Source organism: Bactrocera dorsalis, chromosome 2 (assembly GCF_023373825.1).
Source record: "Bactrocera dorsalis isolate Fly_Bdor chromosome 2, ASM2337382v1, whole genome shotgun sequence".
NCBI classification, from domain to species: domain Eukaryota; kingdom Metazoa; phylum Arthropoda; class Insecta; order Diptera; family Tephritidae; genus Bactrocera; species Bactrocera dorsalis.
This window is the reverse complement of record NC_064304.1, coordinates 29,059,667-29,983,658: the sequence shown is the minus strand read 5'-3', so window position 1 is coordinate 29,983,658 and position 923,992 is coordinate 29,059,667. Positions and strand designations below refer to the sequence as shown.

The 923,992-nt window shown below is 36.4% G+C and overlaps 26 protein-coding genes, 1 long non-coding RNA gene and 4 other non-coding genes across 61 annotated transcripts; 16 read left to right on the top strand and 15 right to left on the bottom strand.

The window, feature by feature from the left end:
• The first annotated feature begins 4,600 nt into the window (after nt 1-4,600).
• Nucleotides 4,601-23,066, top strand: LOC105231898 (uncharacterized). The gene is made up of 4 exons (XM_011213409.4): nt 4,601-5,464; nt 13,281-13,427; nt 20,924-21,097; nt 21,165-23,066. Exons 1-4 carry the CDS (start codon nt 5,323-5,325, stop codon nt 21,254-21,256), a joined length of 555 nt encoding a protein of 184 aa, XP_011211711.1. The 5' UTR covers nt 4,601-5,322; the 3' UTR covers nt 21,257-23,066.
• Nucleotides 23,067-27,346: 4,280 nt separating this feature from the next.
• On the bottom strand, nt 27,347-28,559 carry LOC105231900 (uncharacterized). The gene is made up of 3 exons (XM_011213410.3): nt 28,243-28,559; nt 27,858-28,164; nt 27,347-27,778 (listed from the first exon to the last, which is right to left on the bottom strand). Exons 1-3 carry the CDS (start codon nt 28,371-28,373, stop codon nt 27,608-27,610), a joined length of 609 nt encoding a protein of 202 aa, XP_011211712.1. The 5' UTR covers nt 28,374-28,559; the 3' UTR covers nt 27,347-27,607.
• A 7,871-nt stretch (nt 28,560-36,430) lies between these two features.
• On the bottom strand, nt 36,431-66,005 carry LOC105231901 (rh5-interacting protein). Of its 2 annotated transcripts, none has more exons than XM_029552672.2 (11): nt 65,821-66,005; nt 43,205-43,503; nt 43,023-43,140; nt 42,342-42,947; nt 41,633-41,752; nt 41,445-41,564; nt 39,719-39,985; nt 39,504-39,650; nt 39,296-39,424; nt 39,076-39,228; nt 36,431-37,227 (listed from the first exon to the last, which is right to left on the bottom strand). In XM_029552672.2, exons 2-11 carry the CDS (start codon nt 43,313-43,315, stop codon nt 37,124-37,126), a joined length of 1,875 nt encoding a protein of 624 aa, XP_029408532.2. In that variant the 5' UTR covers nt 43,316-43,503; nt 65,821-66,005; the 3' UTR covers nt 36,431-37,123. The 2 variants fall into 2 exon arrangements, with proteins under 2 accessions (XP_029408532.2, XP_011211713.2); XM_011213411.4 differs by lacking the exon at nt 65,821-66,005 and adding an exon at nt 49,386-49,539.
• A 15,024-nt stretch (nt 66,006-81,029) lies between these two features.
• Nucleotides 81,030-86,318, top strand: LOC105231902 (sialin). The gene is made up of 7 exons (XM_011213412.4): nt 81,030-81,513; nt 83,432-83,665; nt 84,036-84,332; nt 84,389-84,538; nt 84,603-84,735; nt 85,658-85,902; nt 86,019-86,318. The coding sequence occupies exons 1-7, from the start codon at nt 81,244-81,246 to the stop codon at nt 86,151-86,153; spliced, it is 1,464 nt and encodes a 487-aa protein (XP_011211714.2). The 5' UTR covers nt 81,030-81,243; the 3' UTR covers nt 86,154-86,318.
• Nucleotides 86,319-88,742: 2,424 nt separating this feature from the next.
• Nucleotides 88,743-94,578, top strand: LOC105231947 (polyadenylate-binding protein-interacting protein 2). Of its 3 annotated transcripts, none has more exons than XM_049449816.1 (4): nt 88,743-88,934; nt 92,088-92,265; nt 92,441-92,541; nt 92,655-94,578. In XM_049449816.1, exons 2-4 carry the CDS (start codon nt 92,122-92,124, stop codon nt 92,782-92,784), a joined length of 375 nt encoding a protein of 124 aa, XP_049305773.1. In that variant the 5' UTR covers nt 88,743-88,934; nt 92,088-92,121; the 3' UTR covers nt 92,785-94,578. The 3 variants fall into 3 exon arrangements, with proteins under 3 accessions (XP_049305773.1, XP_049305775.1, XP_049305774.1); XM_049449818.1 differs by lacking the exon at nt 88,743-88,934 and adding an exon at nt 90,521-90,758; XM_049449817.1 differs by lacking the exon at nt 88,743-88,934 and adding an exon at nt 91,090-91,289.
• Nucleotides 94,579-95,222: 644 nt separating this feature from the next.
• Nucleotides 95,223-105,206, top strand: LOC105231904 (uncharacterized). The gene is made up of 9 exons (XM_011213416.4): nt 95,223-96,143; nt 96,236-96,456; nt 96,640-97,325; nt 97,411-97,465; nt 100,893-101,907; nt 101,971-102,965; nt 103,043-103,184; nt 103,843-104,001; nt 104,073-105,206. Exons 1-9 carry the CDS (start codon nt 95,928-95,930, stop codon nt 104,286-104,288), a joined length of 3,705 nt encoding a protein of 1,234 aa, XP_011211718.2. The 5' UTR covers nt 95,223-95,927; the 3' UTR covers nt 104,289-105,206.
• Nucleotides 105,207-105,238: 32 nt separating this feature from the next.
• LOC125775288 (L-dopachrome tautomerase yellow-f2-like) lies at nt 105,239-112,935 on the bottom strand. Its single transcript, XM_049449815.1, has 6 exons — nt 112,672-112,935; nt 106,643-106,953; nt 106,473-106,578; nt 106,200-106,404; nt 105,669-106,119; nt 105,239-105,485 (listed from the first exon to the last, which is right to left on the bottom strand). The coding sequence occupies exons 1-6, from the start codon at nt 112,931-112,933 to the stop codon at nt 105,342-105,344; spliced, it is 1,479 nt and encodes a 492-aa protein (XP_049305772.1). The 5' UTR covers nt 112,934-112,935; the 3' UTR covers nt 105,239-105,341.
• Nucleotides 112,936-114,295: 1,360 nt separating this feature from the next.
• LOC105231903 (L-dopachrome tautomerase yellow-f2) lies at nt 114,296-117,493 on the bottom strand. Its single transcript, XM_011213415.4, has 6 exons — nt 117,217-117,493; nt 115,962-116,293; nt 115,792-115,897; nt 115,519-115,723; nt 114,989-115,439; nt 114,296-114,543 (listed from the first exon to the last, which is right to left on the bottom strand). Exons 1-6 carry the CDS (start codon nt 117,419-117,421, stop codon nt 114,400-114,402), a joined length of 1,443 nt encoding a protein of 480 aa, XP_011211717.2. The 5' UTR covers nt 117,422-117,493; the 3' UTR covers nt 114,296-114,399.
• Nucleotides 117,494-118,782: 1,289 nt separating this feature from the next.
• LOC105231905 (uncharacterized) lies at nt 118,783-133,852 on the top strand. 2 transcript variants are annotated; one of them, XM_011213418.4, is made up of 17 exons: nt 118,783-120,443; nt 120,510-120,688; nt 120,746-120,907; nt 120,964-121,103; nt 121,163-121,344; nt 121,405-121,808; nt 122,556-122,875; nt 122,949-123,393; nt 124,153-124,185; nt 124,249-124,329; nt 124,390-124,493; nt 124,559-124,629; nt 124,690-128,227; nt 128,315-130,063; nt 130,151-130,569; nt 131,142-131,379; nt 132,293-133,852. In XM_011213418.4, the coding sequence occupies exons 1-17, from the start codon at nt 119,619-119,621 to the stop codon at nt 132,730-132,732; spliced, it is 9,330 nt and encodes a 3,109-aa protein (XP_011211720.2). In that variant the 5' UTR covers nt 118,783-119,618; the 3' UTR covers nt 132,733-133,852. The 2 variants fall into 2 exon arrangements, with proteins under 2 accessions (XP_011211720.2, XP_011211719.2); XM_011213417.4 differs by having other exon boundaries at nt 124,387-124,493.
• Nucleotides 133,853-135,651: 1,799 nt separating this feature from the next.
• On the bottom strand, nt 135,652-155,618 carry LOC105231906 (C-terminal-binding protein). 13 transcript variants are annotated; one of them, XM_029552632.2, is made up of 10 exons: nt 155,467-155,598; nt 154,657-155,077; nt 148,290-148,543; nt 147,911-148,193; nt 147,540-147,845; nt 147,211-147,471; nt 146,633-146,773; nt 146,312-146,531; nt 139,818-140,020; nt 135,652-137,855 (listed from the first exon to the last, which is right to left on the bottom strand). In XM_029552632.2, exons 4-10 carry the CDS (start codon nt 148,103-148,105, stop codon nt 137,781-137,783), a joined length of 1,401 nt encoding a protein of 466 aa, XP_029408492.1. In that variant the 5' UTR covers nt 148,106-148,193; nt 148,290-148,543; nt 154,657-155,077; nt 155,467-155,598; the 3' UTR covers nt 135,652-137,780. The 13 variants fall into 13 exon arrangements, with proteins under 13 accessions (XP_029408492.1, XP_029408495.1, XP_029408494.1 ...); XM_029552635.2 differs by having other exon boundaries at nt 139,833-140,020; XM_029552634.2 differs by having other exon boundaries at nt 139,833-140,020; nt 154,657-155,253; nt 155,467-155,582.
• Nucleotides 155,619-156,115: 497 nt separating this feature from the next.
• Nucleotides 156,116-159,156, top strand: LOC105231908 (protein MEMO1). Its single transcript, XM_011213425.4, has 7 exons — nt 156,116-156,343; nt 157,799-157,880; nt 157,950-158,018; nt 158,082-158,194; nt 158,269-158,380; nt 158,452-158,671; nt 158,731-159,156. The coding sequence occupies exons 1-7, from the start codon at nt 156,292-156,294 to the stop codon at nt 158,971-158,973; spliced, it is 891 nt and encodes a 296-aa protein (XP_011211727.1). The 5' UTR covers nt 156,116-156,291; the 3' UTR covers nt 158,974-159,156.
• Nucleotides 156,350-157,608, bottom strand: LOC105231907 (uncharacterized). The gene is made up of 2 exons (XM_011213424.4): nt 157,468-157,608; nt 156,350-157,401 (listed from the first exon to the last, which is right to left on the bottom strand). The coding sequence occupies exons 1-2, from the start codon at nt 157,542-157,544 to the stop codon at nt 156,729-156,731; spliced, it is 750 nt and encodes a 249-aa protein (XP_011211726.2). The 5' UTR covers nt 157,545-157,608; the 3' UTR covers nt 156,350-156,728.
• A 109-nt stretch (nt 159,157-159,265) lies between the features above and the next one.
• On the bottom strand, nt 159,266-162,764 carry LOC105231910 (traB domain-containing protein). Its single transcript, XM_011213426.4, has 6 exons — nt 162,578-162,764; nt 162,033-162,318; nt 161,186-161,919; nt 161,003-161,122; nt 160,456-160,930; nt 159,266-160,395 (listed from the first exon to the last, which is right to left on the bottom strand). Exons 2-6 carry the CDS (start codon nt 162,199-162,201, stop codon nt 160,202-160,204), a joined length of 1,692 nt encoding a protein of 563 aa, XP_011211728.2. The 5' UTR covers nt 162,202-162,318; nt 162,578-162,764; the 3' UTR covers nt 159,266-160,201.
• Nucleotides 162,765-163,145: 381 nt separating this feature from the next.
• Nucleotides 163,146-164,176, top strand: LOC105231911 (uncharacterized). Its single transcript, XM_011213427.4, has one exon. The coding sequence runs from the start codon at nt 163,281-163,283 to the stop codon at nt 164,097-164,099; it is 819 nt and encodes a 272-aa protein (XP_011211729.2). The 5' UTR covers nt 163,146-163,280; the 3' UTR covers nt 164,100-164,176.
• Nucleotides 164,177-164,265: 89 nt separating this feature from the next.
• LOC105231912 (structural maintenance of chromosomes protein 1A) lies at nt 164,266-169,209 on the top strand. The gene is made up of 15 exons (XM_011213428.4): nt 164,266-164,570; nt 164,635-164,855; nt 164,918-165,066; nt 165,126-165,294; nt 165,376-166,269; nt 166,338-166,466; nt 166,524-166,606; nt 166,670-167,042; nt 167,130-167,243; nt 167,307-167,562; nt 167,644-167,948; nt 168,019-168,131; nt 168,208-168,711; nt 168,763-168,940; nt 168,998-169,209. The coding sequence occupies exons 1-15, from the start codon at nt 164,408-164,410 to the stop codon at nt 169,058-169,060; spliced, it is 3,714 nt and encodes a 1,237-aa protein (XP_011211730.2). The 5' UTR covers nt 164,266-164,407; the 3' UTR covers nt 169,061-169,209.
• Nucleotides 169,210-170,503: 1,294 nt separating this feature from the next.
• LOC105231914 (eukaryotic translation initiation factor 4E type 2) lies at nt 170,504-315,742 on the bottom strand. Its single transcript, XM_011213431.4, has 4 exons — nt 315,302-315,742; nt 314,272-314,728; nt 175,106-175,254; nt 170,504-171,567 (listed from the first exon to the last, which is right to left on the bottom strand). The coding sequence occupies exons 1-4, from the start codon at nt 315,331-315,333 to the stop codon at nt 171,543-171,545; spliced, it is 663 nt and encodes a 220-aa protein (XP_011211733.1). The 5' UTR covers nt 315,334-315,742; the 3' UTR covers nt 170,504-171,542.
• On the bottom strand, nt 304,570-313,765 carry LOC105231913 (syntaxin-1A). Its single transcript, XM_011213430.4, has 3 exons — nt 313,414-313,765; nt 310,227-313,352; nt 304,570-307,108 (listed from the first exon to the last, which is right to left on the bottom strand). The coding sequence occupies exons 2-3, from the start codon at nt 311,093-311,095 to the stop codon at nt 307,093-307,095; spliced, it is 885 nt and encodes a 294-aa protein (XP_011211732.1). The 5' UTR covers nt 311,096-313,352; nt 313,414-313,765; the 3' UTR covers nt 304,570-307,092.
• Nucleotides 315,743-321,488: 5,746 nt separating the features above from the next.
• On the top strand, nt 321,489-329,299 carry LOC105231949 (transmembrane protein 26). Its single transcript, XM_011213474.4, has 8 exons — nt 321,489-321,875; nt 324,162-324,466; nt 324,792-324,972; nt 325,041-325,192; nt 327,721-327,925; nt 327,995-328,051; nt 328,141-328,377; nt 328,467-329,299. The coding sequence occupies exons 1-8, from the start codon at nt 321,682-321,684 to the stop codon at nt 328,696-328,698; spliced, it is 1,563 nt and encodes a 520-aa protein (XP_011211776.1). The 5' UTR covers nt 321,489-321,681; the 3' UTR covers nt 328,699-329,299.
• Nucleotides 329,300-331,394: 2,095 nt separating this feature from the next.
• On the top strand, nt 331,395-364,372 carry LOC105229233 (uncharacterized). Of its 6 annotated transcripts, none has more exons than XM_019992324.3 (9): nt 331,395-331,530; nt 331,952-332,359; nt 356,888-357,738; nt 357,815-358,026; nt 358,165-358,200; nt 360,054-360,663; nt 360,723-361,372; nt 361,434-361,580; nt 363,101-364,372. In XM_019992324.3, the coding sequence occupies exons 3-9, from the start codon at nt 357,077-357,079 to the stop codon at nt 363,217-363,219; spliced, it is 2,436 nt and encodes an 811-aa protein (XP_019847883.2). In that variant the 5' UTR covers nt 331,395-331,530; nt 331,952-332,359; nt 356,888-357,076; the 3' UTR covers nt 363,220-364,372. The 6 variants fall into 6 exon arrangements, with proteins under 6 accessions (XP_019847883.2, XP_029408511.2, XP_029408509.2 ...); XM_029552649.2 differs by having other exon boundaries at nt 331,412-331,530; nt 332,168-332,359; XM_019992323.3 differs by having other exon boundaries at nt 331,442-331,550.
• A 13,656-nt stretch (nt 364,373-378,028) lies between these two features.
• On the bottom strand, nt 378,029-542,504 carry LOC105231950 (protogenin). 5 transcript variants are annotated; one of them, XM_011213476.4, is made up of 14 exons: nt 542,120-542,504; nt 533,616-534,179; nt 395,956-396,102; nt 395,647-395,844; nt 395,428-395,575; nt 392,953-393,021; nt 383,932-384,247; nt 383,250-383,642; nt 382,945-383,188; nt 382,415-382,851; nt 380,312-380,609; nt 380,081-380,250; nt 378,898-380,022; nt 378,029-378,831 (listed from the first exon to the last, which is right to left on the bottom strand). In XM_011213476.4, exons 2-14 carry the CDS (start codon nt 533,716-533,718, stop codon nt 378,466-378,468), a joined length of 4,014 nt encoding a protein of 1,337 aa, XP_011211778.2. In that variant the 5' UTR covers nt 533,719-534,179; nt 542,120-542,504; the 3' UTR covers nt 378,029-378,465. The 5 variants fall into 5 exon arrangements, with proteins under 5 accessions (XP_011211778.2, XP_049303179.1, XP_019847894.2 ...); XM_049447222.1 differs by having other exon boundaries at nt 533,616-534,158; XM_019992335.3 differs by having other exon boundaries at nt 542,168-542,504.
• A 3,230-nt stretch (nt 542,505-545,734) lies between these two features.
• On the bottom strand, nt 545,735-550,568 carry LOC105231917 (peptidyl-prolyl cis-trans isomerase G). Its single transcript, XM_011213441.4, has 8 exons — nt 550,062-550,568; nt 549,400-549,487; nt 548,752-548,781; nt 548,546-548,685; nt 548,346-548,487; nt 548,175-548,286; nt 547,903-548,076; nt 545,735-547,831 (listed from the first exon to the last, which is right to left on the bottom strand). The coding sequence occupies exons 1-8, from the start codon at nt 550,384-550,386 to the stop codon at nt 546,011-546,013; spliced, it is 2,832 nt and encodes a 943-aa protein (XP_011211743.2). The 5' UTR covers nt 550,387-550,568; the 3' UTR covers nt 545,735-546,010.
• A 478-nt stretch (nt 550,569-551,046) lies between these two features.
• On the bottom strand, nt 551,047-553,871 carry LOC105231918 (glutamine--fructose-6-phosphate aminotransferase [isomerizing] 2). The gene is made up of 2 exons (XM_049448247.1): nt 553,717-553,871; nt 551,047-553,659 (listed from the first exon to the last, which is right to left on the bottom strand). The coding sequence occupies exon 2, from the start codon at nt 553,422-553,424 to the stop codon at nt 551,370-551,372; it is 2,055 nt and encodes a 684-aa protein (XP_049304204.1). The 5' UTR covers nt 553,425-553,659; nt 553,717-553,871; the 3' UTR covers nt 551,047-551,369.
• A 394-nt stretch (nt 553,872-554,265) lies between these two features.
• LOC105231919 (la-related protein 1) lies at nt 554,266-605,804 on the top strand. 4 transcript variants are annotated; one of them, XM_049448244.1, is made up of 7 exons: nt 554,266-554,731; nt 555,709-556,739; nt 595,497-595,791; nt 596,737-596,801; nt 596,903-597,927; nt 598,026-600,394; nt 600,619-605,804. In XM_049448244.1, the coding sequence occupies exons 2-7, from the start codon at nt 555,870-555,872 to the stop codon at nt 601,455-601,457; spliced, it is 5,463 nt and encodes a 1,820-aa protein (XP_049304201.1). In that variant the 5' UTR covers nt 554,266-554,731; nt 555,709-555,869; the 3' UTR covers nt 601,458-605,804. The 4 variants fall into 4 exon arrangements, with proteins under 4 accessions (XP_049304201.1, XP_029408476.2, XP_049304203.1 ...); XM_029552616.2 differs by lacking the exon at nt 554,266-554,731 and adding an exon at nt 555,206-555,647; XM_049448246.1 differs by lacking the exons at nt 554,266-554,731; nt 555,709-556,739 and adding an exon at nt 559,632-559,658.
• LOC125776429 (uncharacterized) lies at nt 588,797-590,476 on the bottom strand. The gene is made up of 2 exons (XR_007421702.1): nt 590,360-590,476; nt 588,797-589,167 (listed from the first exon to the last, which is right to left on the bottom strand). It is a non-coding gene; the product is annotated as an uncharacterized LOC125776429 (long non-coding RNA).
• Nucleotides 605,805-609,033: 3,229 nt separating the features above from the next.
• Trnaa-agc (transfer RNA alanine (anticodon AGC)) lies at nt 609,034-609,106 on the bottom strand. The gene has a single exon. It is a non-coding gene; the product is annotated as a tRNA-Ala (tRNA).
• A 2,275-nt stretch (nt 609,107-611,381) lies between these two features.
• On the top strand, nt 611,382-612,306 carry LOC105231920 (uncharacterized). Its single transcript, XM_011213445.4, has 3 exons — nt 611,382-611,690; nt 611,753-611,857; nt 611,924-612,306. The coding sequence occupies exons 1-3, from the start codon at nt 611,399-611,401 to the stop codon at nt 612,304-612,306; spliced, it is 780 nt and encodes a 259-aa protein (XP_011211747.2). The 5' UTR covers nt 611,382-611,398.
• Nucleotides 612,307-615,308: 3,002 nt separating this feature from the next.
• Nucleotides 615,309-617,510, top strand: LOC115066542 (uncharacterized). Its single transcript, XM_049448259.1, has 3 exons — nt 615,309-615,683; nt 615,756-615,836; nt 616,972-617,510. Exons 1-3 carry the CDS (start codon nt 615,338-615,340, stop codon nt 617,508-617,510), a joined length of 966 nt encoding a protein of 321 aa, XP_049304216.1. The 5' UTR covers nt 615,309-615,337.
• Nucleotides 617,511-618,177: 667 nt separating this feature from the next.
• On the top strand, nt 618,178-618,250 carry Trnaa-agc (transfer RNA alanine (anticodon AGC)). The gene has a single exon. It is a non-coding gene; the product is annotated as a tRNA-Ala (tRNA).
• Nucleotides 618,251-634,394: 16,144 nt separating this feature from the next.
• On the top strand, nt 634,395-634,467 carry Trnaa-agc (transfer RNA alanine (anticodon AGC)). Its single transcript has one exon. It is a non-coding gene; the product is annotated as a tRNA-Ala (tRNA).
• Nucleotides 634,468-636,734: 2,267 nt separating this feature from the next.
• On the top strand, nt 636,735-636,807 carry Trnaa-agc (transfer RNA alanine (anticodon AGC)). Its single transcript has one exon. It is a non-coding gene; the product is annotated as a tRNA-Ala (tRNA).
• A 107,393-nt stretch (nt 636,808-744,200) lies between these two features.
• Nucleotides 744,201-760,342, bottom strand: LOC105231921 (protein sisterless A). 3 transcript variants are annotated; one of them, XM_029552690.2, is made up of 3 exons: nt 760,223-760,342; nt 760,023-760,161; nt 744,201-745,386 (listed from the first exon to the last, which is right to left on the bottom strand). In XM_029552690.2, the coding sequence occupies exon 3, from the start codon at nt 745,203-745,205 to the stop codon at nt 744,429-744,431; it is 777 nt and encodes a 258-aa protein (XP_029408550.2). In that variant the 5' UTR covers nt 745,206-745,386; nt 760,023-760,161; nt 760,223-760,342; the 3' UTR covers nt 744,201-744,428. The 3 variants fall into 3 exon arrangements, with proteins under 3 accessions (XP_029408550.2, XP_011211749.4, XP_029408551.2); XM_011213447.4 differs by having other exon boundaries at nt 760,134-760,161; nt 760,223-760,326; XM_029552691.2 differs by lacking the exon at nt 760,023-760,161 and having other exon boundaries at nt 760,223-760,326.
• Nucleotides 760,343-923,992: the final 163,650 nt, after the last annotated feature.

The window sequence follows — 923,992 nt, the reverse complement described above, 5'->3', positions numbered from 1 at the left end:
ATCTTGGAAAAGACCAGTGAAAGGAGAATCGACACACACCACCTCTTCGTCGGTTTCAAAGCTGCTTTCGACAGCACGAAAAGGAGCTGCCTTTATGCCGCGATGTCTGAATTTGGTATCCCCGGAGAAAATTATTCGAGCTGCAGAACTTAATCGAGCAGGTCCAATCTTTTATAAGAGTGTACAGCTGCTGGCGTATGCCGATGATATTGATATCATCGGCCACAACACCCGCGCCGTTAGTTCTGCTTTCTCCAGACTGAACAAGGAAGCAATGCAAATGGGTCTGGCAGTGAACGAGGGCAAGACGAAATATCTCCTGTCATCAAACAAACAGTCGTCGCACTCGCGACTTGGCTCTCACGTCACTGTTGACAGTCATAACTTTGAAGTTGTAGATAATTTCGTCTATTTAGGAACCAGCACTAACACCACCAACAATGTCAGCCTGGAAATCCAACGCAGGATTACTCTTGCCAACAGGTGCTACTTCGGACTGAGTAGGCAATTGGAAACTAAAGTCCTCTCTCAACGAACAAAAGTCAAACTCTATAAGTCACTCATAATTCCCGTCCTGCTATATGGGGCAGAGGCTTGGACGATGACAACAACCGATGAGTCTACGTTGCGAGTTTTCGAGAGAAAAGTTCTGCGAAAAATGTATGGTCCTTTGCGCGTTGGCCACGGCGAATATCGCATTCAATGGAACGATGAGCTGTACGAGATATACGATGACATTGACATAGTTCAGCGAATTAAAAGACAGCGGCTACGCTGGCTAGGTCATGTTGTCCGGATGGATGAAAACACTCCAGCTCTGAAAGTATTCGACGCAGTACCCGCCGCGGGAAGCAGAGGAAGAGGAAGACCTCCACTCCGTTGGAAGGGCCAAGTGGAGAAGGACCTGGCCTCGCTTGGAATATCCAATTGGCGCCACGTAGCGAAGAGAAGAAACGACTGGCGCGCTGTTGTTGACTCGGCTATAATCGCGTAAGCGGTGTCTACGCCAGTAAAGAAGAAGTAGAAGATCATTAATGTTAACTACATAGAAGTGGGTTTATGAATATGACCTCAAAACTGTTCAGCAATCTGGCGAATGTCGCTCCAAATATGAGACAAAGCCAAAATTCGCTGAAGGAACTGTGTATGGGAAATTGTATTAAGCCTTGGCTAGCTTGTACTGACTCAGGAGCCTATTTTGAAAGCGTTAATAAGATTTGTAATAAAATAAGTCACATAGTTGTTTTTTTTTTCGGCAGAACCGGTTAAATTTTCGCTCAGCTCCATCTGTAGGAGTTTTTGGTAAAACAACAATTTCACCGCTGTTGTTTACAGGAAATGTTGATCTTGTATTAAAAATTTTTAGTGAGGAAGAAAATTAAATATAAACAAGCGATGCTACAGTTAAGCCTCCTTTACCAACATAATTGCACAAAACATGTGTTTGAGAAGCACTTAAACATTATTGAACTATGTCAACATACCTTGAAGTAATATAGGTACATGTGTTTTGAACACGAGCGACAATATTCAACTTCAAAAACTGCAATTGTTTCGAAATTACTATGATTAATGCCACATTACCGACATTTGAAGGAAATCGCATCTAATTAGAGCAACTCCATGTAATTCGGACGAATTTTTACAACTACAAATTTTAGTTAGCTTCGCTTGAATATTTTCTCTTACATTTGTTCACATGCAAAATAATATGCAACTGTATGTGTGTGTGTGTGGAAATAGCGACTAAGGAGCTTCTCAGCAGCAGAAAATATTAACTAGTCATACACCAGTGACCAAAAATTGTAAAATATATGTCATTACGCATATTTATTTGTGTATGTGTGTGTGACCAACATTCTGTCGAAGCGCGAGTGTAATAACCGTTAGGTGCAGAAGTGGCACTACGAGTATTTTTGGCAAAATAAATATGCACACACGCATACACGCATACACAAGTACCGCAAATACCCGTATGTAACTAAGGAGTGGGCGTGCCCATTCGCTTCCTTCATTATTTTTATTTTTCCCCGTTTTTTTGGCATGTTGTGCCGTGTTTTGGTGTTGTAAAACATTCGCATTAGACGATATTCGTGAATTTGCTCGCTGTTGGCAATTGTTACTTTTACTTTCAACAAAATTGTACCAAGATTTGCATGCAAACGCTACACGAGCACAACTCAGCGTACATATTGTATATTTACCGCTATATATAGTATGTGTGCGTGCATATGCGCACAGGCACAGCTACATAAGTGAAGTTAGTTAGTTATGGCTACGACTCTAGCATAAACTGGAGTTTTGTTAGCCAAATCGCTCAACTGCTAAGGGCGCTGAGCCCGCTCTTTTGGGCCCAACATTATGGAGGCCACTTTCACCTTTCGCCTTCGCCTTATGCCTTTCGTCATTGCCGACAACGTCGTCATCATCGTCCTCATCATCATCATTAACATGGGCGGCCAGCTCATTCGATTTTGGATTTTCGTAGACGCGCATGCAAATCGTTACCCAGCACGAGGACGAGGTCGTGTGGCATGAAGCTACGAATACATGGTAATCATGCGCCTAGGCAACACCAATACGAATGCAATCATTTTAACGGTACTGTTAATGGCAACAAATGAGCGCAGTAAAGCGGCTAGGTGCACAAACACAAGAGTCGTTTGTTAAGTCCGTGAGTTTTTGATCTGAACAATTTCTTCGATGATTACTTCATTGTCCTGGACAATAACCTATTCTAAATTTTTTGAAGATATCTCGGCAAATGACAAAGCTTTTCATACAAGCACTTTATTCGGTCGTTCAGGTCGCACGACAGCTATATGCTTTAGTGGTCCGATATCGACCGTTCCGACAAATGAGTAACTTCTTGGTGAGAAAATTTCGAGTGGACAATTTCAGATCGATATCTTGTCGGGGGTCTCATATACTCAGCCAGGAGGGCGGACAGACATATAAAAAAAAATGGTCACCTTTTGATAGACCTCTGTTCATTTACTGAACTTTCCGAGATCGGGCCAAAGGTAACGAGGTTAATTGGAATTCAACCGTACCCGTTAAAGTAAAAAAACATCGTTTTCAGCGAATACATTTTTTCTTTATTCCTAAGCCGATATCTGAGAAGTTAAAGCGTGGAACGAAGAGCTTGTATATTCGACGACCCTAATGGGGTCTTTATTATTTGAAAAGAAAGAAAAAGGGGAAATTCCTATTATCATTAAAACTCCAGTTTCCTCCACCCAACATCGAAATATTGTGATAATGATCCCCTTTTGGTATCCAATAGCAGTTCCCAAAGCTTCTGTCATGAAAAAATATTTTCGTACCGAGGTGGCTTAAGACTGAAAACCCTACAGGGTTTGTCCGGAAAGTAATCGGACTGAGTCGATTTAAAAAAATTAAATTGAACCAATCGTTACAATTCTTTAAAAACTTTCTAAATAGGCTCCTTCTGCGTCGCTGCCAGCGCGATTTCCTTGCTGCTTGGATCTCTTTTCATCAGCCTTTTCAGGAAAGGAAACAAAAAAAGTTTGAGGAGGCCACATCTGCAATGTAGGGCAGCTGCGGAAGCGTTGAAATGCCGGCCTTGATTACATAGCTGTTCACAAGAAAGACGTTAAAATCCTTCCAATCTGCTGCGATGTCTCTTGTGGACGATGCCTTTGATGTCAAAAGAGACAATGAGCATCGTTTTCACTTTGGATTCGCTGAGCCTGTTCCCGGCCCTCCAAAAAGGACTGGTGCCACCGAAACACACCACTTCTTGCTGAATCAAAATCTGGGTAAGCCTGCTTGATCATATCAAACGTCTCGCTCGCATATTTACCGAATTTCTCACTGAAGTACAGTCGCGGCGAAAGAAAATCAGTCCTATTACTTTCCGGAAAAACCCTGTATATTGGACGACATAAAAAAAGTTTCGTCATCACACCAAGTCTTTCATTAAAAATTATTTTATGCAGCCGATGGACGCAGATCTCAAAGTTGGACGCTCCATATTACATATGTATGTATACTAGAACATAGATACCCAAAGTCAAAATTAATAAACAAAATTCAGCCAAAACCACACGGACTCGTCAAACTGCTCTCGTACATGCACACTCTAACATGTGATACAGGTAATAACAACAGAAAATCAAAACAAAGATTGGTAGGCATACGAAAGTAAGTGAAAAAGTAAAAAAATGGCAAATCTTTCACTTTCTTGCGCTCAAATAATTTCTTATGAACACGATTTATAGCCGATTTACTCGCGCTACTGCCACCATACAACAGGAGGGAGTCATGCGCCGCACATGTGACCCCCTTTTGTCCAACTACCAGCACATATACATACATAGATACATACTACAAGTATTACTTCTGTCTATGTATGAGTGTATTCGATGCAAATGTGAGTATGTATGTGTGTATGCGTTTGTTTGTGAGGCACTACAATCCTCGCCTCGGTGCGTTGGTTGGCGTGTCAAGTACTGCACGGCGAGCAGACGTACGCTGGCAGAGAGAGGCAGCGAGGTGGCGATGGTGAAGCAGTGAAGCAGTGAGGCGATAGGCTGCAAAAGCAAACCGAACTTAAACTTGGAGTTGACTGCAAAAATATTCACTTGCAATCAGAACGTTCAGCCGACAAGAAGCAATTAAAATCGGGTTCCCAGCTAAGTTAAGCCAAAGCGAAAAAAAATATTTGAAATTCAACAGATTTTTGAAGCCAAACTTATTGAAGAGTGTCTCGAAATAAAGTGTAAAACCAAACATATTTTTGATTATAATTAACAGTGTTGAGTGCAGCTTGCAAATATTGCGTAACTCGAGCTCGATGCTGGACTTGAGCGCCAATTGAACTTGAAAATCGAAAAAGTTTTTGTGTTTCAAAGAAAAAAATTGAAACAAAAAAACTCTAAAATTAATCCAAACACTTACAACATATTTTAATCTATATAAAAATAAATAAATAATAATAAAAATAATTATTTAACTGCATTTCGCACACAAACGCACAGGCGAAACTCAACTCACGCTCACACCCGATAAGCGCTACTCCGCTGACGCCAATTTTTCGCGCCCACCAAAGGCTCCACGACAACACAACGGAAGTGGTCGCTCATTAAGTGCGGCGTAACTAAAGAAACAGTAACAGAAATTTGTGTTATTTGCATAAAACCAAGCGAATTTCTTCGAACGTCTGTGTGCGATTACCTAATACAAGCCGAAAAAGAGCCGAAACACTCTTTGCATTGAACTAATTAAAGTAGAAAAACTAGTGACGATTTTTAGTTGAAGTTCGAATTTTAACAAAAAAAAAAAAAAAAACTATTCGAAATGCAGCCTCTAAAACGGTTCACACAATGTGGCAGTCTAACCATGCTCTTTGGCGTCTTCATTATACTCTTCGGTGTCAGTTCGACCGCTTTGACAACTTTTGGCAAGACGAATAATGACAAGCCAACGCCAACACCAATCAGTAAGTATTTGAACACGGTTTAATATATTGAGTTAAGAAATAATTTCTTAATTGGAAGGCGTATCACACAAAGCTATACATCTGAAGAATCTGTTGTATGAAGACAGACGTATTTTTCGTAATCATTTAAGATGGTTGTTTCCAAACAATGATTATTTGACACTGCTGTAGAAATTCTCAAATTGATATTTCTATAATCAAGTTTCCCAAAATGATAAAGGCTATTAACCATTTCCTATGGATATATAACCTTTCACTTCCCAATAATTTTTTCCAAATCTGTAAAACTCTTAGAATTATGAAATACTCTGTAATATACGTTGTGACAAAAAAGTACCCAGAAATTATAACGTAACATATTTATATTAATCAACATTTATTTTGTCGCTTTCTATGTAATCCGCACCAGTACGCTTCTGCCAACGATTTTTCCCGCCCTAGAATTGCTTTTCATAGCCAGTTTTTGGTGTTGCCTTCAGTGAATTTTATTTTATCTCTTCGATCGACTGAAAAAGGGGTTCCATTCCGATGATTGGAATACACATGATCAAGCATGTTCATAAAGACCTGTTTACGGTAAAAACGTTCTGATTTTTATACCGTTTCATACCCAAAATATCTACCAAAATCATTCGAATCGAAATGTCGAGTTCTCTGGTGATTTCTCTTACACTTGTCTAACGATTTTCAAGCACCAAATCCTTCACTTTTTTTATATTTTCACCAGAGGTCGAGGTCGTTCAGAATGAGGCATGTTTTTAACGATCTCTCGACGGTCTTTGGAGGCTATGTGTTACTCGTAGGCTTGTGAAAATTATTTCAAGTTGTAATTTGAAAAATTGACGTTCCTAAATATCGTAGTTTTTTTATTGTTAACCTTATCATTAAGAAAATAAGCACATTCTAATCCGTCGGTACGTGACTTTACTTAGCAGACTTAGTAAGTCTTTATATGTACAAAGTTAGTTTTGGTGACTGTCAAGGTAGAGTTAATAATGGTTAAGTATACAAACCCAAACCCTTATTTAATCCCTTTTTGCACAAAACATTGAGGTTATACTAGCCGGCTGTCATGCCATGCAAATACCTTCTGGTTTTAAGTAGTAGTGCCATATGGATGTTCAGTTTAGTTTGAGCTAAAGTATTCGTCAAGACTTTTTGCGAAGAGCTTTTTAAGAGCAACTTTATATCTAAGTTTGATACTTCGTCTAGTCTCTTGAACTCCGAAGCATTCCAGATACTTAAAACGTGTTCTAAATAGCGCTGGACAGAGGCATAGGAGGTGTTTTAGCGCCTCTCTCATGCCAACTTCTCTGCACTTCCTGTATGTATCGTCTATACTTATGTCTATCCGGCTTGTATTTGAAAACAGTAGGTTGTAACCTGTGAAGAGGCCGAGACCGCGTAAGTAAAAAGCATGCAAATTTTCCTAAAGGGCTCTTGGTGAACCTACATATATTTAAGCATTCCATGTCGCCCGTCAGCTTTTTCGGAAATTTCATTGTATTTCGTTTTTAGTAAATTTGAGATGAAAGGCATTCTTGGCAATACCATCAACGGTTTCATTTCCCGGAATTCCTTTGTGGCCTGAAACGCTGTAAATATACAACCGCAATATCTACTGGCTCATTGTTGGTAAGGATTACTGTTCGCCTGGCTATCGACGTACATATTCATCCCTTTTTTGTGGTTTCGGGCGTCCTTAGCTATCTTTGCCACTTTCGCACCTGCAAAAACTTTCGCCATGAAGATATTGTATAGATGTTGCAAGTTCCGCTGTTGAGACACATCCTATGCCATACACCCTCCTTTAGTGTGAACTGGAACCTTCTCTCCCAAATAAAGCACGCGAATATGTGCTCTAATTTGTCCATTAACACTCGGCTTATTGTATTATGCCTGAAAGTCCTTGTAGAGAATTCACCTAATGCCACCAATCTTGCAGCTAATTTTGCTGCAGAGCTTTCCACTCGATTAGGGATAGGTTAAGTAATCTTCCTGATGCAGCCTTTGAAGTGGTTCTTAGCGCGCCCGTTATGCAAAGAGCAGCGAGTCGCTGTATCCTCTCCATCTTTCGGTAGCAACCATCAAACTTTCTCGTATAAACCATTATTAGACGAGGGTTAGCTTAAAACTTGTAGATAACTCCATCTTCCTAACTTTAGTTAACATAAATATTCAAGTTAACTGTAACCTTTAATATAAGCTCAAACTTTTACCTATTTTATTCTTCTTGCCGAAGGTTGTTAGGCACTGCGGCACTGAACTAAACAATCTCATTTAATGATGATGAATTAATGTAAAACATGAAGTATCGATATTTTAAAACAGGCAATAATCTAATTTTTTCTAGAAAAATTTTAGTGCGTCTATTAAATGCAGTATTTTTCTTAAAGATGAGCTTAGTAATCTGTATATAAGTGCGAAGTTTGGTTTCATCGATTCCATTCCGGTAATTTTAAGGCACAAAGCTCTGGAAAGCCAATAGTCAAAAATGTATATATTGTGCAATAAAGGTAAGGTATTTAAGTAAAGCTGGATTAAAAAGCATGCTCGATAGATGGGTGCCACACGAGTGAAGCCAAAAAAGACACATGGATTTAATATCCATCTTCTATGAGCTGCACCTCTTCGAACAAACTCTTAATTCGTCTGAGGTAAACAATCGCCTAGAAGCCAGTTTTGGCAAATACAAGAGGAAATGTGTTTTTCCATCAGGACAACGCCAGGCTGCGTAGAACGATAGTGACTTGCCAGAAGTTTCAGGAGGTTCTAACACATCAACCTTATGGCTCGAACCAGACACCAAATGATTACTACCTCTTTCTGCTTATAGCGAAGATCTAGTAAAAAAATTCGTCTCAAGAGCTACTACTATCCCCGTTTTTTGCCAATTGAGACAAGGGTTTAATGAGAGTGACATTATGAAAATACATTTAAACTAATCACGTCACTTTAATTCAAAGCAATTCTCCAAATTAATGACCTTGAAATTTTACAATTCCTATTTTATGTTAAATTCGGGCATACTACCATTTTACTAAGGAAATATGTGACATAATGCTTTCAATTGTTATTGTAGCGACAAAAAGATTTCCCTAAATAATTTTGAGCAATGCTTAACAACCTTTGTGCAGATTACATGTCGTTACGTAGACTTGACGAGTAAAAAAAGGAATGCTAAGAAGAAAAGCTTTTACATAAATATCTGGGAAAAGTCCCTTTTAATTAGGCTGACAATATCAATTTGCGGAAAAGATATGAAACTCGAACAAATATATTCAATTCAATTCAATTTACATACGAAATTTATCTAATCTACATTATTGTAGAATTTGTTTAATTACAAAGCAATTGCTGCCAAAATGTCACATATGTTTTCAATATTAGTGTTGTTATTAATGATAACCTGTCTCCAGTATATCAATAAACCTCGAACAATCGCTAATCTAAGTTAAGTCTGTCGTTTTGACACATGTCAGAACTAGTTAAGTGTTAAATTAATTAGATACCATAAGCAAATGTTAGGAAGTTAATAGATTTCTTTTGCGATAATCACTTCTAAAGCCTCTAGTAGTAATGTTAACTTTTAGTCAGATTTTCCTGGTGACCTTAATAATGAGTGAGTGTAGATCCATTAATAATTTCATAATAATTGCAGTTGCCTTAAGTTCGCTTTTTCAATATTGTGTCAAAAGATTTATTTCAATGCAAGCGTATCTACATACATATGTGTGTGGTATATGCTTAATATTTTCCATGACATAATAGTCATTAACTTCTGAATTTTTTCTTGTCTGCAAGCATACACACATAAGTATATACAAGCCGTTTAGTTAGACAAATCAAATGTTCAGGTGTCTGAATAGTTTCCTCCGATTCTCATGCGTTGTAAGTGCATTAACAGTTATCTACTTTGACAATTGATTTGATTTGCTAAAAGCTGCGTGTGAGTGAGTCTCTGAGGATATCGTAATTTTGTCAGCGTAGTATTTGTAATAATATACAAAGAAGTGCACGAGCTGCAGATGTTTGGAAAAATAATTAAGGGGATTGACAAATGGGGTGCATGCAGCATTTAAGGGATCTTTGATGAAGGTTACTCGATTGTCGTTTGTAAAAATACCTATTTTCCATAGTTTACATATTTATTTGCAGCAGCTAAAGTAGATGTGTCTTGAAGGTTAGATGTATCTTAAAGTACGTTCATTTGTGCATTCATAACATTTTTTTGAAACTAAGGGGATTTAAAGTTTGTTTACATCTAAATATTGAATTGGCTATTTCAAATGAATAGATAATGGATAAAAATATCAAAGAAAGAATTTGTCTCAAATTTTATATTTTTAACCAAATTTCGTGCGCATAATCATTGAGAATGTTGGAAAAGACTTACGATGATTCACTTTTATCTAAAACGCAATCCTATGAGTTGTGAAACGCCTTCAAACACGAACGAGAGACCGTTGAAGGCATGCCTCGTTCTTGACGACTATCAACTTCTTCAATTGATGAAAATATTAAAAAAGTGAAGGATATGGTGCTTGAAAATCATCAGATAAGTGTTAGAAAGATGGCAAGAGAGTTTGCCTACTCTCGCGAGTCCGTTCGGATGAGTTTGGTGGATATTTTGAGAATGAAACGCGTTTTTGCTCGTCCCGATAAAGCAGAATTTCGTTCAAAAAGCGTACCGTAAACAGGACTTTTTGGATATGCTTGATCGTGCGAACTCCGATCCCACATTCATGGAGAGCATTATAACTGCCGATGAGACATAGTTTTATGAGTTTGACATGCAAACGTGTCTGCAATCATCGAAATCATGAATTTGTTCCAGAGGGACCGACGGTCAATATGGAGTCCTATTTGACCGTATTGAGGCGTTTGCGTGAGAATATCTGTTAAAAACGCCCGGAATAGTGGAAGAATAGTTCATGGATTCTACGCGATTATAATGCACCATCGCACCGGACTACGGTTGTGATCGAATTTAAAGCCAAAAAAGGCAATGAATACCATCGATCAATCATCGTATTCATCAGATTTGGCTGCGTGTGATTTTTTCTTGTTCGCCCAACTGAAATCGCCGCTCCGTTGAGCCCGTTGATCGAAGAGATTTAACAAGAAAATTCGCTGAATGCCGTTGCAAAAACTCCTTACGAAAAGTGATTCGAGGACTAGAAAAATCGTTGGCATGTGTTTATTACAACTGGCGGGGATTACTTCGAAGACGACAAAATAAATATTGAAACAGTGGAATACGTCTCAGTTGGTCCATCCTTCTTATTTTTTTTCTTTCCTGTCGTAGAAAACGTTTACGCGGTTATAGCCGAGTTAACTACAACGCTCCAATCGTTTTTTTCTTTTCGCAAGGTGGCGCCAATTGAAGATTCCAAGCGAAACCAGGTCCTTTTCCAACTGGTTCTGCCAACGGAGTATAGGTCTTCCTCTTTATATGCTTCTACCGGCGGGTACTACGTCGAATACTTTCAGAGCTGGACTATTTTCATCCATTCGGATGACATGACCTAGCCAGCGTAGCCGTTGTCTTTTAATTCGCTGAACTATGTCAATGTCGTCGTATGTCTCGTACAGCTCATCGTTCCGTCGAATTCGATGTTCGCCGTGGCCAATGCGCAAAGGACCATAAACCTTTCGCAGTACTTTTCTCTCGAAAACTCGCAACGTCGACTCATCAGTTGTTGTCATCGTCCAAGCCTCTGCACCATATAGCAGGACGGGTATTATGAGTGACTTATAGAGTTTGGTTTTTGTTCGACGAGAGAGGACTTTACTTCTCAATTGCCTACTCAGTCCGAAGTAACATTTTTGGCGTTGGATTTCCAAGATATACAAAATTATCTACTACTTCGAATTTACGTCTGTCAACAGTGACGTGGATGCCTAGTCGCGAGTGCGACGGCTGTTTGTTTGATAACAGGAGATATTTCTTCACCACCAGACCCATTTGCTTTGCTACCCTATCCATTGTATAGAAAGAAGAACTAACGGCGTAGTTGTTGAGGCCAATGATATCTATATCGTCGGTCAGCAGCTTTACACTCGTATAGAAGATGGTCAGATGGTCCATCCGTTGAGTTCAACTGTCGATGATTCGTTCGGGCATTTCAACTGATACCTGGCAAAGCATGCCTCATGTTTTGCTTAAAGACCTGAATCGAAGCGGGATTGTCCGCATAGACTTTGGACTTTACATATCCCCACAGGAAAAAGTTTAACGGCCTGATATCACACGATCTTGTGACCAATCGACCGGCTCAGAAAGTGAAATTATCTGCTCATCGAAGTGTTCTCTTAATAAATCCATTGATTGATGCAATGTGTGGGAAGTGGCGTGGTCTTGTTGAAATCAAATGTCGCCTAAATTACGAGCTTCGGTCTCAGGCATCAAATAGACGGTTATCTTGGCGCGATAAAAGTCGCCATTGACAGATACGTTCTCACCGGCATCATTTTTATAGGAATGTGGACCTGTGGTTCCATCGGCCCTCAAACCACATCAAACCGTTGGTTTTTTTCTGGATGAAATGGCAGCTCTTGAATCTCTGCAGGTTGCTCTTCATCCCAAATGCGGCAATTTTGCTTGTTTGCATACCCTTGAGCCAGTATGACTCGATATTTTTGTAAAAAACGTTGTTTAGATAAGTTTCTTCATGATGAAATGCCAAACAATGCTGAACAAAACTAACATGAATCCTTGACTCTTGCTGTGACCTGTCAAAAAAGGCTATTGAAAAAAGTACTTCTACTTGAATCTCCCGTTAGATAGCCTGTAAGTGTTGAGCCCACCGATATTTTTGAATTTAACTCGATGGTGAACAGCTAGCTCTACCATTTACTATATCTCGTAAAACTCAAAGATAAGATAAAGCAATTTCATAAAGCTGATTTTTTGTTCTGCGAGTGTTTAGATATGATACAGCTACATAGACCATCCCTCTACAGAAGCCCAACATCTTTACTCTTCATAAAGCAAGAATTAACAGACCTCTATAAAAAAAATCGGTAAAAAGTAGCACGTGTAATTTTTATCAACTTTATAAAACTAGTTTGCCAACACACTCAAGAACTGGACTCAGAGCAACCAAAACATGCACCAAATTAATGACTTGAACAAAAAATGTGAATATGAATATTAATGAGCTGAAAGAAGTTATGCAGCAAATTTAGACGCAATAAAAACAATTAGTTCCAGTTTGGGCAATAAAATCATTATTGATTACAAGTATGACTAAATGCAAAAAAGTAGAAATGAGAAAAGAGTAGCTCAAACCGTTTTAAGAGCGCAAAACGATGAGAGACCTTAGCGATTTTTGGCTGAGTATTAATTTGTTATTTCTTCGCCCACTGCAAGCGACTGAAAGCTTTCGTGACTAATGCTAATTCCTTACTAGTTTTGCATATTTACAAATTTGTGCGCTGAAATTTCGATGAAACATTGTTTACAATATTAGCTGAGTAAGCTGTGCTTGTGCTTACAATGCCTAATTTGTAGTAAGGAAAACTATAAAAGAAATCAAATGAAATTGGTGAGTACCTATTGAGTGACAGGTGGAATTTGGTTATAACCTTGAAATTTGCATGCAAAACAAATAGAAATGACAGCTGATTTCAGCTATTGATGAAACAAACTTTTTATGCAAGAAACATACACATACATATGTATATATACCAAATTTGTAATTCGCAATTTGCATTGAAATAAATTAATCAAATATTCTCTTTTTTATTTTTTTTTTCATTTTCGTTTCCGCTATCTCCACTGACTGTCATAAAAAAATAAACAAATAAATAGTTAAGGGCAAGGAATGTAACAACCATGATGACTGCATAACGATAGATAAAACCAGCTGCGTCAAGGACCCCAACGACTACAAGCATCGTTGCCTGTGCGGTGATGATTCGGCGCCGGTCAATGGACATTGCCAGGATGTACTAAAAGGTGAGTTGATACAAAAACAAAAATTCTTCCAAAGTAGTAAAAATATGCTACACAAAGTGAAAACTCATCAAAAGTTATTAAAAAAATAAGGGTTTTTATAAAAAAGTCGTTCAAAAACAATACTTTTTTCTAAGAGTTATTTTTGAATCCTAGGAAATAGAATACCTTTCGATTTGTTCCAGTATTCTTAGATCACAGAAATGGTGTTTTAATATAATTTTTGTTTTACGAGGGCTGTCCGATAAATAACCGACCTAACCATGATGCACGCGACTTTTTCAAAATTTTTTTTTTATTTTTTCTACATAGTCTCCTTGTAACTCCACTCACTTCTCCCAGCGATGCTCCCATCTCTGCAACCCTTCCAAATAGTACTGGGCGTCTTTGTCTGCAAAATACGAGTTCACGAAAGAGATTGCCTCCTCATTTGACGAAAATCTCTGGCCGCCGAGCGCAGTTTTAAGTTGAGGAAACAAAAAAAAGTCGCTTGGTGCTAGATCCGGTGAATAAGGTGGATGGTCAAGCAGTTCGAACCGCAATTCGTGAATTTTCGCCATGGCGACTGTTGAGGTGTGAGATGGTGGTTTGTCTTGGTGGAACAAGACTTTCTTTTTTTGCAAATGTGGCCGATTTTTCGAAATTTCTTCCTTTAGCTTGTCTAATAATGATGCGTAGTATGCTCCTGTTATAGTTTTTCCTTTTTCAAGAGAGTCGATAAAAATAATTCCATGGCTGTCCCAAAAAACACTAGGCATCACTTTCCCAGTCGAATACACAGCTTTAGGTTTTTTGGGGCTGGTTCCCCCTTTTCAATCCACTGTTTACATTGGCTTTTTGTTTCGGGCGTATAATGATGAATCCAAGTTTCGTCTACAGTTATCAATCGGCGCCAAAAACGGGTTTTATTGCCTCTAAACTGAGCCAACAGAGCGCTGGAAATGTTCATGCGCGCACGTTTGTGGTCTAGCGTAAGCAAACGCGGCACCCAACGCGCGGACAGCTTTCTCATGCCCAAATCTTGGTTTAATATGTGACAAACAGTTTCTTTTGACATCTTCATAATCTCAGCTATTTCCCTAATTTTAATCCGGGGGTCGTCTAGTACTAGTAGTTAGTGGTTACAGGTTTTGGACGCCCAGGACGTTCATCATCTTCCAAGCTCCTGCGACCACGTTTAAATTCAGCTGCCCAAAATTTTACGGTGGTAAACGATGGTGCAGAGTCACCATACACAGAGTCCAACTCATCTTTGATTTGTGAAGGCGTATTGCCTTTCAAAAATAAAAATTTAATTACAGCTCGATATTCAATTTTTTCCATTTTGGGGAAATCACCGAAATAGACTTACAAAAATTACTGTCAACAGATAATTGCGCAAAATAAATTTCTGAAATTTTGGCGAGTAGCTATTAATATGCACAATTTGAAGTAGAAACTTTTTTTCAGATGTGCCGCTAGCTTCACGTTGAAGTCGGTTATTTATCGGACAGCCCTCGTATTATAGTCGAAATCGAAGGTGAGTCGCCCTCGTATACATTCCACTTATAATTTTCTTATATTTTCTCAAACGATAAACTTATATATATTTCAGGCTACCTTGTATGATTTCTTTTTTAACCATAATTTTCCAATTAAGGTTTTTGATGAATTAAGAAAGTTAAGGCGTTTTTATATGATTATTTGTAACAAGGTCTTGTCAGGTTTAACATGTGTGGCGTTATTTTGAGAAAATATTTTTAAATCTGAGGTCCTTAAAAGCCTTTCATGGATTGAAGATTTTCATGACATACTCCAGATTGCATATTTTGAGCACAATAATTATAAGAACGTTTATATATAATTCTACAATTAGAGAGGTTGAAAAGTTATATAAAACATAACCGAACATTTCATTCCCTTGCAACGTGCAATGAACAAGGTCGGGAATTACCTTCAGGTGTAGTTCAGGTTGCGGCTAGGGCAAGTTTTATACCAATTTTAACCATTTTATGTACAAAGAGACAACGTTATTAGAAAAATATATTCATTATAAAGTTAACTGGAAATTCGAAAATATTTTTATTAGGTTTATGGGGCTAAGGGATTTATTGTCCGATTCGACCGATTTTTGACATACTATTATCACCTAAGCATTCTCTCGGAATTTTTATAAAATCTCTCACAGATTTACCGATATTATTGATGAAACGTTCGCAATAGAATTGTGGGTCACATATTCGGTATCTAGAAGCTTGAACAGTGGTTGTCGAATTTGAACAATATTTTGTCATAAAGTGATATTCCTCAAAGGCACTCTTCGTACAAAGCTTTATCCCGATATATGGTATAAATTGGTTCTTAATTTGCGCACTAGAAAGTGCAAGGATCAGGATGAATTTAAGTTTGTCCGGCATGGCATGGTTTTGTATGATTTCATCCATGTTTAAAATTGATTTACTACATCCTTGGATATGGTTTTCACCTAAATATGGGATGTGTCACGCTAATCAGCAAATTTTCATTACGGCGCGATTGTCCTTTAACTTGCCTTTGACAAAATCGTTTTATGGGAAGTGGTTATACGAGTAATCTGAATTAACTCATTTTTACACTGTCGCTAGAGATACTAAAAGAATTTTTTCTCAGTGAATTTGGTTATTAAAGCTCTAACTGTTTAGAAGATATCAACATTAAGCCTATTAGAGGACGAGACCACACTGACTTTTTCATAAATTTTTAAACAGCAGATGCCCTTCCCTAATACAACTCGTTGTGTCAAATAACAATAAGATCTTCGATTAATTGTGTTTATTGGAAGTGGCAATGGTCCAATTCTGTCTATCTGCAAAACAAATCCCTTAGGTGCCAAGGATTAAGTGTACCAAACTTCATCAAAATATCCTAACATTCACTCAAGCTATAGCTTGCATGGACAGGCAGTCACCAGAAAGTAAACTCGTCTCGCCATCCTGATTTACAAAATATTGTATATGTATATAAATCCATATCTACCTCGATTAGGTTTAGGTGATACAAAGAACCGTTAGCAAACAAAACTATTATACTCTGTAGTAAGATGTTGCAAGAGTATCAATATTTAATGGCTTACGGCCACTTGGTCACGTTGATATATGATTCCGAAGCACTTTACGTACATGAAAAAGTGGCTTAAAGAATATTGACTGGGTTCGGGTTCTGTCAAATAACAATTTCGCATGATTATTACAATGATCCAATCTGCGAAGAAATTATTCAGATCTGATCCCTATGACATGGCAGCTTTATGTATGTTTTATAGTGAAACTGAACAATCGTAATTTTTTTCTTTTAAGGAATTTTTAGATTTGTGCAGCGTTAGCTTCGGTGCAGCGGAAGTTATTGTTTTTTTTTATTCTAAAAAGGGTATTAAAGGCTTTTTAGTTTTTATTATTCAAAAAAAAATACTAATAATGTTAATAAGTACTATGTAGTAAAATAAATGAAATGTTCATCGATTTAAAAAACCGTAAAGCATTTGTTTCTCCTACTTTACATTCGATATCTGTCATAATCTCAGAGTACAAAATTATTTTGGAACATAAAACCACTAAATGCATGTAGATATTTTGTTAATTACATTAGCCTTGAATAATGCCAACCAGCACTAATTTCCGGAAAGTTGTTCAAAATTGCTCATACCAGTGCAGTCAACACGGCGTATGAGTAATATTTATGCACTATAGTAGCTGTGCCCAATAATAGAGTGGTGACATGATTGCAAGCCAATTTGATGCAATGTCATAACTGCAAGGAAACCTCAAATCTGAATTACCTATAAATACATAAACTTGAACGCACACACATGCACACAGGTACTAGAATTCTTGCAATCTTCCGCATACAAAAGCCAATAAAAAATGCCATTATAGATCTGCCTTATAATTTGTAAACACAATGTAACGGCTTTTGCTGCCACTTCGTGTGCACTGACACGAAATTCTTCTGCACACAAGAAAGTGTCGTCGATTCCCCGCTAACCGCCAACTCGCCGCACCATTGTGCTCATGGTTGTGCAGCATGACACACAGTTATTTCCTTATGACTTAATGGCACTCCATAAGCGTGTGCAACGCTCATTTAATTGCTTCATTGCAGCAATAATTTCAGCGCCAATTAACATTACAGATGGTCGAGTAGGAAATATGCATCTTTGCATGCATTTATTTGCAAGTGTAAGCACACAAATATATAAGTTTATATACATATGTATGTATATACATATAAGCCCAAACAGAACACAGTTGGCACGAATTCCCTTTATTATAGTTTTTAATAAATCCTGTCTAACTGTATTTACTTGTCATTCGTGTCAGCACGTTTTGACGCGTTCTATAGTTGTGCACAAATATTTGTGCTGCTTAAATACAGCTCTGAAAGATTACTCACTCTCACTAATCTTAATGAGCTCATCAACAAAGCATCCATCCTTTTTCAAGTATGTCTAAATAATGGAGCAAAAATAATTGTTATGCGTCTTTCTTAATTCTCTTTACACATTTATTGCCCTCACCTGTTAATTTTACTAGTGAAGGAAACTGAATTCTCTTTTATTATTTTTTTTCTGATTTAATTGTGTCGTCCCTATTAAAATCTTATTTTCGTTATTTACTCGCCTTGTATAGCATGTCCTTTTGCTTATATTTGCTTTGTCATAGGCTTCTATTTACAATGCACTTAGCAGGCTTAACGCCTAAATGTATGCCAACTTGTATAAAAATAACTATGTCACAGTTACATTTAGGCTAGGTTAGGAGCATTTTAGGCTTCTGCAGCTGATGCAGATAGTTAGTCAGCCCTACTAGCATACATGTGACTCGAGTTTGACAAGGAAGTGATTTATTACGGGGTCAGACCAATCTAAAATTTTCAAGAAATCGATATTATGTTAGTAGTAGTGAATAAATATATACATATATATGGTAAGTCAGCTGAAGTACAAACAAAACCGTTAAAATCATTTTTCTCGAAACTACATTTTCCAAATCGAGTCGATATGTACTGAGTATGGACTTATGGTGATTATCGCAAGTATCTTAGCAATATTAAGATGGCGTTTTTATTTGTTTTACATAATGAAAGGATCTCTAACCAACGTCGAGCTTCTTCTTGAAAAATATGATCCCGAATTTTCTTCCTCCCAGAATAAAGGATCAAAATTAGAATCTCTTTGGGAGCTGAAACGTTGAATTTTTATACTTTTTTTATCCGCATTCTGAGGTGGATGCTTTATTTGCTTTTTATAGCCTGGACAAGGTATATTAAGATTTGCCACAAGGCTTGTAACACCCAAAAGGAAACGTAATGGATCTTAAAAAGATTATAGGTATTTCAATATAGATAAATTTTCAGCGTGTCAATCTGAGACTATTTAGACATGTCTGTCTGTCGGTCGGTCTGTCTATACGGAATCTAATTCCTCAGTTTTTGAGATACCGATATGAAATATTTCATACATTCTTTCTACCAAGTAGCTGCTCATTTGTCGGAACCACCGATATCGATCAACTACAGTACACAGACAGACAAACTCAAACCCTTGTATGGAAAACTTTTTTATTTTACAAGGTACCTCCACGAAATTTGGCATATAATCTGTGTCCATTGCAGCGCTAAGATCAAAAACACTTAAATTTCTCAAATCGGATCCCTGTAGTATATAGCTCTTATTCAAATTGACCGGTCCAAACCAAGGTAAAGTTCCTTTTAGACCCTTTTATGTTTTAAAAATAAATCTTTGAAGGTTATTAAAGCAATTCGTTCAACTTTATTACGAAAATTCAGGTTCTGTATGGAACGATTTGGCACATTTTACGTCGAGGTCTTAAATGCAGCTAGTGCAAGAACGGAAGTCGCCTTACCTTTCCTAGCGACACCGCTTAGCGTAAGAGTTTTGAGAAGATCCGATGTTTTTGAGTGAAACTTTGTTCAGCGAGTCCTTGCTAAATTGGTGTGTAAAGAAGCAAATTGACTCATTTGAGACGAAGGGCGACCTGAAGAGGTTCAAGAACTTCCATTTCATTCAGAAAAACAACGGCGTGGTGTGGTTTGTGGGCCGGTGGAATCATCGGTCCATTTCTCTTAAAAATTGATGCCGATAAAACGTAACCGTCAATGGCGATCATTATCGCGCCATGAGAACTGACTATTTGATATCTGAAATTGAAGCTCGTGATCTCGGCGACTTTTGGTTTTTATAAGACGGCGTCACTTCCCATAACACTGAGTGAATACTTCAGTGAGCAGATAAGTTCGCGTTTTTTGCCGGTCGATTGACCACCAAGATCGTGTGAAAACACACCGTTAGACTTTTTCCTGTGGGGACACGTAAAGTCTAAAGTCTATGCCTTGAAGCGATTGGCCACCAGGATCGTGTGATATCACACCGTTAGACTTTTTCCTGTGGGGACACGGAAAGTCTAAATTCTCTGCTTTGAAGAAAAACATCACGTTTGTCATTCGCCAGTTACAAATCGAAATGCTCCTACGAACCATAGAAAACTAAACTCAACGGATGGACCATCTGGGACGTAGCCGTGGCCAACATTTGAAAGAGATAATCTTTCAAAAATTAATACTGAAGAATGTTCTTTCGGATGATAGTAAACATACCCCACACAATTTTGAGTTTCCGTGTAGGAAAAGTAGAAACCTTAGTAGTTTTAAGCAAAACCGTTATATGAGGAGGGATGAGAAATTTCGTTATAATACGAATTCAGCCATTTTTATAGCGTTGGTAGAGGTACTTTAGTGTGTTGTCCTGAGCAAATTAGGTTATTGTATATTAAGTGGTGTAGGATATATATGTTCATTGAACCTTGCAGGTGCGATCATCTGCGCCGAATTGTAGTTTTACCATATATATTAATTCAGTGCTTAGTTATGGCCTTTTATAGATTTTTGTTTAATGGCATATTGTGTGCGTGACATTGGTCCGATTACGTCTGTCCTCGAATTCATTCTTTCATTACGATATTTCAATTTTTACTCAAGTTTTAACTTGTCGGACAGACAAACGGTCACTCGGAACTTAACTCATCTCATGATTCTCATCATATATCTTCATTTATAAAAATTATTGTAAAAATCATGTGTGTTCGTCCGCGATGGACTCCTAAACTACTGAACCGATTTTCGCAAAATTTAGCACGCTGTGTCCTGATCGAACCGACTTAGAAGATAGGATATTAAAAACAATTCACCGAGAAAGCAGCCTTAAATTCGTTATTTTTTTCAATGAAATTTATTTGTATGAACTTATTCAAAATTAAAACTCAACTACAACTCTTATATCGACAAAAACGTTTTTGTCTTTATTCGTAAATAAAATTTTCACTGTGTTGAATAGTTTATTATATGAATAATAGTAAAAAATGTATACCACAGCAACGCGTGGCTGGATCCACTAGTACATTTATATAACTCTTTAATTTACGATCTCTGATATCGATCTAACTAATCCTTAGTATTACCACTTGCAGGTCTACGTCACAAATGCACCAGCAGCCATGAATGTGAGGACGGTTTGGTTTGTCAGTTCGAGAGTCTTAATCGTACAATTGGTGTATCGAAATTCATTTCTAAGACTAAATTATGCCTCTGTGACAATGAGAGTGGATTCTTCGAAGATGTTTTGCGTGACATTTGCAGCGGCGGTGAGTAGCAAATGATCAATATTTGTGAATAAAGAAATGTAATGAAGATAATTTTGACCTCTTACAGCTTCGCTACAAACAATTGCAAATATTTTGTGCTCGCTGGTCTCCACAGTGGCGCCGTTCATTGTCTACGCACGCATGAAGCCGCATTTCTAAACGGTCAATCAACAGCAGATGCGCTAAACAAGTTTTATGACAGTTTTTTCTAAATTTAATTTCTCTACCAATTGTGATGTGAAATATTTTGAATATTTTGTTGAAGCACATAGACATATTTACTTATGTTTTGAGGCAAAACTTGCAATTACTTAAAATCTACACATTAGAAAGTATATGGTCAATTAGCTTAGTCAAATATAGTAAGTGTGATTGTTTGCATAAATATATGGCAGCACTGCACACTGAAGTGAGTTATATGCATACATGTGTAATTAGTAAGCGTTACCAGATGTTTTGATTACTACATTTTTTTGATTATTATAGCAAAATATATGAAGAACTTATTCAATTTAAAGAAACAAACCGCAACTCAAACCAACTGGCATATTTGTATGTAATTATAAGTATCACTGGTTTTATATAAATATCGATTTTACTGTGTGTCACCAACTATCGTGCCTCTTACATGAAATATAGTTTAAGTTTATTTACCTGTATACACCTAAAAGCTCTACTATATACATACATACCTAACTACAGTTATATATAAGTGTAATAAATAACGAAATATTGTAAAATATACTCGTAAATGTCTATCATTGATGTCTTATAGTCATAGTTCATAGTTCATAACATTACTACCACCGCCAAGTTTATCTGCCTTAACACTAAGGTTCCCTTAAATTCAACTTTATATACAAAATTAAAAGAAATAATACAGAAAATAAAAAAAATGAAAACTACGCAATGCACACACTCGGATTTTACATTACTATATAGTACACTGATCATCTGACATTGATCTTACTCTCAAGTAAAACTATTCTCTGCAGCACTCAACTCACCGGCAACATATCTGAGAACACTTAAGCACGTGCTAGTCGTAATTCTACACCGTAGTTTGTTAAAAAGTAATAAAAAATTAATATAAAGGTTTACTTGCATTAAAAAACGCGTTCGTTTTACACGATTTCAGTGCTGGCGAGAACGTTAACTCGACTTTGGACAATTTGGAGGACATAATCCAAGCCAAGCTAAGCGGCTATGCCTTGCCAACTAAATTAATCAACTGTTTTGTTTTGCCAATTGTACCTTAGATAATAGAAACATTATTCCTAGAACTAAGCGCATTATTAGACACCCTTTAAAATAAGTAATTATATACCATATTTAGGACATAAGTATATAACCAGGCTTTGTAAAAATGTGATTAAATTTAGATACCAGAAAGTAATATATTTAATTGAAATATTATTTTGCTTATAAAAAATACCATCACCAAAGCACCAAATTGTGCTTATACAGAGTGTTATTCCACTGAAATGCCATGCATTTTAGTCTGCGCATCGAACAACTTGAATTCGGCAGCTACCAGTCGTTGTTGTTAGTCTTAGCCGAATACAGTTTTAGCTAGTTCTAGCTACGTAGACTTTTCCGTTTAATTTTTTAACACCAATATTATTTCAAAGTGGTTGCTTACTGACGGGTTAGGTAAAGCTAAATTATGAGAAACAAGAACTGATCTGTTCGGTTCTTTTATAACACCTTTCATAAGACTAACTAGTAACCTTTTGTCACATTTACCTAAAATTATTCGAACTTTATTGAATATTACACTGAATTTCAAGAGCTATAAACCTTTCATTCGTTTCAATCAATAATCATCGATCAATCTATAAAATGTCATAGAGTAGCCAGTTCCAGATGTGGCTACCCTCATCGTCCTTTTCATAAGTGGCTTTGGATCGGTGGTGATTGCCCCTTAAGCTATAATACAGATACAAACTTGATGTAGTAAGAATTTCATTTTTTGACACTTTATCTCTTGTTATCTAATACGAATTTCATTATCTTGTGAAAGAAAAAAGGTTTTCGTAAAGAGGGGGATTTCTCTAAAGATCGAGTTTTTTAACTTTTCGATTTTTTTAATATTAAAAATTAGATATTTAAAAGATCTGTTAGTTACTATGTACGAAGGAGAGATTTTTAAAGAGTATAGCGTGTATACTCTTTAAAATCTATTAAATATCTAATTTATAATATTAATAAAAATTGATAAAGTTAAAAAACTCGATCTTTAGAGGAAAATTTCAATTAATCTGTTAAATGATTGGAACTTGAGCTATCGTGACTTACGCTTAGAAACAGTTTGAGAAAACCACGACACTAAAACGACTATAATTAAAAAATGATATAAAACAACAATCTTTCAAATTTCTATTTTTGAATATTTTCATAATATGGTGCAAAGCAGTTACCTAAGAAATATGTTGAAGAAATAAATCGTACCAGGCTATCAGTCTAAAATAATATTTATATGAGCCGAACCCTTTTGGTAAAATCGAAATACCTCTTTTAAAGAAATATCTGTACTAAAGCTACTAAGGGTTGCATCAAATAAAATTATAAGAAAGGGAGTGAGTGGTTTCCACTGTGTAATGGTAAAAGTCAATGCACAGTTTTTGATCATTAAATTTTTGGGTATAAAATCATCCCAGCGGATTCCAAGTTCAAAATGTAGGATGCTTTATAAAAGAATATGTTAACATAACACCTTATGTTTCTCAGTTACTCCTTTAAAATAGTTCCGATATGCTAAAATTCGTGATAAAAAGTGCAGAAATTATTTGTTAACCCTATTTAAATGCTCTGGTTATATACGATCACATTTCATATATGTAAACATTTATAGACATTTAGTGGTAAACACAAAATTATTGAAAATGAAAATCTTAATCAAATAATCGTATTGTAGTTTATGTTCAACCGTGATTTTAATGTATGTATGTATGTGAAAATTTTTTCGTACCTTGTTTTCAATAAAAGTCCAAAACGCTAATGTGTTGTCTTTTATTTGTCATACGAAGATAATTCAAGTAAGTAATCATTACAACCATTTCGCCATAGTGTCTCGTATTAACTTTAAATAAAGCCAATAAAAGCAAGAGAGGCAGAATTAAAATATGTAAGTTTATCGCTGTTTCCTAAATGAAGGGTAAGTCCAAAAAATGAGTAACTAGATGCACTAAAATTATCGAAAAGTATTTGTGAGTCAGTTTTAGATATGTTGAAAGGTTCTGTAGAAGAGAACAACGACTAAGATAGTTCTTCACGAGGATTTAAATTTTTACAAAAAATATATGTACAAGTATATACATAACATATCTGCATACATGGAATATACCCATATGTACCTTTGAGGATATATTAGTTAAGAATTAATAAGTTACTAGCTACTAAAATATCAATTGTAAAATGTAAAAATATCATGCATGCTGTTTTCACATAGCCTCCGTAACTGTTTAACCATAATTCTGGTGCCCATAAACCATTCACATTCTCTGCTATAACTCAAATACAAGCTATCAAAGATCACCAAAGCTTATGCGTGTAAATATGGTAAACCATAATTATAGCAGTCAAAACACCGTATAGCATATGTACAACTACAAAATTTACAACAAGCAAGCGATAATCACTACTTGTTGCCGTGTGTTGATTACGTATACACAATTTTAATCGTATTAAAATATTTAAAGAATTTCAAATACCTTTTGAATTCAAAATTGAAATTCATTCCCCGAAGCACAATTATGCAATATTGACAGCTTCATAATAATAACACTTTCCCACGCACGAAATTATTTGTACAAAGTGCTTCTATGCCCGAAGCAACAGCAATTTGTTTAATTCGCTTGCAGAAGTTTGCAAAACACTGAATGTGCAAATATTTGGCATATTTTTGACTAAAATCATTTAGCTATTGTTTTTATTTAATAAAATCACTAGTTTATTTCAATTTTCTTTAATAAATTCACAATTTACACAAAATTTATCATAAGCGAATCGGAAGCAAATGCGCGACGTTTGAAATGGCGGCGGAAATTGGAGAATGCAATGGAAAGAATGGAGTTGCCAGTATGCCAAAAAGAGAAAATGAGAATAAAACTAACATTGGGTACACACTATGCGATTTAAATATCATAATATTTAACAATTATTTAACATAAAATCAGCCGGAGAATGTAATTTATTATAACTTAAAGCATTATTTAGGAAAAATACAACGAATTATAAAATTCATATCTCAATGAATGTTTTTTGGTATTACTGCAAATTCAACACCTGAATGTTAAATACTTGTAATCAAGTAATCTTATAAAAAGAATATATATCTAACTACAATATTTGAAAGAAAACTAAATATTGGTAGTTTAAGTAGCATACAGACATTGTTTTGCCATTTTCTTTGAGTCTGTTCGCCTTATTATTTAATTAACTGTGAACGGATGTGGCATCACTTTTTTAATGCGCTTTCCTGTCTTCGTCATCTTCCTGTCATCTGTTATTCTCAGTCACAGATTGCGAATATTTTATTATTAGTGATGTTCAAAGAGCAAATTGAATAATATATTCATAATGTTTAGTGTTTTATTAAAGTAATTATCCGAAAGTGCATATTCATAATGTTCAGAGTTTTATTAAAGTAATTACCCGAAAGTGGCTACTGCGGAGAGTGTGAGTGCTCTGTGCAAGCAAAGAAGGAAATTCACTGACATTAATTTCCTTCTTTTTGAATGCATTTTTGTTGGTAGGGTGAAATATTGTTACTTCATGATGCAGGTTTCAGCATAATCTTGAAAAAACGGTGAGTTTTCTTAAAACCAATTGTAATATTCCATAGAAGAAATCTTCCAATTAAGACAAGGTATAGCGATCAGCTGTCGACAGCGCTGCTCTCTTTTCACTAGCATTTTGAAGTTAATGAAACTTTTGGTAGCTTGGAATTGCTTGGAGTTAAATGATTTTAACAAAGTTGTGTTATTGTTTATATGCCTTCACATTTATAAATAAATTTAAGGCTTTCGAATTATCCATCCAGCTCTGTTAATGACGATAACAACGAAAAATTTAAAAGAAATTGTCGGAGAAATAAAATAGCATCTCAACATATCGTTTGGATCGACTCTTTGGTTTACGTTTTTTAGAATAAAATCTACCAACGCCGGACGCATGACCAAAAACCAGATTTTTTTTGCAAAAACGACTTCAAAAATATGTGCCTTATAATGTAGCTAAAAATCATACATTCATCAAACGTATCATATTTATATGGTAAATACGACGTAGGGGGTAGTCGAAAAACTCTATAACAATCTAGGGAATGGCGTTGAGCCGAACCAGAATTCGCTGAACGTACTGAAGGTTTTCCCAGCCCAGATTTATAAAAAGTGTATGGAAAATTAGATCATTGCCTATTGAAAATATAGTCTGTATTTTAGTCAATCTAGGTCAGATTTGATCAAATGGTAAACTTCGTGTGTGCCTTATTTTATGCCAATCAACTCAACTTCGATTGGACCGAAGCTAGAATACTCTTCACAAATAAATACCTTGATTTTGATCGTTCGGTTTGTTGAACTTCTTCAAATATTCTAGCATTCCCTTAATTTATAATCCATACTAAGTTTCGTCATATAAAAAAGTTTTCCATACAGGAATTTAATTCCGAACGTTCAGTTTGTATCCGATAACGGCGGTTCCTACAAATTAGTAGCTTCTTAGGAAGAAATAGAATTAAAAATTGAGGGACTTCGCGTATAGACGGATGGGCAGACGGATATGGCTAAATCGACTCCGCTATTGGGTGGTCGAAAAAGTCTTTTTCGTAGTCAAACTTCAACTTATTTTTCCGCTAGGGACATTATCCATCAGTGTAAAATATTCATAAGTGTAAATCGAAATTTCAAAATTTCCAGAACGGAAGCGAACAAACCATAGTTGTGCTACACGAACTGATACAGCTTCTTCTCCGTAAACTTCTCAAATTTCTTGGTGTCTTGCGTGACATTCTTCCCTTTTTTATAAAAAAAAATCTAAAAATAAAGCGAATTTCTTCATTATTTTCACTCATTTTTGAACAGCTGTAACTTTTTTTCAATTTCCCCGAATTTAATTTTTTGGGTTAAATGAAGCTTAAAATCTCAGCTTTCCAACATTATATGGTATAACACAATGTGATTGTTAGAACTGCAGATATACGACTGCAACGACATCTACATATTGACAAAATACGAAACGACTTTTTCGACTACCCATATGTAAATATTTACTTCTGGGTCTTATAAATTTCGTGGCAAATTTAATATTCCCCCTTCGGGGTATAAAAATGTATATATGTAGATTCATGTATAAATGTATACTATAGCCTGTTTTTTTCAAAAATATTCATTAAAATATAAAGACATAGTAAAATAAACATTTGTGCAACAACGGACAATTTGAAGCGAAGTGCTGTCATTCAACTAATTCATATATAGTATGTATAGTATACAAAATTCCAGTATATCAACCAGAATTCGAACGTTCAGTATTACTACCCGATGTAGTCTGTGCGGCATTTACGTGTTTCGAACGCGACGCTTTCAATTTCAAGAACTTCATGCCCATCATATAGATTTTTTCGTTAGCATCCTGCAGAGCAGAGGTCAACTCTGAATTGCGTGCGACTGTGTCCTCCTAATAAGAACATGGAATATTTTGTAATATTCGAAATATCACAAATAAATATATGTATATATGAGAAAGTATATCATACCAGTAGTCGTGTGCGATCGCCAAGCAATGTTTTGATCTCATGCATTTCACGCATCATAGCATTTCGTTCCATCATTTGATAGTCACGTTGCATGCGACATTCCTCTTGCAACTCATAATTCTGGTTTTTCAATTCGTACATTTCGCCCAACAATTCATTCTGTTTGAGTATAATGGTGCGTACAAGATTTTCCAAGTTCTCTACAGAGATTTGTGCTTCGCTGAGATGCTTTTTGAGTACCCAAATTTCCGCCTTGGCCGCTGCTAATTCGGTTGCAGAAACTTCTTCGTTCAATTTGGTGACTTCACTGATGAATTTTGCATGAAGAAGTATTCGTTGATGAAAGCTCAGGCATTAGCGCATAAGTAAATTATCAGCTACTTACTCTCGCTTGGACTCCTCCTTCGTTAGTGCGAGTGGATTTTGGGTAAACACCGAGAGGTCACTGCCATCCGTGCTGTGACCTATAAACTTGCGATTTTTCGATGTCACAAAATATTGGCACAAGCATGACATATTGCTATGCAATTCTTTAATTATTTTGTTGTTAATGATTAATGGTTTTATTAATGCAATATAAATTGAGGTTTTCGAAGCTATTTGAAGCGTAACTGAATTGAATTTTTTTCAAATTTCGGTTGAACTTACGAAATTGTGTGAAAAATAACACTCGGGTAACCATCAGTTTTAAATTATTTTCTTAGTTCTAAAAAAGAAAGAAAAATTGTAAATTACAAAATTTTTCTGCTAAAAAGGAGTGTATTTTCTTAAAAATTATGCTTACTTGATATGATTCAGAGTTGGAAGCAACATGGAAACAAGTCCTGATAGGTCACTCTCCCCAAATGAAAGTAAATTTAAAATAACTTAAGCTAACAGTTTGGATACCTTTATTTACTTCAAAGTAGGTTTTATGGCTTAAGAGTCCTCTACAGTTTCCATTATGAAGTTTTTTTTACCGATAATAATATTTTAGTTTTTGCTAAGATGGTAAGCTCGCTCTAAGTCCACAACTTAAGCCCTCTTTTACATTAATTTAAAACTTTTCATATTAACTGACCTTCAGCTTCACGGAGGAAAATAGTCACTCAATGTCAGAATGCCTTACGGTATGGTAAGATCCAGATACCTAGGGATATGGTAAAATCCAGGATGACGTAAAGTTGAGAGCTTCAAAGACGCTTTATGTATAATGTTGTGAAATTGGAACAAGGGAGACTTCTTGAATTTACGTAGTTATTCATTTATAGCAAGACTTATTATTATTCATATAGCTTTAGCTTTGCTATTTCGGTGACCGATTTCTAGATGAACGATTTCAGAGATTATAATGTATGATCAAATTTGACTCAGACTGAGTTAAATATGTATAGCTATATTTTCACGTATTGTAATACAAATGTATATTACTGCCTTTCTAATATGCATATGATGGCAATACAATCCAAATTTACATACACTTGTTAGCCCCGACTGGGATGAACTTGCCTTCAAACAAGTTTTTTTCGGCTTCAGCTCATTTTTGAAGCACCACTCGCAAGATTGTTGGACAGTTTCGAAGTCATCTTAATAGACACACGTCTCATTGCAAGTAATGATGCTCAGCTACGTCATCAAGAGCACCTTTTGTCACTTCTACTCGGGGTTGTTTTTGCAAAATATTTAAGTTTTTTGGAGCATTGACACTCTTCATACTCAAAATATTAACTAAAATGTTTTGAGAAGAAATGTTGAGATCCTCTGCTAAATCTCTAACGCCAACACCACAATTTTCAATTAGTGTTTCCTTAACGTGATTCTTTTTATTAACAGAGGGGGGAGGTGAGGCGAGATTTCGATGACTTCACGAACTTCACTGAATACCTTGTACCACTCAAATACATGTGTTCGTGATATGATAAAGATCTTTCGCGTCGTAAACTAGCATAGGATCAAACTTCAAACGAACATCACACCAATCTATCTTTATTTGCTTATTGTTCAGCTAACGGTTGTTTGTATCATCTAAAACTAATCGAGATCAGGATAAAGAGACGACTTGAACTCCGGAATTCTGTCTGTCTGTCCGTCTATACGTGACACTGCAAAAAAGGATTAAATCGGATGAGAACCCCTTCCACTCCCTATATAACGGTTCAGCTACTAAAAGCGCGATAAATCAAAAACTAATTGCATCAGAAACAAAAACTCTAAGCTCGAGATCATAAGAAAGAGCTTTAAAGGTGCCAATAGGCGTGGCACACACTTTGGGTGAAAACCTAAATCTCGAGTCCTGATGACCAAATTCAACCAAATTCGATACATAGCATTATTCTGACATTCCTATGTAAGAGTTCAGATTACAACCACTTTTCACTTTTTACTTTCCAATATTCAAATTGATAAGTTTTCATTGTTGTTAACTCGGCTGTAACCACGTAAGCTGTTTCTACGCCAGTAAAGAAGAAGAAGAATATTCAAATTAAGCACCAAAGATTGCGTCAGGCTAAAACGAATACTGCCCGTGATGTACAAGTATACGATATCAGTTCCTACTTCGAACTTTTTATCAAATCGAATCAATAATTGCCTTCGTTGCTCCATATACCTAAAATTAGCTAACTTACGGCTGACTTTATACTGTATATATCGGCTAATATATGAGTTATGTAAATGAAATCAAGTGAACGAGTTTTTTTTAATAACGATGCGTTTTGGGACCTAATAAATTCGGGTGAAAACTTACCCGTACTAATAACAGGATTTTCAATCATCTGGCTGGCTTTATAAAGTATATATTGGTTAATATGTAGATAACTTAACAAAATTATGGTATGTATAATATAGAACGAATTACCCAAATCCCCACATAGTACTAATATATTGGTTCTCGTTATTCTAACAAATTCTATGCTAAATATGTTGGTTAGTGTATTAGTTGTATAGTTATGAAATTTTTGAAAATATGTTCTTGAATATATTGTACCTGAGGAATGTCGACAATTAGTGGAATCAGGTCGCCCCTTAAATTTAGCCTCTTCGTGTGATTTTATATCACACCGTTCTCATTAAGGATGATTTTAATAGAATTTTCGTTGACGGGATTAAAATATATTAATAAAACTAAGTGAGTACAAAACCTTCAATAAGATAAGATATCAAATTTGTTGGTCGTCCATTCATGGTTTCATCGAATACTGAGTATTAATTTTTTAATATTGCCAATAACTGAAAGTATTTACCGACTTTCATTCTTGCAAGTTGCAAGAGGATAAAATGTTTGGCTGCACCCGATCTTAGCTCTTCCTTATTTGTTTTTTATTACAACTATTGTGTATAGTGTATTGTTGAATTGAAAATGTAACACATGTTTCTAACATTAATTACCTTTATATTGCCTTTTTTGAACATATGAAAGTGGAAGTAAAGCTTTAAACACGCCAATAAAATGAAAAATAATTAATATTTCGTTGCTTAAATGTCTAGACATTAGCAAATATTTCAGAGCGATAACTATTGCGCAATCTGATTATTTGCTACCTACACAACGACAAACAAATGCAAGGCATACTAAATCGCATTACAAAATACACTTTGGAATCAATTACTGGTAAAGAGAGGTGCTCGAATTTGGTACGTTGAAGTGAAATTCCTCTGCCCAACAATTAAACTACCGACACTCACGAGCTTACTTCAACATTGAGCGACTTTATGCTGGCATTGGTCAAATTGCGTGATTGAATTTATTTAATGCCAATATTTACTACGGCATTCAAGTATCCTTGAATGTAGATATGTTTATGTATTATATATACATAGCTTGTATATATACAATGTATATATATATACATATATAATCACTTGCTGGCATGAAAACTGTGTAATAATTAATTGGTGAATCGTCAATGACGGCTTAACTTCGCAGGACACCGCATTGTGACGTCATTGCTTAGCCAAGAAAGCCGAAGACGACATTTCGAATAAAAAGAATGGATTGTGTAAGAGAAAATACATGATAATTTTTTTTTAGCAAAAAAAGAAAAACGTTTACTTGTAGTTTCCTGAGGCTCTCATGTCATAACTATTGCGTGATTACTATCGAAAAGTCAAACTCATGCTATCGTACATACATACTCATACATATAACATACGTATTTACAAATAAAGATTTAGGCAAGTGAACGTATGTGGTTGTTCAAATAGATGTATAGATTGTTGGAATAACACACCCTGCTTAATAATTTCGTATATCTATCAAAGTAAAAATATCATCATGCCTTCCCTATAAGAAACAAAAAGTGTTTAGTTGTTAAAATCAATAATCTTAAATCATTTAAAGATACATCGACGACACTAACTTTGGAGGCCACTTTTATGCCGTATTCGATCTTATATGTATCAACAACCCAAATGTTTACTTCCGTAAGTATTGCGCTAAAGTATTTTCTAAGGACTTCAAAAAAAACAACGAACGATTTTAGAAGCGTAGCATCCAACAAACAACACCGTCTAAATCTTTATCTTTATAATGAAGAAGAGATAATTATAAAGTTATCTTATGCAAATGATAACATTCCTACCCTATACATGATAGATACATAGGAGTAGTTAATGTAGGGTTTTGTCCATTGAATAATATCTGAGAAGCTTTTTATCATCCACTCTAGAAACATTTTTTATGTGAATAGAGGATAACCCCATAGCTACAATTTTTAAATTTTTTTTTTAAGTATTTTGGGGATATTTTGAAGTAACCAATAATAACCCAGACTTATTTGGTGTTTCAGTAAGCTTGAATTTTCTCATCGAACTAAAAGTGACTGTTTTATTTTTTCAAGTGACTTATAACCAAATATTCCCAAACCGAAAACAATTCATCAACCTCAAAATTTTCTTCGAGGGCATTTACCAGGAAATCGTCATAACTTTTGGCACAGGCCAGCTGCACATGCCGTGATTGTAATCTATGACCTTTACTAATTTTCTAACACGTGTTATAGTCCATTTTCTTAAAATAATAAATCTGAAAGTGTCAAATGTTTACAGGGGTTCCATTATATACAAACGCTTCGTTTATACATATGCTAAATTCAAACAAAATTATAAATACATTTTTCAATTTTATATTTTCTCTGTACAAGTGACAAGTGTAATAAGTAAAGGAAATTATTTAATTATCATAATTTATATGAAAAGATATTCCAAGGCGTTTATCATATTAATCATATTTTTATGACTTGTTTTATATGGCTGTGGGCGAAAAGTTATCCAGTATTAACCACATAAATCTGTCGCAGTATATTCTAATATTGAACCTTTCTACTTAATAGTTTCTTCTGTTCTTAAAACTTTCCAGTTTTATCTATCTATCACCATCCAAGTCTGACATTTCCCATAGTTTCAAGCAATAAAAGAGTGCTACTTCGTGCCGGTTGTCAAAAGATGCTGTAACTTGATTATTATTTCATTATTTCAATATTCCAAACATTCGTTTGAAAACTGTTCGGGCGTTTTTTTCAGTTTATGACCTTCATTTGAAGTGTAAACAACATTTTTATTATTATACAAAATTTTGAAGAAGTGTTTTTGCGGGGAACTCTTTTTCATTACTTTAATATAAAGAAAATCTAGGTCGAAAGTGATCGTTTGTACCTGTATTTGATAGAAATTTATGGTGTAGATGTTCCAGCTGAGCGAACGTGCCAAAAGTAGTTTTTTGGACAGGTACTGGCCTGAAGCTAAAAATGTTTGAAGATGAGGAACTGAAAGCATTACTCGATGACAATTGTTGTCAAAAACAAGAAGAGCGGAACATTTGAGAGTCAATTAACCAGCCATTTTAAAACATTTAAAATCAGCCGGATACATTCAAAAGTAAATGCATTCAAGCTAAGAGACGTTGAAAAACGATTTTGCATGGCAGAAATACTACAAAAAGAAGACGTTTTTGCATCGCATTGTGACGGATATGAAAAACGGCTAAGCAATATGGATGTTGATTGATCCAGCTAAGCTTCTAAAACCGCTAAACGACTAAAAGGGGACTCCATCAACAACAACTTATCAAATTTATTGGCGAAAAATTTCCGGAATTTGCGACCATTATGGTGAAGCATGACTACGCTTGACCTCTTGTTGCAAGAACGATTAACGGAAAGTTTTGACTCACCCGCCCGCTCACCCAACTACCAATTGTTCCGGTTGATGGAAAAGGACCACTTAAAGAATAATTTGAAAGACATCGAAAACTTTTAATTTGACGGACATACGGACATGGCTAAATCGACTCACCGATACGCCATTCTCCGACGTTTCCTTCTCGATGTTACAAATTTCGTGGCAAACCTAATACATACACAATACGGAATGTCTCTATTTGTTAAGTACAATTTCGTCTTTTTCTTTCTTATCATATTCGTCCTAATAAATAACAAGTTCTTAGGATGATACATAGATTGTACTGCTAATATTAAATCCATATGATTTTTAGTCAACCTTTAAAAGAGAGGTTTACAAATTTGACAGCTGTCGAACTCGTTATGAGATATCGCATTCTAAGTAAAGCAACTTGTGTTAGTTTACAACAAATGGATTCAAAGGAAGGTTTGAAGCTGTTCTATCGTAATAAAACCGGATTTGTCCGTCGATATGTAAAAATGGGCGAAATATGGCTCAATCATTTCACACTGGAGCCCAATCGACCGTCAATCAAGCGGGCTTCATGTGAAAAAACGGACTGCAAAGCATGGAAAGACACAATAGTCTGCTAGCAAGGTTAAGACTTCAGTATTTTGAGATGCTCATGGTATAATATTCATAGACAATATTCAAAGGGTAACACCATTAACGAATTACATTACGCTATTGGAGTGAATACATTATTTGAAAAATAAAATTATTTACGAGGGCTGTCCGATAAATAACCGACCTCAACGTGAAGCTAGCGGCACATCTGAAAAAAAAGTTTCTACTTCAAATTGTGCATATCATAATAGCTACTCGCCAAAATTTCAGAAATTTATCTTGCGCAATTATCTGTTGACAGTCGTTTTTGTGAGTCTATTTCGGTGATTTCCCCAAAATGGAAGAAATTGAATATCGAGCTGTAATAAAATTTTTATTTTTGAAAGGTAATACGCCTTCACAAATCAAAGATGAGTTGGACTCTGTGTATGGTGACTCTGCATCATCGTTTACCTCTGTAAAATTTTGGGCAGCTGAATTTAAACGTGGTCGCAGGAGCTTGGAAGATGATGAACGTCCTGGGCGTCCAAAAACTGTAACCACTAACGATAACATCGCTAAAGTTCATCAATTGGTACTAGACGACCGCCGGATTAAAGTTAGGGAAATAGCTGAGATTATGAAGATGTCAAAAGAAACTGTTTGTCACATATTAAACCAAGATTTGGGCATGAGAAAGCTGTCCGCGCGTTGGGTGCCGCGTTTGCTTACGCTAGACCACAAACGTGCGCGCATGAACATTTCCAGCGCTCTGTTGGCTCAGTTTAGAGGCAATAAAACCCGTTTTTGGCACCGATTGATAACTGTAGACGAAACTTGGATTCATCATTATACGCCCGAAACAAAAAGCCAATGTAAACAGTGGATTGAAAAGGGGGAACCAGCCCCAAAAAACCTAAAGCTGTGTATTCGACTGGGAAAGTGATGCCTAGTGTTTTTTGGGACAGCCATGGAATTATTTTTATCGACTATCTTGAAAAAGGAAAAACTATAACAGGAGCATACTACGCATCATTATTGAACAAGCTAACGGAAGAAATTTCGAAAAATCGGCCACATTTGCAAAAAAAGAAAGTCTTGTTCCACCAAGACAACGCACCATCTCACACCTCAACAGTCGCCATGGCAAAAATCCACGAATTGCGGTTCGAACTGCTTGACCATCCATCTTATTCACCGGATCTAGCACCAAGCGACTTTTTTTTGTTTCCTCAACTTAAAACTGCGCTCAGCGGCCAGAGATTTTCGTCAAATGAGGAGGCAATCTCTTTCGTGAACTCGTATTTTGCAGACAAAGACGCCAAGTACTATTTGGAAGGGTTGCAGAGATGGGAGCATCGCTGGGAGAAGTGTGTGGAGTTATAAGGAGACTATTTAGAAAAATAAAAAATAAAAATTTAAAAAAGTCGCGTGCATCATGGTTAGGTCGGTTATTTATCGGACAGCCCTCGTATTTCTAAAATTGCCAAAATTTCATGTATTGAGCTGCGAATTACTCTCGCATTCACCGTATTCTTCAGATCTGGCCGTTACGCTATGACTACGCTTGAAAACTGAATATTTGAGAATATTATAATACAGACTAATAATTATATTTGCACCAAAAGAGATACGAAAATACTTGTAATGTAAATATGTACACATTGTAGTTAAAGATAATAGTAATGAAGAAGAAGACAAAGAAGGGGGCTTACATTCGGTATAAAAGCAAAAGCTTCCAAATCTACATATATAAAGCAAAGAAGAAGAAGAAAGTCTAATGTTTTTATAACTGAATAAGGCTAAGTACGAACTTGAGTCATATGTTCCAGACTTGTCCAACTTATGAAAGTATAAAAATAACAAATCACTTTTGTAGTTTTTGGCAATAAGTTCAAAAGTTTTATTAACTATAATCTTAGGCTAAAACAAATTTGTCAGTTATATAGTATTACTACAGTTATTATGCACCCAGATATGACAAATGTTATATATATGTATGTATGTATGTATGTGCATATGAATAACTTACTCAAAATCTTAAGAATCTTAAATTTTAAAAAATAATTTCCTTTTCTAGTTTACATGATTGACTTAAAATCTTCTTAACCTTTAATTAGTTTAAAATACGAGTAATTGCAAGAGTTAAGTAATATTTAAGTATTGCTTTTGGAATTTTGCTTTCATTAATTATTTGTATCTTTGGTTTTTGTATACTAAATTCATGCCTCGTGTGTTAGCTCGTAATACTTTATGCACAATTTTTTGCAATTTCTTTTTGTATTTTTGCAAGTGTATGTATGCCTTTTGATAAATCAAATTTAAGAATGCTAAATAGTATTTTCTGGCTGGTGTTTGAGTTTTTGCTTCAAGCGAAAATTACAAAAATGTTAATTATTTATCTTTTAATATCTAAGAATGCCGTTAAAATATGTTCGTTTATTAATTTGCATTTTTAATTACGTTTAACGTTTTTGTTTGTTTCTTTATTTTGTGGCCGAATAATTTTACAGAAATAATTTACGCTCCTAATTAAATTAGCATATTATTAACTTAGTTGAAATTTAATCATAATAAGCCTGTTTAATTGCGGCACTTGTTATTAAGAAAGCTGCTCCTATTAATAGGAATGTTATTATTTTAAGAGCACTTGGCCTTCCGGAAGAATCTAGAAAGAAAACATAAACGTTTGTTAAAAAATTGTTCCACAATAAAGTTAAAATCAAGTTCAATAGAATATTTTGCATGATTTGTTTAGAGATTTCCGAGATTGAGTGATACAAGTAAATAATTTTTATTAGAAAATTATACTGAAATTCGTTGCTAATCCAAAACTTAATCTCCTCGCACTTTATGTACACTCAATTGGCTCTGTGCTTCATATTTGGTTAAGCTCAACACTTTACGTTTCGTGATATTATTCTAAAGGAGTTTCCCAGTCGCTTTCGAATGGCTGATCGATTTTTATAGTTCGCTTTTCTATTTCAAAAGTACTCAGAAGTCAACAAAGATCTTTTTAAGAAACAAACTCTTAATCACACTGAATCACTCCGCTACAGCGACTGTACAAAATAAAATACAAGGAAAGGTATTATTTCTGGACCTACAACTTTTTAGTGTAAATTCAATTCAATTTTAGAGTTCTTCTAAGGTCGGACACCGCTAGTTCTCTAGTTATATCATTTGATCAGATCGGTACAACCCTTTTAAGGTTCGTTTGTAGTTAGATCTCCATATGCTAATCGCAACCGTTTGCCTACGACAAAAAAGTTTTGTCTGAAGATTTTTAACATGAAAAGAAGTAAAAATGTGGGTTTTCAATCATATCACTGAATCATTGAAACAATTTTTTGGAGAGACCACTTTATCACGAGCACAAGTAGCTGAGTTACACTTTGCATTCTGGGGAAGTCGTAAATTCATTGACAACTTACTTAGTGCAAGTCCTCCATGAACCTCTGTTAATAAAAACAAAGTTAGTTAATACAAACAAAGTATGAACCGAGACTTTTACCAAAAGGTGTGAATCTTCGACTTCGAATATAGTAACTAGAAGCCAAAAAATGTAGATGCTAGACAGCATCTAACAAATGGCGCTCTAAAAATATAAATATGTCGGTGAAAAAGCAAGGAGATTTTATTGTTGTTGTAGCGGCAGAAAACATTCCTGAAGAAGTTTCGGGGAATGATGCCGAGTTGACAGTCCTTGGCCGGATCCATTCCGGTTACTTAGACTGGCCTGTCGTGGGAACGAACATCATTCTCTTTGATTACCGTGGTGACGTTCATGATCAATTCGTTCGATTGTAACAGACTTTTAGACTAAACACCAAACGTCATTGTATTCGCCAGATTCCCTATAACTACTTACTATTTTCGAGATTGAAAATGCTGACCTAGAAACGTCGGAGTTCCTAAAAAGTATTTATGTATATTAATGATCAGCGTCACGAGCTAAGTCGATTTAGTAATGTCCGTCAGTCGATCCGTTTGTACATATACGAACTAGTCCCTAAATTTTTTAAACCTGAAATTTTGCACACGACCTTTTCTCAACAAGAAGCCGCTCATTTATCGGAACCGCCGATATCGGACCATTATAGCATATAGCTGCCATACAATCTTAACGATCGGCATCAAGTGCTTGTATGGAAAACTTTTTCTTTTGGCAAGACATATTCATCAAATTTGGCGCGATCGATCAAAGTATGACTAATATGAATAAATATGTTAGGCAGGATATATAGATTTATAGACATTTTTGAAACTGAGACCTTAACTATCTGGTCTTTCCCTAGAATTAATATTTATAAGGCATTTCATAGCCATATAGAGCGTTAGTCAATCATTAAAACCAGTTCTAACAAATCTTAAGGTTTAATTTGTCAAGTTTTGTTGAAAAAGAAAAAGCAGACAGTTTTCTTAAAATGTATAAACTACTTATGTAGGTTACTGAATAGTTAACAACTTCCTTATAAAATTAAGAGACTAATGTTAAATATGGCATTTTACTTACTTTTGGTACTGGACACCACACGTATACAAGTCTTCTGTTCTTCGTCCGCTTGATAACCAAACTTGCATTGACAAACCGAATTACGGCACTCCACGTTTTCCGGCTCCTTTTCAACGAAACATTGAGTAGACCGGGCACAACTATCACCAAGAACTGAAACATACGTAAAATTGTTAGATATATCGAAAATAATTGAAGATAATATAAATATGAATGTTACCTTTCTTTTCCTCACAACGCCCTGATTTAAAATGCTGTTCAGCGGTGCAGGAACATTTCTTATCGATGCATGTACCCAACAATGGCTTACACTGTTCCGTTTCAATGCACTCATCGTCAAGTTCCTCCGCTGTTTGTGTTAAAATAAATGTCATAAAAATAAACAACTACTTCTACAGTTCCATAATGAACATTGTGCTTCAACTTACCCTCCTTAAGACACTCATCCTTAAAATGCACATAGCCTTTTTTGCATTGACAAGATTTTTCTCGTTCCTCACTTGTCGGCGAGGTGAAATCACAAACTGAGTTTTCTACTCCACACTCTACATCTGCATCGCAATTAGCACCAACACCTAAATACATACATATATATACAATGTTAGAATATATGTTTCCGTTTGATTCTTCAAAGTCAACCCACCTGGTATACAAGTGTTATTTCTTTCGAGGAAATTCTCCTTACATGCACAGTAACTATTTAGGCATACTGTATTCGCCACCGTACTGCAGGCCTCATTCGTTTCACAAAATTCGCCGAGACCCTGTTTATAGACGCACAACTGTTGCAATTCATCATACTGTGCGTACTCCTCACAGGTGCAACGTCTTGGAATTATCGTAGGGCAATGGGCCGCGCCGAATGGACTGCATTGGCTGTCCGAGGTACACGATAAGGTATATTGGATTGCTATGGGGAATTTGTGGAAATAGGAAAGAGATAAATAAATATTTGTTGAAAAAAATTAAATATAGACAAATTTTCGTTTTTAGAACGTAAGTAAGCAAAGATAATGCTAAAACATTGTCAACAAATAATTAGAGAACTTTTCTTTAGTATTTCACCCTAGTAGACTTTACAGACCTTTCTAGAAGCTTTTATTCAGCAGATTGATCATTTGTTTCTAGATCGTAAGCATAGATCCAAGACTTATCAGCAGTAATAATACTTGTTTTGACATCCTGGTAGTCGGACAGCATTGTTCCACAGACTTTGTTTTTCGAAAAAATTGAGTGATTTTGAAACCAATCGTGCTTTCACTTTTCTTAGGCCCAAATTATTTTTTAAAATGGTTTTCACCGATCCTTTCGATATTCCAACGATGTCAGTGAGGTCTCTAACTGTTAATCGTCGATTCTGAAGCACCAATTCCTTTATTTTATTGACGTGTTGATCATTAATTGATGTTGATGGCCGTCCTGGAAGTAGTTTGTCGTCAACGCGTTCTCGACCTTCTTTGAATAATTTGTATCAATCGACAAGTAATAACAACCGCAGACCTTTTCCAATATTCTGAATGTTTCCGCAGCCAAAATTTAATGGAACTTCTTTTCGAATAATTTCACTTATCGTAAAAAACGCCGAACGACAGTCTCATATGTATCAAATACTCCTTATGCTTATAGCAAAAAAGCGATTTTCAAAACACATTTTCTAAAGTTTACTGTACTTAAAACATGATCATCACTCTAGAAAATTTTACACGTCTAAATGCTCCATATACTATATGTATGTATGTATAAGAATCCTATCGCCTCATTCAAACAACAAAAATTCGAGTTCTCGCTTAAATTATTTTATCAAAATTACGGATAATATAGGGGTATTCTCTTGCTCTTGCAAGATTGCAGATTGCAAAAATACTACACCGAAATATACAAGGGCACGAGAGCACCCATTGCAGAATCTAGTGATATATGAGCGACTGATTCAGTCAATTTATTGTAAATGACTATTATGCATGGCTATTGTGAATTGGCGCACCTTCTGCATGCATTTTTAACAAAAAAACTGTAACAAAACTTTATAATTTAAATAGAAATTATAAAATCTAATTAAAATTTACCTTTCTCAACAATTTAACGACGTAATATGTCTTTATGTAAAATGGCAACTACAACAGGGTTGCAATTTTATTTTTGCGTGACATTGCACGCTAATATACATGGGTTTTGGTCTGACATATTTCACAGCCCTTGCAAATATTTTTCTGCGTGTGTTTGTTGTTGTGCCGTTGTAAATCTGCAATGCTTGCACCGTGCACCGGGTTTTGCAAGAGCAAGAGAATACCCCTTATGTCTTCGTAAATCATATTGATTTCGTAGCCTAAATAAATTTTAACACAACTACTTATCAGGAGGATACTTACGTTTTCGGCAAGAGCGTAAACTACGTTCGTAGAAGTAATTATTTTGGCAAATACATTTTTTGGATGATGATTCGAATGTGTGCTCACATTCGTTGGCACTCTCCGCTATCTCACCAAGCTCTGAAACATAAATTTACGTACATATATAGTAAAAAAATTATAAGTAAACAAATTTTTTGCCAACTCACCTGCAAAGCATTTTCCATTACTTGGATAATACCCAGAGCTACAGAAGCAAATGTTGTGCGAGCAAATCGAATGCGGAAGTCCCGCACACAATTTACCATTCTCTGTGCAAGAGCTGCCATCTATGTGAGAGGAAACATAGATGTAAACAAGGGTTATAGAGAGAAAATGTAAAAAATGATATTTAAAAGTAAGTATAGTTTCGATGACGTCACTTTAGCAAAGATTTATTAAAATAAACTCTCCGACAGTATATTTGTTAACATTCCACTTAATTTATCTAAGCTGAACCGACGTCACAATTAAGCGCTCTCCTAAATTCTATTTAATTTGTTTGTCACGAAGTTTGTAACCCCCAGAAGGAAGGGTCGGAAACCCTATAAAGTATATATATAAATGGTCAGTATGTTAAGCTGAGTCGATTTAGCCATGTCCGTCTGTCTGTCTGTCCGTCCATCTATATGTCTGCATATATACGAACTAGTCCGTCAGTTTTTAACATATCGTTTTGAAATTTTGCAAACGTAATCTTCTCTTCAAGAAGCTGCTCATTTATCGTAACTGCCGATATAACATATAGCTGCCATACAAACGGAATGATCGAAATCAAGGGCTTGTATGGAAAACTTTCGCATTTTGCTAGGTATCTTCAGGAAATTTGACAAGGATTACTACTTAAGATAATAATGTAATAAACATGTTAATACTTACAAAGCCTTTCTTCCCCATCATCATCAGTATTCGATATCGTCGAGAAAGTCTTATCCTCATCATCGTAGCGGAATGCAGATTGACGACGTCTATAGCGCGAGAAACGTCGACTGCTTGTGCTGGATGTGGTGCCAGTGCCGACATTCTTAACTAACGGTGCCAATGGTTTCAACTCAAAAGCATCGATACTTGTTTGTACGGCGATTTCACGTGATCTCCGCTGCTGTTCGTTACCACTTGCCTCCTCTTGCTCCGTCTCGTTATCGTCGGTGTCGTCAGTCAAATCACTACGACCATTCACCAATGCTAAAGTATCTTTACTGGTACCGCTAGTTGATCTCGATGACTTCGAGAGTTGTGATGTGCCGTCTGATGAGGGGGACTTCTCGTTGCCACCATCAGTTTTCGTATGGGTGTTTGTGTTGGTCGTGCCTGCGTTTGTATTTGTGTGGCCTGTGAGTGTCAGTGTATTGGTTCGGGCATCTAAAACGGTTTTTGACGATTCCGAATCGCTTTGTGACACCTCGACACAGCTTAAACTAGTGCACTGCACATTTGTTCCTAAATCTTCACAGTCCGTATGCACGACACAGGCATCGCCAATTTCTGAAAACATAGTATTTATCATATTATTATATCATTTAACCAATTTTTCATAATTACAACACACATTACACTTACTCATTGATTTACGACGACATATGTTTCCAGTCCTGTGATAATAACCCTCAGCACATTTGCAAACATTGTCGAGACAGGCAACTGATTCGCGGTCATAACCGAAAAGGCAATCGTTATCCTGCAATGAAAAAAATGTTTGTTCCATATTTTTTTCTGTAACTCCGAATTTCTTGCCAACTTACCGTTTCACATGTGCCATTCAAACCATTCAGTAGTCTACAACGTCCACCAACATAAGTATATCCATCGGCGCAGTCGCAGACCCCGGATTTACAACTGGCTCCCGATGGCATAAGATTGCACTGAACTGTGTCTTCGCATTGGTCACCAATTAGTGACGTCTTCAGACATTTTGTCAAGTCGCTAGAGAAAACAGTTTCAAAACTATCGCATTCACAACTTGCCGTCGCTGAGGAGCATGTTGCGTTTAAGGCTGTGCAATCATCGTTCGAAGCGCATGGCCAGATTAATGCATCGGTTGCTATGATCAAAGGTGGTGAAAAAATAGTCAGATAATAAAAACATTAATACTATTTTGCAGAATTTACTTTTTTGTATTTTAACTAAAAATAATATAATATCAATATTATTTTGTACTTAGAAGTTTTTAGGTTAGAATAACAGATTGTTAAGTCGAGTAACACCGACATTCCCCAAAGAATATGTAGAAATGAAAATTATCATACTCTACATTTTAAAATAAACATTCTTTCCGACAAAGTCGAATCTTTTCCACACTAAATTTGAACTTAAAGAGTCTTTTATGAATGCTTTAGACTAAAAATCTTATCTGACGCAAATTGTCACAGTTGTCTCAAGTAAGACGAGGTATAAATATCTACATACTTTCTCCTACACTGTGCAGCTCTCGTCAAACAGATGTTGAAACATCTTGGTAGGCTTATGTACCTAGGGCGACCATAGCGAATTAGTTAGAATAGATTTTAACCACCTTAAGAAATCACAAAGAACCCGCAAACGATAACTAGAATGCAAACAAGAAAGTTGCCCAGTTTTCTATACCATCTGAATACTATTGACAACTTTGAAGACCCATTGAGCATTTATTTATTTATTCGCTTATGAAAATGTTAACTTTCTGGCCTTAAGACTCTCTGGAACAATACAAGATCTTACATAGGACGAGTAGTTTTCAAGAGGAATAATATTATATAGATACATAGGGACTTACTCATCAAACTATTCATACCACAGTTTCCAAAGTTGGGAGGTTGAGCGACTTTGGTTCAGTTAGTATGCCTAACGTTGGGTAAATATCATTTTTGAGCTTTAGTGAGAATGCTATTCAACTCGTTCTGATCTCATTCGTTTTTAATAATCGAGCTTCCTCGAGTGTTTGTAGAGGTCAATTTATATATTTATCTTGATATTAAATAGTTTTCTACTTTTATTTCTTTATGGCAAGACAATTATTAAGTACCATTTAATCTATAGCATTTGCAGTTGAGTCGATTAAGCTATTGTCCGTCTGTCGGTATGATTATATGCAAAATAGTCCTTCAGGTTTTTAGATATCACTCTGATTGATTTTGCACCCGTTCTTTTCGCACCAAATAGTTGCTCAAGACAAGAGTGTAATCTCCGAAAAAATTGTCCAGAACGAATCACTATAGCACATACGATAACTGTCATACAAACTGACCAATCCAAATAAAGTGAAGTAAGGAAACTTTTGTGTTTGTGAAGGGTATTGTATTTACGGTGATTGAGTGAGTTCGATAAAAACAGCATTAGTTCATGAGATCATAAACGATACCATATACCGTATATCGTACCATATTTATGTCTCATTTCTACTAGGTTGTATTATACTTGGGTAAGGTCAACGTACATGCATTAACCGTTTTTCACCACGAGTTAAATAGTCTACTCGGACAGAATATACCACACACATTTTCCTTACATACTATATTTAGGCATGTTAACTCGGGTGCATAAAAGACTTTAAAGTCAATTCGAATATCAAATCAGCTGATTTTTTGTGCCGGTGTATATTGTTGCGATAAATTGCCTGCAAAAGTTTGTATTTTGCTTATTGATTTGGTAGACAAGTAAGTTCATCATCAGTTCTCAGTGTATAGTATTTTGAATTGTAGTATATCATATGCAATGAGTCACTTTCGATGTAAGTCGTAAATAGTAAATTACGTTGCAATATTACTATAAATATGTATGTCTGCACAACGTTGTAATTAACTAAGTTCAGCCTTTATCATATTATCAGTTTATTTATTCAAATTTATAAATAACAAGTAAGGAACTACTAAATTCGAGTGTAACCGAACACTTTATACTCTTTCAACTTTCAAGGATTAAAATCGGCGAAATACCTTCAGGTCTTAAGGCTTATAAGGTCTACGGCAAGTTTTCAACCAAATGATTCATTTTAGTTACAAAGATACATTATTGTTTATCACTGTTATTAGAAAAATACGTTCTCTCAATTCCATTAAAATAGCTCCCACATTGAACTTAATATTTAGGGGTTTCATACAGTCTGTCGCAAAAGAAACATGACTGTTAAAAAACAACAAAAAATTAATATTTTTCAAAAGTTATATTTTTTTTATTCAAAGTTTTCTTGTGCTTTGATACAGCGTTTAGCCCGGTCAATTAGCATTTCATATGAGTGTTTAAGGTCATTTTTCGGAATGGTCTTGAGAATATCGGTCGTCGTCTTTTGGATAGCTGAAATGTCCTGAAAACCAGTGTCCTTTTATGGGCAAATGAAGTTTTCCAAATAGATAAAAATCACAGGGTGCCAGATCAGGTGAGTAGGGTGAGTGATTAATGGTTAATATGGAGTTTTTTGTCAAAAAATCAGTGACAAGCGTCGACCGATGACACTGCGCATTATCGTGCAACAGACGCCAGGACCCTGCCTCACGGTATTGTGGTCGAGCACGACGAATGCGTGACAAAAGATGCTTCATAACACCAAGGTAAAACACAGCATTAATCGTTTGGCCAGGTGGGACGAACTCTCGGTGTACAATACCCTCGGAATCGTAAAAGAAATCAGCATTGTCTTTATATTCATTTATGTGCATTTTACGACCGATGACCAAAAGCTGCTGTCACTTTTTGATCGATAATCTCGATTGTAGTTATCCAATTTTCTTAAAATTTTTACGAAATATCAACAAGAGATCAAACTTTTTATTTCATATACCCACCAATGGATGGCGCCATCAGAAACAGTTATATTTAAAAAGTTCTGTTTCTTTTGCGACAGTCCTTGTATAGTCTCATAAAGTTATAAGTTATAACGATTCGAAAACATAGCATTGAAAATTGTAATTGTGTAAACTCATTTTCGTATGTAATCCAACAGCAATTTTTTTAAACAAGTGTAAAAATTTATAATTTTACGACGTTACGATGCTTTATGACAGGTTGTGAGTACCCCAATTACATATTTAATACAATATAAAATGAACTAAAAATTCGAAAATCTTTCTATAATGTATATGGCGGCTAAGAAAAGCATTGAATCGATTCAACCCATTTTTGACACAAGCGTATATTCTTATCAAAGCAACATTTACTCCGAATTTAAATAACCTATCTCACAGATAGACCGATATTTTTGACAAAAAGTCAGCCATACTCACTAGGATCCCCATATTCGGAGTGTGGGTCCTTGAAAAGTTTTGTTATTGTAGCCTTAGTGGATTACAAGTTATGTAAATTAAACATATAGTTGGCGGAGCCACGCCCCAACACAATCTTGATTTTTGACCTGCTTTAAGGCGTTCTCGACCATCTTTGAATAATTTGTGCCAATAAAAAACACTTGCTCGCGAAAAACAATTATCACCGAAGGCCTTTTCCAACATTGTAAATGCTCAAAAAAATATTTCGATAAATGGGTTTTCCCGCGAAATTTATATTAAAACGTTTTATTATTTTTTCCCCACAGTACAATATAACCCTAAATATAAGTCGTTTATTTTTAGGTGATACAAAAACAATAGCAACATGTTGCAAGGCTATGAAAACTAAATGCAACTACTTGATAATTATACTCGACCCATTGGTTTATATAAAAAAAATCGTTTGAGCTATTTTTGCTAAAAAAATAAAAACAAAAAAAAAACACTTTAGAAAGCGTGATTCAATTACCTCAACCCTAATTATTTTTGGACTGGAATGAGATTGCGCCATAATTTTACATACATATATTGCCAACACGAATGCTAAAATCAATAGGTCAAAGGTGATACGTAACGTTGAACTAGACATGTGTGTACACTTTGACGTTCGAACATATTCATTCTGATGTATAATATACATATTTATACTTATGTAGGTATATAATTTATTCACATTGTTGCTACATGTGCATACGTAAGGCCATAAAACAATTCACTTATCAGAGTTGCAATAAACAGTAATATAAAAATTGGATTTACTAACATCTTTGCAGGCGAGGGTATTACAATAAGTCTATGACTCTTTGAAGCAAATATTACATATTCCAAAGATCAACTCGATGCTCATAAAGTTAATTTTCACGATTGATATTATATTTATAAAGAGTGGAATTTAGTGGAATTGTTGATTTCTAAATACGGTTATTTTCTTTATTAAGTTAACAAAATAGTTTTAAAAATACTTTAACTCCCATTAAGGACGAGTTTTCTGGATTCGTATACAGTATACATACGAACAAAAAGTGACATCCTTGGGTCAAGAGCTTCATATGACTTCATATGACTTTTACATATCCAAAGGCGGTTACAAAGTCTTAGAACTATATATAGCTTTCTATTAGTCAAAACTGTTCAGTGAGCCGATTCGTATCAGATATTTAAAAGTGCTCTCTACTAGAAGAATATTTTCAATTTCATTAATGTTATGAATCCTTAGCAGCGGTAACTCGTTTGAATTTTTATTCTACCACTTCTTGAAAATATAGTAAACAGAGATGAGCTGACACCTAAAACTGAAGAAATTTCGAGCCAATCGCCCAGGAAATCGGATCCATTAGTAAGTATAACTGTTTGTTATAATCCCGAATATCCTTGCTTTGTGAAGTTACTAAATATCACCTACTTATCAAGATGTCCCTGTATACTCGCTTAATAAGTTCAATCGAAGTAAAAAAAAAATTCCCCGCTATCAAACAGATGTTCAGAATTTTTGTTTTATCAGCAAATAGAACATACTTGTATATTAATATATATATTTGAATTTTCATGGAAAATTTAATCCATTTGGTTAAAGCGAAATTGAAAGACAATGATCTCAAGCCATGAGTAAAACTACTTCGACTCATTTACATATAGTATTCCACGATAAAAGATCGATAGGATTTTAATGTACTGAGTGTTGGAAATAAGAAAATTTGAACAGAATTCCTCCAGTTCTTACATCAAAAACGGCTTCCAAAATATATGTATGTGTATATGACTTTCGAAACCCATGATTCAAAATCTTATTTGGAAGTCCAAAAGAATATGATCCGAAAGGTTGGTTGTAGTGGTTATCTAGTATCCTTGACTTGGGTAGTAAGATACGAGTTGGTTATCGTCGAAGTTATCTAATGGTAAGCCTAGGAAACGTGCTGTTTCGACGAGGACGGACCATAGGGAGAGGGGTTCGCTGCGCAGGCAAAGAGGTGGTTACGCACGCTGGCTATATATATACTATATCGTGATTGATTCTGGATAAGTAAGAGGTTAACCAAATTGGCGTTGCACAAGAGTAACTCTAGATTAGGGGCAATCTAGGGGCAACTCGAACTTTTCGACTGCAATAGATAAGGATTAGACTTCAAGTACGCCATTCAATGGGAGGAAGTCGAACAAGGTGTTGATAGCTCCGCTATGAATGACGAACTGTGTGTGTCTAAATTTGGTTACGTCCGAAGTTTGGTCGCTGTGCTATTCGATATCGCCAACGTAGTCAAATAAAGACCTCTTGATGCTACTAGGAGGCGGTTCAGTTTTAAGTAGACATTTGCGGAGATGGTTTCTGCACAAATTTTATGATCCGATACTTCAGGTTTATTTAGTTTCATAAAAGTACATCTTTTCACCGAGAACCCCAAATCTCAATCGACTGATATTCTTTACATTTTGTAAATTTTTATATATCATATAAATGTTGGTCACTCACATAGCATCAGATCTAAGTGATTGAGTTTTTGAAGTGAACAATTTTATCTCAACCTAGAGTTTGACTAAAAATACTTATTTTTCCAAAACTCCGAGATATTCTAAAGTTATAAAATCTTCAATTTCATTTTCACATATGTATAGAAAAATCATTTATAGTTAAATCACATTATTCTGCTCATAAATAGATCACTTTCATTGTCACTTTAAACTCGTATACCTGCAAACATTCCTATCGTTAGCAATAGTACTGTTACACCAAATCGCTTTCGACTAATTTCCGTCATTTTGACAACTTCACGTTCACTTTCCGAGTTTCAGAGTTAAACTGGCAAATATGCAATTTCTTGCGATCCAAATTTAAACTTTTCATGAACATTATAAAGCCGAATTATTGACGATAATCTAATCATCAAAGATATGTTAAGTTAACCAGGTGTTTATCTCATTGATTTTATAACACACTTGGCAATACCATGAAGTCAATATAACTAATCGGCTTAGTCACAACAGTATGTGTGTATGAGTGTGATTGAATGTAAAAGCCCACCATCTGCATTTATTTGGACGCTTTGCTTATCGCGTCTACTAATTAATTAGTAGTGGATTTTTATTCTGTGTTTTTAACCCCTACAATACCGCTTTTAGAAAGGAAATTATTGTTGTGTTGCATTTAATCTAATTTGGAAAGTTGGGGTTATAACATCGGTCGGTTATTCTTTATTTAAAAAGAATTTAATATTTTTACAAAAAAAGTTTGCCATGTGAAAAGAATATCCCTTGCGCAACAAAAACTGTAAACAGAATTTGTAGTAATTCAAGCCCAAAGTTAGCAGGTAAAGGGTTAATACAATCTTTTCGATATTGACATTAAATAAAAGTAAATATACCAACAGAAAAAGAGAGAGACCGAAATACGTGGGTATGAAGAGAGCAAAGTCAGCCGGATGTTCGAAAATCTTTATTTTAAGAATATGGGGGCTAAGGGAAGTATTGGTCCGAATCAAGTGGAATTTAAAATTGTGTTATATGGGAAGTAGGCTTCACTGTTGTCCGATTTCGTCCATTTTTTCAGTTTGACATAAAATGTTAGAAGGAATCAGTTGGTCAAGTCTCGCATTATGGAATTTCACCAAAACGTGGGCGGTGCCACGCCCATCGTCCAATTTTCACTTGGGTTTCCTATAAAGCCCGCTCATGCCATCTCTGTAGTAAAATTTAAAACATCTGGCGTATTTAGATATTGATTTATCGCGATTTTAGTAGTTTTTAACAGTACCGTTATATGGGGAGTGAGCGGGGTTATACGATTACATCCATATTTACACTGTCGGTAGCAATTCTTATAAGATTTGTACTCAGAAAATTTGGTTATTGTGGCTTAAACGGCTTAGGAGATATATACATTAAACTGGTTAGAGGGCGGGGCCATGCCCACTTTTTCAAAAATGTTTGCCCAAAGATACGCCCTACTATAGCGTTCCTCTGTAGCAAATAACAGCTTTATATCTTAATTTAGTGCCTAGTTATGGCACTTTATATGTTTAAGGAAACCTATGTACATACATATGTATATACTAAGTTTCATCGAGATATGTAATTTTTTACTCAAATTACAGCTTGCACAGACAGACAGACATTCAACCCGATTTCAACTTTTCTCGTCTTCCTGATCATTTATATATATACCTGGGATCAAAATAGAAAAGTAAATTTTATCCATTTCATCTCCTTCAAAGTAATACCCTCCCACTGCAATACACTTATGCCAACCATTTTTCCAGTCATCAAAGCACTTGGCACCATCAGAGCCTTCTACGATTCAGATTTTATATCCTCAAATGAGTCAAAACGGTGTCATCTGAGTGGTTATGTGAATTTGCTGAATAGCCAGAAGCTACATGAAGGTAAATAAGACGAAAGTGAAAATGTGGCGAAATGATCACGAATAACCAATGTACTTCTGTGTTCAATAAATTCAGATATAGTAAAAATTGAAGAACTCATTTTTGGAGCCTCACAAAACGACGCGTATCTCATATACTAATGAATATTTTAACGAGAAATTTAGCATAGATATCTCTAACAGTTATTATCAACTTACAGAAAAAAATTACCGATCCAAAAAACACGCAAAGTACATATAAATTAAAAATTCACCTTTCAATTTGATCACAGTAGTATATAACCTTATATCTATATCGTTTAGTTTTAGGTGATACATACAACCGTTAGGTGAACAAAAATATGACACTCTGTAGCAACTGGTTGCAAGAGTATAAAAATAACAGGCTAATTTTTTCAATAATATCTCAAACAGTTTTTAAGTTATAGTCTTTTAAATTATTCAGTTCCATCAGCATTTCCGTTTATATTTAAACGGTTTCTGATTCTGATTGAAAGAACGACAATACTCGTATAACGATACGAAACTATAAAAAAAGTTGCTTAAGCAATAATTTTATCTAAGAAGTTTTTTGAGAAAGCTTAGACTTAGCCAAGACCCAGATATAAAAATAGGTATATTATTACCTGGAATTAATGAACGAATTCGAAGTAAATCATTTTATTCACTGCAAAAACACATTTGTATGTTTACATGTTCATACATATATACTATCTTTTAAAATCACAGAAAATTTTTCACGGAATTACTAGCTGTGAAAGGGTTAATGTGTTGATTTCGCTGTGTAACCGAGCACCTGCTAAATACAAATAACACCTGTGGTCATCAAATACTATATTGCCTACATTATTCCATTGTTCATACATACCTTGATAACTAAACAGTTCAAATGAAATTATTTAAATGCCAGCTAGCTAATCAAAAATGCCATAGACGAGTAACTGAAAAATAATTTCTCTCATTTTTCTTTCATATATGTATATGCAACAGTCATACTTAAAAATTTGCATATTACTTATATGACTCATATAAAACTCCTTAATTTTGTAGCAAACAAAGGGTAAAACGTCTGTGTAGGTATATAAAATTTAGAGATGATATTTTAACTGTTTGTACTTCTTTAACATCCGGCAGAAGTGAGTTTTTTTATTAGACAATGCAAATATTATTTTTTTCCTATAAAATATGTTTTCCGTTTTGCTGTTAAGATAACGCTTTTCAATGGATATACATAGTTCAATTAGGAAACCATCAATTTTACTGGGTAGCTAAGCGTGGTCGTTACCCGATTTCGCATATATTCATGTCATTAGTATCAACTGATACAAAGCATTACAATTCCTTCAAGCACCGCCTGGAAAACTAAAACATGCCACATTTCGCATAACCTTTGGTACCAAATTTTTTATACCATCAACAGGGAATATTAAGTTTGCCACGAATTTTGTAACACCCAAAAGGAAAAGTCAGAGTCTATAATAACCTGAGTCGATTTACATATGTCCGTCTGTTTGTAAATCTGTCCGACCGTCCGACCGTCTGTCTGTATATATGCAAAGTAGTCCCTCAATTTTTGAGATAGCGATCTGCACCCGCCCTTTTCGAACAAAGAAGCTGCTCATTTCATTTTCGTTCACTAAGTCATTTTGTTTGATGACAATAGCTGAACTTATGTTATGCATTTTTTCGCAGCCAACTTCATACTTTACAGCCTTACCGTTAAATTTTTATTTCAACAGCTTGTTTGTAACAAATTGCTTAACTTTTTTGGAATATTACTTCCTTGATATCGAAGATGGAAGATCGAAAACAGAAAGGCAGGTAAAAATGCAGTACAAGCAAGGCGAGAGTTATGTGATATGTACGGAGAAGATGTGTTGACCGAAAGTTTATGGCAAAATTGGTTTGTAAAATTTCGTTCCGTCAATTTCGTTCTTGAAGATGAATCACGTTTTAGTAGGCCTCTTAAAGCCGATAAATTATAGCCGTTGGTCGATCCAAATTGTCGAATAGCAGCTCGAGAGATTGCTGAAAGATTAAATTTGTCTGGTGGCCGTCCACAAGCACACGAAACGTCTAGACCTATTTCGAAGCTTATCATATCGGTTGCCCAAGTTCTTACAGAACAATATTTGCTTCGTCCCATTAGCGATTGTGGTTTGCTTATCAAACGTCCAAAAGTGACCCAATTTTGAAAAACATAGTTACTGCAAAAGATCAAGGTCTTTAAAGGGTAAACCGGTTCTAATTACTTCGTAGGCCGATAGTCAAAAAAAGGTTATGTTGTTTGTTTGATGGGATTTTAAAGGGTTGTTTATTTTGAGCTTTTACCCGACACTATCACGATTAATTCGGAAGTGTATTGTGATCAGGTAAACAAATTGAGTGACGCAAAGAAGAGGCCAGAATTGATTTATTTAAAAGGTGTTGTGTTCCACCATTATAATACGAGTTCTCATACAAGTTTTATGGCTCGCCAAAAGCTTTTGCAGCTTGAACCCATAATATGGTCCAGACTTGGCACCTTTGAACTATCACTTCTTCCTGTCTCTGCAAAATTTTGGAAGAGAAAATGGGAGACACTTTATGTCAGATTAGAATATCAAAAATCAGATTGGCTAGTTTGGTTTGCCTGAAAGGATATACTTGCCAGACAAACTGACCGAACAAAGTTCCTGTAAGGAATCTTTCTTATTTGTGAAGCGTACTATAGCTTCGACAAAACCGAAGTTAACACTTTTTCTTGAATCGTTTTTAGCAAAATACATATAGTAATACCACAACAATGCATGCCCGGATCTATCTAGTAATTTTATGTATAGTTTATGTATTAAATACAAAAAAAAAACATTTGGAATTATAAAAGTTGTATATCACTCAAACCACATGACCCTACTATACTCGTAAAAGCTCTTAACTTAATGTGCAAATTTTCATGTACAAAAATATCTACTTGTACATTCACTTTCAATACATTTAACAACATTTACTGTGTCATTCAATATAAGTAGCTTTGGCCACAAAAGCTAAGGTCAGTTATTTTCAGAATATTCTTCCAAATATAACATGGAATTACAATGATGAGCTGCTAATTTGAGATCGTTTATTTCGATTACATATGGTAAATTAATTGTGTCCTTAATTTATTTGGGGGACGTCCGATGTACTTATAACTAATTAATCCTCATATTCAAAGAGAGACCTCAACTGAACAAAACTGTCCATTTTACCGCTGCCACTATTACACTGCTTATTATCCACACGTCATTATATGATATTAATTAATCGTAAAATCTAATGAGAATAAGAATGAGTATAGTCCCCCGTTACAATCAAATTATAGTAATGTTTAGGCAGGCAGCTGGACCTCCTCCTGACACCAATAAACTTAATAATTTTAGTAATTCGGGTGACAAATTTCTATTAATGCTCCCCTATATTTTTACAAATTTTGTACAAAAAGTGAGTAAATATTTCTGTTTTCGTAATTAAAAGTACTCGTATTTGACGTTATAGATAAACACTCTTGCTTCATCAACTGGGAGAACGCTTCTCTCACCAAATCTTTATCTGGAAGTTCTATGCTACGCAGAAGCTTCTAATTGTCTTATTTAATTGGAGCGCAATTGACTCTCTCAAATACTTACAAATCGTAATATTTCGTACTCTATTATGATAGCTAAGTTTTTGATTTGAAATTATCAAAAAACAAAAAAAAATGGTTGAGGAGTGACGACGGTTGCCTAAACTCAATGACTGTGTAACACTGTGGTCCCGCCTCTAATATTGTTAACGTTAAAAACTACATGAGAATATACCCTCTACAGTTTGCTAATATGATATGAAACTGGAAAAGTCTAATAATAACATCACAACCATATATCATTAAGTTTAGTAATAAGGATGAATTTTATATGATAGCACATATTTGGATGATTTGAACCGAATTCGGAAAAATTATGTGAACATAATAACCAGTCCAAGTTCTTTCGTTGGCGGTGTGTTTTTACGTGGCGGGTCCCAAACCCGGCGCACAACCTCATTTTAACTCGCCTTCATACGGCTGAGTTTTGGTTACCCAGAGGATACCAGGTCTAAGACCGGAAGTCGTGAGCTGCTTGAACCATATGTAAAAGAATCGTTTCTAACCACTCTCAATAGAATGATAGAATAGTTGATGATACGTGAACTTCTGCACATGACTCCATCCTGCTGCCGTAAGCCGATGATATCGATATCATTGGTCATAACAACCGCGCCGTTAGCTCTGCTAGGTTGACAACAATCGTTGTGATTTACGGGAGTACCTACCGGCGACGGCCTAACCTCACGGTGCTTTCTTTGAAGCACAAGCACATCAATACAATTCGTTGATCAGCGCCCCAAAGTATAAATGCATTTTGCACGTATTTTTGGTACCAAATGGCTTAGGTGGATAGGGACACCTTTACTACATTGGTCGGGTCCGAGGCCGATCTAAAGCCTCTACCGTCCTTTGGGTCCGGCACCCGGCCGCAGTGCGACTCCACGCTGAGTTGAATTTTTCAACCCTTCCTGCTTATAGGTTTCAACCACAGCCACCAAGAATCTCCACAAAGGGCCAAACCTTAAGAGCAGATTGGAGTAAACTCCCCGTGGTACTAGGTTAAAGCCTCTGGTAAGACCTTGTAGCTTTTGCTACTACCAGTTGAGTGCCCACATCTCAATGACTGGTGACATTTGTCACTTGAACTTCAAATGTCTTTATATTAGGAATTTCATATAAAGTCTATAATATCATTTAAAGCTGAGTATTATAGCACTATTTCTAACATAGACTATGGTAACATTTCAAGGCAAGTTCAGAAAGAAAGACATGGTGCATATGCATTTTAGTCGCCTCTTACGACAATGCCTGTCGTAAATTTATTATAATTATAATTACCACGGGTAAATTCTAACCCCTACCCGCAGGGAGAGATCACTGCTGACAGTCCTAACTTCGAAGTCGTAGATAATTTCTCCTACCTTGGAACCAGCATTAATACCAACAAAAACAGCCTCGAAATTTAACGCAGAATAACTCTTGTCAACAAGTGCTACTTTGGATTCCTTTGGACTGAGTGGGCAATTGAGAACAAAGCCGAACAAAGCCCAAAGTTTACAAGTCACTCATGCTCCCCATCCTGCTACATGATGCAGAGGCATGTACGATGACAACATCTGATGAGTCGTTTGCGCATTGGCAACAGCGAATACCGCAATCAATGGAACGATGAGCTATACGAAATATACGACATCATTGACATTGTTCAGCGAAATAAGAGAATCGGTTCGATGGTTAGGTCATGTTGTCCGAATAAATGAAAACGCTCCAGCTCTGAGAGTATTCGACGCAGTGCTCTCCGGGGAAAGCAAAAGAAGACCGCCACTTCGTTGGGGAGATCAGATGGAGAAGTCCAATTTGATACTGGCTCCTATAATATAGCATTATTCTGGATGTAAAATTTAATGTCTCTGGTATTGACTCAGCGCAATATCAGTAGTTTTTAACAAAAGCATTATATGGGCAGACGGCGGTGTTACAATCCGATTTCACTGACTGACAGATAGACACTCAGATTTCAAGATATCTCATCATCCTGATCATGTATTTATATATAACTCCATATCTAACTCGATTATTTCTAGATGATACCAAAAACCGTTAGATACACAAAACTGTTATACTTTGTAATGCATAATGCAAGATTATAAGAAGGATAACCGTTTTTATAGAAAGAAAACTTGCAAACACTTGGAAATATTTCGGACACACTTAATACTGAAAAATTAAGGGAGACCATAATCAGCTGAACTAAACTCTGCCTTAATTGTTAACATTATATTACTCCAATATAAATGCATTCTACTCGTTTCTAATCAAACTCTTATGGTCTATTATTTCTATATGAGACACCATAATCTAGTAGACGAAATGTGAAGCTCTATCAAAATTGAGGGATAATTAAGATATTTATGTTTTCAAAGTGATAGAATGAAAAGTAAGAACATAACTAAGCATGTCATATGTCATTTTATATCTATACATACGAATATATATACATATGTAAGTATATGTACATACTCGTACATCTATCTATCAATAATAAATAATAATCACCATTAAATCGGTGAGTAATCGATACGAATGCATTGTTGTATTAATGTATGAATGTGTCGACATGCATAAATGTTTAAAAGCACAAGATACAGCGAATCTACATACATACATATGTATGTATAGTATGTACATATGAACAACAACATTTTGTATTTTTGTACATAGCCATACATACACACTCATACATACAATATGTGAAAGTGTGCTAAAAACGCGCACACCAAATGCGAGAAGCGAAAGTGTCGTATTGAAAATGAAGAAAAAAACAAAAAAAAAACGGGACAATCGCTACGACGAAGGTGTGCGCGCTAAAAATACACACACACACATATATACATATGTACCAAGGTATTCACACACACTGCAGGCTGGCACGCGATTTTTGTGATGGCGCCCAACGCAGAGCGCCCCTGTTGCCCATCTGGAAAAACAGGCTTGTCTCCCCATTAACTACGAGTATTAAACACGACAACAGTAGCAACAGCAACAACAATCCAAAAAGAAACGTTGAATAACGTTATGTGCGTATGTTTATATTTGTGACTGTGATGAGCGATGGGAAAGATAACCAAAACTAATAACAAAGTTCAAGAAAAACATTTTCCAACTTATTCTTCGACTTGACATAATATTTTCCAACGCTTGTATTTGCTTTTTTATTTATTTTTCTTTTTTGCTTTTATTTGATTTAAAATTGATGAAATAACTGGCAACCTTCTTGCGTAAAGGCATGTACAGCCGCACCCGCCAATATACATACATACTTTCAGGCGCGAATGCACAGTTATATTTGTGCTTGCATTGCTGTTTTGAATATATGTTTGTTGCACATGCAGTACCGAAACGATATGAACTTTCAAGTGGAACTTTGAGGTACTTAATTATAGTTCGTAAATAAATATGAACTTTTAGCTGCAAGCACTTGTGGCACCATCATTAAAGGTAAAAATAAATATTTTATTTGCATTCGGAGTATCTTATATATGTAAATGTATAAATGTATGTATGTTTTTCAGTAAGATACTCGTTAATATTATTTTATTACTTTATTACGGTGCAGTAACTGCAATTTAACCAGATAGATACTTTTCTCAACCTGGGTCAAATAGAACGGCCAACAAATTCGATTAAGTGGTTACATGGGCTTCGTCGGATAAAAAACAACCTTTTTTCAACATTTTTTTCTCATACAAAAAATTAAATATTTTATTAGAATTTTTTGTTGTAATAAAAATACACTATTAACAAAGAAATTCCGAAATTTTTGGGAAATTATATAATATTTTAACTCGATCATTGCGACGCCTTTTCCGGTAATCCGTAGGAAAAAAGATGCAGGGCAACTCCTTACAGGATCATTTTAAGTGAAAAAATACGTGCTTTAGACTTAATTTGGAACTTTGACGAAAGAAAAAAAATTAAAATTGGATTTAGACATTTTTACAAAAAAATTCAAAATTCGGTGAAAATTTCGCGACCTTTTCTTTTTTCAAATAGTTCTAATCGAAAAAACAGTCCATGGTCCAAGTCTTTGAGGATAGTAACTCAAAGATCTGTGTAAAATTTCATGAAGATCGGTTTAGTTTCTCTCAAGAAATCCTACCAACTGCCTTCAAAAACACAGTTTCGAGAAAATCGCGTTTAAAGACGGCGCATTTAGCCCCGCTAGCCTCGTGTTCTCAAGTCTGTATCTCCGAAACTATTACTCGAATCAACGTGAAAGTTTAGGAAAATGTTCCAACTGCAGAATTTAATAAGAAAATAAAGAAATTCGATTTTCGAAATTCGAAACCAGTAAACCCATGTAATCCCTTAAAACAGATGAGTGCCATTATGATTGGAAAATTTGTTACTTGTCTTCATGTTGTGGCAGAGAATAATTTTAGCAGATTCATTATTGTGTTGTTAAATTAGATTAGAATAAAATATATGATTTAATTTAATGATTGTCTTGGAATGGGGTCGAGTTGGCTCTCCGTTGGCAACTTGCGATCTATCTCTGGACTGATTTAGTAGATGGTGGTCAAGGACCCGTTCTTCCGAAACACTTGCCCTTAGCAAAATTCATCTTGCCGCAATAGTAAGGGTTGTTTCGAAATACTGCACAATAGGCATTCAAGCGATAAGGCTAAAAATCTTGTCGGGCGCAAATTGTGTTTAGGCGGGTGGGGTGGATCCAACCAAGTTCATTATTTTTCTCCATTATCTTTTGCTGCACTTTGTTTGAAACATATCGGCTGTCTTACATTCGGCAAATCAGGAGAAGTAACCGAAACTGGAATTGGTCGTCTCAACAAATGATAGACTCAAAGCACTTTGTCGATTTGTAAGGGTCTTATTATCTATTTATATGAGTTTTAGATAACACAAGGGAGCAGTGTTCTAAGCTGCCCATATGAAATCTCTGTTAGGAACCTAGCCTAATCTATTGATTATCTTCCGCTTTCAATTTTACTGAAGTCCGTCTTACTATCTTATAATAAAAAACCAATAGGCTACTTACAATTATTTTTTTTACAAATGCAAGTAATACTCAGAAATAAAAAATACAGTTAATATCAATAGCTTTGCAAAAATAATAATAAAATTTCAGTAATAGAATTTCAGTTTATACGGAAACCGAAATCATTACTTCTGAATTGAATACACTTATTTAGGGAACAGCGGTTTCGACCAGCTAGCGGTCGATCGCGCCCAAGCCAATTAGTTCTGAACGTATTCGGATTTTTGTCGGAACCAGCATGTCAATTCGGTTTAATTCTTCAAAAATATTTTGGTAATGTTGTATGACGTTTTTTTCGCCGTGATCGAAATGATAGAAACCTTTAGACTTCCAAAATTTTTCTAAGCCTCTGGCGGTACTTGAGATTTACAAGAGCTAATTTTGAAGCAATATATGTATCTATATTAAATAGTGTATTCGCTTGCTTTTCTTTGGTATGTGTAAACTCTGTCCTATTGTCATACAGTTGAAATGAAAAGTGAATAGAATCAGGTAATCATAGTATCCTAATGAAATGATTAGAACACTTTCTTTATTATAAGGTCTAGTAAATAGAAATTTTGCATTCAATTGAAAAAATCTGAATTATACGATTTAGATCCACTATACAACGTTTGGCTCAATACGTAGGTTGCCCCTTTTGCTTCGGTATTCGGAAACAAAAACGAATTTTAATCATAGAAGATCGCTTTAAGGTTTTTCAAAATATTCTCCATTAAGATTTATACACTTTTGCGTGAGTTTGAACCAGTTGTCGAAGCACTTTTTTCACTCGGATTGAGGTATCTCCAAAACATGCCTTTTGAACGCATCAACCGCCTCTTCAGGTATCGAAAAACTTTGATGAATCGATGCACTCTTACTGAGTTAATCCATGTCGATGTCAAAATATTCTTGGTTACAACTTCAAAAAACAATTATGGTTGTAGAATAGAAAAAGCTTTCAATTTCAATATTATAGCACCATTGGCCTTCAAAAAATTCATCAAATATGGCATCCTTGAACAAATTTCTCGCAAAAAATTCAATTAATTTAAATATCTTATTAATGCGTTTCATTTATTGAAAAATGTGATCGGCGCATGCATGCTCACACGCATCTTTCCCCATAGAAACGGACACCTACGCATAAAATTTGCACGAATATTCGATGGCAAACACTTTCAAGTACCATACCTGTACAGCAAGCCCACACGATTGCGAAATTCCCCACTTCCCTATGATGTAATATTTCATTCTGTAATAAATGGGGGTTTCCCACACACAGCTGAAAATGTTTGGAAAGCAGCGTAAAGTAATAAACTGAAAGCTTCATTTGTTAAATTTGCTATTTTATTTATAACCATCCAAATTTGGACCTATAAATAAAATTTAGGGGAAATTAAAACGAATTTGTCGGAATGCACGTTTACCTGATGAAGTTGAGGTTGTGTAAAAATATCATAGAAAGACGTAGACGTAATTAAGTTTAAAATGATATATGTATATCATCACTTAAAATGCAAAATAACCTAACAAAATTTTCGGAAATTTAAAGGGGGGGTGGAAAATATTCTACTAATCACTTTTTGTAGATATTTTGGGTACGAAACGCATTCTTGCTCGACTCGTCCAGATAAAACTGATTTTTTTTATATAGGAAAAATTCACCTGGAAATGTTTTGTGAAAATTCTTCAAAATTTTTTGGCAGCATAAGGCGTTGATGTCTTATAGATCATTAAAAAATCATATGCTAGACTCTCATCTTGATTTCTTTCCGGCAAATTTTGCTGCTGTGAGTGACGAGCAAGGCGAGAGGTTCCTTCAGGGCATTTCCTTAATGAAAATGGAACGCAGTAATGCTAGCTGATTATTGTTAGAGACTTAAAAATACCGAATACTCGAAATATTCACGAAAATCATAAGTATTTTTTCTTTTTAGGAAAAAAATTTTGTAACTGAAGTTTGCACTTTTTAAGAAAATATATTTTTTAATGTCACAAGAAAAGCTGACGTGCCATTTTTTTCGTTCATTGACCCTACTACACTCAAAATTTAATAAGAGGTTTCGTGTGACAGAAAAACTTAAAATTTTGTTAATCAGTGTAATCGATAAAATAAATAATAATTTAGTGTGTTGAATATTAAAATCTTTATCTTTGAAAACCATGAATGCTAATTTCACCAACGCCACAAACTTAGACGTCAGTTAATCAGATGAGAAACGTCAATCAATATAAACAATATAGTATATTCATATGGTACATATGCATAAAATATATTTTTACAGCCTTTATTTTGAATATATTCATGAACATTCATAGAGTAAACTATTTCAAGCTCTATAAAACTCCCTTCAATTGCTGTATTCTGTATATTTATGGATAAAATATTTAAATATAAGCTGCTTTCCACATAGAAGTGTCTATAAATAGAAATTAATTACTAAATTACAAGAATTTATATAAATTAATTATTTACGAATATCAGTAGCGGAAAGAAAGTAGTCGTCCTAACAGTTTTATTGGAGCGAAACACCTAGTGAACATACACGAAAGTAATTTAGATCTAATCATGTCACATAACAGCTAATTGAATAGATTTATTGATACCGAAAAAAACTTAAATTAAATTGTAACGAGAACTAGCACATGTACTCATCCGATAAAGATATTGGAAAATACATTGCTAGCCTTTCTGGTATACAGTTATAAGGATGGTGGCAATCTCATATATTTAAAACAGCAACTTGTGCAAAATATTAAAGAGCATGTCTACCCAGGCTTGTTTTTAAAATGTAACCCCCAGTATCAATTTTAAGAATCATTATTAATATTTAGAAAGATATAAATATAACATTATATATGTATTTATATATATGTATATGTACATATACATATATGTATGTTATATTACATATCAACATGTTGAAAGAATATTAAAAATTGAGATTTTTCTGCGATGATTTAGAAACAAAAGCTATTTATGTTGAGTTCTTTATAAAATATGACGTTTTTGAATATGAAACTCTTTCCACAAAACTAAAAAATAAAAATAAAGCCAAGAGAAAACCCGTACTTTCCACTCTACTGTATCAAAGTGAACACTGTTTGATGACTATGTAGATAAAAAGCAATTACTTTGGTAATTATATAGATGAAAACAAACCAGGTGAAACTGTACATACATATGAATCATGTATATTTCCAGTTATATACGGTGAATAATAACGCAGTGAAGTATTGAGTGAATTTTTCAATAAAAAAGAGCAAATTTTTATATAGAATAATGCAGAAACCTTTGAAATCCAAAAAAAAAGATATTCATAGTGGGTTGAAACCCATCGGAAAAAATATTTCAAATAACAAACTTTGTGGTCGGGAAGAGTAAGGTAAGGTGCGCGGTTGAAATTTTAGGGGTTAAAAACGATTTTTCCGATTTCCGGCGAAACTACAAGTCCTATAGAAAAATGTTGCATAGCAATGCATTTAATGAAAAGATCTATAACTTTTACATATTGTCTTTTTCACATAACCTCAAATAACTCACATATAAAGTCACCTGGAAGTTCGAAAATCTTTATATTACGTATATAGGGGCTATAGGAAGTATTAACCCCATTCAAACCATTTGTAGCACACAGTCATATTACTACAATGAAAGGATTCTCTCTGAATTTCAATTATAAATCTGACACATAGACCAATATTTCGTGTATCGGTAAAAAAAATGCAACTGTAGGTACTATGTCCTAATATTAGGTACCTAGGTTTTGAACAACTTTTGTTGGATTTCGACAATTTTTTCCCATAGGTTGGCATACTCTAAAGCCATCATACCAAGTTTAATCAAGATATCTCAATTTTTGCTCAAGTTCCAGCTTGCACGGACGGATGGACGGACGGACAGACAGTCACTCGAATTTCAACTCGTCTCTTCATCCTGATCATTTATTTATACATGACCTTATAGTACAGATAACATAAATATTGTTCATAGTGCCAGTAATCAGGTATATTAGTACTTTTCTGTGAGTCTTCCATCTCTTTTCAGGTGTTTATTGAAAACTTAGTACCTTGCAAAGTTGGTCTTCTTTAATCTTTTGATTTAATTACAGCATTATTAAGTTTAATTTGATTTCTATTTAAGGAAAAGCTTTTCCACTCAAACCTATATATATACAAACCCATTGCTTAGAGCAAAGGAACTAGATCTGCAAATATTTTTAACACTAGATGGCGCCAATTTTGACCTAAAACTAAACCTAAGGGAGCTCGGAGTGAAGATACCAGTTAATGCTGTTCAATAAGTTGTGTCGTTTGATAAGAAAAACACAATTTTATGATTAAAATACACTTTATTATTCAGTATAATCTCTCTGAACATTAATACACTTGCTCCAACAATCCTCCATTATGTGGATCCCATCCCTGAAGTGAGAATCCGGAAGGTCTGCAAAATGCGCTTCAACAGCTGTTATGACCTCTTCATTTGATGAAAAACGCTTGCCACGCATACATTTTTTTAGTTCTGGAAATCGCTGGTGGCTAAATTTGGTGAATACGGTGGACGCACCAATAATTCGTACCTTAATCCAGGGATTTTAGCCTTTGTCAAAATGCTCTTGCGACACGGTGCATTATCCTAATGAAAAAGGATTTTTTCTTATGCAAACCGGGTCTTTTTCATGATTTTTTTTCCTTCAACTGGTTCAAAAGTTTGCAATAATATTCAGAATTAATCGTTTCACTACTTTGCAAGTAATCCACAAACAAAATTACTCTTGCATCCCAAAAAACTGATGCCATAGCCGATTTCCGGACACGAACTTGCCTCGAACATGAACAACCAGCATTATACCTCTCTTTAGCCTCTTGTTTTGATTCAGGATCATGGTGATAGACCCAAGTCTCATCCATAGTGATGAATCGACGCACAAAATCCACTTATCCTTTTTAAAACGCTCCAAATGTTGCTGAGAAAGTCGAATTTGAATGTGTTTTTGTTCCATTGTTCGCGAATGAGGCACCCATTGTGCACACATCTTTCTACAATAAAGCCCAAAATTTCACTTAAAATATAGCCTCTACTAAATCTCTCTCAGTCATTCGACGATCTTCCAAAACCCTATCCTGTATTTTGGCTATGATTTCTTGTGTTGATGCGCTTTTTGAACGTCATTCACGTGGATCATCTACTATTTTATTGTACGAATACATTTTAATTCAGCAACCCATCTTTCTTCTTTTCTAATCGTAGGTGAACTATCAATCTACACTTTTAACATTCTTGCTTGAATTTCTTTCAGTGCTTAACATACGTTCATATGATAAGTGTACCAACAAAACAAAAAAAAATGGGCTCTTATCGAACGACAAAACTTATTGTACAACCTGGTAGGATAGTTTGAACATAAGAAATTCGAATACTTAAAGTATTCTAGGCAATTTGAAAAAAAAAAAAACTATTTTGAAAAAGGATGTTTATATACCCTTTTATTTTATAAGAAATGCACCTATGAAGTGAAGGGTTCAGCTTTTCTTTTTGTTTTTTTATACTTTTGAAATTTGTTATGAATAAATATTTTTTTTTACAAATTGGCAATGAAAACGCTTTAAATTCGAGCAGTAGTCTCAAATACCCCCTTGATGCCTTAAAATATGTCTTTCATGTGGGTTTGGGCATCATCTTAGCATGAAAACTAATACTTTTATTACGCTAGGCAGTAATTATGCAACAAAACTTCTTCTATCAAATCTCTGAATTTTTTTTTTTGACGTCTATTTTATAGTTATAACTGCATATGTAGCACTGAGAATGCTCAAACTGTTACACCTGCACACATATCACATGAGGAGAAGTACTATATACTTTGTATACAACGAGCACTTGTGTTGTTGCTTTAATATTACGGTTATTTTCATTATTTCTTGTATTTTATGCGTTTTTGTACTACTTTATATTATTTTTGTCCACTCGTGGAATAACCACCCCTAATATGTACGACCTTCGTACATTGTACATTGTACATTTTTCATATTTCGATTTCCTACTCAATCAATAATCATTAAATTTGCCGAAAACTAGTTATTATAATTAATGGCTCACGCAGCTAGTTACATACCATGCGGTTAATCCAGGTGTATACATATGTACATATGCATATGTGTGTATGTGTGTAGCTGCGCGCGGTTAAGATGTTTCAATGGGTTTGCAACTTTAATTGAATCAATTATTCTTCTTTTATTTATTATTTTTTTTTTATTTTGTACAATTGCTGTTTGATAAGCGTTTAAATTTGTTAAAATTAATATGTATCTTTTTTTATTTTTAATTTTTTTCTTATTTTTATTTTTTTTTTTCCTTTTCTTTTTTTTAACAATTGCAACAGTTTAACGCATTTAGCGCGTTCGGTTTGTTGGTTATTCTATTTGCTGGCAATTAAGAAGTTTGAAGTGCATTTAGCACTCGTATTGACATTGGAACTGACGCTCGCAATTAGTGCATCAAATGTCACAAAGCAGCGCGCACTCAAAACGTATATCAACGCAGAGCTGTAGTGATTTTTCATTTCCTACGCGTCATCATATATGTATGTATTTTTACGTACTTATACATATGTATGTATGTATGTATGTCAAATACTGAGGTCTTACTCAAAATTTTCCGTAAATACCTCACTATAGTATCATTACGCCTGCATTATTGCCGTTTTTTGTTGTATTGTATTAAAGCAATTAATTTTTAAATAATTAAATAAGCACAACCTTTGGTTAAACATTTTTTTTTTTTAAATGAATATATTATATTTTTTCCACTATCGTAACACTTTCTGTTATGTTATTTAGCAACTGCTTTACAAACACACAATCCATATAGTTTATTATAAACCGTTATACGCAAAGCATTCCCCGTTATGTTAATATCTTTTCAGTATTTGTCTTTCGTTCGCCAACGCCAACTCGAATAACGCGCCTTAAAATACAAAATTTTTTAATATTTTCCGAAAATAAAGACGACTGGTGTTGCCACTTAGCGGTACGCGACTGTTATCTGGCCAAGTGCTTTCCCATGTCACTGCTGTCACGACCTCAACAGCCACTATTGTCGGCCGAAGACTTTGTCCAAACGATTAGCCAAGCGGGTGAAACGAACCCACAGGTTTTTCTAGCTTTTCGTCCTTCGTCAATTGATGGTGTGGCGCTGTCTGCGTGTTTGTGTGTGTTTTGTTGTTGGATTTATTGCACGAACACCAGTGCAGTTGGTGTTGGCGTTTCCATGGACTTGAGGCACTACAGGTGAACAGCAACAATACGTGTACGATTTACATTTTACCGACTATATAAACGAGTGTGCATAGTGAAGTTAGAAAGTAGGACGTAATACGTAGGAATGTACAGGCATACGGTCAACTAACGGTTTCGGCTGGCAGGTTGGTTGTAGGAAGAAGCAGGTGGATTGCACGAGTAATGGTAGATATTGTAAAATAAATGAAATACAATAACTAAAGTAGTTGTATAAGGCAGATAGTATGCATAGTTATACTATGTAAGGCGTATACCGTAAGTGGGCTGGAGTACTTGTAAAAATCAGAAAAAATAGTGAGTAAAATGTTTAAACCAATTATTACACTAAACAATACTACTAGTATATGACCAAACCAGTTTTTGCAAGAGATTGAACCCTAAGTACGAAAAACATTATTCCATTTTTTGAAATTTTCTTCCAAAATTGAAATATTTGCCTTCGAATTTCGAAATCGAGCTCATTTTATACATAATAGTAACTTTTGAGAATAATTAAATATTTGACTTCGAAATTGAGCTTATTAAATAGTACAATATAACCTTTAATATTATAATAAAATAAAATATCGGCATCATCCTCCTTTTCCCCTCATTTCAATGAACAAATGTTTTTGCAATTTCAATTTTTATCTTATTTTTTAAATTGGAAAAACTTTAAGTCTAAAAGTCTTAAAAAAATTATAAGCTTTTTCAAAAATCGCTCCAAGGATATCGTCTTGTAATTCTAATATACATATATAGGTTTGACTCACTTTTTTGTATTCTTGAAATTCACAATTTTATCGTAAAGTTTGACATTTTGATGGTATCCTTACCTAGAACGTTTTGACATTCGAGCGCTATTTGTGTTGTTTACAGTGACTTAAAGTATTCTTCTTGACCAAAAAATTTAATTAAATCGCGACCATTTTCTCATTTTTGTTTTTTTTACAACTTTCGACATGGATTAACTTATCAAGAGTACGTGAACGAACTTCATTCAATTTTTGACGCTGAAGCTTTATCAAGAACCAGTGTTTTAAGATGGTATGGTGAATTCTATCGAGTTCGTTGATCTCACCAAGTCGAATTTCGGGAAGGTCGTCCAAAATCAGTTGTTGTTCCGGAAACTATTGATGCTGTGCCCAAACTAATAGACTAAAATCGTCAGATTACCTAACGTGAGATCGGGACAACTGTAGACATTAATGGGAATAGCATTCATTCAGTATTTCTGAAAAATTTGCTAGCTCTCATACATCGACTGAAACAACTGAATTTTTGAGCACTAGAAACATAGATTTGATGAGTCATCTTCCATATATTTCTGATAATTACTGTGGCTGCTTCGAAGCTATATACCCTTTCCAGGTGATTGGTCCGATCTGCACAATTTGTTTGGAAATCGTTTCCTTGGCAATAATCCTTGTCAAATTTCGGCAACATACCTTGTCAAATAAAAAAGTGTTCCATAAAAGAACTTGATTTTGATCGGTCAATTTATATGGCAGCTATGTGCTCTAGTAGTCCGATAACGACGTTTCCAACAAATTAGCAGCTTCTTGATTAGAAAAGGACGTGTGCGACGGCATATCCAAGGACATGGTTAAACCGACTCGCCACGTTAATTATTTATGCTCGTATATGTACTTTATAGGGTCTCCGACGTTTTCCTCTAGTCGTAACAAACTTCGTGGAAAACTTAATAATAGCAAGTTCGTCACCTTTACGGTATCAACTCGATATACAAATATTACGATGAATTGGGTCAAGCAATGCATGACAACAGGGCTTGTTGTGTATTCTATGTTTGCAGTTGTTGTAAATAGCTCCAGGTAGACAGTTACTTTAATGGTTTTTATACTTTGACATGCTAACTTGTTTGCCGCCAAAGCTAACAGTACCAAACAATAGTGGACAACGCAGACTAAGTCGCGACATGCCCGAAAACTCCTCCAATAACAATGACTGCTGCTGTCCGCAACCGAACAACAATAAAAGGTAGCATATCACATAACATAATTGTACATAAAGCATAGAACAGCGAAAAGAAAAAACTACTTACATACTACGAGTATAACTACATATATGAAAATATGAAAATGTATAACGGAGATGTAGAAAAATGTGTACAGGTGTACTAGACCACCCAGTACTCCAACTTTTCTAGCAATGGCATTGTAGCCTTGCGAATCGAACTTGTTTAGAATGAAAGCTGCGGTGGAATTTCCATTTAAATATAGGGTTCGTCATGAAGGACCGATTGATGTTTCGGGGTGCCCCTAATCCAAGTATTCCTTTGGTATATATAAGTTTTATATCACTAATTTCTCAGAATTATATGTAACTTACCACTGTCGTTGTTACAACGCCAGATAGAAGAAGTCCGTATCGGCTATATAGGGCCGATTATCCTAGAAAGCTTGCCTCCTCTCATGTTCACAGGAGCTTTAAGCATTTGCATATATTTATATCTTAACATATTGAGTACAATATGTCGAAACAAAGATCCGGTACAAAACCACCTTCATTCCTAGTCATTCTTAGATGAATGATTTCGGATCCCGGTTTTCAGGTGTAGATAGGAAATGAACTGAACCCTTCAACACAACATACAGATAATTAAATAACAGAAGTTTGAAAAATAAAACTGAATTCTGGAACATAAAACAGGACACCCTGTGCTGCAGTACAACGGGTTTCGCCACAGTTAAGGTGAAACTGTTGCTATTACATTGCTAGTATATGCATACTTACCTGACACACAAACAGGAATACGCCTAAATGTGAGCATGACAAATTAGGTGATTGTTTCATTTCAGACTATTTACACGCAGAGTTCAATGAATTTCAATTAAGTGGCAATTACACCATCGCCGCACGTTGTCGGTACGCACACTCGAAGAAAACGAAATTTGTGAGAGTTCTGTTTGTATATTGACACTTGAAAAACAAAAAAATGCGAAATAAATTCAGATCATTGACTGGCTGTAAATCCGCCCACTTAATTCCATGCAAGGTCTATTGACTTCTCTTGCGCCACGCCAGATCACACTAATTTTACAAAGAATAATACAGAATATAAATGCAAAAATATTACGTAAACATTCTAGTTAAGGCAATCAAACTTGAAGTTGGAAAATATTTACAGTAGCATTTTGGAAAATATGAATTTATTTATTTGTTTAAATATAACCTGCACCTAGAAAACGAAGGGAACTGGTTGCTAAGGCCTTCGTCCCAAAATATGAATTTATATTTCTGGGTACACTGATGAAATTGGTAATTTAGATGCATAAACGCGAACCATTGCTACGCCCATAAAATGATTAGCAGATCAACCACTGACCAAATTTTAGAAAAGTCCCGTGAAAAGAGGATCGGCACACACCACCTCTTCGTCGATTTCAAAGCTGCTTTTGACAGATAGCTTACCATAAACTTTGAAGTCATTCGCGTCTAAAAGACTCAGGCAGGAAAAATAATAGATTTAACTTTCGCGGCATTCAATTACAATAAGGATAATGGTTACAGAAATCACTAGGCAGAACAAAGTTTCCGATGACGAAGCCAAGTTCCCACAAATTTAATTTAACTATAACGAAGATACAGAAGCTGATCAGGGTTGCGCAATTAGTATTGAAGTTAAATGTGAAATTTTTTTGAGTGGATTTCTATACAGCCTGAAACGTTTTATCTTGATTGAGAAATCACTTTTTATTGTATTAAATAGTTTAAAATAATATTATTTAATATATTAACTGCACTTCGTGGCTGGAACAAAAAAATTTATATGACTATAAGACATATACTAAGTATTTAAGTACGTAAGTACATAATTCACCAGTGTGAGGATCCGTGTTCTTTTAGCTATATCCAACTGTCTGCCTGTCTGCACGCGAACTAAAATCTCAGTTTTCGAGATATGGATCAGAACACGTACTACTCTTTCCACGAAGCTGCTATTGTCGGTACCGTCAATATCGAACTACTATAGATGTAACTGCTATACCAACTAACCGATTAATACCAAGCCCTTCTATGGAAAACTTTTTTATGTGACAAGTTTATGAAATTTATAACTATAGCATATAACTGCCAGTGATCCGGCACATAACTACCTTCATTCCTAGTCATCCTTCGATGAATGGTTTCTGATTCCGGTTTTCAGAAATATAGAAAAGGAAATACGCTGTATTCTTGCACTCAATTTCCTGATATCCAAATGTGTCGATCAAAATCCGGATAAAGACCTATCATACCCCTTTAATGATATAAGAAATGTACCTGTCTTATTTTCCTTTTCTATTAGTATTTAGTTTTGAGTAATTATTTAATTCTGGTCATAACGCGAATAAATAACATACATTGTAATAAAAATGTGAGCATATTTCTGCGCATATGCCTAGAATAATGTGTGTGTGTTCGCATTCAAAACTGTATTGACACTAACAGCTCAAGCACAAATTTGAATTATTAAAAACAAGTTTCAATTGTTGCATTGCTTTCCCGGTAATGTATTTTTCATTAGCTTCTCAGTAATGCTTGTGTGTGTGTATATTGAATGAAATATGCATATTTTAATGGGTTAACTTGGATCAAAGTTTGATACCAGTTTTGTTCGAATGCAATTGTACAAACACAACACATTTCATTTTTATAGAATGTATGTATGTGTGGGTTACTGTTGTTGCCAACGAATATTCTTGACTGTATGTAAGCCATGTGCATCAGAAAATGAACTTGTGATGAGGTATTAGGGTAACCTATGCAAAAAACGCAACAATAATAACATACATTTTGTCTTGCAAATTATAAGTAATATCAAAAATTAAAAAAAAAAATATTTCTCGAATAAAATATAGAAATTAAGTACATTTCAAAACCAAATAAGTCAGCAACAAAAAAATTGCATATACATACATATTTTTTTAAGTAAATTCATAAATAATATCTTAGATTCCTTAATTCATTATAACTCTTTAAATGCTCTTAAAGAAATTTTTTTGCTCAAAATTTTTTTAAACCATCAAATAACAACCATTATCGACCCTAATGCTAAATTAAAAACTTTAATCAAGTTTTAACATGTAAAATGTGTAAAGGTACAAAAATAGAACATTTACGACATGCCATATGTGTCCTCCGGGGCGTATACGCAACCACAATCGACATTGGCGACTGTGGAAAAGTAAATCGACCAACAACACACCGAAAGAATATCGAATATGTATGTACATATGTGAGTTATTTTATTTATACGGCTGAGTGTACACACACACACGAAATAATGTGAAAAGTGTATATGAAACTAGTTTATTTCGGACCAGTTTGTGTAGCACTACGTACTTTTCTTTTGTAGTAAAATCAGCGAAATACAGTTGATCAGCGATCACCAAACTAGCATTAAGAAGTCCAGTCATCAACTACTAGACCGGTTCGTCATCCATGAAATGATGAGGCGTCCAAGTACGCCTTCCAAATGTTGACTGTACCTTATGGTGAAGCTATGAACGAAGAGCATTTCTATCTATCCCTCCGTCTGTCTGTACTATATATAAACTTCTCCCTGAGTGCTTCTGATATTAATCTGAACACGTCCGAATACTTTCAGAGCTGGAATGTTTTTATAAAATCGGACGACATGACCTAGCATAGTCGCTGTCTTTTAATTCGCTGAACTACATACATATGTCAATGTCGTGGAATATCTCGTAGAGCTCATCATTCCATCGACTACAGTATTTGCCATTGCTAATGCGCAAAATACCATACATTTTTCGCAGAACCTTTCTCTCAAAAATTCGTAACTCCGATTCATCAGATGTTGTCATCATCCATGCCTCTGCACCATATAGCAGGACGGAGATGATGAGTGACTTGTAAAATTTGGTCTTTGTTCGTCGAGAGATTACTTTACTTATAAATTACCTACTTAGTTCGAAGTGGCACCAGTTGGCAAGAGTTACTCTGCGTTGGATTTCGAGGCTTTTTTTGTTGTTTAGATTAAAACTGGCTTGCCCTTGTTCACTACCAGAACCATTTGCTTCGTTTTCCTACTCAATCTGAAAAAAGCAGAACTGCGGCGCGGTTGTTGAGGCCAATGATATCAACATCAATGATATACATATGCCAGCAGTTGTACACTCTTATAGAAGTGTATCTTCTCTATTCAGATCTGCAGCTCGAAATATTTTCTCTAAGGAGTAGGTTAAAGAAGTCCTACGATAGGAAGTCGCCTTGTCTGAAACCTCGTTTGGTACCGAACGGCTCGGAGCGGTCCTTCCCGACCCTAATCTACGTTTTTCCTATTAGTTTTGTGGGGATACCAAATAGAGACATAGCGGCATAAAGGCAGTCCCTCTTCGTTCTGTCAAAAGCAACTTTCAAATAAACGAAAAGTTGATGTTTGTCGATCCTCTTTTCACGAGCATTTCCCAAGATTTGGCGCGTGGTGAATATCTGATCAGTTGTTTATTTTCCAGGCCAAACCTTTGTTGCCGATGGGCTTTATTCTTTAACACAGTACGTTCGATAGGATCTTATATACGACGTTGAGGAGGCTTATCCCACTATAGTTGGCGCAGATTTTGGGATCTTGGGATTTTGTGGAATGGGCAGAGCACACTTAAATACCAATCGACGGGCATACTTTCGTCCGACCATATTCTACAAAGAAGCTGATTCATGCTCCTTATCAATTCTTCCCCGCCGTATTTGTATAACTCGGCCCCCGCAGCTTTGTCGTTCTTCAGACGCATAATTGCTATTCGAATTTCTCTATGGTCGGGCAATGGGACGTCCGCTCCATCGTCATGGATTAGGGAAACGGGTTCACCATCTCTTGGTGTTATGGTTTCACTGTCATCTAGATCACATCTGGGGGTTCTACAAGAGTAAGCCATAAAAACTGCCCAATCAAAATCCGAAGTTAACATTTATTTTTGTTTTTTTTTGTGTGCTGAGTTTACACTGTTAAAAAATGCACATATATAAATTGGGGTCTATTTGTGAGCATGTGCATGATTTCTGTACAGTGATAAGGAAATGACAGTGAATAAAATATTTCTATTATATTCTACACTACCATACCATACATATATACATACATACAGCCACACTTACACAGATACATATGTATGTACATCCATATGAGTATTGAATAATGTTTACACACAAGTCACGCTGTCTGACTATATCTATATATACATATGTATCATATAAATATAGTTGTATAGGTTGATTTCGAACTTGTGTACATATGTTTGTCTGTATGTTCCTGCAATTGGGTAAATGGGCAAAAGTCTGCGTGCACGCAATCCTCTAAAGCATATGAGTCAAATACCGCTATATAATAAAAAATTTAACTAAAATATTTACGAAATAGCTCGAATCGACGCAATTTTACTGCTATATATACAATTAAATCGTTCGTGCTAAATGCCAGCACATGCTTAACTTTGAATTTTATATTTTTCAACTTATTGACAATTGCCAAATGTGAACATATTTTTTCTATACGGCCAACTATTTATTTTTAATGAAAAAATAATTATTAGAGCTTATGTAACAGCACATTATGGCCCTACGTATGTACATATATGTACCATGTATAGGCACATATCTTTTTGTGTATATAAATGTGTACATATGGCTATAGCTCGTATAAATATTTAAATATTCACTCGAAGGACCAATAGTGGAGTAGAACATCTGTTTCGTTCTATTTTTAGAAGCACTTGCTCGTAAGCATGTTTCTAAGTATTTAAGCTCGCCCTTGATTGCATTTTATATGACTTGTATATGCGTGTGTATTAGTACAGTAGTCATGTTTGCCCAAACAACTGTTTCGATGTGACCTTGAACAAATTAGAATAGAGCACATGTAAAATACTTCTTCGCCTGTTAAAAGATAGACTCACGCTAACGCAGTTAAAAAATAATAAAGGAAGTGTTGGAACAACAGAAGTCAACAGAAAGATATGCCATATATAAATTCTTTGGAGATTGCAATATTGACTTAGGCAAAATGTGTAGGACAAAATTTCGTGAAGATATCTCGTCAAATGAAAAAAAAAACTTTCGATACAAACACTTGAATGGGATCGTTCTAGCTATATGGCATAGAGGCCCGAAAAATTAGCAAATCATTGAGAAGAAAAGGGACAGGAATACATGGCTAAATCGGATTTGCTCATCGTGCTGATAATTTATATACCATATGTACGAGTATATACATATTTTATAGGGTTTCGACGTTTTCTTCTTGATGTTCAAAACTTCTTGACAAACTTAATAAAGCCTATTGAAGGTATACAAATTAAGGAAATTGACAGCGACCAACGCGGCTCTACTTAAATCGATTTGACCGAATAGTTCGTCAAATTTCGGAGCATTTTGTCCTTCATCAGGTAATCTATGCAGATCAGGTATCTTTGTGTTTCTCAGAAAACAATAACCACCACCTTCGCGGCTAGTGGACAGTGCACCTGTTTCTTGGTTTCTGGTAGTGTGACCATGTTTCGTTGACGGACACAAAAAGATATAGCAACGCTTTCGGTTGGCGCTTAAATTGCGCCAAGTTCTGACCCAGGCGTGGCTTATCGATGTGCGACTAGGTTGACACTCGTTAAATCAAAATATAATCCCCAACCGACAATTGCTCTTATAGCTTATTTTCTAAATTTCGCCCCCACCCTCGCTTTCGCACGCCATCAAAATAAAACAAGAATTCTGATTCAGCTACATTTTTGACGATAGCCGTCTACGAGAATCTACTATACGACAGTAAATTTCATTCAATTAAATTTGTTAATATGTATAAATGAGCCTCGTTTGCTGGAATACGACGTAATATTTGTAATTTTCTTCAAATAACGAAATTTTCAATAAGAGCGCTATAAAACAAAAACGGGTTGGGATATCAATGAAATTCTTTAATCCTGTGAAAGTACATTCGATGTTATTATGCATGGAACTCGATTACTTTGTCATGGCCACCAAGGGCACGCTTGCAGAAGTCTAGCCAATTTTCGACGATTTTCAAGCATAAATCGGCCATTACTGCTGCAATATCACATTCGATATTCATACGAAGTTCATCAATTGTCGCTAGCTTATTGGCATAGACTATAGACTTGACTTAGTCCCACATGCGCTGTGTGGCTTATGACGTCGACTAGTTGAAACCACATATTGTGATAGTCCATATTATTCAATTCGGGCCAAAAATATTCGTTTGCCATTGAGCGGTAACGATTCCCATTCACAGTAACGTCCCGGTTTTGATCATCACGGAAGAAGTTCAGCCCAATAACGCCGCCGGTCCATAGACCAATGCAATGATGACTCATGGAGTACGTGTGTATTTCTGCCTGAACAATAACGCATATAACTTTCAAGTTGTTGCTCAGCCCAATTCATGAACATGTGACGATTTTGGTGGTCAAGCGGACTCAGTTTTTGCGTAACTTTGATCTTGTAAGGATGTGGGTCAAGATCTTATCTCAAAATTCGCCACCACGACGTCACAGAGAGAAAACAGCCGTTGTGCCAGAAAACATCGATGCCGTACGTGAACTGATAATGCAAGAACGTCATGTAACATCCCTTCAGATAGAAGCATGCCTCCTACCAGCATACATTCGATATTGCGTGAACACCTGGCCGTAAAAAAAGGTTTGTTCTCGTTGGATCCCGCACAATTTGACAATCGCTCAAAAAAAGGCTCGTGTGGATTGGTGTAAAGAAATGCTGAAAAAATACGATCGCGGTGCTTCAAAAGACGTTTATAAGATCGTCACAGGTGACGAATCATGGATCTATGCGTATAAGCCCGAAACAAAACAGCAATCGACCGTGTGGGTCTTGCAAGACGAGCCAAATCCAACGAAAAAAAAAACATTTTCATTATTAGGCCAGAAATATATATAGCAGCCTTCGTACAACATTTGTGGTCATCAAATTTTAAAATACGTACATACATGTATATTTACAAATCGTTGTGTTTTATTTTTATTACGTCTGGCTATAATTATTATGAGGGCGGATTTCTAGCAGTTTTAAGTACCCGAAAGACGCATTACGAAACACAGATTTATTTACATTTAGTAATGTACATAATACATGTATGTAAATGTACATATAAGCAATTATAAGTATGTATTTAGATATATTTCCCTTTTCTTTACTTGCAACCCTATTTGACGGGATGAGAATTGAGAAAGGGAAACAAGTAAGGAAGAACTAAGTTCGGGTGCACCTGAACATTTCGAGTTTCGAAATCCAAGCAACTATATGTAAAACGAGAGTCATTATATCTGGTATACGGGGAGTTGGAGTAATATCGACCAGATTTGATCTATTTTTGCCAATACCACATACTATTAACATACCGCATACTAAAAAATGTTTCTTGGGTTTTATAAAGTACCTCACAATTATATGGCGTAAAGTCAGCCGAATGCTCAAAAATATTTTGATGTATTTTGGGGAGCTAGGTCTAGTTTTTGCCCAATTTCATCTAATTTAGGCATAAAGATACACTGTTATGAGTAAAACATGTTCTGCAGTTTTCAGTAAGAACTCACATAGTGCATTATAAAGTCACTCGGAAGTTCGAAAATCTTTATATTAAGTATATCGGGCTCAGGGAAGTATTGACACCATTCAACCCATTTTTGATACACAGAATGTGTATTGTACCTCCCATACATTAACCAATATTTTTGGTCAAAAGTCAGTTATAGATACTGAGGTCCACATATGCGAAACCTAGCGACTTGAACAGTTTTGTTTGGATTTGGACAATTTTCGGTCACTAGGTGGTAGAATACGCCAGAGTAAAATATCGTTCGTACAGAGTTTTATTCAGTTATACAATGAATTTCTTCTCGATTTGAGTACTGAAATGTGAAAGAATGAAATGAAATTTAAAATTGTGCTGTATAGAAGGTAGGCGTGGTTGTAGCCCGATTTCGCCCATTTTCGCACTGTGGCATAAGAATATGAAAAGAACGCTACGTACTAAATTCATTCGGAATCGATCTGGCGGTGCCACGCCCCTGCTGCCATAAAGCCCTCCCAAACCATCTTGGAGAAAAATTCATTGTGTCTGGCGTATTTAGCTAATTTATCGTACTTTTAGTAGTTTTTAACAGTACCGTTATATGGGGCCATTCCCATTCCCCGGGGTTGTGTTCCGATTTCATCCCTTTTCACACTGTCGGTAAGTGTTCTCATAATATTTGCGCTAAGCAAATTTGGTTATTGTAGCTTAAGTGATTTAGGAGATATGTACATTAAACTTGTTAGAGGGCAGGGCCAATATAACTTTTTAAACCTTTTTGTCCCATAGATGCCTTTTACTATAGCGAACACCTGTGCCAAATTAGATTTTTATATCTTAGTACGCAAAACTACGGTAATGGCGTTTTGTGAGCTTGGTAGTAGTCCGATTACTTTATTTTTATACTAAGGAACCCGTACCAAGTTTCATCAAGATATCTCAATTATTACTCAAGTTGCAGCTTGCACTGACAGACGAACAGTCAGACTGATCGGATTTCAACTTCTCTCGTCATCCTGATCATTTATATAAATATACATAACTCCACATCTATCTCACTTAGTTTTAGGTATTACGCACAACTGTTAGCTCAAACTCAAACCGAAATGCAATCAAGAAAGAACTTAGCTGGCGAAACGTGACTATATGTACATAATGTAAATTCATATAATTTTCATATTTTACCAACAGGGAATATGTAATGCAATGAAAAATTTCTAATAAGTAGCAGCAAAGCATACCTATTGAGAACGTGATTTATTGTTAGACATATTTACACATATGTATATATACTTGTATGTATAATGCAGTTATGCAGAATAGTAGAAATACAATGCAAAATATTATGAGTGCATTTTTGTTGAAACCCGCTTGAGCGGACGCTCACCGGCCACCTGCCAAAAAATACAACAAAAACTAATTTCGCTTTCTTTGCTCGAATACAAAAAATAGTTTAAATAAAAATTAACTATTTCTTGCGAGAGTAATGCGATATGTGAGAAACCTTAACCAATAGTGTGGTGAAATAAAACACTACTTCTATATAGTCTCGTTTTTTTAGTGGCTCGTGACGTTCGTAAGGTATAAATATACTCGTACCTATGATAAGTGGGTACTACCTAATTTCAGGGCTAATGATTATGGAGCGATATACATACTCTTATGTACAATATACTATATGCCAGATATAAGAAGCTGTATATAAAGTTTAAGGTTTTAAAAAAATCACAGCTTTTTTCTTATCTCACATATCACTCACTAGACATATTTATAAAGTGATATCCTCAAGATTTCCTCTTAGTAAGGTTTGAAAATAGGCAGAAAAAAAAAAAACAAATGTCTTTCCAAATAAAGCATTGATATTGGAGTCAGCCGTAACCCTTAACAATGTTCATCCTCAGAGACCTTATTATCTAAAATATTACAATTAAGTAGTAGTCTTTAGTAATGATGTAGATACTTTAATGCAAACATACCTACCACTGGCTATATACCACCTTATCAAATTTGCCTCAAACTAGTTCATTTAAACGGAATAAATGTAATCTATTTTCATTCTTTTATGTTCATCTGAAGTTTGATCTCCATAAGTCAATGTTCGCACTCAGTGAGGGTCGTGAAGTTATCGAAAACTCGTGCGAGTCGTTCATCTTCCTCCAATAATGACGATAACATCGAAAATTTTAAAGAAACGGTGTTTGAAAATTGTCATGTTGGCATCAGAGAAATAGCAGAGTGTCTCAATATCTCTTATGGATCGATTTAACATATTCTGGTAAATGTTTTGGGTATGAAGCTTGTTAATTTCAGACTCGTACCAAAAGTCCTGAATGCAATGTCAAATTCTAGCTTAACTGTGACTGACTTTTTAGTAAAACAATAGTCATCGCTCATACACTGTATCCGGCAGATTTTACTCTCCGAGACTTTTTTCTGTTTCCGAAACCAACAAATCTCATAAAACTCTTCTAACCATTTCAGAAGGAAAATTTTATGTCTGTGACACATTTACTAATTGATTTACTGCACTTGTAGTAGCTTTTAACAGAATCATTATATGGAGAGTGGCCGGGGTTGTCATCCAATTTCATTCATCATTTTTGCATGTTGGTAGGGGTGCACAAGGAATTTGACCTTGGAATTTGGTTATTATAACTTCAGCGGTTTGAAAGATGTAAGTATACATTAAACCATTTAGGAGGCGATGCTACGTCCAATTTAAAGATATTTTTAGCCCATAAGTGTCACTCTATCCTGATCTCCAGTAGCAAATTACAGTTTCGTATTTAAATTTAGTGCTTAGTAACGGCATTTTATGGGTGTGGGAGTGATCCGATAACGCCCATCTTCGAATTCATCTAAATTTTTTGCCAAGGAAGCCGTGTACAATGTTTCATCAAGATCAATTTTTACTCAAGTTATCGCCTGCACGGACGGACTGACAGTCACTCAGAACTCAACTCGCTTCGTCACCCTGATCATATACATACATATATACATACATACATATTTGGATTAAATAATGCTCACTCATCTAAACTTAATTCATCCTATTTTCATCTTGTCCTACTTTTATATTAACGAAAATAAAATCACTAGAATATCGGGCTACCATTTTAATATACTTACTTACTAATAAGATCCGTTGAGAGTTACAAGGCCAAGTTTTTACATAATACATACATATATACATAATAGTAATTTACACCCCCTCCCACAAATTATTGCACGTTAATCTCTTTTATGCAAGAACCTAAATATTTATTTAGCGGGGAGAAATATGTGGTCATAATTTGAAAAATGAGGCGAACGCGGCATTTAGAGCTCACTGTCAATTGGTCACGTTCAAAGCAAGCTTGGCAGCAACATCTAACAAGAGAGAAAATTCGTCATACCCAAATCGCGAACGTGTTTTACTGCTACCCGTATAAGTTGAGCTAATTATGTGAATATTTCCACTCATACGACACGCGTTTGTTATCGACAGTATACAAACAATACGAAGTATAACTTAGAGTGTAACCATTTCAAGCAATGATCGGTGTCGGTCGGAAGCAGTGGTATGTCGATCCGTATTTCATAAATCTTGGTACTTCGTCCAATAACATACGTGTCGTGTTTGTGTTAAAATAATTGTGATAAGCCACTTTAAATAATCGTAAATAAATAAATCACTTCAGTATTAGTGTTTGTAATGCGTCAAATTCAGGCCGAAGCTTTTGAGCTGGAGCAAACACCAGCCACTAAGGAAGAAACTCACTACCCTCTCTTTTGCTCCGTGCGCTTGACCTACGCAATATGCGCCTTCCTTGCCATGATTATGCACTTATGTATGCGCAATATATTCAATTTTACCATACTTTGCATGGTGAAGCCGGAGGCTGAGGTAAATGTGAAGGTCAGCGGTAATGAATCCGCAAAATTTGTGTACACAACTATAAATAATTCAAGCTCGACTGAAAACGTAAGTAGAAGTCCATTACAAACTTTCGGCTTAAATTAAAATTTGATAATTAAACGACTAATAAAATACTGTATAATTAGCTACAGTTGCTTTTCTGACTACTCATTGTTGGTTGTGAAAGCATGTGTTACATACTATGTTTGTTAGTTTTGAAAGCCCAGCAAATGTCTTACATAGTTATTTGCCGGCTTTGTGCCAGAACTGGACACTCAATTTGTAAATTTAAAGATTGTATCCATACTATCACAGCTGTCACAGCTGTTATGCGTATGTTGTAAACTTAGCTTCATCGCTAATTTACCGAAGAGGCAATTCCATACAATAGTGACTATAGGATTTAATACGTCCCCACGTAACTTATTCAGATTATTTTTCAATTTGTCTGCTTTCGACGCATTTCATCTTTCTGTTTTAGCTTTTCTCAAACTTATATCAATACCAATTTTTTTATGTGGAACTTGCCGTAATGCACTTTAATAACCGGCAATTTACTTCGAAAAACTTTGGACTCCTTCGATCCCTTAAGAGATTTTCGATAGTGGATCTCTAAAAAACCACTCTTAGTGGTTTAAGAGGTTACATGGGTTTCCTCGGGTAAGAAACAGCCTTTTTACAACAATTTTTTCCTTATATAAAAAATTAAATGTTTTATTTGATTTTTTATTGTTACAAACATACACTCTTAGCAAAGAAATTCTGGAATTTTTTGAAAAAAATATTTTAAACTCGGCCATGGCGACGCTATTTCCTGTGACCCCTCACAAAAAAAAGTACGCCCGCGTTGGCAGGATAACAGGATCATCTAAAAAGAAAAAATAGGTGTTTTATTTAAAACCTTAACTTAGAACTTGGACGAAGGAAAAAAACTGAAAATTGGATTTTTGGCAGATATATTTACAAAAAAAAATTCAGTGAAAATTTCGCGACATTTTTTTTCAAATAGTTGTATTCGAAAAAAACCTTCATCCAAGTCTTAAAGATTTATGTCTCAAAGACATAAGTAAAATTTCATGAAGATCGGTTGAGTAGATATCGAGAAATGTTGCCAACCGACTTCAAAAACACAGTTTCGAGAAAAACGCGTTTAAAGACGGCGCACCAACGCATAAGTTCTCAAGGCTGTATATCCGAAACTATTACTTGGCTAAAAATTTAGGACAGTATTCTAGAGATGTTAGGAAAGTTAACAAGATAATCAAAAGATTAAATTTTTTTAATTCGGGTAACCCCTTAAATTAACGAAATCATGAATAAAAATTGTCAATAATCGGACTGCTTCGATCATTACCCAATTATATCTAAAAAGGAAGTGTGAAATTTCAAAAAAAAATTAATTCTTTACATACATAGTTAGGTCCACAACATTTCAAATTTATTGAAGAATAAACTTAATATGTCTCTCAATTCCAGACTTTCACTATAACTTTCGAAAGCTAGGGGAAGAATAAGCTCTTGACCATCAAACCTTCACAAAACATGAAGTTGTAGACATAACCAATTCTCTATTCTCTACTCAGTATATTTGAGTTATCTTCGAGATTTGACAAATCGAAGGGAGCTAACGCAAGAATACATCTTTTTGGACGTAGTGGATGTCAATCTTATCCTTTTCAGAATGTAAAATTATCGAAAAAACTTAAAAATCAAGTTTAAAACTTTCCTTATACTTCACACAAAGTTTTAGAAACCAGAAGTTTTAGGAACCAGAATTTTTGGAAATTATCTCGCAGATGTGAAGTCTCATTAACTGATACAACAAGAAGCATGATTTCATGATTTCAATTTAGTAGTTGACTTGAAGTTTCGGCAATGTATTGAAGTAGTTTGGCTATGAACCAAGCCTCTATCAATGAAAACTTAGCAATATTTCCTAAATTTAAGTTTATTCCCAGTTGAATAAGTCTCTTATTCTTTTCAGTTGGGCAACATTCCGTGGACACGTCAAGAGGAATTCGCTATACAAGCTACATTTTACTATGGTTACTTAGTTACTCTGCCATTCGCCGGTCGATTAGCTGATAGATTCGGTGGTAAACTATTTTTTATACACTCTGTGACAATTCAGGCAGTATTATTCATGTTGATACCAATATTCGCACACATCAGCTATATAGGAACATCCGCGATACGTCTGCTGCAGGGATTAGTATCGGTAAGAATATAAATAATAGTACTTAAAGTTTATAAAGGCTAAAAAACTGCTTCCGCGATAACTGAGAATAATTCCAAGAGCAAGGCGAGATTCTGCTGAATTCGGTTGCGGTCGTGGAAGTGCGTGACATGGCTAAGACCTCTACGTTGATATCTTTTGCGATTAATAACTTACTAAGTATTCTTACGACATACTACGAAGATGTCGAAAGGAAACATGGAATATAAAGAAAATTCGTTTCTTGTCCTTGGACAGAGTGTAGAACCCTTACAAAGTTTCACCAAAGTTTTTGAGAGTTGCCTGACTATAAAATTAATAATATATTTATTCATTATAATACTAGCACATCTCTAAATTTTTATATTTTTAGGGTTTTGGCAATCCAGCACTGTATCAACTCTTCTCTACTTGGGCTCATCGCACGGAGCGTAGCACCTTAGTAGCGTTCGCCTATGGTGGTTACTCCGTTGGTACTCTAATTGCCTTTCCACTGTCAGCACTACTTTGTCGTTATAATTGGGAATTAGTGTTTTATACAGTTGGTATCGTTGCATTGGTTTTTGGTATATCATGCCACTGGTTGGTTTATAATACATTGGAAGAACACCCTCGATTGTCAGAGCCGGAACGTGCTTATTTGAAATCCACAAACGATGAAAAGTCAATGGTGGGATATAATAAAAAAACATATATTTTATTATTATTGTTAAATTTCTTTTCTAGTCAAAGAACATTCCTTGGACGCATATTCTGAAATCTGCGCCTGTTTATGCATTTATATTGACGCATACTTTGCACAGTTATGGCTTAATCGTGTTTGCATTGATGCTGCCGCGTTTCCTGAAAGAGGCTCTGGGTTTTACATTATCTGAAGTAGGTCATGCTACACAGTGAATTATTACTTGCAATAATTTTATTTTTTTTTTTTGTTTGCCAGACGGGAATATATGCTTCAACACCATTTCTGGGTGGCATTATTGCGAAAATCATCATCTTTCCGGCCTGCAGGTATATCGAAAAGAAGCCCAACTATAAGCCAACTCTCTATGGAAAAATATTTTATGTTTTATGTAAGAATATGTTCTTAGCACTCATACTTCGCGAGCCCTTAAATAGCTTTTTTAATTTGTCCATTATTAATACATGATTTGAAAAAAATCGGATGACCTTAAGGAAACAACTTTGTTTACTACAACATATTTGAATCGGACTGACAAAGCTAATACTATACATGTTCACGTATTTTAACATAAATCTTTGCTAACACCTTTAAAAAAGCTTCGGCGTCATATTTATAAACCCACTTCTTGGCATGAGTAATGTAGGGTTCTCAACTATGTTCTCAGGAATCTCTTTTTCTGTCGTTTTGAAAACAAAAAAATCTGATATTTTAGTACGTGTCCATCATTGAAACGCTTCATACACAAAAAATTAATCGAAATACGTTGAGTCGATCGACCAGAGATGTTGAGTTCCTCTGTCATTTCTTTGATGCCAACAACACGAATTTCAAACACTTTTCTTTAACATTTTTAATGTTATCGTAATTAACCGAGATGGATGGACGAATCGCAGAAAGTAAGTTTGCGATGATAGCCTTCATTGAATGCTTCGTGCCACTTTAAATACTTTTGTCCGTGATGAAATAGACTCCCTAAAACAATTTTGCAAGATTTTCAACGATTCCGTAAACCTCTTGCGTCGCAAACAAGCAGTTGCCAAACAGACACATAGACATATCGAGATAAGACTTCACACGAACATAAAAAATAATTTTACTAAGCTAAGAAAAACCTTTTTATCGACAAGTTCCGGTCAAATTTGATCTGAATGGCATATATAAATAGCTGCATTCGTTCGTTATTTCCCTGCTCGCTATCTTTGCGCGCTGCTCTTTTGCCAAATATTTACATACTTACATGCAATAAGCAAGAAAGCACATACCTCATCGACGTAGCTTATTATATCTCATATAATTTTTTATTTTAACAGGCAACATCTTTACCATTAAATTTCTGATTGTCGTTATGTTGTTGAACGCCAACCAACGCATGCTTATCAATTTATGCATTCTGTTTGTGGGAATTTTCTCCGACATGGCATTTTCTGGTGGCTATTGGCCCAGTTTATTACACCTAACACCATCGTATGCCGGTTTACTTTCGGGAATCGCGAATGCCTTTTCAACAATTGACGGTTTCATTTCACCAATTATCATTTCCGCTATAGCTGTTCAGGTAATCGCCAAAACTTGTTTGTGACAGTAACTTATCAACATTTTCCGCTATCTATAACGTTTTTAAAAAAGTATATTATTTATTAAAAACTTAGTAATTTTTTTAACACTATTTAGGGCACCAAATCTGAATGGAATTACGTAATGTTCACATTGATTATAGCCTACTTGCTGGCCGCTATGGTATTTGGAGCACTCGGCAGCTCGGAAACTCGATCGTGGAACAATATAAGAGCAGATGAAGATGCTTAAGCTTTTAAGATTGAAAATATTAGAAAACTGTGTTTTTTAATTGTTGTGATAATATTTAACAAATTGAGTGTTGATATTTGTATAGATTTAGTAAAATTTGTGTTAAATATGGTAATTTTATATAATATTAAAACAAAACATGAATATAACTAAATTTTTTAGTATTCTCCTTAAATTAAACTTATTCTAAAATCGTAAGGAATCGAACAACAAAACAACCGTTCAGTCTTATGACGTCCAATGATTTGTAATAATGGTTTACAATTTTTTATCGTGGCCGTATTCAACTTAACTTAGAAAATGTTTCCTGGGTGTCATTAATTACAATCGCTAATCATACGCACTGGTCAGCCAGATGTTCGAAAATTCTGATATTCGTTATATAGGGACTAGGTCAAGATTTCGCCCAATTTTATTTATTTTACGCACAAAGATACACAGTTATGAGTCAGCTATAAGCACTGATTTTCACATAGTTGGCGTCTGGATTCTTGAAAAATTATAGTCCAAACTCGACAATTTTGAAAAGATGAAACATCTTGAGTGCTCTAATTGTGCAAAGTACAAACTCGTTCTCACCTTTTCGCCAAGGAACACGTGTAGCAAGTTTTAGTACGATATCTTAATTATCTTGCACGGACGGACAGAGAAATGTTCACACGGGTTTCAACTCATCTAGTCACATGTTCATACATATAGTATATATATATATATATTATATATATATAACCCTCTATCTAACATTTGGTAGTGAACGATAGCAAGACGAAATATCTCCTGTCCTCAAAGAAACTGTCGTCGCACTCGAGACCTCGCTCCTACGTTGCAGTTGAAAGTCATAACTTCAAGGTCGTAGATAATTTCGTCTATCTTGAAACCAGTATTAACACCAACAATAACGTCAGCCCGAAAGTTCCACCCAAAATAACTCTTGCCAACAGGTGCTACTTCGAACTGAGTAGGCAATTGAGGAGTAAAGTCCTCTCTCGACGTACAAAGACCAAACTCTATAAGTCACTCATTATTCCCGATCTGCCTGATAAAACGACGTTATGAGTTTTCGTGAGAAAGGTTCTGTGGAATTTTTATGGTCCTTTGCACAATTTCCGAATGAATGAAAAAACTCCAACTCTGTGAGTATTGGACGCCGGTGGAAGCAGAGTAAGAGGAAGACCTACACTCCGTTGGAAAGACCAGATTGAGAAGGACCTGGCTACACTTAGAATTTCTAATGGGCGCCAAACAGCGAAAAAGAAGAGCGACTGGCGCATTGTTGTAAACACGGCTATAACCGCCGTATCTACGCCAATAAAGAAGAACACTCTATCCTAATCGATTATTTTTAGGTGATACAAAAAACCGTTAAATGTAAAAAACTATTATACTCTGTAACAACAATATGAAAAAATTGATTTCGGCTGCCCGCATATTTTTATATTAATTTGGATCGATCATTTTGTATGACAGCTATGTGCTCTAGTGCTTCGATCTGAACAAATTTTTCGGAGATTGTTGCGCTTCCTTGGATAATAATATAATAGCAAAAATCAAAAATCTTTCCATTTGAAGACTTGATTTTTGTCGATTAGTTTGTATAGCAGCTATATAAACAATGATGCAAACAAGTTTATCATACAATTGCTTGACTTTTGCGGCTGTCCCGACAAACTTCTTGCCAAAAAAGGGCATGTGCAAAATTTCAAAGTGATATTTCATAAACGCTAGTCCCTCGCTTACAGACAGACGGCAAGACCGACATGACTAAATCGACTCAGCTCGCTATGCTTATCACTATGCATGTTTGAAATAGGAATTAACTTAATTAATTTCGCCTAATTTCAGCAACCAACTATCGGTTAATACACTGGTTAACTAACCCAGAGCGCTAACGACATTTTACTTTTTTATGTTTTTTTGTTTTGCAATATTAAATTCTTTTGGTAGCTATTCTGCTTCTATATAATTTAAACCTTTAATTTAACAAAGTATTTGAAAAGATGTTAAATTAGGGGTATTCTCTTGCTCTTGCAAAACCCTTGCACGGTGCACGAATTGGAGATTTTTCCACCTAATGCAACGGCACAACCAACAAACATACACAGAAAAATATTTGCAAGGGCTGTAAAATGTGTCAGACCAAAACTCATGTTTATTTTCGTGCAATGACACGTAAAAAAATATGTAATTACAACCCTGTGCTACCTATCGTTTTATTTAAATACATATTTTGAAGTTAAATTGTTGAGGAAAGTAAATTTTAAATAGATTTTATAATTTCTATTTATATCATAAAAATTAGTTACAGTTTTTTTGTTAAGAAAGAATCCAGAAGAATTCACAATAGCTATGCACAATAGTCATTTACAATAAATTAACCGAATCAGCCGTTCATATATCACTAGATTCTGCAATGGGTGCTCTCGTGCCCTTGTATATTTCGGTAGAGGATTTTTGCAATCTGCAATCTTGCAAGAGCGAGAGAGTCTCCCTATTGTTTTTATTAAACTAACATCGCAAATATTTCAACACTGTGAAATTATTTAAACAGTACACTGCAACCCTAGCGGGTTAGAACGAAAATATCATCACTGAATTTTGCGTTACACCAGCACTGTCGGAACGAGCTACAAAGATTTTGTACGTAGTGGACGTCAAATTTTTTGTGTGTAATTTTTAATAAATTTCTAGTGTTAACGAATTATTGCAAAATTTTCAGTGCATTTTTTTGAAGGAACTATTGTTTGGCATTTTAGCTATAAGCAGATTTACAAAAGTTGTGGTGTAAGTTTCATATTTTTTCTACAAAGTTAATTATCAAAATTTTTTGACTGCTGAAGAGAAAAAGACACGAAGAACAATCAGTTGTGTACTCCATCTTGTTTATATTTTCTGTATTGTACGCGTTTGTTTGTTTATTTTTATTTAGCAAAGTATGCTATATTTGCAATAAACATCTCAAACCAAGGAATATAAAAAAATATGCAAATGAAAATGCACCTGCTAACGGATGTCTAACTGGAATAGTGCTTTTGTATTCCAAACAGATTTCTCTGGCAAAATTTGGTATATGGTAAAAAAAACTGTAATTAAATCGTACGGAAAAGAGAAAATGCAGTTATATTTTTAATATTCATAAATTTGTTGTAACATTAACTGTAGCGAAATCAAACAACGGCTGTTTAAGTTATGTATTTCGGGATACCAACAAAATTAAAGGAAATACAGTAAAATAAACAGTTTCTAATTGGAAACATAGACATTTCATACTTAGAAGCATAATTATTCTAACATTAAATTAAAAAATATGCATTTCTAAAACTAAAAAAATTAGATAGATAGAACATAAAAAGCATATCTTTAACTAGAAAAATATATAGATAATTGCTAAATTTTATAACATTTAAACTTTACACCTTATCTATACATGTCTTCTTTATACTTGTACATTAATCATACTTTATTTGAAATAATTTTAATACACATACCAAACAATCTATGTACATGCGTGCATGTACAAATATTTCTAAATTTGCTGATATATGCATATTTATAAATAAGAACACAACCGGAAATAAAAACAAGGAAGCATTATCACGGCAAACGCGTTCATTTAAAGTACACTCAAGTAAACACATTTGCGCATATAAATTAAACGTCCAATTAACATACATATGTTAAAAGGTAACAGAAATTAATTACGTGAATATTTGCAATTTCAGACATACGTACATACATACATGCATATATATAAATATGTATGCATATTAAAAATACTAGAAGATACAAACAGAAGTCGCTTTTCTTAAAAACCTGACCATTAATAAGTTTGTCCCTAGCCATAGTGTATTTAAACTCAGAACTTTTTTTAGGCACATCTAATAAATATTATTCGCTCTAACTTCAGATCATACATATATAAAATGAATATTGAAAATTAAAACAACGAAAACGTAAAGTGGGGTATATACCATATATAAAATAAATATATTTATATAAAACATACATATGTACATAACATAATACAAATAGACAATATTTGGTAATGAAAAAAATTATGCTTTACCACTTGTTTACCAATTAATTTTATTTATTCTCTGTTATTATCAATTTCACAAATACTTTTATATGCTCTTGTTCTCTGTTGCTCAATTATTGTTGTTGGTATATAAACTTGGGAGACTTTTTACTTGCCATCGACCCCAACCCCGGCGCAAATCACCTGCCCACAAATACCCACATTTGTATGCCCGACTACAACCTACGTGTTTAACATATACGTATATACACATATGTCCGTAGAGCAATCCATGAACTCTCTTGAACCAATTCGATTGCTGTGCTGCGTCAAGTTGAGATGTTGCCAGTTTCAGTCAGTCAATCGCGTTCATTAGCTCACAACATACTTCAACACAAAAAGTATTTATGTATTATTGAATATATTCGACGTTTTTATTTTGTTTATTCTCGTTTTGCCATTGTTTTCTACGCAGCTGTTTTGTGAATTTTGAAATTTACGAAAACATAAGTTAATTTAAATAATTTCTGGTTAAAACAGGAACATTTTTACATATAATAAATTGCGTTGTAGCGATAAAATAAGAATAAGTAAGTAAAATTAATACAATTTAGCAGATGTTACACACCATAGATATCTTTAATGAGTGAATGGAGGAGTTACATACTTTAAATTAGAATAACTCAGAAAATCATACAAACATACATACATATGCCTGTATTTATATAAAATTTTTATGTGCACCGTATGTATAAAAATGTAGTAAAATCAAAATTAATGCCTAAATAGCTGCCTAATTGACTTATTACTACGTGTAAAAATAAAATATGTGTATTAAGTTATTGGAGCACCAGTACATATACAAAATAATTTACTTAAAAAACACACAGAACGCCAACGCCAATCGCTAGTGAATTAGCTTTGTGGCTTTCTTCAGCTTTTCAGTCGTTTGCGATACGTGGTTGTGAACACTCACGAAAATATTTGTTGGTTGTTTACCAAATGCGAAAGTAACTCATAAACAAATCAAAAGTGGTAGTGATTTAACTAAGAAAAGTAGAAGCAATACACAGCGCATACTTGTTTGTATGGAGAGTTTGAGTTAGTCCATCATCATATATGTAAGTATATGTATATGTATGGACGTACTTCGTGTGTGTGCTGAAAAGTGCAATATACGAAAACAAGATTATACTAATGTATAATACACTGTTTTGCGTCGTATTTTTCTGATATAGAACTTGCCGGTTCGAGTGCAAAAAGTTAAAAAATAAGGAAAAAGTCAACACCGGTTCCACCTTCACAAAAAAAAAAAACAGTTTCCATAATAGTTGTTTTTGATCGGCCAGTTTGTATAGTAGCTATAGCCATAGTGCTCCGATCTGAACAATACATTCGGAAGGTAGTAGCGTTGCTATGGAGTCATTCAAAATTTCAAAAACTGAGAAACTTGCTCGCGTGAACACAGACGGACATGGCTAACTCGATGCAGCTCTTTACGTTTTTCATTTATATGTATGTTGTTTTAACGGTTTGCTAATTCCCGTTAGGATGGTAAGGGTCGTTTGCGTTGTCGTCGAGGTCATCTAACGGTAGACCCAAGAAACGTGCTGTTTCGACGGGGTCGGACGGATATTTTATGGGGTCTTCCTTCTCAGTGTAGCAAACATCGTGGCAAAGTTATTGTATTCTGACCAAGCTGTAAATATTTAAGAATATCTTAGTAAAAATAAAAGTCATACATACAGTATATCCTTAACGCTCAAAATATAAAAAATTTTGCTCTTAATATATTTTTCGCGTAGAAATATACACTTCCATTGCGTAAAAAAAGAAATATTACTTTTATTATGTACAAACATATGTATAATGTAAACACTGTCTTCTATATTATTTTTATTATGAATTTATCTTTGCAGTTGTAAAAGCTTCAAACAAAAACTGACAAACAAAATGATTTTGAAAGTTCCTTCAAATGATTGGTCCGACCAATTTGAATATGTAGTGGAGGAGGATGATTCGCTATCAGATTTAGAAGACGAACAAGATTTCTCTGAGTATCTCTGGATGGAGAATGAAGAAGAGTTCGATAAGAATGTAAGTAGCTACATGTATGAAAGGGCATATACATACATATGTACATATGTATAAATATAAAAAGAAAAACAATAATTTACGTTGCAATGAAACTTAAAAAAATTTGTATTATCACTTTTCTTAGAAAATCAACTTCTTCTTTTCGGCTTTGCTAATAACTTTTCCAAATTTTCAGGAATTAAAACGTCTCGAAGAAGAGGACATTATGAAAGAGTGCTTTGAAGCAATGCTAGAGGACGAACTCGAAGCGGAACTGGCTGAATGGCAGAAAGCAAAGTATGAAATTCCTTGAAAACCCGAACATGTACTTGTACACGCCTTTTTATTTGCATAATTATTTCCACTAAATTAACACAAATTAAAAAAAAATATTTTTATTTTACTTCTAGAGCCGAAGAATTAAATGCTGCATTATCCTCGCTAGTTGTGAGCGAATACAATGTGGAACATTCCATTCTGAACCCGCTGGCCGCTGAGTTTGTACCACAAAAGCATATAATTGGACTGGGTACTTCATAAACTTTATATTAACTAATAACGCCCTTAACAAGAATATAACGCAACACTCGACGATCAAATCAAATCACCAACGGAACGCATCAGCAAAAACTATATGAAATTGTACGTAATGACCCGAATAACACACACAAACTCAAACCAAAACAACACAAAAAGTAAACAAAAAAATTCTAATACTCTTACTGAAGTATATTTAAGAAATACCAAAACAAAACAAAAAAAAACTAATTAACCTCTATGACAATGCTGCGGAGTAATGTGGGTAATATTTACTCGGTATTATGTGCAAGCATTCGTCAATAAATAAGAGAGGTACATAAAACTACGAATAAAAATTATAAAAATACATATGAGGTATACAACAAAAAACGCTTAAAACTTAAAACCTAAGTAAAGCTTAAAACAATTTTAAATTACACAAACTGACTGTTTGTTGCCCTGCATTAGTTCCAAAATTTTTTAAAGCTAATAATTCAGAAAGTTGTTTGTTGCAAGTCCAACGTACAAATTGCTTTTAACTTATTGTGGGTATTCACACATTTATATAGATATACTTTTTCATAAATACCTCGACAAATTGCTTTCGAATCGTCCTTGTCTTTATTTTGGAGACGTGCTATTTGATTCAAGAAGACACTTGCCTCAAACTGCGTTAATAGTGCAAACGAGAATGAGAGCATTTTGGTCATTTTTTGTTTGTTATAAAAACATTTAACTAGTTTTAAATAAGTAATAAAATGATAAATTGTTAGTCCAGGATTTTAGAAGATTTAAAAATTCCATATGTGATCCTAATTACTGTAGCTTTCTGTATCAAATGTTCATAAATGTGTTTTTTTTCTATTGTTCTTACATTTTACTTATGCGTTTGTAATTCAATACACCATTAAATTATATCGTGATAGACCGACACATTATCTACATACGCATACACATACACACATATATATATAATATTGTCCTGTCTATATTTATATATTTTAGTGTACTAAATTCTATATAAACCACACCGACATACCCATCACTACCTTCTTTTAGCTTTAATGGGAATTTTGTAAGATTATATGTAATTTAAAATTGAGCAAAAAAAATTAATAAAGTCAAATGTAATGTCTGAAATTACAAGAATACATACATAAGAGGCGTATTGATATGCTTAACTAATAAAGCAAACATTAATAATGCAATAAACATGTGTATGTAAATGAATTTATAATGCAAACATAGATATACAGATATACAGTAATTAAAAAAGAATTATTATTACATTAACGTAGTATATATTTTATTTAATAAATGCGCAAGCGTAATGCAAAATTGAAAATGGTAGATACTCTAATAATAGTTAATTTTGCCAACTCTTTATATACATATATATAGATATACATATATAATATATACGCCACTCCAACTTTATGTATGTATGTATTTTTACATCAGCCTCATAATATTGACCTGCTTCGTGCAAGAATTATCTCAAAGACTAATGGAAAAAATACTGTTATAGTAGTTTATGATTAATCCTTAAATACTATATAATAAAAATAAAAAACAAGTTTGTTATTAGCAAAAGTGTTTGATAAATGCGCATGCGTCTAAATACGTACGTATAATTTATCGTAGCACATTAAATATGCAAGACATGATCAAAAAAAATACATATACTATTACTTACCTTTATGTGTGATATAAAAATAGAAAAACTTAAAAAAAAGTTAAAAGTAAGTTAAAAAGCAAAGCAAAAAAAGATAAAAACTAAAAAATCTGAATAAAAAGTATTATAGCAATTAGAAAGTTGTGTGTTATTTACTAAGTTGCAAATTAGATGAAAACTTTTAATTTGGGTAGCATAATTTTGGGGAACAAACCAGCGACCATTGCAAAGGAATGCTTGAATGGATTTATAAAAATAACTAGTATTGTTCTGTTGCAATAGTGAAAATTCCACTATAACCTTGTTTTTGATGTAGTGAGAACAAACAAGCGCCAAATAACTCTTAGTTAAGCTTCCAATTTGTTTGTTTGTGGCCGGATAAAAATCCCCCGTTCTGGTCTCGTAAATCCGATTTTCGTGGAACAGTTCAGCCTCAATTCCTAAATACAAAGGATATTCGCAATTAACACTACATGTCTTGACAGACGGCAGCTTTAGGCCCGCTTATCCATATTAATCCGGATAAACTCAGCTAACTCAGGAGCTAATTTCAAACCTAACTCTCAAATATTGAGATGTGTCCTTATTGCTATTGTAACGGCATAAAATCAGATAATATAATCTTTACACTAAAGAGAATCAGTGACCACATTGAATTGTTAAAACAAATTAAATTCTAATTAAAAATGTATTATTGCAGCGGCAATTTTTATGGTTTAGCATGTAAAAAATTTGTTTCTCTTGGCAACTATGGTTAAAGAATTACTGTTGGCAACGCATAAACTGACATTTAATAGTGCAAACATGGCGTCGTGCAATTATTAGCAATTTATTAGGTTGCTGCAATTCTAATTAGTTTTCTTGTATTTCAAGTGTTTCAAAATTGTTTAAATTGCAATCAGAGCATTTTCAATTATCGTAAATTGTAATAATGTAAAAATATTGAGAAATTTCAGTGCAACTTATTTGAAAAATCACCAGTTTATGTCTGCAAAATTTCATTGCACATCGCCGATTGCTGTCAAATGGTGAAAAAAAAGAAGAGCGAGACTGCATAAAAAATAGCAGCGCGCGAGCAGAGCTTTGACAGACAAAGCGGCGACAACAAATGCAAAGTCTTCGACGCCAACGTCGACGTCGTCAGCGCGAGCAGGTGTCGTTGGCAGTGCTTAATGATGTTTGCTGCAGAAGCACTAATGTTTTCATATTGTAAACAAATGCATAAACTACATTGCACAATAAAATTTCATAGTTCTCCTTAATAAGTGTGGCAACTAATTGGCCCCATTTTTTTATAACTAAGCAAATGTGAGAATAGGTAATTGCATTTTAATTTGAATGTGGCGAAAGCGCTTGCTATATTAAATTACAATTAATTGCTAAGAAATTAATTGAAATTGGTAATTTGTTTTTGTGAGAATAAATAGCATGTCGTTGCAATATTTTATTGTATGAAGTGTAGTGATTAAATATTTTTACAAAAATTTATATGCCAATGGCAACGAGCTCATCCACGGCAGCTGCATCGGTAACAGCTGCCACAGCTACTTCTTCGTCTATAAGCACATTGAGTAGTGGTGCTAACAGTGGAAGTGGGAGTGCCCCTTTGATTAATACAAACCCAGCGCAATTTCGAGAAATACATAAAAATACTTGGCTTAAAAGATTAACAGCTGAAGGCAAAAAAATTACTGTAGGGCCTAAAGTGAGTACATATAAATTATTATTATTTTTTTGTTATATTTAAATAATAAACAGAATGCGTATTAAAAACTTTGCTATCTTACTATTTTTTAGAAATCTGATCGCAGCTGGGTTGTTTTTTGTGTGCACGATGACACGGACGCCCTTTTGGAGGGATATGCAGAGCCTCGTCAGGCAGCTGCTCACAGTCCGGAGTGGATCGTTTCGATGCAGGACACTTTACACATTTCGCATGCACTCATTCCAAATTCACATGAATTCGAATTTGTCGTCACGCTTGCTAATGAAGTGATACGCTTTCATGCAATGTCATGGTAGGATGCACATCTATTACTTAACAAACAAGCGTAATGTAATGGATTACACTTTACAATCTGATGAGCACTCAGCTGTTTTCTGTATACATTACATGACGCGTTGTCTTCATTTATAGTTTTGCTTGTCTGAAAATTAATTTTTGTTTTATATAAAACCTTTCCTATGTTTACTTTTTGCAGGGAAATTATGCAGGAATGGGTTGAGACGTTACGGTCTAAATTGCGTGAAATGAAAATTCTATCGCCGCGAGAGAATCTTTATACAAAGTTACCTGAAATACGTGCACCACTCTTACCCACTCGTGATCCAACATCACCACTGCCGGCACCACCACCCGTACCAGCAGCAATAGTACCAGGCGTTGAACGCATTGTACCACCAAGTTTAGTTCAAGACATTGCTACAAATGAAACACTTTTAGAACGACCTAATACTACAATAGCAGTCACAACTTCTACTGTAGCACAATCGTTGCCAACAACTACAACCATTTCTAGTAGTAGTGGCAGAGTACATCTGCCCACAACTACGCCAAACGTAAGCCACAGTGGTAGTAATTCCTCAATGTCCAATGTATCAAATACTACACCTCAAGCAACGGCATTACCAGCCCTTACCGCCATGTCGAATACACTTACACAGAATCTCCTGAATTTGCTTTCCGATCCTATTAGTGCGTATAGCGAGCAAATAAACGATGCTTTACATATGGAGGAGAATAACTTTATACATGATACGAATGACACTTATTTTGACGATGAGTTTCTTTCACCAATTCTAAGAAAATCACAACAAAGACATGGAACGTCAACAATTAGTTCTGGTAACAGTGTACGTGTAGATATCGGACAACGTGCATCAGCAGGTAATACATTTTATTGTTTTTTGTTATTTTTTTATGAAATTGTATAATATGCATTTTACATATTTATTTGTTATATTTTTGACAGATCAAATCAAAAACTGGGAAAGTTTGGTGCCAGCAGAAAGCGTTATGTCATCAAGGTACGTAAATAATAATGTAATAAATTAATTAATAGGGAATATTAGAAAAAGATTCGTTAAGAGATAATTTGCGAACAATAAAAACTCTAATTGCCAAAAGTTATATAAGTATGTATATTATATCAGAATTGCAAATAGCGCATGAGAAAATAATTGAATTAATATTTAAATAATTTTTTCTGCTTTCCCGAAGTTTTTGTTTAAAAATAATTTTAAAATGTTACCCGATTGAAGATTAATTTATTGTAAATTTCAAAAGTGTGTATTTTTTTTTTTAACAACCCAAATCTATATATTCGGTTAAAGGAGCTCTAGAAAAGATAAAGTCAAATTGTGCGAATAACAATTTATATATTTTTTTAATTAAGCTGAAATAAAGTTTCATAAATACATATATACAATATAGTAGCCTAAACTATCTCATTGACAATAGTCTGATACTTGTCTTCCAAAACACGCAAAAGCTCCCACATTTTTTCATTCATGCCAGTTCCGTCCTTTTCCAGTTGTGCATTTATGAAAATTTGCCTTAATGCCGAAAAACACTTGAGTTTCACCAACTTCAGTTGCAAGCGTTGTGCCCAATTTTGCATGCGTAATCGTTGTTCATATTTCTCTTGTAGACGCTTTTTGCCCTTAACTAATTTCCGACATATGTGACTTGTTATTTTCGCCTTACGTTTAATTAGTTCGTTTTTAAAACGTTTGGCAATAATTTGCTCAAATTCAATGTCGCATGCTTTTATGGATGAGAAAAAATCGTCACATGTTTCGAAGTCTCTGAATAGAACTTCGAAAAGTTTCATGGGAAATGTTGGCTGCGGTTCCGCGTTCCATTGCTCTAAAGCTTGCTTTACACCTTGGAGCAAATTTTTACGTATTCCCTCCAATACGTTTTCATAATTAGAGTTCTGCATTTCACATTTCTCCACTACCTCCTTCAGACGTATATTTTCGATTTCCTTCTCAGTTAATTGTAAACGCAACGTCTCCACCTCGCGACGTAATAACAGATTTTCTGTTAATTTCTCATTTTCCTCACACTCTGTAGACAGCTCATCGAGTGCTGCAGCATCGCCACCAGCTCGTTCATCCTTTGTACTGTACTGTTTATTATAAAAACTATTTCCATAAATGCAATTGTCACGAGCAGCGTCGAAATTCTGTTTGCCGTTACCGCAATCGCCGCCGCCCTCGTTGGTGTATTCGTACAAACACGCTTCACACACGGCCTCGTGCCGCATATTATAATGCAGCGTTTGGTTGTGCCCACGCTTTTTGTCGGGATAATATTGGTAACATTGACCACATTTATCGTGGGATGCGAATGTGCGCATCGTGTGCGCTTGTTGTATGTAATTGGCGCTAAGGAAACTCTGTTTGTCTAGCTCGTGGAGCACACGTTCCAAGTCACGATTGCAGTTCTGCGAATTGGTGAAGGGCTCACCCAACATGCCTTGTTCCTGCAACTGTTGCTGCATAAGCGAGCACAGACAATTTCTCGCCATTTTTTCTCCTTTGCTCGTCTTGCTGAATATCTTGAGCCATTTGCGACAGAGTTCAATATCTTCTGTGCGACTTTGTTTGAAGACAAGCTCGCGGAGCATTTGCAATTGTTCCTTATACAATTGATCTAGTGTATCACCATTGAGCTCATATTCACTGCTCTCATTGCTGCAATGCGAAGCCTCATACATCCTTTAGTGCTCGTTTATTTATTCGACTTTTATAAAATAAATTCCTTTTTTTCAATTTTTTGGGTGAAAATTTAAAAACATTTATTTAATGTCAGAGCTGCAGAATTATAAAAAATCGAGATTTTCGGTTTACAGTGTTGGGTAGTCTTTAAAATATTTCAAAACAAGAAAAAACGTTAACTTTAGCTGCTCGAAGTTATAATAGCCTTCACAGATGCATTTTTTATAGCACAAAAGAGTTTTACCTCGATTTTGAATGGTCAATTTCTATGACAGTTATGTCCTGTAGTGGTCTGATCAGAAATTGTAATAATATACGAGGTTTGTCCGACATTTGATATGATCAAGCAGGCGTAGCCAGATGTTGCTGTAGCAAGAAGTTGTGTGTTTCGGTGGCCTTTTTGGAGGGCCGGGAAGGGGTCGCTGATTAAGACCAGAAGAATGAGCAAATCAAATGTGAAAACGATGCTAATACCTTTTTGGACATCGCCAAGTTTTACGAGGAAGACCTAAGAGACTCAAACGAAGGGTCAATCGGGTCTGACAAGACATCGCAGCCGGAAGTTTGGAAGTTGCACCTCAACACCGCCCCGGGTCACACCGCCTTTCTTGTGAACAGCTAACTAACTAAGACCGGCATCCGCCCTACAGCCCAGAAGTTGCCTCCCCACGGACTTTGTTTTGTTTCCTTGCCTTAAAAATGCCGATGAAAGGGAATCCAAGCAGCATCCACTTCGGCTCTCAAGGTTATTCTGCAGAATGCCTTCCGTAACGCCTTCAATGCTTGAAAATCGCGGTGGCAGCGCTGCATCTACGCAGAAGAAGCCTATTTCGAAAGTTTTTAAAGAACTGTAGCGATTGGTTCAATAAATTTTTTTATATTGACTCAGTCCTATTACTTTCCGGACAAATCCTGTATGCCAAGTTTCTTTGAAGATATTTTATCAATAAAGAAAGTTGTCGATAAAGGGATTTAAGTTTGATCGATGTTGTTGTTGTTGTTTTAGCGGCAGAAAAGATTATTGATATAATTTCTAGACATGGTGCTGAGTTGACAGTCTTCGGCCAGATAAAAATCTGGGTCCGTTCCGATTACTTAGACTCGACTCTTATGCGAACGGATTGATCAATCAGTTTGTGTGGCGGCTATACTCTATAGTGGTCCAAAAAAATCAGCAGCTTCTTAGGAAGAAAAGTATCTCTTCAAAATTTCAGATCGATATCTTAAAAACTAAGCAAATCAAGTTTATAATAAACGAAGAGACAGTCGACTCAGATTGTCACGCTGATCATTAATATACGAGTATATATTTTAAAGTATATCCGACGTTTCCTTCTAGGTGTTACAAACTTCTTATTTGAGAGAAATATGTTTCCATGATTTCCAATTACAATTTAGGAGGTCTCTCTTCCTTGCTCTCTGTCTGCTACCTGTCAATACTGACAAAACTCCATTCATTCATGAATTCAACTGAGAGCTTAATGGACACAAAATTATCTTCCCTCTTCTAAAAATTTCTTGCTGTTAGCGATCGAGCTTCGACAGAGAAATATCCAAACTTGGAATGTATTTCTGACAAAAAAAATATTCTCTTTGACATCAACATTCGATAAGAATTTTTATCTGTGAAGAATTTTAATATATTGTTGATTGAAAGCTGATCAAAAATTTAAATAAAATACATCAAACTATTTATAAATCCCTATTTGTTTCTTTTTTTTTTTGCCAGACTTCAAACCTCCCGTTCGCTGTCCGCTGGTGCTGCCGATACATCACGAAAGGAAGTCACAAATTCCTTAATCACTCATAATGCATCCGCCACATCGAGTGATGACAATATCACAGAGCTCGAAATCAGCGTAGATCCACAATCCGATACATGGCCGAATACTTCCATTACCTCGACTAACAGTGAATCAATTGAACAGTTAGATGTAGATAAAATGAACATCACCATCATACAAGTATCAGCAAATGATAGCAATGAACTGAAACAACAAAAAGAAACAAAAACCAGTGCAAAAGTGTCCAATAAACGGGTCACTGGGGAAATTTTCAAATTCCCTGATGCCGTACAGACCGAGTACAAAAGCAATGTGCAAATCATTCCGTCCACAAAATCAAATAGTAGTACAATACAGGTACTAGGTACTAAAACCACTACTACAGCAACAACAACAACAACTACCACAAAAACCACATCATATGCAACACCAGTGAAAAGGCCGAACCAAAACATTTTAACAGCAACAACAACAGCGAATTTACCCGCAGAGGAGTTGAAAATAACAACGGTACATGTAACAGGCAATAACCCAGTAGTAGCTGCCAAAGCGCCAGAAGCGCACAACACCATTGTTTCCAATGCCGTTTCCTTATATGGCACATGTTACAACTCATCTGCATCCAGTTCGACGGCTCAGCCAACAAACGCGTCCAGCAATAATGGGACGCCTAAAATGATGAAGAAAATCATACTTTCAGCTAATACTTCAGGCATAACAAATATAACGGTGGATAATGCTAGTACGTCAAACAGACCGGACAGATATGTTATCGCGCCAGAAGCAACTATCAAACATAATGCTGGATCGGTTCACTATGAAAAGGTCTTTCTATCTTCTAGTAATCCTCCAGAGCTAGACATCTCGTCAAACCCTACGCTCATTGGTACCGTAACGAGCACGGTGCCGCCACTATCACCCACATTAATCAGTAACTCAACGACGCATGCGCGCGCTGAGGTAAAACGATTTATTATTATGTCTATAAAATTAAAGTTAATTTATTGTTTTTTGAATTCCAAGGTGGCATCTAGTTCGACTGGTAAATCCGAAAACGAATATGTTTCCAAGCCGTCTTCCCCAATACCCCAGAGAGATGCACATAAGCAAGTCAAGCCCACGCCAGCAGCTCGTACTATTAGTCCAACACCACATGTTGAAATACCCTCACTACCCCCGAAAAGCCGCCACAAATCAATGCAATCACCATTAATGGCACGAGCGCATCCGCCTAACGTCAGTCCCATGTTGGAACGTCGACGCATTACAACAACTACAAGTCTTCTAACGCGCACTACCACATCATCGCCAACGCCAACATCCCATCAAGCACCACCTGCTTCGATACCAACAACTACAACAACAAATACTCAATTTCCCTTACCTAGCCGAAGTCACTTACTAACGCGCGGACTTACTGAAGCTGTGATAACGACTCGACCGAGTCGCCGTGATTTTCATTTACTTAAAGCGTCTGCGGTAAAGGGAAAACCAACAGCTGTTGCAGGCAATAAAAGTGGCAGTGCGGTGACTTCAAACAACAATGGTGACAATGTGTCTGTGCCGCAACCCTCAACCAGCACCGGTAGCAGTTCGAATGCACCGCAGCACAATCGCAGTCGCAATAGTGAATTAATGGAACAACGTCGACGTAGCTCTTCTACATCTGATGCACGCACCGGTGCTACACGCGGTACCAACAACAATGAGCTGCCTAGCGCACGTAACACAGCACTGCGCTTTCAACATCCGCCCCAACCTTTTCGCAACGCCGAAAATGGACTGGCAAATGGTAGTGGAAACGGTGGTGTAGCTGGCAGCCACATTGGTTTATCATCACCGTTGCCATCACCCAGTGGTGCTAATAGTTCGCCGGCGAATAAGCGCATGACACTGCGCGAACATCAGGTCATGCAATTACGCCGTGAAATCATGCATCCCGGTGGGGTGCGTCTGCAGCTGCGACGCAAAGATTGCCTGGGCTCAATTGCATGGGTAGATGCTTTTGGCGCTGTGTGGTGAGTAGTTGATACCTGCACGCACATTGTCTTTGTCACGATAATTTTCATGTGCAATTCTTTCGCTTTATTATTAGGGTGGCTGGTTGGAAGCAAAAAGAACATCCGGTGCTATACAATGCACTACATATCGGCGACCAATTGCTCTCCATTGCCGGTACAGCGATAACTACAGCAAATGAGGCCAACAAAATAATACGCAACACGAATACGCTTTTTGTAAGTGCTTACAGTTATCGCAAATTTTATTTATTATTATGATATATTTTAAATATGTACACGATACTAAATTTTCCTACCTTGGATAATAAACTGTGTCAAACTTCGTAAAGATAATTTGTCAAATAAAAAAATTTTCCATGCAAGGACTTGATTTTGATCGGTCAGTTTGAATAGTAGCCACGACGGTCGGGTCTATGTAACCGGAATGGAGCCGGGTTTTTTTTATCCGGTCAAGGACTGTCAACTCGGCAGAATTCTGCTGCTACAACAATAACGGCCGTATCCTATAATGTTTCGATCTGAACAAAGTGTTCGGAGATTGTAGGTTACTTCGAACAATAACATATACAAAATTTTGTGAAAATATCTTGTCGAAATTTCCAAAGAAGAACTTTATTTCGATCGGCTCCTTTGTACGGCAGTTACATATATGCCATAGTGATCCGATCTGAACAATATGTGTGTAGAAGAGTTATGTTATGTTCAGTGTTACGAAGACTCGATTGTAGGGGTAACATAATAATATAGAAAAATAAATTCATCTATCCAACGTCTCTTAATATTTAAACCTAACATTATATTCCTTGAAATGAACACACAGACTTAAATTTTCTAATATATTTTATTAATTTATAACCATATTCTGACTTATCAGGTCGAGGTGCTCGTACGTCGCATACCCTTCGGTCGCGGCTACGCTATACGACGTGAGCGTGAGGGTCAGTGTTTGGGTCTAATACGCGATGGCAACACAGCCACCATTGTTGATGTAGTGCCAAATAGCTTAGCAGCACGGCATGGACTGCCACCCAAGGTAAACACGACGTTACTTCGCTAAGCATTTTTGAATATATTATTTTATGTCACTTACTTCTTCCATTCTAGGCACAATCCTGTGATGGCACAACACTTACATTCTGGGTACTTACTGAGATCAATGGGCGACCTTTGAATCTATTTTTCAAAGAAAATGAGATACGCGATCGCTTGAATTCTGTGGGACGCGATATCTCCATATTGGTGCAACCTTCAGACTTAATAACAAAGCTTAAAAAACAATTGAAATCGCTACGTGGCTACAAGGATTATCTTGTGCAATAGTGAAATCACTGCAACGCGTTGCAAACCCACTCATTAGTAATTTTTAAAAAGACATTTATGCAAAACAAACTAAGAAAAGAAACACTTCCAAGTTACAAAAGAATACTAATCCCTCAAAACTTTCTAATGCATATAACTTCTAATTAGATTTAAAATTGAAAAAAGAAAACTATTATAAATTTATAAACTAACAACAGCCCAATTTTGCTTCAAAAGTAAATAGGGCAAGAAATGAAAAGTCGGTTTGCAGGAACATAATCAAGCAATCATATAGTGGAATTGTATGCCGTTCGTTAAAATAAGGAGAATATGAAACATTTAAAGAAAACCCGTTTAAAAATTAAATAAAAAAATATATATAAACATTCCATTTTTAAGAGACATTTTTATGCAACTTTGCCGAGTCAATTTAGCCATTAAGTAGCGTATAAAAAGTGATAAAGGACAACGTTCATACATACATATATCTATAATAAATATCTCTGTATGCATGTTCCATATACAAGTGCATACACGCATGCGTGCAAACATATGTATTTTTGCAACATTGTAATCTCTTATTATCCAAGTGCATACTATATTATATAGGTTGAAATTTATCGTATTTACATATAAGTAAATTTTTGAAACACTTAAAACTACTTAGTATTATAATGACATACACGTATGTATATGTTATGTATCAAAAAGAAAATTAACAACAAAAACTTTTAGACAAAAATCGCACACGAAAAATTTAGATCTTTATATTAATGAAAAATTTCTAATACCCATTGGAACATCTAAAATTGTCATGCAATATTATAGTGCCTGTAATTTTAGTTAATCGCATATGGACAACGTGATAAAACTTTTTTGTAACCTTATAACTTACAAACATAATCACTTAATATTTTTAATTTCCGTTTTTTTTTATAATTTTGTGTTTGAATTTCAATAAAAAAGTATAATCAACATGAGACAAATATGTTTTTATTCTTATCAGAATTAAAGCCAAAAAAAGTTCAATTACAGAAATGCTTGTAAATGTTTTTTTCTACATAAAATTGCGTGTTAGGGTGCACAGACAGTATTCTTTGCAGCTTCATTGACATTCTGCTTCCACACGCGGAAATTCACCACATTCGGATCAAGTGTTGAATAAATAAATATCGGCATTGAATTGGTCATCATCCAGATATTGCCCTCATCATCAATCTACCAATAATATAATACATGTAAGGAAGAGATAATCAGAAGAAACAATTAATGAATAGTTTAAAATATAAAAATCAGTAATTTTGAACTATTATCAGTAAAGGAAGACTCACTTTGGAAAGTACATTTAGGGTAATAACATATTTGCAATAATATGCTATCACTATTTAAACTTCAGCTTACCGTCAAATCACTGGGATATATCATACGTTGTGCATCTTGCGCTACGGTGCCATGATTTTGTGCGGAAAATGGTTTGTTTGTATTCCAACAACCAATACCGTTACGTTGTATTTCCGCATAGAAAATAATACCGCTCTTTTGGTCACAAGAATGCATAGTGGATCGATGATTGTCTCCACGACTACCCAATAGACGAAAATCGTTGCCGTGATCACTACGTGCGGCATTAGCCTCATTCTGCAGGACACTACTGTCCACCACGAACTCGTTATTGCTAGCCATCGGATGGAAGTACACCGTACGATAACCGTCTTCTGCATATGGACCAAGGGTAATCGAGAAGATGCCATCGTCCCAACGGAAGGTTTGGCCACCGATATGCAGTTCACCAATGTTCGGATCGATGTCGAAGTATTTGTGTTTGAAGCCCCACATCCGGTTATCCTTTAAGCTGTATGTATTGAGTTGTAAAGAACGATTCATAAAATTTGTGATTTTTATTTAAATTAAATGATATCCATTTAAGTTTACCTAAAAACAAACAACTGTCGATGCACCAGATCTGGTATATAGGCGAAGGCGTCGTTACAGGCTCGTTCAAAAACATCTACAGCTATGCTTGCTAGTCCTCGCCCTATGTCCACGATACTCTCTGGAATTTCGTAGCGGTGCAATACCCGATCGTTCGATAAATCAATCACCCAAATTGCCGGTCGCTGCACCTGCGTGCGATTGTCTTTGGAATAGATCATAAAGGATTAAGGCATGTATGAAGAAAGTCGACAAATTATCTTTTCAACTTACTGGGATACTCGAGCATGCCCGTATCGATGAACCACAGGCGTTTGCACGCATCCACAGTGGTGCGGTAAACCGAAATAATGCGTTTGGGATTCGCTGGAAAATTTGGCTAAAAATGTTTGCACACAGATAAATTCAGCAATATTACTTGGAATGTGGAATTTGGCACTCACATTTAGATAGTTTGTCTCGAAATCGGGGTATGCATGCAGTTTCGGACTGTATTGTTTGCCATCCTTCTGTAAGTCGATATAATTCAAGGTGGACGGTATGCCAATACTACGTCGTGGCGTTGTCACAAATAAGCGACCCTTGTAGTGTGCCACGCCCTGGGGCACATTATTGTATTGAATGTAAGGAGCGTTTGCGTCTTCATTTTCAAATCGTTTCTCGGGCAATTTTATTCCCTTATCGGCGCCAATTTTGTTTTTTTCAGCACTTTTCAACAAACCGTGCAGTTGATCGGGGAATACGATTGCATCGGCTGCAAATTTTATTTTCAAAGTAAAAGTTAACAGAGGTCAAGAGAGTAGCAGAAGAGATGAATTTCATCCAGAGTTGACAATTCCTAAGGAATGAGATTCTAAGTAATTGCAATGCGATTCAGACAGGCAGACCGAAAGTAATTATCGTAAAATTTATAAAAAAGGGTTTGCCGTGCAACAGCTGGACGGTATCCAGTAACGAGCCTTTAACCCGAATCCGAAAAGTCGTTGAAGTAAATAAAACATATTTCGTCTAATCAATACGCGTTCAAATTAATACCGTTAAGAATAGTATAAGCTGTGAAATAGGACTAATTTAACCCTTTTTAACCACTTATTTTCTACGCTAGGTATTTTTGAAAATACACCGGACACATACGTCTCGGTTCGGATCGAAAGGGTTAAGCCTGCTTTAATGGATACTTACTTCCTAGGCAGCTCTGAGAACTAATGTATAATGCGATAGACAGTTTCTAGCTCTTCAAATCGCCGGGACCCAATGGTTTATTCCGGGCTCAGTTAAAGAGGTCCTAAACGTAGAATGAGCTTTCAATAACAGCCAGCCTAAGGCCATACTGAGCGCGCTTAAAGATTTGGACATCTCAGAAACCCTCGGGAAGTTAATTAGAGTTGAATTTTAAGACGCTCCGCAATATTGTCTACCCTTCCAGAGAGAAGTGAGGCAAAGGGGCGAAGTGAAGAAGAGCGCGAGGCAAGCATCTATACTTATGAGTCCAGACTAGAAAATCAAGAGTGAGGTGTTGTCCATTCTAGACACTAAAATTGTCATCTATTTACCAGACCACTGCGGCGTATTCCAAGCGAAGATCACAGCAATTAAAGAAAGCGTTTTGTTCTGACAAGGAGTGTGCTCTCAACAAGGAATATAATTATATATACTGTTACAAAAAGTAGTATTAAGTTTTATTTGTATTGCTATATGCATCCCTGATTATGAACAATAGCTGTAGGTATATGGAATAGCATTTGTCTTGTTGTAGACATCTGGCGCCGCACTGTCTGCTTGTCTAGTTAAACAATTGCTGAGTCTGGCGCCGCGACTGTCTGCTTGCGTCTGGCGCCGTATAGCCGTATGTTCTGGTAATTTCCAGACGCGATATTCTAGAAGGACACGTCGGCATCAGCGAGAAGTGCGTGGCTATATAAGCCGTGGCAGCGCCAACGTAATCAATCAGTACTAAGAGTAAACTGCTGTAGACGAGTTGTGAAATAGAGTTGTTGAATTAAATTAAACAGTGTTGATTTTATTTGTCAATCCAGAGATACGAACCTAACAAAGTAAAACTAGCAAGAGAAAATTCGTAACAATTGGTGTCAGAAGTGGGATTGTCAAATAATCCACATTCAAGATGGTTAAATTCGGAGAATTGAGAATTCAGCAATTAAAAAAGGAACTGGAGGAGCGTAATTTGCCGATAAGCGGGCAAAAGGCGGATCTGCAGGCACGATTACGTGAAGCAATGAAGCGGATGGAATTAATGTGGACGAGTTCGAATTTGTTGGGCCAGAAACTTCTACAAAGGTAGAAGAGAAAGTAGAAGAACAACGAACATCATCAAGTGTAGACATGAACACGTTGTTAGTGGCTATTAAGCAAATGGCAGAAAATGCAGTGCAAACAGAAAATCGTCTGGCACAGCAAATAGCTGAAAATACATCGCAGTTAAAGTCTTGCCTTACACAACAAATGACTGAAAATAATACGCAGTTAGAAAAGCGTTTGGTACAACAGATTACAGAAAATAATACACAAGTGCAAGAGAAATTTTCAAATTTGAAGACGAATTAAGCACAATAAAAATGACGAAGAAAATTTAAGATCAGAATTTCTTCAACTGAGTAATCGTATGCGAGAACTGCAACTGCATGGCCCTGCACCATCAACAAATAATCCAAGATTGAAGGCACCCACATTCGATGGAAGTATTCCATTTCAAATTTTCAAACTTCAGTTTGAAAAGACAGCATTGGCCAATAACTGGAATGCAGCGGACAAAGTGGCGTCCTTGTTTGTATCATTGAAAGGGCCTGCGGCAGAAATCCTTCAGACTATTCCAGACTGTGAACGGGACAACTATGAGGCATTGATGAGTGCGATAGAAAGACGATATGGTAGTGAGCACCGGAAACAAATATACCAGATCGAACTGCAAAATAGGGGTCAGAAAATGAACGAGTCATTGCAAGAGTTCGCAACTGAAATAGAACGACTGGCTCATTTGGCAAATGCAGATGCACCTGTGGATTACATTGAGAGGGTAAAAATTCAATGTTTCATAAATGGAATTCGTGATGTGGACACCAAACGCGCCACATATGCATTGCCAAAAAGAACGTTTGCTGAAACGGTTTCGCACGCCCTCACACAGGAAACAGCTTCCCTACTAAGTAAACCAGCACACAAGGTACAAAGGGTTGAATTGTAAAAACCGGCGCTGATGGAAGAAATATTGAAGACTCTGAAGACAATTGCTGCACAGCGAGTAAATACAACAGGCAGATGTTTCAACTGTAGAAAAGCGGGTCACTTTGCCCGAAATTGCAAGATAAAAGTAAACCCATCAAAATGGAAACAACCAACAGAACACCGAAAGAGGATTCACCACAAAAATGCGGATGCATTATCACATCGCCCTTGTCCACTGGAATTTAAACATTGCTCCAAATCAGAAGGAAAAGAAGGTATAATCGACGTGCGATTACTGAATATAGAATCTGAAGATGATTGGACTCCTTATCGCATCAGAATCAATCAGCTGGAGGACCCTGATCTTGCAAAGCTGGTAATGGCCAAAGAAAATGGGGTACGACCACCAAAGGAACAAATAAGTAACGAGAGTCCAACGGCAAAAGCATATTGGGCCCAATGGAACAGCATAAACCTCGTTGATGGATACCTTCATCGTACCTGGGAAAGTGAAGATGGCAAACAGTCTCGTCTGCTGATCATAGTACCGAAGTCCATGATCCCGAAAGTATTGAAAGAATATCACAATGGACCTAGTGGAGGGCACCTTGGAATTACAAAAACTATAGAGAAGATTAAACAACGGTTCTACTGGATCGGCTGTCGAGATTCCATAGCAGAATGGATAAGTAATTGCGTAGAGTGCATGGCAGCTAAAGGTCCTAAAGCCAAAAGTCGCGGTAGGCTACAACAGTACAACGTGGGATCACCATTTGAACGAGTCGCAATGGATGTTGCAGGTCCGTTCCCAACCAGTACGGCCGGAAACAAATATCTACTGGTTGTCATGGATTATTTCAGTAAATGGCCAGAAGTATATGCTTTTACCAAACCAAGAAGCGAAGACAGTAGCCGAAGCGTTTGTGGAAAATTGGATAACAAGGTTCGGAGTGCCCGTCGAATTACACTCAGATCAAGGCAGGAATTTCGAATCTTCCATTTTCCAAGAAGTCTGTACATTATTGGGCATCCACAAGACACGGACAACAGCGTTACACCCACAATCAGATGGGATGGTAGAGAGATTCAACCGAACGCTCGAAGAACATCTGCGGAAAATCGTTGATAAAGACCAACGGAATTGGGACAAGTGCATCCAGATGTTCCTGTTGGCGTATCGTTCAGCGAAGCACGAGACAACTGGTTACACGCCAGCAAAGATTATTTTCGGATCTGATCTGCGACTCCCTGCTGATCTTAAGTTTGGTACGAATCCGACAGCTGTAAGAAATGATGGAGATTATTGTTCTGCCTTAAAGGAAGAAATGAATGAATTGCATCTAATGGTAAGACAGCACACGCATCTGATGAGCAATAAGATGAAGGACCGGTTCGATCAAGCGGCAAATTCAAAAGGTTTTGAAGAAGGTGATCTGGTCCTGTTGTACAATCCACTTCGAAAGAAAGGCTTGTCCCCGAAATTGCAGACAGCCTGGGAAGGACCCTATATGGTGATGAAACGACTTAATGACGTGGTATACCGCATACAAAGAAATGGGAAAGCACGATGTAAAATGAAAGTAGTACATTTGAAGAGGCTCGCCCCATTTGGTTCAAGAGGATTTGTGCCTAATCGGGACGATTAGGCTTTAGTGGAGGGCAGTGTTACAAAAAGTAGTATTAAGTTTTATTTGTATTGCTATATGCATCCCTGATTATGAACAATAGCTGTAGGTATATGGAATAGCATTTGTCTTGTTGTAGACATCTGGCGCCGCACTGTCTGCTTGTCTAGTTAAACAATTGCTGAGTCTGGCGCCGCGACTGTCTGCTTGCGTCTGGCGCCGTATAGCCGTATGTTCTGGTAATTTCCAGACGCGATATTCTAGAAGGACACGTCGGCATCAGCGAGAAGTGCGTGGCTATATAAGCCGTGGCAGCGCCAACGTAATCAATCAGTGCTAAGAGTAAACTGCTATAGTGTAGACGAGTTGTGAAATAAAGAGTTGTTGAATTAAATTAAACAGTGTTGATTTTATTTGTCAATCCAGAGATACGAACCTAACAAAGTAAACTAGCAAGAGTAAATTCGTAACAATACATATAGCTAGGCAGCTTTGAAGTTCCTAAAATCTCTTAGGGTTTAGTCAAAGTTAGTGTAAGATTACCTCGATTTCATAGTATATTTATCATCTCCTATTTCACGATACATCTGCAATAGATAAAGCAGGTGAACTAGCAAGAACAGGCTATACTCAATTAGACTCCGGTAAAGAGGGAATTTATATGCCTCTGGTTTCTAGCAGTCATTTAATAGAATCAATCCCAACGAGCAAGCAAACGTGGCATGAATGAATTATACGCCACACACTATTAAAATTTAAAAGGAATGATATACGAACTCACGTAGGAGTCCTAACAGGTCGCTGTCTAATAGGCAGACATGCCAGCAGACTAGGAGCGCCATATAACGACTACTGTAGAAGCTGTCAGAAGTTAGAAGAGGAGGAGACTATAAAGTATATTCTATGTGAATTTATGGCATCGCAACTATCGGTCGATGGTTTTAGACGACGTCTTGGAGGTTGCACAGATAAAACTTTTCGTACTAATGAATTTCATCAGAAACACGAGGTGGTTCAGAAAGAAGCCAATAAAGGCATGGGACTTTAGTACAGGTGGTAGCACAATAAGCCTCCTAAAGATCCAGGTGCGTCGTTACACAGCCACTCTACCTACCTACCTAGGCTTCCCATATTTTAAAGATATTTTATATATACTCACCATAGATTCCCTCAACGTAGCCGGAACCGTCAGAGACATGTCAAATCGGCAGCATTCCTCTATATCATTTAGGGAATACCCGATGATGTTTTCTTAAACTTTTAACCCACTAACTAATTATTATTTGTGAAGCACTTTAAAACTTTTTATGGTGTTTAAAAAGTAATTTCCACACAATTATCATCGATTAAGTAGTATTTTGGGTTATTATTAAACAAAATGTTTTCAAAATTGATAATTAGTGATTTTAAGCCCTCCTATCTGACATGTGTTATCAACAAAGTCTTTGGGTATGTGTTTATATTTGTGTATACGTGTGTACATGAAGAGATTCAAACGTGTATTATATGTATTAAACTAAACATTCGCATTGCTCTACCGGTTTGAACGCAGATAAATTATTTTATAATACTTTACTATTTCACTTGCAAATATTTCTGTCTTCAACTGCATACAAGTTAATTTTAGAATCTTCAATTCTTGCAAGAGAAATGGATTTACTTACATGGTGGTCGTTTTTTATGTCCTTCTCCTCCAGGCAACTCTTTTCCGTTCTCATTCGGAGCTCTGTCGCCACGATTGTAAAAGTCCAATTGTTTCCAGCCAAAAACCTCGATCATACCATCACCGTTAGCAAATTGTACAATATTCACCGTAAATACCAACAAAATCAGTAAATAAATATTTTTAAATTTCATACTTTTATATTTGTAAGACTTGGAGTGATCTTCGCCGATCGACACTGAAATGCATACTAAAAACGCCATTGATATAAAGCAAAAAAACAAAAGAATAAAATAAAAATATAAAAATCACTCTCCCGAAAAATCTCTACCTACAGCATTCACTCGTAAGTATGTATATATCTACATATACTATATATTAATCAATGGATTCTCAGAAGAACTGTGCAGCATCAATTTCGGCATTTCAGATCGCAAGCATTGATCTTTCGCAAAAATTTTGAACGCTTAAACGCAGCAGAGACAACTCAGTTTGCATTACGCACTCTCTCTGGGAATATTATTTTTTTGGTAACAACGCAGTGGTGAAGCGCCAAGTAGCTCAGACTGTAGGCAACTTAAAAGACTCACGAGAATAAAATTCTGCGTGAAAGGCGCATGAGCACCCAGTCAAAGAGATAGGTGTCTCGTTTGCTTACACCTTACAATAAGAGCTACCGTGAAACCATTTCACAGTGAACTGTGACACTCTTAAAACGTAATCCGAAGATGGATCATTTCGAGGCTTACGTTTACGAAATATTGATCTCACCACCAGAGACCAAAAAACCGGCGATTCTGTTCTGGAGGAGGCCTATTATTTGGAAAGAACACGGTATTCCGAATACTGCGCACTAGTAATTGATTTTAATTGACCTTTCTCCTAAAATAGATATGCACCTCTATACAACAAATAATCCCGTTTAACAGCAGAAGACTGAGGAAAACTGAGGGACTAGCTGGAGTATGTAATGGCAGATGGATATAGAAAAATCGACTCAGCTCGTCGCTTTGGTCATTTATATATGAATGTCATAGGATCTCCCACTCTGAGAGTGGTTGCTTTCTGAGTGATACTATCATCCATGAAAACTTCATTACAAACTTATATACCCGCCGAAAATCTTCTTAAGTATGTATATCCTCCTTGCGGGTGCTGAGTGGACGTTGGACGTTGCTGCTGATACCATCACGGCATGGCATCTGGATTAGTTTCCAGAGCAGTTCTTGCATACGGCACTGGGAGGTAACTAGCGGTAGGTATGACACCTTTACCTCTGGAAGTTCCCTGAAAACAAAACTCAGTATAGACTATAAGAACAAGAAATTCGGCTTGGAAATCAGCATAATCGTTGATACGAGAAGTGGCTATTACCACGCGCGGACACAGCGAGTTAATAAAAAAATATTTAATTAAAAATCTTACACGAAAAAAATATTTCTTTAATAAAATGAAAATCTAATATACATTGGAACATCTAAAAATGTCAAAAGATATTATTTTTAGATACAACTTTTTTATAAACATAACCACTTAATATTTTTAATATTTTTTTATTTTGTTTTTAAATTTTTAATAACAAATTTGAATTGAAAAAATATAATGAACATGATACAAATATTCCGTTATTTTTACAAAATTATTAATTTTATTAACTCACCAGCGTTTGAGCAAAAAGTAGTTTATTTACAAAAATGCTTGTAAATTATTTTCTATACAAAATTATAAATCAGGCTGCACAGACAGTATTCTTTGTAGCTTCATTGACATTCTGCTTCCACACGCGGAAATTCACCACATTCGGATCAAGTGTTGAATAAATAAATATCGGCATTGAATTGGTCATCATCCAGATATTGTCTTCGTCATCAATCTACGAATAATAAAGTAAGGAAAAAAAGGTGGGATCAAGTAATACTCTCCCAAAACGGAAAAAAAATTAAAACTAAAAAAAGAATTTCTGAAAACATATAATGGCTGATACGAGCATTCGTTATTAACCGAACTACTCAATGACTAATGGCGTACTAGAAGAAGCCTTATTTGGGGTCATGTTTTAAGATTATGCAAATAAGCGTAGGAGAAATGTTATCTATCAAATACGTTTGATCTCAATAAGGTAGTTTCAGATATTGTAGTTTCAAATAAAAGTGGGCGATGCCACACCTATTGTCAAACTATTGATTTGATCCCCGTGATATATTTTCTTAGTTATTCGGGTATAGTATTCTGGAGTTATAATACTCTCAGTTGTTTAGAACTAATACCAATATACATATTTGCGAGAGTATAATATCACTGTGTAAACTTCAGCTTACCGTCAAATCACTGGGATATATCATATGTTGTGCATCTTGTGCTACGGTGCCATGATTTTGTGCGGAAAATGGTTTGTTTGTATTCCAGCAACCAATACCGTTACGTTGTATTTCCGCATAGAAAATTATACCGCTTTTTTGGTCATAAGAATGCATAGTGGATTGGTGATTGTCTCCACGACTGCCCAGTGGACGAAAATCGTTGCCATGATCGCTACGTGCGGCATTAGCCTCATTCTGCAGGACGCTACTGTCCACCTCGAATTCCGTATTGCTAGCCATCGGATGGAAGTACACAGTACGATAACCGTCCGGTGCATATGAACCAAGTGTAATCGAGAAGATACCATCATCCCAACGAAAGGTTTGGCCACCAATTTGCAGATCACCACCGAGTGGATCGAAATTGAAGTAATTATGGCTGAAGGCCCACATGCGGTTATCATTTAGGCTGTGTAATGAGAAGTAAAGAAGAACTTATTAAATAATGTTATTTATATACAAATTATTTGATATCTATTTAAGATTACCTAAAAACATATAACTGTCGGTACAACAGATCGGGTATGTAGGCGAAAGCTTCGTTGCATGCTCGTTCAAAAACATCTACAGCTATGCTTGCTAGTCCTCGACCTGTCTCCACGATACTCTCCGGAATTTCATAGCGGTGCAATACCCGATCGTTGGATAAATCAATCACCCAAATTGCCGGTCGCTGCACCTGCGTGCGATTGTCTTTGGAATAGATCATAAAGGATTAAGGCATGTATAAATAAAAGCGACAAATTAGCATTACAACTTACCGGGATACTCGAGCATGCCCGTATCGATGAACCACAGGCGTTTGCACGCATCCACAGTGGTGCGGTAAACCGAAATAATGCGTTTGGGATTTGCTGGAAAATTTGGCTAAAAATGTTTGCGCACAGATAAATACAGCAATATTACTTGGAATGTTGAATTGAACACTCACATTTAGATAGTTTGTCTCGAAATCGGGGTATGCATGCAGTTTCGGACTGTATTGTTTGCCATCCTTCTGTAAGTCGATATAATTCAAGGTGGACGGTATGCCAATACGACGTCGTGGCATTGTCACAAATAATCGACCCTTATAATGTGTCGCGCCCATAGGTACATTATTGTATGGAATGTAAGAATCTTTTGTGTCTACATTTTGAAACCGACTTTCGATATTGAGCAATGGGTCATCGCGGGACGTTATTCGCGTATCGGCGGCGCGTTTACTTCTTTTATCACCATCAAGCAAACCATGTAGCTGATCAGGGAACACAATAGTACCGGCTGCAAATTTTATTTTTATCAACGGTTATTAGGTTTAAAAGCATCGTATGTAATTTATGAATTCACTATGGGTTAGCAATTTATACGAAATGTCGCTGTGAGTAATTGTAAATAACCGGAAGTGTTTTTTATAAAATTAATAAAAGACTTTGCCGTTCATTTCGGCGAAAAGAAAGCTCATCTAGGCAGCATAACTGCCAGGCACATCAGTGCCATCCTCCATCTTCATCACGATCCAACCATAGCTGAACAATACCATGGCCGCAACAATCTCCTTCTGTTCACCACTCCCTCAATTCCAAGGTTACAACTATTTTAAGACGACACTACTAGAGTTCCCTCCGTTCGTTTCCCCGTGAGTGGGGTCTATATAATCAAGCGATATAGATTTGCATTCGTTCAAGGTTTTTCAATACACAGTAGAAATCCGGAATGGACGCAGATTTTAATGCTACTGCCTCAATTCCTCAACTAATTGAGACAGTCGCATTAAAATCTGCGTCCGTTCCGGATTTCTAGTCCTAGAACTACAGCATTCCTACTGATTTCCACAGAATTATAAACATTAAAGTGTTATTTTGAATTGCTATTATGCAAAATGTTTTCCCCATTAGAAATCAATAATTATTTTAGTCCCCCCTGACTTTCGTTATCACCAAAACTGTAGACTATATAGGTAATATTAAGTTATGTATGTACATATGTATTACAACGCACATGGAGCGACTCAAACATGTATTATATTAAACATTTGAGTTGTTCAATCGCTTTGAACCTTGATAGATGATTTCATATCACTTTATTATTACACTCGAAAGCACGATGCATTCTTCTTAATTGCATTCTGGTTAATTGTATAATTAATATTTCTTGTAATAGAGCACAATTCATGAATAACAGTATTTTGAAATGAATTTGCTTACAAGGCGGTCGGTTTTTATGTCCATCTCCTACAGCACCACCTCCACCACCTCTGTTTCCGTTCTCATTCGGAACTCTGTCGCCACGATTGTAAAAGTCCATTTGTTTCCAGCCAAAAACCTCTATCATGCCATCACCGTTAGCAAAATGTACGACATTCAGCGTAAATACCAACAAAATCAGTAAACAAATATTTTTAAATTTCATATTTCTATACTTGTAAGACTCGAAGCGATCTTCGCTGATCGACACTAAAATGAAAACTAAAAGCGCCAATGTTATTAAGAAAATAGAAATCAATGTCGCTCTCTTGAAAAACCTCTACTAACAATATTTACAAATGTCTGTCTATAAATTAATCAGTGGATTCTCCTAAGAACAATGTATCAACTTTCGTCATCTCAGGTCGCAAATGATTGATCGTTTGATCGTTCGCACGAATTCCATATTCTATGGCTAACCTACATACATATGTAATTAAAGTCGAATGTACATACAAACATACCTATATGTTAGTACATACATACAAATAAAGAGTTACAAAATCATATGTTGATAAGATGCACAAGTGGGAAGTGACGAGTCGTGCCGGATGTGATGGAAAACCGGTTTTTTTAATATGCTTTCTCTGCCAACTTTTCGCAGTATTCATAAATATATTATTTATGTGTTATACCACACATACTTACATCTGTATGTAAGTACATATGTATGTAAATCAGTGATATTGAGGTAAAATGAGAAAGATTTGTAAAGTTAATACGAAAGAGAGACAGTCCAATTTGCATCCCGAGCTCTCTCTCTCTCTCTGGGATAATTTTGTAATAACACAAAGTTAAAGCTAAAACTAAGACTATAGGCATCTCGATATACCGCCAGGGTAATATCCTGCATGAAATATTGGGCATGAAAACGTTGTTGGTGCGATAGGTGCCGCGTTTGCTCACACCAGACAAAAGTCACAACCGAGAGGCAGCTTCTCAGTAAAAGCTGAAGCTGTTTAAGCACAATTTGAAGGAATCAGCGTCGAAACATTGATGTCCCTTTGTACGGAAGTTTACTGGGTCAACACATGTTATATTAAACTCAAGTACCGTTTTTTTAAGGAACAGAAGTTGATAAAAAAGTGCTTATTCTCTCCAATAGGCAACTTTAAAATACCTCGTCATCCATTACTAAATCAAATTTCCAATTAAGTTATATTAGGTTCTAGTTTTTATATGAAGAAGAACAAATTTCCCATTTCACGACGGACGAAATCATTAAGATTATAACTTTAAAGTTTTAACGGAAAATTTAAAAATTTACGAAAATTCACTGAAGCGTTATCGTTGTTACAGTGTTACCAAGATTTCCTTAGAAAACCCAAAATTCTTTCTCTAAATTCTCACATTCAATACTGCTTGCAATTACTGACTATATATTTTTTTGTGCTTTTTTTTAATATTCACTTCGATGTTTTAAGCTTGTAAATTAAATTTTGAATAATTTAATTTATTTATAATTTATTATCTTTACCAAATCGTGCAACTCTGCAGAAAATAAAGTTCGCTGCAACTCTCACGAACGATATTAAACGACGAATAGAGAACGAAGCGCAGAACGAGGAAATTTCATACATCCGTGGAAAAAGAGAAAATTAAACAAAAGGACATTATACAAGTGCATAAAATAATTAAAAATATAAAATTTATACTATTTTGCTTTAGTTTAGTTATATAAAGGAGTGAAAAGTGCTTGGATATAGCAAAAAATAACAAGGAAGTAAACTCGCTCGAAGCAACTAAGAATTGTAGCTGCGGCAACCGAGTGAAAGTGTCGCGGAAATTCTGGGCTTCGTCTGCCCGCACCGCGTTGCGCTGTTTTTATGCGCTTTGTTGGGCTCTGCTGCTGGACACAAGTTTGCAGCGAACGTTTTTGCAAACGGACAAAATGAAAAATGCACTTAGCGAATGAAGTAATTAGAAAATAACAGAAAAGGTGGACAAAATAGAGCCAAACATTGTGAAAAACACGGATGGTGGGAAATACGGAAATAAAGTAGCGAATACCAACCGAACAAGTTAACGAATAACTGGCGCGTGCAACTACACTCAGTATTGCCTTAAATCGAAAATATATACATAGTTTTGTGATAAATTAGACAAATTCTATGTCTAAAATATATGCATCCAATAAGAAGAGTAATTGAGTTTATAGCATAAAGTTGTTAAGAGCAGTCTTTAAATGCGACCTCGTCCGTTTTCTACGTCACATCGTGGTGCTTGCAAGTGCGAGCGCGAAAGATCGCCATTATTGTAGATGTCGCAGGTACTGCAGCGTCATCAAGTCAATTGAAACTAAATTGTGCTGGTGCAGTTGAATTGCAACTGCATTAATAAGCACATAACTTTGAGTACAACTAATGGAATCAAGAAAGGCAAAAGATCTACGAGTGCGCGTACGACGCATAAAAGTAAACTCTTCCACCTGCAGCTCTAGCACTGCCCCAATAGCAGATGCTGTTTTTACTTCAAGTAAGACGGAAGTTACTGACGAGATGGAAACGGAAACTCCATGTACCAGCAAGAGCACGTTGGTACCATCTAATAGATCATCGCCTTCAACCTCTGACGGCGACGATTTCGCTACCGTACATTTTAAGCTAGCAGCCGCATTAGAAGCTCATCTTCTTGATTGGCAAAGCATGAAATCTGCACTATTAGCTGAAGCTAAACTTAATTTCAAACTTAAAAGTCGTAGCAATGAGAAGACAGAAGATAATGAAACCGAACCACAAAGCTCTGATGTAGAACAACAAGATTCTGCTACAGAGGAGACGCGATTGAGTGGCGTGCTATTAAAAGCGCGGCAAGATAGTGATAGCAGCAGTACTAGTTCCAGTGACGAAGACGACGATGTGCCTGAAATACTTCTGCTATCGCCAAAACCAAATGTGGATACCATGGAAACTGATCGTTCAATGCTATTATCAAAACTGCCGTTTTCGGATCCTGGTGTGTCGGTGGTGGACGATAAGAATCCAACTGCGGCTTTATCAAAGATACTCTCTCTGCCACCATTTGATCCACATGCACCCCATCTGTTAGTGCAATTAATCATTAAAAATGTAGTTTCGCTTACGCAATTGAGTCAGCGGGAAGACAATATAATTGAGGTGGACATTAAGAAAAGCCTTATAGCCGAGTTAGCAGTTAGCAAGAAGCATCGCACACTTAGTCCATTCATGGTAAAGTAACTTAAAAAAAATTAACTTTGTTTATACTAATGAATTATTCTTTTTGCTTATATGAAGGATGCATCCAACATACATGTAAAGCACAGTAATGACGAGTTCTTTACATTTTGTTCGTGTAAAAATTGCTTGAAATATCGTGAAATTGTCATACATATAATGGTAGAGCAATTTAAAACGGCGCACATGGTGGTAATGTTACTGGATGTGCTAATAAAGGCGTACGGGCCGATGCTAAAGTAAGTAATCATATTTCAAATATAAAAAATTTATGACTTAATTAGTAAATATTACAGAAATCGAACCGCTTACAATAAGTTTGAAAAACTTTTGGACGCTAATAAGGAAATATACTGGATAGCGTGTGGTTTTGTCTATAATAAAAAGGCTGAGCATATGGATTTCATATATGATGATTCCTTATCAGATAATATGATTTTCGTGCTTTTTAGTTCCATGTGAGTGTTAAAAATGTATATTAGTCTTTTTATTTAACTTAAATTTTTTATTCCAGACTAATGGTAAACAACCCTCTGCTTTTGCTGCAAATATTAGCCTTTCACGTGGAATGCATCGTTAAGGCATATGCAGAAGGTTTTATCGAAATTGTTGAACCCGACAGCAATAAAATACCTGCTGAGGAAATGTTAACATGTATGTGTACAAACAGAGTGAATTATTATATATGAGTTTATTTACATTTACATTTACAGATATTTTGGATGGTTATGACGACTTGTGTCGCATATCGGAACAAATTTCCAGCTATTTGTTTGCATTCGAAAACGATTTTCTACGCAAATTCAACTTAACATGGACATTACTGTGTCAACGTCTATATCAGCTACATGTCTACTCTAATCTCACTGATACCATGTTGGCTTGTATTATTACTGTAAGTGTAATGTTAATTTAAATTCACAACATTCTTATTTAATATTAATATTTTAATTAGTTAAAAGAGGATGAACTAACCTCACGACATGCCTCACTTATCAAAAAATACATTCAGTTTGACGATAAAATGACATGTGTTGAAAAACGTTGGGCAGACGTTTGGAATGAACTGAACAAATTCAATTTGTCGGAAGCGGAACGCAAACGTCGAAAATGTCTACTAAATGTTCATCGCATATTCGATACTGTGGTACAGGATGCGATAGCCTTCTCATTGCAAGAATTCGATGACGACAATGATTTCTACGACTTTCAATGTCTGGAAAATAGGCAGCTAGCCTGGCAAAATATAATGGCATATACGAAGATGAAGTGGCCGGATGGGTTTTTCAAACCACCAAATACTTTGGTGTGCGAAGACAAGTGCAAGAAATGCAATGTGCTGTTGGAATATCATACAGAGTGAGCTAATGGGCTTATTTTCAGAAATACTATTTATATGCACCTCGGTAGTAAATTGTAGTAAATAATTCGGTGTTTTTATTACAATATTTTTATATACCCTGACCAGGATGTATTAAGTTTGCCACGAAATTTGTAACACCCAGAAAGCAATGTGGGAGATCCTATAAAGCATATTTATAATTGATCAGCATGACGATTTAGACATGTCCGTCCAGTCCTTCAGTTTTGAGATATCGATCTTAAGTTTTGTACACGTCTTTTCTCGCCAAAAATTTACACATTTGTCGGAATCGCCGATGTCAGATCACTATAGCAAATATTTGTCATACAAACTGACCGAACAAAATCAAATTTATGTATGGATTTTTTTTATATTTGAACTTGTATATTTAAATATATATGTAAATAAACTAGCTTTTCCCGTGACTTCGATCGTAATAAATCTCTTGACAAAATATCAAATATTAACAATACCCAATAACTTAAAACATATTATATACTGCGATGATTATCTTCGTAGGATGGTTTTAACCCAAATTTTGTCTGATTAACGCTTTTGAGACATTCATATTTTATTAGGTTTTGAAATTGTTCGACACAATCATAAAAAACTTGTTTACCCTTTTAAGCTTTAAAGAAGGCATATGTGAAGGGTATTAGTATCGGTGCAGCCGAAGTGAATGTTTTTCTTCTTTTTTTTTGTTTTTTAATAATAATGATTTATAATATTTAATTTTTATTTAGAAATTGCAAGTGTATTACATGCTCTATAGCTGGAGGACCATTGCCACCCCGACGCAGCTCGGATAACACCTGCTACAAATGTATGGCGCAATCGCTAATAGAAAAGGAAGTTAATCTGTACGAGTCGAAAATTTTAAATGTTTGCACAAGTGATGATTTTCTATCATTTGTGAAAAGTAATAGCAAACGTAAAGGTTCCACACAAGATGAGCTGGACGATGAAGTTTGCAAGACATTGCCGGCCGTTGAAGGGAAAATTGACGACACAATCGAGATGGGACAATATCATATAGCCTGGGCTGTTTTTCAGCATTTAAATAGTATGCTCTAATTTCTCTTATAATAATACTTTCAAATGTTCTTTATTGTTTGAATATTTGTTAATTTATGCAGATCGAAAACGTTATAGATACGCATCTATTGACGAAAAATATTTTTGCAAAGATTGCACAAGTCCGTCTTGCCTGTTAGCGCGTAAAATACTCAACAACGAAGTGACACATACTCTGTCTCTAAACTTGGTGCAATACTATCAGCAACTGTCGATGAGTATCGAAGAACTTCGTGCTATACTGCCAAACATTATGTTCTATAATCGAAAAATGATTGCTTTCAACATTGGATTCGATTTAGCGGATGTTCACGATCTAGTAGTGAAGATATATTGGACATTTATAATTTCTCTTTATGCTAGATATTTCATGGAGTTTGATCTTAAGTGCCCATTGAACTTAAGCTACTTTGAGTTGGAAAATAGTGACATTAAGCTGTGCACAGATAAAATAATAGGCAATAAGGACGACACAAAGTTCGTTAAGTTTCTAGATAAAATAAAAAGGTAAGCTTTATAGATTAGTCAATATTTATTTCATAAATTTTAAATTTCGATTATTACTCATGAATTCAAATAAGATACTCCTATCAATACCCTTAAAATTTGTACTCGATAGAAATTATCGATCGTTGTCAGAACGAACGATTTTGAATTCCTGAAACATTCCATAATATATACTCTGAACCTGGAGTATTAAGTTTGTCACGAAATTTTTAACATCCAGAAGATCACCGTACGAAATATATAAATAAATGATCAGCATAACGAGCTGAATCGATATATTCATGTACGTCTCAATGTACACGAACTAGTCACTCAGTTTTTGAGATATCGATGTGATATTTTGAACACGTTCTTTTCTCAACAAGAAGCTGTTGACTTTTCGGGCACGCCGAGAACGGACAACTATAGCAAATATCTGGTGGAAAAACTTGCCAGCAAAAAGTTCAGATCGCATCACTCTAGCATATAACTGCCATAAAAACTGACCTCTCAAAATCAAGTTAAAGATCGAAGATAAAGGGGTATAGACTTTTAAGCATTACAAATGCACCTATAAAAGGTGTTATAGTGTCGGTGCAGCCGAAGTATACTTTTTTTTATTAAAATTTAATTTGTTATTTTTATATAAAATAATCTTTATAATAATATTTGCCGATCTCTGCAAGGTTTATGTGCTTTTATATCAAAAGAATTTTGTTTTTCATTTCACTTTATTGTAATTTGTTAATAATATTTGTACTATCTTTTATTCACCTATAGTTTATCGCCTTTTAAAAGTCAGGTCGAATCAGAGTAAGTATATAGAGACAACTTTTTGTTTTTTTAGTAATCACTTTCTCTATTTTCAAATCTCAGTTTTGCTTTTACTGTTGATGTACACACTGAAGAGATTCAAAAGAAATTGGATGAACTTCTTAATTTCGACGATGCGCAAAAGTATGTATTATTTCTATACATTTTCAGAACACTTTTAAATTTTATCAATAATTGCAGCAGCCCGGCTTTAAGTGATCAAATCCCACCGCCCATTACCAATATCGAAGCAACGACTGTTGTCGAGGATCATCCAAAAAAGAATTGCAAGGAGAAAATGAAGAAATGTATGCAACATAACCCTGAAAAATTCTAATTAATAATTTAATTTTTATTTTATTTTATTTTTTAGGCTGTTTCGATCATTCGGATTTGGGTGATCACTGCAAAGAAAATCATTCCAGCAAGAAGCGCATCAAAAAGGTATTTTTTTTGGTTTCTTCTTAATAAAAAATACAAATAATAACCGATTACTGTCTGCAGGAGTGCAATCATGCTCGCATGAACGAGACTCGCGATAGATTGCGTAAAAAACTATCGCAACTGATAAATGCGCGTAAAAACATGAAAGCTGCGGCAGCCGCAGCGGCGGCAGCCAATGATCCACAGCAGCCGCCGCAACCACCACTCCTGCCAGCACAAACGACAACGCCAATAGCAAGCACGAGCACCAAGCAGCCACCTTCATTAAAGGCGGTAGCTAAAGCAGCAGCAGCAGCTACCGCCGCCAATTCTAAAACACATAATTTCACCGGCAACAAGTTGGAGGATGATGATGACAGCTTGGTTTGTCTAAGTACATTGTGTAAACGTATTAGTCATCTGCATATGAATCAAACTGCTTCTAGTGGGCAAAATGCGCAGCCAACAACGGAAACACCCAATGCTGTGGGCAAAAAAACCCCACCCGCTGCAGTAATCGGCTCGTCCAACATTCCAATGGCAAAGAGTGCAAATGCTGCCGCCTGGGAAGCAGCTAATCGGGAAGTCACTGCCAGCAAGATGGCTAATGGCAAAAGTGCTTCAGGTGGCAGTGAGAAAGGCGGTGGTGGTAGTGGTTCACGTGATTTGAGTGTGCTGAGTGTTTACCTGAACAGCTATTCGAAAGAGTTCCTAGATAATTACTCACGAGATCAATCGAAGGTGCGCAAGTGGATAAATGAAACGTTGAGCTACATCGAAGGTGGAACGGGAGCTTGTAGTAGTAATGGGAAAAAGCCACAACCGCAAACTACCAATCCGAAGAAAGCTGCTAAAAAGGCAAAACAAAAGCAACGCAAAGAAGAGGAGAAACGCATTATGGAACTGCAGGATCTGCGCGGACAGTTTCAAGATATTTACTTCAAGGAATTCACTGACAAACACAAACTTAAACTGTTAAAGGGCAGTAAGAAACGAGACAAAAAGCAAATCGGTGAACTCGAAACAAACATTAAAAAGCTGCAGCGCGCTAAAGCAAGAGTGGAAACTGTGATATTGGAGTTGATTGCGACGGTAAAGCAAACAAATGCTGAATTTAAATTTTCCTATTTGCCTACAAAGGAGCAACAAGTGGAAAAGTTGAAGGCAATTGAAGAAAACGCCAGCGGAGTCGGTGCAAGTGTGAGCCCTGATGCCAATGTAAGCTCAAGCGTGCCATCCACAATCGCCAACGCCATTGATGGTATTAATAACCTGAATGCCGCTACCGGTATTGTGCCTGGCAGCAGCAGTTATGCACTGCCATCTGCTTATGCACATGCCAATGTGCCCAGCGCATCATTTTCTCCTTATCAAATTGACTTCCAGTCTTCTCAAAGCGCTACATTGGGCGCAGGAGCTGCCACTGCGGGTTACGGCATGATTCGCGCACCCATGCCGACACCAATGTGCTATGCACCGCCCCCCCATCAGACACTCTCCCCAGATGTTGTCGCTGCCATGGCAGCCAACGCTGCCTGCAACTCGAATACCGACCCCTCCAAACGCATCGTCACAATACGTCGCGTTAACTTGCCAAACGTGCCAGAGCCACGTGTCACGGTCACCGCCAAGGGTAGCTCTCCGGATAAGGACAAGTTACTCTATACGTTTGTGAATGGTCAACTGGTACCCACTACGGCGCCGCCAATGACGCAACTGCCTGTACAGCAGTTATCGAATGTCACGGAACCCCGAGTTACTGTCAGCGCCAAAGTCAATCCTGCGGACAAAGATAAGTTGCTCTACTCATTCGTGAATGGCCAACTGGTGCCAACATCGACACCACCAATGACACAATTGCCATTACAACAAATACCTTTGCCACTGCCAATGCAGGCTCCATCGCCACCGCCGCCCATTGCTTCCAGCGAAATACCGGCGGAACATTTATCATTAACAATACCACCGCCACCTTTATCAAAAACGCAACTGAAAAAGGAGAGGCGTCGTGCAGCCAAATTGGCTGCCGAACAGGCAGCAGCTTTGGCGGCGGCTAAAGAAGAGCAACTGCGACAAGAGCAAGAATGTGCGCGTGCAGAGAAGGCGAACCAACAAAAAGTAAACAAAAAGGCCAAATCGAAAACCGATGAACCAACACAACGGCGGAATGAAACAACAACTGCTAATTCGAAATCAAAGAATAATCCTGGTAAGAATGCGGTTACGCCTTCGGCGTCAACCACTTCTGTGTCAACAGCGGAGGCTGTTGAGGGAGTGCCCAAGAAAGGCAATAAACCACTAATATCAGCATCACAACGACGTTCAGCATCCACAACTACTTCTTGCTCTGCCGGCACATCCTTATCTGCCACACCAGTCAACAGCCAAATGAACACGAGAGAAAATTCCGTGAGCAGTCAGAAGCCGACATTAGGGACAGCTGATAGAGCCAAGAACATGAAAATAATGAACAAATCAGCTTCTCAGCAACACAAAACTTTGATTCAAACCCAAAAAACGATGCCGTCACAAAAACAAAAGGACATAGTTAAAGGACAACAACAAACCAATAAGGGCAATGGTAGCAATAAAAAAGCGCTCGAATCTGAAAACAAAGAGAAGGCAAAATCGGCATCTCCAGAGCCTTCAGAAACTGTTGAAGAAGAAATTGAAATGAGAAAGCGAAAGAAGCGTAAGAAAGAGCATACGGAACGAGAGCGACTTATAGACAATGGTCAGTTCGGCAACAATCCCTTTGCAACACTGCATACGCAGGATTCTGATTCCGACTGGTATTCAGATTCGTCAAGCTACGATGAAACAGACTCGGAAGACGATCAACAGACGAGCCCAGTTATCATTGTCCCTCAAAAGACAATATCAAACCCGCCTGTATCTAAGTCTAAGGTATCACTAAAAGCAACAACGACTACTACTACATCAGTTCCGATGGCATCGACAACAACAAATGCCGCACCAGATGTTGCAAAGCCAAAAACAAAAACTAGTGGGTTGAAGACAAAAGATGAAGGTACTTCTAATCAACAAAGTCTAAGATCACAGAATAAGAAGGGTAAACAAGAACAGCGAAAAGATGATGGGGGAGTCAAAAAACAACAGCAACACCAACAAACTGTCACACCACCACCACCATCTCAACAACAATCGTCACAACCAAAACAACGATCTGCAACCCAACCACAGCGTAAAAACGATAAGGATAGGGAACGAGAACGATACAGAGACAGAGATACGGTAAGCTCTAAGGGTAAAGCCAAAGGAAAGGAAAATGTGCAAGCGGGGCAAAGCAGTCAGCCAACTGGTACAGTAGGAAATAGAACTACCGGCACAACTTCTGTTGTGGGAGCTACTACGCATCGGGAACTTCCATCGAAATCTGGTCGTCAATCGTCACGACAGCAGAAGTTGACTGAAAACCCATCACAAAAACCAATGCAAAGCCAGTTACAAACGCAATCACAGGATCCCCCCCGCAACAGAGGGGGACGTGGTAATAGAGGTGGTGGTGGTAACGGTGGTTGCAGCGGTGATGGTGGTGGAAATGATTCACGTCCAAAACGAGGCGGTGGACGTTATGAGCGTGGCGGTCGTGGATCTGGTGAGTTCCTAAAATGATTAAAATCTAAACACGTTTATATTATTCGATAACACATGTTATAATACAAAATTGATCTTTCCTCTCAAGGTGGTGGCAATGGTGGAACGAATCAAAACTCCTCTCGTCATTCTGCTGACCCCAACCATCAAGTCTCCGGTGTTAGTGTCAGCGCTGAGGGTAAACCGCTCTCTAAGCGAGCACAACGACAAGCTCAACGCAATAAAAAATTCCAAAAACAACAACATTTGCACCACAATTACGAGGATTGCGGTGCAGGCATACCGAATAATATGGGCTACTTCAACCCGGATGAAGTTGTGATACCACCAGATCCGCAACCCTCTTTACAGCATATACAACAACAGCAACGTCAATACAATAGCTTGCCGCAACAGCTCCAAGCCTTACATATTGGTGGCAATTTAAGTGTAAAAGTAAACGGTCAACCCCCGATGCAACCCAGTTACGCGAGTGTAAGTAATGGCGGTAACAATGCGACCTACCAAGGTATGGTTCCCGCACTAAGCATTATGGATCAATTGAATCGTGGTGTGCAGGTGGAAAATTTGTCGTTACCGCCCGGCATTACACTCACTAAAGTGGATCCGGTTAAGAGCGAACAGTTGCGCCAGAAGTCCGAATCCATACGAAAACTATCCAAACCCTTGCAGCAGCAACAGGCACAGCAGCCACAATCATTCCATCATAAGGCTGGTGCAACAATCATTGCACCACCTGTTGCTCCGGTTGGCAACTATTTCGGGGCAACACCATATGCAGGTGTGGCAGCAGCAGCCGCTGCATTAGAACAAAGTGGCATTATAATGGTTGAAGCAAATCCGGCTAGTAATAATAACAACAAGAAAGCCTCGGAAAAAATTAATGCAGGCAACGGAACGGCAACAGGTGGTGGGAAACCATCAAAAAGTAAGAAGCGACGTAATAAATCGAAACAAGAGAGCAATGCACGTTCTGGAAATGTCGCTGCTTCTACTAACGGTCCAATTGGTGGTAATATTGGCGACATCGTTGCTGAGCAGAATGTTAACGGGCAGCCGAAGATGATAACCTTACGAAATCCGATGTTCCACGGTGGTGCTGCTAATGCAGCGGCAACCATACTACAACAACAACCAGGACTCGTAACAGGCCGCCCGCTTGGCGGATTACCGCTAGCCGCACCAATACCTATGGATCAACCAGCTGCAATAATTAAAAATGAGAATGGCATGTTCACTATACGCAATCCGGCGTTACACCAGGCCGTAACGAATGGCCTAGCATTGGGCGGTTATCGGCAATTCGGTAATGTAAGCTATTATACGCCGCAAGAAGCCGCTGCCGAGGCTGTTAGAGCCACTCAGCTGCAGCAGCAGCAGCAACAACAACAGCTAAACTCTGCCAACCAAATGATTTCAACGAACAACAATGGTGACGGCAGTAGCGCCTCTTCGTCTTCGGCCTTCTCATATTTTTCGAATACCAGTTCGAATGCGAGCAGCGGCAATGCGCCGGCCTCGTCGTCTTCGTCGACTGGCAGTGTGGGTCCCGGTACAATTGGTAGCACACACAACACCATCAGTATTAGCTGTACAAGCATTGATGAAAATGGTGGCAGCACATCATTAACTGGTAGTAGTGGCTGCGGCGGCGGCTTGACAGGTGATGCCGCGATAATTGCGCGCCCATCACCGCAACAAAAATGCATCTCGGCCATTGGTAGTGAAGTCAAGAACGCATTACAGCAAAAGCAGAAATGCAAGGAAGGCACAACACCATGGCCCTCATTCGTGGGACAGGAGCTGCAAAACACTGTAGTGCCAGGAGCAGATAACTGTAAGTTCAGGCTTTGTGCAAATTGTGGATAACCAGAAATAATTCAAACCACAATTTAATTATAATCAACTCCATTTCAATTTTCAGTGGCAGCTGCGGCGGCGGCGGCAGCTTATTTAGGTGGTGCAGGAAATGGTTGTGTTAGTAATGCCGGTAATGGTGGTGTTGGTGGTGGTGCAGGTGGCTGTTTAACCGCAGCCTCGTTGCAAGAGAAATATCAACAGTCCAGCTACTATAACGGGTTTGTTGATGTTTTCCCACCAACAGCGCAGACCAGTAGCAGTCAAATGTCGACACCAGCTGTGCATTCCGCCAATACCGGTTCGCTATTCGATAGCGCCAATGATTGCCATTTACATCACCATAATTGCGGTGAGGATTCACCGCCACCCACCATCACCGGTTATAATTCATATTTGGATGGCATAACCAATACAGGTGTAATACGCTACGACGACGCTTCGTTCTTGAAAAATTTAATACCAGGACAAAATCTCAGCAATGAGGTGAGTTGGATTTTAAAAATTATTTTATCTATATTGATTCCATTATTAAATGAAGATTCTATTAACAATTTATTAATTTCGCAATACCCGTTTTAGTATTAAATTATTAAATAATCCCGAATCTCAATCGTTTCAACTATTAAAATATGAAAAAATATGCCTGCTGAAAAATTGTTGTTACCATTTATTCTCCTTGCTTTTCACGAATGCTCTTTTGGCAAGCATTAAAACTAAATCACATCGTACTTTTGTTGTTGCCTTGTAATAACAAATATGAGACTTTAGGAATACTGCTGAGGGAAACTTTAACTATTCTTACTTCTTCCTTTTTTTGATTAGATGACTTGAACTAATATATTTTTAACGGTATAAAATCAAGATAGACATGAAGCTGTTTAGAAACTCGCCTTAAAGTAAAAGTAACTACAACGCTCAAACACAAAGACAATATTCAGTTATTATAACTTTTTATATGTGAAATTGAATACCGAATATGAAACAGTTTAACAAATTTTCGATAATTTCTATGAAATGAAAGTTTTGCTATTCTTTATAAAATTTACTTTAAAAAGGTCTCCATTCACAACATAAACGACTCGAATTTTACACGAAGTACGACATCACCGGTAGCACATCGTGTGGAAATCACGCCGGTCTACCGCAGCAGGCCAACGTCAACGACTACGAATATATACGAGCATTGTCCAACATCAGCAGCACTCACCCAGAATGCATTGAGCGAGCAACAGGCGAAATATCATCCGACAGTTGTGCCTAATTACAATGATACTTTAGCCGATTACGGGAATGGTAAGCAGTCTACAATAAGAATGAATTAAATATAAAAATATTTATGGACTTAAGTACATTAAGGGGTTAGGTGTAGTCAAACTTAAATAAATTACAATTTTTTGCCAGAAAATTATTTTACTCTATAATAGCTTTCAGAACAATGCTTTTAAAGCAGAGCTCCCGAGAACCCTTTGCTAAATAGCGAATAAGGCGAAAAGTATTTATCGTATTAACTTCAAATTTTCAGAGAAAACGAAATAAATTTCTTAATACATACTTAAGTTATATTATATTCGTGTAGTTAGAAAGCTTAGGTGTCCTCTCCTAAATCACAAAGACTCACCCAGCTCCAGCATATTGATAGGGTCCAATATACTGCTAGGTTCTAGCGAAGCAATGCGATCTCTATTTGAAAATATGAATCCAAGAGCCTTCAGTCTGCAGGTGTTCTGATGTTTCAGGCTCCCTGTCGCAGAATCCACAATTTACGCAAGAAGCTAGGCCTGTTTTGAATAAGTGCTTTTTCAGCTTGCAGTAGTCAATGTAAAATGCGACAAGTAGTCAGAAATTGTCCTCCCATTAGCAACTTGGCATGGCGCATGCCTCGGATTTGTTGCCAATACCTCTCTCTGCCTACTACTTCTTCCTTGCGGAGCAGCTCCTTTATGGTATGGGGACTCACCGCGATAAAACTGGATGCTGCGGAGATGGCGAGGTCATAAGCCATTGCTAAACAATTCTTAACCTAGCAGTTCTTTCATGACCTTTTAGAGGGAACCGCTTTTGGAAAAGGCGTTTTGATGTTAGTTAGAAGCTTAAAGTAATATTGAATAGTTTAGGTCTATCTGAAAAAGTACTAACCTAAGAAATAACTTCCTCTGCAATTGAGACATACACGCCTTATAATTGAAATATTCTCATTGTTATCCAGATGCTGGCATTTTTGCAACAAATAATCTCGTTAATTTGAATGAGCTCGATGCGGGCAGTGCTGGCACGGAATCTGATGTTGAATCCTATCAGCGTTATAATTATGAGTATGAGAGTCAGCAACAGCAGCAGCAGCAACAAAATGCAATGCTCGACCTAAACGAATTGCTAATCAAGAAGAGTTCGCACAGCCCGCATGCGCAATGCGCTTCTCCATACCTAGACGAAGCGGCCATGGACAGTTTTGTGCAAAATATCAGTACTTTACAAATATCAGCAGCCGCAGATGAGCAATGCGGCGGCCACATGAATGGGAATGGCAATGGCAACAGCGGCGTCGGCAGCAGTGGTGGTGGGAACAATAATAGCCGTAGCAGTGCGGGTGCTGCCGGTATACCGAGTAATTCTGCTACCACAACGACGGCTAATGGTTGGTGGTAAAGGCAAAATGCAGCGTTTTTGCTGTCGCCCAATATCTATTCTAACGAAACTGCACACAAGTGAACATATTACAATACAAGCTCGAACATATGAATACATATAAACATATTTACAAATATACACAAACAAACACACACATACACATGCCAACATGTTGTTTATGTTAACTATAACCGTTAAAAGTCTTAAATTGTCAATTTAAGTAAAACGTCAAGATGTCAAAGAAATTTTTCTGCACCAATTTACATTGTCGTGTAGTGACAGCTCGTCGGTCGGTGGGTCATTCATAGAATGGCGCGCAACTGTTTTTCCCAATTTATACACACAAGTAATAAAAAGAAAGCGAAAAAAATAATAAAAAATCTTTCGAAGACAAGTAAAAATAAACGAAAGTTTTGTCACATTTAAAAATGCGAAAACACAAAGTTGCAAAATACACATATATATACAATAATGATGATAAAAATAAAACTAGAATGCGAGTAAAATACATACATACATTGAAATACATCATAAAAAAGAAACTTACATAGATTAAACACTGCTTTCATTTCTTTGTGTCCGTGGCTTATCCACATTCGAATTTAAGTAAGGAACATACATTCATTATGTCACAGTTAGTTCCGGTTCTACCACCACTACATGCACCGGGTAACCATAAAGACACGGAAATACAAAACAATTTAATTGAACTACTGTCTGCATTCATGATTATGTTGCACGTATATGTGCATACATATACATATGTGTGTGTGCAACATAGGTGAATTTAACAAATCAAATGGTTTTGAATATACGAACATTTTGGGAGCACATGCTTGTGCTCGTGAGTAAAGAGTGCTGCACGTTCGATGATGAACGCCTGCACCAAAATATTCACATTGACCTACATATATACATATTTACATAATATGTATGTATTAAAAAAATATCTACATATGTATGTGCAAGAATTTTATTTTTCTATTTTCTTTCAGCTTTTGACGCCAACTCAAGTTGCGAATTAGCAAATAAAAAAGATAATTGTAATAAAGAAAAAATAGTAATTTTTAAACGTTCAAACGCGAAAGAAAATCCCGATGAACAATGTAAATAATAAATGTGATGTACTAAATATGCACTTTAAGGTTGTTTCAATTAAATTCATATGTGTGAAGGTATCATATTCATATAAAGTAAATTAAAATTTTCTCTTAAGGAATTATTTCAATTTAACGAGGTGTTATCGTTTTTGTAACGCCAGAAAGAACCTCTCAAATAATTTTTAAATTATAAACAGTAAAAGCAAATACATTTTCTCTTATTACATGGTTTCTACACCGTTACATCTTCTAATTGAAATATATTGGGTTTATAGCTATAATCGTGCGCTTTTTTTTCAATATTGTAGTTTATTTAATTTATAAGAGTGTACAGCTGCTGGCGTATGCCGATGATATTGATATCATCGGTCTCAACACCCGCGCCGCTAGTTCTGCTTTCTCCAGACTGAACAAGGAAGCAACGCAAATGGGTCTGGCAGTGAACGAGGGCAAGACGAAATATCTCCTGTTATCAAACAAACAGTCGTCGCACTCGCGACTTGGCTCTCACGTCACTGTTGACAGTCATAACTATGAACTTGTAGATAATTTCGTCTATCTTGGAACCAGCGTAAACACCACCAACAATGTCAGCCTGGAAATCCAACGCAGGATTACTCTTGCCAACAGGTGCTGCTTCGGACTGAGTACGCAATTGAAAAGTAAAGTCCGCCACGTAGCGAAGAGAAGAAACGACTGGCGCGCTGTTGTTGACTCGGCTATAATCGCGTAAGCGGTGTCTACGCCAGTAAAGAATAAGAAGAAAGTTTATTTAAGAAAAACGTACAATAATATGCAGATATTCGAGTCTCAATCCCTGCAGCAGTACAGCAAGGCAGCATATTCGACGCAAAAATGTTGCAATATTAGTATCAGCTGAATATTTGCAAAAAAATAACTGAAAGCCGAGGGACCACAGGTATACCACAAAAACTGTTCGCCATCTTCAGTCAAATTGCACGAATATAGTGTTACAGATTAACTACGTTGAAATTCTGGCTGAAAGTTGCTAGGGAACCTGGATAATTATAAATAGCAGATAGTCGAGTGCTATAACAAAACCCTCAATTCGTCAAGTTCGGCACGGACTACTTTGGCACAGTATAAAAATGTCTTCTGAGGGTTGCTTTTATAGTAGAATGCTTTTTTGCAACAGCAATGAACAGCCTTGAACTAGCCAATTATCTGAGAATTGCTGAGGTACACTTTCTAAATCATACCACAAAAAAGTGAGGAATTCAGGTGTATAAAACATACATATCTGTACAATCAGTGTCAGCTCAGCTTAGTGTTTCTGGAGTTTTGGTTGCAGTAAATAAAATCTATTTTCATCAAATGTTTTGTTTTATTCGGAAAAATCGGTGCTCTGGAATCTTGAAGGTGTCGAAAATGAATCATCACGATGTCATAGACGTGTTTCGAAGCACCGACATCATATTTTTTAACATTTCTCTCGCACAATCGACATGAGCATTTTTCGACCGATTGATCATTAGCGTTCTGGAACAACAACAGATTTTGGACGACCTTCATGAAATCTAAAACCAAACCAAAAATTTAACTAAGTTCATCGGTGTACACTACATATTGCTCAGTTAATCTACATCGAGAGTTGTAAAAAATAATCTCGAGGAAATATTCGCGATTTAATTCTATTTTTCGGCCGAGATGAGTATTTTAAGTTACTGCAAACAAAAGTTGTGAGTTGTCAGATTGTAGCACTTGGGCTAGCAAATCCCGAAATATGTACAAGTATAATAGTCAACCTACGTATACTTACATATAATAATGCAAATCTATTTAAGTACTACCGAGAAATTATTACACGTCGAAAAACTTAATTGTTTGCCTTTTTATTTGTAATTATCAATACCTTAATAGTACCAGAATTTTTAAATTGATTTTATAGTTAAAAATTTAAATTTGTATTTTAAACATAGAAATTTACCAAAAAAAAAAATAAAAACAATTATTTTTATAGTAGGTATTATAGTATTAAGGTGACTTACGCTCGTACAATAATTCATTTATATTTGTAAATCAAATTAAATCAATGATGTCTATATGTATGCGTGTATGTTCCAGTGTTGTATGCATGGTGTTTTACTTGCTTGTTCATATGTTGTATGGGTGCTTAAAATTAAATCTACATATTTATAGATACAATACCAGAATCGAACTATCCGTGTACTGCTTTATGAATCTCGTATTGCAAGACGTTAGATAGTTCAAAATTATAAATTCAAAGGAATAAATGAAACAAAAATTAAAAATTTAATGGAAGTTTGCCATTATTGCCATAAATACACATATGATAATGCAAATCATAAGGAAAAGGAGCCAATAGTCGATAACAACGCATACGATTTTCTGTTTTTTAAGCTATTTTCAAATATCTTATTGCAATTTTTAAGTGGAAAATAGTTTCCTTTCGAATGGTGTGGACAATTTAAATATTAGGTGAGCGCACAGCAAGCGTTTAGTTGCGTTGACCAGACGGCAGTAGGTTTAATTGTTGTATTTATATTTTCTAATAGAAATATAGAGCTGTTTTTTTTTCAGCTTAAATGTGAGCTGAGAATGGTTATAACTATAAGGAAATTTAGCTGGACGAAGCCAAAGCAGTGAACTTTCTGCTAGAAACACCTTTGAAAAACTCCAATCCTTACAAGAACTCTAAAAATATTAAACGTTAAGCGGATTGCGGCTTTACAGGTTAGGCAGGCTTTCAAGAACAGCTAATAAAAAATGAACATTGAAGAAATACTCATTATGCAAACGCTTTATTTATTCATTTGCATAGAAGCAATTAGGTGGGATACATATATACATACATATAAGCAAAGTTAGAAAAACAATACAAAAAATTCGTTGTATTGTTATTGAGCACACTCTAAAAAGGGTCAGTGCTGTTAAGAATTAGTTATTTTTTGAATATTTTAGGGAATCTGTGCAAATGCACATTTGAAAAGCGTCACTGCAGTGTAACCAACTGCCGTCCGCATTCCTTAGCAAACGCTTAAGCATCACTCAAAAAAAAAAAATCAGAATTAAATTATTTCACAATTGTAAGCGTGTTATTTGAAGCCTATTTTGTAACATCTAACCGTTGGTAATACAATCTGCGCTCGCATATTGTATATATACTTTCTAAATCAATGTTGATAAAACTATTTAACTGAATTTCATAAGTAACTTAACTTAATTGCAAATCTAAAGGAGTATTATTATGTAAGACAACTTTTTTTTTTTTGATTAACTAAACATTTATAATGAGCTTGATACTTATACATCTTGTTTACATTTAGTTGTACTTCACTCTGAATTATTCATTTATTCAATTAATTTGTATTTGTTTGAACATGTTTTTAAGTATTGTAGAGCGAATAAGCGTGTTTAAAGTGTTATATACTCCTACAAAGAAATATACTCCTTATGTTTTGTTTGACTCACAGAAGCGAATACATTTTTAGCTTTAAAATTTTAACCAAATGTTGTGACGGATCAAGTTAAAATTCTTTTCTTTTTTACGTTTCCTTTTTTGCTGTTTTCCGCATCCTTTCATTTAAATTATGTAATTATTTCAATATGCTGCCTGTTTCTGCGTACTAAGTGCTAAACTTGGATCAATGCGTTCGACATAGTATCGGCTAGAACGCTTTCTTTCTTTCCTATGTATAATTATGCCATAATTAATCTTAAAATATTTGCTTCTTGGTTTAAAATTTTACATCACGTCTAGACTTCTTTCTGCTGGCCGGTGTTCATAAAATGTTTCTGTTTGAAAATTAGTCGCGGCAATTTATTGTTTGCATTTTTTGTTTAATGAATTTGCTTTTAAATTATTTTCAGGTCAATTTGCGTTTTCGTTTCAACGGTTTCTGGTTGCTTGCTTGCTGGTTGTAGGTGTTGTTTTCTATTTATATTAGCTTATTGAGTCCACTCACAGTTGTTGGCGCTTTTGAACTATTGGACCTCTGATGGCTCTGGTATGTTAGAAGCAGACGAAAGATGGTTATTAGGGTCTGGTGCATTCAGGGGCTGCAAGAAAAAGAGAAAATAAATTCTATATTTTTGGTTTGTTAAATGTTAGTAATATAATTGAGATAATTCAATTATAACAGAAAAATTACAACAAAAAATGTAAGTGAAGAAATTAAAATGTTAAAATAATTTAATTTTACTGTAGATGAACTCTCAATTTCAATAAAACGCAATGTCAAATTAGTTATGTACATATTCTAGGTATTTTTGACGAAACGGTCTTGTAGTATTTGAGTTTTAAATTAATTGTTATGTTATTTATTTTTAATTTATGAATATAAAGAAAAAATATTTTTTTGAATTAATAATTTTTTAAAATAATATTTCATTAATTATTTAATAGAGTTACATAAATGCATTGTGAGCATTATTAATTTAAAAAGTGTAAGCTTAGGTCATTTTCACCAATTCTTGTTGAAATTTTAATCTCCGAAAGCATGCATGCTTTTTTTTTTGTAGTAACAGTTTCAAAGGTTTGGCCTTTGGGAGACGGATATCAACAAGTTATCAATTAATAATGTTTAATGAAAACTTAAGCAATAGTAAATGCTTTTTATAAGCCGAATAACGTAAAACACAATATTACTTGGAAGACTTTAAACAGTCTTGAAATTATTTTTGCTGAGTGTATGATCGCATATACATGTAAGTACATACAGCCCAAAATTTAAATTATTTAAAAAGTGAAAGCCTAATCTTAATCAATTTTTTTTTTTTTTTCAATTGAAAAACTAATCGTGCATATGTACACTAAATTACTATACTAATTTATTTTTTGAGAACCTTAATTTTAAATTTGTGAAATATATTATTTTTATATTTATATAACATATACATACATACATATGTATGTATGTACATGTGTGCATTTATTTTCTCAATTCAAATAAAAAAAGTTTTTACTCCGATTTTTGGGACTATATTTATTATTTTTAAGTTCAAAAATATTTTTTAATCATTATTTGGGATAAAAAATTATTTAAATAAATATTGTATGCCCCCAAATATTACAAAAAGAATTTTCAATAAAGGTCATTAATTGGAAAATGCTGTAATGCTTTTAATAAAATTAAACAAATTCGATAAAGCACTTGTTAATTATTTAGTAATAATACTGAATAGTAAAACAATTTTCACATCATTGAGCAACTTTAATGTAAAAAAAAAAACAGAATACAAGCAAGAATTCGTCAGAAAATAAATTTGAAATTAAAAAATTTAGATTTCAAAATAGGAAGTTAGAATTATTTAGTACATTTTAATTATTAAAAAAATACAAATAATTATTCGGTATAAAATTTTAATTATTTTAATAGGCGTAACAATGTGTCAATCAATAATAATCAAATGTGTCAATTATAGATTATCAGGCTCTTTAACAAAGGCGATAAATCCATGAATATATACATATTATTTATTGTATTGGACACACACATTTCAAAACCCATAAAAGTACACACACATACATATTTACATAGAGCTAAATACTTCAATTAGAAATTTAAAGCTAATATTACATAATCAATCAACCAAATGGAAACTAACAACAACAAGGTACATACATACTATATCAACGAGCTGGTGATAAGAACAAATTTAAACAACTTTTACTAGTAAAACAAACAAGAAACTGCAATTGTTTAGAAACATATACATAGAAAGCACAGCAATGGAAAAGTGCTTAAATGATGCAAATACAGGATGTATTAATCATTTACTGGAGTTCGCTTTCATTTGCATATGGCTGCGCATATACATACATACATACATATGTAAGAAATCAACATCCATATAAAAATATGGATATATTAAGTAAGTATGCGCATATTTAGGGCTGGAAAGTCAGAGCGTTCAATTACTAACAAATCTACTACACTAAACAATGCTAACACTAACAACAACAACATACAATCAACAGCAGTAACAAGAACAACAACAGCAACACATATCTATACCTACCGATTTACTACTCACAAGTCCATGTTGTAGTCCAACTTGCGGTGGTATATGCACCGACGGCACCGTAGGAACTGGCGACGGATTCACTACCGACGGCGGCGGTGGAACGATAAGTGCACTGCCAGCTGCACTATGCGGTACATCATGTGTAGTACTGTGGGCCTGTTGCAGTCCGCTCGTTGCATAATATCCGCCATTTAATCCTGTTTGTTTGTATACATACATATATGTAGCATATAGCATAGTAACATCGTTAATATTGAAATACTTGCAGCATCAGAACTATAAGAACTACAATTTTATCTCTACTAACTATCTATAAATGCAGCAGTTTTTTGTTTGACATAATGCATAATACAATTTGCTCATTGAAAGTTCATACATGTGTACGTAAGTACGTTTGTGTGTCTATGGGAATTAATTTAAAGTGAGTTTTGTAAAAATTCCTTTTATGTATTTTGTTAAAAAAGGATCCTAAAGAGAAATAGATTATCATATAAACATCCATTCACGCGGGCACACGGTTATATAAAAATAGGCAAACAGTTAAAGAAGACAATGGCAATGATTTCGGCGTTTTATAGGTTTATTCAATATTAATTATTATATTTTTAGGCGGTTGTTGTTATTGCAGTAGCATAAAACAATATTGTCAATGCTTTAATATAAATGGCTGCTGTGATGACAGTTTATGCCTGGATGGCAACCCAATCCTACCGTTGACGTAGATCCAACTTCGCTGCACGGCCAAATGGCTAAGATCAATGGCTAATATCGCTAAGATCATAGTACGTACTATATTTGTCCTATTGCTGTTTTATACTATAGTTACCACGGCGAAAAACTGTTTTTCATTGCTGCCGAAAATTGTTTAAATCACCCAAACTAAACAAAATTAGACTTAAATGTAAACATTAACGAATGTCCATCCTATATGCGTATCTAATCAAACAATTATCTGATATTACCAAAAAATTAAGAGTAATACTTGAAAAGTAAAAATTTGCATGTGTAAGAGCTGAAAAGCATACTCAACTATTTGACGAACTATACTTTAATAAGATTTTTTTTGAAGGCATTCGAAAAATGCGTGTAACTCCTCTTTAACAAAAAAAAATCAACAAAAAACTTCAACTTAGACTGAACCTAAGCTAAAATACTCTTACCGTAACATTCCTTATTGCATAAAGGGTATAAAAAGATCTTTGTCTTGATTTTGATCGGTCAATTTGAATGACAGCTATATGCTACAGTTGTGCGATCTTAAAAATGTAGTCGGGGATTGGACAATAATCAAAAGATTTTCATACAAGAACTTTAACTTAATTGCTATATGGTACAGTAGTTCGATATTGGCGACTTCGACAAATGTGCAGCTTCTACAACACTAGAAACTCTAGAAACACACGTTTAAAATTGCACCATATTGCATGTCAGTGTTGAAAATTCATACTAACTCACATACAAATCAATTCATACATAAAAACCTATATCAATTAATTCATAGCCTTCTTCGAAGCGTAGCTCGTTTGTTCCTATGATAATGAATTTCTTTCTATTCTATCGGTATTTGCTTATGTCACTTGTTTGTTCGATTCGCCACTCTCCAAGATACACAAGCACACTGCGAATTGTAACTGTAGCTATTTTAGTACAATTTTTGAAATTCGTGGGATTGATGGAAACGAATATGCTGCACAAAACAAACTGTAAGTGTAAGTGAATGAGAAAGGAATTTGTCATGTTGTGCTACAATTCCGAAATTCCATTTTCCTTGGAATTGCTAATATTGCAGCTAAAGCCGATATAGTTAAGTACTTGGTGGTCGATATGTTTCGTAAGTAAATCTAGTTTCTAACCTAAGTGATTTATATTTAGCTTTAATAAATTTACTGACTTTCATTCGCAGCATTCGTTTTTTGTTTTGTAGTTTATATATAAAACTTTTTATATAACATTTTTTTTTGTGCATAAAATTTTCTATTTCACTTATATATACAAAATTTTGCTCTCGCTTAATGATTCCATCATCCCAGAAAATTTCAAATGCCTTCGCAAAAACAAAAAAAAAGAAGGAAATAACTCTAACAACATAAGAGACTCAATGGTATTCATTTGTTTGCGAAAACTAAATGCAACCGAGAAAAGCCGACAATTCGCAGCGATGTTGACTATGTACAAGTATATCCAAGAAATTATGCTTAAAGAAAAGAGTTTAGCGCGTTTGTTTTTAGAATTTAGTTTATTTTTGTTTTGTTTTTTGTTTCTCTGGAAAAGTTTAATTTTATTTAGCTTTCACAGTTATTAAAAATATTTATACAATACAAAATAACAGTTTTCATCTCATTTTACTTTCTTTTGCATCATTGTCTTGACCATAATTATGATCATTTTAATCTGTTGTTTTAACTTCAATCTTTACTCTTCCTTATTTAAACTTATACTTTTATGTGTCTCATATACTTATTATAATATATTAATGTATGTATAATTTCTTTTGCATTAGTTTTTTTTTTTTACTTTTTTGTTTTTGTTTTTGAATTTGCAATGTGGGAGTGGGTGCTCAGTATACATATTCCTTTGCAATTAACAGTGGATGTAGATGTGATTGCAGTGGTGATGGTTGCGGTCGTTGTATGCAAGTAGCTGCAGCTGGGCAAATGGCGACACGTCGCTGACAACATTCACAATTCCAGACTTTGTTCTTTATAACAAATAATTTACAGTTTTTTTAGTGAATCTACGTTTACGACAAAGTATAAAATTAAAGGCATAGAAAAAAATCGGTTTTGTTGTATTTTTCACTTCACTTTTCGCTCACTGCCTTTTTGAACTTGCACTGTCGCCTGCGCGCATTATTTGCGGTTAATTTGTGCAAATTATCCCTACTTTGTAAACTACAATTTATATTTCAAGGTAAATATTTGGAATTTATAATAACCATAATTCAAACTGAGAATCAAGACAGTGAAAGTCAAATGTGGAAATGTGCCTCATATCAATATTACAAAACTAATTGCAATTTTTTATTTGGTTATTACAGAAATAGATACGGAAGGACATTTAAGCATTTAATGTAGTTTCTATATGAGTTTCTTTGTAATTATACTGCATACGCACACGTATAGTTTCATGTATACATAAGCGTATGTTGCAAGCGTAAAAATATTTCACACTTAAGAAAGCTCTGAGATGCGTTAACACCCTTTCTGTGTTGCAGTTGCTTTATGTGACAGCTAAAATGCTTGGAAAATAATACAACTATATATTTCGTGTGATTTAATTAACAGTAATTTAAGTTCATTACACTTTCCCACAGCGTTTTCACAGTGAACGAATACAGCTGCGAAGAAAATAATAAACGAAATGTTCGCGCACATTTTCACACGATAAATTTGCGTGCGTGTCTGTGTTTGCATTGTTCAGCATGCTAATATTTTTAATCATAAAACTACATACTATTTTCTTTTCTGAACTTATAAATCGATTTTATATTTTTATTATTTACTTTATTTTTACTTTTATATAATCGTATCTCTAAATTAATATTATTAAATTTAAAGTATTTTAAATGTACATAATCTATTCTGTTTTAGTATATTTTAAGTTTGTTAGGTTAGATGTTAAAATTTTTGTTATATCTTTTCTCATCGTCCTTCATGTTGCTAATGTTCATTCATTCATTTATTTGTTTGCTTGTTTTATCCCGCACATCTATTTTTTGTCATTGTTGTTGTTGTTGTTGTATTAAAGAAGAATATCAGCTGTGTAGCAGTTTATAGCAACGGTTTGATCGTAAATCTTTCCTATCATATATAGTATTGTTTGTTGTTACACACTGTTAGCTTAATTATTTCGCATCCAAAATGGCAACTGTTTGTTTTTAGGTTAGAATTTAGGCAAATCAATTTTGAACTGTTCGCTACATACGTTTTCGATATATGCACCATATATGTATGTATGTATTGGTAGTTAAAAATAAACAAGGATGATGAGACCATTTAAAGAGCAGATTTTCATTTTTCTTATTAAAAGTTCTTTAGACAAAGCTTAAAACCATCCAAACTTAATTATAATTACAAGAAGAAACAAACCAATGTTTTTGCATATATATATTACGTTCATGTAAAAATAATTGTTTGAGGTTATAGTTATACTATCAACTACAGTTTTATTTGATTTTTGAAAGTCAGTAAATTTTTGCTTGCTTTAATTATAAAATGTACATAAAATGAATATAAAATGTTAAGTAGTCATTATGTGCACAGATATGGTACACAACTGCTTACAAAATATAGAAATAACTTCTTCATTCCTCTTCTATGATTTATAAACGATTGTTTGCTTTACAATAATGAATAAGACACACTCTTACAATTAACATCCATTAACACACAAAATACTTTAGCATTATGTCCTGTATACATTTAACGACCTTAACTCTTAAATTACACCAGCAGGCACCCAATATTCGAATTCGGTTGGATGCCAAGTGGATGTATAATTATGTTTTGATGTGTAGTTGTCGTTCACTTTTAAGTTTATTATTAGCTTGTTAAAGATTTTGTAGCATATATGTATATCACAAGGAAATTTTATGAATGCTATCAAATATTTTGCTTGCTTTTTAAAAATTATTATTTATTTTACTGACGAATTCTTTGAAGAGGAAACATTACCATCTTGTGTGGAACCATTTTTATGGTTGCACTTTTTCATATTGTAATATACAAATATGTCAAAAAAGAAAAATAATTTCGGTCGTTGAACTAACAAAAATGCGAAAACTCTAACCTAACGCAAAGAAGGGAAAATTACAATATAGAACAAATTCAAAAAAGTTTGGAATAAAGCAATGGGAAAACAAGAAGAAATATTTAAACAGCAAATAAACTTAGTAAAACACAATTGAATTCAAAAGAAAAAGGTGCTAAAACAGAATGCAAAAATTGTAGTATTCAAATAACACTAATATTTTTAACACGGACGGTGCGCTTATAGCTCTTTAGGAAAATATTATATTTCTTTTTTCCAAGACTTTTAATTTCAAAAATGTGTTCTTTGAAATACATATATTTTTAGCACTCACTTTTTAAAAACGGGTTTTGTGTATAATGAGGACGTTAGGAAATATTAGTTGACCAAATCAAATTTATAAAGAACACAAAACAAACATAAAGAAAATTTTCAATTGACAATAGGGTGCGTTTGATGAGACACGAAAGAAATTCATTGATCTGATGTGCATATAAACAAGTAAATAAAGAAATAAGAGTTAATTTTGAAAGTACAGAGAAAAAAACAAGGAAAAAAAAGACAATATATATGAACAGTTACGTCGTGACATAAATTAGCGAAATTAGAAAAATTGTAATAAAAATCATGTACATTTGTACAATTTCACTTTCTGATGCAGATATGCATATATACATACTGAATAATAAAAAATTCTGGAATTTGGAAAGCCCTAATGCGTATAAATACAAGGTCAGCAGTTCAGTATGCGAAAACAGTCAGAGACTATAAAGTGTAGATAAGAATCATAAAATATATTTGAATGAACTGCGCATTGAAAAGTTAAAACAAAAAATCCATTGTGAAAATCAAGAGTACTCTAACCAAACCGTCGTGTATGTATGTTTTTGTGTGTTCTGACAAAATCGGATTTCTTGCAACAAACTTCACTGTCGCGATTGATTTTTCAATATATGTATATATTTTTATTTTATTTTTGTATACTGTATGTATGTATACATATAGAGCGCGTATGCTAATGAAGGAGGGTAAATGAGTTTGGACATAAATACAACTATGTACATATTGTACATATGTACACACACTATTAAGCTCATGTATTGTACAACTGCATGACTTTTTTATTATTAAGGAAATTGAAACATATGTATGTATATGCTCAGCTACTGATGCGCTGCTGTAAACCTAATTAAATTTGTCTCAAGAAATTCATTTCTTTTCCTCTCTCGCTATATTATGTGCATTGAATTTTTATCTCTTTTTTTGACTTGTTACTATATGCTTATTATAATTATTTTGCTTTTTCTTTGTTGGTTGGTATTGTGATTCTATGCACTAATCTAATTGTGTTTTTTGTTTTATTTTACTTTTTTTGTTTTGCAGATTCGCATTTATATTAGATTCTTAAATAGTCCTTATTATGATTTACTGTTTTGTGTTTGTGGTTTTATATTCTTTGCATCTTTTTAAATATTTCAATATACTGTATTATGCTCTGTTTTTAGTTTGCAGGTTTTATTACACTCAATATTTATATTTTAACTCTATTTTTGTGGTGTTTTTTATTTAAATTTAATTGTATTTAAACCTGTTTGCTTTATATTCAGTTTTCGCGCTTATTATAATTTGCAATGTTTCTCTTCTATTTCCTCTTTTTGTTTTCTTGGTAATTATTAAAGTTACGTTTAGTTTAAAATATTACTTTCACTTTTCTGGATTTGATAATATTTGTAGTTTACCTTCTGAATACACTGCCGCAGCTGCAGCAGCAGCAGCCACAGCTGGTGTTCGCAAGAAATATTCCTTATTAACACAATTCCTTAAGACGTCTGGAATATTGCCGACTATTGCCCGTCGTATCTCCGTTGCTGCCATTTCTCGCAACTCGGTTGCGGATGCATCGCTGAAGAAGGCTGCATGTGGTGTACATATAAGATTTGGAGCATCTTTAAGGGCTCCCTGCAAAAAATAATGTGTTATTAGTAATTGTTTGTATTGCCAAATATACATACTAAGAATAAATTATCTAGTTATGCATAAATTGGCAATTAGAGTCTTACTTGGAATACATTGTAGGGCTCGTTTTCGTGCACATCTAAAGCTGCAGCTCTTATTCTGCCTTGTTTTAGAGCCAGTGCCAAGGTCTCGTCATCAACCAGCCCGCCTCGTGCTGTGTTTACCAAAAATGCACCAGGTCGCATCTGTTATAATAAAAAAAAAGTTAATGTAAATAATCAAACTAATAGATTAAAGACACCGGTGGCACACTAATTACCACATCCTTACATATTTCCATAGTACTAATTGAAAATTGAAGATAACGGTATTTAGGAAATTTTTTCTATATTAATAAATTAATAATTTGACCTTATAAAACAGACACTACTGAAATGCTTGTGATCGGTTTCAAATAAGTGTGCCTTTATTTCATAAAGACAGGTACGCCATTCACTGAGAGGGAATCGGCGAAGGCTTTAATGTCTAAATTTATTTTATGTTTTTTTGAGATGTGTTGGTCTCTTGATCAAGCTGTTTCAAAATAGATTTGAGGTTATACTTTAGTGCCCATACGGGTATGTTAATTAGTGTACCACCCCTGTATAATGATTTCTTTTTTAATTAAGGAACAGTATCATACCTGTTTAATTGTGAATTCGTTAATTAAGTGGTGGTTGTGTTCGTTGAGTGTACAATGCAACGACACACAATCCGATTGAAACAGCAAATCTTGTAGGGTGTATACACGAGTTAGACCAAGCGATTTGTCAATACCATCCGGAAGATAGGGGTCGTAAAATATAACATTAAAGCCAAATGCTTTTGCTCGCAAAGCGACAGCGCTGCCAATGCGACCAAGTCCTACAAGTCCTAAGGTATCTCCTCGAATCCTTGCGCAACCCTACAAACAATTTATGAAATTTTTTTGATATAAAAATTTTTTGTTATTTTTCAAAATATTTAACATACATGCGCTGCTTCTCGAACTTGTTCAGGACCAGTGAATTTTTTGCCTTCGCGCACCATATTCGCCAGCCAATAGGTTCTTCGATACAAATTCAATATCAAACACATTGTTGTATCTGCTACTTCCTCAACACCATAACCCGGTACATTACAAACGGCAATACCTAGTTCACCCGCTGCTTTCACATCGATATTGTCCGTACCGCTACCAATCCGCACTATAATACGTAAAGCTTTGAATTTTTCCAAATCCTCTTTTGTAAGGATTATAGTATGCCACATTAGTGCGCCGACAGCTTCATTTAAAACCTATTATGGATTGAATTTATATTAAATAGGAACTTTAAAATTACTTAAGCTAACTACAATTTTACCTTTTCATGAATCTCGGATGTACTTTGTGCGTCGCAGAAGGCCACTGTGGCCACATCTTTCAGTATAGGCATTTCAATTGAACAGTCGCGTCCATCAAGTAACGCAACCAATGGACGTGCCTGCAACGGACCATTGGCGAATGTGCCTTTCACGTCTAAGCGTGAACGCTTCGGTAACATCATATTTTTATCCATTGTGTGTTACTACCGTATTTTTGTATTTAAAACTACGTTTTCGTTTTCCAAGTCTATGTTAATATGTATGTTTGTTAATACACTCTTCCTGCATTATATGAACGAAAGAAAGAAATTAAATTATGGTATCATAATCAAAATGTTTTGATAATAACAGACTTTAGTAATAGTAAGCAATACTTACCTCTATAAATAATATAAAACTTTGACCTTAAAAAAGAAATGTGATGAATTGCAATTTTTCGGTTTTCCAACTAAGCGCAATCGTTCGTTATTTGCACTCCCTTTTCCACTTGAGTTCAGCTATGTAAAGCGTAAAATTATACCACACAGATTTTCTCAGATATTTCAACTGGCACAACGATTACAATTTAATACAAATGTAGGTCCTTCATACATAATAACTTCATTTCATTCATGTTGAGTTATCCATTTTACCTGAAAAATGTTAATTAAAATTTATCTTTAAAATTTAATTAAAAATTGTGGTAAAATATAACATTTCAGAAACATCGCTGGCGAGGTGACAGATAGCCAGATATATAATATAATAATTTTTAATTTAAAACTTTACAACAAAGTTATAAAAACTGAAGTTTATATTAGCAGATAGTAGATACGCGTTTATCGATTTTGTGATGAAATTATTTTTAAGATTATTTTCAAAAACATAGTTTACAATATTTGACAGTGGACACTATTGACAGTAAACTCATTGCTTCTTTTTAATTTTGTGCCAGCATTTAATAAAAAGCATCATAAAAAATTATGCAATTTTTTTATTAATTCAACTAAGAATTTAGCTAAGCATTGTTATTGGGACACTGGCCATTGCAAGTTGAATAGGCATCTACACAGTATGGGCCTATCCTCTTGCGCTAAATGCCGGTTCTGCGACAGGGAGCCTGAAACCCCGGAGCAACGGGATCGCATTGCCTCGCTAGCGCCCGCCAGTCTATTGGACTTCATTAATGCGCTGGGGCTAAGCGAGTCAATGTAAGTTAGGAGAGGGCACATTCCTCAAATTCATTCATTCATTCATTGTTATTGGGATCATCCCCACTGTAGGAAATTATTGTTTTTATACACCGAACACATGAAACGTGTGCATACGCGAATTAATTCCTAAGCTTTTATGATATCGATCTTAAATTTTGCACATGTCAGTTTCTCCCCAAGGAGCTACCTATTTGTAGTTATTGTAGCAGCAGTAAATATTCAAGAAGTGAATGGTGCCGAGTTGTCGGTCCTTGCCCTGATAAAAAATTCGAGTTCGTTCCGGTTACCTAGACCAGACTGAAGTGGGAACGGTTCATTTGGCGGAACCGCGAATCTTATATTCGAAACTATATTTATTTAACAAAGTATCTTTAGTAAATAAGGTACATAGTAGATAATTGTCCAACGCAGCGCTATAATCTTTCCGAACAATTTATTCAGATTGAACAACTATAGCACATAAACTGTCATATAAACTGATCAATCAAAAACAAGACTTGATGGTTCTTTGTATTGCAAAACTTGGCTAGAAACAACTAACAAAGCGTTTTCCGTTGGATGCAAACTATTATCCCACTGAGATGTTTAAAAAATACTGGGAAACCGTTGAAATCACTAGTGACAACAAGTTTCATTTGAAAAAATGTATAAAATCAAAATAAAGTTATTTCCTCTTATCCTTCTTCGATTATGATCTTGTTAAACAAGGTAGACACAAGTGTAATATGTAATGTAAATAGGTTTAGTGAATTAAAAAAAACCTCAATTGATTCCAGTATTCTACTTAGTATTTATAATATCAAAGATATGCTATGTTAGCACTTGTACGATAACCTTCAACTTCATCACTTTCCATCTAAGTACATATGGCATATGTATCGTAATCGTATTTAAAAGACAACTTAGTTTTGTTGACTTTAAGAAAATCACAGTCCGAAATAACTGCAATTAGTTTCACGAAAATGCAAACAATCTCGAAGATTTTTAATTACATTTGTACATATTCAAGAATATACATACATACATATGTAGCTATAAAATATACACATTGTATTCAGACTGCGTTCACATTTACGTGGGATTAGAATAAAATTCTTATCAGTTAAATATGAAATAGTGCAAACGGTATGCAATAATGCCAAAACGAATGCACTAACGTCAATTTTGATATGTATGTAAGTATTACATTTGCGTTTATAAACCAAGCTTAAATTTTAGTCTTGTCGCTGACTTAATGCAGAACAGAAACAAAAATACATACATATATCCACAAGTAGTGGCCGTTAGATTGTATATACATATATATGTATATGTTCATGTTCACAATATCTGCACGTTATATGCGTACTTCAAACCAATGCATGTTTTACTAACACATTCAATTGATCACAGTAGCTAGCTCTACTGTACAAATATGAAAAACACAGAAATAAATAATACAACAAACATATTTACGTATACATACATATATGTATATGTGTAGAATACAAAATGCGGTACTTTCAAAGATAAGACTGAAAATGAAATTCTATTTCAGGCAGCTGAAAGATATAGCGCGCAATTGTGAAATCATTAACACCTGCTGTCCCTCTCCATCAACATACCCTTTAGGTGCAGCTAGCTTTTGATTACGAGTTCGCACAATTATGTACATACGTGCATACGAACGTATGTACATATGTATGTAAACGCATATGAATGTATATATGTATGTTTATATGAAGGCTACATAGGCAGCTATTCAGCTTCGTTTCTGACGAATGATAAGATTAGGATTTGTTTTTGCTGTTTTTGTGTTGAACAATTTGATGACGTGCGAAAGCAAAATATTCCAAACGATCATAGACAACAAAATTAAGGTCTGAGTATTTACAATATATTTACATACACATACATATATGTACCCATTTAGAAATATACTTTATAGATTGAGAATGACTAAGACGAATTTGGACATACAATTTCTATTTTCCATTATATTGAATTAATGCTATAAAATTGATAATTGATTATTTAATAAAAATTAATATTTGTATTAAAACATATTTTTGTTCGTAGATATTTACCAGCGCAAAAAAAAAAGTTTATATATCCGTCTATTCTGCGATTTATGTATCCAAATATGGATTAAAATTTCTTAAACTAAAACTATCTCTATATTATTGTGACTAAAAAAACACATAATACATGTGCTAAAATTCATAAAGAGTTCTGCATATGTATTTAAATAAATATTTATGTTACTCTTCATTTGCGACTGTAACATGGTTGCAGGTATTTTGTATCGCTTGAGCATTGGGATAGGATTCTTATATACAGTTGAAAATACAAGTGAAATTAACACGAATTTATTCTACTACTCAAAAGCAACCCGATCGTATTACCAATATAAACTAACTTATGTACTCGACATAAGCGCGTATTAATGAACTTGCGTGCGTAGCACATTTAATGTGTGTGCCAACGTACATATGTAAGCGCTTATTGAAAATATGGCAACAAACTGAGCCGGTAAACATTCACTTCCATCCAATGGTTGATTATCAGTAAGTTAAGCTATGTAGCAACACAATTGACATTCTACAAATGCAAAAAACCGGTTTCGATTGCCATTAGTTCTTAAAAAAAAATCTAAAAACTGAAATGAAAAAATAACCCTATAAAGATTGGCATTTATAAAGTTGTACCTTTCCCTCTCATGCTGCTTATGTGTATAAACGAGCAAACAAACAATAGAAGCTATTTTCTAACTCTCTTTTCACTTAGCATTGCCATAAAGTCAAAAAGATAGTTGTCTGCCTGATCGCCTGCCTGTTGGATTGTTCGTTTCGTCATTCTTCCTTAACAAAACACGATTATATATTGGCCTTAGTAAAAAAAATATGCATATAACAAATTTCATTTCAAATCCTTAGCTTCAATAGTAAATTTGTACTTAAATCATGCAACTATTATTAACAATGTTTAAAAAACAAGACTGTTATTTTATTTATAATTAATTTAACAGTAGTTAGTTTTATTTTAAAGTTCTTCTTTTGTATTTGGCGCAAGCTAATGGGGTATAATATCGTGTGTCTGACAGATATTCCAGAGTTTAACCTATGCGCAATCCAAGAGTAAACCCGATGGAACAAACGTCGTACGGGTTATTATGGTACCAGAATCGTTTAACGCTTTACTTTATTAGTCACACTGAAATGCAACAATTTATGCAAAACAAGTCACTGAAGCTATTGCAAAGAACTGGTTGCATTTCCACAACTGCTCATGCTACGTTTGTAAAATGTAACGAACTTCACGTCGCTATCGGCAACTTAAGCCACAAAAACATGTGACTCCACAAAACGTGCTGTATGCAACGGCAGATAAACCTCTTTCGTCTCAATGGCAAGGGAATAGTGTGCGTGCTCGTAATTGAATGACCGTAAGTCAGACAGGTCAGTGGGGAAATTGAAGTAGCTTAATGGCGGATGCATTGCGCGTTGTTCGAACAGACAACCCGCTAAAATATATGTATATTTACAAATGACAAATGTGTACATACACACGCAGCAGTTGGTTTTATAACTTCTCTGAAATATGCCTGTCGATTTTTAATACTTGTCCATTGCGCTCAAATGCTTCTTTTTTATCTTTTTTATATGTATGTTCAATATACAATAGCTTAGTGTTGCGTAGGTGGCAATAAGCCAAACGTCAAGAATTGCTTTAAGACAAATGCAGCGCGTAATATCAATGTCCGTTACATTTTTTATACCTATTTAAGTATAGTTTAATATTTGAAAGAATATATACCAAATATTGTATATAACTTAATTCTTATGGGATCAAATCCATTTTTTCTCACTTTCATAACATATTTAAATATGCATTCAAATATAAGACAATTTAATGCGAATACATATTCTTCTTCTTTACTGGCGTAGACACCACTTACGCGGTTATAGCCGAGTTAACAACAGCAAGGATGTCGCACAACCCTGCGGAGGGAATGTTTCGCCTTCTCACTTTACCTCGCCTTCAAACGGATGTTTTTAGGCTACCCAGAGGATACTTGGTCAAAGACCGGAAGTCGTGAGCTGCTTGAGTCATATGTAAAAGAATCGTTTCTGGCCACTCCCAAGTGAATGGAGATTAGAGAACTTTCCTCACTTGCGTGAACTTCTACACATGGCTCCATCCATGCGAATACATAGAAATCCAATATAAAAATTAAAATATTTTATGTTATATCATTATAACTTATAACGGAATCAAGCCCACATAACATAAAATAAAAGTGTGCCCGTATTAATGTCGTTATGTGTTTATTGAATTTTCCTAGTCACCATTTTTCTCAAACATTTTTATATGTATATTTATTAAAATTGACACCATGTTAATTCTATATATTATATATGTATGTATGTATATATTCAAAAGAAAAAATTTTCAGCTCAATAAACTCTATTATGGTGGGAATAAAATTACTGTACAACAAACATGAGAATTCATGTTAATTCCAACTAATTTGCTGACAATACAAATATTTTGATCAGGCTTGGGTTTGTGTACGGACATATATCAAATATGCAAACGCATGTTCACACTAGTTCTACAGATTTCACATTTTTATACATATTTACATTTTCCACTACATTCAAAAAATCCTCAAATACTGTCAAATTTTCTAGAAAATGTGTTATGAAAAAATCTATTTTTAATTTGAAACAAACAAAAAACATTGTTGCAAACGGTGCCATCCACATACTACATATCGCATTTTTATTTACATATTTATCATATTTTCAGAGTAGACATTTGTATTCGCGTATGTAACTATATATTTCCTTTGTATTTTAATTCTTTCAAAAACAAAATGTTTGTTTGCATTTTCTTCATTAAATAAAAACACCAAATTACTATCTACATATGGTTTGCTTTTTAAGCAGACGCTACAATTTGTAAAAACTGCGAACAACAAAATCTTTGAGGGCAAACGAACCTGGCAAACAAAAAAAAACCATGACTTGAAAAATCAATCATACAAAGATTACTTCACAATTGATAAAATTTCCATTGAACAAATACATTTTATATACGAAAAAAGTTTATGTCAGTGGTATTTGTTGTTTTAGTTATGTATGTTATTTTGGAGCATAAATAAATTGTTAAAAATGTGTCAACAATATTCGCCGCCATACTTGCACTAGTTATTCGCTCGCGCCATCTACACTCGTTGAAACGATCAGATTTTTGTTTCTTTTTTCTATTTCACTTTACTACTCGTTACTTTCTTTTTCTGCACGGCGTGCAAGTGTGAATAGGAGGCGGCTTATGGCTGGTGTGAAGCATTTAGCCATCAGCTTGTCAAGAAAAACTTAAATTGATTATCTTTATTGAACAACACGAGGTAACGTAAGATTATAATGCATGTCATTTAATAAGTAGTGACTATACCATTCTTGCAACACAAAAACTATTTATTTTCAAAAGTGAAACACAAAGCACTTCCTTGTATTAACCATCCCACATATCTACAAATATAATTTTGACTATGAAGCAAGGCTTACCAGTAATAGTTTTCACTATTTTAAATGGACAAAATTCACGAACGATTTGTTGAATGGTCACTATGTATGTATTGACCGACTTAAATGTGTTCTGCGACGTTGACAAGGTCTGGGAACGAAACGAACTATGACTGCGCGACAACTTTCAATTTTATTTTCTGCGATAGGCACGTCAACAAACTTTAAATTTGTTACAAGTTATAAACCATATTTTTCAAAGTGTTGCCTTTTAAGTTTATGGCCGCGGCGGCAGACCGTGGATTTTGTGGTGCTACTCGCTCACTTGTAGTAGGCTTGCTTTTTTCTGCGTTGGTTAGCCCTTTTCGCTTGTACAGAACATAAAATTTTCCTCGAACCAATCGAGCAAACACAATGTTTAAACAACTACTTTTTATTCACAAACACTTCCTTGGCTGTTCCACTAAAAATTTACACTTATTTTTTTATTTTATGTACGTTTTCTCAGCAATTTTAGCAATTTTTATAAGCAACGCGTTTTCTGACGAATCACTAAATTTTACACTCGTAGCTTTCAAAATGGCGGAAAATTATGGAGAACACGGCGATTCTTTTGCTGTCTGTGCTTCTTCTTGTTATCTTCAATTTTAGTACATAAATGACGCGATAGTGCATTTCGCACAAACCTAACATGCGAACGAATGAAAACTGAATCGCCGCAATGACAGTTGACTCGTTGCTGTTGCCGATTTTCAGTTTTCACTAGTTCAAAGGGTACTCACGAATGCTTTTTACAACAAAATTGAACCTTTCAATAAACTTAATAAGAAAACACCTCCAAAATGCACACACCTTTTCTTTACCAATGTATCACAAGGAATTTAATTTATTATCAAGAGAATATATAGAAAAAATGCAGTGCACACCAAGACCTGCGAACATAAGCAACTATTGAACTCCAGCGAATTCTATCAAACTGCGAATAATTTTAGTACACGCTGCCATGCGGCATTTCAATTTACCAGGGCTGCATTGAGGAGTTTGTTCACACAAACATCGGAAAGCGATTATTTTAGTATTCTTATTTAATTAAACCATCTGATTCCTTCATCAACACTACTAGAAATAAACACAATTCCTTATTTTGAACTCGCTTTGTACTTCTAGTTTATATAGCATACTACAAAACTAACTGAATTCTCATTTCCACTAAAAATAGACAAATGTTATTTCACTCGTTCTTGCCTACTTTGTTTATGGACAATATGCTTGTTTGCATTATTGCTAGCTACATTTGCAGTACTCATAGTTGAATTTTTCAGAATAACATGCAAAATTATGTTAACATTTATATTTGACGGTTTTTTCATACATAAAGCACAATATTACGTTTTGTTTTAACTAAATTAATTTTAATGTTCACATAGTAATATTTCCAAAACCCTTAATTGTGAATGGTAACTTTATTGTGAACTCTCTTTTATCCAATGCAATCGGTTGTCCCTTTTGTCAAAGAAAACGAAAATAAATTGTTATTAGGTTTTCACATCTGACTGTGCAGCTCATAGTGAGGGATTCTTTTAAAGCACTTAATTATCTGTCAACTATTATTTAAATAAATAAAGTGATATACGTAAATATATAGTAAAAGAAATTTAAGAAAGTGTGCTGGTAAAAATGTCTACAGTCAGAAAAGCAACCCATTCTGGAAGTTGGTACACAAACTTAGGTAAACATTGAGCAAATCTTTTTTTATTGGCGTATGCTATCATGGTATCAGTAAAATAATCAGTTTTATAGATAAATGTCTAATGGCTGAGAAGATGAGTCAGCTTCATCTTGGTTATTCGGAAACATACATAAATATGACAAAAGGTCTTTTAACGTGTATCTGATAAGTTAAACAATGCATGGGACATATGAAAGTATTCTAGCAAAGTATGTACATACATCCATTTACATACATATATAAAAGTCAGAGTGCAAACATATTTCTTCAATCTATGTATATGGTATTTCTCCAATCCTTAGAGAAATAATCGGTTTAGATGAACTAGAATTTTTGAACTAAATATACATATACCAAAATATTTGGATGATCTAAACTAGGTAGTTTATTGATATTCTGTGAGGTTTTGGCTCTGTCCTGAATGTGTAGATTTCATTATGTTATAAATATGATCTATACGTGTATATGAGGCTTCTGTAGCATTGGAAAGGCGTTTTGTTATTTCACTAATGGAATTACGTTGACGCTTAAGTTGCTCTAAACCATGTTGTAACTGCGAGCAAGTTTGGAAAAATTCACTCAATTCCGGTATATTTCCGAATTCGCCAGGATGGTTTTGAAATTTTTCACCCATTTCAGTTGTCAAACTATTCAGTGTATTATTATTGTAATGTTTTTCTAATATATCCTTCATTTCTTCGTTTAACTTTGCTGTACGATCCTGTTTACTAAGATTCATATCTTTAATGCGATTTTTGAGTGAACTAAAATTTATAGCTTGGAATCGTTCGCCCATAGTCTGAAAAAGCTCGTAACTTTGTTGTAAATCGTAACGCATCTTTTGTAGGTCGGTATCAATAATTGCACTTTGAGATTCATTGGAAGGTAGCTGCAAAATTTTGCTAGAAAGCATAGTTGACAAATGTTCAGCCGGTGTGGATGTCTTTGTTATGATATCACCATCGTCCACAGCCTCTGCGGACTTTTGTAGCTGTGAATGTGTACCTTCATTAGCATCCAATTTTATACCCTTCTTAGAATCATCTGGTTGTGAAGCACTAAAATGAAATTAAAACATTTTTTTTTTCTACAAACGCGCATTGGGGGTTCTCGATAATTTTTACCTGTTTTCACTAATAATTGAATTCAGTTCCTTCCGTATGATATCGTAAAGTGCATTGGAATTATCGCCCTCTGTCATTTTCTCCTTTTGTATTTAGTAGTTTTATATGCTGATTATTTTTTTCTATAAATTTTAAGCTAAATATACATATATATTTTTTAATTTTATTTTCAAAGATAGAATAAGATATACATAAACAAACGCGTTGCTAAGCAAAGTAAACATTTATTCCCTGGTTACTTTTTACAAAAAAACTTTGCTGGTGTATAACAGTTAATTTGAATCAGGAGTGGTAACAAAATACAACATTTTACAATCTTTGACTTTTACAGGATCTGAGCTGTCACGTCAGCTGGATCGCTGGCTGGGTGCTGCAGAACTTTCTCATGGTCCAGCTCGTGCAATTATTGCGCCGTATGTAAAAAAAATACTTGTAACTAAATTCATATATGTATGTCTAATAAAAATTTATTCTCTTTGCAGGCATGCAGGTTATACCTACTGTGGTGCGTGTGGTGCCTTCGCCTATCGACAAGTCAGTCCCGCCGTTGTGTAAGTTTGCTTAACTTTAATGACGCCAATAGTGATTAATACGTTTCATTATTAATTGCTTAGGAAACGAATTTTCATATTAGGTCCATCACATCATGTACGCCTGCGCGGTTGTGCTTTGTCCACTGCCAAGGTGTATAAAACTCCACTATATGATCTCACGATTGATACTCAAAGTAAGTGTCAAGTCCATATTTCGATATGTAGCATTTGGTAAAAAGTTTCTAATATTTTTTTTACCTATACATAGTCAATGCAGAATTGGAAAAGACTGGGCACTTTTCGTGGATGGACATGAAAACAGATGAAGATGAACATAGCATTGAAATGCATTTGCCATATATAGCGAAAGTAATGGAGGAGTAAGTTTATTAGCAACGTTTTTTCTTGTTTATTCAAATAATAGCAAAAATATTTGACATTAAAATTTCAGTTTTAAAGATCAGTTCACGATCGTGCCAATTTTAGTCGGTTCTTTGAATCCCGATCAGGAAGCTTTATATGGTGATCTCTTAGCAAACTATTTTACGGATCCACAAAACCTCTTCGTGATATCATCGGACTTCTGTCATTGGGGACATCGCTTCAATTACACATATTACGATCGGTCGTGTGGTCAAATTCACTCATCCATTGAGAAGCTCGACAAGGATGTAAGTAAATAGAATGATGACAGTTGATTATTTGTAATAAGTGAATTTCACCGTAACAGGGTATGGGCATCATCGAGACCTTAAATCCGGGTGCTTTCACTGAGTATCTACGGAAATACAACAATACAATTTGTGGCCGTCATCCGATCGGTGTGATGTTAAACTCTGTAAAAGCGCTACAAAATCAAGGCTACAGTAATATGAGCTTTAAATTTCTCAAGTATGCCCAGAGCAGTCAGTGCAAGGATATGAACGATTCCAGTGTTAGCTATGCATCTGGCTCATTAGTGTTTGAAGCTTAGAACATTCAGCAAATTGAAAATATTGAGATAATTTGCAAGTACCGACCGACATACGTACCCAAATCTCTGGCAGAATACTTCTACTTTAAAGGGTTTCCTGTATTTTTTTTTAACAAGCTTATAATAATGAAATTTCACCAAACTATATTTCAATAAATGTAGACAAGTGTAGCTTATAACAAACGTGTTTTACTTTTCAACAACTAATTTATATATTGCACGAAAAATATCAATACACACTATCGGGATAAAACAGTTAAAAAACGTAAATAAAGAAATCGCTTTAGTAATATTATATGACATACATACATATATGTATGTGTGCTTTTGCATTGGTTTGTATTTATGACAGTTTTACATTACAGAATACAGACAAGCGTACATCTATGCTTATACAACATTTTAAAACTACAAAAAAATATATATAGTACATGTTATATTTTAGGGTCTACATTGATTTTAAAATGTGATAGCTTTCGGCATGTTTGAAATATTCTACGATCATACATATTACTACTGGGAATGTTGGGCTGATAGACGCAATGTTTCGTAAATCCGAGCAGGCTGGCCTTGCCGTAACTATCAGTTTACCTGGGGCACATCTAAAACTTATTGATCTGCGAACGCATTTAGTAAACTACAGTTAACCAGATTTTGTATTTTTTTGTTTTTCAATATTTTTCTTCCTAGTTTCTACACTTATTTTATATATTTTAATTTTGATAGTTTTAATCACACATTTTTTTAACATTTTTGTACAACGTATGTATATTCTTTTAAACGAATGTTTTACTATTTTTAGTGCGGCTCAATAACGGTTATGCGGCCTTTGAAAACCTTTAATTTTTTATTATCCTTTACTGCATTGTGGAATTTAATTATATTAAACGAAAATATTTGTATGGAACTGTTTGTATGCTTCGTATGTAACACATACATAGGTATTGAGAACGATCACACAGCTAAAAACTCGCCGTATCTTACATAAATATCTTATTTTAACTAAAACATCAATTCTTTCTTTCTGATCATTGACACTCAGGCGCACATTTATGTGGAGAACACACAATGTTGTGCTTTTGAATTAGTTTTGATGCGATTACAGCATTTATGTACATAGGTATATATATATATATATATATATATGTATATGCGTAAATATATCTAAGTGTTAAAAGTAAATCGATAATGATTTTCACACAGCAGTTATCATCGCTTCGAAAAGCAATTAAAACAAACGTTTTAGGCATGGCTTTAAAATCCTATACCCTTGATACAGTACGAGACTGCAAACAGAAGCTTGGAACGAATACCAAGCAAGACGTGTACTTAAACGGCCGGGTGGTATTTTCATGATCTCTGGTATGCACGATGGATCCACTTTTCCCCATTTTTCCGCAATGCCATTAGCATGCCCAATACCTAGCGGTAGAAGGAAATTATATAGTTATTTATATTAGCTTAGAATATAGATGCACTCACCTACAACACCAACGACGCGCACTGGTCGTGGTATACCAGAACCATCGGTTGGCATTTGTGGTAAAGCTGCCAGCTGCAATGAATGGCAAAGAAATATATCACGCTCCTTCACAAATACTTCCGAGAACTCTGGAAATTCTCCAGCCATCTCTTGCATCAGCTTTTCGAGCAAATCGCGTTGTTTACATTCCTCCACTTCTTCGATACTTATAGTGTCGGTGGATGTGAGGCGCCATACCAGCTTCATTGTTTGCCACAAAGTAAGAGCGCGCAGCGCCCGATGTAAGGTGATGCGTATAGGTCGGTCGCCAAGATGTAGCATACATCCGGGAATTCTGTGTATTTCTTCGAATGCTCGCCGAAATTCACCGCCCGGCGCCATGCCCAAGTCCTTGGCGATTTGTGCACTCATTTGCAATAACAAGATGAAGAAAACGCCGTTAATATAACCGTGTGTCTGGATAATGCTTCGAATCTGTTTCGTCCGATAAATTTAGTGCTTTTTTATTTTTGGTATATATTATTTAATAAGATAATGCAAAATTACCTTAGCGAAATTGAAGTTTTTAGCTTCCTCTAACAGTGTTTTTTCGTCAAGTTTCAAGATATGTACACGTGACGGACATAGTTCAACCATCACCACATCTGGACGGACATTGCGTATAACCTAAAGTATATATATAAAGTTTATGGTTGTTAATGTATCTATGTCGTTACTGCTTCTACTTACATAAGAGACATCATCCTGCGACTCCTCACTGAAGTGAGCTGTGCCCACCAGATAAACTCTGCTACCGAATGGGGTGTCCAACACTGTCACCGTCGACGGCAAATTTTCTTCGAACTCTTCTATGGTGTCGTATATTTTTATTTCACGCTTGGTGGTGGGATGTGTTTCTTCCGGCACCGCATCATCAATGGCATTTGTATCACCACTAGCTGCTTTCGATTCAGCAGCAAATGCCTCAGCTACATCTACATTTAGTGTTTGTTTACTGGATTGAATGAGTGTTTCGGCTTTTTTACGACGATTCTCCGAAGATACAGTAGCAGCATTATCGGCAGTTTTTAAAGGAGAAATCTTTTGTTTTGCCCCACCAACAGTTTTAGATAAATTTTTTTGCTGATCACTGTCATCATTAGATTCGATTAGGAAAAAGGAATTTTCAGCTTCCTGCTCTTTAATTGAATTATCACTAATTTCTATAATTGACAAATCTGGATTATCCGTTTTAAATATTGTCTTATTTGCTAGTTGGGATTTTGGATCAACTTCTTCTTGTGATGCATTTGTCTCGGTGCTCTCCGACTGTATTAACAGCATACTGGCGCTAATGTTTTTATTCAAATCACGAGTGGCAGTAGAGCTGCATGATCCGGTGGTTGTGTTGTATCGATGTGAATCACTGCCATTTAATGTTGCATCGGTGGATACATTAAAATGTGAATTGTCATTGGCACTTCCTTAAATAGAAATCATATAGCGATATTGTATTTATAAATATGTAAAGCATGGAGAGATGTGCCTAATCTTGAAAATTAAAAAATAATTATAAATATTAAAATCTAATAGATACCGTCAAAAGATGTATAAGCGGTGAGATTCTCCAAGGCGCTCTCATATATGCTACTGCTACCTAGTGACGTGTCATTGAGTTGTCCTTTGCTTTTATTTCTAGCGCTTGATGGTGGTGTTTGGGAGTCTGCCCGAGACATGTCACGATTGGAAGATGTTGATAAGTTCATGTTTTGGAAGAATAGGTTACGTAAACAAATTCGGTTTTCGGAGGATATCTATATTTTTACTATATTTTTTGTTTAGCAATAACTGCAGTCTTACAACTATATTTTTACCATCAAAAACTGCAAAAAAGAAGGAAATATACTTTTAAACATAAAAAGTAAAGGTTTTAACATGCATGTATGATATATTGATCAAACAAATATTTTATTCTGAATTGATGTAGGGTGAGTTTTCATCATTGTTTATATAATGTTTAATTAAACCAAATAACTGCAATTAGGAAAGTCATACATTTTTGAAAATATTTTGTATTACAAAGATTATTTTCGTTTTTTCACTACCTGGTGATGAAATACATAGCTGTATGTATTTACTTACAATAATTCTGAACGTTTTGGCTTGTGCATAAAGCTTTGCAGTTGTGTGTACACGATTAACAAAATATAAATTATAATGCAAAATTTTTCAAAAAACCAAAAATTAATTGAAAATTTCTTTCTCGTCTTTGTACTCGTTTCTGATGCTTTGGAGATTTCTTCAATTTGTTATTACGTCGTTTGCGCTTCATCAACACGTACACAATTTTTTGACATTTGTTGACTTTCGGTATGATTGCCAAATTTCGGGTTCCGTCAAACTATATAACATTAAAATGTATATTTTAGTAACGTTAAAAAATTTGATGATACAAATTAAATATTATCATCCATTATAAGATGTATGAGTTTTGATAAAATTTTTTTTATGCGCACCACAGACATTTTTTGACAATATATTTTTCTTAATACATTTTATTTCAGTTTATATACATATTAGTCGTTTCAACAAATAATAAATCACAAATAATCGTATTTATTATAATACAAATGTTTAACGAGATGAATATGTTTCATTATAATAATCAAGTTTTATTTGCAATTATAAACTATTGCGAATGGTTTCTTTACAACACCTGTGTTTGACATATTTCTGCCAAAGCGAATATACAAAAACATTATACACGTGAAATTGTTTTGGAAAAGTGGTAAATTAGTTTTAAATTAAAATATTTAATCAAAGACGTAGTTAATAGTCTATTGAAATGGAAACTATAAGTCTAAAACAGCGTTTCCTTGAGGATAATCTGCAGTACAAAGAAATAAAAGCAAGCACTGAATTAACCACAATCGGCCAATTTCAAGACATCGATGAAATTGAGGATGAGATTTGGGTCCTACAATGCCCGAAAGGATATAATATAGAAGAAAATTTGCAAAATCAAAAATTAAAGCTCCCTGGTCGTACCAATTTTAATTCAGCTGAAGCTGTAGCAGTCGAATATGCAGAACCCGAGACACGTGCCTTTGGCTACTGCAATCGCAAAGGCCGTTACTCCCTGCGACTGTTACCAGTAAAGGGAAGCATTTTACTTCGTGATCGTTTAAAAGCATCTGAAGCGGTGACGTTAGAAAATGCTGAAGCATTATGCCCACCAGAAAGTCGCGTTCCATTTCCTGACATGATTAAGGTTCGTCATCCTTTGCATGGCCACCAATTCGACAAAAGCTTACGAATAAACAAATCCATAGCAGAACGTTTGAAAAAGGCGGATGAGATATCGGCGAAATTAACGTATGAGGCGGCTACAAATCGGACAAGTATGAAATCTCAAAATAGCAAGTTGTCCAATCAGAAGCAAAAATCCAAACCCATTTCTGCCGTAAATGAAATTAACTTAAGTGATGACGACGACGTTGAATTTCTCGGTGAAGTAAAGCCAAAGAAAAAGGAAAATAAACGGAAGCCGAACGATAGCACAATAGTAGAAGGACGATCGACAGCGGTGATTCCAAAGAAAAAGAAAAAATCCAATAAGGACGAAGAAGTCGCAAAAGAATTACAATGGCTTCAAAATATATAGATTACACTATATTTTTATTACAATAAATTCTTTTATTAAAATAAAAAAAAATGTTTACATATTCTATGCATAAGTTACATTGTTTTTTTTTTATGGCGGCATTAATATGAGCTGTTCACAATAGGCAGAATGACGTTCAAGATCTGTCCGAATAAATGTCGATGCTAAAGAGAATAAGGGAAAGTGTAAAACAGCGCGTCTTTTTCCTTCGTGATACAAAAATATTTAATTGTTTGTAATTAATTTCAATTTTTCATTTATATTTAAAATAAATAAGTAATTAGAAAATTTCTAAGAACAAATCTAAGATGACCGAAGAAGAAGTGGCAGCAGAGGCTTCTACCTCCGCGCCAAAAGATGATGTATATTTTCTGCAGTATATTGAAATGGAAAATTTCAAGTCGTATCGCGGACATGTAATTGTTGGACCACTTAAGAAGTTCACTGCAGTTATCGGACCTAATGGCTCAGGTAAAGTACTTCTGTAATATACCAAATGAATTTCACTAAAAATTAAATGTACATGCATATATAGGAAAATCGAATTTCATGGACGCAATCAGTTTTGTTATGGGTGAAAAGACTTCTAGTTTACGTGTGAAGCGCCTCAATGATCTAATTCATGGTTCATCGATTGGTAAGCCAGTTTCGCGGAGTTGCTACGTAACTGCTAAATTTCTCATCAACGATGAGAAGCAAATGGACTTCCAGCGTGCCGTTATTGGCGGATCATCTGAATATCGTATCAACGGAGAGGTACAGCGGTATTTTGTTCCTAAAACTGAGTCACTTTAAATAATGTTTTATAATTTTTTAAGAATGTGTCGAGCAGTGTTTATTTATGTACATTGGAGAAAATGGGTATAAATGTTAAAGCAAAAAACTTTTTGGTATTCCAAGGCGCTGTCGAAAATATTGCAATGAAAACACCAAAAGAACGTACAGCTTTATTTGAGGAGATTAGCGGGTAATTACTAATTTACCTTCGCAATATAATTAATATTGTTATTTTCTTGCGTATTGTAGATCTGGTTTGCTTAAGGAAGATTACAATCGTTTAAAACAAGAAATGAATTTGGCAGAAGAAGAAACACAATTTACATATCAAAAAAAGAAGGGTATGGCAGCTGAGCGCAAAGAAGCAAAACATGAAAAAATGGAAGCAGAACGTTATGCCAGATTAAAAAATGAATATGTGAGTTAATAGTTATCCATGTTTTTTAATATTTAAAACTTATTTGTTTTTTTTTTTGCAATGTCATTATTTAATTTTCAGAATGAGAAACAAGTGGAGTATCAACTATTTCGTCTGTTTCACGTTGAAAACGACATTAAAAAACTTAATCATGATTTGGAATCAAAACAACAGGACGTTAAAGCCGTTGAGCTGCGCAAAGAACAAGCCGATGAGGTTCTGCGAGAGAAGAAGAAAGATGCGGGCAAATTCTCACGTGATTTAGCCAAAATCGAGCAAGAGATACGTGAATTTGAAACGCAAATGAATAAAAAACGCCCGTTGTACATTAAAGCAAAGGAGAAGGTGGCACATTGTCAGAAAAAGTTAGCATCACTGCAGAAAACGCTTGAAACTGCGCGAGAGGCTGATAATGCACATCAACAAGACATTCGCAAATTGGAAAAACAGTTAGCGGATGTGGAAGCATTAAAAAAACGTTATGAGGATGATCTCGAAAATGAGTCTCAACGACGTGGCAAAAGCGTAACAATGGAGGAGGGCTTGGTGCAAGAGTACGATCGTCTCAAACAGCAAGCGGAAGCCACAGCTACACAATATCGTTCGCAATTAGATTCAGTGAATCGTGAACAAAAATCCGATCAAGATATGTTGGATGGTGAAGCCAATCGTAAGGCATCGGTGGAGGAGTCCTTAAAAAAGTTGACATTACAACGTGAAGAAGCAGTGAAACGACGAGACAAGCTAATGGATCATATAAAGTCATCACAGGCGGCATTAGAGGAACAAAATCGTATTAAAGATGAACTGCGACGTGATGTGGGTTGCTCCAAAGAAAAGATAGCTGAAAAGCAACGGGAACTAGAAAATGTGCGCGACCAGCTGGGCGATGCAAAGAGTGACAAGCACGAAGATGCGCATCGCAAAAAGAAGCAGCAAGTTGTTGAGTTGTTCAAGAAGCAAGTGCCGGGTGTGGTGAGTTAGTAGATAGACATGCAACACCCATAATACATTCTAGTTGTATAATTTTATATATGCTTTAGTATGATCGTATGATAAACATGTGTCAGCCAACACATAAACGCTACAATGTTGCGGTCACAAAGGTGTTGGGCAAATATATGGAAGCCATTATTGTTGATACCGAAAAGACCGCAAGACACTGCATTCAGGTGCGTTTGACTTAAATATTTTTTCTCCTTCGGATAGTAATTTCTTTTTGTGCATAGATATTAAAAGAGGAAATGCTGGAAGTGGAAACATTTCTACCGTTAGATTACTTGCAAGTGAAGCCTCTCAAAGAGCGTTTACGGTATATAATATATTTCATATTTTTTTTGTGCAACATTCTAATGTGCTTATCGTCTTTCTGTAGAAACATTACTGAACCGCGCAACGTCAAACTCGTTTTTGACGTACTCAAATTCGAACCACCTGAAATAGAGCGCGCTGTCCTTTTCGCTACGAATAATGCATTGGTGTGCGAGACACCCGAGGATGCTATGAAAGTGGCTTATGAAATTGATCGTACACGTTATGATGCGCTCGCCTTGGACGGTACCTTCTACCAGAAGTCTGGTATTCTGTCTGGTGGTAGTCACGATTTGGCGCGCAAAGCCAAACGTTGGGATGAGAAACATATGGCACAATTGAAAATGGAAAAAGACAAACTGAACGAGGAGTTAAAAGAGCTGGTAAAGAAATCGCGTAAACAAAGTGAACTGGCTACCGTAGAGTCGCAAATCAAGGTATGAAAATTATGAATTTTAAGTAACTAATATATATGTTTATATATATGTACATACATGTATATATGTATCAATTTAAAATAAAAGGGTTTGGAGAATCGTCTAAAGTACAGTATGGTGGATTTGGAATCATCGAAAAAGTCGATACAACAATTCGATAATCAACTCAAGATGGTGCAAAGTCAATTAGATGAATTTGGCGTAAGATTTTCCTAAACGTATCACATTAAAATTTCTCGCCAATAAAATTTCCGCATATTTCAGCCAAAAATTAGCGAGATTGAACGGCGTATGACGAAGCGCGAAGAACACATTCAAGAGATTAAAGAGAATATGAATAATGTTGAGGACAAGGTGTTCGCTTCGTTCTGCAAACGTTTGGGCGTGAAGAATATACGTCAGTATGAAGAGCGCGAACTTGTTATGCAGCAAGAGCGTGCGCGAAAACGCGCTGAATTCGAACAGCAAATCGATGCTATCAATACACAATTAGATTTTGAGAAGCAAAAGGACACCAAAAGTAAGTAGAGCCTCTATGCATACCACTGCAGTGCAGATTGAGTTCAAATTAACTAGCGCTAATTTTTCGAAATCGTTGCAGGGAATTTGGAACGTTGGGAGCGTGGTGTGCAGGATGAAGAAGATGCGTTGGAGGGCTTAAAAGCAGCGGAAAAACGCTATCTCAAGGAAATCGACGAGGATAAAGATAAAATGGAGAAGCTGAAGCAGGGAAAACAGGCCAAAAAGCAAGCAGCTGACGACATGGAAGAAGACATATCCAAAGCTAGGCGCGATGTTTCCAATTTGGCAAAGGAAATACACAATTTAGGCAGCCAGATTTCAGCGATCGAGGCAAAAATCGAAACGAAAAAGAACGAGCGTCACAACATATTGATGCAGGCGAAGGTTTGTGAAATGCTTAATTAAAATTTACGCCTAAATTGGGTTATACATTTGTGTAATTTTTTCTCTGCAGATGGATTGCATTGCTATACCGTTGCTCAAGGGTTCGCTAGACGACGCTGTGCGGCAAGGCGACTCTGAAACAAATACCACTTCCACTTCACTTATTTTAGAACGTGAAAATCAGTAAATATTCATACGATTAGTTCCAATTGTTTCACTATGAGACACCTATTTATTATATTTTTTTTTACATTTACAGAATCGAAGTCGATTACAGCAGTCTACCGCGTGAAATTTGCAAGCTGAAAGATGATTCCTCCTTCAAAAAAATGAACGACACACTGCAAAAGGATCTACAATCGAAATTGGATATACTTGAGCGCATACAAACACCGAATATGAAAGCCATGCAGAAGTTGTCACTCGTCACCAAAAAAATACAATCGACCAATGAGGAATTCGAAAATGCACGCCGCAAAGCGAAAAAGGCAAAATCCGCTTTCGAAAAGGTGAAGAATGAGCGTTCCGAGAAATTCATACAATGCTGCAATCACATATCCGATGCTATTGATGGTATTTACAAAAGTTTAGCACGCAATGAAGCGGCACAGGCATATCTCGGTCCGGATAATCCGGAAGAACCGTACTTGGATGGGATCAATTATAATTGTGTTGCGCCGGGTAAACGTTTCCAGCCGATGAGCAATTTGAGCGGTGGCGAAAAGACCATTGCTGCCTTAGCTTTGCTCTTCTCTATACACAGGTATTATGTTTTTGTTATAATTGTTTCATCTCTACAACGTATCTTTGATAGCTACCAACCCGCACCGTTCTTTGTGCTGGACGAAATCGATGCAGCGCTGGATAACACCAATATTGGCAAAGTGGCATCGTATATACGCGACCACACAAATAATTTACAGACAATTGTCATTTCGCTGAAGGAGGAATTCTATGGACACGCCGACGCCTTGGTGGGCATAACACCAGCGGTAGGCCTTTAAAGTAATATTTAAAATTTTCTTATTTATGCCTCCTTCGTTATTTAGGAGGGCGATTGTTTGATTTCTAACGTTTACCTGTTTGATTTGAGCGTCTTCGATGATAAGTAACGATTTCGAGTTTTTTTTTATTAACCAAATTAATTTACAGAAAACCATTATGCTTTACACATATTTCTTTTTCACCATATACATTTATATGTACTGTTAATAACCAAACGAACACATTCATAGGGAATAAAAGTAATAAGTAAAAAGTGCGAGAATTGTTTTAATTTACAAACTGAATATACGAGCGCGTTTCGAAGTGTACCTAACCTACAAAAGCAAAATAATAAATTGGGAAAAATTACGGTCTACTGCTTAACCCTGCTGTTAGGTTAAAAAAAACTTACGAATCTTAGGTTAGAGGAACATTTGGTCCATACTGCAGTTTTCATACAAAATAACAATTTAATCTTAGTCTTTATATTTAGTTTGGTTCAATACTTGCTAAATATTATTATTTTATTATTTACTCAACTCTGGTAAAATAAAAACTAGACGAGGGGTTCCCCCGTTTTGCATGTTACAAAGAAAAAAAAATGGACCAAATGGTCCTTAACCTAACAGCAGGGTTAAAATAGTCTCCTTTTAGATCGATACACTTGAACGAGTGTTACTTCGTCTCAGAACTACGTTGTTTGTTGTTGTAGCGGTAGAAAGCATTCATTCAGTAATTTTAAGGTATGCTGCCGAGTTGACGATACTTAGACGAATAAAAATTCGTGGCCGTTCCGGTTATAAAGACCCAACTGTCGTACAATGGAGGCCACTGTTGTAGCCATAATTCAAAATTCGACGAAATTTTTTTTTGTTGAGTATATTTTTCAAGTTTGGAAACAAAAAATCTAAGGCATACGTTAGATCGTAGTCTGATTCGATCAATTTAGGTGCGACTACGGGAGTGTTAGTTGCCGGATTGTTGTCGTGGGGAAGAACGCTTTTTCTTCACCAAACAGGGTCGTTATTTTTTTCAACTTAGCGATGAATCCGACCATTAATTTGGCATAGTATAAGAGTATAGCCCTGCGATCATTTTGTTATTTTCCAAGTAGTTCCAGAATGTAAATTGTCCAATACTCATCACTTTTTCGGTCGGTAGCATAGTCTACGTCTTCTTCGGAGCAGATTTGCCATGTAAAGTCCAGTGTTTCGACTGTTCCTTGACCTCAAAAATTCTTCGGATCAGCGTTTACTAAAATACGGTCTTACGATTACGTATGCTGACCGTAGTGAGCACATGTAACATTTATTGCACCTAAAGCTTACTCATGCCCAATATTTCATGTAGTTTATTTCTCACGTGCTCTTTTCAGTTACTCTCAGCTATTTCGCACATGGTCTATCATTACCCGATTCTGCCGAACGCTGTTATTGCTTGTTTTTTGCTCATACTTACAGGAAGTTACGCGCTTTTTAGTATAATTCGTACTTTTGCTGTAATAATATATTTTTTTTTTTGTAAAAAGTCACAACCAAAAAAGTTAAAAAGAAAGAAACACACGTGAAAAATTTGTTTTAACTGCTTTTATTTTTTGCAACTTTAATAACTTTTTATTAAATTTTTATACAACTCGTTTTCCTTCGTTCTTTATTTAATATTTTTTTCGGGTGTGTGGGGAAATATTCTCAATAAATTACATACAATATTTTTTGTATTTGTTTAATGTTGTTTGAGTATGTTTACTGGTATGTATTTTTCTATATGTTTTAGTTTAGTATAACTACCGTTAGATAGTTAACGCCATACTATTATTGGGTTGGAATTTGAATAACACACTTACAGTGTTCACGTTCATCATTAAACACACACAAAGGTTGTTGTTGGTACAAACTTTTTGGATTTTCCAAAAATAAAAAAAAGGAAATTCAGCGAGAATAAGGTGAAAGTCAGTTATTAAATAAAAACAATTGCAGCGATTTTATAAATCGCCCTGATGACAGTAAGCGCTCAAGTAATAAAGAAATCATAATACTAATGCAACATTGTGTGGCAATAACAATTTCCTGTTTGCGAGCATTGAATGATTTGTTGATATTTATGTTTTTTCTGGCTTGTGTTTGTTGTTAAAATTGAGGTTCCAGCGTTTTTATTACTAAATGTAAATAAAAGTAGAAACGCTGGCAATTCTTCAATTGTTGTGTTAAAGCACTATTTCTCGTTCGCATATTTTTAAGAACCTGCTTAAAGTGGCTATTTTCGAAAAACATAAATAATTTCTACGTTCTTGCCAATGTATAAAACGTTATATAAGCATGTCTGTTTCGGGCTGCAGCTATTGCTGCGGGTGGTGGTGCTTAATTTCGTTATATTCTAGGCGTTTGTAATTTTAGCATTATTAATATCGTATAAATAGTTGTTATTGTTATAGTTGTTGTTGTTATGGTAGATATTGCTCTTGGTATCCATACTGTTGCCGCTTCTGTTATCGCCGTTGCTCTGCCCATTGTTGTTGTTGCTGTTATTAATGTTACCATTGCTGTTTACATGGCGCTCAGTGTCTTCTACAATTGTTTTTATTTTTGTTGCGTTGAACGTGTTTACTGAATTTCAGCTCTTCAGAGGCCCTTTATTACTGCAAAGGAGAAAAAAGAAAACAAATTTAGTAAAATTATGTGTAAAATAAATAATAATAGAAATATTGGGTAGTCGATAAAGTATTTTCGTATTTTGCCAATAGATGTCGTTGCAGTCATACTATATATCTCCAGTGCTCCCGACACATTGTGTCATACCATATAGTGTTGGAAAGGTGAGATTCAATCTTCATTTAATCAAAAAAAAAAATAAATTCGGGAAAGTTGAAAAGCAGTTACAGCTGTTCAAAAATGAGTGAAAATAAGGATTTCTTATGTGAAAGATTGTAATAAGCTAAAATTAAATGAGGGTATATGAACCGATTTTTCTCTTTTTCTCATGTTTATCTCCTCCATATGATTCGAAGTACGTGATCTAAAGAAAACTGCTCAGGGAAAATCATTTTTTAATTTCATTACATAAGTACAAGTATTTGAGTGGCACAATGCATTCAATAAAGTTCGTTAAACTATCCAAAACTCTTTGGTTAACGTTTTGGATATGACGTGCATCGCGGCTTAACTCTTTCTTGGAGATCTGAATTTTTTGTAAAGTCGAGTAAAGGGCGCAAAAGGGATGCTAGAGAACACAGCTGAGCATCATTTCTGGTGACTAGACGTGGTTTTATAAATATACCGTCAAACTGTCCAACAATCAAGCAAACGGCGCTTAAAAATGAGCCGCAAAAGGGATGCTAGAGAACACAGCTGAGTATCAGTAGAATTGGATTAAGCGTTGGTATGTTCATTGGCTCAGAAGCCTATTTTGAAGGCGATAATAAAGATCTTTAATAAATTTAGTTGATCTACAGTAAAGAGTCAACCCGAGAGTCGGATATGACAACAAACTCCGTTCCTACGATAGTTGAGTCCACGTAAGCGGGACTGACTCGGATTTTTTTCGGCCACGGAGGCATATTTTGTATTGTTGCCTTAACAACAACAACAACAACAACAACAATAACTATGCATGCAACTTTTGAAGGCTCATATATTTTGTCAAAAAAGTCTTGCGGTAATTTCGCTAGTTGGCGCTGAAAGCTTGTAGTTCTAGTTTTAATCGTCGCATCGGGTCAAGCTATACCTTTTTGGAAAGCTCATTTCACGCGCTAACACGTGTTTGATTGATTGTTGTTTCTTTTAAGTCGTTCGTGAGTTATAGCGTCGCAAACATGGAGCAAAATAAAGAGAAAATACGGCATATTTTACAGTACTACTACGATAAAGGCAAAAATGCATCTCAAGCCGCCAATAAAATTTGTGCAGTTTATGGGCCCGATACAGTTTCCATTTCCACCGCACAACGATGGTTTCAACGTTTTCGTTCTGGTGTAGAGGTGGTCGAAGATGCGCCACGCTCCGGAAGGCCTGTCGTCGAAAATTGCGATAAAATCGCTGAATTGGTCGAAAGAGACCGGCATAGTAGTAGCCGTAGCATCGGTCAAGAGCTGGGCTTGAGTCATCAAAAATTTATTTCAATTTCAATAAAAAAAAAATTCAATAAATATACCGCAAGACTTTTTTGACAACCCAATATTTATTAGTGGTTTATTTTTACATGTGTATCCATAACATACTGTAACGGATTCCACGTTAAATCGTCTACCTCTTTCGTCTCTCCCAATTTAATGGCTATACTTCTCAACTTCTTACTTGCTCTTTACACGACAGCACTCTAACTAGAACTGTGCCTGCTGCACAATCAGGCAGCTCTTATATAGTAGATCATTAACCAAACTTCGCCACTCGAACATTCGGGCAACTACGAATTTCGCTATCTTGTTAATTCCGCCAATTTATCGTCAATTTGATTTTTTCTCGCGTCCGTGGATCGTCAAATGTAAAAATGTTAAATCGGCATCTCAAACAGTTTTTAGCTTTAGCCGCTAATTTTAATTAGCTTTTTTAGTTTATCAGTAAAAGCGTTTTTTCGAAACAGTATTTTTCGATTTCGTTTCAGTCACTAGACGGAGGTCGAAAACGACCAAATTTTGGGAAAAAAATCAAGTTTTTTAAATATCATCTTTTTAAAATGCTATTTTGTGAATTTTTGAGTCTCAACCGTCGATCACTGTGAATTACTGCAGCTGGAGGGCTTTTTAACGCTTAACGATCGCGTGTAAGTCGAAAGATATTTAACTTTACTCTTAAAGAATTTAACTGTGTATTCTTAAAATATGAATAAATAGATTGTGATAAAAATGATATTGTAATTTCAATTACCCCGGTATATGATGCTTCAAAAATACTTATTTTTCTAAGTTGGTAGGACTGTCCTTAATTACTATGCTAAATATAAGCGCGATCTGTGATACAGTATATTTACAGCAGCTGCTTAAGTCGTTAAAACTTAGTAGTGCATTGCGATTTTTTCAATGGTTAAAAATAACAAACAAAAAATTTGTCTCAAGTTTTGTATTTCTAACGAAATTTTGTGTGCGGAATCGTTCAGAATATTGCAAAAAGTTTAAGGTTATTCAGTTTTATCTAAAACACAAGCCTACGAGTGGTACAAAGCCTGCAAAGACGATTTGAGTGGATACCTTAAGTATGAAACGCGATTTTGCTCGATTAGTCCCGATAAAGCTTAACTTTTTTTTTTTCAAAAAGACCTTCATAGAGAGCTATATAACTGCCGATGAGATATGAGCTTATGAGTTTCACAAGCCAACAATCAACGGAATGGAGGGAAAAACTGGCCGAAATAAAAAAAAAACCCAGCCAAAGCCGCTCAAAAATCAAATTGATGCTAATTTTTTCCGATATTCGTAGTTTGGTGTATCATGAATTTGTTCCGGAGGAACACTCGGTCAATAAATAGTTCTATTTGGCGTTTACGTGAGAAAATCCGTCGAAAGGTGGCGGAATTGTAGAAGACCAATTCATGAATTTTACACGATGATAATGCACCATCTGATCGAGCCACGATTGTGATCGGATTTAAAGCCAAAAACGCAATGAATATCATAGATCAACCAGCGTATTCACCAGATTTGGCTCCGTGTGGGCTTTTCTTATTCCTAAACTGAAATTGTCGCTCGTGGAACCCGTATTCAGTCGATCGAAGTTATAAAGCAAAATTTGGTGAAGAAGCTGAAAGTTATGCCAAAAAGTGCTTATCAAAACTGTTTCGAGGACTGGAAAGATCGTTAGCTTAAGTGAATTACATCTGTTGAGGATTCTTTGTATAGTTAAATATTTTGTCTTTTTTTACAATTTCCGGGTTCTTTTTTGTCATAAAAAATACTGTATTTTTAGGCTGTCACACAACCATATATGTATATATATATTTTTTTTAATTGAAGGCGTTCTGAAGTGAGAGAATTAATGTAATCTGGTGTTAAATCAGAACGTATCATTAACTTGTTGGCATTTGCTCGGCTGTTTTACTGCTCAGTTAGATTTTAGGAACTTTTGAGGTCTATTAAGTTCGGTTCTTTTCGTACCTATTCCACTCTTACACCGTTTAGCTGACATTTGCGATTTTCACTTTTATGAAATTTTAAGTTTTTAGAATAATTTGCAATCAATACTCACATTGCTACATATTTAAGGCTATCACAGTGTATCTTATACTCCATTGCCGTTGTTAGAGGTATGTTTAATATCCTACGTAGCGTGTCACGGATACGTGTCGTGCTCGTGTGATCAGTGGCAGTGCGATTCCAAATTGATAAGCTATCCTCCTAACAATGGGAAATCAAGAAAGTAATTTTAGTTGAAAAACTTGATGCAGAAATAATTATTTTTAGTATAAAATATAATATAATTAATATATTGTCTAGCAGATATGCAGTTGTGCCAAGGGCTGGAAAACAAAGTAACAGCTATACTCACAAGGTAGCCAAATTTAGATGAAATAAAACATTTTTTTTGCATTTATTTAATAGATTGCTATTTTCAATCAATCAATATTTAAATCATTTATCCAATCAATTACGCCAAAAAATACTTGTAACAAATAATGAATACTATATATTAATTAATTTAATTATATTTGTTTGTCTATTTTCGTTTATCTTAATATAAACATTTGTTGTTATGCTTTTTTTGGATTTTATGATTTTAGTTTTTTAATTTTTCAATTTTATTCTATAATTGTTTTATGCTTTTACTTCAAATATTCAAGTATGTACGCTAACACTTAATATTTAATTGAAAAAACAATTAACTAAATTTACTAAAAGGAGAAAATCTTTTTATATAATAGTCATATTTTTTTGTTATTGAAATGTATGTATATATATTTTTTTGCTTTTTTATAATTGTTGTATATTTAATAATATATTTTTAATTCCATAATTGTATTTTGTAATTTTTTTGTTATGAAATTTTTTTGCGTTTTTGTTTTTTTTTAATAATTAAACCGTTTAACAATAATGAGTATTTTTCCACCAAAAAATTTGTTATATATTTTTATATTATTATATATTAACACTTTCGCTGTTGCGCGCATGCGCGACTTGTGTTTGCCGGCGGGTTGTTGCCAGCGCTGCTCCTTGCGCATAATTGTATCTTCTTTTACATTTTTTTGTTTCGTAGATTTTTGCTTTTGTCTATATTTTTACACAATTCGTTAAGCTTTCGTATACGCCATTGTATATTTAGCAATTTTCATTACACATTTTCTTGGGTACTATCAAATTTGCATATAAACATACCATGTGTATATGTATGTGTGTGTGTATTGTTTGCGTTTTTCTATATTTTTGCATTTGGTGATTGTTTTCATTCCTTCTAAATTTTTCAATTTGTTCACTTTAGATTTTATATTTAAATATTTTTAATTTTATTGTTGTTGTTTAATTGCTAACTGTTTAAGATTTTATTAGTAATATAGTTTGCGTATGTGTATATGTGCGTGTGTTTTTTTTCGTGTTTGCTTTATAGTGAATCAGAATGTTGTAAGTGAAACTGTTAGGCGCCTAGGTGTAGGCAATGCTACAGTACTGTGTATGTACTGCTTCTTCATTTGCTTCGCAACATATGAAGTCAATACACTTCAATCGATTTTGTTGAATATGTCAAAACTTGCGCCTAAAACTATGCTTCAATATAGCACAAAATTTGTTAATCCAACATACTTTTAGGTGCTATATTTTTTGATTTTTTCTTCGACCCATTGTAAAGAACTCTAATATTAGCATCCAAAACTATGCTATAATCCTTATTGCAATTCTAGCTTAATTTTGGGCACCATCTTTTTTTTGCTTCATTTTAGAGTATTCAAATATTCGCGCCTAAAATCATGCTTCAACCCATTTTACCCTTTCGACTCATTTTAAAGAAATCGAATGTTGACACCCAAAACTATGCTTGAATATAATGCATAAATTGCCTATCTAGCATAATTTTGGGAGCCATTTTTTATGTCTCATTTTAGAGGGTCAAAATATTTGCATATAAAATCATGCTTCAATATAACTAATAATAATTCGTATCTAGCATAATTTTAGCTGCTATATTTTCTTATATTTTTGCTTTTGCTTTGCTTCGTTCCATTTTAAAGTATTTCAATGTGTGCGCCTAAAAGTATGCTTTAATACATTTGCTACATATGCTTTAATACATTTGACAGCATACTGTTAGGCGCTGTTCTTATACTATTTTAGCTGCATATGTTTAGTTTTGAAAGCGAATTTTCAAAATATGTTCTATTGCTTATATGTGGGTAAGCTGCTTTGCAGTTTTCTTTTCAATCTTGAGATTTTCTTAAATACAATTGATTTTTCAAATATTATTTTTTTTTTAATATAATATTACGCTTGCTAAAAATATGTAATTTATCGGTTCCTCGACCCAGTGTCGTGTGCGTGTGTGGGTTGGCTAACGGCTTATTTACTGTTGAAGCTACTTGCCTGCTCTCTTTCAAATGCTGACATACACTTTAATTTCAAAATAACTTTGTATACTAAACATCGTTTCAAAATCCGAAACAATTTTTTGACTTCAGATTTCTCATTTCTGTCCGTCAAACTAAGCACTTTTCATTTGCATCTCTTTGGCATGCCTATAAACAAATGTATATAAGTACAAACGTATGTACTTACTTACTTTTTATTTATACATATTAATTTGTTTATGCAATTTTGTTGCTGTATTTGTCAAACTTGAACTCACGTTGTATGAGTGCCTCCTAAATATTATATATATATACATATGTAGATGTTTGTTTATGCATATATACTTTTTATATTAATTGTGTGCTAATTTATTTATTTTGTTATTGCTTTTTGTATATTAAAGTTTATCGTTTTCCACATTCCTTTAATTGATTAATTTTGCCAATATTTTAATTCTTTGCAAAAGTTCCCTAACCATTGTTGGTTCATATACATATATGTAAATACATTGCTGTGCCATTTGTTTGGTCTATTGCATACTTTTCTTATATCTTCATTGCTTGCTTAATTTTTCATTGTTTTATTCGACGCTTTGATGATATTTTCGCTCTTTAACCAGCAGTTGCTATCATTCCACTATGCGTTTGATATGTAGTGGTTGTTGCATTTAAGCTAAGCGGTATTTTCCAACACTCAATATTCTCTCAGAATTCAGAGAAGCCGTTTAAAAATTGAGCAGCTGCTCAAAAACAAGGTTGTTAAAAGAGAAGTAACAATTTAAGAAAAAACCAATGAGCTAATTTTATTGGACTGTTGAGGAATTTATGGTATAATCTGCAAAATGTAAGGAATATGAATAATATAATATTGAAAAACTGTAAGAAATATCAATAATAAAATATTGAAGTTGGCCAACGAATGCTTTTTATGTTGTATTTTGCATTTTTAGTTTTTGAAATATTCTTTTATTCCCCTTAGACATTTTCATATTTCCAATAATGTCTAACGTCATCATATTACAATTTCTTTTAATGCAACTTATGTTTGGATTTTTTTATTTGTATACATAAATATTAATTTTCCTTTGCTCTAGCTTTGTCTTCAATATTTCAAATACCATTAATTTTGGTAAATGCCATGCCTATTATCCTAATTATATTTGAAATATTTTTGCTTTTGTTATGAATAATTTAAATGTTATTAATTGAACTTGCGAGCTTCTTAAAATTGTATCAATATTAACTTATATATGTATGTATAATTCAATGTTTTCAATTTTATGCGAAACATAAAAAATAGTACTTTCTGTTTAAGCTTAATGTTTAATCATTTTTAAATTTAATCGGCGTTTTACTGATTTTAACACTTTATTGGTAGATTCGCATAATAATATGTTATACTACAGAAAATTTGTATTTTGTGTGATTGTGTTTGTTGTATGCTAAGTTTTATCGAAAGCAACGAATAACTGATGCATTAGGAAGTAATGAGTAAGAAATATATAAGTAAGACAGAGTAAAGTTTAGAAACATAAATTTTGTACATGGATATCAAAGAACCGCAACACATATTTTGTTTTTGTTTTCCGTGACGGCAGAATGTCTCTCAAAGTATATCGTTGCTTTCTCAAGCTAGATTGTTGTATTATTATTTTTTAGTTTGAAGTGATAAACTTTATTTTACAAGCAACCGCCGACCTTGGCGGTTTATAACTTTTATGGTTAAGATCGGGTCACAAACACGACTTTATTGGCCTTTTTGGTTTTTAGCATTATGGATTACTCACAAACACCATGCTTACGAGGCACCGTTTTTGGTGTTTACGAAGATACAACTCTGCTTTGCTACCAGATACGAAGGAATTTTTAAAAAGAATGGTGACACGGTTAACTAAGAGAGAGTTCAGAGTATAATTGCTCGATTTCAGTCATAATTGAAACAGTAAAATTGTATTGGGAGAATTTTAAGGCAATTCAAAAGAGTCTAAGTGAGAGAGAGAGACGACTATAACCCGCTTTAAACAATATAATTAAAATAAAAGATTAAAATGAAATTAAATTTGTTCTTAAAATGTAAATTTAAGTCTAACAAAACCTGCTTACAAATTAAAATAAAGTCGAATAGATTCTAGACCATTTTATGTAGTAGTAAAAAAAGTTCCTTGGGTATATTTGTGAACGATGTAGGAAAAATCTGCGCTCTTGGGCGGCGGGTGGTGAAATATTTTTTATTTTTAATATACCAATATTATGAAAGGAATATCTAAAGAAAATTTCCGTTACTTTTGCTTGACCATTAAAATAATCAATATCGTGAAAACATGATGCGTTAGATATTTTGTTTTATCTAACTAACGACTTTAATAAGTTGCGTGTGGTGTGCAGGTGTGTGTGTTGTGTTTTTACGCGAAAATCTAAAGTAACACCTATCGAACACATTTATGTTTTTTCATCACTTTGTTTTGTCATAAATTATACAATTTATTTTAGTACTATACTTATACATACATATATAATTCGTAAATGTTTATAATACATAATTTTCTGAAAATAGTTTAATTTTTAAGTGTTTTTTTTTATATTACACCTAAATATATATAATTATTTAAAAGTTGTACAGTTTTAAGCTTAAAGATTTATATAAAATAACGATTTATGACTACATTACATAAATACATATATGTGTAGCGGTAGTTATTTGGATTGCAGGCAGGAAAATATACGGTCTTTTTTACATTTGATTCTTAGGTTTATATTCATAAATATACATATGTATGTATGTATTTTAAAGTGGCAACTGCAGTAAATTGTTTTTTTTCCTATTATACAACAGTTGTAATTTTGGTTTTGAACGTTAGCTTATTATTATTTGCTTATATTTTTTATGTACTTGAAGTTCAATTGGTGTTTTCCTAAGCATCACTTGCATCTGCATCTTCGTAAGAACAAACAGAAAACAAGTAATATGAACTTAAGTTGAGGAATTAAAAAATAATACAAAAAAGTATAATAAAAAAAATAAATTTTCAACAAAAGTATTAGTTTTGAGTTTTCTTCAGTTGTAAAATTCATAGAAAAAACCAAAAAAGAAAAAATAATCAAACTTCAACCGTTAATATCCTGCAAACTATTATGTTTACAAAAAAATCTTCAGAGACCATTTTGCAGAGCAATAAATTTTTTACAAAAAAAATCTTCAGAGACCATTTTGTAGAGTAATAAATTTTTTACAAACAGACGAAAAAAAAAAATATTTTTTTGACTCACACTAATATTCATACTAGTTTGATCTGGAGAAAAAACAATTATGTTTTATAATAAAAATATATAAATTAAATATGTAAATAAACCTAATTTTAAAATAATCTTTTTAATCAATGTAAAATTAGAAAGAGCTTTTTCCCGAAATATTTAACAGAGAAACTTTCTACTGAACATTTTTTTCAACATGAATAATGATTTTTTTAAGTTAAATAATATATACACATATATATATATATTTAAATAATAAACCAAATAATTTTCACATATACATATATGAAAATTTTTTTCAATAAAAATAATAACTTTTTTCGGTTAAATAAAAACAAATATCTATATATAATAAATAAGTCAAATAATTTTCATTGTTCAATATTTCACTATATTTTTTATAAGAGCTTGTGAATTTATGTTATATTTTTATATATAATTATAATGGCGTATGTTTATTTAATATTATATGTAAATACGTAAATATTTAAACATTTTTGTATAATTTATTTATACAATTTCGAAAAAAATCTACTTATGCAGATTAATGTTAATTTTTGGTACTTTTTTAAACTTTATTTTTTTGTTTGTAAATTTTTTATTTGAAGTATTCTTTTTATACATAAGTATATTTTTTTATTTTTTTCACTTTTTTAATTGAATTATTTATTTTATATGTATATATATATATATATCCTTTTTTATTTATGTGAAATATTTATCTTATATGTATGTATAAATTTAAATATTTAACAAGATTTTTCTAATTTCAATAATAGTTTTTATTTTGTTTTATTTTATACACTATTTTCTAGTTTTTAATTATATGTGGTTGCTGTTATTTTTATTTATATTAATATTTATTTAAATTAACATCACAATACAATAATATTTATTATAAATAGTTTTATTTATTTTTCAAATTTTATTTTTTATTTATTTTATTCTGAATTTTTTACTAAACTTTTTATTAGATTTTAACAAGTGTGTTAATATTTGTGATTTTGCATTTTAGTTATACTTTCTATATATATTTATTTTCATTTTTTGCCACTCTGTTTTTTGTAATTCCTTGCCATTGTAGTGATTTTATCTCACTGTACGCATGTGATTGATTTTTCGGTTCCTAGAATGCTTAAAACCCATTTTCGGTTGTGTGATGTCAAAGCCCAGTACTCACAATAATTGAATTTTAATTTTGTTCGAAAACATATACATATGTATATGATTAACTGGACATAGGCAAATATTTAAAATAATTTAAAGCTTTTTATTGAAATTTATATGCAACGTGAAGCAAGATACTTCAAAATTTTTTTTTTATTGATAATCATTAAAACATATTTTTAATTTTTAAATAAATAAATTTTGATGTCAAACAACAAGACCGAACAAAATCCAGCTTAAGTGATTTACTCATAGTATTATTATTTGTATAAGCAATTACAGTGGCATTAGGACGATATTTGTATGCATACGCAAAAAAAATACAATAATCATATATTGAAAAAAAAATCACAAACAACCCTCCACTTCAAAACATATTCCATCACCTACCGCTTACATTGCAACTCCTAAAATAAAACTCATCTTAATTTTATGCAATTAAAAGCAAAATGAAAACTACAAGAGCGGGTGTGATATGATATGATAACAACACCTTCGTGTTTATGTATGTATGTACTACATTTATATATGTTATTTATTCGCATGCTCTTTAGCAAGCAAATTTTAACGCCTCTTAAATCCGGTTGCACCGCCAACACAAAGCTGTCAACGCTGCACTTACATAAGTTATGCTGTTTGCCACCTGTGCTTAGTTATTGCCGCTCTGCTGCCTTACACCGTTATCTCGCTCCTGCAATAAAAATGCATAAAAGAAAGAGAAAGGTGTCTTGTTTTTATTGTAGCACTTTAATGTCACCGCTGAGGCTGTGTTGGTTTCACCCTTGATGGCCTTGTGAACAAACGTTTCTCTGCTGTGAATGTCTTTGTCTTTTTTATGAGCTGGTTTGTAATATTTTGTTGTAGGAGTGTTTATGCATTAAGTAAGAAAAAAAATAATATGAAAGCGCGTTCTGCTTTTTACAACTTAATGGGTATTAATGTGGTGAGATCTTATTTTAACCTGCTTTTGCACTTCACATACACGAACAAAAATATAAAATATACTAATTTACAAAAATATATACCATATATAAATTAATAATAATATTAAAAACGCTCTAAAGTATATTAAAATAGCTATTAGGTATAGTTTATTTGATTTCTTTATTGAAAAATGTAGTATAGTTAGTTTAGTTGGAATTTAAATAAAATTAAATTTATTTTCGTTCGAGGTCTACTAAATCTAGGGTAGAAATCCTCAAATAATAATTATATAAACACTATAAGTATACTTATTGAACTTAGTAAACCAAATATAAAAGATTTTTAAATATTTTTATTTTTTATTTAGTCCACTACTGCCTGCCTTTAAATTCCGCCGCACGATTTTTTCGAAAATTTATGGGGAAGTTTATGTAGATCATAGAAGTTGCTCTGCGAAATTTTGTAACTTTCTGCATACCTGAGATATGCGATGCGTTATAAAATACTCAATGGGCTAATAAGGATTCTAAGTGCACCTGAAATTTAATAAACTTGTATGTGACAACCTGTTGCGAGATATGATTCTGCGCGTGAACACTTTTGTGTGGGTATTTAAATACCCATCGGGCAGAAATGGGTTAAAAATCTAATACTTCGAATCGGTATGTGTGCGAAGCGAATCTCAAACCCATAAAAAATACTTAGGTGCCCCCTTCTAGATATTATTTCAAACAATTTTATTACATAGCAAGATCAATCGAGACTACACTGTTTTGAAATGGGTATAATAAAATAGCGCTAAAAACTGTTACCATGTTCCATGAGTCGAAAAAACCACTTCTGTTCTGTCAAAACGGTACAAGCAAAGTCGGCTACGTTCTACGAAAACACATGGGGAAAATTTAGAAAAATGTAACATGAATGGATGAAACGAAAATTAATAGAATAGATATTGATGGGAAAAAGGACTGTTCATCGTCTTAAAGGTCAATCTTTGAAACCAAGGTACACAAAAAAGACGTTAAAACACGCAGGCGGAAATATTATGGTAGGGGGTGACTTTTCCTGTCACGGTATGGGTCCAATTATTCACATCAACGGGACAATGAATCCGTATCAATATTTAGATATATTAAGGAACGAAATGGAACCTTTTGCTTTCAATTGCATTCCCCTTCGCTGAACTTTTATGTAGGATAACGACCCTAAGCACGCAGCGAAGGTCGCAAATGTTTGGCTTAAGAGAGAAAACATAAATGTTTTGGATTGGCCAGCGCAAAGCCCTGACCTTAATGCAATAGGAACGATGTTAAACTTATAATTGGTGCTAAAAATTTCTCAAAATTGAGGATTTCTGGGCAGGTATTAAAAAAGCTTGGTATTTTATCCCAAAGAAGAGATGCCAGAAGCTTGTAGAAAGTATATCATGCAAATGTGATGCTGCAATTGAAAATCGGCGATATAGTACCAAGTATTATAAATTTAAGGACATTGTGGCACCAAATTGTTGATTAAATTTCTTTAAATTCACATGATTTTTGCAGGTTTGGCAAATTGTGGCTGTATATACTCAATAATAATATCAAAACAATTGATGAAAAGGTTAATGAAGGAATAGTATATGTTACAGCAATCTTCTGAACTCAAACGAGTATTTAGTTCCAGTGATGAAGATACGATTGTATTTAATCTCTCATACAATATTCAAATTTAGTAAAGTATTAACTAAAATATTTAAAAATTTAAGCTAATGAATCACATACTCAAAAACTACACTGGCGACGCAGTATTAGTCAAAAAATATGAAATCTCTTTCCTCAAAAAAGCATCGCTTATCAGTGTGAGTGTATCTTTTGGGAAACATAACAAAAATGTACTAGCCATAACAAACTAATATGAACAATGTGCGCAGCCAAACAAACATAACTAAAGCATATTAACCCTTAAATGCACACATAGGGGCGCACAATCGTTTAGGTGCTGCAGAACTGCACACACACGCACACATGCGCACATTGGCTGAACATAAAATCAGTGTCTGCAACTGTTTCCATGACATGGGGGAAATCGAATGACGGTTTATAAGTGTAACAAATGAAATATGCAGTAATAAATTGGTCCGTGGAGAGGAAGCTGGCTGCACAGGCAAGCGAAATGCGAGAGTGACAGCCACAAATGAACGGTTTGTGAGTTCGTCGCTGGGAGGGGAACCAGGAAAAGGATACACTGCAAGACAGTGGTTGCGGTGAGGGCAGCTTTGAGTATGTTGGCGGCGATGTAGCAGTCAAGACCGAAAGCGAATTAAAGTGATGTTGTAGCAGCAGCAGTCGCATGTGCTTACACTGCACATGTATGTACAAGTGCAACAACAAGTAAGCGCAACAGCTCGGCAAGTTTTGAGAAATGAATTGTATATGGAATTAGGAAAAGGATGTGGCATTTGGTTGTTATAGTTGTTTTCACTTACGAGCCAAAGGCGACGCTTATGCCGTTATGGCGCAACGAAATGTTGATTGTTGTGATTATTGTTGTTGCTTTTGTTATATGTAGGTGCTGAAAGTGCCTTAATGGCAGGCGAGTCCGACCGACAATTGTCAGCACAAGCGGAAACGAAATTATATCCGGACAGTGTTGTGGCACACAGACGACCAATATGTGGATGTAGTGCTGTGCGCGCAAATGTAATGCACTTGTGAACAGACGGACTACAGACTAACTAAACAGTATGCGTGGTGCAGCATGCGAGTACTCGTGAGAGTGTGCGCCGCTGTGTGTACTTTTTGTTTGTAGGAGGGGTATATATGTGTGTGCGTGTGAATGCGTCTTTAGAGGGAACCCACAGTTCAAGACTTAATGGAGCAAAGCTCTTATCCGATTTTACTTGTAAGTAGAGAGCACTGAAAGGGATTAATAACAAGCTTAATGTGATAAAAGGCGATATGAGAAGGAGGATATATATTTAATATGCGGTAGGGTGTGTAAAGATCAAGTGGCTGTGCTTTACTACAAATATGTGGTGAATTTAAGGAAACTCTTCCACGTAGAATTCATGTTGGATGGACGGTCGCGTTACTAATCATATTCTATGAAGATGTCTTGACATGATTCAGCGCAGAATGACTCCAAGAATGAACTTTTCGTTCCTTTACTTCGATAGTACTTTACAGAAAAATATATGTTAATCGAATGGAAATTTTATAATTTTATATTCCATGACGCCACTTTAGCACTATTCTGTGAGGAAATTGAGCCATATTGTAAGCAAAAAACTGTGGAATAAGCAAATATACACTGTGACTTCAGAAAAAGAACAACAATGTATCGTCTGCCATAATGCGCATCAAAATTTCTCCTAATCATCCTCTGCCCTTTTATAAAAAAAATGTTGCGTATACGCATTGTTGCACTCTAAAGCGAAATAGCATTAAATAGGGTGCGTGAAATTTGCCACTAATACTTTTCCCATTCACCAATAAACCAAATTCACCGCGGGCTATATTAGCAACTTGCGAACACACTTTTTTGGCAGCAGAAGTTTATGCTTTCAAATAAACTTCCCAACGCTAATAGCTTGCTTTTGCTGCCGCTCATCCTCTGAATACGCATAGTAGCAGCAGCAGCAATGACGGCAGTGGAAATTTTGCGTTAATAATTCATTATCCATGATTTATGTGTTAAACTGCGCAAAGAAAAAAGTTAAAAAGTGCGCTGCGAAAAAAAAAATAAATGCAAGCACTAAACACTTTTGCGCCATGGAGAATTATGAGCGGCAATTATTTTGTGGTCGAGTTGGAGCACACATTGTTGTATGCGCGGTACCCAGTAAACCATTGTTGTTTAAGTGGATAATGAAATAAGTAGTTTAATTAACACAATTTTTATGGTCATTAAATGTCAAGAGACTTAAGTGAGAGAGGAAATTTTAAAATTTATATTTTTTGTGAAGTCTACTTGGATATTTTTTACTTTTTGTTACTCTGAAAGAAAATTGACAATGATCGAATAATCAAAAAAATCGAAACAGTTTTTTAGAGCCATAAAAAAAGAACAATAAAAATGCCTTAAAACCATAGGCTTTGCATGTTTTTCCATCGAGCTTATATGACAGATGCTGTGAAGTTTTAAAGTCGGGCCAATATTTTTGAAATATAAAATTTTAACTGTTTTTCGAAGGTCCGACTTTGACCCTTTATGACATGTCATATAGAAACTGAACCGAAAAATGTTATGCACCAGTGTATAAAGCGGACAACCTGTGAGATATTTTTGGCTTTGGTTCGATCGAAGTTGCTTCATAGTAATAAGATACAAGACACAAGAGCAACATTATTAGACAAAAGAGTTTTTTGGAAAAAGTGTTTTACATCTTAATGGGTAACTAATTTGGGGTCCAATTAGGAATTATATAATATAAAATACACTTCACTGGCATTGTTTTAGAAATTGGCTGCGTGGGTTATGTGGCTACTGTTTGCCTTTTATTTACTAGCCAGCCAGCCAGCCAGCAATGGCATTCGAAATTCACATGCAACAGCGCGTGTTTAAGTTGCTTGCGGAGGCGTAACTACCATAGATTATAACAAGTGAGTCAAGTACATCTGTGCGAACACATACTTACTTACACACATGTATGCTTTTGCAATTGCTTAGCAACATATTTATTGTGGATTTTTTACATCTTGCTGACTGAAAACAGCATAAAGCGCACATAAATAGTATAAACACGTACATATTGGCAACTTTCTCTGCAGTGTTAGACCTTGACCCACAATTAGATTAAGTACAGTGAATTTTTTTTATATTTGTGTTTATATAATTTTGGTTTTCCTGTTTGCTTGCGCAAAGTTTTTTAATATATGTATATACTTTAGCTTAGTAAAATGTTATTAATCTCCTGTAATATAAATTGTGGTAATGTGGTAGTTGGATGAAAAGTAAATTATTAGAAGGATAATTGTTGTTCCCTATTTTTCAAAAATTAAAAAAGCTTCATTTTGTCATAAAATTTTTTTTGTAAATAATAAAGGGGATAGATCTAATATTCTCACAAGAAGGCAGTTAATTGTGCTCTGGAGGCGATTGGGAGCAAACTTAGGTATTATACCATCTATTCCAGTTATAAACTATTATGGACAATATACTTTAAGAGGCTGCAGACAAACTTTGAATGTTGCTTGCTAAATGCAATGCTTTCAGAAGCTACTTCCTTGCCCATTCCTGCTGAGAGTCTCAGTGAATTTTTTATGTAAAATCGGTATTAAACTTTCTTCTAAAGACGCATACTAAAGGTTGTCAAAAGAATTTCCACTAGTGTTATTATCTTAAATTTATATATTTAATTTAATATAACTGAGTTGACAATTTAGTCGGAATATCCGCTGCACTCCGGCACATGTAGTGACATAACATAAAACAAGTAAGTGTTATTTTTACGTACGGATATGTCACATATTTCATTATAATGGAAAATGGTCGGTCACGACACGCAACAGCTGTGTGCATCCTTGCACTCACGCACATATACATTAAACATGTCCTGTTCACACACGTCTGTTTAATTGCAACATGTGCTGCGAATTGATTTGCAGCATACTCTCTGTGCATGAGTTCACAGCACAAAGAATAAATTAAAAATGTTATATAAATAAAGTGAAAAATCAACTGAAGTAAGAGACATTTCAATTCGTAGAGGTATAAGGTTGCTGAGAAATTTATTTTCTTGTTACTTTTATTTGAAAATATAAAAGGATTCACTTGCGGAGGATTAATCTTAAAAAATTATTCTAAAAGAAACTAAAAAAATATATGTATATGCAAATGCAGAAGTGGTATGCGCAGTGGCATTTCAAAAACACTTGCAAATAATAGTAAATTAAAAGCAAAAAAATTTTCAATTCGGAAATATTTTATTTTGCTGCAAGGGCAATGCAAGGCCAGGAGTTGGCACGGCAACCCAAAAAATTGATAATGATGATTGCAAATAGCATGTAAAAATAAAGTCCACAGTAACCTATTAAATAAATCGAAATACATATATGATATCGTATATAATAATAAAATAAATCAAATATCGAATATATGCTCTTTGAGAAAATTTAAAACAATAGTAAAATTCAGCTGGAAATAATACCGACCATTTATTTTAATGTGAAAATTTATTGATATTGGTGTTATCCATAAAATCCGAAACTAGCGAAAATAAAAATAGTTATTTTATAGACAATGAAGAAACAAAACAAAGCTTTGCTATAAAAAATATGAATTTAATATTTTTAGAAATTTCATTATGTAGTAAAAGTGTCAGAATCAGAATCACTACGTGTAATTTATTCAATTTCCTACACTCGTTAATAAATAAAAACAAATAATACATATTAGGTTGTCAAAAAAGTCTTGCGGTATTTTCGCTAATTGGTGCTGAAAGCGCGTAGTTCTAGTTTTATTCGTCGCATTGGGTCATGCTATGCTCATTTCACGCGCTAACACGTGTTTGATTGATTGTCGTTTCTTTTAAATCGTTCGTGAGTTATAGCGTCGCAAACATGGAGCAAAATAAAGAGAAAATACGGCATATTTTACAGTACTACTACGATAAAGGCAAAAATGCATCTCAAGCCGCCAATAAAATTTGTGCAGTTTATGGACCAGCTTTCATTTCCACCGCACAACAATGGTTTCAACGTTTTCGTTCTGGTGTAGAGGTGGTCGAAGATGCGCCACGCTCCGGAAGGCCTGTCGTCGAAAATTGGGCATGAGTCAAAAATTCATTTCAATTTCAAAAAAAAAATCAATAAAAATACCGCAAGACTTTTTTGACAACCTAATATCTACATAATATATATTATTTTACATATTTCCCTCAAAGATATTCACCATATACGGGTGATCTAAGTAGAGGTACTTTTTTCAATAGCTTTTTTTTTACAAGATCACACCTGAGTCGTGTCAAGCTATCATGTTATTTTTGTTCAGTATTTGTTTGACATTTCATCATGGAGAGACCTACTTCTGAACAACGCTTACAAATCATACAACTTTATTACGAAATTACGAAAATTCACGTTCTGTAGAGAATGTGTTCCACGCGTTTCGCTCAACTTATGGTCAACGTAATTGGCCTACTGAGCGTATTATTCGTAATACCATCACCCATCTTGAGACCCACCAGTCATTATTGGATAAAATTCGACCGAATAGATCACGTCCAGCAGGCAGTGAAGAAAATTTAGTAGCCATAGCTGAGAGTGTACACGAAGGCCGTGGAGAGTCGATTCGGAGCCGTTTGCAACAACTCGGACCGACGTAAGGAACAATTGGCTCATTTTACGGTGAAATCTTAAGTTGGAAGCGTGCAAAATATAGCTTGTGCAAGAACTGAAATGACATCGCTTCGCTTTACAGCTGTTCAAAAGTTTCAAAAAAATCAGACGTTTTTGAGCCAACAAAAAACAAGCAAAATTGTCACATTTGGGAAGAAAATCAACCTGAAAAGTTTCAAGAGCTAGCATTTCATCCAGCAAAAACAATGGTTTGGTGCGAATATACACAAGTGGTGTGTAAAGTTTTTGTATTAAGATTAATTATCTCAAAACGATGTTGAAGATTTATTAAATATGTTTTCATAAAGTACCCGAACTTCCTCATTTTGTAATATTTTTTTCGGAATACTTTTATTTTAGCTTTAAGCTAAATAAATGAATAAAATTCAATATGAAAGTAATACAGATCAAAATTTTTTGTAGACTAGGATTTGTATTTTGCTTAAAAATGGGCATCAGATTCGGGTTTATCCCTGCGTGCGTTATCATCTTGGGGTCTGAGAGCAAGAAAAAATTCCCGGGGTTCGAATACAGAGCATAAGGTGGATGTGAAAACAATTTAAATCTCAAGATATGTTAGAATAGAAATCGCAGCTGCAATCAAAAATAGCCCTGAAATTGCTTTCTTGTTGCTTTTAGATATTTGGTCAATTGTCCTAGCGTTCTCTCATAGAGAACATGCGAACTTTCAGCTGTCTGTATTCACGAGTTCAAAATTGAATAATATTAATGAATATGTAGTAAATTTCTTGCTTTATAAATGCAGCAGCCTTCCTACTTCCGCCACACCGTTAGTTATATTCAAAACATTTCAATTAATTCATATATTACAAATTTAATATACACGGCAAGCATTTTGACAGCTTAAGATTTTGTTAAAGACATAACGGGGGCAGAACACAATGTGCGCTGGCCTGAGTGGTGTGAGAAATCTAGATTATTTGCTGTCAGCAACATTAGCTGCAGCGCCTGCAATAGCAGCAACAATAACAAAACTAATTTATGCTTTTACAAATTTATTCCACATTTTCCAATCAACGGAATTCCGAAAAACGCTCTCACACGTAGCAAGGTAGTTGCGTTGCATTTTTATCAATGGCACTACTTCGGTGCTCTTATTGCTCACGCTCTGCAAATTCTAAAGTGCTTGCGGTGCTATTGATTTACGACGATATTATAGGGCACGTGGCCAAGAAAATTCGAAGCACATTTTCTCTATACATATGTACTACTTATATATGTATATGTATATACACTTGCAGGTATAAAGTTTAGAGCGTGTATTGTTTGTAATGGTGCGCCAAGCATCTCGTGCGGAATGATGAGAGGAAAAAATCTTGCCTTTTTTTGGTCTTTTTTAACGAACATCTTCGCTCTGTAAACCCTAAAATCAATTATGTAATTTTACTGAAATTGTCAGGTCGCTTTATGAAACTAATAGTATTCCTGTGAAGTTTAATGCCGCTAGATGGCGCGGGTGTTAAGTAAATAACTAAAATATCTATTTTAAACTCCCAATTTTAGAGCTCTGAAGAAGTTACTACTTCATTGAGAAATTCGCCGATTAAACTTGGAATTGCTCTGTGCTTTCATGGTTATGCTCAACAGTGCATTAAAATATATTTCATTTTGCCTTCAACTGAATAATAATATTTTTGAATTTTTGAAAGTGTTTTTGTGAATAGAAAAATGTTTCATTTAAGTTTTATCAATCCAAACAAAAAAATATCGACAACAATGCAAAGTACTTGTCCCAGTCCCATAATAAAAATACACATGCTTTTGATTTCGTCGATAAATCACTTGTAGATGTACAATACTTTTCAAGAAGTCCAAAGTACAAACTGTAAAACGCTCAAATTGTCGACGACCAAGATAAATGCATTATTTTAAAACAACGCCAACAATATAACTGAAACTTATTAAATTAAAAAAAAAAAGAAAAACAGTCAACAGGAAAGTAGCCAACCCCAAGGCAAAAAGCAAAGAAAATACAAACGACAAAGCAACAAATTGCAAAACAACATGCCACAAGTCAGTAGCAATACAAAAGCAGATACCCTAAAAGGCACAATGTTCCGACGTTGACGGCAACCAATCACACTTACAATACCGTATATGTTGGCGTAACGGCGCGTTGAAGTCGAACAGCACGGTTTACGATGTTCTCCGGCTGATGGGGCGAATTTGTTGTGATGAGCTAATGGTTGTTGAGGGTGAGCAATGACTATGTGGGTAGCATAACTTTAGTTAGGTTGGTGGTAGTGTGGATGCCGTAACGGATGTTTGTCCAACTATTTGAGTAGCTTACATTTGGAAATTTGGGGAATTTTTGTAAACCCACCACAATGAAAATAGCCAGTAGTCAAATAGGAAAACAAATAACAGGCATATCAATAACAGTAATAACGGAAGAGACAACCAATTGGGCGTATGTGTAAGGATATGGTTATGCAAAAGAATTAACTTGGTGAAATTTACCAGCCAGTTGACTTAGCGATTTTCAATAAAATGTTTATACAACTACTTAAATATGTAGGTTATGATGGGAACGGTATATATATATTAGGCTGGGCAAAAGGAAAAAATAATATATTTTTTCGCTTGGTACTCGGAAAATAGGTTCTTAGATAACTTTAAGAAAGGATCTCCAAGTATGCCCTCTTAATTTTAATGGGAAGCTACTTCACCTGGCAGTTTTATATCTTTTAATCATGTAGAAAAATTCAAATCTCGCTTCGAACTACTGGAAAATTAAGAGCTCATACTTGGAGAGAACTTCTTAATGGTGGCTAAGAACTTATTTCTAAGAGTATCAAGCGTAAAAATATGCGTTTCTTTCTGATCCACCCTAATACAGATACGTATGTATGTATATGCGAATGTCAATATGAGAATTATGTTGTCTTATCAATTTCTAAGAAATTTATTTGCAGGAAAAAATTATAGCTACGTGGTTTTGGTATAAATTATTCAAGGGTACTATATTTTATGGTTATTATTATGAAGAATCGTTATGGACTAATGTCTAGTAGATAACACAGCTGTAAGAAAACAATTTGTTTTGTTCTAAGCAATTTTTCATTTGAAAGAATCGGCCTCCTGTCCAGTTTACGACCTTATTCATGATAATATTGAATGTTCTTTTATTTTTAAGATAATGGCATATCTATCTCATATGATGAGGGTTTTGCGTCAAGTAATTCTTATTCTCAGGCATCTTACCGAAAATATAGTTTAAATTTTAAGGTATATACTAAAAATCAAAAGAAGAGATATCTAGAATTATAGTCCACAAATTGTACAGTTTTACTCAGGGGAAATTTCTCTTTCGTTTCATAAGTAAATCGTAAGAATTACTCAGAAACATATAGCTAGATATAATGTCACCAAATACCCAGATATCGGAATGAAAAGCTATGCTATCGATATATTCGATTTACTTAGAAAAGACGAAACGAGATTTTTGAATTATGTTTTATACATATTCAATAACTTTGAGCTACAAAAATCCATTCTTTCACTGTGTTGTTGCTTCCATAAAAAAACCCTTCGATACAAGAAGAAGTTTTAAACCAGCGTACGAAGAATCAAAAGCCTTATAGGATGGTGCTCATGTAAAGAATTTATCGTGTCGTATCTTATATTCCTAAAATTCCACCAAAATTTGAAATTTAGTACAAAACTTCCATAAAGATATCAGAATAAGCAAAATATTAAAGTAAATACCCAAAAATAGAAACCTTCAACTACTCTAACCTTGAAATTTTGCATCTTGGGTTTACCGTAATTTATTTTATACATTGTACGTACATATGTATGTATGTACAATATTATTTTAGCACACAACTAGAAATTCGCTGGCATGTTTGGGGCACTTTGGTGTATTTTATGCTTAACCCATTTAAGAGCAAATGGAAAATGAAAATAGAAACATTACCCAAAGGGGAAATTCCAACATACCGACACACGTCCGTACATTTGCAAATGAAAGACCCTACACCCCACATGTTACTGTGCTGTGTAACTAAACTAATTTAAACGCATACAATCAGAGTTGCTCGGCCTGCAGCTACGCACTTAAGGGTACAAAGCCAAGCAATAAGGGGCGACAATATTAAATCGGAGCGAATGCGGGCAAAATAGTAGGGGATTAAGTAGGCATTCCTGGGAGATATACTTATACCAACAAATCTACTTAAGTATATAAGCAACGAAACATATTTATGTATATACGGTATGTATGTATATGTATATGTATGTACATATATATGGTATGTATGCATGTGTGTAAGTAGTTATGTATACACAGCTGGATTTAAGTAAATTCATCGACTTTACGTTTTGATACCCTTAATCTTATGTAACTGTAACAAAAACAATAGCCCAAGAATAATAACGGCACTGCAGCTCTTAGCCTTTGTATTTAAATGTAGAATTCGATGTCTGTTTTGCTTTGAGCTCATTTATAATATACAAAAAGCAATGGCGGCCACAATGTAATGCAAAAATGTGCGTATTTGTATTGTAAATTGTTCATGTGTATGTAGGCATGCCCTGTGCGTGTGTCTGCATGTGTATTAGTTTGTGTGTTTGTGTGACTGCTTTGCTGTTTATTCTCCGTTTGCAAATGTAGTAGCGACTTATTATTATTCCGTAACTGAGCTGAATTTATGGTTGTTTTAATTTCTTGCCGCAAGGATTATCAACGGAGCTCAAATAAATATAAAAATATTGTGTAAATATTTCTTTTTTTGGTACGAGCTGGTATGAATATATTAGAGCCGGTCTACTTCCCTTATTTGTTGTGGCAGGTATTCCTTCAATGACAAAATTAAATCATTTTATTGTTCAAAATTATAAGAAATAACCTCATACGCAAATTTTTTTTTTCAAAAAATACAGATTGTTAAAAAAAATCCTCAAAAAGTTTTTTAAAGAAATACAACTTTTTTCTTTTAAAAAATACTTTGAAGAGCAAACACATTAACTTTATAATTCAGTATTTCGTTGTCACAATGCTAAGAACCATAATTTTATGCCTTGAAATATTTTAATTAATAAGCTTGCTGAGAATTGTAGAAATGTCGAATGAAATAGCCTATACTTTTGTTTTGCCAATAATTTTTTGGTCTCAAAATGTCATATTTGAACATCAAATGTCAGCTCTAGACCGGAGATTTAGTAGTAAAAATTGTGGGGATAGAAATGTGTACTAAACTTAGGACTTTTATATTATATATACAATATTTCATAATTTTACTTGGAGAAATATACATAATAAATTCATAATGTAAACGAGAAACAGCCATGGATGGATCCATGTGTAGAAGTTCACGGAAGTGAGGAAAGTTCTCTGTGCGCTATACATTTGGGTGTGGCCAGAAATGATTCTTTTACATATGGCTCAAGTAGCTCACGACTTCCCGTCTTAGATCAAGTATCCTCAGGGTAGCCAAAAAAAATCTATTTGAAGGCGAACTAAACTAAAGTGAGAAGGCGAATCAATCCTCCCTAGAATTATGTGCTGGGTTTGAGGCCCGCCAGGTTTAAAAACCACCAATGGGAAGGGCACAACATCCACGCATGAGAGACTCTCCTTTTTAAAGAAGAATGACAATCAGGTCCTTCTAAAAAGAATGCTTTCCAAACATTATTGGTTTACCGTTATCGGAAAGATGCAGTTTTATAAGATATTTACAGTACGAGTAGTATTTGAAAATGTTTTCGAATGAACATTGTTTTGATACAGCAACTTTAATTTTAACAACAATTACAGCAACATTGAACCATAAATTATGTAAATTGTTGAAAGAGGCTCTAGATTCAGAGCAATGTTATCTGGTAAACCATATGGGATTTGTGTTATTATCCAATTTTTCTTTACACATTTTTCTTCTAGAAACAACTGAAGTCTACTAACAAATATTATGTAGAATAAAACTACGTTTTGTTATTTAATTTTTTCAGACAGCACGAGTTCTAGGTTCAGCCTTGCTGGCAAAATATCTTCTTAAAAAAGGTGGTTTCGTAGATATGTCGTAATTTTTTCAACAAAATATCACTATAAAAATTGTAGTAGGTATAACCCCTTTATATTTATAAACATTTACAGAGGCAAAAGTACATAATTTCAACATGCAAAAACTCAAGCACTTCCCTATTTGTCTATGTTTTGTGCACACCAGTTTCTTTCTCCACCTTTTCGAAGCCAACTTTCTTTAATCTTTTACATGAGTAATGATTGAATTGAGCACTTCATTACGGATTTCCTCAAGGGTTGTGTGACTTCGTATTTATCCGCCAAAAGCTTAGCCAATTTGTAAGCGAATAAGTGGGGATTGCTCCCTGCAGAATATACCTAAAGGCACTTTACATTGGCCGGCTTCATTTTGCATGAGATTAATCAACACGACCGGGGATATAATAGACTGTTAGATAGCAAAGCAACAAAACATGGAATAACAACAATAACAATGTGGGGATTTTCATGAACTATAACAAGCTTAACTCAACGCTGTAATTGTGTTGAATGCCAGCTGAGCGGTAAACAATCCAAATGACTCAAACTTAATTACTAATACCAATGGGCGATAGAAATCGTGCCAACGCCCCTGCCTTCTTCCAATACTACACCTTCTCAAATGTTTTGCAGTCACACTTAATCTACCGAAAAGCGTGAAAAAAGTGAGCACGTGAAGGGAAATGTTGAAAAAGACAACACAGAGGAAAATGGGAAGTACTAAAAAGACAGAAATGAAACACAAAACAAAGGCAGCCGCCAAAGCGAAATAGAAAATGGTCTAGTTTAATGACTAACCGCCGCTGGTAGTCGTAAGCTATTAATTTATTCCTTTCTTATTGTTGCTAGTGGCGTCTTTTAACGGTTCTGCCGACCCCAAGCGCAGCCGAATTGAATCGTGTGTTCGAAGGTATATTTCCATTTTACATAGTGTTCGTATATACTGCGCGTGTGTTGGGCTGGGTCACGCGACTTCTAGGGTTATTTTCGGAAAATTAGTCGATTGCGTGGTTTAACACACCGTTACCTTTGATGACGCTACATGCTTGACTATGTCGCAAGTTTAACACAACACAACGTTGGCTTTTTCTATACTACAATTCTAGAATCGGTTTTAATGGAGCATGCTTCGGTAGACGCATTAGCGCGGAGTTGTGCGGTCGCCCTGTGGTGTTGACTGTTATTTATAACAATGGCACGTTTTGCTCGTTTCAATGCAAATGTAATGTTCTCACGATTTCACTATTAAATTAAGAATTATGGAAAATTTGATTTTTTATGTAAAACAAATCAATCGTCATTTACGAATTTTTCAAGTTCATTTTATTGTTAACATACATGCATAAATTAGTGAGTATCGAATATTTAAAGGTGGGTTAAAGTGGAATTTTAAAGATTCGTGGGTTATATACTCGTTAAGCAATAAAGCGGCGCCTTCAGGAAATTGTGACTTTACTTTTTTCTATAATACGCTTCGTGAATGTATTTTTCATAGTCAATATTTGTACAATTAGATCTGAAAATGGAACAGGTAAAAGGAAAACAAAATTTCAGATCGATATCTCAAAAAATGAGGTACGAAAATGGCTAAAACGGCCCAGCTGAACGTTTGTATATACATATATAATTTATAGGGTATCCGACGTTTCCTCTGAGTGTTATAGATTTTACGAGAAAGTTAATACACACAAAAAATATTTGAATAATTAAAGATCGAACAGTGATTAGTTGCAGGTCTTCTGAACAAACAAATTTCCGGGAAAAAGAATTGTTAACTGTCGCTAATTGTCGCTAAGTTCTACATCTGATGAGGTACCATATTTCAAAAAATTGTAGTAATTATAGCTAAGTCAGCTGCTTCAGCAATAATAGGTACTTTAACTAACAGGGTGATCCAAGTAGAAGTACTTTTTGCTCTAGCTTCTTTTTGACAGATCATGCGTGAGCCGTGTTGAGCTGTCTTGTTATTTTTTTCGAAACAGTATCACCCATCTTGAGACTCAGGTTTCATTATTGGACAATATTTGCTCGAATAGACCACGTCCAGCACGCAGTGAACAAAATATGGCAGCTGAGAGTGTACACGAGGACCGTGGAGAGTCGATTCGACGCCGTTCGCAGCAACTCGGACTGACGTATGTAATGACTTGGCGCAATTTATGTCGAGATCTTAATTTGAAAGCTTACAAAACACAGCTTGTGTAAGAACTGAAGCCGTTCGACCTTTCCAAGCGACTTCGCTTCTCTCTAGGGGCACTTGAAAAGTTCCAAGAAGATCCGATGTTTTAAAGCCAAATTTGTTCTGCATTTGCATAAACCTCAATGGCGACCGTTATCGCTCCATGATAACCGACTATTTGATGCCTGAAATTTAAGCTCTTGATATCGGCGACATTTGCTTCTAACAAGACAGAGATACTTCCCAAACATCGCCTCCATCAATAGATTTATCGAGAGAACTCTTCGGTGAGCAGATAATTTTACATTTTAGGCCGGACAATTAGACCTTGGAGATATGTAAAGTCTAAAGTCTATGCGGACAATCAAGTTTCGATTCAAACCTTGAAGCGAAACATCACGCGTGTATTCGCCAGTTATCAGTCGAAATGCTAGGAGTCATTGAAAATTGGACTCAACGTATGGACCATCTGAGACGTAGCCGCGGCCAACATTTGAGATAATCTCCAAAAAATAAATACCAAAAATATTCTTTTGATTGATATCGAACATTCCTAGTAGCCTCTACTTTTTCAAATTAAATTGCAGGGTTCCTGAGTACCTATACATATCTTTCTCGAAGAAATTTCCAAAAATATATATATATCTAAATTAATAAAAACTGAGAATTCAAATGAAGATATGTACGCAAATGTAAAATTAAAAGGAGTTATTACGAATTTATTAATTATTTAAGAAATAGCTTTATAAAAAAATTCTCCAAGTAAACTTAATTTTATTTCTTCGAAATTTAATTAGAATTGGAAAACACGAACTCGTTTTAGAACAACCCGGAACATTTGTTTCTTGTATTGTAAGTCACCGTATTACTATAGGGTTTGAACAATATTTTCGGAAGTCAGTTCTTTGCTGTCTCTTTTGGATATTTTTTGTTGAAATAGTTCTGTAGATCGTGTGGATTCCATTTTAACTCACTCAGCTTTTTTTTAGACTAGGCACGTCTATAAGACAAACATTGGCGAAATAACTAAACTGGGCTTACGAGATATGATATGATATGATATGATATGCATGTATGCACTATAAACTATTGTAGAGCATTGAGATGGCTCATAGAGTTTGGAGAGCTCTTGAGCGAACAAATTATAATATAAAATTATCGAAATATATATATAACGATCGCAGCTAAATTAAAAATAAAAAAACATCGAAAAATTTCACCACAGTGTATGCTTCTGTATCATATGTATGTATTTGAGATTATCTATGGTGGATGACAAGAAAAATATATTTAAAAAATATATCTCCATAAAACGTCAACTTTAAACATCAAAAATACTTGTTTGTATGACGCATCTGGTATGACAAAATATTAATTCACCGCTTTTAAAGGGCAGATAGCGGAAAATTTGACAACCAATTGAAATTAAACGCCTCTCACGAAGCTTTGCGTTTTTACACACAACTACAGGTATTCATATATATATTTATGTATGCATATATAGACGTTAATTAGTCGTTTGTTCTTCACACAACGCAATTACCTGCTGTAGAGTGAGATACAGCAACAAAAACAATAACAACGCTGCAATATTCACGAAGTCCATGTCAATTGGCGTGAAATTACATTACATAGACAAACGCAAACAATTCAAAGTTTAGGCATATATGGCTGCACACACAATAGTTTTCCAAGTACATACATATATATGTAGATATGTATATGTGTGTATAAATGCGCAGGTAAAATTCAAAATACGCACACACATAATCGCTTTTGCACTACAAATTTCGCATCATTTGCACACACGAATTTTCGCCAGTAAAGTGCAACGTGGGCAGTGCGGCTACAAACCAGCGAATTACCATATTTCAACGTAACCCCGCCAGCGCATACATACACACGATTGCATGAGACTAAAAATAGAATCGCCGGCTGGACTAACTAATCACGAAATCGAGCTTTTATGTTACCGGCAGCACCTGACGAGGCGAACATCGTGCCTCGCAAAATGTTGGAATTTCGTTAACGCAAAAAAATCGATGATGCGAAAATATTCTGCAGTTTGTTGATTGGAATTTCGAATGGGACCGGACCACTCTGGGGCATCGCATGCCTGGGTGGAGAGCAAAGCGGCTGGCGCAATGCAATTAATCGAACACAGCTGTGCATTTTGCAGTTTCGTGGACAAAAATTGGATGTGTGCAAAAAGAACATACATTTAATTCAAAGCAATTTGCTTGGATTGAACGAAATTTGTCGAAAAATAAATAAATCAAAAATATAAATGAAACATTAAAGTAAAATAAAAAAAAAATTATACGAAGAGAAAAAAATATTCTAGTAAATTAATTTAACAAAGCATAACAAAATAGATCAAAATTAAATAAAGTAAAAATATAATATAATAAAATAATATAAAATAAAATAATGAAAATATAAAATAAAATTAATAATATACTTAAGCTACAATAAGTGGTTTAGGAGATATGTACATTAAATCAAATAAAGGGCGGGGCTTCGTGATACATATTAGGTGATACATACTACTTCTGTAGCAACATGTTGCAAGAGTATAAAAATGTCAAGAAGTAGGACAAGTAAATTAGGCTCGGATAGACTATTTTTTATAGCTTCGTCAAATCAATTGCCTGTGAGCCTTAGTTACGACTAAGTAGTTCGAAACTAACATTCGGTTGACTTTATTGGAAAGCCAAGCAAGTTTTGAAAAAGTGATCACTGGAAGGCCAATTGTCGAAAATATCGATTAAATAATGGAATTCACCGAGTACGACCGTCTTGTATAGGGTTGGTCCGGAAAGTAATAAGACTGAGTCGATTTAAAAAATTTTATTGAGCCAATCGTTACAACTCTTTAAAAACTTTTAAAATAAGCTCCTACTGCGTCGATGCCGCGCTGCCAGCGCCATTTTCGAGCATTGGAGACGTCATGGAAGGCATTCTCCGGAATAGCCTTGAGAACCGAAGTGCATGCTGCTTGGATCTTCTCTGTTGTCTCAAGATGCTTGCCTTTCATCGGGTTTTTTAAGCAAGGAAACAAAAATAAGTTCGGGGGCCACATCTGGGCTGTAAGGTCTTCATCGGCGACCTCTTCCCAGCCCTCCAAAAAAGGCCAAGTGCCACCGAAACACACCACTTCTTGTTAAAGCAACACCTGGGTAAGCCTGATTGATCATATCAAACGTCTCTGTCGCATTGCACCACTCACAGAAACACTCGCACGAAAATGTTTGTCCTGACTCTCCAGGTGCTCGGAGACAACTGACCAGCCGCTCGTTCGTTAGCTAGGAATGCCCTCTACCGAATCCAGTCGGTGCGCGCACGCTCCGAAGTACAGTCGCGGCGGAAGAAAATCAGTCTTATTACTTTCCGGACAAACCCTGTAAGTAATGTTTCGATTGCCAAAGAGCATAACATTATAAAACAAACCATTTGTAACTACTTAAAAAAGCTTGGATATTAAATGAAGTTCGTTATGTAGGTGAATACAAGTTAACGTAATAAAACCTCATGGACAGAATTTCCATCTACACTTCGGTGGCGAAACGCAACAAAATCGATCCATTTCTTTAGCGGGTAAGCAGTAACCACTGGTGAAGAAAAGTGTACCATTTAAGACAACGCCAACGTCAATCGAAAGCGATCGTGATCGAATCACGTTGAACCGGCGGCAAACGTGGGTAAGCTAGAATTGATGGTCAGGAAGCTTTTCTTAAATGTTTGGTGGGATTGGTAGGGATTTATTTACTATGGTATGTGTTCTCCCTTTGGCCAAACATATAATTCGGATCTGTACTGTCAAAAATTGGATCAATTGAAAGAAGGAAACGCCAAAAAGCGGACGGTTTTGGTCAATTAAGGAGGAATTCTGGTCTAATGCCGGCTTATACACAACAATAATGCCCCGCCGGAAGCTCCAAGCGGTCGTTGGGTAGTTCTACTTTAAAGGACAAGACACTAGGTGATTATTACCTTCCTCTGTTTATAGAGCATTAAAATTTATGAAGATTTATCGACTGAAACATAAATTTTATTGGATAATTGTGCTTTATGCATTATAGTGAATTTTACTAAGTCCCTTGACTACATTTGAATCAACAAGGTTTCATTTGGGAAATTTTAACTATACATAGGAAATTAAATTTGTAAAATCCTTGTGCAAATTCGATTATTTCAGGAGTTTCCTGCGATTAATCTCCAACAAAATTTGCTGTCCAACAAAGCTAATGATTTGAGTATGATTATTGTTGAATATGGTTATTTTATAATCCTCTATCGAAATTGTACGATTATTGAGTATTTATATTTATTTGTGCATATGCAACTTAATCGTAATCATTACAATTTCATTGCTGCGAGTCATAAACCAAAACAGTTTTGGCCAAAAGCCAAATGGTCCATAGAACTCAATCGATACAAAGCAAAATTGAATTCGAATGCAGTGATTTATAATTAATTTTAGCTTAAACGCAAATATATGCAAGTTGATTAATTGTGAAAGCTCCATGGACACACAGGGACACAACAATGGGCGAAATACAGTTGTAGCATTACATGCTATTGACCTTAGTGCCTTGCGTTTCAATTGTGTAGCAAAGTAATTTGGACGCCTGCCAAACGCTCGGCACAAAGCTGCTTCGGCCGCAAACAACAAGCAAGTAAAATTAAATAAAAGCAATACACAACACAAAACATGCCTGTGTGTGTCTGTTGTGCAGCAGATAAAGTGTTCAACAAGCGGTGGCACAAACAATTACATATATTTAGGTAAATAAGTGTGCATACGGGTATGCCACGGCGTATACGTTACTCAAGTATTTTAGGTAGACGCAGATGGCTCTGTGTGGCGCTTGTGCGTTTGTTGCTGTGTGCACAGCGAATTTCGTACGAAATACGTGAAACGAATGCAAATTGCAAATTCCCAAATGCTGTTGTCGTCACAATGATGTAGTTGCCCGCAAACTCGCCACTGCTGCTCAAGATGCTGGTGGTGTTACTGCTGGCGCTAATGCCGATGATGATGATGATGTTGTTCTTTATGTGGCTGCTAGCGTTGAAGAAAGCAATGCTATATGCCGCACCAGCTGAGTGCTGGCTGCCAGTTGATTATGAAAGTGATCGTGTCTGTCGTCATTGCCGCACTATGTTCGGCACGTGTTCGGCACTTAGTATTGTTTTAATGATTACGGTTGTTTTCTAAGTTTCCTCTTTCTTTCAAAGTCTATCTTGTTAGTGTTATCTGTACGAGTATATAGTAGATATATTATATGTGTATTTGTTAAACGCGTAACACATTACACATATGTATGTATATATATTTATGAGTATGAATAGTTTTGTAGGTTTATTTGTTTTGAGCAAACGCAATTCAAGTGAATCGTTTAATTGTGGTATCACGTTTTTATCGCTGGCAAATTGCTGTCGGTTTGCGAGTTTGCGTGTGGCGCCCAGCGTGGCGGAAAATTAGTGTGCTTTTATAATTCTGACATACACTTTGAATATTAATAATCTGAGTGTAGTGGTGGATTTTCGAAAAATTATTAAAAAAAATAGAGACTCGCTTTTAGCAGTAAAATGAAACCAAAGGGGTAAATTTTAATGGAAAACGATGGAAAGGTTGAAAACTACAGAGATTGTTTGTTGAGTGAATATTTTTTGGATTATGTTGATAATGATTATATTTGTAGACGGTGGAACAGGGTTAATTGGGTGGTTTTTGATCGGTCGTTGTAGTAAAGATTATAGTATGGGATTAAATAATTAGAAGAAAGCTGAAAAGTCATAATATGATCACTACAACTTCAACACTACAACAACAAAAGGAAATACTTGTATAGAAACTTTTTTATTTGACAAGTTATTATTGCGAAATTTGGCATAGATTATTTTCCAAGATAATGCTACGATATAGAAAGAAATTCTTCAGTTCGGACCATTATAGCATATATCTGTCATGCTAACTTCTTAGTTTTCGAATTATCTCCGATTGGATCACTATAGCATATAGCTGTCATATTAAATGTTGGACCAAAATCAAGTCGTTGCACTGAAAACTTTTTTATATGTAAAATAACTCAAAGGATAAATACTTTGATTAAGGGTTATATACAGTTTTCAAAAAATCGATTCTTTTTGTATTGTCTTATTAAGTTCTACAACACCTCTAGAATATTGTTCTGAATTGATTCGAGTAATAGTTTCGGAGATACAGCTGAGAACTTGTGTCCTCGAGGCTAGCTGAGCTAAGTGCGCTGTCTTTAAACCCGCTTTTCTCGAAACTATGGATTTTTTTTGTTTAAAATTATTTGAAAGAAAATGTCGCGAAATTTTCAGTTTTTTGTAACAAAGTCTGTCAAAATTCCAATTTTAATTTTTTTCCCTCGTCCAAGTATTAAGTTAAGGTTTTAACCAAAACACGTATTTTTCATTTAAAATGATTCCGTAAGGAGTCATCCTGCCAACACTGGCGAATCTTTTTTCCTAGGGGTCACCGGAAATGGCGTTGCAGTAGTCAAGTTTAGAATGTTTTTTTCCAAAAATTTCAGAATTTCTTTGTGAATAGTGTATGTTTGCAAAAATAATAAAAAATGCAAATAAAAAATTTAATTTTTGATATGAGCAAAAAATTGTTGAAAAAAGACTGTTTTTACCTGAGCAAACCCTCGGTCAAGTTAAATACCACTTTGTTGCTTTGAACTACTGTGGCCATTAAGTGTAGGCCAGTTTTTTGTAATTTGAACAAAATTATAGTTTATTGGTGTATTACGAACTTCTAGCGTTTTCTATATTAAGGCATTGATTCATGTTTTGAGATAGTTAATAAAAAATGGGAATATATAACACACATATTATTCAAGTTGCGAGTTCGAGTTACATGCCATGATTATAATATCTAATAATACATCTGATAATATAAATGAGGTTATGTTAATGCTTGCACGATTTCATTTAATTAATTAATTGAAACTAGTGAGGCAATATTTCACCTATAACTAGTGTACAATTAAACACGCCAGAAACTCAATATCCGCAATTACATATTTATATATATATTATATATATATATATACCATATACATATATACAATAGTTTTTACTTCACTTCAAATTCCAGCACTTTAATGTCAATCTAACCTTACGCAATATAATTTGCATTTATGGTGAATATTAAAACCGTTAAGAGTGAACCTCATTAACTTGCATGTGTGTGTATTTGTGTGCGTGTACTTTGCGCTTGTGAGAAACCAATTTTCAAAGTGTTGCACTCATTTAAGTTTTGATGACTTTTGCCTTGGAATTAGAAATTCCTTCACAATTTCAGTGACATTGCTGGTGGCGCCACCAAGAGTCAGCAACTTGGTGTGTGCTAAATGGAAGCAGCAGCAAAGTAAGCAACAAATTATAACTCGACATGTGAACTTGCACATATGTACATACATTTATGTGTATGTATATGTGTGCTTATAGGGCAGCACATTACAAAAAATAACATAAGTGAATATTTGAAAGTCGACAGAGCGACAGAGCGACACACAGGCACATACTCGCTCTCCTAAATATGCACTTGAACTTAGATAAATAGTTGTACATATGTAGAGTAAAGAAGACACGTACGTTTGTGAAAGTCTATATTTGGAATTTTGAGCAAGTTTTTGTATCTGAAGTGTAAATATTATGAGTAAGAAAACGCCTACGACAATGTGTCGCTGCTGTTGCGGCTACCAAGGAATGACACGAAGAAAAAAAAAAGCAGTTTGAGAACTGTTAGGTGAATAACTATCTTCTAGTACATGGTATATGTAAATAGAACGTAAAGCAAATGAAATCATCTTATAGTGTATATGTTTGGAGTGACTTGGATTCGAAGCAAGTTTCTCAGAACATTCATTCATTTATATGATCAGGTCTTAAGATGAAGAGGTACAGTCTTGACATCTTTGGAAAAGTGGTTCCAAGAAACTCAGATATCTGGTTCAATAATTTCCACTGAAGGTCCAACAGATCATTGAGCATTAGAACCAAGCAACACATAGCTGACTTAATGCTTCGCCTAATTAAATTAGTATAATTAATGTTCCGAAAGGTTATTTAAATAGTGAAGGAATTGCAAGACAAAATTTCAACTTTTCTTGTAAAAGTGAATCATAGCTAATCATAGACACCGAGAACACCAATTCGTGACAAAATATATTTCTATTTGGGCACAAAAATGAGCAATTAGTGAGTGAATCGAGTCAATTTAACGAAATAGAGCATTTAAGCAGTAAACGTGTGTACTTACATACGTCTCAATTTACATTGGTAATAAGGAGACTTCTTCAATAACAAAGTGTTCTTGAATATACATATTCAATGAATATTATTCATACATATGTACATATGTTTATAGAAATTTATCAAACACAAGCCAGAAGCATATTTGATGTTCGTACGCAGTCCATCCATCGTCGCTGGCCATTTCGGGCCAAAAATATTCGATTATCATTGAGCGGTATCGATTCCCATTCACAATAACGTGCCGGTCTTGGTCATCACAGAAGAAGTACGGCCCAATGACGTCCTCGGGCCATAAACCGCACCAAACCGTAATTTTTTCGGGATGCAATGGTGACTCATGGAGTACATGTGGATTGCTGCCTGACCAATAACGCATATTTTGTTTATTGACGAAGCGATTCAGCCAGAAATGCTGATAATTTTTCGATAAAAATCCGGATCATTTTCAAGTTGTTGCTCAGCCTAATTCACGATCATACGATGATTCTGATGGTCAAGCGGCTTCAGTTTTGACGCAAGAATGTTTGATCTTGTAAAGACGTAGGCCAAGATCTTTTCGCAAAATTCGCAACAACGACGTCACATTGATCCCCAACGCTTGAGAACTACGTGTTCCAGTGGCAGCAATATTCTAGACGCTACGGGCATTTCTTTATCTCACTGGCACGGACAAAATGTTCTGTAATGTGCCTGTGGATTCAAATTTTTCCACCAGATGCTCAATTGTTGATCTGACAGGACGATTATGATGACCATAAATTGGATGTAGCGCTCTTGAAGTTGAGGCCACGACTCCGAACTCCGCTAGTAAATTCTAACAACTTCGATTCGTTGTTGGATCGCGTATATTTCCATGAAGAAATGGCAAACGTTACTGAACAGAAATGTCAAAAGAGCCGGGAAAAAGCTGGCTTCGTTTGCCGTCCCTATCGGTCTACTTTTGTAGCGGCCCTATTGAAAAACCCTTTATTATAAGTAGAAAAAATCCTTTAGGATTGTGATTTTTTTGGATTAAAAGTCAGATTTTAAACTTTTGGGATTAAAAATTGAGTTTTTAATTTGAAATATAATAATAATACAAAAAAATTTAAATGAAAAAATTGGAATGAAAGGGGTTAAAAAAGAGGTAAATATTTCGAATAGATTTCTAAATGGTAAAAAATTAAAAAAAAAATGCTAACTGTTTTCAATAGGAGTAAAATAGTCAAATAATCATATTGGGAAATATAGAAAGGTAAACTTCAAATTAAACATAGTATAAAAAGAAATACTTGATTTACAACACTCAAAGTAGTCATACAAACGAAACAAATTCAGTCCAGCAATAATCCCGAAATACTAGCCGAGTAACCTTAATTTACACACACAGATCATAACAGTTCTTGTGAAAGTGAGAGTGTAACATAATATGATTCCTACACTCATCAGTAGCCTACATCCATACACATACATATATCGTACAATTGGCACGCGACATCTCCAATAGTGATGAAACCACCCGGTACTCACTATTCACTACTCATTGACTCATTGTCATGTCACACTGCCGACCAGCGGCAATTTAATGAACAAACAGCAGTAAGTATTTATGTGCTTTCAATTCTATTCGAATCCAGTGGTAAAACGATATCCACTACAACACAATATGTCAGATGCAATTATTGTAGCCGTCAAGTGGGTTGAAGTACCGTTACACAGGGTGGCAAGCCACCAACGCGAAGTTGAGCAACAAAAAGCACATTTTTTTTATATATAGTACACACACAATTATCATTGGCACGAGCTTTATTGGTGACGATCTCACATGCATTGTCAGTTAGTGTGTCTCTCCATTGTACTCTGTCATATTCTAAAACGGCGTGGGTAAACGCTGACGACATTGTAACTATCATTGTCATAGCGGAGTGAATCTATTAAGTGCGTGCTCTTTAATGACGTATGCCTAGTTGGTTTTGCTGTTTGCTCTTTTCCAGTAGTCGTATACATTCGTATGAATTCTAGTTTGCGAGGAGAGGTGTCTCACTGAGTCACTATTAATTGCTAATTAATTTTCCGAAAAAGAAAAAGTGACGAATGAAATATTACGTGCCAACAAGTCATGACTTCTAAAATTTAGCTACAATACAAAAATGCTATTTCACGCAGGTTAAAGAGCTATAAAGCAATGATGAAGTCGTGTGCGAATTTAAATGGAGAACGTATGACTGAGGCAAGTATGACGATCAATCAAGACTGGCAAGAGGAAGAGTGCAGCGATGAAACAGGTCATCGGCTTTCTAAAAAGCACATAACAGATTTGTTTCTCATTTTAACACACCTTGCTTGCCTTGAAAGTCCCAAAATAGATAAATAAAATTTTGGTCGGGATCTCTGATAGCAATACGCAGTATACTAGCCGTTCGTTTTTGTACAGATTCTTTTTTGTTTCGAGGTATGTCACACCGCCTAAATGTTTCTCTTTTAAACAATATAGTCGCAGTGAGTGTCGAAGTAAGCTTAAAAATAATTTTAACTCGACGTTCACTATCTTAGTTTAAATCCTTTATTAGATCATCGGATATATTAGGAAAAAAATCTTCGGTTTTTTGTCTGAAAATACGGCTTTGCCCGAACAATTTTTACTCTATCTATGATCTTATTGCCCAATTGGTCTAATAACATAAATTAATCTAGAAAACAACTGCTGAAAGTCTCAAAAAACACTGGCAAAAATATTACTGCCCGCCCTTAAGGGCACTTTGGACGACCTGCAATGTGCAACAACCATTTATGAGACTACCGATTGGACTTAGGTGTATAATAACGGATTTTTCAATAGGGACGCTACAAAAGTATGCAGATAGGGATATCAACATACGTTATATTTTTTTCTCGCTCTTTTGACATTTCTTTTCAGTAAGGTTTGCCATTTCATCATGGAAAGATACACGATCCAACAACGAATCGAAGTTGTTAGAATTTTCTACCGGAATTCAAAGTCGTGGCCTCAACTTTAAGACTGCAACGTCCAATTTATGGTCGTCATAATCGTCTTGTCAGATCAACAATTGAGCGTCTAGTGGAAAAATTTGAATCCACAGGTACAGCAAAAAATGTTCCCGTGCCAGTAGGAGAACTGCTTGCAGTGTTGAGAATATTGGTGCCGCACACAGGTCGTTCTCAAGCGTTGAGCATCTCTGTGACAGCGTTGTTGATGAAAGAATTGAAGCTGCTTGACTACCAGAATCGTCGAAGGTTCGTGAATTGGGCTGGGCAACAACTTGAAATTGATCCGGATTTTCATTCATCTTCAGCGATGAGGTTCAGTTCTGGCTGCATCTGTCTATAAGCAAAATATGGCTTATTGGTCAGGCCATGAGTGCGGTTTATGGTATGGTTATTGGGTTGTACTTTTTTGCGTAATGATCAAGACCGACCCTTTACTGTGAATGGGAGGCGATACCGCTCAATGATAACCGAATATTTTTGACCCGAATTGGATAATATGGACTTGTGGTTCTAACAGGATGGCGCCACAAGCCACATTGAGAATGTCACAATCAATTTATTGAAAACCAAGTTTGGTGAACGTGTTATCTCACGAAATGTCCGCCTCGGTCGTTACTTCAAACCAAACTCGTTACTTAAAACCAGAATAAAAGAAACAATTCGAAAGAGGTAGGCTTTTAAGGTTAAAAATATTTATAAATATATATTCACAGTAATTTTAAATAAAAAAAATATTTAAAAGAAAATTAAAAGTAAAAATATTTCAAATAATATGCATTTAAGCGCTTTATCTCTCAAAGGATACCCATACAATCGCGCACACAACAATGCACATTTACTACATCAGCATGTCACCTTTTCCATAATCGCATCTTCCGGGCCATTTGTCATTGTTTCTAGCCGCGCTGCAATCAATATGAGTAATGGCGGCGCGGCGCGGCGTGGCACAGCGTTAAGCTGACTGCGCAGCTTGTTGAGAATTATAATAAATTCATAGAAGTAGCGACGAGGCGGCTACTGCACTGCATTAATCTGTGACAACGATTGCAATGAATAGCTTGGATATAAATAAAAATGCGCGCACGTGAGTATGTGTGTGGGTGTGTGAACTGCCTATTGTGCAGTGGATTCATGGGAAATCTCTAGTTAACGCGACAAAAGCAACCTGTAGTAATTCCAATGCATTAAACGCAGAGGATGATGAATATATAATATATATACACCAACAAACACCTTTATGGTATATACGTGTATGTATGTATGTGTATATATATGTATGCTTGAATTTCTGTGCTGCATCAATGCAACAATGTTCTTTGCATATGTTAAATTTATTTCGACTTTATTGCGCTTCGAAAATTCATTTGGATTATGCGCTCCATGGCATTGGTGTAATTGTGCTGGTGGTAGTGCAAGTGCACTTTAGAGACTCAGGGCGCGATAATGCGGTTGCCATTAAAAAGGCAGTGTTTGTGTGTAATTTCATTAACTGAGCAAAAGCACTTGCTATTTATCGCAGAAATTCGCTGCCATAAAAATGGCATGAAATTTTTCATCAATTCTTAAAAAATGAGTAATTGTATTATGTAACAAATATGCACTATATATGTATATAAGTATGTATATGTGCATGCATGTATGTTTGCTTAACATATGGGGCGTATGCGACGTAATAATGAACTTAATGGAATATTAATCAATCAAGCGCTAAACATTGTGTACAACTCATGAGCGCCTGAAGCTGCGATTTTATTAGAAATTTAAATGGAATTCCGCCGATTACGCTTTAAAGAGCGCGACACAAAAACAATAAGTGTGTTTGCGTGACAAAGGCTATTTTTATGGTTGGATATGGTTGTGCGCAGATTTAAATCAAAACAGCTTGTCTATAACGGATATACTTTTGACATCTCTGCTTATTAAAATATTTATAATAATTTTGTTTTGGTTCTTTTTTTTTAATTTTTTAACATCCGTTTTTTTTTGGATAATGCAAACACTCATTGGTGATGCACTTGCATAACACTATTTGTTGCTGTTTACTTTTATAGGACGTGGCAGCGATTTTTATAGACAGCTCAGCTTGTGTCTACGATGTTGACATTTACATGACAATTCGCTAGCGCTGGAATATTAGTATAAAGAAAATGCACATATGTATTCATTGTTCATGCAAATGTGTGCTGGAACCACATTTGGAAAATGACAGCTGTGAAAATATGTCATAGGGTCTGCCACGTTTGTCACATGGAATTCTGCTTGAGTTTCTAGAGCTGTTGTGCAATGCATCAAATATGTTGTAAATGTGTTTTTAGAACTAAGTCACTGTTTTTCATTATTTATTTACAGGTAGGTATTATTTTGGTTAGTTTTGTATTTGACACCTATTTCCTCTACAGCCGAAGAAGCATTATTCTAATTATGTGTAGTCGAAAGCATATATACAGATGTCAAATAGGACAGCAAGAACAATATTAATCATTTTTTTGCATAAATTTTAATTATATTAAGCAAAAATGAGTCTCACCTAATTGCATTAAGATATCTTACAAGCTGAGTAGTCCACCGGAAGAGGTAAGACTTTTGCGTTGTAGCAGCTGAGTTATGGTATGGTATAAAATATATATAGAGTCCAATAGTCTGATGAAGTAAGTATATGTGAGTTCCTTCGATTTTGAAATATATTGAAAGAAAATTTGTTTGAAATCGTTCAAATAATTTTTTAGATGGAATAACAAAATTTACCAAAATTTATTAGATATAATAAAAAAGAAATTAACTTTGTTTGGCTATAAATGGTTTTAGTATTCTGTATATTGCGTACGGGTTAAGTTAGGTTAGGTCGTAGGATTGGTCCAAAAATCACTGGATATCACTTAGACAGATATTTCTTCTACGTGTTATCCAAAAAATGCTCCCAGTGCGAATCATCAGCGAAAAGATGACCACAAATTTGTTAAGAAAGTTAATATCAATCTCAGTTACTTCGCTGGGTTCTCCGTAGATGTGTTTACCGTTTACCGAGTGTTTCAAACTCAGTCTGACAGTCAGTCTTGACAAAAAAGGTCCCACAAATATTCGATCGCACTGCATGCGTACCTATTGGATATTATCCATTCAGATCTCCAACAATTGCAACAAGATTGACTTTGCTAAGTGCAAGTAGTCGGAGAACCTCTTACGGTTCACTGTGGGCCACAAGGATTTCACAGTCGCACAAATTCTGGTTGTTGACCAGCACTTGCCGAGCTCACTGGTGGTCCATTGGTCCAGCACTAGAACGCAAGATGACAACGGAAAATCGGCACCCTTACTAGCAAGCTTATCAGCTTTGTCGGTTCCTGCGAATCCGCTACGACAAGAGACCCATACAAGTCTAATATGGAAAAAGCTTGAAGCTTTAATAATTAGCTAAAGCACTCCTTGGCTAGTTTTGAGGACAAAGGCAGCGAGCTCAAAGCCACCGTTCCCACGACAATCGGGTCTACGTATTCGGAACGGACCCGGATTTTTATCCATCCAAGCACTGTCAACTCGGCAGAATTCTGCCGCTACAACAACAGCAACATCTCAGAGCCAGTATAGTCGCTCGGCTGTCCGACTGAATGAACGACGCTGTACTTCGGAGCAGTATGTCTGATGCTACCTTGATGGCAGACCCCTTCGCTTAAAAGATGGTACAGTGGTCTGGTTGCCTGGAACTACAGCTGACGGGGAGCTCCCTACAGGAGACGCCAGCTCCTACTCTCCTTTTTAACATCGACCTTCGACAAATCCGTGGAAAAAGCTCACTGCACCTCTTCTCGAACGGAAGTTGTGAAAATTTAAATCAGGCAGCTGGAAATGTGAATTGTGTTTGTGATTCTAATACTGCAAAAGCCCATTATTAGAACTTATATATACTAATTTTTTTAAATTTCTATGAAAAAAAATTTGGAGATACACGGTGGATTTATAAAGTTACGGATTTTCATATTACTTTTTCAAAATTCGTGGAAAAATTGTAGCTTTTCTAAGCTTTGTTATTTAGGCATCCTTAAAAGCGATTCCCACCTTAGTATTAAATTATAAAATTTTTAAACATACGCACTGATTTTAGAAATTGATTTTAGAAATATGCACATAATATGTGCTTAATAATCACATGACTGTCTAGTTAAATTGCTTGCTTACATAACATGCTATAGCACTAACAATATTTAACAAAATTTCAGCTTTCAGCTTTCAACCTTCAGTCAATTTCAATTTTATGAATTTTCGCAATTACTTTTTAATAAGCCAGAAATTGCATACACAGCCATTGCATGGAGGTTTATTAAAGTAATGTCTATTTATTATGTAAATTATTGAGATTGAATTGCCCCCGCCAACACAACAACGCCCTGCTGTAAGCTGCGCCCATCACACGCCACAATTATCGATCGATGAATTCGGAAGCGAGTGCAAATTCGCTGACTTTTATCGGCCCGTCAGCCATAGGCGGCGGCAAAGAGGACGAGTTTTGTGGCTGTGTAGTTGCGCGGGTGCCTGTGTGAACCACAATACAAAAAAATATACAAAAAAAGGGAATGAAATAAAAATGAATTGCATAAAAATAGGCGCAAAACCACGCAAAAAAAGTTAAGAAAAAATCACGAGCACGCAAACTGTGTGGGGAAATTCAGCGAAATAGCGCGTAAAGCCAAACTGGGTTACAGCGACTGGCGTTGTCAGCGACAGGCTGAGCGCCAGTACCCAAAGTAGCGCTGCTGCACTGTTGCGCTTTAGCATAACAGCAGGCGCACACTTAGCCGTTTTGTCGTCAATAGGGGTGCGCGCGTATTGGATGACATAAGAAACCCATTAACCCATATTTGGTTAGCAAATACTCGATGATTGTGCCAGAGATGGCATTAGAGGCTGCGATACGAAGCGCAAATGCGACGGTTTGTTGACTGTGTCGATGAGGGCGATGATAACAAAAATTAATGCAAATAAGTATATACATATGTATATATTATTAAATATATATGTAGGTGATAAACAAGCATTTCGATAGCAAGGCTGTCGCAGTAATCATCTTTGCAAATTCAGGATGGCAAGTGTTGGTGGCATGAAAAAATATGCACAGCGCTGCCAGTCACAACAATTTATTCATTTGCCGGAAAGTGGGCACATGTGTTACGCAGCACTTCCGCCGAATTAGCGTGTCGTGGAGGAAGCGAATGACAAAAGGTTCACAAGTCATTGCCGGCGGCGGCGCTCTAAGAATTATGAAAATTGCAAATAATTTTGCTTTAACGCACGTTGTCTCGAAAGAACGATGCAGAGGTGTTGCAGAGCGGTTCATACACATATACTTGGACACATGCATACATGTATTCACGCATATAAACACCCATTGTAGCGCCACTGGCTTCAAGCATAGACAACTCATGCGCGACATTGTCTTGCGTATACTAAATATATATACATATATATAATATATACAAACATGCACATACGTACAGACAATAGATTACATGTGCAACCCTGTGCGTTTAAGTGCGTATGCATTCATTCTTTCACAGCATTCGCTCAACTTTTGTTTCGGTTTAATGGTCGGTGGCGGCGTTGAATGCTCCGCATAACAAGCAAGTATAAGCAAGCAAAAAAGTACACACAACAACAAATGTTTATGTCGACAAACTGAGTGTTGCGCGGTGTGAGGCACGCTGGTGTATGAATGAACATCTGCGGCAGACTTTGTGTTTATTTCTAACATAAATATTCTGCTGATTAAGCAAAAATAGGCCGACAAGCGCAAATGTGCGCTACAAATACATATACTCACTCCATATACGAGTACATGCTTGTTCATGCTTATGTAATGGTGTTTGCCGTTACACAAGTTTCGCCTTGCTTTGCAGCTGATTATCTGCTCTTGGCCATGAGCATCCATGTATGTGTGTACACTTATAGCTCGGCTGAGCATGTAGACTAAGCGAAGAAGTATGTTGGCAATGATGTCAAAAGGTCATGCAAGCACACTGTGTGTGTATGTGTAAGTGAAGAAATTATTTTTTGAACCCAACTGTATAATATTTGTTTGTGTAATGCTGTATAAAGCGGTAATAAATGGCCAAATGCTGTGTAAATATGTACTTAAGTATATATGTATATATACATATTTATATATAAGTAGGCACACTTAAGTAGAAATTTCTATATTATACATTAAATTTATATTAAAGTATATTTCCTATATTTATAAAACGAGTAAATATATGTTCATGGATAGACTGCATAAGCTTGTACGTGTGTTGGTGTTTGCATTTGTAGGGCGCATATTAGATATTAATCACGCATCGTGCGCTGTTATGCCGCTTTTAATTAAACCTTAACACGATAGTTTGTGCCTGACAGTGCGTATGAGTAATGCATTCGCTGGAAACCACTTTTACATATACAAGTGCATACATATGCTACAATATATGGGTAAATGTATAATTTTATGAATCTATAAGCTCATAAATATACAAATCTGATATTTATTAATAATAATTTAATTTTGACTGAGCTAAGAAAAAATTTAATTTTTAAGATAATTTTTCAAAATTTTTAAAATTAGATTTTGTCAAATAAAAAAGTTGCCATAAAAGAACTTTATTTTGAACTTAAATTCAGTTTGTACGGCAGCTATACCATATAGTACTTGAAAACCGGCGGTGGTATCCCAGAAAATACCAGTTTTTTATGGCGAAAAAGACGTGTGCCAAATTCCAGGTTGCCATCTCGATATCCTGTGGAACTAGTTAGCATATATACGGACAGTCAGACGGGTGTGACTAAATCGACTATTTTATAATTATTTATATATAAATTCTTTGCAGGGTCTTGTACGTTTTCTTCTGGGTGTTACAAATTTCGTGGCAAATGTAATATACCCTGTTCAGGGGGAAAATAAAATATAAAAGAAAAATAATATAAAAGGATTTTATATTTTTTTTCGAAGATTTAACATCTTGCGCCATGGTCGTGAAAGTGTGGGGAACATTTATCTTTCCAAATTTATTTAGTCACGCGAGAGTCTCAGTTAAAAATTTCGCTCATCAATTAAGTAAATGAAAAGAAATTGCTATGAGAACTTTTGTACGATGAGTCTCTTAGATTGTGAGAACGTTTCCGGTTGTTTTCTCATAAATTATTAGCAGACTCATCACAATCTATGATGAATAACGAAGATGGTTGACGAATTATTAATTTATTGTTAAAATTGTTGAGATATATTTAAAAGTCGGTGCTATTGAAGTCTACATTATTGGAGTAGTACTCAAGGGGAATGAATTATCTTCAGCTTACATATTTATGGGGCATTTCAACAATTGTTATCTGCACTTGCAAGTCACAAAAAACTCTTTTGATTGTTAATTTTTTTTTTGAAAAAGCTTTTTATTTAAACTCAAATAATACGCGATTCGGAGGACCTCCGAAAAAAGGTGTCTGGAGGTCCAGAAGATTTTTTCGTTTAATTATACTAAATCCAAACACACAAAAATATTTATTGTTTTTTTGGATTTCGGAGGGTATTTGTAAAGAACTAGGTAAAATTTTGATTTTTGACAAATGGCTTTCTAAAAAAATTCCTTATTTTTAGTGAAAATAGAAATATAGAACAAGGAATCTGTCTCAAATTTTCTATTTCTAACGAAATTTCGTGTTCGGAATCGTTGCGAATGGCTCACGGTGATTTAGTTTTAACTAAAATCAAAGTACAAAAGATTTAAAGACTGTCGAGAGATCGTGGAAGACATATTTCATTCTGGACGACCTTCTACTTCTTTAACTGATGAAAATATTGAAAGAGTAGAGGATATTTAGTGCTTGAAAATCGTCAGGCAAGTGTTAGAGAGTTGGCAATAGAGCTCAACATCTCCCGCTAATCCGTTCCACTGATTTCGAAGGATATTTCGAGTATGAAATGCATTCTTGCTCGACTCGTTCCGATAAAGCTGAATTTTTTTTTTCGAAAAGAGTACCATAAACAAGTCTCTTTGGACATGCTTGATCTTGCGAATTCCGATTCCTCATTCATGGAGAGCATTATAACCGCCGACGTGACATGGGTTTATGAGTTTGACATGCAAACAAGTCAATAATCATCGGAATGGAGTGGAAAAAACGAGCGGAAACCAAAAACCCACGCCAAAGCCGCTCAAATATCACGATGATGGTCATTTTATTTTTTAGTATTCTTGATTTGGTGCATTCTGAGTTTGTTTCGGAGGAAGAGACGGTCAATAAGAGGTTCTATTTGACCACGATTGTGACCGAATTTAAAGCCAAAAACGTAAAGAATACCAACGATCAACCACCTTATTTACCAGATTTGCCTCCGTGTGATGTTTTCTTGTTCCCCACACTGAAATTGCCGCTCCGTGGAACCCGTTTTCAGTCGATAGAAGAGATAAAACAAAATTCACTGAAGGACCTGAAGGCCATCCCAAAAAGTACTTATGAAAAGTGTTTCGAGGATTGAAAAATCGTTGGCATAAGTGTATTATATCTGGTCAGGATTACTTTGAAAGCGACAAAATAAATAATGATGGATAATTAAAAAATTTGCGTTTTATTTACAATTTCCGGGCACTTTTTTGTCAAAAGGTATTGGCAAGATATTTTCGATATTTTGAATTTCACAAGCCTTGGCCTTATGCCAATTAATGCTAATATTCTACGATTTAAGTTATCTTATTTAAATTAGGTTCCATCACTTTTTCCATTTCCATTACTTTTTGTGAGGTAATATTTTCAGAAACTTACGAGGGTATCTGATGACCTAAGATTTCCCGATCTCTTCTCTATTTTAAGCAAAAAATGATTGGATGTTTTACTTTTATTGCAAGAAGGCTGGACTTCATTCATTAGGTGAGCCGATTTGCTGAGTATTTTTGGCGAAACAAATTGAAACATTTTTTTTCCATAAAAGTAAAATATAGCTATTGAATCATAAATATTGACAATCAATGAACATGCCGTGTATAATTCATAATCTTAAGCTCTATAAGTAGCATTTAGCAAACATTGTTTTATAACTTACTTTCAGACAAACTTTTTTGATAGCATAAAGCTCATACTAACAATAACTCAAAATATTAAGAAGAAGTTTTCTGACACTTTGCTCACTTCTGTTGGATGCCGTTGGGTACTCGGAAAGTGTGTATTTTCTTGAAATGTTGCCAAAATCGCAATTTTTTGTATATGAAGATGTAAAACTTGAAAGAAAGTATTTCTTTTTATGGGCTAAGATAATATTTCCTACCTCTATTAGTTAATTTACAAAGTAAGTCGATATTAATTTAAATAAATTTTGACTTCACCTTTAAAAACCTCGGAATCAAGTCTAAAAGTCCGTCAATTCTTCGAAAAAGGCGCTTTGTTTCTATTCTTCTTCTCTAAAACCATTGAAAAGCTCGCATATAAGTTTTACTCAAGCAAAAGACTCGCTTGAAAACTTTTGTCATAAGAGAATCCACTATCTGAGCGCCTTTGTAAAATAGATAATAAAATTTAATATACGCTCCTTTTCATAAAAGTTAACTTTAGTTATTGGCAACTGATTACATGCCTCACTGAGCTACATAAGTTTATATAGTGGACCAGCACTTAAAATAAACTGCAGCCAGTATGCGCCTGCATTTCTACCGAATTGTGTATAGAGCAGCGTGTGTACTGTGAGCAGTAATGCACTTTATAAATAGCCAACGTAAGGAAATCAAATTTAAGAACGAAGAAGACCTTGATAAGTAGTAATAGCCAACACACACGTACTCATATATTTCGCAAAAAGGAAGGGTCAGAATAATGGCACATGAGTTTCGAAAACGCCACACAATTAAGGCGGCAGCAATGGCGGTTGGTGGGGAAGAAGCAGGGGAAAGTAACAAAATTGTAGCAAAAAGAAAATGGGAAATTGGTGAAATGGAGAAGCAACAGCTAGAGCCGGTGGCAGCTGTGGCCCGAGCGGAGGCAGGAAGCGGAGAGATGCCAACTATGACAATGATAAAGATAACGAGAAGAACAACAACAAAAACTGCTACGATCCGCCGGAATTGCAGCAACGACAGGCAAGCAAACCAAACCGAAATGACAGAAGTAGCAACAACATAGTGTGAGTTATTGTTGTGCATATACACACATATATATATACATGCACTGGTAACTACAGCAGAGGTCGCGGCGATTGCCAGCGCTCTCGCAACAGTAGCAACATAAGCAGCAGCAACTACAGCTTGTAAGACTGTCTGAGCTCTTGAAACTTTTGGAAGTTGCAATTTAGATAAAATGTGCAACTTTTTCGAGCATTTCGGCCGGAATAGCCCGAATTTCTTCGGAAATGTTGTCTTCCAAAGCTGGAATAGTTGCTGGCTTATTTCTGTAGACTTTAGACTTGACGTAGCCCCACAAAAAATAGTCTAAAGGCGTTAAATCGCATGATCTTGGTGGCCAACTTACGGGTCCATTTCTTGAGATGAATTGTTGTCCGAAGTTTTCCCTCAAAATGGCCATAGAATCGCGAGCTGTGTGGCATGTAGCGCCATCTTGTTGAAACCACATGTCAACCAAGTTCAGTTCTTCCATTTTTGGCAACAAAAAGTTTGTTAGCATCGAACGATAGCGATCGCCATTCACCGTAACGTTGCGTCCAACAGCATCTTTGAAAAAATACGGTCCAATGATTCCACCAGCGTACAAACCACACCAAACAGTGCATTTTTCGGGATGCATGGGCAGTTCTTGAACGGCTTCTGGTTGCTCTTCACCCCAAATGCGGCAATTTTGCTTATTTACGTAGCCATTCAACCAGAAATGAGCCTCATCGCTGAACAAAATTTGTCGATAAACACATTTCGAACCGAACACTGATTTTGGTAATAAAATTCAATGATTTGCAAGCGTTGCTCGTTAGTAAGTCTATTCATGATGAAATGTCAAAGCATACTGAGCATCTTTCTCTTTGACACCATGTCTGAAATCCCACGTGATCTGTCAAATACTAATGCATGAAAATCCTAACCTCAAAAAAATCACCCGTTATATATGTACATGCATTGGTAACTACAGCAGAGGTCGCGGCGATTGCAAGTGCTGCCGCAACAGTAGCAACATAAGCAGCAGCAACTACAGCTTGTAAGACTGTCTGAGCTCTTGAAACTTTTGGAAGTTGCAATTTAGATAAAATGTGCAACAGACCAACACAGAGACACACTCACATGCGCGCCTTAAAACACACACTTTACAAATGTATCTGGCCAAATTCAATGTTAAAAGTTTGTTGCGTCAAGGGCTAAATAAGTTGCTGGTGCGCAAGTCGGCAAAAAGGAGAACAGGAAACGACCTAGCTAAAATTATGACCAGTTATGAAAAATTGTTCAGCAGTATATAACGGTTTTTTAATAAAATACAATTTTATGAGATAAGCTCTATTCAAATAGACGGTCTCTAAAGTTTTAGACTGATTCCGAAGGGCTAACAGAAGGCTTTAAATTGCTTTCTGAGGCCCCTTCTGACACCAAAGGGCTAGAAATAGAAGGCTTTAAAATGGCTTTTAAGGGACAAATGATGTTTTTGTAACAACATCCACATTAATTTGAGACCTCAATATATTGTCTTCCAGTCTTTGGATTATGTATTCATCTAGGAGAAATCACTGGAAAGCTTTCATATGTCATCTTCTTTTCAATAAGTGAGCCTTTGTTGACTAAGAAAAACTTACAAAATACTTACAAAATCATAGAATGATTTATTGAACGCATTTTATACCCCATTAGATATTAAACAGTTGTTCATCTATCCGTCATAATGTCAGTTTTGACATCTACTAAATCTTAGATGTCGAAAACCAACAAAAAATTGCTTTTTCTAAAGTTGATTAGAATGATTTGTAAGATAGTTTGGCAAATTGTCCCAAATGGAAAGCAGTACACAATAAGCAAAATCGAAAAGGCTTGGGAATTCGAAATCCAGGGCTTAAAACCCAACCACCCGACCCATCCACTTCGCCAGAAAAATAAAATGAGACAAAAGGTAAAGAGTAGAAAGCAGTGACCAGAAAGTTCGTACGCACTTGACATTTCATGTTGGCGTCCGTTAGTTTGAGGAAGAAAAGTGGCAACCCTGCAGCGCCAATTAAGAAAAAGCTGGAATCATAAAGCATGAATTTAGAGATACTAAACTCAAAAGTGCTCATGCCAGAATTTCTCACAGATGTAATATCTACTATGAGCGAGCGTGTATGCGTTAAGAAGTTGCTGTTGTTATTGCTTTTGCTGCTGCTGTCATCCATAACTTAACAGTATTTATGGCCTTAGTCTCATTGACAGCACTTTTAACGAGGAAATTTTTGTGCTTGTATGCGTGCGTTACATGTGAGAGATATATGAGTATGTACAGATATACATATGTATATGTTTTTTGGAAGTGGAAATATCTCTGTATGTGTCGGTATGTGTTGTGACTTGCAAAAAGTAAGTAAGGTAAGTTATTTTGAACATTTTTTAGAAATTCTCTATAAGTCAAGGACTTTGCAATTTAATTTATTTAGTGAATGGCAGGTTGAACATGTGAGCATTCTTAGGAGTTGTTCAAAGATTGAAATGCTTTTCGAAATGTGACCATTATCCTTCCGGGAATTGGGAATCAAATGGTATTATACATTTATCGAGTTGCGTTGGAATATATGGTAGATAGAAAGTCCTCTCTTTGGTTGTTGAAGAAAAAATATTTTTGAGGGTATATTGGATACATAAGAACGATCCGGAAGAGGTACTATATGATTTACAAATAATTTACTTCTGATCGGCAACGGCAAGTGCCAATGCCCTAATTAAAATTGCATAACTCAGAAGTGGGCTTCGTAGGCATTCTTTTGTAACTTAACATAGTCAGGGTTGCGTAGCTTAAAAAACGCATTAAATTTTTTTTTTTTGCTGTATATAAATAGAGGAAATAGGGCATGGACAACGTTTTCTCGATGATTTAGTAAAATTTTTTTGAAAATCTGAAGATATTTTAAAACGCGGAATTTTGTTTTTTATTGTTTACGATTCACTATATCATATTAAATATACGTATCATAAAATTTTAAAGTTTCGCTGTCAGATATATCCAAGATATAGCCAATTTATAACCAATACATAACCAATTCATAACCAAAACTCAAATTTTCTTTTTATTAGTTATAGTTTTTCCTTCGGCTCTAAACTTATGAAAAGTGATGTTCCGTTTTTTGCATTTTAGGTGACTATATATAGATTCAGGTGTATATACTATAATATTTTTAAAGGATTTATTCGAAAAACACCGTAAATTTTAGCGACTCAATAATTTACGCACATTCTAAGCCGCAATTTTCATTTGAAATCCAACGAGCTTGTACTTAATATTCTTTTATTTTATATTTCGTTTTTAGACATAGAAAATGTAATTAAAAAAACAGTTATTTATTTTTATTTTAAATATTCCGATTATAGGATCATGAAAAGTGAAAATTTTGAGGAACATAACTGCCACTATTTAAAAAATTGGTTGAAAACATTTCAAAACAAGCGGCTACTCAAGGTCAAAATATTCGTTTTGAAAAAAAAACTTGTTTGAAAAGAAGTCTGCGGCTCAGAACCTGAAGGGTAGCTACTCACTTTAATGCTTTTAAGAATAGAATGAATCGGAATTTGCTTTTAAAATTTTGATTCCATATATTTTAGCAAATTTTTTGAGCCATCTAACACTATTACCCCTCATTAAGAAAGGATTAAAGCTAATACACCTTTAAAATTTAGACTAATGCAGAGAGCTCTAAGCTCTAGCTCATAGAATCCTTTTTTGACGGTAGAAATTTTCAGCAGCGCTCTAGAAACTGGATGATAAAGTCGATCCAATATTCTTCAAAGCGATATTTCTTTGGTTAGAGTGAATCCTATTTACAGCCAACCAATAAAAAAAATTTAGATGGTAGTTTTCGTATGAATTCAGATAAACTGACACAAAAAAAATTGTCCATTTAAATCCATTAAAGTTAACATTTTGCAACAACTACAAATGCACATAGAATACCCTGTTGGTTGTCTGCCAATATCATGTCAATATTTATTGATTACTCATACGCCATGGTGTACAGATATGAGCACTGAACAGATGAAGGCAAGCATCATATGTATGTATCATCACCGCTATCAAGTCATTGGCCATATGAATAAACAGTTTTATTAAATTTCCCAGCAGCTTAACAGCTTTAAACTCACTAAGCGCATACGCACATATTTATTTAGTACACATGTGTATACATGCAATTTATATGCATTTTTAGTAGCAATTCTTTCTTCTCATATTCATATCCCTTTCGGCAAGTAACTGAATATGAACAAAATCTGTGCTGAGGAGGTGATGAGAAGAGCAGCGTGAATGTACACTATCTACTTTCCACTCTAACAAACACACATTTACACACATATAAATATATATACATATATATATATATATATAGATTTCAAAGGAGTAAGCATGAGCTTGTTGCCGCTGGCTCGTTGCCGCCACATTGTTATTTGTGCTGCCATTGTTGTCACATTTTCGACATAAACAATTGTTTGTTAGGTGGCAGACGACAAGCGTTCCAAGCAACAATGCAGCAGCGGCAACAGCAGCACAGGAACGCAAGCAAAGCCGCACACGCGCAAAGCTGTCGCAACAACGTCTCACAAACAAGCAGCAGCCGCAGCCGCAAGAATAGCAGTGGTGTGACAAGTTAGTTAGTTTGTTGGTTTGGTCGTTTGGTTGGTTGCTCAGTTCGCTCTGGTGGTGGCAGCATGTGGCAGCGCAAGTGGACCGTTAGTAAATATGACAGCTCCAAGTATTGAAAACCCCAATTCTAATGAAGCTTTTGGAAGCAAGTGGCTGCCAGTACGTATGTACTGTACGTACACAAGGAGTTCTTGAAATTTTAATAAATCAATAAGGAGAATCTATATTTTTTTAATAAGTAGAAAGGAACTCAAGATATACTAGCAGGCTAAGCATTATTGCATAGGCTAAAAACTTATTGCATATTTTTTGGCGCAACCGAATCAGCAGTCTGATCATCTAAAATCAAGAGCTCAGGGTACTCCAAGTGAACCTCCAGAAAAGTAGATCGCTTCTACCGAGCTTCTCCTCAACTTAAAGGGGGCGGCTACTACGTGACTTTAGTCCAAGAACCTTGGATTGCATCGGGTTACGTGGTCGCTATATTTCTACCGATGACCTGAACGTTGTGGCGGCAAAGGGTGCCAAGGATGAATTTTTACTCTTTACATCCTGCTATATGTCACACGATTGTGAGGCGCCAACGGCAGAGCCCCAAAGGCTGGTGGATACATCCAGCAGAAGTACGGGAATGCTTCAATTGAGCCAAGCTAGCAGAAAGCTAGAACTGCTGGAAAGAGTATAAAGATCTTCTAAGGAACTACAAGAAGTTGGTGCGCAGGACAAACCTGGAGAAACTTTTGCAGTGGATTTGAAAAGACTCAAGAGGTGGCGAAACTTCATAAACTATTATCCAGAAGGCCCGCCTCGCCCAGTTTAATTCGCAAAAGTAGCGGAGAGAGGACGGACAACTGCCAGAACTCATTGGAAGACCTAGTCTGTGCGCACTTTCTAGGCTGTAAGGACGCGGTAAGTCCTAGCTATGAAAGGAGTAGTGCGGTAATGTTCCCGAAAACATCATTACGGATAACAAAATAGAATAGACAATGGACAATGGACGGAATCAATGCTCGGTCTATCCGTGTCGGGACTAAAGGCCATTTTTAATATGTATACATTTTTTCAGAGAAATGGTAGGTTGATCGGCGTATCTTCCGCTATTTTGGTAAAAAGTTGTTATAAAACGAGAATAAAACTGGCTTAGAATAGCTTTTGCATGCTCCTTGTTCTCCTCTTCTGGATCTCAGTGACTTTTTCCTGTTCTCAGAACTCAAGGATATGCCTGCTTAAAGGAACTCAGCCCCAATTAAGAGATAAACATTTATGAATACGAATAGCTCGAAATACTACTATACTATACAGAGTTTGGCATAAGGCAGCCTTTTAAGTTGCCGAACCACTGCAGTATATTTCAAGCTGAGGTCTTTGCTATTGCGAGAGCCTCTCGGCAGGTTTTTAATGCATCTGCAGGCAATTCCAGAGTCAACATCTACGTAGACAGCCAAGCAGCAGTCAAGGCAGTTACCTCTTATCGCATATCGGCCAGAAGTGCCTTGAGAGCAGGGCAGCTGTGGCGCTGACAGATCGAGAAGAGTGCAGGAAATGCCTAGAGCAGGGCACCCGGGAAACAATATAGTATCTTTTGTGCACTTGTCTCCCATTGGCAAAATACGCTGTAGGCATCTATGGTTCCCACGCAATGATAAACTGGAGGAAGTAAGTCTATTAAAAGTTGCGTCAAGCGGAGGTATCCTAAAGGGTGATTACTCTTCATGGGTCTGGTAACTGAACTTCATCTGGCATCCTAAAGAAAAAAAACTGGTTTATTGGCCTACCAGATAAAAAAAATATGTATCCCTTTAAAATTGCACAACTTTTAACTCATCCATTAGAAGTTTAAATTTTAGAGTTGCAGTTCTTAAAAGTAGTCTAAACATTGCAATTATTTTGATTGATTTGAAGTATAAATTATACCCAATTATTGCCCTATTCTTTTGTCGATCCACTTCGTTTACATAGTGAAGCAACTAACTACATTTGCATAAACTAACTGCATAGTAAAATATAGTCCACTTTGCCGGCAAAGTAAAAATTTATGGAGTACAACACATGCTGCATGCACGCCCTCCTTTTACACACACACAAACACACACACACTCGTATAACAGCATATTTATTTTGTATTTATTTTCGCTTCAACTCTTTTTACTTATTTTTTCATAAATATTAATGATGAGCCAGCAGAGTTTGACAGGATGACAGTCCAAAGCAAGCAAGCAGACATGCATGCAACAGCTTTGTTGTTAGTGTTGCAGGAATTCGTGTTGGCGAACAAAATAAATAAAATGAAATCACTGCTGCAAGCGCAATGAAGACATTTATCATTTTTCTAGTTATCGCAAACTGTTAGTCAAATTCGAGTGAGACGATGGAGTATAAATTCCTATGAATATAGACAGATGCATATACACATATAAAATGCTTGCTACTCAGAGTTTTGAGCCACAAAGTGGCAATTAAATAACCATTAAAGCCAATGGAAATTGACGTCTGCAGAGCCAAAGTATTAAGCGTTTATGAAATAATAAATTTTCTAGTTGTGCAAAATAAACTATTTTATTACTCAAAGAGAAAATTCGTCGAATGAAAAAGCTCAAATAACTAATGTGGCGCTGTCTTACACGTACGTACAAAGCCATAAATCTGAAAGCCTTTCTCGCATACATTCATACATACATACATACTATACAGCTGCTGTCAAGAGCAGATTGTGCGCTCAACACGATATTAAGTTATGTGCACAGAGGGTGCTGGCGGTGCACGTGTCGGCAGCCACGCACGTAAAGACCAATTTTACAGTTGCCCACATGCCACACAAGCATCCAGACAGTAGAAGGGGTGAGGCGGTTGTAGTATAGGATGTGCTTGCAGCCATGCAAGCAGTGCATCTAATTAGTAACATTGAGTTACAATGGACTACGCCTGCGGCAAAGACTGCTCGCTTGCAACGAATTGTTGCATACAAGCAGGCGTCCACACGTGTGTAAGCATTTAAATGTATGTGTATGACTAGCGATGTGTGGGTAAGGCCGCGTGTGGGCAAGCACTAAAAATACAAATGCAAGACCAGAAAGGTGGCAAATAGGCGAGCAAGTAATATATGTATAGTATATTAGGGTGTGTAAAAAAAATGATTTTTTTTTTCGCTTGTTACGCTGAAAAATTGGTTGATAGACACCTACAGGGCATTGAATTTGCTACAAAGTCTATGAAACGAAATATTTTTTCAAGTAGTTATAAGCAAGAGGAGAATTTTTCTAACTGGAAATAAGAAAAAAATAAAAAAACTGTAAGTCGAAGTACCTTCCCGTTACAATTAAGAGTTCATATTTGCATAGACTTTATAGAGCTGTCTTTCAACAAATTTTTCAGTGGACTTCGTTTTTTTACCCACCCTAATGTGTGGAAATTTTCTCAAACTTTCAGCAATAACACAACTTTCCTACAAAATGTGGTTGTTGTTGCTTTTGTTGTAACTGTTGGGCGCTGCTTTTCGTACGGTTCAAAGCCGAATAACTGGAAAGGAATAAACAGTTATAACTTCACCCTTTCACTTTATTTTCTCCATTTTTCACTGAGTGGCAACAAAATTTGGATAAAATAAATGGAAATAAGAAGAGCAAAGTGAAATTTTGTTGCAGAATTTTCTGCAGCATAGTGCATTGGTGGTAACGATTGCACGATTGCAAATAAAACTGTGCATTTTCTGCTGGAAACATTTACAAATTCGAGCTTTAGCTATAAAAATAACATTTCTAATAAACATGTTTCTACAGTTCTGTGTTAACCTACCGGGCAGTAGCAATGTTTTCGAAAGTTTTTTTTTCACTACGGTAGCTTAGTTTGGAAGTATTTTTTTTACGGAGCTTAAAATTCAATTTGAAATTGCTTATGTAGCAAAGTTTTATTTTCTACGCAAAGTTTTAGTTTAGTAAGCTTATAGAAAAAGCTAGCCAAAGACTAAACAAATTCGATTGAAAGTTTGTTGATAGAATTTCCAAGGCTTAGCTGCCAAGATGGAGGTGAAATCTATTGAATTATTACCAGAAATTTATTTGTGGAATTCAAATGTACAATTTGGGGACACACTTTCCGGGACAGCCTAAAATAAGTAATTTTTAAGAAATAAAAAGAAAACTACTTTGTTAATTATTTTAAAATTGGTGGCATCACAACTTTATAAAAAAAGATTGTATTATTCAGATGAGCATAAATCAGCACAGAACGCGAAGACTGCGCGAAAGGTCTAGACTCTAGAGCAAGGCACCAGGAAAACAATAGAGCATCTCTTGTGTACTTCTATCGCATTGGCAAGACTAGGCTGTGAGTATCTAGGGTGCCCACGGTATGATACACTGGAAGAGGTATCAGAGAGAGTATCACAGGGTCTGTTAAAATTCGCGTCAAGCGCAGGTATCCTAATTGGTCATCTGGTAAAGCAAATGACCAAAACTCGTCTAAGCGTGACTGATTGGCCTACCAGACTAACCGAACTTAACTTATATGCGCTTGTTTTCTGAGTTGAAAACCAATAATTATTTTATGCAAAAATGTTTTTCATATATCTATATAATTTTAAGAGCGGCCTTGCGCGGCGTATACGTAACTTTATTTGTTGCTCAACTTCATTTGAAAGTCTTCTAATAAAATAAGTTTACCATTATTTATCAAAAAGAAATTACGAATGCAACAAACAGCCATATATATTTGCAAAGAAGATAGCAAGTTAAGTGTGGTACATATAGTGGCTTTCCGGTCTGCATATGCATACGTTTTCGCTGGAACTTCTCAGAGTTTTGCATTTTAGTTTGTTTACTATTAAATTTTAATATGCAAATGTGTTTTTGCAAGGAAATATGTTTTTCTTACTTATTTTTTTTATTTTTCGTGCTGATATTGCTCATAACAAGCAATTAATGTTGACTATAAACTAAAATTTTCCATAGTTGATCTTTCTGAATCATTTCTTTTTTTCAAAGACATAGTGGTCTTCAAATTAAATATTGGAGAGTCTACTACATTACGAGTTTAAATATTTGCCATAATTAATTATTCAGTGATAGATCACGGCGTGAAAACTTTCTTTGTCTCTGTTAATGACGATAACTTCGAAAAAGCTCAAGAAGCCTGAAAATCGACGTGTTGGCATCGGAGAAATATCATATAACCCCAATATCTCTTATGTATTGACCCATCACTTTTAATTTGGTTAAAATTTTGGTAAATGTTTTGGTTAGGAAGCGTGTCAATGCTAGATTTATGTCAATAGCACTAGATCTTTAGCAAAACAACATCGAGTAGAGGTCGCAAAAGAAATGTTTGGCAACGTAGCCAAGAATAAATTCGTCAAACGCACCAATAACAGCGACGAGGCGTGGGTTTATGAATGTGACGTCGAAACTGTCCAACAATAATGCCTAGTCGAGGTGTATAACAGTGTATGGAAAAAAAATATTAAGCTTAGTTATGCTTATATTGGCTCAGGTGCCTCACTTTATTGCAATAGAAAATAATTGTGTTAAAATGCTTAACATTTGTTTTTTTTGTCAGTATAGGTCAAATTTGGGTAAATAAACCAGCCTAGAGTTGCTTTAAAGCTCATAATCTGTACAAGAATGACATCATAGTGTCAGAGACACTATGCAATACGCTAAAAAAAATCATGTCGTTGATTCTGAGTATTAATTCTAGTTATTAATTGGCGACTAGCGCTTATAAGGCCCGTTTTTAGATTTTTTCTTTCGTCGTAGCTCATTCTAATATTTTCTACCATATTTTTATTAAAAGATTTTTGATCACATTATAACCAAATTTTTTGTTTAAAAAAGATGTAAAGATCTGTTATTTAATAGCACAAAGAAAGGTTGTGTTACATTTTACAATCTGGCAAATAATTTCACTATCATTTGTACATCGACTGACAACAAAACTTCCAAAATCAACAAAAATCCCAAATCTTTGTAAATAGCGAATGATTATCTTTGGCAATTATGTTATTTACCACAAAGTTGAAATCAAAAAAGTGCATTGAAAGTAAACAATAAAAACGTAAATAATTGAATAAACAAAAAAACTTGTAGATAAGTGTTCTGGAAGAAATTACCTTAACTGAAATATTAGTCACGGGCGGGCACCACGCTGACTCATGTTATGTACTCGCCTGTCTCTTTTTGTAGCAAATGTATGTACTTTTTGTACTTAATACTTAGTTAAATGCGCAAACATAGAAATGCATAAGCAAATAAAGTCATAATAAAAAGTTGTACTTGTGCTTACAAACACACATACACCGTTTTTATAATCAGGTGTTTGATAAATAAATGGAACAGGTCGATTCAAACATCAGATAACCACTATTTAGATTTTGAACGATAAGACTTTAAGTACTTGGAATTCATTTTATTTGCAAATGAATATATAGTTTTGGTGGTGCTTTTTAAGATATTTAAAAAGGTAAAAAGGGTAAGGGTATTTAAATGATTTTTTTAAGTTAAAAGCTCGATGTAAATACTAGCTTATTAAATCTCCACAGTTCTCTAACGGTACATTTATAAAATAATTGTAAAGATTCTAAATGCCAAATGGCAGACATGAAAACCCAATTGTCACCCAAATAAAGTTGCCAATTAATCCTTTATTTTCATTTCTCAGTGGTGCGATGCTGAAATCTTCGCCGATAACTATGTCAAAGATATTGATATCACAAAGAATAGTGAAAATTAAAAGTATTTTCAAGTTTTTCTTAAAATATCTCAAATAGGTTTAATATTTTTCGGTTAATGAATTTGCTTCCCCAATACGCATTTATTGTGTGTTGCTCATACGCCACAGTGCTCTAATATACATTATAAAATTAAAGTGCTGAAAACTCAACAGAAGCTCTTATTCTGAAGATATTATTAAAAAAACTGTCCGAAGACTATAACCGTGCAATCGGTGTCTACGCCAATAACGAAGGGGAAGAAGTCTTAAAGCTCATCTGGGAGTTTTTAATACAATTGAGCAGCAGTTGCAGTCGAACTAACATACTAATTTGTTTAGTAGTGTGCAATTTTCTATTTGCTGACTGCTTGCCAGTTTTCCCATGATGCAATTATAACTCGAAAATCACTGGAATTCCGAATAACTCAGTGTTATAAAATACTGCGAAATAAATGGCATGAAAAGCAAAATTTTAATTGACTTCAGACGTCACTGCGATTGCAAAAGCTCACAGCCATATTTACTTTTCTCCGCTGGCAAACTAATTGACAGACAAATACGAGTACTGCCACACAAGTGCACAACAATTGAGAAATTTCCTAGCAACAATTCGGAAAAAGTAGTCCAAATTTCAGTCAAAAGTTCTGAGACAGCAATAAAAGCGATTCGCAAGAGTTCGCAGAAAGTGAAATGCAAAATGAAAATAAATATTAAAATATTCATATAATTTCATTTCGAGTTGAGCGTGAAAATACCATATTTAAAAGAACAAGCATGAAAATGCGCACCGTTGAGAGAAAGGAGGCGACGGAGAACAACAATTAAATTGTGGCGCTGTGAGAAGCATACACACATACACTTACATACATGCACTATATATTTATGTATATTGATATAAATATGAAAATGAAGCAGAAGGCCGCACAGGCTATAAATAGCGCAGCCATACGCCACTCTTAAAAAAAAAACGTTTATTTACTCAAGCATTTCACTTTCGCATATATGTAAATATTTACTATTTATTTTTGGAAATTTTCATAAATAATTTTTGCGTACATTTCCAGCACAAAAGCGTCTTTACATATTTATAGCCGCTTTCCCGCTTTCAGTTTAAAATAGAGACTGTGTATGTGTATACTATGTATGCATGTATGTATATATATATATTTATATGCTCGCCGTGTCAATGTTGTTGTGGTGGTCGTCGTTGCTGTCGCCTTCACAGTCACTGGCATTTAGTGTCAATTGATAAGGTGTCGTTGACAATGAACAGCAAGGCAGCCAACGTCATGGCCAAGGGTGAATTCAATTGTGTTTTGTAATTGTGTGAGCGTGTGTGTGACACACATGGCTATACAGCATGTTATCAAGCGCTTAAAGTTCTTGTGGATATATGTATGTATGTCTGCATATATGCATGCATGTAAATGAACTGCGAAAATGTGTATTTTCCCACTTAATTGCTTTGGAATTCCATAAATTTGCTGGGAGAAAAGCAGAGTATGTAGAAATTTAGTAACTTGAGGAGGAAAAAAATTATGAAATTTTCAAATATGAGACTGGATAATAAGCTTATATAAGTATGTATGTTTAGTACGCATTTTAGAATTTCTGAAAATATATTCGCTTTTGAAGTTTCTTCCCAGAAAATATGCTTCGTAACCATGATTATTTGGATTAATTTAGTGGGATGAAAAAAAAATGTTTTTGGTTAACGATACAAATGAGATTGGATTATATGAAATAGCGCTAAAATTGAAGAAGCTTAAGCTGAAACTCTAAGGCTATCACAAATCGACGATTATTTGGGTACGTGAAAGCTGTGTGCAATAAGGGTGTCGGGGACCACACGATCGACAAATGTGCCGAGTCACAAATCAATGAAAATGACAGCAATACTTCCAATTGCTCCATATCCATCGTGCTCTACGAGTCTGGTCTTCAACGACTTTTTCTTGACCACAGACCTCAAGAAACTGTTCGAAAAAAAAAAATGATCGCCAATGAATTCAATTGTCGAGATATAGCAATGCTTTGAAGCTTAGGACCTATCGGACTAAAGGCAATCATATCGAATAGTTTGAAGAACGTTTAAATAGGTGTAACATTCTCGATCGCATTTATGTTGTATGATAATAACGAAATTGGACAAAACAAAACCAGCTCTTTAAAAATATATAAAATTTTCTGGCCGCACAAGAATACATTTTTTTTGTTTTTAAGTTTAATGATTATTTGTCGAAGTAGATGAGCTTAGGTTGGGTTAGGTTAGGTCTGGTTGACCGATAAGCCACGCATAGAGTAGTTTTGGTCCTTCGCGAAGTTAAATATAATTAACTATTTTCAGTTTAATGGTTATATTTACTAATACGAGGTCGAAAGCGCTTCACTCACAGCTATTAATACATAGCCGGTCCAATGAAGAGTGTAAACTCATGTAACGTGAGATCTAAACCAAAAGCTACTTAGCAACGAGTGAAGCTAAAAATATTTAGCATTACTTCACCTTTGGCGTGATAATATGCACGAAAATTAAGTACAAATCCGTAACACCTCAGCTGGTGAAAATAAACCTCAAGCTGATCTGCACCGCACTGACTTTTACTTATCTAAACTAAACACGAAGTGCAACACGTAACTAACGAGTGCGGGGTGGAAGCGTTGTTGCAAATCGGCTAATGGTCAGCAAAGCTAAAACAACAAACAATTACCAACACATACACAGACACACATAAATGTCGTGACACGAAAGCCACTTGACCACAAAAACATGGCTGGGCGTAAGCAAAGAGTGTGTGGCTGTGATGCCAACAACCAAAACGGACGTGCGAGCGGTGGAAGTGGTAGATACACATACAAGTGCAAAAGTAGTTTGCATGTGTAGAAAATAAATATGTGAGTATTTGCCTAGAACTCACTGCCGCAATTTACATACGGGACATACATATGTATATATAGTATATTATATTTGCATACATACATTTTAAATATCCTTGAGGCTTGTGCGTTGCCTACGAACGCGCATGCAAATATATACTTACAGAACACGTGCTGGCTTAGCAGTGTGTTCCACATGTTCCACATATTGGAGTGTATTTCTGCACTCGCGCATGCAGTGTGTATGTATAATATATTGAGTGCTTGGCTTTGCATAACCCATTTTATGCCCGGCTGGAAATGTTGTGCTATCAGAAGGCGTGATTTCATATGCAACAGCGGGTCAAGTCCCTCGCTTATTGCAGTGCAAAAGTTTATGCTAGCTAAACAATTCATACATACGCTATATTGTTTAGCCAAGTGCAAAATTTTTGGCGAATTTTTGCAAGCATGAAAATGTTATATAAAGTGTTTGCAAAGATTTTATGTAACTAAAGTTGCAGTAACGTTAAAGTGCGGATATCGGACATGCTTAGACGTATAAATGGGGTTGGTGGGTTGTTTAGTTGAAAAGTGTAGGCGCAAGAGTGTCTCACTGCAAGCGACCACACCTAAAACTCATAGTGTTCTTATATGTTGTGCGGATATTAGGCGAAATTTTGGGCTATATTTCGTATACTACAACAAAAAAGAAAGGAATGGAGCAAAGTTATACGTCAGATATCTACTTGAATTTTTGTGAAAATACCAGTCGTCTTCGATTCACCATTTTTCAGTTCACTTTTGGAGCGTTTCTCTCACGTAAAATATTTTAACTTATGTAAATAGCAACAAAATTAATGAGTTTAACGGGTTATATCTATTTGTGAATTTTCAAAAAAAAGTCGTTTTTTTACATTTACATATATGATGATTAAATTTGATCCCGCAAACAGTCTCGTGGATATGAGCGTCATTGTTTAATTTTTTAACTAAGTGTTATCGACTTCCACAACAGCTGTTCTCGGAGTAGGCAAGGAAAATTTCTCCAAACGGCCAGACCGATCGACTTGAAAATTTCCATGATATGTTAAGATATATGTGTCATGTTAGGATCGAAGTGTATTTTTTTTTTCACAAAAACGACTCTTTTTGGGGAAGCCGCCATTTGTCAAAAATTAGAATTTGGTTAGCTGTAGTACTGCTAAAGTTTTTTGGTTCTTGGAGACAATTTTAAGCAGAAAAATCATCGTCTCGACCAGACACTTTTTTCGAAGGTCCTCCATGAGAACAGCTCCGTGATTAAGAGAATCCACAATTTTTAAATAAACAATTGATTATTAAAATCCATTATATTCTGTTGACGTAGATTATTTTTAAATTTATTTATTCCTTACAAGAACTTAATTCCGATCGTTTAGTTTGTATGGTAGTTATTAGCTATAGTGATTCGATCTAAATAATTTCTTCAGAGATTACACAGTTGCCTAGGATGAGGAGTGAGTCATGTCAATTTTGGTGAATATGTCTCGTCAAATTGCTTTGTTTTCAGAAATGGGTTTCGCACCCACGCCCTCAGAAAGGATCAGAAGGCTGCTTAGAAACCCATGACTATAAGAGAGGTAAGTTTGCACTTGAGTCTGGTGCCAAATGAAAAACTTTTTCATGTAAGCATTTGATTCCGATCATTCAGTTAATATGACGGCTATATAAGGGATAGTGGTCCGATATCGGCGGTTTCGATATGAGTATGAGTTAGGGAGAAAAGGACTTGGGCAATATTTCAGGTCTATATTTCATAAACTGAGGGACTAGTTAGCGTATATACAGACCGTGAAAATGGTATAATCTACTCAATTCGTCATGCTGTTAGTTAGTTAAATCATATTATATAGAATTTTTTTCGTAAAATTTTAAATCGCTTCTTAAGAACTAGAAAATGATCACTGAAGTTATTTCCGTATAAAATTTTTCTCACTTAAGAACTGAAGTCATTGGACCACCGTAAACGTTGTGAATTTGATGATTTTGCTTATGACAACTTGAAAATCCTAACGATTTTTTAAGAAAACCATCTTCTTCTCTGAGGCTCACTTTTATCTGAGTGGTGCGGTAAATAAACAAAACTTTCGATTCTGATACGAAGAAAATTCACAAATTATTTGCGAACAACCATTACATTCACCTAAGTTGACAGTTTGGTGTGGTTTTGGTCTGGTGAAATCGTCGGTTCGTACTTATTTTGGAATGAAGCTGGTGACTCCATTACTGTCAATGGGGGCCGGTATAGATCAATGATAACCAACTTTTTATGGCCGCAATTGGAAGAAGTTGATCCTGACAACATCTGCTTCCAACAAGATGGGGCTTCGTGCCACACAGCACGCGGAACAACCGAATTATTGCGAGAAAAATTTTGAGATTCCATTATTTCAAGAAATTGTGGTATTCAATGGCCTCCAAGAAGTTGAGACTTAACACCATTCGACTATTTCTTGAAGTGTTATTTGAAGTCATTGGTCTTTAGCTATTAACCAGATTTTCTTCAAGCTTTAGTAACCATTAAATACGGCTTGATTTAGTGGAAAAAGTACTCGAAAATTGGGTTCATCGAAGAAGTAGTGAAGGATTTTAGAATGATATTATATTCAGAACATATTTGTATCGATTGTATTTCACATTAAATAAAAAACATTTGAATTTCCTTAACAATTAGTTTTTTTTTTAAAGAAATCAAATCCTCTTGTTGGAAAATCTGTATATTGAATTCTGTAAGAGAAGATGCCTTGATTATGTGGATCAGGAAATGATGCATTTAAAGACGTATTCAAACGCATATTCGAGAACGTGAAAACCAATTGCACAGCAATGAGTAAAAGCGTCGAATACATCTGAAACCAACATATTTTTTGGCGAAATAAAATGAGTTTACTGCCACTTTTTAGTTAGTTTCGAACCATAAACCATTAAATTATGATTATTCTACTTTTTCACATATATTAAACTTTATAGCATACACTCTAATAATTCGCTGAATTCCATATGGCAAAAAAGAAAAGACAACAGCAACAACTAAAAAGTGCCATTAACATTTCGCACTTCTGTGGAGAGCGCTGCAAATTGCAATGGACATGCTTGGCGGCCAGCAGCGAGGGGCAAGCGGCTAGCAGAGCGGGGCAAGCGGCCAGCAGCACGCAGCACGCATTATTTGCGTTTACACATCGCTGCCAGACATTCAGCATAAATCAAATCAGACTGACGCAAAGGCAACTCCACAACCGAGCGTGAAGAGTGCGAAGGTACTTGTATTAATGTACGCGTATGTTGTTGCTGCTGTTGTTATGCATGATATTGTCCTTCGCACAAATTACAAAGCTGTCTGGCTGAATTTGGCATTATGGACAGCTATGCAAAACAAACACATAGCCCACATAGCTTGGTTGGTATGTGTGTGTATAGAGTGGTGTTTGGTGTATTGGTGCATTGCCGACAGCCTTGCGTAGGGATTTATGTGCGTTCGGCAGCGAAGTGGGCAGGAAGGACAAGACGCGTATTTATGTATGTACATAGGTGTGTATAATGTTGCGTGCAGATTAGCCTTTATGTCTTTTTGTGGCGCATAAGTTGAAAGAGCGTGTTTGGCATAATCTTAATAAGGTTAAAGTTATATTTATTCACCTTGAAATGTGTAAGGATTGGAGTGTATTCTTGCGGTTTTTGTGGTTTTTGTTGAGCGGGAGGGACTAAACGAGTGGTTATATGAAATCATAAGCATTAAAAATGTACTCAATGAAGTTAGTCACAAAATTAAAAATTATCTTTTTTCAAAATTTCAAGGAAAGCCAAAATAGTTGAGTAAGGTAGAAGAACTCGAGAAAAGTAACGTTCACCTGGTAAAAGAAATATTTTAGGGTTGTTATCTCGAGTGGCCAGAAACGATTATTTTATAAGGGGCTCAAGCAGCTCACGGCTTCCGATCTTAATATCGTACCCAAGTATCCTTTGGGTAGCTAAAAAAAATCCGTTGGAAGGCGAGCTAAAGGGAGAAGACGAAACATACCCTCCCCAGAGCTGTGCGCTGAGTTTGGGACCGGCCACGTAAAAAACTCCCCCAATCAAAAAGTAACAAAAAGCATCGGATGAGAGACCCCCTTTGGATGACGACTATGGCAAACACATTAAGGATTACGATTGAGGGCATGCATAGTGGCCATAAAAAGGAGCGTAAATTCGGTGTTGGATTCGCGGAGGGAGAGAGACTCCATCGCTGAGACCTGTTATACACCCCGGCGGATGAACGTCTAGCCCCAAGTCGCATCAAAGCGAAGTTCTTCCGACGGAAGAGAAGGACGAAGTAACTAAAGAAATCTTCTATGAGCGCTTGGAGCGCACCCATGAGAGCAGTTGGCACAACGGTTGGTAAATTCATCCCCATGATGAATTGGTTGAGGCTGATCGACTTCCCGGAGCCCGAAATATAGTTATTTGTAGTACTAGATTCCAGCATATGAAAATTCATCAAGGTACCTCGCTGTTTTTTACTTTTACATATTAAATTTTCGTTTTTATTTATTTAATTTAAATTTATTAAAAATTCAAATGTTCTATTTATGTTGAAAATTGTCGTTAGACACAACATAACAACCTCATCTAGTTAAAAAAAATTTACCATAAGACAACTCAATCCAGCATAAACATTACTTCACATCCGCACTTCTTTAAATTTTATGCACTTTCATTAATTTTATTACTCGGTCGCCCTAATTTAACTGCTACTTAATGAGCACATGCACTGTCATTACGCCGTGAAGGATGTGGCAATGTGCAAATCACTTTACACTTCCGCCACCAAACAATCGGTGTTAGCAGCAGCCGGGCATGGGACAAGCCGGCAGGCAAGACAAGTCGAAGGTCGACAGCCGGCCCGAGTCGGACAAAAGACAAGCCACACAACACTGATAAACATGTCATTCGCTTACATTTCCATTTTTTTGCGCCAACTTTATGCCACCTCATTATTTCCTTGCCGCACTTTGTGGCTTTCACAGCACACAACAACACTTATTCCGGCGCACTGATCAGCCGCACTCAAGCATAATTAGGACGAGAAAACGCCAGCGAATCGGCGAATTAAAAATAAAAATTAAAAAAATTTAAGAGAGAGCAAGATGTGAGAAGAACCGTCAAAAAGTGAACATAAAAAAGGAAGTGTAATAAATTTTGTAAATCTCATTAAAGGCTGCACACAAACCGAGGCAAATGTTGCGCACTTAACGAAACGACGTCGCTCATACGCCCCGTTGTGCCTTCTAAACGAGCAAGTCGTATACCTTTGCTGGTTTTGCGGCGCGGCAACAACGTTGCGACCGACGAACGTAACGAGCAAACCGCATCACACTTGGTGGAAAGTTTTCGCACAACAACATACAACAACAATCATAAATTTTTGCCCAAATATTTTGACTACAAACAAGCGCACACATAAACTTGCAGGCGGCGCAGCAAAGCAACAAACTCAAGCATCCTCCACAAAACATAACGGCGCGCAAATACCTACGCAAGTATTTAATGTGAGTGTGTGTGGGTGTGTGTAACATTTGAGCCGTGCCTGTGCCGCACAAATATTGGTGACTCTGCGCCGGGCGTTAATTTAGCCATGGCAGAAGTTTGCCCGGCAACTCCTTTAGTTTATTTTCGTTTTTCTTTTCGCTTTGCACTTTTCGTGTTTCTTTGGAAAGGTCGAAAATTCACCAACTTTTACACGGCTAGAGTCTTGCAAGCGAAGCTGCTAATATAACGGCACATGTAGGTATCGTTTGTTTGGTCAGCGGAGCTGGGGAATTGCAGAGCACCTTGCACAAGTTTTCTGTATCAGCTGACGGCGCACAGCAGCGGCAAGGTATGTTAGAGTGTTGCTCTTGTTGCTGTTACCGGTTTACCGGTTGGTAGAGGTGCAAAAAGTTTTGACTCTTGATTAATTATTGTTTTAATTAGAATGTGATTAAAGTAGCGTTTGCTTGCCGTTATGTAGTATGTGTTTTAAGAAATTTTTGCAAAATCAAGTCTGAACTTTAAAATAGTTTTAAAGCATGTAAATACGAGTATGTGAATATGGAGAAAATAAGTGTTTGCTGATCGCCCGGTTTTGGTGTAGTGTAGTTCTCTTGGGCTTAAAAATTCGGCTTTAAAATTTAATTGAAAAAAACTCGTGCTAAGTTAATAAGAACTCAGTTTTATATTAAGAAAAATGCTCTTAAAAAATTATTAATTGTTTTCTCTTTTCATTCAAAATGTTTTTGAAACATACATATGTACATGTATATGTTAAAAAAATGTTATAGTTTGATTTTATAGTCAGCTTGAAGAGCTTTCTTCTTCTTTACTGTCGTGAACCGATCGACTTGAAATTTTCATTCAAACTGCTTGATATATTTGTCAGGCAATTATCAAGTTGTAATACCTTTGATAATAATTTCGATTTTTGGCGTCTCAATGGCCGAGTTTGAAATATTTTTTTCCAAAAATTTCAGATTTTTTTGTTAATAGTGTATGTTTGTAACAATAAAAAATTCTAATAAAATATTTAGTTTTTTATATCAGAAAAAAAATTTGGAAAAATGTTGTTTTTTACCCGAGAAAGCCCATGTAACGGCTTAAATCGATAAAATCAGTTCTTCATTACTATTTCTGTATTTCTAACTAGGTTTAACACATTTTTTTTTTTAATTTATATGTATTTAATTTTTTTTATTTCAGTTTCATTCGTTTTTTAATTCAAAAAATCTCAAAAATGTTAGAAACGCATTGTTAAATATTTCGTATTTCACTTTTATTCATTTGTCACATATTTGAAAAATATATCCAAAATATACACAATCCAGAAAGAATGGGTTGATAAACCACAATAACATGTCTCACGTACAATTTCCTACAAATTTTTAAGGCATTTGCTGTCCCAACTGTCAAACTACTCCAATTTTCTAAAGCGTCAACTTTTATTGCATCCAACTAAAAGTTTGACTATAAAAATTTCGTAAAAAATGTGAATTATTACTTCAGTTCTTTGTTATGTTGTGTTTTTTGCTGCAGCCGCGTTAATCTGCTGTCAGATACTGACTTGTCTTAGCCTTAGCATTGTGTAATCTACTTTTGCTTTAAGAATAGCAAATTTATCTGCAATCGTTATCGGCAAAGAGCTCTTTAATGTATATTCATACATTTCAGTGCCATAATGGCGCTTGGTTTTTGCATCACTGCTGTCACATACCGCTACCACCGACGCATAACCGAGATGCTGATGTGGCTATTACTAATGCCTCATGATGACTTGTGTATTTATTTATTTTCTTTTTCTTCTTTTTGTTATTGCTTTTTATTATATATGTACATACTTATACTATATAATATATAATAACACTTTTCGAAGAAAATGCCATACATTTTCTTATATCCTGCCAAAAGGCGAGACGGCGACAAGAAAGTTAAATCAACAAGGTAGCTGAGGCACAAAACGGATGTGACTCATTTGTGTGATGCGCGCGCGTGGCATTATAAGGATGAATAACCACAGTCGAGTAACGAATCACGTACGCATAGCGGCAAAATAAATAAAAAAAAAAAACCAAAAAAAAAGAGAAGAAATAATAAGCAAATGAGAATGAGAAAAAAAAATAATAATAAAAAATGATAGGAAGGACAAAAAACGCCAAAGAAAATGAGCAAAGGATATTAGAAAATTCTTAGCTATAAAGATTGTGGTCTCGAGACAAAGCATTGGCAGGCATACTGAGTAATGACGAGGTGTATCGAGCAGTGCGCCGTTTAACAGACATTTATATATGTATATGTGTGTAGGTGTGCATGCATATGCAGGAACGTGATATTTTGATGGGCTAATAAAATTTGTTTAACTTCGACGCAGACGACGCAGATAAAAGCGCTTGGCAGAGTTAGTAGTTAGTCTTTGGCATATATATTACTTGTATATACGAATATGGTATTGTATGTTTACATATGAATATATATTTATTATAAATATGTATATGTTACAGTGAAACATTGAACTAATCAGGAATAATACCAGTTAAAAACTCGAATTTCCTGGTTCGAATCGAACGACTCAGTAGCACAACCGAATTTTATATTTTTTTCCAAAGTTGGTTTAGAAAAAAGCAGAAGTATAACAGTGCATTTTGTTTAATAAATGTGTATGTATGTGCCTGGTACATATTTCCTCAGAAACTGACATTACCAGTCGCATGAATGGCAAAGACAGCCAACTGACTAGTTGGACCTGTTCTACATACTAGTTATAAATTTCACTAGTTGATTACATTGTGAAACGGATGCTTTATCTATAATGTCTATCATTCTGAGTAAAATAAGTAAATGCTAACACTGAATTGCTTCAATTTATTTTTGGTAAATTTTATGGAAATTTAAATGTTTCTTATTTGATAAAGGGTAAATAATATTTTCTGTGGATTTATGTCTATAAAGAGGATATTACTAAATGCAATACGTGTTGGAATTTACAATGCTTGCTGGCGCCAACAAACCGACTGTTGCCTCTGAGAGTGGTCGCACATTCTTGGATTTAATACACATGACTTCATTGAAAATGCACTTCGGAAAGTATGAAAAAATTCCAAGTGCGTTGAGTTATTGAAGGCTTTTTATAAACGTAAGTATATATAAGAGGGTGGGTAAAAAAACTAATATTGTTTGAAAAATAATATTGTCAGAAAAATTCATATATCGCTTGATTTATATCTCACTTGAAAAAATATTTCGTTTTTTGTTTTGGTTACGGTTGTTGTTCGATCTTATTCATTGCAGTTTTGGCTATAAACTCGGCCGTAATATTGGCTCGGTGCAATGGTGCATTATCATAGGGTCAAATCCACGAATTGTTCTTCCACAATTCCAGCCCTTTCGAAGCATGTTCTCACGAAAACTCTTCAATATGGCCGGAACAAATTCATGATGCACCATATCTCCCCCATGGGACCGGAATTCGCACGATCAAGTATGTCCAAAGATACCTGTTTACGGTGCTCTTTTTGAAAAACATTCAGCTTTATCGGGACGAGTCGGGTAAAACGCGTTTCATACGCAAAATATCCACCAAAATAATTCGAACAAACGCGAGAGATTGACGATTTTCACGCACCACATCTTACACTTTTTTAATATTTTTATCGGTTGAAGACGTCGAAGGTCGTCTATAATAAGGCATGTCTTTTGTAAGAGAGTAACAAAAGAATACTAAACTCAATGAAGTTTGTCTTTTATAATTTTCGAATAATCTTCACTGAACTCGGAAAATATAGAAGAGCCCTTTTTTATATAGCGAGTGTTCTTTTGATGTTCGTTTACGACTAGTACTATTACTATTGCAAATTTCTAATATTTTACATTAATTTATTTGATGATGGAAAAATTTAGGATTTTTAGTTGTGTATTTACCATACTTTGAATCTTAGAAAATGGACCAATATTTTATCATATGTATAAATCATCCACTGAGCTATACCAATAATGGAAAAATATATTCTATCTTACTTGGATATTTAATACTATTCACAAAAATTATAGAAAAACTAAAAATAAAATGGCAAACAAAGCTGAAAAATCGTTAACTTCGGGTTCACCGATGCTATAATACCCTTCATAAGTACATAAGATTCCTCCCAAGAACTTTAATTGGTCAGTTTATATGTCAGCTTTTTGCTATATTCACTTGATCTGAACAATTTCAGAGAAATAGCACCATTATCTTGGATAGTAACTCGTGCTAAATTTGCGTCAAATAACAAAGCTTTCCATTCTAGCACTTTATTCCGATTGTTCAGTTTGTATGACAGCTTTAGGTTATAGTAATCCGATAGGAGTAGTTCTAATAAATGAGAAGTTCTTGGTGAAATGAGATTGGGTGAAAAAGTTCATTTCGATATGTCAAAAATTGAGTGACTAGTTCGCATATATTATATATCGACTGACGGAAAGACAGATGGATATGGCTATATCGATATAGCTCGTTTCGCTCATTTTATGCCGTTCAGGGTATAAATGTTATATAAGAATATTAAATACGCAGCATACGTGATAAAATTTTGTGAGCATATTTTATTCGCAGATAGCAAAACAAGCTATACAACCACAACAAAACAAAGAGAACAACTATACAGAGATTAGCAAGGAAAAGCAGTGGCCATCGGGACAGCGAAATAAATCAAATGGAGTGATGTTATTATCTTTGTCTGTTTGAAAAATGACATAAGTGAGAATTTATAAAAAATGGTCAGAATCGGATTGTTTTATGCTATTGTATTTCTTGCGCCCTCTAATGGCTACAAATTTGTCATGCGACGCACAAAGGCAGCTGGAAGTAAATGTAGTTTCTACTACACACAAGTAAATATGTATCTATGTTCATATGTATATAAAATATATATATTATAAGTGTATATGCGCCGTAGTGATTCGTGTCTGGGTTGACTTTTGACTTCATTGCTTGTCGGAGAGAAATTTATGATTTTATTTATTTGTAAAAGATAAATTGCTCCACTTAAGTTACATTTCCGCCATTAGTTGGCATATTTTAGTTGCGTAAATAAGTTAAGATTTTTGGTTTTGTAGACTAGATAAAAAGCACATTTGTATGAGAGAATCATGGTTAGACACATAGGTTTATGTAATCAAAACTAATTGATTTGAAACTAGGAGGCTTTTTGACAATTTGTCATTTTTACACCTTGTTAAGGGTACATTTTGTGTATGGAGGGAATTAATGTATTTTCGGTTTTATTTGACCGTTATTATATATTCTTTAAAGGCAGAATTTTGGAGTGTTTATTGAGCTGTATTAGTCGATTTCCTAGCACTCATATTGAAGACATTATTTTATATTATCATGAATAGCAGCGTACTTCTACAACAGATACAATCACAAAGAGCAGAAATGAAATCGAGTTCCATACATAATGGCATCTAATGTACTTTCAGAGAAATAAATAATTTTATTGATATCCCAAACGGTTTTTATTGTATTTAAAGAAAACTTTTGTAGCGCTCTTATTCGAAAACCTGCTCTTAAAGTTGAGGCTACTGACTCCGAATTTCGGTAGTAAATTTTAATAATTTCGACTATTTGTTGCATCGTATATCTTTCCATGATGAAATGGCATACCTTACTGAGAAATGACAAAAGAGCGAGAAAAAATATGGCGTGGTTTGCTGTCCCTGTCGGTCTACTTTTGTAGCGTCTCTATTGAAAACCCCGTTAGTTTGATAATTATGTCATTTTGAGTGAAACAAGTTTTGTTATTTTGAGAAAAATTTATGAAAGGGAATTTCGCATGTTGACAAAATATAAAAAAAAATAGAGTCGAAGCAAAAACTTGGCTTGATGACGAGTATCCGGACACTGTCCCTGCAAAATAAACCAACAAGGATTGGTTTGCTAAGTTTAGACGTAGTGAGATGAGCACCAAAAGAGGTTGTTTCTGGCGAAAACATCCAAAAAGTCCACAAAATAATTTTGGTTAACCATAAAGTGAGAGTGTACGAGCTAGCAACCACTCTAAAGATATCAACTGAACGTGTACATCATATCATTCACAAATATTTAGATATAAGAAAGCTCTATGCATAGTGTGTGCCCCGCAAGCTCACTTCTAACCAGATGATTCGGAAGAACGTTTGGCGACGTTTAAGCGTAATTAAACCGAGTTTTTTGCGTCGATTTCTAAAATGGATGGAGCATGGCGCCATCATTTCACTCCGAAATCCAGTTGATAGTCAACCTAGTGGACTGCACATGATGAGCACGCTCCAAAGCGTGTAAAAGCTCAACAGTCAGCTTGCAAGGTTATGGCACCTGCATTTGGGATGCGCACGGAATAATTTTTTTTGACTACCTTGAAAAAGTTGGTGCTTTACTATGTTGAGGCAGAGATTTTCATGGGCGCTTACTTTTCAATCGACTTGTCTTTGAATATTCGAGATAGTATGTAGTTCAGTTCAATATATGTATAAGAACTATACTGAGGTTTTGGAACACAGTGTTCCGATGGAAGGTTCACCTATAAATATTAGTATATTCATCAATTAGAGATTTTCTTATACAAACCTCTAAATAAACAGGAATATTTTATCACTCTGCTGAAAATGTCTAGAAAATTTCAACACATAGTCTAAAAGTTGAGTAGTTAAATTTATATATGATCTCCCTGCTTGACTGTACACATTTTGCGTGGCGACGAGTGAATTTTCCAGTCATTTCAATACATTAACAACAAACACAGAGCATAAAAGTATAATAAATATAATAAAACTTAGGCAATGAATATTCGTAGTTCTGGCAAGCTACATACAAGGTCACTTTTACAACCGCACTGTAATCAAATTTGATTTAATCCAATTGAAGCATTTGATTTTTCTGCGAAGCGTACAGTTCTACATAGAAACGTATGGAGATATGGCACAAAAAAAAAATCAACGAAAAATATAACGAAATTAAACGCTTTAGCATATAGTAATGTATGCAAACTGCACTTGATTACACACAACAATAACAACAAACTATATCAACTAGGTAACTAGATAAGCGAGAGCAAATTAAATTTAAAGCATTCAGCGCCATTTAAATAGCTTTAGTTGGAAAAAAAATATTTATAAAATGAATGTAGAACCTATAAAAAGCGTCATCACTCATCATTGCTAAGCCGTTTTTCTATTTACGCGCTTGTTTTTTGCATGTTCGGTTCACATTGGCTACTTCCCGGTACTCGCGCGCCACTCGCTGCCTACTCTGTTTGCATGGATGAATAAAAGCCGCAATGATTTATCATTTTTGCTCATTTCATTGACGGCGGCAGTGGGAAAAAAAGGAAAATAAAGTCGAAAACGCCCACTACATAAGCGTTGCGCACCCGCGCTCGCATCTGCTGCTCATCAAGGCAAAGTTATATTTGCCATGCCTACGGAAAAACATCAAGCGCCCAGCGAGTGCGTGGCGCATGCAGCTGAATGTGCGGGTAAGCGCTTAGAAAGTGGTCGGCGAAGTAGCGAATGTGGGTGGTAAACCATAGAGTCTGTAGTGTTGACGTTAGCGCCCACACAAACACACCCACACATACAATTGTACACATACACACCCACTCTCATGCATAGACCTACCGAAAACAAGTTGATGATTATGATAATGTTGACGCTTCAACTGGTATTCGACAATGCGCGTTGCTAACGGACCGTTGAAAGGCGTCGCGCAAGTGGGCGTTGGCGCGTCAGAGGGGGAGGGGCAGTGTCAGTTATTACTGACAATATTGCATTGCTGTCTGGTGTGTCACCATGGAAATACCCTAAGTATTCAGTGACGCGCATTATGAGGAACACTTCTAAAATACAAAAACAAAAATAAGAGAAATCCAACTAACGGCAGTTGAACAAAATCAAGCGCACACCAACAAAAATATCGCAAATAAGCTCGTGTTTGTTTGTATGTGTGTGTGCGTGGGTGTGTTTTCGTTCTTGAGCGTTCTTGCCTCAAGTAAATCTCCTCATAATTGAGATGCTTAAGTCGTTAATCTCTAAAAGCGGAAATAAGATTGCAGGCTACAATTTCTGTGACAAGAGGGGAAATCAGCGCGCATGATGAATTGAAAATGGCAATGCCGCGAGCATTCGCATAAGTATAAAATATGTGCGGGAAATGTTGCAAATATGCCATTCTTTCAAGTGAAGTGCTATTGACGCCTAGCGGGGAAGTCTCCAGTTGGCAGTTATACCGTCATTTAATTGTATGAAATCGCAATGAATTTTCATTTGCATTCTTTTGTTGACTAATTCTTTGCAATTATTTGAAACAGTAGGCGAGGGATTTTTGCGAGAAAAGTAAGAAGAGGACTAACTAGAAGTGGTTGATATGAGTTTACATAATCTTTTTTACAGCGAAAGGTCTTCAAGGTTAATGTTTGAAAATAATTCTGACACGGTAGAGATTAACATGAAACAAGTGAGAAAAGGCTAAGTTCGTCATCATTCTCACGGGAAGCAACTCGGAACTTGCAAGCATCAAACCCAGCGAAAAATTAGTTCGAGTACTTCAAGAAGTAGAGCCTGTTTACCTAAACTAACCTAAGCTAGTTCGAGAATCGTTGTAAAAGAAGATATCTAAAAAACTTTTTAAGACAAAATAATTTAATAATATGGAGCATATATAATAAGGGGTGCCAGGGTGATAGTTTTGTCGAGCAATCAGCTTGCCGTCATGTAGAAAAAATTAAAATATCGAGTACCAGAAATTACATCGGTATCTGAAAATACTAATTAACAAAGTATGGGCCATAATTATTATTAGGTTGGTTAAACGGACATTGAGAAGTAAAGTTCTCTTTGGACGAACAGAAAACAAATCCTACAAGCCAATCATCTTTCCCCGTCCTGCTATATGGTGCAGAGGAATGGACGATGACAACATCTGATGAGAGAAAGGTTCTGCGGAAGATTTACTGTACTTTGCGCATTGGTAATGACGAATACAGCAGTCGATGGAACGATGAGTTGTACGAGATATACGACGACATTGGCACAGTTCGGTGAATTAAGAGACAGTGGCTACTTTGGCTAGGTCATGTCGTCCGAATAGATGAAAACCAGCTCTGGGCGTATTCGACGCAGCACCTGCCGAGGGAGGCAGAGGAAGAAGAAGACCTCCACTCCGTTGGAAAAACCATGTGATGAAAGACCTGGCTACACTTGGAATCTTAAATTGGCGCCACTATGCAAAAAGAAGAAACGACTGGCCTGCTGTTGTTAACTCGGCAATTACGGTATCTACGCCAATAAAAATGAAGAAGAAACTGACATTAATATTCTAAAATTATTGTGAAAGTTCTTTATTCAATAATATAGAATATCTGATTCCCTTCGTTTGTAAATAAATAGGATATGAAGCATCTAGATATTGGCTCTTGAAGCAGGCTTCAGTTGAAAAGGTGGGATTAAAAATTCATATATCTACTTGTGGCATTCCCTTTAACTTGCGATTACTATGGTTTTACAACGTACAGAAAATGATCCGGTTCAGGAGACAATGTTGGAGCGATAGAGATGTGATTTCAGTGTTTGCAGGGGTTATGCTATTAGGGTTATAAAGGCTGACTAAAGCGCGGTATTAGATGGAAATCTAGTCATTAACGGTATGATATGCATGAGTAAATATTACATCCCGAGCGAAGTCTTGCTCAGTAGCGTATATCTGTGGGTTCTTCCAAATGGCTCTGATATTCTATTTTGTAGAATTGCAAGGCTTGAAATCTAACTCTTTTTATTAAATATAAAAAACCTTTGGATGAAAGTGTGATTATATATAATAACATGAAATCCCAATTTTTTCGCTGCAAGCTTCACTCTTAACCGCTTTACCGATTGCTGTTGTTTGAAAAAATATTTTTTAAATCTCTTTCTCTTTCCAAAGAGTAAAAATACAGTTCAGGCAAGCCAAAAATTAAGTGCTGTGTACGGAAATGTGTTGAACGATGGCCAATGGTAAAATTAGCTAATTCCTTACTACACTTTCGCTCTTGAGGATGCACCATGTCCTGTATAAACTCGTGAAGCCGATAGGGGACTCTTGGAAGACCGATAGTCACCAATAAAAGGTTATGCTGTCTCTTTGGTAGGATTTCAAGGAGTCGATTAATGCTGAAGTGTATTGTGATCAGCTGAACAAATTGAGTGATGCACTCAAACAGATGATGCCAAAGTTGATCAATAGAAAAGTTAAAGTGTTCCACACTCGCATTATCCTGCGAGACCTCAAACAAGTTGCATGACTTGCTAACAAGCTTTTGCAGCTTGAATTGGATGTGCTACCACATCTACTAAATTCTCCAGACTTAGCATCTGCGGACTATTGCTTGTTCCGGAAAGTTCTAAAATTTTTTAGATGAGAGCACTTTAATTACAAATCAGGATGCCAAAAACTACTTGGACCAGTTGTATGCCTGCAAAGATCAACAATTTTATAAGCGTGGAATCAATCTCTTGCCCAAAAGATGGCAAAAAGTATTGGATCAGAATGGAGGACATAAAAAATATTTGACGCAATAAAAAATCTTGTTTAAATTGCACTAAAAAACGTAGTTACTTAGTGAACGACCAATACTTGAAATAATATTCATCTAATAAATATTGCATAACTCATACTTAAAGCAGAGTATGATCTTGTAGAATAAATATTTTCAAATTCCATGCTCTTTCTTATTTTTACCTGTAATTTGGCTAACTTGTAGTCGATCTCAGTGCAAGATAAAAGGAACGTGAAAGAGTAACTACAAGCGAGATACTTTACAAAGTACAAACATAAATTACACTCAATTTTAATAACAGTTGAAACTTGGCTACACACTGCAAAATTGCTTAAAGCGAAAAATAAGATAAAAAGCGAGCCAGAAATTGCTATTGGCAAACTTTGACGCCGAAATGAGCAATCGACATTTCGCTCACATTTCATTGCTCGCCGCTACAGCGCGCCAGCCAGCAATGCACTTGTGTAAACTTAACATTCTGCTTTAATTAAAGCGCTAATTGCCGCCGGAAGCAAAGCAAAGCGGCAAAAGCATCATTGACATCGACTGCAACACGCAAATTGCCGCACTTGCACACTTACATACATATGTACATACAAGTTTATATAAAGTTTTGCGTCACAAGGACTAACAGAGAAAGGCAAACGATTGTAATTGACCACGAAATTCTGTGCGTGTGTGCGTGCCTCTACATCTGAGATAGAGTTAAATGGAATGCAAAACAGCATAAGAGAAGAACTTGTTACTACGTAAACCAGCTTATTTGGTATATTCCTAGAAATGTATGGAAATGTACAGTGATGGATACTAATATATGTACAAGTTATTTATTTTGCAGTATATTACTACAATGAGACAAAAATATTTAAGAAAATTTTTAATAATTGAAACACAATTCAAAAAACCAAAAAATACTGGAAATTTATGTTTTTTTCCTAAAAAGAAATAAAACTAGTTAAAGCAATAAACAAGACTTAATAACATTTTTATGAGTGAGCAATAATAATAACCTGGAGGGTGGATCATTTCAGAAAAGAAACAGGTTTGATTAAAAAATTTCCCGCCGCTAGAGGGCGCAACTATCGCAAGGTACCACACGGCTATTGGCGACCCCGACTTGTAGGGTTGATTTCGGATGGAAGCGCATACGGATTTCAGAAAACTAGAAAAAGATAAAGCGATATCGGTTGGTAATTCAATTATTGTTTTTGGAAGTAATATGATTCAGTGAAGGCAAAAATCGTTTGGATTGGCTTCTGTTGTTGTTGTTGTAGTGGCAAAAATCTGCCGAGGTGACCGTCTTTGACTGGATAAAAAATCCGAGTCCGTTCCAGTTACGCAGACCCGACTACCGTCGGATCGCATACGTGGACTCCTCTTTTACGATAGCGGTGGTCAAAAATAGGTTTGACGAACAAATTTGTGACAATAATGTGGTACGACTAGGTGCCCTGAATGCGACCAAAACGGACGATAATGTGACAAAATCGCATGATCTCCTACTGGCAAATCGTCAATTGAAGGTGCGTAAGAGCACTCAGATAGTATTGTCAAAAGAGCGGTTGGCTCATATTTTGCCCGAAATATCGGGCATAAAAAAGATGTCGGGGCGAGTGATATCTTGTCTTCCCACTCTGACCAACAAACCGCTGCAGTGAGACTACTTCACAGCCGTTTTTACGTTATTTTACCGAAATCCAAAGGAATTTCTGGCACCGCCTCATGAAAATATGAAATCATGGATGCGCTGGACTACACCAAAGACCAAGGAACAGTTGACTTCATTCTCTGTACTTGCTCCGAACTGTTCTATTGCTGGAAGGCTGGAAGAGTGATGAGCAACGATGTCTATGATTCACAAGGTTGGGTCTGTATCGAGTACCTGGGGAACTAGATAATTATTTTTACAGACAGCTTAAAGAAGTGGGAGCATCGCTGGGTCAAGAGGCAATTTTTCCAAAAATCTCTCTTTTTTTTGTAGGTTAAATAGGTTAAATATTTATGGGACTGTCTATTTTTTTCATTTCGTTTACGTAATCTAAAAGTTATAGTTTTTATTAAATTTTAAAGAGCTTTGTGGAAACCCCCAAAATTTGTTTTCCATATTTCTATGACCAATACTATGTGAACATCAATATGTTAAACATGAAATATATTTACAAAAACAAGTGCACACACATGTTGCTTGCTTTGACATTTATCCATACACAACCCTGTAATCTCCCTCCTCCGCAGTTTGTGCTAATTTCGTGTGACATTGTCAGAAGCTGAACGAAAATGGGCAAAAGCTTCAATGAAAGTATAATAAGCTTAGTACTCATACACTTACATATGTTTGCTGGTATGTGCTTGCATAAATACATATATGTATGTATATATGCGCACGCATACTCGCCGCTGCTTCCGAGTCTAACAGGTTACCTGATTGCAGGTGAAGAGATTGCAGCGATGTTTGCTCTGTGTGACTTCGCTCTATTTACACGCGCAAAATCATAAACTAACGAACTAAATGCTCTCATGTTTACTATTTCTTGCTGTTGCTGTTGTTGTTGTTGTTGTTGTGTCAGTTATAGTTGTGTTATTAAGTATGTAGTTAGCACGTGCTAAATTAAGAGCAACTTGTCTTTTTTCTTCTCTGAATAAACAACTGATGCCACGCATTTATGGAAGGTAAATACGTGAGCTACACAGCCACAGGCGCACACATGCAAGCGAACTCATTAGAGCAACATTATTTGTGTTGTTTTTTAGAGTAACATTGTCGCTGGTTAATTACCAACATAATTACTACTATTTAGTGTATATAAGAACCGGAGGGCATGGTCTAAATTTACATTTAGTGTCATAAATTTAGGTTCATTATGAAATTAAAAGGTAAAATTGGTTTAATAAAAGGACACAATTTTTTATTTGCTTAAAATATTGTTTATATTTAAGGATAGTTTTACATAATAGAAAATTAGAAATTTGTTTTTAGAAACAATTAAACAGAACGTCAATAGTATTTTTAATTTTCCAATAACAAAATAGTCGGGTAAGTAAAATGGTTTCGAACCGAACCTTGACCTAAGAGTGTCGGCAGAGTTGAAGCTTAAAGTCAAGCCGAGCACATTCATTCATTTTGACATTTCTTTACATGGATTTTATTGGATATTGCAAGTCGGTTAATGTATTTGACTGAACTTCATGCATTCTTACTTTATAATTGCACTTTTCAGAATAGTTGATCTCATCTAGCTGATGATCTATGAAGCTGTGGCGTTTTCCCCATATAGAAATAGCTGATAGATCAGTTTAAAAAAACGTGCGAAGAGTTAGAGTCATGTCTTGCATGTAATTTTTACAGTTTCTACATGGGCATGGCACCGCCTTCTTTTAAGTGAAAACACATATCGTGAGACCCGCACGACTGATTTTTAAAATTTGGTATGTGGTATTCCTCTGACATTTTTATGTTGCAGTGTGAAAATGGTCGAAATCGGACTACAGCCACACCTGCCTCACATATAATATAACACAATTTAAATTCCAACTGATTCTTTCACTTTCCTGTATCAAAATCAAGTATGAATTACTTTATCAGGATAAAACTTTGCAGTAATAGTACATTTGAAATGTGCCACCTTATGGCTAAAAATTGCCTGAATCGAACCGAAACTGCTCAAGCCCTGAGGCGCTGAATATGTGGACCCAGTGCTTATGGTTGATTATTTATCAAAAATATCGGTCAATGTGTGAGGCATATAGTGGTATATCTGTGTGTCAAAAGTAGGTTGAATCGGACCAATACATCCCTTAACCCCCATATACCAAATATAAAGTTTTCGAACCTCTGGTTAACTTTATACCGTATATTTCAGTCAATATGTGAGTTAATATAATTGAGGGAGGGTGTTTTTCTTGTAATGATGCATATTTTTGCTTAGAATCAGTGAAATCGGGTAAAAACTCGACCGAGATTCCATATATATAGTAACTTTCCTGGCTTTAATCCTTGCAAATTACAAGAGTGTGAAATGTTCGATTATACCCGAACTTAGCGTACTTTTATTTTTAATTAGACTCCTGTCTATGTGTCATGACATTTTATCATTCTCAAATTACTAATCTCAAAGTGACGCTACCTTTGCTATTGTTGAGACAATGAATGAAACAAGTGTTTTGTCCTATCGACAAGAGGTCTCCAAAGTGCACGAAAACCCAACAGTCGGCTGGAATTATTTTAGCCACTATTTCTTTTTCCTTTGGAACCACAATGAATTATGTTCATCGGCGATTTCGAACAAGGAAAAATAATCTAACGTATATTGTGCTTTATTGGATTGATTGAAGGTCGAGATCAATGCAAGTTCAAATTAATAGTAATGACAAAAACCATGTAGATTATTATTTTTGAGCTCGTTATTTAAAAGCTGTGTACTTTTCTAGGGAAAGTAAAAGGAAACAAATGATATACCATATGATATAAAAAATGACTTAATATCACCAAAAAAAAAAAACATTGAGTATTTTTAAATGCTTTAAATTCATTTTCTTTATCGTTGCATCAATTATGTATGAGCTCTTGAACCCAGTTAATGTTATTATGTACATTTTGCATTGTACTAATAAAAAATTTAACGCTTTAATTTGATAAAAGCGGTTTCATGCCCGCTGGCTTGCATTTATTAGCATTAAATTATAATTTAAAAGCACATTGAAGCTGCCACATCACATGGCATTTCGAGTGGAAGAAATTTTTTACTTATCAGCGAAAATGTAGCATAAAAAATTTGCCAAAAAGAAACGAAAATTAAACAAAAAGAATATTAAAAAAAGAAATAGCGTTTTTTTCGGCTGCAAGGCAGCAATAATACCCTTTACCATATATTTCTAGTCAAGTTGTTTGATTTAAGCAACCTTCTAGATGACTTAGAGTTACTTAATAAAAAAAGAAAGATTTTTATGTATAGTACATATTTTATAGGGTTTCTTATGTTCACTTCTGGATATTACAAACTTTGTGGCAAACTTAGTAAATCCTGTTTAAGGTATAAGAACATACACTAACAGGCACTTCCTTAACGTCTGATGCTCATGAAATATATTACGCGAAGGAGGCGAGGCGCTCGGTACATCCGTACGAAAGTAAGTTTGCTGACACAAATAAGGACATTGTCTGTAAAAATTTACAAAGTACTAAATGTACAAGTATGCATGTGCAAGTAAGTAGCAATATATTGCACAAATTACACACACATAGACACACATACACCGTATTAATAGTAAGAATTTTTAATTTACTTTTGTGCTTGCAGCAATTTTTCCGCTGCAAAAGCAACAGAGTAATGAAACAAGTAAGAAAGGGCTAAGTGCGAATGTAACCGAATATTTTATACGCCTGCAACCTTCTAGAATCAAAACGCGAGAAATTCCTTCAGGATAATATGGTAGTTGGGGGTTGCATTGACCAGATTTTTTTTATTTTTACCAGTAAAACACACACACACTTAAAATATGTTCTCTAAGTTTCATTAAGGTACCTCACATACAATCACCAATCATATGGAGTAAAGTCAGTCAGATGTCCTAAAATTCCGGGTTTAAAATCATCCGGAAGTTCGAAAATCTTTATGTTAGGTATAAGGGGGCTTAGGAAAGTATTAGACCGATTCAACCCATTTTTAATACACAGAGATACCATTATCAGAAGAGGGTTTTCTCTGAATTTTAATTGCAGATCCCATACATTGACCGATATTTTCGGTCAAAAGGCAACTGTACATACTGGATTACACATTTCCGGTTGCTTGATAAGTTGGTTGGTTTTGGACGGCTGTTTGACAGCTGGATTGTGGACTGGAATGTGAAAGAGTTCACGTTGAATTTAAAATGCTATATGAGAAGTAGGCGCGGTTGTAGTCCGATTTCGTTCATTTTAGTACTGTGATACAAGAATGTGACATGAATGCCACGTACCAAGTTTAGGCGAAATCGGTCGGTCGGGTTCCGGGTTACGGGATATCGTGGTTTGTGGAGCCACGTGGTTATTTTCCGATTTCAACCATTTTTACAGTATAGGTAGGGGTGCTAAGTGGAATCATCCTGAGTGAAATTGGCTATTGTAGCTTTAGTGGCCTAGGATATATGTACATTAAAGCTATTAGAGGGCGGGGTAACACCCACTTTTCCAAAAATTTTAGCCCATAGGTGCCCTTGCTACTGCTATTCCCTGTTCCAATTTTTTATTTTATTTTAGCGCTTAGTTATGGCACTTTATATGATTGGCGATTTGTGGGCGTAGTGGTCCGATTACGCCCATCTACGAACTTCGCATTACTTCTTTGCCAGTGAACGCGCAGACCTAGTTCCATCAAGATATCTCAATTTTCACTCAATTTACAGCTTGCACGGACGGACGAATAGACAGACAGGCATCCGGATATCAATTTTTCTCGCGTTTCTGATCATTTATATATACAAAACCCCACATCTATCTCGCTTAGTTTTAGTTGATACCTACAGCTGTTAGGTGAACAAAACTATTATACTCTGTAGCAACATGTTGCAAGAGTATAAAACGAATGAGAGGGCCAGCAAGCGCTTACACACATATACCTATAAGGGTACATATAAGTGTGTATGCAAGCAGGACGCGATGCATATCTTGAATTTTATTCATTTTCCCCGCTCCCAGCCTTTCGGCAATGCTGTGGAAGCAGAGCTGGAAAGAAAACAAAAGCTCTTAGCGACCGTGAAGGAAGTCACGCTGGTGAGCATAAGAAAGGCAGCAACCAAAGAGCAAAAACAATATATACACAGATGCATGTAAGCTCCGAAGAAATGCAGCCGAGTGTACTTTTCACACACACACACACCCACAATGGCAAAGAAACCGCAATCTAGCATTCGCGTCGACACAACGCAACCGGATTAATTTTGGCGCGTGTGTTTGCTTTTGTTTGCTCTTCTGTTTGTTTGCTTGTTTGTACGTCGTTAATGCAGTTGAGCGGAATGTGCAAAGTTGGTAACTAACGAAGATGGAATCGCTAAGCGCAATGACAGCGCGAAGTTGCCTGTTAATGGATGGCGGTCGGTGGCTGCCGCTTGGCGGTTGCTGTTGGCGTGACAGCGCGGCTGCACGCGGGGACGTGGTGGCAAGTGCAACAAGCATTTAAATCTAATTTTATTTGTTCATTTCTTGCGGCAGACAGGCAACTCTTGAGCGCGTTCCTCATTTTCTGGTGATTAAGAATTTCCATCGTAAAAGCCGCGTACTTGGCAAGCAACCGCAAATTGCAAGAGTCTATTAAATTGAGCAACTAAAGCGCAGCAACGTCAAGAATAAAGAATGCAAAGCCAATTGTTTCGGGGCAAGTAAAACTGGTAGATAGCTAAAATTAAAAATGACGCTTGAGAGAACTTAAGGAAAGTTGTGGGACCGAAAATGAGAGGAGTGGTTATACATTAAGTTTAAAGTTTGCTGCTGATAACGGCATTTGTTGCAAACGATGTGTATATGAGTGTATTAATAAATAAATATATTTGTATATATATGAATATTACTTTTGTGAAATTGGTTCGTTCAGTTAACTTAAGATAATGGCAACCTGCTTACATCGAAAGACAGAAAATAATTGAGGTTTTGCATTGCGACCTATGGTCTATTGTGCCTTCTGCTATATCACATATAGTCACAAAGGTCCAGCGCAATTCCAGGAGCTTGCGGGATTAAGGTGATGTGATCCCTCTCGACGCAGATTGTAGGGCCTTGAGCCTGCTTCTACAAATTGCTGGGTAATTTAGAATTAAGTGTTCTGAAGTTTCCTGTACCATGTCACAAATGACCATGTTGAGCAAGTGTTTCTTGAGCATGGAGTGCCCATTATGGAGTGGGACAAGGATACGGAATTTGTCTCGAAAGGGGTTGATCATATCTCTAAACCAGCTTGGCGTGGATTCACTCTACGCCTAATTACTGTCGAGAGTAACTCTCAACTTCTTTGTGTAGCTTACCCTCTTCGTAACGCTGTCTCTTGGAAGAAGAGCCAGAGGGGTATCTGCCTCCAAGGCCTTGATTTGTTGAAACGATATTATGTTCCCTTTGCTTCTTGCTTGATCACTAGATGCAGCGGTTTTTATTTGAGATATAGTATTGGGTAATTAGTTTATTCAACTAATGAAGCTTAAGGGATGGTTGGGATCGAAATATCCCTCTATTTTAGCGCTATCATCGATGTATTAGGAAGATTATTGAGTATTCACGTACTTTGAGAGGGTTTAAGAGCTAAAAACTCTATTTTTCAAATCAAATTCAATACGTTTAAGTATACCAATTATATGGCTTATCTTACCATAAAATAACTTGGTTTTCAACGGGAAGTTTACATGTTAGCTTTATGTTGTAGTTGTTTGATCTGAACAGTTTGTACGGATATTGTAGCGTTGCCTTGGACAATAATCCGAGCTAAATTTCGTGAAGCTATCTCGTCACATAAAAAAGCTTTTCATGCATAATTCATTTTGTATGTTTGTGCTATATGCTATAGTGATCCGATCTGAAAAGTTTCTTCGGAGATTGCACCCATGCCAATATTCTTCAAGATATCTCAAATATCAACAAATGGAAAAGCTTTCCATAGAAGAACTTGATATCGACATTACCAACAGCAACAGATTTATGATTTTATTATGGAAGTAGTAAGAGAGTTCAGTGGAAAATATAAAACAATTTAGTACATAGGAATGTCACCACCGCTAATGCAAGCACTATTATTAGGCCAAGCCATAAACGCCAATAACAAATTGCGATCGTAAACGGCAAGGCAAAATTGTTTTCAATAAACAAAATTGGCTCTCACTCTCGGTGCATATAAGTTCAAAGAGTATCTAATAAGCATACCTATGTTCAAAGAAATACATATATGACTGTATGTAAGCAAGCGCGCGAAGTTAAGTGGCGTTTCAAAACCGGTTATGAGTAATGCCCACCATGCAAAATAAAGAGAAGGTTCTTGAACGAACAAGAAATAACGCAAACAAATTAACAATTTGCAAAATGTCGTAATAGAGTATAAATAATGCTGAATAGTCGCAGCATAGAAAACGGAGAATGGAAACCGCAACAAGTGCTTTATTTTGGGCGTGAACGCTGGCACAAGCCGGCTGAAGTGTTAATGAGTAAAACATTTACTTTACTAAAAAAATTGCAAGTTTCTGAGAAAAGTTAAGTTTCGTTTTGATATGGAAAAGTTAAACGATGAGGGGTGTTCTGAAAATAATGTGAAGTTTAAAATTTCGAGAGTTTGGAAAGTCCAATTGGCAAAAATTTTGTGTTTTATGTTGTTATACCAGGGGTACATGTCCGTGAAGTACGCTAATAACGTGATTTCAAGTAGAGCCTTTTTTTTGAAAGATTACTATTGAGTTGTGTCATTTTTTTTTGTTGAGTTGTGTTTGGCATTTCATCGTGGAAAGGACTTATGCCTGAACAACGTTTACATATCGTTCAACTTTACTCTTTAGCGATAAAGCTCATTTGTGGATATGTAAACAAGCAATATTGCCGCATTTGGGTCGAAGAGTAACCTGAAGAGATTGAAGAGCTGCCATTTCATCCAGAAAAAAAATTTTTCAACAAGAAACGGCGTCACTTCTCACACATCTCATGAATCAATGCATTTATTGAGAGAACACTTCGCTAAAAAGATAATTTCACGTTTAGGCCCGGTCTACTGGCCACCAAGATCGGGTGATATCATACCGACTTACCAGCTTTTTCTGTGGGGATATATAAAGTCTAAATTCTGTGCGAACAATCCCTCTTGCCTTGGAGCAGAATATCACACGTGTCATTCGCCAGTTACCAGATGAATTGCTTAAACGAGTCATCGGATGGATTCAACGGATGGACCATCTGAGACTTAGCCGCGGCCAACATTTGAAAGAGATAATCTTATCAATCTAATAAACACTCCCCAATAAATTTCAAGTTTCTGTGTTTTTTCTTTAAAAAAAGTACACTTTAATATACAGGGTAGGCCATTTAAAGTTGACCCATTAAAAAAAAAGAACAAAAGAAAACAATGTTTTTTGTTCATTTCAAAAATAATTATTTTGGTCCAAGGGGATTTGTTTCAGCTAATATTTAAAAAATTAGATCGCGTAAATGGGCACCTTTAGCTTTGACAGCTAAATGCACTCTTTTTTCGACATTTTCCATGACTTTGGCCAATGTTTCGGATGATATGGCGGCTGTTTCACGTCGAATGTTGGCTTTCAGTTGAGCTAAGGTCTTTGGCTTATTAGCGTATACCTTGGATTTCAAATAACCCCACAAATAAAAGTCTGGTGGCGTCAAATCTGGTGATCTCGGTGGCCAGTCAACATCACCATTTTTCGATATCAATCGCCCGGGGAAAAATGGTCGCAATAAATTGATTGTTGGTCGAGCTGTATGGCATGTAGCACCGTCCTGTTGAAACCAGAAGTTATCCATGTCATTTTCGCGAATAATGGGTATCACAAAATCCGTTATCATGGCTCGATAACGCTCACCATTGATTGTTGTCGTGGCTCCATCATCGTCTTCGAAAAAAATACGGTCCGATGATCATATTCGCGCAAACACCGCACCAAACTGTTACTTTTTGGTCGTATTTTTCGGTGGCATAAAATCGGCAATTTGCTTGTTTACGCCTCCATTCAACGAGAAATGTGCCTCGAGAACGTCTTGTGCGTTGTCTGGATGCATGACTGGCATTACTGAGATTACCGGTGTTCACAAATTTTGCGTATAAAGACTTAATTGTGTTCTTAACTGGAGCACTTTTCACTTTATTTTTTTTGCGAAACGCACGTTGAGTTAACACAATTGAAAAGTTATTTTGAATATAAAGCTGAACAATTTCAGACGCGTTCTTTTGGAGTGTAGTCCATGGTATAAATTGTCTTCGAAGTTAATGTTTTTATAATATATAGTAAAATTTTTTGGATAAAATTATGACTTTATAAGCATACAAATAATATATAATTAAGTAAGTACAGTTATACTTTAAACATTGTTCAATTTTTTTAACACCCGAATGTGTTGGCAAAATTCTCTAATTATGACAATTATTCGATTATTGCAATTTTTAACACAAATGAACAAAATGGCTGTCGTTTATATTATTTCTAGCATAAATTAACCAAAAAGTAATTTAAATATAAATTTTATTAAATTTTCGATACCCATAAGTCCACTAAGACTTAATTAAATAACGATGCACATTAGTAATTAAATGCAGCGCAATTGTAATAAAATACCGGCAAAACAAACAGGCATTAATTTGAATAAATTTAAACAAGGATTATGCGGTTGTAAAAACAGCTGCTTGGGAGTGAGCTGTTTTAAATTGTATTATATTTAATGGAGTTTTTAATGCACTACTTTTTAGTTATAAATATATACAATACGAACATTATTTTGTTTTATCTGCCGTTGCGTGAAAAACCAAACCGCTGGATTAAGCTTTTCAAATAGCTAACCGCAAAGCAAGCGCATGATCGACTTTTAGTGACTTCCCTTTTTGGTTAGGTAGACAATTTTTGCTCAACTATTCAATATTCGAATATCCTAAACTTTAATACAAACTAGCAATAGACAAAATCTATTTACATATCCGGCATGTCTGTTGAATTAACTTTTACTAACTGAAATATATATAAAGTATTGTAATCACATGGTAAATACTTCTTACCGTACTGTATAATTTGAAATATGTAACTAGCTATCAATAACATGCCATTTAAAGACAGCAAAAATGGAATTGAAAATGTAATTTCAATTTACTTTGATTGGCTTGTCAGTTGTGGCATGCAATAAGGTTGTGGCATACGAATTACCAAAACTAGAGAAAAATAAAAACAACCGAAGGGATGAGTTGAAATCAAAGCAACAAAAATACTTTCGGGATGGTAGAAAGAGAGGGAGTCGGTTCATAGCAAATTGGCAGATTCAATAGAATAAATAAAAAAAAAATTAAATGAAGTATGAACAAAGATGGTTTGAAAATACCTGCGGTATTTCGGTGTAGTCAATCTTGAGACTTCATTTTATTCATACTAAGTATATATAAATATATATACTATACATATATATGTGATACTTTTGCGGAGTATTAATGACTTAATAATATTTTATATCAAACTTTTGAACCTCTAACTTTTAATTTAAGGTTTAGTTACTACTAGTGATTAAATCCGATTCTAAATTATAAATTCTAAATCTGACATTTGACAACTCCTAGGTTATCGTTAAGTAAAATCCCCATCGGCTTAGATAAAAAACAGGTTAGACGTCTGACCTATTGAACGAGCGGTTCATACTGTAATTACTAAATTTATCTTCACACTTATTTACGATATTTAAGTAGATAATTCAGGGTTGCAATTTGACAGCAAGTTAAGTTTAGTTGTTATTTCTTCTAGGTGATTTCGAGAACGCTCTATAGAATTGACAACAAAAAAATACCAGTTTATAAAATCAGAAGCTCGTCTAGGTAATTTCATCACAATCCTCCTCAATTTGTGAAATTTCTAAAATTTACAAGTAATATGAAGTTTCTTAATCTACGACAGCACTCTTTACCCCAGAAATTGATTTTGTACTCGTATATAGATGATTAATGTGGCGAGCGGGGCCGATGAAGTCAAGCCCGTCTATACATAGGGATATCAATATGAAGTACTGTATGTTTCCTTCAAACCACAAAAGCTGCTCATTTGTCGGAAACGTCAATATCGAACCACTATGGCATACAGTTGCCCTATAACCTGACCGATCAAAATCAACTTATTGTGCGGAAAACTTTTTGTTTAAACAAGATATCTTCATGAAATGTGGCACAGGTTAAAACTCCGAACAAAATCAAGATAAAGATCTTCATAAAAGACCTTTTGAAGGTTGTATATGTCAACCAACGTGGGTATAAAGAACTAGCGAAAGAGCCGATTACGTTTCGAGGTTTAGTTATACTTATATACAAATACTTGCTATAAAAAATGCACAAAAATTGGAAAGGGTATATAGCTTCGACGCCGAAATACCGTTTTTTCTTGTTTTCTTTTCCTTTTGAAACATTAAATTTAAAAAATACTCAAGTTCAAGATTTGTTTCGAAAAATGATTATATTCTCATCGAAGAGTTATAACTTTCATACGTCACGTTGATGTTGAACCTCGCCAGAAATCAACTTACACTTCTAATATTTTGGCACATAGCACAAGTAAGGCAATCATCTGTGTCAGGTGTCGTTAACTGCATATAAATTAAGACGATAATCTTGCTATTAATTGAAATATTTTTGGAGAATTTTCTTAGGAAACGAAAATCAGTGTTCTAATGTGTAAACGGTTGAATGACTTTCGATGTAAAAGTTCAAAGCTCAGAGTTAATTAAGCGTTGCTAAAGAGAGATAAATGATTTCTGCGTGGGTCTTTCAACAGAACGACAAGCTTTTCGGGAATCACAATCGTAACTGCGCATAGCAACTCAACGCAATTAGCTAACGGGCTATAAAAAGGCAAATTAATTAAACAATTGTACACAAGATTGAGGAATACACAGTACACCATGAAAGATGAGAAAACAATAATAATTTCCGGAAATAAAAAACATGACAAATTTACAAAATTATTTTGTTTACCAAATATGCTGGGGAAATTCAAATTTTATCATCAAAACTGACGTTCTACTGTTTAACCACTTAATATAAAACACATATACCGCATTTGTTCATAAAACTATTGCGAATTACTTCAAGCTGGTAACACTGATGAACAGCTGCTCAATCAGCTGATGGCAACAAAATTGTGACGAAATTTTGAGCTAGTTCATTAACCTAATAATTGAATTTGAAAAACTTCATATTAATCCATATTAGCATAGCATTTATTTTTATATCTTCACACCATCAAACGAGTATAATAGCTACGCCCACACGTCCGTCACATACCGGCATTTTCCACATGTGGCCAATATTATATTAGTTATGAATTGCCTGCATATTCGGCAGCTAATGTTTCAGTAGTGGTAATGACATGGAAATATCAACAGCAAATGACATCAGCAAAGCGTTAACATCCTGATATTTGTTTGCCGTAATTTATCAATATTTTTGTGAAATTATTGGCTATATTAAGAGGCAACGACAACCGTTGGAAATGCTGCTGTTGCTTAGCCAAAAGCCAATTGTTTTTTATTGTTTGCGATTTGTTGTCGTTATTTATAGTAATGCCTATGTATGTCTGTTGACTGTGCAATCAAATAAGGTACGTCATTTGTTGTTGCTAATGAAAGCCCACACGGCTTTCGAATGCCTAAGGATAGCATGAAGCGATTGTTTGACGCAGACTTCTTTGCATATTTCAGCATTTCATTAATATATCAGATATCTCTTAACGAAATCTGTACAATATTTGTGAGAAATTCGTATAATATTTGTCAGCGGTATCTTTCACTCTTATTTTAGCATATGACTGCGATTCTCAACATTTTTATGAACACATTGTTGCCAAACTTATACACTAAATTATTCAATTCATTATTTATAAAATAATTATATTTTGGTCAAAGACCTTACAAAGTGAATATTATAATTGTGAAATTAAACAATGGGTTTACAGGTTTTCTCTCCCTCTCTAAAGTCTTTGATAGAGGTTTAGACTAAAAAGAGAAGTTAGCATTTACAGCGAGCAACTTTAGAAAACACAACTTTTGTTCAAGTTTTTTTCTCGTTGAGGACTCATGGTTAGGCTAGGATGTTGCCAGTTATATTATATAATGGACGATATAAGCATAAAGCCAGTTAAAGAGGAGAACCACCCAGCTTCTCGTCGCTTGAAACTTGTTCTCTAGAAACACTTGCTCTCTTTAGTCAAATAAATGACTGTATAACAACAGGCGATTAAAGGTTTTTGCTTTTGTATACTGAAGACATCACACCATCTGATCTAATTTGACTAGGACCAGCCCATAAAAACTGCTTTTTACCAACATTTCTTATGTAACGGAAAAAAGTTTGAGTAAATAGTTTGTTTGAAATTTCCAATGGAATCACGGCTATGGTATGATAGTAGAAAATGTTGCAGAGATGGTTTGGATAGTCTAATTTATCATAAACAAACCTATTTGAGTGGCATAAAACAAGCAATGAAGGTCGTAAGTCATCGAAATCTTGCCTCATGCAAGTCGAAAATCCACCTCTGTTAATGACAATAACATCGACAATATTAGAGAAAGTGCTTCAAGAATGCCGTGTTGGTATCAGAGAAATAGGAGAGGATTTCAATATCTCTTATGGATAGACAAGCATATTCGACACATTTTGGTTAATGTTATGGGTTCGAAAATTTAATTAAGCGTGTATTGGTGCCTCTTTTAGAGTTTTTTTTGCTAGTCCGAGTCAATTTTGATCATATAATACCTTCATATAAATTGTCCTATATTTTGGGAAAATTTAGAAAAGGAGTTAAAAGGATATTTGACATAATAAAAAGAGATATATTGTCGTGACTAGAAATACCGTATATAACTGTGGTAATAAAAATGGTGCTGCGGTTTTACCAAAGGTTCCAGAGCAGCTCGAATTCCTCAGAAAAGGAGTAAGAGATCTGCTATCATAAGTTTAGAAGAAGTTATTTTCTTTGCAGCACCGTATTTGATCAGCTGTAGTCAACGTCATTGCCGCCATTCACCAATGTCACTGATATTAACTGAATACGACATTCAACGCGACTTACTCACATAAAATCATACATGCGACTCGCATATAAAATCACTGCACTACTACGCGCTTAATAGTTATGGTCAGCGAAATTAACAGGAATTGCGATAAACTGACGCCAGCAGAGCAGATAACATGCATACAAAAGTTGAAAGTAAGGATGCAAGGTTTTTGGCAAGGAGATTACATCGGATATTTATTGCACATAAATGTATGAGAGTGATATGCATGGGGTCCTGCAGTTTTACAGTGTTGTAAAAAAGTTTTCATTAAAATTGATGGAAAGCAAGAACGGAAATATAAAATACATACATACAGATCGAAAAGCAAATCATTAAAATGTGTGTGAGTGCGCGACACCAGCCAATATGTGGAAGTCAAAGGAGGAGAAAATGTGTATGGGGCAAAAGTAAATGTGCCATTAATATCGAATTTCATCGACAGTAAGCAAATATGTGCGCTGCTAATGTTGAACTTTACCGACTGTGCTGCTACGAGGGTACATATTTGTAGACGCCAGCGCCTCGCACCGAATAGCAGCACTCGACATTTTTGGACAAACAAGTCGTGTAGCAACAGCGGCAATAACAACAAGAACAACGCCATCGTCAACAACAACAACAACCACTTTGTCATCTTCCACTTTTCTATTTATATTAACTTCATTTTTGTTGTTTTTCACTTTTGTTTACCGTTAGGTGCGGCTATTTGTGCGCAAGCAGTAAATTGGAAACACTCATATCCTCAATGTGTTGGTTTTTATTTCACACAACTGTGTGTCCTTGCTCTCCGCTCCTTGCCGCCAAAGCAATAAAACTGGTGCAGCGCGTGTTGAGCGAAATTTCGCTAAGCAATTTTTGTCCTTTGCGCTGAGTAAACAAGAAAATTAATTGTTTTTATTTTCTCCGCACGAAGTAAGTGCGCTGCGGCCCGGCGCTGTGGCAGCGTCGTCAAGTAAACATCGATGTGAAACGCGCGCGTTAATTTTAAGTGCTTCATTTCCGTTCGCTCATTGACCGGCGCAACTACCAAAAAATGCCTTTCCTTTTAATGCCATTTTTAGAAAATTTTATGTGTATGTGTGTGTGTGTAAACGACAGTGTATGCGTGTGAATAATTTTAAGAGTTGAAGTAGCAGCGTAATTGACGTGTAGCAAATAAATGGCCTAATTTAGTGGCAAAATATGTGTGAGTATGGGTGAGTTGACGCAAACACGTGTGCCCGTCAGCCTAGCTAATATGTGGATGAGCAGTAGTGTTGGATAGAATGTATAGCGGTATATGTTTGTGTGTTAAGATTTTGATTTTTCGTAAACAATAATCGTTATTTAGGTAAAATTTGTGGGTAGTTTATTTCTTGCGCATAACCGAAATAAGAAAATAGCAGTTGGAAATGCTGCCTTTTTATAACATGAGTACTGAAGGTAAAAATATAAAGGTAAACTTTTTAGAAAATATTATTTTTTTTATTTTAAAAAAACTCGGCCGTTTATACAAGAAAATCGACTTGAAATGAACTAATTAGCAATGCTTGGGCTACCTCAAGGCCCTAATCGATTAATACCCATGTAGTATATGCCAACTAACAAGGGTTATAGTCGCTAGGCAACTTTATAACAAAATTTTCCTTAAGGGGTCAGTAGGGTAATCTGGCCTGTTTTTTTGATGACATCTGTCGGAGAAATAGCTGGGTGAATGAGATGCGTTTTTTCACTGGAGGACACGATTTCTCATGTTTGGATCATCTGAAACACAAAAACCCAATTTATTCTTAAAAAGTACGTGAATGGTTATCGTCCCTACTAGAATCACGAAAATAAATAAAAAAGTAATGAACTTTTTTTTAATTTTTCTCCATGTTTTTTTACATAAATTTTGTCATGACATTGTCAATAAATTATAAAAAATTATGAACCTAGTAGGGACGATAGCCAGGCGTTTTGTGAACATTTAAAAAAAATTAAGCAAATCGGTTGAGTAGTTCGACCGGAATCATGTCCGCCAGTTTAAAAAAGTGTGTTTTGAGAAAAACGCGTTTAAAGTTTGAGGTGTGCACTCCGAGCGCTCCGAACGTCGAGCGGTATTATTATTTGTGGGCCTTTTTACATTATTTCTAAGAGTATAAAGGAACAGAAAATGCAAAAAACTGAAAAAAATGCAAAAAAAATATAAAAAAAAAATTTAAAAAAGATTACCCTACTGGCCCCTAAAGTATGCGGTGAAGATCTGATGAGGAGCATCAGCTTCTTTGTAGAACAATTGGATCTGAACTGGAACAGTTTCGAACTGTCAACTCGGCAGAATACCTTAAAATTGTCAAAAAAATAGAAAATAATATTTTGATTACGAAATAACCGCAGAATACTGAAATTAATGCTGAAACCAGCTTCAAAAATGTATTTCAAGCCAAGCACTGCAACATACTCGAGCAGAAATCTTCTCGCCCGCACATGTATCGCAACGCGGGAACACAACAAGCGGACCGGCGAGAGCTCATCGCAAATGCACAACCAAGTTCACTGTGGAAGCAAACTCAACAAGGTTACCTAAGAAGAAAATTATTGACTAACCAGCGGCAGTGGGTGAGATGTATGTATTAAAGATCTATCGGCAAACTGTGCGATAAGCGACAACAATAGCGACAATCAAAGCAACAACGAAGCATACAAAATACATTGTAAAGAAAGACGTGCAAAAGCGAACGCGCATAAGGATGATGGTTGAAAGAGGAAGGAAGCCAAATGCCTAGCAGCAAATAATTGTAGGAACAATGCCAATGTGGAAAACATGGCAAAGCAGAACAAAAATACACATTAACAAATAAGGAAGAGCTTAGATCGAGTATAACCGAACGTATCATACTCTTGTAATCTGCAGGAATTACAGCCAGGGAAGCACCTTCAGGTTAGTTTCATCCGATTTCATTCTAAGCTCAAATATGCACCGTTATAAGAAAACCACGCTCCCTCAATTTTATTAAGGTATCTCATAGATTGGCTGATGTATACTTTTTCATTGGGTATATGGGGACTAAAGAAAGTATTGACATTTGTAGCACACAGACATACTATTATCAGGACTATTAAAGGATTCGCCCTGAATTTCAATTATAAATCTGACACAATGGCCAATATTTTCGGTGCAAAGTCAACTATAGGTCCTGGGGTCCAAATAGTCTGTACTTAGGGGCTTGAACAGTTTTTGCTGGATTTCGATAATTTTTTACCATTGGGTGGCATTGGAGTATGGTTTTGGTTTTATCCCGTTATATCTACTGTTCTTGATTTGTACACTCGAAAAGAAAAAGTCAGATGGAATTTAAAACTGCGTTATATGGGTAGTAGGCGTGGCTGTAGACTGATTTCGCCCATTTTCACACTGTAACATAAAAATGTTAGAGAAATGTCACATACAAAATTTGGTTAAAAACGGTCGGGTGGGTCTGAAGACATTTTTTTTACCTAAAAGTGGTGGGTGCCACGCCCATTGTCCAACTTTGTCTCCGGCTTCATTAAAGAAATATTTTACCATCTCGGGGGTAAAATTGAATGCCTCTGCCATATGTAGATAATGATCGCGCTTCTAGGAGTTTTTAACAGTACTGTTATATGGGAAGTGAGCGGGGTTACAATCCGATTCCATCCATTTTCACACTGTCGTTAGGAGTACTTATAATATTTTCACTAGGGGAATTTGGTGGTTGTAGCTTAAGTTTAATTTTAGGTGATACATACAACCGTTATGTGAACGAAACTAGTATACTCTCTAGCAACATGTTGCAAGAGCATAAAAAAAGGTGACGAAGGTGAGGCGTGGCAAGCAAGTGTTGCGTATGCGACGACATAAATAGGTGGGTTTGTACGCTTCAATGCCGCATGTGGCTGAATGGAGCGCACACACATATAAACAAATATCTTACACATATACGTTCAGACATTTTTCACATGAATATACACATATCTTACAGATACAAACACACTCCGATGCAAATAAACACAAAAACGGCTATGCCTTCGTGCACAGCCATTCAACTGGCAGGACATGGCGAAAAGAGGAATTTGCAAAACGAGAGCGCCTAAAGAAATAAGAAATGTTGACTTTGTTGTTGCTATTTTTGTTTGTCATTTCTTCCTTTATATATTTTATGTGTAAACTTATTTGTGCACTTTTGTTTTATTTGCCGTTTATTGCATTGACGGCACGCGTGTGTGCTTGTGTGTGTAGTTTGTTCAGACGTTTTTATATATACATACATATATGTATACATGTAGATATGTATGCGAGCGTGCAAAGCCATTCGTATGCCGATAGCAACGACATTGAAAGGAAATTCGTACAAAGGCGAAAGGAAAGTAGTTGCACAATGCCAACAGGCAAAGGGAGGTGCCGCAGCAGGACACACCACCACATGCAAATATACAGTAAGCCTACACACGTCCATATATATATATATATATATATAGGCTACAAATACGCTTATACATGCACAGATTACACGAAGCGATAGGCGGTGGCCGAAGGCTGTTACGAACACATGAGGGACAATGGATTTGCAGTACGAGCGCCAACAACTGAAACAACAACAACAACAGCGGCATAACAACATTGCGGCGAGAAGTCGATGGCAGTGACGCCCAAATCGTGCCTGGTCGCTGGCAGCAGGCGGCTGCTAGGCACTTGTCTATTCAAGTGTGCGATGCGAGTGTGTGGGTGTGAGTATTGTGTGATGTATACATATTTTATATACCTATGCGTGTGTGTGTGTTCGCTTTTGGCTGGCTGTGTTAAAAATAGCTGCAATGGATTACTTGTTATTACAGCGCCGTTGCCGTGTGGTGGCGTGGTGCGCGGTGGCGTATGCGGAACTTTAGTGCGGTACGTCGGGGCGTATGAGCTACATACTTCAATTAAATACCTACGAACCGCCACTTGCTATAGAAGCTGTAGTTGTATATACAACTGTGCTCGAAAATAGCAGTGGCTTGTGGAAATTAAAACAATATTATTGTATTTTTACACTTAAAAATTCTGCTTATTTAATTTTTTCTATGTCAGAACATAGGCTTAAACATTGCCACACTGCGCTTAAATTGATTTTTGATATAGTTATCTTGTTTAAAAGAGTTTGAAGAAAGGAAAATCTTAAAAGTTTATTGAAGATTTGCACGGATGCTCTGCCTAAATGATTGCGAATGCAAAAAAAATTAAAATTCCGAAACAAGGGGACGAAAAGAAGCTTTTTCGCGGACACAGTTGAGGAAATTTGTGGCTTTGGCACGAAAAAACCATTTTATGCCAAAAAAAATATAAAAAAAAAACAGTTATGTAAATAGTGTCACTGCTTTTACAATAAGAAAAAAAAACAGCTAATCTCCTAAACTCTATGGCAGGAGCCCAAGAAAGGTGTCATTAGTTAAGCCCTGGCATGTGCAGGCCAGAGTTCAATTGACTGCATTACTGCACAGTGTGGTCGAAAAATTGAGCAAAATATTCTGGTCCTTCGAAAACTGTTTTATTTGGTTCCCGAGGACTCCAACAATATGAACGGAGACCAGTAAACGCCTCATTCTAAATATATTCCACGGACGGTAAAAGGTACCAAATTCAATGTGTGGGCCTGCTTCTCTTACTATGGTACAGGTCAGTTATTTTGATTCAAGAAAACATGGATACCAAATTGTATGTTGAAATAATGGAGTCGTCTATGCTACTACACGCTGAATGGAAAATGCCGTTGAAATCGGTCTATCAACAAGATGACCCCCAACGACCCCAAGCATACCAGCAGGTTGGCAAAAATTTGGTTCGCTCTAAACGGAGTTGAGGTTGTGGGTTGGCCGGCTCAGTCACCGGACCCTAATCTAATTAAGAATCTTTAGGCAGAGGACAATGAAGCTGTAGGGAAAGATAAACTGTCAAATACCAAGCCATTATAGAGTGTTTGGAAGAGAGCGTAGAAAGCCATTCCTCTCGAGTAATGTAAGCGTTTGGTAGCCTCCACACCTAGAAGATGCGCAGCTGTATTATCTAATAACGGTCATTCGTCGAAATGGTAATTATTTAAGCTTTATTTTGCATTATTATAATGAAAAAATTAATTGTTGATATAAAACCCTCAATATTGCTATTATTAATTTTTATTTACAAACTTTTGTTTACTTGTTTAAAGAAGCATTTTATTTTATTCTTTAAAGAAATCATATTTCGTTTAAACTTAAATATGAGCCAATTAAATAAAATAGTAACAAGCCATACTAAAAATCAATTACGCTATTTGTTTGTTTCATTTGAATTCCTGGTAGTACCACTGCTATTATTTCGAACACATTTGTAGATATGCGCGTAATATCTTTGCATTTGTGGGTGCTGCTATTGCTGTTGTTGCCACTGCCGGGACACTATTGTCAGCGGCAACAAAAAATGGCAAACAAAATTAACACAAATGACAGCTAGGAAAACAACAACAGCAATGAAAACAACAGTATGAGTTAAACACTTATACATATAGTAAATATGTATGCAAATATACATTTGTACGCTTGTCTGCGCGACTGGTGTGTTTGCCCACTTTAAATGTTGCTTTTTATTTATTTATAAATTGTTTGTTTGCCCACTTTTTATGTGCTTGCTCAGCAGCACTGTCGCATTCAACGAACGAGTATTGATATTTGCTGGTATTTTTTTTATTTCTGTGTTATTTTCAAGCTAAAAACGTTAATCCTTCACTTTTTAGCGGCAAAAAGAAAAAAAGAGAAACAATTTAAATGAAATTCATCTGCGCTGAAAATTCATCAGCATAAGATAGCTGTGTGGAAAATTGTTGTGCAAAAGCTTTTTAGTTGTTTTTGCTAGACGATTTCTGTTATTTTGTAATTTTTTGATCAGAATTTTTTTTAGTTTTATTCTAATATCTATGTATACTTGACTTCAATATACATATGTATGTGTAATAGTGCTCTATTTTATATTCAATTAGTTTGAAGAGCTTAAAAGTTATTGAGTATCAACATGATTAACTTTTTATGTTTAACGGTAAAATATTAATTAAAACCAAGTAATAAAAACATATTAGAAATTTCGTATTGAAATTTGTTTAATATATTTGTTTGAAGTTGATCCAGAAAAAAGTTTTGTAGACATGGTCGTTAAAAAAAATTAGCTTGGTGTAATCGGCTACCAAAACTTTAAAATAGGATTACGTTATCTGTGGTTTTCAGTGTCAGTGAGGAAATTGCTGAGCCGATGGACTTAAAATGTTCACACAACACAACACAATGGTATTTGTCATCCAATGACTGGAATAATAAGATATTGAGATAAATTTTGGATAATTTTCTTGGTTGTTTAAGCCACTCTGGAAAACAAATTCTTTCATAATTTTTTTTTTGGAGAAGTCGAAGTATGAAATTTAATTATTGTTATTTTGAGAACCATTGTGAACATCCGATCGCAAAATAAAATAAAACGGATGCACAAATTAATGATTCTCCAAAAAAGATACTTGTTTAAGGAAATTTCTGTAAACTTAATGCCATTATATAGCGAATTGAATAATGAATACAATATTATTCCAGAAGATTTGAGTTCCTTATGAAAAATCCAAATAAAATCATATCAAAAAGCTAATGTTTAATGCAACTACATACAACAACTACATTTTTAATGCAAGCAAATTGTTATATTCACGTAAAACTGTATTACAAATATGTAAGAAGAATATAAAATCTTAGTTTCTTCAACAATAGAGCGTTAAAAGTGTTATGCTACGCATCAATATGGGTAAAGCAAATAAAGCCATAACCCTTAAATAAAAACATATATCACAAAATCGTAAACATGCCACTAGAGTCGTAAAAATACAACAAATATTTTAAGTATATGTGTAAATACGGCAGCTGGGGCGCGGGCGAAAACCTCATAGCAAAACCATTCGCATTACATAAGCATTGGTACACACTTACGCACATGTGAGTGCAAACTGGCATAATGCAAGTGTGTGTGTGCAGAAAAAAAATCTACAATAATATAGCATTGGACTCCCGGCAGGCATTCTTAGCAAGTCTCGGTGCTAAATCCAGTTTTCTTCACACTGCTCACTTTAAATATTGAAAAAGCGCGTTTGCCTAGCCAAGCATGAATGTTGCTCATACGCACTGGTGCTTGTATGCGCCCGATTATATGAGAAAATACAACTTTTGAGAATGTTTATGGCCGCTACTCATACCCTGACAGATGTCAGCAAAAACGCAAGAACGCAAACTAGCACACATACACGAACATATAGGAGCATTTCGATGATTTGCGAAAGGAAAAATTTATAGCGAGCATTGCGGCGCTTACGTCACTCAACTCATTTCGCCAAATCGCTTTACGGCACGGAACACTGGACGCCAAATGTGTGTTTGTTGTGCTTGTGTTCGCGCCTTCACGCAGCTCACACAGTCCAATGTTCGCGTACACACTGCGGCTATAAAACTAATAGGCGCCCAATTCGGTGGCGCGTCTTTTCTCTCAAGCCACATTTATTTTTTTTGTTACACGAGCTACTGTTTGCTTCATTGTTGTTTTTGTTGTTTGTTGTGTAATCATTTGTGTGTCAAGGAGGAGCACATGCAAGTCTTTTTGCTCGCTAGCAGTCGACAGCTGCGTTTATTGCCTGGATTAAGTGCATTTTGTTCTGGTTTGAGGCTTTTGACTGCGTCTCTTGGCAGAGATTTGGAAAATTAGTCACAAATCTAAGATTTCAGATAAATACAATTGCTTAGTTGAGTTCAGAATGCAATATATTTTTATTTTAATAATGGAGGTATACCTAGTAGCTAGTTATGTAGATGTCTGTGGAGGTAGTCAAATGACCGTAAGGACTTGCGTTAAATGCTTTCGGCTATTGAAGCTTGTCAAATACTCTTGGCAACAATAATAGCGGTTAATTAAATTTATTACATGTGAGATTAGTATAAATTAAACAGAGAAATTGCAAAGAGTACAGTTTATTGGAAATGGCAAGGTATTAGGCTTGTACATTATAATAATAAAGGGGATAAAACTGTTAATAACCGGTTATACCACGTTGTTCAATAAGTTTTGTCGTTCGATAAGAGAAAGCGTTGCTACTAGCTCAAAACTTATTTTGTTTTGTTGATTCATATGAACGTATGTGAAGTTTCATTTCAATCTGTCAATTCATTCTTTGTTTACAAGCCATTGAGTGTCGCCTTGTCACAATATTTTTTTATAATGGAAAATATTAAATATCGTGCTGTGATAAAATTCTTCTTTTTGGAAGGTGTAGCACCAAAAGAAATTCATGGAAGAATGTTAATGTACAATTAGAACAGTAGAAAGATGAGTTGCTGAATTTAAACGTGGTCGTACAACCCTTAAAGCCGATCCACGCGAAGGACGTCCAAAAAGCGCATCAACACCAGAAATCATAGCCAAAATACAGGATATGGTTTTGGAAGATCGTCGATTGACTGAGAGAGATTTAGTAGAGGCTCTACACATCTCATTAGGCAGTGTGAGCCATATTTTAAGTGAAATTTTGGATTTAGGAAGTTAAGAGCACACTGGGTGCCGCATTCGCTAACAATGGAACAAAGACATATTAGAATGCGATTTTTTCAACAACATAAGACTTGGGTATATCTCCATGAATCAAAACAAAAGGCTAAAGAGAGGTGTGAACCTGGTGGTTCGGCTTCGAAACTTATTTCAACGAGTCACAGTTGGAGTCTGTGAAAGAGAAGATACGCTGCGGACTAGTTTATAGCGTACTTCTATATCGATCATAATACAAGTTGAATGAACGACAATGTTTAACCAACGCTTTTTGGTAGGATGCCTATGATGTTAACCAACTCGCTCAAACAGATTTTACTTCACTCAGAAATATTTAAAGAATTTTAATTTAGTTTATTGCTCTGTTCTTTACGACTTGCCTGCACGAGAGGTGCATTATTTGAGTTTTGTAGGACAAAATTCGGTAAACCCGTATTTCACCGTTGAATATGTGGGAAAAGTTTGGCAGTAATTCTTCCCAAGTCATCACTATAGCAGCAAAGAGGTTATTTCTCATCACGAAACAATATATCTAATATGTTGTCAACGACGAATAGTTGGTTGAAATATCTCGACATTTTGAAGGTAACGTACTTGAGGTCAGCACTTTATGTCGCGTATGGTGATTTTTGCTAGAGACGCGATGTCTGATCAAGATTTTCAGTACCTATGGAAAGCACTGAATTTTATAATAAGAATTATTTATATTATTTTTCTCTAACAATTATAAAATAAAGTGTAAGATTAGGTTTAGAAACCATATTAGGAAGGTTACGAAGTAGTAGAGACAAAATCTCATCAAAATTGAGACAGTTTGAAGGTCAAATTCTTCTTGAGCTCATTTAAATCTCGAACAAGTGCTTTTATTGATAACTCTTTAATAAGTGCATTCTGAGTGCATAGCAATTCATCGAATAAAATCACTTGAACTTTTATCTTCAGACCTGAAGAGACACAAGGGAAATTCAAAACTCTTTGCTTCTTGTCCGCTCTTTGCCACCTAGAAATTACATCTGTAAGCATCGGACTCGGCAAATTTATTTGCATCTCCGACGGAGGTGATAACTTCATAAAGGCAGAACAAAAAAAAGCAGAAAAAAGGAAAGAAGTAAAGCTAATGCAGCGAGTTGGTCAAGCACGCGCGTTATTGGCAACTTCAGTGAATAGCTAATGCGCGCATAAACATTGGAGAACACAAGCATATCGCAGCTGTTCGCATACACACACTGCGATAGATCAAAAGGATATGCGCTGCCATAAAAACAGGCAAGCGGAAACACCGGCTCACGTTGTGCCGGAAGGGAGTCGAAATGGAAAAACGAACATATGCACTTTTATGCATGAATAGAGGCATGACTCCAACAAGTACGTGAGTATGTGTGTGTGTGTGTGTGACTGTACTAGTTTGCAGCTGCTTAATAGCAAGGGCGTTGCAGAAAAGTTTCGAAACTGCGAAAAATAGCACAAAAGCGCTGCAAAGTAAAGGCGATTCGGGGAAAAAAAAGAATGGAGAAAGCAAAATGCAATCACATTGCAATGCAAATAAATTAGAGCTTAGAGCGGGGAAGTGAATACAAAAGCTGCTGGCTACTAGAAGCCATTATGTAACGCCGAACGTTTTTCGTAATATATTCGCACGAAAGCCAGCTGTGGTGTTACTAAGCGAATTTAGGAGAAAAGAAAAACAATATAAAGGGAACTGTTAGTTGCATGAAATTGCTTAAAAAGCAAGCTCGAATGCTGAAAACTTAACAAAGCGCCGAATTTCAACTGCAACAGACACAATTTAGCTGGCGCATTACACAACAATCGAAGCGCGGTAGATATGACTAAGTGGTCAGGACTCGCGCTGTTGCGAGAGAGTGGGAGGTCGGTCGTGTTTGTATTTAGGTATTTTGTTTGTTTTATTTTTGTTTTCATGTTTCCTCTTTGTTTGTTTTTTTTCTTATATTTTGTTTGCTTGCAACATTTCATTTATTGCAAGGATTACAGCGCGCTCCAACAACAGACACAAAGCAAACAGCAAAAGGCAGCCAACTAACTGAACGGAATGACACGAATTGAGGTATACGAGTAGAACAAGTGTGGCGATACTGAATAATAACGGGTGATTTTTTTGAGGTTAGGATTTTCATGCATTAGTATTTGACAGATCACGTGGGATTTCAGACATGGTGTCAAAGAGAAAGATGCTCAGTATGCTTTGACATTTCATCATGAATAGACTTACTAACGAGCAACGCTTGCAAATCATTGAATTTTATTACCAAAATCAGTGTTCGGTTCGAAATGTGTTTCGCGCGCGTGTTTTGTTCAGCGATGAGGCTCATTTCTGGTTGAATGGCTACGTAAATAAGCAAAATTGCCGCATTTGGGGTGAAGAGCAACCAGAAGCCGTTCAAGAACTGCCCATGCATCCCGAAAAATGCTGTTTGGTGTGGTTTGTACGCTGGTGGAATCATTGGACCGTATTTTTTCAAAGATGCTGTTGGACGCAACGTTACGGTGAATGGCGATCGCTATCGTTCGATGCTAACAAACTTTTTGTTGCCAAAAATGGAAGAACTGAACTTGGTTGACATGTGGTTTCAACAAGATGGCGCTACATGCCACACAGCTCGCGATTCTATGGCCATTTTGAGGGAAAACTTCGGACAACAATTCATCTCAAGAAATGGACCCGTAAGTTGGCCACCAAGATCATGCGATTTAACGCCTTTAGACTATTTTTTGTGGGGCTACGTCAAGTCTAAAGTCTACAGAAATAAGCCAGCAACTATTCCAGCTTTGGAAGACAACATTTCCGAAGAAATTCGGGCTATTCCGGCCGAAATGCTCGAAAAAGTTGCCCAAAATTGGACTTTCCGAATGGACCACCTAAGACGCAGCCGCGGTCAACATTTAAATGAAATTATCTTCAAAAAGTAAATGTCATGAACCAATCTAACGTTTCAAATAAAGAACCGATGAGATTTTGCAAATTTTATGCGTTTTTTTTTTTTTTAAAGTTATCAAGCTCTTAAAAAATCACCCACAATATGTGAACAGCACCATTACAGTAGAATTTTTGAACAATCACAAATTTAATTAATATTATTTTCTTAGGACTGTTCAAGCTTTAATATTCTACAAAAAAAAAATCCCGACAATACTGCAAAGAGTCTCAAAGAAACTAGGGGGTTTGTAAAAAAAATACTTATTTTCATCTATTTTTCGATAGTTGAATATGATGAGGAAACTAAATCTACCCTTTTGTACCTGAAATCCACAAAAACCAGTTGACAAGCTCTAGTCAATTTCAAATTTCGCATCCTAATAGGTACGGAACGAGACTTCTTTTTCTTCTTTATACAGGTCGACACCGCTTAAGCGATTGAACCCGATTCCCCAATTGATGAGGATGGAGCGGACGTTCCATTGCTCGACCATAAAGAAGTTCGAATAGCAATTACCCGTTTAAGGGACACGGAACGAGACTAGTCGTTATATTCGTTTAGAACTACCTGAGGGTATGTGTTGGAGATTAACTCATTGCGAATCTATTTTTTCAGGGTTATTGTGGCTGCTCATTCTCACTTTTTCTGGATCTTTAATTGACAGAGGAAAAATATTGATAGAAAGGGACAAAATCAAGGTCCTTTACTACAAATATTGCAAAAAACTAGAAAAAACCGAGTCCACATTGTGTTTTTAAATTTACGACTTCTTTTAAAAATTCCAAAACCGCTCAACAGAGTCGGTAATTCGAGCAATATGGTTGCTCTGAATTAATGGGTTTCACATCATGTTTACTCTAGTTGATTATATACATCCTCACAGTGCTTATCGTACTATACACTATTGCTGCTGTGGGCCAGAGTATCGAAGAAGTCTAGAAACAGCCATTCATCCGCCATCGCGCGCTACTTTTAGACCTGTGATCATCCACTTTATGGAAAAAATGAAGCTGAATGCTCAAAACGAATTGGCCGTCGATCCTCATTTTTACAAAAAAGGACCTTACATCCTCAAAAAGTCACAGTTTGATTCAAAAATGAAGCTGACCTGTTGCAGCCTTGATTAATGCCTTTGTCGTGCTTAAATTGCAGGATGTTCAGTAAACCAAACAATCAATTCATTGAAAGAAATTTTTTGGTGAGCGCATTATTTCGCGATGTGGGTTTGTGGCGTGGCTTCTAAGATCGTCGGATTTAGCCTCGCGGCACAATTTTTGTGGGATTATGTTAAGTCGCTTGTCTACACAGATAAACTGAAGACGGTTAACGCCTTAGAAGATAATATTCTCGTTATTGCTGACACATGATTTCAATTGCTGCAAGAAGCGGTCGAAAATTGGACGTATCGGCTAGAATTTATTCGCACCAACCAATTTTTAGGCAGCAATTGAGAACCTTAGATCATCAAAAACAAAAACTGAAAATTATAGAATTCTAACTTAGTATAGGTATGAATGCCTACAGGCTTGACAACATAAAACATTCGCGGAAAAAGAAAAAGTGCCATTAAGCAATGCAGCTAAAACACCAAAAATCCATTTGAATACTGCCTCGCATCTAACTCCTGCAGCAAAATTATGTAAAACCACTCTTCCGGTGGGGAAAAAAATCAAATAGAAAATCGAAACAGTCAATTGAGACTAAAGCAAATGCAAATTGAAAGGAATGGTGAGGAAAACAGAGAACAAAAAAATAGAAAATCAAATGTTCAAGCATTGCAAAATAGAATATACAGAAGTACACAGCAAAAGTATCGACAACAATTGAAGTTGGCATTGTCAAATGCCGTTAGTCGTTTATACCGCCACCCAAACGAGCAGTGAGCAACAGTTTTATAGAAGGTGAAGACTCGCAGTCAACTGCACAGGAGGAAAATTGAAAGCCAAATGTGAAAATAATAAACGGTGTGTATATGCTCACACATAACATAGTATAATATACTACATATTATGTACTCCTACCATATATACATACATATATTGACACAGCGACCCAGTCAAGGTGGCATGCCACGTTGGAATTGCACGTGTGACAGAGTGCAGAACTGACAAATGTCTATGGATATAACACTTGAATGCCGAAAAGCGAATTGCGTGCACAATGTGACGGATGTGGCTGCTTTGCCACGGAGAATAGTCTTAACTCTTATGTTGTGGATGTAGTTGTTTCGAAGACTTGAGGCCTGAGTAATAACAATGTCGCATTGTAATGTATCGTTAAATAGGTCAAGAATGCCAACTGTATGATAATTTATTAATTTTAGCTTAATACAATATTAATGAGAGATATTTTCTCTGGTTTCGAATATTAATCAAAGTGTTGACAACAATAATACCATACAGTAAAATCAATAAATGAAGAAATTTTGGAGTAGCAGAGTTAGAATTTTTGTATTCATTTCATTTTATGGTTATAAATACTTGACGTGTGTGTTTTATAAAACATCTTTATTGAACCTTAAATATTTATATTTCCTCCACTTCGCTTTTAGCAATTAGAGACCTGCAAATTCTAAAACTATATCCGAACTATTTCATATGTTTTTTGAAGCCTATTTCTCATCTTGCTTTACGAAGAATAAAATTTAAATGACTTTAACTCTATTCCACAAATATTTTCTATTAACGGTGCGTTTATCATATCTAAGTATGCCCAAGGCATTTATATTGGAGAATTCTAGCCGAGCCAAATGGTCATAAATCATTATTTCCACTTTCTGTCGAATAAATGCTGCTTTTAGCGAGCAACTGGAAATTTCGACGCATTAAAATGCAAATGCAAGCATTATACTCTCGCACGTAAGCACATGCACAGCCGGCAGGGTTACAGAAAATCTAGATATTTGCATCAATTTCAATTTCCATGGCGTGAAAATGAAATATGCGCAAGTGAAAAGCTTGCGACTCCGCTCTGAATTCAATTTATAATAATTCTGCTTTGAAAATATAGCAGGAATTTTTGCCTTTTTTACGTTTCTTCTGAAATGGATTTTAGACAGGCAGTATTAAGGTTGGCTTGAAGTTAAGTTAGGGATTAGGACAGTCTGAGAGCCATCAAAATTTTTGGTAACCAGATAAAATGAGTTCCCAGAATCGCTGTCGCTCATCGAAGTCCTCATGGAAAACCGGAGATTTCAAAGATTGGCTCTGTAGGCGCACTGTCAATTTAATTTTTTTTACAAACTCGAATACACGTAGTAAGGATTGAAATACAGAAGTTCGATGCCTTTTTCCGAAGTCCCAAAACAACTTGTCACAGTTAAGTAGTAGTTTTTGAGAGCTCTTCACATAGTTTATGAGTTTGAAACTGACTTAACTGTGGTCAATAATCGATTAATGGCTTCACAATAATTATTTAGTCATCAGATTAGTTATCATTAAATTAATGTTTTTACAATATGAAAAATAAGGGTTTATCAACAAACATGATGTGATGTTAAAATGAAATGAAACACACAAATTTAGTCGAAAATGGGTTCTGCTTTTGTTATCCAGATAATTTTATGCCATTTATGATTTCAAAAATTCGAAATGACCAACAAGGCTCGGTTTGCATATCTCCAACCATTTTCTATGACCCAGTGCAGCAGTCCGATTCGAATTTCCGCTATATTCCGCTGAAAGTTGTCATTGAGCGTTGCTGGAGTAACATTCGATTTAACATACCATACTCCCAGAGGAAGTAATTTAGCGGCGTTAAGTCCCGTGATCTTAGTGGCCATTTGAGAGCCAAATCTCGAAATTGACAATTCGCCAAACTTTGCATGCAATTTGCCGACGTTTAGACGTGAAAACTAAGGTGACGCATAATCATCAAATTCCGGTAAAAGTCTCGGTCAACATCGTGTTAAAAAACTCGATATATCGAAGGACGTCTAAAAAGCGCATCAACACCAGAAATCATACCCAAAATACAGGATATGGTTTTGGAAGACTGTCGATTGACTGAGAGAGATTTAGTAGAGGCTCTACATTAGGCAGTGTGAGCCATATTTTAAGTGAAATTTTGGGTTTTAGAAAGCTGTGTGCGACTTTCTTAGCGTTCTCTGGAGCGTTTTAAAAAAGATAAAGTAGATTTTTTTGCGTCGATTCATCACTATGGTGATCCTGAATCAAAACAAGAGGCTAAAAAGTGGTTGTTGGGCTTCGAAACAAGTTCGTCTCCGGATATCGGCCAAGAAGTTATGGCATCAGTTTTTTGGGATGGGAAAGGAATTTTGTCTGGATTACTTGCAATCTGGTAAAAAAATCAATTCTGAATATTATTTCAACCTTTTGGACCAGTTGAACGAAAAAATTCGTGAAAAAAGACCCGGTTTGCGAAGAAAAAAATCATTTTTCATCAGGCCAATACACTGGTCACAAGAATTCATCTAAAATCCATTAATTAAAGCTCGAAATGTTGGAGCATCCACCGTATTCACCAGATTTGGCTCCCAGAGACTTCGATTTGTTTCCAGAACTCAAAAAATGTATGCCACCACGGCTGTTGAAGCGGACATAATCTGCAGACCTTCAGCATACTCACTCCAGGGTTGGGATCCACAGATTGGAGGATCGTTGGAGCAAGTATATGAATGTTCAGAGAGATTATACTGAATAATAAAGTGTATTTTGAAGCTAAAAATTGTGTTTTTCTTATCAAACGATAAAACTTATTGAATAACCTGATATAAGAGCTTTTCATAAAGATTTACTTAAGAGTTTTGATGCTAACTGTTTCTTATACGCGAAATGCATTATTATTTTTAATAAAATATTAATAATTGACAAATAATAATGCAATACTTATTTAATATAAAAAGAGCTTCGCTACTCCCAAATTCATAATCGGAAGCATGAGTAAGCTAGCGAGGAAACGCTCATAACATTTTATATTTCATTTGAGCTTTCCATAAAAAACAGGTTATATTAAAAGCAAATAGAGCACATAAAAAAGTAACACAGACGAAAAAATATAGTATGCTCCTCCATCAATTATTTTTGACCCACCAAACGCAGCCATAATAATAATACAAATTATACACTTTTTTCGAAAGCAAAATTAACCGTTATTTCTTCTACACAGTACAGACAGCTACGCCGGATTAAGGCAATTGACATATCAAAATCATATCAGCGATAATGCCGCACTATCGAGAGCTAAAGTAAACAAGCAAATACTACACTATAATAATTTCATATTTTCCTGACACGCGGACTTATTTGCCGAACACGGACAGGCATACTTGCAGCGGTCTACAGGCGAACAGTAACTGCAATTCATTGCTTGCCGCCAAGTGAGAAAAAGGGTGAAAGGGTAAAGGTGCATTGTTGGAGTTAAGGCACAGCATTATTGTTATTATTGCTGCAAAGTGCACACCAATACATGCTTATATTGTTTTATTTATATTTGTATTGCAACCCCATTTAGCTAAAAAAAGCATATACATATAATATATACAAAGTTCCAACTATTAATTTGCGCTTGTCTGTGTGGGTGTGGAGTGCGGGCGGTTTTTTTCTTCGAGTGCGGGCCAAATGAATGCCGAGCTGTTGGTTGCGCGCTGCTTATGTTGGCAATGAGAAGTGTAATTGTTGTGGGGAGTTGAATAGCGGTGTCATTTCCATGGGTTGCCACTTGAAGCATTTATTATTTGTGTTATTTATTTTTTCTGTTTATTTTTTTGGCATTGCTGATGTGACCCGGGCATAATATGCCGCTGAATGGGTGCAGAAAAAGTGGCGTAAAAATTATAGTGCATGCAATGAAAATATTAAAAGGGGTCACGCTGGGTCAAACACATATACATATATACTGCTGAGTGGCATATCAGTGTATAGCGGATATTCAGCACAGTGGAATGTGTCTGTATGTATTATGGAATGCTTTTTTCCAACTTAGACTATAAAAATTGTTGTTATAATTTGTGTGAGCGATTAAGCAGAAATTTTTATCAATAATAGATACACACATTTCAGTACCCGTCATTGGAAGCAGAGAAAGAGGAAGACCTCTACTCGGTTGCATGGATCAGATGGAGAAGGACCGAGTCTTACTTGGTACCTCGAATTGACGCCTAATAGCGAAGAGAAGAAACGACTGTCGCGCTGTTGTAATCTCAGCTATAACTGCGTACCGCTTACGCCAGTGAAAAAGAAGAAGAAGAAGATAGACATGTGGTCATAATAATAAGTACATGCATCCATGTGGCTTTCAATGACTAATAAATTCACTCTGGAAGGAAAGAATGTTACATTTCATTTCTTACTGGGCCAATTAAGTGAACTCATACCGATGTTCTGGAACCAATATCTTACCAACTTCGTAGTATTTTCAGTATGGTTATTTTGCTGAAATGTCTCTATTTGTGGCAAACTTTCCTTAGCATACGACAGCGTCGTGTTCTCTGAGATATCTTTATATTGGAATCTATGCTATCTGTAATACGATGTATTTGTAATTCACCAAACCATGAAAAGTCGCACCAGATCATTATGTTACCGCCACCACGTTCAACGGTCTTTTTTTGAAAACCATGAATGCAAAATTTTGTCGAATTACATTTTCTATGCACTCTCAAAAGTATTGTCGTATCGAATTTATTAAAACTGACCCAGATTTGGATTCGTTTGCTTCACCAAACACTCAAAATTTAATCCCGATTGCAGGTTAGAGAAATGTGCTTAATATTCTGAACATGTGTGTATATGTATGGATGTTTATAATTTCACTAGTTTTTAGTTGTAAAGCATTATATTGATATTTTACGCTGGCAGTGAATCGAGTGTCACAATATTTCAGTTTGCAGAGCTCCAGCTGGAAGTTAAGTATTCATGAGCAAGTTTTATTATTTAAAAATATATATTTTAGCGATGCAACATTCAAATTTCTTCAATTTTCTAAACGACTACATTAATGTAGTACGAGAATCTCTACAATTCGTAGCCCCATTATGAGTTAGTTTGGCTGAAAATGGATAAAACTAACAAGATCACTTTAGTTGGAGTTTATCTAGCTATAAATATACTCAGATTATGTATGTATCTAGGCAGGGAAGAATATATGATATTACAACAACAACAATGCTGCGAGATTCTACTAATTTTTCTGTTGGAAAAATATGTATTATGACTAGAAAATTTTGGAAATTCCTCAAAAAAAAAGGCTAGTTTTACAGAGATGGCAAGAGAGCTCGACATCTCTCGAGATTCCGCTCAAATGATTTTGGTGAATAGTTTGGGCATGAAGCAGAATTTTTTTTTTTTCAAAAAGAGAACGATTGTGCCCGAATTTAAAGCCCATAACCCAATGAATACCATCGATCGACCACCGCATTCAATAGACAGGCTCCGTGTGATTTTTTTCTTGTTCCCCAAACTGAAATTGCCGCTTCGTGGAACCTGTTTTTAATCGATCGAAGAGATAAAAAAAAATTCGCTGAAGCTGAAGGCTATCCTAAAAAGTGCTTATGAAAAGTGTTTCGAGGACTGGAAACTTTGTTGGCATAAGGTGACAAAATAAATATGAATGAATAATTAAATATTTTTCGTTTAATTTAAGATTTTCGGATACTTTTTGTCACAATGCATATCTTTTTTTTACCAACATTTAATTATAGCGTTACTATGGGTCCGAAAAATTAATCGACATTTATTGGCTATGTGTTCCAAATAAAAATTTATTGGTACCTGGATATGAATAGCAATAAGACAGTTCTTTTGAACTACTATTTCATTCTCAAGTTGTTCGTATCATGCAAAACGATTATCTATATACTACTACACTATATGAATCGATACTTGATCTGAGCAAAAATGAAACTGACTTCAAAGAAATAATAGTATAAATAGCTGTTGAGAGCTGCTAAAAAATTTAAATTTCGCTTATTATTCCGTAGTAGCACTCACAAATCATCATTGCTCTATTACAATAAACGCCCACGTAAATTCTATTTTTCCCATTAAAGATCATTGACCAATGCGCCTACACATTTATTATTTCCAACGAAGTCAAACAGCGCGTCATAGCACGACGCACAGCCCCACATACATACAAGTGCATGCAGCAACCCGCCTGCCAACTTTAGAACACACCCAATATGACGCAGCATCTTGAGGCAGCACAGCGAGTGCATTGTCTTGTCTATTTTAGTCCTGACATTCAACTCCTTAACAACCACTATGCGCACACACTTACACATGTACGTATGCAAGTGTTGCTATGTATTTTTAGCTGCACGGGCGTAATTATATTGCAAATTGCTTGAACTCTCTTTATTTTTAAATGCGACTATTTCCATTGCAAATATATTTAAGTGCCTGCAAGTGCGCCTGTGTGTGTGCGTGTGGCAAGTGGCAGCGTGGTCGCGTGGCGAATGCAGCATATGTTCAAAAGGTGTGTGTGTATGCATGTTTGCACGCAATATGCTAAATTCTCCCAAGTGGCTACACAAAAATAAATTTACAAAGCGGCTTAACCTCGATCTATTTGCTTTTATTGCAATTTTATACATTTTTATTTGCTCTTATTTTCGGTTGTCAGGCAGTCATTGGCCTTAATCGCTCGATTTCGCCTGCCTGTGTTGTCAGTGGGCGGCAGAGGGGCTGCTGAGGCGGCGCAACGGCACAGCTTGTGTGCGAAGCAGCGTGGCGTAAATTGGGGCAAGCTAACAGTTTCGTACAAGTTTTCATCAAATTAAATAGCACAGCGCTTTATGTTTTACTCAAATTGTACAAAATTTTCCAAGGATCACTTAATTTGCTTTAATGGATTTATTAATTGTTGCTTTTGTTTTCTGTTTTTTGTTTTGTAATTTCAGGTGAAGTGTTGAAATTTTCATATTTTCGAAATGCGATGTATTTATAGTGCATGGTTTCATACTTAAGTAAAAATATTCCGTTAAAAACGCTAAAAGTAGCAATTTCCTAGTAAATTGAGTTACTCGTATTATAAAAGGCACTAATTTTTCGTTTACAGTGTAAGCTGTTATGACATTTTCAGAATTGTGAACTTTTTCCATTTTTCGTAGAAGTTATTTCTCCTTTATAACGGGTGATCCAAGTGTAGGCACTTTTTTCATTGGCCTTTCTTTGACAGATCTCGCTAGAGTCGTATTAAGCCTTCATCTTACTTTTGTTCAGTATTATTTGGCATTTCATCATGGAAAGACTTACGCCGGAATAACGTTTACAAATCATTCAACTTTATTATGAACTTGGATCTATCAGTGTGTCCTTTATGAGTATTTAGGTGGAGTAAAATGTCTTAGAAACTTCATTCCTTTAGATTCGATAATTTTTTTAACATTTTATAGCACCATCAGCATCAGCTCACACAAAATTTATTATTTCTTAAACCAGTTGAGAATTACATATATGTATAATATTAAGTAAATGAAAATTCGCAAGGAAGTTGAAACAAATAGAAAACGTGAGTAGTAAGCTCAGAGGCGAAAGGAAAATGCTTTTAATTATAACTTAAAGAACAGCGTTTTGTTAAAACATGGAAAAATTCCATTAAAAAATTATTAAGAAGGCTTACAAAATATTGTTGTAAGGAGTTAAATTTCTACTGTGCAATTTTTGTTTTTCTAATTTCATACGCTCCATTTTAAAGTGAATCCGCCCACAGCCGTCACTTGCCAATTCCAAGCACATAATTTCTTCAACTATTCTACAGTATGCTCCGCTGAAGCGCTGCCCCCTCTCCCTCTCTCTGTCTCTCTCTATAACCGCAACACTTTTAAAAAGGAATTTGTGCTGCGTCTTGAGCTTCCCACGCAAATCTTGAACACTTTGAACACTTAATGCCAACGGCATAACTAAATAACAGGTTACATAGCGGCAACACACCGCCACACATACAGACGTACAGATATATACATATATATGTATGTATGTATATGGAACCAATAAATTGTTCAAGGAGTGTAATCAATCGAGTGCCAAGGGAATACTGTCTCACATACATACACACACCCGCACTCTTCTGTGAAGGTGGCACTTCATTCAAAAGCCATTTGCTTATACATAGCGTCATTACAACAATAAAAAAGCACACTTAGCGACAACTCAACACTGACAACGGTAATTTGCTTAAATTTCCACGTCACGTAAACTCATGATTTGCTGCATTACTTGTCACTGACGCAAGGATATTTGCCGCTGGTGGACCTTTGTGGTGCAAATTCTACATATTTTTCATAGATACAGTTATAATTTGTTTAAATCAACTTAAGCGCGCAAACTATTGGGTGGAAAGCGGTATGTATGTGTGTTAATAGCGGCACGAGTTGCGCGCTCTTCCGTTAGAGTCTCACTGCTGGCACATAACGAACTCCTACTTGAATACCTTTCCACATTGCTTTTATTATTTTTATTTTTTTATATTTCATTTTCTTCTCTTTTTCTTTCTTGATTACAATTGCCGTCGCTTCTTTTATTTGTGAGTACTGTTCTTTGACTTTGAATGGCAACAATAAGACCAGCGAGTGACAACGCACAGCAACGCGTACAAGCGCCGAGTTTTATATAGCAATTAATTAAAAAAAAATCCGCCTTTATGTCAATTTCCGCGCAACAAATAATATCATATTAGTTACGCAAACCCTTCCTTCCGTTCGTTTCTTCTTCCGTTGTTTGGCTGTTGAAGGAGTGGGCGTTCTTGTTGCTGGCGCTTGTGTTGTAGTCGGCTGTAGGAGTCAGACGCGTTGACAGATCCATTTGCAGTGACACTCTTTGGCCATTTCGTCACTTGCCGTCACGACTGCCTCTTGGCAGCGCTGCATAGCAATCAGCTAGCGTGTGACAAGTGAGAAGTCTCGCGCGTTGAATGAGGAAAAATATGTGATTGCCGCAATGCAGGTGGAGGTAAAAGCGAAATTGTAGTAATTGCTGGGTTGCACAGGGTTTTGCATTTGGCATGACACGATGTTGACAGTTAGTTGCCTTTGAATGCGGTTGCTGATGTAAGAACAGAACGAGTTTTAAGTCAGCGCTGCAAGGTTTGGTTAGAAACTCGAGAGCAAACAGGGGACCTCTGTGGTGAAGAGCATTGGTGTTGATAGTCAAAATACCATACTTGGTATCATACTACGATGAATAAAGGCGAATACTCGCTTATGCAATAGGAAATTTTTCGTCAGATTACGATTTCACATGACCTGATTTCAATCGTATTTCCGGTAAAATAATAAAACCAAATAAAAATTATGGGGTAGTCGAAAAAGTATTTTCGTATTTTGCCAATAGATTTTAAGCTTCATATAACAAAAAAATTAAATTCGGTTAAGTTGAAAAAAGTTACAGCTGTTCAAAAATGAGTGAAAATAATGAAGAAATTCGCTATATTTTGAAATTGGCAAAAAGTGGTCGACCAATATGGTACATATTTGTTTATTTATTTATTAGTATAAATATAAAGAAATAAGTTGAAGTTTGATTAGAAATACGAAAAGACTTTTTCGACTACCCTATATTTTTTTCCACAAAAATTCAAACATTTAGGCCCACCCTCATAAGCACCTGCCAACTGAACACGTTATGCATTCGAGCTGACTTTTCAACGAGTTCTTTTCCATAAAGGAACAATGCATTCGCAAGCCGCCATAATTGCATATAAGCTTCATACTCACACCCTTCCAGTATGCACGCCTGTTTACATCATCGGTAAGTTGACAAACCCCACATGTTCGCAGAAAAAGTGGCAGGAAATGTTGGCAAACACAAGTCCACACTCGTACATACATATGTATATACCTATGATGCTTATATATTGTTATATTGCTACTTTCTCGTTGTTTTATTGATGCATACACTAAGGCCAATTACCGAGAGTGAAGCGTGGGAGCTATTGGCGTCACAAATGGATTTAAAGTTATAATTGCATGTGTGGATGGCAGGATAATAGATTACAACGACATCTTATATAAAACAAGTAGCAACAAAATGCAGATAATAACAAGTTGTGGATATTTATTCACTGAAAATGCCGAAGAAGACATAAATATTTACTGCACACATGCAGTGTAGTACTTTTAACAGCAAATTTACAGTTATTCCAACAAACTTCTCAGTGGATTTGTGACAATGCGCCTCAATATTGACTGACTTATAGTTAGTTGAGAACTGACATTAAATAGCTGATTGACTTTAATGAGAATAATGTTTATAAGAAAAACAGTTTAGAAGTTCTATGTTATTTGGTTGTCGAGATGCGGTTGATGTTGGAAAATTAAAATGCTGTGGTATCTACAATCTAACATAGGAGCGGTTTATCTAAAAGAGCACATCTGCCCTTTATATCAAAAAGTGTAGAATCAGGCTAGAAATGATGAAGCGCACAAGTCGTATGTAAAAATATAACTAGTTTTATTGACTTTTCTAAATCAGAAATATTCTTGTAGGATTACCATTGCCTGAGAAAGAGAGTTAGAAAAAAACTACTGTAAACTAATTGCAACTCTAACCCATTGAGTGGTAGACACATCCTCTGAGACGGCAACAGTCTAAAGCTTATTCACGAAAAAGCTGAATCGTTTTTTAAGTTTACATATACATTTTGGGGTTATATGAAAAAAATGTTGGTTCAAAAGTTGTAGATCTTATCCTTTCCGACAACTTTGTCGTATAACTTTTTTTTACAGGACTGGTAGTTTTGCCGGAAATCGAGATAAATCGTTTTTATGGTGTTACATGGCTTTACGCGTTTCAAAAAATCGAATATGTCTTGTTAAATTCTACAACACTTATCGAATATTGTCCTAAATTTTCAAATTGATCCGAGTAATAGTTTCGGAGATACAGCTTTGAATTTGGGCGCTCGAGGCTAGCTAGGCTCGAAACTGTGTTTTTGAAGTTGGTTGAAGACTGTCGGATTTCTCGAGAAGTACTACTCAACCGATCTTCATGAAATTTTACACATGTCTTTGAGACATAATACAATTCTTAAAGGCGAAGGACCAAGGCCTCTATTATTCGATTACAACTATTTGAAAAAAAGTGGTGAAATTTAAATTTTTTTTGTAAACATGTCTGCCAAAAATCCAATTTTCCTTCGTCCAAGTTCTACGTTAAGGTTCTAACTAAAACACGTATTTTTTACATTAGATGTTTCTGCAAAGAGTTATCCTGCCAACGCGGGCGCATCTTTTTTCCGAGGGGTCACCGGAAATGGTGTCGCAATGGCCGAGTTTAAAATATTTTTTCCAAAAATTTCAGAATTTCTTTCTTAATAGTGTAATAAAATATTTAATTTTTTATGAGAAAAAATTTTTGAAAACGGCTGTTTTTACCGGAGAAAACCCATACAACCCCTTAAACGATAAAAATTTAACACAGAATCAAATAATAAAAGCTTTGACCAAAAAAAAACGGAGTCTAGGACAAAAGCAACTGCTCTCTAACAAAAATTTGGTACTAAATAAAATAGGAATTTGAGTTCAAGTAAAGCTTTTGGCACCAGTCGAAGGTGCTTCAGTGTAGAGCGCGCATGCTTATGTACACTAACGGTAAATGAGAGGATTTTGTGTTGAAATTGTGAACCAGTAAAGCCACTTATGTCTGCGCTAATAATTCTGTTAATTCCAACATATTTTATGGAAATGCTTTAGTGAAAGCAAATTTAATTTTATGGTAGGTTAAGCATTATATATGGAATTACATATGTGATATATACACATATTTTTATATATATATACCTACACATATAATGTAGGCGAAGTAAAGTGATGTTAAATAAATTGCGTGCTGCTGCTGATGGTTAGATTGGGTTAACTGGTGACTACTTTCCCATATAAATACAAATACATATATGTAAATATATACATATATACACATTTAAATGCACATATAAGTACACATACAAATACGTACATACATACTTATATTATATATATTTATTCAGATTTTATTGCATACATTTTAACTTTGAATGGTTTTCAGCAAAAGCTGTTGAACTCACTCTTAAAACGAGCTTATATACATAATACAAGCACCTATTTAGATACATGCAAATATACATACATATATACATAAGTACATACACATATGTAAAGAAAAAAATTGTTACAGTTGAGTGACTTGAATTAAGTTTTAAAACACTGAAGGAGTGTATGAATGAGCGAACAGATGAATGAATGAATGGCTGAGAGAAAGGCGTTCTGCGAAATTACCTTTGTGTAGACATCCGGCGATGTGAAGACATGTCCCAAAAGGTTACGAAAGTGTAAATAAAAAAGTCATTAATATCGTGTACACATAAATAAGAAATTGTAGAGAAATTTGTGTCATTATTTACTAGCATTTTCAGTTAGCACATGGTGCTATGATTTTTCATTTTGTTTTGAAAGGAGAAACGAAGATTGCATTTCAGATAGTCATTGAAAAGGTGAGGACGAGCTGATAGTCAAAATATGTATGTGAAGTTATGTATTTGGGTTAAATGAATGATTGTGTTAAAATTGGGCGCTTCACCTTATATTGAAATAGAACAAGAAAAAGCGATCATGTCCGTCGAAGCAAAGCTATACTACTCTTCAAAAATTAAAAAGAATATCGATGCAAGGAACTTTTTTAGATTAGAGATTACTTCGCAGTAGCAGCTGAAGTACCTGGGAGTAATATTGGATTTAAAATTCAAATTTAAGGAACACATGGAGTATTCTTCCGGTAAAGCAAAGAAAATTTATAATGCTCTATCGAGAATGATGACCAATAGAGGCTGTGTGCGTTTCAGCCGGCGATTCTTAATAGTGAAAGCAATGCATAAGTTCCGTAATACTACATGCAATAACAGTTTGGATACAGGATGAAAATAAAAGCGTATGGCGAGTGATAAGTGCTTTCCGGATCAACCGACACTGGTGAGGTATTAGCTAGTATGCCGCCTAAAACAGTATCGGCAAAGACAGAGCAGAGGAACAAAAGCACCAAAATATGGTAGCAGTGGCGGCATTCCTCATCCAAAGGGCGCTGGACCTACAGATTTATAACGGACATCAACTCGTGGATAGACAAACGACATGGGGACCTGGATTTCCATCTGACCCAAATACTTAGTGGACATGAGTGCTTTAGAAGCTAAGAGTATATTGAAGGCTCTGAACCTGTATTATTTTATTGCCCTCGCTTTTTAAATATAAATGAAATACTAAAAAATTCGGTGGTAGTTTTACGGTCGATAGCATAACAAAACTAATGTGTCAGTCGACTGAGAAATGGAAAGCCATTGGCGATGCGTCAGCATTCATAATGATAAAACTGAGATTTTTTCAACAGATTAGGAGTTTGTCAGTCCACACAATAGAGGATACCTAAATGTCCTGTCCTTCCCGCGAAGTACTATTTAATCGATGGTGCCGTCGGAGAGCCTTGAGTTGGGAGTAGATGCCACAAAGAAGATGACGTTCAAATTGGTTGGGGTCAGCAGGAAGGTCATGACTAATTTTTGGCACGTCGGCGTTATGTAGTTACGTTAATATTTGAAAAAATTACAAAGTTTTCAAAGTCGAGATCAGTCCATCTACGAGGCCATAGCCAGTACACTTTGCTTTCCATATGAGAATATATGATTTAAGAGGGTTAATGTGGGATCTTATTAGAAGCTGAATGGCGCCTAACGAAAAGACTACCTTTGGTAAAAAAAAAAAAACTTGAAAACAATTTCAAAACCATGTAGAGTGATAAAAGCAAATTTCAGTCGAAAATTTAACTATATTTTAATTTATTTAATTTTCGATGACATTATTGAAGAGTCACAAGTATTTGCGGATGCTTGCCTGGGCAGCTGTAAATGTCACTAGCGCGATATTATAAATATTCCATATTTTTCATAGTAAATTTGCATAATTTTTTATATGAAAGTAAATGACTATTTATAACAAACATGCACATAAACTATATCAATATATGTGTATATTCATTAACTGCAGCTTTTATTTGCAGTAAAATTGATGTATGTGGGGTTAAAAGTGCGCTGGTGCGCGTCACTGCTTTCTAATTTGATTTGTGCAATTGAGTGTGAGCGCTCACCAACGGAGTCAGTCGCTAGCCGCCGGTTGGCAATTGGCAATCGCCAGTGCGCATCATGAAGCGCACAGCATTCACAGATAAATGGGTACTTAAACGCACGCATCCATACATATATACATACACCCACACATACGTAAATGTGTACAATAAGCGCGCATTTCGAGCGACCACAGGCAATCGGAGGGTTGAATTTTATGCTAACTGCGGTGGTGTTGCGCTTAAATTGCTTAATTGTCAGTTTTATAAATGTGCGCGCGTACATTTCTGTATTATAATCTATAATTAACCGATTAGTGAACAATTAGAATCGTTAAGCGGAAAAGTGATGCGTTTAGCAAAGTGCTTACAAAGGAGTTGTGGATTTGATATAAGTTGGTCTAAGACAAAAAGGATAATTGGTGCATTGCTCATACGCACGGTGGTACCTTGTTAATGAAGAAATATAAGTAATAATATTTAATTAATAATAGCAGCCACTGGAACTACAAAGGTTGAAATGCATAAAATACTAATGATTTGTGGTAAAATTCAATTTAAGACATATGTTGCAAATATTTAGGGTTGGAATTGTTGCAGGAAATGTTCTCGTAAAATAATATTATGTCAAATACGAGCGTTTGAAAATCGAAATTAAAAAAGTTCAATTCATTAAAAAACATGTAGTTTTATGATTTTTAATACTTGAACCATTTCAAAAATCAAAGAATACAAGAGAATATGACAAACGAGCAGAAAATATGTAAGAATAAGAAAAAACGTTAACTTTGGTTGCACTTGGGGGCATATAGACTTATGTCGCGGTTGAATCCACATATATTTATCTTATCTTGCACCGTAGCTATAATACACTACACAGCTGCATTTTACATAGCTTAAAAGGGCATAAAAAGATCATTATTCTGATTTTGATCGGTCAGTTTGTATGGCAGCTATATGCAATAGTGGTTCGATATGAACAATATGCGCGCAAATTATAGTAATGCCTTGGATAATAATCTATGCAAAATTTCATGGCGATACCTTGATACATGAAGTAGTTTTTCATACAAGGACTTGCGTTCGATCGGTCAGTTTGTATGACAGCTATATGCTAAAGTAGTGCCATCTCTACTATTTCTTCAGAGATTGTGGCAATGTTTTAAATAATAATCTCTGCCAAATTTCATGAAGATAGCTTGATAAATAAAAGACTTTCTCATACAAAGACTTCAGTTTGATCAGTCAGTTGTATGGCAGCTATATGCTATAGTAGTCCGATCTGCATTATTTTTTCGGATATTGTAGCGATGCTTCAGAGCTATGAGCATGTATATAATCACTTTCTTTACCATGGTGGAGCCGGCTCACAAAACTTGAAACGCTTTTTTGAGAGTCGGTGTGAAAAAATTATCCGAAACAACTGTGTTGAGTGAAGTGAAATTTTCAAACGACCTTCTTTTTGAAAAGAAAACGATCAGTATTTTTTCACAAAAAACACTTTTTTTGGTAATCCGCCATCTTGTCAAAAATAGAAGTTTTAACTAGTCCTTCAATAGTTACTGGTATTCAGCTATAGCAATAATAAATAGTTTGTTTTTTGGATTTACAATAATTAAAATAGAAAAATCTTTCTCATCACCAGACAGACAGACGTTTTTCTGGATTTTTTTTTTTTAATTTATTTTTTATTAAATTTGTTTACTAGAAAATTGCGAAGTTTGTCTATTTTTTAATATACTGATTTATTTCCGCATTACTGATTTCTCTTGTTCTCCTCTTTTAAATTTTGTAGCTATGAACTCAATAAATGAGAAGTATATTAAACTCACACATGTATATCACTATAAACCAATGCCGGCACCATAAAATTGTGCTCCGACAAATTTATTTGCTTTCGAATGGCATTGAGTAAACACACACATCTTAAGCTTTCTTGTTTTTGCATTTTTTGCTTTCCTTCTTCGCATACATATTTATGACATAAGCAAATTTATCAAATAATAAAAAATTTGTTTTTGCTAAATAATTCAACAAAAAAAGAAAAACAACAATAGGAGAAGAAAAAGTATTCGAAAACGACGCGCCGACGAAAGTAAATTAGGAATTATATACGTACGTGTGTATGTGTGCAAATGCTAAATCATATGAAATAAGTAAAAATTCTTTCTAACTTGACGAATAAGACTCTATTGAGCGAAAGAGGAATGCAAAAAATGTGAGAATTTATTAAGTGAGCACGGAAAATTTTCTAAAAAATTGTTAAACACATACAAGTACATATAAATGTAAATAAGCAGTAAATAGTAAATACATATATGCTCCATAAATATAACAACAACAAGAATATTATTGTTGTAGGCAACACAGCATCTCTAATTTTCATTGATTTGCAGCAAATATACTATATGTTCATATATATTATATATGTATATATATATAAACGTACATAAGTATGTATACATATATGTGTGAATGTCTCACATTGTGCGAAAACAATTTTTTCTATGAATTGTTTTCGTTTTTACTGGCTACAGTGAGTGGCTTTGATCGATTTGTTGAGCGGAAGAGAGCAGCAACAAAGCGTATTTGTTATTAATTAAGATTTCCGTGAATAACTGGCAACAATTTGTTTCATTTTCATGCAAATACATTCTACATAAGATATTTAGCCTGCTCTTTAGAACACAGTTAGCTGCAAGCTCAGCTGGCAGCAAGCTTTGACTCAACAACCGCGAAAGGTTTATCGGCGAGATTTTCACTGGAATCATTTTTAAAAATAAATTCGTACAAATTCTTTGATTGCATGACTTTTTAATTGCACATAAAATAAAGGTTAAACAGAGTTTTTTTATCAACAAAAGTTCGATAAATTCGTAGAATATGCTTGTTTGGAATTCTTGAGAGGGTATAACATTATTCCGACATATCGAGCTGGTGTTGAAATTGCGTTAAAAAGTATAATTCTTGTATTTGCTCTGCGATTAAGTTAATATTTGAAGAAATTATAGCAGCTTTAGCTGAGAGTGTACACCAAGACTGTGGAAAGTCGATTCGGCACCAGATTCGCAGCTACTCGTACTGACGTATGTAACGACTTGGCGCATTTTACATCGAGATCTTAAATTGAAAGGGTACAAAAAACAGCTTGTGCAAGAACTGAACCCGCTCGACCTTCCCAAGTGACATCGCTTCGCTATATGGGCTCTAGAAAACTTCCAAGAAGATCCGACGTTTTCGAGCCAAATTTGTTCAGACATGAGCCCATTTCTGGTATGTAAACAAGCAAAACTGTCGCAGCTTTGTCAAGAGCTGCCATTTTACCCAGAAAGAAAGAGAGAACGTTACCGTCAATGACGACCGTTATTGCGCCATGATAACCAGCTCTTTGATGCCTGAAATTCAATATCGTGATCTTGGCGGCTTTTGGTTTCAAAAAAACGGCGCACTTTCCACACATCGCATAAATCAATAGATTCATTGAGAGAACACTTCGGTGGGAAAATAATTTCACGTATTGGGCCGGCTGATTGGCTATTAAGATCGTGTGATATCACATCGTTAGAATTTTTTCTGTGGGGATATGTAAAGTCTAAAGTCTATGCGGACAATCGCGCTTCGATTCAAAACTTGAAGCAAAACATCACGGGTGTCATTCGCCACGGGTGAAAGATCGTCAATTAACTAATCATCTGAATTTAGAATTTCCCTATATCTAATTCGCTTATTAAATGCAATTATTCTTTATAATCAAATTCGTAATGATTTCCAGTGAAAGCAGCTCGAACAGACACACACAGTCATTTCCAGACTTAAGTACACACCATACGTATGTATGTATGTACGTCTTTATGCATCTACATTTTAACGAATAATCTTAAATATTCGTAAGCTATAGAAATTAACCGCATGAATCACGATATACGCCGATACGATGTTACTGTATATATGTATATATGTTCATAGCAATGACTCTACAAATGAATTATAATAAAACTAACAAACCACACAAAAAATACATAAGAATTCAACTAACCAAAAATGACCATAGAAAGTTAGCTGGCAAACACAGTGAATAAACAGAGAAATCGCGCAAAGAGAGAACATTGGGGGTAACAAGCAAAATGGCAATGAGAAGCTTTAATTCACTTCAAGCATTGTATGAGCAGATTCATCTCCAAAAAACAAAAACGAAAAAAGACTAAGAAAAAAATAATAGAAATAAAACTAAAATAAATATAAATACTATAAAGAAATAGAAACAACAGAAGATACAACAGCAGCTGTTATATGCGGCGCAATGCGTGTGTTAGAAAATTATTTCAGACAAAGAGCAATTCGAAAAATAATAAAAATAAATGAAATGAAGAAAAAATATAAAAAAATGAAAAATTAACAGCGAATTATTGTTTTTAAATTTTTTATTATTAAAAAGCAAAGAATATGACACGACTATATATAATATTTTTAGGTATATATCGTCAATGCAAAAGAACGAATCATTAAAAAAATCTAAATTGAATTTTTTATTGCTTTCTATTCACTACATCATATTATAAATATGCAACATAAAATTTTCAGCTGCCGCTATCAGATATAACCATTTTATAACCAAAACTCAATTTTTGTTTCAATATGATATATTTTTTCACATAACTTCAAAATTTCTGTGATAAATTCAAATAATCAGGTTTTTGGGATTCTTTTTCATGAAACTTACATTCTTATGTCATAAATATACTGTAGTTTTTAATTTAAAATATTAAGGATGAAACCTTATTTTGATGTAAAATGAAACACCCCTAATTTTCAATTAAAAATTCTCAAGCCAAAATTTCATATAATAAAAAAATCTGTAAGCTTTTTGATTTCGCTGAAATCTGTACTTTCTCATGATATAAAAAATAAAAAAATGCAAAAACAAAACAGCTGAAAAAAAAGCTGCTTCTTTTACAGTGTTTTCCAGTAAGGACGATATGATTTCTTAAAAAAAAATAGTTGAATTCTGAATATAACATCATTTAAATGACCTCCACGACTTCTTTTGCAAGGATATTTTTTCCACTAAATCTAGTCGTATGTCATGAATAACACGTTCAAGACTAATTTCGATGATTCCAACAGACCAAAAACCACACCAAACTATCAATTTAGGTGAATGTAATGGTTGTTCATGAATAATTAGTGGATTTTCTTTGCACCAGAATCGACAGTTCTTGATATATACCGTCACCACTCAGATCAAGGTGAGCATCATCGGAAAAAGTGATTTTCTTACAAAAATCGTTAGCGTTTTCAAGTTGTTCCAAGACAAAATCCTCAAATTCACAACGTTTACGGTGGTCCAATGACTTCAGTTCTTGAGTGAGAACAATTTGATAATGATGTGAGCCCAATTGCTTTCACAAAATCCACCAAGTTGTGGTTTGAGACAGTCCCAATTCTCGAGAACGTCTTGAAATCGACGAATTGCGGTCTTCAGGAACATTGAATAAGATTATGTCATATTAAAAATGGCCGAAACGACACTTAGAAATCATAACATACCTATTGGAAAAACCGCTATCCTCAGTAGCAGCAATAAAAAGCAGTTTTGAACCGATGCGTTTCATCTTACTACCCTGGTCTAATATGTATATTAACATATATTTTAAGCGACAAAAATATTATTTACGCACATTAGTCATGTAGCCAGTTTGCCAGACATTATTTGGGAAACTGAAACTGCAAACTTTTAGGTCGACGAACTGAACTTGAACAACCAAACGAGTTTGATGACATATGTACATTAAGTCATAATGGGGTCGATACATTGGGTAATAATGCAGTGAATTTAAAAACTGATATTACGCACACTTTTTATAATATAAGGTGTAATCGAATGGCACACAATTGGAAGATTGTGGCTCAAATTTATGATAATCGAGCGAGATCTCACGATAATTTTAGCTGGTATCTGTTGAAGGGGCGTAAAGTCCTTATATTGGTAAATTAGGTAGGAAAGATAGTTTGGTAAAAATATTCGATAAATTGTGATATACATAATTTTTCCATAAGAGAAATCGTTTATTAGTTAAGATATCGACATTCGTTTAAAAATTTGTTGAAACAAAATCTGGCTGTCCTTGAAAAACCTTTTGTATTCGATTTTACGGTAGGTCAGGAAATTAATTGGAAAGCTAGAAACCGCCGAATGAAGTCTTCACCCTCTAGCTGCTGTCTCAAAATAAAGTTCATCTATTTATGAAGGCCTCAATACGATATTTGTTCGAACGAGATCACTTCCAACGTCGTCAGATATTAGGACATATTTCGAGCGCTGTAGAACGATGAAAATCGATCCTACAACCAGTGAGTACAAATCATAGCAAAAGTTTCGAAACGTTACCAAATAGTAATTGTAAACAATGACATACCTATCAGGTGTTTACGAAACTCTGGGATTAATAAAACTGGGAAATTCTGGGATTAAGAAACATTTTTATGAACATTTTTTGAAACTCAAAAACAGTTAACTGTGCGATCAAATTTGGCACGACTGAAAATTTTTGCAACAAAACCGGTTAATGTCTCCAATGGAAATCAAAAAGATGGGGGTTTGAGCGATTTAAGAATAGGTGTACTAGAAAGATAAATTCCGAGTTCATAAGTTAGTTTTAATTCTTGTCAGCAAAATACTCAATTGGGTTTTACGGCACTCTCAAAGTCAATAGAAACTAAAGCTTCGCCCAACTTGAACTGGAACTTCCTTGACATACTACGAGTAGTCTAACTTTAAGAACCTGTGGAGTTTCAAGTTTGGACTGGAACTACCTTAACGGACTAGTCCAACTTTGAGAAGCCGTGGTGTTTCCATCAAAACAATTAAAAGTACAAAAAACAAAAGCTGAATTTTTCGTTTTTCTTTCGAAATTTTTTCCTGTACTTTTCAGATAAGACTGAAGTAAACTCAGTGCAGCTGTAAGACCATTGGAGATTACTCAACAGTTTGCCGATTTACTTAACGATTTATCCCCAATATTCGTGCAAGAAAAGCAACTTTTCAATTACAGCTGAGATTTCTGAAAGAAGCAGCGACTAAGAAAATCTTTTAGCAGAAATGAAAATGAAATAAGAGAAAATCAGTGAAAAATTGCAGACGGAAAATATAATTTACTTTTAAAACAACAACAACAGTAATTTAGCTGTAAACATGTAAAACAATACGACGCAGACAATCGTCAGCGCTTTGCAATTGTCGGCCGTCAGCTGACTGGAGGTGCGACGCTTTAAATGCGGTAACGCTAATGGCTTTGTTGTTGCCGCTTGTTGGCGTTTAACAACCTCGTTGTCGCTGGCTAATTGAGAGCGTGAATGGCAGAGATGCGGGCAAGTGTGCGCCACAGTGTTAATGTTAGCATGTGGCTGCGTGTGTATGTGAAACAATATGGTGGCGCTGGGTATTAGTAATCGACTACTAACAATAACAACAACAAAGTGTACAACTACCAATACAGAAAGTAAAATTCATCGTTGCAGCTGCTGCGGCGGCTGCTTGGCTTTTGCCGGTAATGAAGTTATTGATGATTCACGGTGTCAGCCAGCAATGCATGTCTAGCCGTATATGTGTGTGTTTGTATGTATGCACGTCGTTGTTAGCAAATAAAAGTAGAGGTACATATGTAGTGGAAAACACCAACAGATTTTTTGAGTGGCACAAATGCGGGCATAAACCCACTCGCATTTGCTTTAGTCACGTCATTATTAGCGTGAGAGTGAGAGTTATTGAGGTGGCGTGTGATTTTTTAACGTTTTTTCAATTTTTGTTTTAATTTTTCAATTATTCACCTGTTTTCATTTTATTTGCTTTTTTTATGTGTTTACATATAATATAAACGAGATTTATTTATTTACACTGCATCTTAGCCCGCTTGTTGCTTATAATTTCAATGGAATTGTTTTCAAAGTTATATCGTGTTAATTTGTCCGAACGATGAAGTCAGACTTTCAGACAGGTTGGCGAGATGTTTGTGTTTTTTTTTAGGTGTTATTTTTTGCACTCTCTTTTGGGGAAAAAAATACATTTGCCAATATCGGATTATTTTTGCATTAGCGGCTTGTCATATACATACATACATATCTATGTACATATATTGTATGTATATAATACAAAGCGAAAATTCGCGAGTTTCAATGAATGCCAAACGGGTATACAGTGATAATATAAAACCTAATTTTGCACATAATGCTGCAATTTACGCTCTTACAATGACAAAAACAAACAAAATAAACACAAACAGGAAGTAAAATACTTCTTAATCTTGAATTGCAATCATCAAGTAAATTACATGTTAAAAACTTCGCAAAACTGCGAACCTCCATTTTGTGGTTGGAAATATTCTGGCAATGAGTTGTCACCAAAACGAATTGCATGAAATCTGCTTTAAGTCAAAACAAAAAAGTTCGCTGCACCGAAGCTAAAACACCTCTCACAGGGGCATTTCTTATAGCATAAAAGGGTATAAAAAGCTCTTTATATTGAGTTTGATTGGTTAGTTTGTATGGCAGCTATATGTAATAGTGGTCCGATCTGTGCAAAATATTCAGAGATTATAGGGTTACATTGGACAACAATCCATGCCAATTTTTGTGAAGATACATTGAAAAATGAAAGAGTTTTTCATACAACGACTTGAGTTTGATTGGTTAGTTTGTATGGCAGCTATGTATATGCTATAGAGGTCCGACCTGTACAAAATATTCGGAGATTATAGGGTTGCCTTAGACAATTATCCATGCCAAATTTGGTGACGATACCTTGAAAAATGAAAGAGTTTTTCATACAACGGCATGAGTTTAGATTGGTTAGTTTGTACGGCAGCTATATGCTATGGTGGTCCGATCTGAACAAAATATTCGGAGATTATAGGGTTGCTTTGGATAATAATCTATGCAAAATTTCATGAAGATACCTTGAAAAATGAAAGAGTTTTTCATACAACGACTTGAGTTTGATTGGTTAGTTTGTATGGCAGCTATATGCTATAGTGGTCCGATCTGAATAATCTCGAATTTTGGAATTAATGGTTGCCTTAGACAATTATCCATGCCAAATTTAGTGAAGATATCTTTTCTAGTAAAAAAAACTTTGACTTTGATCTGTCAGTTTGTGTAACAGCTACTCGTATATCGTATGTTATTTTATATGGCAAAGCAATAGCATATGAAGACCTGCAATATACATAAAGGACCTTAATATGATTAATTGATTTTCTTCGGCTCCTCGCTACTTACCGCACTGACTTTTTAATTCCACTACCCTACAAGCCTCCAAATATTGAAAAAAAGCTTCAACTGAGCTTAGCAATAATAATTGAAGGTTTGAGTGTTTCAGAAAACCGAATAGCTTTTAATAGATAGCTATTACAATTAACTATGTTACCCAGTCTCATGTATAAAAAAAACAGTAACAAATGCATCGGTTGTTTTCTTAGTGGCTTCTCAACAAAGTAAAGCATCGAGCTTTCAACATTTCCAGATTTCTTTTGGGTCTCTGATCACTCATACTTATGTATGTATATGAACTATTTTCAAAATATTATTCGGGTATAAGACCAAAATTAAAATATGTTTTTTGCATATGATACAATAATCATTTTAGTTAAGTTTTTTTTATTCCAAAAGTGAGATTTCCATGGGAACTTAGAGGCATTAAAGAAAACAAATAAATCCAACTGTTTTCTAAACCGTCGCACTAAGGTAGTTTTTCTGTATCAGAATAAAGATTGCGCGTAGTTTTTTAGAAAATGTTTTATGACACTACAACAACAACAACATCATGTTTTAATTTTTTCATATCAGCAGCTTGAGTTTAGGAAACAGAGAACTTCGAATTTCCGGCTGGGAAGGACTATTAATGCGAATTTAGAAAACTTACAAAAACTTTATGGATGCTATACTGAGATCCTAACCAAAGTTTAAAATAACATTTCTTAGGGAAAATACAGAAAGTGTGAGAAAATCCCTTATGGTGGCCCAGAAGGAGATATAAAAGTTATCATATTAAAATAATCAGAAGTTAAGTTGCCTGCAATGACAAAGCGTTTCGATTAAAAACAAATCTGAAGTATTTTTAAAACTGCCAGAAAACTGCTTTCTTTTCTGAACAAAATTTATGCTTGTAGAAGGAAGCTTGTGAGGAAAAATATAGACGACAAACTAGCTAAGCTTACGATGCATACTAGTTGCTACGTATTTTATAATTATTTTGAAATAGAGCAAGCACAAGAGAAAAAAACCCACTCCATACATTCCAAATAAATAAAAAATACCAAAATTGATTTTTACTTAACAAATGACCTCCTAAGGCAAATTTTTTTTATTTTATTAGAAATCGAATTTTTAAATTTTCTAAATCATTGCATAATTACATTATATAAGAAATATGGAATTTTACACATATATATATGCATATATATATATACGTATATGTATGTATGTATTTAGCTCATATTGCTTTTTATCGATTAGGTAACACCATACTAAACTACTACATAAGATGTACTAAAATTTAAGTTTGCTTTCATACAAATTAATTTGCTTGCTTTTTTTAGTTTTTTCCATTTTTTTTTTTTGTTTTGATTTGTTTTGTTTTTGTCTTTACCAAATTTACAAAATTTAATAATATCAAATTAGCATAAATGTAGTAATGTAAGTATGTATGTATATTTATTTAATATAATATGCTATAAGTACTTAAGTATAATGTTTTGGTCGTAATTGCTACAAATTTAATTGGCGACTACTAAATTTAATGCTTAACATAAACATAAAAACGACAGGAAAATCAAAAGGAAATCACAAAACATTTGCTATTTATACATAGAGAATACGCAAATATTTATAAAAAAAAGTATTTATAAATAAAATTACATAAAATTTGTGGAACGCAGTAAAAATGCACACAGCGGTGACGAGTGGAGTAGGCATACAATTATATACATACTATATGGTACGCTTTAGGTATATATGAACACGCGCTGTTGTTCTTGCTGTTGTTGCGTAGCGGACGTGACACTGTTGCTGTAATGCGTTTATGCATATTTTACTAAATTTTGCTATTAACAAGCTAATTGTATGCAGCTAACGCATCTAGCAAGGAAAACACAATAAATATTAGGTTGTGTAGGTAATTGACTTTTCACTTAACTAACACAGTTGTTTTTGTTATTATATGTATGTAATAATATTATAAAACTATTTTGTTATCGTAATCCATAGAAATCACATATTTAGAAGCTACAACAAAAGATTTAAACATTTTTATCAATAATTTTAATATGCACCAGCTGTTTTGTTGTTGTTTTTTGTTTTTGTGTTTTTGTTGATTTTTTTTGTTTAATTTTTATCATAAATATACCATAATAACAACAAAATAAATTATAAATATACGAAATAATAATTTGCTGCTGAACGCAAGAAAAACGTTTGTTCCAACAAGGCCGCCACATTTGACACAAAGAAAAGCTATGCCTTCTAATTTCGCACAAAACAACATAAATAAAAAACGATTTCGTCATTGCACATTTCTGTGTATAAATTGCTTTAGTCAGCGCTTAAACCAGCCAATATTTGTGTACCAACAACAACAATTATTATTTGCGATAATATTTTATATTTTTTTAATTTTATTATTTTTTTTTTGTTTTGTTTTTATTTCTTTGACTACTTACCAACGACAAAACAGTTAGCTGTCAAGCAGTTGCTGCTTATTGGCGCATATGCTTTATTTCTAATTATGTTGTTGGTTAGTTGGGCGCTTGGCTGGGTGGCAAGGTTGGCTTGTTGGCGGTTGGTAGGTCGCTAGCGTTTGTCATTGCACATTCCTTTTGTGGCGATGATCGTACATTGATTGGCAGCTTTTGTTCTTTTCGATTCAATATGATATAAAGCGAAGGAGCCGCAAATTATTTGTGAGCAAATATATTTTTTCGCAAACGAACAGGCTGCGAGGCGCATTTATGGCATTTTTTCGATTTTCTCAATTTATCTTCAATTTATTGCGTGCATCATTGGCGTGCAATTGTTAGTAGAGAGGCGGCTTAAATTTCGTTTGACGTGCATTTTGCTTGCCTTGCATTTGCAGCGGACAAAAGTGCATGCGCTTTGTTTGTTATTTATTGTTGTTGTTGTTGCTATCGTTTAAAGTGCAATTTGTCGGGCGGTCGGTCGGGTAAGTTACCGCGTTATGGGTGCTGGTCATAGTTAAATTAAGGGTGCTTGAAGGTGCGCTTAGTTGCAAACTATGTTTTTTTTTGTTGTAGTTGCCATTATTTGTTTTCGTTTTTTTTTGCATTCCCATTTGTGTGTGTGTGAGAGGTACATAGGTGTTTGTAATATGCTTAGCATTGTTTTAATTTGTTTATTAATTTTTTTTTTTGCAAGGCATTCTCCCATTCGGCCTCACATGACAATTGTGACATACAAAAAATACAATGCATATGCAAGTAGGTATGCCACACCCACAAAAGTTGTGACATTTCAAAAAAAAACAAAATATTTTTGGGTGCGTGCACTCGCTATGCGTCTACATAAATGCATTCATGAAAGCTACAAGCTTTGCTTAGTGTTCTATTAAAAAAAGAGCTACCAACCGCAAGCTGCTTTACGTTCTGATCGCTCATGTGATGATGACGTGATATGCAGCAGTTGCAATGAAAAGTAGGCGTACTTATGTATGTACGTACTCATGCGTGGCTAAGAGCTTACATAATTTGGGCAGGCGATTCAAAGAAAACAATATTTAAGTTAACGAAGTGCAACAGCAGCAAATGTGTATATTTATTATGACTTTTTTTCGTTATATCACTTTTCCGCTAATGTTGCCAAATTAAAAAAGTATATATTTAATTTATTCAAATAAATAACGTACAAATAATTGTGATGTTGATAGTGTTTGGCAGCGGTTGGTGAGTTTTTAACAAAAATTATGCACATAATTTGAACAAAGTATGAAAAATATTCCAAAAAAATTTCAAAAATACAAAACAGAAAGTGAAAAAAAAATATGAAATACAAAAAACCATTTTAATATTAAAAATAATAAACAACAAGCCGGCATCATGTTGTTGTGGCAGCAGCAAACAGTTGTTTTATGTTAGTTGAGGCAAAACGCACAAATGTGCCCATGCAGTGTTAATAATCCAAAATAAAATTTGTTATAGTTGTTAGTCGGTTTGGTTGGTACATTTTCATTGTTGGCATGCAGAGTGTGGAGTTATTATAGTTGTTTTTGTTGTTACGGGTGAAAGTGTTCCCATTTGATATTCAATGTTTTTTGTTGTTTAATTTTTTGTTTTGGTAATTTATTTTAATTTTATTTTTTATTGCGTGTTATGTAAAACAACGAACGCATTGTAAAGTTGAGATTGCGAAACAAAAGTAAAAAAGAAGGAAAAAGAAGAAAAAAATAAACAAAAACATATTGTGAGTATTACGAAATGATTGTTATATGATGAGATATGTGTTAGTGGTAATATTACCTTAGGGTACTCGTATTATGTAAAATTAAATATAAATATTAGCCAAGCATAAAATAATATAAAATTGTGTTTTAATAAAGAATATTAGCAATAAAATAAGATAATCATAATAATAAAAGTAAAGCAGCTAATGCACTTAATTTTTAAATGTTATTTTTATTATAATGCGAGCATAAGTCGATAAAAGTTATAAAAAAATTATTATTATAGCAGTTTTTAGCTAAATGAGATCTATTACGCTTTCAAATTTGGCTTGAGTTAAGCTTGAGCACACACAATTTTTATATTGGACAAAATAATTTATAAAAATACAATTAAAAAAATGTATATAACTTTAAATTTTAAGCTGTGATTTGGTATTAAAAACTAAAACTATAACAAAATAAAGAAAACACATTTTATTCAAAAATTGCATGTAATTTGAAATCTTCGGGGTAAAAGAAAAAATTAACAAAATATTTCTTAAAAATCTATAAACAAAAAATATAAAACTTTTTAAATAAGTATGTATCTTAAAAAATGATCTGGAAAACATATAGGAGTATGTATATAAATTCTGGTGTTTTGAAATAAAATTTTAACACGATTTACTACAACTTTCAAACAGCTCGTAAGCTTCTCTCAAGCCTCAATTAGCCGTAATTACGCGTCTATATATGTATAATATACATATGTATATAATTTCACATGTTATCGCGCTATGCAACGTATCAGCGCGCGTGCTTATCACAATAAAATAAAAGCAGTTTGAAAAAGTTATCACTACCACATAAAAGTGCCAGCATTCGAAAGCGTAATCTTATCTACACATAACTAAATAATCAAGCAAATAACTATCAACCTGTAAATTAAATGGTGGAAAAACTCAAGTGATTATTTTTGCGCTAAATATATAAAAACAAATACATATTTATATATGTAAATATGTGAAAGTGTAAAGGTAACAATGAAATAAATACATTTTCAGAAAACAAACATTAATGTTTAATAAATCGGCATAAAGTCTTATTAAGTGTTGCATTTTAAGTTAATATTTATATTTAATTAACGCTACATATGTATGTATGTATGTGTTTTTATGTGAACGCGTGCACAACTGTGTGTGAATGCACTTTTTACATATGTGCAAGTATGTTGTGTGTGTTTGTTGTTGTTTTGTTGAATTTTACTTTGCTATTTTTACTTTACTGTCAATTGTTTAATGTGTGTGTATGTTTTTTTTTGTTTTATTATTATTTAACGACTTTAATTTGCAATTTCCATGCAATGCAATGCAATTTTCATTCAATTAATTTCATTTAATTCACTTCACTTTAGTTTTCTATATATTTTTTATTTCAATTGAGTTTTCCAATATATAAAGAGATTTCTATATAGAGAGATTATATGTTTTTAATAAGTAAATAGTTTTTTTTGTTAGTTTTAACTTGTTTTTAGTTTTATTTTTAATAATAAATTGTTGCTATATAAGAGTTAACTAGAGAAATATGCAATAAGTTTGTATGCATGTAAGTAAATACATAGCGTGTTATTTTTCTTATAATACAAATATGAGATTTCGAGGAGTTCAAAATCATAATAATTTTTTTTTGTGTGTAAATTCAACTGAAAATTGTGTGAAACGAGCTATTCTTAAAAATGTTTGTAAATGCGCTCTCAGCGTCGATTTTGCTTTATTAATTTTTAATAATAATAATTATTTTTTTGTTTGTTTGCTTTGCTTTTGTATTTATACTTTACGCTTAAAAGCAAGTAAAATGAAAAGACCTTCAACTGATTTGTGACTAAACTTTTAACCGGAAATTCTTATCAACAATTATGAAGGGTTGGAAAGTACAATAAATAGTTCTATGTTTTGCTTAAGTTCGTTTATTAATGTTAATGCTGATTTAGTTTATAATTTTTCTTTTGGCATTTTAATGCATTTTTTTCTTTATTTTAAGATTTGCCTTTTCATTTTCTCACTTTTTGCATTTTTCTTTAGTGTATATATATTTTTTATACCTTTTAAGTTGTGGTTGCTTCGCATTATAACAGTAATCAATAAGATTTCATAATATAGCAAATACAGTATAATTATATGTTGTTTTTTTTAGCAATTAATCATTTAATTAGGTAATTAAGTATGTAATAATTCACCAAATAGGCCGCAAAGGCAGCTTACAAATTGGCGGCATTTACGGCCGCATGGCATTACTATACGGAGACTCTTATCGCTCTCTTACTCCAGCTCTCTAATGCTTGCCAGCAGCAGCCAAGCTAAGTTGACCGCTGCTGGTTATATTTTTGAGGCTTTCAAAACATTTTACTCGTACTACGAGCGTGCGATATAAGAGCTAATAACTAGTTATAATAATTGTAATTACTTTTTTGTTGCTATACTTTTTTGTTTTAACTATATGTATGTAAATAAATAATAAACATGTAGTAGTAATAATGTAATTGCGTTTACACAGTAAGGCCAAGATATGAAGCAACTATGAGACCCAACACAGTCAAACATAACAGGATCATGATCTTCTTTCGGCGCGCCTTGCTCTGGTATTTAAGCGCCTTCTTTGTGTCTTGCGTTGCCGTCTGCACATAGTCCATAGCATGCTCCACATGATATTCAATGCGATCGATCATCTCGCCCTGCGACTCCACCAACATAGCCATATCCATGAACATGTCGTGTAGCTCTTTGATCGATGTCTCCAATTTCATGATATCAGCATGACGAGCCTCTATATCGGCCAGCGTTTGTTTGGCCTGCTGTGTCTCCATGATAATGCCTTGAGTGAATACTGCTGGGTTGCCTTGCTCCAACATGTCTTCCAGTTCTTCGCTGGTCGTTGCACGTCCGGTAATCTCCAGCTGACGTTGTATTCTACCTTTGCAACGCTCTCGGTAATCCGTTTGCGTGCGATTGTATTCTGTCATCACCTCGACGAATTTTCGTGATAGCGTTGAATGTTGTGTTTTGCGTATACGCAAATCGGCGGACGATTTGTTCTGCTGCTCCTCTTGCTCTATATTTTGTTCGATGCTTTTTAGCTTGCCACGGACACGATTTGCATTCTTTTTAATATCGGCCATTAAATCTTCAAGCTCCTGCTTGGTTTTCTCATCTGACTGAGGGGCGGAGAGTATAGCTGAATGCTTCTTTTTCACTTCCTCGACATTGTCTTGAACGCGATCGATCATGCCACGTATCTCCTCCACCTGCTTGAAGAACTCATCCATGTAAGAATCATGGGCATCCACATTGACAGCCACTTCCTCGGACTCTTCGTCGTCGGATTGGGCTGCGTGAAGTGCGGCTAATCTGTCTTTTGTCATTTTGCAGCTTTATTTATTCAAGAACTGAAGTGTTTGAAATTGTTTTTTTTTTTTTGTGGTTCACGTTTTTTCACTGAAACACTTCTTAAGCAGTGCGTTTGCTTTCAACTTTTTTTTAATTTGTATTCTAATTTTAACTTTATATTAGCTGACTTATTTTCGTTGACTAATTTTGTCGTTCGTTGGCTTTGTTGAGCTAAATTTTCAGTAGATTTTTTCAAGGGACAGGGGATATAGTTTTGCTCAATTTCAAGACGTTGTTTATAATTTTTTTTGTGGCAGTTAATGCTCCTAATTTAGCCTATCACTTATTTGTTTCAAAATTGTATTAATTGAATTTTCATATAATACTTATGGTGAACTTGACACCAGCACAATACAATTTTTTGCTTTTCTTTTATACGCCAATTCGTTTTTGCTTTTCCATTTATCACTGCTAATTTTGTCGGTCTCACAGCGTACTTCGTGTGTGCAACACTTTCCACGCCTGAATATTTTTTTTTGCGGTGGTGGGTGGACGCGGGCGGTTGTTTGTGGCCCGTTCGTATGACAATTATCGATTTTTCCTTGCGAAATGCGGACGTTTGGAACCAGCCGCCGTACCGCTGTCTTGGCAATAGTTCTTTTTTTGAGGCGTTGCTTTTTGATATTTCTGAATTAAATTATTGACTTTTTCTCTTATTTTTGTCACTATAACACTGCCTCTTTGATTGCGTTATACATATATTGCAAGTTATTGTTGAGAGTGAATATTATATCAGCATACGAATTTTTAGCATTTGTTATTTCACGTTGTTAGAGGGGGCAGAATGAATTTAAACGTGTGGGTATTGGTATGTGTAGCGGGTGAAGGCAATGCTCACGGTCAACAAATTCAATTTACTGCGATATCCACAACGACACTCGACAATAATTTGGGCGACATTAACAACGACGACGATAGCGATAGCTTAAGCGACAATAGCAACGGCAGCATGACTCACTTTCTGCCTCACTTTTGTGTGTTATTTTCGTATTCACAGACTGATTGTAGCTTTTTTAAGTGCTAACAGTTGTATTTTTTATTAAATATTTTATATACAGAATTAAATTTTATCTTGTGAGTGGTAGCTCTTATATTATTTCACATCCACAAATTGTAAGCTTTCGAATTTTTTGCTTTCCTTTTGATAAACACCTTTTATAACCAGCACTTGGAGTACTCAATGGTATAATTTAACACACGCGCAGGGAGAAAAATTGTTGGTATCTGCTGTTGCGTTCGCTGCTTATGATGACGATGAAGGTGATGACGCTGTTGGACGAGCACAATGTCGAAAATGTAGCTTATCGTTGAAAGCTTCCGAACAACAATAGAGAGGGGTGGGTTATGATGGCAAAAATCAGCGCAAATTGTTACTAGAACGCCAAAGCAGCTATGAATGAGAGTGGATTGGATTTTGATTGTTGGTAGATGGTTTTTGTGTATCGGGTTTTCTATCACGTTGTTTTTGCCTCTTCTTTACTTTCGTTATTTGAATTCTTTATTTTCCACTTTTATCACATTTATGGGACTAGTATTCCCTTAAGTTTCCAAAAATGTTTCACAAATTTTAATATAACTTTAGTTTTGAACTAGTTTCTTTATATATATGTGAGTAGCCTTTTTAGCTACTACTGTTGTTGTAAATTCTCTTTAGAAGCGTGTAAAATGAAGAAAAAATCGATTTTTGCTCAGGGTCTTTTTTACAACCGAACGCGTACGCGCGCGGTTACACCGTTTATGCGGCGGTACGTCAGTACAGATTAAATAAAATATAGACGCTTCAGGAGTAGCGTGATAATCACTTTGTTCACTAATTTCGTATTTCTTTCTACAAAAATATGTTTTGTGAATAATATATTCCTTTTGTGTGACCCTCAAGTAATAAAAAAAAGGGCCAGTGTCAGCGTTGACTGATTTTCTTTTGGTCACGGTTTATAAAGCACGGACGTCCGGAAAATGCTCTCGACGCGTTGCTGGCTCTTCACAATCTAATGAAAGTAGCAAGAGCGCTGCTGTATGAAACTAAGACTGCATCGGTATTCACCCGTACACGAATGTGGAATTCGTACGCTCGTGTGGATAGTCTCTCTAGTGCGTTTGCGTTGTATATATTTTCCATCGGGGGAGGCATAAGAGTTGCACTCAGCGGTTCATCTTTTGGAGGCTATTTCTCTGCCGTTGTTGTCACTATTAGTTGTCCAACCTAAGTTGAATCTTCCCGGCAAATTTTCACTAAAAAATTGAAGGAGCACTTGTTAAAATTGGAAAGTTTTGTTATTATCTTTTGATTTACCAGTATTAGCGTTGATTACACAATTTAACTCTCCAATATTATATTCCTTATTTGACAGCCTTTTAATTATGCATTAATCCACATTTTCGCTGTATATCGTTTGACAACCACTTTTTATTACGTCAAAGGCCACAAATTAAAACAACACCAAAAACCAACATAAATACCGTATATATCGAAATGAGAATCGATGTAAAATTATTTACTTCTGTTTACAAATTGTATCTATTTAGATAAATAATTACGATTGGATAATTAAGCTCAAAATTGAATAAACTAATTCAGAAGCAATTCCCTTATGCTGTATTTTTGTGTTTGCACTTTTGACATTTCTCTTTTGACTATTCGTTCACGTAATGAAATGTCATTCAACGTAATGAACAGTAATACCGCATTGCAGAAAAGGGAAAAATTTAACCCACAAAGGAATTTAAATTTTATGAATGGAAAACATTTCATTAAATAAAAATTAGTATAGATGCATGTAGATAATTTGGAATCGATACATTATTGGTTCCATCCTAGGAGTTTTCAATTATATATTTTTTTGTATTAATAAAAGCGATTAACGATATTATACTGAAGTAATGAGTTGGATACAGAATTTCTTTAACAAATATCGCATTAGTACCACGTTTACAACCTTTTTTATCATGTTATAAAATGTATAAAGAGATTTAAAAGAAAAACATGTTTGTATAAGTGTTTGGAATAATTTAAATCTTCACTCTGCACTAAAATTTCCTTTATAAAGAAGTACTCACTTTACACGAATACCATTTGTTATTCCACTGGCATACTGCATATCTGCACTGGCTTCATATCATTTCAATAGTAATTAGAAATACTTGGACTTACCGGATACTTTGTTGTCAGTACTATCCCACATATCTCATCACCGACGAGAAACTGTTCACCCAACATTGCCATACAAACGTTTTCCCACGCACGATCAATTTTATTCTTCCGTAAACGTATTACCCACTGGCCACCTTTTGTGTTTGCTGGATCTTCCCACATCGGTTTTATACCCTGTTTAAAGAGGCTTAATTCCCGATAGGGTTTCAAAGCTGTTGGCCGTATAAGATGCGAATACAATGACCACCATTGTTGTACACTGGCACAGCGTCCTACAACATGTAGTGATTTGCTATAATCCGTGGCACGATGTGTCCCCTTACGTGAGAACCAAAGGCAGTATGTATGCTGCAGGCGGTTCTCATTCGGCCCAACTTCTAAGGGTGGCAGTTTATCTACATCTATTTCATTTTCCATGTCACTGTCATCGCTGTCAGCCAGATCTGGCCAAGGTTTACTGTAAAAGATGTGAAATGATTTAGTAAAAGTTTGATGCTTTTATATAATATTGTATTTCAAAAAAACTACAACCAATTACAATTTGCTTTTTTAAAACAAATGTTTCTTCGAGATTGACTATTACATATTTGTGCTGTTTATACACAAATTTCCAAAATGTAATAAACTTGAAATAACGTATTAATTTTTGCAATGCAATTACGTTATAACCGTAATTGAGATAGTCGGCATATTAAAACATTTTCAATTAAATTTGAATTAAACAGAAATTTAAGTTATGTCAATAATTAATTAAACTATATTATCCGTTTTGTTGTCTTTGCCAATATAACAGAAATTGTGTCAACGTCGCCCTACGAAAACATAACCTAAACAATAAGCGATAACACGCGAACATTTGTTTATATTCTAAACATTGTTTGAATGGACAACACGATGTGCTATTTTAAGTCATGAGACTTAAAAATAAAAAATTACAGCAGATCCTAAATATCATATGGAACGAGTGTTGGTTGTAGCTATCTTTTCTCCAATGGCTAGAAGTTAGCTAACACACGGACGCAGCACTTACGATTCGTACTGTTTGGCTGGCATTTTGTCCATAACTTGAGTATACAGTGTTATTGGAAGTTACAAGATGTCCGTTGACAATTCGATGGGCTCGAGAGTGTTGTGCTAAGGGTTTGGTGCTCCCAAAGGTCTTAGCTGATGGTTTGTTGTGTTGTTGTCAATGCTTTGCAGTTAGTGCGCCTACCGCTACCACTGCCAGCAAATTATCCGTGTTAATCACTGCTCCAATTTCAGCGAAGCTTCTCGTGCTTTTATTACGCGTTATTCACTACGTATCACAGTTTTCCGATGAAAGCGCGTTGTGTATACGTTACGATATCTTTTTATTGATAATTTTTAATTAATAATAAAAGTGCAAATGGCCAAAAAATTCCAATAGTTTTCAAAAAAGTTCCTTGCGATTGTTTCTGAGTTTGCTTTTAAATACAATCTTATAAATTGTCAAAATTTGACATTTCCTTTTGTGCAACAACACGTTGAATTCAGATTAGAAGACAAACATGGTTGCATTAGGCAGGGTTGTCCAAACAGTTTAATTCACTTAACCTTTAGATTTTAAATTAGTAAAAATTAAAAAAAAAATTTCAATATATTATATATACAGTTGGTAAAAAAAGTAAGCTATCAAAATGAAATATAAATCAGCTAAGTGAATAAAATTTAAAAGTTTACTTTTTTCCAAACGAATTTTTTTTTATTACGACCAAATTTCAAAGTATCTAATTAAAGTAGTAGCTTTTCTTGGGCGTGACCCGATTTGTTCGCCTATAATATCAACATTATTAGTTTGCCAAGGGAAACAATACATAGTATAATAGTTTTGTTCATCTAACGGTTGTTTGTATCACCAGAAACTATCCGCATTAGGAAGGGACATCTGCGTTTTAAAAATTTTTAAAAAGTGTGTAAGTTTAAGGAACGGGGGTAGGGGTTTTCACTTTCGAAAAATCGATTTTTTTTGTCTTATCTTATTGTTTAACATTTCAAGAATATGTTCTTAAAATTTTAAGTCGATAGAAGTAATATTCTTAGAGTTATCGTCTTATTAGTCTCCTGGCCTTTAACGCTCTAACTCTAACAGCTGAGGGCGGTCGGGATAGAAGTGCAGCTGCCGACGCGTTTTTCTCAAAACTACTTTTTCAAAGTCCGTCATTTAAAAACTACTTGTTCGATTCATTTCAAACTTTGAACACATTTTTAACATATAAAACACCGCCCCCAACGTTTATTAAATATTTTTTTTTCATTAAGGGTGTTTTCCACCCACAAAATGGCGGGATTTTTAGTGGAAAATAACGGTTTACACTTTAGATGGCCGCCAAAAATTTTTGAATGCAAAAAAAAAATTATCAGAGAACGATGAAGGGAAGATTTGATTATAGTTTAACAAATTTTTCTTGGTTTTTGATTTTTGGATAATTTCCAGCCGATTTAAGGTTTTTCTCAAGACGTTCTGCGGAAAGCACTGTTACCGGCTTATGCCTCAATATTTCGGCATGAAAAAATTACAGGACATTGTCAAAAGTGTGAAAAGTGTGCTCTATAATGTACAAAAGGTCCGAATAAAATTACTCAATCCAGATTTGAGAAATAAATTAATAAAAAAAGTCTTTTTTACCTTGAAACCCCTACCACCCTCCCCTTAATGTGCATATCAAACCACCAAAGCTAAATACACTAAATTTGTTCGTGACAATACAACCCCTCCCACTCGCCATATAAGGTTATGTGATAACTCAATAAATAAATGCGCCTGAGACATTAAATTTTACATCCGAGATGACACAAAAGGGCTTATCTAAGGCTAACTTTTTACTGAAAATGTGGGCCGAGATGGGTTGTGAGAATCTCTTCTTGGTAATAGTATGAGCGCTGTTAAAAATTAATTAAATCGGCCCATAAATAATGATTTTCGTTATTCTGGCAGGCTTTATGGCTAATATCTCGATCAGTGTGGGAGTTAACTTGAGTCATATCTATGTATGTATCGTTATTGCAATCAATTCCGACTTTCCCTTGGTATTAAGGAAAACCGAGTTCGAAGTCCCTTATTCCGAGTGTGTGGATTTCCCTTTCTCTGGTTAACTTTTTCCTCATATGCCTAAATGCTGCTTCTCAAGATGGGTGATGGTGTTGCGAAGAGTACGCTCAGTAGGCCGATTATGTTGACCATAAGTTGAGAGAAACGCGTGAAACAAATTCTTTACAGAACGGGAATTACTATTGAATATTTAATACTTTGTGACAGTTTTTAATATAAAAATTGGAAACACCTCGGTTGTTCGGTTACACCCAAATTTAGTCCTTCCTTACTTGCTTGCATTTCCTTACTATGGCATTTTACAGGTATGGTAGAAAGTTCCTGATCTAACTGACGGACATCTGTTTGGATATCAATTCTCCTTCTCATGCTGCATTTAGGACTTACAAACAAAGTCTTATGTCAACAAAATTATTATATTCTAAAAGAAACCAGCCATTTTAAAGTATATTCCCCATTATCTTGGGACTTTAAGTTTGAAAAACATACAGATATCTATAAAGTTATTCTGTGAGCGTTTAAAGCTGCCATCGAATATCAATAACTGCACAAATCACATTGACCTCACGTGATTAAAGTGCTCAGTGTCATGCAGTGATTGAAAAGTCATCCCTCCCGCCGCCAGCGTGGGTGGGGCTCAGCCCAATGGTTTAGTGGTCAGCCGCAAATTTGTTTTCAACAGTCATCACCACCATTAACACAAAGTTCATAAAGAACAAACACATGCACGTCAAAGGTCGCACACATTAACACGCACACAAAGCAAAGAGCGCAGCAATAACGTGCTGGAGACCATTTAACAGCGTTGAGTGGGTGTGGGCGGCGTCATTGCTTACTCTGTGTGTCTATGAGTGGCACAGGCAGTTAAAATGTACCATCTTCATGACGAGACTCAATGGTTTCTTGAGTTTGAGTTTATTTGAGATAATAAATAATGAATTTGTTTACTTAAAATTTAAATTTTTTCTTATAAATACTATTATTATATTGTTGTTTCCAGGTATCCAGGTGGACCACCTTAGGAGCTGCTTTCTCTCAAAAATTGTTTGAGTGATTGAAGTTTTTTTCTTATGGGGTTATAGGGCTCGGGTTGGTCAGAATTTTCTTAAAGTATTATATCTGAAAAATATTTTTCGAGTTATTCGATAATTAGCAAAGGGTTCTACTATGTACCCACTACTGTGGGCAAAAACAGTAAGACTTTTAATTTAAATGACGCCCGAGAACCCACTCGTAAGTATTTCTGTTTTAGATTGGTATCGCTGTCAGTGATATCTGTGCCAAATGTCACATTAAAATAATAGTATAATAAGAGTTTATTATACGCCTGTCTGAGGAACCACGTCCAGAACGGCCATCAACATCAACTAATGATCAACACGTCAATAAATTAAAGGAATTGTTGCTTGAGAATCGACGATTAAAAGTCAGAGATCTTACAATCATCGTTGGAATATCGGAGTGAAAACCTTTTTGAAGGTTCATTTGAGCCTAAGAAAAGTGAAAGCACGATTGGTTTCAAAATTACTAATTTTTTCGAAAAACAGCGTCGCGTGAACGCCTGTGTAACAATTCTTTCCGACTACTAGGATGTCATGAAAAGTATTATTATTGACGGATGAATTTTGGATCATGCTTACGATTGGAAACAGGCGATAAATCGGCCTAATATCGTGACAAAGGTGAGCCGAAGCCAAAAAAATACGTCAAAGTAGTCAAAAATCTAGGTTATGTTGACAGTAATTCACCCATAGTATTAAACTGCTTACTTTTTTAGTTTTTAAATAAAGATAAACTATGGACTTGAATCGAGAATTATTCCAGCCAATTCCTCTGGTTCTAATCCCGATCATTTCAAGTTTTTCAGTCGTCAAAACGCCGTCAAACTTATGTACATATGTGTATGGATCCGCACCTATCCACTCACTGCACAGCAAGTCGTGCTGTCAACTTTGTTTATTCTTCTGGCTCGACCGCGCTGCGAATAACCGTTAAATTGTTCTATATGTCAGTGTAAAGAAATGGAAAGTCATCAACATTATTATCATCTTTGTCAGCACCGCAAACGTCATCATTGTCATCATCATCACAGCTAGTGACAGCAGAAGAGAGCGAAGCAGCAGCGCGCTGGATGCGCTCAGCGCTTTGCGTTTTTTAATAGCGAGTTCGACAGGACAATAGTTTCATGACACGGGTCTCATGTTGTTGTATTTGCAGAGCGTATGACTTTGTTTGCTTGGGAGTAGTAAGTGACTAACCTCACCTGCTAAGTGATTTCTCTGTTCGCATAAATTTTAAAGCGTTTTCATTGTTTGGTTGAACAGAAGTGCAAGTAACCACGTGATCAATTACTCGGTTCTTTAGCTACTTAAGACATTATCGAAGTATGGATCTTGTGAAAAGGAATTCATTATTTTTGCATTAAATTGAAGGTTTTACTTGGCATAGTTAGAATGATTTGATTCAGATCTAATATGCATCGTTTTATTTAATGATGAAATGTCAACCGTTTGGAAGGTAATTGCATAAAGTCACTTTAAAAGAAACCCTCGTACCTATTGACAAAAACATGTAACAATCGACTTTCAACAACTTCTCTTGAAGTGAATTATTCACCAGCAGAATCATTGGCCACAGACAGGAAGAGGTAGTAATCAGCTGATGCGATCTACAAGGTATCTCTTAACAAATTCCCTGGCGACTCACTGTTGATATGTATGGCCTGGTGTTAGTCTGATGGAACATAATTCCTTTTCTATTGACCAAGCTGGTTGCTTCTGAGCGATTGCTTCCTTCAGACGATCCAATTGTTACAGTTGAGGTTCGAATTAAGAGTTTGACCGAAAGGAAGCAACGAATAGTCAATAATTCTCTTCTAGTCCCATCATACATATAGCAACATCTCGCACGGCCCATTTGGCCATCATTTGCTCCGGCTCACCCTTTTACTACTTTTTTATTGGCGCAGACACCGCTTACGGGGTTATGGCCGAGTTTTCAACAGCGCGCTAGTCGTTCTTCTTCCTTTTCGCTGTTTGGTGCCAATTGGGGATTCGAAGTGTAGCTAGGTCCTTTTCCACGTTGTCTTTCCTTCCTCTTCCTCTGCTTCCCCTGCGGGTACTGCGTCGAATACTTTCATAGCTGAAGTATTTTCGTCCATTCGGACGACATGACTTAGCCAGCGTAGTCGCTGTCTCATACAGGATCATAAATAGAGCCTTTCTCTCGGAAACTCATTACGCCGACTCAAGATGTTATCATCGTCCATGCCTCTGCACCACATAGCAGGACGGGAATGATGAATGACTTGTGGAATTTAGCCTTTGCTCGTTGATTATCCAGGCCAGAAGTCCCATTTATAAGGTCCAATCCGTTTGTTGAAGGAGGGCTTTAATCTTTCACACAATACGCTCGATAGAACCTTAGATGCCATGTTCCGGAGACTTAGCTCATAGTAGTCGGCGCAGATTGTGTTCTCTCCCTTTTTGCGGATTGGGCAGAGCACACGTGTCGAAGCATCACTTAGCTTAAAATTACGCTTCATTCGCTCATTTGGGCCTAGCATTTCTGGACATCAAAATCAATTGTATTTATTTAAGGGATTTTAAATCGGCTCCACAAGGTTCACTCTAATTCAGTAGTTTTACATTTAACTTATCAGTGTGAAAAAGCGCACTAATTATAAACGAAGATTCTGGATTCTTCCGCGGTCACGACAATCCGGTCGACGAAGACGGAATGACTTAAAAACTGTATAATTCTTCAAAAATATACCGAGCAACGAATTTCATTTAGAGTTTTTAAAGACGAAAAAATGCAGCTGCAAGAGATGGGATTGAGCTCAGCCACTCAACTTCAAGCTAGAAGCTCAACCTGCAGCTGTGGATACTTAACTAGACGACAGTAACAACGCATAACAATGTAGTGGTTATAAACGGTTGAAATTTCCAAATTACTTCATGTCTTGTCAAACCCGATTACTTTGCGCACCTCTGTGCAGAGTTCAATAAAAGACGCAAAGTACATAAAACCCACCGCCGTGCGCCAGTAATTGCTGTAAGAACGCGCCTAAGCGCTGGTGGTCAAAGCGTTTAACAAGCGTTTAGCAAACTTTGCACTTTCAGTTGCGGTTTGCGCTTCGCGGCGCACAGTTCGTCCTTTGAATTCAATAACTTTGTCGGGTTTCTTTAAAACACTGCGGTTTTTGTAGACAACTATACACACGTATGTGTATGTATGTAAGCGCATATGTGTGCGTGTGTTAGTGTGCGCGTAAGTGTACTTGTGTCCAGTGTTTAAGCATGTGAATTGAGCAAAAGTGGTGCGACAATTATGTAATCATGGCGAAAATCATCTCGACATTCAAGGCGATTCTGACGCGCATCTTCTTCGGCGCGCACAGCATCTTGGCCATTTGGCAAGTGACGGTCAATACGAAGAACTACATTTACTGGTCGCTCTGTGGACCGCTGGTGCTGCTCCTGCTCGAGGGCATCTTTACGCTGATGATCAAGAAGACGCAAGAATGGCGGTGGTATGGGGTCATGTAATTAATTTTGGACATTTTTTTCACGTGGCATTTGTGCATACATGTCTTCATGTGCCCATGTGTGTGTGTGTGTTCGCTTGTTCCCTTTTCTTTATTAATTTTTTCGAAGAATTTACGTAAGCGCCTATTAAATCTAATTTATTTGATATACTTTCGCTCATACGTGTATGAGTTTGTGTGTGTGTCTGCTTAGGCGAACTCATTATGCGATAATTATCCTGTAAAAATTTTCTCACCTGATTCATGCCTGTATGCTTGTTTGTCTGCGTGTCTGTGTATTTGTCTTTACTCCAATGTAAACAATGCGATTACGTCATTCGCTTGTTGGTTAACTTTGATTTTCAATTAAAAGTGAAATCACATTACATGCAATATAAATATGTACTTAAGCCTGCATGGGTGTGTGTGTATGAGCGCGTAAATACTCCCGCACCCAAATCGCGCTGTCTTAACGGTGTTTGTGCAGCGCAGCAGAATGCGCAACTTCCAGCCAGAGAACGCGCAACTCAAACAAATACAAACACACCACTTTATCAGTTGGCTGACCGGCAGTCAAACGCTTGGCTAGCACACAACAAAAACACGAATTTTGTCAGTGTACACATACATACATACTTGTATATTCGTAGGTATGTGTGTATACTACAATGATCGAAAAATAATAAGACTTTCTTCAAAATTTTAAAATTCTTATTTCATTCTTCAAAATCTATGTTGTTCCCCTCAAAGTAATCGCCCTTGGCTCCAATGCACTTGTGCCAAGGTTTTTTCCAACCCTCGAAACAATTTCAATTGACTCAAAACGGCTTTCCCATAGCGGTCGTCTCAGTTTGCTGAATGGTCGGAAGTCATATGGAGCTAAATCAGTTTAATAAGTAGGTTGCGGCGCGATATTGGTTGAAAATTTGGCAAAAAAACTCACGAAGATTCAAGGGAGTATGCGAGCATGCATCGTCGTGGGGCAAAAACTAAGACTTGTCGGTCCATAATTCCGGCTTCTTTTTACAAAAAGCTTCGCGCAAACACTCAAATAGTATTCCATGTTGACAGCTTGGTCGATCGGAAGGAATTCGACGTGCACTACACCTCGATAATCAAGGAGCTTACCCAGATGTTGCTTTAGCAAGAAGTGGCGGTGTTTTCCGAGTGGCACACGCCGGCGTCTCCTCGCCCAAAAAAAGGAGCAAATCCAAACGAAAACGATGCTCATTGTCTTTTTTACATCAAACGCATCGTCCACTATGAATTTGTCCTCCTGATCCAACTCTCAACGCCAAGTTTTACGTGGAAGTCCTCAAGAGACTCAAACAAAGTGTCAATCGGGTCCGACAAGACATCGCAGCCGATTGGAAGTTGCATCACGACAATGCCCCAGCTCACATTGCCTCACAGCTACCAAACCAAGGCCGATATCCCAACGATTAAGCAGCCGCCCTAAAGTCCAGATATGGACGCAGAAGGAGGCTATTTTTCAAGTTTTTAAAGAATTCTAACGATTGGTTCAATACATTTTTTTAAATCGACTCAGTTCTATTACTTTCCGGGCAAACCATGTGCACAAATGGTTACAGGATTATCCTCGATTTAGTCTAGTAGCTAGAGACGGGTACTACCCCTCAAAGAACTCTTGACAATTCCGTGATGATTGAGTTTTTCAGTTTATAGCATGTGTTAGGTATATTTTGTATATCATGTGGTATATAGCCTCTCTGGATATTAGTTCTTCTTGTATGCCTCTACAACTATTATTTCAAGTGAAGAAAATGTTCAACAATGGGTTGGTTCTAAACTTTTTCGTTCTCAACTAAAACTACAAACATATATACTTATATATGTTAAATCATAGGATTCTCGTTTGTACTAGAAGGATTAGGCAGACGAAAATCTCAGCCTAGTTAGACTTAACCCTTTAACGTGTAATTTTAGTTAAAATTGTAAATAAATTATACTAAGAACATTTATTCAGCAGTGAGTTCCAATTTAGAAATAAAGTCAATGTATAATGTGATACCATAATTTAGACACAGGTATGTAAATGCATACACGAGCACTCACAATGTGCAATATCTGCCATGACCAGCATGACGTATGAGTAACTCTCACATTAAAATACTCCAGTTATACCAACCTTCTTTCCTTTAATTAACATCGTAACCACTTATTACCCTTTTTAGTTGCAACAAGTGTGCTTAGTCAGCTTGCTTGCTTCGGTTTTTACTTTGCTTTTAATTCAATTTATACTATTTTATTGAATTCCACCCTTTTTCACAGGTTCTGTCCTTCGGTCTTTTTATACTTGAGCAGCATTGTGCCGGCCATTTGGCTATTGGAATTAGATCAAGTGGCACGCAAGCTGAATAATAACCACAGCAACAACAATAGCAGCAATGAGAATATTTTGCAAGAAGTAGCGGAGATCGCTGATTTGGATTTGCCCGTGTTCAAAATTGATCCGGACACATGGATCACTTTGATCGAACAGTTTTTAATGCTTATTTTAATAGTCGGTCGCTGGATGTTGCCGAAAGGCGATTTGACGCGTGATCAATTGAGTCAGTTGTTGTTGGTCTATATAGGTGAGATTATATTTTGGTACTTGATAATTATTTTTAATTTTGTAAAAAAAAAGATTGAACTATATAAAGTATTTGGAAAAAGTATATGTTTAATTTTTAATGATTAAATACCAGATTCCTGGTTTGTAAATTAGAAAACCGAAAACCGTAAAGAATAAGTTGAGAATACAGTACCGTTATATGGGGAGTGAGCGGAGTTATTCTAAATTTTTAACAAATACCATGACATTTGTTCTATTACTTCAAAATTTCACTCTAACATTAAAAGGCGTGCGCCTAAAAACATACTTTCTAGTAAATAAAGTAATATTTTCTCTAATTATAGGCACAGCTGCTGATATTATGGAGTTTTTCGAGTCCTACAAAGACGTCAATATCATAAAAATCGATCTCTTGGTCTTTCTTACGTTGGGTATTTGGTCTTGGAGCTTGATGCAGTTTACAATTGTTTTATCAGCGACGCGAGCGCGGCGTCCACGCGGCGGCGGCATACATCACGATGATGGGTATGTTGCTTCAAGTTGACACTTCATATTCATTATTATATAATAATTTAAATATTTATCTTACTTAGAACGACCGATTGTTGTGATGGCTGCTGTTGTGGCATCGATGTCTGGGCTATTGTGCTCAATGTGATATTGCAGGATGCTCCTTTTCTAACGCTGCGCATGCTAATTATATTCCAGTATAAAATCTTAAATTATATGAGCGTGTTTTTCACATGTGAGTATCACCAACAAACCTGCATACAAAATAATTTCGAACAAAAATATAGTGAATTTTCAAATTCCACTATTCATCACAAATGTTAGTATAAATCGAATAATCGATTAGGCCGTGTAAACATTAAGCGATGTTTTCGAATTTCGGCTATTCGCTAAAGATCAGGGCCTGACACTATTTAAACGTAAAGAATAAGGCTTTAATCTCACTTTTCACTCAGTCAAACATGTTGGTTTTAGTTCAAAACAAGGAGGCAGCTGAATACGTATATATCGCTCATTTGCTTCAAGACCGCATAAGTCCAAAAAATCGATTCTTCAGAAAACGCGTTTAAAGTTTTCAACTTACTACAACCTTACACCTCTTCTCAAGCGGAGCATATAAGAGGTATTCATATGAATTTTTCACTCAACATGAAGTATGATATAACGAACAATTCTGCAGCATTAACTCAAAAATCACGTTTTTTGATTTATGCCGGTCTTGCAGCAAATGAGCGATATGTACATGATGCTAAATTACCATATTGCTCTGTATTTGATGGAACTAGAAGGGTGTGCTATATTATGTTACCGACAACAAATTTAAGTGAGCGATTGCCCAAAAATACTCGAAATTCATGATTAGACACGAGGCCATAATTTTCTATCATTACTTCGCACGGCCTCATCTTACAAGATACCCTAAAAACTCTTTGGAAAACAGAGAGGTTGGGAAGTTTCGCCTTATCCGCCTAAAAGTGCAGACTTTACACCTTCTGACTAACATTTTATCCGGTCCGCCTTTTCTGAAATACAGTTTACATCAGAACAGAGTATAAAAATGGGTTTGATTCATTCTTGGCCGCCAGATCAGCGCAGTCCTTCGACATGGAATCCACAAATTGCCATAAAGATGGGAAAATGTTCTAACTTCAAAGGCGCATTACTTTGAATAATAATGATCTACATTTTCTTAGAGTGATACACTGATTATAGTGACCCTCCAACTTTTCAAAACCATTTTTATAATTTTGCTGCGTGTTGCTACTGAGTATGATAGTTCTGTTCACCTAACAGTTGTACGTCGAGATAGATAAAGGGTTGAAATGACGAGTTGAAATCCGGGTGGCTGTCTGCCCGTCCGTCCTTCTGTGCAAGCTGTAACTTAAGTAAAAATTGAGATATCTAAATTTTACACCCAAAATGGTACGACAGGTCTTTATTAGAGCCAGTGTGAAAATTGGTCGACGGGCGTGGCAGCGTCCACTTTTTGTTGAAATAAGGCACCCACTCCACTGCTTTCGACGAAATTTATTATGTGCCATTCTCCTGATATTCATATGTCACAGTGCATAAATGAGCGAAATCGGACTACAACCACGCCTACTTCCCATATTAGCACAATTTTAAAGTCTATTCAACTTGTACACAAATCAGGAAGCAATTGATATAACGGGATAAAACTTTGCACAAATAATTCCTTTAAATTATGTCGCCTTATGACCAAAAATTGACCAAGTCCAACCAAAACTGTACAATCCCCTAGATACGGAATATATAGACACAGTGCTTGTAGTTGACTTTTCACCAAAAATATCGGTCAATGTTGGGATATGCAATTGAAATTCAGAGAGAATCATTTCCTGACAATAGTAACTCTACGTATTGAAAATAGGTTGAATCAGGTCAATACTTCCCTAAGGCCCATATACCTAATATAAATTTGTACCTAAAATATTTAAAGTTGGACATTGGACGAAAATTTGACCTAGCATCCATATAACTGAGATCAGAATTTTCGAAAATCCGGCAGACCTTACTCCTTATGACTGGTGATTGTATGTGAGGTACCTTAATAAATCCCAGGGAATACTCTTTTAGTATGTGGCGTGATAATAGTTAATACATAAAATCAGGTCGGTACTACCCCAACTCCCATATACTATATATAATGATTTTCAAAATAAAGAAGCATTTAAACATCTCGAAGAGGTTTCAAACTACAGAAGATGTGAGGAACAAGTTCTTTGAATCGGAAAAGATCAGCTGTATAAAGACCCTTTAATACGTGTGGACTTAATGGTTGTCGAGTGGAAAAAATCAGTTTTCATCCAGAAGGACACCAAATGATCTGGGGATGCTCTTGTGGCTGTTGGTTTAGGGATCTGGGACTAATTGATGGAACTCCAACAGATCATTTGGTAGGTTCCCGGCCTTGATAAAATGGTGGATGCGAATGTAGTTCGAAGCAAATTCATGGATTTTTGCTAACATTTTCACTGACTTGTGACACGGCTTTGTCTTGTTGAAACAGTTCTTTCTTTTTTTTCAAATGTGACCATTTTGTTTTTGGTGATTTCATCCCTACAACACAAGCTAACATTTTTGAGATAATTTCACCTTTTTTCGAAAGTATTTAGGAAGTAAAATAAACATGTTTACTAAAGTTGTGCAGAAGACTTAGTCTATATTCACGAATATGCGATAAGATATCGCCTTACATCAGCACATGCCGTATAATTTAACTGAATTTATTCCTTGTCTCAGGTAAAAACACGTTGGTCATAGTTTTGCAGTTGTATCGTCTCTACGTAGTAAACGCTGAGTTCTGGAAGAATCGGCGCGAACAAAAATCTGGTGGCGACAAGTCGCAGCACTACAAGTCTCGACGTCGCGCCCAAGATCCCGATGCCAATAGCATATACATGATATCAACGGAGCGTGGTACCGATGTCAAGCGGAAGATACAAAAGTATATACTCTCATATATTTATTTCTTGCATGAATTTCTAAAATATTTTCATACATGCATACTTTGCAGGGCACGTGACTACGCCGAGGACGAGTTCGTAACGCGAAAAAAGAACAAAAAGGATAAGTGAGCGCGCGTTAACACGCTTTATTCAATTTTCTAAAAGTAATATTTCAAATATTTTTCTTTTTTCCCCTTCATCTAACTAATTCAAGATCGAAAAAGCATAAGCGTAAGGACACTGGTTACTCCACTGCCAGTTCGCAGAATCTCTACTCCACAAAAATGGTGGATGAGCGCAGTGCTCGTCAAAAGGACAAGAGGAGCGATAAAAAGTCAAAGAAACGTGATCGCAGCAACTCATCGGTCGAGAGCGATATTGTCGAGGCGAAGAAGTCGAAACGTGGTGATGCCGGCGGCGGTAAAAGATCGGAAAAGAAGGACAAGAAAAAGTTGGTTGATAGAAAGGTTCGCCGCTGAGCTCATGTACGTCAATTGAAAATGTGTTTTTTTTGTTTTTTGCTCTTTTTGCCATCGGCAGAAAATCGAAAAAAGTCGAACCCGTCATGGAGGAAACAACAAGTAGCTCCAGTTCGTCTACAACAACGAGCAGTTCATCGGATTCCAGCAATTCAACATTGCCCAGCTATGAGGTGATCTCGGAGCGTAAATTGAAGAGTAATAAGCGTAAGCGCAGCTCATCAGAGAGCACATCAACTGACTCATCGGATACAACAACATCCTCGTCATCTTCATCATCCTCATCTTCGTAAATGTGATTACAGCAGAAAATGCTTAAACACCGCCGAAAAGGTCACAGTCGCTGTAATTACGTTTCTTGTGAGGTCTTACCTTTAATTGTACGAAGATCGAAGTATTTTTACAGTTGAGGAATTAGTAAAAGAGGACAACATTACTCTCTTTGTATATTTTTGTAAATCCATACAATAATTGGAATTTTTGTGTGGAGTTTTTGAACGATTTGGAAAGTTAAAAAAAATGGATAGACTTGCAAAGAGATTTTGTAAAAATAAAGGGTGCTCCTTTTGTGGCATCTCAAGCGATATTTTGTACGATTTATACGACATTTTTGTAATGGAAAATTCGTTAGTACATAAAAAGTATGTAATATTAATTGCACATGTGTGTATGTATGCAAGTATATAGTATTAAGCGAATTTAGTGCTAGTGCTTTGCCATAAGTGAATTTGTAATTAATAAAATATGTGCGCTTTTAAACAAAAGGAGCATTTTTTTATTCATGCGATAGAAGAAGACTTTTAAGCATTCTCTATTATACGGACTCACACTATTGTAAATGTCTCAATCTTGTCATAATTAGAGCTACCGCTCCGCTCACAACATTCCAATTTAAAGAGGACTCACACATAATTAAGTGCAGTCAAATTTTAGACCGAGAGACTCCAAATGTGGTTTTCAGCCTTACCCTTATTCCTGAAGACCGAGGACAATCATGGAGGACGGCGATGATGAGTGACATAAAATGTTTGGTCTTTGTTCGGCGAGAGAGATCTTTACTTTTCAATCGCTTATCCAGTTCGAAGTAGCACCTTTTAGGAAGATTTATTCTGCGTTGGATTTCGAACCTGACATTATTGTTGGTGTTAATACTGGTTCCAAGATAGACGATATACTTATATCCACGACTTCGAAGTTATGACTGTCAACAGTGAAGAGGGAGCCAAGTCGGTACGACTGCTTGTTTGATAACAGGAGATATTTCATCTTGTCCTCATCTGAAGAAGCAGATGTAACGGCTTGAGGCCAATGATATCAATACCATCGGCGTACGCCAGATTAAAGAAATCACACGATAATGAGTCTCCTTGCCAGAAACCTCAAGTCAATTTACAAAGCTAAATTAGGAGAAAAGATGTCGACTTCGTTACTACGTCCAATTTGGTATGCTATATAAAGTCGATAAAGAGGAAACAAGTGTCGACCTCTTGATAATTTTCAGTTATAACTATTACCGGTTGAGGGGAAGACCTCTCTATTTCAGAATTTTTTCGAATAATGCTATATTTTAGCTCTATTAACAACCCATTTTAGTGGAAGTGTGGTCGAAGAGAATATGCACAATTTTTAAGATAGGGGTCAACTAAATTATGGGATGAAAAATTTCCGAAACGATTGCCGAGATATAGCGAAGTTACCAATATAAAAAGCGTAATATCGCCCAAAGTAACTATTCTCGACCGAAAAAATTCCTGTATTGCGGTATTGTAAAACTGGCTTTTGTGTGAATAAGCAGAGCGAACTTCCTATCTATTGGTTGATTCGAAAACACTGGGAAGTGTAAAACAAGGTTTAATATAGATATGACTGCCAAAAAGTTTTAGCCTCAGCCTTGGAAAAGCTGGACAATGGAGGATAAATGCCTGGATGTTTTCACCTCACCCTCTACGATACAATTTGTTTATTGAAAAATGTTCAGTAAGAACTGTTACAACTGCTGCCAAATGACATTTGCCAATAAAACCAGTTCGGTAGTAAATAAAAAGCAGCAGTTCAGTAAACCTATTACATTCTACTCTTGGCCAGAGGGACCTCAATGTCACACAGGAACTGTACGTCGACCAATGCCTGCTAAGCGCACGGGAGGTCCATAGGTCCGGTACTAGAGCACAAGATGACAGCGGAGACCCCGACTCGTTTCCACTCCGATGAGAGCGGGGTACGGTTTTCGAGCTCATCGGCTTTTCAGTCTTCAGTGATTCCTGCCGGGCGCCAAAACAGAGTTTGATGATGTGGTAGCATGATGCTATTTCTGGAGAGGACAGACTCTACAAGTTTAGATTTGAGGGCATGGTTTGCGAACTCATTGTGTGAATGTCACCCCCGTTAAAAACACTTACGAACTACAGCCTAAAGCTAAGTTGGAGGGAGAGCTCCTTACAGAAGACTCCTCCTCTAACTTTCCCTCATAGCTTCGATACATTTGTTAAACAGCCAGAAGTAGTATCAGTAACGCAGAGGTTTTCAGGTTTTCAGAGATGCAATTGAAGGAGAAGAGAATTTCAGCGAGACCATGTTTGGACTCTTCACATACTCAGCTTCTCTGAGCCCTAGAGCGGTCTTCGCAGCAATGCACTTGCCGGCAATATCCGGTGGAGCTATATGTTATTGTAGTAATAGAGACATTACTTTCATATAAAACAATCGTAAGAGAAAACTTCCTTTTTTGCCTATAAATCTCTCAGACAGTTATGATTCCAAAAAGATGCATTGGCAGCCCCTAAAAAGTGCATCAGTAACTTTTAACAGCGTCCAGCACTTTTACACTCGTATTTATCACAAAAGCAAAAGCAGGCGCGTTCTACCGCGTAGAAAGGGCAACAAGTACGACTATGAAGACGTAGTCAGCCAGGGGGCAAAGTGCGACATCTGCGATACTGCGAGAGCGGCCGGAAAAGCACACTGAGCTTTTTAAAATTTTCACATACTAGTTGTCGACGGCGTCGGCTAAACAGCGCTCAGTCAGTTTTCAATTAATTGTGGAGCGGTTCGGTTATGGTTTCGCGCTAGCAAAGACGTTGACAAATAGACACACACTACGCTAGAGACACTATAAAGCTTTGTTTGTGTGTTTCTTAAATCATATGTAACATATTAATATGTGTATATAATATATTATATCAATATATACATAATATAAATATAAGCATAATATAATATATCATAAATAACTGTATGTAAAAGTAACCAGCAAGACGTTGCCTTTGTTTGTGGGCGCTGTGATAATTTATTAAAATACTCGAAAGAAAAGTGATTTTGCTGTTTACATATTTTTTATTCGTTTCGGTCCAAGCAAAGCGCGTAGCTAACCGATATCGGATTTTGGCTGGCCCACAGATGTGGAAACAGCTTTCCAGCGTTTTTTTGTGAAAATTCTCGTTTTGTTTGCTGCTTGATTGTGTCGCTAATGTTGTCTTCGCGTTTCTTTTGCTTTAAGTATGCGCGTATTTGACAACTTTATTATATAGTCTATATTTTCTCATTAAGGGCTCATTGATTGCCGAGCGTCGGGCGGAAAGTATCAAGGTTACTATAGTGACATTCGCATTCGTGCTATAATTAAACATAGCGCGGTGCGAGAGTGTGGCAAAAAGATAAATAAAAAATCGCTTTGTGAACATCTTAGCCCTTCATCTCTTTGGGTGCGCTTTTATTACTCAATTAACAGTATTTTGCCAGACATGATGTCTATTATTATTTCAGTGCTATCAATAAAATGTGCAATTATTTAAATACTCCAAAATTTTATGGTTAAGTGCGCTTACAATTATTACACTTTTAAAAGTAGATCTCTTTAAAGTAAATTGATTCGTGCTTATTAAATAATATTAGTAAAAATAAAAATAAAAAAGTTGACGCAAGTAAACTCAACAAATTGACAGCAAGCAAGCCTTAGTGAGTATATTACAAACATGCAACCAATTCATTTTATTAAATAGTTACGTGAAATAAAAGTTTCCCACATACACAATTTGAACGACATGATTCATGACTACATTGTACTTTGAATCTTCAGAAAATGCGGAAAAGTCGCCACGTTTTGGCAAGCAAGAGAGATTTCGCTCAAATAGCCCTTGTATCATGATTATCAAATATTTGTCTGTCTAGTGACGCTGAGCGCTCCCTGCAGTGAAATCAATTAGTTACAAACTACCCCACAACTAGTACTCGTATGAATCACAGCACAACTAGTCAGCTCACAGTCCTTTTGCCATACAGGCAACTTTGTTTTAATGTGTTTATCTACTAAAATCTCGAGTTTCGACCAGAAATATAATAGTTTGTACCATATAAAACGGTTTATATTAGTTATACCAGTTTATACCAGATAAGTTACTTCGTTTTAATGTGTGTATCTACTAAAATTTCTAATTTCTATCAGAAATATATAAAATTTCTACCATATATGCCGGTTTATACTAGTTATACCAGTTTATACCAGACCAGTTACTTCGTTTTAATGTGTATATCTACTAAAATCTCGAATTTCGACCAGAAATATATTAATTTGTACTACCATATATGCCGGTTTATACTAGTTATACCAGTTTATACCAGACCAGTTACTTCGTTTTAATGTGTATATCTACTAAAATCTCGAATTTCGACCAGAAATATATTAATTTGTACTATATATACCGGTTTACATTAGTCATACTAGTTTATACCAAATCAGTTACTTTGTTTTAATATGTTTATCTATTAAAACTTGGAATTCCGACCAGGTCTATATTAATTTGTACTATATAAACAGGTTTATATTAAATATACCAGTTTATACCAGACTAGTTATGAACGGCTACTTAAGTTATTAGTTCAATAATGATTCTCAAGAACAATTTTAATTCCGATTGTTCAGATCTTCTTAGTTTTTTTTCCTTGAGCCAATACTGATACCCCGACTTAAAAATGCTTATCTTCTACACCAACTTTCCAAAGAACTTCCATATCTTTGATATTTTTCCGAATAGTTGCATTTAAATTGGGCAAGGCTTGATCTAAACTATTTTTTTTTTACTAGTTATAAGTTTCATTTCAATTCTACTAGTTCGTACCACATTCATATATTATATAATATCGTCATATGTCCTTATCTATGTATATGCAAGTGCAAAATTGAAACTATGTAACAGTCCAACGCCACCCGCTACAAACTAACAAATTTCAAAAATAGTGAAGCATTTCACACGCTACTAGACTGCTTTTCATTTGTCTCTTTTTTCTGCTTTTCTTTTTTTACCATTGTACTTACTTGTATATCTTAATTTGACGTCAAATTTTGTGACGTTCTGTTGCAACGTGCAAACTGAAAACTTCTTGTTGCTGAGGTGCAGTTGAAATATTTAGCTTTCAATTAGAACTGAAAATACCGAAAAAATATGTTTTCGGGATGTAGGATGGTTAGATTAAGTGGTTGACAGCGAGGTGGACGGTTTTTTTATATGAACCTATACTTTGACATATGCCTATTAATATATCACAACAAGAACCTTAATTTTTTTTAAACTCAATCTCCATTTAAAAACTTTTGGAGAAATTATCAAATTTGAAACACGGCAGATTTGCTTTTTCGGGACGCCGGATGGTGGTGCGTGATTAATCTTTCAATAGATTAGTTGCAAACAAAACTTTATTTTATAAATTTGTCGAAAAAGTGTAATAGACAGTGTAGTGTTCGGAAATTTTTGGGCAATGTAAAGATAGACTTGTGTTTCACAGTTGAGCGGAAATGGGTTACGAAATCCCGAATTTTAAAAATAATATACTTTTATATTTGTGTGTTTTGACATTACTACGTAGCATACAAATATACTTACATGTAACAAATAGTTTGCCCTTTACGAGTAGTGTAGCCGCTGTCTCCGAAAAAATAAATAACCAAATTTTAAGTTTAGTATTAAGAAAATTATCAATATTTTTCGGAATTCTACTTTGTTTGCATGTCAAAGTCATAAATCCATGTCTCATCGGCAGTTATCATGCTCTCTATAAATGTGGGATCGGAATTCGCACGATCAAGCATGTCCAAAGAGACCTTTTACGGCACTCTTTTTGAAAAAAATTCAGCTTTATCGGGACGAGTCGAGCCAGAACGCCTTTCATACCCCAGATAATCAAAAATCATTCGAACGGACTGAAGCTTTTTTCATCTCTTTAACGTTTGCCTGATGATTCACTTTTTTAATACTTTCATCAGTTGAAGAGGTCGAAGGTCATCCAGAGCGAGGCATGTTTTCAACGATCTCTCTTGACCGTTTTTGAAGGCTTTTTACCACACATATTTTTGTGTTTCTGATATACTGCTAAAATATCCTACAAACTATAGCGAATATAGTCTAATCATGTATATTTTTTTTCACTAATTTTCAACAAAAGTTCTAAAAAATATACAAATTTAGAAGAAAAAATAAATTCTTGTAAAAATATATACTTTTTGTTGCAATAGCTGGCTGTAATAGTCTAGCCTTGTATGAGTAGAGCGGATTACGCATTAAAAAGATAAGACCTTGATCCAAAAAACCTTCTCCGACAATTTATGATTGTTTGACTCAGTATTGTTAGAGCACAGAGTCAAAGATGGACATCAGTAAAACAAAAAATACGCCGTACTTTACAGTTTTTCAACGTTCTTTTTGTCAAATTATGCATTTTCTAGGGAATCCAACTATTGTCATACAAAAACACCACAAAATTATGCATTCATCATAGATTTGGCTTCACATGATACTGAGTGGCAACACTGGTAACGTGTGCACCACTTTTGTTGTCGTCGAGTACCTCGATTAAAGCTCGTTTGATTACAAGAGTTTGACGAGTTTCACTCTCTGTTTATTTATATATTTTCGCGTCGTTTATACCACGTGCCGCTCTCGGCGCTCTAGAAAAGCTTTTGAAATGTAGCAAATTGTATTTTCTATTGTTGCTTAGTGAGATTGGAATAGTTTATAAGAAGCTGTACATTGTATGTTTGCATGTTTGTATATACATATGTATTTGTGCATATTTCTGCTGTTTAATGAAACATTATAAAACTTGTAAATAATTTGTTGAAGAGGTTGTTGCACTATTCGAGCAGCTATTTTATTTCTATTATTTGTGTGAGCATGTTTGTGCTTATTTTAATTTTTATTTTTATTTAAGCTTGGTAATTAATGAATGAACTGTATGGCAACTGCGTAATTGCGCTTTTATATTAAGTAATTACATTTTATTTGCTTAGCAATGTGTTTAGCTTCTAAAAAATTTTTTGTTCGTAGAAATTTATAATTACCTTTTTTATTGTATATTTGGGTTGGTAATTTGTATAAATTAAGATATTTCAGAGTTTTCTCGATTAAGACAAGAAGCATTTTTAACATGGTTGCGCCGAAGCAGTAATAGCCTTAACAAATAAAAAAGTTCCTTAAACAAGAACTTGACTTTGATCGGTCTGTTTGTATGGCAGCTTTATCCTATATACGTATACATATAAATATATTATATTTTTATTTGTTTATATAGATTTTTAAAATCTCGCTGACTTCATAAGGTCATATGGCTGCCATATTTTAGTTCTAAAACTCTCATTGAAAGCTTTCCTTAATTGTGAAATTCTACTGTTCCACCAAGGAAGAGACTTTCTCTTTTTCTGTTAGTTTATTAAAAATTATTTTTTCCAAGTAATTTTGCGAAAAAAACTGGATCAAAACTAAAAATAAAAATAATTACTTATAAGTCTTACGAGGATTAAGATTCCATATCCATATTTCCAATATTTTTATTTTTTTATATAGCATAGCACGGTGCTGCCAGAATTACCGTCGAAAAAGAAGAGCTTTGGGACTCATTTTCGCCAAAATTATTTTTGTTTTTTTCAAATATTTGAAAACAAATTCTTTTATAATAACAAGTTAGCCGATTTTTTCGCAAAATTTATTTACTGTACATCCTTTTGGCATTACCTGGGAACTATTATATAAAGAATGAATCTTGAATTTTTGATTTTTGGTGGTTTTATGTGTTCAATTGGAATTGGGTTATATTCTACTATGAGCAAAACATATTAAGATTCTGTTCAGGATTTTAAAATTCTTAATTATTTTTTAAAAACTATATCGTCCCCCCTCAAAGTAATCCCCCTTGGCCCCAATAAACATCTGCCAACGGTTTTTCCAATCCTCCAAACACGTGCTCCACGTTTAATGTTTTCAAGGGTTCCCCTGAAGCGGTCGTTTGCTGAATGCCAAAAAGTCACACGGAGCTAAATCAGGCGAATGCGGTGGTTGCGGCACCTTTCAGAATTGACGTTTGGCGAAAAACTTATAAAGAATCAATGAAGTATGCGACGGTGCATCATCGTGGGACAAGAACCAAGAGTTATCGGCCATAATTCCGGCCACTTCTTAGGAATAGCTTCGCGAAAACGACACATAACACTCAAATAGAATTCCTTGTTAACAGCTTGTTGGGTCGGAAGAAATTCGGAGTCTACCACACCTCGACAATCGAAGAAAAGTGTCAAGATAAACTTTATTTTTTAATTGCTTTGAGGTAGTTTTTTCAGCTTTTGCTCGCTTTTGACGCGATATTCAGCCGGGTGAGTGACTTTCGTGCACCCACTTTTCTTTGACTGAAATGATCTTTTAAAATGGTTTGCACTGATCCTTCCGATATTCCAACAATGCCAGTAAGACAGTAAGATCTCTGTAGTAAGGTATTGATATTCTCCCACACATCTTCCTTTATAAGGGTTTATAGGGAATTTTACTTAGTCTTATTGGATTTCAAATAGAAGTCTAAGAACTTGACTAATATCCAAGGAATTGTCTCCTTTCTTGACTATTCACCAGTAGAGAACTGTTCAATTCTTCATACACAAAATCAATTTTTACTTCAGTTTCATTACACTTATAGACTGCCACTTTAAAATCCAACTATTACTTAACACCCGAGGGACAAGTTACGCATTTATAATTACTCGAACAACTGAAAAATTAATACGATGCATAATTTGTACAAATTTCAAATGTTCCATGGTATATTAATATACATATGCACATATGTATGTGTATTAAAATAGTTGCTCTGCTTCGGCAACGCTTGGTTACACTTACACAGGTGACCGTATGTATGTAAGTAAACTGCGACAGTTGAAATATGGCATTTGTTCAAATGAACAAAGTGTAAATAATAAATAAAGGTGAGTGCGTACCTGAAATAGATACCGGTTTAGGTGAACTTTTGCTCATTTTGTTGTTGTAACTAATGGTTATCTAACTATTTACTGGTTAAGAATTCAAGGCCTACTCACCAGCGCCAGCAGTTAAGCTTTTTATTCTTTAATATTTGTTTTATTAGCTTTTGTATAGTATTTAATGCTTAAACTGCCTCACACCTTTTTGGCTTCTATTTGAGTAAACACAACACACATACATATGTACTATACACATAAATAAATACAAATATACGAATATTCATATGTGCCATATGCGCTTTGGAAAACGTGCACAAACAATATAAATAAATAATTATTGTTTTTGTTGCTAACGTGTTGAGCTGCCACTGTGTTATTAAATATAGGAAGCAGAGGCGGTTGTTGCTGCATAGCGTTTGGCACGCTTCAGCGCACACTGACCTACAATTTTGGCTTTTGCGCACAAGCTCACACACACAGACGTTTTTTAGAAACAATGATTGATTTTGATTAAAACAAAATAATTGGCAGTGGTATGCATGAATATAAGTACATATGTGCAAGTTTGCATTATATAAATTTTGGCTAACCACTATTATAAAACCTTATTCGTTTCGAGTTTTCGTACCGTCAAAAAAGGTAATTTTTTCACCTTTTATTATGGAAGAATAAAAACCGATCACATCCGAATTTTTGCAATACGTATGTATGTATGTATTTATATAGTAAGAGGTATTATTGAACTACAAAATAAAAATTATTTTATGTCAAAAAAAAACAACAAAATGGCGGAAATATCAACGATCCCGTTGAGTGACATTTTTTACGGTCGTCACCTTCCTGACTAGGCTTCTTATTTAAAATGAAAAAAGTAATTTTTTTTTTAATCAATAAGCTTTTATCATGTGAATAGTAGAGGGGTTTTGAGATTTTCGAAAAATTGCGGATGTAGGCCTGGATTTTCTAAAAACGGCCATTTTTACCCTTGTTTTTCGACATCAAAATAGTTTAACCACAGTCAAAATATCTCGCACTTGAGTATAAAATTGTCTATAAAATACGCCATAGTTCAAGTAAATTAAAGTTAAATAATTCGCTCGCAATTTTGACGGCCGGATCAAACAAGTTAGTTTCGAGGAAACGCGCCTCAAGGTTTTGGTACCTATACAGCCGCTGCATGAAGTGCAGACTATTTCTTCGAAAATTATCGGAGTATACGAATGAAACTTCGGAACTTTAGTTTTGAATAGCTTTTCAATTGATTAGAGTCAAAAGAAATTGTTTAATTTTCTAAAGGTATACCCTCTTTAATACTTTTAATTAGCATTCGATAATATAACTGGATTTTAGAGTTAAAAGCGGAAGAAAGAAAGAAAATTACCATTCCGGTTACTTAGACTCGGCTGTCGTGGGAACGGTCCATACATTTATCGTAAGCTTCGGATGGGATAGATTTCATAACTTTAAGCGAGTTTATTGTTTTTCGGTTCCTGCTCAATTTATGCAACGCCATTCGCTTTATTGTTGGACAATCCCACTCATAAACCCTCTTGCCCAGTAATGATGAGTTTGATGTTAATAGGATCCTCAGTAACCCTGTCAAGCATTTCTTTTGCGACCTCTACTCGACGTCGATTTCGCTGATGTTTTAGGTCCTTTCAAATGAGTCTAGCTTTGACTCTCTTTATACTCAAAATATTAATCAAAATGTGTTGAGTCGATCCATAACAGATGTTAAGTTTCTCTACCATCTCTCTTATGTTAACACGATATTTGCATGTACATCAGTTAATTTCTTTTTTGAAAGTGCGATAAATCCGAAGCATTGAAGGAGAGACAATGAACGAAAGTATCTGGAAAGGTTAGTTATAGAACCATATAAATGTATGCGTTGTTGTTTCCAAGGCGTGGAAATTTATAGAGATATTATTTAACATATTTAAGGTAAATGTTTATGGCTGGCTGACCAGATCAGACTTTTATGTGTGGTGTATACTATATGTAAATGCATATTATAGATACCATAACTAAATTGAACGTTCAATGACCTGCTTCCCGTAGCTAGTGCAAAACTTATCTAATCGGCATTAAGAACTTTTGAATTCAACTACAGCAAAGTTGGTTTTTTCCTGAAATACTTAAAAGTGAGTAAATACAACAATAGAGCACTCACTTAATTGCATATTAAAAATAATAAAAAAAGTACAGCAAAATTAGTTTAAATGTATCGGGTGTTCCATTTCGAGGTTTCCTCTTTTTTTAACGAAAAAATTAATTTCAAATTTAATGGGAAATGTTTATTATCATCCGAAAGAACAGTCTTTGTCATTTATTTTTTAAAGATTAACTCCTTCAAAGGTTGACCGTAGCTACGTCTCAGATGGTCCATCCATTGAGTCCAATTTTCAATGACTCGTTTGAGCATTTTGACTGGTAATTGGCGAATGACACGCCTGATGTGTTGCTCCAAGGCCTGAATCGAAGCGGGATTGTTCGCATGTACTTTAGAGTTTACGTATCCACACAGAAAAAAGTCTAACGGTGTAATATCACACGATCTTTGTGGCCAGTCAGTCGGCCCAATACGTGAAATTATCTGCTTACCAAAGCTTTCCTTCAATAAATCCATTGATTGATGCGATGTGTGGGAAGTGGCCGTCTTGTTGAAACCAAATGTTGCCGAGGTCTCGAGCTTCAATTTCAGACATCAAATAGTCCATTATCATCGCGCGATAACGGTCGCCATTTACGGTTACGTTCTCATCGGTATAATTTTTTAAGAAATATGAACCAACGATTCCACCGGCCCACTAACCACACCAAACCATTGTTTTTTTTTTTGGATAAAATGGCAGCTCTTGAATCTCTTTAGGTTGTTCTTCGTCTCAAATTCGGCAATTTTACTTGTTTACAAACCCATTGAGACAGAAATGATCTTCATCACTGAACAAAATGTGGCTCGTAACATCAGATTTTCTTGGAACTTTTCAATAGAGCGAAGCGAACGTCGATCGGCTTCATTTCTTACAGAAGCTGTATTTTGTGCGCGTTTCAAGCGTTTCATACGTCAGTCCGAGTTGCTGCGAACGACACTTCTCTATATTATAGTTTTCATATTTAAATGCTACTATTTTCATGCATTAGTATTTGACAGATCACGTGGGATTTCAGACATGGTGTCAAAGAGAAAGATGCTCAGTATGCTTTGACATTTCATCATGAATAGACTTACTAACGAGCAACGCTTGCAAATCATTGAATTTTATTACCAAAATCAGTGTTCGGTTCGAAATGTGTTTCGCGCTTTAATTTTGTTCAGCGATGAGGCTCATTTCTGGTTGAATGGCTACGTAAATAAGCAAAATTGCCGCATTTGGTGTGAAGAGCAACCAGAAGCCGTTCAAGAACTGCCCATGCATCCAGAAAAATGAACTGTTTGGTGTGGTTTGTACGCTGGTGGAATCATTGGACCGTATTTTTTCAAAGATGCTGTTGGACGCAACGTTACGGTGAATGGCGATCGCTATCGTTCGATGCTAACAAACTTTTTGTTGCCAAAAATGGAAGAACTGAACTTGGTTGACATGTGGTTTCAACAAGATGGCGCTACATGCCACACAGCTCGCGATTCTATGGCCATTTTGAGGGAAAACTTCGGACAACAATTCATCTCAAGAAATGGACCCGTAAGTTGGCCACCAAGATCATGCGATTTAACGCCTTTAGACTATTTTTTGTGGGGCTACGTCAAGTCTAAAGTCTACAGAAATAAGCCAGCAACTATTCCAGCTTTGGAAGACAACATTTCCGAAGAAATTCGGGCTATTCCGGCCGAAATGCTCGAAAAGTTGCCCAAAAGACTTTCCGAATGGACCACCTAAGACGCAGCCGCGGTCAACATTTAAATGAAATTATCTTCAAAAAGTAAATGTCATGAACCAATCTAACGTTTCAAATAAAGAACCGAGGAGATTTTGCAAATTTTATGCGTTTTTTTTTTAAAAAAAGTTATCAAGCTCTTAATAATTCACCCTTTAGTTTTCATATTTAAATGCTACTATATTTAATTCTGTCATTTTCTAACTAGCGTTTCCATTTTTTATAGATTTTTACTAAAGAGAGGAGCGTCTTTGTTTACTGAAGTGACATAAAGCGAGTCTTTACATATTGTCTCAATTAGTTATCAGCAAAAGTAATTAAAATACTAAATTGTAAATGTAATAATCTGATAAGAAAGTAAGTTAGTGCTACAAAGTACATTTTTCTAACATCTAGACAGTATAGATAATACACAGTTACGTAAAACTTGTCAATAAATAATAAAGAGCGGCTACCACTTTGTCAAATTCAATGACAATTAATCTTGACTTATGTACATTGACTTATGATGATGATAGTATCTCAAATGACAGTTATGTTATATTCAAGGAGTTTGCGGGTAAAACTTAAATTTCGGAAAATAATGGCAAGCCCAACAGATAGTGCTTCACCTTCTAAGAAGTCAACTTTATGCGAAATACACATTTTAGTTTTAAAACCTGATGTCCAAAGAAAGATAATTTGCAACATTTTCCCAAAATCAAATTGAATTCTTCGTAAAACGCTTGGCTTTTAATTAGTTGCATTTTTTTTTTGGTTTGCACAATTTTTCTTTTGTATAATGTGGTTATTTTTAATTATTTACAAGCTCAAGTTGACCAATAAATTTCTTAATAATTTTTCTTTAGGCTCTTGAATGCAGCAATAAAAATGTTCTATTTAAATCTCAAGTATGAATCTGCTTAATACCCATGTACCCCTATATAATTCTAGTGCATAATAATAGTTCTTACAATCTGTAGCATGCAACAACTACCAACGAATTCAATTAGCATCAATTTATTTAATTCTTCGCTAGATTGAAATTCGCGATTCTCTTTAATAACTGTGCATCGTACGTAAGAGCATTAGGGTTGGTTTATATTATGAAAGAAAGTATAAAATTGACATAGTCGCTTAGTTTTTATGGGTTTCGTTTTCTTTCATTGTTTATACGTAATTATTATTCTTAAGCTGGCAATCTGAATTTGTTAGTTAGTTTGTTTTAAAAGAGGGAGTTTACGATCAGCTGATTCTGTGACAAAAAATCAAAGAGAGGTTCAATAGTTCACATAATGGGTAAACATTTTTAAACGGGTGGACTTAAAGTGTTCCCTGTTTGCTTTGAGATGTTTTATTTGTCGCTAACATTGGATTTAAGAGGCGAAGAAAGCATCCCTTTGAAGTAAATTTAGCTTCTTCGTCTATTAGAAAATATGTATCCTATATAATCGTATATAATCATAAACTATAATATAAAAATGTGGATATGCATAGAGGAATGGCTAACAAAGTCAATAACTTTGCCAAATTACCGTGCAGTTCTTACACTGAAATAATTTTTAATCTTTCAATGGTATTTATTTACCTTTTTATACCCTGAACAGAGTATACTAAGTTTTCTCCTGAATAAGCAGCTAATTTTTCGAAACCGCCGATATTTATCCACTATATGTATCTGTCATACAAACTGAACGCTCGTAGTCAAATTCTTGTATGGAAATCTTTCTCTTTTGATGAGATTTTTTTACGAAATCCATTGTGGACCATTCATCAGTTTTCACCCGATTTTTTTTATCTCTCTCAATTTTATTAACATCAATCACTTATTGGCTGATATACTGCTGCGATCAAATGGAAAGGTGAATTTTTAATTTACATTTCGCGTATTTTTCGCATTGATACATTTTTTCTGTAAGTTGGTAGTACTGTTAGTGACATCTATGATACATTTTATCGTCAAAATATTCATTAGCATTTGAGATACACGTCGTTTTGTGAGGTTCTAAAAGTGAATTCTTCGATTTTTACTATGGCTGAATTTATTAAATAAAGAAGTGTGATAATGCACCATCTCATACTGTTTTGGTTATTCGTGATCATTTCGCCACATTTTCAACTAATATCGTGCCACAGCTACCGTATTCGCCTGATTTACCTTCGTGTAACTTCTGACTCAATTGAGGATATAAAAGCTGAGTAGAAGAATTCTCTGATGGCCATCACGACGGAAGATTTTTCCAAGTGCTATGATGACTGGAAAATTCGTTGGCATAGGTGTATTGCAGCAGGAGGGGATTACTTTGAAGGAGATGAAATGGATAAAATTCACCTTTCAATTTGTTCACGGTAAAGAAAAAAAATTGCCACAAAATTTCAATTATACGTCTCCATATTACATAACTTACATTTTCGGCAAACAAAAAGTATAAGCACTGGGTTCATATATTCAGTACCTAAGGGCTGATAATATTTGAGCTAATCAGATTTGGTTGTTGTATCTTTAGTGGTTTAGGAAATATGTATGTATGTAAATTCAACTACTAGACTTATTAAACTTATGGCACCTCCCATGCCCACATTTTTCAAATTTTTTGCCCACAGGTGCTCCTTGCTACTGCGATCCTCTGTCCTAAATTAGAGTTTTACATATATCTTAATTTAGTGCTTAGTTATAGTACTTTATACGTTTTCGGTAAAAACCGAAAGGACTTCCAGCTGCCCTGCCTGCTATGCATTCCGAAGAAATTGAAATACAGTTTTATTAAAAATAAGTTACGAGTCCATGATGAACGCTGCAGGCAAATTATTCTATACTTTTTGATTCAGTAGATTCATCTAAATCATTTAAATGTTGTTTGGTTCCACCGGATCGGTTCAACAATCCATGCAAACTGTTAAAGTTTCACTTCAAATTACTGTTGACCCAATCATATCAAGAATAGTGGTCATTTAGATATTGTGTTTTGAATCTGCTCTAGCAGACTAAGCTGCTGCAAAGTGGGTTCGTTAGGATGTTCCTCAAAAGACATAATCCCCATGCTCATATATCCGATATTGTGTTCAAATACTAATTGCCATAACATTTAGGAATTCATTAAGTGAATATATACTCGTATTGGCGGTTTTATTTATTTTTCTGTAGTTTATTAAAAAAAAGTTCTATAAATCTAAAGTAATACGCCTACCAACGTTAAGTTCTGGCCTTCCTTCGAATATATGCAGATTATCCTAGTATAGTTTTTGCTTTCTGTTACTATACACATACATTTGGTATAAAGATATTATTCATATTATATGTGTATATGTATATATATTTTAAATTTCAGGTAACAAATTCTTTGCATGTATGAAAAGTGATACAAAGTAATACCATAAGCTGTCTGTCGCGATTGTTTTTAAATTAGCATGCAGAAAAACTATTTCTGTGGTATACATATGTACATATTATATACTTGTACAGTAGAACTCCAATTATCCGAACTCCGACTATCCGAATCGCCGATTATCCGAATCACAAAAAATTGTCCAAAAAAAGTCTGAGTGCGCTATTATTCTGAATGCTGAAGATGAAGAATTGGTTTTGACAAATCATAGCAAAATAAATTTAAAGGACTTTTTACATGGTAGCGGAAGCTTGAAGTTTGGTTACGCCAGTGACGTTAAGACGTGCGTGGAATAAACTGAAAGGCCTACCGTCTGAGAAGAACAAAAAAAAAAGAATCTGAAGAAAATGAGAAACAAGAATATGGAGAGGATGATGATGATGAAGATGCGTTGTCACTAGAGGAAATAAGAAAAATGATTGTAAAAATTCCTGGTTGTACAGAAGTAAGTGCTGAAGATGTAGGAGAGTGGATGGCTTGTGACACGTCTGACCCTGGTTTTCAAATTCTCAATGACGATGAAATTGTTGTAAGTGTGAGAGAAGATGTTGAAGTGGAAGTGGAAGAAAAACTTTCTGCTGATGTTGAAGTAGACGCTGGACCATCAGCTAGTGAAGCATTTGCCGGCCTCGAGACTGCTTTGAAGTGGATGGAGCGTCAGCCCGAGTGTGACCACTTGCAACTGCTCACCGTCAAGCGAATGCGGTACCTGGCTGCCCGAAAACTATTGAATACCGAAAAACAGCTTACATTGACGGAGATGTTTAAAAAACAATGATTTTTATTTCTAAACTTGTACATAAGTACATTTTATTCATATTTAAAGCATGTGAAAACATGTTTCTTCCATTTAATTCAATAAAAAAAATAGTGCAATATCAAAACGTAGCTCTTATTCTCTCCAATGGGTATTTAAAAATAAAAATCCGATTATCCGAATATTTGATTATCCGAATGGGTCCCGGTCCCCATTAATTCGGATAATTGGAGTTCTACTGTATATTAATTCATGCATTATACGAGTATGGATGTACCTAGCATCAATTGATTTGGCTTGTCAGTTGTTTGAATATCAAATGACGTGTAGACGCCAATCGCCACACATGCGTGCGATATATAAATTTATTGACTGAAATATATGTACTATATATGCACATATGCACATATCTACATACCATACAAACATGTGATATGAATATAGAAAACTGGGTAAAATATATTGGTGCATAACCGGTTCAAGTGGCTGTTATTAGAACAAAACGCACGCAAACATTTCAAATTATTAGATTTCAAGGCAATAATTAGATATATATAGCTTTGTATGTAAATAAAAAATATATGCCTATTATAGATGTGTAGATGGTACCTCAATAATGGAATTAAAGGAATACTGTTAGATTGGTACTAAACCTCTAAAAAGTCTGGGAAAAATTTAAACGTAATTCGGGTTCCAACAACACAATTAGCCTAGTTAATTGCGGCTCTATATTGCTGGCTTACACAAGCAAAGAACCTGTCATAATTTATTTGAATATAAATTACTCTTAGAACTATACCAAATATAATTAAAAACAAGTGGTTTTACACTAAGTTATCCGATAACATATACTACATAAAACAGTAAATAAATAGTTTAATTGCCCACTTGTCAGAAACATGTGCCAAAACTAGTATGGAAAATCTCTAGTTGAAAATCTTATCATAGAGATGTACACGCAACAGTAATAAATTAGAATCAAATAGATTTATAACTAATACCATATAAGCTGAATCTGTTTACTTCTGTTTAATATTTATTACCGTTATATTTAACACTTGTTTTCCTGTTTGTATTGAGAACAATTGTTCTTGAAAAAGCGCAAGATCATATGGTCATTTGTACTGTGGAAAGTTGTTGTCAACTTTGTTTTTAAATCAAATTTAATTCTTAATCTTAATCACACGTTTCAATACACTGATAATGACGATAATCGTGTTATCGAACATTAATAAACTCTGATTTCACCGGCTGTATATCAATCGGTCTGATTCCATATCAGACTGGGTCTGCGAATTTCTTTGATTTAAACTTTTATATGCGGATTATAGCGTTGGCGGTCCGTTATACTCTAAAAACTGATTCTCAGTCGATGAATTTAGTGGTCAAAGTAGAATATTTCTAAGTAGCAACAGCAAATACAGACAAAAAACGAGCAATTAGGTGACTAAGTAGTTGTGAGGCATACTAAGCGACACTCAATGTAGATTAGATTACGTTAGGTTTTACTGCCCACCTGTGAAGCTATTGAAGCATATACCTACTGGTTCTTAGTCGTCAACGCTTATGTGAACTTTACTTCACCTAGTCTCTTGATCTACGAACGCATCTCCTAGATATAGTTTTAGATTTAAGAGTAGAAGATATTCCAGTGTAACTTTCAGAAATACTGCCCTGCACTTTCTGCCTGTAACATCCTTACTAATACCTATCCGGCTCGTAGGCAACAACAGTGCTGCAGCGCTTTCGAGGTATACAATGTAAAGTTATGTGTATAATATGGTATTATGGCACATATTCGATAAACGTTTCTTCTAGGGTTTTGTCCTCTCGTCTTCTTTCTGCTAGGTCACCTATAATAGTAAGTGATTTTACAGAGTTGACTTTGTGATCCTCATCTATAAATCGTAAATGTAGTTAGATTAAATTCATGAATGAAAATACTAATTTATAGTCAATTTCTCGACTGCGATGTTAGAGGCTGTTTCTTGCTAATTTTGGGTTACTAAAACCTCATCCTCTGCTTTCACTGGCAGGTACTGAATCGAACACCTTCCAAGCTGGAAGATTCGCTACCATCCGGACAACATTACCCAGCCAGCACAGCCACTGTCTCTTGATTCGCTGAACTATGTCAATGTCGTCGTATATCACGTACAGCACTTCGCTTTATCGTTAGCGGTACTCGCCATTGCCAATAAACAAAGGACCATAAATCTTCCGCAACACCCTCTTTTGAAATACTCCTAAGGCCGACTCATCGGTTCATGTCTATTCCATGTTCCATGTAAGGTCTGAGTATGTTTTCAGAGCCACCTTTGCTAGTACCATATAGGCTAAATTATCAATCATACACAGAAATTGAGGAAAGCTTTTCGGAATGAAATGCCATTTATATAGCCTTACGATGGTCATACGTCTTTTTTATGATACTATTGCCTCCTGGATTGGTCTAATAATTGCAGTTCCCTTCGAATTGAGCCCTTCCTTACTTGGTAAACAGAACTTGATATTAAACTAAAAGTTGCAGTATTGATATGAAAAACAGGTGTATCCCATCTATTATTCAATGATATATGCACACTGAGGTATATACAAGTACATATGTACATGTAAATATTTGATGAATTGTGCAATGAATTTGTCCGGTGAAATTAGAAACAACACAATGTTAGCAAACTATTCTTTACATCCATAATATTCGCAACTCGCATTTCACATTGCTATTGCAAATCAATAATAACGAGGCGCAGCCCTCAGAGATTTTAAGTTCACACATATTGACTTTAGTAGAAACACATGAACATACAGCCATATTGTATAGAGAACTGTGTTGTTAGGCGCTCAAGCGGGCATAACAGCCGCCCGTTTAGCGTCACACTTAATCCAAAGCCAAACACACAGTTTTCGCACAAAAATATGCAAACGCTTTGTAGTATATATACATATGTATATACAGGGTAGGCCATTTAAAGTTGACCCATTTGTTTCTAAAAAAAAAGAACAAAAGAAAACAATGTTTTTTGTTCATTTCAAAAATAATTTATTTTGGTCCAAGGGGATTTCTTTCAGCTAATATTTAAAAATTAGATCGCGTAAATGGGCACCTTTAGCTTTGACAGCTAAATGCACTCTTTTTTTGACATTTTCCATGACTTTGGCCAATGTTTCGGATGATATGGCGGCTGTTTCACGTCGAATGTTGGCTTTCAGTTGAGCTAAGGTCTTTGGCTTATTAGCGTATACCTTGGTTTTCAAATAACCCCACAAATAAAAGTCTGGTGGCGTCAAAACTGGTGATCTCGGTGGCCAGTCAACATCACCATTTTTTCGATATCAATCGCCCGGGGAAAAATGGTCGCAATAAATTGATTGTTGGTCGAGCTGTATGGCATGTAGCCCCGTCCTGTTGAAACCAGAAGTTATCCATGTCATTTTCGCGAATAATGGGTATCACAAAATCCGTTATCATGGCTCGATAACGCTCACCATTGACTGTTGTCGTGGCTCCATCATCGTCTTCGAAAAAATACGGTCCGATGATCATATTCGCGCAAACACCGCACCAAACTGTTACTTTTTGGTCGTAAACAGGCTGTTCTTCAATTAATTGAGGATTTTCGGTGGCATAAAATCGGCAATTTTGCTTGTTTACGCCTCCATTCAACGAGAAATGTGCCTCGTCTGACATGATGAGTTTTCGCCAAAAGTCAAGTTCGTTTTCAGCCATTTCGATGGCCCATTTGCCAAAATTAAGGCGTCGCGGATAATCAGCTGGGTTTAGTTTTTGTGCCATTTGAATTTTATATGGAAACATCTTCAAATCTTTATGAATTATGCGTCGGAGAGTGGTGCGAGAGATGTCTAATTCCTGAGAGCGGCGATAACTCGATGTCGATGGAGTCTCCTCAATACTGGCTCGTACAGCTTCGATATTTTCATCAGAACCTCTTGTGCGTTGTCTGGATGCATGACTGGCATTACTGAAATTACCGGTGTTCACAAATTTTGCGTATAAAGACTCAATTGTGTTCTTAACTGGAGCACTTTTCACTTTATTTTTTTTTGCGAAACGCACGTTGAGTTAACACAATTGAAAAGTTATTTTGAATATAAAGCTGAACAATTTCAGCGCGTTCTTTTGGAGTGTACTGTTCCATGGTATAAATTGTCTTCGAATGACGCTTCTAACGCGGTGTGACATTAGCCGATTTGTCAGCGTTGTTAAAAGTTACAGCGTTGCCAGATGGGTCAACTTTAAATGGCCTACCCTGTATATGTATACATATGTATATATATATATGCATATATGATATGTGCTGGCCATTGCACTTACACGCGTTTCTACTTATGATGTAATGCATTTCCAAGCCCATTGTTATACAGCCGTCAACTTGAACTTGGGCTAATGGCTGCCTTCGCATAACAGTGACCCACGGCAAAGGCGCAATGGCGTTAATTTGACGCTGTTTGGTTAAGACAAATGCTTGTTTTACTAATTGGCTTTAGATCATTTGTAAAACATTGCATACAAAAGCACAATCCAATATAACGTTCATATTGTTCGTGAATAAATCGATACTTTTCTCACGCGCACTAGTAAATATGCGACTTTTATTTCAATCAGTATAGTCAACCGAGATTTATACCATATATTATACATACATATGTACATATTTTAAAGCGATACTTCTATGTGCTGGCAAAAATACTTAATAGTTTTGCCCATCTAACGGTTGTTTGGAACACACCGCTCTCAGCGTGTCCCAGTATTTGGCCTCTAAAGAGATCGCCGTGTTGCAACAGCTGTATTATTCGCCCGACATATCACCCTGTGACTTTTTTTGTTTCCTAAAACAGAATCGGTGGTCAAAGGAACCCATTTTGAGTTGATTACAGACATCAAGGCGGCCGTAACGAGGGTACTCGCAGACATCCCAATCGAAGCGGCCCAGAAATGTTACGAAGGGGATGGCAGAGTTGTAGAATAATTTTCAAATATACGGTTTTTATGGAATCAGTATCATTACTTAATTGTCATACCTCGTGCATATGTACATATTTCAGTTCAGTTAACTCTCAAGCAAATTAGTTGAGGTAGTCCGGCTTTGAAGACTTATAAACTTCAATTAATGCTATTATGGAATTAGTTTAGTGTGAAACCGTGTTAATTCATTGATCATATTCGCTAAGCTTTCAAGGGGCAATGCGTTTTTAATAGAACAAGTTCAAGTGAATTTAATATACACTTTACTAAAACACTTTGTTTACTGAGTTCATTGCATTCACTGTGAAGATAACCAACCATTAGTATTAAAGAAATTCCCACCACATTACGTGTCTATATGTATGAATAACAAGTATCCATACTACGAGTATTTGTATATACTAATCGAAAGTATATACGAACTGTACTGATTAGTTTGGGAGGGGAAAGTAAGTAGTTTCATTCATTGCTATAGACTAATTAAAATTTATTTATTTGTGAATTTTATATACATAAATGCAATAGAGCTAGCAGCAGTGTTACCCATGTAGAGTGCGTAGATTTTAGTTATACAGCCAATTAGCCAAAATACGCTGAAACATTAACGGTTAAAGTATTTTATGAGATTTAGGGAGGGAAGAGATTTTTCGTTATGTTATTATAATACAAGTGGGATTAAAATTAATAAGAAAATGTAATTAAATATACTTGTATGTTTGATACGCTTGAATACACATTAAGTGCTTTGTTAATATTGTTATAAATAAATTGAATTTTATTATTTAATATGCAATTTTTATCTTATAATTTAGCGCTAAGTCTATGAAGCCATTATATGACATAATTTTCACTTATATACGCATATATGTATGTGTGATATGTATACATATACATTACATTTAGGTATAAGTAATCGGAGCGGTTTTGATTTCTTGTCATTTGATTAGAAACAAAAAGTTAAAGTTAAGTTCAGGTAATGCTCCTATAATTTGTAAAGAGAGGTACGTAATATTAAATAGAAAAATTATGCATAAGAATTCTTATAATTATATTCAATATTAGGCGGTTTGTGAGCAGATTGCGGTAACTTTTTTCTGTAACATTTTTGCTCACTTAATTCAATTAAGATATTCTGCATTTTATCCTAGTGACCTTACCAACAATCAATAGGGAGAAGTTAATACTAGTATCACTCCATTTTAGTACCTAAACAAGTTAACATTCTCGTTTGGGAATCTAGTATGAAGGTCAATAGCCAATACGAAAGTTATCAAGTCAAGAATTTTTATATTGAATAAATTGGCGTAAAGGGATGGTTTTAGCCACCTTTTGCGTCAAACCAGACTATCTTTGAGAAAACATGTTTTCAAATATTGATCCATATTATAAAAAGTACAATAAAAACTCAGTCCGAAAAAAAAAAATGGAAACAGTTCTTCAGTTTTTGAGATATCAATGTGAGAATTTGCACACGTCCTTTTCACGTCATTAAGCTGATCAATTGGCGGATATTGAACCACTTTAGCATACAGCTGTCATACAAACTGAACGATTGGAATGAAGTCTTTGTTTGGAAAACTTTTTCATTTGACAAGATATTTTCATAAAATTTGGCATGTATTATTGTCTTAGGCAATAAAGCAATCTTCGAAGAAATTTTTCAGATCGTATACCTATAGATAACTGTATGGTAGCTGCTGTACTAACTGAGCGATTGGAATCAAGTTCTTGTAAGAAATATCTTGTGTGTTAATAGATATTAGAGCTTCCTTGCAACCGAATTTATTTTGTTATATTTCCTTACTTGCAATTCTAACAAACAATTCAAAACGACATTTAAGATAAAGGCAAGCAGCGAGAGTATATAAATTTCATAGTTTACATAGGTACATACAAAAAGCAGAGAAACCTAAATATTAATACCAATGCAGTTCTTTATTTTGCAATTTCCTTATTATATATATTTTGTCTTTATTACTTCTTTGTTCAGCGTAATGAAACATAAATCTGTATATTTTAAAAGACTTGGACAATGCAATTAGGAAGCATTAAGAGACAATCAAATGGCTGTCTGAGACAATTCAAAATTATATACAAATATTATACATACATGGTTTTAAAAATTAATAATTTACATAGTGCACAGTTACGTATTATAATATACTTGTATATGTACGTTAGAGTAAGTCAAACAATATCAATTATTTTCGTTTTGTACTCTGAATAATAGGTTCTTAGACCACTCTAAGAAAGTTTCTCCAAGTATGAGCTCTCAACTGTAACAGGAAGGTCCTCACGCTCACTTTGCTGAAGTTTTGGAACAATAAGAATAGGTACAGCATCCACAGCGCTGCTAGCTGGCTTTTATGCCCAAATCTCCTACCAAAACGTGTTTATTGGAAACTTTGTAAAAAACTCACCTGCCTTTGGAATTTTTGGAATTCATGCCGCAAAACTGCGACTTCTCCATTAATTACAAAATATATTAAACACTTTCACAAATAAAGCACGAACAAGAGCTGCCTTCTTTGCCTGCGCAGAGGACTCACGCTCCCTCACGCCTCTTTTAATATGATTTGTGAAAGAACAATATCTGAATAAACATTTTTACTATAAACACTCACGGTATCAACATTTAGCAAGAAAAACTTCATTTCCATAAATATTTTATGCTAAAACCATAATTTTTATAATTTTTCACCATTGCGTAGGAAATTTGTATTTGACAATTGAAATGGCGGCGGATACTGAACATTGTATAGTGTTGCCAATACGTTGATATGTCTACAGTGTCCGATAGATGTGATTGTGCGCCACTACTGTAACTATTTGTAACATATTGGTAACTCTATTTTTAACATTACGTTGTCCAAATTCCGCGGCCATTTCAAACGCTGTGCATTTGCTTAGCTTTCTTGCGTGACAAGTCAGTGGTAAATGTGATCCTTGCTCCGAAAACTTAAAAGTGAAGTATTAAGTATGAAAAAATTCGTGGAATTTATTGAACGTAATAAGATATATTTTTTTTTATAAAACTGTTAAAAAATAACGGAGATATGGGCTGTCTTCGGAGGTGCCAAAAAAAAGTGGTCCAACTGCTGACATGATTCCGGCCGAATGAGTAGCTGAAACAAACAAATTCAAAAAGTTTATTAAACTTAAAGATATTTCCTATACATACAATGACCTACGATAATAATTAATTAATTCATAATTTCTCGTTGAGTTATGATATCAGCAATTTTGGAAAATGACGTTTCGAGAAAAACGCGTTTAGGGGGTATTCTACTCTAGAAATCAAATTTTGGGCAGTTTTTTTGAATTTATTTAAAAAAAAAAAAAAACAAAAATAGTTTTACTATCCATTTTTATGCCGTTTTTATTGATATCTTAAGAATGCAGAAAAAAAAATTTATAAAAAAATATTAAAAATTAAAATAATTAGAGGGGGTGAGACAGGTGTAAAAAAAATGGCGTATCGTGGTGACATTGATCCTGACTCTCCTGGTGGTCTGAAAAAAAAATCAAAAGAAATCCTTATTCAGTAAGGATACTGTTATAGTCCCTACCTCAGGGAACACGAAAAAAATGGCGACTGCCTGAAAATAAAAATAATTTTTTACTTTTTTTTTTGAAATTCCTGATTTTTTTTTAATTTTAAAAACAAAGGATTAAGGATTATATAAAGAATTTCAAGTAAACCGGTTGTGTAGAACTTGAGATAATGCCGGTACCGTGTGGAAAAAAGTAGTTTCGAGAAAAACGCGTTTAAAAAAGTGAGTCTACCTACCTACCGGGTTAGGTACTGCGTCACTAAAGTAACTATAGCTCTTAAAATAATTTTAATTTTTAAAAATCCTTTGTAGGATATGTGCTTAAGGGTCTAAACTTTAAATATATGAAAATAATCCCGGTCGCTCTTCAGAACGCTGCCATCCAAAAACTATTCAAGATATGACCTTGCCGATTTCAGAGGATATTTTTGGAAATATAAACTATCTAAAAAGCAAATATTTTTTTTTTGAAAGTGTCACACTGGATAGCCCCTTAAATTTAGATTGACGGGTTTTATTATATATAAAAAATAAATAAACAATTTTTATGTTAGAGGCATTTCATAAATAGTATGCTCAATTGATAATTCAATAATGGAAAATATCATAAGTATAGTATAGTATTTTTCTGCTGTTTTTAAGCGGATTAACTATAATCAATGAAGTTATGGGAATAATATTTTGCACAGATAATCGAAATCGGATCATACCTTTCCAAGCCCGGAGATATATACATACATTTGTGTTTCTCAGTTCCTTTGGGTGACTTTTTACTGAAAAAATGGTGTGAAGTGATATTATTCGAAATTATTATTGAATTTTGGAGTGAATATTTCTCTAATATTAATATGCACTTGCTTCAAAAAGGGTAAACTGGGTCAATAGCTACCCAAGGCATCATATACTTAACAAATACATCTCTGGCTTTACAGTTGACTTTATATTGCTTACTGTGGTCAATATGTGGGTTATTTAACTAACTGAGCATAATGTACATAGTTTAGCCTAAAAGAACTTCTCACCCATATAATAATATTATCGGCGACTTACTATATATCTCAATAGAAGATATCTAAACTAATTTTAGCGATAAAATTTTATTTTACTATGGGTTTTGGGGAATATCTTTCGAATGAATTAGTATCAGCTATATCGACGTAACACAAATTGGTAGTTAGTAGATGAAATTTTTTCTATAAGACTCATATTTTTGCCGGTAATGGAGATAAACAAAAGGTCACCAGGTTATGACAGCACTAATGCGTATACAGTTAAAGCGCTACCTGAAAAAGTAAAGGAAATGTGCTGAGGTTTTTTGAATTCTCAAACCCGAAAAACCTGAATAATTCTTATCGATCAATTAGTTAACTTGAAAATATTCGAAAGAATATTTTTACGCAGGCTTTTGCCGGTGTTGGAAGACAAACAGCTTATTCTGAATCATCAGCTTGGCTTCAGTAAATTTCATGGTACAATTGAACAATGTATTAGGGTAGAACGTTTTATAACTGATGCAATGGAGAATAATAAATGCTGTTCTCCTGTGTTGCTTGATGTCCGCCAAGTATTTGACAAAGCCTGGCATTTAAGTCTGTTATTCAAATTAGAGAAGAAACCACCAATAGCTATTATTTGTTGCTGAAGTCTTACTTATACAATCGGAAGTTCTACCGTAGATGCCGTGATGCTCAGTCGGATTTGAGACCTGTTCGTCCTAGCGTACTTCAAGGCGGTGTACTCACTTCTCTGCTCTACATTCTTTATACAGCAGACCATCCAGTGATCAACTCTGACTCCACAATGACGGCAACCTATGCTGATGATACTGCACTGCTAGCATCAAGTGGCAACCCTAATACTGTTTCCAAAAAACTGCAGATGCAACTGAAACGAAAAGTTCGTAAAAGTGGTACATACCCTCAAAAACAAAAATTGCCCTTAATTGGCTTTATATGGTCAGTTGTTACCAACTAACACATGCGCAAAATATGGGGGGATTACAATTGATATGAGATGCACTTGGAAAGATTACATAATAACCAGAACTCAGCTAAGATTAAAGTTGGCACATCTATACTGCCTCCTAAGGTCAAGAACCCGCTTCAGTTTGAAAAATAAGCTGTTAATTTATAAGGTAATACTTAGGCCGATTTGGACGTATGGCATCAAATCTGGAGCAAAACATCGCGTGCAAATTTGAAAAGTAATCCAAGCTTTTCGAAATAAAGTTGTGAACACTATCGTGGTGAGAAAAGATGTCCTCCACCTCTTTCGTTTGGAGAATCATGAAAATATATGTATTTGCGATTCCATTGCTAGACAATAGTTTACAACAAAGAAGATTGAAAAGATATCACTCGCTAAATCTCCCCTTTCAATTCATTTAATATATACTATTTTATTTTATTTATTTATATTATTTTATTTATTTATGAGTTAGTTGCCACACTCATTTTCATGAAATTTGGTTTTTGTTTTTTTAAATTAAACAGATTCAAAACATATTGAAACTTACAATAAAAAATAAAAACTCAAATAGTAATAAAACCAAAACCAAACTCTGTAAAATATGAAACTACAGAAAAATTATTCACAGTTTCGAAAATTTTTGTGTTCAGCAAAAATGTTTTGAAATTTTTAAACATCACAACTTTAAATCCTAAAATCATTTAGTATTATTTATTTTATGTGAATTTGTATCGTTTTAGACACAAAACATTTACCGCAATTTGCAACTAAAGTGAAGTACAACAATAACAGCAGAACATATACGCGATTTTGAGCTAAAACGCGAAATAACGAAAAATTGCCGTTACTTTCGAAAATAACTGCTTTTTTGAAGCGCCACAGCAGACGTCCACGAACAACCCACACACACACACACGAACCTACCGAGAATGCAAACAACAAATCAAAACACTTGTGATACCGCCGAAACTAGCATAGCAACAACAAAAACAGAAAACGAATTTGATACAACAGCAACAACAACAATCAACACTACTACCAACACAAAAAACGAAGCTTTTGCAAACTATAATGTTGTTGTAGACAATCTTTATGCACAACACAACAACCTTAACGAATTAGCTGTAAACACGACAACAACAAATACACTGAAAACTATAGCAGCCACACCGATGGACCAGCGACCGCAACTGGATGAGGACAATGAGAACTGTGTGATTGATATAGCCACCATGCAAATCGCTGACGATAGCAATAATACTGCCACGATGCCAGCCCTAAGTGGCGACAGCAACAACAAATGCAGCTATAAAAATGAGCATAGTGAGTCTGGAGGTGAACGGATGGCGGGTGATGCGAAAGGCGAAATCGATACAGCAACAGATGCGGAAATGGAAAGTGATGGCGATGGTGAAGGTGACGGAGAGGGCGAGGAAGGAGGTGTACAAATCGAGGCTGAGCCGCGTAGCGATAATGAGGAGGAGGAAGTGGCAAACCAATATTTGAATGAAATTGAGATTAGCAAAGTCGATGAAGAGCAAATCATTACCGAGCTGGTGGATGCCAGTGGCCAAGGAAGCTGCACGGAAGCGTAAGCATAATAATATTTGTTTAGAATTGATATTTTTTATACTTTCATTTTTGTTTTTTTTTTTTATTCTAAATAGTAGTAAGCAAAGCAACGGTATGCGTGTCGCTTTCGGTATAATCTTAAGACTAATGTTGCCACTTGCTAACAGCGTAATGCGCAGCTTCAAGGGTATACGCGATGTGCGGTTTCAACGTGTACTAAGATCAATTACTTCCAGCCGTCAGGTGCTCACCAATCTAATGGCATTCGCTGCCAATTCCATATCGCTGAACTTGTCGTCGGTGCACGGTGCGTATACGTAACTTTTTCGCAATAAATGTGATTAATTTACTTTTTAGTTGTTGTAATTAGTTTTTAGTAACATTTTATAAAAATGTTTAATATATTTTATATTTGTTTGATTGGCATTTTATAATCGGATGGCAGATTTTAGCTATAAATCCAATCGGTTCTTAAAAAATTGTAAGTGATCTATGAGAAATCGGCATTAATTCATTAACCAATACAGACTAAGCTATTTTTTGCTAGATCTGTAGCTGTAGTAAAAAATAAAATATTTAATAGAAAGGAAACTAGAAATGAGATCACTTCTGAATAATATCTCATAATCATTTAGATAATTATGGTGTTGAAATTTATTTTATTTTTCATTTTTATAAACTGAAAATTTTTTTACACAAAAACGTCTACAAAACAAATTTCGTTGTCCGTAAAGTTAAGTTGTCCGAGATATAAGACACTCTAAAGATACTAATTGAACGCGTATATCATATCAACCACGAATATTTGGGTATGAGAAAGCTCTGTCCAAAGTGGATGCCGCGCGACTTTTGACCAAAAACAACGACAACTTGATGATTCGGAGCAGTGTTTTGAGATGTTCAAGTGTAATAAGCCCGAGTTTTTGCGTCGATACGTGAGATGGCTCCATCATTTGACTCCGAAGTCCAAACGATAGTTATTCGATGAACCCGCTCCAAAGTTTGGAAAAGCGCAACAGTCAATTGGCAGGAATGCGAATGAAATAATTTTAATTGATTACCCTGTAAAAGGAAGGACTATCATCAGCGACTATAACACAGCGTTATTGTACTGATTCACCAACACAGTGTACCCTGTCCCACGGTGAAAAAAATACGTGAAAACGATGGTAAAAATGAATTGGCTTCGAATTGCTTTCGCACCATTGTGCTTTCCAGATCTGGCGACTATTTCCTTTTCTCAGATCTCAAAATAATGTTCGTCGGGAAGAAACCGAAGCTTGGCTTGAGGCAAAGAACAAACCGTACTACAAAATGGTATAGAAATGTTGAAGGGTTGGGTAACCATCGAACTGAACTATGTGAAAAAAAAACAAAAATTTCCAAAAAAATATGTTTTACTATGGTAGGCCGGGGATTTTTCAGTTGATCTGTTATAGCTCCATCAGTTAGTGTCAGCATCTCCAGCTCCACGAAAAGAAAAGCCTCTCCAGATCATTTGTTATCCTCCTTGCCTGACGGTCCATCTTGTACCCTTGACAGACGGCAGCGTTAATCCGGATTAACTGCGCACTTAATCAGATCCAAATTTGTAGGTGACAGACGGCAGCTATGCGAGTTTGAAACTCTCGTAAACAGCTGATTGTCATTTTTATAATATTTTCAATGAAAATGGATAGAACAAAAATGAACAAATTCTGTAAAATTTTGAGGATTAACTGGTAATTAGCAACGGAGTTATCTTCACTAACTCTTGATTTAATGCAGTTAATCTGGAATAACGCCGCCGTCTGTTAATGCTATTAGGCAGTCGTTTTTGAACCGTTATCCGAATTTGCGTCATACATAGGATATACTATCCGAACCAAAAAAGTTTATTTGGATGGGCGAGTTTCTATTATCCATTGTGACCAGACATTGATAGCACATTCTATGTCTTCTTGACTTACATTTTTCATAAACACTTTCTGTTCATAAGCAATTAGAAGATAATATTTTTTAGTGAGAACATCTGCTGAAATCAGAAACAGGTGACTATCATCCGCTGAAATAGTCCATAACTGTCTTGAAACAGTTTCCCTTGTTTCGACTGTTCCTAGCACTTGAATGACGTTAAACCAATTTCTAATTATCGTCCTCGAAGACTTCATGCTAATTTAGATAATTTTTTACTGTTGGAAAAGTAAATTCATTATCAAATACTTATCCATTTTAACACATTTTATTTTGTAATATTATTTGTCATATACTTTGAAGTATCTTGATATACGTATATATCCACATCATTTTCGAAAGCATCCATACAAATTTTCAAATATTACTTTATTCCTGCAGTCTCACAGCGCATAGAACCAATCTTGAAACTTCTCAAAATACGACAAGCGCGCGATGGTATTGAAAGTCTTCCCGACATGCCTTCCATCGATATAGCACCATGTTTTCCAACTGCTACACCACCGCCGACTCCATCAACACCCGGCACGCCGACTATGCCAATATTATCACCCTTTTTAAATGAACCTTCCATAGTTATGGCAAATTTTTCGACGGATAAGCGAAAAGCTACTCCGCCACATACTCCAGCACCAAAATGTTGCACGATAAAAATATTGGCGGAACCACCACCTGGCCAACCCATACGCGCTGACATTGTCTTCATACATGGACTGCACGGTTCATTGGTGAACACATGGAAACAGGGACTTTGGGAAAACGAGCGTCAACCTGAAAATTTCGAACGACCTCCAAAACCACCTGTGAGGCCACCGAAGCGGCCAAAACATTCTCGCACTGCCCTACTACATCCGCCACACAAGCAAAAACGCGCAAGATTTGCGCAAGGCGATCCGAGTCAACGCGCCACACTGGAGGCAATGGAAAGTGATGAAATCAACAATTTGGATGATGGGTTTTTCGATGCGACCGAGCATGAACTGAAAGAGGGGTATGCATTAGGTTACTTATGGTTTAAAAATTTGTTACTATGAACATTTTTATCTGTAGTGTCTCATATGTTTGCGGCGCGCCAGAAGATATACAAAATTGTGATGGTATCGAGTATAGCTTTCCCACATTCCGACTGCGTTTGAACGATAACGGTCGGCTGCTTCAAGGTAAATTCGACAAGATGCATGATAGTTCCATGGATGGTTGCGCCGGTGAATCACACGTGAGTCAAGCCCCACCTGCCAGCGAAAGCCCCAAGGCGAAAAGCAAAGGCAAAGCGAAACCTTCGGCGAATGATCCAAATTATTCAAAATGTTGGCCGGGTGATTGGCTGCCTTTGGACTGCCCTGGTGTACGCGTTATTGCCGTAAACTATACTACCGATCAATATTTGTGGCGTCCCTTGTGGAAAAAGAAAGAGCCACGTTCGAACCTTATCGAGCGTGCACGTGAAATGACCGAGTTGCTGATAAAACATCGTATTGGTTGTGGTCGACCGATTGTGTGGGTGGGTCACTCTAAAGGCGGTCTGTTCATTAAGCAAATCATAGTCAATGCTTGGGAGAGTGGTCGTCCTGCAGTGGCGCCGCTCTGGCGCTCTTCACGCGGCGTATTTTTCTATTCCGTTCCGCACCGTGGCTCACATTTAGCTTGCATAAAAGCGCCGCTGCTGGCACGCTCTGTGGAAATGTTGGACATTGAGAAGAGTGAGTTGATAATTAATATCTGCAAATATGGTATAAATCATTATTTTGTAAATTTTTATAGATAATAAATATTTATTGGATCTGCATCGACGCTTTGCGGGTCTCTATCACTTGGGCCACATTAAAATAGAGGTATTCAGCTTTGTGGAGACGGCGTTGACACTGATGTCAGTGCTTTATCTGCGCATTGTCGGAGTGGATTCAGCAGGTTAGTGAGGAAAAAAAGGTTAAATGAAGACTAAACTCGAGAATATCTTCAAAACTATAGAATACCATAAATACAGGCACTCTGCCGTTATTCCTTTTGATAACTATTGTAAATTAATCAAATAATATCTTTGTCGTTCGATTTTTTAAACGTAAAATATTCTTCTAAGTCGACGAAATTGCACCAAACGGGTTGGAACCTTATTCGTCAAGCCCAAAAATAGAAAGTGAATTCGCTGTAATAAGGGAACTCTTCGAATATCAATAGACCTTTTGAAAGTATTAGATAAGGTGATTTTATTTCTATTGTCTCTGGGATTGAGGTAATGACAGAGCCGCATCATTTCTTTCAAATGTAATAAGTACTTAGCTTTACCGTCCGTAGGCGCCACTACCGCAAGATAAATTTACTATCGTGCAGTATCTTCTTCAATTTCAACCGCTTATATATATTTTTTTTGACTGCTTGTGGAACCGACTGGGTTCATGGACGATAAAAAGCAATATCGATATTGATATGTCAGGGTCTATTCTGGATATGTGGGAGTTTAACCTACTACAGTATCCAGAACGAAGCTGCGCAAGGGTCCCACTCCTTTCTCGCGCCAACTCGGCCTTTTTGCCTTCAACTAACGGTGGTTTGAAGTTGCATCCGAAGTCTTTTTTGCGTATTGTCTTATGTTGTCGGATCTCTTGATGCACCTAGGAGGCGGTTTCGCACCAAACAAATGACTGCAGGGATGATTTCTGCGAAAGCCTAAAATGGCTGGAGGAGGAGCTCATTATGCTTCTTAACTGGGGGCATACGGAACTCAATATGCATGAGTTCGATGGGAGACATCAAGAGGCATTCTGTCCTAGTTCGCAGTGCAGTATTCTGACATGATTGCAGCTTTCTTGCCTGCGTTCCTTTGTCTTTTCCCATGTGACTTGATGATTTTGTTGCGGCTCTTTAGTTTGGCAATAATTGAGGTCATGTGAGCAGTGAAAGAGCACAGGCAGTAGAAAGTCACCCCTAAAATCTTAGAGTTATTGACAGTCGGAATCTTAACGCAATCGACTGCAATATTATGGTCAAGTCTGTACTCCTTAGTCCATTTTGTGAATATGGTCTCTGTGGATTTAGTGGCGGATAGTGTTAAGTTCCTTCAGGATACTACTACTTTCAACCACATGCCAACGATTCCATTGCCCGACGTCATTATCGTCGATGTCCCCAAGTAGCGTTGTGTGATTGACTGTGTCAAAGGCTTTTAACAAGTCCAACGCTACGAGGACCGTCCTCTCGCAGTGTAGTTCTGGTTAAAGCCATTATGACGCTAAGTGCTGTGGTCGGGCTGTGCACTTTACGGAAGACCCGTCTATAGTAAAAACGGCTTCAAGGCGCTTCAAATTCTCTGATTTTAAAAATGCGTTTTTTTCCAATCTTCAGCTTAGACATTAAGGTCTAAGTAGCTGTCTAAACAGCAATAAATATTAAATTATTAATAACATGCGCTAACCTTTTCATATATTTCGCAGATCCTGGATTTGGTGATGTGTGCGGCATACGCTTGGATCATCGCGAGATTTGTAAGCCGCGCAGCCGAGACTGCATTCTATACAAAGAATTAGTTAAAATGATTAAAAAAGTATATTAAAATCAAGAAAAAAAATTTAGAATTAGTAAATGAGTAACTAAATAGAAACTGTTAGTACCTTATTGTTTTAAAGTATAATAGTGTTAATAATGCAGAAAAATTATAAAAGTAACTACACAATTTGCATAAAACCAAAAAACTAAAAAAAACATGTAACAGTAAAAGCTAAAATTGTAATAAATACATTAAAATATTATATAATATATAAATTATATTTGAGAGCTTATGTTCAAAACATATTTATGTTCCATAAGAAAGCAAAGCGTTAAACTCCACACACATGCATATACATATAAGTATATACAATATAAATATGTACTAGTGTATTTACACCAAGCGCATTGACTTACCGTTAAGCTGTTAAATGGTTATTAACAACCTTTGCTACTCAACGATTGCCATTGTTTGTCTATAGATATATCTACTTATATAAAAAATATATATAAAAATACTATAATATATATATTTATAATTATATATTTAATATACACAATATATATAATATATTTGCGTTTATTACCAATTTTTTGATAATTATAATATATTTCTTATTAAGCGTTAATTTTTGTTATGTAAAATACTATGTACAATAAATATAACTTCCGTAAATAAGTTGAATGTATGTATGTAGTATATACACATATACGTAATATTGTACATAAGAATGTTCTTAGTTTTGTTCTTAAGAATTTTTATAGAAATGCATGGCCATCAGGTATAAGAACCGTTATATAGTGATTGGATTTTGTGATCAGCTCAATAAGATGTGATTTTTTATCAAAGAAAAGCATAGCATAGAACGATATATGTACCTACATAGATAGCAATGATATTTTCTCCAGATATTGCATGTGCAACAACAAACTATATACCTATGTATCTAAGCAATTTAGTTAAGTACTTACTGTAATTATTATTTAACTTTTACACAAAACAAAATGCAAGTATCTACTTATCAAAGCATTGCTGATCATTAATTATACATACAATATATACAATATGAAAATATTTTATCATTAAAGATTTTGAAATTATTGCTGTCAATACTATAAGAAATACTTTGCCACTGATCCTTTAGTAACGCTTATATAACTGTACATGCGTTTTATAAAATCTTATATTTAATAAAGAATTTATTTTACTACAACGAAAATTTTTTTATCTTTAGATAAATCTCAAAATAATATGAAAGAATTTTCAATTGTAGTTTGCCGTTAATTTGCGTTTTGATAACACTTTGGGTCTTTATAGAAAGTTAAAACGGCTATCTCTCCGACCTTTCTCACTTCCTCGTTGCACCGAACCTAACACTCTCCCCCACTAAATCCACATTCACAAAGTGGACGAAGGATTACAGACTTGACCTTAATATTGCAGTCGATGGCGTTAAAATTTCGACTGTCAGAAAAGACAAAGAACATTTGTTGCCAACATACAAAGCAACCGGTCGGTTCTTAACTACGCCACACCAATATAGTCCCCTGGGTACAGCGAAGAACTTCATACATGCCAGGACACTACAGTCCTGACTACAACAGAATGTCTCTTGATGACTCCGATCGAACATCTACATAGTGAGGCCAGTATGCCACCAGTTACTACGCAGTATGAACTCTTTTTCGATTTGTTTCTGTCGGGGTGTTTACGTAGAAAATAAGCTCGAGTTTGCCGCGAGATTCGAGAGTGACCTGCTCACTAGGGTGGGTCGATTCCGGACTTCTTTCGATTCGGGATTTCTAATAGTGCGGAAAAGTTGCCTTAGTACTTCCTGATTCCAATGCAACTTTTTGTTTTGAGATCGGATTGCATCTTCAACCCCAACTCCGGCTTTGAAATTTCGGAAATTCGCCTAAAATCGTGAAATTGTCTACCTAGCGCCTGAAATACGCATCTCATGGCAAAATGTAAAAAACAAAAATTATTTGTCACGTCATTTGCTACCGAAATGGTATATGTTCATGGCCGTAGGACGAACCGAGCGAAAATGCGGCACTCCACCGCCCAAGGTGAAAATCGGCTTGCGGCCACACTTCTTGACGTTGATTTCACTCACATTAATTCACATACGCCAAAGCACACGTTCGGATAGGTCTCCACACAAATATTTTTTCATCGAGTTCCTTCACTCTTGTCGGTGATTTCGCCGAGTTCGATCACTTACATACATTCATTTCCCTGCGCCATACGACACGTTCGGACTGGTCTCCACATAAATACGGTTATATTCGCTGATTTTAGAAAAATGGAAAAGTGCAATATCAATGAGTGATTAAATTACTGCTTACCTGTAAGAGAAAGGTGTTTCTGCTCCGTGTTGTCAATGTCGATGAAATATGGATCCACGAGTTCGAAGATAGTCTTAACGACTAGGAAGGGGATTTTTAACGTTCTTGGAGATTCACAAGTGGTGATTTATTTCAACGACATGGAGAAGAGCAAAATGCTTTGCTGTATCGAACTACTTCGCCGATTCGGCACCGGATTGTAGAAAATCGATTAAATTGATAAACCCTTTCCCTGTCGTTACAGTCAAATTAGTCGAATTAGGCTGTCAACTTTGAGTTATTCACTGTATTTTTCAGATTTTTCATAGATTGTTTTTAATTTCCATAGTGGAAAGAGTCACTCGCCGAGCAAAATTTGAGTATGAGGAGGACCTACATAAAAATTGGAGCAACGAAGAGTTAAATGTAGGTGACAATAAAAGTTTACTTCCTCGAGGCTCATTATTGACTTAAGTTTGTCAATGTCGATGGATTTATTGAGAGAATACTTTGGCGAGCAGATAGTATCACGTTTTCGGCCGGGCGATTGGCCACCAAAATCATGTGATTTCACATACTTTTCCTATGGGGATATGTGAAATCTAAAATCTATGTGGACAATCCTGCTTCGATTCAGGCCTTGGAGCAAAACATCACGCGTGTCACTCGCCAGTTACCAGTCGAAATGCTCGAACAAATCATCGAAAATTGGACTTTGAAAAAGATACTTTTCAAAAAATAAATGCCAAAGAATGTTCCTCGGAATGATAATAAACATTCCCTATTAAATTTGAAGTTTGAAAAAGTACTCGTAGGGATCTTCGAAATGGATCACTCCATATATATGAACTATGAAACATAAAACTGTATCAATACTCCTGATTGCCTCAAGATAGATTTTTTAATAAAACAAACCATTATTTTTCTCAAATAAATTATATTTGTATTTTCAAGTTAGCCTTTTTTCGTACACTTTTCTTTTGAACAATGTTAATTGCCTCCCGCACATCTACTAACACATACTCATATCATATTAGTGCGAGCGCTTGATACAAATAGTTGCGCAACCGTTATCTATTCCCGTGTATTCTTTATACACAAATATTTATGTTCTTTACATGTATGTACATATGTATACGCGTTTTATTTTGTATGTCACACTTTCACATTTTTTTTAGTTTTTAACACAAGCTTATCAACTACATACACATGATTTTTCATGTTTTTGTTTTTGTTTTTATTATTTTCTTTTTCTCAATTTACTGACATACAAGTATAAAAAATGTTTGCTTATCATAACGATAAATATACTATATATTATTACAATATATATTTAATAATTATTCACTCTCACATTTACGTACAAAAAGCGAACAATTAGTTGAAATTAATAATAATAAAGAAGGAAAACATAATAGAACTTTTCATGAAAAATCACTTAAACAAGTTTGCATACAATTCTTAACATCTCTTAAAATAATCAAAATAAAAAAAAAACACTTTTTTTGTATTATTTAGCGCCTTAAGTTACTGGTATCGTAATATAAAGTGTGGTCTCCAAGAGTTTTTCGTTTTTTGAATATTTAGAATATAAATTAAATTTTATAAAAACAATTGGTTTCAATTTTTTACGTAAGACTTTAGTTAGTTTACAGATTTTAGAGAAAAAAGTCGAGCTTAATATTTACGGCTTTTAATCCTTCAAAGTTATACACAAAATACATAAATTTCAAAACTTAAAATGAATGTAATCTCTTTTCCCATTGAGAGTTTGAAAAAAAATACAATACAAAATATTATTGTATATAGAAAATCAAGCCTACGTTGCTTACGTATTATGCAATCAGGAGATTTTTGCTGAAATTTTCTTGGCACAAATTTCAAATTATAATTGAAAAAATAGCAAAAATTGGCTTGAGCGCCTAGAAGCATGCATGTAAACACAAGCAGGGTATCATGAACTAGTCAAAAAAGTATTCACAATTATTTGTATCAGTTTCTAGGAACCTAAACATATTCCATAATTAATATAGAAAGATGAGTTATAATCATAATACTTTTTTATATTTTCTTGGAAGAACATGCGGTCCCATCGTTTTCACTAATCAAGAATTTTAAGATGAGTAGGTAATTAAGTGTTTTTATAAGTGTACTATAAAATCCTAGGCCAATTTTGCTAAACCAGAAACTCAAAACTTTAGCCCACGAATTTGAAACTAATGATGCTGAAAACCAGTTATTACCAAAAATCGACCTGAAGATCCGAATTGAGACATTATAGATATACTTAACAAAATTCGCCAAGAATTGTGAAATCTGGCGAAGCCGCCAACAGCCTGAGTTACCGCAGGATGAGGGACACTTTTAATATAGAGTGTATAAAATTGGCAGAAATATTGAATTACGTTTATGAACTTATGGACTAGGGAAAATTTCGGATTTGTATACGCAATTTAATTTTAATTTAAAAGATTTCATATTTAGGTGCATTGAGTCGTAATAGTTGCTAATCTTGGCAAAAAGTTTGAATCAATAATGATCATAGGAATGTTTATGTACCCAAAAGGAGCTTTGAATACAAAGAACTCAGCTTCTACAATAAATAAGAAAGAGAAAGCTACTGTCTATTTGTTGGATGCAACTTTTGTAAAATTTTAGCCGATAAAAAGTGAGCAAGGTCTCAACTGACACTTAGGGACACGGCAATGTTGAAGAAGTGTAAAATTTCAAAACCAATCTGGAAATTGTAATTAAAACACTTGCGCATCAGAGAATTAGTTTTAAACTAGGGTATTTCCCCTACGAGATTATGCTGTTTACCACTGTGAGCAAAATATAGTAAGGCATTCTGTAATACTCGTAACTGTTTGTCGCGAGCATGTGTTTTTGAGTAGGAAACAATATTCAAAGAGGGTCGAAAACGCGTTGACCACGAACCCCATGTGGGACGGCTATCAACATCAACCGATCAACAAATCAATAAAATAATATAACTGATAATCGGCGATTAACAGTCAGTGATCTTACTGGTGTCGTTGGAATATCGGAAGGATCAGTGAAAACCATTTTGAAAGATCATTTGGGCCTAAGAAAAGTGAAGGTACGTACACTATCACTAAATCACTAAATTTTTTCGAAAAACAGCGTCGCGTTAACGTCTGTGGAATAATGCTTACCGACTACCAGAATATCATGAAACGTTATATTACTGGCGATGAATGTTCTATGATTACGACCCGGAAAAATACGATCAATCGGCCGAATATTGTGGCAAATGTTTGACAAAGCCGAAAAATACCACGTCAGAACAGGTCGAAAATCAAGGTTATGCTGACAGTTGTCTTCGATTATCGTGGTGTGGTGCACTCCAAGTTCCTTCCTACCGGTCAAACTGTCAACAAGGAATACTATTTGAGTGTCATACGGCGTTTGCGCGAAACTATTCGTAAAAAGAAACCGGAATTATGAGCCGACAACTTTTGGTTTTTGCACCAAGATAATAATACACCGACGCATACTGCATTGATTTATTGTGAGTTTTTCGCTAAATCCGGAAACGGACTCTAACAACTGTTACCAGGATAGGGAAAAGCATTGGCTTAAGTGTATTGGGACCAAGAAGGATTGCTTCGAGTGGGACGACATAGATTTTGAAGAATAAATTAAGGATTTTAAAATGATGAACAAAGTCTCACTACTATTTGCTCATAGTAGTATATTGCTTAAAGGACCATTCGCTTTTAGCGTGGAAAAAACTCATTTTTTTTTAGTTGAAGCTTATGCAAGAAAATTTCAGCATTTTCGCAAAACTCAAATATTTTGGTTGTATATTTTTTTCACAACGAGTAAGTTAAGACTCGAATACCTGCATTAAATTTAAACACTTATCACATCCACTTGCACGGCGGCAACAAACAGTGTTTCCTCTTTAAAGTTTTCGCCGATGCCATATTTTTTCCCCCCTTTTAATACCTAATATTTATTTGCAATAAATAAATAGAAACAAAATCTTTATATAAATACAAATGTTTAGCTCTTAGCATGTGTATGCGTGTGTTTTTAACTGTATTTTGTTTTAACATTTCTTTTGCTTTTGTGTGTAGTAAGCTAATATTTGTTTTCATTTAACTAAATATGCTTTTGGTATCAAATATTTTCTTTTATTTTTTGTAGCTGCTCTCTTTCTACTTTTTATTACTAAAATTGTGTGCCTTTTAGTTTAAAATTCTTACACATAGATATATAGACATATATATGTTATGTGTGCATATATGTATACACATAACTGTTTTTTCATGTCTGTACTGTAGTATGTAGTTGCTTTAGGAATCTCAAGTACGTTTTCGGAATAGTCGAAAGTTGCTGCTAGTCGTGTTTTTTGGGCAGTCTGGACTTTGTTTTTCAAGTTTTCATTAAAATTGTTGTTTTTGTATTCATTAACTTTTGTAATATTTTTTGTTTTTTTTTTTTGTAAAATGCTAACGGTTTGTACATATATATTTATTATGCTTTGATTTTTTCTTTAAAATCAGTTGCCATTCTTATACAATACCAGTGTAGTTGCACACATGCTTGTATATATTTTTTATGTACATACATATGTGTGTGCTTTATGTGTTTTAATATTTTTTTAAATATTAGTATATTATATAATCACTATTAAATGCTTACTTAGGTTTAACTGTTTATAATTATTCAAATAAAGTTTAATTATGTGTAACTGTATTGTTTTTCTTGTTTTTGTAAATGTATAAAATTAATTGTATGTATTTATGTATTGTAAAGTGGAAAAATAAATATAAAACACAACAATTTTTTTATATGAAATTATGTAAATGAACACAAGTGATTGGTTTCTGTATTATTTCTTGGAGAGTAACTGTTTTGTTGTTTTTCTTTCTCATATTTTTTTTTATTTTTGCTTCTTTGGCTCTCCTGCAGTGTAATTAAAATATGTTTTGCGTATTTGCATTATTACTGCATTTAGTGGCACACCATGTGAGAAAATTATTTATTCTTAACGCATGTGAGAAAATCAGTATTACTTGTTGCATGCGAGAAAATCGATATGTATGCTACGAGATGCGGTATTTTTCAGTAAATAAACTATAATAAATTTTTTTGGAAGAAAATTATTTATTCTTATCGCATGCGAGAAAATCGTTGTGTATGCTTTGGTAATGAGCTTTTGCATAAATAAAGAATATTTTTTTTGAAGAAGCTTATTTGGATTTTTCGTATTGCCAGCTTAAAATGAGGAAGTAGGCAGATTGAGGCCTCCAAAGCTAAGGATATTTATCATTTATATATCGAAAATCACTCATTATTAGGAACCTGAACATTTTAGGATTTTCCAAGCCAATTTTGGTAGATATTACTTCAAAAAGGTGACTTTAATGGTGTTTAATTGTTTTTATTGTTGTGTGAAATATACACGAAATAGTTTTAGTAAATTTTGAAATCTGGGGACCATTTCAGGACCATTAAAGCCAGAACAGTGCATATTAAGTTTTCCACTCAGAGGCAAACGCAGAAGACTCTAGAAAGTTTATATATCGAGGTGTTGTGCTGAGCCGATTAAGTTTTGTCTATCCACTTTAATAATGTTCATCTATGGCCCATCTATCTTTGGCTTATACCGCAAAAATCTCTCACTTATACGAACCTGAAGAATAAAGTTTTTCTCTTGAAATTTTGGAACAATTATACTTTTTATTTTTTATAGACTATATAATTAAAAATATTACGTGCCGTCTCTGGCGTCATTTTTAAAGAAATTAAATCCAGACTCCGCCCAAGTCACCGATATCTAATGATATAAAACCGGGTTTGGGAATTGTCTCTAAAGTCTGATTCTGGATGCCTGATGTGAGACCAAGCCTTAACTGATACTTTGGTATGCTAATAATCAGCGACAAGCTGCCTGCTCGCAATCTATACTGATGTATATATATAGTTACACACATATCGATTTGAATACTAAATATATGCCTGCAAAGCACAGCAACATAGTGTATGGTATTGTTTCATCATTGATCATATTAATTTTCTCGCATGCAAGTCATTGTATCAAAAGCACTTTTGAAGTGACACTTATTTGAAAACATGAAATTCTAAATGCTTTTTTTGTGTTTATTTTGTATTAAGGTATGTTGGTATGCTTTATTAAATTTCTTTTGGTTTATTGCACTTTTGTTTACGTGAACGGTTTTTATGAATTACTGGGTGGAACTTTTAGTTGTTACATGCCTTCATACATATACAATAATACAAATTTGTATGCATGAATTTATGTGTGTAATGGAATAATTTATATATCGTCATCTAAAACTCAAAATAACGTAACATCACTTTTCATAAGTTTACAGGCGAAGGAAAAACGATATAATAGAAAACACTCTTAGAAATAAAATTTGAGTTTTGGTTATAAAATGGTTATATCTGACAGCGAGAGGTTAAAATTTTATGCTACATATTTGAAATATGAATTTGTGAGTCATAAGTATATAAAAAACTCAATTTTGATTTTTTTGATGATACGTTATTTTGCATTTTAGTTGACGATATGTAAACACATACTATACATATATAATTATTTTTTAAATATGTATGTTTATCTGCTATTATTTTCGGCCAATGCCAATCTGTTAAATATTTATTTTTCTTAATTTTATTGCTGTACTCTAATCCTGATACTTAGAACACATTACGTTTGCGGACATTATGTTAAAATTTCCATTATTTATTAAAATTTGTGATTTCATGTTTTTTTTTTGTAAATTTATCGGTTTTGTAACTTTATACAGCACATGCCATTCTTTCTAAAGTTTTTGAAATATTTTCATAATTATTAGTATTGAAATTTGTTTGCCTGTAATGGCATCTTTATTGATGCAGCACGAAACCAGAACCCTACCATTTGGCTTACAGTGAAACGCAAAGTGGAGAAGAGAGTGCAGATAATGGAACTGTCGTTCACATTTTCGAGAGAAGAGAGAGAAAACATAGGTGCCACTCTGAAACAAGGTGAATGGGTAGTTTTAAATGTGTGGGCTTTTAATTTCCTGAACCGTGTTTTTTTCAAAGCTAGAATAGAAAATATTGAAACTTTTATGAAATCAGTTGAAACGTACTAAAATAATTATTTGTTAATATAATTTTTATAATATAATATCTACTTCTTTTTATGGCTTAGAAACTGCTTAGAACAAACTGTTATACAGTTAAGGGATTATATACAGTTAGATTTGCAATAAATCGATTTTTTTATTTTATTTTCTTAATGCACATATAATTAAGAATACACACAGAAAATTTCATAACGTTTCGAAGTTGCACGCAAATTTGAAAAGGCCTTACAGAGTGCTTGGAAGTGCATTCCAAATATTCAAGTCGGTGACCAATCTTACTCGAAAACTGTTAAACCGATTCTTAAATATATATTTTAGTAATTAATTGAAAATGTTTCCTCTCAGCTAAATATTTTTTAAAAAAAAATTTAAGGCCGAAATTTTAGTCAAGAATCGATTTTTTTTTTGAGAAACCGCTATATTGTCAAAAAATTTTATTTTGTTTATTTCCTCTATTAATTACTAGATTTAACATTACTTTTTTCAAAATCTATTTAGTTTTTTATAATACTTTCAGAGGATCCAGTTCAGAGATATAATGGTCACCGCAAAACGTTTGCTTTGAGAGGAGCTCCCGGAGATCAGTGTAGTTCCTTTCCAAAAAAAATTTTCACTAATGCTTAGTCTTAAAATACAGTTAAAAGATATCATAATATGTGTAAAATTGTTAGGATCAATAAATTTAAAAAATTTCTCAGAAAAATTTCTGGAATATTCGCTTTTTTTTGACTTTCTGACTGTATATAACCCCGTAAGCCCCTCAAAAGAGTGCTGACGAATTTGAGTTTTCTCGAAAGGAAAGTTGAAATATAATACTTTTGAATTGTGAGTCTTTGAAGTCTTATCATATCTGTATCATATATCCGGACGTATTTATCATTGCTCATTCTTCTTGTTTATTTCATATGAGTGACAATAATTATGTACTGCTTTCAACTTTACTACTCAAATTCTGAAACTATTCAGTTTCTGATTTTTGGTTCAGAGTGTACTGGTGTACTAGCCCTAGCCCTAGCCCTACTTTATATCTAGGCATTTTGACAGAATTAATAGATAGTAATATTAATAGCATGAAGACAAATAAATACTAAAAAAATAAAACATTTAATATACTAATACAGAGTAAAATAAATAGGGAAGATAAAAGATTAGTATTTACTGTAAATACCCTCGTAAATAAGCTGCCACATAAGGGAAAGTAATTAAAATGGATTTTCGATTATTAATTATAATATAATTCTTAAAGAGAAAAACCCGTTAGGTATAGACGAAAATTTTCAGAGCACTCAAAAATCTGCTATCGGCTGGTAATCTTGTTATTGGTGCATTTAGACGATCGAGAACTACCTTTTACGAATAAGTTCACCACACAGACTACTTGTCAAAATTGATTTAAATTGAGAGCCGCAAGAAAATTAATCATCAATAATACTTTTAAGATGCCGTCGTCAAAGCAACCGCAGGAAATCCCCGAACGTTTTCGAACTTTTTCGCGCGATTATGTTTTACAATTTTCGTCGCGGATTAACTCATCAGCAGTGTTTCGATGAACTTCATTTAATTTTTAGCGATGAAAACTCAACAAGAACCACTGTTTTTCGAACGTATGGTGAATTCAATTAAGATCAAAGTGTTCGTAGAAATCCAAGACGGATTTCGTGATGGCCATCCAAAATCAGTTGTTGTTCTGGAAACTATTTAAGCTGTACAAAAACCGATATTGCAAGAGCGTTATGTGATCTATCGTGATATAGTGACAACAGTAGGCAGCATATATTCAATATTGTAGGAACATTTGAGTGTAAAAAATATTTTTCACAATTTGTCAATCGTTTAAAAAATGTCTCGTGTCGATTAGTGGAGAAGTAGAAGTGTTAAAAATTCCGACAGCGGTGCTTCGAAAAACGTCTATGACATCGTGACAGATGGAGAAACAAGGATTAACGCGTATGAGCTCAAAAGTAAAGAACTTTCGACTGCATGAGTGTTTCAAGATTAGCCGACTCCAAAGAAGGTTTTGGCGCCGCAAAACATTTCCAAGCAAATGGTTGCCTGCTTTTTTTGGCAGTGGACATGTCGCAACCATGCCAATGGAACAACGCAGGGGTCGACTTTAGTATACCGTCCCAGGATTTCGGGAATAAAATAGGTATGGTCGGATAGAGGAGATTCTCCAGATCAAAAGTATATATATGTAGTTATAAGAAGCGTATAGTTCTCGAGATATTCGCGTTTAGAGATGAAAATTACCACTATTTTAATTACGTATTTTCTCGATATGAAATTAATTTTGCACTTATATTTTTCACTTTTATATCCACTAACACATCACTAATTCATTTGTACACATTTATTTTATGTAATATAGTGCAAAAATAGCTTTTATTCCCTAAATACAGGAAACATAATCGTTGATAAACAATAAAAAATATATAAAAATATTTAATGGGCCTGAAGGCTACCTATATCAAAATGAGTTCTACGGGAGGAAAAAAATGTAGACACCCGGTGTTGGATCGACCAGGGTTTATTTTTTTTTAAGCGTGGCCGAAGGCCTCCCATGTAAAAAGGAGTTATACGCGAAGAAGTAGCAACGTCATAGAGCGTATAACAACCTCTCTAACATCAATGCGATCTAACGGATATAAGTACCTCTGCTTTAAAAGCAAAGTACCGTTGCTTTTTTTTGTCATTTTTATAATTATTTCGTGTTTGAAAAATAAGCTGTGTGTACTCAAGAGAGTTTTTCCATATTAAAATTAAATCAATTATTTTGGAGAAAATTTTAAATTAAATATTGAATATAATATTTAAATTATGTTTTTAATATTTCGTTACAATTATATGTAGATCTGCAAGAACGATCCACGAGTCGTGTTCGTAGAACGAACAAGTTGAACGTGTCGGAGGTGAAAGAAAAGTGGAATATTACCAAAATATTCCACACATTCCAATCGAGGGAGAGCGGCATAGCCTTTTGCGAAGACGAGGATCTCATTGCTAAAAAAAAAAGATTTGCATGGTGCATAGACTGCCGATGGTGCTCTCCGCTATGGGAAATAGCACCGTCGGTACGTTTAGGTGCCGTAAAGGATCTTGCCGAACGCGTTCGGCGATATCTCGATCCATGGGCACTTGGTTGGAAAATGTGAGAATACCTTTGCCCCAAGTTTTCTATTTAATGTTTTGCTACGCATCACACTGGTCGCACGAGGTTGTCAGAAAAAATAGCATTGTCAGGGAACCTATATTATTTATCTAGCGCTATCATATGTGACTGGTATACCTACTGTCGCGAAGCGGTAGTTTTATACCAAGTGGAACATATCAAGAAGCGGTGGGTAAAATTGGTGGTCCTGGCAAAAAGCTGCAAATTGATGAAATTTGGGAAGAGGAAATTTAATAAAGGTAAGGTTAAAATAAACAATATTAGGTAAATACTTATATATTTTTCTCATTTTAGGCAGGAGGGTGGAAGGTCACTGTGTGTTGGGGATGATGGAGGATGGGAGCGACGACCTGCGGCTGGAGGTATGCCCAGGAAATGTTAGGTCTGCGGAGGTGCTCATACCCCTGATTAAGAAGCATGTTACGCCAGGAACAATAATAAGCACGGATTGCTGGAAGGCGTACGATGGTTTGGCGAATCATGAGTATGAGCACAAAAGAGTAAATCATAGCGATCCGGACAATCCATTTGTGGCGGTAGATGGAACACATACGCAGAGCATAGAATTCCAGTGGCGCGTAATTAAAAGTTTTTTTGCGAAGGAACAATTACAACAATCCGGAAAACATCACGGATTTAATTTTGGAATATGTTTGGCGGAAAAATGTGGTAAACAAACACGATGACCTATTTGTAAAGTTATTAGAGGCAATACAATTTATAACAAGCCTTAATACACGTTTGTTTTATTAAAAATAAAAGAAAATACGTAATTAAAATAGTGGTAATTTTCAACTTTAAACGCGAATATCTCAAAACTATTAGCTTCCTGCGGCTATAACTATATATATTCTTAATCTGGAGGATCTTCTCTATGCGACCATATCCATTTTAATCCCGAAATTCTGGGACGGTATACTAAATCCTTCCCGCTCAACGTTTTTCGATAGCTGACAAGACGGTTGATGCATTTAAAGGCATGTTTTCGAGAAACCTCAATCGAGACACTTTTCGACAATTGTCCACACTCATGCAAAAGTATATAAATCTTAATGGAGAATATTTTAAAAAACATTAAAGCGATTTTCGATGATTAAAATTTGATTTTATACTCCAATTTGGAAATATAAAAGGAAACCTACGTACAACAAAATATTCATATTCCCGATAATATCATGACAAAACTATGGGATCAACTGTTTTAACTCGATCGTCAAATAGACACTCGATTTGAATGGAAAAATGATAGCAAGATGCCATTCAAGTTGGAAAAAAATGCGTGTATTGCAAATTAAAAGACATTTCTTGATCATGTGACGTGCGGGGTAAGGAAGAATAGTCAAGCAGAAAGTGCTTAGATAATTCTACCCCACTACATACTTGTATTATGCATAGAACTCTGGCAGCAGGTATCGGACAGTTTGTGCATTTCGAATGGTTCAACTGTTCAGATATTCATTGCTTTTGTGATAAGCTTCTTACAAGTGTTGAGAGCAGCCAGAAATTTGTCTCTGAATTTCGTTTAACGCACAGACCCAATGCCACTCTTTGTTATTGGACGAAGTCATGTAAGAGTCACAGTGATCTTGCTGCCTACTTGATTACCACTAATTTTCGTTGTTTTTATATAATATAACAAAATAAGCATGGAATCAACATAATAGTAATATAACGGTGAAACAATAAATCCTTTAGCAACTTAATACTTCTCACACTCTCTGATCTTTGCTAATCTTTAAAAGTCCTAAAACTAAATATTCAACTTAGCAACTCTATAAACTTAAAATACAAAAAAAAAACATACATATATATATTAAATAAATAAACTTTGTTAAACAAAAACTAAACTAAGCTAGCCTCAGTTGATTTTAAGAACAAATAAACTGAAACACCATGAAGCAAAATAATGGAATTCACATTCCGACGCAATTAAAAATAAAGTAAATTATATTATGATTTTCATCCACAGCAATGCGTAGCTTCATATGTTTTCTTAGAGGTGCCTTATATGAACCTATTTTCCAGAGTACTAAACAAAAAAAAAAATTTCTGTATTTTTGACACACCCTAATGTATAGACAAAAACATTTTTTAATATATTTATATAAGTTTTTTATGGGTAGGTCTGGTACTGTGTGTGTAGGTGTGTTGTAACTGGTACTATAAACGGCATAAATGCATATTTTCTATTTACCGCAAGATATAATCTTCATAAATATTCGCTAAAAGCATTTTTTAATGTGTATATGTATATGTACGTATGTATCATCAGCCATTAAACGCTTTGCAGCAGCTAGAATAGCCATTTTCGCACATTTATAAAATATGCTAAAGTTTTTTAACGTGTTTTTTTTTTTTGGGATCGGGAAGCCTATTGCTATAACTATTGCTACCTTCTTTTTCTTTAAATATTTTGTATAAGTATGTTTGTGTATATAAATCTATAGGTTTTGGAATGTTTCTCTTTACTGCTTTTGTAGGTTTAAAGCGCACGCATGCGCGGATACATGTTCGGCGGCGTCCACAGCGCGACGCCTAATCACTATTTTTTATCCTGAATGTGTTTCGTTTTCCACAATTTTTGCCTCCCTGAAATGACTCTTACTGTTTACTTACGCGAAACTTGAATTTTCTTAGCTTTTGTAGGTGTGTGTGTATGTATATATATACTGAGCACATGCGCTCAACCGTTTGGGTCCACGTTGAGACGACGATGCGCGCCGCTGAACGCCACACTAAAAGCGTTGCTATTACTGCTCGACGCCGACGTAGACGCTGACGTTGCACTAGCGTTAAACGGCGGCGCTTTAGTGGACCATGGATTCGCTGACGCCGCCGTAGCAGCAGTGGCTTTGCCCGTGGCAGCCCTCGATCCAAAGGCAGGAACTATGGAATTGTTGCGCGACTTATTATTGTCCGCAGTGGATTTTTTCAGCTTAACCGAAGCGCCGCGTTTCAGCTGATTGGCGGGACTAACTAGAATTGTAGAAGTACTTTTTTGGTTGGGTGCATGCATGGTGGCAATAGTTGTGGTCAGCATTGCAGGCTTCTGAAATATAATTTATAATATTTAAATACAAACAAGTTCATTCAAATAAAAGAAATAAGCACTCACTTGCCCAGCGCCTGCCTTAGTTGTTGCTATTCTTGCCGCATCGCCTGCCATTGGCGCACTCGCTGCTGTTCTGGCCACTGTTGCTGCCTTGAAACCATTTGTTAGCGCCAACGCTACGGCAGCTTCGCTGGTGGGTGTCAATGTTGCCGCGACCTCTTCGTCCGCGAGCAGACAGATCACATCATTCGATTTGGAATGTTTGGAGTAATTCGCATGGAACTGTTTTTTACTACTATTACTACTACTACGACTACCGTTAGGACCACTACTACCGCCACAGCTGCTACTGCTAAAACTGCCGCTGCGCTGTTGGCCGGCTACGCCGACCGCCAGCGTGGTTGGTGGCGTTGACATGAGTGGCAGCGTGTTGGGCGGCACGACATAACCGCTTGCATCATCAGCGCCAGCATCACCGCCATTATTGGCATAATTACTTGAGGAACTATGTTTGGGCAGCGCCGTGGCCACGGTATTGGGCGGCGTCTGCTTGAAGGGTATAAAAAAGGGATGTGCACCATCCGGTGGTGCCTTTTCCGGCGTTGAGCTGCACAACGGCAGCTGTGATACGTTCGCCCGCCCATCCAACTCATAATCGTGCTGTGTGGCATTGGGATTTGGCTCCACTTCGACAGTGAGTTGACGTCGCACAACATTACCGTTACCATTGCCATTCGGTAGTTGCGTGGTTTGGTATTCTTTTGGACGCGCGGCATGTATGTCGACATAACGTCCACTTTTCGGTATCAACGTCTGCATTTCGTGGCAATCCTGTTGGAAGGTGCTGCCGCTTAAGCCGCCAGCACTTTCACTAGGTATACTGGGATTATTCAGATTACCGAAATTCATCTCTGATGGCGAAGTGAGATGTGTGGGTCCTTGTGTGCGTGCCTTATAGCGTCGTCTTTGAAATATGATAAGCAATGCGAAGACAACGACACAAACCACAGAGAGCAGTGAGCCGATAATAATGCCGCTATAGACCTCTGATTCGCTTGAAGGGCATTCTATCTCCAGCGAATGGTGACTTATGCTACGCAAGTCAATGAAAATCGGTGCGCCCACACCGGTTTCGCCGACAACGCGTACAGTTACATTGATTTTCGCCGTCTCGGAGATGTTCGGAAACTGTGCGGAAGAGTTTGTGGTTATTCTGATAATAACCTATGCGTATTGACCTACTCACCTTAAAGGAACATGCAGTACAGTCCAAAACGTTGACCTCGTGTGTCACATTACCCAAGGTCCACAGTATGTTGTAGTGGTGAATTTTGCCGTTTGGCTGCAAAGGCGGATCCCAAAGCAGCTTTAGGCCATTGTGTCGTATAACGCGTTGATTGCTGATCGTTCCCGGTGCTATTGACGTTGAAAGTATTTTAGGTTTATCTCTCGTAAAGTATATGCATTTGTAACTTACGATCGGGCAATGTTTGTCTATCCACTTGTCCATAGAATGTTTGTGTTTTGCAGCTGAAGAAATTCACACGATAACGCTCGGATGGCTTGAGACCGCGTATAACCACTTGTGAATTGGTTATCGGCAGTTGGTCACATTTCGGCTCTTCTTTGCGTATAATGGGGAACTGTATCTGCCAGTGACATGCGTGTACGCACGATTCATTGAAATGTTCATGGAAGTGAAAGGTAAGCATGCGTGACTCCACTATGCTGAGACGAAACGGTGTGTTGGCGAGCTCGTTGGTGTCGTTCTCGATCTGCGAAATTTTAATTTTGATTAAGTGCACAAACACAAATTAGATATAGTCAACTGTTGGTATGATACATATTCCTATACTTTTTGAACTTGTTACGTAACAAAATGTTCGTTCCACAAAACGAAATAAATGTTCTTCTTCTAACGAAGTTGTAAAGGAAAGAACTACTTAGACAATGCCCGACTATAGCTGGAGAAGTGTTATATAAATGAGATCTCAAAATATAGAGGATCATGTTTCCTAGTTTCTGCTATTCTGCGTACTAACTCGAACACTTCACAAACCTTAAGTGATGTTTAGACCATCAGGAGCTGTACACTTTTTTATGACGATGGCAAAGGCGGACAGGAAACAGTTCGCCCATATTGCAGTTGGTATAGTTTTGGTTGCTCCTCAATAGCATAGCATTCTAAAAGAAAGTATTACCAAGGTTGAAGGTACAAAACTTTGGGTGCCCTTAAATAGCCCAGTCTCGAACGTTACTTACTAGCGCCCTCTGTAATAAGATAGCCTTACTTGCGTAGGAGTGACTATGCGCAAGCGAACCTGCTTTCCTTATTTGTCGTGGGTTTAAAAGATGAACCAGAACAATAAAAAAAAACATTAAAGGTGTCCGGATCTCCCGAAAAAAACGTAAGGAACTAACTGTTCCGTGAAGAGGAGGAGCGTTTTTTATCGAGCTCGAAGGCAGTCAGCATCAAGACAGGAGCTGAGCAAGCTAACTCTGTAGATGAAACTAACAACAACACAGTGACAGTCGGAACCAAACCTCGTTGCCAAAGTATGGCTTGAAAGCAGAAAGGTATACGAGACGCAAACAGTGAGGTTGCTAGTAATGCATCTGGTAGAGAATGACATATTTTTACTGTCGATAGCCCAGCTAAAGCTAGGTATGCGGAAAAGCGTCGTGTTGTCTACCTGATAAGCTGCAATCGTGAACCAATGAGAAGCTCAGATAAGAGCTCCAGAAATCTATTGATTGCACGAAAGCGTCTATACCCAATTTTAAACTTAAACTACCAGCAGCGGCAGCTAAAAGACAGAGGTCAGCTGAAGAGGCTAAACCGTTTACCTAAAGTCCAAAGACAAAGGGTGTGACCCGAAAAAAAGTTTTGATACGGTCTGGAACCGCATTATTATTGGCATGCTGGATGATCGTAATCAAGAAGCAAAAATTTCCAGAACCCAATGGAAGTGGGTGCAAACTGCGCTGATAAATTTAGCTGTAGAAGTGCTATTATGTTATATTGTGGAGGTATATATTTGCGGACCAAGGACACAAATTACAAATTATGCATGACAAACAGCGAAGGTAGGGTTAGGACATATATGATAGCGATCGGCTCCATCATCACGAAGCCCCACAGCATACGATATAACCGAATTTCGGTTAATTTCATCTGTCGGGTAGTGATTTGAGGATTTTATTACAAGCTGGTTTCTTAGTAATGAACGCTATCAGGCTGTTAAAAATAGTCATCAGCTTTTAGGATTTTCTTTAATTGCGGTCGGAGCGTAAGCTCAAGCTTTTAAGGCGAAGGATATTTCGATTTGTGATCGCAGAACTTTCGGAATAAAGAATTTACTCAAGAGGTCCGAAGGAGACTCCTTTTTCAATTGTTGGAAGCATTTACTTTTTAATATTACTTCGTCGGATTACAAATAAATATATAAAATCGGCTAGACTTTCATATATACACGTGCATATACTCGTAAGATATTGGAAATAAATTCCATTCTATAAAATTGTCAATAAATGATAAGATTTTGGTTTTTTGAAAGTAAAAAACATTCCTAAAACTTACCGTTTTCCATTGCACATAGCGGAAGTCCTGCTTTAGATGTTCATTTTCACGTGTGATAATTAGTACGCGTAATTTTATGCGATTGAAATTTTCCAACAAAACACCCGTTACATTGGACAACACTACCAAACTGAAAACTTCTTCCTCCAACTCCACATGACTGTTGTTATCAATATAACCGGCCTGAGCGCTCCTCAAGACCGCACGCGTCTGTGCTTCATTGAGCGCTTCAATATCACAGAGCTTCTGAGCGACATCCTCCTGTGTGAGATCCACGTGCTGCACAGTACCACGTAGATGCTGACTAAGCAATTGCTGCGGATGCGGTTGTGTGTGATTGCCGGAGAATTGGAGTATAAAATACTTCTTGCCCTTCAATTCCGGCTGTGACCAAGTGACAAAGGTATCATTGCCCATGTGCACCAAGTGTAAGAGTACTGCGTAGGGAATAAGAATGCGAATACGAATGACATAAATTAGTTAAAATTTGTTTACTATCCTCCCTCCCAAATAAACAATTAATAACTCACAGCCTTGCGTGCAGCATGTCACCGGTGGGCTTCTTAATGAGCTGAGTATTGTCTGTTGTTGCGTCTTGTTGGCCAAGCGTATCTCCGAGGTCGGCACTAGTACGCGTGTGATCAGCTCAAAGGGACGGTAAACGGGTAGGTGGCTTGAGATGACCAAATGTGAGGTATGATTTAGTTTCATTGGCGCGAATGGTGAGATCCAACGATGCGGATTATTTTGCACAATGTGGACAATGAAGAGCGACTGTACAAAATATTAATGCAAACATTAATAAAAATAATAATAATTATAATAAAAAGTTTACCTCAAAAAAGTTGCTTTCAAAAGTCACATTGATCGTATTAAAGCTGAGCGCATAGCAGCGTATATTCTGCAGTGGATTCTTCAGCAGCAAACCATCGTCTTTGTTGCGGAAACGCAACTCGCCCGCACTGTACACCTCTCCGGCGATATTCCGTGCGAAGCATTGATATATGCCCGCCTCAATCGGATCGAAGGAGTGTAAATGCAATTCGTTGCCAACAATGTAGCGTGTGTAGGAACTTTTGAGAGGAACCCCATTGTGATACCAGCTTATTACCGGCCGGGGATTGCCGGTGGCGTTGCAACGAAATTGCAAAGAAGCGGTTATCAGGATTTCGTAGGAGATAAGTGGCTCAACGATCACCGGCGGTGCGGTCACGATTACATGAAAAGTCTGTGGAAGAAAGTAAGAAAGAAATTAGGTGAAGAGAAAACGATATATCGATCATAAATTTAAGCTTAACTATTGTATATTTTATGTATTTTAAAAATTGTACTTCGTACTTAGAGATATGTATATAAGTCTCTAGAAGTGTCGTATACAAATGTTATTGTTACCGTTTTCTGTAAAACGCTATTTATACTGATGGAATTTTAATTTGAAAAAATTAAAAAAAAAAATCAGTAGTTCCATTAATCCCATAATATTAGTTCATCAATAATGATTTCTTTTTCATTCTTACCTGATTACTTCGCCCACTTATGCAGCTGTAGTAACCTTGATTTAACTGGCTTGCATTCTCTATAACAATTTCATTACTGTGATTACTGATCTTTAGCGGCGCATTATTCAATGTGCTCCGATACCACCACTCAATCAGTGGCCCGTCGATCTGATTATAACAATGTAACAGACAACTGCCACCTGCTGGAACGTACTGCGTCGCATTCTGCAGACTGGGTAAGAGCTCATTTTGGCTAGTGGGTGTAGGATCATCGAACACATTGAAGGCCCATCGGAACAGCGTCTTGGAGGCAAACTGATTTTGTGCTAAGCATCTGAAAGATACGAAAAATAAAGAAATCAACATTTATAAATTGAATTAAAAAGATAGCGAATGTATCTGTAAGATATTAGAAAATGTAGGTCACATAAAAATTAAAATGTTTTAATATACGAGTATAAAGGTAGTTCTTTGAACATGGGTAGTTGTGGAGGGTATGTGCCATTAAGGTGCTTAAAGCTGAAACCTCGTCAACCTTACTCTATTTTATTAAGACCGAGATCTGAAAAAAGCTATTGACCTTGAAGGTTCAAGTAAAGAGCTCAGTAGTAGCATCAACGCACTCCAGAGATATGGAGTATTTTGAAGCTGCTTTTTGCTTGCGAAAGGTCGGAGGCAAAGTTGATCCGAATTTTTTGCCCATAAACGATAATTTTTCGGTCATAGCCTGAATTTCGCGATTAGATAAACCGCTGTTCGAAAAATTAAACATCGTAAAAGGAAATCATGTTGCTAAGCCACTTGAATGGTATTTATACAAAAAATAGCCTCAACAATTATCTCAAGGATTTCAAAGTCACTGAATATATTTAGTACATAATGACAGTGTTCTTCTTCCAGAATTATTATCTCTATCATTATATTATATATATACCCGATATGAATACATATTTTCTAAAACCAACAGACAACAGAGCCTTCCTTTTAAATAACCTTCTTCCGATTTCCTTTAGCCTTTCTCTTCACAATAACAATGATCAAATAACCACCAGTGTCTTGTAGGGACATGACTTACAAATATTAAGTTTATATTTGGCTTAGATACTATATGCCAGTAATAGCTGACTTTTACGTTAAGCATTTATTCTTTATTGTCCCTAATGCATGGATATAATCCAAAAAATGGATATGTGACGAAGATTAACCTAACGCATTATCTTACGCTTGTGCACGTAAGCACATTCATTTCGTAATTGATGAATGAGTGGATATTACTATGAACGAATTAATACCCTGTAGGGAAAACATACAGTGAAGGAATCGAATAATCTAATTTCACAATTTTTTGAAAAAGACAAAGGTTTTTAAATTTTAATTCAATGGCCTACAAGACAGTATATTTATATTGTTGAAGAACGTGAAGAGTTTCTAACGGGTCACCCAAGTAGAGGTACTTTTTTCAATAGACTTTTTTTTGTGACAGATCACGCGTGAGTCGTGTCAAGCTGTCAAGTTATTTTGTTTCAGTATTTTTTGGCTTTTCATCATGCGAATACTTACGCCGGAACAAAGCTTACTATACATTCAACTTAATTACGAAAATTCACGTTCTGTAAAGAATATTTTTCGTGCACTTCGCTCAACGTTTGGTCAACATAATCAGCCTACTGAGCGTATTATTCGAAACAGCAACTCCCAACTTGACACCCAGCATTCATTATTGAATAATATTTCGACCGAATAGACCACTTCCAGCATGCGGGGAAAAAAATATAGCAGCATAGCTGGAGAGTCGATTATTTGATGCCTGAAATTAAAGATCGTGATCTCGGCATCAGTTGGATTCAACAAGAACACCCACACATCGCATCAATCCATGGATTTATTGAGAGAACACTTCGGTGAGCAGATAATTTCACGTTTCGGGCCGGTCGATTGGCCACCAATATCGTGTATTATCACACCGTTAGACTTTTTCCTGTGGGGATATGTAAAGTCTAAAGTCTATGCGGACAATACCGCTTCGATTCAGGCCTTGGAGCAAAACATCACATGTGTCATTCGCCAGTTATCAGTCGAAATGCTCGAACGAGTCATCGAAAATTGGACTCAACGGATGGAACATCTGAGACGTAGCCGCGACCATTATTTGAAAGAGATAAACTTCAAAAAATAGATGCCAAAGATTGTTCTTTCGAATGATAATAAACATTCTCCATTAAATTTGAAGTTTAGGTGTATGCAGAAAAGTTCAAGAAAGTCCATTGATATAAGCAGGTAAACCGTAATTGTAGTATTAGTAGATCGTCTGCTTTTGAACGCAATCTCGTATGGAATAGACTATAGACTAGTCCCTTTTGTTAAAAGAAAAGTATGTATACCAGGCAACATTGAAATTGTAGAGTTGGTGAGCTTGTAAAGGAAGCAACTTCTGGCTCACCATTGACCGAACATGAACATTTTGAAACTCCGGCGTCTTCTTTTTGTTTATTACTGGATGGCTGGATCTGACGAAAGCTTGGCGAGTGCTGGACAACGTCTACAACTTGCCCACTTGCAAAGTTCTTATCATCCACCTTACATCGAAAACGGTTTATGAAATTAATAAAAACATGACTATTTCGAGTCGTACACTTTTTTATTCGACCATTACATCGAGAAAGTTAAAGAAACACTGACTGTAAATAGCCGGACAGGCATCAGAAAGATAGCAGAGCATCTCAACATGGCTTATGGATCGACTCAACACATTTGTTGTTTTGGGTATAAAGCGTGTCAATGTTAGACTCGTACCAAAAGAACTGATTTTTTTGCAAAACCAACAACGAGTAATTACGACCTCTTTTCACAAAAGATACCTAAGAACGTTGCTGAGACCCTACATTAATTCAATGCATTATTACCGGTGACAAGTTGTGAGTTTGCATAAGACGTTTAATCTAACAAATGGACCTTCGATACTGTACCGTCACCGAAAAAAAACCAAAATTGGTTTTAAGGCACTGAAGATCTTCTTAGACTTGGCTTATAACAAATCAATGGAAAACTGGATTAAATTTTGGCACGCTTTTGTTTTAAAGGAGATAAGAAACTTTTTTTTGTCAGTCCGATCCATACTCTAAATAAGGTATGGCTTCGTTGCCGTTTGTAAATATTGTTTGCAAAATGCAAAGTGAAATCATCGCAAGCCGTGCTAAGTATATGTGTGTTATTTTTTATCTTTGCGGGAACAAGACATGTTGGCATTTTCTGGCTTCTTCTTCTTTACTGGCGTATACATCGCCTATGCGGTTATAGCTGAGTTGACAACAGTGCGTTAGTATTTTCCGCTTTTCGCAATTGGCGCCAATTCGAGATTCCAAACGAAGCCAGGTTATCCTCCACAAGATCTCTACAACGGTGTGGCGATCTTCCTCATACTCTGCTTCCACCGGCGGCTACTGTGTCGAATACTTTCAGAGCTGGAGTGTTTACATCTACGAGTGTACGGATGACATGACCTGGCCAGCCTGTCGCTGTCTCTTAATTCATTCATTGTTCCATCAAATGGGATATTCGCAAAGAACCATTTATCTTCCGGAGAACATTTCTCTCGAAAACTCGTAACATCGATTCATTAGATGTTGTCATCGTTCATCGTTTTCTGACTTCACTTGAGAATTTTGCAGCTAAAGTTCTTATCTCGGTGCTCACCTACTGAGCCTAACCTAACGTAAACTGGCTCGGTCCTAGTCCACTTTTCCTACAGGTTGCAGGTAAATGACATATCGCTCATTTGCTGCAAGACCGGCATAAGTCAAAAAAATCGATTTTCCAGAAAACGCGTTTAAAGTTTTCAACTGACTACAACCTTACACGGTGACTCCAACCTTACACCTCTTCTCAAGCGAAGCATATAAGAGGTATTCATATGAATTTTTCACTCAACATGAAGTATGATATAACGAACAATTCTGCAGCATTAACTCAAAAATCACGTTTTTTGATTTATGCCGGTCTTGCAGCAAATGAGCGATACATATGTTCACATATGAACATTTTCGATTGCCCTTCGAAATTGTTTGACAGTAGTTAAGTCGCGCGCCCCAAAAAACGGTGGCTACAATAACAGCTTTAAGTCCTAATTATGCTCTACTTATTCACCGCACCCAACAAAAACAGACTATACCCATAGAACTTGCAGCAAAAACATCACCCTAGCGCACCCTAGCCTTGCCCGCTACATAACAAACTTTGCCGTCCGGCGTCGTAGTCGCCCCACAACTGCTGTGCTTTGAATTCTTCGGCCAGCAGCTGTCACTCGGGCGGCTAATGTGTGGTTGAATGTTAATTGCGACAATTACGCTCATCGGAGTGCGAAATTTGCAGCTTGTAAATATTTCGCTACTGTCTACTTTGCCGCACGCTTTTAAATTTCGCTCGCATTGTTGCTATGCCTTTTTCGCCTTGGCGGCTTCTATGCGAGTTACCGTCCCATAACATAAATAAATAAGTATTACAGGTATGTGCGTATGCCGCTGTTGTATCACAGTAGTGTCTCTAATTGTTTTAGGCAATTTCTAGCATTTGCTTTGCGCTTGCCAATAAGTTTTTGCGTAAGACTAGTTGCATGCCATAAGCCGCATAGCACAGGGGAAGCATAGCAAACATAACTTGTTGCTGCCTTCGTTTGTTCGCACTTGTTGGTATTTTCAGTGGTTATCTTCGTAGCACCAACTACTTGGACGCGCGACCAACTCCTTCCCTGCGCTGCAGTGACGTCAGCGGCTTTTGTGGCAGCAGCTGCTGCAACAACAACAGCAGCACCCGTCAACATTATCAGCAAAAGTGTTAATAAGAACATGTTTTCTCGAATACCGTTTGGCGCTTAGCGAAACCTTCGTTTCCTTGTATTTATTATTGTTGTGTTGCACCAACGCATTACCCAATTGGCAATTAGAGTGGCCAGAGTAGCGTAAAACTACAATGCAGCGGGCAAAAGGAGTTGTGCGGCTTGTAATAAGCTGCGACAGCAGCTGCTCATGTTTGTTTATGTTGATTTTGATGTTTAATGAAAGGTGTTGATACTTGTTGCATTACAACAACATTAAAAACAACAATGCGGGCAGTTAAGCTGATGCATGTTTCGTTACAATGTAACGCACGAAACAAGTTCACAATAATGATATATAATCATGCGATAACAACAGGTTGAATTATGGGCAGCTTATGCAATTAACCATATTCTGCAAGTCAACTATAATGTTATTATAATTTAGGAATGCCCTATACATAAATTTGTTTCATTTTTTATGCACTGTGCAGCATGATCCAGAAGGGTCGAGTAGTTCAATTTTGCTTTAATGGCGATCCTTTGTGGCACCAGATGAAAACCAGATGGATTTTAAATTTCGAAGATAGGGCGTAAAAGATTGAGTGTAGCGTTTGCTGTATAACACGTAGAGCCGTCCTGCTGGAACCAAATGTTGTCCAAGTCTTCCTCTTCAATTTGTTTGAAGAAAAATTCGGTTGACATTGCGCGATATCGCTCACCATTGATGGTTACGGCGGTTCCTTCTTCATTTTCGAAGAAAAATGGGCTGATGATTCCACCAGACCAAAATCCGCACCATACAGTGATTCGTGCTGGGTGCATTGGCTTCTCGACGATTACGTGCGGGTTTTCTGTGCCCCAAATGCGACAATTCTGCTTGTTAACGTAACCATCGAGGTGGAAATGAGCCTCGTCCGAAAAGATGATTTTTCGGTAAAATTGACCATCCTCGGTCAAATGATCTTCTGCCCAATCTGCGAACTGTAGAATAGTGAATAGCGACCCATTTCGTAAATTTTAGACTTTTTACTGAATATCTGTCACTTTCCGAATGGTATTTGACGTTTCCAATGTCGAAATATAGATAATTCAGATTTAAAGCGTTAGACGGTCCACCCTATACAATTTTTAGTATGGGAATTCTCGCGTTTTGAAAAAATATTTATCCATTCGTCTACATAAATGTTGTTCCTTTCAAAATAGTCTCGGTTCGATATTAGGCACTCATACCTAGCCTTCTTAGAATCAACGAAACACTTCTCAAGTTCGATTTTTGGGAAAGCGTTTAGCTCTTTCAGCAACTTCTATCTATTCTTGCCGGCGTTCTACCGTACTGTAGGGTACTTTTTATATTTGGAAATAGGAAAAAGGTACATGGAGCAAAAATGCTTAGCAAATGTGGAGGCTGGGGCATACTTATCGTTATAGCATTATTTTTGGCAAAGAACAAGCAATGAATAATGAGCAGATGCATTAAAGAAAACCGCAAAGCTCATAAAAATACGTTTGACTCTACCTGTAGGCTGCTCCAGACAAAGTTAGTAATGAACGCAGCTGAAAGCTTTATCGCACTTCATGTATGTACGTATACATACACCTTGTCAATAAAGTATAGGGTATTCTTCATTTCCTCCTCTCATCTCCCACTTATATGGAAGACAGGTAATATTTTTTCCTGGGTTGATACAACTGTCCTTAATTATGATGCCAAAAATTAGCGCGATATGTCAACCATTGTATTTACCAGCAGCTGTATATGTCAGTCGACCGGAAAATATCTGATGAATATAGAAAATACTTAAAGCCTACTTCTCGAAATTTTGTAATCGTGTTCATTAAATCGATAAGCTGAACAACACTCAATCTATACAAATCTTTCATATACTTAAATTTTCAAAGATATAGCCAACTCATTACTGTGACAGTCATCTTAGACTATGTTATTGTTTTCGTTTTCAAATACTTTCATTGTCTGCGATGCTCTTATGGTTAGGTTTGGTAAACCAAATGATCGTTGTGACAGGACTATAGAAAGAGTTTTTAATGAACAGGATCCTCGTTAAACGACAAGGCGCCTTGAAACTGACATAAATTTATTACTGCCGCTAATATGAATGTCGACCAATTAGCCTGGTTCCCCGAAGATGAGATGTTTTAACCTTAGTCCAGCGAAAGCTGGGCAGTGGAGGACAAATTCTTCAGGTTTTTTTTTTATCAAAAATAATAATCGCTGGGAATGATGGAAGTCAGCGACGGGGACAGTCAAATCATCGTACGGTTCAGAAGACGCAACCGCATTCCAGATCGACGTCAATTGTGGTATATCGACATCATCGGGGCTTATTCTTTTCGAAATAAAGTAAGATATACTGCTACATTTTTTTCCCCGGAATTTGAAAAAATCGACGTGGATGATATATACCTCCGCCGCCCCATGCTTCACGTCTTTACATAGACAAATTGCGTGCAAAGTTTGGAAGCCGTTAATTTGAGAAATGGTCCTGCCAAATGGCCCTCAATATCATACTATTTTAAATATTCTCTGTGGCGGTATGTTAGATTAAAGGTCCCTAGTACATAAGAATATACATATAACTGAGGAAGAAAGACTTTATCGAAAGAAAACTGTTCAAGACGGAATATTTCGGAAATACATATTTTTTACCAAAGATAAGTAAAGTCTAACGTAGCAGAAGCCACATTCTTTCCACCGGATATTGCCGGCATGTTAGCAAAAGAATTAGAAAAGTCATGTCTGTCCAGCCAGAAGCCGCTTAAAAGAAATAAAAGCCAATTAGTATTTCTACAGTATTCCCAAGTGTTTGACAATTATAAGCCGAATAGAATTTGCGTATGATCTGCCCAATCTATAAAAAGGGAGTTTTCTCAGTCTGCGCCACTGCCGTGAGATAAGCCTCCTCAACATTGCATATAGTATAACGTCTTATAGAGCGTACTGTATGAAAACTGAAAGCCCACCGTCAGGGAACTCATTACACTTTATCTATTATCGACAAGATTTTACCCTGCGCCAAGTCTTGGCAAAGAAAATCTTGCTTTTGGCAGCATGAAAAGAAGCTCGCTTTATGCCGCAATGTCTGAATTTGGTAACCCCCCAAAACCAATACGGCTGTGTAAACTGGCGTTAAGCAATACCAAAAGCTCCATTAGGATCGGGATGGACCTCTCCGAACCGTTCGATACCAAATGAGGTTTCAGAGAAGGCGACTCCGTATCGTGCGATTTTTTCAATCTACTCCTGGAGAAAATAATTCGAACTGCAGAGCAGAACAGAGAATGTGTAATATTCTATAAGTGGGTCTCAACAACAAAGCGTATGGGTCTAGCTGTGAACGAGAACAAGATGTAATACCGCCTGTCATTAAACTAGTATCAACACCAACAATAATATCAGCCGTGAAATCCAACGCAAAATAACTCTTGCCAACATGTGCTACTTTGACTGAGTAAGCAATTGAGAAGTAATGTCGTCTCTCGACGTACAAAGACCAAACTCTACAAGTCACTCATCATCCCCGTCCGACTATATGATGCAGAGACATGGACGATGTCAACATCTGTTGGGTTGACGTTACGAATTTTCGAGTTACACATTGGCGACGGCGATTACCGTAGTCGATGGAACGATGAGCCGTACGAGATATACGACATCATTGACTAGTTCAGCGAATTTAAAGGCAACGGCTACCCTGGCTAGGTCATGTCATCTGAATGGATGAAAATACTTCATCTCTGTGAGTATTCGACACAGTACCCGCCGGGGAAACAGAAGAAAAGGAAGACCTCCATTACGTTGAAAATACCAGGTGAAGAAGGACTTGGCTACGCTTTATGTCTCCGATTGATGTCAAACAGCGAAAAGTAAGAATGACTGGCGCGCTGTTGCAAGGTCGGCTGTATCCGTGTTAGCGGTGTCTACGCCAATAAAGAAGAAGAAGCTACTAAAAATATTCTTATATTTTATTGATCTCGTACTGTTAAATCATTAGATAATTTTGTTACGTTTTAAGACTGTATTTCATTGAAATATACATTCTGATTAACAAATAATTGAATTTATGAAATTTTGATGATTTTGTCTTCGATTACTTTCACTTTTTTCTGTTCTCGAAAATAATATTATTTTTTTTTGATAAACTAAAACATATTTACAAACTTTACCTGCAATTCAAGTCAATTTAATATAAATTAAAATCAATACTCACTTGTAACGCCCCGCTGCGTCCAGAGTCAATTTCCGTAACACCAGTGTGCCATTGGCAAGTATTAAATACCTGTAAAATTACAAAAGGAAATTATTTCATTTATTAATTCCACTTGTTTAAGCATGAATCTGTATCGCTGCAAATATGTCTTGTCTGTCTGCATGCATACATGTATTTGTGTGTAAAAATGAAAGGTAATGAATAAATGAAATCTGAAACTGCCACAATTACAAAGCGGAAATCACTAAGACGACGCACTCAAGCGCACAAAGAAAGTCATCACATTAATTAGAATGGCAGACTAATAGACGTACACCACAGCAATGATACCTGAAACTGGTGAACTTGATTGCTATTGCAATCTTAATTCTAATTCAGGCGATTCTATATTGAAGACGATTTCTTAAACATTAACAGTTTTTATTAAGTAAATAATTAAATATAATAGTATAATTAATTTAGAATTTAAATGTGTCACAAGTTTAGAATTAAGAATTTAATAATAGAATACTGTTATAATGCTCAACTTGGTTTGCCGTTTCATAATGAACAGACTTACTCCGGAATAACGTTTGCAAATAGTGTAAATTTTTATCAAAGGCAGCAGAGTCCTCATTCGAAAAATCATTGATTGTAATTGAGGATTTGGGAAAAGATCTTAGTTTGCGGGCTTACAAAGTCAGAGGCTGTGAAAGTTGCTATCAGATTTAGGGAATCTAGGTTCCTAAACGTACCCCTGACTGAACACTTAAAATTCGTCAAATACTTTGACTTCATACGGGATCACTTAGATCATGGATTGGCCAAACCGAACTCTGGTGGCTCATTCTCTGTCCATCTACCCATATACCGGCGAGGAAGTTGTGGGTTTGAAGAAGCCGTTGGAGGATAGGGGCAATGTGTCAAAGTTTGGGGGGAACGCTAGTGAAGAGGTTTACTGTCAAAAGCTCTCTTCCAACTCCAGCTTAAGACTTCCTGAATATTTCAGTGTTTTCCGAGGTTCCAGCCATTAAGGTAGCAGTATACTTATAGATTCGGAGTGCAAGCTCCTTCAGAAAAGTGAACACAGACTCATATAGCAGGGCAGCGATACTAGCCTTGAACTCATTAACAACGTTCATGCTTGGTCAAGGAGTGCCTAACCTCGCTATCAATAGCACCGAGACTTGTATGGGTGCCAGGCCACAGCGGAATCGCAGGCAATCATAAAGCTGATGAGATAGCAAGGAAAAATACCCTAAAACCAAAATCCTTGTACCTTTTTGTACGTTCGGTGAATAGTCCCAAAACGAGATCCTGATTTTCACAAGAAAATTTTGTTCGCCGTGAAGGTCACTCGAGACGATTGACCATTAGAAGGGAATATTTGGGGCGTTATTGCTGACATACGGCTCTAATTAATGCAAGAAGTGGTCGAAAATTAAGCCTGTCGGTTGGAATTTAGCTGAGCCAGCTGCATGGCTATTGACCGAAAAAAGTTTAAAACGTAATGTCAAAGACTCTTAATAAAGTTAAATTTTTCGGCATAACATTAAAATATATATATATGTTTTTCCTTCTTGACACATGTTAGTGCCTTCAGCTAATTTAGTCTTTCCGGGTTCGATTGATTTTTGGAGACCTTTCGCTAGATTGTTGGTAAACATTCATAAAGCACCTCTCGTTACCAGCAATATTGCGTTTGATGAATGTATAGTCCTCAGCTGCGTTGCTAATCAACCTTTTTGTAAACAAAATATATATTTTGGTAGAAGTGTAACATTAACTCACTTTATACACAAAACATTAACCAAAATGTGTTGAGACTATTAATAAGATATGTGGAGATGCTCTGCTAACTCGCCAATGCAGGCGCTAGGATTTTCAAGCACTATTTCTTAATTTGTTTCGATGTTACCATATTTAATAGCAGTGGATTGACCACTCACATGAGTCACAAGTTTTCGTTGTATTCAATATAATTAAAGGCTGTTCTAACTAGGAAACATTGTCTATGGGTTTGGAACGTGTGGTTAGTTTACATACCTCTATGAACCAGTCTCAGTCCAATTAGTTATTTAAATAAAATTATATATAGTATACGAATATATGAAGAAATTTTGATTGAATGCAATTGCCTCCTGAGAAATTTTACTATATTACTTAGAAACGATATGTAAGTATTTTACAAAAAAATTAAAAATAATACAGAAAAGTAATGAAAACCCATCATTTACAGGTACATAAAATTTTAAATTATTATTATTCAGGATACTGCGAAAAGTGGCAACAGTGTCGGTTGAAATTGTAAAAGATAGAAAATTTGGCAACAGTGGCGCTTAAAATTGTACTAGATAGAAAAATTAGGTCTATTGTAAATTGAAATAAAAAGTTCAAACGATAAAAAATGCTTATTGGTTTCCACTTCCGATGCACCCTAAGCATTATGAATTTTTGCTTTGAGTTTTTTTTATTTATTTTTTTGCTTCTACTCGCCTGTTGTCTTTGAATTGCTTTGATAACGGTACTTTTCCATAGAACCAGCTAATATTTGCCGGTGGCACACTTACGACCGGGCAGTCGAGTACGAGCGGTTGACCCGCCTCAGCAGTAATGTTTGTAGAAGCCGTTACGCGTTTGAGTACTGCAAATAAAAAATGAGAAAATAGTTAAACATTTTCGATTATTACACGGTAATGGTGTTGCTTTATTTACCCGGATATTCCACTGTGATGAGCACCGAAAGTATGGCCGTAGTGTTGACGTTGATTTTGCAGCGGTAAGCGCCAGCGGCGCGCTCACTGGGTGGTAGGCGTAACGTGCCATTGCGATAGATTTTGAACTCGTTCCGTCCACTGTGAGCCTCCACAATTTGGTCATTGCGATACCAGGTGTAAAAATAATTTGTATCGTCTATGTGTAGAGTAAAAAGAGTGCAAAAGAGGGGAGGCGGAAAGAGAAGAAATATATGCATATATATGTGTATTCGCTATAGGTGTAGTTATTCATTCATAAATTGCTCACTGCTAAGATAGTAGTAGTTCTTCTCGATGCTGGCGTAGCACGGCAGATAATGATGTGAGTAGTGCTTGGTGATTAATAGTCGTGTTGTTTCTGGTTTGTCGAGTTGCATAAATGGTCCAGAGATGATTTTATTACCGTTGGCGTTAGCTGCAAGACAAAGAAACATAAATGTAAATATATTGTCTTAACTAAATATTAAACAAGTGTGCATAGAAAACCCGACCAGTTGCAAATCAATCGGCGTCCACTCGAATACATAATTAATCAATTAATTAAAATCAATTGCATATACCTATAATAATATGTTTAGATAACTTTGGTCATAAGTCAAGTGTTATTAATTAATAATGAATACTTAATTATCAACAAGTAAGGAAGACATAAGTTCGAATGCAGGCGAACTTTATATTGCTACACTGGTTTACAGTCCTTTTGCGACTGTGATGTTAGAGCTTGTTTCTCGGCAATTTTGGGTTGCTAAAACTTAAAATGATAGTAAAAATCTCCTAACTTTTGTTGTGTTGTAATCAAGCGGTATAGAGGTCAAACCATCACCATTTACTAAAAGGACGAAAATAACTGTAAGTTGTGGACTTTTTGAACTCAAGTGGGTAATCAGGTCACCTCGAATATCCCATAGACCCCTTAGCACACCAATTGGAAATTTGTCCTTTAGGCTTGTTGAGTTTCCCCTTAGCAGCTTTGAACATAATTTTTAATAGAAGTGGGTGTGGTTATTTTCTGATGCGGTTCTTAATGTGATTCTTTGTATCAAATATATTTATATAGTATGTATTCTGGCTGGGGGCCGTTAAATAGCCCGGTCTCGAACGAATCTTACGGATACCGTACACACTCCGCTATAAGGCAGTTTACTTGCACAGCGGGGCCTATGGTGCTATACATTCCATGAACCAAATTAACAAAAAAAAAAAAGTGTTGAAGGAGTCCGGATCTCCCATAAAAAATCCGGAGGGAACTAGTTCCGAAAAGAGGGCAGCGTTTGCAATAAGCTCGAAAAACGTCCTTAAGACAGGAGCAAATGTATGGTTTGGGTGCAAGGGATGGCACTGGCATGGGAGTGGATGTTAAGACCAGCTCTTGTATTATCATCTGCGTGCTGGATGAGAGAGGGGAAGAATCCGCAGAGTCCACTGAAAATGGATGCAAGCTGCGCTGTTAAGCGTGGCGCTGGAGATGTTACTTAGCAATCCGAATCCGCCACAGTCATGTACAGATGCCGGCTGATGCCAGCGCTAAATCAAAATGATTTCTTGCGACGACTAGAGATTGGGCGTACTGTGCGAAACCGCTGTAGCCAAGTTACGGGGGTATATAACGGAGATAAATAAGTAGCGGTGGACAGAAAGGACATCCCGTCAAAACATCTGGAACTCGGCTACACCATAGTAGCAGAACTAAAACCTGCAATCCGAATGTGCTTACAGAGGAGAGATAATTCGTCACCGCTTTCCAGGACCCTCTAGCAGAATCTGGCATGAACGAAGGATTGAAACGATTTCGAAACGTGGCGGGGAGATCAATTACTCACGAAGGTGAGAAGCATTAGTCTAGCATCGAAAAGTCAGATCAAAGACCGAGAAAGGTCCAAACGTTATCAATGTAACTCAAAATATACCTGTGGTTTGCACTGTCCGAAACAAACAGACAGGGATAAGAAAATCAGTTTATATTATCATCTTGATCATGTTGACTCTATATCTATCTGTCTTACTTTCACGTTTTACAAACAGAATTTACGTGAACAAAACAAAACTATTATACTCCGTAGGAGCACATTGCAAGTGTATAAAAAATGTTTTGTAGAGCTAAATACAGGTGTTATACCCAAATGCCAATTATCATTAATTACTATTATAATTATACGCATACTTTAGATAGGACGCGGTTTTGATTACACTTAATACACCGTTTTGGGAAGGTCACAACATAGTAATCATCATTTGCATATTATTATAATTTCTATAATTTTATGTAAAAGATATCGATGTAAAAAAACGTAACGTTGCTCAACGCTTTAGAATTTAGCTTAGGTCAGTTAGACACATGTAGTATGAGCAATATAGAATTTATTAGGACCTTGTAGATTAAGGTAGAAAATAGTAAGATAGTTTCAGTTGAATTGAAATTTTTTATTAACTTTTTTTCTTAATTTTTCGATACCATTTTTGTAGTATGATTGCTTTAAATTGGATCTCTTTTCCGGAGCGTGTTTTCCAACGACAATTCTCTTATTTTCTGGGAACATGAGGAAACACTACTATATGCTAGACTCGAAAGTAATTCAAAGTTCAAATCATTCACTTCTGCCATAATTTTCATAGGTTATAACACGAAGAAAATCGCCATTGTTATTAGCTCACTTGCAACTCATCTTGCAGAGACCTCTCCCATACCCTAATATTCCTATATTATGTGTGCAGCACATTCCTATGATGCTTTTGAATTACCAACTCCATGATTAACTTCATTTTATGATCATTGAAAACCGTTTTGTGTTCTTTTTGATTTTGTTCGTAGTAACTACTTTTGACCGTCCACTGGATTTACAGTGTTCAGTGCTCATACTTATTGTAGACCATATGAATGAGTTTATAATTATGTAGAAATTTTGTAAATCAATCACAAACGGTCAAACGGTTGCCTCGCACAGAGACAGGCTGACACTCTTCAAGACACTTTTCGAAATCAACATATTATATCTTTTTTTATGAAATTTTCAAAAATACCTGAACTTGAAGTGTTCAGTATTATTATACTGGTTCTCTGTCATAGAAACGATATGTATTACTCAGCATATTGCTGCAATATAAGTAAATAAATACGAACAATTTTAAAGCAATTGATGTACGTTTCTCGTATCTTTTCATGACAGTCCTGGTGGACCATTGCTTCCACAATTTTCTTTCAGAAGGAGTATGTCTGCGAAAGTTGCTTTTAGAGTCAGAGAATATGGGTTCATAAATGAATCGGAAATGTTCACATACCGCACTCACTTCCTACCCTTCTTGGATCATGGAGTCGCCAAACCGAACTCTGGCAAACTTCTTTGCCCATATCCCGGCGAGAGAGTTGTGGGTGGTAATAAGCCGTTGTGGGAGTGAAGCAGTGAACTTCCTTACGGATAGGTTAAAGCTTGAGGGGAAGATTATTGGAAGGGTTCACTGTCCAGAGATTTCTATTAATTCATTTCAGATTTTCTGACTATTGCAGGATTTTCCAGGCCAAGGTTGCCGCGAAGGTAGCAGTAGATTTATTGCTCCGGAGTGCAGCCTCCTTCAGATAAGTGATCATACACACAGAAATCAGGGCGGCGATTCTAGCCTTTAACTCATTAATAGTGCGTTCAGGGTTGGTCAAGGTGTACCTACCATCGTTATCAATAGCATCGAATCTCTTTGTGATAAGACTCGTATGGATGCCACGCCACAGCGGAATCGCAGGCAATAGTGAAGCTGATAAGCTAGCAAGGAAAAGTACCCTAGAACCGCTATCACTATAATGGGAATGGGTCGGTTCACTCTTATTCTCTTGTGTTCTACTACTAGAAAACTAAGCTAGAGCTTGGCCAGCGTTGGGCCACCAACGGTACATTCTCTGTTGTAAAATCATTTTGTCAAAAGGTGATCGCAAGAGATTCTGTGATCTCTTTGCTCTCAATAAGGCTAACCTCTCTCTAGTTGTGGGGATTTTAACAGGCCACCTTTTGCATTGGCGTTCATGCTGTAAGACTGCAAATTGCCATCTACAGAAGCTGTATGAATGAAGACGAGGTGGAAACATCTGAACACTTCTTTCTTGACTGTTTGGGAGCGGTTGGGCGGTCAAGGCTTAAACACTTGGTACCGCACACATTCAGATATCCCATCGAACTGGCGGGAATGAAATTTAAACGCCTGGCATTTTAGTGTTTTGCTAATTTATAAGTTCGAAAACAGGAGTTCTTCTTTTCTATGGCTTCACAAAGATGCAGTCCACGTGCAATCCCTCTAGATCCGCCATCTAACATAACCTAATCACATGCCCAAGCCAGCGATTCGCCTAGGCTACTACGAATTTTATGAGGTTTTGTCCTTTAATGAGGTGTTTAAGCTCTGATTTTTATCTAATACAATATGTGTCATCTTTCAACTTGATTGGCCATACATTTATCGCAGTATCTTGCTTCCTTTTCTCTTCATAACACGAATAATTTTAAATGAACTTGATATTGCAAGTAACATGTACACTTTCATATCCCACATTCTTAACCAATACTCGTAGTATATGAAGCTGTGTGTGGGTCCAAAGATGATATAAGCTTCTATATCTTTTATATACATATGTGTATTACATAACAATGTATGCTTGTGAGCATTTGAGAAATTCATCGATATATCTCGTACTCATACATATTTATGTACATACATACATTTATGCATGTAAAGGTAGGCCCGTGGCAAAGTGCAGTAGCAAATAACTAATCCGTGGCAATTTTATTGCTTTTTCACAATCGTACGGATTTGCATACATAAATATTTATGTAAATACATATGTACATACATATGTATTTGCCAACCCACACATAGCGATAGCGAGATCAAATTGCATATACGCGCTTAACACCTTAAGCAATTTTTATGCGAAATACCTTTTAGCGAATCAACAACAAACAAATCAGCTCATAAAAATTTATGAATGCAAAAAAAGTCATAAAATGTGATTACTTATTTATTTATTTAATCTGTGCTCAAGGTTTCAATAAATTTCTGATAATTAAATTCTAATAAAATTGCAAAAGCGCGAGAGTACTTTCCGGGAATCTAACATAATGTTCGCACTTAGTTATACACATAAATGCACCCAACAGGAAATTGTACGAGTAATCTATAAAGAGAGTAGACCTGGACTATTCTATGTAGGGTACAGCTGGACATGTATTGGTTTCCGATACTCGTCTTATTTAGCATACAATTATGTATTAATTGATCTCAATCAAATATATATATATGACTGAGCTCAGGGCACTACCGGGGTCACAGCTGGCGGATAGTGGATGACCTTTGCTAAGTACGAGTAAGTTTACTACGAATAGCAATACGCACCACCGACCTAGTGCTTCAGTAGAGATGTGTTTGGCTCCAAAAACCTCATGCAATCAATGAACCTACAGTGAAGAGATGAACAGAAATAAGCGTCCACATTCGAGGCTACATAGAGAGAGAACCTCCCCACGAGAAGGAGGCAACACAGTGTCGAGGGATCAACCCAGCTATCAGCACCTAATATGCATAGACGTCGACGAAAGCCCTAAGAAAGCGTCTTTCAGAATCGAGAACAGTAATATACTGATTATAGCGAACTGGAACACCAGAACGGAATAATTTAGCAAAGACTATCTAGACTATATGTCACCTCAATAGGCAAGACTGACATTTCACCAAAAAGGCAAGCAGACTAATGTTATTCTCATATCCGTCTCATACAAATATTGTTAAGTCTTTAAGTATCATAATCCACCATAGCTTTCATTGTACAGGTTGTGTTAAAAAGGGCTCCTGATTCGTTTCCGAACTTGGCTCGGAGGACTTGTGTCAATCCTCGTGTGGCCACCCTGCTTGCATAGATAACTACAGGATTTATATAGGACAAATGTTAGAACGTGAAGCGGAGACCCTTTAGCATAAAATAACAACTGAAGAATATGGTACAGTCCTCCAAATGAGTAGTAGGATACTTTGATCCTATATTTACTTACCACTATTACAAAACAATCTGACAAAGCTGGAGATAAAAAAGTCTTAGGGCATACTCTGTTTACAGAAAAAGGATCCACAAAGCAAGGAGAAGGGAAGAGCACCACAGCTGACATCACAGAAGAATCTTGGGTCACTCAAAACTCAACGAAACAAGAGTATGTTCCCAAATGAGACGGGCAGAAGAGAAAACTGTAAAAAATTAATATTTTCTACAAATTTTATGTTTGGTTTCTTTTTGTAGGCTTTTCATAGGACTTGTCTAAACCAAAGTGAACAGCTCATTCCACATAAAATGTCACATGTTCTTTTGCAACTAATCCTGGACTCATCCCGGACTTGTTGCATTTTTTGCACGGTATTTACATATAAATGTATGTACACATGTCAGTATACACATGTGTCATATAAATAACAACACATATGTTCACTTATGCTAAATACCACTTTCAATTAAACATTTATTTATAAGCTTGTACTTTGGTGTTGCTTTTGTTGTTGTTAAGTGCAATCAGATTTTCCATCTAGCAATTTTAGTTTTGATTGAATTATGTACCGTAGATGGCAGAGAAGAGATAAGAAGTTGCATAACAAGTTACTAATCGATTGTATGAGAAATATGCGTTGATACAACAACAATAAAAAAACAACTCAAACTCAATGTAGGTGTGTAATTAGAGAATGCCAATCTCGTAACCAAGCGATAAACGCTGCAACAACGGAACGCAAATGTGAGGCATGAGTCAGCGTGTTTCAAAGCATGCTCTCGCAATTTGAAATAGTCAGAGGCGTGTGAAATAGGTTTCAGGTGTCAGAAAGACTTTATTCTATAAAATTTTATGCATGAACAGGGCATTGAGGGATTGGTAATTAGGTGAATATGTCATCAGATCCCCTCATTATACCGTGAATAAGGTACATACATATATTGCGATGGCACCCAGAGGTAAACGTTAGAAGCACTTTAAAGTATTAATATATGTATATAAATGATCAGTGTGACGAACTGACTCGATTTCGCCTTACCCTTCTGTCTGAAGGTCTGTAAACAAGCATACTAATCCTTCGATTTTTGAGATATTGGTCTGAAATTTTACACACGTACTTTTATAATCAAAAAGCGGTTCATTTGTCGAACCACCATACGATATAACTTTAATTCAACCTGACCGATCAAAATCCAGTTAAAGATCTGCAAAAAAATGTGTTCTTATTTAGGAACGTTAATTCGACTTAAAGGTTCTTTCATATCAAGCAACGTTACTAGAAAAAACTACCAAAATGTCTTCCGTTGGATGCAAATCATTAGCCGGTTACGTTTTCAAGCTAATAGTTGCTTTACGATACCCATATGAATTTTTTTTCAGAGATACATATTGCAGGTGTAAGAAAAAATGATTTCACGGATTTTGGAACTGAGCCTCCAAAATCGGAATATTTTCTTCGAATTTCGAAATTGAGCTTAATGAGCTTAAAAAATCAAATTTCTGGTACGTAAGACCGTTTATAATAGTGGAGAAAGCCTTCGGTGATGATTGTTTGTCGTGAGCAAGTGTTTCAGATTGATACAAATTATTCAACTCGTTGACGACGAACCACGACCAAAACTGATGATCAACAGGTCAATAAAATAAAGGAATTGGTGCTTGAGAATCGAAAATTAACAGTCAGAGATCTTAATGACATCGTTGGAATATCGGAGGGATCAGTGAAAACCAATCTGAAAGATGTGTGATAACACGATTGGTTTCAAAATCATGAAACGTATTGTTACTCGCGATGAGATCTATGTTTACGATCCGGAAACAGATGATCAATCGGCCAAATATCGTGGCACTGGTGAGTCGAAACCGAAAAACCACGTCAAAGCAGGTCAAAAATCAAGGTTATGTTGACAGTTTTCTTCGATTATCGAGATGTGGTGCACTCCGATCAGCCAAACTGTTAACAAGGAATACTATTTGATTGTTATGCTTCGTTTGCGCGAAGCTATTTGTAAAAAGAGGCCGAAATTACAACTCTAAGTTTTTGCCCCACGATAATGCACCGTCGAATACTGCACTGATTCTTCGAGAGTTTTTCGCCAAATTTTCAACCAATATCATGCCACAATCATCGTGTTCGCCTGATTTAACTCCGTGTGACTATTCCGCTAACTCAAACGATCGCTCCGTGGAAACCGTCAATTGAAGGCATTAAAGGTGAATCGCTTTAATAACTGTTTCGAGGATTGGAAAAAACGTTGGCACAAGTGTATTGTGACCAAGAGGGATTATTTTGAGGGGACAATACAAATTTTGAAGAATAAATTACGAACATTAAAATTATGAACAAAGTTCATTTTTTTTGTTCATAGTAGTAAATGGTTGGATTCATATGCGTATATATAAAATGCTTTCTGGCTGTTTAATTAAGCTTCTTATATCTATCGAATGTCTTCACGATATGAACTTTTAAAATTTGATTGAAAAGAAAACATTTTTTTCCAAAAGTCACACAGTTGATAATACCAAACCTGCCGACCGTATTTTTGACATGCTCACACATCAAGGCATATGCCATAAATATTTTAAGTCCAATAATTCATCGACATCATTAAAAATATCTCATTAAAAATTACGTTATAAACTTACATACATATAGATATCGTGTACTTATGCATTTAACTTTCTGCCTTTTGCCTATTATGTTCAAATTATTGCGAAATAAATGTGCCACCATTCAGCTAAACCTAGTTACTCAAATGTTTGCACAAGCACACAAACAATCAAACAAGTTAAATTCGATGTAACACATTTTCGGAGTCCTTTCTTTTATTTTTCAAAACCATAAATTCAAAATTTGGCAGATTTATGGCGAATTTGATAAAAATGAAAACGAAAAGTTGGGAAAAATGTCGTTAAACGGACTTACATAAAATGCCAACCGATTGCCGTTTAACTTGTGCGTCGAACGTTGGGGGCAACATTTCAGGGAAACAAAACTCCAAAATCAAAATCGAATAAATTAAGAGAGTCATAAAACTAAATTTCAAATTAAACGTTTCCTATCGCCCACACAGGAGCGCAAACTTGCTCGCGCACATGTCGACAAGCCTTGCTAAAGTCTACATAAATATGTGTATGTATATATAAGAGTATGTGCTTATGTATGTTTGCATTGCTAAGTGACTTCGTGCTTGTACGAATGTCTGCCGACGCATGTGTTTACTTGGCAATTGCTGCGGAAAACGCGAAATTCATTTTTAATTGGTTGAAAACGTAAATTTACGCATGCGCCACACGCTGCCAATGCGACTGACGCCTGCTGCTACGTGGTTGTTGTAGGCGCTCATTACTCATACGCAAACGAATCTCGTGGTTTGGCTGCATGTCACAGCAATTGCGACAGATTTGTTGCACTCATTGCTGCCGCATGAGCATTTGTGATGGGAAAAACATTCATTCATATGGACTTAGCTTATGCTTGAAAGTGGCTACAGATGTTCATATGTATGTATTTGCTTGTGGTGTTTGGGAAAGTGGCGCACTGACTCAGTAGAAAAAACCTCTGGTTACCTATTTATTTTAAGCGAAGTACTGCTTAGCCGATTTGTAGAATTTAAATCATAAATATAAATTCTTGGGTAGTTAGGACCTGAAAGTATTCTTCTAAGTAGAAAAGCTCGACCAAACATTTGAGGAAAATATGCAAAAATAATAAGGTACAGTATAAGCGTAATGTTTCAACATGTGATTGAAAAGTATCTTGCTTTAATCTTGAAGTCGATTTTTACAGTAGATTTCTTTAACCACTAAACCCCTGATATTCACATTGTGCAAAAGTCATCTTGAAGCCGATAATCATGTCACACTACTTAACCCTTAAAAACGTGGAAGAAAAATATTTAAATCATAGAAATGTGAATCCTTTTTATGAAGAATTTCCTTTCATATGACTTTCAGTGCAAACAGTTTCATAAAAATCATCAAACCACATGCATACGAGGAGCTTAAGAGCACCAAGCATATGGTATTTGGCGATATTAAGTACTTCGTTATTTATTTATATACTATATATATATATATATATAATTAATGAAGTTTAAGATGTTTTCTAAAAGCGAAGGGAGCGAACCTTACATGTTAGTAAATACAGAGAAAGCCATTTTTCAGATAATGTCAGATACTTATATACAAGTCTTGGAATCAAAATATTTGAGTATACCATCAAACACCCATATGAAAACAACATCTGAAGATAGTCCATCAACATAGAAATTTGCCAATTTTATTTTGGTATTGAACCAGCGAGGTTCGAACAACGCTTATACCAAACATCTAAGTACTTGAAATGAAACAGCAATAGCAGAACCTTTTCCACTTTCTCTATATGATGTTTGTCGTATCTTAGAAACTTTTTTAATCTTTGAGTAATTACTCCCATGTTATCTAAAAATTTCACTCGCCAGTGATACTTACAACCGCCGTTTGATCTTATGCCTCCAGAGAAACATCTATAAAAACATTGTATTTTCAGTTTCATTCAACTTACAGCTTTACGAAAACAAAAATATAATTAATCGAAAATAGATATACTGTTAAATAGTATACATATGTATATCGAAACGTTAAGAATGAGAAGACGAAGAAGGAATGTCAACTTACAGCTTTAAGAAAAATAATGCAATTAATCCAAAATAGATATATTGTTAAATAGTATAGATACAAAACTTTCACAAAATCGGACCACAAATACGGCTACCTTCTATGTAACACCGCCTTTCCAAATCCCATTGGATTCTTTTATTTTACATTAACATCAATAAAGATATCGAAAAGAAACATATCATAAAAACTATATCTGATATATAGCAATTTTCATATAAAACCGTTCCGTATATAAGTATTCTTTTGATTTTATAATGTATATGTCTTCAATATGTCAGATGAACGAAGTTGTGTGGTTTGGTTTCAAAGTTGGATCTTCGTAGAAAATATAAATATTTTTGTCAGAACTACCATCCTGACTTTAAAACGCGGTAGCATCTATCATATAAAGTATGTATGTATCTACCATATGTGAGTTTAGGTTTACTTAGACGGGGTTTCAAACTCGATGTAAATTTAATGATTTTCATTACAAAGTATTTCCACTTCATGAAAATCTAAATTTAATTTAATAAATATTTGTTTTATTGGGATTAAAATAAATCAGTTAATTTCAAAACTGTAAATCTGAATAAGTTGCTCACACATCAGCCAAAATCTGTCACTTATCCTCTTAGAACTTCGAGAGAAATTGATCTGGAAGTGATACATACAAAAATCATGAGGAAAATTCTCAAGAGCCAGTGTTCAAATATGATGACAGATCCTTATGGTTTAAAAAAAATTCTGTTTAAGCGACACACTTAGTGGATTTTTTCACATTTCGATGGGCTATAGGTTATATCTTTAAAAATATCATACTAATAATTTTTGGAGTTATAGTCTTTCATAATGTAACTGATCAGTCGTCAAATCAATTTCATCAGTTTACTTTTTAAATACATTTTTCTCGAAATATCATTTTTGAATTTGCTCGGAGTTTCCTCAGAGACAAATGATATGAACGCATCAACCGCCTCTTCAGGTGTCGAAAATCGTTGGCCTCTTAGTTTCTTTTTTAGCAAGGAAATAAAAAAAAAGTCATTCGGTGTCAAGTCAAGACATTACGGTAGATTACGTATCAAATCGGTGTTGAAAGACTGTACGACATTGTTGTGAGTTGCCAGATTGTAACATTAGGGTTGTCAAATCCAGAAATATTAAATATTGAGACGTATTACTCTGATTTATGAACACCATCCTGTTTGACTCACTTTCATAGCATAACCAGTCGAATACTGATATCAAACTCGAGCTGTAACTGATTTTACTCGACAGACTTAATCTAGTTTTACCAAATGCCTTTACAACGAAATAATAAGACCTTTAGTAGATAGTAACCAAAGCCTGATAAGACTTTTGAAGGTTATTATGACTATAGATTGGGCAATTTAAAACTCATTACGACTTATTAAGAATATTTATTTATTAGTTATATTAGTATTAATTATATTAGAAATACTTATTATTACGTATTTGTAACAATTTTAGACTTAGAACCATGTTTTTGAAAGGTTTTTCTCGTGTTGACTTTGGCATGAAAGTTGTATTAATTTTTTAACTCTAGTAACAATAGATTTGACAGATGTTTCTATAACTGGTTCTCAACGTTTGAAAGTAAAACTATGTCCAAAGCTCTGGGTCTATGATTATTTCCAGAGTTTACTAAGGAATTTTGGCAATATCTTAATGAGTATATATTGCTTATATATCGAATATATGTATATAAATATATTTAAAAATAATCTCCAAAAAATTTAAAGTTGATCTGGCAAAAAATAAGGCGTTTTTCTCGGCAAGATTTTTTCAGTGTTGGTGAGGAACATTTTTCTAAAACGGTTAAGCCGTTCAACTTGAAATTTCGTTCATAGACATATTTGTCAGTTAATGATCGAAGAAATAAGATTTTCGATTTTGTGTAAATTTTATCCAGAAAAATGAGAAGACTCTATTATTTCAAAAAATAAAATTTTGATTAGTCCTTCGACGGTTACCTGTATTCATATATTGTAGTTCGAAAGAGTTCTGGTTTTTGTTTGATATAATTTTAAGCAGAAAAATCTTCCTCACCGCCGGATAACTTTTTTCGGAATTTTTCCTGGGCGTCGGCTACGGCATCAAGGAAATCAAAGGGATTATTAAAGTAAATTAAATTATTTAAACTTACTTAATTTTTTCTTATTCATAAAATAAAAGGCCTTTAAAATAATTAACATAAAGTTTTTCTCAAAAGGTTAATTAGATAAATAAAGTCATACCGAAATTTTAGAATTAAAGTACACTGAAAAGGTTTTGTTTTTTTTTTTGAAGAAAGTTTTGAAGTTTATTTTTAGAAAGGATAAATCGCCTGCGATGCTACTATTTCAAATAATAAACTGTTGAACTGGGCGCTTACAAAAAATAAATGGGTGATTATTAAGTAGTGAGAAGAAAATATATTAATTTATAGTCTTATATATTATGGAAGATAAGTAGCAACATTTGTACGCAGGAAATGTTTTAATAGTTTTGTTTATAATAAATAATAAAATTATCAAAAGTAATTATGCAAATAAGTATCTATTAATTTTGTTATCAAATTATTTCATGCAATTTATATTTATTAAAATACCCTACCTCAGCATGAAACTACAGAAAACACTTACATTGGTGTTGCTGAAAAGCCCTGCAAATATAGGCATTATGTATATACGTATGGTAGTATACTGTAATACCAGAGCCAAGTGGTCGCAGTTTAAAACAATTTATGCATACGATTATAATAATGGTCCAAACAGAGATTAGCCAGCTGACAGCATGAAACCACCTGATGGCTTGAGGCCCAGGGAAATTGCATGTAAAAGCGCACATTCAGCAGCGAACACGTCAAATAGTAGATAGCTTAATTATGTTGCGGCAAATGAGCAATAAACTGCTGCAATTTATTAGGCGAATTTCAATATTTAATAGTATTTTTCAAAAGCAGGCATTATTGAAGTTAGCCACGCTAAAATTCTATTATGAGGAATGCTCTATAAAATGTTACCTTTTATTCTACAGAGCAAACAATAGTGTGTTATTAACAGTAGCTAAAATCATAAATACTCGTATGTATATATATTTAAATATTAGATCCCGCCTTTTATGCATATAATATGTGCTACATATGTAGATGCATATGTCCGAAGACAAGTAAAGCCTCTGGTGGAAATTTCGAACGAGTGAATGCGAGGGTTGGGTGAGCGAAATAGCCTGATTGCCTGCTGAAGCCCAGACACTTGTTGTCATTGACGTTTTCTACAGACCCTTTCCTCTCTCCGTAGCTTCTCTCGTAAAGTGTGAGGTCCACAGCAAAGAACGAGTCCAGTTTATCGGACTGGTTGCCGCAAATTCTTTCGCCAGAAGATCGGCTAGCTCATTTCCATTGATGCCATGTGCAGGGATCCATGCTGATCAGATGTTATTTTCGGTGGCAACCCTTTTAAGCATTCTTATGCATTGCAGTACCATTGTTGATTTGATTTCAATGGACGAGTTTGTCTGAAATGCCGCTAGACTATCACTGAGAATGACAATTTCAATTATCTAGAATAAGTTCGGCTTGAAAATTTTTTGTAAAACTGCTCCTAAACACGTAGTTCCTTTGTAGCATCTCCAATTCAATCTTCCGCTTTCGAGCAGTCTGTATACCATTGCCTTCACTTTCACTGCTCAGTGAGTCTTTGAAACCCTTTTCAAAGTAAAGTTTTTTGGTGATTTTGCCTCATACATATACATATGTATGACCAGTGGTCTGATTATCATGCTTTACATCCAGCAGGCTGTAACCTAGTTTATATCCCGAAGATATGTTATTATATATGAGATAGCAAAGGATCTCCACATTGCTGATTCATATTTCGATATGTTGTCAGACAAAAAGGACATTGAGAAGAAATCATAAAAGAGCAGTTGGCCAACTAAACCGGCAACCCAATGTTCATGAGTAGTGCCCTTATTTATTAGATTTGAATCCATGTAATTTTTCGTATGCATGAAGCTCAATTATTCTTAATATTGTAATAAGCATCATGAGTTGGTTGCTTTAATATGGCGAATCGAACAAACAATCGTAGCAGTTTTTAAATTTAGCAAGGAAAGAAGTAGCGTCAGGTCATGTACCTTTTTACTTTTGGCTGCGTAAGCAAACAGCTGCCAAAACCACACTAACTGACATATGGAGATCAACCTTTCTACGAGCAAAAAAAAGCATTGTATGAGTCCAGGAAAAAAATATTAAACAAATAGAGTTTCGCGCTCAATTTCCCATATACGGACCAGTCCAGTTCGAGTTTGATCTTGATCTTGTACATGCATCTTCGTTTGTACTTCGTTAATTTTTCAGAAAAAGTGCTTTGATTTTGCCAATTAATACTTTCTAAAACAATGCAAAGTAGAAACTAGGACTAGTTACGTTGCTTAGTGCACTAGAACAGCACCAATTGTATAAATTCCTACAGGGCATGCACGTGCGTAGCTAAGCATTGAAGCGGCAAGTTGTAGCGCCAGCCGAGCCACACAGTAGGTGGTGAACCGCAAGAAATATGACTTTTTCACCATTAATTATTTAAAATAATTACGCTTATAATCAACGCTAATTAGCCTTTGCCATTAAGTAAGCAAAATAAAATTTATTTACCCACGTTCGTATTTAAGAATGCATTTCATGTGACTCAGTATCTGCTGGTGTTGTTTTAAATTAATTTATATAAAATAAAAAATATATTGTGTTAAATAATTGTTGCTTTCAAATGCAAAACAATCACATGTGACTGTTGTTGTGTATTACTTGCTTGTTGTTGTCTCTCGCATGCAACTCTCGTGTCGCTGGGGTTTGCGGTATTTTTGGTTTGTTTTTGTTGTTGTGCATGTGCATGTTGTGCAATGATCGTTGCGTTGATAAGCCTAATGAATCAACTTTCAAATTGATTACTTACGCTCAAGTGAGCAAGAAAGGGGCAGCACCTAGGAGTTCAATGACAAGAAGTGCTTTGATATTCTAACTGGTATAAATGTTTAAATTACTGAGAGAGCCTTTGCAGATTACATATGCAGTGCTGTTGGGTGTTTTATATGAAATATCTTCTGAGATTCATTTATAAATCTAATATTAAGATTTTAACCGAAAATTCTATCATCATTATATGAAATTGTAAGATTTTGAAGCCTGACTACTTTAGATAAACATATTAATAAACCTTTAAGATATAAAGGGTGATTCTTTTTTTTTTAAAGAAAAAACACAGAAACCTCAAATTTAATGAGGTATGTTTATTATCATTCGAAAGAAAGCCGCAGCTACATCTCAGACGGTCCATCCGTTGAGCCCAATTTTCCATAACTCGTTCGAGCACTTTGATTGGTAACTGCCGAATGACACGCGTAATGTCTTGCTCCAAGGCCAGAATTGATGCGGGATTGTCCGCTTTAGACTTTACATAAGTATCTCCACAGGAAAAAGTATAACGGTGTGATATCACACGATTTTGATGGCCAATCGACCGGCCCGAAACGTGAAATTATCTGCTCACCGAAGTGTTCTCTCAAAAAATTCACTGATTGAGTCGATGTGTGGGTGTTTGTGACGTCTTGTTGAAACCAAATTACGCCGAGATCACGAGATTCAATTTCAGGTATTAAAAGGCAGCTCTTGATTATCTTTAGGTTGCTCTTCGTCCAAAATGCGGCAATTTTTCTTGTTTATATACCTTAACTTTTCGTAATAAAGTTGAACGATTTGTAAACGTTGCGTAAGTCTTACCATGATGGAATGCCAAAAAATACTGAACAAAAATATCATGACAGCTTGACTCGACTCACGCGTGATCTGTCAAAAAATGCTATTAAAAGAGTACCTCTACTTCGATAACCCTTTATAAAAGCCCCTCTAAACTCTTTTCCATTTGTATTGATATGTATGTATCTATCGGAATATATACTTGTCAGTCCACAGACTCAGAGTTTAATAAATGTCTATAAACAGTACGGAAAAAAGTTTTTCTCCTCGATATTGCTGAAACAAAAGAGCACTGACGCCTTCAGTTGAAATAGAGTACCTAAAATAGACGTATTGATGATAGCGGCTCTTTGTGAATATTGACAAGGCAAGGCTATGGAAAAATGTATAATAAAAACAAGTCGATTTAGCCTTTCTTAAATCAAATTCTGTCAAATTAGCTCTACAAACTCTATCTTAACGTTATCGTTAGCTAAAAAACAAAGGAGAGACAATGGACACAATGACCAAATTGACAGAAAGAAATACATGGGACTGGGATTTGACTTGAGATGCAGAGTAAAAGAAATTGTACTACAAGGTGCTTTCCAAAGTAAACAAGACTTTCTGACTAGTGCGTTAGAATTCACTATCTTTATCGATTGTCCAGTGAGAGTTTCATGATATTTCATTGATTGGAAGTGAAGTTATTGCCTTTTAAATGTCAGTATGTTTGTGATATCGGTGCGAAAATGAGCTTCGAACAAAGAGCCAACATTAAATTTTGTTTTAAGATTGGTAAAACTTTTACCTAAACATGGCGATGATTGCCTATCCCGTAATAGAGTGCACGAGTAGTTTCACCGTTTTCAAAGTGGTCGTGAGGACATAAATGACGATCAAAGTGTGGGCCAATCAAAATCCGTAATCATCAGAAATTCCATCGAAACTGTGCGTGAATTTATCAAAAATCAATCGAAATCATCATTAAAACTCATGGAAATGGAATTGAACATCTCCAAAACATCGATTTATCGCATTTTGACCCAACATTTGGTCTAACGAAAGGTGTGTGCACGGTTTGTTCCACACAAATTGACTGACGACCAAAAATTGCTTAGAATTCAACATTCGAAAGACGATTATTTGACCAAAAATCACATTTTAACCATTAACTACGTGCGAATTCTTCCTTTTCGGAAAAATGCATTTGCCCATGAAAGGAACGCGTTATGCAGACGTAGAGGTCATTCAAAAGGCTCGCACCGGCATACTGGCGGCCATACCGGCCAACGACATGCTTTTGGACCGTGCAAAAAGCTGTATTGAAGCAGAAGGAGACTATTTTAAATAAATTCATTTTGCCGAAAACCATTTGTTCTGTTTTTTAAGTCCTATTTACTTTGGAACACACCTTGTAGCAGAGTTTTTATGCAAAACACGGATTTTTTTTCATGCCATTATACCTGAGTTTGATACGTACGAAAAATATAAAGCAAGTATTACGATTTCTAGTACTACTAGTTCTGTTCAGTTAAGGAAGGTTGTTTTCAATCCATTTAATAGAAAATATGTTGGATTCAAAGCAAGAAGCTAATTGGGTTGTCTACACATGACTTTCTTAGTTCGATATAGAAGCTTTGCTAAAAAATACAACGGTGTAAGTAAGTAATTACTTGGCAGGTATATTTGCACTCATGAAGAAAACCGAATTCATTTACTCTCTCTGAATATTAAAACTTAAACTCCACTATAAAACCTTGAAGTAATTGGCCTTTCCAATCTCAGCGCTTCGGTGATGAAGGTAACCGTGAGGTAGTGATGAAGAAGACAGTAGTAAAGGTACATAGTGTGACATTCATTGCAGTGGAATCCTCGGAATTGCCAAGCATTTTCCAGAATTTATTTGGAATTTTCAATGTTGCATAAATAATGTGGCATTTAAACTATAGTTGCACGAAAGTAAATAATGTAAATGTCTCGTATGCGCACACACTTGGGTTAATACATTTCACAAATGCAACATGCTTGATATTCACTTAACGGAATTCGTTGCATTGACACGCGTAACGAAACACGCAACATGTGCCGCGTGGCACGTCGCCTCTACCTAACAAGCGTTCACCTGGTTTAAAAGTGTTAGAAAAGAAAATTAAAAATATTAGAATAAACTTAGAAAGGTGAAAAAATAATAAAACGCTAAAAAAAAGAAATTTGTTGGAATTTCACTGGTACAAATAATGTTGGAAGCAACAATAAACTGATGTTGCTTTGATTGTTAGTGGAAAAATGATTATACGAAATGTGTGTAGGTGAACACATATAAACATGCTTATATTGTGTATAGTGTTGGCTTATCCGTAACCAGCCAACGGTTTGCACCCAACAAAAATATTTTCTAGCCATGTTGTTTAATATAAGGAATATTCGAGTCGAATTAAGATTACTTACAGTCTGTCAAGTAAGAGTGTGGTCGACCTTACCGACAGTTAATGAAAGATTCCGATCTAATTCCTTCGCGAGCCGATAGTGGGAAGCTTTGTCCTTGATGCATTGTCAACAAAGGTTCCGTTGTCGTTGATCTTTTGAAAGAGAATCACGCTAAACGCCATGAGTGCTAAGTACGCGCCGCGCTACGAAGCTGTGTTCCTTTGCATCCACCCAGCGGCTACTAAATATATGAGAAAGTCGAAGGCATTTGTACAGAAGTGGATACAGTGACATATAGTGGTTAAAAATGTCGTTGATTTACCAGAACGTGGTTCGATAGGAAAAGTGAACAAAAAAGATGAAAAAAGAATAGTGAATTTGTTTTCGCAGAATCCTGCTTTAACATTGCGGCAAGAACAAGCAAAATTAATGGCAAAAGGTTTAGATACTCGTATATCCTACTAAACTATCCGAACCCTTCTTCATACTCATGATCTGAAGTGGCGCAACACAATGAATAAGCCTTTGTTGACTGAAAAACTTGTGACAAAGCGACTCGCTTGGGCGCATGAGAATATTGATAGAGATTTTGAAAATGTAATAGGCTTGTTCAGCGGACCGTAAAACATGGAATAAAGGTGCATCTTTGTGGCTGCAAAGCAGGGATTCGGCACTTTGTACCTCTTTACTGACAACCTATTATAAATGCCGAGAAAATGATAAAAATCTACAAAAAAAGACTTTACTGCTATCTGCCAAACGATGGTTCATCAGAAAAAATAAAGATGAGATTCTGCAGGAGGGCAACGATCCTAAACACCGCAGTAAGCTCTGTACAGTGGAAAACTCAATCTGGCATCGTTACATTGGATTGGCGGTCGCAGTCGCCCGATGCAAACCCTATTGAAAATGTGTGGGCATATATTAAACAGAAGCTTCGTGGAAGACGCACATACAATTTGAAGCAGTTGTCTTACGAAATTTGTCGGATCTTTAGATCCTTGCCACTAGAATACGCCATCAAATTAGTAGAAAGCATGCCTCGGTGATGCCAGGCAATTATCGACGCCGGTGGTGACTGGACATATTATTGACCAAATTGCATCAGTGTTTGTAATGTGTACAATGTATATATAAATGTAAACGTTTCATAAAATAATTTGTTTTTATAAATTAACACGACCACGCTCTTACTTGACATACTGTCTGTAAATTTTTAGAAACATGACGTTCTGTTCGATATCTGAAACACTGAAGACAATTGTCGTATATACAGATGGCATTGACAAATCGGGTCGAGAGATCGTTGAAGACATGCCCCTACTGGACGACCTTCAACTGATGAAAACGTTAAAAAAGTGAAAGAATTCAGGCAAGTGTTAGATAGATGGCAAGAGAGCTCGACATATTTTATTTTACTTATGAAACGCGTTCTTGCTCGACTTGTCCCGATAAAGCTGAATTTTTTACAAAAGAGTACCATAAACAGGTATCGTTAGACATGCTTGATTGTGCGAATTCCGATGCCATGCATTAAACTGCCGATGAGACATGGGTTTATGAGTCTGACATGCAAACAAGTCAACAATCGGCGGAATGGAACCGTTTTCAGTTGATCCCAGAGATAAAACCAAATTTGCTGAAAATGCTGAAAGCCATCCCAGAAAGTGTTTCGAGAACTGGAAAAATTGTCGGCATAAGTTTATTAAATCTGGTGGCGAAGACTTTGAAGGCGAAAAAATAAATATTGATGAATAATGAAATATTTTGTGTTCTATTAACAATTTCTGGGTACTTTTTTGTCACACTTTATGTACATTTTCCCATTCCAAATCAAATCAAATACCCAATCACACGAATCGTTACACGCATCATGATTAAATTCGAAAGCAAATGCATAATATAATTATACTCTGCCAGACAATCATTGACTATTCATATTTCCAGGAATAATCGGATTTCAAGATTATATTATACATACATATGTATGTGTGTACATATATTGTATTCGAATGGGTGGATGTACGAGTATATTTGCGAGTATTTTGCAAATTATTGGCTCATAAATATTTATGATTTAGTTGTTTGCTTCAATAGAAATCGATATTTTCTGCTAATAATTTTTTTTTTTGTGTTTTTAATTTATAAAGATGTGTATGTGCGTGACTGCACATTATTTGTACATTCGAGTAACAATATAATATAATTCTCGGGAAAACTACAAATTTATGCTTAGGCAGAAGCAGAAATCTAATAATGCTCACACAATTACAACATAATACTGGAAGGCAGCTATTTATGTGTGTATTAGTGGGTATATGTACATATAAATATATAAAATATATTCACCAGAATCAATTTGCACAATTTGTAATTGATTTCAATATAATTGCTGGAGTTTACAATAACTTAGTTAATAATTAATCATAATTTCTTTGCTATAATGACTAAGTATTACAAGACAATTTCAAAGCTTTCAAATTGGTCCGAATTGAAGTGGCATCTTTAGGGGAATCACAAAAGAAGAGCCTAAAGCGATTCGAGTTTCTAAATTAACCAAATTACTGTCAGTCAGTGTATATTCGCCAGCTGGTCCAGCTCTTTGTAATTACGCACTTCGGCCTCTCTCTTTTTTGTCTGCGAATGTGTATCGCTTCCCTCTTCAACACACGGTATCTATCCCATCCCACACGTGTTGTGGTCGATTGTAACGCTGCGAGGTAAGCAGTCTTTTTTCTCTCCACTGCGACACGGCACTCCTCAAAGTACCAGCTGTTCTCTTTTGCCTTTTCCAAAAACAAGACAAATACTGTCTGAAATATTTGGAGAGAGCTGTTGGTATATTTTTTAGGTGAGTTAAAGATGTTGCGAATTTGCTGGAGCATCGAAACGGTGTGGCGTATTATAACTCTAAATATCGAAAATGTTTGCTTTCCTTGTAGATAAAGTAATAATTTGGTAATTTGAGCATCATCCCAACACTTTTCATCCAATAAAACTTGAAATAGCCTCAAATCAGCAAATCAACAGATAGTGCTGAGAGACACGCACATAGCACGTGAACGCTGTTTCATTTACTGCATAGTTAGATCGATGAAATATGCATCCACTGTATCACACTACAGACCATAGAACAGTGACCTTCATCCGGCGTACATGCGTCAAAGGGGCCGAATATCCAACTATCGACGAGAAAGGCGATAACCACTATTGTCTGGGATTCACAAAGATCTGATCTACATCGAGTACCCGTAGTATTTCAAAACGGTAACAGCGCTCCTTGCTGTCGAGTTTTGAGCAGAATTGCAGAAAACCTGGTTCCGTTTAGCTAATAAAAACGTGATCATCCACTTTCATAACATAGCGCTCCAAATCTCCCTCGTTGCTACAAAAAATTGGTCAAGTTAGGCTGCGAACTTATGCCCGATCCATCGTATTCCCCAGATCCCGTGTTTTCGAACTTGAAATTTCATCCGCCAAAAAGAATTTTGATTCCGTTGAGGAGGCTATCGTCTCCCAGAGGTCTACTTTATCATTTTTAGTATGAGTGATACAAGGCCTTAAAAGATGGTCGAGAGATCGTTAAAGACATGCCTCGTTCTGGAATACCTTTGACCAAGCTACCGTCTCCCAGAGGTCTACTTTGTAATTTTTTCAAAATTTTCGACTTCCTTTGTAGATAGTGTACTTAGCGGCCCGCCTACGCGTTTCCCTTTAGGATTTGGAAATCCACAATAACAAGTACTCGACGCCATCAACAAGCAAGTAGTTAACAGAATCAGAAACACAAATCCAAATTCGTAGAAAGCATGTAGGTATGTATGTATGTCTGTTAATAAGAGAGCAACGTTAGAATCTCTGCGCATGCGCACATGCTGCAAGCACTTTTACCAACAATGTATTAACATATTTATTTATGTATGCGTAGGGGCCTTTTTTATACGCTTTTTATACGCACCAAACATGCGGCAAAAGCACGCATAACAAACACAGCAGCCACGGCGCAGCGTGTGGCATGCAACAGCAATAACGAGATCGTGTGATCGCGTGGCAACCACATGTGGCAAATGCCGTTTGAAAATACGCAGCGCTGTTGAGTCAATGCCGTCGCAGCATGTAACGGCAGTAAACATAAAACGACAACAACAACAACAAAGAAAAACAACACATTTGGTTAAGCGGCATACGCCTAAGGGCGCCACATGCAGCCAGCGGATTTTTTTTAATGTCGAACAGCTGCAACATTTCGCTTAGAATGTGTGGCCAGTTGTGCGGTTGGTAGTTGCAGGCGTTGCAAGCGAAAAGTGTGTCAAATTCCAAGCAGTGGGATTTGCTGCTGCAAACTTTCTTCTTTGCGACATGCAGCATTACAACAACATAACAACAACGCAGCTAACAACAAACGCCTACATTTAAGCGAAAAGTCGTTTTGCCAGTATTCATCTTCTATCATGTTGCATGCAACAATACGGTATGTGCAAATAAATTACACACACAAACATACATACGCACACAGGTAATTTGAAGTCGCCGTCTCAGTGTCGCATTGTTGCAGCAGGCGTACACCGACTTGTTTTATCGGTGCACTATCGCTACAACAATAGCAGCAACAAGCCGCACACAGCAGCAATTCCGCAATAATTTATCGCATACGTACTATAATACGCGGCTGCTGCAGCTTTTAATGGGCATGCTACTGCTATTTGCTGCCGCTGCCACTGTTTTTTATAGTTGTTGTTACTATTGTTGTTGTTGCTTGAAATGCAACCATTGCTGCGGCGCGCAAGCGGTGGGTTGCTTTGGAATGTGGTAAGTGGCGGCCGCACCAACGGCTATGCAAATTTCCAAAGCGCATCACACACACACACACGCACACACATAGAGTTTAGCGCTTCACCTACTCCGCAAGTCGGCGGCAGCAGCAGCAACATTAGCATCGGCATAAAGAACTTGTTACATAGTGTTGCATTGTTGTTCGACAACATTCAGGCACGATTCTGGGAAACATTCCGCACATTCTTATTTTGCTGCGGCGACCTGCTGAGTGTGCGGCAAGCGCATCGGATTTCCATTGCCACACAAACTGTGCGCTGGCGCTCTTGTTGCAAGTTGTCTTCTTTCGTTTCTTTTATTGCTATTGCTACAAGCATGCAACATCTGTATGTAAAGTGAGTAGGAGCAGCATGTGTTGTTCTTGTTGTTGTTGCTGCTGTGGTAACAGTATCAGCCATTGCCGGGATTTGGAATTTCACTCCCCGTGTGGCATCAATGCACTTTAGTTGGTATGGAGGTATGCAAGTGACTTCTTGTGGCATTAATGCAGTTTTATTATTATTATTGTTGTTGTTGTTGCTCTCTGGACTGCCGTTGGTATCGGTAGCAGCATTTCTTGACTGCCCGTTATGCTCCCGCATTTGTGCACATTTTCGCGGTTTGCACAGTTTACAACAATTTACAGAAATTTACAACAACAACAAAAACAACATCGACAACAATAGCGACAACAATAGCAACAAAAATGACAACACTGACCACACATCACACTATCATAGCAGAAATCTTGTCTTGTGGACCCTTCAGCATCTTTTGCAGTCTCCGCTTTACGCTCATTTGCCATTTAGCGGTGGCTTCGACGCGTCCAAGTGTTTGTTTACGTTTCCTGCAATCTTACACTCCCTGCAGCATGGCAGCTTGCGAGTGCGCATGCGTATTTATGCGTTCATATGCATTGTTTGCAAATAGCCACACACACACACTCTCGCATACGATAATATGATCTCATCAACAACCGCAGAAGCACTGGCAGCAGCTTTTTTTGCAATTGAATTTTACTCCGGAGAATATTTAAAGTCAGAGTTCACACCTCTGTTGTGTAAATATGCAAGCTAAAACACTTGTTTATACACGCATAAATACATATATACGCACACATAAGTACGTGTGTGCGCATGTGTGTGTGTGAGTTTAAGATCACTTGTGGTAACCGCATGTTCGGTGTTGAATTTCTCATTCCACTAGCTGTGGAGATTGGTTATCAGAGGGTTTCTTGCTTTAGAATAGGAATGTTGATCATTTATCGATTTCGATAACGATTCCTTTTTTTGTTTTGGAAATGAATTTAACAACCAAAATTAGTTTTACCACAAATACTGCTATGAGCAAACAATAGTAGGACTAAGTTAATAATTTGAAAATTCTTAATTTATTCTTCAAAATCTATGTTGTGCTTCTCAAAGTAACCCCCTTTGGCTAGAATACACTCGTGCCAACATTTTTTCCAATTCTCGGAATAGTTGTTAAAGTCAATTTCCGGAATAGCACTCAATGCGCCTGGCGATTCACGTTTAATGTCTTTCATTGACTCAAAATTGTTTCCCCAAAGCGGTCGCTTGATAGCCAAAAGTCACACAAGCGAATACGGTGGTTGCGGCACGATATTAGTTGATAATTTGGCGAAAACTCATGAAGAATCAGAGCAAAGTAGCAAAGAAGATAGAATTATCGTCCTCTAATTCCGGTCTCTTTTCATGAACAGCTTTGCACAAACGACGCATAACTCTCAACTAGTACTCCTTGTTAATAATTTGGTCGGTCGGAAGGAGTTCGGAGTTCACCACATCTCGATAATCGAAGAAAACTGTCAACATAACTTTGATTTCTGACCTGCTTTGACGTTGTTTTTACGGCTTCGGCTCATCTTTGCCACGATATTCGGCCAATTGATGGCTTGCTTCTGCGTTGTAAGCGTAGATCCACAACGCATCGAAAGACGTTTCATGACATCCTGGCAGTCCGAAAGCGTTGTTTCAAAAATGTTAACGCGACGATGTTTTTAGAAAAAATTGAGTGCTTATGGAACCAATCGTGCTTTTACTTTTCTTAGGCCCAACTGAACTTTCAAAATGATTTTCACTGATTTTCCCGATATTTCAACGATGCCATTTAAGATCTCCGACCTTTCTTTATTTTACTGACGTGTTGATCATCGGTTGATGTTGATGGTCAACCTGGATGAGGTTCGTCGTCATAGCGTTCTCGATTCTTTAAATAATTTGTAGCAATCAAAAACAATTGCTCCTGACAAACAATTACGAATATCACCAAAGGCCTTTGCCACATTTCTGAAAGTTTCGGCACCAGAAATTTAATTCCGCACACAAAATTTAATTTTACTTTTTTGTTGAATAATTTCACTCATCGTAAAAATCGCTGAATGCACTTTATGTACTTCAGAAATAAAAAACGAAATATCTCTTGTCATCAAACAAACAGTCGACTGCCTTGCGACTTCGAAGTCGTAGATAATTTCGTCTATTTTGGAACCAGCATTAACACCAACATCGGCTATAACCGAAAACCGATAAACCGTAAGCGGTTTTTACCCCAGTAAAGAAGACAACAACGTCAGACTCGTCTAAGTGGACAATTGAGAAGTAAATCCCTCTCTAGACTAACAAAGACCAAATTCACTCATCAACCTCGTTCTCCTATATGATGCAAAGGTATGGACGATGCCAACATCTGATGAGTCGGCGATACGAGTTTTCGAGAGAAAAATTCTGCGGAAGATGTATGGTCCTTTGTGCATTGGCGAATATCGCATTCGATGGAACGTTGAGCTGTACGATATATACGACGACATTGCCATAGTTCATCATCCGAATGGAATGGATGAAAACACTCCAGCTCTGATAGTATTCTACGCAGGATTAACCCCGATAGCAAAGATATGCAGTAAACACATTTAGTACAAAAATAATAATATTGAAAAATATAAAAAAAGTCTAATTGAAGGTTTAACAAGAAATGTTAACATCGTCTTCACCGAATCTAGAAGACTCTTCACAGGGGCATTTTTTATAGCATTAAAGGGTATAAACATATCTTTAACTCGATTTTAAGCGGTCGGTTTTTACTGCAACTATATTCTGTTGAAATTCGCCGTGCATACTCTAAGGAAAGCCAAGTGATTGACTTTAAATGTTACAGGATTCCGCCAGGCTTAATATCTGGTCTTGAAGATAAGCGGCTTTATATAATTATAGGATAATAAGAAAAGGACATTCGTTATATAAAGACTTCACACTGTAGACTTTTCTTTGAAGACTTAGATGATTTTGCCGAAACTTCTAAATAACTGTGTACTCGTATTCTAAAATTGCTGTAATTTTTCAGTTACTACATAACTAGGAAGATATACGACTGGACGTATTTAAGCACAGATCCATAACTATGTAGGTTATGACTAAAATCATAAAAATCCCACTTGGATAACTGAAAATGCCAGCTTAATTATGATACCTAAATACACGCTAAGTATCGATCAAAAAGACTCTCAAAAATCGAAATAGCGCTTTAAGCCTGCCACAAATGTGTTGAGATGAGTTTTTTCGTCAGAAATAAGTACGACTGCCGTGATATGTCTGCGTCAGTATTGCAAGAGCTGTTCAATGGAGCAAAAGGGCCTGGTTGCTTTCACCATACCTTCCTCAATACAACTTTGACAGTTAACATACGAAGAAGTTTTCGGCATTTCGCATACACGCCTATTGGGTATTGGTCATTGAGAACTCCTGCGATTGCGGCAGCACATAACAGAGGTTATAATTTTAAACAAATAAAATGCAATTCTATTATCTTTCCACCATCAGGTCAGAGCTGTTGTGAATAATATTAAATGTAAATAAGTTTCTGTACATAATAACATAAACACTACCCACATATACAAATAAATTTGCTCATACCTTGAAGACATTTCTGCACGCTTGTGCCACCCAAGTGGTTTTGGCTCACAAATGGGCGGAATTTAAAAATGGTATTTATACTGATTTCAAATTTATTTTAAAACCTCTAACTACGTGCCACATATAATTATGCCGTTTATATGCGAGTATTGAAATGGATACGTGTACATATGAATATATATAATTATACATATGCGAACGTCCGTATGTAGCTGTGCATCAGGGTATTTGGCTCGCGTGTTTCTCCATACTTAGACGTATTGGCAGCAAAAATGTGACTAGTTGCAACAACCGTGAAGCAACACACACGCTAAATGCCACGTATTTGCAATAAAATGCAGTAATTATTATTGCAACATTCCCTGTAGGAAATAAAGGAGTTTGTAGAATTTAGATAAGTAGAATAGTCACTATAAGTTCAAATGGTGGAGAGTTAATATTGAAGAATGTTGTTGAAAACCGTTTAATGTGTAGAAAAGTGTAAGGCCTTGTACGTTTTGATGCCTAGAACTCATATGTATAGATCATATAGAGCGTGGCATATCGACAAAACCACGGCTAACATCACTTCTAGCCAATTCACTAGGTTCGCAAAAAGTTGGTAACCAAGATGCTTCAATCTTAGCCTGGTGAAAGCTGAACAGTGGAGCAGAAGCATCTAGATGTTTCCACCTCATCTTTCTCATTGCAGCTTTAACAAGTTGCTTCCTTCAAAATTTTTAACCTCACCGCGTGAGTTCCAAAGGTGCTATATCTAGTTAGAACTCCCTTCAAAGCGACAATGTGAGCCTAGAAGAGATCCAGCAGTTCAATGAACCTTTTAGGTTGCACTTTTAACTAAAAGGCTTTCCCAACCCCCCAAGAGCTGGCTGCTGACCAACGCTTCCTGAGGTCGTATTCACGAAGACAATTCCCTTGTCGTTCCCATCTTGATAAATATGGGCAGAAACCAATTTCATATGGAAGCTACTTCATGCTACTGCTTGTGAGGGCCCGCACTCCTTAACTAGCGTTGAGCTCACCAGTCATTGATCCAAGTCAATAAAGAAGCAGGAAATAAGTAATTTGGTAAGAGACCCCACTGCTTCCTAATGTTCTTTAGAAATGAAGAAATAAATCGTAGGGTTTCTGATTCTGATTCTTCTAAACACAAACATCTAAGTTAAGTTTTGAGTTCTTTTTGTTTGATTTTTTCAAACCCTGAAATCCAAAAATTCCTTTTCAAATTAGGAAAGCAACCGTATAGTAGACATAATTCAAAAATTGTATTACCGAACCTCACTCATGCACCATCTTAGTGTAAGCACTCAGGAATTGTTGGTTGAGATCATAGTTTCACGATATTTGCTTTAAGTCTTCTGAGTCTAGAATTATATAACGTTATGAATTCTGAGCTTGCTGTATGACTGTTATAGAGTTCCAAATGTTTTTCCACAAGAACCGGTACTTCGTTATTATTGTTGTAATAGAATAAATACTTCTAGCAGTAGTTTAAGATGAGTTCCTACCGACTTGGTAGACTAGAATAATATGAAGACGAACAGTTACTTGGCCTTTCACTATCTTTTGGTGACTTTTCTGTCTTTTTATGGCGGTATTTTCGGCGATATAACCCTGATATGATTAATAGTAGTAGTTTTTCGCTAAATCGCTAGTTAGAATTGCTTGATGACTTCTTTATTGGCGTAGACGCCGCTTACGCGGTTATGGCCAAGTTTACAACAGCGCGTCAGTCGTTCTTCCTTTTCGCTGTTTAAAGCCAATTGGTTGGTCTTTCCAACGGAGGTGAGTTCTTTCTCTTCCTCTGCTTCACCCGGCGTTTACTGAGTCGAATATCCGTTCAGACGACATGATCTAGACAGCGAAATCTCTGAACTAAGTATGTCAATGTCGTCGTACTTCTCGTACAGCTCATCGTTCCATCGACTACGGTATTCGCCATGGCTAATGCGCAAAGCACCATAAATCAGAGCCGCAAAATCTTTCTCTCGAAAACTCGTAACGCCTACTCATCAGATGTTGTCATCGTCCATGCCTCTGCACCATATAGCAGGACGCTAATGATGGGTGACTCGTAGAGTTTGGTCTTCGTTCGTCGAGAGAGAACTTTACTTCTCAATTGCCTACTCAGTCCGAAGTAGCACCTGTAGGCAGGAGTTATTCTGCGTTAGATTGCGAGACTCACGCTGCTGTTGGTGCTGCTGCTGGTTCCAAGATAGACGCAATTATCTACGACTTCCAAGTTATGTCTGTTAACAGTGACGTGAGAGCCAAGTCGCGAGTGCGACGACTGGATGACAGGAAATATTTCGTCTTGCTCTCGTTCACTACCAGACTCACTTGCTTCGCTTCTTCGACAAACCTGGAGAAAACAGAACTAATGACGCGGTTGTTATGGCGAATGGTATCGATGTTATCGGTCTACGCCAGCAGTTGTACACACTTGTAGAATATTTCTTTCCTATTTCCTTCTCTATTCAGATGTGTAACTCGAACTATTTTCTCCAGCAGTAGATTGAAGAAGTCGCACGATAAGAGTCGCCTTGTTTGAAACCTTGTTGGGTGATGACTTGAGTTACAAGAGTCATATTAAATTTACAGTTCTTCAGTTGTGTCAGAACCTATATATTTACTTGTACAAGTTCTCTTCCTTCAAATAATTTAGCAACTAAGCTCTAAACCTTTATTTGACGAATGACAGTGCTATCACTCTTCTACATCTAATCGAGATGAAATATATATGGTAATATATCATAAAATTGATACTGCCTCCTTAGGTATGTGACGTCAGGATTCTGACTCCAGAAATAATGGATGAAACTAGATTGGGAGTATGTATGTATGTATGTTAACCATAAGTTTTCCGATCATTTTAGTGATTTTTGGGAATTAACAGTGAAACTATTCTTATCCATGAACAAATAGTTCAGATTATACCGATCTGGTGACTCGATATAGAGTTCACTTATAAAATGTAGTGAAATGAAGAGTAGTACACATTTTTCGTCACTTGAATCCTACGGGGTTACTATTTTCATATATCTAGTGGCTAATATCAGCATTATTGTTATATTTGTATTTGACATTCTGTTACCAAAGACAGCCGGTGTTTTAGCAGGACGAATGCGGTTGATTGCCTTGAACGTGAATTTGCGAGCGAAACGCTTAACCGGACATCGGCCATAACACAAATGACAGCCACAGATAAACATATATACATATGTACATATATACCTGTAACTGTATATATACGCGTGTGTTAGCAAACACGCTGATGAATGCGGTCATTATTTCGAAATCCGATTTATTTGTTTAATTGTTTGTTTGCAACAGTTATTTGTATGTATTTATTAGCGCATCTTTGCATGCATTCACCTATACACATGTATATCCATACATTAGTATATGTGTGCGCCTGTGTGTAAATTAAACATCTGCCATGGCCAATGTCGGTGCGATGATTCATGCCACGCAACATTTTATGCCAATTCGTCCATTGCCAACAAAAAGAGATGCGCAAATTTGCAACAACAAAAATAGCAAAAGTGCCATGTAAAGGAAAACAATTATGCAGACAAAAAAGCAGGCGACCAAAAGCAGTGTGTGAATGCATTGGAATGTTGCACCTCCGGTTGGGTTGCAGCACGCAATTAATGTATTGCCATAAAAAAAGGTAATTAGCGTAAAGCAAACAACGTTTGCGGCAGCAATTTTAGCAAGTTTTAAGTGGTGTTTGCATGCACACGCGCACAGACGTACACATTTGTAGATTTACTATTTTTCTTTTGACATTATGTTGGCAATTATCTACTAGCAACTTGCCACAGCCTATTAATTAAATATATATAAATATCTATTAGGTTTTTGCTGCATTGCCTACTGTTAAATATAACTATTATTTGCTTTGAGCTTTAATGTGTGCGGGCTTGTTGGCCACGCTGTCTACGTGTGTTCTCTAGAGTTGCCATTTGCCCCTAATTTGTACGTGCGTGACGTGCATTGGTGATGTTGACCTACAAGTGGAAGCTGCTGCAAATTCAGCAAAGTCCCTGAAGAAGAAGCGTTTTCAGAAAAATCCCGAAAAACTGGCAGTTTCTCAACATGCGTTTTCCAAAGAAAAATCAACAGTATCTCGGTGGTAGCTGAGTTTGAAAAATCTCCGGAAGTAAAATAATAAGCCTTCGTAGCGCGCTTTAATTTTGGTCAGCTCCGAACTTCTTATGGAATTGATTGAACAGATGCTAATGGGCAAGTCAAAAATTGCAAAGATGGAAGTTTCAAGAACTGCAGAACTGTACCTCAAGGCATTAATAGCATATGGGGACGATCACATAGTGGTAGCACTGGCTAAACAATTTGTCGACCTGAGAAACAAATGCAATAAGTGCTTAAATAATCTAAGCCAATGGTTCTATTCTGCGAGTCTGGAACTGACTGAGGACAAAACAGCAGTTTTATTCATAAGCGCCAAAAAGGTGGAAGAACAAATATAGCTAAGAATAGGGGAGTGCGAGATTACTTCACAGCCGCAGCTGAAGTAACTGGGAAACCAAATTAAACTTTAAGGAACACCTAGCATATACTTCTGGTAAAGAAAATAAAATTCGAGCAATTATGTCAGCTATCGGCGCCTAAAATAGTATCGATAAAGGCAGAGGAGAGGAACTAAAGGATTAGATTGTGGTAGCAGCGGTGGCAATCCTCATCCAAAGGACGCTAGACTCACAGACTTATGCCGCACATCCACTCGTGAATAGGCAGACGACATGGGGACCTGGATTTCCATTTGACCCAAATACTTAGTGGACATGGACGCTATAGAAGCTATATTTACAAATTCCACAATGGCATTAGTCCGAACTGTCCGATATGGAAGACTTTGAACATGTATTATTTTATTACCCTCACTTTTTAAATACAAGGGAAAAACTTAAAACCACAATCGGTGATAGTTTTACGGTCGTTAAGTAAACGACACTCTTGTGTCAGTCGACTGAGAAATTACAAAATTGAGACTTTTTCAACATATTAGGTGTCCGTTAGTTCGCACAATAGAGCAAATTTAAGTGTCCTGTCCCTCTCCAGTAATACATAATCGGTGGTTCCGTGGGAGAGTCTTCCATTGTACGCTCGCTAACCTTATGCAAACAATATTAAACGATGTGGTTAAATCGATGCCGGTATAGTTCACTAGGCAACATGGAACTCCAGAAGATAGACCACCAATAATAAATTGTACCAGGCTAACAATAAAGGATAAAGCAAGCTACTTGAAACTATTTTAGACTAGAAGCTTTCATGGAAGCCAAACTTAGCCACTAGGGTAAAGAAAGCAGCTACAGCACTTTACACCTGTTAAAAGACGGTAAGACCAAATTAGGACCTCGTGTTAGCTCATTTGTTTATTGGCTCTAAGCAGCATGTCGATTTTGACATCCGATATATAGGTATGGTGGCCAATAAGAGAAAAGAAATAAAAGTGTGCTCACATCAAAAAATATATTTATTAATACAGATAGCCAGCAGCTTAGAAATCACTAAAGTCTCTAGGAGCTTCATCACGGATAGTGAAAGACTGACATCCTATTTTACGATAAATCTACTATGGGTCCCACAACATAGTGATATTCCTGGTAATTGTGAAGCAGATGAACCAGCCAGAGCAGGCAACACCGTACAAACAGTTTCCGGAAAAGAGCGAAGTAGGAGTAGTAGTAGTAGAGTAGAAGTAGTATCTGGCTACTTGTTATAAATACAGTTAAGTCTCGGTGGAGGCAATTCCTAACTTTGTCAATAAGCAGACAAACGCGACATGAATGGAAAATGTTCCGCATGTAATATTCGGCACATTAAAACTCAAAATAAGTGACATAAGAACTCTGGTAGGAGTACTAACAGGTCATTTTTTAATTGACAGATATGCAAGCAGAATATCAAACAGCGGACTATTGCAGAAGTTGTCAAGAAATTAAAGAAGAAGAGACCGAAGGACATCTTCTATGCGACTGCAAGGCTTTGTACGCGTTTATAATTATCTCTCTGGTAGAGAACACTGACAGGAAGAAATATCTTCTGTCATCAAACAAACAGTTGTTGACAGTCATAACTTCGAAGTTGTAGACAACGAGGTTTTCAATAAGAGCGCTACAATTATTTAACTCGGTTTCATACTTCACAGACACACAAAATATGAAATCCTCAAGCAGTGAACTCTGTGCAGTAAGTTCTATGTATATAGTTAAGTACTCATAAGCTTTACTCGCTTAACAATCGATGAATTAATGTTTACAATGTGCGCTTTATAAATAATTAAATACTTAACTTTACACTTCAGAGCTATTGAGTAGATACCTAGTTGAAAAGATTATTTTTACCTGAAAAGATAGAAAGAAAACCAATGTATTACTGTACCAAAGGCAATATAAATATACATATGCATATATATTTAGATATTTAATATAAAATTATATTGTAAAATATTAAAGAAATAATAATAAAAGATTTTATCAATATTTTGAGTATCACCCTCCCCTACTGCGCCACCTGGGAACTGAAACCTAAGAAAAGCACTCAGCTTTACTACAATTTCTCCAAGATCAGCTGATACACGGTAACATAACTAACTAGTTTCGTCTATCTTGGAACCAGCATTAACACCAACACCAACGTCAGCCTCGCAATTCAACGCAGATTAACTTCGGACTGAGTAGGCAATTGAGATGTAAAGTCCACTCTCGATGAACAAAGACCAAATTCTCAAGTAACTCATTATCTCTCTATAATGTGCAGAAGCATGGACGATGATAACATCTGATAAGTCGACGTTACGAGTTTTCGAGAGCAAAGTTCTGCGGAAGATGCCTGGTCCTTTGCGCATTAGCAACGGTGAACACCGCAGTCAATAGAACGATGAACTGTACGAGATTTATGGCGACATTGACATAGTTCAGCGAATTAAGAAACAGCGACTACGCTGGCTAGGTCATGTCGTCCGAATAGATGAAAACACTCCAGCCCAGCTCTGAGAATATTTGACGCAATACCTGCCGGGGGAAGCAGAGGAGAAGGAAGGCCGCCATTCCGTTGGAAAGACCAGTTGGAGAACAACCTAACTACGCTTGGAATCTTCAATTGGCGCCAAACAGCAAAAAGGAAAAACGACTGGCACGCTGTTGTAACCGCGAAAGAGGTGTCTAAAAAAAGACGAAGAATCGCTTGCACTTACTGACGACAGTCAGACGGACATTCGAATTCAATTCTTCTCGGTATCGTGATAATTTTGCTATTGTATGCAACTTCATATCTTTCTGGCTCACTTTTGGTGTTACAAACAACTGTTAGGTGAAAAAACCAAAAAACTTTTAGGAATCTCTCGACGAGCCTCTAAGTAACCTTAGCCACCTAATATTAAGTCAGAATACACACTTTTTCTAGAAGTACTATAGTACCATAGATCTAAGCTCCCTTCGGTGTTAATCTTGACATTATTCGGTCAGCTTTCAGGGTTAATTTCGATAGTATTCGACCAGTTGTATGACGTCTTCGACCGTATTTTGATTTCTTATGGGTAAATATTTGATGCCAGACATACTACCTAGTCTAAGTTTTGAGATTGTTCGAAAGGTATCAGCAAATTCAACAGTTTTGTTGAATCAGTCCGAAGGGGATAGACGTAGTTCAAAGACGGCAACGATGGTTTTTTGACTCTTCGACTACTATTTGGTGCTAATGAGCGTGACAGCTGGTTTCGAGTCCTTTGACAGAAGTTCTGATAAACCAAGAGAGTCTTATTTGAGAGGATGAATTAATAATGAGATTTTGATGATTATGAGATTAGATTATGAATGATCATTTATTGCATAATGATCGTACTTTTGGTCTAAGTTGCGCCTTTGGTCTATATTGCAATTTTTACTTGTTGTTTCACGCAATCGGCTCTGTTATAAATATTTATAAATATGCAATATCATGTCAACCGGATGTCAGCTTGCTTTCCTGAGGACACTTGCTAAGTATATTTGTTCCTGGGACGAATGCGAACGATTGCAACTGGTTCTTCTAAGATATTGAGCAATAAACCCGAATTGTTTCCCACTGCTGGAAGTTAAAATGTATATGCTAATTGATTATTTTTGCCAAACCCAGTAAGAGCAAAGTTATTTGCATGCTGCCAACTGCAGTTCATACGTCCCGAAGAGATCCCACTGCGTTGCCATTTGGCATTGGCAATGGACGCAGCGGACGTAAACATCAACCAGTCAACAACAACCTGAACTGGTACGTGCCATCAAGAGCAAATAAGAGCTTAGCCGGAAAAACATTGGCGAGCGAATGGCAATGCTGGATGAGTGAGAAAATCAAATTGGGGCTAAAATCCTGTCAATACATTGAGATACCCAGTCAGGCTGTCGACTGGACTGACAGTCGGCTTGACGGTGCGCCACCTAATGAGGTGCTCAATCAGTTTCTACATTATATTGATGTTGTGGTGTCGTTATAATTGTTGTTGTTGTTGCTCGTGTTGTTGACCATGGCCATGACCGTGGCTGTGGCCGTGGCAGTGGCCGTGGTAGTGGCCGTGATGCTAACGGCATTGACGGTGACAGCTGATGGCAATGAAAATGATAATTAATTGCAGCAATTCAAGCATTTGCCGCTGAAACACATTTCAAGCACTACTTCTCTGTGTGTATGTGTGTGTTTGTGTGTTTATAGACGACAAACAAGCAAACAAGCTCACGAAGTACGTGCTAGCAAGCAAACTTATGCCAGTATGTTTAATGGCATTTATTTATAAACTGTTTGAGTTGCTTTGCTTTGCTTCGCTGGCGTCGATTCCACGCCAGGCGCTGATGTGGCACCTCATTTACAACAACAACAACAACGAACAGCGCCAAACAATTATCATTTGTTGGCGCACAAATGTGCTGGCATTTACTATTTGAATGCATAAATGATACTTTGTGTATGTGTGTGTGTGTGTGTGCGGCAAACGCAAATAAATTAAAATGCGTAAATGTGTCATTACTCATAGCCACACGCGGCCATAAATAAAAGCGCAAATGTCAAATGTCGCATGCCAGCAAGCAGCGTGGCACTTACAGTTTCCGCCACACTTAACCGGCCCTTTGCACCAGCGCTGGCCCTTGCACTTGCTGCTGACTGCTGGCTGCTGTTGTGCCCCATTGCACCGTTGCACCGCATGGCGAACTTTACGACGACCGTTTGTGGCACCTGTCAGTTTTGTATGCAACGTGCGGCACGCGGCACACAAGTGCGTCCAAGATGTGACAGTATTTGTCAATTTCAATTTGCTGCAACGTGCTTTTCCATGCAGAAAACTATTATGCAACTTCATTTATATGCGTATATATATATATATATACTTAAATATAAATTATATACATACATATGTAAAAAGATATTTATACGTTTTCAAGCAGCATGAACACCTGTTGCTGCACAGTTCACTTACACACACACAAGAAAGGTTGTTGCAAGCGCCTTGCCTCAGCTAATTTGGCTTGACTCGTGAATGAATTTTCATCGCCGCAGCGCTGACCTTGCGATGCGTGCATAATATGTGGCTGACATAGTTATATACGTAAATGCATGAATATCAAAGTTTCTGTATATACTTATATATAACATATATATGTATATCCATCGATCTATAAGGTCCTGGTGGCAAAGTTTAATTGATATCCATAAAAGCAAAGGCTGTAATTATGTGTGACATCTAAAAAAACGACATATGTATACATGTAAATACTTAAACAACGGGTGATTCAAGTAGAGGTACTTCTTTTAATAGCCTTTTCTTAAAAGATCACGCGTGAGTCATGTCAAGATGTCATGTTACTTTTGTTAAGTATTGTTTGGCATTTCATCATGGAGTCAAAAAATAAGTTTATTTAAAATTTTCAGTTTTTTATTGATTTATACCATCGCAGAGATGAACAAAAAAAAATTTTTTTGTACCCACACGAGTACAATGGTCAAAAGTGTATAAAATATTTATGAATGGGCTATTTTAAAACAGTCGTGTTCCACGCACAAAGCAGTACCACATAGCTCGCAAATCTACCTGATTCGTTTATGGCAGACTCTGCATCTAAGAGGCTTGAGGATTCTCTTTGGAAAATGTGCTAACGCGCGCTTAGAATATCGTTTTAATGTGTAGTGTCGTAGGTAGTATCGCGTAATGTCACGTTGAAACTCAAGCAAATTTTTACTATTATTCACGTATTTGTACAGCTTCCAAGCGTTTACCATTGTGGAGCACATCATCGAAATAAACAGCGGCCGCCACCATTTTTTGCCTCGAATCCCAGTTTTGTATACATTTACGGCCTGATCATGTAGATCAACACCGCCCATACCGTGGTTGTAATTTGAAAGTAAATTTGGCTGAGGTATACTTATCTTTTTTTGTTCCAGTTTTGACCAACGCTTTATGTATTTCAACGGTTCAACCGTATCAAAATTAGTTCCCATAGTTACGACATTATTGACATCGACATCACGAGGAATCATAATGATATCGACGTCATCTGCCTCATCATCATCCGCGATGTCAGCTAAAGCCTGTGAAAGTTGTTTATATCTCTTTCCATAAAAACACGAAGTGGAAATAGCCATCCTAACCAAAAGATAAATTTTTTTTTCCACTTACACATTTTGCCATTGTACCTAAGCGGGTACACAACTTTTGAAAGGCACATACCTCGAATAAGAATAGGTTTTTCAAATGTGTTTTTTTGTAAAATTAATCTCTTTAGCCTTACATCACACAAAACACAATTTTAAAACTAACAACTAAGAGATAATAGCTCATCAACAGCAAAATAATGACTAAAGACACAAAATCACACAATATGAAAAAACCGCACAGAAGTTGTAGCCACAAAAAGTGACGTTATGAATTCGCGTGAAGCGAATGTATTTTTTTTGTTGTTTCTAGGAATAAAACTACGCATATGATCAAAAATTTGTGTGCAAATACTTAGCATTGAATTACGCCACATGCCTAAACTTGACTGATTTTCTGTACACAAGCGAGTACAATGGTTGTAAATGGGTTAAGTATTGTTTGGCGTTTACAAATCGCTCAACTTTACTATGAAAACTCACGTTCTGTAAAGAACGTCTTTCGCTAAACTTATGGTCAACATAAGGGGATGGGATCTTGAGGCCCAGCATTCATTATTGTATAATGTTCGACCGAATAGATCACGTCTGCACACAGTCAAGAAAATATAAGCAACCGTAGCTAAGAGTGTACACGAAGACGGTGGAGACTCGATTCGGCGCCGTTCGCAGCAGTTCGGACTGACTTATGACATGACTTACAGCTTGAGCAAGAACTGAATTCGTTTGACCTTCCCAAATGACATCGCTTCGCGCTATGTGCTCTTGAAAAGTTCAAAGAAGATCCGACCATTTCATCCAGAAAAAAGAACGGTTTAGAGTGGTTTGAGGGCCGGTGGAATCAATGATCGATATTTCTTCAAAAATTATACCAGTGGGAATGTAACGGTCAATGGCGACCTTTATCGCGCCATGATAACCGACTATTTGATGCCTGAAATTGAAGCTCGTGATCTTGGTGACATTTGGTTTCAACAAGACGGCGCCACTTCCCACATATCGCATCAATCAATGGATTTATTGAGAGAACACTTCGGTGAGCAGATAATTTTACGTTTCAGGCCGGTCGATTTTCCACGAGGATCGCGTGATATCATACTTTTAGAATTTTTCTTGTGGGATACGTAAAGTGTAAAGTATAGGGTGGGTCATCTAACGTTTTAAATTTGAATTATCTATATTTCGACATTGGAAACATCAAATTCCATTCGAAAAGTGACAGATATCCAGTAAAAAGTCTAAAATTTACGAAATGGGTCGCTATTCACTAGAAAAAAGCCGTCCGAACAATCCCGCTTCGATTCAGCCGAGGCAGTTATCAGTAGCAATGCTCGAACGAATCATCGAAAATTAGAATCAACAGATGGACCATCGGAGACGTAGCCGCGGCCAAAATTTGAAAAAGATAATCTTCAAAAACTAAATGCCAAGAAAATGTGAGCAAAAACGTATCCAAACAAATTCATCGATTGAAATGAAGCTAAATCTAAAAAAATCAATATACTCTATGTAAGCACTAACTTGTCTACTAATAATTCAGCAACTACTTTTCACGTAAGCGCTCACACGCACTGTCACCATAACTTCACCACACATTTTCATACATACATATGTACATGTGTTTACCGGTTGCATATAGTTAGTTGATGTAATAAGTGTCGCATGAATAATGCACTTTATTGCCATTATGTCAGCACTTGTTTAGTAATTCATTGTAAATTTTATAAACTGATTAAAAATTATTATGGTAAATACTGACAGAAGGGAGGAAACCAGGCGACAAGCAGCATTTAATTAGCGGTGAACTGGTTTGGAACAAAAAAGCTTGCAAATATGTACATATGTACATACTTACAGAAAGGCTTGAGCATAAATTAATGGTAATTATTTGCAGAGGAAACAGTTGAAACTGGAAAACTTATAAATATATCAGTCAGGTTACATATTTATAGCACACACCTGTCAAGGTAAGTGTTCAACAGTTATGAATGCGTCACACATTGTAATTAAGTGGAGGAGAAAATGACGATAGGTACTCATTGCAGATAACTAGTTAATTGGGCAGGTTGAGGTACTGAGAAAATGTTTAGCACATATGCATCTATTATAGCATTAGTATAACTGGAAAAAAGCAGTAATGTTTAAAAACTCAATTTTTTCTCAAATAAAGTTTTAAATCCTTTTCGAGATTACTAAGAACTGCGGGTGGTTCCTAAAATATCTGCTCCTTTAGTCGGAGTCCCGTATAAGCAGGAAAACGTAACCCATTGTCAGAAGTGTCGGATTATCGTTCGTTCTAGATTTTTTATCATTTTTATCGGTCGGCATCCGCAATTTCTTACAAATTGTTGTAGCCATACAGACAAATATACCAAGAAATTTAGTAATGTAAATATAACCAATCAATAATTTTTTTGAGATATGAGGTTTTTGCGTCGAATATTCTCTTTCAAGGCGTCAAATGTCTCGGACTTATCTGCGTAGACAAGCGACTTCACATAACTTCTCAAAAAATAGTTCAGCGATATTAAATCGCACGATCTTGGAGAACAAGGCGCGAGATAGAGCGCTCATCAAAAGTTTCCTTCAATCAATTAACTGTTTCGTTGATTATATGTCATGTAGCGCCACTTTGTTGGAACCAAAGATCATTAATCGACTTTATAGCGTTCTCCATGGACTGAAACATTAGGTTCGGCTTCATTTTTAAAGAAATATGGACCAATGAGTAGACCAAATAAAGAATTTTTGACTATATGCCGGAGCAAGTCTGTTTATTATAAAATGGCAAAACTAATTGAGCATAAAACAAGTAATAGCTGTTAAAAAGAATCAACTCCGAAAAAAGTACTGAGTCATAGAAAACCTCATGCCTAAAAAAATCATCCGATACTTCCACGAAAAATCGTCATGTCATCGTGGTTGCTCATTGCATGGATAAATGTATGTATAAATAATTTCAAAGAGGAATGACGACTATTCAAAACTTCAGCAGATCTACTGTTCTGCTTATAGACCTCTTCGCTGGCTGCAGGAGAAATTGAATATAGCACCTTCGGGCATAGGACGGTGGGTAATGGCGGTTGGGCAAACACCGATTACATGATACCACTTTTCAACTGGGAAAGAAGGTTCAATATAAACGAAGAAAAAGACGCCTGGCGTAAAGGTATGTTAGCTACTCGCAACACTTTAAACATCGATACAGATGGCTCAAAAATGGACGATGGAGTTGGTGCGAGAGTATACTGTCCAGAGTTATGCATAAGACAACCTTCTAAGTTGCTGAGCCACTGCAGTATATTTCAGGCTTAAGTCCTTGCTAATACGAAAGTCACGGAGCTAGCCTCAAATGCACCTGTGTGAAATGCCAGAGTAACCTCGTATCGCATATCGGCCAGAAGTGTCTTGGAAAGCAGGAACGTGTTGCCAGAAGCAAGCAACTTAACTTCTACGGGATGATAGGTCATAAAGATACCGGGAGCAATGAAATAGTGGACGAGATTGCCAAGAATGGTGTACGGCTAACGTCCGAAAACGTGATCAACATTGTAGAATCTCGCATTGTCTATAAGACGATCTCGACAGAAGTCGAGGTAAAGAAAATCAAAATCCGATAAAACGAGCTATCAGGCTGTAAAATTGCTAAAGTCATGTACAAATCGGTAGATCGGAAGTACAAAAACTCTTATTGGTACTCGTTGGAAGTAACAGTAGGAACATGATCGGAATACTAACATGCAGGTCAGTGTCTGGTGGTGACACACGCCCGTAAGGTGGGGCAGACAGATCTAGAAGAAATGTCTAGAGCAAGACACTAGGAAAACAATCTTGGCAATCTCGCATTGGCAAGACTACGCTATAAGCGTCTGGGGTATGGTATGATACATTAGAAAAGATATCGATAGTGAGGCTGGAGAGTATGTTAAAATTCGCGTCAAGCTTGTGCATCCTAAAGTATGACTACTCCTCTTGGATCTAGCAACTGCACTCCATCTGGTATCACAAAGTAACAAAACTGGTTTATGTGTGGCTTATTGGCCTACCAGATCAACTTAACCTAATCTACTGTTTCGAGATGCAGCTTCGTTCAGATGCAATTTTTTTGCAGATTTTTTTTTTACCGAGAATTTTTTTCAGTATTAGAAGATATGCAAAAAAAAGTCACCTTTAAAAAATTAGTATCACCATTTTTAATTTTATGAGTTTCCCACACATTTTGTAAACTCAGACCTGACGAGCTGAATCGAACATAGCTACGTCTGCTTATACATCCGACATTAAATTTTCGAACACGCGTTTAAAATGAATAATGACTACATTATATATATTCATTGTATTAAATTATCACAAGGTGATTTGAAGAAATTTGTTAAATAAGCTAAAAAGAATGAATAATTTTCGTCCATCCCAGTTATTTTCAAAGCTAATGCAATTACCCAGCGTTGAATGTCTCTTGAGCATTTGGAAGCATTTCCCAACATTTCTAGATTTAATGATTTAATTTGTTTATTTTCCACAAGACATACTCTCATACATACTTATACACATATGTATACATTAGGGTGATTCAAAAATATATTTTTATTTTTTTTTAAATTGGTACTCGCAAAAATAGGTTCCTAAACACACTCTAAGAAAGCCTCTCCAAATATGAGCTCTTAATTGTAACGAGAAGGTCCCCCACCTAACGGTTTTCTATATTTGTCTTATTATAAGATAGAAAAATTTATATCTCGCTTCCAACTACTTGAAAAAATATCTTGTTAATTAGGTTTTGTAGGAAAATGAATGCTCTAAAATATGGTCTCTTATGATTTTTTCGCAAATCTAACAGTTTAAAAGATATTAACAGTTAAAATTTGATGATTTTGGGAAAAATTTTTATTTCTTAATAATTTTATAACTCAATGAAAAAAAATTATTACGAATAGGTTTTTGGAGAGGCTAACTTAGAGGTGCTTAGGACCCTATTTTTCAGAGTACCAAACGAAAAAAAAAATTTATTTTTTTTGATCCACCCTAATATGCACTGATTTTTGACGATGAATATCTCGTAAACGCTTAACTTTATTGAAAAATTACTTTAGACCATTTTTATAGAGCAGTAAATTTCCTACAAAACTATGAGTTTCATCATTCATAATAATTTTTTTTCATTGAGTTATAAAATTAATAAGAAATAAAGAATTTTTACAAAAATAGTCAAATTTCAACCGTTAATATCTTTTAAACGGTTGGGTTTACGAAAAAAATCATAAGAGACCATATTTTAGAGCATTCAATTTCCTACAAAACCTAATTAACAAGATATTTTTCAAGTAGTTAAAAAGAATGAATAATTTTCGTCCATCCCAGTTATTTTCAAAGCTAATGCAATTACCCAGCGTTGAATGTCTCTTGAGCATTTGGAAGCATTTCCAAACATTTCTAGATTTAATGATTTAATTTGTTTGTTTTCCACAAGACATATTCTCATACATACTTATACACATATACACACATACTTACATTCATATTGTCAACTAATTGTACGCACCTTTATAAATTTATGTTATTACGCGTACAGACAACGCGCGGTGTTCTAAGTCATCTAAACAAAAACAAAAGTAAAATCAACGAATGCCAACACAAGTCAACAGTGAATCAGTTAAAAATGTTGAATTGAAAATAAACGAGCGCGAAATGTGCAATCTCATTAAATTCGCATCAGAAGGCGTCATAAACGTAAGAAAATGTCAAATAAAACTGGTAATTAATTAAAATGACTGCCACAAAGGCGTGAGACAATGTTTATGGCAACGCACTGAATTTTGCACACAGTCATGCTAACAATATAGAGGGTGTTTGTTTAGAGGTTTTGAAAAATTAATATATTTAAAATGACAATGTTTTAATGTTTGGTGCTTTAAAGCATTTTAGGTGATTAAAACCGCCGTGACTGTAGACTATGAAGGCCAGTCTGCCAGTAGATTTTACAACCTCTTTTCCGGCACTCCTACGTGTATCTCCAATAACTCACCAAAGCTCGTTTCTAAATTTCTAACTTTTCCAACCGAACTTGTAAGCAGCACAGCTCATTGATACGACCTAAGTTCTCAAGATTTAAAGAATTCCAATTACATAACTTGAATAACCTTCTTGATATAATTCGGTCATGAAAAATTTGCCAAAATAGAGTATTTACGATTGTGTGACTCTATAACGAGTAATCGTACATTCTCCTCCAAAAACAAGCACCTGGAAATTGTTGTTTAATCAAAAACACAAGCCAACGAGTGATACAAAGCCTTAAAAGACGATCGAAAGATCGTTAAAAGCAAAAAAAAAGGAAAAAACGAGCCCAAACCAAAAACCACGCCAAAGCTCACAAATCAAAGTAATGATCATTGTTTTTTTCTATATTCGTGGCTTGGTACATAGTGAATTATTCCGGAGGGACAGACGGTCAATATGGAGTACAATTTTATTGTATTGAGGCGTTTGCGTGAGAACATCCGTCGAAAACGGATGAAACTGTGGAAAAACGATTCATGGATTTTATACGATGATAATGCAACATTACATCGAGCCTCGATTGTGACTAAATTTAAAGCCAAAAACGCAAACCAAACCATCATGTTCACCAGATTTGACTCCGTAGGATTTTTTCTTGTTCTCCAAACTGAAATTGCCGTTCCATGAAACTCGTTTTCAGTCGATCGAAGAGACAAAACAAAATTTTGTGAAAGAGCTGTACGCCATCTCAAAAAGTGCTTATGAAAAGTGATTCGAGGCTGCTAAAATCGTTAGAGTAAGTGAGGGTCACACTGTGTGTAAGTCAATTTGCTAAATTAAGCATACAAAAATGTGTCACATCTTCGGACTTGAATTGACAATAAAATCACAAACTCTAAGCAAATCACCCTATACAAGCAAATAAGCACGCTAAATAGAAATAAAGCTGACAGAGTACGAAATCGCTAATAAGTATGAGTAATCAGATTTTTGCTAAATTAACACCAAAAACCGTGAAACGCTGTAAAATAATTCAGCGCAGTGATGATTGAATTGCAAAAAAAGTTTCAACTGAAATTAAGTTAGAAAGGCGATAAAGGCCAAAGCAAGTTATAACATTCTAACAGAATTTTTGTAATTACTGCATTACTGAATGGTTGGTATTGCGGCTCTGATTTTCAAAACACAATGTTATATAAGTTAAGTTCTATTTTTTTTTCTATAAATACGATGAAAGTTGTTAAGTCTGCGCAATACTTAACACGTGCCTTGATATTGGCACAGCATTGAAGGGCAAATTGATATTAAAGGTTTAAGCTCGGGCAAAGCAGCAAATAAGTTACGTCATGTTTAAGCTCAAGCATAATGCTTGGTGTTTAACTAATAATTATGTAGAAGGGGGTTCCCAGCAGAGAATAACTTAGTAAGAAGCTATTAATGAAGTAAAACATGAACCTTTAAGCTCAGAAGACATTCTTAGAATTAAGCAATGAAGGCGGTTCAAATACCTCTTATGGAGAATGAAGATGAAATATAAGAGTATGAGTTAGTTCTTCGAACGATACTAAGATATAATTAATGAATGATCATTAACATTTCCACTTCCAAAATAATATAATGATTTTAAAAGGACATTGAAAATATTTTTATACAGGGTTTGTCAGGAAAGTAATAGGACTGATTTTCTTTCGGCGACGGTGGAACAAGCACCTGGTCAGTTGTCTCCGAGCACCTGGAGAGTCAGGACAAACATTTTCGCGCGACGTGTTTCTGTGAGTGTTGTAAGCCGAAAATGTAGGTACGCGATTGAATTTTGTGTGAAACTTGGTAAATCTGCGACAGAGACCGTGATATGATGGTGATGGGAGACTGCGGATTCGACAAACACCGACTATGTGACTCGTGTGCACAAAGTTTTGAACTCAGACCGTCGACTAAGTATTCGTCAACGCCAAGTTGTTCGTGAAAGTCCTCAAGAGACTCAAGCGAAGGGTCAATCGGTCCCAACAAGACATCGCAGCCGATTGAAAGTTGCACCACGACAACGCCCCGGCTCACACCGCATTTCTTGTGAACAGCTATCTAACCAAGACCGGCATCCCAACGCTTCCGCAGCCACTCTATAGCCCAGATATGGTCCACCCAGACATTTTTTGTTTCCTTGCCAGAAAAGACCGATGAAAGACAAGCATTTTGAGACAACAAAAGGGATCCAAGCGGTATGCACCTAGGCTCTCAAGGCTATTCCGCAGTATGCCTTCTGTGACACCTTCAATGTTTGGAAATCGCGTTGGCAGCGCTGCATCGACGCAGAAGAAGCCTATTTTGAAAGTTTTTAAAGAATTGTAACGATTGGTTCAATAAATTTTTTTAAATCGACTCAGTCTTATTACTTTCCGGACAAACCTTGTACATTATTTTGATTAAATGATCCATGGTAATCACACTTTTTACACTCTTTTGGATTTTTTATGGTTTAAATAGTGTAAAATATTATATAGATTAAGATTTGGAAGATATATGAACCGATTATAAACTTTTCATTACAGTTAGTTTTTTAACACAACATATTTTTTCTTGGAGCCAAAATGAACAGCCACTTTGCTGTTTCGAATCTTATTTAACATTTCGTCACCTCGTCGTTGCATAAACCCTTTCCCTCTGCCTGAAGGTTATAGGGGTAGTTCCAACGAATATCATTATCATGAAACTCATGGATTTAAACGGGAAAGGTCTATTGGTCCTGAGTCGAATACGGGGATTTTATCTGAGTTAAACCAGCTTTTGCTGAGTCCAAATAATTTTGATGGTTAAACTTTTCTGTGAATTAAACAAGCATGCTTAGGAACACAAGTTAATATAAAAATCGTCGTGTTACTGTTACTAATCCGCTATGGATCTTGTAATAAAATTGATAGAAAAATATCTTTAGAGATCTCATGTAATTGAATAAGACTTCCACTCAGCAGAAATTTCTGCTTATTTAAGTTGCCTTATGGTGTTCACAGCTTGTGCAGAGGTCTAACTCGTTTTGCAAATATTTGACTTTAATTGCTTCATTTCGGAACGGCTTAAGCTTAATGTCACTTAGAGCGATGAGAGGAACCCGCTACTTTTTTGTACAATTATAAGAAAAATGCATTGCTAAATTATTACCGGCAAATTGTGTGAGAAATTATTCAATTACCTGCAGACCAGTTGCCACTTGGCTCATAGCTTGCTAATTTTCTTAATTATTAACGGAAGTGAATACAGACAGTGGCACATAAAAAGAGTTATTGCAGAAACTAATTGCTTGATAAATGGTGATCTGAAAACAAACATAGTTATTAGCGCAATTAACGGTTGTTTTTATGAAGCCAACCTACAGTAGTCACTAGTAATGTCAATATGACAGCGATGTACGAGCAATCAATAAGTCTTTAATGGCGGATATCGTGTTTAAATATATTTGGTCATATACATCAACATACATATCTAAAATCCATTAGTGTAAATATCGTCTATGTTCCGGTATAGCAAACGTGAAAAATAAAGACACATTCAACCTAACCTTAAATCGCGTTTAGAATTCAATTACATAGATTTTCTTCTCATTAATATAAGATAATTTTTTCAACAAATAATTTGCTCGTTTAAAGCTGAAGAAATAAGTAAAAAAATATTAAAAAAAATTAATTAAAATAGCAAAAGGTTCATTGCGCTTCGCTGCGCGCTGCCGAAAGCTGCGCTTTATGGCGCATTAATTGGCATTTATTACAGCGCGATTGAATTGAGTTGATTAAAAATTAATTTGTACAAATTTCTCACGCAACTCATCGCAATTGTCGAGTGTTTATAACTTCAATTGGGTTTTTTGCTTATTATCAATTCATAAGCAGTTTAAGCATGAGTGCGGCTGGTTAGCCCTCCCCGTAGCTCTATGGTTTACGTAGGCTTATATATAGAAATGTATGTAAATAAATTTGATGCGTTTTGAATTAAGATAGCAAACTTTTTAATGAAATATTAATAGCAATGGGAAAACCTGCTTGCTTCGCGTCTATTGCTGGGGAAATAGCGCCAACAGAATATAATTATGCTACGAAAGGTGTGGTTAGGCGCTTAACTAGATGTTTGTTAAAAAAAAAATTATAAAAGAATTGAAAAGATTCGTTAGCATTTCCCGACACAAAACATTAGGTCCACTGATTAAAATAAATCACCGAATATTTATATCAATATTTCAGCTGAGAAAATCAAACCTTTGTATATGGACAGAGTAAAAATTGAAAAAGTTTGATGATTGAAACCACCAAAAGTATTAAATTATTTTTATACTCTCGCAACAAAGTTGCTAAAGAGAGTATTATAGTTTTATTCACATAACGGTTGTTTGTAAGTCCTAAAACTAAAAGAGTCAAATATAAGGTTATGTATACCAAAGTGATCAGGGTGACGAGTAGATTTGAAATCCGGATGTCTGTCTGTCCGTCCGTCCGTCCGTGCAAGCTGTAACTTGAGTAAAAATTGAGATATCATGATGAAACTTGGTACACGTATTTCTTGGCTCCATAAGAAGGTTAAGTTCGAAGATGGGCAAAATCGGCCCACTGCCACGCCCACAAAATGGCGGAAACCGAAATCCTATAAAGGGTCATAACTAAGCCATAAATAAAGATATTAAAGTGAAATTTGGCACAAAGGATCGCATTAGGGAGGGGCATATTTGGACGTAATTTTTTTTGGAAAGTGGGCGTGGCCCCGCCCCCCACTAAGTTTTTTGTATATATCTCGGAAACTACTATAGCTATGTCAACCAAACTCTACAGGGTCGTTTCCTTCAGACATTTCCACATACAGTTCAAAAATTAAAGAAATCGGATAATAACCACGCCCACTTCCCATACAAAGGTTATGTTAAAAATCACTAAAAGTGCGTTAACCGACTAACAAAAAACGTCAGAAACACAAAATTTTACGGAAGAAATGGCAGAAGGAAGCTGCACCCAGGCTTTTAATAAAAATTGAAAATGGGCGTGGCGTCGCCCACTTATGGACCAAAAACCATATCTCAGGAACTACTCGACCGATTTCAATGAAATTCGGTATATAATATTTTCTTAGCACCCTGATGACATGTACGAAATATGGGTGAAATCGGTTCACAACCACGCCTTCTTCCAACATAACGCTATTTTGAATTCCATCTGATGCCTTCTCTGTATAATACAATATATACATTAGGAACCAAAATAAAAAAATATGTAAATGACGGATAATGAAATCTCGATTATCACTTTATCATGCGAGAGTATAAAATATTCGGTGACACCCGAACTTAGCCCTTCCTTACTTGTTCTAATTAAAACAAGCCGGATGAATAATTACTAAAACTCTTCAAATGCTTTGCCAAGTAAGGTCTTGATTTAACGGTGCCATATATGTATGTATGTATGTACATCACTATAACAGAACAATGCAATTTACTACTATATAGTATCTGCAAGTATTATTTCTATTTCCTCACTTCTCTCGACGAACTAAGACCAAATTCTATAAGAAATATCGATAAAACAATGGAAATTGTTGAATCCGACATACGTTAAGCACACATACTGGAGATTAACAATGCAAAAAAACCTGATAGATCGAGTTTCCACAGGAAATTACAACTGGATAACAGCAAAAGCGAACAGCTTTGAAAAAGATGGTTACTGGTGATGAAAAGTAAACCACTTACGATGACGTCAAGCTTAATGATCGACTCAGAGGTTGGAAGGTTGTTATGCGTACACCCCATAGTGATTACTTCTCGTTCCTATCTATAGCGAACTTTCCTGGTGATCAAAATATCGTGAGTATATTCGACACGAAGATTACCTCTTCTCTGTACAAGGGAACATGCTCAACAACTAAGATAAAGATGACTCGAAATTAATGGAATATGGCAGTTTTCTGAAAACAGCTCTACTTCTCAGCTTGATTTATGGACTTCAGCACTGGTATGACATTTTCAGCTTAATACCAGCGAAAAAAACTATCGGGTCCAGCGAGTTGAGAGAACTAATGACATAAAGGTTGCAGATTTGGTACAGAAAAAAAACTTTCGGTCAATGCTGTTTCTGAGCTCGAAAACAACAGTGATTATAAATAAAGATCTTGAAAAGACGGGATGTGTTTGTCAAATGAAACAGAGAAAGGTTGATGTAGGTTGACTCCTAGTACTGGCATACAGGCAGAGTATCCAAAAATTCTACCAAAAGCGGTCCTGAAATAATTGCGTGCTGCATAATTGGGATATAAATGAGGCTTACGAAGGCTTAAGGGTTTTGTGTCTCTGACTGCTGGCAGTGGCTGTGGTCTCAGAGGGAAGATTGCGCTAGATTAAGATTATCATTCTGAAATTTTACACACATTTTTTTTTCAAACTAACCGATCAAAATAAAGCTAAAAAAATTTATTGAACATATTTTCCCCTTAATTTGACTTGAAAGTTTATATCAAGCAAATTCTATGAGCTTTTTAGGGTAAGTGTGTATCTTAAAAGTTCTAATATTTTTCTAGGGCACATTTCAGTTTCTATTTTGATTTTTGGTCTGATGATTTCGAAATAAAAGAAATATAATTAAAATTTCCTGTATTTGCATTGAAGATTTTTGGAAATGGTAGAGACATCTTCCACCAGCTTCATATCTTTTCTATTTTTTACACGCTAAAAAGTCTGCACAGATGCTTTGCACCAGAAAAAGCATGACGTAGACATGTACATTTTTTTTCTTTCTTTCTGCAACTCAAAATTAGGTCTACGTTACTACAAAACGCCACCAAGTACTTCCGAGTCAGCCGCTTGGAGTGTGCATAAATTTATGAAAGCACACATCCAACCATAAGCATATATACATATGTATGTAAGTATGTCTCTGTGGACATTAGCCAACATCTACCGCAGCTACTCAACACACATAAGCATCCTTTCTTCTCGCGTCAGCTGCTTAACGCTGTCGAATATGTATTTCCTACGTGTTTTCTTATTTTTCCTGTTATTATTTCTTTTTGTTTTAAAATGCTAATATTTTTCTTTTATCACCATCTATGCTACTGTTTGTTTCTTTTTACAGCTTTTTGTTTGTTTGCTTGTTCGTGCGCTTAGCCCGACTGTTTGTTCTTCTAAGTTGAAGCTTTATGCCATGCCACACTCCATTCATTCATCGATTCATTCATCTAGTTCACTGTATGTGCCCGCATTTAGTCTCACTGAGGCCTTTCTATTCTGCGAATACTATGAGTGGCCATTAACTGTTGTATACAACACTCAGACATACCACTACATGAATTTCTAAATAAGCATGTGCGCAAATATGCTAATGTGAAAAATGCCCTGTAGGAAAAAACTGGGAAATTAACTAAATATTTTTTTAGAAAAATACTGAAGAAAAAAAGGGAAAATTTACAAAAAACCGGTCTTTTGGGGGGAAAAAGCTTAAAAATTTTTCAAAATTTAACAAGTTAATGGTGTCTGGTGCTTATTTGGGTCTCATCCGTGTGGACAGTGGGACTAATATAAATTTAAATACAGCCGCCTACAGTCAAGAAATCTTGGGACGGTCCTACCCCCAACCCACAAACCAACCAACCAACCAACCAAATAGAAGTCAATATACACTGTGACAAAAGTGCACCCGGAAATTGTAAATAAAACGCAAAATATTTAATTATTCATTATTTTTTGGTCGCCTTCAAAGTAATACCCACAAGATATAATACACTTATGCCAACAATTTTTCCATTCCACACTTTTCATAAGCACTTTTTAGGATGTTCTTCAGCTCGTTTGTTATCTCTTCGATTTACTGAAAACAGGTTCCACGGAACGGCAGGTTGAGGAACAAAAAAAATCAAACGGAACCAAATCTAGTCAATGCGGTGGTTGATCGGTTGTATTCGCTGCGATTTTGACTTTAAATTCAGTAATAATCGTGGCTCGATTCGATGGTGCATTACTATCGCGTAAAATACATGAATTGTTCTTCCACAATTTCGGCCGATTTCGATGGATGTTCTCTCGCAAACGCCTCAACACGGCCAAATAGAACTCCTTATTGATCTGTCTCTCCGAAATAAATTTATGATGCACCAAACCACGACAATCGAAAATAGCAATGGGCATCATCTTGATTTTTGAGTGGCTTTGGAGTAGTTTCTTTGGTTTCGGCTCGTTCCATTCCTATTTGTTTGCATGTCAAACTCATAAACCCATGTCATACTGGCTGTTATAAATGCTCTCCAGGAATGTGAGATCAGAATTCACACGTTCAAGCATGTCAAAGAGACCTGTTTACTGTACTCTTTTTGAAAAAAAAAACAGCTTTATCGGGGCGAGTCGAGTAAGAACGCGTTTCATACCCAAAATATCCACTAAATCCTTCGAGCGGACTCGCAATAGCTGTCGAACTCTCTCTCTCTAACACTAGCATCGCACAATGTTCTTCACTTTTTTAAGATTTTCATCGGTTGAATAGATCGATGGTCGTTCAGAATTAGGCATATCTTAAACGATTTCTCGACCATCTTTGAAAGCTTTGTACCACTTGTAAGCTTGTGTTTTTGATAAAACTGAACCGTAAGCCTTTTACAACATTTTCAGCGCTTCTTGGTTATAAATACAAAATTTGAGAAAAATTCATTTTCGATATTTTTAGCCATTGTAAAAATCGCAACACACCACTGAGGTGTATCGACTTAAGCATCTGCTGTAAACAAACTGGTTGACAGATTGCGCTCATATTTGGCATAGTAATTAAGGACAGTCCTATCAACTTAGAAAAATATTTATTTTCGAAATATCATTTAACCGTGGAGTTTAATTATAATTTCCGAATGCCAGTTATAGAAGCTGTTTGGAAAATGTCGAGGTAGTAAAATCTCATCATCTCAGATTTTGCGAGCTTCCTTTTGCACATATCCCGCTGAGCTGATGGGAATAGAAATTCAACATCTAAGCAGATATAAATTGGCTACTAGACGCTGTGTAGAATTGCAGAATTGTATACAGGCGTTAGTTATTTTTACGGCTTCACTAAGAACTACACAAACCCAGCAGTCCAAGTGTGATTGCCATCATGAGAATCAGTCATCGAACCTAATCTAACCAAGTAGTTAGCAGCCACTAACCAGCATACTGAGTAGAATGTGTTCATAGGTAATCTCAAATATATGACTTCCAGATATTTTTGCTTAGTAGAAGTGCCTTCCTTTTGCAAATTTTTCCTGCAGGGCATGCGCGCTGACAAGTGAATGTTTATCAGGCGTGTGTTGACAGGAGTGTAGTGTGACATGTTTTGTTTTTCCACATGCATATTTTTTATGCTTTCTTTTTTAACATATTTTTTCGCTTAAACATGCATACCTCAACATGTTTGTGTGTGTGTGTTTAAGGCAGCGTGGCGGCCCATTTTAATTGCAGCTATAAAAATTCAAACAATTTTTTTATAAAATATTTTTTAACGCCGTCGTTTGCACTTATGCTTCTTGCAATTTTTATTTCCCTTTTTAAATTTGTGCATGTGCAGTAACTGTAAGTGTGTGTGTATGTAAAAAAAAAAGTTCTGTGAACGTGTGTGCGTGCTGCAATTTGCGCTGACCCCAATTTTGCTGCTGGAATTTTACGCAAATGTTTGCATTTTTTATGCTGCCAAATGTGAGAAATTGCATTGCCGTTCTTAATTTTTTCCTTTAAACTCTCTGTGTTCGTTTTTTTTTTTGTTATGGCCTTTGGTTTTCGTTCTGCAAAATGATGAATGAAATAAAGTGGAGCAGAACGATGAAGTGAAAATTTGCTGAAATGCAAATATTTCGTAGTGTGAGATCAGCGTCGTAAGCTTTTAATGGCAAGGCATTTTTTATTGGAAATCTGAGAGCTCAATTTTCAAATTCGAAATTCTCATGATTCGTGTGTCAGCAAAAAGTCGTGTTTTGATTCATGAACGTTTGGGTAAAATAATATAATGTTTATTTTTTTCAATATTTTTGGATTTTGAAGTAATTTGGTTTAATATGTAGAACGAAAACTGAATATCGGTGAGCAGTAATCCATTTTTTAACAATAATATTTTGCATGCGTTCAAGCATTTTTCTGCTCTCGAAACATTATTGCACAGAGTATAATGGTTTTGTGTAGCTTTCCAGAATAACTTTTCGATCTAAAGAGTTTATATCCGCATGAAAATTGACATTTGTTGTAAACAAACCTTAATTTTTGTCCATTTGGTTGGCATGACATCTGTCAAACATATTCAATAATCTCATATGTAGTCACTGAACAAACAAGATCATATTTTTTAATGAAACACAATGGTGTTGAAAATGTCAAATTTTGTACCGAAAAGTGATAATTTGCGGAAAGCATCAATTTTTGGTTTCCATATTAAAAAAAGTGCTGCAGAGTCGCAATGAGGCATATACTCTACCCGAGGCAACATGCAAAATATGGTTTCAACAGTTCAGAGATAATGATTTAGATGTGAGAAATAAAGAACGTGGGAGACCACAAAAAGACGCAAGCTGCAAGCAATATTGTCTGAAGATGGTACTTCGAGTCCAAGATAAATGTTAAATGTTGCACAACAAACGATTTAATACCATTAGAAAGCTATGGGAAAAATCCAAAAATGTGGAAAATGTGTGCCACATGATTTGAATGAAAGACAAATGGAAAATCGAAAAAATACATGTGAAATTTGACTTCAAAGACACGAATGAAAATCAGTTTTACAACGAATTGTCACTGGCGATGAAAAATAGATTTGTTTTATGAATACCATGAGTAAGTAGGGGATAACCATCAACATCGACTATAAAATATCGATATGGTAAGAAGGCAATGCTTTGTGTTTGGTGGGATTAGAAGGGTGTAGTATATCATGAGCATTTAAAGCCTGATGAAACTGTTAACACTTTTCGCTACAGACAGCAAATGATCAATTGAACAATGGATACATCGAAAAATGACAAAAATAGGGCAGAAGACACCACAAAGTAATTTTGTTACACGACAATATAACTGCACACAAACCAAAGTCGGTTCAGGATACAATCAAAGTACTTGGTTGGAAGCTGCTAGCCCACCCGCCACATTCACCAGATTTGGTCCCTACCGATTACCATTTATTTTTATCGATGGGACACATATTAGCTTAGCAGCACTTCGACTACTACGCAGAAGTCGAAAATTAGGTGTCTGAGTAGTTTTCTTCAAAAGACGAACATTTATATTGGCAAGGTATATGAACGTATTTGAAAGAATTTTTAGTGTAATCGGCTCCCAATACTTTAACCACGTTTTTCTCGAATCGGTGTTTTTTTTTAAGTTAATGAGGAAAACTTCTCCGAAACCGCTTGCCTGATCGCATTAAATTTTAAAATGATATTTTTGATATATTTGGCAGGTAATGATCGAAGAAATACCAGTTTAAATTTTTTTCAAAAAACAACTTTTTGGGAAACCGCCAAAAAAAAACAAAAATCAAAATTTTGACCAGTCTTTTGATCATAATTCGTAGTTTTCTCACAGTCTTTCTAATAATTTCTCATACTACTTTTGGAACTGAATTCCGTCAATCGAAAGGCGCAACACTCTATGTAGAAATTTTTGTATTTCAAGAAGTTCTTCGAAGATGCCACTTTTACAAATATCTAATTGCAATTAGATGCTGACTTTGAACTGGATAAAAGATTTAAAAAACAATTGGAAGACTGTTGCAAAAAGCTGGAGGTATTACAGATGGAACATACGTTAGCTTTTTTGAAGCATAGAAATAGGGATCGATTTGCCTTCTTTGAATTTTTAAGTATTGCACTTTTTAGTGCTTTTGCGTGTGTGAGTGAAGAAGTATTCTAAAGCGTTAATATTTCTTTTCAAGAATACTCTAAGAAAGCTTGATTAGCTTGATGTCTTCGAAAAATACAAAGCCGCCATCACCGCACTTCAGGAAATGCGATGGACGGCCCACGGTTGCACGAAATATGCCACATATGAGGTCTACTCGAGCTGCCATGAGATGATGCACAAATTTTTTGTAGGATTTATGGTGGATCGAAGATAATAATATAATTTGAACCCACACTCCAATAGAAGAAGAGGACGAAAGTGGATGAAAAATGCCCTCGTCACGATATTAAGATCGTACGCGACGATCTCAACGTCAAGGTGGGCAAAGAAGCCATCTTTGAAACCACGGTTAAGAGAGGCTGGCTAACACGGTGTGGCGACATGGATATACACATTTAAGCGCAAATATTCAACAATTACTCTGATTAGACCAGATCATATGTATTGAAGATATTGACCCAAAGAAAATCTCCTTTGATTCGAAATCCATGGGTGCACAACGGAAGGCATTACCATTACAAAACATTCATTTTGAATCTAATTGAAATACATATATGAAGTGAGTTTACTGTTAAGTCTTGAATTGTAAAAAGATATGTAGCTTTTAATAATTATAATTCCATTGACATATATATTTAACCGTTATAATAACAATATTATTACTAAAACTACAAGCACCCTGGCCAAGCGCTTTGATTGAATATGAAGTTTCGCACCAGCATCTGTGACGTCACTTGCGAGCTGTCACAAACAACAATAAAAAACTGAATTGCTTTAATTTTTTTCAAGCAGATGTACGTACATTCAAACGCACAATCCTACTTTCATACAGAAAACACACATGTGTATATACATACAAATATATGTATGTATACGCAATGGTAATTATATATCGGCTTCAAGATGACATTTTGCTCGCTGTAACTTTCATGAATTTGCGGGCATTGTCCGCATCAGCTGACAGTATTGCATTCGCCGCAAATCTGACAATATGCCGCTATGTTTGCCGACATGCATGCATACATACACACTTCGCACACATACACTTGTGTACTCCATATTGTTATGCGTGAGTAGGAGCCTCTGTAGTTGTCAGTTGAATATTCGCCTTGGTATTTGCAAGCGGACACCCACAAAAACAAAGCGATGCCATTGACTTTTACTCACACACACATACGCACATGCATACACATGCAATCAAATAAGCTCTGGCTTGATGTTTGTTATAAACATGCATTTCAAATAATAAACGTGTGTGTGTGTGTGTGTGTGCGTGTACATAACTCCGGGGATATGAAATTTCATTAGTTGGAATGACAAAATATATTTTTATTTAACGCTTTAGGAACGTGACACATTACACGAAGGCACACACAGAGCCTAAGAGCCGCGCACCGTTAATTCGACAAGTGATTGCTGAATGTTTGTTGCTGTGTTTGCGCATTTCATTTCAATTCACTTTTCATTTGCTTTACAACACGCTGTAATTTGTAGTTATTTCACCAAAAGAACAAAAAAAAAAATACCGTGAAAAGGTAATGTTATTTTTATGCGCATTTACAGTTAATGCAAACGTTATTTTGATTGCTGATATGTTCCGTAAGCATTTACATAATTAATTCAATAATAAAAGTAATGGGATTATGTGTAAGCCCGCGAGATTTGCACGTGATTGGCAGCTTTAAGAGCCATATTTAGGTAACAACGCACTTGCAGAATGTTTATAATAAAATTTTATTGAAATTTACACGAAGCAAAACAGAAAGTAATGACATTGAAGACGTAAACAGCGACAGTTTCAAATTTCGTGTTAAATTTCTCGTAAATTCAATTTTTTATTTACAGAAAAATACGCTTATTAAAAAATACTCTTTTTCCCACTGAAGCGAAAAAACGAAGTTAAATCGAACACCTCTAATTTACAAGCAATAATAGTACTGGGTTGTCAAAAATGTACTTTCTCATTATGACATCAGTAAAAACAAGAGAAAACGTTAACTTCGGTTGCACCGAAGCTAAATACCCTTCACAGGTGCATTTCTGTTAGTAACTATGTGTTCAGTTTGTATGGAAGATATATGCTATAGTAATCCGATCTAAACAATTTCATCGGAGATTACATCTTTGCCTTAGAAAATAATATATACCAAATTTCGTGAATATATCTTGTCAAATGCAAAAGTTATCCATACAAGAACTTGATTCCGATCGTTCAGTTTATATGGCAGCTATATGTTATAGTGGTCCGATATCGGCAGTTCCGACAAATGAGCAGCTTCTTGAAGAGAAAATGACGTTTGCAAAATTTCAAAACGATATCTTAAAAACTGAGGGACTAGTTCAGTACAGACGGACATGCCTAAATCGACTCAACTCAGCATACTGATCATTTATATATATAGTTTATTGGGTCTCCGACGCTTCCTTCTGGGTGTTACAAACTTCGTGACAAACTTAATATACCCTGTTCAGGGTATAAATATCAGTAGTCTTGCAGTATGCTAATTTAGTCTTCGGTCAAAATTGTTGACAACAGATTATGTCTGATCAACAGTAGTCGAGGTGGATTGTAGTTGTAGTTGTCCTCAGGTTATGCTTATTTTTACATTCAAAAAGAAGGAAATAATGTTATGATGAATGAAAATTATGCCCTCAATATATCAGAAGACTGTATAACTCGAAGACCTTAACTATAGATCTCCCATTTGTTCCGACACTTTATTGATAACAGATAGTAAAATCTCAATTCGCACACATTCACCAAATACAGACTGATATTAGAGGAATAACAGTTCTCACTTAGCTGTTAAGCTAGCTGGAACACTGACAAACAGAAGATGCAGGCTCTTAATAATGGTTTAAATTGCTGACTGCTCAAGGGAAAGAAACACATAACTGAACCACATATTTAAAAAACTGTAGAAATATACCCATATATTATATGTACATTCTTTCAATATACCATTGAATGGCATCGTAAAACTCGAGCTCAAAGCATTTGCTTGAAACTGCTTCATGCGCGAATCATTTTTGTTAGATTCGGCTTATCGTCGACTGTTTACTTAAGTGCTCATATGTCTTAGACGTGTTTCTAAGCACCACTGTCGTACGAGGGCTGTCCGATAAATAACCGACCTAACCATGATGCACGCGACTTTTTCAAAAAATTTTTTTTTTTCTACATAGTATCCTTGTAACTCAACACACTTCAACCCGCGATGCTCCCAACTCTGCAACCCTTCCAAAAATAGTACTTGGCGTCTTTGTCTGCAAAATACGAGTTCACGAAAGAGATTGCCTCCTCATTTGACGAAAATCTCTGGCCGCCGAGCGCAGTTTTAAGTTGAGGAAACAAAAAAAGTCGCTTGGTGCTAGATCCGGTGAATAAGGTGGATGGTCAAGCAGTTCGAACCGCAATTCGTGGATTTTCGCCATGGCGACTGTTGAGGTGTGAGATGGTGCGTTGTCTTGGTGGAACAAGACTTTCTGTTTTTGCAAATTTCTTCCTTTAGCTTGTCCAATAATGATGCGTAGTATGCTCCTGTTATAGTTTTTCCTTTTTCAAGATAGTCGATAAAAATAATTCCATGGCTGTCCCAAAAAACACTCGCCATCACTTTCCCAGCCGAATACACAGCTTTAGGTTTTTTTGGGGCTGGTTCCCCCTTTTCAATCCACTATTTAGATTGGATTTTTGTTTCGGGCGTATAATGATGAATCCAAGTCTAAACTGAGCCAACAGAGCGCTGGAAATGTTCATGCGCGCACGTTTGCGGTCTAGCGTAAGCAAACGCGGCACCCAACGCGCGGACAGCTTTCTCATGCCCAAATCTTGGTTTAATATGTGACAAACAGTTTCTCTTGACATCTTCATAATCTCAGCTATTTCCCTAACTTTAATCCGGCGGTCGTCTAGTACCAATTGATGAACTTTAGCGATGTTATCGTTAGTGGTTACAGTTTTTGGACGCCCAGGACGTTCATCATCTTCCAAGCTCCTGCGACCACGTTTAAATTCAGCTGCCCAAAATTTTACGGTGGTAAACGATGGTGCAGGGTCACCATACACAGAGTCCAGCTCATTTTTGATTTGTGAAGGCGTATTGCCTTTCAAAAATAAAAATTTAATTATAGCTCGATATTCAAATTTTTCCATTTTGGGGAAATCACCGAAATAGACTCACAAAAACGACTGTCAACAGATAATTGCGCAAGACAAATTTCTGAAATTTTGGCGAGTAGCTATTATAATATGCACAATTTGAAGTAGAAACTTTTTTTTCAGATGTGCCGCTAGCTTCACGTTGAGGTCGGTTATTTATCGGACAGCCCTCGTACTTTTAAACATTTTTCTCGACCAATTTTTTTTTTTAAGTGATCGACAAATTGTGTGGCGGTCAACCTGTGCACATTTTTTTAAACAGTCAAATGTTTATGCAATATTAAATATGTGCTGGTCCTACTAATGTCTACAGTTATCTCACACTCACTTAGTAGATCCCATAACGAGCTTGCAATATCAATTAGCGCATAGCATCTATAAATAGTTTCAAGAAAAAAAACTGACCTTCACAAAATGCGTCTTAAAGTGATCCATGACCTCGACTGAATTCACTATACCATCGATAAATAGTGGTTCGGCATCGCCAAAAATATAATTAAGTTCATCCATGCACTGTTGCTGAGTTCATCCACGTCGAAAGTAATAAAAAAATATTTGCGCAAAAGTGTTAGCAATTTAATTCCATTTTTTGGCCGAGATGAATATTTCAAGTTACTGTAAATAACACAAATAGCGCTCGTATATGAAAATGTTCTGAGTGTATACATAGGCTGCTATATATATTTCTGGACTAGGCAACACTAAGTCATGTAACATACCTTCAGATAGAGGCATGCCTATGCATTTCTCCCACCAGCATACATTCGATATTGCATGAACACCTGGCCGTAAAAAAGGTTTGTTCTCGTTGGATCCCGGACAATTTGACAATCGCTCAAAAAAAGGCTCGTGTGGATTGGTGTAAAGAAATGCTGAAAAAATACGATCGCGGTGCTTCAAAAGACGTTTATAAGATCGTCACAGGTGATCATGGATCTATGCGTATGAGCCCGAAACAAAACAGCAATCGACCGTGTGGGTCTTCCAAGACGAGCCAAATCCAACGAAGAAAAAAAAAAAAAAAAAAAAAAAAAAAAAAAAAAAAACATTTTCGTTGATAAATATTCCTATTTGCATTATTAGGCCAGAACTATATATAGCAGCCCTCGTAAAACATCGGAAATGTCAATCTTTACGATACTCTCTTGAGTTGCCAAATTGCAGCACTTGTTCTTTATTGGCGTAGACACCGTTTACGCAGTTATAGCCGATTCTAACACTAGGGTTGCCAAATATCGAAATATAATAGGCAACATACGTGCAGTTTCATATTTGATTTTCAAACATATGTTCAATATATCAATTTTTTTTACATATTTCAAGAAGAACGCAGTATGTAGTCATAAGATTCTCAAATGACTTTCTAATAAATTATACACCCAAACTAAAATTTCTGTCAATGTCATGAGAGACAAATGATATGTATATCCCAACAAACTTGGGGTCGAATTTATTATTTTAAAAACTCTAACGTTAGCATGGTAAATACTAATAGGACAAGTTTCAATAAAATCAAGCTTTTCCACACAAATTCCATATTCAAACTCTTCATCAGCCTAGCACCATATTAAAAATTGTTTACATATTCATCCTGAAGGAGCATAATCACAACACTATGATCAAAGGAAGTCTTAACATACAATAAAATCCAGATTTATTGGCAAGAAATATACATAACTATCTTAAGCTTTTCTACTGAATGTCTTAGAAGAAACAAATTCATTCTGATATAAATCGAAAAGGGAATGGTACGATCATTCAAAAAAATAACATACTTTAAGGCTTCTAAGCGTTTTTGTGGGGATATACTCTTAAACTGTCTAAAAAACTACTAATTTTTCAACAAAATTTCGCGAAACTATTAGTAGTTATAATCGCTTCCATTTGTAGCTGATTTCTTCCGCATTTTCTATGAAAAACATGCTGGATCGGCCTTATATAAATCCTTACATAGTTGGTAGCTTGATTTCAGTATTTTGCGCATTTATGTATCATGTACATTTTAATAATTACTGCTATACAGTAGGTAACCCTAATTATTCAAAAAACTGTCACATTTTCATCACTTTAAATTAAATTTCTGAAAAAAATCGGTGGGGCGAAAGGTGACTTTAGGTCTTTCAACTCTGCAAGCCATTGACGCACTAAAGGCACACAAGGACTCACGCAAATAAAGCTGCATGTAAATTAAAAGGAAAACGGTTAGAAGTGAAAAAAGTAATGCATACGAAAAAATTGTGGAAAAACCAACTGAAACCCAACAACAAAGTGTGTGACGGCGAACACGCAATAAATGATAAATCCAACTATGAATATTCACCAACTAAAGAACAGCGCGAGAAACCAGCAAAAAATCAATAAAATGCGAATAAACGAAATTTAATGTGTGTAAAAAAGTTGGCTGCCAAGTGGGAGCAGACAGTCAGTGCTGGCTATGGGGAAGCCAGTGGCAAAAGAAACGAAGCCAACGAATACGGAAAATACGAGAAGGCGCAAGAAAAAACGCACTGAAAATAAATGAATTTACCATGACACACACACACAAACACTCGTGTAGATACGCGTGTGTGCATTTGTAAGCACATGTATGGCGGACTATTTCCAGAGCAGTTGAATAACCTCGCCGACGCGCCGCAATTGCAGACGCTCTTACCAACGGCCAAGCGCACCACGAGCGCACACCCACACAAAGGGAAATACATCAGAAAAAAGGGTGCGAGCACACATACATGTGCATACAGGTGTTACGGGTAGATATGTAAATGCTTTCATGTACATACTTGCATATTGTTTGCGGCACTGAGTCAGCCGGTCGTGCGCGCCCACTTGCAGACTAAATGACACCCCTTTTATAGAAAAGCCCTTAAATGGCACTTATAGCCGAGCAAACGTGTACTCGGCTTATTAGTTTCAGCCAGCCCAGCCAGCTAGTCAGCCACTCAGCCGCTGTGCTCCCATTTCTCATGCGCCTTGTGTTCCTTGTGCGTGCGTGCGCCTTTAGTCCTGAGTTCGATGTGCTCTTTAATGTGCGAGTAGTTAGTGCGTGCTTTCATGTCTATCTTTAAGTGTTTATGTATGTGTGTGTGTGTGTTTGATATGTGCGTGTAAATTTCCGTGAGTTAAAAGTCTTTACTCTACATACATATGTATATACATGTCTCTTAGGCTGCAGTTGCGTGGCGTTGCATTACCTTTGCTTTGTGCGCCTGCTGATTAATTTTTTAAGTGCGCTCATACATATCTACCTATGTATATACATATATGTATATATCAAGTATATTATAGACAACTCCGTGAGCTACTTACGCACTCATTGTTACACGCACACACCCGCACGCACGCGCATGCATAGACAGCCTACAGTCGGATGAGTAACAAATTGTCGCATTACTTGAATGTTGCGTATACGCACTGTTAGCTTTGAATGCAGCCGTCGCGCTACAGCCAGGGGTAGCATATTAAGGTGTTGTTTCTTTGTACAATTGCCATGCATGAGCATGCAAATGTAACTGCTTGGCGCGTCGCTTGGAGATTAAATGAAGTCTTATTACTGATGTTTAATTAATGTTGAGTGGGTTTAGAGATTTCAGTTGCAGACAAATGATGGCTAGTTGAAATTGTAGCAGCTGCACAAAGCTCGAGTGCGCTTAGAAATGCGTTAGCTGAAATATTGTATTTTAATGTGACTTGCGTGCACCAGTACACCAAATGTTATGGTTTAGAAAACAAAAAGAACACAAAACTAACAAAAACGGTTTTTTTGTTTCAAATATAGCGAGCATAAGGTTTTCAATTTCAGTAAAGGAAACGTAACTAAAATATTCAAAAATATTAAAACAAAGATAGTAACACTCAAGAGATATACAGATAGATGTAAATACCAATTTTGAAGACATTAGCGATATCAAAGAATAGCTCACGTTCAAATACCGTTCAATGTTCGAAATAACATTGCATGATTGTAAAGCTTTTCTGTTTTCAATTAAGAAACCCTGTTATAATTCTAAATACTTAAGTATTGCATTTTGAAAAAATGTACGATGATGTAGCAACATATTCATTCAATTGAAAAGTCCCCAGCTACCATAGTAAAAACATTTTTTTTTGCAAATTTCGCGTGTTTTTTACTATTCAGGGATGATACACTGATTATAGCAACCGTCCAACTTTTCGATACGATTTTTGTAGTAAGATTTGTCCTTTGTTTCAAAATAAGCTTCAGTTTCGGCGATCACCTCTTCATTCGCCGAAAATTTCTCCCTAACGAGCATTCTTTTGGAATCTAAGAGCATGAACTAGTCCCTGGGGGCCAGATCTGGAGAATACGGTGGATGAGAGAGCAATTCGAAGTCATTTCATAAATTTTTGCGAAAATATAAGGCGCTTGAACCGTGTCTATGGTCCTGCCACCACACTGTAACAGCATACACAAATTTGGTTTCGTCTTCATTTCGTTACATTCAATAATATTGATATCAAAAATACATCTAGCATTAGAAGTCCAATTGTTGAAAATATCGATGTAATGATGTTAATCTTCGACCATTAAATAAGCACAATTTCATTCTTCCGAAAGTTAAACTTTGCCAAGATACATTTAAATAAGGCCAAATAAAAAAGAAGTTCGTTGTACGAGTTGATGCATCAACAAAAACCTGATGAACCAAATTTCCAGTTTGCGTTTCGCTGCTGAATGGCAACAAAATCGATATATTACTAAAGCTGATAAAAAGAGGGTCACTTACCACAACGCCAAGCAAAAATTGTCGGGGTCGAATCGCGTTGAGCAGGCGCAAATAGTGGCGTATGGCCTGCTGGGCCTTATTATTTGCATTATCGCGCCATGAGAAGCGACTATTCGATGTCTGAAATTGAAGCTCGTAATCCCGATGACATTTGGTTTCAACAAGACGCCGCCACTACTACCCACATCGCATCAATCAATAAATTTATTGAGAGAAAAATTCGGTGAGCAGATAATTTTATGTTTTGAGGCGGTCAATTGACCACCAAGATCGTGTAATATCACGTGGTTAGACTTTTTCGTGTGTGAATACGTAAAATCTAAAGGACAATACAATACATATACGGACAATCCAGCTTCGATTCAGGCCTTGGAGCAAAACATTACGCGTGTCATTCGCCAGTTATCGAAATGCGATCGAATATTGAACTCAACGGACGGACTATTTGAAACGTAACCGCGGCCAATATTGCTAAAGAATGTTCTTCGAATGATAATAAGCATTCCCTATTAAATTTGAAGTTTCTGAGTTTTTTCTCTAAAAAAAAGTAGGAAACCTCGAAATGGATGACCCTTTAGAAAAGATCTTCAGTCTATCGGTATATGACTTAACGTTCCGCCTTGTAGAATACCGGACATTAGTAGAAACTAATCAGAGTACAAGTACGAGTATAGAGCGTTGGAGCCTATAACAACAATATAAGTGAAACCACTAACTAACACTTAGATTAGATTAGGTTAGGTTAAACTGGTAGGGAATAAGCCAGGCATTGACCAGTTTTTGCACTTTGCGATGCTAGATGGACTTCAGTTCTTAGGTCCATGAGAAGTAGTCATCCTGTAAGATGTCTGCGCTTGACGCGAATTTTAACAGATTCTGCGGCCTCACTATTGATACCTCCTTTCAGATTCTTACAGCGTAGTCTTGCCATTGCGGAACAAGTGCACAAGAGATGCTCCACTGTTTCCATGTTGCCCTGCTCTAAACATTTCCTGCAATGTTCTCGATCTGTCAACCCCATTCGGCGCGTGTGTGTCGCCACCAGACACCAGTTCTTACAGCCTCTTCTATCAGGAGCCAATAGGAATTTTGTGTACTTCCGATCGACCAGTTTGCACATGACTTTTGCAGTTTTTCGCATGTAGCTCGTTCTATCGAGTTTCGATTTTCTTTACCACGCTTCTGTCAAGATCGTCGTATAGACGATGCATGGGTTTCCCAATGTTGATCACGTTTTCAGATGTTAGCCGCACACCATACTTGGCAATCTCGTCCATTATTTCAGTGCCCTCGAAGCTTTTTTGAGCTGGCACCGAGTAGATGTAAAGTTGCTTAATTCTGGCAACACTTTCCTATGCTGCCCTGCTTTAACACTTAGATTAGATCTATTAAAATTAACTCGTATTGAGCATATATTAGTATATTTAGCAGAATATGATGGGATTAAATCAAAACTTGCATAAAGTTGCTGGGTCAATCTCAAACAGCTGAGCACATGCTTGTCAAAATATGGCCCTGTGTCTTAGAACATCGAAATGTGTAACCTTTTATCGATCAACAGTCAATGTTTCATTTTATTTTGAACTTTTTTATCACAATATCTTTAAAAAAATTACATCAAGTGCAAAAATAATCAAAGAATTGCCAGCCCACTTTATTTGCATGTCTAATGCGCAAACCTACGCCTCACCCAGGCAATTAAATTGATATATTAAGTAATTCCCACCAAAACAGCAATAAAAAACTAATTGACGCAGACACAAACACTTGTATGTATATATGCATGTATGTAATTGCATAAATCAGGCCTATAAAGTCTTGAAATTCGTAATAAGTCCACACAATTTATGCGCCGAGTGACTTTTCCAGCCACGACAAGCGCCAGTGCAACAACATCACTCAACATCACGGTCAGCAACAAATCAAATGTCTGCTACGAAAATTATAATGAACACGAAAAAAGCAAATAAACACAGCAAACGTGCAAAACGAAAATAAACAAAAACGTCGCAAAAGGCAAAAAAATAAAACTAAAAGCAAGAAACACATGTGCGCTCATTTGTGCAACACGAAGCAAACACGCATTGCTAACAAGATCAGCGACAACACAGCACTAACTGCAGTTGTAATGCAATAGCGCAGCAACAACACAAACAATACAACAACAAAATGCGATGCCAGTCGCGCTTAAAGTGCACTTATAGTCGACACATTGCCGCTGCCACGAACGAACGAGTAACCCAACCACCCGCACCAAAGCCGGGCGAACGTGGAGCTGGCTGGCGGGCCGCGGCGACTGGCATACACACACGAGGGTGGGTGGACTGATGTGCGGCGGAGGCAGACCGGTGAGTAAGTGTGGCGCGTAAGTGACGCCATCTAATGACAACTGCAGCGACAATTACACTTCAAATTGCAAGGCAGACGCATTGCCAGACAGATTCGAGAGCTGCGATAGAGGTGTGACGCACACACACACACACACAAACACTTGTGCAGTTATAAATATGCAAAGGCACAAGACAAACAACAGACGACAAACGACGGCGATAGATGGATAACTTATGCGTTCTGCATGTGAAGTGACTGCGGCAGCGTTGCAAGCAAATTGTGGCCCACTCAAAAGTGGACACATACACACACACATGCATACAGGCACCTACACACCTACAAGCACGCATGCAGACTGATGCAGACGCAACGGTGGCAACATTTGTCATGCTACAACTAACGCACTTTTCCATGCGGCGCCGCGCCGTTGAAACAAAGCCAGGCGAGCACAATGCAGCAGCCGCACAACAAACAAACGGACAGACGGGCGAAGGGACACGCGAGATGTTGGTGGCACAAATAGAGTTGTGTGCAGATAGGCGGGGTGTGATATGCAGATAGCAGTAGATGACTGCAAAGCTAGTGCGAGCGCCTCAACACTAGGTGAGGGCGGCATTGCGACGCATGGACGGATGGTCGGGGGTCGCACGGTGGGTCCGTCAGCTCGTGCGTTAGACAACTAGCACAGCAGACGTATGTAAATATGCATGTCTGTGCATATTCATGCCGGTTTATTCAATAGACGCAGACACCCACATGACTGTATGTTTATTTACGAGCGTTTGAATAAACAGCAATACGGATTTTTTACGTATGCAACCTCAACAAGTAAGGAAGCGCTAAGCTCGGATGCAAACGAACATCTTCTACTCTTGCAACTTTCAAGAATCAAATCACTTGGAAGTGCCCCAAAACGATTCTTTTACAAATGGCTCAAGCAGCCTACGACTTCTGGTCTTAGACCAAGTAACTATGAGAGCTGCCCCCGCCACGTTGTCAAAACCGTGCTTGACGACTTTAACACCAGGGTGGGCAAAGCAGGTATCTTTGGCACAACGGTCGGTAAATTCAGCCATTATGATAAAACATACCGAAATGGGCTAAGTCTGATCGACTTCGATGGGGCCCGAAACATGTTTACAGATAAAGATAAAGTAGTCGATTCCAGCATAGAAAAATTCATCAATCTGGCTGTCTCCGTATCAAAAAGCCACAACCAGATAGATCATGTTTCGAGGTTCTCATATCGACTCCTGTTGCAGCCAAGATACGCACCCGCCTCGGTGCAGCAAATCCCGTACGTCAACAAACAAAAAGAAGATGCGACGTCGAGATGCTTTTCCACTCTTCTTGCACTCCTACTCTCTGAGAACACTCGTCAGCAACTCGGTATAAGGGAACTGTGGGACGACATTTTAAGCTCTTTACGTACAGCTTTCTTCACCGTTAGGTGAACAAAACTAGTATACTCTGTAGCAACATGTTGCAAGAGTATACAAATAGGTACGCTGTTGCAGCGTTGCATTTATGGCAGGTAAATGAGGTTGTCTGGATAGCGTAATAGGCAGCGGAAGTACAAAAATTCAATGCAGCGTTTAATAGGACATGCAAGGATGCGAGGATGGATTAGTAGCGTTGCCAGATTGGTACGAATCACGAGAAAAAAACTGTTGCTTGATTTTATAGGCTCACAAGTTAAGCGTATTTTTGTTAAAATTTAATGCGATTTACTTTAAAGAATTTGTGTTATAGCAGGTCAATTGAATACTTACACATATATGATGATACTAGAATTAAATGGATATGGATCATTTAACTATGGCTGGTCGGGGACTTTTCAATTGCTCTATGATATGAATACAATACGAATTTCAAAGCAACACTGAACACTGACAGCTTGCACCAAATTAATATACGATTTAAATTCAATAATAATTTGAGTAAATTTAAATAAAGTTGAAAATCATTGCTGAATATTTCTATATCAAGTTTGTGCAACTGCGAGATCCCTCTGACTTAGTGCGAATCGTAAGTGGTCCACCAAACTACTGGCTCTACGCAAGGTCAATATAGATACTATTCAAAAGGTTTACTAATTGTGCGGCTAAATATTCTGTCGGACGATCTTTATCAAAGCTGTATGGAGAATAGCGAGGTGGAATCATTTATAGCTTCCTCCTATATTTCTTTCTTTTGAACAACAAAGAGGCTGCATTAGATTCGTCTCTGGTTGCAAGCATGTATGCATGTACTTGTATTTCATTTATCATTCATCCATCAACCAATTGTGCCCAGAATAAAACAGCTAATAGAGAAGACTGGTTTTTTTTCTATTTATGTAAATTACAAAAGTTTTTGCTTTAATACGAAGTATCTAGACACCGAACACAGTATTAAATTGCTGCCTACCAATAATCGAAAGGATATTCATTGGAATCATAGAAACGTTACGAAAGGGTTCTTGGAAACAGCGAGCTTGGAACGAAAAGCTCCCATAGAGAGGATTTTTTGTTGTTGTAGCGAGGGAAAATATTCTTCATTCCTTCCTAATTTTGTGAAGTGCAGTAAAGCTCAATATTCTCGGCCAGATATAAATTCGTTACGGTTGTGTGGTTGCGAATTTTATGGAAACGACAGGCCCTTTTAGAGAATACTAATGATTTTCTAGTTGTCAGAACTGAATTCTTTAGCATGATTAAATCAGAGATGGTTAAGCCATCAATCCAAAGAACAGTGGTTGACCTACACATAGCAAAAAATACTGCTGCGTTTTATAACTATGGCTCCTCCATTTAAAGACATATGTAATGAAATCCATGAATTTGTAAAAATTCATATGTATGTGGACTGTCGAGAAGCGGGGCTCTTTCGAAATATTTTTTCTATGAAATATGCTTTTGAGATTTTTTTAAATTTTCTTCGTGGATTTTTAGTTAATGCAAATAAGAATTTTATATCTAATAGAAAGATAATAATAGATTGGTGGGATCCTGTCTTGAATTGAAAACAGTCGCAGCTCTTACGCCACTGAAGATAATACCCAACAGGTGTGTCCATTTAATTGCTTAAAAAATCATGATACTATATTTCAGATTTAGGAACAGAAAGATACCGAAATATTTATATTTTTATAACCTGAACAGAGTATAAGCTTATAGTACCCAGAAAACCAACGGTTACATAGGTTTTCTCGGGTAAAAACAGCCTTTACTCAAGAACTTATTTTCGGATAAAAAATTAAATATTTTATTAAAATTTTTAATTGTTACAAACATACACTATTAACAATTAAATTAATTCTGAAATTTTTGGAAGAAACAATATTTCAATAATAATATTGCGACACCATTCCTGGTGATCCCTCCGAAAACAGATGCGAGCGCGTTGGCAGGATCATCTAATAATACGTGTTTCAGTTAAAACCTTAAAGGGGTATTCTACACTAGAATTTTGGAAAATTCGACTTTTTTTCATATATTTAAAGTTTAGACCCTTAAGAACATATCCTCCAAAGGATTTTTAAAAATTAAAATTACCTTTTCCACATGGTATCGGCATTATCTCAAGTCCTATACAACCGATTTTCTTGAAATTTGTGTGAACCTTCTTTATATAATCCTTTGTCCTTTATCTTTATATAATCCTTAATCCTTTGTTTTTAATAAAATTCAGGAATTTCAAAAAAAAGCGTAAAAAATGATTTTTATTTTCAGGCAGTCTCCATTTTTCAAAAAAAAAAAATTTTGTGTTCCCTGAGGTAGAGACTATAACAGCATCTTTACTGATTAAGAATTTCTTTTGATTTTTTTTTTTCAGACCCCCAGGAGAGTCAGGATCAATGTCACCAGGATGCGCCATTTTTTTACACCTGTCTCTCTCCCCCCCATCTAATTATTTTAATTTTTAATATATTTTTTCGACATTTTTTTTCTGTATTCTTAAGATATCAATAAAAACACCATAAAAAATGGATAATAAAAATATTTTTGGTTTTTTCAAAAAACTGCACAAAATTTGATTTCTATATTAGAATACCCCCCTAACCTTGAACTTGGACGAAGGAAAAAAATAAAATTGGATTTTTGGCAGACATTTTACAAAAAAATTAAATTTCTCGTCTCAAAATTTTGCACATGTTTTTTTCGCTCTAAGAATATCATATAAACCGATCGATCGAAATCAAGCCCTTATGTTTTTTCTGGTTTTCACTAATGTTGTAGGCAAACGCTTAATTATTAAAGTTAATAACCACACTGCTAATGCTTCCAAAGGCTAAATAGGCGAAGGTGCAAGATTAATGTGCAACACGCCAAAACGGCGGCAACAATTGCAACTGCAGCAGCAACATCTATTCATAGCGTACACTGGTAGCCGCTACTTGTAATCATAAACCAGCGCTTAACAATGCAAACACACACATGCTCACTAGTGCCAATATTTATGTATATGTGTGTGTGAAAAGTATTAGTTATAAATGCTGAATTTTACGCATTAGAAGGCGTTTAAGCAACAAATAAGCGCACACACTCATTTATTTACAGATTTGTGTGAGCGCATTTATGTTTGGATGTATGTATGTAAATCTAAGAAACGAGCGGGGGCCTTGCAATCGCTCGTTGGCTGCTTTGTGTTTGCTGTTTGGGTTTATGAGCGCAATTTATCAAGCTTAAGCCAATTTTTCTTCAAAACAAAATCGTGTGGGTATATTGCTAAGCTCACTATAAAATGCTCAAATTTGCATATAACTTAAAGGGTTTCAATAACAAGTAAGGAAGGCAGTAAAGTTCGGTGTCACCGCAAAGTCTTTATGACTTCGCATGATAAAAATGATAATCGAGATTTCATTATCCGGGAGATTTACCGATATTTTCAATGAAAATTATTTACCATGCAGTTAGATTTTCCTACAGTATGACGACAGTTGGAAATTCTTCGTGTTCGATATCAGGGACCTTGACAAAAGTTATAGTCCGATCAGACATATTTTCTAAACTTCTACCAAGGATTATCCTATAGCTCAAAACTCGTAAGTTTGTCTTAAAAGTTTTTATTCCGCTATCAGAATTGTTAACAGAATAGTATATATTATTATGTACAGAGGGCATCAGATAATCAAATAGCGTTATATTGGAAGAAGGCGTAGGTTGTGAAGATTTCACCCATATTCGTACGTGTCATCAGGGTCCTCTAACTGCAAAATATTATATACGAATTCATTGAAATCGGACGAGTAGTTCCTGAGATATTAGTTTGGTTCCAATAAGTGTAAATATATTATTTTCATTATTTAACGCTGGTAAAAAAAAACCTAGGTGCAAGGGGTTCCGTTCTGCCATTTCTTTCCGTAAACATTTAGTGCAAAAATAATTCTGACTTTGGCTTTTTGTGGTTAGGGTATCACGAATAGTGATTTTCAACATAATCTTTGTTGATTTCGAGAGTTCGGCGTGTTATTATGAAATAGATTTCTTCCATTTTTGAACTGTATATGGGAAGTGCTCTATGAAGGAAAGTGAACTCTATAGAAGTTTGCGATATTGATTATAATTCGGAGAATTATGAAAACAATGAGTTTCCGAGATATGAACAAAAAACCCTCTTAGTAAGGGGGCGGGGCCACACCTACTTTTCAAAAAATTACGTCCAAATATGCCCCCATTCCTCGATGCATATCCTTTGTGAGAAATTTCATCTTTAATATCTTATTTATGGTTCGCAGTTATGACACTTTATGAGATTTTTTGTTGTTTTTTCCGCTCCATTTGTGTAGAAAGGCAAATTCGATGACAAATGGGCCGATATTGATGATGACATATTGCGCGCATATATAGCTGTGCTTATTCTTGCAGGCAAGGAATACGGTGGGTACAGTTTTTTCATGATATCAGTAAAATTTTTACTCAAGTTACAGCTTGCACGGCAAAAATGAAGACGGATTTGATTCAAAATTTGGACGCCCAATTCCGATCAATTATGTCTGAAAATCCGATTTCCACAAGATTACTCGTCACCCTGATCATTTTGAGTCGATATATAACCCTATATCGATAAATTTGCTCCTATTCGTGACTTGTGGGACCGTTGGCAAAACAACCGTTATGTGAACAAAAACTCATGAATACTCACGGTTGATGAGCAAACTTGTTGCATTCATGGGCGAGTATACTTTTCGACAGTTTATGTCATCAAAACCAGCAAATATGGTCATTTGATAGTAAAATGAATAGTCCTCTTGGACTTAAAAGGTATTATTTTAGTTTCAAAATACAACCATACCTTTAAACCTAGAAATGCTAAGTCCGAAACCTACCAAGGAGAACCATTGCCTGGACTTTGTTGAAATTTGAAAACGGCAAATATGACGACAGTTGGCAATTTTTTTTTTTTTGAGTTGGTAAATTCAAAACTTCATCTTGATAAAAGTTCTTCTACCAAGAATATTGCCGTTCGCAAAAATTCTACCAAACTTTTCTTCCTACATTTTGACTGTGAAGTTTTCCATTGTCAAAATACATTTGCATTGAATGACATTTATCCGGTAGTATCATACAGGTTAAGTCAGAGAGAGTTTATTATTTTTTCATTGCACAATTGAAAGATATATTTGATGAGAGTGGGCGTATATCGAAAAAACCAGTGATTGTCATTCTTGATTACATTCACAAAAGGCCTTACTTCGAATTTTTTGCCTGCCGAAATCATAGACAGAAAGATATAATAATCACTTCGAGGTCCGGACTATCAAATGATGCTCCTAGAGATCGCCCAAACTAAGCTCCTGGAGCCAAACATGTATTTGCAAATATATTAGATATATCCGCTTGATGGAACACATAATTTTTTTCCGAAATCGATTGTCCATGGACTCCAGCTGATCGGGCTATGGCAAATTTTTTCTTGCACTGTTCTATGGCTAGCCACAGTCTAGAAACGCATTTAAGAATCACAACAATTTTCAGTGCAGTTATCCTGACTGTCAATCCTTCCCACAGTATCCGCTTGCTCTAAAAATGCCCACTATTCAGGAGCTCGAAAGCGAGGAATTTGTAGTTCGCTGCAGATTATCTGATGTAAAACTCCATTTTTTCATCACCAGTAATCACCTGCTTAAAAACCGGTAAAAAGCGGTTTATGTATCATCATGTGGTTCAAAAAAGGTTTCCGCTAAATAATACTGTGGCATTTTGGAAATTGAACTCTGTTTAAGTGATCCCAAAATGGTTTTGTGTGCAATGTGTAGCTTCTAGGTGATCTAAACAGCGCTTGCATGACGGTCGAACTTGACAATTTACTTTATTTTATCGATGATTAAATGCGAACTCTTGAAAATTTACGAAATCTCATTTTCCTTAGTTGACGCGTGATATACATAGGTCAACAAGTTATCTATTTGTTAAATAATTGGACCAAATGATCTTACTAAACTTTAGGGTAATAAAAACTCACCTAAAAGCAAATATGAGATTCAGTAACGGGTGGTTAATATGTACTGAAAATTTATCCGAATTTTGAACATTATAGGGTAATAGATTTCTTGAAAATCTAGTGCCGATGTCGTCGAGGGTCACAATAAAAGGCCTCTATGGGCAATGAAACGGCAGGACGATTGACATATTTCGATTTGGTTCGGTAGATACCCGAAGGTCTACCGAAAAGAGAGTAAGTTTTTTTCATTATATAGTAAACCCATGAATATGGAAGATAAGTGATTGTCTTTTTAATGTCTACCGATGGGAAAAATTGCAAGTCATGTGTTACAGCGGTAGATCAACAGTGCACTAATATTTTAGTCGAACTAAGATCCTGGAGAAAGAAGTGTACGAATACGGCCTGGTGTTATACTCACGAGGGAACGGCGAATTGCCTGTAGAATGGGGCTTCCTAGATCTGATCTGCAGATCATCTTACAGTGTTTACTTTATCCCGTATTGGTGATACAATAACGCTTCAAGAATTTTCGAAATGAACCCACGGTAATGAGACTGGGTAGAGGTCGTTATGTCGTCGAGTCGCAAAGGCCTTAGGCTAATTTGAGATACTGTCGGCATCTAAAGATGTTCGCAGTAAAAGCATATGTATCTGGTACCGGTAAGCACCAAAATGCTGGTCTATGATATCTCAATAAGGAATCGGAAGCTAATCAAGACTTATCAGACGCGATCAATGATCTACAAGAGGGGAAACTGTCTACCAAAGAGTCATGTTTAAAACGGTCAACGCTAATTGCCATAGAGTACTGAACGGTACGGTTGGATACTCATTTTCACATTCTGTAGCGGAGCATGCTATGTATTTGCTTGTCACAGCAATTACCATTTATTTTGGGCTAAGAAGTGGTTTTTCTTTTTTGCTTTCCTTCCTAACATATCAGGAGGTTAAGCGCACATTAAGTGCTGCAGACAAGTGAATTGCCTTCCAATCAGACCTTCATCTAAATAAACTCATTTTTCACATATGCTCCACAATTCCAGTTTTTTTATATTTCATAACAAAACCAAAACTAAATTGTTATTACAAATAACTTAATTACAACAAGCCAATGTCTAGATATTGGAAATATAATACCACTTAACTTGAAATCACAGTTAGTCTAGGTTTACCCGCATGTGTACAGTTAAGTGCCATCAACCGGATATCCGTTACAAGCTCTTCACCGCAAAACCGCAAACAAACACATTCACACATACACATACATATATTCATCGTGATTGTGCATACACTACAAATGCGAGCCTACTAAAAAGCAAAAACAAAAACACATTCTAGCAATCATGCGGAGAAACCATATCCAGCCTAGAGTGCAACCGCCGCCGCTACTTTCTGGTCGTTGAGCCCGATGTGAATGATTCCTGTACTACCGCTGATTAACAGCCCAGCAGCCAAGGTATTATACCTATGGGTGTGTATTTGTGTTCTGCAAATATGCAGTTTTGTATGCACTGACGTCTCGACTACTGTGTCAACACGAAATTTCCCAAATTATCACACAGAGTTCGTTGACTTTGCTTCGGCTGCCACTTTGGATGCGTCTGTCGATTTTGCCCTGCATCCGACACCAAAGGATAGCGCACGACACACAACCTACCCCAATAATGGTGGAGGCAAAGTAAAGTGTAGTACCGTTATACACCCATACATAGAAAAGTAGGTACATATGTGTAATTTTGTCTGCACACAAGCAAATACTTGTAGGCCAAAACGCTTGCATAAACGTTGAAGCCGAAACGGATGTCTGGTTCTGACAGTCAAGCAGCTACAATAACAATAACAGGCGCAATAACAATAACATTATGCTAGCAGTGGAAGAGTGTTGGCAAAAACAGTGCTGCCAGAGAAGCCAATATAATAAGGTTATAAATTTGTAAATGACAGTAGGGCAGATATGTTGTCCTTCAGCGAAGTGCGTACTTTAGTGTGCTAACAGTGACTGCGAAAAGTGAACACATCCCCGGATGGAAAGGTTCAGACAAGTTGTCAGCGAGGTCATCCACCGGTAGGTCCGAGAAAGTTTGTTGTTTCGGTGGTGTCGGACCAAAGGGAGAAGTTTGTCGGATGTGAAGGGTTAGCAGTGTTAGTGTCATGCTGGAATTTGAAACAATTCTGCTACAGTATCCAGAGCGAAGCTGCGCAAGGGTCACTCTCAATTCTCGCGGAAACTCGAGCTCGTCGAAGACGTATATAGGGAGGAATATCTTTATGCTTCTAGGAGGCCGTTCTGCTTGAAGCAGGTGACTTCCGGGTCCGAGTTTGTCGTGGGTGATCGTGGGAGTAAGGGAGTGGCGTGTAGGTGGCATTTGACTGATCTAACGTTCTGAAGTAGGACGGTATGTGACAGACGGAATAGACTGTGCGAGCAACCAGGAGTTGCTGAGTGGTTCTCGCACGAGAATTGGAGCGCGATGGTGATCAGATCAGAATGGGAGTCACACGGTTTGTTTGAGCTCTTATGGACCTTATGGTTTTTTTTTTGTTCACTCCCGGTGTGTCTTAAGGCCTGAGCAGGCCTTACGATGGCTCTATCGATGGCATATATAAAACCGAAGTCGTGTAATTTGAATGGAGTCTCTCGGCACAGCGGCAGAACAGATTTCTGAAAATGGTAGGGAGGTAGCTTAGAGCCAGGACGGACTATAGGATACTTTTATCTCTTTATGTCAAAATTTAATACAATCATAAATCCAATTATATTTCAAATCATAAGCATTTGTTCAAAATTCATGTTTGTAGGAATCATTTGTTTCATTTCTTCAAAAAAAAAAAAAACAATAAAAACACCTTACATCTTCGTCTATATAAATATGTAATGCATGTGGTCGCCAAATGTAGGTACGCTCATAAAATCTTTAATACGTAACTGAAACGAAATTCGAATAATTCTAGTTTTTAAAATATTCGTTTGGTTCGGGATTATTCGAATAATTGCCGGAAAACCCCTAAAAACAGTCTTTTCTTTTCTCATACAAACGATGAATGTTGTTCGTAGTAACGCTAAGAGAACGGCTGAACCAATATGATGAAATTTTTAAGAGGTTGTTCGTGTGGATTAAGAAGGTTTAGAAATAAAAACATCTTCAATACTTTTCATGAAAAGTCGGCAAATTCGGATAATTCCAAAAAGTAACTTTTGCTCACCAAAACATTTTTTTTCAAGTTCCTGTTTTGTTTTTCAATATTTGATTTGGAAATTATTTGAATAGTTCAGTCTCGATCGCTTGTTTTTTTATTCCGGCTATTCAAGAGAAAAATTATTACTATTACGATTTACGATGCTTTACGACAGGGTGATTGAACAATTGAAAAATTATTCAGTGAAAACTTTACGTGCGTGAAAGATCCAGTATTATTGAAGTTGTAAAAACAATATGTCATGGACCTTGCGGACACTACAATCCCTTTTCGGTTTATATGTCTAACAATAAATGCACGAAACACTATCCGCTTGCTTTTCTTTCGGTAAAATCGCAAACTGGAAATGATGGATATCCACTCCATCGTCGTAGCTCATCAGACGACCATTTCGGTAAACTTAGAGTAGTGAATATCGAAGTTGACAACATATTGACGTCCCATATTCTCACTATTGTCTAATTCACATTCTAAACGCATATCAATGTTTAGTATTGCAGTTTGGTAATCTATACATAAAAGTAAGTACGTCACCGGAAGCAACATGGCGCAATGGTCTTAACGATACGGTCCATACGTGAACTGCAATAAAGCCCTTTGTAGGATATTTACTTTTGCAATTCATGAACGGTTTCCGATTGTGTGTCTCGCACGACATATGGAGATTGGCAACGAAAGAGGGTTTATTTGCCCAGAGTACATTACAGCCGGTGTAACACCGCCAACAACAAAACTAACATGACGAGTTTTTTCTCAATTTCGTCAGCTAATCCGCTAAAACATTGCTCTATTTGAAAATACCTTGCATTCAGAGCTATCGTGAAGATAGTTCTGAAGTAGTTGAAACAGTAGATGGACATTCAGGTTTTCTCAACTAATGCATTAGGATGAAAGAAAACCAAAAAAACGATGATTGCTTACCTTCGATGCTATAAGTATATAAATAGATAATATTGCTTACTGTGAATGGTATTGGTGTGTGCAATATAAATTGCTGGAACACGATAATCAGTGGCAAATGTTGGACGATAGCGATAGCTACTTAATTACCATCCATATCCCACACTTTTCGCGATAATTAGTTCAAATATAAGTATTAGTTAAGAAATAATCGCATTTTTGAGAAGCAACAAAAAGAAAAAGCATTTCGTGCGTTAAGAAAGAATTGGTTTTTGGGGTCAATTCGGTTGATGCTTGGGCTGTGCATCATCAAATTCAATCGAGTCAATTAACGAAAGATTGAACTCAGCCTGGTGGACATTGGCAAATTATCTTAAGAAACGGTATTCCTTAAATGCACGCGCAATATTAACTGCCAAAAAATACAGATGTTCTTGGCAGGTTAAACTGGCATTCAAAGTCAAATTTTGGGAGACTTGCGTATATTACAAATCGACCGATCGTCTTGATTGAAGACGTCGCCGTGAATTATCCATTGGAGTTTCTAAATTCTTTGAGAGGCTTGGTATGCCACCGCACATTTCGTCCTCAAAGTTTGCAATGTTTATTATGTTTGCAAGGAAGCGCGAAACTATGTAATGGAACCCGATTGTGACGCAGCTATCGAATACAAAAGGCTGAATGCTTGATTCAACGAATTTCTTTGAGTTCAACGAATTGCCATTTCAGTTTCCAGCGAAAATTGCATTTGAGATGACTCAACAGGAACAAATTCATAGTCCGCATAGTGTGTGCAATAAGTTTGGAAAATTCCTATGTCACACGGCCAGATATACGTAAGTTGGAAAGCAACTTGTAACCGGAACTGCGAAACCAAAAAAATTTTTTTGAGTTATGCGTTACATTGAAAAAAAAAATGAGCGAATGATATTCACTTTCGTTTCATTTAAAACACATAATTTCACGCAGGACACGGCTGCGGGGCCAATGCTAGTATTACGAAAGATGAAGTTCTGTATATCTCAAATTTTTTATCAGCCACAGCTTCAGTTATGCCGCTATATTTTTTAACTGCCAGGACCTTTTGCACCATTTTAAGATATGGACCCTGTCAAGGGCGTTGCCCCCTCCAAGTTGATGAAAAAAATGTTATCTAAAACTCACCGAGCCAAACGAGGTTAGATCTCTGAGAGTACAGCTGGATAAAATCCAGGTCAATTGCGGTAACTTAGAACCGGCTGGTGTAGGACCTGTTCTCTAGTATAAATTAATGGTAAGAAGAATTGCAACTGATTAGATGTTGGGTACATAAACTATACTTAAAAGTAGAGATTTTGGCCGGGAGACGAAGAATTTTACTGAGCGAACAAAAAAGGTTTGAAGATGAGATACTCGAAGAGTCGAAAGCAGCAAGACATCTATTCAAAAGCAACGAAATTGAGGGCTTTATGTATTGTTGCCAGAGGTTTTGAAAAAAACATGCCAAAAAATATTAATATTTACAATGTGAGCTTTATAAATAATTACATACTTAACTTTTCGCCAGAGCTATTGAGTAGATATCTAAGTAGTTGAAAAGTTTATTTTTACCTGAACATACACAAGAAAATTTATCAAAATCGGTCCATCCGTAATATAAGCAGTTCAATATGAATAGACACACGTTTAATATAAATAAATATTGTAAAATATAATAGATATTACAAGTATTTTGTGTATCACCCTCCCCTACTGCGCCACCTTGGAACTAAAACCTCAGAAATGCCCTAAGCTCACCTACATTGGCTCCGATCTCAGCTGATGCGGCAACATATCCATAATTAATATTATAGTTTGTAAGTATAACAAATGATCCAAGTAGAGGTACTTTTTCAACAGCCTTTCTTCACATCACGTGTCAAGTTGTCATGTTATTTTTTTTTTGTTTAGTATTGTTTGGCATTTCATCACGGAGAGACTTATTACGACTGAACAGCGTGTAAAAATCGTTCAAGTTCATTACGAAAACTCACGTTCTGTAAATAATGTGTTTCGCTCAACTTATGGTCAAAATAATTGGCCTACTAAGCGTACTATTCGCAATACAATTACCCATCTTGATACCAAGCATTCATCATTGCATAATATTCGATCGAATAGACCACGTCCGGTATGCAACGAAGAAAATATAGCAGCCGTAGCTGAGAGTGCACACGAAGGGCATGGAAAGTCAACTCGGCGCCGTTCGCAGCAACTCGGACTGACGTATGGAATGACCTGGCGCATTTTACGTCGAGATCTTAAATTGAAAGCGTACAAAATACATTCAGCATGTACAAGAACTGAATCCGCTTGACCTTCCCAAGCGACATCGCTTCGGTCTATGAGTTTTTGAAAAAGTTCCGACGTTTTCTAGTCAAATTTCGTTCAATGCTTATGATCACAAGCAAAATTGCCGCATTTGGGACGTATAGCAACCGCAAAAGTTGCCATTCCATCCAGAAAAAAACAACAGTTTAGTGTGATTTGTGGGCCGGTGGAATCAGCGGTCTGTATTTTTTCAAAAATGATGCCCTGGATAACTGACTATTTCATGCCTGAAATTAAAGCTCCTAATCTCGATGACATTTAGTTTCACTTATCACACATCGTTTCAATCTATTGATTTATTAAGAGAACGCTTCGTAAACAGATAATTTTACCTTTTGGTCCGGTCAATTGACCACCAAGATCGTGTGATATTATGCCATTAAACTTTTTCTTGTGGGGATATGTAAAGTCTAAGCTATGTGGAAAATTTCGTGTCATTCGCCAGTTATCAGTCGAAATGCTCAAACGGGTCATCGAAAATTGGATTTGAGACGTAGCCATGGCCAAATTTTGAAAGAGTTAATTCTCAAAAAATAAATGCCAAAGGATGTTCTTTCGAAAGATAATAAACATTTCCCGTTAAGTTTGAAGTTTCTGTGTTTGTTTCTTTAAAAAGTAGGAAACATAGAAAGGGATCACCCTTTCTCTAAAATCTCTGTATAAAGCAGTTTTAGACCATTTTGTTAAGTCCTTAATACTTTTTTTTGTGTCTTGATTTCAATTCTAAAAGTCACTGTAACCATTTGAATATCTGTCTAAGTTAGTGACTGCATAAAATGCGGCAGCTCATATATCACACATAAGTGGGTGAGGGTCGGGCTGAGTATATCTACATGCAACGCACATAAAGCACACATAATGCTTCTGTAAGTAAACACATACATATACATACATGTATGTATAAATGTACGGTATTGAATCTGCTTTATCTACTTGAGCCTGCAAAAAGGGTTGCAATTTATTACCGCTATGTGAGTTAATGCTTTCTACTCTTGTCTATACGCGCAATTGCAATCACATACTTTTACGTAATGGCAAAACAATTAATAAACAGACAAAGTTTCTTCTCTGGTTAGTACATCTTTTGAAAATTGCTGAAATTTTTGTGTCTTGAATTTTTTTGGTATCATAATTATAGACAACTAAAAAATATTATTTCGAGCTGGGAAACTAACTTCTAGAACACTTCCTTGATTTTTGTTGTATACATCTGAGCTTTAAGTCTAATCATCAAGCCCAAGGTTTAGTGAAAGTAGTAAAATCCTACACTTAATGGCAATGCATAAACACCGACAGCTCATGCAATTTCGTTCGTGCTGCATTTATTATGACTGCATGAACTTTGCCGAAGCAATCTAACAAAATTGTCTCTTTTTCCTTTCAGAATAACCTTTTGGTATTGCAGATTGCTTTGTTAATGACTATCTATTTCCAACAGGGATATCATTTTACTATTTATATCATCATGAAATCCGTACAATATCACCATTTGTTGCTATCTACCATACTACCACCCCTTCACTGCTCTTCGAAGTATTCACTTTTCATTCCCAACTAAGAAACCGCAAAAAACTTCTACTTCGCTGTTTTTACTTTAAAAAAGTATCCATATTTCCAGAGAATTTTCTTTTATACCCAAGCACAACATTTCTCTCTCCTTGTACGTTGATTTGATACTGGTTATGGCATTTCCACCTGCTGGTTTAGAACTTTACAATAGAAAAACAGACAATAGCAGCCATATTCCAAAGGTAACTTAAACATACGAAACCATAATAAATCATAGAAGCTTAGGTGAATCCTTCGAATTATTATCAGGTTGTCAATGACACTGAAAGCTTTACAATAAATTGCATACGAATCCTTACAAATCAAAATTTATTGTCATGTGCTTATTATCTACATATTAAACGTAATTATACAAGGTCTGTCGCAAAAGAAACAGAACTTTTTAAATATAACTGTTTCTGGTGGCGCCACCTATTGGTGGGTATATGAAATAAAAAGTTTGATCTCTTGTTGACATTTCGTAAAAATTTTAAGACAATTGGATAACTACAATCGATGTTATTGATCAAAAAGTGACAGCAGCTTTTGGTCATCGGTCGTAAAATGCATATAAATGCATATAAAGACAATGCTGATTTTTTTTACGATTCCGAGGCTATTGTACACCGAGAGTTCGTCCCACCTGGCCAAACGATTAATGCTGTGTTTTACCTTGGTGTTATGAAGCGTCTGTTGCACCATAACGCGTCGTGTCATCGGGTCGACAATTGTCACTGATTTTTTGACAAAAAACTCTATATTAACCATTAATCACTCACCCTACTCACCTGATCTGGCACCCCGTGATTTTTATCTATTTGGAAAACTTCATTTGCCTATGAAAGGACACTGGTTTCAGGACATTTCAGCTATCCAAAAGGCGACGACCGATATTCTCATAAGCATTCCGAAAAATGACCTTAAACACTAAAGCACAAGGAAATATTTTTGAATAAAAAAATATAACTTTTGAAAAATATAAATTTTTTGTTGCTTTTTTTTTTTAACAGTCCTGTTTCTTTTGTTTCACTAAATACATTAAATACAACAGCATTCGATCAGAGACTTAACTATTTAAAGGAAATAAAACTTAACTTCCAACAAGTACCAATTTTTTCTAGTATCCCTAAAAATCTAATGTTTATTATATCAGAGAAAATCATTTTACACTCCTTATATCCTCACTGTAAGTTACAAAAAATGTTCTCAGTAGTTTTGAAGGTTGATTTTTATATAACCTAAAAGGTAAGTTCCAGACTTTTATATCAAAAAGTATTGTGTCTGCTTGTCGTAGAGAAGACAAGACTCTTAATAGGTTCAGAACTTGAATAAAGTGGCAATCGTAGTGCTTTAATACACTAAGAAGTTCGTCTACCACAGTGCCGTTCGATCCAACAACGAGTCGAAATTATTAAAATTTACTACCGATATTCAGAGTCAGTGTCCTTAAAAGCGCTACGTCCAATTTATGGTCGTCATAATCGTCCTGTCAGATCAACAGTTGAAACAAAGAAGTGATCGTAGTGTCGTCAATGGGGCTGAGCGACTTGAAAATTATCCGGATTTTCATAGAAAAATCATCTTCTACGATGAGGCTCATTTCTGGCTGAATGGCTTCGTCAATAGGCAAAATATGCGTTAATGGTCAGGAAGCAATCCACACATACTCCATGAGTCACCATTGCATTCCGAAAAAAATGTGGTTGGTTTATGAGCCGGTGGCGTCATTGGGCCGTACTACTTCCGTCATGATCAAGACCGGCAAGATATTGTGAATGGGAATCGCCATCACTTAATAATAACCGAATATTTTTGGCCCGAATTGGATGGTATGGGCCTGAGAAATATGTGGTTCCAAAAGGATGGCGCCACAAGCCACACAACGAATGTCCCAATCGATTTATTGAATACCAAGTTTGGTGAACGTGTTATCTCACGAAATGGCCCAGTCAATTGTCCGCCTCAGTCGTGCGATTTGACGCCGTTAGACTATTTCCTGTGGGCTACGTTAAGTCTATGGTCTATGCCAACAGCGACGATTGATGGCCTTCTTCTTACGAATTTCGAACGTGAAATTGCAGCAGTATCGGCTGATTTGCCGTCTGGAATTCTGCAAGCGTGCCGGTGGAGGCCATGCAAAAGAGTTGAGTTGAGTTCCATACATAATGGCATCGAATGTGCTTTCACAGGAATAAAGAATTTCGTTGATATCCCGAACCGTTTTCGTTTTATTTAAAAAAAAAACTCCTTTGTAGCGCTCTTATATAAGTACAAGGGCGGATGGCTCAGCACCATTCCCCTAAACTATTTGTATGATCGAGATGCAGCTATGTGATGATATATGCTAAGTTCAGAACACACTATACGAACTACTCTAGATGGACTATACTATCGGTAACTGCACGGTAAGGTTGATAATCTTACTGTATGCCACAGATAGAAGCGGTTTGGAAGAAAATAAGGTGGAATCATCTCAACCTTCACCTGATTATTCTGCCATTAGGCGATCACGTAAAGACCTCTACGCTCAAACACTCTACACACATCGCCACCTTGAATAGCAGCCATAGAACCAGGCCTCACTGAAACCAACTTAACCACTGTGTATACAAAGGTAATACTAAATTTGCTCATGATGAATGATGAGAGCGTTCAACAAAGATTGTTTTGGGGTTCAGTTGTACGACTTCCGCTCATTTATATTTCTATGAAAAACACCGTTACTTTCGAGGTGGACAAGATAAGCAAGAAATCCAATGAAAATGAAAAAATTTCAGTATTTAAACACCTAATTTATAGTAATATCTCTACCAGTCTCTACTATTACGTACTATCAGGCTTCCTCTATAATTGTTGAAATCACATCCTAATGTTATTAATATCGTAAACAAGTAACACACGGTCATATTGTCACATAATGATGACAGCATTTGCCATCAATTAATTTACGACCAAGAGTGTTGTGTAACAACAACAAAGATTTCGGTTTTGTAAAAATTGTAGTTGAGCGCTGTAGATATAAAATTTTTATGACGATTATTTGCTTAGTACGTGCATCTGTATAGGCTGAGTCATGAGCGTTATGAGCAGTTCCCACGCTTTTCAATTGTTTATTTATAATCGCTATAAAATGTTATGGGTTGCTGAGATTAAATGCTCCTTACGGTAAGCACTAAAGTATACTGCATATTTTGTGGAATTGCAATTTATAAGATGAGAAAACTGAAGTTTTGACATTTTTAATATTAAGATTGGATTTTTTACTCAGCTTCAGAAATCTGGTATTTGTTATTTCATGGTATGTATGTACGAAGTTTGCATACTCTTGCAAGTCAGGCTTCCGTTTCATCAACTCAAGCAGCATCAATATCTTTTTTAGCTGAGACATTTTAGCACATTAATAACCACTTCGGTATCTAGATTTAATCAAGACCCAAAGATTTTTAGAAAAAATTTCCTAGACGACTGAAGACGACGACAGATTCGATTTTATTTTGGATAATATACTTGTATAGTGGATTAGTTTTATGTGAAAATATCAACCGTTTCGAATTTACGATATTTTCTCATTTCATTCATAACCAAGAAACCTCAAAATATTGTCTATAAATGGTTCTACTTCCTGCCGGCATCTGCGAGACAACTTTGACGAGCTCAGATTTTCTGTGTGCTTCTTAGCAAAAGATCAGAGCAAAATAATTTTAAGACTTCGTTCAGCTAGCTTTACAGTATTCGAGTAAAGGACTATGAGATTTATGGACTTTTATAAGTACGAGTATTCGCCATTAGAGTATGATGGTATGAGGAGTTCCCAAGATATTCGGGTCACACAACAGTTGCGCCTACGTAAGCGTAACAGATCCAAATTTTCACCCCATAAAAAACTGTCAACTTTACGGCATTCGTCAATATTAATTGATTTGCAGCAACAACAACAATAATTTATTTTACGGCCACATCAATCTAGCGCGGTGAAATGAAGTGGTCAATCAGGCCTCCTTAGCCTTGTAAATATCCAAAAGAGCAGAACTTGCCTACGATAAACTTGATCAAAGTCACTTAAGGGGTTTCAGCGCTATTCAAAAAGAAGAAGAAGAAACTTCTTTACAGTTTATGCGTTTTCACTTAAGTAGTTTACATTTCCGTTTGCAAAACAAGATCAAGAAGCAGAGAAGGTATTGAATTGTACAAAGCTTAGTAAGTGCTTAGCTTGCTACATGGCCTTAGTGCATTTATTACTGGTGTCGGTGGCAAGAATCCAACAATGCAACATGCAACTGCATATGCTTATTGATTTTCAGCGATACCCCACACCACCGGCTGCACGACCACGAAGCTTTAATTTCTGTTGACTTGGCTGCCGTTACCTACAAATATTTGTATTTACCTTTCCGCTTCTAAATAACAGCAAATACACAAGTGCAACATACTTAAGCATGTATACATGGATCCTTAGGTACATAATTGACACTGTGACGCATTAACACCACCACTGCCAGCGCATGGACACAGCCAAACATCTGTGTAAATATATGTAAGAATATACATAAATACATATGTATGTAGGTACCTCAAGTGCATGTCACTCATCTGCAGCCGCAGTAGCCGTTACGGCCTGCCTTCTAGCCCGACTTTTACCAGCTTGGCTTGCACAGTGCCCTGAAATGCATAAGCCAAGATGCAAGTTGCCATCGCCACAAAGAGTAGCATTGCAAGTTGCCTATTCTTCAGCGTTTTGCATTTCAAGACAACGATGAAGAAGTGCATGTGAATGTTGCGGAGCAAATGCAACCACTTCAACCGCTGCAACAGTGCGCCAATGGTTGCAATTGCCGCAGAAGGACCAGCAACGAAGTGACGAACAGCGAAACATTAAATAAATAATGCAGTTACAGTAGCGGTGTAGCCTGATATGACGAAGCAGTATGCAAATAGAGAAGTCAGACAAAAACAACAATGTTAGAAAACAACAACAATTGAGAATTCTTTACCAAAATGCCGATATTTATGTATTAGGATGATCCAAAAACTTACCTAATGAATTGATAAGATAAAATGAAGATAGCCCTGGAAGGAAAATGTAAAGGGTGATTTTTTAAGAGCTTGATAACTTTTTAAAAAAAAAAACGCATAAAATTTGCAAAATCTCATCGGTTCTTTATTTGAAACGTTAGATTGGTTCATGACATTTACTTTTTAAAGATAATTTCATTTAAATGTTGACCGCGGCTGCGTCTTAGGTGGTCCATTCGGAAAGTCCAATTTTGGGCAACTTTTTCGAGCATTTCGGCCGGAATAGCCCGAATTTCTTCGGAAATGTTGTCTTCCAAAGCTGGAATAGTTGCTGGCTTATTTCTGTAGACTTTAGACTTGACGTAGCCCCACAAAAAATAGTCTAAAGGCGTTAAATCGCATGATCTTGGTGGCCAACTTACGGGTCCATTTCTTGAGATGAATTGTTGTCCGAAGTTTTCCCTCAAAATGGCCATAGAATCGCGAGCTGTGTGGCATGTAGCGCCATCTTGTTGAAACCACATGTCAACCAAGTTCAGTTCTTCCATTTTTGGCAACAAAAAGTTTGTTAGCATCGAACGATAGCGATCGCCATTCACCGTAACGTTGCGTCCAACAGCATCTTTGAAAAAATACGGTCCAATGATTCCACCAGCGCACAAACCACACCAAACAGTGCATTTTTCGGGATGCATGGGCAGTTCTTGAACGGCTTCTGGTTGCTCTTCACCCCAAATGCGGCAATTTTGCTTATTTACGTAGCCATTCAACCAGAAATGAGCCTCATCGCTGAACAAAATTTGTCCGAAAAAAAAAAAAAACCGAACACTGATTTTGGTAATAAAATTCAATGATTTGCAAGCGTTGCTCGTTAGTAAGTCTATTCATGATGAAATGTCAAAGCATACTGAGCATCTTTCTCTTTGACACCATGTCTGAAATCCCACGTGATCTGTCAAATACTAATGCATGAAAATCCTAACCTCAAAAAAATCACCCGTTATATGTGATAATTTGAATGCTCACCGACAACTTTTAAAATTATACTTTTTACTTCCACGTTTTTTTTTTTTTTTTTTAGGTTCATTTTAATCCAAAAATTCGAAAATTTAGATTTTGGACCACCCTAAAATGTATAAAAAAGTGCACGCACAGCGTAAACTCTTGTAAAGTAGCGATAAGTGTTGTTGTTGACGCTGTTGAAGCAGCGTTGAAAATCAAGGAGGAATCGCAAAAGGCGCTTGCAACTATATTGCAAAGCGTCAATTTTTCAATAGCAGACTTCAATGTGCCAAAATTTTGAAACGGTCCAATCGAACAAGCAACTGGTTGAAATGAAAAAACAAAATACAAAATAATACAGTTATAACATTAAGGTACGGTATTCCCAAACTATCCCGTATTCACTTCAACTACATAATCCTTTCATTTTTGGAAGATCTTTTTGAAGAGATCAAGATCTTTGAAACATTATTCAATTGCTTATTTGATAAAAAAAATCCCTGCTCAATTCACTGTAATGACAATGAATATCGAAGGCTATCACAAGTGTCCACTTGAAGTTTTTACTGTAGTTTCACAGTAATATTATATAGTTAACTAGGCACGGTTATTGTTACTATTACTACTTTTATATAAATGATTTACTTATCATTTTTTTTTTTAGTCAAGAACTTAACCCTTTTATACAGTCCACAATCTTGCAAAAAATGATGGAAAGCTAGAAACATGCGTATTTCACTAGAATATATTCGATAGATTAATATTCTATCTAGATACAAGTTTCTTGAATCATGTCGCCCGTAGAGGCCCTTTTAAAAAATATGGTTCCTGAGATTGATTTAGAGGACCGAAGATTTATGTAGTAGTAGCGATTTAGTATCAAAGTTTCAAAGCATAAATCTATATACCATACACTCAAGTACATGTATTATAAAGCCGGAAGTAGAGAAACTCAATTCTTCTTTACCTTTTCTTCTTCTTTACTGGCTTATGCCGATTACAGCTGAGTTAATAACAGCGCGCCACTCTTTCCTTCTTTTCGCTATTTGGCACCAATTCGAGAGGCCAAGTGCAGCCAGGTGTCACCTGATCTCTCCAATGGAGTGGAGGTCTTTCTCTTCCCCTGCTTCCAACGGCAGCTACTGATTTGAAAACCGTCAAAACTGGAGTGTCATCTTCAATCCGGACAACATCACCTAGTCAGCGCAGCCGCGGTCTTTTGATTCGCTGAATTGTGTCGATTTTCCTTTCAGGCGTCTTTTCCAAGATTCCCAACATGCTAAAATTCTGGTCGATAGTAGATTTTCCAGGTCTAATGCCACACTGATGAAGTCTAATCCGTTTGTTCACGGCGGGCTTCAGTCTTTCACACAGTATGCTCGGTAAGACCTTACATACTTAGAACACGGTAATTGGCGCAGATTGTGAGGTCCCCCTTTTTGTGAATTGGGCAGAGCACACTTCGACTCCAATCGTCACGCATGCCTCCGCCGACCATATCTTAGAAATAAACTGATGCATGCACCTTGTAAGTTCTTTGCTGTCGTATTTGAATAGCTTCGACGGGTTCGCCATCTCCAACCACTAAATAACCACTTAGGGCCCTATGTAGGTATGCTTCTTGAAACCGCATCTTTTCGTTGAATTTCCGAGCACTACTTCTATTGGCCAACTACAATTGTGGCTAGTCACTTATCTACTTAAATGAATGCCGGGACTCGACGACTGAATCTTTCTCCCATCATGAGTCCCACACTGAATTTGCACTTTTTATAAGGCCGCTGTAGTAAATGTCACAAAGAACTATTCATCACCGTCCTTGTCCCGTCCATCCACTTTCTTGGACGAAGGCCACTTCTTAATTTAGGGACTGGACATTCCAGATGCATGGCCTTAAATCATAGTCCTTATAACGCACAACCACACTAAACGAGTAGTTCACATTTATATTACAGCCTCACCTATGGTGGACGGACGCAGCAATTATTATTATTAGGGAACCCTTAACCATAATATGTCGGATTGACTGCGCTGAAGCTTCCTCTATTTTAGCCGTGACCCCAGTCACCACACGGGTTGGCTACTGCATTTACTCCAAGGGCTACTCACGTTTCGAGGGTATGCGACGAGGACGCAAAGTAAGAATTGGGTATACATAGCTCTATAACTGTACCCAAAAGCATGACTATACTGCATTACAACCCCAACTTACTCTTCGAATATATAGTTTAGTTAGAATTGTCAAGGTTCTAAACTTACCTAATAGCTTAAGACGACTATGTAGATACTAAGGGCTCATTTGACTATGACTTTACCTCGTTGAGGAAGATGTCTAAATTAGATTTCTTGAAATATAACTATTAACGGAACTTATTAAATCTGATAGGACAACTCTGAAACTCTTTTTTTCTGTTTAACGCTTACATCAATGTACAAAATAATATAGATATTCGTTCTATCCGAGCTTTCTATCCTCCTACTTAATATTGCTTTCATACTTTTTTCGAAAATGGAGTTATTTTGACTTGGCGCATATTACGTCAAGATCTTAAATTGAAATTGTACCAAATACACCTTTTGCGAGAATTGAGGCCGCTTGACCTTCCCAAGCCACGAGCCAAATTTTGTTCAGCGATGAGGCCCATTTAAGGCCCAGTAAGCAAGCAAAATTGCTGCAGCTACCATTTCATTCAGAAAAAACAACGGTTTGGTGTGGTTTGTGAGCTGGTAGAATCATGAGTCCAATAATGCCGGTGAGAACGTAACCATCAATGGCCACTGTTATCGCGCCATAATAACTGACTATTTGATGGCTGAAATTGAAGATCGTGATCACCGGCGATATTTGTTTTTAACAAGATGGAGCCACTTCACATGTGTACTTCGCATCAATAAATGGATTTATTGAGTGAATACTTGAGTGAGCAGAAAAGTTCACGGTTTTTGCCGTCGATTGACCACCAAGATCGTGTAATATCACACTGTTAGACTTTTTCTGTGGGAATATGTAAAGTCTAAAGTCTATGTGGACGATCCCGCTTCGATGCAAGCTTTGGAGAAAATCATCACGCGTGTCATTCGCCAGTTACCAATCGAAACACTCGAACGAGTCATCGAAAATTGGACTCAACGGATGAACCATCTGAGACGTAGCCGCGGCCAACGTTTGAAATAGATAATCTTCTAAAATTAAATGCCAAAGAATTTTCTTTTGAATGATAATAAACACTCCCTATTAAATTTTAAGTTTCTGTGTTTTTCTTTAAAAAGTGGGAAAGCTCAAAATGGATCACACTATATACGGACACCACTTCAAAAAGATATCCGCATATCACCTTGAGCTAAAGTCAGCTTTGCTATTGCCTTGTCTTATAAATTTCTTGATGAGAAAGCAAAATTCAAATACAACTTGCAGAAAAATGGCGAATCGAACTCAGCTACTATTAAGTAAATAATTCTATTCTATATACTATGTGTAATTATTGGATTTTTTTTTTTTAATTTTGTTTACAAAAAAAGCGTTTAAATTGTACTTAACCTGCACTTATGTATATGTAGATATGTACTTAGTAGATACCTTGCTTCATTCAGTCAGCACAAATTTTCAGAGAATTTTTCAAACATTTAATATATGTATGTACATAAATATCTATATAATATACATACATACACATTTGCATGTACATGTGTACATATTTCCACGTAACACAAGCGTTTTTTTACTTCTGCTCACTCTCTAACTTTGTACAAAATCCGTTTCAAATTAAAAGATTAGGCAAAAAGAAAAAAAAATTATACTTTCATACATACATATGTATATTATTATGTAGTACATACATATGTATGTACATCCATATGTGTGTAAATGCTTAAATAACTTTGACTAGCAAGGTTAATCTTTAGTAGCTTTATTATGGAAGCCTAGTATGTTTCGACTCATTCATACATATACTCGAGCCAAAGCATGTGCATGAGTGCTTACTCGTATATATATGTATATACATCTCCATATGCACGTATATGAATGTGTGTGCATGCAAATTGTTCATGGTATTCAGGGAAAACAAAATACTCGAAATGCAAGTCGGCTGCTACAAACAACAAAAAACTCATACAAAAGCTTATGCCTACAAATTTACATCTACTTAAGTACATACACATGTGTGGATGTATATACATATGTATAAATATATATGCATCGGACACTCGAAAGCGTCAAACGACTATGCGTACGTCGTCGCATCAACTCGTATAAGCAACGACGAATGTGCATAAGAGTGTGCATAAACGAACACGAGCTCATTTGCGGGGCGGAAATACGAATATATGCGATTGCAGTCGATTTTGGCGACCCACCACCCGCCAGCGAGCGCATGCAACACGCGACGTGTGGTCGTCCAGCCACTTCTTGGCCTACCACAATAACTTTTGCTGTGAGCGAGTTTATTTTACTTGATTTGTCACGAATTCTTCTACAGAGACTGATAGAAATAGTCTGTTTGTTTTACCAGCATGTGGATTGTTTTCAGAGACATGTTATCAGAGTTGATATTATCAAATATTTATCTTATAACAGTAAATTGCCTACGTTCTCTAAACTAAAATGGACAGTTATGTTGAGTCGACCAAATTTGCGAATACTTACGGCTACTTTACATCAAGTTCCATCAGTTAAGCGTGGGTTTTTAAAGCTCAAAGTAATTCATACATAATATCTCTGTATATTAATACATCTATTTGATTCGTTTTCAGTAGACAACGAGGGCAAGACGGAATATCTCCTGTCATCAAACAGACAGTTTCGCACTCTCGACTTGGCTGCCACGTTAATGTTTTTCAGTCATAACCTTGAAATTGTTGATAGTTTCGTCCTCAAAATCCAAAGCAAAATCACTTTTGTCAAGAGGTGTTACTTTGGACTGAGTAGGCAACTGAGAAGTAAAGTCCTCTCTCGATGAACAAAGACCAAACTCTACAAGTCACTTATTAGCCCCGTCCTGCTATATGATCCCGAGGCATGTACGATGACAACATCTGATATTTCGACGGTTCGAGTTTTCGAGAGAGAGAGAGAGAGAGAGGTTTTGCGGTAGATTAATGGTTTTTTGCGCATTGGCAACGGCGAATTCCACATTCGATGGAACGGTGAGCTGTACGAGTTACACGGTGGCATCGACATAGTTCAGCGAATTAAATTGAAAACACCCCAGCTGTGAAGTATTCGACACAGTTCCCGCCGAGAGAAGCAATGAAAGAGGAGCTCCTCCACTCTGTTGGAGAGTTCAGTGGAGAAGTAAGGAACCTGACTGCATTTTATTTTTCGAATTGCGCCAACTTGCGAAAAAAACGACTAGCGGGCTGTTGTTAACTCGGCTGTAACCGAGTAAGCGGTGTCACATCAGTAAAGAAGAAGAAGGAGAAGAATTAGATTCTCATTTTTAATTCAATTTAAACAAATGGCATTGAAAGGAATACAACATATTTGATTCTTTTTCAGATTTTTCAAAAATAGAACCTTCAATTGGGTCTGACACTTGGATCTAATGGACGTTAAGTCTAAATTGCCATACATTAATACAATATATTTAAACATTAGCCTTAAAACTGGTTTCGGGAGAGAGGCTTGTAATATATAAAGGACGATTACTCATCTAATCCTACTGTTGGTGGATATTTATCACCTTGTCTATTAGCTTTTCAGAAAATTTCTTCATACGCAAATACGATTTAGGATCAACGTTAGCCTGGAAACACATTTAATTCGACTCTCAGTCTGATTTTCCGGATTCCCCACTCGTAGTATCGTGGTGGAAAGCAGAAAAAAGGTTGCAAACGTATGTATTTGGAAGTTTATGGATCTATCGGGTAGTTATGGATCTATGCAGGAATATGTTGACCCTTAGTCACCTTAAACTAAACATACATATGTATGTAAGTAAAAGTTTTATGAACCAATATTGCCCATATACAAGAATCTGATTGCTCTATTTATAATAGTAAAGTAAACATCAGAGGAAATCTCGGTCTTATCTAGCAAATAAGTTCACAGACTTCGACTTTTGTTTCGAAGTACATTCAACCATAAAGTTTGTAGACTATTATAGCTATCCTGGAACCAGGCAGAGTATTTTGGCGAGAAAAGTTACACAGAGTAAAACTCTTATCATGCTCGGGCCTTTATAAAAAGCAAGTTCATTGAAAGACAAATACTATGAAGGATTCATGGACTTCCCTGTTATATAATGATAAACTGTTGGTAGATTTATGGAAGTGTAGACTTATGGCAGCAAGTAAAAGATCAAAACCTTGTACATCGAGGAGGCTGGAGTTGAAGCAGCAATTGGAGTCTGACTACCTTTATTTTGTATCTCCAACTTAGCCCATATATTATTATACGTAACAAAACTCAATATAAATATTACTCATTGTAGATCTTCTCGGAATCCACTCAAAACAACAACATGACTATTGAAGTCTACTGACGCATAGATGAGTATTTTCTACAAACTTACAAACTTGTATGGATCCACACATATAAATAAGAAGACGAGAGAAGGTTCTCTCTGTACGCAGCGCTGAGAGCGTACAAATACACTGCCATAATAATAATAATAATAATAATGATATCTACATAATAACATTGCTTAAGTACCCGTGTTTGTTGTATCTCTATCTACAAACAAACTGCGAATGGCAATGAAGTTCAGAATATAGATGTAGGTATGTATGTGCGGGTACTCGTATATTTTGGATACATTTGTGTTTATGGCGCACTTGAAGATATTAAGCACTAAATCCATTTCGCGCTTTTAGCAGCGTTGGCAGCTGCTTGCTGGTCATTGCTGGCTGCCTGGTCGGTCTCGCCGCATACATTCAGTCGATGTGTTCGTTCGGCCGGCCATCAATGGCGGCAGTGCCGTTTTGCGTCAATTTGAAATTTTTTCGACCTGCTACTTGCTTTACAGTAGGTACAGTAGAAACAAAAATAATATGTGTCGTATTAGTAAGCAAACACACTCGACAGCAATAAATTGTTTACTGGAAGCAGGGTAAAGGCGTCGTTTGCCAAAACAGTGTGCGAATCGAACAAACAACTGTCATAAATGCAATAGAGATTGAATGTATAGATCTTTGGCTCCATTACAAAGTATGTCGATACTTTTAAATTCAATTGGTTACTACAGTAAAGCTCTCATGCCGAGAATGCTTTATCAAAACTCTGAAGATAACTTTATTGGACTCTGAAAAAACAAAATTTTGTCCATAATATTTTGCTAATAATATTTAGGAAAATTGTCAACCATTAGGCCCAGTATATTTGTTAATACAATCGCTTTCTCTATTCTAATGTTCATAATATAAATTGCTTATTTTGGCGACAAAAATTTCCATTTCCATTTTAAGTAATACAAGAGAGTACTCAACTTGAGAGTTACTCAACTTGATAACTTTCTTGCTTTTTTAGACAGAAGAATATTTGATCCATATTACGAGTATTTGTTTGTATTATGTGCAGAGAAATGGTGAATCGAACACAACTAGTATATAAGATACCTCCAAAGTATGGGTGCAAATAGTATGTATATGGAGAATCAAAGGCAGCTGGTATATAAGATACCTGCTTAGAGCGGTTTAATCGCTTATATTTTCTACATTCTTTGATTATACCAGTGTATGAGACTTATACCAGTTGTTTGTTCCTTTCGAAACATTACAATCTTTCAATGGAGAGTAACTGTTTTCGATAAAAAATACATTTTTATGTACACATATTTCTGGCACCAAGTGTGTATGGAAATTAGGCGATATGCAAAGTAAATTTGTAAGCTAAAATGTTGGCGATTAATGCTGTTTTGCACAGCTGCTTAGTTGTTTTTCACTTGTACATAGATATTTATATATAAAAATACCCACATATACACATATACGACATATAGCCTATAGGTATACATATATGTATATCTTCGTGTATATTTCATTGCATTTAATTGAGGTGCACAATTGCGTATTCATTAAAAACCAATAAATATTACAGACTTATTAATGTATAATTTGCAAGGAGCAATTATCTAATGATTGGACTTCAATTTAAATATTTGCATATGCACTTGAATTCTACATGAATATGTACATAGGTAAATACTTATGTACATAGATAAACATACAAAAATTTATAGTCTTACATAATTTAAAACCTACTATGTATGTATGTACATACATATTTCGCTCTTTTGCATGTGTATACTTATATTTTTTACATGGCCGAAGTTTAATTGATTTATTTAGTGAAAATTATAATTAGTTTCATTCTTGTATGTATGTTGTGTGTGTGAAAATATTGAGATTTTCAGACTTTTATCAGTAATATCCTTGGCATATACTATAGGTCGAACAAAAGCTTCAGTAAAATATTGATTGATTACTACTAAATGGGTCGTATTAGCAATATTAGAGATGACATATGTATGTAGATGGTGCAGAAAAGTAAAAAAAAGATCGACATCATCTAGAACTCGGCTTATATAAGTATCTAGGAACTTCACAGTTGAGTGGACTGGAGACAATACCAATATTAGATATCAAGTCTCTATTAAACTTCGCTAAAAGCCTTAACATCACGAACATTTGAACCTCCATCTGCTATCTGTTTGTCCTGTAAGTAAGGCAATATAATCTAACCTAACCTATTTTGCGTAGTATGGCATCATCCTTGTCGTTTTCATCAAATGCCGAGAAAAATAGTCAATCAACATCGTGTTATAACGCTCGTTGTTGACGGTACCGGCCTCATTTCGAAAGAATTGGGGATGCAACAGCATTTCCTGAACCACACAAGGATTTGACTCAGCCCGACAGTAATAATTTTGTTTGTTGACGAAGCCGTTAAGGCAGAAATTTGCCTCACCTGAGGTGATGATGACTGGTAATGATAGAAGGAGTAGTCAAATTTTAACTAAATGTCGAAATCGATTCATAATTCTGCCATACTCGATACGGAATTTTCCCGATCCAATTGTCAGGATGGTATTACTATAAGTATTTGAAATCAAAAAAAAAGTTATCCAGTGGATTATAATAGTGTAAATTTTCTAACTCTAATCCATTAAACGTTTGTAGGACCCAAAGTGATGGTATAGTGGCTGATATTCAGAGCATACTCAAGTTATGGAGGGAACACCTTTCCAACCTGCTGAACGGCAGTAACATAAGCAAGTATGACATCTGAATATGACGAACCCGACTCCACAATTCAAGACGATGGAATTGATGTTCCATTGCCCGACTATAATGAGATTCGAAAAGCAATTACCCGCCTGAAGATTAACAAAGCGGCAGTGTTTGATAGATTACCGGCCGAGCTATCAGCATCAGCTTATTTGCAAGATATGGTCAGATGATAGCATGCCCGACGATTGGAACCTAAGTGTGCTCTGCTCAACCCACAAACGAGGGGACCGCTCCAAGGCGTTCGATACCAAACGAGGTTTCTGGCAACGCGACTCCCTTCTTACTTCTTCAACCAATTGCTGGAGAAAATAATACGAGCAGCGGAATCTAATAGAGAAGGTAAAATCCTCTACAAGCGTATATAGCTGTTGGCGTACGCCGATTACTTCGATATCATTGCCATAATAACCGCGGCTTTAATTATACTTTCTTCAGGTTGAATAAAGAAGCGAAGGAAATGTGTCTGGTTGTGAACGAGGACAGGACAAAACATTTCTTATCATAAAACAAACAGTCATCGCATTCGCGACTTGACTCTATGTCACTGTTGGCAGTCATAACTTTAAAGTCGTAGATGTTTTCGTCTGTCTTGGAACAAGCAGCAACACCAACAACAATATCAAACTTGAAATCCAACAAAGCACCACTCTTGCCAACAGATGATACTTTGGACTGAGTAGGCAATAGAAAAGTAGGGTCCTTTCTGGACGAAAAAAGACCAAACTCTACAAGTCACTCATCATTCCCATCCTACTATATGGTGCGGAGGTATGGAAATGGCATCATCTGAGGAGTCGGCTTTAGGAGTGTTCGAGAGAAAGATTTTAAAGCGAGTACCGTAATCGATGGAACGCTGAGCTCTATGAGAAATACGGTGACACTGACATAGTTCAGCGAAGCAAGAGTCAGTGGCTGCGCTGACTAGGTCATGTTGTTCGAACTGATAAAAACTCTCCAACTCTGAAAGTACGCGCCGAGGAAAGCAGAGGAACTGGAAGACCTCCACTCCGTTGGAAATATCAGGTGGAGAAGTAACTGGATACACTTGAAATCTACAATTGCCGCCAAACAGCGAAAAGAAAGAATGACTGGCGCGCTGTTATTAACTCGGCTAAAACCGCGTAAGCGGTGTCTAGTTCATTAGATTTATAAAAATTGTTGATTAATTTCACTAAACCTAATTATGATCACATTGTATTGAATCAAAGCTTTCTTATAAGCGCATCTTACCATAAATTTGGGAAGCAGTTAGGAAATATACAGATATGCAAATTTACTTACGATATGCCTGAGAGAACAACCTCCCTAAGTTTGGCCAATACATACCTGAAAAAGAAAGAAAGAAACATTATGTAAATAAGAAGTAGTTACGCATATACAGTACATATGCTACAAAAGCTCTCCGGTAAGTGAAACCGAAGTGCAACAAAGAAAATTAAATTAAACCGCCAGCAATTATTTTTAGCTGCAAAGGACATACTCTATATACACACATGCATACATATATACATCTGTACATAGACACACACACATGCTTACGAACAAATTTATGCAACCGACGCAATGTTTGTGGCAGCACGACTGACCGCCGAAATGAGTGGACTGACACAACACAGCTGCGTGCCCTGCGAGCTTTGCGAATCCTGCACGAAACGACGCAGTAAAGCGGCAAAGTTGGAAATTTGCAAAACAACAAAACCAATAATTTCGCTTTCAACAAAGCTGAGGGCATTTCACAACAAAACGCAATAACACGAACACACCACGCGGCGTGCGCTCGGCAAAGCGTTGCAGGAGAAGCACGCGAAAATGTGTGCGATGCGCAAAGACAACGGCGGCGTTCTGTGAGCGTGTGTGTGTTATTATATGGGTGAATGAATGTATGTGTGTGTGGAGCTTTTGTGTTTGGCGCTTGTTCGAGTGTGGTTGCAACGGAAAGCAACAATAACAACAGTATGCCAATTTTTGGCAACGCAATAAGGAACACGCAGGCTTACAAATACATACTTGTAAACATGTGCATGTATGTGTACATATAAAAATACTAAATATACGCACCTCATTTTCTCATTGCAATAATTTATTTTGGCGTGGTTTGTTATTTTCCAGGGTTGAAAGGGTTGCAAAATAAACTTTCGCCCGAAGTTATAATATTTGAATACAAAAATATTAATTTGTATATGTGTGTATGTGTTTGTAAGTAGATATGTATTTAATTGCAATATCCTTTGTGCTTGTTTATCAATTGTTGTTTTTCCTTTCAATATTGTATTTTTTGCCTTCGAACAAACTTGTACTTGTTGTTGTTGTTTGCAGTTTAGGTAACCCTTAAAGCGAAAGAGCATCGCAAAGAAAACACAAAATTTGCTGCATTTTTGTTGGTCCCAAAATGTTTATGTGTGTGTATGTGTTTGTTTTTTCTTCAAGAAAAAGGTTAATGAACTTTTGCGCAAATATTTTGTTACGCTTCGGGTTTATTTCTATATTTGAAACGCAGTGAGGTTGTCCGCAAAATGCGAAAGCGCTTTTATACGATTATGGACATGCCGATGTTCCGTAATGAGGGGTAGGTCATTCGTGTGTGTATGTGTGCGTAATTTATTGGAAGGATTCAAGTGGAAATATTCACGTGCATAATAATTTCGGACTTAAAAAGTGAATTTTATGGCATTAAAGAAAAAAAAATAAAAATAAAATTAGTAAAATATGGTTCAATTACGTTAGGTTTAAATATTTTTAGAGCATTTCGTGGGGGATATTAGGCGTATCGCATTTATAAATTTGACTTTTACTCATATTTGGGTTGTCACTCCACCTGGATGGTGACTATTCTAAAATACTACCATCAATTCACTAATTCACATTGTACATGCAAACGGTTAATAAACAGTTAGACATAACTGGCTTAAATATTGACCAATTGCATCCAATCATAGATAAGAACATGTCTCTAATGTACATATATATACAAAGTGCTTTCCAAAGAAAACCGGACCGGATCTGGTGCCATCCATATGTCGACTGGTGCGTTAGAATCTGCTATCTCCACCGATTGTCCAGTGAGAATTTCATGACATTTCATTGATTGGAAGTGAAGTTATTGCGTTTTAAGTGTCAGTATGTTTGTGTTATCGGTGCAAAAATGAGCTTCGAACAAAGAGCCAACATTAAATTTTGTTTTAAAATTGGTAAAACTTTTACCGAAACGTTTCAATTGATGAAACAAGTTTATGGCGCTGATTGTCTATATTACACGAGTGGTTTCAACGTTTTCAAAGTGGTCGTGAATACATAAACGACGACCAAATGTGGGCCAATCAAAATCCGTGATTACCGGAAATTCCATCGAAAATGTGCGCAAATTCATCAAAAAATCAGCCGAAATCTTCATTGAAATTCATGGAAATGGAATTGAACATCTCAAAAACATCGATTTATCGCATTGAGACCGAACATTAGGTTTTACGAAAGGTGTGTGGACGGTTTGTTCCGCACAAATTGATTGACGACCAAAAATTGCTCAGAATCCCACATTCGAAGGACGATTATTTGACCAAAAATCACATTTTAACCATTAACCCTTCCCCGTATTCACCTGATATGACACCGTGCGACTTCTTCCTTTTCATTGTCTATGGAACGAAAGCGTTATGCATACGTAGAGGCCATTCAAAAGGTTTGCAACGGCATACTGGAGACCATACCGGCCAACGAGCTAAAACACTCGTTCAACATGCTTTTCTACGTGCAAAAAGCTGTATTGAAGCATAAAGAGACCATTTTGAATAAAATAAATTGTTTTTGCCGAAAAAGCTATTTGTTCGGTTTTTTTTAAGTCTTGTTTACTTTGGAACGCGATTTCTAACTAATAAAGGGCCACTATTTTATTTAAGTTTCTCATTAGATCGGTGATAGTCTTTCTTATTTTACTGTTACACATGATAAAATACATACATACATATAGTTAGGTTATGTTAGGTTAATCTGGTAGGCCAACAAATCACGCATTGACAAGTTTTGATATTTTGCGATACCAGATGGAGTTCAGTTATTTAGTCCAAGAGAAGTAGTCATCCTTTAAGATGTCTGCGCTTGACGTGAATTTTAACAGACTCTGCAGTTATGCACTATCGATACCTCCTTCATAGTATCATACCGTGAAGACCCCAGATGCTTATAACATAGCCTACACAAATGCACACTATTTTGCAGTCTTATCGATCTGTCAGCCCCATTCTGCGAGCGTGTATAACCACCAGACAGTGACCCCTTCCTACAGTCTTTTCTATCGAGTGCCAATTGGATTTTTGTCTACCGTTTTGAATGAATTCAGTTGGTTTATGGTTACGGTCTGGATAATGTTGAGAAGAGCTTTTAAAAAGACAAAATCAGTAAACATTGGTGTTTTCTCAAATGTAACAATCTCGATTCTTATGAAAACACTTATTGATCCAACGGTAATTCGTTGGTATCTGAGCAGATTTGTTAACGTCTTTCCGTTCGAACCCTATTTACGAGTATAACGATCTTCTGAGAATTATTTAAGCATCTTCCATAATGAATTGTTTCCTATTTGAACAGATTATTTGAAATAAAATGAGCTAATCAGGTTTTTCTGCTCATGTCTACATATGGCAGGCATACATTTTATAATCGGAATAGGAAAGTTTTTAACAGTTAAAAGTAACCGTATTTCCATCTGTCCTATCTGTGTGCCCTCAGTTTTTGAGACATCGATCTCAAAATTTACATTCGTCTTTTTTCTCCGTAAGAAGGTGCTCATTTGTGGCAATCGCCGATATTGGGTCGCAATAGAGCAAAGCTGCCACACAAACTCATCGATCAAATCAAGTCTTTGTATCAAAAGCTTTTTATTTGACAGGATAGATGCACGAAAACTGACATAGATTATTGTCCAAGACAACCCTATAATCTCCGAAGATATTGTTCGGATTGGACCACTATAGCTTATAACTTTCATTGAATCCAATGCAAGTAAAAAAATTTGTTAAATGTATTATAGCTTTGATGTAGGCAAAGTTACTGTTTTTACTTATTTTGTTCATTTGTGGATCATTTATCTCTCTTCATATACATACATATGTACATGCTTATATCTACATACATAGTATATGCGCACATAGCCTCAAAAAATATATACTTCTGCACATATTTCTTGCTGAAATACACATTAATTTCAGTTTCGTTAAAATTTGTTTCTTTCTTTCAATTTGAGTGCATAAATTTGTTTGCATTTAAGTATGTTTGTAACTAATTTAGAACGCAGTGTTATCTACCCTTTGCCATCTAAGCAAATATCCCGCAGACTTCGCAAACTCATTGTCGGAATATTTCGTTCAATCATTCATTTAAATATGCCATCACTCGAACTTCCTTTTATTAATTTCCCCTATTCCTTTTGGCTACTTTCATATCTAGCAACTTTGTGCTGGTTCCTGCACGCGCGTGTTTCATTAAAATCAAATTTATTGTATGTAAATACATACATGCATATGTATATGTTCGTGTGCGTGCATTTTGTAATAAATGACCAAAAATTTGTGCCTTGGTTTTACACCGAAATGCCTGAACCACATAAATAAGTTATGGTAAATGTTAAAAAAGAAAGTAAAGCGAAGAATAGAGCAAAATGTGTGGCCTTTGCTGTTAGAAACCATGGAGGGAGTTCGAAATTATTATATTTTTGTCTCACTTTCCATAAGAGTAAAACGCAGGGAAGCATTGTTTCATCTTTTGTGCATTATAAAAGATTTAATAGACAAAATTAAAGAGAAATATATTTTATTTTTCATTTAATATGCGTTGATCATAATTAAAGAGAATTTTAATATACAAAAAATATCAAGCATTTGAATAATCGATATCGTGTGAGATAACTGTATGTGAATTGAGACTTTGTTTTTCATTGGTGTTGAATGTGTATCTTTACTGGATCCTCAATTGTCCACTTATACCACTTTCTCATTATACTTATGGTTAACAATCTGTTATTCATCCGATTCTTCTTCTGATTATACAAGTATGTCTCGGGTATCGCCTTCACAGGTGGTTTTTAAGGCGCTTACTGGTTTCAAAAAATCGAATTTTTTATTGTCTTATTGCATTCTACTTATAACACCTCTAGAATATTGTCCTAAAGTTGATCCGAGTAATAGTTTCGGAGATACAGTCTTGAGAACTTGTGTTTTCGAGGTCAGCTATATATTCCTTCAATTTTTAAACGCGTTTTTCTCGAAACTGTGTTTTTGAAATCGCTTGGCAAGTATTCTGAAGAACTACTCAACCGATCTCCATGGAATTTTATACAGGTCTATGAGATACAATTCTTAAAGACTTGGACGAAGGATTTTTCTCGACTAAAACTATTAAAACAAAAAAAAAATCGCGAAATTTTCACTGAAATTTTAATTTTTTTACAAAAATCCATTTTTCAGTTTTCTTTCATCATCCAAGTTCTAAGTTAAGGTTTTAACTAAAACACATATTTTTCACCTTACATGATTTGTAAGCAGTTATCCATGTAACCCCTTAATACTTTTTATATTCTTGCAGAATGTTCCATTATTTGGTCTGAAGACATGTGGTTGCTTAAAACATTAAAAGAAATGAAACTTTGGGATAAATTTGAACTTCTATGTAGGCAGTCAGTATCATCTGTTTTAAGAAACCGATTTTCATGTTTTTTTTTTCTTTTTCAGGTTTCAGCCACGGAGTAGGCCGGAATCATTTCAGGAGTGGAGGACTTGTTTTTCATTCAAGAATTGACGTTTTAGGGCTTCCAATACATCGTTACAAGTGTGGCAAGGTAATATCCCGTCCTTTCTCCACTATATTAAAAATATTATATATTGGGCTGTTAGATGGCTTTCCAATAACAGCAGCTGCTTGAAGACTTCTCAAACTAAAAGATCGCGCTTTCCCTTTTCACTTGTCATAATGAACATTCTTCAGAATGATGCCATTGCATTTAGTTTTCATTTAAGTAAACAATTTTTCTATGAGTCAAATTTTTCTCGGTCGATTATCCTGAGTAACAATCATCTATGCAAGGTTGGTGCAGGGAAATAAGCGAAAAAAATTAAATCGGACAGAGAGAGCAAATGTTTTTACTCCGTCAGACAAGAATTAATTATACGTCGCCGGACTGCAGTTTATTTGAAAGGCATAAAGTCACATATTCTACAATTTCGAGTATTATATTTACGACGATATACTATACATACTACACACTTTACATTATATGAAGATGTCAAAACGTAGTTGGAGACTAAAGTTTAAGTTTACATAATTTAAATTCTAAAGACGTAAATAATATTTGCACACTATAAACTACAAAATAATATTTATTTTTATGGCAAAAAATAACAAGATTTGGAAATTTCGGCATTTAAAATTTTCGTTTTGGCATCATTAAAATATCAAAATCAGCATGGATTCTTCGAATGCTTGAGAAACATATTGCTTTGATTATGTATATTAAATAAAACAAACAAACTACAAAACTACTTGACTTATTTGGTAAAAAAAAAACAATTGTTTACATTTTCAAGGTGAAAAAGTGCGATAACTACTCTAACGCAGAAAATAGAATGAATCGGAGCGGATGAAAAGCAAAGTGAAGCGTAGTAAGGGGTGTTTTTGACTTGTGGGTTTCAAGAAGAAATAAAGCGCATATAATTTAATGTTATGGTCATTATATTTAAAAAATGATTTTGTACAAGTGATTGCCGTGGCTGGCCCCAATAAATGGCCCCAACATCATTCAATTCAAATAAATACCAAAGATTCGCTCTGCCCATAGAGCATACTTTTTCAGAATATAAAACCCTCTCCACTATCGTTTGTGGACTACCATCACTCCAAATTCGACAACTTTTTTTATTAAGGTACGCATTCAATAAGAAGTGAGCTTAATCACTGAACAAAATTTTCTTGTGAAAATCGGGATCAGTGAGCATCTCGTTTTGGGCCCATTCACCTAACGAGCGACGTGCTTGATGGTTGCTTCGCTTAAATTCGTGCACGAGTTGGATTTTATAAGTCCGCAAACCAAGATCCTTCCACAAAATCTTCCCTAGAGTAGATGGGTACAGCTTAAATTTTTTTTTGCGCGCGATACCAGGTGATCTCATTCGGATCTTCTTCAATATTGTACTCCACAGCCATAATAGCATCTTCGATGCGCCCTGTATGGCTTCTCTGAGTGTTGGCATTATATCCTCCATCGGGCAAGGGGTAGAATTGCCCGCGGTAAGGGAAGGCTTATCGTAAGAAGCGACTAAAATCCAATATGCACTATTTCTGTTTTTTTTTTGGCTTGCCTCGAAATTTCAGCATACTCTTGTTAGAAATAGTGCTATAATACTCAGCTTGAACTGATATTATAAACTTTGAAGAGATTCTTTCAAATGAAATGACATATGAAGTTCAAGCGACAAATGTCACCAGCTATTGAATTTGATGAGTGCTCAACTGGTAGTAGGAAAAGCTACAAGGTCTGACTTAAATCTGGTACCACAGGGAGCAGTTAGAACTTGGAATTCGCTCCTTTCTGCACATTGAATTAGGTTCTTTGGGGAGATTCGTGGTGGCTGTGGTTTAAACCTAGAGACAGGTAAAATTGAAAATTTCAATACAGTGTGGAGGCACTGTCGGACGCACAGCACGGCAGAGGTTTTAGATCGGCCTTGAACTCGACCAAGTTGGAAAAGGTGTCCCTTCCACCTGACTAATTGGAACCGAAAAATACTTTCAAAAACTATGTATTATTTGGGGCGCTGATCAAAACATTGGTAAACGTAGTGTGAAACCGATCAATGGGCGCTCAAGTTACTGAATGTGCTGAGCGATTATGTCGATGCGATGCTTCGTGCGAGCTGATCTATTATTTTAGTAACAAATTTACACGATTTGCAAACATTGTTTCGCAGTAAGTCTGCATTCCTTGGTAAAATTTCGGCTCTAAAATATGCAGTCCCATGTTCGTTCCTTCTTTGGTTTTTTTTTTGAAATTCTGGGTACAATTTTCGAGAACTGTGTTTTGCGTTAAGTCCTTTTGGTGTTCTTTAGACCCTCACTTACAAGAGAACTGGTTAATAATTAATATTTTATATACCCTATATCGTATGTAAGTACAGTAGGTACATATTTTAATATCTATTTATAACTAAGCCTGTATGTTTTGATATATTACTATCCACTTCATTTTCCTCAATGCTCCCTTTGTCTCGCATCCCTTTATTCATGATATCATATTAGTATCAATTTCAATTTAATTTGAAAACCCCTTCACCAAGTGCGCCTTAGCAATACATTGTTGCTTTAAGAAGTTATGCAAGTATGTATCTACGACACACCTATGTATATACATACATATGTACTCATAAATACTTCCCTGCAGGTAAAGCTTCTCAGTTGGGAAAGGGTTAGTTAGTTTTTTCTTTAATAATTATGTAAGTCTGAGTTGAGGAACGAAAGCATATCGGTGTAAGTGAATCGGTAATATGTGTTTACATTGGTACAATGGCTTGAAATTGTATACACATTCGTTAACCATTTGTCTTTGTACCATTTGCTTGTTCGTTTTAACCCACTCTAATGTCTGGATATCCTCGAATTCTGTCTTTTTGTTTATCCTAAACTAATTGGTCTATTAAAATTTTACTAATGTTATGGTAGCTTTAGAGTACGATAACAACTTCCGCATATTTCAATTTAATTATGCCAGTTTATTACATTTATACCAATTGTTTGTTCGATTCGAAGCTACATACGTATACTATATGTAAGTTTAAAAATAATCGAATGCAATAAAGAAAAATACAGTTAATAAAAAAATAAAAATAACTGCGACCCTGCAGGGTTGCTCTGTATTCAAAAACAGTGAATTTTTGCACGAAAGAACTTACAACGCATTAAACTCCCTTGTGTGAAATGAATATGTTAGTTAGTAATAAACGATGAAAGGAATAACAAAAGCAATTTAGTAAACATTTAACTTACAAAGCCAACCGGGGTGCATATAAATAAGGAATAAAGCAAAAAAGTGGAATATTCGAAAAATTCGTAAAAAATATGTATACTAATATGCAGGTGAGGTAGGGAATGCATAAGTGCGACCAAATTAGCACTGCCTCCTGAAACATAAATTTTCTGCTAACTACTCATATGGCATGGCGCTTTAACTATGCTTTGAGGCGATTTAACATGTAACAGCTCAGCAGAAAATATTATTCATTTAATTTTAAGCCAAATTTTCAAAAACTGTTATTCACTACGAAGCAGAGGTGATTCATATGGCTCAGAAATAACTTAAAATTTGGTAAAGAGCTTAGCTGCGTTAGGGTATTTATAGTAGCGTGTTTATGGTAGTTAGATTTTTAAGAATTTATGTAAATGCAACACGAACTACCTAACTACTTTGTTCATAACTTTAAAATTCTTAATTTATTCTTCAATAATGGTTTTTACTGATCCTCTCTATATCCCACCGATGCCAGTAATGTCTCTGACTGTTAATCGTCCATACTCAAGCACCAAAACCTCTATTTTATAAACGTGTCCATCATTAATCGATATTGATGGCTGTCCTAAACCTGGTTCGTCGTCAAAGCTTTCTCGATACTCTTTGAATAATTTTTACTCTAAAAACACCAGCTCGTTACAAACAATTATCACCGAAGGCGTTTTCCTAATTCTGAACGTTTCGGCATCAGAAAGAAAAACGTATACTACACACTAATGATCATTTTGATGTGACATTTAGCACAGATGTCACTAACAGTCATACCAACCTAGAAAAAAAAAAAACATTTCGACGAATGGGTTTTCGCACGAAACTTAATTTAAAATGTCTTACTATTTTTTGCCCACAGTAGCACAATGAATATATCTGTATTTTTTCATTTTATAAAATATATACATAGGCAATATCACAACATAATAAGTCTTAAAGAAATAAACTTTTAAACGATTACTTCTAATTAATTGTAAACACACTTATTCATTTACATTTTGTACATGTATGTAAGTAAATATGTATATTTCCAGGAAATTCTTATTAAAGCACAGAAAATTGCAAGTCATAATTTTTTGGAACTAAATGCTTGAGGGTTTAATTCTTTTGCTTAATGACTACTCGTTCGTTATAATTTACATGGCTCAATACAAGAATTTACATATGGTACGTAGTACACAGAGGCATTCAACCTTTAAAAGGCCTAAATGCCAAGTGTTTAGTTCATTGAACTTCTCTTTATATTCATTTTCGATTATTTATCATTTTTAAAATCACAAATATTGGCATAATAACAGGTTATTTATTGTTCTAATGTGGTCAGTGTAATTTCCAAAATTTTCCATGAATTATTTCAACAAAATAGTTAAAGTTCATAACACTTTAGTTAGTTGAACTGGGGAAATTGATATTCATAGTTCAATAGTGTTAATCACACAGAGTATAAAGAACCAGAAAACAACAAAATATGTACATATATACAAGTATAACAATTTATTTATTTTTAAATCTCATCTCGTCTATAAAGGCATATATAAGATACGATAATCAAGAGGTTATTTAATAATCATTTATTTAATAGTCAGTTTATAGACCTATTCGCTAACTGAAAATATGTACCATACAGGGATTTGACTTTTAATAAATGTTCGATCGAACTCGAGGAATCTCTTGTAAGATTGTAACTGTAACAACTAATTTATAAATTTTCATAGTGATACTCGTATACATAAATATGTAGTTCAAATCAAGTTGTACATCGGTAATGACGAGTAACTCGATTTCTGTTATATTTGTTGATTCGTGGTCATATTTTACTATATATATAAGACATTATACATACACTTAAAATTTAAATTTGACATTTGAATTTAAACTGCGCGCGTCGAAGGATTTGGAGAATTATTTTTTTTTTTAGGTTGGTAGTACTGTCAGTCACATTTATGCCAAATTTCATGGCAAAATATTCAATAGTGTTTAAGATACGTGTCGTTTTGTTAGCTGCTAAAAGTTAGTTTTTCGTTTTTTGCGATGTCGAAATTTGTTGAGCAAAGAATTTGCATTAAATTTTGTTTACGGAATCAATTTTCTGCTGCGGATACGTTGAGGATGGTGCAGAAAGCCTTTGGTGATGAGGCTATGTCTAAAAAAAATGTTTACAAGTGGTATAGTGAGTTCCAAGCCGGCCGTGAACGTGTCGAAGACGAAGAGCGTCCAGGGCGACCATTAACCTCAACCGACGAAGCTCACGTTCAACAAATCAAAGATTTGGTGTTGAAAAACCGTCGATTAACAATTAGAGATCTTGCTGATGAAGTTGGCATATCGAAAGGCTCAGCCAATACCATTTTGAAGGATGTTTTGGGCCTCAAGCGCGTCAAATCTCGACTGGTACCGAAAACATTGAATTTTTTGAAAAAAAGGCGTTGCGTTGAAGTGTGTGAAACGATGCTTTCCGACTACCAGGGTGTCATGAAATGCATTATAACTGGCGATGAGACTTGGATCTATGCTTACAACCCCGAAACAACCGATCAATCGAGCGAATATCGTGCCAAAAGAGAGCCGAGACCAAAAAAATCGCGCCAAAGTCGCTCAAAAATCAAGGTCATGTTGACTGTTTTCTTCGATTATCGTGGTGTTGTGCATTATGAATTCCTTCCAACCGGTCAAACAGTCAACAAGGAATATTATTTGAACGTTATGCGTCGTTTGCGTAACGCTATCCGCCTAAAAAGGCCGGAATTGTGGAAAGACAATTCTTGGTTTTTACACCACGATAATGCACCATCCCATACTGCCCTCGTAATTCGTGATCATTTCGCCAAAAACTCAACCCATATCGTTCCGCAACCACCGTATTCACCTGATCTGGCGCCGTGCGACTTCTGGCTGTTCACCAAGCTCAAAAACCGCTCCGGGGACACCGTTTTTATACGATAGAGGAGATTCAAGCCGCAGCGAAGACGGAACTGAAAGCCATCCCGAAAAGGGACTACAAGAGGGGATTACTTTGAAGGGGATGAAATTGATTTGGAAGAATAAATAAAGAATTTTCAAAATAAATACAATGTCACCTTATTTTTTGGACACAGTAGTATAATAAATTACTCAGTAAAATTTGCATATTGAATATTTAGTCATTAGAAGTCTTTTATAAAACCAAAAGTACATTGTTAAATAATTGTAGTTTTATTGAAGTATATCAAAAAAATATACACACATATAAGTACGCATATCTTTACTTCTTTTCTTTAATTATATTATTTGTCAAAATACACTTAATTGAAAAGATTTTACGATGAGTAATTATCGTCGATATTTGGTGCTCAGAGACGTTTCCGAGTTTCTTTTTATGGTTAGTTCATATAAATATTAAAATAATACTAATACTAAAACCTACGGCACTGTTTAATGGAATTGTTGAACAAAACGCTTCGTAAGCAGACAAGTACATATATACCCACATGCGAACATCAAATATATTTGAGTGGGTGTATTATACAGTTGCTGTATATACAATACATACATACATACATACATACATACGTACATTATCTGTGGTTAAATTTATGATGATTTAATTCGAAAATCGCTCAAGAATAATTTATTTGACAAATATCAATTAGGCTGGTATTTATTTTGGATACACTTAATTTGTAAATTTTTAATTTATAGCTTTTCAAATATCTTAATATAGGTTGTGGTATTTCCCGTATAAGATTTATTAAAACGACTTTATTATTGCTAATTTTTTAAAATTGTTTAAGCGTATTTCTCAGCTTAAAAAATAAAAATTATAAAAATTTAATTGAGATGAAATAATTAAAAAAAAATCTCATATATTCGAAATATATTTCCATTACATTTGAAACCAGAAGGTCAAAGCCGTCTATGCAGTGTGAGCGGTTACGTATAAAATTGTACTGGGCATCGCAAGCAGATCTGGGGTTGAGCCTGAATGAAAAAGATGTGCTTGTTCACCAGGAAGCACAAATTCCTACGGTTTCATTCTTCTTTCTCTTTCAAGGAACGCACCAAGTACCTTAGGGTAATCTTGGACAGAAAACTGCTGTGGAAGTACAACGTGGTAGAAAGAGTGAGGAAAGCCAGCAATGCTTTATATGCTTGTACGCAAACACTGCTACTACACAGCTATTGTTAGACCAATTCGTTTCTACGGTGCAATAGTATGGTGGTAATTGGTTCAAATATTTTGTGCAAAATAGCAGAACCAAAGTTCAGTTACAACTGTTGTATTGAGCGTTAGCGTTCTTTCTTAACTTCAGTTTAAAATTTCAAAAACTTTTCTTTAGTGTTACGATATACTTTAAGAATACGAATTTAGAAACGAAGCGGATATAACAACGGCAACAACTTGGAAACGACAATAGGAATAGGCCCGATTAGTTTGAGAAAAATGCTGATCAGTTTATTACCTTGGGGCACCCGACTACGTCAATATAAAAAAAATTATAAAAGTATGCAGACAAGAGTATAATATCTAGCATCTTTTAAACTAACTAAACTAATTATCGAAGCAGAAAACTAAAAATAGATTTTGCGTCTGCAACATTTTTAGAACTGTATTTCTTGTTTAATTTTTTTCTACTAACAGTTTTGAAGTTTTTTGTTTTAATTACTAGTCAGAATCATTTCTAAGGTATTTCGGCTATTCGGCAGATCGTAGACCGACAAAGTAATTACTGTAATGGCGAGCAATTAAAGATAATCGGCCATATAGAAACAAGTTTCGTCAGCTATTATAAAGGGTGATTTTTTAAGAGCTTGATAACTTTTTAAAAAAAAAAAACGCATAAAATTTGCAAAATCTCATCGGTTCTTATTTGAAACGTTAGATTGGTTCATGACATTTACTTTTTGAAGATAATTTCATTTAAATGTTGACCGCGGCTGCGTCTTAGGTGGTCCATTCGGAAAGTCCAATTTTGGGCATATTTTTCGAGCATTTCGGCCGGAATAGCCCGAATTTCTTCGGAAATGTTGTCTTCCAAAGCTGGAATAGTTGCTGGCTTATTTCTGTAGACTTTAGACTTGACGTAGCCCCACAAAAAATAGTCTAAAGGCGTTAAATCGCATGATCTTGGTGGCCAACTTACGGGTCCATTTCTTGAGATGAATTGTTGTCCGAAGTTTTCCCTCAAAATGGCCATAGAATCGCGAGCTGTGTGGCATGTAGCGCCATCTTGTTGAAACCACATGTCAACCAAGTTCAGTTCTTCCATTTTTGGCAACAAAAAGTTTGTTAGCATCGAACGATAGCGATCGCCATTCACCGTAACGTTGCGTCCAACAGCATCTTTGAAAAAATACGGTCCAATGATTCCACCAGCGTACAAACCACACCAAACAGTGCATTTTTCGGGATGCATGGGCAGTTCTTGAACGGCTTCTGGTTGCTCTTCACCCCAAATGCGGCAATTTTGCTTATTTACGTAGCCATTCAACCAGAAATGAGCCTCATCGCTGAACAAAATTTGTCGATAAAACACATTTCGAACCGAACACTGATTTTGGTAATAAAATTCAATGATTTGCAAGCGTTGCTCGTTAGTAAGTCTATTCATGATGAAATGTCAAAGCATACTGAGCATCTTTCTCTTTGACACCATGTCTGAAATCCCACGTGATCTGTCAAATACTAATGCATGAAAATCCTAACCTCAAAAAAATCACCCGTTATTTTAACATTTTATTCATTCTTCTTTTTCAGTTACTCATCATTACTCTGCAATTTTCATTCGGAATTTACTATTGAAGCGATTATTAGTTTTACAAAATTATCATTAATTTCTTCGGAAGTATTAATATTGACAGCTGAGCGTTTGGTGGTTCTGTGATTTTGGCTCATTAGTCCAGACATTATAGTAAGTTCACCTCGGAATTCGATATACCCATTTATATGTCTGTAAATACTTGTATATTGACACCCTAAAGTTGTTGTGGTAGGTATACCCTACATATACAAGTGAAGTGTATGTGTGAAACATCCGATATTTTTTATATAATACGCTATTCTATATATTATAGCATGTAGCATGTAAATAAATTATTTACGTGCCTTACATTTGTTATTAATTCTATTTGCTTGTTTACTTAAAAGCCATGTACCTGAAATACATATGTAATTAGGGTGACGTGTACTACATACAAATAACTTTATTACACCCACAACAACCGACTGAGAATTACAATTTTATGGAACTACAAATCCATTCATTTAATGTGCATTGAGTATAAAGCAACTTATAGGCGTCAAATACATACACTGGCTTGTAATTTGTAAAGTGCAGCCTAAATATTCATATACATTTCCTAAGTGTCAATATAATTAACGAAATATAAGTAAATTATTCATAAGAGGATTCAATAAGAGCATGATAATTAGTGACATATGCCGAAAATATTGACAATACTGACATTAACCCCAATAATCAACGGTCTTAATTTGACCTAAATGGCATGAGAGAAGAAGGAAGTAATGGAAGGCACGTTAATAAAAATTTTAGTGCTCAAATTATTGGCGGAAAGTTGTATGAGCTTTTCTCTGCTTATTTTGCTTAAAAAATATGGTGAGAAAAAACCAATGTGAAGAGGTCAAAAAAACTTCGAAAAAATATCACATTACTTTATGTAAAAATGCAACCATTACCACCTATTGAGACAGGTACTACTTACCCGAAAATACTGACGAAAGCAGCAAAGCCGTTCCCGCAACAATGCTTTGTTTGCCGTCACACAAAGAAGAAGCTCTTATTTGAACGAGAAAAAATCGAACTCTGTATTATCTATAACCCAATAATTTCTTCTAATGTATATGGTACTTGAGAAAAAATGTATTCCAACATTAGAAAAGGCCGTTGGGGCTTTGAGACATCATATTTCATAGTTTTTATATTCGATACGTTGGGATCGATTCTGGGTAAATAGGAGTTTAACCTGCTACAGTATGTAGAACAAAGCTGCTCAAGAGTTTCTCTCGATTCTTGCGGCAACTCGAGCTCTTGCTCTGGGTGGTTGTTTGACTCTAAGTACGCCATTCATTTAGAGGGAGTCGATGAAGATATTTATGACTCCACTATGAATGGAAGTTAGTGCATGTCCGAAAATAGTTGCGTCCGAAGATCTTATGTCGTCGACTTAGTTGAGGAAGAACCTCCTGATACTCGTACTCCCGGAGGCGGTTCGACTTCAAACAGATTACTACAGGAATGATTTGTACGAAAACTCTCCAGCAGAAACTGAAAGAAGAGAAGAGTTCATTACGCTCCTTAACTGGGAGCATGACGGCCTCATTGAGCAGATGTTCGATGAACAACATGAATAGGCGTCCCGTAATAGACCGGAGTGCAGTGTTCTGACATGTCTGAAGCGTCCTCGTTTGCATTTCATTGCATCCAGGTTACCATATTGATGCAGCGTTGTTAAGGACTGACCGGCCGAACAATTGCCTTTTTACCCATGTGCTGTCGGCTAGTAACTTGAGGATTTTGTTACCGCTATGTACTTTGGCAATAATCGCGGTCATGTGAGGAGTGAAGGAACACAAGCTGCTCTACTCTATCTATATTTAATTATGCTAGTAGCTTGTTCGATTCACCTAATGTTCACATTATTTTTATATAACTACTGTATTATACACTACAAAACTCACGTTCTCATTTTTAAATTCATGCAAACTGCAAGATCTTTGTAAAAGTGTTTATTCTTCTAATAGCATTCTTTAAGTACCTGTATAAGCATTTTTCTATTTTTAAATTGGCGTATTTGTTTTTTAGCGGCCTTAAAGTAAACACTCAAATATCATAAATTGTAAGGAATTGTTATTAAAATCTACCACAAAATAAACACAATAATTGCGGGACTGTACCTGCTGCTGAAACTAGGTGAAAAGAAATTTCAAGCAGATTTTTAGATAAGTAGATTTTTAAGTTTATTTAGATAAAGAATATGTTCATATGTATTTAAGAATTTGTATAGAATTTATATTATACATAAATGTTTCAGTTCTCAAAAAGGGGCTGTTTATTTTCATGCTGAGCTGCCAACTACTCTTAGACGCGTCATTTTAATTTTTTAATACAACGCGTGTTTTTTAGACGTATGGTTTTCAATGAGGCGCAACTTTTCCGGTGTTGGTCTTTTTGACAGCTTATACTGGACTTATACTCGGTTCGGTTTCCTACCTTATGGAAGATTTTGTGGAAGAATCTTAGTTTGCGGGCTTACAAAATCCAACATTTTGCAAGAATTGAAGGTGAAGGTGAGCTCGATTGACGCCTTGGAAGAAAATATTCGGCACGTTATTGCGGACATACGACCGCTATTGCTGTAAAAAGTGGTTGAAAATTCTGAATTCTTGGCCATAAGAATAAATTACATTCATTTTATCAATGTGTATCACAAAAACAAATTTAACATTTTTAACCGATTTCTACGATCTTAGATATAGATCTCATATCATTCGCAACAGCTAGAAATACTGAAGCAAAACATAATTTACAGCTGGAGAGCATAGACAAGTAAGTTGAGATAAGTTGTTTTGTCAAATTTTCAAAGAAGAATTCTTCTACTTTTTTTATAAATAAATGATTTGTTTACATCACGATATCACATTCTAACAATATATATTTTTTTTTGTTGCTGTTATAATTTTCTATTTTTCTATGATTTGCTATTGTCATTTAACTACTTTTGCTCGAGCTCTCTGTGCTTAATTAAATTGTTTTCGGGTGCGTGTCTGAGTTGCGACAGAATTGACTGAAGATTTAGTATTGTGGATAGTGATGAATTGGTGTCAGATTGGATTTTGTTATCCATGTTCTGAACTGCGTGCATATGTACTTACATACATCTATCTCTTTTTGTTGTACAGCCTTGAACATGCCTGATGATATTGCGAGTAGCGGCAAAAATAACTTTTCGTAGTTATAAATAAAAAAGTTATTAAAGGAACATATGTTTCTATTAATTCATTATTATTATGTTTAACTATTTATTATTGTTTCTCATTAAATAACTATACCTTTAAAATATTATGGAAACATACAAATTATGCACAATAGCGCAACAATATACATTAAGTTCATAAGATACAGATAAGTCAAGATCAACAGTGTTGTCGCCTGGATGCAGTGAAACGCAGACGAGGAAGTTACAAACATGTCAGAACACTACACTACGGACTACAGAGAGATGACTCTAGATGTCTCACATCAAACACCTACACAGTGAGGCCCTTATGCTCCCAGTTAAGGAGGATAATGAACTCATTTTCCAGCAGTTCTGCTGGTGTGCTTTCGCTTATGTCGGAATCGACTCCTAGGAGCATTAAGGGGTCCTTCCTCAACTACGTCGACGACATAAAACAATACGCCGACCAGATTTCGGACGAAACAAAAATCAGATATGCTCTTACTGCCATCCACAGTGGAACCATAAACACCTTAACCGACTTCATCTTAGTGAATGGCGTACTTGGGAGTCAAATCACCACCCATTGCAGATGAAGTCGGTTCGAGTTGCCGTGAGAATTGAGAATGACCCTTGCCCAGCTTTGTTTTGGATACTGTAACAGGTTAAACTCTTACTTATCCAGAATCGACCCTGACATATCAAACATATATCCAACTTGCAACGAGTCCCTGAACGACACTAACCACCTCCTTGCATGTCCCGCTAACCCTACACATCTGAAACCCCTCTCTCTATGGTCCGATCCCGTCGAAACAGCACAGTTGGATGAGCGCGTTGACAACATATCTAATTCTTAGCATCCTAACGGGAGCTAGCTAACCGTTATAACAACAACGAACTCAACAGTATTGTATCTAAAAAAGTGTTGGAGGAGTTGATTCTTTCTACGTGGCTAAAACTCTAACAGTTCTAAAAGTAAATACTTATATCCTATTTGTTATAACAAAATATCAGTTCCATATTTTGGGCGAAGAGTTTAAAGTTTATTGGTATGGAAACTAAACATTGAACGAAGAGCTGTTACGTGATGTTTACAATATCATCTTTAGTCACTAACATTTTCGCTATAATTTCCGATCGATCAATAAAAAAAGTGACCTCATCAAAAATTTCTCCAATTTGCAATTTGGGTATCTCTAACTGCGGCACAATCTCAATTGCCGCCAAATATTTTTGAATTTACGCCACTCTTCAATCCAATTTGTGGCATAAATCAGCCAGGTTGCTGATTTGACATGCCTGTCCCATTATTCCACGATTTGTTGGCGCTGAACTTGCGATTACTCACACATGCCAAGTGAAAAGTCAATTAATTTATGCTAATCACAAATGCAAATTATAGAGCACTGATTGCCAACCGATTCTGTAATATTATTGTTTTGCTGCAACGTTTTTATTGTTTTTTTTTTTTGCGCATTTGCGACTACCCGAGCGTGTCCAGCATGACTGCTTTGCGGCTGAGAGTCGTGCAAGATCCTTTAACGTTTTTCGTGCAATCAGAATAATAATCAGAATGGAGAAGTAGCGCAGACATATTTGTCTATATATATATATGTATGTACACATGTTTGTATGTGTACATGCATGTTGGTTTTTCTGCGAAATCGTAATTGCATAGCACATGGCGGATGTGTTCGTGTGCTACGATGTGGCATCCGCTTTTTGATGCATGCGCGTGCGGCACATTTCGCAAATATTGGTAATTTACATTGACTGTGCAAATGTGCCCATTCAACAACACCTGTGGCGCTTTACACCGACATCAGCACCACCACCAACGCAACCACAACCACCAGCCGTATTGTAGCTTAGAATGATTACAATAACAAAGTGGCAACCACAAACGAGCACGTAAGGGCAGATGCCAAAAAAAAGCGAATTTCGCACGATGTGCCATGAAATTTAACTAAACTCAACGCTAAAGTGAAATAATAAATATCCAAATATATGCCCTGCACGACACATTTTTTTATTTTTAATAAATAATCTTGAAATTAATCGTTTTGAAATGTTTGGATCTGCAAGTCGTAACATAAAAAAAAGTCAACTAAAATATAAGGAACCAAATAATAAAACATATTTTGTGTGATCTAAACCAAATATTCATCTAAATCTATAGACCGAGGCTTCGTGACAAAATTTTCATCCAGCGAAGTGAGAATAATCGCCTTATTTTCAGCCTATAGTATGATTTCTGTTGTTTTATCGTTTCGATCGACTGAAAAGAAGAACAAAAAGATCACACGGAGCCAAATCTTGTGAATACGGCAGTTGATCAATGGTATTTATTGCTTTTTTGGCTTTAAATTCGGTCACAATCGTACATTTTTTGAAATAAATTCAGCTTTTATCAGGACGAGTCGAGCAAGAATGCCTTTTCATACCCAAAACATCCATCAAAATCATTCGCATGGACTCGCTAGAGATGTCAAGCTCTTTTGCCATCTTTCTAACGCTTATCTGACGATTTTCAGGCACCATATCCTTCATTTTTTTAAATATTTTTATCAGTTGAAGAGGTCGAAGGTCGTCTAGAACAAGGCATCTTCAACGATCTTTCGACCGTCTTTGAAGGCTTTGTACCACTCGCAAGCTTGTGTATTTGAATCACTGTAAGCCTTTCCCAACATTCTCAATGATTCCGCACACGAAATTATCATTTATTCCGGGTGCTTTTTGTCACAACATACTTTCAACCCAAAGTACGATTTGCTATACGAAATTTATGGCAAAAAGTTCTATCTGAAAACACAGATTGCAGTTCGAAGCCTATGTGGATCAGCTGTCAGATTTTATTGCTTGAACGGTATCTCATTTTACGAAAAATTAAAATTATTATCTGACTTTTCAATATTATTTCGATTAAACAAAAAATTCCAATTGGTATAGGGCATATATGCCATGATTTTTTATTCGCTTGAGCGCTGCCAAAATTGTAACCACAAAAGCGTGAAATTTAAGCTACGTTAATAGTCATAGAGTCACAAATTCAACGGGGTGGGAAGATAGGCGGTGGTTAAATATCAAGAATAAACTTAATTTCTTTTTAACGAGCACCTCACCAATTTACACGCGACTAAATATTTAAGCACGAAGTGACACGAATATGATATATTCCTTTTAATGTATGAATCATTTGTTATGCATTATATTTTTTATGTATTATGTTTTATTTTATATAAATGTACATTCATATATAACATTTATGCATTTATTTTTGTACAATATTTATTCTTTTTTTCATTAAAATTATTCATTATTATTAGACACTTGCAATATGTTGCTACAGAGTGTAATAGTTTTGCTTACCTAACGGTTGTACGTATTACTTGAAACTAAGCGAGATAGATGGGGGTTATAAGTTTAAGTCCCAGTGAATGTCTGCCGGTCCATCCGTCCGTGTAAGCTGCCACTTGAGTAAAAATTGAGATATATTGATGAAACGCATGCTTGGAATATCCAATTGGCGCCACGTAGCGAAAAGAAGAAACGACTGGCGCGCTGTTGTTGACTCGGCTATAATCGCATAAGCGGTGTCTACGCCAATTAAGAAGAAGAAGAAGAAGTGTTGAGAATGTTTCGATCTCATTTTCTTCCAAATAGCTGATCTAGCTGGTAGCCTCTAAGGCATTCAATCTTACTGCATGAATTCTCATCGGACAGTCCTCTTCCGATTTAACCCGAGCCCGAGATTCATCAGCCACGTTTCCATTTTTGTGATACCGCTGTGGCCAGGCATCCAAAGTAGTCTAATCATAAAATAGCTCGATGCTAGAGGTAAAGAGTCTAGACGTCTTTCACTAGTCTTGAGCGCACAATCAGTGAACTAATATTGGGGCCCAACTATCGAAGTGGATAGTCATTACTATAAAGGAGGCTGCGCTCTAGAGCAGTAGATCTACTGTTACATTTCTGGCAGCTTAATCCCGCTTTTGTTTAGCTTCATATCATATAGAATATAAATATATCTATATAATAATCTGCAACAGACATAATTTGAAAGAAACTTAGCCTTACTGGCCTCTTAATCGTACTTCAGAGCAACACTAAAGTGGTTCCGGGGTGTAACAAGGTGAATATTACGACGGCTAGTTGTATGGTGAATCTAAGTATCTACAGGTTACGAGTGTAAATACCTAACGAATGAGGGACAAGAAGAGAGAGAGCTATAGTAATTCGTATATTTTTAAATTCAACTAGACTTATTTATTATTTACACGCTCATACCATGAGCAGGTATTTTTATTATAAATAGTAAAAGAATAAAAAAATTCCACAAAAAATGCGAGTGGGAATGATACCGAAGAGCGTACGAGTGTTTATATTATTTAAGGTTCAGTGGAAAAATCATGCTTGCGGAAATTCGTGAATTTTTTGTTCGCATTTCACTTGAAATGCTGGAAAATTAAATTTCAAGTTCGAGCATAAATAAAGCGAAGACGACAGCTAGTTGCCTTGTTGTTGCATGAAAGACACCACATTGAGCTCTCAACAGATAACTAATGCTTGGATAAGTTTCAAAAATATATTAAATTGTCATGCGATCCTTTAGTCGCTTTGCAATAAAACAAAATACGATATAAAAAAAGTGTTGCTGTATGAGTTGAAGAAAGTACTGAATTTCACGCAACATCAAAAATTCATAATTTAATATTCATGAACATCACTCAGCATACATATAATATTTATAAAATGTGGCAGCACTCGTGGATGAAGAACGGTCATTTGTTAAAGTCGTATTTTTTATGCGGACGCTTCACATATTAGCAAAATGGAATTGCATATCAAAGCAGCCGCGGTTTTAAAGAATAGTATATGTAGACTGAATAATGAAAATATTTATATTACTTAGTTGATAATGAAAATAAAAATATTATAGATAACAAGCAACCTTCTTAAGTTGCGCTCTAACTCTTTCAAAGGTTCAATAAAGGAGTCATATTTGCGCTTACGTCAAAAACAAGGCTCAGAATGATTAGAAATATCAACAGATATCTTTGGCCATAACAATCGCACCGTTAGTTCTGCTTTCTCAAGATCGGATAAGGAAGCGAAACAAATGGGTCTGATAGTGAACGAAGAAAAGACGAAATATCTCCTATCATCAAACGAACAGTCATCGCATTCGCGACTTGACCCCAACGTCCCACTGTTGACAGTCATAACTTCGAAGTCGTAGATAATTTTGTCTATTTTAGAACCAGCATTAACACCAACAACAACGTCAGACTCGAAATCCAAAGCAGCATAACTCAACAGGCAAGAATAGACGATTGAGAAGTAAAATCATCTCTCGACGAACAAAGTACCAAATTATATAACTCACTCATCATACCCGCCCTGTTATGTGGTATAGAGGCATGGACGATGTCAACATCTAACATAAATCGAAATTACTAGTTTTCGAGGGAGAGGTTCTGTGGTAAGATTTGTGGATCTTTGCGCATTGGTAACGGCGAGTACCGCGGTCAGCGAATTAAGAGGCAGAGGCTATCTTATCATGTCGTCTGAGTGGATTAAAGCATTCCGGCTATACCCGCCGGGGGAAGCAGAGGAAGGCGAATTCCACCACTCCGTTGGAAAGACCTGGAGAAGGAGGACCTGGCTACACCTGGAATCTCCAAATTCGCGCCAAATACCGAAAAGGATGAATGACAGACGCGTTGTTGTCAACTCGGCTATTATCGCGTAAGCGGTGTCTACTCCAAAAAAGAAGAAGGACAATATATACTAAAATTTCAATGGAGTACTGATTTTGTCGGAATAGGTTCCATAAGGCCTGATGTACTCTCTATATCCGCCAATCTATCTATCTCACCATAAAGTTGGAATACGAGTAGTTCAGCCTATGGAACATAATTTTCACTCACGACTTTGCCAAACTTTTAGTCGTGCTCTTACTGCTCGAATCATAGTCAGGATTCCCCCATTACATAATCTGTATACAGCAGATTAGTTGAGGTATACGTTTTTTAACTAACGTGTCATCATAGAGTGAGAAATATCCGAACTAGATTGTGTTACGAAACATTTCTCTCAGTGGTTAAGAGACTCTTTTGAAACTGAGTTTGATAGTTGTCTGTTTTACATTTGAAATTTTTTCAAGCAGTGCTTAGGGCTAAAATACTCTAAAATTCCAAAGAAATCATGCAATCAATCATGGTGGTCAAAAATTTCCCTAACCGCACAATTTAATAATGCCGCTTCAGTTGCATACTTACTAAGGTACCAGTTACTTGCCTAGAATATTCAAATAGTTTCAAATCCAATTAAAAAAGACTAAGTAGTTTTTACAAAATAAATATGTATAAGCATACATATATGTATGTATGTGCGGTATGTATATATGCTATTATTTTTAAACTGTACAAATATGCAAATTCATTTCAACTACGACGCTATTCTCTATTGCAGTCAATCAATATCAGCGTGACAATAGAAAAGCGTAAAGAAACAGTCATAAATTAATTTTTATTGAGCACGTCTGGCATTACTTTTCTATATGTCTATATGCGTATAGGTGTGTGTGTGTGTGTACCAGAGTTATTTTCCATTTAACTCCTATTTTTAGTTGCCTTTCATGACTACCCTACAACTCACTTCGCAACTATATTTAGCTGCTCAAATGTCAAAACAACCGACGCTACGCATAAACGATAGTAAAGCATTTATCTTGCCTATTATTCCCCGGTATTAGCTGCGATTTCAGCTTGAGTAGTGCAACTGCAGTAATATTGGAAAACAATTAAAATTGTTTATGCGAGCTGTCAATGGGCGACAGTTGCGTTGACAGCGACAACACGCCAACCGTTGCTGACTGCTGTTTTGCACAGCTACCTATGCATGTGTGTCCGTATGCTTGCTTGTGTAAGGCAATCAGCAACTTAAATCATATGAAGTCATTCATCATGAATGCGCAAAAAAATCAAAGAAGAGCTTAATCTCTTCATGTGGAATCTCGTCTGATGGGAGTGAAATAGCTCGTTTGTCATTGGCAGTCGGCTAGGCCAGCAGACATAGACAGATTCGATATAAGAATATAATGTTGGTCAGAATGCGTTAGGTTTTAAGACTGATCAACTAGACGGAGATCCCACTGGAACTGTTGAAGACAGTCCTTTGCAATACAAGAAACTGCTGAAGGTGGATTTTTCATCCCAATTAGCTTGGAATTGGACATCACCTAATGGACACCTACAAAAAAGAAAAATAGCGAACCTTATTAAAGACGGAGAGCTTAATCAAAAACTTGATTTACACCAACTGTAATTGATTTTAAGATCGTGCAGGTACTGATTTTGTTAACCGTTGCATGACACGCTTCTGTGAAGACTAGCCAATAGTTAATGAGAGAAGAGCGGAAATTATCCAAGCGAATCTTTCTAAATATTGGGATCGTTTTGTATCTAACGAAGTTTAAGGTAAAACAGTACTCTGCTAAGCGACAACTTTAGCCTAATATACCTTGACGACATCGATATCACAACGTTTTTCTCACTGTATAAGAATCGAGCATACGGCGAAGATGAAAATAACATCTAACTTAAAATCCGAAGTTGTTGTCCAAAGAATGCTTTGGTCGAATACAATATTCAAATAAAGCTATAGTAAAAGTGAGAGATCTCTATGACGGAACGGCAATATGGTACGAATAGCTACCATTTGAATAGATCCAGAGTCCATGGGTTAAGAGATCATTCTGTATTCAAAAAGCTAAGCGTAAACAATTTTGTCTTCACCTCGCGTTTCGTAGTCCATTGATCTTATTAAAATATACCTTGAATAGGGACATAACTAAGGATGTTTGAGGTATAAATTATTGCTGGAATACCCACCAACCAATGTTTTGAGCGTTGAAAGGAAGGCTCCACGTTTTAGAACCTAACAGATGTTGGAGAGAAGTCTTATAAGTTATACTACAAGGTTCTTAAAGTGGAGTGGATAAGATTATACTAAAATCGAAGCATATTTAATATTTTTAAAATTCTTAGAGATATTAAAGCACTGGCAAAGAAAAAAGGATATTTTTCAAACCCATTTGTTGCTCAAACGCACTACCATATTCGTACATACTTATCCAGATATTTATGGTATTCATGAATAGCCCGCCATTCAAACTAGCACCACAGACGTTTCTTTTTTCTCCCGCTTAAGTGATTGTGTGTCTCAAGCGAAGACCTTCAACGTCTGCACGCTGACTGCTTTGAATTTATGCAATTGTCAAAATTTTTATTTTTTTCAACAAGCTTGTGCAACAATACATATGTATATGCGCGTCTATCTATGTAAGTACACGAGACTATTCTAATATAAATGTATGTATTTGTATATATGAAACTATGTAGACTCTCATACACAACAAGAGATTTGGATAAGTCTGACTTATTTACATATAAACATATATATGTAGTTATATGCATAAAAGTATACATACATATATACAGTCTATTAGAAAGAAAGCACTCTGCAGAGTTCAATGCTTTTTGTGTGTTGTCTGAAAGTTGATTTGATTTGATTTATAAAACCATATAACTGAACTGGGTCATCGCAATGAGTGAAATTAACTGATATTAATAGGGATATAAATGAGCCAGACGAAGCGAATGAATTATACAAGTATATTTCGAATATAGTAAACAAAGCGAATATTGTGAATCGAAGGAGCGTAAAGTAGACGAAAGTGGGTGAGTGGTACGTGAGACGAAATAGTTGCGTAAGAAAATTTAAAATAAAATTGGTGAATTGCTGAAAAGTAGACAGATAATACTTACTTCGAAGTTTCTGAATTCTCAAAGGCAGCCCTAATTCACTGAAGCTTAATGAGTTAGCAGTATTATCAAGCCAAGTACAGCTCCAAGGTGTACAAGGTTATATGTAGAGGGCATATTGATGTCAGATTGTCCCATTTTCAGATCCCATTTTTTCCTGCACAAAAACTATGTCTGATAAGCCGGAAGAGAAACAAACTAAGTCTGAAACTATAATATCCAAGATATGGTAGTATTTAAAATTCTGGACATAAGCATAGCTTGTGGAATGCAAAATATTAGCAAATAAAGTATAAAAGTTAATTATAACCTCTTTATTGTCAAGGGAAAACACTACAACTAACTTAAAGGAAAACAGTTCCTAAAAATATAGCTAAATTGTGTGGGCGAAAAATGTGCGCAGGAACCTTAACATCCTTCCTCAGCTCCTGCATATATAATATATTTGTGATATTTTGAAAATTATCTGGCAGTATTTAGATTATAAAAACACCAATCTTGCTCGAATTAATTATAATTCCCACTTGCATAAGCGTGTAATTATTAACGCACCAAAAACTTTTGCAAACATAAAGTTTAAAGACAAACAAACAACCATACATACATACGAGTAATAAGACCAAATCGCGCTTACAAGAAATGGAACGAGTATACCTTACAGCAGAAAGTGAACAAATACAAAAACAAACAGTCAAATGAAATGAAAAGAGAGAAAATCAAGGAACCACACAGCCTAGCTGACTTGTCAACTGGGTGTTATGGGAGGAGCGAAGCGGTCGCGCGCCTACAAGTTGACTGTACAATAACTTTTCGCTGTCGCCAACAAAAACAAAGCGCATATTTGAAAAATAAGTTATCTAATTGAATATTCCATACACGAAAAATGAATTACGTGAATGAAAAATAGAACAAACACAGCGTGACAGAGTGGAAAATGGCGAAATAAAAATAAAAAATAAAAATGAAATGTAATAAAAAATAACGGAAAATATATATGTAGATATGAAACGACATAAAAAGCTGCAATTTTACGAAATTTAGCAGTAAAAGCTATTATATGTAACTAGAAGAACAATAAGTGGGAGTCAGCAGTGGCAAAGTTTAGGCTAACAATAGACATAGTTGAATTGAATGCCAAAGAAAATATACTTTTATACCCTAGCGACATATCGTGCAGAGTAAAATTGTCTTGTTTGAATTAACTTTAGAAATTCTTCTTCTTTATTGGCGTAGACACCGCTTCCTCTGCTGCCACCGGCGGGTATTGCGTAGAATAATTTTAGAGTTGAGAGTGTTTTCATCAATTCGGACGACATGACCTATCCAGAGTAGCCGCTGCCTCTTAATTCGGGGAACTATGTCAATATCATCGAATATCTCGTACAGCGCATCGTTTAATCGACTGCGGTATTCACCGTTACCAATGAGAAAAGAACCAAACATCTTCCGCAGAACCTTTCTCTCGAAAACTCGTAACGCCGACTCATCAGATGTTGTCATCGTCCATGCCTCACACCATATAACAGGACGAGGATAATGAGAGAGGACTTTACTTCTCAATTTCCTACTCAGTCCGGCATCAAGTGCTAACAAATAGGCCTCAGGATACTTAGATATGCAGTTTCAGGGTTGGATGGCGCAGAAGCATACAACTTGTCAGCAATATTTATAACATTTATACAGATGTATTAAAAATTGCTAATTGAGTTATAGCCGGAATCGATTACTTAGAACTGAGTCTCATTCAACCCTTCACGCTCTCTGAATACTGCAGTATCTTAAAGGCGGAAGTATTTATCAGAAAAGCGGCGATACTGTGCTCCAGACCATAAAGAATTTTCGGGAAATGAAATAGCTAGTGTTATAACCAAAAGTGTCATCCATCTGTCTATCGAACTAGCAAAATACTCGTACAGTACACGAAAAACCGAAATCACTAAAAACGATATCGGGCCCCGAAAAAAATACGCATGTTTTTACTCACATGATCTCAAAAGGACTACAGGATGGACATTGGCTTAGAGACAGGTCTCAACCTACTGGCATCAAATGCGGATGGTTATTAGTAAGCATGAGAGTGATGCTGGTACACCTACAATGCTTCTATACAGCATTATTTAGACCTCGTCGTAGTTATCTTCGCAGTTCAAGGGACTACATGAAGTAAAGTTCGCAAGAACATTGACGTCCTGTATAATGAATACTTCAGCTCAAATTAAGCTGCTCCTACATCTGGCATTACTAAGGGCCAGTAGGTGCAGTGGAACCAACGTCTTCGGCACTCATATGTATGCGCTTTACTAAATTTGGAGAGCTGAATAAGTACTTATATACATATGTACATTTTTACGTTTCCATTCGAATTTATTCTTTCCTTTTATTTCTTTATATCTTTTTCCGTAATTCCCCTTCAGTTGATGGCATTAAATTTGACACATTTCATGGTCAACACTAAACTTAAATTAGAAAGTCTTACATAATTCTATTTTCACTTGCCACAATGTGAGCATCAAGTGTCTGTTTGTTGTCAGAAGGGCTTAGTTGAAAAGATTTTCAGTAAATAATTCGAAAATTATTTGTTACAATACATTTTTTATTGCTTTCTTAAAAATTTTTTTTTTATTTAATTTTTTCTTTTTTTTTGATGTGCAACAACTGGAAAAAGCCATATCTGGTGAACTTCGGTGAAAAACCCAATTGGTGAACTCTACTAAATGATAATGGAAAATTTCAATTTTGTGCATGCCACAAACAACTTTCTCCATATCCTGGCACAGTTAGAAGTTTAGCAAACATTTTGCGGTGACCAGCCAACTTAAACAAATTAAAAGCAATGAACCAGCCAACCAGCAACAAAGCCAACAAGAACAACATTAATTCCATAAGATGTTGATAAGTCTATTTGCTGAATTTATTTGTATTTTTCCTTTTATTTATGTCAGTGCTGCCTCGGTTTTGCTTGCCACAGCCGGGCACGTTGCTGATGATTTGTGATATTAGACGCAATTAGTTAGTTAGTTGGCAATGTGGCTGTCACATAGATACGCTCAGAGTGATAGATACATGCAATGCCACTTCCACACATACACACGACACAAATATGGAAACATATATGTATGTATGTAAGTAGATTCTGTTATAAGGACACTGGCAGCAAACCACATCGCCGCCACCCACTCGTCACAACAGCCACAAAGGAGCATAATTGGTGTTGCTGCTTAGGAAACCAACAAAAGGTAATAGAATTGTGAAAAGTCATGGCAGCAGCAGCGACAGCGGCAGCGGCGGCAGCAAATAAAAGCACTTAACACCAAGCCGCACACACATACAAGCGAAGAGAGGCAGGAGACTATCGGTCTTCCTGGTAGCCAACTAAACAACTGCTGCTGCTAATGCTTTATATTTACATATCTACATTATGTAAGTGGCAAAATGTAAGCAGATGAGTAGTGGGTGTATGTGTGAGCCGTGATAACGCAGCCAGGATCAGCTTATTCTGTGCCAAGATGTGATAATATACATATGTCTGTATATAACAAGTTTAAAAATGGGTATTTTTTAGAGATACATAACTTTTTTTATTTCAAATAAAACATAAGCTCGGAATTTTTTACATATGTAGAGCCGAACTTTTCTCCACTTCTGCAGCATCTCTCTTTTTCGTTGACAGGTATGACTGACCTAACTAGTACTTCTGCATGCAAGTTCATTAGTTTGACGTAACTCTACAAAATTAACTCTAACAGAAACAAATCAAATAACCTAATCATGATTTAGCCCTACATGGTCAGGTATTTCTAGGTAGGGTTCGGTAAAACAAGAAAAAAAGCTAACTTCGTTCATATTATAGCATCGATATACCATTCACAAATGAAAAAGTTTCCATATAAGAACTTGATTTTTAGGGTTCACTTTGTATGACAGCTATATGTTATAGTAATCCGATCTGAGCAATTTTTTCAGAGATTGTACCGTTACTTTAGACAATAATCCATTTAAAGTTTCTTGACAAAATCTGTCAAATAAAAAAAAATTGTACACAAGAACTTGGTTTTAATGGATAAGTTTGTATGGCAGCCATATGCTATAGTAAGCCGATCTGAACAATTTTTTCGAAGATTGTACCGTTATTTTAGACAATAACACACGGAAAAAATCGTGAAGATATTTTGTTAAATAAAACAGTTTTCCATACAAGAACTTGATTCCGGTCGTTCAGTTTGTATGACAGCTATATGCTATAGTGATCCGATATTGGCGATTCCGACAAATAAGCTACTTCTTTAGTGCAAAATTTCAGATCGATATCTTAAAAACTGAGGATCTAGCTCGAGTATATACTGACGAACAAGACTGAATCGGCTCAGCTCGCCACACTGAACATTGATCTACAAATTTTAGAGGGTATCCGAAGCTTCTTTCCGGGTGTTACAATCTTCGTGCCACACTTCCTATCGACCAAGTCAAATTACATGATTTGAACCAAGGAGTCAATTGATAAGCCCATTTCTGGTTATAACTTCGTCACTAAAAGTGTAGCACAATAAAGTAATGTTTTTCGAGTCCTTTGTGGCCTGTTTCAACTTCGGGAATCAATAAGCACTTTGACGTTTTGAAAATGACGAAGGGACGCCGAAAGTCGTTCTTAATTTTTCTCACCAATGACAATTTCGCTGAGTCCATCATCAATTTAAAACACAGCCATGGATCAGCAATACCCGGGCAACAATACAATACCGAGCCTCTTTAAAATTTTTCGCACTCCATTAATCAATGGTTTGCTCTCACTGAAGCTTAGCTGCCGGATAAATTTAAATGTATCTTCGCCTCAAAGAACCGGGATTTTGAAAATCAATTAACCAGATTTTTAAACTTTATTCGGATACAAGTTCCTGCTTAGTAATCTATCAACACACACTGAATACTAATGTCAAAGACAACGTTTACTTTGGCAGCTGATTCGACAACAGCACTTTTAAACAACTCTATACCTCTGAAAAAACACCCACCATCTGTACTTGTGTTCAAAATGCCTCAACAAATAAATACGATTTAATGTAAGCCGGAATGAAATTAAGAAAATTTTAATAATGAAAATTACATGGACATTAAGCAAACAGAAAACAAACTACTCGCACAAATGTGAAAGCAAAATAAAACTTAATGTCTGCGATAAAGTTGTGGAAAATTTGTTTAAAGTGAATTGCTCTGGAAAATTTTGCATTAATGTTGCATTTGGTTTTACCAAATCAATTGTTTCTATTTTATTTCCTTGTCGATAAACTTTGTTGTTTTTAATAGGCCTTTGTCGTCTGGCAAAATGTTGTGAGACAATGCTCCTTTATATTTAGAGAAAACAAAGACATAGAGAATATGCTCGTTCATATGCACATGGAAATGGCTCAAAAATTAATTAGAAGTTTCCTTTAGTCAACAAATAGATGTACTCAAAATTATAACATTTTAATCATTTTTGCTCATTTTTGCCCTCTTTCAATTAGTTGCCGCCACAAGTCGATATACCATAGTAGTATTGTAATGAGTTGTAACTCTGAAGTCAATTTTTTTTGGCAAAGTTTTAGACTCAGTAAATAATGCAAAAGTTGTTAAATTAGTTTCTCACAGAATTTTCGAAACAATATTCGTATATTTACTTTATGTGATTTAGTTTTATCAAAAACACAAGCCTACGAAGCGTTCAAAGACGGTCTAGAGATCGCTAAAGACATGCCTCAAGACGACCTTCGACCTCTTTAACTGATTGAAAGAATTTAATAAAATGAAGGCTTGAAAATCGTCAGGCAGTGTTACAAGAGAGCTCGACATCTCTCGCGAGTCCGTTTGAATGATTTTGATGGACATTTTGAGTATGAAACGCGTTCTTGCTCCACACATCCCGATAAAACTGAAATTTTTTTTCAATTACGATATTACGATTGTGACCTAATTTAAAGCCGAAACGCAATTAATATCATCGATCAACCACCGTATTTGTCAAATTAGTCTCCGCGTGATTTTTTTCATGTTCCTCCAACTGAAATTGTCGCTCCGTGGAGCCCGTTGTCAGTCGATCTGAGTCTGAAGGAGTTAAGGTTATTAAATTTTCGAGGACAGGAAAAATCGTTGGCATAAGTTTTTGGTGGAGATTACTTTGAAGGCAACAAAATAAATATTGTTGAATAATTAAATATTTTCCGTATTATTTATAATTTCCGGTTAACTTTTTGTAACAATATATTGGATAGTCAAAAAAGTCTTTTCGTAGTTTGTCAATAGATGTCGTTGCAGTCGCATATCTCCATTGCTACCAGTCATATAGTGATTACCTTAAATGAGAAGGTAAGTTTTCATGCTTCAGTTAACCAAAAAAAATTAAATTCGGGAAAGTTTAAAAAAAAAAATTTGAAATTTTTATATAAAAAAGGGAAGAATGCCACTCAGGCCACCAATGAAATTTGTGAAGTTTACGGAGACGATGCAGTATCAGTTCGTGTAGCACAACAATGGTTCGCTCGCCACTGGCCAACCTTCTGCAGTTATGAAACCAGGAATATTGCATGTAGGCCACTGCTGTGTGGTCTTTGCCTACCCCGACGGTAGGTTTTGATGTGCAGATCATGTCAAATAAGTCTTGACAGTAAACTTGTCTCTATATCCATTTCTCTTGAGATGATTTTCCGTTCTCCAAGAGAATTTTTGTGGGGAATGCATTCATGAATAGTTTTTTGGGCAGATTGGTTCGAACTTCGAGAGGACGACCACATCTCTTTCTAACATCAAATGAAGATGTTTGTGATAAACGATTAAAAGTGCGGTAAACAAACTTTTTCGTTTAATTAAGTTTTTAAAGGGTTCATAATATGTGCACTCCTTCCACACTTATGTATGTAAAGCAAGCACCGCAATATGAACGATTTTTTTGTTACCCACTGAACTGATTATTATATGTATATATGTAAGTAGATATGACATATAAATTATAATAAAAATAACTGCACTTTTATCTATGAATTCGTTGTGATCTTTGTTACTGAATTTAGGGCAGGACTAAGTATATTTCCATACAAACTTGGAATATTCTTCTTATGGTTCTTCTGCTGGTTTCATTAAGTAAAATTTATTATATCTAATAAAAAACTAATACTTTTATGCTTAAAAATGAATTATGAAAACAGATAGGAATATGTACAAATATTATAAAATGGAGAAGAGACTAAAAAAATTAAATGATTTCATAAAATATTTGTCTAATTTAATTTTCCTTACGGGGTTCCCGCTTTAGGACTTCTAAACTCTACTACATTTCACCGCCGCAACAAAAAGCGTACTTCACTATGAACCGACTAATGAGTAATTGTCATGGTAACGTACACACTGCCGTAAAATGCCACATTTCATGTGAAATATTCCATTCCCAGCGTCACAGGCATTAAAGCAACATTTAAATAGCAAATTCAATGCCATGAAATATAAAACAAATATTGTAAGCAATTTGTTTCATTTTAATTAGTTGTAAGTGATATTCGTAATTTATTATTTAAAAATTATCATGCGCAAAACATATGTAGACATGGAATAGCAGGTAAGCACGTACTGCTGTGGACAAAAAATATTAAGACTTTTTAATTTAAATTTCGCGTGAAAATCCATTCGTCGAAATATGAATATACTATAATTAGTGAAAATTCTTAATGGAACTAAGACTGTGTTCACACGAAGGCTCTTTTGTAAGCGAGCGGACGTACCCGAAAAGATGAACGAACCGTGGCGCTCCTGCTCGGGTAACAGGCTTTAGGTTCATATTCGTAACACTACGCTGCTACGCAATAAGCGACATTAAAGAGAATTTGCGACTATTAAGCGACAAAAGAGTTCTCGTAGGAGCGCATTCTTATACGAGAAGCGAGAATGCGCACAGGACGAACATTTTCGAAATAAATGTCTACTATTGTGAACGTTGTTTGCTGTCAATCCTTGCATGTGAACTTTACAAAGCATATTAAGCATAAATATCAAACGCAGGTTTTTACTTTGACAGTTGATTTGACAGCTTTTACTTTAAGAAATACGCTATCTCTAAATGCTTTTCTTTTGTAATATTCACATGTAGTATTTTTCTCCAAAAATCACTATATGTCAGCATAAAGCAACGACAATCTGATGGGTTTTTGAAGTTTCAACGTAAGTCACACACAGTTGTGAAATGAAGAAATATGCTTTTCCAAAACCGGAAACACAAAATGGAAGCAAAAATACAATAAATTTCCATTAAAAAGTTATGCTTACTACAAGCAAACAATATTGAAGCAAACAACTCAGTTTCGAAGAGTTTTGGTGAGAGTACAAGTTATTGAGGGAGTAGGTTAGTTGGCCTGGAAGCACTCGTGCTGACTTCAACACTAGCGCTTTTAAGATTACCAACGTGCGCACACTTTTGTACAAAAATAACAAAATTTTTTTTTTTTTTGGAATTTTTATATTTACATATGTGCGTGCTTTCAGCCAGCAGCTGCGCTGGATTTCAACGGTAAGAACATGCCTTAGATGTCTAAAACGTTCCCAACTTTCAGAACTTATGCAAAAGATTTTGTGATTTTTTGAGGACTTTATCTGAGAAATTACAAATTTTTATTTGTGAAAAGTTTTTCCCTTTGCCTTTTTACGCCTTAACAAGTTGGCCTTTGGCACAATTCTAGCTCAAGCATGGTAAGTACACCGAGGCGTATACGTAATCCACGGTGCTTTGGAGTGCTTGCTTGCAAATGCCACTGACTTTGCATGGATTTTGTGCGGCTAAGACCATCTGCCAGTATATTATTTTAAGTCCTTTACAAATACACACATTAATACGAACTTATATACATAACAAATACTAGCTTACATATGCTTATAGAACATATGTGGTGATGTATATAGAAGAATGTAAGCATGTGTGTATTTACGTTCCTGTTATTTTGTTTATATATGTATGTATGCATGTGCATGTGTGATATTACTTGGATTCTGTGGTGGAAAATATTTGCGCTATAAATTATTTAAGACTGTCAGCAACAGCCCTGAGCGCTACAGGTGAAGAAGTCTTTGCCGAACATAAATACACTTGCTCGTGTTTACATGTTGAATGATGGAAGTTATTAAAATTTTCACTTGATTAATGTGCGCGTAGGCAATTTTTTGCACTAACATGCGATTTTTTAAAATACAAGAAAATTTCAAACAAATCACTTTATAAGCAAAAAGTAATTTATAAGAAGAATGGAATGATGAGCTGTATGACGATATTTACATAGTTCAACGAATTAAAAGACAGCGGCTAAGTCATGTCGTCCGAATGGATAAAAACACTCTAGCTCTAAGAGTATTCGACATACATAGTAGTTATTGAGGTAAGCAGAGAAAGAAAGAGGAAGACGTCTACTCCGTTGGAAAGACCAGGTGGAGAAGGACCTGACTACACTTGGAATCTTCAATTGGCGCCAAACAGCGAAAAGGAAGAACGGCTGGCGGGTTGTTGTAAGCGCGGCTATAATCGCTTAAGCGGTATCTATGCCAATAAATAAGGAGAAGGACAAGAATCAAAATTATATATTTATAAAGGATGCACTACATACATACATATACGGTTTTTCACAGCTTGATGAGAAATTTATCAGAATGATAGCTCTCTACTTAATCAAAACTCAATTATCTCAATTTCCTTTCATGTAATTTATTATATCCGTTTTGAAATCACAAAAGTGTTCTATGGCAAACATTTTCTAAAGGAAAAACAGTGAACTTGATTTTTTTTTTTTAAACAACTAAATCCAATTTATTTCCTTCCATTTTATAACCGTAAATCAGAGAAGCGTAAAGCAAAGCGGAACGTGTTTAAATCGATTCATGTGATGTAAGTCAATAAAGGCACACATAATAGAGGGTATCTAATCACTTAACGGTAAAAAGTATTAAAGTCAACTGAAAACCCTTCACATTGCCAGGTATTTATAAATAAGAATGAATGGAACCCACACAACTACACAGCACGCACACCATAATTAGCAACTTGTTATGCGTGTTTCGGTTCTTCGATGGCCAAATAAACTTAATGTTCGGACATGCGTGCCATTATTCGTGCACGAAAGGGAAAAAAGGGTCAGGCACGTGTCGTTCTCGCTCTTTTCAAGTTTTTTTTATATTCCGTTGTCCCTTTGCCTTTGCTTTCACATCATATTTCCGTAATGATAAGCAGTAAAAGCAGAATTTATCGATAGGGCTTCACTTAGTAGTGCTTTTCTTTTCTTTTGTTCAAAATCAAAGATGAAAATGTAAAATTATGTCGTAAAATATGAAATACAATGACTAAGGAGATGCTCATGATTCGCATTTGATAAGCAAATTGACAAGAAATACATAAGTTACGATATTTATTTTATTTTATAAAAATTAGGAACTGAAAAGGTATTTGAGGTTTCCACTTTCAATTTGAAAGTATGCGGCGCTATAAATATTTATTTTTATGTTCTTTAAGCATTGTCTACTTATTTGAAGATTTTTGATAGAAAAGCCTCCTAAACTAACGAATTTCAATCGGTAATGAATATATTATGATACAAGGAATGAAGCCAGTTTAAACGCTTAGTGAAATATAGAACATCTAAACTAACATTACCAATTTATTCTGGAAATCATGAAAATAATGGAATTAAAATATATGAAACAAAATATAAGCTGGCATTCTGATAAAATCCTTTTCAAGCAGCCCTGAATGCGGCGGTTTATTCTTAGCACTTCTCTTAACTGAAACAAAATAAAAAAACGGGATATTCTTCTAACGGGTGATCCAAGTAGAGTTACTTTATTAAATATCCTTTCTTGACAGATCACGAGTGAATGACTTGACGCATTTTACGTCGAGATCTTCTATTGAAAGCATCCAAAAAAACAATATCGCTTAGTTCTATGAGCTCTTGAAAAGTTCCCTGAAGATCCGACGTTTTCGAGTCAAATTTTGTTCAGCGATGAGGCCCATTTCTGGCTCAATGGGTATGTAAACAAGCAAAATTGCCGCATTTGGGACGAAAAGTAACCTGAAGAGATTCAAGAGCTGTAATTTCATCAGAAAAAACAACGGTTTAGTGTGGTTTGTGGATCGGTGGAATCATCAGTCCATATTTATTCAAAAATGACGCCGGTGAGAACGTAACCGTAAATGGCGAACGTTACCGCGCCATGATAACCGACTATTTGATGCCTGAAATTGAAGCTCGTGATATCGGCGGCATTTGGACATTTGGTTTCAACAGGACAGCGCCACCTTCCACACATTGGGTTGAGAGAACACTTCGGTGTGCAAATAATTTCACGTTTGGGCCGATCGATTGGCCACTTTTTTTGTGAGGATATGTATAGGTCTAAAGTATATCCCACTTCGACTCAGACCTTGGATCAAAACATCATACATGTCATTCGCCAGTTACCAGTCGAAATGCTTGAACGAATCATCGAAAATTGGATGCAACGGATGGACCATCTGAGAAAAACATATAAAGTCACTTACTGGAATTCTCACCCAAATTGCATGATATGAAAAAGTGAATTATTATTTCGCAGTAAAATATTAACTTGAATAAGAACTATGTGCCGGTCGAAATCCTTGTACAATTAGTCTGAACTTAACGAATAAAGACGATAACGATTTCTCTCACTTTTTGATGACTGTAATTCTTTCAGAGATTTGTCGAAAACAGATCAGCTATTATTTTAACAACGTATATAAGCTATTTGAAGAGTTTGGTGGCGTTGACTAACTGCTAGAAGTTGGTACACTTACAGAGTTTGCGCGAACACTCATAGAAACGCTAACAGAAATCTCTGATAGCGCTCCTGAGTAATTAACATGTGATTCAACTGATAGCTGGTTCTCAGTACGTTTGAATCTCTCAGCGATAATTGTTTTAAGTTGCTACAAAACATAACCTTCTATATTTTATATTTAAAAACATATGTAACCCCCGCACTTATACAAAATTACAGATTTATTTACATACGTATGTAATTATGTAATTGAAACCCGCAATAATCCCGCTCATCAGCATAATCCTTGATGTCCCTGTCTAAGTGTTTATCTTAGTTATTTAACTTTTTTGTTGTTATCAGTTCACTCACCTGTTGTTTTGCTCGTTGTCAATAAGCCATTTTCGCACAGGATCAACAGATATTTAATTAGTAGTTGAACTAAGATGCTGTGTTGTAGCAAACACATTGCCATCAAAGTAATTGATATCGCCCACGTCGTTGATTGCGTCGTTAATAACTTATACAAATGCTACACGCTCCAATGGGGCGGTGCCAATGCAGCCACAGCCGCCAGTGTTGACAAATGATGTTGTTATTGTGATCACAACTATGTATAATTATTGTTGTTATTACACATGAGCATATGTATGAACTTGTGAAACACAATGTAGGCGTTGTCCTTGCGGGTTCTCAAGGATATTTAACCGAAACTTTGCGGCATGCTACTTTTACGAAGTTCCAAATTTTGATTTTCTTTATGTTATTGTAATTATTTGATTATTTTTATTAGATTTTATTATTTTTCAACAAATTTCATTACATTTCTTGACTACTTTTTGCACTTTTTCGCACGCACACGTTTCTCTTTTATTTATTTTTCTTTCTTTCTTGCACATTCATTTTGATTAATCGCTGTTCCTCAATATTGATGTTCTTGTGTAAGCACACAAATTATGGCAACAGAAAAAAAATATCAAACACTTTTGGTTAACAATCAAACTCGACAAATAAATCAAAGTTAACTTTTTTTCATTTTGCAGCAGCTGTACAAAATTATTCTACAACAAACAACTGTTTCTCTAAATGTGTAGCTTTCTTTTGCGGATTAGGAAATTATGTTTAAAGTTTTCGGCAAACGAAAAAAAAAATTATAATTTTATTATGTGAAATATTTATTTTTTGGGTTTTTATACAGCAAAACTTTCAGTATAATCAAAACCTTATTTATTACTCATTCTCTCTTAAGCTTCGAAAATAATAATGAAAAAAATAATGTTTGAATTGACTTCGAGTAAAAATTAAGTTTTTAGTGACTTCGTGTAGGGATTTTACGAGTAAGAAATGCAAAGTTAAGTTAGGTAGTTAGACCTTAACATCTCGTATGGATGGACTCAACACATTTTGAATTATTTTTTTTGGTACGAAACGTGGCCATTAGGAAGTCCATTGTGAAATCACGGAACTAAAATCCCCTTAAACTGTTATGCTCTCTCTGTAGACCAGTGCGTACAGTGGTGTTTCCAAAATTAATCACTGCTTACAATGAAATATCTCAACATCTCTCTTTCCACCCGTTTCCCAGAACCCGTATATAAAAATACTTTTTTTGATTTTAAAAATTAAAGAAAGTATATAAAACTCTTGTATTGTATTCTTCAGATCATGGATTTTTATTTGAATAAGAGCCGCTATGAAATTGAATTGATTGATTGATTGAAAAAAAAAACTTAAATTCGAAATATTGAATACCAGAACAGGTACCCTTGGTTACTGGAAAGACCATAAATAAAGGTATATCCAAACTGTATAATATTTTTGAATAACCTAAATTGTGTCCATAGGACAATCTACTGTATTTTCCTTTTTTCTAATACTTTCTTGATGGGTTCCCACCAAAAGACTAGAAACATATAAAAATACCAAGGACCCATATGCTTTCAAAGTATCGGCTATCCCCAGTTAAAGATACATTTAAACTATATCTGGAAGACCAATAACATGCGTTTATTCTGTGTTTTAACTAAAATCAATGCTCAATGTGCTGTAGATCGGATCAATAATTTGGAATTCAGTCTTATTTAGCTGTACAATGCGTCCAACCCTGAATAAGCGGCTACGAAATCTTTGAAAATGTTGCAGAAGTGTTTTGAAGTGAGGGTCGTTAAGTCATTGAAAGCTTGCTTCATGGAAGACGGGGAAAGTTGAAGAAACAGTGATTGATAATCGTTATATTGGTATAACATCTCAGACGGATCGTCTATGCTGGACTCGCACCAAAAGCCCTGAATAAAGTTAGATAGAAATTTCAACGAATATATAATAAAAAAGTCGTAAAAATCAAAACGTTCAGTGGAATTTTAAATAATCATTTTGACCTTTGAATAATCTCTAATTCATCTATACAACACCACAAGCTATAGGCGTTTCTGTAGAACCTCAAAATCTCTGAATATAATCTGCACTTCCCTCATATTTCTAATAATATTACCTAAATTTTCCTGGAATCTAACAAAGCCTTTTAGCGTGGATTTTCCACTGAAATTTTACCAAGTGTTTACACTGCAAGAAAAGTTACCACTCAAATACACCTACATGCATACACAAGCTGACATATTACACAAATGAATCCGTAAACATATGTATATGTATGTAGGTTTGTGCCTGTCAGTGAAATGTGAGCGCAAATAAAATGCTTCCTTTATTCACCTTCAGCCACATAAATAATCACTCAATCGTACACAATTACATATGGTATATGTATGTCCATATGTACATAGGTGAAAGTTGGAGATTTATGACAACATAAATATTAGCCATCATCTTCAATACACTCTAGCTGCACATTAGTGTCAGAGTTGAGCGAGTGAAATTTGATGAACCCTTAATTTAATAAAAGAAAAAGAAAGACAACTCATGTGTTGTCAAGCTATTTTCCTTAATCTAAAGCATATTTGCATATATTATAAAGTTTCACTTTGCCCGAGAGAAATGAGCTTTGGCCTACGAAAAGAAGATTTTAAAGGATGACTTAATGTCGGCATGTCCTTTTGGTACTTAGATTTGGAACTTAAGTTTAAGGTGTTTGGAAAAATTCAAAGTTTAACAACAGTTATGCGGAATAACAAAGATTTTTTTAAAAGAACGGAATGGACAGGTGGTATTACGATTCAAAACACATTTATACAAGTAGTACTCTATTTTTATGATGTCTTTTATCCTCGTTGTGCTTACCTAGAACGTTGCAATAGACCACAACGCGTGCGGGATGGGAAAGATACCGGGAGTTGAAGAGGGAAATGAGACGCATTTGCAGGCAAAAAAAGAGAGGCCGAAATGCGTGAGTACGAAGAGCTTGACAAGCTGGCCGACAGGGATAATGCTCGAAAATTCTACAAAATGATGCGGCGGCTTACAGAAGGTTTCAAGGCCGGAGCATACTCTTGTAGAATCACCAAAAATGATCTAGTGACTGATACTCAGAGCATACTTAAATTATGGAGGGAACACTTCTTTAAACTGCTGAATGGCAGTGAAAGCATAACACCAGTACATGATAAACCAGACTCACCAATCGATGACGATGGAGTGGACGTTTCATTGCCCGACCATGAAGAAGTTCGAACAGCAATTACCCGTCTAAAGAACAACAAAGCGGCGGGGGCCGACGGATAACCGGCCGGGCTATTCTAAACACTAACGGGAAAGCCCACAATCTGCGCCAGCAACTCTCTTCGTTGTTTTCAAAGCTGTTTTTGACAGCACGAAATGGAGCTGCCTTTATGCCGCTATGTCTGAATTTCGTTTCCCCTCAAAACTAATACAAGTAATGTGTAAACTGACGTTGAGCATTACCAAAAGCTCCGTCAGGATTAGGATGGACCTCTCCGAGCCGTTCGATACCGAAGGAGATTTCAGGCAACCATAGCTAACCATAGCTAAATCGACTCTTTGTCTTGTTGAACATTTATATACAAGTCTTTAGGATCTCAGACGTTTCCTTCTAGTTCTCTTCGTGACAACCCTAATATAACCTGTTTAGGGTATAAAAATGCTCACTGCGAAAGACTTCATCGAAGATTTGCTATTTTTCATAGAAGAAAGTGATAGTTGGTTGCAGACGCACGGAGTGTGTCAAATTAAAGATGCAATAGAACGAAGTAATACTAAAAAGGTCTCAGGGTAAGCGACACTTCCAACTTGGACGAAGTTTATGAATGAAGTTGACTCGATCACGGGTGGACAAATCTGTCAAAATAACAGTTAAAAACTTGAAAATTATTTATTTGCTAATTGTAAGCATTCACACTTAATTTGTGCTTAATTTGTGATCGTAGCTGTACATACTACATGCTATATGTATGTCTACGTAGCATATTTGTTTATATACCTTTTGGTAGCTACTTATGTAAAGGTATGTAGCGAACACTCATCAATTATCGCAAGGTTTGTCTGAATCAACACTACTCTGTTGTATGCTCCTGTTGGTCTCCGCAAAACGTAGTGTCTTACTTCCTTTTTGCCAGCTACGCGCGTTCACTGCTTCAACTGCTGCCTTTTAAGTTATTTTCGTTTTTTAATGATTCCAATATTTTGCCTGAAATATTTCAGTGTTTTATCTGCCATTTATATAAGCTTATATATTTTTGTACATACTCTTCATCTATATAGTATGTACATATCTACATATGTATGTATGTATGTACATTTAACTGAGCGGTGCAGTTTCGCCTGCGTACGGCGGCGTTCGGCGCTCATCGAATGCCAGGATACACAAGCTCAGCAAAACTTGGCGCGTTCTGCGTGTGTGAGTTCATGAGTTTTACGCTTTTTTTGGCAATTTCATTTTGCTTTCAGCATTCTGTACGTCGTTTGGACTTGTGGTGTACCAAGGTTTCGACAGTTATTTTTTCCAACTACTCTCCTCTACACATACATATATCTTCTACGGTTTGTGTTTTATTTTTCTTCACATTTAATTCTTCTGAAATTTGCTTGCATATAATTTTCGTGTTTTTTTTTGTTCTATTATTTTTTGCGCTGTCATGTGCGTCGGTTGCACTCAGCTCCGCCGCTGTTGATTGTTGCCACTGCTGCTTCATCGGTTTTCGTTCTTTGCTCACTGCTTTTGTGAGCTTTTTAGTTTCGCATACCAAAAAGCATCAGAAATAAAAAATAAGCCAGCACAACAAAAAGTAAACACAAGCAAAAAATAATTATAGGTAAAAAAAACTGTGAAAATAATTTGCAAAAAAGACAAATTGAAATTTATGCAAAATAAATAAATAAACGAGCGCGCGCTGGAGCGCACGCTGGAGCATGCAAGAAAAAACTATACATTTTTTTGTTGACCAGTGTATTTTTTGTTGCTGTTACTTATATTTTGCCATTGTTGCTTTGGCGCTCTTCGAAATTTCTTAAACTCTGTTCAGTTTTTGAACGCTTCTTCTTTCTCAGTTTTTGTTTTGTATTTGTTTGTGTTGTTGTTGCTTTTGGAATTTGTATGCATTGCGGCGCTCGTTCGTTGCTATTTCGGTTGGTGCTTTTGGTGTACATGTGTAGTATCTCTAACGTCTTTCGCAGCTACTTGCTTTTTATACATACTCTCCATCATAGATACATACATACAAACATATGTAATTTTGTACATATTTTGTTGTTTACTTCTACCTTTGTTGTCACTATTTTGTGGCGGTTTCCGCTTTGGCTGTTGCGCCGGCATTTCATATTTGTTTATTTCATTATTGTTGGTTTTGTTGCATCCAAGCTTGTGTCGCCGCAAATAATTCTTGATTTGCGAATATTTTTAATATAAAACTTTGTTTTATATTTTCTTTCTTTTTATTTTGCGTTGGTTCATTATTGCTTTCTTATTTAGAAATTTCGCCAATCTTTCCTAAGTTTATCAAGGTTTCCTTTTTCACTTTTCATCTAGTAATATGTATATGAATACAAGTAACTGCCCCTGTACCATACTTCTGTGTCTTATTTGACCCATTAACTCTTATTACATCTTTGGTTAGCCAATATTGGAATATGGCTCTGTGGTATAAAACTCTAGTTGTCAACACCATTTGATAAATTAGAGTCCGTTGAAAAACTAATTTTTAATATTATTTTTTTCCTTTTGGCACTTGCCATGTGATTCTCAGTTAAGTTGAGGATTCACAGAGCTGGCGAAGCAAAAATTTAATTTATTTTGTACAAGTACTATAGTCGTTTCGCGATAGGCTGTCTTTGAACTCCAGGTAGACTTCTAATCAGAATTCTGTTCGAATGTGTTCTAAAACTTGTAAGTTTCTCTTTTAGCAATTTATTTTTAAATATAGAGGCCAGCTTTGCATTAGAAAGGCTGAATGGAAAAATAACGGCCTCTGTCCAAAGGCGAAAACTAAAGATTACGGTGGACAATAAAAAGTTCGAAGATTGATTCAAGCTGTTTTCAAATTTTTCATTGATTTGTTACACCGCAGAATGCAAGTTTTCATAAACAATTTATCCAATGTATTATTTTGATAGTGACAGCTACCATCTAGTACTTTATTTTAAGTTATTTTTATGTTTTCATTCGTTCGGCTTTTCTTAGAGTAATCAATTATCATAATATTGGAAGACGGAAAAAGTATCTGAACCGTTCCTATCACATCCACACAAAATTTGCTTTTTGTTACATATCTTTAATAAAAAATTTTTCGTTGGATTTGCCGATAATACGAGATTTATTTGCATGATATCATCAAGTCACACCACACGTCCCAAATAAGCTGGACAATGAATAATGAAACAAAATTCGTAAAAATCCATGATTTAATAGCGAATCAAATTCAGGCAGTCGGTCTAAAGAGTTATTGCCACTCAATCAAAATTTCATCATAATGTTTCAACGCTATTTTTTATTGCTTTTCCTTTACTTTCACCAAATTTAGTTTGATTTTCAATCCGCAGTTACTATGTGATACTTACTTGTTGTATTGGTATTTTGTTCCCTCATTCCTACAACTCTCCTGAATTAGTAATATTGTATAACGATATGAGTATTTATATGCATGTTTGTAGGAATAACTTTGATGTAACAAAGCGATGACTGTATCGGTGACGTTTGCAAACTCACTACACCAATTCTACCGAAAATTTCACTCCAAATCGTGTTAAAGGCACTCCTTGCTGAAATTTGAAAGTGGCTTGTGGTTTGAGGAGCTTTCTGACTACCAACCGTTTCAGGGAGGCGCAGAGTAGATTTATGTATGTACATCTCTATATACTATATCATACATATGTATGTCTGTATATACAATATAAGATATACATACATATACAATATATTATATGTATGTATATAAGATTTTGCTACGTAAACGCGACTTAAAGATTTTGTACACCAAAAAATTCGATTTGTTACTCAATTGTCGGCTTTATTGCAAGCAATGAATAATTACTCAGCAATTGGCAGGTATTCATTTACATGCATACATACAGTAAAGTACATATACTTCTATGTACATACATATGTACATATATATTTGGGCATTTACTTTTCCAATACATCCCGTTTTGTCGACGCTTCGAAGCACTTACTCAAAATGCTAAATTCGCATTTGTGACACACGCAACTCCTCCGCACCATTTATTTTGATTTTGTTTTGATTTAATTTATTTTCTTCTTTTTTTCATTTTGCTTTGTATTTTCATTTCATACGCATACATATTTTCAATCGCCAATTTATTTACATACGGTGCTTCGACTTCGTGCCTTTGTGCAGTTAACGTTTGGCATTTCCTCTACTTTTTAACCGTGTTGCTTGAGCGATTCACTGTTATTGCGTTTTACTTTTGAGCACGCACATCCTTTTTGGCAAGCAGCGCTGTCAATTGGCTGCCACTGCGCTGCCGGCAGCGACGTTGCCGGCAAAGAGGCTGCTCTCAAGCCTTACCGTTTCTGTGTTTGGACATAAGCTGATTTTTTCGCCGACTTTTCGCATTGCTTTCGTCGGTATGTATGTATGTGTGGTTGTCTTCATTTTATTTTCGGCATTATTCAAGGTTACTTTGTTATTTTTGCTAAAGCTGTCAAAATTATGTCATATTTTGATGGATGCTTTTACGCTTTACGTTTATTGAATTAAACTTGGCAACGAAACACCCTGCAAAGTTAGAATATACAGCAACTTAAGAATTGTCAAGTTGTCTTCTATAATGCGACCACGCCTATTTCTATGCATTTTTAAATAACTAAATGTGTAAATAATAAATTATATTGTATACATACATACGTAGTATGCAAATACATGCATGTTTGTGCATGCATATCAATCAATGACTTACAAACGCGCCACCCACCCACTCAACACCGTTCGGCACTATGCGACGTAAACACGTTAATACCGGCTTTTCAGCTGTGCCGCTGCCTTCTACGTTATTATTTTCTTTATTTCCGCTTCACTAAAGTTGCAACTACAAACATTCGCACACATGCGCGTACATATGTTTGTGTACACATTCCTTTCTCTTGCTTTTCGCGGCATTAGTTTCTACTTTTGCATTTCATACTTTCCCTACAATGCTTTTTTGCATGCTTTTCCCCGTTGTTTTGTTGTTATGTTCACTGTTAAAGCGATTTTGCAGCGCAAATACAATAAATTGAAAAGTGAAGCCAACTGCGGCGAAGTCGTTGCAGCGCTGCTTGTATAGCGACAGCGACGCTTTGACGAATATTGTATTCGTAATTTACTTTCCGTTTCTACTCGTACACACACACATGTACTTATATATGTATGTATGTATTTTTGCATTTTCTCTACATAATTTAGGCCTACCACAAAATTAGATGCCCTAGAAATCTTTGATAATTCGCATAAATTTCGTCATGTTCAACTTACTATTGCACAAGAAGTGTATGCGCACCGATTTTCTTATTGGAAACTCACTTCAAAGACGCGAAATTACTTTTGTATTGCCATTGTTTGCCGTTGCGTCAACTAATGTGGCTTCTGTTAAGCCGGTAAATGCTGGCATTTTCTGCATTCTTTTTGAAACTCACAACTTCTTTCACTTCATTAACACACCGTTTGAATAACAACACACTCTTTTGTTTACACCGAAAACACCAATTGATTAATAATAATAATTTCGTTAAAACATTTCACCGGCCGGTTGGCTTTGCCACCGCACACACTCGTTATGATATTACCGAGTTGTCGCTAACCTTCCGCTAAATCGTTGTTACATCCGAACACGTTCTGAGCGTTTGTAGAACTGAATGTGGTAAAAGCTGACGGAAGCATAAAACTTTACAGACAAATTTGAAGCACTCGCTTGGTGCGCTCTGCATATGGTGGTGAGCATGCAATTGCTCTCGCTGCTCTTGCCGCTGACGCTGCTGTTGCTGCAACAATTGGGTGGCGGAGCCGGGAGGCGCATGACACAAGCTTGTGTTTGACAGGATTGTTGATATGTGTATTTGTTTTTATTAGTGGAGCTGGCGAAAAGCCGCTTCATCAAATATGTACGCATTGCGTACAGTGGGTTGAAGTGATGGTAAATGTGTATATATGTATGTACATACATATGTTATATTTAAATATATGTACATACATATTTACTCATAATGAAAAATAATGTGCGGGTACATATTAAAAGTAGGAAATAAGTGTTTTCTTTTTCATTTTTAAAAATACCAAGTTTTACTAGAAACTATTCGTTACAAATTGGTCTATAATATCTAGTTCTTTATAGTTTATTAAAAAAATGTAAAATTAACTTTATAACGGGACGCTTTCTTGCTCTTAGATAAGCATATAAAATTAAATGATGGGGCCTTGTAAAATGCAGGCAATGGTAAAGATTAATTTCTAACAAAATGGCGTTTTTTGTAAAATAATGTACTCCAAAGTAGCTTAAGAAATCGACTACTCTGAAATTTCCCATTATGGACAGTCCTCATAGCCAGACATTTCCCTTTACTGGATCAATTTCCTGAATGCAATGTTTTCACTAATCTTTTCATACAAAATAAGACGGACATGAGTAGATTCCTACGACTGGACGCGGATACTATTTTGGTATTATTTCTTTCAAATCTCTTATAAACGGATAAGATTTCATAAAATTTGTCAAGAAAATTGTGTACAGTTTATGGTTACCGTTTTTTTTTTTAATTTTATTAATTTTGGTAGTTTTTGAAACATTTTTTTAAGAACAATACGTAAAATGGTCACAGCAAACAAATTGCGGGGTGTTGGTGGCGTCTGGTTCGCGGTGGCTCAACAGAAACCACGGTTTGATTTCCGGTTCTGACTTTACTTCAAAATACCGAGTTTCAATTTCAGATATTATATCGAATACAAACAACGTCTTAACTATAGCGAAATAACATTCCATCCCACTGTATAAACCATTATTACCTTGCCATTTTCCCTTACCCCGAACATGCACACTACATTTATTATTGCCTTATCCACGACTTTGTGCTCTCAACGCCGCACATAATTCAATTTCGTGTGCTCAGCAATACACAAGTTCAAATACACACTTGCCTCTTGCGTATAAATGTATTGGCAGCGTTAGAGTATTGCGTGATAAAAAAGGAGCGAAAAGCTATAAACCAAAAGCAAGAGACAACGGTGGGGCGCCACTAACGCTGCAACGCATAGCAAGTGGCTGTTTACATTGCCGGCAGCTCCACATAGCGTTTACCAGATGTATGCTTGTGCAAGAGTGTGTGTGTATCTCCCGTGCGCAACTCAATTGAGAGCTAAAAGCTATAGCAGCTTTAAAGTGTGAGCGGATACAAACACACAGGTATATTAAAATATCTGGAGAGCACAAAGTTTCGATGGAAATTTAAAGTCAAAGCAAATGCCGTGATAAAAATGTGTATTATGTCATTGCAAAGTATGAATGAACGCGAGATTATATAGTGGCTAAAGCATGGGCGATAAGCACTAAAAGCACTGGGAAAATTCAGTTTTTTTAGTTTTTTGTTAAAAAAAAAAATAATTCAGTTTTAATAAGAGTTTTTAATTCAACTGAGAATAATTTTATGTAGAACTCAACATATTTGTTAGGTGGACATCCCCTTGTGAAGAGTCAAAAAATTTTTAATTTATTAAAAGCTCACTACTGTCTTTAAAAGCCCACTCAATAAATAAGCCAAATTATTATCTTTAAAATTATTATAAAAATCAGTTTAATATAGCCGAACTAAAATAAAATAAAATAAATAAATTCTGAATCCAAAAAGTGTAGACAACAGTCAAATATTTAGTGCGCATCTTATGTAATGAAAATGCAAACCTGTGTTGGTGTCATCCTTTATTGTTATTACTTCCGTCAAACTTGTTTGAGATTATTTCACATTTCGCTTCACATTTTCAAAGCGCGAAGTCGGATTTGCGAGTAAACCTTTGTCAAAATGTCGCGTTTTCCTTTTCGAAAAGCATGTTTTCTCATTATCAATGATTTCCAATTAGAATAAATGCGGCTTGTGAATTAGTTTTCTGTTTACCTTTATTAGAAAACGAAAAAAATAAACGAACTAAGCCCCAAGAGTTTCAAACGAAACTTTCTGACGACCTTAGAATAATACTCATAGGTTATGTAATGAGGATTTAAGTTGTTGGGGCAAACAACTCTACGTAACAACTACACATCATCTGAAGTTTCAATTTACGCGAACTAGTGTGGAAGCTAATAATAATAGTCCAATGAGAGTAAAGTCCATCACAAGTAGACAAAAAAAGTTGGCATTTGATTTTTCGATTTCGAAATTTCTACTTTCATGCCAGATAAACGCGTTTATTTATGAAATTTAAATTAAAAAAATTTACATCAACACTCAGTGTACAAATCAGCAGTAATGTTCTATACATATTTCAATAATTGGTGATTAATTTTTAATTAATTTATCTTTAATTTCAAAAACAAAAATAAAATTATTATTACTACAGATCAATACAGGTAATGGTCGAAAGTCAGAGCGGCTTAAAAAATCGAAATTTTTATCAAAATCCGTACATCACTACCTGACCAATATTATCTAAGGTAATGTGAAAATTCCGAGTTCATCGCTCCCGCTATGTATTTCAAAGAATTTTATTCAGAGACTGTGAAACCTGCGCATACGCGATTTTTTCGTTTTTTGCTCTCTGAAAATCGACCTACTCTAATGTACATATGCAAATAAGAAATCGATTCGTTGAAATTCACAAGTGGATATAAACCTTTAATGGTCTCGAGATTATGTAATTATATCCGAGTTGTTGTATTGGCAGAAAATTATTTTAGTGAGCAATGCTGCCGTGTGAACAGTTTTTGTCCGGATATAAACACGGTTTCAGTTATGTAGATTCGACTCTTATTGCTTTTGTTGTAGTTATTGTAACAGAAGAAACCACACAAAACTTATAAACTTATTGAACCTCTAAACCAATCAAACACAAACTCTCCACAATGAAAGTAATAAACTAATGCAACACCAACAATACACACTTAAATCACATTATTTTTCAGATCTTTTATTTAATTTTCATTTATAGTAAACATTCAAAAACGAAAGTAAGAGTTAATTTTAATTTACATTGTTTCATGCCTTGTATTTATGAGTGTGTTTGCGAATGGCGATTTATACGTACTCGTGTACAACTCCTTTCCAATTGGTATATATTTATGCGTATAAATATGTATGTAATATTTCAGAATAAAAACATATTCAAGTAATTGAGTAAGTCTCCTTTGATTATACGTATTTTAGTGTATTGAACTAATAATTCTCAATTTGAGTCAGTGCCCGAAGTCCGAGTGTGTTTCTTCGACTTCTTACGCTTCTTTTTCTTTTCCTTTGATTTCTCATCCTTGCCGCGATCCTTTGAACTGATGGCCTCGGCTACCGCTGCTATAACTGTTAACTTTTTCAGATTTTCATGTTCTTCCAGCTTTTGCAGCGTCTCTAGTTTGAGGCGTTCTAATTCTTCTAGCTCACGAGCAGTTTTTTCCTTCTCTAAGTCATCCAGTCGTTGTTTTTCAGCACGTTTTTCTTCCTCCCTCGCGATTTCTTTACGCATATGATCCTTCAGCATTTGGGCGGCCTCTGCACGTTTTAACATCTTTTCGCGCATTTTATCAGCACTCCCTTCAGCAAAATTTACGTTGGCCTCTCCTGTACTCTCTTTTCTTGTGTCGGACCGTCGATCATGCGATTTGCGGCGATAATCTGCCGATTTGGAACGCCTTGGCGAACGAGTACCCGAACGTTTGTTGCGCGCTTCACGGTTTGGTGAACGTGATTTCGGATTTCGTGAACCCGCCTGCTCTTTGGACCTTGAATTAACACGCCGTTCACGGGACTTTGAACGGGTGCGATTATTACGACTGCGATCTCGTGAATCAACCGAACGTTTACGTATGCGATCGCGACGTGGTGATCGAGATCGTGAATGTGGAGATCGGCTTCGTGATATAGAACGATCACGAGAACGTCGATCACGTGGCGGTGTTGGTCGACGTGTACGTATCGGTGAGAGTGGTAAACGATTGCGGTAACGTTCGACAGAGCGACGGCGACGGTCCATGAATGGATTGCCACCACGCCTTCCACGAAAATCTCGCCGAAGCGGTGAACGAAAACCACCTCTACGGTTGGGAAATCGGTCGCGGCGATCTCTTATGGGGGAACGACGGCGAAACGAGCGAGAACGTGAGCGTGAAGGAAGCGAGCGTGAACGGGAACGTTGCTTTGAGCGCGATCCGCTCTTAGATCGATTGCGATTGCGACGAGAATTGTCTTTTTCTTTGTCCACATCACGATCCTTGTCTTTTGCTTTCTCTTTTTCGTCATTTTTATTTTTCTCTTTGTGTTCTTTCTCAGTGTTAGACTTTACTTCTTTAGTGTCATCCTTTTTAACTGCGCTGTCCTTCCTTTCTCTCCTACGCTCTTTATCATTTTCTGCCGCCTTCTCTCTACCTCTTTCTTTTTCTTTAGCTCGATTTTTGTCGTGGTCAGTATCCTTTTCCTTGTGGCGATCTTTTTCAGTTGTATTTCCTTCAATTTTTTTATGTGAATCTTGCTTTTTTGGAGTTTCCTTCTCGGCCGAACCTTCTTCATTTTCACTGTCCGGTTGATGCTCATAATCCAGTGCATTCATGTCCATAGATTTCTTGCGTTTCGGTAAAGACTTCAACTCCGAGTTATTCTCAGAGCGACGTTCTTTTACCTTATCCTTTTCTTTTTCATTCTCCTTTTCTCTTTCTCTTTCACGTGGTCTATCTTTCTCGACACGTCGTTCATCTGGTCGGTCCTTGCGGGCATTGTTTAAATTGTCTTTGCCACGATTCTTGCGATCAGGCGATTCACTATATCTACCACCGTAGGAGCTAGCATGCGACAACTCGAAGAAGGACTTCTTGGGATCCCTCCTCATTTCTTCGTGTCGCTTTTTGCGCTCGATCTCACGTCTTTTAATCTCCTCATCTCGTAATTTCTTTTCTTCTTCGAGCCGCTCCAAATCAGACAGTTTAATTGTGCGATTCTGCGCACGTTTCCAATGTGGAGGCGTTGTGCTGCGAGAACGACTGCGAGACGGTGTTCGAAAACGCTAAATTGATGCAATGATTTAGTACAGTTTCTATTACACATATTTAGGGCAGTCATTAAATTTCAACTTACGAACACTCCACGTCCTTTGATAATACGTCCACTGCGCGAGACTGGTACACGCTTTTTGGACCAACCAAATGCCGGCCGGTTCTCACTAGATCGTTCGTTCCGCAATTCGCGTTTTTGTTCGCGCTCTTGAGAACGATCCAAACGGTCACCACGTAGCAAAAATTTATTGGAGACCTATCACAAATAGATTGGTTTTATTTTTTTAAATGTCATTTCAAGACATGTCGTTAAAAGATTGAGCCAACTGCTTTGCACAATTAAATGGATCATACCTCCGGTATTTCGTTGGGATCAATCTTGGTGACAGTCACCAGCGGATGCAATTCACCCTCAACAGCTTCTTCATTTTCTCGCTCGTCTTCTTGACTCTGCTCCGTATCAGATCTTGGAATATTTAAGAATTTATTTATCTTAGTTATTCTAATTTAATTTTAATTACTAACCGCTCATATGATTTTTCACGTTTGCGATCTTTTTTCTTTTTTTTCTCCTTACGTTTGGTGCGCTTCTCAGTTTCTGATGTGGCATCTGAGTCCTCTTCAGCGGAAGATGCGGCACGCTTCTTTTTCTTTTTATCTTTCTTAACTGTAATTTTGCATAATTATTTATATCTTACTTCTTAAATTATTGTTAGTTAACACACCTTTGACCTGACGTACGAGTTCACCACAACTTGATATGGTAACATCCTGCAATGGACGTGAATTTTTATCGACTGGCAATTCCTCCAACTGGCGTACTAAATCTTGACCCGATATTACTTGGCCGAATACCACGTGGACGCTAAAAAATAAAATAAAGATTTTATTGAAAAAATAAACGCTAAATGTAACAGTTAAATAAACTTACTTGTCCAAGTGAGGCGCGGGTTGTGTAGTACTACAATGAAAAACAGAAGAAGAAAAATATGCTTTACACAGTGTACACATTGAGTTCGATTTCATTTGGTTTTGATTTGGTGCAACAAAGCAATTGAATTTTTCTACGTAGGACGTAGCGTGAAAATCCTGCTGTCGTCTCGCTTCCTACTACTGCACTCACTCCCCAGACAGAAAGCAGCATGCACAGTAGTGGAGTAGGGTAGCAGGGCAGTTGTCGAGACCCAAACAAATATAATAAAATAAGTCCAGCTGGTGCGGCACGGATGCCATAATAACTAGCAACCGCAAGCTAGGGCAACGTCCAATGTGACGATTGCGATACCAATGTGTAGGCGCCGTCAGCTGTTCACTAAATTTATCATCAATACTGCGCATGTTAGCTTTATCGACCAGATCGATTCTAATACACTCTACTTTGTGACGACCTAGGATTAGTGGCTAGCTAGATGATGACAAATCAATGATAATAATAACAACAATAAATCAATATAAATATATCTGTAAACAAAACATTTCGATTTAATGTGATGCTGAAAAGAGACGTTAGATATGAATACTAAAATTCTACTTGTTTCATAGATTCACACAATTAATTCTGCTTCTGCATTAAACTTACATGAAAAACTGCGATCCATTAGTGTTTTTTCCACGATTTGCCATTGAGAGCAAAAAGGGACGATCGTGTTTGAAATCGAAACTTTCATCTGAAGATATCGGGAAACAAATAAGACAATTAGTTGGGAAAAATATGTATACAATTACTTTATAACAATTTTTATTTATTATAATTTCGGAAATAAAAAGAATAAGAAAAATTCGCAAACTAAATTAAGGAACCTACAAAATTTGGATTCGACTGTTTTAACATTTTATCTATTCAATTAATTGTTAGTGTATTCCAGCAGGTTCAGAAAAATTATATTCTACACAAATTTTCAACTAATTAAATTATAAATGAATCGTCAGCGTTCTATTTTAGGTTAAATTTCATAAATAAATAATAAAAAAAAAAAATGAACATTAGTTTATTTTAAAAATCCTTAAAAAACCATATAATTCTTTATTATTACAATGCTATCAATTTAGCTACGAAAAGCATTTTAGCAAGAAAAAGTCACTAATGTAATTGGATGAGTAAAACCAATTATTTGTTATGATTTCTTTGTTCTTAGTTTGTGTGCAAACAATTTTTCAATCTCCACCTTCCAATTTTTAAAATATTTCACTAGGGACTTGAGGTGTAAATGCTTATTAAAATGTTTAGAAATAAAAACGTACCTTCAAAAGTGCCACCGTAGATCGACTCACCACCCGTACCGTTTCCAGCCGAAAAATCTCCAGCTTGTATCATAAAATCCTTGACAACACGGTGGAAGATTACATTTTTGTAATGTAACTGCTTGCCTGTAACCAAACCAAGGCCTTTTTCGCCAGTACAAAGTGCTCGAAAATTCTCCACTGTTTTCGGTGCAACATCTTTAAACAATTCAAAAACTATGCGACCAACATTTAAGCCACCAATCGAAATATCGAAAAAGCAACGCGGTCTCGCTGCAGCATTTGCTGCGGCGGATGTTGATGCCAATCCCTCGGCCACAGTCATTTTCAGCACTTTTTCACTTCTTGAATATATTTCTGCTACAAAATATTTCTTCAATTACATTTAACACTTCCTCTTATATAAGTTTTATTTAATAATTCTTCTATTTTCCCGTTAGTTTCACGAAAAAAGCGGCTCTATCCACACAATGGGAAAACGTTGGCAGATTCTGAAGAAAATTTCTTTTGCAAATGTTATGACATTTGTGGAATGTGGATTGTATTCAAGGGCTGCCATGTTATAATAATTAATTTTAACAACTAGTAATACAAAATATATATCCATCTATTAATTATTTTCTTTATTATATTATTGATAGCTGTAAATTTACAATAATATATTCAAACAAAATATGTATTAGCTATACCGTTATCTCCAAATTAGTGTTTAAAAAGCTTTAATTTCTTTCAACGTCCTAAAAATATTTTTCTTGAAGTCGTTACTCTGCACGACGCTATCCAACTAATAACACTAACCTCACCAGTTCCTAATCCCATAGCCTAATCCTTCCTTTGATCCAGCCTCGTTCGATAAGGATACTCTCCATCACGCAATTTCAAGAACATAGAGTCACTTACCAATGAGAGCATTTTATTCGGCCGAATACTATAATTTCGAAGTTCGCTACAACATCAAAATATAAAAATATGTAATGAACACTCCTTTAGTTTCTTAATTTATTTGTTTATTTTGGTGTATAACAGGATGCGATTAATAAACATAATATTTTGTGTATATAAGTTGTGTGCTTTGTTAGGACAATTTAGATAAAATAAAATACATAATACCTCTGACTCAATACGTGTATTAAGCATTTATCATAAAAATAAAAATTCGAAGTATATAGTAAGTATACTTTAAAATGCTTTTTAGAATATAGGAATAAGAACTTTTACATATACTGAAATACAAACATATTCGTTTGTACACATTGTAGATTGAATTTGGTCAACGCTTTCTAATGCACTCACGAGTTCACTGCTCCACTACTCCACTGTTACTGATTTGGCTAAGTTTCGCGGGCAGTCCACATCGCAACCTCGCAGCACTGCTATGTGATAGGACAGCAGTTGCAAGGGAATGACTGTGAGTATACCCTGCAAGCAGTCCACAGTACGTGGAATTTCCAAAAAGCGCGATGAGAATGATTTTGTATCCTCATCGCCCTCTTCGCACAAAATGATTGGTCGCCCATTGCGTGCAGTTACCTGCTGCAAAGCATTCATACACTTCATATATACTGGATCTCGCATGACAACCATCAATACTGGCATCTCATCATCTACTAATGCAATAGGTCCATGTTTTAACTCGCCCGCTAATATACCTTCGCTGTGCATATACGTCAATTCTTTCACTTTTAGTGCGCCTTCTAGGCATGTAGCAAAATTATAGCCGCGCCCCATTATTAAAAGTGACTTGTGCAGATACAAGTCCTTAGCAAGCTCTTGAACTTTAGAATTCAGTTGTAGTACCTTGCGGATCTGATCGGCCAGTATCTCTAGACCGTGTATAATTTCAAGACGTCGTGGTTGCAGCGAAAGTCTATCTTCCGACATAACTAGTGCAAACATAACTAGTGAAATAAATTGCGACGTATATGCTTTGGTTGAGGCAACACCTATTTCAGGACCGGCATTTATGTGCACCCCACAGTGCGACTCGCGACAAATGCTGCTGCCCACAGTGTTGGTTATACCCACAATAAGTGCACCGCGTTGTTTGCAATAACGTAAAGCAATCAGCGAATCAGCTGTCTCTCCAGACTGTGATATAAAGAAGCACACATCATCACGGAAAATGGGAGTGTGACGGTCCATGAAATCCGAAGCAAGTTCTACTACGACTGGCAACTCCGTAAGTTCTTCCAGCAGTTGACGGGTAGCTATCGCACTGTGATATGATGTGCCACAAGCTATAAGTATTAAACGGCGGCAACGTTTTATCTCCGGTATGAACTCCTTTATTCCACCCAATACTACAGTACGTGTTTCGAAGAACATGCGCCCACGCATTGTATTAACTACCGATTCGGGTTGCTCGAATATTTCCTTTAACATGAACGAATCATAATTGCCCTTCATAATTTGCTGAATTTCCATTTTTAATGTTGTAATTTCACGCGCATGCGGATCATCCAAGCATTTTTTTAGGCGATGAATACTTAATGCGCCATCTCTAACTGCTGCTACATCGTCATCTTCAAGGTATATGACACGATCGGTGTGCTCAATAATTGCACTAGCGTCCGAAGCAAAAAAGTACTCTACTTCTTTACCCTCTAATGGTTGATACTCGGCTGGTGTGTCGTCGTAACGCGGTGGCAATGACACTTCAGCTGGCAGTGTTTTTCCATGAGCACGCTGTTTCTTTGCGTAAAATATAGGAATCTGATCAATGGACAGGCGTGTTTTCGACTTAATGCCAACCAATAGCGGTGTACCACGTCGTGAAGCTACACATTCACCGGGAAAATGTTTTGATTTACAAGCAATAGCAAATGCACCTTCTAGTTGTAGAATAGCTTGCTCGACAAGCTCACGGAATGAATAAGTGGGATGTTGCCGCCACAAGTGGTGAATTAATTTCGCAATTACTTCAGTGTCGGTTTCCGATTCGAATACATAGCCACGTTTCTCAAGCAGTTTTTTTATGTCTTTATAATTCGTTATAATGCCATTATGCACAACAACAAAACTGTTATCAATATCTGAACTCTGAGGGTGAGAGTTAGTCTCAGAGGGGGGGCCGTGGGTGGCCCAACGAGTGTGTGCTATACCAATATGAGTAGTAATAGGTTCCTTATAAGCCTCCGTACTGCATATTTCAGCAACCGCATCCTCCAAAACCTTAACTTTTCCCGTGCGGCGTACAATTATAATGTTATGACTTTCATCACCCACATCCGGATCGTCAATTGCTAGACCAGTTGAGTCATAACCACGATACTCCAATCTTTTAAGACCATTTAATAGCAATTCGAGTATTTCCTGCCTTGAGCGTGGTGTTAGGTAATTGAGATAAGCGAATATACCACACATTTTAAAAAAAGTTCTAATGTGAATTTGGTGTGAATTCAAATGTATCCAAAACTTTGTATAAACAAATTGCTGATTGCCACGTACACCGCACTGTTCTGAGACTTTTATAAGCGGAATAGTACCGACGTCGGCATTTATCGTCTATTCTGATTATGTATTTTGTTTATTCTATATCCAGCGCTTTGATGAATGTGTTAAGTGTGAAAAGGTTTGATACTGCAAGTTTCCTTATCGACTTACTGCAAAAATATGATAGATTGTAACTTTTGCAAGATACTTATAAGGAAAATACTTGCTGCGAGATAAGATATTTCTTAATTTCCGCCTTGCTATCTTTGAATAATCTTTGATGACTATGAATTAAAGAACAAAAGTCGCTGATACTTTTACATATTTGTTTATATTGCATTCCGCTGTGCACTGTTTTTCGTAGAGATTAATATGTAAATAGTGTTGCCGCTACACCAAATTATAAAGAAAATAAAATATATGATGCAATAAGCTCTAATTCGATGAAAGGTTTAATATATACAACTTCAAAACAAGTTATTTTAAAAATATTATAATATTTATTCCTAAAATTTTATTGGCAATAGTTATATCAATATTATCATAAGCATAAAAGGACAAAAAAAAAATTAAAATCATTATCGCCATTAAGAAATATTTGCAGTTAAAAATTTCTAATTATAACTGCATTTTTAATTGCATGAAATTTGAATATTGTTGTATTGTACAAAAAAACTGCATTAAATTAAAACAACACTGTCAATTCGTTGCACATGTTGGGCAGAACGATGCCGTTTATCCCCCAATCAGGGCGATTGCCAGTAATGCCCTCGTTCTTTTCGAAGTTTCTATCAACGGCGTCGGCCACATGTTTGCTCGTGAGACGAGATTTTTCGCGAAATACCATTGAATTATGGTCAAAAGTGCTGTGAAATCATAAGAAAGTGCTGAATAAACTTGACAGTGACATTGTACAATTGAATTGAAGTGGAAATTTGCAATAGTTTGCACGCAAACTCAATAAAAAGAATTTTTCAAATACGCAAAAAGACTACGTTTTTTTCGTCTCTCTTATAACATTATTCTTCGTCGTCAATTGTCAGATTTCGTCGTACTTTGCGTTCGGTTCGAAACTGTGCTTCGTGTGTGAATATCGGTTTTGAACGAATAGAATCGTATGTGTAGAAAATTGTACACAAAGCAAAGACCGCAATAAAGAGGTGTTAAGAAGAAAACACAAAACGTGCGTTTAAAGTGAATCGGATTTTGAACTGTGTGAATCTCAGCGAATCGACGTTGTGAGTATTTGTTAACAGTGGAGCATATATATTATCGTATAGAGGCATCAAGTCATGTGATAAAATAATAAAAATTGTGGATTAATGTAAAATAGTTAGTAAGTTTTTGTTTTATGTTTTGTGCGTTCCGGTCAGCTGACAGAAACAGAGATGCATTTAATTTCAATGTTGCATAATATGAGATATATCTAGGTTATGGTACTTGAAAGGTATATCGTGTTATCTGCTAACTAAACAGAGATCGAATACGTTTTCAAACATATAATATATAATTATATATGTTTACCATAATATTTACATTACAGTTCGTTGCCCTGTAGCATAGATTATATACCATTAGTTATACTGTAAAATTACTACTAAATGCAACTCTGAAAGAAAAATTGGAAATGTCAATTGATAGTGTATTATCCTCCTTTCGCTTTCTGTTCATTTGAAATTTGACAGTGTGTACAAATTACTTAACCTCACTTTTGACCATATTTTCTTACTATTTGACATCCGTTGAAATATTACGCGAAATTTTATAAAATTTGGTATTATTTTCGGGATGAAAAATTGTAATAAGTCATCAGACGTTTGATTTGTTATTATCGGTAATTAATATTTCAATGTCGTTGATCCGTTGTCAAAATTTTGCTTGAAAAAAAATTTATTTTCTGTTTGAAACTTATCACTGTGTCTCAAAGGACATGATGTCATTTGCGATTGTAGTGAATGAATATTTGTATACTTCTTCAACTTAATCTAAATTACATCTAAAGCTTCAACGGACATTTTTTGAAGACGTTAAAGTGTTAAAAATGTCGCCTTGATAAGTTCTGTCAGCTAAACAAATATTGTTGATTGTTTTGAAGCGATCCTAGTAGGTAGTATTCTTCGAGAACTAGCTACCATTTTTTAACTTCATAAGAGTGTATGTTGAATTTGAGAATCATATTTAAATTCCAAACTAAGAAATGTTCTTTCTTTTTTAGTGTCAACGTCTAGATATTGATTTGTTTGAACGTTTTTGTCATATTTATTGGGCAAGGAAGCAACAAAGAGTTTCCACAACGTTTCAGCATTTTCTGGAGTAAGTAACGTAACTGACGTTACCGATACTCCGGAGTCACACGATATACGAACTTAAACTAACATGTCAGCAGCTAAAGAAGAAACTTCAAAAACGAGCGCCACCACTGCCACACCAACGGTGGTCGCTCCCTCTGGTCAAACGTCTACCGCAGCTTCTACTTCATACGCTAATGTATTGCAAAACTTAGAGGCCAAAAAAGGTGCCATAGCCAAAAGTGAAACCGCTGAAGTCGCCGTTGCTGATTCCGACAATAAAGAAAACCAGCCCAATTTGAAGACAATTAAGTCATGGAGTGAGGAGGCCGCTGCTGCTGAAGCAGCTACTGAAAATTTATCCAATACCGTCGTTGAAGCGAGTCCTTCAGTGACCGGTGAGAAACGGGCTGCAAATACGGATGCTGGGGCTGAAAATTCTTCGGAAATCGATGATAATACTGACTTCGTACCAGTGGTTTCGCACCACCGCCGTGATCGTAAAAAACCACGTAAGGAGAAACCTTTTGGACGTGAACGACAAAGTGGCAACGGAAATAATGGCAATGAAAAGCTAACTAGTGGAGGCGGTGGACAGAGATCCGGTGGCGGCAATGGCAATGGTAATGGCGGTGGTGGTGAAGGTGGACAAAATAAACGAGTAGGAAGAGCAGGTGGCGGTGGTGCTGGTGATAAAGATGGAGATAAAAAGTATACTAGCCGTCCACGCCAACGCGGTGGTAGCCCACGTAAGGGTGCTGCTGGCGGAGCACCAAAGTCTCCGAAGGAACGCAAAGATACTTCGCCAAGTGCTAGTGTCGAGAACACAAGCAGTGGAAATGAAGCAAAAAGTAGCGATGCTGAAACTCCAGCGGCTGGAGCAAACGGTGCCCCAGCTGCTCCTCCTCAACCTAAGAAATACGTTGCGGCACCCCCGCCAAAAGTAAACGCTTGGAAGGTAAGTGAATTTTATTTGTTTCTTTCTATTAAACAATGAAATTAAATATTGTTTAAATAGTGTAAACTCTATATTGTAAAATATACAAGAAAAGGAATGATTTTTATTCGCTTTTGTGAATATTTTGGTACTGCGCATTATATTTTTTTATATCTATGTGAACTAGGAAAAAAACTAATAAAAAATACAGTAAAAACTAGTAAACAAATGTGCGTGGAATGAGACAATATGCAAAAAGTACAAAAACAATTTTCATAACAAGAAGTTGGAAAACGGTGGAGCTGGCATTGTCGGCAGCGGCTTTGAGCTTCGGTACATTTTTTTTATTTTCTGCATTGCTAGTACATTAAGAAAATGAAAGTTCTCAAACTTCGCTTTTAAAAAAACACTTTTTGTATTGTTGTAAATATGTTTTCAAAAATTTCCGTTAACTTTATTTTAGGTGCTTTCAAATATGCCATTGCTTTCCGCATAATAATCTAAACTTAGGGTAGGTCAAGCTGCTTTCAAATTATCTCCTCCTATTTAATCGTAAACGAAATTCAATTGTTTGTCGAAAAATATATTTAAAAAAACAGCTGTACTAAGTAAATATTTGAGAAATGCGGTGATTATTCACATACAAACAACTTTTTTACTTGCTAGAACTGGTTAATGCACATTTGAATTGTATAAAGATAAATGAACTTATACAACCTGAACATTCATACAAAATAATATAAGAACAAGCTAAATTGAATTAAATTAAAAGCTACGAAATATTATGCAATACTTGATTAATGATGCCGCTAAACTCGCCAACCGTGTATTGTGAGCGCCATAGTGATATGTGTATAAGTGCATGGACAGTTGTGTTGGCAGTTGCGACGGTTGATTGCCACACAGCTGGTGATTTTTCTTCCCACCCAGCTATTTTTATGAATTCTTATTGAAATCGAAACTATTTTCCTTTTACAATGGCAATTTATCTAAGCACTCTCTTTTCTTTAAGTAAGAATTTAAATTCCGAAAGCGTAAAAGTGAAACGAAGTTCAATAATAATTATCATTGTGAAATTGTAATTTGAATCAGCACTAATAAATGTCAAGGTCAACATTTGTTAGTGCGGCGGATTGAGTACAAAACAGAAACGATAAACTGTATAGAGTGTACGGAAACAAAAGCGAATAAAAAATGTATATCAAAGAAGATGCAAAAACAGCCATTGGTACATCCATACAAATATATATACATATATGTATGTACATGCATATGTATGTGCATATGTGTATATATAGAACAGATGGATTCTATTCAGTTTATGACTTGAAACTAAAATAGTGACTAAGTTGATGTTTTTTGGGGGGTTTACAAAACAAAAAACATTATTTAACATGGAAAAAGAAAAATTCCTATTTTTTAAATATTAACTTTCACTGTATTTGCTAATATGAACGAATTGCTGATAATTATGTTGTATGCATTAGGAAATGGCAACAATAAAATAAATACTTTCAGCATTAAAATATAATTTTATTTTTTGCTACATTGCCCCATTGACCACTGACGGTAGCACGTAGACTGACAAATCAGAAAAAGGACAATCAGCTAGAAGGACATAGTCAAAGATATTGCAGAAAAATGGCAAAAAAATTGCATCAGAAGTAACATAAAATCTTTTCAATTCGATGTCGTGTCGTGTACAGGCCCTAATTAAAGTAAATAACGTCACAAGACGCTACTTATCTATGTACATACAATTTATTATTGTCTTCCATAATTTGAGATGCCTTTAAGTAGTATAGAAATGCTATATATACAAAGGTGACAATAGTTCATCTTCAACATATTCAATCATTTATTTGCCATACATTATTTTTGTTTTAAATAAATATATTTTAACATTTTTCTACTCCACGAATTTATGTTTAAAAATTGTTTCAATAATAAAAATAGCATTTTAATTTACGTAAATGTTACTTTTTGTGAAAATTCATTAAAGTTAATAATTAAACAAATTATCTAGCGTTAAAAAATGCCAAAGACTAGCTAATAAGGAAGTTCATGCATAAAAGCAAACAAAGTTGACACCTATTTACATACAAAAGCGAGTATTTCTGCACGCGCGTAGATAATTATATTTTTATGCCTTTTCGTTTTGAGTTTTTTTTTTATTTATTTAAACCAGTGCCAAGTTTTCCTGCTTGCCAAGCAGTATTGAAACGGTGTACAGCGAAAACGGTTGTGTGTAGATCTATTTGAATATTGAAATTTGAATAATAAAATATTAAAAAAAATACAGCTAAACTATAATCAAACATATTTGTTATAGATTAAAATATTGTTTGTGTTTTTGTGACACCCAAATGACAGTGTTGCTTGTTGCCTTAGAACTCATGCGCATGTGTCTAACAACACACGTCTCGTGAATACTGGTAAAGTCTACACACGAGACCAAAACAAAACAAAAATAAAAACTCACCACAGTGCGCACGATCCTCAAGCGGTTTGGCGATCGCTGATAGCTGCTTCTGTAGTCGTGACTGTTGTTAATAGAATTGCTATAAAACATTTGGTCGTCTCGCTCTAAAAGCTCTTAAAGCTTTCTGTGTTTAGAATTATGTGTGAATTTTATAAATAAACACGATTGCTATAAAATGAAAAATAATCTTAAAAATATTTATATGTGTGTGTACGCATACCTTTTTCTATATGCGCCTGAACTTAATTAAATGGCTGGGTGTTGGTGGCAGCAACTGTAATTTCCAACAACCGTCACACTCACGCTGTATGCCGAGGCTATAATCTGCTATATTTTATTTTTATATTGTTTTTATGCATATAATTCCTTACATGCATATATGTACATAAAAATATTTTTCACTTTATCAGCGAAAATCAAGAAAGGCGTGTATATGCAACAACAATATGCAAACCAAAGTAAATATACAATATAAATACACAAATAAGTTTTAATATTTATTTTATTATGTTTCTAATTTCGATGTATTTTTGTGTGTGCTTCATTTAAACATATTCCAATGCAAATAGTTCAGCCGTAATTAGTCAATTTCCCTTTTTTTTGCTGTTAATGTAATTCAATCAATCGTAATTGTCAAAAGGTAGCGAATTTTTTTCAATCTCTTGGCTCTGTGCTTTGGACTTGCATTTAAACTGCAACAATATCAATCTTCCTTACTAATTGACAGCATTTTATTCCTTAATCAACAATCTCTCTCCAATTCCCTTAATATCAGGAAAAATTGTAAGACTTTCTTCATAATTTTAGCAATGTAAATGAAAAGAATGTTTTTAGCGCGCTTCGCTCAACTTATGTTCAGCATAGTCAGCTTATTGAGCGTACTATTCGCAACACCCTCACCCAACGTGAGACCCAGCATTTATTTTTGGATAATATTCGATAGAATAGACAACGTCCAGCACGCAGTGAAGAAAATATAGCAGCCGTAGCTGAATCCGCAAGACTTTCCCAAGCGACATCGCTTTGCTTTATGGGCACTTGAAAAGTTCCAAGAAGATCTGATGTTTTCGAACCAAATTTTGTTCAGCGATGAGGCCCATTTCTGGCTTAATAATATAAAAATAAAACAAGCAAAATTACTGCATTTTGAACGAAGAGCAACCTGAAGAGATTCAAGAGCTGTCATTTCATTAAGAAAAAACAACGGTTTGGTGCGGTTTGTGACCCGGTGAAATCATCGGTCCATATTTCTTCAAAAATTATGTCGCGCCATGATAACCGATAATTTCACGCTTTGGGCCAGTCGATTGACCACCGTCCCATCGTTTGATATCACACCGTTAGACTTTTTCCTGTGGGGATGTGTAAAGTCTAAAGTCTATGCGCACAATCCCTCTTCGATTCAAACCTCGGGGCAAAACATCACACTTGTCATTCGCCAGTTACCCTTCGAAATGCTCGAACTAGTCATCAAAACGTAACCGTGGCCAACATTTGAAAGAGCTGATCTTCAAAAAATAAATCTCAAAGAATGTTCTTTCGAATGATAATTTCTCTGTTTTTTCTCTAAAAAAAAGTAGGGAACCTCGAAATGGATCACTCTTTATATTGAATAGCGTGTTAGCACCAGCTCTTCCACAGTATCGACTACTATGTATTTAATTTACTGATTAAATATGTATTTACTGATACTGCTTATCTTCTTCTTGAGAGCATACAAAATGAAATTGCTTTGTATATTAAGTCTCTTTTTTGTGGTTATACGTGTGTTGGAATGTTCAGAAGTTCGCCTTATCGTCCAATTAATACAATGGGTGTATGAAGTATATGAATAAGTATGTAGGTATGTATGTATATATTTTACATTATACTATATACTTACATATGTACGCATACTTTATTACATTCTTACGAGTACCTTACCTCCAGGTTGTTTATTTGAAACGTTAGATTGGTTCATGACATTTACTTTTTGAAGATAATTTCATGTTGACCGCGGCTGCGTACTCTAAAGGCGTTAAATCGCATGATCTTGGTGGCCAACTTACGGGTCCATTTCTTGAGATGAATTGTTGTCCGAAGTTTTCCCTCAAAATGGCCATAGAATCGCGAGCTGTGTGGCATGTACACATGTCAACCTTAGCATCGGATAGCGATCGCCATTCACCGTGATTTGCAAGCGTTGCTCGTTAGTAAGTCTATTCATGATGAAATGTCAAAGCATACTGAGCATCTTTCTCTTTGACACCATGTCTGAAATCCCACGTGATCTGTCAAATACTAATGCATGAAAATCCTAACCTCAAAAAAATCACCCGTTATATATTTTACATTATACTATATATGTACGTATACTTTATTACATTCTTACGAGTACCTTACCTCCAGGTTGTTTATTTACTTTGCACTTACTGTTATCTCTTGTTTTCTATGCTTATCTGCAGTGCTGTTTAATTTGTGCGTGGTAGAATGCATGTGGTGTGGAAAAAGTGTTGAAAAAAACTCATGTAGTCATTTTATAGAGTTACGGCAAAAGATTTATACAAAACTTATTTGTCAAACGATGAAATATCTGCAAAATATACGATTTTTTGAGTCACCTTTACTGAGCTTGCACTGTTATTAGAGGATGTTGTTGTTGTAGTGGCAGAAAATATTCTTGAAATAATAATGAAAAATAAAGAATGCTGTCAAGTTGGCCATTCTTGGCCGGATAAAAATCTGGCTCCGTTCCGGTTACTCAGACCCTGCTGTCTTTGGATTTGATCTTAGAAGATCGTATATTGTTATCGCATTATGAAGTATTCCTTATATAATTATAGAGAGTATTTCTACGGAAGCAGTCTGTGATCGAAAGTACTGGGATCAGTTCAAACAGAGATTTGCTGATTTTTTGAAAATGCAGACTATTTTCTAGTTAAAAGCTACAACAATAACTAACAATACTTATTTCCGCTGGTGTCACTGAATCTTTTTGGATCTTCATCCTTTCGAATATGAGCTCAACTAATATTTTCGAATCGATTTCTCTCTTTGCTTCTGATAGCAAGACCCATGACACCAAAAACTAACAAAAATTCCCCATTCAAACATAATTCTGATTCCGACAACTATCAGATTCCACAAAATAAATACAATCAGGGTAGTATACAAATTGTATCGTTTCCTCAAACAAGTGGTTAATTGAGTCATTTGATGTAGGCACTCACGCAATAATATTTTTTTTATATTATTCATTGAATTAAGCGTTACGCTATACAGAAGAAGAAAGTAGTATTTTTTTGTCTGAAATCATGCACTAATTGAGTGTCAATTAGTTAATTGTGTTCGTGAGGAATATTTTAACCCGGATTAAGTTAACGAATTTTTAGTAATTAAAATTATTTTGTCAGTTCGAACAAATACGCCAACTATATTAAATAAAAAATGTTTTTTTTTTTATATTCCTTTTCAAATAAAAGTTCTCCTCTTTGCCGTTAGACCCATATGTCGATAATCTGAAGATAAATTGATCATTATTGTATTACTTCTTCTTTTTCTTCGTAACATCATTAAATGCATAATTAGTTGGAGAAATTTTTTAACGCAGTCTAAAAAAATAAATGTGTGATCTTCAAGTATGTAGAAAACGTATAAGAATTGCTAAGCAACCATAATACTCGTAGTGTGACATTGTATGTCATTCGTTAAATCGTTCTTGATGTTTTTTCTAATGTCTTTTATTTGCTTCTTTCCGTCCTTTGAATTGCAATTTCCGCCATAATCATAATTATGAATACCGCTATGCGTCAAGAGCCAAAGCAAGGTTTCCATTTCGACTACGTGCCTCCGAAAGTCACACCCTCGGCACTCGGCGCGCTAGCTCATCGCTGTGTCGTACTTGAACACAATTAGCGAATTAGCTGCAGCGTCTACCGCATCTGCCTGCCTTCTATGCTTTGCAGTAATTTACGCTTATTGTATTGTAGTTAAATTTCTTTTCGCTAATTTGCTGACGTGACAGCGCTCACTTTCTCAACGAGGCTTAAAGTCCTTGTACAAACCACATGCGTACGCATATACATACAGTTGTGTTCACGAAAATAGTAGTGCGACAGCACATAACACTCCAATCTTATTGCTGACATGTTCTATCTTGCAAATTGAACATTTCTACAATACTTTCGTAGAACAGAATATTGTTAACAAAAAAACACCAAAATGCCGTTATTTTTATTTTGATTTGCTATCTTTATGATATATTTCAATATATGCACCAAAAATCTCTTGTTCATTAAAATAGCAGTGCTTGACAAGAATAGTTGAAAAAAATTAAACAATTTTTAATTTTAACTGACATCAGAAAGTGTATTAAAATAATATAGTAATTGTGTGATATAAATTTATTGAAACCGTTCTTTATTTAGTGGGTTTAGTGGGTTGAAAAAAGCATTGCTCAATCAAAAAGCGAGAGTTAATTGGTAACTTGAGAGATCAGGGCAAAACATATAAATAAATGGAAGAAATGATTGGTTGCACTGCTCCGATGATATTTAATGCTATTCATCATACTATTAAGCCGGAAACTCGTGGTGGTAAGCGCAAGACTACATTTCTGGAGGACCGACGAATTGTGCGATACAGCAAAGCAAAGCCTTAGCCGTCGTCAAAAATAATAAAAAATGAATTGAATCTACTGGTCAGTGCTGTCACAGTTAGCCGAAGGCTAATAGAAGCTAATTTACATGCAAGGAGTCCGAGAAAAGTACCCTTTTGACGAAGAAGCACGTCAATGCAAGAATAAAAGATTGCGAAAGACCATACGTATTGGCCCGTCCAAAAGTAGCACAACATTTTATTTACGGATGAGATAAAAATTGTTTTTTTTTTGGTGGTATAGGCTCCAGGCAGTGTGTTCGTTGTCCCCCAAACACAGAATACCACCCAAGGTACATCACAAAGACTGTTAAATATGGTGGGCTAAAGACTATGGTGTGGGCTTGTTTGTCGTATGCTGGCGATGGTCCAATCTCTTTGATCAGTGGCATTATGGAACAAGCAGTGTACATTAATACATTGAAAGATGTAATGCTACCGTATGCTAATTGGAAAATGTCGTTAAAATGGACATTTCAGCAGGATAATGATCCTAAACATACGAGCAAACTAGCTAATCAGTGGTCTGCATCTGAAAACATCTACTTGATACCATGGCCAGCACAATCTTCGCACCTAAACCCTATCGAAAACTTATGAGGCGATGTCAAGAGAAGTGTAGCAACAGCAAAACCAACACAGAGCTTTGGCAAGTGTTTAAGGAAGAATGGGCTCAAATCTCTGTGAAGCGTTGTAAGGACCTTATTGATTCCATGCCACACCGATGCCTAGCTGTTATAAACAACAACGGATTTACAACAAAATATTAGACCTTAGGAAACATATTAAATATGAAATATTTACTGTTACTTTCATATTCTTAGTTTTATCGTCTTTTTTAATAGCCACTACTATTTTCTTGAACAGCGTAATTTTTCAATTTTATTTTAATTTAATAACTGTATGTAAACTAAAAAAAATTTATGGTAGATAAAACTGTAAATATATCATACATTAATTAAAAATTAGGTTTTTTATAACTTTCTAATCGAATATTCTTCTTATCATGTGATTTGACTGTTAAATAGTTAGTAGCCACCGGCACTACTATTTTCGTGAACACAGCTGTATGTATGTATGTAGGTGGCATTATACATACTTTAAAAAAATATGTGTACACATGACTGGGCTCACATTGCTAGAGATTCACGTATCATATTTGGGTTGCTCGCTGCTCTGTTGATTTATTTATTTATTTTTTTTTTTTAATTATTGCAGATTTCACCCTTCAATCGTATCTTGTTTCTTTTTAATATAGAAATCTTTCTTGTATATTTTTGCTAAAGCTATTAATTTGTAATATTTTTAGAAATCAAAAATTGTGGGGTTGTTTTTGTAATTGAATAGTTAAACATAATACCATCTGAACAAATTTGACCCAGAGCACGTTCTCGTATATTAGCATGTTCCAAATGCCAAAGTCTTAAGGGGGTATTATACTCTAGAAATCAAATTTTGAGCAGTTTTTTTAATTTTATTAAAAAAAAAAAATATTTTTACTTTCCATTTTTTTATGGTGTTTTTATTGATATCTTAAAAATACAGAAAAAAAGTTTTACAAAAAAATATTAAAAATTAAAATAATTAGAGGGGGGAGAGACAGGTGTAAAAAAAATGGCGCATCCTGGTGACATTGATCCTGACTCTCCTGGTGGTCTGAAAAAAAAATCAAAAGAAATTCTTAATCAGTAAGGATGCTGTTATAGTCCCTACCTCAGGGAACACGAAATTTTTTTTTTGAAAAATGGCGACTGCCTGAAAATAAAAATAATTTTTTACGCTTTTTTTGAAATTCCTGATTTTTTTTTAAATATTAAAAACAAAGGATTAAGGATTATATAAACATAAAGGATAAAGGATTATATAAAGAAGGTTCACACAAAATTTCAAGTAAATCGGTTGTATAGAACTTGAGATAATGCCGGTACCGTGTGGAAAAAAGTAGTTTCGAGAAAAACGCGTTTAAAAAAGTGAGTCTACCTACCTACCTAGCTCTTAAAATAGTTTTAGTTTTTGAAAAACCTTTGGAGATATGTTCTTAAGGGTCTAAACTTTAAATATATGAAAAAAAATCGAATTTTTCAAAATTCTAGAGTAGAATACCCCCTACACTTGTTTACTTCATTTTTGGCGCGCCATTGTCCAGTCCAGTCCAGCCAGCCCTTGGCCGGGTAAAAATCCGGAGCCGATCTCGTTACGTAGACCCGACTGTCGTGGGAACGGTCTCACGTCTTGTCACTAGTAATGCTTGCGTTTGATGCGTTATTATTTATCTTTGTTGTTATTTCTATTCGACGTCACTTTTGCAAAGGATTAAGGTCTTTTGGTCACGCTTTATACCTAAAACATTAACCAAAATATGTTGAGGCGATCGATAAGAAATGTTGAGATCCCTCTACTATCTCTCTGTTGTCAATGCAACGATTTGAAAGCACTGCTTTTTTTAACTTGTGTTCGTGATAAAGTAGATTTCTCAAAACACTGCTGCAAAATTGTCAAGGATTCCGTAGCTTCAGGAAAAACAAAATTTCAAGCAAACTCGTTGCTTAATTTTTTTACATTTTATCCAGCGACACCGTAGGTTTGGTAAAAGTCCTGAGCCGTTTCCACCTCAGCTGCTAAAATCCCTTAAGTTGGTGCGTTGTGCACCGTAGAATCCCGTATCATCCGGCTGAAGGCTGGGCATTTGCAAAATTAATATTCCATCAAATATAAATTTTCCAAATTTGTAAGGTTGAGTATCTTAAGAGTAGGTACCCTGTGATGATCCTTACAATGTATTCACCGTCAGCACTACCCCAAAATTACTTTGTGGCATGTCCTGCATTCTAAGACCTGTGGAGTTCCTGTAGGGTCAATTGCTTCAAACAATCCTTGAATGAGCTGAATGACCTGGGGCAGCTTGGGGAATTATGTCTTCAACTGCCCCCAAGTGAGGCAACTTGTTTGCCTTTTCATTTCCGTCTATTCGTATATGACCGGGTACTCAGGTCCCAGAGGTTGTTAACAGAGTTACCTACTGAGAGTCTAGTTATATTCTGCTTGCATAGGCTAATGCAATGAGAATTAATTTTGGCGCTGCGTATAGCCTTAATTGCCGCTTGTCTATTTTCTAGAAGGTTTAAGAACTTCTGTTATGCCCACAATTTCGGCCAGAAGGAATTATTTGGCGTCATTTTATTTGAAGCTAAGGGTTACTACAGAAGAAGTTCGTTCCTGTTTCTATTTCAGCCTTTGATCTGTCAAAGTTTATGTATGTATTGCTCGGATGTCAAAGATAAGATTTAGAGTCTTAGTTGACGTAGAACGAAACCTCGTAATCCCCAGTAAGCAGGTTCAGTCCCGTTCCAAGGACTTAATGCGTCACTTTTTCGATAATGACGGACCATATGCTAGTATGAGGCGGAAGACACTTGTATAGAGCCAATAGACCATGAGGAGTCCTAAATCCCACTTTAGGGACATATCTCTTCTGCAGGACTTACAGATTCGAAAGGACTTGCTTCTCAATGTGTTATTTCTTGCTTTGTTTCTAATCTAGGATAACTCGGAGATAGTTGACAAAGCTCGAGAGTGCAGTAGGTATACTCCTTAAAGAGGGGAGATTAAATTTCGAAATTCTTGTTCTTGTGAGAAGACAAATTTCTGTTTACTCTGGATTGACAGTGGGACCATGACGAAAATCTCAAGGCTACTTTATATGGACAGTGATGTACGATTAAGGTTCATTCCTGAACAGGGTATAGCGGGATCGTACGCATAACAGACGGCTTGAAAGTTCTTCATTGATCAAGGTGACCCAAAGCAAGGGGGATAGGATGCTGCGTCAAACTTTCTTCAATCGTCGTGACCATGATATAACAAACCAAAACAAAATGTAATTTTTCTCACTTGTGTGTACTTATTTTATGATCCACCACTGTACAAATGCATTCTGAGATCTCTTTGTGGCTTTATGATTTTTCTTATTACTTATATTATTGATATTCAAGACATGTTATCGTTGTTATTGCAGTTTTTATTTGTTATACTTTATTTAATCTGCAGATATACATATTTTTATAGTTGTTGTAGTTGCATTTATTTCTGTAATTGGAATGCACTGTGCACAGCTTTGTCCGTCCAATTGCAATGCAAAGCAGCTGAGTGCAACGCACCGCATAGACGCACACACAGACACATTCAAACATGTTTTTGCATAAGTATTTGTCTGCAACTTATGATTATTGCTGCGAGACAGCGAGACAGATATGTTACTTGCGCACAATTGAATTGAATTCATTTGCTAACGTGACCCGTGATCGGTGAGCGCAATTGAAGTGCAGTTTTTCGCCTTGGCAATTTTTTACAAATTGCAAATAGCAAATAGCAAACACATACATAGTAATCTTAAAAAAGTGCTGAAATTGTGAAAATATATTTTTAACTCTGTGAAAACATATGCTAGAAGTGTCTATTGGTCGCGTGAGCAATTGCCAACGTGTGTATGTGTGTGTGTTTTGCATTCAAATTCACTTTCGAGTGCATTTGTATCGGCTGTGATAAATTTGTTGTTTATTTTGAATGCTAGAAAGTGAAGGTCGTTAGACGACGCCTTTTATGTCGCCCGCAATCGTAAGATGTCGAAAGGTAAACAAAGCAAATTCTATATGTATGCATGTATTATATGTACAAAGGTGTTTTTGTAGTATATTTGGATTTATTATTAACTTTATTGAGTATTTTTTTATTTTAAGAATGCTTGCAAATGCTGTAATTACCTAAAAATACATATTTATATGCAAGAGCTGTAAAACTACTTAGTAGTTATTCGAGTTTTAGCCATGAAGCCTTAATATTTGTAGCAGACTCCCAATCGTTCGATTTAGGTCGTTTAAATCAGCTTTATTAAATTATTACGAATCAGAGTCACTCTTTTTTCACTAACATAAACTGCTTCTTTTTCTCTCTAAAGCGCCATATTGAGCCTTAGACCTTAATCAATTCAATGTACTGATCCTCGATCCGAAGATTTTCGTATTTATTCCACTTTTATTTCTTTTTTTTAAGATTTATCTTAACACTTAAAACTTTAACGCGTGTTTCTTGATGCTGCTTTTTGCCCTCAGGAGTCTATCGCACGTCTTCTTTTGTAGTAACTAACAACAATCTAAAAACAAATTACTGCAAATTTTATGTCTTGAATAGAATTAATTAGGTTCTCCACAAATTTTGCGAAACCCAGTAGGAAGTGACGCAGACCAAAAAGTATATACTAAGTACATATGTATACAAATGATCATCGTTACGAGCTGAGTCGCTTCGGATAGCAAGAGTTCCAAGAATCACTGACTCCCGTTGTGGCTCTCTTCGAAATAGTTATTCAAAAGATCGGCGCAAAAGCACTGTTTAATAAAGTTTGTAGAGATATTCGATTTATTTTTTGTTTTTAGTTCCACAATAAGTTTTCAAGATTATGTGATTGCTGAGCGCTCTTGAATGTTCTAATCCAAAACACTTAAATTGAATTGCTTTAACGTCACTCTCACCATCTCTTTACTTTTCGAAAATAAAATGGAAACACTTCTTGATGTTGTCTTCTTAAATTACTGTCAGATATCTCAAGCATTTCTTACTTAAGCAGCGAAATAAACAGCAGTAAGAGCAATAAAAAACTTTACGACAGACGATTGACATAATATAATCTGACATATTTTATAATGAGCGATGTGAATTGAAAAAATCATGAGTTATAAGTCATTTATAAGACAAAACGTGTAATTTGTGCAATCATGTTTACAATTTTGTGACAAAAAAGTACCCGGAAATTGTAAGTAAAACGTAAAATATTTAATTATTTATCAATATTTATTTGTTGCCTTCAAAGTAATTCCTAACTCATGCCATAGTGTGTCCAACGAGACCTGTTTACGGTAATCTTTTTGAAAAAAATTTAATTTTATCGGGACGAATCGGGGAAGAATGCGTTTCATACCCACAATATCCACCAAAAACATTTGAACAGGCTCGCGAGAGATGTCTTGCCATCTCTCTAACATTTGCCTGACTATATCTTTCACTTTTTTAATTTATTCATCACTTGAAGAGGCCGAAGGCCGTCCAGAACGGGGCATGTCTTCAGCGATTTCTTCACCGTCTTTTATTATTTTATCTTAAAGGCCTTGTACCACTCGTCGGCTGGTGTTTTTGATAAAACTGAATCAGAAAATATAGAAATACACAATTTTAGATAAATTCTTTCTTCGATATTTTTATCCATTGTAAAAATTGCAATGCATTACTGAGGTGTACCGACTTCAGCAGCTGCTCGTTCTATTATTTATTTTAACATATTTGCATTTCTAATTTGCTCATAATCACCCATTAAACTCTAGGACGATAAACCATAAATAAACCAAAGCAGCAAAAAACAAGTCAATCTGACACAACATCGAGTATAATAATCATAAAGAAATTAATATTCCTAGCAACGCTAATGAACCACCGTATTTTCCTCGATACTTGGCTTTTCGATAACCACAATGAAAAAAAAAAACAACGAAAGAGTCCCGTGTGATATTACAGCATAAAATTTAATAAATATTAAGACAAACGCTGCCTAGCAACGCTTATGACATTCGGCGTTGGGAAACCTTGCATTTGCCATATTCCAATAATCTCATCTACGAGATAATATATTATGCTATATAAACCAAGCCGTTTAATCAAGTTAATTACGCCGATAATGAGGATAACAACTTCTACTTCAAAAATTCTCGTATTTTGTGAAACGAGCACACAAAAATTAGAAAAGAAGTGTTTTCATGACAAGTGCTTTATTGTGGAACTTTCGACGAAAAACGTTTGATATTTCATATACATTTAATTTTTAATATATACCACTACTTCGTCTAGTAATGCATGAACTGAAAAGTCATTGACCTCATCAAGAGATTGTACTGAAAATAAAAAGAACTAATTTTAACTGAAGAATAGTCAAAATTTCATAATATTTTATTCAATCGCTCTCAAATTATTAGTACGAATTGACTTGACTTCTGGCGACCAGAGTCGATTTCTTCTGATAGGAAAAAATCATGTTAGAATGGAGCCCAGTGGAAAATTATATTAACAAAAGTAAATTAAACGAGAAATCATTTACGTGCGATCTATGGCTGGGAAGAGTAAGGGGAGGAGGTGGTAAAATTCATCGGTTAATTGGTTACATGAATTTCCTCGGATAAAAAACAGCATTTTATCAACAATTTTTTCTCATAAAAAATGAAATATTTTATTAGAATTTTTTATTGGTAAAAACATACACTATTAAATTCTGAAATTTTTGGAAAACAAGAAAAAACGTTAACTTCGGTTGCACCGAAGCTAAATACCCTTCACAGGTGCATTTCTGTTAGTAACTATCTGTTCAGTTTGTATGGCAGCTATATGCTATAGTAATCCGATCTGAACAATTTCTTCGGAAATTACATAGTTGCCTTAGAAAATAATCTATACCAAATTTCGTGAATATATCTTGTCAAATGTGAAAGTTTTCCATACAAGAACTTGATTCCGATCGTTCAGTTTGTATGGCAGCTATATGCTATAGTTAACCGATCTGAACAATTTCTTCGGAGATTACATAGTTGCCTTAGAAAATAATCTATACCAAATTTCGTGAAGATACATTGTCAAATGTGAAAGTTTTCCATACAAGAACTTGATTCCGATCGTTCAGTTTATATGGCAGCTATATGTTATAGTGGTCCGATATCGGCCGTTCCGACAAATGAGCAGCTTCTTGAAGAGAAAATGACGTTTGCAAAATTTAAAAAGGATATCTTAAAAACTGAGGGACTAGTTCGTATATATACAGACGGACGGACAGACAGACGGACATGGCTAAATCGACTCAGCTCAACATACTGATCATTTATATATATACTTTATAGGGTCTCCGATGCTTCCTTCTGGGTGTTACAAACATCGTGACAAACTTAATATACCCTGTTCAGGGTATACAAAATTTAAGCCCGGTCATTGCGACGCCATGTCCGGTGACTCCTCAGAAAAAAGATGACACTGCGTTAGCAGGATAAGTGAATAATACGTGTTTTAGTTAAAACCTTAACTTAGAACTTGAAAAACTGTAAATTGAATTTTTGGGAGGTATTGTTACATAAAAATGTAAAGTTTTTCAAATAGTTGTAATTGAAAAAAATCCTTGGTCTAAGTCTTTAAGAATTTTATCATAAAGACCGGTGTAAAATTTCAAGAAGATCGGTTAAGTAGTTCGCGAAAAACCTTGAAAACCGACATCAAAAGCATAGTTTCGAGAAAATCGTGTTTCAAGACGGCGCATTTAGCCTAGCTAGCCTCGAGGGCACAAGTTCTCAAGGTCGTATCTCCGAAACTATTACTCGGATCGACTTGAAAATTTAGGTCTATATTCTACAGGTGTAGAACCGTTAAACCCATGTAACCCCTTAACCGACCCTATTTGCTAAATTTTACCCGCAATGACTTTTTATTCTATCCAAGATTAAAAAAGTCGCACGCTACAGAAATATTTCACCAAAATTGGTGAAGATGGAAATATAACGCTTGTTTTGAAGTTCTCTTAGCGTTATACTCTCAAAACCGGAATCGAAATGTTGGAATACTGTTAAAATGCATAGCTCTGAAAGAGAGAGAGACTTAATCAAAGTTAAACACCATATTTTTGTTAAAAAAAATTCTAGGATTATCAGACGATATAGTATCTATACTTTTCATTTTGTGAAATATACGTGTTTAAGCATATACTTCTTTGTTATTGTTGTCAGAAATTGATTTGTGTTCCACTGTTGCAAAAATCACTCTTGAAAGATTGTTATACCATTTTGATAACGAAAACACGGCAAATTGCTTGTGTCGCTCGCATGTCATAAATATTACTTTTTTTTGCAACTCAACTCTATCGGAGAGGGCTTGTAGAACATACATATTGTCCATATCAGGTGGGGGAAGAAGTGGAAAACAATGTTACATGGGTTGATCAGTATTATTTCCACACACACATTTTTTCGCAACTTTCACTTTCTTTTTTTCCATAGCTTATCTATGGTCTTTTGAAATTAAAAATACGCCGCTAATATTCTAGTGTGGGCATTCTTGTTGTTGTTCGCATGCCTGAGTGCGTTCAGTGGGCGATTTTATCAAGCTCACCGCAGGCGTTCTAACCGCAATTGCCCGGCCGGCAAAAATTATAAAAATAAAAATGAAAATGCTTTTGCGTGTGTATGTTTTATATTTATTTATATATTAAAGTTATCTAAAGTAAGCACAAACATATTTATCGTGTGCTAAATTAAGTCAACATGGCCGCCTATAAAGTTGCATTAAAATATCAGTTGCAACAATATTAGCAGTAAATATTTGTGAGTGTGTTTGTATGCTTACATGTATTTGTATGTGTGCGTGTATTTTGAAATTATAATTTTTATGACAAACTGAACTGCGTAGTTTCGGAATTTCGCTGATAAGCTCAAGCTCCCGATGTGTTAAAAAAGTATTATAAAAAAAAAAATAAAATCGAAAAAATTAAAGTTGTTTTATTTATTATTTATTTGAATCACAATCAATCGCTTTTTATGTTAGTCACTTCTTTTTTGGTTGTCAGCCCTCCTGCCAGCTAATGGTAAACAACTTGCCATTGGCATTTGTTTTTTATGGCAACCGCGCCAAAAAATCATTTGGTTGTAATTATAAATAAGTTTTAGTGCACAAGCCTTTATTTGTGTACCAAATTTTGACTTGTTTTTTTTTTGTGGCATTGTAAATATTGTTGAAGATTTCGCTGTTTATCGCATAATTATTTACAATTGAATTTGCATTTTAGTTCGTAAACATGGTAAATTTATGCAAAAATTCTTGTTTACACATTTTATTTCTTCCATAATTCTGTCAATCAATGCTGATTTTTTTTTACATTGACCTTTTTTTTATTACAGAAAGCAAAGTATTTTTTATGTAAATTTTTTTTAATAAAATATTCATACGAGGGCTGCTATATATATTTCTGGCCTAATAATGAAAATAGGAATATTTATCAACCAAACGGCTTTTATCGTTTTTCAAAATATTCTCCATCAAGATTTATACACTTTTGCATGCGCTCAAACCTATTTTCGAAGCACTCTTTCCATTCCGATTGAGACACCTCCAAAACATGGTTTTTGAATGCTTCAACAGCATCTTCTGGCGACGAAAATCGTTGACCACGCATTATTTTCTTGATGTGTGGGAATAAAAAGAAGTCATTGGATGCCAAGTCAGGGCTGTACGGCGGATGACCCATCAATTCGACGTTTTGGCCGGTCAAAAAGGCGCTGGTTTGAGCCGTTGTGTGAGAGCTCGCATTGTCATGGTGCACAATGATTCGTCTTCTCTTGTTCGTTTTTCGAATTTCTCCGAAGACTTCAGGCAAACAAATGGTGGTGTACCACTCAGAATTGACCGTCCTACGTTGCTCAAGCGGAACAGTCGCCACATGACCAGTTTTGCCGAAGAAACAGGCGACCATTTTCTTCGAAGTGCTTCTTCCACGAACAACTTTCGTTGGATTTGGTTCGTCTTGGAAGTCCCACACGGTCGATTGCTGTTTTGTTTCGGGCTCATACGCATAGATCCATGATTCGTCACCTGTGACGATCTTATAAACGTCTTTTGAAGCACCACGATCGTATTTTTTCAGCATTTCTTTACACCAATCCACACGAGCCTTTTTTTGAGCGATTGTCAAATTGTGCGGGATCCAACGAGAACAAACCTTTTTTACGGCCAGGTGTTCATGCAATATCGAATGTATGCTGGTGGGAGAAATGTATAGGCATGCCTCTATCTGAAGGTATGTTACATGACGGTCTTGCATTATCAGTTTACGTACGGCATCGATGTTTTCTGGCACAACGGCTGTTTTTGGACGACCTTCACGGAATTCGTCTTTGAGCGAGCGTCGTTGTACCAGTTTTTCACAGTGCTATAGGATGGTGCTTCATAGCCATACAAAGATTTTAGTTCATCGATGCACTCTTATCCACGTCGAAAGTTGTGAAAAATGATCGCACGAAAATGTTCATGAGTTAATTCCATTTTTTGGCCGAGATGAATTTTTTAATTCCCTGTAAATAAAACAATTCACGATTAAATGACAAAACGTTCTGAGTGATGTTATGCTAAAAAATGTCAAACTTTCCAATGGAAATGTCAGATTGCACCTGGCAACCTGTTGCCTAGTCCAGAAATATATGTAGCAGCCTACGTATAAATATTATTTTAAAACTCCAGACACGAGTATTTTTGTTTACGGATTTCCGTTTTTTTGTGGAAATAAATGAAGTCGGAATGGTTGCCACACAATGGTTGAAATGTCGGCGAAAAACTCACGAAGAATCAATGCAGTATGCGATGGCGTATTATAGTGGTGCAAAAACCAAGAGTTGTCGGCCCATAATTCCGGCCTCTTTTTACGAATAGCTTCGCGCAAACGACGGATAACCCTCAAATAGTATACCTTGTTGACAGTTTGGTTTTTGGAATGCACCACAACTCGATAATCGAAGAAAACTGTCAACATAACCGTGATTCTTAACGATATTCGGCCGACTGATCGTCTGTTTCCGGTTCGTAAGCATAGATCCAAGACTCATCGCCAATAATAATACGTTTCAGATTCAGATTGACCATTGTGCTCCCAAGTCCAAAGTCTTTTAAGTTGAAACATAAGGAGCAGTGAAAGGTATGCCTCCTTAACCGGCGTTAAAGACTGTGCATTCGCAAAGTTTACAGTCTCATTCCGCCGATTCCAATTTACCAAGTTTTTGAAGGTGGGAACTTAGGGAGATGTGTTATGTGATGACCCCCACAAAGTTATTAAGAATCCCTTTTGCCTAAGAACCCCAAAGAACTACTCTAGTACAGTTTAAAAACCTGAGGTGTTTCTCTAGAGTTAATTGGCTCAAGCAACCCTTGAAAGAGCTGAGTGGTCTAGGTCAATCTAGGTGAATTGCGTTCCTGTTGGCTCCCGAGCGGGCCAGTATTTCTTTTATTTTGGCTACCTAGATGATTTTACCGTTTACCCATTGATAATACAGTTATTGCCGTTTTTCTTAATTTGAGGCAGAGAAATAAGGGCTATGAATGATTTCAATCGGCTGACAATAGTCCCCAACTTGTAAATAACCGATTTCCCAGATGTCGAAAGATAACTTACTTAATTATGTAACTAGAAATACGAAATTTCGCAACATTTTGTCACTTCGGTGAACCAAAATTGCTTATAAAATTGATTTACATCAACACCGCCGATGACTAAATGCAAATATTTTTGTTGCCACCTAATTACATAATGTAATTGTTTCAGCCAATTATTTCATTATCATTACTTGCACAAAAATGATGGGATTTCCATTGTTCTTTATCTCACAATTAAATAATTTCTTTCTTCCTAGACAATACAAGCTTTTTATAGCCTTTTTCCATGAAAGAACATGACTGGCGATTAATTGTTTCATAAATATTGTTTTATGGCACTGAGAGTGGACGAAATTGTGCCTATAAACAAAAAACAAAATGCAATGAAAAAACATTTGCAAAATCTATGAGTGCTACAGCACCTGACACTTCCGTCATGCCGGGGCATTACTGTACAAGTACGTTCCCACGACACAAAAATCGCGCATGCCAGCCGTACAGGGGTCTGTTGCGATGCGAGATTTTCCCCCATCGACTACTCCCACACGGCTGCTGCTGTCTGCTGTCCGTCGCTGTGGGTTGGCCTCCTGTCGAATTCACTTAATTTTCCACTTTGTCATCGACATACATATATGAATATATGTACATACATATGTACACTCGTGTAAATGTTTGTATTTGTGCTGTTTATAGTATTTTTTCTTGTTTTTTGATATTTGTAGCTTTAATTTTCGCTGTCATATCTGCCACATGCGTTGGCTCCATTCCAGCGAACGTTACACTGCTCAAACGTCTCTCGTTTTTGTTCGGCTCGCTTAAACAGTTTAACATGCTTTGTACGCATGTACGAGTCTTTATTCTGCTAATATGATCTGCATCCGTTGAGGTTTAATCAAGTCCATAAAATGCATACGTACATATATACATTGTATCTATGTATTTAGATTATCTCATTGAGACGAATACCAACAAACAGTCTCGTAAATTATTTTAAAAATAATTTTGACTACAGAAAAACGAGAATCTCTTACTTAAATTAGAAAATATAAATTTTTAAATATGCGATATTGACGAGCGTGGGCGATTTGGCGCGCGTCACGGCCGTTGTTCGAGATATTTTTGAACCAACTTGTGCGCTATCTGCACACTTCAGTGTATTATACACTATCGTTTCTCCTATATTAATTTTTACGATCTGTTTCGTTTAAAAAACTTTGTACTTTTTAAGTGAGTTGTGCCTGAGTGAAATACAGGGGTCTACTGTTGACTCAATTAGTTATCGGAAATTTATTTATTTATTAAATATTTCTTTTTAGGTTATGCGGAAACTTATTTATTCTTAGTCAAATTTTATTTGGTATCTGATCTTGAAGTTGTCTTATTTAAACTGCTATCATTGCAATATCTCGGAGAAATGGAAGATCTTATCGGCACCGAATCAGCTGAGCTGTAAACTCGTTTCGAAAAAGCAATTTTTAGTATTTTAAATTTTATTAAGGTGGGAAGTTGATCTTGTCAGGCTTTCAATTATAGTCAATATATCGCTGGACATATGTTTAATATGTCAGGGTCCATTCGGGATAAGTAGAAATTTAAGCTGCTAAAGTATTCGGAACGAAGTTCCGCAAGGGTCACTCAGGGTCACACACTCTCGATTCTTCATCTGTATTGGGTGGTGGTTTGTCTCCAAGTACGTTATTCAGTGAGAGAGAATCGGTGAAGCTGTTAATGGCGCCACTGTGAATGGCGGTCAGTGCATGTCGGAAGTTTGTTGCGTCCGAAGTCTGATCGGCGTAATGTTTTATGTCGTCGACGTAGTTGAGGAAGGACCTCTAGATACTCCCCGGAGGCGGTTTCGCTCCAAGCAGGTGACTGCAGTGAGGATTTCTGCGAAAGCTCAGTTATCAAGTGATCTCTGAGTGAACCTACATACTATATACATATGACGTAGACTATTGTAAGTAGTCTTATTTGAAAACATTGATAAAATATTTAAAGACCAGTATGAAATATATTCAGGTTCACTGCTTATGCAATTAGAAACCAGAATAGAACAGTAACCATAAAATCTTAATAGGTTTAGTTTGGGTTTGTAGCTCATTTACCTTTGAAGGGGGTTAGGCTTTGATAAATCACTCAAAATTCACGAACCAAAATCCCTTGCAAGGAGATAAAGATTCTTTGTTGTTGTAGCGATAGAAAAGATTCCTGAAGTAATTTCGAGGCATGACAGTCCTTGTCCGTATAAAAATCTTGGCCGGTTTCGATTACTTAGACCTGACTGTCGTGGGAACGATTCGTTTATTTCGATTAAAATGAACTTGTGATCTTAGACTATTTTTGTAATGAGTAACCGGAGTCTCCAGAAAATACTGTTTTTTCTTTCTAAAAAACATAACTTTTTACGAATTATTTGAAAGATTACCCTGTAGGTAAATTTTATCTAATTCTCACACGCATACGTTTTTGTATAATGAACGTTAATTTAATATGTTTATCTAATTTCTATGCTTTTATCGTTAGTATTTGTGTTGTTTCTTTTCCTTTTTATTTTTCTTTTTCTTTATATTTTTATTTTTCTTTTCCTTTTTATTTATTATTTATGAACTTCTGTGTGCTTTTGGCACGTTTCGCATTATCGTCTGATTTTCACCGAAGTTTCTTTTGATCCGTACTGTACCGATACCTTCTAGAAAGCAAATTTTCTTATTAGTTCAAAGTAAATATAATAAAATGAATGCTTTGCTGATCTCACCAGCCTTTTAATATAATATATGTTTGCTTAGTGTTGAACAACATCTTTACGACATTTATTATAATTTATTAATGAAATCAGATTTTCCATTTAATTGCGTAACGCAGATTATTTGCATTTGGCGTGCATCTGCCGGCTTAGAGTTATTTTTACAATTAATTTCAGCTTGCTGACGTTTCTTTCACAAGCACGCTAATTAATGGCTCATACAAAAATTCATAAATAAACATACAAACATAATAATGGAGCTAGTAACTGCTAATTCTTAATTTACATTTTCAATTTATGCGCTTTTCTGTTTATTAAAGATATTTGCAGTTTTTCATTGTTGACTTTTTTGAATCAAAACAGCAATTAAAAGTTGTTTTACACAAACACATATGCAATATCTCATCAATGTTTGTAGCTTAGTGCTCTCTGTTTAGCTTCAAAGCCGGCGTTTTGTACGCATACATTCACATTTTGCTTAGTGTGTGCTTGTGTTGGCAGCTGTCAGCTTTTAGTTGGCTTAAGTAGACCCACTTCTACCATACATACCTACTCACACGTATGTGAAAAACTACGAACATTGAGAGGCCACACAATCGCCAGTCAGCCGGCTTGTTTACACCGAACGTGTTTTCGTTTCAAGTTTTATATAATGTGAGAATTTGCCGGTGCACATTTTTGCTAAAACGCAAATGCCTATCAGCAATCTGCATAGATAGATACTACAAGTACAATACAATGGATGTGTAATGGGTGGTACGAAAGCGAGTATAAATCTTTTTTAAGAAAGTTAGAAAAATATATTTTTGTGTATATGAAGAGGATCGCTGCAAACGTGTGGATTACGATTTAAGGGCATGTACCTGGAATGTCCGGTCCCTTAGTTAAGAAGGTGCCGTTGGTAAGGTAGTTGATGTCCTATTTAAAATCAATCTCAAAATTGTGCTTCGCGTTATTAAAGCCTGGGTGGCAAAAGAAGGTATCTTTGGCACTACGGTCGGTAAATTCAGCCTCCATGATGAAACATCCCCAAATGGGTTGAGGCTGATCGACTTCGCCGGGGCCCGAAATATGGTTATCTGTAGTACTAGATTCCAGCATAGAAAAATTCACCAAGCTACCTGGCTGTCTCCGGATCGAAAAGCCACCAACCAGATCGATCATGTTGTGATAGACGGAAGACACGTCTCCAGTGTTTTAGACGTGCGTACGCTCCGAGGTCCTAACATCGACTCGGACCACTATCTTGTTGCAGCGAAGATACGCACCCGCCTCTGTGCAGTAAAAAACGCACTCAACAAACACAAGAAAGGTTCGATGTCGAGAAACTCCAGTCATAACAAACAGCCGAACGACTTTCTACTCCACTTCACTCCAGCTCTCTGAGAGCACTCATCAGCAACTCGGTATAAGGGAACTGTGAGACGGCCTTTAAAGCTTCTTACGAGAGACGCATTTGCAGACAAAAAAGAGAGAGATCGAAATATATGAGTTTGAAGACCTTGACCAGATGGCCGACAGGGGTAATGCTCAAAAATTCTACAAAAAGGTGCGGCGACTAACAGAAGGTTTCAAGACCAGAGCATTGTAGAACCCCCAGTGGTGATCTAAAGACCAATCAAACAATTGTAATTGAAAAAAATCCCTCGTGCAGGTCTTAAAAAGTTGTATCCTAAAGACCTGTGTAAAATTTCATGAAGATCGGTTCAGTAGTTCTCGAGAAATCTTGCCAACCGACTTCGGCTTCGATGGCGCATTTAGCACTAGCACAAGTTCTCAAGATCACCCAGAGGTGATCTAGTGACCAATGCCCAGAGAAAATTTCGTCGTAAGAATATTTCGTTTGATACTGTATTACCCTGTACATAGTGTATATGCAAAAACATGAATTTTTATGTGTTTACTATTCATTTAAAATATATTATATGTAAGCGTATGCATATGTACATAAAATATGTTCTGAATTCCTAAGTATCTACATCAACCATCCATTGAATTACAATTAACAATCTTGCCTCTCACTAGTGCTGTGAGATGTAAACTGGTACAGTATGTGCAAATATTAACCATATATATTTATATACATATACATTTGTACATACATTAATTTAGTTGTTATACAACTACACTTGAGAGCGTGTATTGTGGTGTTGGCATCACTTTGAGGCTGGCGCTCGCTTGACTGCGCAGCAGCAGTAGGCAGCGCACTACCCGCTGGTTATATGAGCAATTAAAAAGCACGTTTTTTGCATTGTGTATAGGTTCTTATATTTTTCTGAGCTTTTTTTTCACTTTACACTTTAGTTTTTCTCTTATTTTTTCATGGTTTTCATACTACCACATTCGTTTACAAAACCGCATTGTTTACGTTCTGAAAGAATTTCTTATGTTGTTATACTCTTGCAACATGTTGCCACAGAGTATAATAGTTTCGTTCATCTAACGGTAAAGTTACGTATCACCTAAATGTAAGCGAGATAGGTATAGGGTTATGTACATATATATAAATGATGAGGATGATGAGACAAGTTGAAATCCAGGTGTCCGGACTGACTCGCCATATAGTGGTAATTTTAAAAATTACTAAAACCGCAATAAATGAATAACTATATAAGCTAGAGACATTAAGTTTTACCCCCGAGATGGTATGAGCGGCCTTTATTGGAGCCGGTTCAAAATTGCATGAATCGAACCAAAGCTGCTCAAACCCCTAAGCACTGAATATGTGGTGCCCAGCGCTTATAGTTGACTTTGTATCGAAAATATCGATCATATATCGGCTAATATGTGAGTAATCTTCATAAAATTGAGAGAGCGTGTCTTATAACGGTAAATCGGGTGAAAACTCGCCCTAGACCTCATATAACTAAGCCTTTCCTACTTGAAGGTGCTTTCCTGCTTTAATCCTGGCAAGTTGCAATAGCATAAAATGTTCGGTTATACCCGAACTTAGCGTTTCCTTACTTGTTTTTATATATTTTTTCTGTTTTGAAATTTTTTTTATTCGACTTTTATAATCATTGTTTTCGACATTTTTATAATTATTGTTTTTATTTCTATTGGTAGTGTAATATTTTTTTGTTTTTTTTTTAATTTTATTTTTACAAATTTCAAATTTTCTGTTCTGTCGTTTATCTGTGTTTTTGCCAATACTGTACAATCTGCTTATGTGAGCGCATTCGCATTTCTCTTTTTATTGTTTCATTTACATATTTGCAACATTCGCATTTCTATGTGCTTGTAAGTGTATAGTTCGGTTCCCATAGGCGAATCGTTTTTAAATTCTAGCCCTGCAACGTGTTAGGCTCAGTATCTTACTAGCATTCGAAAGCTAAACAAGTGCAAAAAGTTACCAACTTTCAAAAGTTAAAGAGAATTAATCTCAAAGCGTTAAGTGCATAAGAATCTTTCACAATTGAAAGCTTAAAAATTGTAATTTTCTTACAAAAATAAAAGACCCTTGACTCAATTGAATTGCCAATAAGAAATTGTGCAAAGCTTTTGCTATTGAACTGTTCAATTTTATTCAAAACAAATTCAAACACGACAAGTATTTGCAAAAATAATTAAAAAGCGCACGCACGTGGAATCTTAAATATCGCCGAAACGTGCAGTGAATTCCGTTTGAGATCCGACAGATTTGTGCCAATGAATAAGGAGCGAACAAGAAGGCAAGCATTTACCTTTACGAAATAATAATTATTAATTTGTAGATTGATAAATAAATAATTGTAGTTCTTAAAAAAGTTGGAAACTATATAAAAAATTATATCTTGATTTAGGCTGAACTCACTTGTTTTCAAGTTAAAAGATGAGCTTTTTAACATGTTTCAAAATGAATTGTGTGGTTATATCTCCCGACAGGACCTTAATGCTGTTTTAGTATTGTTGTAGCGGCATAAAATATTCACCAAATATTTTTGAGGATCGGTAACGAGTTGACGGTTCTTGCCCGTATATAATTTCAGTTGCGTTCCGATTACCTACGATAGACCATCCCATCATTGGATAGATCCTCGATTATTTTCATTAATATTTGCTACGCCAGTAGGTTTAATAAGTTTTATTCATGCCATTACTGATAGCCATTCTTTAAGGTTTTTTAGATCTTTTTCATGACTCCATGATTATTTTTCTCCCTATTTATACTAAAACATACTTTATTAGCAAATATTTTCAATTTTAACAACAGCAAATATGTTTTAACGCTAAGTTCGATATACGTGAGATCTTGCACATAGTTATATTACTGTAAAATATGGGGAGATCGGAGACGCCGTCCCGGAGTTCTTAGAAGGGGTTTCGGTCCTCTGCAATAATTTGTAATGTTTTTAATATCAATCTATTAATGGAACTGTGGGCCCGTATCCTTTATCCTCCCGTGCTCCGGTTTTTTTTCTATGCTGCTGAGTTACATTGCCTTTTTTAACCAAAATAATCTCGAACAATTGAAATATTTGGTTTTTTCTTTTGCTAAGCTTTAAGCAAAGGACGATTGACATCAATGTAGCATTTCATGTTGACCGAAAGACCTTCTGGCAACACTCCAAATGCAACATGTCAACTTTATTGAAGATAGTATTGAGCTAAAAATCCTATTTCATCAAAGTTGTCATTTCTTAGCACTTTTTCATCTGACTGTTTTTGTTTTTAGGATGACCGGACCTTGATTTCGACATTTTATTGAGATTCTGCAACTTTTCTGAAGCTTCGTAATTAAAATTTTAAGCCCTAGTTGCTCTCCAGTACAGTCGTTGATATGGTATATTTAACGTTTCGTTGAGAACATTTTATTACAAGTTAAAAAAAAATAAATAAAACTTTCGCTTGGAGAGTTGCTTAACGCATTTTTTCAAAGTTTTCGGTAGGCAATCTTTTATGCGACAGTGTCCAAGCTTTTATTTTGTAGCTTATGTTTCATTCTCTTTCACCAAGTGCTTTACAACTGGGCGAATTCTGTATTCTGCTTGGGAAAATGATAGCTGAATGCCAATGCACTTTAAAAATTTGGAACCGGTTTCTTTACAAGGATCAAGCGCTTTATAATAAAGCTTGTCTTGGTTTGAGGTTTAATATTCAGCGCAATTGATATAAAAAACTTAAAGTTTACATAACCTAATACTTGTAGAATTTAGTTTTCGCAAATAATAATTAAATTAATAACGGTTTTTCAAAATAGTTAATATCTTTTAAATACTTATCACTTGATAAAAAGCTTGGACGGAAATATAGCCAAAAACTCGATACAAATTCGTATGAATCATCCCTTTTCTTTCCAAAAGCTTCGTCTACTTAACGATTCACGTCAAACCTGAAATTATCCTGAAATTAGTCATAAGCACCTCAACCCTCCTTACATGTGTATCTTCGCACCTTAACAACAAATACTAGATGCACATAATGCCCGCATTGAAAAGCCCCATAACCTATGCCAAGAAACTCTTTTGGGGCCAATGAAAATATCTGCAACAACACAATGCGCTACAGCAACAATTAAGCATGCTAAATAGAGCGATTCACTTTTACTTTTCTTTTCTTTTTTGCACCTTCCTCCACATGCCACAAGCCACAAGCCACAACAATAGTATCACCTTCATCAGGGGGGCCGCCGCGCTTATACACTGTGGGCTGTGACCACAGCTAATATGGTGCTGACACATGCTTACTTAATATATGTATATACATACATATGTATCTATGTGTATTTGTATGTAGAACACTTGGCAGCCGGCTTGGCTATTGATTTTCCTTAGAATGTCACATTTTTACCAAACAATTGAGGTCGGTGTGCGCTGTTGTTGGCGAATTTTGTTGAGATCATCGCAAATGCGAAATGCCACGCGTTCGACGTGAAACGAAATTTTAGTATATTAATTTTCTAGACTTAATCTTCTCGTCTTAGTAGTTATTCGGCGGTGTGTAGCATGCGATTCCTTCTTAATTTTTTTTGTTTTTATTCTTTTCCGTCATTTGAATATTCTGTGCGTCATCGGCGCTGCCATAATCACCGAATTTTAATGATTAATTTTATTGCCATAATTGTATTATAATATTTGTAGATTTCTTATCATTTTGTTCCATACGAAAATCGGTTGAGAATATTTATACATTGTGTCGAAAAAGTATCCGGAATTTGTAAATAAATATTTATTTATATATCAATATTTATTTTGTTGCCTTCAAAGTAATCCCCACCAGATGTTATACTTATGACAATGATTTTTCCAGTCCTCTAAACACTTTTCAGAAATAGTTTATGGGATGGCCTTCAGCTACTTTTGCTTTATTTCTTAGATCGACTTAAATTTCAGATTGTAATTTCAGAACAAAAAAAAAAACACACACCGAGCCAAATCTGGTGAATACGGTGGTTGATCGATGGTATTAATTGCGTTTTTGGCTTTAAATTCGGTCGCAATCATACTATTTTTGAACGAAATTTCAGCTTTATCGAGTCGAGCAAGAACGCGTTTTATACTCAAAATATCCACGAAAATCGTTCAAACGTATTCACGGGAAATGTCGAGCCCTCTTTTCATCTCTCTAATACTTGCCTGACGATTTTCAAGCACCATATCCTTTATTTTTTTTATATATTCATCAGTTAAAGAGGTTGAAGGCCGTCCAGAACGAGCCATGTCTTCAACGATCTCTCGACCGTCTTCGGAGAATTTGTAACTCCCGTAGGTTCGTGTTTTTGATAAAACTGAATCACCGTAAGCCTTTTCCAACATTCGCAACGATTCCGCGCACGAAATTTGGTTAGAAATACGAAATTTGAGAAAAATTCTTTCTTCGATATATTTATCCATTGTAAAAATCGCTGTACGCCACTTAGCAAAGTACATTTTTTTGAAGTATTATTTACCCGTGGAATTTAATTACAATTTCCGGCTGCTTTTTTGCCTTAATGTACATGCAATATTTCGCTTCAACACCCGTTATCATGCTCTCGAGTGGGGTGAATAGGGCAAATGCTAATATTTCGCGTAAAAAAGTGCGATAATTCCCACTTATATAAATGTACATATTTGTTCATCCCATATGTTCGCACTCTTTGCAATCTATCTATTAGTTAGTTGGTGCGTGTTTAATCATTTGCGTCAACTGTCACGTTCTGGGCACGTGAACAGCAGCGACACTATGGCCGCTTAAGCGAATCGTAGAGTAATTCGAGTGTACGATTTATTTAAATTGAAACAATCAAATTAGACTGACTAACGACAATCAGCATCGCATGATCCAAATTTGTAAATACTCGCCAGTATGTATGTTTGTGTGCATATCCTGATATGCCAAATAAGCACCAAACAATGCATACCTATATTATTTTATTCTCGCCCACATGTGGTCACTTCAAATTGCCATTAATTTGAGCCAAATTTTCGTCGGTTACGTGAAGTGTCACAAATTGCTTGGACACTATTTTTACACGCACTTCAAACTGTTGTTTTTCTTATGATAAGTTTTATCTTTCTCTTATCTTATCACTGAAGCAAACAGTAATATGAAATATATAACATAATTTAAGATAAAGATGCTTGGTACTTAGTTGCTTGTGTACAGAAAAAGTTTGGTGAATAATTGCATAAGTATTTAAAGTTAGGAAATCAATTTTTATGGCGTCAAAACTCCACATATTTTGTGTTAAATATTTTTCATAGAAAAGAATTCAAAAATTAGTAATTCATAATTTTCAATAAATAGCAGGTAATAAGAAATTTTTGAGGAAGAACTTTCTGTAAATTATCGGGTCTATATTTTCCAACCTTCCCTTAAGATATTAGGCCAATGTAGGCTTTTCAAAGAGTCCATTTCTTTTGGCTTGGATGCACTTTAGTTCCTGAAAACATTATTTAATTGGTTTGATACTAAATTAGGAATTCTTCAACTGTACAATCTGTGGTTGGGTCAGTCAGCCTCAGAACTGAAACTTGTTTGAATCTCATTAGCAGATGTTTTAGTAGATGGTACCAGAGAAAATCTTTTAATTTTTTCACCAGATTAACCGCCCAGAATATATACGTATTGTCAAAGTTAGGCCCTTTTAAAGGCTGATCTATGCCTTTAATCGTAGTCGTCAAATACTCGTTTCTATTTGTGAGCTTTTAAGATTGGTTTACTAAATTAAGCTAAAAATTTATTTCATTTCTTCTTAATATTCTGATTTCTTTCTGGAATGATTGTATAATATATATCACAAATATCTGTGTTGTATTATATATGTACATACATATATAGCAATGCTAGTTCTGAACATCTAAAATTTCGAATGCCGAAGTTATTATAAAATTTACAAATCTAATAAAATATTATTTATTTTTGTTAATAAAATTTATTATTTATTTGTCAATTTAATTTCGTTTGTGCTTTATTTTTTTATTTTATAGTTATCATATTTTTTTTATAATTTTTATTATTATTTAACATTTCATATTATATCTTATTATTATTTGTCCTTATTATTTTTTATTTAAATATAGAAAATAAAATAAAAAAAAAAATTTCTTTAATATTATATTTGTATTATTTCATTGTATTTTTAATTTTAATTTTAATGTTATTATTTTTTATTTTTAATTCGCAATTGTTATTCATTTTTAAGTATTTTTTTTTATTTAATTATATTTTTTATTTGGTTTTTTTTATTATTTTTTATTTATTATTTATTTTTCTTTATTTATGTATTTAGCTTTACTTTTAATTTCATATTGTAAACTTTTATTTGTATTTAGTTTTTCATATCGTTATTATTTATTTATTATATTTATTTATTTTTTAATATTTTATATGTGTTGTATTTTTATTATTTCCTTTAAATTATTTTATATATTTATTGTTTGCTTGATAATTTTGCCTTATTCCTTCAGTTGCAGCAGCGAATTTATATTTATTTATATTTTTTATTTATGTTATATTTTTTATCGTATTTCTTTATTTTATTTAATAAATTTATTTGTTTATTTATTTTTACTTATTTTATTGTATTTACTTTTTTGTTATTTTATTTAATATTTTTTTTATTATTTTATTTAATATATTTTTTTATTATTTTTTACTTATTATTTATTTTTATTTATTTATTTAGCTTTACTTTCAATTTCATATTGTAAAATTTTATTTGTCCATTTGCGTTTAGTTTTTCATATCATTATTATTTATTTTCTATATTTATTTATTTTTTAATATTTTATATGCATTGTATTTTTATTATTTCCTTTAAATTACTTTATGTACTTATTTTTTGCTTGATTTTATTCATCGCCACATGCTTTATTCCTTCAGTTGCAGCAGCGACTGCCTGCCCCTGCTACCTACCTTATCTATCATACAACAACTACAATTAAAGCGCACATGTGCCTCATATATTTTTAGAGTCTCTCAAGTTTATTGTTAATTAAAACTGATTAAAATATTTAAATAATACCGCATTTCCGCCCGCACTTCCTCAGCAAGCGCCATGAAGCGTAAACAATGCATTCAATTCGATTAATGAATGATGCTTGAAGCAAGCGCTCAAGCTTTCATAATTTCAACTCAAATGTTATCTTATATAAGCTTATGCATATAAATGTATATATATGTACATATGTATATGCGATCTTATTTAAATACTTGTCTTATTCTATTGCAAATAGTGGAAAACTTTCAATCGCGAGCTATTTTTAGCTCGATTAAGCATGAGCACGTTGGGCTCGCCCACAATTGCAACTTACAAAACAATTGTGATTTATATAAATTTCTATAACTGGATTTGTACATGTCATGTATATAGTTTGATTGCTTGTAGTACATTTATAAGGGCTTCGGGAACTAATCAGCTTGCAAAGTTCTACACTGTTTTCCAGCAAGATAAGGCGTCGAGCTAAATATAGCGCTTGTTTTGTGTTACTTATGTGTAAATAGTAAGCGATCGTACGATCCCTTTGTTTTATTTTTTTATTAGATTTTGTTTTTGTTGCTTTTTTTTATTTATTTTTTTTTTTATTTAATTTTTGTTGTTGCTTTTATTTTATTTTTTCTTTCTTAAGTTACACCGAGTAATCTTATCGCACAGTATTTTTTACACTCTTTTGGTTATTTGTTGTTGTGCGCTAAATAAAAATGTCGTTACTCAAAAATTCTATACTAAATACAGTGTGTGCAAATATGCCAGAGACGTGCCTACGAATAATAAAAAACAAAACGACAATAAAACACAACATTGTACAGCAAAATTACATACACTTACATACCTATAGTTGTGGTACATATCTACACAAATGTCTGTATGTATGTAGTACATATGTATGTGTTGCAATTTTATAACTTACTCGACTTAACGACTCTTTCTTGACATTTAACATACATGTTTATACACATAATCTCCTTTTAATCTGTAATAAAAATATATATTTTATTATTAGCACCGAACATGTGCAATTTGCTCATAGCTCTAATGCCAAAACCAGTTTTCTAGCATTTTTTCTATAAGCATATAAATGAACATGCGCCATTTTGTGGAGTAATAAACAACTTCAAGGTTTGTTTACTACAAAAGTTACGACTATTTTTAACTGCATTCGAAATTCGATATGATTTTTCCACACTCTCCCTCTCGCTCTCACGCTTTCTATCAAATATGCTTAATTTTAAAATATTGTCATTACTAATTAAGAGCTTTATGCCTTTTTAGTACATATACAACAACAATAACAGCCAATAAATTAAAAAAAATCAATAAATTCTGCGGCTTAGAATACTCAATTGAGTATGTCTATCTTATCGCCTCGAAAAAATTATAAATATTACAATGACCTTGTTTACAATTGAACAAGTTTAGCAGAACATACACACATACATATGTAGGTATTGCTACTGAGCACAATGTTCTAACTCGTATGTTAACTCCGAAGGAGGACTGGCCGCGTGGCACGTCTGCCATTCCTCGGCTTACATACTTAAGTATGTACACACCTACTTTTGCATACACTTGTCTACCTCTAACTAAGCTTATTGACTGTTTTGTAGATTTTATGCAACTAAATTTTTATATTACGCCTTCTTAACTAGTCATATATGCACATATTGCCGCCATTTGGCGTAAAGTTTAATGACCGACCTCGTTTGACCAGCTCCACTAAGTGCCATTACACACGAATATTACGTGGTCGCCGCTTGTAAATATTGGTTACGCAGCTTGTAAGCTTTTTCTTGCATTGCATTGCTACGGCTTCCGAAATGCACTTTCGAATTGCACTCTTACTCGGTTACGTGCCAACAATAACAGCTACACGTGGCATGTTGCGCCTCCAGAAGGCGCACTCGAACTCGAACCTCGTGGCTTGCACGGCTGATAAGCAGCTTCGAAGGACGCGCACTGGCACCGCTGCCAGCTTATCTTGTTTTCGTAATTGATTTACTTTTTCGTTTTTTTTGTAAACATTTAGGTCTTTAAGAGCTTATGGTCGTTTGGTGTGCGCGGTTTATTTTGCTCGATACTTTCGTAGCGCGTTTGATATAATATGCCTTACAAAAAAATGTTCTTAATTAGATGTATTGTATTTGCTTTAGATTTCCACCGTTTACCTTCACTTGTGCGCCAGTTTTTCACAGGCGCTGCCTGTGCGTTACACCCGACGCACTGCATCTCTCAAGGCGCTCGGCTAGCTAGTGGTCTACGTGCCAACTCGCGCATACATCGTGTTTGTTTTTTGTTGTTTATGTTGTTTTGCTTGGTTGCTTCGTACGGTTTTACAACAATGTTTCCATGTTGTACCTTCTCATTATGTGTGTATCCGCTTTCCCCAGTCAGTCACCATTGTTGTTTTTTCGCCTTACTTGTTTTTGTCTCGCTTTTCTGTTTACAGCTGTTTGTTTTTGGCTTATATTTCGTTATGCGCGCGCGTCGGGTGGTTGCTCAATCACCCGATATGTATATGGAGGCGCAGTCATCAGTAACCACCAGGTCGTTCGACTCGAATTCAGGTATGAATAATGCGCATTGTTTTGAAATCTGTCGCTCCGAGTCTCCACACGTTTGCTCAGATTTCTCATTTTATTGGTGAAGTAGCACAAACAATTCTTCAACTCCAACTCTACACGCTTTGTACACATACAGTTCTCAACAAACATCAATTTTTCGAAGTCATTTTCACTTATAACTTGTCTGATGACTTCATGCTGCGCCTAAATATAAGCGATTGCAGTAATTTGTTTTTTGGACTGCACCAAATGAGCTTAACTTCTGGAACTTTCGGATATTTTAATACTAGCTATAAATAATTTTGTTTAGTCATGTTCTCCAATATTAGATTCTGTTAAAATAGTTTAGTTGGAAGTTTAAATAAAGCATTTTTTTAGTTATAGGTCCAGACTTTCTTAAAACCCTCTAGAAAAGATTGTTGTATAGCGAGCAGTTGTCGCAACCAGCTGTTTAATTCAATCTGAATCCGCCAGTCTGTGTTCAAAAACTGTTCTGTTTTTCTGGGACCAGTGCGCCGCTAATGTCAGTCTGATTGGATTCCAACGTGTATACATTTGTTTTGTTTGGTTTCCAATGGAGCATTACGTGGCTTGAACCAATTCTGTTTAAGCTATCAATTTAAAATACAGCTTACAGCTCTTTCGGTCGGAGTTTAACTAGGAAATATTCTGTTCTTCTAGAGTGAAATTCTAGGGACAGAATTTTCTTTAATTGAAATAGAAATAACGATCTTATTTTCCGACTATGATGAAAAATAAATTCCAATCTTTTCCAACCACATGTGCCATGTTTTTGACGTTTTCTCAAATAATTGTATGGATTACTGCCGGTTTTACCAAACTTGGTCAAATAAAAATCCGCACACAGGACGCATCTGAAATGAGAACGGGTCACATAGACCAAATTATCGTGGTAACGAGCAATTCCAGACTTAATTTGTACGGAAGCAGCGAAATGCGTCGAAAAAATTGAAAATATTTACTATATTAGACTAGATAGCTCGAAATATTAACGGTTTCCTTCAGAGATAGAACAAAATATAAAATTTTTAAGCTCCTGCTAATCATCCTTCACGATAATGGCAACCGGCGATGTTTTTGTGCTCATCGCAAAATGAGTAACAGTTGTAGAGTCTGATAAGAGAAATATCTAACCACAAAACATCAAATAAAAAGTGTTGAACTTTAAAACAAACAGAGCTTATTTACTTTTTCTGTTAGAATTATAATAAGTGTTGATATTTTCTTCGAAATTTATCTGAATTTGCTTAACCTATACATAAGTTCGGCGTCCTTGGCTTAACAAAATATCCATCAGGGAAACTCATATAAGTCCAGTAGGGGGGAAAGTCAAGTAAATATTTGTTAAATCAGGCAACTCGCACATGTCCCCTTTCCCGGCCGCGCTCCACACTTGGCCTACGTGCGTTGTTCTTAATATTGGCACTCGTGTGAAACAAATAACTACATTGTGTACGGGCAGAGCAAAACAAAAATGCTACAAAAATATTTATCGCTCCAAGTGGAGCTGGCGTTATTGTAATTATTGTTGGTGTTATTGTGGCCCTGCACATGCACTGTCAGCATGCACCAGTCCAGCAGCAGCGGCAACGCAAAGTCAGGCAGGCAGCCAACTGTTTAGTCACCAAATAACTTACCTATATAAATATGTATGTATGTATGTATATATGTGTGTGCATTGTTTTGCTCTTTGTTGTTTTATTGCTGCCAGCGCTGTTTTGTGCGATTGCTTGTTTGCTCTTCTGTACACGCTATCTCGGGCTATCGCTCGTCGCTCACGTAGACGCCGCTCGGTGAAGTCGTTTTCAGCGATCGCGCGACTCGCCAACAAGTCAGAACTTCTTCAACCACTGAACAAGTCAGACGTCTCAGTAGAGCAAACCAAAAAATCTTAAATCTAAAAATATCTTAAAAGTGCAAAACTTTTTCCTTCAACAACTAAAGTGAACTTTGATTTGAATTGAAAGTGAGAGGCACACACACATACCTACAAACATAAAGCAGAAAGATTGTCACGTCCTTGTGAGGATTCTGCAGTGAACTCATAAAAGTGCTCAAATCGCATAAACTGTTAAACTTATTGCAATCTAGTGCTACTCTAGTGATTAGATAGCTGTGTTTAAAGCAAAGAACAAAAAATTAATATAAAGTGATAGTTATTGCTTTATGCCATTGCTAACGAAAAGTGATAACATTGTGAACTGGAAACACGAAAGCGCAATAAAAGTTTAAAATTGTTATAACTGTACTGTTATTCAGGTGCTAAATTCCATATTAAAATAAAATATATGGTGAATATAAAATTTGAAGTGCTTCTGAAGAAAAACTGCGACTTTTGCATAAATCAATAGCGAGTCGGTAGCGGAAAGAAGCAGCGCAAAGCAAAATCATATAGAAGAGGTAAATTTCAATATGAATGCCGTGGAATCGCAACGAACCTAGAGCGATTTACAAAAACATACCGTTGTGTGTACATATGTACATATGTATGCACAAAAAGCTTAAGGGGATAACAAAAATAATAAGAAGACTTTAGTTTTTAATGTAGATACTAAAAGCATATACATATGTACATATGTACCTAATTGTTGTTTTTTGAAATTTTGAAAATTAAAATATTTCCCGAAACGTTTTGCTTTGTTGCAAAAAAAGTCAAAAATTTAAATTTTAATTAAATAATAAAATTTTAATTTTGCCTTTTTTTGAAAAACTAAATAAATTCAAAAATTTTAAACTGACTCATGCCATTTTCGAAAAGCTAAATAAACTCAAACATTTTAAACTTGCTCATGCCATTTTTTCAATAGCTTAATAAAGTCAAAAAGTTTAAATCAACTTATGCCATTTTACAAAAATTTCACTGAAAATAATTCTTAATTAATTTCACTTAAGACCATGCGTCTTTGTTATACTTATTTTTAGTTTTATGCACTGTGCTTTAACATGCTTTCCGCAATTGAAATTACGTCAATGCGGCAAATCGAAGCTCTTTCTTCGTGTCTTCCATACGCACCAACTTCGTTTGGCTGCGGCATCTATTTGCCCAATGCCCGAGTACATTTCCAGCAGAAAGTTGTGTAAAATTCATATCGATAATAAATAAACACACAAGCATACACTACCAATATGCAAACATATAGTATATTTATGTGTTGTGGTACAGGCATTTTCTACACATATTGAGGTTATGTCAGTTGCCTACATACCGCATATTGGGCGTTCGTCTCTCTTTTGTTGGTGGCACACAGAGTTTATGCGCATTATCTTGGAGCAGCGTCACAGTAGAGAGTTCCAATATACACAAATACATGTACTTTATAGTTTGAAATGTAATGCTTTGCGCTATGCTCCCGGTATTCTAGTGTGCTGGCGGTTGGGCGTAGGTAGAAATTGATGTTGAAGCATAGAGGGGGTACTTGATTGGGTTGGAAAAGCGTATTTTGAAAAATGTGCTTGCTCTGCTGATTGCACCTTTTGTGCCCGAGTGAAGAGTGTGTGTGAGCGAGACGCATATATACCAAGTAAAATGAAAAATTAAAGTGACGATGTTCCAAAAGTCACGTAAACACATTTTTTACGAATCAATATGGATTTTAGTTTTTTTTTTTAATTATATGTTTAGCATATGATATGATATTAGAGAAATTTGGCAGTTAATTGTCACTCAATTAAGCACAGTCGCAAAATTAAGGGGGGTAAGTGATCAAATTCAAGGAAATGGTTTTGATGAACTTGAAAACTCTTACTTTTAAATATAAATTAAATATGTAGAATTATGAATTTTGAATTTAGACAATTAAATTCGGAAATAAATAAATAAATAGAATTAAAAAAAATCATAAAATAATAAAAATATTATAAAACAGTACAAAAATATTAAATAAAAGAAGAAAAATAAATAAGTAAGAAAGTTTTAAAATAAAAAATTTTAGTTATTATATAAAAATTGAAAAATGTAAAAACAAAAAAATCGAGAATAAAAAATTAAACAAAAAATAATAATAATAAAAAAAAAATAATAAAAAAAATATGATAAAAAAAATATGATAAAAAAATATAATAAAAAAATATAATAATAAAAAAAAATAATAAAAAAATAATAATAATAATAAAAAAATAATAAAAAAAATCAAGCAAAAAAAGGTACAACAAAATCAATGAAAAAAAATACCGGTATATGTTTATGTAAGTTTGTCTGTTTTTGTAATGGAAATTACCATCAATATTCATAATTGAAGCCAATAAAAGCCGGAGCAATTGATGTCAATTAACAGAGTGTCCTCTTAGATAATACTTATGTAGGCCTTTCAATTGATTTGAGACAAATTAATACTGACATGTGCAAAATTAGACTTTCATTGGTTAATATTACGAAGCAGAGAATAAAACAATTAATAATTTTCCTTTATTGGAATTTTTTCATTTTCGAAAATATTTAATGTTTTTGTAATATTTTTCTTTCCCCCAAAAATATTTACATTATTCAAGAGCTCCCTGTACTATTACTACTACAAAATACACAAACGAAAAATTTGTCAACCGTTTTTCGACAATACTGGTTTGTCACATTTTCTCCTATTTTTTTCTTATTATTTTCATTTAATTAACATTTGAATATATACTTGATATAAAAACAAAATTGAAAATGTTGAAAAAGAATTTTGGCAAACGTAAAAATCTAACCTCGTTTTTATCAACGTATTTCTCCTGTTTCTTTCAGATATCAAAACAATCTTCCAGCCCCAAAACAACCGGTTCGTCGCCATTAGAGAACAAGCGTGTTTTACAACCTAAACAACAGCAGCCGCAGCAACAACCCCAAAAAGTTGCCAACAATTCAGAAACTGCTCCGGCGCATACTAATCCAGTTGCTGATAGCAATAAAAGCAACAATCCAAGCACCGACAGCAGTAAAGCAGCAGCAGCAGCCACTCAGCCCGAGGTAAACGCAACAACAGCGTTAAGCTCAACAGCAGCAGCCCCGGCGGCAGCAGCACCAGCAGCAACAACTATTGGTGAGTGTGTGTAAAGTGCAGTTGTTATTGTTTTTTTTTTTCGTTTTTTTTTTTATCAACTTGTTTTTGTCGATAAAAGTATTCAGGTAGAAATGTATTTTTGCGTTGGTGTGCTAGTGGCTAGAATATAAAGTGAGTCCAACACGAAGCTGGTAGCGATGAGGAGTGGCGTGTTGTTTTTAACTTCTCCTTTTTTTTTATCTGCTTTACTCGTTTTTTCATTACACCTGTTCCAGCCACGTTTATATACGTGCTGCCAAAACAACAACATTTTTCTCTCTTTGTTTTTCCTTTCACAATTTTCGGCTTTGAATTGCGTTTCAATAAATTCGCACCGATGTGCCAAACCTGCTTAGGAATTACCGACATCTCGTTGGTATATCGTATTTATATACATTCATATTTGTTGTTTTTTTAATATACCTTTTTATGCTTTTAATACACAGACATATACATATGTATGTACATACAATATTTTGCCTATTCAAATTTAGTCAGTTTGCTTTTTAGAAGAATAGTTAATAAAAAAATAATTTAAATATTAATCACGTAGCGAATATGCGTTTGGCGTAAACAAAATTTGTCGAAAATGTGAAGAATAACTATAAACAGCATACGCAATTTTTCATGTTAGAGAAAGATTTCCATATGTGAGGTTAAGTATACTAAGCACATTGTTTTTATAAATAGCTGAGCTTTATAAAACTGAGTTTTTTGAACCCACTCAAGCCGCTATTGCAAGCACACATTTGATTTGATAATCCAAAAAATACTCTGAAATTCCCTAAAAATATATAAAACTCAAACTAATCTTCTAACCTCAAAATAATTCCGTCAACAACTCTTTCATTTGTTTTTTTTTTTTTTATTATATAGACCTTTACTATAGTTGTAATTATTTAAAACAATTATATTAACTTCCCACTTTCTTGCTGCCCTTTCCAGTTGTACCCCCCACAGACGTAGCACCGACTGCGGTTGTGAATAAAGGCAAGAAAGTCAATCAAAAGGTAAGTCAGAAACATTATACTACTCTCTGCGACCTCCCATAACCACAAAAATTACAATCAATTTACAAACGCCAATTCCTTTCTCCTTTCAACTTATGCAGGCAAGTGATTTCACTAACGCCGGCGATTGGCCTATGCTAATAGGTGGCAAGCCCACAAATAACGAATCTAAACGTTCCACGAAACATAAGCAGCGTTCTGCAAACGCAACAAATAACAATAATAAAGAGGATAACGCTAGAACAGCGGCAGCAGCAACAGCACAAAGCAACGCTGAACAAGCAGCAGCAACAACAAGCACTACTGCCACAGCAGGCGACAAAGCTACGACAACAAGTCAAACAGCAAATGAGTCCAATAAGTCTGGTACGCAATCAGGCAGCGGTGAAGGCAGCAGTGGATCTAGTGCCGCAAATGCCACAACAACAGCAGCCAACACAAGCTCAGGATCAAATGGCATCAATAAGAAGATTCCCAAACACAAGTGGCGACCTCTGCAAATCGACCTTGCCAAATCCAGCCGCCCGAAACCGATTGGACGCCCCGCTAGACGTTTACCAAACACTACGTCTCGCTATCACCAGCAGCAACAGCAGTACCACAATCAAGAGCAACGCAGCAGCGGCGGTGATCACAACAATGCCGGCGGCGCAACAGAACAACAACAGCGCAGCGATTGGCGTCAACATGCACCGCCAAGTGCCGGCGGTAGTGAAGCAGTACGCGGCGGTGAACGCCCAGCGCGGCCCACTTCCCGCCCTACTGAGCGCATTGATTCCTGGCGTAGCGGCAGCGGCACCGAGCGCAGTAGTGCCGTCGGTGGCGGCAGCGTCGCAGAACGCGACTACGAGCGGCCAGCGCGCACGCAACGGCGCTTCCGGACGACCTATCGGGGTGGGCGGCAAGGGCGCGGTGGATTCACAAGACCGGGACCAGGTCGTACGTCAAATCGCATACCACGCCATCTGTTAACCAGTGGCGAATACGCAAGCTATTTGCCGGCGGATGCAGCCGGTGTCGAACAGTCCTCGTATGTGCTCATGGGCACGCACTATTACGGCCCAGTGCCAGCGGCCTATATTGAAATGGACGCACAAGCGGTTAAGGAGGCGATCAAGAAACAAGTGTAAGTATTCTCAAACCATATTAATTTTAGAAAATTAAAATAAAATATATAAGAAAAAACTCCGATATTAATTAACTTCCTGAACGTTCTACTTGCAGTGAATACTACTTCAGCGAAGAGAATTTAACTGGCGATTTCTTTCTGCGTCGCAAAATGGACCCAGAAGGTTGTATTCCAGTCACATTGATTGCTTCTTTTCATCGTGTCTTAGCTCTGACTACCGACGTGGCATTGCTTATTAACGCCATCAAGGAGTCCGAGAAGCTGGAGTTTCTCGAAGGCTACAAAGTACGCACAAAGACAAATCCCACAATATGGCCTATTCGCGACGTGATCGAGACTACATTTAATCCAGCCGCACAGGTGGCTGTTTCAAATGCAGCAGTGAACACTGCAATTGGCCAAACACCAGAAAGTGTAAATAATGATATACAAAAGACTAACCAACCAGCGAATGCTACAGCCAACGCTGGCAACGATAACAATGTTGCGACCGGCAGTGGTGGCGATGGTGTTAGCGTTGCGGCCACTCAAACTGTAGCTGATGACAATAAGAATGCGGCAAGTCCCATTGTGGCTGCCACGCCTACGGTAACGCCCATAGCTGGTGTGGCGTACCCCAGCGAAGTGCCCTTACCGCCCATACTTACCTCAGCTATGGCAACGAAACCATTGACTAGCATCCCGCCACCGCCAGTGCCACGCAACTCTCAAAATTTGGTCTCCTCGCTGTTGTTGCAGCAGGTGAAGCAAGTACCGACACCAGCTGTGAATGCAGAGAAGGCCATAAGTGCGCTCACACAAAAAGTGGCTGAAGTGGAGACTGGCAGTGGTGCTGTGGCTCAGTTGGCCGATCACTTGAGTGGTCTGGCCGAATGCGTGAAGATGCCAACAGTGCCTACACAACCGCAATTGACGTCGTCGACGCCACAGAAAGTGCAACAGAGTGTTGGTAAGAGGAGGGAGGAGCAAGGCAACACTGGAAATACAGCGGCGGTGGTTGCCGACGAGACGGCGGGCGATGCCGCTGAGGGCATGTGGAAAGAGGTAAAGAGACGCTCAAAATCAAATGCTTTAAAAGATACTAAATCTCCCAATCAACAACACTCCACACAATCGCTATCCACACAACAACAACAACTACAACAAAACACTAAAATATCCAACACAAATGCTACCTCTGAAACGAAATCATCATCGATCACGCCAAATAACAATAATAATGTAAACAAAATCGCTACAAAAACAAACACGGCAACAACCACATTGATCACTTCGAACGCCTCCTCCGCCACATCGAATGCCAAAAATGTAATTAACACGAACAACATTACGAATGCCACTACCACAACAACCATTATCAACAACAAAACAGCTTCTCCGCCCACCCCACAATCAGCAACAGCTTCAGTTGGCGCCACCACAAATGCCACTGAAAAGGAAGAATTAGATTTCCAATTCGACGAAGAACTTATGGATCCCATCCCAGCATCTGGACGTATAAATAATTTCACCGAAAATTTCTCCGACGACGACGAATCCGACTACGAATTTGCTGATCGCGACATCAATAAACTGCTGATTGTTTCACAAGTACAACGTGCACCGAAACACGAAGGCTACGATCGCACTGCCGACTACCATTCACGCACTAAAATCACACAAGATCTCGAGAATGTCATAAATGATGGTTTGGCCAACTACGAAGAAGATCTCTGGACCACATCAAATGTGGGCACAGCTTATCGCACTGTAAATGTAATATCCCAAGAAGATTTTGAAAAAATGAGTGGTGGTCGCGGTCAACGCATCTACGCACAACAAGCACCGCCACCACCGCCGCCAGCTTATGAGGATGAGGATTCCACACTGAATAGTACGCTCAATTCGACATTGAAATCACGTCGTGCACGTTTCTATGCTGCACCCAGTTCACATTCAATTGATCCGCGTACGCCACGTAAACGTAAGACCCGCCATTCATCGAATCCACCAGTGGAGGCGCACGTCGGTTGGTTGCTCGACTCGGTCGAGCATCGCCCACGTACCACTTCTATGGGTTCGTCGGCGGGCACTTCACCAACAACCTCATCCTATGGTTCATCTGTGCCACAATCTTTGCCGGTCTTCCAACATCCTTCGCACTCGTTGCTAAAGGAGAACAATTTTACACAACAAGCTTACCACAAATATCATTCACGCTGCCTGAAGGAGCGCCGTCGTCTAGGCTATGGCCAATCACAGGAGATGAACACACTGTATCGTTTCTGGTCATTCTTTTTGCGTGAAAATTTCAACAAAACAATGTACAATGAGTTCCGTTCTTTAGCGCTGGACGATGCCAGTCACGGCTTCCGCTATGGATTGGAGTGTCTGTTCCGTTTCTTTTCGTACGGTTTAGAGAAGAAATTCCGACCAAATGTCTATGAGGACTTCCAGGATGAGACAATCGCCGACTATGAAATTGGTGAGTAATGAGAGCGACGAAAATTTGGTATTGGCTTTCTGACTGACAGTGCCTTAGTTTAGTCAATTAGCTAATTGCCTCAATTAGTCTAGTTTAGCTAATTAGTCAATTAGTTAATTGCCTCAATTAAGGCGCTGTTTGAAAATCAATAAGCTATTAGTAGATTTAGTTTAATATTTTTTGGTTTTACAATACTAACTATGCTCACTCTTTGCGCCCTGCAGGTCAACTCTATGGTCTAGAGAAATTCTGGGCTTTCCTCAAATATTACAAAAACGCCGACAAACTTACGGTAAAGCCAAAACTGGCCGAGTACTTGAAAAAATTCAAAACTATCGAAGACTTCCGTGTCGTTGAGCCCGAAATCAATGAAATGCTGCAAGGTGTTGGCAGTCTCGGTCGCGGTCGCAACTTGAACCGGTTACGCAGCGTTTCTGAGAGTGATGGCACAGCGGTAGTTGGCGTCGGTGGACGCAAGCCGAACACGACAATCAGCAATCGCAGCGACTACGTTGGCAATCGGCCACAATATCAGCACCAAAACCAACAGCAACAACACAATAATCAACCGGCCGGCAATTATGCCAACTTCAGCAGCAATCGACGCCGCACCGGCTCCTTCGGCAGTGGTAATGTGCGTGTACGCAGCGGTTCGTTGGGCAATAAGCCGCAAGTGGTGTCGCGCACCAACAATTATCATCATCACCATTACGGCAGTTCACCGCACGAGCTACGTCGTGGCGGCAGCAATTCCGGTCTGGCACCGCACAAGCAACAAAACCGCCAACAGCAACAGCATCAGCAGCAGCAACAACACCAACAACAGGCGCAAAAGCCCAAACAGCAGCAACAGCAACAAGTACAAATTAAGGATTCCAATAATGCGCCGGGCGCAAACACAACAGCGGCGAAGAAAGAAAATCATCAGAACTATGCGGCGGCGGCAGCAGCCAAATCTAATAAATCGATAGTCAACAATAATACAGCAACAAAAGTCACTGCGCCAGCCGCAACGGCAAGCGTGGCGGCGTCGGGCGCGAATGCAACGTCAGCGGAGAAATAATTGTTTATTAGCATGATTTTCCTTGAATACAAAAACAAAAAACACACACACACTTATTTGCTACTGTTAGTTTATCCTATCTTATTATAATTACTATATTTTTTTTTGCATAACGTATGTATTTTCTGCTAGTTTTTGAGTATTTTCATGACTACAAGCGACACACACATACGAAATTAGTACACAACACACATAACGGTAAACTAATATGCAGACAACGGAATAAATAATGCAAGTGAATGCAAAAAGTTCAATTGATAGCGAAATATCAAGTCAAAACAAATTATAACAATGAAAATTAGTAAACACTTAGCAAAACGGTTGCGCAAAAATTGGCATTTGCTCTCTGGCATTCTTAATAAATACAAATACCAGCAAGGTCAAGTTGGAGCGCAACGTGCAAATGATTGTTAATCATGTTAAAACATGTTACATATACCTGAATTTTGTTTTTATTTTCTTTTTAACTTAATTTATGAAAAAAAATTATGAAGATGCTCAAAATTCTGCTAAACTTTATGAAAAACCCACACACACATATGTATACACTATTACTACGATATTGTCATGCATGTTACTATTAATTGTAAATCTAATTTCATAGACGTTCAAAGCGTCGCTTTACGACTATACATACATATATAGATATATATCTACATATATAAAACAACCGAACATATAACGTTAAAGAAATATATTTGCTAAAGTGACTTTTGTATAAAAATGCGAAAAAAGCGCAAACACAAACAAAAATGCATTGATATTTTCAAAAGGCAAAACAAGGCAATCAAAGGGAATGAGGTTGAAACCACAATATGTGAATAGTTGAATGTAGTGTGAGTAGGTTTAACTGTAACGGTTGTAATGAGCAGCTCCTTTTAGCTCAACAGATGTTCACCAAAACACAACGAATATGAAGCAAACGAGGTTTATACTCACATACAAACATATATAGCCAACATGAGACTGTTGCGCCAAGTCAATGGGGAAACTATTGAGCAATAATGCATTGTTGATGCATAACATTAAGGTTTACTACTGCAAACAGAGTTAGTAGATACAAAATGCAAACAATTTCACCTAAATATTTCTATTTGCTAAATATATATACTATATTTACATATATAGTATGGATACACATATATTGTGCTGGACTACAACTTTTGGGTAAACACATTTTTTTAAGTAAGAGTAGCGGCAAATCAAGAGCGTAGCAAGTAGCCGACACAGTGCAGCCAACTGCGTGCATGTGTGTGTGTACAGTGCCAACCAAACTAGCTAGCTGCAAAGGTAAATTAGTTAAAAGTTAATGAAAAGAGATACGGGTGGAAGACACACATGCTGCTGCACTGCGTTGCATAGCGGAAATTAATACTTTTTTTTTTAGAAAGGGAATCGCTTACATATGAAGTAGTAGGTCATTAGAAAACAGTGAGAGTGGAGAAGGCAAATAGCTAAGTTATTGGAAAAATAGCATAATATGCAAAAATATTTATGCTAAGTAATTTGAAAAAAAAAAAAATGAAATTAATTGAAGTTATTTAAAAAATACAACTACAACTACAACAATTATGTGTTAGTCTAAAGCCACAAGAAAAGTAAATTAATGCAATATATGACAAAGACAGACATAACAAATGTATACAAGCATTGCTAAGCCAATAAAAATTTATATATTTGTATTATATAAGTATGTATTATATAGTGAGTGCATTATGACGTTGACAACTGTTCGACAACAAACACTACTACTAACCACATATATAAATATGTATGCTTATATGTAAAGTACAGTTATATATATATAGATTGATACTTGATATTTAAATGCAATGCGCAGTAAACGAAAACAATAATATATTTGTATGGTAAATTAAATATAAATTTATGAAATATTAAAATATTGTAAGCGTTAACACGCAATAATTATATGTAAACGTTTGATTAAAGCTGCAAAAACAACTAAGTAAACCTAAAGCAAGACAGCTGTAGAGTCATAAGCATTTAAAAAGCAAGAAAGAATTATAACAATAACAACAAAAAGTCGTAGAGCTTCACATGCAACATGCGAAAAAAGTTTCAAACATGTTGCAACTGTAAATTGTTGCAAGTGTAGAATGTTGCAGCACTAAAATGTTGTAACTGTGAAATGTTGCAGCTGTAAAATGTTTGCAACTGCATCAAGTTGCAGCTATAAAATGTTGCCTCTCTAAAATGTTGCAGCTCTAAAATGTTGCAACTTCCAAATGTTGCAGCTGTAAAATGTTTGCAACATGCAAAATTTTGCAACTGTTACCTCTCTAAAATGTTGCAGCTGTAAAATGTTTGCAACTCCATAATGTTGCAACTTCAAAATGTTGCAACTTCCAAATGTTGTAATTATGTGTCATATAAAACACCCAAAAAGCAGCAACATATTTCCTAACCGTTAAAAAAAATGTAGAGCTCTACTTCTTCAATATTGATATTGTGTGTAATGCATAAGTTACCAGTAACCAGTAAAGTAATGTTAGTGTACTCATCAATGCAACAAATTGCAAAACTTCTTACGATTATGTTGTGAATTTTCTTTAATATATATATATTTTTTATTTAAACTATGCCACTCAGCAAAAATATTGCATACACATGTTGCCACATGCCACATAACATTTATATATTGACACAAACACCCACACTGCCGTCTACTACTACACAGTGTATGCCCCAACAATAGCATTTTCACACACACACACCAAAATCACCAAATAGCAATTTATAAAAATAACAAAAACGTCATGTTGCAACTAACGCTGCATGCGCGAATTCCAAATGCACTGTGTTGCCGTAAGAAAATCCATACATTATTGCAATTAAATCAACTACTCTATAACACTTGTTCTGCCGGCCATATAACGGTTGAGCGTCTGTTTTTTCTCGATTTGTTTTTTTTTTTCTCAAATGATTTCATAATTAACTTTTTTTTATTAATTAGTTGTGTAAGCGATTTCAAACTATATATGTTAATTAATGTTAAGTTTTCATTTGGTTTTTGATTACAACTTTGAATTAACGAATACATATAAATATATAAAACAAAAATAAGTAATTAAAAAATAAAAGTAAAAAAAAATATATAAATAAATAAAAATTTGAAAGCGTATTAAAGCGCTAAAATCTAAAAAAAAAATACTGAATTTAAATATTATTAACTATAAAATGCTGAAATAACTAAATGCAACTCTGCAACAAGCCGTTACATGTAGCCAAACAAAATTACGAATTAAACAGTTAAATCAATGAACCGTCATGAGCTGAGAATATGTAGTTGTTTACACTAAACGATAACTAATTAATCAAGTAAAAAATATAATTAAAAATATTAATTTTTTATATATGTTTAAGTGCAAAAACAAAACAAAAAAAGCAGAAGTTAAACTAATGAAGCAAGTAACAAAAAGTTTAAGCACATACAACCATATAAAAAAGATATAAATATATACTTATATAGAGACTTTTTACCAAAACGAATTAACTATGTAAACTAAAACTGAAACTGAGAAAATGCATAATTATTTGAAACAAAGAAGCAATCGTTTTTCGTTAAACCAAAAACAAAAAAAAAACAAATGAAAATGGCATAATTTATTATAGTTTGCAACAAACCAACAAATATTTGCAATACGTTTGTTTGTAATTAACGAAAAATCACTTTTTGTGTACATATATATACAACAACAAGTTTAGCGCTGTAATTTGAATATTATCGTTTTTTTTTATTATTATTTAAATACATATACTTAAATTATAACAATTTTAATGCGTTTTTTAGAATAATTTTATTTTTCTTCTTGGCTAAAAATTTACATAAAAATATTTTTCTTCTTGTAAATAATTTTACGGTGCGTAGAAATGAAGTGAAAAAGATATTAACAATTATTGCTGCAATTTGTGTGCAAAAACACAAGAAAATTTCAAAAAAAAAAAAAAACAATTCTAAAGAAAAATCTCAAAAAAATTCAGATCCACACAAAATTAACAGAATAACAACATATACGAAAAATATGCGTGAATAACTAATAAATTTATAAATAAAAAATATTACAAATTAAATGAAAAAAAAAACAGCCAACACTGTCACACAGCGCGGTCGCGCTGTTGGTCGAGTTGTGGCGCCGCGCAGCACTTGTTGCCTCGGTCTTTTGGCTGCCCGCTGTCACGCCCACCTACACAGCCGGCTACAAGCGCGCAGTTTGGCGATGCAAATTAATTATAGCATACATATACAAAGGAATCGCACATACTTGAACAAACCCAACAGCAGGTACCGTCTGTTTTCCTATAAAAGCGTAGCGAAAAAAAACGAAAAACAAAAATTATTTAAACCAAAAAGTTGAAAACATAAATAAATGCAAAGCTAAAAACACACACATACTAACTAACAGTTAGATTTTGTTGTAGTGTTTTTTTTTTAAATATATACATTAATATATAATATATTATGTATTTTGCTTCCTTAGTTACATACACACACATATATATTTTTTCTTTAAATGTTTAATACACACTTTTTATTCCTATTGCGTTTAAATGGAAACTTATGTAACTTCTTATGTTGTACTATATTCATATATACATACATACATATATATATAGTAGATAAACATATATATATATTTTTTTTAATATTATTGTATGTAAGTTTACCTAAAAGTGATAGTTCTAATTATAAATTAATTTAAACGAAAAAAAAAAACAAAAAACAAAAAACCAAACAAATACAAATTCTTATAAAGGCTTAATTCAGTAAAAAAAATTTAACTAACTAAAAAAAACTACACAAAAAAATGTTAAAAATTAAAAGTGTAAAAAAACGTAAAAAATCTATAAAAAATGCAATAAAAAACATGAAAAACTCAAAACTCATTTGTTTTATTTAACGTGATGCTTTCTATTATATTCAAGTTTAAGAGCTTTTCAGTTGTTCTACGATTTTTATTGAACACTGTACATACACTCACGGTCAATAAAAATGCGCCAACACTTTTGTAGACTATCTTCGTTTTCTTTATTGGCGTAGACACCGCTTACACGGTTGTAGCCAGGTCCTTCTCCACCTGACCTTTCCAACGGAGTGGAGGATTTTTTCTTCGTCTGCCTCGCTTGGCGGGTACTGCGTCGAGTACTCTCGAAGCTGGATTGTTTTCAGCCATTCGGTCGACATGTCCTAGCCAGCGTAGCCGTTTTTGTTGTTGTTGTTTTAACGGTTATAAATCCCCGTTGGAATGGTAAGGGTTATCCAGGTCGTCGACGTCATCTAGCGGGAGGCCAGGAAACGTGCTGTTTCGACGGGGTCGGACCAAAGGAAAAGGGGTGTTAGATGAGTAGGGTTGGCAGGGCATGCAAAGAGGTGGCCAGTGTCGGCGTCTATTCTGGACAAGTAGGAGTTTAACCTGCTACAGTATCCAGAACGAAAGCGTACCGCTGTCTCTTAATTCGCTGAACTATGTCAATATCGTCGTATATCTCGTACAGCTTCTCGTTCCATCCGCTGCGGCAGTCGACGTTGTCAATGCGCAAAAGACAAAAAATGTTCCGCAGAACCTTTCTCTCGTCAATGTTCATCAGATGTTATCATCGTCCATGCCTCTGCACCATACAGCAGGCCGGGATGATGAGTGACTTAAGTTGGTCTTTTTTCGTCGAGAGAGAACTTTACTTCTTAATTGCTTACTCAGTCCGACGTAGCACTTGTTGTCAACAGTTATTCTGCGTTTGATTTCGAGGCTGACGTTGTTGTTGGTGTTCATGCTAGTTCCAAGATAGACGAAATTATCTAGGACTTCGAAGTTATGACTGTCAACAGTGACATGTCAACTAAGTAGCGAATGCGACGACTATTTGTTTGATGACAGGAGATATTGCGTCTTGCCCTCGAACGAGACCCATTTGCTTCGTTTCTTTGTTCAACCTGGAGAAAGGTGAAGTAACAGCTATTTGATTGTGCCTTCTAGATTCAGCTCTGCAACTCGAATTATTTTCTTCAGCAGTGGACTGTAGAAGTAGCACGATAGGGAGTCGCCTCATTTGGTAGTCGGCTCGGAGTGGTCCTTCCCGATCCTGCAAATTGCTCATGTGATTTTATTTCAATAATATACATACATACATATATTAAGTTTGTCACGAAGTTTGTAACAGCCCAAAGGAAAGATCGGTGCCTTATACATATGTATATGATCAGCATGATTAGCTGAGTCGGCTTGGATATAGCTATCTTTCTGAGGGTCCGTCTGTGTATACGCGAACTAGCCCTTTAGCTTTTGAGAAATCGATCTGCAATTTTGCACAGCTGCTCATTTGTCGGAACTACCCATATCAGACCAATATAGCATATAGCTGTTATACAAACTGAACGAGCGGAATCAAGTGCTTGTAAGGACACCTTTTTCATTTGTAAAGGTGTCTTCATGAAACTTGCCAGAGTGTATTAGACGGCATTACAATATCCGAACAAATAACATATACAAAGAATCAATACAAACTGACCGATCAATATCAAGTTCTTGAATGGAAAACTTTACTATTTCTCAAGGAATTTAGAGATTATTATCTAAGGCAGCTCTACAATATACGAAAAAAAGTTTTTAGATCGAAACTTTATAACGTACCATTTCGCTATCATACAAAATTATCGATCAAAATCAAGTTCTTATAAGGAAAATTTGAACCTGTGGAGGATATTTTAGCTTCGGTGCAGCCGTAGTTAAAGTTCTTTCTTTTCATTAGTTTTTCTACTAATTCTTTTGTATATGTGTCAGATTTTTCGAAATTCAGAAAAGACCGTTATACACTTTTTTATTCTTATGTTTGCATAATCATTCTTCTTGGTTGACGTTGTAATATCCTAACTACTGGGCAAGTTCACTTAAGAGACTTGAGTGGAAATGAAATCGATTCACACAAAGCACAAAGGAGGCCTGACCTCATCTTTGTTAGCACCAACTGGCATTGCATCGAATATTCTTCGAGGTACAGGCTCAGAATGCATGCCTAAATCACATCTTCTTCTTCTTCTTTACTGGCGTAGACACCGCTTACGCGATTATAGCCGAGTCAACAACAGCGCGCCAGTCGTTTCTTCTCTTCGCTACGTGGCGCCAATTGGATATTCCAAGCGAGGCCAGGTCCTTCTCCACTTGGTCCTTCCACCGGAGTGGAGGTCTTCCTCTTACTCTGCTTCCCCGGCGGGTACTTCGTCGAATACTTTCAGAGCTGGGGTGTTTTCGTCCATACTACGACATGACCTAACCAGTGCAGCTACTGTCTCTTAATTCGCTGAACTATGTCAATGTCGTCGTATATCTCGTACAGAGATAATCATGAAGAAGTAAAAGCTCTGAACACCGCACCCTAAAAATGTTGTCCTGTTTTGTTAACATAGAAATAGGGCTCTAAAGTATATTAAAAATAAAAAAAATATTCGTTAAAAATCTTAGAAATATAAGTAAAAATTATTGTGTTTAAAACATATTTAATTTATTGAAGGTCACGGACACACAAAATCCAATTATATCAAAATAAGAAAACCTGTTACAATTGGAGATGCGGGGCATCGATCCCCGTACCTCTCACATGCTAAGCGAGCGCTCTACCATCTGAGCTACATCCCCATTCCAAAAAATGCTTTTTATTGTTATTCTTTGACCATGCCACCTTTGAAAAATACGTATGTGTAGGTGTGTATGTAGGGATTTGTTTGGGCCAACTATTGTTGACGGAATGCGAAACTGATTATTTATGCGCGACATGTTCGAGTTTTTAATGCTGACAACAATTGATTAGAGGGATTTGTTTTGATAAGTCTGTTCGTAAAAAAATCGGCCAAATACACTGACACAAACATACATTACTCTGTATATATTTTTAAACGCGGTAATATTTGAATTGCTTAATTACTTATCGAAGGCAAATTAAAAAGGTGATTATAAATATACCAGTGTATAATATTGCTAATACGATACGGTATATAATATCTGTATGTAACATAAGATATGGTAACGATTAGGTTAAAAATGATCAGCTATTATACAGACAGCATACCTGCCGATTGGAACTTACGTAGGTGTAGGTACTCTGCCCAATGAACCAAAAGATAATCCCACAAACTCCTCCGGTCAATGTGTAATCATCTCTCTACGTGTAAAGTCCTTCGGTAACCAACTGATTGGTTATCATCAGTATTGCTTTAGGATCTGGGCTGGTGGTTGTAGTCACACGGTCGCTTTTTTCGGAATCATAAGGACTACTGATGCCGATAGCAGTTCGGTGATATTAGTTTTGAGCTCACTAACTTTGGCTGGTCTCACTTTTAATTGCAAAAGGTTATTGGATGTTGGTTGTTACAGCGGAACTGCAGGTCAATGAAAAGCTGATGAACTTGCAAATTAAAGCAGTTATTAATAGATGGCTGGATCCTACGTTCTTTTTTTATCTGTTTTTTCATCATCCAGACGATATGGCTAAAAATCTTTGCCTTAACGATATCAAAACCAGATTAGATTAGCTTAGTATCCTAAAGGACTTCTGTAACAGTGCAAGCAATCAATCAACAAAATAAAGGAATCGACGATTAACACTCGGAGATCTTATTGGCATCGTTGAAATCAGTGGATCAGTGAAAGGGCCTAAATATAGTGAAAGCACTATAGGTTTCAAAATCACTCAATTATTTGGAAAAACAGCGTCTTGTTAACGTCTGTAAAACAATGTTTTCCGACTACCAAGATGCTATGAAAGATATTATTTCTGCCGATGAGTCTTGGATCTATGCCTACGACCCAGAAACGATCGATCAATCGGCCGAATATCGTGGCAAAGGTGAGCCGAAGCCGAAAAACTACGTCAAAGCAGGAAATTCAAGGTTATGTTGACAGTTTTTTTCAATTATCGAGGTATGGTGCACTCCCAATTCCTTTGGACTGACCAAACTGTCAATAAGGAAACCTATTTGAATGTTATGCATCATGGGCGCGAAGTTATTCGTAACAAGTAAGAAAGGGCTATGGGCCATTATATGCGATATAAAGTCATCATCGAAAATCTATATATTGGTATATGGGGTCACAGGAAAGTATTGAACCTAGTGAACAAATTCTTACTATTTTTGTTTGAAAAATGCCAGTTCAGTTTCCGAAGAACCAAATTTAGACCTACATTTTGTGAACCAATGAGTTGTTGAGCATATCTAAAAACATTTTTCTTTTAATTGTATTTTCTGTGAAACCCAAACGAACAAGTAAATTGGGAGACTTCTTGAAAGTAACTTATGTTATAAATATATTTTATACATACATATTTGAATTTTTCTAACGGCATTATATATGTATGTATATTTTGATTATAAAGCACTTTTCTACTTTTTAACCGATTTTCTATCGTTTCATTTAATTGTTTGTTGGGTTGAAAAAGTTTGAAAAGTTTGTTTCGCACTTTATAAAAGCTCTCAAAGCTTCCCAGCCAACAGTTTGAAAGACAGTGTGTTGTAGAAACTTTATGGGCACAGTGTGAGTAGCACTGTATATACATATTACATGATATGAGTGTAATAGATTATACTTCTATATACATATGTATAGTATATATAGATTTTTTTTTTCACTTTGTTTCATAATATAAAAATAATAAAAGTAAAAAAAGTAAAAGTTTGCAACAAAAACGAGCTCTAAGCCACACCATGCAGGCCATTGACAGCGCAATTATCAAGACGCTGGGTTACATAATAGCACATTTTCTCAAGTCCCAAACAAATCACGTATTAGAAACGGAAAATAAATTATAAATAGCCAAAGTGTGAACAACAAATTGCAATTTAATTGAAAGAATCATTTGTTGCAACATTTAAGTGCAGCGTTTCTAATTTTGTTCCCATACTTTATAACCACCATTCATTTTTTTGAACCGACATGAAAGTAATTTTTGTTTTATTTGGCTGTTTTTGTCTCTACGGGAGCTTTGTTGTTGGTGCAAGTAGGAAGAGGCTTGGACCTTCCACAGATGACGGTGGCACAGCTACATCTACAACAACATTAGCGCCAACTGTGATCACAACGTCCTCAGTGGCAGTGGTCAACAATGCAACAGTAAACAACACCGCCTCCAATAGCAATATCACCAGCATCTATGATCAGAAGCATAAGATACTGCTGGTGGTACTTTCTGATGTGAATGTACGCCATATTAAGGATCCACAACAAGGTAATTGGTTGTTATTTTTTCTAAATTATGAAAACAAAAAATATTAAAACTTTTCCAAAAAGCTTTTGATATAGCGCAATCCTCAACCAGTTCAAATAATGCGGATGATAAGTCTTCAAACGCCACATTAACGATCGATGCAACGATGCTCAAGGAAATTTTGAAGAGTAAGTGCTTCTAACCGATTAATTTTTAAACAGTTATGAGTGTAAATTTCTACGAAATCCCAACAGAACTCCAACCCACGAAAAAGTGTGTGAATATTGTGCCTCAATTTGTGCCGCCCACATTTCCATGGCTCATACGCAAGGAGCAACGTAAGCCGATTACTTATATCGAACCGATTTTATGCGAGGACATCGAAGATGAACGCATAGTTTTAATGGGAACTTTACCTGCCAACCAAAAGCGGCAACCTAGTGAACCAGTTAAAAGTAATATGGGGTATTCACGAACGCGTTCCTCAAAAAATACACGACAGCGTCAACGATCGAAGCAGAGAACAGGTTCGGCTAAAAAATCTCAGCAGCCGCTATCTTTAAGCCATTTTCGGTACTATGAGCATGACTCAGAATTTGATAACGATTCGTCGAATTTCAGCTCTGAAGAAAATTAATGGATATAAACTGTATAATATTATTTCTAGTTTAAAACCTTTTAATTGTATGTACGAGTATCATATAAAAATAGATAAAACCATAGAATGTACATATAAAAATATTATATAATTGTTTTTTAATTATTTTAAATAAATATAAAGTTATAAAACCCTTCACAAATATCACATATTCCAAAAGAATACTAAAACTTGATTACGATTGTTCAGTTTGTATGGCAGCCATACGCTGTAGTATTCCGATGTTGGCGGTTCCGACAAATGAGCAACTTCTTGGGGAGAAATGATGGGACGCTTTTAGATCGATATGTAAAAAATTGAGGGGTTAGTTCGCATATACATATGTATACAGATAAACCGTCCGACGGATATAGCTAAACCGACTCGAACCATTGAACGAGTTTGCTTACACTGTCATCAAAGATTGGTATGCTAAGTTTAGACGTGGTGAAATGAGTACCAAAGAAATTAGACGCAGTGGACGCCCAAAGGAGATTGTTATTGACTAAAACATACAAAATGTCCACAAAATCATTTTGGATGACCGTAAAGTGAAGTTGTTCGAGATATCAGGCACTCAACAGCATTGGTACATCATATTATTCTCGAATATTTGGTATGAGAAAGCTCTATTGGGTGCCGCGCGAGCTTACTTTTGATCAAAAATAACGACGAGTTGATGATTCGAAGCAGCGTTTGGAGATGTTAAGCCCGAGTTTTTGCTTCGATATATAATAACGGATAAAACATGGTTCCATCCTTTCACTCCAATGTCCAATCGACTGTCATCCGAGTGGACTGCACACGATGAACCCGCTCACAAGCGTAGAAAAGGGCAATATCGGCCGGCAAGGTTATGGGGTCTGTATTTTGGGATTCGAATGGAATAATTTTTATTGACTATCTTGAAAAAAGAAGCGCCATCAGCAGCGATTATTACATAGCGTTATTTGATCGTTTAAAGGATAAAATCGCTAAAAACGGCCGCATTTGAAGAAGAATAAAGTGCTGTTTTACCAAGACAATGCACCTTGGCATAGGTCAATGAAAACGCTTGCAAATATCCATAACTTGAGTTTCGAATTGCTTCCCCATCTAATGTATACTCTAGATCTGGCCCCAATGACTATTTCCTTTTCTCCTATCTCAAAAAAAGACCTCGCTAGGAAGAAATTTTCATTGAAAGAAGCAGTGATCGTCGAAATTGAGGCGTATTTCGAAGCAAAGGACTAATCGTACTACAAAAAATGATATCGAAAAGTTGGACGATGGATATAATCAGTGTATCACCCTTGAATGGAACTATGTTGAATATAAAAAAAGGATTTTGCCAAAAAAATGTCTTTCACTAACCGGGAACTTTTCTATTGAAGTCTTATAATACCATGAGATAAAATTACTTCCTCCTTATGGGGTAAGTTTAAAAGCATTCTTGTTGTTAGCCCCCTTCCCCTCTGTTTCATCAATACTCATTAATTGGTCAACAACACACTATTTGTCCCTTTGATGGATCAAATCAAATAAGACAAACTACTCGGCTATGTAAGGAGTTCAAAGTCCAAGTAGAGGTACTATTTTCAATAGCCTTTTTTGACAGGTCACTCGAAAGTCGTTCCAAGCTGTCATGCTATTTTTATTCAGTATTGTTTCGCATTTCATCATGGAAAGACTTATGCCTGAACAACGTTTCGCGCGCTTCTCTCAACTTATGGTCAACATAATCGGCCTACAGAGCGTACTATTCGCAACACTTTCAACGGCGCCATTCGCAGTAACTCGGACTGACGTATGGAACGACTTGGCTCACTTTACGTCGAGATCTTAAATTAGGGCATCAAAATACAGCTTGTGGAAGACTGAAGCCGCTTGACCTTCTGAAGCGACAGCGCTTCGCTCTATGGGCTCTTGCAAAGTTAAAAGGAGATCCGACATTTTCGAGCCAAATTTTGTTCAGCGATGAGGTCAATTTCTGGCTCAATGGGTATGTAATAATCTCGGGGACATTTAGTTTCAACAAGACGGCGCTACTTCCCACACATTGCATCAATTAATGGACTTATTGAGAGAAGATTTGGTGAGCAGATAATTTCACGTTTTGGGACGGTTGTTTTGCCACCAAGATCGTGTGATATTACACCGTTAGACATTTTCCTGTGGGGATATGTTATATCGATTCGGACCTTTAAGCAAAATATCACGCGAGTCATCCGTCACTTACCAGTCGAAATGTTCGAACGAGTAATCGAATATTAAACTCATCGTATGGACCATCTGAGACGTAGCCGCGGCTTACATTTGAAAGAAATAATCTTCAAAAAATAAATGTGAAAGAATGTTCTTACGAATGACAATAAATATTCTTCATTAAATTTGAAGTTTTTTCTTTAAATTACGGAACCTCGAAATGAATAACATTTTACTTAAGTGCCAACGGTGCAGCGCATTTTAAAGTTAGATATATTACTCATATATGTAAATATATATGATATTACACACAAATATGCATATATTATATATCAGTATATTCTTATGTCAACAAAAAATGATATAAAATATATATTACAATCGTATCAAAAATATAAGGAAGTAAATAAAAGGGAAAACTTGCGATTACTCATTTCCAAGGTGAGTACATGAGTTAACAGTCTTCTTCAATAGTTAACTTCTCTCTGTCAAGCGTTTGCCCATCTTGTAGGTGGTTAGAAGACATTATGATAAGCTTTCAATTATAATTTCGGTTTTTAGTTACATTAGAGCAAAGATACAAAGAACTATCTGCAAGCAGTAAAGAAACCCATTCCGGCCATTGACTTAACTGTAAATCAGCATCTCATTTTGCATAAGAAAAACTTTGGTTTGGAAAATCGCCAACATATCACGTATACAATTTTCATAGATCGTCATAAATAGCAGAGTCAAGACGCCAATTGTCACATTGTCAGCAAAGCGCCAGCAGCTAACTGTAATTGTTAATTCGTGTGTGAATTGTTGTAAGAAAATATTAGAAGTCTTTCCAATATAAATTATCAGCATGAAAGTGATTCATTTTGTCTTCGTTTTGTTTTGCCTTTTTGTGCGCTCTAATTTTGCTATTCCAAGATTACAACAGCCAGCCAAGTGGCAACCCGTTGCTGCTACTACCGTCGCGCCAGCAGTGAAGAATATCGCAAGACCAGTAAAGAGAAGTCCGCAAACAGATTCACAGTCCAATGAAACGAATTTCGTTTTGCCATTATTGCCGCCTTTGCCTAATAACACCGAGGTTGTGCATGAATCGGAAAGCGAACATAACGGAAAAGTTTACGATCATAAGCATCGCATGTTGTTGGCGGTGCAATCGGATGTGAAAGTGCGTGATGGAGTTAAGCAGCAAGAAAGTGAGTGAAATGATAACTGTATAAAGTCCTTGAAGTTAATATTTTGAAATCCGTTATTAATTAATTTTTTAGAATCGAAAATTACGCCTGCAAGAAATGATGATCCGGAAGCGCGAAAACGTTTTAAGGAGGGATTAAAGGATCTATTATCGAGTAAGCTTCCATGCATATACAAATATACTAGTATATAAAAGCTTAGCCTAAGTCCAAATAGATTTATAGAAACATTTGACTACAGCCCCATCTATCTGCTAATTGATATTTCGTACAATAAGCGCTTTATGTGATATGAGTGAGTTATCGAGTTTAGACTTTGTTCGTCGAGAGAGGACTTTACTTCTCAATTACCTACTCAGTCCGAAGTTGCACCTGTTGGCAAGAGTTATTCTTCGTTGGATTTCGAGGCTGACATTGCTGTTGGTGTTAATACTGGGTGCAAGATAGACGAAATTATCTACGACTTCGAAGTTGTGACTGTCTACAGTGGGACGTGGGAGTTAAGTCGCGAGAGCGACGACTGTTTTTTTTATGACAGGAGATATTCGTCTTGTTCTCATTCACCACCCGATCCATTTACATTGCTTTTTTGACCAACCTAGAGAAAACAGAAGTAATGGCGCGGTTGTTATGGCCAATGATATCGATGTCTTCAGCGTACGTCAGCAGTTGTACAATCTTTTAGCTCCCTTAAGCTCTGCAGCTCTAACTGTTTTCTCCTGCAGTATATTGAAGATGTTGCACGATGGAGAGTCGCCTTGTCTGAAACCTCGTATGACATCGAACAGCTCGGGGAGGTCCTTCGCGATCCTCACGGAGCTTTTGTTATTTGGTTAAACGGGCGTTCTTTGGCTATCTACAGAATACTTGGTCTAAGACCGGAAGATCATTGCCTTAGGCAGTAACCCATGTCAAATTTCGTAAAGACATTTTGTCAAATGAAAATGCTTTCCATACGAGTTCTTGATTTCGATCGGTCAGTTTGTATGAGAGGTGTATCCTATAGAGGTTCCATATCGGTCGGTCCCACAAATCGATATCTCAAAAACTGAGGGACTAGTTAGGATGAACGAGCTAACAGACGAATATGGCTAAATCGACTTAGTTCAAAACGCAGATCATTTATATATGAATATCGGTCATTCCATTCCAAATTTACATACATTTTTTTGTTCTTTGAGACAAAATATTTGATTACGGCAAAACATAACATAACTTATTCAGTTCTTTAAAGTTCCTTAGCACTATACGATTATTTGTTATACAAAATAATTTTTTTAATCCAATACAGAACTCCACCCAACTTTACCGCTCTCTAACTCCGGCATAGAATCCGAATCGCAATCAGAGCTAGCCAATGGATTGCCAAACGGCGGTCAACAGCCAAAAAATTATCAACGTTCTTCAACGCATCTCAAGACACTTGACTGTGAAGACATTCCACACAGTGAAGCATTATTGAATTCGGCTATTTTAAAAGAGGTGGCACAAAGTCTAACAAAACCTGAAGCCATATCAGCTTCCAGTATTGAGGATTTACCAGGGCTGAGGAGGAAATTGCTAAAGTCACGCCGTAATCGAATGAAAATGCTGCCGCCTTTTCGCAGATATCCGCATTTCTCTTGGCCACCACATTCGCCTGTATATAACAGTTTCAACTTGCAACATCCTTATAACTGTGATTGCAATTATTTCCTGAATCCTATAAATGAGATTGGTGTACCAACTATCGAATACATATGGGAAGATTACGATGACATCAACGCAAATGGCGGTGATGTTTTAAAAACGGTAGAAAATGGTGAAATGAGGGGGTCTGAAAGAAAGTAATACTAGATTATAAAGATTATTGATTAGCGAATATTTCATATACATTGAGAATTAGTTTAAATAAGCTAAGCAGTTTTCTTCAAATAAATTTGAGCTTTAACTACAGAATTCATTGGTTGATGATGAAACCGGAAGGTTAGTTGATTTAAAGTGCGTGTTTCTTTGAATTGAGTGTTGCGAGTGCGCAGAGTTGCATCTGTTATCAAAAGAAGTTTTCGGAATTGTTTGAATGCTTTTTACCTTTCGTAGTTTCACCGAAAAGAGTTGTCTCATCACAGATAGAGGCATACTTCCACTACATCGTAATGTTTAAATTGAGAAGTTTTTACCTTTGCTGTTTATTTATACCGAACAAACTAACAGATATAATAGATTAGGTGCTAGCCCAAAATAAGTAGAATGGGTTCATTGTATGCTTTCATTGGTTTACCATTAGTCTGTAAAAATGCTTCGTGATCAAAATATTTAAACCAAAACATGGGTAAATGTCGTTGTACTCTTTCAGTTATACTTGTATTCGCTTCGATTGCAGCAACGGTAACTGCATTTTAATTAACGCATAGCCAAAAAGTGAAAACAAGGCTCGTAAAAAAAGCAAAGAATGCATTTATTGACCTACAAAAATGGAATAAACAAATAGTTTATTAAAAACTATAGCTCTTAACCAGGGGATGTAGCTCAGATGGTAGAGCGCTCGCTTAGCATGTGAGAGGTACGGGGATCGATGCCCCGCATCTCCAATTGTTTTGTTACTAAAGTAAAGATTTTTCCATAGGTCTTGCTCTATGTCATAAGCCAGCAGATAATCTTATCCTATTGATCATAATAATCAGGAGACTGTTATTTGATTTCCTTAACGCCATATTCTTAACGCCTTGTCTTAATTGAGGATTATAAGAAGTCTAACTTCAGAGTACATTGTGATATACATATATTTAATTATCCATGAATTGTTCTTCCATGATTACAGCCGGTTTTAAAGGATGTTCTCACGAAAATGCCTCAATATAATCCTTATTGACTGACTGACCCTCCGAAACACATTCATGATGCACGAATTCACGAATATTGAAGAAAAAAATTAGCATCACTTTTGTTTTTGAACGTCTTTGGCGTAGGTTTTTGGTTTTGCCTCTTTTTTTCCCTTTATTCCGATGACTGTTGACTTGTTTGCAAATCAAACTCATAAACTCCATGAATATGGGATCGGAATCAAGCATGAGAGACCTGTCTACGGTACTCTTTCAGAAAAAATTTAGCTTTATCGGGGCGAGACGAGCAAGAAGGCGGCTTTAAAGTCGACGAAGAGGTGGTGTGTATCGATCTTCCTTTCACGGTTCTTTTCCAAGATTTGACGCATAGTGAAACTCTTTTGATTGTAGATTTTCCAGGTCTAAAGCCACACGGATAGGATCCAATCAGTTTGTTGATGGCGGGCTTTAGTCTTTCACACAGTACGCTCGATAGAACCGTATATGCGATGTTGAGTAGGCTTATCCCAAGGTAGTTGGTGAAGATTGTGGGATCACCCTTTTTGCGGATAGGCAGAGCACACAAATTACAATCGCCGGGCATGCTTTCGTGATGCCTGCTGCTTATCAATTCTTCGCCGCCGTATTTGAATAGCTCGGCCGGCCATCCATCGGCCCCCGCCGCTTTGTGGTCCTTCAGACGGTTAATTGTAATTCGAACTTCTTCTTTGTCGGGCAATGGAACGTCAACTCCATCGTCATCGATTTGCAAATCGGGTTCACCATTTCCTGCTGTTATGCTTTCGCTGCCAATCAACAGTCTGAAAAAGTGTTCACTCCATAATAGCAGTATGCTTTGGGCATCAGTCATTAAATCACCTCTGGGGAGGTGAGTCACTCCTCATCGTACCAGCTGTATTTTGCCTTCTCCGAAAATCAGTAGTTACGTAAAGAGGTTGAAATGCCGTCGCTTAGTTCCCTTATACCGACCTGCTGATGAGTGCTCTCAGAGAGCAGGAGTGCAAGTCAAGTAGAAAATTGTTCGGTTGTCTGTTTTGATTTGCAGCTTCTCGACTGCGAATCTTCCTTGAGCTTGTTGACGTGTGTTTTTTGCAGCACAGAGGCGGGTACGTTTCTTCGCTGTAACAAGATAGTGGTCCGAGTCAATCCTGGGACCTCGGAGCGAACGTAAGTCTAAAAAATGAAGACGTGTCTTCAATCTATCACAACACGATCGATCTGGTTCGTGGCTATTCGATCCGGTGACAGCCAGGTAGCTTGATGAATTTTTCTATGCTGGAATCTAGTTCTACAAATTTTCGGGCCCGGCGAATTAGATCAGCCTCAACCCATTTGGGGATATTTCATCTTGGGGGCTGAATTTGCCGACCATGGTGCCAAATATACCTTCTTTGACCAACTTGGCGTTAAAGAAACCAAGCACGATTTTGACATTGTGTCGGGAGAGATATGTGCGCCCCAAGCTCGTCCTTCTCTTCCGTCGGGGCGTGGGCGCAAATCAGCGATATGTACTCGGCGGAGTCTCTCTCCCACCACGAATCCCACACTGAATTTGCGATCTTTTATATAGCGACTCTAATATATGCCACAATGACCTACTCGCCTCAGTCCTTGTCCCGTCCATCGCATTGATGTCAGCCTTTACTCTAACGAAGTAGAGAAAGTATATATTTCACTGTCATGGTAGAGACCAATTTATGTAATGAATTTGTCTATTTCTAGAAGAGTGTCGATGCGTTGCACTCATTTTATAATCAACAGAACATAATCTAAAAAACAAAAACAAATCTCTACCAAACACACTAAAATATTAATAATGCGAGGCAATAAGTAATTCAGCACCGCATAAAAAATTCAATCACAACGCAGCACTCAGGAGCGCTCAAACATATAAAGTTAGGCATATTTATAGTAGGTCAATATTTACACAAACACTAACACACTCACCCTCATATCTGTATAAATGTATGTATGCACGCATCAACACCCAAGCCAATCACTTCGAAAATGTGTTACGGAAATCACCTGTTAGGCGGAAATCAAATCAATTTACTTACTTGATAAAATAAACATAACCGATTCCGTGAGCCATACAATATTAGAAATCATCAGTGAATATATACTGCTTATGTATATGTACATATGTTGAGTTGTATGCGTGCGGCCGCTAAAATACTTGCGTTGCGAGGCGATAGGCAAGAAACGCCCTTTGATTTTGCTACCCAATCACGCATACACGCAGAAAAGCACAGCGACGTGTGTATGTATGTGTGTGTGTGTCTTTAGAATTTTGTATTGCGGCTAATAGCGCAGTCATGTAGTCAATTTCCAATTCGAAAGGAAACTAAAACTGAAGTAATTCGATATCAGGTCACGCCACTAGCAAATACAACTGTGGCTGCCCCGCATACTCGCACTCACACAAACGCACTCGCGCGTACGCACACCAGCGTTTCGCCTACTTCAGTGTTGGCTTTAAATTGGTGTGTGATGGCAGGCGTGTTGCTGTACCCAGGCGGGTCATAAATATTGCCGACACAATTCGGCCGATACGGAGCTAAACCGCAAGCAAGTCACTTGCCTAGGCGCTTCTAGAAGTGTTTGTAGGTGTGTACGTGTGTGTATGTGCGAGAATTCACACGCACAGTTAAATTCCCATACTCAACCGCACTCGGTGGTGCGTTTGTGTGTGGCTTTTAACACGCTTTAAAGCAGTTGAAAACTTTGAAAAGCAGTCATTTTTTAATTCCACACAACGCTCGGCGCTACACGCTCTTTGAAGTGCTTGACTGGCTACAGCATTTCTATATGCAACGCACACACATACCCTAAGCAAAAGTAGATCAAGTAGTAGTTTGTAGTGTTTTCCAATATTTCCACATACATTTACATTGGGGTGGTTCTTAAAAAAGCAAATTGCAGAAGTTCTGGGATGTCAAACATGAATGTTTGAAAATGTTGATGAATTGAAGAAGGCTTCTCACCGCGTTCTAGTCTAAACCTCTAACAACTAACAAAGATCAAAAATATTAAAATAAAATTTTGTCTATCATCCGCTATCAAAACTTAATTTTCAATCGACTCTGTTGAACTCCAAAAATAGTTAAAGAAGTATAAAGTCGACAATAGAAAATCAAAAATGTTGGAAAATGGTGATTTATTTTTTAGGATTGACTAGATACACTTCATCCAGCGGCAATCCAGTTCATTGTGATTTCTGGTGATCTTCTAAGTTGTTGTTGTTGTAGCGATTATCTTATCCCTACTTGGGTGGTAAGGTTCCGGTTGACTGTCATCGAAGTCATCCAACGTTAGGCCCAGGAAACATCCTGTTTCGACGAGGTCGGACCATAGAGTGAATGGTTTTAAATGGGACTCATTGCACGTTGGACATATATTTGGTATGTCGGAGTGGATTCTGGATAAGTAGGACTTTAACCTGATACAGCAACCAGAACAAAGTTGCGCAAGGGTCAATCTAGATTCTCGGAGCAACGGAGTGAGTTGGTGTGGGTGTTGATGGCTGAACTGCCATATCGGTCGGTATCTGTTTCAAGTTTATCGCGTCTGTAGCTTGGTCGGTGTACTGTTCGATGTCCTCATCAAGGAATAGTCTCTTGATACTTCTAAGAGGCGGATCCGCTTCAAGCGTACGACTGCAGGGATAGCTTCTGCGAAAACAGCTCAGCAGAAACTGCTTGGGAGAGTGCATTTGAGCATTTATTTAAATTTTCTGCTCGAAGAGTGATATTTCCAAGTTTGGAAACCAGACGAAGTCGCAGAGGCGCATTTAAGATCCACCTTAATAAACACACACCTATATGCTTACAAATTGCCACTTGTTCGCTCGATTTCCTCAATCGAAACACTTCGCTCTTGCCTCATATTGGCCCAACGCTTTCGCCGCTGCCCTTTGAGGCGGCAACAGCAGGCGCTAATCTGAGAACAGCATGCTATTCACACGCATTCAAAAGTTAGTGTGTGTGTGTGGCAGTCACGATTCCGTGTTGGTCAAAAGTCAAGTGAAGCATGAATGTGTGGTAAAATGTTAGATTGCTAAATCACATATTGTTTTTTGATTTTTTTTATGTGTTAGATATGTTATATTGTTGTAGTTGGATGTATAAACTAAGTGACGGAAATTAAATTGTCTCCTTTTGAGGTTAGAGTGAGTTTTTTTACGAACTATGTGGCATCACATGTGAATTATAACAAAAATTTTTAAGTAATTTGGGCGGGTGTGGACCTAAAAGTTTCAGAATACCTATATTTATTTACTCGTAAGGGGGTAACTATTTTTTAATGATTTGCAGGGGATGATATTTCTCAGAAGAGAGAAGTTGCTGGATTTTTTTTTATAAATTTTGATAAACCAATAGCTATTTAATTTCAAAGTTTTAGTCACAAATTAAGGCTAGTGGTTCTTAGCCAACAGTGTTCTTGCCAACACAAAATTATTGAAATCTTCTTTGAGTAACGGACGACTTGCAGCTCCTAGGATTGTGTATTGACTCATCTTAGTCGTACATACTTAATTTTCTTCAACTTATAGTGCCTGACATCGTTAAAATTACTTCAAGTCCTTGTATGAATTCGCTGACATCCGAGTCAGTGATCCCCGCGTCATGAGATTGAGTAACTGAGGCAAGTAAAACCGCGGTATAAAGCGGAAATAAGGGATGTAGTTTGAAATAAACCTGTATATCACAACTAAGAAAAGCTCTGTGGGTGTAGATTAAAGATAGTTCGCTGGCCGCACATAATTTCGAACATTTTCTCCAAACACTGGTATCACTAATTTAAACTAAAGTATTTCTAAAGAAATTGAATTTAGTTTGGAGATCTATATTATTAGGTATTTGACCTTGTTAAACTTTTTCTCGCTTATTACTTCGTTATGGTCAAATCGGTTCCATTGATCTACTTTCTAGTAGGAGAGTTCGTCTGTATAAAGTTTTTCAACAGACTTCTTAGTACAACTCATTGCGATTACCGAGCTCGTAGGAAGGAAATAAGGTTGGCAGAAAGCCTTTCAGCTTAAGATAAGTTCTACCACAGTTATGCATCCGGACGTGTTATTTGTTCGTTGATGTTTGGCGTCAATAACATCAATCTAAAATTAAGAATATAAAGGGTCTCTCAATAAGAGTTACAAAGAATACAAACGTTTTTTTAATAAAACAAATATTCAATGCCATAATGTACGGAACTTGATTTCTTTTGCATGGTTACCACGGGCACGCTTGCAGAAATCCAGACGCCGAACCCAGTTGACGGTTTAGAAGCATAAATCGGATGATAGTGCTGCATTTTCACTTTCGATATTCATACAAAGTTCATTAATCGTCGCTGGCTTGTTGGCATAGACTATAGACTAGACGTTGCCCCACAGAAAATAGTCTAACGGCGTCAATTCGCACGACAAAGGCGGCCAATTGACTGGGTCATTTCGTTAGATAACTAAACTTGGTTTTCAACAAAACGATTGTGACTTTCGCTGTGTGGCTTATGGCACCGTCCTGTAGGAACCACATATTGTCCAAGTTCATATCATCCAATTCGGCAAACAAATATTCGGTTATCACTGAGGGGTAGCGATTCCCATTCACAGTAGCGTGCCGGTCTTGATGATCACGGAAGAAGTACGACCCAATGGCGCCACCGGCTCATATATCCCGAGCATAATTTGTTCGGGATGCAATGGTGGCTCACGGAGTATGCGTGGAGACTGCCTGACCATTAACGCATATTTTTCTACGAAGCCATTCAGCCAGAAATGAGCCCCATCGCTGAAGATGATTTATCGATGAAAATCCGAATAATTTTAAGGTGTTGTTTAGCTCAATTCACGAACATACGATGGTTCTTGTGAATAAGGGCTTCAGTTTATGCGTCAATTTGATCTTGTAAAGATGTAGGCCAAGATCTTTTCGCAAAATTTACTACAACGACGTCACAGAAATGTTTTTTTCGACTCATTGCTGGATCTTTTGTCTTTCCATGATGGCAAGCCATACTAGAGAGAAATGTCAAAAGAGCATGAAAAATATGGCGTGGCTTGATGTCCCTACCGGTCTACTTTTGTAGCATCGTTTTGAAAAAAAGACCGTTAATATGCATATATTTGATTTTTTCACCAAAAACTATTTTTTTGAGGCAAGTGTGACTAGTCTCTATGCGTGCATCTTAAATGCGTATTTTGCACTAATTCTATATTCTTATATTTTTCAGGCAATACGTATTGAATTATATGAAACATTTCATTTCATCCCTCGTAATATCACCTATCTATTAATTTCCTTCCATCTCTGAAATGTATCCAACCAATTTTTTGGAGTTAGAAGCCTTAAGGTTATTACAAAAGTTCTGATTAAAATCAGACTGCTTATTTTTATGCCATTCGGTCTTGTACTGAATCTCTCTAGAGATACAATATTAATGATTCAATGTCATTATCATTTAATACTCTGAATATTCACACACATTACAAGCATTTCTGATTAGCAAGTCAACTTACAAGCTCAAAGACTACCCTAAGGTAATACCGAAGCAACAGCTTGTAAGTTAACCGAATGAAATTAAGCGGAAACCGATTGTCACATTTGTGCAAAAATACTCGTTTATCTTCAAAAATCCCACATAGATCTTCATCAGTGGATTGGCAAGACTGGTAATACGACACGTACGAGAGATGGGCAATAAATTGTTGAGTGTTAATTTGTCACACGACTGTAGTTTAACAATTACAAGCGCTACAAGTGACAAACACTAAATGGGAATGCCGTCTAACTACAATAGAACACACAATGACCAACAACAAGAACAATAAAAAGAACCGACGAAGCAGAAACCAAAATAAAACAACAATATTGACATGCTCCCGAACCACTAGCTTTTAGAAGCGAATCGCAATAATGTACGCCCGAGTTGACAGCTCAATTTGAGAGAAAAGAAATTGGCAAACCGCACGCGGCACCACAACGCCAAGGTAGCCTAAAAAGCAATCGGAGAGCTAGCAATGCAAGTCACGGTATTTGCGATGGTTCGCTGAAGACAAACTAATAAATAAATACAATTGCTGAGGCATTTCATGAATGGAATACCGATGCATATACTCGTGCACAAGCATTGGTGGGGAACTGATAATATATTGAGTGTGTGATTTTACCTTTGTTGTAGGCGCAGAACCATTTGTTTCGCTGTACAAAAACCCTAGAGGACAGCTCTAAGCTGAATACGGTTGGCTGCGAAATAATTAATAGGTCAGGGCTTAGGTATTATATGTATATATACATAAATATATACAAAAATACTAGAGTATCTACAGCACAAGCTAATACTACTTATAAAGGGTTTTCGAATAAGGATGGTATGATTTCTTAAAAAGAAAACGCCACTAAGTGTTAAGACAATTCAAATGTTTTTTATTTAATGTGAATGCAACATCATTCAAATGGCCTACACGACTTCCTCTGCAGGAACGAATTGGATGAACCCAATTATCAAGTACTTTTTCCACTAAATGAAGTCCTATGTTATGAAAAGCAAGTACAGTGTTTCTTCTAAAGTTTGAAGAGAGTTTGGTATATTGCTAAAGAGCAGTGGCTTCAAGTAAGCCCATAAAATTAGTGTAATGGTATTGGTAAATGTATTATTTTTGGTATTGTGTATTTTTTTCGTAAGGCTACTCTTCAAGCGGCTTTTCCTCGGTTCCTGAAGTCTAAATATATATAATTCTATTTGTATCGTTGGTGGTAAAATCCACAATGTCCCCGCTCCTAAATCTTCAGACTTTTCCGGTGAATTTAGTTGCCTTGTATTATGATCGGTTCTGTATCAGTGGCAGGCCCCAGAGTATTTAAGTAGTTTGATAAGCTCATCAATCAAAAAGTTTATATGTGCATTACTTGGTATGGTACTGACACAGTCTACGGATAAGAAGTTCTCAAACCGAAATTTAAAGTTTATGGATCATTTTGACATTTATGCGATGAAGGACAACATATTTGGTTTAGGGGTTTTAGAGGTTAACACAGGAAAAAAATTATATTTTTTGGCAATAAAAATAAAGTAGAAAGCAAATGCTCTTAAAACGAGTTTAAAATAACAAAGGAGAACAAAGGAAATTAAGTTATGTTCCCTGTACCCTACACATGCAATCTAGGGAGTATGATACTCCTTAATGCTGGGCGAATCGTAGAAAACTAAAAACTGAGCTACCACAGCAATCAGACTTTATAAAGATACCTTTTAGATTTTTGTTGACTTGGCTTGAAAAGGAACTCGAACAGGCACTTGACAAAATCCGTACCAGTTTTAAGGTAATATAGAGTCTAACAAGAAAATCACAATCAGTTTTTCGATAAACGCGATTGTGCAAGTAAGGCGACTGAAAGTTTAGTGTAAAAAAACTCCTTAAACGCCACAAAATCGACCTAAAGTCGTTGGTTCTACTTTCTTATTTATTGGCGTAGGCACCGCGAACGCGGTTATAGCCGCCGGTTATTTTTTCTGTTCGTGTTAGGCGTCAATGGGAGATTCCAAGTGTAGACAGGCCCTTCTTCACCTGGAGTAGAAATCTTTCTCTTCTTCGGCTTCTCCCGCGGCTATGCCGTCGAAATCTTTCAGAGCTGGAGTGTTTTCATCCATTCAGATGACATGACCTAGCCAGCGTAGCTGCTTTTTCTTAATTCGCTAAACTATATCCATGTCGTCGTATATCTCGTACAGCTCGTTCCATTGACTGCGGTATTCGCCAATGTGCAAAGGATCATACATCTTCCGCAGAACTTTTTTCTCGAAAACTCGTAAAATCGTCTCATCAGATGTTGTCGTCGTCCCTTCCTCTTACCCATATAGCAGGACGTGTTGAGTACACTTGATGGATTACTTGTAGAGTTTAATCTTTTTTCGTCGATAGAGGACTTTACTTTTTGTCCTAAGTAGCACATGTTCGAAAGCGTTATTCTGCGTTGGAGTTCGATGCTAACGTTGTTTTTGGTATTAATGCCGGTTGCGAGATAGATGAAATTATTTACGACTTCGAAGATATGACTATCAACAGTGACGTCGGAGTCAAGTCGCGAGTGTGACGACCGTTTGTTTGATGACAAGAGATACTTCGTTTCGCCGTCGTATACTACCAGACCCATTTGCTCCGCTTTTTTCTCCAGTCTGGACAAAACAGAACTTGTTGAGGCTAATGATATCAATGTCATCGGCGTATGCGAGCAGATGTACACTCTTACAGAAGATTTATTTTTTCCAAGAGTAGGCGCATGGTGAATTTCTGGTCAGTTGTTGTTTTCCAGACCTGAAGCCTGATAAGGTCTAGTCAGTTTGTTGACGGTGGGCTTTAATATTTCACACAATATGCTCGATAGATCCTTATCTGCGATGTTGCAGAGGCTTAACCCACGGTAGTTGACGCAGATTGTGGGGTTTCCTTTTTTGTGGATTGTGCAGAGCACACTTAAATACCAATTGTCCTGTAGGCTTTTGTCCGTCCAAATTCTAAAAAGAAGTTGATGTATGCTTCTTATTAGTTCTTCACCGCCTTATTGGAATAACTCGGCCGGCAATCCATCGGCTCCGCCACTTTGTTGTTCTTCAGACGGGTAATTGCTATTAGAACTTTTTCATGGTCGGGCAATGGGATGTCTGCTTCATCGTCATTGATTGAAGAATCGTGTTCACTATCTTCTGGTGTTATGTGTTCACTGCCATTCAGCAGACTGGAGAGGTTTTCCATAATTTCAGCATGCTCTGGGCATCAGTCACTAGATCGCCTCTGTTGGTCAACAACTGGATTGTTTAAATGAAGGTATCGCCCAGAAGTGGCTCTGGCACCTGATTTTTACCTGCCCCTATTTAAGTCGAATGTTTTTTGATACGACTGAAAGTGAAAATTATGCAATTACCTTCAAAGGGCAACAAGTTAACGAACCGACGCTGCATATTTGACCTAAATCGAAGCTTTCTAACTATGTCTAAGTATGTACGCGTCATTATACGTATGGACATATTTATGAAACCATTAAACACACAAGATTATAGCGCATTTATTTCGTCGCTCGGCCGCCTGTTTGTTAGTGCTTCGTCTTAGCGCGATTGATCCGGCCATTTGACGTTTAATAAATTCTCAGGGCAAATACAATATTAATGAGTGCGGATACGTATGTTAGAGTGCCCATAATTTTCTTTCGCCTTCTTCCGACTTGCGTCCAACTATTTCATGTCTTCAAATGGTTTGTAGGTATTTTTCGGTTATCTTTTCGCAATGTTATTGTAATTGTAGTTTTCTTTTGACTTGAAGATATTGTGCTGATACAGTCACTTAAATAAAAATTCTTTGCCGTTATTTTGATATAGTCAGATGCCAATTAGAGTTTGTCCTCAATATAAAGAGGACCTGTCTATTTTGGGGAGTGGTTGCTTTAGCCTTGGAATATAGATAATATTAATAACAAGGGAGACCGCAAATGTTGTTTAAGTAGATGTTAATACATATATGTACATATATGTATATATATAAATGAATCTGAATATCTGCGCATACTCCCATACATATATACTAATCCAGCAGCTTGGTTTGGTATAAAAAAATATGTTTAGTCACATTAGTTCGCTTGGTTGGTGACAATGGCGTTTGTTGGTTTATAAAAAAGGACATACACACATACATATGTATATTCTACTCCATATAAGTCACTCACTCACATCTCACTGCTTTTGTTGTGCGGTTCCATTGGTGTTTATATTTACTCTTATATGTATTATTACATACATACATGCATACACATATGGTACATGTGGCATGGCATTGCCGGCATTTGCGTTCGCTGAAGTGGGCTGTAATTGCAATAAATCCTTATCAGATTTGGGATTTATTTAATCCTCTTGAAATTTTTTCCCATTTGTAGTAGTAATTCTTTTATGGCTTCGTTTGTGTGCGTTTGTTTTGGTGTCACACGTGTTGGCTGCGTATGTGTGTGGCATAAGCATTGCATTTAAAGCATTGGAAAAGGACGTTTATTGTTGATCTACTTAGCAATAAAATTAAATATTGATTTAACAAGTAATTTTTGGGGCATTATGTGGCTTGAAAATTTTAAAAATAGCTATCAAAATCAATTATTGAAGTGCTTCACCTAGGATCTGTTGTAAGTTTGCAGAGACTGTCTAATGAGCTAGTACTAAAGGGTGATCCATTTCGAGGTTCCCCACCTTTTTTAGGAAAAGACACAAAAACGAACGAACATTCTTTGGCATTTACCTTTTGAAGATTATCTCTTTGTTGGCCGCGCCTCCTTCTCAGATGGTCCATCCTTTGAGTACAATTTTCGATGACTCGTTCGAGCATTTCGCATTTCGAGCATTGTAACGGGTGAATGACACGCGTGCTGCAATGCAAATAGTGAAATTATCTGCTCACTGAAGTGTTCTCTTAATAAATCCATTGATTGGTGCATGTGTGAGAATTAGCGCCATTTTGTTAAAACCAAATGTCGCCGAGATCACGAGCTTCAATTTTAGGCATCAACGATAACGATCGCCATGGACGGTTACGTTCTCACCGGCACCATTTTCGAAGAAATATGGACCGATGATTCCACCAGACCACAAACCATACCAAAGCGTTCTTTTTTATGGATATGCTTAAAAAGTCCTTTAGCTTGGTTTTGACATTTGTACTATAATATTAATCAATGATTAATGTAATTAGCTGAGTCCATTTAGTCCTGCTATATGTTGCAGGTTGCTATCTGATGAGTTGGCCTTAGGAGTGTTTGAGAGAAAAATTTTATGGAAGATTTATGTTGCTGCAACGACGAATACAGCCGTCGATGGAACGTTGAAATGTTCGAAATATACGGCGACATTGAAATAGTTCAGTGAATCAAGAGACACCGGCTGCGCTGGCTAGGCCATGTTATCCGGATGGATTAGAACACTCCAACTTTGAATGTTTTCGAATCAGTGCCCGCCAGTGGAAGCAGAGAAGAGGCTGTAACCTCGTAAGCAATATCTACGCCAGTAAAGAAGAATATTCATGCTCTTGTAAGTTTTTCGAAATGTTTAATTATCATATCCTTACAAATTATTAGTAAGTGCTGATGAGAATACACTTTACTTTATTAGTAAAATAATTATTTAGTTGGAGATGCGGGGCATCGATCCCCATACCTCTCACATGCTAAGCGAGCGCTCTACCATCTGAGCTACATCCCCATGTTGGTATACCGCTGTTACCGTTATTTTAAATTGGTCATTACCGTAAGCCAGTGCATAACTTTCGACCCGCAAATGCATCACATTGAATGGTTTTTGTTAGTTTTGTAATTAAAATGTAGGCAGCGAGTGATTTAAAATGCGTTGCACGTTATACCATCTATATAACGGTCGTATAACTGTACATAGGTAAAACTTACTATATAAGTCAAAAACAATGTCAAGTCTTATAATTATATTTTTAGGCCCTCACCTTTGCAAGGTTTTGGACGAATTTCTGCTTGCGACATGGTTTTAGGGTCTCATAGATTTCATGAAGATAATTTTTTATATATGATATGTGTGTATGAAGGTAAAATAATCGCGCTGCGACCACTTATCCTACTCTGATCCTATTAGTTGTCATAACCTCTTTCTAATCTCTTATTTCATATAACTCTATATTTTATTTATGCCATTTGTTTGTTCGATTCGTCACTTTTAACTGCAAATCGAAGAGAGCCAAAATTGTATCGAAGCATCTGATTACTATTTAAGAACAGAACATCTAAAGTCAAGCAATTGTCATAGGCTAATGCATTAACTACTCGCCTCACAATTGAAGGGTCATGAGTTCAATTGCCGGTTCTGACTAAAAATGATATTGTTGATAATAACATTCGAACATACATTGTATATAGGCTGTCTATCGGTTTGCATCATCAAATTTCAGAATGTGTGTGGGAAAAAAAGAAAGTAGGAAGATGGACCTTATCGGTGATAAAGACAAGACACACCTCGATTTATTAAATCTTTAGACGAATGCTAAAAATTCATTACTGTCAATTAACAAGTAAGGCAGGTCAAGTTCTGGTGTAACATTCTCTTACAACATACAAAGATCAAAGCCGGAAAGTACTTTCAGGTTCTGCATAAGGTTTGTTATATTATATGGGGGTCAAGGTCAAGTTTTTAACCGCTCTTATCCACTTTAGGTTCAAATATGCGTACACTGCTATTAAATATTATAAAGGGTGATTTTTTAAGAGCTTGATAACTTTTTTAAAAAAAAAACGCATAAAATTTGCAAAATCTCATCGGTTCTTTATTTGAAACGTTAGATTGGTTCATGACATTTACTTTTTGAAGATAATTTCATTTAAATGTTGACCGCGGCTGCGTCTTAGGTGGTCCATTCGGAAAGTCCAATTTTGGGCAACTTTTTCGAGCATTTCGGCCGGAATAGCCCGAATTTCTTCGGAAATGTTGTCTTCCAAAGCTGGAATAGTTGCTGGCTTATTTCTGTAGACTTTAGACTTGACGTAGCCCCACAAAAAATAGTCTAAAGGCGTTAAATCGCATGATCTTGGTGGCCAACTTACGGGTCCATTTCTTGAGATGAATTGTTGTCCGAAGTTTTCCCTCAAAATGGCCATAGAATCGCGAGCTGTGTGGCATGTAGCGCCATCTTGTTGAAACCACATGTCAACCAAGTTCAGTTCTTCCATTTTTGGCAACAAAAAGTTTGTTAGCATCGAACGATAGCGATCGCCATTCACCGTAACGTTGCGTCCAACAGCATCTTTGAAAAAATACGGTCCAATGATTCCACCAGCGTACAAACCACACCAAACAGTGCATTTTTCGGGATGCATGGGCAGTTCTTGAACGGCTTCTGGTTGCTCTTCACCCCAAATGCGGCAATTTTGCTTATTTACGTAGCCATTCAACCAGAAATGAGCCTCATCGCTGAACAAAATTTGTCGCGAAACACATTTCGAACCGAACACTGATTTTGGTAATAAAATTCAATGATTTGCAAGCGTTGCTCGTTAGTAAGTCTATTCATGATGAAATGTCAAAGCATACTGAGCATCTTTCTCTTTGACACCATGTCTGAAATCCCACGTGATCTGTCAAATACTAATGCATGAAAATCCTAACCTCAAAAAAATCACCTGTTATAAATCACTTATATGATACACTTAATCCATAACTTCAACTGCGCATAAGTTTAAAAGTAATATTTTTATAAAAGGCATCAATAACATCTTATTTTATCTTTTGCTTACGGGAACACAACCCCTTCTGCTTTAAGATAACAATCAATTATGAAGACAACAGAGTAAGGAGTAGTGCCAACTGCCAAAGAGGTAATACTTTACAGGGCGGAGTTCAAGCATTGATATTATAGAAGATTTTATTTGTCGCACTTATTTTTCTTATTTTCTGTAAACTGCAATATACATATGATTGATTACAGAATATATTCTCCACTCATCTTTCGCAAGCAAGCTGATCAGATTGGGCAGAATGCGAAGCTGTCAATAAGAATGTCTTAAAATATTTCTAAAATCAACCAAAGCAGTTTCTCTGTGCCTACATGCCGATAGTTAGAAACATGTTCATTAGCTAGGATGAACTTAAAAGTCCATCTGACCCTATTGCAGCATCTTCCTTAATCCATAATATATAACATATCTTCGTACGGATAACCTTTCGTATACTTTTTTCTCGTCAATAAAATGGTTAAAACGAAAAGTGAATCATCCGATAATAATCGAGCTTAGCCCGTACGGGAATATCAACGTACTCTTATTAGGATTATTGGTCCTTCCATTTTTGGCAACAAAAAGTTTGTTAGCATCGAACGATAGCGATCGCCATTCACCGTAACGTTGCGTCCAACAGCATCTTTGAAAAATACGGTCCAATGATTCCACCAGCGTACAAACCACACCAAACAGTGCATTTTTCGGGATGCATGGGCAGTTCTTGAACGGCTTCTGGTTGCTCTTCACCCCAAATGCGGCAATTTTGCTTATTTACGTAGCCATTCAACCAGAAATGAGCCTCATCGCTGAACAAAACACGCGCGCGAAACACATTTCGAACCGAACACTGATTTTGGTAATAAAATTCAATGATTTGCAAGCGTTGCTCGTTAGTAAGTCTATTCATGATGAAATGTCAAAGCATACTGAGCATCTTTCTCTTTGACACCATGTCTGAAATCCCACGTGATCTGTCAAATACTAATGCATGAAAATCCTAACCTCAAAAAATCACCCGTACATATGTATGTAGTATAAAGCCAACTGGAATTTCGAAAACCCCATATACATACATATGTATAGGAGGAAGTATTGGCCCATTCTTGACTCAAAGGTATATTATTACAAAAGAAACATTTTCCTGGAATTTCAATAACATATCTCACAGATACACCGATATTTTCGGCAAAAATTCAGTCATACGTATGTACGTATTCAGAATATGGGGTATTGATTTACGATTTTCCGATTTGACCATTTCCGATTAGTTTTACTTTTACAAACAACCGTTAAGTGAACAAAACTATTAAACTCTGTAGCAACATGTTGCAAGAAAACCAGAAGAAGTCAATTTCTTGAAAATCAGACAGAAATTGTTCGATATGTCAGTGAAAAAATTATTTTGTAAAGAAAGTTCAACTAAACTATTCATACATGAGCGCTAATGAAAATTCGAGACTTGACTAAAAGAGACACATGCTCTGCATGGATATTAACTCTAACTCTGCATGTCGCTTGCATACTAATTATTTTGATTACTAAGTTAAATGCATGCTTTAATGTACTTAATACCGTTAAGTAGAAAATGAAATATTTTTTTTTTTCGATAAATTTATTTGTTCCAACATGGGGATGTAGCTCAGATGGTAGAGCACTCGCTTAGCATGTGAGAGGTACGGGGATCGATACCCCGCATCTCCAGTTGAATAATTTTTTAGCTTTTAGGAATTTCTTGTCAGAAGACAGTCGATTTCATGGCATACAACTCATGCAATTTTTAATCTTGACTAAGGAAGTTGGAAGAAGATGAAGTGACCCTCATTGCCAATGGGTCCCAAAGAGTGACTGTATTGTAGCGTAATCGCACATGTCTGGTGACTCTTGATCGGTGATCCACCAAATGGACACATTCTGCTCACCAGTATCTGCCACGAAAAGGTATCGAAAACCAGTTATGTGCATTTAAAATCGTCCGTGGGGAACCATTGAATCATTGAATCTGTGTTCAGATCTATTGCCCAAAATTAGCCAAATATTATCAAAATTAAAGGTTTTTTTGCGTATACACAGTGTTATAGAATCATACAATTCTCTAAAAACTTTCAAAATAGGCTCTTTCTGCGTCGATGCAGCGCTATCAGCGCGATTTCCAAGTACTGAAGGCATCACGGAAGCCATTCTCCGGAATAGCCTTGAGAGCCGAGGTGCATGATGCTTCGGCCTTTTCAGGCAAGGAAAGAAAAAAAGTACGGGGGGCCACATCTGGGCTGTAGAACGGCGGCGGAAGCGTTGGGATGCCACCCTTGGTAAGGTATCTGTTCATAAGAAAGGGGGTGTGAGCCGGGGCGTTGTTGTGTGCAACTTCCAATCAGCTGCGATATCTTGTCGGACCCAATTAACCCTTCGCTTGAGTTTCTTGAGGACTTCACGTAAAACTTGGCGTTGACGGCTTGGATAGGAGGAACAAATTCATGGTGGACGATGTCTCTGTAAAAAAGACAATGAGCATCGTTTTCTCTTTTGATTTCCTCATTCTACCGGTCTGCTCTAACGAACGCTGCATTTTCGGCTTGCACCACTCACACGAAATGCTTGTCCTGACTTTCCAGGTTCTCGGAGATAACTGGCCAGTCGTTCGTTCTTCAGCTATTTTGTTGAAACACCAATATGTAAAATGGCCTAGCAAAACTATGAATCATTTTCGTATCAAATTATATGGTGCATAAAAGTCCTATTTATAAAATTTCTTACATGGACGTACTTCGGGACTCAACCGTTGTGTACTATATATGAATGCGTAATACTATGGTAGTATTTTATATTTCTGCTTTCTCTATGCTAGACAAAGAAGCAAAGCAAATGGCTCTGGTAGTGAATGAGGGCAAGAAAAAATATTTCTTGTCATCAAACAAACAGTCGTCTCATTCGTGTCTTGGGTTCCACCCACTGTTGACAGTCATAACTTCGACTTCGGAGATAATTTCGTCTATCTTGGTACCATTATTAATACCAACAACAACGTCGACTCGAAATCCAATGCATAATAACTCTTACCTACAGGTGATACTCCGGACGGAGTAGGAAATAGAGAAGTAAAGTCCTCTCCCGACATACAGAGACCAAATTCTACAAATCACTTATCATCCCCGTCTTACTATATGGTGCAGAGGCATAGAAGATGACATCTGATGAGTCGCCGTTATGAGTTTTCGAGAGAAAGGTTCTGCGGAAGATTTATGGTCTTTTGTGCATTGGGAACGATTACCGCAGTCGATAGAATGATAAGCTTTACGAAGTACTATATGACTACATTGACATAGTTCAGCGAATTAAGAGGCCGCGGCTACGCTGGCTAGGTCATGTCGTCCAAATTAATGAAAATACTCCAACTCTTAGGGTATTTGATGCAGTACCCACCGGGAGAAGCAGCGGAAGAGGAAGACCTCCACCTCGTTGGAAAGACCATATGGAGAGGACCTGGCAGAAGAATGCGCTGTTGTGAACTCAGCTATAACCGCGTAAGCAGTGCCTACACCAATAAAGGAGAAGAAGATCGAAGTTAACATATTTTCTTGTCATTGATTTGAAAAGTTACACGAGTCTTGAAGCTGAAGTTTGAGAGAAAAAATTTCTCTAACAATTTATGGTACTATGGGCTTGTCAAGACCCCCAAATATGGTCAACTATTTGGTCGCACTTCTAATAAAGTAGAAGGTCTAAAATTATAATTTTAAAAGTGAGCATTGCTTTTTGGCATACAGCGCCTGTGCTCTGTGTTGAGTTAAGCCATGCGACCGTTATATAATATTAAGTATTTACGTTGAAAATCACACGTCGTCTGCATTTTAATTACAAAACTAACAAAACCCAATCGAACTGATGCATTTGCGGCTCGAATTAAGTAAAGTTATGCGCTGGCTTACGGTAATGACCAATTTCAAATAACGGTAACAGTGGTATACCAACATGGGGATGTAGCTCAGATGGTAGAGCGCTCGCTTAGCATGTGAGAGGTACGGGGATCGATGCCCCGCATCTCCAAAATTCACGAATTTTTTGTTGTTTTGCTGATTTTCACAACCTTTCCAACGCCATGCGATTTCCCCGATTGAACCCAATAATTTTTAACCGGGCTAATATGCACTCGATTGGTGGGTGGCAGGGGGTGTGTTATGCACAAATATTGAAGCGCCAAAAGGTGCAAAAATAAAGCCAACGATGCCTCTATTTATTTTCGGAAATTCATAATTTAACAAAAACAGCAACAAACAGCCGCTGCCATATCTGTAAGCTGCTAATTTGAAGTGGCGGCAAATACAAATGCAATGCCGAAACTAAAATATTTGCGCTAGCAAAATATGGGAACACACACTCAAATATATGAATTTATGTGCGCGTGTGTGTGTTAGAACGAGTGCATATATGTATATGTATATACACAAATCAAGTGCAATTCACGCACCAACTAATCAAGCAAACATTGCCATTGAACAAACTCGGTGCGCTCAGTTGGTTAATAATCAAATGTTCCGATGAACACGCACACACCCACCCATACACATGCAAGTACTAATGCATGCGTAAATTTAATATTTTTGTAAGCTTAAGCCCAGCTCGTGTGCGTGTGTGTGTGCGCGCATGTGTGCTTCAGTTGGCTGCCTGCAATAGTTAGTGGCGTTTTCGTAATTAGTTTTATTACAAAATATTGCCGAAAAAATATTTGCCTCGAAATATTTATGAAATATTCAAATTAATTAGTTGACTTTGAAGTTGGTTTGGACCGAACATAAAATAGCATTTCTGTGAGTTGCACATGTGTGTGTGTGTGTGTTTGGGTATTAGTAATGCGTGTGCTTAATACCTTTAATGCCGACTAGGTAACCAAATACTAAATTTAACTGTAACCAACAGTTGGCAATAATTAAAATTATTATAGAAATACCTAGAAAAGATATGAGAGGCGGGTTTGAGTTCAACATTGCTTATTTAAATTAATCATTTCGTTTTTATCTATCTACACAGATTATTATAAAGGGTTGATAAAGAGCTTTACGGGAATTCCCTTGATTCAAGGATCGTTTCACTTGAAATTGTCGATCAAGTGACTGAAATCAATTAGAAAAAAAAGAATGTGTTCGCGCGCTTCGCCCAAAAAGCAACGTACTGTTCGCAATCCATCTTGAGACCCAGCATTCATTTCGGTAAATATTCGCATTTTACGCCAAGATCTTAACTTGAAAGCATATAAAAGGCTGCTTGTGCAAGAACTGAAGACACTCGATTTACAAGCGACATCGCTTCCTTCTATGGGCTCCAGTTCCAAGAAGATGGACTTTTTCGAGCCAATTTTTGTTAAGCGATGAGGCCCATTTCTGGCTCCATAGGTGTGTAAGCAAGCAATAAATTGTCGCATTTGGGACGAAGAGCAACCTGGAGAGATTCAAGAGCTGCCTTTTCATTCAGGAAAAAGAACGGTTTGGTGTGGTTTCTGGGCTTGTGGAATCATTGGTTAGTATTTCTTCAGAAATGATGCCGGAGAGAACGGAACCTATACCCGACTATTTGATGGTGACATCTGATTTCAACAAGACGGCGCACATAGGTTTCTGCTAGTGCATACTGCGGCTAAAAATATAAGGAGTTGTCGCAGGACAATGACATTTGGTACATCATTGTTTTGGATGCCAATCAAGAAAAAAATGAAAAAATTTTTTTAAAAAATTTTATTTTACGCCCACCTCCCATATAAGGTGAAACTTAATTTTTGACCTACAGCACTGATTTTTGGTACATAGCATTTTTATGACATTATATATGTTGGTGTTAAATTTCAATAATATCCGCCCACTTTTACGCCCACCTCCCATACAACTAAATTCTCTTTTATCAAGTCTCTTTTAGCAACTTTTTTACATCTTCGTGACATTCTGACATTGTTTTTTTCAAGGCGGGCAATTTGGGGCAGCTGAATTTTTTTTTATCGTTTAGCTGAGACTTCAGGCTTTAATTCGGTATATGTATGTCGACAGCGGTAGACAGCGCTAAAAAGATGCACCACTTTGAATTTGAAGAACATTGAAATTTTGACGTCCAAATTATGTTGTTCCACAAAATTTTTTATGCATTATTTTTTTCAATGGATTTTGATGCAAATTTTTTCTTTGATACATATTATAAATGAAAAATAATAACAAAGTTGAATTTCAATAGTTGTTTTATTGTATCAATGATTTGACTTTTGAGTAAATTTTTTGCTAGTTTTGATGTTCTCTACATTCACCAACTTTGGGTATTTCTGGACAAAAAACTAATGTAGATAGAATCCTAATACTTTGGGGAAATAATGTATAGATCGTTGGTAACAAACTGTGAAATTTTCATTCAAATCAGACAACATGAAATTTTTGAATTTCGGCCACAGATATCCCAATGTGCGGCGCCAGTTCCCACCAACCAAGGGATTTATTGAGGGAACACTTTGGTGAGCAGATAATTTCTCGTTTTGGGCCGGTCGATTGGCCACCAGGGTCAAATCATGGCAAAGAGTTGAAGGAGATAATCTTCAAAAAATAAACGTCAAAGTATGTTCTTTTGAATGATAATCAACATTCAACATTCAACAACAACAATTTTATGCTTTTTTTTAAGTAGGGAGCCTCGAAATGGTTCAACCTATAAATATATTTTATGGGGTCGCTAACGTTTCCTTCTGGTTTTTACAAATTTCTCTCTCTCTAACGAATATTAAGGGATCGTCGCTGCGTGCAATTTTCGAAACAGTATACACTGTAATAAACATTCTCTCAAATTTTGAAATCGAAATTCAAATTATTGCGGTCGCTACCGCGTTTCTGGTAGAAAGCGAACGGAGCAAGACAACTGCTTTAAACCCGTTTTTCTCAAAATGGTGTTTTTCAAATGGGTTTCCATTCTCAAAGGAAGGGTTTCGAAGATATTTAGTTCCAATTTGGAGCGAACTTTTTAACGTCATTCTCTATCGCGCTATGGAAGCTTTTCTTGTTTTGAAATCTTTCTATTTTTTTCCTACGAAAAATTGTCGAAAAAAGGTCAAATTTGATACTTTTTGTTCAAACCGCCGCCATTGTGTCAAATTAAAAAAAAAAAGCTGTCCATAGCGCGATAGCAACTTTCCAACCCAGAAAAGATGATTAATATTTTTGAAAATTTGGTTTAGATCAAAATTGCGGCCGCAATGGTGGACATCGTATAGGATCTTTTTTTTACTTGTCATTTCAACAATTCCTTCGGAGTAATCCATGTTATATTACGTAAAGATACCACGTCAAATGCGAAAGTTTTCCATACAATCCATACAAGAACTTTTTTCCGATCGTTCTGTTTGTATGGCAGCTATATGTTATAGTGGTCCGATATCGGCAGTTCCGACAAATGAGCAGCTTCTTGAAGAGAAAATGACGTTTGCAAAATTTCAAAACGATATCTTAAAAACTGAGGAACTAGTTCGTATATATACAGACAGACAGACGGACATAGCTAAATCAACTCAGCTCGACATACTGATCATTTATATATACATATACTTTACAGGGTCTCCGACGCTTCCTTCTGGGTGTTACGAACTTCGTGACAAACTTAATATACCCTGTTCAGGGTATAAAAAGGCGGACCGATGAGTTAATTTCAACATTTAAAAAGATCGCGAAAATCAAAGATTTTTCGAAGGGTTACACTGAGACTAAGGAAATTATTTGTTGCTAGTATCATCTTGATTTATGGTCCTATGCGCATTGGCCACGGCGAATATCGCATTCGATGGAACGATGAGCTGTACGAGATATACGACGACATTGACATAGCTCAGCGTATTAAAAGACAGCGGCTACGCTGGCTAAGTCATGTTGTCCGAATGGACGAAAACACTCCAGCTCTGAAATTATTCGACGCAGTACCCGGCGGAGCAGCAGAGGAAGAGGAAAACCTCCACTCCATTGAAGGACCAAGTGGAGAAGGAACTGGCATTCCAAGCGAAGCCAATTGAAACGTAGCGAAAAGCGCTGTTGTTAACTCGGCTATAATCGCGTAAGCGGTGTCTACGCCAGTAAAGACAAAGAAGAAGTATCATCTTGATGGACATAAATTTTGAATGCTGCAATAGTTCGAAATTCTAACCAATCAGAAATTACGTTTTTATCTGCTTTATAAATCGGTTAATAAACTCCTGGCCAAGTTTTTCGGCTGATATTGGAATGAAAATTTACCAACTTACGTTGTCGAAAAATTTTTAGAATTTTTTTTTAAACTTCTTTGTATTTCAACTAAATTTTGGATGTGAACAATTACTCCCTCTATCTCAAACAATTTTGTTTCGGCTTGCACGAATAAATTAAACAGTTATTATAGAGTTGAAGTAGTATATTTTACCCGGTATTCATAATTAGGTTAATACACTTCTTGCACGCAGTTAATTACATTGAAACACACACTCTTATATATACCTATATAGTACAATATTTATATATCTAAGCATATATAATAGAGTATATATAACAATTGTGTGCTTGCCACTCTTTATTTTTCCTCCGTTTTTCATCTAACTTTATTAATTTGCTTGCTGTTGTCTGGCAACAACACTTCGGAATCATAATAGACGTTTAACAATGTGTGTTATGTCCAACAAAGAATGCTTCACTGCTTCTGTTTGCCTAAGTGCGTCTGGTCCGTGCGATTTACAAGGCAACCAGATGCAGTAGTTGCCTCAACAATTGTTGTTGTTACTGCTGCTGCTGCTGCTTTAGCTTCTGCAATGTACTCGTAATGCCAGTTTTCATGTTGTTTACTTGCTTGGAAATTAATTAATTTACCTGCAATGTGTTCTACACACCACACACACACATGCACGCATGCGCAAACTCACACACACACACACACACACGCGGGCGCATACTCGTACATAAATATTTGTCTCACATTTTGCTCTGAACTGCTTCCCTCGTAGGTTTCTTCGCCCGCCGCTGGCCGTCCTGGTGTTTATGGACATTAATGAGTGGTCTGCAGGTTTTTCGCCTGAAATGAATGGCTGAAATGGACGAATGGTGTTGGCAGCAATGTGGTCACTGCTACCTAATGACATGAGGCATATGTTTTTGTATGCTCATAAACCACAACAACACATGACTACATGGGTACGAGTACGTTTATTCTCCCTGCTTTTGTTGTAGTTGTTGTTGTATGCATTCACTACGTGTAGTTTAATTGCGTACTTTTAGAGTGTGTTTGGCTTGTACATATATGCGGCGGGGAGGGGTGGTGTGGTGTTGAGTAGTGCGGGAAAAATGTTTGACGAACCGAGCCGGTGAATCGGTTTTATTAGTCAATTGTTAAGTTGTTGGCTTTTTAGTATGCTAAACACTTTCATTAAGTGTGAGCTAGTAAAATATAACAGCCGCGTTATTCAACTTTAAGGCGAAACAAGGAATTGTAATTTTATGGTAGTTTTATAAATTAAAGGAGCCTATAATTTTTTTTATATGCGAAATACTTTGAAAGGTTAAAAGCTTCACACACACACACAAAAAGAAGAGCTGTGGAGAAGCAAGAGCGCTATTTGAATTCGGTGTGATGTCGGCTCGTAGTTCTTTTGTTGTTGTAAGTAAAGAAAGTAGCTTCAAATAAAAGTTGAGAAATTCTGCTAAGTCGAAAAACGGATATAAATTCAAATCCGTTGCGACGCGATCATCGTGTGAAAGATTGCTTGCAATCGTAGAGATCGCTGCAATGTACTACTAACTAAACTTATGATACGAGGGTTGCCTTCTATGTTTCGGGATTTGAGAACAAAAACAAATACTAATCATCGAAAATCGCTTTATTGTTTCTCCAAAAAATCTCCTTTAAAATCTAAACAATTTTGTATGCGTTTGGACTAAACGAAGCAATATTTCCACTCTTATTGAGGTATCTCCAAAACACGGAGATTCATTGGAGATTCCAAGTGTAGTCAGATCCTTCACCACCTGGTCTTTCCAAGGTCTTACTCTTACTCTGCTTCCTCCAACAGTAGATTGGAGAAGTCGCACGATAGGGAGTCGCCTTGTCTGAAACCTTGTTTGATATCGAACGGTTCGAAGAGATGCTTCTCGATCCTGATTTTGGTATTGCTCAGTGTCAGTTTACCCAGATATATTAATTTTGCGGAGGAGCATCAAAACGCACTTAAATTTGCTTATATATTTCAAAAATCCATCAACGTCTCTACGAGTTTCTGCTATAAGGATGATTTTTTTAACTTCTTTAAAAGCGTTTATCAAACCGAGAAGATTTTTCGCAAAAGCGAAAGAGCTGAGTTTTTATTTACGTTGGGTGTAAAACGGCAATCTTCCAATGTTCTGCATATTAAACATCTGGTTTATAAGTTACAATCTACAAACCGAAAAAAAACGCTTATTTTTCGGTAATCACAATGTATTCTAATTAATCACCTAAAAAGCCGGACCGCAGGCGGTCGTACTTAGGCCCGTTGGGCTTCCGGATGGTAACCAATTTAAACCTTATCCAGCAACTTAGTGAAATTAGTGAAAAACAAATTTTTTCTACCCAGTTGCCGAATATGTCTCGTTTCATAAGGCTGGGCTTTGGTATAAATAATGTCCCAGCATGGATGATGATCCGTTGCTATTGCTTTGCATTCCGCCAACTACACTTTTCCTTTATTTTGAAGGTGAGATCTAGAGAGTAGATACCCTGTGATGACCCCTACAATGTTATTATAACCTAATGCAGTTGGTCTTAGTAAAGGGTGATTTTTTAAGAGCTTGATAACTTTTTTTAAAAAAAAAAACGCATAAAATTTGCAAAATCTCATCGGTTCTTTATTTGAAACGTTAGATTGGTTCATGACATTTACTTTTTGAAGATAATTTCATTTAAATGTTGACCGCGGCTGCGTCTTAGGTGGTCCATTCGGAAAGTCCAATTTTGGGCAACTTTTTCGAGCATTTCGGCCGGAATAGCCCGAATTTCTTCGGAAATGTTGTCTTCCAAAGCTGGAATAGTTGCTGGCTTATTTCTGTAGACTTTAGACTTGACGTAGCCCCACAAAAAAATAGTCTAAAGGCGTTAAATCGCATGATCTTGGTGGCCAACTTACGGGTCCATTTCTTGAGATGAATTGTTGTCCGAAGTTTTCCCTCAAAATGGCCATAGAATCGCGAGCTGTGTGGCATGTAGCGCCATCTTGTTGAAACCACATGTCAACCAAGTTCAGTTCTTCCATTTTTGGCACAAAAAGTTTGTTAGCATCGAACGATAGCGATCGCCATTCACCGTAACGTTGCGTCCAACAGCATCTTTGAAAAAAATACGGTCCAATGATTCCACCAGCGTACAAACCACACCAAACAGTGCATTTTTCGGGATGCATGGGCAGTTCTTGAACGGCTTCTGGTTGCTCTTCACCCCAAATGCGGCAATTTTGCTTATTTACGTAGCCATTCAACCAGAAATGAGCCTCATCGCTGAACAAAATTTGTCGATAAAAAATTTTCGAAACGAACACTGATTTTGGTAATAAAATTCAATGATTTGCAAGCGTTGCTCGTTAGTAAGTCTATTCATGATGAAATGTCAAAGCATACTGAGCATCTTTCTCTTTGACACCATGTCTGAAATCCCACGTGATCTGTCAAATACTAATGCATGAAAATCCTAACCTCAAAAAAATCACCCGTTATTAGCGCTGCGGATAGCATTATTTGCCGCTTGACTATCCACTCAAAGGTTTATGGACTTGTTTATTACAGGAGACGCTCACTTGACAGTTTTTATTACGCACACAGTTTCGTCATAAAATACTGAACTGTAGTCATTTAGTTTGAAACTGGCTGCTGTGTATGGATTACTACAAAAGTTCGCTTGTGTTTCTATTTCACCCTTTCATGGGTCGGCGATTATGTAGATTTTGCCGTTGGAACTGTCCATCACAGAACTATTGTTCCATTCTTATCTATTGAGAAATGAAAACGTTGTGTTTGCTTTCGCATGGGTCGCTTTGTCAGTTTAACCCGAGGTCATCAACAAGGTGTAGTATGATAGCATGGCCGTAGTGACGCCCAGCCTAGCTTCAGTGGCCGAAAATCATGAGCCGGCTTGTCGTGACCATGTCCTCACTTTCATGTACATATATTGGCCGTCATTCTCATTGCCGAGGCATTCTCATTTAGTTAAGAGCAATCTTAATTTGTTTGGAAAATGCGGGTGTTTTCTAGAACTACGGGCACTGGCGAAAAAAGTTGGGTCTGCTATACCGATGGATAGCTTTTGAACTGAACTTCATTTGTAGAAACTGAGGTGGCAGAGAGGAAAGCGGGGTACAATAAGATAAAATATATTAGTAATGGAAGTACACCCGATTGATGAATATTCCAGCATAGACTCCGCATTTAAATAATTGCGTTCTGAACATCATATATTGAAAAATTCTTAAACTTCATATCGAATTAAAATACCAGCAACTATATTAGCCAACACATAATTACCATCAGAGATTATAATTATCATATTGTGATATCTTTATGAGCACACTCAACATCGATGGTCGTCAACATTTTGCCTTTTGCCATTGAATTTGCGTCACTAACCGCTTCACAGCACTGAAGTATTTAATTTTCCTCGTTTCACTTTTGCCGCGAAGCCTTTGCCATTGCACATTATTGTTATTTCCCATAACTGTCATTGCAATAAATTTTCCATTTTGCCTGAGCACCACTTTTATTACAGCCTGCCACCGCTGCATGGCCGGCAGCCGCATATCCTTTGCCAGCGCAAGCAAGCAGCGGCAGCAGCTACGAGCAGACACTAGAAGTTGAGAACGTAAAGGCAGCAAAAAGCGGGCACATCATTATTAACAGCATCATTGACAACAAGAACAACCGATAGTACTAGAAATGCAGCAAAATTAGCCTCTGCTGTGCTGTCAGGCGTTTTGACATTGTTGTTGTTGTTGATGTTTCTGCTATTGTTGTTGTTGTTTGTTGCATATTATTGCACTACTTTGCCTTCGCCAACATCACCAACGCCAATGTCGCTCTCGTTGTCATAGTCATCAACATAGCCATCGTTGTGCGTCACTTGACGAATGCACTGCAGCAGAAGTAGCAGCAACAATAATAAAAAAATAAAAACAACAACAATAGCTTTAGTGCATTCAATACCGGAGCTATCCTTACATAGCTTGTTTTGTTATCTGCACTAACCTCTACCGCTGCACCTCTCTGCTGCCACACTTTGTCGACACTTCTGCACTCCTTGCCACTTCATGTTGCCGCGATTGAGCAGCGCCATGAAAAATTTGAATGCGATAGCTGTCGTCGAGCGGTTAGGCAAAGCAAGGCAAGTCAAGTCATCGGACAGACTGTCGTTTTGCAACCATAAGGCAGTAGGTCCTGCTGCAAGGCCACTCTTATGCGCCAGCAAACAACTGTTTAGCTCGGTGCTGACTCTTTTGGCCGGCTCTCGAACGCTCGACTGACAAGGGCAAACACTTGAGCTGACGTCTGTTGGCGCTTCATGCTGTTATACTCCATTATTTGTTGTATTGTTATTGCTGGCGCTCGTCTACTCGGCTGGCTGTAAACTATTGTTGAAGTTTTTGACGCGTTGACCTTTTTTCCGCCACGTCAACGCTCCTGAAAATATGAATTGCAAATTTAATTGCGGCAAATCATTTTGTTTGCTTGTTTAGCATTTTCTTGCTGCGTCTTTGCTGTTGTTGTTGCTGTTGAAATTTTCTATTGGTGACTTTTATGAGCAGATTTCGATTACGATTACATTGATTGAGTTAAAATATGGCACTTTATTGCATTTGATTATGTATTTAGTTTTCTTCCAATTTTGTTAGGTATTTTTTGAGGATAGCTGCTAAAACTTTGATGGGAATAGTTATGGGACTTTCTCAATGTATATCTATCGATATTAAAATGAATAGTCGATCGAAAGTTAATCAGGGTTAGAAATAAAGCAATCGGAATCAAAAATGGACTATGAGTGTGACACCGCCCACATTTCGGTGAAAATCCATAACTCTTGATCTACTATATCGACTTCGACCAAATTTAGGATTTCATATTGTCTTGACATTGCTATGTTTCAGTGGGAAATAAGCCAAATCCGACAGAATTTGCGCCGAGAAAAATTGAACATGTGTGAAAGTGACCCCGAAAGTGACGTTTTTGGAAAAACGTAATCACAGGTGCCGAATCATGGATCTTTAAGTATGATCCCGAAACAAAGAGGGATTTTGAGATGACAGAGGGAGTTCAAGCAGCGTGCAACTCTGCTCACATTCCAGAGAATGCCTTCCGTGACGCCTTCAATGTTTGGAAATCGCGCTGGCAGCGCTGCATCGACGCAGAAGAAGCCTATTTTCAAATTTTTTAAAGAATTGTAACGACGGTTCAATACATTTTTTTAAATCGACTCAGTTCTATTACGTTCCGGACAAACTCTGCACATCGGCATACGCAAACTAGTTCCTCAGTTTTTGAGATACCGATCTGCCATACAAACTGATCGATCTAACTGAAGTCCATGTAAGAAAAAATTTTGTATTTGACTGACTAGGTATCTTCTCGAAATTTTGTGAAGACTATTGTCCAAGGCAAGAATCAGGGGGCCAGTTTATGTGGAGGCTGCCGGAAATTGGCTGCAAATAACCCATTTTCAGGCAAAAGAGCATTCTGGGTAATGAAATAGCTGATGAGATTGCCAAAAGTGTTAGCCGTCTGGCAACCGAAGCAAGTCGTTAAACGAATAGCAGGGTGGAATACCTTAACGATATGTAGGATCGACGAGATCATGTGCAAGGCCACCTAAGGAAAATGCACATGCCGTTTGAAACACGATCATGAAAAACTGCAATCCGGTTGTTGGCGTAGTCTCAGGTCAAAACTTATTGGTATTATATGCCAGCCGTATGGCTCTTATTAACAATGACAGGTGTGTAGTCATGGGGGAGACGCTGGAACATCTCCTCCGCTACTGTCCGGCCTTATTTAAAACTCGCCTTAGATATGTAGGAGCTTCTTAGTTCAAAGGACTAGTTGGATTATAAGAATTGGATATCAAATCTCTATAAAATTTCACAAAAAGCGTTGAAGTCCGGAATGACGAAAACTCTAATGTCCAAGGCGGTGTTACAAACTTTATTCAGATTGGTTAACTATAGCATATAGCTGCCAAAAAAACTGGTACATTATCAGCCTGAGAAATAGGTATGCTCCAGGTTCACTGTTTAAGTTCCAGACGAGTTTATCATTTTATTGTATTTACGAGTGAAACTGTACGAGATAATCAAGAGTTTTTTCGGTCATGACCAAATTGCTAGCTCTTTTGATTTCAGGTTTGCTTTTCTGAACGAACAGCTAGGTGAGTAGAGATGTTGAGTTGCTAGCACACATTAAGCATTTTACAAACCATCCTCTCCTTTCAAGTTTTTAGCCGCAGAGATCAACAATAATACTCCCGCTACACTATCTTACCATAAATTAATACTATACAATAATGGCTGGACATAGAACACATAGAACACTAGTAAGTAGAAACAGTCTGTTTTTGAAACAACATCAGATTAGTATTCAAATATTGCCGAAATCTTAACTATATTGTCCCTAAGGATTGGTTTAAATGACAATGAACAGCTAGTTCAGGATTACATTTACTCGTAACAAATAAGTAAGGTAGTGGCTCTTAGTTCTCTTATGATCACAACATACAGAGCTTGTCCGAAAAGAAATATGACTGATTTTCTTCCACCGCGACTGTACTTTTTGGACTGTATTCGGTAGACGGCTTTCCTAGAGCAGAGGTACGCGATTAAATTCTGTGTGAAACTCGGTAAATCTGCGAAAGAGACCTTTGATATAATCAAGCAGGCTTGCCCTTTAGTAAGAAGTGGTGTTTTTCGGTGGCACCAGCCCTTTTTGGAGGGCCGGGATGAGGTCGCTGATGAAGACCGTGTTGGGAGACCTGTGACTTCGATAAGCACCGACAATGTGACTCGTGTGCGCAAAGTTTTGAACTCAGACCGTCGACTAAGTATTTGTTTTACGTGGAAGTCCTCAAGAGACTCAAACGAAGAGTCAATCGGGTCCGATAAGACATTGAGTCCAGATGTGGCCTCCCGGACTTATTTTTGCTTCCTCGCCTGAAAAGCACGATGAAAGGCAAGCATTTTGAGACGACAGTGGGTATCCAAGCAGCATGCACCTTGGCTCTCATGGCTATTCCGGAAAATGCCATCCGTGACGCTATCAATACTTGAAAATCGCGCTGGTAGCGCTGCATCGACATACGTTTTTAAAGAATTGTAATGATTGGTTCAATACATTTTTTAAATCGACTCAGTCCTATTACTTTCCGGTCCAACTCTGTACACACTAGATGAAACTCCCGTCATATTGAAATTCGATATTGATCATGTTAAGTCTAAGGATTGCTAAATAAACTAAGGTTTCTGAAAGAGGAGTAAAATAGTAAAAATTTATTATATGGATTAAATAAGGTTCTCCATAAAGCTCTAGACTAGATGACATGTGCTGATTATGATCTTTAACTTTGACTATCTAGAATTTTAGTTTCCTGTGAGTCCCACTTCTACAGCAAAGCAAAATATTTCAAATAGATTAAATTTAGGTGAAGTTAGTTCAAAATTGCCGGTAAAGCGTTAGGCTAATAGTATGGTCTATAGGTATTCTATTCTCCAATTAATTACGGATTGGAGTATTGTCGACAACTATCCAACAATACTAGTTTCAGGCTTCGTGACTATTGGAACGCTCTTCAAGCCGAGGTAGCAGTTGATCTGCTGCTCGGGAGTGCATATATACGTATATTTCTATTTATTATTAGACAACTAGACTTGGCAGGACTTGTCGAACGTTCTATGTGCGGGATGACCATTAAGAAAATCATAAGAGAACCAACGAGTTTTTTCCTCTCAGCAATGCTAGACTTTCCCTAATTACTGAGGTTATATCTATTCTATTGGAGGTAAAGTTAAAAATCTTACCATTTGCCATAATCAATCCAATTGTGATCTTCTCTTCAGCTGGATTAGTCACGTAACCTAACCAAAGTATTGGAAAGCCTTGTATGGCGAATATATTGAAAATACGTATGGTATATGGATATATGTATGTATATCGTTCTCATTTTAACCATTAAAGCGGTAATAAATGGCAACGAACCCGACTGTGTCATTATTATGCATGCACGAAGTGTTTGTTTTTTTGCGCTCGCCCATTTGCATCTAAAATACTCTACGATGCGCTAATTACCGTTAGGCGAAAAACAATGCTTAATATGCACGAAATTTTGTTATTAAATCAAAAGATGCGTAAGCAAATTTTCAGCACAAATGAGGACGCACACACATTCCTACATAAACACTCGTATGGAAATGTGGCAGACCGGTTGCCTCGTGGTGTAGTCGCATACTATACGTACTATATATATTGATATTATTTAAAACCGCCATTAGAAATTTCAATTTTGAATTAGAATGAACGTAACGAGCACAATGCTGATGAACTAGAGAATATGCAAACAAAAATGAGGGATTCTAAAATCATGGAGTGTAATGGAATTGAACCAAGACGGGTGAGTGGAAACGCCATGTTGTGCTTCAGGGTGAATATTGATATCTATCTATATCTATTATTTAAGAAAATAAGTAAGGGCCTGCACAGATTAGAGATATGTAAAAATAGAAATATTTCGTTCTTTGAGTTATTCCTCCATTTCCATCCCAAAGGCCAACGAAATGGACACTCTTTTGAGACAGCTTCTTAACCCCACCGCTCGATAGCCTCACTATTTGTAGTTTGTTCTCATAGACGGCTGCTGGAGAAATTAGCGAGCAACGAGGCCGTTAGTATTATTTTGAAGCGTGGAAGCGAATGTTTCCGCGAAGTAAATAAAAAATAGAAAAATTTTAATATATGTAGGTCGGTAATTTATGGTTTTTGGTTGAGATATCGCACAGTAAAATCCAAAAGATATTGGATTCTCTAAGCAGTGACTCATCTTCACCTTCTATGGCTACTATCAAATATTGGTAGGAGTTTCAACGTGGTAGTAAGTCGATTTTTAAAAAGATACGCCTAGGTTCCCCGAAGACGGATACCTCGGAGAATGCCGAAAGTGAAAAAATTCAAGAATCTTGTTTGGGTGGATGGTAGTGAAAAGACTTCCTGGGTCATATTAAACTTGAAATATTGGGCATGAGAAGGACGTCGACGCGATAAGTGTTTGTTTATAGTGGATAACAAGCGCAGCCGTGAGACCACTTCAGAAGCTACGTCAAAGCTTTTTAAGCGCAATCCTGAGCAGTTTCCATTTCAGGTCAAGATAATTAATGAAATATCGAACTACTGGTATACATTTGAGACCATAATCATTGTATTTTACTTCGAAGAAGACAGAGAATGTTCCATCGGCGAAAAAGTGATTGCCAGTGTTGTTTGAGATTCACAAGTTGTGACATACCGACTTGCCTAAAATGGACTACATTTATCGAAGAAATTTGGTAGAATTACCATCATATGCCCCAGATTTAGCCCTGTGTATTTAGATGCTGTTAAATACTCCAATACTCGAAAGCTTGGGCTAGTCCAAAGATGCTGTCATCAGCATCTCCAGTGCACTACACCAACAATAGCACTAAATGACATTTTAAACATAGATTCTGTTGGCATTGCTGCGAAGTGTGCTCTAAGGCTCTGGGAAACGAGGTATGCGAAGGGCACCCTACAAAGTCACTCTTCGAGATTCTCGCTTCCTTCAATTGCATTCCTGAAAACTTGGATCACTGGACACTCACATACTGACGAGGTAGATATGGATGAAGAGAAACCACTGGAAAAGAGGCACAGTGAGTTTTTCACAGGTGGGTTGAAGTTAGAAAGGAAGATTGTAGGAGGAGTTTTTTATAGGTTACTCTTCGTCAATCTTAGCTTTAGGCTATCGCCACTGTAGTGTTTTTCAGGCAGATGTAGTTGCTATCAAGGTGGTGATGGACGTACTGCTATGAATTGCACACTCTTTCATCCGTCAGCAGAGCTGCAATACTTTCGCTGGGCTCGGTAATTGTGCATCCAAAGCTAGTAAAGGAATGTATGTCCAAGAAATAGTATCATGCTACTGCAATATCAGGCTCACAGTGGAATCACTGGCAATTGCAAAATTGATGATAGCCTTGCCCTGCTCACGTGGGACCGGAATGAGTCTCTATTGGCTTCCTGCGTTCTAGCACTGAACCACTCATGGACCGGATCTTCTGCCAATGCGAGGTCTACTGACAGACTTGTCCTGAGCAAAGTTCATCTTCTAAGCTTAAAATCATGGAGAACACTAGTTGCCAAAGTTGCATGGAAGAGGTTGAGATTGAAACATCCATCCACTTTCGTATCCATTGTCCAGCCTTTGAAAGACTTTTGCTGAAACTTCTCGGTAATCTTATCTTCGGCGAACCAAAGGACATTGCCGAAACTGATATAGCCATCGCAAAAAATGTGTCATACTCAAAACGTTTTATCGATTTGATAGGGTCTTACTCGTATGATCCAATTTTCAGGTGTATATAGGTACCATAATAAACCGGTGTTCTAAGCTGTCCAAATGAGATCTTTCTTGGTTCTCTAACCAAATTCTTTTAATCTAACCATACATACTTCACCTGTGCTTCTTTTTTTCAAATTTGATATAGTCACTCGACGGGCACATATTTCAGACGAATAAGAAAAGCTTCGCCATATCGCTTTCTTTTGAAGGACCTCCTTTTTAGAGCCAAATCATCTCTCCAACCAATTATAAACTCAGACTTTCGAACTTCGGTGGATGTGAATGGCCATGTATAAGCTTATTAAACTCTACAATTCACTTCCAGTACCGATTACTGCCATTTGGCTCTATAAAAGAGCAAAGAAGAAAAAAATATATTTTTTTTAGTTATGGCACAATGCTAACTCAGGGTATCGGGTCTTGAACATACTATAATTTATGATTCCTTGCCATTTGTTGAGAAAAATGAATCGATAGACTAGAATATGAGTTTTTGTAATTGTTGCTTTGTTGTTGCAGTGTCAGAGAATTCTACTGGGAACTTAACAATAACAATTGCATACATATTTAACGGTCTATGCCCACTGTATTGACTCCACCATATGGACTTGCGTTCACACCATAAAATATTATCGTTATCAATGGTAATAACATCAAAATATGTCTGTGCAACAACAAAATGTCTAATAAGCGGCAAAAAATGGCAACAGCTGTTCACCGCCACATATTTACTGGCACGCACATAACGGCCTTTTACCGAATTTTAGACAACTACACACACACATATACATAGCAAACATATGTGGATGTATCAAATAAAGTATGTGAGTTGCAAGCTGCTTGTGGCAAGTGGCAAGCGGAAAGTGGCAAATGGTAAGCGAAACTGTGCGTAAATGTGCACTGCGGTCGCTAGCTGCAGGCCTGTCTATTTTCTAATGGCTGTCGAACGCTTATTGTTACCAAATACACACATACACACAAACAGAAGCGCACAAACGCTTTCTGCGCGTAATTAACAGTTATATGCCACTTTGCCATCACCAATGCATTTAATAATACGCACACAATGTCAGACAAAGGCACAAATGCGCTTTGGGTTTGCTCATTTGGCTGGCTATATATGTATGTATGTGTGTGTGTATTTGTGTGGGGGCTTTTGTGTTTACCGTTAGCGGGGAGTGCGACGTCGGGCGTTTGAGCGCCTAGTTTTGTTGCAAAATTAAGGAATTTTCAGGCTTGCCAAAAGCGAGCACAAAAGAAATTTACCAAAATTATTATCAATAATAACAACAACAACAAAGGTAACAATGAAAACAGCAACGACAACAACTATTTCATATGTTGCACATATGCAAACTAACGAAATTTAATTACGAAATAACTGGCAAGCGTTTTTGAGCCGAGCGCTGGCGCTACGTGCTCGGTGTGCTCGATGTGCGATCCCGTTATTTGTTATTGTTGCATTATTGGTAATGTGTGTGCATTGTTGTAGTTGTTGTTGCAGTTTGCTGCTTCTATTATGCCAACTGCTTTGTGTTTTGCTGATGACCTCTCTCGGGTGCTGCTGCGCCGCACTTTCGTTGATGCCGTTGTGGTTTTGCGAAAGCGCATTGATGGCATTTTCATAACAACAACAACAACAACAACTACATTGAGAAATTTATTCACTGCAAGCAAAAAACGTTATTGGGGGAAAACACAAATGAATTTACGTGTTCGGTTTTGCTTTCCTGCTTTGGGTAATATTTAATAATGGCGGTGAAAAAAATCGACGTTGCTATTATTTTTGTTTTTGATAATTATGCTAACGTCGGTTGTGGTGGCGTGGCGCGTTGGTAATAGCCGTTCCTTAATTATGCGCATATTTCTCGGAGCATTAGATTTGCATGATTGGCGGTTTTTGCGTTTGATTTGCATTGCAAAAGAGCAGGCTGTTTGAAAATATCGATGCACCTACATATACATACATACATATGTATATGTGGGTATATGGCTTTTGCACCGCAGGTCGCATGGGTCGTGTGAGTGACAGTTTTATGTCAATATTATGGCTTCGAAGTTGATAAACCTGATAAATTGGCTAAATTTTTAGTTGAGATGAGACTAGTTTTCGATGAAAAATGTACATATACAAGTAGATATATTTAGATAATTCCATTTGATCAATTTTAACTCGGATTATTAAATTTAAACTGCAATTGCACACCAAATCATTATTTTTTTTTCTAGATCGGTACAAAACGGGTTGAACGGTTTATGCTCGTGTGAAGTAGGTACATAGGTAGATGGTGTGGCTGTTTGTTGATGCTCCTTGAGCTTTAGTAGATCCATTATGAAACTACCCGGAGGAAAAGGGGACAATAGACCTAAAGTGGCGGTCCAGTATTCATCTATTATCTTAACTACCGGAACTAAAATCTCTTCGCTTTATTCTCTCCTCTCTGAACCACACCATGCTTGTAATAAGGTGCTTCAGTACAAAAAGTTTTATCAGGCAATGTCGAAAATAATATTGTCAAGCAACCATCGCCCGAGAGTTGAGACTTTTTTTCTTCTCAACGCTTTGCATTCGCACAGAGAATATTTGATAGTATAGTGGAATCTGTCATAACCGGACACTGGCGGGACCAGTCTTTTTGCCTTGTTAATAGATTGTCCTTAGTAAACATAAAAAATTGAGATCGCCCACGGCACGGTTTTAATCTGGTTTCTTAAAGGAACGTGCATTTGGTCATTCGGATATCCTTACAAACTTTGACTGCATACCGGATCATCTGGATCATGGAGTCGCCATACCGAACTCTGGCGGCTCCTTCTCTGCCCATATACCGACGAGGGAGATGTGGGTGGGAAGAAGCCGTTGGAGGAGGGGGCGGCAAGCTTCTTCACGGATGGGTCAAAGCTTGGGGGGAAGGTTGGTGGGGGGTTCTACTGTCGGGAGCTCTCCATCAACTCCTGTTTCAGACTTCCCGACTACTGTAGTGTATTCCAGGCTGAGGTCGCAGCCATCAAGGTAGCAGCTGATTTGCTGCTACGGAGTGCATCCACCTTCAGAGAAGTGACTATTCACTCAGATAGTAGAGCGGCTATATTAGCCTTGAACTCATTCGCAGTGCGTTCAGGGTTGGTCGAAGAATGTCTAACGTCGTTATCTCTAGCAGCTAGAGTTTTTGTGATTAGACTGGTGTGGGTACCGGGCCATAGCGGAATTGCAGGCAATTGTAAAGCTGATGAGTTAGCAAGGAAAGGTACCCTAGAATCATTATCGGTAGAATGGGAACGGATCGGTGCTCCTGTTTCTTCTTGTGGTCTACTACTAGATAACTGGGCCACGCGGATGCTCGTCTAACGCTGGGCCAGCACCGGCACCTGTGCGGTTGCAAAAGCCTTCTGGCCCAGGATAGATCGTCGGATATCCAATGATCTCTTTGCCCTCAGTAAGGCTAACCTCTCATTGTTAGTGGGTCTTTTAACAGGCCACTGTCCTATTAGCCTACATGCGGTAAGAATGGGAATCTTACCGGAGAATCTATTTGGAAGAAGATGCGGTAGAAACAAGCCAGCACTTCCTGCTTGACTGTACCGCTTTTGGAAGGTCAAGACTCAGACACTTGGGGACGCATACCTTTGGACACCCCACCGAACTGGCGGGTGTTGAAGTTAAGCGTCTGTATAACTATGTATTGGCTACAAAGCGTTTCGCCAATCTGTAAGTCCGAACACGGGAGTTCCTTTTCAATGGCATCACAAAGGACTAATTGTTAGTCTACGTGGGATCTTTGATCAGCCATCTTACCTAACTTAACCTAACCTAATGTGCACGGTTAATGGAAATGCCCGTTTAATAGAGCTTCGATTGTATCTTCTTCTTCTACCAACTGACAGCTTCTACAATAGTCTTTAAGTAGCTTTCCTAGTCAGCAGACATTTCTGCCAATTAGACAGTGACCTGTTAGCACTTCTACTGTACTTCTTACGTCATTCCTATTGAATTCTGGTAGTCGGAATGTTCATATTTCATTCATGCCATGTTTTTCTGCTTGTTAAGCAAGTCAGGGATTGACTCTACAGAGACTCAACGGGCTTATAATGAAAAAGGATGTTAGATTTATTAAGAAATCAAGCCATTCTTTCACTATCCTTGACAAAACCCTAAGAGACTTTGGTGATTTCGGAGCAAATCAGGGTCTGCTGGTTTATAGTGAAAAAGGTTTGTTATATCCACTAACAGATCAAGTTTCACTATCTTTGACAAACCCTTAAGAGACTTTAGTGATTTAAAAGCCGCTTGGATATCTGTATGTGTAAATATATTCCTTGTTGTCAGTACAAAAGGCTTTCTATAATTGCCGTGATCTCCGCTTCGAATACTCTGCCGCCATCTGGTAGAAGGAAGGCGGTTTTGTTCTTTAATTTTGCTGAAAAGACACCACCTGCCACTCGATTATCTAGTTTGGACTATCCGTATGAATGGTTATAACTGGATCCCTGACCATCTCGTCCCTTTTATTATACTCGTAACTCTATAGGGTTACGAAAATCCCTGGTATTGGGGAGAACAGGTTTGCATCAGAAAGATATCAGAGGATCTCAACATCTCACTCCAAAATATTTCAGAGAGACAGGGTAAAAGACTGATTCTTCTGCTCGAAGGCGGCTGTGTTAAGTCTTTCCCAGGTTTATCTAACAACCTATCGGTTCAGAAGATTTCTGCAAAGGAATTTAATTTTTTTCACAAACAAAAAACACCTTTTACAGTTTAAAAAATTGCACTTTATCTGCAGAGTGGCGCATAGGTAGTTGTCATTACTCATTCAAGCACTACTTTACTCTCGTGGCCTGTGTTATAAATAACTTAAACTTAAACCTTGATATCAGTTTATAACATACATATGTACATATATGTTTTCAGCCACATTTTACATTCTGCTTTCCATTTTCTCGTTCTCAACTTTCATTATATACGAGTGTGTTGTAGTAGAGTTTCATGATATTTTTACCAATTCTTATAATCATATTCTCCAAACTTCAAATACTACTGAAGTTGAGAAATAATTGGTATTTTTGCTACCACAATTAGAGTCCTTATTCCTGAGTTTATCCTTTTGCGGTTTCTTACTTTTTCACCCATGAAACTATTCACTAGAATCCAAAAATTTTCAATTACTGAAGCCATTTCAAGCTTTTAACATGCGCTGTTTCACCCGAATTTAGTAAGTAGCTCGGTAGTGGCACGCTAACTTTCGACGTTGCATTTAATTAATTAATTTTAATTAATAAATTAGCGAAAATTTAATCAAGCTGCGTTGTGGCGGCGCGGGCGTATGCGTTTGTAGAGATATTAAAGAAGAAGTTATTGTTGTATTCCAGCTCTTTTGTTAATGAGTTGGTATTTGCGGAAGCAAGTAAGCTTGTTTTCCAAAGCAAGAAAGTGAGATACTCACTTAAGGATGCATAAAGGATTACGCACACAATTTCAGAACCATATGCCAGCGTGTTGGGGGGTTTGTTTGCAAAATATAAAAGCATTTATATTTATCTAGTCATGATTGCTAAACACAAATTTATGTATTATTAGACTTTAGTACGCTGTTAAGCATCTAATTTGTTGTTTTTGTTATTTCAAAGCACAGTAAAAGCTTTTAGATTCCACTTGCCTTCGGCTGTTATTATAAACAATAATAAGCATAATTTGCGTAATTTTTGTTGGAATTAATTAATAAGCTCTTTGGTATATTACCAGGGAGAACATGTTCCCACGGAAGCGTTGTTATAATCAACGTCACATTAAATGGAAGCTGTTCATATTATTGTGTGAGAACCATTGTTCTAGTCCCGAGATCTAAGTGCTGGGCTACCTTTTCAAGTTTGTGGAAGAATTCGCTAGCCTTTCGCAGAGTACCGAAAATTTAACAAACCGCGTATGGATGGAGTAAAAAGCTTAAAGAAATATTTTAAAAAGTTGTAAGACAACATTAGAAGACTCGGAAAGCTACAAAAATGGCAAAAAAAGCTGTGAAGTTCGACCTTATAAAAATTTCATAAAGGAAGAAATTATGCGAGTCATTCTGCAATAACCGAAAGAAATTTAAAATCTTCGAATCATGTTGAAAACAGCACAATCACACGTCACTTTCGGAATTTAGTGGGTTAATGATCTCTAATAACTTGATAGTACCCTTAACAAAAAAATTAAGTTTGAGAATCTTCGGAGAAAGGTTAGATGCCATTTCTCCCATATTATTATATTCCACTTTTTCAATATTTTAGCCTCCGATTGCTTTGATATTCCAACTCCAATACGAGTTTTTCATTTTGGAGTTGAACCTTTCCTAAATGTTGTCTGTTAATACAATAGCTTAAACCTCTTGAGAGTATTACTCGAAAATAATTGTTCCAACCCCAAGTGATTCTTTTCTTTCCACAATTTCGTGCAGAGTATACATTTATATAAGTGCATTTCGAATATTTAAGCAGATGCATAAACACTCGCGTTAAGCAAACTTTCAAATATCTGTCTAACAGCATGCATATATTTACATTATAACAGGGTAATACCTGGAGGTCTTATTTATTATTCTACAATGTTGTTTTTTGTACAAATTACGCTGGTCTTTATTCCTAATGGTTAAGCTGCTTAGAGGCTAATTTTACTGTGTGTTAGTATATTGTGTTCACTATTTTAAATACAGTTAGCTATGTTGTAGGTACATAAATATATGAAATGAACAGCTGAAGTACCTTGTCGTATTTTACTAATTTCCAAAGTTAAGGAGGATGGAGTCATATTATGTGGAGTCATATGTAGAAGTTCACGCAAGTGAGGAAAGTTCTCTGATCGCCATTCACTTGGGAGTGGCCAGAAACGATTCTTTTACATATGACTCAAGCAGCTCACGACTTCCGGTCTTTGACCAAGTATCCTCTGGGTAGCCTAAGAACATCCGTTTGAAGGCGAGCTAACGTGAGAAGGCGAAATATCCCCTACATAGGGTTGTGCGCTGGGTTTGGGACCCGCCACGTAAAAAAACAACCCCAGCGAATAGCAACAACCAGCCTCGGATGGAGGGAACACTTCTCCAGCCTGCTGAATGGCAGTGAACACACAACGCCAGGAGAAGACGAACCCGATTCCCCAATCGATGACGATGGAAAAGACGTTCCATTGCCCGACCAAGAAGAAGTTCGAATAGCAATTGCCCGCCTGAAGAACAACAAAGCGGCAGGGGCCGATGGATTGCCAGCCGAGCTATTCAAACACGGCGGCGAAGAACTGATAAGGAGCATGCATCAGCTTCTTTGTAAAATATGGTCGGACGAAAGCATGCCCAACGATTGGAATTTAAGTGTGCTATGCCCAATCCATAAAAAAGGAGACCCCACAATCTGCGCCAACTACCGTGGGATTAGCCTCCTTAATATCGCGTATAAGGTTCTATCGAGCGTATTGTGTGAAAGATTAAAGCCCACCGTCAACAAACTGATTGCACCTTATCAGTGTGGCTTCAGGCCTGGAAAGTCAACAATCGACTAGATATTCACCATGCGCCAAATCTTGGAAAAGACCCGTGAAAGTAGAATCGACACACACCATCTCTTCGTCGATTTCAAAGCTGCTTTCGACAGTGCGAAAATTGGCTGCCTTTATGCCGCTATGTCTGAATTTGGTATCCCCGCAAAACTAATACGGCTGTGTAAACTGACATTGAGCGGGACCAAAAGCTCCGTCAGGATCGGGAAGGACCTCTCCGAGCCATTCGATACCAAACGAGGTTTCAGACAAGGTGACTCCCTATCGTGCGATTTCTTCAATCTGCTGCTGGAGAAAATAGTTCGAGCTGCAGAACTTAATCGAGCAGGTACAATCTTTTATAAGAGTGTACAGCTGCTGGCGTATGCCGATGATATTGATATCATCGGTCTCAACACCCGCGCCGTTAGTTCTGCTTTCTCCAGACTGAACAAGGAAGCAACGCAAATGGGTCTGGCAGTGAACGAGGGCAAGACGAAATATCTCCTGTCATCAAACAAACAGTCGTCGCACTCGCGACTTGGCACTCACGTCACTGTTGACAGTCATAACTTTGAAGTTGTAGATAATTTCGTCTATCTTGGAACCAGCGTAAACACCACCAACAATGTCAGCTTTGAAATCCAACGCAGGATAACTCTTGCCAACAGGTGCTACTTCGGACTAAGTAGGCAATTGAGAGGCAAATTCCTCTCTCGACGAACAAAAACCAAACTCTATAAGTCACTCATAATACCCGTCCTGTTATATGGTGCAGAGGCTTGGACGATGACAACATCTGATGAGTCGACGTTGCGAGTTTTCGAGAGAAAAGTTCTGCGAAAGATTTATGGTCCTTTGCGCGTTGGCCACGGCGAATATCGCATTCGATGGAACGATGAGCTGTACGAGATATACGGCGACATTGACATAGTTCAGCGAATTAAAAGACAGCGGCTACGCTGGCTAGGTCATGTTGTCCGGATGGATGAAAACACTCCAGCTCTGAAAGTATTCGACGCTGTACCCGCCGGGGGAAGCAGAAGAAGAGGAAGACCTCCACTCCGTTGGAAGGACCAAGTGGAGAAGGACCTGGCTTCGCTTGGAATATCCAATTGGCGCCACGTAGCGAAGAGAAGAAACGACTGGCGCGCTGTTGTTGACTCGGCTATAATCGCGTAAGCGGTGTCTACGCCAGTAAAGAAGAAGAAGTAATTATCTAATATCTTTAGTCTTGAATGTAATACTATATGCTTACGCGGTTATCTCGTCGCGAGGCTGACGACTATTTGACTGATGGCAGGAGATATTTCGTCCTGGCCTCGTTCATCACCAGACACATTTGCTTCAATTCTTTTCCAACCTGGAGTAAGCAGAATTAACGGCGCGGTTGTTATCGCTAATGCTACCAATATTATCGGCGTACGTCAGCAGTTATATACTTTTGGAAAATAACGGGTGATTTTTTTGAGGTTAGGATTTTCATGCATTAGTATTTGACAGATCACGTGGGATTTCAGACATGGTGTCAAAGAGAAAGATGCTCAGTATGCTTTGACATTTCATCATGAATAGACTTACTAACGAGCAACGCTTGCAAATCATTGAATTTTATTACCAAAATCAGTGTTCGGTTTTTTTTTTTTTTTCGGACAAATTTTGTTCAGCGATGAGGCTCATTTCTGGTTGAATGGCTACGTAAATAAGCAAAATTGCCGCATTTGGGGTGAAGAGCAACCAGAAGCCGTTCAAGAACTGCCCATGCATCCCGAAAAATGCACTGTTTGGTGTGGTTTGTACGCTGGTGGAATCATTGGACCGTATTTTTTCAAAGATGCTGTTGGACGCAACGTTACGGTGAATGGCGATCGCTATCGTTCGATGCTAACAAACTTTTTGTTGCCAAAAATGGAAGAAATGAACTTGGTTGACATGTGGTTTCAACAAGATGGCGCTACATGCCACACAGCTCGCGATTCTATGGCCATTTTGAGGGAAAACTTCGGACAACAATTCATCTCAAGAAATGGACCCGTAAGTTGGCCACCAAGATCATGCGATTTAACGCCTTTAGACTATTTTTTGAGGGGCTACGTCAAGTCTAAAGTCTACAGAAATAAGCCAGCAACTATTCCAGCTTTGGAAGACAACATTTCCGAAGAAATTCGGGCTATTCCGGCCGAAATGCTCGAAAAAGTTGCCCAAAATTGGACTTTCCGAATGGACCACCTAAGACGCAGCCGCGGTCAACATTTAAATGAAATTATCTTCAAAAAGTAAATGTCATGAACCAATCTAACGTTTCAAATAAAGAACCGATGATATTTTGCAAATTTTATGCGTTTTTTTTTTTAAAAAAGTTATCAAGCTCTTAAAAAATCACCCTTTATTGTAACATCTCTTTTTAGATCCATAGATCGAAATATGCATGTATATCTGCGATCGTCATGCGATCTCCAGCGTCGCACTCCTTGTTTGCCGTCATCAGATCAGTCTTGCTGAAATTGGGTAAAAGAAATATCGCTAATTCATTTTGGACCATTTTATAGGCTCTAGTTCTACCTGCCTCGTTGGTCGCCAGCAGCTTATGACTATTCGTCCCCTTTTCAGAGATGGTCTTACTGGTCAGCCACGGTTCCTGGATCAGGACGACATCGACTTCGTCGTGCTGCAGAGGCCGCCTTCGTGTGTTGAAGAGTACTCTCATCCTTCAGGCTCTCCTCCAGAGGCGGTAGTTCAGCACCCATGTCGTGGTCGACCCGCACGTCCTCAAATTGCTGTTCGAGGCTGAGGACGAACTCGCTACGTCCAAAGGCTCGGGTTGTTTTCCATGCTCGTTTGACCATCACCATTGCTACCTGTCGTACCGATCGCATCTGAAGCTTGAGCGTCATCAGCTTTGTTATCCGTCGGGAGTACCCCAAGAACTACCCTTTCGAACTCATAGCTTATGGCTTACTTGGTTTTGCTGAGATAACCGACGGACGTCGACTTTAGCAGAATCAGCGCTTGCCGATATCGTTTCTTTCCAGTCCTTGAAGTCATGCGTGGGTAGTGAGCGATTACAGTATATGAGGATTTCCTCAATCTCACTCGCAGAGGAAGGTGCAGCTGGCAGTCAGATGCGAGCCTTAGAGCTTTGTCCACAGCCTCCAATCTGGACCTGCAAGGGTTTATCGGTATCACTATTACTCTAGATGGAGGTTATCTCAAAGAAAAATACTATCTCATTTAACAGAAACATATAGTATTTTTTAAAATTTTAAAATGTCATTGATTTATGTGTATCCGAATAGTTTCCGGACTCTTAGATCAGAAGATAGTTATAAGAATTATAAATGTTGTTGACAGTGGACTGCAATTAAAGAGTTAGTTTAATAACATTTTCCTATTAGAATATTTCCTTCAAAATATATTCAAAATTAGAATATTTCCTTCAGGCCAATACAAATCTGGTTCGGCATTTTTAACTATACCCACCAGATTAGCGGGTTGTCTGAAAGTGTGAGCTCCCAAGCCTTGATCTTGCAAAAGCGAAGCAGAGATGAAGCAAGTGATGAGACCTTTTTATGTCCTTTTTTGTCCAAACAGTTTCTACAACTTTGCTAGCAAGATTGTCAACCTTATCGCGTGAACAGTGAGGAGACAAAGATCTGATGGAATCTCTAAAACTAGAAAAAAGCTGGCCTAGCTGAGGGCAAATAGCTCACTTGATCCATTGCGTTCCAATTTGAACCAAAAGGATATTACGACAGGTCAAAAACTGATGGTAGCTCTTGTGAAGCCCAGCTTTGCTGTAGTAGAACACACAAAGACAGGAAGTTCCCTTTTTATTGAAAATGGGTGACTTTGTTTGCCAGCTGGCCAGCCTTGCTATTACTTGCGATTCCGCTGTACCTTGGCATCCGTACTACTCTAATCACAAAGTGACTGGAAGGTCTTGATAGCGAGGTTAATCATTTCTTAACTAGCCTTGAACGTACTGGTAGTGAGGAATCACACTCAAAGCAGGGAATAGTTCTTATCTTCTCTAGTTATAAACAGTTTGATCTTTTAAAACTCTTTGGAAAGGATACATACTCCACCGTATGTAGTCCAGCATTATATACTATTGAAGATGATATTTCATTTCCCGCGATATCATTATGCTATTCCCTCAGTAATGCTCTAAAAAACGACATGAATCCATCACAATGCCTATGAATTGTTTAACAAATAATTTTCACACACAAACCACGTACACACCCCTTGTGATTCGCTCGTAAGCCATGGAATTGCATTTGTGTGTGTTTTAAATTAAAATTCATCTGCAATTTATTAATTATTTATTATAATGTTCTTTTTGCGCACACTGCCACACACTCACACACACTTACGCATTGCCATAAGAGCACTCACTCATACGCATTACTAATTCATACAGAGCCGCCGCTTGCAGTGAACAAACTTTAATGCACAACGCCGCACCAACTCTTCACACACACGCACCAAAATACATTTTGTCTGCATTAATGGACCAATGACGCGGCGTTTTTTCAGGAGGGGGCGAACCGTGGCTTTTATGGCTGCTCCACATTCCTTCGATGCATTGATGAGCGCTGTGTGATCAATAGTTTATTGTTTAACTCCGGCACGCAAATGCATTTGCGTGTATGTGTGTTGCATAAAAATTATATATTGATATGTGTGTGTGCGGTTGCAATTTTTTTCTCTGCCGCCGTTCGTTCATTTGTTTTTCAACACTTTTTTGTTTGTTGTCTTCATTATGCGCTGCGTGTTGGCCGTCAAATGGCCGATGGCATAATGAATGGCCGTCGGAGTCGTGGTCGCCGTAGTCCCTGGTGGCGCTTGCGGCCACCGACAAAAGCTGCCATACAATTATATGTACATGCCTATATATAAATATATACGTGCACTTTTGCATTGTATTGCGAAATGAAGTGTGCGCGTGTAGGCGTCATGTGACTTGCTTGTAGTCCATATGGAAGCAACGCTCCCGCATGTCAAATGATTTCGGTTTGCTGATTGCGTTTGTATGCGTGTGTGTTTTAATTGCATTTCTTATTTTAATTTTTATTTTATTGGATCACTGAAGAATGCTGCAATCCGTATAATGTCCATAATCTATCGAATGTTTATAGGCATAGTATAAGAATATGATCTTTGAAAGCGCCTCTTATCTAATTACCTATCGTGTTTTGACGTTACTCAGCCATGGTTATTGCCGACGATTAAAAAAAATTTTATATCCTATGTATATTCAGTGTAACCTTACGTGTATGTGATCTCTCTCCAGGTGATTGCTGTCGTCATGAGAAAGAACAAGCTCTCAGACTCGCTGGAGATTTTTGATTGTCGTTTGTCAGAGACTCAAGATTAAAACTACTTCAGCAGAGCCCAAAGTGGAATAAATGCAATGCCTAGATTTATGAAAGTTATGTTTATTAGAAAGAATACTCTCGTCGGTGAAATATCAATTATCACTTTGAGGGTGCTCTACAATATGACCACTAATTTTGAATTCATCAAAACTCGTCAGTTAAGCTTTTTCAGAAACAAAATCATTCGCCAAAGATTGGTAGTTACTTGGTGCCAAGGCCATAAGCTGGATACATAAGTACCTTTCAATCAAGTTCTTGGAGCTTCTAGCTTGTCAATAACAATGTGTGTGGTCTGGTCTTGATGCAACACAAGTTTTTGCCCATTGGCTAAAGCTGGTCATTATAATTATTGCCATAGGGATGCAGCTGGTGGTAGATGATACCCTGCCAATGCCATCAAAAGCATAGAAAAACCTTCATCATTGTCAATAATGGCTTAACCACTGTTTGCGGCGGTTCACCGCAATGCGGCCACTACCGTTTTCATTTGGCGTTGTAGATTGGTTCAATAACGAGTTTCTGGACACTGTCCGAGGAAAATTAACTCTCAAGGCTTGGTGTACTAAGTGTAGATGTGGTGAAATGACCACCATGAAGATGACCGTAAAGTGAACATATTCAAGCAGACACTCTAAAAATATCAACTGAACGTGTACATCATATCATTCACGAATATTTGGGTATGATAAAACGCTGTACAAGTACATAGTGGGTGCAATGCGAATTCACATTTGACCAAAAATATCGACGAGTTGATTATTCGGAGCAGTTTTTGGAGATCTACAAGCGTTATAAAACCGAGTTTTTGTTTCGATGTGTGACAATGGATGAAAAATGCCTACATCATTTCACTTGAAAGTCCAATTGATAGTCATCCGAGTGGACTGCACACGATAAACCCTCTCCGAAGCATGGAAAACCTCACCAGTTGACTGGAAAGGTAATGGCGTCTGCATTTTGGGATACGCTTGAAATAATTTTTATCAACTACCTTGAAAAAGGAAGGATCATCAACAGCGACTATTACGTTATTGGACCGGCATTTGAAGAAAAAGAGAGTGGTGTTTCACTAAAACAATGCACCGCGTCACAAGTCAGTGAAAACGATGGCAAAAATCTATAATTGGGCTTCCAATTTCTATCGCACCGTATTCTTCAGATCACGCCCATAGCGACTATTTTCTGTTCTCAGATCTCAAAAGAATGCTCGCTGAGAAGATATTTTCGTCGAATGATGAGGTAATCGAAGAAACTGACTCCAATTTTGTAGCAAAGGACAAGTCATACTACAACAAGTAAGAAAGAGCTAAGTTTGAGTATAACCGAACATTTTAGCAACATGCTGGAATGCGGATTTTGGTCTGGTGGAATCATCGGCCCATTTTTCTTCGAAAATGAAGAAGGAACCGCCGTAACCATCAATGGTCAGCGATCGCGCAATGTTAACCGATTTTTTCTTCAAGCAAATTGAAGCGGAAGACTTGGACAACATTTGGTTCCAGCAGGACGACGCTACGTGCCATACAGCAAACGCTACACTCTTTTAAACTTAAACTACTTTTAAATTTAAAATTTTATATGGCCCACCCGATACTTTCTGGTACATAATTATTTTTTGTAAAAACTATAGGTACTATGGTCGGTACCTAGGGACGGATCGATCAAAACTAAGTTCTAGTATAGAAACATTGTTTTATAAGATATTTTCAAGAAATTCGGTAGAAATTATTGTCGAAAGCAAGGATACCATCCCCGAACCAATTTTTGCGATTGGACTACCAGATATGCTTCTGTGAATGGTGTTGTAGCTTCAGTATACCAACGTTAAAGTTTTTTTGTTTCTTTTAAGATCCCACGTCCAATATTTACAGGTATTATTTTGACATTCTGACTGAGTCTTCATGGAATAAATAATGACATTCAGCTAATACTTTCAAAAAGCGCAACTTAATAAAGTATAACATGCCTCTAAAGGTTTAACATAGCCACTACCTTTGGCTCTCTTTGATGTGACAATGATTACACTATTCTAGTAATCTGAATGAAAAATTTGTGTCTGATGTGGTAACAGGTCTGTGGGATATTTGAGGTGTCCTGATAACGAATGGGAGTAAGAAAAAGTTCAATCAAAGTACAGTTATTTTTGTCATTTTGGTAAGTGCTGGAGCTTTGACTCCTATACCCAACAGTCGCAAAGTGACTATGAACTAGTGTTATTTTGGATTTGACATATCTTGCACTAGTGCGAGCTTAATTTCAGTCATGGAGGCGGTGTTTTTTTATTACATAGCGGTATTTCGTGTTTTCTCTTCGGCTCGATTTTATGTAACCATTCTAATTTTTTGACACGGTTAATGTTGAAGATAATTTCTTGCAAGAATGTTAAGCATTCAACAAAAAATGCATTAGTTTTATGGCGCTCAGTCTTTTAATGCTTTTTTAGCGAGATTTGTGCGTCGGATAGTGGAGCTACAAAAGCTCAAGCTTATCAAAGCAAGCAAAAGTCAAACGCGGGCTATCAATAATAAAAATACAAATAGTCCATTGCTTATATAATCTAACATTCTTTTATCTCAGCGACTCCTCCACGGGCTTCCCCGGTCCTAGCCAAAATATCGTTAACAGAAGCCGCCTTTTGGAAATCAGATGACGCAGCTTATATTTACGCACATCATCATCTTCTAACTGATCCAGCCATCTCAATTTGAGCCGTCGGCAACCGTCAACTAATCTGCCATTTACGCACATACACATACACGCCCATATTGGTATATTGGCGTACATATGGCTATTGGTGTTTGATGGTGGCGCGGCTGGTGTCCGTCCACGCATGAGATTGTCGTGTTTTCGAGTCCCTAAGGAAACATTCGTTTGCTCGTTGAGTGTCATAAAATGCGTCAAATTTTCGGCAAAAGCAGTTTACGATCGATGCAAGCATACGCACTCACACACACAAACACCGAACCCCAAAATGCAGAGTTATATAAAGTGCTATTGAAGCGTAGCTGGCGATGGCTTATGTTTGTGCGTCGAAGCAGCAGAGTGTATTTGTTATATCTGCGTAAATGCGCGTCTATATGACGCTTTAACTGTATTTTTAATGCATAGGCGCCGATATGATGCGAGCCATCAAGTTGATGGTAATGGCGATCTATGGGCAGAAACGCCATTATAAACGTCGATGGGTGAGTGCCTGCATCCATTTATATGTGCGTGTGTGTGCCTTTGTCTGCCATTTGTAATTGCTTTTATGCGCATAAAACGTGCTTGAACACACACACACATACGCGCTTGCTGCGACGAGCTTTAATGTTTAATGCGATGCGTGTAAAAATGGACAGGCGAAGAGCTAATAAAATAAAGTCACATTAAGCATTGCAGAGCTGAGTGTTGATGGTGTGAGCGCCAAAGTGTGTGAGTGTGCGAAATTGGCCGACCATTGCATTGAAGTGGGACATGTGTGGCAGTGAATTTCCGAAATGCGATTTTAAATACATGAACCAGCACATAAAGTGTGATGCGAAGCGCCTAGAGGCGCATACAAGCGATTTTTTTGAGGTTAGGATTTTCATGCATTAGTATTTGACAGATCACGTGGGATTTCAGACATGGTGTCAAAGAGAAAGATGCTCAGTATGCTTTGACATTTCATCATGAATAGACTTACTAACGAGCAACGCTTGCAAATCATTGAATTTTATTACCAAAATCAGTGTTCGGTTCGAAATGTGTTTATCGACAAATTTTGTTCAGCGATGAGGCTCATTTCTGGTTGAATGGCTACGTAAATAAGCAAAATTGCCGCATTTGGGGTGAAGAGCAACCAGAAGCCGTTCAAGAACTGCCCATGCATCCCGAAAAATGCACTGTTTGGTGTGGTTTGTACGCTGGTGGAATCATTGGACCGTATTTTTTCAAAGATGCTGTTGGACGCAACGTTACGGTGAATGGCGATCGCTATCGTTCGATGCTAACAAACTTTTTGTTGCCAAAAATGGAAGAACTGAACTTGGTTGACATGTGGTTTCAACAAGATGGCGCTACATGCCACACAGCTCGCGATTCTATGGCCATTTTGAGGGAAAACTTCGGACAACAATTCATCTCAAGAAATGGACCCGTAAGTTGGCCACCAAGATCATGCGATTTAACGCCTTTAGACTATTTTTTGTGGGGCTACGTCAAGTCTAAAGTCTACAGAAATAAGCCAGCAACTATTCCAGCTTTGGAAGACAACATTTCCGAAGAAATTCGGGCTATTCCGGCCGAAATGCTCGAAAAAGTTGCCCAAAATTGGACTTTCCGAATGGACCACCTAAGACGCAGCCGCGGTCAACATTTAAATGAAATTATCTTCAAAAAGTAAATGTCATGAACCAATCTAACGTTTCAAATAAAGAACCGATGAGATTTTGCAAATTTTATGCGTTTTTTTTTAAAAAAAAGTTATCAAGCTCTAAAAAAATCACCCTTTACAAGCGAAGGCTATGAAGTTACTGGAGTGTTATACCATACTTGGAGCAGTCATGAAGGGGAGTGACGCAATCGCATGACGCTCAATTAGATTTGAATGTATACATATATGAGATTTGATAAGTTCTTAAGCACTTGAGTCAGGTAAGAGTGGTGTAAAGGGTACTAAATGTAGTTTGAATCCACTAGTTGTAGTGTGAAATGAAGGGAAATAGTTAAAAATATAACTGTAGAAATTCCACTGTCAAAGTATAGTCTCAATGTTTCTATTGTGTATACCAGTCTCGAAATCTAACCTATCCTCTCCTTATCCTAAAATAAAATTCCTCGCCGTCATGATTAATAACAGGCTTGTCCTTAACAGTCACATAGAGTATACGGTAGACAAAGTATACAAATCCTTGCATCCGCTCAAAAAATGTTCAACAGCATTTTTTTCTTCTACCTCTTGGGAGCTTCTACAGTTATCGTTGTACGAGGTATGACAATTAAGTAATGAGACTGATTCCATAAAAACCGTATATTTGAAAATTATTTTACAACTCTGCCATCCCCTTCAAAGTAGTCCCCTTGGGCAGCTATACAGCGATTCCAGCGCGTTTTCCATGTTTCGTAAAATTTCTGGAACGCTTCGACTGGGCATTGTGAGCTTTGGTGATTGGTTTCCACGACTAAGAGCACTATCACCATACACTCTAACAAATTTAGCGTATGTTTCCGAAACTATTTTGCCCAATCTGGCGCAAAATTTTATCGCGACGCGTTGTTCTCGATTTTGTTTTTTCATTTTCGTGACGAGCACTACAAACACACGTCTACTCAACTTGGCGGAGCAGGCGAACTAAACAAACTAGAGCGAGATATATCAATGGAGAGGGGAGGGATGCTGGAAAAGAGAAAGGGAATTTAAGGTCACAGGTTTACCACAAGCGCGGCAATAAAATCAGTCTCATTTCTTAATTGTCAAACTTCGTATTAACTTGCTCAGAATTCAATCAATTTCTTAAGTGATTTGAAGATTTCCAGATCTTTAGGTGCTGTCAATATGGATAATAAGGATAAGGATTTAGGCTGTGTTCTTTTATCTCCACAGATTTTTTAATCTCTGCTACCAACGAGTTTAATATTGTTTCTATATTAAGTTATATTTTCTTATCTTATTCCCTGTTTAACCATTCTAATAAGAATACGTTGACCTTCCTGTACGAGCTAAGCTCGATTATTACCGGATGATTCACTTTTTGTTTTAACCATTTTACTAACGAGAAAAAAAGTATGCGAAAGGTTCCCCGTACGAAGATATGTTATATATTATGGACTAAGATGCTGTAATAGGGACAGATGGACTTTTAAGTTCATCCTAGCTAATGAACATGTTTCTAACTATCGGCGCGAAGGCACAGAGAAACTGTTTTGGTTGATTTTAAAAATATTTTAAGACATTCTTATTGACAGCTTCGCATTCTGTTCAATGTGATCAGCATGAGAAAGATGAGTGGGGAATGTATTCTGTAATCTATCATATGTATATTGCAGTCTACAGAAAACAAGAAAAATAAGTGCGATAAATAAAATTTTCTATAATATCAATGCATGAACTGCGCATTGTAAAGTATTACGTCTTTGGCAGTAACGTGCAAACAATGAACGTGTACGGTATGTAATTATACGTTACACTACTCCTTACTCTGTTGTCTTCACAATTGTTATCTTAAAGCAGAAGGGGTCGTGTTTCCGTAAGCAAAAGATAAAATAAGATGTTATTGATGCCTTTTATAAAAATATTACTTTAAAACTTATGCGCAGTTGAAGTTATGGATTAAGTGTACTGAGTATCATATAAATGATTTATACATTCTAAGTTGCTCATACGACATGGTGTACTGTATTCGGGAAATACTGTGATCTGTAACTTTAACTGCATATAACTTTTAAAGAGGTATTTTTATAGAAAAACTTAACTATTTTGTAGAGCTAAAATTGTTGTATTAGAATATCGCTTTTTCAAGGTTGTAGGTGTATTTGCCGTGGCGATAGAAAATTTCTTGCAAGAGATCAAAAAACACCATGTCAAATATATGGGGAAAGTGAAATGATGATAAAGCTTGTTTACGTTGGATTATATTGTTTAGTAAAAAACTGCAATTTCTGCAAGCGTCTGCGAAAGAAAATCAACTTGAGAAATTACGGGCAACCAATGTCGATTACTTTGTGAAAGTTGTAGAGTTCTTTGTTCCAGAAATTGAAACGTCCTAAGGGTTGTCTTTTCAGATTTTATACATAATTAGAGACTTATTACTACCAAGTTATTGAAAGTTAAGGCAAGGTGCTACCTCGCGTCAAAAGAACACTCAATTTGACGAATCATCACACAGAGCAGACTTTGTTGCTTGTGTGCTTCAGTTGAAAATTGTGGAGGTGTCGCTTTGAAATTTGTTTTCCCAACCTCAGAGATGAATTTTAATTTCTACTTTACTATTACACAAAATCTGTAAACTCGAACTGAAGAAAATGTTAAGATACACTTATTTGGTAAAGATCTTCAACAACGCCAAACAGTTCTGCAATCGACACTTCGCAGAGATTTTTCGGCATCCCTAAAAAGTTTGCTGAAACTACCTCTCCGACACCACTTGGGATTCGAATTAACACATCTGTGGTTCATCGTATCATTATGACCGGCCAGCTGGCATACACCCGACCATGGTCTCTATCGATGCAAAAGTTAGTAGCTGCACTGTCAGAATTTGAGCTGTTAATTAAACTGGGCGTCATTCCGACAGCAATTCATTACGCTTAGAGCGCAAAACTGACAGGTCGTGGAGGCCGTGCGGTGACTATAGAGCACTGAACGCCGTGACAGTGCCAGGCCGTTACCCGCTGCCGTTCCTGAGGTACTTTTCTACAATCTTAGCAGGTGCCAATACATCCGCTCTCAAACGTCCCAGCGCCTAATTAACGAGGTGTTTCGAGGTCTAGAGATCGTCTTCACGTACCTTGACGACGTTTGTATTGCATGAACGCCCCTTGACAAGCATAAAATACATCTTCGCTTAGTCTTCAGCTATTTGAGAGATTTCGACAGCGGGTATGGTCGCAAAGCCAGGATTGACGCCTCGAAAGGTTATGCTGATTGTTTGGTGGGATTGGAAAGGAATCATCTACTATGAGCTGCTCCAGCCTGGTCGAACTACTGATTCTACATTTAACTGTCAACAACTGATGAGACTAATGACTGATCAACAGAAAGAGTTTCGTCTTCTATTAGAACAACGCTAGACCACACACATCTTTGAGGACTCGGAAAAAACTGGTAGAGCTTAGCTGAGAAGTTTTGATGCATCCAACATATAGCCCTGACCTTGCACCATCGGACTACTATTTGTTTCGATCAATGCAGGACTACCTTATTAGAGAAAGTAGGTTTCAAGAGAAGCTTGTGAAAATTACTTGGCGCAGTTTTTCGCCAAGAAACCAGGAAGGCTTTACACTGATGGAATAATGTCTCTAACGGAAAAAATGGCAAAAAAGTGGTCGATGAAAATGCTACATATTTGGTTCAATAAAGGTCATTGTAAATATAAAAAAAAAACAAGTTGAAGTTTGATTAGAAATATGAAAAGACTTTTTCGACTACCCAATATTAAGAAGTCAGCTTGCCTTAAATTAAGCTAATGCTAAAAAAAGATTGATACACGAAAAAATTATAAGAAATATATAATCCAAATATTTGCAATTATTTTAAGTAGTCTGTTAATAATGATAAGTACCAATGGGGAACGCCAAGTCATTACAATATTGCTACAAAGTCAAGATGGATGGAAAATAATGTCAAAAAATGTCATACAAAGTTTTAAAATCATTTAATCTTTCACATTTAACGGAACTTAATGTTGGATTACCAATAATCACATTGCACAATTTTAATGGATTGATGTTGCATCCATTGAAATTGTGCAATGACATGCGACTTACTGCCGAGTAGTTGAAAAAATGTAAAACAGGGGGTATTGAAAGTGTGACATAATACATGTCTGCTTCTTAAAAGTCTTTCTATATACTTAGTATACGCAGGCCCATAAATATTTTTATCGCTTTCGGCAAATCTCTTTTTTTCTTACTTTAAAATATACAAGATGTCCTTACAAGGACATTCGAAAGCATCATAAAGGACAACGCGCATGCATATGCGTGTATGTGTATGTGTTTTTATTAAAGTGTCAATTTTCGAATTTTCTTGCGTGCCACTCTTTCTCGCTGGCGCTGCTGTTGTAGCTGTTGTCATTAAATTGAGTGCTGCAGTATGCATTTAATTGCACTTTGCATTGATGAAAGTCATGAAATTTACACGATAAATTAACATTAAAACGGCTAAAAGCTTTCCAACCAAGCAGTTTGACTCAGCTGACCCATTTGCTCATCACTCCACACAGCGCTGATGGTGCACAGAACACACAAACAATTTCATCAAGTCCAAAGTAGTTTTATTATTTTCTGGTAACTCCATTCGACTAACTGCAATTTTAGCCAAGTTTTTGGCTTCCGTTAGTCTCTACGATCGCATGTGTATGTATATGTGTATGCATTGAGACATTTATTGCCTTTCGAAATGGGGAAAAATGGTCGGTCAAGCGATGATTTGTGTATTCGCACATTGCACTTAAGTGGAGGATGCTCTTTCAAATGCATTACTTTAATTGCTTTAAGCAAATACATATGCATTTACTGCCATAAAACGTTGTTGCTGTTGTTGTTGGATTGACTTATGCGATTGCGTAAAATTACTCTGAGTAACACCACAAACCTTGTTCGGCTAAATGAGACTTTTATCTGTAAATGATTGCCAGATATTTTATTTAAAACATTTTCAGTGACAGTATATTTAAATCTAGAGTATATATTTTTATTATTATTTTGTTATTTTTTGAAAATTCGGAAAGAGTTCTCTCGAATTTTCTTCCGATTTAGCTCTCCAGTCCAAAATTCTAGAGCATCTTTTAGAGGTTATAATAACTAATTTTTACACACCTTTTTTTATAAAGCTTATTTTTTACAGAGCTCAGTGAGGGATTTCAAGCTTCTTACGTACAACTGCAAACAAAACCATTGGTTTTCCTAAAAAGCAAAAGAACAGCTGGTATGATGAGAACTGATGTGGAAACACTTTTCCAGCTAGCTGAATGGCACTGAAAGCATAACAATAGGAGAAGGAGAACTCGATTCCCCAATCGTTGTCGATTAAGCTGGAACGTCCGTTTTGATCATGCCCGATCATGAAGAAATTCGAATAGCAATTACCCGTCTGAAGTACAACAAAGCGGCGAGGCCAATGTATTGCCGGCCGAGCTATTCTAATACGGTGGCGAAGAACTGACAAGGAGCCTACATCAGCTTCTTTGTAGTATATGGTCGGTCGAAAGTATGCCCAAAGTATGGAATTTAAGTGTGCTCTGCTTAATCCACAAAAAGGGAGACCACACAATCTGCGCCAACTACCGTGGTTGGACCTTATCAGTGTGGCTTTAGACCTGGCAAATCAACTACTGACCAGATACTAACCATGCGAAAAGACTTGTGAAAAGAGAATTGACACGCACCACCTCTTCGTCGATTTCAAAGCTGCTTTTGGCAGCCGAGCCGTTTGATATCAAACGAGGTTTCAGACAAGGCGACTCCCTTTCGTATGACTTTCGTGTGACCTACTTCTGGAGAAAATAAATCTAGCTGCAGAACTCTACTGTGAGTATTTGTGTAAAAGAAATTGTTTGAAATCGAACAGATTTTGATTTTTCCTTGCTTTAAATTTGTGAAACGTCTATTGTGCTTCTTTATAGTGCAAGTTTCCAAAAAAATTGTAGAAGTTGCACGCCTACAATTCGAATATTCGACGAAGAATCGTTAATCGAATATTCGACAACTTACGTCTATCCGGATACGGCAAAGGGAATATTATTATTCGAATAATGCCCTATCCAGTTAATCCGCTTAGTCGATTAGTATTTAGAGCTTTTATGTGAAGCTATAAAGGCGAAAAGAGTTTTTCGTGAGGGTAGAAAAACATATTTTTTTAATAAAATTTGAATTTTTGTTCAACTTTTTCTTAAACTTATATTTTCGCAAATACTCCCAAGTCTTGGCGATTTTTTCCAGCAAGCATTTTTCCACAAAAAGAAAAAAATAATTAAAATGAAAACAATAAATAAATTTGTTCTCCTCTATATTAAAACACCCACCTTTTATGGTAAGTAAGAGTACTCCTTCTTATTCTTAGTACTCTTCGCCGCATCAAGTTTCGACTGAAATGCTTATTAAAACCACACCAACAAGAATAAAAAGCTCCTCAGTTGCATTTTGCAAATATTTTACAATAAAATTTTCATTACAGCAAATAACATATCCACTTTATGCACTTGTAAGTGCCCCTCTACACATACACACACACACACACACACCCAAAGACAGTCCGCGTAATGCAGTAATTGAGTAGCAAACTTATCTGTCTGCCCATTACGAATATAATTACATTTCCACGCACTCGCAACGCATTAACCTGCCTGTGATGGCACGCTGACGCTGGCATGACGGTGTTAAGTGGAGCAACGGAGGGGTTACGTTTTCGTAAAAAGCGGGTGCGATATGTGGTTTACGTAAAGGAAGCGAACGCAGGGCTCTTGGCATTGGATGAGCAATGTATTTGCATAAATTTGCAGCAGAAATTCAATTGTGGTGCTGGGAAATGCGTTGCATATGTACCGTTAACGGTAAGAGCAGGCACACACATGTGCATTTAGACGTTTGAAAACAAGGAGCTATAATAATATGTGCACTTAAGTGCATTGCAGTGGCATGCATAATTTTTCCTCACACACACATACACTCACGCACACACAAACATGTAAAACACTTAATCTCGAGCTAGAGCTAATGAAGAAAACTCACTTACTGCTTATGGAAACTAAAAAGCTCGCTGACGTTTGCATTTGTAAGCGTGTTGAAAAAAAAAAAACAAAATGAAAGAAGACAAATAATAATAATTGTAAAGACGCAGCAAAGACAACTTGAAACCTTGAAATATGACAAATCTGCTGAAATGAAGTTTGACATTTTACCCTTAAGATGATCGTATGTGCGAGCAAACGCAGCGAGGCGGAATAATGAGTGAGTGAAGAGATACAAATGTAATGTATGATCCGAATGCAAGAATTGCTTTCGAATTTGTAGAGCTTTGGATGCACTGATTTTGGAATAAATCGTGACAAAAAAATACTCGGAAAACGTAAAATGGTTAATTATTAACCAATATTTATTTTGCGGTCTTCGAAGTGAATCCCATCAGATACATATATAGTAAAACACTTATGGCAACGATTTTTTCAGTCCTCGACACACTTTTCATAAGCACTTTTTGGTACGGCCTTCAGCTCTTTCAGCGAATTTTCCTTTATCCCTTCGATTGACTGAAAACGGATTCTATGGAGCGTCAGTTTCAGTTTGGTGAACAAGAAAAAATCACACGGAACCCAATTTGTTGAATGCGGTGGTCGATCGATGGTATTACGAATATCGAAAAAAACAAAGAGCTTTAGAGGCATGTGTTCACCGATATCTCGATCGTCTTTGTAGGCTTTTTATCACTCGTAGACTCATGTTATTGTTAAAACTGAATCACCGTTAGCCTTTTCCGACATTCGTCCTCGTTCTGAACGACCTTCGATCTTTTAAATTTCAAAATTTTTATTTTAAAACAGGAAAGGATATGGTGCTTGAAAATCGTCAAGCAAGTGTTAGAGAGATGGCAAGAGAGCTCGACAAATCCCGCGAGTTCGTTCGAGTGATTTTGATGGATATTTTGGGTATAAAACGAGTTCTTGCTCGACTCGTCCCGATAAAGCTGGATTTTTTTTTAAAGTACCATAAACAGGTCTCTTTGGACATGCTTGATATTGTGGATTCCGATTCCACATTCATGGAGGGGGAGATATCTGGAGACGGGAGAGGTTTATGAGCTTGAAACACAAATAAGTCAACAATTATCCGATCGGAAGGGAAAAAAAAACCGAAACCAAAAAAAACACGACGAAGTCGCTCAAAAATCAAGGTAATGTTATTTTCTATATCCGTCGTTTGGTGCATTACGAATTTGTTCCAGAGGAACAGACAGTCAATAGGGAGTTCTATTGGGGTATTTGCTGAGGACATCTCTCGAAATCGGCCGTAATTGTAAAAGAACAATTCATGTTTTTTTTTTGCGATGACAATGCATCATCGAATCGAGTCACGATTATGACCGAATTTAAAGCAAAAAATTCAATGAATGCCATCGGTCAACCACCATATTCACCAGCTCCATGTGATTTTTTTTTGCTCCGCAAACTGAAATTGCAGCTCCGTGGAACCCGTTTTCAGTCGATCGAAGTGATAAAACAAAAATCTCTGAATGTTATCAAAAAATGGTTTAGAGGACTGGAAAAATCGTTGGCGTAAGGGTATTACATCAGGTGTGGATTACTTTGAGGGTGGCAAATAAATTTTAATGGATAGTTAAATATTAGTTGGAAAATATCTCCCCTCCGCCTTTGTGTCTTTTGAATTTTGCGGCTCTGTATAAAGTGGTACAGAGCTCGTATCTGACAGTACTATACATTTTTGAAAGGTCTTAACATAACCTACAAAACGACTAACGTCTAAATTCGACACCATAGACGACACCATAGATAAGCCACCCGGCGGAAGACCTGTGACGACGAATACCGATCAAATCATGGAAAACATCGTGTAAGACCGGCATGTGGCATCTCGTGGCATCGTTTAGAAGATGGAAGTTAGTCACCAAACCATTTTAAACCATCTGCAGAAGGCTAGATACACAAAAAAGCTTGATGTTTTGGGAGCCGCATGATTTGACGCAAAAAAACGAATCAACGCTTGCGATATGCTGCTGAAACGGAACGAACTCGACTCATTTTTGAAGCGGATGGTGACTGGCGACAAAAAATGGATCACATACGACAATATCAAGGAAAAATGGTCGTGGTCGAAGGCCGGTGAATAGTCCCAAATAGTGCCCAAGCCGGGATTGACGGTCAGGAAGGTTTTGCTGTGTGTTTGTTTTGATTGGAAGGGAATCATCCACTATGAGCTGCTCCCATATGGCCAGACGTTTAATTCTACCATCTACTGTGAACAACTAGGCCGCTTGAAGCAGGCGATCGACCAGAAGCATCCAGAATTGGCCAACAGGAAGGGAGTAGTGTTCCACCAGGACAACACCAGACCACACACTTCGTTGATGACTCGCCAGAAGCTACGGGAGCTCAGATGGGAGGTTTTATCACATCCACCATATAGCCCAGACATAGCGTCATGTGATTACCACCTGTTCTTGTCCATGGCGAACGCCCTTGTTGGTGGAAATTTGAACTCAAAAAAGGCTTGTGAAAAGTGGTTGTCCGAGTATTATTATATTATTATGGTATTATGAAGTTGCCGTCTAGATGGAAACAGATTATCGAACGAAACGGCGCATATTTAAACTGAACCCGATCACTGTAACACTTTTTATAAAGCATTGAATATGGAGCACAAAAATGGGAGAGAGATATTTTCCGACCTAATTGCGTTTCGTTTACAATTTCGGGGTACTTTTTTGTATATACAATATATACATAATCTGGTTGTACAGATTAAAAGCTTTGAGTTCGATTCCCAGTGAATCGGTTTTTGTTGAACATATACCCGAGTTATGTTCGTAAATTCGAACTTACAAATCGGGCCTGTATAGCAAGTTGCAACACTTTCCACTGTATTGTTTCTGGGTGTAATCTTGAAGTTATGGTTGAAAGGAAATACCTTCAAATATTGTCGTCACAATTCAATCTGCTTCATAGAATAAATCCTAATAATTTTTAAACACATGAATAAGAAAAATGCCTACAGATCACCCTTTACTTGTATACAAACATAATCGAGTGTCTTTGCGCGCTGGCGGCAATCTTATTAAGACCCCATTCTTGCAAGTTTCTTTGAAGGAGAAGTGGCTAAAAGGAAAATTTTTAATGAAAACACATACAAACGCGACTAATTCAAAGTGGCAACTTTACGCAAAGTGTGCGCGTGTGTGGGTGGGCAAGTAGAAAAAAAAATTATATTTGAGTATTGCTGCAAATTCACACCGCCACTTTTGGCACAAAGCGAATGTCGAAAGGAAACGGCGCATAATTAATTAAGAATTAATTACAGTTGCATAATAATGGCAACGCCGAATCTTGCCATTCCGCTGCTTATGACGTTTCTATGCAAATAAAATGGGGTGAAGATAAGAAAACGACTAGAAAAAAGTGGCGTAAATGGCAGAAGACGACGGCAAATAAAATAGCTAGCTAACTTAGCGCCACGCGAACGCGCGATATTTCTACCATTTTCCATGGTTGAGCTGACGAGTTGCGTTTCCCCTTGCAATTGCGATATATTTTTCGTTTGGTGCCCCCTATTTTTAACCATTTGCCGCGCTGTGCGAGTGCAGTGTGGCGTTAATTTCATTTGTTGCCGAAAAAATATTCCGTCTTTCACACCTGTTACTTACAGCAGTGGCCTCGGCAATAACAAGTGTGACGAGAAAAAAGCGCCTTCCGAAAGCACGCAATGCAGTAGAAAGCGCAACATAGAAAAAAAGCAACAAAAAATCGCCCTGCAAAAAGGGCAACTGTGAAATTTGGTTAACAGCACGCGCTCAAGCTCATTTCCGTTAGACAACGAGCGGCCAACCAAACGACCATCCGGACGCTAACCAACTGTCGCAGCAGCGTACACGAAGGCCATAACGGAAGGAAACGAATTTTGCTTTAGTGACGCTGACATTAAATTTGTGCGCGCTACGCTTCGCTCCACGGAATTTCCTTTGCGCTTTCGCACCTGGTTTATTCACATACATATGGACAGCTCACATTCGCCAGTTGCAATTGTATATGGTAGGTATGTATAGGTATGTACGTACGTACGAGGGCGGTCCGGCGATTTATGGCTTATCATAGCCTACTTTTAACTCGATACACGTTGCTACATCGTGAAGGTCTGCAAAGGCGGGCAATCACTTCTTATACCAAAATACATACCAAATACGGCGACATAAGCAAAGAATGGTGATTTTTGACCGATAGGACAATCTTTTGCTTGCTCGCTGGGTAGGCCCATTGTTTCGACTTTTCTCACCGACATCTCACGCGAATTTAAATTGCCTTTCTGCCAATACGAGTTAATGAAATTTTGTCCCGTGCTCTCCGGATCTCACACATAAAACCGTTAGAGCGGATACAACGAAAAATCAGTTCCAGGACTGACGGCGTTAGGTGAATTCTCTACAAGCACCTTCGGCCACAGCTCAATAAGCAAGGGGTTGGTTCATAAAATAGATCACATACCCTTACGATTTATTTGGGAGAGAAAGTTTCAAGTTATACGAGAGTGGATGGCTCAGGAGCATGCAAATCATCAGCGGAACTTACAACTCATCTATTCACGGTTCAATAATGTCTAAAGGAGTGGGAGCCGAAATATATTAATCAGACCTGGATCTCAGGCGACCCTTAAGGCTTCCGGAATACTGCAGTATATTCCAGAGACTTTGCTGTCACGAAATTGGCTGAGATAGCTAACAACGCAGGTAACAACATGGCTTCCAGGTCACAAAGGAATTCCGAAGACGAAACAGCTGATGAGATTACCAAAAATACTGGCTACTGAAGTAGTACAGGAAATACTTAAGTCACTATAAACGACACACAATGTAATATCTGAAAGGGCAGACAGGCAGATTAGGCTGAAATGAAAATGTTTGTTAATGTGCAAGAGCTCCGAAGAAAAATATGCATACGTTTTACTCACACAGTCTTGAAAAGACTTCAGGACGGTTGCTGGCCTAATGACAGGTCACAACCTATACGACGGTACATTCGAAAAGGGCAGGGAATTAGGCATGAGAGAGGATCATCTTTTATGCCTCTGTTCAGTCTTATCTAGATAAGTTAGGTTAGGTTACGTTAGATGGCTGATCTAGAGAGATCGCACGTGGAGTGCTATAAGTCTTTGTGAAGCAATAGAGAACCCCTGTGTTTGAACTAATAAGTTGGCAAAACGCTTAGTGACCAATACAAATTTGCAAAGGCGTTTAATTTCCATTCCCGTGTTAAGTTAAGTGTTTAAGCCTTAACTTCGCAAAACAGCCAAGAAGGAAGTTTTGAGATGTGTCCACCTCGTCTCTTCTATACAGCTTCTGCAGATGGCGTTTGGTAAAATACTTAGAATAATGTATAATTGCCTCCGATTTCTTTGGTCTAATACCCAGACCAGTCTTATCATAAAAGGACTCGATGCTATTGCTAACGAGGGACTCCTTGCCCAAACCTGAACGCACTGTTAAAGAGTTCAAGGTTAGTATCGTCGCCCTGCTTTATAAAGAACTCCTCTAGACATCTGTAGCACTAGATGATATATCGGAATGAGAAAGTCGCCCTTAAAGCTCGAAATAATTGTTGATGTTTTATTAGACGAATACTACCTTCCTTCCACATGTGCCTTCGGCTAACATTTTACCAATAGTAGTTCCGGAGAGTAACCATCTCTTATGTTCACGATATGTACTTATCGGGCCATACTCGTTCATATGAACACTCTTAACTAAGTGCATTTGCAGTGAGCGCAAATGAATTCTTATGAAGTTGCATAGTTTGACAACTGCCGCACTTGTAGCTCAGCTTCACACACTCAGGTTCCACCTTTCACTTGAATTCTTGGTGGCATGGTAATGCAGTGAGAGAGACACGAAGTCACAAACTGAATTTGGAATTGTTGCAACTGACATACATACATAGCACTGCATTAAGTGCCACACGCACACATACTCATATGTAAGCACACACATTCATTATCATGCACTCGGCACATTTGTATAAGCTCTCCACCACTTTGGCAGCGACTAAAAGCTCGCAGATTGAAAAGAAAGAGGAATCTTGTCAAAAGCGTCGTTATCTCTTCACGGCAATGCAAATATACGAGGCACAAAAATGAGAAGAAGCAGATAAGAACATTGTATGCTAACGCTTAATATTGGATTGCTAGTACTCCGCCCTCTACTGAAAGCTTTGAAGTGCGTCTTTTTTTTGGGGTTACACCACTGCGTTTACCTGATCATCTGCTTTGCTTATGCTAATGCAAACGTGCAAGTGGCGTCAAATAGTTAGAAATGTGTAAGTGGTGGCTGTTTGGCAGCAATTGAAATGCTGCTGCGTCGCCACGCTCTCATCGTAGAGCAAAAGGAAAACTGAATTTCGAATTAACTCGGCGTTGTCACTGCGCTTTAGTGTCTAATTCGTTTGATTTGGTCCCCTCTTTCGCCAAAAAAGTGCGCTTACAAAGTGCAGTTACTTAGCGGTAGCGTATAACCACACACGAAAATACATCAGATTCGTGCCAAAATTGAACTACGCCGACAGAAGTGACAATGTTTTCAACATAATCTTAAATTGATTTTTAAAAATATTACTGACATGTGAGCTTTTGAGATTTCTTTTAAATTAATAAAGTGATATCAAATATAAAGGGTGATCCAATGTGAGGTCCCTACTTCTTGAAAGATAAAACACAGAAACATCAAATTTAAAGAGGGGATGTTTATTATCATTCGAAAGAACATTCATTTGGTATGAAGATTATATCATTCAAATGTTGACCGCGGCTAGGTCACAGTTGGTCCATCCGTTGAGTCCAATTTTCTATGACTCGTTCGCGTATTTCGACTGGTAACTGGCGAATGGCACGCGTGATGTTTTACTCCAAGGCCTGAATCGAAGCAGTATTGTACGCAAAGACTTTTGACTTTACATAATCCCACAGGAAAAAGCTTAACGGTATGATTACACTCGTTCTTGGTGCCAATCGACCGGCCCAAAACGTGAAATTATTTGCTCGACGAAGTGTTCTCTCAATAAATAACTACATTGGTTGATGCGATGAGTGGGAAGTGGCGGCGTCTTGTCGTAACGAAATGTCGCTGAGATCACGAGCTTCAATTTCAGGCATATTTAAAGTCGAGTCGGTTATCATGGTATCATTTTTGAAGAAGTATGGACAGATGATTCCACCGGCCTACAAACCACACCAAACATTTGTTTTATCCTGATGAAATGGCAGCTTTTGAATCTTTTCAGGTTGCTCTTTGACCCAAATACGACAATTTTCCTTGTTTAAATACCCATTGGGCCAGAAATGGCCATCAGCGCTGAACAAAATTTGGCTCAAATTCGTGGGATCTTCTTGGAACTTTTCAAGAGTCCATAGAATGAAGTGATGTCGATTGGAAAGATCGAGCAGCTTCAGCTTTTGCACAAGCTGTACTTGGTACGTTTTCAATTTAAGATCTCGACGTAAAATGCGCCAAGTCATTCCATAGGTCAGTGCGAGTTGTTGGAAACGGCGCCGAATTGACTGCTGCTGGGTGATGGCGTTGCGAATAGTACGCTCAGTATAGGCCGATTATGTTGACGTTGAGCGAAGCGCGCGAAACAGATTCTTTGGACAATGTGAATTTTCGTAATAAAGTTGAATGATTTATTGTTTCAATTGACAACATTATAAGAACTAATCTTACTAATTTGAGATTATATTCGATACTCGAAGTGCCAGTTTGAAATATCTAAACTTGTTCCGCTAACTCTTTATTTTTGTTTTGTATAAATTACTAAATGATTTCAAGTCAGCTACCTTATTTGTAAATAGTCAGAAATTCTGAAGCTGAAGTTGATAGACAGCTCCTGACAGTAAACTCCTCCACCAACCTTCCGCCCAAGCTTTTACCCTTTCGTAAATAAACTCACTGCCCCGCTGCTCCAACGGCTTTTTCCCATCTATAACTCCCTCGTCGGTATATGGGCAGAGAACGAGCCGTCAGAGTTCTGTTTAGTGGCTGCATGATCCAAATGTCCGGTCGGTATGAACTCAAAATGTGTGAGAATTTTCGAGTATTCAGATACGTGCTCTTTTAAGAATCCACATTTTCTGAGTCTGAGAGCAACTTTCGTAGCCATATATTATATTTACCTTCCAACGATGTCCATGTTGGCATTAAGTGCCATGGTTTGAGTGAACCATAGTGCGCCACACATGTTCATAAGCGCCAACCGTTGAACGCTCTCGATTTTTTGTTGCAAGTGTGTTCTCTTCTAGAGCCATTAATCACTTAAAGACTACATAGAACATAATGGGCTTGGCTATGGTGGCGGAGAGCCAGAGGATCAATTTCGTTGAGAGACCCCACCTTTTGCTAATGGTTTATCTATGCTTGCATAAATGCTTCCTATCTAGGATGTGCTTTAAATATTTTACTGTATCCGACGGTTTCAGACGGTTGTTTCCCAATTGTGGTGTCACCGGCATCTTGAGTCTTCTAGTAAATAAAACCATATCGATTTTATTTGAGTTGATGGCGAGATAACTTCCGACTGCCTGATTTATTACGACGCCGAGATACCCTTGCATCAAGTCGTACACGGTACTCAAGAACTTTCCTTCGACCATAAGTGCTGCATCGTCTGAATAGGCAATATGGTAAGTATTCGATGATCCATGACGAATACGTAACATTTTCAATCAATTATTTGCAAATGGAAAGGTTTTGGTTTTCCGATACGGTAAATGCAAAAACAAATATTATTAGAAGAAAATAATTAGTAGCAGTTCTATTAAATAAATTAAGGTTAAGCTGAACTGGTAGGCCAATAAGCCATGCATAGACCAGTTTCATTCCTTTGCGATACCAGATGGAGTTCTGTTGTTATGTCCAAGAGAAGTAGTCATCCTTGAGGATGGAGGATGAGGATAACAGACTTTGCGGCCTCACTATCGATACCTCCTCCAGTGTGACATACCGTGGCAAACCCAGATGCTTAGAGCAATGCAGGACAAGTGCACAAGCGAGGCTTCATTGTTTCCCGGTGCCCTGCGCTAGACATTTCTTGCAGCCTTCTCGATCTGTCAGTCCCATCTTGCGGCCGTATGTCGCCACCAGACAGTGTCCAGTTAGTACTCCCATAATGCTACTAAAGTCTCTTCTATCGAGTGGGAGTGAATGGGAATTTTGTGTTTTGCACTCAGTTAGCTCTTTCCATCGCGTTTTGATTTTCTTCACCATATTTCTATCAAGATCGTCTTACAGACAATGCATGGATTACTCAATGTTGTTGACTTTTTGGATCTTAGCCGTACATCATTCCGGGCATTTTCGTCCACTATTTCATTGCCTAAGAGGCTAAGAGCCTTTGTGACCTGGCACCCAGTAGAACTGAAGTTGCTTGCTTCTGGGAACACTTTCTACTGATGCCGAGGTTCCCAAGTCACTTCTAGACGATATGCGATACTTGGTTACTGCCTCGATTGCTGTTTGGCTATCTACCTAGATGTTGAATCCGGAGATACTCCCGAAATAGTAAAGATCTCAGCTTGAAATATGCTGCAGTGGTCCGGCAACTTAAGAGGTTGCCTTGTGCCTAACTCTAGAGAGTATGTTCTCGCACCAACTACATACAATATAATATACATAATTTTATTTCCAAGGCTTATTTTAAATACCTGTTTGAGTTAAAAAAGAAGCTCCTGCCTAGAGTTTTACAACTTACTTTTTATGAAATCAGTTTTAAAATTAACAAATCAAAATAACTTCGAAAAGTATATATATATACTCGTACATATACATATATAGGCATCGCACATTCTTTACATATTTATAACTCAAGTAAAAGCGCTGAGAGTGAGCTTTATTTGCTACACAAATATTTACTTGAATACAAAGGCATCTTCATGCACTCCAGTTTGTTTTTCCACGTGCATTTTCATGTTCATTATGTCGGCAAGTAATTGTAATAATACTGCAGTTATTCATTATTCTTGGCAGCGCACATTCACTCAAGCATTGCGTACCGCGTAGCAGATATCCTTGTACGCAACGCTCATACCCTCCACATTGAAGCTTAACCAGCGCTTCGTCTTAAACGCAGCTTTTCTTGGGCACACACACACACACCTGCATAGCAATGAGATTTTAACATTTATTACAAATGTTGCACGAGCGTACGTAGGACTCCGCTGAATGACTTCCATAACTTGCGATTTATGAATGTGTACAGTTTCATTGTATTCATTTGCATTGATATGCGCGTGCAACATAGTGTGGCATGCAACGCTTTTAGTTTGCTTTGCATTTATTGGTTGTTGTTGCTGTCGTCGTTTCGTTGTTGCCATTAACTAGCAGAAAGGCAAAATGGCAAGTGTGTAAGGAAGTTGCCGTGTGAAGCTGGGAAGCTCGCAACTCGTTTGGTTCAACGAAGCGAAATCATTTGATGCACAAATGTTGCCTTATTGTTGCAGTAACTGTAGGTGTGTTGGGGTATGTGTGTGTGCGTGCTCTGTAAGTGATATGTGGTGTTCGTACACATTTGAATGCATTTAGCGGAAGTGCATTATTATTCTTGGAATAAGGAATGGCCTCCAAAATGATTTGCTTGTGCTCACCGCACAAATTGAATTAAATTGAATGCTGCAGAAATCTTCCCTTCTTTTTTACTAGAGTGGGAGATAGCGTTACCAATTACCTTTCATTGGGTTGGTAACGGGAATCGGTTTGACGGTTAACGGTATAGTTTAAATTAAATTTTTATTCAGCTAACTGCTGAAGTGGCTCGCATCTACTTCGAAGATGAGTTCATCTTATAAGAAAGGATATTAAGGTTTTTTTGTTATTATTAATACAGGGCTTTTTCATAGGGAACGGAAGAACTGAATCCGCTTGACCGCCAGAATCGTCGTATGTTCGTGAATTGGGCTGAGTAACAACTTGAAAATGATCCGGATTTTCATCGAGAAATCATCTTCAGTGATGAGACTCAATTCTGGCAGAATGGCCTTGTCAATGAGCAAAATATGCGTTATTGGTTAGGCAGCAATCCACACGTACTTCATGAATCATCACTGCATCCCGAAAAAACTACGGTTTGGTGCTGTTTATGGGCCGGCGGCATTATGGGGTCGTGCTTCTTCCATGATTATCAAGACCGGCACATTACTGTGAATGGGAATTGCTACTGCTCAATAACCGAATGCTTTGGCCCAAATTGAATTTTATGAACTTGGACAATATGTGATTTCAACAGGACGGCGCCACAAGCCACACAGCGAATGTCACATTCGATTTATTGGAAATCAAGTTTAGCGAAAAGCTCTTGGCTTCACCGTATTGTGTATTAGATTAGGCAAGATCTTGTATTGGTAGACCACCGATTGAAGGTGCGGAAGATATCTCAGAGAACAAAGGTCACAGAAGACCATGTGAATCATATACTCAGACCAGTGTAATACTGAGTAGTAATGGTACTAGTACATACTTAAATAATTTAATTTTTTTCTTGAAGTACTTAGTATGTATATGATATACTGCATAATACTTGTATATTGTGTATGAGTAAGTTATCAGTGCAATGGTCGCATTTGGTGCAATTTAAGCGGAATTCTAAGAATGTTTTTGCTACGTTTTATGATCGTTGTTGATACATGGATCTCCTAATCTACAAGACCAATAAATAGCCGAAACAATCTACTTTACCGACAGACCTGGTCCGATGAATGTGAAGACTGTTCTATCTGTCGAAATTATGATGACCACTGTTTTTGGAGATTCACAAGATGTGATTTACTTCGGCGAAGCATTTAATTCATTTATTATTTCTTGATGAATGACTTTCTAATCGTTTGTGTTATTTTGGTATTGTGTATTGAACTAAAAGTCTAATTTTTACGAATTATTAAGGGAAGCAAAGGAGAACAATTTCCGTTTTCTTATTTCAAAGTCTTTCTCTACTTTAACTTCTCCTTCTCTCCTACTTAAGTTTATAACAGTTGATTGACCTCCATTTGATATCACATCGTTATACTTTTTCCTGTGGGGATATGTAAAGTCTAAATTTCAACGGGGCAAGAAAATGTTACTCTTATATTTTTTTTTAATACAAGTTAATTTATTAAAAAGGATCAAGTTTGACACTTCACATAATAATAAAAATGTATAAGTATATATAAAGGCATTCGCTACATGCCAAGATACGATCGAATAAAAAGCGTATCCAGATGAAAATTAGACGATGTGCAGGATCCCGGTCGAATTAATGGTTATACGCCGCATGCAGGATAGATCCGTATGTAGTATGTAGTTAATTGTAGCGCGCGGGTTGGGCGCGAAGTGTCTATGACGAAAGTTGACGTGAGAACTTGTCTCAGCGATGAGTGTGTGACAACACATCGCTATCCTTTTTCCCATCCTTTTGGTTGAGTGGGTTGATTGATGTAGAAGTGTGGTGAGTTGTGTTGAGTGGTATTGTATTATTAGTGTGGTGGCCGCTTGCTGGGTGATGTTCTCAATTGTGGTGTGATATGAAGTCATCAGCTGTGGTGAATTGAGCTGTTCTATTAGGAAGCGCCAGTTTTACCGAGTAGCGGAGGTGGATGCTTAATTCATTTAAGCACATATGTATTTTTGCTTCGATTCAGGCGTTGGAGCAAAACATCACGAGTGTCATTCGGCATATACCGGTAGAAATGTTCGAACGAGTCTTCGAGGAATGGATTCAACGGATGGACTATCTGAAACGTAGCGGTGACCAAAATTTGAAAAACATGGTGAAAATCATTGATTTTTCAAAGGGTCACACTGAGACGATCCCTTAAACTTCATAATTTAGAATGAGATAAATGGTACACTGCACTCTGTCAAATCAATTGATTGTGTAACAAATGAAGAAGATGCTATTAAGTATCCAATTAAACTCCTTGGAAGTATCACCCTTACCATCGCACAATTTACGACTAAAGGTTGGCTTCGTAGTAATCATGCTTCGAAACATAAAGCAACCAAAACTTTGCAAGGGAACGCTTTTGGTGATTGGAAATTGATGAATAGTGTGATTTATGTGGTGTTACTCAAAGAAAAATTCGAAGTTGAGGAAGTTCTGATTCCAAGGATCCCGATGATCCCAACCGGCATGCCGTGTGTGTTTAAACGGCTTGAATTTTCTATATATCTTGCATTCGTCATAACCATAAACAAATTACAAGGCCAATCCCTAAAAGTTTGTGGTCTGAATCTAGAAAATCAATGTTTTTCTCATGATCAAATATATGTGAGGGTCGGAAGACAATTTGCGTTATTTGTTCTTCTTCTTCTTCTTCTTAATTGGCGTAGACACCGCTTACGCGATTATAGCCGAGTTAACAACAGCGCGCCAGTCGTTTCTTCTTTTCGCTACGTGGCGCCAATTGGATATTCCAAGCGAAGCCAGGTCCTTCTCCACTTGGTCCTTCCAACGGAGTGGAGGTCTTCCTCTTCCTCTGCTTCCCCCGGCGGGTACTGCGTCGAATACTTTCAGAGCTGGAGTGTTTTCATCCATTCGGACAACATGACCTAGCCAGCGTAGCCGCTGTCTTTTAATTCGCTGAACTATTTCAATGTCGTCGCATATCTTATACAGCTCATCGTTCCATCGAATGCGATATTCGATGTGGCCAACGCGCAAAGGACCATAAATCTTTCGTAGAACCATTCTCTAGAAAACTCGTAACGTCGACTCATCAGATGTTGTTATCGTCCATGCCTCCATGCCTCTGCATCATATAGCAGGACGGGAATAATGAATGACTTATAGAGTTTGGTTTTTGTTCATCGAGGGAGGACTTTACTTCTCAATTGCTTACTCAGTCCGAAGTAGCACCTGTTGGCAAGAGTTATCCTGCGTTGGATTTCCAGGCTGACATTGTTGGTGGTGTTTATGCTGGTTCCAAGATAGGCGAAATTATCTACAACTTCAAAGTTATGACTGTCAACAGTGACGTGATAGGCCAAGTCGAGAGTGCGACGATTGTTTGTTTGATGACAGGAGATATTTCTTGCCCTCGTTCACTGCCAGACCCATTCGTTTTGCTTCCTTGTTCTTACACCTTGATAATAAAACGAAAAATGTCATTTATAACAAGGTGCTTCACTAAAAAGTGAAATCCATGCAATAACATACATACATGACCAATAAAGAATCCTTAAAATACTAGGTTCTTAAATTTACCTACACAAATTTTCCAAATAGAAAATTGACCTTGATAAAATTAAAAGTCGGCTCATTTATTACTTCTAAGGCGGAACAGAGTTCGTCGGGTCAGCTAGTATACAATAAAAGCGAAGTATATGAATTTTGTTTCATTCTATTGCCTTATTTGAGTCGTCTAACCACCTCTGTTAATGACGATAACATAAAGAAACATTAAAGAAACAGTGCTTGAAATTGGCGTGTTGGCATTAACTGCTATCTGAGAGGTACTCAACATCTCTTATATGCCCCCTCAAAAGATTTTGGTTCATTTCTTTAGTGTGAAGTGTCTCAATGTTAAACTCTACCAAAAAACCTTTCGTGGAAAAATGACGTCGAGTAGAGGTCACCAAAGAAATTCTTGACAATATTCCATATTCATCAAATGCAACACTACTTTCGGTTTGGGTTTATGAATATGCCATCGAAAGCGTCTAACAATCCAACGATTGGCGCTCCAAAAATGAGCTGAAACCGAGAAAACCAAAATTTGGCGGAATATGTGAAGGTCAGGTTATAACATAGTTTGTTAGCTTAATGGTTCAAAATTTATGCTATGGCCTATAAACCGCAAGTAAATCAATATTTGACTGACCTATACTTAGTTCAGCTGAATATTTTGTGTTACAATGACATGTCAATAAAATGTATTTGACCCACAAGTGATAAAGTAATATTTACATAACAAAACAGCATAAACCAAAAGTTAATATTAAATATACGTGCATCTATATATCTATATATATTTATATATTATATAAGTAATATGAGCAACTACATATATATGGCTATAACTGCCCACATCGCATATGAAAAGGGCTCGGTTCAACTCACTCGTAATTTCCTAATAAAAGCCACTCACAATAAATTGTTTATTTGATTATCTAAGCTTTACACACTAGTGCCGCACGCAATAGCGGTAAAATTCAAGCGCCCACACAAGCACACACACACACACCTACTTATGATCAACAAGTTGTATATACGTTGCATATGGACAAAGGTAGAAGTTGGTGGTGTAAAAGCTAACGTTGAAAGGATATGTGCGTCTTTGAAGGTGTGTGTGTTTCTATATATGCGTTCGTGCATGTGTCTAATATAGCAATAGAATGACGGTCATACAATCACCGTTAGATAGACCGTCCGTTGTCTGCCACCGGTTGATGCGCATAACCGCAATTGAAAGCATACATTTTGCTGCGCGTTGATTATTTAACAAATAAACCGATGTAACAGCAAAAAAGAACAACAAAAACAGCAGGAAAATCTCAAATTGAATGCGCGTTTATTCACACGCTTTTACGGCGGTTTTTTGATTTTTGAATTTTTTGTTTTTGTTGCTGCCGAAAGGCGCGGCAATCACCGCCAGTCCATTTAGACGCCATCAAAACAAACAATAAAGCAAGTGAGCATAACAAGTGGCAAAGCAAACAAACAAAAGACCCAACAATGAAGTGGCAACTGCCGCCAACTTTCAACTGCCACAAAATCAGCAGGCAAACAACAGGCGCGGCTGCTATCTAAAACGCATCTCACAAAATCGAATGAAAAGCGTGCGCTTGGTTTTGTGGTTTGGTTGTAAGAAAGGCGAGAAAAGGTGCAAATGCGGTGTTCGCATTGATATTCGAAATTCGGCGAACGGCCGCATACGCAGAGTAGTGTGTAAATAACGGTACTATTAGTTGATAGCAGGCGCAAATGTGTGCCAAACACACAGAGGCACTCTCACACTTACGCATACACAAACACACACACAATGCTAGCACGCCCTCAACACTTCGTTGGCATACTTTTAGGCGCTATGCACTTTTTAGCGCTGAATAGTTGTAATTTTCGACTTTCACAAAATGTTTCGCCTAATGTGCTTTGAATGCCTTTCAGTAGCTGTTGATAACCGCAACAAACAACCGTTAAGTGGTACCTGCGTGTCATGCGAGCATATTTTATGCGGCAACAAGTGCGACTCTTCATTGTTTTTAGGCACATTGAAGTATTTTTAGGATGAGTGTGTGTTGAAATGTGCATGAGTATGTGTTGTAAAGTGTGCGCTAGTGTGTGTGCGCGCTGATTAGCAGTTTTGAATGGCGCTTAATGTGTTGTAAATATTTCAGACATATTCAAGCGGGCGTGAGAGTTGAAGTGCGTTTTTCGGCTTGGGAAATTATGCTGAATTTCACTAGGAACATGGTAGAAATGCCTAAAAATATACTACAGCGCACGCATATATATATGTATATATGTATACAACGTCCGGAGGTATAGTGCTTGTTGTTTTTACATGGAAATAGGCTGTCTGTAAAGCATGATAAGAAGCAAACTAATTGAAATGTTGCCAAAGTTTCCTTTTCGATTTGGTTGGCGGTGGCAGAAATACTTGTTGAAAGCCTTTAGTATTTATAAAGTTTATTTGAATGGAAAAGAATTGAAAAGTGTTATTGCATTAGTGAATTTAATAACTGTGAGGTACCTTGCTTCAGTATGCGAATCGTGGTTAGAATCATACTGAATTAGTGCCTCCGAAACCGGATTAAACAAATGAATCGCTTATTGAATGTCGAAATTATTCAATATTTACATACAGAAATAAAAGAGAGTGTATACTGAGAGCTCTACAGCACTGCTCAATTGCATCTAGAAAGGCTCGCCTTTTTTTTAACTCACCGCAAAATGTCACTAGAAATTTAATTGAAAATGACTTTGGATTTACTACTTCTTTCTAATTATATTTGATCATTTTATATAATTCTGTTGTTCTAGAAACTGTAGATTACTAACAAGTGGGTTGAAAGTTCGAAAGCTGATAAAAAATCTCCAAAATAATTTCGGATGTCCGTATAGTGAAGTTGTTCGAGAGCGCCGAAAATCTAATGAATATCAAAGCAACTTATTGGATATATTGTGAGTGAATATTTTGGTATATGAAAGCGCAGTGCAAAGTGGGTGCCTCGCAAGCTCAAAACCCAAACAAAAACAATAACGAATAACTGATTCGGAGATGTTAATACTAAAAAACCGAATTCTTTCATTGATATATGGCAATGAAACCTAGCTCCAGCATTTTACACAGGAGTCCAATAGAGAATCAGTCGAGTCAACTAAACATGTTGACTTAACCTCAAAGTAAAGAGGAAAGATGCAAAAGTTAAGGTCAGTCAGTACAAGCTTTCGGAATCAGTATTTTGGAATGCACGTGGTATAATATTCCTCCGCTATCTTTAAAGAGAAACTCATTAACAGCGACTATTACAACGCGTTCTTAAAGCGTTTCAAAGACGAAATCGTGAAAGAAGTTCCATTGGAAGAAGTAGAAAGTGCTGTTTCATCAAGACAACAAAATCGATGAATACGATATCAGAATTTCACAAATAATTGCCGAATCCACCGTATTCTCCAAATCTGCTCCCTAGTGCCTATTTGCTGTTCTTAGACCTCAAGAGAATGCTCGCTGGAAAGAAATTTAGTAACGATGAAGAGGTTGTCGCAGAAATTGAGGTTTGCTTTGAGGCTTAAGTGACATCTATTATAATAATTGTATAAAAAAATCTTTTGACCATTATAATTTTCAATTGTATCGCCCACGAAGATAACTGTATTGAACAATAAATCAAATTTTATGTATGAAAAAAAAAAACAAAAATCTGTGTTAGCTTACGAACCCTTCAATCCATCTGTTATTAGCATCTGTTTTGATGCCGAATTGACGATGTTTGACCATTGTATTTATCATAACATTTTGTTTATGTAATCATAAGGGTATTCAGACCAGCCTTGTTAATTCGTTAGTCGTTTTTCGGTAGTTTTTTACATATATTTTGTTTTGGTAAAACTAACAGACTATCGTTCTACCGAGTAACGAACTATCCATCTAGCAACTTGATAATTGTTTCGTTACTCGGTAATATCACATCAGCTGTTCTCCTGCTCCTCTGTACATCAATTTAAAGTACTTACCAGTAATAAATTTGATCTGCTCCACATAATTTTCAATTAAATGGCTGACAATTTTTGATTTTGCACTTTGTTGAGGCATTTTTACTCTTTAATAAAATTGAATTAGCTGTCGGAATAAAATTTTACTACCAAGGTAGAGCAGTTAAGCCTCTTAACGAAGTATCAACTAACGAATTACCAAATTAACAGGTTTCGGTCTGAATACCCCTATAGTGTTTAAATTTATATTCGGTATACTTGTATTAACAGTACTTTAATTCGACTTAGGTATTTAATATAAGTCATTAGTTGATATCGTTCTCTTCACTGCTGTAACTCAAGATTACCTTATTAGCACAAATTAGTCAAAAATTGTACTCATTGCGTTTTGGGTTTTAAAATCGGTGACGAAGCCTTATTATCGTGTAAAATCCATTCCGGCCGTTTTCGACGGATGTTCTCATGCAAACGCCTCTTTAAGGTCAAATAGAACCCTTTATTGACCGTCTGTCTCTTCGGAACAAACTCCTCATGATTCATCATACAACGAATCTCGAAAAAACAATCAGTATCACTTTGATTTTTGAGCGGTTTTGGCACGGTTTGGTTAAACCCGTAAACCCATGTCCCATCGGTAGCTATAATGCTCTGCATGAATGTGGGATTTGAATTCACACGATAAAGCATGTCAAAGGAGATCTGTCAACAATACTTTTTTTTTGAAAAAATGAAGACGAAAAATATGAAACAAAGCGTATGACAGAAATGGCTGGGTCACCTCACAACCATAATTTGGTTGAAATTGATCGGATAGTTCAACTTTTAAAAACATGTAACCTTTGTTACCGCGATCTCCTCTATCAAATTATAGTTCGGAATCTTTATGTGCAGCTATGATACTTTATACGGTTTCATTTTCAAAGTATGATGTACTTCTGAGCGAGTTATAAACCTTACTTTTACTTGCGGCAAGCTACCGAAATTTGTTTTTGAGCATTAGTCGATCGTTTACTTGGGTTGTGGCCCAACAAGTACATATCGTAAATCTTAATCGTTCTATAAATGTAAAATTAGTATTATCTTGAAATCCTTGAAAAAACTAGAGAGACCAAGGAAGTTTGTAGCGAGTTTTGACTTGAACGAAATATTGGAGAGATACTTAATAATCGAATTATCTAGTTAGGACTTTTGTTTGACAAACAGGGATGCCTCAGCTTTTTTTTCTAATACTGCTAGTTTTTTGGGAATGAAAAATAACTATTAGGATATTTTCGAATTTTTTAAAACAAAAATATGTTTTTATGCATTTTCTCGGCCACAATATCTGAGCGAAGCTCTGTTGAAACTTTTAATATTTTACTGTAAGACAAATGTGGTGCAGTATTATCATTATCAGAAATTAGTCCTACGAGATGACCAAATTTGGTAATCTTCTATAAAAATCTTCGAGTGCTACCTCAATTCAATAACCAAACATACACCGTATCCATATTCTACTTCGCGCTGTTACCAACCTAAGTAGCCCTGACCTCATTTAATACTTTGAATATGCCGTTACTAAAAGTGCAATAAATTTAATGTTTTACTTGACCAAAGCACATTTTCAATAGGGCCTTTCACTACAAAATGAATGAGTATTACAAATTGAAGGTAACTCATACGCCCTGTCGCACGCCAGCCGGCTGCAGAAAGCAAATTTCCTACACAAAATATTTCATACACGAAAAGCAGCCAACACGCGCCACCAAAAGCAGTAAATTCCGAAATTTCCCTTTGTGTTTTGCGTAAAATTATAAACAATTCGGAAAGTAGGCGCGGCCAAGCCAGCAAGCGTGCGTGTATGTGTGTGTGTGAGTATTTGCAGTGCAAGAATCTCACAATGAGTTGAGCAGCGACCTCGGCGCTGGCGCTGTGCAGGTGCGCTGCTGAAGTTAAAAATACTTTACAAAATTATGTTCAAAACTAAATGCAAGTAAAATTCAACATAAAAATGGAGGAATAAGTGAGCGCACGCAGCAAAGTTTTGCGAAAATCTTATGAAATAATTTTTCGAACATTATGTTTCACAAGCGGAATTCCAATGTTACTACTACAGCTATGGCTGCGGCAGCCATTGGTGTTGGTGTTTGAATTGTTGTTGTTGTTGCTGCTGGTGTGTGGCCGAGGCACAGCAATGCTAAGCTGAGGCGTGCGGCGCGCGGCAAGCGGGTGGAATTCCAACGAGCCAGCAGCAAAAACTTAAGCACTTTTGCGAAAAGTTTCTTTAAAACAATTCCTAGTTTTGTGCCTGGCGCGCATTCAATGCTGTTGCTATTATTGTCCGTTGTTGCGCGTGCGTGTGTGTGTGCTATAATCACTTGCAGCATGAGGCGCGGCAATGAACTGGCCGTTTGCATGCAGGCCAATTGCTTTGCGCTCTTTTGCACAAACTACTGGCGCTCGCAATACTTGATTATGTTCAACAAAAACAACAAAAATTGCTTAAATAAAAAAGCATGCTGAATATAAAGCAAACGCAATCCGCACAAGCGAGTGCAAGCATTTCGGGGTGCAAAAACCACTGTTTTACACGCACACGTACATACACATAATTCTTGGTTTGCTGTGCTTTGTGCAAATGGGCTCATAAAGCGCTGCAAAGCCTGGCCCGCGGCCTAGCTGTACTCATCATCCGTGCAAAAAAAGGCAAAAAAAAAATAAAAATAGCAACTGAAAATTAAAAATAAAAATTACCAAGTAAGCAAGAGCTCTTTTAGTGTCGAACCAAGTCTTAGGTGTTCCTAGTAATTTTGCTGGTGGAATTATTATTATTTTTTTTTCTTAAATTACCCATTCACCGTTTTTCGCCTCGTATAAATTTTCCAATTGAATTTACTAAAAGAGAGTTGAGAGTTGAGAGAGTTTTTTTATCAATAGATGTCGTTGCAGTCGTATATCTCCAGTACTACCGATTACATTGTGTCATACCATATAATGAAGGAAAGCTGAGATCTTAAGCTTGGTTGAAAAAAGTTACAGCAATTCAAAAACGAGTGAAAAAAATGAAAAAATTCGCTACATTTTGAAATTTTTGTATAAACAAGAAAATTCGTTAACTTCGGTTGCACCAAAGCTAATATACCCTACAGGTTCGGAGATTATATATTAACTTAAGCAGTAATCCATCTCAAATTTCGTGAAGATATATCGTCAAATGAGGAAGTTTCCTATGCAAGCATTTGATTCCGATCATTCATTTGTATGGCAGCTATATGCTATAGTTACCCGATCTGAACACTTTCTTCGGAGATTACATTGTTGCCCTAGAAAATAATCTGTGCCAACTTTCGTGAAGATAGCTTGTCAAATGCTAAAGTTTTCCATACAAGAACTTGATTCCAATCATTCCGTTTGTATTACAACTATATGCTATAGTTAACCGATCTGAACAATTTCTTCGGAGATTACATTGTTGCTTTAGAGAATAATTTCTACCAAATTTCGTGAATATATCTTGTCAAATACAGAAGTTTTCCATACAAGAACTTGATTCCGATCGTTCAGCCTGTATGGCAGCTATATGTTTTAGTGGTCCGATATCGTCAATTCCGACAAATGACCAGCTTCTTGAAGAGAAAATGACGTTTACAAAATTTCAAAATGCCACGCAATGAAATTTGTTAAGAGTTTTAGTTTACAGAGACCATGCTGTATCACTTCGAGTAGCACAACAATGGTTCGCTCGCTTTCATTCTGGAAATTTCGAAACTCCGCTGAGACATGAATTTATGAGTTTGAAATGCAAACAAGTCAACAGTCATCGAAATGGAACCCGTTTCCAGTCGAACGAAGATATAAAACGAAATTCGCTGAATGAGCTGAAGTCTATCCCAAAAAGTGCTTATGAAAAGTGTTTCGATGACTAGAAAAATCGTTGCCACAGGTGTATCACATCTGTTGGGGATTACTTTGAAGGCGACGAAATAAATATTGATAAATAATTAATTATTTTGCGTTTTATTATTATACAAATTATACTCTAGGTTAGAGCTGATTGGTTTTTCTGTCGGCTGCCTAGTGGATTTCAATCGATAACGTTTTGGGTGATAGTATTTGGATCTTACGCGCATATTCCTTTGAGAATTTCCAGGTCCAGGGATATTTGTGTAAGTAAAAGTCCGTGTTAAAGGCGGTCAAAAAATGCGTCATATGTTGCCAAAGCCTTGGTGTGTGAAAGCTTACAGCTATTAGTTGTCGTAATGTACGGAAATACTTACACCTTTTCAGCCCTGTAGAAATTTAGACTTAACATTGGAGTTGAATATTTTTATTTTGGTGCGCTGTGTAATGATCACGGAGCTCCAGATCGCTTGCTTAGCTTTCCTTATGTGATTGATGATGTCTTCCTTTGATCCTTGGGCGCAGATATTCCTAACTTATATTGTCCAAATAATAAAAGGATTTTACATTTTCGTGCTCTATATCATCGCCTTGGACAGTCTGCGTAAAGCTGGTATGGATGCGCACTTCGTTGGTTTTGTTGATGGTAACTACCTGAAAAAAAATTTCGCTACAAGAATTTGTGCTTTACGCAGACCACAACTAAATAGTTTCTTTTTGCTATGTTAGCAAAGAGCTCTTGATTATCACGAAAGAAGCCCAAAGCGGCCCATAAACCGCTCCAAAACATAACTTTTTCGGGATGCAATTGTGACTCATGGAGTACGCATAAATGTACTTTCACAGGAATAATGAATTTCATTGATATTCAAAACAGTTTGTTTTATTTAAAAAAAATTTGCAGCTTTCTTAAAGTTGAAGCCACTGATTTCAAATTTCGGTAGTAAGTTTTAATAATAAATAATAATTCGACTCGTTGTTGGATCGTATATCTTTCCATGATGAAATGGCAAACCTTACTGAAGAGAAATGTCAAAAGAAGCGGGTCGTTTGCTGTCCCTATCGGTCTACTTTTGTAGCGTCCCTATTGAACCACTCCTATTAAATTTCACTCGGATATTTCCAGAACTGATGAAGCAGTTTTTAAAATAGCTAAAAGCTAAACTTCGCCTCAAAAATCGCTGTCCCGAAACTGGTTTTAGAGCCATAGTCTCTTAAGCAAAGTTATTTACAATGATTCGTGGAATATTTTCCGCTCCAATGTAACAAAATCTATCAAAACAGTACAGCTGAGTCATTTATCTTAAAATCTTAACAATGATCTCAAAAAACTATTCCTCTCTTAGCGTCATTTTGCAGGAGTATAAAAGAAATCGCCGCACACAGTGAACAACAAGGAAACAGACGTGAATTGCGTAGTCAGCGGTGGCAGCGGTTAGGCAAGCCGCCCGCGGCGTTAAATGCTTGTCAGTTGGCCTTTTGCTATTTATTTACTCAATTCTAGCAAAACTTTTCGTGCCTCCACAGTGCACATACATACGCATACACGCAAATACTTGAGCAATTTCGAGGCGCAATAAAATAACATTTTTATGCTGTGCAACAAGCATGGCACCCTGTATGCACCCGCAACTTGCGCATTGTTTGCATTGAATTATCATCAACTCGTTTGTTGCGCTTTGTGCTTTAATTCTGCTGCATTTGCCTGCTTAATTTTTGTTTTTTGTTTTCTTTTGTGTTTTTTGCGCTGCGTCAAAAGTGGCCCCGGCCGTGCGTGCACTCACTCAATTTGCCATAAAGTAGTAAAAAATGTTTGTATTTTATTAAGTTTCCGCTTTTACTTTGCCTGCACTTTGATTTGTTTTTCCACTTGCATTTATTTTAATATTATTTTTCTTTCTTTCTTTCGTTGCTCCGTTTGGAATGCCTGCCGTTTCGGTGGCCTTTCGAAATTTCATTTGTTGCAAATGGCATTGTCTTTGCACTCAGCGTTGCTTTATGTACATAACGGGGTGCATACTCACTTGTTGTTTTTGTTAATATTTTAACGAGTTTCATTAATTTTGCACTCAATATTTATTTAAGTGAGTTCAGAAACAGCTGTGCAGCTGTATTAATAAATACACCCGCTGAGTCTTTTGTTTCGGACCGACGATCTATTTTCCTAGTTTGTAGAGGTTAACGATTATATTTGTAGTCAAAAGTTATTGATATTAAGTTGGCACTCGGAAATGTGTTGCATATTGATATATAATAATCTAACCGTAGCGATATGCACTTCCAACTTTCATAACAGACATGGTCATACGTGAAGATTCCATACCAGGACTTCATTTCTTAAAACTTTGTGACTACTACATTGCATACAAAAAGACAGACGGATAGTCGGACAGAGAGATCGATAAAAGGTAATGGTCCAGCTCGGCACTTTCCTTTTCTATAAATATTTTGTATGATTAGTCCGTCGGAGTGATTTTCATTCGTGGCGAGGGCGTTCCTAGCTAACGAAGGAGCGGCTGGTCAGTTGTCTCCGAGCACCTGAAGAGACAGGACAAACATTTTCGAGCGACGTGTTTCTGCGAGTGGTGCAAGCCGAAAATGCAGTGTTCGTTTGAGCAGAGAAACGCGATTAAATTCGTTGTGAAACTCGGTAAATCTGCGACAGAGATGTTTGATATGATCAAGCAGGCTTACCCAGATGTTGCTTTAGCAAGACGTGGTGTGTTTCCGTGGTACCAGACCTTTTTGGAGGGCCGGGAAAAGGTCTTTGATGAAGACCGTGCTGGGAGATCTGCGTCTTCGACAACCACCGACAATGTGACTCGTGTGTGCAAAGTTTTGAACACAGACCATCGACTAAGTATTCGTTTAAGTGCCCAGATGTTAAGTTTATCAAAAGCTGTGGTTCACGACATTGTGAGGGAGCACAGGAACATGCGCAAGGTGCGCGCGAAAAAGGTCCCAAAAGAGCACACTAACGACCAGAAATTGCGGCGAGTGGAAGTGCGCCAAGAAAATTTGAACATGTTTGAAAGCGACCTCCAATTTTTGAATAACGTAATTACAGGTGACGAGTCATGGATTTTTGAATATGATACCGAGACAAAGAGGCAATCTTCCGAGTGGCATACGCCGGCGTCTCCTCGCCCAAAAAGGGAAGAATGAGTAAATTCAAGGTGAAAAGACATCAAAGGCATCGTCCACCATAAAATTTTTCGTCCTGGACAAACCGTCAACGCCAAGTTTTACGTTGAAGTCCTCAAGAAACTCATACGAAGGGTCAATTGAGTCCGACAAGACATCGCAGCGGATTGGAAGTTGCACCACGATAACGCCTCGGCTCACAGCGCCTTTCTTGTGAACAGTTAACTAACGAAGGCCAGAATCTCAACGCTTCCGCAGCCGCCCTATAGCTCAGATAGGGACTCTTTTTAGTTTCCTTGACTGAAAAGGCCGATGAAATGCAAGCATTTTGAGGCGACAGTGGAGGATCCAAGCAGCATACACCTCGACAATGCTTGGAAGTCGCGTTGGCAGCACTGCATCGACGCAGAAAAAGCCTATTTTGAAAGTTTTTAAAGAATAGTAACGATTGGTTCAATACGTTTTTTTAAATTGACTTAGTCCTATTACTTTCTCGGAGGGAAAAACGCTTCCACGTTTAAAAAAATGTTTAAAGAAATGTCTAATTCGGGAATCCAATCTATCAATGATTCATCTCTACCACACATGGCCACCAAAAATGTGTAGTCTAAAGGTAATTCAGAATGAGCAACTTCTCTGAAATCTACGAGCTTTTCAGTTTTACGCCTAAAGCTCACTAGCGCTACGCTACTGCATCGTCTTTAGAATTATGATCATAGTACTATTATTAAGAGAAATAAATATCTTTTCTTTTCCAAACTTAGTCCACTCTCTCTCGCTTGTTTGTAAGTAACTTTTGTGTGCGCTGCTAATTTTCCTGCGCCTTGACTGTTTTCCACTTTTCTTCATATTAATTGGCTAAAGATGCCTTGCTGTTTAGAATAAATATCAAGTCATACATATGTATACTGTATGTGTGTCCATAAAAACACTTCTTCCAGAATAACTCCTTTTGTTCGATGTATTTAATTATTTACAGCAAATTAACACGTTTCAATTACAAAAGCGCCTCAAACTATGCCAAGCTCTATGCAAAGAGTTAACAATAAAAAAAAAGATTGTAAAACAAGTTGCAACCCTTTTGTATTTATGATTTATTCAATGTGCAATCATACACATGAACACCCCTAGCGCTGACCTCGCGCTCTATTAATACTACAGCAACAACAATAGCAGCAGCAGACAGCAGTGAAACGCATGAAAAATGAGGCGCATTTATATACCAACACACACACAAAAGCGTATATTTTTATAGCGAGTGTTTTTTTACACACACACATGCACATCTTTTTCTTTATTTCACTCATATCCGCTCATGTCCTTCACTTCCGTTTCCGTTACGATACAACGCAATACCGAAGAAGTGCAAATAGAGCATAAAATTTTAAAATTTATGATCTGCGCTAATTGCGTGCAGCCAATTAATTTATGACAACCATTTTGCAATGTGTTGGGGAGGCGCACACACATACACACTTACAAAAATACGGTGGTACATATGTACAGACATTTACGGTTGTATATGAAAGCCATGACGCAGACGAAGTGGCTTGTCGCTGCATAACTATGTGTGTGTGTGACTATGCGTTTTCGTGAGAGTGTCGTGCTCATGTGAATGTGTGTGCATGTGTGTTTGTGTATAAAAAACTATAAAAGCTGGATATGAATGGTTATTGCATTGAAAGTTTTTAAAACTTTTTCACACACCAACGCCGCGAGCGTTTTCATAATTTTTTATAACCCAACACATATGGAAAATTGGCATGAGGCATACAAAAATGCGAAATTAAATATAAAAATTTTTAAAGGTTAACAAAGAAAAGCACACACACACACGCACACAATATTGTATTGACCGTTGCTTTTGCAAGTATTGCGCATTTGTGTGTGTGTGTGTGTGTGTGTGTAACACTTGCCGTTGTTGCGTTTTTTAGTTTATACCCACTTAAAATGCCTGCTGGTCAATATGCGCGTAGTTGCCACCTCGTATGAAAGCAGCAGCGTATTTGTTGAAAAAGAATCGGTTGACTGTTTTGCTACTTTGAACTTATTTATGTGGCGCTGCGGCACCTTATTGTTTGCTGAGTGGTTTATTTATGTGTGCGAGTGTATTAAAACACAAATACATGCATATATTTATATGTGAATACACATACAGATGCAATTTTATTTTTGTTTTTCTGATTTCAATGCGGAAATAAAGCTGAATGCAAGCCGCTGCTGTCAATACTACAACAGCTTAGCCGCGTTTTTTACTTTTACTAAAAAAATTTATATTTTTTACCACTTTTGATTCGGTTCCTATAAGTGGACTGCAAAAACAATCTATACTGATGGCATAAACAAAACGCGGTTGCAAAAAAAAAAAAACAGTTTTAATGGAAAATCCGCTGATGATTTTATGAAAAAATGAGGAACTCAAGAGGAGTATCAAGTTTGGGTACATTCTATATATGATAATAGCCATAAAATTACATACAAGGTGCATTCCAAAGTAAACAGGACTTTTTGAATCTAGCGCCCTCAGCCCCGCCATCTATATGTCGGCTGGTGCGTTAGAATCTGCTATCTTTATCGATTGTCCAGTGAGAGTTTCATGACATTTCATAGATTGAAAGTGAAGTTATTGCGTTTTAAGTGTCAGTACTCGTATGTTTGTGTTATCGGTGCGAAAATGAGCTACGAACAAATAGCCAAGATTAAATTTTGTTTAAAATTGATATAACTTTTATTGAAATGTTTCAAGTGATGAAACAAGTTTAGGGCGATAATTGCCTATCCCGTAGCAGAGTGCACGAGTGGTTTCAGCGGTTTCAAAGTGGTCGTGAGGACATAAATGACGATCAACATGAGGGCCAATCAAAATCCGTGATCTCCGGAAATTTCATCGAAATTGTGCGTGAATTCATCAAAAATCTGCCTAAATCATCATTCAAATTCATGGAAATGGATTTGAACATCTCCGAAACATCGATTTATGGCATCTTGACCAAAAATTTGGGCTTACGAAGGGTGTGTGCACGGTTTGTTCCGCACAAATTGACTGACGACCAAAAATTGCTCACAATCCAACATTCGACGGACGCTTGTGACCGATTATTTTACCGAAAGTCACATTTTAACCATTAACCACTCCCCAAATTCACCTGATATGACACCGTGCGACTTCTTCCTTTTAGGAAAAATGAATTTGCCCATGAAAGGAAAGCGTTATGCAGACGTGGAAGCCATTCAAAAGGCATACTGGCGGCCATACCGGCCTACGAGCTAACACACTCGTTCGACATGCTTTTGAACCGTGCAAAAAGCTGTATTGAAGCAGAAGGAGACTATTTTGAATAAAATAAATTGATTTTTCCGAAAAACTTATTTGTTCTATTTTTTTAAGGGGTTACATGGGTTTCCTCGGGCCAAACACGGCCTTTTTTCAATAATTTTTTTTTAATATAAAAAATAAAATAATTTAATGAATTTTTTTTTAATTAAAAGAATAATATTCATTAAAAATTTTGTAAAATTTTAAAAAAAAAAAAAATATCAAAATGGCAGTCATTACGACGCCATTTCCGGCAGTCCCTCGGAAAAAAGGTGCATCTGCGTTGTCAGCAGAACTTCTTTCAGGATCATTAGAAATAAAAATAAAAATACGTGTTTTAGTAAAGACAATAAACTGGGTATTGGACGAAGGAAAAAGAAAAAAAATGAAAATTGGATTTTTAGCAGACGATTTATAAAAAATGCAAATTTCGATGAAAATTTCTCGACATTTTTCTTTAATAGTTGTAATTAAAAAAAAGAAAATCCTTCGTTCAAGATCTTGTAAATGATATCTCGAAGACCTGTGTAAAATTTCATCAAGATCGGTTGAGTAGTTCGCGAGAAATCTTGACAACCGACTTTGAAAACACAGTTTCGAGAAAAACGCGCTTAAAGACGGCGCACTTAGCCTAGATTGCCTCGAGCGCACAAGTTCTCAGGGTTGTATCTCCGAAAGTATTGATCAGATCAACTTGAAAATTTAGGACAATATTCTAGAAATGTTATAGAATTTAATAAGATAAAATTTTTTTTTTCGATTTTTTGAAACTGTGAAACCCATGTAACCCCTTAAGTCCTGTTTACTTTGGAACACACCTTGTAATTCAGCGAATCAAGAGACAGTGGCTACGCTGGCTAGGTCATGCCATCTGAATGGATGAAAGCAATCCAGCTCTGAGAGGATTCGATGCAGTACTCGCCGGAGAAGCCGAGGAAGAGAAAGACCTCCACTCCGTTGGAGTAACCTGACTTCGCTTGGAATCTCCAATGGGCGCCCCCTTGCGATAAGAAAAAACAACTTGCGCGCTGTTGTTAATTCGGCTATAAATGCTTTGGACATTAAAAAAAAATTTTTATTGAGCAAAAACATTTGAAATAATAAACTTTATTTTTTTTTACTTTTAAAGTCATAGGCCATCAAATAACTGCCTGATCACTACCTGACATTGAGAAGAAGTTTTGCTCTATCATTTACTTCAAAATATATTGATTGCAAACTGCGTATTTATATAACATGGGAGCCACTAGATTATTCTGCATTAAACTATACAAGTTTTCGAAGTACGAGGGCTGTCCGATAAATAACCGACCTCAACGGGAAGCTAGCGGCACATCTGAAAAAAAAGCTTCTACTTTAAATTGTGCATATTATAATAGCTACTCGCCAAAATTTCAGAAATTTATCTTGCGCAATTATCTGTTGACAGTCGTTTTTGTGAGTCTATTTCGGTGATTTCCCCAAAATGGAAAAAATTGAATATCGAGCTGTAATTAAATTTTTATTTTTGAAAGGCAATACGCCTTTACAAATCAAAGATGAGTTGGACTCTGTGTATGGTGACTCTGCACCATCGTTTACCACCGTAAAATTTTGGGCAGCTGAATTTAAACGTGGTCGCAGGAGCTTGGAAGATGATGAACGTCCTGGGCGTCCAAAAACTGTAACCACTAACGATAACATCGCTAAAGTTCATCAATTGGTACTAGACGACCGCCGGATTAAAGTTATGGAAATAGCTGAGATTATGAAAGAAATGAGAAAGCTGTCCGCGCGTTGGGTGCCGCGTTTGCTTACGCTAGACCACAAACGTGCGCGTATGAACATTTCCAGCGCTCTGTTGGCTCAGTTTAGAGGCAATAAGACCAAATTTTGGCGCCGATTGATAACTGTAGACGAAACTTGAATTCATCATTATACGCCCGAAACAAAAATCCAATCTAAACAGTGGATTGAAAAGGGGAACCAGCCCCAAAAAACCTAAAGCTGTGTATTCGGCTGGGAAAGTGATGGCGAGTGTTTTTTGGGACAGCCATGGAATTATTTTTATCGGCTATCTTGAAAAAGGAAAAACTATAACAGGAGCATACTACGCATCATTATTGGACAAGCTAAAGGAAGAAATTTCGAAAAATCGGTCACATTTGCAAAAAAAGAAAGTCTTGTTCCACCAAGACAACGCACCATCTCACACCTCAACAGTCGCCATGGCGAAAATCCACGAATTGCGGTTCGAACTGCTTGACCATCCACCTTATTCACCGGATCTAGCACCAAGCGACTTTTTTTTGTTTCCTCAACTTAAAAATGCGCTCGGCGGCCAGAGATTTTCGTCAAATGAGGAGGCAATCTCTTTCGTGAACTCGTATTTTGCAGACAAAGACGCCAAGTACTATTTGGAAGGGTTGCAGGGATGGGAGCATCGCTGGGAGAAGTGTGTGGAGTTACAAGGAGACTATGTAGAAAAAAAAAAAAAAAATTTTGAAAAAGTCGCGTGCATCATGGTTAGGTCGGTTATTTATCGGACAGCCCTCGTACACTCTATTTATCAAGATCATGCTATGCTAGAAGCGTGGCTAAGGTAGTGTAGCATCTTCAAATAACATACAAAATGTAAGCTATTGGCCAAAAGTGAGTGTAAACTCGCTGTATATATTAACTTGCCTGTATTTGACTGGATGTTTATTCATAATTGAATGCAGATCAACTTTTGGTACTCAATCGGCTAGAAAAAATTCAAAATTAAATGAAATCATTATTACTGAAAACAAACATTTCAAGAAAAATTCTTTTAATGCTTTAATACAATATTTTATTTCCACTTAATAAACCAGTATTCCATTGTACCTAAAATTAGAAATTACGCATTAATATTTCATCAAACTACAATTCGCTTACGCCTACCACATACTAATACCTTGACAACTCATATGTTGCAACAAAAGCCCGAACTTGTACATAAAATGAGCACAAACGACTAATTAAGTCACAAAAGCAACACTTATTTACTTATGTGTGACACTAAAATAATTTTATTATCTTCAATGAACAAATCATTTCATTTTGTTATGACAAAAAGGGTCACTTGCAGCTGTGTGCGTGTGTGATTTTTCCTCCAATGTATAATATTTTAGCTGACCTTATCGATATGCGTGAGCATTTTTGCCATTTCGAACAACGCAATGAGACAACCAAGCAAAACAACAACAACAGCAGCAATCATAGCAACATTGTAGACGCGTAATCTAATAATAAATGAATTTTAATGACATCGCACAGACACACACATACACACATTCTATACGCATGTGAGTGAGCGCGCATAAACACCCAGTCAAAACCTTGTCAGTGCATATGTAAGTCTATGTGGCAGCATATATGGTTTATTTATAGTAGTGCGTGCAATCCGGTGCCATGTAACCGAGGCATAATAAAGTCACGGCGCCGGAATGCGGGCGGCAGATAGTGAAATCACTTTGGCGCGCTATAAATCCGACGAGTGTACAAAGTCAGGCGGCACAATGTGCGCGGTGGCAACACAATAATGTTGTAATAGAAATGACAGCAGCAACCGTTACTATAATTTAATTGACAGGCACTCGGTAATAGTCGCGCGCGCGCTCGTAATAGTAAATGTGCAGTAAATTGTATTGAGCGGCAGCGGCTGGCAGCAAATAGCGACCGTAAGAGTGGGTGATGCAGCACGAAGCTAATGGGCGCTGTGACGCTCAACAAGGTGAAGGGAAGTGAAGTGGAAGTGAAGAGGCAGCAACGGCAACCCATTGATTAAGCGCTACATGCAGACAGACAACATGTAAACATACATAAATACAAGCAAACATATATACAGACATGCATATATAAACAAACAGTTATTCATAAATATATATATGGTCACATAAATATACTCACCACCCATCCACCCACACATATGCGCCGTTGCTGGCTGTTTGCTGCTTTTCATTTTAGTGCCACCTGTGCGTATACGCAACCTCCAGCACACGCACTCGCCATACATTGTGAAGCATAAAAGTGCGCGTGTGTGTGTCTGTCTACGCGCCTGGCTTTGTTCGTCGTTGTACGTTGTTGCGTACACAAATAATTTAGTAAATTGATTTCGTTATCTGGCCATATTATATTTAGCTTGAAGGTGCGTGCCTGCCTTTTGCCTATCTGTGTATGTGTGTGTGAGCGGTGCTTCGCAACTATTTCATAGCAGCCGCTAAATTGAATTGTTTCTGTGCAAATGAAATAATGACAATCGTTGTGTTGGCGTTCGAGTGGCTGCAAAATAGCAAACTATCATAGTAAGTGTATGTATGTGTGAGTATATGTGTGGCTGGCACCTGGCAACGACAGCACCACAATACCAGCTACCAAAGCGGCGGCGGCGGCAGCACACAAATAACAAAAGTAATAAAATGATTGAATAAGTGAGACAAATAATGACAGCAATGAGTAATGATGACAGCTGGGAAATATTAGATAAAATGGTGTTAATTTGTCAGTCAACGGTATCACTTGGCGATGGCATCCAAGTTATGTGAGTGTATGATATGTGTGTGTGTGTGATATGTTGCCACTTAATAGCGGTATTAGAAAAGGCACCAATTTGACTTCTGACTTTTATTCTTGCTGTTAAATGTGTAATGTTTTTTCATAAATATTTTAGATTTTCTTCGTGAATATGTTTGACTTGACTTAAAATATAACTACAGTTGTAGCTTTCGTAAACTATTTTAACAATTTATGCAATTTTTTTCCGCTAGAGACATTATTCCATCAGTGTTTAACTTTCATCACTGTAAATGGCATTCTTTCCTTTTTTATACAAAATTTCAAAATTTAGCGAATTTCTTCATTATTTTCACTCATATTTGAACAGCTGTAACTTTTTCAACTTCCCCGAATTTAATTTTTTATGGTTAAATGACAGAACGAGATTTGTAGCGCTGGAGATATACGACTGCGACGACTTTTGTTGACGAAATTCGAAAAGACTTTTTCGACCATCCAATATATATGGTATAACTCATACACTGGCCGACATATTCGCTATCTAAGGTTTATTGGAAAAACGAATATCATAATAAATACATATAAGCATATTCGCGTTAGGGGTAGTATTCATGTTGCTATATTGCCGATTTTATATACTTTTGTTACTACCATAATACATACTAGTAACATGTCACGAACTTTTCAAATAAGATTCATTGAGGTAACACACATACCATCACCAATCATATCATGTAAAGTCACTCTAGTCTTGTATGTTTGTCATCTGGAGGCTAGGTCAAGTTTTTATCTAATAATATATTTAATATTATCTATTTTAGGCACAAAGTTGTTATCACACTCTCCCGTTTTCATTGAGATAACTTTCACGTTGGCCGATATATGCGATACAAAATCACTTGGAGATTTGAAAATTGCTGACTTTTGATGACTCACAGACATACCATTGCCAAGAAAGGGTTATCACTGAATTTCAATTATATATCTCAAAAATTGACTGATAGTCAACTATGGATACTGGGGTCCACATATCCGGTACCTAAGGGCTTGAACAGTTTTGCTTGGATTCGGACACTTTTTAGTCATAAGGTTGCATATATTAAAGGAATTATTACTGCAAAATTTTATATAAATTACTTCTGGTTTGTGTCGAGATATTCAACTTTTTAAGTAAGACTGTATGGAATTTTCAAAGATTTTTTATTACATGCCATCTATGAAAATTCTGTAAAGCCTTACTTAAAAAGCTGAATAACTCGAGAAGTATTAATGATAGCGATTTTTATCTCGAACCTTTTTTATAGCAAATAAAATTTCTTACAAAATTGTGATGTACATTTCTTCTATAGCTCCTGTCATTTACGAGGTATGTATAGTATATACAAAAAAATGCGAATTTCATGGAAAAATCAAGTATAGAGCCCTGTTCTACCTCGCCGGTGTAAGTTTCGATTTTGTCGCAATGGGCACTTTTGTAGAATGTTAAATTCTGAAGAATTTGTGTCTAAGGTCAAAGCGATGCCATAAAATGCCTCTGATTTACAGAAATTTAAAGATAAAAAATTACGATTTTCCTGAATTTTCAAATGAAAATTTTTACATGCCTTGGTCCAGTTCTAAATGTTAATATTAAGGGCTCAAATTTTCAGGGAGTTTTTTTTATGGTATTTCCAAGGAAATTTCATGATGGGGCTGAAAAAAATGCAAAAAAAAAACACCTTAATATGTATAAGCCTGTATTAGTATATAGTAACTGCATTAAGTTTAGGTAAACAAAACTATTATACCCTCAAGATGGAGGTTATAGATATAAAAAAGATAGCGGCAGGCTTGTCGGTAATATATATTGAATAACTAATATCAAGCTAATTCAGTTACGATCAATGCGCTGAAATGGACTGATTTAAACTCACTGTCAGAGAGACTGTACTAATAGTTTACACAAGGATCTTATCTTCGCCGGCCTCATCGTTTTGGCGTCAATGAAACAATTTTATACTACGTATACTGACATACGTATAATGATCATAATTTGAGATACTGTCATAATATTAGTCAGAAATGTTTCACTGATTACGATGAGAAATCAGTCCATAACCCTTCTTAGTAGCATTATTCAACAAAGAAGTTCCATTAAACTTTCTGTGTGGAATCAAATTTCTGGTACCGAAACGTTCAGAATGTTGGAAAAGGCCTTCAATGATAATTTTTTGTCGCGAGCTATTGTTTTTGATTGGTACAAAATCTTCACAGGTCGAGAACGCGTTGAAAATGAACCATGTGTGTTTTAGGTTCGACGATTAACAGTCAGAGAACTTACTGGCATCATTGGAATAACAGACGAATCAGTGAAAACCATTTTGAAAGATAATTTGGGCCTAAGAAAAGTGAAACACGATTGTTTTCAAAATCACTAAAGTTTTTCGAAAAACAGTGTCGTGTTAGCATCTGTGAAACAATGCTTTCCGACTACCAGGATGTCATGAAAGGTAAGTCGTGGATATATCCATATGACCCGGAATTAGATGATCAATCGGCTGAATATGATGACAAAGATGAGCCCATGCGAAAAAAATACGTCAAAGCAGGTCAAAAATCCTGGAAATGTTGACAGTTTTCTTCGTATATCGATGTGTGGTGAACTCCGAATTCCTTCCAACCGGTCAAACTTCCAAAAAAGGAATACTCTTTGGGTGTTATGCGTCGTTCGCGCAAAGATATTCGTAAAAAGAGGTCGGCATTATGGACCGAAAACAAAGCATGTCAATTGTTCATCAGTTGAAAGAGTCCTTGAGTAATATTTAACAATTAAATTATATAAGAAACTCGCTTCACTTAATCACGAACATAACAATTATGCTAAATACTTGCCATTCACCAAATTTTACTTCCAAAATAATATACAAAATTCGAGTTCCTTTGCGTAATTTTCGCCTGACATTTGTTGCTGCTTGATAGTCACTTGCTGCACTTGGAGCAAATTGTATTTTGACGATTCAAAGAAACAATAACCGAAAGGCGGAAGATTCACTTGTCAGCCGAGCCAAGTGACAAGGCAGCAAGCGCTTGCCAGGCAACTTCATGTTGCACATTGTTGCCAAATAGACGAGTATTTTGCGAATGTTGCAAGGAAACTGCTGTCGCGTTGTTGCTATTGTGGCGGCAACTGTCGCACAATCAAACACTGGAAAATGCAATGTAAATGCAAGGCGGTTATAGCAAATGTCAAAAGCGAACCCCCTTCAAAGGCTGATGGCCTGTTCGGCTGATGGATAAGGAAATGACGCTGGCAATGGCGATGGCGATGTGAGCAAAGGAACCGTTTTGTCATGTGGCATTTTCATGGTTGACTTGAGCAAACAAATTGTCAAGCCAATGCAAAAGCGTGAGCTCAACTATGAGTTATGTATGTGTGTGAGTGTGTGTGTGCGTGCAGTTGCCAACGCGCAGCAACGGTTGTCAAGTGAATCTCATTTCGTGGCTTTATCGGCTGCGTGAAGCAACAAAGCGCCGACAAATCAGCAAAGTTGCTTCATGGAACATAACTCTTTATTGGTGGCAAGCAATTGTGCAGCAGCGGAATAGCACCGGCAGTAGTGTGTATTACAAATCATTGGTAGACACTTTGTCCATCAGCCAGCCGACAGACAACCGTCCAACGCTTGTTAGAGGCCAAAGCAGCGCAAAAAGTGTGCGGCCTTACTCATGTGTATGTATATGAGTGTGTGTGTGTTTGTAAGCTTTGGATTGCGCTTATTCGTAGCCAAGCCAAGTTGTGGCGACACTTGAATGACACGCCGAGTGTGTATAACAGTAATGATGGTTTGGAGGCATGCTGCCATTTGTATATACATATACACATACCCGCTTATATACTACATTCACACTCAAACATATGCGTGCGGCGACTTCCATTTGTGTGTGTGTGCGTGCGTGTGTGGCATCAGCGAAGAGGCATGTTGTGGCAAGTGCAAGCATCGTATTTCAACATTTCACAGCTGCAGCTGCGGCTATATTGCGACATGCTGATGGATGCATTCAGCTTGCAGCGTGACACATTGACATAGTGGAACTCCGCTTGACGACGAAGTCGCAAGGAAAATGATCAAGCGCATATCTATCAAGGAATTTACGAGCAAACATGATTACACAACATATTTGGAGCAAAGATTTTATCTCGCGAAAGTGTCAAAAGTTTTTAGAATCAGGATTAATAAGCGTATTATACTTTGGTGAATACTGTTAGGATTCTACTACTTTCATAAGCCGTGCGATATATTGACGCTTTGAATATGAAAGTATATATAGAGCTGATTGATGAAACACTATAACGAATATTTCCATACTAGATTTTTTTTTTTGGTCAAAGTTTGTGTCAAAATCAAGAAAAACTGTTAGCGTCTCCAGTTTATGGTGTATGACAGCTCTATGTCATGGTGGTTTGTTCTAAACTATATATTCAGAGACAGAGATTCAGCGTTGCCTTAAAAAATCCATGCCAAATTTACTAAGGATATCTCATTAAGTGATAAATTCTCCATAGAAATTCTTGATTCCGTCCGTTCGGTTTGTATGACAGCTATATGCTACAGTGATAGCGTGGGTTCTGACAAATGAGTAGCATCTAATCGAGAAAAGGATTTGTGAAAAATTTCAGATTGATAACTTTAAGACTATGGCAATAATTCGCGTATATACGGACAGACCGATGAACAGGTGGACATGGCTTAATCGTCTCAGCTCGCCACACTAATGATTAACATATACTTTATAAGGAAAAACAGAATTTTCGGAACTGGATGCGATGATACAATTTCTTCTACATGTTTGAACTAAAGCCCTTCGCACTTGGAACTCTTGCAGAAGAGCCATTGTCCCAATGTGGGGCTTACGACCCCATATTGTCTATTGATCCAACTTAAGAGACATTGGGTAGCGGGGGTGGAAAAGAATCAATTTTTGTTTGTACCTAAACCACTGAGTTGCTCAATAATTTGGATACGAGGAGCAAAATGGACGTAATGACCATAGTTCTCTACGGGTTCCATCCATGAAGAAGACCGGAATCCCCGCAACAGAGTAGACCTTTTATGTTAGCGCAGTCGGAGATCGCGTGTAACTCGAACAATATTATAATTTACACATTTTTTCGCCTTTTTTAGGTTATCACACCAGTTATGCTCATTAATAAATGGTTTTTACGTACAGTGGAACCCTTGTTAATTCCAAATATTTCAATTTCACAATTTTTGTTGAGATCTTAAATTTTTTTGACATCTTAGTTCAGTTCTGCTTCAAACAGATCAGAAGATGATTCCCAATTGCTTGGGAATTCCATTGTGTTAGTCGAAATGGTTGTATATGTATTTGGCTGTTCGTGGTATTATGACCTTATTGTTTACTACCATTTTTGCTTCTCCTCGCAAGTCATTGATGGCATCCCAAAAGTTGGAATTCTAAATAATTATGACTAAATACCTGTATACTGGAGAGCGAACTTCACAAAGCCCAAAAATTACTAAGAAACCCTCTTTATATATTTGGTTCAAGTTGTGTTTCAAGCGGCTGCTGTTAATATCTCTTCTCAAAGATCCCACTTTTAGGTGAAAGCACATAACTCGGGACCCGGGCAAAAATGGGTGAAATCAGACTGCAAGCACTTTCCTACTTTCTCTACATTCCATTTGATACATTTTTAAATTACATCTGATTATTTTCTTTCCAGTTTTGATTTATGATAGCAAATGTAATGTCGTAATACTAGCTCGAGCTATGTATATACATAACATGGAGCTGCTACATCTTTAATTCGAAGAGACAGCGGAATCGTCTGAACCAAAGCGTCCGCTGAGATCTGGATATCTTCTAGAGCTCGCAATGTTCAATATCACCAATGATCTGAACCGACCAACCAAAATAATTTATAGTTAGTTGAGTTGAGTGCAGGGCTATTACAAGGAAACCGGAGTACGCAACTTTAACCCGCTAAATCTAACCTATTACCAACTCAAGACTCTTCCACGAAACCACTCGTTAGGTAACACTTCGTGGAAGTGACAATATATTTTAAGTATCCTCTATTGTGTGGACTGAAAAAGTCTCATTTTGTCTTTATAAGAGTGATGCTTCGCTTACACCTTTTCATTTCTCAGTGTAAATCACCGAGAGTAGTTTTTAGTTATTCCCTTGTATTTAAAAAGTGAAGGAAATAAAGGAAAGGATGCTCACTGTCTTTTATACATTCTGTACCCGTCGGATAATTCGCAATAAAGTTATGGTGGAATCAATAGAGACAGCCCCTACAGCTCCCATATTCACCTAGTTTTTGGGCTAGATAGAACCAGGTCGTCCATTTATCCACGATTGCATGTGCGGTATCAGCATGTGGGTCCTCCATGCTTGGGATTAGGAGTACCACTGCCATTACCACATAACAGACATATCTAAAAGCTTCTATTTGTTTATTTTTTATACTACTGAATAGGTCATTGACTAACATTTATTTCAGAAATTTTATAGATTTTTTTTCATAAAAATCATAAACTGAAACCTCAAAAAATTTTCCAATACACATCAAAAATAGCAGTTGTTAAGCCTTGAAGTTGCCGAAAGTCAACATGCCGTAAGGAGGCCACGTTTCTTAACTGAGTCAAGGAGGGGCTTTTGCGCGCCTTGACTTGCCTTGTAATCCCGTCGAAAGCGAGCTTATTCAAACGCCACATATCACTATTTATGTGCACATGTACTGTGTAAGTATGTTATAAATTCTCGAATGTGGCGTTGTCCCGTAGTCTCTCAAACAAGCGTTGCCCATAAATTTCATTTTTACGCTCCGAATACGAGTACGAGTACAATAATGAAGCGTTGAGGCGCGTTGAAAACATCTGCGACCGCGTTGAGAATGCGCGACATAAAAACGCATGTATGCATTTCGGCATTCGCTTCGGGATGAGCGTGTAAAAAGCTCGCCATAAATGCGGTGGAATAACGCTAAAGACGGCAACGCAATTGAGGACAATACAGTTAAGGCGGCGAGAGCGGACGCGCGGCGTGAGAGCGTGGAAATTAAGTGCAACATTTTACATGCCACCTTCAGCCATTAATTAAGGCATGTCACATTTTTATATCGCCAAGCTTCGCCTGATCAGCATACGACTCGCATGGATGTGTGTGCTTTTGTATACGCAATACATATGTAATTGCATAACCGCAGTTGCATATCGGTCGGCGCCGATAAAGTTAAACTTTTTTGTTGTTGCAACATTTTCTTGTAATTTATTAAGCAAGAAAAATAATCCATTTTCGGCACAGTCGACGTTTTTGCTCAGCGGCTCCGTGACTTGTTCGCTGGTTGCGGTTGCCATTGTATTTACCCAGTACATATACATTTATAATTATAGTATGTATGTACATATGTGAATGTGCATGTCGACAGTTGCTTCCTGTTTTTGCTGCTTCAGTGACGTTCACACAGTTCTTTGCGCTGTGGTCAATTTTGTTCAGCGATGAGGGTCATTTACGCACTTAACGCAATTACTTGCCGCATTTGGTGAAGAGCAACCAGAAGCCGTCAACGAAGCTCACATGGAGCATCCGAAAAATGTTTGTGTGGTTTGTAAATAATCATTGTATGTATTTTCAAGATGCTTCAACGTTTACAAGGTGCTATCGTGTCGATGCTAACAAACTTGTTTGTTGCCAAAAATGGAGAACTGAACTTGGTTAGACATGTGGTTTCAACAAGATGGCGCTACATGCCACACCTGAGACTTCTGCAGCGCGAGGTCCAGTGTGGACGCTCCTGTTTGACTTATTCTACCCAATGGTTTGCCATAAAGGTTTAAGATTTTTTGTGGGGCTACGTCAAGTCTAAAATTTTTAAAAATAGCCCCAATCTTCCATCTTTGGAAGACATTACATTTCGAAAATAAAATTTGTCCGGCCGAAAGTTCGAATATCGAACGAGTAGACGTATTTGCATCAATATTGTTGTGAGTTCCCACTAATGGATCTCCAGCAATAACAAAATTGATGTTATTAAAGAATTGTGACATTTCATGTTTTATAAGGCATGGACGTTCAAGAGATCTGCATTTATGCAACTGAAAAGTATAAAGAAGCAAGGCTATAATCATAAAGGTTTCGTTGATAGCTTCTCAAATGATATGAGCTAATCTCTCCAATTTCGGAATCCTCTCTTCAGTACTTTAAATGTTTGATATTCACGGAGTCCAGCGATAAGTAAATGGACGTCAAAGTGATTGTACCAGGAAATTACTATGTATGCTTATTCAGAAGGCTCGTGTCGCTCTACCTGTTAACTCATATAGCTTTAACTGGCTGGAGGACCAATATTGCAGAGGAGGCAAAGAAGACATCGGTTGCTTTATACTGTTGTAGATTTAAGATGCCTTTTCGAGGTTTCAGATTGAAAAAAATTATCAGAAAATAATGCTTGAGTAGCTGCATCAATATTGGTGATGAGGGCAGAAATAGTTCACACTAATCGATATCGAACATAATTGGGGTTTATACAACAATGTGAAATTTTTAGTATTTAAAAGGCTGAAGGTTCGCAGACATGTACGACCGGCATCGCTAAAAACTTGAACCACTGCGTCACAGAGGCTACTCCTGCTGGTGTTGCTGTTCCTCTGCTTACATGCCGACTAGGATGTGTGGATGTGACGAAGTCGCTTTTGAAGACCGCGAGGTCGTAAGCATTTCTTTACAACGGATGGATCCACACGAGCCTTTTTTTGGAGCGATTGTCAAAGCTCTGCGGGATCCACGAGCTTAAACCTTATATTTTCAGACTTTATCAGTCTTTTTCAGAAAGGCAGTAGGGCGTGCCTCTATCTGATGTATGTTACATACGGTACTTGCATTTGCTCACGTACGAAGTTGATGTTTTCTCAGGAATGTTTTTTGGACGACCTTCACGGAATTCGTCTTCAGCGAGCGTCGCCAGTAATACTAGTTTTTTCACAGCTTGCTATAGGTTCGCTTCATAGTTAGTGAAAGATTTTAGTTCATCGATGCCTCTTGTCTGATACATCCACGGCGAAGTTATGTATATATTTCTGATCGCACGAAAGTGTTGCCGAGTTGCAATCTGACATTTCTATTGGGAGAGTTTGACATTTTTTATTCCCTGTAAATAAAATTCAGACCGTTATATGACATTTAATCGTGATGTTTATGCTACAAAAGGGAATTAAAAATTCCAAACTCGGAAATGTCAGCAATTGCACTGGTCAACACTTAGTTTTGCCTAGTCCAGAGATATCATATATGTGTAGCACCTATGTATGTATGATAATCGTGGATTATAATAGTAAAAATGCATCGTTGAACTAAAATCTGATATGAATTAATCTCTGAATTACCATCCTATAACCGTTTGATGTTCAAGGAGCCTGGTACAAACGAATGTCAAGGGTTTCGTGGCGACGTTACTCTTCTCATATGAGAATCTGCTGCCTCCAATTCCGTTGATAAGGTCGTAAAAATACCTGAGGCTTATTTTGATACAAACTTTTATGGCTATAGAGGAACTGATATGCAAGAACCGTCATGTAACATACCTTCAGGATTAGAGGCATGCCTATGCATTCTCCCACCAAGCCATACACGTGTACGATATTGTCGAAGGCCCTGCCGTAAGCTACAAAGGTTTTAATCTGTTCAAGACCCCGCATCGCTAAAATTGACACTGTGTCACAGAGGCTCGTGTGGATTTTTTTCTCTGCTCACGCGGACATGTCGAAAAGAAGTCGCGGAGAAAGAGGCGCAGCGAGCTTTTTCTTGGAAAGATCGTCAGCTAGGAGGGAATGGAAGTAGAGTCTTCGGTAAGGAGCTCTCTGTCAAGCTTAACTTTAGGCTACTCGAACTGATGTGTCTTCCAAGACGAACAAGTGGATCCACGAAAAGTAAAAAAAACACTTTCTCGTTGATAAATATTCCTATTTTCACTTTATTAGGCAGAACTCGTAAACTGCTCGCTCAAAGTTATGAAAGTGTGTGTAATCTCAAGCTAAACAACGTTTGGATGTCGGTAATAAGCGGAAATCGCTGGAAACTGGAAAGCCAAAGAGTTCTCCTATCTCACTCACATCGGAATAGGAACGAGTTGGATCTTCGATGCCATCTTGTGTTCTAACACTGAACCTATGGATTTCGCGTGCTCTTAGAAGGTGTAGAAGCCTCGGCGCGACTGCGAGACTTTTCTCGTCCTGGAACCTAGGAGGTTAACTGAACTATTTGTATCAATAGAATTTGAATTAAAAAACGGGGTAGAGAGGTATCTGCTTGTGACCACCTTGAATTCTAGAAAATCTGTCTCGAAGTACAGGGGTATAGTGTTTCGCTTATAATGGTGTTCTATTCGAAACGTTTTCTATACTCAGACGAATAAAAGATTTAAACTTTACTGATAATAGATTAAAATATCTGTGCCTGAAATAAAGGGCCACATATTAGAAAATTCATCCATTCCAATGAGGAAATCTGTATTATCATCTTCATTAGCGCATATCATATTAATTAACGTGTCTTAACGATTAAGTATTGACATGATTATATTGGCTCAAAAGAATCCTACTTTGAAGGCAATTAATAAAGATTTTAATTACAATTCGTGGAAATGTGTTTTTTATTTATTGCCCAGCGCTCTCCATTATATTTTTAAATAATTCACCATCTTTTTTAACTTTTACTCAATCAGGTAATACTTATGCAAATTAGTTTTTTTTCAAATTGCCGTTTTACATACATAAAATAAAAAGTGCATTAGCAAGAAGTATTATCAATGTCAAATGCAGGATTTATATATTTTTTCTATATGCAGAAGTCGAGTGATTGACGAATGACACACATCAAATAAGACAAATAATTTGATTTCAAAAGCAATGATGAACACAAAGAAAAGGTTTTACATAAGCAATTATGGATATGAAATAAAAAATATCACAAAAAAATATTACAGTTCTACTCCTTTAAGGGTTGAATCCACTTAGTTAATTGACTTGGCAAAAAATTTTCATTTTTTGATCTATGTACATCATGTTCCCCAAAATTTTTAAGTGATCTGATTATATTTCAACCTATTCACTAATCTAGACTGGTTTACACGCCGTTGGAGCGTATTACTAAAAACGTTTTGATCAGTTCGAAAGTAGGCGGAGCACGTAAAATCGTAAAATTGTCCCCGAAACTTTAAACGCGTTTATCTCAAAACCGTGTTTTCAGAGTCGTGAGCAAAATTTCTCCGAAACCGCTAAACCGATCGGTTTGAAATTTCACACGACTTACTCAGATATATTTTTTTTCAGGTAATGATCGAAGGAATAAGATTTTGACGATAATTTCGAACATTTTTTTTAAGCCACTTTGAAGTGAAAAATTTTCATGTTAAAACTGAATTTTTTTTTTTGAAAACGTCGCCATTTTGTCACAAAATCAAAATTTTTGACTAGACCTTGTCGATCATTACCTGTATTTATTTATACACAAAATGCTAAATTATTTTTGGCTTTACTAACAGAAGTTTTAATAACCAGCATAATTTGGACCAGAGGTTATCTAGTGACTGATGCCCGCCAAGGCATTATTGGGTGAACATTTTCCCGCAGATCATCTACAGTGATCTAGGAAATCCAGATATTGAACTCGATTCCCCATGATGACAATGGAAACCGCTGATTTGTAAAGTACATGAATAAATTCTGTTTAAGTAGAAGCCGAGCTATTCAAATACGTATAAAATACATGCCTCTTTGTAAAATAATGATTGGACGCAAAAAAACGCGTGCCGGACGATTGGATATTACCCCTTAATTGAACCTTACAGCTGCTGGTGTACGCCGATGATATTGACATCATTCACATTAACATCCACGCCGTTAGTTCTGATTTCTCAAGAATGGGTAAGGAAGCGAAGCAAATAGCTCTGGAAGTGATCGAGAACAAGACGAAATATACGAGGGCTGCTATCAAACACACTAAGGTTGCCAGGTCGCATTCCATTGGAAAGTTTGACACTTTTTTGATCGTCATAACTTCGAACGTTGTAGATAATTTCAATCGTGAATTGTTTTAGTTACTGGAATTCAAAATTCAGTCTCGGCCAAGAAAATGTCATGCCTCGAAATCATCACGATAGTTGCATGAACACCTGTTGCCGTAAAAAAGGTTTGCTACTTCGACTGAGTAGGTACAATTGAGCTCAAATAAAGTTCTCGTGTGGATTGGTTTAAAGAATGCTGAAAAAATACGATCGCGGTGCTTCAAAGTCCCTCAGTATTTCCGTCACAGATGACGAATCATGGTGCATGCGTAATGACAGCCTCCAAACAAAACATCCAGTGTGGGTCTTAACCATAACTGTAAGAACAATATTGAATCTTACAATTTACAGTCGATGTTTCTTCGGCACATAATTAAAATCTTATGTGGCGACTGTTTCCGCTTGAGCAAGAACGGTCAATTCTGAGTATACACCACCATTTGTTTCCGTTCAGAAAATTCGAATATTTGTAGCTCTCACAAGAGAAGACGCATAATAAATTAAAGCAGAACATCGGCTTAACGTTCTGCCTAAAAAAATGGCTGATATTAATTGTAAATTGGAACCCAATGACTTCTTATTTTTAAGTAAATAATAAGGAAAGTATAACGATATAAGTAACTTGGATAAATAAAGATTAGATTTTGGTGTCTGGCGATTCGGAGTCGACACGACGCTTCGAAATTTTCTCTGCGCGTTAGCAGAAAGGAAAATTATGTTTTTTATAAATTCCTATTTCATTACAGGCTTCGAATTGATTGCAGCTGACACGATAACAACATTCTGATGGCTTCGACACTACGAGGTTTCGAGGAAAGGTTCTGTGGAAGATTGATGGTTCTTTCTATTGGAAACGGCGAATATCGCACTCGATGGAACGATGAGCTGATGAGATATACATGTGACTTTCACTGTACACTCCGAGGGGAAGCAGAGTATAAGAAAGACTTCCACTCGTTCAAAAGAACATCTAGAGAAGCCTGGCCACATCATTATTCCCAATTTGGCGTCAAACATGACGAAAGGAATGAACGACTAACGTACCATAGAGCAGAAGATGATTGATAATAGTCGTTTCCCATGCATTTGGCGACTATACAGATGGAACGACACCTGTAATATTTTTTGTTTCAGATAAGTCAATCAGCCTTAATCGTGGAGATAGTTCGAGCCCTTTTTTTTTAGGCGAAGGTGTGCAGAACGCTGTTATATAGAATATGTATAATATTTTTAACTTAAAATTTATATTTATATTTATTGATAAATAATAATAAACTAAAACCAGTATCTGTTTACGGGTCGTAGAATTTAAAACATTCTGAGACAGGCTTCAGATGGAATGACCCTCGCAATTCGGCCGTCTGGATTTAGTAAGCTGACATAAAACACTTTAACTAACAGTCTAGTGATTAGTTGTCATTAGGAATCATATACATGTATATGGGGGCGAATTAAGGCGCTGTTGCAACACCACATTTCTTTGGATTGCGAGTTCCTCTTAATGCTGGAGAGTACTGTTGCAGTTTTGTTTTCATATTGCATTTATTACTGAAATGGCATTTAATTATGTAAGCAACTTATTTCTGCTGCTATCATTAAAAAATACTGTACTTTTTCCCGCAATTTTTCAATTTTTATTGTTTTGTTATTATTATACGTCACCCCTGCGCGCACTTTACGCTGCATATCCGTTGCATACCATGTTCTTTGGCGCTTCCGCTTGAAATTTTTCACTTGCGTTCAACCGGAAGAAATTAATGCAACATTTGAATTATCACTGCTGGCAAAAATAACGGCACAACAATGACAATAGTCGCGCTGATAAAGTGACAAGGACGCACTGACAGTCGGACGCACGGAAGGACGTCACGTGACAGCGCGCTGTACGGCGAGATTGACTAATGAGCAGTGCAGCGGCGGCAAGTGTTTGGGCGCGAACAGTAAAAGCGCGATAGCAGGCAATGACATGGAGGTCAGGCTGCACTGTGCGTTCGCGATAACTGCGCGAGAGATTTAACGAAACATTATATTGTATTTTGGAATTTTTAATTTCATATTTATTTTGTCGCTTACAAATTTATATTTATACTTTGAATATATAAATGCATATTTTGACATATAAATGCGCAGTGTATCTGTTTGTGCTAAAGCGCTTACAAATAACTACAAAGATAACAATATGCAAAATATTTGCGCACACACACTTACATATGTATGTGCAGTTATAAGCATTTGCTGTGGCAGCGTTGATATAATCTTCGCCATAAATTTGCAAAAATATTATTTTATCAACAACAATTAATTTAATGCACTTAATTGCAATATTTTCCAAAAATAAATTTCCTTTAATTGTGTTTTGTTTGTTTGCCCTCGTTATTTTTGTTATTGTTATTGTCATTATTATACGTCACCCCTGCGCGTTACGCTGCATATCCGCTGCATACCATGTTCTTTGCGTCGCAGCTTACGCATTAATGCGCTCAGCTTGCGTTCAACCGGTAACATTGCAATGCAACATTTGAGATTCACACACACATGCACACATGTCCTTTACAACAACCACCACGCGTGCTCGCAATTAATGTGTGCGGCATATCTTTCTGCGCTGGTATTCTGCGTTTGCGCCACTGGTTGGGCCATTTTTATTTGCCGCCAAAGATTTATGCTTATTTGTAGCGGCATTAAGTGCGTGTAAACATCTTACGAAAGCAACAATAAATCTATTATCCCCGCGCGATGGCCATGACACGGCAAATGTACGTATGCTCAACTATAATACATGTGAGCTTATCCGCGCTTCCATGTGTCCTGGCGTTTGTGTATGTGTGTAGGTGTGTGACATATGCGTTGTATTGGTGCGATGTTGCAAATGCATGTGGCAATTTGCAAATACAAGTGCTGTTGTGCCAAGTGGCCGCAAAGGACACACACACACATACATCTATGGAAATTATACGCAAAGTATTTACTGGGATTTTTTTTGCATATTCGGTGCAAAATGTATATAATTAATGCGACGACTACGGTCATATGAGATATGATAATTGCATGCCAAAATAATTTGTTATAGGATACTATCCTGTTGTGCCAGGGTGACAATCTACGTAGTAACAATTAGAGAACTTTTAAAAATGAAAACAAAGTAGATAAAACGAATTCAAAGAAAGAAACACTCATTTGATGTGTGTATATCTTTACGCGCTGGTATTCTGCGTTTGCGCCACTGGTTGGGCCATTTTTATTTGCCGCCAAAGATTTTATGCTTCAGCGGCTCATTCAGTGCGTGTAAACACTAAACGAAATTTTATTAAGCTACACCGCGCGATAGCCATGCCGATAGACAGTAAACTGAGTACATGTGAGCTTATCCGCGCTTCCATGTGTCCTGGCGTTTGTGTATGTGCTCGAAAAGTGTTTGTGTCGACATATGCGTTTTGTATGCGATGTTGCAAATGCATGTCCCATTCTGCCAATTTGCTGTAAATTGAAGTTTGCGCAAAGGGACCTCACACCCCACTACAGTATCTATGGAAATTATGGTTTTCAGCGACTATTTCCTCTTTCTAAAACTCAAAAGAGACTCGTTGGAAAAAGCATTTAATCCAAAGCAAATATCAAGATAAAAGCTAACACATATTGTTATAGGATACTATCCTGTTGTGCCAGGGTGACAATCTACGTAGTAAATTACGGGTATAAAAATGTTGGTCTACTGCTAAAAGAAATGCTTTTCTTTGGAATAAGGTTATGACGAAGAATAAATCTATAGGTAATATTTTCATAAAAATACATGTAAAATTCATAGGAAAAAGGCTCTTCATCTCTCAGCTGCTGCAGCAAATTTTTATTAGTCATGCTAAAACTCCATTTAATTTAGTGAACTATCTTCGCATAAGCAATACTTTTCGGTACCGGGTGTAATGTTTATTGGTATAAAGTAACTTGAAAGAGAATAGTTGTTCAATAAAAAAAATGCTATTTCATTTAGTGAAGTACTAACGAACGAAGTTCCGCCTTATGTCAGCGCTTCTTTCAATAGTCAAAATACTTCAGTACATGGAGAGATATTTCAGGCACTTTTTAATTTAACTATGCTTGTTTTTTGCACAGAATAAGTTTTGGCCCGCCATGTTTTGGCATCAAAGTGTTAGTGGGTGCATTAACGAAAATCGTCAAATAAATAAATCTGCAACAGAGACGTTGTGAGAATGATCGCTGATGACAACCGTAGGGATGGGAAAATCCGACAAGTGAACATCGCAGCCAAAGGCTTCATTCACCATGAATTTGTTCCTCCTGGACAAACGTCAAATCAAGTTTTACGTCCTCAAGATTCACACCGCCTTTCTCGTGAACAGCTACCTAATCAAGACCGGAATCTCATTAACGTAACTCACCTCCATGCTCAGCCACGCATATGAGACACTTAATTAGAAAATTTTTCATTACTTCAATTCTCGATTTAAAGGTTTTATGTTCTACACCTCTTCCTTGACTTATGTAACTTCACAAAAAAAAAAAGGTCAGGTGACCTTGGGGGCCAACGGAAAGTCTACTTTCTTGAAATTAAATGGTCTGGCTGTGTGTGACTCGTTGCTGGCTGAAGTCATTTCGTTGCTTATAATATTTATGGATTTCATTTACTCCATATACGGTAATTTTGCTTGATAACATTTTCGTTTAGATCAGAATGAACTTCCTCAGATATAAGCAGACAATTTTTAAGTTACTATCTTTTTCGACCAAATCAATAAATTTTTGGTAAAATTCCAGGCAAATAGGCAAATCTGGAAGGTTAAACTGGCTTGTTATTTAAACTTAGTACGAAAACAGCTTTAAGTCATTATGAATCATGCGTTGTAATGACTGTCTGCTACTACTCCAAGTTGCGAGTCGAAACTCTTGCATTAGCCTGAATTGAAAATGTAACAGTCGCGAATGTTTCTTTAGGAGTGGATTTCACCTCGTCTTAATGCATACAGTTTCCAGAAATGGCCTGTTAAAACTTCCACAATTAAGGAGAGGCTCGCCTTACTCAAGGCTAAGAGATCTCTTGCGATCGTCTTATCACAAAGAGACTCGATACCATTGACAAGATTAGGCACTCCTTGCACAACTCTGAACGCATTGTTAATGAGTTCAAGGCTAGTATTCGCGCACTTCCATCCAAGTGGATGGTTTCTTCTCAGAAGGAGGCTTTATTCCGGAGCAGTAAGTCTACTGCTACCATAATGGCTGCATCCTCGGGTTGGAAAACACTGCAATAGGCAGAAAGTCTGAAGCTGGACTTGATAGACAGTTCTTGGCAGTAAAACCCTCGAATAGCCTCTCCCCAAGCTTTGACCCATCCGTATAGAAGCTCACTGCCCCGCTCCTTCAAAGGCTTTTTCCCGTCCATAGATCCCACGTCGGTATATGGGCAGAGAAGGAACCGCCAGAGTTCGGTTTGGGGACTCCATGATCTGGATGATCCGGTAAAGGTATAAATTATGGAAATATAAAAACCCTTCATGTTAGGTGTGTTTTTTTTTTTTAATTTATAATGTTCAGCAGATGGGATTTAGATTTTAATTATCCAAATTCTCTTCTTTACCCATAAACGTATGTATATTTTTACTTATGAAGAGAAGTGAAATGGAAATTCGAACTCAAACTTATATTAGATATAAGTATATTTTTTCCGATAAAGTACTGTTTTCTGTTAACAGGATCTTGTTATTCGTATACTCTGCTTTATAAACCTAAATGGCTTAAAAAATTTACGCTGGTTAACTCTGTAGAGTTGTATTTAATCAAAGGCTTAAATTTGTATATAGAACCCTTTTGACCGATTTCTGTTCAGTCCTTTTGAATTTTTGAATTTAAGCATGTATAAGCCATATGTGTGTATGTAGGTTCAATATGTGACTAAATTTAGCACTGATATGACAACAGTCAAACAAAACGCCAATCTGTCATGGCCTGATAGACAAGTTTTGATAAACTCAATTTTAATTGCTGTAGTTCAAATGGATTAATAACAAAAAATATGTACACATGGGTAGATATATTGAAAAAGATTGCCATAAAAAATAGAGATCATAAAATACAACCGCCTCACACACTCACACACACACACACCCAGAAATCAAACAAATTGATATGCAATCTACATGCTGCGCGATACAAGTATTTCAATGAATTTTGTGGAAAATAAATTTCACTACCACAACCGTACGTAATTGCAAGGCTGCATTCAATCACCGGTGTTGACGGTGCGATTAAGTTATTGCTGTCGATAGAAAAAGTATTCTTTCTGATGCATTTCGGGAACTTTCATTATTTCATAAAAATTGCCTGCTACCGCACGGTGTGGACCAAAAATGCATAAAATAATATGTCGCATGTGTGTTTTTGAAAGGGTTTATTCATATGCGTGGCATAAAAAATTAACGCTTAAAATGGCAATGCGTAAAAACAGCTGGTTTACTGCAAGTTACGCAGCGTGAACATTAAAAGATTTGTAAGCGCGCAGCAAAAAAGCCGATTCCTCGAAGCTATACGCGCACGGCACAATAGCAACAACAGCAACGAGCAGAAAAAGTAATAAAATTAACAAGCCAACAATTGCCATATTTTAAGTGCGAACAATTCAAGCAGAGCAGCCACAATGACAGGTGGCACCATGGCGAAATGCATGTGGATATGAGCGCGCAACAAGAGCATCGACATTTATGCCCATAACGGGGTATATTAAATTCGCCACCATATTGGAAACCTCCTGAGAAAACGTCGGAAAGACTATAAAACTTATATATATGTAAGCATATATGTACATATAATATAATAATGTTCAGCATGACGTCCTGTTTTGAGTTAGTCATATCCGTCTGTCTATTCGTCTCTCCCGTTAAGGGAGACTGTATATAAGTACGTGAAGTAGTCCCTCAGTTTTTGAGATATCGATCTGAAATTTTGCATACGATATTTATACCCCAAGAGGTATCTCATTTATCACAAATGCCATTAACGAATTTACTATAGCATCCTGTCCTTGTATGGACACTTTTTTTTACTTCTGAAGGGTATTACAGCTTCTGTTCAGCCGAGGTAAACGTTTTCTCTTATTTTATTACAATTTTCCACGAAAAAATTAAAAAATGTTAAAAAGTATTGTTGTATAAAAGGAATTACAATAGCTCTGCATTGGCATTAAAAGCGGTGCCATTTACTTTTGTGACGCACTGTATGGTATGTGAAGTGATTCTTTTTTTGCATTTGTGATCATAGAAAATATGGTGTAGTCAAAAACTTTAATTTATGTAAAAACTAATTGTCCACATCGAATTAACTGTATATAGAAGCCTATATATAAATACAGGGCTCCTATATATGTTTTCTTTAAGATAAACTGGTTTCTCATATGAAAACCTAAGAACTCTATAACTTCAAATCTAATGCGGAATCTTTATTATCATTCAGCCAATCGACCGGTCAAATCACACCAAGACGTTAGTTTTTCTGGATTGAATGGCAGCTCTTGAATCTCTTCAGGTTGCACTTCGTCCTAAATGCCGCAATTTTGCTTTTTTACATATCCATTAAACTAGAAGTGTTTCCCATCACTGAACAAAATTTGGTTCGAAATTGTCGGATCTTTTGGAAACTGTTCAAGAGCCCATAGAGCGAAGCAATGTCGCTTGATAAGGTCGAGCGGCTTTAGCTCTTGGACAAGCTGTATTTTCTACGCTTTCAGTTTAAGATCTTGACGTAAAATGAGACAAGTCGTTCCATACATCTGTCCGAGTTGCTATGAACGGCACCGAATCGACTCTCCACGGTCTGAACTTCGCTGAGCTATGTCAATGCCGTCGTATGTATGTCTCTTACAGCTGATCGCTCCATCGAATGCGATAATCGCCGTTGCTAATGTGGAAAGGACCTTAAATCTTCCCCAAAACCTTTCCCTCGAATAATCTGAATGTCAAATCCTCGTATGTTTTCATCGTCCATGCCTCTGTAGGACGCAAATAATGAGTGATTTATAGAGTTTGGTCTTTGTTCGTTGAGAAATTATTTTACTGATCATTTGCCTACTCAGTTTGAAGTAACATTATTAACATATAAGAGTTATTCTTGGCTGGATTTCGAGGCTGACATTGTTGTTGGATTTAATACTGTTTTTAAGGTAGATGAAATTATCTACGACGTCGAAGTTATAACTGTCAATAGTGACGTGGGTGCCAAGCCGTGAGTGGGATGACTGTTTTTTTGATGACAAGAGATATTTCATCTTGCCCTCGTTCACTACCGTTTCCCTCGTTCCATTTGTTCCCCTTCCTTATTCTGCCAGTTGTTCATATTGGACCTGTTCTACAAACAGACCGATTCATATGAAGTTCTTGCATTAAGAATTTTGTTGATTTGGTATAGATTATTCTTCAATTCTGCGCCATAATTTCTGAATATATTATTAACCGCTATGGCATATATCGGGTAATGTTTTTTTGTTTTTGACTAATATTAAGTAAATGAAAAACAATTTCAAGTTCAAAAATTTCCCTGACAATATTTAAACTCTTTCGATTTAAATAGAATTATAGCGGAATACAAACATCCATACACATAATACATACATACAAACACCTACATACGGATTCGCAATGACATCGTCAAACGATAATTAATTGTTGTGTGAATTTCATTAGTTTCATTTGTTTTTCCTCAATTTATTTAAATTGCTTTTCACTCACATTGCCTTTGTTGTTGTTGTTGTTGTTGCGGCAGTAGTGCTTTTGAAGTGGGATTTTTCGTATTCAAAGCATTTAACGTATTGGCCTTCGAGCGATTTTATTGCCACCATTGAATACTTGTATTTTTCCACGCTTTGCCTGCGAGTGGCATAGCGAAAAAATTGAAACGCGAAAAAATTGCGAAATTATTTCACAATCTTTCCCGCAGAAGCACGACGTTTACTCGTTTATGCGCGACAACTAAGAAAAAATTTTATCGGAATTGAAATTGGAATTGTGGACGCAATTTGCTTGCACCTTGTTATGGATATATAATTTATATAAACAAATGTTCAAATCGGAATATGAGTGCTAAATGGGCTGAAGAGGCCTTGGCCTGGCCGGAACGCCGAAAATAGATTCTTTCGTTATATACATAAACCACAGCGAGTACCTTAGTACGCACGCTGGGTTTGAACAAAGGTGAGATAAGCATTTGTTTTTAAAGGAAGTTTTAAATTTTAATATTCTAGGCTGCCAAATGTTTTTTTAAACTCTAGACTTCGCGTATTCACTAATAGTAGGTCGTTCTTTATACAATTTTACAAATAAGTGTGATACAAAATTTACAAAAATAATTTTTTTGAAGAATGTAGTCCTCAAAAATAGCTGAAACAATGTGTTTACGAGCCGATAATACCAGCACTTAATGTACTTTCTGTGATACAGTTTTCACATCTGACCGATTCCGTTGGCCCATACTTTGTACAATTGCCTACTATACCTCCTCGATTCCAGTAAAGAGTGCTTCAGTATTTTTAAGTTTTTTCTTAGAGATCTGCATCTTAACATCGATCCATAAGTTTTCAATAGGGTGTGCATCAGGAATCTACGCTGGCCATCTCCTTTGCTGGCCATCTCCGGATGTCAAAACTTTATGCAATAAGTTAATTTTTCACGCTGGAAAACCCTCTCCGGGCCATCACGCTACCACTGCCGTGCGTAAGAGTTTTTGCGCTGTATCTGGAGTTATATGACTGAATCCTGGGGCGATGGATAAATGGTTTGCCTTCGGATCCAATACTATTCACTTTTGTTTCATACAAACGCTCCAAAGTATTCTTTTCTAGAATTGGACGTTCTTTTCTAAACGTTCTTTTTCAAAGTTCAGATAAAAATCTTATGTTCTTTTTTGACTCATTCGTCCAATCGACTGAGAAGCGCTGGGTTGCTTTCGTACAAATCTACTGTATATCCTAAACACAAATTCGTAATTTTTTTCAGCCATAATATTTTGAGAAGACTTGAAAAGTTTGGTCTTGTTTTTTTTTTTTTTGTTTTACGTACAGGAGCTTTGTGGATTGTTTTTATTATTTCTTTAGCAAATAAGGATCGAATAATAAAAGAAATTCAAATTTGAAAAACTTGGAAATTAAGTTGGTGTAACAACTTCATAATTATATATTATAGATTTATTAATGCTAAATGCGTCTCGATTTAATAAAATTCAATTGACCTTACATGATCATTGATAATTTTTATTGTCACTGAAAATACTTCCTCTTCGACAAGACAGCTTATGTAATAATCAAAGGATTTGGATTTAAAGGTATAGGAGACGCTATAAAACAAAAATCTAAGGATCAGTTGACGAACTGAGTAAATTTTGCCATGCCAATATGTTTGCTAGTCTGTCTGACCGACAGTCAGTCTGTCTGTATATACGCGAACTAATCCTTCAGTTTTTAAGATATCAATCTTGAATTTTCACATATTTTACGACTATAATATATAGCTGCCATACAAACTGACCCACCAAAATCGAGTTGTTTTATTATCTAAGGCAATAACGCAATTTTCGCAGAAAATTTTCAGTTTAATGTGAATGATCAGAATCAAATTCGCGTAATAAATCTTTTATGAATGGTCTTTAGCTTCGTTGCAACCGAATGTAACGCTTTTTCTTGTTTTATTTTCACAAAAGTATTTCTTGCCTCAATTTTGTTATGCCGTGTGATGTAGATCAACAAGTGGAGGGGCTATTATAACAAAAACCTTCGTAGATATGATCCTAATCTATCTGAAGAGTTTTGTCAATAAAGGTGGCAGAATATGCGTATCATCAACCTAAGCTGTTGGGGACTCCTCATTTTGATATAAGACTTCTAAAATAATCTTTATAATTTCTGGTAAACTCTATACACAAATTATGAAATATTCTTTAAGTACTCAGCTTTCATAATGACTCTCCAATTCACTGAGTACGAGTATATGTAATTAAATTAAAAATGGTATAAAATATTGGATTTTGAGCTTATCTGGAGTTCAATTTTAGTTCTGATCACGAATTACAATATGAAAAATAAGAATGAACCTATCATTTTCCAACTAATCCTCGAATCCGAGTTGAATTTTGATCTAACGATCAGTCGTAATAACGCTTCAATTTAAGAACAGTTAAAATTTACTCTTCGGAATAATATCGTCCATGGGATTAGAGAGCAAATCAAGAAACAAACGATCTTTCGACTCTTGGGTCAAAGTAGTAGCAATTTTCACAACAAAAGACTATTCTTGAGTTTCATTTCATAAAACTATTTAATAGTGATAGATAATGCTGATTATAACAATACCACAGACGGCAGTAAATAGGTAAAATCGTAAGTAATGAAACATGAGTATTTTTAGGATAAAGTCAGACGTCTTAAGAAACCGTAGGCTTAAAAAAAAAAACAAATATATACTTTAAGCATTTTAAATTTGTTAAAAGTTTACAAAATATATTTTGTGTTTTGTTGCGACGAGAATTATTAGGGGTAGAATAAGAATTATTTTGCTTATTTCGTGAAAGTAACAAATTGTCTTCAGCCTTATCTATTTGTTGCAAGCACTTCCCAAACAATGCAACATTCAGCCAAGTAGCTAAAGTAACTGGTCAAGGAAACGGGTTCACTAGAATAAATAAATAAATAAATATGTATCTTGTTAGTTATTATTGTTGAAAAGAGTGGACATAAAAGAGAGGGCGCAAAATAATCAAATCTCCGCTTTATACGATTACCGTGCGAAATAGCAACGAAAGAAAGCTTTATGAAGAAAAATCTCGCCATAAGAAGATAGCACCGAATGAGTAAGTAGTTAAGCCTTTGCATAATTATTTTATTAGGATAATTATTAAGAGTAAATAACTCGGCGTTAGCGCTCTGTTGGCAGGCCTACAACGTATCTACAGATCTATGTATATATGTACATATGTATATGTTCGTATAGTAACGGCGATATGCCTCACATACACTTAATTGCCTGTATGTGAGAGATTTTTTGCTATTTGTACTTGTTGATAGCGTTAATGCCATTCGGCTGTTGGTGCGAACTTAATTCCCACTGCATACGAGGGTCTTAGGGACAATACTTTCTTATGCCAGCCCATTTAGTGGCTAAAGCCTAACGCATAAATTTCTTAAGCTCAAACAATTAGCAGGCTTAAGATACTCGAACAATGCGCGCCGGCACCAAGCAGGGTATAATAACAAGTATGAAGGGAAGGCAGCGGCGTAAGCTGGGGAAAAAAGGAAATTATCAAAATAAATATACAAGCCTCACAAAGCAAAAATGGTATAGGCAAGATATGAAAATAAATGCGCTATTGTAGCCGAAGAACCCAAAGTGAAGCAACAACAACAACAACAACGACACCATGCATTTGCACAGTTATGCCGCTGTCACTTCGATTCGTCGCACCATTATAATCACTGTGCTGTTTGTTTATCCTTTGTTGTTGTTGTGCGTGTTGTTGTTGTTATAGCTGTTGATATTGTAATGAGTATTTGCTTTGTGCGCTGGCTGGCTTGGGTCGAGCTGTTTGTTTTTCTTTAATGAATTTAATCGCGCGCATAAACCAAACGGCTACAAATCCCTGCCGATGACCGTACAACACAAGCCACCAGCCAACAGCCACCAACAATAGGTTTAGTAAATTTGCTCGCGGCAACAACAACAATAGTACTGTCGTTTTAAGAAGCGGCGTTCAACGGTCGTCTATCTATTTGCTGTTGTGGTCACTTTAGCTGTTGTTCTGGCGGCTCTTGCTCTTGTTATTGTTATTGCTGCTGTTGTGTCCCATCGCTGGTCAGCGATAAGCACGTGATTTATTATTGACAACAACAATATGTTGGCAATTTATTTTATGCAATTATTTTAATTTGACTTTGTGCAGCGTTGCCACCATTTAGCAGTTATCATTATAACACACTATTTTGCTTTTGTTGTTTTTGCGGGTTGCAATCGCGCGCATTAAACGCTTGCGGTGGCGCTCTTGCGCTGCGTTTGTTCGAGGTTATCCTTGGGCGCATCACTTGCTTTCGACTAATAAATTGGCATTGAGCTTTTGGCCGCAAAACGTTTGTTAAAGCTCAGGATGTGTTGTCAATTGGCCGGCACAAAGCAATGATTTCCGTTGCAAGCGTTTTGAAAAATATGCGCAAATCGAGTTAAGATTTCGAACGCTTAGTTGAAATGTCTTTGCGTTCCTCACTGTGTTTCAGCGTTTATAATCTTTTCAACAAATTAACTTTCGTAGCCGGAAATGGCGGAGAAAAGCTACGGCAAAGCGAGCAAAGTGGAAAAAGATTTGCCCGTGGCAAGCGATTTTTGTTTCCTTGCAAGCAATGAAAATTTTTCTAGAAAATTGGCTGGACAAAAGAGGGGAGATAAAGAGTTATGAATAAAATTAATAAAAATGGAATCAGCAAAGGATGCGGAAGGAAAGGATGAAGAATAATCTAAGTTGTATGGAAGAAGATAAAAATTTGAGAGAGTTGAAATCGGAAATCATCAATTTAGTAGCTCTGTTTTTGTTTTAATAATACAAATTATACAAATTAGACAGAAATATAAACTTTTAATTACACTAGTTTACAGACATTTTGCGACTGTGTTTAATTTTGGGTTGCTAAAACCGAAAATGATATTAAAAATTGTCTAACATGTCGCGCGTTGTGGAGGTGCCGCTTTTGATTTAACTTTGGTCGTCTTCGTCGCCGCCACTGCGATGAGTCACTTGTAATTACGGTTGGCAAAAGAGAAGTTTTGTATTACAAAAATAGCAGATTTGTCAAGGAAAACAAGCACAATATCGAATATCCTGAGACTCCTCCAACAACAAGATCATTCCTCACGGCGAAGGCTTAACATTTCCAGCTCCTCAAGGAAATTAAAAAATAAGATTTGTTATATGATGATGAAGGAGAGCTATGCAGAAGAAATCTAGACTACGGATTCCTCTGAAAACAACGAAAAAATTAACCCATTCAAATGAAAATGCTGAATTAAACGACATATTGAACGAGTGATTCATGTAGAGGTTTTTTTGTCATTAGCATTTTTCCAGTATTTAGGGAAGACTTACGCCCGGAGAACGTTTGCAAATCGCATAACTTTATTACGAAAATCCACGTCCGTAAAGAATATGTTTCGCGGTTTGGTGTAGTTTGTGACCGGGAAAATCATCTGTAATCATATTTGATGCTTAAAATTGAAGTTCGTGATCTCGGCGATATATGGTTTCAATAAGATGGCGCTACAATAAATTTATTGAGAGAATGCTTCGGTGAGCAGATAACTTCACTTTTTGGGCAGCTCGATTGGCTACCATAATCGTGTGATATCACACTGTTAGACCTCTTCCTGAGAAGATGTGTAAAGTTTAACGCCTATGTGGACAATACCGCTTCGAATAAGGCCTTTGAGCAAATTATCACGCGTGTCATTCGCCAGTTACCAGTCGAAATGCTCGAATGAGTCATCGAAAATTAGACTCAACGGATGGACCACATGAGACGTAGCTAACATTTGAAAGAGATAATTCCCAAAAAGTAACTGCCAAATAATGTTGTTTCTGATTAAAATAAACATTTGTAATTATATTTGCAGTTTCTGTGTTTTTTTTTTTTTATTGGGAACCTCGAAATGAATCACTCTTTATTATTCAAATTGCAATTTACTGGCGTCATTAACTTGAAGAACATATCTCTCATTGATCCCAAAAATGTTTTGTTGTTTTCGTGGAAGTGATTAAAAACATTGTTTCTGAGTTTATAGGACAGAGAAAAATATAATAGAAACCTGCAAAAAACAAGCAAAAAGAATTATTCGAATAATATTGAAAAATCAACGATAACTAAGGCAAATGGGATCCAGAAATGATGGAAAATTACTGTTTGTTCCCTATGGGGCAAAGCGATCAACAGTATTCCCGTTAGGATGGTAAGGTCTTGTCATCGTGGCCATTCAGTGGTGTTTCGACGGGTTCGGACCATATGCAGAGGGGTGTCAGATGTGTAGAGTTATCAGGGCACACAAAAAGGTGGTCATGCTTGGACTCGTTGCATGCTGGACATCTAGTTGATATGTCATGGCTGTGCGATTGCTTTGTATGTTGTCAGCAACATTTCTTTGTCTATTCACCATGCACTCCCGGATAGGGACTTGAGGATTTTTTTGCGACTCCGTACTTTGGCAAAAATTGCAGTTGAGCAGCACAGTACAAGTATAAAACTTTAGCGTTATTGTCAGTCGGAACTTTAACGCCATCGATTGCAATATGAAGGTCAAATCTATATTTCTTCATATAGTTAGTGAATATGCTCGCTGTGGATTTAGTGGGGAAGAGTGTTTGGTTCCGTGCAGCGAGGAAGTGACAGCCGTTCACTTTTGAGCACACGCCATCGATTCCATTGCCCGACGTTATTATCATGCAATCATCAGCGAAAAAAGAGAGAGAAATTCCTTCTGGTGGTTGAGGGAGTTTCGACATGTAAAAGTTAAACAGCAACGGGGAGGGGACACTACCCAGCGGAACCCCCTGTTTAGTTTTTCTCAATTTAGAGTTTTTACCTCGGAACAGTACGGTTGGTTGTCGACCAGGTAGTTCATAGTCAAGCTCTGTTCTGATAATATAGTACTGTAGCTTAAGTTGAGTTTAGAGAGAATGTGCGTGTTAATGATTTGATAATGCTCTTCGGTCATACATATATTTCTACTAAAAGCAATTATCTTAGAATAAGCCTCGCTTCAATATTCCTGCATTCATATTCAATAGAATCTGTTTTTCTTTGCGGTCTATACCTTTTCATTAAGGCAATTTGAAATCTATTATATTTTCCTATCCATAACTGAGAACATGATTCACTCCTGTAATCAGCTTGTGATTTCTTCATACTCAAAAGTTACATCTTAACTTGGAGTTATTTGGAAATAGTTCCACCAAGGTGGCGAGTTTTTATTCACATTGCCAAAGCGCTAAAATGATTATTTTCAAGTTGAATAAGGAGAAAATTTGAAGCTTGTTAACGAAGTAATGAAATTCCAGATTTTGCTTCTGAAACAATCTACTACTTTTTCTATATGTAAAAAAAAATTCTGTTTTAATATCTTAATTTAAACATTGGTATAATGGATATTGCCTATAAAGCTAGAATAATACCTTGCATTGGAAGCCGTTTGTCGTCTCAGCACTTACTCATTTTCAAAAGATGGTAGCTGAATAAAGCGCTGCACGCAAAAGCGGCTGAAAAAACTTCTCATGAAGTACCATTTTAAGGCTCTACAGCACGCAGACTGTTCTTAAGGAACGCACTTAACTTTTCGCCTTTGCCACGCATTGCTACTGTACTTATGTACACATGCAACACTGCTTTCAATGAAATGCTTAAATATTTCTTTGTTGCATATTTATCGGCGTTAACGGAAATGAATGCAGCAACGAGTCAATTCATTGCAGACGCTTGATTTATATTGATGAGCATTTTCAGAGTGTCGCAGTGGCAATAAAACGAACCAAATCAACAGTAAGTTGTATGCTCGTGCGTGTATGTGAGCTTGTGTGTGTGTATGTGTGCTTATGAGTATAATAAAATATTGCAATCGAAGTATGGCAACTCCGTATGAGGCAAGTTTGTGCGGAAAATGGTAGTGCAGGGAAGGAGGGGCGTAAGAAATTAAAGGAAATCGGTTGAAAAGAAATTTGTTGTTGTATTTTTATATTTGCCTTCATGCATACTCAAAGAACATGTGCGTCTGCATATATATACATAAGCATACATAACTTTTTATGTATTTCAATATGTCATCCTTGTTGGGAAACTGGAGCATGTTTTACAGTACTAAAATGTTGACCAGTAAACTCCTAAATGAAAGATCATCATTGGAGACAATACAGTCAAAAAGTGAATTCAAAAGTTTGCTATGCGAAGCTTTGAGAGCTTTTAAATTAAGGATAGCTTTAAATATTAACTCAAATTCGAAGTCCTTACCGTCAGAAAAGTGAATGCAAAAATTTGTTAGGTGAAGTTTTTGGGAGCTTTTATGTTGAGGAAAGCTTCACATATTAACTCAAAAGCTTTTGTGAGCTTTTCAAAATTTTCGAATTTCAGAAGCAAGACTCCAAATTTTTAACAAAATGTTAATATTTTATATGTAATACGAAGAGATTTCTTTCGTTTATTTGATATCTACGATTCTAGTTTTGAATGTAGAAAGCTTAAAGCTCTAGTATATTGTATTGTATAGTAGTAAGTTGAATGCAAAACGCTGTTTATATAAGTAGGATTATTGCACTTTAATAGTCTTTGGAGTTGACCCGTGTACATGTATAAGCTTTGTATACTTAAAGAGCTTAAAGCTCTAGCTAATGAGAATAATAATGTCTTCTACAGGCATTCCGCTATAGTTTATCAGATTGTAGTTTCTAAAAAATTTAGATTTTTATCGAGAGTGTTGTCATATATGTAGTTATACTTAGACGTAATTACTTAGAAAGCTTAAAGCTAAGGCATAATAATAATACTATTTGCTGAAGGCATTTCACTGGACCATATGACATATATATATAACTCATAAAAGACTTCAGAACTATTGTCTTCTACAGAGTTCTTTTATTCCTACACATATTTACTTAAAGCTTTAAGCTCTAGCCAGCGTAAATAGTAAATAGTAACGTTTACTCTAGACATTTTCCTACAACTCATGATCAGCGTTTAAATCAAGTAAAATTTTTTACAGAGTTGCCATAGACTAATTCTTATACATAATATCTTTAAAAAGCTTTAAGCTCTCACATTAGTATTAATAATAATGTTTTCAGTAATATTCCACTTTAGCTTATTAAAATTCAGCACCAAAAACAAGTCAATATTTCTTTTAAAGAGTTGCCATATGTTTACACATGCATATGACTACTTAAAAAGCTTTAAGCTCTAGCCAGTGTGGATTGTAACGTTTTCTCTAGACTTTTTCCTATAGCTCATGATCAGTCCTTAAATCAAGTAACAATTTTCTTACAGAGTTGCTATTTATTTAAAAAGCTTTAAGCTCTAGCATTAGTACGAATACTAAAGTTTCCTGAAACATTTCACTTTAGTTTATGAAAGTCCAGCGCTAAAAACAAGTCAAAAATTTATGTTTTACAGAGTTGCCATATGCTTATACATGATTACTTAAAAAGCTTTAAGCTCTAACCATTGTGGACGCTAATGTTTTCAGCAGATATTCTTTTATAACTCTTGCCAACATAGCGCTTGAATGAAGTACACTTTTTTTTACAGAGTTGCCATATGCTATACATACATATAATTATTTGAAAAGCTTAAAGCTCTAGTCAGCGTAAATAATAATGTTTTCTGAAGGAGTTTTCCTATAGCATCTGACATTGTAGCTCCCAAAACCCGTCATAATTTTTCGCTATAGGGTTGCCATACACACATGAAAGCATATAAATATATGTAAAAATGTATAAGTAAGCGTGTATACACATAAATTATGTATTTCCCCACTGTGGCAAGCATTTACACTGCAATTGTTTGCTCTTCGCTGCATTCGGCGTTGTTGAGAAATATTTGCCTGCCAGCAGTAAAGGAGAAATATTGCATACTTTACGGAAATTAACCACAATTCATGTAGTTCTTTTCGGGCCCGAGCACGGCAAAGGCGCCTTAATGTATGCTAGCTGGCGAAGTAGCAAATATATATAAAAAATTTATACATATGCATGTGTGTGTGTGTGGAAATATTTATTTTAATGAACAGCTGGTATTTCAAGCAAGCAAAATAAAAATGTTGCATATTTTAAGGCGCTCACTTTGAGTTTAGTAAAAACAAATTAAATTATACGAGTGCAATAGTGCCAAGGCTAAACTGAATTAATTTTTAATGCTAGAAAATATTTCGGGTTTCATAAAAATTGCGCATAAATTGATTTGCAAGTTTTTTATGAGAATTTTTCTTTCGAAGTTTTAGTGTATTTTAGGAGAGTTTTAAAAGCGCGTATTTTTTAATTTTCACGCAGGCCAATTTGCTGCAATTAATTTACCGCTATTTCCACAAGCTACTGCCACGCTTTATATGAACTTAATATTTCTTGCAGAACTTGCAACTTGCGCCAATTTATTTTTCTTATTCCCGCTGCGTACATTTTTCGGTTAAATTCTTTATTAACTATTAACGAAGGAGCACGCTAAACACACACACACACATACACATACGCGCATGACAGCCTGCTTGGTGGCACAAGTTAACTTCTTACACGTGTTCGTGGCCGTTAGGGGAGTGGGGGGGTGTTGTGTAAAAAAGGTAGCAAATCGCAGCTGGAAGCTAACGGTGCTTAATAAAAACAAATTTCTGCTTTCTAAAAGTTAAAAACACAAACGCACACACACATACACATACCAACCCGCGAAAAGAAAACAATTTCTATGCAAAACTTTTGTATCCACCAACCACCAGCGAAGTTGCTGTGCGCCCGCGGCCAAAGGGGTGGCCGAAAGCAGTCAGATAATAAAAATATGAAAAAGTATGAAAAATCTTCAGGGTTGTAGCGGCGACCACGAAATTGTTTTCTTTTGGCTTAAACAAACTGACACTGTTGCATAAAGTTTATTTAGACTTTTATTTTATGAGACCACCGGGGCCAGCTTTGGCGCGCATACCGAGGAACGCACTCAACTCACACACACATTTAAACACACATACATACATACCAATGCCTTAAAGTCGTTGTTGTTTCTGTCCAACGCAGCTGTGATCTTTTTCCGTTGACTCGCACTTGCTTGTCTTTACCACTGCCGCTTAACAGCAAAGAAACTTGCTTGCTTTTAACTCTGCTGCATTGTCTTGCCTTTGTTGGGGATAGAATTTCTACGCTTTTGCTATTGTTGTAGTTAGTTGCATTTGCTTTGGGACCTTTTAGCCAATTTTTCAACAAACCTCATGGGATCCCTAACACGTGCAACAACAACGAAGCAGCCACACAACTAAAGCAATGTCGGGCATAAGCCACAAGTGATAAGCCAAAGCTATAGCGCGTGTAGCAACGCATCAGCATTTGAAATCTACTGGGTATCAAAGTAGTTCGGCCTGATAACCTTAATTTCATATGCAACCTAGAGCTAATTTACAACAAAGGTGTCATTTGAGAGTTTATCTAAGACAGCACTACACTCTCAAACAAAGAAACGCCAGTTGGTATGCAATCACATTTTTTATACCCGACGTATGTTAGAGAACCCTAATTGTCCAGCAATTAATTATACCTCAAAAAGCTGAATTTGGGAAATGAAAACTCTTAAGTACAGACTAATATTAATGTTAGATATTAATTTTCTCGAATATGTGTTTCATATGAATGTATTCTGTATCCCCCAACGACCACATCAATTCGCTTTTTGAGGAATTATTTCAAATAAGGTTCAAAAAGAGCCTTCAAAGACAGTGCCATTTGGGTTACGAATATATTAGTAGTATAACTTGTTGAGCATGTCTTAACTTTGCACTTCTCTTAGTAATTTATTTTAACTAATGCTTTTAAAATTTAAAACTAGCTCACTTAATATTTTTAAGATAGCACACATATTGCCCCATCCCTATATATTGGGTTGTCGAGAAAGTCTTTTCGTATTTTGTTAATAGATTTCGTTGCAGTCGTATAGTTTATCTCCAATGCTACCAATCACATTGTGTCGTAGCATATAGTAATTCGCTACATTTCGAAATTTTGTACATAAAAATGGAAAGAATGCCACGCAAACCATCAGTGAGATTTGTGAAGCTTACGATGCTATATAAGTTCGTGTAGCACAGCAATGGTTCGCTCGCTGCCGTTCTGGAAATTTCGATGTGAAAGATGTACCTACCTCTAGTCGACCTGTCGTTGAAAAAGTCGATGAAATTGTTGAAAAGATTGACCAGCAGCCATGATATTGCTAATGAACTTAACATTCATCATCAATCGGTTTTGAAAAATTAAATAAAAAAAGGCTGGCTACAAAAAAAGCTCGATTTGCCGAAAAGAAATGAAATCGAATAATTTCTGAAGTGAACGGTAACAGGAGACGAAAAGTAGATCAAATACGACAATAATGTGCGAAAGAAATCGTGGTCCAAGCGTGATGAAGCTCAACATATGGTTGCGAAGCACGGATTGACGCCTCGAAAGGTTATGCTGAGTATTTGATGGGATTGGAAAAGAATCATCTACGATGAGCTGCTCTTGCTTGGTTGAACGATTGATTCCACATTTTACTGTCAACAACTGATGAGATTGAAGCAAGCAATCGAAAAAAACGGCCAGAACTGAACAACAGAAAGGGCTTCGTTTTCCATCAGGACAACGCTAGATCACACATAAATTTGATGGCTCGGCAAAAACTGGAGAGCTTGGTTAGGATGTTTTGATGCATCCACCATATAGCGCTGACCGTGCGCCATCGGACTATCATTTGTTTCGATCAATGCAGAACTCCCTAAATAGAGTAAAGTTGAGAAGCCTAATGTCTCTAGTGGAAAAATGGTAAGAAGTAGTGGACCAAAGTGGTTTAATAAAGTTCATTATAAATATAAAAAAAATATGTTGAAGTTTTATTAGAAATACGAAAGGATTTTTTCGACTACCCAATATTATTACCGCAATTGAAGCAAATGTGCTGGACTCTTTCTGTTTAGCGTTATGCAATAAAGAAAAGCGACGAATACGAAAGCCATTATGGCTATTTATTGTGTGGTTAGTGCAAGATTACTACGTTTGACAATCAAGGAGCAAAAATCTAACGTCATCCCAGCACATGAAAATTGAAAACAAAGTCGATCAATTAAAAGCGATCTCCAACATAACCTAGCAAACGAAAATGGATAGCAAAATCGATCTTTCAAAGATAATACATTAAGGAAAGTTTGATAAATCAGACTTTTAACTATTAATTTGAACGTAAGTCTCTCATAGATTCGGTGTCAATTGTCTATTTTAGTCACTACTCGGCAAGTCCAACAAATCTTGAAAGCAGCCCACCATTCGATATGAACAGAAAGTTGTACACCTACACCTTTGTAAAGCAGAAGTTGGAGGGAATTTAGTTTGCTGAAAAGTATCTTTTTCGGACACCCAGAGGCAATTCGTCATATTTAGTGACAAGAAACCACTTAATTTAGATGTACCTAACAGTTTTCAGTATTACTATCGTGATGCCGTAATCCGATTCTAAGAAGAATCGCTTGAGATATTTGCCAAATATGAACTACAAGGGAAGTGGATTCACTGTGGTTTGTGCTCAGAGAAATACTCAGAGCTTCTGGATAATCTGGATATTTTCTTAGCATCGCCGAGTCATTCCGTGTCAATCTTGCTTCGAAAGAAAGGAATTTTCGCAATGGATAAGTGTAGACTTCATATATAGATTTCAAACACAAATAAATTCGAGTTATAAATATTAAATTTATTGAGCTATATTTTCTTAGATATATGAAATCTTGAAAATTAATGTATATAACATAAAGTAAACGTTTAAAAATAATAATTATAAAATGTGCATATAATATAGGAGTAAAAAAGTAAACTAAAACTAACGTCTAGAACCATTTTGCACCGATTTCGATTATTACTGATACGGTAGTTCTCGGTCATTTGATGCATTTTCCATTGCTCAATCCAGAGTAATACTACCCACGCCATAAATACTGCGTATATTTTGTATATGCGCTTCATCAAAGCCACGTCTTAGCAGGTACAGTTGCGCCTTTTGCAATTTCGACGTTACACTTTCGAGTGTGTGCTTCGTAACCGCCATTTTCGCAGTTATAAAATCATTGCGATGCTTTAGTGCTTCCTTCTTCAGCTTATTGTTCATGCGCGATTTCCGACAAGAAGCGGCGCGTTGCTCCCGTAGTAATGCTGTGGCTTTGTCAGCCGTCTCCGTCTCCGCATGCGCGGATTTCTTCTCTTTAAGGCTGCTGCTCGGCGAGTGCGTGCGACCAGCGATCTCCACAGGATGCTCCTCTAGTTGCTGGGCTATGTACGTTTGCTGCTCTTGGAAGAATTTACTCTTTTGGTGTCGCATTTCGGCTGCGATGCAATTGTCAAAAGCCTTCTTTCGTACAAATTTTTCATTTTGAGACATCGTTCGCAGTTTGTCGGGTGTTTCGAAGATCAAGGGGAAATTTGTGAGTCTGCTTCTCGTGGCAAGTGATCTAACAACTTTATCCGTTTTGGTTTCAGACATTTTTTCCTGTTTACGTGAATGAATTTTTGAAATGTCTTCTTTCAGTTGATGTTTCTTCGTTGCTTTACACACACTGATCACGCTGGTTGACTTTTGCCATCTATTTATACTTTTTTGATCAGCGTTGTTGGTGGTAGTTGTTGTTTTTGTGTGTGAAATGTCGTGCTGTGTTTGCTGTGATGATCCCATGATAGTTTTCATATTTGTTGTTTGTTTGTGTCAAAAGGTTGTTTTCATGCGCGTGCAGGTGTCATGCTGTGTGTGTTCTATTCATCTTTTGATTGTCTGTACATTTCTTGTATTTGTCTTTAGATACGTGGTAGGTGTGAGTGTGAGTGTTATTTTTATAGACATCCTCATAGACATGCTCACATTTATTTACCTAATATAAAGAAATAAAATATGTTTATTTACCAAATTTTCAGAGAAAGAGCGAACAAAAGATTCTCATTTTTCAAAACACGAAGGAAAAATTCAAAAGATATTGTTTTCAGCTGTGTCAGGTTGTTTTGATAAAAATATCTGATTCTGTTTTCCATTTTACCACAGATCAGTGGCGGATTTACGTGGGGTTTTGGGATTCAAACTCCTCCCCTTCTCAAAAAAAAAAAATAATTGTAAATTTGTTCCAAAATCACTAAATTTTTTCGAAAAATATCGTCGCGTTGACGTCTGTCAGACAAGGCTTTCTGACTACCAGGATGTCATGAAATGCTTACGACTCGGAAACAGACGACAAATCGGCCGAAAACCGTGGCAAAGGTGAACCGAAGCCGAAAAAACCACATTAAGGCAGGTCAAAATCAGGATTATGCTGACAGTTTTATTCGATTATCTAGGCGTGGAGTATTCAGAATTGTATTGGAATTGGTGATTAATTTGAATTAATTGAAAAAGTTAAGAGTTTTAAAATTATAAAAAAAGTCATACCTTTTTTTGCTCTAAGTACGTTGGAAGGAAAAATCCCCAGAGAGAAAGTTTGACTCCGCCGCTGCCACAGTTAAATTAAATATCAACGAAATTTTGGAATAAATACTGAGAACATTCATTTAAAAATGATGCAAATTCGCCATTTTTCTAACACCCCTAATACCAAATATATGGACCTCAGTTCCGAATGTATACCCGATTAATATTTATTTTGACAAAAGGTTTTCCGATAATAATATGGTTTAAAGCCAAAGAAGTATAAAATTGGTTGAGTATTTTTAGTAGCGCCCGTATATACAGACAGACGGACAGTGACCAGATTTTCTTAACAAAATATAGTAAACGTCAAAAGTGGAAGGAAATGGTGTAGATCTTAGTATGTATCACAATTAAGATTTTCCACCTGTGTGGTTGACTTTATAGCGAATATATCGAATATGAAAATATTTTATTGGAAGTAAGGAATGATATTTTACACATATTATGTTTTGGCGCTAAAAATATAACCCTCCCTTACTTGTTGGTCTTAAAATCGTTTGTGTGCGAAGTTTAAGAATTGTTTTTGTATCAAGGTTAAATTGTTTTTGTGTGTAGGTGTCACGCTGTTTATTTAGGATTATCTTTTGGCCGTCTTTATGTTTGTTTACTTTTGCTGCAAGGTCAATGAAGGACAATGCGTGTTTTCGAATGTTCATTTAATGATTTTAGCTATTTCATTTGGTATTTACTAGTGTTTATGTGCAAGTGTAAAAGTCTTCTTTGTTAACATTTTCTTCAAAAAATGTGCATACCTTCCATTGCATGCCATAAAAACATATCGGCTTAGCATTTCTTAAAAAAAATAATAATAATAAAATAAAATAAAATAAAATAAAATAAAATAAAATAAAATAAAATAAAATAAAATAAAATAAAATAAAATAAAATACAATAAAATAAAATTAAAATAAAATAAAATAAAATAAAATAAAATTAAATTAAATTAAAATTAAATTAATTAAAACAATACCAAAATTATATAAAATAAAATAAGTTGCCTTTATTGGTTTATTTTACGATAACAGCTATTTTAGATATCGGAAAGAGCCTCGGGTACAGTCTAAAAACTATATTTGAAGCTAGTATGTCTAATCATATTCCATATATTGGCTAGTCGAAAAAACCTTTTCGTATTTTGTCAATATTAATTATTTTTTATTGCAGTCGTAGATTTCCAGTACTACCAATCACATTGTGTAACACCATACATTGTTGGAAAGGTGAGATTTTAAGCTTCATTTAATCCAAAAAAAATTAAATTCGAAGATATTGAAAAAAGGTTATAGCTGTTCAAAAATTAGTAAAAATAATGAAGAAGTTCGCTATATTTTGAAATTGTGTACATAAAACAGAGAAAGAATGCCACGCAAGCCACCAATGAAATTTGTGAAGTTTACGGAGACAATGCTGTGTTAGTGGTTCGCTCGCTGCCGTTCTTGTAATTTCGATGTGAAAGATACGCCTCGCTCTGGTCGACCTATCGTTGAAAAGTCGATAAAATTATGGAAAAGATTGACCAGGACCGTCACATAAGCAGCCATGATATTGCTAAGGAATTTAACATTCATCATCAAACGAATTGAACAATTAAAAAAGGCTGGCTACAAAAAGAAGCTCGATGATTTTTGAAGCGAATGGTAACAGGAGAGGAAAAATAGATCAAATACGACAATAATGTGCGAAAAAGATCATGGTCCAAGCTCAACAAATGGTCGAAAAGCCAGGATTGACGCCTCGAAAGGTATTGCTGAGTGTTTGGATTGGGATTGGAAAGGAATAATCCATCATGAGCTGCTCCAGTCTGGTCGAACGATTGATTCTTCAACTGATGAGATTGAAGCAAGCAATCGAAAAAAAGCCAGAACTGATCAACAGAAAGGGCTTCGTTCTCCATAAGGACAACGCTAGACCACCCACACATCTTTGATTACCCGGCAAACACTGGAGAGCTTGCCTGGGAAGTTTTGATGCATTCACCATATAGCGCTGACCGTGCGCCATCTGACTACCATTTGTTTCGGTCAAAGCAAAACTCCCTAAATGAAGTAAAGTTGGTTTCAGGAGAAGCCTGTGATCTTGGCATTGAGAAAACATCTGTTCTAAATAATTTGCAGAGAGATCAGATGCGATGTAGTCGTTACACATATTTTAGTATTAATTAGTAACATCGTAATTTCACATAGCCAAATTAATTGATTATATTAAGATTATAATTGAGAAACCAGTTTTTGCCGTTCGACCAGCCGGCTACTCGATTAACGAACATCTCTTGCACTTACTTGTGCTTTGTAATTTGTATTTTTTAATGATTAAAATTCATCAGCTGATTGCTATTTTAACAAGGCACACCGAATTTACAGCCTGGGCAACAACCGGCATTCCAGTTTCAGCTCGATCTCAATTCGATTAAGAATTAATGTAGAAAACATACTTTTTTTATGGAAAACTAATCTTAATTAGCGCCTTAATCGAGCGAAGGCCGTTTAATTAATCCATTAACTCCTGTGCAAAAAGGCTATAAAACACTACACTCAGTATTAAACCAAACTATTGTTTTTTCGAGGAAATGAGTCAACAGAAAAAAACTATTTCTCTGTGTTTCGAAGTTAGGGTCTCAAATCAATACATGTATATGCCTTCAAATTCAGAAATTGATTAGAATTTTATTAACTAAGTTCAGCAGATACACAAAAAATAAAGATCCCAAAACATTCTACAAATGCATATGTATGTTCGATCCGCGTACGGTGCCATAATGAAATTTTTTTTTTGTTCATGAAGTAAAAATATGGCAAATGAAAATAAACAGAGTTTAACAAAGCAAAATAACAAAGGATGAAAGTCGAGAGCAATATTAAAATTTTCAGCTATCTTCTGCTTTCTTAACGCCTTCTACCGTAAAAAGCGGCCACACGAAGGCAAAATACATAAGAATAAGAAAAACAAAGTCTAAAAATTTACTTGTTAGTTGCTGCAGCCGTCGTTTGTTTGCCTTAGCCGGATTTCTCGCTTGTTTTCCTTGCGAACATTTGTGTTTTCATTGAAACATTTCGCATGCTCGAGCGATCAGCGGCGCAGCGACCAGAAGAAGAACCTCGGTTAGCGCGTTATGCCCGCGCACAAAGTGCAGAGTGTTTACATAAGAGTCCATTCTGCGTCTGTGTGTGGGTTTGTATTTAAATGAAGCCAACTTTCTGTTGATTTTCATGTGCCTCAACAAGCCGCTACACTCGCATACTACGCGCTACCTGCGTGCCACAGCGCTCACACCTGCCTTACCGTCTTCAGGAGCTACCTGCCTTAGTAGCCTCACCTTTGTGCCGCACGCGGACGCCGCCGCAGCGATGCATAAAACCAAGTTTGCAATTAGCAAGTATTTTTCGTTTAACCCATTCGAGTATTTTACCGTTTTTCGGTTGCAAGTGGTACATACATATATTGTATGTATATCAAGGAAATTTCGCGCACCTTCAAGGCCCGCACGCACAAGTGGCTGTTCGGTTGTGTGTGTTGGTGATGCGAGAAATTAAAATCATAAAGAATTTTTGCTATTGAAAATTTAATTGGGTATCCTTTCTGAGTCTCTTAATTAGTTGCTAGAAACACTTTTCTACTTTATGATTTACTATTTATGACCGGCAAATGCGATTAAATTTAAGTGTGCTATTGTTTTTGTGCGTTCTACATTTCGGTTGGGGAAACTGTTTCTTCGCATTTATTTATTTACTTATTTTACACAAAATTCATTGTTGTTACCTTTCTAGTTGTTGCAGATTATGAAGACCTTTCATGCGAAAGACTTTTACAAATAGTTCCCGATTTTTACTAATAGTGCCCATATTTGTGCGATAAATTCCGCTGCTCTAAGTAGTGTTTAATCATAAACACCAAATATTTATAATATGAACTCGAGTTTATGTTGCAAACTGAATGCTACAATATCTATAAAAAAGTTTTGCTCATAGAGTTAAGATAATAATTTTTAAATGCTTAACTTCGTGTTTGTGGTAAGAGTTTAAGGATTAACACCAAAATGTTAATAAACACGAGTTTGTGAGGTAAAATGAATGTCTTAAAATATTGAAACTTGTATAGACAGTGTTTAGGAAATAGTTTTTGAATGTTAGAATCCGTATTTGTGAGAAGAGTTTAAGAATGAACACCGAAAAGCTAGTAAACTCGAGTTTATGAAATTAATTTGAAATTTTGAGGGTTTCAGCGTAATATAATAGATTATGTCGAAGTTGTAGGCGATCAAGTTTTTGCCAGTAGATTTAACGGTGCCCACTGTCGATACGGCTTAAGGGGGTATTTTCATGTAATCACTTCGAAAAATCGATTTTTTTATATATTTTGTCAGTAAAACCTATTGAAGACAGGCTGTGAAAAATTCAGACCGAAATTCAAAGTATTTGATAAGTTACAGCTCATAGTCGCCGACGTGTCGTAAACGACTGTCTACCAGGCGCCATGGCAAGTCTGCAGCTGCTACGTTTCTAAACGCATTTTTCTCGAATCATCATTTTCTGAAACTGTCATGGTCCTAAAAAAAAAGTATTCAACCGATTGCCTTAAAATTTACAACATACATATGTAAATTTTCTACTCATTTATAGTTATCGTCCCTACCAGAATTGTTTATTTTCGAAAATATTTTCATATTTCTTTTTAACGATTTTTAAAGAAAAAACAAACTGACTTTTTTTGAAGTTCGACTTTTTTGAAGTTCGACTTTTTTTTTAATGTAATTGATTATATTTGATAGGGACGATAGCCGCAGAACTACTGAATAATAATCCATTCGATTTTTTTATTTCAGACAACACGAACTACGTGAACTACTTTTTTTTGTTGGGGACTACTTTGATTAAAAAAAAATATATATTAAAAATATATATAAAACGAAAAAAAAAATCTAAAAAATCTTTGTACATTTCAAAATATAAATAAAAATATATTAAAAAATTAAAATGATCGAATTTTGTTGTCGCATAAAAAAAATCCTAAAAGTGGTAAAATGTATGCGTTCACATGAGAGTACCTCCTTAATCAGAGAAAATGGTTCTATAAGTGTAATTTTTGCTTCCTGAAAATTCAGCCATTACTTGAAAGTGTTGTGAATCATCCAAAATCTTTTTTATAGTCTCGCAACAAAGTTGCTAAGGAGAGTATTATAGTTTTGTTCACATAACGGTTGTTTGTAAGTCCTAAAACTAAAAGAGTCAGATATAAGGTTATAACGGGTGATTTTTTTGAGGTTAGGATTTTCATGCATTAGTATTTGACAGATCACGTGGGATTTCAGACATGGTGTCAAAGAGAAAGATGCTCAGTATGCTTTGACATTTCATCATGAATAGACTTACTAACGAGCAACGCTTGCAAATCATTGAATTTTATTACCAAAATCAGTGTTCGGTTCGAAATGTGTTTCGCGCGCGTGTTTTGTTCAGCGATGAGGCTCATTTCTGTTGAATGGCTACGTAAATAAGCAAAATTGCCGCATTTGGGGTGAAGAGCAACCAGAAGCCGTTCAAGAACTGCCCATGCATCCCGAAAAATGCACTGTTTGGTGTGGTTTGTACGCTGGTGGAATCATTGGACCGTATTTTTTCAAAGATGCTGTTGGACGCAACGTTACGGTGAATGGCGATCGCTATCGTTCGATGCTAACAAACTTTTTGTTGCCAAAAATGGAAGAACTGAACTTGGTTGACATGTGGTTTCAACAAGATGGCGCTACATGCCACACAGCTCGCGATTCTATGGCCATTTTGAGGGAAAACTTCGGACAACAATTCATCTCAAGAAATGGACCCGTAAGTTGGCCACCAAGATCATGCGATTTAACGCCTTTAGACTATTTTTTGTGGGGCTACGTCAAGTCTAAAGTCTACAGAAATAAGCCAGCAACTATTCCAGCCTTGGAAGACAACATTTCCGAAGAAATTCGGGCTATTCCGGCCGAAATGCTCGAAAAAGTTGCCCAAAATTGGACTTTCCGAATGGACCACCTAAGACGCAGCCGCGGTCAACATTTAAATGAAATTATCTTCAAAAAGTAAATGTCATGAACCAATCTAACGTTTTATGCGTTTTTTTTTAAAAAAAAGTTATCAAGCTCTTAAAAAATCACCCTATATATACCAAAGTGATCAGGGTGACGAGTAGAGTTGAAATCCGAATGTCTGTCTGTCCGTCCGTCCGTCCGTGCAAAATCGATCCACTGCCACGCCCACAAAATGGCGAAAACCGAAAACCTATAAAGTGTCATAACTAAGCCATAAATAAAGATATTAAAGTGAAATTTGGCACAAAGGATCGTATTAGGGAGGGACATATTTGGACGTAATTTTTTTGTAAAAGTGGGCGTGGCCCCGCCCCTACAAAGTTTTTGTACATATCTCGGAAACTACTATAGCTATGTCAACCTTCAGGCATTTCCATATACAGTTCAAAAATGGAAGAAATCGGATAATAACCACGCCCACCTCCCACACAAAGGTTATGTTGAAAATCACTAAAAGTGCGTTAACCGACTAACAAAAAACGTCAGAAACACTAAATTTTACGGAAGAAATGGCAGAAGGAAGCTGCACTCAAGCCTTTTTTTAAAAATTGAAAATGGGCGTGGCGTCGCCCACTTATGGACCAAAAAGCATATCTCAGGAACTACTCCACCGATTTCAATGAAATTCGGTGTATGATATTTTCTTAACACCCTGATGACATGCACGAAATATGGGTGAAATCGGTTCACAACCACGCCTTCTTCCACTATTCTTCCACTATTTTGAATTCCATCTGATGCCTTCCCTGTATAATATATACATTAGGAACCAATGATGCCAGCGGAATAAAACTTTACACAAATACGGTATTTGAGCTGAGGTATCACTTGTGGAAAAATTGTCGTGATCGGACTATAACTTTTCAAGGTCCCTGATATCGAACACGAAGAACTCAGTGCCTAACCTAACCTAATTTTTCACCGAAAATATCGGTAAATCTCTCAGAATTTAATTCTAATTAATTTTACAGCAAAATAAAAAAATATGTAAATGACGGATAATGAAATCTCGATTATCACTTTATCATGCGAGAGTATAAAATGTTCGGTGACACCCGAACTTAGCCCTTCCTTACTTGTTTATGTTTATGTGTATGTAAGTTGTATTTTATAATTCCGTTAGAAATATTCATAATAAGCTCTGACATCTGCCGAAGTTCAAAATTTTTTGTAATCAGCGGATTTCCTTGCACAAATCATATGTGACGGGTTTTCAATCGACTCTACCTCACTGTTGTATTATCAATTTTCCTTCACTGCGGCCTTCTAAAATAAACAAAAACCTATTTGTTCCCTCCTTACGCTCACATTCGCCTACAACTGGAGAATGAACCCACTTAGCAGACAAGTCATATGAAAAAGCAGAAGCGCAGTCAATGAAAAAAGAAAGCAAAAGTAAAAGCTTCATCGATAGCTTGCGGTCAATAACAATTGTTGCATAGCAAACGTTAAAAGTGGTAATAAAAAGCTGTAATCGGGTTGAAAGAGAAACGTGGTAGGTAAAGCGTACTTTGATTTAGCAGCGGCGTAGAGCAAAGCAGAAAGTGTAATCTCAAACGCTGTGTGAACTCGCGCGCCTGGCGAAAGAAAACAATTCAGTTGCCTTGGGAATTAATCGACTGTGGTTCGAGGATAATTAACACATGCTCTGATTTATTTATTTGTTTTGCAAACTAGCTGTATTAACAGACGCTGCTGGCTGGCTGTGGAGAAACACACACCCCCCACGCACACACCAAGGCATCGCTTTGACCGCAAGTGTGGAGGCGTTTGGAGTGCGCAATAAAAGTAAAAGTGCTCGGTTTCAGTGGTAATGCTCGGAAAGTGGCTATTAGATGAACTCATTACTAACTCGTTGATTTTTTTATGAATCTTTCCACGAATATGAATTAAGTGGCTAAGTGAGTTCGCATAGGTGCATACATATATATTCATATGGTAGAAAGAAGTATGAGAAACCATAGAAGCATGAGTATACGGTATGGGTATAAACAGGATGGAGAGCGAATATTTTTCATTATTATTATATATTATGATCAATTTAGCAATCAAATTGTTCGCAGAATTGAGTAAAACTTTGAATTTTCAAATATATGTAGATCTTTCTTTGCTACTATGAACTGGTGGTGAAAGAGGAAGAGGAATTTTGTACGTATGTTCTTCATAGACTCCGAAACAACTGGAACGATTTCTATGAAAATTTAGAAGGATCTTAGGGGAGAGTGTTCCTGTAAAGTTTGGAGACGATTGGAATATTTTTAATGTTCTTAGACTTACTTCTCCTTAAGGTGATTGTTGACCGCTGTTACTTTAACTTTTTGTTTTAGTAAGAGGCAATTGTCTTGGTCTGCTATTTTACTATAACTAGTTTAGAAACAAATTCCTGTTTATTGCCCATACGGACATTCATGCAATATATAAAACAATACATATCCGAAATTTCCAGAAGATTCTAACATTCAAATCTTGCTGAATTTCCTAAGCTATTTTTCTGACGAATGTAAAGTTGGTTATCAATCTGTGAATAATATCTTTCGCTCTCTTTCTCTTTACAGCAGTAATCACTTTGCATTTCACAAACATAGACTTTCCACTCGTTAGACGAGGTTCAGAAGGAGACTATTTTGTGGTTCATTATCAGAAAATTCTCTTTTGGTGTCACTTATTGAGTTCACACGAGTCGAACAACTCTAGTAGGACAATTTTTTGTATTTTCATTCATAGCAAAATTTCAAATTCTTTAGGACCAAAGCGGCTTCGTCTCTCCTCGTTGTTCCCTTGCCCACCTCCTCATCTGAACATGCACTTACAAAACTCAATCTTTTACTGCATTTCTATGAATTTTAAAGCAAATAATGTATATATTTTTAAAAGCTGATGAGTTTATTAGATGCAGATAATAATATTGCCTCTTCTGAATATTTTCTTCTTTCATACCGCAGCTTTATTTTTCGTCTTATTTTCATAATGATTTTGCTTTTATTGGTAACTTAATATGGTATTCTCAAAATACATATTTTTTTGTCACTTATTTTTGCTCTACTACTCTCATCTTAGCGCCACTCAACCAACTGCCTTTTCACTCATTTGCGCCTAAATCATATCGTTTTACTCTTCATATACTTTTCTCTTTCATCTAATTGGTTTCCTTGGTAAACACCTTTGGCGATTTTTGCTCAGCGATATGTCCATATAATTAATGAGTAATTGCTTAAATGTTCTTTAATTATTTAACACTTGCTCGTTTTTGATATCATCGCTTCAACCAACACCCCATCAGCGTCTTACACAGGCACCTAGATACCTTATAATATATTCTTATCTTTGCGTTCGTTTATAAATATATTTTTCTGCCCTCCTTTGTGTTGTGCTTGTTGCTGTTATTGGTGTTCAATAGCTTGAGGTTATTTTCACAGTTTTGCATTACTTAATTACAACTGAGACAGGAATTATGTAAATAAATACTGAATGTTCTTTTGTGGCATCTTCACTTCATAATATCTCATGCAATCATTTTCATTTGCAGGCATAATTTAAGGGGATTTCTTTGAAAGAAGTGAGTTAAATGTGTGTTATGGGAAAGGGTTTAATAAAAATAGGATTGAAGTTGTTGTTATTACACATTTAGTTTCTTGTTGCAGTAGAACCCTCCAGGGATTTGAAGCTATGATTACATTTTCATGAATTTTGATTGGCTAATGTATCTGGCCAGTGGTGAATTATTTACCTAAACGCGGATTATAATTAAATAACAAATAATATTGCCATTACATTTTTTAAAAAACTCCAAATAAAGATTGATAAGCTGCTATGATAACATCATTCATAAGAAGTTGAATTTTCGTAAACTGAAACATTTTAGTTTTAGACTGTAGTCTTTATTCATTTCAAGTTGAATTAAGACTAAACTTATCTCATATATACTATTTGACCCAGACTGGACCATCTGAAATCTTCGTGCTATCATCAGAGAGATAACAAAGGATCTCAACATTTCTTATAGATTGACTGAAGGTTAAGATTTTGGGAATGAAAGTTGTACCAGAAGACCTGAACCTTTTTATCTTTTACGAAAACGGCAGCGAGTTAAGGTTGAAAGATGCCTGACTGGCGACCATTCATGAAACGCATTCATTCCTTGTGACAAGACGTGAGTTTATGAATATGAAATCGCAACTGCCCAATAATCTAGCGAATGGTTCCACAAAAAACCGAAAAGATTAAAATATATACTGTGAAGGCACTATAAGTAATCTCAGTGGGGGAATATAGATTATGGTGCAAGGCTCCAAGCGTAAGAAAATGTATTCTCTACTGATAGGGAAAATGCTTCCAAGTCCAGGAATGACTTGTTTTTAGGTGCTTTGAATAACGGGAGCTCTAAGAGAAACTCCAATGGCGGCTCTTGAACTGGTACTAAACCTGCCACCTATAGACCTCTTCCCTGAAAACTGCGCAACAATATCGGCGGGACGACTACTGGCTGTAGGAGAATTTAAATATAGAATCTTTCAGCATAGCTCGGTGGGTAATGTCGGTGGTCAAATACCTACTATATGATCCCGCTTTTCAACTGAGAAAGAAGGTTCAAAGTAAACATAGAAAAATATGGCTGGCGTAAAAGTATGTTAGCTCCGCGATCCAGCGGGAATACTCGTTTACTGTCCAGAGTTAGACAGTGTTTTAAGTTGCCAGACCACTACGGTACATTTCAAGCTGAGGTCTTTGCTATTGCGAAAGCTGGCTTCTGTTGCATCTGCAGGCAACTCTAGATGTAGACAGTCAAGCAGAAATCAAGGCAGTACCGTCGTATCGCATATCGGTCAGAAGGCTTTTGGGAAGCAGGGCAGCAGTAGTAAGTCTTGCCAGAAGCAGGAGACTTCACTTCTACTGGATGGCGGGTCACATAGGCACAGAGGGAAATAAAATAGTGGATGAGATTGCTTAGAATGATGTACGGCTAACACCCGAAAACGTGTTCAACGTTGGGAATCTCTTGCATTGTCTATACGACGAAACGGTAGAACGGAAGTAAACAAAATTCCACGTTAGAAGGGACAATAGGAACGTGATTGGAATATTAACATGCCACTGTTTGGTTTCAACTCACGCCCGCAGATTGGAGCTGACAGGTCGGGAAGACTGCAAGATATGTGAAGAGAAAGCACCAAGCCAATGAAGCTCTTTCGTGCGCTTGTCCTGCATTAGCAAGACTACGCTCTAAGCATATGGCGTCCCCATGGTATGATACACTAAAGGAGGCATTGATAGGTGAAGCCGCAGAGTGTGTCTCATGGGCCTAGCAACTAAACTTCTTTTTAGTATTGCAAGGGACCAAAATCGGTCTATGCGTGGCTTATTGGTCTACCAGGTTAAACCAACCTTATTTTAGGTTAGGACTATATATATATCACAACTTTTTGCCCTTAGGTTAGGTTAGGATACATTCAGCAAAATATGGTATATAACCACATCTTACGTAAGCTTATTAGACTATGTAACGTCAAAACATCTACAATGGCGGAGATGATGAACCTTGCTAAGAGCATATATTCAGACAACCCCAAGCACTCATCTTTCCGCAGCCATACAAGGTTTTGGTTGTTGACAAATGCTTGCCAAGGTCACAGGAGGTCCATAGATCTAACACCAGAGTCCAATAGGATAGTGGAGTACCGACTCGTTTCCAATTTGAGAAAATTAGTTTAAGTATGTTTTCCTTAGCAAGTTCATGGACTTTGAAGCTTCCAGCGATTCCACTGTGACCCGGCGCCCAAACAAGTAAGTAGGTTCATGCTACTGATAAGGCTGGCAAACACTTTCTGACTAGTTTTATCATTATAACGTATTTAGTATAGCGAAATTTGTCTTGTTGTCATTTTACAACAATTTATTTGAATAAAATGTTGCAATTGTTCTAAGCAGCTTAGTATAATCTAACTCAAATTAAATGCCATTAAATTAAAACCCGTTGCTTGTTATCTCTCTTTTCACTCCTTACAATATATTCAATACCCTCAACGCTCTGCTCTTTGTAGTCTAAATGGCGTTTTGTCTAAACTTTGTCAAAAATGACTTCCTGCTTACTTTTCTAAAAAAAAAAAACACAAAAACAAAAAATAACGAAATAAAAACCAACGGATACATTGTCATCTGAGTAGAACACAAAATCGCTGGAGAAACGCTGTGCGGATTTAAGGTATGCGACAAATAAAACGACAGCGACAGAGACAGAGACAAAAACCATTGAGCACCGAACGTTAGGGAGCGTATTACATGGTGCGGGTGCAGGGCTACGAGCGGAAGTGTTACCAAAACGGAAATTTAAGCACTCACAAATGCACCGCTGGGAACGTTGGCTTTGCCACAGGGCAACCCTTCAGTAGCAGCAATGCCCGCCTCGGGCGGTGTACGCAACCGATAGCGCAAAAGCATAACAAAAAGCAAGATGCCGCAGGGGGTGGTAAGAGCGTAAGGGGTGTGTTGGTGGCAAATACGCAAAATAGCAAAATAACACGACAAGCAGCGACGCAAGGCAAATGGCAAACGGCAAAATGCAAAGCGCAAAAATTGCGACGACAGCATTTCGATTGCTGCAATTGAGAGTGCAATAACTGCACAAACACCGTTACTGTCGTTGTTCGCATCGAGCAATACAAGCCGCTGCAAGTAAGTAATGCCGCAGCGCTGACTACTATAACGGCAAATGTTCAAATGTTGTACTGTATGTATAAGTGTATGTGTGTATGTGTGTATGCGTATGTGAATATGTGTATGTGGTTGCAACTAGGGATTCGTATCGCATGTCAATTCGTCAAACTGTGCAAATGCGTTTTTAGAGAAACACACACCTACATGTACTTGTCACATACGCATCCGCTCTTATATATCACTCTTAAGTGTGTGCGTATAAGCATTGTACATGTGTATGTATGTCAGCACATTGCCTGCTCTACAAGAGTCCTCAAAATACTTTTCTGTAGCCTTATTCCACTAGATTTTATTGTGTTCTTATTAGTGCTAATTTTCTTGGTCCTTTGTTGTATTTGTATATATAATATGAATGATCTCATTTTTACGCTCAAATATGTTAGTAAATGTTACCTATGGCTTCTAGTTCCTTGGGCACTTAATTTGCCAGTAAACAGAAATTTCTGGGAAAAGTTGTGAGCAATAGAAATTGGAACGATAAAAATTGCTATAGATTGAATTTTGGACTCAGGTACTTACATATTAGGGTGCTTCAAAAAAAAGTTTTGAATTTCAAATGTTAGTGATTTTTGCGAAAAAGGTTGATTATCTCAATTAGACAATTAAATATAGTGATTTAAAATTTGGAATTTTTTCAATAAAAATAAAAATAGTTTCAGAGAATAACAATTTTGTCGCGGGAATATTTAAAGTTTGAAAAGCCAACTTTATGAATATGTGATGGCTAATTCTGAGAAACGAAAATTAGTTGGTGAAATTTTAGTTTGAATGAAAAAACGAAAATTCCTATGTAAAATGTATGGCAACCTAAAAAAAAAAATAGCGACCCTTTAGAGTTAATCTACAGCGTCTGGTTTGAGGGAGGATTTTTTGTTTGTCAATCACTAACATTTGAAGAGGTAAGAGCTGAAAAAAATTTCAAAAAAAGCACCCTAATACATATACATAATATATTTATACATACCAATATATCGTTATCAAAAATGTAAAATAACGTAACAACACTTTTCATAAGCTTAGAAGCGAAGGAAAAACGAGTTAATAGAAACCTCATATTGAAACAAATTTGAGTTTTGCATGTATTGTATATTAGTTATATCTAAGAGCTGAAATTGAGAATGTTATGCTACATACATATATGTATGTAGGTAATATGATGTAGTGAATCGGCTGCAATAACAATCTCAATTTCGCCTTTTTTGATGATATGTTGTTTTGTATTTTAGATCACGATATTCATAACAAATATACTATATATGTATACATACATTTTTGGTGCAGTGCCTGCGTGAATTAGACATGGAGGTCCCGCAATTTTTTCAAAAAACTTTTAGCTTCTGATAGTGTCAGCAATATATTTAGTTTGGTTTGCAACTTACCGGAAGACTGGACCATTTTATATGGATACTATACATAGAGAATAAATAAGTATAATCTGATTTAGTTTACAAAATTTTCTTTCACTTACTTGGGGCCATGTTTCGCGGTAAATTTAATAAAATAAATTTTAAATTAGATTTTCACCAAATAACTGCAAAGCGTGCAGTTAATTTTAATCTGCCGCTTTGTTATGACCAATCAGCTGTTTCTTTTCTTTCGTTTCTCCTTCTTCATTTTATTTTTGGTTACGGCATTGCCAAGCAAGGTTTAATGACAATGGACTGAACATACCCACTTACAGGTGCACCCAACTATTTTCTGGCAGACGTATGATCTCTGAAAATAGTTTTCTTGTGAACATCATATGACATCACGTTTCAATATATGTGACATTAACATATATAATATTAATTTGTACCACAGATTATGTAGTGTTAGATTATATAAAATATATGCTTTAATTTCATATAAGATCATCATATGATCAAATCACATCAAATGACGACATCACATCGTCTCGGTTTTATTTTTTCAAGTGATGTTCATTCATAAATTGCCTAAACATTGAAAATAAAAATAAATAAACCAAGTCAAATCATGTCGTATTATATGTATATTTCGTATTAAATAATCTTTTAAATATTTCAACTCTAGTAAGCACATAGAAAAATATGATCACTTTGGATTATACTAAGTTATATTAGTAAGTATTCTAAAATGTCAAAATTATTCCATTCACACCTCTCACATCAATTCATACGAACACGAATCGGATGATATCGAATTACTTTTCTAATATCCTGAATTATATCGCAAGGAAAATGTTTTCAAAATCAAAGTTTTTTAATTGCAATAATAACAAGCAATATACCATTGACAGTAATGGTATCACCAGTTTTATTTTGAAACGACTGTTTTTTCCACCAGAGCAAACAATATCAAACTGTCAACTTATGTGAATGTTATAGTTATTCACGAATACCAGGTTGTTCAGTAAATTTTGTCGTTTGATAAGAAAAACGCAATTTTATTACTCAGTATAATCTTCCTGAACCTTAATACTCTTACTCCAATGATCCTCCAATCTGTGGACCCATTCCTGAAGTGAAAATCTGTAAGGACTGCAAAATACGCTTCGGGTTAAATCTGGTGAATATGGTGGTTGCTCTGACAATTCGAACTTTGATTCTTGGATTTTAGCCATTGTCAAAATGCCCTTGTGACACGGTGGATTGTTCTGGTGAAAAAGGCTTATTTTTTCTGCAAATCGGGTATTTTTCACGAATTTTTTCCTTCAACTGGTCCAAAAGGTTGCAATAATATTCAGAATTAATTGTTGTACCAGTTTGCAAGTAATCCACAAAAAAAAAAAAATTCCTCTCGCATCCCATGAAACTGATGTCATATCCTTCTTGGACGATTTCGTTTCGAAGTTGAACAACCAGGTTCACACCACTTTTTAGCCTCTTGTTTTAATTCAGGATGGGTGATATACCTAAGTCTCAAACATAGTGATGAATCGACGCACAAAATCCACTTTGTTGTTTTTAAACGCTTCAAAGATTGCTGAGAAAGTTGCATTCGATTATGTTTTGTTCCATTGTTAGCGAATGCGGCCCCCATTGTGCACACAGTTTTCTAAAACCCAATATTTCACTTCAAATATTGCTCACAATGCCTAATGAGATGTGCAGAGCCTCTACTAAATCGCTCTGATCGACGATTTTCCAAAACCATATCCTGTATTTTGGCTATAATTTCTGGTGTTGATGCGCTCTTTGGATGTCCTTCTCGTGAATCGTCTTCAAGGCTTGCACGACCACGTTTAAATAATCATTATACACTTTTGACATTCTGTCGTGAATTTCTTTTGTTGCTACCCCGTCTAAAGCTAAGAATTTTATCATTGCATGATATTAAATTTTTTCCATTGTAAAAAAAATACTGTGACACGGCTACACTAAATGGCTTGTAAAGAAATAATTAGAAATCATATCATCTCTATTGAAAAGCCCCATATACGAGTATATTAGCAATAGACATCACATTACATAAATAGAAAGTTACAAATTCCACATCACATCACACCATTTGGTCGAAATTCATCGTAACGTGATATCACATAATGTCAGTAAGATTCTTAGAAACATGAAGGATATAAAAATCTGTATTCATACGTTTTCCTTTATAATATTATATTCACAAACATTTAAATAAAATAGCTCTGGTTCTCTGTTGAGTATTATCTAGAATTTAGTGATAATGCCTTGATGGTAGGCATAAATATTGTGTTATACATATGAGAGTATGTGAAAAGAGTTATAAATTCAATGATTATAATAAAACAAAATTAAATAAAATTTTAAGTGATTTTTGAATAATCAATTAATTAAAAAAATAATTATTATAAAAAATAATTAAATATAATAATTCCAACAAATTTGAAATTATCATATTTACTTGCACATATAAAGCTAAAAATCTCTAAGCCATTCTATTCTGAATTAATAACACACACGTGATACTCATATTGGTTCCAAGTGAATATGAATGTTCCTGTATATGTAAGCACACATATACAATATGTGAATTAAAACAAAAAATACATAAATCTTCTGTATTACTTTGGTTACCACGAGAACACCACCGGTCAAAAGAGGTCAAATGCTTTGGTACTTTCCGGGCAGCAAAGGGCGGGTCAGGGCATTGTGGACAAGTGGCCGGCGCAATTGTATGGCAGCATGCAATACAGCAATAATAACAACTGAAGCAAAAAGGGCAACAACAAAAATTGATCAAACTATCAAACTTTATTGACCCACAAATAACGTGCAGATAATTACAAGCTCAAGTGAAGAGGCAACAAAAAAAGGAAATAACAACAACACAGCAAGAAAACAAGAAAAAATGAAAAAAAACACACACAAAAGAAAGCAAAGCCTTTGCTGAGCGGAGGGAAGAAAACTTTTAAGAAAGCACACAAATTTCGAAAGTCGAGCGGAAGTGAGTAGCCAGCAAACAGCAGTAGGGAATAATACCTTCCAGAGAAGCATCGAGAAATAGTAAAAGAAAATTTCACAACAAATTCTGAATAAACAAAAGGCAACCAAAACAGCTAAGATGTTTGTAGGTAAAATGGGGTGAACAATTAAGTAGTGAGTTTATGTTGGAGTTGGAAAATTAGTGGAGCAGAAGAGAGATGAGTGCCACAGAGCATGCTTACAAGCGTGTTAACATGCACTTGGGATTGCGAGCGCTAACACTGGTACTTGAGCTCTCGAGACTTTTGGGCCGAATGCTAAAGATGAAGTTTCCTGCACATACACACATATCGCTCATTTGCTGCAAGACCGGCATAAGTCAAAAAAATCGATTCGCCAGAAAACGCGTTTAAAGTTTTCAACTTACTCCAACCTTACACGGAGAACAGGAAATATATTCTCTTCTCAAGCGGAGCATATAAGAGGTATTCATATGAATTTTTCACTCAACATGAAGTATGATATAACGAACATTTCTGCAGCATTAACTCAAAAATCACGTTTTTTGATTTATGCCGGTCTTGCAGCAAATGAGCGATATACAGTTAAATAACCCATTCACAGACGTTACCGAAAACTTAGTGTTTTCCTCATTTTGTTTTCTTAAGCAGCGCTGGAATGATAGAACATTTATAAGCCAATTTATGATTTCATATCCATTTGTATTCACATATAAATATAAATTCATACAAGTATATGTATATGTATATGTATACGTATATGTATATGTATATAAATGTATTTATGTGTGCGTGCAAGCGTGTGAGATTTGTTGCATCTACTGGAGACGCTTTCAGAGATGCTTCATTTGCTTTGTTCAGCTTCGCTTCATAGTCTCCCAAACTTATTACACTTCTTTTCATTTAATTGTTGTTGTATTGTTGCCTAGTTACATATGCAGAGAATCACATTCACACACATTTGTTGTTGGCTTATGAAGTAAAACAATGCGTGCATAATCCTCAGTTAGTCAAAAATTTGAGAAGCAGACGTGTTGCTGTAGGTAGGTAATTACTTGTCTGCTATTTCATATGCATGCAAATACATATGCTTTTAAAGTATACGTACATGTAAATATATATGCAAACATGTGTAAGTATTTATAAACCTTTGTTCTTTTGTGTACGAAACTCATTTATTTGAGGCTTAAAATTACTTGTGTGACAATAAAAATTCTGAGGTTTGGCATGAAATAGTCAATTCTAAATATGGCAATATATGTTAGTGCGGGTCGATTTACAGGGAGCCCAAAAACAGAAAAATTTCGTATGCTAGACATGTTCTACGGATCAATATGAACAACTTTGATTAAGGGACCTAGGGGTCTGAAACCGGTTTCGAGCCAGTGATTTTTAAGGGTAAGTTCACCCTCAGAATGACATTTTCCACATACGCGATTTTATTGTAAACAAGAAAAAACGTTAACTTCGGCTGCGCCTTCACACCCTTCACAGGCTATAGTGAGCCGATCTGAACAATTTCTTCCGATATTACATTATTTCTATGAACAATAACGTATATCAAATTTTGTGAAGATACCACGTCAAAGTTTTCCATACAAGAACTTGATTCCGATCGTTCAGTTGTATGGCAGCTATATGATATAGTGGTCCGATATCGGCAGTTCCGACAAATGAGCAGCTTCTTGAAGAGAAAATGACATTTGTAAAATTTCAAAACGATATCTTAAAAAACTAGTTCGTATATTGTATATACAAACAGAAAGACAGACGGATGGGCAGACAGACAGACGGACATGGCTAAATCGACTCAGCTCAACATACTGATCATATATATATATATGACGCTTCCTTCTGGGTGCTACAAACTTCGTGACAAACTTAATATACCCTGTTCAGGGTATAAAAATGGACCCGCTCTAATATACATACACATAAAAGTACATAAATATATAAAAAAAGAAGAAATTTTATATAAATAATATTGAGATTTATTATATCGTATTTATTTATTTATAAATTAATATGATACATTATATATTTTGGCAATGAATCACCAGGAAATTGTAATTAAATTCCCGTGGTAAATGATATTTCAAAAAAATCAATTTTGCTGCTTAAGACGTTACATGGGTTTAAGGGTTTCGAAAACTCAATTTCTTTTTATTGTTTTATTAAATTATACAACACGTCTAGAGTATTTTTCAAAAGTTGAATAAGTAATAGTTTTGGAAATACAAGTACAGTAGCAGTTTCAGCAATACTTGAAAACTTGTGCGCTCGAGGCTATCTAGGCAAAGTGCGCCGTATTTAAAGGTGTTCTGGTCGAAACGGTGTTTTTGAAGTCAGCACACTTCAGAACTGCGTTTCAATTTTTACAATGAATAAAAATATCGAACAAAGAATTTGTTTAAAATTTTTTTATTTCTCACCAAATCGTTCTAACCAGAATCGTAGCTAACGTTGGAAAATGCGTACAGTTATTCAGTTTTATCAAAAACAAAAGCCTACGAGAGCTTCAAATCCATTCAAAGATAGTCGAGAGAAAAAAAGTGAAAGACATGGTGCTTGAAAATCGTCACGCAAGTGTTAGAGAGATGGTGTGAGAGCTTGCCGCTTCGATATCGGCCAATAGTAATAGTCACTGCTTGACGAGCCACATTTCAAAAAAGTTTGATCCAATTACGCCTCCATCCCAAAAAACACACCAAAGAGTTACATGTCGTAGATACATTTGTTTTTCGACAATCACTTGTGCGTCCTCAGAACTACAAAAGCGACAATTTTGGCGATTAATAAACCAAAAGTTGAATTAAGATTCCTGGATTGTCACTGACACTTTCGCGCACTGCTTAAATATTGTCATTTGAACGTCTAGTTTTTGGACGATCAGTGTGTTTGGCGTCTCCAACGGATCTCGTCTCCCTTTCCTTTTTCGGCTAATCTCTTGACATTTGGTGAAGTTAAAACACTATTTCGACAATATTTTGTAAGAAAATTTCGAACTGGCTCCCAAGCTTTCATAATTTTTATTAAGCTGTCGACTTATTTTAGGTTTGTCAACACTTTTCTACATAAATTGCGGCAAATTTAAATCGAATGTTCATTTTGGGACACCCTATTTGCATATTTTCAGAATTTGTTACTATGTCATGACAAAGATAGTATATTTTGATAGATCGTCTATAAGCAAGTTTTCTACTGCTCAAAGCACTCTCTGATAGCTTTCTTGCTTTACAATACTTATTAGGACTCGATTTTGGAGGCAAAATGGTTTTTTCACTCAATTAGTTTAGAAAGTTTTCAACTAGTAGTAATTTATTAAGCAAACATATTTACTTTCATTTTATATAAATTAATTTGCGAGAAGTCATAAATTTCACGATGAGAACAATATATTTGCGGTTCGAATTGCTTAATTGGATTGCTTAAGAAGATTTTGTTGAAAAAATGTTAAAAATTTCGCATGGAAAATATTCAAACAAAAATCTTTCCTGGAAATAAATTGAAATTATTTATTTCAGTTTCTTACGGTTTTTAATAATTTTTGCATGAATGTGAATATTGCATTTCGAAGTTATAAAAATGTATGTGTGGCATGTATTTCTCCCTCAAACTCGCAAGAGACTTTTTATACCCTAAACAGGTTATAATAAGTTCGTCAAAATGTTTGTAACACCAGTCGAGCGAACCGGAGAAAAATGTTATAAAAATACGATAGCGGTGCTTCGTAACACGTCTCTGACACGGTGAAAGCTGATGATCGTGGATTTACGCTTATGAGCTCGAAAGTAAGCAACAGTCGATTGTATGTGTGTTCCAAGATGAGCCGAATGCAATAAAAGAATGTTCGCACACGCAGCAAATGGTTGTACTTCCGAGCAAATGGTCGCCTGTTGTTTGCGAAAAACTTGACATGTCACAACCATACCACGAAAACAACGCAGGCCAGTAAATTCTGAGTGGTACACAAGCATTTTTGTGCCAGTTGTCTTTCAGGAAATCAGAAAAACTAACCGCCGAAATGGATCACTCTTCACAACAACAACACAGGCTCTCTCAAATCGATTGAAATAACTGCATTTTTGAGCACTTCAAACATAGACTTGAGTCAGTTCTGACTTGGCACCGAATGACTTCATACGAACCTTCCCGTTAACGTTTTTCGACATCTGAAGGGGCGGTTGATGCGTTCAGAATGCATGTTTTAGAGATAAAAAAGTGTTTAGATCTCAATAAAGAATATTTCGAAAAACAATAAAAGAGATAAGAGAAGTATTGACCCGATTTAATTCATGTTTGACATCAGGTAAGTCTAAGTTAACGACCATTCTCCGATAAATGAATCTTGAATTCTTTGGCAACATTTTGTAATATAAAGTTTCGCCAGCGCCTGAAAAAATTTCGCAGGTTTTGATTCCTGAAAGTTGCAAGTGTAAAACATGTTCGATTACACCCAAACTTAGCCCTTCCTTACTTGTTATTCTTAGCAAATTCGATTACGTTTGTGTGTGTGTAATAATGTGGAATGGAGAATATTTTTGATAAATGCTTGCTGCTCGAATTGGCAAAATATTTCAAGTAATTTATTGTTAAGCAATATTTTACAAGTTTTTAAAATCTTAGCCTATCATTTTTCAAATAAAATAACAACAAAAACGACAAAAAACGCTCCATTTAGCTCTCTGTTGCAAAAGAAAGCAATTTCCCAGACGCACAGTTGCAACTTGCAATATTTACCGGGTTTTAATGAATATTTAAAGTATTTACACATGCAAAAGCGCAAAAACACACACACACGTGCATATATGCATATAATATACATATATGTATATACATGTGTGGATTTGTAGCAATTTCTGCTGAGTTCTTAGTTTGTCTGAAAAATTTCATATTTTCTACTTTTAATTAAGCTCAATGTTCTGCTATTCATATGCGCATGTAATTCCTTGTATTTAAAAGCATTCACACATACAACCAACCACACTGCCACACACATCTACGGTGGCTCTTGTGTATTTGTTGTTCGGTTTGGTTCGGTTGAAAAGGTTAAAGTTTAAGACTTTGTTTGAGTTCAGATTAATCTGCTCTTTGATCTAAAACGAAATGTCAACGTTATGGTGATTTAAAACGTTTTAAATTCGGCTTATTGAAATCTATCTTGAGTGCACTTTCATAAATACTATATGTATGTATTTGTGTGTATAGACACACATGTGTCAGCCAGTTGTTTGCGAGGAGATTAAAAAGTGTCGGGATTTCAAAATTTCATTGAGTATGAATAATGTCGAGTTGGAAATTATGAAATGGAATAAAAATAAATTTAAATAAAAATTGTTGAGATTTTGCTTTGGCATTTATGAGTATTTAAGAAGTTTGATCTTTCTTTTGAGCTGAAGTGGTGAAGCAGCAAGGATTTCTCTTTATTTAATAATATATTTGTTTGTAAAAGTAAGGGATTTTCTAACTAATGAAAATTAATTGGAAGAAAAAGTTTAAAAGAAGATACTTGGAAAAAAAGCGTTTGAGAATCATAATCTTCAAGACTTCTTTTTATTGAGTGATGTAAGCAAGTAGAACTTTGACTTTTACGAAAAGTTTGTTATACAATTATTCCTAAAAGTGAAGACAAATCTTCAGTTTAGCTTATTCATATCTCTTTTGAAATATTTTTCATACGAAACTTCTATTTTCCTATTCCCTTCTATTCTGTTTTAGGCAATGGTAATTGTTGAATCGTGACCAAGAATTCTAAAATACCAAAAATTTTGCAAAGATTGACATAAAATTATTCTTGCCTCAAGCCACGCAATGGAAAAAGTAAAAAAAATTGGCTCAAATACCTAACAAATGTTAAAGGTGCGATCTCTATCGGAACGAAGTAAGCCTTGTATATGATTGAACGCTCTTAAACCTTAGTCATATTGTTGTAATATTATCTCCAACCTTCACGCTCAGTATTTTCAATAACTAATAACAGCGAACAAGTATTTAGTAAATATTTCATCCAAAGCAAGATTTGTGTTTGGTCAGAAGCTTGACTCTGTGGAAAATCGGATGACCGTGACCAATAATTAGGGTATTTACATTTGTTAGAGCACCCCTTATGCAGATCTAGTTTTGCTATATTTACAACAACAGCATCACATTTTTCACTGAAAGGCGGTGTGAGCCGGAACGTTGCCGTGGTGCATCTTCTAATCGGCTGCGATATCTTGTCGGACCCGATTAATTCTTCGTTTGAGTTTCTTGAGGACTTCCACATAAAAGTTGGCGTTGACGGTTTGTCCTGGAGGAACAAATTCGTGGTGGACGATGCCTTTGATATCAAAAAACACAATGAGCATCGCTTTCACTTTGTATTTGCTAATTCATCAACGACCTCTTCCCGGCCCTCCAAAAAGGCCTGGTGTCACCGAAACACGCCACTTGATGATATCAAACGTCTCTGTCGCAGATTTACGAAGTTTCACAACAAATTTAATCGCGTATTTCTGCTCTAGCGAGCGCTGCATTTTCGGCTTGCGCCACTCATTCGAAATGTCCTGACTTTTCAGGTGCTCGGATATAATTGACCAACCTCGTTCGTTAGCTAGGAACGCCATCTACCGAATCCAGTCTATTTACATTTTGGACAAGCCCTGCGTGTCATCAATCGCACCAAGAACTTAAAGGGAAAGACCAAACATCTGTGCCATTACTTCACCGAATACATCGCATCAGTCACCAACCAATTCATCGGTTTCACTCATCGCATGTACACTTAAACGAACGATAATACCAAAAGTCTTAATCTACATACAAGATAAATTTAAAGTGATGCCGCCAGCTCTTTATTAGATTTATGTTCCGAATTAAATTTCATCACCAAAAAACAGCAAAGTGTTTGCAGCTTAAACGATTTTTCTCATCATTTCGTTCTAATTCAAAGTACACAGTAAATGCGAAAATCAAATCTCGTGTTAGAGATTTCACTTACATGACGCAATTCGTTATCACTACTTACTACACCACAATACTTCGAAATGGAATAATCCTGAAAATCTTCTGCCTGCGGATCCATACTTCTACCAACCGCAACGTATAGGTTAATTGCTCAATACAGAAATATATTTACACACAAAATTACTTGGCAACGTCTTACCATAACTTCACAAGAGCAAATTAGGTTGCATTGTTCGGGGTAATTTTGAAAAGCTTTCGAATTCCCGCCCATTCATTTGCATTGTCACACTAAATTCAAATCTACCGAATATCGATTCGTTTCGTCAACGTTTTTGGGAAGTTGAAATTTCACGGAAAGGGCAGCAACATTGTCCGAAGAAGAAAGTTTATGCGAAAAACATTTCATTGAAAACGTGCAAGTGAAAAGTGATGAACGTGTATAAGTTGGGTACCATTTAAGCTTTCACCTACAATATTACGCAGCTCTTGCCACAATGCCAGGAAGAGATTTCTCGCTCTTGAACAAAGTCTATCTAATAAAAAATTATTAAAAAACATGTATGCGGATTTCATAAAAGAATACGTGAATTCGGGCACATGGTTGCCATGAAAAACTTTGATTTAAATAGTTCGCACTGTATAAGTCCACATCATTGTATACTTCAACCACAAAGTACTACGACCAAGTTTAGTGTTGTATTCGACGCCACTGCGCTCACTTCTTCTGATCGTTCACTCAATGAAATACTTATGGTTGGAGCAACAATTCAACCAGAATTAATTATCACATTATTATCATTTCGTTTGCATCCTTACGTATTAGCCGCCGATATACTCGTATCAAAAATGTGTCGGCAATTTTTGATTGACAAACAAGATCAACGATATCATTTTGTGTACATTACTTATTTTATGGAACCTCATGAGCACTGCCTTTCCACTAGCATCGTCTGCTATTCGTGAAAGTTTTTATGTTTCAATACTCATTTGGCCACATTGGCCTGGATTAAGGAGGCATATATTTAGAAAATTAAGAATTTTAAAACTATGCACAAAATCTTACTATTTTTTTTTTCAATTTCAAATTTAAATTTTCTAAGTTCGCGCCCAAATCGAAAGATGGAATGGTGACACCCCTGTTCACAAAGGCATTGGGTTCAATGAGTTAGTGGACGAGACTTTCCAGAGTGATGCCTGAAGGAACAAGATTGGAATACTCACTAGTCACAGTTTGAAATGTGAGAAGCGAGGCTCTAGGGAATATATGATAACGATGCATCTCTTACATACTGGACCTGCATTGTTAGGGCAACGCATCAAGCATTTTAGTGCCTCACCGTATGAGACACTGGGAGAGGTATCACGTTAAGCGCAGGCATCATAATTGATGATTTCTTAACAAAACTCCATCTAGTATCGCTAAGAAAATTAAATAAAATTCGTGTATACGTGTTTTTAAACTTTTCCTTTATAGTACGGGTATGAACCTATCAGCTTCCAGGACGTCACCTACATACCTATATGGTTAACTATCTCGTTACGTTAAATTCTCTTGTGTCCAGGTATATGAGCTAAATGTTAAGAATTTCTATGTACTCGTATGGTCTAGATTATTCATAGGAATTTGCTAGTTCAGATCTTGAACATACTAAGCCTTTAAAACTGTTGCGGAGGGTAATCATCATTTAAGTAGAAAAAAGCTCCGCCTTATAGGATTAATAAAAATTAAATATATGGCCTATCCATTGATGGACCATCCATTGAGTTCAACTTTCGATGAACCATTCAAGCACTTCGATTGGTAACTGGTGAATGACACCCGTGATATTTCGCTGAATCGAAGTGGGATTGTCCGAACAGGAAAAAGTCTAACAGTGTGATATCGTACAATTTTTGTGGCTACGTTAAATTATCTGCTCACCAAAGTGTTCTTTCAATAAATCCATTGACTGATGCGATGTGTGGATAGCCCTCGAATCTCTTCAGGTTGTTCTTCGTCCCAAATGCTACACTTTCTTTTTTTTGCATACCCATTGAGCCGTAAATGAGCCTAATCGCTGAAATTTGGTTCGAAATCATTGGATTTTCTTGGAACTTTTCATGAGTACTTAGAGTGAAACGATTATGCTTGCGAAGGGCGAGCGGCTTCAGTTGTTGTACGAGCTGTATTTCATATGCTTTCAATTTTAGATCTCGACCTAAGTTGCATCATGTCGTTCCAAACGTCATTCCGAGTTGTTGCGAATGGCGCCGGTCTTCGTGTACACTCTCAGCTACGGCTACTATATTTTCTTCACTGCATGCTGGACGTTGTCTATTGATTTGAATATTATCCAATAATGTATATTTAGTTTCAAAATGGGTGATGATATTGCGAATACTTTTAGTATGTAGATCGACTATGTTGACCATAAGTTGAGCGAAGCCCGCGAAACATATTCTTTACAGAACGTGAATCTTCGTAACAAAGTTTAACGATTCGGAAACGTTGTTCAGGCGGAAATTTTTGCCTAATGAAATTCCAAACAATATTGAAAAAGTATATTGAAAAAATTAGGACTGGCATAACTTTTGAAAACATATTGACCAATGATTCCTTCTGCGCATGCCCACCAACCAATATTCCTCCGCAAAATCTTCCAAAAAGTGGTTGGGTACAGCTTCAGTGTTTGCGCGTGATGGCGAATGGACTCATTTATTTCTTCTCCATCATTCAAAAAAATATTGCCTTATTGAAACCACCCGTTAGTGTTAAGTTCTCAATTAAAAATACAAAACTCAAGATATAATTTTAAAGCCTTTAATCCATGTCCACCAGTTTGATATTTTTTATAACTTTTTCTATGCCTATATTAGTGAATTGGCTGTCATTTTGCAATATTATTTGTATGTAGGAATGTACTTGTAAATGTCTATAGTCTTCGTTGGTGTACCTTATAACCATTGTTTGATGCAACGCTTCCTCCTGTTTCGGTTGCCTAATTCAGCTGACCGCATCAAAAATAAATACAAAATCGGCAAACTTTTTATTTGCATTGACAACACAAAAAAGAGAGCAAAAGAGAGACAGGAGAGCTAAAACACTAACAAATATAAGAAAGTGCCGTCAGCAAAGCAAAGTCAAAGGCGTGAAAGGAGTGAATTGAAATCAAACAAAATTTAAAAGAAACAAAACGAAAAAGACAAAGCCGAAAGAAAGAAACGGAAATGTCTCGGTGACTCGGTGACTGGCCGACTCTATGAGGTGTTACGGACGTCAATTGTTCGAAAGTGAAAATTCGATTTTGTGGTAAAATCGAGCTATTTTTTGCAACCGCATGTCGGCTAGCGACAGAAAGAGCCGGTAAACTCATGTGGACGAGGAGTGTGGGTTTGTAAGTTTGCTAATACACAAACACATACACACATATGTATATGTGTGTGCGGTTTTGCGTTGTGAGAAAAAGGCCGACAAAGACAAGCAAACCAGCGAAACAACAAACAACTAAAAGGAGCATATTTAAAAAACAACAATACCAATAAAGGCAGGCAGCCACAAATTGCTAATACACAACTGTGCGGCAACAACAATAACAAAGCCGAGGTAAAATCTGTCATTTAACAGCAACACGATAAGTCGACGAAGTGTGCCTCACAAATTTGCTGCTGGACACTAGGTTCACTTTAGACGGGCAGAATTGTCTCGATGTTGTTGTTGTTGTTGTTGCTGTGTTGGTAGACAGCTGAAACTTCAACGAAAAATAAACTTCAAAAATTGGTTTCTGCATTTGCATTGAAAAATCCAATCAAGCCAACGAAAAGACAACAGACACCGTGAGGTTTGCAGACACAACTGTGTGTGAGCGTGTATGTGGTTGTGTGCGTGTGTGTGGTAAAAGGCAAAGCAGCAGCAGAAGGCGGGCAGCAGTCAGCCGCAGACAATCGAATGGAACTTGCAGTGCAAACAAATGAATTTTACACACACAAGTGCATTCACAAACACACACGCGGATATGCATGTAGCTACATGTGGGTGTGGGTGTTTGTTTAAGCCCGCATGCGAGAGTCTGCATGCTTCACGTTACCGCACCGCAAATGAGCGCAAACGAGCCGTCCGCTTGCCGTTTGTGCGGCGAAATCGAATGTGAAACGTTGTTGTTATTGTCGGTGTTGTTAAAGTTGTATGTTACGTATACGCAATGTCGTACTACTGCGTGATGAGACGCTGATACAACAGCAGGCAATATTTGCAGTTTTCGGCTTTTTATGGTTCTATTCTTTGTATGCTTTATGAGGTTTCGCTTTTCTCAGCAATTATCGTGGAAATATTTGCGAGGATATAGACATACATGAATGACAAAAGTAGTCAGAGAGACATAATTGTAGTAATTGGAGAAAAACATCATACCTCATGATGTTATTTAAAAAAGTGAATCATTAAAAATTTATTATATATATATTAGTTATTGCAGACCCACTTTTACTTACACTACTTTTTTGCTATTTACGAGGGCTGCTATATATATTTCTCTCCTAATAATGGAAATATGCATATTTATCAACGACCACACGGTCGATTGCTGTTTTGTTTCGGGCGCATACGCATAGATCCATGATTCGTCACCTGTGACGATCTTATAAACGTCTTTTGAAGCACTGCGATCTATTTTTTCAGCATTTCTTTACACCAATCCACACGAGCATTTTTTTGGGCGATTATCAAATTGTGCGGGATCCAACGAGAACAAACCTCTTTTACGCCCAGGTGTTCATGCAATATCGAATGTATGCTGGTGGGAGAAATCCATAGGAATGCCTCTATCTGAAGGTATGTTACATGACGGTCTTGCATTATCAGTTCACGTACGACATCGATGTTTTCTGGCACAACGGCTGTTTTTGGACGACCTTCACGGAATTCGTCTTTGAGCGAGCGTCGGCCACGATTGAATTCGTTGTACCAGTTTTTCACAGTGCTATAGGATGGTGCTTCATAGCCATACAAAGATTTTAGTTCATCGATGCACTCTTGTCGTGATAATCCACGTCGAAAGTTGTGAGAAATGATCGAAATGTTCACGAGTTAATTCCATTTTCTGGCCGAGATGAATTTTTTAATTTTAAAAATGTCAAACTTTCCAATGGAAATGTCAGATTGCTTAACACTTAGTGTTGCCTAGTCCAGAAATATATATAGCAACCTACGTAAAAACAGTCTTTGACACTAAGGACTTGACTCAACTCATCATATGGAAATAGTTATGTAAAATGGCGACCCTTCTAATTCAACTTCGGGCCTATATAGACCAAGGGTGACAATATCTGAAAGCAAAATAGAATCAGTGGGATGAAACCTAATAAAACCGAAATAAATAACAAAAAATGAGAGTAAAAAAAAAAAAAAAATTATCCGAGATTGTTGAAATTGTAAGGGTTATAAAGCAATGTATTTAGATTTCCGGCAAAACTACGTGTTCTACGGTTAGTACGGAAGAGTTCAGAATTGCTTTTCATACACACTTTTATTGGTAAACTGCGTATAAACTAAAACTTGACTATTAAATTGGAAAAAGGTTGAAATTAGCTTAGGCTCACTTGGTCAGCTTAGAACAACCGGGCCGTTGTAGTACCTCAAACTTCTATATAATCAACGGTATTCTCGTAAGAGTTCCTACTATTGCGAAAAGATGAGCTTTGCTAAGGACGCGGTGCTGAATAGATCTTCTGCGTTTTACTCTAAACCAAAAGATTCTCGCAGTTGCACATAAGCGGGTCATCGACCCCCATCTACTAGGTGCACGCGAGGTTCATTGGTGCAGTACTAGAAAGAAAGATGGAGGTGGAGATCCAACTCGTTTTCAATTCGATGTGAGCGGAGCAAGGGTTGTTCATCTATCTACCTCAGTATGTTTTCGAGTCTAATGATGAAGTGACTTTATGCTATTACTAGTGAGAGCAGACACTTCTTGCCTAAAAAACACTGTAGTGGTCCGATAGTTACAATCTAAGCCGAATGGAGCGCTCCTTACAGATAACTCCCTCTTTATTTTTATCTTCAAGTTTGGACCTATCTTTGAATAAGCTTACTGTGCCTATTCTCCAGCGACACTTTCCCACACCATCACTTCATAAAATCGTTGCTTCTGTAAAGTGATTTGCTATAAAATCTTCTGTACAGGTAGGTACCTGTAATATGTGTATGTATTTTTTTGTACTTTGAAAATCGAAATCAATGAGTACAATTTTCATTCTCTTAATACCATTACCTTCCGAGTGCAAATGAAATTCCCAATACAATTCGTTTTAGCATGAGGAAAGCATTCATGGAGCCTAATTTAAAAATTCGGATGTCCAACATTTCGAATTTGGCCACTAATAGAAAGGTAAACACCTAACGGGTGATTTTTTTGAGGCTAGGATTTTCATGCATTAGTATTTGACAGATCACGTGGGATTTCAGACATGGTGTCAAAGAGAAAGATGCTCAGTATGCTTTGACATTTCATCATGAATAGACTTACTAACGAGCAACGCTTGCAAATCATTGAATTTTATTACCAAAATCAGTGTTCGGTTCGAAATGTGTTTCGCGCTTTTTTATCGACAAATTTTGTTCAGCGATGAGGCTCATTTCTGGTTGAATGGCTACGTAAATAAGCAAAATTGCCGCATTTGGGGTGAAGAGCAACCAGAAGCCGTTCAAGAACTGCCCATGCATCCCGAAAAATGCACTGTTTGGTGTGGTTTGTACGCTGGTGGAATCATTGGACCGTATTTTTTCAAAGATGCTGTTGGACGCAACGTTACGGTGAATGGCGATCGCTATCGTTCGATGCTAACAAACTTTTTGTTGCCAAAAATGGAAGAACTGAACTTGCAAGATGGCGCTACATGCCACACAGCTCGCGATTCTATGGCCATTTTGAGGGAAAACTTCGGACAACAATTCATCTCAAGAAATGGACCCGTAAGTTGGCCACCAAGATCATGCGATTTAACGCCTTTAGACTATTTTTTGTGGGGCTACGTCAAGTCTAAAGTCTACAGAAATAAGCCAGCAACTATTCCAGCTTTGGAAGACAACATTTCCGAAGAAATTCGGGCTATTCCGGCCGAAATGCTCGAAAAAGTTGCCCAAAATTGGACTTTCCGAATGGACCACCTAAGACGCAGCCGCGGTCAACATTTAAATGAAATTATCTTCAAAAAGTAAATGTCATGAACCAATCTAACGTTTCAAATAAAGAACCGATGAGATTTTGCAAATTTTATGCGTTTTTTTTTTAAAAAAAGTTATCAAGCTCTTAAAAAATCACCCTTTACATACAAACATATTTATAAGCTTCTTGGGGTACATATATTCATATATGTTTATGTAAGCGTCTATGTACTGCGATAAATGCACTTATCTATTGAGTAGGACCAGATAAGTGAAGCGTCCAATATTTGTCAATTTTTCGAAAACGGAGGGGGGTGAAAAACAAATACGGCAAACAGCTGACAGCCATAGTTGAGCTTATATTTTGTTTAGTTGGTTATTACAGCAAGTACTTGGCTCTTGCTGCTTTGTTGTTGTTATAAAACATTGCTTCTTAATATTCGTGCACCATTCGAACTGCTTTATGGCACTCAGCGCTACTGCAGTTCGTGTTGTTAGACCCTGCATCAATCAAATATTGCACATAAGCCTTACGTATGATGCCACTCTTGCATTCAACACTTGCTGAGCGGATTATTTTTGCAGAATTTTTCAAAATTTTCAAAAGTTTTTTTTGTTTTTTTTTGTTGTTATGTGAAAAATTTTTGTAAAATTTTTCTGTTTCTCCTGCAAGCGTGCTTCTAATTCTTTTCCTGTGCTTCACAGCTTTATTGGGAATTCACGATTAAAACTCGAAGAAGTTTATTTCTTGTTGCATTTTCGTTCGAGTTTTAGTTTATTTTTTCGTCTTTCTAGAAAAATATTCCACTAATTTTGCTAGAAATGTTGAGTTGAAATCATACAATTTCCTGTCATTGAGAGAGTTTATGAAATTTTTGCATATTATGGAGTAGGTATGTAATATCAGAGCTAAATGCCAATAAAGAATTTCAAAAATTGCAATAAATCATAGAAATAGTAAGTTTATTAATTTTTTTAAAATTTGAAAGTATTCAAATTGCATATTTGTACGGAATTTATTGATGGTTAGCTACAAAATATTTGTAGCAGAGTGACATTCAGAGTGTTAGTTCGGTCGATACGTTTTGAAATAAACACTTTTTTCTATTTTTCAAACAGGAAAAACATGGTTTAAGGCGTATTCTGGTCCAGAGGCATGAATTCCAGGCTATTTTTGAAACGTCGTAAAAAAGGCTGTTTATATTTTTCACAACACCATCACGTATCTTGAGACCCAGCATTCATTATTGGATAATATTTGATATAGTAGAGCTTGTTCAGCATGTGCAAAGTGTACACGAAGACAGTGGAGAATTGATTCAACGCCGTTCGCAGCAACTCGGACTGACGTATGGAACGACTGGCCACTTTTTACGTTGAGATCATAAATTGAAAGTCTACAAAATACAGCTTTTGGAAAATTGAAGCATATTACATTCTCTGTGGTCTCTTGAAATGTTCCAAGAACATCCGACGTTTTCGTGCCAAATTTCGTTAAGCGATGAGACTAATTTCAGACTCAATGAATACGTAAATAAGCAAAATAAAAAAATAAGCTCATTTCGGACGAAGAGCAACCTGAAGAGATTCAAGAGATACATTTCATTCAGAAAAAACAACAGTTTCCTGTGATTTGTGAGCCGGTGGAATCATCGGTGCACATTTCTCCAAAAACGATGCCGGTGAGATGCCATGATTCCTAAAACACGTGATCTCGGCGACATTTGGTTTCAACAAGATGGCGCCACTTCCAACACATTGTATCAATCAAAGAATTTATGGAAAGAAGCAATCGGTAAGCAGATAATTTCACTTTTTGGGCCGGTCGATTGGCCACCAAGATCTTATGATATGCGTTATATGAAGTCTAAAGTCTATGTGGACAATCCCGCTGCGATTCAGGCCCTGGAGCAAAATATTTCGCCTGACATTTGCCAGTTACCAGTCGAAATATTCGAACGATTTATCGGAAATTGAACTCCACTGATGGACCATCTGAAACGTAGCCACGGTAAACATTTGAAAGAGAAGGTCTTCAAAAAATAAGTGCCAAAGAATGTTTTTTCGAATAATTGACATTCACCATTAAAGTTGAAGTTTCTGTCTTTTTTCTTTTAAAAAACGGCCTAACTAAAGAGCTAGATGCTTTTTTTGAAAATTCGAACTGTATATAATCCCTTAATGTGAGCGGTGCCACGCTCAGTCAGTGGCCTTAGGTCCAGTATTCCGCTTTGTAACCGCAGTTAATACTCATCTCTTTGGAAGCTCATGAATATAGACTTTTCCACCAAAGTTCTCCATAAGCTTTGAGCTAGTTCTAAAGAAGAATTTTACTTATTTTCACTTTTGACCTCATCCCTCACATAAATTCAGATATTCAATGTATGATCAAGTTGAGGCAGCTCCTTAAATAACTAGAATTGGAATCAAAGCTACTATGGAAATAGTTAAATGAAAGTAAGTACTAACTAGTAATTGTAGTCACTGTCAATTTAAAACTTGTTATTATTTTTTTTAATATAATTTTATGTATATTTTATTTTCTCACTAATCTTTTCTCATGAAGTTGTATTACGAATTTAGTATAACTTTATAGCCCATTAAGAACTAGTAAAGTGAGAGTTTTATGCTAAATTTGATCACACTTAACGTTATTTTTTATAAATTAACAGCATCTTAAATAATATGGCAAAAACTCCATTTTATTAATATCTTTATAATTCATTTCCAAGAGTTAATACCTTGAGCTGAAAAAATATTTTGGAAACACTAATTGGGTCATCCTATAAATCCGCATCAACAGAATACCAATTTTTCATATTTGAGTATATGACGCCGCAATATTTAATATTTTCATATATTTCATAAAATCTACACGCACACACACAAACACAATCACACATGTGTATGCGCAACCAACTACCAACTAGCCTATCATTGATTTATTTCAATACTATTTCTCAAACATCAAAATATATTATAAGCTTGTACAGCACTGATAGTAGTTCCATCAAAATTGGCTTCGACAACAACAAAAACAAAAAAAAAAACAAAATCCACATAAAATATAAAGTTATTTAAAAATTGTAGAAATAAAAAGCCATAACCATTTATATTTCAGCTTCTATGCAGTGAAGCGTTCATCATCGCTCCACAAATACACGCACTCGCGGTGCATATGCGCGTGTAAATTAAAAAATTTTCCATCACTCACAATCTCGCTACGCGCAATGAATTTTTATTTATTGCAAGTTATATCATAAAAAAATGTTTTTCCTGCTTTTATTGACGCTTTGAACATGTCAATTCTAATGTGCATATGTGTGTGCGCATAAAGTGCATTCAATAAATAAAGTCATACAAGCAGAAGCAGAGCAATCAAATTGTTTTAAGGTTAGCTTTTATTTTATTTTTTTGCTGAATTGCCAACGCCAATATTTAGTGTTCTGATGCGATACTTTGTTTACTTTGAACCCAATTTGGATTAATGTTAGCCACAAATAAGGTAAATATTATTACTTCATCATATGTATGTATGCACGCAAATTATTTATTGATGCTCTAAAAGCGAACTTTGTCGGATAAAACATGGCGTGTCAGTCGTTCTAGCATAGATGCCTTCATAAAATATATTGGAAAAGTATTTGTCTCTCAGCTTATATTAGCTGCTCGCCTCTACACTCTTTGCAAGGAAATTAGATGGACTTTCAAATTATATAAAAAGCAAGAATAAAGTTATTGAGTTGAAATCGTGCAAGAGAATAAGCGGATATCTCATTAAAGTGGTATAGCCGCAATTTTCAATGTTAGCATATTCTGTCATGAATGTTGTAGATCAGATTTACTATTGTGAATAGTTCAAATGACAAATGAAAATACAAATTAAATAGTTTTTTTTTTAATTATTTTTCGCAAATTGATTTTAATTTAAGATTTGAACTTTTTAATATAAATTTTGCGCGAAAACCCGTTCGCCAAGATATTTTTTTCTAGGTTGGTATGCCAAATGTCACGTCAAAATAATCACTAGAGGTATACGCCTTTTTTTCAAGTGTTTTTGATTGGTACAAATCAATCAAAAGCGGGTCGAAAATGCGTTGACCATGAACCACGTCCAGGACGGCCAGCTGATGATCAGCGAAAACCATTTTGAAAGATTAGTTCGGCGATTGTTTCCAAAATCACTAAATTTTTTTGAAAAACAACATCACCTTAACGTCTGTGAAATAATGCTTTCCGAGTACCAGGGTGTCGTGAAACGTATTTACTGGCGATGGGCCTTGAATATATGCCGGTCCCACTCGGAAACAGACGTTGAAATCGATATCGTGACAAAGGTGAGCCGAAGCCGAAAAACCATGTCAAAATAGATCAAAAATTAACGTATTGTTAACAAGACTTCTTCTTCTTCTTAATTGGCGTAGACACCGCTTATGCGATTATAGCCGAGTCAACAACAGCGCGCCAGTCGTTTCTTCTTTTCGCTACGTGGCGCCAATTGGATATTCCAAACGAGGCCAGGTCCTTCTCCACTTGGTCCTTCCAACGGAATGGAGGTCTTCCTCTTCCTTTGCTTCCGCCGGCGGGTCGTCGAATACTTTCAGAACTGGAGTGTTCTCTTCCAAACGGACAATTTGACCTAGCCAGCGTAGCCGCTATCTCTCAATTCGCTGGACTATGTGAATGTCATAGTATTTCTGGTATAGATCATCGTTCCATCGAATGCGATATTCGCCGTGGCCAACGCGCAAAGGACCATAAATCTTTCGCAGAACTTTTCTCTCGAAAACTCGCAACGTCGACTCATCTGTTGTTGACATCGTCCAGGCCTCTGCACCATATAGCAGGACGGGAATTATGAGTGACTTATAGAGTTTGGTTTTTGTTTGTCGAGAGAGGATATCAATATCATCGGCATACGCCAGCAGTTGTACACTCTTATAGAAGATGGTACCTTCTCTGTTGAGTTCTGCAGCTCGAACTATTTTCTCCAGAAGCAGGTTGAAAAAGTCGCACGATAGGGAATCACCTTGTCTGAAACCTCGTTTGGTATCGAACGGCTCGGAGAGGTCCTTCCCGATCCTGACGGAGCTTTTCGTGTTGCTCAACGTCAGTTTACACAGCCGTATTAGTTTTGTGGGGATACCAAATTCAGACATCGCGGCATAAAGGCAGCTCCTTTTCGTGCTGTCGAAAGCAGCTTTGAAATCGACGAAGAGGTGGTGTGTGTCGATTCTCCTTTCACGGGTCTTTTCCAAGATTTGGCGCATGGTGAATATCTGGTCGGTTGTTGATTTACCAGGTCTGAAGCCACACTGATAAGGTCCAATCAGTTTGTTGACGGTGGGCTTTAATCTTTCACACAATACGCTCGACAGAACCTTATATGCGATATTGAGGAGGCTTATCCCACGGTAGTTGGCGCAGATTGTGGGGTCTCCTTTTTTCTGGATTGGGCACTTAAATTCCAATCGTTGTGGGCATGCTTTCGTCCGACCATATTTTACATAGAAGTTGATGCATGCTCCATGCTGTTAACAAGACTGTTTGAGTGTTAATCGTCATTTGCGCGAAACTATTTTGAAAAAGAGGAAGGAATTATGGGCCTGATTTAACTCAGTGTGATTCTGGCTATTAAACTTAAACGACCGCTCCGGGGAAACCATTTTGGGTCAGTTGAAGATTAATTAAGACATGACTATGCGCATTGAAGGCTCTTACGGACGTTGACTTTAATAACTGTATCCAGAATTGAAGCATTAGTGCAATATCATAAATACCAGAAATTTTTATGTAGACACACTTTAATACAGCAACAGTAATGTCGAAAAAACATGTGTCTATTATCACACGCCATGGCGTATACGTAACCGCCGCCGTCATTACATTAATTGGTCAAGAATTTGGATGCTACCTTCCGCCTAAAGCAGCAATCAATCAATTTCAGCCACGATCTCGTTCTCTTGTTAGCATTATGCTGCGATATTGTTATCTCGGACAGTTTTATTGTTGTTTTTGTTGCTATTATTATTTTTTTTTTTGGTACACGCGCGCGCCAGTAATGCCAATCAGCAAGTGTCAAGCGTTTTGATGGCGCTGATCAGCAAGGCGGCAAATGGTGCACAACACCAACAACAAGCCGCGTAAATGCATGTGTGTGAGTGCATGTAGTTGTCAACTTCCGGCCGGACGAAGTGTTTGTGTGTAAAATTGTTAATAGTTGAGCGCTTGTCGCTGCACTTGTAATTGTCAATATTTAACGCTTAGCAAGTGATTGATGATCTGACCGGCTTCGGTTTCGGAGTGGTGGAATGGTGGTGACTATTAGGTAAGTGTGGGTACGCATACACACATATATTGAGTTATAAGGCGATTGCGTATTGGACAGCGCAAAGACGGGTTTGAGCGAAGTTGTGTTGTGGGAAAATAACTTTGGTTTCGGCTATTTCTTGAAATTCGCTTATTTGTTCTGCACATTTTCCTGGGCTGGTGTATTGGATTTAATAAACTGTAAGCCAAAATAAATAAAGAAAAAATTATAGATGAAAAAAGTTCTACGTTAAATAATAAATATAAATGTTGCCTACATTTAGGCGCTATGTTCAATAACTTCATATTTGTTCACAAAACATTGCCTGATTCGAAGTTGTTCGAGCTTAAATTTTACAGTTACGCGCTTATTTTAATGCTTCTCGTGTACTTCCTTTTCATTGTGGTGTGTTTTACTTTGCCGGTCCCAAACCAAGCGCATAACCCTGGGAGGGTTGTTGCTAATGGACCTTATCAGTCTGGCTTTTGGCCTGGAAAATAAACGACGGACCAGACTTTCAGCTTGCAAAAAATATTGGAAAAGACCCGAGAAAAGAGGATTGACACACTCGTTCGTCGATTTCAAAGCTGCTTTTGACACGAAGAAAGGAAGCTGCCTTTATGCCGCGATGTCTGAATTTGGTATCCCCGCAAAACTTATATTTCAATGTAAGCTAACGTTGAGTAATACCTAATTCTCCACTAGGTTCGGAAAAGATCTCTCCGAGCCGTTCGATACCAAACGAGGTTTCAGACAAAGTGACTTCCTATAGTGCAACTTCTTCACTCTATTTCTAGAAAAAAATAATTCGAGCTTTAGGTCTGAATACAGAAGGTAAAATATTTTATGAGAGCGTACAGCTGATCTCAATAACCGCGCTGTTAGTTCTTCAGACTGGATAAGGAAGCGAAACAAATGAGTCTAGTATTGAACCTGTAAAATTTCCCCTTTCATGACACAAATAATGGGCGTACTCGCAACTTGACTTCCACATCACTGTTGACAATGTTCGGTGTGTTTAACATGGGTACCTGCTGACGACAACCTTACTCCACGATAAACTAACCACCTTGGTAGGGTTCGAAGCTCATCTAAAACCTCTGCTGTACTTTGACACACATTTTTGGTTCTTCTCGCAAACGGGTTACAACCTGAACTCAACGGCTCCTGCTCTCCGTTTTACCAGAATTAAGTCTCCGGTTAGATAGCGTAACATCAGTCACGAAATTCAAAAGCAGAATAACTCTTACCGGCAGGAGCTACTTTGGACTGAGTAGACAATTGAGAAGTAATTAGATCCATTGTCATCGATCTTGGATATTTGTATCGAAGAATTTAACATTTTAAAAAGGTCAGAATATATTTTTATGTAAATATGCCGGAGTTTACAAAGCATTTAACATTTGAGGTTATGTGAAAAAATATGATACAAAATGATCCACTGATCTATATTAGTATGTAATAACCTTCTGACGACCTTCATAGATAAATGAAAACTAAAACATTTATGTATTTCATCAAAAATGTTATTTCCGAAATTTAATATTCCGTCTTTAATTACACTTTCGCACACAAATTATATTTGTCGATTGGCGCAAACTTATTTCCACTTTCAGCTTGAGTTCACATTGTAATTAGCTGCCCACAATTCGACTGTAATCTAACTTAAATGCTCCTGCGCTTAACCACAAAATACTGTTTTGACATTTCGTTGTCCTCAATCGGTAACGTTTGTTGTTGTTTTTGCTATGACTACTAGACAGTAAAAGTCAAAATTACGCACCACATTAATCATAACAAAAATGTTTGCAAATTAAATAAATTGATTAAAATACATAGCCTAAAGGCGAGTGGAATATTTTCAGCTAACAGTAAATGCAAAACAATTCCAACAAGTTGGAAGGAGGGCTAATAGCACCACTCTGAAATGTAAATAATAAGCAGCAGCATACCGAAAAGACAGCTGAGTGATGGGTATATCCAACCGGTTGGCTGGCAAAAGACTAGCCGTCGCTTGGTGCTGAAGCTGGACCCGCCCCCACATATTTGGCGCGCTGCCATTTGCACCCGCACATTCGTTTGGCTCTGCTCACGGATTTTGGAGTTTGGGACCTACTCAAATGCTGCCGCCAGCTGTTGAGCACACACATATATAAACACGTAAAGGCAGGCTTAACGGTAACTATGTAATTAGTTAGTTTATGGTTTGCCATAGTTAAGCCAAAAGCCAAAATTAGCCTAACTCTTTGCTCAGCGAACAGTCCAAGCGTTGTGAGGTTCATCAAAATCGAGACTTTGCTATCTTAACTATATTATGCAATATATATTTATATATATAGATATATGCGTAGATATCTATGTATGTGTGTTTGAGTTGTGTAAATTTATGGCGCGTGGCAGATTTGTTTGTTTTTGTTGTTAGCTAAATATTTCTGATATCCTTTGCCATCGGCGCTTTTTGGCATTTGAAGCTTCTCTTTGTTTACTATACTTTAATTATTTTTGCTTTCCAATTAATTAGGAATTTTGGTGTATTTGCGGCCAGTCGAGTTGTAGAACTTTATAGCGCGGAAGTTGGTTTGTGTTGAATAATTAATAATCAATATTTTTACAAATTCTTTTATATAATCGAACACAATAGTTCAAGCTTTAATGAAATCTTTTTGGTGGTTGGTGTTTCCAATGACATAATGGCTTATTAATAATTTTACTACTCTGATAACATATAAAGTAACAGAAATATAACCAGACATTCGTCTTTTTTTTCAGAAACAAAATAAAAGTGAACTTTGTCTGTGCCGAGACTTCAAGAGAATACTCTTATGTACTAGATCATAAGACCTTTACGGATCCACAAAGCGTTTTGCGATACAAACTTGTTGAGACGTTTGATACGAGGGCTGCTATATATATTTCTGGCCTAATAATAAAAATAGGAATATTTATCAACGAAAATGTTTTTTTTTTCGTTGGATTTGGCTCGTCTTGGAAGACCCACACTGTCGATTGCTGTTTTGTTTGGGGCTCATACGCATAGATCCATGATTTATCACCTGTGACGATCTTATAAACGTCTTTTGAAGCACCGCGATCGTATTTTTTCAGCATTTCTTTACACCAATCCACACGAGAATTTTTGTGAGCGATTGTCAAACTGTGCGGGATCCAACAAGAACAAACCTTTTTTACGGCCAGGTGTTCATGCAATATCGAATGTATGCTGGTGGGAGAAATGCATAGGCATGCCTCTATCTGAAGGTATGTTATATGACGGTCTTGCATTATCAGTTCACGTACGGCATCGATGTTTTCTGGCACAACGGCTTTTTTTGGACGACCTTCACGGAATTCGTCACGATTAAATGACAAAACGTTCTGAGTGATGTTATGCTAAAAAATGTCAAACTTTCCAATGGAAATGTCAGATTGCGCCTGGCATCACTTAGTGTTGCCTAGTCCAGAAATATATATAGCAGCCTATGTACCACTTTTGGCTAAGTCTGCTGCATTCTTCTTTAGGCTTGAAAAGCTTTCCATAGGAAAGAGTTCCTAAGTATTTTGCCTCCATGAAAGCTTTCTATCTGTTTTAGTTTTACAGCAAGATTCAGAGTCCCATCCCGTGCGGTGCTCTATTGACCGGTCTAACGCCACCAAGTTTTTTCCAAAAACGTTCTAAAAGGCCTAAATAATATTCTCCACTAACGGTTTGACCTTCGGGAATAAACAACAGTCGTTTCATCGACTACGATACTCGGCTTTGCTGATGCGCAAAGGACCATAATTTCGCAAAACCTTTCTTTTGAACACTCTGGAGGCCTACTCATCAGATAATGTCATTGTCCGTACCGCCGCACAATAAAGTAGGACGGGAATGATGAGAGTTCTTGATTTTTTGAAGGAGAGTCTGTTCTTTGTTCGTCGAGAGAGGACTTTACTTTTCAATTATATAACTTGACATAGCCTTTTATAACTAATATCAGGAGTTTCGATCATCCGGCTGACCTTACTCTATATGATTGGGGATTGTATGTGATGTACTTTATGAAACCCAGGGAAACATTTTTTAGTATGTAGTGTAAAAATAGTTAAAATTAGGTCTTGATGCTCCCCCAACTCATACATATAATAGTTCATTTCTCCGTACCGCCGCACAATATGAAGGAAGTGTATGATGAGAGTTATAGATATTTTGATAGAAAATTGCTCTTATCTGCTCTTGATCCGGTTGATGTTTTACATTACTTAAGGTGTTTCCCTGGCTTTGAGTTCTGCAAGTTTCAAGAGTATAAAATATTTGGTCTGCCTGAACTTAGCTCTTCCTTGCATGTTTTAGTTGCTATTATTTATATTTTTATTGCAGTCAACTAAGCAAGTTTGCGGATCAAATAGCATAGGTTTGGATAATCGCCAAGGTTGTGATATGAGCTTTAAACAACACTTTGTCCTGAGCTGCAAGCAATCTTCATTTGTTTGATTACAACGCCTGCAATTGAGGAGTCTGCGAAGGCTCAGCCGAAGTTTCTTGCTTATTATTATGTTAAATGAAAATCAGGCAAATACAATATGCCTCAAACCGCAGTCTGATGTCATAGCAACAATATCAAATATACGCGCACATAGGCGATTGGTGAAATTATTGGCAGCGAAATGTGCAACGGCAATAACCAAAGCAACGGTAGTGACCAAAGGCATTGGCCGTCGGCTCACATTGCTCATCAAATGAAGCCAATCAAGCTGAGAATATACAGACGTATCATCGGTATACAACTAGTAGGGTACTTGTACTTGATGGTAATACAAATATTAAACGAAATATCCAGATAAGATGAAGTTCCCTTAAAAACAGATTTTTTTGTTTAAATTACTTTCATCCGAATTTATATAGTAAGGTAAAGCGAGCTTTTTTAAAGTTTGTTTCACACTTGAAACCTTGAAATTTTTTTAACAATTTTATATTTCCTTGAACATTCCATCGTGTTAGAGAAGTTCATCAATGGAAGTTTTCGTACCACGTTTCATGGTTTCGCCTCAATATTTTTAACATCCACACTCAACAAATTGCCATCTCCAGTTAACGTCCAAAAGTTGTATTAGGCGATCCGTTTGGATATATCACAATATTAAATCTGCTTTTTTTTGATGTCTTCCATTACTACATCGTTTTTAGCCATGCACCTTTTTAAAAGCTACTCTTTAGACCTTTTTCTAACCCTGAGCACCTTTATGTCTTTTCCAAGATATGCCAGGAGCTTTTGGATTTTCTATTAAATCTATTATTTAGAACTAACCTTTAATGCATTTATTTATGCAAAATATAGACAAACGATCTTAATTCTACAACGCCTACATTAAGATCTTTTGAAAACCGACTACTCTCTGTACTTGCTCTTCGGTTGTGGCTATCCTTTTTAATTACGATTGCGGCTGCTTGGTATGATTAAGCTTTGGCATTGGCACTGTGCTGTGGTAGGAGGAGAAAGTGTTGTTGTGCTTTAAGCGATTATGTAAAATATTTGGTATGTACAAAGGCAAGATGAGTTATTTGTGTAGATCTAGCGGCGGCTAAGCCATAAGCGTGTGTTCTCATACATACATACGTATATGTCCGTACATGTCTATATTTCTATGGTTATGTGTGTGTGAAGGCAGTAATGTTTCATTAGATTCATGTGGCTGTCATTAGTCGGTTGCGCCATAATTACATATTCGTGCCAAAGCGGCAATAACAAGAGCAACAAAGGCGGCAGCATCAATACAAATACAAATAATCGCACACTCACTGCAGCATTTCGGCTTATTCGAGCGAGTATTCATCACGACGCACAGTAGCGCGTTTTTAGAATATAATTGTTGATAGGCTTTAAAAAATTTAGTGTAATTTAGCGAAGATTGTGAAAATTTTTACCAACTGATTTCGCTCGTATTTGTCAAAATCCTCCAACCATATTTCTTCATAAAGAATGTTCCGTGAACATTTCTCCAAAGGAGTGAAAATGACAATTGGCATTGTAAGCTTAAATCTTGCTCCTTCAAAAAATTATGCTTTCGTCCAAGTTTGGTTTTTGTTCAAGTAGTGATAAACAACCTCCACCTATTAAAATAATCCTAAGGGTTCTGAGATGAAATCAAAGTGACTTAAGCGCCAGCGTTCAACGAGGTAACTAGTTACTTTTAGATTGTTCCGCTTTTCTGGGATAAAAAAATACTGTACTTTCGATCTCACACCTTCAGATATCCGGCAAAAACAGTCGGACAGAAAATACAACTTCTAAAAGTAGTTTTGTGTTGATTTCAAGGTGTTTTTTGACACTTGGTATCCAAAAGTCGCTTTCTTTCTGGCTCCACAGTGCGAGTGTTTACCGTCCTTCGCTTTCAATTCTTAAGAAGATTTGTCTTTACATGAATCCTTTTTCCAACTAAATGTTAAATTTATTTTAAATTTTTTTAAACTTAATATTTTTCAAGTTGAGGAATGCAAAGTGGCCGGTGGTCTATTACGACATCGTCATCTTCTGTTATAACCACATTTCTTTTAACACACTTGGATCAAATAGACATAGTAAAACTCTCTCCGTAGCTTCTCTCTTAATGTGTGGGCCATATAGCAAGGAACTGTTGCGGACCTTGTGGCCTGTCCAGCTTCTTTCGCCAGAAAATCCGCAATCTTATTTCCGTTGTTAGTAAAGGGTGATTTTTTAAGAGCTTGATAACTTTTTTAAAAAAAAAAACGCATAAAATTTGCAAAATCTCATCGGTTCTTTATTTGAAACGTTAGATTGGTTCATGACATTTACTTTTTGAAGATAATTTCATTTAAATGTTGACCGCGGCTGCGTCTTAGGTGGTCCATTCGGAAAGTCCAATTTTGGGCAACTTTTTCGAGCATTTCGGCCGGAATAGCCCGAATTTCTTCGGAAATGTTGTCTTCCAAAGCTGGAATAGTTGCTGGCTTATTTCTGTAGACTTTAGACTTGACGTAGCCCCACAAAAAATAGTCTAAAGGCGTTAAATCGCATGATCTTGGTGGCCAACTTACGGGTCCATTTCTTGAGATGAATTGTTGTCCGAAGTTTTCCCTCAAAATGGCCATAGAATCGCGAGCTGTGTGGCATGTGGCGCCATCTTGTTGAAACCACATGTCAACCAAGTTCAGTTCTTCCATTTTTGGCAACAAAAAGTTTGTTAGCATCGAACGATAGCGATCGCCATTCACCGTAACGTTGCGTCCAACAGCATCTTTGAAAAATACGGACCGTGATTCCACCAGCGTACAAACCTCACCAAACAGTGCATTTTTCGGGATGCATGGGCAGTTCTTGAACGGCTTCTGGTTGCTCTTCACCCCAAATGCGGCAATTTTGCTTATTTACGTAGCCATTCAACCAGAAATGAGCCTCATCGCTGAACAAAATTTGTCGCGAAACACATTTCGAACCGAACACTGATTTTGGTAATAAAATTCAATGATTTGCAAGCGTTGCTCGTTAGTAAGTCTATTCATGATGAAATGTCAAAGCATACTGAGCATCTTTCTCTTTGACACCATGTCTGAAATCCCACGTGATCTGTCAAATACTAATGCATGAAAATCCTCAAAAAAATCACCCGTTATGTCAAGGGGATTCGTGCTAATAAACTTTCTTTTTCGTTGTTGACTTCATTTCAGCGGATGAGATTACGCTTGACTATTACCTAAAATGACAATAAGTTCCCAGTAATAGTTTTTCTCTTGAATAATTTTTACTTCTAAATGCTTGAAACTTATTCATGGACACTGACAGTTTTGTGCTCTGTTTCACTTTCCAACCCAATTTCATCCACCAAATCGAGCTGTAAACCGTTGATACTTCTCGAGGATAAAGCTCTTCAGTCGTCTCTGGGAAAGAGTGCCATCGGTGGACTCTCCCAAATAATACTCCGTTTATGAGTGAGAGAAAGGGAAACTTACCAAGTTTTGATGACTTCAAGGTGGCCTCTTTGTTGTCATTTACACAACAGTATGAGGTGGAGTGAGGCTCAAAAGCAGCAGTGATACCTATGTATGCCGGCGTCTGCACTGTCATCATCTCTTACTCAATAGCCTTAAGGGAAACTCTTGACACCCTAAATAATTGGAACCCAAAGTTCTACCAGCTAGGCGTTTGCGCACCATCAACGCTTTGGTGACTTACACCATCGTGTAGGCCACAACTATACCACCTAAGTTTTGGATACAGCACCAACTCTAAATATATTTATTTCGTCATTTCAAGCTATTTCTACTCCAATGAGCTTGAACGCTGACAGCTTTTTGTATACGGAATTATGACGGTTATGGACGGGTTAATGTTAAGCTCAACATTTCCGCGGCAATGTTTTGTCGGTGTAAGTCTTCTAAGATCCATAAGATCTGTAGAACTTTCCTATTGCAATAATGACAGCATTCTTATTGCCTTGGCTTTCAAAGTTAGCAAATCAAGAAGCTCATCTTCCACATGTATTCACAGCACAGACTCCTCTTGTCGTTGGAACTATTGGTTTCAGCGATCAACGTTATGAAAAACGGATGCTCCCACGTTATTATGGGTGCCTTATTTATTTTATAGAGAAATCCTTGAATAAGAAACCAATTTTAGTTTCAGCCTATTTTAATACAGTCTTCCAGTTCTACAAACCTTGCAACCGGTTACACTGTACGCCGTCCACTAAAACACTTAATGGTATGTATGTTTACTGGTATGTGTGTTGAGCGCTTGTGATGCATTGCCGTCTATGAATTTTGAACGAGCGATGAGTTTTTTTGTTGTATTCCACAGCACTTTGCATGCAAAATTTCAAAATTTCTACGGCCATCTAACCGAACATGATGCGCTGCCATAAAAGTGCATACACAAACACATACACATGCACTTGCATCGGATGTGAGAGCAATCAGCAATTGGAATTGAAATGTTGTGCAACTATAAATACAGGTCCGTCGTAAATGTTGTAAGTACTAAAGTGCTAGTAACTAGTTGCTCATACCATTCCACCACCAACTAGATGTCGTATATCATCAACGAAACAACCAATCAGCGGCCGGCAACACCACTGAGTGCCTACTTGCTTTCCAGCGCAATTTTATTTGAATAATTAAAGACGCGCATGAGTGCGCACACAGACGCACCAAGGCAAACCGACGCACACAAATAAGATACAAACAGCCAACACACACATACCATACCATGCAAGTGTGTATATGTGTGTGTGTGTGTGGCATGTTTTTGATGCGTGGCAAAGAGAATTATGCATATGCACTTGCAGTGTAATGTCTGCTTTTACAGCTTTATTGCTGCCCCTGAGCGGCACTCCAACTCACTATCGCAAACGCACACACACGCTCAGTCACACATACACCGACCACCACTGAGACTTTGTGAAATGCCGTTGATGCACCGGCTATTGCAAATGCTTTTGGCGGTGCATAGTTGTTGTTGTTGTTTTTGGCGTTGGAAATTTATAACTGATTTCTGGTGATTTAGTTTTTGTCGGCGGCTCACGCGCGCGCCACTCGAAATTAGGCTAATATGCAAAACAACCTCAACGTGCTTAAATATGAACGCGCACCTCGGCTCCAGCTCCGCCTCTGGCTCGGCAGAAACTTATTTTACGCTTTTGCCTTCTCATTTATTCACGCGCAGCGACAACGCTGTGGGGCGGGGGCGCGACGATAGCTGGCGTTCGAAATTAAAAATTCAGTCGGTCAGCGTATTAGGCGCTCTCTCTAAACATGAACTTTGAGTTTGCCATAAACGGAATCACTAAACAAAGCAAAATACTTATTAAGCCATCCTTACCGGCTTAGCAGCCACGCGCCGCGAAGGCCATCGTGTGAGGTCGCTGATTGGTGGCGCTAATCCTTTGCTTCGCCTAATAAAACTTGTTTCTAGGAATCGGCGATTTTTCATTTGCTTATTTGATTAAATGACAAATTTTCTATTGCGAATTTTTCTGAGAATTGTCTTCAATTATGAAGTTTGCAGAAAAGTTGCAATTTCTTTTGAGAATATATTTAATGGTGGATATCTACTTGGCATTAATTATAGAATTATAGTTAATCAGTGTCCGGTTTACGTTTAATGATGAGGCGAAAGATAAAAAATGGCACCTCAGAAGAGAAAATTAAATTGTTATATTGAAATCAATATCATTTGATTTCAGAACTAGTCTAAAACTGGTTACATTATATAATTCATAAAATCTGTGGACCAAGAAGTCATGTCATGCCACTCTGTCATATTCGGCTAAAGGGATCGGTGAAGTCTAACTGCAACACTTGTTCACCAGAGGTGCGGCTGTAATCGCATTCGAACTTGGCTTGCAACTGTTGATAGTCATAACTTTGAAATCGTAGATAATTTCGTATTTTCTGGAACCAATATCATCCTGCCAATGCAGAATCACTATTGCCAACAGGTGCTAAATTGGACTGAGTAGGCAATTGAAAAGTAAAGTCCGCTCCCAACGAACAAAGACCAAACTTTACAAGTCTCTCATCATTCCCGTCCTGCTATACAAATATATCGACCAGAACCGCGTAAGCGTTGTTTTCGCTAGTAAGAAGAAGATATTAATTGGTATCTGCAAAACTCCAGAAGATGGATCATGTATCCAAAAAGTCTCTTAAACAAATCATTGAACTGTTTAAAAGCTTAATTTCGATTACAACTTGTTTACTTGGCTGGCTGTAGATATGCTTACGATCTAAATAGGGATAGTTAAGAAGGAAATGGAAGTTTATTCTATCTTGTCGTCATGTGATAAACATTTTAGTTTTGCATATCCAATACATTCGTTAGAACATCAACAAATTAAAGGTAGTTAAAGTTTACTGACGATTACAATTTTTGCTTAGTCGAGCAATTTCTGACGATCGCGCAAGGTTTGGTGACATTTGACTTGAAACAGTGAAACTTTGTATCGTTTCCAGTTTGACACAAAAGTACATTTAATTGTTCGCTCATCAGATTTCCGATTCCCTGCAATTTCGCTAGGCTAGAGTCTCATACTAGGGCCATTATTCAGTCATTGTTATCAATGTTTTGTTATAGATGTCTTGATTTACGCCTGAAGGAGATTTTTCTCGGAGTAGTGAATCTGCTGCTGTGCTAATCTCTGCTTGAGAAACGCTGCAGCGATCTGAAAGTCACTCTTGACACTAGACTTTCCGTCAGCAGTCTCCCCACCAACATTTTGATTTTGCGTAAGTTTTGAACCATCCGAAAAAAAAAGAAGAAAGGGCTGAATGTGAGTGAATTTTTAATCTTTTATAAAATATATAGTACTTAATTCCTAAAAGGGAAACCTAGAATATGTTGTCTTTTGAACCTAGTAATTTCATTACTGTCATCTAATAACATGATTACCAAAAGATTGTCATGATAACCGATTCTGTGTAAATATGATGTACTAAATCTTTTAATCTCAGTTTCAACAAAAGACATATTAAGATCAGAATGAATGGCTTTATTTGTAATAAACAAAGGGGCGTTCGTAGTTAATCGTTTATTTGTAAAATTTCAATATTTGAATTACTAGCACTGCCCAAAAGCTGTACAACGCAGGTCCAGATAGGTTTTAGTATGATTTTTTTTATACAAAAGCAATTTATTTTCAAGACGTAACGGTGATTTATGTCCGAGTAGCCAATACAGGTTGGTTTTTATTTTTAGTTATTTATTTTTAGCTTGTATGTGCTGTTTCCATGTTAACCATTTGTCGTTTAGCTATAACATTGCCTATTGCTTCACATTTAGGGGTTAGGGGTAGTTAGAATTTTCAAAAAAGTATTATTTTTTTTGCATTTTCATTAAGTGTAATATCTTACAAATAGTCTCTGAAAATTTCCCGTTGATCCGATAATTAGTTTTTGAGTTATTCGACAAATAACAAAGAGAGCTCGGGCACTTCAAAGCAAAAAGGCAAATTTAAACGCATTTTTCTCAAAACTATGTTTTTTTAAAACCGGCGACAACTGTAACTCGAAAAACGCCCAGTAGATTTTACTGAAATTTATACAGCTTTTAGAATACATAATAAACTCGGGCCTGATCGAAGGATTTTTTTTCAAAAATTTCATTTTTTAAGACCATTTAACTGTTGATTTTTACCCAAAAATTTAGAAAACAATTTCCTGAGACCGCCATTTTGTTAATTTTTGAAAAAAAATCCTTGGATCAGGGCCAGGATTATCTATTTATAAAACCCTCCAAGGACTTACGATCGTCACCGCAAGAACCTTTTTTTGAAACTGAGTCAACACAAACAACTATAACTTTGAAAATTAATTTTTTTTAATTCAAATTCTTGCACCAAATTAGTTGCTTCAATAGTAGACTGGATTGATGACAATAGAGCAGTGTTGTCAGCATAAGTAGCAATTAATACATTTTCAGTTTCAGGCATGTCAGAGGTAAAAATGGTGTAAAGTACAGGACCAAGCACACTACGATGTGGTATCTTTTGGTTTTTACAGTCCTGATCTCTGCTATCGCTAACGAGGCACTGTCGGCCAAGTACATTAGCGGCATATCCTTCTACACTCAACTGAGGCATTTCTGTTGCCTACGTGTTGGTTTGAAGGCGAGCCAAGCCCCACGTTTGGCTGCGATTTCCCAAATAGTCAGTGTACGTGTGTAGAAGTTCACGCAAGTGGGAAAATTTTCTGAGCGCACAGTTACCAGAAACGATGATTTTACATATGGCTCAAGTGGCACACGACTTCCAGTCTTAAATCAAGTATCCTCTGCGTATCCATATAAAAAACACCTGCAATGAAAAGGAAACAGCAGCTTTACTGTTGTACAGTAGTCTATAACCTAGTAAGCGGTGTCTACGTCAATAAAGAAGAATAAGAAGAAGCATGTGGATCGGAATGGATCCGCAACTAAATGATCTTGGCAAGAGGTTAATTAATTATTTTAAAAATGTTCATTTTGATTTCTGTTTAGTCCGCGCAATGTGAAGCTTGCGAGTGAACTTTTCATTTTGGAAGATATAGAGAGACGGTGGTTTGAGCTACGAGTGCAATTCACACACCTAAAACAAAATATGTCTACAGACCTTCATACACTTGAAACAACTAAACAAAAAACATAATGAAAATAGTGAAAACGGTGCGTGCAACTGAAAGGCCTTGTGGCATGCCGCTCATGCTCAGCTTGGTGCCTTATGAACTGGTCACAAAGGAATACGATGGAATTTCGAGCTTGGCATGTGCGTAGGTGTTGCAAACACACACTCACACACATGCGCATGAAAATAAATTTACAATTCACAATACTTGATGGGCGCAATGAAATATTCACAACAGTTAAAATAAATAATTTTGTAAATGTTTTTGTTTGTGCACTTGCACACATACACGCATATATAGTAAATATGAATAAATAGAAAAGTGCAAGTGAAGTGAGAAAATCAGCATTATAAAGCGCACGAGTGAGCTGTGACTACACAACTTATTTATCATACACACACACATACACATACATATATGCTCGTATGTGTGTGTGTGAGGGAATACTCATGTGTTGTATGTGAAATATTAGGCAATAGTATGCTTTATTGTTTTTGCCTTTGTGGCAACACTAGCTTGCTGCACCGCATTGCTGTGGCATGTGGCAAGTATGGCAACGAGCGGTCACTGCCACTTCATCATTAACGCCAAAAATGTTGCAGGCAAATTTAACAACAACCGGAGTGCACAAAAGCCAGCGGGTCAAAGTATATTACAAATACAACAACAAAAACAACACAGCTATTGGCTACAATACCATTAACAATAATGAACAGTAAAGTGGTAAGCTGCTGGAAGTGGTGAACTGTACTTCAGTGCATGTGTATTTAAGTTCACATATACACACACAACCACGCGCACATGTGCTGACCATCGCTGCCGTAGTAGTAGTAGTGGTGGTGGTGGCGAGTGGCTAATGCCGTTCCATGTACCACCGCAGGCCACAGGTCTGTCGAGTTCAGTCTACTAGTCTGCCATGTAGAGTGGAGTATGTGGCGTGCATCGTGCAACAAACCGAGTAACTAATTCAGTTTTTCAACTGCACTCGACACAAGGATGCTGCGCTACACGACACAGTCATTTACAATCAGCTGTGAATATGCTGGCTGCGTGTGTGGTAGTCTGCGTGCATTAAGGTGGCACGCTTTTAGGCGGATTGAGTGAACTCTGTTTACTGAAATTTCACACATTTAGATCTGGTGTCTCATCTTGTGCCATAACTTCGTTATCGTACATTTAGGAATCTTTTATTAATCAAAAATATATTCTGGATATTGGCTCCAGATTCAAAGACGTCATTCCATTTGATAGCTTAGAATGTTCATTGTGTAAAAACCAGAAGAAAGGGTTGTAGACTTATATGTTCAGTATGATGAGCTGAGTCGATGTATCATTAAAGCCCGTCGATTTTTTACTGTAAAATCGCAAATGCGGAAAATGTTCTAAGGACCAAGCTGAACAACTTTGCCTAAGAGACTATGGATCTTCGAGCTCTTTTTGCTGAAGAGAAGCCTTGATGCCTTTCAGTAGTCTTAAGTTTTCTGTAAATACTTAATTACAATTATTTTCAGGTATTTCAATTTTAATTTTCAATACCTGTTTTTCAATTGGGTTATAGTAAAATAAACGAAGTCATTGAACGTTTTCTTGCATTGAATTTAATTCGCTTTGGCCTGGCTTTCCTTTGAAAAGTTTTTAATAAGAGGCAATGATGAGGTATAAGGTTTAAAAATCTCTATATACAGTCTAGAAAATATAATGTTTAGCCACATTTGCAAGAAAAATCAAGCTCATTTTAACCGAAAAAAAAATTTTAAAACATTTTTGAAAATTTTCTTACATTCTCAGTTAATTCTTAATATTATTACATTGCACTCTTTTCCAGTATACATTTAATGCAACTCATTAATATGTTTTTTGGAATTTAGTCAACACTATTTCATTGCTATTTTCCATTACGCCGGTTGATAATGAGTAAATCTCAAAATAAACAAAATATTTGCCTTTTCAATTACTTTTCAATTAAAAACTCAGCCTCTTATGCACCTTAGCAAAAAACCAAATAAATGAGAGTGATGGTGGTGCGAAAAGTAGCCAACAAAAAATATGGTATTCACAGCGTTCTTAGACTCTCCTGCTAAGAACCTCGGATGATGCTAAGTTTTCTTTAAGCACCTCTTTCCACCTTCTCAATGCGATTCAAATTGCATTAAAGGAGCATTGAGCGGCACCGTTGAAGCGTCTCATCTTCTTGTGTGTATTTGTATACGTACGAAAGAGTGGTTTAGATTGTATAACAGTTTGAGAGTTTGCGATTTGCCGAAGCACTTTGTTTTGCATTTTAATTAAAAATGGATTTAAAATGATTGTGCATTTATTTAGGAATACCTCTTTTGAATGCTTTCAATAAGAGCCTTTTCAATGATGCCATTTTCATGTCGTTATTCGAAAGAATATTTAGATGTGCTTGCTATATTAGTTTAAAAATGCAGTGCTTGGTTTACACGTTTCAGGAATTGAACAGAGATAATGGGATAGATGGCTATCACAAAGTAATTTGGACTGCTATTTTTTTTCGAAACAACAAGGAAGTGCTGAAAATCATACTAAATGAAAAGTTGATAAATCCGTCACTGTGTTTCTCCAGCTATTTCAAGTAAATATACCCAGTTGGCGGAACACCAACGACTACTAGAGAGCTCTAGAGATTGGAAGAAATTTATTCCAATTATAAAATCTGTTGCTAACCGTCTGGGGAATTTAACGGGTGATCCAAGTATAGGAAATTTTTTCGATAGTATTTTTTTTGACAGATCACGTGTGAGTCGTGTCAAGCTACGAGTATTATGCTATTTTTGTTCAGTATTGTTTGGTATTTCATCGTGGAAAGACTTACTGACCTGAACAACGTTTACAAAATGCTCTTCGCTCAACTTATGATCAACCTAAATGATCTACAGAGCGTACTACTGCAATGCCATTACCTATCTTCAGACCCATAATTGATTATTTGATAATCTTCGACCGAATAGAACACGCCCAGCATGCAGCAACTCGGACTGAAAGCGTACTAAATGCAGCTTGTACAAGAACCGAAGCCGTTCGACCTTCCCAAGCGACATCGCTTCGCTCTATGAGCTCTTGAAAAGTTCCAAGAAGATCCGATGATTTTGAGCCAATTTTGTTCAGCGAAGAGGCCCACTTATAGCTCAATGGGTATGTAAACAAGCAAAATTGCCGCATTTCGGACAAAGAGCAACCTAGAGAGATTCAAGAGCTATCAACTCATCCAGAAAAAACAACGGTGTGGTGTGGTAGTATTTCTTAAAAATGAAGCCGGGGAGCACGTAACCGTCAATGGCGACCATTCTCGTACCATTATAGCTGACCATTTGATGCCCGAAATTAAAGCTTGTGATCTCGACAACATTTGGTTTCAACAAGTCGGTGCCACTTCCTACACATCCCGTCGATTGTGTGATATCACACCGTTGGACTTTTTTCTATGGGGATATGCCAAGTCTAAGGCCTATGCAGGCAATCCGGATACGATTTACACTTTGGAGCCAAACGTCACATGTGTCATTCGCCAGTTACCAGTCGAAATGTTAGAACGAGTCATCAAAAAATAGTCTCAACATTTGAAAGAGGTAATCTTCAAAAGATAAATGTCAAAGATTGTTCTTTCAAATGATGATAAACATTCCTCATTAAATTTGAAGATCCCATTTAGAAGGCTGAGAACTCTGCATTATTGTTACGTGCTGCCGAAAATGCTGAGTTGTTTCCACTTAACCTTCCTTCCAATCTTGACAGTTAGCGACAAAATTTTCAGCCTTACCGCATATAAACTTATTGGGTGATTATCAGTGACGGTACCCCAATGATTGCGGCAACATGAGCCCCTCCAGAGTAAGTAGTTCGGTAGATCTCCCACTTTCTGCAGCCATAAGGATGTTTCAACCGCACAGAACCTACGAGAGCTGTTGACAACCGACTGCCAAGCTCACGAGAATTACGGTGTGGTCCAGCGCTAGAACGTACGAGGACAATGCAATCCAAATCGTTCCCAACCCGATGTGATTGGGATAAGGGTGCACTCTTTTGTAATTTTTTGCAATTACACTATGACTAAGTATCCAATCGAGACTGGTGATGAAGTGTATTGATGCTATCGACAATAAAGAAAGCAAATCCAACTAATTTTGAACATACCATGAGCGAGCTCCAAGCTAGTCTAAATCTCTCTTAGCCATTTTTCCATTTTCTATTGTTAACGAGATCTCTTTCGTGCTCCTCTTCAAGCGAGCCAATTTGCGAGCTTCCTTAACTATTTCATAAATAAATAAGCAAATGCGCGTCATTTTCAATGTAATACCTCAAAAGTTGTCATATTTGCTTGTGAGTTGTTGTTGTTGTTGCATTTCATATAATCTAAGTAGCAAGTAATTTCGAGTTAGGTGCCGCAATTGCAGTTCGCAAATATTTGCCAGCAGACAAACATGCGTTTGTGAATAAAAAATCCAAATTCAAATGCATTTTGTACATTTTCAGCTTAACGGTAAATTTACCGTAAGAAATTTCGTATGAAAATGCACATTCATGTGTTATGTATCTTCAGGATATTATATTTCAAGGCACTAGTATGGTACTCATTTGTGACTTTGCAACTAAAAACATATGTGTGTGCATACGAATATATGTATGTATGTATAAGTGTACACAGTATACATAATGTGAACGCATGTTTGCTTGCACTTTTTCTTTATTACGCGCTAGCGAATATTATGATGGCCCCGGTGCGGGCATGCATCTTCCGAGCAATGCATCAAAAGTATATTTTAATAAAAATGTGCATGAGCAACAACAACAACAACAACAACGGCAGCAGCGACAGCAATTGCAACACGCAAACAGCGGCACTCGGAAATTGTATACTTTATGCATTTCCTTTATATTCTCATAGCTGTCACTTTAGCCGCGTATATTTTTCCACGAACGACTGCTATCCTTGTTTGGTGTTGTTGTTGTCGTTGTCGTTGTTTGTTGGCAGTTTTTCGTCATTTCCTTGATGTTTGTCTTGTAGCAGCCATTATAGTGGCGCAACAAACTGCATGCAGCCCCTCGCCGGCCTCTAATATGCACTTCCATCAGCGCGTCGCGGATGCCAAATGAAAAATGGCGGTAAGAAGTTGTCACAAAGCTGCATGTAGTTCGCACACACGGCGCTAATAAATTTCCCTATAACGTGTGGGTTATGCAATTTTCATGTTTTGCTCCAAACAGCCACACATGGATCTGCATTAGATAGCTTTATGAGCGAGAGCGAAACAAGCAAAAATAAATAGCTGAAGAGAAAAGACAAAAATGTGGCAGAGACAATCATTAAATACTGATGCTAAATATTTCATTTGAAGGTTAGGTCAACAACGGGAAATGTGATTGTGGTAAAGTTGAAATTTAGGCCTGTGGTTCTCAACCGAAACCGAACAATCGTAGTAACCAATCCATAATATCCAAAGGAGCTGATAGACATTCATGTCTTATTGTTCTGAATATTCTTCTGCTTTGGTCAAGCGCAGGGTAAATATCGTGATATACTTAAGAAGAAAGGGACTTCCCAGATAGGAATTGCCAAGCTTTCCGACCTGATCAACCGTGGATTAGTCGTGGTTAACCAGGCTTTGGTAGTCCGGGACACACCGGGTAAAGTCCAGGCTTGGATCCCTCCCTGGTATCAAGCCTGGTTGCCAAGTTTGTACCAAGTCTGGAAGAAGTCTGGTTCATTCAGCTTTGGCTTATAGTTTCTGAGCCAGTCCTGGGCCCAGGCTGGCTAAAACTGATTCCTTTTCAATCAGGCTGCATGCTGATTTTACTTCGCTACGAAATCAAATCGTTGCATAGTATAATGCTTGATTGCTAACCCCATATTAATTTCCTTCTCAATATTTATAATATTGACATCCAGATGGCGCTTCCATCGAGAACACAAATGTCAACGTCTACAAATTAAATTCGATCAATGAGTGATGTTCAATCATGGGTTCCACAGGGTATTCGAATTCGCGGGAACGAGTGAAAAAATACCGTTTTTTTTTAAATTTGGTGACTCTAATGATAATAATAGTGTGGACAGTTCTGATGAGGATATTCGTGATGAATCAACGGATTCTTCTGATAAAAACTTGCTCCAAGCACAGAAAGATGAAAGGAGCCCTAACCAAGCAAAGCCATCTCATGATTTAGAAAATTGTGCAGAATCTCCAAGTGGAGTTCTACAACAAGATACATCGCTAGAGAGTTTCGCAAGGTGTTCAAGTTTTATGTCGGTTGACAACGATGATGACAACGCAATAGCACCTGTCAGTCTAGGAGCAGATGCAGCCCCTCAACAGACCGAGCTGATGAACTCAGGAATTGAGATTGAAGCACCTCAGACCCTCACTGAGAAAATACGCCAGCTAACACTTGACAATATAGGCAACATCAAGGTGAAAGTGGTGAGTGGATTTTTAGAAATTCTGCGTAGTGAAGGACACATTGAAGTACTATCCACTGCCCATAAACTTCTTGGCTTCAATCACCGAGTGAAAACCAAACCGATGATGGCGTATAAAGATCAGATTGGGGATTTTTTTTATCTCGGAATTCGAAATGGTTTGGACAAACGAATAGACGTGAATGTCTACAAAGAAAAAAACATACGTGTGTTAGTTCATATAGATGGATTGAAGGTATACCATTATTCCAAGGGAAGTCTCCGGCCTATTACGATGAAGTTGGTGACAAAAAAATATGCCTGCAGTCCTTTTGTGGTAGCTTTGTTTTATGGTAGGTCCAAGCCTAAAAATGTGAGTGATTTTTTTGAGTGATTTCGTGGAGGAAGCTAAAAAATTAATCTTCGAAGGCATAACCATCGATGGTTGTGTGGGAGAAAAATAATTATAAATTATCAACACAACAGTTGAAAGAATTTTCAGATTTAATGAATTCGATGAAAGATTATGTAACGGCAGAATTTCAGAGGAGAGAGTTTGACGTCGAGGAAATTGGGCAATGGAAAGCAACTCAATGCTCGTTTTTACTGCTTTACGCCGTCTGCTTTAGCATGTCGTGTTTTGTGCAGTGATAAATTGATAACCAGGGGTCTTCCCATGGCAAAGATTCTATCGCATAATTCTATTCTACTGCATAATTTCGTTCAACTAGTGCCGATTTATTATGGAGAAGACAGCGTCATAATGACAATTCATCACCTCAGTCACCTCTGTGATGACGCAGCTCATTTTAAAACCTCACTGAGCCACTAAATGGAAACAACAATTTATAGGCCAGTTGAAGGATTTTGCAAGTAGCCGGGCGAAACCCTTCGCTCAAATCGACAATCGCCTCAGTGCTTTAGACTCATCAGACAATACAAAAGTGAGACCTCGTGTTGCAATAAGTGATGTGAAACCTGAAAAATTCTCTGAGACAATTAAAATAAGTTGTGAAGAATATTCATCGGTGAAATCAGTAACTTATAATGACATGATACTACATGCTGTGGAACCTAACAATGTCGTGGAACTAACCACGGAAAAACTCTTTGTTATTTCAAAATTGTGGGTTAAATCAAAGCGCCATCAGAGTGAAAAGTCAACGGACGATATTTACTTAGATGGATTTAAACTGCACTTCTTAAATGATGTGTTTGACGCTCCCTGTGCGTCAAGAGAAATTGGCATTTTCGCAGTTGACAAATTAGCAGGTTCGCATGAGCTGGTAACCATCGGTGCTGTGAAATCCAAGTGTTTAATGATGAAAATCAAAGAAAAATAGTATGGTGTGTCCTTGCTGCATTCATAACGTCGATTGTTTCAATAGTGCAATTTTGATGGGTATGATGGTTTTTGCGGAGGTTTTCGTACAGAGAGAGGAGACGGATCCAGTGTCAAATTTTTGAAAAATGGCGGTTCATTTTAAATGTTGGTGTTATTGTATATCCCGCAACAACGGTAGCGTGATACTGCGTCATTTTTCTGCACGGCGTCATTGCCTGTGGGCAGTCCATAACAGCTTGGATTAATTCGCTATTTCACGTAAGTATTTTTGCCAATTGTTTATGACTCAGAATGAAATATTATTCCCTTTTCCTCTTTTTTTATTTGCCTCAGCATTTGTCGAAAATTTTACGCATTTCCACAATCTTTTCATATTAACCTATATTAATATAACCTCCAAAAATCATGCCTGATGATGTTGACGCCATAATTTACTGTGTTGAAACATTGAGCGATAAAAAAAACTTTAGACAGTTAATTCACACATTTGTGAGAATACTTTTTAAAAATACTTCCATTGAATATTACGTCAATTAATTATTCGAAGAATTATTGCAAAATACTTCGCACATCGAAAGGACCATTCAATTAAACTGTCTCATTCAAGTACACATTTTATTCTTCTACTTCCTCAGAATGAGTACTCAAGAGGAAGATGGCAAATTGTATCAAATTGTGGAGTTCCTGGACGAAATTATTGAGACTGGGAAAAAACCCTTGAAATCGTTCCAGCGTCGTGGGTGACCAGAACCGATGGAAACAACAATAGTACTTGTGCTTTTCCTCCCCCTTATAAATATTGTATAATAGACACAATAGTGAAAGGTCTCCGTCCTCCAGAATCGTCGTGGGAGAAATTTGACGTTGAAATTCTCACAAGTGCTCGTATGAATAACGTTATAACGGGTGATTTTTTTGAGGTTAGGATTTTCATGCATTAGTATATGACAGATCACGTGGGATTTCAGACATGGTGTCAAAGAGAAAGATGCTCAGTATGCTTTGACATTTCATCATGAATAGACTTACTAACGAGCAACGCTTGCAAATCATTGAATTTTATTACCAAAATCAGTGTTCGGTTCGAAATGTGAAAATCCGCTTTTTTATCGACAAATTTTGTTCAGCGATGAGGCTCATTTCTGGTTGAATGGCTACGTAAATAAGCAAAATTGCCGCATTTGGGGTGAAGAGCAACCAGAAGCCGTTCAAGAACTGCCCATGCATCCCGAAAAATGCACTGTTTGGTGTGGTTTGTACGCTGGTGGAATCATTGGACCGTATTTTTTCAAAGATGCTGTTGGACGCAACGTTACGGTGAATGGCGATCGCTATCGTTCGATGCTAACAAACTTTTTGTTGCCAAAAATGGAAGAACTGAACTTGGTTGACATGTGGTTTCAACAAGATGGCGCTACATGCCACACAACTCGCGATTCTATGGCCATTTTGAGGGAAAACTTCGGACAACAATTCATCTCAAGAAATGGACCCGTAAGTTGGCCACCAAGATCATGCGATTTAACGCCTTTAGACTATTTTTTGTGGGGCTACGTCAAGTCTAAAGTCTACAGAAATAAGCCAGCAACTATTCCAGCTTTGGAAGACAACATTTCCGAAGAAATTCGGGCTATTCCGGCCGAAATGCTCGAAAAAGTTGCCCAAAATTGGACTTTCCGAATGGACGCAGCCGCGGTCAACATTTAAATGAAATTATCTTCAAAAAGTAAATGTCATGAACCAATCTAACGTTTCAAATAAAGAACCGATGAGATTTTGCAAATTTTATGCGTTTTTTTTTTTTAAAAAGTTATCAAGCTCTAAAAAATCACCCTATACTAATATTTTTCATGCATACCCAATCGTTTATCATCGAATTGAAATAAATGAACTCTTCTTTATTAGAGAAAACATAACCTACACTTTACAGGGAATTACGACAAGGCCCAGAGGAGGATCAAATGTCTTTATAAAAAACGTGATAACGTAGAATCCACAGATTCAGGTGCTGAAACCAATCGAGCTAGAAAATTAACCAAAAATCAAGCGGCAATGATGTCAAGGCAAACTTTTTCTCTCTTAGAACAAATTGTCGAAGAAGGGGAGTCCTCTACATTAAGAACATCGTGAATTGCTGAGGCTGAAGTTTCCAGAAATAAAAATCAACCAAGAGATAATGAGGCAGCCGGGGCTAGAGCGTCTGAAAGTAAATAGCTGTGCTCATTTTTTTTCAGGAAAATTGAACCTTGAGTGCCATAGGCGATCCTCTTAAAAGTAAGTACCAACCATATTGTGGAGGAAATTTGTGTATTTTCTTTTCTCATTTCTTAGAATTTGTCATGGATTACTGGGATCCAGTACGGTTTAAATAGAAAAATCGAAGAGCTCAAGATTAACATGACCATGCATCATGTTGCTGGAGCTGAACCCATGGCGGGGAAGGATTATGTACAAACTTTCCTATTAAGACTTTGGAAGAGTTCCTCGATTTTGAGAGGACTCTTGACCCAATGCATGAGGACAATTTGGCTAACCCTGAAAAGGCTTTGAGCAAGCGTGTGACACTTGTGAGTTTATTTGGAATATATTTATATTTTGAGGTGTTATTATTGACTTTACCAATTGTCTGAGAATATTTTTGTGGTATTTTTTTCAGAAAGAATTTATGAGTGTGTTAACGCATAAAGAATCCAATTACGCTGTAGACATTAAGAAGATCCTCAAGGAATTAATGGCCAAAGAAGTTCAACTTAATTATAGTGGCGTAGGCCGTGTTGTCAAAGGAAAGGAAAAAAAATACGTGTGTGAGAAGTTTGTATACGAAGTCCATTCATGGTGACTGACTTATTTGGTTTTCATTGATTTTTTTACTCGGTTTCCAGATTTCATTGAGACAAAATATAAACACTCTAATAAATCCATTGAAGATTATTATGATTACAAGTGATTGGCTAGCAGGTGCTGGCGACAGAGATGGAGGACGCATACAGCGTAAAAAGAAAGTTGGTGCAGTTTAACTGAAAAAAGAGCTTAGAGGGATTGAAACAGAACTCATCAGTCAGTGAAAACTTAATTTTGCGAATTTACTGTTTTTCGTGTTAAAAAAAGGAGTTAATTTTTAACGTTATTTTTTTGTTCAATATTATCAGGGGGTTTGTCCAGTTACGACAATTCAGGCAACAATTTTGTATTTTTTGTGTTTAAAAAATAAAGGAGTTACGTTAATGTTTTTCGTTCATTATTATCGGGAGTTCTGTTTAGTTACGACAACATAATGCTTATTTTTCATTTTCCATGTGGATGAAGTCCATTTAAAGTATATGTATAACAATATGTATAATATTAATAATATAATAAAGACAATTAAACATAATTACTTCCGATAAATCGTTCTTCATTGAATGTGCCAATCCACAAAATACCTATTCAAATTACATCTGAACCCTGGCTAAGCCAAGGTATTAAAAAAAAATAAGCCTGGAACGGCGCTGGTTTCGGGGCCTGGACCAGTGTTAATAAGACGGCCTGGGCCAGCCCTAGTTACCAGGTCTGGCCCCACATTACATTCCAATGCTCATCCACTATTGGTCCGGGCTTGGATACCAAGCCTGATCCAAGCTTGCCAAGTCTTGGGAACGGCGTGGTTAAAGGCTGGGCAATTGGTGATTTCCTACCTGGGTTAGTCCCTTCCTCATAGCAAATTTTCTAAATGTTCACTGCTGCCCATCTATTTCAAGATTATTGGACATACTTGTGTTATAAATCCACAAGGGATACTGTAATCCGCTCAGATACTCTCTTTAAATAAGCTTTGCAATTACTACATGTTTGTATGTATGTATGTACCCACAATGGAATACCGAAGTAGCATTTGAGGTCAATCAACTATAAATTGCAAACTACTAAAACTGTAAATTAATAGCAACAGAGACGAGCACAACAACAACATGAACAAGTATCACTTATAGCCACCAAGGGTGGATGACCGCTAAACGGCGAGCAATTGTTGTGCTCAATTAGGCGCTCAAGTCGCGTGGGTTAGGCGCAAAAAGTCACGAATACTACGCAGACTTACCAAGATGCGCACACACACACAAACACAACTGGATATATAGAATTTCGCCTGTTCGCGCAAGAAGCTAACGCCGAGGCTTAAGCGTAAGTGCTTAATGGTGCCGCTAATAGTTCTTGTTTAAAGCTGACTGCAGAAAAGGTGTTACCAATTAGTGGGTGGTTGTCTTAAAGTGCCACGTGATGTGGAAGCGGACTTTTGAGGGTTTCACCGGCGGTCGGCTTAAGCAGGCGCCCACAAAAGGCTTCGAAAGTGAAACAAAAATCCAAAGCGATCGCTTGTTATTGTTGTTTTCGCCGTTATTATGCTTAGCCGCGCTTTAAGTGAGTGCCAATTATGAGTGTGTTTTGGTGAATGAGTGATTTCGCGGCAGCTAACGGTACTTGAGTAACAGCAATTTCGCTCTTTCTTTTTGCAAGTGCTAGCTTAAGTGGCTGGAAGATTATTGAAAATGCTTTAAAATTAATTGCCTTTGCTGGCAGTTCACCGAGCGTCTGTTGGCGTTTTCAATACCGCTGGCGGATGGCCGACTAAGGCGCACAAGAAGTATTATGCTGGCCTCGGTGGGGTTAAATGTTTGTTAGTACGGGTGTGTGTGCATATATACAATTCTCGAAAGTCTATTAAAATTCAAGCGAGCGTGCGGCGCAAATAAACCACACGAAGCGCTGTCATTGCATGAGTCTGCTTTTGTGATTTGCCGCCTGCTGCCTGCTGCCTGCAGCCTACGGTCCACCCTGCAGTCATTTTTATCAAACATTTACCACATCTATTCCAATTTTATTGCATTACATATACTATACTGCGTTGTTGTTGTTGTAGCGCAGTTACAAAATTTATAACGAAAACGCGGGGTGGAGGGCCCGGACATAGCTTGAATATCATTCAAGGGTTTAGCTTTTTCAACTGATTGCACGTGCTTACTACGCAGCATATATACCCTATACGAGTATATAGACTTCCCACTTACACATATATACATACACATATACTAACGAATATAGGTATACTCCAACGTGCGTGTGTGTAGTTGGTGCGGCTTGCGCCACCAGGGAGTACAAGTCGGCAATGAAACAAAACGCAGCAGCGAAATAAAATGAAATACATAAATTTTTCAACGATTTGAAAACCGCATTTTATAATTGAATCACGTACGACACTTTTGCGTTGCCGCCAAAGCCACTACTGACGCTGACGTACAAAAGCCACTGGTGTTGGCTGCGCCCGTGAAGCTTTGTAGCTGCTTGGCTGCCGTTTGGTACGCCGGGTACTTGTACGAAAGACATTGCCTTGCCAGTGTCCTTTCGATTGTTTTATTTTATTGTGGCTTTATAACTACAACTCCCTTAACTTGCATAAAATTGCACACATCTCTACATCTCCACATTTATTTTGAAGGGCGTACTTGCTGCGTAGCCTTGTAGGAAACTAGTGTCGAATTTTCGGCTTTAGTTTAGTGTTAATATATTTATTAGTTACACTAAACAATTAATCGAGGATTGAAGATAATCGAGCGCCAATAGACCCGTTACAGCCTTCTCACTCTCATCTTTGTGCGAGAGGTTTCATCATAGTTCATCTCGCTTCCTTCCGAAACTGTTCTCCTGTTTGTATTTTGAGACATAAAAGCTTTAGTTTCCAAAATAATATTCGGATTGATTTTGATATCAGTAGACGATAAAAAATTTTTCCGAGATATTTACAAATAATTTGAATAGTTCGGTTCGTTCGAAGGCAAGTCTCTGCGTTGCTATATTTCTCAACAACTTCATAGATCCAGTTTTGCTTATCAGAAGAGGAAATTTTTTTTGCAAACCACTCTATCCTCTTTAAATAATATTTGGCTCGAGATATGTTTTTCGTAATCTCAAGGTCATGATTAAACTTTTTTGATCCCTTCATTCACCCTCTTCGTAATTTTATTAAATTTACTTGTGTTTTTGCCAATAGAAGTGGACAATTGTGATATCTGTCTAAACTAAGTACATAGTATTCTACAATAATGGATCGACATTATTGAATATGTTTGTGGCCGTCAAATCGGAGATATGTTCTGGAGGTCGAATACTTCTAATACACGTTTTAAAAAGTTCTTGGGATTCCGTTGGCTTTCCAACTATAACCCCACAAAAAGTGAAGCAATGGAATGAATCTTGATCCATATTCTTCATAACATGTATATTTGAGTCACTAAGGTATCTTGGATTACATAACCTAAATTTTAACTTTTAAAGGACTTTTTTGTAAAATTGGTTGCAGTAAATTATTTTCCTATTTGAAGGACTTAAAGTTGTAACTGTTATATTTTTCAATACGAGATAATGTCATTTTCGACTTGATATAATTTACCGGAATTAATTCGTGAATATTTCCTACAGGGTTTGAAAACACATATACCGCCGCACAGCGCGTTATTGACTGCTTCATTGTAGTTTGCTTAGTTTTTTAAGCACGAGTCTGTTGTGAATCGCCAGCTCAGCGTTGGGACACATTTCAATAGTTTTCAGTAAGTCGTTATGCTTCGATTCGAAGTTTATAAAATTTCATTTTCTAGATTACGCGGCACTTAGTTAAATTAATATCGATTATTTTAAATGTTTTGAAGCGATGAATGAAAAATTTAAATTCTTCAACGAAATTGTTGAGAGTGGGACGCTTTTGTTGAGTTTTCTTAGTTTCGCATAAACATTTAAAGTTGCCTGAATAACATCTTTGGTTTTTAAGTTCTATCAATCTTGAAATGCATTTTTTGGAACATAAAATATGCATGTCTTTGGATTATTAATCAAGCTATCAGTCAACTTTCCGAAGAAATCTTTCTGATTGAGAAACGATAACAAACTATATAGCTGTCATACCAACTGATCGCTCAAAATGAAGTTTTTGTAAGAAATATTTTGTATTTGTGAGGTTACATGGGTTTATGGGTTTAAGAAAATCGATTTTTTTCATTGTCTTATTAAATTCTACAACACCTCTAGAATATTGTCCTAAAGTGTTCCGAGTAATAGTAAGTGTATCTCTGGTCTTAAGAACTTTTGCGCTAGCTGGGCTAATTGTGCCCCCTTTAATCGTGTTTTTCTCGAAACTATGTTTTTAAAGCCGGTTGTCAAGATTTCTCGAGAACTACTCAACTGATCTTTATGAAACTTTACACAGGTTTTGAGAAACATTTTTTAAAAACGTGGACGGAGGGTTTTTTTAATTACAAAATTACAAAAAAATGTCGCGAAATTTTCACTGAAATTTTCTTGTTTTTTCCTAAAATGTCTGACAGAAATATAATTTTGAGGTTTTTCCATCGTCCAAGTTCTAAGTTAAGGTTTTAACATATATTTTTTTAATTTATATGATTATGCAAGAAGTTATCCTGCCAACGCAGGCGCATGTTTTTCCCAGGAGTCACTGGAAACGGCGTCGAATGGCGGAGTTTAAATTTTTTTCTAAAAATTTTAGAATTTCTTTGTTAATAGAGTATGTTTGCAAGAATAAAAAATTCCAATAAAATGTTTAATTTTTTAAATGAAAAAAAAAGGTTGAAAAAATATTGTTTTTTACCCGAGGAAACCCATGTAACCCCTCAAATCAGTCTTTAGAGAATTTGATTTTTTTTCTGGTTTTTATACTAGCTTATCAATAGTTTGCTGATCATGACTGTAGACTAATAAGATACGCATATACTAGTTTTGCTCCTTAGCGATATAAATATAGTTACGTAGTTCATGGAAAGTAGTCATCCGTGATTGACCTGAATTTCAATAAGTTCTGCAACCTCACTGTCGCTTCGTGACTGATACCGTGGGCCCTCATATGCTTAAATCGTTGCCTTGCTAGCGCAGCTTAAGTACACAGGAGATGTTTCATTGTTTTCCTTATGCTTTGCTCTTGACATTTGCTGTCATCTCGAAGTATCAGTCCCATCCTGCAGACGTGTGCAGCTACCGAAACTGTGATCAGTCAGTTTTGCAATCATGTTCCTATAATATCTTTTCTCAAAAGTGAGCAGAAACTTTGTGTATTTTCTGCCGCTATACACATGAGTTTTCCAGTTTTGTATCAGGATAGATCATTCCATCCTTCTTGCCACGCCATTTTCCAAATCGTTTATAGTCAATGCACGGTTTTACCAATGTCAATCACGTTATCGAATGGCAGTCGTACACCACCTCATTGTTTGCCTAGTAGAAGTGAGGTAGCTTGTCCCAGACAACACTCTCTAGTGCTAACCTGCTTCCCAATCCATTTCTGGCCAATATATAAGACGATATTAAGTATTCTTGTATACACTCCAACAGAATAACTAAGAGCTTTCACAAGAAACTCCTCTCAAGTTTAGATACAATAGCTTAACACATTGAGTGCCATGGCTACACGTTTTCGTGCGACATGCGATGTTTGCCCTAAATTTTGGTCCAAGCTTCATAGAGATATCTTCATTTTTGCGGTTTTTATGATAAAAACTCGGAGGTTCTTTTTAATTTTGAAAATTTATTGGATTTCATTCAATATTTCGGAAAAAAAGTATAAAAAGATATTGAAAAATTAAAATTAGGAAATGATATCTTCAATTACATTGATTTTTACATTAATTTTTTAGATGTGTATGTTTTGGAAAGCAATCAACGCACAATTGAGGAGTGTTGGGGCGTGTTGGGGCATTGCGGACAGTACGTAGTTGTCCTTTTGATATTCTTTCTTGCTTCCTTTCGACTAAATTTTCTTTTTGCTTCAGCGTAGCATAAAACACAAGCACGTCGGATGGTTTTATTATTTTCATCTACTCTTTTTGTGATAATATGTTTTGATTGCGATACAGGCTGCGGGGATGTGAGATCTAGTAGGCCCTTAGCAACGCGTTCACGGAATGTTCGTATATTAATATTTCTATTCGTAGCTGCTTTATACACAGTATAAGCATTTACCACGGAAAGTCCAAGTAAAAGTTCAATTCCCAGCTTTCGGTACCATTTTAACCCTTTGCTAAGGATATTTGCGTATGAAGCCATTTGGTCGGAAAGATCAATGCCTGATTTCCCCTTATTATATTCTACCACAGCCAGTGGCTTTTCTGTTGCTCATCTTTTACGTCTCGCTCCTTGACTAGTTGAAGGCTCTGCAGGATTACGTGCTTCATCGTATAAAATGCGTAAAAGGAAAAAAAAAAATAAAAAATAGCAAAAAAAACTCGCGTCGCACATTTTCGTACGACATCGATTTTTACGATTGCAATTCCGTCGTGCAGTGCCATGTCGTAAGGAAACGTGCGACAAAAAAACCGTTATAAAATCCAAAATAAACCACAAAATCATCCGGGATTGGAGCAGAACTGAATATTTTCTACTTTTACACCAGTTTATAGTAAAAAATGTGCTTGGCACCCGGGGAAGGTTTTCGTCAAAACCCCTTTAGATACAATAGCTTAAGGTATAGGAAACTCTATTCACAGTAAAACTCCGCAATATTTTTTCGGGAGTGTGTTGCACAATTTGTTTCCTGAATACATTGCCTTTATGTAAGTCTGAATCAAGTTTATTCACTATAAGAGTTCAACCTTTCACTCACTTCACTTTCAGTCAAGAACTTCTTGGACAGTGTTGAGTATGGGGAAGTAAAACTCTTTCTCGGTAAACAAACCCAGTTTTCGGACATCGGCAATATCTGGACTTTTGTGGATTGCTATAAAGAGTAGCTCCATAAACCTCTACAGTATTTTTACGTAGTGTATGACATAGCCAGCTAAATCGTCTACGTTTGATTGTGAGCTCCATGGGTATTCATTGATTTCTTACTTTTCAAAGAGCAATATCATCCACGTGAGCCAATTTTTCGAGATGTTCTAAAATGTTCCAAGGTATACCGTGTTTGCTCATTAGCGCCAAAGAGATAACGTCCAAAACAATGATAATGAATTGCAATGACATAAGAAAGCTCTACTTTACGCCAGTTTTCGGATAAATTGGCTCCTGGTGATGGTAAAAGGAAGTAAGTGATATTGAAAAGGGTTTTATAACGCAGTTGCGGCTGAGAACAAAATTTTCAAATGTTTCTACATTATTCGAATATCTGAGAACACGAATACAAGTCAAACGATTAATAAAAAATCAAAGGAGTTTCCATTAAAAAATTGAGTTAAAAGTTGTACAGAGTTACTGGCATTTGACATTTTAATTTCTTAGTTGGAGAGGCATCATCTTCGCACACAGAGCCAGTTCACGCGAAAATATGCGCATACAAAGCTCAATATTTGTTGTGCAGTAAAAAATGGAAACCCGCAACATAAATATTGGAAATAATGACAACAAACCATCCTGTCCACGACGAAAAAGAATGTCAGCAACAATTGTAACGACCGAATGGCTAAATGCTCGACCAAGACAAAGACATCGGGGATGGGAGGTGAAAAACCGGTTAAGGGAGAATGTGCTGGCGATGCTTTGGAGGCGGCGACCACAATGATAAACAACACGTAGCGGAAATAAAAAGATCAACATTTTTATACAAGCAATGCAGAAATTTGCTCAACGTAACGGCGGAAACATTGTTTTTGTTTTTGAGGGGGACTATACAATAAAAACACAACAAACAGTGTGTAAAAACATATGGGCAAGTGGGCATGTTGAATTTGTAAAATTTTCCAAACGAATATTCAAAAAAATAAAAAAAGGCAAACAAAGGAATTCGCACAAAAGTGAACGTGCAATCAAACAGCACAAAGGACGGACAGACCGTGTCGCTGACGCTAGTGTGAACGTGTGTGTGGGCTGTAGTAGGCGCCTGTTTATGAAGTGGGGTGGTGGCTAGCAAGGAAAAGCGGGCTGTAGGCGTTTTTTGGTATTCGCTTGTGTAAAAAATAAGATTTTTACTATAAAAGTTTCAGCCTCAAAGACAATATGGGAGTGAAGGCAGCTGTTGGTCGATGGAATCCAAGCGGCCAAACATTGTCCGCTCTCTGCCTGTGCTGGAAGTGCTTGGGCATACGGTAGAGCGGCAACAACGCTTAGGCTGGCGGCGGAAAGTGGACAGCTGCCGAGCCAATGGTTGCATTCAAAAATGTTGACACCAATGTGAGCGCGCACACGTTCCAGGCAAATTTTTACCCCCGTGGTTTTATTTGCAAATTGCTGTTGGCATTTTTAATACAAGTGGCGCGGTCGATTCGTATTCAACATTTTACCTTTTTGGCCATTTGAACATTGAAAATACATATTTGACTTTCACTGTATGCTTCCCTTGCAGATATCTATCTTTTTTTTTTTTTGTGTTTGAGTTTTTATTTGTCCCACACTCATTCCGCTCGTGTCCGGTTGTCCTTTTTGGTGTACCAATAAAATTGTATCCTTTTGTGGTTGTTTCGCTGCCTTTGCGTTCGGGAATGTGTGCTCGTCACTCACATATTTGCACAATTTGTTTATAGAATGCCAGCATTGTGTTCCCTGCGTTAACCATAGAAACTGACTTTTACAAATATTTGAGCGAAATTGCTGCAAAATCTGACATGAATAGTCTTCCCGTGGCATGCTTGTAGGCGCCTTCACTTGCAAAGTGTTGTCGGGTATTGTTAGATCAGGCGAATATATTGAAAATATTGAATTAATATTTGTCAATTTATGACTTTTCGTAAATTTGTCAATTTTAAACTTTTTAAATGAATTTTCTTTAAATATATGACGACCGTTAATAACTCCGAACATGGCTTCGGAAGGGACTCGTGCGACTGGTTGAAAAACTTTATTTGAAGGCCGCTTGTAGTTGAGGAACTATAGTGGTGACACAGTTTTTCTTGTTAGTGTCTCCATTTTGACCTACCAATTTCTTTAACTCACTCATGCCGATTTCCTACCAGGATGGGTTTTAAGCCCGGTTTTTCATACGAGCTGGATGTTTCTATATATATAAGAGTTTGAGAATGTGATTCCGACGGGGTTTTTGGCCTTACAGCTTGAATGCCTATTGAACAATTTGCATTAAGAACTTCTACGATTGCGGCAGAATCAAACAGTAGACCTCTTAGGTACTATTCTAGGCCAGGAATACAAGAAGATTATATGAGTGGGATAAGGATACCCCTCTAGCTAACTCATCGGCTATGTAGTTTGCCTATGGCCAGGCACCTAAACACATCTGAAAATTAAGTAGCTTGATGCCAAATCTTGTGAGGTTTGACACTTCTTGACTAACTTTGAGCGTTACCTTCCAGCACATGTCGACCAGAGCCCCCATTTTGGACACGCAATCATTACATCCATACATGCCACTCAACTCCTCCAACAATCGTGATATATCGCAACACTTAGAAGTGGGAAATAATTCATTTTAACGCCACATCCTTCATCGGTCCAAGTAAGCAACCTTTTACACAATGGCCAACACATACGTGAAAAATAACACTCCCACGCTACGACGCTTGTTGGTGTCAACTATTTCACTGAATGAGATCGGCAGTTGAGAGTGTTAATTTACTGCATTAAAGCCAATGGCGACCAATCCAGCCATCGGCCAAAGGTATATCCTGCATCTTATACATAGTTTTGTCATCTATCCATTCGGCAAGCCATAACCTTACATACACATTCACGATGATTTATAACGTTTCCTTGGGAACTGATTGCTACGATTTCCTGTAGCGAGAGATATAACTAATTTTAGAGTGGAAAGATTAAATTTTGTCTTTTGTGAAAATGTTGTAATTAGGCCGAAAATTATTAATACTAAGCTAATTCGATGGGCTCATTATCCTATAGCTCCGACAAATGAGCGGCTTCTTGGAGAGAATGGGACGTCCGCAAATTTCCGATTGATATGTAAAAAAACGGAAGAACTAGTGTATCCTGTGTGGAGTTGTGTCCCTTTCTCTTCCATTATAATTTGCCACAGCTGCCTCCAATAACAGCTATCGATCATCTAACTACACATACACATATGTTCTTTTGTACCTTCGTATAAATATGTACATGAATGGGCACTTATAAAGGCAACAGCTTTTGTTTGGGGGATGAAACCTCCACCTCTTTGAAATATGACATAGCCACTTCCGTTTTAAAATGATTTATTTGTATTGATAAAAATTTAGTTACTGTCAACGGTTTATATATGGGCACTTATGCCTCTATGTGTGTACATACATACGAGTATAGTATACCATATACATAAGCACAAGCAGTACGTTTCTATACACAGGGGTACCAAGCGGCAAATTCAATCAAGAGTTCGATTGCTTTTATATTGAGCTCATATTTTTCCTAACCCTCAAACAATATGAACTGTTTCAAAAGAAAAATTTAAATAAATATAAAACACCATTGTGCCACATGACAACTTTCGCACGTCGCTGCTGGCGTGTGCTCGGGCCATAGCGTTCGACGGACATGCTCTCGTTGGAGCAACGTGAATTTGTGACAAGTCGACGGTGAGCGGCGTTAAATTTCATTTCACAGTTGACTATGAAATATTTTAGGCACTCAAGGCCTACTAGAAATATGGTGGATCATTTTGCGAGATATATGTTATTTGGATGAATGCTGCGGCTCTTCAATATTATATTTGTTGCTTGCAACACAAAACAGGAGCATAATCTAAAATCTCCGTGTGGAAGTGGGCAGTCATAGTTGATTTTATTTGTATTTGGTTGTTGTTGTTTTATTTTGATTTTGCTTGTTTGGCGTCGCTGCTGAAGCCTTTGTTGTCCATTCTGCCGGCCGGTTGGTGGCTGCGGAAATTTATGGTGTAATCGAAACCGGAAACAATAACGTTTTGTGGCGAATCGCAATAAATCTTCGCTGAATAAACACAAAAGCTACATCATATTGCAAAACTGGGGCATAATTTAATACCGATGACAAGCAAAACGTGCAAATCAATGTTGTTGGAAAAGTAAAGAGTTGCAACTGCTGCGTATATGGTACATACAAATACATATATCCGTCGTGTTTGATATATTCCGTAAGTTTATAATATATTTCAAATTAGCAAGTTAGTTATACGAGGAATGACAATTAAGTAATGAGACTGATTCCATAAAAACCGTATATTTGAAAATTATTCTACGCGATTCCAGCGCGTTTTCCATGCTTCGTAACATTTCTGGAACGCTTCGACTGGGATGTCCGCGAGTACGCTCCCCACGGCCGCCTGGATATCCGTAATCGACTCAAAATGGGTTACTTTGACCACCGATTTTTTAGGAAACAAAAAAAAGTCACAGGGTGGCATGTCGTGCAAATAAGGCGGCTGTTGCAACTCGGCGATCCCTTTAGAGGCCAAATGGGACACGCTGAGAGCGGTGTGGCACGGCGCGTTTTCGTGATGAAGGATCCAGTTACGAGCGATGTCTGGGCGCACCCTGTTGACTCGTTTTCATAACCTTTCGAGTACTTGGCAATAGAAGACTTGATTCACAGTTTTCATCGGTGGAACGAATTCTTTGTGGACGATTCCACGGCTATCGACTTGACGCAGCAGGCGAACTAAACAAGCTAGAGCGATGAAGAGGGAAGGGAAAAAGAGAAAGGGAATTTTGAGGTCACAGGTTTACCACAAGCGCGGCAATAAAATCAGTCTTATTACTTAATTGTCCAATCTCGTATATATATAACGGGTGATTTTTTGAGGTTAGGATTTTCATGCATTAGTATTTGACAGATCACGTGGATTTCAGACATGGTGTCAAAGAGAAAGATGCTCAGTATGCTTTGACATTTCATCATGAATAGACTTACTAACGAGCAACGCTTGCAAATCATTGAATTTTATTACCAAAATCAGTGTTCGGTTCGAAATGTGTTTATCGACAAATTTTGTTCAGCGATGAGGCTCATTTCTGGTTGAATGGCTACGTAAATAAGCAAAATTGCCGCATTTGGGGTGAAGAGCAACCAGAAGCCGTTCAAGAACTGCCCATGCATCCCGAAAAATGCACTGTTTGGTGTGGTTTGTACGCTGGTGGAATCATTGGACCGTATTTTTTCAAAGATGCTGTTGGACGCAACGTTACGGTGAATGGCGATCGCTATCGTTCGATGCTAACAAACTTTTTGTTGCCAAAAATGGAAGAACTGAACTTGGTTGACATGTGGTTTCAACAAGATGGCGCTACATGCCACACAGCTCGCGATTCTATGGCCATTTTGAGGGAAAACTTCGGACAACAATTCATCTCAAGAAATGGACCCGTAAGTTGGCCACCAAGATCATGCGATTTAACGCCTTTAGACTATTTTTTGTGGGGCTACGTCAAGTCTAAAGTCTACAGAAATAAGCCAGCAACTATTCCAGCTTTGGAAGACAACATTTCCGAAGAAATTGGACTTTCCGAATGGACCACCTAAGACGCAGCCGCGGTCAACATTTAAATGAAATTATCTTCAAAAAGTAAATGTCATGAACCAATCTAACGTTTCGAATAAAGAACCGATGAGATTTTGCAAATTTTATGCGTTTTTTTTTAAAAAAAGTTATCAAGCTCTTAAAAAATCACCTTTAGTATGTACATTGAGGATATAACTACCCAATTCGAAATCTATTATATATTTTTTAGTGGCAGTCGCATCCAATTGATTGTATTTTTGACATAAGCAATCATATCTTTTGATTCGAGAATTAGAAACTGCCCTTGACTATACTTTTGCAAATTTTGCTCTACTAATTCAATTTGTGGAGATTCGTGTGATTTTTTGCAGCCTGGAACAAAAATCATCATGTCGGAAAAGAGCGATATTTCCTGCTCTCTTTCCGTACTCAATACTGAATTTATCCACCACTCAAGTTTAGTAAGAAGCTTCTTCAGTCAAGTGGTGATCTCTATGTCCTTGAGAGTAGAATCGCCTAAAAATATTTTTTAAAGCAGTGAAATAGCTGCACCAATATCTCGCCAAAATATTTGAGAGATAGACACGCCGTATAGATGCCGGTTGCGTTCTCTAAATACAATATTTGCGCAGCTTCGTTACAGTCTGAACGAGTAATAGTGTGGAGTTAAAACAGTTTCTCGATGACCTCAGCTACACGATTCTCACTGGCTATGGTGAATTTCTGAGCATTATTATTCCTGTGCTAATGAGCAACGGTTAATCTGAGAGCAATAGTCACTTTTAAAATAGTGTTTTTTTTTATAAATGACTCCAGAGGATATTTTCGAATATTTGAGCTATGGAAACATGCAAATTCGAATTTTTTTCATCTTTATATTAGAATCTTCATATAAGTTATGTTTAACTAGTTTGGTTTTTCTACGACTTTGCAACATCGTATTTTTATGTATGGTATATTACTTTTCTAGGGAACGCAGTATAGTCCTTTGCGAAGCCAAATAAATAAAGCTCCTTTATGTTATCTTATAAATCGACAAAGCGCCTCTTGACCGATACAAATTTGGTGCCTGACTTCTATTTTCACCAGCTGGGTGGAATATCTATAAAAGTGCGCTTATGTAGGCCTTGATCTCGCAAACGCGGGGCTATAAAGAAGGAAGTGTTGAAAGGTTTCTACCAAAGGTACCTGACATCCGGTGAGGCTCGCAACTTTACAGCATGGATGCCGATACTGCGCTTAAGCAAAATCTCATCTTACTGATGGTAAAGAGCCCAATTCATCTCTTTAAATTGAACTTGGGCTAAAACTTTCTTACTGCAGTACAAAAACCCGATGGTAACCTAGATTTAGCCAAGTTCCCGCAAAGCCCAACTTAGTAACATAGTAGAACTCACAAGGAGAGTCGAAGGCTGACCGGTTTTCATATTACTTAGAGCAGTGATCTTTTTCCAGCTCGTTAGCTTTACAGTTCGTTTCGATTGCGATTTCGCTGTGACCTGGCACCCATACTAGTATCATCACAAGGGACTTGTTGAAATTGACAACAAGGCATTCCTTAACTATCATTAAATGCACGGTGTGTGAGCTAAAGGCTAGTATAACTGCTCTGCTATCAGAGTAGTCACTTCTCTGCATTGCGGAGCACTAGCTATCCCCCTAACTTAATAGCAGCAACATCAGCTTGAAAAACACTAAGCACTCAGGAAGTCGAAAAGTAAGATTGATTGAGAATTCCTGACAATATACCAATTTATCAACCATTCCTCCAAGTTTTAACCCATCTGTCAAGAAGCTACTGCCTCTCGCCTTCATTGACTGCTACCCACGCACAACTCCTTTGCAGGTATATGAGCAGAAAAAAACCGCAGAGTTTGGTTTGGCGATTCCACGATTTAAAAGAACCGGAATGAAGTGTGAGGAGGATTTCCGAAGGCTCACTTATCCACATAGGAAACTACATATATGTCCTGAGTTCGATAGCAACTTTCGCAATATCCATGGACATAATGGCACTAAAGGGCTTAATTCTTTAAGTCCTTAGTGCACCACATATGCTAATAAGTGCCGTTCGTTGAACGCTCTCGAGCTTTCTTGCAAGTATGGCCCCCTAACACACAAGGACCCCATAGAACATAACAAGGTTGTCTATGGTGACGTAAAACAGTGGACTAATATGCGGGTTATTATATACATATACATATATTTTTGAAACAGATGTACTTAGTGTATTGAACATCAGGTAAATTCTTCCAAGAAATATAAAAATTATTACCACTTGGAGGATTAGAAAGTATTTTGTACACTCAGAGATATTTTAGCAATAAAATGTCAAGCCATAAAACTTTATTATATAAACTGGGACAAATGTGCAATGTTTGCTTGTGCGATAGTAAATTTAGCGCTTTGGAAAATGTTCATTGTAAAATATATACCTAATGATAAATATATACATACATACGTACATACATACTTAGATAATCATTACACATACACAAATAAGCTTTGACGCATACATGCAAATAATTATTTAGTGTTTAGCTTTTGCTGCAGAGCCATCACCTATCAGGTGTTTATTTGTACACATACCATACATATGTACATGTACGAATGAGTATGTGCTTGTATGAATTGAGAAACGCAGCTTAAATCTTTAATCGCCTCGAATAGCGCTGAGTCGCTTTTGTAATAAAATTTTACGACATTTTTACGCGTGAATGTGCCAAGCGATATACTATTATATACTTGTATGTATATACATTATATGTTTCGTATATAAGTATATGCAAGCCATTAGAATTTTGGTTACAAATTCTCGGCTAAAAAGTGCAGGAGCGCGGTAGAGCGCTGAAATGCAGCAATCGAGCGGAAAAGGTGAACGTGTTATCATTTACAGTTATCTGCTGTCTAATGAATATGCCAGCGATAGCGAGAGTGATTGCACGCGCGTGTGTGTATGTGCTGCAGGGGCGAGTGCGCGGCGGAGCAGCTTGGATGGATGCAAATTTTATTACGCGCCAAATCCCGCAGACAATAATTTAATTTGCGTTAACTGCAAAAACAGCTCAAGTCAACGTTCGACATTTGGCAGCACCACCAAACACCTTTTTTGGTGGCTACACGCAGGTAAGTGTTTGACTCAGTCACCGAAGCGACGATAAACGGGCGACAAATGTGTGCCACAGCATTGCACATTGATAAAAAGCAATAAATTCGTTGTGTGTGCGCTCATAGGAGAAATCACGCTTTGCGCTTGGATGGCCGCGCAGCAAATAACGGTACCACATATCGGTACGGCACAGACAAAAAATCCCGTTGCAGGTCGGTTTGTGTGTGTGGCAAAAAGGTGCGCTAAACACAATCAATGAGAAGTAAGAACATAATCAGTGGCATCATCAGCGGCTGCAATAAAAACGAATATAATGGAAATAATAATAAACGGTGAAAAAAAATTTGGAAAAAGGCAGCCAAGAGATTTTGCTTTTCTGCTGCATGTTTTAGGCTGCCTGTGTGTCTCCTTTGCTGTTTAGTGATGTTGGTGATAAGGAAAAGTTGCAAGACGCCAGATGGCAATTACTTGGAAAACTGTAATGGAGGTGTATGGGGACCAATATAATTTTCCTAACAGCGTAAATGGCGACTTAATATACATACTTTCAATATATGTGTATATCCTTATAACTTATATTTGTGCTATAATAAAAAAGTCCGTTTTGGAAAAGAGTGTACTGAGGTAGGCCTCGGCTTAGCTACCAATATTATTGCGTTTTTCTTAGCTTCACTTCTTTATTTTGCTACAAATATTTACCAACTTTTTATCACTTTTAAACGTTTAGAATTAACATACTATGTATGTCGTGAATATTTTTTTTTGCTTTTGCTGAACTCTTAACAGTAATATCTTAGTAAAAATAGTTATACGTTTTAATCGGAAGCTGAGATCTGAAAGTATTTTGTTTGTTATGGCGCATTAATTGTCAAGTTACATACATTACGTCGTCTTTTGAAGTTGATTCGAGGAAAAGTACAGTGAGTAGTGATTCCGATCGTTCAGTTTGTATCGCAGCTATATGTTATAGAGGTCCGATATCGACAGTTCCGACAAATGAGCAGCTTCTTGAAGAGAAAATGACTACTGAGGGACTAGTTCGATATATACAGACAGACAGATAGACAGACGGATGAACGGACAGACGGACAGACAGATAGACGGACATAGCTAAATCGACTCAGCTCAACATACTGATATACTATACTTGTACGTTTGTAAAGGGTGATTTTTTAAGAGCTTGATAACTTTTTTTTTAAAAAAAAACGCATAAAATTTGCAAAATCTCATCGGTTCTTTATTTGAAACGTTAGATTGGTTCATGACATTTACTTTTTGAAGATAATTTCATTTAAATGTTGACCGCGGCTGCGTCTTAGGTGGTCCATTCGGAAAGTCCAATTTTGGGCAACTTTTTCGAGCATTTCGGCCGGAATAGCCCGAATTTCTTCGGAAATGTTGTCTTCCAAAGCTGGAATAGTTGCTGGCTTATTTCTGTAGACTTTAGACTTGACGTAGCCCCACAAAAAATAGTCTAAAGGCGTTAAATCGCATGATCTTGGTGGCCACTTACGGGTCCATTTCTTGAGATGAATTGTTGTCCGAAGTTTTCCCTCAAATGGCCATAGAATCGCGAGCTGTGTGGCATGTAGCGCCATCTTGTTGAAACCACATGTCAACCAAGTTCAGTTCTTCCATTTTTGGCAACAAAAGTTTGTTAGCATCGAACGATAGCGATCGCCATTCACCGTAACGTTGCGTCCAACAGCATCTTTGAAAAAATACGGTCCAATGATTCCACCAGCGTACAAACCACACCAAACAGTGCATTTTTCGGGATGCATGGGCAGTTCTTGAACGGCTTCTGGTTGCTCTTCACCCCAAATGCGGCAATTTTGCTTATTTACGTAGCCATTCAACCAGAAATGAGCCTCATCGCTGAACAAAATTTGTCGATAAAAAAGCGCGAAACACATTTCGAACCGAACACTGATTTTGGTAATAAAATTCAATGATTTGCAAGCGTTGCTCGTTAGTAAGTCTATTCATGATGAAATGTCAAAGCATACTGAGCATCTTTCTCTTTGACACCATGTCTGAAATCCCACGTGATCTGTCAAATACTAATGCATGAAAATCCTAACCTCAAAAAAATCACCCGTTATTATGTACCGAATTTGGTTGAAATCGGTAGAACAAGTCCCGAGATAAGTTATTTCATCTAAAAGTGGGCCAAGTCCCTTGTTCAATTTTGGCCTCGGCTCCTATAAAGCCGACTCATACCATCTCATAGCTTAAAAGTGAATGTCTGTGACGTATTTAATTATTGAATTATAGTGCCGTTAGCCGTTTTTAACAGTACCGTTACACGATAAATGGGCGCGGTCATCATCCGAGTTCAACCATTTTCATACTCTTGGTGGGAATTCTTATAATATTTGCTCCAGGCGGATTTGGTTGTTGTAGCTTTAGTAGAGATATATACATTAAACCTACTTGTATTAGAGGGCGGAGCCACGTCCACAAAATTGTCCGATTACAGCCATTTACGAACTCGTCTTTCTCTTTTGCCAAGGAATGCATATGTCAAACTATCCGCCTATGTGAGCAGTAACTTAAGTAGAAATTCAGAAATCACGATGCAGCGCCGTGCACATGTTTCTCAGTATCCAAGAAGGATTGTTATTGCATATGGACGGAGTTGTACCATTGTCACGCCTACAAAACGCTATTTATCAATAAGCAATAAGCTGACAAAGCTGACATTGGTAAGCTAAATAATAAGGTGCAGGGTTTTTATTAAGTGCAACAACATAGATGGGAAGGCCATGTATGGTTGAAATACCTTTTAAGTGGACATGGACCCACTCGCTGATAAATTGGTTATACATTTGCCTAAACTATGGCAGCAACATCAACGATATTCGCGAGGGCATTACTTCTTGGTAGCACTATGCACTCTGAGAAAATGGATGAAATTGGAAGATGTTTCCGCTCACTCCCCATATAACGGTTTTGTTAAAAACTGCTAAAATTACGATAAAAATGAAATAAATGTGCCAAAGACATAAAAATTTACACTCGACATGGTACAAAAGGGTGTCATATTTGGATGATGGGTGTGGCACCGCCACATTTACCTCCCATATCTCGGCAAATACTCCATCAATTTCAACCAAATTCATTTTCAGTCGCAAGAATACGAAATGGTCAGCTACTTCTGAACTTGAAGCCTTCTTATTTATTTGGTTTGACGGTTTTGCGCTTACCCTTAATTTTTGGATAATCCTTGTTAAAAATGCATTTTTTTAGTGTTTTAGAAATTATTAATTTAATATTAATTTATTTACAATTTATAAGAAATCATTGACAATCAAATAAATTTTACACATGTTCTTACAAGGTTTATTACGTTTAAGCATGGGCCACTAGTGCGTATACGTAATATGACATTTTTGAGTAATATATCTGAGATGATCAATCGCCAAGTAGCCACGAAAAAATAAGTAAGATGCGCTTGAAACTAAACAAAGAAACCGTTAACGATAAAAATTCAACCACTTTTCCCATTTTATAGCCGCCAAATGCACAATTTACCATATTGACTGACAATTGGCAATGCCATAATGAAAATACTTGCGCGCAGCGATCGAGTTGAGCCAGCCCCGACCCTGGCCTATCGCGATAGCTGCCATTATATAATAATGATAGCCATAATTTCCACAGAAAAATGCCACTTCTGCACGTACAAGCACGTGCGCCAGCGCCTATGCCTGCATGCATGTGAGTGTGTGTGTGTTAGAGAGACCTTGCTGCAGCACATTTTGATTTCTGCTGTCATGCAGCTGGCAGTTGTGTAGGTTTTCCACTGCTTTCAAAAAATAATATTGATGCTAATGTTGCTGCACAAACACCACTCTTTTTGTGCTGTTTTGTTGATGTTGTTGCTATTATTATTGTTGTTGTTTTTATTGCTGCTATTGATACTACAATTGGTGTCAGCGCAATCAGAGCGCTCTTGGCTGCTGTTTGCGAATTACACTTTGTGCCCCGTGCTGTGTTTGGGTGTGTGTGTGTGTGTGCTGCTTGTAAGTGCGCTAGAGCAGGCACAGGAAGCTGCAGCAGCGGCAATTGCAGCAATATTATGATTATGGCGGTAAAAGTAAACACAAATAAAGTAGAGTTTGCCATGGATACAGCGATTCAGCTAAATGCATGAGTTAAAGGTACATATATATATATACAAATATACATATATACATGTTGTGCACATACATATATACATGTACGCATATATGTATGTATATATTATATGTACACATGACTGTGTATGTGCTTGCTTCTCCCTGTGCTTGCGGAAATTGATGAGCAATTGATTTCCAATACAAGTGACTTGCTCTTCCGCTCTGCTGTTGTTTGTTTGCTTTTGTTTTTGCACTCTTCCTTTTATGCATAGCCAAAGTGTTGCCTTCAACCCGTTGAGTGTTTTCAGTGAAGTGTCCAATTCTATTCAGCGCTTCTAGAGCAGCAATTGCCGCAATCATCGCCTAGTCGCTGTAATTTCCGCACGGCCTTCACACGCTGACTGACCTTGTTTTTGTTGTGTGTGGTAGTTGAGGAGGCGCTGGCCTAATAGACAAACATAAAAATATAAAGTTTGTAAGAAATGAAGTACATAAATGCCGATGCTGCTGTCAGATAAGCGCGCTCACTTTCTTTTTTTTATTCTTCATCCTTTTACTGGCCACGTTTTGTTGCTTGTTGAAACACAGCTCACAAGTGCTGCATCATTTCCGTTTCATATTTTCAGACGGGTTTTTGTGCGCACCTTTTTGTATATTTCTATGGATAGCTGCTGCTACTGCTGATCCCCACTTGCAGCCGATTTCTGGCCTTACCTTCCTCTTTTACCTTTTCTTCACTTTCTCACTACTCTTCTTCTTTTCTTTCTCCCTTTCTCTATCTATCTTTGCTTGTCAGTTGACTGTAGCTAGTTATTTGTAATTCAATATCCATTTCATGCGCTGTCATTCAGCTGATCGGCCGATAGCTTGTCATCCATTGCACCCTTGTCTGTCTCTTGTCGCTGCCGCTCGGCATATCGGCTGTGATTTTAGCATTTTTCCGCCTGATTGCGCTAGTCGCAGCGCTGCTTTGGTTGGTGTTGTTGTCGTTCATGTAACAGCGGCATAATGTTGCTAGTTGCCAAAGCCTGCCTTTTTATTGTTGTTGCATATTTTTTTTTGCTGTTTTCGTTGGCATCTCAGCCCACTTTAGCGGCCTCTTAGCTTGGCACTCTACATTTGCCACTTGTGCGCTGGCTCAGCGCTGCTTTGATTAGCAAAACGGCCTCTTCAGCGCATTATAACGGTAGTAAACATATACATATATGTATATACTTACACATTTATTCATAAGAAAGAAAAATATGACTGCTTGTGTGCATAAAGTTATGTTATGCTCGAATTATGAGTCGGCTAAGTGCTGCAATTTACATTTTTTTCACATACACATATATACATATCTCATCCCACACACATATACAGCTTGCCGCTTACACTCACACATAGCTACATTCTCAACCAGCATTTGTGTGTAAAGCCACCCCCACTACTCTCTCTAATGATTTTGAATAAGTTTCAGAACATTTCATTCCGTTCTTGCTTTGCCTGCATTTTTTGCTTTTTGCTGGTTCATGATTTTACAATTCATCCCATTTAAATGCTTCTGCTTTTACCGTTATTTCTTTTTACAATTCCTTAGCTTTTCATTTTTCGGCATTTCGAAATACTGCTGCTTTTTGGCTGATAAAAAGCCATTTGCTCCTAATGCACATATCTGCTCGGCGATAGCGCAACTGTTGGCCCCAAAATTATTTTCATTCCATTCCATTTTTCTCATAAAATTTTAGCTGCGCATTTCTCATCACTGCCATCGTTTCTTTTTGGCTAATAACGTTCGTGATCAGTGCGCTTATTATTGGAATGTGATTTTTGTGATTTGATTAGAAATTTCTCTGGTGCGCCATAGCGTATGTGTGACTACAACGCATATTGGCCTACTCGTAGTATTTCTGTTTTTGTTTTTTTCTGCAAATGTTCGTGTAAATTCGGCATCTATGAGTGCTGTGCGGGTGCCAAGTTGGCATATCTTACGTTTGATTATCGATAATTGTTGTCTCTTATTAAACCTCTTGGAAATATATGAAGTTATATACAGTGGTGGATAAAAATTGGAAATGTTGGCTATGAGCTCAATGTTATATTCTCCTAAGACAAAGGTAGTCAGCTAGAGGTTGAGAGTCCCTGTTTTATTTAATATAGTGTTTATAAATACAAAATGAGTAAACATATATACCGAGACTTAAGAAAACGTTTCACTTAATGTTCTCGACCAGCTAATTTTCGAAAAAGCCAAGTATTCGAAATGAAATTTGAACAGTTACAAACAGTTAGTATTCAGAACGGGTCCGGACCCTGCAGAGCAATTTTTAAAAGAATAGCACCATATCACAATTCGTTCTCAATCAAACTCTATTAGAAAATTGATCGAACAGCTACAGCTAAGGACAATACTACAGTTCTATATTCTTTTCATAAAATCGTCAATACATGAAAACAAATCTGATGAAAATGAAGCCGTTTAATGGTTAACGAGATTTAAATAAAATATTTCCACTTCTGAAATGTACAGTCGAAGAAGTGAGCTTCGACTGTTCACAATCTAAGTTTTGGAACTCAAATGTGGATCTGTGTTGGAGCTAACTAAATTCATCTTAAGCTGCTTAAAGTAATCTCTCAAAGATGTAAAAAGATACTGTATCCTTATCGTTTGAAACGTTTCAGCCTTTATTTATACGTTTTCTATGATATTTTGACTAGACCGGAATGTGTAGATGACGCTGTTGACGTTGCACTTTTAAATCGTGTATATTTCCTTCTCTTATTGTAATTCCAATTGAGTCTCCTCATAAAGAAATGCGCTATATAATAACCTTTTCGTACTGTGTTCGAAGCCTTTTCCAAAGCAGTAGTGACCTTAATAAGTCTATGATACAATATTTCATATAAGGAGTTAATCTCAATAGAACAGCAGTTTTTCAATTGTGCTCTTCGAAATTTCTCTAACGTCCTTATTTCGCTAGCAACCACTGTAGTCAAGCATTCAATGACAAATCGAGTGCGTGCCTTTGAGTACTGTTACGCCAAATCGCTTACTTCGCCCGTTGATAGATATTTCATTTATGTTGATTAACAAAAATTGGAATGTCACTAAAACAATGCCGTTATAATCATAGCTGATAACGTACATTCATTTGCGTACAAACTGTGGAATTTCTAATAAAAATTGATTAAGCAAAATTAAGCAATGGAATCAGTATAAGTTGGAGTGGGTGTCATATAATATTTATAAAAATAAGTCATACGAGAAAGTCAATGATTGAAATTATGCTGATATGCGATATTTTGTTGCTCTGAGTGGAATAACTAAACTTATGCATACGTTTCTTTCATTAACAAAAAGCGATAAAGAAAGAGATTCGGTGCCAAAAATGGATAAGCAGGTTTCTTCGATATCTTTCTATGAAACGAATATATGATAGGTATAGGAATTGTTGAACTCATTTAGCAAGTAAAATTTAGACAGAAAAATTATGTACAAGCGGCATATATCAGTCGAATACTATCCTAAGGCAAAATTAAAGCCAGTTTCCATAGTATATCAAAGAAATTGTGAAACTGGTAAGTGTAATAGGAAAATATGATAGGTGGTGATTCTATACGATATGGTTGCTTTACTAGTTCCTATCTCAGGCTGCTTGACCGACGACGATGAAATAATAGTTGTAGGGGTTACTAAACTAGTTTATAATGACTATTAAATGTGAGGTATCTCACGAAACTCTGTGAGCCTTTGTGTTAAGTCACCTTCAGAGAAGGTTTTGGAACACGCGAGGCATTGTTCTGTATACAAGTTTTGGTTCAAAACTATAAAGATGTCCAAAATGATGTATTTTTATGCTTTATTGATTATGAGATAGTTTTCGACAGCATTAAACATACTTAAAAACTTATGGAAATTCTTCGTTCTATGGGAATATATAGATGACAAAGAGATTCGTTGCATAAGAAATTTATATTGGCAACAAACTGCCCATGTAAGCATCAATGGTGATACATATAACCGAAGAAATATCTAACTCACGAGGTATAAGACAAGGATGCACTCTGTCAGCATTGTTATTTAACATATATTCGGAAGTAATACTTCAAGAATCGGTAACCAGTATTGATCAAGGTGTGAAAGTGAATGGCATTTTCATTAAAAATACACGCTATGCACATGACACTACACTTATAGCCGATAGCTTGATGGGATCACAAGAACTTGTAAACCGAGTTAACTCACGTAGTGACGAAGATGGCCTACGCATTAACATAAACAAGACGAATTACATGATTATTAGTAAGAAAAACATATATGTGCAATGACACACAACTCATGATTAATTATAATCCAAAAGAGTTAAAAATTTGAAGTACCTTGGTTGTCAAATCAATGAAAGTTGGGATTGTTCAAAGGAAATAAAATGACGAATCGGATTTGCGCAAAAAACTTTTCTCAAATACAAAAACATATTATATAGCTATGACCTTAACATCACAACCAAAATATGTTTTTTTAAAATGCTATGTTTGGTCGGTGCTACTCTCTATGCGATGGAAACGTGGACTCTAAAAATCACATATATGAACAAGCTAGAGTCCTTCGAGCTATGGCTTATTAGAAGAATCCTAAAAATCCTATGGACAGATAGAGTTACAAACAGTGAAGTTATGAGGAGAGTGAAAAGCAACAGAGAGTTGTTAAAGACTATAAAACAAAGAAAAGCAGCCTACCTATTACATATTATGAGGCACTCTAAGTATGAGCTGCTACAAATAATTATCCAATGAAAAATTGAAGGAAACGGGGTATTGGTTGTAAACAACTTTCGTGGCTTCGAAGCATTCGAAAATAGATGGGAATCCAGAACGTTGGCAACCTTATAGATGTGGCAAGAGATAGACAGAAATATGTTGCGATAATTAAAAATCTGTTATTTTTTTTTTAATATGGAGCAGTCGTTCCCTTGCCCGACCATGAGGAAGTTCGAATAGCAATTACCCGTCTGAAAAGCAACAGGGCGGTAGGGATTCGAGCTATTAAAATATGGAGGCGAAAAACTGATAAGGAAAATGCATCAGCTTTTTTTTAAGCATACTCGACGATTGAAATTTAAGTGTGCTTTACACAATCCAGAAAAAGGGCGACCGTACAATCTGCGCCAATTACCGTGGCATAAGCCTCCTCAATATCCTATAAAAGGTCTTATCGAGCATAGTATGTAAAAGACTTAATCCCACCGTCAACAAACTGATAGGATCTTAGCTTGGATTTAGACCTGGAAAATCAACAACCGACTAGTTTTTCACCATGCGCCAAATCTTGGAAAAGGCTCGTGAAAAGAGAATCGACATACTCCACCTTTTCGTCGATTTCAAAGCTGCATTTGGCAGCATGAAAAGGAGCTCATTTATCCCACGATGTCTGAAATTGGCATCCCCGCAAAAGAAATACGGCTGTGTAAACTAACGTCGAGCATTACCAAAAGCTTCGTCAGAATCGGAAAGGACCTCCACCAGCCGTTCGATACTAAATGAGGGTTCAGAGAAGACCACTCCCTTCGTGGTACTTTTTCAATCTACTGCTGGAGAAAACAGTTCCTGCTGCAGAACTAAATAGAGAAATTACTATTTTCTATAGGAGTGTACAAGTGTTGGCGTATGTCCATGATATTGATATAATTGACCTCAACAACCGCGCCCTGTTCTGCTTTCTACAGAATGGATAAGAAAGCGAAGCAAATGGGTCTGGTAGTGAATGAGAGCAAAACGAAATAACTCCAGTTATCAAACAAACGGGCGTCGCACTAGCAACTTGGCTCTCACGTCTCTGTTGACAGTCCTAACTTCGATCGTAGTCGTAGATAATTTCGTCTATATCCGTCCTGCTATTGGGTGGAGAGGTTCAGACGATGACAACATTTGATGAGTCGACGTTATGAGCTTTCGTGAGAAAGATTCTGCAGAAGATTTGTCGTCCTTTGCGCATTGGCTACGGCGAATACCGCATTCGATGGAACGATGAGATATACGACGACATAGTTCTGCGAATTAAGACAGCGGCTAAATGAGCTAGGTCATGTTGTTCGAATGGACGAAAACACTCCAGCTCTGAAGGCATTCGATATAGTAACCGCCGAAAGAAGAAAAGGAAGAGGAAGACCTCAACTCATAATACTTTTTACTTTTGGGCACAGAGTTCATACAAAAGACATGCTAGTTCAGTACACCAACGGAATATTGGTAAAACTGTTGAGTGAGTGTGTGTATGTATTCAAATTCCGGAAAAAACATTTTTGAAATATTTACACAAACAACAAACATTTTCTGAAATATCCAAACAACACAGATATTTCTATATAGGCACATAGCAACAATGTAAATATGTATGAATATATGTGGTATGTGTTCATGTAAGCACAGCGGCAAACGGCATTCATAACCAATAAAATTTTATGAAAATCTCAACAAAATAAGCAGTTGGTATGCGACAACCAAACATATGTTTGTAAGTGTCTATATGTACTTTTGTGTCTGTGTATATTCAAAATGCCGAAGTAAAGTGCGGCATTGAATAACTGCAAGCAACGGTATATAAGAAAATATGATAAAATAAAACATAAAGTATTGTTTAACCTTACAAGAGCCTAAAAAGCGCTGGTTTACTAATAGAAAAGCACAGACACATGCAAATAAACTATATTCATTAGGGTGAGCCCAATATTAACTTATCGAATTTATGGCTTGAAATGAACGTGCATTTTCTGAGAAAAATTACCACAGTAATGACCATAGTTTTTACATCCACAGAAAGTAGATACTATACTTCTACAAATCTAAAGTCTATTGACATAGGGCTGTAGGGCGGCTGCGGAAGCGTTGGGATGCCGCCATTTGTTAGGTAGCTGTACACAAGGACGGCGGTATGAGCCGGGGCCTTGTCGTGGTGCAACTGTACCTGTTAATTACTTCCACGTAGCAGGTCATTGTGGACGATGATTTTGATATTAGAAGATACAATGAGTATCGTTTTCACTTTGGATTTGCTCATTCTTCCGGTCATCATCAGCGATCTCCCCTCGTCCCTCAAAAAAAGCCTAGTGCCACCGAAAGACACCACGTCTTGCTAAATCAACATCTGGGTAAACCTGCTTGATTATATCAAACGTCTCTGTCGCAGATTTACCGAGTTTCATACAGAATTTAATCGCGTACCTCTGTTCTAACGAACGCTGCATTTTCGGCTTGGAACACTCACAAAAACACGTTGCGCGAAAATGTTTGTCCTGACTCTCCAGGTGCTCGGAAAGGACTGACCAGCCACCCGTTAACTAGAAACGCCCTCTATCGAAACCAGTCGGTGTGCGCACGCTCCTTTCCTTCCTCTTCCCGACCTTCGATTGCTCGTAAATACTTTTTCCTGTAATTTTTCTCGTTTTATCTTTCATTTTCAATGGGTTTCATGCTACTATGATTTTGGTTTAGCTTACAAAATTTATCTAGCCTGATCTATTTTGTTTCTATCAACTTTTTTGTCGAACATCTTATGGTCAACGCAATCGGTCTACTGAGCGTACGTTTGCAACGCTGTCACACCTCTTGAGACTCACCCGCATTCATTATTGGATAATATTCGACCGAATAGATCATCTCCAGTACGCAGTGAAGATGTTAAAGCAGCAGTAGCTGAAAGTGTACGCGAAGACCGTAGATAAATGGACTGAGGTATGGAACGATCTGATCAGCATAACGAGCTGCGTTGATTTAGCCATTTTTTTTCTTATAGGGATATTTTTTATACAAATATATATAGTAGTTCCAAATCAACGCATGAATTCGATAGTTTAGTTTTTGGCTCACCCTAAAATATATAGTATATATATATAAACACATTTATTTATACATATGTACTTATAAGGACATAGGTAGCCAGTGCTGTGCTTTGAACTTTCATGACAAAAATTATTGTTAGGGCAAACTCGTTTACACAACATAGTTCCGACATTAGCACCGAAGGCTTAAAGGCTCATTGTGCGGTTGTTTGTTTGAAGACCACCCGATTCTGCAAATCTCCAATTGTCATTTCAAAGGCCGAGCTACACAATTAAAACAAATAAATTAAAGTCTTCTTCTGCTTGTTCGCCTCCACATTCCAGATATGATTTGTGACCCCGACACACACGCACACATACTCGTACACTCGCAACAGCGCCTTCGTTTACTAGTGTTTCGGTCGTAATTTCACTGTTGTCTCTGTCTTCTAAATGTGTGTTTATTGGTTGAGATTTCTGTCGTTTGCAATAAAAATTCTATAAATTTTAAATTTCTTTTCATTATTTACCGTTACACTATTGCCTGCGCAGTATGTAGTGCTTGTTGTGTTGCATAATACCGTTAGGTAGAATTTATTTCATTTTCTATTTGCGTTAATGTCCTTTAACATTCGCATTTGATTTATTTGCGACTTTTTGCCTTGCTTGTCCGAAAATTGATATGCAATTTCCAATTCATTGACATTTTTGCAAGACACTTTTGTTGAAGCGAAATTGGATATTTGCACTGGTTGGCATGCTCGCATTGCAATTGAATTGCAGCTGTAAAATAATGACGTTTTATCCTACCGCATATATTTACAGTTATACGAGTGCGCTTGTGCAATTTCATTGTAAACATCAGTTATCATATTTTATGACATTTATTGTTTTCGGCGAAATTTCAAAGGAAATGTAATTTTATCACAAATTGCTGTTTCTTGTGTAAATACTCTATGCAAATGCACACTTACAAACACACACACACATACATATTGCCTATATTGTGCGTTATATAAACATAATAAAATAAAATAATATGCATTTAAGCTTTGTGGAATTTTATGAAACGAATATCACTCTAACCAATATAAAGGAAAATTGTATACGCTGTACAACATGATGTCTAATAACATGACGTGACATGCAGTCGGTTAAATCCGTATAATGTATTAAAATCTGGTATCAAAATTTTTGTGTTCCTCTTTATGGGAAACTATGTTATCTGGCGTCATTATGTACAGAGTTTCAACAAAAACACAAGCCTACGAGTAGTACAACGCCTTCAAACACGGTCGAGAAATCGTTGAACACATGCCACATTCTGGACGACATTCGACCTTCTCAACTAATGAAAATATTAAAAAAGTGAAGGATACGGTAGAGAGATGTCAAGAAAGCTCCACATCTCTCGCGAGTTTGCTCGAAAGTTTTTGGTGGATATTTTGGGTAAGAAATGCGTTCTTGCTCGACGCGTCCCGATAAAGCTGAGATTTTATCAATAAGAGTACCGTAAACAGGACTCATTGGACTAGCTTGATCGTGTGAATTCAGATCACACATGCATGAAGAGCATTATAACCGCCAATGAGACATGGGTTTATGAGGTTGATATGTAAGCAAACCAACAATCATCGGAATAGAGGGGAAAAGTGAGCCAAAACCAAAAAATCACGCCAAAAATGTTTAAAAATCAAGGTGATAATCATTTTATTTTCCGATATTCGTGGTTTGGTGTATCCTGAATTTTTTCCGGAAGGACAGACGGTCAATAAGCAGTTCTATTTGGCCGTTTGGAGGCGTATTTGCAAGAACATCCGTCAAAACCGAACGGAATTGTAGAAAAACAATTCATGAATTTTACACGACGATAATGCACCATCGCGTCGAGCCAGGATTGTGACCGAATTTAAAGTCAAAAACGTAATGAATACCACCGGTCAACTACCAGATTTGTCTCCATGTGATTTTTTCTGGTTCTCCAAATAGAAATTGTCATTCCGTGGACCCATTTTCAATCGATTGAAGAGATGAAACAGGAAGGAGCTGAAAGCCATCGCAAAAAGTGCTTATTGAAGGTGCTTCGAGGACTACCTTGAAATCGACAAAATAAATATTGATGAGTAATTCAATATTTTGCGTTTTATTTCCTTTTTTGTACATACGAGGTGTGTTCAAAAAGTATCGCGAATTTTGAGTTTTTTCAAAAATTATTTATTTATTCATGAATATTTATTTTGTCCTCTTCAAAGTAATCCCAATGAGATATTATACACTTGTGCCAACGGTTTTTCCAATCTTCGAAGCACTTCAAAAAATCATTTTTATACTATAGCAACAAAGTTGCTAAGGAGAGTATTAAAGTTTTGTTCACATAACGGTTGTTTGTAAGTCCTAAAACTAAAAGAGTCAGATATAGAGTTATATATACCGAAGTGATCAGGGTGACGAATACAGTTGAAATCCGGATGTCTGTCTGTCCCTCCGTGCAAGCTGTAACTTGAGTCAAAATTGAGATATCATGATGAAACTTGGTACACGTATTTCTTGCCCCTATAAGAAGGTTAAGTTCGAAGATGGGCAAAATCGGAACGAAATATGGGTGAAATCGGCTCACAACCACGCGTTCTTCCAATATAACGCTATTTTGAATTCCATCTGATATTCATCTCTATAATATATACATTAGGAACCAATGATGATAGCGGAATAAAGCTTTACACAAATACGGTATTTGAGCTGAGGTATCCCTTGTGGAAAAATTGTCGTGATCGGACTATAACTTTTCAAGGTCCCTGATATCGAACACGAAGAACTCAGTGCCTAACCTAACCTAACCTAACCTCATTTTTCACCGAAAATATCGGTAAATCTCTCAGAATTTAATTCTAATTAATTTTACAGCAAAAAAAAAAAAAAGATGTAAATGACGGATAATGAAATCTCGATTATCACTTTATCATGCGAGAGTATAAAATGTTCGGTGACGCCCGAACATAGGCCTTCCTTACTTGTTTTTTATCTTCTTCAGCTCCTCTTTCGATGCCGTCTTTATTTCGTCAAGAGAAGCGTAACGTCGTCCTTTCATTGGCCTCTTCAGTTTAGGAAACAAGAAAAAGTCACAGGGGGCCAGAATGGGGAATACGGTGGCTGCGGCATCATTAGTGTGTTGTTTTTGGCCAAACGGTCGCGCACAAGCAACTATGTGTGTGAGCAGGGGCGTTATCGTGGTGTAAAAGCCAATTTTTGTTCTTCCACAAATCCGGGCGTTTATGTCGGATTGCGTGGCGCAAATTGCGCATAACTTGCAGGTAATATTCCTTATTGACCGTTCTTCCCTGTGGCAAGAACTCATGATGCACCACGCCCCTGCAATCGAAGAAAACTGTCAGCAAAACTTTCGCGATACTTTTTGAACACACCTCGTAGTGTATTAAATCTGGTATTTTTGTATTCCCTCTTTAATAGAAAATATATTATCTTGTATCGTTATATATATGGTACATTCATATATGGTAGTCCAAAAAGTCTTTTCGTATTTCGAATCAAACTTCAACCATTTTTTTTTATTTATACTAATAAATAAATAAAAAAATATGTACCATTATTAATCTTCACAAATTTCGTTGGCGCTTTAATCACAGCAAAATCGATGCACTTCTGAAACGGATGGCGATTAGTGATCAAAATTTGTTTAAAGGAAAAGGACAAAAACTTCAAATTATTTTGGGAATGTTTACTATTATTCGAAAGGTATGATGTCACACGATCTTGATGGCCGATCGACCGTAGCAAATCGTGAAATTTTCTGCTCACCGAAGTGTTCTCTCCAAACACCCATTGAATGATGCTATATGTGGGAAGTGGCGCCGCCTTCTTGAATCCAAATGTCACCGAGATCACGAGCTTCAACTTAAGGCATCAAATAGTCGGTTTCATGTCGAAAAAAGGTGTTTCTACTTGGATCACCGGTTAAAATGACAGTAAGTTTACGGATAAGGCGTTGCTTACTACGGATCATTCAAACTAAGCCAAATAAAATCTTATACGTACATATGTACATACATACTTACATATGCACATGGTTATGTATATGAATACCAAACTAAATGGCAAAATTATTTACGAATATCCTTGGAAAATGCGTCCTTCGAGTGCAAGCCAATAAAATGCCATTAGTTGAACCGTATCCATAGAGTTATGGACATGCTTAGTATTTTATGTCTGTTTTATGTAAAATTGCCCTGAGTACTCGCATGTTTGTCAAGCTGTATATGTATGTGTGTGTGTGTGGGAGTGTGGAAAAATTTTGATGTGTCTACACACAAGACTGACTGACTGACATAAAGATTGAATTCCCCGAGGAATCAAAGAAACATTGCTGTGTGCTCGATGACAGATAACAAAGCGGCATAAACATCGGCACAATAAAGAAGGGCAAAAATAAAACGAAAATAAAGATAAAACCGAAATGCCGGACGGCTGACCGTTTCACCGATAAAAGTGTGGCGCACGAGTGGGCGTTTTAATGATGAGTATGATGACATATTTATAACAAACAACAAATATACATGCCAAGCGAAATGCAAAGCGCTGACTTGGCAGAGGCTTTTGTGAGCTGTGAACTGGCGTGTGGCTGCGTGTGTGTGGCAGGGGGTGTGTGTGGACCTACAGTCGAACGAGACAAATGGATGAGGCTTGAATTGCGAAAAAGATTGCAAGAGCAAAAGGGATTGATTGCGAAAGGAGCAGGCTTGTATACGTAGTAGTTGTTGTAGCTAGTTGCTGCTGTTGTTGGCTGCACGCAAGGACATAAACGTTGCGCCATTATGTCGTACGAGTGGCAGATTAGCCTATTGCTAGTGCCGGTTGGCCTACAACAAACACACGCACATACGTATGTAAGTATGGGTTGGCAGCTGGTGGCATAACGGTTTGTAGGCAACGTAGTGCTGAATGTATGAGTGAAAGAGAGAGAGAGACGGAGGCTTACGTCGATGATGGCCATTAAACACACTCCCGCTCAATGCGGAACTCTTTACCATTACAAGAACAATTACACACACACACCAATAAATATACGTATATTGTCTATACACGAACATACACAATCGCAGGTGCATCGGTGTGTCGCTTACAAGCGGCCGAGTGGTCGACAGACTGTCGCCCATTGAATTATGACTTTAATTTCGTTTGTAAGCCTTTGCGCAGCGGGAAGAATGCACACACATAAATATATACATACAAACACACATACGTGGACATTTGTCACACACAATCACAGCGATGGCAATTATTGCTTGATTTCCAATCAGTTTGTCATTGCATGCGGCGAGGCAATAAGTCGACTTCCACCTGACAAGGGTCAAATGCTTGCCACACACGACGCGCACCCACCCACTGCCGGTGGCTTGGTGGCAGATAGCAGTTGAAGAAAAAATAACGGTAAAAGAGTTGAATGCCAGTTGTGTTGACCATAATTCTCTCGTTGCATTGAAGGATCATAAATTTCAAAACTTCCCCTCAAAGTATCAACGATTTGTATGCTGTTAGGACGCAAACTCATCACACACACACACATACAAATACTGCAAAGATGTGCTCGTGTGTGTGGCATATTAGCATTAGTATGTGTTGGCTATAAAATTCCGGGCAATAAAGAAATCTTCTACGCCTGTATGCACCGCCTGCTGATTTATAAATACTTCCATATAGAAGCATAAGACACCAACACATAAGCCTTTATGCATTCTATTTAAACAACCAAATGCATATCTCAACTGCATGCCACAAATGCATTTAGTTGCGTAGCTATTCCTGCAAGCAGGATTCTTGAAAATATTACAAACAAAGTCCCCCTTGTGGTGCAAATAACAGCAATTAATATGCAAGACAAAGCAGAAGTCGGTCATACCGAACAACAAAACCAACAACAATAGAAATATATGGCAGGTGTTGTAGTGATGGCATCATTAGCTTGTAAGAAATTTTCTGTGAGTCGGTCACATACATACATGTACATCGAGCATCGGAGAAGAATGCTCGGTGTTTTCTAGAGATCACAAATATATGGGGAGAGATAGCATACGAAGTGAGTTAGGTTATGATGTTGTTGTTATGATTAGAGTGTCTCAGCTTGCGTTAGGAAATTCCATATTGGCATTGACATCTTCTAGGCTTAGACTCTGGACTAATTAAATTTAATAAGCCACTTCCTCTGGAACTATAATCTATCGACGCAGTGTGATCTTAAAGAAGGAGGTTTGAAGGGAATGTAAAAATATCATTAATCGCCAAATCCAAAAACCACCGTAGTTCGCACAGTTTCCAGTTGAAGTTAGAAGAAACCTAGAAAAAATGGCTTAAAAGCAGTCACCAAACCCGCCGACAGCCGCAATGGAAAATTTGCAGAGTTATATTTTACTTTTCTGACTAAATCTGGAACTTTCGATTCTTCCACTTACAGTTGATTGCCGGGAAAGCATTATACTCGTTTAGTTTTTCAAAGATTATGGTTCCAACTTTCAAAAAACATTGAAAGACCAGATATTTTGAAATAATGTAACCAATGTTTAAAACTTCAAAAAGAGCTTCATAGTCTTGGAACACAATTCAGCAACTCTAATTTTATGCTGCCAGATCACTGCAGTGTCTTTTAAGCGAAGTTGGCTGCCTTCAAAATGACAGTAGTTGTATAGGTCTGATGTGCAATTTCCTTCCGAGAAATGTACATTTACGATGGCGGTAAGGCAAACTAGTCTTGAGCTCGCAGATAGTGCGCTACAGCCGTCCTCTCTTTGTTAAAAGCATTAGGATACTATGTTATCCGACTTGTTTAGGTGCTTGGTAGCGGGAAATTGTAAAGCCGATGAAGGCATCTTAACCTTAATTTAATAACAATGGGAACAAGTTGGACTTTCAGAGTCCTCTTACGTTGTAGCGTTAGATCTATGGAACTCCCTCTCGGCAAGCGTAGGTCAACAAACACATCATTCTGGACCAGATTGGAACTTTAATTAGACAGTCTTAGTAAATTTTATCTTGTCGCAATTATTCTGAATGGACACAGTCCAATAGACCCACATGTGGTGTGGTTAAATATACTATAATATCTTGTTGTGAGCAATTTGCCAAAACTGTATGGCAGAAAGAGAAGTGGAACCATGCAGACTCTATCTCCTCTATTGCCCAGCTTGTTTTACAGCATTGAAATATCTCGGTAGACACACCTTTGGCGAACTTGAGGAAGCGTGTGGGACTTATATTACCCGCCTTAAAATTTGTTTTAAGCTCAAAACGATCTATGAAGGTTAAGTAATCCATATTAGAAATTTGGGTATCAGCAGCAACGTGAGTTCATGGCTGTCAAAGTAGGATCCTGTGCCACTTTTGCTCCTAGGATCAACCGTGGAAAATAACCTCAACAAACCATAAAATTTCTACCATTGTAGATGGCTACGAGTACTCTTTGAGTTCACATTCCTCTAAATGACTACTTACAAGTATAGCTTGTGATCCAAGTAGAGGTTCTAGACTTTCTTTGACAGAACACGTGGTAGTCGCATCAAGCTGTCATGTTATTTTTGTTCAGCATTGCTTGGCATTTCATCATGGAAGAACTTACGCTTGAACAACGATTACAAATGTTTCAACTTTATTATGAAAATTCACATTTTGTAAAGAATTTGTTTCGCTTGCTTCACTCAACTTATGGTTAACATCATCGACCTACTGAATATACTATTTGTAGCACCATCACCCATCTGGAGACCCATTTAATATTGAATAATTTTCGAACGAATAGGTGGTCCAGTACGCAGTGAAGAAAATATAGCAGTTCTTGCTAAGAGTGTACACGAAGATTGCAGAGTCGATTGGGCGACGTTCACAGCAACTCGGACTGACGTATGGAACGACTTGGTGCATTTTACGTCGGGATCTTAGTTTTAGAGCATATAAAGTACAGCTTGTGCCAGAACAGAACTTTGGACTTTGAAAAAGTTCCAAGAAGATCCGACGTTTTCGGGCCAAATTTTATTCAGCCACAGGGCCCATTTCTGGCATGTAAACAAGCAAATTTGACGCTTTGGGATGAAGAGCAACTTGAAGAGATTCAAAAGCTGTCATTTCCTCGAAAAAAAAATAGTTTGGTGTGGTTTGTGGCTGGTGGAATCATCTGTCACCTCGAAATGGTTCACCCTATATAATAATATCGAAGAATTTGATCAGCATTACTTCAGCATACGAATTTCTCAAATCAGAACAGATTCTTTCTGATATTTCTGACAATTTGGATTGCAAAGAACTCCGACGGCGATTAAAAATGCATCAAGCCAAGCTTTAGGACCCTGTACTGATGTGAATCGTAATCCAGCGAGGGCGGTCTGCATCAACCAGAATAAATGGAGTTCAGAATGCATAAGGCTATAAGGCAGCTGAGGTGAAACTTCACAGCGGCATTTTGTAAACGGTTTAACCAGTCATCAAACACAGGTGTATATATATATATATTAATACGATCTCATATTATAATATGCCATATATGTACATATCTACGCACATCTGTTCCTAAGTTCTCCGCTGTAAATGGAATGCATGAAAAAGACAGCAACGGCTAACAGTAAAACTCCACTTTTGTCTAGACAATTATGCCAATCATGTCCAGCTTGTAACCGAACAGATTTTGTGTTTTTCTGACGGCCCATAAACTGACTTAAACTTTGTGGTCGATTGGTAATGTGAACGCTGTTATTAACATGTAGTTTTGTTGTTGTGGCAGCAAATGTAATTGTTATTGTAAATGTTCATAATGTGGCTTATTAAATTTAATTACTCATACATGTGCATAGCCAACGAATTACAAGCCACTATCACAGATACGCCTGTGCATACATACCTAAGTATATTTATGAGACACAAATTCACAGACCACAAATTGTGGTTGTACATACGAAATGTGCTACCGGAACCAGGCAGCTGCCAGGCAAACTACCATAAAGATTGACAACATCACACACATACATATATACAAAAACATAGTATAGCCATAGAATTGCATAGTCAATATGTTTTGATAGGCCTACTTGACTTTTACTATCATCTGCTGCCATCTCATTCGGGTGGCTCCTCGAACTTCTTGCCATAATGAGCACAATCGAGTATAGCTGGCGGCAAAAATGCATTGTTAGACATGGAACTTGTGTACTTGCATGTTTTCATCCTCACCTCCTCCGCGCTTTCGTACTTTGCCCCGTGCGTCGTTTACCTCTCTATGTTCTACAAATATGCCGTTAACTAGCGTGTTATATTCATACAAATATACAAGTGTAGTCGCCTATACTTGAGAGCACGCACACGTGTGTGTATTTTCGCAGTATTTAGTGGAAGCCGACTCCTTTGTCGCCCCACGTTGACATGCCACTGAAGTGTCTTGTCGCAGCGTCGCTTCAGCGGTTGAGTTTATCAAATGGCATGGCAGTTTTGCGCTCGCTTGTCAATGCTAATGAAATGTGAAGCCACGCCGGAGAATATGCGTTACCGCAGAGTTTTCCTTGTCGTTGCGCGAGGGAACATAGAAAAACATGGCGCGGCGCTTGTCATGTCAAATTGGTGTAACCTCTTCTGTGTGATTTGAAAAGGGTAAACGGCATACGCTACTCATTGCTTGCTGACGTTTTGCGAATGTAAAGTCTATTTTAGAGGTTTTCTGGTTTAACTGCATACAATTTTCGAAGGAATTCAATAAGCTTGTGTGATGAAGGATTGGCTCTACGAAGTCAGAAGTTAGAAGACCAAGTATCAATCGTCCATAAATTAAGTTGTTGTGGTGTTGACGTTTGTGCGATCGATACTTTCTATGAAGATAGCTTCTTAATTAGTAGATTTCACACTCGAGCTGAGTCGGATAGAATATTCTATAGAGTTCTGCTATCGAGTTTTTACAGCCCAAACCAATTGCGGATGAAAATTCGAAGTTCATTACATAGTCATCCACTCCATTTATGTTCTCCTAATCTTTCGCAATTGAATAACTTTTATATTTTTTATTTATAACTAATATCTAAAAAATTATAGGGCTCCTCTTTTCCTCAACAAATCATTGTACATAAGTATACTAAATCAGTATTTTCAGTATTGCAACAAAAATAATTTAGCCAACACTTTGAAAGTTTAAGTTGGCTTGTTATGCCTCCTAGAAAGTGTCAAGTGTAAAGCGCTCAAGCTGTCGGCAAGTGGGTTCATCATAAGCACAGTTAAATAAACAGTTAATCAACTATGGCATCTAGCTTGCTGGTCCAACTCGTATCCCCTCAGTGGTGCTATGATAAAGGCATATACTCGTATGTATTTCCATGCCTACACTTGACGTTTCATTACTTCTGCCAGTGCTGACAATTGTTTCAACATATTGTGCTGTCCGTTCGGTTTTCCCCTCGTTTAGGAGTAGTTGATTCTTCAATGTTTGTTCTAATCTTAATTACACTTGTTTCTCCAGTTTCCCCCTTCTGGCAGCTACCTACACATACACACAATATTGTATTTCCATTTCACTACTCAAAATTATTGCCTCTGGTGGGTGTTGTTGCCACTAACAGTACTATGTAGTTGTTGGTACAAGAACGTCTGTCAGTTTTTCAACATGCAACAACATGTTGCAGCTTTAGGCGCTGTTTGATTTTCATTTTGTTGCAATTATAAGCGTTTGTTTTCATTCGGCCCACCCATAACTCTCCAGCTATTGTGTTCAGAGACGAGAATTTCTTTTTTTTCTCCGGTTGGCAACACTACTCAACAACTAATATGGACTCAATTTGTTGCGAATGTTTGTTATTTTTGCGCAGTGCTTTTGTTGTTGTGTGGTTTTCATGTTGCTTCAGTAGAGTTAAAAAACATCCTTTTTTGAAAGTTCTCCTCGACTTTTTTCTTTCTTTGCCGCATGTGCACTTGCCGTAGGCGACATCGTTTTGTGCTTCAGCCTATCGTACTTGATACCTTGTCAGGGCTTACACTTGTTTCGAGTACTGTTCATTGCGATTGTGCGCAATTCATTCACGTTAGGGATGTTATAAAATATGCTATAAAATATAACACTTTTGCTCACCTAACGGTTATTTGAATCTATTAAAACGACTCAGGATATATATTGAATGCCATGAATCCGCCGGGCTATAAACTGCACCCAACTGTAATGTTTTTGGGATGCAATGGTAACTCATGAAGTACGGGTTGATTTGCTGCCTGGCCAATAACGCATATTTTGCTTATTGACGAAGCCATTCAGCCAGAGGTGGGCCTCATAGCTGAAGCTGATTTGTCGATGAAAATCCGGTTCATTTTCAAGTAGATGCAATGCCCAATTCTCGAACATACGACGATTCTGGTGGTCAAAGGAGTTCAGTTCTTTCGTCAATTTAATCCAATCTTTTCGCAAAATTCGCCACAACGACACCGCAAAGATGACCAACGCTTGAGAACGACGTGCGAGAGAGACTGAGTTGGGTCTTACTCAATTTATGCCCTAGCGGTAGCAGTATTTTCGACACTTCCGGACCTTTTGCCTCACTGAGACGGGAACATTTTGTACTGTGTCTGTGGATTCAAATTTTGCCACTAGATGTTCAAATGTTGATCTGACAAGACGATTATGACCTCCATCATTTGGACCTATTAAAATAGGGGCCACTGACTCCGAGCTTTAGGAGTAAGTTTTAACAATTTAGACTCGTTGTTGGATCGCATATTCCTTCATGATGAAATAAGAAACTTTAGTGAAGAGAAATGTAAAAAGAGCGGTGAAAAATATGGCGGCGTTTGCTGTCCCTTTCGGTGTTCTTTTGTAGTGTCGTATTGAAAAACCCCGATATGTAATCAGGATCACAAGACGATTTGAAAACCGAATGACTATCTGTCCATCTGTCCGTTCGTTAAAACGATAACTTTAGTAAAAGTTGATATTTCTTGAAATAACTCGATATCCAAAGTGTTTTTTCGTATTGCAGGCGAACAGAATCTGACCATTGCCAAGCCTACAAAACACTATTAACCGAAAATCTGTAAAGTGCCATAACTAAGCTCCACATTAAGATACCGCCTGTTATTTTGTACAAATGGTTGAAGGTTATGAACTAAGGTTGAAACATGTTTGAAATGTGGGCATGATGCCGCTTCCAAATAAATAATGAATATATCTCAAAGAAGGTATATCTCAAATGGGTGAATTTGCCACCCTCTATTCATATAACGGGTTTGTTAATTACTACTAAATGGGCAATAAATCTATAATATAAGAAACAAATAGTACATTATTATATCCCATAAGGTATAAAGGGAGCCGGTGTTAGATTTAGACGATGGACATGTCAACCGATATCTCGGTACCTACTTGACTGAGAGTTCAGTAAAGGCTATTCTTCTCATGTTTACACTGCTAAATCACGCCCAGTTCTAAACTAAATCAAACTTGTGACATTTGAGGTGTACCAGCTTATGGTAAAAAATTTTTGAAATCGGAACAAAGCTATTTAAACCCTCAGATATCGAATATGGGAAGCAGAATTATTTTTGCGAACCAATACCAAAAATATCAAATTCAGAGAAAATCCTTTCCTGATAGCAGCATGTCTGTGTGCTACAAATGGGTTGAGACGAGTCAAAACTTCCCTTGGCCCTCATATACTTAATATAAAGATAGAACGATAGAGTGATCAATGTGTTCAGAGTATTGTAAAGCATTCGCCATACATTATGGGTTGGGAAACAATCACAAGCTATGGCGTTGGCGAAATTATAATAAATATAAGATGGTACTGTCAACTCAGTAACATACACAGATATAATAAAAAAGGAGTACGTAGGAAAAGTAATTTTTCAAGATGATTTTGCACCGTGTCATCGGTCAAAGTAGGGAAGGATACCATTGCCATTTTCTTTCACGAATATTTTTTTTAAGTTCCATACACACTAATTATTACAAATAAACTTTTTACGCTGCATAGGTTAACGAATGTAAAAATACTTTGGGGATTGAGTCTCTTCCATGGCCTGGAAATAGCCCTGATATCATACATATTGAGAAATTGTCGACAATTACAAAACATAAAATTCGACGTCATAAGCCAAATAGCATTCAAAAATTCAAAAACATTGTTACTTGATATAATCGAATTTCTTCAGACTTAATTAAGAAATTGAACGAAAGCATGTCCAACCGGCTACAAAGTGTTATAAAGGCAAAAGGCGGAAAAATATGCTATATTTAAAGGGACCAGGGCAAGTTTTTATCCGATTTTATCCACTTTTAATACAGAAATAATCGGTTGCCCTGAAACCTATTGTCATATGAGGTAGAGAAAGTACCGAAAACGCGTCAGTAGTAGAATTCTTGTAGTTATAGTTCGCGAGTGAATTTCTGCGAAGGTAGTACTCAGCGTTGAGCTTCAAAATATGTAGAGGGCTATCTGTTCTCACAATCTATAGTACTATACATATTATTGGATCCGCTTGGATATTTTATTGAATTGGAAAGGTAAGGTGAAAATATTCAAGCGCATTCTTCTCTATTGTTCAGCTTTTACAAGACAGAGGTTGAAACCTTTGGCAGCCATACTTTTGGTGAACCTAATGAAGTTATCGAAATTAATATCAGCCGCCTAAACAAATTTGTTATAAGTACAATCAAAACGTTTTGACATTTTTCGACAGCCTCTACGACCACTGCTTAAAGTTTTAAGTATCACAGTATACCCTTATTTGCTTTCGTCACTGTATACATACGAGGGGTGTTCAAAAAGTATCGCGAATTTTGAATTTTCGCGAGTTACGTATATTCGAATTTCGAATTTTTTGTGGCGTTATGTTGGTACTCATGTCTCTCACTTATGCCGACAAGCTCGGCCATTTTAAATGTTTATTTAATTGTTGACAGCTGCTTTGCTTGCACGTCTTTTGGATCGTCTTCGATTTTTACCTATCGAAAAAATTGCACCAAGATAACGCCCCTGCTCACGCATCGTTGCTGGTGCGCGACTTTTTGGCTAAAAACACCACACTAATGTTGCCGCAGCCACCGTATTCCCCAGATCTGGCCCCTGTGACTTTTTTCTTCCCTAAACTGAAGAGGCCCATGAAAGGACGACGAAGATAAAAAAAAAAATGATTTTTTGAAGTGCTTCGAAGATTGGAAAAACCGTTGGCACAAGTGTATAATATCTCACGGGGATTCCTTTGAAAGGGACAAAATAAATATTCATGAATAAATAAATAATTTTTGAAGAAACACAAAATTCACGATACTTTTTGAACACACCTCGTACTTTGAATGCACCGTTTGTGGAAAATCTTATTCCAATATTTTCATTGGTTTTTTTTTATAATAAAATGATCTGAGAAAATTCAATATTTTATATAAGTGAGAGGTAGGTGTGAGTGCGGTATGATATTTTTGATTTGCAGTCAATTATTCCACACTTAAAATTTCACTTAAAAGTAGTTTACTATTTCCGAGTGTAATGTTCCAACTGAATTACTTATTTATCAAGCTCTCTATTCAATTGTTTTGAAAATCGTTTAAACCCAAAAATTAAGAAAGTAAAAGTTGTGGCAGCATTATTTCACAGAATTGAAAATAGATATTGTATAATTTGTTTTTCTAATAATTATTTCATTACTTGTCATATATTTCCTTGCAATCATTAGCGCTGATCTCTTATTTCTACAATATTACAAGGAAGGTATAGCTGGGCACTCACACAGGGTGTACATACATACATATTCGTACTTTTATAACAGTTTGCCTGTAATTTCAATAACGCGGTCACTCACACAGGAATGTATAATAATATAGTATTATGCATAAGCCTAGGTATGTGTATGCTCATCAATCTGAGCAGGTTGTTTCTTAATTAATTGCTAATGTTCTTAATTATTCAACGGTACAATTGCAAATTTTTGTCATGTCCACTCAATTAGTGAGAATCGGGCAATTTGTTGCAATACATTTCATATGTAAACATAAGTTGAAGTATTTGAGTATTAACCAAACATACATTCCTTTATATCTACTTACATATATGTGTGTATGGAAGGTGCTAACGAGTTGCCTGAGTCCAGCAAAGGGTGAAACTTTTATGTCACGAAACTTGATAGAGTAAATAAATGAGAATTAAGAAGCAGAACACGTTGTGAAAGTGAGAAAAATAGTAGTAAATGCGGTTAGGTGAGGCTACGGATAAGCGTGCCTAATTTTTCTGCCCGTAAAAATATTAAATTCTGTTTCATGGATGGCAAGGAGTTCATATCTTTATTTATAATTTTTTCTATTACCAAAGTTTTGGCATTAAAGAAAATATTTTCATTGACAAATAATATTCCAAAATGTTTATCAAGAAAGTGATAGGAGTTTAGGCTCTGAAAACATTGGTATGGTTTATGAAGATAGGCGTATATAATATGCTGATGTCTTAAAATATAAAAATATTGGTTTAGAAAAGATGATTCACGTACGTAAAGGTTTAGGAACTTTTTTTTGCTATTTTTAAGATAATGTTTGGTCCAAAAATATTCATAAACGGCCTATACCTTCTATAGTATAACTTGTCAACAGTGACGCCAGAGTCAAGTCGCGAGTGCGATGGATGTTTGTTTGATGACAGGAGTTATTTCGTCTTGTCCTTGTTCATTACCAGATCCATTAGCTTTGCTTCCTTATCCAGTTTGGAGAAAGCAGAACTAACTGCGAATCTCTGCAGCTCCAATTACTTTCTCTAGCAAAAGACTGAATAAGTCTAACGAGAGGGAGTCGCCTTGTCTGAAACCTCGTTTGGTATCGAACGGCTTGGAGAAATCCTTCCCGATCCTCTTTGCTCAATCCATGTGGTGGGTTGGCCACATGCGGCTGTTGTTGCTAACAACACAGTCGTAAACTGACTGTAAAGTAGTGTAATCGAATTATTGTATTCTCAAATCTCTTGTGAACTTGAAATTTAAACATTATTTTCTCTGCTGAAATCAAAATCCTTAAACAGAAGCCAAACAAATAGTGATTGCTAAAAAATCGAGAAACTTTTTCAAAAAATCTGTCAGTCATTTTGAAGCAACTTCAGCCACAGCATCAGTGATATGCTTAGGTCATATGCAGTCCTCGTGCCTGCGGTACCTTACCCCGCACATACGGTTAATTGTGTTGTTGTTAAAAATTGACGATGAAAATTGCCACGAAAACGAAATGAGAAATTGGTTAAGGAAACAGTTTTGAAGAAGGCAACGCTGATGGCTGATTGCAAGCAGCTTGTACCTGGGTGCATTTGTATGTGTTTGGCTGACTGATGGCTGGTGGCGCTTAGTTTGGTAGCATGGCAATAACGAATTCTTAATTAACCTGTCAATTGGATAATAATGAAAGATGAATGAATAATGAGGGCAATTAGCCAAACTCGCGCATGTAGCGCCCGAACGCCGAAGCTGGAACCTTCTGCTACACGTACTCAACGTGACGGTACTTTTCGGCTCATAATTCAATTCAGGTACTTGTGTTGGGACCGAAATTAAATATACAACTTTTTCTTTTAACAGTTACTAAGCTTTTTCTGGTTTGCACATTTTCGTTGTTGGCACTTTTACCGTTGCCTGTATCGCTGTCGAAACGTGTTTTAATTAAATTATGACCGCAGTCGATGCTCTCATGCGCCTGTCATATTGGATGGCGGGTGCATAACAGCAGCCGGGTGCAAATTGTTTAAAATTTAGAAGTTAATGTGTAAATTTGTTGGCGGTTCAAAAGCTTTCGAAGTAATTAACTTGAAAGTACACCACATATATGTATATTACGTAATATTTTAACAGTATACGCTCACAGGTTTACATATGCTCTTGGTTATGCTCACGCCTCGTATGCGAAATGAATATTAATTCATTTTCGGCCTTAGTCACCGTTATCCCTTGGTGGCTTCTGTGAAATTCTCTAGTTGGCTCGTTACTTCTCTTTATTTGCTTTCATTGATTAAAAAAATTTGGGTGAGTGTTCTTCTGCTACATACCATAGATAATGAGGGCGACTAGCCTTTACGTCGCTGTTATTATTGATTTATATAAGGTTTTACCCGATTTTAACCAATACGAGCCAAGGTACTTTCGTACAAAAATATGTAAAATCTTAGAAAACAATAAACGTCTAACCAATTTTATTTAAAATTATCTTTTAAAAGTTTGTATTTTATCGTTTTCTAGAAAAAGTATCATTGAGAGACGGGTGCTAATATTAGGAGTCCGAGGAAGACTTCAGACCTCTCTCTATGCTTTAAAGACGTTGTTATACATAAAGCGCCAACCTAAACTGGGTGGTCACTTACTTAACTTAGAAAGCTATAGCCTTTATAAAATCTATGAAAGAACAACGACCGAAAACGAAATCAAAACTTTTGATGTTATTGATTGTTACTAAGGTTCTAGTTGAAAAAAAGGAAAAACGCAGAAATTCTTGTATTTGTTTTTAGACTGATGATTCATCGATTCGCATACCTTAACAAATTTCTTATTACTGAGAGTTGCCACATTCTCTAGTCAGTTTTTTCGGGATTCTCACTAAAATCTCACTTGACGAAATGTTACCGAGATTATATACATTAGTATACATATAATATCATTACATATTTCTTTCTCTTATGCGCTAGAAGTTTGTCTTATAGTAATAAGTTATCGAAGACATTGTGTTATTGGTCTCCGATAGGGCTAGTTCAGAATAGAACCAATTATCAAACAGCAAATAGAGTAAAAGAATTGGTGCTTAAGTATCGACAATTAAGAGAGAGATCTTATTGACATCGTTAGAATATCGGAAGGATATGTGAAAATCAATTTGAAAGATCATTTGGGCCTAAGAAAAGTGAAAGCACGATTGGTTTCAAAATCACTTAAGTTTTTCGAAAAAAGCATTGCGTGAACGTCTGCGAAACAATGCCTTCCGACTACGAGGGAGTGTGAAACATTTTATTACTGGTTATAAGTTTCGGATCTATGCTTACGACCGGGAGATTGACGATTAGTCGGCCGAATATCCCGGCAAAGGTGAGCCGAAGCTGAAAGGCTACGTCAAAGCAGATCAAAAATCAAGGTTATATTGACTGTGTTTTGACTGAACTGCAACGCGCACAAAGCATTTTCCGAAAGTTGACTTTAACATCTGTTTCGAGGAATGGAAAAACTTTGGCACAAATGTTTTCGAACCAAATATCTTTTTAAGAATTCTGTAATTTACAAGATGAATTTGGTTTTAATGTTGGTGAATATGAAGCTTTGTAGTTAGTCAGTCATAATTTCATTTTTCTAATAGATTATACTTTAGTAGTCCAGGTTTCGCGCGGTTTATAGTACATATATGACGTTATTATAGAAACATAAGATTTCAGTAAATAAACTTCTCAGACGGTTTTGTGACTGCTTGACCTAATACTCATGGAACGATTTTCCAGATGCGAATTGTTGTTGAAGCTTATTAAAATCGATCAACTTGTATGTAAGCGTCTGGTTACTGTTAACAGCAAAGGAATTATATTTAATCAACGCAACGCCAGGTTACAGACATCAGTTTGGAGTTTGGTTGAGAAGTTGGTATGCATTCATTTCATAGTACGGGCCTGCATTAAATGATTACTATCTGCTTTAATCAATGGCGAATAATTTTGCTGGTGGCAAATTTGCGTGAAAAGAAGCTAGTGAAAACGAATGTGGATTTCCTTTTCTAAGGCTTATGTATATAATTATACCCTGAACAGGGTATATTAAATTTGTTACGAAGTTTGTAACACCCAGAAGGAGCGTCGGAGACCCTATAAAGTATGTATATGAGTCGAGTGTCGATTTAGCCATGTCCGTCTGTCTGTCCGTCTGTCCGTCTGTCTGTCTGTATATATACGAACTAGTCCCTCAGTTTTTATACTCTCGCAACAAAGTTGCTAAAGAGAGTATTATAGTTTTGTTCACATAACGGTTGTTTGTAAGTCCTAAAACTAAAAGAGTCAGATATAGGGTTATATATACCAAAGTGATCAGGGTGACGAGTAGAGTTGAAATCCGGATGTCTGTCTGTCCGTCCGTCCGTCCGTCTGTCCGTCCGTCCGTGCAAGCTGTAACTTGAGTAAAAATTGAGATATCATGATGAAACTTGGTACACGTATTTCTTGGCTCCATAAGAAGGTTAAGTTCGAAGATGGGCAAAATCGGCCCACTGCCACGCCCACAAAATGGCGGAAACCGAAAACCTATAAAGTGTCATAACTAAGCCATAAATAAAGATATTAAAGTGAAATTTGGCACAAAGGATCACATTAGGGAGGAGCATATTTGGAAGTAATTTTTTTGGAAAAGTGGGCGTGGCCCCGCCCCCTATTAAGTTTTTTGTACATATCTCGGAAACTACTATAGCTATGTCAACCAAACTCAATAGAGTCGTTTCCTTCAGACATTTCCATATACAGTTTAAAAATTGAAGAAATCGGATAATAACCACGCCCACCTCCCATACAAAGGTTATGTTGAAAATCACTAAAAGTGCGTTAACCGACTAACAAAAAACGTCAGAAACACTAAATTTTACGGAAGGAATGGCAGAAGGAAGCTGTATCCAGGCTTTTTTTTTTAAATCGAAAATGGGCGTGGCGTCGCCCACTTATGGACCAAAAACCATATCTCAGGAACTACTCGACCGATTTCAGTGAAATTCGGTTTATAATATTTTTTTAACACCCTGATGACATGTACGAAATATGGGCGAAATCGGTTTACAACCACGCCTTCTTCCAATATAACGCTATTTTGAAATCCATCTGATGCCTTCTCTGTATAATACGAGTATGTATATACATTTGGAACCAAAATAAAAAAAAATATGTAAATGACGGATAATGAAATCTCGATTATCACCTATCATGCGAGAGTATAAAATGTTCGGTGACAGCCGAACTTAGCCCTTCCTTACTTGTTAAGATATTGTTTTGAAATTTTGTAAACATATAGCTGCCATACAAACTGAACGATCGGAATCGAGTTCTTGTATGGAAAACTTTCTCATTTGACAAGATATATTCGCGAAATTGGTATCTATTATTTTCTAAGGCAACAATGTAATATCGGAAGAAATTGTTCAGATCGGTTAATTAGAGCATATAGCTGCCATACAAACTGGACAGTTACTAAAAGAAATGTACCTGTAAAGGGTATATGAGCTTTGGTACAGCCGAAGTTAACCTTTTTTCTTGTTTTTGTATATTTTAGAAAGGCCCTCTTGTATTTTGAACCACTTCTAAAATAACATAAGCTTGTAATTTTAAAAATATTTTTAATATGCACGTGTGTTTATTTTTATTTCACCGAGCAAAATTTTACTTATGACAAATATTAGGAAACTTGTTTGATAGAACAACCGCACTGAGCAGCTTTTCATAAGCTTAGCAAATAACGGAACTGCATATTTTTGCTTATTTTTGTAGGCTTGTACTCTATGTGGCACGACTGCCTGCAACGATGTGTAGGTAACTTAAATATTCTGGCCACCCTTGATCCCTTGCAATCATTTAGAAAGACGTTGTAGCAAATATGTTGTAGACAGGTTGATAAGAGGCTTTTACTTTATTCTCCCAAGGTGTTTCATCTTATGCTCAAATAATGTCGAAATCGGATTATAACTTTTCAAGACACTAAATATGTAGACAACAGTGCATATGAATGAGTTTTTAATGAACATGTTGGTCAGTCTGCAAGGTCTAGTATTGAAATTCGGGGACAAAAGTTGTTGATGACATATAAATATATATTTTCGTAGTACCGGTTAACTTTATATCTATCGTCTAATGTGTAAGAAATCTTAATGAAATGCAAAAAAATATATATTTCTAATAACATCGTATACTCTTGCCTAAAATGGATAAAGTAAGGGCAATAGCCCTTATACGAATTTTCAAATATCCGCTTGACAATTAGACCTTATACCTCGTATAATGGTCAATATGTGCATATGTTTCTTACTAAAATTCAAAGGGCATTTTTATCTGATAATGACACTCCTATACTTATTTCAATAAAATATGAAATGTTCGATTACACCGGAACTTAGCCCTTCCTTTCTTGTTACATAGGAACTTTGCTAGACATTTCATCCGAACACAATTTCCTATTAGGTATGCACCCGATTCGTTTACGAGTTGACGCTACAATAGTGCCTACTAATTTGCTAGAATATCGCTACAAAGCTCATTTATATATAACATTATACATCCGTTTATTCTTAGATCTACCTATTTATATAAATGTGTGTGTGTATGTGTACGTATATATATATTTTGTTTGTGCTCGTGCGTATCAGCCGATAAAATAATTCACCTTGCTTAGCTTCATAAATTCTCTTAGGTGGCACATAAATTGCCATAGTTTTGTCAGCTGCAACAACAAATTTAACTTAGTGTCTAATTGTTGTTGCGTAAAGCTGGTTAAATGTTGTTACTGAACTGCAGATTGCATATTGTGCAAATGTTTGCATTAAGTGGCCAACTAGTTAAAGCATATATTTAACAATAGGTTCGGATTTATAGTTATGTAGAAAGTGTGTCGAGTTATAATCAGATTTTGTGCATTTTAAACAGTCATTTGGATTGAATGCAGTGCCACATTTTAGCAAGAAATGTTAGATTTTGCTCAACTGAAGGAAATTATAAATAAGAGGTTATGTAATGCTTATTTTTAATAAAGGCTTAAATCACTTATTAAACTTAAGGGTTCTATTGAGTTGTAATGATGTAGACTTAATAAGGTATTTATTCAATAAATCATCCTTTAGTTGACTAACTTACGCAGATCTTGAGGGGTACCTGCATTCTTACGGCAGCGGAAACCTTTGACGACTAGCTAAAATTGTGTTGTTAGTCATTCGGGGAATTTCATATAGTGGCCGAAAAAAATCTTGCTACTGTTATGTTATAGTTTTCGGTTTATTTCTGCTTTGAGGTTTCAAAACCTTATGGTTTTCATAACGTTGAATTGCGAAGAAGTTTCTAACCCCCAGAACTAAATGTTGGAGAACTCATAAACTATCAATATAAGTGATCAAAGTGACGAGCTGAGTCGATTTAGCTATGTCTGTTTGTCTGAGCATCTGCATGTAGTTACATATATACGCGAGCTAGTCTCTCAGTTTTTAAGAGGCTGCATATATGTTCTTGTAAGGCTCTTTTTATTAGATAAGATATCCTCAAAAAATTTTGTATGGATTCTTGTCCAAGACAACAATACAATATCCGAAGAAATTGTTAAAATTGAACTACCATATTATATCAGCTGCCATATTTTTTTGTATTAAAATTTGTATTAAAATTTTTTTGTAAAAAAAAAGAAATATAAAATATTTAATTTTCGCTAGACGACTTTTTTAATAAAAAAACTGGATTTTCGTAATTTCGTGCTTAATGAATAAATATTTCTTAAACTCCTTTATTCACGCTCAATTTCAATCCCACAATATTCCACATAACTATCTTGCAATATAAGTTTGCGCATAACAGCAAAAGTTTCCTGAACAAGAACATTCAACGACCTTCCGGAACTACGTCTTAGAATGATCTGCCATCCTGAATTTATTTACCATACCATCGATATACACTGGTCTTTGATGGAACTTCATCGTCAAAAATGGAATTACATAAGCTCGTTGATGCACTGTAGCTGGGATAATCCACGTCAAAATTTTTGAAAAATATTGAGGGAAAATGTTCGCGATGACCGAGGTGAATATTTTAAGTAACTCTAAACAATACACACGGTGCTCGTATGTCAAAACGTTCTGAGTATGTATAACAGCAAAAACTTCAAAATTTACTATGAAATCGTGAGTTGCCCGGTTGCAAAACTGGAATTTCCAAATCCCGAAATATAAAAGTATATGCGGAAATACGGAGATGATGCAAGTTTATGAGTGAGTGATTACTTTTTCTTCATCACAAAATTTGTTGTAGTTTTGCAGGGTCATCTATCGAATATAATCAAGGAAGTGTAAGCAATACAGGGTCCGGCACTCAAAGTCGAACCAACTTCACACCGTTCGCGCAGCTGTCGCACTGGAATCAGCTGTTTATAAATTTGCTGAATGACAGTTTGAAGTATCGTTCATAAGTGTACAAAAGCGTCTTGCCAAAAGTGAACGCAAAAAAAAGTGATCAGGGATGGAATTCAAACGTAAGGTAAGCCTTACAAGTTCCAAAAGGCCCATGATCTCACACCGAAGCAGCAACAAGTAAGACTAGAGAGAGCGAAGCAGTTGCTTCACTTGGCCGAAAGCGGTCAAATTCCGAACATTATGTTTTCTGATGAAAAAATTTTCTCCAATTGTTTTCATCGAGCCTGGCATCAAAGTTATCAGGAAAGTGTTCAGGAGGCTGCTTTGAAGCCGTGGGCAAACAAACACTTCGGTCGCAAACCATGGACGTTTCAACAAGACTCAGCACCGTCTCAGGTAGTAAAACAAGAGTGGTTGAAAAACAACTTTCCGAACTTCATTACGACAATGGCTTTCTAATTCACCAGATGCAAATCCAATGGATTATTCTGTCTGGGCCATTTTGGAGAGCAAGTTCCGAAGTAAAAAATACACCAGTTGCGAGATGCTGAAGAAAGCCATTGTTCGTGAATGGGCCAAAATACCGGCAAGTCACATTCGGGCAGCTTGCGATTTGTTTTTTGATCATCTCAAGGCCATAGTTAAGGCAAAAAGTGGTCATATCGAGCAAAAGTGAATTGGTCCTGAATTTATGATTATTTTCACACATTTTATACTTTAATATAAATCAAAATAATTTTCCAAACCAAATTTATGGCTTTTTTAATTGGTTACACTTCGAGTGCCCGGCTAGATGGGTCTTTTTTAGCCCTAATTATCATTTTGCGAGCCACTTGCTAGCTTTTTAGCCGAAATTTCAGAACTTTATTAGCGTTATTTTGATTCCATTTGCACATTTCAATTGATAATGCAATGAATGTAATGATTACTTTATATTTTTTTGAAACACACACAGTCAGCGCTCACAACTAAGAACCATTTAACAGGTAGTTTAACGCTTGACAGCAGGAGGTTAATGCCGAGCGAGCAACTCATTTCGTTCTTAATAAATACATATTGCAGTTGCCACATGCAGCAGTTGCAGCAATTGCTGTCGGGCACTTAAGTCAGGAAATTAATTACAAACTTCATTTTACGCATTTCAATTTGTATGCGCAGCTGCACATGCACATGTATCTGCGTGTTTGTGTGTGTGTTTGCATGTATGGAAGTGCGTGCAAATTGTAATTTAACAACTTCCTTGCTCAATATTGCCTGCTTGCCGCCATAGAAAATATATTTTAATGAATTTCAGCATAAAAATAGACAAACGTGAATGTGCATTGGCAGCAGAAAGCACACACACACTCGTATACCTACACAAAACAGGAATAGCATTAACAACTGTAATAATATGTTGAATAAATCATTCATGCAACTGCAGTGTGTGTGTGCTGCACGCTGCCATGGTTGCCGGCAACGCTTTAAAACGTGCAAACGGAAAATCGGAAAAGTTTTTTAATTTACGTTTGCAGCAAGCGCTGGCAGCAATCACAATGACGTGTCAAACACAATTTGCACAGCTACGCATGCGCACATACACACGCACGCTTTGTATTTCAGTATGCTGCAGCCAAAAGTCACTTATCCGCCGTGTCGTACAGGTAGGTTTGGCAGCAAAACAGCAAATGCTTGCATTTAACTGAAATTTAGTTGTGCGCATACGCTTCAGTTGATATGTTTCTTTTAAATTAGAAGTGCCCACACACATATATGAGCTTATATAAACTCTTGCGCAGATATGTGTATATGCCGTACGCACGCTCGTATACGAATCTGTATTCGCTGCTGCCCTGTTTAGTGGCAAGTTTATGAAAACGTTTTGCATATGTTGTTGTTGTTGCTTTTTCTTAGTAAATTCATAGTTTGCTCAGCGCCGTTTACTTTTTCTTGATATTTTTTTTCTTTTTTGGTTTCTCAACTCCATCTTGTTGTAGTTGATTTGCGAAATTCTATTAAACTTTCATAATAAAGTTAAATTGTATTTTGGTTTGGAGATTGAAAACGCTATTTGAGTAATAGAAAAAGCAAATATTAACTTATTTGTAGCGCATAAATCACACTTTTGCACTTTTTAAGAGCTATAACAGCCTTCCAGTTAGTTTTCATATGAATGTTAGCGCGAAATTTATGTTTGAAATATTTTTCATAGATCTCCGTATTTTAGCTTCACGATTAGAAAAATTTGGTTGTAATTCTTAAATATCTTTATTTTCACTTTTTGGTACGGTAACATGGCTGTAACTTTATCTCTTGCTAAGGACCATCTTTGATTCCGTGTTTGATACCAAAGTTATCTTTAGTTGATTACCTTTCCAGCGAAATAATCAGACAAGAGTTTTAGCTCATTACGGAAACATTTACGGTGTGTTCGAACTGCGTAATAAAAAAATAAATAAAAAGTGACACTAGAACGTGATGTTATTGCAAGTGTTGCCAAAAGTTCACGTAGAACAAGATACTTTGACAAATTGACAGCACTGCTGTTGTGATTGTCATCTCGAACGCACCCTTGTTGCTACTCTTTCGATCATTTCATCATAATAATCTCCACTTTTATTGATTAAAATTCAAATTCAAAATATTGAGAGAGCCAAACTTTTGCAGTTCTTTGAAAGAACGTTTGATATCCAAATCGATAGCAGGGCTAGCCAAGTTGAATCAGTCATGTCCGTCTATTAACCTTGGTATAAGCGAACTAATCCCTTGGCTTCGATGCAGCCGTAGTTAACGTTTTGGTTGTATACTCTGCTTGTTTAAAGTCTAACTATAACACAGATCTGCAAAAAAATGTTCTTGCCTTGGATATCTTAGCAAATTTTAATGCTTTCAAGTGTGCAGATTACGTCGTTTTTTTGAAAGATAATTGCAAATCTAGCGTTTAGATAAATATCGGCACGTTATTAATAAAAACAAGTAAAAAAGGGTTCTGGTGCAACCGAACATTTTATTATCTTGCAACTTGCAAAGATCAAATACCTTTCCTTTAGTGCTGCAAAACTTTATGCTAAGTATTGACCGGTATGGCCGCCAGTATGCCGGTGCAAGCCTTTTGAATGGCCTCTACGTCTGCATGAGCAAATGCATTTTTCCGAAAAGGAATAAGTCGCGCGGTGACTTATCAAGGTGAGTACGGGGAGTGTTTAATGGTTAAAATGTGATTTTTTGATCAAATAATCGGTCACAAGCGTCGAACGAGTCTGAGCAGTTTATGGTCGTCAGTCAATTTGTGCGGAACAAACCGTGCACACACCTTTCGTAAGCCTAAATGTTCAGTCAAAATGTGATAAATCGATGTTTTGGAGATGTTCAATTCCATTTCCATGAATATTAATGATGTTTTCGGCTGATTTTTGATGAATTTACGCACATTTTCGATGGAATTTCCGGTGATCACCAATTTTGATTGACCCACATGTTGATCATCATTTATGTCCCACGACCACTTTGAAACCACTCGTGCACTCTGCTCCGGGATAAGCAATCATCGTCATAAACTTGTTTCATCAATTGAAATGTTTCAGTAAAAGTTTTACCAATTTTAAAACAAAATTTAATGTCGGCTCTTTTTCGCACCGATAACACAAACATACTGACACTTAAAACGCAATAACTTCACTTGCAGTCAATGAAATGTCATGAATTTCTCACTCGACAATCGATAAAGATAGAAAATTCTAACGCACCCTCCCTTATTTTCATTGAAATAGCTTAGTACATATTGGCTGATATATGGAGTATAAAGTCAAACGGAAGCTCGAAAATCTTTATGTTAGGTTTATGTGGGCTCAGGGAAGTATTTTTTAGATTATTCCTGAATTTCAATTAAATATCTCACACATTGATGGATATTTCCAGTAAAAAGTCAATCATATTCAATGGGACCCAAATATTCGGCGCTAAAGGTTGAACAGTTGTTGTTATATTTGGGCAATTTATGGCTAAAAAGTGGCGTACACTAAATGCATTATTCGTGAAAAGCTTTACCTCGTCATTCATAATGCTTCTCAATTTGTAACCTGGAAAGGAAAAGTCAGATGGAATTTAAAATTGTGAAACTACTCCACGGTCCGATTTCGCCCATTTTCGCACTGTCACATAAAAACGTTAGAGAAATGTAACATATCGCATTTGGTTGAAATCATATTTGCAGGCCCTGAAATGTGTGGCTTTATGTGCCAAAAACAGGCGATTATAAGCCCATCGTCTAATATTTATGCTGGTTCGTATAAGCCCTCTCGAACCAGCTCGGGGCAAAATTTAATATCTGTGAAATATTTCGTTAACGATGGATCACGCTTTTGATATTTTCTAACGGTATTATTATTTCATTCATTTTCATATTTTCATTAATAGTTCTTATAAGAATTTTCCTAAGGGAATTTGGCTATTGTAGCTTTAGTGGTTCAAGAGATATGTACATTAAACCAAATAGAGGGCGGCATCATGCCAACTTTTCAAAATTTACTGCCCATTGGTGCTTCTTGCTACTGCGATCCTCTGTGCCAAATTGCTGTTTTATATCTTATTTTTATGCCTGGTTATAGGACTTTATAAATTTTCGCTAATGATGCTTTGTGGGCGTGGTAGTCCACCTATGACGACTTTTTGTATCAGAAAGCATTTGTACCAAGTTTCATCAAGGTAACTAGACAGTTACTCAGATTTCAATTCGGCCCGTCATCCCGATCGTTTATATATATATAACTTAGGTTTAGGGGATAAATACAATCGTTAAAGTGAATAAAACTATTATACTCTGTTGCAATATTTTGCAAGAGCATAAAATGAAAAAACTTCTATTACTCGTATGTGGTTTCTTCTCGAAGTTTATACTCTCAAAGCCATTTTCTTGAGAGATCACTACTTTTTCTTTTACTTTAGACTCCATACTACGGTAGTACAAGTATTTCTCAAGTAAAAGGGACTGAAGTTAAGGTACCAGTAGATGCAGTACTTTGAAGTCCTTCTTAATTTAGATGGATGTATATTTAATCTGAAAGCAGAGCGGCTATTCTGGCTTTGAGCTTGCAGACCGTGCACTCAAGGTTAGGCAAAGAGCGTCTGGTCGCAGTACCAGGTTGGGTGCTTCATTAAAGCGGAATTACTGGCAAAGGCTGAGAAAGGCACTTCAACCTTGAGTCAGGTTCGGCGCTCTGCTGGCCGTTGTTGAGCAAAAAACGTGATTCGTTCCCAAAATATTTACCAAAATTATTCGAACGGACTCGCGAGAGATATTAGGTTCTCTTGCTATCTTTCTAACACTTTCCTGACGATTTTTAAGCACCATATCTTGTACTTTTTGAATATTTTCATCAGTTGAAGAGTTCGAAAGTCGTTCAGAACGAAGCATGTCTTCAAGACTTGAACGCTTTGTTTTCGCAGTCTTATGATTTTGAAAAAAACTGAACGACTGAAGCATTTTCCACGAGTTTGGTTATAAATAAAAAATTTTAAACCAATTCTTTGTTCGAGTTTTTTATCTATTGTAAAATCGCAATAGACTAGCGGTGCACCCACTTATGCAGCTCCTGTAAAAAACTTGTTGGTAGATCGCGCTCATAATTGGAATAGTAATTAAGGACGGTACTACCAACTTAGTAAAATACATTTTTTTGAAACATCATTTACCCGAGGAGTTCAATTAAAATTTCTTGGTGCTTTTGTGTCCCTTAGTTGTTCTTTTCGTTGCTTAACTGTTGCGAAAGAACTCTGAAATATTTAAAATCTAAAGCTCAGCTAATCTCCACGTGCATATTTCCTCTTTCTAATTTTATCGAAGTTGCAGATAATTCTTCTATTGAGACCATGCTCGCGTTATTAAAGTTTGTTCAATGGGTTCATTTTCACAGTGTGTTGTTGGCTCATTGGTTTTTTATTTTTATTTTTACTTTCATACTTGACTTTTAGTTACGAAATTTTAAAAAATACTTCTCTTCCCCTAGAAATCTTGTTTTCATTCCAACTCGAGTGATGGTTTATACCAGCGTTGTCCACGGCCTATGCGCACAATAGCGCATGGACAGTGCCAGACACCTCACACCAACATGTCGCGACAAGTGTCTGTGAAAGCACGATTGTGCTACTGTATTCAACTTCGTAGGCAAGCAAAGCAAAATTTTGCGATCAGTTGACGCTAGAATAACCAACACAAGCATAACGTGCACACATTCACGTTGGACAACACTGGTTTATACATATGGGCAAAGCCGAAGGGATTTCGTACTGGGTAGTTTCATATAAAGTTTTTTATTAATTCCATTCTGTTCAATTGTGGTGATTTGTCGATTGATGGACGTAGGTATGTCTATTAAAATAACTATTAGTCATGATATAGACTGTACATATATATTTGTATAAATGGTTATGAGTAAATGGGTATTTTAATTGCCCATTTGGCCTTTGAGCATTTGATTTTTGTCTCTAAATAACGCATATTCGCAAATAAGTGGCTTTGCTCACAACTAAACACACTCACAAAGCACTCACAGTCATCTATATGAAAACATACACACATATACATTTAGAAAGAAGCATTTAATTTAATAAACACGCGCATAAATTCAAATTTCACTGAAATATTAAAACTGCACGGCATTTTTCTATACAAAATTGTTTTTTCTCGCATTCCGCTACTAAATTTTATTGCTATTTTTGGAATTTTTATGAGCATAATGGAAATCTGTTCAATATGCAAGTGCAGTTATAAAGTGCATAGCCGCTTCCCCTCCCATCGCCGTGCGCCACAGCGCTTTGCATTGCACATAAATCTGTCAAGTGCGACTTAAATATACTGCTGACTGTCGTACTGCATTGCCGGGCGCTCTTGACCCCACGCACCCCTCTCACCATATCGTATAGTCCACACCACCTAGCCTTCTCGAAATAATTTGCGATTGCAGTGGTCATATATGCGCATATCAAAGCTGCTGCTCATATACCATATATTATATATATGTATATATTATACTATATATATTGTTTTAGTTATTTTATATAACATATGTACATATGCATATATTATATACTCTGTATAGTACATATGGGTATAAAATGGCATGAAAAACGCTCTTGAAATGGGTGTGGCATCGAGCGTGAGTGGTAAAAAAATATGTCCACGCATTAATCCAGTTACCGGGGTGAATGTCATAAATTGTGATTTTTGGCAGCAACACGAAGCTTATCTTTATTGCACGTCATCGTTTCGAATTTTTGCTGATGATGAATTTTTAAAAGCCAGGCGACGGCAATAAAAGTATAAACACTGCGTGCAACACATACGGCAACACACATATGTAGGTTTGTCTACAAATGCTCAAGTAGATAAATTATGCAGTTTTGTACAGCAAATTATTAAAAGTAAGATTGCTCGATATATACACACACACACATACATATCCATCCTATACTTTTACGTCTCTATATTCATCTCATGAACAGTCCACTGCCTGCTGCGTACGATCTCTAAATGACTTTCAGGGCAAAATGCACTGTGAAGTGTGCCATTCCTTGCAGTCTTGATGATTGGTTTTGTAATAAACTTTATTGATTATTTTTGTCGACCCTCAGAGTGGACACTGTGAGCTAGTATCGCTGATAAATATTTAAAATGATTCAATTATAACTGTTTTAAAGTCAGCAGTGCATGATAATAGTGACAGATTTTTAGTCAGATTTGAGGTTGTTTGGTTTGGGCTCATTAAAATTTTGGTTTTAGTCTGACCAGGGCAGTTATATTAGATAAGCTCACTTTTATAACGTTTTCTTTTGTAGACATTAGAATATGTCTTTATGCTTTAACACGACTTTAAATAAAACGAACATTTTAATTGAATACGAGTCAGATTATTAGAAGAAATCATTTTATAAATTGTAAAAAAAGAGTAACGCAGAGCGCTAATTACCAAAAACCGACGATACTCTACGAAGCAACCTATAAAACTGTTGATTGAGCCCTCGGTAATCGTATGCGAGTTTAGAGGTGAGTAAGTTCAGCCTCCAAGAATACGTATATTCTCTTCAATATACTGCTTATTAAACTTATCGTGTGCTGGCTAGTTTTATTAAAAAACATTTTTTTTTCAATTTCTATGACTTCATTTAGGATGCTTTGGATAAAAGACTTTGATGTGAAAGGTTCAAGCATCAATTGTTGGCCATGGTATAATATTGTGATCAAATTGAAAGGTGAGTTTTTAATTTATACTTCGCGTGTTTTTTTCTGTAAGTTGGTAGTACTGTTAGTGACATCTATGTTAAATTCACGTGAAATGATTCATTACGAGGGCTGCAATATATATTTCTGGCCTATTAATGCAAATAGGAATATTTATCAACGAAAATGTTTTTTTTTCTTCTTTGGAAGACCCACACGGTCGATTGCTGTTTTGTTTCAGGCTCATACGCATAGATCCATGATTCGTCACCTGTGACGATCTTATAAACGTCTTTTGAAGCACCGCGATCATATTTTTTCAGCATTTCTTTACACCAATCCACACGAGCCTTTTTTAAGCGATTGTCAAATTGTGCGGGATCCAACGTGAACAATCCTTTTTTACGGCCAGGTGTTCATGCAATATCGAATGGGAGAAATGCATAGGCATGCCTCTATCTGAAAGTATGTTACATAACGGTCTTGCATTATCAGTTCACGTACGGCATCGATGTTTTCTGTCACAACGCTGTTTTTGGACGACCTTCACGGAATTCGTCTTGAGCAAGCGTCGGCTACGATTGAATTCGTTGTAACAGTTTTTCACAGTGCTATAGGATGGTGCTTTATAGCCATACAAAGATTTTAGTTCACCGATGCACTCTTGTCGTGATAATCCACGTCGAAAGTTGTGAAAAATGATCGCACGAAAATGTTCACGATTTTAATTCCATTTTTTGGCCGAGATGAATTCTTTAATTCCCTGTAAATAAAACAATTCACGATTAAATGACAACACGTTCTGAGTGATGTTATGCTAAAATATGTCAAGCTTTCCAATGGAAATGTCAGATTGCACCTGGCAACACTTAGCGTTGCCTAGGCCAGAAATATATATAGCAGTCTATGTAGTATTTGAGATACACGCCGTTTTGTGAGGTTCTAAAAGTGAATTCTTCGATTTTTACTTTCTGAATTTATTAAACAAAAAAGAACGATAATGCACCATTTCATACTGCATTGGTTATTCGTGATCATTTCGCCACATTGTTCAACTAAATTCAACTAATATCGTGCCGCAACTTCTGGTTATTCAGTAAACTCACTTGACCACTACGAGGACACCGTTTTGACTAATTGCATATAAAAGCTGAATCGAAGAAGGCTCTGATGGCCATCACGACTGAGGATTTTTCCAACTGCTATGATGGCTGGAAAATTCTTTGGCATAAGTGAATTGCAGCGGGAGGGGATTACGTTGAAGGAGTTGAAATTGACAAAATTTACCTTTCAAATTGATCACAGCCGGTCCATCCATCCACGCAAGCTGTAACTTGAGTAAAAATATAGATATCTAGGTGATATTTGGTTTGTACTGGTTCCTTCGTACAAAAAAAGTTCGAGTTCGTAGATGGGCGTAATCGGACTACTGTAACGCCCACAAATTGTCACTAACCAAAGAGTGCAATAACTAAGCACTGAGGAGTGCAAATAGTATAAGAACTCTTGCCAACAGTGTGAAAGTTTTTGAAATCGGAAGATAATCCCACTAACTTCGCATATAATGGCCTGTACAAAATTACTAAAAGCGCATTAAATCAATAACTTATTATGACGGATACATTTAGTTTTACATCGCGCCAAACAATTATAGAATTTTCATAGTAAAGTTTAACGATTTGTAAATTTGTTGTTCAGACGTAAGACTTTCCATGACCATGAAAAGTACCTGTTCTTGGATCACCCGTTTTCCCAGACAGAAAAATAAGTGGCATTTATATAATTTCTGACCTACCCATGCACTAAGAAGCTCCCAAAGTTTTAACTTTCATGATAACCAGCCGCGTTAATAAGCTTTTTGTGAGGTCGTCGGTCTCTTCTAGAATGGTCTAGTCTAGTGGAAGATCATTTCATATTAAATTTTGGGTAAACTTTATACAATAAGTGTAGTTTTCTACAATAAATCAATAATATATATATAATATAGGTACGTTTAGGCTGCGACGTTCAATCCTGGAACATTGATTTGAGTGGTCTATGGCGCCTTTAGTTACATCCCATTTCTGTTGGAGCTCTCTGTGAACAAGCGGTCCCAACTTCAGTATTCTCTTAATTCGAATATTTAGTTTTCTTAAAGATTAATTACCACATCGCACCAAAAAGGTTTAGTAGTTTAAAATACTCACGAAGCGGAATTGTGTATAAACTTGCCGATAAATCGGGTTTACGAAGACGAAAAACGTACTGTGTAACAAAAAAAGGTTGAAAATGAGAAGTTCGACAAACACGATAAGAGTTCGCATATGTTTTGTGATCTACTCAAGCGGCTATTAAAAACATTTGAAAGCCTTTCTATACGATTAAGAGCCAAGTGGCGTTGGAAGACGTGTAGGAAATGCTGCTTGAACCCTACAAAAAGAAGTTATTTTTGCATCGAATTGTGACTGATGGTGAAAAAATCCACTATGACAAACCTAAACTCAAAAATTCATTCGTGAATGCTGGCCGACCAGCCAAACCAACGACAAGCCGAATATTCATGACGCCACGAAACAGGAGTATTAGAAGAGCCTGCTGAGTTTTAAAGGCTATTAATGAGAAATACCTACAACAACTCATTAAATTGAAGTGGGCACAATTTGGAGTGGCTGGAGAGCTTTGCCTTCACGCCTGAACTTCCTCACTTGCTTGATTGAGTTGCTTGCTGTACGAAAATATTTATAGACAGTATATAACATTAAAATAAATTCGATGACTATAAGGCAGCAACTATATATTTTGTTTATTTGGTATATGTAGGTATAAGGATCGAAAGCGGTAAAGTTTTATTTCCCACCACAAACCGTTTATAACAGTGAATTTAACAAAAATAAAAGAAACATGGCTTGAAATTAATAAATTTCAAAACTAGGAATGCAAATACAAAGTATAAAAACATGCCAACCAAAAATGTGAAATTAAAAACAAACCACGGCCGACACATCTATGACAGCTGCCAACCGCTGGTGAGTGACAGCGCGGTGTTAAAACGAAAAAATTAATAATCCAGATGTAGTATGTGCAGCTCGAATACTATTTTTCGCAGAAAATCTATGAGATACACATACTGACACTAGTAAAAATGGAAAATATTTTTGTATGCACCTTGCAGTGAAACAACAAACTCAAATAGCATGCAACTAGAATTTCATGACTAAAATAGAACTAGTTAGAAGAGCTGCAATTAATGCTATGTTTTTGATAATTGATTCAGGGAAAAATTTTAGTTAGTCCGCACTCGAAAATTTTTTTAATAGAAAGAAGAAATACTCGAAAATTTTTCAGATTAAATTTCTTTCAGAGAAAATTAATTTAAAATTTTATTTATTATGAACTAGTTTGAAACTAGTTTCGTTTCAAACAAAATCTGACAGTTGATATTTCGTAGCACATAACTAACAAAAGTAGTTTATTTTAGGTTATGTGCTGGGTGCTGCAATCATGCCCAGAATGTGACGAGTAAATATATAAATTCACACACATACGTACATATTTTCACATGCAAGAATAGACTTTCATGTTCATATTGTATAAAACTGGCTATATGCCTGCATACCAATATCTATATACACATACATACACTAAATCGCCAAAAATTCATATATCATGAAAAATATGAAAATAAAAGGCGTCTGAAAGAGTAAAAAAAAAATAATAAAAAATGCCGAAACGAAAACTGTTGTTGCTTGCATTTTGCACACGTCATTGAAGCTCAATGGTCTGTGCCACAACTGATACTACAGCCCAGTTGCTGCGCATGCCACCAATACAACAATGTTGCTGGCTGTACTTTATGTCTGACTGCAGCCCTATCCCTTACATGCATATATATATGTGTATGTGTGTGTATATGTGTACATACAAATGCAGATGTGAATATATTTTCACTTACTTCTGGAATATATCACCAACGATTTTTAGCCATTTCAGCCATTATTTAAGTAACTGGAGCAGCAAATGTGTCCTATAAGGAAAACTTCACGCACATAACCAAATACATACATACATGTATATATCATATAGGGCAAATGTAGTTACTTTATAGTTATAAGTATGTAGTCAATTGCGAGATAAACAAAATGTTTCATTTCGCTTGCAATCATAATTGTTTAAGGCAATGCATTTTGCATGAAAAATCTGAGCCTAGAGTCTTCTAAGCCTTGAAGTCGATACATTTTGGTAAATTTACATATTTTAAACAAAAAGTAAAATGCAGATACATAATACATGACTACACTTCTGTCAGCGTTAGTTAAGCTGACCGAAAGTTAACAGTATAAAATAACATATCTTTCCCATGTTAGAAAAAAGCTTTGACAAATCTTTTCAGTATTTTTATGACTTCAATATACAAATATTTTCTGGTCATTAAAAATTAATATTAAAGTCTCGGTGTATAAAAATTTAAAAAAGTGTTTAACAGAACATTTTTTTGGTACGAGAATTGATGGTTGTGAATGGTTTAGGCAAAATAATACAAGCCATTCTTACATTCATTAAGTGGTAGTTTAAAGCTGAAACGTCGAAGAAGGCTTTTCGGGTCTTCAGTTGATAGTTGAATAACATGTCGAATGGCAAATTTTTGGAGAAAAATAGGTATGGACTTGCAGCCTGTACCTTGTCAGCCAAAAGTCTATCACCATATTTGTATCTTCAAATATTCATAACAAAAATGGTAGGAGTCTTCAAATTATTGGGGAACTTCATCAAAACTAAATAGCACATAACACTGACAAACTCTGATTTTTCATAAATAATAACAAGTTTTCTGAAAAAATAATGGCACTAAATTTTAAGAATAATCATAACGTAGCTTTAGTTCTCAAATGGATGAGTTATGAAATACGCTAGATATCTACGAAAATATCAAGCGAAAATATGCATACACCGGTCAAAAAAATAGCAAGGGGTTTTTGGACATATGGTTACAAGAAGAGATTAAACCCATGAATTTATTGTTATAGCAATAATTCCGCTTTATTTCAATTATGATATGTTTATTGTTATGTTTTACAAATTCTTTCGGATCAAGAAGCCTATTTTTCAATTACTTTTTGCAGCAATTGTGGCCATATGCCTGCAATAACGCGCCGAGTATTCTCTTCCCAGTCATCAATCGTCTCGGCTTTATTTTCTTGGATCCAAAAGTTTCCTTTAATAAATTGATTATTTCGTTGCCTATTTTCAACCACGAAAGCATCATTAATTATGATTTTATAAGATTCCTCATTGACTGTAACATTAAGGTCGACTTCATTTTTGAAGAAATATGAGGCAATGATACACTCTGCCCGCGGAATACACCAAACAGTGGCTGTTTAAGGGTATAACGGCGTCTTAATAATGTCTTAAGGATTATCATCACCCAAATGTGACAATATTGTTCCTTAACATATCCATTGACCAAAATTGAGCTTGAACAAAATCTTCTTGTTAAACCCGGGATCGCTGCCTTCAGTTAAGTTAGCTCGCAAATCAAAATCCTTTATCTTCCATAAAGATAATGGGCAAAGCTCCAATTATTACTCGCCATGGCGGATGGACTCATTGGGATATTCTTCCATATTCTGCTACAAAGCTGCAATCCCGTCTTCGGTACGTACTGTACGTCGCTTCTGAGGAGGCATAAAGTTGATTAAGGTAAACTTGGTGTGAAACTGATTGCTTGAATTATCGATTACGGCAACTGTTTATTGGACGCAGCACGCGATACGTCATATTAATCAAATATTTTGGCATAAGATAATTTGAAAACGTTGTTCCAGACTAAGTTTGTACATTATGGAACACCAAAATTAGTGTAAATCATATAACAGCTACCAAAAAGACCAACTCCAAAAAAAGATTGCCTAATTGAAAACCGCAAAAAAAAAAAACGTGTTATCATAGATACTATACTATACTTTCTGTGGTATGTTATTTGTATTAAAAAGATTTCGATTGTGTGCTTCTTAATAGTTGCATTTCGTACGTTTTGCTATCATATTTGCCAGCAGTTCCTTTTAAAGCGTGATATATTTTTCTGATTAGATTCCTCAATGCCATGGAATGCGAAACATTAACCATAGTGATGTTTTCACTGTTCCATAGAATACTAATTTAATAGTAGTTACGTTCTTTTGCTTCAAAATAGGTCTGAGTGATTTCTTTCCAGTGACCAATTCTTTTAGGCCTTAGTACTGGAACAAGTAACCTGATCCAATGTATATGCTTCAAGCAAAACCAATTTAAAGCCTAATTGAGGATAACGGGCTTCGAAAATTAAAATGTCGCTAAATAATAGCCACTGTTGATGGTTTTTAGTCAATGCTAATCGTAAAATGTATAACTTAACCAGCTTCTTTCCTCGCCTTGCATTCGGGTAACTTACATATTTGCTTTCAGAACTCATCTCACCATCAAATTGTCCGACAACTGTGGTATTAATACAAGCATCGTTGAAGGTTAGGTCCATTTAGAAAACAGATTAGTCCATTGACACTCTTTACAATGTAGGAATTTTATGTCTGGCTGATATACTTGTATAGTATTCCAAAGACATACAGTGTTTAAAACTCGTCTTCATACCATGGACTAACTTTGTATTATAATACTAGATTGAACAAGAAATATGTTTCAGAAAGGTCATCTATGTATATTATTTGAAGGTCCTCTCCAATATCTGGTTTATAAGTAAATATGCGCTCATTTTGTCCAACTGAAGATGAATGTGATCTAAAACATTGCCGACATTATTGATTAGATGGATGAAGGCGTATTCCATATGGAATTAAATCTTTAAACTCTCTAGGAAAGCTAGGTTAGCTATACTCTAGGTATATGTATCTTATTTTTAAAACAACAACAACAATTTTCGGAAGCTGGCTTGATTGCACTGCATCAATTGCTTTTGAGTTACTAAAACTATGGGTAGAGTAGATCGAAAATTTGTTTATCGTAAAAATATTTCCTCAGACCCTCTTAAAATACTGACTAACTTAACGTAATTACATAAATTTTTCTCATAGTTTTTATTATTTATTGCAATCATCTTGCTCTCATTTCCGTAGCGATTTTTCCGCTTTTATACAACTACTCTGGAACTTTCCGATTTATTTCTACATATGTACGGATATATGTAGATATGTTCATGTGTATGTTGGCGCACATTTCAACACGTGTGGCATCATATTTTATTGCACAACCCTCGTTCGAGCAGTAATTCATTGATACATTGAAAGCAATGAATACTTTATTCAATAAACTCTATTGTATTCGAAAAGATTGCACACACACGCGCACACATACATACACACAAATGAATACAAATAAAATATATGCATTGCATGTTTATCAATAAATCAATGGACGTTTTTCTATATGTATGTATGTATATTTATTTATCCATACTTATTTACAAAGAATGGAGTATAGACTTATTTTTGCTTTATACCTTGCAATGCATGAGTATGTGTGTGTATGTGTGCTAAAACTTAGAAAAATGGCTAAACAGTGTTGCCTACACCGTCGGCCTGCCGCATAAATCAAGCCAAACAGGCAAAGGATATGAGCAACAATTGTCCTTTCCATGTGCAACAACAACAAATAGTTGAATATAAATGCCTTAATATAGTATATATGTGAGAATGTGTGTGTGTGAGAATAAATATTTATCCCTTTTCATATCGCTTAGCGTGCGAGGGAATCGTGTGGAAAAGAGCAAATAATATGGAAATGATGCCATTGTGTTTGATAAATTCGAAAGCAATTGAGGTACTTAAGCATACTAAGTATAAGGGTAGAGCATGAATACATATTAAACTGTAGATATGTATGTGTTAGCAGCAGACGGACTTTGTTAGTCAACGCTGGCAAGGTTGGTAACTTGAGAAATCATAAAGTCATGCGAGATTTATTTGTCAATGGCATTGTCGCAAAGCCACAAAGGCTAATATTGTTATTGTAATTTTTTTCCTTCTCATGGGTGATCAATAAGCGTGACATGCGGGCTCATAAGCATATATGCATAATTGTGCAAATAAATTTGCTGAATATGATATTTATGAATAAGTTATGTTTTTATTGGCTTTCATTAACAATCGGGTCATTCAAATTCTAATTGGCGTTTAAGTATTTGCCAGGACAAATTTCATTCTCATGAACTCATTGTTATAAGAATTCAAAATAACAGAAATTTTGTTCATTTGTTGTGAGAGCATGATAATGGAAACTGCTCAGACAGACCGTTTTATCAATTTTGTTGTATTGCAGCAACTATGTGAATTCAGCACTTTTGTATCTCATACTCACTACAAAAAATTTTGAGTTTATTGACTATGGATCGAAAAAATAAATTAACCGACAGGAGAACTCATTTGAAATCGTTCAATACTAAGAAGTCGAGCTTTATATTAACATTTTTTTTTTGCACTAGCAATAACCTCAAATCTTCCCTAGCGATTTTCGAAAAGTGCAGGGTAAACAGTTATATTTAGGTTTTCTGTGTCTTCGATTATCTTAGACTCTTTGCTCACACGGGCATTTAAAATAATTACATCGGCTGATCTAAGTAGAGGTACATTTTTCAATAGTCTTTTTGGATAAATGACACGTGAGTCGTGTCAATTTTACTTTGGTTCAGTATAGCTTGGCATTTCATAATGGAAAGACTTACGTATGAGCAACGACAAATCGTTCAAATTTATTACGAAAACTCAAGTTCTGTAAAGTATGTGATTCGCTCAATATGTATTCAACATAATCGGTCTACTGAGCGTACTATTCGCAACACCATCACCCATCTCGAAACGCAGCATTCATTATTAAATAATAACTCACAGAATATGCCATGTCCAGAATGAAGTGAAAAAAATATAGCAGCCGTAGCTGAGAGTGACACGAAGACTGTGGAAAGTCGATTTGCCAACGTTCACAGCAACTGGGCCTGTGTGGGGAACGACTTGGCGTATTATAAGTCGAGATCTTAAATGAAAACTTACAAATATAGCTTGTGTTCTCGTAAGAACAGAAGCTGCCTGACCTTTCCGAAGCAGATAATGTCACGTTTTGGGTTGGTCGATTGACCACCAAGATCGTCTGATATCACAACGTTAGAATTTTTCCTGTTGGAATATGTAAAGTCTAAAGTCTATGGCGAATGGCAGCCAGTTACTAGTCGAAATACTCAAACGACCCATCGAAAATTGGATGTACTATCTGAGACGGAGCCGCATCTAAAATTTGAACGAGATAATCTTCAAAAAGTAAATTCCGAATAATAATAAAACTTTCGCTTTAAAATTGAAGTTTCTGTATTTTTTCTTAAAAAGAGTACGGAACCTCATAATGGATCACCCTTCATATGGTGTGTCATTACATTGTAACTAACTGCTCCGGTAGGTGTTGGACCCAACCAATTTATTCGAGAGATTGAGTTCGAAGTAAACAAGTATTTAAGCATTTATAAGAAGTCAAAGTCGAATCTGCGAAAAATCAATATATATAAAAGAAAGTTATGTTAGTTACACTATTTATAACTCAAGAACGACTGAACCGATTTTGCTGAAAATTGGTAGGGAGGTAGCTTAGAGTCAGGGTAAGGACATAGGATATTTTTTATCTCTTTATGTTAAAACTTAATACAACTCATAAATACAAAAATTATATTTCAAATCATAAGCATTTGTTCAAAATTCATGTTTGTAGGAATCATTTCAATATTTCATTTCTTCAAAAAAAAAAAACATAAAAAACAACCTGTACATCTTCGTCTACATAAATATGTATGTATGTAAAAATGAATCGCCAAAATGTATGTACGCTCATAACTTTAATACGACTGAACGAAATTTGATAATCTTTTTTTAAAATATTCGTTTAGGTTCAGGGATTATTCGAATAATTGCCGGAAAACCCCTAAAAACAGTCCTTTTCTTTTTCTCATACAAACGAATGAATGTTTGTTCGTTAGTAACGCTAAGAGAACGGTCCGAACCAATATTGATGAAATTTTAAGAGGTTGTTCGTTGTGGATTAAGGAAGGTTTAAAAATAATAAACATCTTATACTTTTCATGAAAAGTCGGCCAAATTGGATAATTCCAAAAAGTAACTTTTTTCCAAAAACATTTTTTTTCAATTTCTGTTTTGTTTTCAATATTTTGATTTGGAAATTATTTGAATAGTTCAGTCTCGATCGCTTTGCTTTTTTATTCCGGCTATTCAAGAGAAAAATTATTACTATTACGATTTACGATGCTTTACGACAGGTTGTGAATTGAACAAGTGAAAAATTATTCAGTGAAAACCTTTACGTGTGAAAGATCCAGTATTATATGAAGTGGTGGAAAGGCATATGGTTCATGGACCCTTTTCGGTTTATATGTCTACCAATAAATGCACGAAACACTATCCGCTTGCTTTTCTTTCGGAATCGCAAACTGGAAATGATGGATATCCCACTCCATCGTCGTAGCTCATCAGACGACCATACAACTTAGAGTAGTGAAGATCGAAGTTGACACCATATTGGATCGTACTATATTCTCCACTGTTGTCTAATTCGCATTCAAAACTCATATCAATGTTTAGTATTGCAGTTTGGTGTAATCTATAAAATACGTTTGTAAGTACGTCACCAAGGGAAGCAACATGGCGGTCAATGGTTCTTAACGATACGGTCCATACGTGAACTGCAATAAAGCGCTTTGTAAGGATATTTACTTTTGCAATTCATGAACGGTTTCCGATTGTTGTGTGTCTCGCAGTTAATATGGAGATTGGCCAAAGAGTTTATTTCAGCCCAGAGAATACATTACAGCCGGTGGTAACACGCCAAACAACAAAAACTAACATTGACGAGTTTTTTTTTCTCAACTTTCGTCAGTGATCCGCTTACGAGCAACATTGCTCTATTTGAAAAATACTTGCATTCATGGAAATGCATCGTCGAAGAAATAGTTACGCTGAAAGCTCTCTCTCAAGACCGAACAGTAGATGGACATTCAGGTGTGTTCTCAACTAATGCATTAGGATGAATTACACAACCACCCAATTAACGATGATTGCTTCTACCTTCGGTTGCTACTGATATTAATGTACGCGGCGTATTGCGTACTGTGAATGGTATGGTGTGTGCAATTACAATTGCTGGAACACGATAATCAGTGGAAACAATGTTGGGACGATGCGATAGCTACTTCGAAATGCCACTGAAAGTTCCCACACTTTCGCGATAATCATTTCACCATATCAGCCTTTAAATCCGCGTCAATTATGAGATACGAACAAAAATGACATGGTGTCGAAGACATTTTACATCGTATTCGCTAAAATTGGAAATGGGTCAATTCGGTTGATGCTTCCGGTGGTTTTGATATCAATTCCATCTGCGGTTTATCAATTCACGAAGATGAACTCATCACCAATCTTCGGACAATTGGCCAAATTATCTTAACTATGATTCCTTAAATGCACGCGCAATATTAACTGCCAAAAAAATACAGATGTTCTTGACTTAAACTGGAAGATTCAAAGTCAAATTCCGGAAGACTTTTTGCGCTCATACAAAACGACCGATCGTCTTTCCATTGAAGACGTCGCCCGTGAATTAATCCAGTGGAAGGTTTCTAAATTCTTTGGAGAGGCTTGGTATGCCACCGCATCATTTGCGTCTCAAAGTTTGATCTGTCGTTATTATGTTTTGGAATCTGCAAGCGCCAAACTATGTAATGGAACCCGACTGATTGTGACGCAGCTATCGAATACAAGGGATGAATGCTGATTAAACGAATTTCTTTGAGTTCAAACGATTTTCCATTTCATTTTCCAGCTAAAAATGCATAAGAGATGAAACACAACAGGACACAAGGATAGTCGCATAGTGTGTGCAATAAGTTTGGAAATTCTATGTTTTTCACACGGCTAGATATAAGTGGCTTGCACACGAGTCGGAAAGCCATCTTTTTTTTACAACGGAACAGAAACCAAAAAATTTTGTTTATCAAGCTGCGTTTACACTGAAAAAAAAATGAAATGGGAAATTAAACTTTCTTGTCATTTCAAAACTCATAATTTCACGCAGGGACAACGGCTGCGGGGCAAGCTAGTGTTAATAAATCAGAAGTACAAAATCTGGCCTATGAGCTTGACCGAAAAGTGCAGCTCAACATTGAAATGAGAAGAATTCCTAATTTTACTTTGTAAGGTATTTAAATATTTTAATATTTTTTTTTTTTTTTGAAATAACCGGAATTCCGAAATTCGAAGCCAAATGTTTCGATATTGGAAGCCAATTTAAAAAACGGTGAAATTATTTTTTACTTAGGACGTAATATTTTGAAAAATTGGTTTGGTTCAATACTTAGAAAAAATACATTTTGTCCCATAAAATGAACCATAACTTTTTGAAAACGTAAAAGCGTCCCCGTTAACGTCTTCAAACTACTTTTTCTCAAAATATGTTCCTACTGTGTTCGAAAACTTTCCTTAATATCGCATATAAGATCTTATAGAGCGTAGTGTGTAAAAGAAAAGGACTGCCTCTGTGCCGCTATGAGCGGCTACATTGGCTAGGTCATGTTCTCTGGATAGAAGAGATCAAACCAGTTTTGAAGGTTTTCGAATCAGTACTCGTCGGTGGAAATAGAGGAAGAGGAAAACCTTCACTGCGTTGGAAAGTTCAGGTGAAGAAGGAACGGCTGCACTTGGTATCTTGGTATCTCGGTATCGTCAAATAGCGAAAAGAAGAAACGACTGATGCTGTTGTTAACTCGGCTATAACCTCATAAGCGCTATCTACGCCAGCAAAGAAGAAGAAGTAGAACGTCGTAAAATTTGGCACCGAAGATACACTACATTAAATCGATAATTAGTACAATAGTATAGTTTTCAGAGTGATACAAAATATTTCGGCTTAAAACTATATTTCTCCTGCATTAACAAGAAAGCAAAGTTTTACAAAGTTCGGTGAATACGAATCAATGTCGGTCAGCAAGTGAATAAATTGCGATAAAAAACTTTAGTGTTTAGTTTTTTAGTCGAAGAGACCGAAAATCATGTCCTCGGACCCCGACTCTTCCGCCAACATTACATGCTGCATCTGTTACTATAATTTTTTTTTGTCAGAGATGTTGTTAGGAGCTACACGAGATCACTCGATGTTGTTGGTAGCGAAACGGAGCCAAGTAAGCTATGGCGTGGACACCCCTGATCTATATAACCGTTCGGCTCTTCCTAGACCAATGAATTAGTCGGAAAATATACTGGAAACGTTTTGAAAAAGCAATACAAAGTTATTTAGAAGTTAAAATTTTAGTGGCTATGCAGTCTAGTGTCATGTTTTTTTCAAGCTTTGTTGAACATATAAAAATTCTGAAATTACTTTCGCGATCGATTCTACTTTTTAGTTTCATTTTACCACAAATAAGCTTTGCGCTTAGATTCTAGTTTAGGAACTTCCCATCGCCATATCTTTAAACATCTGAGCTGTAGACCGCTTATATTTCCGCTCTTTAAACCCCCAAAAAAGAAGAAAGTTCCCTCAAACGCGGCAAATAGCCCGCGCTTAACTGATCTGTCAAAAAAGTGCTCTTCAATAAAATTTTATATAACATAGATTGCAAATTATTCAAGCGCAAAACCAACAAATTCGGCAATTCATTCGTCCGTAAAATATTCAGCACACAAACCAAAACTGCAAACAGCAATAACAAATTCTAACAACAATGGTAAACAACTGCACATATAAACAAAGCAGGCATATAGACATAGAGTTATTTATATACATAAATACATATATACCCAAGCACAAACTTATAAACAAAGAAGTATTTACATCAAAATGGGAAATAAAAGAGGCGACAACGGGCATTGAGACATCGAAAACCTGTACAAGTACACAGAGCCGTCAGTGAGGGGAGTAAGGTGAGTGAATATGTACGGGTGTGTGATTGTAGCAGTGAGATGGTCAAAGCGGCGGCCAAATGCTCGAGTCAATGGCATGCAGCTGACCCGCAAGACAAGCTCATTGCTTATGCAGCGGTTAGGCATGCACAGCAGTACAAACACGGACACAAATACAAACATACACAAGCATTTCCAGTCAACAGCCGCCGGCTTCAACGCTCAGGCAGTTAACCAGACGGTCATCTAGTCGGTAAGTCGATTTGATGGAGTCGTTGGAGTTCGAACGAACGCCTCACCGAAACGGCAATCATTTACGGCAAAGACAACAGCAATAACAGTGGCATTAACGACGACAAAGTTAAAGCTGCCCACAAAGCCGAAGAAAAAGAACGAGCACAGGCATCGAAATCTATTTACTTATGCATGCACACACACACACACACACACACACTTACACGTTTACGTATATATTCATCCATTCAGTTTTACTTATGTATTGTATGTATTGGTGCGGCTTGACTTCACTGCTGGCGAAATGCATAAATTTTTGGTGTGCGTTGCCGGCTTCGGGGGACAACTTACGACCACTTAGAAATTATGTTGTACACGCCGAGTAGGTGTCGCTTTGTCAAGATTTAATTCTCCCTGGAAACTTGACTGAATATTTAATGCGGAACTTGCCGCAATAGAAGCGTGCCTCCTCTTAACTTGGCAGTCATGTTGTTGTATATGTTATTTATGGAGAATCGAATAAAATATCGGTGACCGGAAAAAAACTCTAAATTCTTTATGAGCTCTGGCATTTGTTTGAGCATGTCAACGCAATTACAGGAAATAAATGTATAAATACTCAAGTACTTAGCAAATTTGCAATGTCAGGCAATTTTTTTTTAGCTGAGAGTCCTCCGCCTTAGTGAGCGATAGACAGGTAATTAATAAAAGTCTCTGCAGAGAGTTAAATAATATGTATTAAAGATTGGAATAGAGGCTATTTTTTGTTGGAAAAGCGAAAATATTTCAACAGAAGGAAATTTCATAAGATTAGCTGGCAAGAAATTTCAAGGTAATAGTAATTTATCTAAGGACACTACTTTACACTACGAGTTGACTCTAGCTTCAGTTCGTCGTTTGCTCTCACTTCACATCGAACAGGAAGTACACATGACTTTAGTAACTGGCTGGCGTTGTCGACCTCTTCCGCGTTGACTTCATCAACGGTTTTGTTGCCTCGGAATACTTTCATCCTTAAACTGATTTTGTTATCAGCATTCTACAGAACCTCTGTCGACTCCTCGCTTATTGCCACTAGTATCGTTTTGCTAGCTTTGTTGGGTCTCTTCTTAAGTGTTAGCTGCCAGTTATCTGCAGAGACTTGATCTGCAGCTTGATGCACTTCAGTACTTTTTTGCCTGGCTTCTCAAGAAGGGCAGCCGAATTCAATCAAAAGGTCTCCTTGGGGTATCCTTAGCAGTTTTATAAACTTTAATATGAGGCCTATAAAGGCATCGATATTTTAAGTAATGCTTCCTATCAAAAACTCGAAGTCTGGTACACAGAATGGATGACTGTATGATGATTGTTTTTTTTTCAGAAAACTTTTGTAATCCTTGGACTTGAGTCCCGGATTCCGATAAGACATTATCATTGCCACTGCCCCCTGTTTAACTTTCAAAGTGTTCGTTGTTGATGTTTAAGTTTATGTTTTGATAGCGAAAATCAGATGGAAATACGTTGAGAACGCATTTGATACCTCCGACATCGCCTGGGCATCGAAGAGAACCCTTCACGATTAGCCACTCGATAACTCTAGTTTGTCCATTATCACGGGTACTTCGAGGAGTTCTCATTTTGACTGCGCCTATTAATATTACTAAAGCCTCTTCGCATCGAAAAGGTGACCAAAGCTGATCTTTCACTCTGCATGAAAAAACTAAGGACAAAGGGATGTAACCTCAACCTTCAATATGAAAGTAGAAGCGGAATTAGAAACGGTTAAGTATACCGTTTTGTAATGGCACGGGTATACGCTCTACATATTATTAGTGGTATTAGAGGTATTATTAAAGTGATATACAAGTTCCCGAACTCAGCTGTAGTATATATTCTGACATACATATATTTAGAAAAGTCCTATTCGATAGTTATCGATTACGCATCGATTATGAATTGGGCCGAATGCTATCGAAATATAGAGCTATGGTAATCTAAGTATGTGTACTGCCGCAAAGGAACTGGAGAGTTAGAACGGTCTTTTAAGAACGGTGAAAGTTGGGGAATCTTATGCTCAGCCAAAAGCAATGGTAGTATCGGCCAATGGTTTAAGTAGTATCTAAAAGACTTTTTACAAATCACTTATATGCAATAAAAAGAGCAACAACACTTCTTAGTAGGGCCTTCTCACCTCAGATCCACAAACATACTATAAATGCGTTTAGCATCTCCAACCGGTTCCAGTAACTATGCAGCACATATGTATGTATTTCAAATATTAAATTCTACAAAAAAATTTCTATTCAATTGCTATCAGTTATGGGGAAATGCAATCCTGCATTGACTTTTTATTGAAAACATCATCATATGCCACACGGCTTTTTCGCCCACCCATAACCGCTCACAAAACTGTAATGAATTTTTCAAGCATTTTAAGCTTACAAAAAGTCTTGCGCAATTACCGTTAGTGCAAGATCTTAAGCACGACCAAATCCCAGAAAATATATTGCATAATCAAATTGTTAGCCTCATTGGTTTTACATACATTTACATATAAATATAGTCACACAAACACAAACGCATACAAACATACATATACTAAACATCATCGAAGTCAACTTAAGACATTACGTGGAAGCCAAGTGTGTTAGCTGGCGCATTTGTTGGCTTCCGAAACTTCAGGTTTGTCAACCGAGAACAATTCAACGACAGGTGCGCTTGAGTGTTGGCACAAAGTCATGCCGGGCTTTGAGTACTATGCATTTGCCTAAAATAACTCTTACACATACATACACATACATATGTAGAAAATAAATTTAATGTTTGTATGTGTGAGTGTGTGTGGGGCTGAGTGTTTTGCCGACGACCGCTTCGATGTGTCACGTCGTTGTTTGGTTTTGCGGCTCTTCTGGTCAATTTCTTATGCAAAGACTTAAGACGTTTAGCCTGCCACAAGCGGCTTCATTGGTAAATTACGACAATGGCAACTTAGCAACAACAACAGCAACAGCAGCAATGTAAGCTGCAGCAATAGTAGCAGCAGCAACAATGGCTACTGCATCAGCAGCAAACAAGCTTCACTCGACTTGACGTTCGTTGCATCAAATAGACGAATAGGCGGTCGGACATTTTGCTACTAAGATGCCTTCGAGCATTTTAAGATTGAAGAAGCTTGTAAATTTTACTTACACTTACTTAGTGCCATGTTATTGTTGTTGCTTGTATCTAGCTGATATTAATTGTTATTGCTGTTGCGCATGTGTGAGTGCATTTGCATGTGTGTTGTTGTTTAACTTTTGATTGTAAATTTGATAATTTGTACTGGCCGACCACCTTAACCGTTAGCAATGATCAGCATTGCTCGGTACGACAGCTTAGCTTTGCTTATGTCAAGCGCATAATTTATGTATGTACAAATATACACACAATATATTTGTATATATGTATAATATCACATACAGGTATATATTTCTATATAAATACATATGGATTTCCCTCTATATACATGGGCAGCTGCTTATGAATCTTAAATAAGTCATATAAGGAATCAATGAAACAGACCTTGTTTATTTTAAAGACTGAAACATAATTATGAAAAGGTATAAAATAAGATTATGGCAAATACCGTCCACTTTTTTTTTATTCAAACTTGAAAAATGTTTATTGATAAAGTTATGCCAATAATCTCTATATATCGAGTTGCTAACAAAAGTAAGTAGAGACGGAAAAAAATAAAAATAATTTTATTCTAACAATTCTCAGACTCCAGAATTTATAAATAAGAAAAAATGTTAGCTTCAGCTGTATCGAGGCTCGAATACTCTTCACAAAGATACAAGTTTTTATAAAAGTACTTGACTTTGACCGGTTAGTTTGTGTGGCAGCAGCCATATACTATAGTAGTACGATATTGGCGGCTCCAAAAAATAAGCAGCTTCTTTGGAAAATTTCGGATCCCTATTTCAAAAACTGAGGAAGTATTTCGCGCATATGTAACAAACGGACAGATGTACCAACACGGCTAAATTAACTCAGCTCATCATGCTGATCAAACGTTTGTTTGTTACGAACATCGTACAAACATAATATAATTTCATCAGTCAAAAGTCCCCGTGTGTTCTTTTGATATCTGAGAACAGGAAATAGTCTCAGGGGGCTAGATCTGCAGAATATTGTTTATGCAAAAGCAATTCGAATCCAAACGATTTTTGCTATCGTTTTCGCTGACTCGTGCAATATATTTGTTGGTATGCACAAGATGGATGGGCGAGGATTTGACTCACCCAAACAGTAACAATTTTGTTTGTTTCTTCTTCTCCTTTCTGAACACACTGACAATTTTGACGCAAATCCTTAACTAAAATGTCCCTCACAAACTGTCAAAATTACGTATTATAATAATATTGCCGCCGGGATGGTATGACAAGGCTTAATAAGGGCCGGGAAGGAATGTTTATCAATACAGTTGGCGTGGGCAAATTACAAGCTGCTTTCCAAAGTAAACAGAACTTAAAAAAAATACAAAACAAATGGGTTTTTCGGCGAAATCAATTTATTTTATTGAAAATAGTCTCCTTCTGCTTCAATACAGCTTTTTGCACGGTCCAAAAGCATTTCGAACGAGTGTTTTAGCTCGTTGACCGGTATGGCCGCCAGTATCCCGCTGCAAGCCTTTTGAATGGCCTCTACGACTGCATAACGCTTTCCTTTCCTGGGAAAATTCATTTTTCCGAAAAGAAAGAAGTCGCACGGTGCCATATCAGGTGAAGGGGTTAATGGTTAAAATGTGATTTTTGGTGAAATAATCGTTCTTCGAATGTTGGATTCTGAGCAATGTTTGGTCGTCAGTCAATTTGTGCGGAACAAACTGTGCACACACCTTTCGTAAGCCAAAATGTTCGGTCAAAATGCAATAAGTCAATATTTTGGAGATGTTCAATTCCATTTCAATGAATTTTAATAATGATTTCGGCTGATTTTTAATGAATTCACGCACAGTTTCGATGGAATTTCCGGTGATCACGGATTTCCCACATGTTGATCGTCATTTATGTCCTCACGACCACTTTGAAAACGTTGAAACCACTCATGCACTCTGCTACGGGATAGGCAATCATCGCCATAAACTTGTTTCATCAATTGAAAAGTTTCGGTAAAAGTTGTAGCAATTTTAAAATAAAATTTAATGTTGGCTCTTTGTTCGAAGCTCATTTTCGCACCGATAACACAAGCAGACTGACACTTGAAACGCAATAACTTCACTTCCAATCTATGAAATGTCATGAAATTCGCACTGGACAATTGATAAAGATATCAGATTCTAATGCATCAGTCGATATTTAGATGGCGCCACCATAGAGCGCAAGATGTACTTGTAAATGGACCTGTCCAGGTCAAACTTGATCAGATGCTATAAGTTTTGACTCCTGACTCATTTTACCATTAAGAACAATTCAAAAGCACTAAAAATATTGTCTCAAACTCGACTATTTCCGACTTTTAATTAAATTTAGCCTTTTATAAACCAAATTTTGTTCACACCAATGAAAACAATGACAAGAAATCTCCATTTAAATACATATTTTCTTTCAAGACACAAGTCATAAACTCATGCTCATGTTGCAAGTGATCAAATTTAGTTACTTTTGATGATGCAAGTTTACAGCAAAAGCGCACTAGCCCTCGCATTTCAATGCAACTTCATACATATTACGAAACTATATGTATATACATGCATACATGTATATTTATAAGCATTCATCTGTGATCAGAGAGGTGTGCATATAGACGTGCCAATGCTGCGTAAACACATGTATCAGCATGGCACAGCAATTATATCACTAACTACACACTGAATTGCTTTGCCTGGCAATTGAAGCGAAATTCAAATTTTATCGTTAGTCGTCATTTTAATTTATTAAACAATCATGAGTAAAACCATTGTGGCATGCAACATACTAGAAGTAAACAAACAGCACTGGAAAGCCAACACATTCACATTTTTCAAACAATATATGTATATATGTGTGTGTTTAACCGTTGACACGCATGCAATCACAAGTGCTAAGTGCATGGCTGAGTGTTGAATTTTTGCCATCGTGGCTTTTTGTTTACATTGCAGACGCCATTGCCTTAAATACACATACACATACAAATATAAATAAGCACACATACATGCGAACTCATAGTTGCACTGCGGCACATTCATAGATATGTTCACTTTGAACGCTCGAATGTGCTTTTGTGCGTATGTGTGTGCTTGTGTTTGTGCGGGTGTGTGATTGCCTTTTGCTCACGCAAATTATCTTTTATGTATATTTACAGAATTTATGACTCTCGCTTTTACGCCACATACTTGTCTGTTGTTGTTGTTGCGCATTTTTTGTTTTTTTAATGAAATCTCGTCTTTTGCTCCATTGCTTTCGTGCGTCTTTTATTTTTATTTTTGTTGTGAGTAAAGAGAATTTTTAATGTTCCGGCTGCCACCTTTTTGCTCTGCCATAAACTCATAAACCCAAAATCAGTTCGTAAATGGCGTCTTATCTGATTATTTACGAATATGTAGCAATTTTATGAATGCGTCTGCAGCTTTTAGGCAGACTTTATGTCTCTACATATTTCTAATTGGCTTCTATTGCCTTGTTGATTCACATTAAACATAAGCTAAATGTAAAAATGTGAAAAGTCGGAGTGAAGATTCATACATTAAACATTGGGGTTTCAGTTAGTTCCTGAGTGGATGCTATCTTAGCAGGCGCTCCCTGAAGTTTCAGTTTTTGCTCTAATCGAACTCCCAGAAAGAAATGTGTGAGACCCTATGGAACATTTATCTAAGTGATCAGCGTGATGAGCCTAGTCTGTCTTTATATACGCTCTCGGCTTTTGAGATATTGATCTGAAATTGTGCATACGTCCTTTTCTTCCCAAGAAGCTGCTCATTTGTTGGACCCTTCGCTATTGGAACACTATAGCATATAGCGATCGGATGTGATTCTATGGAAAATTCTTTCATTTGACGGCATATCTTCATGCAATTTGGCATGGATTATTATCTAAAGCAATAATGCAAGAAATTGTTCAGAGTGCATTACTATAGCCTAGAGCTGTCATACAAAGTAAACAATAGGAATCCAGTTCCTTTTACATATTTGCAAAGAATATCATAGCTTTGGCGTAACCAAAGTTAACGTTTTTTCTTATTTTTAATTTAAACCGTGCAGAAATAATTTTTCTTTTCTCATGCTTTTAACATACAATTTTTTGGTAATTTGCATTTAGCATTTAAATCTACAACTTTCAAAAATTGACATTCCAATTCAAAGTTTTGCACTCTACAAAACGGATCCGATTAATATTTTTTATAAAAACCTGACTTTAAAAGATATACGCAGTTAAAATTATAGACCAAATGACCAGAGTATTCATACAAGTAATTTACACATTCTGTGTTGCTCATACAACATGGCGTACCTTATGAATGCTATGCATAACTTTTAAAGAAATATGAGCATGGAAAAAACATACACTCCTATTTTGTAGAGCGGAAAATGTTGTGGTAGGGTATTTTCCTTTCATAGTTGTAGAATTTTTAGTTTGGAGATAAAAAAACTTTGTTGCAAAATATCAAAATACAATGAGCCCTTCTTTTTAGGGCGAAAAATTAAAATTCAGGTAATACAAAATATCAATCAACTTAGAAAATATAAGATCTAATATGCCTAGATATATGTATATTCATATATTTTTTAAATATTTTTAAAGTTTTTTGACTCAAGATGTCGGACTCGTGTTGCTCGTGTGTGAATGCACTGAGCGAGAACAGAAGAGAGTTTGCCGATAATATGCGTCTAATGCAGCTAAAATAGCTTGGAAACCTAACGTCAGTTAACCATCGGAAAAAAATGTTATCTTCGGCTGCACCGAAGCTGTAATGCTCTCACCGGGGTTGAAAACGTAACCGGCCAACGATTTGTATCCAACAGAACATGTTTTGCTAGTTCATTTTAGCTACAGTGTTCGATATATGGAACCTCAAAATTAAATTATGATTATTAAATAAGGAAAATAGATCATATATGAGATCTTAATCTCGATTTTGGTACGTCAGTTTGTAAGGCTTCTATATGCTATAATGGTCCAATCAAAACAATTTGTTTGGATGTAATGGTATTGCTTTAAGCAATAATTAGTGCAAAATTTCGTGAAGATATCTTGTCAAACAGAAAATTTTATCATGTAAGAAATTGATTTTGATTAATCAGATGATTGATTGTATGGCAGTTATATCTTATAGTGTTGGGATAGCGGTGGTTCTGGCTAGCGAGTTGATTTTGGAGAAGAAAAGAATGTGTGGAAAATTTCAGCTCGATATCTAAAATACCGAGTTACTACTTCGCGGATACGTATTTAGACGGATGCGCTTTTGTTCAGTTAAACTGTTAAAATTTCAAATTAATTTGGTGAATACTATAATCCACTACGAAAATCATATTTTTGCCTTGCGGTAGCGGTTGTAATCAAATGCATTGAGGGCGCGACTACAAAACGGTGTTACGTGGGTTGAAACCTCAGCCAGAGAGTAATCTAAAATTCGTATAATACAATTAGACCCTTCTATACAAATATTTTAAGCTGACAAAGTAAAAAATATCTGATGGATACATATTAACCCTTCAGAGAGAGAGTGACCTTCCTATTGGCTGCAAACGCAGAAACTCGGCCCATCAACTGCCATGTAAAAATATAATTTTACTCCATTCCCAACTAATTTAGTTTCATTAAACTGAATTTGTCTTCAAATACGCTAAAACTCTGTTTGTTCTTTTCTGCTTCCCACTTTCTTATTTATTGTTGCTTTGGCAACTCAAAGAAACTTAAAAGAAAAACACATTTTGATTGTTAATTTGCGAATGATTTATTAAAATTCCTTAACGAAATGGCCTCACTGCCTCACTGCCTTACTGCACTTCAGTTTTCTGCTCGTTTCACGAATTTCAATTATTTCTACATTTCTTCGCATACTCTTATTTCTTCTTCATGCATACATACTTACATCCCTACAAACATAAATATTTGTTTCGCCCACACCGCGCTTACAACTTATAACGGTTTGTCAGTGACTTTTAATTTTTACGCTGGAACATGATTTAGCTGCAAGCAATATTGTCATTTTTGCTGTTGCTCTTAAAAAAACCGTTATTACCATTGCGCTGGTTTCGAGGCAGCCGCCATTTCAGCTCCTGCTCCTGTTTCTGAAGTTGTGTGTATTTGATATAACTGTAATTGCTCGTGTTGTACTCGCCGTATTCACCGCCAATGCTCCCTTCTTTGCTTCACCATTCATCCGTTCAGTTGCAACGCCGGCCCCAACAAACATACCTACTTACAATAGCCGGTGCGGGGAAGATGAGGAAGCGCGTGGAGGGTAAAGATGAGCTCGAAAGATGGCATTCTGCTTTAACGCATCACTTAAACAGATAAAAAGCGGAATTTAATTATAAAACAGTTAGCGTGCATGATGGGGTATGCAGCAACGTTTAGTTTTTGCTGGATTTCGGATTTCCTCTGATTTGCAAAAAACAGCAGAGAAAGCGTTTAGACTTCGTAGGGGCATATTTTCTGCTGTGCTGGTAAATAATTGAATAGTTGTAAAATAATAAACCGCGCTCATAAGTCTTCATATGCTAGTTCAAGGTATTCGCTATAAAATGACATTTACAATGTTTGAAGTTTGTAACACCTAGAAGGAAGCTTCGGAGACCCTATAAAGTAGATATGTAAATGATCGGTATGTTGAGCTGAGTCGATTTAGCCATGTATGTATGTCTGTCTGTCTGTCTGTCTGTCTGTCCGTCTGTCTGTATATATACAAAGTAGTCCCTCAGTTTTTAAGACATCGTTTTGAAATTTTGCAAACAGCATTTTCTCTTCAAGAAGCTGCTCATTTGTCGAAACTGCCGATATCGGATCACTATAAAATATAGCTGTCATACAAACTGAACGATGGGTATTAAGTTGTTGTATGGACAACTTTCGCATTTGACGTGGTATCTTCACGAAATTTGACGTGGATCCCTGTTTAAGGTAATAATATAATTTCCGAAAAAATTGTTCAGATCGGATCACTTGAACTTATAGCTTCCATACAAACTGAACACATAGTTACTAATAGAAATGCGCCTGTGAAGGGTATATTAGCTTCGGTACAGCCGCGGTTAACGTTTTTTCTTGTTTTATGCTGCCAATAAGAATAAGTCAGAAAAGCAAGAATGCAATGTAATATTCATTCATGTTGTAAATATTTTCCATAAACGACGGAGAAGCTAACTATGCACTCTGAAGTTCTGGCTTATAAATATAGCCGGAATTTATTATTAAAAGTTCAATTTTTAAAAGTTGCAAAATTAGTTCTTTTTATTCAACAAAGTTCTCTTCAAGTGTAAAATACTTATTTTAGCGACAATCCAACTATTCGATACCCTTTTTGTACTTTTGCAACCTGTAGCTACAGAGAATAATATATTTGTTAAACTAACAGTTGTACTATGTACCTTTAACTGTATAACCTATATACTAAAAATATATATATAGACCTAAACTAAAACTCTAATGAGATAGATAAATTATCAGTAATGGCGAAAAAAGTTGAAATCCGGACGACTCCCTATTTGTTCAGTATTCGCCGTGCAAGACGATATGCTTGGGATCAAAAATTAAGATATCTTAATGAAACTGGTATGGTATCCATGACAAAAAAAATACGAGTTCATAGATAGGCGTACTTTTTTTCAGTATACCCACCTTCACAAAAAAGCCTTAAACAAAAAAAGTGCCATAAATTAAGCCTAGGGAATAATGATATAGAACTGTGATTGGCACAGGCGATGTCGAAGTTAGTAAGGAGATGTGAGTACATTACTTTTTTTTTCAATTGGGCGTGGTCCACGCCTCTATAATAAGTTTAATTGCACAGATCTCGTTTTTCTAAAATAACCTTAAAGCTTGCAACACAACCAATTTATTCAGCTACGAAAATATTATAAGGAACGCGAAAGAATCATAAATTTTAAGACTTCCCAGATGACATGAAATTGCTTTATGGCCGTCGGTGTGAAAATTGATGATGGGCGTGGCATCATTTTGGTGAAATCACATATCTAAGGAACCGATCAAAACAATTTTGACTAAATTTTGTAAGTCGCATTATTTTCATATTCTTATGTCGCAGTACGAAAATGGGCGAAATCAGACTAAAACCACGCCTACTTCCCGTACCGCTATAAATTAAGGACAATTGTCCAAATATTCCATCGTGGATTCTCACCAGTAATACACAAATTATGGAGTAAATTCTTATAACACGGATTATATGTTGAACTTATAATTCCTTTAGAGCATGCCACCTTACGACAAAAAATTGTCCAAATTCGACGAAACCCGTATCTGTAGTTGACTTTTCACCGAAAATACTGGTCAACGTATGAGATATACAATTGAATTTCAGATAGAATCCTTTTCTGACAAAAGTATTTCTGTGTATCAAAAGTGGGTTGAATCGGGTCAATACTTTTCTGAGTCCCCATATACCAAATATAAAGATTTTCCAACTTCCAGGTGACCTTATGTTGGTTATATCGGCCAATATGTGAGTAAGCTCAATGATTCTCATTGATAATTAAAGAACAAGTTTTACTTATATCAACATATCGTTGTGCCGAAAATATGTACACTTGGGCGAAAAAAAACTGAATTTTGACTTAGCCCTCCATGTACGTTTTGAAACCAGGACTTTTGAACATGGACTGAATTTTCTTCATATTATTGACGATTTTCACCTTAATGAAACTGGGAGAATGACTCTCAGTATGTTGCATAATAAGAATAAAGAATAAATTAATCGGTTCGATATTACTCTAACTCCCTATACTACGTATACAGATTTTCGTTTTTCTAACAAACCTTATGGTGAATATGTCGCTCAGGTGTATGCGGAGACTATATAGACTGCAGTATTGCCATCATAAAATTGCTTAAATCCGATCCTTGATTGACTTGGTTTACACACATAGGTATTTCTCTGAGCTTTGATTTAGCAAGTTGCAAGAGTGGCCCATAAAAATGTTCGATTGCTCCCGAAACTGTTATCTCTTTCACTCGTTGAAAGGTTCTTTACCACAACCTTACTATTGAGATCCATTTTTTGGCAAAAAAAATAGGAAATAGTATCAGGAGCCAGATAGGATGTTGGAGTTATTCGAAGCTCAATTCATGAATTTTTGTCATAATGTTCCGTGCCTTGTGGCACTTAGTATTGTATTGCTCTAACAACACTTTCTTTTTCCTCCAATGAGACAATTTTTTGGCGATTTCGGCACACCAAACGGCCTAATAATAATATTGGCCTTTGTTGATGGTCTTGCATTTTTTAAGGTAGTCGTCACTCGTACGATTGTCGATTGGACTTCGGAGTGAAATGATTGAGCATCCTTCATTCATTGTCACATATCGATGCAAAAACTCTGGTTCATTACGCTTGAACATCCCCAAATACTACTCCGAAGCATCAACTTGCCGTTGTTTTGAGGGTCCTGGGAAGAGTCAGACTTCCGGCGCGTTGGCACCCACTTTGCATACAGCGCCTTCTCATAACTCAAATATGTGTGAGTGATGTGATTCAGTTGACATCTTTTGAGAGCTTACTAATTCACTTACGATCATTTCAAATTATTTGAACTTTTTTATGTTGTCGTCGGTAACAACCTCTTTAGGACCTCTTCGGTGCTGGTTTTACCATGTCTAAACTTAACCATTCCTTGATGGTTGATTTTCCTAGGGCAGTGTTCGGAAGCTGTTTTGTTTTCTCTTCAAAAATAAATAAGTTAATATGTTGAAATTGAGTTTTATTCTTTTTTTTTCACAAAACGAAGTTGAAAATTTCCGTTTTCTGAAAAACATATTGGGTTGTAAAAAAAATTCTTGCGGAAATTTTATTGAATCAATTCGTGTGGCACCCATACATCGAGCTTCTTAGTGACTCCAAGCTTCTTAAGATGGTTTATAACGGTTTGATGACTACTATGCCGGGTCTCTTTTCGACCAATTCAGCGCGTTTTTATCGCAATTTTCGACGACAGGCCTCCCCGCAAGCGTGGCGCATCTTCGACCTACCTCTACACCAGAACGAAAACGTTGAAACCATCGTTTGTGCGAGTGGAAATGGAAACTGTATCGGTCCATAAACTGAACACATTTTATTGGCGGCTTGAGATGTATGTTTTTGTGCCATTATAGTATTTAGTACTTGTAAAATATGAAGTATTTTCTCTTTATTTTGCTTCCATGTTTGCGACGCTATAACTCACGAACGACTTAGAAGAAACGGCAATCAATCAAACACGTGTTAGCGCGTGAAATGAGCTTTCCAAAAAGGTATAGCATAGCCCGATGTGACGAATAAAACTAGAACTGCACGCTCTTAGCGCTAACTAGCGCAAATACCGCAAGACTTTTTTGACAACCTGTTATTTATTTTTTAATTCTCTTTAAGGTTATTGATTCATTTAATTCGATATTATGCGTGTATGCCAGCGCTTCTTTTCGTGGTCTAAACACTTCTGACACTCAATTTTTGGAATAGGCTTTAAGTCTTTCAGCGATGCGATTTAATATCATCTGTCCTTGTAAGACTTTTGCTTTTCGATGTGTGCTTAATTTTTGGAAATATTAAGAGTCACACGGTGCCATGTCTATCGAATATTGAGTCATTATAGTATTGAAAACTTTCTCCGAGATGGCTGGACTTGATGGCTCGTAACTTCCAAGTAACGGTAACGGATTGGGATTTTGTCAGGCCACTTTTGAGGTCTTCATAGAGAAGGTTCTCCGATGTAATTGAGGATTGGTTTGCAATAGTGAATATTATTTAAAGTGAAACGTAAAGCTCTCTGAATTGGTACTAATGTATATATTGTCCAAAATAAGAAAACTCTTCAGTTTTAAATATAACAAATACCGTAAGAAGTAACTGGACGGCACTTGATTGCTCTTAGGTTCTGCCTTGCTTCACAACGAAAATATTAATATCTGCGCTAAAATCTTTGTAAAACTCATTTAAAGGGGATATTCTACTCTAGAAATCAAATTTTGGGCAGTTTTTTGAATTTTATTAAAAAAAACCAAAAATATTTTAAGTATCCATTTTTTATGGTGTTTTTAACTCTCGATATCTTAAGAATAAAGAAAAAAAGTATTAAAAATTAAAATAGTTAGGTGGGGGTGGGAGAGTAGGTATGGAAAAAAAAATTGGCGCATCCTGGGACATTGGATTTCTGACTCTTCCTGGTTGTCTGAAAAACAAATCAAAAGAAATTCTTAATTCAGTATTCTCCTACTTTAAGTCAGTAGGGAACACTGACTGAAATTTTTTTTTGAAAAATGGCGAATTGGCTGAAAATAAAAATAGGTCATTTTTTACATTGTTTTTTTGAAATTCTGAATTGTTTTTAAATATTTAAAAGCAAGGAGTATAGGATTATATAGAAGATTAAAGATCAAAGGATTTATTACAAGAAGTTCACACACCAAAATTTCAAGTAAATCGGTTGTATAGAAATGGAGATAATGCGGTGTGGAAAACAGAACGTTTCGAGAAAAAAAACGCGTTTAAAAAAAGTGAGTCCTACTACCTACCGGGCTAAGGTACTGGCGTCACTAAGAAGTAACTGTAGCCCTTAAAATAATTTTAATTTTTAAAAATGCTGGAGGAGGATGTCTTAAGGTCTTAAGGGTCTGACTTTAATATATATGAAAAAAATCGAATTTTCCAAAATTCTAGAGTCAGAATAACCCCCTTGAAAGAGAAGAGAATGTGGAACAGAGTGTATTGCTAATCAATAGGTTTCATTTAAACTATTGAATAAATAGAAAGAGGATGATGAGAAAAAGAGCCGGGTTTGTGCTGAAATTCCTTAAATTGTGTTGATGCAATTTCAGCTATTTTAGTAACTGGTTTCTTCCAGCCTACTATGTAAGACGTCCACAGAAATATCTCACATATATCAAATTAGAGTATTCCATGAGTGTTGGTTCAAGGGATGAAAACAAAATCTGCAATACTCAGGCAGAATGTGCACTTCTTCACTGCGAACATTGCTCAACAAGGCTGTCAACCTTTTATTTACTAAATTGTGGCAACCTAATTGTGCCCAATTGTTAGTTCCTATTAACAAAGGCAGTGCAGCAATGCAGCCAACAATTAGCGCTAAAATTTTTACGCAAAGTAAACGCCACTTTTTAGAAAGCAAATGTCTCTATGTAGGTTAAAAAAATACTAAGCTCAAATATGTGGTTAAAAATACCAGCGAGTGGCATAATACCGTTGCTGAGAGAGATAACTTATTCTTAAATTCGCTTAATTGGCGCTGGCCAAAGTCCCTGGCAGGATTTCTGCGCATAAAGCAAAAGTAGGCTAATGAAATGTTGAAAAAAGTGAAAAAGGAAATCAAATAGCATACAAAAATAACAAAAAAAAGTATGTGTACGCAAATATGTTAGTTTTTTTTATGTAAAATTACAACCGGTTAATTTTGAAGGGGGAAAGCTCAACTGCACTGCAGTATAACCGCGCTTAAAGCTTTGGCTGGTAAAAAATAGGGTTACAAATACCGAAGTGCATTACTCGAAATTTCACCTAAATACCGTTTTTTTATATTTTTTGCCCTAGCACATGTGCGTTTCCCCCTTTCGGCATTGTTGAGTTAATTTCTCCGATACACACACACACACACTGGTCACTGTGGCAACAGCTAGGTTCTAAGGTATTTCCCACTAAAATTCGGCCATCCGAAGGCCATGTATGATAACATGCTCATACGCCAGAGCAATAAATTCACATTAACAAACAAGAAAAAGTTCCACATTTGCTAAAAACGGTGCGAAGCAAATGAATGTATGAAAGAAACAGTACCAGAATGCATATTTGCAGAACTTTTTTTTTTGAATATTTTAACAGCAGCGTTTTGCACGTGTGTGAGTGTGTAGTTGTGTGTGGTGGCGGGCAAAATTATATGCAAATAGGGATATATTCATCACCATCAGCGTTGACACCACTTAACACACACATATACACTTTCTGGTGTGACCAGCATGTGGCGCTCATTTATCACTCACACTCATTCATTTGCTTTATACACACATATGTACATGCAGTTAGATATTTGCACCCTTCTTCTGTCTGTCCGTCAGTTCGTCACTTATCCTAGCGGGTTCTCACTTGCGTTAAATCAGCCGCCCTGCCGTGTTCTCCACCTATTTTTTTGGGAACAATAGCCCTTATGCGTTTACCTTTGCTCCCACCTTTGCTCCCACCCTTGCCTCTTATTGACACTTTTTTGCTGTAAATTTGTTTTTGTGTGTTTAAAACTAGTCTATTGTAATGCGTTTCGTTGATAAGCTCGCTCTTGTTGTGCGGTTTATTTCGCTTTTTACAACAACAGCTCTGTTTTGGTCTGCCATGTTGCACTATCCAAGCGCCTTTACACACACACATACATATGCGAGTAGTTAAGTCTATCTGGTAGTATTTGTATGCTTTCCCAGTACAACTAATTTTCCTGCAGATATGAGTGCGTCATTAAAAAGTTGTTATAAAATCACTTATTTTTATGAAATTTGTGATTTAATTAGTAAAACTACTGAATTACTTGCTGTGCCAGAGGTGTGATTGTTATTAGATTTTTGATTCCACTGAACGTTGTTTCAAAATAACTTTTATTTTTTTTTTTTACATAGATATAAATTTTGCAAAACCGCTATAATCCATTTAGTAACAATTTTTTACTTCAAATTATGCTGCACAAAATAGGTTAGATGGCAGATCCCCCAAAGTAGTGAAGGAATCACAACTAGATTACTATATAGAGCCGTCTTTTAAGCCTAATTTCCGAGATGTTATAACGATGATCTAGATGATTCTATCTCATCTTCCCCAAAGCAAGTTATGCCACTGGTGTCCGGTAAAATTTTTAATCTTAACGATGTTTCTCACTAAAAGCTGTACTTTGCCCAAGTAATCAATATATAATTTACAAAAAAATTAAACTTGAGTCTGCCGAGTGCACAGCTCGTGACACTCAGCTCATCAGCCATACACTTTTCTGTAATTTCACTGTTACCAGGACCTCAAACTAATATAATTCGAAATGAACTCGATTGCTAATGATAAAGCTTCCCTTCACTAGTCTCGACAGTTTACGCGCGAGTCGTGTAAAACGGTCATATTATTTTTGTGCAGTATGGTTTGATATTTCATCATGGAAAGACTTACGTGCTTCCCTGAATTTGTGGTCAACATAATCGGCTTACTGAACGTCAATTCGTAACGCCATTATCCATCTTGAGACCCAGCATGCATTATGGGATAATTTTCGTCCGAATAGACCACGTCCAGCACGCAATGAAGAAAATATAGCAGCCGTGTGTGTACACGAAGACCGTCAAGAGTCGACTTGGCGAATTTTACATCGAGATCTTAAATTGAAGGCGTTCAAAATACAGCTTGTGCAAGAACTGAAGCTATTTGAAATTCTCATCGCTTCGCTCTATTGGCTCTTGAAAAGTTTCAAGAAGCCATTTTCTAGCCAAATTTTGTTTAGCGATGAGGTCAATGGGTATGTAAATACGAAGAGCAACTTGAAAAGATTCAAGAGCTGCCATCTTATCCAGAAAAAACATGGGTTGGGTTTGGTTTGTGAGCTAGTGGAATCATCGTGCCATATTTCTTCAAAAATGATGCCGGTGAGAATATAACCGTTAATGGCGATCGTTATCGCGTCATGATAACAAACCATCTAAAGCCGGCAATTGAAGCTCGTTGATCTCAGCGACATTTGATTTCAATAAGACGGCGACACTTTCCACACATCGCATCAAGCAAGGGATTTATTAAGAAAACACTCCGGTATGCAAATAATTCACGTTTTGGGTTGGTCGATTGGCGGCCAAGATCATGTGATATCACACCGGTAGACTATCTTTTGTGGGTATATGTAAAGTCTAAAGTCTATGCGTGCCATTCGCCAGTCGAAAACTCGAACGACCTATCATATATTGAATTCAACGGATGCGCCATCTGTGACGGAGCCGCGGACAGCATTTGAAAGAGATAATCTCCAAAAATTAAATACTGAAGAATATTCTTTCGAGCATAATAATCATCCTGTGAAATTTCTGTGCATTTTCTAGAAACCGTTTCGAATATCTTGATTTAGTTTTATGGAGCTTGGGCAAGATTTTACTCGATTTTATCTATTTTAGGCAAAAAATACACTGATGTTGGTAAAATATGCTTTTTAACTTTCTTTAAGATAACCTACATATTGACCGATATGTGCGAAACAAAGTCTTCCGTAAGTGCGAAAATCTTTATGAAAGGTATATGTGGGCTATGGAAAGTATTCATCCGATCCAACCCATTTTTGACATATAGGTAAACTGTTTTATGGTAAAGATGATTTTCCGAATTTAAATGACATATCTCAAGACATTTTTGATAAAATGTTCGTTGTAGGAATTTGGATCCACATATTTGGTATTTGGAGTCCTGAGCAGTTGTAGTTCGATTTTGACAAATTTTGGTTGGTTCCTTTAAGCACACTATTCGTTCAAATTGGTATCTGATTTGCTTAGTGAAAGAACTAAATGCTATTTTGATTTCTCTTACATAGAAAGTATTTTCGCAGTGAAACATAAGAAAGTCAGTATAATATTATGTACCGAATTTGGTAAAAATTGGTCGAGTAGATCTTGACATAACTGATGTGGCCACGCTCATCAATGTCTCTGGCGTACTAATTTATTGACTTAACGTGCTTTTAGTATTTTAAGGGAGGAGCCCTGACAGCGCGAAGATATATACTGGTGTGCTTAGTTTGAAAATCTGCTGATGTTAGGGACTGGGCTAATTTATTCAAAGGTTCGTAAAGCTATTTTATAAAGCTAAGTAGTAGACTTATTAGATTTAAATGGATCAATCCGCATCAGATCTGATGAGATCGTAGTTCTGCACACAGCTGCCTCCATAAGCATCTATTAGCAAACAAGTATTTCTTTCCATAAGAAAAATGTGTTTGAAACATATTTGTAGCCTCTGGTCTTATATCGTATAGCTCTCTTAAATTCGGATTATATAATGCTCACATACTGCACACACATACATATATCTACACACTTAATTGCATCACATAGCTGAAAATGCCTCTACCAAAATTAATTGCCGCATGCGAGGAATGTTAATATTAAACTACGCCAAACAAACAAAAAAAAAGGAAAGCAAGCAGGCAAGCAGCTGAAGAACAACATGGCCGGCATACATAAATCCCGCTTGAACACAATAACGCTGCAGCAAATGGCCGCTGTGCTGAGGTGTGCATGCAACAAAAACAAATGCAGCAAATCTAATAAAGACAATGGCAAACTCAAATGCCATAATCCAAGCTGTTCATTATCCACTAATGAACAAAAAGTCTTCAAATTGCAGATGCAGCAATAACAACAACGAAAACAACAATGGCAATAAAGCGAAAGGACAAAGTCACAGTGCCACGTACAAACAAAGAGAGCAGGCACTGCGTGAGTGAGTGAGAGGGAGCAAGGCATGTGGGGAAAAAGCGCAAATTCTAAATGCTTAAGAGCACCAGCTAACGGTGCTCCATCAAATTGAAAAAAGTAGGCTTAATAAAAAACGGGTAAAACAGCAAAACAAAGCGGCAGCAAATGCTTGAAAGCACACACACACATAAAACATATTCACACACACACACAGACTTAAGCATTTACGCATACACTAGCAGCACTGCAGTTTGTTTGCGCTCTCCGCGTGGCGTTTATGCTGTCTTTGTTATTTTTTTACTTTTGTTATAGTTATTGTTGCTGTGGCCGTTAAAGCTTTTTCCAACATTTATACCATTCTTCTTATATTTGTTGTTGTTGGCCATGTCATTTCTTATGTGGCAGCCGAAAGTGCATTAGATACGTGGCATTTTCGAGCAGTGAGCGCCTGCTGGGCCGCCAAACACTCGGCGCTTGTGACAGTTGCACCAAGTTGCACCGTTATGTGGCAACGCCACAGCCTGCCACCGATCCGCGAGTTTATTGTTTGCGCTTCAATGTCCTTTGCCGGCGTCAGCAACGTTGGTTGTATTGGTGACAGGCTTTTTGGTTGCCACAGCACAATGCGTTTGTTGGCTTTTATATTTTTGTGTTGTTGTTGCAAACGCTTTTTGTACGGCTTTTTGTTGTGCCGCCTGGCAGTTATGTCTTCGCCGCATCTTATGCTATTTTTCATGTGTGTATGTGTGCGTGTGTGTGGCATTTTCTAATGACAATTGTTTTGTGATATAAATTACACAAGTGCACAATATTTGCTATGCACACACACACACACACTCGCATGTGCAAGCATACATACAAATACCTTGCGCTGCGTGACTTTTTGCTCTGCCGCTATTGTTGCAATCATTGCATTAAGACCACATGGCCATGCCAAGGCATCGTTTTGCGGCTACCTGCTTCAGCTTGTCAACTCGTCTCTTTACCCGCACCCCTCCCTCTCCTCAACATTTGTATTGTTCGCTCCAGTTGCGCGTGCTTGTTTGCTCATGCTTTGTTTTGAGTTGCTTCCCTCCCATTTCGGGTCTTTATTGCATTCACTTAGTTGCATTCATTTCTTCAGCTGTGTATGACAACAAGCATACATCTAGGCGCGCGTTGGTCGTGTGTGTGTTTGTTGTGCTGCAATTGTGCAGCATTTGGTTTCAATTGCTTTTGTGCAAATCGTGACACTCGCTGCAAATGAAATGACAGCAAAAGTTACGAAATTAAATGTTGTTTTGACTTAATGAGTCAAAATTTTTGCGCTGCCAAGTTGACAGGTGCAGCTAAGCCCGATGCCAGTAATTAATAATTAATTAAAAATGAGTAAACAATCTATTTTAAACAAGCAGAATCACTTTGTTCAATGAGAAGAACAAAATGTCTCAAAACATTTTTTTACAAATCATTTCAAAGTCTACAAAACCTAGTAGTCTTTTTAACATTATTTTACTAACAATCTAGACCAAAGCTGTCCTTTGCAAGCAAAAAATAATTTTGATCACTCAGCCAGTCTTATTATCTCTATTTGTATGATCTATCTTTTCACGGGCTTCTCAATTGTATCATTCAAGTAATTGTAATATTTATTTATTATTTCTTTTGGATGGCATTATGGCATATGGACCATTGTTACATGAAATAATTTACAGAATTTAATTTCGTCGGCTAGTCTTCACTAAGGTTAAAATCAGGTGTTTAAGGTGTTGCAGAAAAAAAATTCGATGTCAGCGACATACACATATACATCTAACTACTCTACTACTCGTGTCACCTTTATTATAGGTAGCACTCAAGCTCGTATAAGTTGTCTAAATGGGATAATACTTATTTATTATTCTTACAGAAGTCAAATTGATAAACATATCCGATATAAAATTAATTGAAGGGCAAAAATGAATCATGACAAAGCGGCGCTCAAGCCCGTTGACGAAACGAAAATATGTCGATCTAAGTATCGCGAAAGATCATACTTATATAAGTTGTCCCATCGAATGAAGTGGGATGATGGTACTTTTCTTTTCTATTAGTTTGATATGTGTTTGGGATGTGTTAGTGGGAACCCATTCATAGCAATATATTTTTTCTAGGTTGGTATGATCGTCAGTAATATCTGTGTCAAATATCATATCAAAATAGTCCTGTATGTTTAGTATACACTTGTCTTTCTGAAGTACATGAAGTGCAGTGGGCGATTTTGCGATGAAACAAATTATTAGAAAAAATATTGGAAGGCCTTCGGTTATAATTTCTTGTCGAGAGCAAGAGTTTTTGATTGGTACAAATTATTCAAGGCGGGTCGAGGACGCGTTGACGACGAACCACGTCCAGGACGGTCATCAGCATTAACTAAAGATCAGCACGTCAGTAAAATAAAAAGATTTGTTATTGAGAATCAACAATTAACAGTTAGAGATCTTACTGGCATCTTTGGAATATAGGAAGTATTAGTGAAAACTATTTTGGATAATCATTTCGGCACACGAAAAGTGAAAGCGTGATTGTTTCCAAAATCACGCAATTTGTTCGAAAAACAGCTTTGCGTTAACGTCTGTCATACAATGCTTTCCGATTACCAAGATGTTATGAAACGTGTTATTACTAACGATGAGTCTTGAAGCTTTGCTAACGAGCCGGAAACAGAAAATCAGTTGGACGAATATCGTAGCAAAGGTGAGTTGAAGCCGAAAAAACCACGTGAAACGGGTGGAAATTACTGTTATATTGACAGTTTTCTTCGACAATCGAGGTGTGGTGCACTTCAAATTTTTTGCCAACCTTGAAACCAGTATCGTGCCACAACCACCATATAAGCCTGATTTAGCTCAAGCGACCATTCCGCGAAATCAGTTATGAACTGAAGACTTTAAATGTCTATCGTCACGTCCATTAAAGGATATTACAAAAATTGACTTTAACAACTGTTTCGAGGATTGAAAAAACCGTTGACATAAGTGTATTGGGGCCAAGGGGGATCACTTTGAGGGGACGACACAGATTTTGAAGACTAAGATAAGAATTTTCAAATTAAGGGCAAAGTCTTACTACTTTTTGCTCATAGCAACATGTATTTCGGCGTGCCGCTGGTGATGCTATCGAGATCGCGAATATTATCAGTTGAAAGCGATTTTGGTTATACTTATTCAAAATTTGTATTTTGGTGCACGCAGATGAATTGAGAAATTCATGTTGCATATTTATTTGATTTATTATTTGTATTGTTTATTTACAATTTCTTTAGACTTATTAAGGCCGAATTGGGTGCTCCTTTGAAAACATGCCCTGCGGATAGGGTTGTTAACTTAGAAGCATTTTGCGAGCGTACAGTAATTTGCGGCTACTCTTTTAATGCTTGATCTGCATCTGCCGAATTCATATCAGTGAAGGTGGAATCTCAAGAATAGTGTTTTGAGATAATCTATTCATAATACTAATAACTAAGCTCAATTTTGCTTAGAAGCAAAAGCCTTCGGTCTGTTCACCATCAACACTAGCCCATTGTATTTTGTGACCGTCTGTATGATATATTTTACTTTGCAATGCAAGTGTTCCAAGAGATATTCCTCTAGGATCCATTGCTTCAAAGAACCCTGAAAAGTCTAGGATACTTGGGGTATTGCGTTACCAATTGCCCTTAAGCGGGTTAACTCGCCTACCATTCCATTTCCTTCTCTTCTGATGTGATTGGGTTTCTGGTTGATATTAATTTAACCTGCCTGCTTGTATAACCTAACGCAGTGAGATTTAGTATTGCTGTTTGGCTGTGCGCTAGAAAGTTTATAGACTTACTGATTTGAGCAGAAGCCCATTTGACACGTTCTGTTATTGCAAAAAATTTCGGCCTGAACGACTAAACTGTACTAGTTTAGTTTGGAGTTAATTTCTTCGTATGGATTACTACGGATGAAGCCAGCTCCTGTTCGAATTTCATCCTTTAATTCTTCAGTGAATATGTAGAACCACTGGTCCACTCTTCTCTACTGGGGAATAAAAATATTATGCTTAATTCCTCACTGATCTCTTTCTCTCGGCCGCATTGCCATTTTAACCCGAGCTTATTAACAAGGTCGAGTACAGTCCATGTCCACAATGACGTCGGGTCTGGATTAAATGGTCTAATATCATGAGACGGCTGGCTCAAGCATTGCATCATATCACTTGAATATATATTGGCCGCGTATCGAGGATAACCTCCAGATCTTCTATGTAGTGGACCGTCAAAAAGTAAGTTCTGGCCGTTTTGGTCGAGGTATCGACCTGAAATTTTATCCAAGTCGTTTTACTTCCAAGAAGCAGATCAGATCAGAAATCATTCAACTTTATCACGAAAATTCACGTTTTGTAAAGAATTTGTTTCGCGCGCTTCGCTCAACTTATGTTCAATATAATCGGCCTACTAACTATTCGCGAAACCATCTCTCTCTTTGAGACTCAGAATTCATTGTTGTATAATATATATAATATCACATCCAGCGCACACTGAAAAAAATATAGCAGCCGTTGTTAAGAGTGCATAAGAAGACCGTGGAGAGTCCACGGTTCGCAACAACTCGGATTGATATATAAAACGACTTAATGCATTTTACGTCGAGAGATTAAATTGAAAGCCGATGCTACAGTTTGGGCAAGGACTGAAGCCGCTCTGTGGGCTTTTGAAAAGTTCCATGAAAATTCGACGTTACAAAGCCACATTTTGTCCATATTTCTTCAAACCGACTAATTGATGCCTGAAATTGAATCTCGGGATCTCGGCGACATTTCGTTTCAACAAGACAGCGCCACATCTCACACATCGCATCATTCAATGAATTTATTGAGAGAACACTTCAGTGAGCAGTTAATATCACGGTTTGAGCCCGTCGATTGGCCAACAAAATCATGTATATCCCTTCGTTAGACTTTTTCCTGTGGGGATATGTAAAGTCCAAGGTCTATGTAGACAATCCCGATTCGATTTAGACATTGGAGCAAACCACGTGTGTCAATCGCTAGTTACCAGTTGACTAGATTTGAGGTCCAAAATGAGGCTTTATTACTCTATTAGGAAGTTTAATCTCTTAAGTGCCCTTAGTTAAAAGACATAGACCTTGACGGTAAAATATCTGAAAAATTTTACAAAATTTATTTTTGATTTTACTGTTGTTGAGTATCTACTCTAGGTTCATTAGGTCGCTTTTGTTTTTACGTCATAAGGTTTCTTATAATTTCATTTTAATTTAGATGCACTAAACCTGATTGCTCGCTAATTTAAGTGCAATTATTTTCCGCAGCATTAAAGATAGCGCATGAGATTTCGTAGCTTTAAAGACCAAGCGCATTGGATGGAAAAAATCTTACCGACTTTCATTTAAATTCGCAATTTAGAAGAGCTCGAGCAGACAATATACTACATGAGCATGCAAGTCCAACACTAATTTTATATATACCGTATGTGTGTGTGTATGTGTTTGTGCTTTGTTGAGTGGATTTCTTAAACTCATCTTGTGTATGCAATTTCTTCATTTCGTTCGCCGTCTGAATCACTTTTAAACGTGCCATGAACGTAAACAATTTCCTGCCACTTGATTGGATGACGTCGAAGTTGACGGTGCAACTGGCAACAGCACGCTGGATCTGGCACGCTGCAGGTGGCAAGGCGCCATGCAACTGCAACGGCAGCGCATTTAATGGCGGCACGAGCGTGTATCGCTGCCATCAAGTACTGACGCACGTGAAACCGGAGCAACACACACACACACATACTTATATATATAGTATGTGTAAACACACAGATGAGAAAGAGCAAACATTTATTTATGCAACATATACAAAAACAACAAGAAAGACATATAGTAAGTATATTTACAAAAATGCTGTTATTGCAACTTGTGCTTGCTTAACTGTGCATAATATATGCACAGAGGCACACACATTCAAACAACCGTGTCTGTGAGAGCGTGAAAAGAAATGGCTGCAATGCATGAAAACATTTGCAAATTTAACACGCTCGCGCGAAAACGACAACAACAACCAACAACGACTAGCAACAAACAACAGGCAGTGCAGTAATGAAAAATTGCGCAGAAAAAGTGACAACAACAACAGCAAATATGCTGAAAGCAGTCAACAGTCAAAAAGTTGAAGGTAAAACATTTAAAGGTAGCAAACAATAATACCCAACTACAACAAAAACAACAAACATTAATACCTGGCGATCAGTTGGATGAAAACAAACAAAAATTTCACATATACATCTACATATGTATGTATACCATAAACAAAGCTATATAAGTACGGTTGCGGCGCAAATTGAGATGAAACTGAAGTGGCGCGCTGAGTGACTCCAAGCCGCATGCAACAGCGCACGGCACTCATTAATAAAATACGAAGCAGATGCTCTGTATTCAGCGCCGGAGCTGGTGGCAGGCGAGCTGCTGGGCTTGCGACTTGTTAAAGTGTCCGAAACCACAGCGGCTTCGCCGTTGAAGGTGGAGAAAGTCGCTGTTGCAAACCCATCAGGCGCTTAATGGCATTTCAGGCGAAAGATGCGCCGGAAATTTGACGAGAGCACAAAAACAACAAGCGACCCAACAACATAGTAAAGGTTACGAACGCGTCCGCTGAATGTGAAAAATTTCTGGATTCAACCACGGATATCATTTCAAGAAGATTAACGAAACCCCCTCAAAAAAAAAAAAAATAAAAATAAGAGAAGAAAACGAAACAAACCAAATGTTGATGAAGTTGATGAAAATTGAAAGAGTGTCCAATTGCAGGCGAGGGCACTAATTAAAACACTGCGGTTGCTCTCCTGCGCTGCACTGACCTTATGCTGGTGATTAATTTACGGCGAATGCTAGCTGCCTTGCATATGTGTGCGCGCGCATATATGTGTGCGTGTGTGTGCTAATACACACAAATTAGTGAAACAAGTTTCATGTTGACAGAAATCTTCGATTGCAAGCTAATGAGTGGAGATTTGCTGATTGAAGAAGCAATAATTTGAGCGCGTTCAGAAGTTGTATTTTTCTCCAATTATTTTAAATTAAATCTTCAAAACAGCGAAATTTGCGAATATTCGTATTTACTATATTCTTTTGCATATAAATTTTGTTCTCAACTGGACATAGTTACGGCGAATCTCGTTAATTGTGTCTACGTAACCGTAACTATTTGTTCTGTGGCACTATAAGCATGGGTCGGTCTGGGCCGAGAGCACATAACTTCACCAGCTGCCTCTATGTCCTTTTCGAGGTCAGGCCAGTTGCCCATCCTAAGTGCAGACCGGGTGCTATGCACTTAGTCCTTCAATTGGATGTGTAAACGCCCTTGCTTTCGTTATCCACCTATGGGTCTTTAATAAAAGGAGCTTTTCGCTGAATCCTCATCTCCATGCGAATGACATGGCCTAACAAAGGTTTTCGTTGGTCTATATCAGCGTTGTCCACGGCCTATGCGCACAATAGCGCACGGACAGTGCCAGACACCTCACACCAACATGTCGCGACAAGTGTCTGTGAAAGCACGATTGTGCTACTGTATTTAACTTCGTAGGCATGCAAAGAAGAATTTTGCGATCAGTTGACGCTAGAATAACCAACACAAGCATAACGTGCACACAGTCACGTTGGACAACACTGGTCTATATCCATGAGAGCAGCAAAAATCATATAATTTGTGGTTCCATCGTCTTCGATATTCACCGTTAATTTAGTAGCCAGAATGCACTCGTATTGTTATCCGACCACGGACAGTCAACTGTTGTTGTTAGAGTGTGCTGTAAAGCAATACTGAAGTTATTTCAAGTGATAATGACTGTTGACAGTCCTTGACCTGGATAAAAATTCGGGTCAGTTAATTTTACTCTGACCTGACTGTCGTGGAAATGGTAGGACTGTCAACTCAACTGGAATACAACAACCATATGGCAGATAGAATGATAAAAAAAATAACGTTAAATCTGAAGTGACTAAATTTCCGGTAATTCCGGCCATATAAAGAATATAGGTGATTTCTCAATGAGCACTCAAAAACCTAAAGTTGAATTCTGCGATACTGTTTGGATAGACGGAAGTGTGAGTCATATTTTCGACTAAAGATCATAATATCAACGCTGAAGTACGAGTATGCACTTATTCAACATAATAATAGCCTCTTCTGTAAGTTGTCGTTTCTGCGATATCGAATCTTCTACTCCACATGCTCCTAGTTTGCGTGGTGATTTGTAGACGCAGAAATAATTCCCTTGGAAAAAACTGCGCCTCTTAGTTTACCAGAGAGCTGAGCCTATATGAAATTTATTTATTTGATATATTTGTACGATCCATTCGATTCCGAAAAAATGTTTAATAGAATATAAAAATTCTCTTATATTAAGTATGTAACTAATAAATTTCATTTGAATATCTCAAAAACTTTAGAAGAAATTTGTGTAATCCCTGAAAGATAAACTTCGCCTTAAAAATTGCTAGCTCGAACCGGTTTTACACCAATATTCTCACAGGCAAAGCTGTTCAGAACGAACCGTAGAACTTTCGACGTAGTTTTCCCCCAATAACTGATATTATTGAAAAATGTATTGAAAATTATTCAATTTTTTACAAGAGTTTAAAAGCAAGATTGGGTTTTTCAGATGTCTTATCCATTTACCAACAACTCCTGACAGAACGCAAAAGGAAGACTAAACTTTATTAGATCATAAGGCAGAAAATTGGAAACGCTAAATAAACTGAATCGTCTGTCTGACATAGAATTTTATTTATTTTTATAAAAATATGTTTTAGAATTTTTTAACAATTAATTGTTGTCTTATATTTTTTTTTAATAATTATTAAAATTAGCATCTAACAGATTTTCTATCCATCTGCTTCTAACCCCACTATTTACATGTTAAGACAGCTTTCTTTAGCCTTACCCTTTACTTTCACGGAGTGCCCACACGTTAAGCGAGGTATAAAAGTAGTTCCTTTAACCTTAAGTTTGAGATTTCAGTCACTTTTCTTGCCAAAATGGATCTCAGTCCGAGTTGGCATATACGTACCCACATCAAAGCTCGGGATATAGTTTTTCTATGCTCCGAACAGTCGATTTAACCACGTCCGTCTGCCCGATCGTCTGTATACACGCGGACAAGGAATTTTGCCACCGTTATTCTCTCCTCATGAGGCTGCTCATTTGCCGGTATGAGATTACTATAGCATTTAGTCACCCTTTTGAAAAATTATTTTCGCGGAATTCATTATAGATTATAATCTATTTTATTAATCATTGTTTAAAGCAATGTTTAATCAATTTTGAAACAAATTTTTCTGATAGGACGATTGTAGCATTTAGTTACCTTCAAACAAACTATTCATATAAAAAAGAAGATTAGTATCTTAGAACGAAAGCGCGAACTTCGCTCAACTGCTGTCATTTCATCCAGAAAAAACAACGCTTCGTGTGGTTTGTGGGCCGGTGGAATCATCGACCTATATTTCTTTAGAAATGATGCCGGTGAGAACGTAACCGTCACTATCGACCGTTATTGCACCTGATAACCGACTATTTGATGCTTGAAATTGAAGCTCGTCATCTCGGCGAGATTTGGTTTCAATAAGACAGCGTCACTTTCCACACATCGCAACAATCAATGGATCTTTTGAGAAAATACTTCGATGAGCAGAAATTTTCACGTTTTGAGCCGCTCGATTGCCCATCAAGATTGTGTAATATTACACCGTTTGACTTTTTCCTGTGGAAATATGTAAAGTCTAAAGTCTAAGCGGACAATCCTGCTTCCATTCCCGCCTTGGATCAAAACATCACGCCTGTCATTCGCCAGTTACCAATCGAAACGCCAGATTTTTATTATTTCTTATTAAGTAGTACAAATTATAATATCAACATTTTCTCCTAATTAAGTAACAATCATTCTTAGTACCGCAAGTTTTTTAGATTTTTCGTTAGCGATAAATTTGCCTCCACTATACACAAATTAAAAGCATTTCATATAAGAATCACGTACAGCAGCGCTACATCAACCACATAAACGGTCATCAATAATTGCCGTTATGCTTGTTGCCTCCAACCGCCGTTGCAGTGACTCCATGAGCTTCGTCTAAATCCACTCGAATCGGTATTTTTTGCTTGCGTGTTTATTATACCCGGGCAGGCAGGTACTCATCCGTGGTACAGGCAATTACCACATAAGTATTGCTGCATGCGGCGGAATGTGGCGCTCTGTGGTGCAATGCAGATTCCACGTATGCTTCTTATTCGCTGGAAGTGCCACTTAGCTGCTGCACTTTCTTGAGCTCTACTTACCGCTTTGTTTGCTGTTCTCCCTGTCTTTTTTGTGCGCTTTTTTCTCCGCATTGTTTACTTCAATGCGCCGGTGTAGGAGATGATGTATGCAACAAATGCATACATATGGTTTGCACACAATAGAAAGCCAACAACAACTAACACCAACAACAAATACTACGTTCTACACCCAACACTCTTCTCTGTATATGTATGCCCATATGTAGCCGAGTTGTTCAAGTGTGAGTGTTTACTGTTGTTTGAAGCTTTCACTTGTGCTTGCGCGAAAGCACAATATTTTTATAGCCAAAGTTAGAGTGTTTGTCTGTTTTATTATCCTTGCGATAGCACTTCAAGTAGTTATGAAGTTTTTCGTTATTCATAACACACATGTGGCTGGATCGTCGGCAACTTGCTGCTGCCTCGACAATTGTTCTTGCTGTTGGTGTTTCATCCGCTTTGGTTGCCGTCTTCTACGTAGCTCTTCGTTTGGTGTATAACTGCTTCTTTACTACTCTTTGTGTATCATTTTTCTCAACCACTTTTGGTACTAAAATTATTTTTGTTTTGCTTTGTGTAGCTTTATTTTGGTTTTTTTTCACCTGCTAATGTGCACGGAAATATTTGGCGATCGTATACTGTTTATTTTATTGTGCAATATTTTGCGCCAATATTTTTTGTGTGGTCTTGCTAGTATTTCTCATACTCTTTTTGAGTGAAATTGCTGGTTTGCAAATTTAAAAGCATTTCCTTCTCTTACTTCCTGACGAGCAATATAACTGTTGAAGAGATATTTCATGTATTGTGAGTGAGTGGTCCGAATAGAGTGCATACAGCGTCAAGATGGAATTTACTGACGAGTAGGAGCGCAAATTCAGTATGAGATTCGTGAGAGGAGAAAGACTCAGTCGTCGAGTCTCGGCATTATCTCCAGAGTGTCTAGCCACAATTCGCATCAGAGCAAAATTTTTCAACATTATCCTGATTTGCGTCCACGTCCCGACAGATGTTTGATACCCACTGAGGCAATACTTTTTTCGGAGTTGGTCCTTTGACAGCTGTAACTTGATTTATACTAAGTATGGTTTGCCATTTCATAATAAGCAGGCCTACTTCGAAACAATGTGCCGTAACATCCTGAAAAAGTTACTGTTTGATATGCTTTATGGGCAGAGAGTCTCATTGGTTTATATTTCTTCAAAAATGAAGAATAGACTAGAGAACGTTATAGAGCCATGGTTAAGGATGTTTTCGTGCCTGAATTGTTACATGAAATACTGCCAATAAAGCCATCAATTTATTGAAGGAAACTATCGCGACTTAACCCTGCGGCAGTACACTATCTCGGTGTACTATTTTTTGTGGAGCTATATGAAGTCGCTTATTTACACATATGCCCAAGACGATTGACCCCGAATATAGTCCTCATTTAGCGCGATATTTCTGACATACGACTTCAATTGCTGTGATTTTCTGGGAGCTCCTCTCTTATGGCCTAACTATTAATTTGGTCCTGTACTCAACAGAAGGTCGACAAGTTTGGTTGAGTTCCTACATAAATGCTTTGTAGTTCGGACCTAGCATCAAGTGAGTACTACGTGGCTATCGCGAATGCTTTTTCTGGCGTAAAATTTGTCTGAAAAGTATGCTCTTCAGAGTAGCAGGCTTCAGCCAGCTTTTTATTAGATTCACTTAGAGATGTTTTCATCAACAGCTTCGAAAATGGCAAAGCAAGCAGTAGAGAGTATTACTGAACGTTATTGGATCGAATGTAGGTCGATATCAAGTTTATACTAAAGACTTTTAGATCCATGCCTCATACTACCTGCTCTGCGTTACCAACCAACAGTACTCAAAAATATTCAATGGCTTTCGCTGATATTCTGTTTACTTATAAACACCATTATAATCGTCATCCGACCAAAAATGGTCCGTTGGTTCCTACTACTGTATATTCCATACTTCAACGACTACTATTTTTATTTAGAGGCCAACCATTTTTTTAGAGGCACAATAGACAGTAGGTTCGTTAATATGTCCAATTCCGTTGGTGAGATAAACTGAACGAAAGGGAGTCTATCTCTACAAAGCCTTAGTTAAATCAAACGATTAGAAAATTTCGATGTACAGGAAAACTATGGAGAGTCGATTCGACGCCGTTCGCAGCAACCCGGGAATATGGAACGACCTAGTGTATTTTACGTCCTTCCCTTCGACCTTCCTATGCACCATCATCTCGTTCTACGGGTTCTTGAAAAGTTCCTGCAAGATTTGACGTTTTCGAGCAAAACTTTGTTCAGCGAAGAGGCCCATTTCTGGTTCAAAGCGTATGTAAAGAAGCAAAATTACCGCATTTCCGACGGAGAGCAACCCGAAGAGATATAAGAGCTGTCATTTTATCCTAAAAAACAACGGTTCGGTATAATTTGTGGGTCGGCGGATTCATTGGTTTATATTTCTTCAAAAATTATGCCAGCGAGAACGTAACCGTCAATGCCTGAAATTGAAGCTTGTGGTTTCGGCTACATTTGGATTCGAGAAGGCTGCGCACTTCCCACACATCGCATAAATCAATGGATTTACAGAGAGGAAAGATAATTTCACGATTTTGGCTGCTCGATTGGCCAGCAAGATCGTGTGATATTACACCGTTAGACTTTTTTTCTGTGGGGATATGTGAAGTCAAAAGTCTATGTCGACAATTCGGCTTGGATACAGGTCTTACAGAAAAACATTACGCTTGCATGAGATTGAGCTGTGCCCGGCGTGCCAGTCGTATCGTTTAAACCTCTCTAACTCTTGAATTTTTTGCTAAAATACCGACTACTTTTCAAAGTTTAGGTGTTGATGGACTTTTCAAGAACTTTTGAAGACCCACGTATTGCTCGCTGTGGTAGGCCCCTCGGAGATAGTCTAGGTTGCTAAAGTACCAGCTCCGAATACAAGATTTTAACATTTACAGAATGCTGCGCAGTGATTTTGTCATTCAGTTTGAAACTTCCAATTGATATTTGTAGAAACTTTGCGAGCACTAAAGTTGAAACCATTTTCGTTGCACCGACGACAAAGCACACCTTTGGTTCGCGCGTGGAATTACAAATGTTTCGCAAATTAAAAAAGCAAAAACAAAACAACAAAAATAAAATAAACCAAAATTACAAAGGCAGAAATACTAAAATGGCATTAGTGAGCGAGGTGGCAGCAGCTAGGAAGCAAAAACAAGTCGTGGAAAAAGCAAACGCTCGTTTCTTGCTTCGTGCATAGCACACGAACAAATGGCGAGTGCAGCAATTCCAGTCACGTAAAATCAAAGCGAAGCGCACTTTTAAAAGTTTGCAAAGCAGTCGTGTACACGAGCACCCAACGCCCTTGCAACCCTGCCGCCGCTACATGCTTATTCCTTCTGCTGGCAACACTGGCATCTCCTCACACACTAACATATACATATGTGTGCATTGCATTTTTAGTTTCTGTTCAATTTTTTCCAACTGCTTTGACCATTTCCAATGCTGCTGCCAGTTTTGTTGCTGTTTTTGCTGCTGCCGACGTCGCGTTGGTATGACGTTGCAATTGCATCGCATCGACTGCATTTCGCAGTTTGCCGTTACTATTTAAAATTCAGCGAGTTGCAGCATCAAATCGAAGAAAAAATTGTTTCGTAAAAATGTCTAAAAGCTTTTTGTGCCACGCCGGAAAAAAGTGAAAGAAGAAGCAGCGAAAGCAGCAGTGCTGCAAGAGGCAGCAAAAAATAATCAAACAAGCAAAATGATTCCTCAGCGCGCCGCAAATTTGCTGACATCGAACGGAAAATGCTCGGGTGCTCAGCTGCCATTGCCGTGTCGCATACGCAATGCAAACGTTGCAGCTTGCAATTGTTGTCGACTGAAATTATTGTTGCTGCATGCAACGTGGTTATTTAAGTGCCTTTGGCGTTTTCAACCATTATTTCAGGGTTGTTTCTTGTTATTGTTAGTGTTGTTGCTTTTCAACATTCATTTTTTGCCTGCAATATCGAAATAAATGCGGATATGATTTGTGTAATAAATGCACGGGCGGCTTTTTTTCAGCGCCTCTGCGGCTACGTGTCCGCTATAGACCCCTTGTTGTTGGTGTTTTCTCAGTGTGTATATATTTTAAACACTCTTACCTTCTCCGATTTTATGGTCAATAACTCAGCGCCTTCATCACATAAATGGCTTTAAGGAAAGTGTAGCTCGGCGCATACAAATTTTTAATTCATTTTTATTGCATTTGGATGCAATGAATTATTTAAATGTTTTCATAATAATATGAGAAAAAATAGTAAGACTTCGTTCATAATTTTAAAATTCTCAATTTCTCAATTCTCAGTCTTCAATTGACTCAAAACGGTTTCCCCGTAGCGGTTGTTTGAGTTTGCTGAATAGCCAGAAGTCAACATAACCTTAAATTTAGACCAGTGTTTTCACAGCTTTTTAGCTTCGCCTCACCTTTGCCCTGGCCGATTGACCGTCTGTTTCCGGGTCGTAAGCATAGATCCATATCACCATGTTAATAAAAAAAATTTGTCGGCCTCAGATAGCTCGTTTTTTCCCTTAATGTTTCGCTTCCGATGAGTTTCAATTTACTACGAATTTCCTGTTTTTTTCAGAATTATTGCCCTATATTAAACAATGAATTAAACCAGAAAGCCTCGACTTTTGGAATAAAAATTTATATAATTCATTTAAGTAGAGGTAATTCAAAAAAAGCATATTAACTTTGAGATCTATTCAATAGTTTGCAGTGATCTGGACAAATGTCAGTCAATAAACCGACTGAAAGAATAATTTATAATTATTTTATAATGTTTACTGCTAAGTGAAGATTTTATAGCACTGATGTTCAAAGGATCATATACAGTTGAAGGCTTTCTTCGTACTTTTCAGTTTTACATCGTCTTATGACAGCAGTTTTAGCCACATAGCATTTTCAAATCTCCAGATCTATTTCGCTAAACTTTTAACTCTGATTCTTATGGAGACAATTAATTTAGAATATTTAATTTTTTCTCATTTTCTTGAATTGAACAGTCGTCATCACAATCTGATAGATGTGTTTATTTGTCATGATCTTCAAAACACAATAAATTTTGAAATAACATACTCGGGTTTCTCACAAAATAAAAGATAAAACAGTACAGTTATATAAAAATTAAGTATTAAAAGTTTATAAAATAATTTTATACGAAAATTAAATTTTAAAAGAAATGTTAACAATACTCGTAGCAGCAAAAACTTAGCAGAAGTTTAGTAAATGGTCGCTCGGCATACATACGTAGACTAAATATTGGGTTGTCAAAAAAGTCTTGCTGTATTTTTAATGAATTTTACATATTTTTTTTTATTTTTTTTATATTTCTTTTTTATTTTTTTTTCCTACTATGCCGGTCTTTTTCGACCAATTCAGCGATTTTATCGCAATTTTCGACGACAGGCCTTCCGGAGCGTGGCGCATCTTCGACCACGTCTACACCAGAACGAAAACGTTGAAACCATCGTTGTGCGGTGGAAATGGAAACTGTATCGGGTCCATAAACTGCACAAATTTTATTGGCGGCTTGAGATGCATTTTTGCCTTTATCGTAGTAGTACTGTAAAATATGCCGTATTTTCTCTTTATTTTGCTCCATGTTTGCGACGCTATAACTCACGAACGACTTAAAAGAAACAACAATCAATCAAACACATATTAGCGCGTGAAATGAGCTTTCAAAAAGGTATAGCATGACCCGATGCGACGAATAAAACTAGATCTACGCGCTTTTAGCGTCAACTAGCGCAAATACCGCAAGACTTTTTTGACAACCCAATATTTCACGAAGTTCTGCCGCATAACCGCGCATCGGTTACCAGTTATTTCAAATTTAGCAATAATGTCTGGATTACATATTTAGATTGTGTGACTACTACTGGGTGAAAATCAATCTTCATACTATTGCCTAAGCAAAAATATTACGTTAGTCGCTATTATGCATAAGTAAAATTTAAATAACTATACTATATATTTTTTTCGATCAGAACCTTATTGTTCCGTTGTAATCTAACTAGACAATATTCTAGTAATATTTACTCTACCGCTTTTTCTCTTTCGCTCCTTGCAAAGCCAAAGTTGGCGATGCTGTTAAGTGTTGTACTCTTGATGACTTACATGTGTGGTCATTGCCGCTTAACTTATACAAGTTCTGTTCAAAAATTGCAAAAAAGTTCAAAAAAATGTAGGAATATGCTCTACGCTCCATTTCCCATCCTATCTAGAGAAAAAGATCTCATATAGATGATGATATGTGCACACTTTTAATATCATTCAAACTCAATTTTGCACACGACAGCTTCGTAGGCAGCGAACTGCACAAGTGAGTCGTGGCCCAATGACGCCTACATCTCATATTATGTTGCAACATGAACAATAGTTTTGTTCAACTAACGGTTGGTTAGAATGTTGAGACGAGTTGAACTGTATGTGCAAGTAAAAAATAAGATATCTTAATGAAAATGAGATGGCACACGTGCTCCTTAGCAAAAAATAAAGACAAGAATGGACCATCTAAGAGGTTTAATAAAGATATCTTCTAACTCACTTATGGTACAATATTCAAATTCGCTCAGAATAAATCACTTAAGCGCAAAAAGGCGATAAATTAATAAATAAATACTCCAGAGACATACAAGATTACTTTGTAGGAGCCGAGGTCGAAAATAGACCATGGGCATGGTCCACATTTCGAGGAAAACCCTTACTTAAGGACCTACTCTACCGACATCGACTAAATTTAGTACTGCCTTCCAGTGCAAAAACTATCGATTTTAAATTCCATCATATTCTTTCACTTTATGGAATGCAAATGCCTGCACGTCAAAAATGGAATTAATCGGATCAATGATTACTTTAACCTTCATATATCCATTATAAGGATTTACGAACTTCTACTTGAGTTGGTGCCGCATATATCGGTTAATGTATGAGTTAATTTAAAAAAATTGAGTGATCGTTTTTTTATATCGGTGCATCTTTGTGACTAAACTGGATAAGATCGAGAGAAGGCCCGCCGTCGACTCTTTATAATAAACATATTATATCCGAGTGACTTTACTCTATATGATTGGTGATGGTATCATTGATGAATCTCAGGGAATATTTTATTAGTATGTGGCATGTTAATAGAATGGTGTATTAGCAAAAATAGATATAACTGGGTATGATGATTTTCGGTTTACTCAAAAACCTTAAGCCGAATATGTCGATCTGTATATGAGTTTAAAAATTTATATATATATATAGATATATATATATAGTATATATTATATAAAGGGTGATTTTTTAAGAGCTTGATAACTTTTTTTAAAAAAAAAACGCATAAAATTTGCAAAATCTCATCGGTTCTTTATTTGAAACGTTAGATTGGTTCATGACATTTACTTTTTGAAGATAATTTCATTTAAATGTTGACCGCGGCTGCGTCTTAGGTGGTCCATTCGGAAAGTCCAATTTTGGGCAACTTTTTCGAGCATTTCGGCCGGAATAGCCCGAATTTCTTCGGAAATGTTGTCTTCCAAAGCTGGAATAGTTGCTGGCTTATTTCTGTAGACTTTAGACTTGACGTAGCCCCACAAAAAATAGTCTAAAGGCGTTAAATCGCATGATCTTGGTGGCCAACTTACGGGTCCATTTCTTGAGATGAATTGTTGTCCGAAGTTTTCCCTCAAAATGGCCATAGAATCGCGAGCTGTGTGGCATGTAGCGCCATCTTGTTGAAACCACATGTCAACCAAGTTCAGTTCTTCCATTTTTGGCAACAAAAAGTTTGTTAGCATCGAACGATAGCGATCGCCATTCACCGTAACGTTGCGTCCAACAGCATCTTTGAAAAAATACGGTCCAATGATTCCACCAGCGTACAAACCACACCAAACAGTGCATTTTTCGGGATGCATGGGCAGTTCTTGAACGGCTTCTGGTTGCTCTTCACCCCAAATGCGGCAATTTTGCTTATTTACGTAGCCATTCAACCAGAAATGAGCCTCATCGCTGAACAAAATTTGTCGCGAAACACATTTCGAACCGAACACTGATTTTGGTAATAAAATTCAATGATTTGCAAGCGTTGCTCGTTAGTAAGTCTATTCATGATGAAATGTCAAAGCATACTGAGCATCTTTCTCTTTGACACCATGTCTGAAATCCCACGTGATCTGTCAAATACTAATGCATGAAAATCCTAACCTCAAAAAAATCACCCGTTACATGTACGATTTATTTTAAGCTAACTACAATTGGTTAAGGCGGTTAATATCAATTTCAGTCACTTCGCTAGGTTCGCCGAAGTTGTATTTACCAAGATGCTTCATTTTCAATCTGGCAAAAAAGTCGGAGCAGTTCGTACAATGAAGAAACAGGTTGCTATTGATAAATTGTTAAACACTTATGTTTAAACATACTGTCAGCGAGCTCAGGGCAAGTAGAGCCTTTCGAAGTAATACGTGATTGCTTTGGGATCTGTCTCGTTTGCACTGTATATTTAAGATAATATATTTGTATGTTGTATATTGTTTAAATATCGGCTGCGATTGACCTAAGGATGGTTATAAAAAAATATGAATAGAAGTTCGGTCCCATCCGATCCTGGTAGAAAACAGTTTTATCTTATCATCTATCAAGTAATTTAAAAGTGATTAGTTGAAAAAAGTTTAAGATTATTAATCAATTATATAATACATTGTAATACCATGTGACAAAAAAGCTCCCGAAATTATAATAAAATTCTCCGGGTAAATGATATTTCAAAAATATCTACTTTGCTGTCCTCAATTACTAAGCCAAATATGAGTGCCATCTGTCAACCAATTTGTTTACAGCATCTACTTACACTTCAGTAGTGCGTTGCCATTTTTACAATGGATAAAAATATCGAACAAAGAAATTGACTCAAATTTTCTATTTCTTACCAAATCGCGTATGCAGAATCGTTGCGACTGTTGGAAAAAGCTTACGGTGATTCAAAAACATAAGCCTACAAGTGGTACATATCATTTCAATATGGTCGAGAATTAGTTGAAGACAGGCCTCGTTCTGATAGAAATATCACAGTACAACAGCTGATCTTGGGGGGTGAGAAATTCCAAGTCAGGGTGATGGTACTAGGTCAGTATAGTAAAACCCTCAAAGGGTTTGGCGTTCGTATGTGTCAGTTTTTTTATGACCTTTTAAATTTTTTCCTTATCTTGATGTTTTTTTAACATAACTCGCGAACCACTTGTCCGATTTTGATGAAACAAATTTAGAAAAATTAAGAATTACAATTTCTATTTGTTTTTATTTGTTTTTATTCAAAAAAGTGTCATTTATCGCCTTTTTTATTTTATTTTATTTTTTTCTTTGGCCATAAACTACTAAAAAAATAAAGTAAACATTTTTATAATTATTTATTTTTTATTTATTTTAATAAATATTGCCTAAAAAATAAATTTATAAAAAGGCGATAAATGACACTTTTTTGAATACAAACAAATAGAAATTGTAATTCTTAATTTTTTTAAATTTGTTTCATCAAAATCGGACAAGTGGTTCGCGAAAAAACATCAAGATAAGGAAAAAATTTAAAAGGTCATAAAAAAAATGACACATACGAACGCCAAACCCAAAATCGTCAGGCAAGCGTTAGAGATAGGAAAAGAGCTGGACTGAATACCATGGTTCAACCACCGCATTCATCGTTTTTGGCTCGGTTTGATTTTTTGTTGTTCCCCAAATTGCCACTCCATGGAACCCGTTTTCATTCGATTGCAGACATTAAACAAAAAATTGCTGAAGGAGCTGAAGGCGATTCCAAGAAGAGCTTACTAATATATGATATATGAACGTTTAGTACAACCGAACAATTTTTATTTAATTGTAACTGCTAATTTAAGCCATACAATTTCCTGAGTAGCGAATTTTTACAGTCTCTCTGTCTAGCTTTGGATAAAATATTGTGCATCCTTGTGAAAATCAAATTATTATTGTTCGCGAAAAAATGGGCATACTATAGTTTACCATGTACCAAAACCAAAATAGGTGATGTCCTGGAAAGTCAAGGAACACGGATTAGATAAAATATGAACCTGATTAAGACATACAAAGAAAGGTGTCCACATAGATTTACCGATCTGAAAACCTTGAAACGATTATCAGTCTGATTAATTAAGATAAAAATAACAAACTTTTGTATCTTAATTTGTGGCACAGCTATAGCACTTTATATGTTTTCGCATAAAGTCATTTTGTGAGCAAAAGTGCGATGCCGTCCGGCTGCAACATGGTACCAATGAACACATGTATCGGTTTTTAGAGATTATCTCCACATGAAAGCCTTCTGACTTCAATGCACTAGGAAAAAACCATGGGAGAACAATGGTTTAAAATTCATATATTCTTTTATTTATAGTTTCTTTCACTTAATGGTTGTATGTGCGACGAGACCAGTTGAAATCCAGACGACTATCTGTCTATCTGTCTTTTCGCTTGTGCATGCTATAATTAGAGTAAAAATTGGGATATGAGATAACGTAGTATGCGCGTTTCTTAGCAGAGAAAAAACTATGAGTTTTCCAAAGTATTCCAGAGTAAACAGGACTTAAAAAAAAAACAAAACAAATGGTTTTTTCGGCAAAATCAATTTATTTTATTCAAAATAGTCTCCATTTGCTCCAATAGCAGCTCTTTCCACGGTCCCAAAGTATGTCGAACGATTGTTATTGCTCGTTGCCTGATATGGCCGCCAGTATGCCGGTGCAAGCCTTTTGAATGGCCTCTACGTCTGCACAACGCTTTCATTTCATGAGAAAATGTATTTTTCCTAAAAGAAAGAAGTCGCACGGGGCCATATCAGGTGAATACGGGCAGTGGTTAATGGTTAAAATATGATTTTTAGTCAAATAATCGGTCACAAGCGTTCTTCGAATGTTGGATTCTGAGCAATTTTTCGTCGTTGGTCGTCAGTCAATTTGTGCGGCACAAACCGTACACACACCTTATGTAAGCCCAAATGTTCGGTCAAAATCGATGTTTTGGCGATGTTCAGTTCCATTTCCATGAATTTCAATGATGATTTCGGCTGATTTTTGATGAATGAACACACAATTTCGATGGAATTTTCGCTGATCACGGATTTTTATTGGTCCACATGCTGATCGTACTTTATGAACTCACGACCACTTTGAAAACGTTGAAACCACTCATGCACTCTGCTATGGGATAGACCATAATCGCCCTAAGTGTATGGTTTCATCAATTGAAACGTTTCATTAAAAGCTTTAGCAATTTGAAAACAAAATTTAATGTTGGCTTTTTGTTTTCGCACCGGTAACACATACATACTGACACTTAAAACGCAATAAATTCACTTCCAATAAATGAAATGTCATGAAATTCTCACTGGACAATCGATAAAGAAATCAGAGTCTAACGTCAACATACAGATGGCGCGACCAGGGGGCGCTAGATTCAAAAAGTTCTGTTTACTTTGTAACACCCTTTGTAATATAAAAATTTTCAAACTTTCGGGTGATTTTCTATTGCATAGATCGGTCAATATGTGAGTTATTCCAATGAAAATAAAGGAGCGTGTTTTATTTATATCGGTGCATTTTAACGTTTACAATGAATTAAACCGGGTGAGAACTTGCCACATAACTAACAAGCCTTATGTACCTGAAGAATATGAAATGTTCCCAAACTTGGCTCTTCCTTACTATAAGAGATTGAATATTACTGGACTACGTGTTTTTAGAATAGTCTAATTAGTTCCGTTATCAGTTGCTTTATTGGCACTTTTAATGAATTTTATAGAGAAGTTCAAAGTCCAACTACCTAACTGCAGTGCTCCTTTGAAGAGCCTCCATATAATATGTTATTACCCCACTCGTTTACAACCCACATGTTTATTTTCCGTTTCATAACTTTTTATGCAACTCAATGGAATAAAACAAATAGTTTAACTCATTTTGATTAACATTTTTCACTTTATTTGATTACTTTTCCATATTTGTTTACGGTTATTTGCACATCTGTTTTATTTTACATTCACATATAAGTTTATATATACTATATATATGTATATATATTTATGTATGTCTAACCACACATATATATGCTCACATACACATACATATGTACAATATGTATATGCATGCATGTGTGTGTGTGCTTATTATATTTTTAATAAACTATTTCTTTGGCTGCATAACGGTTTGCCTGCGTGTTGGTGTGACTCTGTCGCTATGTAACTACACATGTTTCTTTGTATGTATGCAGGCAAGTGTTTGTTGCTGTTGTTGTTTCTATATAACTTTAATTAGTACATATTGGCGGCTGATAATTGCAATTTATCCATTTACTTGCATATATGTGTGTGTGGGTGTGTGTGTATGTGCTGGTGGTTGCCACGAAGCGGCGCATAAGTTGGTGGCTGTCTGAAGTTGGTGAGTGAGTTGTTGCATGATTGGTTTATGGTGAGTGCATGAGTGCTGAGTGGTGTCGGCTAATGAATGAAAACATGTTTGCGCTTCCTTGCGTGTGTGCGTGTTTGTGTGTTTGTGCGGGTGTCTGTGTGTGTGTGTTTATTTCCTGTTTAATATTTATATTTATGTTTGTTTGCCGTGGCAGGCTGCATTGCTGCTTTTTTATAATTGTTGTTATTGTTTGTTTGAAGCGCGTTTTAAACGCTTCAATGCTTTGTTTGTGTTGTTGTTATTTAATGTTTATTTTTTATACATATATTGTATGTATTTTTAACGGTGTATTGCAACTTTTAGTTCAATATTTATATGTTTTTGTTGTTTTTATATTTTTTATCGCTGTTGCTTTGTTCTGTTGTGCCGTCACGCTTGTTTGCTTGGTAGGTGTTTGCGGTTGCGTAATTGTTGGTTGCATTATTTGCTTATTTGTAGGCTTACATTTACTGCTCGCCAACGTTTTTCGGTATAACATTTTTTATTTTGTATCTCTTACTGTTTGTTGTTGTTTCTTTTTTATTTTTATTATTCTATTGCGTGGTATACATATGTAATTCATTGCATTTGCTTATCTGTTTTATCATATTTTTGTGTTTTTTGCTTATCCATCAATACATTTGCATTGTTTGTTGTTGTTTTGCTATGGTTGCTTTGCTATTTATGCTTAACACTTAACACTTTTTTGCTTTGTATCTACTGTATGTAATTTTTTTGCATTTGCTTGCGTACAACATTAAACTTTCAACACTTTTTACTTATTTGTTGTTGTTGCATTTTGCGCTTTTATTAATTTATGGCTATTTATATGCAAGTTTTGTATTTTTTCTGGCATTTCTTTCAAATTATAATTTTGTTTAATTTTTCATATTATTTATTCACAATTTTTTTTAAATATTTATTCCCAGTTTTTAATAACATTTTGTTATAATTGTTTTTAATAATATTTTGTCATAATTTTTTTTCAATATTTAAATTTTTTTAAATATTTTTTGTCATCATTTTTTATTTTTATATAATATTTTTTTTTAATTTTTTTGTCTCTTCTCTGCATTTTTCGCGCTCTTCATAAGTAATTTGCTATATGTGTGTGTGTATATGCTTGCTTGTGTATAGTTTATCTCCTTTAATTAACGTATATGCTACTTGTATATCTAAATACATACATATACACAACATTACTTTTTGCTAAATTTTATATAACTATTTCGCTAACTTTTTCTACAGTGTTAATGTCATATAACATTTTTTTGTGAATTTTTGTTGTTTTTTGTCTTTTTCTGTATTTTCTGCACGCCTTTCTTTAACTAATTTAATTTTAAATATTATAATATTAGTTTTTGTATATCAATTTGCACCATCACATGTG

What these genes read in the sequence shown, in the direction of transcription:
- LOC105231908 (XM_011213425.4), top strand. Translation starts at nt 156,292, where the DNA reads ATGTCTACAGTCAGAAAAGCAACCCATTCTGGAAGTTGGTACACAAAC. An exon ending in ATAGCGAAAGTAATGGAGGA is followed by an intron (nt 158,381 to 158,451) that starts GTAAGTTTATTA and finishes TTAAAATTTCAG; the next exon opens with TTTTAAAGATCAGTTCACGA. An exon ending in TTGAGAAGCTCGACAAGGAT is followed by an intron (nt 158,672 to 158,730) that starts GTAAGTAAATAG and finishes TCACCGTAACAG; the next exon opens with GGTATGGGCATCATCGAGAC.
- LOC105231902 (XM_011213412.4), top strand. Translation starts at nt 81,244, where the DNA reads ATGCGTCAAATTCAGGCCGAAGCTTTTGAGCTGGAGCAAACACCAGCC. An exon ending in TGGGTTTTACATTATCTGAA is followed by an intron (nt 84,539 to 84,602) that starts GTAGGTCATGCT and finishes TTTGTTTGCCAG; the next exon opens with ACGGGAATATATGCTTCAAC. An exon ending in TTTCCGCTATAGCTGTTCAG is followed by an intron (nt 85,903 to 86,018) that starts GTAATCGCCAAA and finishes AACACTATTTAG; the next exon opens with GGCACCAAATCTGAATGGAA.
- LOC105231919 (XM_049448244.1), top strand. Translation starts at nt 555,870, where the DNA reads ATGTCAGCAGCTAAAGAAGAAACTTCAAAAACGAGCGCCACCACTGCC. An exon ending in ACCAGCAGCAACAACTATTG is followed by an intron (nt 595,792 to 596,736) that starts GTGAGTGTGTGT and finishes TGCCCTTTCCAG; the next exon opens with TTGTACCCCCCACAGACGTA. An exon ending in AATCGCCGACTATGAAATTG is followed by an intron (nt 600,395 to 600,618) that starts GTGAGTAATGAG and finishes TGCGCCCTGCAG; the next exon opens with GTCAACTCTATGGTCTAGAG.
- LOC105231920 (XM_011213445.4), top strand. Translation starts at nt 611,399, where the DNA reads ATGAAAGTAATTTTTGTTTTATTTGGCTGTTTTTGTCTCTACGGGAGC. An exon ending in TATTAAGGATCCACAACAAG is followed by an intron (nt 611,691 to 611,752) that starts GTAATTGGTTGT and finishes TTTTCCAAAAAG; the next exon opens with CTTTTGATATAGCGCAATCC. An exon ending in GCTCAAGGAAATTTTGAAGA is followed by an intron (nt 611,858 to 611,923) that starts GTAAGTGCTTCT and finishes AAATCCCAACAG; the next exon opens with AACTCCAACCCACGAAAAAG.
- LOC125775288 (XM_049449815.1), bottom strand. Translation starts at nt 112,933, where the DNA reads ATGGCGTTTTTAGTATGCATTTCAGTGTCGATCGGCGAAGATCACTCC. An exon ending in ACATAAAAAACGACCACCAT is followed by an intron (nt 106,954 to 112,671) that starts GTAAGTAAATCC and finishes TAAAATTTGCAG; the next exon opens with CCGATGCAATCGTATTCCCC. An exon ending in GGGCATGCTCGAGTATCCCA is followed by an intron (nt 106,405 to 106,472) that starts GTAAGTTGAAAA and finishes TCTATTCCAAAG; the next exon opens with ACAATCGCACGCAGGTGCAG.
- LOC105231906 (XM_011213420.4), bottom strand. Translation starts at nt 148,105, where the DNA reads ATGGATAAAAATATGATGTTACCGAAGCGTTCACGCTTAGACGTGAAA. An exon ending in AAGTTCGAGAAGCAGCGCAT is followed by an intron (nt 147,472 to 147,539) that starts GTATGTTAAATA and finishes AATTGTTTGTAG; the next exon opens with GGTTGCGCAAGGATTCGAGG. An exon ending in GACTTGTGAGTAGTAAATCG is followed by an intron (nt 137,856 to 139,817) that starts GTAGGTATAGAT and finishes TTTTTCTTGCAG; the next exon opens with CCCCTGAATGCACCAGACCC.
- LOC115066542 (XM_049448259.1), top strand. Translation starts at nt 615,338, where the DNA reads ATGAAAGTGATTCATTTTGTCTTCGTTTTGTTTTGCCTTTTTGTGCGC. An exon ending in TGGAGTTAAGCAGCAAGAAA is followed by an intron (nt 615,684 to 615,755) that starts GTGAGTGAAATG and finishes TTAATTTTTTAG; the next exon opens with AATCGAAAATTACGCCTGCA. An exon ending in ATTAAAGGATCTATTATCGA is followed by an intron (nt 615,837 to 616,971) that starts GTAAGCTTCCAT and finishes AATCCAATACAG; the next exon opens with AACTCCACCCAACTTTACCG.
- LOC105231914 (XM_011213431.4), bottom strand. Translation starts at nt 315,333, where the DNA reads ATGGACAAAATGCCAGCCAAACAGTACGAATC. An exon ending in TACTGACAACAAAGTATCCG is followed by an intron (nt 175,255 to 314,271) that starts GTAAGTCCAAGT and finishes TCCCATTGTTAG; the next exon opens with GAGGATAGCTTATCAATTTG. An exon ending in AGCCTTAAATATGTAGCAAT is followed by an intron (nt 171,568 to 175,105) that starts GTGAGTATTGAT and finishes TCTCCTTTGCAG; the next exon opens with TAATAAAGGGCCTCTGAAGA.
- LOC105231912 (XM_011213428.4), top strand. Translation starts at nt 164,408, where the DNA reads ATGACCGAAGAAGAAGTGGCAGCAGAGGCTTCTACCTCCGCGCCAAAA. An exon ending in CCAGATTAAAAAATGAATAT is followed by an intron (nt 165,295 to 165,375) that starts GTGAGTTAATAG and finishes TTTAATTTTCAG; the next exon opens with AATGAGAAACAAGTGGAGTA. An exon ending in GAAGCAAAAGGACACCAAAA is followed by an intron (nt 167,563 to 167,643) that starts GTAAGTAGAGCC and finishes AAATCGTTGCAG; the next exon opens with GGAATTTGGAACGTTGGGAG.
- LOC105231921 (XM_029552690.2), bottom strand. Translation starts at nt 745,205, where the DNA reads ATGAAAACTATCATGGGATCATCACAGCAAACACAGCACGACATTTCA.
- LOC105231949 (XM_011213474.4), top strand. Translation starts at nt 321,682, where the DNA reads ATGGCGAAAATCATCTCGACATTCAAGGCGATTCTGACGCGCATCTTC. An exon ending in TATGAGCGTGTTTTTCACAT is followed by an intron (nt 325,193 to 327,720) that starts GTGAGTATCACC and finishes TCCTTGTCTCAG; the next exon opens with GTAAAAACACGTTGGTCATA. An exon ending in GTCAAGCGGAAGATACAAAA is followed by an intron (nt 327,926 to 327,994) that starts GTATATACTCTC and finishes CATACTTTGCAG; the next exon opens with GGCACGTGACTACGCCGAGG.
- LOC105231907 (XM_011213424.4), bottom strand. Translation starts at nt 157,544, where the DNA reads ATGACAGAGGGCGATAATTCCAATGCACTTTACGATATCATACGGAAG. An exon ending in TCAATTATTAGTGAAAACAG is followed by an intron (nt 157,402 to 157,467) that starts GTAAAAATTATC and finishes ATTTCATTTTAG; the next exon opens with TGCTTCACAACCAGATGATT.
- LOC105231904 (XM_011213416.4), top strand. Translation starts at nt 95,928, where the DNA reads ATGCCAATGGCAACGAGCTCATCCACGGCAGCTGCATCGGTAACAGCT. An exon ending in CGCTTTCATGCAATGTCATG is followed by an intron (nt 96,457 to 96,639) that starts GTAGGATGCACA and finishes TACTTTTTGCAG; the next exon opens with GGAAATTATGCAGGAATGGG. An exon ending in GAAAGCGTTATGTCATCAAG is followed by an intron (nt 97,466 to 100,892) that starts GTACGTAAATAA and finishes TTTTTTTGCCAG; the next exon opens with ACTTCAAACCTCCCGTTCGC.
- LOC105231917 (XM_011213441.4), bottom strand. Translation starts at nt 550,386, where the DNA reads ATGACTGTGGCCGAGGGATTGGCATCAACATCCGCCGCAGCAAATGCT. An exon ending in AATGGATCGCAGTTTTTCAT is followed by an intron (nt 548,782 to 549,399) that starts GTAAGTTTAATG and finishes TTTTCATTGTAG; the next exon opens with TACTACACAACCCGCGCCTC. An exon ending in TCAAAGGACGTGGAGTGTTC is followed by an intron (nt 547,832 to 547,902) that starts GTAAGTTGAAAT and finishes GCATCAATTTAG; the next exon opens with CGTTTTCGAACACCGTCTCG.
- LOC105231911 (XM_011213427.4), top strand. Translation starts at nt 163,281, where the DNA reads ATGGAAACTATAAGTCTAAAACAGCGTTTCCTTGAGGATAATCTGCAG.
- LOC105231900 (XM_011213410.3), bottom strand. Translation starts at nt 28,373, where the DNA reads ATGTCATGCTTGTGCCAATATTTTGTGACATCGAAAAATCGCAAGTTT. An exon ending in AAGGAGGAGTCCAAGCGAGA is followed by an intron (nt 28,165 to 28,242) that starts GTAAGTAGCTGA and finishes AAAATTCATCAG; the next exon opens with TGAAGTCACCAAATTGAACG. An exon ending in GCGATCGCACACGACTACTG is followed by an intron (nt 27,779 to 27,857) that starts GTATGATATACT and finishes TGTTCTTATTAG; the next exon opens with GAGGACACAGTCGCACGCAA.
- LOC105229233 (XM_019992324.3), top strand. Translation starts at nt 357,077, where the DNA reads ATGCAAACAACAAATCAAAACACTTGTGATACCGCCGAAACTAGCATA. An exon ending in GAACTTGTCGTCGGTGCACG is followed by an intron (nt 358,027 to 358,164) that starts GTGCGTATACGT and finishes ATCGGATGGCAG; the next exon opens with ATTTTAGCTATAAATCCAAT. An exon ending in GAGCATGAACTGAAAGAGGG is followed by an intron (nt 360,664 to 360,722) that starts GTATGCATTAGG and finishes TTTTATCTGTAG; the next exon opens with TGTCTCATATGTTTGCGGCG.
- LOC105231947 (XM_049449816.1), top strand. Translation starts at nt 92,122, where the DNA reads ATGATTTTGAAAGTTCCTTCAAATGATTGGTCCGACCAATTTGAATAT. An exon ending in AAGAAGAGTTCGATAAGAAT is followed by an intron (nt 92,266 to 92,440) that starts GTAAGTAGCTAC and finishes CCAAATTTTCAG; the next exon opens with GAATTAAAACGTCTCGAAGA. An exon ending in GCTGAATGGCAGAAAGCAAA is followed by an intron (nt 92,542 to 92,654) that starts GTATGAAATTCC and finishes TTTTACTTCTAG; the next exon opens with AGCCGAAGAATTAAATGCTG.
- LOC105231950 (XM_011213476.4), bottom strand. Translation starts at nt 533,718, where the DNA reads ATGGCAATGTGTTTGCTACAACACAGCATCTTAGTTCAACTACTAATT. An exon ending in GACAACGAGCAAAACAACAG is followed by an intron (nt 396,103 to 533,615) that starts GTGAGTGAACTG and finishes TTTGTCTTGCAG; the next exon opens with CTAACGCCAACGGTAATAAA. An exon ending in AAGCAATTCAAAGACAACAG is followed by an intron (nt 393,022 to 395,427) that starts GCGAGTAGAAGC and finishes GTAATTTTACAG; the next exon opens with GTATTTAATACTTGCCAATG.
- LOC105231898 (XM_011213409.4), top strand. Translation starts at nt 5,323, where the DNA reads ATGCAGCCTCTAAAACGGTTCACACAATGTGGCAGTCTAACCATGCTC. An exon ending in GCCAACGCCAACACCAATCA is followed by an intron (nt 5,465 to 13,280) that starts GTAAGTATTTGA and finishes ACAAATAAATAG; the next exon opens with TTAAGGGCAAGGAATGTAAC. An exon ending in GCGTGACATTTGCAGCGGCG is followed by an intron (nt 21,098 to 21,164) that starts GTGAGTAGCAAA and finishes GACCTCTTACAG; the next exon opens with CTTCGCTACAAACAATTGCA.
- LOC105231901 (XM_011213411.4), bottom strand. Translation starts at nt 49,452, where the DNA reads ATGACGGAAATTAGTCGAAAGCGATTTGGTGTAACAGTACTATTGCTA. An exon ending in TGAATGGCACATGTGAAACG is followed by an intron (nt 43,141 to 43,204) that starts GTAAGTTGGCAA and finishes TTTTCATTGCAG; the next exon opens with GATAACGATTGCCTTTTCGG. An exon ending in GCGTTGTGAGGAAAAGAAAG is followed by an intron (nt 39,229 to 39,295) that starts GTAACATTCATA and finishes CGTATGTTTCAG; the next exon opens with TTCTTGGTGATAGTTGTGCC.
- LOC105231905 (XM_011213417.4), top strand. Translation starts at nt 119,619, where the DNA reads ATGGAATCAAGAAAGGCAAAAGATCTACGAGTGCGCGTACGACGCATA. An exon ending in GCACACTTAGTCCATTCATG is followed by an intron (nt 120,444 to 120,509) that starts GTAAAGTAACTT and finishes GCTTATATGAAG; the next exon opens with GATGCATCCAACATACATGT. An exon ending in GCGTGGCGGTCGTGGATCTG is followed by an intron (nt 128,228 to 128,314) that starts GTGAGTTCCTAA and finishes TTTCCTCTCAAG; the next exon opens with GTGGTGGCAATGGTGGAACG.
- LOC105231903 (XM_011213415.4), bottom strand. Translation starts at nt 117,421, where the DNA reads ATGAAATTTAAAAATATTTGTTTACTGATTTTGTTGGTATTTACGCTG. An exon ending in ACATAAAAACCGACCGCCTT is followed by an intron (nt 116,294 to 117,216) that starts GTAAGCAAATTC and finishes TAAAATTTGCAG; the next exon opens with CCGGTACTATTGTGTTCCCT. An exon ending in TCGAGACAAACTATCTAAAT is followed by an intron (nt 115,898 to 115,961) that starts GTGAGTGTTCAA and finishes AAACATTTTTAG; the next exon opens with CCAAATTTTCCAGCAAATCC.
- LOC105231918 (XM_049448247.1), bottom strand. Translation starts at nt 553,424, where the DNA reads ATGTGTGGTATATTCGCTTATCTCAATTACCTAACACCACGCTCAAGG.
- LOC105231913 (XM_011213430.4), bottom strand. Translation starts at nt 311,095, where the DNA reads ATGACAAAAGACAGATTAGCCGCACTTCACGCAGCCCAATCCGACGAC.
- LOC105231910 (XM_011213426.4), bottom strand. Translation starts at nt 162,201, where the DNA reads ATGAACTTATCAACATCTTCCAATCGTGACATGTCTCGGGCAGACTCC. An exon ending in CGCAGGATGATGTCTCTTAT is followed by an intron (nt 161,123 to 161,185) that starts GTAAGTAGAAGC and finishes TATATACTTTAG; the next exon opens with GTTATACGCAATGTCCGTCC. An exon ending in GCGCGTCGTTGGTGTTGTAG is followed by an intron (nt 160,396 to 160,455) that starts GTGAGTGCATCT and finishes TTCTACCGCTAG; the next exon opens with GTATTGGGCATGCTAATGGC.